This window comes from Bombus huntii, chromosome 14 (genome assembly GCF_024542735.1).
Source record: "Bombus huntii isolate Logan2020A chromosome 14, iyBomHunt1.1, whole genome shotgun sequence".
Classification (NCBI taxonomy): domain Eukaryota; kingdom Metazoa; phylum Arthropoda; class Insecta; order Hymenoptera; family Apidae; genus Bombus; species Bombus huntii.
This window is the reverse complement of record NC_066251.1, coordinates 5331993-6290976: the sequence shown is the minus strand read 5'-3', so window position 1 is coordinate 6290976 and position 958984 is coordinate 5331993. Positions and strand designations below refer to the sequence as shown.

Sequence of the window (958984 nt, the reverse complement as noted above, 5' to 3'; positions counted from 1 at the left end):
TTTCAATTTTTATGGGAACAGCTGCGCGCTTCCATAGTACACGAACGATCCGTTGGCTCGAAGATGAAAATTTTACGCGATTCTCACGAGAACCCTACGAGAGGATAAACTTGCCAGGGATTTTTCGTACTTGAGCTTCTCCCGCGTGCATTAACATTGCAAATCATTCTTCTTACGTCCCGCTGTTTTGGAGGTTGTGCGAGCAACATGAGCGAGATTTTAATTGCTTCTATGCGTACCTAAATTAATCATTTGTACATTCTATTGATAGAATTTGATGTCTTTGTTGATAAGATTAAGAAGATTGAAGATCACAGATGAAAAATGATAGGTGGTATTTTTTGTCCTCTTAGAAGAGCGATTTAAAGATTCGACATGTTAATCAATTATAGGTACAAGGTATATCTTTTCGTTTAATTCTGCGATTAAATGCGCGTCTCTGTCGCTCTTTTGATCATTGAAAAAATATTAATTACGCAGATTTATATTAATCGAGCGCGGTAAATTAAATTAATATTTTTCGTCTTATACAAAGCAGCAGTGTGGATTTGTCAGCTGTTTTTGAAAGATTTTTATCTTCCAATTTATCAGATTACTCCCAACTTCGATTGTTCCATCTTAAAACATTCCTTTTCAGTGATTAAGTGACGTAAAAGTAGATCAAGAAAAATCGGTATTGTCATATTCGTTTCGTGTAATCTTCAATTAGAATGTATTTTTATTTTCATACGTTTGCAATTAACGAAGGGCATGTATTAAGTAAATTGAAAGTCTGGGAAATCTTTTACTTCCGGATCTCGTTTACGAGAAGAGCGAGTTTGAAAACTTGCTGGGTAACTCGATATGTGCAAATTCAATTTCCTCGAAAACGAAGATACGTTTTTGAACTTGGTTTCCTGGAAGGCAATGTTCTGAACGAACAAATTTAGTTTCCAATTTTTAACTTATATTTGTACGTAGAATCAGCTCTTTTCTTTGCTTGCACGATTGCTAGAACAGCCTGCGTGTTAAAATAATTCTTATCTAAATATTTGGAATATTAAAGAAAAATATTAGAAAAGTTTCGAAGAAAATTGTCAGAAATCGAATGAAACATATGTAATACCCAAGTTCCACGGCCACTTACATTCCTCATATAAATATCACAATTTCAAAGATCATAATCCGAAAGTAGTTTTTGAAACTACTTTGAACGATCAAGAAAATCCATGCTCGAACCTTTATTTTTATATTTCCTAATTTCACTGCGATATGATTGCCAAGTTCTATAGCCACCCAATCCTCGTATAACTATAATTTCAGATTATATTTCGGAGGCTTTGAAACCGCTGCAAACAATTAAGAAAAGCCAGGTTCGGACCATCGCGACTTCAATAATCCCCTCGAAACTCGATCCTCCATTCGTTTCATAAAATTCAAAGCACAGTGAAATCGTTGCTCGCTCTAATTGCACCAAACAGTCGTTCAGTTCATTGAATCACCGCGAAGCAGGGAAGATGGAATAAAATTAAAAGAGAGTCGGAGTAACGGTGTAATTGAAGAGGAGCTGAACTCAGGGAAGGAGAAGCGATTCTGAAATTCTTATGCAATGAAAAAGTAGCGGGTTTCGGATTACTTTCGCGGAGTGGTTGCTTGAAGAATGTTCTCGTAGGTTTCTCCTTTGCATCCCCGTTTCCCAAAGGACTCCGGGCTAAGAACAAGAGGATCCGGATGGGAAAGGGATAGAAAAAGCGCACACGTGTTTAGCCGGCAACGAAAGAAATCGGCGGAAATGGAAAAAGTGGGAGGGGGTCTGCACGTAAAGGAAGTAATTTCTCCAATGGCATGATAAAAGATAGAAAGGAAAACCAAGCAACAAGGATAAAAGATCGTACTGTGTTTCGTCTTCGTTGGACATCGATGAAAATAGATGAAAACGCGTGGTGGTTTGCGTGGAGTAAGCAAGTTGATGTTTGTTATCAATTTGCGAATTAATATTTACCTGTCCTGTTGATTCATCCAGTGCATGTGGCCTACTGTCGCGCAGATGCGAAGGAATTTTGCATTTGACGATTGCATAAGAATTATTTCTATCGTAGAGCGTTTTAATTATCGTGTGATAAATGGGTGCACGCAAAGAAATTATGTACCACATTTTAGATACCTAATTTTCCAGGTACGATCATTCCCTTGCCTGTTACATTATAATTATCCAGGCATCCTGTATATTTCTTTTACAATTTCTTCTCCTAAGGAGAACAATTTCGACAAATAAATTATATTTAATTCTGACAAGAACAAAGAAGATCCTTCTTCGGTAAGATCGTTCCTCTCTTTGTTCTTATGACTTGTATCTTTTAGGCTACACGAGGTCTCTCACATACATAATTTCTATACCACACGTATACCAGCCATATGCAATAAGATACGAGATGATGTTTTATAGCAGGCTATTATGGTGTTCGGTGGGGAAGATTCGCAACGACACGCAATCGATACATACAAGGGTCCGACGAAGTCGCTGTTGGAACGTCTCGGGTAAATGAGAATTTTGGCCCTGACATGTTGTCTGCAGACTGTCATCTCGACGCGAAAGAGCTACAAAGGGAACTGGGAAGGTGAGGGCGACTGTAGCAAGTCGAGTGCCACGTGTCTGCCATCGATTCCACTTGTAGGGTAAAGGTGGCGAGGGTTGGTGGCTAGTTAGGTATCGTTGCAAATGATCCTCGCCATCTCTCTTTCAATTCCTACCAAGTGGTGACACTTGTGCGTGCTCGCGGTAACAACAGTTCGTCGTGCTCGAAAGGGAGAAATTTGCATAGAGCGTCCTCTCTAAAAATAACGAAGACGAAAATCGTACTAGAGATAGCCTATTCAGCATAATATAGCGGAATAACACCGTATACTCTCGGAAGACAGATTAATCAACCGCATTTTCTGTCATTTTCTCACGTGACTCTCCTACGTGACTAATATTCAATTCTTAAAAAGTAAATTTCGATTTGTTCGACCTCTTTAATTCTATTTTGCCATTTCGCGATTCATTACACAGGCGAACCTTATCCGTACAATTCTTATTACGCAATTCGTTTCGTAAATAAAAAAGTGGCAGACCTAGTTAGATAGACCTATTAAATATTCCAAAAATTAGACCTTAAGCGCACGGAGTTTCCAGAGACTAAGAGAAGTCTGGACAATTACACAGAGAAAATCTCACAGGAAAGTGGAAGAAGATTAAGACTAACTCGAAAGAAAACGGATTATTTTTTTCTATCATGGTAAATGCATCAGCTGTGTACGAGGTTTTGGAAGAATGGCCGGCGTTTCAGTGGAAATCGCCGAGGGAAAGGCCGGATTTTGCGTACTTCGAGGAGGCCTTTCGAGATTATCCCCATAGCAACGAGAATTGCTCGATAGCAGACTGGCTAGGGGGCTCTTCAACCAAGTCAGCCCCTCTCTCCTCTTCCTCTTCCTCCTCGTTCCTGTTTATCGTCCGTCTGTTTTCAACCCTTGCACGCCACCCCGTAACTTCTGCCGCTTTTTTAACACAGCCGATGCGGCTGTGCAAACTGAGAAGACAGAGAGAAACATACGGTACATAGAGTATTTTGCCCTGTACCGTTGGTTCCTCTTGGTCCTCCTGCGCTATATTATTCACCATTCAGCTGTCCGTGAACTCTCCTCAGAGCAGAGAGGGCCTTTTGTCTCGCGCGCCACTCATCCTCGCGTTCGAACGCGCGCGGTCCGCTTTGGATTACACCGGCGAGTCTTTGCAGCTTCTTTTCTTTCCGCTCGTCTTCGTCTTCTTCCTCGTTTGGATATAGCAACGACTTAGATATCGGCCGACGCTACATCTTGTTATGAATCTAATAAAGATGGATCGTGGTTAGAATTGAATTTCAGACGCGTACAGTTCTAACTGGTTGCAATTCTATTTCTACTTACGGTTTATGGTCGCGTAGGTTTTATGTACGGCATACGTACTTTTCATCGTACGTCTGGGAGATTTTCTTCAGGAGTAATAGTAAAATTTATTTCCTATATTGCCTCGTCTAGGTACGAATCTATCGAGTTCTGCGCTATAAGACGTCTCTACGATTTAGAAGGTTTTTCTATACTGCTATCTGCGCAAGGTTTTCTTTTTACATTAGGAAAAAAAACAGCTGACTTTTCCCTTGAAGCTGTGTCGACGTGTAGGAGAATAGATAGTTGATCTTGCTGATATTTCTTGCGAAAGAAGATGAAAAGTACGACGGTCATGCGTCGTGTTTGTTTAAGAATAAGTATTGAAACAATGTCGTACATGAAAGCTCTTATATATAATACATGAGTAGAATCTTGATTATTAAAATATCGATCAACGATCGATTAATTGGAGATCAGAGAATGGTTTATTAAAAAACACAAGGACAGAAACTGAAAGAAATTGCTACATTTTTGTTGAAAAGTTCTCGTTTCTATCCTTTATCAATATATCTTTCATACATATGTATTTTCATAATTATTTCGGATAATTAAAGTTCTACTACATTTCAAAACTAAGCTGCAAGCTAGAAGATAAAATGCAAGTTATCTCATCTCCTGTTGATGCCACGGATTCTATCGGCGCGCTGAATCTACCAAAGTTGAAGTTGAATTTAAAGTTTATAAAATAGCGTGATACATATAACGAGATATTTTCACGAGTTAAACTAAATGTAGAATCATCGTACCATATGAAGAAGAAACATTAAATCAACGTTGGAGGTTCTCTTAACAGAGGAGTCTTTTGTCCAAAGTGGCACATTTTCGCATATTTGAGGACTCAACGAGAGCTTACATTCAGTTTCCATTTAATGTAAATGCAGCAGAGCTAAAAAATGATAATTTTTTTCCCCATCAATTTAACAATCGCCGCGTCACTTAGTTGTTTACTTTTAATTAAAGAAATGGTTATTCGCGTGTACATTTTTAGAAATCTCAGCCACGTGCTCGCGAACGATTCACACACATCCCCTCTGACTTTCTTGATGGGAATAAAAAGAAGAGAAGAAGGAGGAATCTGTTAATCCAGCAGCAGCCGGACAATTTTAACAATGGACCTCCATAGTCCTGCTGAACTACTTTATTCGCTATTCAGCCGTCCGTGAACTCTGGGATAAAAGAGGCCTTTGTCTCGAGTGCTACTCATCCATGCGTTTGAATATATGTTCGCTTCTGCCACGAGCTACAACTGTTTACAGTATTCGGCTGAATATCGTTTAGAGCGAGATGGCAGCAAAAATAGTTCAGCAGAAATCACAGAGAGCTTGTTTCTCAATGAAATTGCGCAATTAGGGGAATTAAGAATGATGAAATTAAAAATTAGAGAATCTGGGAGATTAAGGGTTGAAGAGCTAAACGAATTAAAGATTAGAGAATTAGAGAAATTAAGAATTGAGAGAATTAAAAAAAAAAAACATTAAAAGTAATTAAAAGAATTAAATGTCAGGGAGTTGGAGATTTAGAGAAAATTAAAAATTGTTGAGTCAAAGAATGCAGAAATCAACTATTAAAAAAAAAAATTAAAAACTAGAGCGTTAGCATTAATTAAAAAATTAAAAATTGGAAGTTGGAGAAATCAAGAATTAATGAAATTAAAAGTTACAGGGTTGGAGAAATAGAGAGATAAAGACTTGGGGAATTTCAATTCTTTAGAATTCGATAAAGGATCAAAGTGGTGTTATTGAGTTTTAAGAGCACGATAAACGACTTTGCAAAGTGGAATTATTAAATTTCAAGAAGAGGCTTTCTCATAAGAGGCTTCAGAATGTTTCTAATGAAAATGTTCAACGCTGTTTCTGCATGGGACTCAATTTGTACACATGGTGGTCAACTAGAAGGCGTGCAAATGATTGCGAACTTTCTCACGAGGGAAGCTTGGACAAGCGCGTTAGCCTTGTTGTTAATGGCAAGAATAATTAACGACCGTCTACAGCAGCTGTTCTTTCGTAGTTTCTATCGTTGTCTTCTCCTATTTTCTTCTTTAACTGACTTATTTTCCCCCAGAGAATTGAACAATAACCCCGCACAGTAAATTGTACAGAGTAAGGCACGTAATCGGTTGCCAGGATATTTGAGTTCGTTTAAAAAAAAAAGTGGTTCAACAAATTAAAGAATCTACGGGGATAAGGAACTATAAAGAATATCTTCTCTCCATAAATAACTGACGAGGGAAGATTGCCAGCCCGAAAATTCAAAAATTTATGAAACGTTGGGGATATGTAGGGGATATGTAGATATGTATTATGCAATTTTTTTACCCCCCAAATCCATTCTAAGGGAGTGAAAACGATCCCTGGAAATCCGATCTTCTGGTTCTAAAAAAAGAGGCTGAAAAATTAATATACGCTATTTTATTTCTAAATCGTTATCTTTCTTCCACATTAAGAATGTGAAATGAGAAATGTACAATGCTATTTAAGAAAAAAAAACCTCGGTTCTTCTGTTTTAAAAAGGTTCGTTTTATATTATAATGGACGTCAATGTTGATTAACTTTCATTTGAAACAATTCTGATTACGCTATCAATTCGTAATAATCGATCTGTTACTATTAAATTATATCCTTCACCTTATATCAGTAATTAGCTTTCGTCTCTAAAAATGTCTTCACCTTTGAAGATTTTCATTGATCCAAAGAAACTGCTTGAGAATCTCGCTTGAACCGAACGGACGATAGCCATTAATTTCTTCCGCGAACCAGCGATCGTCTGTTTTCGACCGAACAAAGTTAAATTGGATGCTGTTAATCTGCCCAATTTTGGGTCGTCGACTCAAGCAGCGAAACTAATGCCATCTTGTCCCCCCATGGTTACACATTCGGGTTAATTAGCTTCATTAAAGTGGACGGCAAACGGGGCCTGTTAGCGTCTTCTTACTTAGAACGACGTCCTCGACGGGGACATGAAGGAAAATTTTTACAGCGTCGAACTTCAACTGTTTTTGTGTCTTTAGCCTTTCTAATGAATAATTCCAGTATACTCTTGATGGCCGTCACCCTCTTCTAAAATATAATGATAGATATCTTTAAAATCTACCAAAGTATACGAGCTAGATTATGTTAGGGGAGAATTTATCTTCGAGGGGATATTTTGCTTCGATTTTACGTTCAAACGTGCAACAGTTTTTTGATAATTCGTTTTTTTTTTTAAATATTCAATTCGTTGAACGTTTCGAGTGTGAGTTAAATCTGGAGCTTAGAGCGTTTAAGTCTAGAATGTTTGAATTTCCAAATATCGAGTTTCGTTCGTAACATCCTTTTAATTATCGGATTATCGAGTATTGTTCGTACTTTCCATTAGAACTTGTTTTTCTCATTTTCTTATATAAGGTCAGATCCACTGTGTCGGTTACCGCAAATGAGCCACGACCGCGATGAGAACACACTATGCTATTAAAATTTGCAGGCTTCCGGAGCAGAGAGTGTCGTAACCGAAATAAACTTTCGAGGAATGATCATAAAGAGTTGTTCTTAATAAAACAATTACACGACAACTTGGCTATTCGAAAATCGTGCTAATTTCGTGCGAAATATCAATAAAGTCTTTTCTAATGTGATGATTACGCTGCCCAGAAAGAACGTAATCTCTGCCATTCGAAGCTTCATGATTTACGAGCTAGTGAGCTTTACAACTTCCCGCAAATCGTTTTATTTCGGAGCGTTATCGTCGCGGAGCTATTGCGACAAATTACGAGAAACGTGATTCCTTTATTTGGGTTGCTTCCAGGAAGGGAAACTGCTTTGATGCGGCGCCATGCCAGTCGGCGCGTTCGAAGATGTCGAACGAAAGATTAATTTGAGAAAACAGTACGTGGCCTTATACGTACGTACGTACGTACAATCTTGTTCCATCGAGGAATACGCCGCCCTTTTCTATCGTCGTTTCTATACATGGAGCGAACTATAACGTGGCACGCCCACGAATCGGCGCCCACACTGATTTTCAGCACTTTTGATTCTGGACGTATGCATGAAAACGACAGTATTCTCCTCTACCTACACTCTCGTTCCTCTTTTACATCTGTGTGCTACGATAAAAGGGACCCTCCATCCCCATTCTCCCGTTTCACAAGAGATTTTTTTAGTAATTAAGATGAGAGGCTGTCAGCAAGGATGTCGGAGAATGGGGCATTTTTTTTTTGTTATTTAAAAAAAGACTAGAGAATAACTACACTTGATATAAATCGCTACAGTCGATTATAATCTATTATAATTGTTTACTATAATCAATTTACCATAATTGGTTATAATTTCCTCTAATTTTATATAGTTCGCTATAATTTCTTACAATGTCTTTTTCTAAAATCTAGAAGCGTTCATAGCCTTCCTCTGAAATTTCTATTCATTCAATTTGTTTAACCTTTCCAGAATCGAATATTTTTCTACGCCTGTAGAAGACATTGTTTTAGTCGATAATAGTAAAAATTGCTTTTTTAAGAGCAGTTTTTCAAAGAACACAAAGAAGAATTTGAGACTGGCCTCAGCGGGCATAAAGAAGTTTACTGTGTCTGGTTAACGAATAATTTATCGAAGTAGAATGTAGAAGAAGCTAATTATTTTCAAACTTTTCCATGAATATGAAACGATATCTTCTAGCAGAGACACGATTTTCAATTTCAGCTTAACGATAAGAAGTTGACGGCGCGCCGATATTTTCTCGTCGCAACGGATACAGTTCCCATTCTTTCTGGTTTTTCCCCGTGAACGTACGCACATGTGCATCTAAATATACGAAACACATATATGCTGAGCCGCCCACAGCTCGAACCGGTATATCGTACACTCGTGTCCGACGATGATCCGAGAAAAGCACTCGCGTCTGGAGAACACTCGGTGAAAAAAAGTTTTCTAGAAAAAGCAATTTGTCTGTTTCTCGCGGTGGCGCGCATTTCTGTCGCGTTCAAGTTGAAAAGGGCGAGGGGAAGAAACATGGTCGACCTCGAGAAACGATTAAAAATGCCAGATTTCAGACTTAGGCGGTATAGTTGGCCGTGTAAGTTGTCGACAGTGCAATTTCTCGTTGATGCTGACAAAGATTCAATTTGAAAACTGTCTCTAGTTAAAAGATTAAAGCGAAATACTGCAGTGGCTTTCGAGTATTTTTCTTTTTTTCTTTTTCATTAATATCACGAGGAGTAATTTTCTCAGGAATTGAATTTTCCAGCGCAACTATTCCTCGTAAAGGCATTTTAATACGACCCAAGAATTTCATTTTACAATTGTTTTTATTACTAAAAGAAATATACAAAATAACAGAACAGACTTCGAGTATTTGTTTCATTTAATATAATAACAAGTCGTTCTTTTAAGCGATTGAATCGTTCGGTGCGTAACTAGTCCTTGTCGGTAAAGATATTTTAACACGATCAAAAAAGCGATATATGCATGAAAAATAAGAGTTGATCAATGCCTGTTAGATCGTACGAATATTAAACGCGCTTGTCTGACGCGAGACGTCTCGATCTACTTAACCGCGTTAAGAGAGTGCTGCAAAATTTACATAAAGAGCAAAGGTTGTATAATTCCACTGAGAATGAACTTTTCGTGTAGCAAAATTTTTCTATTAACCAAGTTACCCCTTAATCAAAAACTTGTATAATCACCAAGTAAAAAGTAGCGCTGTGCATCTATCAACTTTAACTGGGTCAAATGCAAATACGATATAACTGATTTTTAACCGAGATGAAATGATACGTAAAAAGATGATATTACGTTCGAGAAATCGACGATTCACCCGACGAGTTAAGTCGCTTTTATCGGTTAACGAGTTAAAAGTAAAACGATATCGTAATCGTGCAAATCTTCTGGCAGAGAATTAAAACAGAAGGATCTAACGAATAAGACTTTCTCTAACACTTAGACGACACGTGCTAAATTACTTAGCCTCTACTTATTCGCAAGCTCGACGCACTCTTCCCTATTTCCAATGCAAAGAGACTGCTTTGATCGTTCTCTTCCGGCAATTATGCTTACCACTTGTTCTGCTGGATGCTAATAGAGGAACCAGTGTATGCAGATTTCAAGCAGATCCGCGTGAAACTCGAATTTCTCGTACGAATCGAACGACTGACGAGCGAAAAGGAGAGTTGCCAAATTGCATTAGTAATTTTTCAAAGGAGAACAATGCGGGATCAGAGATTTAATCTGGAATTTATGGCTAACGAAACGTGAAAGGAGTTCAATCGCCGGTGTATTCCGAGTAGAGATATTCCTGAGATGCTATCTAATATTTCCGTGGTACAATAAACGCGTTCTGTCGTTCGAATGCACATTGTTCCCATTGTAACGACACGAACTTTCTATCATTGTTTCCGTGCTCGTTCGTACACTTCCTCTAACGAGCCAATGTTTTACAGCTTCTAAACATAAACGCTTTCCATCCTGACAGCATGTTATCGACGTTTCCACGTAATAAAACTGGACCCATGAATTCTCGTTATTTCAGAAATTTCTCTTTTTTCTTATACTCTGCTTCTGACGGACAAAATGTAACAATGCGGTCATTGTGTTAAACGCATTACCACTGGATCTCTGTAAGGACGATTAATTCGCCAACTTTCGATACACAGTAGAGGGAACTGTTTCACGAGATGCTTTAGGTATTTTATTTATATTTCGTTCGCTCTGATCCTGTTAACGCTTAATGGATCGTTACGTATAAATGTTTAAAAAATATACAATTTTCAGCGTAACGAGTTCAGACTTATCATCGAATAGCCTGGTTCTTTCAATCACAGACAATTATTAGAAAGCATAAACAGTAAAAAGCAATCGTAATTAAAACAAAAATGAATGTAGATTTTTAGTGTTCTGTTATAATATTCCAAGGATTGACGAATTTCCTTATCGATTTCCTTACAAGACGACAGAGCCACAATATCTTAAACACTTGGTAGAAAATTGACGAGGAACGAAACGTTCCACCATGATACTTCAGGGTTAAAAAAAATGATTAGATTCAATTCTGCTATGAAACTACAGTTTTGACGGTTCACATTTGTTTCGTTAATAGATTCAAAGGCAAGAAGGAGAGAAATAGTCAAATTGCACCCGGAAATAAAAGCACTTCTTAACGATGGAAATTTCTCAACGTCGAGCGTAATGACGGCGTTTCCAGCAGCAACCTCGTTTATGCCATTCTTCATCACAGCTCGCAGTGTACAGACGTCTCGGTACACTTTTTGTCAATGCATGTAGCTTTCCGCGTTCCACATTACATTGCTACGACACAATGTTCAAGCATCGGGAGCATCGCGACGCCGTTGTCCGACCAGCCTTCCGGTAATTACGTCGCGCCGTACAAGCTTTCTACGATGAGCCTGTACGAGCACAACGCCGTCAATGTCCAACTGAACGCGAGCGTTCTGCCACATTTTTCCAATTAACTGCCTATCACGATGATACCATCGTGTTTGCGCCAAATGAATTTCTGCAAGGACCATCATTTACCAAGCGTAAAGGTCGAACAGTGTTTCATCGACGCAAACTAGTATTTAAATGACTATTTTTTCGAATCCACTTTTAATCCTTATATGTTCGAAATTGTGTATTTTTCTATACTTTTATAAATTATCCAAGTTTAAAGTTGTCGTAATAAGCGTACGCTAAGTATCAATATTTTCTTAGAATGTGTGAATTTTGGTTTAATAATCTCCCGATATTAAATTTCCCAGAAATGAATAAATATTCTCAGCCTGATTAAAAGAATCCGTACGAAAAATGATGAATTGGTTGTTTTAACCCCTCTAATCATTCTCATATTAAATTTCCCACAAATGGATAAGCATCCGGAATTTAATTAGAAAAACTCAGGCAAATTGAAAGAACCACGGTGCATAAAATCCTTTTGTGAAAAATTATGAATCGATTATTTTGATTGCTCTAATCATTCTCCTAGAAATAAATAAACATCCCCAGCCAAATGAAAAGGACCGCAGTCCACAAGAAACCGTTATGAAAAATTATACGAACTGGTCATTTCAATCTCACCGATCGTTCTAATATCAAATTTCCCATAAACGAATGAACATGCTCGGTCTGATTAAAAAGGGCACAAAATTATTTCAAGACGCGTACTCTCCATCCGTCTTCGTCTCGTGTATTATCAGCCAGTGACGGGCAGTTCCATGGAGCTCCGCAAATCCTTCGTGCAGGATCCTGAAAACGGTGGGGTCCCTTTGATGCCGCGGCCGTGTTCATCGTGCGTGCGCGGCGTAAATGGCCGCATCCGCGCGCCACGTGCCGTGTATCCTATCCAAAGAGAACAATAACCACGGTACACTCTCCTTTCCCTGGTTTTTTTTTCCCTTCGCCAGCCTGTTTCCCCCCTTGTCGCCTCGTGCTGAGGGCTGATCCGCATGAATAAGTAGCCACGACGACCACGAAGTACGAAGAAAGGCCTGTAGGAGGAAACATTCGACGAAACACGCTCCGTACGACGCACACAGCCGATCGTTATTGACCGGATGAAAGTAATTTCAAGGTTCGAGGAGAGTTACTCCCTCGCTACGGCGAAAATACCACGTAGACGAATGGAAACTTTTCTCTCTTTGGTCGCGAGCAATTGGCCGAGGCTAATGTCGCAGCTTCCTCTTTCGAATTTCTATTTTTGCGCCGCGGACGCCGAGGGACCGAACTTGCCTCGCTTCAAGAACACTTGCGCGAAAACTAGATAGATAATCGAACGTTGGGTTCCTTCGTCGTTGGTTGGGCGAAAACGAAGCTTCCTTGGGATTTTCGAACGACGAATCTTCGAGGATTACGACTTGACAAGTTGTAGACCGATATTTGGTATTCGAGCGGCAATTTTTCCGAATTTTCTGTTAGCGTGGTATGGTTAAAATACGTGGAAAGTTATGCGCGTCGCTTACTTCGAGTTATTACGGCGGTGTGTGTCGAACGCGGTTTCTTTGCAGTTTTAATTTGAAGCAGCACTCGTTCGATTTGATCAAAAGTTTAACTCGATTATGTCGGATTTTTTCCCCCGCTGTCGATAGAACTTGCTATAAATTACCTGCATTCACCGTGCGATTTATGATCAAAATTTCGATAATCTCGTTACATCGATGCCATGAATAATAAGAATATTGGTTTCCTCGTATGAATGTAAATTTGGGAAAGACGTCACGAAAGTTTCCGGAGGCATAAATTTAGTATTCCAGAGAAGATCGAAGACATCCTTTATCCCACCTGGACAATTTTCTAATGTGTAAATTATTCTGAATCGGCATTACGAATAAAACAACTGTAACAGTTTCAAAGAATGTTCAAACTCTACGATAATTCTGATAAATGAATTAATTGGCAAAAACTGAAATTAATTGAATCACGAGCGAAGTTATCCCAATAACTACATAACTAAAGCGATTACCAGGTTTTCTTGAACCTCTTGAACATCGAGGGACTGAATAAATGAACGACGCACGATTAAAACATAACGGAATTAGCTGATTTATTTGGAAAAATCCTCGCTCACAGTCGGAAAAGATCCATTCAGTCTGACGGGACGAGCTGCGTGTCCCAGAGTACAATCACATTCACCTGGTGCATCTACTGCACGCACACGAGAGAAGAGTGGCGAGTCTACTATATAAATATACGAATATTGAAGCGGCGCGAGGACGAATGACGATATAATAATCGTTCTCGTTACAGTAAAAACACGATCTGCTCCCCTCTTTTGCTTCCTTTTTACATTAACTTTTTTTTCTTCTCTTCTCTTTTCACACGCTTGTTGCTACAATTCTGCGCACGGTTTACCATTTGCAGAATTCCCTTTCTCTCTTTCAGTTTAACTCGATCGTTCGCTATGGTTAGCCGTTACGTGTTTAATTATACATAAATACTGCGATCTATCGTTCGAAGCACGATAATAAAATATCGAATGGTAATAAAACACAACAAGGGGCAAGTATTAGTATACAATAGAATTTGTTGAACGACAGTCGATATAAAAAACAACAATCATACTCGACAGACATTGGTCGATTTCCTCTCTAAGCGTGGAACTGCGTGGTCGTTGGTCGGAAAATCAAGCGTAAATTATTATCAATTCAATTGTTACCGATATGTCGATCAGTCGTTTAAGCACCGCGCTGGCTAAGTGTACTCTAACTAATTACCATGCCCATCGATTATACATTTAACAAAATGAAATATAACTACTCTTATAGATTCCCAATTGTTCAAGATACCTAACTAACGCTAAAACCATCAATCGGATCATTCCGTTTCGCAAATTGTTACTTTCACTTTAACGAATATAATTACTTGTAAATTTTGCATTTAAGAAACATATACGTATATTACATTTTATTTCAAATAATAAGAGATTATTCTCCAATATCGTTTTTAAGGTATAACAAAGACACATTTGGTGTTTCTAGTATTAAATCGTAACCGTTTCAACAAAACTTTCGTGTTATACTTATATTACATATAAGATCGTTGCTCAATTTCTCTAATCATATTTCCATTCTTTCTTCGAGCATTGCTCGGAGCATCGATCATGTGCAAAAACTCAAAGAATTCAAACAACCTCCGCGTACGTCGATAATTCGCTACTTTTAATTCCTACCCCTGAAACCGCTTCACTTCGCGATAATCGCCATCCCCCAACGAAACAACATCGGAATAAACTATTACTATCAACAGAATCGTCGCTTTTATTTATCATAAATTACAGATCAACCCTGTAAAATAACCAGCAAACCCGCCGAGGCCGAGCAGCGATTGTACTTGAACTTTCCGATGCAACGCAAAAGTTTCCACGCTGTAAGGAAATCCTACGAAAACTTACAGCCTGCGGTTGCCTATGTACAATGTTCTTACAAGTAATTAAACGTTTCGTTTCGTATTCATTTTTTTTTTTTTTTTTTGGCGTACGCTATACGTACTCGTTACCGTCCACACTCTCTTGGTTCCTCGAAATGATTCTCCACTCGACTAGCATCGACACTCGTTACACTCGTCTTCTACGATTTTCCATTTCCTTTATGTCCTTTCCGCTTCCTCTTTCTTCCTTCTTCTATTTCCGTTCGTCTCGCCTTTCTACACACACACATACACACACACACATACACAGAGAGAGAGAGAGAGAGAGAGAGAGAGAAAAAAGCGGAACGTGTGCTCTCGTCGCGACGCCCTTCTAAGTCGTCGAGGACCAGGAGGACACGCTAATTAGAGACCGTGGTAATTAAGTTGTCGGTCGCGGCGATCGGTGCCACCGGAAGTTCACTGTAAACTGGGTTAAGGCGACACCGCGAGTGCCACGCGAGCGAAGAGGAAAGTCCTGACTGTTATAAGGAACTTGGAACGACGACGATCTTCCAAGTATTCTCGTTTCTTAGTTTTTCGCGAAATTTCCGGACTGCAGGAATTGGATTGGGGGAAACGTGTTGGCAGAGCACGCGGAGGTTTCTCGTAAACTCGATGACTTACGGAGACAGAGCGGAAGTGGGGTAAAGGCTGACCCAGACTGCACGAGTTGCTCGTCGACAATGCGAGCCTGTTATTTGGTTGATTTCGTATATCCTTTCGTGCTCGTACGCCCGCTCTGATTAACGAAAACTAGCGACACGATCGAACGAAGGCGCTTGACGTCGCTTCATTAACGCTAGAATCACCGGCGGCTAAATGATAAAACTTGTATGAAATCGAATGAAATTAAAGCGCTGGCAATGGGACAAAGATCACGGCGCGATAAGAGTGCGCAAGCTCTTTTATCCGTACGTTTTGCGAGAAATTAGTCGAATCTGCGAAAAGTTGGCCGTTGTATATGCGCAAGATTGAACAAGGCTTATGGGAGAAATGGCAGAGAAGTCGAAGATGAGTCGTCGCAAAATAGCGGAAGAGAAAGAACCCCAAGAAGATGCAAGGTGGTTCGACATCCATCGATGCATTTTCAACGCATTCCAGCACACGTGAGTTGTAGGAAGCGTATCTAAAGGGGTCGTTAGACGTACCGAGCAACAAAGTGTGAAGAAACTGGTTCCATTCCGTGCAGTTCGTCTTCCTTTCCACGCGAAACAGTTCCATCAAAGTCCTTGACTGTTACAATCCATTAAAAAAATCGTCGTTGCCGTGAAATATTTTCTAACTGCAAGATCCTTTGAAGGCTCTCAACAACGAAGATTTATGCTTCCTTATCTCCCTTACGACACGCTGATGCACAACAAAGGTAACACGAACGTTCATATAATTTTATATTGATATGTTCGACGATATCCAACCGACGATTAGGAAACTCGTCGAGTTTTCTAAGGAAAATAATCTACAAGAAAATGGAATCAGGAACAAGTTTCGTCCATTTTACGTGAAATATCACCTTGTGGATATCTGATAACACGCGTCATCGATCGACATCGTTTTTCCTATTTCCTCAAGGACGTGGTTTTCCAGTCTCATGCATCCATGATGCGTCCTCCCGTTCTCTTCAAACGCGTTTTTCTTATTCTTACGTGCCTTCTTCAGTGACACGGACTCCGTTGCCATCTTCTTCTTGCCGGCGAGCATCGATGGCAAGATGCAGCACACATTCGCATCATTCTTTATCGCGACAATTTTCGTAAATATTAAAAAATCGCGTGACCAGTATGACTTTTTCGCGTTTTCTGCAACAATAAATCGCGTGGCGCCGTGTCTGGCTGTGACTCATTGCACCTTTATCGATTCTCAACTGCTTCGAGGTGACAACCTGCTTCCCTCGAGTCTCTGTCTCTCGATATTTTCCTCGGAACGAAGAAAATGTCTCCGTGTGTTTCTTTGCGCGGCTGATTTGAGAACTGAAAATTTTCTTTTTCATCAATTTACGTTCTAGTAGTATTTGAAACAGGCGAAGACTCGAGAAGAGCTTTTAACGAAACGTATATATATACAATGATCAACTTCTTCAAACTAACAAATTGATTTTAGAGTAAAATAGGCTTCTTTGATTGTGAATAATGATTAAAGAAACACATATGAAAGATGTATATTCTAATTCGCAACAGGAAACGATTCATCAATCAGAATTTTAGATTCGTGCGAGATAACAATTTGAAACGTTCAATGAAAATTGCAATCGGATTAATCGCGAGTGTTACGGGAAAACAACGACTAAAGTAAGAAATTATTTGGTTTAAAAATAACATTACTTTGTCTAGGTCGTTTCTAAAACAAAATTAATCGAGCAATTGAGATAATCCATTTTATTCTCTGTTCTAAAAAAATAATAAATAACAAAATTAATAAATCAACTGAGACAATGCCGTATATCAAATCGACACCTTTTATTTTTACTTCAAATAGAATTACCCTAAAGTTACTTTATAATTGAAGACGATTTCGAATGAAATAGTGATTCTCCAAAATTTTAACAATTTCTCGATAATCGTTCGTGTTTCGAATTTCCCACTTCCCACTTTCTGCTTAGAAAGAAAACCGTAGCTTTTCTAAGAAATCGCTTATCGCGAATCAGTTCCTCCACTTTGATATCCAATTTATGTAGGAAGGATGTATTCGTTTCCTGATGTCCTTCCTTTTTACTTTTTCCCATCTTGTGGCTCGCTTCCGATTTCACGGCTACTTCCGTCACAGCGGGTCGTTGTTCCGGATAACGCCCTTGTATATCGTTCGCCGCAAACCACGATTTCCGGTCTCGTGTTGCCCTCTGTCTCCCACCTTAATATCGATCCGTGCACCGCAATAAATAACCAGTCAAATTACGTCGTCCGACTTTCGTGTGCTCGATTCCCATTCCTAGCCTCGTCGGTCCGGAAACAAAGCGCTACATTTTGCTAGTGGAGGCTGCGTTCTTTCTTCTTTTTCGTTTTTTTTTCTTCTTTTTCGATCCTCCTTCCCGCGCTAGTTCGCCAGTAAATACACCACAAGTGCCTGCTTCAACTTCTTGCTTCGATTCGGAACTGTTTTGCATGTTCTCCACGAAAATATTGTCTCCTGGTAAACTTGCTGGAGCTCGTTAAATATGATCGTAATTGTTCGGTAGTGCCGCGATTCCAGAAGAAGCAAGCGCTTCTCGTTGAAGGTAAATGCAAAGTATCGCTGTTGCAGTTTCGCGTAACGAGTCTCCCCACGAGTTAAAACGGTATATAGACTTCTTTGGCGAGAAGATGAAACTTTACGGAAGAACTGTTTCCCAGGTAAGATAGATGAAAAATGGAAGTTTCATGCGGAGTTTGGAAAAATCGCAAGGAAACGTAGAAGGGACGGCCACGAGAACACCAAACGAAATCAGAACTTTGCGCTCTCCGAGACGCGAAAACCGAATATGTAACTTGTTAGCGGCAAACGTATATATACTTCTAATTGGAGCAGGCAATTCTTCCTCGACGAACCGATACAATATAGACGATATTTTCCATAAATAGGAATCACCGTTGAAAGATATCCAACGTTTGATATTAAACGTGTTGCAACCGTATCATAGACATGAAAGAAACTGTAACAATTGATCTATAATATTCGCGAATGTTCATAATGTCCGAATTGTTGAACAAAAGGAAAATTTCATGATGATATGTTTCCCACGAAATATCATCAACGCCATAGAAAATATCGTCTCGCATTGGCGGTGGTCGATAAGAACTGCATATACCGGAAGTCCACATGTCAAAGGGACCGTTAAGAATAAAGTACAGTGGCAAGAAACACGAGCACCCACCGTTTTGAGCTGTAACCATCGCTCAAAATGTTCATACGGAAATCGATCAATTTCCTAATGAACCATTCGTAAAAGCTAACTCTAAAACTTTCATAGTTCTCGCTGTAAACGTTCAACGTATAAACTCGCGGAATACGTAACGTGTAATCGGTCATGATCCAACGGATCGTATTCAGGAATAATCGAGCAGCTTTCTGAAAAATGTAGGTCTGCTTTTGAAATTTTTGTTCGTTTTATAAAAACATGAGAAAAGGAAGAAAGTTGAAACACAGTTAATATTAAATAAGGAGGAAATGGAAAGCTTGCAACGCGATTTATTCGACTCGCCATGTTAATGCTAATGGACTCTCTTTTTTCCAGAAAATCTCTCAATTCCGATTTGAATAAAAGGAAAATACACGCTGAATCATTTATTAGAGTTAGGAGGAGGGGGCGCGATATGTATCGATTTCAATTAAGCTCAAAACGATCGGTTTGCTTTCCTACTCCCCTACAGAGCACGATACAACGAATACAATATTTGATTCACGTGTACATACGTACGATACAGGCTAATTGAACAATAAAGATGAAAGATAAAGGGTTGAGGATGGTTGTTATCACATCGTTTTACAAAAATTCCACTCGTCGGGAAGAAGCAACGATATTCTATTACGTCTGATCGTTTTATCTCTTTTTCTCTCGTTACATGGTATAAAGGTGCAAAAAATTGGAGAGGCACGATCATCGTCTGAATACCTAAGGTCGACGATTCACCTGGAGCTCTACAAACGCGTACTACGACTCGACTAACACGACGAATTCACGACAAAGGATAACTCAAGAGCTCGAGGATCTTCCACGTAGCGAAAGATCATCTAGCAAAATTTTCTTCTACTCGTTGCAATGGCAACTCATCTAGCGTATCCATTGACCAAGTAACAAATCTCCGGTGCTATATCCATTCTGATCGAAAATCGTAGCCAGATGTTCCCTTCCTCCGTCGCGATCGATTTCTTTTAATTAATCCCGATCATTTCGCGAGCTTACAGTCATAGTTATTAATATACAGGTTTTATCTTGGCCTTCTTGAACCGGGCCCACGTCAGCATTATTAATACGATTCGACGTCATCTTTATCAGCAACGAAGTCGTCGATGAAGCCTCGTTATAGCGAAAGTCCTGACCTCTTCTTCCGAGCGAAATATTTCTGCCTTCTCAATTCCATTTTTATCAGCGAAATGTACGGCTTTAAGCGGCTGCCGAGCTCGTTATCGATAACAAGCGGAGGCAATCGGCAGGGATCGTTGAAAAGTTTCCCAAGGAACGATGCAAAATTTGGCAAAATAGAGCTTCTGTGTTACGGCGGAGAAGCACTTGTTTCGTTGTCATCACGGACATTCACGATTCACCTAAAATACCGGCGAGTGATTCACCATTGCCTCGAAAATTTTCTACGTCCTCCCAATCTTCTCTTGAAAAAGCGAGAACACGTCTGTGCACCATTTAGGATCGGCAAAAATAGCCGGTGATCGGTGAGTAAAACAACCCCAGTCAGAGCATCCGATCGGAAAAATATTCAGACCGACGTCATCGTCTGTGATAATCGTTTAGCTTCTTACAAGGACCGCTGTCCTCTCTTCGTGTTCTTCTCTAGAGTATGTTGCGTCAGCCACGCAGCTTTAGTGGCAGTTTTCATCGTCTCGTATATCCCTCGTTCGTTAAATACGCATTGTTAAACGAAATCAAAACGAATCAATCGAGAAAGGAATACGTCCAAGTATAGCTCTGACCTCTTCCTTCGTAAGAGGCCGTCCACTTTTCTTGTATCAGAAAAATTAAGCATCTCCATCGAAGAACGTAGAACCACGACCCCGTGTACGATACCACGAGATCTGTTTCGATCTCTGTTGCACGAATCCACCGTTCAGCTTGCACCATTAAGAATACACATCCGGTTGGCCAGCTTCTCGAGAGCAACACTGGTCCGAGAAACAATCGTCGGGAACAAAAAATCGAGGGTGTTCTACGACGAGAACAATTGTCCGCGTGAACGGCAGGTTTGTGTACACGTGCATTCACTCGAGCACCTCGTGGACGTCGTCATTGCAGCATGACGAAGAGGACGAGGAAGAAGACACCGTGGAAGGCGTGGCTGTATCCAAAGGAGAGACTGTCCGCGACTTACAAAATCAGAAGACGCACGTGCAGTCCTCCGAGGCCCTGGCCTACCTCGCCCGCTTCCTGTTCAGTTTCGCGAGCTTACGTCGCTTCAATATCAGCTGATATAACGTGTCCAACCCCTCGTGGAGGCCTTCGCCGGTGATCGCGCAGGCTGGCTGCACTCTGATGCACGCACTGCCTGGCATTCCGGCTAGTTCCAGGACGCCCAAGTGCTTTTCCAACTCGCCCACCTCTTTGGCACCTGTGGACATCAGGCGGAACGGTTTGGTCAGTTATTGGGTGTATTGAGAGCAAAGAGCGGTAACAGGATGAGGTGTTTGGTTCAAAAGAGGATTTCCTTCTCTGGTTGCTCAGGATCGTGAAAAATAAATACTTTTTCGTTGATGGTATGTGTTAATGATGAATCGAGGATGAAGGTTGTTTAAGTCTTGTGCGATGGAACTTGCATCTCTGTAGTGTTCCACGATCATCTTTCTTTGTGGTAGTTTAGGATCGCGTAATATCTTAATTTAGACTTTTTTTTTTTATCAAAAATAAAGAGACGCAGTTGTGATCTTGCGATGGAATTCTCGTGATGAAATATATCTTCGGTATCGCAGAATTTTTTCATCTAGAGTTTTAGTCGACGATGAAGGTAGTTTAGGTCTTGCGATGGATTTTGGATTTCAGGAACATTTTCTTTTCTCAATAATTCAGGATCATGAGGAATATTTCTTATTTGGAATTTAAAAGGACGAAGATAACTCGGGTCTTGTGGTGGAATTCGAGTTCTTGTTACGGCGACGATTTTCTTCTTTGGTAAGTAGTTCAGGATCATTGGATCTTGTAATTTAGGATTGTAGTTGAAAAAAGATATAGTTCGAGTCTTTTGACTATATTTGGATCTCTGACTGAATTAGTAAAGTCGTAGAGGAATATTTTTAGGATTCTAGAAATTGAATCAAGTTCGATAAAAGACTATATGTGTCTGGTTAATCTAAGAGGACAGATTACATACTCTTTGTTTCTAAACGATTATCCTTGCCGAATCAATGGTCTGTAGACGTTGAACTTCACGAATGGCAAGTGTTATTCAATGATCTACATTCAGTTACATAATAAAATGCATAAAAGCATAATATATAGAAGTCGAAAACGATAATCTTACGAATGACGCAACTGTCTTCTATCAAATTTTTTTTCAAGACCATTAAAAGCAATGTGTTTGTGAAATCAAGTGCTGCTGCCTCATAGATATACAATCTATAATCTAATCATGCTCCAATATAGATTGCGGTCAAGTGCATTTATAGTCCTCGTAGCGAAGCCATAAGCTTAAACCGATACGCGGCTGTCTTCTCAGCCACTTGTTCATACTCTTAAAGTCTTCGAAAGCAATTTGATCTTGTTTCTGAACACGGAAACCATTTGCTACAGCTAACGTCCAAATGAAGTCTCGCGGATAACGAAACTTTTAATTTAAAATAGAAGAAAAATCTACTTTTCTATAACAGTGTATTAATAATACTGAGCAAGCGTTGGGAATAGAAAATGGTGCTCATTCTTTTTAATTATTATTACACGAAGAAGATATAAAAAACGTCTGCGTTTTCTAATATCTCCTTACAAAGGAATATATCTTAGACGAACAAGAGAACACATCTAAATACTACATATATCATTTTAAGCGATCGAGCAAAGTCCCACGCGAATAATTAAACGCATAACATCAAGCGTAAGATCGTCTTCCTTCGCTTTCTTTTCCTCTTATCTCTACGTTATTACTAAACAAACATTGAAATAAACGAGGGAGACAGAAACCTTGGCATTTTCACTAACACTTGCTTCTAAAAGACAGCTTACAGAATAGACACGAACAGACGTTTAATACTACGTTCTCTCAAGCAATTAAGCAAAGTCTCGGAAATAATTAAACGCTTAGTCCGAGTTTCAATTAAATTTCTTTCGTTTTCCATTCCAATTATATCTCCTGTTATCGTTAGACATATACTGAAATAAACGAACGAGGCACGGAAACGCTTTCCAGTATATCCTTGTAAAAGACGATAGATAGGATAAGCAGGAGAACGCGTTTTTAATACTCTGCGTCACCGTGAGCAGTTTAATTTACAAAAGAGGCCACGGTTCCTCTTATAATCAAGGCGAAACGCCAACTTAGCACATGCATACATGCACGAGTACCGTGTTACCTGGCAGATCCTGCTTGTTGGCCAGGATCAGAATGGGAACACCAGCGTTATCCGGGCTCCTGGCTGTTCTGGTCAGCTCCATTTTTGCCTCCTCGAGCCGTTCCGCGTCGCAAGAGTCAACCACGAAGATAATACCGTCTGTGCACCGGGTATAAGACTTCCATAATGGTCGCAATTTCTCTTGCCCTCCCACGTCCCATACGAGAAAATTCACACCTGCGACAAACCACCATAGCAACCCGTTTTACTTGCCTTCTTCTTTTTCTATAGCATTTTCTTTTTCCTTGAACAAAAGCTCTAAAGGGGATGAAACTGGTGAAACTATCGTTTAGGATGGAAAGATGCGACTACATTGTTGGATTTGGGCTTTGGCGTAATAAATTTATGAAAATAAATAATATTAACGAATCGATAAATTACAGCTGGTAGCTTATACATTTTTCGTTTACAATTTTATATCGGAATGGAACAAGCATCGGATTTAATAATAATTAGACCGCGGATGGTTACGCGAATTATTGGCTTTGTGCAGGTAATTTAAAAAGGCGGAAGCTAAGTAGAAATTTGGCTTGCTTTGGATGTTTTACGTATGTCTCGAACAATAATTTCGAACGTAATTCTGCAAATTTTTGCACCTTTGAATTTTACATAAATCTAATACTCTACATTTTATTTTTATAATCTAATATAAAGGATCTAATAACGATAAAATCTAAAAATCTATAGAATCAACCTGTGGAACTTTGGTATTAGATTTCAATTTATCAATGAGTTGTCATTTGCAAAATCTGTACTAATTAATACCAAAGGACCATTTATTCCGGAAATTTTTCGTGTTTCTATCACGGAAATGATTGATCTTTTCACGATTTGCTTTCTAAAGATATTAAAAAGCCTACCAAGGGGAATGTGAAAATTTTCCCTGCACAGCGTTTAACCTTTCTTTGGCCATGGAAAACGCTATGAAAATGCTATGTAAAATAATTGGCAGAACGTGGAAGGTAATATTTTTTATCCTGACGTTATTATCTCGAGTATAGCCCACGGTACGCGCATTTTAGTTGCTTTCACATCCTGTTTTAATTCAAAGAAATGGAACTCGTAGGACGCTTCTCTAATGCTTAGGAAACGATCGTGATTTCTTTTCACTGTGAACTGTACTTTCTCTAAAGCAGACACGCCGCCATACGAAGTGCAAAGGGACAAAAGAGGAAGAGGTTCTTTAACGCGATTTCCATCTCTCGGCGCGATCGTTGCTACCAGGTTTCTGGGACAACGAGACCTAGTCGTACGAAGAAACATCGACATCGACATTGACTTATTACGTTGCCACGCACACGGTAACTGTAATAAATGTCCGCGTTCAGCGTTATCCTGACCACGTAATGGTTACGTGTTCAGTTACGATAGTTGCGCGTTCCAACTGTAGACGCTGTATTGGGAAAAATCATCGCCGATTGCAAATCGGTGTTTACCGCGTGACTTGTTTCAGTTTGCTACAAGAAGATGTCGAAAGTAACTCTAGAAAATTTTAAAGAATATCATCGCTAGTAACGTGATCGCTTTTCCGCGTTTCTCAATTTATGGCCTACGATCAACACGACTTTCGAATGGCTCGCGCGATGTGACAATTCCAGCCAATAAAAATTCGCCTACTCTATCTTCGAAATTAGTACGATAAGAAGTACGCAGTGGATTTTCATTAAAAAATTTCCAACCAATTTCTACAGCCGGAAATTAACCAAAAAGATAACCCGCGAATTGGTGTATGCAGCGTAGAAAAGCGCAAGCTAAAACCGCGGTAAACACTCGTGCCTCAACGTTGATCGTTGTCGCAAGTATAATATACTAAGAAACGCTAAGAATGATTCGACTTTACCTTTCGCTTTTCCGATGCCACCACGGATTCTCTCGCAATTGAAGCCAATGGTGGGCACGGTGTTTAGGTACTGGTCGAACTTGAGTCGATACAACGCGGTGGTTTTCCCAGCACTGTCGAGACCGAGCATGGCCACGTGGAGCGGCGTTCCCGTGGGAAGTGCCTCGAGGAAGCCGCCGCTCGTGCCGCTCCTGCCCATGCCGGCACCCATTCCTCTCCTTCACCGGCTTCCTCCTAACTCGACCACCGTTTCCTCCCCTCTAACCCTCCTTCTTCGCCTTCTTCCCTTTTCTTTTATCTATCATTTAGATTTCTCCGTCTTTTTCCTTCAAAATCAATCCTCGATATCCGATCGGTCTCCTCTCGCACCTCTGCCGCTCTATTCTATCCACCACTTTCTCTTCCTTCGATATCTCGGATCAATAATCCTCCGTCCTTCGTCTCAACGACCGCGTTCTTCCTCTTGAAAATTCTCTTCTTCTACTTCATGCTGGATCAAACTGACACTCAGGAGGACCACCAGTGTTCCCTTGTCCGGCAACTGCTTTTTCTTCCCCCGAATTTCTCTCTCTCCCTTTCTCCCTTGTGCACGATCCACCGCGTCGCTGCACCGGCTTTATTCCATGCTAGCTCGGTAATCTGGCCGTCTAGTTTCCAGCCTTTCGTTTTATCTCTCTTGAACCAACCCGGTTCTTCTCGTTCCTGCCTTCTTCGTCCCTTATATCCTTCGCGTGGATGATGCTGGTTTGACTCGCGTCTCTGGGCCAACGTGGACGATCGGGGAGAGAAAGAGAAAGACAGAGAGAGGGAGGCTCTCCTCCGCTTTCGATGCTCGTCCCCGCCGTAAAAGGACTCGCTTCGAGGCCACGATCACTACCGCACCGGCTGAAAATGAAAGGAGAAACGTGTTAGCGATGCCTGCTGGCTACATCGGCCGCGCTTTTCACATCTCGTCTTTTTGCCCGTTTTTTCTTTTTTTTCTTTTTCTTGCCTTTTTTCATTGCCCTGTCTCGATAGATCTCGAGTATGCCCCGGGTATTTTGCTCGACTACGGGGATACAGGAATTTTAACAGCGGAATCATCGTCGATTAGACGGTACTCCTGTTTGTACGGTGGAACCTCGATAATTTTTGGAAGCTCGAGAACCTCCGCACGTATCGAGATTTCGTTCGTTTTCTTCGGATCCGCTGTGAAAACCACTATAAATCGAGATGCCAGCCCGCTTTGTCTCGATTTATTCGTCACGCGCTTAAGCGCGTCGCTTTACAAGCAGCTCGATCTCTGCACGCTCCAGCTTATCTCCATAGGGAAACTTAACACTAATCTTATCAGGCTCGGTCGAATGACCATGGTTTTCAAATTTCATTTAAAATTGTACAGTCATTGAGGTTTCTTTCGTCCGTCTAATTTTACGCAAATTATTCTATTAACAAAAGTCGAGAAATTGATTAATCAGATGATATGAGAATTTACGTGGAACTGATATCAAAGTGACGTCGAATCGATACGATTAAACAAATTTAACACGAGCAGAAGACATTTATGTTCGTAATTCATGTAGTCCAAGTTCAATTTCTCAAATAAATAAATATATACACATACGTGCAATTAAAAGACGATGGGATCTATGCAAATTCTGCAGGCCTTCGATTTTCCAACCTAATCTGTCTCTTGCTGCGGAAACATCGATGTAATAAAGAGAATGAAATTCCCGGAAGAAGACACGAGCAGAGCGTGACAAACCCATTCTTCTCGATCTCTCGATTTGCAACAAGCCTGATTAGGTTCGCGAATATAAGTTTCTCGAAGGCAGAAGATAAATCCACGAAGCTTCACGAACGATCAAATACAGAATCGTGTTCGAAATATCGCAATTAATAGAAATAAATTCCACAATCGATTAAAAGGACAATCTCGATAACACGGGGTCGACCGCGTTTCAACGTTGCTTATCGTGATTTCTGCCTGTGGTCGTCGGCTTTGCGCGCTAATTTTTCTTTTCCACGCTAATCGCACCGTGTCAAATTGCCGTAAGCATGGAACGAGGGTTAACGAGCGAGAGACGAAGAAGGATCGAGACACGATTCGCGCTATTCCTCGCAACGATCGATCAAATTGTTAAATGATTGGCATAATTGCGGAGTATAGCACGGACTAACTACGCCAGATAAGAGTCAATTAATAGCGCGATTTAAGAAGGGCGCCGTTCACTGGCAGTACGCTGTTGGCAAAAGAAAAAGAAAGAAGAAAAAAGAAAAAAGGATGGCGAGAACGCGACTAACCTTGGCAATAAGGAATACAAATCTAACCACTCGACATGCAAATCCGCCGGCTGAATATTCCAGTTCCACGAGGCGTGATTAATCTCCTTCCACCAGGCGGCAAACTTTATGGATAACACTACGGTTACGGTTGCAGGCTACGGAGAATTCTGGGGCCAAGCCATTAAACGTGTAATGTGCATATTGCGCGCCTTGTGACACACAGCAGAAATTTCGCCATGGCGGCGCGACGCTCTAAAACCCGAAGACGCGCCTTCTCGATGCTTGCAAAGTGTCGGCTAACCGTTCTAAACTTTATTTAGCTTAGCCCTTAACTGGTTAGCTGTTGCTGCCTCAAAGAAAAGCGTGTGTTTAGAATGTGTGGCGAAAAGTAAGCGACGACGAGTATACTCGTCAAATGCATAGTGTATTGTAATATAGAATTAAGTTGTAACGAGACGACTGTTTTTTATTTTTTCGTTTTATTATCGCAATTTACTGCAATTAGTAAATTGCAATTCGAACGAAGCGACGAGTATACTCGACGTAAGACAGAATATTGCCATTTCTTCGTGACGAGTATACTCGTCAAACGCATAGTATGCGCGGCTGTTGCAATATAGAATTAAGTCGTAATGAAACGACTGTTTTGTTCTTTCATTTTATTACCATTTCTTCATGACGAGTATACTCGTCAGAAACAGCTAACTGGTTAAACCTAACGATCGGCTTCTTCCGATTCCGTGTCCGAAGATCGAATTAACCGCTTAAAGAGGACCGTAAAATAAGAATGGAAGAAAATCAGCGCTTCGATCAGAAGCAGAAAAATCCGCGGGAAAATTCGATATGTGCTTGTATCAATAGATGTTAATAATACGTGTTGATGTAATAACCGTGTGTAATAATATGAGCAGAAAGGAAAGGAACGTAATGTCTCGCCTAAGGACTGCGCGCACCAAAATAACCCACGAATAATTACCTGGCTAATTAAAAGAGCATAGCAGCCTTACTGTAATATATGCCGTAACCAGCAATTAACGTCCACATACTCTGCGAATGTAGATATAGAGAAATAGACGAACACAGAGACACGAAATAGAACCTGATACAGCCCTAACATCGCGAAACTACATATCGAACGCATTAAGCTTCCTCAAAGAAATAAATGTGTACACTAAAATCTAATTGGTCTGAGTCCTAATATCGTCGCTAATGGTCCTGTAGTTGATACGAAGGTTAAACGCGTAATAAAAAGAAAAAGAATGTGGGGATCCAGTTATTTCAAGTTACCGCTCTTAATATAGAAAACGGTGTTGCTAATTGAGAAATGGATGGCAATACCTGCAGAAATATATTTGAAAATATTACCTTTGGAAATACATATATGTGTTACAAAATAATTGTATAATTCTAAATTATACAGATTATAAGCGAAGAGTGTTTCTTTCTTTTTAAATAGTAGAAGTATAAATTTAGGATGATACAAAATTTGGAAATATTAGGTTTGAAAAATACGCGTATGTATATTTCATTGAAGGGTATTTCTTTTTTTTATGATAGAGGTGTAAGTCTTTAACGATGCTTGCTTACGCAATTCCGAAAAGCCTTCATTTCCTATGGGCAAAATAATTTTCTCGGAGAAGAACTCTAGCGCTGTACAAAGTCCTTTTTGCCATGCAATGTTTGCTAGCAGATGCGAAGATGCATTAGCCACGCGTTAAATTTCTTCCACAAATTTTCGTGGTTTGATGCTTCAGTGCACATAACAGTACCTATTATCCGTCGTTTTAATAGCATTCCTTTTTTTTAAACAGTAGAAGATAAAATTTTGCATAACATAAATCAACAATTATTTCCATTATGAAAGGAAACGAAGAACGAATGTGAAGTTTGAAAATGCACGTTAATCGTGGCAAAAAGCATTTCTCTTGTTTTTTTCTCAAATACTTTTCACAATTTAGCTCAGTAAAGACTATTAGCTTTTCACGTTTTTCCTTTCAGTTGAAGGAATTTATTACCGAAAAAAGACGAAACGTTTCATTTAACGATTAAATCTTCCTTAACTTTTTCCAACAACCTAGTAGCTTCGCTGTGAGGCGCAATTTCCCGCCAAAAATTGCAACACACCACGCTGCTCATAGTCTCGTGCGGGAGAACTCGTCCCTTTATCGAGCCAGGCGACTGTAACCTCGTTAAATTCTTTTTGGCCGAAGCAGAAACAGGGGAAACGAGACGGCGGGGCAACTTAGAGTTTTAATTCTCGTCGGACGCCGGTTATTGCACGCTTTATTCCGCTTAAAAATAGCCTGTGCTGCTCGGCTGTTTAAGCAGCAGATAAAACGAGAACATCATCGCTAGCCTCCGTGATTCCATGGTGGGCGAACATGGAGAACAGGCTCGTGCCGTGATCCTCCCTTTTGATTGTTTCTATTACCGTAATTTACGATTACCATTATTCTCGGCACCGTTTCGTCGACGCTGCGCTCCGCTCTGGATCGACTCGATACAACGTCGAAACAGCGTCGTTCACGATTTATCGGAACACCCTGTGTATCAAGTTCTTCACGCTCGTTGGAAATTTAATATGAAACTCGCTGCGACATACGTATAATATAATAATGCTATTATAAGTATTAGGATTACTCTACATTGGTTATAGAGAGGAGATAAGCTTGGAAAATTGTCGGAAAATTATTGAAAGAATCACTGGCAAGAATTGTTAAGATACAATTAGGAAGGTAATTATTAGAAATTATTGAAAGAAGATCTTGAACTGTGAGCAATCTACGTATTCAATGTTGTAATAAAAATCTCATCGATGGTATATGTAACAAAATTAATAATATCAGAGTCTTCCTTAGATCAACGCTTAATTCTGTCACTCGTTTTATCGATTCTTTTCTTGCTACATATTCGTTGGTTCCGCAAGATGAGTCCTTTCACATTACCCGTCTGAGTTTTCTCCTTGATGCAATTCAAATTTCTCAATGGTGTCTAGATGAGAGAATTATATCGTAGACATTTTATTATCGTAGAATAATTTATTGCTGTTCTATAAAACCGTACTATTTTTGTTACAACTTGCCCATAAAATATTTATCACATTACATTTACGTATTTTCTCTTCGGTTTTATTCGCAATGTTGTAGAATTAAATAAAAATGCAAGATTCAAACAAGAGGAAGACCTAGGACATCCTCTACGTATAATTAACAATACTCCCATAGATATTTAATAATCTTCAAAGAATTAATTTTTCTATTAGATAGGTTGAAACTTGCTCGACAAATCGCAATTATATTCGATCGTTGAAAACGGAGAAATAATAAGCTATACGTGAATCGCTGCTCGTTCTGTCAGTCTCTTCCGGTCTATTGTTCCGGTCTTCCGGTGCCTAGTATGGCTTTTTTTTCGTCAAGTTAGGTGAATCCTTTATTCTTATTTCCGTCACGATCGAATCCACGGCTCGACTTCCGTGTTCACCACGATTCGATCGTTCGATTTCCGTGCATATACGCGTGAACAATAGAACCGTCGACTGCAGGCGAATAAAAATATTTGTCGATAGCTGATCCCGCCTTATAATAGGCGCGATCATGGAGAACGTTCTATGAATCATTTTCCACTTCTCTTTCCTTTTCCTCCATTTCTCCTCCCCTTTCGTTCATCCTAGCGATTATTATTGTTTCCCAGATTCGCCATTTTCTCTAATCACGCGACTGGTCACTTTTGTTCTCGCCCCTTTTTAACGAGTCCGCCGCAATCACCATCTCCTTCCTCGGTTATTTACCTATTTAATTGTACGCGACTCCGAGACGTGTAATTTTGCAGCTGAGTACACGCTTCCTATAATAACAGCCGAGAGATCGTTCCGATAAAAAGCGCGAGTTTATGCGAGGATGATCCTCGTAAATCGTTGAGAAGAGTATAGTGTGCGCGATTGAATGAAATGATTTCCTGTGACATAAATAGTTGCTACCGAATATATGCTAATTTCATTTTAAACAGCGCCGTATAACTCGGATATTTTTCATTTTTAGAAAGGCTTCTCCTATGAATTGTTTCTTTGAGATATTCCAATTTCTTCTATTTTCTTTTTTTTTTTTTTTTTTTTTTTTTTTAAGTATAGGACGATTTTCGTTTGATTATTTATTGTGTATTTTTAAAACGATACAAGAAATGATTTTCACGTTACCTATCGGTAGAACAAAGTCGGCAGAATAAAAATTCGCTGCTTAAATTGATCTCGATTGCAGACCTATAAATAGTTATTTCAATATTTTTCTTTTTTTTTTTTTTTTCGATCTCTGGCGAATCAAAGCTTCGAGTTGTTCTTTTCTGCTTCTTGTTTCCTTTTTCAAGTGGCACGAAAGACGTAAACGACGCTCGTATCAGTCGATACTCTCACCAGCGGCTGTAAAATTCTGCGCGTGGTCAAGTCCAGGCTAGACGAAACTCGTAATCCGAACGTGCTGAAGTGAATTTAAGGCTTCTCGGTAAGAGGTGAGGCCTTAAAGAACACGAGTCACAGATAACTAAGCCAGTAAACCGCAAGGCAAACACTTGATACTCGTTTTGTCTGTTTGCTTGTAACTTCGATCGTCTTTGCTTCGTTTTCAACCTGAACTATCGTTTCGCGTTAGCACACTTGGCTAACAACTGGTGTTTCTACCGAATTACGCAACGACCATCGTCTACCGTTTGCATATTCGTCCCGTCGAGAGAGAAAAGAAATTATTTGCAAAAATATCTTATACTTTGAAAGTCGATACTTACGCCCATCGTAATTGTGTTATAAGTAGGAAAATTTGGAGAAATTATGCAGATTGCGCGACAGGCACAAAGAGGAGAACGTAAAACGCGTATTATTGTTAGAATTTCCTTTGTACGGGACAGTTAAGGACCTGAGGAAAAAGAAACAGCGGAGGAATCGCTGATAAGGAGAATTGAAAACGAAGCACGAAAATTATTCTACCACATAATTAGAATGCATATGCAAGAGGCAATGAAGCTAAGTTACGGTCATTTCGCAGGAACAAATAAAACGAACTCGGAGATTCAAGATCTCATTACACGCGTCTCCTCCTAAACACTCGAATAGTACAGCAAATAGGCGTAGCAGTAAGTGTAGTAATACAGGCTGATAAAGCTAGATATAAGAGCATTAGGTAAAATTAAATATAAATAAAAGTTAATTAAGGCACAAATGTATATGTTTCCTTCTAAAACCGAGTCGGATAGTTTTAGAACATAAATGAGCAAATAGAAGGAGGGGAGAAACAAATGTAAAGCGTTCGACTTTCCAGCGTACGTGTAAGTGGCAAATCGTGATGGAAGATACCCTGAATTATGCGGTAAAGAGTACACACAAATATTAGAATTTCTTTAAATTTCATCAAATCGTAGAATGTAAATGGAAGAAACAACAACGAGGAAAGATACCAGGCGAATGCCAGGATTTCTTTTTCACAGCCAAGATGTTTAGAAATAAAATTCACTAACTCGTAAATTGGTCGAAAAAAAGGAAAAATGAAAAGGGGAATATACGAGACGTTAGTCCTTCGCGAGTTTAATATATCTTAAAACGTACACTTTACAAAAATACCAAATTTCTTAGCACGTGTCTTCATCGTGCAAAGATGAATCGGTAAAAAGTTTTTATTGCGTGCAGCGTCTAATAGCGTCGTGTTATACGAAAGAGGATTCGGTAGCAAAAGAGCAAGTTCAAAAAATAAAAAAAAGAAAAGAGACGGGTGAAAAAGGAAAGAATAATAGAGGCGTAAAAGGAAGGCGACGAGTGTTAACGAGTTTCGCGTCGATGGAGAGGAACACTCTGTTTTCGAAAAGGAAAAAATATGAAAGGACGTAGAGAACGTGTGTTCAAAAATGTTCCTGCTGGCAGGTGCGGCCGACTGGTCCAGAAAAAAGGAGATAAAAGTGGGCCGGGATGCAAGCCAATGCAGATGCACATGCACCAGATGCAGTTTACAGATATTGCTGCCAATACTTTTGCTCGCGTTTTTTTTCTTTTTTTCATCTGTATTTCCCCTGTTTAGCTTTCCAGCTTTCCATCGAATAAAACATTCATTTATCGACACCATAGTGGCGATTAACTTTCTCTCGCTGTTCGGCTCGTACGTTTCAGAAGGTTTATCGCGCACGGTTAAAATAACAAGGAATACGACGAGTACACAAAAGTACCAAAAATCGCTATGTGTCTCGAGGAATATAAAAATCTAAAGAAATGGCGGTAAGAATTTCGTTAGGAGTTAGAAAATTCTTTTGTCGAATATTTATATATTGGAGGCAACGAAAATTATCACTGATATCTGCTGCGTCAATTTCCAATCAAACGTTAGGAGAACGTTCAATAGAAAAACTGAGGAAGCGATTCCAATTTTTCGTGTATAACGCGCGACAGCGATCAGAGTTTCACGATAAAAATATATTTAAAAAATCTTGACAAAATTAAGGGACGAAAGAGTGGAATATATTTTGTGGTATTAGTGAGGGGGCGAAATATTGGAACAGGGGGAGGAACGGCAAAAAGATGTACAATGAGAATAACGAAAATACGAGATTAAAAATTCCTGTAAAAATTCATGGAACGGGATTTACGATAGAAGTGCCGGTTGTAATCCCGATGGAATAACTCTCTACAACTTGCTATACGATTTTTAGGAACACGATTATTAATTTATCGAAACTACTACGGTTTTAAGTTTTATAGGTTCGACAATGAAACTCGAAGCATTAAACGTTTCCATTTTTATATCCTGAAAATGCTTTTTCTATAAAAAGGGCTCAATTTTATCACAGGATTCTAGTTCCGTTAAATTTAGTCGAAAATCCTGGAATGTTGGAACATAGATCGATGATCGTAATTAAAAAGAGAAAATTTCCATCGCTACATATTCTAGTTATTTTCTATATTATACATTCTCTTTCGTGCGAATATTTTCTGAAAAATGTACTTTCCCTAGTTCTGAAACCATGTGATCGTATCTCTAGATAATTACAACGCGAATTAATGAATTTCCCAATTTTGACTGTTTGTCTTCGATATCGATCGTTACACGGATCAAACGGCAAATCCATTAAATTTGTTAAATGTTTCCTTATTTCACAAAAGAAGAAACTCAAATCGCATAGTGAAAATCGCTAAAACCGCACAATCAGCGAAATCTGTTCTCCCAATTAAGCAGATCGCGATGCAAAGTGGTATTTAATTTCTACGTCCTGGCGTAATTAAATTGAATGCTACTTAATGGTATTTAATTTCTATTTCCTAACACCACAAGCGGCATAAATTCCCGAATAATATATCGTGGTGTGCATTAAACGCATGATCGAGCCATGAATAATTCACGCGGTTCGCGAGCATAAATTTCCGCGAGTTCCACGATTCCAAAAACGATCGTCGGGGTTTGCCGAAAATTCCGGTGTCGAGCCTTCCAATTTGTATTCATCGTGTACAGACAGACGTAGCTCGGCCGAAACTTTGATCCTCAATTATGAGCAACGTCGTTAACGAACGTTCAATATAATTACAAGGCAACGCTCCGGGAAAAGCTGTACACGGGGTTCAATGTAACATTAACGAGACGCCGTGCTCTCTTTTTCTCTTTCAGCGAAACGTTTACACGTGTAAACAGCGACGATTCAAAAGAGGGGTTGAAAGAGCACAAACACACCCTTGGCGAACCGCCACTAATTTCCAGTCGCCCCCTACTTTCTCTTCCTTTTTCTCTCCTTCCTCCTCTCGCCTATTTCCTTTTTCCATCTTTTGTTCCTTCCTTTTTTTTTTTGTTTGCACCTTTCCTTCCTCTACTCTAGGGTTTCATAGTTTGAATCTCGAGCACGCAGGAAAACACGGCCTGAAAGCGCGATAGATCGACGCGATTCTTTCGATTCCTGAAGAGAGATACGACTCGACACGCGCGTTATTTTGCAATCGTGTATTTTTATCTCGGCGTTTGAAGGGAAACGCATAGACAGAGAGAGAGAGACAGAGAGAGATGTTTCAGAAAACGAGAACGTTGTGATTCTTTCCTCTTTTTCTTTTCTTTTTCTAAAAACAGCGGAGGTTCGTTTATAATTACTGGTGTTTCCCTTGATTTTTTTTCTTCATACTTTTGAGAAATTGAAATCTTGTCGATTCTTTGTTTAATTATTATTATTAGATTTAGGGGCTTCTGATTTCTTTGCTTCGACAATGATTGTCAGAAACACGTGGGTATTTTTTTACCAAATTGATATTAACAAAATTGATGTTTACCAAATGAGGTCGCTTCCATTAGTTGCTAAAGCGTTTTAATTATAATTGTTTAGGTGTATTGTACAGTATATTGCAAGTTGATAGTTGTATCGTAGAAAATCTTTCGAAATGAACGAATACGACGTGCTAATGACACGTTTGAAACCCCCGGAGAATCACAGATACGTCATCTGATCATCGTGAAAGTTTAAAATGCGAAATAAGTTTTGTTAATATTAAGACTATCTCCTGTTTGTCCAGAAATGAATACATTCGTATTTTAAACCACCCTGTATATAGAAATATATAGAAAATCCAGAGCAAAGTATACATCATATTGGAAGAAATAAATTTCTATTTAAATTTAATTTGTTTAATTACGACCATAAAGATACAAATTTACGCAAACGCGCAATTTATATCTAATTGCTAACGACGTTGCTTTCAAGTAAAAAAAAAATACGTGTCATAATATACATGTCTATATAGCGGATGAAATAAATTTTTATAATCTCAATTTGTTCAACCAGTTAGCTGTTTCTAACGAGTATACTCGTCATGAAGAGATGGCACTGCTTTGTGTTACGACGAGTATACTCGTCACGCGTAGAAAGTAATTACAATTTGTTGTTCGAATCGCAATTTACTAATTGCAGCAAACTGCAGTAACAGAATTAAAAAATAAAACAGTCATCTCGTTACAACTTAATTCTATATTACAACAGCTACACGTGCTCCGTCTTTGACGAGTATACTCGTCGCCGTTTACTTTTTGCGACACATTTTAAGTAGGCAACAGCTAACTGACTAATTACGATCATAAATTTATATCTAACTACATACTTAAGGAATGCTGATTTCAAGTACAACTATTCGAGTACAAAATACACCTTACACAATGTCTATGTGGCAGACGAAATAAATTTCTATGCAGATTCGATTTGTTTGTGTGCACAGAAATATGAATTTACAGGAATATGCAAATTACGTTCGATTATAAAGGTTATCGGTTTCAAGTACAGGGTTAAGGGATCGAAACTAAAACGAGCGTCGCAGATAGAAGCTGAACGATGACCCAGAACACCAGATTTCTCTGGCGCTCTGTATATATTTCCCCTCGTCTCTCCCGGTTTAAATTTGATTTACCTACTTTTGCACGTGCATGCTAACCTGTATACCTGTCTTCTTGGCCCGCCAGTGCATTCGAGGTCACATAAATTATCGTCCGTAACACGTACACCTCCTGAATATTTATAGAAAACATCACGCGTTCCCATAGCCTGCACGATCTTGCATAATCGTTAAATAACATTCATCGTCGTAACCGTCGTGTCACGTGAAAACGAAAAACGACGCGTGTTCAACTATAGAAACAATCGTCGATTTCATGTTTAATCTGGTTCAATTTCGCGCCGGTAAATATCTCGCCGAGAGACTATCACTCGCTCGAGTTGTATTTTTACGTCTCTGTGAAATTATCGCGCGACAGAAAATTGGGCCAGATATATAAATTGCAGGGGAAAACAACCACGTATCACCTCATCGAATTTTTATGCGTTTTAAAATTATAACACGCGGGGAAATTGGAGCAGATATGAATTTTAGAGGATACGATTGTTTATCGTGCTTCTGCTATACGAGGGAGAGCGACGAAAAATTATCGTTTCAAATGTTGCACGAATGTCACGAAAGCTCGTGGAATTTTTACGCTTTTCAAATTATGACCCCTAGAGAAATTCGAGTAGAATGTAAATTTTATGTTATAGATAATTTTCTTTTACAGGTAGTGGGAGAAAGTTTGATCTTTTTATCGCTTTTCTGGGATACGAAGAAGACGTGTAAGTTTCAGCAAAGTTAAGGCGCTTTAGCTACTCTCCGAATGTCAGAAAAATCTGTGGTACGTCGATTCGTCGAATTTTGATATATTCAAGTTATGATACTTCGATCATAGATCGAGGAAGATATAAATTTCAGATCGATGATCCTTCTCGAAATTAGTACCTTGGGTATTACTCAAATTCCACGAATACACGACATAAATCAAGGGATCGCGAAGTCATTGTTTTTCTGTGAAATTACCTCGTTCCAAAGAATTACAGCAGAGATAATCTCAGAAGATAAGATTACCATAATTTTCGGATATAAGAAAGATCGACGAATCTTCGCAAAGATTTTAGATATTTCGAGTATAGTCAAATTCGTACGTTTTTAAAATTATGATTCACGAAAAAAAAAAAAAAAAGAGAGAGAGAGGAAGTTTTTCGTAAAATTAACATCTTGAATAATCCTCAAATTCCACGAACGATGTACATCGTTAGGAAACGAGTAATAATTCCAGCAGAATGGGGAAACCATTAAGGAAAATGGAGAGCGTTATTCAATCGCGATAGCCGAGTGAACAGGATCGATAACAGGATCGTGCATTCCAAATCTTTCGGCATTTATGGACGTGGCAAACGGTAAATGGAAATGTCGAGATTCTATTTATGGTGAAGTTTATGGTAAATAAATTCGATCGGCGTTACGCGAAACGCCGATCACCGATCCGACTAAACGTACCGCGAGTTTTAAGGCGATCACTCTGCGGATAAAATGATTGCACGTGATAGCGCGAAGTGACAATTATACTTGCAATTTTCCTTTTTCCATCATACGGAACGACATCATACGTCGTGACAACTAATTGTGTGATTTGTTCGATGCCGTAAATCAGGTGCGATAGAGATCGTGAAAACGATAGAATTTTCATTTTTCCTCTCTTCGAGAATTTTTTCAACGTCTCGTCTCTTTTCTTCCTACTCTGTTTTCTTGAAAATGAAGCCCTAGACGAACAAATTTTACTCCATATTTGTTGCCTACTTTCTCTTCTACGATAACATCCTATTGATCGTTTACTCGTATCCAATCGATAACTATCCATGTTCAAGTATACTTGATAAATTTTCGAGCTCGATTTTCTCGGAAGCTAAGCAAGAAAATGAAACAATTTTGTTCTACGTCATTTTCTCATCTTCTCATAAGGAGTCGCACCGTGCACGCTTTTACGTGTTATTCGGTCGTATATAAACTTGACCAATATGATGACAATAGCCGAGTCCCGTAACAGCGTTAATGAAGTTTCAAAAAGATTCACGTAACACGCATAATACGTTCGTTAAAGATTAGAAGGAAAAAGCTGTAAAAATCGTAGGAACCTCGCGAGTTAGGTCGACAGGAATAATTTTCTTAGAAGGTGTCACGGATACGAATCGTGGCATTATCGCGCTAGAGACGAACGAAAACGCGGCCGGAGGTTCTTATTTCGGCGGCACGAAATGCCGCTCGAATCGTTCGCGTGCCGTGACGTTACGTGAGCCCGAGAATCGGTCTGTAATTTGCAGCAAAGGCGAGGTAATTAAGATTTGCTGCTCGATCGTTTCAGTGATTCGCGTGGAACGCCTTGGATACCGATGTACGCAGACGTACAAGAAGAACTCCATAACATAGGAATTTCACCTAACGATATTGTTTATTGGTACGTCTAAAATGGAAATCGTAGCTTAAGTTTATGACCTTTTTCATTAACTTGTCATTAACAGCGATATGTCGGATAAATTAAGTATTCTGAAATGATTGCCCGACTTGATCTACACGCTTGGAAAATTCTTGGCAACGAAGGGAGCTTTCGTTGTTTCATGGGCCTCGGGCTACAGTTACATGTTAAACGTGTTTATTTCCAACTTTTTGTGACCTACATAACGAGAGAAAATGGAACGCGAAGATTGGAGGAAGGGATATCTTAAGTCACATTCTCTGTCCTTTATGAGACAATAGTTTCCAAATTGACTATGTCGTTATCAAAACTGCTCTCTCACTTGACTTTGAAGCTAAACGTGTATTTTATTTATTATGATATTGCTGGTCGTAACATTGAACTATTGGAAAACATAAAAATGTTAAGAATATTAACCACAAACATACCGAGACACCTTCATGTTTGGTATATTTATACAGGGTGGTTGGTAACTGGTGGTACAAACGGAAAGGGGGTGATTCTACGCGAAAAAAGAAGTCGAAAATATAGAATAAAAATTTTTCGTTTGGGGCTTTGTTTTCGAGAAAATCGACTTTGAATTTTCGCTCGGTACGCGTGCGGTACGTTATAACGGATCTCACTGTAGATCGTTGTCTCGATGGAAAAATTAAAAAAAAAAAATTTTTATTCTATATTTTCGACTTCTTTTTTCGTGTAGAATCACCCCCTTTCCGCTTGTATCACCAATTACCAACCACCCTGTATATTGTATAGTATCGTATTGTTTAATGTATATATGTATATATCTATATAGTATATACTATATATAAATTGCAATGAGTCAGACTAAAGTATTATTGTTAGAAGACTGCGAACAGGTCAGAACTGATAAAATTAATTGTCAAAGTAATTAAATATATAATTATATATAGCTGAAACGGTGATAAGTAAATAGTAAGACTGGACTAAGTAAATGTAAGGAAACCAGTTGTAGAAAACTTGTGAAGAGTCATGCGTAAGACCGGAAGCTCCTCGAAGCCGAAAGACAAGAGACGATAAAAATACAAAAAAGGAAAGATACAATACAATAATGATAACTTTGGTTAGACCTAGGTTTTTCTCACTATCAGCTGTTTCATGTTAAGATACCCTTTTACATTAAAATCAAAGATAGAAAGAAACACACTCATCGTGTCCTCTTCCTGTGCTCTTCGCGTTTAACAGATTTATATAGGCGATAAATCAAGTGAGAGAAGGGCTGAACGAATAAATTCTTCCTGTTGCAACAACTATGAGCTGGATGTAGCACATGTAGGCAATCGAAACTAATAATAGACTCTACCGGGTCTATAGTCGATCGTCTACAGTTTATGTACGAGGCTTCGTATCCTCACATGGAGAACTTTGGAGTTCAACTCCACCCAAGCAGAACCTGCGATTCTCAGATTTCTAATATACAATTATCCTACATATCCATAGAAGGCGTCCTAAATATTTAGAAATCCTTTCCGCGCACAGGTACGTGTTCTTTTATCCTCTTGGTAACGCTATTTGTTGTTTTTACCGCAGGTGAGTCTTCTGGCACTTTGTGCGATTTTTTTATTACTGGACTTTTCTTTTCCTACAGCTTTTTTATTCTTCTCATTTGCCTTTTTTATTACTGCAGCTGCATTTTTAATGGCATTGCACTCCGTTTTTCGCAGCCATGGATTCCCTTCCTCGATGCTTCCGTGTTGTTTCGCTCGTTTTATTATTGTAATTCCTCTTTTTCTTCTCGCACTGCTTTTTTTTATCACTCAAAATTTCTCTTTTATATCCCTACGTTGCTGCCTCTTTATTGCTGCAACTCCTTTCTTGGTATCCTTACGCTGCTACAAACGCGATACAAAAACATATAATCACGGTTCTCGAAAGAGTGAAAAATCGACGTTACACGCGTACTTTTGGAAGAGACAGAAAGACACAGTTCCAAGATAACTACGCTGTTATAAACGAATCTCCAAGTCCTTGTGTCCCGAAACTGGCGCGGATTGCTTCTTTCAACCCCCGAAACGCATGTACTTTAGCTCTTGACCCATTTTACGACCTTTAAATTGCTTAATCAAGCGAAAATGAAATGCCTAACGTACATGATCAAGTAGAACAAAATTGTCGTTCAAGTGGTCGACACTTTCTATCTGAAAGCAGCTCTTCTTAACTATACAATGTTGTACTAAACTACATATTTTTAGCAACGAAATGGCATTAAAGTCAGAAAATCGACAACACTATGCTTATCGTATTTTCAAATTTATTTTCCTCGGCAGCAAAGCGTCTTACGGAAAAATTTTCCTCCACATTTCCGATTTATTTTCACACGACCTCTTGCAGATTATCTAGTTCTGTACAGTTCAGAATCGGACATGTTTGAGCATACCCGACCAAATTTTCAAGCCCGATTTTCTCGAAAACTAAGCGGTGAACAAGAAAATTGTATCCTACAGCTTTTTCTTATTTTTCCACGAAAAATCCCGTGGCACCCGCTTTTACGCGTTACTCTGTGCATTTAATTATCCTGACGTATACGTAATAACGTTGGTCCGCCAGGAAACGCATTCCCTGCAACCATAGTTCGATCCAAATGACTTTCGCCGGTCGAACGGCATATTTCTTCCACTAACTGTACCTTGACTCTAGTCTAGTTTCCATTAAAAAAATGTGTAACGCTACGTGTAGCCCTGGGTGTCATTGCACGAATTGATGGCACTACGTGATACTTCAATTTATAGGCGCGCTATATCGTGGACGCTCCTGTAACAGTAGGAAGCTGGTTACATCGACTAGTTAAAAGTTATTCCCCTGCATTAGGCGTCGGTGTAGTATCTAGAACACGGGACTATATGCGAAGGGGAATCAGTCTATCGAGCAAGTGGGCCTCGTAACTCACGATCTCTGCTGATAACCCTCGCTTAACGATCCGCCGACATCGTTGCTCGTCCCCTTATCGAGATGCTAATAATGGTGCTACACGGTCAAACCTTGCGATTCCTAGATAAATCACGCGGTGCAACGTACTTGAAAAATACCGGCTTGCGCATCTGCGATCCTCAAAGACACGAAGGAAACAATGTTGATGCAGCTAACTGTGGAAAACGACGGTAATTATGAGAAAAAAGTAATTACGTAAGACGAGACCCTTTGTACCTTCCAATAGCTTTTAATATCGTAAGTCTTGTTTCCATGCAACAGGAGTAGTTATTAAACATACGGGTGATAAGAGATTGAGAATTGAATGTTTCTGCGAGAGTATCGGCCATGGTTTAGGTATGATTCAAGATTCAAAGAACGAGAGACGTGGTATGTGAGGTGGGAATTTGATTGAACGTAGCAAAAATGTGTATCGTTGTAGTATCTTTAGAAGTACGATTTGATTAGGAATTATTGGCAAATACCATTGACAATACGCATAAGATACAAATGAGGATGAAGAGCGAGTTGATAATCGCTCAAGAAACTGAAGAGAATGACGGGAAAGAAAGGAAAAGAATTCTACGTGCTTCGTAGAAAATTTTGGAGAGACATTTGAGAATGGAAGAAAGAAATAAGAATTATCGTGATTCCACAATTCAATATTAAATATTTTATTGCTTTGTTTTATATTTTATAACGATGGAACTGCGGTATGCAGCCCAACCCAACATTCCAACAAATATATATGTAATAATCTACTAAATAGAGTCAATATGTAATATCCTTATTGCCTAGTAACTTGTAAAGTCTCACATAAACTTTCCAGAGATTATTTATTTAACAGATATCGCTTTCCTTCGTGGTCGGACGCTGCTAACACATAAAAAAATGTATTTATCGCAGAACGAAAGAACCGGAACCGATACGATTGAAATAAAAAATTCCCTGGCAACAGAAATATGCCGAGTCACGTAGAAAATTGATTTGTTTATTCAAACCGCGCGATAAGATACGAAGGAAAACGTCTGGAACCGAAAGCTGCGCAACGATCGCAAAAGAAGAAGCGGAATTTCAGAGTCGATCCCATTTGGGCCAGACACAGTTTTTCAAACTGTGCCACGGAATATTTATGTACCTCTACTTCCTGTTAATTTATGGAAAGCATAAACCTCTGTGAAACCCATGAAACCAAGGAAAATGGCCGATCCATCTCTGGGAATCGAGCACGAATATTAATAGCCCAACGATCGGCTGAAAATTGTCGGTCAGAACGAAATTAAACCGGCGATTTGGCAACATTCGCGGGGATCGGGGAACAATTCCATATGGTGTCAAGGCTAATAGCATTTAATAATAGAAAATGGGTGAGGGAGTGAATCGTGAACAGCCGTGTAGATCCAAAGAGGCTGACGTGGCGTGATCACTAAATGTTGTCAAAAACGACAAAACTATACGATTGCTGACGAAAAAATTGGAATATTTTGCAGGTACCTTTCACGAATGTATCATGTACGTTATGCGAAAGGTTTTGAAATTTCGTTAGAAATGCCATGAGTGGCGACTGTCGTGATTACATTCATAAAATTGTATTGCAAAGTGTATGTATCGTAAATTGCATTAAAAAATGTGGTACTAAAGGTAAATCTGAAAATGTACATATACTAGGTTGTCCCAAAAGTTTCTGTCGTTTCATAAGGAAATAACAGAAGCTTAGAGCATTTTTACACCTCAATTTTTTACATCTCATTACATGTTCCATTAGTTAAAAGCGATCGTGTAACGTTAGTTATCTTTAAAGCTGCGTCTTGTGTCTTCGAATTTGGTGCAGCATCTAAGTAGTTCCGTTTTCTGATAAGATGAGAATACGATAAGATGAGTCTGGATTGTTTGAATCTGCTCTGTCCTCGCGATCACAGCTTATTTCACGTGTGCGTTTCTTCTTCTGATTTGTGAAAAGAAAGTGTTAAAAATTTTCTACTATACAATACACGGTGTATATTTAAGAATATCGATCACGTGCAGTCTCTAGAAGATCAAACCGCCAAAAAGTCTTCGAATCTGCATTGACAATATTATCGTGAACGTTACTGATCGTGCGTGGACTGCTCCACGGAAACGTTCGTGTGTGGCACGCAAGTATGTGGTGAAACCTCTGCCATACGTGAGAAACTGGGTGTTAATTAAACGAATGACTGAATTAGCGGCGTTTATCCATGGGAAAGATTGTGTGTTCACTTTCGTACCATGAAAGTAGATCCGCCATTCAGTTTCACCGCGATTGAATTTAAATTCCTCGTGTAACGTCATTCGGAGTGTGCTGTGTCTTGGCAAATCAGATTAACAGTTCCTCTTCTATGATTCTCAAGCTACGGTTTAATAAGTCAATTGCATGCTAATTAGCCGAATTTGTAGGACCGTTTTAAGCGGATAACGCATGGAATTAACGGATTTCTAATTACTGTAGTTTATTGGTTTATACCGCTAAGTAGATTTCGCCATAAGCAGATTCGTTAAACTAAAAGCTTTTTGTATTTAGAAAAGACAGACTTCGATGACGGTTAAATTTGGGGACACGTATTAATATTACTGCTTCGTGTTTTTGATAGGGTTTAGGACGCGATGTGATATCGGATTCGTTGAAATTTACATTTCCTTCGTAAAATAAATCACTTCGTGGAACTTTTGATTTACAGAATGTACGACTAATTCATGTTTTTGATTAGATTTTTGATATGATATCAGATTCGTTGAAGTTGACGCGTACTTCATAGAATAAATAGCCTTATCTAGGATCTGTTTTAGTACAGACCATATGGATAATACTTAATACCTTCGTAATTAATGTAATTTATCGATGTATATCGCTGTTCACAAAGAGTCATGCTATGGTCACGCGTTTCTAGGTTCAAAGAGGATTAATTTCGATAATATTCACTGATACAAACGTATGCATCGCTATGTACGTGATACTAATCCAGATTATTAGTACTCGATAGTAGGATCCGATCAACTATCGCTAGCTACACTTAACTTCAATCCTTAATAATTTCTCAAGTTCATCGTCCACATACGATACGTTATTCGTATGAAGCTTCTCGAAGTAAATGATTTTTTCCTATAATTTTATTTATCCTTGAGAAATGGAGTAGTAACAGCAAATTGCAAAGAAATGTTCTAGATACGATATTTACAAGCTTAGACTTACGAATGAAAAAGGTATGCAGGCTTATTAATATTTATAATCTTATAATATTAAGATAAGATAAGTCTTATCTTAATATTGTGCCATTGAACATTCGGAACAAAATACGTAAATTCGCATAATTCTGTATACATCGAAGTCTATTCTTTCGAGATAAAACCAAAGACGTAGCTTTCATCGTCGAGCAATATTCTCTCTCTCTCTCTCTCTCTCTCTCTCTCTCTCTCTCTCTCTTGACATACAAAAGACAAAAATGATCCGACCAACCGAGCGCGGTAAAGAGAAAACAACCGTGAGTTTTCATCGTTTGAACGATTTCGACAGAAGGGACAGACCTGTCGGTGTCCTGGTTCTATCCGCGATAAAAGAAAAAAAAGGGGGAGTAAATACACGCGCGAAAAATGCCCGGCATCTTTGCTGAAACGTGGCGTAATCTGTAACAAGTTTGTAATAACGTTCTTGCGGGAAAGAACGTTCGACGATTACCGGCCCACGTTCACGACCCACTTCGTCATCTAGCCGCTGGCTAAATACGACAAACATCTCATCTAAAGCTTTCTAACTCTTTTGGAGATAGTTGGAAACGAAAATGTATTAAATCGGCGCACGTGAAGCGTAATTCTGTCCTCGATGTTTGAATTTTGCGGCCCAATATCGTCCGTCAAATTTTCTTCAACTGGAAATTATCGACTATATCGAAGAAGAAGAAATTTTCTAATCCATCTAGAAAACGATTGCATTAACGCACGAGTTATTTGAAAGAAGACTGCGAACGAAGAACTTGTGACATCTTGGTTCTAAAAAATGTTTCGATCGCAGAACCTGCAATTCTTACAAATTTCAAACGATCAAACTAATTAGCTGCGGCAGGAAGATCGCATTGTATCATATGGAAATTACTTCGACTAGACACGCGACAGTTTACAAGATACGTGCAGTCGAAATTTTATTTTAAAAAAAGGACGTTTCGTATGCATGAGCCTGATACAAAATGCTACGAAGGAGTCCCGATAGAAAATTCTAAAAAGTTTGTGGAAAGGTTCGAAGGAACGAACACAAGAATATCAACGAAAAAAGGCTTGGCTGATTTCTCTAACAGCAGTTTCATCGCAAAAATGCGAAAGATTGAACTAACTTCCGTGCAATTTGCACGTGACGAATAGTGTTGCACGCAACGTTTTTTAAAGGAGAAAACAAAAGGAAAAATTCCAGCGACTCACAGCAGCGAATTGCATACGCTATACGAGAATATGTTAAATTATTTCCACGAAGGTAGTCAGGATAGATAATAAGTGTTCCGAGTTTTCGTTGGACGAATAACGGGCAACGAGCGAACTCAGGCTATTGCACTTTATGTCTCTGGCTGCAATCTGTACGCACAGTCCGTAATAATTACGCTTCCCGCGTGCGTCTTACGCATTCGTAATTATGATTTTTCCGGTAAACTGAGCTCATTCCCGTTACCCTCGCTATATTTTCCTCAGACGATGATTTTAAAACAATTCTTTTAATCGATGGACCGAACATTCGCTGAAAGCGAACAGACGAATCTCACGGTCGTTGGGAACGCTTGGAAAATTAAGAGAAGCGTTGGATGGTTTAAAATACATGGAAAAATTGCTGCAACCATAAACGTGCTCATCGCTCAGAACAGTTGAAACATTCGATAATTTTTAGTCGTAATAACTCAGAGAAACGTCGGATGGTTTAAAAGGAATCAAAGAATTACTACAGCCATAAATGTCGTGATCGCTCATAACATTCGAAATTTCAATAATTTCTAGTTAATAATAAGTCAGAGAAACGTCAGATGAAAATAAATCAAAAAGTGACCAAAGCTATAGACGTCTCGGAATGCTTCGAGTTTCAATAATTTCGAGACGTAATAACTAAGAGAACCGTCAGATTGTTTAAAATAAATCAAAGATATCACAATCGTTCGGAACACTCGAGACATTCAATGATCTCTAGCCATTATATCATGATTAACAGGAGCATCAGATTGTCTAAGATAAACGAAGGCATTCCTAAAGAAAAAAGCCATAGACGTGGTAATTCTTTGGGACATCTAACATTTCATTTTAATTTCTAGTGAGAAATAACGAAGAGAAGCGTCAGATTATCCAAAATAAATTACGAATGGACCGCATTATAACGTTTTTTAAGATAGTCCGTCAACAAGCTTGACAAGCAAAACGGAACAAAAGAGGACGCGCGAGCTTGTGAAAAGTATGAAAATGTTTGGAGATGCTGGCGGTGGTGTGAAATTTGCGAACATTTCAGCCGGAGATTATTCAATGCACCTATACAATGCAGCTGTGCTGCAATCACGATGCACACAACGCCGCGCCATGTTTCAGCGGTGGCAAAAAGAAAAAAAAAAAACAAAAACAGGAAGGAAAAAATACCGAAGGAGGCTTTCACTTCACGCCCGATGAGCAGACGGAACCGTCTCGAGGACTTTTCGTTTCGATTCCGTGGCATGTGCCGTTTTAATGACCTCTGAAATCTGAAGAAAAGCCAACGTAGTAGTGGTTACTATTTAAGGAACGTTAATTAAACTCCAATTAATCGAATCCGTGAATTAAATATCACCTTAAAAGAATAACACGCATCTTTAACATTCGACGATTAAAACTAGATAATAAGAAACTAGATAGCAGAATTTTCGAACACACGCTTAGGATTTGCACGAAGATAAACGCAGGTTCGAGTTTGAAGTTCTTTCAAAAGTACATCTAAGACTGGCGATGAATGAAAAAAGACTGCGAAGTTGAATTGGACACTGAATCTCAGATTAAATTAACGGCAAGTTTAAAGTTAAGTCAATGATAAGTTAAAATTTAAGTTAAAGAAGTTCATAATCAACCGAAACGACGAGTCGTCAAAATCAAGTGAAAGACGAGTAAGAATAAATCTAAAACTAAATGAAAAGTATAAGTCCAAGACAAAGTTCAACACGTTCGATTCAACTCGTCACGTTCATTGAAGTTAAACTAAGTTAATTTAGACCAGAGGTTTGGTCAAAAGAAGTCTAGGATCAAATAGAGAGTAAGTGTGAAGTTAAGTTTAAAGTGAAACTCGAATTTAAGGCTAACATCGAGTCGATGATAAGTCTAAAAGATGTTCGAACTTGAGCCAAGATCAAAGTATACTCGTATGAAAATGTAAATTTAAATCGACGAAGAAATATTTCATGCTTAAATTTCGAAAATATCGCCTATCCAACCAGAATTTATTCCTTCGCGATTCAACCGTGAACACGTCGCAGCACGACTGTACAACAAAACTACGATTTCAGCAATTGGAAGCCCGCCACCTATCGTGTCGCTGTTCCATCATCTTCCGCGAATAAAAACGATCGACTCGGTTGAAATTAATACCAGAAGGGGAAAAAAGTGGAGGATCAGAGTGGAGTTCTGTAGCAGTACAAGTTGTTCACCCGGAGAACTCATGACGCAGTGAACCGGGATGATGCTCGATAACATACCGTTACACTGATGTAACAGACCTGTCGGCCCGTAAACTTACTCTTGCGTACAAATACACGGAGAAAAAGAAGGTACAGCCTTGAAGATCGCGGAGACCAGATGATCGTTACTTCAAGGATCACCGATCTTCGCCAATTAAACTCGTCGAAGAACTCTTTTTTTCACACTTCTAAGTTTCTAGCTATCCAGATTACTGTAGAAAACTATAAATACCTTGCCTGAACGATATTCATAGCGGCCGAAGGATTTGCAGCAACGAGAAGACACAGCTTCAATATCTAAATTACGTTGGATCCTCAAGATTCGTTTTCAAGATTGATAAATAATTATTTATTCGAAATTTGTACGAAATAATAAGAAAATATCGAATTCGGTGAAAGAGCGGTTGATAGAAAAAATTTCAGTTCGGTTAATAGAGAAGACGTTCATTAAGGAGATAATGTTTGATTCTCTTGGAACTTCTTTGTAGAAGAAGTGATCTGATTTCCACTGGTTTTTGTTAGTTTTCAATTATCCTTTAGCGGGAGGTGGACTTTTCATTTCGAATTCTGCGCGAATTTGTCCAAACCATGATGGAAATTATAACGAAAATTAGCTTCCACGTTTAATCTCACGGCTAGTGGTCTGTGACTTTGCATTCTTCGCCGAGATTATCGATGTGGCTTATCAATCTTTTAATAAATACACACTTGCCCTAAGCATCTTGTTACTTCTATAACATATATTTGGAAATTCCATCGCTATAACTATGACAGTCTCGTTTACACTGCTAATCGAATCTCAAAATATTTTCTATAGCACGCAAGACTAATAACTGTAATACTAGCCAACCAGCTTTAATAAGCTCGTAAAACTTTTCCACCTGTAGTATTCGAATACTGTGGCGGATCACTGTACACGCAGATAACAAAACCTATTAAGATCTTGAAAACAGAGAAAGACCAAACAATTTATCTAACTGTTTAATTTTGCACGATTTATCAAACGTACCCAGGAATCTCGTTCTCCGGGGAATAACCAACCATCGCGCATACTCTGAACTACAGCGGGGCTTTAATTTAAGAATTCACCAGTCCCGTGCAGTTTCCTAACGACGTCCATTATTATTAATAACGCTGTTGGGCATGCAGCTCGTCGTATGCAACTGTTGAAGTTATGGAGGTTTTATTCTTCGACGCGGATGCTGTCCAACGCGAGAAAATTACGTGAAATCGCTCGGCTCAGCTTTTCACGCATCCATGAGCATAATGAACTGGGTAAATGGGCCACGAGCCGAAGACGTATCGCTTCTAACACGAACACGTCTGAGGAAAGCGGGTCGGTTGCTCTTCCTTATCAATTGAGTGATCGGCTTATCAATGGGATCGTGTTCGATATTGTTGCCTGGTTTTAGTCCAGGAAATTCCAAACGTTCCAGAAAATTGTTAAATCCGCTGTAATCGTCCTTACGCGCTCTCCTCTTTCCTTTTCTTAAGGGTAGTTTCTCGCGTAACCAGTTAAGAAGAAAAATCGAGGAAATATCTTCCACGTGAATCGAAGGTAAAACATTTCAGAAATATACTTCCAGACTTAGAAAGCCGAATTCCAAGGAACACTGCCGCCTGTTTTGTCAGATGCGTCACGGTTTAAGAATCGATGACGGGAGCACGTACGTTGCTTCTAAACGTGTGTTTCTCCAAGCTGTGTTAACGTGATTTAACGTGTTTAAACGTGACGCACACGATAACTGAAAAGCTAATTGATCATCGTCGATCAATTTCGTGCAAAAATTATTCGCTTTATTACAAATTTCTCCAGGCTCTCCAAATATCAAAGGCTCCGATCGAGCCTAAGATCCTCGTTCGAATTTTTATTTATGAGATTTATTTTTTTATTTATGGCAGTTTATATATGCCTCGATGAAAGTGAATAAGTGGTGGTACACACACACGCTGGTGTACCACGTTGTCATTTATTTTGTCATTAGCTTGCGTTGCTCGGATGTGTTCAGGAGATTCGCTGCAAGACTGTCGGGACGAGTGTGTAGTCGCGATTGGTACCCTTTGCTAAATTGGATGATTACTTCCCTTACTGTCGGAATGCCGGTTTTCTTGTTGATTTAGCGGTTCGGAATATACAATCTACATTCGTAATGGCTCTTAGCTTTTTGTCTCGCCATCTTCCTATAATTTTTATGTTAGAGCCAGAGGCTGTGGAGCATGGTTGGCTGGCGTGTGGCCAAATTGGCTTTCGTATTGTCTTGTATATTCATAATTTGTTTATGTTTGACAATTGGTATTTTGGGCCGATCAGATACCAAAGATCTCTTGGTATTTTTCGTCCAAATGTTCTCTCTTTTCGACAGTATACATTTTCCATAGCCTGTCTAAATATACGCCAAGATACTTTACTATTTCCTGCTGGGATAATTGTTAACTTTTGCTCGTTTTATTGCTCCAACTGACAGCTGAGATTATATGTTTTTCCTCGTGGCGAACATTACGTGGGAGGATTTGTGATATTCGCATTAAGTGTTCTTTCTTTTCTCTTTTCTTTTTTTCTTTTTCCTCAAGGATTGAATTTTACAATTTTACTTTCGAATAGAACTTTATGTTTGTTTATGATAGAACAACAACGAGTAGAAACATCAATAAAATTCTTATTAGCCGGAAATTTCTATTCGAATTAATGTAACCGAAAGAAATCGAGACAAATTTTACTCCTCTTTTTACACCTCGGTTTACAACTTCATTAGCCTGTACTGTATAGAGGCTTGCTCTTTCTTTATTAGCCGAATGGTACACGTTTTCTCGAACCTCAAAGTTTCACCCAGAAGTCCATTGGCAATTTCTTTCCCAAAAAAAGAGAAAGAAGACATAACGAAGAATTTATTATCGATCGTAAAACTCGCGAATTAGCTTGAAAAGTTTCACGTTCAGCCGTTTGCGGACGAGTGTCGAACGAAGTCGTGAAAGCCGATGGAAATATTTTTCGAGCAAGTTGAATCGATCGAAGAACGAAGATATCGAATACATACATCTCAGTTTCAAAATCCATCGTGACTGTGAATCCCTGCTGTTCGAATCAACAATCGCGATTTATCGTTCGACGCCGGGTTTATATAATAAAGGAGTCCCGTTTCCAACGCGTTACCTCGCTTTCACTTCTTCCCCTGTATCAGTTTATTGATGCGTATACGTGGTTACACTTGCTGAAAAATTCACACGTGACACACGGTCATTCATCCTATGTGTTTTCTACGAGCTCTGTTCCGGATCTATTCTCCACTTGTTACCTAACGTTATACAGGAAGAAACCAAGATACTGTAATTTGTTCTTATCGAACAGGTACTCGGAAATGGGAGAAATTTGACAAGAATTCTCGATACGACTGCGAATCAACGTTTTATTTGCAGGTTTCTCAGTTTTATCGATCTTCAACCAGTTAGCTGTTTCTGACGAGTATACTAGTCATGAAGAAATGGCGATATTTCGTGTTACGACGAGTATACTCGTCGTGCTTAAAAGGTAGTCACAATTTGCCGTTTAAATTGCGATCTAGTGAAAACTGAAATATGTTTGTAAATTTTCAGATGTTTTCAGATGTTTGTTTCAGAACAAATAAAAAGATATGAATAATTGTTATAAAAAAAACTGTACATAATTGAACAAAGTAATTTCTCTCTCCTTTGTTCAAAGAGGTCGCAACAGCAAACTGGTTAATGAAACTTTAAAGAGGAATGAAAATACTATGGATGTTTGATGTAGAAAAACTATGCAGATAATAGAGAAAATTAATGAGATTCGAAGGATTTTTCGTCTTAAAGATTATTAACAATAATACGATAATTTGTCTTTGTAAAGAATCGAGAAGTTAGAGAAAACTAATAAAAACCTCGATACAATATTAACTGAAAATTTTATTTCTAGGATTCTCAACTACATCGATCCTTAATGAGATTAAACAGGAAATCAAAGTACGATAGTTTCCTAAAAAGATGAAGAAAATGTATAAATTTGCAGGATTTTCTCAATGATTCCTAAACGGAGAATACAACAACTTGCTATTATAAAAAAAGTGTCTAACAATCGGCGAAAATTAATAAAATAATTGATACGAGTGAAAGGCATAGATTTTACATTCAAATTTCATGTTCGTCAATTGTCTATGAATTTATGGCGCATTCTAAAATAAGTGACCCTTAATTTTAATTGCTTTTGTTTTAATATAAGATGTGCCAGCAATTTAATGTGATTTTATAGAAAAAAATTTGCAAAAAATCAATGAAACTTTGTATTAATAAAAACCTCCATACAACTCTCTCAATTTTAATGATTCTTAAATGTTATCTCTATTATGTCTAACACCCGATATCACGTTAAAACAGTACACCAATGATCTCAGTCTTCTTTTACCCGCGTTTCCTTATCAATGTCCCGCATAAACGGGACAAAGCCTAACTATAATCTATCCAGTTCCTACTTGAATGTTAATATGGTGTAATGGAAAAACATGGAGCTCTAAATAAGAGGTAAAAAGGGGACCCATTGTTAGTCGTTAGATGTTACCTTTATAACCGTATAGAAGAGCTTAACGAGCTCAATTCACCGGCAAGAAATGCTAATAACGAATTAAGCTTGCCAGCAGATGAATTGTCAACGCAGGCAATCAACGCATATGCAAAGGACACCGTTGTCTCGCAATCTGTTGCTTCGTATAAGTCTTTATCGCGAGATCCAATGTGATTATACTTTTTTTAATCTTCTACGTTCCACTCGTGCTAATCGAGAATAATTGTTGCGATTCTTGGTGAGAGATGCCACGGTTCTTGGTGAAAAGTATCACGTTCCTTCGCTGAGGAATAGTACAATTTCTCTTTAGATATTTTTGGACTAATCCGTCCTGGAAATGAAAGTTCGATTAATGGCGACGTGTAAATTATGAAAATTTCTTATATCCGAATAATTTCTTCTTGATACTGAACTTCTTTGCGTTTCTTCTACTTCCCATCTTTTTCATCTGCAATAGCCACTTTCTCTCTTTGTCGCCGTCGTTTTATCAACGAAGACATGAGAACGTATAGATATTCGATTTTCACTGATTAGTATCTTATTTGGGAAATTATTTCCCAAATAATCGGTCAAATGAACGGAACACGCGAAATGCATGCAATATTTGAAAATGTAGAAAAGTAACCAAAGTTGTCATAATAACATTTAGTGGAAATCCTTAAACCGAAGAGTGTTTGTGGAAAGCGCTGTAAGCGCCAGTAAGAAACAAGTTTTTCAGAAGGGAAAAGGAACCTTACGCATTAACGTAGTCCAAATTGTGAAAAAGGAAAGTGTATCCATAGAAAAGTCTGCGTGTGCCGCTTCTTAGTTGTAAAGAAAACTCGATGTTTCATTCGTTTAGACAGATGGCACAGACAAAAGCCAAGAAACGATTATCTAACGTTTATTCGCACCTATATTTTTCTCTACAGAGACGACGTTGTAACACAATTTTCCAACGTTATTAACCAGTTAGCTGCTGCTCTCTGAAAAGCGTGTACGTAAAACGCGTCGCAAAAAACAAACGATGACGAGTATATTCGTCAAACACAGGGTATGTATGGCTGTTATAACACAGAGTTAAGTTGCAACGAAACGACTGTTTTATTTTTTAATTTCACTATTGACAGGGTTCCTCGTAACACAAAATATTGCCACTTTCTCGTGACGAGTATACTCGTCAAACACAGGGTATGTATGGCTGTTATAACATAGAGTTAAATTGCAACGAAACGGCTGTTTTATTTTTTAATTTCACTATTGACAGGGTTCGTCGTAACACAAAATATTGCCACTTTCTCGTGACGAGTATACTCGTCAAAGACAGGGTATGTATGGCTGTTATAACACAGAGTTAAGTTGCAACGAAACGGCTGTTTTATTTTTTAATTTCACTATTGACAGGGTTCGTCGTAACACAAAATATTGCCACTTTCTCGTGACGAGTATACTCGTCAAACACAGGGTATGTATGGCTGTTATAACATAGAATTAAGTTGCAACGAAACGACTGTTTTATTTTTTAATTTCACTATTGACAGGGTTCGTCGTAACACAAAATATTGCCACTTTCTCGTGACGAGTATACTCGTCAAACACAGGGTATGTATGGCTGTTATAACATAGAATTAAGTTGCAACGAAACGACTGTTTTATTTTTTAATTTCACTATTGACAGGGTTCGTCGTAACACAAAATATTGCCACTTTCTGGTGACGAGTATACTCGTCAAAGACAGCTAACTGGTTAATAACTGTTTAGAAAGGGAAATTACACTTAAATTCTGTACTATAGCATTCTCATTGCCACGTAAAACATTTCCCAATAAGATAATTATGATTTTTCAATTTTTTGGCGATTACAGCGTTTTTTACAATGACTCTTCGATTAATCTCGTAACATTGTGAAATTACATAAATATCCGCAGACTACTAATAGCACAGCGATTTGTGAAAGGGAATGGTCGAGAGGATGAAGACGACGCCCGACGAGGTCTCGTCGAAGGCGTTTAATAAATCTAGAAGAAGAGAAAGGGTCCTCCCGGCGGTAAATTTTAGGCGCACGTGGCTCGATCACACGCCGTGTATCGGCGTTTACTTTGTTGAGCTTAATCTAGGTAACGAACGAGAGAAACGAGTTGTCCTTTCTCCGAAAGGACCGTTAGCCCGATTTCCACCTCGTTTCGGATATGTCAGAAACGAAACAGGTGCCTGTTTGACGAGACCATTCAAAACTCTCGTCGTGATCCTCGATCCTTCATCCGCTAGGAACGCTTGTTTCCGATCAGAAATCGATCTTGCTCGACCTACTTAACCAGTTAGTTGTTTTTGACGAGTATACTCGTCACGAAGAAATGACAATACTCTATCTTACGTCATGCGTGAAAAGTAGTTACAATTTGCTGTTTGAATGGCAATTTAGCAATTGCAGTAAATTGCAGTAATAAAGTTAAAAGATAGAACAGTCATTTCTCACTTAGTCTGTGTTTGACGAGTATACTCGTCATCGCTTAGTTGTTGCGATGTATTTTAGGTACACACTCTTCAAAGAGCTCGCAACAGCTAACTGGTTAATCCAACTTGTCGAACGAAAGTATACTACGTACGACGTGTTAATTTGTTTTCCTCGCATTTCACGCGCTCGAAGCATTCGCACCGCCTTATCGAAGCATTAGAACATTCGAATTTGTTCAGTAATTTTTTCCTGTTATATTCTCTTTATTAATATTAATATTAATGCGATACTGAGATTGATTATTAGTCCGCGAATTTTTTATGCAAATTTGTTTCTTTGAAAACATAATCGGAGAAGCAGACAAGCATTTTCCAATATTTTGTGCATTCTGTGCAATTTTTCATTAATTCCGATATCTTCCTTTGACAAGAATTTGGCAGCAGAGATCTACAATTTTATTTTTATTTCATTGGCGAGCTGAGAATATTCTTATTGTTCGATGGATTCTAAAACTACGATGCTATAAAAATAAGGGATAATAATATGCGACAACTGTTTATATTTATACCACTTTCATCGCACTAATATAATTTACTTCTGTTAGAAAAATGGATCAACGACCGAGTGAGAATTTTGAAATATAAAGCAACCGTGGAACTCTGAAAAACGCTTTGAGCCGGATTGGTAAAGTTAAAAACGGCAGCGTTTCCTGTGATTCAGTGTGTTCAAAGTTCGACGACACCGCCGGTCTAATTCGAGCAATTCTGATCGACTCACGGGGAAATTGCACCACTGGCGCCTGACAGTGTCCCTGAAATGTGCACGGCACTACGTTTCAACCGAATAAGCTTCACCCGAATTAGAATCCTTTGCATGGATAATTTATCGAATGCACGTGTTAGAGAAAAATGTCTAAAGAGAAACATTCCTTTACTGTGGAAAAAGGAGTTTGGTATTCTGATTCTTTGTCGATCGAACTTCAGATTGACAAGATACGTTAGAACAAAAACAAAAAAAGAAGAAATAAATATAAATAGCTAAAAAAGTAAACTAGTAACCGAAGATCCCAAGATACCAATCTTACTTAAGATTTCCTTAAACACCAAACTATTGAAAGAAACTGTGGTAAAACGAATGCTCAGCCACCCTTAGCTCCTAAAGATTCCAAAATACTACGGCTGCTTAAAATTACCTCAAGGGCCAAATAGCGAAACGAAACTGAACCCTTAGTCATCGATCCTCCATCATCCCCCCAAGACCAACCCTCAGTCACCAATTCTCACTTTATCAACCAAAGATTCGAAAATAGCAGCGCTATTTAAAGATCTGCCTAACATCGAATATACGGTTAAAACAACTTCAACTGAGACAAGAAGCCACCCCTACCAATAGAAGACACCAAAATGCATCTCTACCGAAGGTCACATTAACTAAAGTATCAAATAGTTGAAGAAAGATGTGGAAACCTCTGTTGTCCCTACAAAGTAAAAATTCGAAAATACGCCTCTGTTTAGAACTCCCCTAACTATCGAACAGTTAAGAGAAAGTTGTAGCAAGAAAAATCTCGAACCACTGCTCTCAAGCAAAGATTCCTGAGTTATCCCAACAGACATTCCAAAATGCGCCTCTGCCTAAAACTCGCCTAACTATCAAACAGTTAACAGTCAAACTGGTTAAATGAAAATTGCAGTAGGAAGTTACCAAACAAAGATTCCTAAGTTATTCCTAAAGGTTTCAAAACACGTCCCTGTCTTAAAACTCCTCTAACTATCAAATAGCTAAAAAGACAAAAACAAAAGAACAAATCTTGAGCCACCACCGCTACCAGTCAAAGATTCCTAAGTAGCTCATAAATCCAGAGAAATAGAGAGAAAGAGAGAGAGAGAGAGAGAGAGAGAGAGAGGCCACAGCTGTTTCTAAGCATATCGAAGTGGTCGTTGGCCAAGAGTTAACAGGATGACACCGAGATTAGCAAAGTGGATCGCTGTGTCAATGTTGCAGCTGGCAACGCGGCTGGTTGCCTCGGTGCTGCTATGTCGTATCGGTGGTGTTATCGACTGGCAAAGGGGCGCATGCGTTCCAACCAGCCCCCGTCCTTACAACGGCACATCGACGAGGACGTGGTCGTTTCTAGGAGACCGAACAGTCTAAACAAATGGTATCCGAATCCTTCCACATCCTGACACTATCGTACCATCTTTTTAACGCTCTTCCTTTCGCAACACTCTGTCATCGTCGACCTTGTTCTCGATTAGAGGCGTGAAGTTAAGCTCGTTCCTCGAGCTGCCTCGTCTCACGAGCGTCTTCTTTTTTCCGATGAGCATTCACATGGCCAACGAAGAAGGAACGACCGTGGATAACGTCTTCCGGCTGACCATCTTTATTGACGAAAGAATCAGCCTCAAATAGGCTGAAACGCCCATTGAATAAGCTCGAGCAATTATCTGATCAGATTGCGTTTATTGCTGGCTGCATCGGTGCTGTCGTAACGCAGCTCGTCGCCTGAAAATATTGATTTCCTATACATTCGCGCCGTGAAAATTGGAATAAACGCTGCAAGTATCTGTACACGCTCCAACTGACGTTCCTCTGTGGTCCATCTTCCTTGACTCGAATGATTTTGGTGAAACTTCGTTTCCATGTACAAGTTTCGAAATAATGATCTCCGTGCGATAAAATTAGTATTCGATTATTCAATTACTGTGCTATTCAAATATTCGAAACATCTTAAAATTTACGAATATATTTTAGTTCTCGCTAAAATTCCAACTTAAACAGCAAATTGTAACTAGTTCTTACGCATGGCGAGTATACTCGTCGTAACACAGAATATCGCCATTCCTTCGTGACGAGTATACTCGTCGAAAATAGCTAAGCGGATAAAGGTCAGAAAAATCGGTGCGCTCGAAAATGAAGTTTCACCCATGATTTTCTACATATATGTATATACTTGGTTATTCGACGAGGATCCTGAAGATAAGAAATTTTCTCATGCAAAGTCGCACGTGTTTGTCTTCGCATAAATTATTTTTCTGATTAACATAACGTCGAGACGTTCTCCGTAAATAGAGCATCGTGTAAGTAAGACGTGCCTCGAGCCACGTTCTCCACCGCCTTCCACCGTCTGAAAATCTTCCTCGGGGCTGATAAACTGATCAAACAAATTTATCAGTTGTTCCGGAACGCGACAAGAGGCCTTCGTACGTGTTTAACCAATCTGGATCGACGTATAAATCAACAGAAGTCGTGCTAAATTCATCTTATCGACGCGGAAGCAACTTGGTTTCATTCAATCGCGTCACTCGTTGCACTTTTGCGCCAACGTGTTTCGTCAACGTTACAATTCGCTTCTTCGGGGCACAGCTGAAACTTCTTCGCTGAGATTCAAAGTACGAACAACCGTGGAAAGTAGAAAAATCGCTGGTATCGCGCCAACACGCTCGGATAGTCCGCAATTGCAAATACGTTTGCAAAGATCGATCGTCCTGCACACGCGAGAGCCTCTTCGATTCCTAGATGACGCACTCTCTTTCCTCGTGCTTTGTTCTTTGTTCTACGCTTCTGTTCATTTCTGTATATGCGAAAGTATACCTTCGGTACGCTTCGAAAACCATAAATACTCGGACAGATATCATCGATTCCGAGGAATATCTCATACACAAGTTAGACGTATTTACAGACATTCGGATTTACGATTAGCAATTTGAAATTCCAAGAATCGAACGAGCGCGGTGGTGATCAAGAAACGCGGGAATCATGAAACTTGCAGCGGATCGATGGCCGGATGGCGGTCGTGTTTACAGAGGAAAAGCAGTCTGGAAACTCTTTACCCGGTCAACGAGAGTTCGTAATCGAGAATCGCAACTCCGCACTGGGTTCTGTCGACCATGCAAGCAGAGACGCCGAGCCAGCGAATAATCCGCCTCTCCCTTTCCGCTGCTCGTTCGCTGTGCCGCGACCAGAAAGGGGTTCGATCGTTGCAGAACTATCCACAAAACGATTTCTGATAATATTCTTTGTGGAAGCGAAGCTTATTATGTTCTTCGAGTTCCGTGAAAATACCGCCGTTTATCTCGTTTCTTAAAGCTTTATTCGTTAGACCGTTTTATAAAATTGCTATCTATAGCGAAAGATCTATGACGACGAGGAGAACGTGCTTGGTAAGTTTCTACCAATAATCTTTGAGTAAATAATGAAAAGAATTGAAATAGGCCAAACGTTTCCTTCCTGCATCTTCTCTTTCATAAGAATTCATAAAACTCTTAACCAGTTAGCTGTTGGGACCTGTTTAAAAACTTTGAGAACTGCGTGCCTAGAATTTGTAAAAAGTAAGCGACGACGAGTATACTCGTCGTAACACGGACTATTGCCGTTTCTTCGTGCTGAGTATACTCGTTAAAGACAGCCAACTGGTTAAACGGAAACTCTCTAGTTCGTTGTTTTACCTAGTGACTTTGCTGGATACTTTGCAATATCTAAGGCCTGGAAAAATGTTACCTTCCGATATTTCTCGAACAATGTTTCGCGATATTCTGAGACTTGCAGGAATATTAGCTCGTAGTATTCCTTGATGAAAATTTTACAAGGTATATACAGGGTGATTGGTAACTGGTGGCACAAGCGGAAAAAGAAGTCGAAAATATAGAATAAAAATTAAAAAAAAAATTTTTTTTTTAATTTTTCCATCGAGACAACGATCCGTTATAACGAGACGTGATAAAGTGCACGCGTACCGAACGAAAATTCAAAGTCGATTTTCTCGAAAACAAAGCCTCGAACGAAAAATTTTTATTCTATATTTTCGACTTCTTTTTTCGCGTAGAATCACCCCCTTTCCGCTTGTACCACCAGTTACCAACCACCCTGTATACAATTTTCGACACAGATTGTTGCAATTTGAAGCGATCACCAACTTGCAATTTATTACATAAATTCCGCGAGAATTTTCTTAATTGCCTTATCTATCTACAAATTAATGTCGAGATGAGCTTTCGTTCGAAGCTAATGATACTTCAGAAAGTAAACTCTACGATTTGACTGTCTGATTTTCTGGATGACCTTCGGTCCACGACATCCACAGACAGGGACCCTCTTTTATTGAATTATTCGACTCATCCGCATCGTTTCCCTGCAATCTAAAGGGTGTCCCTTTGATTGCCCTATTTGTTTAACGGGACGACGTAGTCGCGTCGCTTTAAATTCCCTTACAAAAAGAATCCTGGTTTTAATTGGTCACTCGATTATGCTCAATTGCTCGCTCCGGATGATACTCGGGCAAAAATCTAGTGGACCAACGAAAAAGAGAAAAAGTACGTGCCATGATTTCACAAATCTGTTTTATCAGGCAGAAGAACGTTCCTCCTTCCTGATCTCTCATTCTATTCGTCTTCGCTCGTGTTTTAAAAATCCTACGAAAGCAGAATATTACTAAACGTTTTACTTGTGTATATACGTTCCAGGAGCAAAATACCGTAGAAATAAAATTTCACAGTAGAAATTCCCAAAGTAAGAATGTCAGAGTCAGGAAGAAAATTCTAAAATAGGAATGGTATATCTAAGAAGAGAAAAAGAGAAGATTTCGGAAGAGGGAGAGTATCCCTGGATTTATCTCAAACAACAAAAAACTAACACTCGTAGCAGAGAGCTAAATAAACCTTTGAGCACCCTCTTGGTTCTCACCCTCGCGTCAAAGACAACTCGCTTTCTTCGCTTTCTTCACACTTGCCCTGACCTTAACCCATGCGGGGTTCTCAGATAATAATTAAACAATCACTCGCTAACGAAGACGACTCGGAAAATATACAACGCTTACTTCGTTATTTATCTCTCCACTGTTGAGAAAGTTGAAATTTGGCCTCTAAATGTACATTCACGTGTTTAATTCTTCAATATGTACAACTGCTTGCTATCGAAAGAAGAATAAATAGGATTTTATTTTAAGAATACTAAACTTACGTTTAGCGTTGTACAAATTCGCGTTTTATCGACGAGACGTTATTGGTCTTTAACCAGTCAGCTGTTTCTGACGAGTATACTCGTCACGAAGGAATTGCGTAAAGTTAAAGATCAAAACAGTCGTTTCGTTACGACTCGATTCTGTTATTATAACAGTCAGGCGCGCTCTGTGCTTGACGAGTATACTCGTCATCGCTTACTTTCCGCCACGCGTTTTACCTACGCGCTTTTCAAAGAGGTCACAACAGCTGACCGATCAATGTATAACGTACAACGATCAAAAAATGGAACGACGTGTTCTCCAAACGAAGTTCAAAGTTGAATTTTAAAATATGGAAGTTCAGCTGCCTCGAATAAAGCGTACCAGGCTCGTGTCTCAGCCAAGAAAATGCGAAATACATCGTCCTGAAGAGCCGTAGATGCAAAGCAGTTGAGAACTAGTTTTCGCAATAATCTACGCGTCGAATTTTAAATAGAATCGCAGGATTGCTATCACAATCGGTAACGTGATCGGTAACGCAATACATCGATACACGGTGTAATTAAATTAACTCGACAAAGAAGCAGTCGAGTGAGAAACGCTGAGCACTTGTTTGAATATGTATGTCGTTTTGCTCGTGGAGAGTTTCGAGAAAGGCTGCTTCGAAATAAATAACCCACAGTCTTATCGCAGCTAATCTAATCTAACACATCGGCATCGTATTCCGCGATGGTCACCCTCTTCACGATTTATCGTCGATTTACATTCAACGTCTCTCTCGCTCATAAACGAAAAACCAATCCCTGCGATCGCTGCCTGCACTTTCGAGCGTGACGAATGTTGGAAATTATCCGTTCGGCTTCTGTTGCAGAAAATGGATAACTCAGAGTCAGCCAGTGATCAGGTAAAAAACGATTTTTCCAAATGGAAAATCGAATCTTTTGTACGTAAAAAAAAAGAAAACATTTCTCCATTTTAAGGGGACAATCTGCAGCAATTTCGTTCAAGATCCTACGAATAAAATTAGAAATTTAACAAAAATGAAAATACTATACTAAAGAAAATAATTAGCTGCGTTACGAAGCTAGGAAGGAACCAAGCAACCAAATCCCGAAGAAACTCGACAAGCGTAGAACCATGGTGATTAATTTCACATTTCTTACAACCTTCGCTATATCATTTGCCTGTAAACGAAACTCGTATCCTTCTGTTACGTGGAAGATCTGAATCTCAACTTCGAATTCGATCTCCGAACAATCTACGATAAATTCGTTGATTATCCAAACACCATGAATACCCACGATTTTCCGAGTATTTTCACGAAAGTGGAATAGAAAATGTACAGTAACGAGCAAAAGCGTGAACATAGTTTTAGTCTTATGCTAGTTTCATGCAGAAGGCGGTAATTCCAGTCATTTATAATCATCTCATTGCCACTTTACTACATAATTATTTCATTTTGTATAATTACAAGGTGAAACTGATCAACAAAACGTAACACTTTATTTTCATTAACATCAACGATACGCGGAATATTTCTCGAAAGTAGAGACGGAAATGAAATACCGGTGGCGTTTGCGAGTTCCTCGTCACGTGCCGAGATTGTTCAACAGAAACAAACGACGATAAAGCGGTGAAACACAGAACGCATCGTCGCAGCTGTGAAAACACCGCCTTCTGCATTCGGTCGTCGTCTATTTTCCAGATGAAATCGAGCGACTCGTGTTGAACACGAGTCGGATTCGCCTAGTTCTCGGGACAGAGCGTCGAAACAAGCCGCTTTCGCGAGGGAACGGCAACCAGGAATGCCGTTACTAGCTGCACGTGCCGATTATAATCGCGCCATCGATGCGCGAGCGTACCGATTTTCACAACGAAAGTGATTTCACGCGCGATCTTCCGAGTCCGTTACGTTCCTCCGTGTTTTTGCCACTCGCTCGTTTCTTCTTCCACCTTTTTTTCGTTACAGGGTTTTTCATACGTTTGACAAGTAACGGATGTTTCGCGGAAGATCTAGACGAAGAACGATTCTCTGGTACAGAATCGGCAGAGAGGAACGAGTGTTCGACGTACGTTGGAAGCAAGAAGGAGCGCGATCGCTTGGGATAAAATCAGGAAGAGGGGCAACGAATTTTTTGCATTAAACGGTTACGATGAATGAAAATCGAAGGAGCTTCGGAAAGTTTAGCGGGGAAGTAGCACGATCTTTGGACTGCGAATTCGAGATGGGGAGAGATGGTTGTTTCGTACGAATTCGACAGAGAAGGATTAATTCAAACAAAGAAACAAAGAAAAATGATTCTTTGGTATGGGATGAATTTTTGGTATATTAATGGCCAAGTGGCAAAGTTTGTAATTTAAGGGAACCGAATGTAAAGTTCAACTTTAGTAGAAAAATCTCTACTTTCAGATATTGTTGTAAGTATTCGTAAATTCTTGCATAAATTGACAAACGTATTCTCCAGGTAAATGCAGATTTTACACATTGTTTCCTGTACTTATCTCCGTTTTGGAAAAATTCCAATCGTGGGTAGAACGGATCTAACACCGTGAATATCATTTCCAACGCATATTGCGAATATAACGTTACATACGACTCTATATAAATTTAACATTACGCTAACATTACGAGAATAATCGATGTAGTATGATTTAGTACATAACAAAGGAGGAAGTTGTGAAGAGAATAACTTCAACACTATGTTACAATTACTAAACATACAACACTATAAATACAATTTTTACAATAAAATACAAACAGTGGAGGGAATTCTAAATAAGTATAAAATCTTCTACAAGTCTGTTCCGTAAGAGCAACCAAACTGACGTTAAGAAGCTACTTAGCCGATAACGCGAATAACTTTTTCTTTCTCTTACGCTTCAAAGTTGAATGGAAAATTCTAATTCTGAGGTATTAAAGATACGACAGAGAATTGAGCATAAACCGAGCATAAATTAAGGATACGAGGAATAAAGCAAAAGCCCTTGGACGATAAAGGGATCAAAGTTAACGTTTAACGCGTCATCTGTCAATCCACGGGCCTTCAATATCGTCAAGGTAGAAAAAAGAAAAAATGTCCGAGCTACCCGACTCTTAACCCTGTGCTCGTGCATGTATGCGATACTCTTTGACTGGTGGTTTTAGTTGTGAGCGTGAATTATTGGAAATCCATTACTTCTGAATGAAAAGACTTGCACGAGCCCTCGTGCCCGTGTCTTGCCTTAGCCGATAATGCCCAACCGACGAGTATATAATATATTTATTTTCGACGAGATCACTGCGTGTTTCGTCACGATGAAATTCTTAACACAATCGTGTCTTTCCATTAACCGCTTTGTCATTAGAGACTTGAATCTCTTCTTGTGAAATAAACCTTGAGGAATTTCATGAAAACGATCGCTGGAAGACGAAGAATTGGGAACCTGGAATTTTCAAGAAGCGAACACGCGTAAGAAATTGTGAGGATTCGAGAGCCAGCACGTTTCAAGAAGAAGAAAGGGAGAATTGCTTACGGATGATACCAATTTTCCCACAGACGTATGATCTTCCATTGCAATGGTGAACCCCTGCTGCAAAATTGATCGCATTTCTACGATAATCTGGTGGCAAGCCTTTCGCCAAATCAAATGCCTGCAAGATAAACTACTGAAATTACCGTTCTATGATTTCACGATAAATAAACTGTACATTTTGGAAACTCGTGCATTTAAGGCTGCGCAAATAATCGTGTTCGTATACGAATTTCCTAAACTGCTAAAGAAACTCTGACCTGAAACATAAAAAATTAACAAGGCAGCGAATGTTAAGGACGTTCTAATCTACGCAGCGATATTTTAATATTCTAATTTAAAATGCAAAAAAACAATCGATGTAATGTTAAACATTCTCGAGCATAGTATATACAGGGTGGTTGGTAATTGGTGGTAGAAGCGGAAAGGGGGTGATTCTACGCGAAAAAAGAAGTCGAAAATATAGAATACAAATTTTTCGTTCGAGGCTTTGTTTTCGAAAAAATCGACTTTGAATTTTCGCTCGGTACGCGCGCACTGTATCGCGTCTCGTTATAACGGATCTCACTGTGGATCGTTGTCTCGATGGAAAAATTTAAAAAAAACAAAAAGGAATTTTTATTCTATATTTTCGACTTCTTTTTCCGCTTGTGCCACCAGTTACCAACCACCCTGTATAATTTCATAAGCAATAAAATAAGACCAATGTGCGATACCGGTGCTCATAAGATATTCAGTGTATCGTGAAACTGACCATTCGTCACCGTAACACGGAGACGATGCGCTCGTTACATTTATGAGAACAATTAAGGGCAGGCAGGAACGTGAAGCAATTAGCGCGACGCGTATGCAGATGCAACGCAACGATCAAAACATCGTAGCAGTGGCGAGACACGCACCGGCGCGAGAGGAAACGCCGTATCGACGACGAGAATGCATCATATGTGTCGGTGGTAAGAAAACGCGACGAGAAGCGGTGCACGTGATACGACGCTTAGCCGACGCGTTTATAGAACGGTTGAATATTTATAAAGCGTGGCAATGACTCCAACCGAATGTTAAAAGTGTCCACGTAAGTGCATCTCTGCCGTAAATACGGCAGGGGATGCTCTTACTGCTTACAAACTGAACTGTCGTTGTACAGAGTTATTCGTTTTTAGGAATTTGTATTTTCCACGTGATCTTGCGTAGAATACTTGCGTAGAAAAACATAGTATTTGAGTATATGACGTATGTATTATAGGTTTAAAAGATAAAATTGTTCGATAAAATTGAGAAATACAGTGGCTGCAAAGGGTACTTTTACATCGTTGTATTGTTATAATATACCTTGTTATATATTATATGTATACCTTGGTATATCAAGTTTCATATCATTTAGTAGTACTTGCATATAACTACAAAAATTTAATACTATGAAAGCGATACAAGGAAAGGAGGTGATAAAAAAAAAAAGTGCTTAAATAAGGTTACGTGCGATACTTTCTGTAGTCACAATGGAACATTTAATCTTAAATATAATATTGGTAAAAGCAATAATTCACCTAAAGTACAATTTTGTAAATGGAAAGATATAAGATTAAATAAGATAAATTGTTCTGACACTTGAGTCTCTATCAGTCGTAAAGTTTATACCCTCTTCAATTTAAAAAATCAGTCTTCGTTCGTTACTTATATTCATTTCAAGTTCTCAATTATGGAATATTCCATCTGCGAGGCTGCTTGATTTATAGAGATGCCCATAAAATAACGTTTAGATTAGTATAAAAGTGTGTATACGTGAGATTTTCCATCGAGTATACCATCTGATGGTATTTCTAGGATTTTTTACGGTGATTAAAGGGCAAAGAGAACAGGTATCCATTCATGAGGCATAGTGAGAGAAATGAAATAACCTTGACTGCTCTACGAAGCTGTCATCATCGATGCACAACTCCGTCCAAGATTCATTCACACGCGATACGAGCTCTGCGACGATTCGATCGAATTAACCTCTTGCCATATCAATTTTTCCCTAACCATATACGTCAACGTTAGCTATTTACTTCTTCGATCTAATGCGAAACATTTACATATATGTTACACGCAATTTATATCAATGATTCGTAAACTGGAGGTAAAGGATAAACTATAACTAACTAGTTAACTTATTTATAATCTTTTAATTTTGAAGTGAAGTTAAAATCAAAATTGTATTTTTTAATACCAGTAAAATATCCTTCGAACGATGTGATTGGTTCTTCTCAAACAATATATCTCGTGATTGGTCCTTGTTGAACTGAAATATTACTTTAATACCTACATATATCAAGTAGAATCTGCTGTCGTTGTAATTGGTCCTTTTTAAACAATATATCGTGTGATTGGTCCATTCGTATATCGTCTAAGACGAAACATTGAAATATTGTATTTACGTAATTGGTATATTCGACAATCCGTTCGATAATCTTGTAATATTGAATTAAAGTTAGAATTAAAATTGAATCTATTATATTTAACTTCATTACACATAACGAATAACATAATGAATGCGATATTATATTTCTTTGATTTTTTAATTAAAAAATTGGAATCTGAATAAACATTTGTCTTATCTACTAAACGTCATAATAATTGATCTACTTTGAATATTTTAAACATATATTTTTGCATGTTATATGCATTCTGTAGATTTTTGAAGCCTTAAATATCTCAAAAATGCTTTACTGATTCCATACCACAGGGCAAGCGGTTAATCGAGATTTTATCGACATCCAAATATTTTGACAGCACTGACGAAAATATAATCAGAACGACAATCACAATGATTTCCTCTATCGAGTTACTTTCCTCGCGATTACATAATTTGTAACGTCAATATTATGAAATGATACTTTCGGTGACTTACCATTTTTTATTGGAATATGGGAACCGTATCCGAAGCCCGGAGACACTTACAGCTACGGTTGACTATGGACGCACAGAAACACGTTACATCGACTTTGACACACTTCTCGCGAATCTCGAAAGAGCAATCGAATTATCGGTTTCGAAAGCGACAGAAGTTCGAATGATGTATTCCACGATTACAGAACAGCGAGCACTCGCGAACAAATAGAGTTCGATTTCACGACTTGTTCAAGTGAATGACATTAGAGCACATCAAAACAGTCAGTCACCGGCTAACATTTAAGAACACGATCCGTATACATCCAACCAGTCCAAATACCCGAAACAGACTGGCTGCTTCCTTTTCGAATCGTAATCTACTTTGGGAAAGCGCCGTTAGGTGGCAGTAGGATACAAAAGCCCGCCATATTGAATCGTCAATAAAAGCGCTTTCGTTCGAAAGCTATTTGGATCAAAACAAAGCAATTAATATTTATTTAAAAAGTTGATTTAATCTTGAAATATTATTGGAAACTTTATAAACATCGTAAAAGGAATTTTAATAAGATTTTTATTGTTATTTCATGAAAGATTGTTGCTTCATTGATTAATATTTATTTAAAAAATGGCTTTTATCTTATAATGCTATCCAACAACCCATAAATTTTCTAATCAACAAAATAACAATCTTTTAAAAATGATAAGGAAAATTTAATACAAAATAATTGATATTTGTAACAATTCGAATCTCTAAAATTATGCGATATCAATATTATATTCTAGGACTGAAATAGCATTCTATGAATAACTATGAATAGAATGAACAATTTATACTGGGACAGAAATTTATTGCAAGTTACATAAAGTATTATATATATGACTCTTTTAATATTATGGACGGTCGGGACTCAGATTGGTCCCCCTAAAAAGCAACCGGTCGACCAAGTCAATTGTTCTTAAATAATATAAATTGAAGACTAAAAGAACGTGGCCAATAGTGACCAAGCACGAACAAGCAACCGCCACTTACGCATAACATGATAAACGAGAGAAAAAAGAACAGTGTGAATCACCAGTACCAGTCGTTAAATAATTTCTTACGCTTCTACAAAACTATTCTTGTCGAAGCAGTGAGACTTGAGCCCTAATATTCTCAACATTTTTTACTCAATAATCATATTTTGTTTTCCAACTTAAAAAAAAACATGCAAAAAAGAAATGCATATCTCATAATACAAAATAATAATAATCAGAATTTTACAATTCAATGGTAAAAATCTAACAAACGTTTCGGTTCAAACTTCAATAACGATCTGATACTAAATAATTAACTGTAATTATAACTATAACATTTTTTTAATAAGCAATTGAATTTCCATAGTAATAGAAACGGTTAAATTGAAAATAAAAAATTTCACTACCTGTAAGTTGGAATTGCAGACAGATGCATGATAAATTCTGCGTTAGGTGTTTTGACGAGAAATTTCATACACGGAATGACTTGCACTTGCTACTCAATACTGACCGATTAGTAGCCAATTGGCACCCAATACAACCGTGTCAGATGCATCCAATTACTTCACGATTTCGTGTTTGTAGACAAACTAAAAAATTCATAAATATCTTATGAACACATGTTATTTTATACCGCGAAATGAGATTAGTTTGAAAAACGTGTCTCTCGCGATAACTTTACTATCTATAACTGTTACAAAAAAATGAAATTAGCTGGAATATAAAAAACGAGATAAACTGAATAATTTTATAAGATTTTTGAGAAAATAAATTTAGTTTGCTCAAGTTATCTGGCAATTGATACGTTAACATGTTACATACATATATCAGTCATTAAAGCATGAAGTATGTTGTTCAAGAGCGGAAAACACGACAGAGCTCAAGTTTCCAACACGTTAATTATTGTTTCGCAAAGATTATATAATCAAATTTACATATTTTAAATTGAAAATTGTAATCGGAATAACATTGAAATATAAACATTAATATTTATAGTAAACGAATAAATAACTATGAAACTTACATTCGTACGTAGAGACGAGCATTCAATTCTAACCAAGTCATTAAATATTTAATCGAGTTTACGTGTTGCTACGATATAAAGATCAACTTATTAGCATATTTGTAACATACGCAAATTGTGAAATAAAAATTTTTTATTTCTGCCCTTGAATTGTTTCAATAAACCTACGAACGTTACCAACCATGCAGGCAAATATTCTATGCAATGGTTCATGCCGCTAGAGCTCGTGGTTGACGACCAAATAAGCAGCAGTGCAGTATTAATCTGACATTAAACGTAATTCCTCTCTCTCACAGCGGAGAAGAGGTATTTTCCTTCAAATTTCCGTACAATAATCATTAAATTGACGTGATCAATTGGTTCGAAAAAATGCCACGCGGTAAGCACGGACAAATTATTATTTATTTCACACTCGACACACACAGTTATCATCATTTCTTCCCCACCACATTTCTTGGCGAGAAAAACGCAATTTCGTATGTTATGACCTCGACGAACGAATTTGGATCTAAAAAGACGGCTTTCCTCTAGGTAAATATGTCAGTTACAAAGGCCGGAGTCGTCACTTCACTAACCCCGAGGAACTGGAGGAGCAACGACGCCAGGAGGAAAAAAAGCTCCAGTGGAGAGTCAGTATTTTTAAGTTAACCAACAGCACGACGGCTTAGATATTATTATTAAGTACGTAAGGTCGAATTATCCTTTGACGGTTGAGCGTGATTGTGCGCACCATTACTGAGATTTTTCATGGAGCACGATGCTCCATGTGCAACCGTTTGAGAGAACCGGGCACAAACCTTCAGAAAATTCTTAAGACTCAAAAGCGATGGATAGATCCTTAGATGATTTGTTTCATCTGTTCTTTCCACTTGCATTTGTTCTTTCGAAAAATGTAACATAAATTTTACTTAGGGGGCTGGTAAATAAAAATTCATTAATGTAAACGAAACCCTTCATATTTAAAAGTTATAATGATATTGTTTTTTTTAGAAGAACAAAGGAAAGGATAGTTCAAGTGATGAGGAAGATGAACCCAAAGCACACGGTGATTCAGTAAAAAATAATAGTTCCTCAGGGACAGATACCAACAGCGACTCAGAATCAGAATCGGAAACTGAGGTAAATTAATCGATAGAGATTTATAATAATCGATAAATGATAATTTTCCTTTCTTCTTTTAATTTGCAGGGAAAGACAAAAGGTGTAGAAAATTTAATTCAAGTTGAAAATCCAAATAGGGTACAAAAGAAAGCAAAAAAATTATCTCAATTAAATCAATCTTTAGACACAGCGAAACCAGATTTATCTCGTAGAGAACGGTAAAAATCAATGAAACATACAGAAGTTCGTAACATGTAAAGATTGGAAAACTCATTTTTCTCTTCTTTTTTAGGGAACAACTAGAAAGGCAGAGAGCATATGCAAACTATCAGAAATTACACGCAGCAGGTAAAACGGAAGAAGCACGCGCGGATCTAGCACGATTAGCTATAGTTAAACAACAACGGGAGGAAGCGGCTAAAAAACGAGAAGCTGAAAAGAAACAAAAAGAACTCGCTCTTCAGAGGAAAACGGAACTTAGGCAAAAGGCTCTTGGCAAAAAATCCTAGAACGTTTTAACTCGAGTCAATTAAAAAATATTTGATGTCACAGCTATTATTACATTAACAATGATGAACAGTTAAAAAATCTACTTTCATATTGATACTAATTGAATGAATCAATTCGCGCATTTACAGAATGCGTTTGATGGAAATATCCTTGTTTAATTATACATAAATATAATTATTACAATAACTAAACTATACCTGCATTATTATTCAATATCTCCCACCTGACATATAATCTTATTTTACTAAGTTGACAATTCAACAAAATAATCAATAAAATATTATGTTTACTTACAATCTGCAAAGAAAGATGTTCCTAATATTTAGTTTTTAAATTATATATAATTATTATTTAAATTACTTTAGTAAATATAACTTCGCTCTGCTAAATTATTGACTCAGCAAAAAATCAATGATATACATATTGCATTTGTCTGTAATTTACAAGAGAAGCAAAAATGTACGGTCGAATGTTTCTATCATTTAAATTACAAATTACCGAAATTTAAATAAAAAAAGAAGCTTGTGAATAAATGTAAATCACCAAAATTTTTTAATAATTGTATAGTAATAATATCCGATTTATTAACGTACAAAGTTCACCGATTTGATTACGTACAATTTAACTGTAGTCGGTGGGACGGAGGAAATGGGATAGGATAGAAAGAAGACACAGTAAAGTTTCTACAACTGAGCTGATACGATGTGGACGGATGTAGTTTACGTCACACTGTTGTTGTTTTGTGTATTCGTCGGGTTTTATTATCGAAAAATAGAAGATCCAGAGGTGAAGAAATGGACCGGCACGATAATTGGCATCCTATTAACAGGAGTTGTCTCAGGAAGTTATATACTTTTCCCTTTGGTTTTTTCTCTGATTAACGCTATTATTATAACCAACATCTCACCAAAGTATGATATATTAATTCGTTAATTATATTTATTTGTCGATTTAAGCAAGGAGCGTTTTAGCTTATCAATTGTGTGTCATAATGTGTCAAAATTATTAACTCAATTTTAAGTGAAATATTTTTAAAATTATTTTTGATAATGTCATCGTATCTACTTACTTTGTACGATATGATTTTCTTATATTTCGATCTTATCTAAAATTACAAATGTACAGATCAAATTAACTGTGTCATTTTTAGATATATATATCTCAATAATGCACTATTCTTAAAAGACATAATTAGCACTTGTTAAGTATCAAATTACCACCAATTGTAACTTGATTGCCGAATGGAAATATTAATATAATGAAAATCCCCGTTCTTTGAACTAGTGTTTATCATTTTATTTTATGTGAGATGCAAAAATTTATTATCACTTTCTACTTAATATTATGTAACATAAAACAAACAAAATGTTTTTAATAATAAACGCTCCTTATAAATTTTCTGTTCATATTCCATTCTTTTATAAAACTAGTTAATGTCATTTCTCAATTTGTTGTTATTTGCAGGAAATCTCATATTGTCAGCTTTATTTTTTCATTCTTCTTTCTACTTGTTATATCTCGATTAGGGGATTATATTGGTTTACCAGTACCATCAACTCATACAAATCTCATACTGATGATCTTAACACTAAAATTATCTGGACTAGCGTTTGAACTAAATGCAGCTATTAATCCTCCAGCTGATGATCCAGAAGGAGTAGATAATGAAGCAATAAAAAATGTTGGATTTTTAGATGTTTTTCATTATGGTTTTGGCTATATGGGACTTTTGACTGGTAATTCTATGATACTTTAAGTAACTATAATTAATCTAATTTTGATATTATATTAAATGTAATATTTCTCTCTACAGGACCATACTATCGGTATAGAACATATTGGGACCATCTATATAAGCCATTCTCTAAAGTAGTAGATCCATGGCCTGTCACGCTATATAAACTGAAACAAACTACATTCTTTGTTGTCCTATTCTTCATAATGAGTTACTGCTATCCCGTCAGAGTAATATCAGTTTTCATTTTACCAACAAATATAGGCAGAATTATAAATGATTAAGTTTCACTTTGTATTTCAGTATATTTTAACAGAAGAATATGCAGAAAAATCTTTCCTTTATAGACACTTTTATATGTATCCTACATTCGTCCTTTTTCGAGTAAGAATGTACATTGGAATGGGTTTAGCAGAATGTGGATGTCAAATGGCTGGACTAGGAGCATATCCTACTAGATGTAAACCTATACAAGGACTAGGTCCCAAAGATTATAAAACAACAGAAATATTGTAAGAGCATCCTTTTCCCTGTAATAATATTCATTATTTGGAACAAAAATATAGCAACTAAACGTTACAGAGCTAAAACACCTGAGAAACTGGAGAACGAGGAATTGGATTTTGAAACTGTATATAATATGAATGTTTGGAAATTAGAAAAATGCAATTCGACAAGAACAGCTATGAAAACATGGAACAATTGTGTTCAATATTGGTTTGGTGTCTACATCTATAAACGACTGCCAATGAAAAATATGCGAGCTCTCTTAACCCTATTACTTTCTGCTGTTTGGCATGGTTGGTCAGCTGGCTATGCTGTTTGCTTCTGTCAGATTCCTCTTTTTCTGTTATCAGAGGACATATTCTACAAATTTTATCAGCAAGCCGCTGAAAACAGTATCGTAAGTTCTATTTTTGATATCTATTCATAACTATTAATTGAAATTTTAATTTATGTAACTTTCGTTTTTTAGGCCAGAAAATTGTGGTATTTGCTAGGATGGTATGAGAAAACAACTTGCATGGCGTATTTGGGAATATCATTCTTAGTATTAGATTTCAAAGAAACTCTAGCTTACTACAAACTTGTATATTTCTCTGGTCATATCATAGCACTTACGTTATACATTGCAGCTCTTTACTGCAAATTGTATATTTTCAAGCCTACAGGAGATAAGGATAAAGATAAATAGTCTATAAATCTTTTGCATTATATATAAATTTTCGTGTCATGCTCGAGTTGATATAGAAATATCTAAATGACACGTGTACTATAATACGCTTCGTATAACTATACGCATCAAGCCATTCAAAGATCATTAGCATAGTGTAATATTAAAATATTTTTTAGAATATTACATCTTTTCACTTTAATGTAAATGATAGAAAAATTTATTGATGATCATAATTAAGAATGATCATGTATGATTACAATTGAAATGCTTATCAAAAAAATGTAATATATTTTTTGTTACTATTGTTAAATTATTCGACTTGTAGGATAACGAAGAATTTAGATTTACACTATTTAGAAAAAAGAACGAAAAATCATCTTTGGATAATTAGGTTTTAAATTTTCCATTGATACAAGTGAGGAATAAAAAGTTCTATTTCTTCGACAAGAATTCTTTATTGATCAAACCCTTCACATCTCTACAAAGATTTATATTCTTCCCCTTAAAAAATCTTTTATTTACTGCAACATTGCCTTACCTCTAAAATACTTACTACTCTATCGACGTTCGGTGACACCTGAAAAAAGAACACAGGAAAAACAAAAGGATCCCACTGCCCACCCTCGAAACTTTCCCAATTATTTGTAATGTGGCGGCAAGTGTTTCAAGCGATGATCATATAAAAATTGGAATCGTTATAGGTTATATCGAAAACGATATTAACGATAGATACGTTTTCAATTTCATTAACTATTTAAAAAAAAGTGAAAGTCAAAATTTTAAAATTGGGCGTAGATTAGTACCTTGGAAGAAACTAATTTGAAAATTGTATAAAATGAACCATTGAAGCGAAATGAAATACATCTTGATACGCCGACGTTAAGAAATTTGTGAAAAGGATATTCGTACTTAGAAAATCGACATTTAAACTCGTTCAACTTACGAATCAGACCTACACAGCTGGAAATAAGATAGTACATAGTTGACTTCGAACGGACCATTGCTGGAGAAATGATTTGTTTCAAGAAACGCGCAAAGCAATTGGTAGATATAATAGTTGAAATGTCGAGTTGCTGCTTGCGAGGTCTGGTGATGCTCACGTGCTACCTGCAAACCGGACGATGGTCGAGACCAGCAACCGCGTGTGGCTTTTCGTCGTGCTCTCTGCATATTTCTCTGCACTCTCGAGACCGTACCCTCTGCGATTTCTGCACGCCGACCCCCCACAGAGAGAGAAACAGCTTTCGCTCACACACTTTCTCTCTTTTTCTCGCCCTGATCGACTAGCGCGAACCTGCTTTCACCAGACCACCAACCGCTCGCTACTGCAAACTGCTTACAGCCCTGCTACTCGGCTTACTGCTTACTCTCAGCTACCCCATCATCAGCTACACTCGCCACGCCACTCCTTTCCACCGCCTGTGGCACCATAAAATTACAACTTAGTTATAAGGAATAAACGTGTTACATCCGTGTGTGAGGAATTTTATCTTTTTTTTTTCTTTTGTTGAAAGATGTTTGACGATCGATTAATTATAATATTAAAGATAAGACCAATGGTTAAATGTTAAATTATCTTAAATTCTAGAATTTGATCTATCTAAGATTAATGACAGCGTTGTTTTATACAAGATTCGAGGAAGTTAATAACATTCAGAAGTGAACAGCAGTATGTAAGTAATAAGTAAATATGAAAGATTGTACCACTGTTAATTTCTTAAGCTTATGATCTTAATTGGGACATTTTGTTTTAGTCTCATTGTACTCGATACAAGAAAATCCATAATTACGATATCGAAATTTTTTCGTAGACGAATATAAATGATATAAAATTTTCGAGTAACTTATTTTTCTGACAGCATTACCTACATCTATATATGTAGTTTTTAAACACTGTCTAAAACTATGTGAATAGTTCCGTCTTCTGCATTTTATTACACTTTATTATAAATGGCAATCTTACATAAATAAACCTGTATATTGTTACAGAAACGCAGAACTTATGTCTATAATCTATATAGATTACGACTTTTAATTTTTCTTATTTATTTCTTTACTTTTTCTGACTAATCGAGTCGTAATCATAATTTGTCGATCGAATTATATTCACAAACAATGAAAAATTATTCCAAGTTATTACGACTTAGGAAATTAGCTTAAACTTTGTACAAAAATTGGACTCAAATCGACCACATACAGTTTACATTACCTGCTAATTACCACATTAACACCCTCATGTATTTCCAGGAATATTTAATCCACCTTGCTTGGTTCAAATAATTTTTAATATTGGAAAACAACTTCACAATTTTATCGAAACAGTTGGTTTCTTCTTATTACTTATATATACTATATAGAGATTAAAATATTCATAATGACTCAAGAAAGGAAAGAAAAAGAATAAACTGTAATCATTTATAACTCACTTATATCGAGACGTACTGAGAATTGTGCACACTACATTTTAACATAAGATGAGAACATTTTGTAATCGAACTAATAACAATTTCTTTTATTTAATTATTTATAGAGTGTAAACTTGAATATTATCCGCAACATCGTCAAGATGTGAAATTCCTGCCATTGTTCCAGAACAGAATAAAAGATCATTCATGTAGGTGCTACAGCACGTTATTTCGAAGCTCTTAATAGGATAATAATGAATGTTAATTTACTGATCAAAACAAGCTGTTTCGCTACAACAATGTCCATACACGCGAAACCAGAAAAACACATTAACTTTCTTCTGATCAGAAATAAGCATTGAGACAATATATCACTTAACAGAGTAGGAATTATTATAAAAACTTGCAAATGAAAGTCGTCGCGAGTCTATTAAACTCACAATCTAAATACATTACATTAAAATTAGTATTGGGTTCATTTTTCTTTTCTTTTGGTAACCCAAGTAGTGCGTTGTCATAATTAATATGTAAGTGACAGAAGAAATGTGAACGTGCGACAGTGTTGCTCTAGATATAGAGGGTAATAGAATACCTTTTTGTTCTCAAGAAACGATTATTCTGCACTCGCAGCATGTGCATCAGTTCACAGTTGTACTCGTATATGGTTCAATTACTTCAGTCCCTGCATGGAAAAAAGATCATATTATATGAATATATATTATCAATGATGCGCTTAACATTATAACTGATGTTTGTGGAGCGAATGTATAGTGATAAGAATAAATTAAGTTTCATCTATTATCATAAAACTTACCTTGATTTGGAGCGACTGTCTTTTTGCCTATCTGGAGACTTGCTGCGAGAACGGGACTTTCCACGCGAGCTCTTACTGTCGGAACGCGAGCGGCTGCGGCTTCGACTATATGAACGCCTGCGATCTCTATCTCGGCTTCTTGATCTACTGCGAGATCTAGAACGAGAGCGTCTTCGATCTCTGCTTCTACTACGTGATCTATAAACAAACAGGCTATTGATACAAAGCTACATAGTATTACGTGTTAAGTATTTTACCTAATCTTTATGTCGCTCAATTAATTTCTTCAATTATTCTTTAAAAGTTTCAATTTTATATAAAAAAAGATACAAACTGTTCGCATATTTTGCATTGGCTGTACTTTAAGGAACAAAATTATTGACATTTTTATATATAATTATATTATTATATACTATATATTATTATTACTAGTATATAATACAATGGGGTACAAAAACATTCAAGCACATATAGATATTTTTTACGAATACTTTGACAATTTGTACAAAGTATATGTTTGTAATAAATATATACAGTTTCAAAATGTTTTAAGCAATATATATAATATGGATATAGCAACTTTTTATAGTAAACATTCAAATACTTTCGCAAGCCACAGTATCTGTTATTGATGATCTTCACAATGAGAAAAAAAATTTTAACAATATGTAAACTAAATTCAAATCACACAGTGAGTATACATATAAGTGTTGGACTATGGTATAAATATCCCAACATAAAGGTATACAGATTTTCTATATAATAAAAATGTTTTAATAACAATTACCTTCCTCGTCGTCGGCTACCACGACTTCGGTGTGGTGAAGTTGGTCGTCCATATCGAGCCATTTGAACTCTAAGTTCCCTGCCATCTAACAGTCTTCCATCCATAGCATCTAATGCATCTTCCGCATCACGCTTATCATAAAATCTAAAACAATGATTCACAATAATAAAAATGTTATTTTAGACATATATAATATATATATATGTTATTAGAAAATACAAATTGTTTGGCCATAATATTTGTTGCTATATATAAGCTTCGTTATCTGAATACTACAATGACGTCACACTAATAAATCGTAATCAACAGAATGTGCACAAAAATCGATAAACACTAAGAAAAATAGATCTTTACATACCTAACGAACGCAAATCCGCGACTTTCTCGAGTAAAACGGTCCCTGGGTATGTAAATGTCGCCAACCTCGCCACATCTTTCGAACACGCGTCTCAGATCTTCCGGCGTCGTTCTGTACGTGAGATTGTCCACTTTTAAGGACACCATCCCATCAATTCGAGGTGGTGGCCTACCGTAACTCATGTTTTTCAATTCGTGGAGGACTTCGAATTGAATAAAAACAATACTACAGTCGACGAAATCAGTTTTAGAACAAGAACCACAGGTGCATGTACGTTCAACACAAGATGGCGAGCAGCGGAAGAATGAATTCTACGCGCAATATGGTCGGAAATGACGTAAATAAAATATCGCACTACGCGCGTCAAATTCTTTTTTGTACGAAATGCACATATTTTTCTTTCATTCGTAAAATAAATAGATTTTATTAATTTACTGATAAAACAAGGATATTTTGGCAAAAAGATTATGATTTCTTTATTGAAATGAGTTGCAGTAAAAATTTAAAAAAAAGCACAAACAATTGTTTTTGATGGAAGTGAAAATTATCTATAAGAACTATTTCTTTTATTAAATATGCTCCAATATTTCATATAAATTAAGTATTCCAATAATTTTCTTTTATTCCTGCATATAATTTATGAAAATTTAAAGTGTATTTTCATATTCTTTTTAATACTACATAGGAGTGAAATGACTTACGTTGCTCACTTCCGGCCAATTTCAAATTTAAACGGGCAGCAATTTTTATCGAAAAATAAATGAAAACGTTTGAATTTGCTCTTGTTTTATCGAAAGCAAAAGAAAGTACACAAAGGTTTTAATGGAACAACGTTGCTCTACATAAGAAAATATCATGGGAACTAACGTAGAATGACATAGATAACTTCGGTGAAGGAAATATCGACTCGTCTTTTATGTTTCATTTCTAAACAGGTTTTTATATAAAAAAATTAAATTCCACGTACAATATCAGACACACGCGGTCAATGGTGGTAAACATTGATCGCAACAAATCGTTAACGCATTATTTTTATTTAAGTTTCAATGAAGCTGCATCTGTGGTATCACAACAATGCCCTTGCAATAAGATGCCCCACAAAATAATCTGTCAACATGGTTTAAAAATCCACCGATACAATTACAGCTTCGATCTCCATTTTGCACGTTTACGAAAACGAATCATACCAACCGTAAGAAAGGGCAAACGCAATTGTTGTACATTTTGGTCCTTTACCCGCCGATCTCCTGTGTCTGTTGCATCGACACGTTTGCATATTACGAGACGATCTTTCGTTTAATTAAGGAAATGTAGGCAAAAAACAAAACGTTAATTTTTAACATATTTTAAAAAAGATGGAGTGAAAAGAGAATTTGAGAAAAAGAACCGAAGGGCAAACGTGTTAACAACAAACACAGTACTCACAATACTTCTTTGACTTAGCTAGGCGGTAGGCGCAAAAATAAGAGACGTCGAGTGATCGCAATTCTCGCTCTATTCTTTTTTTACTTTTCTATCTTCCTTTTCCTCTGAAGATTCGTGAACCATTGGCAGAGCCACGAGTATGTACGCGAAGCGTGGTCTCGAAATAAAAGGAAGTAATACGTGCAGGATAAAGGTCGTCGAAAGAATTTCTAACAAACCACATAGCGATATTCGATTCAATAAATAGCTTAGAAATGTTTAACAGGTATCTTATTATTACAAAATACAAACGAGGAAAAAAGAGAGAAAGAAAAAAAAGGAGATTCGAAGAAGAGATTCTGATTGCAAGAGAAATGGAAATGAGATGATTTTGAAATCAGACAGAGACATTACATAGAGAGCGTATAATGAAAGAGATGAGGGTTGAAAAATTAGACCCGTAAGTTAATCGAAGATTATTATGTTATCACTTGTCATGTGTAATAGATGTGCTTCGCGATAATTATAAATTAAAAAAAAGGGTCCAACGATTCCATACGTGGGATACACGACTTGTTACAATTAAGATTATTAAAAAATATATATATATATATAACATATATGTATATGTATATTATATAAAACACAGGCGAAGTAATGTCAGTAAAATCGATCTGTACGGGGCGAAACTTTCAAATATCTTGGATGACGGAGGGAAAAAATGTATATCTGACAATTGTTGAAATACTTGAGACCGAACTTGGACGACGCGACGTCTCTTCGTGCATTCCGTGGGCGTGGGACGTCGCCCCGTTCAAGCCACCGCTTACACTAATTACTATTCAACAATTCAAAATACTTATAATGATACACACAACCATGAATAATCTCAACAGCTGCTGGCCTTAGCCCGAACTAACTTATTATCATAGATAACCGTGAATACAAAATTAATTCATTTTCTCTTTTCATATTTCTTTTTATCGTCATTTATCTATTGCTACGTCGCATATGTAATAAACGTACAATACGATATTACATATCGAGTTTTCCTTTTCTCCTTTTGTTATAAGTTAGTTTCTGGCCGATCAAAGCTCCGCAACGCTCTTACGAAAAAAAAAAGACGCTGGTTCATCAGATCTTGCTTTACAATCTTCCGTCGTTAATTAATTATCTCTCTCCCTCCATTTCTTTGTCATTTCTCTCGTTCGTAATTGTTTCTTTCTCCGCTCAGTTCGCATTGTGGTTGTATACAAAATATTGTAATCAGGACATTCACAATCATCAGTCGCATGCCTTCTCCTTTTCCTCTTTTCCTTCGCCTTCTTAATTTCGCTTGTCGCGTCCACATGTCATACACTTTCAACGCTAAATCGAAATTCGGAAAAGGAAAGAAGAAAAAGAGAACGCATCTCTCATCCGCTGCCTTTACAATAGTTCTCTCTCGGCTTCACGTACGGTTTAACCCATCATTCTCTGTCTCACGTTTTAATTTATATCCGTTTATTAATATTATTACGCTCGATATAAAAATAATACTCAGTCGATTAGTACAGATTTAATACTCGGTGTAAGAACTGGGGAAGGGGTCTTAGCGCTTCCAGTTTCTTACAGTGTGTATTCTTATTCTTTTTTTTTTTTTTTTTTTTAAACCTTTTTCACAATGTTTTACGATTTACGCCTCTATTATCGCTTCTTCTCTTCACCGTTTATATACTTATCGTGTGTACGTAAGTTTCTCTTATGCATTAATGTAAATTGTGTATGTTTAATGCGCGCCTCTACGCGTGTAACGTGTGTATATATATATATATACACACGTGTGTGTACGTGTACGTGTGTGTGTAATACGTGTATTTATGTGTGACTTAGGACTTCGACCAAGGAAATCTCGGTGAAATCAAAAGATTCACGGTCGCGCAGACGGACGGAACAGTGCTGCGAGTTAATAATTAATTATTTTTCAACGCAAGCCGCAGAGAGGTATCGACGATTCACCCCTTATTTATTTTACATTTTCCATCTTTCCGCGAAAACCCCTTCTCTCTCTCTCTCTCACACTCTCTCTCTCTCTCTCTCTATTTGTCATGTACAATTATGCATTTCTTTGTCTCATATCATTTTTGTTTCTTATCCTCGAGACTTTCGTATACATTTGTTCATCGTGGACACGAGATGCTCCGTAGCCGCGACTTTTTTTCTAAAAGAACCGCTTCCTATGATCATCGAAGATTAACAACAAAGATGTGCACGTGGTGACGAAGCACCTCGCAGTGATCTCGCCTACTCTCGATCCATCGCTTTGATCTCACTCCAGCTCACCATTTCGGTAATTAATTACATACGCATACCGTATATAATCAGACGGTCATTGACTATTTTTCTCTTCCTTTCTTCCTTTTTTCGTTTTTTTTTTTTTTCTTTTTTCTCGTACCCGTTAATAAGCGACTCGAATTTGAAGAAATATCAATAGTTCGTAGAGGCACACGTGTTTCGCGAGGGTGAGGAGAGAAGCGGATGGATCGAGAGTAGAAATCATTACAATAAGTGGCGTTTTTAACGCGTTAGTAACGTGCACGTGAGCATCTGTATTCAACGAAATCTCCAGGTGAAGGCACCTAAAGCATTGACCGTCCGCATCTCGTACCGCATAAAACCGAGTGTGTCTCGCAGAAAAGGTGGGAATGACCACACGCGCAGTGCCTGATCATTACTAGCTAACGCGTGTAATTGTTCTGTTTCTCATTTTACAAAAGATAAAAGAAAGAATGCAAAGGAAAGAAAAGAGAAAGAAAGAAAGGAAGGAAGAAGAAAAAAGAGAGAGCGAAACTCGTATAAAGTACAATGTAGAAACAATAAATTAAGCCAGTCGTTGCCAAAAAAAAAAAAAAAAAAAAAGAAAATGTCTTACGTTAACGTCGGTGCAAAAAACGGTGAATACAATAAATTATAGTTTAAATAATTATTCAGGGGAGGGTCACTTATGTAAAAATAGACGTACAAAACAAGGACGAAGGAAAAGGATGGGGGGAAAATAGGAGTAAAAGGACACGGGAAGGACTCAAGAGGGAAAATAACTAAATAATTTAATAATTAAGTAAGACAAATCTCGCCATCGGGGATTCCTTTAAGTAGTGTTGGTTAAAACTCTTAACAGCTAAAGTCAAACGCGTAGAATACTGATACATAAAAAAAAATTCTATAAGAAGCCTCAGCTATTTTTTTATTTCGTTCATTATTGTTAAAAAAAAAAAAAAAAAAAAAAGAAAAGAAACGAGTCGTGACGAGTGGCGGTCCTGCAACTAAACCTTATTTAAAAAGGATCGTAATGTCCTTAACGTTTAATGAAATCGATATATCAATAATATTAATGTATTTATATATATATATATATATAATAGCAATACTCGATTTCTCGATTCTAATAATTATAAAAAATATCCTCTAGTTTCAGAATTAGTAGAGAGCTCAAATCTAATTCTACTTACGCATCTACAATGGTAATAATAATAATAATAATAATAATAATAATAATAATAATAATAATAATAATAGTAATTAAAAAAAATATAAGGATAATAATAGTTATGCTTTTTTTGTTATTTAACAAGCTACGTCGAGCCAAATATTTATAACTGAGAGAAAAAAAATGCCTAACAAAATAACTGTCCATTGCTTTCACTTCTTTCTATCAATGTTATTTCATAAATAAGTTCATTCTCTTCGCGTATGGTACACTTAAAAAAATGGTATTCTAAAATGTTCTATCAACAGAATTTAAAAAAGACTGGCGATCTATAGCTTGACCAAGAGAAGTCAAGGCCCTACGTACTTTAGTAACTGATTACTTTCGTCCCTTAGTAAGATGTTTAAGCCTAAATGTGTATCACGTATCTTTTAAATAAGTAGTATATACCGCTTAAAAATAGAAAAGTGTTTTACCTATACGAAATTTACAGTTCATACAACTGATGTCTGTAAAAAAGACACTGAAATTTTGAAGGATATTTACAAATTCGTTTTACAATAAAAGTAAATAAAATACGTAGAATATACACTTGTTAAGACTTATTTAAAAGATATGTTACCTCTCAACCTGCTTATAAAACAGGAAGTGTATCGAATACGTACTAAATGGAAGGATCATTTCGACGTACAAGAGAAAAGTTTAGCAATCTGTTATTTGGATCGCAACTATTGTGAAACCTCATCATAGTTTATGCCTCTTCCTCCAATACTCGTGTTATCAATGTAAAGATACCACATCTTCAATGCCATTCATATTTAAAAAATATGTATAAAACAATATTATATACATTAAAAATATAGAGTATATAAATTAGCTTTTGTTATGCATTAAACCGTAATCGTTCGGAGATTTGATTGAAAATTCTAAAAAATACGAAATAAAATACGAATGTATTATTTATTTTCATAATCTTAGTACAAGTTAAAAGCTTAAAGATTTAAAAGTTTAAAAAAGGAAAGCAATAGCATTGATTTGTGGTATCATTCATACTCGTATAATAACATAGAACACTGTATCTATGTATGTAAAACTTGTATGAGTGTATGTGTAATATGCCTGTATCATTTGTGTCTGTATATATATATTTATACGAGTGTATCCATAAGGCTCCTTTGATAACGACTAAAACTAAGTTGCTCCACTAATCACTGTAAGTGAATTTAAAAGCTCTGTAAAGCAGTGTATGCCAAGAGGTATCACTGATAAGAAGAGCTATAAGAAGAGGGAGAAAAATAAAGGAGAAATATGTAAATGCTGTGTATGAGGTTGTAAAAGAGAAAGATAAAACGTTAATTTTTATCATATGCCCTTAACTATACTCTATGTTACATAGACTAAATCTATTTTTGGCAAAGTTGTTTAGGTATACAATGTTAGATATAACGATACATGAGTAGATGCACTGGCCATCGTATTAAGTGGTATTTAGGGTTGCTTAATACCTGTTTATTAATGTGTGATCTGTACATTCTGGAAAATATAGATCAGTGATAACCCTTAGAAAAACGAACAATTTTGTTTATCTACATCAAAATATCCATTGTTTTCTTGGCTTTTTTACAATATGAAAATAAAATTAAACAGAGTTAAGGAAGAAATTTAAAGGGAGACTGAGGAATATGTGAAACATACCTACAGCAATTGTGGAGCAATAAAATTTGTTATTTTTAACGTCTGGCATATAAATGAATGTTATCTAAGTATTAGTTCCTGAAATTTATGTATGCCGTCGAGAGAGCACGCAAACGAGTATTGTATGACGACAATCTATTCTACGTACCATCGCGTTTTTATTGCTTTCGGAGTCTTAGCTTATATGGTGGTGTGCTGCCTTGTCTATTAAGTACAAATCATCGGCGACTGCATGAACAGTCGACAAGCTTTTTCAATACGTAGAGAAGAAGGGAGGGGGAAAAATACGTAAATGGTAGAAAGAGTATTTAAATGTGTTTACACCGGCAGTCTCGTGCTCATGTAAAAAAGTATCTACATCATCTAAATTAAGATTGTATCTGTAATTAAATTATCTGCATTTACTGCAATAAGAGCTAAAAAGGGGAAGAGAAAAGAGATGAATCGTTGAAAGGCCACTAGAATATAATCTTTAAAAATGATACTGGCAAAACTGTAATGTGGCAAAGCTCAAGTTATAAAATATGTATCGAATATTTGTTTCTTTAGTAAATATTTGCCACATTTTTTTTTCTGTTTTTCTGTTCCATTGATTTCCTTCCATTTCTTCAGTTTGGATTAATAAGACTTCGCTCGTTATTAAATCCAATTAAAAATAGATTTTGATTACTAGTTGAGTTCAGTTGAGGGACGTTCGTTTTTTAGTTTGAATATTACGCAAAACAACGAGACAATTATGATTGTAACATCACTGACAGCTAAAAGCCCGTGGAACAAAACGGTTAAATTTTGTTCACTAATCTTTTAGTGACAAATCTTCATTTTTTTGCTTCTTCTTCTTTATTTCTAAGCCTTCTCGAACAGTAATCTAGCACCGTTCTAAAAACTTTCACTGGTGACTGAATTTCTTACGTCACTAAGAAAACAGACAACGACCACCATTCCTTTTTAACGCGTAAAATACGTGCGACACCGAAAGAACAATTTGCGCGTGTATGTACAACGATCGCCCGTCGCTCTCTATAGCTGCAAGCGTAGAAAATTTTGTATAAAAATATTCTTCGTATTCGTATATATCGTGTATATATATGTACATATTTTGAATAACCACGTAATTAATACTGCGTATTTAATATCATCGTTCCTTCGTGCGCTCTGCACCACGGGCTTGGTAGCTCAAGGGATAAATACACATCCCAATATTCTACCACTTCAAATTTCTCGAGACCGTGGAAAAGAGGAAAAGAGAGAAAAGGAGAGTCCAAAAAAGAGAATCATGGACGAGAATCAGTGACAGAAAGGAGAAGGAGAACAATCTCGTCTTTTACACCCTGTGTATCACCGGACAGACTATTCTGTCTAGAGATTCTTTGTTATATATATATATGTATGTATATATATAATATAATATACATATATATATGTATGCATATACATGTATGTATATATATGTATATATATATATATATGTATATATATGTATGTATATATATACCTATAGCGAAGTCGTTCTGAAGCTGGTCGAAGTGTTTTCAGTGTGCTTCTTCGGATAACGACGTCGCAACCAAATTCAATGGTACGTCCGAGACATTCTCTTCATCTCCTGCTTCAGTTTCTTCTACCTCCGTGGATAAATGACATTGTTCTCGCCCTTCTGCCTTTACATGCTATTATGATATATAGATATTAAAAAGTTTAAACCTATTAGCCTATAAATTAACGATCATCGAATTGTTTTATGATACTTACATGCATCATATAACTAGGTAAGGGAAGAGAATAATTAAGTTGAGCGGTAGGGGCTGGTGGATGGGCACCAGGTATACGTGGTGGCGTTAATGCAGCCATCATTAAATGGGGTTGAATTTGTCGCCGAAGAGCTGCCAACATGTCCGCACTTTCCGCATCCATTTGCTCTGATTGTGATGCCAAAATTGAGTCACCTTTTTCTGGATAAAAAAAAAAGGGATATATATATATAAAAAAAAAGAATATATTGACAAAACCTATTAAATTATCAAGTGTATCTAATGCCTACTTCTATGCCTTGTCGGTTTCTCGCCTTTGGGTCTGCGTCTGCGTGTATGTATCGTGTCCCTTCTCATGGTAACTGGACGATTTACTCCATGCAGTTTATAATAGAGTCCACAAGCGTTACAAACCATTTCCCCCTTCATATTCCTTCTCCAAATGGTTGTGGTCATGGTGCCGCAATTTGTACAGGACATATCTACCTTTTTCGCCATATTACCACTGTGTTGATCGAATTGTTGTTTTTGGTCCTCCACCTAAAGAAAAAAGAAAAACGAATGTAACATTTCGTTCTACCATAATATATTTCGTCATCATTCCGGTCGTACCTTTCCCTTCATTTTATTTGACCACGCTGTAAAGTCTTGTGCTTGCTCTTCATTAGATTCGTGTTGATAATTAACGACGTCTGGACTCATTGGAGCTTTACTAGGATAACTTTGTTTTCTACGACACTTGGTCTCCTTCCGACCGATACTGGCAGGGCTCGACGGATTACTGTCCACGGATGTACCCTATAGATTAACAGATATTTTAGAAAACCATTGGATATTTATTATTGTTACATTTAAAACCATTCGGTAATTATTGCAACATTAGTTCATAATCGTGATAAATCGAAACGCAGAGAAAATTTATAACTCGAAATTTCCTGAATATACGTAACCTTCCGAGGGTAAAAGTAATTTCTTGCAGGTACCCGTTATCAAGATAAAAAGGCAATAGAACGGAAAATAGTATTACAATCCTGTTTCTTATTATAGAATAAATTGAAGAATTTCTCATGCGGAACAAAACGCGTTTAAAAATCTATAGAAATCCAACTTATCTGAACATCTGTTAACAGTGAGTTGACATGGTGGACTTAGCGCTTATGGCCTATCACAAAGGGCTTCTCAGTTATCTATTATCTACAAGGCCTACCACGTTTCTTACCTGCGAGCAGATGGGACCTGAATAATCCTAAAGGGATCCCCCTTGACACCCAAGGGTCACCTGACCTGTCCTCTTTTCTATACCTGCAGTTCTTTTCTGATATTTGCATTGAACAAACTGCAAGGACTTCACATGGAAGAACCTTTATTTGCACGAAGATCAGGGTCAAAAAAGTATGAACATAAAAGAAAATAAAGATTTTCCGTGTTTCCATAAATCTCTGGATTTTCTTAAGGTATAATTTTCTGTTCTTTAAGGTATAATTTCGGAAAAACAGTAATCTTTTACTGCTTCTATAATAACATCGTATACTTTATTAATTCCCGATCGCAATATATAGTTCGTAAATACGTATATTTGGAAAATCCTAAAGGTAAATTGAGAAAAATTCCCAATGACACTTTAAAATACCCACGATTCAAATACAGTAACAAAGATTTATATTATTGAGTTAAAATATCATATCTTGAAGTGTACAAACCTTATTTTCTATACACGAAACATTAGTACGATTGCCGAGTACAGAACAGTCGGGTACAGTACGTTCGATCGTTGTCCCTTGGGTGTCTCTGTAAAACCTAATTTGCGGAGATATTCTGTCCGAATCAACGGCAGTAATACCGATTTGTCTGTTGTTGATCAAGGAACGCAGTAAATTAGTTGCTTCACCAGTAAATCCATTATTTAGTTTGTCACCATTCGTCCTAGTAATCTCTAAACTCCTGTTGCTATATGAGAAGTAAAAACAAAGAATACATTCTTTCAATTCTAAAAACGTCTAATAATGTAATAATAAGATTTCAGGTGCAATATGAAATCTGTAATTAATTAAGTTTTATCTTTAAAGGAACTCTTATCTCTAGAGGAACAACCTGTTACAAACAGTAGTTACATTGATAATCCTAAGGTAAATATGTATTAAGCACACAGGATTATATTTGGATAGTCTTAACAAAAGATAATATAATCTGTCAATAAAAATCTATGTTTGAACTTTGAGACTGTATACATATAGTTTTATTAAATAAACAAGAACATATAAAAGGAAACTACATTTATACACTACAATTTAGCTTTATAGTCTTATCAATATTGTATGACATAAACTACCCTACTACCAAATTTTAAATTCTGTACTCACTTTGCTAATGCTTGCCACAACTTTGTTGTTTCTTGATCAATATTTGTATCTGAACAATTACTTTCTGGTGTATCCATTCTATTTACTGGACTGCGATTAGGGGTACTCGTTTTTGATTCTTCATAATTTGTTTCTACTTTCATTCTTTTGTTAATGGTCATATCATAACCATTTTCTTCCCCCTCAGTATCCTGCTCATCTCGATCTTCTATTTCTAATCTGTCTGGATCAGAACTATTTGAACACGTATCATCTTCTGGTTCACACTTAATGTTATCATGCTCAGGCATGTCATTGGTGCACAACTCCAAATGATGTGTTTGAGTCTGAGGTATAACGTTTTGATTAATGCTGGCCGGAGAGTTAGGCTCCTCATTGAACAATGTTTTGTTCAATTGGAGAAATGACTGTAGAGGACTTAAGCCTGCTACTTTGGCAGTGGAGAAAGATTTCTTCTGAAAAAAAGCAAATTACTATTTACACTACAGGTTTATTTAACTAAAACATATGAAATACTTAAAACTACATACAAAAGAGAACAGAAAAATAACAATTTAATCTTAAATTATCACATTCATTTCATCCAATGCATCACTTTTATTAAAATTCTAGTAAGCAAATATTTTATTGATTTCTGCATAAATTCTCATCTATCAGAACAAATTAGAAATACTATTTTAACATTTGCACTTTGTACTTAATTATACTTAATTACAATACATTTATAAGAAAATAATTAGTTACGCACATATATTTTTCTGTTCTGCAATTATTATCAAATTGATAAGGTTAAAGTAGACTGCATTAAAGGAAACCTTGAAGTGTCTTACATAATTACTGATATATCAGGGCAGAGAAGCAAATAAACAGCAGGTTGTATGTGTTAAATGTGTGTTTACAATATATGGAACATACATGTGCTAAGGCACATCCTTATCTACAATCACATATTGCACATTTCCAGTTGCATCATTACTTAGAATGGAATGACTGCTCACTGATGCTACTGTGTTAAATTAAGTCTTACTCTTTTAACCAGAAAATAATATGATTCATATCATTTAATGACCCATGTCCCTATGTTCCAATATTCCTCTATCCATGGTATTTAACAAAAATATTTGTTGACTACCTGATCATCGTGTGATGATAACTGCTTGGCATAATCCAGGTACTGTTTGAGTATGACATCAGATTTGTGTGACACTTCACGGAAGTTGTGCAGTACATCCAACTTGTACACGCACCGGTGACAAATGATTGGTGGCAAAGAATCTCCATCTTTTACCTGAATAAAGTGCAATTACATCATTGCTTTTCTGATCAACCAATACATACTCAGTACTTGTGATAATAATCTTATTAGAATAACTCTAATTCATTCCTATAATATTCCCTATAGAAGATCAAGTAACAGTTACACATTAAAGCCAGTATGGAATGCAATGCTAATAATTACTACATCTTAAATCAAATCTCCTTAATCTTAATCATATAAACACAACTTTCAATATAAAAACAATGGAAGTAATTTTGTTTAATATAAGTGCGTAAAATACAGAATCGAAAATACAGAATCGCAGAATGTGTCCTAATTTCAGGCAAAAATTTAAGATAAATGTCAAAGAGGAATATAAATATAAAAACGGGCGATTTTTTTCTAAGTAGGTTGAACGGAAGCAGAACTTTTCTCCAGAAGAAGAGAGTGTTCATATATACGAGTGCGAATCACGAATAACGAAGATAAAGGAGAAATATAGGATAGAGTGAAATGTGACAGCGACTCGTGGAATCCGCGTGTGAAACCTGATAACAGGCCGTCTAAATAAGGAGCTGCTCCCCTCTCCGTGAGTTCCGCAGAAGCGAGGAGCACAGAGCTTATCACTGCCATTTTAAATCCCCCGTGAGTCGGCTTATCTCGCGGACACATCTCTTGCCAAACTTTCTCCCGTGGCACGCGCACACACACACACGCACCCTTGAGATAGTAAGGTGAATAGAGATAGAAGACGACGGTGGAGAGAGAGCAGGCGTGATCGAGACGAGGTAAGAGCGATAGGAGCGCGCGTAAGAGAGAGGGAGACACGATGACGAGTGCGAGAACCACAGATGGTCGCGTCTGATTTATCTTCGTCTCGGCACGAGGACCCGGTGAAAACTCTTGACGAAACTCACCGTAATCGAGAGGCACGTCAGTATCTTATCGGCGAAGTTCCGCTGGGCGCCTTCCTCTTCGAATATGGACAATTTGACACCGTCCGACGATAAACAAAGGCGACACAGCTCGTAGAACTTGGGCGGTACATCGAACATAATTGTGAGCTCCGGCTACGTTGCGCCTTGCGTAAAGCGCGAGTCATCAAGAGGTAGACTCTTTCCTTGGCCGACGTACTATCTTTCTCCACTGCCACTACGCGTTTAGCGACGAGGAAGGGTACACGATCACTTATCACAGTCACCGCCGCGGCTCATTGTCAGCGGCACAGTACACACGGTCATACAGTTATGCTACCACATAGAGAGGAGACCACGAAGAAACAGAATGTTTCTCCGACTTCCTTTTTATGATCCTGCTCACTGGGAGGCGCTGACGATTACTTCCATCTTTGAAGTTACTGAGTTTCACTGGAATCATCGGACTCGACCGATCAAATACTACGCCATCTCCAGGCTTCTTCTGTCTTTCTCCACCGCGTCATCTTTTTTATGTATCGTTTATTAAGTAATTAATGGATCTTACGAATAGTAAGAAACATAGTTAATACTTCCGAATGTATAATTCGAGTTCAAAAGTTTGTTATTTGAATTATACGATTCGATAGTCTTGTCACTCCTTTATAAATTTTTCAAGCCTTTTCGTCTTGGCAACTGAGAAAGAAATGCATGTTCTAATTTTTAGGTTACGACGTTTATCTTATTCGCGTAACAGGTACTTCTTTCGCGTGTCTATGCACCTTGTAAAACATAACTGTACTTTCATATCGTGAATTATGAATTTAGGATATGGAAAATCAAGACAGATGCGTATCTATGGTACGTATTCAGCGAAATGATTGAAATACATTTATTAAATTAAATGTCGATCTATCCTATGTACCTACACATGAAGGATTGGAAAATTTATATCTTATACAAAATGTATACGTTATTACTAATAGAATTGTATAAATGCTTAAATACAATAAGATTATTAAGATTATTTTATTCTCGTAAGATCGTGATAATGATCAAAATAACGATTCTTTAACTCAATGCCATATACTGATCAGAGATCAGCAATTAAATCGATAGAAGAAACGAGTTTCTTATCACGCGTCATTTTACTAGGAATTTCATTACATCGAATAAGTAGCCCAACCCATAAATAAATCAGGCAAACGGGGAGAATGACTAACGCAAGATTACGCGACCCATCGACCACTTTCGGCCCACGCTATTTTATCACATTTTTAATCCGATCTTCGTACATATAAGGTTGTGGTACGATAAACATCAATTTTTAATTTTCGTATAAATTCATCGTGTTATTGTTAAATTTTGTACGATTAAAATATACAAAAATTTGTTTACCTTTTCAGACGATCACGATATTTGCAAGACGATATGAATTAATATTTTAATCACTCGTTGCAATAATTATGTAATTATAATTAATTTGCCTACTCTTTGTTTTATCTATTTATAAATAAATAATATATTAATTTATCGTAATATCATTATATATACCAACATATAGTATTTATTCTTATAATGTATAACAATATTTACACAAATGTACAAGTTACACACATTTTTAAGAAATGTATGCACAAATCACACAATACCAGATGAAGAATTAAATTGATATCCCACATTAGAGAGCTAGAGCTTACTTAATTTTGCCTAAACATATTACATTTTTAAACATAAATTTTGAAAGTTATAGTTTACTGCATATGTCATTTTCTTACTATTGCACATCCGCAATGTTTGTTGCAATCCGCATAGTATGTTTTATTTCTCTGTTCTAACATTAAACGTCATGAATATTAATCAAAGGTGACTAATTCTAATGTACGTACACTCCCTGTATAGAATTATAATGTACTGGAAAAAATAGTCTTATCAATGTCTTACTATCTTCATTTGGACGACAGTTACAAATATCTTTCCTTGCAAAATTGTTATAAAAGTTTAAATAACAAATTATGAATATACATTTTTTACAAGTGTATGAAAGAAATTGTATACACAATTTTTTGCAACATTCAGTAGGGAATGTTTTGTTTCAAAGTAATAAAGAAATATTTTTCTAAAACAAATCCATAAAAACAATGCAAAGATATTTAAATAAGTTGTGATACTCATTTGCGCGCGACATATATAATTCAGTTGGACATATTTTACATTCATAACATAAAATGATTTGTGAGGTATATACTGTACATTTAGTACAAATTCATAAAAGGACTTAAGTAAAATAACATTCATTGCAATATATCTATCTGTAAATCGATATCACAATTCACTTTTAATCATTCTCCATTCAAGAACATTTTGTTCCTGATGTAACTCTTCCACTTGAGTACTATTTACTTTGCTATCTAACTCAAGTGACCTAATATTTTTATAATATCTCCTATATTTTTGTCTGATAAGCTTTACTTTGTGTTGATCTTCTCTGAGATCGATAGTGGAACCTAATATTAAGTGTATATCTTTAATGTGTGCCAACTTCAGTAAAATGACTTTTCTTTTATTTCTAGCACTTAATCTCCCTAATAGAGTAATATGTCTTATTAATTTTCGATAATCTCGAAGCAGTTGTTGAATAATATCTAGACACAGCCAACGAGTTCGAGCGATGCACACATCTGGAACTATACCGGCTCCAGACTGACAAATATTTACAAGCGCTTCAACATGCGAATCCCCATCCAAATTCGCTAAGATAAAATTCACAAGATTCGGTATTGTAACTGACAGAGAAAACGGATACACCGTGCTATCCTCTTTTCTGTAACGAAGAAGACTAGAGAACTGTTATAGAATACAATCACGAATGATCCATTATAATTACCTTTCGGCAGGGAAAAAAAGAATAGATGGGAATCGATTCATATTATATTCCCATGGTAAATCATTATTATCACCATCTACTTTTACAAATAAAAGATGATCCATTTCGCGTAAATAATGAGCTACTGTTAAGTACACATAAAATATTGCGCTACAAAATGCACAATAAGGAGAGTGGTACATTACGACCACATCCTAAAAAAGATCATTAAATTTAATATTTTCTTTATGGCATTATCTTATAACATTATAATATGTTCATTACTCTTCCCAATTTACCTTTGTTGGATCTAAAATAGTATCTAAGAAAGTTTCAGTTGTCAATTCTGGTACGCACACACTTTTTACGTCCTTTGTTTTGCAACTAACTTTAGTCTTAAATTTTTGCACAAAACGTCTTGAATTATTAGAACGTAATGTGCGTTGTAAAAAGCCTTGGGTATAATTATTTATAAATTGTATAAGTGTATATCGACTAAAATCCTCCTGCATGACATATTGACTCTCATGCTAAAAAAGAAAATTACGAATTAAATATATGTGAAAATATAAAAATACATTCAAATACTTACAGCAACATCTAATATCACAACAGCGGTCTTATCCTTCCTACTTAAAAGGTCTATGCCCAGGCCTTCCGCGAAGTAAAAATAATGTAAACTATCGATCGCTATTAATGTCAAGGTTTTGTTAATTTTACACACTGACTTTGTTAAATTTATATTCGGATGTTCAAGATTATCTCGTGGAAATACAGGTTGATGATATCTGTTTCCTGTTATCCATCTTTTACATTCAGATTTTAAATATGCTTGTTTTACTACGTCTGCAGATCGTACATCCTCTTCATTTGCAGAAGACGCCGATGTTCTGTATTTTTTAATAACAAAATAAAAATATTAACTAATAAAGGAAGTACAGAAACAATTCCTTTCATACCTCCTGGATTTAAGGTTGTCTTCGTATTTTATTGTAGTAGGATCTTCGTTACAACAGATTTCATATGTCTGCTGTGGATTATGTACAGCTGGAACTTTGAAAATATCTGCACCTTTACAGACGGGATAAAATTTATTAGTATGAAGTTTACAGACAGGCATTTCTCTTTTTGCATTATTTAATATGTTCTTTTTACATAAAGAACATTTGTTCATTACAACATTGACACAGCAACTATCGTTAATCCATTTTTGAATCGAGATGCTGGTAGTGAAATCGTTTGTTTGATTTTTGGTTTCCTTCAAAAGTTTTGCACAAAATGTATTTCGCTCCGAATGCCTCGCAATAGCATTGCGACGCTTGAAACTGAGACGCTGAATTATCTCCTTAGGTAAGACATTATCTGCACAATTATAGTACTGGAGTCCAATCTCTCTGATCTAAAAGATTAATGTAATTCTTATTAGATATCCTTTGAATACCGCAATTAGGTTTACAATGCTACATACTAGATTGAAATTGTAATTTTCAGGATGCAAAGGATTACGAGGTGTGAAAAGAAAAAGTACAGGCCCTTTCTTTAAATATGGTGCTAATGTTAATGCTTTTACTCCAGGAGGTTGCAACCATAGAACTGGTTGATGAATAGAACTGCTAATCCAATTTAATATGTTTTCGGAAGTCCATTCAGAGTCTTCTGGATACCTCTATACATTTGAATTCTCAAACTCATTTAATCGTGTTATATATGCAAATGTTTCTACTTTATGTATCCAATGTATTTACCACTGCCCAAATATAAAAACTTTTTTCATGTACTTACTAGAGACTTGCTCCACATAAATAAATTTGCAGATGGAAATTTGTAGATATTATATTCCGTTTCACTAGATAAAGCACTAGTCACAACAGCAAAAGCCAATTCTCTATTAGGGTCCTCTTCCAATGTTCTTATAGCAGCTTTATAAAATTCTTTGTAGCCAGGAGTTTTATCTAACCGAGTAAAATTAAAATAACCTACTACCACAGCCTGCAATTACAGTAACAAATAACTCACTGTTTTATAAATAACTATGTACACTAAGATCCAACATGTAAATTATTTATTTATACTTACATTATAATTCACACGTAAATCTGTTAATTGTTCTTTATGTGTTATCCTAACAATTGGATTCATAACTGTATTAAGAAATTTTATCATATATGACCATGTACGTATACCTCTGTATTCTATACCAGAATCCCTTGAAGGATAAAGCATCAGTACTGGGTAGATTTGTACTTTGTTATACTGAGCTCTACATTCTGAGCTTGGATGCCAGCAATTAATAGCAGCAAAAAATATCTGGGGATCACAAAAATATCTTAGTCTTATTATTGTATGATTATAAAATAATTAATTATATACACATATTTGATACCTGTGAATGATAATATTGAGCAACTATTTCAAATTCTTGACGCACAGCTTGGCTTTCTGCATCCCATGGAGCATAATACATAACAAAACTAAAATCTGCTTCTGTCACCCTCTCTATCATAGCGCTTAAATGTCCTTTATAAAAATCTAAGACAATTGAACTTTGATTAAAAAATGGTTTAGCTAATGGAGGCTTTGATACCTTCGGAGCACTGCAATGAAAATAATCGCCATATAATACAACATATACAATAATAACACATATAATACTATCAGATAAAAACAAGCATGACTTGTTGCTACTGTATTCGTACAGTATTGATACCATACTTTCAAGTTACGAAGTATCTATTGCACAGTACCAAAATATAAAACCATGTTTAAAGTGAGATAACAGTATCACACTAAAGTTAATGAATTTTTAACTAGAAAATCGTTATAACCTAAAACTTACGAACTATGGAGTGCAGCTAAGGTCAAGATAATTGCAAGGAAAAAATGAATAATTTTTCTAGCGTATGAGAACATCTTGCTGGTTAGTCTCTCTTTTATCACGACCTTCTGATGCGACTCTTTGGCCACGTCGTTACTTTTTGAATCCGGTATAGTCGTGTGCGAGTTATCACCATTTCTCGGCGTGCTTGTTTCAACTTCTTCTTTCAACATTATCCGTTAAACCAAAAGGAAATTAAAGGGAGGAGAATATCGTGCGCTAAAGCCTCATCACACACTCGTTGTTTACTCCAGTACTGTCAGTCCAACTATTGTTTATTTAATTAAAACTAATTAGCCGGGGTTTCACGGATTTCGATCGAGCCATCTGTATTTTTGCAAACCGGAAACAGCTGAGCGCTTGTCAACATATCAATGCACGAACAAGATTTAATATTCATATAGTTTGTTTCAACTAAAATTGAAGGGGTTGTTTGCGATATTCTCTCGTATCTATCGAAAGCAATAAGTATTATGGAAGATTAACTGATATTAAATATATGTATATATTATAAATAAATATATTTGAAAAGTGAAAATAGAGCTTTGAAAAATTAGAAGTGTTCTATGATGTTTAATGCTTTTTACGAGAATTTATGTCCAGATAAGGAGCAATATATAAATACAATGTTTTCATTATGTGATTGTATTTTATACTAATGAAAAATTACAGGAAAAATTACAATGAAAAGTTTATTAATTTTTTTACCAAACAGGCTTTACAAGGAAAATCCTGGATACATGTTTGGTAAAATAGTGTATGATGATAATACAGGAGTAAAAAAATTTTATGTCATTGGTGTATGTAAGGTAGATAATTTAGAAACAATGAAATGTGCCAGTATAATTGGATATTATTCTGGCAGCGAACACAAAAGAGGATATGTAGATAAAAAATATTTAGACTGGATTAATATATGCTTGAATTCTACATTTTACTCTAAGTGTGATATTTATGACTACAGTCTGAAAGGTATTATTGTGAACAATAAAAAAATTTCTACTCTACACTGTCATACAGCCATTATAGTATATGATCAATCAGCATTTAGAGAAACAGAATTATTTGCTCAAAAAGCAGTATCTGGAGACCACTTTTATGAGTTAATGAAAATCATACAAAACAAGCAAATTGAGGGAGAAATACAGAAGAAAGGAAAATGTACTTATGTAAAAGAAACACTACTTGTGTATCATATGTTCTTATACTTTTATCCAGTCCTTTTTCTTGCTAAAATAACCAACAAGTTATTACCAGTTTTAAAATATTCTTTTCTTGGTTTGCATGTTAATGGATGGTTGGAGAATGTCAAATGGATGTTAATCACTGTAATAAAGAACAAAAAATTTAATTTGAAAACTGGTAATTATGTTTTTGCATTAATAATAGATATGTTATTGGGAATTTCAATATTACAGTTATTATTGCATTACTTTGAGTACATATCTCCATCTCAGATACTTTTGGATAATGCAGAGGTAATTTTAAAATATACATTGAAAATAATATTAAATTAATGGTAATATTTTAACGTATGAATATTTTACAGAAGGCTGTCACATTTTTGAAGGATTTAATTAACTGGCTAATGGGTGTACCCGCTGGTTTAAAATTAAATCATGCCTTAAACAATATGCTTGGGAAATTTTTTCTATACCACATACATATGTGGTGGACATTCTTAATATTTATGAAACCTGTAATGGATTTTACATTCGAAGTACTGGTATTATTTGGAAAGCTTGGTATTACATTTCAAATAGCAATAGCAGCTGATCTTCTAGCACTTGTCAGTTTTCATGCTTATTGTATCTATGTATATGCTGCAAGGTACTAAATATATAAGTTATTAAATATATAAGTTATAGAAACTGCAAAAATGCAAACTGAATAATAATTCAATTTTTTATCAGGCTTTTCAATATTCAATTAAAGGGTATTACTGCTTTGTTTCGACTATTTTTGGGTAAAAAGAAGAATCCATTGAGAGAAAGAATTGATTCTTGCCAATATCAACCTGATCAACTGTTTGTAGGAACTCTATTGTTTACTATTCTACTGTTCCTCATGCCAACAACTTGGGTTTATTATGTAGTTTTTACCATGGTACCTTATAAATAATTAAACTGTGATTATGATTATGGTTGAAAAATTTATAAGTTCATTTTACAGCTCAGATTAGCACTAATCAGCTTTGGAGGTTTGTTGACAAGAATGAAGTTTTATCTTCAAGTTATGCCTGTATATACATTTTTTAAGTGGTTATTTCATTCTTATAGCACATGCAGTAAGTGAAATACTTTTAATCAATTGTCAATTAATTGCAAATGCTGTCAATTTATTGGATTACTTACAAATTACACGATTTGTATGTTCTAGGTATTGTTAATATTAAAGTATATTCAAATAGAACAGAAGGTCCAATAATATTAATAATGACAATGGTAGTAGCATCATGGCATTATACATGGGACAAATGTATACCAGACACAATTAATCGTCATCCACCCATAGAATGGAATAAGATAATAAACAATATAATATGGGGTGAATTACTCTATCCATTATAGATTCTTATTTATAGCTTTATTTAACAAAGAACATACATGTGTATATATCTTACTTAATTCTAAAATAAACATTGTTAACTAAATTAGATTCCATTAGATTATTCAATTTCATGTTTTATACTTTTCCTTTTGTTTTCCATATATTTGTTCAACAATTACTGGGTCAATATTTTTGATCATAGCTTCATCAATATCATTTTCTTCCCTCAAGATACCAAAGTATATGAAAAAGGCAGTTAGGCTTAAGCCTATAATTAGACCTTCATAATTTGGTCGACTTCTACCGTCAATTGTATGTCTGGCAGGATATGTTGCTGCTTTAGATGTTGAGTATTTATAAGGCTTGTCATAATCATCGTCATCTTCATCTGTTTTCTTTGAATTGATACTATATTGTAAGGTGGAACACATTTGAAGAAAAGATTGCCTAAAACAATATGTCACTTTTTATCATAGTTTCAAAATACTTAAAGAACCTAACCTCTTTTTTAATACGAATAATTTAAAGATTTAATACAAGAAAAGAGAGTATCATGTATTCAAATATACCTGTTCTCTAAGAATGATTTGCTACTTTTAAGATGTAAAACATTTTTTATTAATTTTAAATGCATCATTCTTACAAATAAGAATTGCTCAACGTCTAATTTGGAAATTCACGTATTAATTTTACCAAATATTATATATATATATTATATTTGGTATTATTTCTCTTTCTTTACGTTTTATTTTGTAAATAATAAATATCACTTAGATATTTATAGACATTTGTACTTTCGATGTCCTTTTATCGTTCAATATTGTTTAATGCTATGAACAGACGTGTCCATAGTCCATACACATGTTCAACGATAACTAACTGTAGAAACAGTTATTTTCGTATATTTGTTGCTTAATTTTTATTTAGTATCAGCTACAAAAATATTATCAGTACTTTAAATGTTGCAACTTTATAGATTCAGAATTATATTCATGCATAGAACACTGAAGTGATTTATACGATGGGATTGGAAAATACGTCAAAATTTAAGGTTATAAGTTCAAAATCGGGAAAACGAATGAAAAAAAACTATAAATCGGGAGGTGGATATTTAATAAATTTTATTCATGTTCCTATATACATAATTGTGACATGAATTTTATTCAAGATTCTGTATAACGCGAGTTTATAGATTTTGAATTTATCATTTACAGAAATTACAGATAAAATAGATAACAATGTTGATACCTTTGCATGTGATACTAATCAAGTGGAAAACGTGAATAAGCGGAACATGAAACGTAAAAGACAAAATAAAAAAAGAAGAAACAACATTAATGATAACATTGATGAAAATATAATTAAAGATGACAAAGAGGAGAATGTCTATACTGAGATAAAAGAGAATCAGGATGTAGAAGACACGAAGAGCGATGAAGAATCATCACCAAACAAGAAAGCAAAGTAAAAATTACTATATATTCATATTTAGATTTTAATTATTTTTTATATTAAATTATATATATGAAAATTGTTTTGTCAATAGTATAGATACAACAAATGGTTTAAATGGTACAGAAGAAATTTATAAAAATAACTCAAAAACTCCAAGACAGCCTTCTAAAAGACAATTAAAAAAACAAAAAGCTGAGCAAAGAAAGGATAAAAACAGGATGGCCAGTAGAATTGAAGCAATGACGAAAGGACTTAATTATGTTTCAAAGGTTTCTTTTATGATGTTATTTTTTAAAATGGTAATATTCAAAATGAAACAATTTTTAATTCTACCTATAATAACTTCATTTATAGTGGAAATATGCACGAAGTGAATGGAAGTTTGAAAAGATAAGACAAATTTGGTTAATTGACAATTTGCTAGATGAAGCTTATATTCCAGATGACATTTTTCCAATAGTTTTAGAATATTTTGAAGGATGTAAAGGAATGGCTCGAGAACTACTTTTAAGGAAAGGCTTGGATGTTGTAAGGAAAGTAGAAAATGAACGAAATAAAGACGAGGTAGAATCTGTTGCTTATCAAAGGGCAAGAAAACTTCTACAAGCTTTACCTACCGAAACCTAAATAATCTGAAGTTATACTTAAAACCTATCAACTAGTTCATACTTTTAGTGAAATTTATTTTACATTTTGAAATTTATTTTACATTTTTTTTATACATTATCCCAACTATTTGTTTTTTTATTCGCGAAATAGATATATCAAATTTTTGTAAATAATTAAACAATTAAATTTTATCTGTTTATTATATTAAAAACAATTTATTTCACATATATATATGAGAAGCTTACAATTGGTTTATTCTGGAGATATATATAAATAAAAAGTTATACTGTATTATACACTTATTACCATACAATATTATACAAGTACTTTAGTAACCATAAGGTTACTCCAACAAAATTACAGTTAAACTAGATTACATTATTCTGAATACTTATCTACAAATTGTTTAAGTTTATCTACATCCTGGAGACCAACAATTCTGTCTAAAACTTTTCCATCCTTCATTGCGATCAAGACTGGAACAGAGCCAACCTACATATATAAAATTTCTATTATTTTCATTATTTCAAGATAGGCAACAAATTTATAAAAATAAGAAATAACCTCGTAATCTAAGGCAAGATCGCTATTCTCGTCGATATCAACCTTTGCCAGTAAAACTTTTCCTTGTTTCTCTGCGATTACCGATTCTATACGAGGAGTGAGCATACGACATGGATTGCACCATCTATAAATCAAATTAAATTCATTATGATAAATTTATCATTAAAATCATTATGACAGTCCAATTTTTACATACGTTGCGAAAAAATCAACGATCACAGGCACTTTGGAGTTTTTAACGCGATCGTTGAAATCTTTTGGATCTTGAACTTTGAAAGCAGTTGAAATCGATTGTTCTTGAGCCGGTGCATTTGCAAAGGCTCTTGTTCCTAGAGCAATACGTACAGTTCTCAATCCAGTTCGGAACATTTTAATGTTTCGTTGATATAGAATAACCTACGACGTGTAGCAGATGTGTAGTAACTACGAATAAATTCTAAAACGTAATAACGATTTGATCAGTTCTAACCTAAACTCTTGTTCGGAAGATTGTACCGTACTGTTGATTGGGATTGAATGAGGTTAGGTATAAAATAACCAACAACGTAAAAATAAATTCTCCACGTGGTATCGTTTGTATAGATTTCATTTTCGTCGAATCAGCTGAGAACTTTTCATTCGATAAACAATAAATACAGATTTACGCTGTACATGTTTGTTATTTCATAGAACTGTGTATATTTAATAATGATACAAATTATATAACTTTTAAATATAAACATAATTAAACGATTGAAAATAATATTTATATGTGTTTATCCTTATAAAGAATCACTAAAGAAAATAAAAAATAGAAAAAACGAATTGATTGGTGTATAAAAAGAATAGAGAATCCTATTTAAACAAATACCGATGATCTTTTTATTACATGCATTTTTCAAAACAGTGTAAGATTGTTCTAACAAGCGTTTTCATACAGTTAAAACACTGTATAAATTGTTTAAATTCTATCTAATTATTTATAATTGAATTTGATGGAGTAATCAAATTATAATTTTCACAACACAACTTTTCAAGGATTAAGATCAATTTATTTTATAAATACCTACCCATGTGGAAAAGCGATGTAAAATACTTGTGTTGTAGCCATGACTTTGATCGAGGATAAAACTTTGGGAACCCTATCTTAGAAATCATTTATTGACAGAGTTCTCATTTCGTCTAATATTGTTTCTTCACCTTTGAATGTGTAGAAGATATAGCCACGAGATAAATAATGAATCAATTTCTTATAAATTTTGCCATCGTCAATATATTATTTTATTTTATTTTATTCATTAATACTTTCCTAAAGAAATTGTCCATGCTATTAGATCCTTTATTTAACCGCTGACCATTTAATTCGTTGATCTTGGTATCTTGAACTGGCGAGTCATTTTGCCAATGACCTACTCTCGTTTTGCGGCCTCGAACGTTTGGACCTCGGTCATGTCCTAATCCTTTAAGCATACGTTATGACACTGAAACATCTAATGACTAAATTCCTTCTATGAAGTGGACTAAAATTATTCGATTGGAAGAGTTTACTCTACTGTATTGTCTATTATCGACAGAGTCGACAGCTATGACTTCTTTACTGATTATTTACAATTTTTTAGATTTTACGTTTACGAATTTAAAAATTCATTTTAATACATCTATGGAAAAAATACTGCTGATGACTATCATTACAGCCTTCACTGAAGACTTCCTAGAAGTTTATATTATGAATAGAATTTGAATAATAATATATCCTCCGAAGTTTCCTTTTCCGAATGCTACGATACTTCTACGAATATCAGAGGAATCCATTTTTCCAGCTTATTTTCACACATGACAATTGTCAAAGTAATTAGTTTGCAATATTGATGATCGTTCACCTTGTCCAATAACATTAAATGTTTTCTATTCATTACTATTGTATTCCCGACTAATGATACAATACGAATAGATTAGGAGATATCCTGTGTTTTCACCTGATGAAAGAAGCATTGACTTAATTATTGAATTTCACGCCTAGAGTGATGTAATGAGCACGAATGCTAGGTGCAAAAGCTTCTACTGTATAGCATGGTCCTAAATTAAAGCATTATGTGGCGGCACCGATTGATATCATGACACTCAGGGTCGATTCGCAACATATTCTTCAATGTTTTTGAATAGCGATTGAATCAAGGCTAAATTACACTTTATACAGTTCTAATTGAGATTTCGGTTCCTTATTGTACACTTTGAATTACTCTGTACTGAAGATCATTAAAATTGTCTGAACATTTGCTATTCTATTAAGAATAAGAAAATAGCGTACCATGTAAAGAAATGGAGCTTCTTTGTTGTGATCAATAGTAGTTGCTTTCTCAATATTTATAAATGACGATCATTTGAGGACTGTGGACATTTCTGGAAGCTCTGTTCTGATTCGCAACTCTTTCCGAGTACAGTGTTTGGCGATGCCTTCTTGATACATATGTATTCCACCACGACGAAATTGAAGCTTAAAATTTGCATAATGAGCCAAAGAGGAAAGAATCGTAGAAGACTTCGATGGGAGAAATTGCTAGGAGGATTTTTTTAGTAACAAGAGAACCGTTGCAGGAAATGAGAAATTGTAGTAACAAAAAAAGCAGTATGGAATAATAATGAAATACCAGTGGAATATCATAATAAGTAATGCGAATAAGAAATAAAATATTAACGATCAAGGAAAAGGAGTTTCAGCAATACAAAAATGCAAGATATAAAAACAGTAATTCCAGTAATAAAGAAATAGTAAGAATACTTGAAAAGGAGTTGCAGGAATGATAAAGGAGTACAGAGATACCAAAGAAAGGATTTCAACAATAAGGATTCATAGAAACAATAGAAAAGACAAAACAAGGACATAAACCTGTAAATTAAATTATAAGACATTTTACGTAAGTACTGATGAAAATTACTAGAGTTTAGATTTACAAGAGATCGTACTTTGCTCCTTTGCGATACATACCCGACAGGAGAAACTAGATCAGACTGATCTCTGACTTTGACTGGAAGATGACTCATTGCTTACAGTTTTGTAATGGTCGTTACGTAAAATGAAAATACATTACGTAATCCGTTTCTTCGCGCGTTCTGAGAGGGCGTACTTATGAAAATAATAGATTTTCTCCATGGGAAAGCCTCTATTCATGGATCAGCACGACACGACAAGAAGCAGACAATCGTTCCCTCCTTTCACGTCGAAACAAAGTCGCGACACACTTTCAATTGCCTCGTTATTAATTTCAATAAACACGATGTTTCATCAGCCACATCTTTATAGCGTAACGATGCGTATGATAATAAAAATGAAAGTTTCTCGCATGAAATCACTGGATTTTTCATACGGTTAATAAATTCTGGATCCTTATCAAAACCTGTTGATACGATTTCCAAATAAGTCAGCGATGAAAATGAAATAAGGAGGAGGAGAAGATGTTAGAATTTACTCGATGTAACTTTGTAGGTTTGAAATGAAGGATGTTGCGCAAGATAGAGCATCGTTGAGATATGACGTGAACCATTACATTCAAGACAGATGGTTTCTTTGAAGCAAACTAGTCAGCTTTAGTCTTCAAGGTCTTGGCTACCTTGGCCACCGGACCATTTTTCTACGTGACCATGTTGATGTTTTTAATCGTAGAAATTTTTTCTTGCAACCAACAACACACGTATTATCTCGCCAAGAAACAACACGTTCGTGTGTCTACTTATTGCGTAAAAGCACCAAGCTGTTCCCTTATACAGCAACGACGCCGCAACGACTGCTGCAGCGAAAATACATTATATCATGGTAGAGCGACCTCCTTTAAAATGCACTCACGCAAAGCAAGGCTATGAGAGGATTTTTCTGCGTTCTTGTTTCTATTTTGTTTGATATCTAGAATTCTCGATATTCATGCGTAATTTTGTGTCGGCGACTTTCGAGTGATATTCCTGGAAGAGTGCCATAATTTTGTGAGTAATTCTCTGTATAATAAAAAAATATAATAAATATAAAATAGGATAATATGGACGTATAATAATAGTATTATCTTAAGTTAAATACCTGAGGCTTTTAATACATTCAGCAATTATTTCTTTTATATATGGAAAGTTTAAAAACAATGCTTGTGAAGTAAATAGGAAAGAAATTACTGCACTTATTACAGCCGTCAATGATTCTCTTTGAAAGTTCATTATTTCAAATAAACTACCATACCTTTCATCTTGTTCCGGTAATCGAGGGTTGAAAATGGGTTTTTGGGGATGAAATCAGTTACGAATATGGATTGAAATATTATTACCAGTTCATTCGACGTTGGTACGTTTTCCTCGTCACTCGATTGAAATTAAATCTATTGCTGAATTGCCAGGAGCAGTAGGCAGGATAGAAAACTCTGAAAAAAGAAATAGAACGCCGGGGGTTTTGAATGGAGGAGCTGAGTTTGTAATCGCAGAGAATAGAGGGGCCAGGGGATCTAGTCAGAATACTATGACATTGGGGTAGGAAAATAAAGGGAGAACCGTTGGTCGTTATGGTAACCGTCGATTTACGATTTCATCTGACCGACAGCATGCTGACTAGAATAGGTGACCCACTACTCCCCAGAAAATGTGTTTTGGGTACTATGTAGACTCCCTTACGTACCAAGTATTTCAATTTCCTACTCTTTCATTAAGTTATCTTGATTAATAGGTACGTTGATTTCAACTTCGTTGAACCTTCTGTCAACTTTAAGTTAATACAATGTCCGATAGAAATACATTTCAGGGAATAGCAATTAAGTTTCATTATGTACGTCGTCCAAATGATAAATATTCTATTACAGTCACTAAGATTTTATTCCATTTCGTTGACAATTTCGTTTATCAAAATACGTTCTCCTGGGATGAATTCTAAATTGGAACACCGTTCGATTCTGAAGAAATGAAATTAACTACTAAGATTTCTTTATTCGTTTGCTGTTAATCAGGGCCACCGAGCTGTCCCGACATTGGAGTTCATTGAATATTTCCCGTGGATTACGTAGTCTCCCACGAAACGTCGCTCAATTTAATTAAACGGTCTGCGTTCCCCGATGGAGCGTAAAAATCTCTGGAAGCGTCGAAACATTTCTCCCGCTTTGGGCTTCGAAGCGGTAATGATCCAATCGGGGAGTTAACACGTCCAATGTTTGCAGACGTGCTCGTTTATCGTATTATCACCAGCTAACTGGTTGGTAATTCTCGACTAGTATTTTTGTTACATGACGGAGAAACAAACGTTTCGATAATCAACTTCCTTCAAGGATAAAATAATAATACTGTACAAAGCTACATATAACTTTAAGTTTTATAAGACACTGAGAAAAAAAACCCGAGAGATCTCCTGATCTGTTCACAGTAAATTAAAGATGATTTAGAACATAACCATCTGTGAAGAACTTCCATACAGAGAGTTAATACTCGTGATCGCTAATTGAGTGCAAAATGAGTTGAATTGCAAGTGAAAACGATGCTACCCGAAGGCATCCAACGTCCTAGTTTTGCTTTCTTCTTTTCTAATCTCGTTTAGACGTACCCTTCATGATCCATGGGAATAACAATTGCGAATCGAATGTCATGAAACTCTTTATCACATGTTGCCTGCATCGTCATTGTGCTAATTTTTCGTAACGCTCGCGCTAACAGCATTACTGCGAAACCTTCGCTTCACTTTTCGGGATGTGTGACACCACGACCTAAATTAGCATCCACTGGGAATGTGGGAGATATGTTCAGCGCTCTTCTCCTGGCCGTAGAATCAAAACTTTAACAGTGGGAATATATATCAATTTAGTCGAAAGGTCCAATTATTCTTCTAATAAAGTCTATAATGTTCATATTTTTATTATCTTAAGATATTATAGCCATAGGTTGTAATTATAAATTATAAGACCTTTATAAGGATATAAGAAATGTAGCTTTCATTGATGATATGCCTCGTGTGATCGAGCAATCGCTACACGTCGACATATTTTCATCGCTGTAAATTCTATAATGTTTGCGACGGACCTTACCTTGTCCTTTCATCTCTTTTAAACTAATGAAATTACCCACCTACGATACAGAATAAAATCGACGCGAACTCGAACAGGTCTGCCAGCCTCCGGTCGATACTTGGAAGACGTTTGAGAAGCTCAGCAGCTTGAAAACTCCGGAAGCACAATTCCAGCGTATTACTTTCAGTTCAGTACGAATCGTTGCCCTAGTGAAAATCACTGACCAACGATTTCACGGTTTTGACTGCTTAAAATCAAAGGTAATCCGGTGTAAGCCTGAAAGCAAAGTTTGTGTCAAAGAGGGAACTTTTAACTCGATTAGATAATTATATGTATAGCACGATTATGAGGTACATTAACTTCGTCGTTTTCAATCTTCTAACGTGAAAAATTTAATATTGAGTTTCATAAAGAGGAAAAATTACAATATATACTGATTATAAATTGAAGTCAATTCTTTCATTAAAATTGGTGAGTTGGAAACGATCGTGACGTGTATAATTCTTGGATTACCACTTCTACTGATAGACACGCGATGCCTACAGCTCGCACAATATCCATTAGGTAAAGATAAAAAGCTGATCATCCAAAGTTCAATCGATTCCAATCGAATATATTCCTTTCCCTTGGCCTGACTTATTGATAGGAGCGCTATCATTCCTTCGACCTACCTCCCTCTTCACGTTTCTAATCCGTAAACCAGCTAGCTTGCCTTCCTGCTTTGATGGTGTTATTTTCATCCACGACGTACAGACATGAAGAGAACGAGAGAGAGAAAGAGAGAGAGAAGGAGAACGTTGGTTTTAGTAGGCCACTAGGAAACGGATGCGCAGGGCGCGGCCTTTGCCGATATACTAGTTCGCACATTTATGATCGTTAAATCAGAACTGACTTATTTCCAGCGCCACTTCTCATTTCTCCCGTTTATGGGCTTGCATACTAACTGTGGCAGAATCAGGTCCAATACCTGGACAGTTTGTGGAATATTATTCAGCGTCCTTGGAATCTGATTCCTGTGTTTCTAATATGGAATAAGGCGCAGTAGCGCCTTCGTCCAGAGGAAAGTTAGCACAGGAAGGTTGACTGAGGAACCGATATTGATCTGAGAAGTATTAAAGCGATCCTTGACAAGATAGGACTATGATGGTTTCATCATGTACGTTCTCCATTTCAAGTTAAAAACGATTGTTATGGAAAGAGCGTAAGAGGATTGTGAAATAAAAATTTCATAGATTGGAAAGGGTATTCTGTCAGCGATTTTAACAGGGAGATTTCCCTACGATTTACGACTGCAATCTGATGCTCAGCGAGGGTGAATTGTCCTGTTTCGAGCTCATCGAACTTTTAGTTTTGACACAGTGGGAGAGTCACAAGTTGAGTTGGAAAAGAATCGGTCGATTTGCGATGAACGAAAGGAGGAGGCGTCGGTGGAAAAGAAATGTCCAAATAAATGATAGGTTGTCGATTCTAACAGCAAGTTACTAATGGACAGATTCGAATAATTTCTTGTCGATATCACGTATAGCAAAATTTATCTTTATTGTGCTCGAGCAATTTATCTTCTGTTCGCATACATGGCGCTACATTAGCCATCTGCGCTGTTTACGATTTACAGCGTCGAACCTTTCATGTAACTTTATTTCTAGCGCGTTGCATAAGACCGTTTGTCGATGCACTGGATCAAGTTCGAATTTTTGTTACGTTCCCTTCTTGTGATTATTATTTCCTTCTTATGATCCTCGCAGAAAAAACTTATCGTTTCATTGATGCAACTTGAAGTGAAAGCTCGTCCCGACGAAGGCTGCAGTTGATTGTGACCGTGAATATTTCGTGCCTGGAATTAGCAACGAGATGAGTAAAGAGGATATGAAACGAGCAATGAGTAAGAGGAATTAACGAATTGTGGGATGCACCGTGTCACTACGATTCAATGGAAAAACAAAGCGAGTGTGGCCAGTTAATGATAATAAAAATGAAGGTATAAAGTGGGCCGTGACACAGAATTTTCAACCGCGAACGCGACCAACGTTTCACAGAGGATGTAAAACTGCGTCGGCATAAAAGAACGACAAGGACGTTGATTATATTATTTTCAAGCCTACGGACATTTACTATTAAGCATATCTCTTCACGGTTCTAGATAATTAGCGTAGTCAATTTGCGGTGTTGTTCAACGATCGAGATATACGTATTAACATATCATATCTGGTAATTTTCCAGAAAGTTCTTATTACTTGTTCTTATACCAGTAAGTAAGTTCTTATACCAGTGTAAAATACTATACGTACGTCACGTATCCACTACATAAAAATCATCAAGTTAACTACACGCTCATCGATATTCTCGAGACGTTAATTTACAACTTCCAGAGAGACGATAAAAACATTGGAAAAAGTTGCATCACAAAGTGACTCATAGTGATTCACTTTATATATTTCTGTAATGACTGGTACCAGTCGATATATGATAACATCGATTTTACGTACCTCAACGAGTTATAACGTTCGCACGAGCCGGTACACGAAGAAAGAAAACTGATGTAACTGTGGATACCACGGATGCAAAAGGGTCACGAGATCGTGACGTTTTGGTGAAAGGTTTATGCGTTAAATTCACGGACGCATCGATTAAGATCTAAGTACTACGGCCACAGATGTCGAGAGAAGGACCTACGAAAGTTTTGTGGTTTGCATCTTTCGAAGGTTACAGAGATGCAATATTTACTCTAAGATGAAGACAGGCGTTGTGAAACACGTCGGAAGGAAAATAACACGACGATTCTTAGCGCGTCTTCACTTGTTATTTAGATTCCTCGGATGTCTTGAAGAGGAATTATCGTTTCGCAATGTGCTAATCATTGACACAAGCAGGAAAACGGAAAAATTTCGATCTGAAAAAAGATATGAATTTCTCACTGTATTAAATATTCATAACGACAATTCTATTCATCGAAGAAACCGTTAACTGATAAGTAAACAGCGAACGTGCCATTATAATGGCTAACTAATAAATAGGAACTCGATTATACGTAATACTTGGGAAGGGATGAGCGTTAATTAAAATAACATTCTTACACGTACGTTAAGTGCTTCTAAGCGCTGAAAATGGCGCAGTACCCGCTGGTCAACTGCGAGTAAATGATATCAGCAATATTAATAAGTTACCAATTAGCATAAATCTGTAATTCTGACCCTCTTCTTAGTCTAGTAGTCTGCATGCCAATGTAACGTCCGGTTACCTGAGACACATTTGATTCTTCCCAATCATTATTTCTCCATTTGATTAACTTTTCAATATTGCAATTTGAAATGAGTATCGCGTAAGACCGCGTTCGGTTATACCTGTAATATTCGCAAATATTTGTACATTAGAATACTTAGTGGAGTGAGAATAATGTTATCGCTAAGGCACTAATAAGCAAGTCGAGCTATGCAAATTCGAAACGTAAAACAGAAAGCGAACGTAACAAGTAAATAATACATACTTTGGAAATTGTTCTTGGTCTTTGATTTTTAAGCTAGTACTTCGAAGAAATTTTCAAGGATCAAAGTAAAAATAGTCTTCTGCAATATTCGTCAAAGCGGCTATGTACTATCAGACTCGTTTCGACCTGGAATCGATGGACGATGAAACGAAAAAAATTACTGATCACCGGGCACGTCGACGTCGTTGAAATAACGAGCTCGCCAATAATATCTAGTTCGTTGGTGGCTCGTGAAAGATTATTTCGTTTACCTTGGATAGTTGCCTAGAAAATAAACTGTACAGTGAATGGTATCAAAATATGTTGAAATGTAATGCAAACAAGATGATGATATATTTCGCAGTAATAATCCAAGATGACCTATTCCAACGATGTTTACGCGAATCAGATATGCTATACGGAAGATTTGGAATATTCAAAATATTTAGAAGCGTTTTATGTCAAACAGTGTCTTAGAATAATTTAATTCTGCGATTGTGAAACTTTCCTCGGTAACAAGCTGACGTCTGATCAATAGCATTCCTGTGATGACTCGCGTTAATGAATTATAAGGAACGAATTATATAGTATATTATATAATTGCAGAAACATGGCAAGCATCTCAAGTCTCTATAACGGATGAAAACAATGAATAAGAATAATCCTACGGACGTCTGGAAGTATCTGGATGGCCATGATGTTGAAATGGCCAACACCTATTACAGATATACTACCAGTGCACACGCACTTTATTACTGTTATAACATTACGTTATACACATTACATGATCATTCGTCGACAGTTATGCTTCGCTCGTCATCGTTCTAGCGCTTAATAAAACTCTTCTCTATGGATCATTGTTACAGGTGACCTTCGAAATTCTTCTAATATGTATTTACTCTCTTACGGATTAGAGTCTTCCTTCCCCGAAGTTACAGGAATCTAATTTCTTCGTAACTTTAATTCACAATTTTAGCTCGATGTAACGTTTAACCGATCGTTTCTCTTTCCCCGATTCTCCGCTTCGTCATACCTGTAACATAAAACATAAGTTGGAAAGATATTGGCTTCGTGATAGACGATTCTTGTCGCGAGCCGTACACGTGTTCACAAATTCTATGTTCTTGATGAATTCTTATAAATACTTGAACGATTGCCAAACTATTATTCTACTCCTTTCACGTGCCGTTTTACCTTCAAAAATACGATACGCATCACCCATTCATGGACTCGTAAAACCGTCCATCAAACACCAGTAACCGATGGCAACTATTTTTAACAATTTCATCAAGCCACCAGTGATTGAATATTTTCTTTTAGCTCTAATCATGGTTCTTGCTCAGGGGTATTAGAGAAAATGTAATTAGTATCTAACCATATATAAATATCCAATACGTTATGTTTTCCATTGAATACATCATTGAATAGAAAATTTTGCATTTATGTGGAATATTAGGAAGTAGATTAAACTCGATCAATTTGAAATAATTAACTTGATGGATTCTGTTTCCTAAGGAACTGCGGAGGAATTTTCGGAGCTCTGGAAGATTTGACGATAAAGTGTCTTAGACCGTAGGATAGTTATTGATCGTAACCGTTATCCGATGCATTCATTAATATATTCCATTTGATCGAGATCAATGGATCATGCACCAAGGAAATTGATCTGCATGCGGTTACTTGGGCAACACTATCGATGAAATGCTAACACTATGACCAATATTTCCGGTTGACGTCTGGTTTGAGATAGATAACACTGATGGTAAAGTACACTGTAACAGGAGTATAAATTTCTTTTATTATTGTTCTTCATTTGCTTACGATGAATTGTAAATTATATCCAACTCTTCTTTTTTTTTATCACGTTCCCCTTTGATAAAATGACCTACCTTTACCAAGAAGAAAAAAACAAGTCGAACGGGATTCCGAGCAACGCAGTTGTACAAGGGTGCGATTCGAAGAAATAACCGTTGAATCGATTTTTTGGGATCATCCTGGGCAAGATAAAGCAGAGCATAACAACCTTTTCTAAGCTCACCCTTTTCAGCGTTTCCTTTTCAAGCGGATCCGGCCTTACAACTCTGAGCCGAGTACCATTTTATTCTCAACCGTCTTTCGTTTAGCGTAACAATGAACGTACGCAGTAACTATCGTAGGATACTAAGAAGAGTATTAACTTAATTACCAGCTGGAAATTGATTGAAAATCACCGGTCAATAAATTGCGAATGAATAAATAAAGAAGAAAATAATAGATTAGACGAAATAATATTTTCAACAAGATTCTAAGAACAGACTAATGGTTCTCTTTCTTTCCCTAATTTAATTGTGAAATATTTTTTTCGATATATTCAAAGTAGAATGGTTTATAATATTTTTTACTGGATATTGACGCCGAGTGTAGTATAAAAAGCACTGTGATCTGTTTTCAGTGTCAAGATGAAGATAAATAACGTAAACAAATGTAGATTGGATTCAGCTATTTTAAAGATAATACAGCTTCAAAGGTCAATTAGAATAATGATTCTGCAAATATGAAGCATAATTTTGTGCTATATCAGAAATGATGTGCATGAAATTGATTTTATGACTCGTAACCAGATAGATACCGAGCAAAAAATTAATATTGTCATCAGCATTTTGGTGAATCATTGTAAACGTGCGACGCAATTAATTGTTTCGATAAATAAAAAAATTAACTTAAGGTACAATACGAACGACGTTCGCAATGACGAATACTGATTCAAACCAGGAATGTTAACAATGCATCCTCGGCACGGTTAAGTAGCCGAGCTACGTTTTGCGTGGAAATTATGGTGGGGATACCTTGCTGGGTGTTCCTGTTGCACATACAATATCCACATGCATCCCTATCCACGTACGATCACACGTGTAGTGTGTACACGTGCACAGATGATCTTAGTGTGTAAATACAACGACGTCGGGTGGGGAGACGACGCCTCTCTAAGCGACGCTCCGCGTCTTCGTCAGTCAAACCGCGATCGTCTCCGCGTGATGGGCCATAGTTCAGAACGCTTAGTAGAATAGGTAGCAATGGTCGGTGGACAGTGTTGAATCAGTTAGTTGACAAAAGCAGGCCAGCCAACACAGTTGGTACGCACGGAATATTCTTCACACCGTTCCGTCGACGAGAATAGACGCTCTTCCGGATCTCTGGCGACACTTGCCGGACCACGAACACTCTTGTTCCGGGTATCAGTTTTCAACTGGTTCGTCCACTGGTCTTTGTCTCTTTCTGCCACGTGATTGGACTAAAAAAAAAAGTGACAGCATACTGTGATAGATTGTAGAACGTAAAGTGGGCGAATAAAGTGTAAAAAAAATGAAGAGCTCAGCATTCTTGCTGCTCCTTGTTACCATGACCACGTGTCATGAACCGTTCCAAGTGGTCTTCCAATGGAACACGATCGACGTGATATGGCCGTCAGAAGAGAAACAAAACTATGCGACTGAACACGGTGATTACATTCCAGCTAACAATTTCATAGCTGGTATCAAATTTTGGAAGGGTAAAATGTATCTGACGGTACCAAGGTGGAAAAGCGGGGTACCAGTGACGCTGGGAGTCACTTCTGCAACCGTGGTGAACGGCAATACCGCCCCTAAGCTGGAAGCTTTCCCTAACTGGGACATGCAGGAAGTTGGAGACTGCAACGCCTTCCAGTTGGTCCAAAGTATGGAGATCGATCCAAAAGGACGTATGTGGGTACTTGATTCTGGAAAGATGTCACCTCTCTCTGTAGAAGTGAAGATCACCTGCCCACCAAGGCTGGTGATCCTGGATCTCGAGAACAACGGTGAGATTTTACGAACCTACGAGTTCCCTCCACAAGTGGCCCGTCACGGTACAGCCCACCTAAATGACATTGTCTTGGATCACGAGGATGGTGGCATGGCGTATATCACAGACAGTGATCGCGAAGATCCAGGCATAATCGTCTACTCCCTCAGTAACAATACTTCGTGGAAGGTCAGGCATGATTCCATGAAAGCTAAACCCGAAGCAGTAAGATTCATGGTCTCTAAGAATCTCATTAATATGCCTATATCTGTCGATGGGATTGCTCTGTCTCCGGCAAGTGTTGAAGACAGACAAGTATACTATTCACCACTGTCTTCATTCCATTTGTACTCTATACCAACATCGGTGTTGAAGAGCAACCTAAGCAACGTAGATGAACACGTTAAGGAATTGGGAAAGAAAATTTCTCAAACCGATGGAATGATGATGTCAGCCAAGGGAGCGTTGTACTTTGGACTGCTGGCTGACGATGCTGTAGCTATGTGGGACACTAAACAGTCGTTCACTACTGGCCAAAGGGTGATCTCTAGAGATCATGAAAGGATGCAGTGGCCGGATACATTTGCGTTCGATGAGAATGGTAACTTTTACTGTGTCACTAATTCCTTGCAAAATATACTGACCAACCGAGTAAACACCAGCGTGCCGAACTATCGAGTAGTCAGAGCGAAAACTGCAGTCAAGAGTTATCAGTATTTGGAGGACGGAACCGCACCGGAGCAGCCGGAGATACCCACTTCAGTTGCAAACAGGATTAGTCTCGCAGTTGCTACCGTATCAACCATTCTGCTTGCTTTCGTCGTAGTGTAGTAACATCTTTCTCCCTTACTTGTTCCCTCGTTCTTTTTTCTTCGAACACAGTCGGGTATACCAAAGACATTCGTTTTATCCTTTCAGTTAAGTAATGCACAGATACCCCGTCCAGTGTTTTTGGTGACCTTGAACATTTAGAGTAATGATCGTAGGTGGTTTGGAGTCATGATAAAAAGGACAGAGACCTAAGATTACTTGACCATTCGCGATTGCCATAAGTACTTGCTCATTTTCCTTGTTTTTCTTATTACCTTCATATTTTAATTCCATAGATACTTGTATTTGAAGTATCTCTCTCTTTAAATATATCTGGAAAAATTATTATTCCAGAAGATCGTTAAATTTTTATGGGTACAATACCTATGGTGAAGGAAATGGCCTTAAATGATCAATTAATTTTGCATGAAACAAAAGTTTTAATTCACAATTATGTATTATTCGCGATGGGACTTGTAAATTGGTGTTGTCAAAACGAAGCTTAAGAATCCTTCTAACCAACGAATAATTGGATCATAAGATCAAACTGCCTGTTTGCATAAAAATCTTGTAAAACGTTTTGTAGTGGCTATCGAAAGTATTGACATGCCATTTGGTATAGAGTGTACATTTTAATCAGTTAAGATACAAATACATTAAATTATATATCATTTAGTAGCATTTTTATATGATTACTAAAATATTTATTTATTTATATATAATATGATACTATAAAAATCAAATGCGAAATTGGATAAAAAAACATCTCATTGGAAAATAAGGCTATGTGCAAATACTTTTCAAGACCATAGAGAAAGTCAATGTCACTTTTGATTACAATTGCTATTTTTGACATTTTCATCGAGCAAAATTGATCTCCTGCAATTTAGTTACCAACAAGCGTTTCTGCATTGTGGCCTCTGTTGCGAAGAAGAGTAACAAATCTATTTTTTTTTCCAACGTCGGCAACGACTTAATATTCTTACTTTTTTATACAATACGTTATATCAGTCCACTCAATGATAAAAAAAGAGGAAGAGAGAAAATGTTTTCCTAAATTTTTCAAAACGAGGATAACTCACTCATGTTTCTCCTGCAAGAAGAGGAAGACATTAAATGAAAAACTCTAACTTCAAAGTAGCAGAACTTTCACTACATACAAACGTGATATATTAATGATTTCATCATTATTCGTTTTCTATCTTCATTAATTCAGTAGTTAATCGGGCCGTTTAATTGAATTGCTGATCGTTAACTCCGGCCGCAATAGCCGAACAAAAAGAATTACATTTTTATATGGGGCGAAACTTTCGCCGCCACACCATCGCATTCACACATAATTGACCTCGAATTAACATCATCAATGGAGACTATTAAATCTGCCAGTGAAATTAAGACGCTTCCAGTCCGATTGCATGACTTCAAAGGGAAATTGGAAGAAGTTAGCCACGTTGCGCTTGTAGGGTGTCGTGTACAGTGTTGAAAGGAAGATGAGGCATTTGTCAAGACCATGATGAAAGCCATTATCGATGAAAGTTCCGGCCGTCGAGGACTCGTCCCTTGAAAAAGAACGAAATATCAACGAGCATGAGTTTAATGGGATCATAGCTCAGCGAGATAGAAATGACAACTCGGGAACGAACAGTAGGGCAGCGATAATGAATGATCTTTTCTAGTTCGAGAAATCGATCCTCTGTAACGCGATACCGACAACATTCCACGCCTTGGGTTTTGATTGTAAGTCTCAAAGCGAATTGTGATCTAATACGACGTGTATTACATTTATAGTTTCTATTTTTTTTAACTAAATTGTTGCTGAAACAATTGTGAAGCATATTTTGATTTTCAGGCTAAACATCTCGACAGTCCATACTGCTTGATTTAATTAGAGCATCGTCAATGCGTACAATCGTTAAAAAGGGCATTCGACCATACAGAAAGTTAAATATTTAGTCAAATATTTGTCGATCCTCTAATTACTTCAATCAGCTTGCGAATACAAAAGTATTAATCCTATTTAGACATATATGAACACAGAGGATTCATTTCAAGGGAAACAACCATTGATTATCAGCCCGTTACCATATTACCTTGTGTTAGTAACACGACGATAACTGCTACTAATTGTATATCTGTTATTTATATCCGTGACATAATCGTTTTAGTTGCGACAAAATTATGTACGATGAATCCTCGTATGACCTTATGTAATAGAGATGTCTATTTTTTTGATCATTTTCTTCTTTTTTTCTTCATTAGTCGATCACGCAAATGGGAGAAAGCTGAAGATCAATGAATTTATTATAGTACTTTAGTCTCATCGCCTTATGAATCGAACTGTGAATACGTATACTATATATAAATGTATGTATGTATGTATAATTAGTGTGTACATTACACATGTAACATGTACGAGTAGCTTTAATACATATGGCCTTATTTGCGACGATGAATTGAAACTGTATACTACGTTCCGTTGGAAAATGTGACGTTATGACTCATTTGTCTGTAATCGCTGGTGAATGCAACTTTCCACCATTTCACGGCATATATTGCTTACAATTATTATAGATTCCAGTATGTTATTGAAAATTCAGATTGATTCCTCATTTGCACGAGTATCTTTAGCGCGTGAACCTGTGTACTATAAGTTAATGAATAAATAGAATAGCCCGTCGAATCGTGTACATATACTACTGATCACAAGTCTCGGACCATCTCCTTCATTATCACATTTTAAACACACAATAAAATAAACGACACTATAGAAAATGTCTGTCTATATTCAATATTGTTAAGCTTTTGTGCATTCTATAAAATGTTTCAAGAAGAATTCTTACAAAGGCTGAATTTGTATATATTTTAATATTATAAGGCTGAATTTTTGCAAAATGACACTATCTATCAAATGATGGCCTCGAACTTCTGCTCAGTAGCTAGAGCTAGAGGCCGACTATTAAACAGATACAGAGCCAGTGTGAAATGAATCGCTCATACGGCATATCACGCGTTTGAGATCTACGTTTTCACGTGCATTTATTAATGAAAAAGAGAAAAAGAGAATATCCAATCTATCGGTGAGTATCATCGATTTAAAGTCCAACATGGTCTTTCGAAAAAAAGAAACTCGAAGACGTTCATCAAAGGAGCATCGCGGTAATCTCACTTTCAACCTCTCTTCCCACAATTGTTTCTTCTTTCAGCACGCAGCGTCCCAGTTTTGCGGCAAAGTGAACCGCACGCACATTATTACATGCGACGAACGGAGTCGGGATCTAGCCCTGAACCACGAGTCAATGAACGCCCAGGGAGAGGCTCAGAAGATTACAAAACTGCGCTGAGAATACTCGTTGCACCTGAGATTAATCGATTTAATCTGCTCGAATCATCGGGAGCACCTGTTTTTAGCTCCTTTCCGCGGATCGCATCTATTTTTCAATCAGCCTAAATCAGTCCAAGATGGAGATCACGAAGACTACAAGGAACAAAAGTTCCAGCAATTCTCAAGTTGTTGATGATGACTTTTATCTTTCTAAAACATGGAAAAACAAATTCATGTATTTAAAGTTACATGGAAAATTTTAATGAGATATCATTATTAATTCTTATGTTTTGCGTTTATGTTTATAATATTTTTGAAATGTATGTAAAATAGAGATTGGAGATAATACCAGTAGAAAATCTATAGAATGAATCATGAAAGGAACGTAAAAATACCGAATGAGTGGCTTTGAAAAGATGTCACGACATTCAATTGCGTTTACAACAAATGATGTCATCGCACTATGAAAAGAATATTAAGTGTCTTTCGACTCGTAGACAGAGTTCGATGTTCAAAGTTGTTGAAGATGGTTTCCATTCGCTCGTCGGACGATTAAGTGCTAACCGAGATGTTCAGAAAGACTGGTCGACGAAAAATTTGGCTAAAATTAAAAGCATTAGGTACCGCGTCATACCGACTACCCATATTTAAATGTCGATCATACATTCCCTCCTCGCCAGCTACAGCAGTTGAACCATTAAATTGAATCAAACAATTCCGAATGATGAACGAATATTACACATTAAGAACTCAAGAAATATTGTATATTTAACAAGTGATCGAGGAATTCAAACAAACGTTGTCTTCGTTTGTTTAAAAAGTCACGCTTATAAAACATATCCGACAGGGCTATACACTTATCATGGTGTTGTTCTTAGACAAGTAGTCGGTAACCAGTATTGAACGATATTAGAAAATATTATAAAAGATCTGTTATGAAAGATCGTAAGGTTTCGATGATCGACCAGTCTTCCGGAATTTTAATCAAGAGCGGCCTTTGCGCCGCTTTTTAACTGCGGAAACGGGTGTCGACAGTACACAGCAAGGTTCTATCGTATAGTAGATTGTAGATTTATAAGTATGCTTTCTATTACGAGAGAAGCTGGATTGAAGTTTCGTTTTGTTTCGTCGAGGGTCTCGCTCAGTTGAGCCCGATTACAGCTGACTTTCAGGCTGGAACGCTTTACGTGTGATTGTAGAATCGTTTCCTGTTTAGTCCATTCTCTTAAACCTACAAAGGAAAAGTTCACATTAGATAATCAGTAGCATGATGACAATTACGTTGATGATAATGCCCGGCTAAGTGATTTTCGAGAAACGAAACGGAATGGAACGAAAGTACGTTAATTACATTATTTCGACGTCGTTCTACATATTAGTAAATCTCCGTATACTAAGAAGATTAATATATTTTCTATAGCAGTGATAGTTCTTTAATAAATAATACGAATAATTTTTCTGCGTGAAAACACAGAAGAACGAAATTGTTTCGCATGGATTTTGAAAATTTGTGGAATGTGTATACGGTAGCGTTTATAGCAGAAAATGCTATTTTTACCAATGGAAACAATGATTGTCTCTATCCGGGTCATGGATTTTTTCAAAATCGCATGAGAGATTCGTGTGGAGGAATTTCATCTTTCACGTGGAATTGATCATTTTTGATGAAACACCCTATACATTACGTAGAATAGCGGTACAGATTCAAATAGAAAATGCACTGCCATTCATATCGATAATAATTTTATTACTGTGTGTTTTAGAAGAATGTAGTACTGCTATTGTATAGTGCTTATGTAAATTATGCCTTATTAATAAAGAGATAGATGTTAACAGTTGTCGTTATTTTCAGCCACTCTCCATTATGCGTTATATAATTGACTCATAAATAATTTCTGAATAAATACCTCATCATATTTTTGCTGCCTTTTCTTATAATAGTATTTCTAAGCTCTATTTTTAGCTGTTAATTATAATAAAGTTCCATTCATGTCAGTGTCTCAGGAAATAGAAAACTCTAGGAAACATGTCTGATGCCAGATATCAGCAATAAAATTTCAAATGAAATTATGACGTAAACGAAATTTTGGACATATAGATGATGCTACATCATAAGGTATTGTATCGCTTTTATGTTACTCTTAGCTTGAAACGAAAGTTATATTTGATATATACCTGATTGATTACACATTGGTTTAGATAAATAAATATAAATATATATATATAGTACATATGTACTTAAAAATATAGAACAATTTCAAACTTCAGTTCTATTCCGTCGAACGAGCGCTAGATGTTTTCTAAGTATCTTAATAGATGACTCTGAGTACTCTGTTTTATCTGACTCGGCACAGTCGATAATAGCAGATACAATTTGTAAAATCGGATTAATGAAATCTTCAATAGTTCACGAAAGCATACACATAGGCATAGATAAATATAGAAAAAAATAGAATAAATAAATACCTAGTACTAAACTGATTTATTTATTATGCAAATCTTCTTCTAAAAATTCTAACATGTTACTCTAGTGACATGTTTAGTGACAAATTTTGCAAAAAAACATGATGCAAAATCTTTATATACATATATATTGAAATGAAATTATATCCTTTGAAGAAGTAATCACAAGAGTGTACAGAATCATTGATGCTTGTTGAGGTTAGGAGATTAGAATCTAATCGGAATCTAATCTGATTGATACACCATCGTTGATAGACAATGAAGCTGTAGAATAGCATTAAATCTGGATGGGTCACGCAACGAAGGAATTATCAGTTAGCGGTCTTGCTTTTGCGAGCTACCGGGAATGCGATTCCAAAGGGATGTATGTATGTAATGTATGTATACCATGCGCAGCTGTTACTTTAGGGTAAGAGGGGTTAGGAAAGCAGGGACTTCAGGGACGTATACAGTTTCTTGCAGTCCATCCAAAAAGAATTACAAGAACACAAAAGGATTTCCTACAAATCCTGATTCTCATATAAATATTCAAATTAAATTAAATTTAAGAAATATAATCAAAGTTTAAGAAAAACATAGCAGGAAAAGGTGATTTTACAATTTTTTCTAGACTCCACTTTTTTATTTATCTTGATGAAAATATGAATTTGTATAAATATCCTACTTATAAATAAAATCGTACCTTTTATAAACTTTAAGGTCTGGCAAGCCCCTGCCATCAAAAGTACTGAAGAATAGAATTCTATACAACTCTTATCTAAATGTCATCTAAATGTTTATATATATTATTATCTACAATAAAAAATACATAATATATTTACACGATATTCGTTTACTTACATTTAGTCTATATTTACTTCATTTATTACCAAATCTCTGCACATCAATCTCTGCTTTGTGAAACACGTAACAAAAACAATCGTTTAAACTTACGAATGAATCAATTTGAAAAAGGAGATGCCAATAGCCAATCACAAATTACTACGTAAATCTACATGACCGTTTCTTGGCAGAAGTCTGTTATTCCGATATCCGACCGTTCTTGATTTCAAGAATCGAAATCACGCGCGATCCACCAATTACATACCGCGTTATAAATCAGTCAACCTCATCACGAAATCTCATTCGACATCCCCATAAATTTCCGATTTAACCTTTAACAAATATTTGTAACACATTCCATTTCCTCGTGATTTCCTTATTAAACAGTAGAAAATGACAGAAAAATTAAAGAACCCGTGGCACCCAGAAGAAGCTCGTCCCTGACAACGTTCTATGACTGGCGGTGGGGGTAAAGAGGGGCTGGCTTGTACCGGCGGCGCCTGCAGTGACCGGCTGGTGTCTGTGAGCACCCGGGTGTCAAAAACGTGGGTACGGAGATTCGTAAGATTCTAAGTGTTACTTTTCTATAAAAAAAAAGTCTCAACGTTTTAATACCAGTGATTCGCCTGTTTTTCGGTATTATAAAAAATTATCGTGTTTATTTCGATTTCAGTCGGTGGCACGCGTTTGTATCTCGATCCCTGACTCTGCTCTTCTCCTGGGCCGTCTGCCTCTAGCAAGATCAGGGGACAGATCGGTGTCGTAGTGTGACAGCGATCGACTGGCTACGATACTGCTACACGAGCAACCCTTGCGCTCTTTTTTTCCAAGGCTCACGCGGTTTTCCATGTCAACGACACGCGCGCTCCTGCCAAGGCCAGCGTGCTACGCCCCGCACAGAGTAGGCTCCGTCGTCTTCGTCGTCATCGTCGTCGCCGCTGCTGCTGCCGCCGTCAATCGACAGCTCCACGTAGTTCTGCCCGTCCTCGACGGCCTGCTGCTGTCTGCTGCGCCGCGTCAGTGGTTAGACTTCTTTAGTTCATCGTTGTGGTCGCTGTCGCGGTGGTGGTTAGCTTGGAAAAAGGCCGGCGAACTAGCGAGTTTCTGTACGCTTATCACCAGGGTGAAGAAAAGGAGACACTGCAGCGTCGCTCACGCCAGCCTGAGATGAGCGACCATGGCTGCATACACTTGAATAATTTCAAAGCAGCCAAGGGTATCCAGCCATACAAAGTAATACACTCCTATTTTGTGACCAGCACGTCGACCGAGGCACGCGTAAGAAAGGTGCGACTATCTTTTTCTTACGTGATTCGTGGTCAAGGTTCTGTCTTTGTTTTCCTTACTCTCTTTCTGTCTTTCGTTTTCACCTATGCTTTCTATGTTTCTCATCTGTTTCTTATTTTCCATCATGCAGCGTACATCTATAGTTTGTTTATTTGATACGTGATCAAAAAATGATGTGGAAAATGAGAAATTAGTGGGACCTTTACGATGTTGCGAAGAGCGACAGCATTCTCTTTCTTTGTCGCTTGCAATGCCACTCGCGATCTTAAGTCATGGACTATGCAAATTCTAAACAGAGTGACAACCCAATGTGCAAATCGGTGCATATTGTTTTTATTGAACTTCGAAAACGATGTTTCTATTTTCAAGCATTTGCGGATATGGGATGTCTGTTCACTAATTTGATCTTTTATTATAACTTTTGTTTGAAAATTATTCTTCGTCTTCCATTTTGAGTATATCATTTTTTATTTGTTCCTTGTTAATCAACTTATCAAGTATATAATAATAATTATTTGAAAATTCCTTTCTTCTTTCCTTTCTCTCTCTTCCCTTTAGTCTTTTATTATCATTTTTTATAAGATAGTTTTGTACTCCAAAGCGAAATAGTTTGTTTGGAAAATGACTGTCAATTTAAAGTAATTTTTGGAAAAATAGTGTATTAGAAAAACTAAATGAAATTGTTTGTATAAGTTTGTGTAAACGAAGATAGAAAACGTAGTATTTGTATTATATTACTCTCATGGACGGTTTCTGTAAAGATGGATTTAAAAATGGCCGCCGTATAGAATTACTCTGTCGGTATAAAGCTCTAGCACATTTGCTACTCACGTAAAGTAACGGTACATAGATTTATGATTGTACTGGTACCGTAGGGTCAATGAATATTTGCATCGTAGCCCGATGTAATCATAATGATGTTTTATTAAATAAACTTTAGCATCGTATCTGATATTTCTTTCCTGGAACAATACTTTTATCTAATCTGTATAAGAAGCTTGAGTAATATATTTTTCATCTTTCTTGTCTGATACAGTAAATAAATGATTTCTATATTTTTAGGCTGTTAGTTGTTTATGTCACACATGTAAGACATATAAAGATCGCCTACATTCTTGTCTTCATTGTATATTCTTTGGCTGCTATGTAAAAGGTCATATACAAGAACATGCAAAGACGAAAAAGCATTTTTTAGGTAATTATACATAGATTGTATAGGTAATTGTATATAGAATAGGGTAATTTGTTCAACAAATATTTTTATTATATATTTTACTTTATGTTGCAGCTGTTGATCTTTGTTATGGAAATATCTTGTGCTTCCAATGTGGGGATTATGTATATGATAGGGAGCTATTAGCAGTTGCTAAAGCACAGTGGAGTGAATCTGCAAAGTCATTGAGCTTTGGAGAATTTTATAGATCATGGGAACCAACACAGATAGAGGCAGAATTATTGAGAAAACATCCACGCAGAAGGCGCGTGGTCGAAAATTCTACCATAGGTAAGATGTGCAAATATACATCAAATGTAATGTATATTAATTAATACTGTACGTTTGTAGGTTTAAGAGGACTTATAAATCTTGGAAGTACATGTTTCATGAACTGCATAGTACAAGCTCTCATACACACACCACTGTTGAGAGATTACTTTCTTGCTGACCGGCATCACTGTCCACAGCCAACACGTTGCCTGGTCTGTGAAGTATCCCATCTTTTTCAGGAATTTTACTCGGGTAGCAAAGCACCGCTGACACTTCATAAGCTTCTCCATTTGATCTGGACACATGCTAGACATTTAGCAGGTTATGAACAGCAAGATGCCCATGAATTCTTTATAGCCACGCTCGATGTTCTACATAGGCATTGTGAAGCAGCACCCATCTTAGTAAAAGATAATCCACATCACTGTAACTGTATCATTGATCAAATCTTTACTGGTGGACTTCAGAGTGATGTGGTTTGTCAGGCGTGCAAGTACGATTGAAATGCATAGTGCGATTTTAATGTCTTGCATTGTGTAAGAATCTGTATTGATGTAATAATTTTTTAGTGGAGTGTCTACTACGATAGATCCATTCTGGGACATATCTTTGGATTTGGGTCCAGCAGCTAGCGCATCAGGTTCCGATAGTTCTGGTCCTCCTACCTCGTTATTAGATTGTTTGGAAAGGTTCACACGGGCCGAACACTTGGGATCTAGCGCAAAAATAAAGTGTAGCAATTGTCAGACGTATCAAGAGAGTACCAAGCAATTGACTATGAAGCAACTCCCTATCGTGGCCAGCTTTCATTTAAAAAGATTCGAGCACTCTAGTATACAGGACAAGAAGATCTGTACGTTCATCTCGTTTCCAGAACAATTAGATATGACTCCATTCATGTCGCATAGACGGAACGGCAACAATAACAGTGCAATGATAGATGGACTGCCAAAGAATGGGGAAGATATGGCGTTCAGCGACAATAGATATTCTCTATTCGCGGTAATAAATCATGAAGGATCTTTGGAGACTGGACATTACACTGCCTTCATACGGCAGCAGAGAGATCAATGGTTTAAATGTGATGATCATTTGATCACAAGAGCAAGGTTAAAAGACGTCTTGACTAGCGAAGGGTGAGTTCATGGCATTGGTTACAGTGCCATCAGTATCATTACCAAGGATCCAGTGAAAAAAGCTTTCCTTTTCAGGTATCTTCTTTTTTATCATAAACAAATTTTGGAGTATGGTCGAAACACCAAGGTGTAAAACTTTAGATTATATAATTAATTTATTTATCACGATGAATTATGAGAAATAGATTTAAGTTTTCTTTAGCATTTTAAAAAAGGGAACTTTGTGAGCAGCTTATTCCCTTCTGGAAACTGCTTCATGTGTCCGACTCACGCGAACTCGCTTGTCGGTCGAGTGTGCATAATCTATGCGACAGGAAATAAGAATAGTGAAACAAAGGCCTCAAAAATGGAATTTCGAACTTTCGTTTGAAGTGATGCCGTTAGGAAGTGGTTATGAATGGAGATACTTTCAATGAAATTAGAGAAGAGAATTTTGACGAATGATTATATTATTATGTTTTGGTCGCATGATTGAAAAATCAAGAATAAACTAGAAACTAATCACTGTTAAAGAAATAGTCAAGATCGGCGGGATGTCGCTGTGTTAGAATAGATATAGAATTTGTTATGTTAATCTTTAATTATCTATTTTCGAAATGCGAAAAATGTAAAAGAATTGTGTTCGTTCTATTATGTTCTATTTTCTCTTTCTACCGTTGTCTTAGTTGTGTTTGACGAAATCTAGGCTAGCGCACACGGTGACCGATTTCTCTATTCGTGTCCTAAAGTAACATAAGTGTAATTTTAAGATTAGCTCAATTTTTTTAAACGACCGATCGCATTTTTGTATATCGCTGACTGTTATTATATTCCTGTTCTGACACTTGTATACATGAGACACCAAGGATGAGTCACACGATTCGAGAGTATTCTAATTAATAAGTTTGATCTTTAGTAAAGATTAAATTAAGAAGCCACCATTTTATTCACATGATTCCTCGTGTAAGTCATCCCTTGGTGATTCAATTTTGTACAAATGAAATAACATATAGCAAGAAAGAGGGATAATATTATCCATATACAAGCGAATTATTTCGCACGACTGTGTAAAATAAAACAAAAATCACTATTTGACAAATTTCTTTCTGGTTGGCCGTTTTTCTTTTTCTTAAGAACAAAAGATAGACTAATTTAGAACTTAATGAATTTCGAGCGAAAGAAAGAAACTGTTAAAAAGAATCGTGCATAGAGCTTTCAATAATATTATGTTAATTTCCTGTATGACAGACCCTGCAAAAAGTGCCAAGTGTTCATTGCACTTGTAGTTCATAATTGCGTGCTTATAGTTGTAGTAGTTCCCTATTTTGTGATGGATTTCTATTATTGTGTTCATTAATGAAATGTTTGATAATATTTCCACAAACACACGTGAACTAGAATAACTATTGATGACAATGTCCGAACAGCATCCGTGGGACAAGATCGTAGACATATGCATATTGTATTGTGTCGATCTAATAACAATGTTTTACTCAAGAACAATTTACCTATATGTATGTATGTAACAAGAATATGATATTCTGTTGAATTGTTAAGTCCGCAAAAGAGGTTTCAATGTGTAATTAAGTATGAAAACAACAAAATGCTTAACTTTATTTAATAAACTACGAGGGGAATGTATGAAGAAAAATGTCGTAAAATTACATCATTGTATGCGTCGTAATAACTGCACTTGGGCGTCAACTCTCATGATGTATCATGACCAATAGTACTATACGTTTGGAAGTTCATATTGCGCGTGCAGTTCTAACATTTTGTATAAGGCTGAATTAAATGTATACAGAAATAAAGATATATTTCGTCGAAAACTTATTTCTTTTTTATTCATTCCAACTTTTTCTAATTTGTATACACTGCTGCGTGTTTCAATTAAAAGTTAAACATTGCTATCAATTGTATCAAATACTAAACACAGAGATAACAGATAAGTTTATCACACATGATACAATCTTATTATGATTTCGAAGCAATCTATATATAATATGACTATAATAAAATCTATTTTCTGCTATATATTTTTCGTTGAATTATACTTACGTATTAGACTACTAAACAAGATTTTCGGATAAATTTGTTATCTATATCGTTCGAGATAATCAAAGTTCAAATTGAAATCCTGACCCGCGCATAGTAGATTAAAGAAATACGTAATGTATATCGAAACAATAAGAGCATTGGATGGATGGTAAAGAATAAAAAATATTTCTTAAAATCTGTTTAAGTCAAAATGTTAATTAGAATTTAATACCATATTCTCTTCAATTAACGTTGTAGTAATGGAGGAAAGATGGACGCCTTGACGTTCGGCTCTCACAGGTAAACGGCCGATCGGTTCGCATAAATATTCAAAAAACTTTCAATTAAGTAAGTGTTGCATCACAGAATTTTATTCTTTCTTTTGTAGGCTAGTTCACTTAGATCTCAAGGGTGCTCCGCCGCGAGTCTGTTATTTCGAAAAGGTCTGTTACCCGAATAAACAAATCGTATTGTTTACACTCTATTTCTTCTTTGATAAAGGTGTCATTTAAAAACAATTATAATGGTGTTCCACTTTTTTCCACAGCTTTTCGAATGTTATTGGCATTTGGTTTTTCCATATGATCGATGCTTTTTTCATATATGATAAACATCTACATTCTAAATGAGTTCGTATGCGTAACACGGCACAGTTTTCATATATACATACCGTTATATATATATACGTAGTTATCACTGTATATAATATCTTATCGGCATAACGTTTGGATATTTTGATTTTTAGTAAAACAATCAGTAACAGTCTAATTATTAAAAATTCGTAATTAATATTGCAGTTGTTCCCATTATTAAGGACATGGGGTGCCACTGGACTTTTATTGGAATGGGAAGACACATTTCCATACAATCGAGAGCTTTCTCATATAGGAAGCAATGGATTAAGCAGTTTAATCAGTGGATATACGGTTCAGGAGGCCAGACATATCCTACAAATTGCAGGAGACTGTGGTTTAGCAGTTGTTCCATTAGTACAAACATTTGGTCATATGGAGGTATCTAAAATTAGACTGAAATTGTAAAATTTATAAATATTTGGAAATTAATATTAAAATGATTGCAGTTTGTTTTGAAACATGATGAATGGAGGTCCTTGAGAGAAGTGGAGCACTTTCCAAGCTCAATTTGTCCATCTAATCCAAGAACATTGTCTTTGGTAAAGACTTTGATTCGTCAAATAGTTAGTTTTCATCCAGACATACAGTATTTGCACATAGGTGCAGATGAAGTTTGGCATTTAGGTCTTTGCTCAGTTTGTATAAAACGTGCTGCATCTAGCAAATATGGAAAACCATCTCTGTACCTGGAACATATTTTGGCTATTGCACAATATGTACAAGAAACATATCCCTACTTAAAGATTATCATATGGGATGATATGTTAAGAACGATAGATTTACAGGTTTTGAACGGTATCTCGATAATTTATTCATATTATTTCGTGCCACATATTATTTCATAAAAGCATTTCCTATAAATTTCAGATCATTACATCGGGAAGTATGTGGAACCTATGATCTGGCACTATAATCCCAGAGATAATTTTGCTCTACCTCATGGTAAGGCTTCTATTATTTAATTTTACCATATTTTGTTATTGTAAGACTACATAAGTAATATTTATTAGAACTGTGGGATAAGTATACTGCAGTTTTTCCCCATATTTGGGCGGCTACTGCATTTAAAGGTGCTACTGGATCTTCCCAACATGTACCAATTATAAGACACCATATAAGCAATCATGAGAAGTGGTTAGAAGAATTAGGTATACATGTGAATAAAGTTCATGAATTTCGAGGAACGGTATTCACTGGGTGGTCAAGGTAATTTCTTTTTTCAAATTTACGATTAAATGAATTTTATCGATTTTCGATTGTAGGTATGATCATTATGCAACATTATGTGAACTATTGCCTACTGCAATACCATCATTAGCATTATGCTTGAAAGTCTGGCTCCATGGTTATTCTGAACAAATTCACAATCAAGTGGCTAAGAATTTAGGATATATAGATCATCCTTTGCATATAACACCACAACCAAGACCTGCTCCAATACCTAACAATTTGCTTTTCCCTGGATGGCAAGTTGCAGTAGGAATAGAATGGTTTTTAAATTTTCGAACTAAATTTCATAATATTATTTCCAGTGAGCAGTAAGTATAAGTTGAGTTGTAAGAAATGCTATTATGATGTTTCATTTCTCATATTCCACAGTACCTAGTGTCGTATATTAAATTTGCAGAATATCCACATGGATGAATCCGTGGCAAGTCGCAAATAATTACACAAACCCTATGCAGTTAGAAAATCTAGTGCCCGCTTTTACAGAGTAAGTTTATTTATTTTAGAGCAATTTGAACAAAAATGATATAAAATCGAAAATATTTTTTACAGACTACTATTAGAATTATCTTCCTTAGAAGGATATTTAAGATTTCAGATGGAAAGCATTTTCTTTCCATCAATGATCGATGAATGGATAGGTACAAATATTCAGCCCATTAAAGGGAAGATTATAGAATTAAAACAAACCACGGAGAATCAAATCAAGATAAATAGTCGAGTTTAGTATTTTAAATAAGTATTTGCAGATTTCTGCTTTAGATCTCAATGACCAACTTCAATACAGGAGACGAATACGGAACGATAGGCTGATGAAAAGTACGAAACTATTTAGTAAATTGTAAAATTTTATCTTGTAAGTAGGTGTAGCGAAGTAAAAGTAGATATTAAAGAGTGATACTCCGTGCGATATGCACAGGATATAATTTTATAAGAAAAGGAATGATTATTTTAATACTTGGCTTAAGGACGAATGAACTTGTGACAATGATTGTCACTGAGCTTTGTCATTTTGTGAGCTGTTCTGTGATACTTGGCTATGAAAGGATTATTGTAATGTAATTAAGCTCAATAACCATATTTCTTGGCTATTGTGCTTATCACATATGCTTCTAATTATCTGCGTTTCTTATTATATCCATAGTATGTGCAAATATTTTTTGTACTCGATTTAGAGATATCTCTTTGAAAATTTTTCAAAACTTATATTGATCAGCTATGAAAAAATTGTATGCAATACCTAATATATCTCATAGATTCTTTTTTATTACTAAACTTTTAAACTAGTCTGATAGTTTGGAACATACTTATCACTCTAATACACTATTTATTAAATACAGTGATAGATTGAACTCAGATAAATTATAATTAAAAATAATAATAACTAATAATGGATATGAATAAATACTTATGTGTGTATACGTAATAATCACGTAACATGTGATTTTGTTTTGTACGACTCAAATTACTTTTAAAATAATCTCAATTATGAAAAAGAAAAAAATATTTTGCGTTCATTTTTCACCTTTTTCTACGATCCATGGCCACTGCGGATCTGTATCCGTAATCCAGTTAAAAAACAAAAGCGGCGTTCAGTTAAAAGGCAAAGACTTGTCAAAAAATGTCTTGCTCTAATTTTTATGAAATATTACCTTTGGCCAAGCAAGTGAAATAGTGGCAGATATAAAAGAACATGCCAAAAATTAGAGAGTATAATGAGGAAGAAGCTATGAAATTGGACGAATGTTTCAAAGAAACCTTAGCACGTGTTAGACCTTTTGTTTTAGCATTAACATCTGCTGAAAGTGCGAAATTATGCAAAGTTTGGCTTAATAAATTAAATGCTGTTACTTCGCAACGTCGTTTAAGAAACGAATATCTCACGGAATTATTCAGGCAATTAAAGACAGGACATGTTGGAGGAGTTTTCAGTAGACCTCCACCTAATGGATTTCTTCTACCATTACCTAAGTCGTATCATATGGTACCTATATTACGATTTATGAAATTTATTGTAATTAAAGAATAATTAACATGTAATACAGGTCTGTATTAGCTCATCTGTAAGTAACTTATCAGACTATACCATGAGATCTCACCATACTTATTTAAAGCCACATGCAAAATGTACTCAACACCAGCGAAGTAAAGCGTCATTAAAACACCGTATGATGGACGTCACGAGAGTGAATCAATGTTTGCATGCTATGAATCATGATCAAAGTACAGTAAAACAAAAAGTCGATTAAAAACCTATGAGCGGCGTATTGATACACTGAGAATCATTATTGCAGAATTACAGGCTCAAAATGAATATCTAAGGAATCAATTGTTAAAATACCCAGAAAATCGCAACAGAAACATGAATGATTACTTATCTTCAAGTATTAGTCAATTAACTACTGATGTCACTACTTTAAAAGCTAAGTTAGTATGTCATTAAATGCAATTTTGATGAAGCAATAAGTCTTAAATGTTTGTAAATTGTTAAAGGCTGAAAGAGATGGAACAATTGAAAAATTCTATGGATGAAAGCTGCAAAGAGGCTGTTCAAGAATATCATTTCATAGTAGTGAAACAACTTACTGATTTAAAACAACAGTTGGACGAGTCTCGATTGAGAAACGAGGCTCTGGACCATACTGTAGCTGTAATAGCTAAAAAGTTGGAACAAATCAGCCATGGTAAGGTAAGAAGTAGAACCTTTATTTGTAAAATGAGAACTGTAAGATATATTTTGAAGGATGAGCAAAGTAAAGCAGTGGAACAACAATGGTTAGATAAAATAAAGATGATATGTGAACGATTTGATTCATTTACAAAAGAGAAGAATAAAGAATTACAACTAAAACAGGATTTACTTGAAAAAAGAGATATAGAATCATCAAAAAAGGATGCAGGAAGGAAGGAAGAAATTGAATTACTGACTAATAAAATACAAAATTTAGAAATGAAATTAGAAATGAAGTTTAGAGATGTATTTCTTTGTAAATCATAGAATATTTCAATACGTTTATACTTAAATATATTATTGACTAGTACTGTATTCCTCTCAGGAAGATAAATCACAGAAAATGATAGTTGAACAATGTACAATGATGAAAGGAGAATTAAATAAAATGAGAATCGAAATGGATCATGAAACTCAGAAACAAAATCAAAATTTAATGTCTGAAGTTTCTACTTTGAAAAAGGCTGTTGTAAAACTAGAAAAATCAAAGGAGAGACTCGAGTACGATTATGAAAAGAAACTGTCGCATATCATCAAGGTAAATTAATTAAGATATTATATTACTAGGAATTAGTTCTACTTTATGTATTATATCATAGAACAAAGATATGGAAATAAAAGCCTTGCATTTACAACTGCAAAAACAAAAAAATGAATTGTACACATCTCTGAGTATAAAGAAGCAAAATGAAGTGGATAATATAGTTTCTATATTAGAGGAGCGATATAAAACGCTTTTGGCAGAAACAGAAGCAATGTCAGAATCTAAAATTCAGGAGTATCTTATGGTACTGAGCGCCGTAAATTTTATTTAAAAGTAATCTAAAAATATACGCAATAAGATAATAATAATGGTTATTACAAATTTTAGAGAATAGCTATTCTTGAAGATCAAGTACTTAATATGAAGAAATTTGAGTCGACCTTATAGCGTAGTGATTTCGTAATAGTTTATAGTAGAATATAATTATATAATTGTAAATTATATATATGTTTGTTCTTAATAAAGGGTACAAGAAACGATGTGTATTTTTTTAAATGTTCCCGGTATTTAAGCATTTCTATTAATTCCTAATAGATGGTAGTAAGTGCTTAAATTGATAATACAAGAGATGGCGTTAGGCTTTCATATTGCTATGGCAACACTTTGTAAACTAGTTCTGAGTTGTCAAATGTGACAGGTGACAGTAAACTTCATGTTAATCAACATTTTTAATAGATATCAAACTATTATTTAACATTTATGTATACCAAAGTTCTCAGTAACATGATTAAAATATTTTTTACAAAATTAAGCTTTAGGAAGAATTAATGAATACGTAGTTGCAAAAATCCATCTTTTTGAAAAAGTAGTTTTTATTAATGAATTTAGAAACAGCTATGTCAGTTTAGGTATTACTTATGACATCAATACTGATAGTAAGAATAAAATAATGTCGCTCTACTTCGATACGCGCGTACAAAATCCGGAAACAGCTTCTATCAGTACTCACGCAATTTGGCATACAAATTATCCACTACTGGCTGTCGCAGCGTATTCTCAGGATAAGGGTGGTTTCGTGACAATTTATGACGATCAGGGAGAACCTACTCAGGATGTAGAATCACCTAGACATTCAGTAGCTCAAGTGACTGGCCTTGGATGGCATCCAGAAAAGCGATGGCTTGCAGCAGGATGGGAAAGCGGAGAATTGCGGGTTAATAATCATTTAAATTTAATAAAAATGCTCCAGAATGATAGGAGTGAAAATATATTACTATAAATTATCATTTAGATATGGCCAGGTGATACTGGTAGCACAGAATTTAATTTGGTAGTCACACCACATCATGATCCTATTATAATTCTGCAATGGAGTCAACATGGGGGAAGATTGGTGTCAGCAGATTCAGCTGGATCCATAGTTGGTTGGAAAATTGACTCAAGAGGTCAATTGTTAATGATGTTTCACCATGAACTGAAGGATTCTTTTACACAAATAGTATTCAAAACTATTCCACCAAAATCAATGATAGATATAAGGTGGATATAAAACTAATATACAGGGTGGTTGGTAACTGGTGGTACAAGCGGAAAGGGGGTGATTCTACGCGAAAAAAGAAGTCGAAAATATAGAATAAAAATTTTTCGTTTGAGGCTTTGTTTTCGAGAAAATCGACTTTGAATTTTCGCTCGGTACGCATGCGGTACGTTATAACGGATCTCACTGTAGATCGTTGTTTCGATGGAAAAATTAAAAAAAAAATAAAAAAAAATTTGTACTCTATATTTTCTACTTCTTTTTTCGCGTAGAATCACCCCCTTTCCGCTTATACCACCAGTTACCAACCACCCTGTATAATATATATTGACAAAATTAATTATAGAACTTATACTGCTTTCAGTGGTCTAGCAAAAGCTGCAGTTGCGGGAGATGAAAGAGCATTAGATATGTTCAGCTCTTGGCGTCCCAGGACAGCTGCACCCACAACAGTTGTAACGCAAAGAGAAAACCATGCCTTTTATATTGGAACCACTAGCGGTTTGATATACTTTGTTGATAACCAAGGACAGTGCACAGAAATCCTGAACACGAATGGTGCTGCATTACAGTTCCTATTGCACCATCCAACTAGAGATTCTCTAGTTGTTATGACAGAAGGTTTAAATATAGCACATTTTCAGACAGATCCTATTACTGGCCGACTGACTGAATTAACAAAAGTAACTACACTTTATTTCATTTATTATTTTGCTATAATCTAATACGTAAATTTCATGAAACTGTTCTTTGTTGAGGTGAGACTTAGCAGTAGATACGACATATTGAGAACTGGTCCAGCAATGTGTTGGGCTGGAGCAAATACTTTAGCGATTCTTACAGGAGAATTGGGTGTTCGCTGTTGGGATCTTCACACTAGTGATAGTTACGTATTATCTCCGCCAGATTCATCCACTGGGAACATGGCTACACCACAGGAAATCTGCACAAGCATAGCTTTTTGTAAAAATAACGGTAACATAAACATTTTTCTTACAATGTAACTTATATAGGAATACATTATTCAATTGTTAACTTCAATATTGTACAGGTACTTTGGCTGCTGGAACAAACCTGGGAACGATTTATTTATGGAGACGTAAAATTGAAACGGACTGCGATGAAAACGGTTGGCCCAATGTCCCAGAATCTTGTAGCATACATGGAACAGTAAAACAGCTTACATGGGGTGCTTTTTTCTTAAGGAGTCCACTTCTTGCCGTAAATTGTATTACTAACGTTTTTATATTATATCAACAACCAATGTGCGCTACATATAACGATGGTGTTTGTGCTAGTCAACTCAGTCCCTGTCAAATATTAATAGAATTCAATGAGCAGAATTACACTTTGAAAACTGATATTCAAGTGCAACTTGTTGCTGTTAATAAAGAATACATCGCTGTTTCTTCTGGTAGACTGATTGTGGTCTATAGAATTCACGATGATTCATCTTTGTATACTACCGCAATCGCCAATTTCAGCTGTGACACTGAGAAATTATTGATTTATGATCACACTTTGATCGTTTTAACTCCTGCAGTCATACAGTTACGGTCAATGGAGGGTAATGTCATTCAAACGCTACCCACGTTATCAGAAGAGGGCGAACCAATTACTATGGATCTCACTGGACAATATTTAACAGTCGCATCTCTAAATGGTATCTTAAAAATTTGGGATTTAAGTAAACGAGAAGCGAAGCTGCATACCAGAGCAATGGCAACTTACGAAGCGATCAGTGATTTTGCTGAGATCATCGAGGCACGGTGCAACGCTGATTGCCGTTGCGTGTCTATCACTGTTGCAATGGCTAACTTGATGCCCAGTTCTATTTTGTACGTCTGGGATATAGAAAGTGATCAGATACATGAGTTCGACTTTGCCGAGTCTAACGATATAGATGAAGACGATAGTGCTTTATCTGTAAAATGTAGAGGAAGACTGGTTACTGCTCATTGTTGGGATGCAGAAGATCCTAGATTATTAGTATGTCGAGCTCAAAAATTGGAGACACGCGACTCCAAGTACTCCTCAAAACAAGACAATGAAGACGATTACGACGTTTCAAAGGCTACTGTGGTTTTGGTATCAATGTTTGCTACATCGGATCATGGAATTGTCGTTCAGGATATTAAACCTATTAAAGATGAAAATTGTAGAGTTCTAGGTGTTCATTCTCCACATATTATTATTTTAAATTCTGAGAAAACAGCAGAGAAGACCAGTAAAGTAACGAAAATGCTCATGAGAGATTTTGAGGAACTAGGTTTATGTGATCCTGTTACAAAGAAAGCTGTATTAGATTTCAGTTTTCATATCAGCGTTGCTAATATGGAGGAGGCTTTCAAGTCGATTAAATCCATTAAAAATGAAGGTATTTGGAAAAGTTTAGCAAGAATGTGCGTGAAAACAAAGCAATTGAACATGGCGCTTTTGTGTTTGGGTCACATGAAACAAGCCAGAGCAGCCAGGGCTCTTAGAGAAGCTATGCAAGATGATAATTTAAACTTGGAAGCCAAAGTAGGTACATTAGCGGTGGAATTAGGATTATATAATGATGCTGAACGACTTTTTCGCGAGGCGAAAAGATTGGATCTATTAGGCAAGCTTTTCGAAGCGCGTAATAAATTTAAAGAAGCTATAGAGTTAGCAAAGAATGAGAATAAAATTTGCGAAAAAACTAGTTATTACAACTATGCAAAGGCTCTCGAGCAAGAAGGTAAAATAGTGGAAGCTATAGAGATGTACACTAAAGCAGAATGCCACCGATTTGAAGTACCAAGGATGTTGCTTGTGAGACCCAGAGAACTATTAACATATCTTAATAATTCTGAGGAGCCAGAAATAAAGAATTGGCATGCACAGTATATAGAATCAACCGGAGACATGGAAGGAGCATTGAAATTGTATGAACAAGCTAAAAATACTCTAGCAATGACCAGATTACTCTGTTATTTTGGTAGAGAAGACGAAGTTAGTGAATTGGTATCGCGAACTAATCATGCTGCCTCCGCGTATCATTTAGCTGCGCACTATGAATCAAAAAATAATGTGGCTCAAGCTATTCATTTCTATACCATTGCTAAAGCCTACACAAATGCAATTCGACTGTGCAAAGAACACGATATGTTTGAAGAATTATGGCCCTTGGCTGTATTAGCTCCAAGGCAATCGCAGATAGATGTTGCCAAGTACTATGAAGAAAACGATCAGTTGGATAAAGCAGTTTTGTTATATCACAAAGCTGGTTTATTGCACAAGGCGCTGGACATTGCTTTTAAGACGAAACAATATAGTGCTTTGCAATTGATTATTATGGATGTCAATGCGGATTCTGATCCTGCTTTGATAGAAAAATGCGCTGATTATTTTGTTCAAAATGATCAGATTGAAAAAGCAGTAGATCTACTTGCAACTGGAAGAAAATACTTAGAAGCTTTGGAATTGATACAAAAACATAATATTTTACTGAGTGAAGATTTAGCCGAGAAGATGACATTAGATAAAGTTGACGACGTAGATCATGAAAAAATACGAATCTCTATATTAGAAAGGATAGGTGAAATAGCTTTTGAGCAAGGGAACTATCATTTAGCAACCAAAAAGTTCACTCAAGCTGGTAATAAACTGAGAGCCATGAAAGCTTTGCTAAAATCTGGTGATACAGAAAAAATTTGTTTCTTTGCTCAAGTTTCCAGACAAAGAGAGATCTATATCATGGCTGGGAATTATTTGCAATCATTAGATTGGCAAAATCAACCCGAAGTATTGAAGAATATAATTAACTTTTACTCCAAGGGGAAAGCAATGGATCTATTGGCCAATTTCTATGTTGCTTGTGCGCAAGTAGAAGTTGATGAATTCCAAAATTATGAAAAAGCTCTTGATGCTCTGAATCAAGCAAGTAGATGCTTAGCAAAAGTATCTACCCCAAGAGACCATGATATCCACAAAAGAGCAGTGGATTTGGTGAATAATAGAATAGCAACGGTTAAGCGTTACCTCGATATTAAAAAGTATATTTACTTTATACATACATAGTAGAAAAATTTAAGGAGCATATCAATGAAATATTATTAATTATTGTTACAGGTTGTTTGATAGAGGAGAAACTAGTTCAGCAATGCAACAGGTGCGTCAGTTACTTGAGTCTCAAGGAGCAAATTTGGAACAATCAGTTCGCCGTGGTGACTTATTTGCAACGATTACTCAGCATTATATCAACATTGGTGATACTGATAAAGCACGCGCTAGTATAGAGGAATTGAAACGTTTAGTACCTGGAATTAATCTCACTTATTATTACAATATGGGTGTATTGGAAGCGCTTGGTTATAAGATGAAAATACAACGACAAGAAAGTTCTGATAAAGAGGATGATATCGAGGAACTGCTAGGAGAATAGTTAAATATAATGAACATGCAATGGAGTTAACGGAATCCGTCCAAAAGTGTGATCATAGATGTTAAACACATGAAACAGTTGATTATTATAAAATATTTGTATTATATTATAATTGGAAAAATATAGTCTAGGTTTTATTTAAAATGTGATGTATAATCGTTCCATAGCTATAACACATTTAGAAAAATCAGCATTTAACGTTTATTAGTTTGACTTATACATAAACAGCCTTATGTTTTAATGTTTTAATATGTCCTAGAAAATAAGAGGTAAAAATTATTATAATTTGGATGTAATAATCAACTTATTTGATGCAAATTCCTGATTAGGTATAGAATAAATACACGAGTTACAGAAATAGCGAGAAAAAGAAAGAAATAAGATACATAAATTTTCAAACAATATATGAACTGTAATCATCGAACAAAAGAGATAGAATCAAATTAGTATATTCTATCCATTCCTATTAAAACATCTTTTCTGGTATACAAAGTCTTTCCAGTGGGATGGCCAATTTTTATCTTATTTTGGTCCAGCGCTAAAAATTCCATTTTCAATAAAAATTTTTCCCTCAAATTTTCACCCCGCTAAACGAAGTAACAAGGTACCAAGAACATTTCAGATGCACCAAACTCATTCAAACAGTTTTTTCCGGCGTCGGCTTTTTGTATGGCGATGTAATCTCTGTCTCTGACTCTTCGGCTTTCCGTTTCTTACGCACCAAATGAGATATATCACTAGCAGGTTTTTGAACTTTAGGTGCAGAGTCGTTGCTACCACTTGGTCCAGCACCATTTGAACAGCCACCAGCTACTTTGTTTTTGATACCTTCTATGACGAGTTTGCAAGCTTCCTGCTTAAAGTCTTTCATATCTGAGATTTTCTCTTGGATTTCTGGGAGCAACTCTTTCAGTTCTTGAATCTCCCCTTCTACCGTATAGAAGGAATCGTCCGTTTTGGGAGGTTCTTTCATTTCTTCCAAATCTTTGATACGCGAATCCAGCAATTCCGTAGCTTTGTTAAATTCTTCAATACTGGCGTCAAATTCGTTGCCCAAGGAGTGAGCTAATGCAAGCTGATAATGGATTTCGGCTATCGCCCTTGGCTCTCGCGGCTCAATCTGTTGCAGAAGTTCCAGACATCGATGTAGATCGTTCAAAGCACCCTGAAAGTTCCCTCCTTCCATGGCCACTTCTCCTAAGAGTCGATAAGCATCGGCCAGTAACTTCCAACCGGATTGACCACGCTTTAATAGCACCAGTTTCGCTAGTTCTAACACTTCCCAGGCAACCTTCAATTTAAGGGCAAATATTTGTTGTTCATTAGAGGTTTTATAAGATAGAAGACATTTCTAAACGATTGCTTAAATTTCTTTTGAAATTACGTAATGAGCAATAATAAACAACAAAGGAAGGTAAGTTTCTTTACAAGATGTGTTGCAATGCAATAATTTAATATAATCATATACGAACAATGAAAGAAGAAAATTAAATTAAAAAATCTTCATACCTGTAGATTGTTAACTTCATCCTCTTCGTCTTCCTTTTCTATGTCCTCACCATCATTTTCTCCATTTTCCTTGGCAACCCCATTTTGTTCAGTTGAACAAGAAGGTCCATTAGCGTTACTTGTATCTTTACTGGAGTCAGCCGCAGATTTCTCATCTTCTTTTGGCTTTTCGACCGTTTGTTTCGCCGTTTTACTATCTTCAGTCCTATCAGAGTCCGATTTTTCTGTTTCGTTCTTTTCACTGCTCGTTTCTACCTTCTCTTCTTTTTTCTCAACTTCCGGTTTCTTGAGTTCCTGCTCAGCTTCCGACTCTTCAGTTTTGTTTTCGGTGGCGGTTTTCTCTTTTGCCTCGTTAACTGCTCCATTGTCTGTGTGTTCTTCAGTCTCCTCTTCTTCCTTCTCGTCAACGTTGCTCAATTTCTCGTCTTCAGCCTCTTCCTCGTCCTCTTCATCGTCTTCTTCAGTTTCTTCTGTGCCCGGCACTCCGCCACCCAACACTCCAGCTTCCTCTCTCGCTAAACCAAGAAGAGCCCGACCGTAAAGCAAATAAGGCTCGCCAAGTTCGTCCGCGGTGTCTCCGTGTTTTTCGACGAGCAGTTGACATGCTTGTGCCAATGCGGTTACAGCCATGGTGTAGTCCCGGACTAAGAGATGCCGTTTGCCATGGGAGATCGCGGTCGCTGGGTCAGTGAAGGCTGCGTTTTCGGCAACGTCGGCCATCTATAACGTCAGATGCATTGTTACTTATTTAGTTATGGTTATCGCGTAATATGATTATATCTGATAAATTAAATTTTTTTGTTGATCTTTTTCCGTTGCTGTTTTCAAAGTGGATTACGATTTTTATGCATTTATGAAAAATTTAAATATACAAAAAATAAAACTTCCAGATTAAATATTTAGAGGATTAAATGCAAATTTGCGTTTGGATCTTTTAAAAATATGAATTTGCATAAAATTTACTCTCTGTTTAGAGAAACTTAATACAGAAAAATGCGTTCTTATAAAATGTGATTTCTCCAACATTCGATCCACATCGATGATCAAGACTTTGATAAAAGAATATTCTTCGATTATCCGCCCACGAGAATGGTCCGATATCAGTAATGCAATTAAAACGTGTTCAGAATATTCCACCTACGCGCGATACGTGTCGCGTTTTCTACGCAAATGATATCTATCGCCACAGCAATATATTCTTAGTTAATATTAACATTGACTAAATAAATAAGTGAATCTCGTAGAACGTCGCACGAATTCGACTTGGCAGCAAGCAAGTTGTAGATGAGTGGCGCGTGAGCAACTCGGACATGTTTCAGATAAGAGTAAGGCATTTAAATATCGAATACTGTACTACTAACGTTAGAACAATGGTAGGTAAGCAGCTCGTTAAGCGACAATCGCAGTTTCCTAATTCTCTTGCAAACAACCTGCTAACGAGCAAAGATCCACCTTTATAACAGAATCCCGCGAAATGATGCAACGTCGATGCTAATGACTTCTTGCGACCTACTAGCTCCACAACCTGCGGTCATGCAATTTTTGTTCCTAGTTCAAAGTTTGTATGATCCGTTCTTAGTAATAGATATTACTGAAGTTTCTACATCACATAATTCTAGAAGAAAGTTAGGTATCCCAATTATATCCAGCTTCGCAAGAAGCTTAATTTGACATTAAAACTCCCAAGGAGACATCCGATATCAAGCGCATCGTTAAACCTTTAACAACTACAATCTTACTATGAAGGCATGCTTCCTCAAAAGAGTTATCTTAGAAAGGCTGTTTCACACTTGAAAGAAAGAGTTCTTCACAGTTCAAAGAAACAGTAGTAAAAAACGACAATGCGGTGAACCACCGCCGTCTTTAACAAAATTTGCCAAGAATAGTACCACCTAGAAGGAGAACAATAATTCAAAAAAGAGTGCATCGAATCAAAGAACGAGCAAAGGGGAAGAAGAAGAAGAAGAAGAAGAAGAATAGAATAATGGAAGGAAACAAGAGAAGAAGGGAGAGGAACAAGGGAGAGAATCACCAGAGTGGGTTGTCCGCAGCATCCGGGTGGGGTGGTTGGTTGGGTGGTACGTCGGTCGATTTTCGTGCGCTTCGACGCAGAACGGAGAGGGCGTGCTGATCGTTTGCTCTCTCATAGCGGTGGAGAGTCACCGAAAACACCACGAGCTCCGGGGGTGTCGATTGGTCAGTGCGTAACTGGCAACTGTCGGTACGGTTGTGCGGCTTTCAGTGGGCTGCCAGCGGTCGCCCTGGGCACCACCTGCATGGATGGAGCCTACCCGTGTACCCAGGGCCCCAGCTCCACGTCTTATTTTCCTCGTTGCAACGTTGGCTCTCACTTTCGCAGGTAATTGAGATACGATTCTTCGCGCTCGACTCCCCTTTCCTTCGCTCGACGTGTTTTTGTTTGGGCCGTCCGAATGGATTCCCTAAACCGGCTCAATTGACAAAATCAATCTTACGTAATAAATAATCTAATAAGTTGGCTCGCATCCGCGGTTGGTTTCCTAGACGCACGTTGCACGATGTAGAACGTGTTGTGCAGACCTATTTGTTAACCATCAGCTGATCCGGAGAAGCGTGTCTGTGGGCCATTACGAGGCACGATTTAAACGCTACGATAATCGAGAACATGTTTTTGTCGTGTCCTTAGTCTGTGTGGTAAACGAAGACGTGTAAAAATATACTGTGACTGATAGAGGAGTTTCAATGAATATGTAGATTCATCCTCGTTCCATCGCGTTAATTGATACCGGTGTACGTTTTCAATGGTGCATCGATTAATTCGATATTTGAAGTGTATATTAAGAGGGCGGATGTTAAGTGGAAAAGCACGTGGATAATGATGCTCTATCGTTCCCGATCCGAAACGAAACGTCGTACTTTGCAGCGTCATCGTGTTTGATCACATTTGTAGTTTACGCAGATAACATCTATTCTTAGCAATTTTCGTCGCATGTTTCCGTATAATCGTAACATTAAGACGCACCAAACAGTGTAATCTAACAAAAATATGTATATATATGAATATGCAGACTGTTTTACGCATATCGTATATCGTACTAGATCATCGTCGTACCATGTGACTTGCTTCCATAAACACTTCATCCAGGCCTATTTAATCATCTCTCGCGCGTTCGTATACTTTGTTAATGTTCCTTCTTGTTCGCCTAAAAGCTTCCTTAATAGAAGAGTCAACAACCACCGGTTGAATTCATTGTATCGTGCATTTTTTTTTTTCAGCGGTGAGGAATGGTCACTCCAGAGAAGTGCTCCTATGCTCTAGTATGCTCGAGGGCTCTTGCTCACGTCAGTTTTCTTATGCAATGAAATATCCTATAGCATGCAGTTTAGCTATGGCGCGAAAACGACGCTCTTCTCAAGGCTCCTCGTTAAACGCGAAACTTACTGCCGTCAATCCCGACGAACGTCGTAGAATCTTCTTGTATCTCCTTAAGTAGAGGAGATTCACTTTTTATGACAGAAACTGTTGCAACAATATTGTAGTTATTACCGCTTGATGGACTACGATTACAGTGGATGCATCTTCTGACAAATTGCTGTTCCGACAGATGAGACGTTTAAAGACCAAAATGCATACACTCGTACGAATCTATAAATATATTTCACTGCTTTGATATATTCGTCAGAATACGTATCTATTATAGCTACAACCTAAGCCGCATCCAATAGGAAAATTATTCCGGCGTTTTACCAGCATTGCAGTTAGCTTCTTCGGAAGGTCAAATGACACGCAGAAACTATCATACTGTGGTAATTGGCTATCTTATACACTGACTGTGCTTCTGTTACGAAACAATCATCACCAATCAAGTTTATTCTTTATAGTTGAAGTAATATCATTCAGTACATAGTCGCATGTTTGAGATATCAACCCGTATAACAAATCTTCACTCAGATGTTCCATTACAAAGTTAGTATCTGAAAGAATTTATAACATATTACTCGCGAGTATCTTCGAGATCACAAAGGTTTTACAAGCGTTGAAACCTTCTAAGAGGATTTTGAGAATTCGCGAAAACATTGGAAATGATAGCTACTGTTAAAGTTCGTTAGTTTTCCTTCTATCAATATGCACATTGCCGAGAGGTTGATCATAGAATCGAGGAGATTTAAAGTAACGAGGGCATTCTTGTGCAGAGGAACGTCGATATACAACGTTGAATATAGAGAGACGTGTTTCATATCTGTTCCAGCGACCGGATTATTGTGTGGTGCCATAATGTCGGATCACTGGGAGGAAGTTGGCTGGGACAAGGAGGCTTTGACCCATGCGAATGTTACACTTAAATGGTACTTGGATGGACAGGTGGCGATGCTAGAGCAAACTCCCGGTCACAGAAATCATCATCCTAGCAGACGAGCTACCTTCCTCGTGCCAATGTACGGCGGTATTTGGATCATGTGCGTCTCCCTCACTGGTGAGTACCGGCTGATTTGTTGGATTTTGATTATTCCTCGACTATAGATTTTTCCTGAGAGAAAACTCAATTTTTATTTTATCATCACAGTCTAGTGAGAATTTTGAAACGTTTAACGAACAGACATACATCATTAAAGAAAATAATTGTATTAGATCGACTTTCATGACACAGTGATTTAATAAATAAAATTCAAAGTAAAGTAGTGAGTTCATTCCTGATTAACAGGTATTTTCTTACAACGCAGAAAATAGTTTGACATCATAAAAAAATTCCACGGATATTTTAGACTACGCCTATTATTGGATTTTTTAATTTACTCTTAGCTTCTGAATAAGTTTTTTCATTCACGAATCTCGTTCGAAAAATTCGTCACCGATAAAACAATTATATTACTATGTTTTTAAAAATATCTAAGTTTCCGTAGATCAAAATTTAAATACATAGTTTCTTAAAACAGCTTTGTTTCGAACGTTCTGAGGTAGACCGTGAATTTTCAATGATACAATGATGTGCACACACCTTTTCACATACATGTGTAATCGTCCCGACATATCTCCGATGATACGGTTCTGTATGAACGACGTTCTATAGGTGGATGCCACCTTGACTCTGACCAAGGTATCGACCAGTCGATTATGATCTGAAACAGCGTGTTGTCTGACTAGGAATACTGTGACCATGAACATCTTGAACGTTCCTTCGCTAAAGTTTATGCCAATCACTTTCACTATGCTAAACCTTTCATCCAAAAGAAACGAAAAATGATAGATCGATGTGGTAATAAAATAATTAAGAAATGTGACGGATCGATGCCTCTTGCTCACTTTTAATTCGTCCCATAATAAGAGAATAGAATAGTGGATACCGCAAATGTAAAATAATAAGCATAGATAATTTTGAAAATACCTGAAAAAGTTCTAGTTCTGAAAATAGCTATCTTTCCAATGCAAAGTGATTCGATTTACTGTAATTTAGATAAAAATGTATATGTGTTAGAGTGAACTTATTTGTTGTTCTTTTATCAGAGGAACCATTACAATGGTGATACTGTATGCTACAGTAGCTTCCATGATATAACGAGATTTCAGATTAAAGAATTTCAGTAATGACACTGATTAATATTAACATCCAAGGGCTATATGTGCAACATTCTTTTTCGATCGAGATTAACGTAACACTAATACGTGTATACATCATGTAGTCCTAACTGAGATTTAGATTTCTCACTGCAGCATGTGTCCGACAAACAGAAATTCCAGAAATCCTAACAAACAGAAATTAATTCATTAAATATTTCCTAATTAAAGTATAGTATCTACAACGATTGGTAAGCATCATGCGTATATAGGGTAAAAATACAAAATAAATAAGAAATATATTATTGCATATTCTCATGTATGTTACTAAAAATTATTTGCGAACATTCGTCGGCAATCAGATTTACAGTTTACGAAAACTTTTGTGAAACTTTTTCAAGGAAGATTAGCTTTATGCGGCTGCAAAAGTATTCAAACGTATTTCTTGCTATCAACTACCATTTTATAAAAAGTCTTTTATCAGAAAGAAGAGACTGGACAAACTTTAACGACTGAACTCTTCAAGGAAGAAATTTCAACAGTGGAAAGACAATACAAAGACATCGAAAAGGAATTTCATTGAAAAGTAAATTATAGCAGTAAATAGAAAGTAGCACGAGCATGTTAAAAAGGAAAGCCAGCGAGAACAAAAAAAAAACAATGCAAGAATACAAAAAGAGAGTTACAGTACTAAAAAAACTGTAGCACAGAAACGTCGATATTACAAAAATAAGATACCAAGCCAGGAGCGAATATACGATGGTTAGATTTTTTCAAGCTGTCAGTATTTTTTCTGACCACCTGTAGTATATATGCCCTTATTCTCTCGAATTCTACAAAAAGCAGGAAAGTACAGTAGTAGTTTGATAAAATCCAAAGGAAAATATTAGATCCAGAGACAGAAATTGGGTCGTTTTCTAGGGGAGGATGGACGAACTGTTCTGGAAAAAGTCAATTGTGGCAAAGTACGAAAGGGTGTGGTGACGCAGACAACGAACTAAACAAGATATCATGGAAGCTCCAACACGGGTTATAACTCAAATTAAACCGGATTGCTGTGCCCTTTGATTAAACAAAATTCTATTCCATAAAAGAAATAATCAAGGAAATATTCTACGAAGCGCAGAAAATATTATACATGGAATATTTGCAAAATGCGAGATACATTATCACGAAGCACAATTACTCACGATAAACATTCAAATCGATAGCCGCTAGTATCGACTTGTTTTGCTTTCATTTAGCTCGGAAAGTATAGCTATAATCGCGAGACAGTTATCGTAAAATACGATAAGATCCGTCTGCCTATCTTTACGATATAATCTTATCAGGAGAAAGTGTATAACGTTGCCAGAAAAAAGCTTATAAAAAGAACCACCTATGCACTTGGCTCAATTTATGAAAAATCGTTCTACCATTCTCTGACATGCATAGTTGCTTGTCTTCGATAACAAAAGAGATTATTGGTCTTTCGTTTATCGGTACAGCTCGTGAAATCAATAATTTTATTATTAATTTCTACGTTTGCACTCCATAACGAGCGATGCAATTATTTTGTGTTTTAGCGAGCAATCTCATTAAACAAAAAATTCCATACACTCTTTTCTTCCCACGACGATTCATCACAATACCGAAAATTGCAACGCAGCATAACGAAATCTGTTCTCCTTGTTTCTCAATGTTTCATCGACTCGTCAGGTTTTTGTTGCCGTCGAAAAGGTTTAATTGAGAAGAAAGTCCAACATCACAATTGAAATTTCAACGTTTCTCTGCTTCTGACGGCCGTGTTTCTTTTTGCCCGTGTGGATAGACCTTCATTGTCGATTGTATGATTTGAACATTTAATTTTCTCGCCACATCGGGGACAAGGGAAAATTGGAAAGGCTGCGATTACTATTTCGATCGTCTACTCCAAGTTGAAGCAGCTTTGCGGTATGAAGTATTTGAATTCATGGATCGTCGGTTCTTTGCGCTACAAGCTTTTGTATGTGAGAAAGTGGAAACATTAAAAGGAGAAAAGAAAAGATTATTTTGAAAAATATTAATTTCATAAAAAAAAAAAATTAGTAAGTCTTTTACGATTAATGAGATGGCTTTTTATTATTAAATGAACTTGACCTTCGGAAATGTGTGCCTATGTAATTTGTTCCTTCAGATTTCTTTTTCTTTCTCCTGGAGAACTTCCTCTGATGGTTTCTGGTCACGCCAAGCACGGAACGCTGCTGTTTAAATCAGGCGACGCACTGCTTCTGCTTTATGTACTGGGTCTTTATGAAAATCAGTCTAATATTCTCGACCTGCACATCCTGAAATTATTTTATACTTCTAGAAATTGTTTGGTAAATATAGTAATCTTTGAAATCCAATAGTACATCCTTGAAATGTTTTTGTTAAAAGAATGCAGAATGAATGGAAATTCATTAATGATATTTCATCTGTTATCTATCTTATCACATGTCAAATCTTCGTTATCAAATTTATGTTGGAACTCTTTTGCTAGTTTATCAAATGAAAGAGGAGGCACGAGGACAGCCAACCTAGACCCGCTGAACTTGGATCGATCTATTTCTGCTTCAGGATTTATTATTGCTCAATTCTCCAAGTTTCCACGACCTTCTATACCCCCCGTCTTCCTGACATTTCACGGAAATCCACGTTCAGGTTCATCCTCTCCAACGAGCCGATAGTATTCGGCATCTGATATCGAATCTCACGCTCCAACTATTCGGCGCTCCTGACCCCGAGACTTAATTCGACTACTCATTTCCAGTATCGAGTTAACTGATCACACGTAAATCTGTGTAAACCGGCTCTCTCCACACGGGAATACAACATTTTATTGTTTCTATTTGAATTAAGGCCAGTGCGTGCACCTAATTACAACACCAACTCTGTATTTTCATTTTCTTTTTCCAACTGATCGATTCCAGTTTATTACAAGTTATTTTGTTACCATCGACTCGTGAAATCAGCGAGTTTTCAATTAAACCTTAGGGCATACATAAAAAATTAATAAAGGTTCTTTCAAATTAAATAATTAAGTTTTCGCATACACAAAAATGTATAATAAACGTAGAGCTACAAAAATTCAGTGACATTTTCTCCAATTTGATACTCTTTAGACTAAATACGGGATTTAATGTTTCCAAGCTTTTTCATCAAAATTTCACCACACGAAGGAAAGCTTTTAAAGATCGTTTAATTAAAAATCGAGTCGAGTAGAGTAAGGATAGAAGCGGAAACCAGCGGAATCCACCCCGTTCACAATTTTGTTCCACGTCGCGCAAGGAACAGCGTGAAAATGACGTCATTTCTTTTTTTCACTTCTCGTGTTTCAGAGGAGGAAATACGACTACTGGGTCAGGTAGGTTTTCCGCAAGGGAGGTGCATTAACTACTTGACGCCTGACGAAGTACACGAGGAGATCCGCGCCGCCTGGCAGAATCGTGAGTATAGTTGTTTCACTTTTATTCTCTCTCCTTTACCTCCACGATTATTGTGACGTGATCACCCTCGTTAAATTGATTTCTATTTACGGCGACTGAAAATTAAATCGATACAGTGTAGCTTCCAATGTTTTGCAGAGAAGAAAGAATAGCTGCGACATTTGGGTCGAGATTACTTGTCGTCGAGATGTTGCAATTTTTCAATCGATTTCATCCAGAAGAGAGAGAATTTCTTCCTTTTGAATTATTTACTCCTCAAAAATTCTAATAACTGACAAATATTTTTGATGATACTAGCAAAGTGCATCGAAGATTCTGTGGATTTTATATTTAACACGATTCATAGAATAATTTTAATATTTTTCTAAACGATAAAAATTCATGTTCATTCATAGGGATGCAGAACTTGAGTATCTCCTGTTCTCTAGTCTGTCTGATTATCTTGGGCACAGCAGTTCTCATTGGATTTTTTGGACTCTGCAGACATCAAATATCGGCCGTCCTCGTTACCGGTGTGATGTATCTTTTAGCAGGTGAGTTTGTTGCCGAGAAAGCTTTTAAAGCGACATTAAAGTGTTAATCGCCATTAGCCGAATAAATTTGATCGATGTGGAGCATCGTGGTTGCGGGAAACCTGGTAACCGCAAAAGGATTTCTGCATACTTAGTAAGTCGACCGCAAAATAAGCTGTTTTAAGAGAGGAATACATTGTTAAAAAGTTCTCAAGCTCTTTATTCGTCGATGGTAAATACGAAAAATTGCTTTTGGAAAGTAATAGGTGTGAAGAATGAAATTACAAACCGATAATCACAAGCAATTCAATTTACATTTCCTCGTTGAACCATGTATTCGATTGTGTCACGCAATCAACTCATTTTTATCGGAAGTTCAATAACTTTTCATGAATAATTAAGATATTTTCTTATTCAACGAAGGAGCTTCCCTCTTGGTATTAGTGGTCGCCGTTGAGTACGATAAAAGGCAAATACCTCTCACCTCCGATAAGACGTTTCCAAACACTCCAGAATCTATTTTTCTTTGTACTCCTTTGCTTCAATTAAGTCTTTTGTAAGCAGAATTTCTTTTTAAAAAAATGCAAAACTGCTTGCTACAGAATTTCATTGTCCATATAAAGATAAATATCTGTCTTATTTTTAACTTATTCAAAATTTCCTAAAATTATTCAAATATTTCATGTTAATGATAATCATCTGCTTTAAATTAAGAAGTTTCCTTTTAATACGAAACAATTGTTTTAGCCACGTTCGCGTTGTTCACCCTGACGATAATTCACTTCAAGAGAGCTCAGGATCGGGGAACTAGATTACCCGACGGCCCTGAGGATGGTGTAATTGGTGGACCGGTTCCCCGTAATGTTCTCAAGGCCAGACGATTCACCAGCTCCTGGAGCATGGACTTTGGATGGGGTGGCGTTACACTTTGCGCCCTTGCCTCGGTTGCATGGATCTTGCTCAGCAAAATAATGCGTTTCAGCCCTATTGCTGCTATGATAGCGTAGCAGTGGGAAGCCTTCGAGGTCTAAGGTCGTTTCCAAAAGTTACAATATAGCGTTTCGATGTCGTCGCCTCTTTAAGCGTGTTCCAAACCAAAGGTGATTGCATTCATCCATGATGGGAAGTGGGTCACAGGAGTTGATTGTGTAGTTTCTGATTTATTCTGACTAGAAAGTGAGTCAGCTTGATGGGCAGCTCAATACCATGAACTATTTTGTGAGCTATGGAATTTTCATTGTGTGGAGCAATCAATTTGTGTCAAGTTGTTATTCGCAGTCTGTAAAGTAAGAAGGCTTTAGCATATAGGTGGAAGTTTGACATTTGGGAGTAATGGAAACAGGGTACACGACATTGAGGCAATTTTGAGAGTATTTTTTCAGAAACGATATCAGAGTCGAAAATGACCACCTCGAAGGCAGTTTGTTTTATCAACAGGTAATGCGTGTTGCATAGTGTTTGTCAAATTTATGGGACTAACTTGGACCGGTCTAAAGCATGGCAAGGTATAGAAGGAGCCTAATTTTTGGCAAACCTTCTAAATGCAACATTTTGTACAATTTATCTAACAATCTCTAGTCTTTGACAAAGAAAATATACATGGATGAGTGAAGAACTATATGTTCAAGAGGGATGTACAAGCTTTAAAGTAATACCTCTTGTATCTTTGAGTTTCCAAATCTTTAAAGTTTTGCACAAATTTATTGCCCTATCGAGATAATTCAAAGATCCCCTTTTCATATAGATCTTTACTGTAAAGTAAAATATTTGCAGGTACACGAGTAATGAGATAATATGTGTGGGAGGAGAGTACGGTGTCTGAACTGAAGAAGTATTATTCATTGATAAGTAGAACAGAGTACACGTTTACCTCAGTTTTGATTTGCAGTCGGATTAGTCAATTACTGTACGAGTAAAGGAAAACCTTACTGTTTCTAGTCTGTCTTTTTAGACATATTTTTAATATACTTCTAATATGGTCTTCTTTTTGTACAGTTACAATTAATATGATTAAATTTATGTGAGAGTTGATTTGAAGTAAGAATATTTTTGTGTGTTGTAGAAGCTGAGACAATATTTGTTGATCTTTGCTTAAATATTTCAATACAGATTGTAATGTAATATAGATGCCTATAGCATAATTCGATCGCCTTATAATTAGAAAGATAAGCATGTTTGTAATATGCATAGCATAGCAGTAAACTTGTTCGAGCCAATACAAGCAACGATATGCGTGTTTGCAAGAATTTAGCTTTTGCTACGACTTGTTATAGCAAACAAAAGAGGAATTATGCCAACAAAATGTATCATATACAGAGGATTGTGAATTGCAATTCGTCCATTAAGATTTAAGAAACAAAATAAGGATGCTTTAAATGAAAGCATCTCCTACATACCCGGAGACTAAGTTTTGCTAGTTCAATGATAAAATGATTTAAAAAGGAAAAAAAGACGAATATATACGCTTGCAAAACTATTCTCCGAGTGTTTATTTAAACGAAACGCATTTTTCTGATAATATTTTCTTGATTGTAATATTTTTTACCTGATCCTTGTTATTTGTTACATTGGAATTAATGTATCATACATGCAATAAAAGAATAAGCTATGTATAAATAAAGGATATCCTTGTTCTTTAAGTTTTATCATTTATAACCTCTACAATATTGCACAACTTAAAGAATTACGCTTTTACATCGTGGACTGGCAGGTTATGTTTCGCAAAAACGATGTTCGCATGAACATGACTCACGATGAGACGAATACAAGTAGATAGAATGTCAGTTTTCGTATATATGAGCTATTTGAATACGAAAACACGTGACCAGACATTACAGGTATATGTAACGCGGGACATGGTCGCATTACAACCTATACGTACATATATGTCTGTACATAGATTAAACATATTATAATTTTGTGCCGCGGTAAACAACAAAAGTAGTACAACTGTGAGCTCATTGTACTAAGAATGTACGTATAAAAATAAACTATGCGTTACGTTACTATTTCCTTCGATAAATCTGTTTAACAGCATCTTATTTTCTCGAGTATACGAAATATCTCGTTTTTTAACGTGGTTATTCATACGAACGTTTATCAATTTATAGGAAAAAAGAAAAATATGGTCAATGCACGTAGAACACAAAGAAAATATACATACCTTGATTCCGTTCGAATTACTGGACGTTTGACGGTTTTTTAACGATGGACACGCTTTCACTATGTTCCTTGTGGGTTGCACGCAACGTTCTGAGTATCACGAACTTTACTTAAACAGTTACAAGTAAATTTATGTACAGAGACGCAAAGATTTAACGGAATGACCGTTATACCAAACAACGGTTTATTACCGGCACGCGCACAACTTGTATGAGCGTCAAGCACATCGTGAGCACAACGATTTATCCTGCACCAATGTGAACTGAACTTTCGACTACGCATGTGTACTTATTTTACCGCCATTTAGTCTTTTAGGCGGGAACAATTGATTTAGATAACGTAATATTTTGATTTCACCAAACATACTTCAACTATATTATTACTATAATTATTTATTTATTATATTATTATATTATTTAATATAACATTTCTTATTTTTAATATATTCTAAACAACTATCGAGATAAATCTAATTCGATATATCGAATAAGATGTGACACAATTAGAAAGTTAACAATTAATTTTCATATTTTTTTATGAAAAGAACAAAATTTACTGTGGAGTATTTAATGTTGAAAATAAAGAATGCATGATTTTGTATTCTAAAAATCTAAGAAAAATTATATTAGTAGTGTATATAGAAAAGATTGCAATTGATCCGGATGTATCGATATTCCTAGACTGCGCAATGAAAGTTTTTCAAATTAACACGCAGCTTCCATCTTTTTGTGCAGTTTTGTTGAGTGGTATGCTATGCCGTTCCATAAATTTTCAAAGAAACTTATTGAATTTGTTGAATACAAATTGGTAAGTGCACACAAAACGATAATTACGCAATGATATTTCAAGCTACATAATAATTGGCATAAAAATATATAGTTACTGAGAAATATCTTATACAGAAGCCAAGACACCGTCTGTTGCTTGCTACAATCTTTTAACATTGTTGAATATATTTTTAATCAAATATCTGATTTTAATCTTAATTAGTATGATCTCTTATCATATTCAAATACACACATACAATACATTTATGTAAATTCACAATTTAGTGAATATAATATGAATATTATATATAGTCATGTATTTCAAATACTTTATACCTTTAGATCTATAATTCAAATATTTTCTATCTTTGCATTTACATGTCTAAATTTTCTATAAATACATAAAATGTGGCTCAGTATATTTATCAAATAATTATTAAGAGACATGCAATTCGTGATAATTTACTATAGAATACTGATTTATAGTTCGGTAGTTACGTACTACTTAATATTGATTTTCAATAGATCGATATTCAACTATTCAAATTGCTTGCGATTCTCGATCGCCATCTTGGATAATGTAACAATGTGTATCGTCACATAAGATTTCGGTTTCGTTTTTCAGGTGCAAAAAAACTGTGGTGAAATTGTACATTCTTCGAATTCAATGGTTTTGAAGGTAATTGTTATTGGTAAGTAAGAGCCTGATATTATTATTCGATAAATTTTCTCAGAATTACTGTGAGATATTTAATAGAAATGATATATACTATATTGGAGTAGTAAGAAAGATTGAACAATTATGATTATAAAATTTAAATTAATGCATATTAAAATTACATATATGCAAATTAAAATTAACAAATGCTACTTATAAATCGGAATAACTACCAAACAATTAAAGTGATATAAGATATTGATTTGTTTAATCGATCGACATTCAAAAATTTTTTCCGATTCTCGATCGCCATATTAGATAACATCTAACAATGTTTGGTGTCACTCAAAATTTCGGTCTCGTCTTTCAGGTGCAAGAAAGTGTGCTGAAACTGTGCATTCTTCGAATTCAATGGCTGTGGAGTCATCCTCAGTGGTAAGTAATGATTGATTTTATTATCAGAAAAATTTTTACAAAATTGCTGTGAAATATGTAATGAAGATAATTTATAAAATATCAAAGTAACGAAGCAGAGAAAAATTATAGTTATAAAATGTAAATCAATGTATATACGAATTAAAATTAATTATATTGCCTATGAATTGGATTTGAAAAAATTATTTAAAAATGAATTATCCAGTTATATCCAATAGTTGATTCCGAATAGAGTTATTATTATCTTCAATCGTACTTTTAATCGGTCTTAAACGCGTTTCAGCAGAAACTTGATCATTGATGTTATTGCAAAATTCGATAGGTTTTTTATCAGATTTCAATCTTTCAACACCAATGTTTAATTCGTTCTTAACATTATTTTGGTATATGAATTTTTTATTACGCATAGCAAATAATTTTTCTTTAGCTTTTTCCATGGCAGAATGTTTTTCGTTGTGATAATTTTTCCAGCAATGTTGAAACCTTATGAATACATCATTCCAAATGCAAAGTTCCTCAACTGAAATGCATTTATATTACAATTTAATATAAAATTTAAGCAATTAGAATAATCAATGTTTGTGTAATGTTATTTTATAATATACGGACGTGTGTGATTTTTGTACCGTATAAAAAGAAAGTCGTAAGTATAAATATTGCAGTAGGAAGAGTAATGTTAGATAGAAGTTCATTGGCTAAGTTTAGAAGCGCTGGTCCTTCACATAAAGTCATTCCTTTCATGGTATCCACCAACCATGGTAAATATAAGTAAGGAATATCATATCTATCAGCAAACGTCATCATTAGAGTAGTTATCAGTCCAGAGATTATATTTGTTACCAGTATTATAATCTTCAAATCTGAGAATAAAGTTTTAATTTCTTTAGACGAGTTAGATTTCAAATGTAAAATTTTCAAATTTTCGAATTTTTAAATTTCAAATATTAAAATAAAAAATTTTAAAAATTGTTCTAAAATTTTAAATTAAAAAATATAAATTTCATATCTTTTATATTCAAGCATGTTTTCCTCGAAGATATAAAACAAGGATGAAGATTTTTAATAAAGTGATAAGTTTTACGGTAATATTTAAACTTTGTTACTGTAATTTCGCCGAAAAAGAGCATTAAATGCGGCCGATTTTGTCACTGGATTCCCGTGAGGGTAACGGCCTCCGGCTTCTAAAGTGATACAACTTAAACAATATATTGCGAAACACATCAGTGCCATGTACAGTGCTTCTACCTAACATTGTATAATACAATATTAATAGTAATAAGAAACGCAAGATATACTTAATTACACGCTAGTTTAAATTTTTAATATCTTTTCGTACCTTTGACAAATTTTTTACATGCCGATTCTTTCCATTTTCTTTCCTATTCTCTGTGCGTGCGTATGTAACATTTTTTTCTAATTTTAATGACATTATAACAGGATTTTATCAACTTATTCGTACATGATAGAACCATTAGGTTATGAGCAAACTGCAATCCACGTGTTTTTTTAAATTATATATATATATATATATATATATATATATATTAACAACAAACGCAAAATTGGTACAATAAAGTAAGTAGTCTGCAATTTCAAGTATATACGTCGTACGATTATCCTTTATTATATCAAAACATTGTGTACAAGGTTTTACAATAATTTTAATAATTCAAATTGCATAAACATTTTCTGCTATCAAATTTTTTTTAGAATTAAAGATTTAACGAGACTGCCGAGCTTGTCTATGGAACAAACAAAACACTTGAAGCCAATTATGTACGGTCAGGACGGATAATAAAATTTCGTCGCGTTTTATGTGAAGTCCATCCAAAAATACTTTCACACAGAATACAGTGACCTCCACGATGATCACGCACAATTGCATTAAGAGCCAGGGTGTATGTAACATTGGATATTCCTAGAAAAAAATATCGTTTCGCTTTAATATGTCGAATTTAAGGGAAATTTCTTCGAATCACTCACTGTAATTGCTCCCAGCATGATTAAGGTGTAGTGCTCTATTCCCAGAATCGACGTCATTAGCTTTAGATCTCTTTCCACATCCAAAGGTACTAATAATAGAACGATTAATTGTTATTAAATTCTATTCTAAGACTGTTAGGGGAATTGAATAAATTACCGGTTTCATTGTTTCTGGTTTGCGAGGGTGATCTGACTGGCAATTTGCAATTTATTATGCGGATGATATCAAACGCTGTAATCACCTAGGTCATTAATTAGGCAGTGTATTTGTAAGATTTTCTTCCGTACACAGTATTGTGCAAAAGGCTTAATTTCATGATGGTAATTTATCATGATTTTAGGAAATATTTTAACGTAGTTAAAAGGAACGAATCTTCTTTTATCCTTTCCTTAGCTTATATGTATATTCTTTAAGAATATTTCGATACTCAATTGTACATTATATATTGTAAAATACGTGTAAAATGATTTAAAGTGTATCTTAAGAATATAGAAAGTGAGAGGCGTATAAGTAAATTATTTGAAGTACTAAAGATAGAATGGAAGATAGTAGGAAATGAGTTTATTGCAAAATTACCTAACAGCATCGCTAATATAATTCTTTAAAAAAAGATTCTTTTCTAGTAAATTACCAATAATTCCTGAAAAAGATAACACTTTTTGGGAATCAACAACAAATCTAAAATAATATCAAGTTGCACAATACTGTACTTCAAGATATTTCAAATAAATTTAGATTAAACATTTGGTGAATCGAATTTAAAAGTTCACGAACCACTATCTTCGTTCAGACGAAAGAGATTCGTGAACTCTTGTGTTTTATTATGCGGAAATAATTAAGGAGTATTACGATCGACTAACGGTCCCAATGAGGCCGAGTATGATCACGTAGATAGAATTTCCCATGATGTAATGGTCGCACAGGGTGCACGCTAGTTGTCCAAGTCGCTAGAAAATTGTTACATAAATTATCTACCTGTTTCTCATCGTAATGTCACGAACATTACCAAAGCTACTAACTAAATATCCACTACGTTCGTTAATTTTTCGTCTACATCGAAATCTCATGATTATTCTCGTCAAACTTTACGAAAATGATTCCAAGCTTGACCCGGAAACGAGAAAAAGCAATTCGAATTTTGATTACTCTTTTCTGGAACCGTGCCAATTATTAACTCAGAGAATTGATCTATCCTAATTTCGATAATTCGTAATTATTCCAACCAAGTTTCACGATTCAACGATGTATTGCCAATCAATTAACCGGTTTGCATAACGATGAATGCAACGTTAACGACGTTATCCACACACGCGCACGTGTGTTCATGTACTCACCGTATTTTTGTTTCCAATCAGCGCTTTCAGATTGGAAAGCACAGAACGTTTGCAACGACGTGCCATTCTCTAAGTTCTTTTCTTATTCTCATAGCCGAAACGCTCGAGCAATTTTCTGCAAGTGAAAAATAATTCACCGAAATTTCCCCCGAAGGTTATACACGGCTTATCATCTTATAATTTTGATTCAATAATCTTCCCTCTCTGAACAATTTGAATAACGTTGCATAATGCGTTTCACTTCAAGGAGCCTAGGTCTGTAATTTTCGATTCTCATTGAAAAGAGGAAGAAAAAAAAGAAAGGAAAATTCTCACGATGAATGTGTATTCTGGTAAAATTCAATCGATACACGACGAAGTAAGTCCTTAGAAATTATTTCATTGTTTCTGGTTAGATGAAATTTTCTGTGAGAAAGAAGGTTTCATTTGAATGGTTAAGTTACCTCCTTGATTCCCTGAAGGGTTACAAAAGTTTCATTTCCCATCTCTTACTGTTCTTGTATTCCAACTTAACTTCACATAATAATAATAAAATAGATATAAGGATAAATGTAATAACACTTTACTGATACTTTAATATTTTACCATGGTATAACAAAAATATCTTATAAATTAACATAACGCCTATTTTATCTATGGGTGCATAAATTTCTTTTTCATTAACTGACCTAAAATTTCAGTGAAAGTGGGGGTGTAGGTGTTAAATACAAAATTTATTCTCTTGATCTATGAACATAGAAGGTTCAAGGGGAAAGTGGTAGGATAAAAAAATCTTTGACTTGTGGGGACTATGGATAAAGTTATGTTTTAATGGAGAACGCTGTATGCTTTTAAACATTCAAATTATTCTGCTTATTGCAGTGCTGTATGGCTCACATAAAACCTTGACCTATTAGTTTTGAAGAATGGAAGCAAAAGCGAATGAAAAATCAGAACTAAATCTAAAAGCGAATAATCCAAATAATTGGTTACTGATGGTTAATCTGATGGAATCTGTTTTTCTTTTAGGCAACCGATCATGGATTTCCCCCGCGAAAATTTAAAACTACTTGTCCTTCTACGAATGAGATAAACATAAAGGAAGGGAAAATTGATTCTACCGGAACTTCTGAAAATGAAATACTAAGAATTTTTCAAGCTTTGTTGTTGTCTACCTGTATGTTACTTCTGAACTATCATAGCGTCCGTTATGGTCGGACAGAGTATAGTATCTTGGAAAATGGAGAGATTGCTCCAGGTTATGCTCATAAAGCTGTGATCACTTTGACCCTAGGCTACTCTATGCCTTATACGATTGTTTCTTTCTTCGCCATTTGCATGCTTGCTTATTCTTTGATCTCGGTGAGAACATTTCATTAATTTTGTTATTTATATAGATCTACAACAATAGAATATGTTATTTAGAATAATTTCATTGCTGAACTTTGTCAAAAGAGTTGATGGTTTGCTTTTGTTGAGAGAAATTGTACCGTAGTGGGATAAGAAGGACATAAAAATTGTTCTAAAACTATGGATTTTTGTTGCACGCTATTACTATAAGATATATAGTATATATATATATATATATATATACACACTACAAATTATGCACACTATTGGTTAAAAATTTCGAATTATTTGTATCTACCTTGAATCACTTAATTTTATTATCAATTTAAAATTAGTGCTATAAAGAAATCTTTAAATCTCAAATTTTTGCCTGGTAGTGTATATCTCTAATAATTGTAAATATTGTAGAAAAATCCACGTTGGAGTCTCCCATCGATAGTTCTCTATCTGGCTGACTTGGTTTGCGGTATCAGCGAGTCCATTGTCGCTATTTGGTTATTTTTCTCCTATTTCCCATTATCGACCGCTCTGTCTTACACGTTAGGCACAATTTTACTGATATGTATGTTTCAGACCCTTAACACGTATATATTTGCTTTTCGATCATACAGTACTCGAATGGTAAATTTTGCCATTTAGTCGGAGAAATTTGGATGTGGCTGGGCGTCCTTCGACTGTACGAACATAGAACCTTCAAATGAAGCATAGGATCGACATTCACGAGGAAAGGAGACAAATCGAACGAAAGAGCGAATACATCATTTCTCTAAAATTATATTTTATAAGCTACAGCGTGTACAGTTTGTAATAAAATATATCAGTCGTCACGTGATATGCGTTAGTATACTCGAGTAAACGATAGGGCAGTTTAAAGCATTCGTTGGACACTTTGGGCTCGAGTTTAGGATCCGAATTTCTGGACAGTAATACAATCTACAAGGAAATATAATTATTTTCGCGTGCGGATGTACCAAGATTTTTATGTCCGACTTTTATCGACTCAATTTTACCTTGGACAATATTTTTCTACCGCTTCCTTCAATGTGTATTTTCCATTATGGTTGTTCTTTGATATTTCTTGGACGATGAAGCCCATGAAAGCTTGACATGGTACTCCTGTTAGCTGAATATCGTTTTCTGGCTCAATAGTTGCCAGCTTGTCTGGTAAACACTCGTCTTTATTGCTGTTCGAAGAACAAAACATAATCGACCTGAATTATTATTAGAGTACCGATGTTTATGCTGATTCATATTTTTGAGAAGAAGCAGAATCTAATTAAAAAAAATGCAACTTACGTAGATATTCGTACATTACCAGCTAACTGTACCAAATTTTACAATTTATATAAATATAAACGAAATAATAGATTTATACTAAGCTAGCTAGAAAATAAAATTACCGAAAAATATGTAATTTATATTAAATATCGACAAGTGTCCTAATACATAATAATTATAGCTTGTAGTGTACTTTGAATATTTTACAAATTTTTGCACATTAAATGCATTGTGTTTTGTGCAAATCTAAATTAATTTTAGATTTTATAGACGTATGAACACCCGTCTAATTATTTAGAACAACGTAAAGAAATTTTACGCAGATAAAAATGTTCTGCTTACTTGCAAAGATAACTTTTCATCGAGTCTAGATTGCAAAACATATTCGGTTTGAGGACGACACCAGGAACGCTCCAAAGCAACTGTGCTTTGGCTGCGATTTCCAGGACTTGGTCGTCCAATTCTTTCGCAATTTTCCACAATTTCGAGCTGCAAACAAAATCGTTTAAACCGTCTCGCATAATGTAGAAGTTTATAGTCGATCTCACCCTTTGAAGAATTTATCGATTGACACATTGACGTTCCTTATATTTCCATTTGCAAGTACCAATTGTTCCCTAAGCCTATCCTCTCGACTCGATATCCAGGAATGATAGTTATTTGAATCGTTCAATTTAGATTCCAGTCTTGTTCCATTAATACTCGGCTGATTCAATCTTCCCTTATTAGGCTCCTCCTTTATTAAATTTATCAGGTACACCTACGATAAAAATTCGCGTCACCGGCGTTCTGGAATTTGGACAAACGTTAAAATTTCAAAGATTTCTCTCGAAGGTTTTACATTAAAGTCTGGATGTCTTCTGGCCGCAGTTTCTATGTAACAATAATCCGTCGTCGACCAGTTCTGATTATCCAGTTTGAAGAAGTACGCATTGGATGCTCCGACTTGTAGGTTCGAGATTCCTCCTATTCTAAAATATCGAATGATTTATGGAACAACGTTGATATCAAAATTTCTGCCTTGTGTACGGAAATCGTTGAAACGATCGATATAGCGCTCCTGGTGGAAAAAATATAGCGAGACTGGAAAAATTCTTTTGTAACTGCGGACTGATCTTTATTAACATGGTAATCGCTAAGTGGGAAATTTAAAAGAGCAAAATCGTACAGAATGCGCATAATGTATGAAATTACGCAAAAATATTCGAAATATAATATTTGGTAGAATCTGGAACGAATCTCTATTCAAGTTCCACCTTTTGGTAATTCAGTTATAAAAATAATAATTTATAAATAAAAATTATGAGTCATTGTAAACATGAATTTACGTAAACATCCGTAGTTTAGTGATTACTATAGCGTGTAGACGATGACAAGATGGTTGATACAGCGAGATTTTCTTAAACTTTCCTACGAATATTTGTTAAGCATTGTGCATTACCATCTCTTTGCGATACACAAACCTATGGACACGCGACGTTCATTCTTTGGTAACTTTCATATTTTTTGGTATCTGAGTAGTGAAATTAGAAATTTGTGAAAAGTAGCGCTGATCAGTTTAGCTTTCAAAAAGTTCGAATAAGAGTTTGGCTTTCGAACAATTCGAATAATAAGGCAATCAGAAATTCGATAGACCGATTATTAGACCTATTTAATGCTTTGATTCATGATCTCACTGTATCCTTTCCATCAAGAGTATAATAAAGAAACAGCTAGACACCTGTTACCGACAACGGTGGGCGCACAAATAGCCACCGTGAGGAAGATCAAGAAAACCAGGCTTCCTATGATTAGACAGGCTGCCAGAAATGCGAACATTACATCCGCTGGCCATTTTCGTAATTGATTTACTACGCCTTTGATTATCGGCGTTTCACAGGGTGTCTCTGTAAACTTGGCGAACTTATCGCTGTGATTGTCCGGGTAAAGGAGCGACACGTCCTCTCCAAAGGGATCTGTTGTTTTTGACAGAAATATGTAGAACGTTTGATACAAACATGTAGAATATTCGTAGATTCGTGGAACTTGTTTCTTAAATTTTTAGTAAGAGGAACAAGGCTTCGTTCATAGACAGATATCTTTATCAAGTTTCTATGTTCAAATATCGCGAAACGAGAAAGGACGAGGTGAAAATTTCTTTCTTAAAAATTCTTTTTAACATCTTACTAATTCTAATTATTCTACGGAACGTAGAATTTATGATTTGGAATCAAGTTTCCTAAGGTTAAGAATTAAAAGAACATAACACATGCGATGAAAATAGTATCAAATAATGATACACAACGAAACCAATTTGCTCTTCGCTGTCTCAGTTCGTCGATTATTATTATTATTTCCGATTTAATTTTAACTTCGAACCGGCCTTGCCAAAAAAAAATTACCACACGGTAAATTCAATTCAGTTCTCGACAGTGAAAAATTTCCGAAATTCAAGCGAAAATACTGTAAGAGCGTAAACGACGATAGTAATGGTCTTTGAAGCGGCTTCTCTTCGATCACTTACCCTTCGTGCTCGGCATAATGTCGATACTTTCACACTGCTAATGTTGTTCTCGTCTCTGGCCGTTTATGCAGTTAGTTTCGTTCGCCAAGTCAGCATTTCGTAATAATTGGCCGTATTTAAATTGAGTGACGACGATTTGCCAGACTACGGAGGTGGACTGCGTTGCGCTGTTGGCATAATGTTCAAAGTGGAGCATCGAAAATGCGTTCCCGCCGACGAAAGTACGCGATATGAGAATCTTCGCGCGATAAAATCGCGCACGTAGGTTATTCGGCGATGATTGCTTGTTTCTCGATATATTAATTTCGATGGTCACGCGATACTATCATTCTCACGTCCTTTCGCTTATCAGACGCGTTTCCAAGTGAATTGGTACGTACAACGTGATACACGAAGGATCTCTTAACCTGTGAACTTTAGTTTCAACAATCGTTTACAGGGGCGCATAGTTAAACTTAAGCAATGACGAGTATACACGTCGAACGGAGGGCAAATGCTCGCGTTATAAATTTTTTCGGAAAAAGGTAAAGCGAAACGAGGAAGGATTTTAACGACGAAATTGAGAGAAAGGAAAAAAATTGAATTTCTCGTAGATTTCGACTGGTCTTTATTACAAATAAGAGTTTCACAATTTACGCTAGAAGTCACGATGGCAGGTATCCATGTCCCGGAGGAACACTCGGAGCTCTACCATTTTCAGGTTCCTCTGCACACTCCGTCTAAATAATATCAGAATAATTCGATCTGGTTCGCTGTGCCGATCGAATCACATAGTTGAGAAGCTCTCGAAGCGGCTGTCGATTTCGTGCAAACCTATCCTAGCGATCGATAGTGTCTTTTTAACTGGGAACGTTTCTATATACAAACGTCGATCTAGTGCTTAGGATACCCTGCAAGCAATAAATATTAAACGAGGCTAATTTGTTTTGGCGGTGAGAACGTTCGCTACCCTCACTCTCGTGGAAATAGAAAGTTAAAACAAGGCACTTTATCTTCGCTATGGTGGCTACCTTTTTTCTACTATAATTAGAAGTATAGTACGTGGAATTGTTTAACCAACACGGTTCCTTTCGCCATAAACTGTCAAATTAACCCACTAAAGACTACTCGTTTGAAATATGTATATATATATATATATGTTTTGTTGTTTGTTTTTGACCGAAGTAAATCATTGAATTCCATTTTTTAATGTCGTGGTTACGAAATGAAATTCCAAAGATTCGTTCGATTTTTCTTCTTCATTTGCCTATATCCGGCAAATTGGTCTTTAATGGGTGAATTTACGGGAGAATTAACAGGAATTAAATGGCATCGCTAAATCTACGAAGTTTCGTTCGAACACTGATGCTTTGCCAGGCATGGACGTAACTGACGTATCGATGACTTCAGTCAGAATATCGTTAATTTAATACCTTAGCGTTCGTGCGTGCTAAATTGTAAAAATATACCTTTCGATAGTTTGCTAGGTACTTTTGTTACATCTAGTCGATCATTATACCTAAATCTATCGAATATGCTGACTTTAGATAACTTAATCTTAAATTCTGAATTGCTTGATAATTTTCATTAATGGAATCTCCAAGATCTTCGATATTTCAGTTCTCAAGTTTTAATTAAAATGACGGTTAATTATATAATTAATGGTTAGAGCGTCGTATGCTTCGTTTTCGAAACTACCTCGTGAAGCGTTTTCAGCCAAGTTCTCGAAAGCCTCGTCGTTCGAACAAAAACGATTATATCCACGTTTCGTTTCTAGAAGATTAATTTTACTAAATTCAACGAGCAATTTGACTGGCTCTTTTAATTATTACACATGGAAGCTTCTAACCGACCTGCGGTTTAGTGTAATTTACAAACATCGTAAAATAGCAAAAATAATTGTCCGCATATCTTCTACTTAATTTATAGAATATAAATTCACAGATACTTATAATATATAGTTGGAAAAGTTACGCGTTTTAAGCCGTGACTATACAGAAGAGTGATAAACGCTAAGCGGTGAGCGATAAGAAGCACAGCGATGAAATACGTGACGGCTGAACGATAGAAAATAAATGAGAATAATTTTGATTTATTTTCTATCCCTTAGTCGTCGCTTGTTTGTTGTGGCTCTGTCGTTTATCACTTTTCTGTATAATCACTGCCATACACGAAGAATGTCTATACGGAAACACATTGGTTACTTTCTCAACCCTCAGAACACAATGAACTACGCGAAACCAATTGAAAGTTCTTATTCCACGAATTTGTTGAATTCCTCAGAAATTTGTCAAAATTTATTTCGTATATCTACCTTTTATAAAGAGTTCTCTTGCACGATAATTTACCAATTAACAATATTAATTCTTAGATTCTTACAATTACGTGCGTTCAGCTTCACGTCGAACGAAATAGTCGGACGACTTGTAATCTGTAAAATTCAATTGCAAAATTTCACTTGTTCTATAAGCAAGCTCGTTACCGTTACTTATAGAATTTTACTAATAACATTGGTTCGATCGTAAACAAAAGGAGAGTGCGGACAAGGGTATTTCGCCCGAAAGAAGGAAACAAACTGATCGATGGAACCGAAGAATAAATGTTCAGATTCTCGCGTCCAGCCGCAGCTGTGTCCAATATCATTGATGCTCGAGGGTTGAATAAGACCAATCACGACTCTGATGCCGCTTTGGAAATACGTAAAACGCAATATTCTGTACAACACAATTGCACTGGCACTTGGAAGCGATATGTTTCACTAAGAGAAAGGCACACTTTGCTCAGACGCTCGTGTAAGGGACCGTCTGCTTCGCGACAATATTCTTCTCGCCAAATTTACGAGAACCATTCTCACTAACTAAATTCTTGGACTCCTCGCTATCCAACGAGCTATTATCACTGTTAGGTCTCGATAAAACCTCGTTCACATCCTGAAGCTGCGCATTCTCGTAACTCCTTCTATTTCTTGCGATCACAGGTTCGTTGGGAATTTTTAGATCCTTTCTAACGCACTCCGGGCTGCAATTCCACTGCATTCCATCGTAGAAGCCAGATTCCGGCGACAGATCGGATACTGGAGAGATTGGTAACAAAGTCGATGGAACTGGTGACTTTATAGCAGGAACGTAGTCGTTCGGCGATAGATCAGGATCCGACAGCGAAGTGCTCTTGTCTTTAGCTAATATCTCCTGTGGCTGACACGATTTCGAAGGTTTTTCTATTTCTATCATCAACCTGTCGTCGTTGGAGTTCAATCTTCCTCTGGCGTCCACTTCTTGGGGCTCCCTGCATCCTTTTACGTAGATGGCCTTCCTCGTCGCGTTTAAATACTCTCTGCTGCCCGTGTGTTTTCTATTAACGATGAAATTCTCCCTGTACCCGGTCTCCACCGCGTTCTTGTTATCCAAGGGGATTAATAAATACTTTCTGGACCCATTCAAATTTCTTCTGGACCCATCCAGGGATCTTTTATCTTCTTCCAAGCCTCGAAGAATATTTCTATGATAGAGACTCCTCTTGGAACTGTTCAAAGATCTCTTCTCCTCGTCCGGAACACCGTGTCTCGTGTTCTTCCGATTAGTCGATTTTAGTAACAACGGACTCCCTTCTCTCGATGTTTCTGGCTCTTCGAAGATGATCTCGCGGCTGTTCTTCAGGATCTCCCTGTTCACCGCTTCCGGCAAGTGTTGTAGATCGACGTCACCCATCACCTGGATCCCATCAGCGTCTAAATCGAGAATCTTGTAGTGGCTATGGTCTCGATTTGGAACCGGTGGTCCGTGATACGTCGAGTCTCTGCAAGAATTTCGACAGGTGGTCGCCTCGTCGGCGCTGGTTTCGCTTCTGCCGCTGTCCACGTAGGTTAAATTGTGGTTTGGATGATGATGAGGGTGATTTAGGTGTGGACGATGACCGTAGTGGTACTGGCTGTCCTGACAGGACTCCATTAGGAAATCCTCGTCTACTATCATACCTGCAAAATAGTCTTCTACTTAGAGGAATTTCAGCTTTGATCTTTCGAACTTAGCGAGTAGAAATGTTTGTATAAATTTTGATGGATAATCGATATGACGCGTACTTCGATGTGAATGTGTTTGGCTTTGAATTATTTTACAAATTATCTTACAACAACCAACAAATACCACTTTGCTTAACCCTTCGTTTACAAACGTATTTGTTTCGCCCTCCATAGGTAGATGATTTGTACGTGGAGTTGAAGCTTTTCGCTCTTTTAACTTTGTAAAACAGATGCCCAGGTGTTCGTGTAACGTCTCAGTTACGTATGAAATGGTTAAATGAAATTTTTGTCGAGTCAAATGTCTGAAATATCTTTCGAAAATGACGACGATGAGAAAAGCAGGAATTGGAGGAATTTCGCTTACTGTTTCAGCGATTCAATTTGCTTACGAACGCTTTGCTAAACCCTTTGCTGTCCAGACACTCGACACTTTAGCCTAATCGATCTACACTTAATAAATGACTTTCAAAGGTGTTCGTAGTTTTGGCTGTGTTCTCGTACTTTCATAAGCAATAGCCACATCTGTTTTAATATATTTTTATTAAAAGAAAAGAACGAAATAGAAGGTGAAACTCAACTTGACGTAGAATTGCAAAGGGTTAAAGATGATTTAGTAAATGTGTGGCTCAGCGATAGTTTTGTACATGCACTGAGAGTCAAAAGTGTGTGTACGCTGAAAGGCAAGAAATTTATTTCGGATCTTCTACGCGCATAAATTGAAAATTGGTTGAGAGGAGACGAAGTATACAGGATTACAAATCAATGATAATCTCACGTTTGACTCTCAATGCGTATGATAGCCCTTTACCAACAACCTCTCGATCGGATCGTATCGCGCAACAATGTTCGACAGGACGTCACGCGATTAAGACAATACCAGAAACAGACACAAGCGTGAGACGGACAAACCAGGACCTCTTATCGAACATCTGAAACTCATCAGCCGCGGAAAATCCGTAGAAAAAACTGCTCGATACGCACTTTGAGACGAGTCGTAGCTTTTGTGGAATCTTTGGTTTGTCTTAAATTACAGCGTCTGGTGCTTCGCTAACTGGCCACGAGTTGAGTTCTCATTTGGCTAATTATCGAGAAACGTCAACCCTCGTGAACGCGTTTTAACCCTGCAGCCGCGGGCGACGCGAAAATCGCGTTTTACTTATTTTAACGTCTTAAAGATAAGCAATAAAAGTATATGAGATTCGCATGGCAGTCATCGTGTTAACACTAGAACTACTGAAACCATCAAACTGATGTTTATCAAACTTTCTGAAGACATACTGGTATTTTTGCCACGATTAATATTGATTTTTATCTAGGTACAGAAATTTACAAATATAATTATATAGATCAATTCTTTGAAGGAATATCGTTTGAATTGGACTGATTCGTACGTAAAATATTTAGGTACATCGTGGACCAGCGTAGTTCTAGTATTAATTTCGGCGAAATTTTTGGCCACGTTATTACGGCGTCGTTTTTTCCATTGTATTGAGAATCTCCTTGTGATAGACCTGTACAAGGTATAAATAGACGGCGGAATTTCACGCACTCACGAGAAGTTTAAGGGTGCAAAAGTTCACAGAACGAACGTGGTATGCCAAAATATATAAAATATCCAACATTATGATACCTGTTACAAACATTCAACGAAACGAAACAAATCCCCAAGTTCTACTCTTTCAGTCGTATTCGGAAAATTATTAAAAATCTGCAGGAATATCCGCAGTCTACGTATCAATTTCGTCCGCGATTTTCTGTACGAAAAGAAAGAAGAAAAAAGTGAAAATCGCCCGCGGCTCGGGGGTTAAGAAGAAGAAAATGTCCGTCGCACTGAGCGGCCACGCGACTTCGGCTCCGCAGTCGACGTGTTAAACACCCGAGCTCTCGTCGATCCATGGAATGTCAACGTGATGTTTCGGTGATCCGTGAGAAGAGTGTCCTTGAGAGGCAAGGAACTCCGGGGCGTCCGCTTGGTTGCTGGTCAATATCACCGGCGCGGATTTCGGCTCGCTAGGAATTTTCCGCAGGCCTCCATCTACGGTATACACCAGCACCAACAGAGTCAGAGAGACATCGAACGAGACCCGTTCACAGAGTCGTCAACACGTGCATACTTACATACAGAAGCTCAAAGCATTTCGAAGCTCAAAGCACGCGAGTCTGGCAGAACAAACAATGGAGGCAAGCATGAGGCAAGCAGGTGGTTTGATATCGATTAGTTTGATTTGCGCGTGCATGCCAATTAACGCAGACCGACCTTGTTGCGTCGTTAGTGGTTATTTTGTAACTCGTTATATTGGCCGACGCATCGCGGAAACTTTTAATTACACCGGACATTCCGCTCTAGTAAATAAAAATTGAATAGGCTGTGTGACAGGACGAGCCTGGTGTCGTTGACGCGTGTCGCAAAAGGACGAGGGCAAATTGCGTGGTTTTACGTTGAATTCCAAGTATGCAATTCTAATTTATTTTAGATAGTATTAGACGTGAGAGGTGTGTGCGGTGGGAGAGTAGCGAGACTAATAAGAAACAAGATGTATCGATGTGGAAGATAAGTCTTCCTTTCGTTTATTTCTTGCAAAATGATTTTTAAAGAACGGCTTAAGATAGAAAGATAATTCATCGTTCGAAGATACGCGGCTACTTCTGATATTCGCCACAAGAAGAAGCCGCAAGGCGGAAAGAACGCAAGATGAAAAATAACGTTATTCGCTATTTCTTGTTTTTAGTAGCTCCATGAGTTACTTTCATTATATTCTCGTGTCCGACTTTTTCATTTAATTCGCGAATTCCGTGTAGGTTTGTGAATTGTAGAATGTTCCAGTTCGAAACTATTCAGTACGCTATATAATGCTTCGTTTCCTTGTTGGACAACATTGGTAATCGTACTTTTAAATGTACAATGTATGCCAACAGAGATTCAGTCTCATTACTCTTACGACACCGTGTGATACGAGATGAAGGGAAGATCTAGTTAGCCAAAAATCTAACTAGCTCACCGCTGAATCTAGATACAAATATTCGATCCTTTCTTTTCACGTCAAACTCATTTCGAAAGAGAAGAGAACTAAAAAAAAAAAAGGCTAAACAGATAACACAGGTAACACACAGAAACTACGTTCTATTCAATGCCAAGTGTATCCATTCTCTAGAAACCTGCAACCACTTACCGTTCCCATGACGAAGTTCTTCTTGTATTTTGTAAAACTCCGCCAGCTCTCTACTAGAACACAGAGGCGTTCCGACCTGCGTGGTATTGTTGAACAAGGAGTAATCCACTTCGTAGCCCTGTCTCTCTTTCGAGTACGTGACCATGGGCTCGAACCTGTATCCCCAGAGGATCTCTTGTGGCAAATAACTGGATCTGGCCTGAGTGGTTTGTCCTGTCGATTCTATCGTTCCCTCGAGGATCGCCACAATCTCGAACCTCTCCGTCAGCATGTCCTCGGCGGACATGTTGTAAAACGGCGACTCCGCGTTGATTTTGTGAACGATCGTAGTGGGCCAGATGAAGAACAGGTTACCATTCTGACCATCGGTGCCTACGGCCAGCTCCTGTTGGTTCTGTGACAACACTTCGCCCTCCTTGGTGGTCCTGGTCCTTATCAATTGGGCCCTAATGGCAGCTCCTATTATGTGACTTTTCCTCATATCGCCGACTCGGAACATCAAACAGAGCTCGCCGTCCCTCTGACAGATAACAGCGTTCCGCGAGAATAGCAACGTTTGAGTTCTCTGCTTGGGCCTGCTCATCTTTGCGAACACTATGCCCACCATGAACGCCTGGATCATCACACCGACGATGCTCTGGATGCACATAACGAAGATCGCCTCAGGACATTCCTCGGTCGTGACACGACTTCCGTAACCGATCGTGTGCTGCGTCTCGATACTGAACAGGAAACAGCTCGTGAACGAGAAAATATTGTTGATGCAGGGTGTCCAGTTGTTGTCTATTTGATACGGGGGCAGGTGGTCCTTTTCAAAGTCACCGTGGCTGAACGCGATGAGCCACCAGATGACCGCGAAACCTAGCCAGGAGAGCACGAAGCTCAGACTGAAGCACAGCAACATCCATCGCCATTGAGTGTCGACCAGGGTCGTGAATATGTCCCGGAGGAAGCGCAGGGAACGCCTGGAGATTCGCGACTGAAGGACGTTGCACTCGCCGTTTTTTAACACGGCGCGACGACGTAGCTTCCGCGTTGGCCATGCTCTGTACCGGCTCCTGAAAATTACAATTCTGACGGTTGGTACTTGGAGGAAGGAACTTCGCTTTCATTTGCTCGCAGATTTGTCTTTCATAGGTTCTTATCGCGCGTAGAATTCTTTTAATTTTTAGCGAATTAGTTCGACTTTCGTCGAACGAAAAAGAGATAAATTTTGTAAATTTAACAAAAATTCTATTTCCGATTTCTTTCGAATTTTCATTTTATTGGATCGCTCGGCCATGCTGGATCAGGGAAAGATAAATTTTGGAAATACGTCAAAAATTTCAAAGTTGGTCTTATGTCCTAAAATTATATAGATTTCTGTCGCGAGCACGAGAGGAACAGAGGCGATTTTCAGCGCAACTGGTATCGGAACTTGGAACAGATTCCTTGTAATGGTCATTGATTTCAGTGGATTATTCTTACGATAGGCATTTGACACGATAAAAGTTCGTGACGAGGCCGTTTGACAAGGTGATTGTACTCTTTATAAGGACGAACACGTTTTTGATTGAGAAATTTGATCCTATACGTCGCTACGTATTGACCCACTTAAAGATAGAAGTCAGGTATATTCCTGAAACTTGATAGCTTTTTAATTAATCTTAAGCAATCAGACAGGCATCAATCGATTTTTATGCTACGTCGTATCATTCCTTTAACGATTATCGGCTTCGAGATTCAGCAAAATAACGATTACGTCTGCGCATCGATTATTTAACAATGACGTTGCTTTCCGCGAAAGCTACTTGACGATAGAGATCGTAAATCATTCGCGCAGAACTGAATCTCGGTTTCGATTATCTCGGCACGTGGTAACACGTGTAGCGTACTATTTTTTTTTTTTTTTTCTAGCAAAATAACCGCGAGGGAATAAATTATTTCTTCGAGCGAGATGCTCTACGAAATTCTCATCAAGGCCTCGTCGACATTTGTACACGCGTCGTAATATATTCTCCGCGGAGATCTTGCCGGATTTGAATAGCAAATTTCAGCTGATCATATTGTTCTTCTGGTGTCAATCGATCGTTACGCACCCATCGCTTTCCTTATTCGACACGAATCTTTATGAAAATTCTAGCAGAGATTCGCGCGCGATAGACGATTTGCAAATTGTGATTTTTGCGACGTATTTTGCGCGATGTATACATCTGGCGGGATTTAGACATGCATTTTTATTATGCTAAGCGGATGATCGTCTGTAGCGGAGATGGCGAACGATGGAAAATTTTATCGTCAAGTTTGTCTCCAGCGTATGGTATTTCCCGTATTGTTAACGCGACAATTTTACCCGCAATGCTCGAGATTTTATTTTTTATTCGTGTAACAATTTTATTTGATCGAGAATTTTCGCACGAGTTTTCATTTTCCTTTTTCTTTCGTTTCGAATACCCGAGATTTTATCTTCTGTCTGTGTGAAAATTTCTTTCCACCGTACGATGTTTTATTCTTTAGTTGCGCGAATATTTCTGCTAATCGTCCTAATTTGTATTTCTCTGTCGTTTCGCGAGAAATACCCACGATGAATCTGTTCGTGTTTCGTGTTATCGCAGATTTTGACGGAAGTTGTTCGATGATCGATGGATGACACATGTTTGATCGCGTTTCAGTACTGAATACTTTCTCAAATTTAACGTTTCAAGAAGAATACTCACGATGGATTTCTTCGCATTTTACGTGATCCTTCCTGAACCTTTCCATGACAAACTGTCAATCGTTGCAAAAGTTCACCAACTATTTCTCTTCAACAGATGAAACACACGACAATTTTGATCACAGACTCGACACATTTATCATAAATCATTTACACCGTTTTAAAACTTCACTCTGAAATTATCATATCGCGAAACAGACAGGCAGCCGTTCTCATTAGTGGCAACAGTTCACAAATCAACTGAATCTTCACCGAAAAAGTGAAAGAGAAAGAAAAAGAAAAAAAAAAGATAATTTTGACAATCCCTAGACAACTCGACCAATTACTTTAACGCCGTCGATAAATGACACGCTTGCCACTTGTCTCTGGTGCTTCTGTCTATTTAAAGCGCGTCGAAGAAGCGTGTTTAAGGAATTTTTTAATCAGTCAGCGATAACTCGAACGAACTGCGATGCTTACACGATTCGAGATGCAAAGTCGACAGGAGCGATTTCATCATTCGTCGCTGTGAAAAGTCGCGAAAATCGTGCGAAAAGCGGCCACAGCTGCACAGAACCAACAGTAGAATATATCGACGCGACCAGTTCGATGATCTGTCTGAGACCTTCGCGCTCGCCACCCTTTCATATGGCCAAAAGGAAGTCGCCATTTTGACTCCGTACGATAACCGAGCAACTGTTATCTACCAATTTATTTATTGCCACGCGTAAATCAATCGCCGACACACGCGGTGAACTCTGCGGTCCGCGTTTGTTCATCGTTGTGTTGATTCATCTCGCAGATCGATGGCATTTACTAACAATAATTGTAAGGTCGATAATTTAATCGATTAATCTTCTGATAGCGATGAAATTATTGATATCATTAAGATAAACTGTTCGGTGCTTAGAGAAGGCGCGAAAGAACAGCAAAAGCGAGAGAAAAAATGAGCAAAGGAGATACAGGCGATAGTGTGATGGAAGAGAAAGAAATTCATGAAACATTCAGAATCGACGTGTTAAGGATCAAACGATAATAATTTATTACAACGTTATACATGTCATATACATTTGTTTAATGTTCATAAAACTGTGAGATTCAGCGAAAGAAAAGATGTTAGGGGAATGGAATAAAAATTGGAAATTAATCTGTTGATTGGATAGTCTGTCAATAAGGAGATTTTCGATTAATTAGAGAATTAAAAACTAACGAAGATAAATCAAATTTAATTAGGTCGGCTTTAATTCTTGCAAATGTAAATGAAGATTAATGAGTCAATGTTTATTGATTCTCTGACTTTTATACCGCTTGATGACTAAAAGAGAATATCTTAAATTTAGAATGATTTATCCGAGAAATATTTCATAGAATCACGGAATAATTATTGCTATTTAATTATAATAGCCATAAATATAGTCAAAAGTATATTGGACTTTAAAATCCCCTTTTCCTGAAGAATAATTTATCACGTTTCTGCTCTAGAGTCTTCAACTGTACGATGTATGTAGCAGTGATTTATTTTGAATAGAAATCAGACGACGCGTAAAAATATAGAAAATCTATAAATAAAGAAATTATTATGACAAAAGAATTAGCAATTCGTATGACGAGTTAACTCGTCTTCTTTGCTTAACAGGATAAGAGTAATCGAATCTTATCCAAGCTTTGGGTATTTGACAAGGTTAGATCATCGTAAATACGATATTGCACGACCTCGAATAATTCGTCTAGATATCGTCGATTGATCTAAGTTCTATCGTTATCGGGAAGAGACGATAAGGAATAGTTTACAACAAAGAAATTTCTATAATTTTATGCTGCAGAGAAGGTACGAAGTAAAATCATCGAAACAGTTTGATCGTCCAAATTGAAGCTCGACGATGAATTTCAAGGTTATTTGCCAGTTTTCTTCCGAAATATTCAACGACTAGCAAATAAGTACGCGTTGAATTAACACCTGCGTGTATGGTAGCATACCGTTTCGTAAAATATTAATTATTTAGAATCGATAAATATTTTCTCAGCAAATTATTAATAATTTTCAAATTGATCGTACATCCGAGAAAGCAACGCAGCTTTAAAATCGTCGTTCTGTCTACTGCACAACCGATTGAATTTTGGAAATCTTATATTGATAGAATCAGTGAAGTTTCGAAAGTCGCGAATTTATATCATCGATGAAATTTTAGAAATAAAAGGAACAACACTACGAGTTATCCGACTAAGATTACACGAATCTACAGAAATTTGTAATCTAATCGACTCGCAGCTTGCCGATTTATTAATATCATTGCTTACCAAATGCTAATTATTATTATGCTGTTGTCAATAGTTACGGAACAGGATCAAGTATTTGCACATTAATTCACAAGCTAACTGCGGAATTTAGTTTTAGAAATCTCTCGTGAGCTTAAGTCGTTGAGTGCGTGAACAAATACAAGCGAAGACGAGCGTACTCGTCAAATGCAGTTAACTGGCTTACAAAAACAACGGATGGCCCGAGACTTTTGCACAGTTTCGCACAGTTTTGGCAGTCCGAAAATCGCGCTGGTGTAATTCAAGATTTCGAGAATTTGGGCTTTGAATTTGAATTCCAACTCCGAAATAGCATCGCTGCATTATTTTCACAATAAATCAATTTGTATCCTCATTCTCCGTCTGCATACGTTTCCGTTTGATTTGAAAGAATGCGACGAATCTTTCATGACGATAAACAAACGACGTTATTCCTATGAAAGACGATAGCGGACTGACCTACGCCACTACTACTTTTTAGCTTACTACACAGTAGCATCTCGTTCGCGAAAAATTCAGCGAGCAACGTCTGCACACAAGTATTTATTAGGTGTTTTCGTAATTGTGTCCTCGTTATTCGGATAATTGGGACGGTTGGGGTGACCGGTTGGAATATAATCGCTTATCGAATTAACTTGTCAGTCGTAAATAACAACGCAGAGACAGAAGTGGACGAGAAAGACTGCGTTCGTCGATGCGTTATTAATTCACCGGTCGTTAATGAATAGCTAATCCCACGATTCTAGTTATTAACTGGGAAGCCAACTACGCAGCTCGATAACTCTTCACATCGAATAAATTCAGATTAGAGTGTGTCATTTTACCTGCTTTTAAGCGATGGAGTCTTGGACATTTTTACTATAACAGGTGTTGTTTGTTCCGACGATGGCAACAGATTTTGTTTCTCGTCTCTGTCCGGCGAGGATGATTTCACGCTCGAAATTGGATCTTTTGGAACGTCTCCGTTCATTTTTGCTTCTTCTTCTCCTTTTTTTCCTTTGATACACACGCGTTAGCTCGCGTATTCGGACAATACTCTACCTCGAACAATATTTTCCATTCGAGGACAATAGCGTACGACGTTGTTCCCGTTTTATTCGAAAGATTTATTAGTTTGACGAAGAGGTTCTAGACACTCGGATAATCAGATTTGTGACATACGATTGCACGCGCACGTGATATTAAACGACACGCTTCGACGTAGCTGCAATTTCTCATTTCTTATCGCGAACGAAGAAGGATCAGTGGCGGAAGGATTTTTTCACATCGTACAAACATTTCTCTGTGTCACGATCTTAAGGTTTCTTGCGCGATTGTAGATAACACACACGTACAATTTATCGATACGCGCAGAAATTTCTACGTGTACGCTCGGTTTAATATAATTTCCAGATGCTTCAAATGTCAATTTCGAACTTGAAAGTTAATTTTGAAAATCTCGATTTTCCTGTTACCTTGCACGGCCCTTGGAAAATTTGACGATCTTTACATCAGTATCAATTTCTATGCTCGCAGCAATAATTTCAATAATCTTCCGTTTCTTTATCAAGCTAAGTTTCAACAAATTCGACGATTGTAAAATTCCCTTTGATTTTGACGAACACGATAGCTACTATCGGAAACGATAGTAGGAATGAATTCCCAGTGATTGCAGCGATAATTCTAACAAGTTACTATCTTGTCAAATAGTTCAGCGATCGCGAAAAATCCTCTCACGTCGCAGAATGAACCTTCGATGATCGCTGCAAACGCGAAGCGTTGAAATTAATCAAAGGGAAGGCAATTACTTCTTGTCTCGTTCCACGATTGGTTCTCGTTCCACGTAAGTCTTTCACTTATCGTCTTAGATCTCGCAGTTACTCGTTTCGTTAACCACGATCAGACTAAAAAGAGTTTATCTTTTATCGACTTCCTTTCTCGTACACTATTTGACAACTATGAACACAGCTGAGAAAACTCACTGGCAATCGCATTTGCTCTTCAACCGTTGCTCTTAGAATTGATTCCCAAAAACCAAGCGCACGTCATCCATCAATTTCTCTCTGATTATCCAATGGTAATTCCATTAAATCTTTCTAATCCACTTTTAAACCCGACAGGATCTGTCTGTCTTAATCGAGTTGAAGATTTCTTCAACAAAGTGAAATTGTATTTTCTCTTGGATAATCACGTTGTTCTTTAGTAAGATTTCGTTTCGTTTTATGGCCTGTTATCGTTCGAACGGAAGACACGCGATGTACGCGGAAGAAACGAATGGTTAGGTGAATAGGTGTCGAGTTTGATGATGGAGAATCTACTGATGTACGAGCAATGATGTAGGACGTCTTATACGAGCCAACACCTGGCCAGTGGTCTCCACTTATCAGCTACTAACAATAACGTTTGCTCTTTTCATTTGCGAGAAAATGGCCTGATTACGTCACGCGGAATGTTTCCCTTGTTTCCTGCCTTTTTTTTCTTTTTTCTTTATCAACGATATCGCGATTCTTTGCAACGGCGCCTTCCCTCTCAAACTTCTCTTTCTTCAATCACGATTACTTCTAAAAATTCTACGAATTCTTAAGCAACACTGTCTCTGTATTTTACACTTCTTTTCATATTTACTTCAATTTCGATCCAACACTGGAGTAAGCGCACTGTTTTTACCGTTCTCGTAGATTTATCCAGCAAACAGATGGAGAATTTCTCTTGTAATTAAAAATCTGTTTAAGCTTCGAATCAACATTGGCCTACGAACGATTCCACCTTCCCGATACCTTTGCAAACTTACGGAGCAAATGGAGCAAAGAACTTTTCCTACAAATACACGTCGCGACCAGCGCTCGATGCCAAATCACAGCCCTCGAATTTCAGACTTTTGATCGAAAATTGATCCACCGCCTTTTATGCACGTTCGAGCATCGTTCACGATTCGCAAAAGGCACCTAAAATCTACTTTCTTCGATTGTTATTGGCACGACGAAAGCGCGAATCTCATCGGCGACTCAAAACGACGTTCATGTGATACACTGGATGTCTTCTTCAATTGGCACTATCTGTTTCTCGTTTATAGCGTGGTGCACTCGGTTCACCGATAACATTTTCGACGAGACCGACATCGCGAAGCGTTTGACTACAACGCCAGCAAATCAAGATTTGTTCCACTGACTTCGTTTGACTGACTCGAAAAGTCCGGGAGCATGTCTTATCACCGAGCAGCCATCTCCTTATCGGCGTCGCGTCGTTCTTGGCGAACCATCGCGAAATCGCTGATTGCACGCAAACGCCCGAGCTCGAGCTTGTGAACCGAAAGCGTACGCGTTACTTGCGAAAGCAAACTTTTCCGCGAATTATCGAACATCTCAGATCAGATTTATCGAGCCGATATCCCGAGTCGAAAATCTATAACTCAGATTTATCAATCCGCGTTGGAACAAGTCGGTGTTTGTCGACGTACGAGGAGGTTGTCCCATACGGAGATTGTGTGGACGTTTGTTACGGAAAGACTGCAACTCGCTGGACATTCCTTTTTACGAGCTTGATACTTCGAATTTATGAGTTTGACGCCTCTTCGCTGTTGATTAATATTTTTTATTAATTCCTTATTCATTTGCACATTGATCATTGTTTTTTCCACTCTAGTCGATAAGCTATTTTTAACAGGCTTTCCGAGTTTCATACTCTTTCACCGTTGATTAATATTGGAACGATATTGGTTTTCTTTCTATTAATTTTTGTTATTAATTTGAAGATTAACGATTTTTCGACTCCAATCGACAAGCTATTTTTAAAAGGCTTTCCATGTTTCATACTCTTTCACTGTTCATTGATATTAGGAAGATATTCGCTTTGTTTTCACTGTTATTAATTTTGAGGTTAACGATTGATTCTTCCATTTCTCAATCGATTTTTTATGTTGCTAATGAGCACACTTCTGATAAAATTAATGTTGCCTTTTATTGAGGTCAAAATATGATTATATATAATATAGGTACTTTTATCTTTAGCCTCATCGATCATCGTTTTAATAATAATTATCTATATAGTATTTAACGTATATAGTGTACTTAGGTTTGGTTAAATATTTCATCAATAACGTGGTTAGATATTTAATCACATTGCAGCTGATTTCTTCGCTGTTAACGTTTTGATGGACACTTTGACACGCTTATCTTTTTAACTAATATCAACTATCGTCCAGGAATTTAGAATGAATTGAAACGTAGGGAGAAATTATTTTTGAAAATTTACTTTCGAATTTGCTGATTGTTTATACTATCTATTGGTGTTAAATAAAATTGGGAAAATAAGTCGCATATGTTTTGAGATATTGCACACTAATTACAAATATCTTCGAATAATACAATTGAGATATTCACAAAAAGTGGAGTTGATCGGTTTGACCTTTGAGATTTGTTCTTCTATTTGTGCAGTGCAGAAACAATAAATGAACGATAAATAGGAACAAAGAGAATTTCATTAACACATCGAATTGAAATTTAAAATAGGAAAATAATATACATACATGCGCAAGTATTACATGGGAAATAAATTCGGATGGTATCTGGGTTAATTAAAATCCAATATCAATGACGTTTTATTGGCACTGATAAGGGAAATATCGTGAGAACCGAGAAAATTATAGGTCTGAATTTCTGGCGTATGATATAAAAATAATGGAACTAATTAACATAATTTAGAGAGCATCCAGCTCGTCCAAAGTTTCGTCCCCGTATGTTTGCCAAGATATCAATCACGATTCAGATTTATTTTCAAATCAGATCGAGTTATCTCTTTCTCTTTAGCTGATTTATCAGCTTCGTCTGTCTCCGTACAAATATTCCGAAAGATATAAAATGGCAAAAAGATTAATCTTAAACGTGATTCGAGTACAGTTTTTATCTAACATCTAATCGTATCTTTCATTTTTTATTTACGGTATTATTGGTAAAAATATTTCTGCAGATCAATGTACCGATTTTTTCCTCGATTCTCTTGCGATTTTTGTACGAATCCAAGCTTCCATGAAAACAATTTGGCAGTAGTCGTTGTAAGAAATACGAACCGGAAGGGCTCGATCAACACCGGCAACGTTGAATCGCCATTAGCTGTTAGTAATTTATTCGGTGCGCATTATAATGGTGCTATCCCATAGCAGAAGAGGTCGTATCGTTTGTAGGCGTCAATTGAGAACGGTACTAATTCCGGAGTACGACAGCTCGAAAGCATGTCCTCACGTGTGTTTGTCCAACTTTGCCAGCGAAATATTCGATCGAACTCCTCCAAAAAATATTAATCCCACGAGTACACAAAATATTTCAAATATTCCTTTTTTCTGCAAACAACGGAATTTAATTTTCTATATGGAATGAGTCAGAAGAGGTTCTGACTCATTTCGAATTACGTGTACACGACTTGTTGGATAAAAAAATAACACCAACAGTTAGTTTTTTTTTTCTTTTTGTTAATTTATATTTCTACGTAGATACGAGGGTTGTTTTGTAAGTGCAACGTGAAACCCTTTGATTAATTGAGTAATTCAAAGGAGATAATAAATGCAATTCGTTTACAAATAATTTAAGGTGACAGAATCGGCAATTCACCTTGTGTCACCGTATGTCGTTTATCCAAATTAGTCGCGACATATTCACAGGGTATCAGATACTGAACTTCGTTTCATGAATTTAAATGAACGCTGAAAAATATTCATTAAGCTGCCAGAACATCCTGGTGACGACTAATTGCATGCAAATCGAGTCTCCGAACAGGTTTCGCGAATCAAACGGAAAATCTCGTTCTACTCGATAGTTGGTTCCATCATAGTTGACTAATTACTTACAACGTAATACACGACAGTGGCGACTATCAATCGACAGATACAATTTCAGAATGAGAAAAAAGAAAACGAATCAGTCTTGTAGATATCGGCATCGGCATTATATTTTTTCTTTTTTCAATTTCACGTTTTTCTTTCGACACATCCATTAGGTTCAATTAATCGAGTTATTTTACAATACAGTATCGAGCATTAATCGACAAATGCAATTAGAAATAGGAAAGAAAACAGAAGCAATAAAAGCAACGGATGTAGGAATTCCGCAAAAGGACACGATTTCAAGTTATTTCGATTTGATATTTTTCTTTCGAGATATATATCAGGTATTCGACCAAGTCGTTTTATTGAAAGAATAACACGTACTCTACAGAGACATGCAGTATTTCACGAAAGTATCTGAAAGCACCTATAAAAACCTTTTACGAACGTGTTATGTGTTTTACTTGAAACATTTTCAAATTTTATCGTCCTGCAACGACATCACCTCTTTTAAATTTCGAAGTTAAGAAGCTAAATAAAGAGGAATCTCTATCGAAAACTCGGTTTCGTTTCAAATTTTTCAAATATAATCACAACTGGACTGCGGATTTTTACGAAGAAATGGCAGCTACGTGTTAATTTCTTTCGTCTACTACAAAGTACTTTATTTTGCATATTGATATACATATATATATATATTTATTTGTATATCATATGCATTGATATTTTTATGATATCGTAATTATCCGTAGATCGTGTTTTATCTTATATTCACAAACTATGCGAAACTGAGTCCAATTTCTAGATCATCAAGTTGAAATAGATAAATATAATACAATACCATGCGCATTCTCCGCGATTTTCCATCCGCAAATTTCCAATAAGTCCGTAAAAATTCGCAGTCGGATCGTGACAAACCTGTCTCGCTACGGTATAGCAATAAGCCTTTAAAAATTCGTTTCATGTAACACCCATAATGCAATACATTCGTGAAATTTTCCTACGACAAATCTCGAAATATTTTCGCCAGACACCGTGTAAAATACAGAATGAAGCCACTCGACGAAAAGAATAATACGTATTCTACCTCCTTCGAACAAAACCAACCAACTGTTTCGTTTCTCGCGACGTTAGCTCGAGCGAGACGCGACGAATCTCGTTCTTCTTCCGACAGAAACGCTCGATCTTGCCGGACTCGACATGACGAAGCTGGCCAGCTTCCGGTACACAATTTTCGAGGCGTTTCCCGACGCGGATTAAAACCAGCGCGTTAATATCATCGGGTGTACGCACACTGCGGGTCGAGCTCTTATTGCGAGCTGTCCAACCGCACTGTCCACGGCTTCGATAACGAGCTTTTAATTAAACTAACGAGATCGGACGAGTTGCGAGCTTCGGCCTCGCGAAGATTTTCATTTTCGATCGCGGCTACCTCGAGTGTGGAATTTTTTTCCGAATTTTCACACGACGATTATCGTAGCAGCAGGATTTCCTCGCTTCGGAAACGGCGCGCCGGTTTTAACATGAGACCGAATTATTTTTCCAGCAGACATTGATTGTGTTAACGAGGCTGGTTAACGCTAGAAGTATGTACATATCGCTGAAGCACAACTAAATCTTGTACGGAAAAAGTTAAAGTAGATATCACAGGGATGTAACAAGGAATTTCTGATTATAAATTTGAAAGTACTATAGCGTGCTTTATAAAAGTTGCGCATCTGAAGGAAGTCAACTTTTCGAGGAAACTCTTCTTCTTGGAAATTGTCGTGCATGTCTGTTAGATTAATTTCGAGTCGATAATATAGGTAGGCAATTATAAGATTAATAAGAATTAATATAGTATAATATAGAATTAATTAATAATTCCAGATTGCTGAATGATACTGTATATCTTAAAAACGTATTAAAAAGTCTATAATTATCTATAAAACATCTGTGATTGGAATTGTTGATTTTTAGAAACGAAACGCGTGTAGAGACTGGGCTTGGAAATTCGAGTAATCTCTTGACAATTCCTCGTAATTCGTCCTGTCGCTAGGAATGATTTTTTAAACGGAGATTCTAATTGAACGAGAAAATAGGATAAACTTTCTACGATGCGCGATATTCTAAAATCATTTTAGCTAGAAATTCGTTTTTATTTAGAACAAGAAAACATTCTCACTGCCATCGGACTGTATAATAATAGAGATTCTAATTAAACCAGACAACAAGTTAGATAAATAGGTCTAAAGATAGAGATTTCTTAATGGATTTTCTCAGATGTATAATGCTGTTAAGTTATAAATTTTTTCTTATCTAAAATACTTTGGACAGATTAATGATGTTTCTCTATCGCACATCGTATCGATCGCAAGATATCTGTTGCGCGTATAATCCATGCGAATAAATACGGATTAGTTGAGCAGTAATAATTGGATTACTAGTTTCTATCAGTTTAATACGTGTTTTCTAGCATCTTAGATAATACTCGTCTTTTCACACTTGGTAAATACTTGCAAGAAGCTTAACTGTATCACGTTCGAATAAAATAGTAATCCTAGAAATCTTCGATATAGTAATAATCATCGTTGTCATACGTTTCAATTGTTAAATATAGTTTCGAACAAGAGAGAAATTAAATTCTCTTTTACTCGTCGATGGCATGAAATTTATTTTTGTTACGCGTAACAAGTGGCGCGTTAAAAATCTCGAATACGATAGTATTTTCATTCGATTAAACACAAAATACCGTAACGTTATTTCGAATCAAAAAAATCTGGAAATCTTTTTCTACACGTTGTGCGTTGTTATTCGTCGCCTCATGAAAAAAAAACCTGAAATTTGTAATTCGTTGCGCACGATGAGACGGAAGTATTTTCGAGAAAATCACGAGCACCCACACAGTCTGGATTGTCTTTCGTCCAGGAAACGGGAAATCCGATACGGCTTGAGAAATCGTTAAGAGTTTCCGCGATTAACTCTCGTTCCGCGATCACCGATTAATTCGTCACTACGGCGACCTTTCGAGATTTCACAAGGTGAATCGCCACGCTCGTTTAACATTTGCCATCTCTTCTTGAAATTAATCGCCGAGCAGGCAATCTCTCGAGCCAGTCAACGAGCAGGTATCGAGTTTTAATACCGACAAGTACACCTTACCACTATTCTAATTAAAGAAAGGAACGCCGTTCGATTAAAGCGATCTTGGCACAGAATTTCTGTTCTAAAGAAAGAATTGCGAGAGAATAGGAGGATTAAAATTCCATTGAACCGTAGAAATTCTTCACGAAACGAATACCTTTTCATCTACCAAGTAATATAGAATTTTATAAAGCACGATCCATTCTCGATTTATTAAGTTATTTACGGCTTGTCGGTTTTCTACGTTCACGTTTTCCAATTCATTTATTTTGGAGATATTTTTCGTTAACGTCGCACGTGTAATTTTACCCATGTAATTACGATAATTATCGTTTTCTACGTTCACATTTCGTAATTTCTAATTTTGAAGATATCTTTCGTCGACGTTCCACGTGAAATTTTATCGATACAACATGAAAGTTTTTAAATACCTTCGTTGGTTGCTACCGTGTACGTTTAGCGAAGAATTTCCGAAAGTGTTGCAAATTTAATTATCAAGATAGAACGGATATTCTGCCGATATTTTGTCTATTATCTTTGCCCGACTACTTAACACGTCGAATTTCATGCATCTCGTCCCGACATATATTTACATACGCTACGCTATAACGTTTAATTTTCGCAAAATATTACGTTGCATTTCTTCGACGATGTTATCTAAAGCGCTCACATCGTCGACAATTTTTTAGTCTCTGAAATTTATCGCACGTTAGTCGTTCTGAAAAATTTAGTCGAGAGAACGTGAGTCACGAAACGGCAGCGGTAGCAATCGACGCGTTAAACAATAAAAATTCCATCGATCTGTTCCACAAACTATTATTACTACGATATAATTGCCGCTAAAAGTTAATATAAAAATCTCTAGTAAAACGCATTTAGTCGTCGATATGCTTAATATAGCCATACTTTGTCGTCATTCTTCTTACGTTCGCGTCTCGTAACTTGACAATTTCCAAGACATATTTCTCAAAAGCATTCCGCGTTAGAACGTAATGAGGCGAACGTAAGTAAATTAGCAGCGAAGGTCAGCCGCGTGTTCTTGAATTTTACAATTGTCGCACGTGTAATATGTTTTCAAGTTCTTGATAAATGGGTAGGACGATAGGCTTCGCGATAGGTGAATTAGAGCCAGAAGGGTAAACAGTGGTGCGGCATAGACGCAGTGGATACGGACGTCGTTAGTTAGCCTCGCGATGCTACGCAAAATATATTGCATCCCGTTTACGTTAATAGACTTCTGCCTCGATAAATTCTATCAAACTCGATGATAGGCACACGGCAAATATCCCGGCGTAATAATTATGATGACACTAACGACGATCCAACGTTCTTGATAACTGCGACTGTTACGGTGGCGGATTAAGGGAAAAACTCGTTCGATGAACGATTACGGAAGATTATAGACTATTAGCAGCATCCAGCTCGCGGCAATCTTATCGAGTTTCTCTATCCTCGTTTTTGTCGATTCTGCTCGATCATTGGGTGCAACGCTCCGCGTACAAGATCGTTCTTAACCGAGCAGCTTTCTGGAAAAACGTCCGTAAGATGAAACGCGTAAATCGCGTAGTTACTCAGCCGCCGTATATCGCATAGCACGGACATACAGCTTCTTTCTTTGGCGGAGTTTCTCGATTACGATATCTCGGAAGGCTGGACGAACGATTTTTCCTTCGAACATTAGAACGAATAAGTTAGAATCGATAAGATAAAATCGGTGAAGTTACTTGAAAGCAGATGATAAAGCGGCAGCGACGGGACATGCGAAGATTTTATCGAAGATTTTGCCGACGAATTACGCTATAAAAATCGAACGTGCTTCCTTTGCTACTCTTAACGCATTAACGATATCCTGTGCAAACGACGAACGTTGCTTTTGATCATAATCGATGTGGTTGCGATAATTACAAGATGTAGCGTACGTAACGTAATTTGTCATTGGATGAAGAATTTCTGGGAAAATTACGCGTTAAGATGTTGTCGGTACAGGGTGATCGATATTTTCCCAGCATTTTTATCCGATTATTTAATATCCTGTACACAGCATCTGGCGCCAGAAAACGTCGAGAATGGTTTCCTCAAACAAAACGTAACCGGCTTTTGCTCGAGGATGATCCAGCAGAGATAGGCTGCCTTGGGAATCGGCCACGTGATTCGCCAACCACCGATGTTTTGTTCGGTAATTGTCGCGTGATTATACTATGCTTTTTTACGGTCACCGATACGTTCGCTCTTTTGTATGTAAAACAGACGTTTCCGGTTTTACACGAGAATGAAATAGCTTTTGGGCAGAGATCTGAATATCCCTAGGATCGTTGCAAGTAACGGCTACAAGTATCTTTAAAGTTGTCCTTGATTTTAATGACTCGCAGTTATCAGTTATTGGCAAATTTCTACAGCGACGATTTTTGAAAAGGAAGATTGTCTGTTGGTAAAAATAGAACGAAATAACAGTTTCGTTGAAAGATATTATCCTTTCTATGAATTCTAAAGAGTCGATAATTATGATCTTATGTGAAGAAGATTTAGTACGTTTCCTTATGACAATTTCACGTTCAAAGTTTGTTTCTTTCAACGGTAAGTTACAAATTACTAAATTACATTCATTCGAACCAATTTGAGCCATGTATGTACACTAATCTACGTACTGTAGTAATTGGTACGTGTAAGTATCCGTTTTCTACCAGATATACTATAGAATGAAGCCAAATTTCGATACAGGTTATTTGATATCAGGTAACTTGATAAATCCGAACAACGTTTGATAACAACAACGCGATTAAAAGAAAGAAATAATACATAAAGAATATATTACTATATACAAATCATATTTAAATATACAAAAAATATGCTGTTATATCCAGTTAGCTGTTTTTGACGAATATACTCGTCACGGGTATACTCGTTATGCTTAAAAAGCAGTTAGAATTTGCTGTTTAAATTGCAGTTTTAGCGAAAGCTAAAACATATTCGTAAATTTGAAGATGATTTGAATACTTGGAAGACGAGACGAAATAAAACGAACGAATAAGAAATATAAATAATTATTATGAAAGAAATTGTATTTAGTGCACATAACGACATATTTTAGGTACGCACTTTACAAACACATCGCAACAGCTAATCGGATATATAAATTATATACAAATATATAAAAATATACCGGTGAAAGAAATATATACAGGGTGGTTGGTAACTGATGGTACAAGCGGAAAGGAGGTGATTCTACGCGAAAAAAGAAGTCGAAAATATAGAATAAAAATTTTTCGTTTGATGCTTTGTTTCCGAGAAAATCGACTTTGAATTTTCGCTCGGTACGCGTGCACTTTATCACGTCTCGTTACAACGGATCTCACTGTAGATCGTTGTCTCGATGAAAAAATTAAAAAAAAATTTTTTTATTCTATATTTTCGACTTCTTTCTTCGCGTAGAATCACCCCCTTTCCGCTTGTACCACCAGTTACCAACCACCCTGTATATGAATGTACGTGCAAAGAACTTACCTGGTAGAATCTTGCCGACTGACACCACCACCGATGCTGCTGCTCTGGGTGCTGACCCTGACCAGGGTGACGTACCTAGGCAGACTGGACAAGGTTCCCGTGTTCCTTTGTCCTAGTAAGGGTGAGTCGGCTGTGTTCGGGTTGTCTGGGAGTTGCTGGTGGCTTCGAACCTCGTTATCCTTTTCCTCCTCCTCCTCCTCGATGGTACCCGGGAGGCGAAACAGCTTCTGTGGCTCCTCTATGCCACTCATTTCCGCGCTTCACGTGTTACGAATAAACCCCCATTGAGAATGTCAAACTCATCTTCCTACTCACTCTTTCTCCCCCTTTCTACTTCACCTTTTCTCCCTCCCTCTCTCCTTTCTTTCTCTCTTTCTGTCTTTTCCCTTTTTAATTCTTTTTTATCTCACCGATCCGCCTCGTCGACACTCGCTTCTCCGCTTTCCTTCTCGTCACTTTGTCTTTTATCGCTCCCTCTCTTCTTAAGTTCCTTGTACGAAGTTAAATTGGAATCAGGAACGACGACGGGTTTTCTCGTCCCGTGACCAGGATGAATGAAGTCGCTGGATGTGTCCACGCGACGATGACTGACGGCCGTTGAAGAGCAAAGTTCCGTTTTCTGCCATCGTTTCTTCGTTTCCTCTCACTTTCCACCGGCATTCACACCGCCCTTCCGTTCGCGGAATCCCACCATACCTCGTCCCTACGGTGCGTAATCGATTTTGTGCGTTACGTTATTAAAATGGGGAGCAATGTACACGAGCGTTGTGACAAAATAATTTTTAACACACGGAATCCGGCGGAATAACTTGTGACAGCGTGCAGGACACGATTACTTGTAGAAAAATAAGAAAAATATATAGAATGAAAGCTTTTTATTCTCGGCTTGGTTTACGAGAAAATCGAGTTTGAAAACTGATCGAGTATACTGAAACTTTATACGGAATCACGTCGTGTCTGCTTTTACGTGTTATTCGACCGGATCCTCTATATCTTTTTCCGTTTATGTAATCAAATAGGGAAACAAAAGGAATTTACGTTACAACTATAAACGACAATATTCTTATGTATCATCAGAGCTGTCTTGCATAATCTTGAACTAATATCATTGATGAAATTGGTCAGTAGTGACAAATTATTACTAGTACTATACTTCAGGTTCTATAAATTTACCAGTTATATTGTTTGACGTAAAATTGTAAAATTGTAAAAGAGAGATCTATAACGTACGATCAGTACGTTAATATCGTTAGTTAATAAATTACTGTGCAGAAATGTCCAGATCGTCCCACAAGTAATGTCGTCTCGTACTTTGCGTTTTGAATTTCTAAAGTAAAATGTAACTCGGTTGAAATTTAGAATCAATGACCAACAGAGTTAGAAATTTATAATATTTGGCGAGTGAAATAAATCTCTCCTTCGGATTTCATTTCTTTCGTCGTGTTAATAAAAATATGAATTTTCATAAACAGTGCACTAATAATCAACACGATGATACTTATGAAAGGACTTAATATATAAATTATACTCGTTTGTGCGAACGTGTTGTCAATTTTATCGCGTGAAAAACGTCGTCGGTATTTTCCCATAGAATTGACTGGAGGAGACCGTTGAAAAGCGCGACAGAACTCCGTCGTTTGCATCGGGCCTCAGACAACAAGTTTTGCGACATTTCTTTTTCTTTTTTTCTTTTCGTCTGGGGTATCTCGATTGTTCGATTAAAGGAAGGATAGGAGGGAAGGAGGTGCAGAGGATGCCGATGAATTTACATCACGCTGACGAGAAGGTTCCGGAGATCGAGACAATGTGTCGATGACGTGTTCCTTGTTTCCGGTTTCGATAGAATTTTAGGGAATTATCGATGGTATGTTTTTTTTCGGAATTTTGATTGAACGCTGCCAGCCACTTCCTGATAAAAATAAGCGCAGGTATTATCTTTTTTTTTTATGAATAATACTCAAATCAGGCGATTCATTAAATTAGTTGAATCTATCAAACTCTAATCTATACTTAATACTAGAGCCAAAGAAAGAGCAGAATCGTTTCGAAAATTCCTAAAAATATGTGCAAGTATCTTTCACGATGTTAATTAATTTGACGTTTAATTTTATCGAGCAAGAAACGTGATTACATGTACTTACTCGTTTTCTTCGTGTCGCTTTGATTCCACGTAACTATGCACCACATATTTACGTTTATACTAGACAAGACCATAAATAAAGATATATATTCAAAATAGGCAAGTACGTATAGTCGTATTTCTGTCTCGACAAAGTGAAAGTCAATTCGTCAAAAAATCCGCTTCGTGTTTCCAGCGATCGAAGAAATTCAGAATGAAAACCACTCGTGGCAAAACCTCTAAACCAGACTCAAACACGATGAAAATATCTTCACTTATTTTCGAGTGAAAATTAACTTGTCCTATAAAAAGCTTCGTTATAAGGTCGACAACTTGGTGACTTAATTGGTTATAGTTCTCCTGCGATATAATTACGGGTACATTTATAAGAAAATCCTCTGATTTCACAATATAAAAATATCTTCCACCATGTGTATTAACAAGGTCAAGTTTTCCATTTTCTTCTTCATCGTCGAGGAATGTGGAAAACTGTGCGAAGAATGTGTGCAGGAAAGCGACAAGAAGTCGAGATTCCCGCGATTCCTGCGATTGTTTTAGACCAGGGAGAGAGAGAGAGAGAGAGAGAGAGAGAGACAAAACGAGATAATGACGGAAAACGAGTATGAAAGAGTGGTGGGAAGGACGAGGTTGGCCAGATTAGACCATCGATGAGCCATTACATAATTATTATTTTGCAGATTTTGCCGATTAATCTGCGTCGTAATCTCTGAATCATAATAAAGAGAAACACGTAACAGCACGGAACTGAATTTTCGCGGGCGATTAACGAAGAATCGTTTCGTTGGGAACTGCTTCCTCCTCGTCGACGCGTTTTTTAAGCCGTCGCGATTATATGTTTTTCTTTTTTTGTCTTATCGAACCGAACGATCGTAGCTTTATCGCGCAGAAAATAATATTATCAACGCGCTGTGACAAAGTACGTATGGCGGATATCTCGGCAGAGACGAAAAATGTCGCGGCAAACAAACGGTGAAAAATTGTAAATACTGCATAAATACCGCTTATCTGGCACGATGACATAAATTATATTCTCGCTGGTTCGTGATTCACTGAATTTCCCTGGCCAATGCGTTATTATCGCGCGCTTGTCAGCTCGTAAATGGCTTAAACCGTAAAAGTAAGAAAAGACGGTGAATACTTTTTACGAGCTGATGATAAAACGTTGGAGCGAAAATGGAATCGTTACACCACGCGAGAACAGCGAAAGTTCGGACCGTTATATTTGAGACGAAGAAAAAGAAAAGACGGGCCGTCGGATTGTGTTTTTCTAAAAACACGAAACCAGTTTACGCGAACGGAGACGCGATTAATTACGGACGTAATTTCCTTGTTTACCACTCGTCCGTCGTTTTCTTCCATTCGTTCGATGGTTTCTCTGAATCGATGCGTTCGATAGTCGAATTCCTCGTTGCCTTTTAAAAAATACTTTTAAAAAATACGAAGTTTACTCGAAACTTTGATACAGATATCGCAGAATTTATTTAATGAAAAAGGGGCAAGAAACGACCGTACTTTGTATATACTTTCGACAATCTTCTCTCTGAGTTTTCAAATACTCTGTAATATTTCATTCCTTCGGGATACGTTATATTTACGATATATTCATCGACGATAGAAACACATCTTTGCAAGGAACAAGAATGAGTAGAATGTACGCGAAACTTTACCAAATCGATGATCGATCTCGATTTTTAATTCTTCGACTCAAAAGTATCTTCTAAAGTAGTAACAGAAAAAGAAAAAAGTTCAAAGTGAACATAAGCGAATTTCCAGATAAAACCAACATAGTCGATTCTCGTCGAGAGTGACGATTAATCTCGCGAATTCTCTTTCGGGATAATAAAAATAGGAAGAGATACAAAGTATATATATATATATAAAGATTCTCACTAAGATTAAGACTGTTCTCATTGAAAGAGCGAACGTTTCCCCACGTTTTGCAGCTGGAGCAGCGCACGTAAGCGCGTCGCACTCGCAACTGTTTCAGATTCCCGGCCGTTGCACGAGATTGTGCCAACGGATGCCATGGCGTTTTCCTCTTATGGCGGGGATAATGCTGACACGGTGGCACATACGCGTGAACACGCGTGGCACGTGTACGAAACGCGTTGATTATTCGCGAATTGAATTTCGCCGGATGCGAAACGCAAAAACTCGCTGCGTTCACATTTTTCGCCTCACCTTCCAACCGTGTCACTTCAAAAAATCCTATTTTTCACGGAACACGCGATAACAATACCGAAAATCACAAATTTCTTTTCTCGAGAATATCTGGTTGTTTGAAAATTTCTTACTGTTTCTGACAATCGAGGGTATATTCTGCGTTACATTTAACAGGATTGCAAGAGTCACGAATCTCTGCCAAATATTTGAACGCTAAGTTTGAGAGAAATATCGTTTCTACTTCGAATAAGAAACCGAAATTGACCGATTGAAAAGATTGAAAAGATTAAAAAGATTCGTTGAATATAATACAGTATGACAAAGATCGTACGTGTCAGTTTCGCAATTTTCTTTCCACAATTTTTTATATGAAACGTCAACGGAATAGTTGATTTGATAGAAGTGGAAAAAGATGGGTCGATGGGAAGAATTCTAAGAGGCAATCTTGTTAAAATTCCTTCCCGAAATACGTAACAGGCTATCTCGTTAACGAGGCTTTTTCGATGACACTTGTAGTTTTTCGAAAGAAAAGATTGAATGATCAATTGGGCTGTTCCGGAGTGACTTCTATTCTAAAATAAAGAGGAGCGACAATGTTATAAATATAATATTTTAAAGTTGTTCTTTGCGGCATCTTGTGGTAACAAATTTATACAAGTAACACACATACTTTTCGAGCAGATGAACACGAACTGTATATCGGGACGATAAAATTGACAAATACTAATTTTTCTATACTTGACAGTTTCATTATACCTGCTAACAATCTGATAATCAAAAATTCCAAGGTAAATTTTGAAAAGAGATTGTTTCTACCAAGCGATCGAATTGACCCTTTAGAAAATGGTAAAACTATCATTGAAAATCCTCCGGCCACTCGACTCAAGTTCCAGCAGATGTACGTTAGCCTTCGATTATTGAATTGCCATCATTGAATTTGAATCTCTTGTAACGATCAACTTCTTCCACCTTCTGCAACGTTAACAATATCCTTCGTGAAACGGCTCGTTCGTGAAACGTGCAACTTAAAAGTCATCCAAACCAGTCTCGAGTCGTTTATTAACGAACAACTGAACCATCCCGTCGAAGAATCTGTCGTTTCACCTGTTTTTTAATGATCGCGTCGATCCTTCCAGTTTGACGACGAAAAGCAAAACAAAAAAAAAAAAAAAAATAAAAAAAAATAAAGGGTATTTATCGACAAATATCACGAATCTGTTGGTGGCGAGGGTTAAATAATTGCGGTGGGGTTTAATCGTGTGCGTGATCGTCGCCACGGGAGCAGAAGAGGGACGTTTCCGGTAGGGAGAGTGCAGAAACTTGCGCACGTAAGCATTCGAACCGCGATGATTAGGTTTGGTCGGTCGTTACGATGCGATTCTTGCGGTTGAATTCGCACGATCGGCAGATCTGCGCCAACAGATGATCCGTATCCGTCTTACCGAATAATTGGGTAATCGTGTTACACACTGGGCTTGTCATTGCAGAAATTTGCTGTTTAGCAGACGTTCAAATTTCCGTTGTGGCAAACGTGTGCTTCCAGCAGAATTTACGAGTTTTAACGGTGAACGATGCGTGTAAGCGGTAGATAGCGCGAAATAATGGCAAATTATTTCTTTAGCGGACAAGAATAATGAATTATATTATTAACGTTTTGTTTTATTAGCATCGAACGCACGAGATGTCTGAATTTAGCGTATGAATTTTCTATGAATTTTCTATAAATTTGTGGATCATCTTCTGCGTTCTATTCTCAGACTCTGAATTTCCTCTCTTCGCGTACGGATTTAATTTTTTTACTTGCACGTACAAAATCCCTTGTTACGTTACAACCTAAAAATAGCTTCTAGCGCTATCGTAAAACAGAAGTATCGTAAGGTAGAAGTAAAATTGTAAACGTTAAGTTTACACCAATGTTTCGTGCGATACAGAAAATTTGTATCTATATCTTTGCATACAGCTTACGCTTTCAACTTGATTAAATTTTTAGTTAATAATTAGTAGTTTCTTGTTTGGAACAAATTGGTAGTCCTGAAATTGCATTCTTGAATTCAAAGGAACAAGAAATATATTTTGAGCTGAAGTAAAAGGTAAAAGATCCAGCTTGGTTTCCATATAGTTGACAAAGAAGCGAAGAAGAAGAAATTGACATCTTGAGAAATATTCGTACGAATATACCGTATCTGTTAGCATAATTGATTGCACTATACGTGTATGCTAAATATATCTATATCATAAGTATCATATACCATGTATACCATATGTGATATATCTGATTCCACGTGTATCGTAAAAGCAATTAATAAAAAGCGTGGAATTTTCTGTTCGAAAACTTGAAAACCGTTAGTACAACGAATTGTTAATTAAATGGATGTCAAGTTTGGAATTTTTCAATTCTGGAGTATTTAAGGAGTATTCGAATGAAATGAAGCGAATTTAAAGATTTTAAAATTCAAATTATTTAGTCACTCAGCTGATATTTAATTCGCGCGTTTCGAAAGAGAAAACGATAAAAGCGCCTTGGCCGTCGTACTTTTTTCTCATAGGAGAAGTCCAAATGACTTTTTTATCGACCGATTTTATTGACACTTTTGTTACACGTTGATTCCCATTGAAATTGAATACAAATGTCAACGGAGCAACATGTATCCTATTCAAGAGACCACTCATTCACCTGTGTTATATACAGTTACGTTCATTGTCATTCGAACTACGGAGAATAAAGAAGCCGGTGATGTTTATCGATGATATCTCGAATAAAATAGAAAGGAGGCTGTTCTACTTTTTGCGTCGACGTGTACCAAAATTAAACAACCTTGAGAAAATCTCTGTTATCTCCCGTCACAGTAACGCGGTGTGGCAAATTTCTTCATACAAACGAATCAGACTTGTGAAACATTCAAAATCGACGAACTCGTAGGAACAGCTGTCGAGTAGCAGCTTCGAAGCTAATACAACGCGCTCTGTCTATTCGGCTTCGAAGGATAAACATCATTGTTAAGATGAACGGAAAACGGCTGACTTGAGGAACAAGATCAAGATTCGAAATAATTACGATACTACGTAGAAATTGCACAATGGAAAAGATTTCTTGGAAAAAAACTCATCATGTTCTAGACGATCGAAGCTTTCGTGACCACCGGCATCGTGCACGACAGCAGGTTTGATTTCGTGTCGAGTAGGAAGGAGGCTGACACGCGATCGGATGTCGGAAAATTCGCGTACTGCCGGCCATTAATCATCGATCATCTGACCGGCCGTTTCGTTGTCTTTCCGCGGTAGATCACGTGAACGAAACGATCGTCGTGCCGATCAATTAACGCATTCCCTCACGTCATCGACGTTTACCTTTCAAACGAACCAGTGATACCAACAGCAGCCACAAAAATCCATCCGATTCTCGTCTTATCCCGCTTGCTCGAATTGCGGATTTGTCGCCGGGCTTTATCGATTATTTCACGGAATTTAAATCGAAAAGGGAGAAAACACGCGCGAAATTTCTACTCACAGCGTTGAAATTCAAGTTCGAGTCATCGACACGGTTGGCCACGTGATCTTCGCCGCTTCACAGATGTCGTTCGATCGACTGCGTCACTTTTTGAATTACGAATTTCCCGCCACTGCAACGACGCGCCGTTTCGCGATACTCGAACGGTTTCGCGGCGATTTTTCGCGCACAGATCGTCGAGATTTTTCTGCTCAACGATCGAAAAGACCGGAGTGCGGCGAGGTCGACGTTGAAACCTGGTGAAACTGCGATCGCGTTGCCAACGAGCGTACCGAGCAGCGAGCTTGCCCAGTGACGTCAACGCACCTTCCTCGTCCGCCTTTATCCCTTCCATTTTCTCTCTTACCTAGCCTTTTCCTCCTACTTCTCAACGAGATCGAGGATCGTCGATCAGCATTGAGTCACGTACACATTCGCAACGTCGTCTTGCCTGACGACCTATGGCGTTGTCTCGTCTTCTTGTGTAGCGAGCCTTTATCTTCCTTTCTGCTTGTCGCGATTTTTTCTTTCATAAATTAGGGTTATTTCGTATTGCGAATATTGGAAGGTTTATAGTCTATCGTTTGGCAAATGAAGTAATTTTTGTTTAATTTCCACGTTAATTTACGGCAATTGCACGGTAATTTACTGTAATGTTAGTGAATCGTGTGTGTGTGGTAAATAACATGTTCTAGGTTACAGAATTCTACCGTATAATTGTATAACTCTACGTGGAATGGCATAATTATGTAGCTTGTAATTTGTAAATTTGTTTGGAAAATTTTCTTTCTCTTGCTAGCAAAATAATCGCGTTATTGCCATGTAGAGGAATTTATCGGTACTGGTAAGTTTCAACGACTTCCAAAGTTTCTCAATCGCTAATAATATTATAGTTGAATCGTGCAAAAGGGCTGAAATATTGGTTTATTAAATATTAGTAGGAATAACATTTGCATCACTAATTTCTCTCGTCCATCGATCTAAATCTTTCTCCTATCTATTAACGAAAAATTATTCAAATTTCCTATTTCGTGTCTTTTTTCAGAAACCTACCGCTTTTATTACTCGCGTATATATCACTTTATGCTTATTCGTAAGTTTAATATCATTGAATCACTCGGAGATAAAGTACCGTAATTTCTGAAATAAAGCAACAACGATTACTCGAAAGAATTCTCACAATATTGTTGATTGAATCGTCAATTTACAATTGTTATTGTCCCACTGAAATTCGATCGGAAGTTTCCAACGAAAATGGCACTAAGTTAGTCTAAATTCCACAAAGTCTGCGCTCGATCAACGTCACCAATGGCTGAAGCAGAGTTATCGATTCGTTAGTCAGACTTGATTCATAAGCCTTGAAGAATTTATGAGAATTCATAGAAGCAGTATGTCGGAGATGCTACGCATATTTGATGAGATTTAAACACGCGAACCATGAATGTTGATTTTGGCATTGGGTTTTTCGGCTATACTAATCGAGTAGTTCTCAATTACTCTGTTGCTCAAGGTATAGAAAGTCGTCACAACTGTTAGACATCTTCTCCTTCGCTTGAAATTGTTTTCTTAGGTCTCGTTTAAATCAACCAACCTATCCAAATTCAAGCAATTAAGGACGAAGCCGATAATCCGCCAGAAGCTTCTAAATAAATACTTCCCCGAAATTAAACTTCTCTCAAGTTCAGGAAATCGTAGAATCTACTAAGCAGGTAGAAAGAAAAAAAAAATAGGAATTTTTGAAATTACCATATTTATAGCGGCGATGTACGAAAACATAATTCAACGAGGCAGAGCTGTCGAAGAAAAGATTTCGGACGAGATGTGTCAACCGAACGTTGATTCTCAATGGGTTAAATAAAGCAACGAGACAATATCGTTCAGTAAATCAACAATTTGCAATGATGATTGGCCCACTAAAATTCGATCGTGTAGGCTGGTTTTCAACAATGCTTCCAATCTATTATTTCATTCGCATAACGCTGCTCGTTAGATAATTTTTCGTTGATCGCGAGATCGTTTCGCGAGCAGAGCACGTGCGTACACGGTGCATCGGCTTGTGTGCACACCGTACACGCTAATGTGCACTAACATGGGCCAGTGTGTACACTGGTATCCACTAATGGGGGACACACTTCGCCGTGATAATAACCAATTACGTCAACGAGGCCGGAGGGCACGACCATGACGTTTCGATGAGTGCCGTCAGTACTCCGACAAGCAACGATCATCATCTGGCCTGATCCGTCCAAATCTTCCTTCTATGGGCCATCGATTTTCATATTCTACCATAACAGATACTCGATTCGATGCAACCAGGGTCATTGATATTTGAAACTTTCATCAACGTTAGAATTATCGTACAAGTGGAAGTTACCAGTTTGCGTAATTTTCTCATCCAAGTTTCACGGATCCGCAACGTTGTTTATAGACTTGAACGACTCTTTATAATCTTTCATGGAAGATTTGTATACTTGAAACAGCGCATTTTTGTGCAATCGATCGTTTCAGGTTCTTTGCATTAAATCGAACGTATACTCGTTGAAATTTTTAATCGAATGCGTAGAGATGCAGGGATATGATATTGCATAGTGAATGAACGAGGAATATCGTCCTCCGTATTTAAGAATATTCAGAATTTTCAGTATTTGTCAGATAAATCGTATCGAAGATGTTTGAGATAATTCGTAAAATTGAAAACCAAAGAGTCGGAATTCCATTAATTAAGAGAGGAAGGAATAAATCAAGTCGGGATATACACAGAATACGTTTGATGTAATTTCCAGAAATTTGAGAAATTTGAATCATTTGCATACTCGCCTCCGTGCATGATTCACGACTTAACGAATTTCCTGGACAGCTGATTCACTATTGAATGAAATCCACGTGAGGGCCGGTAATTAATTATAACTGTAGCGTCATTCATTCGTACGTATGTATGTTTTCATGGAAGATTCGTAACTTTTCTCGTAAATTGCACGAGAAAAAGCGTGCAGTACGCGCGTTGCTATCGAAATGCACGAGCTGAATCGGTTTCAAAAGTGTGACGACCTTCGAGTACGGCTATCTTAGTCACGATTGTTGTGAAAATGAGGCAAACGAGCGCGTAATAAAACTCTTTTTCAAGTAATCATTCTTTTTCTCGCCCTCGAACATTGACAATGATTTTACCGCTAGAAAGTACCAGTGTCTTCGTCGTGGCTCGTCGAGGTTACCATTTCTCACCTTGTGACACTCATCCTTGCCTTTTATTGTTGCGTGGGGATACTAAAACGTCTCGTGATACTCCTCCGCTTTGGTTCTTTGACCTTTTGTTCGCGAAAACTACGAATCGTGTGATTCAAATTGTAATTTTTATTTTCACTAACCCTTATTTAGTTCTTTTCTCGTTTAAAATTAAATTCGAAAAATGTACTCTTCGGTTGGGTTGAAGAATTTCCTTTACGATAAATACCGTGAATCCGTCAATTACTTTTCCGTTCAGCCAATCGCGTACTCCTCTGTTCTTCTGAAATAAAATCTGCAAGCAGATCCCTCCTGCACGATTGAATTCAATATTACTGATAGAATTTTATCACGAGTTAGAAACGATCAGTATCGATAGAGCTTCTTCGATAATTTTAACGACAATACAATTTTAATAATCGTAAAACAAATGAAATTTTGCAAATTACGAAAGAGGAGTTTACGATCTGCAACTTGTCGCATAAATAAATAAATACAATGGTAAATATTATTAACAGAAAATTATCGCAGACACGAACAATTCTACACGTAATTTTACAGCGCTAAAAATTCCCAATAAGATCTTTCAATTAAACTTCTTCCATGATCTAGAAAGTAGCTGTGGCGTCAATGACCACAATAACCGAGGTTTACCAGGTGTAATTGCTATTGTCACGTTCTGCAATCGCGTTATCGCGAATCTCTCAGTTTCTTATTCAAAACAGGCATTGTCTGGGCGACAATGAGCAGCGTCTAGAATGACAGCACGAAGCACGAGAATAGAGAAACGACGAAGCGTATTACCTTGCAACGCGAATTGCGACATCCTTCTCTGGTACTGTCCTCGGTCTGATATACCGATTATGCGTTTGCACTAGGTTGCGAACACCGATTTGCATGTTTCTATTCACACCTCCAATTGCAATCGAGCTAGCTCTTCCTTCAATTAACACCGATCACGATCTTCCATGTGTCATGTGGTTTAAAGTTGTATTATCTTCAAGCAACTAATTACTAGGTCGTGGATACGTAAAGTGGAATATCGCTGTGGTCGATTATCATTCGTGTTAAAGAAGAATAAATTTTGCAGGGATCATGCACGTATATTGAATGTTAAGAATGTTATGAAATGTTATGAAAGTATCAAACTTGTGTTAGTTATTGTCACGTATAATCAGGAATACTCGCGCGTTTCTTTTTTTTACGTGAGTTTGAACTCGAAAATAGCGACGTGGAAATTGTTGGAAACATCTTTGCATTCGTGTGAGATTACAGTCCTCTGTTCTACCTGGACAGTGTTTCAATACGTAAATAATTACTTCAATTTGCTACCTTTGACGAGTATGCTCGTCATGCGTAAAAAGTATGTACGATTTGCTGTTCGAATTGCAATCTTGGTGAAAACTAAAATACATTCGTAAACTTTAAGCTGTTTTGAATATTTGCGCGCCAGGACGAAATAAAACGAACAAATAGAAAGATGTAAATAATTATTACGAAAGAAGCGTATATAGTGCGAACAATACGACACATTTTAGGTACCTGCTTAGGTCAAGCAGGTCGCGATGGCTAACTGGTTAAAAGAAATCAGACTAAATTGAAATTTCAAGGTAGGGTGACTATGAGACAGATCTGCGATATAAAATATATTCAAAGCGGAAGATACAAAGGCGAATTATTATTTTGCGTGGGCAACGTGACTCATCCACTTTCGATCTCTCACTTATTCAAGACACAAAGAAGGCATACGATTGGAAAGTTTTCCATTTGCGGAATTTCATATCCTACTACCTATAGGAAATTAAAATTTCATAGGAAAAGCTATCGAAACTAGAAAATAGAATATCAGGAGATATATTCGAAGCGAAACATATAAAAATTTCATCTGAACAGCGTGGCTCGTTCGTGATTTTCGATTTCTAGATTTGTGTGCAAGGGTGTTTCGTAACTGTCGTTTCCCGAATTTCCTACTCTGCTTCAACGAAACAAAAACGAACGTTTCACGGTAGAAGAATGTGCGAAGAGCGACCGTGTGAAAAGCAACGTATTTTCAGCATAAAGTATACGAAGATAAGTAGTCGTTTTATTCGAGCAACGTGACTCGTCCACTTTCGATCTCAGTTGCCTCGAGACACAGAAGAGTACACAGCTTGGATGCATCGCGAGCTTGCGAGGCAGGTGAAATGTGTCTGGAGAACAAGGACACACGGCGATGTACTTGCACGAAGCTACGTGCTCGAGGAACTTGATAGCTGGTTTAGCGTGTTTCGCGTGGTGTCATGGCTCGTATGTGTGGAAACTTGGCATAAGAAGTAGGGGCGAGGAGGGAAGAGGTTAGGCCGAGATTAAACAATTGACTGGCGTGATAACGAGGGCACTTCCCGCCACTAAACTCATCCTGTCGTGTCGTGTCGTCTAACCTACGTGGCTCTCTGGATCCACTTAATCCTCTGCTCATCCAACTGCCCTTCAGGCCATCGCGTGTTGCATCATAACGTGGAAATGCCTCCTCGTACACCTCGCTACGAATTACCTTCGTTCCAAGCGTCGTGGAAATGTAGCTGAACAGCTTCTTGCACGCGACAACTTGGCTGTTGCCAATGCTTTGTATTTTATTAGTCGATTAATTCGGAGTCATCGCGTTGAATTTTAACCAGTTAGCTGTTTTCGACGAGTTTCGAATGCGCAATTTATTGTCTAAATTGTAATTTAATAATTGCATCAAATTGCAGTAATAAAATTAACAAATAAAACGGTGGTTTCTTCGCGACTTAATTCTTGAGAAGACTTATTAGATATCCTACTCTTTTGATTTTCAATTAAAGAAAAATGGTGCTGAAGCCAAGGAAACGAGAGATTCTGAAATGGTAATTTGGGTGTTTTTAATTAAGGATGCCCAGGGAAACCATATAAATTTGGAGACGCAGAATTTGAGTAATTGTTAAGTGAAAGCTGTATTAGATTCGAAATACCGAAATAGTTTACATACGTAATTTAGGTTTGATGATCCTTATCGAACAAATGAAACTTAAGCTGTAGTTGTGATTTGTTTTGGTTAAATTTTTGTTCCACACTTGTACCACAGAGTTTCGTATTTTATTATTTCGATAGACGTGTTACGCGTGTATAGGACGCGAAAGTTTGGAATTAGTTTTTCTACAGTTTTTCTACAGATTCGTTTTATGCGAGACGGATAACGAAGCCGATGTCAGCTGATTCAAAGATACGATCAGTAAATGTCGATTAAATTTCACAGCGACCAATAGGAACGACAGTCTGCGTAAAAAGGTCAGACAGTGTCTGGCCTTTAAAAAATCATTCAGTAATCATCGCGGTTATATTCCACTGACTTACTTCGTACGATATCCTTCCGAATGATCAAAGGGCTCGTACAAATTCGTTCTTTTTCTGCAAAAAAAAAAGCGAAAGAATAATTTCTAATTTTCACAATGATCTTCTAAATTGCATCTTTCCTTTTAACAAAATATCGATCATATCGCGCAATTAAATATCACAAATGCGAAACACGACAACTCACTTTTCCTGTCTTTTAAATTTCCAAACTCAATGAAAGCAAAATTGAAATCATCATCAAATTTCACGTGTACGTCACTTTTCGTATTATTTCATACGCCGAGTCTCGGCACTTCTGGCTACTACGATCATTGCCCACAGTTGAAAAATTTGGTAATTCGATTCTTATTATAATCTTATTACTATAACGCATGTTGCTACGGGAACAAAGTTTCTGGCGAATTACGATCAGTGCGCGACTCGTTGATGCGAACGTGTACCAGAGAGATAAGGTTAAACGAGCCCGGAAATCGTCAGTTAAGTGACACGGTAGAACGATCTTAATGGCGATAAGGTAAAAGAAATTGTCCCTTTCATTCAATTTAATCCCGCGATTCTCATCGAGAGAACAGCACCGTGCGTCCGAATGAATCGGATGCTTCGCATTCCAAAACAAGTCCAGGAGCAGCCTCGCGACTTCTTCCCTTTTGCGTGACATCGTAACGTAAACCTTCGAATATTCTTTTAAACAGCAGATATCGGCAGGCGATACCGAAGAAGAAGAAGAAGAAGAATAAGAAGTCTTCTACAGCTTCACGTCTGAATTTCGCGTTCGTTCTAACCGAATCGAGGAAGACGAGTTAATTCGTCGCTCGAATTTCCCAATCTCTTACGTATTAACGTTTTTACTGTTCGATGAAAATCAACTCAGGTCTGTCGTCGCTTGTCCGCGAGTCGTTCGTGTCCTCGTGATCCGATCCATCGATAGCTTAATTCGCGCCGATGAGTACGACCGGTTAAAATGGAGAGCGAAGACGATGGAACAAGAGAAACGATAAGCGTAAAGAAGCGAAAAAGAGAAAGCGAAAGGCGGAGTTCGTACTACTTCGATCGTTGGAATCGTGCAGGATGCTGGCCAGTTAGTCGAACTTAAACGGCGCGTATGTATGAAAACTACGCGGCATGACGTCTTTGTGTCCCAGTTAGAACAATTTAGAGGCCCAGTTGTACGGCGAAGGCAAGTTGTTTTAAGAGGGCACGATCGTTGCAAATCGCCCGGCGAGTAATTGATCCTCCTCCGAGGCAATTTAGCCTCTAGAAATCTAAAGCTTCTAGCTCGTTTTGGTCCCGTGGTTCATCGATAGCGGAACGGAAATCCAGTCAATTAGAAGATGTCCGAGATTTTCTGCTCTTTTTGCTTCCCCCTGGGCCTGCTGACGTAAATGCTACGTGTGTGCGTGGAATGGTTAACGAACGAGGGGGGTCGTTGATGATTTAATGCAATCTCGTTTCAGGTCGTTCAAGGGGGTACTCTAATTTCGAATTTTCAAGAAAACCATCTCTCTTCGTCTGTTTTACGAAGACGTAGGTTCTTGAAATTACACCTGCAAAAGCATTTTTTCGAATTCGTAAAATTAATACTGTCGTGCAGATTCAAGAAAGACGGCGAACAGCAATTCGAAACGATATTTCTAATTCCAGCAACCATCGTCGAACGATTATTTCTTATCTTTCGTCCCGCGAGACACGAAAGAAGTCGCCAAAATCTGACTCTGTAATTTCAGAATGTCACCGGTTTTTTTTTAAATTTTTCTTTTTTAAATATTTCTTTCGCAATCTAGTTCATATCCTAATTATATTTATAATATTTGGAAGTTTTTGGTTTTTTCGATTCAAATAAGCGAAACGTACGAGAGTCTGTACAATTCAGCTATATTCGTTTGAAGAAAATTCTTTGTCAATATATACGAGGAAGCTGATATCAAACCTCTTGCGGTTCTTCTAGAAAAGAAATTCTCTAGACTAAAATAAGTCTTCTCATAAGTTTTCTACTTAACTCCTTAACCCCTTAACGCACAGATCATTCCTTTATTTATTAATGGAAATTTATTACAATATAGTGGAAAACAAGCGAAAATGCAATTATATACACAACATGTTTCTTTATGACATATATGGACACCTTTCATAATTCATATAAATTATCGTATAAATTAATTATATAAGATACTATAGCTTGAATGCATATAATAATCGCTCAAACTAGAACCAATATGGATATCTTTATTTATAAAATACTGTAGTTTTTCAATCCACAAAGATCGATGTCAAAAACAATTAATTCAATGAAATCCAATCTTCAAATACACATATCACGTTAAATACGTGCGTTAAGTGGTTAACGATGGTCCACGTTTGCTCACCTACACCTGTTCCTGATAGAAAACAGCGTGCCTAGGGAGATGATTCGTTTTGGATGAATCGCCCTCCAACGCGTTCCGAGAGGGAAACTCCTTCATAGGCTCCATATCTATCACGTGGTGTTCGACGTCGCCTAAGATGAAGCTGGTCTTTTTCTGCGGGCCCTTGTGATTCTCTCCCAGGCTGGACCTCGAGGAGGTGAGAGGATGAGGCGAAGGTTCGCGATACGCTTCCGAGGATTCCGCGAACTTGGTATGTCTGAATGAATGAAACACAGATTAGCATCGTTTCTATAATTAAACGCGGTCTTCGGATTTTCATTGAACATTCGAATAGAAGGAAATGGAAGGCCAGATTCTAAGATTTCTAAGAATTGCCCATGATTTATCGTTGTGTCACGCTTTTGGTTTCTCTCGAGACGATCGCGTTGCGAGCAGACCGCGGATTTTTATGCATTTCTAAGAAAATTTTAAAGCGAAAAATCTTGAAATTTTTAAATAGAAAAATCGCACAGGATGCAATTTTATGAGAAAGTTTTATGAGAAAGTATATAAAAATATCTAAAGCGTGGAGATTTCTACGTATAGCTGGTAGGCGAGACTATTTTCTATCTAAGACGAAGACTACGTTTCGGTTCTATCCTCCTAATTATATTTTGTAAAATATGAATTTGCATAAAAATCCGCTGTCACATTTCGCGCCAGTGTCGCAGCTTATGAAACGTTGACGCAAAAGTTGTAACTCGTAACGCTGTTGCCTCTGAAGAAACATCGAAAGAAGAGACAGATTTGAATACCTGGGATCTAAATGCTGTCGCGATGGTGATTTCGATAGGGAGCTGATAACTGGAACTTGATCCATCGTCGTCCTAGAACTGGATCTCTTTATCGTGTCTCTCGACTCGCTCTTCCTAGAGTCTAAGGTACACTTGGACGGTTCTCTGTGTATTCTTCTGTCTTCCTTACTCGGTGCCCGATTTTTCCTTAAGGTCGCGTTTATATCTTCCAATACACGATCATAATCCTCTTGGTTTCTTAATTCCTCGTGGGAATAATGATTTAAAACGTGCGGATCACCGTCCAGGAACTAGACACAGAATGAAAATATTTGCATTTCTATTAGTATATCATAACTATTAGCAGACTGCAGATTTTTATGTATTTATAGGAAACGTGAAAGCGTAAAATCGATACGAGGAAATATATAAAATGTTCAAAGTACAGTGATTTCTATGATACTTGATAGATAAAGTAATTTTCTACAAATATTCAGCTTCCTTAATTATATTCCAAGGAACGTGAATTTGTATGGAAATCAGCAGTACATCTATACAATAAAATTTGTCTAATAATTTTATTGTTAAATCATTTTCAAGTACCATAGACTGTACGTATGTACATGTCGAGAAATTAAGCTACTTGTATCTTCCTTGGATTTAGATGAAATCTGACCCTCGTAGCAATATTTTGAAGAAACTATGTACAGTTGAAGATTTATTTAATCCTGATGCAGCCTTCGGTTCGCTTTTGTCCTCACTTGTTTTTTCAGAACTCTACTATTTTTTAAAAATATTGAGCAAGATTTTCTCGAATGTAACCTTGAGAATATATTAGAATCCTAGTGTCCCTGTTTAAGTGACATTTTAGAAATAAAAATAGTTACGTATAACACAGATATTAAGGCACGCTTTAACGAGAGATACTTGGAAATACAAAAAAACGCTACGATAGTTTTATTCTTATCCAAAATTATAACAATTGGCCGATAATAGTCTCTTACGAATACGATGGACGTATCAACATTGAACGCTTATATTCCATATCCGTAGACAATTTAAGGATTTAATTTAATTTATTAATTTAATTTAACGCGTCAATAGAAAATTATATTACACGGAAAACCAGATTTCACTGTGGTCTGAAAATGTGTTACAGTCCATAAAAAAAAAAAAAAAAAAGGGCCAGATTCTACACACGATTTTAAAACAGAAAAGTGCTAAAAGTTTACAAAAGCCACTATTACCTATAGCTTGTCGTAAATAAATAACTTCGATAGAATGTACTGGCTTTTTCGACTAAAAAACGTAACGATATATTCTATTACTGCGTTTCCTTGATTCTGCAAGTATAGTTGGAAAATGAAATCAGAGAAACGGATTTCACACGTAAGAATCACTTTTATCTCGAAGATCTTAAACGTGTACTTGAAGTGGAGAACCGCAGCAGGATTAAAGAGACGACGTTCGTGTACAACGATCTAATAAAAAGAAAAATAGTAGCTACATGTTTAGTACCTCGTTGTGCGTGTAAAATATGGACTGCTTTAAGTCAGTTTGCGCGCTTTGCATGCTCTCGCGTCTAAGAGAACCGTCAGGGCCGGTGATCATAACTGGAATCGGAGTGAGCGTCATCGGCACGTTCATGTGCAATCCGCCTGTTGACGACGCTAGGCTGGAACCGGATCCGGTGGTCAAAGAACTGCTCGACGCATCGCGATAATGAGCGAATCCGCTGTTGCTCGCACGTTCTGAAATACCTAATGGTGCATAGAAATCCAAAATTAATTTCAGGAAAAAAATTCCATTTTACATACGGCGTAGCAGGAATGGTTGGTTCATCGAGAGTCAGTCGAGTCTCGCTGAAGCCAGTTTATTTAACGACCACCTCCGCGAGAAAAACACTCGCAAGTTTGTGGTAAATACTTTTTTAAGATAAGAATTTCGAGTATATCACAGGCTATATAGTCCCGTTTGTGGATAGCAAGTTTTTCTGTAATTTTCTTTTTCTTTTCTTTTTTTTTTTTTTTTTTGGTTGAAATGATCAGCTTTCGCGTTCAAAGTTTTCTATTATTTCTAGTTAGTTGTTCGTTGGCCATTGTTCAGATTCACCGTACCGAGAGAATTTACGAAATACAATTACAACGTGCATCGATCTTTGTCTTATTCAAAAACCGTTTTCCCTTCGAATAAAAGCGAAGAGTTCGTGGAGCCAGCGCGCTACCGCGTTATCGTATTTGCTCGAGCGTAGTGCGCCAACTTTGTCTTTTTTCCAATTTCTTCGCTTTTGTATCGGTAGTATCGAACGAACGTTCTCCTTGACTGTCACGACAGACGAGGAAACGTTGAACCAAACTAGACGGCAAGAAGTTCGCTCTACGGAGATATGACGTGTCGTTGTTGAATCGCGTCAGTTGACGGAGTGTGTTGACGAGAATTCAATAAAACGGTAAATTTCAAAGAAGAAAGAAAAAGGGAGAGAATGGAAGAGGCGCCAGTGATTCTTCAGAAACGTTCAGAGTAAATCAGTTAAGTCGTTACATGTAAATTTGATAAACTGTACGACGCGAGAGGTGGATTTCCAAGAAAGTACACGCGTTGTTATGGCGACACGAGCGAACACGCGAAACAATGACGAAAGAAGCTCGTTTGCGACGCAGATAGAAAAATTTGAAACGATCCGCGAGAAACCGTACGACGCGAATCAGCAGCTTTCCAACGTCGCGATGATGTGAAATCATTGCTGAGCATTGTTTGTCCTCGAAATTCCTCAAACTTCTCTATAGCGTGGGAGTTTAGCAGGGGAGAAGAGAAGAGCACAGGGAAATTAATTGCGGAATTCATTCGCGCGGACGATTGTCGGAAGTTGAAGAAGAGGCCATTTCGTCGCTTGCACCGCGTGTTGGAAATCACCGAGTGAAACCCGGAAATAAGAGAAAGAAGTGGAGAACTCGAGGAGGGTCGAACCACTTAAAAGAGAAAAAGTAGCTGCAATTACAGTCACGAGACGTGCCATCGGTACGACAAGTGCAAAAAGCGAATCCTTGGCGGAGAGTACAAAAATAGAAAAACGGACAACGCGTTCTAAACGGCACACGTGTGCGACGTCAGTGCATTTTTCTTAGAAACAACGGACGCTGATGATTCTGTGTTATTGGCGGACTTCGATGAGACTATGCGTATGACTTATAGTCACGAACGTTTCCGTGAACCTGAGCCACCGAAGATGGCATGTTTTCCCCAGATAGCTGGTGATACATTACTCAAAGTCGCTAAAGTGTCGGTAAGACAGATGCTGGAGCTTTAACGAACGATAAACTGATAGATCAACCGCTGAAAGAAGTACTCTTGCCTGCGTAATTGAAGAGGAATTTGTTTCAGTGAGAGCGTTAACGGACGAGGATTTTTCGTTTCACGTTCACAGCGATCGCCGTGAAGTTCGAAATAGCGAAGACGCTCTATCCGCGCAGGAAACACGCTACGCTCCGCTGTTCCGACGTGTGTTTTTCGATAAGGGGAGACCGATAGGACGTAACGTGCCTCGCGAGAACTTGCTAAGACGATAAGAATGAAAGGCAGGGTCGCGTTGATGTCAAAACGATGAAAGAAACCGAAGAGACCAACCAAGCGTTGAAATGATCTTTTTTTTCTTTTTGAAGCCTGTATGGTAAAGATGAGCGAGCAAAAACGAAAGATGCATATTCCAAGTAAACGAGAGAGAATTTCGTGAATGTGGGTTCAAGATATTTTGTCCTGTTGAAAGACGACAGTACTAGTCTTCGGACTGTTTGTTTTACACGTCACGTAGCAGAAGCTTTTGAAACATTTCAAGAATACTATTGCGTTTAGGCAAACTCGTGATAAAATAAAAGCCTTATAAAAAGCTAATGGGACGGAATATACGCGAGGCGAGTTTCACGATTTTCTGGAAAATGGGGAATCATTCACGAAACATCAGCACCATGTGTTCTGCAGTAAAATGGACAGGCGGAGCGTGAAATAGGTACCTTAGTGGAGAGCGCTAGATCGATGTTGATTACCAAGGCTGTGTCAAGTACGTTGCAGGCCAAAGCTGTCAAGACAGCAGCGTATGTTCTAAACAGAACCCTTTGGAAACAAGTACACAGGGCATGATGGCGTACGAAAAATTGATCACCGGTCGCGAGCCGGAGATTAAACACACGCGCGTTTCGGATGTCCCGAAAGTAGAAACTCAATGAAATTCAATGCGAAAAGCAAGAAAATGGTATTTGTTAGCTACGGGGAGAAGTCGACAAACTATCGACCGTGGGATGCAAAGCGTAAAATTCACGTGATTCGCGACGTTGTTTTTAATGAGAGTTGCGTGAAGTCAGAGCCAACCGTAGAGACCTGAAAGAAGACACAAGTCTGGTTGGTTTTCGCTAAACTACAATATCAATGCAGAGGATGAGGATGCTTGGAAGATGAAGAGGTAGTATTGGTACAGTCAAATGACGCGAGACGCTTTGGTTTTCAATTGCGACAAAATTCCTATGTACGTGGAAAATCAAGATCGATGAATCAGCGAAGTTCGCTAGGAATCCGGAATGTCATAAACGGACAAAATGTATTGATGCTCGCTTTCATTTTATTGAGCGACGTTCGTGAGATTGATGTGCTGATACGTAGAGACTAAGCAGCAGCAGCAGGTGACAGATATATTTACTGAACCGGTAGTGAGATAATTTGAATATCTGTAAGATAGGCATATCAAACGAAACTATATAAATGAGAGAGTTAAGATAAGATTGTCAAACAAACCACAGGCTATATAGTCCCGTTTATAGGTAGCAAGTTCTTATGTAGTTCTTTTTTGGTTGACGCTCGAACACTCGGCAAACGGCGAAGGCTTTCGCCTTCGACATTTCTTTTTCTTTCTATTTTTCGTTCAGATTTGCCGTGTCGAACGAATGCACGAAACACATTGTATCAATTTTCGTTTTGCTATCAAATAAAATTCAACAGTGTATCTTCTGATCAAACGGTTAAATTGTTCTATGAAATTTGTATGAATTTTGTAGATATCAAAGAGAATAAAGTCATTGTAATTAGAATAGTAATAGATTCTAATAAGTTATGTCAAGTTACGCGGCATTATAATTACCAATGCAAACGTAGTTAATATTAAAAGACTAGAACCGAAACTGTAGGTTTATGGGTGTTTTCGTAGGTCTGTTTAATGGTTTCTGAAACTGTTTCATGGGTCTTTTGCCAGAAAGTTTCTTCTCCGATATTACCATTTTTTTCTAAATATGATGCAATATGGAACAGTCACGGAATTCATCCTTATATACTGTAAGCTTGAAGTTACTAAGTGTAGAAGCTAAGAATTCGAAGAAAAGTCAGCTTAGAAATGTATTGATACGAAGGAAATGACTACATTCGTTTCAATTTAATAATAAAATTAACAGAAGCGTTCTATCCAACTACAAGTGAGAAGGCGAGTTAGAAAATGATCTAAATTTCTTAGCCGCTATTGTGTGTATTTTGTGAAGAAAAAATCATTTAAATTTCCAAAATTGCATCGTCCTAAATTTACAAAATTTCTATGAAAATCTTTTAAGAATCGATGGTCCTAACTCCCTTGATAATTTTGGCATTAACAATTTAGTAATTTCCCTTTTAAAAAAATATCTTCCATCCGAACGATTTACTATTTAACAATGGTTTTAATTATGGAATTAATCGGTAATTAATAGGCTCGAGCACACGTTCAGTGCAATTACAGTTTGATTCTTTTCTTGGTCCAAGGTTCGGACATATTGGCAGTGGTCAGAAAATGGAGTGCCAGATTTTCGACTCGAGGCAAAAGCTACAACGTATACGGCGGCTAAAAGATAGTTTGCGTCGCGGAATGCGTCTCATGTCGCGGACAGTATCGCTTGTGACAGTACAGATTCAATAAGCTTGATTCATGTTAATCGAGGTCAATCACATTTCACCGACAGCGTACAGTGGTCGATAAAATAGAGTTCTCCATCGATTACTATCAGATGACTGCGGATATTTATGCAAATTTGTATTTTTATGAATTATTTGTAACTTGTAACTTGTAAACTTGTTCCACCTGTTAAGTATGATAACGTATACTACGCTTTGCACATTTCACGCGTATCCTCGCGTATTATGCGAGTTCAATGGATTTTTGCATTTTCGACCTGTCAGTCTGGTCTCTTAAACTAGAAACATTACGAAATTAAAGACGAATAAGGACAAAGCAAATGCGACTTTCAAACCGAAATAAATTTCTAAACGAAGCACTTAGTACGTCTAAGAGATTTAGGATTCAAACGACGAATTAACGCGTTTCCCGGTGAATGCATAAAAATCCGCAGTCCGATATTATCACGACGATTCTTTGAAGAATTTTAACGAAGTTGGGAATTCATGCTTGTTAGAAGTTTTTCTTTGCTCGTACCTCCTTTCGATCGTTGCATCGTCCTAAGTTTGTCCAAATCAGCCGCTGAGCATAACGGTGTGTCAACCTCGTAGGTATTGTTGAACAAGGAATAGTTCACTTCGTATTCCCCAGTCTCCTTTTTGAACGTGATTATGTGTTCAAATCTGTGTCCCCATAAAATTTCAGACGGCAGGTACGAGCTCCTGGCTTGAGTCGTCATGCCAGTTGATTCGATGACACCTGCAATTGACGAGGAATTTTAGAAATTTTGCTTGTCTTTTTGACTCATTAACTACATAAGGTTTCCTGAAATTTGGTCCAACGACAGCTGTAATCAATGCGAAATTATAGAAATTTATCTTCCTGATTCATCCAGTGTGTTATGCAACTGATGGTTCAATTACTCATCATACAGACTGATTCGACGCGGAAACATAAGTCATACGAAGCTTCTCTTTGTCGAGAAAATAGACCTCGATCGATTGAAAATTAGTGCGTAAAAGTTTATCAAATAATAATAATTACTTAATAAAAACGAAAGATTGTCTCGACGAATTTTCAAATTCGATTTTTCGAAAAAGTTCGAACGAAGATGTCTTTTGTTTTAGATTTTGAACTAATCCTCGCACGTGAGATAATCTATCAGCGATAATTTACTCGTATTTAATCCGAAAGTGGTTTGTTTCACGCGATCGAACGAAAACCTTTTGCTTCGTATCTTCGACTTTCACCTTGTTAATTTAATACGCGGGACCTGCTTATTAAATTACCTTCCAACATGACGATAATCTCGAATCGTTCCCTGAGCATATCGCTGGCTGATATATGATAAAGAGGCGACTTTTCGTCGATCTTGTGAACGATCGTCGTTGGCCAAATAAAGAATATCTTGTCCTCCTCGCCATCGCCGCCCACTTTCAATTCTGTTTGGAAGAACGGCAGCAGTTCTCCTTCTCTGGTAACCTGAAAGTATAGTTGACGCCATCAGATCATTATACTATTGATCCTGGATGAAAGCAATAAAGTAGAATTTCGTAGAAATTGGCGCTGGACGAAGTTCCTTCGATCGAATCGAGACAACTTTATAGAGGAGAATTTAAGCGCGTGAATGACAAAAACAAAGTTTCTCTTTGGGATTCTTCGGTAAAAAAAAAAAAAAAAAAGGATGGACAAACAGGCGTTACGTAACGTGGTCGTTTTGCACGTTCAACCCGAAGGAAATAGAAACTCACCTTCCTTTTGATCATCTGGGCTCTGACGTGAGCCTCGATGATGTGACTCTTCCTCATGTCACCGACACGGAACATCAAACAGGGTTGTCCATCCCTCTGACAGATCACAGCGTTCCTTGAAAACAGCAACGTCTGCGTTCTCTTCTTTGGCCGGGACAGTTTCGCGAAAACTATGCCGACCATGAAGGCCTGCAGGATCACACCTGTCATTGACTGGATACATATCACGAACACGGCCTCTGGACACTCGTCTGTTGGATGTTTCGACCCGTACCTACGATATTTGTCGCTGTTAGAATGGCTTCATCTCGAGGGAGAAAGTGAAAAACGAAACCGTAGAAGATCCGGTGGAGCCGAATTAATTAAACCGAAGCTTAGGGAGCCCAGTAGCATAGAATTTCTAGAACGGCCATGGGGCAATCGGGGATCGTGGTAGAACTTCAAGGTTATCTAGAGATCGTGGGATCATTTTAGACTGACGAAGATTTTGGGATCGTAGGGAACCAAAGGTTTGAGGTTTCGAGATTTTTGAAATTTTTATTTTCCAATCATCTTACGAGAAGAATTTAAAGCTTCCCTCGAGGAATCTTAACATTTCGGGACCGTAAGAACTCGAAAAATTTCGTAAGTTTCCTGAATTTGTACAGTTCGTAAGACCACGCGATCGCGGGAATTTGCAAAGTGCGAGATTTTGAGAATCTTGAGATTTTGAAAACTGTGTGGTTTCAAGGATTCATTTGGTGCTATCCAAATCTCTGGATTACTACGACCTACGACTTCAGGTCGGAGGTACGGCTGGTCCCAGGATTTTCAGGCGACTGTCTCGAGTAGCTACAAAAAAAAAAAAAAAAAAAGAGAATCACCACTTTTAGGTGTCTAATGAACGAATTCGAATTTTCCGAGTGATCCGCGTGAATTGACAAGTTGCACTTAATCCGTAGAAAAATTCGTTTATCTTATCGTTTAGTCGATTGCAAACTGCGGCTCAAGTTCTCCTGATTATCTGTATCTGTGATCTACAATCTCTAGATGACGTAAAGTGGTACTACAATCTGTACGCGACCTAAGATTAGGTACCGAGGCAATTAATCTCAGATTAATTTCACCAGTTTGCTGGGTTACTCTAGGTCAGAGTTCTCCAATCTTGCCAATCGCAATGTTTGCAAGGTAACTCCGCTGTTGTACCTCGAATGAGAGTTACGAATATTAAATAAGTTTCCTCTCGTTCGCTAGATTTCTAAGAAAATTATCGACGATCGCATCGAGCCCCAACGTTATCGCACATCCAATTAACTTAACTAATTAATCAGGGGAGGAAGGGTATAGTTCTTCGAAATCGACCGCGTTGTTAATTCGTTCGAGTCACTGATCCGATATAAATTACGCTTGATAATAATAGAAGATAATTGGTAGTCACCCGATCGTGTGCTGCGTCTCGATGGAAAATAGGAAGGAGCTGGTGAATCCACGAATCTCCCTGATGCACGGGGTGAACGTTATGTTTGGATTGTTCTGATTTTTCAGGTCGAGGTCGCCGTGGCTGTACGCTATCAGCCACCATATCAGGGCGAAACCGAGCCATGACAGTAGGAAGTTCATGGAGAACACCAGCAGAGTCCAACGCCATTGTGCGTCCACCAGCGTCGTGAAAATATCCTGAAAAGGTTACATAAAAATATAGGTTTCGATGAAAATTTGAAATCGTCTGATTATACAGGCTGCGGTCGAATAACACGTACAAACAGGCACGCGATGATTTCTTGATGAAAAAATAAGAAGAGAATATGCGATAAAGTTTGTTCAATTGTTTAGGTTTAGTTTTGGAGAAAATCGAGCTTGCAAATTTATCGAATATACTTGAACGTGGCTAACTACCGATTGGATATGAGTAAGCGATCGATAAGACGTTATCGTAGAGGCGAAAGTAAGTAAAAAATAAAAAATAAAATTTTTCCCTTTAAAACTTCATTTTCAAGAAAATAGAGTTCGAATATGTTTAGTTAAGAATCGATCTGATAGTTAAATAAGATAAATATGAAAATTTATTTTTTCGCAAACGAAGCGTCTTGAGAACAAATTTTACTACGCATTTTCCACTTATTTTCACACGTAGAACGACTTGCTGTTGATTATTTAGCTCTGTCTAGTGCGAAATTAACCACGTTCGAGTATACCCGATAAATTTTCAAACTCGATTTTCTCGTAAACTCAACCATAAATAAAAACATTTTATTACACATTTTATTCTTATTTTTTTATAAGGAGTCACCTCGTATCCGTTTGTACGTGTTATGAGTTCCTTTGACATGCATATTAAATTGAATATTAAATTGACGTATAAAATATTATTACGTGCTAGTATTAATATACTATACTATATATGTATAAAATATTATTTCTGGAAGAGTTAAATTAAACAAGTCCGTGTCAGTCATTGAACTGTCTATCATCTTATGTTTGTTTAAAGTATAGTATGTTAGTTTTCTTCCGTTTGAAGCGTACATCGAAAGTATCGATTAAATTGTTATACTGTTTTCATAACTGTTGTTAGGTAGTTTTCATAAAATTGCCATCCATCTCAAGGAATGTATCGCATGGTGGTGGAAAAATTCCTTTAAAATGACCATGGACGTATCTGGGTCGAAAAGGAAGCAATTTGCGCTACAAATTATTTATATCGAATGTCAGGCTGATTTATAACAAAGATATTGTGACCTGGTGATATCGGCTATCGTGAATAATTCCTACGATTCTTTTACGAAGCTTTCAATTTAGAAAAAGTGACATGGAAATTATTGGAAACATCTTGGTGTAACGAGAATTTCATCTAGACGATTTTTCAATACGTACGTTGTTCTAACAGAAACCGACAAACCAAAGAATCTTCCGTTTAAAAATGAAAAAAATGAAAGTAAAAAGTCTGGAACTGAAAATTTGTATAAATTTAGAATAATCAAAGTACGTGGTTAATCGTTGAGAAAGCGCATCGAATAAGAAAAGAAAATTACTCTTGTCGATTAAACTCGATATTCTAAAGGAACTGTGTACAATAGAAAATCTTATTTGAGACCACAACGATTCATCAATCTAACATAAACTTTCAATAAAACGATATTATCGACTTAAGAGTAAATGGACCGTTAAGAACATCGAGAAAGTATAACAATTGCGCTAATTTTAACACGTTCGAGAAATAAACGTTTCTAGAGAACCGGAATATAGAAATTACATGAAAACATCGACTATAGAGAAGGACGACAATTTGGCAAGTAATTGTACTCGGAAAATAGATGGAGATAAATCAAGTTCGCGTTTTTACGCTAAATGAGGTTCGTACGGTTTCGTGTAAAAAGGAGGCGTAAAACTTGTAGCGTGATCGTTAAGTGTCGCTGGCGGAAATTCGTGACATCGCCTTGGAACGTTGTATATATGTTCTTAAAACGAAACTGCTACAGTCGTACGCTTTTAGAAATACTTTAAAATTACCTGAAGGTAACGGCGCCGTCTCTTGGCGACATTTCCTTGTACGACATTGCAATCGCCGTGCTTGAAAACCACTCTTTTGCGTATCCGTCGCGAGCTGAATCTTGTTTGCCGGTATCTGAAAGCAGAAAGCAGCGTTGAGTACTTTGCGTATATTTAAAAGTCGAATTGCGACGTTAGTTAATTGTTTCGCTACTTCGATCTTACGAACATGCTTCTATAAACTACTAGATAATTATATAAAATGTTATATAACGTATTAGAAAACTCGAAATAATTAAGATGGATTAAACTATCTTTATTTTATTTTCGGACATGTAGTTTGCTTCGTTCCTCGGATTCGTCTTATCAGGAACCAAGTCCTTGTAGAACGTTAGATGATTACGTAAAGTATTATATAAAATATCCGAAAACTCGAGATAATCGAAACGTGGTACTTTATCTGTACTTTATTTTCAGATACGTACTTTGTTTCAGTAGAATCGAATTTATTAGGGACCAGGTCTTTGTAAAATATTAGACGATTATATAAAGTATTATATAAAATGTTGGACAAACTCGTAATAGTCAAAACAAGGTGCTCCATCTCTATTGTATTTGCAGATATATACTTTGTTTTATTGGAACGTAACATATCGCTGACCAAATATTAAAACGACGCCTAAAGGTATAGACGCAATAACGTTGGAAACTGCAAAATAATTTGCACGCTATTTTATCAAAGTACAAGGAAAATTATTAGAATACCCGACAAGTAGATGTTTTCCAGAACTTTGTTATATAAATCAGAGACACGAACAGACTTCTATTAAATTTTCTCGAGATTTCATAAAATTGTCAGGTGAAAATGAAAGAAAGAAATATCGAATTCTCCTTTACAACCTCGATATCGGAAAAAGACACAGTTCGACGATACGAGACAAACTAAAAAAAAAAAACTTGCAAATGAAAAGTTGACCCTGGATCAAGTTGGACAATTAGAAATTAAAACAGCGCGCTATTTCTGTTCTCCAAATTTCTCGCCAGAGACCGAGAACCTCTGTTCTATATCAGGCGCCGGTTTTCGAAGAAGGTCACTGACATCCTTCGTTCTTTTTTCGTCTACGTCGGATCGTTTCTACGCACACCTGATGGAAAGAAATCGCGTCCTAGAGGGTTGTGTTCCGCGTGAGACAGAAAACGAGACGTCCAGCTAAAAACCTCCCACGGCTTCTCTAAAGGCCGTTTAAAATGGTCGTACGGTCTGCTTCGAAATACACTGAGGCTAATGCCAAAGGACATAATTTACCGCTGAACGCATTTCCTACGCGCCGGGATGGCCCGATTTAGAGCAATCTGCCAGAAAATCGACAGACAAACGAGTCCTGATAGTCTTCCGTCTCTACATGAATCACTACCTTCGTCCCTAATTGCGAGCAACTTTTAAAAGCATCGTCTTCTAACCAATAATTCGCACGTGATTACTATGAATCACAGCTTCGAAGAATTACACTTCCACTTAAGCCCGTCGCACTTGTTGAATTTTTAGTTCCTCTTTGCGTTTCGAAGAAGACAATTTTCATACCTTCGACGTCAGACCTTCGATCTCAAACATTTAGTATTGTACCGTAGGTAGAAGTTCATTCGTGTCTTCACTATATTATTAGCGTGACATCAACATGTTGACCGCTATGCAGTTAATTTAGTATGTGGGTTTTCCCCTGAGAGTCACGACAGATTGAAATATAATAACGTAACGTTTAATTTTTCTAAAGTATTTGATATTGTGTGTTCTAAGGTGTTACTGTTCGTGTTAGCTCAGTTATCGGCATCGTCGAACGTTTCTAAGTTCTGGAAACTTATCGAATTTTAATCATTGTCAAATATTTGATACTATGGGCCGTCGATGAATACCAGTCGAAAGTCAACGTGTTAAGGTTTAATGGTAAAACAGCGAAGATATTTATTCGTTCACAATTTTTCTACAAATCGCGTAACGTAACGAAATCGTTTATTGCGCTGAATATTATTTTTATCTTCAGCCAACGAATTACTCGGCTAATTATGCATCGAGGTAATCCAATTTTTATCTTAATAGCCTCGTTAATTACGCGTCCTTCGATAATCGTACTTTCTTATTCGTTAACAAAGTTCTTCAAACTCGACGATACAAAAGGAACAGTCACTAACACGCGCAATTTCCATTTAAAGATTCTCGATCTTTCCTTCTATTCTTTAAACATTGGATATTTTGTTCTACGTTAGAATTAAAGAGATCGAAACATAATAAATTTCAGCAGGATGATAATACCTAGAATTGCATACAATAATCATCGGAGATTGGATTTTCAAAGTCTAAATACGATTTGGTTATTCAGTTTCTCAGATTGCCTCCTCGAACAGAAGACAGCAAAGTCACCAAGAATATCGAATATTTTCGGCGGCGCATAGTTTTCATATTTTCATGGTTGTTTAGAAAACTCGCGTGTCCTCCCGTGGAATATCTGTTTCGTATTCGAATCGGTACTTCGTCGTAGAAAATGAAACGCTTGAAGAAGCGTTTATCGAATATCGTTTTACCGAATTCAATAATCTTACAGCAGCTGTTGTCATCTCGCAAACATCGGTAAATTCGATTGCTCCCTAAGTGGTCCTGGTCCCATAGGCTTTTTTGCCAACGTGAAAATAAGTATTACGAAATCTGATATCCAAATATTTGCTTGATCCTGTTTCATCCGAGTCACCGACGTTACGGTAAATATTTATCGAAATGTTCGTAGTGAACTACAATCTTAACAACAGGTATTGTTATATATTCTTTGTTCTTTTTTTCACGCTGAATTCCATTTTACAATCAGACTCTTCCGCCAGCTATAGTTCCTATCTGATTATTGTATTATTATTTAATCGCTAAATTCATAGCACGTACTGTTGATCGTTTCATTGCCGGACTTTTAATTATTGTGATTAAATAATGGGAGAATTTATTGTAACATGACTTCTGTAAAGATTTATGCTGTGATATATCGTGACAGATCCCTTACATTTGTTACAAATCTTCTTAATTCTTTATGTCTCGAGTCATAAGGAATCTGAAATCTATCTTAAATATACAGGGCGGTTGGTAACTGGTGGTACAAGCGGAAAGGGGGTGATTCTACGCGAAAAAGAAGTCGAAAATATAGAATAAAAATTTTTCGTTCGAGGCTTTGTTTTCGAGAAAATCGACTATGAATTTTCGCTCGGTACGCGTGCGGTACGTTATAACGGATCTCACTGTAGATCGTTGTCTCGATGAAAAATTAAAGAAAACAAATTTTTATTCTATATTTTCGACTTCCTTTTTCGCGTAGAATCACCAGTTACCAACCACCCCGTATAAGAATCTTTTCGATATATTTTTAAAACTTGTCTTCCGTCCGCAGAACATGCAGAGCGATTTCGTCAAAACTTTGAAAATATTTCGAATATGAAAAAGCGATATGACGATAAGTAGAGATCTAATAAGCTGATTGACTATTATCGAACATTTAAACAGGATGTTCCCCAAGTCAAATATTTCAGAAAGTCGATTATCCCTTTTTAACTATTCAAATTCTACGAAAAGAAATGTATTAAAAAACGCAGACTATTTTCCATGCAAAGATTTGTAATGCAAATTCGCGCGTACTCTTTTGCCACTCGGATTGAAGCTACAACGTAACTTGCAAATATCATAATATAATAATATCTCTCGATAATATAATAATAATTCTCAGCTGTGCATCGTTAAAACGAACCAAGAGCAGTCTGAACAAGGCAAACTGATCGGTTGATTCTTCCTAAAGTTAACTTCAAGCATTTTGCTAAAAATACACCGATTCCGATTCTATCTCCGCGAAAAGTCATCTTTGCTCACGGTACAGGCCTATTCTATTCGCAGATCTCGTTCGTCGAACGTCAATAACATTCGTATTGCGAAGAAATCGATAGGTTTCAGACATATTAAAATCGATTGTAATCCGAATGATAAAGATTCATTTGATTTTGAGCGATCGATAAAGAAACGATGATCGAGAGATGTCATTCTAAGAAGAAGATTTATAGCAAGTTTTGGCAGAGAATTGGACGATCGGAGACAAAGTGGATGTTTCAAGTGGATATCAAAGTTAAGCTAGATACATTAAAATTCTGACGTTAGCTGAAATACAGCGTAGAGTACGCAATTTGGCAACTGATAGCGTCTCGGTATAAACGAATGCTCCCTGTGACGAACGAGGAACACGATTCGCTATAACGTTCGATGATGCCGTAGAAAAGAAATAGAAGATCTCAGAATATCGAGATGATACTAGATTTTATAATTAGAGCGATATTTCGGTGTTATAAATACTAACGCGGAACCCTACCGATACTGATCAAATCAAGACATCTCCAATGCTAGTCTCGGTAGCTTTTAGAACTTAATTCTGGTCAGGTTTGAAAGTTTCAAGCCTGTATTCAGGCCGGTCAAAAATGTTCAACTTCGAGCTAGAAACGTTTACAGACTCTTAAATATTAATATTAAACGTTAAAATTTTCAACAGTCGGGTACGTTTAAAAGTTTAAGAAACTTCAACCGGGAACGTTTGAAAATTAAACAATTCTAACTTGAGAACGCTGGGAAATCTAGAAGTTTGAATTCAAAGTGTTCAGAAATGAAAAATTCGTTATTTAATGCGTTCGGAAATTTGAACATTCGAAATTGAAGCGTTCAGAAAGTCCGAAATATGGATTCAAAATATTTATAAATTGCAACATTTTTGATCGAAAGCGCTCGGAGAAATGAAAATTTTGATTGGAAGCGTGAGAAAATTCGCAAAGTTGTACGCAAATCGCTCAGAAGCTGCAAAATGTAGAGTCGAGACGCTTAAAGATCGAAAACTTTGTTATTCAAAGCGCCGAATACTTCGCAAAGTCAAATTCAAAGCGTCCAAGAATTCGCAAAGTTGAATTCAAAGCGAAAACGCCAAAAATTCTCATTCGAAGCGTCAGAAAATTCGCGAATTTCAATTCAAGTCGTCGAAAACGACTTAAAATTCCTACGAATGTTGCTCGAATTCTCCGCGTTCTGTCCATTCCTCGGTATATTTACCAAAAATGGATCTTGCGACGTTTCCAAATCCGAGCTAGCTGTCACGGAGAATCGCGAGTTCCTCGAACTTGAAAATCCGAACTGGCCAAGTAATTCGAACTAATTTTAAGTTACTCGACGTAATTAAGCAACTTTCGCGACCGTGTAACGCGAATGGGGAAGATCCCGCGTCCGCGGCTATCCAGAGTTTCCGGGGTGATGTTGTGAATTCCAGGGACAGTAGCCAGACGACAGGCGCGTGTATTTCTGATCGAATCAGCCAGAAATAAGCAGACGATGGTGCGGAACTCGGAAAATTCGTTCAGCCAGACAGAATCGAAATTTAGGAACAGTGTTTACATAGACGCGTTGCGTAGCCACGGATTATTGAAATCTAGAAACTCGTACGAAAAGCGTTAAGGTTGTTGGCAATGTCCACATGATCTCTTTGAACTTGTCTCTTTTCCCTCGCCCCTGATACACTTCGCCACGAGTCAGGCGATTTTCTTCGTCGAACCGACGCGTCGCGTCCGCCCGACGTCAGAGTTGATACTTGGACGTGGACGCCGAGTGGTAGACAGGATGTTTGTCTTTCGGATGTAGGAAGATGATGAGAGAGCTTCGTTTGCTTTGTTATCGTACATTAATAGAGGTGTCTCTAATGTTAGGAATATCACAGCTCAGCGTCTTTCTTAACGCTGGAACTGTTGGTGATTAAATTATGGTGATTATGTGAATAGAAATTCAATTATTCAAATATGGAAATTCAATGTGTCGAAGAAATATTAAGATGAAAAACGGAAGGAAAAGAAAGGGAGCTTTTACCCAGATACTTAGTCGAAAATAAAAGATGCAATTTTATGCGAAATATTCTTCCTGAAGCGAATTGAAAATTTCTGAATTGCATTGAAAAATGACGAGCCGGTTATTTTCACCATTTCCGATTCATTCCTCTTCGTCCATTTAATACATGTATTCGTTTTATGTATATTTAAAAGTAATCGTTGAAAAATAATTTACCATTATTTAATTATACTTTTTAATGGAAATTGTTCCTTTGTTAATGGTTTAAAACGATATGACTATTAAAAAAGGCTTAACATAACAAACTTGTCGTTATTCGTCAATTTCTGATGAAGATTTTCATAGAATGAATTTTCGGAGGATTCTCTATATTTCTTTTTCTCAGTTCATTTTTCTCTTTTGAAGATTTTTTCGAAGAGTAGAAATATCTTCATGGATGAGAGATCGGAATCGAGAATTATGGTTTATCGACTAGTTTAAGTGGTTAGCTAGGTCTTCCAACTTCCGCAGACGAACGAGAAAGCGTATAACCCGATAGATTCGGACTTTTGGTACTGGTTTTCTCGAAGAGACCTAGACCGCGGTTCGATTTGGCTTGGTCCGTTCGTCTGGCAAACGACGTTCTAAATTCGTGTGCTTCGGTTCAGTTTCAACCCTGACATATTGACCCGAGATGAAAATAGATTAAGACTTCCACACCTGTTCGGGCTACTGTTACTGACGAAGCTGGAAAGTCGGAGAGATTTTTTCCCTTCGAGAGGAACCTGTCCGCTTTAACGAATCCTGGGGAAAACTTGATAACTTGAAACTTCATAACCTTTGACTCTGACGCTCGTGGAGGATTCGCGAGATAATTACTCGAAGGCAATTGTGTGCTCTGCTTACTTTCTTCCTTAGCTTTTTCACCAAAAATCTACTAGAATTTTACTAGCCGAGGTGTTTTGCAATTGGCGATGCAATTGGCAGTGACCCTGCGTGAAAAAGTATTTGAAAAACTGTTGAAAGTATTTTCCACTCTATCCTTTATTTTACTGAATTTTACACCTGATGAGATTTCTTTTGTCAGAAGGTAATAATCTGCCGTGTATAAATATTCCGTTTAATTCCTATGCTGTCGATCGTCAAATGCGATAAGTGAAATTGCTGTTAAATTGTTTATTAAACGCAGAGGTAAATTAGAAATGTCAACCTGAAGGAACGACGATTATCAGGGACAGTAACTAGATGCAGAAGAATCGGGCAAATATTTCGAGTAAACTTGATCAAACACGGATCCTCCTCGATTGAGAAAATTGTATCCTATATCCTCGACGTATTTATTCGCGTACAGTCGCCTTTCTGCCCGATTCAATCAACAGTTACACCCTATATCATATACTTCATAGCTTGGAAAACGAATCTCGTTAGGTAGTTGGATGTTTGCGTCCAATTTTCTATGAGTCTGTTAATATTAAGGGTTTATAAAAGAGGATGTGAACATTTCACAGGTAATTGATTGGTAAAACGATCGATTAGGAAATAGAGAGTTTGCAACGACGTTTCGAAAGGCCGACCCACGCGGTTCGTAAAACGGAACGATTTAGAGCAGACGAGAAAGTGCCTGTGATTATGATAACTAGCCGCAATAAACCTAATGATATAAACCGTTCAGAGAGATTGTTGTTTAAAGAACGTTACTTACGAGATGGTACGAGCCTTAACTCGACTATTGGAAGTCGTCCTTGATTCAGACTCTTTCATCTTGGTCCGAAACGCTACACCAGACGATGATGATCGTTGTACCTATACTGTTTTCAGCGTTATCCGATATTTTATGCATTGCAGCCATTTAGTATTTTTATGCTAAGTGCAGTTTGTGCTTAGATGCAGGAAAGCAACGCTTGCCACCACGGAAGACTAGATTAGAATTTTTGCGTTCAATTTGCATCGACATAGCTACTGTTCAGCTACTCTTCCGCATTTTTATGAAACAGTCTACGAATCAATATCGAAACACGATCTTATGAAGACGGATAATGTGCGATGTTACTTACACGGTGTTGTCGTAACTCTTTGTTGGAAATACAGTCAATCTCGAAGGTGCTTCGTGCATACTATAAAAATACGTGTTTTCATTAGGACAAATCGTATTCTCGTTGCAATAAGTGTTTTATAACGAAACGTAGGTTATTCCATAAAGATATTTCAAAACAGATCTGAAGGAAAAGAATTGCATTCGAACGATCTTATTATTTCGATTGGTGGGTTTCAATATTTCGTGGAGATTTTGCTTTGTGCTTGAAACTAACTCCGAAGTTAGTTTCTCTGGCAAAAAATAATTTGCACCTTGCGGTGAAACTTGGAATTCTATTCCGATCGATTTAATGTCACTATAATACGACGCAGACGAAGACTTTCATGATTGACCGTATTTTTGAACTTTTCCCAACAGATTCTTTGATATCATAAGATCATTATAATAAGAAAATAGACTTTTTTAATGTATCCAGTTTTTTCAATGAATATGATCACTCTTATGTAATAAAACGTGCAATAGAAGCGACATACTTCTGCAATTCTTCCCTCCAAGCAGCTTCCCCTGACGTGGTCGCCTTAACGACCAGCATCGACACTTGAGACAACGCTCTCCGTAGGCCGGATAACGCCATTCCCTCGCCCAAGTGGATCTTTCCGGATCCCGAGGAACTCGGTGAAAGTGTTTTTAACGTCGATCCATCCATTCTTTCTCTTCTTCTGCTTTTCTCTCTTCAAAGGACACGCCGGATTTTTATCTCTCACACTATTCGTGCAGATAATTATTTTAACTGGTCATCATTGACCGATCGATCGGATTAAATATCATCTTTCTCTCTTTTTTCCTCTCTTTCTTTGCTTTGCAACGTGACAACGAAAGGTCGGTGATCGGTAAAAATAAATGCTTGTAGATCTAGCCACACGCGTGGACTTTGCTATCTTATTTAGTGCCAGCTACTCGCGATATGTGTTATAAATAAAAAAAAAAAAAAAAAAAGAAAGAATACGAAGACACAGAAAAAATCTGTGTTTCTCGAACAACGACTCAGTGTTGAGCACGCTTAGAATCCAACTCGTATTTCGACCCGAGTTGCAGCGGAATTTCGGCGTCTAAGTTTAAGCCACCTTCGAGCGGGGGGCCGAGAACCGCACCAGCGAATGCTCTTAAAGCACAACGAATAAAGAACTCATCGTCAGAGCCAAATATCGCAGCCTGTCCAGAGCCATTGGAAAATCCAGATCAATCGTTTGCACCACATCCGCTTCTCGATCTTGCCGCGTTTTCTCTGCCCTGTGACCCCTTCGGATCACATCCTCCGATCTTTTCGATCTTCCCGCGCACACTAGCTTCTATGTTCACTTCACTATATCACTTTCACTCACAATAAAATCTCCAAATCGTTCACTTCACACCGATTTCCCTTATACTTTATCCTGGTGTTTCTTAAACAAATTCGCCACTGTTCGTTCTCATCTTTTATCGCGAGAAGGGAGGAACTCGTTTTCTGGTGGGAAAATGAAAAAGAAAAGAAATTTCTGGAGTAACTTTCACGAGGCAACGGGGCACTGATTTACGCACTTTGCCGGACTATTTATAAGAACGTCGCGTCACCGGGTGAAATCATTGAAAAAAATCCAAGGTAGCGCGGAAGAAGAAGAAGAGGGAAAGGGGCGCTGGCGATCGTCGACTAAAGTTGCTGAGGGTGTTTGTCCAATTATCGAGTACGTTAACGAACCGAGGCTCAGCCGACACTGAAACGATTCTACTTCGACCCTTGCTCTTGGCGATTTCCCTTTTGTCTTCGCGCTAGCCAATTTGGCAACGTACGGAGAATCCGCAAGATTCGTTCCATTCGCTAGAGATGGAGCCTCGATGACAAGAGACACCGCACCGAAACAAGTCGTTGCACCGGTGCATCATTTCTATTTGTCGAAACGTCTCTTCATCAAGCTTTCGGATAAGCTTTTCGCCATTGGTGATGCCGATACGTTTTCATCACCGTGCAGATTTAAGGGTTCTGTTTAATTGAAATGGGCTGGGAATATTTATGCATTTATGACAAGTTTAATTGATGCACGAGTTCAGTACTTTAACGAGTAGCAAATTAAAGTAGTAGATGACAAGCAGTAGATTTAATCAGTTAGCTGTTGCCACCTGTTTGAAAAGTGTGTGCCTAAATATTATTAGACTAATATTATTTATATAGATTAAAAATTATTAAACTACATATCGTACACTATATAAAGCTTTTTAATAATAATAGGTATAATAAGTAACAAGTAGTAAATACAAGTGATGCATCATACAGTAATAAATGCAAATAATAAGCAACACGTACTAAATACAAATAATGAATATAATAAATGACAAATATAAGTAATAAATTGACTTTGATAAAATTGATCTTGTACAGTGATAAGTACAAATACTAAGCAACAAGTACTAAATACAAATAACGAGTAATAAGTAATAAATTGATTTTGTGCTTTGTGTTTAATGTAAGCATCGATAAACAAGTAACAAATAATAAATCGGTTTTGGTGAAATTCATTTTGTAGATTGTATCCTCCTTATAAAAATATAAGAAGAGACATGTTTTCAACTATCGACAACTGACCTGCTTAAACAGATCCGCTTCGTAAATCGGTATAAATGAAATGCAACAGGAGGAACAGAAATTGTTCTACTAAAGGATTAGCCGAGTAAATGGATTAGATTTTTCAGGTTTCACGTAAGAACTAGTTGAACTCGAGACATTTACCACACCCCATCTGTTTCTCTAAGATAGTAGTTCCGTTAGAAAGAAGAAATTCAAAGTCAGTAAAATATGGACAGAAGCTATGGACTTAAATATGGAAACTTTCACACATCAATTAAAACGGATGCGAATTCCGTGCAATAATTCTTGTAGATAGATCTGCCACTATAATCAAGAACGCTAAATAGACCTAAATTAACAATCGATAAATGCTATTACGTACCGTAACCTATTGTATACCGAAATCCATTCTTCGATCAGGACCAAGGCCACCAAATGTGCAAATATCGTCGGACCTGTGATAATTCAAAGCAACTGTCAAAATTTAGCACCGACTTTACCGTTAAGGCCGATACAATAATCCATAATATACGTATAAAAAAAGATCTCCTGTTGTAGCATAGAACACAGCATCTCTTCAGTCAAATTTCGTAGCCTCTTCGATCTAATTATATTCAATTGAAGACGGAACTTTTTTTTATCACGAGGCCAACTACATTAAATGCGTATTATACTTTTCACGTTATATAAATTATCCATTTCTGAAGATTTACATTTCTCATAAACACACAAACATTTTCGTCTAATAATTCCTCTGCCATCATAAAGGAGTGAACAATCAACATTTCTGACCAACAAAAACAAACTGGCTCTTTGTATGCAATACAGTGCGATTAATCTTCAAAGATCGAACAAAACCATTCGTACGACGCGAGGGCGGAGTAAGAAACCGTATGGTACCGATACGTTGGTTAACAAACATCTCGATTAACCTCAAGCGAAACGTGGTGGTTTTTATGGTGCGCGCGTACACGGCCAACGACGCCGGCGTCAGGATTATCTGTTTGAGGCGTCTTCCGCAATTAGACGGTTCTATTCTCGTCCCGAAAAGCAGGATTTCTGCCGATCGTGGCAGGGAAACGGGAACGACGCTATTTTCGCGGGGTCGCGAGCCACGTATTGTGATCCAGTTTTCACGACGAACGACGACGCGTCGCGTCGCGTGTATTTTCGACGGCGCCGCCGAAAATCGCGTTGCGTCTTCCACGCGCAATTATCGCTATTCTCCGATGGATCCTCGGAAGATCGGTTCCAGATGGATTCCCCGCTGCCTTCGATGGCCGTGTGAATTATTTTTGTTTTTGCCACGTTCGAGTTTCGTGACGTTAAAAGCGGAACGTTTCTAATGTGCAATAAGTTATCCGTGCCTTGGAGGATTCAACGAGAAGATTATCGTAAAGAATACAATTCAACAGAATTTGAATAGAATTTCAATAGTTTTCAAACTATCAAATTATTCAAGAAAATTATTCAAATTAGATGTTCTTACAAGTTTTCTAAGTTGTAAAATTTATGGTGCTGACCTCATAGAGAGGCTAATTAATAATACCACAAGTGCTCAATGGATTCGTTCTAAAATAAGATTAGGAAGAATAGATTGCCCGGCCATAAAATCCATAGTAAGAAGGCAAACACCAGTTCAACCAATTAATTGCAACCTAACTTATCGCCACCTGTTTGAGAATTCGTATTATATGTTTTGGCTTAAAATTTAAGGGCTACTTATATTCTTTTCTATTGCTGATGAAAGGACGCAGCGGTCAAATATTTTCTAAATACGTTTTTGGAAAATTTCATCGAAACATATTTATTAAAACATATTTGTTGAAACATTTTATTGGACATAGAAAAATATTTCTTGTTAGTGCGTGCATTCTCTGAGTGACCTCTGAATGATTTCTACGTTTTACTCGACGCTAGAACTAGGCACGGCCAACGTGTAAAACTTGTATCGTTCGGATCAAATGGAGAAGTGTACGAACGAAATCTGTAACACGAAGAAAGGAACAAGCTTCGTTTACAGTTATACACTGTAGAATTTTTATGAAATATTACGAATTAGCTATTTAGACCGTCTCAGACTTTGTATTGTTACATAAGTTTGTTTACTATTCAAATCTGTGAAAAAAGTCCACTTAAAATCTGTAAAATGTCTATGAAGAATTATGGACCGATCGTTTCTATTATTCTAGTGGTTCTAGCTTTTTATCAGTTTTTAGTTCCCCTTTTGTTTCACCATCTTTTTGATATCTTGCAAAAATTTCCTTTGCGTCGAATCGCACAAGCAGTTTGGTTTCTCCGAATATTTCGCGATTTCAACAGAGGAAGGACGAGATTATCGTAAAGAGACCTCGCTAACTGCATCGTTGAAAGTTACGATATTGCTCGCCAAGCTCTCATCCACCTATATCTCTCGTGAAAATAGTAAAGGTATACTTACAGAAAATGGAGAAAAACGGGAATTCTCGGTTTTCTTAGAAACCCCTGCGTTTCCATATTTCGAGTTTGACCAGGAAATACGTATGTGTACCTTCCTTTGAGACACTTGCGATTTTACATTTTTACTGTCAACGTGAATAGGTAGACGTGGTTACAAGTATAACGAACATTGACCAATTGTCGTAAGTTTTGCAATTTTTCGTTAAATTAAGTAATTAAGATAAATATCGTTATTCCTATTTCGCTTAAATAGCTGGTAGAGAACAGTTTAAGTATGTAGGCCCAAGTTCAGTGCCGGATGTATAGATATGTACAAATCTCCGCATATATACGAAAAGATATTTTTAACGTTCTTCGTACTCTTGCAACAATTTCATGCAACGTTGTTTTTCAACTATATCACTCGAGGCGGAACGTAGACACACGTACGAGGAAGAAAAATTAGAAAATTCGTTTGTTCGAGGAAGGGCCTCCTCTTCGAAGCTAATTCAAATTATGAATTAATTTCCTACAAAATTATACACCAACCATAAATAAATACGTATTATCGAAACATTTTAAAACGCATGAACGATACAAAAGTTAAAAAATCCATCTGGTCAGTAGAGGTTCAATTTTTGTCTTCGGACCGGTCCAAGCTATAAATTCCGTTCTGTATTATTTAAAAAATCTCATAAACTAGAATATACACATGGAAAGAAGTTAAGAAGTCCACCTGCTCGGTGGAGCACTACTATTTCCCTTGGAACTGATCCAAGTTACCAACTAATTTCATACATAATATTATCCTTCAGTCGTATAATTTAAATATTCTTACGATATATACACGTTTAACATATATAATAATAAAATCTATAATATAATAATATTAACAATAATGATAGTATAATATATCTGTATATCAGGGAGTAAGAGATAAATAAAAAAGAAATATAGAAAATGACCTGCTCAGTAAAGGGCCGGTCTCCCCCTTGAAGCTGATCCTGCTGAATGTCCTTCTCTGAAAGTTGCTGAGAATGCCGCGTTTCCGCTTCTCGTTGTTGCCTCTTCCAGCCTCGTCCGTGGAGTCATCGCACACTTTTATTGCAACCGCGGTCGTAGGAACCGTCGAGTTCACCAATAACTCGTCCAGTGGCACTGTGTTGTTGTCGGTGGCGATCGTATGTTCGTCCGATTCCTCGTTGGTTCCTTCTTTCGTCAGAGAACCCTTTTCAGTCATGAGCATTTCGTTCAACGATCTCGATTTCCCTCCCGTGTCTCTTTTCTTCTCCTATTCAGAGTTTCTTCGCCAAATTCACCGACGCGATACAAAGAAGAATTTCATGCCGCGTTCGAACAGAATCTCCAGAAACCGTCGGTTCCTCTGTCTAAGCACTGGTTTCCACGATATTCAAAGAGGCCGCAGAGATCTTCGGCGGCTCTGTTGAAACGCCGTATCCCGGAAAAAGTCAAAGAGGCTCTAGAAAGCATCGATCCTTTTGTTAAAGCGCCGAATCTCACAAAGCTCAATGAGGATGATAGAAATTTCCGATTCTTCCGTTTAAACACTGACTCCGCGATATTCAGAGATGCTGCGTGGATCTTTGACTTCTCTGTTGGAACGCTCTGTATAAATTCAAAGAGAATCTAGAAACCATCGGTCCTTGCGCGAAGAGAAATTGAAAATTCAAATCTAGAAATTTCCGGCTCTTTTAATTATCCACGATATTCGAAATTTAGAAATCGACGATCCTTTTGTCAAGGCGATGACTGATCGGCGATCGTGTCGTATCAACGGCGACGAGAATCTTCTTTTTCGAATTTGGAAATCTGTCGAACCACTGGACCCGACCACGTCCGAAACGAATCCAGAAATGGGCAACTCGTTTTACCAATTAATTTTGTCACTTTCGCAAACGTTTCTCGCTTATCCTCTGCCACATCATCGTACGAGAACCTCAGCGAAGATTTAGAGTGACAGATTTTTGAACACCATTGAACGACGAGATACGAGACGGTTGTTATCCGTGATCATGAAGTTTCTAGAATGATTTTTGTCGCCAGCGTGACTGATTCATAGATTGTAAATCGAACGATAATCCGAAACACGTTCCTCAACGACTAGCACCATCGCGTTGTACGTCAATTGAATTTACGATTCGCCACGAACGCCACTCACCTCTTCCCAGCGAAATCATTTCCAGTCATTTTTCTATTTCATAACCATATTTCCTGAGTACGACGTGTATATACAATTTCCTATCGTCAAACCGGTCAGCACCGTCAATTATATTTGTTGGGTATAGAATAGAACCATCGATAACACCATCGTACTGTCGCACAGGTTCGTTGTACAATTACGTTTTAAAGCAACGTTCTTTCATTTGCAATGCAAAACGAACACTTTTTAGATTCACAGTAGTGTCCCGAGTTTCACGGCCACGTTAAAACGTCGTACGATTTCTCGTACAACCGCGACCGTATATACATACGCTATCATTTATTCTCGTCCCGTTTCGTCATCCTTATCACTGTTCCGCATCCGTCGACCACGATCACCATGATAATAAAGTTGCTATTCACATTTGCGTGGAAATATTTTGACGAATAAGAAAGGGAAATTAATTTCCGTTGCCGGCTCTGTGCGATTAAGTTTTGCTGTAGATACTTACATGTGCTGTTCGTCGCAAGTGAACGATGAAACACAGAGAACAAGAACCGTTCCTCGACACGACGATTCTCAGATCGACAAAGTAAGAGAAATTTAATTAACTTGCGTACACCGACTAATGTATCAAGTTTCGAGGATAATGTGCGTAATCGAAGTTTCTTCGACGAAGATAGCACTTTGGCTCGCAACTAACGAAACGAGTAACAAAAGCACTTGAACAACGATTCTCGGCTCGATAAGAGAAAAAGCCTCTAATTTTACTAATTCACTGTCCTACAATGTATTAAGTTTCACTTTGAATAGTTATACAACCGGTCCGAGGTACCTCTTCGTCACGACTCAACGATAGCACGTTGGTTTAGAGCAAACGAAGCGAGCAACAAGCGTATTTGTCCAGTTGTCGGCGTTTCCGTGCGCAGATTGCACGCTATTTCCAGCAACCGGGTACACGGGGCCGGCTCGCGATCATCCTCGTTCCGAGGATCATTCATAATTCTTCGCGACGGGTTCTCCTCTCCTTCTCTGCTCTAACGTTCGCCTAAGCACCGGCAAAGTGTGCACCACGTCCTGCACGCGTTGCATAAGAATTTCCTCGCGAGTCACGCGGTTTCGTATCGACGAACGCGATCGTTTCGCCTTCCTCACGGGTTTTATGATGTTCGAAGTGGATCTAGAAATCCTCCTCGACCACTGGATTACGCGATATTTCAACGAGATATAGAAACGAACAATTTTTCCAACCACTGGATTTTCTATCCGCTGGTCGTACGTTCGAAGTGAATCCGCGAATTGTCGAAGTTTTCGTCAAAATATCGGACAGTCGGATCTTGCTTCTTGATAATGACGATCATTCTTCTAGTTCAGTTGAATTTCACGTTGAAAATAATTTAGAAACAGTACCTCGATGATATTCAAGAATCATCTAGACATCTGTGATCTCTTTTTAGAAGCGCCACAGTGTTGGAAGAAGATCTAGAAATCAACGATCCCTTTTTCCAAGCGCTGCACGTCACTAGTCTTCGGAAAGAATTTAGAACTCGATAATTCGTCTATCCGAGCGACGTTCTAATCGAAAGAGGATCTAGAGATCGACGATTCGTTCTTTTAGACGTGAGATTCCACGATGTTGAAAAAGCACCCAGAGATCGAAAATCCCATCTTCGAGGCGCTGGGTTCCGCGATGTCCGACGCGAGTCCAGAAATTTTCCAGCCTACTATCCAAGTTCAAAGAGGATCGAGAAATCGTCGAGGCGCTGAATTCAGGATCCACGAGCTCGTCGATCAATTCCACAAAGTTCCAAGAACGTTCTCTCCTCTTCGATTCTCCTGTCTGGGTTCCACGATATTCGCCAAGCATCGAAAAATCGTCGATCTGCCTGCCAAAGCGTCGAATTGCACAAAGTCGAAGGAGGATCTAGAAATCATCGATCCCTGCTCTGTCGAGGCACCGAGTTCCAAAAGGTTTCAAGAGCATCCAGAAGTCGTGGATCCTTGCGTGGAGGCGCGTCCGATCGCACGATGTTTCGAACGAACCGGAAAATCGTTCGAAGCGCGAAAGTTAGACGAGGTACGAGGAGGATCTAGAAATCGTGGATCCTCTGTTCGAAGCACTGACCGATCGGTGGCTCGTGGTCGGCGAAAACTCGCTCGGAACCTGTCAACGCGAGAACCACTTCTGAGATTGCGTGCGCCGCGGTATAAGCGAAAATAATCCACGCACACGCGCGCGCGCGGGCGCGCGCGTTTGCACACCCACACTAGCCAAGTAGAATGTGTTTTAAGACGGTGTGGCCGAACGTGTACGCTACTTTACGAGCATTGTTCAATGTGTCACGTGAACGTGTGGAAAGGTAGGCGCGAGCGCGCCTATCAAACTGTGAATGTATATATTTAGATGTGTTTATGCGTGTGTATGTGAGAAAATACGTCACACTGATACGCGTGCCGCATGGAAATAGAGCCGTGTGCGAATGTACTGCTAGTAGAAGAACTTGACATGTGGGCAGAGCTACAGATAAGATTATATGAAGCCGCTCTAGCCAACGTTTTCGACCTGGATTTTTATTGCAATTTTTATATTATTCGTATTGCGTGTAGGTTCGCTTTTCCAAGTTTCGTCGGTGTATTCGTCGTTACGTACAACAATGTGAGATTGAATTCTATTTTGTCGTGCAATAGATAAACTGTGCCACTCAAGGTACGACGAAAATCGAGAAAATATCACCCTCGAGGTTGAAAATTTGCCGAGTATATACGAATTCACCTAATTCCCAAATAGACGGAGTATAATTGACAAGGAGGTTGTTCTATATCCGAAAATAAGTCGGAAACGTGTAGTACAATTTTTTCGTCCGAGGCTTCGTTTCCGAGAAAATGAAATTTTCAAACGGTATATACCGCTGTTTTCTTTAAGACGAGGCCACAAGAGAAAAAGTTGTACTCTACATTTTTATATTTAGAGTAACCTTCGGCCAATCGTCCACCTCTTATCGGTCTACAATCAGCAAAGAATACGTAGGTATACTTAACAAAGTGTACTTAATATACTTGTCAAATGTGATCACCTAATGCATGAAACCTCGAGCGTAATTTTGTTATCCTTCGTTTTATTTCGTTTCACAGAATCCCCTCTGAACTTCTCTTACGCCGCAAACGTTAAAAATATACACAACGAAGCATCATCAACGACGATACAAATGAAATGAAAAAATTGCGATGGAGAGCCACGTCAAAGGCTTAATTCTAGCAGAATATCTTCGACTTTAATCAGGAATTTAGGTCCACGATGTATACGAGTTTCGAGGTTCACGACAGCTTCAGATTGTAGGTTTCTACGTATAAGAGGCGATCCTGGTAGTCGGTGCGTGGGTATTGCTGGCAAGAACAATTGGATTGTTGTAAGAGGATATTTTTATAGCTTTATGCACGGCATTTTTAATACGGATGAATAGGAAATGGGAAGTGGCGGCGAGGGTCGGTAGTGGGAATTCTGGAAAATGGCTTCTATACGCGCAACTCTGAGATTGGCCTTTGTTTGATGACCGGGGAAAATCGGTGGCTGTGAAACCGTTTTGCTTGTTGCAACAAGCAACTTTGCGCGCTCCTATACGCCTCTAGTTAACACGTGCGCTCTCACAGCTACGGGCTTTGTTGATCCGCTACGTTTTCTTGGTAAACAGCTCTAGAAGGAAAGCGTATCGGCGGGAAATTTTTAAATAATATCATGGAAATATAACGCATATTTCGCAAAGAAATCATTCACAGGCTCGATTGTATTTAGTATCTCGCCACCAGCTATTTTCCCCGCTCGTTTACATAATTACTCGCTCACGCTAGCAATGACCCATATCGTTTCCGCTCTATGAACAGTTTCCTCAGTTTCGTTCATTTCTACGATAAAGAGAAATCTCTGGAAATAAATTGGAAATGTTCAGATTGCGATAATCCGGCTAAGTTAATTATAGGAGAAATCGAATGGTGCGTTTGTCGAAGTTCTTCGCTAATTTCCATGCGATTGGCGGCGAAAATAGAAAAAGAAGCGCTATATACGCCTTCTTGTTCGCCAACACGTCAGTACGTGTCACACTACATTCTCCTGACTGGCGTAAGCGGCACAAGTGGCTTTATACATACATATGTATGCAATGTAAATAAGCGTGTACGTAATGTAAGCGGCGCGCAAAAATACCCGTAATACTAAATTATCGGTACAAGCGGTAGCGAACTGCGTTGCCGATAAATCTGCACTTATTTTAATTAATCCCGTTAAAGAACGTGAAAGTCTTGCCACATTGCCAACACCGTGTACCCAGTCGAAGCGTCTTAGGTGCCGATTGGAATTTAATTTAGACGAAAATACAAAGTTATTCGTCCGTGTAACCGTGTTCTGTTTCCTTTTTAACAGACAGTCCAAACAGAATTTATTATCGACGTTGTATCGCCGCTTCTATTATTTCTTTCCTGCTACCTGTTAAATTCGTAAGCGTTATTATATCTCGCATTTTAATCTACGATTTCGAACGGTTGTATAAGTCTTGTGTAAGTCTAAGGTTGTATGAGTCTATTTTATTTTTTGATGGGGAACTGGTTACACGTCCTGGAATCTCATAAACGGAACGAGTTGGATAAATAGCAATAGAAGGCACGAGTCCTCGAGCAAAGATCCACGACTCGAGATGTTCGTTATTTTTGTTGCAATTATAAAGATAAATATTCATCAAGCCGCTTTCGTACACGTGCCGCCATCTGGGGAAATGCAATAAACATTTGCAGATGGCGCTGCGATAGCTTTTAGAATTTGAAGCAGTTCGAATTCGCGGTTTCGTAGTCGGAATAAAGCTTCTTGCGAAAAAAGCACGAGTTATTACGAAACATTAACGAAGTGGTTTGCAATTGTGACAAATTGTTAATCTATAGATAGAAGAAACACATAAGTAACTTTGAAACAACGAAAATTTCCAGGAATAATACATAGGTGTGTAACACTTACGTATATATATGTACATTTATCTTCGTTGTAGCCTATTTCGATTATATAGTAATTGGAAGAGATTCAAAATTGCAAGACGAGATTAATGAATAGCCGATTAAATTAACATAAGGATTTATTGTCTAAAATTTCATCATTTTATATGTACATAGATATATACAGTATTTTATACAGTATTCTTAGTCTTTAGTGATATTTTTAAATCTGAGTTCCATGGAAAGAAACGCTTTCATGTTAGGATCTTGTACTTTGTCGATGATTAATTTTTGCACGTCCACTTCGCTTTCTTCAAGTACCGCGCTTAATTTTTCTGCGTATTGAATCCATACGCAATTTGCGCATCCGGACATACAACAATTTGTGGGTTCTGTCAAGTCGTCTATCGACGAGACACTATTATCTTCGTTCTTTTCTTTTTCTTCGGATGATAACACTGATGGTGTTCCATTGATATATTTTTTGGATATGGAATATATTTGTTGACAATTACATTTTTGGTTTCTGGCAATTGATCGAAAAGGTCGAGCTAGGTTCATTCCTGTTAAGATTCTACCTTGTAGATATAACTAGTTGTAAAAAAAGGAATACGTAATAAGTATTTAATGATAGAATCGATGTTAGTTGTGTAGTTAGCATTAACGATATACAATAAAATGTTTTAATGCGATAAATTATTAAATAAATTTGTAAATGGTTGATCGAAATGTTTAGTAAAACATTGGACATTATCTCCTAACCTCGATGGCCACTGCAACCATAGGCAACAGATAACATAGACTTGTACTTAATGAATTCTTCGTGTCGCACGTTTAAGAGCCCTCTTACGATTTTAATATAACTTTTGACATTACCGACTTGGTAACGAAACGCATCGGCTAAATAAAGAATTCTGTACCTCGTTTGTGTTACAAAATATTATATAAATTGTTAATAAATATTATATAAATTATTATTTAAATTGTGACAAACCAGATGATAGGGGTGGATCATACATTTTATTTTAAACTATAATTTTATAGACTTAATATTCAAAGTAGCTTATTCGCATTCACTTTTCGAGAATCATCGTAGTAATATTCATTCGATACGACGATGCAACGTCTGAATAATAATTACGGTCGAACCGTGTTTCGACTCGTATATACATACATACAACATCCGTTATTATTTAGTACATCACGTCGTGAAATATATTCGCTGTTTCTATCATAATTATGTAATAACTTTCCTTCTATAATCCTCCAATAATCTTTCTTCAATTTAATAATTCGTTGTTCAATTTTTCAGTAGATTAACATATTAAAATATTCTCGTTGATTCGTTAGTATTAAAATAATCAAAACTTAAATTAATCACATTTAGTATAACTGCAACAATGTTATTTTATCTTTATCTACAATTTCTTTTGTTTTTAGTTACATTCTATAATTGAAAATTATAAATTATTCAACATTCTAAATCAAACATAAAGTCGCGCGTTCAAGCAGACGACGCGACGCTACTGTAGCGACCACGTGAAAGCTGTGTCTCGTTGTTTATCGTAGGAAAATGGGTCGGAAAATTCCAGGAAAAAAGCACAGAGGCGTAAAAGATCCTCTTAAGCAACAGGCAAAACGACTGGCAGAGTGAGTTGTGTGTTAGATATGCTTTATTCTCGAATTATTTACATAAGTTAGTGAACTGCCTATTATAGGTTAGAAACAAAGATAAATGCACCGCCAAAAAATGCAGACGAACAAGCTATACCGAAAACTTTAGAAAGAGTAGTGAAATTGAAAGAGGCAGTGAAGTCAGGGAAGATAACCAAAGTCAAGAAAAAGAAAAAGAAGAAAAATGCCCTCATATCTGTTGGCAATAAGTTGTGCTCTAAGCCTTTACATCCAAAGGCTAAACCAGATAAAGTTGTTCCTGTATTTCAACAGAGACCTGGTGAAAGTGAGGATAGATTTTTGCACAGAGTTAACAGGGATACTTACGCCTTTATTAATGAAACTGCCTTTGAGAGGAAATACAGTGTTCAAGTCAATCGAAATCCAAATACAGGAGAGATAGAGGGGCTTTCGAAATGCGAGAAAACTGAGTTAGATAAAATTGACATGTTGAGGTCAAAGCATAAAAATATTAAAAAAAAGAAGAAAAAGAAAGATACTGATGAACCTAAAATGAGTAAGTCAGAGAAGAGGAGAGAGAAATTGAAATCCAAGAAACAAAAACAAATAGAAGAAAAAGTAGATGAATTTGATACTTTTAAAGATCAAGTTAAATTTGGAGAAGTTGCTCATGAACCGCCTCAATTAAAAGTCAGGCCAAAACATGCTGACAATATAAGTACCTTTAAGGTAAAGTTTTTAATACAATGTCCTTTTTAGTTATATAATACTAATAATATTCGCTTATTTTTTGTCACAGCCTGGAAAGAAGAAACTGCTTCTTCATTCAATACTTAAAAAGAGTGAGAAGACAAAAATGGGGACTAAGAAAACAATAGCCATAGATAAATCAGGAAAACGCAAGAATCTACCAGTTGGAGAAAGGAGACAGTTAGAAAAACAGCAAAGTGATATCATAGCAGCATACAGAAGGTTAAAAGCACAACGGTCGGCTGACGTTAACAACTAGGGTATGTAAATAATTAAAAATTATGAAATGTTGTGTTTTTATGTATAAGTTTTTTATATCGATGTATGACTGGGATGCTATGAATCATTTTGTTGTAATCGCGAATTTGTTTATTTTTATTTTAATAAAATGTACAATTCTTTCATAATATATGTATTTTTGAACTTAAACATCACATTCTTTTTATACAATTATACAATTATTAGGGTTAACATGAAAATAGATGTATATATGTATATATATATATATTCTCATAGTCAAGATTTCTGTGCAACACATTTATAGGTACTAAAAATTCTTCCATAGGGACTAGTAATAAAGATTCATTGTTATTAACAAAAGAAACAGAACAAATTTCTAACAGTTCTTGCATTGAGTCAATTCAGATCATCTTTTAGCACCAGTGCAGTGTACTTATAAATTTTCTTAAGCTACTATTCAATATACTCTTTAACATTGATTTTATCCAGTAGTCCATACAAATGGTTCTAATCTATCCTCTACTGGTAAAAGATTGTTCAAAGTTTCAAGGCTCTCCAGAGTTTGATTCAGAAGAGAATGACATTTGGTTAGTTGTTTACTAAGCTCGTGTACTTTGTTCAGTTGTTCAGCAAACTTGGCAAACTTTTTTTGCCTTTCTGTTGTTAAATTAAGTATCTTTGTCACTTCTGGCTCGATGTTGATACATAGAGTAGATTGTTCAGCTGCGATCATTTGAGCATTAGTATTAAGATGATGTTGATACCTAGCACACAGGTTAAACAAACCAATGGGATTGAGTCTTTCCAGCACCTCCGGATCTCTGACACCTGGGGGCAAATTGAGAGTGCCACGCATGATAGGTAGGAACATGGGAATACTTTGTAATTTAACCAGATCAGGATCTTTGTCAGCTGTTGGATCTTGCATAGCTGGTTTCACTACTACTATGTTATGGATTTTATCAGAGGTAGTTTTTCTGTAATTAGAAATTACAAATTTATTATTCAAATAAAATATATTACTGAAAAATAAATTTTTAAGATAATATGTTACCTGTAGCTACTGGAACTTAAACTATTTTTACGTCTAGATATATCTTGCCCACCAAAACTTTTGCCTCTATATAGCTGTGACTGTTTATTTGTCATCTTTGGTGAATCTCCAATAGGTCTATTCACAGTGTAAGATATATATGGTAGATCAGAATCCGAACAAATGCTTGCACCAGGACTGGTACATCTCGGTGGTGTGTCTTCTGGTACTCTTTCACGATTTGGTACACTTTTTCCACGTCTCAATGGTATATTTCTTGTCCTGTTAGCGCTAGCGTTGTGCGTACCACCTTGAGAGCTCTGTTCCGATCCCATCCTATCTGGTTCTTTTAAAATTTTCCTCTAATTCTTTCGTAAAAATCACATTAAATATATACACACTTCTCTAACAATCTACATTAATCTGTCTCCACAATGAAAATTTCGTACGGTTATTTTGTCATTAACGATACAGACAGTTGATGTCAGGAATAATTATATCAATAATCGTCATGTTAGATTTAAGGCCATTTGACGTTGCTCGTTCTTGTATGATGTTTTAATTAACGCCGCGTTCGAAGTGTACATTTTTGTTCATCTCACAATTAAGGAAGTTCATAATAATTAACAATGATAAAAACAATTTTTTCGATGCATAATAAATCTTTGATCGTGCCTTGATTACGTTGTAAAATATTACTTAAATAGTAACAGTATCGAATGTCGCTATAATACAATCACTCCGATATCAGTTTTCCGCTCCTATTGTCAAAAAGTCATTTACTTTCAATCATTGATTGTTCATGCGGCTAGATTTCACGTGTCGTGGCTGTTCTTACGGCGAGGACGCCATCTGTTAAAATTGTTCTCGAAGTTGAAAACACGGAAATTGTTTTTGCTCGATAACATAATTTCCTGACATAATTTTTACGGATAGAATATATAGAAGAATGTAAGTATTATATGTTTTTCTTTTTCTTTTATTTTTGAGCGAATTTCTTTCCATTTTTAATTTTAACAAAATAGTATTTATAAATCAAAAGAGTGATATTTTAAAGAATAAAAGCTGCAGTACATCGAGTACACGATTTTGTTTTCGCTGTATATTTCGAAACTTTATTTAACATTTACTTTATTCTCTGGAAGTTAGTAAGAGCTGTTAACACAAACATACGTTTTATTATCGCTCGGGCAGCGATATATAAATCGCTGGGCCGCTGACACGGTTGATCATCGATTTTATCGGTTCCATTTTCGTATTTCCGACAAGTGTTGCCTAAATCTTTGATAACAGCCAAACACGTTGCAGCTGCCTTATGAATAGATAATAATCCTTTTTTTTCATATCTATTTTTTTTCTACACAAAAAATAGATAAGAGTATTCATCTCCTTTTCGTTAAATATATAAAAAAAAAGATACCCCATTAATATTTCCACGAACCGCAAAATTTATCCTTATCCAAATCAAAGAAATCTTCTAAAAAAGGAAAAAAAAAATTGTCTTATCCTTTTCAACAAAATCTCTACGAGATAATTTAAATATATTGAAAGATTCGCTCCATGGTTTTATTAAACCGTAATATTGGCCGGTATTGCGCAACATGGAAATTTTCACATTCTACTATGGGTGCAACGATCCTTATATACCAGGTTTGGATTTTATCCAGACTTTCCTCGCCTCGTGTAAGTTCGCCAAAGATATCAACATTAAATTTACATTGATTCTCGGCGTGACGCCGTGCATACCGTTAGGCTTCATTTTTCCCTAAGCCTGACATCAGAAGTTCGCGTTGCTGAAGCGAATTCTTGTGCAATCGCGTTTATATGTCAACGAACGACATTTCCTTCGCCGCTGAATCGCAGAGTTATCGGCCATTCGGTGTTATGCCCCGTACGACTATTACGTATTCGTGAAGATTCACGATTTACATTCTCTTATGTTCTCTTCCGTTTATTTCGTAACGTTTCTTCGTTCATAGGATTTAGTTTATAATGCAATTAATAGTAACGCAGTTATCGATATTTGCTTCGTTACAATTTAAAAAAAGTTACAAGTACGTACATTTTCTATGCGATATCAGAAACGTGAGAAATCTCTTTGGTCCAGATTTGGATCAAATTTCGTGTTGTTATTTTTGTATTTATCTTTGGATAAATCTATCACACCGTTCTGAGCCGAAAAACCTTTATTGCACTTTCTTGCAGGTCCTTTGGATTCGTAAACCTCCTTTAATTTATTCCATAATTCATGTGAAGGTTTGCAATGCTTCACATGACATAGCTCACTCGAATTCATGGTAAGAATAATATCGATTCTGGCTTTACCATCCTTTTTATTCCTTAAAGAGGTTTCATTCGCTGCTTCAGGTTCAATTATTGAACCATTCGCATATTCCCACAAGTCATCTTTAATGAGTATTGCCTCCATTTGCAATTTCCATGTGTCGTAATTTTCTTTATTTAGCTTTCCAATACTTAAACTCGCCCCGCCTGACATTTTTATATTCTTTTGATAACTGTATTATCACGTAAGCAATTATTATCAATATCGATCACGCACGTTTTTTTTTTGTTTTTTAGGTTATCTTCTGCGCTCCTCGATATTATTATTAATAATATTTTCAATAAAATAATAACCTGGGCCCATAAGCTGTTATTATTTCTGTATTTAGAGATAGGACCACAATAGCTATTATTTTATTTTTTTTATAAATCTATCACACCGTTCTAAGCCGAAAAACCTTTATTGCTCTTTCTTACATGGGCTAGGGATAAAAACAAAAGAACATCTTAAACCTATCGATTAAATCTATCGATTGTATCTAGAACTATTTTCTAGTTACTATTTATTGTAACTAGCGCATCTGTATATGGATGGCGAGCGCAAACTCACGTTGTTATTTTCAACATTTCGTAGACTCGTAGAATAGGGAAAAATAGTAGATGCGTAGTTCATCTCCGTTGAAATTTTCGTGTAAATTTTCACCTGAACCTCCTTTGAAATCTTCACAACAACCTTAACATTGGATGAGGACTTGGGCGAAGGAGATCTAGGTAGAGGTTTCGCTGAGAAAAGTACGTACGTACCTATTTTTGGCTGTTCTTCAAGTCTGCGAAGCTTCATCCAAGCCGGAGCCGGACCTTTCGCGATCCTCCCTTGTTAGTTACAATGCCCTACCTGGCATTCTTCCATTTTTCAAGATACATCGAAACACTTGAAGTTGCTCGTTTTATATCTCCAGTAAAGTTATATTCTACAGGCTGTTACGAAGCAAGATGAAAATAATTTTAATTAAACGAAGAAACACGAAGGTGGCACGAACAAGGTTTCTGGTTCTTTTCAGTTTCGAATCGAGGGGGGGGGGGGGGGGTTAGAATTATTTTCTAACCGAATTCCGAATTCTTCGTTTCATTGTATCGTTAAAACGTTCAGTTTCACGGAGAAACAGACAGCATGGAAAAAGGTAGTCATAGATCCGATAAAATGTTGGAATTTAGTGGATGATGATGGACAGCTGATACGTTTATTTTCGACCTTCGAGCATTCGCTTTCCACTTTCGTCGCGATTCGCGGTCGCTATTTTCGATATTAACAGCGGCCGATCGGAAGTCATTTAGAAAGCGCCGCGGCTTTTAGAGAGAAAAAAAGAATACGAAGCCAGTGATTTTGTATTCGAGTAGCGTATCAACTAAGCGTCCGGTTGATATAACGATTCCCATGTATCGAGTAGAAAAGCGATCGGAAACGCAGTTACAACAGATATACAGAAATTTCTATGAAACGCGCGACACGCTTCACGTTTCATCGCGGCGCTTCCTCTTCGTCGCTTCCCGTGATTTTTAACGAGCACTCGTTACCGAACACTTTCTAACTTATTGACGTATCCGAGCATTATCTTCACGGACCACGACACAACCATGGAAACGGATGGTCGGTCGTGTTTCTTATCGACGTAAAATGAGTGTGCACGAATTCGAAACGCCGGACCATGATTCTTTAAATACGGGCCCCGCAGCCAAACTTTCCACGTTGTCGTCCCCTGGCAGCGTAAAAATTCGCTAATTTGCAAATACACTGTAAAATAATACATTTGTAAATATTCATTTGGGAAGATCGTTTCCTCCTGTTTGATATTCCGAGGTTCTAGGGTACTTGGCTTTCTCAAATAGTTTTCTCCATCTGAATCATTTTTTATGCTTCTTATATTATTTGATTAAGATGGAATTAATCGTTATTGGGTGTCTTTTAAGATTCTATAATTTTAACACTAGAACTATCGATAGTTAAATATATAGATAAATATGGTCTTTAAAAAATACATAATAATAGAATATTTTTATATTTTTCAATTTATTATTTTCTTACTGAAGGAACATTTTTGGTATTATTAGTCCATCTGCGACCATGATCGACCTAAATGAGGGTTGACACATTTATAAAATTGTAGAACCAGTCATTTTGACTGCTGTGGTATTTCTAGTGTTGACAATCTAGCGATCCAGTGATCGGTCCGGAATTTTCCTGATATTCATCATATTGAACGATACGCGGTAAAAATTTGAAAAACGTGTGGCAAGTTGTAGAAAACGAGGAAACTGGTTAATTGGGGTTCGATAAACAGATTGCAGGACCCTATTACATTTTGACTGGTATTGGTATAAGTAGCCTTGATACAAAGTTCTTTTGAACTATAAACACATAAAAAACAAAATAAAATTCATTATACTATTCTTTTAATTATCGTTACGAAAGTCATTACATCATTACGGGAAAAAGATGTAACATGAAGTAAAAATTTTAAAATAAAATTCTAAAACCAGTCGATTTGACTGGTGTGGTAGTTCTAGTGTTAAGAGATCTTATTTACAGATATCTATTTCGAGAAGCTTTCAGTCGATTTTTATTTTTAAGTTAGACAGTTATTAGATCGATAAAGAGTGTTGCAATTTGCCACGCATGTTGATTATATTTGAAGAAAATACAGGGTAACCCTGATGCAACGATCTTTACAATTAAATTGTTATACAGGGTGGTTGGTAACTGGTGGTACAAGCGGAAAGGGGGCGATTCTACGCGAAAAAGGAAGTCGAAAATATAGAATAAAAATTCTTTTTAATTTTTTTTTATTTTTTTAAAAATCTACAGTAAGATCCGTTATAACGAGACGTGATAAAGTGCACGCGTACCGAGCGAAAATTCAAAGTCGATTTTCTCGAAAACAAAGCCTCAAACGAAAAATTTTTATTCTATATTTTCGACTTCTTTTTTCGTATAGAATCACCCCCTTTCCGCTTGTACCACCAGTTACCAACCACCCTGTATATTTCCCACCATGTGTCATTGTTAATGGCTGCTAAATGACTCGTGTTGTTCTATTCACCCGAAACAGAAAAATCAAAGATAATTTCAACTTACATAAATGTAATTACTATCCATACTAGAATAAAACAAATGTGTTTCATCATACTAAAAAAAAAAAAAAAAAAAGAAAAAAAGAAATAGCAATGACGAGGAACGACGATATAAAAGCTTCAGCTTGTTCAGACGATAGAAAAATGCATACTATCACAGGTATTGAAGTAACTTTACTACAGACGATAGAAAGACATCAATTTTATAGCGTAACGTGATACAACGCGCGACCTGTTCCAAACGCACAATTTAGAAGAAATCTGTTGACTCATTATTAAGATATCATAGCAGCGGGTATTGCGCGCAAACTTACGCCAAGAGGCACGAGAGCAAATGGAATATGCATGCATAAGGCGGTGATGTCTCGTGCAAGCTGTTTCAGATTCCAATATTCCTCTCGAGTGTTGCTACAGTTACGGCCAGACGCGGTACAAGCCTGAATTCTCGAAAATTTCGAACTTCTTGACGCGTTCTAGCTCGTGGTCCGGTTTTTTAATTTCACGTTTCTGGCAAAGGAAAGAGAAAAAAATATACTTGACCGGTGTTTTCGTGGCCGGGATATTCCTCGTGAATAATTCATCGCGGAATTTCGTTCTGCTTCGGAACAATCTCGCGATATATACATACAGCAAGGAGGGGGGGGGGGCACGGGGAGAATCTGAAAAATTGTTATTTTCCTCGACTGTCGCGAGCTTTTCTTTTCTGTCTCGTATCGTTGCCATTTTTCCTCCGATTATAACTATCTAATCTTTGTTCCCGTGTTCACAAATGCACGCAAACACTTGCAGAATCTTCTTACAAACATATTACGCGTCCTGTGTGAAACATTTGTAGATGTTTGTACTCGTACAATTTCGAATCAGTCTGAAAACGTGTACGAAAGTTATAGGATATTTAACGTGATTATAAACTTCGCGCGGATCATCCAGATATTTGCATAGTTAATTATTCATCGTATTAACGATATTAATATTTAATCGGGCTATCTTTAGCGATAATCGAGTCGTTTAGAAGCCATTCAGAAGGCACAGCCACCACGTAACTCTGTAAATTGAAGCAGAAAAAAGTGGCGAACAATCGTTCAAGCTCTCCTTGTACTTTGCTATTAACCGTGTTATCTTCTCGTTATAAATGAACTTTCAAATTGAATATTAATTATGTACCTATACAACGAATGATGCATTTGAAAAATTTTAAAAACAAAAAAAAGATAAAAGGTGGAGTTGATCAACTTCAGATTACCTGAGAGGCTCATATCCTACATATACATACGTATATTGCACACATACACTGACTTCTTACCAAGCGTATGTTTGCAATGTTTGCTGTGACTTTTAGATGTATAGATTTTCAAATTGGCCTTAAACTTTATTATTATTAATCCTGATGGCCGTAGCTCGTTACGATAAAAATAAAATTTCAAAATGTCTCATACATACTTATACATGCTTATGCATGAAAATTTTCTCTTTCGTGACTGACCAAGTAGCTGTTGGTTTATCAAATTGAAAACAGATAATATCTTTTTAAGCAACGTCAACCTTCTCCTGCAGGCTAATGGTACAACGAAGAAAAATTTTATCGGAATAAACGGCTCGTTGAGTGGTTAAACGCTGTACGTGTAACAACAGTGTTTGCCATCGTACGAAGGTAAATTGCACGTTATTACATCGTCCACGATTCTAGTAACATTTTTTGCACGAAAACGGTGCTTGCGCTGATTACTGAAATTACGCGTGTACTCGTAATCGCGATACGTAATTTCCATGCTTTTAGTTTGTTCTATGATTTTCGTTATTCCCTTTGCTTCTTTCCGCTTCTTTTTTTTCTCCTACTGTTCACTCCGATGTTTGATCATATTTCCTTTTTCGTTTTTCAAATATTTCACAACAATTTTTCGCTGGGAAACGTGAAATTCAATTATTAACGAAATGATTTTGAATTTCAATGAAACGCGCGCAATCTCTTGCGATTCTTTGAAACGGCCAGCGTATAATTTGATAATATTTTCCACGTATAAGAACCACTTATACCTTTTTGTAAGGAATGATAAACTGTTAATTCATCGTCTAATCGTTTATCCTCCGCTTTCTTCTGTGTTTTTTACGTCAACTTTTATCTTAAGTTGATTAGCGCGTTATTGTTTGTTGGCACGTGCATGTTATTTTTATAAAACGCGACTTCTTGGACGCGTTTCACGTGTCGGTGGGCAGTTTCACAGAGTTATTCGCAATCAGGGAGAATAGAGGCAGTTCCCGCGGCCATTTCTCGCGCGATCGTTTTTCTTTTCTATGGGCAACGATACGCGTTACCTTCTTTCGCCAGTTATTTATTAATCGCGCGCACGGTAACGCGAATTTCAAGAAAGGAGCGTTTCGTTCCTCGTTCCGGCTTCTCCGGCACTGGGACACGTTTGAATAAACAATCTCGTTTCCCGACGAATTTTTCTTCCTCCGGAACTTGCCACGTCGGGCCGAATTCTTTCTCTGTGACAAACGTTCTGCAACATTTCTTCTAGTCCCGGTCAATTTCGTCGACACGCGTTCCTTCAAATGTTGAACACCTTGGACTATTTAACTAACTTTGAATTATCGTCGTCGACGACAGCTTATCTGAAATATCGTCGAACGAAACTAGACTACGAGCAACATAAACGTAAGTCAAACAAAAATTATAGTTTCCACAGTCGATAGTAGCAATGATTATCGCTAGGTTAGAAGCTTCTATGTTCTATTACGTTAACCAGCCGAGAAATTATCATCAACTTTTTGCAGTCGAAATGACACGAAATTTAACATTCTCAAAGTTAATTAATTAATACGTAGCTTTCCGTAGCCACTAGATTTATTGTTCATTGAATATTCACAACCACGAATTTTCCGGATGTTCTTTGCGATCTTCTCGACTCTTAGAAGCAACATCCGCCCCGAAACTCGTCAAAACGACGAATAATCCAATAAACCCTAAAATCACCGAAACACCGTAATCTCGGAGAGCATCGTCACGCTTCACAGCATCCGCCCGAGGTCTCTCAGAGGCGATTTCCGCGTTGAAATCTCACGTAGGATGCCATATCGTTTGCCCATGATGCCGGTGCACGTGCGTTGGGAAGGCAGGTTGGAATAAAAATGAAAATTTCGGGTCAAGGCGAGTGTTTGTCGGACAGAGTTGACACAGCGATATCTAGGTGGATCGACGACGGCTACCGGCAAAGTCTCTTCTTTTAAAAACCTAAAGAGCGGTCGTGGTTGCTCCCTTGGAAGTCGCAATCTCCGGATAAAGATCGTCAGGAGAGAACGCATCGACGTTGGAGGATGAGAGAGCGTGAAAGAGGGAGACGATCAGCGAATATGGGGTTGAGAGAGGAATAAGAAAGAGAGGGCGTGTGAAGGGTTGCGCGTGGCATAGGGGAGGGGTATAAAAGGCGGCATTAAATTTAAATTGCTCGTATCCCTGCGCGTCTAGCGCGAAACTTCAAGAGGTAGCGTCATCAAAAAAAAAAAAAAAAAAAAAAAAGAAGAAAAAGGATGGAGAGACGACGACGTTTCGTCGTAAAAAGACAGTCGCGATGTGTATCCACCTGTCTCATCCACCAGAGATTACAGCTCGAAACGCGATACCGCTATCGAACAGTCAGATCGGAATCACGATTTTATTCCGTTTGCTCGAAGGATTCCTTCCTCTTCGTTTTCCTTTTTCTCCAGCGAACGGACAATGGTCTCCATCCTTTCTAGAAGTTCATTGGGAATTCTTCCTGGTTGTCTCTGGAGGATCTCTGTATAGTGGGAACGAGTAAATTTAAAAATTGAAGGCGGGAATATTTTTATTTATCTATTTATTTGTTTGGTGGTCGATGGGTGAAGAATTTTGACATTTAGGTCGATTTTGAGCGTAAATATGAAATGCTTTGGGGATATAAGAACGACGATGTTGCATAGTCTGATTCATTAGCACGAGCGTTTTTATCGATTCTTTATGAATTTGCTGTTTTAGTAATTTTCGTGTCAGGTCAACATACAGTGGCTGCAACAAAATATTTACACGTATCCCCGTTTTTCGATAAAGCGGTTTTTATCAGCTTCTATATTTCGTTTCTGTAGTGTCTTGCGCAATCGTATGAAAATACTACGAAACGACACGAAATTTAGTATTCTTGAACGTAATTAATTAACACGTTAATGCTGTAACAAATACAGCGATGCGTAAATATTTTGTCTGACAATTGTATTTATCGTTGGTCGAATTTTCATTATATCTTCTATTATACAGGGTGGTTGGTAACTGGTGGTACAAGCGGAAAGGGGGTGATTCTACGCGAAAAAAGAAGTCGAAAATATAGAATAAAAATTTTTCGTTCGAGGCTTTGTTTTCGAGAAAATCGACTTTGAATTTTCGCTCGGTACGCGTGCACTTTATCACGTCTCGTTATAACGGATCTCACTGTAGATTTGTAAAAAAATTAAAAAAAAAAAATTTTTATTCTATATTTTCGACTTCTTTTTTCGCGTAGAAACGCCCCCTTTCCGTTTGTACCACCAGTTACCAACCACCCTGTATACTATCAAATAATTTCCCTGTTAAATGTGTATGCTATATGTGTACGAAATAATAATTTGCAAAATCCATTTCCATATGTAAATACTCTCGTAAAGCTTGTCACGTTTTCTTTTACATAGAACGACTATGAAAATTTCTTTTTTCCAATTTCGTCATCTTTTACATTCGTGCAATGTAGCATATGGAAAAACGTGTGGGTACAACTTGCAGGGGATGTTCGTGAGCGCCAGGACAATGAAAACAGCTTACATACAAAAATGTCGGTTTTAACTTTCACACCCTATACATGTATGGATCGATATTATACAAATATTATAAAAGCAGACATACATTTACGTGTCGACTCGGTTTTAAGATGTCAGGTATGAAGAATTAAGCGATTTCTCTTGAAACGTTCCTCGATCTAAATGCTTATCATCGATTCGCGGAAATTTACACGCACGGTAGAATTCCGTGGTAATTGCTTCCCGTGTCATAATAGCAAATAATCATAATCGAACGATTGTTTGCGAATACCAATGAAAGAACGCATGCCTCCCGCTACTTACAATTTTTATCTCCAAGATCTATCGAACGATACTTTCCTTCTTGTCCTTTTCTTGTTCTCCTTCCTAATACATTTGCCGCTTTAGTGAGATTAAACTTTTTTTTCATTCTTATCCAGCGTTATCAGTGTGTCAATTTTCATAACGGATCGTTCCAGAAAATATTTTAACGAACGTAAACACCGTGTTTATTCACGTGACGAAACCTGGCTGGGAAAATTTTTATCCATTGGTAACTTTCTCTTTTAATTGCGGTTCCCATTATCTTCTTCCTTTCTTTCGGTATACGCCGTGATTTTTATATTTTGTTCTCAAAAGACAACAAGAATTCGTATTGGGATTTTTGTTGGGAAAATTTCATACAGCGCTCCGGTACACGCACAGACCCACGAAACTACTCCAACACTTGCGAACGTCTGTAACGAATGTATCATGTGTGTTATACGCAATATTTCGAAATTTCATTAGCGCTGATACGAGACTCGATTATCACGTTTATTTCGGTACAGTTTGCAACAAATCTGGAAATGTTAATATTAACCCTTTGAATCTTAGTGACGCATATATACGTTCGATATATTTTTATCGAACCCAGCGACTGTTTATTCGCGGTTTTCTTGGGTAATTATTTATTTTAATCATTTAGGTATGAAATGTAGGGAGGAACTCGACCTTGGTCCCGATACTGCGGCTGCGCGTTGATTGGCGGCTTCTGAATCATATCAAATTAATAAATATTTGTTTGGAAATTTTTGCTTTCGTCGAAATTCCTCGGATTCAAAGGGTTGATAAGCTTCGGTATTCAGTGGGACCATTTTTAACACCTGCTATATAGTTAAAGTGGCTGTCGATGCTGCTTATTATACATACTAATTTCTGCTACGTGGTATACTAATTTTTTTATTAAATATATGTCTGCGATAAATATATCGTAACTTCTGCATAGCATTTCCAAATTAGTTTCGAAGCTGACCGATGTAATTATCACAGTCGTGTCTCGTTACAACGCTAATGAAATTCCAAAATGTTTTCTATGGCACACGCAATAATTGTCGAGATACTTTCGGGAGCTGGTGTAAGTTACCCAAAGAGATTATCGTTAATTGGAATCCAAAGCAACGTGAAATACTTTTATTGGAGCGGAATAATGTTGGTAAGATTAGATCGCGGTAAAATTCGCAAAGTTTATGCGCAGTGCGCGTTCGAACGTCTGTAGGGAATCTTGATCGCTGCTTGGTATGCAGACTAGTTTGAGCAAACATTAAAATTTCGTCGAACCGGTCAAAAATTTGGCCGCTTAGGGCTGTTTGCCTGGCAGATCAGCATAAGAATCTGTCGTTCGTGCATCTTCTACTCCTTTCTTCCTTCTGTCTCTATTATACTGCTTGAAACGGTGCCTAAATGCTGACTCATAATTTATGGAGTTGGTACAGCCGATGTAATGAAATTCTTCTCTCGAGGAACATAATTCAGTCATTCATCGGAAAATGGTGACGTCTGTAATAAAAAATAATCATGCGTCAGATCGAATAATAAATTCATTCGCGGTTTCTTAGAAGCGCGCATTATGCGTTATTAGCAGTTTGCGGATGTTTGTATTTCACACTTTCACGAACGTAATTAAAGAAATGGAATCTAAGTGGAAACTTGTTTCATCACCTGTATATCGTAATAAGCGATCTACATCAAACATTTTATAGATTTACATACGTTTTAATCTTTCTTCCAATTATCATAATTATTAATTATCGTTTCAAAAATGCATAGAAATCCACGGTCCAGTTATTAGCTTCGTTTAAATCTACACCACAATCAAGTAGTTCTTCATCCCCCTATTTCCCTATATAAATACATGTGTCGTAGCTTTTGTACGAGTATTTTTTTTTTTAATTCGTACGAGTAATTTTTACGATACTCTTGGAAACGTGTACCGCGATAAAATGACAAGGAACTGATTACTCGAGCGAATATCAACGGTACGAAACACAGTCGGATTACTTTGGTAGGAAACCCCTTTCGAAAAGCGTTCTTTCCCCCGGAAAGGCTATCGTCCTTTGTCCGATTTCAACCGTCGAAAAAGACACGAACCCGGTGTAACTCGCACGTAACGATCATGAATCGTCGAGCAGAAGAACAAAGGAATAACACACGAAGAATCGAGAAAGAAGAGAAGAAACGCGAGGAGCGCAAGACGTCTCGATCGCATGGCACTTAATGGCCAGCTGGTAATTGAATTTGCAACCGTGCAGGGAGCTCGATCTTGCACGTTCCTTTGTACGGCTCTTGCACTCTTGCACCGGCCCCTGCTCGAGTAGACATTCCGTTTAAGAAGGTTTGTCCGAGAGAGAGGCAGACACGACGAGCAGGCTACGTGTCTTGTCTCGATTCGATCTTCGTCGTTCGGGTCAAGCCGTTTGCATTTACTACCAGCTCTCGCCGTTCGAGTCGCGTTTCGATCGGCCAGAATCGTCATCCGGACTCGAGTTATTCCTTCCATTTCATCGTCGGTGGTGCTGGTCGACTAGAACAACCGCTCCGGTATTAATTACGCGGCCGAATCATCAGCTCCGTGCCTCTTCGTCGATCGAGATTGCGAGCTTAAATTGATTAACGACTCGCGACTGGATATACCGACGGAGATTGTCTCGGTTCACTCGGGAGTTGAGCAGAATTGTCGAGTTAGGGGATGCAGCTGATATTGTTTGCACGAATATGCCAGCGAAGCTTGCAAGGATTTCAAGGAAATCAAGGATTTCCTTCGCTCTTTCAGATTCTTCTCGCAGAGTTTTAATTGTTCGTGGCGAGGAGTGTTTGTATGGTTTCGTTGTAGGCTTTCAAGAAATTATTCTGAAAATATTCCGAGACGCTTGTCAAGGTGTTCGCTACATCGCACAGCCAAACGTCTAAGGGTTTTCCAGGAGAAATACAAATTCATTTCGAGGAAATCGTCATCTGTGTAGGAAGATGCGTATTGACGAACGTTATGTTAGGAGAATCAATTAAATACGGATTTCTGTATTTATCTTCCTTATATATTAGCAGCAATATCAGTGTATGTGTACTAGTGGTATTAGAAAGAAATATATTAACGATATTGTCTCACCGAACTACTCGTACATGTAAAAAAATTCATTTCACGCTCGTGCACGTTCAGCGAGGGTTGTAATTATTTTCTTTGATCGAAAACATGGATTTTAGACGAACCATCCTTGAAATTGGAGAATTAAATATTCTTTCGCAATTTAATGAATTTATACCGTTTGTGACGTACACTTTTGTTAATTTTTGCATCGCTCGTTCATTAACCACGAGCTTTTGTATTCATATCTGACATGAAAAATATGCATATCAAAGGGGATAGCGATATAACTTGTGTATATATATATTTCTATCTTAAATGATAATTTGTCGATGAGGATTAGAAATTTTCTGAAATGGAAATCGTACGGAATGTTCTATTTATATGTAAAATTTCAAACCCTGATCCACAAATTGTCATTCAAGATAGAAATAGAAACTGTTAAACATTTCTCCAATGTCCAATAGTAACCAGACTACGAATATTTATGCAAATTCACAACCTTCTAAGTAGAATGAAAGAAATGGAATAGAACTAAAAATCTGAAACCTGGATAGAGGATTATAATAGGTATGATAATTTGAATACCTTATTGCTATGAACAGCATTCTATATATTTTCGAACCTTCAAATTTTCCCTCCCCCCTTGTGGACGAATAAAAATCCGCAGTCTAACAATCGACGCAATAATTTGATAACTTTCACTATAAAGTATCGACCATTTCCGATAAATCCAATTCTAAATCTAAATTATCAATAGCCAGGCCTGCCTTTCATCCATTTCTTTCTACCATAAATCGCGGCGTTTAACAACGAAAAATACACTGCGACTTCCTCCCACTCCTGCAACTAATAAAACCGAGAAGTGCAACAGAAAAAGGAAGAAGGGTGAAAAATATTCCCAATAGATTCCGATTTATTCGAACAATTCGAAGCCATCGTTGGCGATGAGTTATTCTACGCGAGCTGGCTGCTGGGGTGGGGGATTGGAGCTGCGGGTTGGGGGGAGGGGGGAGAAAGGGCGCCCTGCTCGGCGTCGCGGCGTCAGTGAGCAGCGAGCTCTCGTCGCGTGAACATTATCTTGCTACGGGTCTCCCGAAAACACTGCTGCCACGTGCTTGCTCGCGCCGCGTTGCTTTCACCCGATTATAGTTTGCGCGAATCAAAGTTCCGGGCATCGAATCGTTACCGCGCCGAAACATCGTGAACAGGTGCATCGACGCGTCCACCGAGTCGCGTGCTGCAGTGATCCCTGGAAAAACCGGATCCAACCTTTCGTCCAAGTTTACGAATCGAGCCGAATTTACATCGAATCACGGTTCGTACTCGCTTTCTTTTTCGGTATATTCATTTCTTTCGATTTTCCTATCTGTCTTGCTAATATGATCAAGCGTCAGTCTTGTTTCTCGTGTTGTTGCATTGGCGCGATTAAATTGCGCGCATTTATTGCTAATTGGAGGTTTTACGAGCGCGAGTTAAGAAGGAGTCCGAGAAGAGATTGGTATTTTGTTATTATTTAATAATCGTCGTTTAGTAGTAATTAATGGTAATGAAGATTGATAAAGTAATATAGAAGCGCACACAATGAATATAAAGCTCAAAGTTGATATCCGTATACATTACGCGTCTTTCACCACCACGTATGTCATGTGCTCCAGGTTATATATCGTAGATTATATTTTCATTCGTTGCTGTCGCGAAATACAATTTTATTCTCTGAAAGATTCGAAACGTTCGGTCGCTACTGTAATTTGTAGAGATACGTAAAATATTCAAAGTATAACAGTCGACGTATGCACAGCTCCAGGAATATTTTACATATCTTTGAAAATTTATACGTATTCGTGCATTAAAATGTCCACAAACATGTAAACATTCTCAGTGTCTATGCGGTTTACGTCAACGTAGAACGTTCAAGTAAAACAAACAAGAAAAAAAGTAAACACTTGGCGTTATTGCGCTCTGTTACGATGAACGATGATCGTTAAGTGGAACAATATAAATACCGACCTGGAGTGTTTTCATTTTTTGCGTTGGTTCATTGTTACGATTGTTCGAGAAGTAATATTCGTGATAACGCTTATCTGAGCGATAATCTGAGTGAAAATAATAGGCGGTCGCGTGTCCGTTTGTGCCAGTAGTTTCATGACTTTTCCTCTAGTCTCGATCGAGATCGATGTTTGCTTTTACCTGTTTATCGTTTCGTGTTAATTCACGATCGTTTTCTGCGCGCTAGCTTTGGAAGTTATTCGTGACGTAACAGTTTCACGGGCTCTTATTAGTCCGATAACACGATGGATTACATAAATCTGCGAAATGTCCACTAACGATGTTCGTAACGAGCGTTCAAGAAGCGGCGATTTGTAAGGAAAACAAATTTCAAACGTAATTTGAAACAACCTTGATACCGGGCGCCTTTTATCTCGTTTATCTTGTACATCATTTACGAATATTTCCGTTCGTTGCAATCGGATGTCTGGAACAGCGCAATAGACAGGTGTTTCCATGAAAGGGACATTAGATCGGCCAGAAGCTGCTCGCGGTTTCTCGGTGCAAGAGCTGCCGGCAATTATAGCGTGCATTTAGTTCTAACACATTAATTGGACTCGCAGGTTTGAGAAAGAAAAATACTACATATTATTCTTACATTATATGTTCGTTAGATACTAATTTGAACAATTTATAGCAAGATTTAAGAAATCATAATCCTAGGATTATGTATTTTTATATAGATTTATTGAGTAACAGATGCACATTGTAGTTGTAACAAAGTAATCGGAGCTACAGAGTTGTTTCAGAATGCAAAAGACTGTATGTATAGTGAATTTTCGTTAGATACTAATGTGGAAAATTCGTAATGGAATTTAAAGAAAAGCTCAAGTGTCATGTACAATGTCTTTATGTAAAACGTAGATGTATCTGTATACTATGATTGGGAAAAATATTAGCTTGTCGAAGAGTTTGCTGTGAAACGTGAGAAAAATTTACAGACGATAGATAGCCATTTTATTAAACAGTCGATGTTGCTACTCTGTTTCCTTTGCTTTCTGTCTTTCTCAGCGATGAATAATTTCAAGTGGATTTTGCAGGGTTGTAATTTGGTTTTTGCCATTTAAAAAGGTCTTGTGAAGGCTGGCGTATGATGTGATAGATATATGTACGTATGCTGTATATGATAAACGAGACAGGTAGAATTCTAACATTTTTTTTTTTTTTTTTTTTTTTTTTGTGTGTGATCTTCCTTGATATACGAGGCTTTTAACGGCGCCTTGTTTAATCTAGAACTAATTTAGAGTTTTTCTCGTTAACATTCAGCCGGAGGTACTTGGTTGTTTCAGAAGAAGTTTGTAATAAAATAATAATAATTATGTTCCTGAAAATGCTACGAACTTTCGAAACAAGCTAATAATTGATGCGTGCGTTCTGTTCCAAACTTTACCAATGTAATCACGATAGTCCGTGTCTCATTACAGTGCTAATGAAATTTCAAAATGTTTCGCGTAACATACGTAAAATAACGTTGCACGTTCTTGCCGTATCAAATCCCTAAATCTTTTTCTCTATAAATATCTTTATGTGTACGAACGCAAAAGTAACACTTAGACAAATATGAAGACTATGATCAGCGAAACTTCCCATTTTCACCGGGAAGGGGCATGAAAATTTGTCACGTTGCACCAATATCATCTTTGTAATTTAATGTTCCAGTTAAACGTGCATTGTTCCATATTCCTATGAAATTGTATAAATATTGTCTTAACGATCACACCCTTTCAACCTAACAATTTCTCTTCGCTCTCGGTTATGTCATTAAAATTCTCCTCTGTAATCATAAGTTACCATTAAAATCAGAAATATACTCGTCACGCATTTCTCGTTTGATCTTCGTATATCATAGACAATACCTTACAATGTTTGAAATATATTTCACAAGCATTTTAAAACCGAGATTCGGCAAATTTATGAATCCTTAAGACATTCATACGTTTCATATGTTACAGCCTAACGTTTAAATATATTTTCACGTGGCGGTCGTACGCTCTTATGTAATTCGAATGTATTTGACAAATTCAACCTTTTGGCAAGGAAAATACCTTGCTGCATAATTCCCGCAAGAAATTATAGAGTAGTCTTATTCGTTGATTCGATAGTTCTCGTGCTAACATTGTCGTAAAGTAACGGAGCGCTTGGTTGCGTAATGACGGTAATTTTCACAGCATTTGCGTGATGATAAGACAAGACGTTGTCGAGATGCGCTCGGACGTTTCAGAAATAGAGACAACAGACAACTAACGTGCTTGCGTTCCACTAGAATCTTCGGAAACGATGCGTTACGATGGTTACGCACGTTAACGAAGGTCCTGCGAAACCTTCTCCTGGACCACGAGGAACAAGACGAACAGGTCTCGAGTTTCGGAAAAGTATCTCGTCGGTAAATCGAACCTCGTAAATCGTCGAATCTCTCTCTGGCGAGAACTTTTTGACCGGTCGCGTTGTAAACGAGCTGATTTACGCTACTTTTTTAACTCCGTGCTCCGAATGCTTCTTTACACCCTACACTTTCGCAACTTCCCACCCCCTGCGTCCCTCGATATTTTTTTTTTTTTATTACACGATATTTTATTTAGACGATGGTATTTCTTTTAATTGGAACGTTGGATGCAAAGTTTCAGCTAATCTGAAAATTTTATCGTAAGACACTTGCTTGAAACGATGATACTTCTTTTAAGTGGGATATCGGACGTGAAGTTGTGGGGGCTAGTCGAATTGGAAAATTTTCCAACTTTACTTTTTTAAAAAATGGTATTTTTTTTAATTCGATGGTTGAGTGAAGTTTGGGGTAGTTGGATCCAAGTATTGGCTTGGTACGAGAGTAATATCGTTTCGTGGATTTTGTTGATCATAAGAAACCGGTGGCTGAATTTCTAAGTTGTTGTTTAATTGCAAAAGTGATTTATATAGTAGTATAAATGAAACTTATTAAAAGAGAGAAAGTGGTTTCCCTGAAATCTAATAATTTACAATTCATAAATTCTTTTCAATTACAAAGTCCTATAAAAGTCAATATTCTCATTGGCATTCTGCTGAATTATTTATGTAAATCTCCGATCGAGACATTTAGCAAGGAACAGACGAGCGTAATTTTTATAACGAGATAACAATGTTTATTGAATAATAATTTGTATTCGATAATATTTGTATTCTCATGAAATTCATTAAATATGCTTATACTTTGTTCATTTCTACAATCATATTTATATCTAACGATCGTACGCGTTGATATCTGATTTAAAGATTAAAAAAGGATGTATGGAATTCGAATTTGTCATAAATAATCACGCGAGTAATTTGAGATGATTTATCTCTTTCAAAAATCTTGATTACATTCCCAGCAATCCAATGCCACATTCCACCGGTGTAAGAGCTTAATATAGAAACTTAATATCAATTTTTCTAAAGATCGCGCGATTGGATGGGTGTCCGGTTTCCATATAGTGAAATGCAACGTGAAACAGCTTCGTCATTCGCTCGTAGCCACGTATAGTCAGTTGCATAATGACGCGATTAACGTCAGATGGTGGCGCGCACCATTGTAAGAGTTCGTGAAAGTCGCATCTCTGCTCTAGCACGCGACTACTATTCTATCTGGTGGAAAAGTGAAAAGTTCTAAAGGTCGCATTAGCTCGGGTTATTTAGTCGAGCGTTGTTTAAATGCTAGCCATTGAACCATTATCTTGCACGAGTTATCGGAAAAACGTTTTCCTCGCCATGCTTCGAACCTTCGAACAGCTTTCGATCTGACTGGAAGAACCTGCGTTTGAAAATACCACTTGCTAACACTTGCTGGTCAATTAAAATTTTATGAAACTTCTTTCTATAAAATGGCTATGATGCAGATGTTAATTTAGAAAATTCTATTCTGCCAACGAAGTTATATAAAATAATGTAAATGCCACCGAGGAAATCTACCGTTTATTTATTTTGCTCTATTATTCTATGATATAGTAATTATTCTATAACGTTGAATAGCTGGTATATCATTATATTTATAGTTATTTTTATATTATCATATATATCGTACGTATTGTTTGTTTAATTGCTGCGTATATTAACGTCATATAAACTAACGTCGTGTATAGTAATGAAAATACTAATACTGTTACTATGCAATTAATGTCTTACGTAACGTGTGTTGACATGTTGTGTAAATGGTTGTCAACACATGTTATGTAAACTAACATTATATATTTAATTATCCCTACTATCCTATGGCACACAATATATCAACCAGTTAGCTGTTTTCGACGAGTATACTCGTCATGCGTGAAAAAAGATAAAATAGTCATTTCGTTCCAATTTAGTTCTATGTTTTGACAGCCACGAATACTCTGTGTTTGACGAGTATACTCGTCGTCGCTTACCTTTTACGAAACATTTTAGGTACGCACTCGTCAAAAAGGTCGCAACAACCAACTGGTTAAGCATTCTAATATTTTCTAACATTTCAGTAATCGTAAAAACTTCGCGAGAAACAGTATTCTCACACATAAAATGATTTTCCATATATTCAAGATCATTCTCGTCTTCTTTTTCAGGAAGGAAATGCGGTGAACGTTCGTGAAAATCGGAATAAAAGGAAACGCTTGAAAACGAGCTCGTCTGGTAGAAGTCCCGATCTTCGAACGATCGACGTCTTCCGTGATCGAATAATCTACGTGACTGGCCACGTGACTGCCGCTCTGCAAACAGGTACGTGAATGAACATTCTCTCTGGTTTTTCTTTTTACTTGTTGTTGTTGTCGTCGTCGTTGGTATTTTACGAAGTTTTACGAAGAGAGAAGAACGACGTTTCGCGCGATAAAAGTGAAAGCAACGCAGCGGGCAACCGTGAATTTGACCGATCGATTGGTTTTTGCAATTTGTCGCGCTCGATGGTTTTCATTCTTTCCTTTTTTTTTTTTTTCTTTCTGTCCGAGTGATTTTGCTTCTAATTCGTCGAATCTCCTTTTTTGCCACGATTCGATGCTTCACGATGATCGAGATACCTGCGAGGAGCATCGAATCGGATTCTAGTTCGATTAACTTTTTGATTCGAGGCTTTGTTGTTTCTGTAACAAATTGCCATGGATTTGTCACGATTAATATGACTTAACACGTTTGTCTGATTGTTTGACAAGTTGATTTCGATCGCCATTGACAAGTTAAAGTGGCAAACAATTTCCAGTGCCAATAGGCGAAGATGTTCGATAGAAACAAGCGTATTTGTATTAATTTTATCACACGAATTCTATGGATTTTCGACGTTTAGTATCTTCAGGTTTGATTTGGGCAGAGAATGGACTATAGAAAACTTATTGGATTAATTAAGTCTGTTTGTTCGTATATTACGTTTTGATCTTTTTAAATCATTAATTCGCTCTTGCAGTCAATCTTTTACCATCTTCCTATCGCATATAACCTTAGTATTATTATACTAGAATAATCAATCCTTAATGTGTATTTAAATATACTCTTAGATGACTATAATTAAAGTAGTATAACGATAACGTGAAATAGGTACTGTATAAATAAGTACAGTAATTTTTCTAAAAACTCATATGTACGTAATTTTGAGCAATTGTAAAAAAGAGGAAAGAAACTGAACTTCGTCGTTCTAATGTTAGAAGCTAAAATAAATTACTCGCGAATTTTTTACTTTTTTCATCGTGTCTCGCATAGAATTTACATTATCTCTTACTAAAAAAAAAAAGAAAAAAAATATCAGTTCATTCTTTATTTTTTCCTTCCTTTTCTTACAATCTCATCGTCTACCATCTCAATTTCAGAAGATTAGACCAATTTAAATTTCGCGTAAATACATAAAAATGCCTAGTCTACTTATGATATTTAACGAACGTATTGAAGATAGAGGCAATTTTTCTAATGGCTGCTTCAAGCTCGATGTCAAGTTAGAACGATCAAAGATAATCGACGCTCGAGAGAGAGTTTAACTTGGTTTCATTAGACCCCTTTGTCGTTCGAATGGCGCATCACGAACAGTCGACGATTATTCGCCACGTTAATTACCAGCCATTAACAAGTTTCAAGTACAGCCAGCAAATCAAGGTCTTTCGTTCTACTTCGCTCAATTTCCCTCCCACCTTTCTTTTTATCATCCTTCCTCTCTTTATTTTGTCCAACGTTCTTCTTTTCACACGTTTCGTACCGTTTCGTACACGTGTCTTCGATGTTCGATAAATTGGATTTGCAGCGACCACTTATCCAGCCCACCTGTCGAACTCTCACCTTGAATGTTTCACACTTTGCGAAATTGACGTTGCTCTTCATCTTTTTTTTCTTTTCCGTTTTTTTTTTTTTTCGTTTTTCGTGAAACGATTCTATCGATCATCCGTATTTCCATTAAGCTTAAACATGTATTTTGCAGATTGTATTTCATATGTTGTCGCACGTGTACTCTCTTTTCCGTTCGAAGCTTATTTACTTTACCTTTGTTTCCTTCTAACAGGTTAGCTGTTTTTGACGAATATACTCGTCACGAAGAAATAACAATATTTTCTGTTACGACGAGTATACTCGTCATCGCTTACTTTTGACGACACGTTCAGACACACACCTTTCCAAGAGGTCGCAACAGCTGACTGGTTAATCGATTTAAACATTCGATGAAACACTTGACGATCCGAGGCTGCTTTCGTATATTGCACGATCAACTTGAACATCGAAACGAGTACGTTCGTGCTATGTAGACACGCGTACAAGATCGTAAGGTAGTTTTATCATCGATCTGTTTGTTCTAATGGTTGAAGTAAGCAACGATACATACGCGGTATTTTGGGATAGGACAGTCATTCGTTAATCCTCCTGCTACGAAGCTTCACAAATCATCGAAGCTTCTTCTAGGTTCGCAGATATTTGTGTGAATTATATACGTTAATGATTGTACAATAGTTTTACTCAAACACACGAAGCTAATTATGTTTCGAACGTCGGAGAGACATGTAATTATTAAGAGCTTAAGAAATAATTTCGCTCAAGAAGACGAAATTAATTACGCTTGGAATGTTAGTGAGAGAAAAATGTGATTGTTAAAGGGCTGAAGGAATGATCCATTTACAGAAACAAGGTTAATTATTTTGTTAGTCGAAGCTTTGCATGTTAGAAAAAGAAAATTGCGATTATTAACCAGCTGCTGTTGCGACGTGTTCGAAAAGTAAGCGATGACGAGTATACTCGTCAAGCAGAGAGTATACGTGGCTCTTACAGTATAGAATTAAGTTGTAACGAAACGACTGTTTTAGTTTTGTATTCTATTACTGTCAGGGCTTTTTATAACACAAAATATCGTCATTACCTCGTGACGAGTATACTCGTCAAAAACGGCTAACTGTTTAATGGGTTGAAGGAACAATCCACTTAATAAAACAGGATGGATCTTATTTTGAAGCGCAGAAAGGGGAAAATATGGATATCAGGGGGTCGAAGAAACAATTCACTTAAAGAAACAATATTGATCGTGGTTCGAGGCGTAGATAGAGAAAAATGTGATTATTAAGGGATCGAAGAGACAATCCACTTAAAGAAACAAGATAAATTGTGCTTCCAGTGTTCTTGGGAGAAAAAAATGTAATTACCAAGGGATTGAAAAATACGATCCGTTTAAATAAACAAAATCGACGATGCTTTGAAGCTCACGAGGAGAAAAATTGTGATTATTAAAGCGTCGAAGAAACGGTCTACTCATAGAAACAAGATAAATCATGTTTTGAATGTTAGAAAGAGAGAAACGTAGTTATCATGGGATTGAAATTACAGTTCACTGGAGAAACAAAATTGATGGTGTTTTGAAGAGTAGATCAAGGAAAATGTAACTACAGACGAAGCATTTATCAGAGTTTGGTAAATTACAAGGAGCAGATACGAAGAAGTTTTATTGTGATTCCATAGTTTTATCATCGTTACAGGCTGCTGACGCCACCGTGAGCGTGTATCTTCTTTTCTCTATTTTCCTCTAGCATTTTCTTTAATCTCGCTACCCCCAGCGCGGCCACGCGTATCGTCTTTATTATCGCAATATCGGGAAATTTCTTTGGACCGACGATAATCGAAGCGACACGCTCCGAGTAAAATTTTTATCGTCCCTACCCTCGTCGCTTGCCTCTACCAGAATCTGTTAACGCGTTCTGCAGATCGCGCGAAAATTTTACCGACGTTCGACGTTTCGTTGTCAGTCACCTCTTGTTACACTTACGATCGTTTTTTTCCTATTTCCTGTCCTTTCCTTTCTTTTTCTTATCGCTCGTCGCTGAACAAAATTCTTGCAGGTTTGCCAAACACCTGTAACGACTAAAAAGTAATCGCGAAGAGTTGGAATTGTTGGAAGACAAAACGATGGATTTTACACACCTTTTTGCTTTCGAAATTGTTAATAGTATGCGTTAGAAATAAATTATCAACCAGTTAGCTGTTACGACCTCTTTGAAAACTTTGAAAAATCTGCACCTTAAATGCACCTTACACGATGACGAGTATACTCGTGAAAGCAGCTACTGGTTAAAATCGGTTGATCGATAAAATTGATCGAGCTTCTCGGAACATATATCGAGTAACTATACTTTTCATCGATACTTTCTATTTCGATTCTTGAGAATATCAATGGTGTTGTACTTGTATAGCGAAATTAAGTATAGAAATAAATGTACCGAAGAAAATTCTCAATTTCAAGTAAGTTCAATGATGAGACCAGAAGATGACGTTAGAAAAGATCTTTATGTTTTTAAAACAAACTCTCTTCTACTTTTCAGCTTATCATTTTGATCGATGTAGCTTCTGAAATGAAAATGTAATTTTATACGCAACTTTATACAGCTATTCGTTTTCGTTATATCCCTTTAATTAGAGTCATTTTATTGGACAGATTGTTTGGACAATATATTACGGGATCGTAATTCTAGTGTCGAGCCAACCTTACGTTTCGACTTGCAATTAGTACAAGCGTTGTATATATCAACGCGTTCTCTGACAAATTTTTGGCCGCGTTACCGAACATTAGAACCAGAGAAGAAGCAGAGAGAATTAACGTTTCGAGTACACTTGCAAATTTCTTACGATAAGTTCGACCTTAACAATTTCGATACAGCTCTACGGCGCAAAATCGAATATTTTGTTTCGATAAGAAAATGAGTTATGTGTGTTGGAAAATTACCGATAAGAATAACGCAAGACACATTTTATTTTTAAATTAACGAAGTACAAATATCAAGGTAAATGTAAAAATTCTCCAACTCCTTCTGCGCCTTGTTTTTCAACTATCGTTTTCGTCAAACGTTTTCATCGAATATTTGCATCGTTGTTCATCGTTTCTTCGTTAGTCTAACCATTCGAGAAGAAGAATAACGTTAAACGTGCTTGAAATTCAATCATAGAATAAATACTTAGTTTAGTGAGAAATCTTCAGACTCCAGTAAACGTTTGTTTCGTCGAATGAGAAAAAGTAAATTAATGAAAAGGAAAGAAGACGAATCGTTAGATAATTTGAGAATAAAAATTCGGTGATCGTATCTCGGTAAATTAAAGGAAGATCCGTTACGTGGTATTGAATATTCGCCGGTGGATGCACGTGTTCAGCGTATTCGTCTCAATATCGACGGCGTGGGTAGACGAGATAAAGTACAATCAAGAGGATACGTGTCTTACGGGGTCGAAAGTGAGACATATTGCTCCTCTTACATAAACGTAATCGAGACGTAAATACGTGTGTCGCTGATGCAATCGTGCAAACGTGCAAACACGCTCGTAAAGTCGGCTGACAACTTTTTTTCAATCAGTTGTTCGTCCACTGTCATTACACTTTTATCACCGGATACTTTTAATAAAAAGTTATCTGTCATTGGCAACGAGCAGACTGCCAGCATCTATGCAAATTCATAAATTTACGAAGTCGAGCGAAAAGAATAGAACGGAATCTAAGCGGGATTTTCTTTCCCTCGTTAAATATTACAATAGACGCTGAAGTTGGGGTATTGTGCGGATACTTGCGCCTTTAAATTTCCCATAATTCCCGTAATTCCCATAAATGCACAGAGATCCGCGTTCTAACAACAAGATACGTCTCGATTCAAAGTTTATCATTTAGATGGCAAACAAACAACGCTACTTAGTAACGTAACGACTTATATTTTCTAATGTAATAGATTTCCTAATGCTACGCTTAATACATTATGCATGCGAATGTATTCATGCTATTACGTATGAAGAGTCGACGTAAGCAAATGGATAGGACGTCTGTCACAAATGAACATCGTTTTCTAATCTTCCCGTGCTATTTCGAATTTTTAGTGTTATTCGCATTTGTCACGTTTCTTTCTTTCTTTTTTTCTTTTTTTTTTTTGTTTATATTTAGGGTATTGCAAAATTAAAGTACCATAGAAATTGTGCTGTACAATGGAAGAAACAAGCAATTTCGTGTAGCACTGGAACGATAATTAACGTATTGCGGTATAATGAATATACCTACGTATAATGAAGCAATTAAACCTTCAACTGAAACGTCGTTTATTGAAAAAAAAAATACGATTTCGTCGTGACACAATGTAAATGGAAGTTTGAAGAAATCCTGGAATCGAACTCGGCAATTACGACGTACGAATACTTGTACGATTATTTAAAAAAAAAAAAAAAAGAAACAAAAAACAAATGCCAGCGATGTAACAGCGATTTTTCGGCTTACAAAGATATTTTTTTGACTGGCAGGAATTTTTCCAAGGAAAAGCCGGCAAATTTTTTCCTCCGGAAAAACGTGAAAAATGCGAAAAACACAACGTTCAAAAATTCGATCAATCTGTACGAAGAATTTGAAAATTCCAAGAATTTCCTCTGGAATATTTCACAAAGGTAGAAATATTTGAACGTTGAGAGAGAGAGAGAGAGGGAGGGAGAGAGAGAGAGAGAGAGAGAGGGCTGGCTCCGTGGGAACGGTTGGATGATCGAGGGAACAGTTTCGCCAGCGAGCAAAGTTGCTCTGTTATTCTTCTTATCACAACGAGCCGGCCACTGCTTAGTCTCCCTTTCCGTTTTCCTTCCATCTTCGTCGCCAAGTTTATCCACCGCCGGTCGCATATTTCGGCGGTTGCAGATGTATTAAGGCTGTTCATCTCAATATTGGAAAACTTGCTCGAATAAATGAAGTTCTGGCGCGAAACAGGAATTCTCTCGTCAAATTGCGAGTAGCTGAGGGCAGAGTTTCTTTCCACGCCGAAACTTCCTCGCTATCGTTTCTTCTCCTCCTTTCTTTCCCTTTCTTTCCTTTTTTTCTTTCGCTTTCCTTTTTTTCTTCCTCAACGCGTGACCCCGGTATTTCGATGAATTCACCGGCTAACAATCCCACTGTGCACTCTGCTTTGTCCTCCTTCGGCTTCCTCCTTCGCCGAGATAAAAATCTGATCGAGGAAACGTGTTCCCATTCGCGAATTAATTGCGAAACGCGTCTCTTTGCAACGCGTCTCTGTGGTAATCCATTTGGAAAATGTATTCCCATCTGCAGATCTTCCTATTAGTCGTTTGTTGCGAGTCGGTTCATTTTGATTTCGTTGCTTTAGCCAGTCGCCTGTTTTTGACGAGTATATTCGTCGTGAAGGAACGAGAACCTTGTCAGTAATAGAACTCGACAACGGAACAGTCGTTTCGTTGCAACTTGATTCTGTATTATAACAGTAACACGTACTCTCTGTTTCACGAGTATACTCGTCATCGTTTAATTTTTCCCACATATTTTAGCTACACAAAGTTTCAAAGTTTTCGAAGAGGTCGCAACAACCAACTGGTTAAACGTGGTTTATTTGTAGTATAGTTTTAAGTATCGTACTGTTACATCAGTACAGGTACGTAATTGAATATTTTCTCGTTCTTTCGTCAGTATCAGACTGCGGATCTTTATGCCACTGTGGTGAATTTAAAGATGCAGAGATTCAGAGGATGCATTGATACACAAAGATTACATTAAAAGTATAAAATGCGCAAAGTGGTGCGCTGGTTATAACTTTGAGCAGGCGAAACAAGTTACATTACATACAACAAGTTACAAACAAATTGCATAAAACTTCACAGTTTAACAATAGTTATATATATATCTAACTGTATCAAAAATGACAAAAATGTCTCGTAATGTATACAACAAGCGCGTATATAACATTAACCATATTGCAACAAGTGTATTAGTATAACAAGTATAACTGCGGCATTTAATTTCAAAAATTCCTTACGGAGCGCGCAGGTGAAATGAAGCAACGACGAGTATACACGTCGAACGCGTGCAAATGCTGCCACTATAAATTTTACGAAAAAACTAAAAGTAAAGTTTATTCGATAAGAAATTAACCATTCGTTATTAAAAATTCAGTTGATTTCAGTGTGGTATTTCTCGAAGCAAGGTACCACATAAAGTGACACTTCGTAGGTCGAGCATCAGTAACGTGACGCCTTACGGATTCCATTTTTTCAGTAGACTGCACATGATCGAAGTGGATTTGCTTTTGATGGTATAGCTGGTATAAAGTTACATAAACTGGTATAAAACAAAACAATTCAGGGAATAGCCCAGGGAATACGCAGCAAAGAGAATAATCAAACAATCGAACGATTTTTTATAAAATACGTAATATGTTTACTGGAAGTATAAAGGAAACATACCGCTAAATGTCATTTATGTTAGTTTTTACTGAAATTGTGAGTTCTTGTAGTAAATGGTAATTTTGTATTTCACACGACAAGTATATACACCAGCCTCGGTGAAATAAAGTTTTCGATCGACGTATATACACGTCGAACGCAGTTAACTGATTAATACGCAACAAGCATATACATTGATTATTTTATACAAAGTTGAAAATTCAATTGCCAGAGGTCTACCCTCTAATTCTTAGGCGACTGGAACAAGCGTTACTAAACTTTTTTTTTTTTGCCGGCGTGGCGGACAAAAAGGAAGTTGCGGGAAGTTGCTAAACTTCCGTGGACGACCACGGCGGTTTAAATCAATTCGAAAAGTTTTCGCCCGACGTCGAAAGAAATTTACAGAGCTTCCGGACGTGGGCTCAAAAATTTCTCGAGTCGCGCGTGCAGACGCGAAAATACCGCACCGCCACGGGGAAAACAAGCGAGATTAATATCCATTCTACGTAGAAAAATTCCGTCGAAATTTCTTTTGCATTCTCCGCGTTGAATACGACAATTTTCTTACTCGTCTTATTTTTTTTTCCAAAGAAAAAAAAGAGAAGAAGAAAAATAGAGAAGGAAATACAAAACCATACGCGATAAGGCAAGCGATTCTGTTCCGTAATGAAACTTATATCTTTCCCGTTTCCCTCCGCGAGATGGGAAAAGGAAGGGATGCGCGATAATCTAAGAATTTGTTTCTTCGTTCGCTCCACCCCCACCTAAATTGTTGCGCGTTGCTTTTTAATGGCTGGAAAACCGGCGAAACTTTTTCCATGCGCACACGAGCCGCGATTTATTAGGCGATGAACGGTTTAATAAGATTCAGATAAAAAGAGGCTTATGAGATGTCTGGCTAGTTGCACGAGGAATCCGCGCCTCTCGTCGCCTCCTTTTTACGTTTCTTCTTTTCTTCCTGTTCGTATCGCTTTCTACGTGGATTACATACGGAAGTCGGCTTTATTAACATTGCTGCCAGGTGGACGAGATAAGAGTTAATCGGTGGAACGTGGCTTTATCCACGCCGAACGGAGACGCAACTAGTTATCCAGATAGACGTTACATTGTCACGTAAAGCAGCCCTTGATCCTCCTGCTCTTTTTTCAATCATGCGTCCTTCCAATGGTTGAACCTTGGAATTATCAGCTAAAATGTCAGCTAATTTGTCTTGTAATTTAATTTAATTATTTCATCGATTGAACAGTCTTCAGCATAGAAAGAGAGGCAAGCTTAGAGTAATTAGCTATTAGTAATTATTTAATGGATTGAACAATTCTTAGGATAGAGAATTACATAAATACAGCGTAATGTTACGATAAATATAAAATAAGTCTGACGCGTAATACTAAATAGTAAATTATTTAACAAACGATAATCTTCGCGTGGATATGCGCTGTATAGGAAAAAATGTATAGGCGTTTCTCGGTCTGGATTGTTCTTCCATGTTCTTACATCAACTCCATTAGATTTCACTGAATTTTGTATTGTATCGTAGTACGGCGAAGGTGAAAGAGAAGCGAAGAATGTCGAGAGGAAACCGCGTTTGTGAAGGTAATTTTGCTTCGTGTAAAATTAATGTCTTGCAACTCGTTTTTAACCCTCGCACTACCGACGCGCAGTCCTGTAATGGATCATTCTGGATCCAGATGCTGGATCCACTCCTCGTTCTTGTAGCACTTTTGTACGTGGACGTTGTCCGCTTTCGTAGTCCATTATTTTCAATTTTAATAATGTTTTCTTCTTCTGTTTTTTTGAAAGACGTACAGAAATAGAAATCGATATCCTTTTACATTATTTTTCAGCGAATCATAGATACGAATATATCAGAAGCGAAATACAAATAAACAATATTTATCCCGCACAGTTGCAACGTAACGTGGTCGTGAAATTGAAATAAATATTAGATTGTTTCTTTGTTAGATTGAAAAGTTTCTTTCGTTTTTTTAATCTTATATACGCGACATTTTTCATTTAATATTATTTCATTGAACTATGTATGATTCATTTTGTAGCAATAAAATATAATTCGATAAAATAATATAAAACAAAAAGTGTTGTGCATCTGTTTATTATTTCCTTATAGAACGAAAGAAACTTTTGGGACGACCTAACGCAATGATTTTTGGTAAATATCGCATCCCGCCGAGATAAACCCGACACGGTCGCCCGAGGGATAAGGAAATATCAAACATTTATTACTCGATAAATAATTTCAGACTTATTTCTCCCGTAAATTAATCGGCGAATCAATCGGTCGAGTCTAAAGGGGATACGAAACAAAATGGATAAAAAATATTTTTTGCACAGTTAAAGGGTTAATCGAACCGGTTACGGGTTGAAAGAGAATTCTCGATGAACCATCCTCGATCCGCTACGCGAGAAACAATCTCGGTGTTGAAACGGAAAGCGCAACTTCATTTGCCGCCGGGGTCAAGGGTTGAGAAACTCTCGAGGAAATGGTTTTCAGGGAACATCGACGACGACCACGGGCAAAATAAATTTATTTAGCTTTACCACTCGGAGGGAAATAACGCCCGCTGTGTCTACCACGTATTCTCCTCGCACGATTATATCGTCGAGTGCCGCGTGTATCTCCATTCGCCGAGGATAACAACACCCTGTTCGATCGTATCTTTAGTTGTCCGCTCATGCGGCTGATATTAAGACGAACGGTCGTGGGAATCGAAAGAAAGACAAGAATCGCGTTTAAAAAACATTACGAATGAAGCGAAACGACGTGTAATGAATTCAAGACGCGTGGCAAGTTGATGGAAATTCGTGTAATAGACAGAAACACACACAGATTTCTATAGACACTGAAGTTTACTTCGCCTATTTTACGTAAGATCAATTGCATCGGCCTGTTATTTCAAACACTCGCTGTCTTTTCTGGCCAAATCATCGAAAATAAAATAATAATCTGAAATAATTGTTACTACATATGATCGTTCTACGGATTTTTGAATCTTATTGCATCGAGCTTTTGGATGAAAAAGCGACGATTCTAACGATCCGACACTTAGCCACATGACGTTCCATTGCGAAACTTTGAACTAACTTTTGGACAGTTAGCGAGTATATCATAGTCGTTAGTTATCATAGTCGTTAAATAAAATACTAGTTTCAAGATTATTTTGTTCGTTCATTTTTATAATTCGATTAACCAGTCAACTGCGTTTGACGAGTATACTCGTCGTCGCTCGAACCTCATGAGAAGACTAAATGCCGCTGTTAACTGGTTCAAATAAAACAGAAGGATTGTACAAAAATAGGGAGAAGGAAAGTAGCGAGATGTGTTAACACACGTTTGTCAGCTGTTGTTCGAGATAACGTTTCACAGAGTTTGATCGTGATTGCATTTCTAATCCCAAGATGTTAAAATCTTGGGCAAATTGATCCTCGGCAAGCCAACACCGATATCTGAAGATTAAATTTGATAAAAATTATCAAGTCGCCGCAGAAACGGCGTTGTTTCCTAATCGCGGGAACAGTCTCGCCGTCAACATTCGAACTCCTCCAAAGGTATAAAACTTTCCGTGTAATATTTTTTCGCGATTAGAAGATTAAACGCAGACGCTGCTATCAGAATCTCCGGACCTTCCGAGAAATTCGGCTGGAAATGCAGTAGTGACACGGTATTAACAAGATGATTCAAAGCTTGTGTCGCATTAAGTCGCGAGTGGATTCGTAAATCTTAGGAACTGCCGGCGAGCGAGCCAGTAGATAACGAGGCAAATATTCCAAATACCGGAGACGCGTAATTTAATCTTCGTAGATTCGGGCAGCATAAAGTCTGGAGCGCGGAACGCATTCCCGACAGACATTTTCGCTGTTGCTTTTAAAGAGCACCGTGGAACCAGCTGCTCCGGCCGAACGATGTTCTTGCGAAAAAAAAAAGAAGAGTTTGTTTAGGAACTGGATAACTCGAAACGGAGCAGGTGAATTTCATACAATTCCGCGTCCGCCACGTGTAATTGTATAGAGCAGGAAATTGTATACACAGGCGAATTAAGCAGATGTTGGGTAGTTTGCTTTGAAGGATTCATTAAATGCGAAAGACTGTCTGAATCAAAGGCAAACGCCGAGCGACGAATAGAATTATTGGCGTAAGACAGATGTTTCTATAAAAGATTAGGTAACTTTGTGAAATTTCTAATTTTTTTGGCAACTGTTTTGGCAAAATGTAACTTCCGTGTCTTGAGTTTAAACGTGTCGCACGTTACGATGATTGCAGATGTTTGTGCTAATTTATCTTTTCAGGAACGTAATTGGGGAAGAAAGTTTAAACAGAGATTTGTTGCGCGTTTTAAATAATAGGTCGCATATTTAATTTACATCGTCACGATTCATCGAGATATATGCGTAGTCATAGTTGACTATAATTCAAAATAATTGTATAATAACACCGAGTTCCATTTTGATCGGCTACCAGCATCACTCGGAAGTACATTTTGAAGCACTAAACTCTCAAATAACTATATTTTCAGGCTTCGAGAAACTCTTCAGCTGATTCGATTGGCAATTAGGAAATTAAATAAATAATCGTAAGAACAATTAATGTATATGTCTCTCGAATCTCGTAATTTATCATTTGTTAAAAAGAAAAAATGATAACGCATTTGCTCGTTGAATACATTAAGCGACACGCGTATATTAGCGATATCCTTTTAACCAATTAGCTGTTTTTGACGAGTATACTCGTCATGAAGAAACGGCGATATTTTGTGTTAACACGAGTATGCGATAGATAATATATGATATAGAAAGTAAGCGATGACGAGTATACTCGTCATGACACAAAATATTGCCCTTTCTTTACGACGAGTATACTCGTCATCGCTTATTTTTTGCGACACGTGTTAGGTGCACGCTTTTATAACTTTTGCAACAGTTAACTGGTTAAACGATCATATTTTCTACATAATCACACATCGTTTTAGAAGAAAATCTGATTGCCAATATTTTCGTTTGTCGCTGTATATGCATCAAAAGACCATTTCGAATTGCCTCGTTCGGCAGTTGTTCGATCAAGTCTGTTGATTTTGGTTTCTGCAATTCTGTTTGGACAGATCCTAGCTCGCCACTGTCTTTTCCGTGCTGCTTGTTGACTTGTTTTATCTTATCTCGTGGAGGATGCTTAAACTTAATTCCGACACGATGATGCCTCGATGGCAATAAAATTGTGCGTGAACGTCGATCGACCGTGTTTTATCGGTCTGGCTTTATCAGCTTGGCTGGCAAGAAACTCGTTACCTTTTTCTCGATTACCTTTCACTTCGTCGTCGGATCGGAAAATCTCGTTCGCCTCTCGAAACTGTCGCTAAAAGCTGTGTAACCTGGTTACTCGACGGCAGAAGGAAAAGGAATATCGTTCAAGTCGAACGACACCGCCCAAACGATCACAAATTTTCCTGTTTCTCCCCTGTCAAAGCGTTTGGTGAGACGCGACTCGTCCCGTATCTTTCGGTCGCGATAATTTTTTAATAACCATAATCTTCCTTATCTACGAACAAAGAAAATTGTAATTCGTGTCACAGTTTCTACGATTCAATCGGGAACTTGGAAGCTAACGATCAGGCTGTGAATCTTTCCGCATTTATGGGATATTTAAAGATACTAAACTGCACAGAATAACGCACATAATACGAAAAAAATGGATAAAACGTGGAAAGTACGATGCTCGTTGATAACATTTAGTGGGTAAGCCAGTTATCTGCTTAGGTTCCATTTTATTGCTATTTGTGAAAATATGAATTTGCATAAACATTTATATTACATTATATAGGTAATAATCAATGCTATATAAAGATAATAATGAAACCACTTTTTAACATATTAATAACAGTGTTTAATTAATAATCTGGAAGATATTATACAATTCGAACAGAATCATTATTTTATAATTATCATGATATACATAATATTTTATAGCCGTATGAATTAGTTTCTTCAATTGACGAGTAGAAAAAATGACGACGTTAGAAAATATCGTTTTTAAAATTCTTATTATTATTTCCTATTATTTATATCATCTTCTCGCGATGAATCAGCCTACCAGAGGCAACCTTTTTCTCGAAAATTGCATATTAATCGCGTACTAGCGTAACGAAACCGAGAAGTCGAAAAATCGTGTCGATTAGAATCAACATGGTCTAACATATAACACTCCATTTACCTGTTGGAAACCGAGAAACGATAAAGTTTTACACGCACGCCTGTTATTTCCCCTGGTGACTAATCAGCGAAAAGTAAATCGTTGTACCGCAGGTCTTTTAAAAAGAAAAGGATCAGAAAGATTTCGAAGGATCGCCGGACTTTACGACTTTCTCCTAATTACTTTCTATTAAAATTCACATAAAAATATACGAGGGCGAATGGAACGACAAAGAAATTTACGATTCGCTGGCGGCACGCAACTTCCATCCGCCGGGCCAATGAAATTTTAAGGCCAGACACGAAATTAATTAAACGACACTGCGTACGACAGTGTACGCACGGCACCAATCAAAAAATTTCCCCGCTGTAACACGGTGTGTCCATGTTCCATGCGACAAGTGATCGATGACACCCTGAGCAACGGTACTTCCGCAATTTCTGATTCTTATCAGTATCTACCTAACGATTCTGAATGAGCTTGGACACATTAATTTATTCTCAGAACGTAGAATTCGCAAAGCGACCTCATGCAAATTTTACACGGTCCACTGAAAACCTAGAAAATCTTATTATTTAACGGCGATGGCTCGGAGATTAATTTTACTTTATTTAGTTAGTATCCTTCGTTACAAAGCATGTGTGTGTGTGTGTGTGTATGACACAACAGGTTCGTAACGAAGTCACCGGAAAATAAAAGCAGTAGAAGCCATCGAATTTGTATCGAATATCGGCAAGTGTCTTAATTCTTGCGGCAAGCGGTATATCTGGAACAAATTTGAAGAGTTTCAGCTTAGACCAGCGCTTCTTAAAGTTTCTCCATTCGCGACCCAATTTTTCCCGAATGAATTTTACGCAACCCTGGTTACATGCATAAAGAGCTGCAGAAAATAAATATGTACAAGTAAAACATTAATCGGTGATAAATCAGAGAAGTTTCGGTTTAAATTAATCTTTGTCAATCAATGTTTTATAATTTTATCACCTATTTCCAGTAACAAATTTGCATATTGTTTAGACAGTAATTGATTGTTTGCTTCTGAATATTCGATATAACAGGATATCATCCGACCTTTTTCGGAGTTAGTCGATGTTGTTCTGATTTTACAGTCGTCAATGATGGAAAACGTCATTTCGTAGCGGACGTGCGATATTGATCATTGTAAGCGTGTTTTAAGCCAATTTTAAGAGATCGTTGGAAATTTTATTCTAATTCCGAGAAGAAATCCATTTTAACGACTTTTTAAAAAATTGCTGTTTTATACATAAGTCGATTCTTGATCCTTCAGCCAGTTAGCTGTTGCGACCTCTTTGAAAAGCGACGACGAGTATACTCGTCAAAAACAACTGACTGATTAATGACAGATGATGGATGTTTTTTTATTTCACCGGTCTGTGTCAGTTGTAGAAATTTTCACGACACCATAATTCCTTTACGCGATTCCATACGGGCTTCGAGAAACCCTAATTTTAGCCAAACGAGTTTTGTATCACGAGGAATTCTAAAAATAAATCTTACCATTGGACGAGCTTCATTGACAAATTTCCGGTTTCAACTGTGACATGGTACGAGTCAGACAGAAATAAAACTGATAATTTCCGTTACAATGAATTATTCAATTCTCGAATAGCCACGCGCTAATTATATTCCCTGTTAATCTTCTCTATTTTCCATCAAATTTGCTCGATTCAGCAATCTAATTCATCGACATGAAAAAATTACAGAAAGCCACAGCAGATTGAAAGATAGCGAGCAGAAGCCATAATGTAATTTTCTCATTTCCATTCAATTCTTTCGCTGTCCTCGTCTGTACATCTGCACAGTATGTTTTTTCCTCGTTCCAAGTGTTTCTTTATATCGTCGTCTCGAAAAGCTTGTAAGCGGTCGTAAATCGAAGAACGGTCGGTTAAATAGCTTTTGTCTAATACTCGCCGCTAGTTGCAACACAGCACAGCGAAACGGTATTCTCGTTGAAATCCAAGCGCGATAATAAAGCAGCTTGTTTGCCAGTCGCAGCTTCCGATGTATCTTACTATTTTATGCAGTGACGAGTCGTGCCGTATTCGGCCCAGTCGTTCATGAAAATAGTCGGTTTGAGTCATGAAATCGGCGATCGTCACGAGTGGCTTGGATTCCACTTTTGCAACAAACGATGCGCCGTTCTTGGCACGTATCGCGTGAATGTTTAACAAGGATAAGTATTATCGCGGCGCGCCTTGGTTTTTCCATCCAAACCGTCGATAAAACTGCCTCGTGAAACATGCATTGTTTCTTTGGATAATTAGAGAAATTTTTACAGAAATAATTAGCAAACGTGCTGTTAACTCAATTTAATTAGGAAATAATCATTTCGACATTTTTACTATTTATATATTTACTGTCAACTTTGTACTTTATATTTTATATGTTAACTTTAATTATATTTTACTATTCTTTTTATTATTTATTATATACATTATTATTAACTTAAATTTTAATTGTTCGTATTGTATTTAGAAAATTGTAACTCGAACATGTTCCCGTGTATTTTCGTATTTTTCAATTATTCTCTGTCGCGTATTCTATATTCTCGTTATCATTCGTCCGATCATTCGCATGTTTCGAAAGTGTACTTGAGAAAAGTTCAAGAAGTTTTGCGGGGCAAGAGCGAAAGACCATTTGACGGCTCGCAAAAATTATTTACTAAATTAGTCGCTAATAATAGATTCTAGGAAACAATATTTGAGCGTTTAACTTTGTAATTTTTCATGCTCTTAGGTTGGTATGTTTTTTTTTTTAACTCAAGGCCGAATTATTTTGGGTTGTAAGATTCTCGAAATAAATATGCAAATATCGAAGATGTAGGAATTTACGGCCAGTTTATTACATAAAGTCGAGGCTTCGTTGCGAGTAGAACGAAGAGTATAATTGAACTACTAACCGCAGTTTTCGTATGAATCATTTTTTATTGTCATTGAGACTAATAAATTCGCTGCCATTGACGCATACGTTGTATCTATGACATTCTATGAAATTATCCAAGTAATGCAGCTGACGCAACTGGTGCATTTTTATTCTTGTACGTTTCGATAAATTGATTTATTTACGATATCCGGTTTTAGCTTTGTTCAATTAAAACAATTTCTCTTTTCCTTGAAGTTGTAGTAAGTAACATCGACGACTATACTCGTCGTCGCTTACTTTTCGCGACACATTTTACACAAACACTTTTCAAAGCTTTCGCAACAACTAATTGATTAATAGAACCAGAATTAAGACAATAAATTGAAATAATCGAGACAATAAATACAGTCGAGATAACAAACAATACGAGTACGTATCCACGTTCGAAATATTCGATTAGTTCAATTTCGCTCTCCACGTCTTGTTACAAACACGTAACAAAAATACTTCCATTTAATGAAAAAGCCGATTCAACTCTGCGACAATGACATTAATAAATGGTATACCGAGTTCTCGTGTTAGTTCAGTTTACTCTACGAATTCCAATTCTATTCCACTTCATCCTCGTTCGCTATAAGTCTGAAGGAAAGATCTCTCTTCCTCAGGAAGTCATCGATCGATTCCATATTCCCGCAGAACGGAGCCGATAGACTCCGAACAAAGAGACTTTCATCGAAATCACAGAGAGTGGTTCGTCAATTTTTCGGAATTTACTGTGTTCTCTGCTCCGCTTCTCTTTTTAATTCTTCTTCTTCTTCTTTTTTTTTTTCTTTCTTTTTTTTCTCCTTCTTAGGAGGGAAGAGTCCTCGTGTTGACATCGAGTAAACTTTCTTGGCTCTCGGCTCCGACTCTGAAAGCGATCGTCCAGCACTCGATGCCGAGTAAATAAACGCCACGCGCCTCCGACACCCCGCGAACCATTATTAGCAGCGGAGAATTTGAAAGTGATCGATATTCCGTCATCACACTGGGCCCGGCCTCTTTTATCGGATTAATGAAAGTCAAATTATCCACCCTTTCTTGCCCCGATGTTTACCAGCCCTTCTTTCAACGATCAATTTCGATTTAAGAGGAAAATGGAGCCGCGAGAGATTCCTCGTAACTCGCTATTTCTCCCACGCTCCAGGGCTCAATAATTATTTTATTACACAGTCATAGCTTTAGAACGTTGTTTTGTTCGCGTTCCACGGCCTCTGTATCTTTAATTTGTTCGCGAATAAAAAGTTTCTTTCAGCAGTGGAGAACAGCGTAGGAAATATCCTTTGTCATTCGCCGTCTCCTCCACGAGACGATCGAATGTCAGTTAATCATCTTACGATAGAGTTGCTTCCATGTAACGATATAACGTTCGCTTGTCGCTAGATTCTTACTTTATCATCTTTGGACGACCCTCAGGAATTTCTTTTATCTGTATGGAATTCACCAGGTGTTTGCTGTTACCTACGTTTCTCGATTCTGTACTGATATTTCATCACGTATGTGTACCATTGTCGTATCACCATGACTAAACCACATTTTTCGATGTTGGTATTATTTCGAGTAATCGTAAAAATTAATTATCTCACATTTTTACGCGTAACTGCATGCTCGCCTACCAGGTTGACACGCGAGAAATCAACGAACATTTATCTGAACTTATCGGAAGGCAAATATAATGGGAGTCGGCGTTTAGATTATCGAATTTAATCGCCAGGCGCCAAGTATTAATCCAGCCGACGATACACATTTTCTGCCAATACACGAAGTTTAGATAACGTGCGAACGTATTAGAAGATCAATTTGTATCGCAGATACGGGCCACTTTGGCTAATGACAATTCCATTTACTTTTACGATTGTCTCGCGAAATATTATGTCCCATTACGTTAGAAAGAAATTAAAAAATGACTATAAAACGAGAAGAAAGTACCAGCGTTTCTTGCATTAGCCTACTTCCAAAATAGAGTAATTAAAATGGACTTTCGGCCATCCGCATCCTGTTTAACCAAAGTTTCGTATTATCCGAGATGCTTTGAACACTACCATAACATCATCTTTTTTGTCTGACACGAAATGTTCACGCGAACAGTACAAACGTGTGAATAGTCGGGCATTGGAAAGCAGTTGATCAAATTTTCAGTCGATAAATACTTAAATAAAAAGGATGAAATAGTTAATTAAACCTAAATACAGGCACAATATTATCAAAATGTTTCCTATGATTTTATCGTACGATTTACGAACACTGATCGATCTTTCCGTATTATCCGAAACACATTTCTCTGAAATTTCCATTGAAATCTGAACTCGCTTCTCTAATTATCTTAATGCGTAACATAAGATTATATGAGAAAGGATAGATAGCAAAGAGAGGAAAAATTAGTGGAAGCTTCTTTGCAGCGAAACGATGTTAGAATCGCGTTATCGATGTTTCATGATCGTGGAAGATAACAAATTTGAAATGCACCAGCGTTTTTAACTGGCGCATCGGGCGAAACGAGTCTCAGCACGTGCGATGCAGAACCGTAAAACACGTGGCTGAATACGGCGATCGTTTAGAACGTGGATGGTGCTCGTAAATCGACGATCGTGTTTAAGACGGATGCAAGTTGCTTGCGAACTGTCCATATATGGTCACGAAAGTGAAACGAGCCTGTACAAAATTCGTTACACAATTTTCCTATCCACAAACGTCGCATATGCAAGTCAAGGTCTGACATAATTAAAGAACGTTCCATTGTATTTGCACATCTGTTCATGTGGAACGTTAGGACAGTTTTTTTTTTCATATAAGACGTAATAGTTGGTTTAAATGACGAAGCAAACAATCGATAAATAGATGTTGCACGGTAACCGTGCGGAAGTAATTCAATTCTACGACAATTGTTTTGTAAATGTAGCGAGAGAAACGCGATGAATATGAATTCAGAATAATTGAAGAAATTCTGTACTTTAACATTAACATTACCAGGCCCGATCAAACGACCAGTTTCAAAATTTGATTTCAAATTGTACGTTCATTGTTTTATTCCCTTCGTTCGTCTAACTTTATGTAAATTCTTATATTAACAAAAGTTGAGAAACTGATTAATCGGACGGTACAAGAATTTGCATGAAGTTAGACGAACAAAAGAAGTAACAATGAACGTACAACTTTAAATCGAATTTTGAAGCCGATTTGACCGAGGTTGGAAAGGTTAGTGTTAACAAACGAGACACTAACAGAGCCAAAAGGAGGTTTCGATAGTGTCAAGCGTAACCTTTGCGCCGCGTAATAAATTTCTCCAGTCAGTTTCGAGTATTTCCACTTTCCACGCAAAGTAGAAGAAAGATTGAAAACTTTAGGATCGTAGGTTTAAGCAAGTTTAATTTAAAAAAGATTAATTCTATGAAAAAAGAAGAAAAAAGGTAAGAATCCGAGGTAGACCAACTATTTTTTTACGTTTTAAACATTACGCTGTAATATCGGCAATTAGAAACTCATCGAAAGGAAAGATTCCGCGATCGAACGAGTAAATGCACCGATAAAAAAGTAGCTAGCAACCCTCTCGAGACGATTTCATCGCGTTCTACGGGAATCGCGATAGTTTTTGTGCATCCGTGACACAGAGATACACGAAATTGAATTTGTTGGTAGTAAAACGTTGAGGAAAGGAATCTCTGGAGGACGGTGGAATCGGTGCCGACGACGATTACGAATTTCGCGCGATCTAAGAATGCTGGCCATCGGATTCCAGCATTTTTCAGCGATCACAGGCCGGAAAACCGGTGCCCATTTAATTCCTAACCGAACGTGGCGAGCTTGGGAATGGAGAGTTGTACGCGCTGGATCGCCTGTTGGACTTGATCGCGTTTACTTTCGTCGTTTTCTTGGTAAAGCCTATGTGCCACGGGTGATTAGAGATTCGCAGTGAAAGGAAAAAAGAGGAGCGATCTTTCCGCAAGTTCTAAGAGAATATTATTTGCTCCATTTCCAAGAATATTTTAACACTAAGATTACCAGGTCCGGTCGGACGACCGGTTTCAAAATTTAATTAAAAATTGTACACTTATTGTTATTTATTTTGTTGATCTAACTTAATGTAAATTCTTATGTTATCTGATTGGTCAGTTTCTCAATTTCTGTTAATATAAGAATTAGCCCAATTAGGTTATTTGTATTCTCTTTTAATCGCGTACGATCGCAACGCGTTTAATTATTAAAGGATACGTAAACACAAGGGTAATTAACATAATGACGGAGCAAAAAGCGATGCAATTTCGAAAAAAGCTTTTCATCGAACCGATACCCTGATTGTAATGAGTTTCATCGTGTGATTAAAGGTTGGTTGAATTTCCATGTTCTACTCGGATATTATTAATATGTACAGTGATATTATACTTCGATTTTTACTCCTTTTTCCTTTTAAATACTTAATTGGCTCTGTATAGTTTGGAAATACCTGAAATGCTAGAAATTTATTGTCATAATTCCACTCTCAATTAACGCTAGCGATAATTTACAAGTAAACTGTGGACGTTCATGTAAAATTCTTATATTATCTGAATAATCAGTTTCTCAATTTTTGTTAATATACGAACTTACATAAAGTTCGATGGACAGACGAAATAACAATAAATGTACAATTTTAAATTAAATTTTGAAACCGGTCGTTCGACCGGGTCTGGTAATTTTATTGTTAATCGTAAATCATTGGATCAGGGTGATCTTTTTAACGAAGAAATGGACATAAAAATTATTCGAAGAATGTAAAACTACGTATTTAAATCTTTTTATGGAAGATATGTATGTTTATAGAGAAATCGGATCGATATGATCGGACAGATTTTAGATGACAGTAATTACACTTTGCGCGGTCTTTTAGGACAATGTGAATGAAGTTTAGTATTCAATTTAACATACCAGTTACGTTAATTGCAATACGCCCTACAAAAATATTAATATATAATAAATATATTAACTAATAATCGTTTCAGTTTCATTATTTTAATTATGCAATTTCGAATTATATAATTGGAACACTACGGTCTTATTGCTGAAATTTCTAGCTGATGGTAATTAATACAAACTATAGATTATACTAATATGTTCTGGGAATCTTATATTGTCTTCGTAATAGCTCCTAATTACCCTTCTTCATATGAAATGTACTAATTTCGTTGATAATGTTAATTAATTCAAATCGTAGATTATAGTAATATTTTCTCGGAATCTTCTATTACCCTCGAAATAGTTTCTAATTGGCTTTCTTCATAAGGAATGTACTAATTTTGTTGGAAATATTAATTCATTCAAATCGTAGATTGTACTAACATTTTGTAAAAATGTTATACTTCTCTTTGAAACAGCTTCTAGTTGGCCTTCTTGATATAAAGTAATTTCATTAACATATTATAATTTTATTGTAGACTAATTTTATTGGCGATGCTGATTAATTCAAGCCATAGATTATATTAATATTTTGTGGCTATATTACATTATCCTCGAAATAGTTTCTAACTTGCCTTGCAAATATAGAATACGTTAATTTTGTTGGAATATTTGGTGGAATCTTACGTTGGTAAAAATATCCTTTGTCATAGCAGGATGTACGAAGTCTTTCGTGACTGGCTGAGTGTACCATTAACTTTTCATCGCATAATTTGGTCAAAGACATCTCTCTTTTCGTCCGCAAGCGGTTGTGTCGTCGCTGATCACGATCAGCTGGAATTAAATTCTTGGAAGGACTTAAGCATGTCGTTGACAGAAACGTGGGTGTTGTTTCAAATTCCTCGTGTCTCGCCGATTACCAAATTTCTTCTTATTTGTTTCACATAACCGAAAAAAAGGATACAGAAATTTAATCGTGCATTAACATTTATTGCAATTCGTTTTCCGCAACACGACTGAAACCAGCATCCATTAGCCCAATTAAATTATTTATATCCTGTTTTAATCGCGTACGATCGCAACGCGTTTAATTATTAAAGGATACGTAAACACAAGGGTAATTAACATAATGACGGAGCAAAAAGCGATGCAATTTCGAAAAAAGCTTTTCATCGAATCGATACCCTGATTGTAGTGTGTTTCATCGTGTGATTAAAGGTACGTTGAATTTCCATATTCTCCTCGGTTATTATTAATATGTGTAACGATATTATACTTCGATTTTTATTCGTTTTTCTTTACAAATATCGATAAATCTCACAAAAGAAATTAATATTACATATTTATATCTTTAATCCTTAATTGGTCCTGTACAGTTCGGAAATACCTCTATGTTATAAATATATTATAATTATAATTTACAAATGTGCACGTTTACGTAAATTCATTTTTTTTATGGGTACGTCTAAAGCAATGCAACTTGAAGATTTTGTTTCATTAGTTAAATGTTAATGACCATCGTATTACCTGGACGTTTTATATATTTTTGCATATTATTTGTATTCTGTACATTTTTCAACTTTCCCAATCTATTCTACTTATAAGCTAATTTTATACTTTATAAGCATACTTTTAAACCTTTTATTAAAATATCACGGGTATCGTCACGTTCTTAGAAATCTAATCTAAAACTTCTAGATTAATCGTCAAACAAGTTGTCTGACCACTGGGGGCGTGTCCAGTCACGAGAGAATTTATTTCCTTTACACTATCCATTACTCATCGGCAATTAATCGAAGAATCAATCTATTCTTTCATTCGATGTCTTCTGTAATCAGGGTCGTCGTACCATCTTCGAATAGCTTCTATATTTTACTATGGACGCTCTTAAATAATCCTCGATAATTGTCAGACGTAACGACGAGTTGAATTATCGACGACTCACGATCAGATAATTTCCCTCAACAAGCTGCTACTTTATCGTAGCTCGCAGCACGCCAGTAGGACTTTAGCGCGATTCTCACTCGCAACCGCAACTTTCTTCCTCGTTGCCCGACTTGCAGTTGATGACTCGTTCGTTATGCTTTCTTTATCCCTAGTCGCGCGTTTAACAAGACAATTCGCGTTTCGAGTTCTCGACGTGCAACGCAACGCAACGCAACGCCTCGGCGATTTTTCTTTTCGCTTCGATCGTGTTTCGCCTCGATGGAACAACTGTTCTCTCGAAACTTTCGACGAAGAAAGTGCAGCGGGATATTTGCATCTTTGAGTCGCGGAAGTGGATTGTTCACAATCGCTGACGCGAAGTCGGCATAAAGAATTATTTCGGATCATCGAACAAAATGCGTGAATAAAGTTTTGTACCAACGTATATAGCTAATGCGTTTTTATAGAATCGACGTTTCGTTGCATGATTTTTTACCATTCATTGGGAACAGCCTCGTGATAGCTTTTCCAAGGAAACTAATTTGTTTTATCGAGACATTCTTTCAAGTAGCTTTTTCTGTATCTGCTATGAGAAGTACGAGAAACCTTAAAAATAAAGGAGCAATTACGTTCTCCTATTGGAAATAATAGGAGATAAATTGGAATAAATAGGAGAACGTAAGCAACAGTGGAAACAATACGTGTTCCGTCTCTCGATAATTCCTCAAACTCGAATCTCTCGGAAACTAAACCTTAAACGAACAAACTTCGATCCACGTGTTCTTCTAATTTTTCTCATAAGGAGTCACCTCGTGCCCGTTTGTGCGTGTTATTTTGCCGCACCACCCTGTATATAAATATACAACCACATACTTTGTCGCACGCTGTACGTCTCGCGTAATTTATTCAAGATCCGCGCAACTTCGCCATTTGATCCATTCGATCCACTAATTCCATAGAATTATATAGAATCGCCTGAATGATCCGTTTTATTCTTCCTGTAAATTCGAGAACGAACGACCAGAATTTCCTTGGTCGACGCACGGCTGCAGGAAAACCCGGAGGCAATTTGGCTGGTTGCGGAACAGCATGGTGGATGGTTTTTCGCGTAACTATAGGTGCGATAAAATCGGGGCTAACAACGATGACAACGAGCGCCGGTAGAATGAGAGGCCATCGTCTATGGCAACGGTCGCTGTCCGATTAATCAGAAATTAATAGGGCACAAGTAACGCGGCAAATTTACAGGCAAATGTTTTCACTGGTGATTAATATTCGCTCGCGTGAAAGGGGAGATCAGGGCCGTATAATCTGGCCGATCGCGTCGCACCGATGTTAAATTATTTCCACTATGTTTCCATTACGTTCCATCGATTAAACCATCGTCGTTTTCCATCCTTTAACGGTGTCGTTTTTATTTCACGGTTAAACCGTTGATATCCCATGTTCCTCTCCTCTCCTCTTCTCTTCCTCTTCCTCTCGTTCCATTCAGCTTGGTGCGCGTACGCGTGTGTAAGAGCGTGTATGTGTGTGTGCTCTGTTGTATCACACAATAGGGGAACGAACGATGGTCCATTGCGGCAGCGGAAATTAGGTGGACAAAATTCGAATTGTTTGACAAACGAAAGGGAAATAAAATATCGTTTTCATCGAGGTAACGCCTTGTTTCAGGGCTACAGCGATTACAGTTTGTTACGCAAGTTCATCTGAACTTGCTACGTTTGTCTTTCTCCCCTCGGCAAGATTAATCGAATAGACAAATGTGTTTCTATTTCGATTGTCTCAAATATGAGCTGTAACTTCTGACTCTCCAAGATGGATCGAATCGGTGAGGTGACAATCAGTACACGTTTCATAGGGTTTCGTTCTAATTATTTCGGTTGGCTCACATCGGAGTTTTGTGAATTCGATGTTTTTTTCTTTTGACAAGATCAATGGGATCGGTGAGGCGAGGAACAATGCACGTTCCGTGTGCTTTATTTGAATTATTTGAAATTTTGTGAATAACTATTAAATAATATTTCTCTGGCAAGATTTATCGAATTGGGTTTCCCTTTTTTGGTAGACTTTTTACAGTCAATTCTCATTGAGAATTATAAGTAAATTATTTTGGCATGGTAACTTGGATTATAAGAGTTTATATTTGATTCTAGTTGAATCTAATGCTTCAATCTAAAGGGTATCGTCTTTTTAGTCTGCGGATCTGGTCCGTCGTGTCAAGTAATTGGGCAACTAATGGGAATATGGCTTTGTATAGAACTATTTTACTCTGCGTGTTTAAGTTGGAGCGTCTGCCAATGAGCCAGTAGAATGTTTTTACTTTTGATTTCAGTAGTCGAATTGCCGAGGTGAGAAACTATTAAGGTTTTATCTCGTAATAGAAAGAGAGGAAATGCGTGGGTGAATGTATAATAGAAAATATATTTAAGCAAGTTTAAGTATAAGTACAATGTGTATGCTAGTGCAGATCCGCACGCTAGTCTCAAAGCCATAGGTCTATGGGTATTTATACAGTTACGAAAACTAACCTATCTGTACCTCGTTGTATCATCTATGCAAGGCATGTTCCTAGAAAAAAAACTATGAGGCTGAGAGATTCTTCAAATTGATTTAATGCTAAACAATACTCAATGGCTTCGAGGGCTAAGAAAACTGTACTTTAGAAAAGGTGTGAAGTTTTTCTGGAAGTGGGATCCACTTCAACAGAGATGACGCAGGACTCAAAGTTTATGCAACAATTGTAATTGTAGTTGTCGATCAGTGTACGTTCCATCTGTCGTGTGTCTCATAAAGACCCGTACTTATGTAAGTATCTGTGCATAACGTAAACGTTTTCAAGATCGCTTTTTAGAATTGATACCGCAGCTTAAACCACTTTACATCCATACTTATCAGCTACTCCGTGTTATCAATTGGAACGGCATATTTATTTTCTTGATCAACGTCTTCTGGACCTTCTCGCGCACGATTTACAACTGCATATCATATATCATTTTGTTCCAATTACATCATGTTTTTAATCGATATATACGTTTGCAATAAATAATAAATATCTTGTGCCTTTTATATACATTTCTATATTTGTTTCAAGTTTCATCGACGAAAATAGCGATAGTCGAGTATCATTGCAATGATTCTGTAATCGAGAGGTTGATGGTTCTGTGCGAATAAATGAATTGAAAAATATCGAATGGAATTTCGAGAAAATCGGATTTCCAGTTACGACTAAACTACCTTTAATTTGGAAAAATACAATTTCAAAACGTTTACGAATAATGGCGTGAATTTATACATCGAACGAATTTAACGTGAAATAAAAGTTTAGTTAATAATTAACTAATAATTAACATAAAATTTAGTGTATTAAATTCGTAGATGTACTTTCTATCGGCGTATCTAATCAGTTGAATCTTCCTATGAAGCTATTTGCAAAAAAGAAAAAAAAAAGAAAATAACTTTCCCAGAAAAGATAGACATCGTACGATTTTTCAACGCACGCTGTAAATTATGAGTCGATTTCGTAATTTCTGCAATATTATGCAGTCCTGTAAGACGAATCGTCTTATACATTTCCATGATATTAGGAGGATGAAAGTGGCGCTAAAGGAACCGAAGAAAAGCAGTAAATTATAGATCGTCTCCTCGTGTTTCTGTCTAACGATGCATTTCTAAATCGAGATTATTTCCTGTGAAATTAATCGAAAGAAACGAACAAAATGTTCGCCAAAGGCTGTGATCGTGTAAATAGCGAGGTAAACCACGAGGATCGTCGAAATAGTGGCCAGAATATATACGAGCTAATACGTACAGCGTAATCATTCTTTATCACGGCAGCTCGAATCGTTTGTGTTCCCACTGTAATATTTCTAGGTGGTTAGCGACAAAGGACACGGATAATCTTCTTTCGTGCAATATTCGGAAAAATACGTTGCCGGTTAATGCGTTTCTGGATATGTATCGTGGCAATAAACGTTGCAGAAGCTCGTTTCTTCATTCGCTACTTATCTTTTGCACCTGTTTATCTACGGCCATATTTCTGTTCCTTATGAGAATCCTCGTTTTCCCCTGTGCTGTTTAACTTTGTTATCGACAACCTCGATTTACCTAGCGCTAATTGAAAATAGTTCACCTCGTTGTCTCTGTTTGAACGAAATTCCAGATTTAAGTTTCGAGTTAGGAAAAAAATCGGCCCCCCTTGCACGATAATTTACCAATTAAGAGTAGCAACGAATCGACGAGCGATAAATTCCGGGCTATCGCGTTCACTGCCACGCGAATTTTCTATATTTTGACCTGGTAGCTGCAACAGATTGAAACATACTACGCGTGATATTTAATCTTCGCCGAAATATCACGTTGTATTTGCGCACGATTTTCTGACAATGTCGTCTAAATGATTCATATCGTTGGAAGTTTTTAATCCATGAAATTTGTCTTACTTTAGTTATTCTGAATGATTTACAAGTTTATGGTCATCACGGCTCGCCGATAACCACCGTGATAGTCGACACGTTATAGACTTGTTTCTTTCGCACGAAGTTTTTACAATTTCACAACTAATATATCGAATAATTGTAATTTGTAAACTTTCCTTCCGCAACTTTGTTCTTTTTCTTTCTTTTTTCGCGGCTAGATTTATTACCGTTATACGGAGGAATTTCTTAGTATTTGTAATTTGCGATTCGTAACTCGTATAACTTTTACGGTGGTGCTAGTCCATGGAAAATTTACGTCTAATATTATCCTAAAATTCTTTAGAAGAGATTTATTCTAGATTGGATTGCGAGTTGGGAGGTTTATCACAAAAATCAATATATATATGTGAGTGTGTGTGTGTGTGTATAATACATATATATACCGACGAGCATGCGAATAAGTAGGTTTTGTTGCCGTCAAATTATTCGTTCGACCTTCGTCCAGAGCATCTTCACTGAAATAATTACATACAGATTAAGCAACGAGGTTTCAATTACATCTCGTATCTCGTTGTTTTGTACATAAATTCGTAGCAAGGAACGACGTAGAAAGAGAAGAAGCAAAGGTCTGGAGGATGACTAACCGCTCACGTACAGAACGTTTAGAAAAGTCACTCGTTGACTATCATTTACGATAGATAAATTAGTATTCGTATCGCTGTTAGTAGAATACTTGTATCTAGCATAAATTTACATTTAAATATCTTCGTTTCAGAGATTTAAATTTAGTTACAAGTTGCTGCGTTACATTCGTCGTCGTTTCGATCCTCTGTCATAGACAAATATTTTACTTCCATGCTTCGCTAATATTTCATTTAAAAAATTCACATCCCAAAGCGTGTAAAAGTCATTTGTTCACGGAACTTTCATCTGCGCTTCTTCTTTCGAACGAGTATGGCAAACAGCAGTCTTTTACCGCTGTTTTTATTCGAAAGACGTAGCGAATCGTTTAGTGATCGATGGCAATCGTTTTGTATCCGTAAAAAGCGCTCGCGAAGCGGTCGAGACTGCTGATTTTTCACCTTTGTTCATTTATTCCGTCGATTTTTTTCCACCGGCTACTGGGAAAAATCGATCGATTTCGCGTTATCGTGCAAGTTTCAGCCGCGTTTCCATTTTAATTCGCCGCTGTTGCACGGCCTATTTTTCACAGCGACGATTGCTCGATTAATCCCGCCGACCAGTTTCGTTTCTGCGTATTTCATCGATCTCCCGGAACCTCGATCCTTTTAAGTTCGTTTGGTCCAGTCGTGAATATGCCTATCGGATGAAAATGGCGCAATTAGTGGAGGCAGTAAACAGAGTAAATTGCGTTGTGAACGCTCCGCAAAGGTGCTCGTAGCTGGTCGAAAGTCGAGCGGATCTTTCGCCGAATAGAAAATTTCGTCGAGCTTAACCGGTTAACCGCGGAATTTAGTTTCGGAAATCTGTCATGGGGTTAGGTCATGGAGCGCGTAGCTAAGTACGAGCGAGTATACGACGAAGCAAAGTTTTTCTTTCACGCGTATACTCGTCAAACGTAGTTAACTGGTTCGTGCGAATACAATTTTAAAACAGTATGAACGAGACGAACACGAGTTAGTCGGAATTTCAATTTAGAGAATTTAAAGTGAGAGTGATAATTAACAATTTCAAAATAGCGGTGCAAACCGATGATTTCTCATTTTCGGTTTAAGTATGTTTCTTCGAGACGTTTTCGGGATTTCCTAAATATTTTTAGGAAATGTTAAGTTTCAAATATTAAATTACAATTTAAAAATATCACGGTAAAGTTAAAAGAAGCCGAGAATTACAAATTTTGCGCGAGAGTGGTAATTAAAAAATTTGCAAAATAGCCGTGTGAGGTCAATTATTTCGCAGCGATTTCTCATTTTTGATTGAAATATCTTACTTCGAGATCTCCTTGGGTCTTGAATTAAATTTCAAATATTAAATTACAATATTAAATTTTGCAAATTTATAATATCAAAATTACAAAGTTAGATTTTAAGTATTAAATTAAAATATCCGGCTGAAGTAAAAAGAAGCAGAGAAATTTAACGCGAGAGTAGCTAATTCGAAAAATTGCAAAATAGCAGCGCGAGATCAATTATTTCGAACAGAATATTATCCTTTTCGATTTAAATCTTTCTCCTTTGTGTTTGCAATATATCAATACGCAGCGTCGGTAAGACAAGTGGATTTTAATCACAAATTTAAGGATGACAACTTAACGACGACAGTCGCAATCCAAAGTTCGAAAGTACCGCTGCGAAATATATTTTAATCGGCGATTCCGATGAGAATACGCGTACGTCCAAAACTTGCTCATCCTCATAGGGACTGTTGAAATTTTTCAGATGGAAAAGAAGGGAAAAAAGACTAATTGCCGAGTGGAGATGATTCCCTACTAACAGAGTGTGGAGATTAACCGAGTGTTGAAGTGAGAGCCGCATTAACGTGTTATTAACGTCATGAAATAACGCCACGAAAGTAATCATGGAGAAGGTCTACCGGTCGACTTGGAGCAATCCAAGAGCCACCAAGGGTAAGTCGATTTTGACTTTTACGAGTTGTTTCGCCATTTTATTTCTCGATTAATCGCATGCGCTTGTTCCGTAACCTTTTTGCCACGGAAAAATAAAGTTTCATCGGTGGAAAAACGAAACGATTAAAGAGAATGCTGTCCGGTGTGGATACCTTTGACGCGCATAATTTAAGGTCGTTTCACAAGATTCAGATAATTACGAGGTTTTAATTAACTCAGCCACGTTTCCTACGTTGCTATTAGCACTGGCTGTACTTTTCTTTTTCTTGTGATTAAACAGTTTTCTTTTTCTAATTCGAGGAAAATATGTAGAAATACTTATCGATGATTTGAGGATGTTTATATATTTGTGAGAAATTTGGCAGTGAGAAAGTATAATAAAAATGCAAGAATATATGTTACAAAGTATTAGTTACGATATTTAACAGATGAAACAGGTTTCTGTTTATCGTAGAATTTGTTAAACTTCCTTCGTAGGGACGTGAATCTGTTAAAAATATTTATTTAGTGTTGCTATCGTTTAAAAACGCGAAACATCTTTTTCACATTGCCTGATCTCTCGTTCTAATTCTACGTTAAAATTAACAGATTTTTTCTTGTAATTCCTATTTGAATCAAAATCGTAGGATCGCAGATAGGATGCAAATTCGATATTCGACCAAATATACAAAACTTGAATCAGATATTAGAATCGAGAATTGAATCTGTCGTGGATTGAAATTTCACATTTCAAATCGGATGGGATGGCGCGTGTCGAGTTAAAATCGTGATCACTTTCGGGTCAAACAGAGAATTAAACATTACCTGGCTGAAAATAAAATTAATCGTAAAATTATCGAACCTGGCCTACCAAATTTAATCCAACTAATTTAAACGCGACCAAATGGAAACTTCATTCGCTTGAATCAGCCGTTTAATCGAATCGCGCGATACTTAGCGTCGCAACACGGCTTATGAACCGTTCAATTTCTTCTTTCCATCTCGCGAATTGTATCGTCGATTTTTCGGCTCAAGAACAGGTTCTGCCTTTAATTCACATTCTCGTCATTCATTCTTTAATTCACACAAATGCCATTAATTTAATTCGCATTTCCTACAAGATGTCGAAAACTTTTGTGAAAAATGTTGGAAGACCATCGCGAGCCTGTTTACACTTTCAGTTTCGGTGGAATATTGCAAGGGTCGTTTTTTGTTCGAGAAAGAGATCATAAAGCAAATGGTTGCGGACAGACGAACCACTTTCTTCGATTTCTGTCGTAGATCGGCAACATTCGTAGATATAATTCCATCTGGAAACCGCAATAACGGGAAACGATAGACTTTCTCGGCTCGTCTCTGATCGAAAGTTGCAACGACTTAAGAATGAAACCTTTCGTTCATCGTAGACTCGATTAATTTCTACGTTTTAAACCGACGGTTTCCAATTAGTCCAGAGAAACGAATCCTCTAGCCGTTTCGATAAAATAAACCACAATTACGACAAAGTCGTTTGAAGAGAAACTATGTGCTTTGTTATTACCATTGCGTCAGAGTTTATTAGTAGGCTGCGGGTCTTTATGCGAATTCAGATTTTTCCGAATACAAACGAAGGAACAGAGAATTAATCGAAGAGATACCAGGATATAATACGATCGAAAAGGCAGAAAATCGCGTTTCACCGATCAAGTGTTAATATAAAAATAGAAAAGCAATTGTTCTTCGTATTACGTGCATTCTGTCGCGCAATTCTGCAGTTTTCCGCAGATATGTTGGATATTTCGATATGTTACGCGTATTCCCATACGTTCCTGGACATTTCAATTTCTCATATATTTCTATTAGTCTATTTATAAATTACGTTGCGTAATAAATTGGAACCAAATTCCTGAAAGTTCACCAGCAGTTTAATGTTCGTAGCTTCGAACGATTACGAGTGATCAGCCGGACGATGAATCACGATGTTTTTGTAGCTAATTTTTCGGCTTCCGATATATTTTCGAGGCTGAAAAAAAAAGGAGATACAAGCTCGTAGTCGAACGACAAAAAGAGAGTGAAGTCACTTAAAACGGAACAGTGATTAATAAATGTTTCACGGACTGATCGAATCTATGACAGCATCGTATCTCTTCCATAACTGTACATTGGTACATACACAAATGTAGCTGTAAATTCATTAATCAACCGGCTACAGTTTGTTAGTTTATCAGCATTTGCCATTTAACAAGTTCTGGTTGGGTGTCGTTCCGACAACTCCACACGCGTGTGCGTCCTGATTCATCAATCAGCCGGACATTTTCCATCAATTTGCTAGAGGATGTTCTCGAGGAATCTCCATTGAACGTAGAAATCTCCATTGAACGTAGAAATCAACAAATTTGTTGTAAAGCACCGACAACGATGTAGCAGATACACAAAGTATTTTCACGTTGCTTTTATCTTTGAGATCTACGATAGACTCTGTCCTATTCGATTCTGTTTTAACCGGTGCGTGGTTTATCAGCCATATCTTCGTTTTAGAAGCAGAAAATCAATTAGTTAGAAAGCAATCGGTACACTTTTTTTCTTTTGTTCGTTCTTTGTTCAACGATATTGATTACAAGAATTTTTTTCAATTTAACGAAAGTATCGAGCCACGTCGAAAAATATAATACGATATTCTCTTGTCACTCGTGTTTGGAAATATATCAGTTTTCTTTCATTTTCCAAATGGTCTACCAAATCTTCTTTTTGCCAAGAAAGTTGTGGATGCTAGTGATCTTCTATAGAAAACGAACTGGTATCAATTTAGGTATATAGTTATATATATATACGATTTTATTAAAAATCCAAGGATCTATTTACGAGAAAATTAATTATACTGAATTATATTTTTTCTTTTGTTCAGCTTGAAACATTCCTCACCAAACGTTATTTCGTTACTCGAGTTGAGTAATGTAAATTATGCCAATTATGTGTCTTACGCACATACATTACCGCTCATGATTATTCAAACGGTTTTAAAAGTCGGCAGGCGTCGTTTGAATAATTTACATTCCAGGATGAATCTAGTTGCAATCCTTGATACAACAAAAATAACGTTCGTTGCTTCAATAAAGAATCGCGTGCGTGGACAATATCGGGCGACTTTCAAATATTTACGAGAGTCGCCGTATATATTTCTCATTTTGTTTACAGCTAAATCAACGAACCAAGTAATATTTGGTATACAGTTTTGCAACGTATCGATCGATTATTTATCTGTCCCAGAGTCTGTCCACATAGCACTGTATCTACTTTCCTATCCTCTCAACCAGAAGTCCGATCACATACCACTGAATCTACTTCCCCATTATTTGACGTATGCTTTTATTTGTTTATTAACCGTCTATTCATTCGTCTAACTGGAATTCTGCTTACATACAACTACAGGATTTACTTTCCCATTATTTCAACCAGAAGTCTGACCACATACTACCTGATCTACTAGGCATTATTTCAACCAGACGTCTGATTACGTACCGCTGAATCTACTTTCTATTATTTCACCTTTTACGCGAGAGCTTCGACAGAAAACGATCATTGAGAATTTACTTTTGCTCGCAGCGTATAAATAATATTCATTCGTCTATTCATCGTCCATCCATTCGTCTAACTGGAGGTCTGATCGCGTACCACCGAATCCACTTGCCTACTCTTACCTCGTGTTCGACGCTTAAAAGTTTGACGGAAAAGGAACGACGGGTGAGAATCGAGCGAAAATATACTTAATTCGAAAATCTGCTTAAAGTCTTCTTTTTAAAGCGACTAGAACGTCCATACACGTGATTGGTTGGAACGTAGTATCGACTGCGAACTCAATGACGCAAACAAGCATCGGTTTTCGTTTGGTTGGCAGTTTCGCCAGCGAAGGCTTATAGCTTTTCCATCATTCGGATATTTTTTCCACGTTGCTGTCTAACTTGTCGATGCTTCTTCGGCCGTTCTCTCACGTCGTGGCCGCGTGTTTGCACGTTTCTACGGTTTTCACCTCGACCAAACGTTGCTCGTTTCCTTCGTCGCTTTTTTTTCTCTTTTTCTTTCCCTCCATCGGCTAACGAGCGAGCGCGCTTCCTCCGTCGAAATTGAATACCACCACGGCGAAGAGTTATCTATCGGTTTATTCGTTTGTTGGAAAGGAAAGACAATAGCCAGAGCTGTTTCCGAGACGAACAGTCGACCACGGTGAAACGATGCTACGGTAAAGTGGATAGAGTGCTTTAGTTTGACGATAAACCACGACTAAAGTAATTTATGCAGATTCGTTCGGTTATGAGTGTTTGCAATTTACATGCGATGCATGGCTCGCTAATCACCTTACCATGATTATCGTGGATAAAACTCCCATTAGAAGCGTCGAAAGCTTTGCTAAAATTATTAAATCTTTATTCTTCTATGACACAGAACGTGTTAGTTTTTATCTCTTCCCATTTATCTTTTTGTGTTATCGATAGGTTTAACGAGTTTCCAGAAGGGATATTAACACGTTGACTGTCAGCTTTTGTAAAATAATTAAGAAAGATAAACTTCGTGAACGTAAACGATTTTCAACGGTGTCGATGATTTAGATGGAAAAAGGTGCGCAAATACAAGGCAATATTTTGTGAAACTTTAACGCCATGATGTATATCGCATTTCAATCTGTCGCACCTTCCACGCGAATATATATAAAATATTGCGTGGTAATCATCGTGTTAAAGATTGGTGGTAATCTACATTATAAATTAAAACGTCCAGCAAAGTAATGATGATACGCTATTTTTTACGTTTACCGTACAATTAATGTCGCTGTATGATAAATGAACTGAAATTAAAGTAAATAACTGTTTTCTTCAAAATGGATCATTAATCGTGATCCTGTATTTTTTTCATTTTACATACAATATCCTTGCGATTTGTCTGAGCCGACATTTGACTGATTAACATAACAGTTAGAATTGATAGCACGTGAATAGTGGCGTCAATGAAGATGCCACCTGCGGATTACGTGTGTCTGAGTTTCCATATATAGTAATAAGGACAATAGTTGTATATTAAAAACAGTTGTATATTAGCATAGAAATGTATATAAAGACGACAGTTCTTACAGTTCGGAATGAAATTTAATTTCGTTAAAAAAAAGCGGATTTGATATTAATTTAGCTTCTGAGAGACACAAATATCTCTGTACTAGTCTCATCGTGCAGATATCGTTCTGTACTTTTGCAATGAAATTGACCGGTTGCGATCTCTTCGAAAAGTGTGCACGTAAAATGTGTCGCCAGAAGTAAGCGACGACGAGTACACTCGTCGCAACACAAAATATTGTCATTTCTTCCTGACGAGTTTACTCGTCAAAAACAGGTAACTGGTTAAAGGGTTCGTCAAACACCATAGTTGACACCGAACTTGGCTTCTGAGAGCCACGAGTATCGCCAACGATAGAACCGCGAACCTTCGTAATGAAAAATAAAAGGCAGAACGAAAAGTGAATGGAAAAGATGTTGTAGATTGGTCACAGAGATCTGGGAATTATTCTATGAAAATTTAATGACACCGCAGAAGTGTCGTCTGTGGCAGGCTTTCGCGCGGCTTCTCTTTATTTTGATCGTGATCAAGAGCGGCGAAGGTAACCCGGCTCGTTCGCGGCTGGCATTTTAAACAGCGATCGGCACGAGGCTATATACTCGTCTTGCATAATCCACGATGCACGTGCCTCTGCATAAGAACGCATAATTTTCAGGCCTGCACACAGAATGCATCCAACCTTCGAGCTTTGTCAGTCGACGACGCCTCAATGGCATCCCTTGTTTCGATCAACGTAGCACGCGTTTATGACAGCTGCGCATAGTCATTTTCATGTGGCACACATTTCGTTTCTTCCATTTCTTTTCTTTTTCTTCCTGTCTGTTGTTCTGTATCGTTTGGCAATAGGACGAAAATGGTGAGAAATGATTCATTCCGTAGGATCGTTGAGTTACAAACTGTTTAATTGAGTTTATTAAAACGATATTTTGTTTCTTCCTTTCTTTTATCGTTGTACTAATCTTTTAACAGGACATACAAACGATGGAAGACGATTCGTTGCGTTGGAACGTTGAGTTACAAACAGGTTTTTGCGAAAATGATAGGAAGAAATAATACGTGGAAATAACTCTGACTTCTTCCATTGAAACTGAATTTTATCAAACTCGTATTTCCTTTCCTTCTTCCCCCTTTTTCTTTTCATCGTTGTGTAATTTTTTAATGGCATATGCAAATGGTGAAAAATGTGTAGGAATGTTGAATTACAGGTTTTTATGGGAGTAACAGAATTAGTTATATATCCGTAACTCTGACTTCCATCCAGTAAGACTCAATTTTCTCCAACTCACATCTCGTATTATCCTCTTTTCTCGTGTCTACTTTTTCAAAATTCAGCGGAACAATAGAACTGACGATTGATCGATGTTTGTTAAATATTTAAAAAACTTGCGGTAAAAATATATCATTTGCAAACCAAAACAGATCCTAAAAGCAGATTCTCGTTATTAAATAATCGATTGAAGAGACATTGAATTTTAAAATTGCTTTACTAATGCAGGATATAAATGCTTTTCTTCGTAATCTTGATCTGCAAATCAAGAATATAATTATCAAAAATATAATTTACATCTCGCTATTTCAAGATGAAAAGTTGTTCGATTGGCATAGCATAAATTCTTGGTTAGAGTTCATTTTATGGAATGTTATACTTCGGTATTTTACATAAATTATGTTACAAGGTTTCGAGATTGTGAATACAGATCGACACGAACTATTTAAAAGTCACGCATGAAAGGAGACAGGTATTTTGTTTATTCTATGATATAATTGAATTGATAATAAGTAGTTCATAACATCTGATACATTCCATATGAGTTTCATATGAACTTCAATATGTCAATTCATAATATTGCAATGTTAAAAAAAAAAGATAATTATGTTATATTCTATTTCATATAACTTCAACATTTAATGGTATTTTTCTCATAGTTGAATTTCTAAACATACTCGAACCTTCAGACATGACGTGAATACATCGCATATTGATTCTATCATAGCATACTATGTGCGTTCGATTTTATATCAAAGAATCATAGATTATTGCCGTAAAGTAATTAAATACGCTAAAAAAATTGTAATTTGTAAGAGAAATAAGAAACTACGTGGAATATTCCACATACAGCAGGAAGGAAACTCTCGAAACTTGTATCGTTTCTTATCAGTGGCGATAGAAATTATTCAAATTTCCCAGGTTGCGCCATGATAATCTTAACTGTGAGAAACAGCGAAGGCGTTATATTTATAACGAAGCTATAACGAATATTCGATACGCCGTTGCGAATCAGCGAAGATAGAAATGAATAAAAGTGGAACGATAAAGAAATTGAAAGGCTATTTATAATAAGAATGTTATTCGCTGGGAGTAGACACAGAAATTAATAAAATTTCTCGGCTTGCGTTACAGTGCAGGCTACGACGATTCAAACGTATATCCTTTGTAACATTTTTCATTTAGCCTCTTCTCAATATTTCTATAGAAATCTGTGAAAGTATAGTTGGCGTGGAAGCTCGAAGCGCTGAAAATTTCATTTTTCGCGCGTCAAGCGAACGCGCGTCACGGCTTTCGAGCTGGTTAATTAGTCGTTGCCGGTATTTAGCAGCGGACTTCCGTGCCTCTTCGACATTACGTTTTCCCGTCTCGTCTTTGATCGAGTCACGCTTTATGACCGTCAGCTATCCGTAGAGTTCGACTTTTCTCAGAATTCAAGGATGCAGATCCGAGAGATTTGCGTATCCTCGGTCTATTTGTTACGCAGTCACGTACCGTGTAATGACTTCTCCTTCGACAGTATCTGCCCGTTACGAGAGACGTCCCGTGAAATTTTTTCCCATTGGTACTGGATCGTGAACAGGGGCAACTTTTTATTCGATTAACTACACTGTAACTGTCATGTTTCTTTTGGCCGCGTCAAATGGCGTTACGATTAATTCTTAACGTCATTCGTCGTCGCTTTGTCTTCCTTTACGGGAAAATGAATGAACCTGTCCGGCATTTAAACACGCTTTTCCGTTACGTTTCAGCTCTAGCAAAGAATCAAAGTTCCAGCAGCTTGACCTTCCTTGTTCGTCTAGGAGTTGTCTTCGTTATTTTTCGAAAAAGTTGTAAAATTTGGGAATTTTATATATATGATTAATAAATTAATTATATCGTATTGATATATTATATTATTTATTTATTATTGCTTAGTCCGTGCCTGTCGGCTTACATCTCTTATGTCTATTTCTCTTCTTATATGTCTACTTCTTTTCCACTCTATGACTAACTAATAATGACTAACTAATAGTCTAACTAATAGTCTAACTAATGACTAAAACCTATTGTAACTTTGGTCTTTAGCCTCCTTGCTGTGCATCCTTCCTGTCGTTTGCCCTTCTCTTCTCTATTACTGCTTCCAGTTCTGTTAAACCTTCTCCAGTCTCATTTAGCGTTTCTCCTATGTCCTTTGGTCCTCCCGTTATTTCACATTCTTCTATTACATGTCTCAGTTCTTCTTCTTTCCTTCTACATAGTTTGCATCTTTTTTCTCCCTCTTCTTTCCAGTATTCCCTTGCTTTGGTCTCGTTTCCACATCTGAATCTTGCCAGTATTCTTCTTTTGGCCAGTATTGTCCTTTTACTTTGGTAATTTTTCTTTGGCTATATTTCTGTAGTGTATAATATATTATACACATTATATAAAATGTGTTGTCAAAATTTTCATTAGAAACCCAGATAAGAAGGTTTTGTATCTTTCTACGACTTCCATCGTCGTTTCTACCAATTTCAATTTTCACCAAATTTCCATCACACGTCATTTTCGCCAACTGATCCCTCCAGTTTGCTCCAAAAGTAGCACAAGTCCAATTCTTAAAATGTTATTCCGTGTACGAATATCTTTGCGACCGACTGTAGTATTCAAAGAATCAAACTTCTTCGTGATTCTTGCCTTCTCGTCTTTCCCTAAAAATTCCTATCGCTGGTCTAACAGCAGTCGTCCAATTCTTCTTTCGGGAATCTCACGGCTGTGATGCGCATATTTGCAGCTCGGTCCACGGCGTTATTTCCCGCGGGCGCCGAAAGTCAGGCTGGTTCGTCGTTGCGACGTCGCCGACAGCTAGAAGAAACTCGTCGACGTCGTTGGCTCTCTCGGCTCCTCACAGCCTTCCGCTTCTGTTGTTTCACGGGCTCGCAAGGGGAATTCTATCAGCCGTGCCGGAAAAGCTGACTGGAGCCGAAAGATCCTCGGGAATTTAACCCAGATGCTGTTTTTCTTGCAAACTCCTCGGCATTTCAATGAAACCCGCTCCCGATGGGATTGTATCGCGCCTTTTTTCCGCTACCTCCGGGCTCCTCGGCCCTTCGTTCGCTACGCTCTTAAGGGATTAGCGAGCAGCTCGTGCCTGTTTCTTCATCCTCTTCGCACGCTTTTTTCCCGTCCAGAGAATCAAGGATAAATGAAAATCATCTCCGTACTCTGCCCCTTGTTTCGCCCGTGAAAAATGTCGCTCTTCCATCATTCCTTCTTCTATCGTTCGTTCTTTGCTATCGCCAGTTGCGCAGTCGACTTTGATACGTCGAAGATGAATACTTTGGCCCCGATGGGCGTTTTTCTGAGAATCTCTCGCAGAATTGGCGAGATTCTAGATGGAAAAATGACACTTTGACAGACCCTTGTATTAACATCTTGACGACCGGTAGTTTCGTTGGAGCGATAAGAAGTTTGCGACAAAATCGAAACGCGTGGGAAAGCAATCCTGGTTAGTGGTTTGGTCGTAGATATATTTACAACGAATGTGCGCGAGCTTGGAGCGTAAAGATCGCCTGTACGCATTGCGGTAGCGCTAAATCTTTCTTGCGTAGAAATATCTATAGAGGAATAAACACTTTGCTATTGTGAAGCTTGGCCAAAGGACCATGAAGAACGAGCTACGCTCGATCGCGGAAAGTCACCAGAAACAAGAACAACAGAAGCTCTTTTCAATCCTCCTTTAATGGTTACCGAAAGGAGAAGAAAAAGCAAAATAATAACTTGATCTCTGCCATATATAATACATACACAGTCGGAAAGGAAAATACGATAACCGAGGCGTAGTCAGGTTTTCCATTGCATCGAGACGCGGTTGGCTGAAGCTTCGTTTGTAAATTTCTTGTAGTCACCGGAGAATTCACCGCCGGTGCAGTATGCAACGCGTCGAATAATAAATTCTCTCCTTGAATCGTCGCTCTCGACGTTCTCACGTTTCTCGCGGCGCGGCGTCGCGTCGCTGCGGTTTATTAAGGAAAACCGAGTTATACACGCGCGCGTGCACCTTCACCGATACTCGCGTCCCGTGGACGTTGGTTTTAAAAGATCGCGCGGCACGCACGCCGACAGGTTGTTCCAGAAGGGAAACGAGACAGAACACACCGTCGTAGCCTGTAGCGATCCGAAAGCTGGTTCTTCGTCTTTCTCCAACTAGAACCGGGGAGGAAGTGAAAAGGTTCGGTTGCTCGAAAAATCGAAGACCAGTTCTGCTGGTTGTGTTACGCGTTTTAATTAAAGGGCGAAGTTAGAAGGCGGTGTAATTAACGTCTTACGTAAAGCGTAGCTCGTCTACCTGTGCAGTTGCTTGGCACAGGCTTACCGGGCGATTACGTTTGGTGGCGTGGGCGGTTGAGAAAGTGGTAATCTCGTTGCACCAACGAATAGAAGCTGATTTATTTCACTGTGTTCGTAATTTACGTCTGGTGATATTTAGAATGGCCGAGCGTTGATTCGGTGGATATAGGAATTGCGAATTCCGATATTTACTGTGGCTTCGTGATTCATAATGCTCTATGCGTTTTATGGTTTATGGCACTGTGCTTCGCAGTTCTGTGCTCTGTCCCGTTGTACGATGCTCCATGGCATTACGCTTCGAGGCACTAAGATTCATAGTATTACAGTTTGTACATCGCCGGCCACCGGTATAGCATCAGCGACGCCTACTCGTTGCAATTACTGCGAGCCAACTCGTTACGATTATCGCAAAGCTGTAACAAATTTTAGGAATTTTTCTTTCACTTAGCGATCTGCCTTGTTACGATACCAACGAATTATGAGATTTGTAACGAGATAACTCGAAGGGAACGCGACAAATTGTCCGAATTCTTAGGATCGGCATGTTCTTATTATTAGTATGCTATCGTTAGTCGTTATTTCGTAACAGTCTGTATAGCATAATTTCGCTGAAAGGATGAAAGATACGGAGACCTTGAAATGTTTCAATATATTAGTAAATGTTAATTTTAATTTCCTGATGTAGTACTTTGAAAACGCCCTTTCCATTTTTCCAGAAGACGATATAATCAATAGATGGTATCATTCTATCACGCGTAGACAGTGGAGAATTATTTTGCCAAAACAACGGGGTGATTATTTGTACGAATGATATTTCGCAAATAATTCGCGCGAAAATGAAGGGAAACGAATCTAATCGCGATGCAATTGATAAAAAAGAAAAAGAGGAAAAAATAAAACGAAAATAAAGATGGAAATACGAAGAGCGAGGATTGCATTTGCATGATGCATGTTTAATGTCTGGCTGAATGAATTCTTGGAAAATCCGTGTTCGGGGAATTGTAGTGCATTTTTCTCGGAATTTCAGCGTGAACGCTGCGGAACGCGGCTGTAAAATTCGCGTTACACGAGCGAATTTCGTCGGCGCGTTAGGCAATTTGCATGAGTTTTATCTTCTCGTCGACGACGCAAGCACATCGTTATCAAGTTATCGTAGATCTACAAGAAACCCGTAAACACGAACGCTACTCTCGAAAAACCTCGTGAAAACCTCGACAAGTAAATTTTCATTATTCGTCTAATGCTCCGACCAATTATGAACCTTGTGGAACAAAAGCTGTATCGGTGTGCGATACAGGGCATACAAAGTTTATGGAAAATTTACCACGATACAAGGAACGAATTGGAACGAAATAGAAAGAAATAGAAAGGAACAGAGGGGATAGTAAGGGAATCGAGGAGGAATGGTACAACGGAAGAAAGAAATGGGAAAGTTGGGAAGGGAAAAGAACGAATGAAAGAAAGAAAGAGAAGGAGGAAGAGGGGAAAAATAAGAGGGGAAGGATAAAAAGGAAAAGACCACGGAGAAGAGGGAAAAAAGAAGGTAGAAAGGAACGAGAAAAGTTAAAGTCAAGTAAGGAAAGGCATTAGTACCTACTTTTGCTGTTACAGATTTCAGTATTTCAGGACTAAAAGTGGGAATGATTTAAACAGCCGCCGTACCTTCGTCTTGCCTTTTAGCAAATTTCTAGCTGTTAAAACGTTCTAACTGCTACTGCAGATATTAACTAAAAATATCTCCGCCTGTTTCACCAACCTGCCCGCGTAAATACCGGCAAAAGCTAAAATAATCGAAGCGAGCGTAAAACTGCATATTCAACGTCGCGTCCAACATATCGAGCAAATGTGTACGAACGAATCGAAAGATCCAAAAACGCTCTCCTCGATTATCTGCAGCGTTAATTACTTCTTTCTCGTAGCAGTTCGATAATCCTCGGATTTAATGGATTAATTGTCACCAGGCAGCATCGATCCTCGTCCTCTTCGTATAACTCGCACGACGAGATTTATTCGACGGTAGATTCATCTTCGGGCAACGACGTCTTCCGGCGTTTTTCCGGTTGCAGAACGAAGATTCACGGGAATTTTACGGCGGATGCAGTTACAGAGGGCGTCGGTTTTTCCACGGGGGCCCACGTTTAAACGACACTCTTTTCCAGCTTGTCGCCGGCGCAATTAGACTTCTACGGCCGATGGAATTAAGTGGAGAAAATTTGTATCTGTTGCCGGCGAACGCAAAACGAGTCCCTATCTTGCTGGAACAGGGCGAACATAGCCAGCCGGCCTGCAATTTAGGACTCGCGACACCCTTTAATGTCACTCGGACCACCCCTCGATTGCTCCAGGTTTCTCTCGTTTCCCTCGTTTCCCTCTTCCGGTGACAGTGGTAACGCTGTATCGCGACACTATCTCGCCGTGTCTCTCTCAATATCCCGGAGAATTTTCGAAACGTTGCACGCTTCGATCGCGACTCTGAATTTTCATTCGATTGGACTCGGTTCCATCGCGATCCTCCAATTTCCACGGACGAATTTCACTCTCGCCTCGGCACAATGAAAGGAGCGTTTTAATATCTTAGGAGAAGACTTTAATACGCGGTATCGTTACTTGCTGTCTGGCTGCGTTAACGTAGAATATCGCACGCTTCAATGGCGACTTTGAACTTCGACGAGATTTAATTCTGCCGCGATTCTTCATGGCTGTATCTCGCTCTTGTTTCGGCAAACAAAAAGAAAAAGTATCTTAGTATCTGGAGGAAAAGCTCTTAACACAATTGGCCGTATTGTTACGCTATTTCGCTATGTTAGTTGTAAAATATCGCACGCTTCGGTGGCGACTTTGAACTTCGATGGATTTAATTCTGTGCTGCGATGCATCAGTTTTCATGGCTGAATCTCGCTGCTTTCTGTTTCGGCGAGCAAAAGGTTTGTTAATATCTTGAGGAAAAACTTGAATACAATACGCGGCCTTGTTACGCTATTTCGCTATGTCAATTATAAAATATTGTACGCTTCGATGGCAACTTCGATTTTACATGGATTTCAAATTATCGGAGAATTTTATTCTACGAAACCATATCTTTTGGTATTCTACAGAAATAGCCGCAGACTGGATATGGTTAAATATTGGTATACGTTTCTCTTGGGACAGTGTGTTGTCGAATCTTGTATTCAGGGACGGAGATAGCTGAATCTGCTATCCTTGAAAACAGTTGACAGCGACGGAAATACAGTCATTTGTAGTCATTCCTTAATCTACTGCTAGCATAACTTGTCTTTCAAACTCCAACAGATTAGATATTTTTGTTTAATTGTCTAGTAGTATGAACGGCATAAACATGGACCTATCGCTTTATCCTACTTTGTCTTTCATATTATGATTGTAATGTACACATTTCACATATGAAGCTAAACATCGTTATACGCGAGTTTCCAATTCCTTTTATCCATTTTCTATATCCAACGATAATTTATCAACCTTTTTAACTGCATTCCGTGAAGAAATTTATTGTATAACAGTCTCTTGTACCTTGTCTGGCGCAATTACGACTGATTCCACCGCAATTGTCAGTAATTACCACTTAAATGTTTTCTTTCTACAGGAAATAAAAATTCCTTGCATAATTCTTGAGAGTTTCTTACGATATTCTCGTTTCACGTAAAATTTCGTCGAGTTTTTCTCATTAGTCTTGCGCTTTTCCTTTTCCTTCCAACCAGGTATCTACCTATTTATTTATATATTTAATTATTTATTTGCTTAGTTTTTCACAAGCCAACCGTTTTAATCCTCCGTTAGTTACGCGTAACGAGTTTCAGCAGAAAAAGTTGCTGGAATCAGAGCACGCTGATCTTGCTAAACTAATTCACGGCGACACGAGACGGCGAGATTTCACTGGATTCTCTTGGTTCTCGGGCAATCACAGCTGAACGCAGCCAAGCCTCTGTTTAATAAGTGGCTGCAGAGTAATTGTATCATTGCTTCCTGTCATTAATTCGATTGTGCAAGGGCATGCTTCGCAGTGAGTTTCCGCCGAGCTCGAATCAAGTGTAGCTTGTGCCACTATCTTTTGCATACAGCGCGCTCTTTATCACGAAATTTACCCACCGACGCATCGTGTTCTCGCGAAATTTCTGCGAATCAAAATATCCAAATGTTTCTGTTACGTATCGTATCGCTTTCATCAATACGTGTTATATATTTCTTTTTTTAAACTGATTATTTATAATCGCGTCAACCTGTATAATGTATCAGTGGGACCATTTATCGTCGGTTGAAATTATCGATTATGTTTTATAATTCATGGGAAAGATTGATTTGCATTCGCGACTTACTGAATTAATGCTACGTCAGCTGTTTGGCGAAAGGTCTCCGATGCATTGCCATAGCGTACACCGTCATGGAAACAGCATGATTTATCAAAAAGAAAGGAAACCTAGCGTAAACGAAATATCGAGCAGATGGAAAAATGTAGCAAGTGACTGAACTAGCGAGCAAAGTTGAACGTCACTGCGTAAAACGTATTTATGGCAGCCTTAAAGCGAGCCTGCGAATCTTTCGCGTTCCACGTATTTTTTAGCGAACAACAGCTTTCGCAGAAAAATCTGAAGAAATTCGTGTAACGTTGTCAGACATTCTACATTCAGATTGTAATAAAATTCTGTGTTTCAATCGCGATAAAATTCTGTTGAAATTCTTTACGTAAAAATGTTTCAAACATTCGTGTAACGCGTTCGAACGTTCTCGATTAAAACTGTATTAAAAAATTTGCAAGAAAATCCAGAAAAAGCCCTACAACGTCGTCGAACATCCTAAATTAGGATCGTTATGAAATTTCTGCCAAGTAATTCGACTAGGTTGCGTTACATACGCGAATACACGCGTCCCCAGGTACGAAGCGGTACAAAGCGCAGCGTTATTTTCGAACGCGAAAGAAACAGGTTGACACGGCGAGGGTTCGAAATTTCGTTGCAACTATGCCACGCCACAACTCCTTCGAAACTCTAGAAAAATCGTTATTATCGAGCGGAAGGCGTAGTCCCCCGGTAGGTCGGCCTTGAATTATGCCAAATCGATACGGTTAAAAAGCAATATCGTCTAATGGAGAACTTTGGGTTAGGTCGTGAAGGACGAACTGTTGTAATCGCTCCTGTTCTAAAAATAACGATGTATCTGCGTTATCGTCAATTATCTGTAGGAAGCACCACTGTAGGTGCACTTTACAAACGACGTCCACATCATCGTGATTCCACCAGCAATACTCGATTACGTGTATACGCTCACACGTATGAAACTATCAAGAGAAACATGAGAGAGAGAGAGAGAGAGAGAGAAGGTAAATGCTCTGGTTCGTCGGGATGCACTTTGAACCGATGCGATGAAAAGTTGGCTGAAAAGCGAAGCAACAGTTGATGCCCCGTTTAATTACTCTCTTTCTCTCTCTCTCTCTCTCTCTCTCTTTCTCTGCGCGTCGAACTTCCCACGTGACTCTAGAAACGCTTCTCTTTGTGATGTACAGCTTTTTCATTTACGACGTGTTTCTATTGAGTTTCAACAGATTTTTGGTAATAAATGCCAAGAACGAATGGCTCGTAAATTACGTTTAATACACGGTGGGAAATAAAAGAAAGTTTGAAGGGTAAGGAGTATAAAAAGACATTGTAGTTCGGTGAAACGGAATTACGTTTGATCGAAGCAATGGATATATGATGTATAAAACAGATATAGAATATAGAGTAATCTTACAACACATGTATTAAGAGGAAATTTTACCAGACCTTTGTTAATAAATGTTAGCCATAAAAGGCTCGTAAATTATGTTTGATATATGGCGGACGGTAAAAGAAAGTTGAAAAAGAAACGAGCACGAAGGGGAACGTATCGTAATTTTGTGAAATGAAATTATGTTCCATAAAGTCACTGAACAAATATACGGTTGAGCGAAAGTTTTGCAACGTCTATCGAACGAAAATTTTAATAGGTTTTTGTTAATAAATATCGGAAACAAGAGCTTCGTAAATTATGTACAGTGGTGAATAAAGAAGAACGTTTTAACACTAATCGTTTTATCACAGCCGGTTAAGCGATCGCTTGCAAAATTTAATTTAAAATTGTGCATTCGTTGTTATTTCGTCTAACTTTGTGCAAATTCTTATATCACATTTTTCTTCGTCTAAGAATTTACATGAAGTTGGACGAACGAAAGAAATAACAGTGAACGTACTGTTTTAAATTAAATTTTGCTACTGGTAAGCTTAGTGTTAAATGTGACGCATTGGAAGAAAGGATAAGAGCGGCAAAGGAAGCATCGTGTAAACGTAACACGAACCACCTACCAAAGAGAAATTTCGCTTCTGAAAATTTTGAAAAGCTTTCTTTCATAATTTGTAGCGGTGTTTCGTTCGCAACGAATCGAAAATTTGGCGGGTTCCTTCGAAGTGGTAAAATGGTCACGCGTGGCATTCGAACGCGATTTGGCACTTGCTTGTGTCACTTGCGTCAGAACGATCATACACGAGAGCACGGAACAATTTTAGACAGTGAAATTCACTCGGTTTAAGATGCAAGTGACCGCGAAACGTGGCTGACGTCAGTGCGCGATTCGCGCCGTTGTCCACGATTTCTTGCTAAACTTTTCCCTTTTATTTTGGGAGTTCGAGGAAAAAGAAGAAAAAGAAGAATCGAACACGAGGAAAATCACAGGGAACGTCCTGACAACTGTTTAAATACGTTATTACCTTGAAGAATATTTCCCCTGTGGAAAATGTTCGAGCTCTACATTAATTGATACCCGAAATTCTCGTTATCTCTTGGAATCCTCTTCTGTAAAATTCACTCTTCAATCTGCAAATTTAATCTTGAAAATTCTCGAGAAAATCGACCGTTGTACGTAGTCATCGACGAACAGTTGAACGCGATCTTCGGATCAATCGAGTTACGTGAATTCGACTGATGTTTTATCTTGCAATATTTAGGTACATGTAGAGTTATTCTTTTATTATCTGTTAATTCTAAATTTTACATTATTAGAATCAGTCGAGGAATCTCTCGATAAGCATATTTTATCGAGCAAAAATTTAGAATTTTAAAAATTCGAGAATTTCCAAGGAATTCCACTTAAGATTCCGTGTTCTTTAAAATCAAACTAGACAAATTGTATTATAATACCCGTGACATCGACTTCGAATTATCGACGTAATTAAGAACAGATTTTATTTGGATATAACTAAAAAGCGATTCGAAATTTTAATCAACGACGAACACGCGAAGCTTTTTCTTTCGTCAATTTTTCATTAGATATCCACTTATGATCAACTTTGTCGATCTGAAACGACTTGAGGACAAGTAGCTTGCCCGATATACCATGTTTTTAGAAACTTGGTCCATTTTGCTGTGTTAGTATCTTGAAAAGTATGTCGCCGTTGCTCGCGTGTTTTCCGAACATTAAGTATCGCCGTTTCAGGTCGCATGTGACAATTTATTGACACAGTTTAATCGACTGGACTGGAAACTCGGCGAAACTTTCCACGGCTACCTGAACAACTTTGCTCTAGTCGACTAAACCGAGAAACTGGCGCATATACACGAGCTCGATTGACCAGTGAATAATTAATGCATGCATTACTCGGTTGTTTTGTTACGATTACAGGGCAAGGTGGCCGCGAAACGAAAACACCAACGATATATTTAGAGGCGGTGGATAGAGCGTTTATTATAGCAGTCGCATGGGCTAAAATTAAATCGGAAGCGCAACGTAGAGAAAAGGCAACTCGCGTATCTATGTTGTAAGTTCTTCTTTCCGTCTTCTTCTTTTCCATCGATTTTCTTTTCACTTTCTTCGTACTTAATATTGCTTGAAAGTTTGGCGCTCTGGTAATTATTTTCCATTAAACAAATTTGAAATAGGAAATAGGAAATAGGATTTAGGGTTCAGGGTTCAGGGTTCTGGGTTTACAGTTTACAGTTTAAAATTCAGAATTCAGATTTCAAAGTTTCGAATGCAGAGTTTACAGTTTAAAGTTGGATATTCAGAATTGAGAGTTTGGAGTTCAGAGTTCAGAGTTAAGAATTCGTAGTCCAGAATTCATGAATTGCGATTTTAAGAGACATCTAGTTGGGAATATGGATTTTATAATAAGTTTATGATCAGTTTAGAATTTTCTATTACCTACGAAACTTTTTTATTAAAAATGTATCAAACCAAAGAAAGTTGTCATTGATTGGACATTAATATGCCATTAGTGCGCATTAAATTTATAACGTGTAGGTACAATCGAAAGGGATAGATACAATTACATTGGATATGAGGAGATACAATTGACCTTAATTTGAATCTTTCGATCAGTACAGACCATAGATCATTTTTTATGTTTTCTCCAAATCCTAATTATAAGATTAATAAAAAGATAATCTACATTTACTTTCACCTAATCGCTTCATCTATTGAAATCTCATTCGCGTGTTTAGAATGTTGATAGGAATGCGGTAAGTGGAATTTTTTCTAAAATAAAGTACAGTGTGCTATGTTGCTAGATCGTGCAGCAGTATATTTTGGATTATTACGCTGTCGCTGCACAGTACCTTCTTGTATTATGTTATGTAACGTAATATTCAGTAATATTATACTTTGCGTAGTACTATGAAACTTGGTATTACGTGACATGGTTTGCGTATTATCGTTTAAAGTGCGAGTGATCGGAGCTTGAAACGCGTCGATTTGCCGATCGACTTCTTTCACGGACACTGCTTTCATCCACAGTCGAACATTTACACCTATTCTCTTTGTTCTACTCTATTCTACATTTTAACCGTATAATTATGACATAGAAGGAGCGCAGAATTTGCAACGAAATACAAGAAAGACTATGAAAAAGAAGAATCATAGAATCCTCTAAAGAACTGAAACACAATCCACCACGGTATAACAGTTCCTCTATTGCACATAATTTTATCTCGACGAATCAGATTTTCAACTAAAAAGGACATTCGCGCAAGAATAACCTCAGGGTGTCCTCTAATTTGTTATATGATACGCCATTTAGTCCAACGATATCATGTTTCAAGCAAGATTCACGCGAACTACCATACTTGTTGCTAAGTATGCCCGCATTCCTAGATCAATTCGATCGATCGCAGCGGAGACGATCCAGAGTTCTCTTTGATCCGGTGGCGTTTAATCAGCGTCGCCGAAACGCCAGAAAATAGGAAGCAGTTTTCAGCCGCGCCAGTTGTACGTTTCTTGTTAACGAGATGTTCAAAGACGACACGTATTCCTGGACAAGTTAACGAGCGTGTTTATCGTGCCTCGAAAGTTCTCGCCGATGGGAGTCTCGTCGAAGGTTAATTACAGCTGTCGGCAACTGTAAACGGCCGTTGCCTGTCTCTATCGTGTGTAATAAAAGCTTTATCGACGCTTTCGTTGGCTGCAACACGCGCAAACAGAGACGCATCTTGTTTTATCTGCACAGTTAAATATTTATAAGAACTGCTTAGTCCACTTTCATCAGGGTTGCGACCGCTGTCGATTTTTATCTATATAGGTCGCTGCCGATTTCCATAGCTGTCTCGTTCGAACGTGCTACGGAAGAAAGATGCATTAGGATTGCGTTGACTCTAACATTTACCGTATCGGTGTAAATCGGGTAATTTGATAAATGGATAATCTTTTATAGATACTTATAGATTTTTTAGAGCAAATTTGCGATCGGTTATAGAAATTTTATACAGCCATAACGGATCTCTGAATTATTTTATCTGGCGTTTATTAACCGAGAAATATCGCATCATATGAGATGGTCGAGCCGCAGTGAATTTTTTGTAGGAATTCAAGACTTGACTATTTAAAACATTTTTGTGGTTTTCAATTATTTCTACTTCTAGATAATTTGATAAATGGGTAATCTTTTATAGATATTTTATAGATTTTTTAGAGCGAATTTGCGATCGGTTATAGAAATTTTATACAGCCATAACGGATCTCTGAATTATTTTATCTGGCGTTTATTAACCGAGAAATATCGCATCATATGAGATGGTCGAGCCGCAGTGAATTTTTTGTAGGAATTCAAGACTTGACTATCTAAAACATTTTTGTGGTTTTCAATTATTTCTACTTCTGTATTAATCAACACTAATACCAATTCGTAACTTTTCCTAAAAATTTTGCACAGTTACAATTCCGTAGTTTCGAGAATATGGATAATTTCTTTCGTGAATTATATGGGCGACACTTTGTTCTTTTCAGTATTTCAATATTGTTATACAAGTGTACATGTATGTGTAGCTGAAGAAATTAATTATACAACACAAAGCTTGATTCTGCGATTTGACGCGTTGATAAGATCTCTTAGAGCACATTCTTCTTAATGCAAATCGTACAACTTTTAACCCTCGATAATAACCATTAATAACTAGATTTTTCATTCCACAAATACAAACTTCTACTTTCTTAATGGCTAAATTATTTGTTCTGGAACTTGTACACTTTTTCACATCTTTGTACGCTTCTCCTAATGGAAGTCAGACTATCAGATTCTAACCTGGGACTTCTAATAGCTAAATTATTTATTCTGTGAATTGAGAGCGTTTTTCTGAATGCAAATTCCTAATAGCTAAATTTCTTGTTCCATAAATTGCACATTAACGTCTAAAAGAAAGAGCAGCCGGGATAGGAGATGGCGAAAGACTTAAGGAAATGTTGAAACACTTTAAAGAGCCAAGAAGGAGTAGAGCGATTATGGGACAGGGGGATGGAAGCAGAGGAGACTCTGAGAAAGGGGAAAGAAGGCGTACAAAGACAGAAACAGTGGAGCAGAATATAAGGATCTGGATACGATGGGAGATACCCGAGAGTGAAGAAAGTTTACCAAAATACTTGAAGAGACAGGGTAGAAGCTACTGGCAAGAGCAAGGTGGCAAACTACGCGTGTAGTTTTCCAGTGAGTAAAGAGGAAAAAACGTGCTTATTTTATAAAAGCAGCGGTGGGACATTTGAAACACTTGGAAGGTACGCAAAGAAGTTGATAGAACAAACCTGAAAGTGGAAGAAATACTAGCTGAGACGGAAGCAGTCGAATGGCTAGAGAAGATAGGAAAGACGTAAAGAAGAGAAGAGACGGAGGGGCGAGTTGAGCAAAGGGGCCTGTGGAAAGTGCGAAGTGTAAATCGTAGCCAATGAAATAGTTAAAGTTAGTTTCGAGGAACAGAAACGCCTTATAGCAGACTTAAGACAGTTTTAGAATAGAAACGAAAGAAGCAATCATGTAACACAGATTCAGCAATTAATGGCAATGTGTATATTCTGCAACCAAGTCGAATTTCTAGGCTAAGAAGCTGAAATAAACACACTGCCGCTGTAAATCGTGCAATTTTCCTAACGAAAATTAGATTTCCAACTTGTAACGCAAGAGTTTTAATAACTAAATTACTTATTCCATAAATTACGCATTAATGCGAGTTATAGACTTCCAACTTGTAAGCCAAGACTCTTAATAGTTAAATTACTTATTCTATAAGTTGGACATTTTTCTTAACGCGAGTCAAACTTCCAGCCTCTAACCCGAGGCTCTTAACAGCCAAATTATTTATTCTATAAATTATACATTTTTAGACTGCGAATTCTTTGCAAAATTACAACTCGTAATAGTAAATTTTTAATTGTTAAATTATTTACGGGTTTGATCGTGGGACGAGTCATGGATAGAAAAGTTTATTAGAATGCGTAAATTGTAGAGGGGTTGGTTAATGGAGTCGACCTCGGTGTTCGCGTCAATCAGCCTCCTGGTTCCATTTCGTTTCTCGTTGAATTGTGATAGAACATCCGTTCGCATGGCATAATTTGATACATGGCGCGGCACATTAACAATCATAAACATTGTGCGTTAACGGACGTTTAATTAATGTAGTCCGGTATAATGATGTCGATCCGATCGAATTTCACGCACGTTAGAAATGTTTTACTCCTCGATTAATAATGTTCGCCCGGTTTCATTGTTTTCAACCGCCGTCCAATTTGCATTTCGTCCGCAATCTCCTCGTTATCTTGATCATAAATATGAATTTTCTGGAATTTTCCCTGCATCAAAACAGAGTGTGGTATTACCGAAACTGTTCTCGTACGCGGCAGATGAAAACGATATGTAACATTGAAATTAACGGATCTAATTGCGAATATTTGCACGATACGATCGGAAACTTATCAAACTGCTGCTCTTTAAGAGTAAAAATCGATTTTGCTATGTCGATCGTTCAGAACGTTTCTCGTCCTCTTTCTTTTCTTTTTTTTTTTTTTTCTCGTTCGATAAACTTATGGCTCGATTGTTCGATGGAGCGAGAAGAGTCTGATCGAAGCGTTAAAGCGAATAAACAACGATAAAAATTACTGTGTATGTAAACCAAATGCTGACTGGATTATTTATTTCAATGGTAAAACGAAATCCAAAAAGGTAGGAATAACATACTTGTTTTTCTAACATTTGATTTTTAATGTATTTCTTATTTTAATAAAGAGAAGATGAAAATAAGCAAGACTTTTGTTAGGTTGTCATCATTGCTATAGTATTTGATATTCTTCGTACTAACTTCTTTGTTCCCATTGGTTACGTAGTATTGGATATAATAATTCGCCTTTGAATTTGTAAATTCAGAAGATTTAATAAGAAAATTATTACAAACGTCTCGTGTAATGTTTTCTCCTTTCCTTTACATTAAATTGATTAAATTTTAAATCCGCAAAGTGAATATTGTTTTTTAACGAAGTTTAAGAATGCAGTAGCTTCGTGATATAATCATCATTGCTGATTGCTAAATGGACAAGATTTAGCAAGGAAATTACTACAAATGTCTCGTGCAACGTTTCTACCTGTCTTCTTCTCTAAACTGAATCGATCAAATTTTAAATCCATAAAATGAATATTGTTTTTTTTTTTTAACAAAGTCTAAGAATACAGGTAAATAAATAAAAATAAATACAGCAGAATATCCGAATACTTTTAAAATTGTACCTATCGATATGTAAATAGTGTGTCTATAAAACGAGAGAGACATTCGTGAGGACACTCGATCATATCGCGTTCGAATGCCAAGATCGGACACGATGATCGGTGTTTAATGCGCGTTGCGTGGCTTTCCGCATCGTCTTCGGAATTATTTTCGGATGGGAACGGGAGGACCGGTGCCAAGAATACTCGGCACGCTAATAGCAGGTTGACAAGTACACCGTTTGAAAATGAGAACGTTTGTGACGTGAAGCGAATCCGCCTGCGGCGGACCACGCTCGTGCGGAGAGCCTCTCGTAAATGTCCAATAAATATAAATAACATCGGTAGAACGGTCCGGTGAAAAGCTGCCCACGACAACCAAAATATGCCTCGTCCACCCCCATAAGAATCAATTCTAACGCACACCGTTCACAAAATTCGTGTTCTTCTTTCCGATCATTTTTCTTCTTCCGTCTAATTGTCGTTGATATTCGATTTTTTAAAAAGCTGATGAATTATATCGAGAAGTGAACTTATCTGGCGAAAATGCTAAATAATGGAAGACCAACGTGTTTTACGAAGGGAATTTAAACTTCGATACGTTGCGAACCAATTCCACGTGAAAATCATATTCGCACTTGGCTTTGAACGTTTGCTCTTTCGAATATCCGAGTAACATCAGTAACTGTTGAGAATTTTGGATCTTAATTGCCGAAATAATGGTATAGGAACACTAAATTTACACTTAGGATTTATATTAGAATAGTTATATATTTATTTGATAAACGATTTCAAAGATATTCATCGATGCATACTTGCACTTTTAACAGACTGTTAAACGAACAGTTTACATTCCTTCGTTTTCGAGACGCCGCGCATACACATACTTCCACACACTGATATTCACATACAAGTATCACTACTACGAAGCTATCCTAGTTTAGCACATAAAATGATACATATCTCAATAGTAACGTTTTTAATCTATACGCTTCTTATTTCTCGCGAAATATTCTGCATTCGCCATCTATTCGCAAAAGCCTTATATCTGCGAATCTATCAGTGCATGTACTTCTGTCAGCTATTTCGTAGTAAAGTATTTACTTAGCATAAATTAGCAGATTAATAAAATATAACTCGACTTAAAATAATACTTGCTGTAGAGTCTTGTAAGGCGCACCTATCATATCCTCTTTCTGAATATTTTCTTCCGGCTTTTAATCGTCAATTCCGAGGAAAATTTAAAGAACGTACGCTTCTAGTAATATTCTTATTCCATGGCGAATGAGATATACTTTTCCTAATGTACGTAGCGATGCTTGTTCGGACGTGGAACGTCGACTGGAATTCGCGACAGAAAAAAGGAAAGTAAAATACGTACGTAAAGTTTCTGTTAAGGAAATTCGAGGATTTGGGAATACAAATAATTGACTATATTTCCCACACAACAGTTATACATCTATATTACACTCTGAAGAACGTCTTGCACGCACGCTTGTCGCCAACCGACTATCCTAGATTCTTCTAACATCTGGCAACAGTCTTTTGTCTCCACTAAGACCTTGACGCCCTCTGACCCTTACACACACACTCTCATGTACAGTGTAAATGTATCACTTCCCTAACAGTTTCGTGTTGTAGAAAATTACTCATCGGCGTACGGCATAAAGGAAGTTCGATTAGCGCTACGTTTCTTCGAAAATGTGGCCAACAAACATCTGTTTCCTCGTCGGTCTACCAAAGAACGATGATCGTCGCGTACAATTATCTCCGCATATGTACCTCTGCCCTGTATCCACGAAATCATAGACACCATTGAAATCGGAAATTGCCCTGAAATCTGTGCTCGAGCGCAATATTTTCGAGGGCGTAATTTTTTTCCCCGGCGAGTTTATTTCGCGGTGGTTTTAATTAAAATCGCGCAGTCTCGAACTTTGTAACCGAATTGCAAAATATTTCTGTACGCGGGGAATATTACGCGAGAGACGTGGGTGAAATTGAATCGGTAGCAAGTCCGAGCTACGATTCAGTCTGCCGGCTCGGTTTTCCACCGAGTCGCTAATTTAGCGAAATCGGATAATCAAATTGAATTCGCGACTGAATAAGATTACCACCAATCAACGAAAGCTTAATCGAATGGAGATGTTGGCTAGATAACATTTGGCCGAAACGCGTACGTCTTTCTCTTGGAAGGCCTTTGTCACGAAAAGGGGATGTGGATGACGTTTAATCAAAAATTTTACCGCGGAGAAACAGGAGAGCGAGAGAGAGAGAGATAGCGAGAGAGGGAGAGAATAAGCACCGTGTAAATTTGTTGGAACAGAAAATTGTATTTGCAATTGCACGCAACAAAACGTAACTTTGAAACAGTTTCACCCGACGCTCGGTTTCACCAACTTTAATTTTGCGATGAATGCTCTTTCGTCGTGTCACTTGTTCTATTTACCAAACATGTATGTATCTCTTGGTTTCCTCGTTTTTTAGGTAAAATCGTTACTCTGTGACAAATTGTACAATGATATTATAATTTGCGTGTAAGTTGCTCCAGGGAACACGCAGTACACGGGTTGCTTTTAATTAAAGCTGTAAATCACTTTTAATTAAATTTTGACTGACAATGAATATCGTATTAATAGCACTGAATAGATCTAGTATACGACTTCCTTATACATTCTCGTGTAGTATTTTATGGGCTATTTTTTACGGTTTCTTTAAAAGTACAATTTGACGATGGAGAGAAAATTGTTTAAAAGTTGGTGAACGATGGTTTCGTTTTTCCCTCACGTGGCCATTATTTTTTAATCGCCTAATCTGTTAGGGATCGCTATATAAAAAGTTTTATGCGAAAGAATGAAACAGAGGTTTACGCATAGTTAATCCATTTTATAACGAAATTTAATTTTCGATGTAAAGAAATTCCCCAACTGCACCGTTGACAGTTTAACAAATTTACACCCAGAAATGATTTTCTTTGTCTCTCTATAATTTACCAGTTCCCTTAATCCATTCATGAACCAAGCAATAGTTTACCGAAACTATAACAAATACTTCAAATTCTTCAAATTTCATCAAACTGTACAATTTACGTGGAAGAAATAATTGCCGTAAGAAATAGAATCGAAGATCGTGAATTGATCGAAAAAAATATCGCGTTCAGGAATCATTGATCCTTGAAGCATTTGGACCATTAAATATAAAAGTAGCTCGTTTGGACGACGTTGAACGTTTCCAAGACGAAGTCAAAGAAATCGCGGATCCTCGGTAAGCGAATCGAAATTTCCTTAAAGATGTTGCATTTTTATGCGACGTTTTATCCAGCATACGTCGCTTTCGCGTCGACGATACGCGAGAATTCGTCTCGAGACAATTTTCACGTTGTTGCTGTACGCTTTACGACCCAGTGAAATTACGTTGATAGTCTCGTTACGGTCGCTAAAAATCGCGCGATATTTCCATTTTCGCCAGTCGTGCGGCAAATTTCACGTGAAATTCAATGAGTGTTCCATTTTGATTAGAGACAACAGAAATCGATTCTTTGTTCGTTCTATCTTTTCGTCTTTTTTTTGGTAATTATCTTTATTTAATTATTTTCTATCTTAGAACGTTCAATTTCTCCTCGTAACTAAAATTTTGTCAGGAGATTACAGAGAAGCTTTATGGATTCATCAACGTCGTGTTTTCCCTTCTTATTAGGAAATTTTAGGGATTTTTCCATTCACAACATGAAGAACCTCCGAGGTGTAAAGTTCGATGAAAATTCTCCATGTAAAAAGCTTTCGAAAACCATCGTCGCTTTACGTGTTTGCACACAGAGCTCGCGAATGAATCTTGAACGATCGTGTCGTTGGTAAATGTATCTTACCAACACATAAAACTTCTAGTCGTCGCTGCTGCTTTATCTTCTGCTTCGCGAAATTCGCAGATATTCTACGTTTGATCTTTTGGCTGCCATTCTTTCACCGCACTGGAAATCTCCTTGAAGCTTGCACCTCTCTTAGATACCAATTAACCTGTACAATGCTTGCAGAACTTACGAGGTAATTCAATAAAAATCCTCTTATCAATTTCTAATATCTTACCTCGAATACTTTTTTATTCTTGAAATTTCTTCATCGTTGAACCCTTGTCTTTGATCTTAATTTAAGACGATTTAATTTTAATTTAATCAGTGAAAGAGGAGCCCGATACTGTTGGTCTGATATTTTCCAACCTTTTCACCTCTTGATATTTTTTTAATCCTATTGCTACTGGTATTTTTAATATCACGTTCCTAACATTTTTTCTTTTTTTTTTTTTTTGATAAAAATGTTGGTTGAGGCAGGGGGACGCAACGACGGGGTTTCAGTAATTTTACAAATTGAAAATTGCTCTCTCGCTAAGATACACAAAAATATTACTATTCCGAGGAATGGCAGCGAGAACACATTCCCTCGTTAATTCACCATTCACGATTCATCTGCGATACATTCAGCCAATCTGGCTTCGTTTGCCGACCATGTCGATCCTTTAATATGTGGTTCGCGGCTAATTAATTGAACAAAAGTGTGCTTCTCTGTGACCAGACACGCTGATTACGATATATGTATGTATACGTGTGGAATTTGAGCGGAACAAGATGGATGCTTAATTATAATCGACAAGGAGGTTAATTGCCGCGATGCGACCGACAAAGATATTTGATACGAGAATGATTGTGTCGTTGGTAATTGCCTGGAACCAGGAAAAAGTCGTTGATTACGATAAGTAGAATATACTGGGTGACCGTCAGGCTACTTAAAATAATTGTTTAATCCTTCTGTTCTCTCTTCTTCTTCTTCTTTACGTTTGTGTATCTTTAATTCTTCGGCACTTTATTTACAAAGAGCGTGGAATGCACGAAGATGGTAAAATTGTATTATTATGCATAATGAAATCAGATATTAAGAAGCTAGCTATTTTTTAATTATATTTGTTGGAATGTAACATCCAATTTAGATTATAATATGGATATAGTAAATTGTTATTTTGTTATAGATTATATTATATATGTTATAGAATTTATTAGATTATATAATATTTACTATAGATATAATATAGATGCAAGAACAACTGGGATAATCAATGCATGATTTTTCTAAATGATAGAAACGTGATTCATTTTTTATGATAATAATAAAAATATACGTGTCAGTGTAGGAGCGAATAAATTATAGAATATAATTTACATATTCAAATCTCATTTTTCGTATTTTTTTTTTATCTCGAAGAGGGTTTAGTTGAAAAATACAATATATAGTATAGAAGTTAATGTAATGATGTAATAAAATTAATATAAATTTATTGTTCACTGGACCACGTACATTGCACTACGTATTACAAACAGGTTCGTTTTCTGGCATCTGGCAACACACAGTTCCTCTGATGTTATGTAAATTTATGCTTACAGCATACCTATATCGATAGTTGTTCACATAAAAATTAGCGCCGTTTTCTTAATTCCAACTCACGTTGCTCCAATTCAAAGTGTAACAATAAATTTCTCTAGATAGAACTTCAACATAAATCTATCTTCGAATCCTAGTCATGCCAACAAGACGATACTTAAACTATCGTAGAACATAATATAGATCACACGAATATATAAATTCGAAACTCAATTATCATAACAGTGGAATAATTTTCAAAGCATGTTAACGTAATAATTGCTCCAAATATAAAAAAGTCGACGATGTTGTGTGCATTCGAGTCGGATACAGAAATAAGGAAACATAAAATAAAAATAATTTTCGAGAAAGTCTTGTCCTCGTCATCCTCGAGTTATCCGATCCTTCGCTCGCTCGATGACTATGTTTACTACGAACAGTAAATAGTGAGCGAATCTTCTATTCCTTAAGATGTTAAGTTTCGTCGAAATAAAAGCAACGATAATAGAAAAGATCTTTATGCTCGATTTACTTTCTCTTTTTGTTTCCGCGGAATGTTTAAACCCATTTACGGGACATCTTTGCGCGAGTTTTGTCTCTGTGCATCTCTAATTACGTCTCTCTTTGAGAAATGTTAGTAGAGCGTAGTCCGAGTGAAAAAGGGACGTTGGATGGATCGTTAATTATGTCGTTAATTAGGTGCGCCAAAGTTGCTCGGCCAGAATTAAAGCTTGTGGCGATAATATGGATTCTCCAGTCAGTGTCGAATGGTACCGCGGCGTCTAAGAAAATTCCCATTCATAAGCGTAAAGATCGAGTTATTAATTGAGTTGATAATTAGAGATGAGGCGCCCGTGGGGCCAATGTAAACTCGGCTGGCACACGCGTGAGAACGGCCGGCAATTAATTAGCGAGCTTAACGTGGCTCAGTTTTAGGGGTTGGATAGTTCAGGGGTGAATAGTTTGCTTGCAGAAGTGCGAAAAAATTCCAAGTATCACTTCTCCTATGTTCCAGTGTCATTCTCATTCTTTGGAAAATTAATTTCCGCTGATTGTTTTCCTTTTCTTTTATGTAAATGAATTACATATACAAAGAAGGCGTATTTTTCTTAATTACTTTTATTTCTTTCTTTTTTCTTAGAATTTCTTCCATTCTATGATCATGCAGTATATTCTTTTCGTTATCCATTGCAAGCTGCGATTAATATTTCGATCGACCGAATGTTCATTCACATATTGAACATTGAAGCTGTGAAAAGGTTCTCAGAAGGGTGGAATCTTTGTTCAAGTCTTATTTCGCTAATCGTATTCGTAGTTTCATTACAAGCTGTCGTGCTACTTTCATACTATGTTATACTTTCGTACTTCCATACTATAGATATATCATAACGTTGTATAATTTATGAATTTCCTTAGCTTAATTCCTCAAAGAAATAGCTGCGCCGTTATCACAATTTCTAATACTACTACGCGCGATTAATTGGATAATCGCCATTTGAATATTTTCTTTCCTCACCTCTCTATTCCGATTTTATTTCCTTTCGTCACAAAAACATGAATCTCCACGAACATCGTCGACCTGTTTATCGGTCGTACGATTAATCAGCTACCTGTTTTTGACGAGTGTACTCGTCATGAAGAAATGGGAACACTGCGTTATGACGAGTATACTCGTCATCGCTTACTTTTTGCGACACATTTTACACGCTCCACAAAAAAGTGGCAACAGCTAACTGGTTGGACGATCGTTTCGCCAAGCTTTTCGAGTATTTCTCTCAGCAGGTTTTCGACGATCGATCGGAAATACGAATGCCTGTTTGGATCTCGGGTTGCCAGGGAATTTTCTAATTATTTCTGACATCGCAGACGATCGCTTTGATCTCGTTTTCTTTGTCGTAATCGCCTTTAATAATTCCGTTGCTAAAAGTGGGGGTAGTAGGGCAATGGAGAACGAAAGGAGAGAAAGAGAGAGAGAGGTGTTTTAACGTCCATAGAGCTTTTTAACGTGCCATTCTTCCGGCGCGTGGTGTAAGGTCTCGTTTCGCGAGAACGGATTGCAATTAATTGAGGCTTTTAAGCGGCCTGTGTGTATAAAGAGAAAGCAGCGAAAAGAAAATGGAAAAAGCAGGTGAAGGAAAAGTGAGAATCCGCGGGGCGGAAAAAGGAACGCGATTTCATTTTTGCCTTTTACAACCGTATTATAAAAAGGTTCCTGATGCGACGTATTTTTAAAGCGACCTCGTCCGCGGTTTCAACGAAATGCATCTTCCATTCCTTGAATAGAATCGAGTAACCAGGACGTGTACAACGTGTGGAGAACGCTTAATCTTTCTTCTTGTTAGTGGATTTTTCGTCAGTGTTCCTTCTTTTTTCTTTTTCTTTTTGTTTTTTAAGTAAAATAATGTATGGCACGGCTCGTCAACGAAATCTCGATTAGATTTTCTGGGTTCATTGTATCGTTTGCTGTTGATTCAGTTCGAGTTGAATTACACATACAGTCATCTCCATAAGTATTTTCTCGTTTGTGTATAAAATAAAATGGAAAATTGAGGAGGAGGAGCGTTCCGTACATTTTGCCAGGGAGAAATAAATTTTTTATTACCTGCTAAAGACGTTTGAGGCAGCCACTTTTGTTAAACGAATTACACGATTTTAATATTACGAGACAAATGTATTTGGAATTTTAATATTATATGCTTAATCTTTACTTCATCGAAAAGGATAATTTCTATTCGAATAGAAATTAGTTAGGGTAATTTTTATTTCAATAAAGCGTACACGAGACGTCGTGTAACAGCGAAACTTATTTCTTAACACGCAAAGCAATGATAAAAGAATTCTTAAATCTTGACATAGAACACGCAAACGTTATGTTAATATTCCGTTGCATTTTATTTCAATAAAACAATTTTCGTGGACGATTGTAGGTATCAGAGAATAGGATCGATTACACCGCGGCGAAATAAATCTTCGTGCTTAAATTCTCGGCTTTTTAATCTGCCTTGTACGAGATTTTTCAGGAGTCTAGCTGCCGACTCATAAAATTTCACGCCGCCTTTAGCGCGAACCACGCTAAAATTCGAATTACTTTTTATCGAGACTGGAACAAAGGATTTTTATCGTGCATGAATTACAGGCAAAACGAAGCACGTTTTACGACCAGGCTGAAATGTAATTTCCATTTTAACTGCATTCCATTCGTTTAGATGTCTCAATCAGAGTGTGACACGGAGAACGGAAGTTTGAGCAAAAGGGGCGATCAATGAATGCGTGAAATGAAAGAAACGATTAGTCGCTAATGAGCGGCGAAACTGGTGGAACAACTTTGATAATATACAAAGTGCACTCGTTTGCTCGTCATTCGTCCTTTTATCGTTCCCTGAATTTTTGCTTTGACACGGGGATTTGGTCAAAAATTACGAAAATCTTGCTGAAAATCCGTACTGCACGGATTATTTGAATTTCATTCCGCTTGCTCCAGGAAAAAAAACAATTGCACCGAGGAAAATTTTCGTCGTCGCAATTCCTTTAATTTTTCTCGGACACGGTTATTAATCGCAGCTTGTTAATCTTCTAGCGAAGGAAAGAGCAAAATTTTCTTAAAATTCACGATGCAGGAATTATTGAAATTCTACGTTTCCTTCGCTTCTCCGGACACGAAGTTTCCTCGTCGCTTTTCTCTTTTCAGCAACGAAAGAACGAAAGAAAAAGTTTACGTAAGAATCGCCATAGCAATTGTTGTAATTCTGCGTAATAATCCATAAAATGTAACGAGCTAAATTTTATTAAAACTTTCAACTTTGCCACGTTTACTCGAATTCTCTGTGCTCCTTTCGCCAACGGAAAAATTGCACAGATTTCGATATAGAGATGATCGTCTCGATTCTTCTTGTAATTCTGCACACGATTATTCGAATTTCTCTTTACTTCTTCTACCAACCGCAGGATTAAACGAAAGGAGATTTCAATATAAAGATCATCGTGCCAATTCTTGTAATTCCATGCACGATTATTCGAATCTTTCTTTGCTCCTCCTACCAACGAAAGAATTAAACGCAAGACGATTTCGATCTACAGATCATCGTCCCGTTTCTTACAGTTCTATACAGCAATTTGTTAGAAAAAAACGATGACATATCGTGTTAAAATTCACAGCGTAGGAACTTGAAGTTTCCCTTACTTTTCTCCGTTTCCTTTTTACCAACGAACGAACGAAAGAAAAAAGTTTCAAGATAGAGAACTTGATTAAAATTCACAATTGCTCGGTTTTTTCCATTTTCTTTTTTTTTTTTTTTTTTTTTTTTACCCCTCGTCTACTAAAAGAAGAACAAAATGGGGAGCATCTTATAATTCTCGGTTCTTGTAATTCCCAATAAACAGAGGGGTCATACAGCGAAGATCGAAGCACGTTTATGACTAGCGAAACGTGAGGCATTTTGATAAAATTGGGATGGACTTTTCGGTCATTCCTACGTAAAGCAAAAGGAAGAGGGAAACTGATTCGAGATTCCGAGCATACGCTCGACCTTCTACTTTATTTAGTCATTCGCCGTGCAATATTTAAATGATCCATGAGCGTAGTTTCGAGCACCTATAGAACTCCGTTGTTGCTATTGCTGCCACCCTAGTGGCTCTCGTTGGCCCGTTGCATCCCCCATTTTACATATTCCTCTTCCTCGTCAAGCTTCCAGGGTCACCAGGGAACACTCGTCCGACTCTAAGCTGTCGTCATAATTTTTTCACCCTTCAATATTTCATGAGACCTATCGCGCCAACGTCTATCCCCTTCGCCATGCTTTTCGTCATTTATTTTTCATTTCTCCGTGGACGCGTGCGAATTTTCACGCCTATAACTGTTAGTCTCTTTCATTGCCCGCTTAAATCAGAAAATTTACTAAAAAATAGCAATTTTATATAGAACACCATACGCAGAGCTTCATTTGTCTGAGTTTGTCAACGGACGAACAGTTTACTGTTTAAATGAAAAATTTCATTTCACATGTTTCACGCATTTTCCTATTTATAACAATCGCCTGCTCACATCTGGTCGCTACTTGGCTAAATTCGAGCATACTCGATACATTTTCAAACTGGATTTTCTCATAAACGAAGCTTCAGCATTTTCAACTTGTCTTCTCATCTTGCACTCGATTGTAGCACCAGCTACGGACCACCTGTACAATTAGAGTTCCTTATTGTAACACAGGTTCATCAATTTTCCCTGCTACGTGTTATTCTATTATCACGAATACGTAATAGAGGCTCGCGTTCAGATAAACGACTTTGACCAGCAAAAGTTGAGTTAATCGTCCTGCATGAAAAATGACGAGCTGACGATTTAAATTGCCGCCGTTGTTCTGTATAATATCGAGTCGTGTCTACCGCTAACGCGCTTGGCAGATATGTTTATTTTTTCAACAAGCCGATCTAATTTTCAAAAAGATATAGACCAAGAAGATGAAGGAGTTTAACGTAATCCAATCGTTTGCAGAATATGAATTTCCACGCGTTTTCGGATCAACGTGCCGCTTGGTAACGTTTATTGCTTCAGCAGGTTGCTCTGATTTTCAAAATGACGAAGACGTATAGCCTAAACTCTACACTTCGTATAAATCTCATTCGTTCTTTCTCGAGGTTATGATTACGAGAGATTTAACATACTTTGATAGGTAGGGCTGTGTTTTTCTATGTATAAATTATAATTGTACGATGGAGAAAATAGATAATTTCCCTATGAACATAGCGAAAAATACGTATCTTTATTAATACGAGGGTAATTTATTAGGAAAGTGAGCGCCACGAGGAACGAATTTAGCACGTCTGATGGCTAATCTTTGCTACGATATTATTCTATCACGTTTGCGGGAAGAGTATGTTTACGTGACCTGGAAATAACATTGTTGGAAATAGAAGCATAGTGCATCGTGTAACACTGAAATCTTGCAATTCTTTATTTTATCCTCTTGATCGACAACGATCTAACATACATTTAACGATGTAACACATATCAAATAACGATATATAAACGAATTGTCGTTTCATTCGGCAAAACTTTAAATAAATTAGAGGATAGTATACCTAACGGACTAACAGAAGCAATCAAAAATCCACTAAACATTGATTGGGAAGATAAGAAAATTAACATTGAGTTTATATTCTTTCCCAGTCAGAAACACAATTTTAAGAGGAAATTTAATTTTGTCCAGACTTTGGAAAGAAGGAAATTCCTCTTCGCTTGTATCTTCAGTTTTGCTTTACGTTGAAATATCAAATTACACGAACGATTTTCTCAATTTTCCTTTCAATATCATGAAAATCCTAATAAACTGGCTTCAGCTTACAATTATTTACGGTATTCATAAATTTACATAAATTGTTCGAGTCCGAAAGTTGGCGCTCAAAATAGCAAGCTTCAATTTTATAATCGAACGATATTCGGCCACGAACGTCTCGACAGACGATCGAGTCATTGTCCCAGGAACTTGGAAGGAACAACAGCAAGGCAAAGTTCTAAGTAAAAAGACGCTGTTCCATCCATTCTCGAAACTTTCACGAGGCTCTGTGCCTCGAAGGAAGTTGTCACACCCCCAGGGCGAATTGCAGTTTTCCCTCGCAGGACCCATGGATAATGTCAGAGAATCTCGAGATGTACTTTTTATTTTCCATCAGACGCCGGACGAATAATAAACGCGGATGTTTCGAGTGTTACTGCTGGCAACAATCACGAGCAGATTCTATTTCGAGCAAACAAAACGGCCGCGAATTCGTTTTCAAGCTTAGCGACCTGCAGTTACCTCGTTCCGCGCGAAAATTCTTACGTCTTTTCCCTATCTTTCATTTGTCTGCATCCCGACTTGATAGAAAACTCTCCTCTGTGTAGTATCGCGAAATTAATCAAAGTACGTTCGTTTTTTGTGTCTGTTTAAATACGAGTGAGTATCTGTCACTTAAGATACATAGCTGCGAGCTTATTATATACAGAGTACGGCGAAATAACAAGAAATCATAAAAATAATAAAGGAAAATCTTTGTTCAAGTTTGTTCGGTTTGTAATTATCGCTTAATAACCGCGAAATAAAAACTTGCAAGCTTTTGTACATTTGTAGCGTTTCGAGATACAGGCGATTTATTATATTTAAGATTCTTATATTATTGGGAAGGGAATATTAACTAATCGAATTAGCAAATTGCCAAGCGACGGGTTACAGGTTTTTAAAATTTATTTAATATTTTAATTTTACGTCGAACGAGATAATCAACTTATAATTTACGAAATTCATTTACGGTACTTCTACCGTTATCCGGGGCGACTTGTCAGTACTGGTAGCTTTTATATAATTTTGCGAGTAACGTTGTTTCAATTACGCGAGGGACAAATATATTTTATTCTATAAATATTTTTTACAAACATTTTAGCGCGCCTCTTCAAAGGCAACGATATGTCTCTTTATTTGCAAAACAGAGAAACGTATGACCGGAATTAAGAAAAATGCAATTCCAATGGCGTGTTATCGAGAAATGAGATTCTTCCGATTTCAGATGGTCGCACGTGTGCCTTTCCCGAATATAAATACACCGGCTAATTGCCAGTCGGCGCCGATTTCCTGCGATAGCGTTAAAGGCTCGCGTGCTTCCTTCTAATTAAAAATTTCGATTATTAAGCCGAATACACGGTCCCGCGGTAAACCCGATATTCCAGGGCATAATTAGAAAGCATTCGATTAGAAACTACAACTATTCGCGTCGTTGGAACAGTTTCCGAAATTCGAACACATTCTAACGCCGTTAATTTTCTTCTTCTTCTTGCGTCGCTCGCAAGTAACAAACAGTGGCGCGGATTCGTGAAGTCTGTTTATAAGATGACATGATTTGCGGCGCGCCGGTTTGTTTGCACAAATGCTGCTCCATCGTCTAACAGAGATGTTAAAGACGTCTCGTCTAACAGAGAATAGTAACGCTATGCGACAACACACTCTGTCACTTTATAAAGCAGACGTTAGACAAAGTATCGTCAGTCGAAGACAACTCTTTCCTGACTTCCTTCCAAATAATCTCGCGTTTCCTTCAATCCAAGTTAAACGTATATTTCGATCTTCCAATCTCTGTCGGCTAATTTTCCGAAACATATCGTACAATACGATCAACGTTGTGAAAATCGCTGTGAAACGTAACGAAAGTATTTTCCAAGATTAATCGAGAGGTTGATAGACGTACACGAAATGGACCTATATTTCCCTACAGATAAAGGATTGACGTAGGTGCGCCCTAAAAAAGAAAAAAAAAAAGAAGAAAAATTTTATGTATTAAAAATCCTCCGCAAGGATGTACAAAGTAGATAGAACAGAATATCGAGCAGTTTTATTTGCGATTGTACATGCACAACTAAAAGCAACGAGGGCACGTGGCGTGTTACAGGGGGTCAGGTTTTATGGAGGCGCTCTTTCACCCCGATAGAAACGTCAATGGGTTCGGCTATCTTTATTATCGCGCAAGGACACGCGGAATTTCAATGGCGCATTGATTCGCCAGCTGCATCGACCGAGCAAAGAATTACTGCAGGACGTTTTCCCTACGTTTCGTTCTTACGGATGCAAGAGGCTATTCAGATCGAAGATTCGAAAGAAACGACACCGTTTTCCAATCGTTTCGAGGAAGCACAGATAGACGATAAATCTTTGGCCGGCAATCTCCTTTCTCCGGACATTAACACGAGCAGTTTCAAAGAAAACGTGATAGTTCTGTAGCTAAGTTGCTGTTCGAGCACCAATTTTCCATTTTATCTGTGGACGATTCACGATAATGCGTTTGCGTGAGCGTTAGGCCAATATATTTTAGGGAAATGAACAGTTCGGAGCATCGTTGTGTGGAATTTGTAATGGATGAGATTTTTCTGTTTCTCACGGGCATTTTAATCGGTACTTTACATTGTGTTGCGTTTACGTTTGTTGGTAGAAGATGATTTAATAAAGGAAAATTTAAAGGACGAGCGGCGCTATAATTTTAGAAAAGAATTATAATCGATAAGATAAATTATGAATAGATATAACGTACGTGACTCAGCGATATGGTAAAAGATGTTTAGTATAACAAAGTTAGTATTAATATATAACGTAGTTATTATACACAGGTATGAATTTTAAACTTTCTTTCGTGCCCCGTTGTACATGGCAAGTCATCAAAATTTCCAAGTTTCCAGAAACTTTAATCTCTCTTAGGGTACGAAGGCAAACGCTTAATACCAAACTTGCTATTAATTACAACTTCTTGTCTCAAATTTCTCTTCTAATCGTGTAAAGTATCAATTTATCATGGAACTCGTAATAGATGAAATTTTTCTTTCCTCTTCTTTCTTTTTTCCTTCTTCAAAAGTTCTTCAACTAGCACTTTACCTAGATCCCATGAATTTCTAAATTTGCCGTCTCAAATTTGGTACCGGCACTTCTTCCTCTCGTTTGAGACTTAAATTCTCCCCTTTCTTGCCTGTCTGCGAGCACTTAGATACGAACTTAATTGCTTAATAACGAATTTCGCGTCAATTACAGCTTTCTTGATCGAACACCCTGTGTAATCGCCTGAAGGATCAATTTAGAAACCAAGGAATATCCATCGAATGTGGTTCCTAGGGTTAACCACCCCTCGACACGAATATTCGATGGGGGCCAGCCTTCCTTTTCCGGTTATTGAACTTAATGCAGTCAGGTCGATGCGCGATATTAAATTATGCGGTTCGGCGCAACGATGCTTCCGCGATATAAAAGACAGGAAAGGAACGAACCTTTACGATATCTCTCTCTCTCTCTCTCTCTCTGTCTTTCCCCCTTAAGCTAGCCTCCCACCACAACGGCTTTATGACGCGACTTTTGCGATAACTGTAATGGCCACTCTCGCAACACGAAACATGCCATTACCGTCACTCTATTTCGCAGTTGATATCTTTCCTCTTTCAGCCTGCTACGGCCACCTACACCTCGGAGCATCCCCTTAAATGCCCTACCTTGACCCAGTGAATTTCTCGTGTGTATGCACCTGCACAGGAAATTCGATAAAAAGCATTGCGCACTGCCAAGCTATTATTATACCATAGAGCGGTGATTTATTTTTAAACGATCGGAATGGTCGCCGGGGGTTGATGATCGCCGAGGTTGTTCTCCGATGTTTCGCAGTGATTTCTTTTGAGCAATTGCACGAAGGATCGTACTTTTTCTTTTCTTTCTTTTTTGTTCTTTGTTAGCTTTCAAGTTTTATGTAGGCTATACGGGTTTCATTGCGTTTGCAGTAGTCGGCGTGATAATTGGAGTTACATAGATCCCTGTAAACAGATTTCTTGTCTATTTTAAGCACATCTTCTTATACCAAAATTTGATTAGTGGCATTCGCGATTGCATGGAAAAAATTCATTGCAGTGTTAGAAAAACATTAGGACAATTTTAATGTATATAGTTGCACCTATTAAAATGGACGTTTGATAGATTATCGGAATCCACGATTGTTATTCGCGTATTTTAAAAATCGCAGCTCAAAATAATTCAGTGTGTTAGGAGAATATACAAGACAGTTATTATTTCTCTATTAGAAGATTGGAACATTCATAAGCGGGATAACACTATCCTAGCCCTGAGATGTAATTACTTTTAGTTGGTTTCGTATTACCATGTTTGATCGAACATTTGTTCATATGTTACTATAAACCAAACGGAGAATATTGTTCAAACGAGTCGGATCCATTAAATTTGCATGACAAAGTGCAAATATCAAGTTTTATAGTCGTGCATAAAAGGAAGCAGTACTTTGGAACCAAGTAATTTAATAGAGTGTAAACGCTCTCCATCTTCATCTTATTAGAAAAACAATATTCTTTATTCCGAAGCAGGTTAAAAACAATTATTATTCCATTTAGATTTCGTTTAATGTACTAACAACTCCTGACAACATTCTTAGAAAATTCTTAGAAATCTATAATAACGAGACAAAAGTTTACCATTAGGAAAATAAGTACATCAGATTAGGCAAAATTTACTTTGAGTCGGTATATAATATTTGAATAAAAGCCAACGTTTCATACGAACAAATTCAATACACACTGCTGAAAACAATCAGAGGACGTGATACTACTATAAATAATTTCTTCGTACCAATCAAACGAATAAAAACGACGCGATAAATCGACACCTCAATTACGACAATAGCTTAGTTTAAAACAATAATTTAAAAAAATCGTACGAACGCAAGAAGCGTGCGTAAGATTGAAACTAATCCAGAAAACGATGCTGCGATTGTTTTGACCGATGCATCACCCTCTGAGATTCGCATCTGGTCAGCGACCTAACATCCCCGCCTTGTTTATTTTCCAGAACGCGGCGCAGTGGAGTCCAAAGGCTGACAGTATCCAGGCCGACGTCTGAAACATTCCAGAACCCGTGAAACACTCAACAAACATCTCGAGTCTCAGCCAACCAGTGTATTAGTGACTTAGATAAGAAGACTCTCGCCAAAACGTCGACGTTCGCGGAACCTCGGTCAAATCTCGCGATCCGCGCTCGAAATTCCAAGCTTCCGGTGCGTCTCGCGACCGAGGGAAACTCTGGACGAGAGGAGATGTCCCGAAAGTGGTTCCACAGAGAAGACGACACGTTCAAGCCGCCAGACATTCGAAGATAGCGGGTCAAGGTCGCGAGGAGCTCGAACCTCCAGCGTCGTCGAAGTCGATTCCTCTTCGATCAGGGATGAGGATTCGCGGTTCAGGGCACGACGAAACGTCGGTAAGATCAAGCAGAGCTTGAGCGACCGCGTGCAATCGTCGCGCAACTTCGACAGGCCTAAGTTCAAGTTCACTTTCAGAGAAAAGTCAAGGAAATCCGAAGAAAATCCTGATACCTTCAGGGTAAAAAGGAAATCCAGCGAAGAGAAAGAACGTCTAGACGCTCCTTGCTCCAAGGACGTTGAGGAGGAGGCACAAGCACGCTCCAAGCTACACAAGAGCGATTCTTTCCTCAGAAGATTGGTAAGAAGCTCGAAGGATAATATTACCGAAGGGTGCGAGAGATTGGTCAGGAATATTCAAAAGAGTCCTCTTCTACGAAAAAAGTTTCAGTCTACGGACGAAGAGAGACCAGTGGCACCAGTCCGTAGAAAGAAGTCCAAACAGAGACTTCTGGAGCCCGATTTTACCAATAAACAGTCTTCCACGGGTATCGATCCTGAGCAACCTAATAATATTCACGTTTCTGTCGTGTGCCCAAGCGCTGAGCTCATAGAGGATGACTTTCTGCTGGTTCACAAGGAGCCTCAGACTGAAAGAACCAATCACTCGTTGAACGAATCAACAACTAAAATCTCCTCGACATACTTTGTCGAGAACGAAGATTCGTCTAAAAGCGTCTCGGTAGAAGACGTGGAGGATCTGATTCGAACGGAGAACAACCTCCGACTTTTGGAGCAACGTGTTCTCATTAGAAGACGTCTAGAAAAATCCACGAAGCTTCTGGAGGCGCTGCAATCAGGCCAACGAAGATCCTGGAGCGAAGAGAGCCTCGTCCACGCTATAGAGCAGGTTCACCGTAAGTTCCACGTGGGATTCCCCATCTCCAAAGTCTCCATAGACACCGTGACGGTAGACTGCTCGCCTATAGCTCATAGAAGATTCGTCAGACCCATTTGCAATCGCGGAAAGTCGAGTAGCGGGCAGTCAAGGTCGCTGGAGTGGCGGGACAAGGTAGAGTGGACGTCGTGGAAAGCGAAACGATCGCCACCGCCGGACGACTGGCAGGTTCAGAGGTCGCCGAGGCTCTCGTCGAGGCGTGATAGCACGCACGGGTCAGGCGATAACCACGTTCCGGCAAGGAAGTCACGAATACAAGGCGACGAAGTGCACGCGCGGCTCACGTCGCTCGTAAAATGCAAACTTGCGAATTTCGCGGGCAGCGGTGGGGACGAGGAGGAGCTGCGAGACGGCGAGCCTGCGGAAGAACAAAGTAAACAGCGGCTAGTCGCGAACAGGCTGGACGAGAACGCGACTCGTCACCCTTCGACGCCTGTCTGCGAGCCAACGCACGGCTCACGTGTCATTTCTGACCTCAGGATAGAGTCTACCTCGGTGAACGATGCTCTGGGTGACTCAGGCATCGTGACAATTCGCGTGAACCTCGGTGACTTAGAATCTGACGCAAGAGATGACAACCAAGGGGCCCTGAAGTCTGCTTCGGTGATCACAGCTGATCGTGGTAAAAATAACGAGAGCAAAGGTCAGGGAAGATCGGCGAAGAAGAAGAAAGTCATCGGATCTGGCTGCAAAGTTCCAGATTGGAACGACTGGAAGATGAAATTCACAATCAGGATGATTCGCATCCGGGACAAACTGATGCTAGGCCTGAGTGCCTTCGCGATATTGTTCACTATTCTATTGGTGATGGATCTGCAGATGGATCTTGGATATAGTGGACATCATTTAGTACCCAGCCATGGGCGTGTTCGGGTCGGAGACGACCCGAATACCGGTACGATTTATAACTTTCGCAGGAGATATTTGCAACGAACGAATGCAAGTAAAGAGCAGACCAGTGGTGATATGTCCGGTACGACGCAGAATAGTGGAAAGGATGGTGAGAACGTAGGTAGGGAGTCGAGGACCGAGAAGACAGAGGTGCATGATAATTTCCGGGATTTGGTGGACCTCGTGGAGAAAGGTTATGGTGTTAGTGTTTACGAAGGAGTAGCTAGGATCAGTGGAGAAGACCATACGTACAATCCTACGATTGGGGAGATGAAGAAAATCAGTCCAAAGTGAGTTTTTCTTTTCTCATTGAAATATTATATTTTTTAATCCTGTCGTCCTTGGGTCTGTATGACCTGAAATGGATGCTAATGTTTCAGTAGATATTATCGACATATAAATAGTTTTGAAATATTTGATTTTAGCATTCAATGCCATTTTACTATTTTTTGTGTACTCCATTTGTGCTCCATTCGGATAAAATAATAAAAGAAAATAATAAAAGATATCCAGAGGGATACGAAAGTAACATAGTAGCGAAGAGAACATCAAGGTTAATTAATAATAGCTATAATACTCCATTTCTTGTGAAGCACTATTTCATTACTCGAATACGTAATTAGCGTTTAGTATCTGAAAACAAATGACTTATTGACAAACTAGGTCACTGTAATTTTAACGCGACCGAAACAAACCGAAGGTTTATCAATTCGTGTCAATCACGAGCAAACAAATTATCGAAGGGAACGTCGGACATAAAAAGTAGATCGACGTATTCTTAATGAACGTAATTCCAAACAATCGCATGGAAAGCAGATCATCAAAAGAAAAAGAGGGTATCAAACATAATATGACGAAGCGTTATCGAACGTTGAATTGCAGATACATTTTTAGTTGACAGGCGTTTTCCCAGACGACTTTGAGAGTTTTGTTATTTCCACCAGCGATGAAATCCTTATCGACGTTGATAATAACAGAGGTGAGACGACTGGTGAAAATTTTCCATCCTGTAAAAGTGTATACGACGTCCGTAAGATAAAGCGGAATTTCCAACGCGACACCTAATTAACCGAAATACCGTCGAAAGTAGCAAGTTTAAATCTCGCACCTGCTCGGTCCTCGTTGAAATCTCCTAAACCGATTTTCCACGGAACTTCAAACAGAAACTCGATGGTCTTCTTTTTCTCTTTTTTTCTCTCTTTCATTCTTTTTCTACTTTTTTTAGTTTCCTCGTTGGAAAAGTTTCCTCCCTATCGAATAGAAAGCACCGGGGAGAAAAGCAATTAGTGGAATCGCTTAAAATAACCAAAATCGTCGTTCCAACATCGAACCAGGTTTCCAATGGAAAGATGGCCGAAAATAGGGATGAGGAAAATAGGGGAAGAAAACGAAAATTGACTTTCCAGTGTCTGTGTCGTATCTTCATATTTTCTCATAGATATTATATCAAAATAGAACGTTTTATTCTTCATTTTATTCCGCGTCATGTTCGATGTTTATTTGCAATTCTAAGCAATGTATAACACATTTCAATGGTAAAAGAATAAATAGACATTATTCCATCTTTTTCCCGTGAACCCTCGAAACGTAGAAATTGTTCATACGAGAGATTTTTTTGAACAGATTGTTTGTTAGTTTGCATCGTGTGAGTCTGATTTGCGGATGTGTTCGTCGGTAGGTTGGTAGTGTTGGCTTCGATCTGTATGTCGGTGAAATCAAGAACGTTATTACTGTCGTAATAGACTGATAAGAGGCGCGACTGGTGATATCTGGATCATGTTGTTCCCTCCTCGACCTCCAGTCTCGTTCTCGTTATCCGGCGAAATAATACGTAGAACCGAATTGATGAACGAGGATTGAGGTTACGCAACTTCGGACCTATGTTTTAACTGAGGAAAGTAGATTAACATTGGAATTGTTTCTGAAAATTCGTACTTTTGTAAAGAGGATTGAAAAGGTAGAGACGGAGCAGAGAGATTTGTTTTACCTATTGCATCTCATAGCAAATGGTACACGTAATTTGATTATTTTATGTGTTTGGGATTATTTTCTCGCGTTTAAATTTCTCAAAAATCTGTAAAAATAGCAGTCCACTAACTGAACTTTATCGTTCACGATTTAGAGGAATCGAATTTTTCTTCTTGTCGTTTTAATTAATTTTGATTACATCGACGATTAAATTAGTTGCTCTTTTATTTTTCATATCCTTTCTGCTTAATATCATAAAATGAAAAATACTCCCTCGTTTATTAGTTGTAGACTTGTTGCTAATTTTTATCATAAACTTTAACAAAATAGAATTCTAACGAAACCTTCGAGACGTTGCAACTTATTACATAAAGCGCACAGTATAATTTAATTTGTTTCACATTCGCACGATCGATAAATGTTAATTTCATTTTTTAATTACGATATCCATTTATCTTAAATAAAAAATACATAATACAACGGGGGGGGCGGAAATAAAATTTCTTCTATTTATACATTTCGTAAATTAATTACTTTAATCGTGCAAGTCTCATTGTCGACCTTGAGACTCTCACGTTACACGAAACGAAGCACAAATCGATGTTTCTCATATTTTACGGCTTCGATCGAAGCGAAATATCGTAGTCGACCTTGGTGAATGAAGATTGCTTAATCTAAGCCTAAATCGTTCCTGTTGACTTCTTCGAACGCTAATCCATTCTGCTTAAGCGATTTTATTGTCTGACAAGCAAATATCAGTCACGTTGGTATATCGCGTTAGAATGCACTTGGTACATGCTTGTGCATTGTGCTTCTACACATATACAGAACGTGCTCTCTCGTGCAAGCAGGTTGTCCAACGGCAAACGTAATTATACCGGTGATAGAAGGAATCCGCGTGATTCATGATTCTGTGTATGGACGGGTGTGTTCTATGAAATATTTTCATCGCTCAAATCCATTCGACAAGGATCGACGTACACGTGCATATACACGTGGTGGCACTTGACTTGCAAATTCGCTTTTCTATATTTTTTTTTCTTATCGAAACGACAGTTTCGTAATTCATTTGAACTCTTTGATGCATAAAATTTCCCAGAACGGTACAAAGTAGAACACAGTTTATTAGTAGATGAATAGTACGTCTGTTCGATCGTATCGGTGTTTTATTACTTAACTACTCGTTAGGTATATGATCGTACGTTCGAACGTATTATCGTCGATATGCAAAATTTGCACACCGTTGTATGTATCGTAGCATTTATATGCTAATATTAATCAAGTTAATTAAGTTAAATTTCATATCGTAAGAGCACTTTCACATGATTAAAACATTGCTATCGTAAAAATGAAACGTAGAACGTAATAAATAGATTGAAAAATAGGAACGTGTGCAAATATCGTATTTTTCGTAGGCAATGTGTATCACTAAACGGCAATATTATACATTTAACGGTTAGGATATCCAAAATGTTAATTTTTCCTGAAAATTACAATTGCTTATGCATTATGCTATTTAATATTTTTACCACTCATTGTACGCTGTATAAACATAATAAAATCCCAGTTCGATACCCTCTCTTATCGGGTCGACAATTTGCTAATTAATTTTAAATATCGATTTCCTGCAGTGTTAATTAAATCCAAATTAATTTACACGGTTATGTTTTAGTCTGTTAGTGACTGGCCAATCCTATCGATTGAAACACGAGCGTTTACCCGCACGTGGATTTTCTCTTCTTTCTTTCTACCCCCTCGATGTTTCTTTTCTCATCGAGACCTAACTCGTCCCAGCGAGAAGGGCGACTAATTGCCACGAACAATGCACGCGTAGCCAATCGACGTTTCTTTCCCGTTAATTTAGCAAGTATCGATTATTCCCTTTCTTTTTTTTTTTTTTTTCGTTCACTTCTCTCTCTGACTTTGGAACTATTTCAGAGCTTTTTTATCGACAGTCATGGATTCAACGAGTTCAATGCACAGCTCCGAAACTCTAAACTTCGAAAGCATAGTTTCTATTATTAACGATTGGCGAAAAGAAATTTTCTTCTTGGATTGAAAATCAGAATTCGATCCTCGAAATTCGACTGCAAATATTCTTAATTACGTAGTAAATTCGTTCGCGTTTCCTAAAAAGAGCACACGAGGCATTTACTATTCTCACATAAAATCTATCTAATCGAGGAATATCTTATTTATCCCATTTCTTTGTAGCTGCAGGCGTACGTATCTTTACATTTTCTTTTCTTCTTAGCAATTCTTATAACAATCTACCAAATGTATATCAATGAAATATAACTTCTATTAATACGATCTATCTATAATTATTATTAACGAAAAACCAATGAATACCGATGTAATACTATTTTTGAAAAAGATTCCCACAACAAAGAACCGCCTCGGTGAAATCTCTTTAATAGCGATCGTACGAAATTTTCTCCTTTTTTTCTCATTTCGAGGCAAAAAGAAAGAAAACTCGTATCAAATATTCACCGATCCGGAGTAATAAAAAAAGAAAGAAAGAAAAAAAGCTGAGAACAAAGCAGGAATAGGGTGCGTCGCCACGGAGTCAGACTGCATTTTTCATTGCATTTGCTGGTCTAGGATCGATCTGAGGAAAAACTTGTACGGGGAGTACGTAGTCTCCGCCGCGTATTATCACAGTTCTGGACGAGGAAAACAAGGAACAGAGAACGTTTCCCTGGTTGCACGCTGTAAGCTTCCTTGCCTCGATAGACAGCTCTAGTGACCCTAGGGTGTCTAGGGAATAAAGCATTGTTTCGCGGGCGCAGAAGCGTCGACAATGTCTGCTGTTCGGAGGTTACTTCGCTTCTGAATAGGTTACGTGTGTGTATTACTGTGCATATACACGAACCGGATCGTTTACACGGGAACCAACGGCGATACACTAAGCGACAGATACACTTCGTGCTGCTTGAATACTTATTCAAGACCCCGGGTTGAACGTTCGACGTGCAATCGTTCTCTCGAAGCTTCGTCCTGGCGTCGAATGTGTGCCTCGAATAAGAGAGTTGTGGTCTTCCTACGGTGCTTACCTCGAAGACGAAGCTGCTTCTCAAGTTTCCCTCTTTCGTGACAGGTGTTTCGCTTAGGCGCGTACCTAGAATACCCGATGATTTTCCAACATCCTCTGCTCTTAGTGTAATTCCAAATACACAGAGATACAGGGCTTGGTTAATATTCCAAGGTTTCGACGAGTGTTTGCTAATTTCTGGGCCAGAGGGTTACGTCGAGTTACTTCTGACAGAGTGAAATCACGCATCACAGGATTGTTCTCTTTTCGCACACGCTCTTCCACCATGATTTCTACGAGATAATTCGTGGTAATTTTAGGGCCAGAGAATACCGAATAATATTCTAACCTGCTCCCCTCTTAATGTGGTGTCAGAGGAGATACGGGTGGTTGGTTAATATTCCAACAGTTTCCACGAATGTTTGCTAATCTTAGGGCTAATTTTAGTTGAGTTACGCGGCGAGGGAGAACTCGTGTAGTAGGGTTGTTCTTTCTTATTTTTCTTTTGCATACGCTGTTCGAAAATGATCTCGACGACTATGCGGCAATTTTAGGGGTAGAGAATTCCGGATGAGATCCTAACATCTTCTCCCCTTGATGTAGTTTCACAGGAGGTACAGGGGGTTTGTTAATATTTGAAGGTTTCGACCAGTTTGCGCTAATTTCGGAGGCAGAGGGTTACATTGAGATACGTCGTGAGGGTGAAAATCGTGTAACAGGATTGCTCTATTTTTGCATATGCTGTTCGAGGATGATTCCGACGAGTACGTAGCAGTTTCAGGGGCAGAGGGTGAATCGCGTTGCGAGGGTGAAATCGTGTAATAGAAGTGATCTTTTTCTGCACACGTCGTATATGTTCGAGGACGAACTGGCTTTATCGCGAATGGAGTACGTGGAATTTTTTATCAAACGAACGAATAATTGTTGAAATTCTCTAATCGAATGTTCTTTAATCTTTTTAATCGATTCTTACTAAAACGCTGCAGTTACGATTGTGCTGCGTGATGAATACGGCGAAATGCTTTTTATCGAGAGAACATTCTTTCTCGACTCTCCGTTTGGTTGATTCAAAGGTTCACCTAAAAATCTATGAATTATTTTGCGATTTATTATAGATTTTATACATTATTTTATACATCACCTGTATCATAGGTTTCACTCGTTAACCGGTTTTAAAAATCAGTGTTCTGTAGATTCCATCGAGTGTAATGGAAGAATCTACTAACGCGTTAAAATTACCAGCGAATCACCATAACTGAACGAAAGAAAAAAAGGAGAAAAAAGGAATAAGATTCATGGATGCATTACCAACTACGTTCAGAAACGGAATACTCTATAATTCCCCTTATGAATCATTATCGCCTAAACCAAGGAACTCCGCAAGTGAATTATCACCCTGCGAGTGAAACAAAGAAATAAAAAGATCCATTAGCAATAAATCACTCCCTATCCCTCCCAAAATCGAATATTCTCGCATTTTACCCCTCCAGTTGTTGATTCTACAGTTTCGATAATCCAGCTTTAACTATATGTTCAGAAAATCAACGTAAATTCTGCCTGAAAATCCGCGAATAATTAAGAGCCAACTCGTAGACTTTGCAGAATATTTTTTAATCCCCTTAACAAAAATTATTCCCAAGCGTTTGCCAAATTCATTGCCTCCGCCGAAGAACCCATTGAAATTATCAGCGGCTGATAAGAGAGAGAGAGAGAGCGGACTGACGGTGCGCACGGAGGTTACTTCCTGTCACCTGAATTCAGGCCTGGCGGACTCGACCGAGTTGCGGACGATGAATTATTTCCGAGCAAACATCCGGCTCACCTTGGCTCGGCCACCTTTGTCATCTTCGGCCTGTAGACTCGCAGAGACCCTTTGTTGCGTCGTACGCTCCTGAAGTCACCGATGTTTGGACCCGGCTCGAAAGTTCCTGTCGATGAATCGATACGACACACGCGTTAACTCGGCCCCAATAATGCGCTATTATGCATGTTTGCCCGCGCGTGTACACACAGACGATCGGGCGAATGTATGCGCGCGCTGCACGCTATTATACACATGTAAATGCACCGGTAATAATGTGTACATTCGCGATGCCGTAGTTTGGTAGGCGTTCGCGTGTACGAATGCTTGCTCGTGTGGCGGACGCAATGGATATACAGGGTGTTCGTTGTAACGGTGGCCGATATTTTTCTGGGTTTTCCGCTAATTGGACGATAAAGCGATTGGAACGGAAGTCGAGGTTCGTGCAGACGCACATGCAACGATTTTAGCGGAGTGACGAGCCATCTGGTAACTTACTGTGCGCGGAGTGGCGCGGACGTTAGAACTTGCTGCACCACTCAGTATCAGTTAATCAAATCTGTAACTAAACTGTACTAGTTGATTTTACGGTAACTGTAGGTACATTTCCTGCGCGCTAAACTATTTCGTAGTAAGTGGCTACTCGTTGCTCGGCTAGATCAATGGGTTCGTCTAAACGAGCTTCCAGTCTGTGCTCGGTTAACGTCTTGAAAGGTCAGCCTGAAATATAATTACTTTTCCAGTTAACGTATGAAACAGAACCATTGGAACTTTCGAAATTAACGCGTAAAACAAACTGATGCTACGTAGTATCTGATTGTATTTTCTACGTGAATGCACGCAGTGATCGTATTTGTCGCAGAGTCGACCTCTTGCTCGAACGATGTTCGCATGGTTATAATAAATGTGCTGTTTTGACCTGTCAATTTAGTACAAGCGACAAATCTGTCTATTATCAGTCGGATGAAGAATGTTTTTATAAAGTACAACGTGGTTTCAAGAGAGCCTTAACGCGATTATAGCAATCTTTTTGCCGACTAAAATCGTCTAACAGACAAGTGTAAAGAGATGATAGGTTCATTTGCAAAAAATTCAAGGTTACCTTGAAAAGTCATGAGAAAAGAAAGAATCGACAAAAAATTTGCTATAATCACATTGAAGCTCTCTGGAAAGCGTGCTATCCTCATACGAACATTTTCCATCGGACTGCTAATAACAGAGTCATCTCTACCGATCACGATTCGTGGTTCACCCTGTACATTGCTATTGTCCGACCAGCGTAGAACGAATGCACGCGACTCACATACGCTTTAGGCTCATTTCTTTGAAAAGTTATCGCAGAAAATTACATAGGACTTTGAAGTTTCTGATAAACGAGAAATCTTCTGGCATTTTCATTATCGCGATTTGTTTCCACCTGGGAACTGACAATTAGTCGCTTTCTCACGTTCGAAACAGTTTTTCTTAAGATTAGTAGAAATGCCTGAATAATTATGGCGACCATTATGGCGAGCAGCATATATACCGCGGTGTATCATAAATTTGAACGAAAGGGGAATTGCCGCGATCGATGAAGCTAATCGACCACCTCGTCGCAAGATCGTGAACAATTTCTCTTTGGTATGGAGCGTTTGCTATTCCCGTGGTGATTCCCTACGCATTGGTGCACGACAGGTGTTTATGTGGCTCCAGCTGAGGTACGCGAATAGCGTGCAATTACCGTGTGATATCTTCGTTACAGACAGTTCCGACCTCTTGTGAATAGAATCTTTAACGGTAGAACAGCGTGAAATTAACAGAAGCTTATACGACCAACCATACAACGCGATTGAAGTACACATAAAGCTTCTATTTAAATTAACAGTGAATTATACAACCAAGAAAAATACGTAATCTGAAAAGCAAGCCTTCCTTCGTATCTTTTACCAAAGGTCGTTCGAATTTTTAAAAATGCATCGTCGTAAGGGTGTATCAAATTTTAATAAAAAATTATGAATTACCTATTTTTTCTTTTTTCTAACTTTATTCTTAGTTTCTAAGAAACTTTAAATCACATCGTATTTATATTAACTCGAAATTATACTCTCCGCGTAGTTTTATCGAACGGATCTATCAGATTTAACGTCAGCTTGTGATTTTTGAAAAAACGTTAAAAGATTACATCATTGAGAAATTATGTAATCATCGAAACAGAGATCAAATCGATACCAATGAATTTCCGGATGAACTAGAAATACCGGTTGTTCGAACGAACTGGATCTCGAATCGGTCGAGGAAAATGGTGTCTAGTGAACAAAACCTCGTACGTTATTTACACCCAGTGACAGCAACACGCGGAAATGTAGAGCTTTCGAAAGTAACTTTCTGTCCTATATCGTTCGTTTCCCAGAAGAATCGCGGACAGTAAAGACGCAGATAGATGTGAAAGTAAGAAAGCGAGAGGAAATGGAGTAAAGAAATTTTGTGATAGACGCTGGAAATGTATCATAGGCGTTCAAATCGATGAAAATATTGAACATAGTGTGGAGAAACCTGCTTAGTCGCGTAAATAATACAAATGATATATGGAACACGATGAAACTCTATGCATCTTTGTAATAACTGTACTCTTTATATTTCCTTAACGCGTCGAGAACTTTTTGCAAATATTCGTTTAAAATGTCTTCCTAGATAGAAGAAATTCATATATATTTGAAGCTCTTGGTATATTTTAAAGGAGACTTCATTAACTATCGTAATTTTATTCGCAGATTATAGGATTATCAAATCCATCAAAATATCAAGTTTCAGATGTTTCGGTTTTTTAATTTATAAAATATTCAAGTGTGTTATTTTAGGTTCCCTTTAGAATATTTTGCTAAGAATCTACACGATATTTTTCATTGGAATTTGACACATTTATTCCTCTATGTCAGTAACGTTGACAAACTCTTTTTGAGGTGAAATCATCAAAATCGACATGGTTCTTAACCAGTTAGCTGTTTTTGACGAGTATACTCGTCATACGTAAAAAGTAGTTACAATTTGCAGTAAATTACAGTTATAAGATTAGAAAATAAAACAGTCATTTTATTACAACTTGATTCTATATTACAACAACCACACGTACTGTATGGTGACGAGTATACTCGTCATCGCTTGCTTATTGCGACACATTTTAGGTACAGACTTTTCAAAGAGGTAGCAACAGCTAGCTGGTTAAAAGTCTCATGACTACTACGATTCTGGTCATTCTACTTCGTCGAATTAAAAAGAAGGAAAATATTTAATTAAAAAGGTAGTCCACCGAATTCCAGTCTTCGTATCTCTTTACACCGAGTCCCACGACAGTGTCGATGAAATTCCAAAATGTTCCGTATAACGTGCATATGTCCAAGCGTTCGTGTACTTTCGCGAGCCATGTGTATCTATCTTAAATCCAACAATCTTGTCGATACCAGAGACAACAGAGTGGAAAATTGTTCGCGAAAAATCAATCTGCCGAAAAACGAACGAGTTGGAGCGGTGGTTGGCCTAATATCTCAGTCAGTTACAGAGTACACCGACGAAAACCAGCTGGTTGGGAAAGCCGGGTCTCCCGCGAGTCCCCAAACGACAAGTGTTCCAATCTCTCGAACGTTTGTTTCGATTCTCGACGGGGCAAACCACTAGAAATCAGGATTCCGTGAGTCGCAGAGAGCTATGTTCGATTAATTTTCGTCAACTCGGCCTTTCGACCTCGAGTCGCCAGGATTGCCTTTTAAATCGTCGGATCTGGCCAACGTGAAAAATATCCTGCAATGTTGGCTGCCGTGGAGAATGTACAGGTTGCATGCGTGATGCAAAGAAAAACGAGCAAAAGGAGAAAAACACGAGGCCACGAGTCTGGATGCTCACGGATGCTCTCTGCAACCTTTACGATATATTTTCCCCCCTCTTTCTTCCACGTCTTTTTACGAGAAGTATCCAAATGCTCGTTTTCTTTTTAATAGGATGCGATTTAATTGCAGAATATTCTGATAAAATCGACGTGTTATTATTGCATTCTCATAACTGAAGTAAGTCTATGCAGTACAATTGGAGACATTTTTTTAGCAGAGAGAAAGGACTTGTGTGACTTAAGACTATTTTCCAAATTTGATTTCTTTCGATTATCGTACGATCTCAAATGTAAGATCTCAGAAAGCTTTCTATTTTTTCGAACTAGTATCGTGAAAATTCCTGAGCAACGAAATAGTATTTGTAGAGAAGCCTGTATGTATGTCCCATCCCTTAGTTGTTGAGAAAACTGAATTTGCAAGCATTGTAAGTACCAATCCTGTTTGTCTCTAAATGAAATACTTGTATGAAATCAATATATTTGTTCAAAATATCCTTTTCATTTTCTTTTATTTTCTTTTTATTTTATGAACATATGTATATAGTGGGAGTGATGGATAAACGTAATATATACTATAGAATAGATATTACCAACATGGTAAAAAAATGTAAGTACAGAAGTTATTAAAATTCGTGGCGTATCAATTTCAAATTTTCTTCCGTCAGTCATTATATTTCAAAGAAATGGAACGTATAGCGCTTGAAATTAAAATTTCAAAATTTTAGTCCCTGTCTCAATTACCTTGCGGTTTCATCCTTTCAGATTTCGCTACAATTACCGGGCACGAATGTGTTAGATCGTAATTCCAAACAGAGTACAAGATAATTTTCTCCTGAAGATTCGAAACTTTGCCAAAACTCTTACTCCGTCACGTTGTTAATATTCAGATAAATCTACATGAGAAAGTAGAACACCAAAAGGTAGAGGGGCAAGCGATTCTCTTAGTAGAAAACAGCATCAAATCTCGTTGAATTTGGAAAGGTAGAAGGGTTTCAAGCCGTAGATGGAGGCTTTGTTGTTTGAAGGCGTTTTCGCTCGTTGTCGTTAGGTCGCTTCCTTTCTCGTCGAATAATTGCCATTGCTAACGAACAGAACGCCGCTTTGTCACGGTAAAATCGCGACACTCGAAACTAGAACGGATCCATTTCGACGGTACGCGTCTTCCACTTCCGGACGGATGTTACTTGTTCCGTGATTTTCACGCGGTGGTTGTCACCACTCTGTTTCACCGATAACTTTCCAGGAATAAAGGGATCCGAAGTGACTATCGATTGCTTTGACACGATATTGAACCTTTGACGTTCGGTATTTCGTATACAACGTTGTATTCTAACGAGTTATTAAGAAACTGATAGAAGATATATAAATAATAGATAGAATGTGGATAGGTTTACGTAAATTACATTTTTATGAGCGCTATTGAAGAGATGAACCCTACGTGGAGATTTGTTTCGCGTACAGACTGTCTCAGAAATCATGGTACGAGCGGCCGCATAGCGATTCTATATGTAAAAATAAGTCGAAAAAGAAGAATAACATTTTTTCGTTTAAGGTATCGTTTTCGAGAAAAATAAGTTTGAGGATCCGTCGGGTGCGCGCGTTCTGATTGTGAGTTTCGAGATAGCCGACTTCTTTTTTGTATGTGTTGATATGATTTTGTGTGTGTGTGTGTGAACGTGTCTGTATTTGGAATGGTTTCACGAAGAAGGATATTACTCTATTTTTCTTTAGAACTTTAGTACTTTAGTTATATTGTTTAGAAACCTCGGATACCTCGAAACTTACATTTAGTGCACGGACACCCGACTGATTTCCAAATTTAGTTTTCTCAGAAACCAAGCATTAATCGAAAAAATGTTATTCTTCTTTTTCAATTTATTTTTGCATATAGAATCACCATCCAACCGTTTGTACCATGCTTTCGAAGACACCCTGTAGGTATCTGTAAGTGGGTCGCTTCTTAACCATGAACTTTTATATTTATGGCAAAGTTAATAAAATCAAATGAATTTCAGTCAGGCCAATTTTAGTACTTGCAAATATATAACACAACTTTTCCCAACTGTTCAATCAAGATTTGCTTTTGAAAGAGTCAAGCAAGGTTTTCTGCTTCGACGTTAAACCTCGAAAATCTCTTTTCAGGGTTTTCATATTGTTCAGCGTTGGGCGTCTTGGGTCTCTTTTAATCTTCGGCTTTTGAGTAGCTCAATTAGTGTCGCGCGGTAAATTTGAAGGAAAAAGAGGAATTTCTTAAGGAAGGAGGGGATCGAATTCCTTTCGGATAAGAAATTCAAGAAATTGGCTGAAATTCAGAGAAATTCTCTCGCTAATCGATAAACGAGACTTCTCGTTAATTTTTTGCGATCAAGTTGAGATTACATTTGGCTTAAACGTAGATTCGAGTTAAGTATCAAATAAAAAAGCGATTATAATTTATGTTCGACTTTACAGTGCATTATTAATGCTATTCATTCGAAAGTTTCAACTATTACATAGTATGCAACTATACGGTTAACTGGTGCAGAAGCGTCGAATCAAAATGCCCCAGCTCCACTCTACATACGCATATACGAGACCTAAAAGCTTCATCTCTCTGAAATCTCGTAAAGCGTAAATAAAAAACAAAAAGCTCTGCACAATTCGACGCATTCCAACGCACGTGCGTGTCTCTGTCAAAACAAAATTTATCTGGCGCGTCCGAGCCGCAGCACGCTCCACTTGCACTTGCACTTGTACAAAGTAACAGCGAGTCTGTCTCTCAACTGGCTAATCGAGAGTCTGGTAAGCGAAGTTAACAACTGGGGGTCGACGGAAGTTTCGAATCGAACTGGCTGTATCCCGACGCGGTGAACGGGGTGGAATCGTCGACTCGGCTGGAGAATTCGTCGAGACGTCGTAAACAAGAGGCAGCCAGCGTGCAGTGGAAATTATAAATGAGCCGAGGTAAACAAGCGGCGCGAGGCGAGAAAATGGCTTTTCCTCGGGAGAAATGCACCTCTGTTTTCCAGGGCGGAACAGCAACGTCTCTCAGCCTAGCTTTATCCTTGTCTCTCCTTCTCCGGCACGCTACTAAAAACTATATATATATATATATTTCCTCTTTCTTGCACTTTCGGTTTCTCCGTTACATCCGACCTGCGACTCGTTCCACGGTGGAAAAAGCCACCAGTGCGGTCGAACCGATCCTCCAGGTCCATCGATTATTCGACGAGGCTCGTCCTTCGTGCGGAAAGCTGGATTTCTCTCTGCTTTCCATTCACCGTTACGTTCCTCTTTCTTATTTCTATCCTTCTTCCTCTTCTTCTGATTCCTTACCTCTTTCTTTTTGCTTTTTACTTGGTCGTCGTCTTCTTTCCGGTTTCTTCGTCCGTCTTGCTCTTCTGCTTCTCGTGGCTTCTTCTGGCTCGGGAGAGGAAAAGCTGTTTGAAAGCTTTGCAGATCTCTCTTCTAGAGAGACGCTCTTGAATCGAATCGCTCGAGGGCAAGAGAGATGGAAGGACACATCTCGGTTTGTAGTACCGACTGACGAAGAGAGAATCCTAATTAGGATCGGGTCGAACGGCGACATTTAATTAACGGAAAATCAATTTGCTTCCGGCGAAAAAGTAGCGGCAATCAATTTGCATTGTAATTAATCTGGCAGGATCGATCGGTCTTGACCGCGTTTTCCTTTCTCCCTTTTCCTTTTTTTTCCTTTCTCCCTTTCTCCCTTTTATTCGCGCGATCATTTGCGCAACCGGGACCAGTGTTTTTACAATCGATTCCACTCACGAAAAACTTTTGTTCGGCTATCCCATCTCGACGATCAACGCTCTTTTCACGAGCCATCCAGCGTCTGGTTTCCCACCTTTGGGACCTTGATCCTCTCCCCAGCTCCCTTCCAAATAAAATCGAATTTGTTTCGTGATTAAAGGTGGCGAGTGTTGTTCAAAGAACTGTTATTTCTGTTCTTGCTACGAGGAGATTCTTTTCGCTAGTAAAACTGGAAGTTGTATCTGGGGAAAAAATAGGTTATCACAGTGATGTAAAATACTTCGATTTCTTCATAAGATCGTAAGATCGCTAGATGGAAAAAGGAATAAATTTTCGAGGAAAATATCGAAGACATTCTTAAAATTCCTCCCCGTAATTAAAATATGCATCGAATAGAATTCGAGAATACAACTATTGTGTCATAAAATCAAAAAAAGTAATTACAAACGAAATGTTGACGCAACTGTATTATTATGTATCTTATTTACGACTGCGTCAAGCATCTTTTACGACCATTAGCGATAAACAAAATAATATAAAATAGCGTAAAATGCAACAAGTCAAGTTGCAAACTCAAATAGTACTATCCATACATTTTGAACGTGTATCGTATACGCTACGATACAATAGAATTAACCTAAACTTAAATTAATAGGGCACAGTGTACGTACAGAACTAAGCCAGTAGCTCACAGTATCACAACTGATGATGCAAATTAACATCTTTGATTCAGCACGTTTCAATCTCGTTTCCAAAGACCAAGTTTAATTTTATATTGAAAAATGTTACCGCCATTAAGATGATTTATGGACAGAGTGCAGTTACAGTGATCGTACTGGTTTGGCTCGTTCTTAATTACGAGATAAGAATGTGGTTGACGCAGCATTGTTTCTGAACCAATTTTATTCGACCACATCGCGAAGGCTACCGCATTATCGATGGCTAGTCCGTCACGTGGAACAACTATTGACGATACTTGGACTGGAACAAAAGCTCCGAAGAATCCACTTTACCTTCCTCTTAGATGGCCGAGCGTCTGTCAGTTTCCCTTTGTTTTGGCATGAACGAAAGCTGTCGTCTGTGTTGAGAACGCGGTCTTATCGGTGAGGAATAAGTTTGCCCACGTACTGCCGCGCGTTATGAAACGACCCAATAACCGTGACACCATTTTCTTTCCTTCTCCCCTCGGCTCCCTGTGAATTCGATTGTTTTCTGACACGGCGGCATCCATTTTGGCATTCGACAAATTTATGGCACGCAATTCCACGCGAATTCCTCGCTCGAGGGAGAAAGTAAAATTCGCAGATGCTTTGAAATATTTCTACGTCCCTTTCGTTGTCTTTTCTTTTTCTTTTTTTCTAGACGAGTACCCAAATTTGAAATTAACATGGGAGAAAATTGTGCACGCGCGCGCTTGTAGATACGAGACGGAACAACTATGAAATGGCTGCTCGTGGTTCTCGTTGTTTATGTGGGAGGAATAAAGCGTATTTGCACGGGAAATAGGAATGTTATGGCTGGATTGAGAATCGTTTATAGTCGAGCGGGGCTGTTTGGGAATACAGTTTGCTGAATAATTTGTTACCTTTCTCTCGAGCGTCTTTATTCTTTCGTCTGACGTAAGTCCAAGCTTTTTATTTATTCTTTGTTATTTGACAATTTCATGCTTGCGTTGCTTTTCCGTTCTCTGCGACTGGTTTCTACTATAACTAATTTAAGTAACTAATTTTAGGATACTTCAATCAGTAGTATCGTACGATAACCACATGAGCTTGCGATGGGATATTTTTCGGTGATTATCCTGTCACGATATATTTTAATTTCACCTTAAATTCATTTCAAATTAACTTAAATGTGATAACTATCGATATAGCGATTAATTAACTGTCTAAACACTTTGTAATTTCTGTGGAACGTCTTGTAATTTTGTATACGTATTTTCAGATTGGTTTCAAGTTTCACCAATCTTAATTACAGTATATAATACTCGTTTTAGTATAATATATAATCTATAATAATATAGCATAGTCTAATTACGACCTAACGTCAGGATAGTAGTAATGAAATTCGAAAATGTTTAATAGAAGACAAATAACATATTCATAAAAGATTTCTACAAATGTTGGAATATTTTAAATATATAATAATTTATTTATATAATATATAATATAATATAATTTTTGTATAATAATAATATATTTTAATATTATAAATTATTTCCTTCTTTTGAGATCTCTTCTAGTTAGCAGTGTAACGGAAGTTAATAATCCCAGATTTATTCCTCTATGCTCTTCGTTTTAAAAGAGAATCGAAAGTTTTCGGGGAAAGGATTATAGGCTGGTGGTCTCTTTTTTCTTTCAATTTCCTAAATATATCTTTATTTCCAATAAAATTTCTATACGCATGTTCAGATTGGTTTCAAACTTCGCCGATGTAATCCTGATAATCAGGTCTCGTTACAGTACCAACGACATTTCGAAGTGTTTTACATAACACGCATAATATAATAAACGAAGAAAAATAAGTTCATCGAATTTCGTAAGTAGAAAGAATATTCTACTTCGATAGAATCTTGGTTTTTTCGTGCAAGTTAAAGACAGTGGCGCAATCGCTTGTTAATGCAATACTTGCAGACAAATATAGTAACCGCGTATCAGAGATAAACTTTTCCGGTTCTCCAGAAAGACCTATCGTCAGCTAAAAGGCAATATCGCGTTTCTGCGGCTACGAGCTCGTTGGATGCTGCGAAAACATTTCGCGTTCAAAACTTGATGCATCAGTTACTCTCTTTCTCTCTTTCTATCTTTTTTTTCTACCTGCCTTTTACCGTCCAACTTCACGCACATACGCTCGCATTCGAATATATTTTTTCGTATATTTTTTCTTTCCTCTCTATCGTTCACAAAGAAATGTTTCGTCCGTTCAACGACGCGTAAATGCCGGTCAAAGGTTCCTTTGTTCCGAAATTCGCATGCATATTATCGTAAAATGAAGTTTCACGGGTGCGAACAGTTGCGCGAATAATTTCCTCGAATGAATAAATTTAAATAAATTCGAAACGCGTTCCATGGATCTTCCTGAATATGAGAACTTGGAAAAGTTCCTTCGTCTTAACGTCTAGGTGCAAGGTAAACCTGCACTTTTTAACATGTATCCAGTTCGAACAATTCGTGACGAAAGTTAAGAAAGATTCAAGTAGAATTAGACCGTTCGTCATCTATAATTTCAGCAGTTCTTCTCGTGAAAAATTTCTCATCTTTCTCCTCTTTTTTTCTTTTTTGCAAATGTATTTCTTCAAATAGATTTTCACTGTTCTCTAGGGTAATTAATATTCAAATAGCTTTTTGCATGCTTCTTAGGATGATTAAAATTCGAATAGTTTTTATATATAATAATACGATGAAAATCATGCTTCTTAGGGTGATTAAAATTCGAATAGTTTTTATATATAATAATACGATGAAAATTTAATTCCTTGTCAATATTATAGAAGTTAGGACATGAATATAAATATTCTAAAATATATTAAAATATTCGAAAATATTCTAAATATATTCAGCACATAGAGACAGAAAGTGTACGTTTCAGCTACGATTCTTTCTCAGATATATGAGAGATATATTGTTTCATCGATGAATTTCCATGTGTCTCCTTAATTCTCTTTAATGTCCGTTTAACGACAGCAGCTTGTTTACGCGCGTGTATTCGAACGTTTCTTTACTTGATAAATGTTCGTAATGAAGATGGAACCAGCTCTTCCGAGAACCCAATAGTATCGTCGTTTAAAATTGTATTTAATAGTCTCTCGAGAAATTATACGCCGCGATTATTTTTTAAATATATCGACGAAGATAAGACGGATTAAGAATAGGCAAGAACATGCTTAAAATACGAATACTGGAAGTTCGAATACGAAATTCGACTGGATAAGCATGAAAATTAAACGCAGTCGGGACAAAAATATCTACGGACTGATTGACGCTTGTAGTCCGATAAAGCTATTTGACTTTTTCTTTAATTCTGCGATCATTAATAACGCAGTGGTTGTCGAGTATATTTTTAGAAAACCCTTTCAAATACGAGTATACAATTTTTCGTAATGATTAGGTCACTGTGGACATTTGTGCGCCCATAGAAAATTCAAAATATAGAGAATAGTGATTTTTTATACAATTACTTTGTCACCGGTTAACATCTCTATATGATAGACGTTAAAATGAGAAATACACGATTCATATTAAATTCGGATAATTTTCATAGCAAAATTGAATAATTTATAGGAAAGCATCCAGTAATTTGTAACATAGAATCGGTAAACGTAATTAAAAATATAATTAGAAATATAATAAACCAACCGATCTAGTCAATTTATATTTTCTAGAGACAGTATTTTAAAGAATATCGAGTGTCTTTAAAAGTTCAAGATTTTTCCACGGTACTCTTTGCGTTACTCTTCAAACCAGTCGAAAGCCAAATTTTTTCCATCTCCGGTTCAACAGTATCTGTTTTCATATCGAGCGGAACGAGGTTGACAACGAACACAAGAAAAATGTGCTAATGGCTGGTCTGTCGAACAATCGATTGCGTAAGACTATAGAGGAGCAAGTCTCGCCGATCAAACAGATATAATAGACCAGACAGGCAGGATGTCGCGTGGCGGATGTTGCCTTCGTTACATAAATTTCCGATTTGTCATCGTTTCTCTGGTCTCACCGGCAGAAACCTGTTCCGCGGTGTTGGAAAAATGCGCGCGCTTCTTAGTTGTTTATTTGGTTAATTTTTAACCACTGCCTGTAAATGGAATCTAGCCAAGATACGACTCCAAGTGCGGTAGTTTTTGTGAATTCCATTGGATGCTTGGTGTTTTCACGTGAGATCCAGTTGCTGGAATATTTCTTCTTCTTATTATTCGTTCAAATAATAGAAGCTCGCGTTCAGATAAATGGATTCAATCGCCAGGAATTTACTCAACCATGCGCTAACTAGGTAAAATTTCGTCTCGATAAATGGAGGTCCGCCGTGCTTCGACTGTCTAACGTCCAATTTTCGTAGGAAAAAAAGAAGAAAAGACTAAAAAAATATTGCTAGCAAATTTCTATGATTTCTTACTGCGCGGATATCGAAGGACACGTTTTACGTGTGTGTTATGTGCATTATATAAAACATTTGACACTCTCATTATCGATATAATAAAATTGATCAGATTTTTAGCCAATATAAATATGGCAAATATATATTCAGTAAAAAATTGGTATCCCATCATTGAACATATAACAAGCGATAAACCACTATAGCTTCGTTATATATCGCGTTACTGATATTACAAATTATTAACTGTTTAAGTCCTCTGATAATCTCTGCGAAATATATCTATGTATATATTTGCAATACACGACTTGTACCTTTTTATATATTTTCAAATTCGTTTCAGATTTAACCAGTACGATCATGGTAGTTTTATGGGGCCTCGTCACACCGCTAATTAAATTTCAAATGCGTCGTACAAAACAACACACGCACATAAAATATCCATAGAAGGTTTGAACAAACGTTCCGTGTGTTATCATATCTACGAAGAATTCCGATACTTGATACCGTCTTGGCTTTATTTTCTATAAAGCTTAAACATCGTGTACGATAAAGCTTTATCAAACATCCAAACGAATAACATTTCTCGGCAGTGTTTCGTTCACGAAACTCGAGGCCCATTGGGTAGAAGTATTTTAATTACGCGGACAGCTCGCAAGATTACATTTCCATCGGATGCATAGCATTTCACGGTAGGCGCGGATTTGTTTTCCATGATCAAATTAAGCCGCGTCTTCCGGCTGGTCGTCGTAAATATACCGCCCTTCTAATTACACTGTGTTGCCGAGATACGTTTAATGAGAGACGTGCTCCACCGACCATACACACGATGCATCGTTTTGATAAACGTTCGAGTACCGCTTTTTTCTTCCCATTTCCCACGCACCTCTTCGTTAATATCGTTTCTTTACAATGTAACATCGCCAGTTGTTGATTGCGAATTAATCTCGAGTCTGAACATCGCGAATATTATATAGTACGAGATATCTCGCAATAAGCTTGAATCGGATTTTGGGACATTTAAAGCCTGCTACAATTTCATTGTATCTTTTACTTTCGAAATTTCATTGTACTTTTTCGCAAAAAACTTTAAACTTTAAAATTTGAATTGTAATCGAAGTCCCGGAAACTTCGAACCTTCTAAAAGCCAGCAAATTGGTTTTACATATATTTGTCCAATTTAGGAGGCTGTGCAATTACGTCGGCTTCAGAAAATCGAAATTCTTTCTTGTGTTTGTTTCAAGCCTGATATGCGTAGAATATCGTGGCGAAAGGATATTTTATAATTCTAAAAAATAATGCTGAATGCCAGTGTCTTCTATTTCTTTAATCTTTTATTTCCGGGAAAGATCTACTTAAAACTTTGGCGCGTTTTTCTCGAAATTATAGTTTTCGACCTTGCACCCGCTAGATCTCCGAAACTCCTCATCCGATTAACTTGAAACTTTCACGCATTATTCTGCATAGCGTTATCTACAATGCAACGTGCAATTTTTGTAATTTCGTAATCCGTTGAATTTTTATAAATCTTCAAAGTTGAACTTTTCCACCGAAGAAATAAACTATCGTCCTTAATAAGCTGCCATTTTCTTATTTTTCAAAATTATTGAAAAATCATACGCTGTATCAAAGATAATCTATTTTTGTATAAGTTTGCACACAGACTTTTTACTTTGTACAATCCAGTCACATGTACCGCTGGCTACGAGCAAAAACAAGGTTCCGCTGGATATGGAGTCAGAAAATGTCGTAGCATTTGGTCATTTTGTAATTTTATCTGATAAAAAAAATACAGACATAGAGCTTAGATGTTGTTTAAAGTTCGCCATAAAATTCTTGATCCTTTACAAAATATTTGTAGTCGAAAAAAATGCTAAATTTACACTATTTCTTTCTTTTTTTTAAGACTAGGGTTGCACATCCCCTTAAAATATTTCCGGGGAAACATCAAACGCTAAATTTCAATCAAATTCTTAGGAATTCGAACCTCCCGAGAATCATCAAATTTTTATTGAATCCTTTGTCAATTATATTTCTTCTCCGATCTAAAATATCATCCCAACGACTTTCGCCTATTCGAAACTACGATAAAGACTCGAACGGAATCTCCAACAATGTCATCAAAAAATTATCTACAAATCGTCGATCGTTTTCATTAGATTTTACGCAAATTCTTGGAGGAGATTTGATTATTTCAGTTGTGTGACCCAGTTGGTTGCGTAGGGATGGACGGGTAATAAGCTGGCGGTATTTGAACGGAAACAGCATGGTCAGGGACAAGGGGAAGCAGTAAACCGTGAGCGGTCGAACAGATTCGATGGTGTCCTCGTTACAGGCGACGTTAAGTTGCACGTGCTGGGCATATTCGTCGTTGCAATGGCACACACAAGGCGCGCTTTGCGGAACTGCGAACGTGTGTACATGCAGCCAGTGCACACAACCGGTGACATTTGTACTGATTAGTTATTCGTACGCGTCTGCCAACACATCCGCAATTAGACGGGCTTCTGAAATTGCCTGGGTTTTCCATTGCACGATTCTCTGCGTGCTACACGCTTCGAAAGGCATTTTCAATGATATTTGGTCACCAGTGATACATTCATGGGGATTAGCCTGCTATCAGAACAGCCATCATAGCATGTTCATCTTTGTAGAAAGGTTTATTCATCTTGCATAGTGATGAGAAATGCGGTCGATGATTAAATGATTTGTTTCAAGCGAGTATCGCATTGTATACAGCGTACGAAAGTTTGTGAAAGATGAGAGATGTATGCTCTTGTATGTTGTCGTGTTAATGATATCAGCTGATTTATTGTCGTTTTATATCGGTTATAATGGACTGCGGGTGTATATGCGTTTATGATCGACGATATTTGAATATTTGAATATTTTTTGGTTTAAATTTCTCAAACATATATTAACATATTTGATTACGTGTATTCTGTGCGTTTTTGAGTCTTCAAACTACGATGCTGTTAACAATATCCAACGAGCGAAGGATATTTCTGCCGAGATTCTATCTTCTTAATTGTATTCATAATTCATACACGTATAAATTTGCATAAACATCCATATAGTCTAGATATTGAGTATCAGTATTTCATGAGCATTTAACATATACACTACATTGAACTTAAAAATCGGAATAAATGTATTTCGTAATTTTTGAAACGAATCTGACGTAAGTAGACTGCGAACGTTTATGCAAATTTATCGAAGGTTTAAATACGAAAAAATACGTAATAACGCGAAAGTACGTAATAGTACACGATATCTCGAGTAAATCATTCGTGCCACAACATTTAAGGAATGAGACACATTTCTATTTAAATTCCATTTCCAAATTCCAATAATATACTTGACAAGCTTAGAGTTTACGTTCAAAATTGGCAACTACTGTCTTGCGATTTATAGGCGCACAGCTGGATATCAGTTCGTACGAACGAATCTAGATTTAAGTAACCATTGAATTTTGTTTTTACGAAGTTTAACTTGTCCCAAAGCTGTCGCCACGTAGTCTAGACTTTGTTTAGCTACGTCTGCAAGACGCATCCTTTTTGAGAAAGTTCGTATTGGTAAAGTTCGTCTTGAGCGATGCTTGACGTTACATCATGCTGTCTAGGGGTTGAAGACTATCTTGGAGTAGAATGTATCTTGTAGATAAAGCTGACGGTATTTTCTGGCAAGATTTACTTTGACGCAGGTTTCAGGCTTATCTTTTTCGTTATAAATTTACCAATCCTATTCGATTGATCAGAATGCATAATTTTATAGTAGTAATAACATAGAAACCGAGTTCTTTCTCATTGAAGTTTCGCAATTTTTAAGTTTTTAATACGCTTGTTTCGTTTATTAGAAATCTATGAACCGCTTCAGTCAGTTAAAATATACGGAGTGTCCCGTGGCTCGTGCACGATCGACCGGGAGGTGATTGCACGTGTAAAAATGGCTTGGAAAGGAAGAATAAAATTTTCTCGTTCGAGGCCTTGTTTTCAAGAAAATCGAGTTTGAACACTTGCCAAGTACACTTAAACTTGGTCAAATACAGGCTAGCTATGCGTTTAGGTATCGGCAGGAGGTTATTATACAAGGAAATAAGTCACAAACACGAAATAAAATTTTTCCTTATAAGCGCTCATTTTCAAGAAAATAAAGTTTGAACACGTTCAGTTCAGAACTACCAGTTCGCGGACATGATATACTTTTAAATTTACTTTTCTCGAAAACAAAGCATCTTGTGAAGAGATTTTATTCTACATTTTTTATTTATCTTCACGCGTAGTTTAACCTCTCGTCAATTATTTGCTTTTGTTAAGTTTATACGAAATTAGCTAACTTTACATATACTCGTCATACTTTGAAAACCGATTTTCTCCGTAACAAAACGTCACGAAAAAATTGTATTCTTTCTTTTCGACTCATTTTTACGCGTAAAATCACCTGGCAGTCGATCGTCCACGAGTCACTCGGTATAATTTAAATATAGTTTAAAAAAACAGAACCTCTGTGGAAGATAGTTCTTCTACCTACCGAATATTGTAAAAGGCGCTGTATTTTGGACATTTCGTATATTTTTCTTCGCAATTTTTCGCTTTCAAATGTCCCATAGAAATGCATAAAAATCCGCAGTATAATAATCCATAAAATAATGGTAGTAACAAGAACTATGAGATTGGGATCTTTGATGATCGAAGCTTCAGAATATTTAGGCTTATAAAAGTAGCGTGGAATGCACGTTTAACAAAATTTTATTATCCTCCAGTGAATATTTATTTCTTGATCGAGGTGATTGATGACCAAGTTAGAGAGGTCGACAATCAATTTTGCAAGCTCGAACGAAATTTGTCGGGGCAATTTGAAAAATGTCGACGCTCGGAAAGCGTACGAACTTCACGCGCGTTGGAAAATATATTCTCTGAATATTTATTTGTTCACCGAACTTGGGAAGTCTACCGATTGAAAAATACGAATCCACTTTATCCTGAAAATGACATATACAATTTTATAAACTCGTTTGAAAGCTGTCCTCAGCTCGCTTTTAATTAAACCAATCGCCAAAGACTGTATTAAAAAACAAAGTTCGATAGCGGCCCAGATTTCCTTTCCACTTTTCTTGTTTTCTCTTTACGCAGCTCTGACTCCGGTAGCTTCGGCAAAGTCCTCCTTTTGAAGTACTGAATTCCCTTGAAATTTTGTTTTTGTTCATCGATTTACGGTGGCTCCTATAAAAAGAGCCATCTCCACCATTTTTCCGCCTCACCTTTCCGCGGGAACTTGGCCACGGAAAATGGACGAGCCGATCGTGTAAGAGTAAACACGCGAAAATCTTTTTTCTTTCTCTTTTATTCTTTTCTTTCTTTATCGCGGGTTCTCTGTATAGTAAACGATCTTTATTAACACTAGATCCACCGATGACTAAACTATAGAATTTGTATTAAAAAAGAAATTGAAACGGAAGTTATACAAAAAAGTATATAGAACTTAGAAGAAATATATATGTAAGTACATAATGAGGAAAAATAAGTTTTAAAACTAGAACTACCACACAGTCAGAACGACTGGTTTTACAATTTTATTTTAAAATTCCTACTTCGTGTTACATTTTTCGTCCGCAATGATATAATGACAATGATGTAATAACTAAAGAAATAAAAATTTTATTTTTTCTATTTAATTTATTCAAAATCAAAATAATCTTGTATCATGGCTATTTATACCAATACCAGTCAAAATGACTGGTACTTGTCAATGTGTAAAATGGTTTTACATTCTGTTTACCAAACCCGAATTCATCAGTTTCCTCGTTTTGTACAACTTTCCACACGTTTTCAAAATTTTGTTATTATGACGGTGTCAATTATCAGGAAAATTCCGGATAAATCTTTGAAATTTGTATAAAAAATTACAAATTGATCGTTTTAACCGAAGCTGCTTTGACCTTTGGTAATTCTAGCCTTAACGCTATATTAATTGTCAAAGTAGCAGATTAAAGTCGGGAAGTCTCGGAATTTCTTTCTAGCTATCCTTTTGATACGTTTCAATCTGATTTTCAAGGGGAAAATGTAAAGTTTGATAACGTCGTGTCATGAAACTAATTATAAAAAGCATCTCCCTACTCGTTGATGTTGATTTATACAAGCACGTGCCTTTCCTTTTCATGATTCGTTTCCTTGTAGGAATTTATTTGACTACCGTAAATGGATAGGAACGATGCTGAGATACGGACGCGTAGATAAGCGATGCTTGATGAGTGACAAGGCACATTCAGAAAATTTCAATGTGCTAATGTTGAAAATACCGGGCGAAATAAGAAGCAAGTAAAAAGATAAGACCTTTAACGTCTGTGAAACTGTATTAACGAAGTCGAGAACGTTAAGTTAAGTTACACGTGTGATGTCTATCTCAACTCTTCAGATTCTTCATTCACGCAGATTCTGTGAGATATGTATCTTCAAGATCTAGTTGTAGCGTGGTTCGTATAAAACTTGGTGACATTAAATCTCATACAAATATTTCTTCTATAAAATTTAGTTTCGTTAAATTGTTTAGAAGAATAGAACCCCAAATAGAGAAATATCACATAAAACCAGACAAACCTGCTAACATAGCAAGACCTCATTAGAAATACGATAAGCTACCTGAAAGGAGTCAATATGTGTTCAAGAAAATCTAATTAGCACGAACCAAACGATCGCTAATGAGATAAATGTGGACATAGAGCATAGGAGAAGAGGAAGAAGCGTTGAGAATTTTTCATTATTCTCTTTGCAATCATACAACGAATAATTTCGAACAGTTTCTCCTTATAAGTTTAGATACTACTATCCTGAGCCAAAGCTATTGTACATTAGCTTCAGCTATATATAACGATAAATAGGTTCATTGTCGAAAAAGTAAAGATAGAAATGATAATTAAGAAGTCAAAGAAATTTGAAATATGATTTATTTAAAAATATCAGAAAAATTCAGTTGATAAGATTTGTACAACTTGTGCGTAGATGAGGATAACACGGTATTTTTCGTGGGAATACTATATACAATTAGAAAATTCAAATTTAATGATTCGTAGGAAAAGGAGGAAAAGTTAGGCCAAAGTATAAGCGAGAAACATCGGGTAAACATGAAACATTTTCGTTATCAGCGTTAGTCTGCGATATGTAATGAATTGTCCTAAAGGCTTTATTTACGTTGACCTATTTGCTAAAGCGTTTGCAACTACGCGACTGCAAACTAATTTTCAAGTTGGAAATTCCGCGTTCACCCGGTAGTCACCGGCGCGAAATTGAAAATCCATTCGTAATCGAAAGTTATAATTTACCCAGTCGCCTTTTAATTACCCCTTTCTCGAGTTTCACGTTGCCATGCACTTGCTGTTAATCAGCGCGGAAAAAACTAATGGAAATCGTAGTGACAGGGCGCCAGTGATAAAACGCCGCGATTTTTGTCTCGTCACGTTCCCTTTCGCCCCCTTTCCTTGCTATCTCGTTAACCACAAAAATCGTTCTTTAAACTGCCCACTTATTCCATTATTCGAATATCCGTTCTTGGCGAATTATCTTTCAGTAAATACAAATTTCAAAATAAGATTTAAAGATTCCTAGACTCAGTCGTATCATGTAACGTGTCAAATTTTCTTAGTACAAATTTACTCAGAAGTAAGTTCAACGTTGATTTTCATTCGATTAAATTTCATCCAAGCACCGTATTTTTGATTTCAACGCGCTCTTAACGAATAACGTCACGACTACTATTTTCGGATAAATCTTGTTATTCTGGATTATACTAAATCTTTACTTACTCCGTTCTTCGCTGTTATTTGATAGATGATGATTTTGACAGTCGATAGATGAATGGCACGGTCCATTAGCAGCGTCTTTTCCAAAAGTATTATTAAAGTCAGAAAAAGATTCTACCAAATAGGATAATGTATTCGCCAAAATAGATGTTCACCGTATCTTTCGAATTAAAGAAAATTTAAACACACACACGTGCACGAACCGCATGTACCCGAAAAATTTGAAAAGAAATTTGAAAAGATTTTGCAATTTCTCGTTTGGTTTTGCATTTCGAGAGCCGATACGGTAATCCAGCTGAAGGTTTCAACATGAACAAATCGTTCACATTCTTCCATACACGAAACCTAACCCAGAACTTAGTCCTCTTCGGTGCTCTTGGTCGAATAAATCATTACGAACAATCGCGTGATGCAGAATTGAGGAAAATCGCGCGTTTGTCAAACACGTGCGCACACACATCGCCTCGCATATTGATTTCCCCTCGAACACGTCCCATAGCCGAGCAAACAAACGCGAACACACACACGAACGACCACGTAAGGTGGCTGCAAAATGCCAGGGGTGATTTCCTGTCGGGGGCATATTAATTATAATTGCTTGTTACGTTCGCTACGATCTCGTTCGTCCATTCTATTTTTACGGGTCACCGTAGTGTTTTAACCGCACGCTTCAACATTTACGGCGACGAGCAACACTGAACGCACACGCGCCCTTTGAAACAGAGTAACTTTTTTAAAATCGGACCAAACTTGATTTTCTTTTCTTTTTTTTTCTAACAAGTTACAATTAGAATTGGTTTGAACGGAGACCTTCGTTCTGTTTTTACGGTCAAACTGAAAGATGTTTTCTCCTTTACGTATATCGTTTTCAATCTACGTACCGCCGCTTTCGCCAATGACTTTTCGCCGCGTTCGTCATAACTTGGTTGTTCCTTCGGCGTGAAATTGCTCGGTCTTGCGAGAAAAAGAAACCAATTCGTTCTCCCGGTGTTCCAAAGAACACAAGTTCTTATTGTTGAGGTTTCGTAACGAGCGAAATACGCGATAGCCTGAGCGTGCAAGATCGAGTGAATACGGTAGATGGGGCAGAACATACAAGTTGCACCAATTTTTGACACGTGATTCTCTTACGTTGTCTTGGTGAATCACGTTTGAGTTTGTGCCAGGCCAACGAGAAACAAGTACTTGCAAAAATGTTCCTTTCACGCTCTACGGTTGACCGTTAACTAATCGAACAATACCAAATTAGACCAATTAAATTGAGTGTTATATGTATAGAGTATAAATATATCGTGTTTTGAAGCAAATATCGGTTTTGTATCATTGTCGTCTGTTCGATGTATACTCGCGTCGTTGTTCTTTGACGATTTGAAGAAATTTTGAACGAATTCTTCTCGTGTGTCTTCCTTGCACTGTCGCAGAAGACTCAATAGGCAAAGGCTTCTGTGTAAGGACGAAACAGAGTAAAAAGGGACAAGATCCATTGACGGATGGTATTGGAGCGAGTTAGGGTTGAAATAACAGGAAAAGGATGAGCAAGAGAGTTACGATGTCAGTGGCGCTGGAATCAGACTCATGAATGGATTTCCTTTCCGAGTTCTTCGCCTCTCGACTCGTGTTAAACGCGTCACGACGCATCTTTCACGCCTCGTCGCGATTCCATAACGTTTCTCGTTCACGCTTTATGCTCTTTTCCATTGTTAACGAGCGCGTAGTCTCGTTTGCTAAAGCTGCCTGACGTTTCTCCGATTTTTTCTTTTTTTTTTTTATTTGTATTTTCATTATAACGTATCAAGTGGATTGAGAGTCAAGTGTTTTGTGAAAATCTTGTATAAATACACGTACATTTCTTATTTATACTCATTCGTTATTTATGTGCTGGCTTTATGATCGATGGGTACTTGGAGCGTAGAAATAGAAACATTCGGATATTTTTTGGTAAAGTGAATAAGGAATATTCACTGTATTTAACTTTTTTTTTGTTTATTTATTTTTGTTCCAAGAGAAGATTGACTATTTTACTTAATTCCGACAGATTTAATTTGATCTAATGTAACAGCATTTCTATCTTTTTTCTATAGCATAAGATTTAAAAATACATTTTCTTTTTCTGCTCCAACTATAAACATAGAGAAGCTTCCAAATTTTTATTTCGAGCAATGATTACAAACCAAATTGAATTTGACGCACGGACTTTCCCTATTTATGTGTCACTATATGTATGTCAATTCCATGTAAATAAGTATGATCGCTAGTCATTCCCGTGTGTTATTGCAACTTTAGAAATGAGAAATAAAAAAGAACAGAAACTTTGATCAATCACGAAGAAGAAGAAGGGAAGAACGAGAAAATAGTCAGTCAAATAGGTAATTTTTACTGCGGAATTGATTTGTTTACACGAACTTACGAGTTCGTTCACCTCGACAATAGCAACCCTAGTAAACAGCGACCATGACGGCCTTGAAGAAAGGGTAAGAGGCACACAGCAAAGTTCTCCGTGAAGTTAGCACATCGACTATGCTACTTGCTGCCAAAACTTCTTAGTCTTGATCAAACTTCTCTTCGTCGGGACCACTCTTTCTTAAACACTTTTTTAACCAGTTTGTACCTTCAAGAGTCGTCCTATTTTTCCAACATATTTTCCAACGACGCTCGATTTATTTCGCAATGAACATTCATCTCAATATATCTCGTGCGTTCCGGCTGTTTTAGATTTCTATTTTAAAAGCGTATTTTAAAACCGTCGCAGTTGTCGAATGTTTATATTCTAATCTCATTCTCGTTTCGATAAATACGAACATTTTTAATGTTTGCGGAAAATCTTCGACGTAAAATTGAAACGAAATATTCGATCAACAACTTTTTCTACGTCTTCCTCGCAGTTCAGAAACCTTTCAACAATTGGACGATACAATTCGGTTGCAGAGAACGTAACAGGGATTTCATTTCTTTCAGCATTTGATAAATAGCCCTTGACTCGTGCTGAACTCTGTGAGAACTGATCTTTCACGATATGTTAATCATTCTTATTAACATGGGATCGCTTGTTACACTTGAACCGATTATTATAATATTATCAAAGGATCAGGCGCGTCTCGCGTTGCTTCACGTATTTATTATACGATGGAATAATCATTTCCTGGAGAATACTTCGTATACTCCGATCCTCGTTAATTTTCATAATATTAATTGTTTCAACAGACAGAACGAATATTACATTTTACCAAGTAACAGTAGTCGTATTGAAGTATAGTTTATTTCTTTCCCACGTTCGTTTACCTCAGTCATTCTTGGCTATCGTTTTCTCATCTGGTCATGCATAATTGCGTAAAACATCATTTTTAACGATCTCGATCGGAGAACGTGGGAAAATTGAACATGCTGTTCATTAAAAAAAGAAACGCAGAGAAAGAAAAAAGAGATGATGAATACGACGTCAAATTACTATTATTATTTATAGCATAATTATTTTTATTTTATTATTATCTTTAACATACAGTATATAGTTTATTTTATTCCATGCTACATTTTTGTTTAGGTTTACATGAGGATGTTATTGGATTTTATCATCTTGGAAATGGTGAAGTATAAAATTTGTCAGAGTTCTTCGGCAAACAAACAAATGTTTTAACATATTTCTTCGTTCCTTGCACGGCCAAACTATATCGTTGATATCCGCCACTTTTTGTACCATTTTAGAATATCAAAATATTCTAACAAAATTTTGAAATACCTATCCAAGTCTTCACAAACGCTATACGAAGAAACTTCGAGTCAAACGTTTCGAACGTTCCTTCGCAGCAATGAAGATTCACTTCAAAGAAATTTACGAGGGAAATTTCGAGTTTCAGGCATAAACGCTGCAGGTTGCCTACGATTAATCGTTACGTGTATCTAACACTGTACACTCTAATAAATAGGATGAAATACACTTTGAACTGGAGCGTATAGCGTAATCTCCCTCGATAGTCAGGATTCACATCGATACGAGAATTGTTCTGTACCCAGCTGAATTTTTCGACAAGTTTCTCCATCTTGAAACTTTTCCAATAGTTATCTCGACATCTGTCGGTTTCACCGAGCATCTTCGACTAGCTTTTACCTCCGAAATTCCATTCTCGTGGACAGAGGCCAGCAGAAAATGGCGGGAACTTCTGAACACACCCGTTACACCGACAGGAGCACTGAATTTTAAAGATAGCCATCTACGCTCTCTCGATGTGGTCACCCTTTGGTCAAATATTTGAACCATTCCGTTCCTCGTCCCCGTCTCTGTCCTCTGCACGGCTCCTCCAGTGCTGGCCTGGCCGAATCCTCAAGTCGGATGGCCTATTGACTCGAAACGACCTCTTGAAAGAAGCGCAAAAACTTTTTCAAAAGAGCCACGGAACCCGCAACGACGCTCTATATACACCGCGAGAATTAGGACAACGCGGATTCAAAGAGGAAAGTGAGCGCAAGGCTCTCTAATTACGCTTGAAATATTTCCGGAAATACAATATCGATCGAAGTATGTTGGAAATTAAATGGAAACGAGAGTATCGGCGGGAGGTCCGAGTGGAAAAATTTATTTGGTTCAAAGCATTTGGGGTGAATATCGAGGGAAAGTTACTTAGTTGTGCGGAGTTTTCGGGATAAATATTTCAATTAGGTTGTTGGACTGACAAATTACGTTCCTGCAGGTGACAAGGTTCACGCCAGTTTGACTTATTTACGAATTCGTGAAGTTTATTAGTTTCACTAACAATAGGGACAATCGTCCGCATGTTTTTGGTTTCTATGGGCCAGTTTCGATAGAATGTTATATATATCGATAACTTGTATCGTCAACGTATACGGATAATTTACACTGACAATATACGTTGGCAATTTACATTGACCACATTATTGACATTTTGCATTGATCACATTGTTGACAATTTACATTGTTCACATTATTGACGATTTACATTCACAGTTTATATTGTCAGTTTACATTGACATAACATAGGTATATTGGCAATTTACATTCACAATTTTTGATTGACAATTTGTACTGACAATTCACAGATTCACAATTTCTATTGACGACTTACGTATTCACAATTTATATCGACGATTCACATTGACAGTATATATTGACAATTTACATTTACAACATATGGTATATCGACAATTTACGTTCACAATTTATATTGACAGTGTGCGATGACAACCTAGGTATATTGACAATTTATATTCACAATTTTTATTGAGAATCTACGATAACAGTTTACATATTGGCAATTTATATCGACAATTTACAGTAGCAATTTGCATATTCATAATTTACATTGACAATTTACACTGACAATTTTTATTGAGAATTTACAATAACCACCTATACATTCACGATTTATATGGATAATTTATATTGACAATATGTTATATGATGACGATTTATACATTCACAATTTATATCGACAAATTATATTGACAATTTGCAATGGCAATCTACAATGAGAATTTACGTTAGCAACTTAGCTAAACAGACAACAACAACACGCAGTACAAATTTTCGAAACTCTTAACGAAAGTACTTAAAAATAGTAGAAAATTATAAATAACAACGTGTTCCATAATTTTTCATTTGAATTTCAAAATGAAATAAATGCGATTTATGCATTACGTGTTGCGAGTAATTCTGATTACAAATACATTTTTTATCGAAATATATTTTATTACTAACGACGCGCTGTCATTACGATATATTAATTAATCAAATCTGTTATCGGTTCGTTTTGTTCAAATTGGCAGGTTCTGTCGTTGGCTTACATACATGTACAGCGAATAATCGAAGAGTAATTTTATCTTGCGGTTAAATTAATTTCTGTAAAGCGGGGAAGGGAGTCGGTTAATTGCAAATTTTGCGGAAAATCAATAAATACTGTAACCGGTACGATGTCGCGCGTCGTTAATTAATCGAATTCAAACTGTACTCCCCGGCTGTAAATGCGTGAAATTCAACCGTTACGTTGATTCAGTGTTTTATCAGCTATCCTTGAAATAAGCGAATTAATTTTGCTTTTATTATTCCGACAACAGCTACGTATTACGTTCGCACATATTTGTAACCAGAATTTTAGTTCAAGAATTATTCTCTTACAACAATAGAATTATAATTGATCGTTGCATTCCTTCTTGAATAAAAGTCTAACAGCTAGTGATTTTTCTAAATGCACCTCGCCTATTAGATTATCATTAGACAATTACCTGTTCATTTTTTACGTACACTTCTATTGCAATTTTAAAATAGAAATTCAGATCTCTAAATATTCTAACGATATGTTTGTACAATATAAATATCATAAATCTGGTAGATCCATGGTAATTTAAATGTTCCGTAAGTACACAAAGCCACGCGATATACTTATAAATAAATTGACCTGCACTAATATAACGTAACATACCGAGCGGAATAAAATAGCATAGTAATACAGAGATAAAAGTAAAATTTAATAGATATCGAAACGATAGCTTATGTAACTTTCAAATCGTGTGACATTATATCGAATTAATTATTACGATCGTTACCTCGAATTTATAGTCATATGTCTATATTCTAAAAATCGACTTAAGCTATAAATCAACGATAGGAGCTTTCCAATTTTCCATAATTCGCGCATTTACAATGATTTTGTTCCCAGAAACAGAAGCTTGCAGCATGATAACGTAGAAACTTGTTATCGTTATAGATGGATAGTTTGAAGAACACCGGCTGGCTAATAAAATATCGCCGGAATATTTTAGCATATAAATTTTCTATAGTAACGAACGAGGAATTAATCAACCGGTGGAAAATATTTCGTAGAACGTTATCGAAGGTCTCGCGTGTAAATCTGTGTAAACCGCTTGGCCGTTAAGTAGAGCAAAGATTATGCACGAGTTGTGTGTCGTGTTTGCACGTACATTTGCACGCGTCAATAACGCTTAATTAATTGGGCAATTAACGAGGGAACACGATCGAGGACTGAATCGTTTCGGTGTAAAGTGTCGCGGAAATCGAGAACTTGACAAGTGTGCCGCGTTGTTACATTGAATAATTGCATAAATATTAGAATATTCGCGACACCGGAAATACGCTGGATCGATAATTGGCCGGGGCTCAATTAATTCCTAATTAACGCGTTACCCGACGACATCAACTATTCGACAGTCGTATAAAACTCGTTGACAGCTGGCCCTCGATGCGTCTTTATTCGTGCAGAGGCTTTTCAAAATGTAGATTTTATTGTGTTCAGGCAGCGAACTGGATATTTCTAGCACAGCGATTAAATATAATGGAAATATCGGATAATTACGTGTATCAGATAGCATTTGAATAGCATACGAGAAGAAGTTAATTTCCTGATTTTCTATTTCAAACTGGTTCACCGGAGAAAAAGAGAATTTCACTTTTCTTAATCGTGTCGCTCACCTATATAGCAAACTGACAATGTGAATCGCGAAGAACGTAATAAAGTAGCATGAAGGGTGGACGGCCATCAAAAATCAATGAACAAATAGTTTTTTTCTAGTAATTTACTAGCATAGGAGTATCATAATCGTTCGACGAAATTACGCTACTTAGCTTAACTAAAAGTGAACGACCACTGCAAATCAACGAACAAATGGTATTTGTCTATTAATCTCCCACAATAGGAGCATCATAATCATCCAATTAAATTGCACTACTTAGCTTAACTAAAACTGAACGACCACTGAAAATCAATGAACAAGTAGTATTTGCCTCCATCAATCTGGCATTTCACAAAATTATATTATTTAACAGGTGGAATGTCATAGTTTAGATAATGAAATTGATAATTAACATATATAAATATACGATAATTAAATATTAACAAAGTAAATGATAATTAACAAGGCTATATTAAGCACCCTCGACCCCGAAATTTTAGCCAAGTTGTAAAAAAGCTACTAAATTACTTAATTGCTTATGCTAATAAATTACTTACACTACTTAGCAGGAAGAACGTCATAAAACTTGTTCTCTGTTCATGAAAATGAATTTAACGTAACAGCGATGACAACGAGATTGATCTTGTAATATATCGTGATAATCGATCATTGTAGCATTAACACAGATAATTGACAAGATTATGTTAACTATTTTCGACTCGAAGATGGTTGCCAAATTGTAGGAAACTGCTAAAGAGGTTTATTTCTTTTTGCTCTTTTCAACTCGGTCATTTTTCTATTAAATCAACGATATAAGTCACGAAAAATGCAACGAAATAACGTGAAAGGTGGACCACCTGGCGAAAATAGAATGCGTTGAATGTTACAAATTTCACTGGAAACAGCCAATAACTCCGAGCCTGGAAGAGCTTAATATTTGCATTTTCAGCTTGGAAGAGAAGCGTTGGTCGACAAGCAAAGTTGAATAATTATATTCGAAGCGTCCACGGTATTTCAAGAAGAAAAAATTGGCCGCCAGTTAAACGAGTTTCCGATTAAACCGAGTTACAAAGAGCCGACAGATGTTTACAGAGGTCGGTGAATATTGTGGCTGGCGGAAGTTGGAGCAACGGACGACACGTTCTCTATAACTCTCGAGGCTTTCCGTAACCACCATGGAACGTTTATGGTAATCACTTTACACAAGCAAATCGACTCATTTTTCGATAAATTCGATTGCGATTGGCTCCTTCGCCAGCCAACAAAAAATATCAAGAAATTTCACTTTCCTTATCCCTCGCTTTTCCTTGAGGCGAGTAAAATGGATGCATCGACAGATTGAATCGAGTACGTTATTGAATCGATGCAGAAATCTTGGAAAATTGTGATCTTCTTATAAGCTTCTAGAGTAGATTCACAGCTTCTTCTTATCTTAAGGTTACATTACTAAATTAAATTGATTCTGGATTGAAGTTTCATTCTCTTCTTTTTTCTTCGCGGAAATCTCGCGATAAATACTAGAAATATTCAACTGGTTGAGAGTTAAAACGATGTAAACCAGTTGTTCGCTGCTATTACTCATCGTCCTTCTTACGTACTTCATTTATGTCGGTTTTTGTTCATTTTAAAATTATTTATTTCTATAATTTGTCCCGATTTAAGGTGAATTTCAAAAAGTGGTGCTTAGAATATCATCGTTTTTTCCTGCTTTTCGATTTACGAAATTGATTAATATGCCTTTTAAACAGCTCGTTTATCGTTAGGAGAAATTCATTGTTTTCGTTATTATTTCATTAGTTAGTAATCCTGCGTATTTAAATTCTATTCAAATGCTTCCTTAGTCACTTTTTGTTAATTACGTACTAGCCAGAAATAACCTTAGCTATTAAGTTGTAATTAATTGATTACTCGCTTACTTGCTTACTATCTTTCTCCTTGCGTATTATACTAATGGATCTTCTCGCCAATATAGTAAATAAATTCATTATATTTTTTCAAGTCATGGCAGAAAGTAATCGTAACCTAATTATGTATGAAGCTAAAAAACGAATAATACATATAGCTCAAAAATTTAAATATGTCTCGACGTTCAAATTCTCAAAATTTTATTATACAATATAATCTGTAAAAAAATCTAAATAATAATAAAATCACTTTATTTTGACAATAAATCTAGAATACTACTTTAATACTAATTAGTAGAAAATGCATACATACAAAGGTTTAAAGGTTAAAGGATAATACAAATCGCTAACCTGACGGCTAGAATAAATGAATCGCTAATGTAGCGTGAAGTTTGAAGGGTTAAACTCAACAAAACAATTAATGGAGAGGGCATTTATCAATGGGTGGGCCCTGGAAATTGAAATTCCACGCGTTCCTTTTGCCGAGACTTCACCCTTTCGTTGGAAGAAAAGTGCGCCTTGTTCTTCGAGTAATCGATTCGCAGCGTCACAGAAGAACAGTCGAAATTGCGTCCTTTTTCTCTCCGGTGGAGCAGCTTATTCGCTAAATTCCGTGTCTCCGGTTCGTCGACGCAGAAATCAATTTCTAGCTCCAAGCCTCTAGATACTTAACGTTTCCAAACCGTCGAACGACTCGATTAATCGCGATTTCGATGGAAATCACCGACTCGTTAAACAGTTTCGCGTTCAACGTTCTTAAAATTTATTTCCCTCGATAATGAATTTAATCACGTCGCAGTTGCATCAATCATAAACGCTTGAAACGCAAGCGCGAACAAAAGAAATGTATATTTAAAATTTTGATCAGGGTTTGAAATCAAATTTTCGCTCGGAAGGGAGTGTCATCAAATTGTTGCCATCTGCGAAAAATTTCATCGTTGCAGAAATTTTCACATTAACGTCGATTGTTGTCTCGCTTTAGTTTCAACTGCAAAATTGGAAAATAGAGAAGAGTGGAAAAAAATGGAAAAAAATAGGGTAAATTAGAGAAAATTATTTAAACACGCTTGTGTAATTTGTAACTATCATTTTATAAAATTCACTTTGCAATTTACTATAATTTATAACATCCCTTTGCGATACACAAACCTATGGAAATAAATCATTTGTTACTTGAAAATGTTATTCAAACTCGAAAAATTTATCGTCGTAGACAAACCACGTGCAATTACTTTTAGAAAAGATTTTTTGCAAGCTTGACAGTAATTAGAAGATGCTTCTATTATAAAATTATCATTTAAAATAAAAAATTATTTCACAAGGCACATACGTGTTTGGAATCGTACTAGATTCAAGGGATTTCTCTGATTCTATAAATCTATATGATTTTCTCGATTTATTATTTTGGAGAATGGGAAAGATGGGAGGAAGTGTTGGGAATGGGACCGTATCCTATGGCGTATACGACATTGGATCGCCCTGCGGTTGTTGCAATCTCGCCATCCTGTCATCTTGCGCTTAATTCGTGGTATCCAATTTGCATTGATCAGTGATGATGTGCCAAGAGAAGTTACGTCGGATCGCATGCATATTCATAATAAATTTATGTAACGTGTTGCCCTGATAATTTCGTGTGTAATTGATAATAAGACCATGGTAACGTGTTTCACGGATTTTATACACAATTCATTATTGCTCGCTTTTTAATATACGTAATTTTTACGATTGACAAAACTTTCCGAATCTTAATTATCCATCGTTGAACGTATGATTTTTTCGAATATAATAACACGCTTTGAAATTGTCAATTTTTATGACAGAAAATAACAGAGAAGGAATTTATAACATTTATCTGATGTTTTTTATAATCCTTTTACACGCCAAGTTACGATAAATAAATTAAACATTGCGAAATATAGTGCAATAATTATCTCACTTCAAGCGTATAATTGATTTGTAAAATATTTTAAAATCGTAATTGATACTTGAAACATATAAAAGAACACGGTAGATATCTCGATATCGAGGATTAACATTTCCGCTTCGAAGATTTTTAATCTTTCCTTGAGATTACGAACAAGCTGAGAATTAATTGAAAGCGTTGTACATTCGAAGAATTTCACAGCAATTTTCTAAAAATACAATCTCGCGGCACGTGTATCACAATCATCAAGAGCAGCGAAACGAGATAAGAGGTTCGAACAATTTCGTTCTTTATCAGATAAGAAACCACTGCATAATTTCCTTGCAGCAGATAAAAACTACGGAACAACAAAACAATCTTACGAGAGTGATTTTATCATCACGTGATCCTCAGATAAAAAGGAGACCTTTCTATCAGTTGACGAAGAACACGATTATGGAGGCACGATATCTCAAACGCGTGAAAGTCACACCTTTTTTAAACAACGAACACGATAGAAAATCTGTTTGATGACACTCGTTCCATTACTATCGATAAGTGAAGAACAAATTTTATTTTATTTATTTATTTATTTCTTTTTCAACAAGATGACGGCGTTGGAGCGAACACTCTATCTGACGATGCGCACTTTTCAGAACTGGCGTGACTTATAAAAGAACCAAAAATTTCCATTCTCTACGTGATAAAAGCTACGGAAGCACGTACATAGGAATTTTCAGAAATATGCATCTTTATGAAAATTCTTGCGGAAGAAACCTCATTTTTAGGACAAAATTTGGTTACAAAAGTGTTCGCAAAAAAAAAAAAAAAAGAAAAAGAAAGAGAAAGGAGGGAAGAATGTATTCAACCAATCGAAAATATTCTGATCCGTAAGCATAAACTTTAGACTGGAACTTTAGAACAAACACTGTTACACGGTGAGATCGGCCGTGATCAATCGAGCAACTTTGAATAAAAAAGCAGCGCGAGATTATTACTCGACCCGTTGCATAAAATCGACACTTCATCGATTGATTTCCAGCAGACGAACCAGACATAATTATTCCGTGTTAATACCGGATAGAAGCGCGAGAGTGGGAACGTTCTCCGTCAAAATATGATGAATGGCTGATCCATATGCATGAGGAGGCGCTTGCCAAAGGAACTCTATTCAATGGCAAAGTGAAAATGCCACTTTTGTATTTCGTCTGTTCATCGTGATGAAAGAAATTGTAGGCTGAGCGCCTTTTCGGAATTTCATCCCTCTCTGGTGGATTAACTATCCGACGAATTTGATAGGATCAAACCTCGGAGAAATAAATCCGCCTCTTCCTTTTATTTTCCAGTTGTTCATTCGCTTTCTCGCAACAAGTGTTCTCCGTCGACTTGTTTAAGAGTTTCGAAGGTTCTTTTTAGACAAGATTTTATCGATTAAAAGCTACGGGAGAAAAATATGATTGGCAGATCTTTTTCATTTCCTGGTTTTTTAATGTCATTTTACGATTGAACGGGAGAATTTTAGTGTAAATAAAATAAATATAGTGATACAATGTAACACGATATAACAATACAATAATAAGTATAGGTAATCAAATGAAAGTGTAAATTATCTGTCAAGTCGAAAAATGAAGGTTTATGAAAAATAGTTGGTAAATCGAGCAAATTTTATGGAAGTCAAAAATACTTGTATTTTATAAGATAAAAAATGTTTGAACTCGAATGGGAGTTCGAAGATTTCGAATGGGACGAGAAATCATGTGTTCAGTTGCAAAATCAAATATACAGACGGAATTTTGGTAATACGAGGTTGATTAAAAGCGTAGTGAATCGTTAAACCTGTTTCTCTGTAAAAGCTAGGAAACGTGACTTCGTGTTCTTCTTTATCATGTTCAACTGGTTATTTCGATTTGTAGATAAAAGCTAGGTATTGTTTGGCATGTCAGAGACAAGTGTCGTTGACAGGAGTGTTGTAAAATCGGGTTGACCAAAGTAGCGTGTGAATTTACCAGTACTTTAGCTACTGGTATACAATAGTAGGAATTGGTTCACGTTTTCTTTTTATTCTTTATATTAACGGGACCAAACAAAGCTATATCGATCAGCAAGAAATTTTCTAGATCGAACGAAAGACTATCTTCATTGAGTCCACATTGAACAAAATTTCGTTATTTGTGTTTTGCACTTTAGATTTTTGACAATCGAAGCATATTTCTGCTCATTTATATTTAAAATCTGATATTCAAACTAACATTACACTGATGTGTTCACTGGAAATAGAAATAATACGATAATTGTGTCGCTATATCCGCCAGAATTAAGCACTAGTTTTCATTTATAATTTGGACAAGCTGAAAAATTGTCATATTTCTATATCTGTCATCAAATATCGATTTAAATCATGCGCCGTTTTATTTTTATTTTTCTAACAGCACAGTAGTCACTGCGAAAAGATGTGAAAATAGCTGGCAGAATGAATGATTTAGATGGTCGATGCAGGACGATCGTAGACCATCGTCCCAGTGTATACGACGATATCAGTAGGGCATGCATAATGCATATTGTGCACTTACCAGATCTGGACTGCATCAGAGGGAAATATTATCGGTACGGGAATATCAATGCGAAGAGGTGAGAACGTCTCTCCCTTTTGTGCAAATTCGATTCCGTGACATACGTCGCCTTACAAAGAATACAAATCCCCTAAATAATAAAGACAACTTCTCACTGTCGACTTCCTCCCTTCAACGTTTTTAGTGTGGCCATCGAAAATAATCTTGTTACCTTGTCGAGATGTGCTTTCTATTATTTTTAGCTGCAAAGAATATTTCTGGAATGAAAAAGTAATTTAGCTAATTCTTGTACCATTGAACGAATTTAAATGAATGTAATCGATTAATTGAAGGTTCTCTAAAGGAGGGACATAGAACAATGATTCAAGGAATAACAGAAATGTCGTCATCAGCGCGATTTTTTTTTAAATGTAGCCTATAAAAATTCTAATAGATACAAGGTCTCGTTACTTTATTTTATCGGGGACAGATCAATCATATATAAATCAAAGAATATCGAAGAAAATTAATTACCCGGATAATTAAGCGAAAGCAAGGTTACTTATTAAGAATACGTTTCAAGCTACGACATATCTGTCGTTACAAACTTCTTAAATTGGTCCACAGATTTTTCCCTTCTTACACGATTCACATATCCCAGAGGAATTCTGAAATCGATTCAGGAATCTAGCGAGACTTCCTAACTACTAGTTCACGAATCCTTCGGGATTTCCTAAACTGCTTCACGAATCTGTAGGGTATCCCAGAACTCGCCGTGAGGTTCTTCGAGTCACATTCTCATTCCCTTTCCTTGCAATCCGAACTCCTCAAACTCTTCAAACCTCCTCCACTATAATTGTATCTGATTTCTTTAAAAAATCTTCTTCCTGTCGTGTCGTCAATTTGATACTCCAATCCCCTGACACGTTTTATTATTCTGTCTTATTATCTATTTTCTATACATACAAAGGAATGGTAAGAATAGTGGAAGCACCTCTTACGTACAAGAGGTGTTTGCATATTTTGTTCAATCCCTGTAGTCCTCCCTTATCGGGTATGTTTTATTGTATTTTTATATCAATTTTAGATCAACACTAGATGTATCAGGGCGATCAAAATGATAAATGCCTAACACTTATAATAGGAATTGTGTACATTTTGAATAGTGTGTTTCTGAAGATTTGAATGATATTTTGCTAATTACGTGGATAAATACTCGTTTCCCCGTTATATTAACTATTACTCCATATACTTTTTAATGTTTTCGTTAGTAGTCATATTATCAAAGTTATATCAGTTTGCATTTTTTTAATCAGAAATATTGATTAGTTTATTCAGATTGTATGGCATATTTGAGGCATATATAACGAGATCTGAATTGAATTAATAAATTTATTCATATTTTATACTACATTTAATGAATATGTATAACAATCAGATTATATCGATTAGTTTATTCAGATTTTATAGTATATTTGAGGCATATATAGAAGATTCTGAATTGAATTAATAAATTCATAATTTGTATTCAAATATTCCATACATTATCCCCTCATTTTAATTAACTCATGCAAACCAAAATACAAATTCGTTGCCCTTGTGAAGCATTTCTTCTCTTTCTCGGAAGCTCACGCGCGCTTTACCTGCAAACCTGTAAAACATCTCACCTGCTCGGATACTTGCGTCCGCAAATTTTCCAAATCTTCTCTCCCACAATTATATTCATTTTATTTAAAACCCATGTTCCAAACATTCGAACAAGCTAATGTGCGTATAGCAACCGAGTGGAGCTTTTCGAAGGTTCTCTGTTAGATGTCTAACGACCATGACGAGAGAGAGAGAGAGAGAGAGAGAGAGAGAGAGGATGTCGAGGTTCGAGCGGAACTTTGGAACGCACGGTGCACTCGAGGCGCATAAATTTGCACACACAGCCTCGTTAGAATTCGTGGATCACGCCTTCGTTCGCGAAGACTCGAAGAGAAGCGAGGACGAAGCGTGTACGTCGCGCGGGCGCTCGTTGAATCGCGGCGAACCGCCTCTAAAACAAACAACCAGGCATATTTGCCCAGGAGAATTGCTGATGTCCCGTAAAATACGTGGCCTCCGCCCGACGACGTCTTTGTCTCCGTTTTGTTCGAACGATAAATCTTGCCAGGGAATGCCGACATCCACGCGCCGCGTCCTTCCCAATGGCTTATCTCCGCTCGTTCCCATGCTAACTTTAACTCGATTCAACAGACGGTCGGCCAGCCTTCTAATAAAATCTGTACGACCCGTGTCACCGTTAAAATTTGTCGCTCGTAGCGGCAGATGTTCGACAGGTGTTAAACGTCGATGTTTTGTTTTATGGTTAGAGACACAGGCTCCGACTGTACGTACGTTTATCCGATTCCTTGACCTGGTTTAACAGGTTGTGGAATCTGCTGGAACGCTGACATGCGTTGATGATTAGCATGCTAAGGGCATTTACGCGTTTATGGGGAATTGAAATGTGTGCAAGAATAACTGCAACGTGTATAATATGCAAATATATATCTTGCGTCTAAAGTATAGTATATTCTTTATGATCAGAATGCGGATAATTATGCATTTGTGGAAAATTTAAGGGTACACGATTGTACAGAGTGTAAGCAGCATGCAAATGTGTACGAAATAATATTCTGCATAATATTCTTTTTAATATTTCGAACAGGAAATCTATGTTTAGATTTTATTTTTATCTTTCGTTGATTCCTATGGATATCTGAAATTTAGTGGTCAGACAGGTTGTTTTAATTTATTCGTGGAGATTGAGACTTGCTTAAGATTTAAAGACAAGTATATTACAATTGATGACTTACATCAAAGACATGTAAAATGGAAGATGAATTATTCATAAGAAATTACGAATCAATTTTCTAACTGTGACTACTATATTAAATTATCTGCTAGTTTCATTATTAATTCTACTGAAGTACCTCAACTTTTTGATATCGAAGAATTTTCAGCGTTGTAAAATAGGCAAATTTCAAGGTGCCTTTTTTCCAAATTCTTGAACTCTGTAGAAAACATCTCGCAGTCTAATACCGACCATGAAATTTTACGATCCAAAAATTTTCTCTGAATTCCGCCTTCTACTGATCTTTTATTGTACCATGAACGTCCAACGTTGGGAAACGGAGAAGTTCTAAAAAAGAAAATCAGAGATTGATAATGGCCCGACCTCGATGGCTTATTTCTCGAAGGGTTAACTTCCGGTCGTGTGCACGCGCATTTTGAAGGGTTGGAGCTCATTTCGTATGTACGGTGCCACGGCGCCTTTGAGAAGCCGTCGAGACGTAGGAGAACGATTTCAAGAGGTCGATGCAGCCTTCTTAAGGTCCCTGCTTAATGTACGGCCGACTGATTTATAATTTACATCGTCATGTTTCGTCTGTGGTGTTTCGAGAGTAGTTCTGGTCAAGGAATCGTTCTAGTAGTCTAGCGATGTATTTTCCACAAGTGCATCGGAGAAGTTATTCGCTAATTAATTCATTCAATTTCTATTTAATTTACTTAACGTTCAAAATGTACTGGAGATGCTTAAGTTGGGTTTAATTAGATTTAGATGGGGTTCTAACAAATTGATTTAAGTTGGCCCGTGGAACATATTCGTTAAAGAGTGCTTGTATATAGCACCGAAAGTGACAAAATTGAAAAATTCTCATCTTTCATTGAAAAATATTCTGCACGCCAATGAGAATACTAAAGTTCAAGTGTAATTCTCTTTGCGAAATAGTTATTTAATAATGTTAGAAGATGGTGTCACGGTGTCGCCTCCATAGAGAAGAATATAAATTCTAATAAACGTTAGTTAATTGTTTCTTGACTTCTGTCTGTGCCATTTATCTCAACGAATGGAACGTTGAGTTTTCTTTACAACTAACAAACAAGTGGCACGCTCAGGTTTTCCTACGGATACACTTTCCCTTTTTGTGAATGTGAGCCAAGTGCACGCATAAGATTCCTTTTCCTCCTGAGAAACTTGTTTCACTCGTAGTGTTTTTTGCAAGCACTTTTCTACTAATGATGAGACTGCGAATGTTTATGCATTTACGAGATATTTAAGGATGCAAAAATGCATATAATACACATGAAATATCTAAAGTATAATACTTTTTAGAGTATTTAGGGGATGAAGCATCCGTGTTTGGATTCCATTTCTTTTTAATTGTATTCACACGACAACATCCGCAATCTGTTAACGATAGAGACATATCTTTTTCGAATATTCTTAGACATCAATTTTCGTCGAGAAGAAATATTCTTCAAAGTTATCGATTCCTCGGATCATTAAAATTGAATATGTTCCACTATGACTTTTTCTATATATAATTTAGTAATTAAACGAACGAAAATTTTGCGATTAAACCGTAAATGCATTCACGATGACTGCCATATATATTTTAGAATTTGTTCCAAATTTCGCTGATATAATCACGATAGTTGTTCTTAGAGGTTCCTCTCTCATTATGCACGACCTGCGGATTCATAGTTTCTATCATCGTAACTCGTATGTGGTGATTCGAGTGTAGTTTTGGCGGACGAATCATTCTATTGGCCCAGCGATATGCTTTTGAGAAGCACACCGGGCAATTGCTCGCTAATTAATGAACCTGCCTCTCTTCGTTCGTATTAATTTAGTAAATATTGATTCGTTCCAACTACTAATTTCGCTTGGTATTTAATTCATCGTTTGTTAGCCGTGGCTTAGATTGTGCATCGTTCTCTCCATTCTCATCTTAAACAGTTCGTGGTATATATACGTCACTCATTAATCGAATATTACATTACCCGTAATTTCGTTAGATCACGTTAATTCCGAGGCATTATACGGTTATAGTTTCGCTGGATTTTCGATATTGCGTAATTACGTGCAGGCAGAGACGTATTAATGGAGTTTCTACCCTATCGACACATTCGCGGTTATCGATAATTATTGTTCTTATCTATCGTAATTTCACGTTCGATGTGATAAATGTCGGGTTTTAACGCGCGGTAACTGCACGATTCCGTTGATCGACGCACCTTTAAACAAAGTAATTAACCGACCTTTCGATTGTCGTTTCGTTCCAATTGATCGATAATTAGCCTGTGATACACGATACCGCGTGTTTCGCACGATAAACGCGAAAGAGGCAGAATTCAATTGGCAGTTCAATTTTTAATTGGTTAATCTAGCTTCTTTGCGCGAGGACCGTTATCCTTGCCACACGGGCCTGTGTTATTATTAAAACTGTGTTAGCATTTCATTTTCGCGAAGGGAAGCTACTCTCTATGGTCTCCTTCGTTTTGAAGGAAGAGAGAACGTCGTGGAAGACTCTGCGAAAAGATTTATGTGTCTTCTCCAGAATTTAATATTGATTTTTATGAATTAAATATAGATTTACAGTATCTTGCAATTTCTATATACATTCTCAAATTGGTTTCAGCTTTGACCAATATAATCATGACAGTGGTCTCTCGTTATCCATCTAATGAACTTCCGGAATATTTTATATGGATCATTCATTTTGAAAGTGGTGAAAGCGTATTTTTCTCTGTTTTGAAATATCCAAGTGTTCGCGTTTCCATCGATTGAAAAATCCTGATACGGTCTACTTAGTTTGTCCACGTCTCTATTTGTTTGAGTACAAACGAGTTCATTGCACAAATAGCTACTTGGAAAATTAACTAAGCCATTATTCTTTTCCAGGACTGTGAATGAACTTACGCTACTTTTAAAGTTAGTGGACTGTACAATTGGTTAAATTTTAGTTATTTAAATTTATATTTTATGTTTTAATCTATTATTTCTCTTTGGAAATATCTTGTAGGGTATTTGAAAATAAATAGAGTGAAATTAAATAAATATTATAATATCAGACTGCAACATATATACGTGTATCGTCATCAGATACCGATTGTTGATACGAGGTTATTCATGGAGAAAAGAAAATAAGATAACGACAACATGTGATATTTCTTCGAATCTTTCTGCAATCTTAGATTTGCACTTTGATACGATCCGATATAAATGTAAGACTATTATTAATTTAATAATACATTAAACGTAATGATAATTATATTTAACTATAACAATTTAACTTGATAGCAATAATAATAATAATAATTTACGAGTATATTACTGGATCGTATTTAAACAACTTGTTCACATCCGCACGCACAATATTGTCGGGTACAAAGGTTAGAATTACGTTCGTTGTCATTTGCTTCTCATTATCGATCATTCAACTGAACCGGATGCAGATTACAGGAAATGAACTTACATCGCTATCGAAATAAATGACCACGCAGTTCCACCTATTAATAAAATTTCAATCGATTAAGACAAATGAACGTTTTAATATTTAAATTGTTCGCAAATCGAAAGTCCACGTTGAAGTATACGTAAATTTTTCGTCTTCTCAGATTCGTCAAAAATCAACGCTCCATATAACACGTACAGTATGAGACATAAAAGCTCTTTTAATTTACTTAATTCCGCATTCTGCATTCTTACGAAACTTCTTTTTTTTTTTTCGAGAAAACTTTTCAATTATGGAATATCCGAAATACATATATTCGAAAGCTGACTGCTCGCGATCAGAAGAGATCTGTGTAATTGAAGTTGTCGGATGAGTTTGCGGGCTTCGTGGTCCTCTTGGCGAACGTGTTCGAAACCTGTTCGACGACGTGCCAGCGCTATGGCGACCCTATGAATAACAAATGAACGCCACCTTCGTGGCTCTCCGCTCTCTCTCAACCCGTCGCTTCCCTTTCCCCTGGCTTCCTCCTCCTCGTACTGGCTTCACGCCTTCTTTGTTCTTCAACAGCACGTGGATAAGCCACTCTAAAAAATTCAGTGGTAAGTGCCGCTGCCCATTAGCTACCCTCCGTGCTTTATAGTTTCTCCAATTTCTCTTTTTAAGATTCCGGTAGAGACCGGAATACCTGCGGCCTTCGTTGTATCGCGCGCTTCAAAAGCGTCACAAGCAAAAATAATTCAATGCTGTGTGTGTCTGACAAAAGTTAATATCTCTAAAGATTTCTCCGAAGATAGGAGGAATAAGAATCGAAAGATTCCAAGAACAATATTCGATTATCGTTTCCTAGAGTTCTCGTCTTTTTGCCAGCTTTCCCTAATCTTTCTGTAATCTCTTCGATCTTTCTGAGACACTTGTTTGGGTTGTGTCACTTTGGAACACCTGCATCTGCGATGCGTACGGTTTGAGATTAGATTATTCGCGTTTTGTTCGCGTCCGTATCACGTTCTTCTCTTTTTGTTTGTTAGTCTCTTTGTACGGTGTCATGCAAAATTTACTTCATTGCGAAATCAGAGTTTCGCGTAAGTCGTAATTATCGTAATTGCCAGTATGGTTCTTGATGCATACAGGTTCATTATACGAGCAATTACGAGACTGGCAGGTTCAGAGTGTAACTATCTAATTGCACGACTTGAAATATCTGTAATCACGAAACTGGAATTGGTTATCATTCTCGGTTGCATTCAGCGTCTTCAGTTTCAATGGATCTGAGCCGACAGTTTTCTTGGTTTCTCTTCGTTGTTCAATCTCTGACCCCCCAAAGTTAGAAAAGTAACAGCTTAAACTTGCGTCGTCAAAAATCGATCCAAATGAAGAGAATTATTCCTGACATTTTCTAATTAAAAATCAACAAAAACGACCAAAGAAGCACGAGAAAATACACGGTAGCTAAAACAGAGAAAGAGATTGGAAATTTTCGATCCAAGGAACGTCGAATAACTCCAATTATTCCTCGCAAACGTTTCACGTCTCAAACGATCTTCAACTACTCCATCAGCATCGTTGAAACCTTGCCAGTACCGTGAAACTTGCTTGAAAATCATCGACGTTACCTGTGAACTCTAAGAAACCAAAAGCGTCGTCCATTCGATAACACTTGTCAGTTCATAGAAGCGGAAATGGGATCCATCTTCATTGAAGATTCATCTCAAGACCGGGGATTCGGAGAAATTCAGCGTACGTCCAGCCTGTGGATTTCGAATCTGCTGGCTAGCGATCGCTCGTACATGCGAACGAAGCTTAAATCCTAGTCCCTGATGGAGTTACAGACACGGCTGAGAAAGGGGATGCTTCGCAAGTGGCAACCTGTCTAAGGATGGGGCGAGATTAGTTCGACTGGCGCGCGTGTTTCCGAACTCAATCTAACGGCGGAAGATTCGGTTTGCAGTTTGGCTTGTTCGCGTACACGCTGGCAGCCAGCCACACCGGAAGACTCGCGATTGTTCCTTGACTTCCGGCTAACCCCTTCTCCTTTCGTTGGGAAACAGACTAATCAGACAATCCACCTAATCAGGCCGGGCTCGTTTGCCTGGATCCAGGATCATACGTCTCAAAGGAGAAGCAATCGACTCTCTTCGCTCACTTGATAATTCACTTATAGCCAATAAGTTTGATCGTGTTCTCCTCCTTTTTTTTTTATTTCGTTGTAGACAGATTCTTTCAGCGCGCGGAGAACGGAAAGTGTATTATCGATTCTTTATCAGTGAAATGGATTAGCTTAGGAACTGGAGTTCGAGTTTCATACGCCTATATATTCGCTCGAATGCTTATATATCGAAGCGTATTACTGATTTTTTATTATCAAAATGGATTATTTTAGGGGGCGAAGTTCGACCTATATGAGAGATCTTAGAATACGTTGGGAATTAATTATTATCGTACAGGAAACGATAATGAATTGTGAAATTTTCTTATCGTTGCAGTTGATTAACTTAGAGACAAGGCAGTTTAAATTTCAATTGGTTTTACGTAAGCTTGAATGTTTTATTACATAGAATGATGGAGGAATGGAATTGCAGAAGGAACGAAGCTTGACTATGTCTAAGGATTGATCATGTAACAGATGATAATCAATTTTCATTGTCATTTGAATCTGATTTGTTTTAGTATATGGAGTTGGTTTTGTATAGTTTCAGAATAGAATTTCGGTATGAAATTTGAATATTAAATTATTTTAGGGAATGAAGTTTGACGATGTTTGTTCCATTGTTCAGTAATATCTGTCGCTAGAGGAAATTGGGAATGGATCGGATAAAAGAAAGAAAGAAATTTTGAAGTCTTGTACGATCGAAATTAGTTAGTTCGGAGAATGAATTTTAAAACTCCACTCGACGTCATTTAAATCAAAGATAATGTATGACGTCCATGCAATTTTATTAGCAATAGTTTGCTTTAATATGGCGTTTCAAATATTCAAGATTCAATTAATTCTGTTTAGCTTCGGGAATCTTGGCAATGATGTTTATTGTACATCTCGGTGCTAGTTTGGTTTCACGTGACGTCGCTTCTTTTTCATACCTTACGTCGAGAAACGTCAGTCCGTGGATAAGATTCATCAGTCAAGGCTAACTCGATTAAGGTTAATTGCCAGTTTTATAAATTTCTCGAGATAAGATGCCGGCAAACAGAGAGCAAAGATCAAGAGACGCTTCCGTTGGATTTCTTCTAAACAAAACGTGTCACTGTTTTGCTATTCTGAACATCTCGACGTCATCCATCATCCAATCGTCGATAACGAGCGACTTCGTTCAACGTTGATTGTTTTTACACCGGCAGGCTTCGATTGCTGAATTTCTCTTTTCATTTTAAGAGAAAAATATACAGAGAGCGAGCGAGTCGAACAGGCAACCGATAATTATTTACTCCGATAAAAGTGCAGGCTGTCGTTAGGAACTTTTTCCAGACCAGTGGAGAGAAACCGAAGCTTCCGGGAAGTTTCCCAATTTTTGTCTCTTGTCCCGTTCCTCTTGTGTGAATTTCGCGGCCTGTCCTGTTCGCAAGAACATCCGTCCAAAGAAAAAAGACGTCCGTTTCGTTTCTAGTAACCTACGGATATTACCAGGGAAACCAAACTGCTCCGCTTCATTTGCATATTTCAGTTAAGTATCGATACAACACTCCTTCCCTTTTTTCTTCCTCTCCCATGAGAATAAAATGATAATTAGGTTGTTCCTAACTGTTTTTGTTTTGTCGTTTTCGTTTAGTGTGAAATAATTTTAGTTATTTCGTAACAGTCCTGCGTAACGTAACTTTGCTTGAAAGGTAAGGAACAGGGTGAATTTCAAATGTTTTGAAAAACATTTGAACAACAAACAACAAACGTATTTTGAAAAATGAAAAAAAAAAGAAAAGTACAGTAGATGTGATATGTTAACTAACTAGGCCGAGTAAATAAATCGGAGATACGTAAACTGTTTCTATGATTTAGACAGAATATGTTTTATTGTGAATACTATAAATATCTCAGTTCCTTCATTCGGTGGCGAACTACAGATTCGCACGTTTGTTTTCATAACTCTTTCATCGGATGTGAAACATAAATTTCTACATTTATTCCTAAATTGACATTATCATTGCGCAGAATAAAATACTATGATGGATAGCATAGCGTTTTATTTAGGTAAACAAAACATGTGAGATACTTGAAACGTATAAAAAGAAGAAAATTTTATTTATATCGTCAGAAGTACTTTTCACTTTCACCTCTTTATATGCTCACATCGTACTTTATAAACTTCGAACTCTCAACGTCAAACACTGAAATTCGATGCTGAAAATCAACCGAGAAGAAAGTTGCGAATTAAACGTTACGCGTCGCGACGCGTCACGTGCGATGTTGTCGCCTAGCATAATTTCATAGATCGATATAATTTTGAAATAGACCGGTATAACCTTATCGACAGCTAACGTTCTTGCCTAAAAATAATTCATAGAAGTCGGAGAAGAGCTCGAACCGCAGTGTCCGACGAAACTAAACAAGAAAGTTAATTAATACGACGAACAGGCTGGATACTAGTTCGATTCCGCGCGGAATCGTTTTCATAAAACGACACTCGGACAGCCTAGTTACACGGCTGCACGTAGACAGGCAAGACGTAATCAGTCAGTGTATATGAAAGCGTGACCTAAGCCTTCGTTACTGCACGTGCATGCGCCATGAAATTGCATTAGTGATCACTGCATATTGAGGTAGACTGTGTGCATTCTGACCTGTGCACACAGAAGCGCGCGACCAGGTACACGTACAGAGGCTCGTGTACACTTGCACGAATTGTATGAAACCCCAACTAGATATGCACGGTGTGCCTACTTTAACGATCTCATCAATTGCCGGTTGGCCAATATGTGCAGTGGCCGTCGGTTCTCCCCTATCGATTTTCACACCCCCTCGCCAAAAATCATCACCGACCAATGCCTGCGCCACACGTAGCCTTTTTTTTTCTATTTTCATTTTCCCGCGTGTATATCCGCTCCATTGAAAATTGGTTTACTGGGTTAACAGGAAATAATTAACACGAAACTTTCGATACGATTGCTTTGTAGTTTTTTATTTTTTTATTTTTTTTATTCTTCTTTTTTGTTTTTTTAGAGGAATTATAAATACACAGTTCGCTTGAAAAATTTATAGGATTTATACGTTTTTCGGTGGCGAATTTTATGCAGTGACATTTATTGTCGTTTTGAAGCTGTATTTACATGCGCAAATGAGCATCGGTGAATGTGAGTATATCTCACGAGTGCAGATCCGCTGATATTTACGCGCGTTCATGTTTTTTTGCGATTTTAATTTAGACAAAAAACTGATTCTTGCATACTTTGGATGTTTTATTTATTTTTTGCATATTTCCCACATCCTGTACATTTTCACAGCTCGAAATTTTCTATAAGTACGTACAAATCCGCAGTCTTTCGATGACTATCGAACGCGTATACTACGTCATTTTTATGTTACGTCTGCCATGAAAGTTCTTTTTCTCAAAACTCTTCGTAAGAACCATCTAGCCATATCTCAAAGTGGTAGAAAATTCTTAGCTATCTATCCAAAGCAAGCGTAGTTTCTTTATCGAAAGAAAAGACGAATTGTAAGAAACACAATAAACATTTCGTCATACACGATGATTAAATTAATGACAAAATTAGACAATTCCATACTACGTATAAACGAGCGGCATTGGTCTCCTTTGCCTGCACGCGTAGAGGACAGTAGTTTCAAGGATATTAAAATTAATCCCCCTAACGAATCGATGCGGACCCCGCGTTCATCTTTGTGCTGATATCCGATTACCAAAGACGCCATGAACGTCCTTCAGAATGATTCCAATCCGTCGCGAGAGACTCCGTCCAATCGTATTATGAATTAAAGCCTCGTCTAGACGCGAGGATCGCCTAGGGGATAATTGGAAACAGAATCCAGGCAAGCGGTTATCTCCGGAGAATGTTAAGATGATCCCTCGTCCGTCCTGCGTTTCCCACGAAATTACCCGCGACTAAAATACACGTAGCTGCCGGCTTGACGTATCTCGCGGCATCGCGGTCTGAATCTATAAAGGGGAACGCAAACGAATTAACGTGATTCTTATAAATAACGAATCAGCTCAGCATATTCACGGAGCATCGGAGTTTAGTAATTACAAGCTGTACCGCATACTCGATCGTTGTTGATAATTTATGAGTCTGAATGTTTTCTGGTTTCTTATTGCTAGATAATAACAATCGAATGTAAAAGCTCAGAACGTGCTGATCGATTAATATAGATTAGGAGAATAGATGTTGTACTGTTGCGAATTAAATTATTTATCTGTGGAAGTTTAGTTGCAAAGCTACGATTATTTATGCCAGTTCTTCGTGACAAGTAATCTTACATCCGATGTGTTAGGTCGCCTTTCAAAAGTTTCTTTCGCAAATTTTTTGTTTTATATTATTTCATTGAATTGTGTATTATCCATTTTGTTCTATTACTACAAAATGTAGTAATAATTTTGTGGTAATAGAACAAAATGGATAAAGCAGAAAATATTGTGCATTTATTTTCTTATAGAACGAAAGAAACTTTAGGGACGATCTAATAGAGATGATAATGAATTGCTAACGAATTTTTGTTTAATTTCTTAAACAACGCATAATATATTTATGAAATACGTTCATGATACATATTCAAATATTTGTGTAAATCACCGTAGATCTATAAACTTCTCGACTAAACTACCATACTTTTAGTAATATAAGGAAATACAAACAAGTTAAAGATCGAAGAATTTTTTGTTTCTATTAAGATTGATCCTGTTCGACGACAATCCTTGCACGAGAAAGTAATTGGAAATGTGATTTACATCTACTTTCGTAGGAATTAGCAAAGAAGAGTACAGATTAAAATTTCTTCTCCAACTCGTACGATTGTCTCTTAAACTTGGTAAAAACTCTGAAAGTTGTTAGGACGAACACAAGTGTTGAATTATGTTGAGTTTTGACGCCACGGTGACGAGATCACCGTGTAGTTACGTAGGTAATTCGATGCTTTGACCTGGCACAGAGTTTAATCCTCGGGAGTATACGTACAGCAACATGCATATTAAACGCATCTACGCGGAATGGAGGCACACGCATTATGTGGAACAACGTAGTCGAGTAAACGCAGATTTCGAAAGAAGAAAACGAGCAAAAATCCAGATACACGTCTCGACACATTTTCTACCCTCGTAGTCATTTTCTCTACTCGATGAGTATGTTTGCACACGATACGTATTTCTTTAGATCGTTTACTAGAAGTTGGATTGTTGGATTAGCCTGTGAAACGTAAGATAGAAAATTTATGGTGCTGCGTATAAACGGAATGTGCAAAATTTAATATCAATGTAGATCAAGTTATTCGAAGAACAGAAATTCCAGAAGGTTTTATATCCATTTGCTGTTGTTCTGTATGAGCGAGATATAAATAAACAAATCTGAACTATCTAAGTTTAGAATTTAGAAAGAATTTAAATTCTGTAGATAAAATGGAAAATGTATTGTGTTATATATAACGAAAATTGCAAGATTTAATATCAACTTATATCAAGTTATTGGAAAAGTAAAAATTCCACAAGATTCTATATCTATTTGCTGTTGTTTCGTATTGGTAGGAATATAAATGAACAAATCTGGACTCTTAGAAAATTGGAGAATTCCTTAGAAAATATAATTTAAATTTTTTAGATGAAATGAAAAATGTATAGTGTTACGTATAAATAGGAATTGCAAAATTGAATATTAGTACGTATCAAGTTGTTCAAAAAATAACAATGCTAGATGCTTTTATATTCATTTGCTGTTGTTTAATATCAATAGATATAAAAATAAACAGGGTCTCCTGTACTGCATCGTAACCTAATCCGCAGTGACTGAAGAGTTAAGATACTTAAAAACGTTATAAAATTAATTTCTCTTCTTTCTTCGTGTTTCATCTTGTAGAACGCTTTCATGGAGAACGATAACCATTTCCCTTGTCAAGGATCATGAAAGAACGTTCATAGGGTTTCTACAAACCACGCGATAAAATGACGTGCTCATAGAAGTCTAATGTATCGTTCTCACACGCCAGCTGCAGTTCGCAAGATTACGTTAATTAGCGTATGCAAAGCCAAATTGCTTCCGTATCTTACTACGTCGTCGGTTTCATCGTGAAAAGAATTATGCACGGAAGCAAAAAGAGAATCGCAGCGACGATGACGAATTTCCATGGAAGGAAATTAGTCACCGTATATGTACAGTGACTCACGAAAGCATTTCAACGTCCTATAAAACGGAATAACTTTTTTAATATCGGGCCAAAAGACTCGAGTTTTTTTAAGAAGTTAGATCGATTAGTTTACTGGATGATGCGTCGAAAAAGTTTTGTAAAAGTTGCGATTGATCGGAGTCACGAAATATATTTCTTTAATTTTCATTATAAGCTCAAGTGGGTCTATTTTCTTCGCGATCACGTTTGATCCAACGTTAAAGAAATTATTCTGTTTTAGAGGTCTGCTCGAATACTTTCGTTAGCCACTGATATAACACGAAGACTTTTCTTCCGTTTTCTGGAACGTTAGCGAGAGATGACATTATCGAAGTGAATCATAACCACATTAATATGTTGTTCGTGGTTGACGTTATTTATAAAACAGCACACGACGGTCCTTGGAATTAATGGTGCAGTGGACAATGGAGATTAGCATGGCAGAGGTCGTTTCGTGATCACTGTGACCAACCGTCCAAAGTATATACCGATCTGTTCATCAATCTTCTTCTTCTACGGTCGAAAGGCTGTCCGTGCTTTTTTCTGAAACGAAAGAATATGCATCCGTCGTTGAAAGTATTCGAACGCCATAAAAATCTTGCATGTTCATGCCGTACGTGTTGCATGAAATGTTTTGAAATTTCATTGACGCAATAACGAGACACGATTGTGACGATTATATTGTGTGAAATTCTCCTTATAGAAATTACACGATATTTACTTGTATTTGGACACTCAAGACGAGATTCGTATTTCTTTGGAGATTCGTGAAATTAATTTTCTTTATAAACGACGGTGTAAAAGAATGGTGTAAAGAAAAGTTGCTTTTAAGACATTTTATGATTGCTGTCGTGGTTGATATTTACAGAAGGAATAAGATAATTGAAATTGATCGGAAGTACTCCTCCGCCTTCGAGATAGCGTAATCAAGATAGTGTCGGTTAGATATCTGCATCCGGGAGACAGATTGAACCAAACATTTCTTTTTTCTTATTTTTTAGCAGAGCTTTCCACCATAAAGTGATATTTACGCATTTATTATGTAAAATACGCCTTGTAAATAATACATTGCATTTACCTACGTATATCAAAAATCTAAAACTATTTTCTTCTTGAAGAGAAGGCAAGTCATGGAAAAAGAAAATAGAAAAGGAGATGATGGAGGGGATTAAGGGATGCAACAAGAGAGAGGGAAATTAGAAATAGAGGAAAAGAGAGAATGGAGGACAAATAAAGGAAGGGATGAAAAAATAAGGAAATATGTATATTTTGTTCGGTAATATGCTTTCTTTTTTTTAATATTTTATAAATTACACTTAAATGCACTCCACGTATTCATATAGCTTATGTGCGAAAGTAGACACTGTAGCGCAGTTTAAAGCTTCGTCGCCTCCTAAATACAGCACAACCTTCAACTGGAATTTCTTTGGACAACGACTTCACCAGGGATGAAAATTGTCTTCACCAAACGAGCTTTTAAAAAGCAATTTTCTAACACAATCTGTTCCTTGAATTGGTTAGATCCTTCTAGACAGACAGTCCTATTCCCTTTCTTATTCTGATAAAGTACACGAAAAAACGTAAAGTAAGATGATATACACACAGTTTATCGCAAAAAAAAACGATCTTTTCAAGACTTGAAGAAACCAATGGCGACATCGATACGAAAATTTTGTCACATAGAAATACATCCTTCGTTATCATTATGTGAAGTTTTTATGGCGGCTAGATCATTAGATACAGCGTTATAATCAACAAATTACAAAAAAAAAACAAAAGAATTACAGAATTTGTTTCTGTTGCATGATATTGAACGCACCTAACTGTTTTTCTTGATTATTTTTGCGACAGAACATATACATTATATAATGTATAATGACTCAATTTCGGAAAGAAGAGAGACGTGATTTAGTCTGACTCTCGTCTATAGATATGGTATACACGAAGGATTGAGGCAATTAATTCAAAGCACCTTCAAACATCTCTGAAGTTAGTTAATTAAGGTGTCGTGATATCCACGCCCTTGTTAGGATTCCTTCTATAAAGTCGATTCGCCAAGAAGGTTCTTGAGATACATTGACCTCACTTAAATCGACTTTGTCTTGCAAAAGCCTCGCCTCGCTCTCCTTTTCATGGTTTGCATTAATATCGAGAAAACATAACTACAGCGACCCGCGAAAGTATTCCGAAACTTGTGGGAACTTTCATCGCGCCATGCGAAACTTTCATAAGGATGTAATAAGACACGATTATTACGCTTATATTGCGGATATTTATGCAAATTTCCTATCTTTACGAACGTTTCCCATTCTAGTCTTTGTAATTATGGAAATTCACATTATTTTTACTGGTGTTTGGCATATTTTTTGTCCATTATGTGCATTTTCTTCGTGCGTCTTCTGTATATTAAAAATTTTCCCTGAATTCGCAAACATCCATCCGGCGATATAACGAATCTCGTTACTAATAAAGTCTGGAAATATTCCAGAAAATGTAAAAAATGATGTCAACTTCGTAAATTGTGAAATACAGGAAAGTGACGATTCTACGAACATTATTGTTTTTCAATTTAGCTTAAAATCGATCGTTGTTTATCGGTCATATTGGACGAATGATCTTACGAAGTTAAATTATTCATTTCTCGAAAACCGAATATTAGTCGTCCACTTATACAGTGAAATTAATGAAAGGCAAAGTCAATTAGTTCAGCAGCTCGAATATTCAAATACTTTCACGAATCACTGCACAGTCACACACACACACATACACAACACACCGAGATACTTAATTCTCTTATAAATCACAGTGAACAATAAGCGATTGGAAAAATAATTATTCTCTGTTGATCGACTCGAAGAACCAGGTCAACTTACCATCATCACTGTAACATAATCTTTCGTCGTTTCGGAGACCCAGATACGTTGTTATGAATAAATGAATTCCGCATTGTCTGGTTGGGAAAGTTCCACAGGGGAAAAAACGAGACGCGTTGCGTAACTCAGTCGCAATAATGGCACACAGGGGAAATGGGTAGAGAGGGGAAGACGCAGGATGATTAAGGTGACAATTAGTGTGCTGATTAATTTTAATAGATCGCGCGCCGAGGCCGACCGTGATGGCTGATAAAGTTTTCAGGAAAAAGCAACTTTTACGAGCGTCCCTGAAGCTCGTTATTGCCGCACCGGATTCCTATAAAATTTACGAGGCGAACGTCTGAATAGTTGTTATGTATGGAATTCCGGAAATATTTTTCGCCCTCATTGGCCCCGACCGACTCGGCCTTCGAGTGTTTTATAGTAATTGCACCAGCAACCATCGAATTTAATGTCAAACGGAAACGTGGCTGCGTTTAAATATTAAATTTGCATACGAATTGTTGCTTTTCCCAGCGTTTCAACTTTTAGTGGTCGATATCCGTCCCCGAATTTTGTTTTATCATCGATTATCTAACGGATCAAGGAGGAAGAAATTTGGTATAAATTACATAGAAAATTGGAGCTTCTAGATGGAAACGGCATTAAGGAAGCTTTATTTTATATCTTTCACCATGTTTTTATATTATATGTCCGCATTATACATTTTAATATTACAAATCCGTATTATTCGTTTTAACGTTCTAAATAATTTAGTTGATATTTTTCATCATAAATCTTCTTAACTCTCGGGGAATATCGTTTTTCACTAACCCGATCGTCATCCTGGATCTTTCATTCCTTGGCTCTGATTTCTTCTTATTTTCGGTCTTTAAAAGAACCTGAAAAAATTCCGACGTTCTTGTCGTAGTCCATAATTTACTATACTATATAAGCCGTACTTTGCACAAATGCTTAAACCCTTTTGCAATAAAAATAAATACCTCCGACATCTTCGTTTCGGAGAGATTAAACAATGAAAATTTCGCCTGGAACTTGGCAACCCATATTACAAGTGGAAGGTTAATATCGAATATAATTGTTGGGACATTTAGATGAGAATATTACACCATTTGAATGGAAGAGTCCAAGATGATAATCACAGGGTTTTTAAAGACTATTTGTACGAAGTTGGTCAAGATTGTGGTTAGCTGTGATTGTTGGAGTTTTTATGGTAATTCTTCCTTACCATTCCGCAAACACGGGAAAAAGACTGATTGAGATTTCCACTACCGAGTTGGGAAAGTTTAGGCTGTCAGGTGTTTTCGACGTAAATCGTGTTCATTCGGACTGATTTCAATATCGCAGCTAACTTCATCGGACTTGCGACGAGATGGAACTTTCGTGGCCTGATTCTTCGGCGTGACTAAGATATTAACGAAAATTATTATATCGTCTGTAAATTTTACTTTACCTATCTGTTAATAAAATGAACTAAACTAAACAGATCGGATGTGCCATTATTAAAACGCATATTGCAGCATCTTTCACAAAACTTCGTCCGAAATGATTTACTTAATACTTACTACTCTTCTGTTTGCGATAAAATCGTAATAAAATTCTGTTTATTTTTCTGTTTATGAATTTTCTCAAACTTTAAAATTAATGAATTGTTTGTAATGAAACTTGTAAACGTTATTTATGAATATACTATGTGTATTATACATTTTCAAAATTATGTATATATTTATATATATTAGAATAAAAAATATATTGGCTCAATATATACACGAATGATGTATACACAGCATGTACAATATATAATTTCAAAATGTATGACACTTATAATATATTCATAAATAATGTTCATAAGTGTTTCAATCATTTGACAAGTCAGTGTATAGTTTATTTAATTTTTGCCTTTCAGATTCGAATGACTACCAGCTATCAGCCTTACTACCGTGCATAATTTGTACACAATACCACAATACTATTTTTCGTGTACACTATGACACTTATTCCTCTACTTCTTATTGCTAGTTTGTCCTATCTTATTCTACTTTGTCCTATGCCACTATCATCGCCCCGTGAGTCAGTATACATGAAAAAATAAGTAATTTTTGTAATTCGTTATTTTTATAGCTTGATTTGTTTTAATTTTTTGACCAATGAAACGAACGAAGAACTTATGGTGAATAAAAAATCTACAGACGTTACAAGGAAAAAGGTACGAATCGCTACAGCTCTGTAAGGATAAGTCGAGAACAGCATCTACAGCAAGTTCAGCCATTCCTTTGATTCTCCAGATAATTCAAAAGATTGAGCGCGACGCGTCGTCGAACGATCAGTATGCAAGTCGGCAAGCAGTGGCTCAGCCATTCTGCGACTTCCTTTCCGGAAAAAGGAAGAGAACAAGGATGAAGACTTTCCGCTGAAACAGTAGATCAACCATCGTGAAACAAGCTTTCTCTTTTCCGTTTCGACCCTCTTTTACAAACCACAGGACAAAAGAAATTCTTTAAAGCAACACTTACCTATAAACTGTCAACTAGACGAATAAGGAGTGAAAAATTGCCCGCCGTAAAGATTCAATCTATGGATCTATCAAAAGGATAAAGAATCGAGTGGAAATGTGGTTGAAGCATAGTCGAACTGAAATTATTGGGTCGTTTGGAAAGTTTGTAGCGTGTTTCGTAGTTTACTGAGGTGGTCAAGACATAATCGAATCGAATGATGAGTTTTAATTTTAGTTGGGTACTAAATGAAAAAGGTAAAAGAAAAATATACTGGGTGGCAAATTTTTGTAGAAATTTATCCTGGATAGTGATTAGTTTCGTTCGTCGTATATTATACCGAACGTTTTAATTTTTATGTTTTATACATTTTTACATACCGTAAGCATTCTATATAATTCACCATCAACTCTCCCGTAAATGAATAAATTCTATCTATCACATTAAATCTATTTACCACGAAGTTCCATTTTTCGATATGATAGTATCGAGCTTCGAATATCAACGAAGGCCATCCAATAAATTTTTTACCTTAACACGTATGTCCAATGCCATTCGCTGGAAATAATTTACTGTCATTTATCCTGACTTTTACGAAGCCTTCAATTGCGAAACATTGGATACTTTAACGACCTGCAGATATCCCTGAAAATAATAAGTTTAACAGAAATCGAAGTTCCTCTACAGCTGTCAAAAATTCTCTTGAGATAATGTACGTGTTACACATTTTTCTTCAATTTTACCGCGGATATTCTAAACCTAAGCTAATACAAGAAAGAAAAGACAGACAGCGACAAAGGGAGCAAAAAGATGACATTTTAGTGGACTGAAGAAGTAACAGGGAAATGTACGTTATCGTGGACACGTGTCACGCATACGCGACTAAACCCTTCCAGCCGGAGATAAGCCAAGAAGCACGCCTTAACGGTGTTCACGTACCGCCATGGGAAACACCTTCCTCGCTATGGGATAGCCTATCAGACAGGCGGGGAGCCCTTAGATCCAGCGTGAAACGAGGGGTCAGGCTCGTGTCGACAATGTCCCATGCATTTTAAAAGGCCACGAATTGCGTTTTTTGAACCGTCACACATGTAACCCAGACATTCAGCATCTCTGAACTTACACCATCGGCCAAAAATTTAGTATCACTTCTCAGTCGATTCTGCCGAATTTCCTGCTATAATAATTTCGTTATTAATCGTCTCTGTTAGCTCTTCTAGTTTGATAAATCTCCGATGAAAATGTTTCTCAAGATAGCACAGATCTTGTAACTGATTTTCTTTCGAATTCTTGAATATTAGTAGTTCCATGTTACTGACTGATGGTACGATATCATTGAATATTATCAAGTACTCTGTTTTGCTTCTTTTTTAAGGTTTGCTCGATGTACGTGTGATTCTTAGATCATAGACTGACGTAGCGTTTCTTGTTTGTTTTAGGAAGAACAGTTCGACGCTGGAGAAATTTCACCTACAAATTTCCAGGACAGAACTATATCCGCAGAACTCGAAGTACGTGGACCAATTGTTGCACGAAATCGCGACGAAGCCTATCGTTCACGTTGGTGAGTGTCTTTGTTCTCCAAATGTTCCCCTCTTTTAACAAAATTCGTGTTTGCGAGATATCGATGATGCATTTTAAACCTGTCAGTAGTTTTTTTAATTTTTTGGGACGATAAAGTCCTGCTAATTGAATTTACGTGTTTAAACGTAATTTGTTATTATACGAAGGAAAAATCATAAACAGTAGAGAGAATCGGCGAACTTCTATGAATTGTCCGTTCCTCGATGGTCTCAGGTAAAATGCAATTCTATCGTAATGTATTTGAAACGAATGAAATCGAAGATTGTAAATTAATTTTCTAAGGCAAATAGATCTATTGCCAATTTAAGTTTACTACCAGCCGGGTAGATTTATGAAATTCTTTGTAAACGAACAGAATTGCGATGCTCAGTAGAATCAGACGCCACTGGTCAGACCTTCGTTTCAAGCCAATGCAGCGCATGATAATCGAAATTCCCGAACATCCGAGTAATGCTACGCGATCGAACATACTGTAATATAAATTTTCGAGCGACAGTGCACGCAAATCGTGCCCGGAATTTTTCCTACGGCAAAATAATAGATGGTAAGCCAGCGGAGCCCGTACGTGGACGTTTATTAAATTTTACGTGGCTCGAAATAAATCGACGTCTTCCTTCCTCCATTCTTTTCTCAGTCGATACAACGTTCCGCGGAAAAATGTACAAAGAGGGAAAAGATTTGGCTAAATTATTACCTTGATCGGTAAATTCTATCGTTTTATATATAATGGAAATTTCTATTAATTGAGTTCTCATATAATATGCCTTGTTACTTTGCAGAAAAACACAACCTTTATGTATATAACAGAGATTGGTATTAATTAATCTTTAAGCAAATCATTAGCTCGATTAAAAAGTTCTGAGGGGAAAAGGTCATGTGTTTTATGTTACGACGGAAATATCTGTTAATTAACCTTTAAATAAATCATGAAGTTGATGAGAAAGTGCTGTCGCTTTTATTTTTCGAGAGGAAAAAAATCAGGTGTGTTCAACAATATAGCAGAAATTCCTATCAATTAATCTCTTACATTGATCAGAAAATTCTGTCGTTTTTATTTCTTGACAGAAAAAAGCCAATTGCCTTTGCCGTAAAACAGGAATTCTTCTTAATTAATCTTCAATAAATATTCCCTTGTTACTTTGAAAAAAGGAATTATCTTTTGAAATTGTTGTTAATTAATCTTCAGGTAAATCATTAGCTTGATCAAAATATTTTGCCATTTTTAGATTCTCGAAAGGAAGAAGTCAAATATTCTATATTATAACAGAAATTGCCTTTAATTGATCTTTAAGTAAATGGTTAATTTGCTCAGAAAATTCATATCGCGTTTGTTTCTTAACAAGAAACTATCGGTTGCCTTATATATATGATACAAATTTTGGCTAATTAATCTCTGTATCCCTCGTTACTCATGATTTTCCACCATCTGTAGTAGACTAGTAATTTCCTTCGTCGTCGAAGAACGTGCCATTTTTCATAAATTAAGTATCCAAGAAGTCAAACAAAAGTAATTTAGACAAAAATGAACCGTGAAAAGAGATCTCGCACGGTATCGAATTGGCTAATTATCTTTGTAATATCCATTTTTCGATAGAGGATAATGGGCCATTCGATGAAGGGATAATCGTCCATTCGGTGGACAACAAAACCGTGACAGACAGTGAAACGCGTGTTCCCATCGCCGTTCGTTCCATCGTCGCGAGCCAGGGAGCTAACGAAGCCGACGCAACAAATGAAACGAGCTGGGAGGAGGGAGGGAAGGGTGGAGATCGGGGAGAGAAGGGAATTAGACGAGCAGGCATAAAATTAATCTGGAAACGGTGGCGCAATAATCTTCTCTGTTGGAATTAATTTCTCTCCGGCCCATGAAGCCAGACAATTAACCGGTGTTATTGTGGCCGTGGCTTTGTGCTTAGTAATTGCTACTACGCGGTTCATTGACTAACAATGCCGCGCGATCGTCCGATCCTACGGAAAGAGCAGAATAGACAGACAGGAGAGGAGAGAGAGAGAGAGAGAGAGAGAGGAATGGAGGAAGATCAGCTCTCACAGACTTTCGGAGCGTAACGTTTTAAAATTAGATCTGGCACTATGTCGCACGCTCAATTTCCGCTTCGATCATTATGTCCACTCTTGCTCGATTATTTTTATTCACCATACGTGTACCACTTACATTTCTATTTCTTTCTTCTTCGTTTTACATTCTTTCAGTGGCGAATCGAATGGCAATTGTTGGAGGCTTTTGATTTACCTTTTGTTCCTTTTCGAACTGGAACGGAATCCATGAAATTTGTCGTGCTTCTCTTTTTTTTACTTTTTCCTGTTGTTTCGTCATTAAATGGATTCGACATCGACGAGCATTGATTTGCATTTGACGATTGATGCATAGGAAATGAACAATTATTAATAAAATTATTAGTATATTTTCGTATACAGTTAATGATTGGCATTTTTAATTATTTATTTAATACTCATTCGCAAGTTGTACAATTCTCGCGAATAATTTGACCGCAAGCGCCGACATATTATTAATAACTATAAAATAGACTGTAGAATATTTTGATATTCGTATTCTTGCAGAAAATTTCCTTTGAATTTGCATATAGCCATAGCGACCCAAATAATTCCCAGCAATAAAATCACGGATTAACGTAAACCATAAAACGTAACATCTTTAATAGTTTTCAATAATAAAATTCAAAATCAATAGAAACCATAAGATATATCAACAATCGTAAAAGAGAAAATGTCTTCATTCTCTTTTCTTTACGAATTTTCAACATCTTGAAAATGATAGAAAATGATAAGCAGATAGTTCGAGCGGCTTTTAGAACTCGTCACGCATATACGTGACGCGTGGTGGCGAAAGGGTGAACAAAAATTTAATCAAAGATCGAAGTGGACTTTTCAAACATCTCGTAGAGAAACCGGGTCGCAGGATTTCTAACAAACTGAGAAGTTTCGCGTACCGAAGCCGAGTGGGTCGATGTAATTTTGATAGTATACAGTCGATGCGATAGTTTGTTGAACAAATCACGATGCAGAGGTAGCAGGAGGAAGTTAAATCAACGGCAACCAGTGGCTGGTCGACGGAGATGCAATTATTAAGCGGTATCGGGCTGGCGTGAAGGAAATGAGATCGGCGATCAGAAGGGAGAACAGGACAAAGACGGTGCTCCGGTATCTTGGTAACAAAGCAGCCCCATCCAACTTCCTAGACAATAATTAAATTACTTCAGAGTGAATTTCGTCACTCGATACGATGAAAACTGAGCTGTGGTATTATCAGGTCACGGTCCTCAAAAACTTATCGTTTCTAATTTCCTATCGTTTATTTTTCTAAAACAGATAGTGTCAATTTAATACAATATGGTAATTAAATACAAACATTGTTAGAGAATTTCAGTAGATTAATAGATCGAAATATTCGGAATTTATCGGATCTTCTATTCGATAGTAGTCGAAGACTATCAGAATTTCAATAGCTGCTGATGGTTTTCCACGAAGATAGCACAAACCGAGGAATGAAATTTTGGTAAATTAATCAGTTAGCAGTTTTTCACGAGTATATTCGTCATGAAGAAATGACAATATTCTGTGTTATAACAAGTATACTCGTCGTGCGTAAAATTGCAATTTTAGTGAAAACTAAAATATATTTGTAAATTTTATGATGTTTTGAATAGTTGGAGATTAAGAAGAAGTAAAAAGAACTGATAAAAATATATAAATAATTATTATGAAAAATTTGTATATAGTGTGAAGAATGCGATACATTTTAGGCACTCACTTTTTAAAGAGATCACGACAGCTAACTAGTTAACGTATTGAAATGTTCAGGACTCCTTGAATTTTTAACCTGACAATTCTTGATATTAATCAAAGCTTTTTGCCTGGCCATGCGTTTCAAAGACATTTAATTCAGCATTTTAATTGAATCGTTTGTTTTTGAGAAAAAACAGCGTCAATCAAGAAGCAAATTTTCGTGAATTAAACAATCAAGATGTTTCAAATGTATCAAATCTTTAACGTTATCAGAAAATATCCAGAAATTCGTTCATTTATTGGAAAACAATTTAAGAGACTTCTTATCAAACGTTTATCTGACTCATCGATGGGGTAGTAGCTGTCGATAAACACCCAGAGTTTTCCTTACGCCAGCTTTTCCGAACTTTCCTCTTTTTCCCTCTTCGCGACCTTTGAACTTTATTCGAGTTCAAGGTAAAACCAGCTCGCACAATCAAGTTCGAAAATCGATGGGTATCCGGTATGTAAAGCAACATCTGACACAAATTGAAACGCTTCCGAGAAACCAGTGACCGAAATGTTCCGCGAAGTCGTGACTTTTAATCGCGTAACAATGGTAATGAGCTATGCAACAGAGGTTTCTCGTTTCTTTCGTTGCGCAACGTCGTTTTTCAAGTTTCAATGCCAATTTTAATTACCTAGATACACGTCACGTTTTTTACTTGTCCTTTCAACCATTTCATTATTTAATATGGATACCAGTGGGAAGAAATTGCAACATGGTTAACACACCTGACGTAAGTAATGACTGATAAAGCATTTGATAACTCGATATAGAAAAGAGGGAACGTTAATTTGTTTCTTTTATAAAATAAAAAAAAATGTGAGAATTAACGATATAATAATTTCAATTATCGAAGTTTCCAGTCTACCATTCTTAACTTAAGTATGAAACAAATCTCAGTTGAACGACAGGAAAAATTTTCGAAGCTTCTAACAAATTTCCAAAGATGAAGCATCTATCTGATAATTTATATAACCTTAAGAGTAAACTATTTTTATAAAACGAATAGCAATAGTCATTTTCTTAGCACTTTCACTTCATCATAAATAAAATGAATGTTCGAAGAAAATGCCGGAATCATAGGCTGGTTTAGTTAATTGAAAAAAAAATAGGAGTAAATTAGTTTTTACCGAGTAAGCGGTTTAAGCTTCGAGCACCCAGGATCTAAGTAGTTCGAGTCAATAATTCCAGCTACGCGACGGCAGGCAAACGATTAATTGTCCTGTATGATAAATTGACCGCGGGTAACCCAGACGGCTGGCACCTAAATTAGGCATATATCATTTATGAAATTGACACAGTGGACGACGCACGATCGATATTACATTCCGTACGTCTCTGCCAAGAAATTTTTCCCGTTCAACTTGCTCGAGCTTTGCGCGACGCATCGTTTTCTCTCGCATAAAAACTCGCGAAATTATATCATCCAGGAACTTTGGATTAAAATAAATTTACCCTATCTGCATGCTCCACATGGCATTTTAATACTATCTTTGACAGAGAAATATTTTTTTTCACTCCTTTTCTGCTTTGGATCCTTATCTTATTTTGTTAATTTCTACTTTGAATTATTAACGTTTTCTTTTCAATGGATAAAATTTAATTTTAATTTGTATAATTTGTAGAACATTTTGGATGTATTTTTAAACTGTGCATCTTTCATTTTTTTCCAGTTTGGTTTCTTTTAGTATCAATTTCTCTTGTCCGTAATTTGGATTTAGTTTTCAGCTTGTACAAATCTATAAAACACCTTGAGTATATTTTTAAATCAGATTAAAAAACTATGATCTAAACTAGGGAAATTACCTATTAGATTTTTTGTAGATGTTTTAGATACCTGTATAAAATTTCATATGCTTAGTAAGGGAACAAAATGATTGGAATTATAATGAGATTTAGTCTTCACTTTAGTTTAGAACGGAGAATTTCGATTAACGCTGCGTAGAGGTGTCTGTTGATTATTTCCCCGTATCGGTATACGACGAGAGCGCAATTAAACGCGACTTAATCGCACTAAGACCAATTGAATCGAAAATCTCGATTGCTCCGGTTCAGCTCGAGGAAATCGAGTCGGAGATTCATGTACCTCGATCCAATAATCGGATATCTTTCCGCGAGACTAGAGAGTAAATAGTTTGATTCCATTCTGACTTTGTATTTTCCCTTTTTGTTCGCAGTTCAAAAAGAGGGCGGCACGCAACTGAAACTCCAAATAAATTATTCGAACATGCAGGCTCTCTTCAAGCCTATGAGGTAAGTCGAATGGATTTAAATCTTTCCAAGAAGAGGTCAATCTTACATAGAACGTTAACCAGGAATAATGCAATCTTCGTTTCTGATCTTCCACAAAGCAACATTTGCTTTAACATTTGATACATGAGGAAAGTATCGACATAGACATTTAACAAATTTTAGAATAATTTCCGGTTTAGTATTTAGAATACTCCGAGTAAATAAATTAAAACTTCTTTTAAATAAAATCCGACTGAATTATTTTCATCAAGTAAAATGTAATGACATGATCGCAAAAAGACTGCTTTTACCATCTACAATTTTTCTTAACATATATTAACAAAAAAGACGATGAAGTTACTTAGAACAAAGTATACTTCGAATACTATTCTCGTTTTTCTCATTTTTTCATTTTCTTACTTTTCTCAAATTTTCTTCATATATTTACGTAATTGGTCGAAGACTAAAACTGAGAGTTTCTTGAAAGCTGTCCGCTTATCTCCAGCAGGCATGTGAGTCACGTTTGATATACGAATAGGTGGGATGCGCTGCTTAGTCTAACGAATGAATGCTCGAAACTTGGAGAATGAAGATAAGCGAGAGAGAGAGAGAGAGAGAGAGGTAGAGAGAGTTCCTTAGGACACGATTTACTAAGGATTATTTCGACGAGAATCGAATCCGCGAAACGTGTCTTCGACGAGATAAAATCGAGCGAAAGCATTTAATTCCGTCCGAATCGGATGTTAGTTCCGAGGATTAACAATTTATTTGATCACTAAACTTGCGAGAGCGCTCCAAGTACGAGTTATACACCGTTTAATCCTCTGAAGTTGAGTCCTAAGAACTTATAAGTTGTTGCAGTAGGGACGTCTTGCTGTTGCAATGCTGAAAATATATCAAACTTGTAATCCAATTTGTTGCGTGAAGAGGGACGTAATTGCTGCATTTGCAGCATTTTTCAAGCAATAATATTCGAGCTCTTACTTTGAATATTGTAATTATTACGGAATTCTTACAAATAGTCGCAGTATTTTTCAAGCAATGATATTCCAGCTTTTACTTTGAATATTACAATGTGCCTATAGAAGTTTTATATATATTTGCAATATTTTTCAAGCAATAATATTCCACCTTTTACTTTGAATATCGTAATTACTACGGAAGTATATGTATAAATCTCAAACTCAATAAACATAGTTGGTTGTATCCTCAATCTTGAGCCTGTTGCATACGAACAGCATGCCAGCTTTACAGTCGCGTCAGTTTGAAGATACACAAGCTCGTGAAAGCATTTAAACTTGAAGATACATCTTATGAATATATTATGGATGCTGTACTAATATATATATTATACAATTATCATAATTAAGACACACAGCAGCCAAACTGAACAACTCCGTTGAAGCTATTACGTTGATTTTTGTAAAATTAAATACTATCTATTGACCTGAGGATTTTTATGCATTTACAGGGAATTTAAAGATATAAAAATGCCATAGAAATCATATAATATGCAAAATTATAGAAAATTTCCAGAATAGAATATTCATTATAATACTCAGTGTCTAATGCACGAAACAAATTTCAACCTAAATTCCATTTCATTAGTTCCATTTATAAAAATATAAATTTCTATAAATATCCGTGCTAAATTAATCGTATCTTTCCACTGTTACTGAGGAAGTTTTAAGGATTATGAAATCGATTAGTTTCTCTTCTCGGTGACTCAAATAACAAATTTGATTTGCTTCAAGCATTTTACAAGAAAAAGCTATTAGCCAGCCAGCTATTACGAAATTATTCTCAGGTCTTCCTACGCTTTCCTTCTCGAAAAGGAGAAAGATTCGTCAGCTAAATGCGAACAGAAGAAGAGTAAGAGAAAGGAACGAGGCCTGCGGTTTTTCTTGCCACGTGGTTGACAAAGTTACGTGGATGGGATTACGAGCACAATTACATAAGTGGAGGGCCAAGTGCCTCGTGCCGTGCGAGAGCCACTCCAACTGTCCTTGCCTCTCTTCCACTCAATTATCATTGCCCACTCTCCCTTTTTTCCCTCCAGAAAACGCGATACGTCACATCCTCCCATTGTCTTTCAACCTAAGAACACTTCCCAGCTTAAGCAGACTGGAGGAAACGAGCATCGAGGGTCGCAAAACATTTTAGACACGTTCATTCTTTTCGTTTTTTTTTTTTTCTTTTTTATTGTACGCAGTTTCAACCTCCTACTCGCCCATTTTCCCTCTCGTTTCACTAAAGTTATGATACTTATGAAAAATGAGTTATAAATCTAAGAAACGAATTGTAAATTTTATTCTTTTCTTTTTTATATTTCGAAAACAAAATTTCTATGTCAGCAGTATTTTGTTTGCAGCTAGAATATAACGACAAGTAAAATAATTTGTCCTTTTTCTATGCTCCAAGTAATTACATTTATGGGTTTACTAGTTTGTTAATGAATTTATTTAACAGAATTGATCACTTTACTATAGAAGACTCTAAATCTGTGTACAGCGGGATTTCGGAAAATATTTGATCGGAAATATTTAATTGCAAAATAAATTCGTCCTGTTTACGTCGGTATAAATTGACAAATCTATAAATTAAATTGCTCTCTGCATTTGGACTCGAGAACGATATACACAAATATTTTTTTCTACTCAAAATAACAGAAAATTAGTTCCAACATAGAAAATTCTTTCTTCGATGATTATTTTACAAATATCGAAATTGATGATAACAATAAGATTAGGAAGATTATGAAAATTAAGTGGCGAAGAATTGAGATTCTTTAAATCACCTTTTGCAGTAAAAAGAAGGCACTCTCTTATTAATCGTAAATCACCGTAATCGTCATAAATCATAAATCCTGAACGAAATTGAATGGCAGAGTTAATTATCCTGTCTGAGAATAGATTTAATTGTCTATTATCGTCGTAGATCTCAATCGTAAAAGATATTGCTGCTTAGTTTCCTCTCGAATAAATTGTGCACGTTGCCAGACCGGATACGAGCTGTTCTTAACTTATACGGGTCAATTGCGTCGACAGGAAGTTGCGGAGGACCGATGTTTCTCGCGTTAATTTCTCGTTCTTATCGAGGTGTATTTCGAATCCAGCCTCGTGGGATCGCGACGAAAAGCTACGTCGCGAACAAACTGCAGAAGTAATTTCGCTCTGGCTGCGACCTCGAAATACCAAACTTTCCTCGCCCTATCTTCGAGCCCATTGCACCCTCGTTCGCAACTCTGAGAAGCCTGATTTTGCTCTTCTTACTGCTTAATTACGACTACTATTTATGCTCGCCAGAGATAACTGACTGCTACAAGTGAAACGACAGACAAGACCGAAATATCGAGGTTTTTAAGAAATTTTTTTAACTGTTCGAAAAATTCATAGCGTTTTTGACATTTTTATGTTCCGTACATAAGCAATTTTATATTCTATCATGCTCTATGTATGATATATTTATGAAATGTTTTCTTGAAACATTATCCAAATTGATATATCGTCATCCAATTTTCGTTTGCGTTACATTTATTTTCCAACGAAAAAAATGTGTAAACTTCAAGAACTGGAATTATCAGAGTGACTAATCATTACGGTACAAATTTATATTTTTATCAACATAATTACACAACTAAAGAAGTGAGAGCTATATAGATCATACTTATCTACGAGTGACAATGAAATAGAATTGCAGATTGAAAGACGCCTTGAACCTCTGAAACATGTCACACGATAGAAGAGTATAAGATACAATTTTCAGTATAAAACGGAACCAAAGGGAGATACAATTATATTAAATATATCTAAACTTCAAAGAAGAAAATTAATAAACTCAGTACATAGCATCCAAGATCATATAATTAGAATTCGTTCAATGAAAGTTAATTCCATCCAATAAATCACATCTAACAAATAACAAACGAGTGACAATGAAATAGAATTGTAGACTGAAAGACGCCTTGAAAACTCTGAAACATGTCACACGATAGAAGAGTATAAGATACAATTTTCAGTATAAAACGGAAACAAAGAGAGATACAATTATATTAAATGTATCTAAACTTCAAAGAAGAAAATTAATAAATTCAATACATCGCATCCGAGATCATGTAATTGGAATTCGTTCAATGAAAGTTAATTCCATCCAATAAATACGATCGTAAAGGGTTAATTCTCCAATTATCGGTTCTCTTTCTTTGTGTATCCACTGCGTTTTAATTTCGCGCGATTTTTCACGATAATTTTCGTCAGCCCCTCGTTACTCGCGGCAAATACCCATCGCCGTGTTCCGGAACCGGAAGAACCGGGGAAAGGAGCGAAAGAATAAAGCAAGAGAAAACGTAATATCCCGAAGTGGAGAGAAAATTCGAGACAAGTGAGGCTCGTCGGGACGCTTATTGCGACTCCTTTTTATCCCTCTTGTCTCTTCCCGGGGGTTCGACCTCCTCCAACCATTTCCGTGCACACACTTGGCCCTTTAAACTTCCGGTCGGCCGAAGATTCCACGATAAGTGGCCAAGGCCGGCTTAAACTCCGGTAATAAGTTCGGCAATAAGTTTCAGGGAAAGTTTCCGGACTTGGACCATCCTCTGACACGCTACGAAAAGGGCTGGAATCGTTTGGGTGTCAATGGGTGGGAGGAGGAAGAAAGCTGGAATTCCACAAAATTGCCAGCGTCTGCAGCGCCACCAATCCCGCAATAAGCTCTCGTTATACGTTTAAAGAGGACACCTCTTTCTCTCCTCACGAAACGAACCAGTTCTGACTTTCTCTTTCGCTCTTCGTGTTCCTTCCCTTTTCTTTTTTTTTTTTCCTTTTCCACTCTCGAACGAAGAGAGATTCATTGAATGGACAATTTTTCACGACGACGTTCCTTCTCGCGAAATTATTTCTTCGCTCGGTTTCTTTTTATTCGAAGCCCGCTTCAAGGCTCTTTGATTGCGAGCTTTGGATTTTCGGGCAGATGAACAACTACTCGTTGAATCTGAACGGTGATTTTCGATTTCGTTCGAGCTGCCAGATTCGACTTTTATTTCCATTTTTGGAGGAGAGACGGCGATTTCGGAAGATGGAGAAGAAGTAGATGGAGATTCAAGTGGTTAGTGTATTAGGTTGTACTACTTTTCTATATTCCCTTTACGTATATATATATATATATATATATATATATATATATATATATATATATATATATATATATAAGGGATAGATGAAGATTGACGTGGTTATGGTAGGGATATTGAGGTGGCTAGTGTATTAGGTCGTACTATTTTTTTATATTTCTTTTTTTCCTTTTTTAATAAATATTTTTATATTCATGGATGTACATAAAATTATACTTCATTTTTGGAGAAAAGGCAGTGATTTCAGGGGATCAAGTAGGAATAGCTAAAGATTGAGGTGACTGATGTATTAAGTAATACTGCTTTCTCATATTTTCTTTCTTTTCCATAAACATTTTTATATTTGCGAATTTTATTTTTGCAGAAAAGACGATGATTTCGAACGATAAAGAACAAATAGATATAGATTGAGGTGGCTGGTGTATTAGGTTGTGCCACTTTCTTATATTTCTCTTCTATTTTTTATTTTTTTTTTTCTAATTAACATATTTATATTTGTAAATGGAAAATTGTATTTGATCTTTGGAGAGGAAGAAACGCTGATTTGTAGGGATGAAGAAATATTGGAATATTTAGCAGGTTTTCTGAACCATTCTGTTTGCTTGTAAATATGTAATTGTATGTTAGGTTGAAATGTCTTTTTGTGTCATGCTTCTAAGAAGCTTATTTCTTTCCATGTTTTTGCGAAGAAAATATAACGCGCTTAAATTACCGCCAGTTTCATCATTTAATGAATTAAAGCTCATCAAAGTACAATGTTGATTATAAAATAATTAAAACTGAGAAGCTTCTCTTCCACATATGATTTCAATCTTTTAACGTTCGTATCTACACCGATGTATAAAGGTATTCTTTTTAGAATTTATTGAAACATGTGTTTCTAAAAATGGAATATTTTGGACATGCATAGAAATCTTATATCTTTTCTATTTTTCAATTTCCATACATCTTACATTCTTTAAATGTCTGTTTATTCCTCAACAATTTCTAAAGCGATTATTAAAAATAAAATTGCTGGTTATATGGTTTGCGAGAAACACAAGTTTCCTTCTTATCCACCTTCCTGCGGCTAGCGAAGTTCGCGTTATTAAATTTGCCGCGAAACTTTAGCGTCTGAATCCCGTGTACTCCATTATTAAAAACACCTCTCTTTTTTCGCATTTTACTAACAAATTTCGATAATCTTCCTCGTTGCACTTCGGCCAACTTTTCTAAACTTTATCTCGTCAAAAGAACCGCGAATGATATTAATAAATGTCTTTGAAAAGCATGAGTCAGCTAGAAAGCATTCTCTATACTTCGATAATTGAACTAAATCATTGTTCACGCTTTGCATGTTTAGTTTAACCAACCGAGGAAAAGAAGTTGCTGGTCGTAGGTCGGATGTTTTTTATTCGCTTTCCACCACTCGGTCGACTAATCGACCAGCAATAATTACCATCGACCTACATCATTAGTTCTAACCGCAATTAGCGTTTGACCATTCACGATATAGCAAATTTCAATGGAACTGGTTTTACGAGCTTCACAAAAATCTCGAGCACTCGTATATACGTATACGTGACTCGTATAAAGTTGCTCGTGCACGAAAAATTGTAGGGGAGTACACGCAAAATATATCGACGGGTTCAAAACCTCAAACTCGAAAAATTTCAATAATCGAACTCTGTACTATGTACTAAAAAAACATAGAAAAAAATGAAGAAATAATTCAAGCAAATATGATTCATTTTTATGCTTCTTTAAATACGATAATAAAAAAAAAACAACCATTAATATATAAAAGTACGTATGGTAATACCCCATTTAAAAATTTTAACAATCATTTTATTTCGTCTTATTTCGTAATATAAAATACTTCATTACGATAAATAAATAATATAACAGGAAGTTTACTTGTCAAGAATATTGACATAAAAGTAGACTCATCACAGAAGTTCAACTAAATTCTTTCGGTCACTTTCATTTTCTTCTAACACTGAAAAATACATTCAATCCGGAGAAAATATGAAAGAAGTCTTATTAAAGGTTAATTAAAAAATGTAGTTTTACACGACGACTCTTCGTTCCAATCTATTATCAAACGTCTTAGAACATTGTTCTTTTTGTTCGTTAAAATGAGAGCGTACTCGTCACATAGATATTCGAGAATCGTAGCAGGGTTTTAATCAATTTGCGGTATGAAACGAGGCAAGAAGAAAAACCGAAGCTCGTATGTCCCAGATTTTCGAGGCGGCCTGTAAGAAAAGCAATTCCTCTAATCTGACCTATAAATCTGTAGGTCCTCAGCAGTGGACGATGCAATTAATATTTGCCCCGGAATAAATCGCGTACGAACCGGTTCATTTGAATATAAAATAGCCGCGACCCCGGTCTTATTCCGCGCAATTATTCCAACGAAATACTGGTTATCTTTCCCGCGCACCTCGTTGCTGCCAGCCGGTAGAAAATTTCGCTTCGCTAAGGAGAAGGAAGGAGCCTTTGGTAAACAGAATTATGCCGCGAAGTCGGAAGGTCAGACAGCAAGGGTTGGCTGGCAGCCTCGCGATGCCAGTTAACTTTTAATCGGATGCAAATTACGGGCTAATTACCGCACGACCGTCGTATTAATTAGCCCAGCCTGCTTGGAAAAGTTCCGCCCAGCGTTCTTCTCCTTGTTTCGTTCTTTCCGTAGTCGATATTCCGCAGAAATTTGACGATTCTTTTTATCTTATGAGAAACATCCTCGAGCGCAATTATCAATTTTGATAAAATTCATAACGTAGACGACAGACTTTTATACAATTGCGTGTCTTTATGAAGGGAACCTGCATAGTACTTTGTTTCGCTTACACCTTTACATTCGTCACGAGTGCATAAAAATGTATGTAATTTCCTGGGAAATTATTTGACATGGAAAAAGTTACTAGAGGAAATAAAAGTTGATGATCAATTTTCTAACGAAATAACACTTACTACCTCTAAGTATAAATCACAATTTAGGCTTCTTTTCTTCATTTTATCTTACCATGAAAATATAAATTTGCATAAAGATCCACATTTTATTATTAGATATTAAGCGAAAACTTGTTTGCTATTTTCATTTGATTTTCATCTCTTATTCGCCGATAAACAATCCACAGAGACGTGAAATATAACGTACTTGTATTTAATTGAAAAATTTTGGTTCGAAATTTTTCTACCGTTATCATCAACCTCACAGCCTTTGCTAATTACATAGTTTCGTAGTTACTGGATACCATTACATCAAACGAGATGGTAATACGATTATTCGGTTCGTAATTAAAAAATGGGAAACTAAAAAATCATTTTGATTAGGAGTCTGCTGAATGGTTAGTAGGAATTATTTGCGCCAGGCACTGATAAAACGAAGTTCGAATCGGGTTAATGAGAAGCGAAAGTATTTCAGTATTCCCACTGGAATTTTGATTCAAAGTTGGTAAAAGTTTGGATATTGGATCGCAATATGCAAAAAGTTTGCTAAGTATCGAGATTAAAGATAGTTTTATTTCAAATTACTCGTGTTTTCATCCTCGACCACGAAATACAAGAAATTAGGAATATTTTTATAATCCTGTTAATACGCGGACAGAAACATTTTTTTATTTCATAACCTAATTAGAGTAGAGATAGTTAATTGCTGAGAGTCAAGTGTACGTTCACACCATAGACGTATTTCTATTTTTCCCTTTCAGATAAGTAGAATAATCAGATTCGTGCCAGACACTAGTAAGAGATTTTCTTTTTGAAAGAACTCCGCGTAATGACGTTTACATAACCCGCGTAAGTTTTTCGCTTAAAATAGTTCGATCATTTTCGTTTAAGAAGAAAGATGAATGTCCTTCAAACATTATCAAACATGTGTATGCAAAAGTTTACTAGTAGAAATATCGTGGTTTCTATGGAAAAAATTCAATAAAATTCCCAAAAATGGCACTCTAAACCAGAATTGCTTTAAGAATAATAAATATTATAATATATACGATAATAGATATTATGCCAATACTATTCATGACCACCGTATTGTTATCATGTAATATAATGTAATGTAAACCAATTAACGAATTGTGACATTGCCCATGTTTAGTAATACTGGCACGAGCAGAAACAAAAATTTCGTAATTCAACACTATCAGTCAATACATGATACGGGTAGCTGACGAGTTTGCAAACTCAGTTTTCTCGAAAACGAAGCCTTGAACGAAAAAGCTGTTACTCTTCTCTTCGATGTATTTTTACACGTAGAATCACCATCCGATCGCTCGTATCATGGTTTCGGAAAAACCCTATATATGTACTATGACGGTTATCTGTAACCCACTGATACCATCGTTTAGAATTAATTCATAAACATTTAAAATCAAATACTCTCTTTCTGAAAGTTTTGTCCCATTATTTACATTCTTATAGAGCCTGCGTAGCACGTACTCGCTCAACGTCAGTAGATCCACGGAATTCTGGGTTTCTTGTTCTAGCGCCATATTTCGTAAGGAAAGGTGCACACGTACGAGAAGGATTCCCCGGAGACGGTTTTTTTTTATTTATCGCCGTCGACTTTCACGATAGAACCGGAAACGAGGTAGAGGGGCGGGAGAAAACGAAGAGAAAACCGTTTCTTCTTCTCTTTCTCTGTAGGGTTATGTTTTCTCGAGAAATCGCTTGCTTCTGGATTCCGACATCTCGAAACTGTCGCGTAGCTGTACGTGCTACGGCCTTGAACGAGCAAAACATTTTTCAGGCAACGAGAACGATCGTAGAACCGAGATGAAAATTCCTCTCTTATCTGAATCTCGGTTTGAATCAATTACGAAATTTCGATTGAATGAAATTCAGAACGTGGTAATAAAGCGTGAGTTATTCCCTCGAGAAAGTGAAAATGAAAAATGAAGATGATAGAGTAAGATTGTCGTGTTCAATTATGGGAAGATTTCTTCGCGAGTGTTTTGACATTGTCGCGAAAGTGGAAATTACTTTCTCTTCCGTGTATTTTCTTTTCTTTTTTTTTTCTTTTTCCACGTGGAGAGAGGCTCGTGCATTCTCATTGGGTCTCGACGATGCCCTTGAACCGGAAAATATTTCCGAGAAAACAAGGAATTTCCCACGAGTCCCACGATCGAGGTGGAAAATCGCGAAAAACATTTCCATCGGATAATACGTTCTACGTTATTCTAGGTCAACGTTCGTTTCTTGATTTGACTCAGATACACCTGAATCTTGTATTCTACGAAAATTTACAAATAATTTGCACGTTTCTTTCATTTGCGATTGAAATTGAATGTATTAATCAAATTTCTTTGTTGCCGTTTATTTATTATTCCAATGTTTCAAACAAATTGAAGTGTAAATAGCATTGCAATAATTTTTCAGAAAAGCTTGTGGCTGATTGAAAATCACAGTGGTATAAGTCAGATTACTCTTTTTCATCATATTTGTTCAAATTATGGAACCGTGTCAATTTATGCAAATTCGTAATTTTATAAACTATATAAAGGAGTGGAAACTAAATAGGAATTTGATTCGCCCGTTAAAATTATAACGATTACTTTACTTTGAATATTTTACGCATTTTACTTGAATGTCACATGCATTCTGGTTATTTTTGCATATTTAAATTTTCCATAAATGCATAAACATCCGCAATCTAATTATACCTTAATTAACTACGCCACCAAAGCGACGATATTTGTGAAAATTCTAATTTTTCCCAACCTCGATTTACATCGTTATAATTTTTAATGCGTCCTATCCGTATGAAAAACCACCTAAATTCGTAGCAAGAGAATACCAAAGTTTTATTTATTCCAACTCCTCTGAATCATTAACAATTCAATATTATCTCTTTTTTTCTCATTAATGTACTAGGTTTCCACGAGAACAGCAAACTTTACCAAATCACTTCTACTTCACGGACTTCGAGAGACACACAGCAGAGATCGCAGCGTTTCATCTGGACAGGTAACCAAGTATTCTATCGATCGAAATTTTATTAGAAAAAAAGAAAGGAAAAAGACGATCTATGAAAAACAAGATCTCCGATTAATCAACGTTATCGGTATATTTTCTTGAATCCAAGAGGAATGAGCGTGGAAAAGTTTGCCCTCATCGAACGATTCGCTGTTGCAGACTACTGGGATTCCGAAGGGCGATGCCAGTCACCGGTAGAACGTTGAACCTAACGACAGAGATTTATCAGATCGCCGACGGCGAGCTGCTGAAGACGTTCTTCGTCAGCCCCGCCGGTAATATCTGCTTCCACGGCAAGTGCAGTTATTACTGCGATACGGCGCACGCGATTTGCGGAAATCCGGACACCCTTGAAGGGAGCTTCGCCGCGTTCTTGCCGGATAAATCTTTCGTTGCGAGGAAGGCCTGGCGACATCCATGGCGCAGGAGTTATCACAAGAGGAAGAAGGCGCAGTGGGAGCACGGTGAGATTTTTCTTCCCTCGAATCTAGTTTATTAACACATTCACAAGCGGTTAGATGTTCTACGTCATCCTTAAGTAGCAACAAAAGAAAGATGAAAACTGATGCGATGTGCATTTTAATAATTTTCTGTATCAACGATTGCTGTAATTATATAGAAAAGAGCACACTTGGCTGATTTTAATGAGCTTGAAATACGTCGTCAAGGTTATATCATCGCTATATATATATATATAGCTCAACTTAAATTTAACTCATTGATGCTAATTATCTTTAATATAAATAAAAAATGATAAATCAACGAGTTGTAGGTTGCGTCAGATTAGTATCCGATCGTCATGAATTAATTTTTGTTTCCATTTTGCAATTGCCATTTTCCAACTGTATTGTAAATTGGATTACTACTTGACTTATTATTATTTGTATATGTTAGCAAATATACTTTTGTCATTAGGTTACGTGTGGAGGACATGTCGCTGCTTGGCAACGATAATGGAACAACTTGACAAATTTCATATTTTCTTTTATCAAAAAGAAAGCCTACATTATGTTTCTGCTTTTATCATATGAAACGGTATCTTTATAACTCCCTCAATTTTGCGTTAGAAGGGAAAATTATTACTTATGTCGCTATCAACCTGATCTTGGTTTTACAGCGACACTGACTCATCTTCAGTTGTTTTGTGACGCTACAAGTGTCGGTCTTGTAATGTCATTGAGATGACTCACGTAGATTTCTTTGTAAAAAATGTAGTTTTATTTATTTTAATTCATGCAATTTGTGTATTTGTTTAAAAAAGAAAAGAAAAAACCCTCCTCTAAGGTTTACATTTTTTAAGTTGTACCGGTATAGGTGCCAAGTAGCGATGTGTATATATCTGCTGACTCTAATTATTATTTGTATGTAAGTGACAAATAGACAGGCGAAGACATAGTGCAACGTTTCATATAGCAATAGACTCATTAAAAAGTATATCACTTTAGCCTAATCTATAGCACGTTCGTTTCTTCTTTTTTATTTATACGATATTAAAAATAGTCGTATTTCTCGTCAATGAGTTAAGTTTAGGTTGGACTATATAAAAACGCGCCCACCTACTCCAGAGTGAAGTATAGTCGTAACATAAATTGTATTGAAGTTTTTTTTAATTTAAGTATGTTGACCTTGGCAATATATTTCAAGATTATCGAAACCGGTGAGGTGTATCCTTTTCCACATACTCACCAAAATATTTTTCAATATTGATAACAGTCATTTATTCTATGATATATATATCACATATATTCATCGTTTTAATTCACAAAATTATGTTGTCTTTATATTTCTTATTTTATAAACATTCTTTTGTTCGCCACCGTAGTTGCTAGCGATGTAGTTCTACGTCACTTCAAAATCTATAACTGGTTGCCACTGACGTAGTTCTACGTCATTTATAAGTTTTTGGCTGGTTGCCGGCGATGTAGTTCTACGTTATTTCAAAATCTATAATCTGTCGCTGGTATAGTTCGGCAATGTTTTTCTTCATATTTACGACGAGTTTTGTGCATTTTACTGCGACCACGATTTTACGTCATGTTTGTTATTACATCTTTTTCTGAAGTTTTACTGGCGCAACCGCTTCTTTCATCTAAACGTCAGTTCCTTTCTAAGGTTAAATGCTAGTCACCAATTATTAGTGTCGTTTCCTGAATATTAGCTACGTCAGTTTAGTGTTATTTTCTGAATAATTTTATATACATGTATACACGGTTGTGCACAAATAAACATAGATAATTTTTCGTGACTAGCTCAAGACGTCTTAATATAAATTATAATTTCATTATCAATTTAAAATAGTCTATTTTCTAAAACAATTTTACATTTATTGTTTTTCGATCAAAATCATGACATCCCTCCGTCTTAACCGGTTGCAAAATCCATCCGGAATATCCAACCAATTTTCCACTGGGTATACTCGGTACATAGCAGAGCACGCTCTTTTTATAATGCACTTTGTTTGAAGTCGATACATACGTTCAATAGTTCCCGGGATATCGCGAGTCGATAGTTCAGCGATAAGATGCATGACGGTCAAAATTCGTGGAAATCGCCGTGACCTACTTTTTTCGAAGGATTGTGTACGTAACGATTTAATAGTAGCAGTGAAAAAACGCTAAATCAGCATCATTCACTGTTCGCTGCACCGGTATCTGGATTGCGGTAGGTCGGCGTGTGAGTGCGACAGAGACAGGGATATCGAATTATTAAAAATTATACTTGCTTCGCACGGCGATATCTCGAGAACCAGGTGTTGTACCGAGATAAAACAAAAACTGGTTTAAGGTGGTGAGTTCTCTGCTTCTAACGATAACTTTTTATAGACTTCGTTTTACAGACTTCGAAATGCACATGGAAAGAATATGACGAGTCCAGTTGTTTTAATTTTTTCATTTTGAACAAATTGCTTTACAAATAGAAATCTCATAAAAATAGACGATACATGGTCGTATTGGTCTGAAATTCGAGAAGTATGATCGTAACAGACGTGTGATGCTTACAGTGATAATTTCGAAATGTTTTATTTTAAGTATTTACATTTTTCTGTAAGTATTCAAATGGATTCCCGAGTCACTCTATACGTATATTTTATACAATATTTACTGCAGCATTTGTTTCAAAGTAGTTCTTGCTATCAATAATTAATTATATATTAATTAAATACTAAGCTATAAATTGAAACCTAGAGCTTTAAAGAAACTACTATCGTTAAGGGTATATTATCGAGCGGATCGCTGAATATTTGATAGTCTGAAGCTTTAAAAATGTAAAAGTTCCGTAGCTCTCATAACCCATGTATAACCTGGTTACATAATATATATATCCATCAAACATTAAAATTTCACGATGAAAAGCGATAGTTTGAAATACTCTTAAGTTATAATTGATTTTCATTAAGTTTAGTTGAATCTTCGTTTAATACCAACCTCCCACGCTATAGTACCATTTTAATATTCTGTAAAATAAATACAACTTAAAACTTAGTAATATTTTATTTTTGTATGCTTTCAGATTCCGATTACTGTTCCCTGGTAAAAGAAATTCCACCATATCACGAGGGTCGCAGGCTGCTGGATCTAATGGACATGGCCGTCTTAGACTTCCTTATGGGAAACATGGACAGACACCATTACGAGACGTTCAAGATTTTCGGCAACAACACGTTCCCCTTGCACTTGGATCACGGTAGAGGTTTTGGCAGAGCTTTCCATGATGAGATCTCTATCTTGGCCCCCATCTTACAGTGCTGCATGATCAGACAAACAACTCTAAGCACCCTTTTAAAGTAAGTTCTTTCAGTATTATAGAAATTCTTTCGTAACTTGGATTCGGATAATTTCGCTCCAGTTCCTATTATTGTATCAAATTCGTTTTATTGCGAACACGTTCTTTACGTAGGGAAACTCTATTGTTTTGTAGGATTTGCTTGACATTCCTCCTCATAAGTAGAATACTTGAAGTTTTATATACTCCTATTTATAATATATATACGTGTGTATATGTGTGGGTGTGTGTGCATATATTATGAAAATAACAAAAACAGCAATAAAAGAAGGATGGGAGAAAATCTGAACTTTAACCGAAGGAGCAAAGGTTTACAACGTAGTATAACATTTCTAGCAACAAAATTCCATTCAACGATACGAATAGAAGCAATGTACTGGCCTGGCGTACCGGATGCTCAAAAGTAACGTACGAATAGTTAATCAAAAAAACAGTTCCACCACACTATCCCCTTGTCAAGACCAACCATTAATCACTTAATTATGAGTGTAGAAGAACAAAGCACCAAAGACAAAAATACAACACGAAACCAGACAAAGCTCTAAGATCACGAGACTATATAAGAAATACAATAAGCTACCTTAAGGAAATCAATATGTTCAACAAAATCTAACTCACACAACTCAAACATCGTCGCTAATGACCACAATATAGATGCTGCTTGAAACGTGAAAGAAGACGAAGAAGAAAATTTATAATAACAATATGTATCTCGATTTTACCAGCGTGTACTAATTATTGATGGTATAATCGCTATAATAAACACAAGGATGGTAAAAATACTGGCCTTAGCCACTGTATAGACAGAAACCTCTACTCTTTCTAACAAATCCATCAAATATTTCGATTTTCGCCTGCACATCTCCACCCATAAATCAGTCTATCCGATCTCCTATTAATTTCTCCAATCGACACAATGCCACAGGGAACAGGAGATAGAACGAAGGCAAGATCGTGGATCTGGACGTGGCTCTAATTCGACGCTGTGGGTACGATCGTATCGAGGGCTGGTGTCGCGAGAGCGTAGAGGATCGATCTGGGTCGAATTTACAATTCAGAGCGGGGCTCCCTTCCCCTCTCTGGATGGCCTCTCGGCGGATTTCGAAAAAGGGAAACGCTGGGGAAACTTTACGAGCCGTGGCCCCGGGGGGCTGGATAAGGCGGATTTCGGAGTGAAACGTTTTACCAGAATTGGCCGTCGCCAGCATCGCTCGTGAATCTCCGCTTTGATGCGAATTCACGGGGACCAGGCTTTTTACGGCCGCGATAAATTCAACGAGAGCGGATTTCGTCGACACGCGTAGCTACACACACGTGCACACATCTCCACGAATGTGTACCTGGATTTTTGTGTGTGTCCGCGAGCGTACGTGTAGATGTACGTGCACCAAATGACCGATGCACGATAACAGCAAACGATTATCGATCTGTCCGACACGCTGCTTAGGCCGTCGTTACGTGTCCGCTAGGTCGAAACCGGTAGCCGATATCTTCTTCGCCAGAATCTCCGGCACGCGTGTTTCTCTACAAGCACGACACCTGCCACTGTCTCGATAAAAATCGAGATAACTCGTTTCGCAGATTGAATTCCACGCGGTAATCTGGATCTCGGTTCCCAGGATTCGCTGATTTCTTTAAACCTTTACGGCCTCGAGTTATCCTTCTCGTTTTCGCTCAGCTGTTCATCTTGAGCTGTTATGTATATATGCTGCCGCTCGGAATCCGTTTGTTGAATTCTTTATGAAAACAGTGAGAATGTCAAGATAATTTCAACTATTAGATTCTGTGATGTTTCTTTGGGTTTGATTTGGGTTTTGGTGTATTTACTAGCGCACGTGTCTCGAATATCTCACTTCTGAAAATAACTTAACAAACCTACTAGAAACAAGACACACAGAATGTTTCTATTCGTGAAAGTGAATCATCGTATTTTGCTTTTTACTCTTCGCGTGGCTACAGTATTTTGTATGTCTCGTGACTTTTCATCTTCACGTAGACTAGTAATTATGTTAACTATTTTTCTCTTAATAATCGTGTAATAATACGAGCAAATCGAACCCAGAGTATCGTTAATTTCGTATTAGTTTGATCTAGTTGCTTATTATCGTAGAACATAGCTAACAGAGAGTATCTTCTTGAATGAAATTGTGCTGGTCGTTCAAGACGCATTGAAGAAGCCCACACGTTGTCCATTAAACCTGATATCATAGGATAATTGCATCCTGTGGGTACTTCATTGCAGCTACTTCATCGTGTCAGTCATGGTTACTTCTCTTTCATTATGATTTCGTTTTCATTTAGTTCCCATTCAACTATTCCAACCTGCGTTAATACGAAACACATATAGGGCTATACTGTATCCTTCTTATCAAATATATTTCACGAAATCGTTGCATTTATAACGTAACATGATGTTTGATTAGCTGGAATAACAGTTTGTCGAGGATCGTGTTCGTAATTTCTTCTCATATTATCGAGCATAGGATTTCTCTATTACCTTTTTATGCGCTGTAATAACAATGTAGGCGAAGAAAAAACGAAACAGCTTTTATAGTAGTATAAGTACACCATTTTTTCTTTCACTTGTAAATGGTTTGAGAAAGATAAAATTTAATCGTTTGACACTTTCACTACTATTGAAATCTAATTTTCCGTCCCCAGAAGCGATACGCTCTTACATATCGTTACGTTCATTATTTTGCATTCTATGTTTCTTTATTAGAAATAGCATTGCTATCTCCTAGCTTCATTAATAATTATTAAGTTACCTTGAAAGTTCATAGAGAAATTAAAAAAAACTGAAGGTTATTCATTTCTATTGGTTTAAAAAAAATTTTTATTAAACAGTATGTGCAGATATACTACGGTATATGTATATATCGAATAGCTTTACGAATTTTCTTTCCAGAATCTTTTTACTTTTCCTTAATCTCACCAAATATCAAAAGTTTCCAATTTTTAGACTAATCCAATACTATTTAATATTCAATCCAATTATATAATAATAATAATCAATCAATCAAATCAGTGAATAACAATACCGAATAATTATCACTACATAATGTTGTAGTAGTAAATAAAACCAACAATACAATAGCTGTTTCAAAGCAAAATTATTGCGATAACTGAATAGCAGTGAAAGTGTGAATTATAATGTAATTGTATTTTAAAAAATTGTTTAAAAAGTATATGTTAAAGTTTCAGAAGATGGGATTCTGTTGGAGTTTCGATTCGGTAAATATTAAAAGGATCTGTCGTTCAGGATCATCAATACCCTCGAAGACCATAATCGTTCAAATGGTATAAAAGCTGTTCGATCAAGTCTTTATCCTTCTCTCGGCGAAGAGCAGCGTGCTTTTCTACGTTCCCCTGTGACATCGAGAAGTAGCCAGCCAGAAAAATACTTTTATCCGCGTGCTTCTTCCAGAATATGCCCTTAAGTATACACACAAACCCACATATACGGGGTGTCCCGTTGGAAAACCATTATATCAATCGATCATATGTAATCACCCAACATTTTCTTTACTTGTGCTTCTCTTCGCTTTTCTGTAAATCGTCGATAATTCAATCTCCAAGTGTGAAAAAAATTCTACTATCTAACATTAAAATTTAATGACACGGAGAAGTCGATAAGAAGGCTGAAGAAAAAAAGACTTTAAGACGTTTTTAGGTCAATCCACAACAATGAAAGAGAAGAATAAAATGGGATAAGAACTCGACCAACCGACCCAAGTTCCACAATATGATACAAAACTTGTACTAAAAAATCTCCATTCTCTACATAAACAGGTAAGAGAGAATAACTTTGATAAGATACAGACTTAGACATTGAAGAACTAGCCATGAATATCTGTCGAAGGAATCAGAACCAGTTCTGCAACTGCTGCAATCAGATGCTATTGACAAATCATTTGATATTTCTAGTAGTGCTGAAGATTAAATAGATACAGAGATAAAAATACTCTCGACTATTTCAGAGAAGCTCGATTATACTACGAACTCTCACAGCAGCAAGACGTAGAGGAAACGCAGAAGGGTATAAATATAAATACAAACCGGACACCAGTTTACCGAACAGACGAGACCAAGTGGTTATTACACGTGCGATAATTAGCCACACCAGATTCTTATCTACTTATCTACTCGACTTATCTACTTTCAAAAGAATCTGTAGCTGGATGTACCCTATGTAACCAAAATCTTGCAATGAAACACATTCTCTTCGATGGCGGTCACTTAGAAGAAATTAAAAAACAATTAAAAATAAAAAACAGTATCAACAAAATCGTGAACACGCGTAAGAATATTAATAATGTAATTTCATTCCTCAAAGAAATCAAAATGTATATTTGTTGTGTGTCAAATCGACACAGTGGTAACACATCAATAAAATGAAAAGATCAATAACTAATTTTACTCTTTGTCTTTCACATACATTCACACTGACTCTCCTTTAGAAATATGACGCTTCGTTCGCACGTCAGAGCCAATAAGTTTCAGGAAAATTGTTCTATAAATGTAGCCGAATAATACGATCTTTTATCGGAAAAGCGAGTCAGATTGACACGAGGAACGAATGAGAGTTAGAAGAAAACAAGTCTCGAAAGATTTCGAAAGATCCACGAAAGATCATCGATCAAACACCGCAAAAATGTATCTAATCCGAGACATTCCTGCTCAAGAAGCCTGAAAATCAAATAGTTCACCCTGTACATACGCCATAAGTACCATCTACGAGCCGTTTGCTTAGTCGATACTTTATTCATTGCCTGTTCCGCAAGGAAGAGCCAGATCCTCTATTATCGGACCGCGTCTCGAAATCTCGCAGGATGGTTCCAGCAATGTGGAAAATTTCAAACCGGAAAAATAATTTTTCCAACATGGGACAGGAAGGAAAAGATAGGAAGAAAGAAAAAGAGAGAAGGTGTCGCGGCAAAACGAAGGTGGGAAGTTCTCTCGATGATAGATAGTAAGATACGTGTCTTACCGCCGAACCAACTTCTAATTACGGGCATTTGCATTTTTATTGAAAAATTTCTGTCGCCTCACGCTCGAGCACGCTGATCAATGTGCCAGACAGTGACGAGACGAAAGAAGGAGAGAGGAAGGGGTCACGTTTTTAATCTTTCGAGTTCCGACGACTTCTACGTCCGTGGATTTGCATGTTTATTAAAAACGATCGAATTACTTTGATTCCCCGTGAATATTGAAAACCGAGGATCAACCGGGTCTTTCTTGAGAGAGGAAGGGAGAGAACAGTGGTGTGGTCTTTTGAAAGAGAATTTCGGCGACAGACCATGAACGAATTGTTCAAATATTCTACCACCTCCGTCCAGAGAGAAAAGATTTATCTTTGGGATTTTATTTTAAGCAGTTTGAGACCTAGAGCGTTAAGGTAGTCCTGTAAGGGTTTTCAAATTTGCTCTGGGTCTTTGCTCCGCAACGTTGCAATTTATCGTGTATTATTTAACTCTTGCGTTGGCAATCCATTTCTATTAGGTCGTTTATGTATTTTCTAAATGCTTCTTTCTCTTTTTTTCCTTCTAGACCAAAGAATTCGTTATCTTTCTGTAGATAAAACAAAGAATTCTTTGCTTCATATATAATTTTAAGCCCTTTTCTTTTACGTATTCTAGAATTATTTTTTACTTTCTAGAATCCTTTTTTAGGATTTAGTGAAGCACGGTTCGTTCGAAGTTGAATATTTCATGTTACGATCTAATACCGTTCCTTCTAAATTCTATTCTTCATACTTCGTATTAAAATTAAATTATCAAATAGAGTCTAGAGTACTATATTTATGAAATTATATTATCATACTTAATGGAATCTATGTTTTAGTATAATGAAATCTTATATAAATAACAAATTTCTATTAATGTGAAACGATCCGATAAGTAATGCGGTTTATTAAAATGATAAAATTCATTATGATAAAAGTATGATAAACGTGGAACTGAAAATTCAACAGAAAGGTAGTGAACGATTATAGAAGAGAAATTAGAGCAGAAGTTGGCGATTAATAATAATGCTTCATTGTTCGTTAATATACATTAGCTCACTAAAATATTCGAACATCGTGATTATCATTAAACTGTTATCATTTAAATAAACTCAAAAACGAGAAAGTAATATTTATTGAATAGATGAAACAAATCTCTATGTAGATTTTATTTTTTAATTATTTCGGCAGAAAGATATAAATTTGCCTAAACATCCACAGTCTGGCTGTAACACGTGCTTGAATGTTTTCATTGTAACATAGGAGTTCATATCAACGAGGAATAAGAGGAGAGAACTAAATCCTTTTATCGCCAGAAATTGAAACATTCCTTTCTTTTTGTTTCTCAGATTTCACAACGGGCCAGACCCCTTGAGCGAAGCGTTGCGAAGAAGCATGGCGAAGGATCCCGTGGCGCCAGTTCTATGGGAACCCCATTTCGCAGCCCTGGACAGGAGGGTGCGTGTGATCCTCCAAGCGATAAGAGACTGTGTGAATCGCGAAGACTCGAGTCAAGTCGTCCACGAGAAAACCGAAGACACTGGATCCTAGCCGTTTCGTGTGCCAGTGAAAAAGAAACTTCTTATTAACAGATACGAATAAGAAAAAAAGAACTAGCTAAGAAATTTTTAACGCTGATAGAGTGTAGTTTATTGTAAAGAGGACATGTGTAAAAACAAAGAAAAAGGAAAGAAACGATTAGTGAACAATCGAACGATAGCAAGATCGAAGACGATATATTTTATGGTTTTGGAAGACGCTTCTTGTCAAGTGAATCTTATCTTTGACAAGATACTTTGTTGTTTATCGATCAACGTTAATTATCAAATATTGTGCTTCGATTTGATTTGGTAGATTTTTACGAAATTGTTACTCTTGTTGTCTTCTAATGCAGAATAATGTTACTTTCTTTTATTCTATCCTTCTATTTTTATTCGAGAGAAACTTGTACAAAGAGGTTGTACATAGTGTATGTATTATAAGCGACGCACGTGAAAGAGAGTTAAGATCAAAAAATAAAAACGCTCTGCTTTCTGTGTATATAAGATTAAGGAAGGAAATCGATATCGCTTTTGTCAGGGCCGTGGATATTTTACAAAATCTGCGTTTTCATCGCTCAAGTCGACGGACGTGTTATTTCGGTCGGCTGAGAAATTGGTTTCCTTAGGATTCGTGGATCATTCGCTCAACGATGAGGTCCAAGGGTTGACGATTTATCGCTGAGTTTGTCGTTTACCTGGACGAGACGAACGATTTTCTGAGCCACAGTTCCTCGCGATGACACAACGCAATTCCTGCTCGGCGATCTAGCGTCGGACTTTTTTACGAGAATCCAGTTTTCACCTGCGAACAGAAAATTGCGTGAAGAGAGAGTGTGTTTTATCCGTGGCGAACGCTATGCGTGTGCGTGGAAGCAGCCTTTTTTAAAGTGTGCTTTTCGTACGCATGTACTACTGTGAATGTTCCCAAAGTGCACCTGTAACTTGTAAGTGTTTATTTTTTTTCTTTCTTTCTTGGGCTATGAGGAAAAGAAAAAAAGCTCTGTTGAACTAACCCTCGATGTATTTTCATTAGCATCAGTCTTCAGAATCATGGAAATCCCCTCCTCGTTACTTCCTTCCTTCATTTCAAGTAGTAATTCGTACTGTGGATCTTCTACATAACTTTCATTGAAAGAATTTTGACGAAGAATTTTACGTAATTATTAAAATTTTATCCGAGTATCATTAGACCATTTTTAAACTTGCAATTTTTCTCTCATTGCTATAAACACAAAACCTTTCATTCGAAATTTTTATGGAAATTCATATTTTTGTGAATATCGATAAAAAATGAAACCTAAATGTGCTTCAGGTATTTTATATATTTTTATTACATATTGCATTCTGTACAATTTCCGCATCATGAAATATTCCATAAATGCATAAAAATCCGCAGTCTATTAACAAAATATGTGCTTGATACAATTTCATTTCTACCCACTTTTGGTAACTCTGCAGATTAAACTTCGTCTTAAACAAACTAAGATAAATATAAAAAGTTTTCCGATATTAATTATGCACAATTTAATATTATAATGTCCTGGAAAGTTCCGAAACTTCTGTCCAGGACCTTAAATATCATGTTGAACTTGCCGTTTTAACAACGTTACCGATCAAACTATGACTTCCTCGCTCTTCATCGCGCTTAGAAGAAGTACAGAATTCTCGGCAGGAAGATATTATAAATTCAAGTACTTTCCTTTAAGTATACTACTAAAAGTACCTGGACACTTGCTTATGTTTATTAGCAATTTAACAACAGAATCATAAGTAAGAATTATCTGTTGGTAAAATGATGTATTCTTATTTTATTATTATATTATAACGCAATAAAATTGATTTTAACCGTTGAAATACTGCCATTTGTGAAAGTTAAACAAATTACGGAACAATTTTCCAACAAAATTTATAATAAAATTCTGTGAAGTTTCTTCATTCCCAGACTATCTGGGTCTCTAAGGTACAGATGCGATAAAGAAGATACTTCTTCCACATTTATAAATAATAGTCATTAATCTTTGAACTTTATAATTCAATCATCAATATGTAGGAAAATCCTAACGAAGCTTAATATTTACGGAACTTTAACGAGATACCTTAATTAATTGAATCATTAAAATTTAAATTTAACAAGTAGTGTATCCATCTATCGATTGCTCAATTTATATCTTTTATATATTTATGTAATCAGTTTATATATTCATACATTATATATTCTATCAATGTCCATATATTGCTACTACAAACCATCCAAAGTGTCTATATAAATTTTTAAATAACAGCGTACTTACGCTATTACAATTTTTACTACGATAGATACGAAAGATCGTTGAAATTAAAAGGAAGAAACGCCTGATCATTTTTCCGTTAACTCGGCGATTTTCTACGTATTAGCAGTATTCGAATTATTGGATTTCAGATTAAAGTGCATTAACCGATATTCCATCGTTCGGGAAAGAGACACCGGTAATGAAAGGAAAACAAAGCAACCGGGTAAAAATCAATTTTTCCCGGAGTTTCATTAAGCGAATCTGAAAGATTCAGGAGGTCTTTTAATTACGTCGTGAGCCAGAATTTAAGAGTTTCCAGGCTATCCGGCCTGGCAGCCTCCATTATTAACCACGTTCTCTGAAACGTTTTGTTTTCGTGCTACACCATGACTCGACTCTCCATCGAATTTTCAGTCCCTCTTTTCACAAAACTCATCGACCAATCGGTTTCAATTTCTTCTTCATTGACGACGAAGGAACGTAAAACGTTCACGAATATTTCCAGAGAGATTTTCAAGGACAAAAGATACTTGGTAGTGTGACTAATTTAAACTAAGCCGCAAAAATAGTTTGTGGAACGAGCGGCACGATATTAAATAGAGCAATTAAAAGTGATGACACGAAACGAAACACTTGTGGAAGTTGTCAGAAAAATGGGAAGCGACGTTTGAGGAAATTGGTACAAGATATTCTTAATAACTTTTGGTCGATCTAAAAAATTGTGGAAATAATCTAAAGTGATAAGTAATCTGTGCAAAATAATCTAAAGATTAAGAAAGTAAGTAATAATAATAATAAACAGAACAAGAGAGATGTAGTCTTCAAGAAAATAATTAAAAATTGAGCTTTTTTTTTAACTATCTACATAAAAATATGAATTTGCATAAATATCCGCGATCTAGGAATCGAATTTACTTCATTTTTCTTCATTTTTTGCAGAAATTAAAAATTTGAAGAACAGCGTTTGCTCATCGAATTATCATTTTCTCAAAAATTATTTACTTTATCGTCTTATTAATGTTTAACCTTCTTATTTTTTAAGTATAATAATTTAATTACGCCTTCGATTTATCCGTTAACAACGAAGAAGACTTGTGAATCGCGATAGACCAATCTTCAAGTAGCAAAAGATACAAAAATCATTTTATCAATTGTCATGCTATCGATTTTTCATCAAGAATGAAGAAAACTTGTAAATCATAATCGACCAAAGTCCAAGTACAATAAAAAGATAATGTCACTTCCGTCGATTTCTATGGCGTGAATCAACCCATCCATGAAGATATCTCCGATGGAACTTTCTTTACGACGATGATCTTCGCTGGAAATATTATTTTTCTGCGAGTGTTCTCCTCGAGATCGTTCCACGTGGCGATACAGGTCGACTCGTGTAAGTTCTAGGAAGCTGGCACTTTATTCACAATGCTGCTACCCTTATTCCTACGAAAGTTCGCCCTCCACGAACGAAGTTTCCGCCTTCACGTGCAAAGGTAAACGGCGAATTTTCGCGGAAGATCAATAAAACCGCGCGAGTAGAACTGCATCCATTCGAAACTTTCCATTTCTTACGCTGTCCGTGCTTTTAATCAAGATGCATTTACGAGAACGGATTATTAGATAATCGTGTCGGAAGTTTTACTTCGTTCAATGGTAAGACGAGGAAACGACGCTGTTGTAGGGTTTGAAAATATTTGCAGAGAGTTCGAAAATATTTGGAGGAGCCTGTGGACCTTCAAAGAATTAGGTAACAAAATTTAATGGCGCATTTAATATAGAAATTCGCTATTCTCTGTTCGTTTTAACTTTATAATTACGTAGAGTAGCTGACGAATGTATTGGAACATATTTTTATAGAAAGCTTTTATGCGTATTTTATTTATGTCATACAAAACTCCTTCAAACTTCGTTCTAATTGCAATGAAACGCGATAATCGTAATAATAATCATAACGATAATCATAACGATATATTTAAAAACGTTTACGTTCATGGAAGTTACAAGACATTTTGTAAATGCTGAAAGAATATTTCGACGATCAGTTGTCGATATACGTAATATTTAATGCAATCTTTAGCATGAAAATATTTGCTTACAACTAGAGTTGTAAACACATCTTGGAACTCGCTGTGTTCTCGCGAAAAAGGAGCTTGTGAAATTAAGTCATCCGTTTATTTTTTCGATATTCAACATTAATATTCGTATATTCATAAGTAAGCATATATCTACAATATTTCTCAAATTCCATTTTCTGTACTTAATTAACACACATATCTTATCATTATCATTGTATCATATTATATCATTATATTCATTACAATTACTATTCCTCACGTTACAACAACAATAAGAGTAAACCATAATTTGTATCATAATTTCATGTCGTCGTAAGCAAAGAAAACTCCACTTACAGGCGACTAATATATAAAACGTTACGTATGATAATTGGTCGTTTGTACCAGTTTCTTTCGTTTAACTTGGAAGCCACCTTATCAAATCTGCAGCAACTGCACTGGCAGAGTATCAAAGGGATTACAATTCAAAAACAATCGATTCTGTGGCCAAAGGAGCTCGTGTGGAACTCGGGATTCCAATCAATCTTGGTAGTCGTCTTAGGCGGCTTTAGCAAGTGGTTCCTGTAACCGACAGGACCGTAACACGATCTCAATCCCCCTTTGCAAGACGTGGAACCCCTTGCCACCGACATAGGGCTGGATTGGGAAGGATATATCCTGTTAATTACGCAATCTCGGCTTTGCCTATGACGTTAAACGTCCTGGCCAGAACATCTGTTTCCTGACAGCTCGAACTTCCCATCTAGACGAATGTAGATATCTCTATATCGTTCAACTCGACGATTCTCTAATCGTTCTTCTGATAAAGACAGAAATACTCAAATATAATATTCAAATATAATATTTATTCGATGAATAAATCTTGCTTTCTGTTGTTCTAAAAGTACACAGTTATACCGTTATATTATATTGTTGTATTTCCAAATTAATTTTCATTCCATTCCAATTTTTCCCAATTGGATTTTTTTTTTCAAGACTATAAATCATCGACGATCGATAGTGTGAAAACTCGAGTAAAAAAAGATTAAAATTGAAGATACATGAAGAATAATTGTATAGTGATATTGGTTACAACGTGTAGGATATGTTAATAAATAATTAAGATACGTTAATAATTAAGAAGAAATTGTTAAATTCGGGATAGATAATGGTACAGGAAAATATTGAATACATATATAGAAGGATAGCAAGGTGTATAAATATAAATCTATAAAATTTCTGTGAAGAATTGAACAATGCTTGTAGAAAACACTGTATTATTAATTTTTTTCCTAAATTTACACTACATTAATGCATAAGTTTTCTTTTCCTCCTGAAAAATTTGTTTTTGCACTTACAGTGTTTTTTTCTTTTTTTTTCTTTTTAATAAGCATTCTTCAATCATAAATCGGTTATTTTGACACGTCGTTTAATATTCCCCGCACAATAAACTCAATTTTTCGAAAATTCAATTATATCCACGTTAGCCTGGTATCATCACTCTCTCGAAATTAATCAGGAAATTTTGAAATTTGTTAAACTACAAATTGAATCCTCAGAGCAAGAGGTTGCAGACGAAGAAGAAATCGAAGAAAAAAGAGAAAAAAGAATCGAAGAGAAACGTGGATAATGTTTATCAGGGCGCATTGGACCGTGAGTTTTTCGCTGCTCCCCATAAATCAACCCCTTAATGTTCGTCCCTTTGTGATCTTCGACGACGTTCTCAACTTTCTTCTCACTGGGAGAAATGTTAGTCCAACAAACTTTCTGCTTTCTTCCTTCTCTCTTTTTTACAGTCTGATATAGATTTTTATTTGTCCGAGGGAAGAAAAGTCGCCCCTGGATAACTAACTACTATTTCATTTCATACCCTTGGAGTCAACAATGTCTACGATACAGAGATGTAATTGTATCGAACGATACTTCACGATTTTTCAACTAGTTTTGAAATGAGATATTAAAGAAATATTAAAGTATCCTACAATACTGTAATAGTATAATAATGATTGGACTGCGAACTTTTATACAAGTTCATATCATTGAAGACATGATTAAACGAGTAAAACTTTGGTAGAATATTGTTCTATCTACTTACCAAATAATATTAAATAATTACTAAATAATAGAATATTTCATATTTTTGGAACCAATAACATTTAGGAGATATAGTTGTTCCAAATGATAAATAATAGAATATTAAATATTATTAATAACGTCTGAATATTAAAACATTCTATAACATCAATAATGACAGCTAACATAATGAAGCATTTGAAACGTGAACATTAAATTATTCTATAATATTGCAATAAATCATATATAATGTTAATAAAATTATTCTATAATATTAACAATAATAACTGGAATAATATAATATTTTAAACTTGAATCGAGACGGGGAATTTCCAAAGAAGAATGTTGAAAGTTCAGCTTGAGAATCTCAACTCGATAGAAAGAAAATATACTTACGGCTTTAGAAACATTTTGTTCTTCGCAAATTCCTATTCTAAACAGCTTTCCCTTCAATCTGATTACCGTGATCGATTGATCTACCACATTCGAACTTTGCATATTCAAATACATCAAATCATTTATGAAGACGTTACTATATTGATATCTCACGCTAGTAACTAAACAGAAATCTTGTTTACTATCAGAAAATCCTATTCCAGAATAATCTAGCATTTCGTTTAAAAAATAATTTGTTCCCCTCTTATTGAATATTCAAATATCCAAAATTTAGCTTAATTAAATTCATAAGAAAATCCTCTAGATAAATTCAAGTATACTATTTGCTTTACTTTTATAAAAAGTACAATCAGTCAATTCTTCGCTGTCATCACCTATTCCAGTTTCACTTCAATTAGGAATAGTCTGCTTTCATATTCAAACATTTTACTAGTCGTAAATGTTTTGTTTAGCTTAATCAAATTTATAAGAAGATCCTCTAAATAAATACAAGTACTGTATTTGCTCTATTTTTGCAAGAAATACAGTCATGCAAGTCTTCACTTTCGACTAAGCTTACAATTCCAGTTTTCGTTCAATTGCAAGTAGCTACTTAGTATAAAGTTAAGTAGATAAGGTCAGGCGCTGATCAGACGTCGAGTCACGAGGAAACAAACTTGCGCGATTTCGTTCAAAGACACACGGCGTTTATGTTAACGTTCCAGCAATTCGTTGGAATGATTTCGCCACGATTTCGAGGTGTTTCAGGTTTATCCTCGCTGCAGGCAGCAAGCTGGCGAATTTCCACGCAGCGCGGCGCCGAAAACTTTTCGAAAATTGAGGAATACTCGGGCGGAACACACCTCTCCCGTTAGTCTTTCGAAAATCCAGCAAACTTTCATCTCCAGGGAGGATCATTGAGATCTCGCGACGCCTTGCAAATAATAACTTCCGGTAGAACGAACCTCTACTACTAATCTACCCTTTAGATCCATCCCATCGAGTTTCGTCCATCGATCCCGTACAGTTAACAATTTTTCCAAAATATTTGATATTGAATATTCGATATAGATAATATTCTACGGTATGTTACATGGATAATATTTTTAATTAAATTCTTCGTTCTTTCCTCTTGACGTTCTGGAAATTGAAATATCATATAGTAAAACGTTGAAGTTCCAATATCGTAACAAAGCATACATTTTCATGGTTTTATCGAATTCTTTCACCTGAACCTCTTGAGGTATATTGACGTATACGGGCGTATGATTAGTTTTTCTTCAATTTCAGAATAATTTTAAAAGACATTATCATTGTGAATAAATATTCCAAGATGTATAGAATATTTTCACGAGTATAAATCTTTCGATATTCAGTGTGTACACTGTCGATTACGAGCATTACAATACGCTATGATATTTGGTATATATCGTACGGTTTTCTCGGATTTTATTTTCTAATTATTTTAAACGCATCATGCGCGGTTTACAATGTAAAATGCTAAATAAAATACAATTTATTCTAGTTCGTCAGCAAGTGCGTGCGACTAGTAGATGTTCTAGTACTCGTGACAAGCAGTGTGCATAAATTATTTTCCTCGGAAAGGTACAAAATAGTGATATGGTGTTCTGTTGTTGTTTTAATAAATTCATTCTTTCGAATGTTAATTAAATACCAGAAAGTACCAGTGAAAATAATAAATTTGTCATTGTTCACGTATAGAAATGTTTTTTATCCAAAAATCGAAAAATGTTGATGTTACTCTAAAAATAATACACACACACACATACATACAGCTGAAATGTCGAATTTTTCTTCGTCTTCTCTAAAACTTGAAAAGTCATTGTCGTGTCAGAATAAAATGTCAAACAGCAGCTGAAAGTAACTTCTGATCAAAACTTTAGATGGACGATATATTATTTCGTAGATGGAAAGAAATAGGAGCAGCGAGATATCAAGTCCCTCATTAACCATTAATGTACACGTTATAAAAGTGGGTAATACAGTTCTAGTTTGGAATCAGAAGTCAAGGGAAAAATATCAAATTCAAATTCGTAAAACGCTTAAAAGAACTTTATTTCCATCTGCCTCTTTTTGCAAAATGGCGTATCGTTTAAATCTTTTCCACACAAATATTATATTATGTACGATATTGGAAAAATCAGAAATCTTTGTAAAATTATTTTACAATCTTTTAGGTTCCCCTTTAAAAACTGTAATGTTTTATGAATTAAAAAATTTATTAAATTAAATGAGAAAATTTCTCCCCTTTTAAATATTCTCCAATTAGTTCACTAAACCTTACCATAGAGTGTTTGAATCTCTTAAATGAAATCTCAACAAAGTTTAACTAAATCTATCAATTATATCTCGAATAAATATTTCTTCAAACTATAAATTATAGCCCCTGTCAAGTTTTACTTCCTCCCAGAGTCTCGAACGTTAACAAAATTAAATTTACCGATAAAACGAACGATAAAAAATCCAGAATTCCTCACCAACTCTAAATTACAATTTCTGTCAATCTTTATTCCTCTCCGAAGTTCCCTTAAAGATAAAACTTTTCCTTTATGTTTCCCAGCGCTCTGGTTCCTCTTGCCCCTTACACCATGGGAACCATAGTAATTTTGGGTTAAATAGTTTAATTGTTGAAACTTCTATTCAATTTCGTTCTATTGAAAATCAAAATCAAAAAATGTTAGATACAAAATACAATCAGGTATTTTAAACTTAACTAATTCAACAACGATTATGATACTCGTTATAATCTAACAATACTTTCGCTTTTTATGGTGAAAATTACATTTTTACGTAATTTCACGCGGATTCCATTTCCTTTTCACAGAAAGAAAATGCTAATTTCTTGCAGGCAACGATGATCGTTTAAAAGGACGATATATTAAAAAAGGATCTGAAAGATCGTAAGGATTGTACGCAGGAGCGCACGCAACATTTGAAAGGTGCAGTTTCCACAGGAATGTCGAACATTTGGATGGAATGCATTCTAACGCGTCGTTTACATAATCAGCAAGCACTGGCAGAAAGCAAACGATGTTTCTTCTTCGAATGGACACGTTCTCGTGCAAGTATCCCTTAGAAAATACTTTTATATACATCGCGTGATCATGCAGCTGCGTCTAGCTATGTTTTTGAAATAGTTATACCATAAATAGAAAGAAAGGTCGTAAGGTAGAATTAAATGGTTTATAATGAAGAATATGTTGGTAGTATTAGTAGCGTGACATAGTTCTCAGTAATGCTACTGTAAATTTTATATTACATTCTTTATATCACATTGCTCATATGTATGTAATAACTTGTCATATACACAATATATACGTTACTATTAAATAATGTACACATTTAAAGGAGTTACACGTGTAATATGGCAAAGGTTATAAGTAACACATACTACTAAGCTATAAAATTAAACGTAACGTAAATTATTGCATATTTTCTGAATTTCATTGAATGAATCAATACGTCGAAGAGAATTTTACAGTCATTTACCCTCGATTATTATCGCATCCAATCCTTCTTCCTCGCCATCTTCACAAATACATATACGAGGGACTAGAAAAGTTTCGTTCATGTTCACATCATCGATGGAAATAACCATCGAATAAATAGACAAATAAATTTTCTAAACAATACGAAAGATTCGGAAATAGCGTGAAATGACCAAGGATAATTATAAAAATCAGCTTAATTAAACAGAGAAACTATACTCCGGACGTTTGTCCTTGTTATACACTTTACCTATCTCTTTCTGTTGCCGCCCGTATCGTCTATCTTTGTCAAACACAATCACTGTCTCTTTCTATTGACGCTCATGCAGCCCATTCTCCTGGAACATCGCTGTCGCCATCTATTTCTATGGCCCTCTGCATTGTCTATAATAATTGAGCACTATCCCCCTCTCTTTCTACTGTCATCCGTGCAGCCAATTCTCACAGAACACTGCCCTACCTATTTGTATGACCGCTCGCATCGTCTATCCTTGTCGCACACAGTCTCTGTCTCTTTCTAGCGCCCATTGAATAATTCTTCCTTGCTGTATAATACCGCCGTCTTTGTCCAATGCTATGAACATACGTGTATATCCCTGTCCTTGTTGCACACTCATGCCTTCGTCGTCCCACTTGCAGCTAGCATCTGTCCTTGTCACACACTGATGCTATCCTTGTCTACGAACGTCTATTGTGTCGCCATCTACTATCCGTTGCACCAACTTAGGGTTTCGACATCTCCCACCAGATGGCGAAAAACATACTGGTATATACCTGTCCTTGTCGCACACTGGTGCTCTCCTTGTCTACGAACAATCCACGTGCTGTCATCTATTATCGGGTATACCAAGTTGCGGTTCCTACCGCTCTTGTTAGATGGCAGCACGTAGATCATCCTTAGACAAAGAGAGCACCAGTGTGCGACAAGGACAGGTATATACCAGTATGTTTTTCGCCATCTGGTGGGAGATGTCGAAACCCTAAGTTGGTGCAACGGATAGTAGATGGCGACACAATAGACGTTCGTAGACAAGGATAGCATCAGTGTGTGACAAGGACAGACGCTAGCTGCAAGTGGGACGACGAAGGCATGAGTGTGCAACAAGGACAGGGATATAACATACACGTACGTACACAGCATTGAACAAAGACGACGGTAATAAACAGCATGAATGGATTATTCAATGGGCGCTAGGAAGAGACAGAGACTGTGTGCGACAAAGATTGAGGATGCGAGCAGCTATACAAACAGGTAGGGCAGTGTTCTATGAGAATTGGCTGCAGAAATGACAACAGAAAGAGAGGGAAATTGGATACGATAACAGTCGAGGGTAAATGACGAGACAGTAAAATTCTCTTTGACGTATTGTATTATTCAATGAAATTCAGAAAATACGCAGTGATTTACATTATGTTTATTTTTATAGTGTAGTAGTATGTGTTATTTGTAAGCTATGCTGTATTGGATGTATAACTCCTTTAAATGCGTATATTATTGTATAATAACGTATATATTGTGTATATGTTAAGTTGTTACATACAGATATGCAATATGATATAAAGAATATAATATAAAATTTACATTTCTTTTACTGAGAACTATGTCACGCTTGAAAGTAATGTTTGCGGGTTGAAGAAATTTTTAGAATGCAGTCGTCCTATAATTATTCTCTGTAATGCTCTGGGATGTACTGACTTACCAATATTTTACCTGTTACAAACAGAAATGCCGGTTATATAACAAGAATGGTATAAAATATTAATAGTGTAAGATAATGCGAAGAATAATTACAGTTACTAATATATTTTAATTATTACAAAAATAATAACAATAGTGTAATATCGAAAAATAAGGATAGAAATTTTTTTTCGATTACTTACAATTTATTAATATTAAACTGAATATACAGATATAAATTGGACAGAGAACGATATTTATTTAACGGAAACTAAATGCAATACTCGTATCTATATCAAATAACTTTACAGTTATTTGATCACTCTCGTCACAACGAATCTAACACACACACACTCTCTCTCTAACAACTCTATCAATTCTCACGACTCTACTCTTCGACGACTCGAAACCTCTAACGACTCTACTCTTCGACAATTCGAAACCTCTAACGACTCTACTCTTCGACAATTCGAAACCTCTAACGACTCTACTCTTCGACAATTCGAAACCTCTAACGACTCTACTCTTCAACGACTCAATTAGCTCTGACTCTCGCAACACACTCGCTTTTCGACTCGCATACTCTGACCTCTGGGTCATCCGCCCTTGAAACACGAAACCGTCCTTCTGCTCTAACGTTGTTTCTTGTTTTTCTCATATCTCTGTAAGAACTAGGCGACTTTAGTCACATAGGCGCTCTTAAATGTAAATGAACCACAGAAGGACGACGTACACGGTTTTTTCTATTTTCAACCGATCTCTAATTCAAATCTATTCTATGATATTACAATAGTAATAATAAAAATATAAGTTTCATAATATTAAATATATATAATTTCATATTTGGTTAATTTATATTCATTATTATTATATTGCCATAGATTCGAAATCGCCGCCGGATAAAATAATGTTCAGATGTGAATTGTACCATTTCTACCAAGCAACAGCTATAGTTATTTTGTGATTGTTGAATTTGCGGTTGAAAAACTTGGTGAAAATTGGGTACGTGGTTATACGATGGTTGTCGAAGAAAAAAGTAGTGATTCGTTTAAGAAAAATCAAATAAACGATGACACGACACCGACGGAGCAGAAGACGTATTCGATGGAAAGTATCCTTTCCAAAAAGCTTTTTACTCACAAAAGTAGTTCTGTCAACGCCATATGTTATTTCCTAACCTATATTTGTCATTTCCTGTCTTTTTTACTTGCGAATATATGTCATTGTTAGGAATTACATTAAAATAATAACTTTCATAAATTTACAAATAAAAAGCTGTAAAAGTTATCTTTTTTCCATATACAGATTGTCTTTATTTATGTTTATTATATTATTGATTTCTTTTTGACATATTTGTGTTAATGAAGCATGATGTAGCAATTACTACATTTATATATCATCCGTGAATTATATGTTGTTACTTAATGATTGAATAGTTCTAAAAATAATAAAAGAAGCACAGCAACAACATGGGTTGAGGCATGGTGACTATCAACGATACCGTGGATATTGCTCAAGAAGGCTGAGACGCCTTAGAAAAGTTCTAAAAGTCCCACAAGGAGACAAGCGTCACTTTAAGAGGAGAGACATAACAGCTATGATGGTTACAGATGATAAATTTTTACAAGTTCCCCTAATGATGGCTGAACGTGCTTGGAGTTATGCTATGCAATTGCGTCAAGAGTCTAATACAGAGCCAAGAAAGAAGTTTCACCTGATATCAAGACTGAGGAAAGCTGCTACATATTCTTTACAGTTGCAAGAACTGATAGAGGTAACTTAAATTTTCCTATGTTAAAACAGATTGATTTCTCAATGGTAAATATATTTTTCAGAGTGTCAATTGCGATGCAAGGACAAAATTAGAAGCTCAAGCATATGTAGCATGGATACATGGGTCCCTACACTTTGAATTGCAACTATGGAAGAAAGCAATGGAGAATCTGAAAAAGGCTCAGGTGGTATATGGGAAGTTGGCATCTGCACTACCAGAATCTGAGCAAGTAATGTACAACGCTCGCGTCGAGGAGCTTGCTCCCAGTCTTAGATACTGTGCCTATAACATAGGAGATACCACTGCTATAGATGATTTAATGCAAATGAGAGGACAACTAAGTGGCGAGTTGTTAGCTAGTTTAGATTCATTGATAGCTCAAACTCGAGAGAAACAAATAAACGCCGAAGAAGTGACCTGGCGGGGCCAGTCCTGCGGTGTAGTTCCACCAAGAGCAGCTGGTCTTCTAATCGCCGATTCTAGACTAAACCAGACATTGGAGAAAGCAGCTACGAATCAAGCTAAGATTGATTTACTGGAAGCGCACTTGATAGATTGCAAAGATGCTATTTCAGCTGTAAGAGACTTATTCAAAAATGAGCTAAAAAATAAGGACAATGACAAGCTATCTCCTCCACAGCATTTAATTACATATTTGCAATACATCAGACTGTCTCGTACACTAGAAAGAAACTTAGCATTGATCAATGCAGCAGCAGAATCTGCTAAAACAAAACCACAAGATATCGTTCGGTTATATGAGGCAGCACTTCACAATCTTGTTGAAATATCACAGCTACAGGATGATGAAGAGTTTGTACGCGAGCAAGAAGCTAAAACAAAGGGATACAGAGCTTTTAAATGTTATTACATGGCACAATCACTAGCAAATCTTCACAGATGGAGAGAAGCCATGACCCTGTATCAAAGATCTACACAACATGCAAAAGATGCGCTAGAATATGGTAAAATACTTCCAGAATCATTGAAAGAAGCTCTTGAAAAGCTAGAAATTTCTATAGAAGGTGCCAAGTATACAGCACATGCACATAGCGTTCTAGAAGATGGACAAGAAGAGGAATCTGGTGTTAATAAATATACAAAAACAAAGAAACCGCTGCATGAACGTTTACACGAGTACAGAGAAGATAGTGCGCTTCTTACAAAACAACCTAATGTTTACAAATTGCCACCATCTATGCAACCTATCTCCTGCAAACCACTGTTCTTTGATTTAGCCTTCAATATGGTTGAATTCCCTGATCTGAGTGAGAAACTTGGTAACCAAACTAAAAAAGGAGGTCAAGCTGGTCTTACAGGATTTGTTAAAGGCCTTTGGGGTTGGGGTAACAAATAAAACAGGGGAAACATTCAAGAAACATTCAATTTTGGATATTATCGCACATAGTACGATAATGTATTTTTACCGTATTCAATCGGCTCGACAAAAACCGAGTTTTCTCTTATAACAACAGCAATATTGAATAATGAAAATAAAAAAGATATTATTAATATGTGCTTGATTTTTTATTAATGTTTAATTCCTTTATTCTAATCATTTGTTCATTATTTGAACAATTTTATATTCTTTTAAAATATTTTTCATTTAATTGAACAGGATAGAATTTTTTGTATGACAGAATAAGGGACCTTTAGTTTAAGAAACTGATTAAATACTTTCACGATTAAAATAGACAAAATTAACAGAATGAGGGACGTATCGCGATTTAATGATTACACGTTTTAAAGTCAACCTTTTCCACTTAAGTCAACACATAACATAGATAAACAATACTTTCAAAACAATTCGCGAGTCGATGGAGTAAAGGAACGTGAGTACTTGGTGTACGCACCCCGGACCTTCACCGACTTACTTGAAGATTTAGACCAACATGATAGGGTTTACGATGCATCGATTACTATTAAAGCAACTCATACCGGCAATTAGTTAATATAAAAATTCACTACATCGTAAACGGTTTCTCTTAAGTCATTTTACCTCTCTTAAAATCCCAGTTTCCGCGACCGCTATAAATGACAAAAAATCCCTACATTTTACTTATTTTTGAGACAATATTTTATAAATATTTTATTTTGAATAATAATTAATTTGAAATAATTTATTTTGAAAAAATAAGATTAACATCAAATCCGCGCGCGTTAAAGTTTGGATTTCCAGAAAATTATTTAATACCAGTACCAAATATTGTTTGTTCATTTGTTGATACGCATATCGTGAAGTAAAGTAAGAACGTGATAATTACGAATCACGAGATTACTATTTTATATTAAACGTAATTATTCTGTACGCCTTTTGAATTTATTTTTATATTAAGCGAAATTAGAAATACATTAGAAATAAAATACAAACTAAAAAGTTCTATAACATTAAGTTATATGATTAACCTTAATTACTAAATAATCTCGTGTTATCCTGTTTTTCCCCAAGATTAGTTGAATAACTAATAACAGAACTCATAATAACATGGATATTGAATTAGAACAATTGGCTATAAATCTTTTTGATATAGGAGCGTTTAAGTTTGGAGAATTTGTGACCAAAGTTGGTCTAAAAACACCAATATACTTTGATTTAAGAGTATTAGTCTCTCATCCAAAAATAATGGTAAGTTCTAATCTAATAATCTAATCTAATAATGGTAAGTACTATTGTTATAGTAATTACAATTATTTGTATGCATCTAAATGTAATAATTTATATTTGTTATATTTACATTTGCTATCTGCAGACTCGTTTGGCTAGAATGTTATTGCTATTTGTAGAAGAATGTCCAAACGTAGCACGAATTTGTGGTGTTCCTTATGCAGCTTTACCATTAGCAACATTGATTTCTATAGATTCTAATGTGCCCATGTTAATTAAGAGAAAGGAAGCAAAGACATATGGTACAAAGAAAATTATAGAAGGGAATTTTAAGCCAGGAGATAGTTGTGTAATTATTGAGGATGTAGTTACAAGTGGTAGCAGTATTTTAGAGACAGCAGATATCTTAAGAAGGGAAGGTCTAAAAGTAACAGAAGCTTTTGTGGTAATTGACAGAGAACAAAATGGTAAAAAAAATATAGAGAGTCATGGTATTTTGATGAGGAGTCTCTATACAACCACAAAACTGATGACATACCTCTTGAAAGCTAATAAAATTTCTCCCAAAATTGTTAAAGATGTGACTGATTACTTATTAATATCCCAAGCACCAATCATTTCTCCAGGTAAAAAGATATTTAATATATTTTAAGTATTAAATAATTTGAGTACTTCACCTTAAAAAATTTCAGATACACGATTGATGATGCCATTTCATATTCGTGCCAGTAGGTGCAAAAATGCAATTGGTTCTAAGTTATTTAATCTAATGGAATCAAAGCAATCCACTATATGTTTAGCAGCAGATCTAACTAAAGCAGATGCTGTTATAGAGTTGGCTGATTTAGTAGGACCACATATAGTGTTGTTAAAAACTCATGTAGATATATTAGAAGATTTTAGTGATAATTTCATCAAGCGTTTAAAAGAATTAGCTAAAAAGCATGACTTTTTATTGATGGAGGATAGAAAATTTGCTGATATCGGCAATACTGTATGTTTACAGTATGAAAAAGGGATTTACAAGATTGCCCAATGGGCAGATGTCGTTACGGTGCACGCGATCGCAGGTCAAAGTATCATAGATGGCTTCAAAAATAGTTTAAAAAACATAAGCGAACCTCGTGGTCTATTTATCTTAGCAGAAATGTCCTCCAAAGGAGCACTGACGATTGGTGAATACGTGCAGAATGCTATAAATATTGCACAAAATTCGGATATAATAGTTGGAGTTGTTTGTCAATCGGATATTTTCTCGAGTCCGGGACTTATTCAATTGACACCTGGTGTAAAAATATTGAAAAGTTCCGATGACTTGGGACAGCAATACAACACTCCAGAATCTGTTGTTAATTCTGGAGCTGACTTAGCTGTAGTGGGTAGAGGTATTACCGAAGCGGAAGATAAATTGGCTGCCACATTAAAATACAAGGAAGAACTTTGGACAGCTTACATAAAACGAATAACTTCGTAATAAACATCAGACTAGGGGAAAAATATATTTTTTTATTTTCGAATATGTATACAACAGTTAAAAACCGTAAATAATTGAGTAACACCGACTTTAAAAAAAAGATAAGTAAATAGAGCGATGCACAAATTTCGATGTATATACATTATATAATAGTACATTAATCTATTCACATTTTTGTACAAAAGCTTTAAAGTGTATTTACTTGTTCCCATTAACAATGATACAGGATTACATGTACACATATGTATATCCTTTGCAATGTGCAAGAAACTCTTTATATTTCCTATAAATGCTGCCATATAAAAATCGTTATATTTATACATGTTCACTTTACCTCTTTTGTACAAAATGCAATTAAATGAACCCCTTGCGATCCTATATATTATTTGTATGTAATGCAGATATTTTACATTTTCGTATATCTATTATAATGTCATGAAATTATATTTTTCATCAAAACTTAAGTGTTCTTGTCTTCAAATCAATTTACCTTATTTAGTCTTAATAGGAAATAAAAAATGCGATAGTTTGCAGAGGGCCAAACTTAATTTTGTCATCACGAGCAAGTACTGTATTTCACTGGGAATGCCGTGCATACGAGATCAAATTTTTCATGCCTCCTTGCTCTGAGTAAGTTCTTCGACTAGTTTTCGGAATACTTGCGCTACCTGGCTATCAGGTAATGTTACCAGAACACTTTGGCCAGTTGCTGCTAATTTCCCAACTTGTGGATCTATAGGCACTTTTGCTAAGAATGGAACATTCACCATTTTTGAAAGAGCTATTCCTCCACCCGCGGAAAATATATTTGTACATTCCTAGAATTAGCATTCCTTGTAAATTGAAATAAAAAACTTGCTTTTATAATGTATGACAATAGTTTATACTAACTGAACATGATGGACAGACAAAGCCACTCATATTTTCAATAATCCCAAATATATGGATTCCAGTTTTCCTACAAAATGTTATTTCTCGTAAAACATCATCTACTGCAACTGCTTGTGGGGTGGTTACTATCAATGCACCATCGCATTTCACATTTCTGAAAGCACAAAAAGCAGAATATAATTAATTCTCATTCTGATACATCATTATATGTTATATCCTCATTAACATGCATTCAAACAGAGTGTGTGTATAAGCTTATCAATCTCATGACTAATGCTTATCTAACAAGAAATACACTTCATTTGAATGTCACATGATGATTAATCATAGTCACATGTGAGAGTCCAAAAGCACATGACAGGAGTATTACAAATCTATGGAATATTTTTGAAATTCTTTTCACAATTAATATGACACATAACATTTGAGTATTTAACTATCTCACTAATACTTAAGTAAGTAAGAAATCTTACCTTAAGTTTTCCATCACTGTAATATGTTCATCCGAAGTTCCTGGTGGTGTATCAATAATTAAATAATCAATATCTTGCCAAACAACATCAGTCAAAAATTGTTTAATCATTCCAGTTTTTTTTGGACCTCTCCAAACAATACTCTCATCTTGATTTTTTAATAAAAATCCTATCGACATGACAGCCAGTTTTTGCTCTTTATCTGCAAATACTGGTATCCATCTATGTAATAAAATAACAATAACATAAGTAGATAATAATATTTTGTGAAAAATATATTCAAACACGAAGAAAATACGTAACAATCTTTTTAAAAAATTTACAAAAAATTTTCCAATTTTTATAATAAGAAATGGTAATTATATTTAATACCCATCGGATGATTGATGAACATCTCTGCCTTCCAAATTCAACAGATAAGGCACACTAGGTCCGCAGAGATCAACGTCTAACAAACCAACCTATAAAATTTTTGATATGTAAGCAATCTAACCTACAATTCAAAAAATTTTTCAAACTTACTCGAAAACCCGACTCTTTGAGCGCAAGTGCCAATTGTGTGCTGATTGTTGATTTTCCAACACCACCTTTACCAGAAAGCACTAATAAAACATGTTTGACACCTTCCAACATTACGAAAAGAAATACGCAAACACCACCGGCGATGTAACCTCCACGACAGTCGGTCGCGTTCTGACAATTTTTGTTTTCTATCAATTTGACGTGGTTCCAGTCAAACGAGAATTTTTTCAACTACCAATTTTTCTTGTCTAAAATGCAGTCCATTCAAATTCATACACACTAAAGATAAAAAATTTTTCTATTTCGTTCATACATCTCATAGATATAAAATATTTATTTTTTAGTAATCATGCATTTAAGTTTGACGATAATGCAAACATTTTGAGTTGCAAAATTTATCTGTTTTTGTATGAATACATTTCTAAAAATAAAGGAACCATTAACTGTTAAGTAAAAGTTCGGGAATTCTATCGCCACTGAACTGACACCTGTAGGTAAAAGAATTAAAAATTTTAGTTTCAAATTTTTAAATTACGCAATTACAATTTTTGTAACATAAAAATTTCATTTTATCTAATAAATTAGTTTTTTGTGCAAAAAAGAGATTTATATCTAAACAAAGCGTCTGTATTCGCTTTTACAACCATATGGTAATCAATAAATTTCCGTATCTATTAGCAACGGTGACTAAAAATGGTAAACATTACATCGTGCATCGTATTTTCTTTTTTCTTTTTAAAATATATTATTCGTCAGTGTTTTAAAAATCACTTTCATATACACATTCAACCCTTTACACTATTTATATTTTATTCACTCTATAAATTTTCCTACAACGAAAGTATTTTAACTTTTTTCACACTGAATACTCGTAACAGATACTATCAAGAGCGAAGCCAGCTGCTTCTGAAGGAGTGAGAAAGTCCGCATCAGACAAAAGAACACCAAAATTAGAGGAATTTTTGGAGAAGCGCGATTACACCGGCGCTTTGACACTTTTGGAGTTCAACAATGCCTCAGAAACTACTGTAAATTCCGAATTATGGATGGGCTACTGCGCTTTTCACTTAGGAGACTACAAACGTGCATCAAAAATTTACGAGAATTTAAAAAGGAAAGATCAAGCACCGGCGGATACGTCGACGAACTTAGCATGTTGTTATTTCTACCTTGGCATGTACCCTGAGTCTCAACAAATTCTCGAAGATGCTCCACACAGTAAATTGAAGAACAGATTGTTGTTTCACTTAGCGCACAAGATGGGAAATGAAGCTAAATTGATGGAATACCATCATATGTTGGAGGATATGATCGAAGATCAACTTAGTTTGGCTTCTATTCATTACTTACGGGCTCATTATCAAGAGGCTATCGATGTTTATAAAAAGATCCTACTGGAGAACAGGTTGTTATCCAACTGTCTTTATTCTACTTGATAAGTAATTGGAATATCGATATTTCGAATTAAAATTATCTTTAGGGACTTTGATAGTGACGATTCGAGTATATGTAGCATTAACGAAAATCTAGGCGATAAAAGTTCCGATGTGCATTTGATCAGAGAGTTAAGAAGTTCCAGGTACCCACTTCCTCCATCCTTTTCCTGTTATTCCCATAATATGAATAATTCTTTCTAACCGAAGACAATTCTATACGATTTATCTTCGAAGACTTTACTCGACCATGTTCCTTTTACAGAGATTACTTCGCGCTAAATGTATACGTTGCCTTGTGCTACTACAAATTGGATTACTATGATGTGGCGCAAGAAGTTCTTCAGGTTTATCTACAAAAGTATCCTGATAGTGCGATCGCCATAAACTTAAAAGCCTGCAATCATTTCCGCCTGTACAATGGTAACGCCGCGCAAAATGAGATGAAGCAGCTGATAGATAAGATGTCCAACTCTCTCAGCTTCAGTCACGATCTCATACGTCACAACACAGTCGTACGTAACGTTAGAAAATATTCGAACCATTTTATACATCACAATACAATCGTACGTAACATCACAGAATTTTTCCAAATCGTGGACATCTTTATGGATTCGAGTAAAATAAATTTATAATTAATACATACGTAAAAGAATTAATTTATCTTAGGTATTTAAGGGCGGAGAAGGTGCGTTGCAAATTTTGCCGAATTTAGTGGACGTTATACCGGAAGCCAGACTGAATCTGGTAATTTATTACTTGAGACAAGACAACGTGCAAGAAGCGTTCGAATTAATCAAAGATCTTGAACCAGCTGTCCCACAGGAGTACATCTTGAAAGGGATAGTCAACGCGGTAATGGGTCAGGAAACGAATTCCGTAAGTTTCTGCGGCAACTAAAATGCAAACTATGTGAGCTAATTATGAAAATTGTTTTTAGCGCGATAACGTAAAGACGGCGCAACAATACTTTCAATTAGTGGGCTCTTCGGCGTCAGAATGCGATACCATACCTGGCAGACAATGCATGGCCTCCTGTTTCTTCCTCTATCGTCAGTTCGAGGAAGTCCTGGTGTATTTGAATTCGATAAAAACTTACTTCTCCAACGAAGACAACTTCAACTTCAATTACGCTCAGGCACAGGCCGCGGCGGGTTATTTCAAAGAGGCGGAAGAGGCGTTTTTAAACATAAGAAATGAGAAATACAAGAATGATTACATTTATATCAGCCTATTGGCGCACTGCTGTGAGTGATCGAGAAATAATGTTTAATCTTAATACCTTGCCTTGTACGTAATATCGAGTCGTACTCAAGGCATAGATAATAATTCCACTTTGGTGAAGGCAAATTATATCGTACTTGAGGTATTGATAGCAAACGTGAACTTCGATATTTGGCAAATTAAGTAATTCATTACCTAAATTAGACACGAGTACAAAATACTTAGTGCAACGACTGGCTTCGTTTTGTATGACTAGTGCAAATTCTTAAGTCAGACTAACAGGAGAAGTTCATATTTAGGAAAGATTAGTCATTTACACTTTTGCTCTTGATGTCTCATTTATAACAAAAAGTCTGCTTTAATTGTTTAATCATTCTTTAATTCCTCAATGAAAATCGAGTCGATTATTTCTATATTATTCTTTCTTATTCTGATTTAGACATAATGAACAAGAAACCTCAGTTAGCCTGGGACTTGTATCTAAAAATGGACACGACGACGGAGTCGTTTAATTTGCTTCAATTGATCGCGAATGATTGTTACAAAGTCGGTGAATTTTGGTATGCGGCAAAAGCGTTCGACATGTTGGAACGAATGGATCCAAGTCCAGAAAATTGGGAAGGGAAACGTGGTGCTTGTTGCGGCACTTTTCAATATATTGTAGCTGAAAGGCAACCAAAGTGAGCGCTCTTACTTTGAAGAATCATTTTTTTCCATAAAAAAGCATCTCGTTATTTTGCAAATACATAATTCCTTTTTAATGTCATTTTTAGAGAGCTCTTACCTGAGGTCGTACAGGTTTTGAAGAATACCTCGAACTCACAAGTGGAACAGATCATTCGAGTGATGCGTAAATGGGGTAAAGATAACAGAATTAATTGTTGATGATAGGAATCGAGTGGACAGTGACTGATCGTTATCGTTAAGCCTGAAACGTTAAGCCTTATCTGAAACACGTTGAACAGCTATGGAATGTTAATGCATCTTGTAACATGCCTGTGTAAACTATGTATATGCTAATTCAAGACCACAGGCAAAAGATACCACGGTGTTGATGATTTAATATAAAATAGATATATTTAAACTGTGATACACTCATTTTATAATATAATAATAATAATAATAATAATCATTGTAATAGTAATAATAATAATAATAATTAATTTTAACAAACACAATCGGTGAATCGTAAAAACACCATAGTTGATGGCATACACCACATACGCATACTTGCACATCTCCGATCAAAGATTCGACATTCTTCGGAACGGAATACGTTTTTTAGAGAGTCACGGAGAATCCAACAATATCTTTGATTCCTTACGTGGTTTTCTATGAAACAATTCCGATGGAATGGCTGCTGAAGTTCAGCAAAAGAAACGAAAAAGAACACCCATGTCTCAACGTTATGGGCGTTTCGAAGATATTGAGCAGATAAGAAAATGCAAGGAAACTCTTGAACGATATCTTTTCAAAGTATAAATATCTTTAATTATATAATAAATCATTTCAAACGCGTATATCACCTGATGATAATCTACGTCTTCAAGTGTAAGCCGTATCTGTCATTTAAATTCTCATACTACTTAGAGAACTACGTATTTATTAAATCGATCTTTATTCTTCTATCGAAATATTTAGGCTTGATGCAGACGATATATGCTCGAAATCGAAATCGTAAGCTAAAATAATTAATTTTTTAATATATTTTGATATGTTGAAACAAATCAAAGTATAGAAAATTAATTATTTTAGTCTATATTAATTGTAATAAATTTTAGTTGTATAGAAGGCAATAATTCACTAGTGTTTAATGAGTTTAAAGCTCGTATATTGCTATTTGAATGACATAAATTCATTTAAAATCATGTAAGAAATCTATAAATTAATGAGACAACTTTTGTTAAATCTTTGTATTAAATTTAAAGATTTCCATTCACTATTTGCGATTTTGCAGCAGTGTGTGATTCAACAGGATTATGTTATTAATGCAATGCATACGAACTTACTATCGAAAATATACACATTATTTTTATTATTACTAGAACTGTACCAAATGTTAGGGGTAAATTTCTAAAAAATATTAGCCTGGAATAAATTTCTAAAAAATATTGTTCTGGAATAAATTTCTACAAAAATATTGTACCGTATAAATTCGACTACTATGAATAAAAGGCAGACATTTCTAAATATTCCTAAGATATTGCTGAAATTTTGTAATAACAGACACGATCCAACAAAACTGAGAACGTAGATTATCGAAAGGTAAACTGACCGCAAGAATGATAGAAAACTCTCAATTTATGTCCCGTGGTTTCTAGAAGGCGGTAAAAAGAGTGTTCCTTCTTCACAACGGTTCAAAGTCCCCATGTCATATTTTATACGACACGTTCAGAAAAATGTAGAGAAGGAGTGCCCGACATGAAATCGTCGCTACGTATCCCATATAAAAATAGCACCAGAAAAATTGGTTTCCGCGGTGCCTTTCGACGGCACGCGACAATCGTAATTTATCATTTTCAATGATTCGCGACCGATTGACACGAATCTCTACACACGGCACTCGTTCTCCGGGCTCGTTTTCATGCGACTCTGTTTATTTTTCGTTACGAGACATGGTTAATATAGTCAACCGGATAAAATAGTCTTGCGTGTCCACACACAGCAATCGATTATTACGTGTTTCTTTAACATTCTTAGACAATGAAAAAAAAAAGGAGGAAGGAAAAGGACATCACGGTTCCTCAATTTCCCATACATACAACAACGATGATATCTGTGTTTCCGTCGATATTACGCTAAAAACGTAGCTTACTTTCCACTATGCTAAATGTGTATGTTAATACAGTTAATGATAGAGCGGGAAAAATCGTGTTCTCCTCACGCCAGCTTCCTTCTCTCGTTCCTCTTTCTCCCTATTTTTATACGACAATCATACAGAGGTATGGATCTACCTTTCACGCGATCCTCACTTACTCTCTCTTCTCTTATCTACGCTGTTTTTATTTTCTTTAAAAGATTCTAAGATTTTGTGCTCCCACTTTCTCACGCCTTCATACAACGTACGAGGAAAGTATCCTTTTGTTCTTTTTTTTGCGTTTTTTTTCATATTTCTTTTTCTTCTTTTTTTTTCTTTTTGGCAATCTGCTAACGGCCGAACCAAAGACCGTCGCATGGGCGGCGTAATCTACCGTATAATGTTAACGTTAAAACTCGCTGCACGCAATAGCAACGACTATGTGAAACAGGTTCTCTACGGATAATGCAACATCCTGATGCCTCCCATTTGCGGTACAGTAATTCATTGGATTCTAAAGTGGTGAGAAACACTTAGAAACTTATCGTCGAAATCATCGACCTACGAACAAGAGACTCCGCACACCGATTGGTACAAATTCACCTCAGACTCTTCTATTCTATTCTTATGAGCTTGTACCAATGGGTATTTCAATTCCTAAAGTATCTAAATTCGAAATTTCAAACGCTTAACTTCCGCTTAGCCCTTTGCAGTCGTTTACAGATTGAGCTTGTACATTGATTCACGGTTTTTAAAAACTAGATGTTTGTCGCATTTGTCGCTTTACTTATATTCCTAGATGAAACGTAACCACTAGACTGTAGATATTTACCGCAGATTTCTTGAGTTTGCGAATACGATTGGAGAAACGAGCAGAGAGGCTCGTTTCACGTGACAAGTGTCGACACGTTGACCACTGATGACGCCGCGCTGGCGTCACGTGTAGTTCTCAGTTTTCGCGTTGACGAGTTCTGAGGAAGAAATTTTAGTCGCAATGGAAGCCTTTCGATATTCTGTGTATCTCTACAGACTATGAACATGCATTCCGAACATTTTTAAATTCCAAATTCCGGATATCTTCGAATATCTTATAAATGCATAAATATCTGTAGTCTAGAGATTACTGAACTGCAAAGAGTTAATTATTCTAATCGTACTACAGAGCTTTCAAAAAGACTTTCATTTGGCGGGAGGTTTCACCGTCCCCTAAGCAGCCTCTAACTTACAGAGTAGAAGAACGAGCTTCTCTAAAATGGGAGTGACAACTTCCACGAAGAAAGGTTCATCCTTCACGATCGAAGTACTGTACGGATGTTGCATATGTTCCTCAAGACATTTCGTCGTCGCGTAGACACATGAATGAACACGCGTACAACCTCTCTATGCGACGTGGAAATGTCTAGGAGCTTAGATCGGTAAATTACACGGTAAAGTTAATAGTAAGAAAAAACGTCTACTTAAGAACCATGTACATAGAGTATTTTGCAGCGGTGATCTTGCAATGAAACTAACTTCCGTCATCGTGGAACGAGCGGTTCCGGCGTGTGACCAAGAGGAAGTTGGTTCCGGGATTTTCTTATATCTACGAACGATCCAGCAAGATCGAGGACACGTGGACCGTAGAATTCGAACCAGCAGCGTATACGTTCGATATCCACGGTCCACGTTTTAAAGAGTGTCGTTTGGCATTTAAATATGGCGTTGTTAAGTGCTCGAGATTGCGAGAAATCTTCGCGAATATTTCGTTACAAGGAAAGTGTGCGATCGATGTAACCCGAGGATTCGATGTTCTACGTGAATTTTCTTGTTGAACGCGACTCGTTCAAGTGGGCAGTGTGTCGTTCAGAGTCGAACAGAATTTCATGAACGAATCTCCATGTTCGCTCCTTGCTGCGAATGATCTAATACAGTTTGGAAGTCGTCGAGTACAGTAATATCTCGTGCAATATACTCTAACTTGTGCTTGCTTTGGAGAAATTAGTTAATCGAACTTATGATATCTTCATAATTTTATATAATAATATGATTAATTATAATAAACGTAGAAATAAGTGACTCATGCTCGAATCGATCGCACGTGTTCCTTTTTATACGACGGCTCATCCACGTGTTGGCGCAGGGCCATTTGTCATCATAGTCATTCTGTGTACTTAGTTGTTGTTCCTTGGTAGGCAGTTCACGTAAAAGACGGTGAAAATTCATAAGACACAAGCGGCTGAATGTTATATACACGTTCGCTAATTTCTGAACGAAGAGAGATTGTTCAGTGAAAGAGAAGCGTACGCCAGTGGGTCAACAAGGGAGGCACGATAATGAACGTTTTTTTTTTAATATTAATACTGGTTAATGCAGACGATGATTTCAATCCTGTGTATTTATAATTAGGAACTGAACATCCGAGGTGAACTAAGGGTTTCACAGAAAAATTTCCTTGCAGAGTTTCAGGATTCCTCTCAAGCAACGATAAAACGTATAATAATCGATGCGCTTTCGAGAGTTAAGGATTAATTTCGGCGTGTGACACAACACGCGCGAATCTCGAAGGCGGATCGATGATAATAGTAGAAAAGACCTTGGTCACGATGGCATTTGATGGAAGAAATATCGCAGAAAAAAACAAAAAGAACGGTGGTAAACGATATATAATCAGTCGTGTTAGAAATCGATTGTCCAACGATTAACACAGCACATACGATGAAAATCATCGCTTCATTACAGTTCGTCTCGTAATAAAAAAAAAAGAAAAAAATAATAATAATACAAAGATAAAGCGAGTAATGAAATAAAAAAAGAAAACGAGAAAGAAGGTAGGAAAAAAACGTCCAAGCGCTATCAAAACAAAAAAGAGAGAAACTGCAGACGGCAAAAAGAAAAAAAGAGTAGTATTGGATATAATGTAACGTTTTTCTCGTGATACGCACGATGTCTAAAAAATAATACTAAACGAAACGAATCGCACACATTGATCACACTACTTGCGGCTCGCCGAAGGATCCATTTAGCCTACCTCAGTCTGTGTATCAAACTTGGTCTTTAATTGATTTCGCCGTTCGCACGGTCCGTGGCACGCTCAAACAGGAACGCTACAAATTAGACATAGTCTCGCTTGCATCCGGATTTCTCTTTCTTTTTGAGTGTCCTTTTGTAACTGCGGGTGAGACTGTGGGTAGCCACGCTACTCAGCGCTACTTTTGTGCATGCCACGGCACTTGTTTCCTAATTTGTGTCCCTGAAAATCATTAGGAAAGCATCTTTTATACACTTTCTTAGTAGAAGGTTTAGCATTCTTACATTGATGTCGATTTAATATAAATTTAATATCGAGTATATCATAAATTTTGTTTTCTGTCATTATGCGAGTGACTAATACGATATACAGCGATTCGAAGTACTCAAACGCGTGTAGAAAATATGCACGCAATACACATAGTACGTAAAAATATGTGAAGACCACATAGGAAAAATATGATAGATTCATTTTTCTAAATGTTTAGGAAGATGATAAAAATACATATAATGCCAAAGTTAAGTGGGAAGGTAGTTTTTATTGGTTCACAACATATATTGAATTTTAAAATTGCGCTTTCATAGAAGACAGGAAATGCGATTGATCATATTCTTTACCTGTGGCCTTCATATATATCCAAAGTAAAGTGCGTGTTTGTAAATTTCTATCTAGACTCGATTTCTTTAGTCATGTTCAGAAAATTATGAATCTGCATGAACATTCATGGCGTACCAATTAGTATGGATTATTTGAAACGCACGTCTGTGAATATTGAAGTACTAAAAACTGCAGCACAACTCACCCTGGCCCAGGATAATAATAATAGGGAGGCGGTCGCTCGTATTCCGTGCTAAGCGGAGGAGGAGCGGCTGCAGCAGCTGGTTGGTATCCAGGAGGACCACCATTAGGGAAGTCACAATTTCTGAAAAAATACCTCTTCGATCAGCAAAACCACACAGGAGAAATTTGAATAATGTAGCTTACTCTCTATTCTTCGTCAAACGTGTCGAATAACGAGCACAAAAAAAAAAGGAAAAATAAAAGATATTCTCGAAGAGAGTTATCTTTTGCCATAGCGTACGTATGCCTTAGCGAACAAACGAATGACGAAGCTGCTGAAGCGAAATCAAAGTAAATTTTATATACCGTGATTCTCCTGTGAAATAAAGAAAAGAAAAGTGACTCGAATTCGTAATAATACTTTTACGCATGCTCGTTTAAAAATCCTTGTATACGTATGTTTTATCGAACACGATTGGACTGATTGTGGCAATGGCGGTGTAGGTATAACACTGATACCACGCGAGTCACTTTATTCGATCATCACGATCACCAACAACCTGACACAATTTCTTTTTTTTTTTTTTTCTTTATTTATTCCTGCAAAAGCTCTAGCGAAGCTATTTGCTTGCGACGCAAACAAGTTGAACAAAAAGAACGAACTAAGGAAAACGAGAAGTACGGAGACACAATTGATAACAATCTGTCTTGCGACTTACGTGCAGAGGCGTATCGAGAGACGCGAGAAGTTGCCCCCCCGCAAGGTTCCCACTCACCTGGAAATAACCGGGAAAAAAAGCGTGACCAACGGGGTTGCATGAGATGTATGGACGGGATCAAGAATAACTTGCATGGTGTCAACAACATTCTGCACCTCACAACGATACTTTTATAGGTTTCTGTCCTTCTTTCCTTTTTTTTTTTTCATTTCGATAACAGTATCATTATTTATGATATGGATCGGACCGCGCTGAATCTAACAAGATACGCTCGAACCCTTTACAAATACTCAACAAGAGTGAACGATATATTTTATTCGATAAAAGTAAAATTTATAGCAACATAAATGGATGAATAAAATTTATTTTATTCATTTATTTTAATTTACCAGAGTTATTGAATGAATCAAGTAGATACTTCTAATAATTTCTAAACTGGATAATTCCAAGTGATTCTAAGTGATTTTAAATACACAATCTTTTACATTCATATGAAGCTACTTGACCCTTTCAAGATGTTCGTTTCATCAATGATAAATACTGTACAAGGTAGATCATGCAATTCATACATCTTCGATGGTTGGTGGTAGAGAAATACGATGCGGGAAAAGACGAGATACTTTATCTATGATTAGGTTATCATACAAAGTACAAGAGACGGGACATCGGTAAAATGTTTTCTTTGTCCGTTTCGATTTACAAGTAGGGAGAGAAATAGGGAATATACAATTCGAGTCGTACGTGGCTCGACAAGTACTTACAAACAACTACATTGGGACTGTTGAAATTTGAAATATCGCCACTGACCTGAACAAGTATCGTGCGAGTTTCTATACAGAGAGCTTGATCCCATCCTCGAGTTAAATCGAGCGGTTCGGAAGAATCGGTGAAAACAAAAAAGGTGAGAAAAAGAATTTCGCGCGATGAGTGGGAACCCTGCTCACCGATGTAGGGAAACGAGAAAAAGGAAACGAAAGAAAGAGAGATAAATGAAAGATCGGTGATGGTGAGAGATCAGGCGCCGAGATACAGGAACCGAGAGAACAATAAGTTTGTAAGTAAAATAAGAAGAAAATTGCGTAACGTGTCACAGAAAGCTGTGTTTAAGATTTTTGCTCGGTCCAAATTGGATGTTTTGCAAGACTTACTGCGTTTCTACGGATATGCTAAAGACTTTATTGTGAGGTTCTGTTTTGGAGGGGGCGGTATGTTCGTGGCTTCGCCACGTGGGGGTGGAACTGTAAAATAAACCAGAGATGAACTAGTGAACCGGAGAAATGAAAGGAGAAAATCGTCGATCTCAAACAAAAAGACACCTATTGAATCCAGAATCGTTCAAGAGCGTGGTAGCTCGCGATACTCGCGAGAAACAACCCCTAGAGGTTTCTGACAACCCCCAAGAACGCATTCTTCGCTTCGCTAGATATGGACAACACTAACAGACTTTTATTTTCTTTTCCATTCCATCTTCATTCAAATAATGCAAGATGACGATCCGAAATGAATAGAAAAAGAGAACCTTAAAGCGGCAGCACTATTCTTTCAAACAAGCGCCTGTCTTCGAAATATTCCCTGATAAAGCCGTAGACTGAACTTCGTTTTGGAACACAGCGTCTCTCTAAAGAACTCTAACGAATTCGGCCAATTTACCAGCTATTTTTAAAAAGCTTTGCATGCTTGAACCTACCAGGTAAAATCAGAAAATGGACAGAAATATTTTTTGACTTAATAAACGTGTGTTTGGTTTCCATGAAATTCTGCTAATTCATCGCTTATTTTTAGAAGACTCGCGTCGTTGAACTTAACGGATAAAATTAAAAAACCAACAAAAATATACTTATCACGCTTTCCTGCTGTGATCCTCATACGATAAAGAAATAAATCACACATTCAGTGTGTTCCCAAAACGACGCTATGATTCAGCCAAGCTATCTCTCAATATAATTTCTTTCGAGGTGCTTTATCTCACGAAGGAGGAATAATGCTCTCGCTTCAAGAAGTTTACGACCGACAGATCCGAAGTGACTTGTTCCAACACTTACTTCGGCGCTACGTCAGAGTATCTGGAATAATGATGATAGTGGGACGTGCTCTGATGCGCTTCCGGGACTCTCTCTCGTTCGCTGTATCCACCTGCTGGACCATCGTAGCTTTCGTACTTTGCGTAAGGGTCTCTGCTGTGTGACACGTATTTCTTGTCGTGAACACTGCAAGGAAAATGAACGTTTCAGTAGAATAAATCACGGGTCTCCGGGGCACTCGTCATGCGAGTTAGAGAGTGTACTATTTTGCTAAGCTGTTTCTGCGTGTTACGTGTATCATTAATCTCCTAAGTAGCTTTGGTACACGAGACAAAGGGCTAGCTGCCACGCCACTAAACTCGTACATGTGTTCCTGTGTGTATGTATGTATGCGCGTGTGTATGTGCGTATGTGTTTGTGTGTAAGAAAGAAAAATTCCATCTTTCACACGACTAGTTAAAAGCTCCGAAAAACGCGAGAGCGTTAGTATATTAAGATACATTAAATGTTTAACACCTTCTTGACTGATTCACGTAATATATTAGGGATGATAAAATGTTGAATCACTGACTTACATGTTTGTTTAGTAGACTTCAGATGTATATGCAAATTGTATATACTTCAATGTTTGTACATGCTTAATAATGTACATGCTTATATGCAAATTTCATTTGTGAATGCAATTGTAAAGATAGAAGTTAAGCAGAGGATACCTTTGATATCCTTTGGATAAGTTTTATGTGTATATTTATAATATCTAATGCACTTTGAATGTTGTATCTTTCTGAATATTTCATATATTCCTACTCTGGATATTCTATATATGTATTTTTGCATGTCATAAGTAATCTGTGTATTTCTATATCTGTTAATTTTCCTATAAATGCACAAACATGTTCAGTTTACATATTACGTAATATAATACATGTGATACAAGAAAGTCGAGAAGGTATCAAAGTTCAAGTAGCAGATGATTAACTATATATTTTAAAGATTTTATACCTATGTAATTGAAACGATATTGTGGGATCTGCATTTAGTGTCATACTGCGTATAGATCACAGAATTTTGTTGTTTTAACAATTGAGAAACTTTCTGGAAAAAGGATCCACAAGAGGGAATAACGAATTGAGTAAATTGCATTACAAGTTTCAGTTCTAACGTTTTAACATTAGCAACGTTTAAATTAATAATTATAATGACCCTTGAAAAATTTTAAATAGATAGTAATTGAGTAGAAAGATCATTTGAAATATATATATTTATCACATATATATAGAACCGTTTTTTAGAAAGGTTCTAAATTTTCCTTTTCCCTCTACAATTAGTTTCTTCAAGGAAGTAATTCTGATTCCACAATACGTTAGCTAGAGTGCTCGTCGTGTTAGAACTAATCATGCAGACAAAGGGTAAAATCGTTCTAATCAATCAAATCACTACACGATTTCCCCCGGTACACTGTGTCTTTCTGATCGCGAAATATCTTAAGTTGGGGCGTGAAGAGTAGTGGAACGTGAAATGAACAAATATATTGTGTTCACAGCGTTACTGAAGGATTCACGTGCTATACGATCAACATAATTCAACATGCGAGCAACTTGGCTGTTCTTGTTGTATACTTACTGAGTAAGGGGTATGTTATCCCTGTCTGCGTACGCGTCATACAAATATTCACTGGAACGGAGCGTGTTAGCGGTTAGATTCCAACAACCATTCCACACATTAGACAGCTACTTTTAATTTAATATGAGCTACTGCATTGGTACAATGAAGAAAATTCGATCGTCTTATATAAATTTACAAATTAACATGGAAGTACGCGGGCTGAAAATCATAGTGATGTAAGGTGCAAGTCAAGATTTTGAGAATTCGTACTTAGTTATGTATTTCAAATTTTGAAAATATTATCCCATTAGTCTAACAATTACTCGATATGTTTTCAAACAAAATATATATAATTTTCGACAAAATATATATAATTTTTTATAATAATAAATGCAGATGGACTCACTTAAGTACATCACAGCGATTCTTAGCTCTTCGACGTATAAATTGAAATTATCGGCCTAAGAATCCATAAACTTCAAACTATTTATGTATTTAGTTAATTTGCAAGGTAAATCTAGACTTTTTTATGTAGGTAATTAGTCAGAAAAATATAGAACAATAAATTTAGAAATATATTGAAGATATCGGACGATCGAATAATTTTCACGAAGGACAGAGTTTTCGAGCCAAACATTATTATTCTCCTCTTTCGTGATACGTTCTTGCGAAAAGAAGACATGTACGATAAACGCGACAAAAATCAGAAAACGATTAGTTGATAGCTCACGGCACACCGAGATAGAATTGAGAATAAAGGCGGTGAGCTTACAAGGAATAACGCGTTCATCGATTTGAGAATTGGCGATGCAATTTTGAGACTCGCTGAACAAAGTGGTAGGATGATTCATGCCGAGTAGAAAATATCGATAAGAAAGATATCGCAAGCGCGAATATGTGCATGCTGAGGATAATATGGAAGCTCGATTAACTACCAGACTGAGACAGAAGGCTGTCAACACTTTCTACATAGAGGGTGCTCAGAATCTGCTGGCCAGAAATTAGCGAAGAAAATCATAGAAGCGATTGTTTTCAAGTGGATGTATTGTTGTTTCTAATTTTCCTAATATTTCTTCGGAATAATCAAGCCAATTGGTTATCCCTAAACTAAATTTTTGAACGAACTGCAATTTCTTCTGTTCCTTTTCGATTTAACGAATGATATGAAATAATCCCGATCTCACAACAAAGGACAGTTTGGGAATTTAAAATCGTCATGCACCGGATATCTAATTATATTTTGGAAACATTTAATAGCGTTGAATCTATCAATTGGGTTTGAACGATATAGAATGAGAGAAACTTACGCTTCGACTAGAGGTCCTGGATAGGGATCCGATTTTTGGTACAGCGCGCTCAGTTTCACGCAAAGTACTATGGTTGGGATGAAGAGAATTAGACACCAGCCCACACTCACCCAGAAACCATTCTGTGAATTACGAGTAGAAGTATGATACATTGTAATTTTTGCAATTTATAAGAATGATTATATACAGAAGAAAGTTGATCAATTGCTTACGAATGGATCTAGAACCCGGTTGCATCCTGCGACTAGCGTTGCATTATACGCGTTGGAGACTGGAGCACATCTTCCTACGTCCATCAGCGCGTGATGGATAACTAGCTCGAGGAAGTCGTCAACTTGACGAAGGAAAGCGTTTCCAAATTTGGTTGCCAGCTATAATAAAAAAAAGCGAATTGTGACGCAGTTACTTTGAAATTACTATCTAAATATTCTGAAATATTTCCTACATTTGATTGTAACTTAAAAGATATAAATAAATAATTGTTCAGTTATACTGTGTACTTTCATTTCCTACACTATCACTGTGATTATTCTGAAAATGCTTAAGATTCTTAAGATGTCTACTTTTAACAAAGTAAAAAACTTTAGTATTTGATGATGGACAATATGTGATTATAAATTTAGAAGTCTATCCATCTTTTAATGAAAAATGCTTCAATACTTTCTCTTTCCATGAGCTTATTCTAAAGCTGAATGATATTCTTCCATATTTTTTCGCGGATATCCGTCAACTTTAATGTCTTTCCAAATATTGTTAGCAATTTTAATTGACGAAGAGATATTTAAAACCTACTTGTTGCACGTATTCTGGCCCGTCTTTATTTAAAAACTGCTGCGCCTTCGTCACTTCGTTAACCAGATTATGAATAGCTTCTGCCATCGAACTGTGGTTAAACTTTATCTTCTCCTCGAGTGTCACAGCCTTTGTAACCAACTGTTCGCTAAGCATTCCCATGGGTTTCACCAACTGGTCATGATAATATGCCAGATCCATTGCGTTTTTCTCCAAACTGACACGAATGTCCTCTTGCCCCTTGGGCAATTCAGCTGACACATCCAACAGTTGTTTCGCTAGATGTTCCAGGTTGATGTTCGTGATATTATCTGCGAGGATCTCCACATACTGATAGAACTTGATGTCACTGAGACCACTTTGCGCAAGATCGTTTAATTTCGACTTTGCACTATCCGTGAGGATCACCACACCAGGTGAGAGACTGATTTTGCGTCGTAATTGTTGGATTGTGTTGTTGATGTCGTAACGGCCGGCGTATTCGCGTAACGAGCCTATGTCGAAGATGTTGCCTACCTTCAGTACATTGTACAATGTTTCGTTTCGATGGCAGTGTCTGTCATGAAGAAACAATGGAACTGTTTTTTATCTTTGATAATGTGAGAGACGGGGAAATGCAAATAGCGGTTAATAAGCATCTTCGATCGTAGATAATCTTTTATAATCTTCATAATTTTTTAATAATTTTTTACTATACACTTACGTGATTATGTAGCTCATATTCACGTCAGCATTAGGATTCTGTGGATACAGCTTCTTTTTGATTTGCACAATTTCATCAACTAGGGCGAACATCCTATTATCCTGCGGATTCTTCAAAGGTTCACAGACAGCTCTTTGAACAAGAACACCAATGACCATGTATGCTACGGTTATCACCATTAGAACGCTCGTTAAGAGGAAAATTATCCAAACAGCCCTGGAAAAATTCCGCAAAATGTTACCGATATCTCGAATCACCAAATGATACAACAATTTTAGCAACGTTTTTAAAAGCTTACATCATAAGAAATCGTGCCCCAGATCCTTTGTTACAGCAATCGTCCCCATATCCATCAGGTCGCTTTCCGCAAATGCCACAGAAGAGACCGAAAGTCAGACACATTAAAACTGTTAGTAGAATTCCTGATATTCCAAGACCAAGATAGTATCTGGAAAAAATACACATGTTAGAGAGAGAGAGAGAGAGAGAGAGAGAGAGGGGGGGGGGAATAAATAATCTATACCGAATATTTGAGTATTTTTCAGAGAGAAATATTCACATATTGGGATAAGATATAATAGAAATGTTCAAATACTCGAACAAAATAGAACAGAAATATGCAAATATTCGAGGAGGGCAGAAACGATTCGGACGAAATGTACAATACAAATAAAATGTTTTTCATTGTTTCTCACCTGTACGGTATATACTGATCCACGTGCTTCCATGCATGATCTACACCCTTCATGTCCTCGTTTATCTCAACACCTATCCTATCAAGGAGCACTGTCATATTCTTCGCTAAAGCATCCATATGTACGCTGACTCTTCTAATACTCGCGCTCACGACAGGAATGGTCTGGTTCACAGCGTGTTGAATGTCTTTCTGAATCTTCAAAAACGACTCTTTGCCCTGGCTCACTTCCGACACGATGTTGCCTTTCATCAGCATCGTGATGTTGTTCAAAGCGGATGTGACGTTTGGCAACTGGAAAAAATCATGTACGATCGTTCGATATAAATGATCAAAATAAAAATAAGATTGTTCGTATCTATCGGAAAAAGAACGATTACGCCTGAGATGACACATTAAATGAGAACATTGTAGAACAGTCAGAGTATCGATATGGAGAGTGTCATGCTTGTGTCTATTTAAATGGCCAATCCCCAGGTATGTTAATGTTAACGGTATGTTAGAGAAAAAGAGAGAGAAAGAGAGAAAGAGAGAAAGAGAGTGTGTAACTGAAAAGTGCATTGAAATGTATCAAGTCTCTTAAAAGCTCTTTGTAGCAGACTGACGGAATGCATAAAGTGCTCAGCTGGAAACAAAGTACGTTTAAGATGTGTTCGACAGGTTTCAATTCAGAAAAACGTAGTAAGAGAAAACTCAGTGCAAAATAGGAAACGTTTCATTCCTTCTAGACATTTTCCGTGTGTGTTACACGCTTAATTAAATATGAGTTGTTTCTAAAAAATGTAAGTCTCCTTTCCTCGTGGCTAGGTTTAAAGTAAGGACAATAATTCGAAATCATTCTAGACGTCACACACTTAACAGAGGTTGTCAATTAACGATACACATATCGAACGTTTACACATAATCGAAAGTTGATCATGCTTTAGCTTATGACTTACAGACTGAAGCTATTTGGTGGTAAGCATGGAATCAGATAAGTTTACACAATAATTCTATTCGTAAACCAATGGCTGGACATCCATAAGATTAAGAAAACAAACTACGTCTGCTAGACCGCTAAATATATAGTAACATCGCTCAGTTTTACTTTTACTAAAATTATTATTATATGAAAACAGAAAAATGATTGTCTAATTTCCATTGGTCTACTACTTGATTAGTACAGAAACACAAGCAAATCGGACAGGTTTATTAAGATTCATTTTCCTTTTTGTATAAAGTTACAGTATTAGCGAGACAAAAGATAAATAAATAAATAGGTAAATAAATAAATTAGAAAGTAAAAGACAAAAGAAAGTAGTGTATTACTATCGAATCGATGCAGAAATGATGTCACAACTTCTATCGCGGTTTAATGTGAATAAACCGAACGAGTAATAGTGGATTTTATAATAATCATCATACCTTCGGGAAGTATCGGTCCATGTACTGTATGCATGTAAAGGAAAAAGAAAATTAGATGCATGACGAACAATAACGATTGACGAACAGATGCAACAAAAGCGGAGAATACCTTGTCGAACTCCACTTGAACCGACATTTGATTCACTTTGTAATCATGCAGCACCTGTTTGCAATTTTGCGTCTTGCAAGCCGCGAGCGTGTGAAGGAGATTGTTTTTAACACCTCGTACAACTGGAACGAATACAAAGTTTGCTAAGATATCGTTCTATTAAAATATTCACACCTTTGTTAAGTATTGAAACGCTTATAGGGAAACAAGGGCAGATCTGACCATATTAATAGGAAATTATTAAAATCTTTGAGAATTGTCGATTCATTTGGAAGTTTAGATTGTATAGAATTTCATATGATCCGAATAAATTACCCGGGAAGTATTGAAATATTTAGAATTTGGAAGTTTAAACTGTAAAGAATTCACATGTTCGCTATGCTAATAATAATTCCATCAATTATATAATGTAATAAATTTCTTTAATTATGTCTACTGTATATCGCGATTGTGATTGATTTAGTTAATTTTGATATTCGTATTATTAAATTTTCTACGATATTTGTATTAATATTGTAATTGGTAAGATATCTGTTGTGTCTATGATATTTATAACGTGTTATATTTCTTCTACTATAATCTATCATATTTTATATATTGTTATTTAAACGCACCTTGCAAATGATTATAAACTTGGCTATTTCGTTCATCTTCAATTCTTACAATTCCAATTTAAATTCGTTATCTTGTACAAATACAATTTGGATCAATCATCATGTTTTAAACGAGGTCAACAGATATTTTAATATTTATAAATAGGATTGTACGATTGTAATTGAAGTACTCGGGATATTATCGATATTCCAACGATTAGATAAAGATAAAAAAACGTCCGGTATCAAGATTACAATTTTTGAATAAAAATTTCTGAAAAGTCATTATTCAGATAAGAATCGAGGAAACTTCTCACATCAAGAAAATAAACAATATCTCGAGTAATAATTCCCTAGAACGGCAAGGTCATTAAATAAAAATCGAGAAGATTTCTGGCACCAAAAACATATAAATGAAATTTCCAACACGAATTTCCTAGAATACTACAAAAAATTAAATATCAACAATAGAATTCTCTATTGAGATTTCTCTAATATCTATGATATCAGAGGAATCCGTACCGATGTCCAGTTGACTAGCGTTGGTCCTTAGATCGCGGGTGATGGTCTGCATGATCTTCAGGTCCTCTTTAATGGACTCCAGGCCAGCGACAATGTCGCTTAGATTAGTCAACGAGACCGCGTGGGAGTATTCAGCGAGTTGTTCAGTGACGATTCTACCGCTGGCCTGAAGGATGTTGTTCAGATTAATTTCCAGCTCGTCGAAATTAGTCTTGAGAAGATTATCGATCGCCTCCTTTGTGTTGCTCAGATACAGCTTCACGTCTTTCAGGCTGATTTTCACATTGTTAGGAAACTCCTTGGTCCCATCCTGCATGTACTCGTTTGTTACAAAGGCGCAAACCACGCCAAACCTGAAAGTTACATCGAACCGTGGCTTCGTCGTGTTGTCTTTTATCGAGGGAATAAACAAATTGGAAAGCTCTCTCGATTGGGTTCGCTTCCATTACTCTTGATTGGATGTATTTATCTTTTTGTCGATACATTATTTATTGATACGGATATTCGTTTGAACATTCCTTTGAAATGCATATTGGCCAAATATAAAAGGAAATAAGTATATATATATATCAGTTTATTTTAAATTTGTAAATTGGAGAGGGATTAATGAGAGGAAATATCGTTCGACTATTTATTTGGGTCAATGAGTAACTGAAAACTCGAGAGTAATCCTCATTATCGAAAATCCATTTAACTTATTTAATGTTTGTTACCGTGTAATGCGATATTATTTGAAAATGGGAAGTAATTGAAATTAAATCGTGGATATTCGTGGAAATCCATATTTTTACTAAGGTTTATTTCATCCATTAAGTATCGTGAAGACTATATCTTGAATATTTTTACGTGTAGAAACTTTTTCTGAATATATAGTCTGATTAAAATAAATCGTAAGAAAAGGAAGTACTTACAGAATAATAGTAGCGACCGCAATGAGCACCATGCTCAGCATCACTTTCCTACAATGATCGTGTTTCTTGTCAAAGGGTTGACTTCTGGCGCCACAATGACCAGCACACCTGCAGCAACAGAAGAACAAGCCTACGCAGGGTAAAATCGCAGCCAGGAGAAGTCCAACGAACGTTAGGCCAGCCAATCCACCGTAATGTGTCGCGATTATTTTCCATTGGGCCAAAGAATACTGGAACGTTGGTACACCATCCACAACAGTGAACATTCCTGCAACAAAGGAAGATCATTGTCACGCTGGTAGAGCTAAATATCCAGCAATAGCAGATTTTGTTCTAAAACCTCTTATTTTAATTTGTTTCAAAACATCATATATAATAATTTTTTATAAAGAAGATCATTAGACCGAGTATTCATTTCTGCAATTCCTTATTTTTATAAATACAGTTGGAAAAATGGAAACCCAGCTGGAAATTTGTTCCACCCACTAAACCATCGTAACGACCGCTTTATTTTTGGTATTCTGTATAAATATTTTTAGGGAAGGAAAACTGAAGTACGGAGAGTAACAAGTAGAGTTATTGTTACTTAACGATTAAAAATATTTTAAAAGTTGTTATTTCTAATTATTTAAAAGTTTAGAATTTCAAAGACTGATGACTTTAACAGAGAATCTTAAAATTTATATGTCGATAGTGGATAAGGTAAAAGACACGAATTTGTTTCGAAAAAGGCTGAATGTCAGCTACAAGAATATGTAATAAAAAATTTTTTAAATGTCACCTGTACAGGATATTTTAAGATCATAGCGAGATCAAAAAAAGAAAAAAAGGCACGGTATGCCCTTTCGATACCGTACGATTTCTGTCGCAAATATATTTTTTCTATCATCTCAAATAACAGAGTAATCAGGTATGGCAGAGTTAAATAGGACACCCGGTTATATACCAAAAATTATTTTTTACACGAAGATCATTGCACATTATGCTAGTTTAAAAATAGCGCGTCATTGACGAAGAAAAAAAAAAAAAGAAAAAGTGAAGCACGGAAGGAGCGAACAATCGGTGAAAGGGAAGAGAAGAGGAGCAGGAGGAGCAGCGGAGAACAGACATTAAAGAGCATATTTTCCATCTGCAACCCCGATACCGCTTTTTAGGGCGAGAACAACGGAGAAAACGAGGACACGGTCGGATGTAGGACGTAGGTCAGGAAGGGTTGCCAGGTCGAAGGGTGAACGTAATGAGAACGGAGGGAGGGAAATTTATTTCCTAGTTACTCCTGGGAAAAATGGATCAAACGTCGATGACCGGTCGGCGATGGATTAAGACCCGTGGACCGCTGCATTGATTTTCCGATGCGCCATGCGGTAGACATTCTACAGGACACACATGACCGTCAAGGTTATCCTGCGCAACACGCATTCGTCAAACGATTAGTATAACCGTTCGAAAGAAATCCATGTATCCCTAGAAGCTTAGCTTTTGTTAATAAAAAATCTGTCTCTTTGTTTCTCTAAGCTTGTCTTTAAAAAATCAATTTCGAATGAAAGGGGAAACTTATGAATTTTGTGGAATGTAGCTTTATTTTACTATTTTTTATCTATTCGATTTAGCATTTCATATCTCGTGTATTTGTCCGTATATTTTCAGATTGGTTTCAAATACTATCGATATATAATCACGATAGTCGCATCTCGTTACGATGCTAGCGAAATTTAAAAATGTTTCATATAAGTAAATAGAGTAAATTCGTGAAAAGATTCCGCAAGTGGATATTCTAGAAATGTGTTTCTGCGAGTTTGAAATATTTTCAAATTTTGAAGAAAGACGAGGAAAATAGGAAGAAAATTTTCCACGACACAATTGACAAGCATCTTGGCGAATGTTTATGTAATTACAGGAAACTTGAAGCTGCACATATGAAGAGAATGCATATTATTACATAAAAACATATAAAATATTCCAAATAAAGCGGTCATTATGATATGTTCACCGAGTGAAATAAATCTCTATTTTTATTTTCATTTCTCCAGTTGCATTCGTAAAAATAAGAAAGATAATCTGTCACGAATGCAATCGTCCAGTTACTACGACATGTCGCCTTGAACGACATGTACTGTTAGAATCGAATGCACGGCATGGTCAGGTTAAACCGTTTCATGCAGCTTTTGCGGAGACTACGACCGCAATAAATCCACCGGTGCACATGAATTCGCGTGATTCCTCGATATGCCAAGCGGCAGCTTGCACCAGTAACTTTGCGATGCACTACGTTTAGAAACTAGTACCGACGTATTGATAAGGGTTCCTTTTGCATACGAATTGTTCCTGGCGTTTTACTAGCCGATTACCTCGAATCTCCATACCAAATATAAATCTTCGTTTCACTTTTTCTATTTCCGACCAACGAAATTAATATTGTAAAATATTACGTACAACACACACACACACACACACACACAGCGAATAAATATAAACTCAACTCTATTCTTAGATTTTTATATCATTATATTTGTATATTTTAGATTTTTCGTAATATTGAAACAAAAGTTGACGAAATGGTTTATGCAATTTCATATTATAGAACAAAACCGAAGATACAAGGAACAAGAATGTTCCTCTTTCAAAGTGTGGAAAAAATTAAATTTCCTCTGAAAAATAGATTTTTGGATTTTCCTTTATCTTTGATTACATCTGTCAGGTATACTATACACAAACTTATGTGAAGCTTCGTGTTGAATATCCGCCCACACGGATTTTATCCTTTTTTTAGATTCAACGATATTTTCTGTAGCTGGCTTCTCTCGATCCGTGAAGCATTTTTTGCTAGAATTCCCCACGGATTCTCGTTTGGGCTCAGATTAGGACTTAATGCTGACCATGGTAGTGGTTTTATTCCGAAATCTTGAAACTACATATTTATCGTGGCAGCTAGATGAATAGGAGCATTGTCTTATTGAAAAATTATCTTTTTGATTCCTAGTTCAGATATGAAAGGCAATAATTCGCCGTGTAACATGTCCCTAACAACGACGACGGATATGCTTAAAGTATCATGTCAATTAAAACGATATTATTATATTATATCATACTATTATTATCTATATTTTATAATATTTATATGTTACTATGTTAAATTGAATTTCCTGTATTATTCATACGCTCGTATGGACACTGTATTCGCAAAAATATGAATTTATATAAAACTCGGCAGCCTAGTAAAACGTTAATAATACTCGTATCTAACATTTTATATATTTTATTTGCGATGAAATTAAAAATAAAAAAAACAGCTACAGCTCTGTATTATTTGCACGTGTGATGCACTGTGGGAATAAAAAATTTGGTATTTTATTCGAAGAAATATTATCCCTGCGATATAGTAACAATATCGATACAGGAGAGTAATGTTTAAATATCTTGAAAAGTGGGGCATTTTGTCAGATCGAAACGAGCCATGTAATTCGTGGCTCGAGCAGCAGTTCATCCATTTTTTCATTCTGCGGCTAGTTGATTTTAATTTACAGAGTCGAACTCGAAGCTTAATCGGTCGCAACGAAATATTTTCCACTGCGGTGCATCCAATCGGGAAAATTTATCCAAAAGAATTATTCAACTGGAAAAAAATAAACACAGTTACACTCGTTGCGAGCTTCCATTCCAATATTTAAACGCTAAATAAAATTAACCGGGCCGTAAAAGATTAAACAAAATTTTTTCCTAAAATCCCTACAGCGATGCAAAAAAGTATACTTCTCTTCGTGTTACCATAGCTAGAGAAATATACATAGTAGTGATTGCAATGTTCTGCCTTTTTATCGATGAGAAGTCATTAAAATGCGAACACTAATATTGTTATTTTTTCCGTTTTTCCTCATGTTAACTATACTTTGTATTTTCTCAACAATAACAATGAGAATGATCTGCTTTCTACTTCCACTGTATGGTAGAGAATTATCCTGCATCAAAGGCCAAATAGAACCAATTGTGAGCTATCTACCAATATATTCACCAATCGAATTATTTCTGAAAATTTTTTCACATCCTGTTAATGATGTCGAGAAGCTCAAAGCTACCGAGGAATAGTATTTTCTATGATGATATATCATACATGATAATTAACATAATCGTACATGAAAAAGCCCTGAACGTATGCAAATGTCTTTTTATTTCTTTATCTGTCGTGACGTAAAGAGAAGTTGCGAAAAATTGTTCACACCGCTGTAGATATTTTGCGACAAACTTTTGATTAATTTTTTACGGTTCTGTTAATCCTATTTAGCGAACAAATGTTGGAATGAAAGCTTGCAACCACTGTTACTACGTGTTCGCTTTTTCCTGGTTGAATAATTCTTTTGGTTAAATTATCCATACATCTTTTATACGTATTTTTCACGATGATTTTCATCTACGAAAATTGAAAAACCTCGGTTAGATTGTTTCAACGTCTGACGGAAAAGAGATTCAGTGGTGAACAGGGCAATTTAGTGGAGGTCAGTGCGAACCAATTCTACGAATTGTGGGACAGAGAGCTAGTCAGTGATAGTGAGTGATAATAGCGCGAGCAGTAAGAGCGTCGTTAACGCTTTTATATGCGAGTTTGTATCAGGGGAACGCAGGGAAGTGCTTGTTCTTGCAATCGTTCCTGGGGGAATAGTCGACGATGTGTGTTTCCGTTGAAAGTTTGCGACGTGTAAAACCATCATAAATGAACGCATTTTTAAACATTAAGAAACTTACAGCAATTAGTATCCTCTTTTTTCTTTGTTAATTCCTAAATAGAGTTCATGGTATTTTGATAAGGATCTTTTACAAAGTGAATTTCATTGAGTCAAGTATCTGGCGATAAATATTTAAAAAATGTGTGAAATTATAAAATTTAGAACATTTATGCCCCGAGCAGAGTTTAATATCTATCGATAAATACAAGATTTTTTGTAAAGAAACTTTCACTGAAACAAATACATCTTGTGATAGGTTTTTTAAAAATCTAAATGAAAAATTACAAAACTAATATTTGTTTTCCAGGATTTATTCCTTTATTTCCTAACATTATATATTCAGCAAATAATTTTTTGCACATTACCAAATAGTTCCTCAATATTTCTAAAAAAATTCTTTGAATAGTATCACTTTTGAAATGCATGTCTGGTATTTGTAACAATGTACCTGTATGATCTAAAACATAAAATAAAATAAAATTCCTTCCAGTTTTCAAACAAATGTAACGAGTAAGTGTCTTGACTCAGCTTTGTTTATGGGCAACATTGCACATCCACTTCTGAAGTCTATTTTTCTACGTTCCTCCACAAATACTTCCTTTTCTACACGATTCGCGAGATAGAAATACCAAAATTCATCTCTTAAGACATAAAGAATGGATTCCTTTAATATTTCTCATCCTTCCTTTTCCTAAAGGAAAAGTTGTACGAAAGCGGTGTTTATTCACGACACGTTTTAGCTACTTTTCCCTTCGCGTGTTTTGGCTGTGTTACCGGTATCGCCGTAACTTCCAAGATAGTGGACATTTGTATCGCCTGTGGATCCTTTTCATACTTTTGTTGTCCGCTATCCACCAACTTTCGAAAAACCCGAGCTGTTTGATAAATTAGTACGTCTCTCGAAGGCTCCTGTGTAATCTGTTAAGCAAAACCGCATTGAAATCCTCTTCACTGGCGAAAGGAAGCAGAGTGAATTTAAAGGAAGTCCAGTTTCCATCGCAAGACGCTTGCTTCGACGAAATCCACTTCGCATAAAATTGTTAATTTATCGAAACATCTTAAACTCAGCGAATTAAGAAGAAACGAAGATAAAAGAAAAATACTATTTGCCGTAAATTTGTACAAATGTTTCCTTCGTTGATTATTTCGAAATAAAGAGAAACACGAAGAAAGAAGGGAAAACAGAGGAAAAACAGAAAATTCTAATAGACAGCTCAGTTACATCGAGCTATGATACTGTTGAAACACTTGATTTATAATAATAACTAGAAAAACATTTGAAAAATTGCAAAATAATAACCAGAAGATAAAAGCTGTGAAAAAAGATTAAATTGTTTTTTGTTTTCATGCTTATGGTTGGTAATGTAGATGTTATAAAAGATCACGATAGGAACCTACGATAGGGTATTAGCATAATCACGGTGGAGGTCAATGACTGGGAAATCGATCGAAACCCTGGACGACAGTGAGTCTGTTGCACCGGTGCAACGAGCGTTCACCTGACTGTAATGCCCTTCCTTAATTATTCAAAGGATTTTCCAACCGCAGTTCTTTGACCCATCTTCTTTATTATTCACTACAATAGATTTTTATATTAATCATTTGCCAATTATATACACGAGGGATATTTTTATATTGGAAAAACAACGAGGAAGATTAAAATTAGCGAAATGAAATTCTTGCGATAAACAAGAATTTGCTCTCCTTCAATAACGATAGATTATCGATTTTATATCAATAAAATACTAATTATGTGTACGAAGGATATTTATAAATTAAGATAATGACGAATAAGGTTAAAATTACACAATTAAGATTTCTATAATAAACGATGAATTCGTTTTACAATTAGACAAAAAAATATTTATTTCGACAACTCCAAATCTGGTAATGATGAAATATATTAACGTTTGAATTTGATATTTTTGTTTGAGAAATCGGAAAAATGTTCGATTGTTTGTGGTTGATAATTTTTATTTGTCATTTCTCGTGTACTTAATACCATTACACGATGCCGTAACCATGGCTTTGTAACACGAGAAAACCTCGACCTCCGTGCTCAGTCGATTTCCGGTTCACAACGATGCACGAGGACTAACCAGCAACGTTAGCGGAAGATCAGCTTTCTGATGAAACGCTTGAACACGTAAACGACGAAGATAATATAATTAAGAAATCTAATTCAAATATCTAATCAAAGTATTCCTCGCATTTTAATAATCAACTTATCTTCTTTATCTTGACGAAAGTTTCGAAAGCGAAACTTCTTATCTTGAATATTTACTTTTTATCTTAAAATCAACGAAAGTAGATTAAATTAATTATAACTAGAGCGAGGAATTGTATGTAAAACGATTTTCCATCTAGGTTCTATTTTCTTAATTACGTTCTGAAACATAATTTGCATAAAATTCTGCGAGATAATCTTAACGCGCGCTGTTTAAATAATAAACATTGATAGATAATAACCTGGATTTCGAATGAATTCGATCGTTTATTTTCAACTTAATTTTGTTAAATTGATATTTCAGTGTTAGATGAAATTGATATTTTACGAACATTGATACTGTGGAGCTTATCCGAGTAGCTTAATATCTGAAACGTAATAATTTACAAAAATTGATAGTTTAAAATAAAGTCCATGGTATGTTTGGTCGTCCACGCGTATCCTTTTTTCAAATATCGTTGGAAATTCTATTCTAAGATCATGGCACGAACAGTTTTGAAAGAAAGATTTTCGATGAAATAGAAAAAGATAACACACTGTTGTATTAATCTATGTTTTGGTAGCTGAAGTTCTACCGTACCAAGAAAACGATTGAGGTATGAAGGTTTCCAGTACAATTAAGAGTCAAGGCTGTTTCACAGTGTATTAAAGAAGCAACGAAAAACAAGGGGAAACGGTTTTAAATCCGCCCAACCGAGTCGCTTTTCACGTTATTATCCGAACCTTCCTTCCTGTAATCCCAAAGGAGGCGATCGCTATTACTGTAATGAAGAAATCCATTAACTTTCAGTACGGTAAATATTGGTACAGCATGTATTTTCATCGAATATTTCCACTTGGTTGCTCGTTGATACGCGATGTTATCGATTTATTAGCTCATCGCAAACTTACAAAGAATTATACACCGGCTATCGAAAGTATTTGAACACTTACCATAGGAAACTTTTATGTTCATATTACACGTATATGTGCTGTGAGAAACATTTTGAATCTCACTAGCACTGTCGTGATTATGTTGCGAAAATAAAATAAAAAAAAAAACACATAAAATAAAGGAATAAAAAGTATTATGGCATGTAGACCTTTATGAATATATCATGTCTCTTATACTAAACATTTTCAAGTTTCATCAGCATCATAACGAAATACACTTGTTATGATTATGTTGGTATAATATGAAACGAATCTGAAAATGTATATAAAAATTATGAAATTTTTAATAGACAAATATTACTAATATATGTAATAAAAAATAAAAATACAGCATGAATAATTATCTAGAACATATAATGAATGTTAAACGTGATTCCACTGAATATTACGTTTATTAATGTAATTTTCAATAGAAAATCAGAAAATTTCATCAGTGATAAAGAGCACACGCAGGAGCATATAAAAAAATGTTAAACTCAGAATTTGAGTTCCCGCGAAACCTTTATATACCTTCATACATTTTATAAACTTTCCGATTTGTTTTAAACTGTACCAAGATAATCATGTTACTCGAGTCTCCCAGTATAATTTCAAAATGTACCATACAACGCACTTGGTATATTTGTAAAATGTTTCTACAAGTGTTCGAACACTTTTTTCAGTCACTGTGTACTTAATCCAGAAACTAAATAAAAAACAAGTCTGGTGATATAAAAATTGCTGCTTCAATTACTTTTTCATTTAACGATAGCGTTTTTCATTTACAGACAAGAAATTCGATATACCAGGGTAACGAAATACCTTTGTGATAAATTACGAGGGACGGCAGTGAAGAAAAAAGTCCATTGAAGAGGATCCACATGATTTGTAACTCGAGTTCGCGTCGTTCTTTTCCCTTTGCTTCGTTTTTCCAAGGTCCGCTAGACACACATCTCATTATTTTCGAGGACAAAGTGGTTCGCGCTTTCCTCCCTGACTAAAAACCCCAAGACACTTCCGCTTCTAGTCTTGTCACGCAGCTTTCGCCCCCTTTTCGTTTTGTTTTTCCGCGGCGCGCCTTCGTTTGTGAAACAAGACTATTCAACGTGCAAACGGGTGCTCGAGTCGTTAGGAGAAATCTTTATCGACGTTGCGATTAAAGTAAATCGCTTAATTTCTTGCAAATTATTCTTCTCGCGACTCGCGATTAAGCGACATTATCGATCGATGAATGTCGAATAAATCGAAAGGAAGCTTTAAGATGTACGCTTTTAGGGAAGGCGTGAACAAATGGAGAAGATGAGAAATCGGAGATAATTAGTGGAACAATCGATACATTTGCAATTCATCATTTTTTGTTAGAACTGCGATCTTTCTCCCGAACTTTCGTTTCGAGTATTTTAAACAATCGTGGAAATGTGAAGATGTTGCAATAATTCGTAGCAGAAATCGAAATACGGTGGTTCTCAATCTACGAGAGACAGTAATACTTTTTTACGAAGCATTTTTACACTTTTTTTCAAAAGTATAATTCTTCTCAACATAGCTTAGATTAAAATTTACCAAAAAGGATGGATTAAATATTTGCAAACATTTTTAGACGACGAAAGCTCTTTCCGTCGCTCGAACAGGTTTGAAAAAATTAATTCGTTTCATAACGCTAGCCTGGTTCAACTTCTTTGGCAAATTTTGAGCATCGAACAAATTGCGAAATTCTAATGATTTTTTAAATAAACTTAAAAGGTAATAAAAAATAGTTTAAAAAAGACGAACGATTGCCTTCTTAATGAAATGATAAGAAGCAAATTAGTTTCTCACGTTCTGTCAATAAATTTCTATCATTTTGTAGATAAAGTAAATGTGTTAGCTGACGATGTTCGAAATTCCACGTTGTTTCGGTTGTTGAATACACGGCAAGGTTTGAGGCGAGACTGACATGTTACGAAGAGGTCTGGTCCAAGCTTCCGGTATATTGTCCGAAAAGGAAACGCGATCCTAGGACGTGGAGGAACGTTCGAGTAGTCGGTGAGTTGTGGCAAGTTTAAATGAAAAGAAAAACAACGGAAAAAAGTAAAGAAAGGAAGCTATAAACTCAGGAGTCTATTGTTCCTTGTAATTAATTATTTTTAGCGTTTCTTTTTTAATCCTGGATATAAAGAGATTGAATTGGAGAACGAGACAAAGGCAATGGTTTTCTGTTACACGATCAGGGAAGCGTGATGCATATAGGAAAAAAGGGGTGTACTTGTATCAAGGAAGCCAATAAAGCTCCAGGTGAAGTGCTACAAGTATTGCATAACGCTGTAAGACGATAAATCCAAGTTTAGAATTGTCTAATGTTATCTGTCATCTAGCAGACCATGTGGAAAAGCATTCTTTTACCATTCTCTTATGCGATAACGAAATACAACGTGTCTACGTATTTCAGAGACATGATTTCTCGCTACCTTCCAACGTAAATGCGTGTATCTATAGAATCACAAACGTTCGATCGAATATAACTTTGCGTATTTATAGAACTTCAAATGGCAGTTGATATTAGATTTATGCAGATTCTGAACGGCGAGGTGATGGAAAAGCAATCTCAGATATTCCGAAGATGACGCGTTTTAAGGAGATCCGCAGTTCTTGAAAAATTGTAGGTTTTGAAAGCTCGACATTTCGCAGCTTGTAAACGCGAAACCTCGAGGTTTCGTAGATTCGAAAGCTTGGAATTTTGGATATTTTAAGATTCGGAAGGTTCGAAAGTTCTTAATCAGACGACTTGGGAGTCAGGAAATTTCAAATTCCGAAACTTTGCAAACCGCACGATTCTACGATAAGATTTAAACGTTTGGAGATTTAAAAATCTGACAGCTTGAAAATTCAAGTGTTTGCGAATTCGACAGCTCGAGGATAAAAATTTTGCAATTTGCGCGACCGCAATGCGTACATCGCGAATTCCACCTAACCATTCTCCTTCTAACGTCCAAATAAGGAATGAAAAATGGTCTTACACGTGGAAAGGCGAATAATTTAGGGAGGCAGTTATGCAGATAGGAAGGGCAGGCGATATTACGGTACCTAACACGTAACGCGGTTATAAGTCAGAGTCTCGGAACGAGGCCTAATAGTGGAATACGGCTTTCTCCGGTTGGAACGAGGTAAAATCACCGCGAGGCCATTCCGGTAATCGCGGCCGTCCACCACTGTCCTTCGTCTAGGAATATGTAAGCGCTTAGAAAGTCATTAACGCTTCCCACGCGGCTCCGCTGCTTGCACAATGCGCCATAGACTCGTATTTATCGATGAATGTAACGAGATACGAATGCAACATAATGCAAGAAATAAACATGCAACGCCAATCATCGAGCATATATTCGAAAGTTTTGCCCGGCAAACAGATTACGTGTGCTTTTTCATTCATGCTGTTACGTAGGTAAATCATTCAGAGGCAACAAAGCAACTGGTCAAATTCAAAACTGGAAAACGGAGAAAAGCGATCACACTTTACAATTTCTATCTTCCAAAATTTGTCTCCGAATTTACTATTACTGATACCGTGTGCTTCTCTTTTCTCTGTTTGTTTGTCGATGAATAAAAGAGCGAGTCACTTATTTCCTGAAAATCGAACGTTAATCACGTTGGTGCTCGATGAAATCGCGAAAGTGATCAAAAGTGGCGTTGAATCGTTTCAACTTCTGAGAAGCTGGTACAGTGAGTCATACAAGTAACGATGTAGATATTTGATTTCCTTTCGGAATTCTTTTTGTATGGAAGTTTCGTAGATCGAGACAGACGTAATATTTAACGCGATTAGTAAGAGAAACGTGGATCAAGGATGTAACGACGAGAAGTAACGGGACTGATTTCAACCTCGACAAGTTTCATTGGAATGACGTGTATTTAAGGAAAAAGATAATCTGGAAGGAATATCGTACAGTGTCTTGTGAGTTAGAAATAAATAATGTTTGAAAGGATGAAAGAATAAAGAACTGAATCGTTTTTTAACTCAAAAAAAAAAAAAAAAAAAGAAAATTGGAATTGCAGCAAAACATTTTCTCTTTCGTTTTCTATTATTGCTCATTTAGGGCAGTTGTGTTTCACAATATCAAATTTTGAATTTAACTCTTTTTCGTATGCTCCTATGTGCACTTTTTATCACTGACTATGTCAGTATTAATTCAAATAAAAATTTCTCGTGCTTCACAGTAGTTACAAGAAATCGAGGTACTACGAACTTTTACAGTTTATTAGACTGTAAAAATGAAAAGTTCGCTGTACACCTCAATTTTCTATAATTATTGTAAAACTCAGGAAATTTTAATTCAAATTAGTACTGGCATAGTGAGTGATAACGGGCAGTGTTATATATTACTAAAAATTATAAGGAAAAAGTTGAACATGATGCAGAATAGAGAGAATAATGACATGTTTTATTCATAATAACATGTTTATGATATAATATTTATGAGAAAATATGAAGTTGTGACGTAATATATGGAAAAATAAATTTTCGTTTCCTGAGAAATGCAAAGCTTCTGTTTCTAATTTACAAAATCTTCGTGGCCTAGAATCTGGTCAACCTTTTTTTTTTTAAATTCTTTTTGAAACGAAAATTTTGGAACGATTTCTTGCATCGATGACTTTAAATTAATATATTCAGTTGTCATAGTTGCTTCCTTCTTCTTTTTATTGAAATTCACGAAACATACAGGTCCACGTATATGTGCATGTATGTTCTTTATTCAAGGTTTCTATTCTACCCTTACTTTCTCAATCTCTTTGAAGTTCGCATTAGAAAATTGCACTCGCTCGTTAAAACTTGGAAACTACGAAAGTGGGTAACTAACAAATACTAAGGTTTGGTAAAAATAAGAACGAAGTCAGAGAAAAAAGTTAGAGAACAAAGTAAAAATTTACGAGACAGCCTAATATTCGAAATCCTGAAAATTTTTCGTTTATATATTCTTTATTTCACTTTGCATATTGCTTATTTAAAGTTCCAGTTACCATTTTTCTCTTACTTTCTCGATCTCTTCGAAGCTTGCATGAAAAAGTTGCAACTTGCTTACTAAAACTTGAACACTACAAAAATTAAGTTTGGTTCGAAAATTAAGAAGAAAGTTAGAATTTGTGATGCGACTTGATACTTGAAACGTGGAAAATCTCTCGTTTCCATCTCTCTTACAAAATTAATCGCGCTTCTATCTATCGATCACATTAAATATGAAAAATTACTTAAAAAGAATTTCCAAAAGGATTGGCTGAGATCTGCAACGACCAGAGGAAACTATCAGATATCGGACGTCGCAAAAGACTGCGACTTATATCCAGATGAACGATAATTTCCATAGGTTACGACATCGAGACCAGATGAGAAAACCTACGCGCGGAATGAAAGTAACCGAGAAGTCCGCAAAACACAGGACAGAAAGTATCTCTCCTTCGTGGAACAAAACCGCAGCCAGAGTTGCGAGAACGTTATTCTACCGGAAGCTGGGGGTTCCCCTAACACCTAGACAAAACGAAAGGGAACAGACCAGGGAGAGAAAAAATGGAGGGAGACGAACAAACACCGGTTCAGTGGACTCGACGATGAAAGAAGACGATGAGATCACCTGCGAGAGCACGGATGAATCAGCGACTCGTGTACCTAGTGATGGGACTGAATTGATGATACTCAAACAATTTGACATGCTACAGTGACTCACGAAAGTATTTGGACACTTTGTTATAGAAGACTTTTGTGTATGTGTTGTATGTGTTATGTAAAACATTTTCAAAATTCACTATCATCGCAATGGTATACACTCGAGCGATCATGATTACGCTGTTTATAAAGCTTGAAACAAATATGAAAATATATATATATAGAAGATATGAAATATTTACTGCTAACGTATATATGGATAATTGACTGTTTTAAATACATTATTGATTTTGGAGATTACGGAGTATACATTGTTTTATTTAATTTGAGATTTATCAATGTTAATCATGATTGTCGAGTCTCGTTGTAATGACAGTGCAATTTCAAAATGTTTCGTATCACACTCATATATGACATATTCATAAGAGATTTCTGTGAGTGTCATAATACTTTTCATTCATTTATTTTATGATTTTTATTAAGTGCCTTTTACATGCATGCAATATGTATCCTATAACTTCTACATACATCTTCGGATTGGTTTCAAATTTTATCAATATTATCACAACGACCGTATTGCACTATGATGCTAATGAAATTTCTAAATGTCTCGTACAAAACACATGATATATTCATAAATGATTTCTATAGGCGTTCGAATACCTTTTATTCATTTATTTTATACGTTTGTAACGTACTACATCTTGCAATCTTTCTATACATTTCCAAATTGCTTGCAAACTTTGCCAATATAATCATGACATTATAATGCCAATGAAATTTCAAAATGTTTCGCATAATACATAGCGTTAGTGAAATTTCAAAATACTCTGCATAACACGTACAATATGCACATAAAAATGTTCTATGCTATCTATCGCTTCCAATTTTTACCGATATAATAATGAAAATTCCATTTCACTGCGATTTTAATGAGGTTTCAAGGTGATAACGAAATTTAAAATTACTTTCTATACAATACACGATATGTGCATTAAAGTTTCCCTATGCTAATTATTCAAATAGTAAATTGATCCACGTTTTTCATACGATACGATATAAATACGAGATCCGTAAGGTATTATCGATAGGTATGAACGCGGTATCAGTCCAACACTACGAGTAGCGGGCTTCTGCAGGATCCTAACGGCACCACTCGAGAAATTAACGACCTCGGCTCGTGCACGAGCACCGGGCACGCGCACGGGTCGCGTATTAAAAAAAAGCTGAAACCGTATGAGAAGGAGAGACAAAAAGAGAGTAGGAAATAAAAATCGAGCACTGGCAATGGAAGGGTAGATGGAACGCGTATAGAACAAGAGCGTCCTCGAAAATCCTGCGTCGCCGGAGGGAGGAATTCTGTGCTCGTGGAAAGGATCGATCGTACACGCGGGGAAAATTGCAACTGCGCCGCCGACTCACGCGCGGGTCAACTCGTTACGCGATTAATCTTCCTAACTGCTCGATTATGCTCGTTCCCAATTGCTGAACTGAAAATAATACAGTGCTGTTTGTAGACAAAGAAATTGTAAATTGTGTTGGAATTCTACCGAGCGTTCAATTCTTCTTTGAATTCTTGATATGTTAAATGAACATTGGTTCGTCAAATTGTATTGATTATTATTAATACAATGGACCGAATCGACATAAAACGTGGAAAATAAACGTAATAATACGAAGAAAGATTGAATCTTCAACCACGCACTTTATAAAAAAGTCAATAAAATTTCCGAAAAGTGAAACATTAAAAATGTAGAAAATTTCTATGAAACGCTATGAATTGGTAATTCAATAAAGCTGGCAATTGAGGTTTTCGGAAATTCGAAATTCAAGCTAGTCAGGTGCACTTTTTGTAAATTTCTCAATTGTATTATCTAGATATCCAATAAATATTCGATTCTCCAAGAAACAGACGACGTGCTTCTATAAATTCGTTCGTCGGAAAAAGTGACATAGATGAAAATGAATATAAAATATAAATTTCATATGTTATATATGATAAAAAGCAATACTTATTACGTTCTCGCTAATTCCAACTTTCCAATGTCGGAATTCGGTTTAATGTAACTTTTAAATGGCTCAATTTCCTTACTTTCTATACTCCTTTAGCTTTATAATATTCTTAGCGAATAATTAGTAAGCAAAACAAACATAAGCCGATCGTAATTCAGAATTAAAAACTCGCAAGAAATATCTGCGATGTCGAAACTTGGCTACACGTTTCGAAATTTGCTGTTCATATCGATCTTACAAAATACACAGGCTAAGAGCTCGACGATGAAGCCAACGAACGACGAAATTTTCGTGTCAGCGTAATGCTGTAATGAATATTAACCGATTATATATCAGTGGTCTAAACGAGAGTAGATCGTAAGAGGAGGCGGGTTGATCGCGGGGCGGCCAACAAACTCTTCGACTCCTTTCGATTTCAATATTTATGACGTTCTGAGTGGCCCGTTCCTTTGTCGTGGAGGCGGCAGTGCACGGCTGCATTCAACCAGGCACAAAAGGAACCATAACGCGAGCGACTAAAGAGGAGAAAATGAGAGAAAAAAAGAAGCGGTGGTGTTGCTTCCTACGCTCGTAAGTCCGTGAGGATTTGAACGCTTCTAATTATCGTAAATATACAGAGTGTCTATTTTAATATTTATGAATTTTGTCAGTGTGTTCTATGGATAAAATACCACGCAGCAGATAGTCCATAAAAGAAAAAAAGATATGAAACGCGATAAAAAATAGTCTCTTCTTTAACAAGCGAATCCCGGTGAACACCGATTATTGATGAAACAATACTAATACATATTCGTTAGACCTACCTAAGAGCGTAGCCGTAATTTGTACGTGCCAGTTCTTTACTTCAAGGGATAAATCGACCCTTTTATCCGAGTCGACCCTTTTACGCGAGTGTTTATACATCGTAAACGACAAAAGATATCAAACGCTGGCTGAAATAAACGTTACACCGTGTCTTGAGACCTATAAGTCTGTGCGAAAATGTTTTTGTAAAGATCATCTTTCCTAAGAAAACTTGAAACGTAAAATACTTTCGCAAAAGTACAGTTGCTGAAAGGACGAGAGGAAAGGTTGAGAAAAGAAAGTTCCGCAGCAACCTGTAACACGGTTGCAAGTTTCGGTGACGTTCCAGAAATGAGACAGTCAGCGTGCCAAATGCATTGTCTGTAGTTTCGTTGATCTCGAAGAGCCGTTTTCATCTCGCAACAATTTAATGAAGCGAACCTTCCCCTTTCTTCGTATTAAACAGTTGCATGTTAAACAATAGACCGAGCTAATTGGTTCGCTGTTCCAGCGTTACTTGCACAGAGCTGACTTGTTCGTTCCGTGATAGGCCCACTTGCGAGAGATAAGAACGCAAGGCTGCTACGTTGATAATTTCGAACGGTCGTTAACAAACCAGTTTCATGAATGGTGCATAATTTATTGGAAAATTCGAAGAATTTGTATCTAATGGCACTGAACTCTTTCTCAGATTTTTCGAGATTAATTTATAAAACCTTTATTTGTATTGCTGGAAAACTTAAACATCTGGCTAAAGTATCGCTCGTATAATAAATTAAGGAGTGTAATAAGCGTGCGTGTATTTTTTTCCAAGTTTTTTTACAGCCGAAAACAATAAGAAATCGGGTCACGGAATGAGAGAACCGTTATGCGCAGCGCGTTAGTGAAAAACCATATTGCCAGCGGAAGGTTAATAACGAAGAAAATAAATGGCTTTAATATTTCTTTTACCGGTCCGCGATAAAAGAATTTTTCTTACGGTCCAGATACAATAACGAGAAGACTAAATGGCTTTAGAATGATAGAAAAGAGCAAGAAGCTCGCGAGCATCTGCAACGTTGCGATTCCAAGCTGCGCGCGTAGATACACAATACTGATCGAGCGATTCGTAGAAGTTATTTGAAGAAGATAAAACTGCTGCAAATCTAATCTCTGCGAGAGAAACTTCCCGAGAGCTTCTTCTCTCATAAATTGTTCCTTCGAACGTTTCAGAAATAAGACGCGTGATAGGATTCGCTATGGACAGGCACAGTAAGTAAACAGCGACGTATAGACGCGTGAATAGGAAAACAGAACAAGAAAGAACGAATTTCGTATGCGTTTCGTGGATTAGTGGTAGGTTGTCTTTCTCATGTTCCTAATTACTTTAACGACCAATGTCCCGAGTGGAAAGTTAATTTCGTGCTGTAATCGTAGCTGGTAACTGCTACGGTCACGTTGCGCTTCGTTCCAGGCATCATTATACCAGAGTTGCGTATGCATAGGAACGCGGTGACTGCGATACTCGCTGCGGTAACATCCTCGTGACAAATATTATTATTTCAAAAGGATTATTCTTCGTTCGTGTTTTTAATGCTCCGCAAAGTTGTATTTACTCCGCGATGCCAGGAAGATTATTTTGCTGTTCGTGTTTTTAATGATCCTTCAAATTCTATTAACCCTACGAATATAACAAAAATTATTTCTCTTTCGTGAATTCGATGATCTGCAAAGTCCTGTCGACCCTACGATGTCAGGAAGCTTATCTTCCGCTCGTGTTTTTAGTCACTCGGAAAATTCTATTAAACCTACGATGTTAGGAAAATTATTTCTCGTTTATGTTTTTAATGATCTGCAAAATTGTATTAACCTTACGATTGTAAAGAAACTTTTTTTTTCACGAATTTGATGATCTGCGAAGTCCTATCAATCCTATGATGTCAGGAAGCTTCTCTTCCGTTCGTGTTTTTAGTCACTCGGAAAATTCTATTAAACCTACGATGCTAGGAATATTATTTCTCGTTTATGTTTTTAATGATCTGCAAAATTGTATCAACCCTACGATTCTAAAGAGATTATTTCTCTTTCATGGTTTTAATGATCCGCAAAATTCTATTATCCTTACCCATTTCGAAAAGATTATTTTTCCTTCATGGCTCTGATGATATGCAAAATTGTATTAGCCCGGTAATTTCGAAAAGATTGTTTTCCTTCCATGATTTTGATGGCCTGTAAAATTCTATTAGCCCCGCGATGCCAGCAAGATTGTTTCTTGTTCATGGTTCTGATGACCTGCGAAACTGTATTAAACCGGTGACTTCGAAAAGATTATTTTGCTTTCATGATTTTCATGGCCTGCAAAATTCTAAGAAGATTATCTTTCTTTCATGGTTTTTATGCTCAGCAATATCGTATTAACCCGACGATTTTTCACGTTGAGGATATTTCTTGTTCTAACTTTACGTCTATTCTATTCATGAAATTTACCGTCTTCATACTAAATTCATGGACAAATCCATCTAGAAATGATTATTTTTCGAAAATATTCTTCGTGTCGATGCACCATCGTTTTATCAAGTTTCGATCTGAATAACATAATCGATCTTATTGTTTCTTTTTTAAACAGCTTTTCCATTATCTACCTAATGCCATTACTACCGATTTTGAACATTAATCACCTTAATGCTTAATCGATATTTTTTCTTTTGAAATATTCTAAATATTCTTCGTATTAACGCTCTACCATTATATTAAATTCTTAGAGGTATCGCATCCTCGGCCCCATTATTCCACTTTTCCAAATAAATATTTTTCCTATCATCTACAAAATTCCATTGACACCATTTCTTATCACCAACCTTCGAACGTTCATATTATCGGCATATTTTATAGAAAATCTAATACTCTGAATATCAGCACACATATTTCTATCTTCAAATATTCCAACTATTCCAACAAAATCCCATCAATTTTCATTATATCCCCAGATTACACTATTAATACCATTCCAAGTAACCTCACGTCTTGATTATCGCGAGGTACCCTTTTGTTAAAATATTTCAAATATTCCTCGTGTCAAAGAACCGTCGCGTCGCTGCATTAAGCTTCGACTTTCATACAATGACTCCGATTATCCATTTTTATTCCATAAATATTTTCCCTATCGTCTAACAAATTTCATTACCACCAACTACCAACGTCGATCTTTAAATCTTTTAAATATTCACGAAGAAAACCCTATTCACGTCAATTTTCATTCCATCCCGAATTACGTTATGCATTTTAATGTCATTCATACGTAGCCTCCTACTGTCTTAATTATCGCAAGATATATTTTTCTTCAAATATTCCAGGTATTCACGAACAAAATCTCCATTCGTACTTAATTTCCATGATATCCTCCGCAATATTAATACCTTTATAAGTAACCTACTACCTTAATTATCCAGTGATATCTTTTTCTTAAAATATTCCAAGTATCCCTCGAGTCAATGCACCGTGTCGTTATATTAAATTTCGACTCTCGTGCGGTCGGTCTCATTATTCGTCGTTTGTGTCGGTAGCGTGAGTTTCTTCTACTACATGAAGAACTGCTACCTCTTCGTGACTCGTGCATCGGGGAATGTCGGTCGCTTTAATTGCTAGCCGGGTGTTAATTCGGACTTCTCTCGGCTCATTCGGGAGTTGGCCCGCGCTCAAGAAAAGGAAAGAGGGGGGAAAAAAAATAAAGAGAAAAAATATATCGTCGTATTCGAGAGGCCCCTTGCAGAGACAGCCTCGAGGTTGATGGACTTTCAGCTTTGACCGAGATGCGGTTTACGGTAGTAGCAGGCAGAATTCTCTTTTGCTCCTTCTACGATCGTCAACCATGTCAGAGAAATTCCCGATGCTTCGTGCAAATATTTGAAGAAGAGTGCTTCTTTTCTCGAGCAAGTTTCTAGCGTGGCCCCTTTCGAGCTTCAAATTGAAGTAGGTGCCAAAAAATATGTAAATATAAAAGAAGGGAAGAAAAGTAAGAAGAATGGTTTGTATGTAAAAACGTATTAAAGAGAAGAAAATCATTTTTTCGATCAAATATCATCAATTAATCGAATGTAATTGTAATATACAGGGAAACTTGTACATATTGAGCGACAGTACTTTGAGAAACGTAATGGTTCAGCCTATTATTTCCATTTTCTTCGACCTAATCGATTAAAGACGCACGATCGAAGGGAGCTTGAAGAAAACCGGCTAAATGTTGAAATTCAAGAATTTCGATTTTTTATTGGAAAATGTTCCACGTGCTAATGAGAATACTACAATATAGAATTTACGTGCAATTTCCCTTTCTAAATAGTTATTAATAATGCTAGGTGTCATAAGCATCCAACCATAAAAAAATAATTGCCAATAAACATTAGACAACTGTTTCTTGGCTTTTATCTACGCTATTTATCTAAAGGAATAAAAACCATTGAGTTTTCTTTACAGTTAGTAGGTGGCACATACGGACTTTTCTACAGATACATTTTTCTTTTTCGTTAATTTGTTCTACATCGATACACGAGTCACCTTTTCCTCCTGAAAAACTTCTTCATATTTGCAACATTTTTCCTACAACAAATGCTCTTCAATTTTTTCTATCGGAATTGTTCCTTTCCTAGACGCATATCGATATGCGAGTCGTTTCCATAAAGTGAGTTGTGTCAACAAATATTACGCGCAGTTCTTTTATTCACTGAAAATCCACAAATGTCAATTTGAAACAATCAGACGCGTTTACCGGTGTTTGTTCGTTTTTTAACGCGTCCAAGACAATGGAGCGCCGCCTGTGAAACGCGCCCTGTTAACCGTCTCTCGAAAACGAGAAATGTAAAACAGGCGGACATACATCGTCAACTTTGCGAAGAACGTCACGCGACGAGTGATTCAATGGTCAAAAGACGGCGTAGAAACGTTAATAACGTTCGTGAAAATCGGCGAGGCGACCAACCGTCTACTCTGTGGTCAACGATGATCTGGTGCGTGTGGCCGAAGAAAAAGTTCATGAGAACGGCGATCCACAATTTCGTCGCCTGCCATTCGCTTCCCGAAAGTTTCGCGGTCGCGTGTTCGCGAAATTGTGTCGCGTCGTCTGGATTTTTCGGGAGCTACGCTCGCGCCAAGCATCGTGCTACGACAATAACGCGCCAACAATTGTAGAAACTAAAGCTACTCGTTAGCAAGTTAGTCGAGTAATGTGAAATGGTAAAAGTAAAAATGGTAAAAAATGGTAAAAGAATATCGTACATCGTGAAAATTATTTGTCTGTGGGTCACACCTGTTGATGCACGCGTAAACTTCGTAGCGCATAAGAAGAGCGACATTCGATTGTCATTTCGGCGGCAGATTTTCGCATTCTGACAGTTTTTACGTTATATTTTTATATTATAGTTTTCGTATCAGAAAGAATTTTGAAAATAAATGGGAAAAGGACTCATTCGCGTCGTGTCATGCTCTACGAGTTCCGCAGAGGTGTAACGGTGGTAACTGGCGTAAAAAATATTCACAAGGTTTACCAAGCGGCAGTTCTTCGTAAAGCGAAAAAAAAAATGATTTGAAAAATTCCAAGCTAGTCGACGACCCACGCTCTGATCGATCTTCTTCGATAGACGACGTTATGCCGAATTCATTGTAAAATAATCTGCGAATTTCAAAGGAAGAAGAAGTCACAGCTTGGTAATTGGCGCACTAGAATGATATCTATCGCTGAAAAACTTTTGACACGTAGGGTCACCGAGACAGGATCGTTCGAATAAAAGCGAGGTATTAAACTGCGGAAAATTTAAGTTGGAATTCCTGACCGTTATGGGTTCGCAGCGGGTCGGGATTTCCGATGCGTTTCACGACGGAAGAGAGGAAGAGGAAATGGGAAAAATTCATCGTCGGTTATCAAACGAGGAAAGCTCCGTACCTCCTTTGATAAAAAAAAAAAAAAAAAACACAGAGAGAGGGAAACGCCGAAGCAACCGACCTCCGTTGAAAAACAAAAATTACGAATGAACCGTAAAAATGAAATTTCTGTACGAAGTACAGTTGAAAAGTCGATCGTGAAAAAAGTTGTTAATTGCCTGGAGTTCTCCTGGTGAATTCGTTAAAAAAAAAGTTGCTAATTGCCTGCAACTCTCCTGGTGAATTCGATAAAAATTCGTCGATCGCGCGATATATTGCGAAAGTTTCGAGTTTCGAGCGCGTTTGTTTTCCGCGAATCGATTTCCGAAAACGTGTCGACGAGCGTAACCTTTTCAGATGGCAATTACGATCTTACGTTGGCAATCGTCGTTCTTCGGGGGCAACGTGCCAGCTGCAACGCTTTTCACCGATCGCAGCACCTGCACCAGCAGTTAAAACGGTGTTGTTCTTGCCACCGAGGCATAAATGTTCGCAAACACTTGGAAACGAAAACCGCGAGCGCCGAGATAAAATCGCGATTTTCCTCGATTCGTGCTGCAGTATAGCAACGATGATACTTTGCGACTTCAGAATCTCGTACAACTCGCTTGCTATCCTGATGGAACGAGAGTTTTGTGTTTTTGCAAAAAACGACTGTTCTATGTAGTGGACCGTAGAATTATTTGCAAAAAGTTTGTTGGAAGAGACAAGGCAAAGATAAAACTTTTTGTTGAAAAATAGTTAAGACCGTGTGACAAGAAGACTATAAAAGAAACGTGGAAATTTATGGTGGACCATCTACGAAAAAATAAGTTACGTGTCGCGATCATTTTTTCGACAATCATCGAAAGAATTTGTCGAAGTTATTGAGGCGTAAGGATATCTTATCAGATGTTTTATCAGCGTGATAACTAGATCGTGATGCATTTATAGAGTATTTGCAAGTGCGAAATTGCGCGATCATAGTAAACGAAAACGCATATAAATACGGAAAAATATATACGACGTATAAAGTACGGTGCTTTGTATAATAGTTGGTAGGCAAACCAATTTTCCATCGAGGTCCTATCTTTTTAATTATATTTTCAACGATATGAATGCGTCTAAAAATCCGCAGTCTGGTGATAAGTTTTATAAAATGTACCGATAATCTTGTAGCGTGAGAACGTACGAAGAATTATCATAACCTACTTTCTCGTAACTGTAAGTTACAATTTTTCCAGTTTTGTTCTACGATTTTACTGTTTCAGAGTTTTTATTGTTTTATTTTTTCGCACATTTTTTACCTCCTATTATTTCACCATACTATCTCGTATACATTTCCTTCTTCATACTGTTTCATACATTTTTAATTTCGCTTACTTACATACATTTCCTATTTCATACTAATCCCATACATTCTCGATTATCCAAACAGTTAATTAGATAACTGTGACTTGCTGTAGATGTACACGAGTCCAACGTCATCCGATAACCTGATTCGGTAGAAATATCTTTTCTGCAAGTGCGATTAGCACTAAATCTCTTACGTCATGGCGGATGTGCGATTCGTTTCCGTTTCTTCCGGGTTTCCACGAAATTCAAGGAAAGCAATTTATTCGAGGCGCGTGCGAAAGAATTCCTGCCACGTGCATACACGCAGCAACTACCATAATATGCATGGCAACCGAATGAAACGTATTTGCACGTCCAACATAAATATTAATCACGCAGTAATCGCCAACGATTGACCCTAACAATGCTATATAAGTTTAGTCAATAGTCAATTATAGTTAAACCTTCCTCGGTCACTTACAATTAGCAATTATTTACATACTTGTTGTTTCACAGATTTTCTAATTTACGAGCTAAGTAAGTTCAACTTAAAGCAAGATAATACGTACTTTGCCATTGTGTAGTTTTCATGGCATCTGCTTTCAACGCTGTTAGTAATTATTTCTAAATGGAAACAGGTCTTAACTCCTTAACCTACAACTACGAGCATAGCCCGTAGTAGATGATCGGACCAAACGTAAATATTACGGGCATAGCCCGCAGCAGATGATCGGACCAAACGTAAATATTATGGGCACAGCCCATAGCCCAAATATAATATATGATATAATATACAGGGTGGTTGGTAACTGGTGATACAAGCCGGAAAGGGGGTGATTCTACGCGAAAAAAGAAGTCGAATTTTTTTTTTTTAATTTTTCCATCGAGACAACTATCTACAGTGAGATTCGTTATAACGAGACGTGATAAAGTGCACGCGTACCGAGCGAAAATTCAAAGTCGATTTTCTCGAAAACAAAGCTTCAAACGAAAAATTTTTATTCTATATTTTCGACTTCTTTTTTCGCGTAGAATCACCCCCTTTCCGCTTGTACCAACAGTTACCAACCACCCTGTATAATAGCTTGTTAACGTTTTCGGTCCAAAATTCTCGAACGTAAATCCTAGGTTATGGGGTTAAATTCTATACTACAGTGTTCCCATTAGCGTGTACGACATTATACGATAAAAACGCAACATCTTTTAATTTTTGCACTTACAGTATAGTCTAGAAGAAATCTTCAATTCTTAATTTATCGTGTAAATATAATCGCAAAAGCGTAAGTAATTCTTTTCAATTAAAATTGTAGGAATTTTTCAAATTGACTTTTCCAATAATTTTCAATTCAGAGCGTTTGAATGGTTCCTAAGTTAGTGATAACTCAGAAATACCGTTCAAACGCGTTTCTATCGCGCTCTACCATACATTAACGTGCATGTACGTGTCCATTGATCGTATTCCCAGAAATCGTACGACCACTGTTTACACTGTTCAAAGCAATTTCTTGCTACGTCAAACGAGATTGTTGCTATCGTGGGGTTTTAACCAAGCGTTATCATGTGCCCTGATAAATTGTGCATTTAATTAGCAAACGTGCTCTCGATCGGTATGCAAAATTAGCTCTCTCGTCGAATTGGGATTGACGACCGTGGAAACAAACATTTACGCATCCTTTACACATTCCAACTTCGTGAAAAATCCGTACAACGAAATTCAAATTTTCCATTCTTTCGCTCTATAATATCAAAATCCTAACATTAACTTGTGGTTCCTTTATGTTAACATTAGATAGCAAGATAGTTTGCTCTAACGTTTATTTATTACTCGTAGAATAAGTAATTACTGATTTCTAATTGCTTACATTATAATCATTGTATCACGAAAGAATTGCCGTGTTCCGATGATTTTCGGGATTATCAAACCAGCGTGCAACGATCTCTGCAAATAATACTCAATATGAGTTTCTAGTTAATTAACCGGAGAACATGGCGGAAAAATTGCAACTAAATGAGCTTACAAGTATGGTCGTGCTTTTATCTTAAACTACATTCTTTATAACTTTCTCAACGTTTCCAGGAAAAATGACAATTGCACTTTTTTACTCTCTAGTGTGTGTGTGTGTGTGTGTGTGTGTAGAATCACGCAGTAAAGGAAGTTTTCTATTTTTCGCCAATTTTTACCGCCTATTTTTAACATCCTCCTTTCATCCAGTTCTTCTTCGTTTTCTTTCCTTATTGTAAAAATTGTCATAGATGACGAAGCTGCGCGGCGCAATAAATTCATTAGTGCGTCGCGATAAGATGCGTTGTAAAATTGTCTTAGGTGGCAAATCTTCGTAGAACAATAAATTCATCAAGGAACAGAACACACTTGTGATTCATAACTGAGGAGGAACAATAATTATAATTCTTTCCCGTTATAAATAGCTGACACGGTTACTTGATGTCGGGCAAGGCCACAGTACAGTAACCGGTGTATGAAAGTCGTTAATTATAATGAACCTCTTCTATTCAAGTGGAATGACTCCCTTTTAGGCGGCCATTCTTCTCTACTTTTAAATAATTCGAACACGATCTCCGAAAAAATTCCATGTTCCTCTGCTTTTATGAATAAGAGATGTGATATCTCGCGTTGAAAAGTTTGATTTTAGTCCTTCAATTGGGTAAACGATAATTCTTTCATTCCAACTCCAATTTGTTTTTTTTTTATGTCAATGAATTCGCTTCTCTGTTTGACTTATGGGAAAAATAGATCTAAGATTATTGATCGAGCGATAAATATTCAACGTTCTATGTTAGTTCAGTTAATTTATTTTAGTTTTGAAAGTCGAGTTGTAGAATGTTACGCTTAAAACTGGCATAGTTAATCACCAATAGACAATGGAAGCAAAGTGGGGAATTATAATTAGACAGAACACTTTTATGCGGATTCGTATCATTTTAAAAAATTGTTTTACCTAACAAGTATCGCAGAAAGCGCTATAGTCTGAATATTCTATATATTTTTCCATATTTACGCGCGTCTTGTTTTACTACTCCATCATCACAGCCATCTTGTCCAAACACAGAAGCGAATAAACCACAACGATAAAACTGGAGCAAAAACTGTAACAGAAGGATCCAACTTCCAACGTGTTACACAACTTCCACGACTTTGGTACCAATTGCACCAAACCGAAAAGCGCAAAAAAGCGAGCCAGAAAGGAAAAACGAAGAAACAGACGAAGAGGAAGAAGAAGAAGAAGAAGAAGAAGAGGAAGAAGAAGAAGAAGAGGAAGAAGAAGAAGATCGTTGGTCTGGACGTTGGAGCATGTCTGGAAAAGCTTATCGACGGTGAAGGAGAGATCATAAATTGCGGCGAGAAGTTCCTGGAGCGAAGTTTTCTCGAAACGGCGAGAACAATGCCGGACAAATTTATGGGTAGTCGTTCTCGCGAAGAAGGAGAAGAAGGGTGGCCCACCCTCCTCATGGTTTTACGACAGAACGACCTGGTATCCGCCGCTTCAGCAGAACTTGATCTCGAATGAGAATGCGGCGCACGTAAATCCTCGTAAAAAACTAGAACCAGGCTCTTCGTCGGCTCTCTTCGAACCGGATTCCGATCGCAACACGCCCCGTATAAGGTTCACGAGCAATTATAATCCAAGGAGCCTTGGCCAGCGAATACAGTGTCTCCGCGTCTCGTTTCTTTTACTCCTTTTGGCGAGGTGTTTATAACTTGCGGCCGAATCGGCTCTTTGCGAGCTGCAATCGACCAAACGATTAGACGAACGATTGAATTCAACGAGTGTTTAACACATCGTTCTCTGATCTAGTTTCTCGACAGCTGAATTAATCGATGACTGTGCGGCATGCTGCGTGAATTGGCGCTGGTTGCCGCTAGTCGAGAAAGGAATGCTTGCGAGTTATTCTATCTCGGTGGTGTAGTATTTATTTATTGGGTTGGTCGCAAAGTGTTGATGTCTTTTTTATACCGACTTCGGAATAGAAGGAAGATATCTCAATTCAACATGTATTTATTTATGTATGTATGTATGTATGTATGTATATTTATTTTTTGGAGGGAAGAGAACTAATTGTTTTATAAACAATTTTTTCTGGTTACTGATCCTCGATATAGTATTCATTGTTACTTACGATCTTCATTTATCTACCCCTGTTTCTTCTTCTTCTGAAACACGTTAATATTTCATAATCGAGTTCCCCGGTAAATCATCGTGGACGTAATATTTGTTGCTTCTTATGATTTCCTCTTATGTATCTTCCGTTTATCTATTTATAACAGCTTTCATCTATCCTTGTCTCTTTCTTCTTCTCTTTTTCTTTCGAAAGGAATTAGTTGTTTCATAATCGAGTTCCCTGGTAATTGGTCATCGATATATTTGTTGCTCGTTATCATCTTCTCCCATCTATTCACGTGTCTCTTTTGTTTTTACTTTTTTGTTTTCGATGTTACAATCTTCTCTCATTTATCTTTCATCTCTTCGTGTTTCTTCTTTGTTTTTTAGAAGCAAAGGAATTAGTAGTTGTTTTATAACCGACTTTCCTACTTATTAGTCTTTCATGTAATATTCTATGTTAATTACAGTCTTCTTCCATTTATTCATGTTCTTTTTTGCTTTTCTCTTCTTTTTCAGCGGAATTAATCGTTTCATAATCGAATTTTCTTGTTATTCATCTTCCATATAATATTCCACGTTGCTTATGATTTTCTGCCATCTATTTATCTTTCCTTTTAGCAAGAAACGTTTCGTCAGCTCGTCTGTCATTTATCCTTTCGTTAATTACTTTGGACCGATACCGATAGAAATTCCTTTCGACCGAAACCTTTCTCCTGATAACGTGGCTATCGGACAATCTACGAAAGTAAACTAAGTGGCTGCGAATAGCAAAAGAACGTCGTTAAAAAGTTCCTCAAGATCGACCAAACGAAGCGTAACGAATTCCATTTTCTAGTCTCTCTTCGCATCGAGTTGCCAAGTTTCAGTCTGACAGTTATTCGAAAGAATCTTTCCTCGAGACGAATTCGACGACTTTAACGTTGAATAATTTTCGCGATACCATTCCGAGATTGATAACGAATTAACCTTGAAACGAGCATACTCGGAGCTTTCTTAAGCCGCGATATTATCAACCCATTTCTGCGTTAACAATAATTATTTAAAATTTTATTTCTCGATCAAATCCTAGAATCTTCGGATTCCTACGTTTCCATTTAGCTCTCGTCTTAGCAAGCAAAAAGAATTTTATAACGTTTCTTTAAAAATCTTTCGTATTTTCTAGACTGTCAAGACTGTTTTCGTATTTCTTCGCAATACGAAGATACGTTTCTCAACGTTGGAAAGATATAATTTTCCACAGCCGAGGTAACGTAACGCACATTTAATTAATTTACGTGCTCTTGATAAACAAGGGAGCAAACTGTTTTGGACTCGAACAACCAACGACGTTTATTTCGAATATTCGTCGGACGTTGCCGATGAATCCGTCTTTTCACTTATTCACGACGTTTTGCATTCACGTCTCGTCTATCCTTTTCCATGCTCTTCATGCGCACAATGGCAGGAAATTAATACGTACCCCTCGTCTCTGGCGGGATGAAGGTTCAGCGTGTCCTTGCATAGAGATAAGCGTAGGAGGTAGTTATTCGAGCTACAAAATCCTGAGGATTCCATTCGGATAGCGAAACACAATTTTATGTCTTGCAACGGGTAATTTTAGTGCGAGGAACTCGATGAAACCGTTCGTAGATACAAGATCTCAATTAGGCAGTTTTACGATACTCTTGCAAGACCATTAACGTTCTTATCTCGTTCCTTACATTTTTCTCAGACTATTAACCTGTACCGTTATACTTTTTAAAGGTGCTCAAATTATACTCTAATTTTATATTCAACACGTTCGTTATTACATCAAGTTACAACAGAGTTGTTCATTACCGGCCGTACTCTGCTTCTTGTATTTTTGTGCGCTATATTAAGCGTACGAATGAATAATTCAAACTTCTCAGCGAGACTGAAAGTTTATTTTTAAAAAATATCGCGACTTGTTTCGTCGAGATTTCCGCCCTTGCTTTCTGCAATTTTAGGGCAAGATTGTAGTGTGACAACATAACAAAATCAAGTGAATTTTATAAATCTTTCCTTTTTTTTTAGATTAAAAAATATTACATTCGTATTTTAAGACTATATTTGCATCCCAGACAGATTTAGTCCCATATAACGCTGGTAATTAGTCTAAGAAAATTCGGGAAAATCACTTGCTTCTATTGTTATTACACGAGAATCTCCCTTAAACCTTCGCATAGACAAAGCAACTAACATTTCGATCGAACAATTTACTGTATTTTCTCTTGAAATAAATGTCGAGTTCCATTGAAAAACTTGGCTTATTCATTTGTAAATCTAACATTTAATAATACATGTGCATTTTTACCACAATCGACGACTGTCTGATTTTCAGATGCGTTTCTGTTTAAACCAAGCATATCAGTTATGCCGAGGACGAACTACATTAACCTCGAAGCAGATTTTCCTTTATCATTGTTAACGTTCTCTAAGACGAAGCATCATTAACACTTTTCATCTTCAGTATTCGAAAATACATGAATAATCCGGATAATGAAAATTCCATAAATCTTCTCGCTACAATAATTAAGCGTGTCAGTTACTTTTCAGCCAAGCCACGCCGAGCTTGAGACAGATTTTTATTTATTAACGTTCTTTAACACGTTGCCATAAGCAAGCACTGCCATAGTTACACTTTTTATATTCAGTATTCGAAAACATATGAATAATCTGAGCAATTAAAATTCCATAAATCTTCCAGCTATAGTAACTCACGTTCAGTTTAAAGATACGCTCGGAGAAGGTTATTCCAAGCCTGGTATTAAATCTTCGTTAGATATCGAATAAAACAGCGCGAGTCAACAAGTGAAGAAGTACACGTAGGCGTGCAGCGGCATAAATCTTTTTCTTGCCGATTTAGCAGGTTGGATCCGTGCATGCTCAAGTAATCCGAAGCTTTTCTGCTTTGAAAAGGGAATGTCCTCGAGCCTTCCGCTCCATGGAATTCCGTTTGCGCGCGAGAAGAAAGGGCAAAGAGGATGAGCCGGCGAGGGATGCTAAACTTTTTCAAAAACACTTTTCCACGCTAACGAATTCGCCCCTATGAGACTTAACCCTGGAATTATTAACTTCTGCCACCCTGTTGGCTATAAACTTCACAAGGAAGAAACGAATTATACAGTTGATTACGAACACGTCGAAATATTTGTAGAGACATTTGATGAATATGTCGTGTGTCTTATACGAAACATTTTGAAATTTCACGAAGCAAACCTGAAGATGCACATAGAAGCTGCAAGATATTTAGTGCAAGTATATATTTAATAAGCAGAAATCGCAAAGTGTTTAAGCACTCGACTATTTATTATATTAAGAAGACTGAATATTCTGTGGCTTCGTCTTATTATATGTTTAACATAGCTATACACTATCTTTCTTAACAAATACACTGGCTACAGAAATTATTAACTCATTGGCATATGTACATCCAATGAAGTGTTTCTTTTTTACCAAGTTCTACAGTTTAGTTTCATAATCAATCAAATTTTTGTAATCATAATATACCACAAATTTATAATACACTTGGATCTAATTACTTAATCTGTAAAAGTTGTACTAAATACAATAGAGTCCACCGATTTTGTAGTACACTGTACATATTTACAGTAATTATCTGGCAAGTCGTATATGCATTTCAAATTTCGCCAATATAATCAACGTCTCAGCACAGGCTAAATAACGTTTCTAAATGTTTTCTACAACGCACACGATCTACGCGTGAAAGTCTTCTTATGATAAGCCATCAAACACTTTGATCCATTGTAATCCTAACGGAAAATCCAAGTGGATAGTGTTTCATCTACCGAAACCTTCGTTCATCTTCTTCTTTTCTTACTTCGAATCAATGAACGAATTGAAAGAGGGACGTCGAATGTCGTGACGTTTTCTTTCACTCCTTTCCTCTTTTCTTCCATCTTCTTTTTCTTTCTTTGTTTTTTTTTAACTGTCGAAAAGGGGATGAAAAGCGGAGCTCGCGCCACCCAGAAATCCAAGGTTCTTCAAACAAACTTGAACCCTGCACTGAGAGAAAAGCTCGACGCGCACGCTTTCACGCTTGCCTCCCTTTTCTCCATTTGCCGGATCCACATTCGCGCACGTTGAAATAATCGGCAGCCCTTCTTTCTTTCAAAGAGATCATCCTCCAGACTTTTTCTCCGTGCAGAACTAGCTGCGAGAACGAAGGAAAGCATGAAGGGTGATGGACGGGTTTAAACGATCGGTACAGTCGCGTCAGAAACCGCTCTTTCACGCTGCTAATCTCTTCTATTAATTCTCAGAACGTACGTCAAATTCCTTTCTTTATTATCCATTTGGAAAAAGCAAGTGTGAATTTTCCGATTTATTAAAAGAGAAGAAGGACGTACGTCAATTTCCATTGCTTATCGAGTTTACAATTTACTTTGAAATGAAACGACAACTGCATTGATCACGTTGATTTATCTGCTACAATGACGCTAGAAACGTGGAGCCTAATCGATGAATGCTGTTTAAAAGTGTTCGTCGGAAAGATTACCGAACGATCATCGGAATTACATAAAATACGTTTGTTAGTACGCAAAGACTGCAATGATACGAACTTCAGCTTGGCTACTAAAAAAAGACGATGTTTGTTGAATCAACAGGTATAATCGTTCGAATATTCCACGCCTATTCTGAAGTGTTCTGGAGGATTCTTGTTTTTAGAGTTTTCCAGAATCCGTGAAAAATGACTGAATCCTCTAACGAGACTGTGGAAGTACATTTACTATCGAATTTTTCAAGGCAATTTTCGACTGGCCATCGCATCGTGCTTATTTCGATTGTTACACACGAGGCTGATTTTAAATATTCGTCTAAGTGGATCTCAGATTCCGACAGATTAGTCTGAGGATATCTAAACGTAGATGTTAATTATTAATTTCCCTATTGGTTTGACGAACATTGACTTAGTCAGGCTAAACTCTTTCAAGTTTGACTTAGCTCAGGGACTCCAAAATAATTAATAGCTTCAGACTGTATTGTATTGTACAGCAAGTGGATTAATATACATTCGAATATATTGAATTAATACGATGAATAAATTGAATTAATATAAAATCGAAGATAGAAAATAATTATCGAAGAAGAATATTTTCCTTTTCGATTCTGTAGTATTAAATATTCGAAAAGAAATAATGGATATGTCGGATGAGAAGCTTTGTTCCAAAGATAAAGAGGACGTTGGAGGAAAAGGAAGATAAGTTTAAAGAAGGGTTTGGTAGATACCTTGCTCGAATTGACGAAGGAATGAGTTATGGAGAAGAAATTTTACAAAAAGCAATTTTCTAAAAAGTGCTAGCCTAATTGCTTTCCTTGACAGATGTTCAATCGACTATGTTTTCCTACATCTTACGATTTCATGTCCCTCGTACAAGTTTTACAAGCTGAACAGCACGGTAGTATTTAAGATAAAATTAATTCCGTTCCAAAGTTTTCTTCAAACAATATCAATGTACTCTTTCTCATCCGAGAGGTCGTAAAATTAAAAATAGAATTGATTCGATAAAAAAAAAAAAAAATGCAACTGGACCTGTCCAAATTTGCATAACGCGTGAATTTTAAAAACGCGTCATCTATGTGGTATAGCGTATCAAAGCATTAAAATTTCAAAGGAGAACAATTTCGTAGGAAGAAGGTAACCGTAAATTTCTATTTTTCGCCATAAAACTTTCCGTCGTAGTTGCAATTTCTCGTGTTTTATCTTAGCGTGGTTTCGAGCGATGCGTCGTATTTATGGTAGGACGTAAAAACGTGGGCCAACGTCGACGGCATCCCCTAAACCGGATGTTACCCCCGCCCCCCTCCCTGGTGGCGCATTCACCGAAATTTCTATTTTCCATGCGGAAAAAAAACGAGGCAGACGGACGTAGACGGGAAAGAAAAACGCGAAAGAAGACATGGAAAGGGGTGGAAAAAAGCGCGAGCGCGGCGGAAATGACACGATAAAAACAATGGCCGTCGGCGCGGAGTGAAACGCGCGTTATTGTGCCACGAAAAATCGCGAAAAAACCGGAGAGAAGGTCGGATTAAACAGAAATGTGAAAAGATAAGGCGTGAAGAACCGAGTGGATTTCACGAATGTCCGCCTGGAGAAAGGAATTGGAATGTGAATTCATAGATGAGAAATGAGTCAATAGGGAACTGAGTGGATGAGCCTGGTTGAGGAACTACAAAGAATGTACGTAAGGGGCAAATATGGTGATTCACCAGCAAAGTGGCCATTTGGAACGGTGTTGCTACTATACATGCATATATGCTGCTTTCTGATATGCTGGAGAAGAAAATAAGTTTATTTTTTGAGGTGAATCAGATTCTATCTATTTCTGTTTGAATCAATAGCTACGAGTATCTTCGCGTCTTTTTACATCATTTTATATGTCGCCTTAAAACTGAGAATTTCGTCTTTCATATGTGTGAATTTGATTTATTCGCGTTTACAATCTAATGGAATATTGATTATACTCTGTCTGTGTAATAAAATTTGAAGCTTCATAAAAAGCGAAGCTAATGAGTTTAACTTCTGAACGTTTCACATATTAAAATCTTGTCGGATTTCTATCCAACTCTTCAGTGCCAATAAACGCTCGTATTTTTCTCTGAGTAAAATTAATCTCATTGTAATTGTACCTCCCTTATCCAAAAACTCTCTGAAATTTCCCTTAAATAATTTAATCTTATTACAATTGCACCTTGCTTAGCTACAAGCTATAGAACCTGGCCTATCCATGAACCATACAATTTTCCTTAGATAAATTAATCCTATTACAATTGCACTTCCCTCGTCCAAAAACTCTCTGAAATTTCCCTTAAATAACTTAATCCTATTCCAACTGGACTTTCTTTAGCCACAAGCTATAGAATCTCCCCTATCCATAAACCATACAACTTTCCTAAAATAAATGAATCTTACTAATTAATAGTTTAGTTTATTATTAGTCAATTATAATTGCGCTTCCCTTATCCAAAACTCATATCTCTCTCGTAAAAGAAATTAATCCTGTTACAATTGCACCGCATTCTACGCACAACTCGCCCCCGTATTGTCACCCCGTGGCAAACACACTGGTCAAAGTTTGCCCGCTTTATTATTGAATTTTACGCGGTCGTACGCGTGCACTCGCGTGTACTCGCGTGAGTCACACGAAGGGAAACAACATTCGTCGGCTCGCATCGAGCCTTTCGAGCAGCTCTGACGTTCTCTCTCTCTCTCTCTCCCTCGAATCGTTTCTCGCTCGAATCTTTTCCGCCCTCGTGTGTATGTTATATTGTTACACACGGCTACGCACAGCCAGCCTCCATGTGCGTGGTGCGTGTGATTGTGCGTCTACACCCTAGTTAGTCGCCGACACTGACTCACGTATTCTCACATTCATTAAATAAGTAGTATGTAAAGTCTCTGTGCGGGTCTTTTTCTCTTTTGCTCTTTCTTTTTTCCCCCTTTTTCTCTTCCTCGACAGCTGCACACGATGCTTGCCACTGGGGAGAACTGGAACGATCAGGCACTCTCCGACTCTCTTTATTAAGACTATTGTCTTTATTGCCGGTATTTTTCTTAGGACACTTATCCATTTATTCGGTCGCTTACTTTGCTAACTTACATATTTAATCGGCTGCTATTTTTTTTACGCCGCTCGATTTTTCTTCCCGACGACTCGCACGATATCGATTACGTTGCATCGAGATGGTACGAAGATTTATAGTGGCCACAGCAAACGTTCATCGTTATATTTATTGCAGCGCTTATTAATAATTAACTAAGTTCAAGCGTATTATGTTTGATATATTATTCGGTAGTGCTTTCATGTAATATAATTATACAATTTTTATATCCAGTTGCAACGTACGTTCGTCCTCTTTTTATCCATATGTATTGCTATATGTATTAGTAATAATTAAATTAATTAAAAACTAACTAGTAAAACCAGTAAAAAATTAATAAAGAAATAACGTTAGTAATAAATAATAAAAACGGGATGAATTTATATTAGAATTCATTATACGACCTCTGTACAACTCGTATGATGCAAACGAGAAAAGAAATGTGGAATATGACAAAAAAAGAAAATCGCTTCATTGGAAAATAAGAGTATGTACGTACAAATATCTTGTGCAGCCATTGCATATTGTATATTCGTTGGTTCGTTCGTTTTCGTAGCCTTCAAAGCAATCTTTTGTTTCTACTGTCAGTCATTGTTACACGCCATTGCTTGAACGGTTTTGATAAAGAAAAATTGTTGAGGCTTCTGGTTAAATTACGTGTATAACTATTTTCTTGTGGTTATATATGTTTAAAATATGTTGGATAATAATACAAGACCAAAAGAGTTCAAGTTAGATTGCGTAATTTTAAGGTAAGTTTAAAACTACTATTCCGTGAAATTACTATAAAAAAAGTCGAGGAAAAATAATTGCATCAGAACTCTGTTGAATCGTCGTTCCATTGTATAATTTCACTTGTCTGCCTGAACTCAGTGGAACCGTATTCTTGAAAACTACGCAAAAATCCACGCACGCGCGATGGAATCAAGTCCTAGACTCTTACACACATAGAAAGTAAGACATCGAACCACGAAATGAAACAACCCCTTAGGAATTTTTTCCCAAGCCAAGGAACTGGGGAATAAAATTCGACGAGATTCTGACTGAAAGAAAATTTCGTGGCGTACGCTACGGATATTCTAGAAAAAGATTTTTGCCTCTTACGCGCGTTTCAATATTAATGCACGGTAAAAGATTTGCAAGTCAGAAAATTTAGGTAGGTTTAACATATGAAAATCGTAAGATTGGGAAATTTGGAAATCTGGCAATTAAAAAATTCGAAAATTTGCAAATCTGAAAGTTAACAAATTCCAAAATATAGAAACTTGGAAATTAAAAAATCCCAAGTTTCGAAAATCTGAAAATTGAAAGATGCTGAATTTCGTAAATCTGAAAATTAAAAGATTCTAAAATTCGCAAGTCTGAGGATTTAAAAATCCTAAAATTTGCGAATCTGCAAATTATAGATTCTAAAATTTCTAAATGATAAAATAAATGATAGGAACGAAAGAACCTGGGAAAGAGACTTGAAACTGAAATGTTGCGTGAAGCAACGTTTCTTAATTGATGTCGATTGCTCAAACGAAAACTACCCTTTGAAAACTACCCAATCGTTGCTCGAGTCAAAAAATTCGAGATGAAATTCGAGCTCTGGCTTGAAGAAAATTTCACAGCACGTGTTATAGACACTACAGACTGTATAGACGAAGCTTTTCCGCCTCATGTCGCTTAATCGGCGATCAAGAGGCACGTTGAACCTCGGATATTCAAACAGGGACCGCGCAAACTGCAGTCGAGTGCAGTGAGGAGAGAAGAGCCAAGTGCATGACAGACACGCTGCAATGTGTGTAGAGTGTCTCGTTTGCTTGTATGCACCTGCAAGACACATGTTGTGCACTGGTTTCCAGACGGAGAAGATGGGAACGGTCTCTCCACCTCGACTAAATTTCCGCCAGCATCCGTGAAAGAAATTTCCTGGTAGACGTTTCATATGTCGATACCAGAATTTTTTGGCGAAATGTACTGGATGGCTATGTTAGTATTTGCCTGTGATATATGAAATGTCCGATCCTGAAGGAATTACAATCCAACGAATACTGAAAGGGACGCTTTTACAGAAATCAGACGTCCATATAAATAGAGAAAAGATTTATTTTTCAATTTTTTCTTTTTTTTGCTGTATATTATATAATTTTAGATTTTAAGTTTTTGATATGTGCAATTGGAAATTGCACTTTTCTTGTATGTAGGATTTGAGGTTCTAACGTTGCAATATATAGAATTTCAAATTTTATTTCTCGAATTTGAAAGCTGCTGTGCTTCAAGGCACTATAAATATATAGGACATTAAATTGTCATTTTGTGATATGCAGAAAGCAGAATCTCACTTTTCTAATATATTCTTATTTCGAGTAATAATTATACACCAAATTGCTAGTGGTAAGTAATACAATAAATTTTCTCTGCTTAGCAGCCGCCACTATAAACACCAAAAAGTTACAAAATTAAGGTTACATATAAAATGAAATATTCCAAATTTTGTAAATTTCCTGTTCTCTATCCTCGAGGATTTTGTTATCACTGTGTTATTAACAAATTCGATGAATCTAACCTTAGAATCTATTCGATAACAACTAAATTAATTTGAAATATGACGAGTGAATTGCTAGAACCTCTCCGAAAAAATATTTCAATTTTCATTCAAATCATTTAAAGCTACTGCGAATGAATTATTAGCTGTCGTTCCGTTACGATAGATTTTTCCTTTTGTACGTAATATATCATCCAATGATAAGCGATATTTTATTTCGTTGAATTCGATACGTGTACGCTATCGAACTACATATCGACGTAGGGTTGGTTATCGAGACACGCACAATTCGCTGTATTTTTCCACCGGCACGTACGCCAAGTGTCACGTTCATTAATTTTTGTATAGCGTGCACACGAGTGCACTTGATACGTGACACCGATAGGGGATGCGGTAAACGAAAATAGAACGGATCGATGGTGTTTTTACTGAAGGAACGAATACAGGTATTACGCTACCTGTTGTAAACCGATTTCTTTCGCGTTACTTCGTCCTGTTATTACCTGGAGGATAAGGTCGAGGTATTTTTATGGACGACGTACGCTGCTGAAAGACAAATCTCGGTGAAAAATTCGGATGTATACGCTGTTGCGTGCCGTGTAAAAGAATCGAATATAGGGTATGGTGTGCAAATTTTGTAGCCCGAGAGCTTTTTTAACATTTACTGGAAACTAGATCTGTTTTCTAATCGGAAAAAGTTTGTACAATTACCTCGACAACTTAGTAACGAAGGTTTGAAGCCGATGGTTTACAAAAGTTCATGCAAATAGGGTAAAAAGTGTTCATGTAAAAGGATGCCTTTTATAGTTGTTAAAAAAATGGTTCTAATTCCATCCTCTTAGCTTTATAATATGTAATTATTATACAAATTAATTGTAAATTATTATACAAATATTTGTACATATATGTAAGTATAATAATTATAATATTGGTATATAAATATCATCTTGAAGTTCATCTTTCATCAGCGTATGAATTTCGAAAAATGTTATAAAAATTACTCGAAGAATGTAAAGCTACGCCTGCCTGGATTTTTTGTCAGAAGAATAAGATAAAATAGATTTTATTACGTTTAACAAGATATAAATGAATTACGACTCAATTTATTATTAATGTAATTTATGATATTGATTTAATCGTTATAATTAAAATCGCTGTGTACTTCTCTTTTTCTCTTTAGCAATACAACTCCAACGATCGACCATCCACTATTAGCAAATAATTGGAACCATAGGAAGCTATAAACTTGGCGATGGGATGATATCGTTCAAACAGAGATCGATGTAAAGGGCTAGACGTCGTTTTCACGAGATTCGTGACACGACAATGACAATTTCATCGGCCGTATCCCGTAGCAAAGTGCAACAGGAGTGGAAGGACCGAAAGTAACGAAGCGAGACAGTGGCGACAAAGAGGGACGTTAATGAGCCAGACGACGCTGGAATTGAATTCGACGCCGCGCAAAGCGCTCAAACGAACTTTCCTTCAACGACAAATTGCCATGAAATCCTGTCGAACGTTTCTTGTTCTGCTGGCCAGTGAAATTTCCAATCTGCTGTTATTACGATCGTAAAAGATCGAAATTGTGTACTCGAAAATTAAGAAAAATAAAATCCTTTCTTAATACTCTTCGCATACATTCAGGTCATTTCTTTTCATACTTTTCGTTTGTCTTTTTCTCTGATTGCGCCTCGTTCTGAAAAGACGAATTTTTAATTGGAACATTTAGAGTTGTTGAGAAGAGCTACGAATGTTAAAAAATCTGTCAAGGAATATTTAATAGAAGCTGGCAAAACGGTATGATGATACTTGAAATGAGACAAGAAAATATCTTTGAGCTTGCTCGTATCTCTGAAATTTACGATTTGCAGTTGTTGCAATTGCAGTGGAAAGAATCTGTAGCACGTCGAAATAAAAAAATGACAATACTTTCCTTTCTTTGATTACTGGCAATAATTATAAAAATATTAATTTTTATATGGAAATCTTAAAAATATTAGGAAGTTGTAAAAAGGAATTATATTTTGTTTTTTTCTTAAGAAGGAAGATATATTAAAGACCATAATTGGTATCTTGTTTGCTCTTATGCTTATCTCCGAAATCTTAGGATTTGAAATTATCGCAGTTGCAATAAAAGTAGAATTTGTAGCACGACAAAAAAAAGGCACTCACAGTAATAACTATAATAATAATTATAATCCTCCAACTGTGTCATCTATAATTTTCGATTGAATCTTCAATTGTTTTCATTATTTGATACTTTTCGAGTTTTCTGGGTAGATTAAAAAAAAAAAGATTCAGAAGATTGTGACACTGTTCGAATTTCATAAGCAGCAATTTTTCCAACAATATATTTTTTGGATCATTTATAACGGACCGGAAGATACTAATTAAAAATTACTGGGTGTGTTAAACGGAATTCTCGCAAAATTAATAAAACGCGATTATGCAATAAAATAATAAAAACGTTAATTTTCGTAGAATTCCTAGAAATATTACAAAGTCCTAAAAAAAAGTGTTACGCTTTGTCTTTTAAAGGAAATAAAATAGCAAAAACCAAGACTTGCATTGTAGAATTTTCTCTCAACTTCAGCCGAGGAACAGAGCGAGCAAAAATATCCATTTTTCTCAACGTTCGTTAAATCCGTGCTTTTTTTACGTGGTCGTGTTTCTTTCTCGGCTAACAAACGAGTTTTGTTTCATTCGTGCGAGTATAAATATATAAGTTCTGGCTGGGTGATTTTTAACGCGGGGAACGTGGTCAGAGCTGCGTAAGAATCGCAAGAAGTATTTACGTATCGTCAAAACGGTGTATATGTTCCCATATTAACTAGCAACGATAGCCATCGCGTTTCCATATAAAACAAAAATCCATCGAGAATGTTTGTACGAAAAATTTTCATGGCTACGAAATGATTCTACGGAATCTCAGTTTGCGAACGTTTATCAACAGCAAAGATCTCAATTAAATCAAATATTTCTCAACGAAAGGAATGTTAATCGCGTGTTTGCATGGTAAAGTGGCATAATATAAAGAAAAATCCTACGGGTCATTTGTCCCGCAGTGGCAAAAATGTGACGATTTATGGTACGGGGGGGGGGCTTATTTATGGCGTTAAAAATAGAACAACACTCCTCGTTATCAAAGATGACCACTTTATATTTTTATGTTTTTATTATACATTATATTATTATATTGTATAATTACTTATTTATTATGGAACTGAAATAAGCGCAGATTGAAATAAACATCGTACGATTCATTATGTTGCAATATACTTCATAAATCTTCCCAACATGAAAGTGCAATATGAAACGTATGTCGAAATGAGTACGGAGTTACGGTAGTCTCGTACCGCTAAATAGGAAACGACATTATGGCCATTCGATCAAAATTGCTATTGGACACTGTTGTCCCATACCGCCTAATAGGAAAATCCATCATGAGGTCTATTTGTCCCCGATGGACTTTTTTTGTCACCACGAACTTTCGTTTACCACCAAATAGAAATGTGTCCTTACAGAAGTCGGCGCAGTGACCGCGTTAAAGAATTCAGAACCATCGTTCTGCAATTGCTGCGAACTGGATGCTATCGCCAGATCACTCGCTCTGTGAATGCAGAAGATTCGAAACACAGAGAGACAAAGCTACGTACGGACGAAGCTTTAGATTTCCTGCACTTTATATGCAAAGAACTTTCGAATAAATTCACTCAGAATTCCTATTTGTTTTCGTTTCCTGGTTGGGCCAGTTCTGGAATTTGGTTCTATGGTTTGGTTCTCTTTATTACAAAACTCGTATCAATTCTATGGAAAGAGTTCGACATATAAATTTCTTCGCCTATCGCCGCAACTCTACGAAAAATTCGAATATCTGAACTTTATATCCTTAAATGTACGTTAGAAAAATGATAGAAATTATAGACGTTTGTTCTTGCGAAAGAACAAGAGGAAATTTCCAAAGTCGGATATTAAATTGACAGGTATAAAAAATTAACGTGTGTAGTTCGCATAAATAGCCTTGAACCGCCGATTTTATGTCACGGGGACATCAGCCTTTTGATTGATGTTGTTTGTAAGCAGAGAGGAGCCTTGGATCGCGCCAGAAATCCTTTTGATAAGCGGTTTCCGCGGCCGGAAATGTTGCAACGTCGAAAAAAATTCGATTTGCCGTACGAAGAATCAAATTCGTCATACTTTTTCCACGTTCTTTTCGCCAACACTTTGTCATTCGGAATTAACGTTCGTTACTCCCTTTCATCTTCCCAAGCGACGCTGAATTCGTCCCGTGAACTTTTAACGTCTGCCTGAAATTCACTAATTACCGAGTCGCCAGCCTGAACGAGATTAAATTTTGCTTAACGACTGTGCAGCCAGTAAAATATCCTGTGTCTAATTAAAAGCGTAGCCGTGTCATTTTCAACTATTAACTGTACGAGATTTGTGGAAAATTCCATGTTTAACTCTTTATGGTGTTGCAATTTTTTTATTATTTCAACTGCTATTTCATAGTTGTGTATGCAAGATACCATATGTAAAATGATACAAATATGTAAAATATGTTGATATTTCGTAAGTGAAGGTAAAACGAAAATTTGGTTTACATGCGTATTATAAATGTTAATGTATTTGTAAATTCTAATATCAATATTTCTAAATAGAGGCAAAGCAGAAATTTAGTTTAGATATGTATTAAATATTAACGTATTATACTGATATTTATAATTATAATGGAATATTAATACAATAATTAGACTGTCAATGTAAGCAGAAATTTTGTGTCAGATACCCTTAAATATTAATTTAATGTTGTTTAATATAATAGTAACAGATATAATATTAATTTAATAATAGACATACTGAAACAAAATTCTGTTTAGCTTCGTTTTGTGAACAGCGTTTACAAAAACATTAGCTTGCATAAATATTCGCAATCTAATTATTAAATTGAAAAATACTCCTCTGCATTTTATGGAAAGCTAGCGTTTCTGAATTGTATGTCACTTTCAAAATGAAGATGAGACATCGTTTAACGCCCTTATAATGTTTCTAAATGTTTATATACAATTACGATTGCCTCTATTTTCAACCTAAATCTACTGACAAATTCATTCACGTCGATTAAAGCTAAAAAAAGACCAGGTTTCGATCAGGTACAATACAACAAGGTTATATCAATCTGACGATACGATCGCATCATATGGAATATAATTGAACACAATAAGAGACTTAATTCACGTACAATAGTAAAAAAAAAAAAAACGTAGTCGCGTAATGTGTACATTGCTTTTCCTCAGACATTGGTAAATATTTTCCAATATTACCTGTCTGGTAAACTGAGAAATAAAAAATTATTATCTCTTCCTCTGTCCTCTATATATTTACCTGTACAGATATTAAGGTAGATCATGATATAACGTTATCATTGTAGATGCAAACGAGGTCAACGTGCTAACGACGAGTTGCTATTGTTTTCCACTGTGTTAATTAAATATTCAACTGGGACGCAGCTTAAATCGATCGGGTTTTACATAACCGCACGAAATAATAATAAAATACACATATTCCGTAGCGAAAGGATTAGACGACCGAGATTCTACAATTTACATTCCGAGTTCCTGCAATTTGTCTACGAACTATCTTTAAACGTGAACGCAATCACAGAGTCTCGAATAAAATATCTTGTGGCATCACCTTGAATCAATTATACCACGGTAAATCATCAAGTGCAATTGCCTTTAACTTACGCCACAATAAATCATCGGCTGAAGTTTAGATTAAGTTATTGCACGATATTGCATCCTTGTATTTATCAATGTCCTCGATATGGCTATGTCTTTTTGTTTCATATTCTCATGAATTTTTATCGTGCCAATCTATTTGTAACTAATGTGTTTCTAAGCGCTCTATATTTTCTGATCACCCACAGTTCTTCACCGTTGCTTTCCCTCTATTCAAATAAATGTACTTTTATCTATTTGACATTTTCTTTTAATTTTCTCTTTCATACAACAAATGGTATCTTTACCTTTTATATTATTCGAATCTTTAATCCAGATAGTACAATTCTCTGGAAACTTTTCAGTACCTCGATCACGATAAAGGAGAGTGACTTTTTAAATTTTCTGCTCTATATCTTCACTATCGTTCAGGAAATGTCGCACTTCGTCTATCTATTCAGATAGCGACTTACATACTTTTAAGGAACAGTGTTGCGAAATCAGCTTTCTGATTCATAGTCCTCCATTTATAATACGTATCACTATAGTACGATATCGTTACATACGATCAACAATATGTTTCCTTCGATACGAACGACAATTAAAAAAGTGTCCACGACAAAAGTTCATTACGATCTTCGGTTTATTCGAGAAGAAAGACAGTGTGATCCGCGATCATGTATCGAGAGAAATGGATCACGTTGGATACGCTGAAGATACTCACTTTCTTACGAAACTTCCCGAGTGATTCACTGAGTAAACCAGATTAATGCGTTCTGCTGCACAAGAGGCACAGAGAGATAAGCAAACTTCCAGAAACTACGTGTGTAGCGTACGTATGTATATAGCGCCCTATCAGCATATCAACTTGCCAGCTTTCTCTTAACACGCATGTATTATTCAGATTTTTGTCCGACGAAACAGACAGTTTAGACTATTTGCTTTTCATTAGACTATTTCGCCTTTCTCAGTCGAAACGTCCTATTTACAATTTTAAAAAAAAGTCCAAGATCCGAGAACCCTCGCGGTTTTTCATTTTTTTACTTCATCTTTGCGCGTCTTTGTTCAATATAGAATATTTAGCTACGATTTCTTAGCCGTGTAAAAAATTAAGAAACGCGAGAAACTTGAAATATCTGAATATACAGTGGCCACAGATATTTTCTTTTTCTTCGTGGAAATGTTCTATCTACGATTTTAGGAAAATCGAGAATCCGAGAAATCTCATGTTCTTCGTTTCTTTACTCCATCCTCGTGCCTATTTATTCGATGTAAAATATTCTCTTCTCGTTGGACTGTTTCGCCTTCCTTACATCATTTCGATGTCGTTTTGAAAATAAAAAAACTGCTGTACAAACAGGACACGTTAACTAAAAAGAAACACAACAAAACAACTTTAGAAACTAATTAGAAAAAAAGAATAAAATAAACGGGGAACTAAATATTTTAATATCGTCTTGAAAGGTAAAAAGCTACTGTACCGATAGGAAACTTTTAAGTTGAAGCACGTAGTATTATCGGCTATTTTCTTCCATTATCATCAGTTACTTTCTACGATTAGCAGCACACGCGATTCTCGCCAAACCTTTTCAACCAATCTTATCGCGATAAGTAAACGAGCGACTGGCAAGTGTCTGCCGTTGAAATTTGTTTGCTAAGCAAACTCTGTTTTTCGGTGCAACCGTATCGCATTGTCTCTTCGTGGCTGTCGGATGCGTACTAAGTTTATGCATATTTCGTTTCAAACGTCATTCGAGGTCCGGCAACGAATGATTATCGTACGATGTGTAGATTAAACAAAGTGTGATTTATGAATAATTATTACGGTATTATAATACTTTTGAGATTATCGAATTTTTAGTTTCACGAGAGAATCATCGTTCGCTGAGAATTATCGTAATATTCTAACTACACACTGATGATCACGCGTTTATGGGAAATTTAATCGTCAGCTGGTGTACCGATGGATTATAAGTGAGCAGAATAATCAATTCAAAATACGTCACGTTACTTTGTATTACTGAACAGAAATTATTGTTGTTCCATGAAATATGAACAACAAATTGACATTAAAAATCTCCAAATTAAATAGTCTAGTCCAAACATAATCGTTTCGGTCATCGCGTAGAAAGATCTAGAGAGAAATCTGCAATATGCAAAAATATATCGCTGCTTGGCATTGACAGTGACAAATTTAAAAAAAAAAAAAGAAAAAAATAAAAAATGACCAATTTGCTTTCATTGAGTGCGAATTCCACATTATGTTTCTATTTTTATCGTGTCAAACGGTACGTTTATATCCATCGGTTGTGCGTCAAAGGACAGTTGTACTAACAAGGCCTGTTTTTAATATTTAAAGAAAAATATAAATTTTAGAAAGCCTTTCGTCTAAAATTAGCATGTTTTAAGTTAGGCCGCTGTCGATTCGAAGCAGCGATACAAAGCGTGCAAACATCTTATTACATTATTTAGAAAATCAAACGAACTTTTATTCAGCTTCCACTGTTTCAATTATAATTAGACGAAAGATTAGATCTGCATGACATTTGAATAAATTTGTATAAAATTATACCCGTAGTAATTATAATATCTTAATGAATAGTGAATTTTTCTTTTAAATATGGATGTTTGTTTTAACGTGAAAACTCATTTTAATGCAGCGGATAGTGCACATCTGAGAGCGTATTTAAGAAAAAGAAAATACGCCAGCGACAGAGAGAGCAGTGGAAAAATATCAAAGAGAACGACGGTGGTATACCGAGAAATAGAATTTTGACGAACAAAAACTGATGTTTCGATATCAGGAAGAATAGAAAAGAGGATTGCAACAACGAAAAGACCTACGAAGGGACGCCAAGAAAAGAGAAAAGTACGACATTAAGAGTCGAAGAATAAATTAAAGCCGGCGTGAAGAGCGAAAAAAAGGGATGCAAGCATCCAAAGTGTAGAGAACGAAAGAAGAATTAAATTGCGATGCTTCGATCTTCTCTTTTAATTACTGCAATCTTCCTTTTTATTTATTAGTTTCTCCTTGTTCGAATTTTAATTTAGAATCTCGATCGTTTGCGATGTATCTCCGATAAGCCATCTGATGAAATTCCTCGCGTTTTTCCAGCCGTTTGTCCAGCAGCAGATTTCAATTAAGCAAAGATGAAAGAAGTGTGGCCGGTTCGTTTGAAAATTCGCAACGGGACCGGAATTAAAAGTTGTCGGCGTGATTTATTTGCCGACGTGACGGAGCTTCGATCCGCTTTCGCTATGCGTCGAGAAATAGAAATTTACTGCCTTGCCAAATCTCAAGCCAGATATTCCCGCGTTTCCATGGAATTTCCTTCGGAAAAGCTGATTCTTCTACGATGCCGATCTTCGAATTGACCTCGCCGTGTTCCTTCAATCATTTTACGTGCAATCGCGCTTTCTTCCCTGTCGTTAACACGCTTGCCCAATTTTGAGAAAAGTACAGGGTGGCTCGTAAGTGGCTTCCTCGTTCAAAAGTCGTCTAACTTTGTTCTTATTGCGTGTAAAGATCAGTTAAATTTACAGCTGTTTGATCGCGTAGCTGGATTACGCCTGACCTACTCTGATGGCACGTAAAAAATACTAAATAGCACGATCTTGTGCCCCGAAGTACCGTCTCTTCTTAAGCTAAAATCGTCTTTTTACGTTACACGGAAGAAATCGTAGTTTATAGCAACGCCAATAAATCATGTCGTTCGAAACGCATTTGTGCTCATAATCTTCCAACAGGTATAACATTAATAGAGTATTGTCACGCGCAGACGACTTGTAACCGAATTGTATACCAGAGCGCGTTATATACCCGTGAATAATAATAATAATAATAATAATTTGTCAATTTTTGTTCCAGATTTCCAAAGTTTGTTCTCTGGAAATTTACAATGGGCGCTATTCGCCTCGGAGCAGAGAGTAAAAATAACCGAATCCTGTTTTCCAAATCAATGGAATTTACAACAATATACTATAAACAATTGAATGTTATTTTCAAAAGCGACGCTGCGTTTTTTCAGAAATTCGAAGTTCGATAGAGAACTAAAAACAGAGCTGAAAGTCCGACAGAAAAATAGGTGTACGGCATTCGTTAGAGTACGAGAATGTTTTATCACAGAGACAAATAATTTGCAGGCCATTTAGTTGGTAAATTATTACGCAAGAGAACCGAGGTTTTTCTGATATTACAAAATTTAGTCTTTTTTTTTTTCTTTTTTTGATTGGAGAATATCGAGCATGACGGAAAATTCACTGTCAGACCGTCGTCATCGTTCGAATGCCACGTGAGCTCTTCGCCCGTACAGGAAACACCAGATTGACGATGCTTTTGTGCGAGAAGCTGGATCGATAACGCGTGTACTGTCGCCATTCAGAACGATCGTTCGAATTCAATAGCCACTACGTAACGATTCTTCGTGGAAAACGCTAATAAAATCGAGCGAGAAAGCGGAGCGTCAATGGGACGCGAGAAAGGTATTAAATTTGATCAACTTTTTCATGGATTTTACGGCGTCCCGATGATAGAGTTACAGGCACTGGAAATTCTTTCAGAACTGTGTATTAATTTCTGATAAAAAAAAAGTATAATCATGTTCAAATTCCAAAGATAAAGATGAAAAAGAAAGAGAAAAAAATGTAGTCTTGTCAAAGTTGTTATTAAATTCTCCGATGTAAAAATGGATCAAATAAACTTGCTGAAATTTTTACTCTTAAAATAGTTCGACTCTAACTTTGAGCGTTCTAGGTTCTGCTTTATGTAATATCGTGTAAGCTAGTTTTCTATTTCATCCAAACAATTTAGATAATTGATTCAAGCGCTCAGAGGGAAAGGGGGGGGGGAAACACGTTAATAAGGTAGATATAAATCTCCTGGAATTTTTACTCTTGAGATAACTCGAGCCTAACCTTAAACTTCTCGATTTCTGTTTGATGTAATGCCACGGCTTTCTAATTTCATTCAGACGATTTAAATAATATCAATTAGAGGCGGCGCAGTCAGCGAAAAAGTGGAACAAGTGCACTTTTCCACAAGAACGAAGAAGTATGAGAAATATTACCAAATCCTTCTGAATGTCTAACATCGAGAATATTTAATATTTATAATAATGTATATGTTTCGATATTTATCAATTAAAACATACAATTGTAACATCAGTTAAAAGCCTCGCAAATAGAAAAGTGAAACAACTGCATCTTTTCCATAAGAAGGGAAATGTATAAGAAAGAAAGATATTACCAAGTCTTTCTTTGTGACTTGTGATCTAATCTCTATAATTATGTACATATCTTGATGTCTATCAATTGAAACATACAATATCAATTAGAAGCCTCACAAGTGGAAAAATGAAACAATGGCATCTTTTGCATAAGAAGGGGAAAATATACAAAAAGAATGATATTGCAAAATAATATCTACATATTTTAGCGGCCAGAAACAACTCGGATTTTTCTATTACATATTAATTTTCTTACTAAAAACTTAGTTTTCATATATGAGTTCATATCGATGAACGTACAGAATATTACACGTTATTGAAACAAGAAAAGAGAACACAGATAGACTCTATTATCATCCATATACATAATGTGACACACAAATGATCGAGGTTGTCGCAATTTTCTCAAGTCGATCACTTTATCGATAGCGTCGTTCTCTTATTCACGCCAACTGTTATCAAGAAACGCAACCTCGAACAATCGATATACAGATCTTAATGATCATTTTGCACAATCTGGAAGCAACATTGCTACACCGCTGCGTGATAAACGACCGATTCATACCATCTTCCGAGATTCGATCGTTATCTATAACGCAGTATGTAACACTTTAGCAGGCGTTCAGATCTAACACAAGACGCGAAGTCGTATATAACGCGAAGAAGACACAAAGGAAAAAGAAACGAAGCGAAACGACGCTTGCTCGCCTCATAAAACAATAACTGCTAATAAGACGCAATTGTTCGTACCACGGAAGTAATAGAAGCAACTCCGAGAGCCTAATAAAACTTCTCAGTTCCATCTGTCGCTGCCGACTCTACGTTAATATAATTATCGGACTCTGCCATATTTATACAAAATCCATATTTTTATGAATCCAATGAACATTCATATCTTTCATATTTATAAACACTCGAGAAATTCATATTTTTGTGGATACAGTAAATATAAGAAGAAGGTGGATATCAACTTTTGACTAATATAATTAGTACAGTGTGCATATGTGTGGAAAATCCATATTTTTATGAATCCAATGAACATTCACATCTTTCATATTTATAAACACTCGAGAAATTCATATTTTTTGTGGATACAGTAAATATAAGAAGAAGGTGGATATCGACTTTTGACTAATATAATTAGTACAGTGTGCATATGTATGCGAAATTCATATTTTTCACATTTATAAATAGTCGAGAAATTCATACTTTTGTGGATATTATAAATATAAGAAGAAGGTGGATATCGATGACTCTTTATGCGAAATTCATATTTTTATAAGAATAATCGAAGAAACGAGGCTTAGGTAGAAGATCGTTTTATCTATCAAAAATTATACAGAGTGCTATATTTCGGATATTTTGTACATTTTGGCAAATCGTGCGCATTCTGTGTATGTTAAGTTTCCTATACGAACGCATAGAAATCCACGACACAAAAGATTAATTACGATAACGACTGTATAAAAAAATTCTAGAATAGAACGAACAAACAAGAAGATAAATGTATTTACGTAGTCTCATTATTTCAAACTACATATATATATGGTTATGTTAATATTTTCCCGCGATTCTCTATCACATTAGATAAACCGTAATTCCACCTTATCTACAACGTATCATTGTACAGATAGCAATTAATCGATTTAATTTAATTAAAAAATTGATTTGTCGATTAATCGACTTTCTATTTGCCAAAAGAGACGCGTGTTTCCCTACGTGAGTACAAAGTATGCGAACATACGACGCCGCAATTCGTTGCTCGAATGGTTCGAAATTACGAGAGCGGATCCACGCTCGGATCGTTTTCGCATGAATTCTTGTAAGAAGCCGATTTTCCGCTTGGCAGTCCACGACAACAATTTCTTTCGAATCAACTACCATTTTTGTCCCTTTCATTGATCGTTCGATCGTTTACTGTTCACGCAAATCTTATCGATATTGAAGTAGTTTGTAGATATACATGTAAGTAGTTCTATCGACTCATTCAGCAATCGCAGCATTTATTGCGCATGCAATATCTTGTGAAACTTTTGCGACATGGATTTTTCAAATATTTTCTCTATATTCGACGTTTCATTGCACTCGCGCTTGAAAAGTTCTTCGATAAGACCAATGGGTAACGAGAATTATTTTAGATAGTATTATTCTTATTGGCAATCTGTACGTAATAGAGTATTTACAATAATATTTAATACATGAAACCCATTTGCATTCAAAATTCTTCAGTCACGTTGATGAAAACATAAAAATTCGTAAAAATCCATAGCGAATATAGAACAAACATTGTCAAAGATAAAGTGTGCAGGTGCAGTATATTATTCTACAATTAAATGCTATAGTGGATTTCATATTAATACTAATACTAACGCAATATTAATATACTTGATAGTATACTCAATAATAAATAATATATACCATACAAAAAGGCAAAATAAATAATTCTAAACAATATACTTGATAGTACTTAAATATTACAATACATACACAATAATATATAACATTATAATAAATAATACAATACGTTGCACGTTATACTTAGAATATATTAACATACTTATATAGTAGTATACAGTATAATAGTGTATTAATATAGCAATATATTTTAAGTATAACACATATCAATTAATATACCTATATATAATAGTGTATTAAAATATATCTTAATCAGATTACACAGAATTCATGGCAATGGTCGCGCTAACCGAAAGTTCTGAGATTTAAAATTCCTACAAGGAAACGCTGTCTCATCAGCAACCACGAAGCGTGTGTTAATCGATACACGTTTCCTTGGCTTCTTTTAGCCAAATGGAGTAAGAGATTGAGAGCCACTGAGACCGCTGGCAAATAAATAGATCACCGACAAAGCTCCTTCGATTGTCAATGCTCTTCAGAATTGGATGAAGAACGATAGCAGGAAGGAAGGAAGGAAGGGAGGGAGGAAGAGGTGAAGTAATGCATTACTGGCAAAGAAGAGGCGGAAAGAGGTGAAACGAGTATGGTAGACGACACGATGTCAGGTCGGTTGGACGATGACGAACGCTCGCTATCAACTTCCTGCTAGAATTGATATAGATGCGCGGGCCCTCTGTTCCTACTACGTTAAACGCGACGAAAGGGTCGTTGATCCGGATAGTTCAGCAAGTTATCGCCTTTTTTTCCCCAACGATCGACGCTGTGTTTCGCGTGGGAATTCCTGAAATGTCGGATCCGATGGAAACGCCGACGAGTTGTGAAAAAAAAAAGGACGGAATTTTTCTGGCCAATTCGAGATCAATCGAAAGGCGAAACAGGTAGAGATTGATATCGTCGCGATGAAAATTGAGGAAAAACTGTCGAGTTGACGAACGCATTGTATCGTTTCTGGAATTTCGGAATTTCGGCTTTTGAAATTTCTCGAAGCCTAACGTTGTGTTAGATAATACGTTGTGTTTGTTTAAGTATTCTTGACTTATTTTTCTCATCGAGATATAACATGTTATTTCATTCCTGGAAAGTTATAATAATCGATGAAAATTGAGGTAAAATTGTTCGGTTAAAGAACGTACTTATTGGATTTTTTAAGATTTTTCGGAGTACAATGGAATAAATCGATTGTCGGGAACGTTAAGAATACAAGAATCTTGTAGCAACAGAGAAAATAATGGAAATGCATGCATACAATGTAATGAATGTAATGGAATGAATCGATTAACAAGAATCTCAAAAATATGTGCTCCGAGAAATCCAATAATATTTGAGTAACAGAGACAATAATAATAATAATACGACCGTGTTTTCCTTTCACTTTTCGGAGAATATAGCTTCTCATCGGTCAAACACGTAAATACAGGGGTCTATAAAATCCTTGGTGATAAATATAACTGGAGTGAATGAGCTTATTGATAACAGAAGATCACAGGATGTTCCTCTCTTGTAAAAGCAATCTTGGAATCTCTCATAACAACATAAACTCAACCAGAAGAAAAATGTCTTTTCGGAGTACACTTGTGTTTTCAAAAGAAATTACGCGTTTACACTGCAAGATAGGATTATACGTTCGATGTAATTTTTAGCGTTTTCAATGATTTATTGCTAGGACTATACTTTGAAACTGAGTTTTGTATTACATGCCTGTGTGTATTATAGCTAGGCTACGAATTTTTATACATTTATTGCTGCAGCTATTCGTTCTTTTTCGTTCAACAACTCATCGCATAAAAATTCGGAAAATATACGCTACGAAATAAAGTACGTTTTGTACTATTTGTACGTACAATTAATTGCCGTTATTTGCAAGTAGTTTTATGTTATAGCAATTTAAAGATGCAGCAATATATTCAAAATAAGGTGCAATACGTAAATCGAGTTGCACAAAACAATTCATATCTACCTTTATTTATAAATCACACAAATCTCCATAAAACTAAATAAACTTACAATATTACCCAGCAGTGTATTCTATACCCTATCCACGGTGTACTTAAGCTCAAAAATCCACTAACAACCTTCCACGTTATAATATACCCAAACCTATATCGAATTATCCTTAAAATCTCGACAGATCTCGAGAATGAATCCAATTTAATTTCATCTAGCATGGAATTACACAATTGTAATATTTTTTCTGACAGCGATCTGTTTACCAACAAGCAGCCGGCCATTTTCGAGCGCGCGGTACAGGGCGTAACCAAAGCCGCGTAAAACCTGTCCCTAGCCCTATAACCTATAACCTATAAAACCATATAAACCATTGCAACAAAATTCTCCAACGATGTTATCACTCACCCTCGGGATAGGCTTGCTTGCTTTGCACGAAGTCGATGAACATGTTGGTCACGTTGTACAGCTGGCCCATGCCCTTGGGGTTGAAATACGTGGTGGCGTTGTAGAGCAGCCCGGTCGTGTTCGTTCTCGTATAGTTGATACCCTGCGATGCCATGATCCCGTTCAGCTGCCGGTCCAGATCCTCGCTGATCACCCGCATCCGATTGGTCAGTGTCTCCTGGCAGTTAACTGGACACGACACCAGAAGAACAGAGAGCAGACCGAAAACCGCGAATCCATAATGCACCACGGCACTCGGCCGAAAACCACCGAACAGTACGAAAAACATGATAGCGACTTGCGCCAGGGACGCGTCGCTACGAACTGATGCCTCGGCTCGTCTCGCAGGCACGCGGAACCGAACCATCCCCACTCCTCCGCCACACTCGAGCCGAAGCAAAGCTTCGTACGTAGTTCGTGTCCGCTCGTTCCTATCGTTCAACGACCCGTGGCGTATTTTCTTTACCTTTTTTATATTTATATACTCTCTTTATCGATGATTTCGTATTGTAATAATTGTAGTCTTGTGTAGTAATTTCTATGTAATAAATATGTATAATGAGTGTTTTGTAAGGAATATTTGATGTCTTTTTTCCTGTAATAAAAAGTTCCTTTGACATGCTTGATCCATTTGTTCTTAGCTTTTACTGTTAACGCATCCTCGCGCATTTTTTTATTTCCTTTATATATTTTTATCGCCTACCTTCTATTGCTTTTTGTATAATAATTATAGATAATAAATATTTTATGTTCCCAACTTTTACTGTTCACTCTCGCGAATTTTCTGTATCTTCTTTATACTTTTTTTTCATCGGTAACTTTGTATCGCTTTCTGCATAATAATTATGTATAAAGAATATTTTATAAGGAATACTTGTTTTCAGATTTTACTGTTGAAAAGGAGTGTATGATGTTCTGCGAATTAATTTAGATTTGTAACCTACTTTGGCATTGTTCTTATTGATATAATGTTAAATGTAATTTGAAGAATGCCATTTGAGTATTTTTAAATTCTGGAGCAACGTGATAGAGGTTCTTTTACCGGTTATAAGGATTGATTTTCGCGGTCTCACGCGATTGGTGGAGGCTCGATAGTCTGGAGAACGGACCAATCAGAGGGCGTGACTTTTCCCGCAAGTTTGAAACACGCGTCCTTGTTCCTGAAGCGCGAAAGATTGTGTTTTAATTAATTGTAGTGTCATGGGCATGATAGAAGGATTGTTTTTCTGCGGTAATTGCAAAGACAAAAGGAGGAGCAACGGCAAATTAACGTGAGAATCGTGGCGAAAGATGCATGATGTTTCTTACGTCATTTAATTGACTTGATGCAACTTTCCAGGAGAGCTTTACTTAAAAGAATCTTGTGTTGACACTGCACCGAAACATCTTGTATTCAGCAAAGTAAATTCATAATTAATATGAAATTAATTTCAAAAAATTTCTTTCACTTCATGAACCATCTTTTTCCATTCCAGTAATTTTAAATACATATTCTGTGACGTAAAATAAATATTACACAATTTTATAATTCTTGTCGACTAATTTAGTCTGAATTTCCTGAATATTTTTCCGTGTTTGATAAGTGATCAATCTATTCAATTTGCCTTCGAATAATTTAACTTGTTGTATAATCGTTCGATAATCCACTTAAAAGATAAGCACCGCGAATTTGTTTCGTGCAGAAACCAGTTGGCACAAAGTGTTACGAGAAGTTATCATGGCAATTAAAGACGTTCAATTTCGAGTCGCTGATAAGCATCGTTGACACGTTTATGATCTGTAGATTTCATATTTGGATTGAATATCGTTAGCTGATATTTAGAATCACTTTGCTCCATAGATTCTAATCTTTAATATGATCGGTATACACTGCTTATCACAAATATTAGAACCCATACTCGTTGCATTTTTATACTTTACACGTATTTTTCTAATAAATTTTATTTTATCTAGTATTTCGCACGTAGTGCGAATAGAATGACACATTTATAATAAAATAACTAGAAAATGAAAGCAGTGAAAAATATTCAATTCGTAATACATACTGATAAGTGACCTAATACTTATTTATATCTGCCAGTGTATGTAACCTATATTAAACCGGAATTTCACGTTCTGCATTTATCGAAAAAAAAAAGATTTTCCATGAGATGTCGAAGAAGCAGAATGTTGGAAACGGGTATAGCTGCAATTGGCTGTTTTCATTGGTGCCAATCCATACCAGTCTGGCCAAGCTTTCACGAAGAGATCCACTTTTGTGGACTAGTTTAATCGAACAACCAAAAAAGAGAAATAAAGAAAAGGGAAAGAAGTCGTGGAAAAGGTCATTCCCTGTAATTAAGAAGAAAGTCTCGCGGAATTGGCAAATCGAGTCCGGTAACAACTGCTTTTAAGCAAGCCATTTGTCGCGTGAAACGATTGCTGGAAATGTTATTTCAATTTTTATGCAGACCTTTTTATTGTTACCGAGTATAAAGAGTGACGTTTTATTGCATATCGTAACGGTGTTGCAATAAAGTACAGCGCGAACGATTGAAACGAGTCGCTTCGGACGAACTGGTTTGGCCAAACTCCGAGTTTCTATCGCTTCTCATCATCGAGCCCGGTTAACACGTAGCAAACCGCAGAAACAGCGGATCCAGGTCGTGACATCGAAAACTGCATTTCGATCGACTGTTGCCTCTGCTCTCTGATGACCCGAAAACCACCGCCTAGCGATCACTTAGATCGAGCATCTGTTTTTCCGCAATATACGACCAGGATCGCCACTTATTCTTGGAAGAGGAAAGAAATTTTTATCGAGATGAGAATATATTCTTTTGTTTTATGTATTTATGCTCTACGATTTGTCTTATTCAATCTTAGAATCTTTAATTTTGTGGTAATTGGAATTTAGAATATTTAATTTTATACAATTAGAATATAAAATTTTTAACTTTGTGGGAACTGCAATTCGCAATATTTAATTTTGTGAGAATTGAAATTAAAAATTTTCAATTTTATGGGAATCAAAGTTTAGAATATTTACTATACCTGTTTATTACGGAAACTGAAGTTTAGAATACTGAGAATATTTAGTTTAGAATTAATCGTTAGAATATTTGATTTTATACTAGTCAGAATGAAAAATTCCGAATTTTGTAAAAATTGGAATTCTTCCATGCAACGTACCAATCTATTCTTTTCGAAGAAAACGTCTTGATCGTCGATATTAATATTATAAACCCATTGACTCTTTTGTTAACGGTTACTTCAGGAATCTGCAATATTTTATGTGCACGTTGTGGAATCAGAAAATATTGATTTTTTGTTTCCCCATCGACGAAGGAAATTCCAACTTTGCACTCCGCTAAGATTCAGTAAAAGTATGGAATGTATCTTCCAGGAAGGTTTATAATTTATAGCAGTGAGTACCAGACTGTTCAAAGTAAGAACTTTCCAAGCGGGGCTTACAAGTTGAATAGCCATTGAGGCAGCCTTCGACGTTTCATTTAATGGCATGTTAAAGACCGAATTTTCTTCGAGATGCGAAACACCGGCTCTACTCTTCGCGAGTAACGTAGCTAGTGAGCTTTATTTGCCGCCAGTTTCCTGAAACTTCTATCTCTAACGAACAACCATGAAATTCCTTCGGATCTGCAGAAAGCTTCGATTAAATTAAATTTAATACTAAATTTCTGATTTGTACCTAAATATGCAATAGATGACTGGTGAATCTGCTCCTGTAATACATGAATGATTGAAATTAAGACACGATGATAATAAATGTAAAATGGATTTTGATTATCAAATCGTGATTTAATCGAACGATTTAATTTTACTTCGAACAACGTCAAAATTGCGGATGATTCCTTGTTAGAAACGTTTTCAATATCTAAAATCGTACGAGAACAAAGTCATTCAATTACCTAAAGAACGCTGTTATTCCATCAGTATGCGTCACTATTAGTTCTCGTAATCGAGATTCTACCGTGTAGGCAATTGTTAAAAGCACTTTCGTGTTTCCATTCATATAGAAACTAGAAGGTTTAAAATCCACTATTTTAACGAGTTTCGTAGTTCCAACGGCGATCTATTAGAACTGAACTTTCGTCAAAATCACTCGCCACTTTGGACTAATATAAAAACCAAAAAAAAAAAGAGAGAGAGGAAAAGTGAAATCCATCGCTCTAGCGGCTATCGGTTCGAATTAAAGAAAAAAAGCGTTTTAACGAAATTGTTTGCATAGTTTAACGAATATATGAAAAACCAAAGATCTGAAACCCACTGTGTTTAGCCGTACCATTGATCGATCGATGTTCAATTTCCAATGACTGTCACAGTTGAACGTGGAGGAAAATAACGTTTTGATCGAATTTAATAATCATCATCTACAATTTAAGCGTGTTTTACAATCGAAAAGAAGAAGACGAATGTAGGCTAATTCGATTCGCTTATTAAATCGACGCTGATCAAGTACCATAATTTCATAATACTATACCGGTGTTAATTGAGAAACGACGGCGGTGTCGACCGATACTATTCGAAGAGAATGCTTCGTTACTCTAAAGAACGGTTCGTTAGGATGAAACATAGGGAGGTTGCTAAAGGTGTAATTAAAATTACTGGTGTAGAGAGGCGGCATATGAAACGCAGTGACACGGGAACTGCATCTGAAAATAGTCCGGAGTAGTTCCAGGCGGCGCATTGAGACGGTTTAAAATTGGCATAAAACTAGGCTACACATTCCATCCGACCCTTGAGAAACGTTCTAAGCGCATGCAATCATTGTGCAATACTCCCTCGTCGTGTGTATTATTCCTCTACATAAATAACGCGCGTCTCGCACGACTATCAACGTCTAATGATCATTAACCCATTAAGGATAAACAGTGTAGTAATCTAAATTAAAAGATAAAACTATCGTCGTTTCATCAAGATACAAAAAATATGTTAGAATAATAAATATTATAGAATAATATTACACAAGCCCGCCATAAATTATAGACACGAAATGAACTTCTATAATTCAGAGAAAAGAAGCTAGTTCATCATAGTGCTGCAAAATAGTCCGATTGTATCATCAAATCAAACTGTATAAAATTGAGATGAGATAAATTAATATCGTAACGTTTAGAATGAGATACAACGTTTTTAAGTGGAAGAGGAGATGGTAGCAAGAAAGTTTTTCTGCGAATTTATAGAATATTTTTGAGGATCCACAATACGGATTCAATATAGTTTTACAACTTTCTTGTTGGAATTGACTAAAATACGAAATTATAAATGAAATGTTGATCCTCAATGGATTGAATGCCGGCACTTACAAACTAAATTAAAAGCCATCGATCATTTCACGCAGTGAAGATCATTCTAAAAGAACAATAAATACTAACGTTGCGAACGATCTACGTCTAGAATTAAATTAATTACACGTTCTCTAATTCGCGAGAATTACGCAGTGGCGAACCAAGTGGAACGACCGTTCAGCGAATGTAAAAATGAAGATAGGAAGAGGACTTATTGTTACGCGGCGTAATTTCTCAGCTTCATAGGTTTTGGTAGTTCCTTGGCGGCGCTGGTTTTGTCTGATGGGATTTTTGGCATCTCCAAAGCTGACGGTAGGCTGGTGTCCTCATGTGGGTTCAGCCAATGACTCGTTCTGAAATCACGAGAAAAATGTAAATCGTGTTCTTCTAATTTTATGAACCAACGCTTCGATAAATCGTTGAATTACGTTGAAGAGAAGTTTCGTTCGTATTTCATAAAATCTTCAAAATTCCAAGAAATTCCGGACTGTAATTTTGAACGAAGTATTATAAAGATAAAAATAAGATTACAGAGATTCAATTACGTTACTTCGCACTATTCTATCGATCACCTCGATGCATCGAGAAGAGACCTTGTTCATATGCCGGAGTATCTGAAAAATTGGTAAGAAACTAGAACTGCAATTTCGAAACCCATTTGATGATCCAAGAACGAAACGTTTCCAAAGTACGAAAAATTGAAACTGTGTTACATTGCTCTATCAAAAAGGGAACAGGGAAATGAGAAAACCTTGTAAAATCACACGCGCAAGCACCTACAATAAATGTTCGTTATCTTCTATCTACACCGATTAAGATAAGAATCTTACGAAGCGGTGACAATAGAGAGAATTTTGCGAGCATTTTGTCGACTGTAAATAGCCGTTATCGTAGTAGGAAGACAACATACGCAAAGACAATAAAATGTATACCTGTAGCTTGGCGGAATTTCAGTCTCTTCTGAGAAAGCATCGCCGAGACCGTAATCCACATCATCGCTTGTTGTGCTATCGGACGATTCATTTCTCGTCTGACTCATTGTCTTTACGTCTGTATTGTTGCCATTTCCATCGATAAGCTGATTCCTCACGGAAGCCACGATAAGAGTATCATCGATCGACACCTCGTCGCTCGTTGATTTATGTCTCTGTTCAGCGTTATACGCTGGCTGATCCTCCATCTTATCTGGATACCGATGTAGCACGTTCTTCTCGTAATAATACTGCCCAGGCCTTTTCGCTCTGTCGTTGGCTATTTGGGTATTCAACGGTCTTGGAACTTCACTGGTAACTCGATTCTCGAGTCTGTCGACCTCGTTTCCGCTTTGACTCGCCGTGATAATCGTCACGCTGTGAATTTTCGACGGTTTAGGTTGCACATTCTGATAAGAGTTCTCGGGTTTACTCGTCTGATAATCGCTAACATGCTGCGCTGGTCTGTAAACAGGAGTCGAGTGAGTCGCTATATCATAATCGTTCTGACTGGCAGGCCAGCTACTGAACTCTTTATTATATTCGTTATTCGAAATTGGTCTTGCAGAGGAACTTAAATAGAAAGCGTTAGGATGGACGGTGGTTCCTTGGTCGTTTAAGCTTGCGGTAGGTCTGCCAGGGAAATCAATTTGATAATTTGATCCATAACTACTCTGTATTGGCTTCCTATTTGGTTCTTGATAAGGTCTATAGTGCGGATCATTTACTATTGTATCCTCAGTCTTTTTATCAGAAGAGATGGTAGACCACGTGGTATACCTATTTTCGAAATCTTTTACGTAATCATGTTGGCTATTTGCAGGTTTGATGTACGTATCTTCAGAATCTTTTAGATAACTCTGTGGGTGGTTCGAAGTTTGTGCATAGCTCTGTAAATTACCAGAATCTGTTTGACCGACCAAAACCACAGGCTTATATTGCAATTTCTGCCAAATATTGATTCCATGTCCTTGATTATTGTGCTCCGGCGAATCATAAACAGGCTTGGCCGATGGTTGACTCTGATACTGTGAATTAGGCCACGAATTCAATTCAGGTCCATGATCATGTGGCTTATAATTAGCAACATGTGCGTCCACATCTTGAGGTCTCTGAGTAGAACTGTAAACTGGTTTGGACGATGGTTGACTTTGATACTGTGAATTAGGCCACGAGCTTGGTTTAGATCCATGGTCCTGAGGTTTATAATTTGTAATATATGCGTCCACATCTTGAGGTCTCTGAGTAGAACTGTAAACTGGTTTGGACGATGGTTGACTCTGATACTGTGAATTAGGCCACGAGCTTGGTTTAGATCCATGGTCCTGAGGTTTATAATTTGTAATATATGCGTCCACATCTTGAGGTCTCTGAGTAGAACTGTAAACTGGTTTGGACGATGGTTGACTCTGATATTGTAAATTAGTCCACGAGCTTGGTTTAGATCCATGGTCCTGAGTTTTATAATTTGTAATATAAGCATCCACATCTTGAGAAGGTTTCTGAGTAGTCAATTTTTGGAAGTTGGTATAATAAGTGTACAAAGTTGGTCTTGGACTGGTTCCAGGAAAACTATCAAACACAACATCGCTAGAGTAGCTAGGTCTATATCCTTGGCTCAAAGGATTAGGATTATTGGGATCATTGAAAGCATATGGAACATAAGGGTAAGCAGGATTTCCTAGAGGATGCGCTATTATCACAGGTTTTGCTGGAAGATAAGTTGGAATAGGCATAGATCCTTCAGAAACTGGTCTCTGTTGTACTTCCTGGACCAACGAGGGATTCACTTTTATATTGGACCCATAGATAGCATCATTCACAAAGACAGGCGAATTAATTGCATTATTTTGTACAACTATGGTTAGATTATCTGCAGGACCAAAAGGCTTCTTCACGACAATCCTGTTCTGCTGTTGAACGCTTGTTTTTGCAGGGTTTAAGTTATGAGAGTATAAATCTGTAGATTTTGAAGTGGTTGCACTGACTGAAGCGTACTTCTTTATTTTATCAATGATACCTTCTCTTCTAAATTTTGGACCTCTCTCTGCCCATGATTCTAAATTCAATTGTCCAATAATAGAATCGTTGCAAGGCCTACGTTGATTCTTCAGAGTATCCTGTGTCAAGAACACAAATGGTTGTATAGTCTCTATACTATCCATAGTTGAGCAAAGAACTTGAGCTAGAGTGACTCTCCTGATTTGTTGGAGCTGTCCAGGTGTGAAACTGCCTTCCTGCTTTGAATTCTCATACCAGAATCTGTCTCCTCTACGTATATTATTAAACTGCTGGCCAATTATACAAGCAAACGTGGGTCCAACTAAACCGCTCTTCACTGATTTCTCTGCAAGTCCTCCAGTGAATAAATCAATATCTTCGACAGACGAGTAGACTAATTTGAACTTTCTAGCCGTGGATGGTGGCATAACTCTCTCTAAATCGTCAAAGTTTTTTATCGGCGATAGAGCACAGGGCTCTCGCCATCGTACATATGGGGGAATTCCATGATCTCTGCCTCGTTGGATGTTGATCGAAGCTAGATCCATTCCAAAGGGAAATCTTGGAGTTTGAAACAGATGGTTGGTTAACTCTTCGCTTATGTGCTCGTCTCTTCTTTGGGCGTTTTGATTGATCAGACCAAGAAGAAGACGATCCACTGAGCCGGCTGTTTCCAGGTTTGCTGGGTTCATGAACTCGTTGTGGATGGAAACATCTGTAAATTGAAGAAATTATGAAACTTTTGGTACTTTATGTTATATCGTGATTTTCTAGCATTCTAATGTAGCAATTTTTATATTTTAATTAGGAAATTCCTTGTACATTGTATTTCTTGATAGAAGATTTTCCAAGATAGAATACTGACTGTTGAAAATTGGCTGATGATCGCTGTTAAATCGGACGAAGCTCTGTTGAACTAGAGAGTGACCAAAGCGATAGGCAGCCGTAGAAAACGCATTCGCGACAGTTGGTTTCACTGTTGGGTCGTAACCTTCGTAATAGCCTTTCTTTAAGAGTTCGAGGTCGAATATTTTCATCACGTCTTGACCTGGAATGTTTCGATCACCGTTACTTCTATCTCTACATCCTTTTTCAACTATGCTCAATTCTGATATCCGATAATAACTAACCGATCAAGTTCCTTATATTCGATAATAGCCGATTAACATTGAAACTATCAAACGATAAATAGGACATTTTAATCACGAAGAAAATCCTCGTCACAACTATCATTGCGAAGAGTTCTCTTATGGATTTATTATTTGACGATGCATAAATAACATTAGAAAATTTTCTTCGAAAATAACAAAACTATATTTCGATGTTAATTCTTGGCGGAGTTAGCCAATCGTCGTAGTGTTATAGATATCAGAAGAACCAGGATCGTTCGAGTAATTCGATTTCCATTTGAACGTTCAATTTACCAAGAACAATAGGCAGGAATTCTCTGTAGGTGATGTGCTGGACAATGGACGCGACGATTCTCCGGGATTCTTGAAATAGTTTCTCGTCGCTCCAATGAGCATTCAACGCGGCAAGTTTCGTCGCGATTCTATTGTGAAGCCTCAAAAACGCTACGTGAAGAGACGTGAGGGCAGGTTGCTCGCCGAGACGACCATCGCCAGCTTTGAAGCAATTCGTGGATAATGATCCGCGTCTACAGAGATCGGCATCGAGTTTAGGTAGCACCGGTCTCTGCGACTGAATCCTCCCATATTGCAATAAACCTGTGAACATAATATTACATGTAAAAATATTACATATTAATCGAAGTTAAGAAACTTATTCTTATTGGCTATTTTTAAGATTGATATAAATAAAAATTTTCAAAACGAACGGGATGAAATTATTTTCTACGAATACTAATTGAACAAGCTTAACATTAAACTTATTCTGATCTTCTTCAAAGTTTTAATTCACTTTCGTTGCTTGATTTAAAAAAAAAAGGAAAAAAGGGTGAGAAACATTGTACCTGTGAATTTAAGGAAACGAATTATTAAATTAATTAATTAAATATAATTAAAAATATACAACAGTGGTCCTCTTTTAAAATTTTAATTCGCTTTGGGTGCCTTAGGCTTCTTCCAAATTTTATAATATAAAATATAAAAGGAAAAAAAATATATATATATATAAAGTATCGTTCTTGAGTGAATTTTTAGATAAATTAAATTTATAATAAAGTCTCACCATTCCGAAATAATCGTAAGGAGTCTGTTTGAAAGGCGCTGTTGCTGTATACCACAGAAGCATCTAGATAACTTGTCACCTGTGATAATTGCTCTCTGGGGCCAAATTCACAATCTTCTTTCGGTGCTGAGCCGCTTCGAACGAACTCTAAACATTTAACATCCAAAGGACCGAAGAAATTATCGTGTTTGCTTACTGATATTGGCAAACATTCTGGATGCTGTGGAGATATATTTTACTCTTAGAAAAATCAATTAATGAGCGGTGGAGGATCGAGTTATAAGTGCAATTATGTACCATGAATTCCGGTGGTTGGAAACCGGATCCGAATTTCAGACAACATTGTGGTATAGAGCCATTAAATCCTCTGCCTTGCCCGGTGGCTAAAGGGAGCACATGAGATGAGAAAATTTCTATCTTGATGGTTCCAATATTGTTTAGTAATTCTGACTAGGAAAATCAGATATTAAATTTATGGAAATCTATAATTACGTTTCAATCGACAGAGTTCTAGTTTCCTTCTGAATGTTCGCTGATTATCGTTTTTTGATTTAAATAGATTCTCAAATTAATTTCCTAAAACGTTTTAAATAAAGTCACATTGGAAAAATGGAACGTTAAATTTATGTATTTGGTTTCCTCTCAAGTTTCAAGTCACTATCATTCTTTGATTTGCACGAATTTTATTTGGTAAAATTGTAGAACTTTTTAAGGAAGTCTTGTGGAAACGTAATTATAATTAATCGTACGGAACTATCATTGTCAAAAATTGCTGAAAATTCCCACCTGTTAAATCATGATCGACAAACTGTCCCCACTGCATGAGCATGTGAGTAACAGCTTCCAAGGGGACATCTTTGTCCTCGTGAATCACCGTGGTCACTAGTCTTGCGCTAGGAAGTGGTCTTCCTGTCACCGATTTCCTGATACTCTGAATGCCATCATCGTAAACCGAAGGCAGGAACCTGACGAACATCCATCAAATTCATTATCTTTCCCTAGTCAAATTAATCCTGAAGCTTAGATTATTCGTTCAATTAAAGTCACTGCATTTATATACCACAGGCAGGAAACACGATATTCGCAGACCCAATTTTCTTCATTCCCTAATTTTTGTACTAGTTTACAGCCAGAAGAGAATATCGCTAATTGCGATGAAGATGCAACTCTTTTAGAAATAGTCGATAAACTTATGAAATTTCGTGACAAGCCAATGGCATCTTCGAAACGTCCAGGAAAGTGACAAACATCAAGTAAGAAGAGAGAAATTAATATAAATTACTAATGAATATAACATGAATTACCAAACAATTTTGTATAATAATATATAATCTGTACAATGATATATCTGTACAATTATACAATAATCTGTACATATGATGAGTGATATAATTGACAATTTTATATTATTTTGTATTAGATACAGATATAAAACTACCAATAGTATATACACTATATATATATATTCCAAATAATAATATAAAAAGAGAAGTAGGGATGTGGTACGTTATACAAAAAGAAGTCGAAAATATAGAATAAAAATTTTTTTTTTTTTAATTTTTCCATCGAGACAACGATCTACAGCGAGATTCGTTATAACGTACCGCACGCGTACCGAGCGAAAATTCAAAGTCGATTTTCTCGAAAACAAAACTTCAAACGAAAAATTTTTATTCTATATTTTCGACTTCTTTTTTCGCGTAGAATTTCCGCTTGTACCACCAGTTACCAACCACCCTGTATATTTCATGTCTTATAGAAGAACAATCCTAAAATACAACGATGTAAAATAGATTGATACAGTAACGTATAATAGCCAATCAATTTTGTATCATTGTATTTTAAGATTGCTCGTCTATGAAACACGAAAGGATATAATTTATAACGTTCCTACTTCTTTTTACTACTATTACTCCCGTGATTTTCATTTAGTGAATTACCTTTGCATAGTGGACATGGCGGAGCCCCACCATAGATGATGCAGGTTATTGCAGCTTCCATCAGACGTTCTGTATCTCAAACTGGCCGCCGGACAGTTGGGAACTCCTCTGTTTGGGCAGCCACGTTGAAGTGGATTGCTTTGACTGCGACGAGACAGAAGCGAGTCTGCCGGAGTATTTGGGAATCTTGAGCAAACGAGTCGTCGAAATTTCGAGATTAAATAAGAGTGCAAAGTTGCGGAAGGCAAGATGTAAAATACGGTGTTCTTACTTTCTTCTGAACAACGTGGTGCCCTGAAGAACCGCGTATCCGTACTTGGCGAGGAACCTTGCTTCTTCTGTTTGTTCGTTAAAAACTGCCACGTGCCTCGCAGGATTGTCCGAGTCCAGGTAAAGACCTGTTCAAGTTGTATTTAAAGATCAATTTTGTACCTTGTAATTAGGCAATTAGATGTTGTCGATCGTTGTTTGTATAGTTTGTGGGTTTGATTTGTGTTTATATGGCGATTTTATTGGAACTGACATTTATACAGCGTGTTTCACTTTTTCTGCAAATTTTTTCAAGATAGATGGTTCATGGGCATAGATGAAGAAATTGTGAGAATCGTATGAGAAACATAAGAGTAAATGTGAAAGTAGAGTTTGGAACATTTTGCAACGACCTCTATTATTTAAATTAATAATTGTGTTTTAATTATTATACAGAGGTTGGACAAATAATGGAGACACTTCTTATACGTCATATACTTATACATAACATAAAGGGATATACATACATATACATGATAAAGACATATAAGAGTTGTTTCCATTATTTTGTTCAACTATATATTGAAAATATTATATATTAACTGCATATTGTATATATATATATAATAATAAAACGCATATAACTAAAACAATATATATTATGTAAATAATATTGTATATATATATTAACTGTATATTGTATATATATAATAAAAATGAATATAACTAAAACTTTCAGTAATAGTTAATATTCAAATCAATAATTTTCTTTCTAACAATATTTAATATCAACAATTCGTCCAATTATCTCTAACATTCCTAATTTCCATAAATTTCATGAATAAACTATCTCTCTTGCACCCTCGAAAAATCTTCCCAATTATTGTCGAATCTTTTTAAAATCTCGTGCAAGAATTATGCCTTTTCAAATGGAAAAGCAATTGTTCAAGAACTATGAAAAATCTCACCCATCGAGTAAAGCTTCGGTTCCTTAACAGTATACAGATCCTTCATGGCATCGAGCCCAAAATTAGCCGCCTCCAACAAGTCTTCCTCGTCGGGCTCGGTTTTCCCTTTGTAGCCAGCGTCATAGTTATTTCTTTCTGTCGAAATTACGTCATCCATTCTATTATCCTGCACGGTCGTTCCCAATGAAACTCCTCCCTCGGGATTTCTCTGCGGATACTTTCCCTCGTCCTCTTCTCTGTCTGACGGCGAATTCCACTCTCGGACTCGCTCTTCCAGCTTCGAAAATCGATCCTCGTCGCTCGTACTATCAGTTACGTTTCTCTCAAGACTCGCCGGAACTTCTTGATCGTACAAATCGGCAGATTGTTCCACTCCTTGAAATAATTCTCGCACGTAGAGCAGAATCTGTTCGTATTGACTCAGATTCTCGGGAATAAATAAAGTTTCTATCGCCTCGGAATTATCATCGTCTCGATTGGATCGGTCGTCGAACGTGGATTCGTTTGTTGGTCGAAGAGTCGAAGATACTTTCGCGGAAGATGATCGCAGAGTCTCATGGTTCGTCGCTGACTTCGACAAACCGGAGGAAAGAAGGACGAGGAGGACGCTGGAAAGTAAAATTCAATTGAAATTCGACCCCTGAATGGTATTCGAGGAACCATTTGCTTCGTGATATTACAACTTTTTGAAATCTCGTTAGCAACAAAATGTCCTGGTTCTTCGATAGTAAAATTGCGAAGCAATGAGGACACGTGTATACAGGTTACAAGAGATCTATCGCAAACGTATACTTAGTGGAAAGTTAGTATGCAACACGAATAATCTTAGCCTTATACAGTAACTTCAAATCTATGCTGCAACGAATTTTTGCGAAAAGTACATGAAAAGTCTTTAATTGTACTAAGATACAAAATATAATATATAGGTATATTTACAGTATATACATATAAACTGTATAATTAAAGACGCGTCGCAGACAACATTGCAAGTACGAAATATCCAATTTTTAAAGATAGAGAAGAAGTTTCTGCGACTTAAAATTATTTTCAAAATTTCATTTGCCTTGATTATTATACGATCTGAAGCGTACGATAATGCAAATTCGTCACGAAATTTTCTATCTTCTATTTCAATCTATTTTCCCATCTAATCCTACTTCAGTCTACCCCAAACTATCTACTATCCTTTTTTTTTGCTAAACATAGTGAAAATTCCGAGAAAACTAAATGTGCCATTTACCTATTTATTTATACCTCGTATTTATTTATTTATTTATTACCTATTTATTTTTACCTATTTATACCTCGTATAAAAAACACATTTTTTCAACATGTTCTTTTTACTTTTATCACAAAAGTATATTTTAGAACGTTCCCGAGTAAAAATTATTATAAAATCGGTGATATTTAACGTGCATGCGTTCGAGCATATCTATCGCTTAATGACACGTACATTGTCTTACGCGGATAAGCGATGTTGGACATATCGGCGATTATCACATTTTAACACTATTAGCAATTATTTACAAACGGAGGCAGCTTTTAAATTCTGTACTACAGTGTTCACTCAAGTTTACACGATAAAGGAAACAACGTTTGAACATTTTTCCGCTTACAATGTTGTCCAGAGGAAATCCTCATTTACTGATTTAATTACCGAATGAACTTCAAAATATTTAGAATTAGATTTTACATGTATCTGTCGTATCAATCTCACGATTAGCCTACCGAGGATTGATCATGCAATTAGTGCCAAAGATGGTCTGGCTACATATTCTGACTTATTAGCACAGTAAACAATTGTCTGTGATCCGTGTATGCTTCCAATAATTATCTCGTGTAAATTTAGCAAATTTTAGCAACATAACCACAATATACGTGTCTCGCGAGATTTCAAAATGTTTCATACAATTTGGACACGGAAAGTTTGTAAAAGTGTACTTTCGCGAACCGTTGAAAATCTTTTTCATCCTTTCGGTAATCTTCGAATGGAATTCATGCGCCACGACGTGAATCCCTGAATAAAATTTCAGGAATTTCACTAGGCGAGATTGGAAACTTTTACGCGAAAATGAAGAAGCTTCCGTATGAATATGTTTCGCTCTTTTATCTACGATCTTCCATTGCAATTGCCACAAAACGTTCCACGACGACGTGATGTTCAGTTTCGCATTTTCTCGGCCGTGACATTAACTTTCTCACGGGATAAATCGCACAAAAGAGCAGAACGTGAATGGTTGTGTTTCTGGCACGCGTTTGAATGCCGTTCGTTGCAGCACGTGCAGCCACCGCATTTGCATTCCATCGCGTTAGCCGCATTTAATTGCACTGATCGCGGTAGACCGATCGACTCCCGATCGACGATACCGGTTGCCCGTTCTGTTCTAAACGGCCTCGTCATTCTCGTCACGGTGAAATCGAACTGGATCATCGATCACCGATGCGTACGTACGCATTCGTAATATGCAAATAACCGTTAGCAGAATTTTTCTAGTCAATTACTCGGCGAGAATACGAGTGAATACAGAATGGTAAACAAGCGAGAAACGAACTTTCTTCGTGGACGAGCAGAGATTTGTCTGTGTGTAGAATACCTTGGCGAGTTTGTAACTTCGCTTGACAGTCGATGGCATCGATGGAATCGAAAGTGACGATTTGATTTTGCAATACGAAGAGTTTTAGAGCTACTCTATTAGAATTCGATGAGAAGATTGATATTTGATATTACAGAAATCATAATAGTCTTCTACTTGTTGATTGTAATGCTAATACGATGACTGCAATGCGTAAAGCCGATAGTATGTAATCATAGTTTAAACGAAACTGAAATATCTATTCAATCGAATTACAATAAAAAATTATAGTAAATGCGACGAAAATGAAGTATTTACGTTTATAGAAGGAAAATGTAAAAAGTATTCCCGAACGGTTGAGATGAAAATAAAATATGTCTGTGTTTATGAATAAAAAGGAAATTAGAAAGTGGAGGATAATCAACATTAGACGATGAGGAGAGTATTGAGCAACTGGGGCGTAAAACTTAGAACTGGAAATGACGGAAATATACGACAAGATGTAATCGACGCTAAAGTATAAGAACTACTGAGTAAGTAGTACGTAGTATTGATGGGAATTAATTCAATGGTGAATAACGACGAGGCGAAATTCCAGGTACTATGACCAAGTAACACAAATCTTTATTTGGAATGCGGAGAGATGTAACGGGACCACAGATTGTAAGATGCTGAAGAACATAAAATCATAACATGTTTTCCTTGTTTACTGGATGTAGGAAAGGATGTACAGAAAATTTGTTGAATTAACAAGGATAAGGAACATAGACGTTTAAATGGGAAATACACCTAAACGAACCAGAATTTTAGCAAAAGATTGTGAACGAAATATTTCTATGATGAAAATTAGGATATCAAATTAGTTGCAAGGGAATGAAAATATAAAAATATCATAAGATCCTAATTGGGAAAGCGACGATTCTAAAAATCCACTTAATCCTTTTACCACTTTATTACGTTGCTGTAATAGACCATCAATTAGTTGAATAACGAACGTACATATTTGTTTTAAATTATTCCTAATTTTAAAGTATTACGTTTCCTCTACAAAAATACTCTGAAAATACACTACAGCAATACTTCTTTACAAACCAAAAAACAGTGGTTCGTAAACGGAATTAACTACGCAACGATGAATTAATGAGGTACAAAGGTACAGAAACTCAGAAAGTGGAAGGACGAATATCAGGAATTCACTAAACAATGTCAATAAATCAGATAGAAAATTTTAAATATCCGAACAAAAATTTAGAAACTCTCAAAGTGGAAGGATACATATAAAGAAGATTTAAAACTAGCCATAGAATGATTTAGAATTATTGAGACAGACTGAGATGCAGAAATTGACAGAGTGAGAGAATTCATATTGAGAAGACTTAGAACTAGCGAATTTGTTGAACGATCGATCGATTAACGAGACTGAAAGATTCAGATATCCAGATAAAAATCCAGAAACTCACAAAGCTGTAGGATTCATGTCAAGAAGAAGGATCCCTGTGAGGGTGCACTTCGACCTAGATCACGCTTCAACCCTTCCCCGTGGATCGAACAGGCGCGCAGGAGGTGTCCTTCGTGATACGTGGCCTTCTCGAGGACGGTTCACCAAGTACTAAGCCTCGTGGAGGCCGATTGACCGGCTTTTTACTCTTTTTACCAGATCGGCCGGTCGTGCACCTTTTTCTTGGATTTTTACTGTTACTCAGGCTGCCCTCCGGGCCTCACCTCTTTGATTTCGATCGAATGTTTTGCGATATACTGCCGGCAGATCGTGAATCCTCTTTCTCTCTCTCTCTCTCTCTCTCTCTCTCTCTCTCCTCCGTGTATTTACACCATAACGATAGCTGTCCGAGTAGAAATGAAACGAAAAGAGAGAAGCATCGAATCCGACTCGGATTAACGCCTCGAGGAGACGTCGTGCCCGATTCCAGTTAGGACAGCCGTTTGCAGAGGAGATCGATACTATGGTAATTCGTGGCTTGTACTATATGCATGGTCTTTAATCTTTCCTCGCGATATGATTGGTTCTTTCGTACGTTCGATTGGCTGACAGGGAATTTTAATGAAGATTTGTCGGAACCAAGGCGAGATCGATAATAGTTGATGAATGATGTTGAGCGGTGTTAGCGGGTGTTGGTGGTTGATCGATGGTAATGGAAGATGGGTTTTGTTAAGATAAGTAAGATTAAGGGTGGAGAGTCTGTGTTACTTTGTTGTTGTTTCTCAGATATTCTTTTTAACATCGCTCGAGGTTTCTGCTCTGTTCTTTCTAAGATGATAGGATCAGCGGATGATTTGAAATCTTTGCTTATCGTCGTTCAAGATATTTTCTATCGTCTTGATAAACAATATCATTCTCTTGATCTAATGAATCTTTACCTTTACGTTTCCTCCATCCTAATCGAAAACATAATACTTTATCTCGATATATAAACAGTTGATTTCTTATATTGAATTTTTCTTCGTGAGTTTAGAAAATGTTTAGAAAATAGATTCATCACCGGAATCTCTATCTTTACGTTACTGCATTCTTCATTAGAAAAAATATATTTTTTATCCCATCGAATAAATGGTAGAAATAATATATTTAATTTTTGTTCATGAAAATCAAATTTCCATTAAGAAAATATTTCTTTCTTGTACAGCTGTCATATGCATATACATGTGTCAATATTCCATTTCCAAAACATAGTAACTAATCATGTTGAATGTGACGTTTTCATGATTTTAATGCACTAAATATCATAAAATAATAATGGAAATGTTGACAGAACGAGTTAGAATTGTTTGGAAAGTGGATGGATTACATGTAAAAAATTCGTCTAATAATTGATTTATATTATTGTTGCTTTGAAAATTAAGTGGTACGAACCTTATCAGTGCCTGGCGGCTTTCTCTTGAGCTTGCAAGCTGGCGATCGCCTTGCCAGAGCCGTACAGCACCTTGGCGCGTACCTGTACTCTTCTTGTAGTTGTGCAAGAGCTTCCTGATCCGGAGGAGCCGCTTCCGGACCCGCCACCGGAAGCCGAGCTTAACTGCAGCGTGGTGCCTGCATAATTCGCACCCCTGCAACTCGTACAGCCCTCCGACATTCTGGCTTCCTGAATACCCGTTCGTTTTAAATGCGAATGTCTCTCCTGAACGAAAGTACACCCTACAATCGTTGCAATAGCCAACGAAACTCATCGTTTTATTACAAATTTTATATAATTAATTTTAATAAAATTTGAAACAAACAACGTTTATAGTTTTCATTCTCTAACCTTTCAATTTTCCATCTCAGCAAACTCTTCCGATGTTCTGATCTTACATCGATATAATTAATTTTAGGGAAATTTGAAATGGAAATTTGATAGCTTCAATTCTTAACCATTCGATTTTTTCATGTTGTAATTTCGTATACTTGATTTTAGGGAAAACTTGAAATGCAATTTTATAACTTTAATTCTTAACTTTCTCAATGTTTCGATATTTTCATTTCTAATTAATTTTATTTTCTATTAATTTCTAGTTTCTAGATAATTATAATCAAGTTTAAATACAAAATTGTACAACATTTATTCTTATATTATATCTCTTAATTTTCGAATACTCTAATCTTGACCTTATAACTTTTCTTTCCATCATTTACTACCTTCGATGAGAATGCAAAGTTATTACTCATTCGCCACGGTCATAAATAATAATTAACGTTTCCTATTTTAAACACAGTCGAAGGCTGATTGAAATTATCAACTCGGATGATACTTAAATATTCACACTCGACTTCCCTGTTTGCTCCTTCGTCCACCGAATGCAATCAATCAATACGTCGACGCGTTCCATGGTAATTACCCGAGAAGAACGCGAATTAATATTGTACAATGTCTCGTTATTACTAACCGATACCCCGCGATCTTTCTCTAATTGCTCGACTGGTTTTATCAGTAGTTGGAGGAATATTATTAGCGTCTAATTTTATGTTTAGTAGTTTTGAGAAATGGCAAAAATAAATCCGTCAATGGCAGTCTCTAAATTTAATATTGCGCTTCTTTTTCGTTCCTTAATTCCCTAATTCGCACATTTCAATCGTAATGATTTCTATTTACTGCCCTAAAACTGACGAGTCTTCTAAATCATCGTAAACTCAGAATTTAAATTTCTCACAATTACTTTTTGATCTTCTATTTCGACTCCAACCACGAAAAATCGTATTTCTTCTCCGATTCAAAGAATGAACAGAGACAACAGAATCTATTTTTCCACTCACAGTTGCGTTAATATTAATTCAATAGTTATTATAAATTTAGGAAAATCGTTTATCAACCTTAGATCCTAGGTTTAAAATTTTCTTTCATTTCCACCTCTTTCATTCCTTAGTTTCTTATATTTAGCTTCTAATTCGCGATACATGAAAATGAAGAAAATCGACTATCAATCTCAGGCTGTAAGTACAAAACCCAGCTCTTCTTTTTTTACATCATCGTTTTTCACCGGCTAATTTGCTATATTTTTCGCTATGCCAACCGACAGAAATGCTGCTCCTTCTTCGACCGAAGAAGTGAAGAAACAACGAAGTGGACGAGGCACTACAATACAGTGAGCACGGCTCTGACCCGCACGCCGTTCACCATAAATCCGGGAAAATCTGGGTTAATTATACTAATGGCAGTATAAGGCGAGCTTTCCTACCGATGACCTTACCGGAAAAAGGCGAGACCCCGGTAACTTCCCTGGCGCGATCGTTAAAGCGAATTTTACGATGCGAAGCAAGAAGAATTCGTTCTTAATGCGACGATATTCCTCGATTTTCTAAACTGCTCCGTTTCGTGGAATAAGGAAAAAAATAATGAAGTAAAAAAACGCGAAAGTAACGTTCAGGAATTTTTCCACGCTCGGTGAATTTGTCTTCCCGAACGAGGGGCTGTTTTCCAGGAAAAATTAGCGGAGGACACTAAACAAGAGAATCTAATTTTCATTGTCGTTCGCGATTAATAATAAGACGTACGAGACTCCTTTAACACGTTCGCCAGCGTATAAATGGGAACACTTCGTTTTCGTAATGTGTGTTCGTTATACAAGGTGTGACAGAATATATGGGACCCACTTCGGCAGCTGACTGTACACCAAAAAACAATGTAAAACAGTATTCTTTATCTGTTTTGGTTTATGAAATACGATGAATTTATCGTGTAAGGATATGCAACATGTATCGAAAATGTTGAAATACTAGCGTTCAGAATAGAACAAGCTTCTTAATAAATTTGGTAAACGACATTGGCAACCCTTCAGAGTGCAACCGAATGTTCTGTAAAGGAAATTGGACAAAGGAAATTAAAACAGAAAATTCGTCGTATATCGTAAACAAAAACACGTACAACATACGTTTATATGAACCTTTTTCATTGTTTTTGCGTGCACAATAAGCTGCCGCAAAGGGTCGTACATGTTCTGTTACACCCTGTATAAGTAATATGTTCGTAATATGTGGCAAATTGCAAAGAAGACTCAGAGAACGCATAGTGTTTCAACAAAAATGTATTTTACGTGTATAAACAACCATATAATCCCGGTTGAATTGTCTGAAATGGTTGTAGCTATTCCTTTATCTATTCTCGTTTAATTTTCAGCTACGAAATAAATGAACGATTGGTAGAAAATAGTAAAAGAATCTCGGGACCGTATCTATTTATTAGAGATTACCGAGATTATTAAATATGTATAATAATATAAAAATATAATAAAGATATACCGTGTTATATCACTGAATATTTTGTAAAAAAGTACAAGGAACAGAATATGATTTATAGCAAATGTTTCGTTCCATTAGAGTAGCGAAGGTGTTAAATGGAAGACTAAAAACATCTTCAAAAATTGTTTTCGCGGCAGTCGACTACCCTTAACATCTTGAGAGAAGAATTTTAAAGCGATACGATAAAAAAAATGCTGCGTTCATTTAACAGCTTGTAGAAAAATAAAATTAATTCACTGTATCACTTAATGCTTCTAAAAAATCCACAAACCCTGTAAGAACATTGCTGACTGAACTAAACATCGAAAGAGAGAGAAATAAAACTAAAAGCGATCTCTGCAGCACGAAGTCGCGAACAGTTACATCCGGTCTTTTAACCCACTGCCTTACAATCCCGACTGGCGCTATTCCCCCCGGTCGCCGTTCAAATTTGATACCTTCTAAAGTCTAGCAAAAAAAACCATCCTCAACGCAATCTGAGCCTCCACCTCGACCACACGTTCACCAACAAATAAAACAAACCAGAAAGAAAAAAGAAGAAAAAACAACCGGGACGAAACTCAATGAACAAACAAAAAAGAACTCACAATAGCCAAGGACTCGGTAATAAAAAGCTATGAAAATACACACAGTGCCGACCAAAAGTATTAGGACATCTGATAGTATTTGTTTTCCAGTTACTCCGAATATACCGGGTTACTCAAAATTTTCACGTATTCGCAGGAAACTCGAAACTAGACAAACAAAACTACATGGGGCACGTCGAGTAAAACATCAAAAGTATACAACTTCCTACGCGATACTTGATGTGTAATACAATTTTCTACCGAGTCTGTACTTTTTTAATTATACTCTGAAAGATTGGAGTTTGCGTAAAAAGCCGCGCTGTGATTATAAATCTGGCATTTTGTTCGCGTAATTTTACCCGAAGAGTGTTAAGAGTTCCGAGTAAAATTTATTGGAACTTTTCGATAAAGCGGCTGTCCTAATATTTATGGCCGGCAGTGTAGGTCGAATTGAAAACGTACACGAGGAATCGGGTGACGTTATCCAGTGAAGGGAAGAGGCATCCTCCGGCTAATGCTCTCTATCCGTGGTACTCTATGGTAGCTCACTGCCGGTTCACAATCGGCGACGACGTCCGTGCCGGTTCTGCACGTCCACCGAACTGATCGCTCGCGACGGCCTCGTGGTAAGCCTCGCCACGGCCGCACTCGTCTCTCTTTTCTTCTTCGCCGGGGTCTTGACTGGCGATCTCTCCTTCGTCGTCGTCGTTGTCCTCCGAGAACGCGACGTGTCCCCGCCAGGAGGGGACAACCCGGAGAAGTGGCCTCCACTCTGAGCCGCTTTTGCCTTGTTCTGACTCACGATCCTCAGGTACAGTCGTTCCTGATAACACCACACGCCGCACGAATTGCTCTGATAAGAGCTTCTCCGTCGTCTTCCAGCCTCTTCGAACAATGCAGGATTCTTGCTCCATTCTACAGAACGCTGTCGTTATTCTGTATTCTTCTTGCTCTATCTTTTTGTCTTCTCGTACGTGGGTTCACGAAAGTGTGCATTACACCTTCTACGAACGCATTTTGTGAGTTGTACGGAACGTTTTCAAATTTCACTGGCTCTCTGACGAGACTCGAGTCGTACGTACCGCGTTGGTAAAGTTTGACACGAAACTTACTGAGGTCTTACGTGTGGAAATTACAAGACTACTGAGGTAATTACAGAGATGGAATCACGCTTGACACATATTATGTTTCATATGGCTATACATGCTTGGCGTATATTAAGTTTTACTACATATATCTTTAAGGTAAATAATCAGTTTAGCTGATGATGACTATTCATGCCGCGTATTAATTTTTTACTATCGTAAATATATCTTCGCAATAAACGTCTTGCAGCTTCCATATACAATTTCAGATTGGTTTCAAATTTGACCGATATAATCACGACTGTTGCGTCTCATTATAGCGTTAATGAAGTTGCAGAACTACTCGTGTAACACATACGGCGATAACGGAATTTCAAAATGTTATGTAACACGTAAAATATATGTGTAACATATTGTATAACGCATACAGATATCTTCGTGAGCCAGTGTAGGTTCACGAAATTCCTCTTTGTTCGTGGAGCTGAGACAGCGCGTCTTTGTTCGGATGGTTCTCCTCTGCCTCTGTTAATCAACGTCTTATTTTCTTGGGTTTTGTAGAGATTGAGGTGATCGCGGTTGTTAAAAGCCTGCGAACCATATTATTAGCATTATCCACGGAGATTATGCTATTAAAGTTATGATGGGAATATACGGACAGGCAATCTTTATACGGGATCTTGAATATGAGATTAAGAATTATGTCCGTAGAGAGGTTTCATTTTTATAGTTTTTCTCAGTTATTTCACGTTATGTAGGTCTATGCATTGTACTGGACGTCGTCAATTTCCATAATTAAAAAAGCGAATCCTACGACTTACGAGAGACAGGAGAACTCAAGAGACGACGAAATTAAAAAAAGAAAAAAAAAAAAAAAAGAAAGCAGGACAGACGAAGGCAGGATTGTTCAAGGAGAAGTAGCGTGATAGCAGAACTGACTGTACTGACGTGATACGGGGACATTGGTGAAGGAGAGAGAGGGCTTACAGGGGCCACAGATCGGTACGCAGACCCAACTGCGAAACCTAACCTTCGATCGGTAAAAATTCGACCGGCGAATGGCTGGACCTTGTGCCCCGTATAAGTCTTTCGCAATATAGTTGGCACACGTGCGCGGGAGCCTGAAAGATCCGTGTAAAATCAGGCCCTTTGCCAATCTTAGGGCCCACCCCACTACCCAATCTCTATATTTTTCCTTTCATCCACATCCTTCTCATTCTTGGAAAATTGTCTTTAATTATATTCGTAGTTGCATCGACTATAGAGTCTGTTATACTACTCTTAGTAGATCTGTTTCCCCTTAAGAACTCGAAGTGGTTCTTTGTGCTGGCCTCGCTCAAGTTGTCCTTTAGCGATGCTGGTTTTTGTATTTCCAACAGCATAAGAACAAACGTTCCGCTGTGATTATTGAATCACAATCAAATACAAATATATTGGAGAATTGAATAATTGAACTCGAAGCATGGAATACGAGAATGAGGAGCATAGAGTAGGTGTACAGGAAAATAAAATTGCTTAGAAGCGTTGAATGATTTCTAAATTCAACCCTCAAGTTGGAGAGATCCTATTAACCCTTTGATGCATAGCGTTGCTTTTTGACGATATATATATACAGCTACGTTAAACATACTTATCTTGTAAAAACGATTGTTTGGTTTGTATATATTTCTTTCTTAGAATATTAGACGAAATATTACGCATTTGTGACATGAGGCCGGAAGCCATCCTAAGCCAAAAGACGAGGTGATTACTATAGATAAAATGAAATAAATTTCCTTCTTCCTTGAGAATCGAATATTAATCATATAGCTGTGCGATGAAAGGAAAAAATTGACGGAGTAAAGTTAATGAATTTGTCTTCCGAGAGGCTGAAATGGCCTTCGATAAAATACGTATAGAATACGTATATAACTACGTAATCTATGTGCTATGATTTATGTACAATAAATTACGTTCTTCGAATCGAAATATATACTTCGATCCAACATATTGGTACAAACTGTCGGAGATTCTTTTAGCCGTAAGAAGTTAAATCATCGGTTAGTTACGGAAGTAGAAAAAACACGTTAAAAATGTAAGTGTTCCAAGCACCACTCCTTAGCTGGTAACAAAAAATCTGAAGTGTTCGACGAAGTATAACCCGGCTTCGAGATCCAGGCAACTGGATATCCTTTCCAGAACGAATTGTTACACATCCTCTGTTCGTAGTCCACGTTGTTGCAGTGGATGCAAGAAGCGTCGTCGAGAAAGAACTAGACGGTCCAGTTCCCTGTCAATAACTGGAGCGACGATGCCGGGTGAATCGATCTCATTGACACCGGATTTGCCAGGAGCATCTAGCCTCGTTCTACACAAGTTGACCTACTGTTTCTTATTAACATCGTCCGTCGTATTATACCTCGTCGTATCCCAACATCCACGACACCGTTTTTTCCCAAAATTTTCTCCCTCGCCTTCTTAATCTTTTGACTTTAACGTATTCGTTGCTACTGACGCATATGGTGCGTCGATCCAATCTCTCTTCTCGCGATTCTACTAATTGTCGCATTTTAGCTTCCGTTAGCTTCGATCGAGTAACGTAGAAAGGCAGAGCTATCGTCGTGTATAATGCGTAGGTTCAATTATTTCAGTGATATCGATACAACTGGCGCAATTTTAGCTTTCGCGCGCTTCGATAAAATTACTCGGGCAAGCAACTGAAGCGATGGACAGCGCGTTGAAACGAGAATTAAATTCATTAAAGCAATTAAAACAAGCGTCCCGATGGACTGTTTTCTAATAAACAAAAGAATGCAATGTTAATCTTCATGAACTAATCATAATTAATTTACTTTCTTCTAAAATCTATAATTTTATGGTATTCCAAGTTTCAAGAATCTTCAGTTTGCACGATTTTTAAACTGTCGTGATTTAATCAAGACTGAACTCTTTTTACAAATAAGGAGACTCTTTCTTCTCTCTTTCTAAACTAATAAACCTTTTCCTCCTCGACACGTTCTGATTTTTATTGTTAGAAATTTCCTATCTCTGCCAGGCCAAAGCTTGCACATTATCGTTGTCGTTAACCAATTAACTTTCCATAAATTTCATTTCCCACAATTCCTAAATCTCCTAACTTGGAAAATTGTCTTACTCCTGCCACGTATTTGCATTTTCTCGGCTTTCGGTGTTGCACGCTGCGCAAGAAGCCGAGCCAACCCACCGACTGGCTGCTCTATCTCCATCTTCTCGAGCGTTTTCTGCGAAGGAGAGCGAATATCAATCAAATTATTACGGCAATCTGATTCTCGTGACAGCCTCGGGAGCACTTCTAAGCACAATGCGGCGTGTCGTAATCCATCGATCGAAAGACGTGCGAACACAGAGATCACAGATGCGCCGAGCGCTGCATTTTCGTCAAGGAGGATCGCGTTTACGGCATCCTGATGTCGTTATTAGAGGCGATGCGAGATTGTTAGGAAACTGGGCTGCATTTGCCAACTTTCGTACCGTATTGGACGCGTGGTTTCATCGAAAACAAATTTCACGGTGGAAGGGTGAGGATTGTCCTGTACCAGTTGGCGTTTTAAACGTGTTATCGGATATTCCGAAAAAGTTTGTGCTTTCCAAGCGAGGCGTGTAATATTCCCGCGGCTCGTTCATATCTCATTTTCAATTTGAGGATATCAAATATTCAAATAATCCAAATATACAGATAATTATAATTATGCTTCGATTCGAATATATAATTATCAAACCACGTTGAAAATTATATAGGAATTTTCGATTCTTGAAGTTGCTTTTCTACGTTGCATCTGACTCGTGAATTGACAATTTCGAACGATTGTATTATACGCAGACAGATATAGAATGTATAATTAGTTGAACTATAATGTATAATTTTTGGAATGACTTTAGTTGGCTTTGCAGGCGGATGGAAATTAACAGACATTTTTTCAACGCCGTTTCAGGGATAGAGTAACGCGAAGAACGAACGCGAGAGACCGATGCTAACCGAGCACCGTGGTATCCCGCTATCAATATCGTCAGTGGGTCAGTTAACAACGGGGTCAGCCGAGGGCGAATCCGGACTGCGGGTCAACCAATCTCCTCGTGCGGTTCTGTCCTGCTGACAATGACTATTAACTGTATATGCACCCACAAAAGCAAATTTACGGCCATTGCAGCGACGTAACTTCCAAATTTTACACCCTTGTAACATTTATTCTACTCCTTCGCTATTTTATTCCAATATTTCCAGCTCACATTTCTTCGACGATCGTTATTCGATCAAATTAATGAACTGTGCTTGCTGAATTTTCAGTAAACCCTGAAAGTTTGATACTCTTAAAAATTGTTATTTACTATACTTATGATGATTAAAGTGTCCATTATTCCAGAATGAGATTCATCTTAATGTTTCAAAAAATTGTCCCAAAATATTTGACGAGTCTTTTGAAGATGTTTGTCTATCGCGATGGCGCAAGGAACATAGTGAATAAAGGCATTAACTCAGAGCAAATAACGCTGTATTGTTGATGCGATTATGCGAACTCCAACAGTGAACTTCTCCGGTAGAGCGTGCATACGGTACTGAGAAGGACAGGTCGTGAACGGTCCGGTTCCCATTCGGATGGAACTTTGTAGGCCTGGCGAGCAGCCGAACATTGTAGATAAGAATTTCTGTCCAACCAAAGCTCCATCCTAATCTCCACTCAAGTCACGATCCAAACTTGTACCAAAACCTATACCCAAACCTTCGCCCAATCCACGACTCAAGCTTAGGACAAAGATTTTGATGGAAGTTTGAGCGGAGATTAGGACGGGGGTCTGAGTGAAACAAATACGCGCCTACAATATTTTTGGGTGTTCTTCAAACGTAGAAAGTTTCATCTAATTCGCAGCCAGATCGTTTACAATCTTCCCCTGTGATTCCAGTCACCTAGTAGTCGCTGTCTAGCGTGCAATTGGATTGCGACTGTGATTAATCATGGCGACGTTCATCTCTCAGACTTCTGTCTCTCTTCAATCGATCTTGCAATACAAGAGTGCTATATCTGCAAGCGGATCGCAGATATCAAAATATCTGACTCTGGCAAGTTTTAATTGACAGCAGTTCAATAACGGAGATGCTAGTTTGTGTTTGTACAGCGATCGTGTTCAAGTATGTGTGAGTTTAGTGTTTGAATATCCAAGTCCCGATATTCGTTGATAATTTTCTAAATTACCTTCGTTACATCTGTATGCAAATTTATCGTAGTCACGGCACTGACAGTTATTAAAATGCCAGGATATCGATGCCGGCTGTTGAGAATAAGTTGCCTGACCTACGAGGGGGCACCGTTCCTCGGAGGCGATGCCCTGGCAGTTTTTCATTACCACAGATCTCTTGGGAACTAGCCGGAAGACCAGAGTGCACAATTACACCAGGTGGGGGATAAATAAGGAGTAGGTGGCAAAGCAAGATGAGACGAGAAACAAGACGGAAGTGGGTCAGCGGGACTGTCGGTCGTGAGGGTCCGGGTTCATTTTGCCTCACCTCGAGAGTTACGACTCGCTCTGGCTAATGAAATAAAATATACGAGCTCTAACGTAATCGAATGAATTTTACCAAGGGCAACAGAAACGTAAATACAATTTACTCGACCTATTCCCAAAATTATTTCGAGCTGGGCCATAATTTCCATCGACTTCTCTTAGTGTTCTATTTTGTGGATTTGAAATTGTTGCTGTCCAGGTTACTGTAGTTGAAATAGCTCCTCTAAAATAAAAGCCCGATTTGGTGAAAAATAATCGACTTCAATTTCTTCGATAATTTTCATTTATATTTTATACATACATAGATTTCTTTGAATATTTACAAGTAGTTCTTTCATCTTGCGTTTTTTTTTTTTTATTTCTTTGTTTTATTTTTTTGGAACTGCTGTCTGAGAGGAAAACCAGGGCTTCTCGAGTCTTAAAATTCGTTTTCCTCCCACAGTAACACTTAACTGCTAATGATTATTTTACACTCAACATCGATAAATACTCAGGTAGAGCTAATAAATTTTCTAGCGTTTTGTTAAGATCTTTTTCCCACCATTCTTTGCCTACTGCCATTCTTCATCACGCACCTCTTCCTCTTGGTTAGTCACATCTGTTGATATCGACACACAGACAGATTTCCGTATTTCCGTTGGAAATGCGTACCGTTCGCGTTCCTCGTCGAACGAGTACGCATTCTGGTAAAATATAGTAAAAATCTCTTTTTCATCCCTTCCTCCAACTCGCTACCATTCTTTTATTTTCTCGATAAAAAAATATCTGCATTGTATATTTTCGTTTAAACTTAGGTGGCCCCTCGACGCACGATACCACTGTTTTATTGTTTGAACCCGAAGCGAATCGAATTTTCAAGTTTCGTTTACGAAAGATAAAGGACGGATTTCCAATAGCGATGTCAACTTTTCTTACACTAATTATCATATAACGAAAATTGAGAGATTTATAACATTTCTTGTAGAATACTCAAGTCGTAGTTTTAAAATTCAATCATTGACAGAAATTTAAGAAGACGTATCGCCTTAGAATCTTAAAATATTGTATACTACACGAAGTGTCGGACAGCGGTATCGTATGATTAGGGTGTATTTTTTACATTTTCCACTCTGCACCATATTTATCACCAACGCGTCGTCTAGGTCGCTTATTAGGAAGTCCTCGAGTGCCTGGAATTCTAACAAGATCGTCAACAGCTCGAAATCGATCTCGACACGCTCTTCTTCTCCGACGAAGTAGCATTAAAGAAGCAAACGACAATGTTCGTTCGATGATATAAAAATTCTACAAACAGGAAATACTCTAAAACAGAAAATAAGTTTGAAGAACACGAAGAACAGCGAACACAATTATAATGTAATAAAATAACTGCGGTCTTGACGAGAATAAAAATCTTAATAGCCATAGTAATACTCTTTCTTTTATTTCTACGCAACAGTCTATAAGCCTCTTTTATCTGGATCACGTTTCTTCTACTATATTTTAATGCGTAATAGTAATCTGCTCTAGTCGCAATCTTCCAAGAACTTTGAGTGTCTGATTCTCTTTGAATGTTCAGGGCGCTTTCATTGTTCTCGTTATTTGCAAACAAGAAAAAATTAATGGATAGAAATCATTTCGTAGTAAAACAATGCAATGTTAACAGATCGAAGAAACCGATTCATAGAGAAGAAATCGTTTCGAGGATCGTATTTCTCCTGAACCTGGTGACAAAGGCTCAGTCAAGCAGAACTACTTGCTGAAATAAATCCTTGGGTGATTAGGTGGATTTAAAAATATAAATATAAAACTTCTTCTATCTCGAAAAGTTCGTGCTCTCAGTTCATTCTACGTGTCCAAGATTTCTTATCGAAATTGGGTAATCTTTTGGAAGATAAAGAAAGTTGGGAATAAGAATAAGAAAAGATGTATCTTGCGCGTAGCTTGGACACGTCGAATACAATTGGGACAACAATGAGATTTCTTAAGCATGTGACTCGTTTATAACCGGTGACGCGTGTATATCGAGTAAAACACTGAGATCGGTACCTAAAATATAACAGTATAATATACCTTGAGTATTATCCATTCCCTTGGAACGCTATCTAGTCCATCAGCGCAAAATTACAGCAGTCGGATCGAAAACTCGTTTGGAATGTACTCCGGTTCGCCTAAACGCAATTTTAAATTCTCATCCTTTCAGACGATCGTCGTTCTTCCCTTTCACTTCCCTACTTAATTACGTGTAATTTAGTTAGAGCCTCGAGAGATACAATTGAAAATTTCTCGTGTAGCCAAGCGTTTATTTTATGTACATCTTAATGCATTCTGCGTCTCGTGAGACGACTGGGAATCTACGTCATTTATTCTGTATTAAAACGAACAAGAAAAATACAGTGGAGAAACAAAAAAATGTCTATAACGTCTATTTAATCTCGAATTACTACGAGACACAGAACGCATTATACTAAATGATCTTTGGCTTCTATCGCCAATTATTAATGAGACGCAGCGTTTCTTACATTGGTAGACATCGTGAACCGCGACAGGAATTATCTTTTTCCCTTTCTCGACGTACTTTCTATCTAATCACAATCTGTTTCTGTCATCTTCCCTTTCGTTACTTATGCTATAAATACGCGGTGTGCTTGCTGCTGTGCTCAAGGGCTGCAAGGACATCTTGTTTCTGCCTCACGTACAACCTGCCCTTTTTCCAAGGATTCTGAAGCTGCAACAACTTGAAGTCATCTCTCAAGCAACGCTCTCTGGCACCGATCACAGCCACCAAGCAAAAATTCGGCAACTCGTCAGCCGTGTAAATGGGCCCTTCTTGACCCTTTAACACTACCGCCATGTTCAGCTGCTTCACAACTAGATTCACAACTTCTCTGGCCGTGGTCCTCGGAGTAACGTGTAACTTGAGACTGGTTCCGGAAGCCAGGCCGGTTTCATAGGCCGCGTAAACCTGCAAAAATACCGGGTCTATGGTCAGACGATGCCGTTAGGTAATTTATAGACTGTACAGATACAAATTGTCTGCTGTAAAATCAGCATATGCAATGACATTTAGGTGGCAGCGCAGTGACAGCACGTTGCTCGATGCATCTGGCTGTTGTTAACGACGAATAGTAAATTAGGTAAACGTTAGTGTTCAAAACATTTGAAAGAGAGAAAAAAAAAAAGAAGAAAAAGATTGCTTACCTAATGGTAGTAACGATTTAAAATGACATAGATAAAGAGATATGCAGCACGCATTCAGATCAAAGATTTTTATTTATCGTTAGAAAAATTATACCTAGATTAACATGGAAACAATCGTGTTACGTTAAGTTGAAAGCTCGGACGAAATTTCATGCTCTGCTAGATCGATAATACACGAAAAGCGTAATCTGGAAAGCGCATCTGAGCGAGACAAGCACTGAAACTTAGCGGTGTGTGACGGCTTACTCATATGTCTGCTACATCGGTCTGCACTAGAAGACCAAGTGAGCTGTTTTTAACTACAATCAGGTTAGACTTGTGTTCCCTACAAGGAAAAATATTATTTAAACTCAATGAGTAGTTTCCCAATAGGTAATAATAAGCTTTTGCGGTTTAGAATTGGAATAAGTGTTACTTTAAGGAAGCTTGCGCAAGGAATAATTCCTTGGCTAATGGGAAACAACCGTGACAAATTGTACTAGCTGCTCCCAAGATTATTACGATCGTTGTTCGTAATTGTAATCCCCCGTGAATCTTGAGAATGAAGCAACGATCATGTTGTAACTAACAATAAGACGAACACGATTCTTTTCAGAAAAGAATAATCTTCCGTGGTGATTTCTGTCACAATATTTAACTACACAGGATCCCAATCCTGTTATTTCATTATATATTGACTCTTCCTCCATGTAAATTCTAATTTCTACTTGAAAAATTGATACTTGGAACTTGACAAATATTACCTGAAGAATGCCCGGCAGAGGAGCAGGCATTAACGTTGCTTCGTCTTTCTCCTCCTCCAGTTGACTTTCCAAGGAACCAGTGGCCGTGGCCGCGACGCTAGCAGTGGGCTTGGTCGATTTGCTCTTCGTATGTCCACTCTTTATGCAGACACTCGAGTTAGGCGTCGAATACTCGTCGCTACTTAGCGAATGCAAACTGTCGGAATTGGTGTTGCTGACACTTAACAGACTCGTCGTGTTTGTCATGGCTGTTGACACGCTTAGGAGCGAGCCACCATAGATCATAGGTTTTATGCTGAGTAAAGGACTGGTGCTGGCCGATGCGGATGTGATCGTAGCTGACCTATTTCTGGGACTGTGTTTGTATTTCGTTAGGATCAGAGTGTCCTCGGATTTGGAAGGCGGTAACCTGGTGTTCTGTAATGGTACCAGATGATTGTTGCTGCCAGCGCTGGTCGCGTTGCTTAGATTGCTGGGGCTGCTCATGGGTACCGTAGACTTTGCAGGCTCTGAGCCGGCCGACACATTTGAAGTGTTGCTGCCCTTGCGAATATACTGGCCACTGGGCAATTGTTGTTCGCTTTTACTGAACTCCGTTGTGAGCAGATTTGAGGAAGAATTGGACATGTTAGGTCCTGGCCAGCTGCCTCGACCTGGACTAGATTTCACCAGCTTCGGATCGCGTGGCGGTAATTGGAGCAAACTTCTCTTTAGGCTGTTGCTGTTGCTTCTGTTTCGGTCGAGGCTGAGCAGGTGCTTCATTGAAATTCCAACTGTTTGTGACGAACCCTGTAGTTATGAATTATAGAGTTGTCTAATGCGATATACTTGGATTTTAAATAATTTTACACAGATCACAGGATTGGTCAGTTCAACTTACGCTCTGCTGCGAAGAACCGCGATCTCTAGCGAACGTGATCACGTCTATGAGCCACCTGGCTCCTTTCCACACGGTGTTTACTTGAGTCTGCAGATCTTGCAGCCTGGCCAACTTATCCTTCGCTACGCTTAACTCCAGAGAACTGAAGGCTTCTCTGTGGTTGTACTGAGCTTGCGCCGTGTCGAGTTCAAGAATGCAACTTAGTCTTGAATATCTGTTGATCACATCCTTCTGATAGGTATTTAAGTGAACCATCTCGAATACTTGGATGGGCAACGAGAGAAGATCACCACGTTGAAGAAGGATTTCTCTGGTTCCAGGCACGCAACAGGCGGTTTCTGCAGGAGGCACAGCGATCAGAAAGGACACATCGTGAGTCAGATCGATAACTTCGGCGTCGTAAAGTCGATGGAGCAAAGAGTCTTCAGGACTGATTTCCATATAATTGAACAATCGCCTTGCTGTAGCAGCGACCAGGTCGACGAACAATTTCTGCTGTTCTGTACCTTGGGCCTCGTTTGTTACGTTTTCTTTCTCTTCACAGTCTTTGACTGACGCGTCTGATGCGTGAATGCGAGTTATCCTTTTCAGATAATCCCACTCCTCGCTATGGAAATATAAATAACAATGATTAATAAATCCGCAATGATACGTATGAAGGTACTATTTTCGTCGACTCAATACTTACGCAGAGACGTGTGGGTTATCACGGATCTTACAATGAGGCAAAACATTAGGTGCTTTTGCGGGTACCACGACTTGTATAAGATCGACGCTACTCTGCATCTTCAGATAACCAAGATAAAGCCCCTTTGAAAGCTTGATACTGCTAACTTGGTGGTAAGTCATCTGTTCCTGTATACTGGCTATTAAAATATCCGCTACGTTACTATCTTCGTGAATAATGACTTTCTTCGTGACTTTGCTGAGTGGCAACCATCTGCTATTCAACACTGAGATCAACTTCGGGGATTTTATGTAATTCACTGTGGAGAAAACCAGGGTGCCTTGAACGTCTCTAATGGGTTTATGGTACAACTGACCAATGTCTTGTATACACAGCGCTGCCTATAAGAACCAATGACCAAAAATTACTCATCAGTCTGTAATTCATTTTAATCTTTAACAAATGTTTAATAATTTTATATAATAGGAAACAAACCTGCATTTGTGCAGCAGCCTGTAAAAGCTTTATCCTGAAGTGATTCGTTGAACTGCTGTGACTTTTCTCCATATTTTGACGGAGAATTTTAACATCGTCCCAAGTGCAGCCCACTTTCATCAGCCAATGGAAGTCGTTATAAATACAGCTAGGGTAAGTCTCGTCGACTTCGATCACAGGTAAGAAATCCTCGTTCGTTACCAATATTTTATCTTCGTGATAGAGTAAACAGGCGAGAAAAACGCCGCGTCTCAGATTCTTCTGAAACTTGCTGGTGGCCGAAAAGAGCTGTTTTATCGTTGTCTTCTTCTTGTGATTACGCCTCTGCACGGCCGGCGTTTCTTGAGTGTACTCTGGGCGCCTGATATCCGTGAATAAAGTATTCAGCTGCTCCAATCGGCCGGCAAACCTTGGCACTCTGCCATCGATGTCTCTCCAGCCTGGAACAATAGTTACGTGTCTTCACTTCGAGTTTTAAAAACTCCGATAAACCAAACGACCGGTACGTGTGCAATGCAAATTCTAAATTTAACTGGATTCGAATGCAATCGAGCGAAATCTAGGCGCGAGCTAAATATGGATCAGATTCGAGATCGATTTCGTTCTGTACTTTCCAGCTGTGTTACTCGATGTTTTATATGTAAAAGACACGTGACAAGTTACATGTCCAACCTTTTATAGAAGGACAGTTTTAAAATTCAACATTTGCAGAGCAAATATGTATTTTTCTTTCTTTCTTGAACATTTAAAAAATATCGATATTGAACATTATTTATGCAGACTAATATCGATTAAACTAACACAACAATTAAACATATTCGTTTCTTATAAGAAACTTATACTAAGATTTATATCTTTGAATCTATTAGATTATTTCATTTCATACTGAGATACTATTTTTCAACCGAGTGGCATAAAGGTCAGGAAATTAACAAAAATAGCCTTCTGCATACGCTCTTCATTCGCAATGCACTCTATAGAAAAAAAATAAAAAAATGATCGTACTGCTAGGTGTTACGTGGGCGGGAGTCGAGTTCCTGAACCTGCTGTAGCCCTTCAAATTGCCAGCAGCTGCTCGAAAATAATACTTCTGTCCCTGAATCAGATCGTCAATCCTGCATTCCCTTTGTTTCATATCTAGCACCTCTCTCTCGCCACAGATCACCGAGAAATCTTCTTTGATACTCCATTGGACTTTAAATTTTGTGCAGATTGGAGAATCATGGGAATCTGGTTCTTGAAACCTCACTGTTACAGAATTTGTTCCTGTGACGTCCACTGCGACCAAAAATGGCATGTCTGGTGGCCCTGAAATAGATTAGTATTGTCAATTTTATTTAAAAATTTTCTACTCTCGTATTAGCCGTTACTGTTTATGCATTTTTGGAAAGTTTAATTGTGTACAAATCTTACAGAATGCATACAATTTACAAAAGTATCTAAAATATCTAAAGTAGAGTAATTCTTATAATATTTAGCAGGTAAAGCAAATTTTTTACTTAAATTCTGTTTTTCTTTTCTTTTCTTTTTTTTTTTTTTTAGTCGCGTTAAAAAATATAAAATCAAAATGATACTTGTGTATGACTTACTCGCTTGATCGAATCCAAGCAACATTTTTCTAAGCGCTCTAGCTCTTCTTTCCCACAAAGCGAGTTGCTTGTCCTCCGCGCTACCGCCGCATCCCGTGAGATTGTTGTGCTGCGACGAAAAACTTGATCTATGACTGCTTGGTGGTTCCAGGAGGGTAGTCCCACCGCTGCCGGAAGTACTGCCGCCGAGTTCTTGAACTCTGTGTTCAGCCTCCAACAGCAACGAAGCCAAGTGACTGCCCAGGGACTCTGGAGATTTGACTGCGCAAACAGAATCAAAAAGATTCCTTGTGAAAGTTCAATATCAAAGGAAGTTCGAGAAAGACCAAAGAAAATTGCAGAGAAATGAAAGATAAGTTTTCAATTTTTGAGAGTTTAAGTGTCACTGTAGAAACGTCTCTGGAGAATTAAATCGAAGTTCAGAAGAGCACCAAGACAGGCTTTTATAATTTATGAAAGACAATTTTATAAAACCAGAACCAAGAGAATCTCTCGTTTGATACTAAAACTTTATAAGATTTCTTTACATAATCATCCATCCCACTATGCTTACATCAACTGATATTCTTAAAAAAAAAAGAAAAAAAAAAAGAGTGAATATAAAAATTCCTTATTTGCATCTTCGAATTTCACGAACTCACAATTTCGCAAATTACGAAACAAAACGAGAATCATAATAAAAAAATAAAAAAATTCTGGCAGAGAAGGCCAATTTTTCAAACGTCACGAATGGACTTTGTTAGGAAACAATTTAACTCTCCGTAGACTGGTGGAAAAATTACGAAAGAGAAAAAAAAAGGAGAAATAAAAAAGGTTGGTAGACGAAATTTAAGAGTGGACTATCGAGGAAACGCGTAATGGAGTCAATTGCACGAATCAACGTGGTTTGTGAGCGGAGAATAGTGCAAAAATCATCCGGCTAATTGAGCCGATTCAACTCGTACCCGGTGTTTATGAATGTAAAATCTGCGGTGGTTTGCATCCGGGACAGACGGTTACGTCGCGATCGTTTAGCCACAATTGTGTCCACATCGGATATCGATTTTCACTTTCTGCCAAGGGACTTTATCTCTGATCGTGTCATTTTACAACTTTCCATGTGGTTTCTGACAGTAACGAGAGATTAAGATATCGATGACGAGATAATTTTTATTTCCCCTCATTCATAAACCGAGCTTGTTACAGTATGGCTATTTCTGTTGAAAAAGAATTCTCTAAAAAATTTGATCTAAACTAACGAGACGAAGATCAAGATAAAAGAACCAGGAGAAACGAGTCTCTAGTTTCTAAATGACGAAATGCGAAGAAATAATTGAAAGAAATGTTTCGAACGAATTAAATTTAAGTTTAGAAATTTGGGGAAAAACCACGACAAGTTTATCATTTTTGTAGGAGATTAAGTGCACTCGCAGAAGCTTTTCCAAAGTATTATTTACACATTTCGAGTAATACAAATCTTTTGAGAAAAAGCGAAGATAGATCTATAACTTTCAAGAGGTCAAGTGTATTCGAAAGTGTTTTCTAAAGCGTAGATTTCGATTGATAAATGTTCGAGAAAGACCAAAGGCAAATTTTTGATTTTTAAGAGCAGAAGATAGAAGAAATTGGTCTAAAGAATCGGAGCTAAATTAATAAAACTGTTAGGAAGAAACCAAGACGACATTTCACATTATATAATAAAAAAAATCTTGATTTTTTTTTCGTTGAAGATTACATCACGCTTTCACTTTAAATAAAGCAGAATCGTCCGAGAAAAGTGGAGATTTTAATTCAAGAGACTTTAATGCCAGCATAAATCAGGTTGGTAACAGCGTTACATCATTAAAATCTCCGAAGTAAACAAACGAGTATTACATTGTAGAACGTGTAAAACGTGGCGTAAAGCGATGGAATTCCATTATAAAAGTAATTTCGCTCTCGTAAGGAAGATTACTCGTCTTGCATAAATACATCAGATTCGCTTAACCGTTTCAATTGAAACTTTAATCGGCGAATATTAACTTTGGCGAGAGTGAGTTACGCTAGAAATTAAGGAATAACAAAGAGTAAACGAACACGGGTAGAAAATTCGATGTACGCATACTTTAACATGTGTATGTATATCGAGGCCAGAAATGTTGCTCAAGCCAATATATTTGTTACGATATTTTAAATTTTCATTGAAATTTTATCTTGTATCTTGGCGCCTCTTTCTTTTAATGTGTCTACTACTAATAAATAGTATTATTTCTTTGAGCATATGTTTTAATTTAATTAACAGAAAATTTCAAACCAAAGACATTGTTAGAGTTCACATTAATTGAAATTTTATTTTGTATCACGTCACCTCTTGCTTTTCTTACGTCTAATGAATTATATTATTTCTTTGAACCTATGTTTCAGTTTAATTAATAGAAAATTTGAAAGCAGACGTATTTTTGGAGCTAACGCGCTTGCTGCAATATTTCATAATTTAATTAGTATCTTTTTGTCCCTCCCTTTTAACAGGTCTAATGAAGTGTATCTATTATTTTCACAATTCATACAAAATTGAATACCAAACGTGTTATTAAAATTATTTTAATCATCCTTTTATCTCCTCTTTTCAATACCACTAATAAAGAGTACTTCTTCGATCTTTTTCAACACATGTTTCAATTTAATTAATAAAATATTTGAAACATGGAGATATTGCCGAAGCTAATATATCTGTTGTAATATTTCAAATTTTAATTGAAATTTTATCTTGCATCTCGTCACCCCTGCCTTTTCATATGACTAACAATAAATAATTGTATCGCTTCTCTGTACATATGTTTCAATTTAATTAATAGAGAACTTGAAAGCACACATATTTCGAGAGCTAACGCGCTTGTTGCGATATTTCAAATTTTAACTGAAATTTTTATTTCTATCTTTTTGTCTCTTCCTTTTGACAGGTCTAATGAAGCGTTATCTATCGTTTTCGCAATTCATACAAAATTGAATATCAAACATATTATTGAAAGTAACATCTTTGTCACGATACAATAGACGATCAGATAGTAACCGATTGTACGAGTATTTCGGAGATTATCCTGGAAGATTAGATTAAAATGGAAAAGCGGTATCGTAAGGGCGATATCGCATTAATTTTCGTCGAAAAGCGAAAGAAGAGAGGAAAGGTTGTAGAGTTTAATTATCAGCGGAGCGAGATTCTACGCTTGCGATTACACTTGTAAATTGGCAGATGAGGAGAAAGGCTCGGTGGAAAGTTTCTTCGCTCCTTTTCACAAGCCTCGAATTCTCGTTATATTTTTTGTTCCATCGCGGTCGAAACGCAATAAAGCTCGACTGCATTTTTATTACAGACTGCGCAATACTAATAGGAATTCTATCCTGTTCGGCTATTCCTCCCCCTCTCTTTTTTTTTTCATCACTAAAAATCGCTACGTTTTTTTTTCTCTCCCTTTAATTCCTCTCCAACTTTTAGGTCACTATGAATCCATCGTGCAATCTTTTCGAATTTGGTCGTTCGCCACGTACACGAGTAAACTTTCACATTGAACTATATATTTTTCGGATCGTGTTCCCTGTAGCCGTGAACCAACTGAAGCTACCAACAAATTATCTCGAGGGTGGAAAATAAAAAGATTTTGGGGTTTCGTGCCATTCATCAAACTTCTCTGTACTTTTTTTTTACTCTGACCATACAAACGAGAAATTCGCAAGCAATTGTTTTCCGAAACAGAGGCCACCTATCGAGAGGTGTTCAATTTACCTGCTTTTCCACACCGAAACGGTCTGAAACATCGATTTGATTGAACAAAACAAACTACTCCGCAAACGCTGTAAATTTTTGAAGAATCTTTGCGAAGTTTCTCATTTTCTGCACATTTTTACCCTCTGCCCCGATCTTTCCCCCATGGACGAAGAAATCGACGAAGAAAATTTCTAAGTCCTTTACTTATGAAGTTTATAATTCCTATCTCGCGTATAACAGGAGCACCGCTCGGTTATGAGAGCAGAAGTTTTTAATCCTTAAAGGCTATCATGCGAGAAGCTATCATCAACTATAAGAGGAGAAGTTCCCAACCCTTAAAGGCTATCACGAGCCAGAGAGTTCGTCTCGTTACATCTTTTTTAGATTAAAAATTAAGAAGTGGAATTAAGTGTTTCACTATTACTAGATGATACTGATAAGAAACATCAGATGGAAAACCTAAGAGAAAAACTTCAGCGTGTGATGGCCTTTAAAGATCAAAAACTTTCTCTCTCTTTCTCATAACCGAGCAAAACTTTCGTTACAAGAAGAGATAATTATATTATTGCATTATAAAATTTATTACTGAATTACAGATTCCCTTTTTCGATTCTCCTTTGCTGGAACCTGAAACAGTTTCACGTAATACAATTTCACGATAAAACGTTCAAGTAAAAAATGTTCATAGTCTAATGATAACCAAATGAAATAAAGCTTGAACGATATTAACACGTAGTGAATATTATGTACTTTTGTAGCCAAGTGACGCGAGAATTTAATAAAATAAACTTCGTAAATAAATAAATCTTCGTTCTTGCAAATTCTTATATTAACAAAAATTGAGAAACCGATCGATCAGATGATAGAAGAAATTACATAGAGTTAGACGAGCAAAGGAAATAACGATAAATATACAATTTATTAAAAAAATTCTACCGGCTCGTTGGCAGACGTTCCAACTTAAGCACGTAAAGTAAAATAATGCTATATGAGGCCATATTAAAACCTGTTTGGACCCATGGAATCCATTGGACATAGAAATTCTTCAACGATTCCAATCGAAAACTCTAAGATCCTTGATAGATGCACCTTGATATGCTACCAACGAAACAATACATCGGGACCTCAAGACACCCACAATCAAAGAAGAAATATCCAAATTCAGTAATAGATATAACATAAGAGTTAATAACCATCAAAACCCACTAGTTACTCAATTTCTTGACACGTCCTTGGCATTACCCTTTAGATTTAAGCACTAGATTCAACTAGAATCAAACACACGATAAACACTTATTAAACACGACATAGTACCACGCCAGAAAAATTTACTCGTAAAATTCATCCAAATAAAAAAAAAAAAAAAAAAAGAAGAAAAAATATACAATTTGAAATTAAATTAAACTAAACTAAGCAATGGCAATGTTATCGTTAAACCATACTTCGTAGAATACAACGCTGTTGAAGACTGAGAGTTAAAGGGTGTTAAAGGAATTTTCGCGCCGATCGAGAACTGGATAAACGTAACAAACGAAATTTCCAATTGAATTCCTGTGTACTTACACTGGTTACCCTCCTGTGCGCCGAACGCGACCAGCATTTTTGCAAGCGGCCTATTGTTGCTGAGCACCGCAACATCCAGGGGTGACAGGCCGTCGCTGTTCACGCTGAAAGAATTCAATTCACACCGACGTTACTGCTGAGAAAATATTAATTGCCATTTAACGCCAGATCATTGCAGAAATCACGTTAACATAATTTATCATATCTAACGATTCATCGATGAGATTTCCTTTGAATGAAAAAAAGAAAGTAGCAAAAAGAGTCTAATACGAAAAATACACGAATTTCCATCGTGTGATCGTAGTCGTGTGCACGCATAGATTAAATAAATCGCAAAATCCATGGAAAATTCCAGCGGATACCATGTGCCCGCGTTCGAACGGAAAATAAACGGTTACGCCTATTTCCGTGAGGTAATCGGCATCAATTTCGTTCCGGGATAAACGTGCTTTCGCGAACTGCCATTAGTAAACTGGGACAAAGAGAGAAGAAGTGGATAAACGGATTATCGTGGCAGCGAATGGACATTCAGCGACGATTACGACGCGTGTACACCGATTGCAATGCAAACGTCGCGCAAACTCGCGGATCGCGATCATTCGATTACGCATCGAAAGTTCGATGCGTGTTTGTCATTTCGTATTCCACTCGTTGCGTTCGATCATTTTCGCGATCGATTCATCTTTCACATTACTTTATAACCAGTTAGCTGTCGCGACCTCTTTGAAAATTGTATAGCTGAAATATGTCGCAAAAAGCGAGCAATGACGAGTATACTCGTCAAATATAGAGTATCTATGACTGTTATGTAATATAGAATTATGTTGTAACGAAACGATTCTTTTATTTTTTTAACTTCGTCACTACAATTTGCTGCAATTATCGAGTTGCAATTTAAACAGCGAATTGTAAGTATCTTTTAAGCACGACGAGTGTACTCGTCATAATAATCAAATATTATCAAAATATTGCCATTTCCTCATAACGAGTATACTCGTCACAAACAGCTAACCGATAAACAGGTTGGTAAGATGAGATCAGAAGGATATTCGAATCGAGCTAAGTAATTTTCTCTGCAATTTGCCAAATTTCGTAATGAACGATTTGTAAGTATGGTACTTGAAGCAATTTACCGGTGTTAAAAAATGTAACATTCGAAAATATTTTTATATTATCGGTTCTTACGTGAAAGCTCTGATTTGAATAAATTTTGGATGAAACTTTGTAGGCTTGAAGCCAACAATGGCACATACATTAATTTTACCACTCGTCAGGAAAGTAATTCTATCTATTTTTTTACGTGAAAATGAAATACGATCTTTTATCAAATAATATATCAAAGACTAATGACGCGAAGTTCAATATCGATAAGATGTTGAAGCTTAGATGACTCAAGTATAATCGATGTCGACTGATTAGAATTTAAAATACTAAATTTGGTAAAAATGTGAACAGTGATCTGTTCGTTCGAGGGATCACCAAAGTTTCATCCTTTTTCGTTCGGACTATTTTTCTTGCGAAAGTACGTGTCAAGGAAGAAGTTTCAAACTCCAGTTTGTTCTCTCCGGATTGTTCTTTGAATAACAGGTACTTCAGAGTATCACTATATTAAATTTCCATAAAATTCTATAAAAATCTACGATGAAATTTCAATTTGCAATTATACCAATTCTGCGACACGCTGTGCAATAAAGGGCGGAAAAACAATTAACACGCGTTACGTATGACAACGGAACGTTGCATCCAAGTAACTTTCGACTTAAGTAGATTACATATCGGATGAATAGTTATTAGCGCGCACAGCATGCTCGCTGTGGAATATCTGCGTCTATGGTGTCCATTTACTCGACTAAATCTAATTATCGTCGGGGATTGCAACATATCTAACGAGCCTTATGTTACGGATCGATACGATTACAATGTAGGGACCGTGTAACGTGTCGAAATGCGTACGAAGGGTTTGTCTGGGCCCTAGACAAACGGACGTTGCATCGAACGCTAATTAACGCGAGCTAACGTACTACAAGGCACCAAGCAAATTGGAATTTACTGTCTCGTGCCTCGACTTTGTCCCGTTCTGCTTATATCAAGATCCACCGATAGGCTAACAAACCGTGTATCGATGTGCCAATGAATTTTAGTCGAATAGAATTTTACGAGGAATCGTGATTTATGGTAGCAACTGCTCGTAGATGTTCACATTGTCTTCGTCGTGTCTAGCGGTTCGCCAAGTAGGGGAATTTTACGTAAAAAAGTAAAATTTGATGGAAAAAGTCAAGTTTCTTCGTTATATATTATACTTTGTTATAGTTAGACCGCGGATTTTTATGCGCGTTCGTATCTTTGCGAATATAAGTAAAAATGTTGAATTTCGATGGGAAATTGTTTTACCTACCGAGAATTATGGACAAACACTGTGCTTTGGATATTTTACACATTTGTTGTGTATTACGTGCATTCTCGCAATTTTGCAAAGTGCAATTTTGCACTTTCAAATTTCCTATAAATGCATAAAAATTCGCAGTCTGGTTAAAGCATCGTCGTGTAGGTTTAATATAAGAGACTGTTGCTTGACGTAGTTTGTGAGAGAGGATAAAAAAAAAAAGAATTACAAAGAAATATAGATGAAGTCAGTTTGGTATAATACAGGTGAATTTTATGGATGAAATGTAAAAGGATAATGAAATGTAAGGTGCGGTAAAGGTGTGTACCTTACTTGATGATATTAAATGCTTGATTCGTGAAACATATAATTTGGCAAACAAAAGAAAGTTTATAAAATAGGAAGCATAAACAGACACTATGATCTTAAGAAATGGATATAAAATTTAATGAAAACAGCGAACGCGCATGTATATCATAGAGTAGGTGATCGTCACAAATATGATAATATGAAATTGTTAGCACGAAAGTTATTAAAATTCGTAGCGTATCAATTTTAAATTCGCTTTTAAATTCTCAAATACGGAATATAAATAAAAATAAATATTAATAAATTCAGAAAAATCTACGCTTTTATTCCATTATTCTTTTTATTCCTCCTTTTCTCTCCCTTCTCTGCACCCTCTACCTTTCTTCTAAGTTACGTAACACGTTGCACACTTTCGCAAGTAAAACTGCAAAACTGAGAACACGGTTGCGACAGATCAAGTCCGACTTTGCATTCAATTCGACGTCACAACTAATATATCACAATGACATGAAAGCGATCATCGAAAATAAAATCGAATCACTGCGGAACTCGACATGGGAAAACGAAAACACGACGATAGACGTCCATTCAGTCCGAGATGATATTTTCCAAAAATAGACCTGCAAATTCGTTGGACAGCAAATATCAATCGATATCCATAAAAGACTGAGAATAGGTCGAACAAGCTCACCCACTTTTGCTTAATCGCAAAAGAAGGAAGGTGTAACATTTGCGATAAAAAAAAGAATCACTGTAAAACGCTTATTAATTGGGTGCTTGAAATTTCAAAACGAAAGGGAACAACGTAACATTCCAGGCAACTATAAACCGATCTTAAACAGGACGGAAGTATTAAAACGTGTCTTACAGTTTCTCAGAAAGACACAAAGCTCTTCTAACTAATTTAAAAAATATAAATATATATATATTTATATTCATATTGCATAATATAAGGCGCTAATAATCCTGAGAGATGGACGAAGCTCTAAATAAATAAATTAAAAGGAGAAGCTAATATTAATATACTTTGTAAGTATAATAAATTTATAATATAAAAAATAATTTCAACAGAAGATGTTTCGATCGAATTGATCGAAAAATTGCTATCACGAGAAAGTAACATTTGGGCCAGGAACGCGCGCTTTTTATCTTGAACGAATCGAGCTTTCGCCACGCTACAGCAGCGAGAATTAAAGAGAGGTTTTTGTTTTTCGAAAAAAAAGAGCATAAATAGGGCAGCTCGAATTTTCCTCGTAAATTCTTAACTGCGATCCGAGGAGAACGATATCTTTCGCTCCCGGCAGGATACGTTTTTCCACATGGAATCGACCATCCATTTCCTGTATCGTAAATTGTTATCGAGGATAGGAAAAGAAGTTAGGTCTCGGGAAACAGACCTGAATATTTTTCCGCTGAATTTCTCTCGTTCCATAATTTCCACGAATAATCGAACGGATCAGCCATGTGAAAATCAATGAAAATTTCCTTGTTACTCTTCTGGCGATGTGATTTGTGAAAAATAAAATATCTATAGTTACATCGAAATAATAGTCTTCAATTTTAACTGAAAATCTAATAGGACGTGTTACTTCAAAATTTATCGTGTACCACTAGAGAAGGCAAATTAAAGTCATCACTTTTGCCAGTAGATATAATTAATACTCGAATTTCTTTTTCATTTATGGAAAATCTAAAAATGAGCATAATAGTAGGTCTACGAAAATCAACAAAATATTTAAAGTACGAAATAAATCTCTCCCTATATTCTATTTTTTTTAGTTACGTTTACAAAAATATATTCATAAAAATATTTTCACATATATTTTTACATATTATTTCATTTCTGTTAAAAATAGATTACACTCTGTATCTACATTTGCAAGGACTAAAATCGACCTATTTGAAACTGATTCGTCTTTATCAGCTTTTAACAACGCTAGTTTCGATTCGTTTACGGAAAATTTAAAAATTGAGAAACGCAGGCGTAATATACAAAAATATGTAAAATGTTTAAATTAGAACACTCGTCGTAATATAACTCATTTTCCTCAATTATGCTTATAACAGTACTAATTTTCATAGATAATTCACAGGTCAAATAACGATTATAAAGGTTTCTAATTAATTGTCCACATGATCAACCACGATTAAGACGATATAAATAATTACAAAAGAGAATAATTATCAGGTAACTACAATGGCTTTAAAAAATCGATAAACTTTGGGAATAGGAATCGGGTGCTTGTTTCAGAGGATCCATCGTCCAATCCTATGTTAATTGGCTTGTTTTCTGGGGCTGCCGGCGAAATTAATTAACAGTTGCAATTAACCTATATCAGAATCACGTGGAGTGCCATCGTTGGCCGGTTCTTTGCCTCAGTCATCGAACCAGCGCGTTATATCGCCAACATTTTTCCCATTTGCGAAGTGTTACATTTTTGTTTTTCCGCTTGTGCGTGAGAATTTCATTCGAAATGTATATTCTTCATTGCACGTGAAGCATGTATTATTAAAACGTTTCCAAACGAACCGTGAAAATGTTCCAACTCGAGGCGAAATGAAATTCTATCAAAAGCCGGAAAAATATTCGGAAACTCACCTGTTCACATCCACGTCTGTCGACTCCAAAATCGTTCTGGCTTTGTCGAGATGGCCATGTTCCACGGCTGCGAAGAGGGCTGGAAAAATCAAAACGGGGAATAAATTGAAACCACCGTTCATAGGGAAACAGTAATTTTCCTCGTGGAAAAAACGTTGGAAATTTTTATTGTTCCTTAACGAACCGGCTCGTTATATCTTATTAATTCATTTCGAAGTAAGAAACATCAAATGTATTAAAATAACGAAGAAAATAGATGAGAACTCTAAGAAATAAATGAATAAAAATTGACCAAAAAAAGAAATTGTACAGTGATGAACAAAAGTATGGACATGTACAGTTCCGTATAAATCTATGAAACGTACGATTCTTTATCTAATTTGTTTATCAAATATCACTTCGGAGGTTGAAGTTCAAGTACATCATAATTCATTAGACGTTAAACAGACGTGTAGTAAAAATTAATAATAATTGTTCTCAACGAAACGTGAGATTTCTCTTGTAAAATCGACACTGGAATTGTTTAGAAACACACACAGGACGAAAAGTGTAATGTCAAAATAATATCAAAGTTGACATAGAAAATTCTTACAATTTCAGTTCTTCAAAAATAAAAGATCTACGTACAATTGCTTCTGAAGACAAGCGAAATCATAATATTAGCTCTCAGTCTTTGAAAATTCAGCTTTCAAAATTACATTACGAAATTAATTAGAAACGGAATACATATGACTTTAATTACTATAGAATCTTCCAAGTTAACTTATGCTAGTACTTTTCTTCATCGCTGTAAATGTTTAAAAAATAGGAACTTCTTAAAGAAATGAATGGCAAATAAAGAAGAAAAAAAATCAAAGATACCATGCAGGTGTATGTTGAGAGACTGTGCCGTTAGGGGATTGATGTGCACCGACGAAATATTGTTCGATTGTTGATTTGGCTGTTGTTTTTTCTTGCCGAAACCTTCCAGGAACTCCATCCCTTGCAAAGAGTACAGCTCTGCGTGAACACAAATCAAAGCAACTGGATAAAGACAATCCGCCAGAGGAAAAAATTGCAAGGAAAGTCTTTCCGCGTGCAGAGATAAATAAATAAGCACACGGCTGGACGACGACGGACGCAAAAAAGGATTTTCATTCGTGTAATTATTGGATTGACAACTAAGTGTCATTACCATGTAATGACAAAATCCGCAATCACTTAGTTGCTAACCCAATGGATAACAAAATCCTGACGACTGTAACTCGATTGTGCAGACCAATCGTCGCATAATCCGAAGTAGAGCAGAATTTCGTTTCTATTCGTGTTAACGCAGTATATACATATAGTTAATTCAACATTCTTGTACAAAGATAAACACAGAGGAGAAGAGTGTTCTTCGCGAAAACTAGAATATTTCATTCTTTCTTATTACGTATTGCGTAATTTTCGTCTAATTAAAATTCCTTTGAAGAATTCGCGCGTCCTCGCTCTCTTCTCCTCTCTCCCGCCTGCAGTGTCAAATGAAGCAATTAGAAAAGAAAAATAAATTGCAATAAGCGGTCTGCAAGGAAATCTCTTCCCCTTGGCTTCGCTATATACGTGGAAAATCGATAAAATTACTCTTGTTTCGTAATATATTTATCGACCTAATAAATACGATATTGCAGCAACGCATCTTATATTGAGAGTAAAAGTGGACTAACAGCAATATTAAAAAAATAAAGTAATTCGCTGTTAAAAATAGATAGCTGTGCAACGATTCACTTTGGTACGTTAGTTGGTTTTATTTAGAAAAATGAATTCCTCCGCTTCTTTGGAATAAATTCATGCGAATCATAGATTGGCAGAAATTCAGAGAAAGTGTGGCTTAGTCCATTCCTGCTCTCAATAATTCTATCGTAGAGTGTCCTGTGTAGGCATTGTGATTTATCAACAGACACTTCAGCTAAATAATTCAATTTGCCTAAAGAATTCGAAGAAGGTTTATTCACTGAATGTGTATGTGAAATTATGCAATCCGTCTGTCTATATTAATCGTAATATCGTATTGATTATAACTCTCCGCTAAAATATTCCTATTTATTCCCTGTTTCTCATAACATATGATCAGACCGAAAGGATTGATCTAGTTTATTTAAAGAATTCGAAGGAGACACGTGTCTCGAGTATACGATATCAAGTATCATATATTAATCTGACTATCTACATTAATTACAGTAATATATAATAATCGTTAATGTAAAATATTATATTAAAACTTCGTATGGTAGAAAAGAATTCTCTTCTAAATGCTCTCTAAGATATGAGCCAATTTAGCGGAAGAAATTCGACAAATTCTCAAAAAAGCTGATAGCCCATACTTGATCCAGAAGTGGTCGTGACAAGAATCCTATCCATGGACTCGGCATCCCTCGAGTCTTTCATCGACTTCTTCCTGCCCACCGTCACCTTGCTACGAAAGCTTCCACCGCGAGCATTGGTCCAAAAATTCGCGATATTATCCACCGTCCTGATCCTGCAGGACTTGGATGAGCAAACCGAAGTCTTTCGAACTTTCTCGCCATCCTTCCGCCCTTTTTCCGTCGCCTCGATCCCGCGGTCATCCGCTTGCCAATCGAACAACGTCGTCCCATCGACCGTGTTCAACGCCAAACTACTCCTCACCGCCTCTTCGTCTTGTAAAATCACGTCGTTCACCGACAAACTCCTAGCTTTCGTTACAGTGAACACGGGACGATTGTTCTTATTGCACTCGAAATTCGCCTCCATGTCGAACACGGTTTTGTCCTCGGCGGATTTCCTCGTTTCATCTTCCGTTGGTCTGGCGGGATCTACGACTATCGTTAACCCAGTATCCTGATACGACTTCTCGATGGGGCGTTCTTCCTTCGTTTCGACGTGATCAGAATGCTCAGGTTCGAACACGAAACTGGAAAAGGACGAGTCCAAGGAACTGTCCAGCCGGAAAGTAGGATTCTCATAGGACAACTGGCTACCACAGAGAAGGTTTCTCTTCTCTTTCTCTCCGTTCGACACGGACGAAGTCTCCTCGTTGCTCTTCCAACGAAATATATGAGTTACTCTCGGGGACGAGGCGTCGTTGTTCCTCTTCGATGATTTCTCCTGCTCCTTGCGACTCTTGCCCATTATTCTGTCCGTAAGGCACAACTTGCTCTTCAGGTCCCTGGTGATTTTACGAGACTCCAGCTCGCTCGAGGAAATCGAATGTCCCAAGCTGGGAGACGTCGAGAGACTGTTGAGGGACTTGTCAGAGTCTTTCGACGAGTCTTTCGACGAATCGTTTGGAGGAATTTCGGGGCTTTTGGTTGGCCACGTGGTCTCTTCTACGAGGGACGTTTGGTTTCGGCGTTTCTTCGTGTCTCGCAGTGGTACCGGGGAAAGATCGAAGCCAGAGTTTAAACGAAGACTCGCGTGGTTTCGCAGCTTCGACATGAGCTTTATCGATGCACGAAAGGATCTCGACCGCTTCAAGGTCGACATCCTGTCGCTCGACGATCGCCTCGAGAGCAATTCCATTTTGGGACTGGACGCGGATAATTTGCGAAATTTCATCTGGAGGATCCTTCGATGTTTGCGGCTGATTTCTTTTAATGTTCGGAAAGTTTCACTTGGTTTTTCTCGATCTCAACCAACTTAACCTGTGCGATCACGCACAGTGTATTACGTATGCTATCACATTCGGTTTCTTCATAACTCGTGACTATCCTCGTTGACAATTTCGTTGAATATGCACAATGTTTGACTAAATATATCCTTCGATAGAGACTCATGTTACGTTTGATTTTCTTTGGCAGGGAAAGACTCCTTTCTTCTTTGGTTTAAGTAAGCTGAAATGTCACATTCTCACGGTAACCTCAAACGCTGACGATATTCCGGTAGATAAAACACAGACTGTTCTTTCTTTGGTCGGGCAAACACGATGAACATTTCCTACGAACGACTGAAAGTGTCGAAAGAAAAATTTACGACAAATGTCAGGTATCGCGAAATATATTTGTTGCGGCGAGAAATAAGCGTCCATTTGGATTACAGCCTATAAATATACTTCGTTTCTCATCAAGGTTAATAGCTCTCTTTATGACGACATTAAAAACATCGATACGTGGAATCGCCGTCACTCGCGCGAACAAATAAAAAGTAAAAATCAATAGTCTCCCGAGAAGACAAGAAAAGAAAAAGAAAAAAAAAGGAGAAAGAAATAAGAAGAGTAGAAGAAACTAATGCAATCGTAAGAGCAATAACGTGGACCGCATTTTAAATCGAAATCCTACTCAATTCTACCGTTCTCTAGTTCCATTTGGAACAAGTCCCTGGGCTTGTTAAACGGTTAGATTACTCACAAAACGCGGCTACACCGGGAAAATTCATATTCCACGTCAAACGAACAACCGTAATTTCTAGAAACATGATAAGATAAGAGTTATCCGAGTTAGCCGAATTTTAATACCTTGAAGCACGATCTTGAACTATGCACGAAATAATCAAACTTGTATAGTACGAACCAGTGTTATTAAAACAATGAAAAACGATGAAACAATTGGAACGATCCTCTCGTAGGGTTGTTTGATCTTCTATCGTGTAACAACTGACGAAAGAAACAAATTAACTCGTGGAAATAAAGTAATATACACGCGCCACAGAATTACGTCAGTTGCAACTGAGAATATCGACGTTAGCCTCGCGGACTTTCATTTTGACGAGTAGAAATTACGTCCTCGTAGATAACCATGATCTGCGATGTTGAGCTTGCAACGTAAGTACGCGATACGTTTATTTCACAGTTTATCACGCCGGTGTTAATAACGAGTTACATAATCTCTTTGCAGATGTAGATGGTTCAACTTTTGCTTCTTGTAATCGAATTTCACGCGTTCACACGACAAATGACATGTACATAATAGTCAGTCTGACTGAAATATTCTTCTGACTTTGATAACTCTATCCGAACGAACGAGGAAGAAAATGAGAAAAGTTTGAACGCTATCGCGGACGAATTTCAAATCGACAGACGCTCGTTGCGACCAACGCGAGCGAGTCCGAACGAATGCGTGTCACACGACAGACTGACGTATGCCCGTAGCGAAACGATTTTATTATTTACTTAGGACACGCACCCGGTCGATTCCAGTGCGCCAACCACAATTACCCATTACGAAGAAGTGGACTGAACGTCGACTCTTCCTCCTCGAGACGAGCGTGACAATTTGTTAGCCCAATCAAACTTATTGCCGGCGTCCGTAGCTGGCCATTGGATCGCCAAGATCGAGGGCATTGCATCGAGAGTGGCCAAAAGAGTAAATCGAAATGGTTAGAGCAAGCATCGAGGAAGTGGATAAACGGAGATTTGATTGTCCAACGTCACCGATCTTCTGATTTACTTCTAATCGATATAACGCGATCTTAATGTTTCTATCGAATAGATTGATTGCCTCTGGAACTGTTTCCTGGCGAGAGAATACGCGCGATATTTATTGGTTGGATTTAGGATTCGATTAGAGAAGCATCGGAAGGCAGCGAATTTATGGCACGAGTGTTTCTTGAAATTGTTTGGAATTCTTGACCGAGGGATATGCAAAGTGATTTTGATAATTGATTTCAGATTTACTGAAGCATCGGAGAAGATTAAATCAGACTACAAGTATTTTCTAAAGTCGTTCGCAAACTTCTGTACACAATTTGAGTGGATGTTTGTAACTGCTTTAGAATATGAATTAGAATTTTGCGAAATATAGAGAAGCGTTGGAAACGAATTTCTAAACTGGCTGTACGAGGACGCTGAATACTTTTAAACCTCCTATTACACTTTTGCGATTAGTCACGGGAAACTAACAAATGACTGACGAGTTACTTTTCAACTTCTACCATAGAGATAGATGTTCTGTTAACGTTAGATAGCTTTGGGATTAATGCCGATGACGAATCTGTACAAATTTGTTTCAATTGGAAAAGTTTCGAGATCTGTACTTAGTCTAGAAATTATTGATAATCCGCAAATATTCCTGCATTCGTTACTGTAACTTTCATCATGGAAACAGATATCTGGTTAAGCTTCGTCAGCCATGGAATTAGTACAGAAAACAAATCTCTCGGAATTTCCTAGTTTTCACAAGTTTCAAGCTTCCCGAGTATCTCACAAATTATTGACAATGCACAAATATTCTTGCATCTGTTGCAATAATTGCTTCAATTATTATGGGTCATAGCTATAGCATAAACGTGTCAAACTTTCATAGCCCTAGAATCAATCTTCCTGGAAAATCTGTAAAATATTTTAATTTTGAGAAGTTTTACGATCCGCACTCGGTGTATAAACAATTTAAATCTACAAGCGTTCCTGCATCTATTGCTTCGATTATTATGAAACATATTATGGAATAAATAAATAAATATTATAGAAATATGTAGATAAGCTTTAAACTATTAGCTATTAGAATTAATACAAACAACGAATCCGTAGAAAAAATATTCTGTTGTTTCAATTATTATGCGTCATAGCCCTAGAATCAATCTTCATGGAAAATCTGTAAAATATTTTAATTTTGAGAAGTTCTACTATTCACACTCGATGTATAAACAATTTAAATCTACAAGCGTTCCTGCATCTATTGCTTCGATTATTATGAAATATATTATGGAATAAATAAATAAATATTATAGAATATTTATATACAAACTAAATGTATATATTATATATATATAGAAAATTTCTAACTCCCAAAAGTTTCGGGCATTCTGAGTATCTTACTCAAATTATCGACAATCTATAAACAATTCGTGAAGCTGTTATTCCGATACTCTTAGAATTAAAATTAATACTGATACCGAATCTCTGCAAATTCTCAATCTCGGATAAGTTTTAACGTTTCCTGCTTTTACTCGTCTCCAGTAACTTACGAACATGACTGGGCAATTTCTAGACCTTTCTGCGACCGCATCTTGAGCAGTTACATATTGCGGCTCTTGTATTGGGTCGGCAACTAAGTGATTACGGACTTTGTCATTAGGTAGTAATGACAGTAATGTATGAAACACGCGCTTCATTCACCGATATGCGACTGGAAACGAACAAAAGCATTTGTGTACTGAACGAAGCAACTGGCTAGCGAACTTTGCCCGTAAACTTCGAGGAAACCTGGAAATCGGACAAGTGGATGGTTTGTCGACGAATACAATTAGGCTAGAAGATGAAAGTGAAATAAGTGGTTTTGCAAGCTTCACGAAGAAGACGCATCTCACCATTGCAATGAAGAATAGAGATCGATCTGAGCATCGATCTCATCCGAATATTCTCTTTGAGATCAATCGGCTGGGTTCGATAGAATGACCATTGTTGTCGACGAAACTTGTGATTTGAACGCCAAATAGAAATTCCTTGCAGATATATGCGCAGCGAAAATCGACTGGTCGACGCTTATCGAAAAGTAAACGGTGTCACGAGAGAAAAAAGACGTAGATGCTAAAACCAATAAAATAATACGTAAAAAGAAAAATCGATGGATATGAAAATCGTTGTAGGAACGAGCCGAGGTAAGTGCAAATTAAACAGAACTGACGGAAATGATATTATAAGCACGTCGATGATTAGATAAACTCGACAGACGGACGATTGGAGGCTGGCAGATGGTCGAATTGTTAATTTTGAAATGTTGATAAGCACACAGCGTAAAAGAATGTGCAGTCGGACACACAGGTCTGTGTACGCTTATTGAATTTTACGTATTTGATTTATAGAAAAGGACATAGTAGATGCCGGAAAAATCGTAAATTGTAGGTCGTTTTTTATACCCGTGCAGCGGAATATAAATTTGTATTTTTTATACATGTTCTCGTGTATACTTCTTTACGTATATCATTTTCCTATACAATGTAAATTTAATAAAATTCCATATTTGGGTTCTAAAGATATTAATGTAATAATAAGTCTACTTTTTTAATGAATTGTGTAACTTATTTGAATATGTAAGTCGTACATATATAAGTAAATTTAAATATAAGTTCAATCAACATAAAATTTGATACGATTTCTCAACACAATCTAATCATCGTTGTTATAATTATTTCAGAATTGAAGAATGTACGTAGGCTTATGTAAGAGACTATATGTTTTGCAACCAACTGGACTGCAGAAACACGAGCAGCTTCGACGTACTCGGATCGATCGAGAGGAATAAAATCGCTCTCTTGCGATACAGATTGGAGTTCGTTAGAAGTTAACGAGGTAATTACGGTTCGTCGAGATGATAATGGGATAATTAAAGCCAGAGGTAAGTAAATTGTCAGGGGAGGATTGATTTGTCCAAGATCCCGTCGACGCTCTAAGAAACTGGAGAAATCAAACGGCAGCAATTATCGACTTTGCAACTTAAGATATTACAAACTCTACAACAAGCAATATTATCTCTCAATGATTCCTTCAAACGACGAAATCCTCCACTTTCGAACTTCAAATATGATAAAGACGAGAGCAAGCAAAATAATCTTTCATTGATTCCCTCAAACGGTAAATTATCGGCTCTAGAATTTGAAATATTAAAAAAAGCAAAAAAAAAAAACAAAACACGCGATATTATGTTTGATTAATTTCTGCGAGCCGCGATTATCGACTTCAGAGCTTCGAATATTTAAAAAAGAAAAGCAAGCAATATTATCTGCCGGCAATTCCTTCAAATGGCAATTACTATCGGCTTCAGAGCTTGAGACTATCGAAGAAAGAGAAACTATCGATATTTCTTTCGAATACCTAATTTTTCCGAGTGGCAATTATCGTGGTTAACAAGCGAGAGAGTACATCAATTTCTTCATCGAGAAAATATGTATCTGGATATAGAATAGTAGAAGGGGTAGAAGAAACAATAGAGAGATGAAGAGGATACATATCAGTAACTTCCTCTCGTTTTAACGTCTATTGTGCTAATGGCCACTAATAACGCTTCCGTTTCCCCTTTCTTCTTCGTGATTACTGTCTCACGATTGTTACTACGAAAGATCGTATCGTCGTAATTCCACGCTCAGATTTCCAACAACGTTAAAAGACGAAGAGGCTCTACCATCTAACGAGATACACGTTCGCCATTTATATTGCCTTTCGAATTCTCTCGATATTATAGAAGCCTATTTCGAGTCTCATTTAACTAGAAAACGCAGCAGAGCAACCCGTGCCGCGGTAACAATGTTAACAAGAGATCTCTTTTTTTTTTCTTTTCCTTCTCGATAGAGAGAAGTGGCTTTGCCGCATCGAGACGCCGATTCCATCGGATGGGCTTCAATCCGAGGATATTACTTTCCTCGGCAGTCGAATGAAATTAGAACTTTTACTACTTCCCTGTCGAAGCAACTTTTTCGCCACCATTAAGAGCTCCAAGCAACGAAAGTGGATTACATTACGGAAAATTGCTTCGCGTTTTCTTGTTCGATGGAGCTGGATTAATCACCCTTTGGAACGTGCTGAAGGGAATAACAGAAAAGACAGGAGAAAAATCATTTTATGGCCGAGTCGTGATTTTCCGCGCCGCTCGATCCCACTTCCCCTCGATACCAAATGAACATTCGATGACCAAAATGAAATTTCCGTCATCGATAATGGTTATTCATAAGCAACCTGAAATTAATAAAAACCGACGAGGATTGCCGATAATCAAAAAAATGTTTCACGTTTTATGTTAACATAATATAATTAAGTTAATAGCTTTTAAAATTTGTCTTATGGCACTTACAATGTCTGATCTCAACTAATATTGTGTCTTCCACGAAATCATAAGCTTTGAATGCCTAATACTTACGAATAATGTAATATAATGTAATATGTATCTTTTTATATTTCTAATTCTAATTTATAACAAGATTTATCGTTTTATTATTACTATTATTATTTATTTTGCTATTATTAATTAGAATTTTGTTTTACAAATTATACAAGTATAAATACAGAAATATAGAAGTATAAAAATTTATGCAAAGTACAATAGTATAGAGACAAGTGCTGTATGAAAAATCTTCGTTAATGTACAAGATTGTGGCAAGCGAAAATCGGATGCGAATGTGTGAACCTCGATTCGAGAGCGATCAGAGGTAACGAACATTGTTCCTGGGGATCCAGGCGCGGGAAACCAGGAGAAAGGGCAACGAGGGCAAAGGATACAAAAGACAGAGTAATAAACGGGCATCCAAGCCACTGTTTTATCTCTGCACAAGCGTCGACGCGCTGTCACCGAAGCAGAAATCCTGAAAAAACGATTTGCGGCTAACGGGGCCTTTTATAAGCCACGTTTGGTTCGATGTGCCGGGTTAGGAATCGAACGACCACGTGTCCTCTTTGTTAATCTCGCAAAAGGAATACGAATACCGATTTCGACGAAAAATACGATATCAAAGGAAAGGAAGCCTGGAAGCTCTCCTGACCCTGACAAAGAGTAATTAAAGCATCTGTCCTCTTTTATCGCGTCGTGCTCGTTATATCTCGTCGATAAATTACAATCCATTTTCTCTGAAGTTACTGTACTCTGGCATTGTTAATATAGCGTTGTTCCGTAACGAATCGCGTGCCACCAGCAAGCCATCGACCGTGAAATTAATGAATCGTTAAGGAAAGTACTAATAGGGAAACGTCAGGTGAGGAAATAACAATTTTTTACGATAATTCTTGGATCCTCGCCGCGGACAGATTAAGACAAAAGTTGTTATCGATGTTGAAAATTGAACTAATCCTTTCAATATTTACATATATTGTTCATATATCGTATACGTGTACCTATTTGATTTTATATTGTATTTATGTGTGGTATTATATTTATTTTACACGTTAAGTTAACGAGAAACTAATGATTTTCTACGAACAATACGTAGTTTCTTGTGGAGTGAATGAATCGTGTTTATAAATTCAAGTTGCTTATTCAAAAATCCAATATTCTATCAAAATTAAATATACTCAGTGATGTGTGTTGTAGGATATTTGCACCGCTGATAGATTCCATTATTTTGGCGCGGATTTCGATAAAGTGAAGTAGAACCCTGTTTTCAGCGGATCATTTCTCGGTTATTATGAAATTCCCAAATAGAACGCGTAATTCATTGAATCTATAGGAACGAACAAATCGCTAAAAAAAAGAATACCGGACTAGTGGGCTGAGATAAAGTAAAATAAAAAAAAATTCTCTAATAAAGCGCACGATACGCGAGAATTAGGGCAATTAAAACGTAGAACGGCCTTGGACAGATGAAAACGTTAACAATGGATCCTTTTGAGGCGTTCTCCCTTATCGGAACACCGTCTACGATAAACTGCAATCTACTTCCTTTGCCGCGTGAAACTACGGTTCTTTGACACCAGACGAACGCCTCCTTCCGCTCGTCAAGCTCTTCCAACTGACTCAAGACGCATACTTAATGAATTCGAACGACGTGTTACAAAAACATAGCAACACGATGAACATCAAGATACCACTAGACTGTGAATACGCGTAATACTTAAAAATGTACAAAACGTTGCAAATCAGGTATCCGTTATACAACGTACATATATAATTTATAATATTTAGAAGATTTATAATAAAAAACAAATCTCTATGTAGCCTCTATTACCTTAGCGTTCTAATTGGAAATTTTTAATATTTTATTTCTTTAGTATTTCAATTAGTATTCTTTGATATATTCCATTTCTTCCTGTTAATAAAAATACGCGTAAATATCTGCAACCTAATTATTACATTACAATGCGAAATTAACAACCAAATACGATTTTGGCAACTTGAACAATTTATATAAGTCGTAATATTTACAAATCTATCTGTTTTACTATTTCTTTGTGTCCATAAAAATATAAGATTACGAGGATACAAGACTCACACCTACGATGAATATTGTCGAGACGTGCTATTGTAAGTAACGTCCCTCTAATTTTTCATGATAATAATTTTTCATGATAATAATTTTTAACTCGTCGTTTGGTGAATCATAATAACGAGAAGAAGGCAAACTGCCGTGAGATCATATGATAGAGATGAAGCTAAAATATTAACCCTCGGCGAAGGCTGGATCAATTCTGACTCATGTAGTTGTTTCACGTTTATTACTTTCTAAGTTACATTTAAGTGTTATTATTCCATCAAACAATATATGTACATGATTTTGATAACGAATTTATTGTTTAAGTGGATTTTGCTGTCATATTATAGTCAGCCCTTCGCTTCATTATTATAACATAAAATAAACAGTGACTCAATCGCTGCTGGGCGGGCATTAAAGCCAGGAAAAGACACGTAATCATTTTTAATTTTGATTCTAAGAAATATAACGTACGCGCTTAACCTTAACCATTTACTAACGCTGCTGCACAACGCGTTACTAACACGAACGACCAGACCAGTGGGCGTTAAGCTTAACGTTATAGTAAATAACATGCTTACGAACAGTTAAACTTAACGCTCAATGACCACATACTATGTATGTATGCATTATTTTCCTCGGAAAAATATTAAAAAATAATGATCTTTCTCTGGTCTTACAAAATATCATATCTTTAATATTTAAGCTTCGTTGCTATTATTTAATTAAAGTGTTCAATTAAAGGAAAATAAATATATACATATACATATATGTATGTTGAATTAATCTTGATCAAGTTAAAATGTTTTTCTCCATGGAAGCAACGTTTAATACGTTTTTCGAAAATTCTATATATGAGATAGTCGAAAGAGAAAAGGCGATGTCTTTGGGATATCAAGAGAAATGTGAAGAAAAGCGAAAGAAAATACCTAAAACTGGTGGGAAAATGTCCATGAACGAATCGACTTATGGTTATGCAACCTTCCATGCATAGAAGTTTACCTCGCAAGGACGCACGTGCGTCCGTTCACTACCGTTCTCGAATACCATCGAGAGCAAGTCGACCATTCGAGTTGAGATAGCGTTCATCGTGTTTCCCAAGAAGGAAAAGGAACTATGTACTCTTGTCTGACGACAGCCATTTTCTGCCATAACGCGGTTGCACACTTCGCATATATTCGAAAATCTCATTCTCAACCTTATTTCGCAAATGCAAGTTAATAAAATATTATAAAAATAATTTTTTTTCTTCTAGAAAAGTCTCTTCAGATGTTACTTTAATCGTTTCAAATAATAATAGGTTAAGTACGAAGAATACGATAAAAATAATTTTCTTTCTTATAGAAAAATTTGATAATATATTAATCGTTCCAATTGAAAAGGTAGATCGAGCGACAATATGTACGAGGAAAAAATATTTGACTGACGTATCGATTGATCTGACGATAAATATTAAATTCCAATACTTGTCGTGGCAAAAATGACTGTCTCGATACCAGATACGCCTGTCAGCGTAATAGATTACCTGTATTTTGGATGTTACACTCGCGACACGTGATATTTGTGTACACTCTGTGACACGGTGACGATCCCAATTGTAGATCGACACCTTATACCTCTCTAACTAGGTTAATTCATTTTAACGACCTGTACATGAACATTATGCAGTCCACATTTATGAAATGACTAATTAAGTGACGATCAAGTTTGCTTAGCAATTACGTCGCCATTATCGTTCGTAAAAAAATTTACATAACCTGTATCTTCTTGACAACCTTATACTAAATTCAATTCGTCAAACTCTTGAAAAATAAATACAAGGTAACTCGTTATCAATTAATTTTTTAACTATAGATAAAAGAAACTGCGATATGCTATTTGAACGTTTACTCTTTAAGCAAACAATCGATTTCTCGCGCGTTACCGACCGAGCAGTGCCGTTTGGAGGCAAGCGTCCCCTGTTCGAAACTTAACCTGTCACCTTCCACGCACTTTTCATTCTGTTTCTCAATTCACCACGTTTCACCGCCAACTCGGAATCTCCTTACAAGTCGTCGACCAACGTGCCTCGACCGCGTAACCAGTTCTCACAACACTGATCAACAATTTCTTCCTCCAACCTCTTCATGTTCGATGTTTCTTGTCGTTACCGGGTGGTTATGTTTTCTCCATTTTATTTTCTTCCTTTTCTCAGTCGTAGTTTTCTCCGATTCATTCCAAGGCACACACTAACGAACACACTTTCACGGAGGCTAAACGTCACATTTTTCACGAACGTTTCTCGACACGAGTTTCATGGATAAACACACGATACTCGTTGCAGAGCCGGCGACAACGATGTGGCATTACTGGCGGGTACACATGGAACGCGACCCTCGGCGGTCGAGCAAACAGCTGCCGTCTAGCCCCCACCATACCGGACGCCCCCATCGTTCCAGCACTTCGTTTTGACCGTACCCTTCTACAGTCTGCCTTTTTATCAATGAAGCTTGGACATCCGAGCGATTTCTTTCGTTATGAAAATTTAATTATTGCGATAAATTTTGGGAGAAATAAAAATGTTTGTTGTACGTGATTATACGCATATGGCTGCGTTTCAACGTGGATGTATATATTATAAGAGCGTGTAATAATTAGGCTGTGGAATTTTATACTTTCATGGAAATATAAAGCGACATTAATTCATAGAACGAATACAAACGTGCAAAAATATAGAGTACAGTCGAATAATATTTATAAGCGGGTACCGACGTGTTTCCTTACGAAAAGATAAGAAGATACATAATGAAATTTTTTTCATGCGGCACGACGCTCCGTTGTCGAGGAAACCGAGCTTGAAAATTTGCAAGGTATAATTGAACTTGGCTAATTACCGACTGGATAGGATCAGTCAGTAATTTATTCTAAATATAATATAATAAATATTCTAAATATAGTATATATATATAGCGAAAATAAGTAAAAGATGGCGAATAAAATTTACGTTTAAGGCTTCATTTTCAAGAAAATAGAGTCTGGGCCTGTTTAGATAACAATTGGCCTAGTATACGCTTATGGTAAATTTTCAAATTTATTTTTCTCAGAAGCAAAGCGTTTTGCGGGATAATTTTACTCTACGTCTTCGATTTATTTTTACAGAATAATTGTATCTGTCCTATCAATTATTTATTATTGTCCAATTCGGAATTAGCCATGTTCAGATATACTCGATAAATTTTTACACTCGATTTTCTCAAAAAAACGAAACGATATATGAAAAAATGTCATTCCATATTCCTTTCTTATTTTTTCATAAGGAATCGCTGTTCCTGCTTGCGCACGTTATTCGGCTGCATTCTGCGTATAGAATATTCAAAGTATAATACTAATTATAGTACTGCGAAAATATGTATGTTTTTAATATATCAAGCCAAGGGATCGTTACGCATTTGCGGAAAATATAATAATTCAAAAATGTACAGAGCGCAAATATATCAAGTACAATGTTCATTGTTGATATTGTAGAAGTTTCACGTGGATCTATCGAAGAAATAAAAATTATTTTGTTGTACAGTCATACGTGGCTGCATTTTAATGTGAATATAATTAACGTAAGGGCGCGTAATAGCCAAGCTGCGGGTCTTTATGTGTTACGCATATTGTTAAATAACAACGACGCGTCATCTACAACAAAAATCTCAATTTCTAGAACCTGCGATGTTGCCCGTGTCAATATTTGAAGACAGATTTTCCCAGCTGATCGAACACCTGTGTTTTATTCTGCGAGATATCTCTAACGTTTTGTATCAACAAATTTAATTTCCGATAACTAACTTCAAATTCCACTCTTAACATATGCAAAAACCAACTAAAAACTAACACACGCGAGTTATCGCAAAATCCATTTGATCTTGATAGGATAATAAAATATACATCTTCGTGAGATGATCGCATCAACCCTTCCAAATTGTTTCCATATATATACAAGGTGGTAACTGGTGGTACAAGCGAAAAGGGGTGATTCTACGCGAAAAAAGAAGTCGAAAATATAGAATAAAAAATTTTTTTTTCATTTTTCCATCGAGACAACGATCTACAGCGAGATCCGTTATAACGAGACGTGATAAAGTGCACGCGTACCGAGCGAAAATTCAAAGGCGATTTTCTCGAAAACAGAGCCTCAAACGAAAAATTGTTATTCTATATTTTCGACTTCTTTTTTCGCGTAGAATCACCCCCTTTCCGCTTGTACCACCAGTTACCAACCACCTTGTATATATTTTTTTTTTCAGTGGGTACGTAACTTTTTGAATCCAGGTAACTTTTCCGGTGAACTCGTGAAAAGCAGGTAGTCAGAAGAGCATGATACCGTGACTGGTGCAGTTTATGCAGAGTGTTGGATCGCGAACAGGTATACGAGGGTAGCCACAAAGGCAGATATGTACAAAAGAAGCACGTTTCCGGCGAGCGCGTGGCATAAGCCGATTGCATTTCTCAGACATTTTAAAATGCCACTCTTGCATGCTAATAGTTATGCTTTATATTTATGCAAACATAACGTGGAATGCAGATACAGATTTCTACAGATCACGTAAACGCATTCCTTTATCATATTTTAGAAAATTTTATTTTTTTATTATTTTGTTATAGAATTATGATAAATTTATTTTTACCCTTTTTATGTAAAGAATGAAATTGGAAAAAACGAGCGATTGTCGATAGACCGAGGTTTTCTATGCATCCGTGAAAATTTTAAAATGCAAAATTGCATAGAATGCACATGATGTGAAAAAAATGTAGAAAATATCCAAAGTATAATGCTCCCTATAATACTTGGTAGGTAAAACAATTTTCTACTTTATTAATCATACTCTGAAAAAATATGAATTTCCAGGGAAATTCGTTATCTAGTTATCAGGAATTATGTTCGCCGATGGAAAAACTTAGCTCACAGAACGTTCTCCAGGCTCAGACATTCAGTCAAACAGATTTTAAAAATTTAATTGACGACAAAGGTTGATATGCATTTAAATAATTATAGATATAGATCATTAAGATGGAGATTAGGTAATGAAGATATAATTGACACTGATACATCTCTCGTTGCAGTATCTGTATTGCTATTTCTAATCCGCTTCTAAGACGCTGGAGTTATATTGGAATTGTAGTTACAAGGGATTCCTATTGCTGAATTAATCCACTTAAATGCAAAGCGAACAAGCTTACAACAAAAGACATGAACACTATTATGAAAGAAAAGCACAGGATTAGGGAAAGTAGTTAGTCGTTTCGTTCGGTGAAACTCGTCAAGGAAAAGCGTGCATTGTCCAATGAGAATTTAATTTCCACTCCTTCGAATGGTGTATGAACAATGCACGGTTTTGTTCACAGGAAAGAGAATGTACAACCGTGAATGAATCTCCGTGCTGATTATAATCGAAAAAGCAAACTTCTATTTACGATCCAACACCTTATCCACGTTTCAATACGCGAACTTTAAAAAATAATCTCATACCTGTAAATTCAATTCCACCTTCCATCTTTTTTTTTTTTCTTCTTTTTTGAATGAAAAATAGCGTGAAAGTCCAGATGCAATTTAACGGATAATCATTTTTTTTTTTTTTTTGTAATATCTTTGTATTTCCAAACATAAGAACCTTGAGAAGTATTTTCATACTCGAAAATGCAATTCCATTTTCTCCACTTTTCGAACAGAGAATCAGATCCAAATCTAATTTAATAGGAGCTTAACTTCCATATCTACGTATCTTAAAATGCGGGAAGCTTGAAAAATATTTCTGTACACGAAAATCCAATTGCACTTTTCCACCTTTCAGCCAAAGAATTACTCGAAAATCCGAATCTATTATAATTTGACGCACAATTAATTTTCCATATTTACGCGTATAGGCAGATACACGACCCCATTGGGGAATATTTCAAGAAATGTTCGAGGCAAATAAATTCGAATTAAAGAGAAAAACAAAACCCAATCGATCGCCGTAATGGTCTGTTCTCTCGAGTTTCTCATTAAGAAGACAAACCACAGCGTGGGTAAGACAAGCTGTAATTAGTTGACCTGAATGCACGCGTAAGCGGGCTGCCTAATTTCCTAGGAAACTATTTTCCACGTGTATTTCAATATTCGAACGAAAATAAGGGGATGGAGGACGGACGTATAGAACTGGATTTAATAAATTCGTAGCGATAGAAGCGGGAATTGTCTGGTGAAGAACGAACTTGCTGTATGCCAACTGACAGGTCTCAAGAGGACTCGTTAAACGAATGTGAGACAAACGACACCGTAGAATCACTCAACGACGACCAATAAAACCGCGGATAAATCCCGAAATTGTTTTCTCTGATATTTTAATGAAAAATTCACCGGACCCGATTTCATTCATCATTACGATCGCATTTTAACATACGACGAACTCAGACGACATGAAACTTCAATTAAACTACCGATGAATGATATACAAGATCGATCGAGTTCGATTTTCTATAATTTCTTCAGAGTATTGTAATTTATAATTCTCATACGACCGATAGGATTATAGCGTTAGTGTTATAACTGGATTATAAAGGTGTTGTAATTGCATTGCAATAAAGATATTATAATTGGATTATGTACTTGACTTGAAATAGTGTGGAATATTAAAAATTCGTTTCTGCTTTCACATTTTCACAAAATTAGAAAGTCGGTTTTATACACCAGTTACACTTAATACTGGCACACCGTTTTGTACGACTACAGAAGTTCATCATCATCGAAATGAGACGAAGAACGTGATAAAACAACGCTTCACTGGAAAATAACGGCGTATGTCAATACCTTTTATAGTCACTGTGTGATTTTCCTCAAAGCAAACTTTTCCTTTACGTTGATTTCGTGCAATTTTTCCAATGAACTTTTTAATTGCGAGTGGTATAATATTAATTATAAATCTAGCACATTTTTAAAAGTCTATTCAATGCGATTTCTCAAAGTAATTTCAATGATAAATTGTGAAAGATTAATGCAACTTTTTAAAATCGATTTAATGCAATTTTTCAAAGTAACTTTGATCGCCGGTTGTAGAAGCCCGGTAGATCTTTTGAAGTCCGTTTAATGCAATTTTTCGAGTTAATTAACAATCTTTTCTTAATCGATTTAACGCAATTTTTCAAAGTATCTTTAATTATAAGGCGCAATTAGAACTTGCGAAGTTTTAATGCATCATTAATGCAAGCTCTGCAAGTACACCGACAACTAGAAAGGCTAGATGATCGTTAATTAAAAAGTGAAACCACGTAATACACGTTCTATGTTTCTATATTGTTGCAGAGGGAAAACTGTACATACATATAATGTTATAGATGAAACGTGTTCGTAGTATGTTTCTGCCAATTTAGAGAAACCGTTGCAATTAGAGTAGTTACAACGAGAAATAGATCAAAGACACGGACCGTACAGCAAAGAAAAATATAGCGGAACGTGATACAGTACGTGAGTAGCTTTGAGTCACGAGACACGCACCTACATCGGCGGACCTCTAATATGGAAACTACTATACGAATTTTATTTTGCTGAAATTTTTCCAAGGACTTTTTTAAGGGACTTCGTTTAATCCAAAAAAAGTGAAAAATTGGAAAATTTGTGAATCTTCATGTTAAAAAGAATTTCAAATCTTAATATTGGCGCCAAAATTTTCTCAATTTTCTTTCCAACGAGATCGACTTTATTTCACGAATTCTAAACAGATAATATCGCGGTCGAGAGATAAATGAGATGTCGCCGAGAAATTCTGCGAAAATAAGAGGAAAAAAGAAGAAAAAAAACCGAGGAAGAAAGACGGAATTCCCTCGAGATAAAAGGAAAAAGTGAAAATAAATCGACGAAGAATACGCAAGGGAGAGAAAGATGAACGACAGAAGAGGATAATGCATTTTTTGCACTACAAAAGGTAGTTTATATTCCAATTTATACTTACACTGGCATAGCCAGCGTTGTGCATGATGCAGTTAGAGGCAAGCTCCTCGAAGCGTTAATATTGTCAGCGTGAAATATGCAACGTGCGGTTGAATTTTGAAATATTCTTACGAGCTACCGGTACAGAAGAAAATTAAAGAATTATCGAAATAACGCAGGCTACACGTAAAGCACTTGCCTCGCTGAAATATCAAAGCATACGCTTAACGAGAATATTCATCAGAAAAAAGATTATACAGGCAATAAAAATTTCACGTGAAACAAGTTTTTTATGCAAATCTATGATTTTCTAATTACTTTTACGGAATATACAGTGAATCGTGAAATTATTCGCAGATACTCGTAGATGATTAAGGTTCGATGCTGTAAAGGAAACTTGAAAAGTTATAGCTTATAATCATCATAAAACCTAATTCTTAATATTACGTTAAATATTAATTTAAATTAATTTTACCAAATATTAACATTTCCAGACAAATAATTTTCACAAAATATAACAACGATTTTGAAACATAGAAATGCGCAGCAAATTATCATAGTTCGTACATATATATTTTTTTTTCTTTTCATTTTCCTTCAATTTAAAATCATTTTATTAAAATCAAATTAAAATCATTTCATAAGACTCTATATAATTATTATACCGCTGCTTGGCGTCAATGGCGGCACGACTCGAAGGATTGAAAATTTTCTTTTATCGAATCGAAGCTCTGCATTATGTCTCTACTCTTATCATATGAAACGGTATATTTATTCAATTTATTTAACTCCGTTCTATCTATAATGTCGCTAACAATCGACAATAGCCGAATGTAACTAGAAAATATTTTTCACGTCGATAATGGTTATCAAACAAATTCCCGGTCATTTATATCGGCTACTGCTAATCAGAAAATTAAATTTCCCTCATCGATAGCGGCTGCCGGTAGCCAAACGAAATTTTAATCATTCATAACGATTATTCGTAACGAGAACGATTAACAATTAACATTCCTTGATTTAATTCTTCGAGGAATTTCTATCACACTTATCGACCACTGGCTTCCATTTAAATAAAAACCAATTGTTACTCGATGACCCTTTCCATTAAATAAAATGTTTGAAACAACCGTCTTTCTTGACCTCTGCTTCAATTGCTGCACCGGTACGGCGATAATTCGTGCGTTGTGCAAAACATCAAAAAATCTCGTTCGTACGGTACATTTCATTGTAATATTCGCACATACGTTTTCATTAACATAATCAATTCAATAGCCGTGTCTCTTTGCAGCATTAAATTTCCAAATGTTTTACGTAACGCGCGTAACATATTCATAAGGAATTTCTATACGCGTTGGGATACTTTCGCCAGGCAACTATAATCGCAAGGATACACATTCGTAGTAATTGAGAAATTTGATGAATATTTTGATGAAAGAAGAATATCGTAACGTTTCGATGATCGAAATTAAGAACGCTGCACCCGTTCTTTTTCTTTGGAAAGAAGGAGACGAACATGAACGAGTCGGTCGTTTCCCCGCGGATCAAAACTTCGACGAGATAAAAACAGTGGCGCGTGTAAAACACATTTTACAAGTTTCTGTGAGAGAAAAATCGGAAATGAGAGACTGTTCATTTCCCTTGGCGGGATTGGATTTATTCTCTCGAATGGATTTCGCGTTCGCCGCTTCCGTAAATTCGCTAGATTCATATTGCCGATGTAGATTTACGTAAAATCGTGATCGAACCGTCGTGCGTTAACACACTACAGGCCACGAACCGCATATCAGACGATTGTATGCTGCGTATATATTTCCGTGTGCACCGATTTCATGCGTCACATATCACGCTCGTCTATCGAAACACGTGTATTAGATCTGCTGTTTGAATTGACGTTGGTTCATCTGTCAAAAGCAGCCTTTACAATCGATGCACAATCGTGAAAATAAACTAGCGCCGCGATATGTAATTTTAAGATTCATTATGTCCGATCCTTACAACGGCTTGTAACATTATTTGTAACATTTATCGAGTACGAGTGCTTGTAATTTTTAATTTATTAAAACGATAGCATTTATTTATATCAATTACATAGCCTTTATTTTCCAGTGAGAAGCTTCGTTTTTTTATCGGATTCTACATTTTAATTCCGTGGTATAACGCAAAATATAAATTAATTTTTTCAATAATACTTGGGCCTGATTAATTAGTGCGCGTTGATAACCTAACAGTTAACATAATTAGTACATTAACAAATACCAATGGTGTTGGAATACTTTTTGCAATCACTCTACGTTACAATATCGGAATTTTCGACTTTGTTTTGCCATAAGGTAAAGATTAGATCTACCAATGGACGATTTATCGATTCTTCGATTTGGAAGATTTGCATTTAGGTTGCACATTTTGTCCGAATCTTCGGAGAAATGTTTTGAGAAACGCTCTAGATATGTCAAGATATCATGTAACTAATAACATTGGTAAATTGACAAAAGTTACAAGTTAGAAATTCTAAACTTCCTCTTTACGATTGTGCAATTTTTCATTGAATCGTCAGTTAACTTGTAATTTATCAAATTCCTTGCTACTTTCGTTTCCATTATTAGCAACAAGTCGTACTTCCCCAAAGATATTCCTGAAATTTTCGTTCTTTTACTACCAACAAATTGTCGTTTGCTAAATTTGCTCGCAAGATTTTCTTTGCCTCATCACCGACCAGTTAGAATTTGCAAAATTTCTACAAAGTTTCATTCGCTATGTTACCAACAAGTTGTATTTTCTAAAAATTCTCCATAAAATTTCTCCAACGAGTTGCTGTTTATCACATTTACTCGTAAGATGTCCTTTCCCTTACTACCAAAACGAGTGACAATTTACAAGATTTACCTATGAAATTGCTCCGTTTTTGTTTGCTCCGCTAATTCGTAACTCGTAAAATTTCCTTTGTCTATTAAGCAATCTCGTTAGTATTACACAAGCAAACGTCTACCAAGTATCTTGTCAAATATAATAACACGAGTACCATGATGCAAGAGGATTCTACAATAGAAACTACATGGCAGCGAGCATCAGAGAAGCGATCTGCATTCGTTATTAAACGTAGGTGTGTCCACACGTGGCCTGGTCGATAAAGCTTCTGCGGTTATTCGTTTCCGAGTTGTCGATTACAAAATACGTCGTACATCAAGCGAATTTAGCGCATGCGATCCTGCACGAGTATCTGTTACGTACCTTCTCTCCTTCCTCTTTGAAAATTTCATCGTTAAAACGAGTCAGGACAATTGCTGTGTTGTGTAATATTTTGTACGATAATCTGGCTAAAAGCGACACTTTTCAGAATACTGTGATTTTGAAGCCGCCCGGATTATTGGAATTGTTAATCGAGGCTTTCGGGCTTAAGCCCTGTCTAATCGTTTCTGCGCTGCAAGATTTCGCTAACGGTGCGGCAAGATTTACGATATCGATATTAGTATGTCTTTTATGGTCTAACGTAGCTAGCTGTAATATTAACGAAACATACGAGCGCAGAAACGATTGCACGTGGATTAAACACGAAAGACCAGATTAATAATTCGTATATGCGTTCCTCGCGTTACATTGATATTTTTCTAAAAAGCTAAGAAGTTTCTTCGGTTTCGTACCATATGATGGAATTTCTATCGATCGTCTCTTGCTGAAATCTTGTATCAGATGTTCAGACAGAATCGTCCCCCACGGTTTTCTATTTTCTATTGTCGAAAAATTTTTATCCCTTGAAAGCTACGACTATTAATATGCATCACCTTTTACCTAAATTTGAAAGGATTTCGATTTTGCCATTGTTAAAAATATTTCTCCGGCTTAGAAAAATATGATAGAATCGTTTATACGTATGCATAATGGTAAATGTGATTTTAGATATTATTTCCACGCAGTCTCGTTTTTCTAAAAAATTCATTCGGCTGACATTAGAAAAATATGAAAGAATCGTAACAGATCACATTGTCAAATTTTATGTTAAAAATTTCGCCACTTCGCTAGCGGTTTTCCACGCAATCTCGTGTCTCTAAAAAATTCATTCGGCTGACATTAGAAAAATATGAAAGAATCGTAACAGATCACATTGTCAAATTTTATGTTAAAAATTTCGCCACTTCGCTAGCGGTTTTCCACGCAATCTCGTGTCTCTAAAAAATTCATTCGGCTGACATTAGAAAAATATGAAAGAATCGTAACAGATCACATTGTCAAATTTTATGTTGAAAATTTCGCCACTTCGCTAGCGGTCTTCCACGCAATCTCGTGTCTCTAAAAAATTCATTCGGCTGACATTAGAAAAATATGAAAGAATCGTAACAGATCACATTGTCCAATTTTATGTTAAAAATTTCGCCACTTCGCTAGCGGTTTTCTATTGGAAATAATATGGAACAATTATTTCTCCATCAAAATGTAAATTATCGATTGATAATGAACATTTCGAAGAATATATCACCTTCGCAATGACGCAGCGAAGAGCCACGTAATGCATCTTCATGCGACTGCAGTCTTGATTCACGCACATTATGTGGTTATTATCATGCTACGCTATACTCGGCACAATAAGGTCCTTCACGGACAGAATTCTCCGCTGTCGTTCTCCTCTTATGACATTCCATGTCCATATCTCGCAAATATCCCCGTCATTCTTTTACACTTTATTTGTTTAACGTTCGTTCCTTCTCCAACCATCGAAGGGCTTCATGAATTTAACGCATCAATTTTTTACGTCAATACCGTCTTGTAATATTAGTAAATTTTCTATTTATAGATTATAGACTTCGTTTTTTTCATTTTTGCAATTTGACAATTTTACGAATTCGAAACTGACGACTCGTGATTTAACAAATTTTATTTCCTTTATTATTACTGAAAATTACACGGCGAATTTTCATGCAAATTCAGAGGTTTGAAGACACAATTAGGAAAGTAGAAAGTTAAGCAGAAAATTGTTTCACCTGCTGAAGTATTTTACCAGTATTATACCAAGTATTTATAAATTTCTCACAAATGCATAAAAGTTCACTATCTACCGATAGTGATTGCTGGTCATTTCATTGATTCATTTTATTAATTCGGAAATTTGATTCATTCTGTGTTATACACACAGAAGCATATCGCTCTAAAAGTACCCTAAAGCTACGTAATTTAGGACCACTCTATATAATACTATTCACACAATTCAAATGTTCTAAATGTACAAGTGACGATCTAAAATTCCATGTAATATCTTATTAGCTTTAATTCTAACTATTTAATCAAATCCAATTGATAATTTAATTATTGATATAATTCCAGTCCCACGTAATATTCCAAAATTACATAACATTCAAAGCAATTTGTCTATGATATCAATCGAGAAGCGAGAAATTTCTAATACTTTCACTCACCTACCAATTTACAATATATCCTTTGTCCTTTCTGTATTTCAAGTTTCTCCGATATTTCAATTCCTCATGATCTTCGGTGTTAATTCAACGTTCACTTTCTACTTGCGATTTCACCGTGCAGCTATGACTTTTCCAAGTTCACGCTCGTTGAAATCACTGAGAAGAAGATCTCTCGGGGCTATCGACTGGACCTTGGTCGTGAAAAGAGTAACGCGAGTACTGCACCGGAAGATAGGTCCTTACGACAGCAGGGAAGGACACCGACTGAAAGGAAGGCTTGCAACAGATGCATAGTACTGTTGGGCATCTGGGCATGACATCGGGGCAGGTGAGTTCGAATTTCGTTAGGCTCAGGGCCGTACACCTCATTGGAAATACGAAAAGAGCGGAAGAAAAATCGTACAATACACGTGTCTCGTCAAATTGTCGATGAAATTTTGTTTCCTCTTTGGGATGTGTAAAATTATGCAACTGGAAAAATATTGGGTAAAATTGTCATTAGAAGCAACAGAGTTAATTCCACGAACAGTTTCATCAACGTCGATTTACTTTAATTGTAAAATATCCGAAAATATTTAATACCCAGAATGTTACACGAAATATTGAATATTCCAGCCGTAAAATTCTCATTGAAGATTCTGGAACGAGTTCAATAAATAATTGTATTACTAGCGACGTTGCTTTACTCGTAAAATATATAAAATTATTCGACTTGGAAAATGTTATACGAACTAATGAATATTTCAACTACTACAGTCCCATTAAAGATATGCGGAAATATCCAAAGCTACCTACTTGCAAAAATAACGGAGAAAATCCTCATTGAATGTTCTTGAATTAATTCAATAAATAATTCCATCGTCCTCGATCTACGTTATAACGTTAAAGATATTCTATGAAAGTAGATCGCACAACTATAACAATCCTAAAGCTACTCGAGATTAGCTTAAAATTAACGCTAAAACTATCGGTCAATTAATATAATCCAAATGACGGTAATCAAAATAAATTTATCTATACTAATTTATCTAAATACATCGTGTAATTTAATTAAATAAAAATCGTTATTAATTTTGACAAAAATATCCGTATGTTTGCAATAATTACAAAAAAAAAAAAAAAAAGAAGAAAACCCGAAATCCATCAGTTTGACGACTCGGGTAGCTCTGGCGTTAATCCAACAAAGATTTATGAGATTAAGCGGAATCCAACTTATCCCGATAACGAAGATTCCAGGTTATAAAAGTCGTAGAATTTTCTCCGTGGCGAAGTTGATGAAAAGACGAACAGAAATTAGCGAACTCGTAGATAATCTACGCTACTAGGCTGACAAACAAATTGGATGATCGTCGAAAAGCGAATAAAAGAGCGAAGCCTCAAGGCCACCTGCTTTTCGGTTCACCATCTACAGGGTGATCTGGGAAAAATTTCCAACCTTCCAACGAACCTACCCGGTCTTCAGTTTATCTTAGAGATAACAACAGTCGAAAGTTGTTAAAAACTTCCAGCATCCTTTGGGAGCTGTACGATCAGGGATAGAAGGATCTACGATGATCATTCGTTTTGGCTATCACGAATAAACGCGTAAGGTCTCTATGGTGTACCTGCTACTTATCTACGTCAGCTATTCCAGTGTTTTTCTCTTTAGTTTTCTTTTTTCTTTTTTTTCGAAACTTCGAGTCTGCAACGATCGGGAATTTCCAAGTTTTCCGATAGTACAATGGCGAACAGAAGAAAGTTTGTAAAATAAGAAATACGGAAAAATAGGATAATTTTACGAAATGGATTTGTATCTAATAATAGCAATGGTTCAGTATAATATAAATCATAGTATAGGTGATTGTTAGTAGTATGAGGAAAAATTGTTGGTACGAAAGATATTGAAATTCATGCGTGTCGATATCGAGCTTTCCTTTATCCGTCGTTAAAGTTAGATCGTTCGCGGAAAGCCAGGACCAATCGGAATTTCTGTAAACGAGGCAGCAAACATGGAATTACACGAAAACAGAATTTATCCTCAAATACGAATATTCGTGGTAAAATCTGTCAGAGGGTGGTTTTCGGTGTAACAAATTATCTAATGGGACTATGAATGAGATAGAAACTCGGTCGTAAAGCGAAATTAGTAATATTAATGGGAGAAATTAGTTTGCAATTCCTCTTTAAAATTTGTAATTCAAATATGATGAATATCGTTTTTACAAATTCTTAATGGACCTCCAATATCCTGAATATTTTATTGTGCACTTCATGACGCACCAAAGTTAGTATGCAATTTATTTTCTACTATATTCTCAATTAAATTAAATCTCTCTGTATTCTGTACTGTAGTACATCTTATTATATGTCGTATTAATCCTATTTCTAATTAAATAGAAAAAATCACTCTTCAAAGATCATTCCTTATTATTTTCCAGGAAGCCTCAAACTTCCTGTATTCTGTTACATATTTACATTACTGAATAAATTTAAAAAAGAAATCCTACTAAAATTAAGTAAAATAGTAGCGCCAAAAAATATAGGGTGAAATTTACATTACTGAATAAATTTAAAAAAGAAATCCTACTAAAATTAAATAAAATAGTAGCGCCAAAAAATATAGGGTGAAATTTACGTTACTGAATACATTTAAAAAAGAGATCCTACTAAAATTAAATAAAATAGTAGCGCAAAAAATATAGGGTGAAATATTTATTTTTCGAGCACCCGGTATGTCGATACCTGTAATACAGGTGCCGCCCTTTTCCGGACTGTTTTTCTTCAAGTCTGTGACAGGAAGAAGGGTGAACAGTAATGTTCTCGTAACGGATAGTTTCAAACTACCAACGTACGCGGGTAATTTGATGCAAAATTTGCATCGTACAGGAGATAAAAGATTACGGGGAGAGAGTACGCAATTGGGTTTCCTCAGGATCCATAAATAATATATCGAACCATTTACCCGCGTGATATCCCATCGTTGTAGCGCAATTAGGCCACCGCGGATACGGTTACGAACCGGAGAGATTCAGATGATGCACGGAATTTAAAATCTTAGTTTCCTAATGTACGAGGTTTCCAATTTTACTCTTCTGACATAAAATTTCTTGGGAGAGGCTTTAAAGCGCCATAAACATTGAACGACTGAAATTTTTATTCTCAGTATTAATTACAGGTAAAATGAAGTAAAATTTGCAATAACATACTGCAACTTATATACCTCGATATCGTAATAAATATATTTTATTGAACCCTTTAAGTACCGCTGTACTTTACTTTTCCCATTTGCCCGTTCTTTTTCTTTCTTTCTATTCTTCTTCCATTTGGCTGGAAACGAAGAAAATGTACTCGTACTTAAACGGATAAGGAGAAAAAGAAGAAAGACTCGCGAAAAGATAAACGACACTCGAGTTCAATTCCTATCCTCTCGATTCTTCTACGATTATTAAAATGTCCAAAAACTATTTCAAAACTATCAACTACGACTCGTTATCAGACGTGGACAGACTCCAGCCCGTGGCCAGTCAATGGCTGTTACTGGTCACTTTCTCCAAAATTGTCGCTGGTGAATAGCGGACTGACGTGGACGTTTCTGGGGATTTCACTTCCGCGTACAATGTCCTGCTCGTATTATTAGCGAGGAATAATTTATCACCGCAGGGACTTTCCTTTGACAATAACCTCCTAGGATATATCCTACCGTGTCGCCGCTAATAATTAATTTCTACCTAACCAGAACAATTTCAGCCAACAGTCTGCTTAGTCTTTCCAACACGGGGGCAGGTTTCGTAGCACGTAAACTGCCATGCGAATTTCATATACTTTGCCCTGGCAGCCACGATATAATGAAATATAGTACAGCGAAACATTTAATTATCGCAGAATATTCTATCGCGTTTGCTTATTTTCTTCCCCACGATGTCATCCAAATCGTTCACGTTGTTCGCAATTTCCTAGTCCACGAAATTTATCGTATTTCGGTGCTTGTTAAATATTTCGTAACGCAGAACGACCAGCGTGACAGTGAACGTGTTGACCCTGGAAGAAAATGTGACCTTTCCGAGGGAGATCGCATCAATTAAAAAGCTAATGCAGAGACGTAAAAAGCAGAAATTTCAATTGCGAGGAGAAAACCACGCAAAGCTAAAAAAAGACAACTGCGGCAAAAAAAGAGGAAGATCGAGGCACAGTGAGACAGAAATTCGGGTAACTGCAAGTGTCACGCAAGAAGAGGCAACTTCCAACGGTGGGGCATTGTGAGGGAAAAAAAGGACTCGCAGCATGAACGTTAAAAGAGAGATCTCGGTGATAAAAAAAGGGAGCTCGGTAAGACGATACATTGGGTTGCAAGATATCTTCAAAACAAAACACGTCCACGAAATTCCTACGGTATTCTAGGATTCTACGATGTGTGTGCCTGGAAACTTAACACTAGAACTACCACACCAGTCAAATTGGCTGATATTACAATTTTATTTTAAAATTCCTATTTCGTGTTATATTTTTTTCCGCAGTGATGTAATGACTTTCGCAACGATAACTGAAAGAATAATAAAATGAATTTTATTTTGTTTTTTACGTATTCAAACTGAAAATAATTTTGTATCAAGGTCAAAATGACTGGTAAAAAGTCAAAGTGTAAAAGGATCCTGCAATCTGTTTATCCAGTTTTCTCGTTTTGCACAACCTCCCACACGTTTTTAAAATTTTTACTGCGTATCACTCGATATGATGCTATCAGTTACCAGGAAAATTCCGGATCGATCGCTAGATGCTAATACTAGCAATACCACACCAGTAAAAATGACCGGTTCTACAATTTTATAAATGTGTCAATCCTCGTTTAGGGATCATGGTCCCAGATGAATTAATAATACCAAAAATGTACTACATAGCAATTCCTTCTGCAAGAAAGTAATAAATCAATAAATATAAAAATATTCTATTAATACGTATTTTTCAAAGACCAGTCATTTTCACTGATTTTGGTAGAAATAGCTTCGTGTTAACTATCGTTAAAGATGACGGATCACTGCAGCGTGAATCTATCGATGTGGAAATATATCACGACTCACGATGCCACGCTATATATGCCAAACTGTAAACTGTGTATACACATAAAGAGGAAAGCAAACCGTATTCTCCGGGAATATTCTCTCGGTTGCAGTCGTAAAATCGTTGCGTAGAAATCGCCTCGTGATTGTTCCGCAGGCACCAGGCCACAATTGCCGAGATAACGCGTCAGTTGCTGCACGTTTTTATCGCAGTGTCATGTGACTATCAAGAAAGCAATCGTGTTTTTGCAAACGATGTGCACTTCACGCTTGGATCTGTTTTTGTTCCTCAACGAGGGGAAACGTGCACCACGTTTTATCCGGAATTTCAAATTAAGTAATGGATCGAAGTTTGTTACGCGGCGTATTGTACTACTGAAAATTTCATGCGAACAGATAGCATCGGCCCACATCAACAGAAGTTCGCTGCTGCTTATTTATCTTTCTAGGTATATCTCGTTAATTGTAACAGACAGAGGCAAAACTCTTGATGAATATCGCGAGAAGGAAAACTGTGCGAGACGCAGGAAATTAGAGAAATACGGGAATATTGCGAATTGTGTTCTTCGTCGTAGTTTATACGCCACGAAGAATTAATATTTGTTTTTTCTTTATCAGAAATTGCATCTGCTTACGACAACAGAACTTGACGAATTGAAGACTGAAGCTACTTATTATCGTGATTTATATCAGAGAAATTAAAATGGAAGATGCATGAGAATGCAAATATTCACTGCATGAGGAAACAGCGCAGAACTTCGTACTCTGCGAACGATCATTTAAATCCGCCAAAAACGTAATGTGAAGCAAGGAAGTTTCTACGAGAAACAATGAATCAATCGTTCTCTCATAGTTCTATTATCAATCTTCTTTCCCTAATCGTAATTCCACGCTTAACGAAATAATAACAGGAGGAGATCGCTTTCTCATATGACAATACTTTGCAGCGTAGCTTCTCACAGCCAAAAGTTGTATTTCGAAAAGAAGCTTACAGACGTTTATGAAATTCCCCTTATGCACAGTAAACTCTAGTGCTCGTTTTCGGCGAAGTCTTTCGGAACCAAAAATTATGTTTCAACAGGAAGAATCTTTAATTTTACTTTATTGTTTCTCATTTACATTGTTAAGGAGATAGACATTTATGAATTTTTATTCGTACGCAAATTCCATCAAATTTCCTTTCAATCAGCATAGCGTACGTAAAGAATCAAGGAAATAGGCACTCGGGACAAACGTTTAGAAATGAAAAATTGTTCGAGCGGTCAATAAAAGAGTAGATTTCTGCTGGCCGTTTCGCGTCGTATACTTCAACGAACAGACTGACCCTGATCTCTTTTCGTTTCTCGCGTATTCGCCGAACGAGAACCCATTCCCACACTCCCACACATGATCGCGTGCACAGAAAATAAGATTCTGTACGGTACAGCATGTCCGCTTCCGGTACGGGAGATAACGCATTTACAGTAACACTTGGACGTTTTAACGGACAGAAGCTGTTACGCCTTCGTGTTTTTTCCACATCCGCGATTCTCTAAAGAAAATCACTTTGATTCGTATTACATCGATCGATCTTTTTTAATTCCATCGACACAGTGAACAAGAAATAAATATAAGCTTCCAAAGCATTTTTCGATATCGAAGCAGCAGAGATTCTTTTGAAGCCTTTTCATCTTTGCGCGTTTTTAGGTTTCTCGGAGAATTCATTTAACGTGTTGAAAGAGGATACGTTTGAAGCAAACGATGTTGGAATTTCATCCTCATAAAAATACAAGTCGCTGCTTTCGTATAAAATTCCCTGTTTGCTACGATGCTTACGATTGAGTTTTCCAATTAAAAGTATAATAATCGTTGCAGTGTATAGCGCAATACGTTACAATACACGTTTCCACGATCGCATTGTTTCCAGTACGAACGTTTTACAATTAGCTTTTGATGGATTAATAACAGAAGAACGAAATAACATTCTAGCTTTCGTATAAAATTCTCTGTTTGCTACGATGCCACTTTACGATTACGTTTTTTAATTGAACGTATAATAATTGCCGCGTTATGCCATGCGATACGATACAATGGACGTTCGAATCACCCCATTGTCCCCAATACCAGCGTTCTACTATCAGTTTTTGGTGGATTAGTGATCGAAGAATGGAATAAAATGAAAATACTCTAGAACACACGGAGGAAGATACACCAACGTCAGTATGATTTAGAACAAAGTGGCGAAAGAAGAAGAATGAGAAAGTGAAAAGATTCCGTGGATATCATCCTTTGAATCTTAATTTGAACCCTAATCGTTGCCCAGAGCGACGTTGGTGCAAAAATAAAGTTTCATCTTTCTGTTCCACGTCAAATATTTTTATTTCGCATGCTCTGATTACGCTATCTCTCGCGCGAGGAACAAGCGAAGAAGAAACGTTTGTCGTATCGACCGCACTTTAGCGGGACTTTATTAATATTCATAATTCATATTCGATTAATAACGTCGAAATAGCAATTTGTATTCGATCCATCGCGTACTTTCACTCGATTCGTACAGTGGATCGCTTTCTTCGACTTCTATAACCAGAAACTGGTTTTTTTAAACTAATGTCACGAAAATGGAACATCTAGAATTGTAGATGATAGGTCAACCGTGAATTTTCATGTATTTATGGAATTTAAAAGCTTACTACATGGAAAAATATATAAAATATGCAAAGTATAATATGTACACCTCGTTTAATTAAATTGCGAATGTCTGTGCAAATTCGTATTTTTATCAACATAATTAAATCTAGGTTTTTATTATGCACCAAATATTACAAGGTTTTATTGTTCTCATTAATAACCTTATATAAATATATAATGTTCTATTTTGTATATTTTTGTTGTGTTATGCTAATTTTCATGTATTTTTCATAAATACACAACATCTACTAGCTGAAGTAAATTTCTGCTCAAATCCCATTATCTTATTTATAAAAATATGAATATACATGAACTTATATAAAGTTATTATTACTCAGTAAAATATTTCATCATAATAATATTTGTATCGTATTCGCTTTTTCCAACAATGGCAGACACCTCCATTGTATTTTAATCCATCACATTCATTTTCTACAGAATCTTCCTCTAGTTAAAATACGTACAACGAAACACATTATCAGCTATTCACTTTCAATAAAAATAGAAAAGGGGAATAGTAATTGGTGTTTCCAACATTAATTTCATAAAAATCATGAAATCATAGCTACCGAAGAAAGCTGGAAATAGCATAACCTTTAAAAAACGATAGATAGAGATGCACCTGTGTTGTCCTTGAAAAAAAGAAATGGTGGAAAGAAAGAAATGGAGAGAAACATACCCTAAGTTTTCATCCAGCCACGGCTACGACACGTTTCCATGAAGAGTGAAAGCCAGACGTGACAGTTTCCAACGAGAGGGAATTAGAAAAGTAACGGTAGCACGGGTTACGTGAAAATTTCTTGCCGAAAACTCTCGCCGGGTAAAACGAGGCGGACGCGTCGTTGCACCAAATGCAGAAACCGGTTTGCTCTTCTCACTGCGGGATGCGGCAAGGTCCTCCACCTTTTGCACCGTGTGTCTCTCAAAGCTTTGCTCTGTTCATTTTCGTCGCGTCTCTGTCCAGGGGACGCTCTCGATATCTCGCGAAACGATATTGTTTTTTCTTCGACCGCATCCTGGCACGCCACTTTATTTCACGGATGTAAACTTAAAGAAATGATCACCCTCCGCACACGGCCAACGCCTTCTTCTTAATATCCACCACTTATTTATTACACGTTCTAGAGAATTTTACAGCGTTCCTTTTAGAGCTTCATACGTATATGTCCTCTAGAAGCTATGACAACATTAGCACGACTGACTTCCCACGCCAGTCCATCAGACCGTGCTGACGTAATTAGCTTAATGGCTATTCCGATCCTTTGCACCTTCTGATCATCTAACTTCAATTCAATTCAATCCCAATGCAATTTGGAGTCGTTTATCGAATGCTGAAACGAACATCTTTCACTGGGTATATCGAATCACAAAGGGTTAGAATCTTGGAGCTCTTACTTGTTTTAGGTTAAGTGAAACGAGACGAGTCCCGAAGCAATTTGGAATCCTTTATTAAAAGTTGAAGTGAAAATTATTCACTCGATACGTTGAATCACAGAACGTTAGAATCTTGGATCTTCTTTCTGTTTTAGGTGAAATTAAGCTCATGTATACATATATAGGATTTAAGAAAGAATATAGATTTTATTAATCCCAAAGGAATCTAAAATTTATCACAAATTATAATAAAAATTTCTCACTCAATATTTCAAATCACAAAAATCTTAGGTTAGATGAGACGAGGAGGTTCCAAAGGAATTTAATATCCCGTATCACATATTATCATAATAATATTTTATTCAAATATTGAGTCACAAAGCGTTAGAATCTTGTATCTTCTTTCCATTTGAAGGAGTCCCAATAGTCCGTTCCGAAGGTCGTGATTCAAATTCTATACTCGATATATCGCATCACAAAACTCTTAGGTTAGACGAGATGACAAAGTCTCAAAGGAATTTCAAATCCTTTACCACGAATTATAGTAAATTTTTCAATTGCTATATCATAATCACAAAACATCAGAATCCTACATCTTCTTTTTATTCTAGGTTAAACGAGACGAATTCTAATAGTCCTTTATCGAAAGTCGTGCTTAAAATGATACGCTCGATATATCGAATCACGAAACGCCAGAATCTTGGAACTTTTCATTTTAGGTTAAATGAGATGTATGTATATATAGATATACGATTTCAGAAAGAATACAGATTTTACGAAAGAGTATTCTAATCTTTATGAAAACGAAAATTGCTCTCGTGGACATGAAAGACGCGGTGGCGGCGTTTTAACCGGTGATAAGTGCGCGAAACTGAAGTAAGGTGTAAAGTGTCGACTTACTAACTCTCGACAGCGTGCAGGTTACACGACCGCGAAGTCTGGTTCCTCGTGTCGTTGTAAGGAACTATCGTGTTTTCTAAAAGCGATCACGTTACCAAAGGTCGCTCGAATTACCAGAAAGTCCTGGTCAGAGGATGGACGTTCAATCGGATGCTTCCTACTAACTCTACTGTTGTCCCATTATTCTTCACCATTCTCGGTAAGTTCTCTAACAAAAACATGTTTTCAGATAGTTCGAAGTTATCCAAGAAATGCGATATTTTCTTCGCATTTTTCGAGATTTCGACACCACGCACTGCACCATGGGTAACGCCGCTTTAAATTTAGACCAAGTTCAACCAAAGAACTTGTGAACTTTATTGTAATTACTTAACTCTAACCTATAAGACCTGATTATCGATGACACGATGTAGTCGATGAATCACTGTCGTTAAGATATTTCTTGGATTTTCACGGAGAAACAACCGACCACTCGAACAATCGTGGACTGAGAGCCTCTTTAGACAAGCGACTCAGAGTAGCCAACCGCGTGGCCAGGCACGAGGACGTAAACAAAGCGTGAAAGACGATTGGCCGAGACGATGGCTGACCATTCAGGTATGCCACATCGTCCGGCGAAGACTCCTGTGGTCTGCATTTATCATAAACTACCGGAAACATTACGCCAAACATTCTTTTATATAAATGAAATGAACACTGAACCTATCACAGATTGTTGTTTCAGAAGCAATTTCTTACTATTAATCGGAAAGCAAAGTCGAACAATCAACAGTCTCGAAGGAAGCTTCTAAAATTTTAGTGAAAGTTTAAAACATTTAACAAGAACCTCGATCGGTATCTTCTCCTCCAAATTGAATAGTTAAGTCAAACGGCCTGGAAAGATGTTTCTCAAATTCTACTGAAAGTTTAAAACAAAGTCCTCTTCTTCGAATTCAACTCGAACAGTCTCAAAAGGAGTCACCCAAATTCTAATTACGATCTAAAACAAAGAGCTGGACGATGTTCCCTTTTCCAAACGAAGCTATTAATTCTCAAATGTACCTTTAATATTCACAATATATCCTCGAGTATTCGGTATCACTCAATTCAACTCTCTAGAAGATTATTCGGATCATCAACTTCTATACTACGTTTAAACACCAACATGAAGACGCTTCCTTCACTTTCACTTTATTGTTTACATGCCCGATGTCCAGTTAGAATCCCGACGATAATTGTACACCGTTACACTTGTTAGAAGTCGTGTGTCACGTGCCGTGCAGAAAATTCACAAAAGCGACTCGAGTGGAGGCGATCACAGGTTCCAAGTCGTTTAGTAAAGAACCTCGCAGGTTAAACGCTAGCCAGGTAGTCGGAGGCGCGCACTAACGTCGGAATCTCGTGTTACGTGCCACAATAGCCGAGAACACGTGAAAGGCCCCCCGGATGTCACGAAATTCACGAGGCTCGTGCACCTTTCTTAGTGGGAGCGTTGCTCCCTTCTTGCCACCAGTGGTGGGGATAACCGGTTTCTTCTTCACACATCCTCGAGTTGCTACTAAACGGGCCTAACGATTGGTCGAGACGAGACGAGGTTCAGGGGCGTATCTAATGTTGGTCTCCGGTTACGATGGATGAGAAAGTTGCGACGATTAGAAGGATATTGATAAGCGACGTGGTATAAAAATTATTGTTGTACAATGTGTAGAATTATAGATATCGTGGTCGGAAGAGTTGATTATGATACTTAGTTATTTAGATATGTATATACCGTCGTAGTATAGTAGCGGAGCTATTTTGGATAATTGCGTTATTAATAAATTTCCTTCTATTTTCTTGTATATTTTCTTTCTTTTTCAGATGTTTGGTGATAAAATAAATAAAATAGTGGCTGTAGATTTTATAAGTGACCGGTCGAATTTGTAACTTGGCTATTTACCAGTATTATCCACCTAATCTTTGGATAAGTAGTTTTTATGGATTCTTTTTATTCTCCTGAGACGTTAATCCTTTAGATCACCACTCTTTTGAAACCTACGAATTTTTCCTTCTTTTGGACTTTTCACCTCCAAAACTCGTAAAAGATGAATCACTGCTGTAATGTGTCTTAATCTATCTTTAAGGTATGTAATTTACAATGTAGTAGTATACATCGTATCTTTCCTCCTGTAGTAAGACAAGCCACAGTATTTTCTTGATTAAACAATATTCAGTGGAACATTTTTCAATTATGTTTCCAAAGATTTAAAAGAAATTTTCGAAATGCCCATGCAGATTCACGTAAATGGTTTCTTTTGTAGGAACGACATCGAACTGGTCTTCTCGTTCGTTTAAACAAGATTAATTGCTTTTTTTGGAAAACTTGTCGCAGCCAAAGTGAGCCGGGCGAAATTTAACTTTCACGTTCGTCGTAATAAATGCATTCATTAGTGTACTCGAGACGATTAGGCGAAGTAGGAACAAGTGGAGCGTCGATGCGAAATTCACGAAACGAAATAATAGCCTGGCGTTTCTGCAGTTTCGTTTCGAACTAGCGGCATTTCCCAGCGGCGGGAAACTACTCATCGCGAAATTGCTCCTCGAGGACGGAGTCGTCTGTGAAACTATAGTAAAATTGAACTGTCATAACCACGCTCTGCTTGACCAACATGTAAGTACAAATATCAGAAGCTGTACAATTATTGCATCGCCGATTGTTTCTTAAGCCCTTGTGATCTTGCAGTTGCTCGCAAACGTATTTTCAACGCTTGTACGGATCTTCTACGAATAAACGATTTCCTGACTTTTGCGTTATTCGGTGGCTAGAAGAAAGTATCGATCGAGATATAAGTTCATTCACTTTTCACTAACGTCTACATCTAAAGGAATATTCTAAAAATTGTTTGAGAATATAAAAATACACGTAAATAATATTTCTCATGAAAGATATAATAGAGGAATAGAATAATTAACCAAGACACTGCATAATGATATGATACTGACGAAGGATAGTTGATTACATAGATTTTATACGAATATAACAACATTTGCTGCGCTCTTTGTAAATTTACATAATTTAAAAATATTCAAAGCTATGGCAAAAATATATATTTAATTAAAAAGAGAAAATTGCGCTATATGGAATTAATTTCTCTTTTGTGTTTTCATTTACAATTGTTGATTTTAATTACCGTGGAACAATGGAAATATTGTTCTTAAACTTCCATTAAATAACAATGATAGCAAGAAGTAATCGGACGATCAATTTCATAGTTTGCTATTTCCATTAAAATATTTGCCGCCGTCTACTAATTAGATGTCGCCAAAGCTCGACTAATTGAAATAATTGAGCAAGTTAATCGAACTTCTCGAACAATCAACGAAGAATATAACTTACTACGTAACTTCTCTGGAACTATAATGCGAAAGGCATTCGAACTTTTCAACTAACGTTGTTAGCTACGACGTTCTATCTTCCCAATTGACGTTTCACGCTGACGTCGGATATCAAAGTGCATGTAGCAACGGATCAACGATTCGATCATTCAGCGCTGCGATTTAAACGGCAATTAACATGTACGTGGACGTAGAAATGTAATTAAAAGCAATCAAGTTATCGATCAAACGAAAAAGGGTCTCTTCGAAACCCCTGCGCGCAGGATAAAATTATAAAATATCTAAAGAATAACCTTTCACCGATTGCATAATTTTCTTGTATGGATAAAGAGACGGAGAAGTAGGAAGAGAAACACAATTCTTGTTCACCGATACGTTTGGTAATATTTATGGACTACTTATGTCTACTTCCACCTTCTACGTCCCACGCTTCGCATTTGAAAATTTATGGGAAGATTCTCACGTAGAAATACCACTCTACTGTAATGAATCTTGAAAATGGAATTTCGAATTTCCCACGCGCCTCCATATAAGTGGCAATTAACATGTACCTACGTGGAAGTAAAGTATGATAGAATATAATTCAGCTATCAATCAAAGGAAAGAAACCTAAAAGCATAAGATCTCCACAGAATAGCGTTCGCTATTTTCTGGAAGGAAAACAGAGAAAGAGAACAAAATCCTTTTTATCAATACATTTCGTAATATTTATCGACAATGTACTCCATGCTTGGCGCGACGAAATTTATGGAAAGATTCTCGCTAAGAAACACCATTCTCCTAGAATAAATCTTCAAAGGGTAGAAATGGAACTTCGATCCCACCTCTTTCAATATCCAGACGTGATAGATCAATTTCGTGTTCGATTTGGTTCAGTAACAAAAAAGAAAAAAAAGAAAAAACAAAAAAAAAAAAGGGAAAGAAACGCCGAACCAGTGGCAAAAGTATGACACTCACCTAACACTGCCCGGTGACCTTTCACCCTCCTGCCGATGTTCGGTGAGACGAGGCTGAGTCTGTCACTTCTTGAACCTAACAGGGGGCTGGGACTCCTTCTTGGTGGTGGTTGATCAGCGAAAAGCCCATAGCTGCTTCCCGCGTTGACAGCATTGCTGGCACTGACAGTTCCCACCCCTCCGGCAATGCTCCATTCTGCCACACTGTCGATCGAGCTGCTTCTTGGGAGGCAGGAGCTCGTTGCGCTGCAGTCTCGTCTGTTGATCAGATAGAATTTTCGGCTAAATTTGGTACACAGTTAATGGAGTAATTATAACGACTCACGAAAGTGATTTCGACGATGATAAAAACTTCTTATATGTGAAATATATGCTAAATATTACATTAAGAAATATCGCTTACTATAATTGGCTATGAGAATAATGTACAATTATATATATGTACTAACAATTTTCCATCATACTCGTAACATCTATTCTATTCTATTCTATGATACTCATTTATATTTCTCCATGGTTTTTGTTAAATGTAAGTCCATTTTGTAAAATTACAGTATACTTTTATACGTCTGATTTTACGAACTTTCTTTTCTTTGCCACTGTACGTATGTTGCACGGTCCATGACTCGATAGTCCATGACTAGAAAGTTGTCTTGCGATTTCACGCGCACCACGAAGAGTGTGTTGATTACGTAAAATTTGTCATCGACGATCGAATTAATAATCCTGTACTACGCGAGATTATCGATAAACCGGTTTACACGCCATTCCGGGGACCGATATATTAAATTTACGAAGTTTCCTGAGAGGACTTGTGCACTTAATCTTCACCCTATGGCTCGATCGTTTAAAACCACCCCTGTGCCATTGTATTCTAACCTTTGGCACGCGCTATTAGGTCCATATTACGACACGTTGCTACCGCAACGGGAGAACTTTAATCGTGTTTATTCAGAACTGCACCACGTCGATAATATTAATTCCGCCCAATCAGCGTACAGTCTCCTTCCTGTTATTTTCTTCCTTTTTATTTTATACTCCCGGCAGAGTTAACTTCTCGACATTTACCAGCCCCCGCTTCAACGTTGCATGCATTAAAGCTGATAAAATCACTTCTACGACATTATCTTCGCCCCCCCTAATTCGACCTCGCTTTTAGTACAGCCATATCCGACATACGTCTAATTACTCTCGAAATTATGCACTTACGTGAAAACTAGCAAACTTCGAAAGAAAAAAGACGATCTTCGAATGAAAATGATCGTTTCACGCTGTTCCAATTACCTGCGAAACAGTTTCCTTTGTATTCTAGTCGTTAAAGAAATTTCTACGTATCTTCTATTATTTTTCTTTTCTTTTTTTTAATTTTTTTTTCTTTCGTATTACATTAACAGCTTTCTAATTGTCCTAAATACGCTTCTGTTCAGAATTTCATTGCGTGCCTAAATGTACATATTATGATGATTAGTGAGATGATTAATGGATACGTTGCCATATATACTTTGAGAAACTGTTACTGTGCCTGAATTTTACAACAGAAACTTTTCCCAAAGGAACATCAGGGAATATGCATAGATATCGTTAGTAGACGATCAGCGTCACTATTTTCACTAAAATACAAAATTAAGATCCTACTTTTTAGAGGGAACAATTATAATATACAGGGTGGTTGGTAACTGGTGGTACAAGCGGAAAGGGGGCGATTCTACGCGAAAAAAGAAGTCGAAAATGTAGAATAAAAATGTTTCGTTTGAGGCTTTGTTTTCGAGAAAATCGACTTGAATTTCGCTCGAAAAATTAAAAAAAAAAGATTAAAAAAAAATTTGTATTCTATATTTTCGACTTCTTTTTTCACGTAGAATCACTCCCTTTCCGCTTGTACCACCAGTTACCAACCACCCTGTATATTATTATATTTTATATAATATAAAAAATTTGTTCAATTCATAAGGAAATAATAGACGCGCAACGTGTTCCTTTTATGCTATTTCATCGAATTACGTACGATCCATTTTGTTCTATTGGAAAGTTGTACGTCTATTATTTCCTTCTAAAACGAAAGAAACTTTTCCGACAACTTAATATATCACAACGAAAAATTAGTGTTCGAATAAAACTCAACGTTAATTTCGCCAATCTCTAGAATCTAAGAATCTCTATGTGTATCTTCAATAATTGCAACAGCGATCTTGCCATTTTGACTAGTCTGGTGCATTTCCAACGTGCGTAAATCATTAAAATCTGCAATTTACTAAAAAAACTTTTACACAAAGCATCGTGCGACGTCCGTCGCAATAATAGTACGAGATTTCTTCTTGTCCGCCAACGAAAGATCCGCAAGAAAACAGTTTTCCGTGGACGTTTATTCATCTCGGTATATGCAAACACGAGCTTCCTCTATTTCTTCGTCTCGACGATTCGCCGGCTTTTTCCCTCGTTTTATTCGTCTCTGAGCGTGCAAACGAGGGGGGACGAGGAAAGATAAGTAACGTTAATAACCTAAGGAAACTGATTTGAATTCCTTGCGCTGGCGAGTTACCTCTCCCGGCAGACGCGACGTTTCGTTCGCATTTTTCACCACCTCCTGAGAATTCTGCCTCGAACGCGAGCTGCCTGATCTTTGGGAATCGTGGCAATTGCACGTTTCCGCGAGCAGCACTCAACCGCTGCTGAAATATTATGCTCGCTACGAAAATAGAGAATATACGAGGCGCACGGGGAACGGCCATAAAGTTGTACAGGTAAAAAGCTTTTGATTATCCCTTGTAAAAAGCTTCTTTGTTTTCTGCCCCTTTGAAAGGTATTCTTGGAACTACGAATTTTCCCCGACATCGATGCACAGAAGCACCGATCCTTCTACGAATCCATTTTGCAAAGCACAGGTACGCCGACAAAAATAACGCGGCAATTCACGTGATCGTCGATTAGAAATTTCATACGTTCGTTGCTGGTAACGCGCGTGTTTCGAGGAAATTCATCGTACGATTAAACAAAATAATGTGCCAATATGTTGGAATAATCATTGTTAAATAAGAGAACCTTTGATTGAGGAAACGTGTAATTTTAAGCTTATTCTTTTGTTTGGCTGGACGTAAAATGTACAATATTTCGTCATTCTTTCATCGTTACATCAAAGTCCGATAACGACGTAAAACGAGTATCATTGTGTCGAGTAAAATTGAATTCAGCATTCGAAGCGTAAATTACACCGTCCCTCTTCCATCTGTAGTAACAAAAAAAGAAAGAAAAAAAGAAACAAAGTAGAGAAGCGAGCAAACTTTTTAATATTCCTCTCTTTTACGAGCAAGAACCGAGTGATTAAAAGAAGGTAGCTACTTTGACTACGTCGTTACCCGGTACTAATTAATTCAGACGTTTGTGATTCGCGAAAGAAAACTGCGATATCCTCCGTTTTTAATCTTCGTTCTTTCAAGGAAAAAAAGCAGATCCGCTACGTGCGATATTTGACCAAGTCGCACCTCTAAATTACAAGCTTCCAATTTATCCTCGCCAAACTTTGTCTTCGTTATATTCTCAGCTTGTCGACTTAAATAAAACAAACAAAGCCGCCAGAGGCGGACGCGTTGGCCCCCTTTTCGCTTCCGTTTCTTTATTTCCTCTTTTTTCTTTGTTTCTTTTTCCTTCTTTTTTTTCCTACTTCACACCGTCGTCGAGCTGGTTTTTTCGAGAAAGCGACAACTGAATTTTCTGTTGCCGCTGTCAAGACCACCGCTTTCTGCCTTGTATCTTCAATTATAAAATAAAGGACGCTCGTTTTCGCGTTCAATTTCTCTGTCCTCTGAATCACTTGTAGTTTAGAAGGAAAGCAGATTACACGGATGGGGAAAACATCGTGAAGCGTGGAAAAACTAGAGAAAATTGCAGAGAGATCCTTGAACCATTAAATCTCGAAATTGTCTTTCACTTTTATTTTCCTACTGGAAGGCCATGTGCACCGGTCTTTTTTCGATGCTCGTTGCTGGAAATCCAGCGAAGTCTCTCTCTCTCTTTTCTCTCTCTCTACACGTCTACAATTTACCCACGCAAATTACGCGCCGATGACTTGAAATTATCCACAGTCGGTGGCATTTCGAGTTCAGAAGTTTGCCTGAATCCTCGTCACTACGCAGGAAAAACATCGGTTAGTTGTGGCACAGCTATGATTTACGCCAATTTACCGACCTTCGTGCCACGCATACGTGTAATGAGCGCATTAAGTGGCTCGTTAGCCAATCAGACTGCAGAGAAACCGCGTTTTCTCGGTTTGACTAGTTGATTCCTACTTTTTTCGATGGCTTAATGAATTGGATTTTCAACGAAGTGAACTCGCCGAATATTATTCTATTCAAAATGTTAAATAACGTGATTGAAGTTTCGTCTAAAGCCACGTTCGTCGTATTCTTCTTGTTGCAGAAGAGAAAAAGGATGTTCCATCCAGTCTCTTTAATTCTTATCCAATAGATTCGTAAATATTCCTCGACAAAACGTTCGTTGTATCGTACAATCGTCGTGTCGATCTGAATCACATCGTCGCAGAGAAACTATATCCAATCGAATCACCGAGTTAAAGAACCGACGATCATTTTGCAAGAAAACAAAAAACGTACGATGAAAAAAGAAATAACCATCGGGATATTTCAAAATAATCGCTTTGCTAATAAGAATACGAAGATCGTTTTACTCGATAAACGATATGACAGAACTTTTTTTAAAACTGATCAAATAGAACAATGGAACGAATCTCGCTTCGAGAAATTTAACAGCAGTTGTTCTCCTCCTCGCCAACTCTTCGAGAAATGGATTGCAAGACGAAACCAAATTACAAATGCTTCGAGCGAATTTGGCATACGATTTGCAAGTGGTATTGTTCGATGATTTAATTGAGAACATTGCGCGAATCGTTGCACGAGCTACAACTCCGCCGTTGTGATTTATTCCTTTGATATCTGATCGAACAACATGAATTTCGTTGCATCTCGTTGTTCCGAGGAAACTTGCCAACTATAAATAATTTTCAACGCCAGCAGAGACTAGATAATTGCTTTGCCTCTTGGCTCGGGGATAAGGTTTCAGACTTGATGGCCAAGAAAAGGTCAGACACAAGAGAAGATAACGTTAACTGTGATAAAAAACCACCTACTCGGACGAGTTAGATTCGACTATATTTCCTCTATGCAGGTCGATGCGGCTTTAAGATTAAATATATTACTCCTTCGAGAAATAAAAGACCAAAGAATATATAGAAGATATATAGGAGACATAAAGAACGTAGAGACAAGAAGATATTTTAGAAAAGTTCGTAAAAACTTCACGATAATAGCCTGATAAGGTGTTAATTATCGGCGTCTATCTGTCGGGGGGTAGAGTACGATGTAACAAATCGTAGAAAGGGAGGAACGAAACGCAAGTGGAAGAAGTTGTTCGTGGTCAGACACGGCAGGGAAGGCCTGATTAGCTGCTATTATGTTCTTTTATATCTTTCTTTGTTCGATGATAAATTACCTTTTCACAATAAATGCTGTAAAGATATAAATGGTGAGAAACGTACTAATAACTTCTCCTCGATGTACAATTATTTTTTAATTAACGTCGAAACGAGGAAATAAAGCCTTGCTAGTTTCAAGAGAAATGAAATAATTTTTTAAACTAAAACACACAAGATGCTGCACACTTTTCCTCGCGAGACTTCATCAACGCGTATTCTTCGTGTATTCTGCGTTTTGGAAGAAGAAGGAAATCGTATGGATTCTCATACGAGTAGAGTGAACTTTGATCAAACAAGAATTAATCTACACAGTTTGTTTAAGAAAGAACATGATTGACGATACATTTGTAGTGTCGTGAACGAGGGGCTTGGGGCGTGTCGTGCGAATTATAAACAAGCGGTTGCCGAGTATGTGCGTGGTGGGGCTAAGACAAAAGATACGAGGCTAAGACAAAAGATACGAGGCTAAGACAAAAGACAAGGGGTTGCTAAGGGACATAAACGAATTAACAGCCGTATGAGTTGAGAAGCCAGAGAGTGCGGATTGCGTTGTCGAGACAGTGTTGTTAGCGTTGTTGAGAGTTAAATCCGTGGTGACGAGAGTTGCTAATTAATTATCTAGTTGACTTAATTATAACACGTTGTTGTGATTAGTTCATGTTAAATAACCATCGTTTACTGTTTAATCGACATCTGTTTAATCCATTTACTGTAAATAAACTAATCATAATAGTTTACCATACTAGACATTAGTTTACATTTTACTATTTTTATGGAATATTAGTATGAAACTAATACAATATTGGTATTTATAGATATGTTTAAATAGAACTTTAAGAGCAATAACGTTTGATAAATAATGTTTGCGCGATAATTTAAAAAGATGAAAAAATCCTGATATTTTTCAGGCAAAGTGGTAAAAACAATATTTGTTGTAAACTAATATAATCAAAATTCAACTTCAGACAATAATAAATTCAATTTTTAATCACTGTCAATCTCGTATTGACAGGCTCGCTATTATTAATACCTGATCATTACATTGATTGTTATAATTTATTTCTGTCTTCTATTATAATAACCCCAAGCTCCCTTCGTATCATTTTTATTCCGACTTTTTAATAGAACTTCCAGCGATCTATCTATAATAAAACACTCTAATCCGATACTTGTAAAATATGCTAATAAAGTTTCGTAAAAAAGGAAAAGGAAACTGCAAATTCCTTGTAGCCCAAAAAATCAAACAAAAAGAAAAGTTCAATATGCGAAAAACTTTATTCCGCTGGATCACAGCGGAACAATCGATGGAATATCAAATTTATTCGAATCGCGGTTAGTCGACAGCTTAAAACCGACGATGCACGGCTAAGTATTCTTCTTGTCCATAAGCTTTCGAATTCGCGGCAATATCGCGTTGCATGTTTTGTTTCCCCGAGCTGGCCGTCTAGGTTCGTGGAAAACCGGGTCGCATCCATTTGCAAATTAAACTTCTACACCCTGGCGGATTGTTCCGCGCGAGCAAAGCTTACATACAGTGTCTTACGAAAATATTCCAACCACTTATCGTGGCAAATTTGTCTAAATATATTTACGTGTTTTACATGGAGCCTTTTTTAAACTTCATTAGCTCTTAACGAAGCAGGACTATTGCGATTATGTTGGCAAAATTTGAAAGCGAATTTGATCCATTTATCGTGGAAAATTTTCGTAAATATATCGTACGCGTTATACGAAACATTTTCAAATTTCATTAACATTCTAATTCTGTCATCGTGATTATATTGGCCAAATTTGAAAGCAATTCGGAAATGTACGTAGAAGTCACAAGATATTTATGAGTGCAAGTATTTGAAACACTTAACGTGGAGAATTTTTATGAATGCATTGTATGCGTTATAGAAAGAATTCTAAACTGTCATTGACATTCTAACGAGGCACTGCTGCCACGAATATGTTGGACAAACTTGAAAGCATTTCGACATATGAAAGTTAGAAGACAGTTGCGCCTATCGCGATCATACATCGAGTAGAAAATTGATTTTACAACAGGAATACAACTTATAGTTAAACATTGGAAATAATAGCATTGGAAATATCGAAGTTTATCAATACAACAATCGTTATACTTCGATTAGATAATAATGGAATTAAATAGCAATATTAGAATAATAGAATTATAATTGACTTATAACTGCTTTTAAACAGAATTATAAATCGAATGATAACTGTTTAAATGCTTTAATTTACTTACATTACAATGCATTTGCACTAAATACCTCGTAATTTCTATATACATTTTCCGAATCGTTTCAAATTTAATCAATACGATCACGACGGTGGTTATAACGTTAATTAAATTCTGTCTCATTATAATATTAATGAAATTTTACAACGTTCTGTATAACGTGTTCACAAAACATTTTCATAAGCGTTGAAATACTTCCATCAGCTACTGTACGTCCCTTTTTCTCCCTCGTACGTTCCGTTCTGTATGAACCTGCATGTTTTTCCGTCACCTGTCACGCGATAGATCTCTGTTCTTGTTTTCATCGCCGTGCTATTCACGAACTCTATGTATCCACGGATTTTAAAATAATGTCTATCGATCGTTGGAGGGCACGTCGATGCGTTTCACGGGGATAACGCTACTTTGTTAAGGGAGCACGAGGGTGACTCGACGTCGGCCATGTAATTTTACTGGGTCGTTTCTCGGGGAAAAGCTATTGTCTCGTTTGGGGATGGCTTTTCTTTAGAGGCTCGAACTAGCCCGTTTTCTCTTCGATGAGAGATAACAATGATTTGTCGAAAGATACGGGCAATTTCCAACAGAATAAAAGCGAGAGATGCCCCAAGTTAAGTTTCGGATGAGCTCGTTTAGCCGGAATAGGGACTTGGCCGGATCATTTTTTTTCCTTCATTTACTTGCACGCTACGAGAGATGCCGTTATTCATTTTAATTAACGCTTTCAGCCATGAGTGCTCTTTGCGCTGGTGTTATGTTACGCGCGTGTGATATTGGTTTTACGAAGCTTCCTATTAGCTACGAAGTTTTCTGTCGTCGATCTCGCGAGACAAACTGATCGGTTCCACTTTTTGTACTTTTCGTTTTATTTGATAAGCACGCGATTAACGTTCAATCGTCAGCAACGAATTATTTATTTCCGTGAATCCATTTACCGCGAGAAAATTACATAAATCATAGATTTCATATGATTATAATCGTTTATAGTAAATCATAATTATCCAAGGTAAATTTAAGATGTAGCGTCTACAGCGCTCGAGTTTGTGGAGTCGATCTTCTCCTGAACGGTTCAATTATTCATCGCATCGATGAAGAAGAAACTTGTTATAAATCACGCATATTTGTCGTTAAGAAAATAATATAAAAGACATGTCAGACATGGCGTATAATTAGAATATTCGTTTGATTTTCGTGCAGGCCTTCCATAAACGTTAGGTTGAAAATATTGCGTTGAAAACTACATTGGAAATATAACTTCGCCATTGGAAGAATTTCAGAGACCATATCCACTGTTCCACGTGTCCACCTTTCAATGTATAGACCGTTCGAACAAAAGAGCCACGATAACTGCAATTCGAAGATTCGAAACTTGCAGAACCGGTGGGTCAGTCATCCGTAAAGAGCGCAGAATAATATTTAAATTATCTCGATTAAACGTACGATATTTCAAACGACTGAAACGCCATACTGCACCAACAATATCATTACGCCACTATCGTTTCCCATATTATCGCCCGCTGTAATTCCACCAAACCAACTACTAACTCTACTGTCTCGCTAAATTAACGTGAATCAATCATTCGATATTGCAAAAGCGGAGTTGAACGTAACCGGTGAATTTATCAGTGCCGATTCGGTGGAAACTCAGGACCTTGGAACTAGGAATCCTCCGCTGGCTGACGAACCATCCGGTAAAAGCGATTCAGTGTCTGCGTATCAACTTCGACGTTGCGAAAAGTAATAACTCGTAGGTAATTTGTTGCGAAACAAGTCTCGTTCCGATAAAAGTTCGTCGAAGGACACTTCCGGAGTAGTCGAAGCTGTCCGTTCTGCGGCAATGGTCTCGGACCAATTTCTTTTTTCTTTTTTTTTCTGGTTTCTTCCTCTTCTTTCTCCTCATCCTCCTCCTGCTCCTCCCTTTCTCGAGACCCCGCAGCGACGTCCTGTATTTTAAGAATTTGACGATGGCCGATTTCGTGACATACCTTTCCCAGGAGAGCCTTCGTGGAATTTCATCGCTCGGAGTGAAGCTTGGCCTCTGGTTCAAGAGCCTCGCCAATCTGGTCAAAGGTTGAGAACCGCCGATGCTGGAGGTACTCAGCCTGCCGCTTCTCGTCGAGTGTTCCTTTGAGGATTCTCGCGTTGGTCCGGAGTCCGAGACGCGACGTTCTGCGAATAAATAAAGAGAAAGGGTGTAGAGGGATTTTTATAAAAAGAGAAAAAGGGAAAGGTGTGAATAAGAAAACTGATTACGAGATGTCAGCATGGAATTTATGATATTTCTAGTTGACTCGATGGTATCAGCCAAGTGGCTATTGATCCCTTTTATGATGGAAGGCCCTTGAGACTGTTACGCTGGGATTTCGATTATCGGAGCACCGATTAGTGCAACGATTTATGCTAAATTTCGGGGATAAGGAGAAACATAGTTTCTAGAAAGGGAGAAGGAATGAAAATAGTTCGCGTTGCAAGACGCCGGTAGGAAATTTACCGTATTTTAGGCTGACTCGTTATCATTAGATAACGCACGCTAGGTAAATTAAGACATTAAATAAATATATATCGCGATACAATTTATTTGTATTCAATTTTATGGATTTAAAATTAACAAATTCGATCTCATCGATTAGATTTATACGATAGAAAACTCTCGAAACTCCTGTGGTAGAATCTCCATCATCGGAACGCCGATTAGCAGAACGATCAATTTATGGATGATTTAAGAATAGATAAAGAAAGAGGGGAAGGATTCTGGTGGAAAAGAGGGAATATGAAAATGATTACGAGATATCGATAGGGAATTTACGTTATTTTTCCGCCGACTTGCCACCGTTAGGTCTACATGGAAACGTACCGCGTTCAACGTACAAGGCATCGTAGTAAGCTCGTATATAGTAGAATTTGGATTACCATAATACCGATTAATGGAACGATCGATTATCGGAATATCGATTTGTGACAAATTTGACGATAGCTCTTTGTAAGGAGGACTAAAGTACAGGAATAGAAATGAAAAGAAATCGAAGAGCACAAAAGCAAGTGCACGATAACGTACTAATGTATTCCAAGTAGCGAATTTTCCTAAAGAAGATTTTTACTATTGCAACGAATGCAATTCCACGGATTAGGGATATCAAGCGGTAAGACGATCGATCACCTCGTTTTGAATAAACCCTCGATATTTTACCTATCGTGTCGTCTGTGAACGATATCCTCGGTGTTAGTAGCTTGGTGCAATGGGAAACGGTACTGCCACGTTTCGTCGAACTTCCACTCTCCGGAACCGATAAACCCGCTGACGCTGCTGTAATCATTAGCAAAGCGTTGTATTCTTTAAGCGGTAAATAGCGCCAATAGGAAGCCAGGTAGAAAGCGTGCTTAATCAATCGATAATTATTTAATTAACATACCGTTGTAACGGGCATCGATCTGTGCTTGAAGGATGCTCAAACCAGGCGCGACTATAGCTGGCAAAGTTCTGGAACGCAAGAGGGGTGCTGGACGTCCTCCAGGACCTCGCGCGCCTCTGCTTTCCGTTTTGCATTCTACCGTGGGGATGCTGAAAACAAACAGACGATATCGTTGTAGCGTTTCCGCGATCTCGCGATATTTTTTTATGTGACACGTGTGGTAAGCAAACTTTTTGCCAGCATATTTCGTGGAATTTGAATATGGAAATGGAGTGATGAAACATTAATAATGTCAATAAGATCGTAATTTTGAAACTTGGAATATTATTTGGTCGTTATTAATTGCGACGTTTTGGGCGAAATATTATTTTTGCCATGTTTGCAAAGCGAATTATTACTTGCTTATGCCAGTCGGAATATATTAATATCATTTAGTTATTATTATCAGGTTCGACGATTCTGCGGAATATTATTTCCATCATAGTTGGAAATTAAACTATAACCTTCCAGTTATTACGTGTGTTTATCCCACTTGAAGATTTTAATATCATTTAGCTATTATTATTAACGTCGACGTTTCTTCGAAACGTTATTTTTACCATATTCCGAAATTAAGTTATTAGTAGTTTGCTATTACTTGTTCATCTCACTTGGAAACTTTAATGTCTTTTAGTTATTTTTCTCTCCAGTTATTTTCTTTTAATTATTTTTATCATAATTTCTGCAAATTGAATTATTAGTTATTTGTTATTCGTTATTGTTTTAATATGTACGAATTTTTATCGTACAATTTCTGCAAGCGTGAAGAGACGTAGGAGGCAGTTTCGACAGCGATACAAAGTTATAATTACGTACACTATACGATAAGAGTACAATGGAACATAACGAAATAGAGTTCAATCTCTACAATTCAAGGAATAATCCATGCATTAACCTCGCAATACAATAGCAGACGAAAGAAAGTTTCAAGTTGTTAGATAATGGATTTCGTGTATGTTCATATATCAACAACTTTTGTTATTCTCATATTTCTTCATATTTTGTTATTCAGTAATTTCTCATCACATTGCCGATAGTCACCTATTTTACAGTACAATGTGTATCATGTCTATTCACTGTTGCAGTGTAAAAACGATTGTAATTCTTAAAATTATAATATCTTTTGTACCACTAAAATTTATGCTTCCTTTTGTCCGCCACTTATCCTCCACATCTACATACATTTTACAACATCTTTCACTCACTTCGACCAAACTACGCTCTCAAATTCCACTTTCTCTTTGTCCGACCACGTATTCCCAGCGCCATTGTGTCCAACAACGCGTGTAACCACCATAGCAAAACCATGAGTACGGCATATAAAGAAATTCTAATTTTCTAAATCGTTTTTTCTAAATTTCTCACACTGTAAACAAGTTAATAATTATTTTCATCCTATTTCGGAGATTCTCAGCTCTCTACCTGCCTTTCCAAGCTTTTGGAAAACTGATCTATAGCGAAGAAGAGAAAAATCAAGCTGAAGCGTAGAGACTTTTTACGTGCTAGGACTACGGTAATTCGAGAAAAAGGCTCAGTGGCAACGACCTGACGTAACCCTTGGAACGAACGAAGGAAGCCGGGTGACACGAGATCAGGATTACGGATCCTAGCTCGCAGGAAGTTCATCTACCGGTCGACCACTTTGTCTCCTCCGCAAACCAACGACTTCCTTTTATCATCCTCCCCCCCCCCCCTGGCCCCGATAATTACGCCGATGCGTACAAAAGCAACGAACTAGCTTAACAATGGGGTCCCTTGTGTTTCAACGATTGAACAGAAATTTATTAAGCGGACGAAGAAGAGCATTAGAAAACGTTGGGAAATCAATTCTGGAAAGGAGATCGTTCCACCTTGCCCATTTACAGTCGGTCTTCGACATCGGAAAATTGGACGAAATCGCTATGAAACTAATTTTCGTCGCTGACTTTGGCGACGTGAAAGTATCGCGAGCGGTTTGCTTGGATTTAATTTTTTATACAGGTTCGTTTCTGTGATAATTGTAAATTAGCAGAAATACTTTGTAGGCGATTTTTAATTGCTGTATAGACGAACAAAATGGCAATAGTTTTATAATTTAGTATTCAATTTGGTCGGTATATACGTTTCTTTTTTCAATTTCGATGAATCGAGCAGGGTTATTTAAAAAGCTATAGAAAATAACACTAAGTAGCTGTTTTAGGTTCATATTAAAATTGCATCTAAATTTTTATGTCATTTTTATTTAGAGATTCGTTCAGTGTGCGAGCAAGCGTCGATATCGGTAAAATATTTAAAAAATCGTGGCGAACGATCTTAAGCATTTTTCCTTTTATCTCACATTGATATTATACATTAAAATCAAATGTAAACCTAAAGCTGATACGAAAATTGAAAAGCTATCGAGTAAAAGCAACGAACGAAATACCGATATTGATAAGGCGACTACCAAGTTCCATTTATAAATTTCATTCTTTATTCGTTGTCCTTCGTTATTTCAATTTATTTTACACAAACATTAAGTCGAACTTCTTTTCTAACTATTTCCTGTTTACCTTCCATCGCTTGATTTGCGTTTATACAATTAATTTTAGATTAGATTTAGGTTCACTTGCAATGCAAAATTAAAAGTATAAACTAAAAATCGTTTGCAATGCTTTCTAAATATATTTTTCCTTTCTCTAAACATATTTTTACTTATACTTTTTATTTATATTTAAATAACCCTTTTCGATATATTGGAGATCAAACAAATCCAAGATAAGAACTAAATCGTAAAAGAAATTCACGAACTTTATGCTTAAAATAGCACACGTAGGATAGATTTTTCTCCCTCTATAGCTAAACTTATTCTTCCAGTTTTACTGCTGTATGTTATCGATTCTTTTTATTCGAATAGATGTCCATTTAACGACTTACCTTCAGTGTCGAATTTTTCATAATACACGTGAGATGATCCTTTCCTTCTCTATATTTCAACCGATTCTTCCATTCAATTTTATATTAATTCTTCTGACTGAATAAAGACTCGAATATTACGTCCGTCGTACTTTGGAAGATAAATGCGTCGCGTGATTTCAATCGTCATATACAAACTATACGCGTTTACGTCTGAATCGCTCGACGATCGAGACGACAATAACGAGACGAGCGTTATAATGACGAACCCGAACAGTTGTGGCGCATTACATAAGGACGACCGTGACAACAACAGGTGTCGCGGTTACACTAATTTTGTTTTCACCTTGCTAAGGGTAATATAAGAAATTTTTGAAAACATTGGTACGATTACACAACAATGAACGTTGTATGATTGATTAAATAAAATAATAATACCGTAGTAAGTTGCGTACGAAGGCGATATTTTTTAACCAAATACTATATACCATATATATGTTATATATACATTGGTTTCTTAATTTGCGCGACGCTTTCTTTATTTTTTTTTTAATTAAAATACAATTCACGATCTTATTTACGCGGCCAGAAAATTGTTCTACAAGTTTCAAAAGTAACAAATGTATGGAGGAACTTGTTATATGTTGAAACGCGTGATATTTTTCAACCAAATTCAATATATATATATATATGTTATATATACATTGGTTTCTTAATTTGCGCGACGCTTTCTTTATTTTTTTTTTTTTTTTTTTTAATTAAAATACAATTCACGATCTTAATTTGCGCGGCCAGAAAATTGTTCTACAAGTTTCAAAAGTAACAAATGTATGGAGGAATTTGTTATATGTTGAAACGCGTCAGTGCTATATGAGATGAGGATAAAAGTACATTACGTTGTGCTATTCATCATACATGTCTTTCCTTTAGAAAATTCATTAATTTTTGAGCGAAAATAAATTTTCGCTTTAAGCCACAGATTATTAAAATTATTAATCACTTCCAGATTGAAATATATAGACAGTGTTAAATAAAAATCCGACGATTATCAATTTCTATTGCAAACGAAACAAAAAGTCTTTTTTCTATCAATTTCCATTTATGTGTTGTACCACAGATCGCTTCTCCCGGAAAATTTCTTCTCGTTGTTCTTACTCCACAGACACCTTTGCTACAAATTTTCAAATATTCCAGTCTCGAAAAGTCATGCGTCACATAAAAAGCAAGTTTTGTGTAACACACGTAATACATTCACGAATATTTTCCAAAGGTTTTCAGATATTTTCACGAGTTACTGTACAGAGGGAAAAGAGAAAAAATGCGGGGGAATTGTTTTCCACAGGAAATTTACGAGTATCCCGAGACACTTGGGGGCTGTCAGGAGAATTTACTTCGAGATCAAAGTTATACGACGAGAACGACGATTATCGTGGGATTACAGCGGAGAAACCTCGTTTTTAAAGCAAACGCGTATACAAGTTTCTAGCCGCTCTCAACATCGTCCGATTAATTTTCAGAATCGTTTAACGGAAAGTAAATTCAACTTTCTGGAGTTGCCGCGAAACTTCTCCTGAAAGCTCTCAGAATTTCCACTTTAAGGGGTGTTTTCGACTGTTGGACGAAAAACCAGCGGCCAATGCCTTGGTGAACCGCGTCTTGAGTCGAAAACACGAATCCGCGTAGACGTTTTCCAAACTTAAAGGACATCAACTCGATAGGTTTCCCTGTCAGCTACAAGCTTCCTAAGCACGTAACTTTAAATCGCGTTGACGATCTCATGTTCCTATGGAATTTCCCCATACTTTTCTGGTTTTTATTATTATCGTTATTGTTCTTATTTGTATTATAATCGTATTAATACCCATACGATAGACATTTATAGAGCACTTATTTATTCTTTTACGCATTTATGGAAAATTTGGAGGTGCAAAATTGCACAGAATGTACGTGATATATAAAATGATAAAAAGATATATAAAATGTCCAAGGTATTGTGTTTTTTTTAATAGCTGGTAGGTAAAACAATTTTCTACCGAGATTCTACGTTTTCAGTCATATTCTCGAAAATATGACTTCGCAGAAAAATCCTGTTCAACATGTTAATTTCTTTATAGAAATTGATAATCTTTCTATTTGGAACGCGACTGATTTTTCTTGGCGAAGCTTTATTTCTTGAATATGAGTAACACCCAATATATCGAACACTGAGCTTTTTTAATCGATTATATACACGTCTATATATATGTCTTAACTGGTTTTTACTTTATCGATAACAATTACCAGAAATTAAAAAAAAAAAAATTAAGAAAATTAAACAAATCCACTTTGCGTCGTACAATTTTCCATCCTCTACTTTATGAAACTTCACTTCATTGCGAAGCTAAAAGAACTTCTTTTTTTTTATTATTAAACATCTTCTTACGACGAAGTCTGGCAATAAAAATATTAAATGTAAAAGTTTCCTCTCTTTCCCCGTAAAATAGGAATCTGCCAAGGTTACTATAGATTTCTTCTTAGAAAAAAGGAAGACAACCCTATCAAGGTAACCGTTTGGAGAAAATTCCTGAAAATTCGAGATATTTTATCCAACTGTTTTTCTTTTTTCATTGCAGTCCGCGTGTCTGCAATCTACCGCACAATAATAATAATCAGCGCAGACGGTGATAACTTAAATCGACACGAATGTGAGTTCACCCAGCGGTGTATCACTGTGATGTTATTTTGCTTATGTCGTTAAATCCGTACGGTGGATGTAAAAAGTGACGTCTCTCTGATCTTTCGTATTCTTCTCTAACGTACAGTAATTTCGTGGCCAGATCGCTGCAGTGATTCTGTAGCCGTTGTTTATGCAACCTGCTGTGTCTGGCAATCTTTTCTGTTACAGTGGCTGATACTGGTTTCTTTATTTGTTTGTTTGTACGGGATGTACCAATCTTCGTTCAAAAAGCCTCTCAACTTTTTATTTTGCCATCTGTCTATTGATTTTGTATTGGAGTCGGAAGCTAGAACGCCCCATAATTGGCAAGCATACGTCCATATCGGTTCGAGAACAGTTCTATATATCAGCAGTTTGTTCTAGTTTGCCAGCCATCTGTGATTTTTTGCCAATCAATCAACCGCCACAAAGTTCCCTACATCTTTCGTCTAATTGTTCTGCTCTTTCGTTAAAAAGATATATAGTTTCCACTATATCTTCTCTACGATATATTAAACAGTCAACTGTGTTTAACGAGTATACACGTCGAACGAAAGCTGTATCTCGGAGCGTTTACCGTGTATACTCGTCGTCGCTTGTATTTATCTACGCACTAACCCAATGAGAGACTTCTGAAACTAAATTCCGCGGTTAAATGCTTAATAAATAATTATTTATAAATACAATGTGTTTTAATAAAAGAGATTTACGGTATAGGAAATTTTACAGCATCCACCTACTTCACATTGGTTCGTAGTTTAAACGAATAAAATTAGAAAAATTAGATTTTACACAAAAAATGAAGAAAAAGAAACAAATTCAATCTTCTATCGTAACTTTTAAAGGAACAGACCTACGTAGCAAGTTTGCCGCTTAAAAACAAATCATCTTTCTATACATCTCTCTTCTCCTAAGTGTCTTCGACATACTGAGAAAGATACGTTTTTTATCCCTCGCTTCGAGGGCTGCTTTCACCCCTCAAAATATGGACGATCACTTATAAAAAAATACGTTAAATTTCATTCCATGAATTTCATCAAAATCTAGTTATTGTCACTTATTATTTTTATTACTTATCAGTTATTAAAACTTGGAAAATCTCTCTCGCAAGTATGCTGCGAGATATTTCAACGTTTCCTGTTTCCGGTGGTACGTCGTTATTTAATTTTACCGAAGGGTACGTTCGTCCTTTTACCGTTGAAAGTGTATGGATTCCGTAGCATTGATTTCGATCGTCCACGTTTCCAGCCAATATCCTATTTCGTTGAGACGTTACTGTAGTTTATTTGAAGCTTCGTGCTGCTGGTCGCGTCGTTGTGGCGAAGGTGGCAGCGAAGGTATCGAGCATTGTCGAAATGTCCCACGTACAGAAAGCGTACAACGTATACTGCGGAATCGAGATATTAAAGTGAAATATTTTCAAACGATGTCGTCCTCCGTGAATAGGAAAGATCGTTTTCTTGATAATCTAGATCAACCGTTTCGCGTTTCGTATTTTCGTACGGAATCAGCGGCTGTCTTGATAGCCGTGACAGTGAAATAAATTTTTGCGAAACTAACGGAGCGGGATTTTTAGTCGTTTAAGCGTATCGCGTTTTTAAAAGAAACCCAGTCACGTTTCCATGGGATCCTTTCAGCTTTTATAACAATCCGCGTGAAAAACACGTCCGCGAAACGGTATTTCCGTCGATACAATTCCAGGTTTTTCCAAAAACACGTTTCACCCACGGATTTCCCATCTGTCCAAGGAAAATTTTACATCTTCTTTTTTTCTTCGAGCAAGTTTCTCGAGCACCTTGCTCGCGTTTATTCCGACCATTTTTCAAGATAGCCATTGTTTTTGTGTCTCCAGCAACGACGATTTAAAGCGCCGACCCTCGGCATGGAAGATACGATCTCAAGGGTTCACGTCTTCCTCAGGAATAGTTCATTTTTCACAGCTACGTCTGGCGGGTAGAGTCACTCACAAAAGTCTACATACTACATCCTTGAACTCTGAAATATCGTAACAGGAACTACGGCTACCGTAACATTTTTCATGTTAAATTTGCTACGTACATCGTCGGATTATTACGAGAAATGAGCGGCGTGCGTGTAGCACGTGACAGCAAAAATTATTCACAATACCGAGGATAAATCACTGCAGTGGACGTAGATTGTAATACAAATGGCAGAATGACATAGCAACTATTTGCTCGGTGCATATTCTTTTCTTTCGTTTTGTCAGACTTTCAGGAGTTCAATCTGAAATACAGACGCGCTTCCCTCGAATCTACATTAAACGAAGAAATAACTTTCCTAAGAAAGGATTTCTACATCGTTCGGCTTGTCACGCCATAGCAAACGTACACGATCTAACAAAGTAAAATTTCTTATTTATTGCTACATCGGTTTGTTATTGTTATATATCAGAACGATAGAATATAAAATGCCATTTCACGAGCATCTGTCATAGCTTCATGAAATCGTAGAAGAAGAACGGACTTAAGGTTGTGTTAAAGATCCGTTTAATTGATCTTTCGAGTAAAATCTTTCCCCTTGTCTCCATAGAATCGCCAAAAATGTAGATTTCTAACGTTACGTATGTTCGATTATAGTCTACAATTTCTTCAGTATTGTCATAATCAAAGACCAAAGATCGTAATTTCTGATATAATTTTGTTGGAAAAGTGCCGCCAGTTAAATGCTCCGTGTCTCGGAAAATTCGAGATGATTTCACGCTGATACGCGAGTGGACACAGAATTCTGCGACAAAATGCATATTTCCTTTTTCTCGGTAATTTCCTTTCTCTGAATTTCTCTCAAAAAGTTATATAGACTAGCACGTGAACATTTTCGACCGACTTCAGTTGTAGATCTATTCGAGTTCGTGTTAAAAAGAAGAAAAGTGAACGGGATTATATTCGCAGCGTTAGCAGTGCAGCTCCCTAACGAAGCAAATATCCGCAATGTTTAAAGGTAAAGCGTCACAGGTGGCGAGGTTAATGAGTTGCCCGTGTTAATAATTGAAACTTTTGATTGAATGCAGAATGTGACCCATTTCCGTGTTGAAGGTACGTTCACGAAGACGCGAGCCACTGTGTCGATAAGACATTTTCCACGGTTTGATCGCCTTGTTATCTCTGAGCTTACGCTCGGCAAGCTCGTCCCGTTGTTATCTCTTCGTTGCCGCCATATAATCCCTTTGTTATACCAAATTGAAAATTTCCCTTTGTTAACGAAGAGTAAGTGGAATATGCAAAGGAGGAAAAATCCCCGACTCGTAAATTCAGAAAATTTGGCGGTTTTAACGATATGCAGAGGATATACAGGGTGTCTTTAAATGCCGAGGATCAACTTTGGAAGTAAAATATAGCAGTCGTCGAAACGAAATAAAAGAAATCTTCAGATGGCTGGAAAATCTATTCTTTTGGAATTCGTGAGACGTTTTCTACTTCGAGTTTGTAAGACAATAGGGGTACAGTGTACTTCGCTGGTTTGAGCCATCGGTTAATCCCGGACAGTCGTTTATTTGGGACAAAGTTCAAAAAGCAGAATCTAATCGAACAAATAGCTCTAATTTCCTTCTCTTAATTGCGATAGCGTGCCGTTTATTTAGGACAGAGGACCGCAGTGCTGTAGAGAAAATAGGAAGCAGGACACCACAGGGATAAGAGGATTCGCTTTTCCTCGCTCGTTCACTCGTCACGCATTGATGTTACTCGTAACGTGACACTTTTGTCTTAAATAAAATACATGTTTATCTGTATGATTATGTATTGAGTCTGTTAGAAACAACTAATCAGAGTCTTACCATTTTTCTTCTTCTTTCGTAGTCGCATTGCTTGTGTTTCGCACTCCGCTTTCGTTCGAAGGTACAAAAGCGTGATTTTTATATAAATTCAATCTTCGATGTTCACTTATTTTCTCCTGACATGTCGTACGTTTTGGTTTAGTTGGTTCTAAGACAATTAAGAGATGTTAGATATTTGGCTCTAATTTAATCTGAAAATATTTAAAAGAACGCGTCAATGCTCGTTTAAGCTATAGTTTGTCTTCTTTGCGCAATATCGTTTAATGATATCGATGACTATCGACAAAGAATGAAAATCGTTCCGTATGAGAAATGTCTGTATACATGTTAGATATTTGTCTCTAATTTGATCTAGAAATATTTAAATGAACTCTTCCTTGTTCACTTAAGCTATAACTTTTTTCTTTTAATTGTAATATCGTTGAACGATATCGACGGTTGCTGAGAAAAAATGAGAATAGCGTGGCACGAAGAATGTCTAAATACACATTAGACATCTGTCTCTAATTTGATCTAAAAATATTTAAATGGACGTTTCATTGCTTTTTCAAGCTACAGTCTGTTTGCTCTATATACAATATCATTTGACGATACCGATGATTACTGACAAATAATGAAAATGGTTCTCCATGAAGAATATCTAAATAAATGTTAGACATTTGTCTCTAATTTGATCTAAAAATATTTAAATGAACGTTTCATTGCTTATTCAAGCTACAGTCTGTTTGCTCTATATACAATATCATTTGACGATACCGATGATTACTGACAAATAATGAAAATGGTTCTCCATGAAGAATATCTAAATAAATGTTAGACAGTTGTCTCTAATTTGATCTAAAAATATTTAAATGAACGTTTCATTGCTTTTTCAAGCTACAGTCTGTTTGCTCTATATACAATATCATTTGACGATACCGATGATTACTGACAAATAATGAGAATAGTTTTCCATGAAGAATGTCTATATACGTATTTGACATTTGTCTCTAATTTGATCTAGAGATACTTAAATGAACTATGCATAACTGCTAGCATAAGCTATAGTTTGTTTGTTCTGCGTAATTTTAGCTACTACATTTACGTAAGAGACATTTCACGTAATTGGGTCAAAGAATGCTAATCCCGACGTGTCGCGAATAATCGAAATCCACTGTATTTAAACACATCGTTTTTCGGAAGATGGATTGGACATGGTGGAGCTGTGACGTGGTCGCCTTGTTCACCCAATTTAAATCCCCTGCACTTCTATCCGTCAGTACACTAAAAAACTGTGAAACTATGGTAGCATGCGTATAATAATCTTAATTAATTATCGTACAATCGCGAGAAGCATCGGTACAAAGCGCACGATCGAAACACGAGGAGCTACAAATATCTGATCGTCGTGAAAATGTCCAATCTAAAATACAGAAATTGTTCGAAAAAGAAACAGAAACGAAGAGAAAATAAAATAAAAGATACGTGGAAAAATGTACGATAAATATGTAGAAAAATTTGATAAGACATCACAGAGAGCCTCTGGTGAAGTCCACGAATGTTGTGAATCTGGAAAATGGATTTTTGGTATTAGTTAATTAACTGGGAATCTTGTCTATCGAAATCTCAGAATGTTTAAAGAGGGGCAAAAGTGACAGTGTGTACTTGGCTGGTGTGTGTCCAGGATTAAGGAAGGTCAGGGTGTCTGGAGTTTGCTAATTTGTGACTCTGTTCTATATTGCCATCAGACTTTCCCTTCTTACAAATACAGCTAAATGCCCTGCCTCACCCTACACATCCTAACACGTGTCAACGATATTTGCTGTACGATATAGTTATCAACCTTCTGGAACATCCTATCGTTATACCTAGTCATAATTACTCTTAGATCAATTTTTCCATCTATCTTTTCTATCTACAATTTTGTTGATATTCGTTCTTGGATATTTTTAGAAATCTTATTTGTGTCTCAGTAATAGTTCTTTTTTTTTTTTTAATAATAATTGAAACAATTTTCAAGATATGAAATTCAAGAGTGGAACGTCGTGTGCTTCCAAATCTCTCTTCCTGCTTTCTATTTAACACCATTCTACCTAGAACGTTTTCAGTTTCCAATTTATATCGAGATATTCCAAGTTCTCGATATTCCTTAGTTTGTAAATAAATATATATTACAGAGACTTGAAGAAAACAGTGGCTGGATATGTTAAATTGAAAGATGTCGAAACAAAAATAACTTCATTTTTCTTCCAACGACAAGAATATCATTTCTAACTGGATAACTAAAAACGGTACGAATATCTGCCTGAGTGAGTGGATTTTAATTTCATCTGCCCCTGCTCCCGCAATAATCATCACATTTTTCTAAAAACACCGAAAGACTAAAAGCCACGGAACACGCGAGAGACAAATTTTCGTAGCCGGATAAAACATTTTTCGCGTTTCCCGGCAATTTCACAAATCGTCCGTGCCATGTTCCAAGCGCGTGGAAATTCGTTCAAACCGAAACAATAAACGTCAGGGAATGAAAAGAGGCGAGATCGAGAAGCGGAGAGAAAGCAAGAAGAGGGAGAGGCACACAAGCGTGTATCTCGTTTCGGTATTCATTTCGCCTAGCGGCCTTCTGCATCGACGCGTTTCGATTCAACTCGCGTTTTTTCCGCTTCGGGACACGTCGCTTTCACGCTTCCGTTGGAAACTCGTCGATGGGTGGCGAAGACCGATGCAAAGTGGTATTGTACCTCCGGTAAGAGGATTCTGCCTCGGACGAAGGAACCGCATCGTGTCGAACGTCCCGTTCCAAGGCCAAAGGACCCTGAAATTGCGGCAAGCTGTCTGTCGTCTAATCGTTGTGGTCGTCGAGCAACCCTGCTACACCTTTAACGAGATATCCGCTGATATTTAATCCTGTTACATCCCGCAAGTTTTTCTCCGGGAAAATGCTGCCTGAGAAGCTTTCAGTCACCGTTAAAGGAATATTCCTATTTGCAGGCGTCACTTTTAAGCGACTTTCAGGATAATCAATTACCAAGTTATAGAGAAACTTGAAATTTGTTAGGTTTGGTCGTGTTTCGAGGGAACACGAGGCAATTCCGACGGAATTTTCACGGAATTTTTGCGCAATTATTTCTATTATTGCGTTTAGCGCAAGGTCCCGTCATTTAAATCATTGTTATAGGGATATTTTTATTGGGAGGCGTTGCTGTTAGGCGACTTTCAGGATAAGGAATTACCAAGTTACAGAGAAACTTAAAATTTGTTAGGTTCGATCGTGCTGCGAGAGAATAGAACGAGAGAAATTTTAATTATTGGTATAAGGAATTATTAAATTATTATTGAGCAGGTTGCTTAAAATTGTTTAGAATACCTTCCAAGGTTATTTTCAAGGAAATACAATATAATTCTTCTCTATTATTACTTGGAATGAGATAGGGTTATTTGAGAAAGAATTACAATATGTATGTAGTATCGTGGACGAAAGGCCTAAGAAATATCGGGCGAACTATGAACAATGTCGCGAGAGCCGAGGCGCCATCGGGCCCATCAATGTGTCATCGGTCTTTTCAAGTGCATAGTTTCGTGGAAAAGACCTACGTGACCCTGGCCACGAGCGTCTGCAGAACACGTGTGCGGTGGGCCTAGGAAAAAGACAACAGAATGCGGCAACGGCCAGAGTGTGAGTCGAAAAGCAGAGAGTGCGAGTCGAGGAGCCGAGTGCGAGTTGAGCGGAGACGGAGGTTGCGAGTGGCGTTGCCGAGAGAGTGTGGATTGCGCTGTTTTCTGTACGTTTGGCGTGAACAGATCAGGTTGAACAACAATCGTCTTTTTCTGTCTGATTAACATCTCTATTGTCCACTCTTTGTAAATACATTATATCACGATATCACATGTATAACAATTTTCTAACGCAATACGAATTTCAAAAATCTTGTCCTGTTTTGAAATTTTTACTATCTGCGTTATTATCTGGGACAAGATTTATTTGAGTGATAGTTAAAGAGGTATTTATATTCGAACGCTTTCAAGTCACTCTTAAGCGACTTTTACGATAAAGAATTATTAAATTTTAATTAGAGATCTCAAAAAAATATACCGGTGCACATTTAGTTATATTTCAACAGCGTGATTTTTACGTAATTGTTTCTACCATTATTCGGCCAAGGTAGAACTACTCGAGGAAGAATTATAATATAAACATTTTCTACATAAGTTTCATTATTTTAATATTATTAATTAGTCTTATTAGTTTTATTACTTATTTATCACTTTCATTATTTTAATAATATTAATATTATTTTCATATTATTTTAAATATTCCCCGATATGAATGGCAAAAATTTTTACCTCGTTTTGAAACGTCTACGCATTTATCTCTGTTATCACTCTGACTGGGATAATGCTATTTGATCTATTTGAGGAAGAACCGCAATATAAGAATTCTCTATGCAATACGAAGTCTACATTTTTCTTGCCTTTTGGTCAGACTTGTTCAGTACAATTTACCGTCCGCATCAATCCACGAGTGTGAGTGTTGCAAAGTTCAAACACATAACGTTACGTTCGGGGTCGAACTGACGCGTACAGTTCCAGTTAAATTGAAGTACAGTCGCTATCCAATTTCCAATTGCTTCTTTTTTAACACTCAGAGCAAAAAAGCTATTGTTTCAATGGTATAACGCCAGTATCAGCAATGATATTTCTAGGGATATCGAACGATCTCACGCGATATCAAACGGGTGCAAAAAAATTCCGACGATTGTTTAATTACGGAATTACAAGTTTCTCTGCGGAATAATCGAATTATAAATTTCTCTGCAACAGAAATCCACTATGCGGAGAATAGTTTTATCAGAGTCGTTTCGGTATCTGGCGAGAGAATCGTACTTCGTAACGAGAACATTCACGGTCGAGTTCGTTTGAAATACGAACTAACGCCACGTACATAATTAAATGTAATTAACACGTCGACGTGAGCGTGGATGCTCGATAAAACTCGTCGATTAATCTTTTGGTCGTTCCTGGATTAATACGTGGATTAATAGGCGGATTAATACGACGGACTCGAACGGAATTAGAGAAACGTGGAGCACGTGAAAAAGGCTTGCAGCAAGTGAACATTTTTAATCAACGGTACGAGTATCTGGAAGAGGGTTCACAAAAGCCAGCAGAGCGTTTGTTTGCTGCCTTTTCTCATTAAAATGTCGCACGAGTTGCTCGAGTAACGCGACTACTAACGACGCAATTAGGCCGCGAAATTCGCGTTAATATCAGATAATAGGAAAAGCTGCGAATTCCCTTTAGACAGGTTCCTTCGTTTCATGTATCAAAAATAATCGGGAGAAATATCTTCTTCGTTCGAAGTAACATTCTTTTGTTATTCTCAGATAGCAGAACGTATAATCGTTCGGTAAAATATCCTAAATATCCTGAGTGTGTCCTTGCTGAGTATTTCATACTCAGTTAACATGTTCTGTTTTACGATAATACTTGTGAAGTAACTATCGAGTTTTCCTTGCGTTTAATATTATTGCAACGTCGCTGTATTGATAATTTGATATTGCTGTTCATCGGTATTTGACAGCGATTCACTCCAAATAATGATTTTTAATGAAACTACGTAGACGCAATAATATTTGAAGAGGAAATTCAATTTTCCTCTCAGGGAGGTAAAATGAAATTTCAGTACCAATGAACGTGTTAAAATATAATTTGCAACGTTTGCAACGTTCCCGTTTCCTGATTATTACATCATCGCTGTATAGCGAAATAAGAAATATTTATTTAAGAATCATCACTATATGACGGAATGACAAGTATTTATTAAAATAGATATTATTATGTTTATTTATTATATGATATTCATTAAAATAAATAAATGTCAATATACTTTAATTGTAATATTTATAATATTAATAAATAAATATAAAAACATGTAACCTGCGAATGTCTGCGTATGGTAATCATGATAATCGTGTCTCATTACGGTGGCAATAAAATTTCAAAATGTTTTCCGCGAAACACATAGCATTTCGATAAAGGGTACCTATAAATATTTGATAAATATTTGATAACGCCATAAAACCATAAACCAGCGTATAAACTTTGAATTCATCGTACGTGTTCTATAAAATATTTCGGAAATTTCATTAGCACTCGTCTAACGTTCTTTTTATTCTAATTCACCTTTCTTTCAATTAGCACCGACAGTTATAATCCCACTTGTGTCGTATAAAATATTACACGAATAATAATATCATACCTTGTTAGGTAAAGTATTCTTGAAATTTCATCATTAACCAAACACGACTGTTTTAATTATCTTCGCAAACTTTGTATCGTGCAATATTCGCGTTTCGTGCAACGCACACAACATATTCATGAAAAGTTTCTACAGCTGCTGAAATACTTTTACGAGCCGCTACATACATGTACAACGCTGCATAAAATATACGAGTTGGCTGAATACCTGGAATAGCTACTTTTCTAGCCAACTGTACGTATTACGATTCTTCTGTCACGATCTATAAACGAAAACGTTGGATCCTGACGAAAGATCTCTCGCGAGTTTATTTTACGGTGGAACGATAACTCACGTGAAATATCTTCGTTCGAGTACCCACCGGATCAAGCTGCGAACGTTTGCTCCTGCTGTACGTACGTACGTGTCACGATCGTCGAAATAAAATCTGCGAATACCTTTACTGCACGTCGCAGCCAACTATCCCGCTGTTCCGTGAAAATAAAATTTCCTTGTTCGACTTCGACGATCGAATCGAAATTTAAGGGCCAGGAACAAACAAATCCGCCAGCTATTTCGACGTAAACGTTGCGCGAGTAACTTGGATCAAACGACTCGATATTTCCTGCACGATTCTTCAGATAGCGAAGTGGTGAAATCGTTTGCTGGTTATGAACCGAATCGTTTCTCCGAGCTGATTGGTTTTTCCGGGATTTTGGCCAGGCCACGTTCGTCATGGAATTTCTTTATCTTCTGGCAAAAACACGCTCGTTTTACTCTTACGGGCGATACAGTGCAATGTCGAAACTACACTGTACACTTTTATGCATTCATAGGGAATTTGATATGGAAATGTACAGAGTGTGTACACGATATGCAAATATATAAATATATATATATGCATAATATTCAAGGTAAAGTTCTTGTTATAATATTTGAAGGATGAAACTCTAGTTGCAAAGAGGATGACAAGAACTGGGAAATTTCGAATGAGTATGTGCATTCGACACTTTAGATTGATGAGCCTGAGACAGCATCTCAAACATATTCGAATGCATGAGCCTTCGAGAAATTTCCAAGTCTTTTTTATATTTTGATTTATAAATTCTCTTGATATTGGCATTATGTTATTTTATTTTTAATATTCAATTTTTACAATTTATTTTGGCCAATTTTTTACTACTTTTATTTCGTTATAATCCTGCGAAAATTTGAATTCTCTTGATATTGGTATCATGTTATTTTATTTTCAATATTCAATTTTTACAATTTATTTTGGCCAATTTTTTACTACTTTTATTTCGTTATAATCCTGCGAAAATTTGATAAATTGCAATAAAAACATTTAAAACTAAATTTAGAAATTGCTGCACCGAGAACGTAATTTCTCGAAGATAAAGGCCCATGCACTCAAATCGTTTCACGACCGTTTTACCATCGGCGTGAAGCATCGAATGCACTCGAGGTTTCGCAGTTCCTGCCATCTCCGTGTTACTACTATTTTATTTCCCATAGTTTTATTTTACCATCTTTTACCATTACCATTAGTTGCCATTTTTTAATATTTTGTAGACTTAATCTTCTTCACTAAGTTCCCCATAAAATTACACGCATTTTGACACATATCGAGACCAAAGTAAAAGTAGCAAATTTTTACTATTAACTTTGCATTCTGTAATCGATTCATAATACGCAAAATTATTTTCGAGATAAAATAAAAGTTTCTCTCTCTGAGAATAATTCCTCAATTTCCCACATTATCATCCTTACGATGTCTTTCTTGCCATAACTGAGATTCCTTCACAATGTTCCAATGTTTCGCTGTTCTTTTCATTACAGAAGATTATCTGTTTATGTTGCCGCCGTCTACTGGAAACGGCGACGACGTCTACTTTGTTGCAACTACTTTGGTTGAAGTGTGAAACCGAGTAAAAGGCACTAAACGTTATGGATAAACACCACAGTTTATGCTCCAGACGTCTGAATAAATGAACTGACAGAAACCTGAAAAGTGTGGCTCGCAACTGTTCTTCGACACTTCTGTTATTGTCTTTAGCTTCGTTTTCCTAGAATTTCGCTCGTATCGTTTTTCTCTAAGCTTCCTTTCTTTGATACCGCGTCTTCTCTTTTGCATCGTAATTTATTTCAAGATTCCGAATGATAATATAATCTGTACCGCGTAAAATTTAAATTAAAGAAAGAGACCACCTTGAGGAAAAGTTTCTGCGAACTAAATCGTGACAGCTTGAAAGAACATTATCGAAGAACATCGAAATCGTAATTAAATAAAGAAGACAAAATTTCTCAGCACATCGAGGGAAAACTTGTTCGAGCTGAATCTCTCATTGCACTTTAAAAGTCATCAAAGAATATCGCAACACACCGTCATTAATGAATACCGATAACCATTAAAGAACAACGATATTACGATTCAAAAAGAAAGAAAACAAAATATTCCACCACCCTGAGAAAAAGCATTATTCAATTGAAACCTGATCATTGTGCTTGAAAATCATCGAAGGGTACCGATATCGTAATTACGGAAAAGAGGGAAGAAAATCTTTCACCACCTTAAGAAGAAGCTTCCTACTGCTGAATGTCGACATCCCACTTTAATGACTTTTAATGGATGCCGTAAACACCGAGACATTAATGAAAATCGATGACTACCAAAGAACATGGATATTGTAATAAAAAAAAAAAAAAAAAAAAAAAAAGGAAAAATGAGGGAAACAAAATTTCTCATCACCTTAAGAAAAACTTCTTCGAACTAAATCTCGACATTCCACTTAAAAGTGATTAAAGAAGACCGTAGAGAATGTCGAGAAGAATTAAATAGAATTTCCGGCATGGAATTATAAAAGGACAGACGTCTCTTTTTTTCTCTTCACGGCCAACTACTACACCAATTGAATTTTTCTATCGCGAGAATCCTTGAAGAAGAAAGTCCTCGAAGATGCAGCTATAGTGCTCTGAAATTTCACTCTGTTCGTTACTTCCTCGTTAGGGACGCCTAATGTAATTCTCAGAATTTCTAGAGTGCAGATTCAGTCCATGTCGTGAAACAGTTTTCTACCATCCTTTTTACTCCTTTCGGGGATCATCAATGCGGAGTTAAGCGAAGTTCTGTCAAACTATTCGAACCTGGCGAGTCTGAAATATGGTCGTAAAACGGCGTCGCGACGTCGAAGACGCAATTGAATCTCCTTATGTTACGTTCTGCGGTCGATACGCGTCGCCTCTTCTGCAGCGTTGTTTTTAACAATTGCCAAACGTTTCTTTCAATTCACTATACTTTATATTCAGTCTTCTATTTCTCGATAAAAAATAGAATGATGGTAATTTGTAAAATGCTATTTTACAAATAAATCCAGAGACACGCAGTAAGTTTTGCTTTCAAAAAACTTTCGCCGAAAAAGTGTGAAAAATTGGTGAAACCCATGGCAACCCGAAGATCATCGAGAGTTAATTAATATTCGCTAGATTTTAATTACAAGTTGATCAGACGTCGATCTACATCGATACAAGGTGTCTGAAAATAAAGAAAGTTTGAGAATTTCTCTCACGACAGCTTGCACGTAATATTCTAAACGAAAACTTGATTTTTCAAAATCTCGTCTTTTTCTCCTTTATGAAACTATTCCTGTAAGGATCCTGGGACTGACGCAAGGACGACTAGGTTCATAGAATAATCAAGAAGACTTTTAAAAGCGACTCGACAAAGGCACGAATCTGCGATTCGAAACGTTCACCGCTACCGAACATCGCTGCATCCACGATTCTCTGACTTTCTTCCCTTCTTCAGAAATATCTGCATTTTAATTCCTAACATTTATTCCCGCGTACAACTCGCTGCCCTTTCCATTTTCCGAGAAAACAAGAAAAAAAAAAAGAGAAAGAAAGAAACGCAACGCGATTGCGTCAACGGACTGGCCGACAGATACGAAACAAATTGAATAATTCGAATGACGAAACGTATGCGTCAATACTAACGAAAGTGTTGAAATTGTTGAATAATCGCGTAGGAAGCGTTTTACGAGTGTGTCTCTCGGTAACAGGGAAATTATGCAGGAAATAGATCAGGCGACGCACAAAGGGACGAGATGATCGTGGAATTTGTTGCGTGGGAACGAAATGAATCTTTCGGACCAACATGAATTTCGCTGTACAACCCACGCTTTGTAAGAACACTGTCTGTACGCTACGAAACAATGGGCATCGAGATCGAACCACTTGTTTAGATGTTGCACAAATGGCTGGCAACGAACTTCACCCTCAGGCTCCCAACATCAGCCGAAGGAAATTCGTTTCTTCTCCGGTGGAGCTTATTGCTGGGCATTCTCTTCCCTTTTCTCGCGATACGTTTAATGTCGACACGATGTTCTCGACGCACAATGAGGTTACTACGTTTCCTTCGTGCAATTTCTTCCGATAAACCGGCTGCTAGCGTTATTAAACCATCTATAAAGAAACTGGCCGCGTAAAGGTACGTAAGATGTGGCGTTTTGCCGCCAATATAAATCTTCTTCAGCGTTCGCGATACCACGATGGAACGTAGCGAGGTAGAATGGATGAAAGAGGAGCGGGAATTTTATCCTACCAAATAGATATTTGGTGGGTTCCGTGTGAAAAAATTTGTTATCGCATGGATAACAGTTATCCGTGTTCGCATTGGCATTTTCGCGTGAAAATTCGAAATAGATAAAAATCATACTGTTCGTTCGAGAGGCTTATCGCGGCCAGTTTATCGTCGACGAATTGTTTGAAAGCGATAGTATCCTCCGGATATCCGTAGAGCTAGAAATTGATTCGCGGAGAATATCAATTTCGATGAAATGAAATTTTGATTAAATTAACATATTTGCCACGCGACAGATAAGAAGAATATTATTACGCAACGATAGCGATTCGCGTCCTTTTATCTCTATCTCTTATCCGCCTCTTTCTTTCTGTCTAGCTGTCCCCTTTCTACGAAATATTGTACTTTTTAAACTAATCACTTTAGGACACCAGCGTCTATAATATAATATTTTCCTATCTGTATTTTCTATCTGAATTTTATTGTAATAATAATTATATAGAAATTTCTATCTGAGAAAGTGTATCTGTATGTCTTGTTGTCGGGAAAATAAATCTTTGCGTGCTGATCGTCTCTGAAATTGTTTTATAATTCCACTTATTGTTGGCAGAGCTAACAACACAGCAGACCGGCAAACATGCAAAATCGAAACACAGATTCAAACGAGAATAAAATACGAATAGAAGAGTAAAATCGACGCTAAAATACGAACCAACGTACAAATAATATTTCTATTCAGATCGACTATTCGAGGAATGGTTTACCAGTAGATTTGAATATTCCACGGTCGACTATGTTTGCTCGAAATAGGCAAATCGAACGCGACAGTTTCGTCTAGTTTATCAGATCGGCTATAGCGCAAAGAGACGAAAGCTTGTAGATAAATATCTAGCATACTCGACCATCTTAAACTTTGAAAAGCCCCGAGGAAACTCCGACATGGCATTAAACTTCTACTTTCGTCACTGTAAAAATTCGCCCGCAGCGTAACCTACTAATTTTACTAATTTTTAACGAGCCATTCCAGTTGAAACTCTAAGAGTAGCGAGTTATTAAACCGCAATTTCTGTCTTGCCGTTTCACCGGCGATCATTCGCAGCTTTCATCGGTAGCGTTTACGAGTTCGTGGAAATTGCAAACTTACGGTTTTTATTATCCTTTGTACGAATGCGTTTCGCGTAAAGTCACGTTGGTAGTTTCCCCCCGTAAATCCTTCCACCACATGCTGCAAGACGAATGTTACACGAAATTTCGATATCGTGTGTCTGTGCGAAACTCCGAAATTTCATTTCGATTCGAGAGGGATCGTCCCTATCCGATGGTTTGCGATCCGTCGCGAGTTGTGAGAGGAAATAAAAATGAACTTTTGGTCAGGGTATTCCGTGGATGCAGATAGAAAAAATGTTAAATCTTTATGTGGTAGGTCGTTTGAAGTTTTTTTCTTTTTTTTTTTTTTTTTTTTTTTGAAAAAGTTGCAATCGAAATAGGACGTGCGAATAGAACTATAAAAAAAAAGCAATAATTGGGGAAAGATGTAAAATCCTTGGATAGAAAGATTTCGTGACTTGATTTAATGTGAAAGTATTATAAGCGTATTTTATAAACAATCGTGGTTTAACACGTTGATGGTTTAAGCCGTATAATTTTATATCGATTTACCAAAAATTGTCTTTTTAATCTTTTAACAGCACAACACAGGGAAGAAGTATGTTATACAATGCCATAAATTTCGCTCCTTGAACGTAATCATACGTCTCTGTTTATTAATACGTATTTTCTATGTATGTATGTAGTCTATATATCAAAATTATAAGTAACATTAAAACTGTAAATATATAATGTTTATGTACATACGCTTCTAATTTTTCATAGAGAATAAGTATTTACAACGTATATATACATACGTATGAACACGTGTATATAACGTATGTATATATACTATATGTTTTTGTATCCGACAGCAGAAATAAAATAATTGTTTTCGTAATTAAACTGTTCACTCTGAACTTTTCATTTCGTTTCATTACACCCATAAAAAGTTAACAGAAACGAAACCTCTTCATCTATGGTCGAACAACGTTCTTCCTTTAATTACCACAGAGTTGGACGCGGAAGGAATTTAAGAGAACGCAAACTCAACACCAAATCTCTACTTTATCAACTAGATATTGCAACGCGTTCTCCATATATACTGTATTTTTTAAAAATTTCATTTCCAAATTTACGTCTTCTATAATTAACGTTTAATTAAGCCCGTGAATTTCGAGGAACGGTAAATTTATAACGCGAGAATTTTACGTAAAAACCAATTGTGTCAAGCCATATACCTGAGGAGGAATTTCTTTTGGGGCTTCGAATGGATCAGAAAAATCTGGGACACCGTGTCTTCTCTCTCGCCGTCCACGCTGTAGACAAACTATTTGGCGAAAATTCGCTTCAGCGAATAAACGACTCTTGAAGCGAGAATGTAGAAACGCAATTGGACCAGCGATGCATCGAACTTATCGATTTTCATCGAGTGGGTCGAACATCGAGTGGCAACGTTTTTCCATTGAAACTTCTCTGCTGGATCTCTTCGTGACCAAAGGATTCGCGTGCATGGAAACTAGATTTACGTCCGTTCAACTCAGCCTGGAACGTGAGGAAACTGTGCAACTGGCCATGGATATCTCAGTTTCCAAGATCGTTTTATGCATATTGTGGTACCGTTCGCTGTTGACGTGCGCAACTTTCGTTTCGATTCACGATTTATGCGAACGCAATTCGCAGCACAGTATTCGCGGAAATCCTCGATATTCTCCACCGGTTCTCAAATACTATCGTTTATAAGGTATCCGGTTGACTTTATTTTCTACGAAGAAAAGCGAGGAAATGGAATTTACATGGTAATTTGTTTCGCCTACTAAAAATTACAACGAGTGTCTCACTTTCACTATTATATACATCTATCCGAATTTGAAAGAAAGTATTAGACTTCCCCTAACTTCCTAAGAACTGAAGTTGACCCTAATATCTTGCTAAAAAAGTAAGGTGATAAAAACAGATTAGAGCACTGTATATGTTCCCCTAGATACCATCTAACTTTTGTTCGAAACATTTTTTTTCTACAACGAATAACTTACGAGTTGTGTTAAGTCGTCATATTCGGAGACTCACCCTGTGTGTAAATAAAAATATATGTAGATACTGTAACCAGGCGAAATAAATTACTATGTAGATTCAATTTCCTCAATTTTCTTCTTCTACTATATATATTCTATTCTAAAATATATGTATATTCGATTTGCTTAGTTTTTTTCTTGTACAATATATATATTGTACAATACAATATACAATGTACAATTGTAATGTACAATGCAATGTATAATATACAACTGTAATGTGCAATACAATATACAATGTACAATCGTAATGCACAATACAATATACAATATACAACTGTAATGTACAATACACTGTACAATATACAACTGTAATGTGCAATACAATATACAATATACAACTGTAATGTGCAATACAATGTACAATATACAACTGTAATGTACAATACAATATACAATAAACAACTGTAATGTGCAATACAAAATACAATGTACAATGGTAATGTGCAATACAATGTACAATATACAACTGTAATGTGCAATACAATATACAATAAACAACTGTAATGTGCAATACAAAATACAATGTACAATGGTAATGTGCAATACAATGTACAATATACAACTGTAATGTGCAATACAATATACAATGTACAATCGTAATGTACAATACAATATAGAATATACAACTGTAATGTACAATACAATGTACAATATACAACTGTAATGTGCAATACAATATACAATATACAACTGTAATGTGCAATACAATATAGAATATACAACTGTAATGTACAATACAATGTACAATATACAACTGTAATGTGCAATACAATATACAATATACAACTGTAATGTGCAATACAATATACAATATACAACTGTGATGTGCAATACAATGTACAATATACAACTGTAATGTGCAATACAAAATACAATGTACAATGGTAATGTGCAATACAATGTACAATATACAACTGTAATGTACAATACAAAATACAATGTACAATGGTAATGTGCAATACAATGTACAATATACAACTGTAATGTGCAATACAATATACAATGTACAATCGTAATGTACAATACAATATAGAATATACAACTGTAATGTACAATACAATATACAATGTATAATTGTAATGTACAATACAATGTACAATATACAACTGTAATGTACAATACAAAATACAATGTACAATGGTAATGTGCAATACAATGTACAATATACAACTGTAATGTGCAATACAATATACAATGTACAATCGTAATGTACAATACAATATACAATATACAACTGTAATGTGCAATACAATATAGAATATACAACTGTAATGTACAATACAATGTACAATATACAACTGTAATGTGCAATACAATATACAATATACAACTGTAATGTGCAATACAATATACAATATACAATTGTGATGTGCAATACAATGTACAATATACAACTGTAATGTGCAATACAATATACAATATACAACTGTGATGTGCAATACAATGTACAATATACAACTGTAATTTGCAATACAAAATACAATGTACAATGGTAATGTGCAATACAATATACAATATACAACTGTAATGTACAATACAATATACAATATACAACTGTGATGTGCAATACAATGTACAATATACAACTGTAATGTGCAATACAATATACAATATACAACTGTGATGTGCAATACAATGTACAATATACAACTGTAATGTGCAATACAAAATACAATGTACAATGGTAATGTGCAATACAATGTACAATATACAACTGTAATGTACAATACAATATACAATATACAACTGTAATGTGCAATACAAAATACAATATACAACTGTAATGTAGACTACAATTGTACGATACAGTACCTATATATATTGTAGAAGAAAAAACTAAGGAAATTGAATCTACATGGTAATACTTATATATATATATACTACAATAAGCTTGACGACATCACACGTTTACATTTGACTTAAATTATCCCTCATACTTTTACGCTTTCCTTCCTTCTATGGATCTTAATCAATTTACCAGCGCGCCTCATTTCTCCCGTCTTCCATTATATTTCCGCTCGCCCAGTACGCCAATCTCAATCCCACAGCAATCGTCTAATAAACGTTTTAATGTACCTATTTCTATTTTACAAAGGACATTTCCCTTTCTCGTCTTTCAGTACCGGTTTCCCCCTCGACGTTTCCACACTTATCTACGAGATTAATCCTTGGCTGTCTCCGCTTCCCTCCCTCTCCCTATACTTTGGCCTTCTCGTCGTTCTCATATACAGGGTGGAGCGGTAATCACAGTACAAACGGGCAGAAGGTGACTGTACGCGAAGAGACAAGTCGAGAATGTGGAATGAGATTTTTTTTTCACGTGACTTCGTTTCTGAGAAGATCGAGTTGGGAAATTTGCGAAGTCTTTAACTTTAAGTTTCGTACTTTGACTTGGCCAAGTGCCGATTACATACGAACGAACGATTTAACAGCAGGTTTTTATATGTTTGAAAATAAGTGAGAAACGGGAAATAAAATTTGTTCGTGTAAGACGTCGTTTTCAAGAAAATACGGTTCAAACGTGTTCAATTAGGAACTGGTCCGATGTGTAAGTACATTATTTCCAAATTTATTTTTCTCGAAAATAAAGAGAATTAGAGAAAAATTGTATTCTACATTTGTCATTTATCTCGAAATGTACTTTTGCATGTATCAATCTCTGTCCATCATTTATTTTCGTTCAGTCCGAAATTAACGAAATTAAAGTGTACCTGTCGAATCGTCAATGTCGATTCTCTCGAAAACGAATTTTCAGGTGAGAGAAATCTTTATGTAATTGCACTACGATTTCCATCTCATCCTGTATATTTTTATATCTGTATATTAGATACATTTTACATACTGTTATATAATGATCAATTAATATACAAGATAATAATAAAATATCACATAATAATATTCATTTTACACGTTATACGCGTTCTGTGGATTTTCGTGCCCCCCAAATTTGTCATAAACGCACAAAAATCAACGGTCTATTCTTTTAAGCATTCAGACAGCTTTGTCGATCGTGAATAAAGTTACGATGAAGTACGAGAATACGTATACACGAGCGAGAAAATTACGAGAGTAGTAAAAATGAGATACATCCGATGCAACGTTTGCTTTTTATTTATTTTTATCGCACACTTCTCGTCGACGGTGCGATAAAACAGCGACAGAAAATCGGACGTCAATTTTTTAGGGGTCGTTGTAAAAAGGAGCGTTCCGTGTTGGAACTCGTAAATGGAACGGGGAGGAAGTTTTTTAAACTCTTTATAGTCGTTTGAATTTGCAACATTTTCGAGGGGAAAAATCATCTTTACTTTTTCACCCTGTCTCCGAGAATAAATTGATTTTTAAGAGCCGATGCACTTTGTTATACTTAACATAGTAATCGCGTGACTTTTTATTGACTGGCTTTTTATTAAATACACATTTCCTATAAAGGTTCTCCTGAAATTGCGTTAATCTGACATTTTACCAATATAACCGCGATAATCGCGTCTCGCAGCTAACAAAATATCCAAATACTTTATACAACGCGTATTATATAAATATACAAATTTTCCGTGGTAGATATACAAACACCTTACCGAGTCACTGTACGTGCTAACGCAACGCGCAACAAAAGAGTAACGAAATTTACCAAACGTTTCTCCGAGTTAAATATCAAATTGAACACGCGAAGTCGAACAAAAATTTGTAGAAACGATTTTCCATTTGTCGAGTAATGAGAAAATAGGAAGAAAAGTCAGGTTGATTGATAGTTCGTACGGTGGTGTAAATATTTCGTTTCCAGATAATTAAACGTTCACGTTCGAGCGTATGAAAAATTATTTTTCCCATAATGGGAAAAATATTTCGTGAAACATATGATCTTGCAACGTGGAAATTTATATCATCATTCAATATATTCAATATATCATATTTACACCATCGTACGATGTTACGAGTAACCTGTTCGAAAATGTGTCTTTTAAATGCGTGAATGACTCGCATCATTTTCAGAATTAATAACATACATCGTAGTCGATGACTTTCGATGCTAAAAAAGGAATAACTTGGAAAACAAATGATTCAGAAAACGTCTTAAAAACAAGCAGATTTATCCATTTACGTTAGGCGCGTATATGTCGGCAAATGTATACGACAAAGCCATGCACAACAGCCATTCGTAGTTTGATTTTCGTCTAATTGAAAGACGAATTAGCTCGAGCGGGAAAGCAATTTAGCGCGAAATCTGCGGTTTTAACGATTAGCGTTTGCAACGTCGCGGACGCCCAAGTTTCTGAAATTAGAATGTTCCGTTTGCCATGATACACACGGTACACGCGTGAACCGAACTTTCTGGCATCCATTATACTCGACAACGTCGTAAATTTCACGGCGTGATGTCCGCGCCAAGTAGAGCACACGCTGCGAAAGCTTTGCATACGAACGATAAATACTGATCGAAATGATCGGCGGGCTGGCTGGCGTTCGCCCTAATAAACGCACCGCCGAAATTCTGCAAAACCTGATCCAATGGTTTACGAGGAAAATGCTACGCGCACCATCAATACTTGGCCAGAGATGGCTGGTTACCGGTGAATAATTCGCAGGATATAACTCGACCATCGTCGATATTGAATTCCTATTTGCCTATTTCAATTCACCTGCAATTTACCTATTATTGCTGTTTGAATTCCCCTGTACGCGCGGGATAGTTTTGTGGGTGGAATTGGAATTTTTTAATTTTCGTTTCGACCGAATTGCGCGGTTAGTCGACTCGGTTTTGATTTACACGGCCCCTCCCCTCGGGCGATGATAGAATTAGGGTGGCGTAGAAAAATTGCTTTTTCGTAGGTACGATAACGTCAATGACAGATTCATCTTGCCTGAACGAATCGTTATTCCTAATATTCCTTGTTATTATTAATAATTAATAATAATAATGATCGTCGATACGTGGACGCTAATTGCGATAGCAATGAATTTATTGGCGCATAATTTTACAAAGCTGTATCTACTGGTCCGACTTGAACGCCACTGAAAATTCACTTGGATCCTGTCCAAATCGTTCGATTTCAAAACGACCGATAAAATAATAAGAACGTAGGGCGTGTAAGCAGAAAACACTGTATGTGGCGAGAAACAAGTTTTTTCAGGAGAAAAAGGAAATATGTATCGATCCGGTGAAAATTCTGAAAATTCGTGGAAAAGGAAAGTGGATTTGTACAAAAGTCTGTAGCTTAGTCGTAAAGAAAACTCAATGTTCCATTCGTTTGAATAGATACCACAGACAAAAGCGAAGAAACAATTGACTAATGTTTATTGGTATTTATACTTTTATGATATTTTATCTCCTGGCGTTATCGATAATTATTTAGGAAAGATATTGCATTTTTGTTTTATGCCACGGTATTCTCGTTGGTGTCGATAGAACGTTTTCCAATAAAAAATGAAAGTTCTTTTATTTTCACGCTGCAGCATTTTCTGCGAGAAATTATCTGTCAGATATTTGAAGCTACCAGAGTAGACAACGCGAGTAAAATATAATCTTCACAAATACATTTAGTAAAATCGAAGGTGTTTTCCTCTTGCGCTATGCAGTTTTCGTTCGTCGCAAATTTTTCATTTTGGAATTATCCAGTGCAAATTCCACGTTTTGGTCGTTAATAAATCCATTTGAAATATAAAGAATCGAGTTGCAACTCGGTCGGGAATAAATCAGAAGATCTTTGCATAATCGCGGAAATGTCAAAGTTATGTAAATGTTAAAACTCGAATAAATGGGACGTTCGAGACGAACAGGAAATTTACGGGCGAAATGAGAGGCCGGTTCTCCCGCGACGTGTTTCGCGTCAGCGTATTTTTTTCGCTACGCCAGAAATTCACCCGTATTTTACGTTTACAGTTTTCAGGCGACATTATTTTCCGCTTCAGGAGCTCCCCATTACGAGACATGCTAATTGGGAGAGAGAGAGAGAGAAAAAAAAAGAAAAAAGGAGATTCATGGCAAATCGGCTATTCTACCGGGAATTTTCGCCCGCGGAATCGCATTGTTATCGATCATGGTCGTGTTCCACCGGCTGACAACGCGTTTGGATCTTTTCATGCTCGTTTGAGCTTATGAAACAGCGGATTACCAAACGTTACGACACGTCCTCGTCGAGTTTCCAGCATTCTGGTGGCCGACACTTGGTCAAATGCGCTCTTAATGCATCGATCTTCTCGTAACAGCCGAATTAGGTCACGATTTTTCATGCTGTCGCGCCAGCCATGCACTTTGCTACTTGCAGATTTTAGAACCATCGTAAATTTGCCAATTTTCGAACCTATCCTCGTGCGTTTCATTGAAAAGTAGCTGCTAATTAGCCGAGTTCTTTCTTCATTTTTCATCCTCGCCCTTTTCTTCCTACATTCTTACTTATCGTGCATCGAATACAAACAATGGAAATGGATGAGAAACAAATGGAAACATCGCTAAGTGGTCTTGGCACGAAACTGGTCAGACAGGCGTAAGAATCGCGTTTACTTTTACTCTTCCATTGACCGCAACCGATAATCCAGCTTCTTACAAGCAAACTGATCGACTTTGGCTTTTGTCGACTTGTCAGTTCCTTTGCCTCGGTAAATCTCGTCGTAAATCTCATTTGAGAATTCGAAAACACGAAATCCTCAAGTTGCTCGGACTTACACTCACGTCGCTGCGATTCGTTAAAACCTAATTGTAATTCCAACTGCAATTTCCCGCTCCTATTGTTACGCTTTCGGGCCTTAAAAATTCAAATTCATTTTGCGCGAACCTAAGTGCTGAGGAAACGTCATCTCGTGGCTCGGTACATGAAATACCAATGTAGCTAATTCTACATACTCGAGATATTAACACTTAAAGATACGTTAAAAAGTCTGAAATTTCTGCTGTTTCAAATTTCTTTTCCAATGAACAGAAAAAGCAGAGAGAATGAAAGCTTGTGCTTTTTATTTTTTTGGAGATAGTCCATTGGATAAAAAATTTTGACATTGGCATACACAGATGCCATATTACAGTTATTTCTAGATAGAATTTCAAATTTTCGTTTCTTTTTCTTATATATAGAATGTGCGATCGTTTACGAACCACATTTTTTTTTTGCAGAAATATGCCACTGCCGTCTCTTATTTTTAGAATTAATAAATACACGAGACAAATGTCAACGTGAAGGTCGGAAGGAGCCGCGATGAAAAAAGAGTGGCGAAACACTGGCTAGACAGTGAATGAGATCAAGCGTAAAGCTGACATGCGCGAGCACGTTGTTTGCTGTAAGTAGTCGTGGTGCGTGTGTGATCAGCCAGAACGATCTTTTAGATAAGAGTAGAATCGGTTGTCTTCCAGCCGCGATCAATAATCTTTCTGGCTGTATAAATAGCGACTATCGATTTTCTAGCTTGTAGCCAGAGTCTTCTTTCATAGAACCCTGTCATGCTGTCAATATTTCAGGCGAAACTTCGTAAAAATACGCGGCTCTTAAAAAAAAAAAAGACACGTCCACCATCGCGTCTTCTTCTATCTGTTCCATTTCGATTATCGCTTGTTATTAAGCAACTCGCGAATTTTCATGCAATTTCATAATTTTACGACCGTAACTAAGCAGATAGACGAGGGGCAGAAATTGATTTCGCTCGTCAAATATTGACAACGAGTAGTTTGTAATTTTTATCAACTCGCAACAAAGTGGTGCGACTAAGAAAATACATTTTTTCTTTTTTGAAAATCGACACGAAGTGGGAAGCTCGACATAGAAAGTGTATTTTAACTACCCGACCTCAAGCCAAAAACACATAAACTAATATCGCAGGCAATCTGGCTAACTCTTTGATACGATCGAGTTGGAAATTCCAAAGCCTTCAAAGCCACGTTACCACGTCGAAGCACCCCGTGCATTTTTGTACTTTTAAATTCCCTATAAATGCGCATGAACGTCCACGGTCTGCTTACTATTCCTGTCTTAATACATCTTTCTCCCCTTTCTTTTGGTCTAACGTCAGATAAACATTTATCCCGTGTAATCCTTGCTTTATAAGATTAAAAAACGCGAATTAGAAGCACAAGCGACAGTTTCAATAGCCGTTTTACTTTCAAATGTACCCAAATGTATTCCATTAATTCAAGCTGCACTAGAGCAAAGAACAGTGTAGCGACCTCGCTTTTTTCAATAACCTTAAACCGCTTTGTTGTAAACTAAACCGTCACCGCGGTTGAAACAGGGAAGAACGAATGGCGAGAAAGAAAGCAATCGGTGTGTCTATAAAACGAATTTATTGCACGCGAACCAGGGCAAATCTCCGTGGTCGCGCTCGGCGCAATTTTCATGCCGGAATTTCAGACCAGCGCATTTCATGTTTTCAATCAGCCTGACCATCGAAGAAACGCGACGAGAAAAATCCATTAGACAAACAGAAAGAAAATTCCGCATTCTTTTTACTCGTGTCTGTTCTACCGTATCCGATCCAATCGTTATTTTTCTCTTTTTCGTATCCTCGTTAACGAGACGCACTTCTTTCTTTTTTTTTTTCGTTTTTTCTTCCTTTTGGGTAGACTCTTTTGTTTTCTAATTTTCTGCTGTTCGTTCCCCTTGGCTATTGTCTTTATCACGGTTCTTTCTCATTTTGCTCTATTTCGCCGAAAAATCGTTTAGTACCGCGGTTCCACGATTTTTATTCTATCGCTTTTGCAATCTTACGACGTTTATCGTTTCGATTTCCTAACTTGGCGATATTCGTCGTCCCAAGTTTCGCAAATTTTACAATTTTCATCGTTCCGCTTTTGTACTTTTATCATTTTGCTAACACGCTGCGGAGAAGTAACCCGCTATTAACTGGAAGCGTCTTAATTAACGGGGAAAGCGAGTACGCTGTGCCGACGCTTCTTAAAATTTTCCATTCTGTTCCATTTTGTTTGTGGAAAGTTTCACGCTACCATGCTGTGCATGGAAAGCTACGTGGAAATACAAACGGAACGTTAACACCGCTAGATAATAAATCGAGGAAGTCTGATTTCCAACAAATCTTCGTTACATTTGTATTATATTTTTCACTGCTTGTCACCGCTCCTTGGAACAAATCCAAAAAGCATATTGACGAGATAAATGTGTTCGTTTATCTTTGCATGAAAAATTCAGTCTTGCTCGAACGTTTCGCGTAACGGAGCGTCTCCAACGTTTTTAATTTCACACATTAATTTAATTTAATATTTAGTTTAACAGTTAATAATTTTCCATTTCACCGGTGAATGGGCAGTGATTTTCACTTTCCCGATTTCGTGATTTTATTACGCGATACCGTACACAGCGAAACGGTTCTCTTTTCGTTCAGTTTGTCTATTTTTGAAGCATTCCGACTAGTTATTGTTCGATATATACAGCAGACATAGATTCTTTTCTACTATTATAAACAGATTACGTTGATGGTAAACGTAAATGCACAAAAATTTAGGCAAAAAATATAGCAGATATCGAAAGTCAAGTACTCGTTGCGATATATAGAAGTAAAAGGTAAAGCTTCGTTACTTTTTATTCCGTCAAATGTGAATTTGCATGAATATCCTCGACCGAGTTCAATAATTCGATAAAAAAAAAAAAATAATAATAATTGATTTCGATGGTTGTTTTATAATTTTCGACTGTCTAGTAGACTTCGATTTATTTCAAATGTATTATAACGTGAAATGTAAAATTTATCGTGGAAATCGGTGCTCCTTGTTGAAATATAAGGAGAGTTAAAAACTCTGTCGAGAAGTTAGATAATATTTTGTTATAGAAATTGTGAAAGTTTCTCGCTGTTAAAAATGGATTAAGTGTTTTTAAACGACTTCTAGAATGGTCGTAAATCACCATTCTTTTTTCTTTACAGTGAAAACTGATCTGCACCCTTCTTTCTTGAAAGTTGATCTGTTTGCCTCCTGATTTTCCACGTTCTTCAAGGATCCTCGCGGTAGAGCCATAGAATCGATAACACAGATTATCCCTCGAAGATGTTACACGAGGAACGTTCCCAGAATTCGCCATCCACTTACCCCTCTTAATCGTGTGCATTTCACTCATCTTCTAGATACGTTGCCTACTGTCTACGTCGATTCCATCACTGAGAAGGATCAAACTCTACGATTATCTCGATTTCTCTGACAGTAAACTTCAGATCGATCTACAGGAATTATTTCACGAGAAAAAAGAAAAAGAAATAGAAATTGGTAGCATTCTGATTAAACAATCGTCTAACAAACATATTCTTATCGCAAGTGTTCGATGTTTGAAAAGTATCAAATTCGAAGATGATCCCGAGTTTTACTTCGTCCTTTCAGTATCAAACTTTCCATTTAAATTCGCGCGGATATTTCGCGAGAAGAAAATGTAGAAAGGGATATCATTCTAAATAGAAAATTTCTAATAATCGTGTACTTAGCGCAAGCGTTGGAAAAGTTGCGAACGCTTGAAAAGGATCAAATTCAAAGCTTGTCGCAATTTTTACTTCATCCTTTCAATATCAAACCTTCCGTCTAAATTCGTGCGAATTATTTCACGAGAAGAAAAGCAGCTATGAAAAATAGACGTCATGCCAAATAAAACTATCTACCAAACATATTCTTGCTTCAAATGTGAGAAGAATTATTTTTAATATACTAGAGACCACACGCTCAACCATTTGATTCGAATCTACAAAGGCTCGGGAAAATGAAGTTCCCACCCCTAAGAAGATTCGAATCTGCGGTCTGAAATTTCAACTCTCGTGGCCACTATAATTGTCCACTAATTTTGTAGCCTGGATTTGCATAAAAATCACGCCTCCAAATAGGTGTAAGTAGTGCATGCATAACTGAATATCAAACACGCGTCGTCGTATTATGCAAAAATTCCCTTATCCCAGCGCTTTTCTCACCCCCCCCCCCATTACTCCGTATAACATAGATCCTGCTATCCACTGAATTTCCAAGTTCTCCGCGAACGGCGATCCTAGCAACTTCTTACGTTCAAAACGGTTCTGCAGATATCCGAGGGACGAGCAAGTGGCCCCTATCACATAACAAATGCAACATTCGTATTAGCTGGTCGGAGGGGCAGAGAGGGTGAGGGGTATTTGCACGAAGATCTCTCGCGCGATATGCAGATCAGCCGGAAGCACGGAAGGGAAAGTCTTGCAAGTCAGATAAGCTCGCGGATGTAAGTACACATTTTTACGTAGAAACATTTGCAGCCGCGCGCGCGCGCGCGTATTTCCAGGCCGAATGCGACGCGTAGAGCTGTATGTTTGCTCCGTCGGAAACGAGCGTATTGAAGCAACCGAGGCAAGTTCCTCCTTCCACGGATAGTCAGACTTTTATTTTCCGTGTGGCGTAGCTCGTTGCTTTCTTCCCTCTTTTGCTGTGCTTCCTTTCTTCTAAGATGCACAGGGGAAAGCAAGGAGTAGCTCGCTTTGAGGAAACGCGAATTTTATATAGCGTCTTTCTCTTCTGCCCTGCCGATGATATTTCCCTGTCGTGAGAAAAGCATCGTCGAAATGAAAGCTCCATCCGTGTTTCCACATTTGAGATCCTCTGGGCGACTCGATTGTGCATCGACTGTACAGTAATTGACTGAAATCATTATCGTATACTTTTGTATACCTAAATCTATGTACGTAATAAAAATACGAAATTTTCCTAGCTGCGTGTACGAAGAAATTGATTTTTTCACGCGACTGTAGGTAATTTTTATTATTCAGAAAACTGCTTGTCTTCGATATATCAAACAAATAGCTGTTTTGAAATGTGCGCTAAGAAACTATTTTTTCCCTTGGAGCATCGCATTTTAGAAGCATCATTTTATATTTTTAGCGAGAAATGTCAAAACATAAAAAAATATGGCATTCTTTTGTAAAAACGTTTTTTTTACCGAAACTCCCAGTTGAAAAGATTTTTTTGGGAGAGTGATGTCACTTTGTTTATTCAACTGTTTTTTTTTTTTCTCAAAACGTATTCTAGGATATTCAAACTGTATCGCAAAATTTTTTCGACTCAACATCGCTGCTATTTTTTGAACAGCAGCTACTTGAAAATTGAAACAAAGTCTGACTGAACCAGCATGACAACCGGAATTCGTGTAACAAGCGTGACAATCGAGAGTCGTGACACGAGTGTGACAACCGAGATTCGTGAGACAGACGTGACAATCGAAGGGCAAACAATTTTTGTCGTTGCGGACCCACAAGACTTACTTTAAAATTTCAAAATGCCAATCCAGTGATGTGCCTCAAATATCTATATTTAAAGCACTCATTGATTGCTCATTAACAACTTTCGAACTTCGAGAGAGGAAGCTATTATTCGAATATTTATTTATTAAATAATTCCTCTCTCGAAGTTTGAGAGTCGTTAATGACTTACATGCGTGAACCTCGTACTATCAAGTCATCGCGGCCTTCGGAAGATCTCCGGGTCATTCGATTAAGAATCGTTGCTCTGGCATATTTAGTTTCCGTTTAATAAATCTCATTTCTTTTTTCATGCAATCCTTATTCTTCTATTTCAGTGTTAACACGGACATTTTTATTTTTCCCAGCTCCCTAAGCACCCTGCAAACTCATCGGAATTAGCAATGTAGATATCAAATCAAATTTTTATATTCTTAAAATAAAGAAAACGTTGCAATATTTTCTTTCAACGAAAGATCCCAAGAGAATCGTAACATTTTTCTGGCTGCCGTCACACATCGGAATTCTAAGCAACGAGGACGTCGGCAGTTTGGCTAAACTACCTGCCGGAACAGCCATAAACGAAATATCCTCTGTCCCTTGCGCGGTCCTGATGGAAGATTTCTGAAAATCCGCAAGTTCACAAGGCATCGTAAAGTAGCAAGGTCTCGCCAATGGAATATTTTACTTGCAAAGTTGCAACAGTGATAAATTACTGTCATGGCGTGGCCACAAAGGGATTTCATGAGAACTTAACGTCACTATAAATTGTTGCAGAGCCAACCGTTACAACTTAGCTGCGTCATTCTCTCGCATAGGTATCATCGCTCGGTCGAAATGTGATCATGAGAACGCGGTTCAACTTGTAAATCTCACTATATATGTCTATATAATCGCTGCATCAATCGTATCGGTTTGTTCACGTGTTCTAAGCTTTTTGGAAGACTGTAATTCATCATACAATCCAGAGCAACACTATTAACTTAGTTTACAAGTTTTAGTTTAAATATCACATAATTTCCATGTACGTCGGTGTGACAGAAATAAACTTCGTGCGAGGTTCTAAATGCTTAGAAAAAAAAAAAAAGAAAAATGAAAGAGATTTCTTTAAACGAAATATTCGTTGCACCATATAATTACTGCTGATGTATCTATATTTATGTATAGTAAAGGGACTGTGATTAACATTGCTTGATAAATAGAACGCATTACTGTCTCAAACGTCGAAAAGCTTGAGGATCAATTTTGTTTGGAGGCCTTCGTTGGATATAATTTGCCTATTAATATAAATATAATGATGCGCAATAATATGTAATATTAACGTAATATTAATAATATCCAATAATAATATCAAGCAGTATACATTATCATACAAAAGTACAGAAACGTTTATTTATTATTTTAGACCGAAAGAGATATGAACATTAAATGATTGAAAGTATTTTGGTATTGGAAAGTACTGTATTTTCGCCGATTTTTTTTTTACATTTTGACGACAAAAGAACGTTTCTAAAGAAACGTTACTTCCGGTTACTTTGCAAAATATACCGTAGAATCTCTACGAAATGTCCTCCAGCAACACTTCAGCGTGAAAGCTTCCTTGACTTACGATAAAAGCCCGAACGAGAAAAGAGGACCTTAAAATAACATTTTGCGCCATACACAAGCAGACTACACGCGTGATTTCGAGAATTCGTCGCAACAGCGATCCTACAAACGCAGAACATCAGAGCAAGTGCGAATGTTTGTAAACGAGCAGAACTGCTGTCCAGTAGAATCATACGTTACTGGTCAGACTTCGTTCTCAGCTGATATGCACCGCGCGATGATAGAAATTTCTTTACTTTATCCCAATGATCTACGAGATCGAGCACGCAACGTAAGCAAAATGATGCAAAAACGCTTCTGATGCAAAACTGAAGAGAGGAGAACGTCGTAGGTGTCAAGAGACGAGTTTTTCAGGGGGACAAGGAAACTCATGCATTAATGTAGTCTAAATTCATGAAACGGAAAAGTGTGTCCGCAGAAAAATCTGTATGTTTCATCTCTTAGCTGTAGCTCAAGGAAACTCGATGTTCCATTCGTTTAAACAGATGGCACAGACAGAAAAGTCAAGAAACAATTGACTAACGTTTACTAGAACTTACACTCTTCTCTATAGAGGCAACGTTGTGACAGCATTTCCTAGCATTTTTAACAACTGTACGTAGAAATGTAAATTCTACTTAAATTCTATACTATGACATTCTCATTGGTACGTAAAATATTCCCAAATAAAAAATCAAAACTTTTCAATTTTCACGCTTGCAGTGTTCTCTACAATTTTCCTGCCAGGGATGTGTCACTAGTTAATTTACTATGAAATGCGTAATTAATCAACGTCTATGGACAAACGAGCATACGTGTTCCCGTTGCCTAACGACAGTTAAAAATTACGAAGAAAAGGTTAAAGAGAACAAGCAGCGGACACTTCTCTCAGGTCTCGACCGATCCATTACGAAACAGTGTGACAGATTTAAACGCGGTTTTGTTTCCCAGCCGAACCACACTGTGTCTCCTTTTTCCTTTATTTTTCTTTTTGGAAGCGTTATTTCGAAGTCGATATTATTTCAGAACGAAGCAAACAGCAAAACGGAAGTTAAACGAGTCTCGTAAACTGTACAGATAAAAGCTGCGAAATCGTACGCTCGGCGTATCCTCTGGTCGTTTTCTTCTTTTCTTTTTTTCAGTTTATCTGGCGTGTCCACGTCCATGTTGCACGTGGGACGATTTTTACTCGTCTATCGAACCTGTCGACAATCGCCGGATTACGTCGATATTCTGATTACGAAATCGCGAGAGGAACGAACGTGGACGAGGCGTAATGAAATATTCGAACACAAAGGTAGGAACGTTGGAGAACATGGCAGGAATATTCGAGAAAGAAATCGACGTGAACGATGGAAAATAAAGTACTCGGGTACAAAGGTAAGGATGTTGTTTCTTCAGGAAGGAAATAAATAGTCTACTGGCGTCGTTAAATTCGATTCATCGCGTACAAGCGACGAAACGAATCGAATACTGGAAATCTGATGCACAACAGGAGGACGTAAAATAAAATAAAAGGAGTAAGACAAGTAAAAACAGAGATGAACGAAAGAACTCGATGTTTTAGTTGCGGACAGAATGAATGATATCGTTGGTGACTTTAAAATAGGAATGGCATAAGTCGCTCTTGAAACAAGCGTATAGAAAAGATCTCTGGTCTCGTCGCTATTTATTCAGAACCGTCGAAGCGTCGTGTACCGACGTCATCATTTTTCAGCGATTTTCTTCAACGAGATAGTCGTAAATTCTCGTCCGCGACCTTGTACTCGTTTGATCCTCGACGATAAATTTTCCGCGGAGCTATTCAAACCACTGACCAATTCTCTCGGCTTCGCGGAACTCGTGTTTGCAACTATCCTAAACAACTATGACAAATTCGTCTAATAACAGGGAATTCTAGCAAGAGCATACGCCAAGAGTAATTGCGGATTTACGTTTACGGTTAATCACGATCGTATCGAATACAGGAGATAAGCGAGAAATAGTAAAATTCGAATGCCGATGAATTTGTAAGTTTAAAATGCTGAATTATAATTTTGTCGGGCGCGTTATTGCTCAAACTTGCGGAATTTCTCCGAATATTCGTGATTTATAGAGGAAAATCGAGCGCAGAATAATGTAGTTTGTAATTTCCTATTCTTATTGCCGGTAGATATATCTTCCCAGGCAGCAATTTTTCATCGCTCGTTTGTTTAACACTTGTTATACGCTTGGAATAATTTTATTCGTTATTCGTGCATATTATCCTTTCAACAGGCGACTGAAAAATAGTTTCTGACTTTTATTACACACGCTTTACACGCTACCCAATATTTCTCGAAATGGAGGGCCATCTTTTGAAAAGTGGCTAACGATAATACAAAAATGTAACACTGATAGATACGAACGTACAATTTTGTCATATTTTGAAATTTTGATTATGTGCATTTTAAACACTATCCTTATAAGAACTATCGTTCTTTGAACATTAATTATCGATCATGCAACAGCGTATTATCGTTCTACGTATTACTCCTACGTAATACAATCCTAATATAATATTTTTATTACACATTTTACACACCATCCAATATTTTTGAAAATGGTTGGCCACCAGCTGGCGACAATACAAAAATTTGACAAACACGTTCGGTTCATATCGCAGACACAGAAGAAACGATATCGCGTCGTCGAAAGCAAGCTGAATATTTCCAACGAAAAATAAAAGGCCAGCTAACGATCAGATTACCTTGGAACGCTCTTCTCCTATGCGGAATTGCAGCCCTTGGATCGTCGTCATTCGCACGAAAAGCAGTTTCATTGGTCAGAGAAACCTACGAAAAGTTAACTTGCTCTCGCAAATAATAATTATCGCTTCGCGTGGGCTTCCACAGCAGAAGTGACCAGTAGGTGTCATTCATTTTCGTTTCGAAGGCGAAAGGGAAGGAAAAGCGCGCTCTCGCCGGTGCTATTCATTTTTATTACTGCAAAAAAAGTGGTGTGTACCGCGTCAGGAGGATCTCGGTTGCGCAACGTGACGTAAAAGTTTCCGAAGGCGGCAAGAATCTTCTTATGTCTCGTAGTAAGTTCTCCTTTCATTATGTCACGCGACTATCACCATCTGCCTTCAACATTTTATTTACTTTTTACTAGACACAGTCGGTTGTTTCGTCGCTCTTCGCTCTAATTTCTACGACTCTTTTCTTGGCCTGATTTCCACGACGATTTTCCTGACACCGCGAGGTCAACGAATCTTTTTTGCCTTCGAAGATCGCACAACTACCACGCGACGCTTTAACGTCTCTTTAGCACTGGCCTACATTCGTCGCGACACTTTTCCAGGAACGTAGCAGAAAATCGTTGTGTTACAACCGAGAATCGGATAGACGAGACAAAGCGTGTCAAGGGCCTGTACTCCGAATGAGAAATGTATTTCTGATTTGTACAATTGTCGCGTGTCGACTAGCCGCGCGTTTTGATCAAATTTGGAAAAATCAAATTTCTATCCACCGTGAACTATAATTTATGATTCTCGTGTGTGAGACGCGTTGTGACGGAATTTGGGACAATCAGAGTTTACGTGGAAAATTTCTTATTTTCCACCGCGCGTCGAAATCTTTATCTCGTTATCCATATTCGTTTCATCTCCTATCTCCCTTCCATATTTTATTCTTTTCTTCCTTTTATCATATTTTTAGGATTCTCCTTCGCTTGCAACTGATACTGTAGCACGAACTATCGATCTTTTGTACTTGGTCCTTAAAGACCATCGCCGATACAACAGCTGTAGGCTATTTACTTCGCCATGTAGTTTATGATACAATCCGAGCCACGTTTGTTACATACACGTACTCGTTGTCAACTCACTCGTCTTTATAAACCATTGGATATTTCCTAATTTTAAAGACAATATTTATCAAGCTAGATTTCCGATGGAATTTTAAACATTTAATCGAAGCAGTTAATGAGCGTGAATGTTAGTTTGTAAAATATCGATATAATTAGGAATCTGCCGAGTTGTCGGTAACGTCCGCAACTTAAAGGGTATATCGAAGTTAGCATATAAGATGCAAATAAGTGGATCATATATGTAGTCTCGTCTATAAATTAGATACTTGCAGTTAGCAAGTGTAGGTAGTTTAACTTTCTAATAACGAATATTTGCTCGTTTTAAACGAAGTGCTCATCGAGATAAAAGCACAGTGTAGTAACATAATTTTCCCTCTAACGGAAACCGCTCGTAAAAGACAATTTCATTTTGCAAATAAAATATAAATCAATGTTATCACAATTTGGCCAAATTCGGATTTCTACGAATACAATAAAGAGAATAAAGGAAGCCAGATAGAAAATTGTTTTACACAGACTATTGTACTCTGGATATCTTGTACAATTTTGTAAATTATTTGTATCCTGCGCATTTTTACGTTATCAAATTTCCCATAAGGATAATGAAAATTCGCAATCCACTTACTTAGGATCCACGTATTACCAAAACCAATATGACGTAGAATGTAGATCGCATGAGAATCAGAAACCTTCGACAATCTCTCTATACGCTCTGAGAAAGAATACGACCTATTCCTTACGTCACAATCTGTTACATAAGAAAAACTCGTAGCGAAACAGGGACAGCATCTGCCACGAGAAACGTAGAAACGTTCTTTCGAAGTTATTGGAAATCTTTGCCCAATTAACAATACGGCACGCTTTTATTAACTATCACAACACATCCAGACGATGGTAGAAATTTATTTATCCGCATAGCTACCGGAGGACAAACTATTTATATAATGATCAAAGTTCGTATAATAGCGATTCTTTTCGCGTATTATTTTTCGTTTGCGTAATAGGAACTCGCGTTCAGGTAAGTGAATTCAATCAGCAAAGGTTCAGTCGATCGGCCACTATGACTAGCATTTCGTTCCAGTAAATGGAGCCTTCACTGTAGTTGAATATAAAAGTGCACTCACTATGATATAATACGTACAGAGGACGATATTCTAACAAACTGAGGACGATCGACACTCGTCCGATAAAAAGACGTGTATCCAGGTTACATATCATTAGGAATAAAATGAAAAATATCATTTTCCATAGAAGTTATTCACCTTGAGGCGAAATTTTTCTATCGTTTCTTCGATCAGTTTCTTAAATCAGTCAGATACCGAACACAATTTAAATCTGTCGCGTGAAAACTGAGATGGCCGTGTCTAGTGAAAAGTTGCTTTCGACAAAAATGATTTTTAATATTTAACGAGCAGACATCGAGTTCGCATACGTCCGAAATATAAGCTGTTACATTTTAATTCCAACGCGGATATATCTTATTAGTGCGTATTGTTGAAGTGGCCACAATTTTCAAGAAAACTCTACATCTGGTCTTTTTAGTTTTCTCAAGCCATCGACAACGTATAGACAAAAGACTGGGACAGGCGACGTTGTCTTCGAGGTTTTCAGTTATGGGATAACACTGCTAGCGTGCGGATCTGCACCAGCTCAAATTATATTCCTACTTGTACTTACGCTTCTGTATTAAAATATATTTTCTACCTTACGATTTATCCGCGCGTCTCTCTGTTTATACATCTAAGAACCTCAACACGTATAATAGGAAAATGGGAAAATAAATACGTATTTTCGACATGTATACGAGTTTCCACGTAAAACGAGCACACCGTAGACGAACCATTTTTATCTTGTCTCTATTATAGTTACGACCTCTTTGAAAATTGCGTACCTACAGTGCGTGGCAAGAAGTAAGCGACGACGAGTATACTCGTCAACGCACAGAATATACCTGACTGTTACAATATAAAATTAAGTTGTAATGAAATAAGTGTTTTACTCTTTTTACGCATGACGAGTGTACTCATTATAACTCAAAATATCGTCATTTCTTCCTGACGAGTATACTCGTCGAAAAAGCTACCTGATCAACACGGCGATGTAGATGGAATGGAAGCGTTCCCACGACGATTCTCGTGAAACTCATTTCGCGTATCTCGTCAAATATTCGTACGAAGGCAACAGACGAAACGTTAATTTTTCGCACGGGTACGCAGCTATCACGATACTCGTGTGGACGTGTTGAACCGATCTCACGTACGCACCGGTTTTTTCTCGTCGATTCGAACTTTTCCGCGAACGAGGTGTTAGCAAAGGGTGGACCGTTTCCGCTTGTATCTCGCAATTTCGCCATTACACGGGCGCTCGAGGCGCGGCAAGCAGATAAAAAAGGGAAAAGGGGAAAAAGACAACGAGAGTGGGAGGACGTACAGTTACGCCCGAAGGATCATACTTTCGAAGCCGACTAGAGCCCCTAAAATGCTCCAGGCTCGGACACAAACTTCGATCGGAGTTGATCGAAGCTATAGCAACGCAAACTTTCGCAGTCGCCTCAGGAAGATCGTAATTCGGGACGGTTATGATTTCTCTGCGAGAATCACTGAACTAATCGGATCTCTCGTCAGACTTTAGAGATAAACAATATTGCGACCGAAGAAGTATAAGCTGCGATACATTTCTCGGAATGTAGGGAATTTTAGGTATATTGGATAGTTAGGGGAGATCAGGTTTAATTTAGGTGTAATTTGAGGAAACCTGAATTATGTGACAGTTTTCTTTTTTTTTTTTTTTTGCAACATTGTGGTAATTATCGCACGAGAAAGAAGCAGATTCGTTCGTTTGGATGCGTTCGAAGATTTTGGAAAAAATTTACGCCAACGTCCTGCCTCGGTATGATCAATTTTAGAACTTACTGATTCTAAAATTTGATACTTTCAGTATGAAATTAAGGCTGGTAAGTGAAAAGCGATTATCGAGAGTAATTATTGAGAGAAGAAGTTTTTTTACAAAATTTTACATAAATGTTGTTAAAGTAGGACGGATTTAAAAATTTATCGTGAAAATAACAATTATTTGTCGAAGTAAAGCTTCGATCCATTCCCGGCACGAGAATCGCCGAGTTTGTCGGCAAACGACGCTGTCGGAACGAAACTGCAACGTCAGTAGAAATTTCGCGATTCGTTTGTTTGGAAACATTTGAATCTTTTTACAGAACTCGACATAAATGTTTCTAATCTATAATTAGACTTGAAATTTCCTGTAAAAATAACGAGTCTAAAATTGGATGCTTTTATTATCAAACGCGAAGCTTGAATCTATTTTCGACACGAGGGTTGCCGAGTTTCACGGAAAGCAACGCTGAGTTAGACAAAACTTCGATGTCAGTAGAAATTTCGAGGTTCATTTGTTTGCAAGCATTTGAGCCATTTCGCAGAACTTCGCGTAAATCTTCCTAATCTACGTGCGATTAATCTTGGAATTAGCCGTGAAAATAACGATTTTACTTGGATATTTCTACTATGAAACTAAAGCTCGAATTCGGTGTTCCTATTGGACATGAGAATGCCCGTGTGTCTGTGAAAACAACGCTGCCAGTCGAAACGCGACGTTGGTAGAAATATCGAGATCCATTGGTTTAGAAGCGTCTGAAGTATTTTCCAGGAAATCCAACGTAAATGTTGCTAATCTATAATTAATCTTAGAGTTTACAGTAAAATTAACGACAAACTAGAATTACCAATGAAAAAAGCCTCGATCCATTCTCCACGCGAGAATCGTCGTGTTTCTTAGAAAGAAACGCTGTCGCACGAGACTGCAACGTCGATGGATTGAGACGTACATTCGGCGCGTATGCAAAGCGCCGGTGTTATAAATATCTGTTTAAACGTCTGCTAGCGTTTCGTGACGTCGGCGATCTTCGTTCGAAGTAAAAAAAGCTTGCTGGTTTTCGTAGGGGTTTACGTTGGAAAATCCTCGGCTGATATTTTCGCATTTTATGTTGCACTTTCTCGCGGTCAAATTAGATTTGTCCTATCTGCCGGTGAAGAAGAAACTTTGAGCGGGAGTAAAGTGACACAACGAATGAGCATTGCAAAGGAAAAACGAAATGCGAAGTCGTCGATGGTACGCGAAGAAATCCAACGACCCCCTCAATTTTATCCTATTTGAGAAAAATCCATCGAGAACCACGAGACTTGCGTATGTACTTTGTTCGGTTCGCTTCAGCTGGCGTAGCTTTTCTACTCTCCTTTTAGATTCCCCGGTTTAAACTAGATTAGCTGGAAATTCTACAGGGATATCGGATTGTGGCCCGGCTTGAAAAATATTATTGAGTAGTATTGAATACCATTGAAAAAATTGTAATGAAATATATTATCGACGGAGAATTTTTATTTTTGCGAATATTACCGAGCCTTGTTGTTAAACCTCGGAACGATAATTTCTCCCCCTTTATCGTTAGTAAGAAAATTTATTATTTCAGGATCGAAAATGAAAAACACGAGAATTCACAATTTCCCGAGGAAGAATGTATGTGATTTAATATATCGTCAACTTTATATCAAATTAAAAAGTACTGGTAACATTAATTACGCGGACAAATTATTCGTTTCGTACGAAGCACTGTGCATTTGTCGCCTATTTTCACCGTGCGATCCAGCTATTTCCGAATCTATCAGGTTATTCGCTTCTTCAAATTCCATATTGAAATATCACTATCTCTTGACCAGCAAGTGGCACCAGAAAACTAATAAAAATGGATACAACGGATTTGTCATATTTAGAAAACTAACGAAATCGAATGGACTAATTAAAATGGATTCGTTATATTTGCCTCGTACGGCCTTCGCTCATTTCGTATTATTCAAATTTAGATCTTATCGACTGTAACCGAAATGATAGTAAAAAACTTAGCACTAACGACCATACAATAAATCATTCGTGCTACATGCCATTTATTAAAGACTTCGAATTTCACCCGTTCTAACTCAAGTGGCTACAAAAAATTCTCATGTGTAGGCGATTTTCCACTAAATCATTCACACGTGCCACTGAGTAAATAATACAAATAACTTGCGTAAAAAATTCCAACCTAAAATCTAACTCCCAGTTACGATAAGAAAGATCGTATCGCCTAACCTTGCCCTAAAATCATTTATCGACGGTATCGATCAACGAATAATGGTCGACGTCCGTATCCACACGTGAGGATGTGATTATCCTTTCGCAGGAACCTACGTTTCCCCTTGCGAAAAAAAAAAAAGAAAGAAAGAAAAGAAGAGAAAGAAAGGAATGGAGGGGAATATCGCGCGTACAACAAGCTCGTACAAACAATTAATGGCTTCTGGAGATAGATCGCGAGAACCTTCAACCTCGAGTCACCCTGAGGCAAGTTCCGCGTCAGCTCGTCCCTTAATTGATCCTTCGATCCTCATCTCGGATTCCGAGCTGTCTACGGACAAAGGAGAGTCTCGGTAAGTTGCGCGCCGGTTGCCAGACTTTATTAACGCGGGGAAGGTGACGAAGCGTGTACAAAAGCGAAAACTGGGTCGTCAGCAAGTTGGGTGTATAACACGGTCACGAATCTCGCGGATACACTTGGTCGGGATAGTTACAACGGTGAAAATAGGTGGAAAAGAATGAAACGAAATAAAGTAAAAGATGCGAGCAATGGCCCAGATTTCCACGATTCTCATTACGCTAGAGCGCTATTTATCGAAGCGAGATTTTAGTTAATAGCCGATTAACCCAACTCTTGTCGATCGAATTCGTTGACGACGGTGGACAAAAGAAAGTTGGCGAGATGAAAAGTGTAAAATTAGAAGCGACGTTATTTTACAAAGTTGACTCTGTGTTTAACAAAAGCTACGAATAAATTTAATATACGGTGGCTACATCGCACATGTCCTGATTTTCCAATGAAACGTCCTTCATCCTGGTTTCTACGTTTCATTTTCACCGAAAATGCATCACTAAATGATAACAAATTCCTCGTTGTGCATACAAACGTATAATTAATTAGTATACGCGAATACCATGATAAATACAATGGTGTTTTTGCAGCCACTGTATACCACGCAATATATAATCGATACGGTGAAATTCCAGCGCAAAACTAAAATTCGCAGCGTGTCCATTTGCAATTTTCTTTTATTCGCCTCTGTATCCGAACGAATCTGTATCTCCGATTATACGAACGAAAAACAATAGACAGCTGGGAAAACTATCGAGTCCTGTTATATGAGCTTTAATCACACAAATGTTCATCCGCTGGCAAGTTTAAATAAATGGAATTTTAGTGTAATCCGCGAATCGAACGATTAGAATGTAATCCGGTTCTAACCGCGGTTCAAACCGACGCGTTTGACAAATCACCCGAGACTTGTCCACCTATCAAATTGATTGACGACCGAATATTTTCGACCCGTCCTGCTTCTCGAACAGAGCTTGCAGCGAATTTTATTTACACGAGAAATTCGAGAGCCGTGAACACCTATGGATACGAGTAGATTACACGCGTGGTTATTTGTCCATCAGACGCAGCTTTTGGAATGCGATGTTTCCAGATGAAAGAATTCTTCCTGTAGTTTAACCTCTCGTGGCTACGATTGGAATTTTGATAAAAGTGCAGGAATTTTTATACCGAGTGTATTAGACAGAACGCACTATGGTTTTATTCGCTTTGCTGAAGCGAATGTAGCTTCGTCCGTATTATTCCCTACACGCGAGGATAGCGAATGACACGTTTTCCACCGATCACGTTGAAATTAACGTTTAACCCTTAACCACCACGACAATTTTATTTTCAAGGCTCCTTGCAAACGAAGCTGACAGTGAACGTCATAATTTTCATCGATCACGTTAAGCGTATTTTATCAAATTATAGATAGAAATATATCTGAATAGAAAATTTCAATCTCATTTTACGAGTTATATTTATTAAATTTCACTCTATGGAAGATTAATTGGACTTGTCTCATATTTTACTTTAAGAAGAAATTTCTATTTTGAATTATTAGGATATTTATAACGTTTGTGATACTGCAGAATTCTAAAGTAACGTTTAGCTTGTTAAATCAAGTCTCCAAGAACAGGAGTATATTTTCATGCACGTGACTTTGCTACGCAAAATTTCCACCGGCTTTGAAAATATTAAGCTCCGCTGAAAGTATCGAACTTTTTCAGTGATACGATCCGGTACGAGTAGCAGCGGAAAATTCGAAGAAGTCGAAAGCAGAGAAGTTTCATTGAGAAGCAACGCCGAACCGAATCGAGAAAAATAATCTTCCATTTATGCTTGAGAAGATTTCCATGCAAATTTTATAAACTCATTTTTGACAAGCAGATCTTCGATAAAACCTGTTGTTTCCATTTTAATTTAATCGATACAAGTTTAAGGATGCAGTCGTTACATCGTAGCCTGCAACTGTTTCAGCATCGAAAGTAATTAATTTTAACAGCGTGTTAGACCGACATCGACGGACGCGAATTTTATGACAATGAAATTACGTAGAAGCTAAACCGGCCTTGCAGTTGGCAAATGTCGACGTTGTTCGCTTGATTATTAATCGCGCGTCCCGTCGTTCGTAGAACAGTTTAGCTTTCGCCATTTTGGCAACTGAAAGTCGAAAGACTATCGAAAATGTAACCGCGACAATTATGCCAACGTTACGTAAATCCTCTTAATCGTATCACAGTGTTTTATTGATATTGCGCCAAATTGAAGGCCGCCAGCCATAAACAAGCGGCATCATTATGCAACGTGAGTAACGAGGTAGCAGGCGTAATTCACGCGAAAAATATATTGTGATGGAGTACCGACGCTGCAAAAAGTTGGAAAAGTTATTCGCATGGAAAAACGCGACGCCTTCGCTGTTTGCGTAAAGGAAAGTAGTCGAGTTAAAAACTTCACCTTCGTTTTTAAACCAAACTTAATTTGATTTCATCGTTCTGAATTTCATATAGCGTCGACATAGCGATCGTTCCTCGGAGAGAAACTCGTTAAAACTCGTGTCAAATGTCATGCGCGAATATTCCTCGTGTCAAAAGATTTGTCAAATCAGAGAATGAAAGAAAGGCGAAATAACAAGATTTTGAAATCAATGTCGAGTTCTCGATTTTTGTGTAGTTTTCTATCAACGACAGAGTGTAAGTCGCTCTAAATCTGATTACCATCGTTCTCAGTTTTTTATGAGCAAAGAATAGACCCACCTTTACGTCCAGATTTTCCACTCAAACGAAAGAGCTTGCAAGAAATCTTCTATCCCTTCGTGCTTTCGATCAAAGAACTGGCCTACATTCGGCTCGTTCAGGCTTTTAAGGCGATCGTGAGACGCAGAGCGAGCAAATCTCACCACAGATTACCCTGCGGCTTTCCCAAAGTCGTAAGTCATATGTACGACATCGAAGCTGAGGATTTCCTCGCTTCATAAAGTTCACGAGAACTGGACCTTCAGCCTTGTTGCTGAAAATCCTGAAAGCTTCCGGCCGAAACATCCAGTTAATTCGTAACGTTGTAAACGTTAAATTGTTCGTTATTACGCGAGAAGCAAGCCGTTTGTACTCGTAATTGCAGACGTTTTATGTCTGACATTATAATTCGCGAATTATAACGACGAACTTGCGCAATGAACATAACGTCGTTGTCTCTTTCTTGCGCTTTGAAGTACATTTACGTAACGTGACCCATTAAACTCTAAGATGGAACTTTAACTTATTGATGTTCCGTAATCTCGTACGTATCGCGTATAGTCACAGATAAAAGAAGAATAAAAGTTTAAAAGCGAAGAGTACGAGAAGTATGGTAATTTTATTCAACAGGAGCGACGAATAGATATGGTTCGCTTATTTCGAAGATGGTTTACGTCCATTCGTGAGTCTGGAAAAAGATATTGATCTAGCTGATCCTGAAGAAAACTATTTGTATAATGAATTTACATCTAGTTAAATACGTAGAGACGTAGCGTAGAAACTAAGTAGAGCTTATTGGAACTTTTTCACCTCGACATCGCAGAGCAGAGGAAAGTGGATCTACACGACTTTCAAAATAAATGAATTTTAAATTCTAAAAGGTATAAAAAGGATATCTAGCAGAAAATTATGATGCTAATATTCATACACACCGATATTACACTTTCTTTAGTTCACCACTGCATGCACAATGATAAAAGGCTAATTCGCCCGTTGGCTTATTAATTTAAAGTCGAGATGCTAAAAAATTTCGAACATTAATTCGTTTATATTAAAAGAGAAAGAGATTATTATGATGTTCGTTATGATAATTCCTGCCTCGTAGCGTGGCTCTATATAAAAATTTCACCTCACAGTGAACGTTACCCAGTGATTAAAAAATTCATGTAAAACAGCAACAAATAGACTGCAGGTTTTTATTCAATTTCATATTTTCACGAGCAGAATCTGCATAGAAATTTGTTTCGTCGACTAAAAATTGCGGCGATTATATCCAACTTTGAATATCTTTTCATATTTTCGTATATTATGCGCACACTGATTTTTTCCACCTTTCAATTTATCAGGAAAAAAACTGCATGAAAATGCGCAGTCTGGCAATAAAGTGCCGACATTGATGTCCAACTTTAATATCATAAATTTCACTCTTGAATGACCTTCATATCATTGACTTACTCTCGAATAGCTAAGAGGATAAGGAACTCGCCAGTGGACTGTAATATCATAGACTTATGCATGGCTCGCCTTGAGGTCGAGGCTCTCCATTTGACCACTCCATGGTCGTCGACTTCACCCTCTGATCCCTCCAAAGTTCTACAGATTATGTGTCACTGCCATAGTTCGTCTAAAGGTCATAGAACCGCCCGTAGGTCGTCACAAAGTCGAGGTACTCGACCTTACACAGGTTAAGACATACTTAGATCATGGTCAAGCCCTGGTAGACTGTTTTAGATTGGACCTACGGACTTAGAACACGCGAAGGTGGAACTAGGATTTCAAGTCGTTAACCTCAGAACGATCCAAGCATGATTCGGCTATCTTTAGTTGGTTTGCAGGCGAATCCGTGACTTGTGTGTGATCTGAGAATGGCACAACGACTCGTGTACGATCTGTGAACGAATCCACAAGTCTTAAATAAAATTCTCTTTCCATGAAATCCTAAATATGTGCCTATGGTGCTGAAAAATAGATCTAGGATCTGGAATGAGATCAATGACCTTGAATGTCCATGATATTGGAGAATAGACCTATAATGTTGAAGGAGGACCATGATCTTGTATCTCCATGATGTTGAAAAATAAATCAGGATATTTGAACGAGGTCAATGATCTTCAATGACCACGATGTTGGAGAATATATCTATAATCTCGAATGAGGTCAATGATCTCATTGTCTGAATGTCCACGATGCTGAAAAATAGATCTAGGATCTGGAATGAGATCAATGGCCTTGGATGTCCATGATATTGGAGAATAGATCAATGATGTTGAAGGAGGACCACGATCTTGTATCTCCATGATGTTGAAAAATAAATCAGGATATTTGAACGAGGTCGATGATCTCATTGTCTGAATGTTCACGATGCTGAAAAATAGATCTAGGATCTGGAATGAGATCAATGACCTTGAATGTCCATGATATTGGAGAATAGATCAATAATGTTGAAGGAAGACCACGATCTTGTATCTCCATGACGTTGAAAAATAAATCAGAATATTTGAACGAGGTCAATGATCTTCAATGACCACGATGTTGGAGAATATATCTATAATCTCGAATGAGGTCAATGATCTCATTGTCTGAATGTCCACGATGCTGAAAAATAGATCTAGGATCTGGAATGAGATCAATGACCTTGGATGTCCATGATATTGGAGAATAGACCTATAATGTTGAAGGAGGACCACGATCTTGTACCTCCATGATGTTGAAAAATAAATCAGGATATTTGAACGAGGTCGATGATCTCATTGTCTGAATGTCCACGATGCTGAAAAATAGATCTAGGATCTGGAATGAGATCAATGACCTTGAATGTCCATGATGTTGGAGAATAGATCAATGATGTTGAAGGAGGACCACGATCTTGTATCTCCATGATGTTGAAAAATAAATCAGGATATTTGAACGAGGTCAATGATCTTCAATGACCACGATGTTGGAGAATATATCTATAATCTCGAATGAGGTCGATGATCTCATTGTCTGAATGTCCACGATGCTGAAAAATAGATCTAGGATCTGGAATGAGATCAATGACCTTGAATGTCCATGATATTGGAGAATAGATCAATAATGTTGAAGGAGGACCACGATCTTGTACCTGCATGATGTTAAAAAATAAATCAGAATATTTGAACGAGGTCAATGATCTTCAGCTTCCACGATGTTGGAGAATAGATCGACAATCTTGAACGAGATCGATGATGTCGAATGTGCACGATGTTGGATAATAGATCTATAATCTTGAATGAGATCGATGACCTCATTGTCTGAATGTCCAGGATGTCGAATATGGTCTGCGATTTTAAATGTCCATGATGTTGGACATTAGATCTGCGATCTCGAATTTAGAGCTTTTGTAGTTATTTTAAATACACGATTCGTAATAATTTTACGTTCACAGCGAAATTAATAATTTTTTAGCCATTAGCATTGTTATTAATAACTATTATTATCCTTGTCCTTTTTCCCCCCGAATTAATATTTTAATTAATCTAAATATGTAGATCATTCTCCCAAAATAGTGACTGTAATATAATGTATCTACTTTGCGAATTTTAGTTGTATTATTCACATTTAGCATGATTTTCCTATTTGGAATAACGAATGTATAAACAGCACGTGTTTGCGCTACAATAATCTGATTAATACGTACGTATTGTACATTTGATTGAAAATTCAAATAGAGAATCATATCTCTTTAATATCTGGGTTAATGTGAATATATATATTTAAGAAATAAATAAAATATGTAATGCGCATTCTGTGGTCAGTTAAAAATGTGATGTCTATCAGATGAATACTATATTTAATGGGGTACGATAATACTCCATTAAACGCTGCAGGACAGAGCATCAAGCTTTTGCCATTCAGTCGACGGAGAAAATGGAACTGTCATTTTCTCCATTTCCTGGTGTCGTCCGACACTCTCTAACGTATTCGAAAAGGGAAGCCATGCAGTTAAGAAGCTTCGAGACGCGATAGAACGAATCATCATTCTTTTCTAAATGGAAATTAGGTGACCGTATATTCCTTTAACCTCTGTATGCAACATTGCGTTAATGAAAAGACGACTACGAGAAAAATATCACATATTTTCACTATCATACAAATTTATTCCAATTAATTATTATATAATTATGTAAAAGATTAATCGAGGTTATGCCAGGTTTATGATACAAACGTGATTCATCTGCTACTTTTGAGATTAAGAACAGAGTAAGCTGATTAAATTTAAAGCTAATAGCAGTTATCGTATTTATTTTTCAACAAAGTGATGCAACGATTGATTCGTTTTATTCATAATAATTTGTGTGCAGTTTACATATCGATTTCAATACGTATTCAGATTTTATATGAAAATTATTTGTCAGCACTTAATATGAAACATCCAACACGAAGCTTTATTGTTAACTGACCCTTCGTTACACCTGTCATGGAAATTGATTGTAAATACTGATAATCCGTGTTTGTAAACCTACTATGTACACTGTATATCTCATCAAATTACGTTCTAATTATGTGCATTGATAATTTGCAATTCAGGCACACCTCTTTGTTTTAATGTAATTTCAAACTTCAGTTTCACGTACATTTACCGATCACCTTCAAAAATGTCTACGCTCTCCGTGCAAAGATAAATTTTGTCGAACTAAAATGTCACATAAATGCGCTAAAATGTCATCGAATGGCAAAAGGTCTACCAACTGTTTCTTCATTTCTCGGTAAATACGACGTTCTATATTCCATATTTAATCCTGTTTACGATTCTCGAATTTCTACGTTTCAATCTGCATATTTCGCTCATCCGTACGCCTCGACCGTTTCAACGAACGAAATGTATGGTAGCTGTGATATTTTAACACGTTCAACATAGAATTGGAATGAGAAATCACGTACACGTGCCAATAAAAATTCCCTTGCAATTTTTGTTCCATTCTCAATTTCTAAGTTCGATCAGATCGAAGTTAATCACAAAAACGTAGCTTAAACTTGCAATAAAAATACTTCCTCTTTTAAGGAACGCGATCAAATTCCTACGTTCCTTGTCAAACGTTGCAGTTAAGCGTCTTTCCAATACTTTTCTAACGCTGTGTAGGCAATGGAAATCCGATCAGCAATGAACGTGTTAATCAACGATCGCGATCGTCTTACTGTTCGGCCAAGTCTATGTGAAATTTCACAGTTTCTACGTTTTGTCGTTCCTCGAGAGCAACACCGTAGAAAAAGGAATTTAATCGGAACATTCTAAAGAAGGTTCGCTTATCCGAAAGCGTGATTCGATTCGAGAGCGATAGGGATCTCATGGAAATGGTAATTTCTCCAGCGCCAAGGAAATGTCGGGGAGAAGCAGCGAAGAGGCAAGTGACGCGGAATATCGGCCGATACACGTGCATCTGTGTACAAATGCATTTAAATCGACGGAGGAGATCGCGCTCGATTTGCTGGTTATCTCTTTGAAAAATCGACGACATCCGGACATATTGTCGCAACGGTGTCGTTCAGACGTTTCACGGATCATCTACTCGCCGAGAAAAAGAGGAAACGGGTCGTCCACTCGCGTGAACGAACTTTCAGCGTCAAAGCAAATTAGCTTGGAAGCTTTCGTTGAGGCTAGCAGCGCTCTTCTTTCAGATAATCTGTTTGAAAAGTTAGGAGATTCGTACTGTTTGAAATGTTCGTGTAAATGCATCGTGTATCAGTTATTTGTGTCGTTGTAAGATTACGCTTACGCGTACATGGAAAATTTTGTTCGTAATTAGGAGCAACGACGGCTGACTTAACTTTTGCAAAAATATTTAATGTCTTTTAAAATTAACAAGATTTTTTTTATATCAATTGAAACAGCTGTTCGAAATAATTAGAGAAACGTTACCACGAATATTTCTATTTCTATTTGTATCGTTAATCGAGCGAACAAAAGCGAGGAAGCCCACGTGTGTAACTTAAATTAACATATAGTTTGTATTACGCGATTATAAGATCGGCTTTACGATAATCGTTTAAAAAATCGTGCAAGCACAGAGGAGTAGTACACGGAGATTAAAGTGATACGAGAAATGTTAGCGCTTAATGAATTTTCTAATAACAGACTTGTGCCTAAACGAGGAGAAATATAGTGGAAAAAGTCAACAGAGAGGACCGTATCTACTCTCGCGTCTGACCACGAACAACCTTGTCTACTTCCACTGCATAAAATCATTTCTCTTCCCTTAAAACTCAGCGAGAAGCTTCTGCAAGGTTACATATCGATATTCTTATTTTCGTCTTATCTTTGGAATATTTTTTATGACGTCTACGACACTATTTACGGCGTCCAGACTTTCTTCTCTATGCGGTAGGAAAATTTCGAAATCGTAAGTTACGCGAGCAGCCGTGATTTATCGGCCACGTCGAAGAAGCATGCGATAAAACAGTTTGATGAAGTAGCGCTATTATAGAAAGATTGCTATGAAAAGGAATTTGTGGCGATTCTTAGTGGCCTTTCTTCCAAAGTAGCACGAAAGTCAAACGATAAAATTTCTTTATCGCTCCGTTTGCCCATCGATCACGTCGTCGTGCAAACTTTTTACGTATATTCTTATTGTTTGTCACAATCGAAACTACACGGCCGTTCCTTTGTGTGTTTCGAAAATTTATGGGGCTGGAGAAAATTATCGCTCTATTGATCTCTCGATCATCCATTGTCGCGATGATCGCCAACGGATAGTCGAATGTAGCTGAAATGCGAACAACGTGCCATGGGGCCTGAATATATTATATTATCTCTTATCATCGAGAAAGTTGTACGTTTCCGTCTGTTTGATGGAAAATGTACAAAAGCGCTGTGCTTTCCTCTTAAAACAATATCGATACATTGTATGCGTAAAATTGTATATTTTCACTAAATAGAAATCCCTTCTATAGACATTTTCAGAATCGTTCAAAATACTATCCATTGTAATCATAATAATGGAGCGTGATCGCAGCGTCAATGGAATTGCAACAGGCATAAATTTTCAAACTCGATTTTCTCGAGAACCAAGCTGAAAATGAGAAAATTCTGTTCTATATTATTTTCTTATTTTTCCAAAAGGAGTCGCGTCGTCTCCTCTTTCACGCGTTACTCGACTGGACCCTGTACGTACGTCGAATAACAGCCAATAATCGCCGCGTGTGTCATCGTAGTTCATATGATCAAACGAGCGACAGGACGTGCACCTAAATTACGCGAGTCCTTGGCCGGCGAGAAAAGACTGGGAAATGGATTTAACGACACGTCGAACGTCGTCCATCCCCGGAGATTCAACCGAGCGCGACATCTTCCACATTTACGTACGTCGAGAGGGTGACTAAACGAGACACGTAGATGAACACACGCGTATCACGAGGCGCCTACATGTGCCATACCATCGACCATTTGCCACCAAGGCACGTATACGTAAATGCAACCGGCGGCAACCACAGCATCGTAGAAAATGGCCTCCAAGCAAAGTTCCATGAAACAGATGGTGTTCATTAACCGATACTCCCACACGAAACGCCTGATTCCACCTGTTCGACTAAATTAACCAACCAGAGGTCGTCAATTCGATGGTGTAAAATGTATCTTACGATAAGTGGCGTGTTAAATTAATTCAACGAAATTAATTGCCCATTGAGCTGCAAAAGGATTCCGTAGTGGAGATGAACAATTGTTATGTTTTAGCGGCTAAAGTGATTCCTAGGATTTTCAATTATTGCGTCTGTTTCGCGTTCAACTCTTACACGCTCGAATCGCTCGTTCGAAATAAGAAGAATGAACAGCAGGATTATCCACGTCACAATGATTCGTTCTTAACCAGTTAGCTGTTTTTCACGAGTATACTCGTCATCGTTTACTTCTTGCGACACATTTTACTGGTTAACGATAGTTGCACTCAACTTCGCGTCTACCTTAAGAATTAAAGAGGATTTAACGTGGTAAAAATAAGTGATGGTATTTTTGCGACGTGGTTTTAAGGGATGTGACAAGCGGAGGGTTGCGAAAGGTCAATTACGAGATCCATCGAGAGGTTCGATATATTCAGACATAGATGAATCACGGGCTGTATATATATTTACATACATTCCCTATTCGTCAAAAATTGAAGGAAGGATTAACCAGAAATACGAGCGCAAAGTTAGTGTAATTTTTTAGAAATATGACATAATCTTGCTTGCAACGGTACCTTAAGAATATAGAAATTCACATGTTCACGTATAAAATAAGAATCTTATTAGTTCTATCTGAAATAAAATTTCATTTATTATCTTGTTTGGAACTCTAGATTTAGGAAAAAATACAGAAATACCGAATATGTGCTCCACTTAATAATATAAAAATCTTATCAACGACGTATACAACGAAATATAATAGAATGTCCCTTTCACCTACGTTCGCCGCATTCTTTGATCACTGCTTCGATCAACTTTACTACGAATTAAATTTAGGAATATAGATTGGTTTCTCAATGACTGTAAATCACAAAACGTCTCTTCGATGGGATCCGAATGAAGAAGCGTAGTTAATTCATTATTTTCCCGTAACCTGTACTCGTTTATTTCTGACAGAATTTTGCATAAACGCGAAATTCTGTGCTCGATTGTCCGTTTCCACGATGATTTAATACGATCACGTTCCCTGTTAAAACAGCAGCTGTGTCGATATTCGCGAAGGAAGTTGTGCGCGTACAAAAAGAGAGACGACAAACAGAGTAAGTACAATGTTTGCAGAGAATTCGTATTAACGCGTTGTCGAACTTCTGCGAGACTCGTTAGACGCGTTGTAAGTTGTTGCTACGATGTATCATTGTAATCTCTGATATATTGTTCTAGATCGGGCGTCATTCATCACGAAACTTTAGAAGAAAACGTTACAGAAAATAGTCGGAAATTTCTACAAGTAGTTTCCACCTTCTTCTCAAACACCTGAACCGTTCTAGTTAACCTGACCAATTGTGCCAGCGTGTCTGAGCGGTAATTCTGCTAATTACTAATTACTTTAATTGCGACATCACGCCTAGCAAACTTCCAACTTTCTCGTCCGCTGGAAAGCAACGAGAAGGGGATGAATCTCTTTAACGAAGGAAAGAGGAGTTGTTTATATTTCATTCGTCCGACGCGTTTAATATCCCTTGTTCATGGTCGAATAATCCAAGCTGATGGTGTAATTTATTATCCATGGGAAAACAAATACCATTGAAACGATGAATATTCATGGAAATTACCGATCGACCGAGCTCTTCTTCCTATTGTCTCGTTACTCGGCAAGTATAGCAAATCGTTCGCACCAAATGTTTGTTCAACTCGATGTTGAATTTCAAATTCTTGTCGATGAAACACACGGCAAATATTGGCATTTTGTTGTAGTTGATACGTACGGTGGTTTGGGAAAGTATTTGAACGCTTATTGTAGGAAATTTGTATGTTAAAGATGAAAGTTGTAATGAAACACGACTGTCATGATTATATTGAGAATATTTAAAAGCAATCTGAAAATGTACATAGAAGTTAGTACAGGGAATTTATTGCGATCATACGTAGAGTAAAAAGATAGTATATCGCATATACGGTAAGAAAAATAACCACAATACAGTTGTTGATCTCGAAAATATTCGGGCACAAACGTAACATTGACTTTTACGTTCTATATTTAAAGTAAATACAGAAAAAATAACGAAGATATTTTGCAGTATAGCGAAGTATAAATTTTCGTACCTCAAAAATATTCGGACACTTTATAAATTGCTGTTAAAAAAACTAAAATGGCAATTTTTTATGAAAGTTCAATATTTTTCCAATACTCTTTTCTCCAGATTAATACGTCGAAAATTATTTATTACTATTTATTAAACGAGTTAACCATTTTTCTTTAGTGTTTATTATTGTCTTTTTCTATTTTTACCAATTCTATGGTCCAGTACATCCGACGAAAATTATTAATATAAGTCGAATCTCGCTACAGATTTAATGAAATCTCCAAACGTTTCATATAACACGCATAAAATATTCGTAAGAAATATCCGCAAACGTTGCCTGCAATATTTTCACGAGCAATCGTGAATCATCCTTTTACTTTTATTTCCTATTCATCTTCAATTGGACGTGACGTTGCTGCGATAGATTTTCGTCCACGTAGAATCTACATCGCATAACTCGGATTTTCCATAGAAGAAGGTTTCTCCGGGTGGAACGAAAGTAAAGGAAGAAAGAAAAAGAAAGAGCAACGCGATGTTGGAAACGGGGGAAATTGTTCGCCCCAATCAGCCGAAGGCAAAACGTTTCATTACCACTATAACGCGCCACGTCAATTTATCCGATCGATAGGAATTTTTTCCTCGTTACTCGCTTATAAGGTTCCACAGGCGCAATCCAAGTCGCGATCGACCACTCGACGAAGCGAAATACAGGACGAATAAACGCAATCCTCGGAACTTAATCAATGCTTGCTCCTTCCAAAAAAAAAAAAAAAAAAAAAAAAAAGAAAAAAAAGAAAAGAATAATTATCTCGCGAAGTTAATTAGGCTGTCGTATAATACGAAACGACTAGTTAAGTATATTTGCTTTTCAACGATCGAAACGCAATCATGAGTCGTGCAAGGAAGAACGAGGAAACGTAATAAAATTCAATAATCGAGGCGAAATAGACGGACGAATAAAATACACGAAGTAACCAAGTTATCGTTCGAAATACACGTAATTTTGTGAAACGGTCGTCTTCTTGATTGTTTATTTCTTCGGTAAATAGTTGGTTAGTTTGCATAACGCGCCCCCCAGCTGTTCGCAGCAAATTCGTCCACGTAACTTCACCGCTCCGTAATTGCTTGCATCAACTCATACGCGAAGGTATATAACAACTCTATTCGAACCTTGGGCGTAGCCTCGATCCAACATAATATTCGTCTTGTTGACTAATTGTATAACTAATTCGCGAGAAGTTTTTCTATTCTACGTTCGTCAGGCGAAGGAGAAATATTTTCGGTTCTCTGGCTTTCGATCGTGTTCTTAATAATAACACGTTGTATTGTTGTAATAGTACGTGTAATGTGTAATACGTTGCGCTTCGCTTCGACGTTTCACGACATTTCAAGCGTGCGCTTCTTCAGGGCAAACTCCGAAACTCAGGCGCAAGAAGCGAACTGAAATGTTCACGAAATATCGGAACAAAGGGCAACGTATTATTGTTGAACCTTTCACTCGTAAATCTATATATTTCTGCGACGAGATTCTCTGTGCTGCATAAATATCTCAGTTGTTAGTAGAATTTAATTTAATGTAATGTCGATCGGAGACGCGTTTTTCATCAAAGATTTTCTGCAGATGCGTTGGAGGAAATCACTTTCTTCTCAAACACAGTTTTAATTAATTAAATTTTAATTAAAATCGAGTGAATTTTATACTTCTAGGTTAACATTTTCGATATGAAGAAATAAGTTTACAGAATGGCGAATACACACACGTGAATTAAAACCACGATCGACGTTCTAAGAACCAGATGTATCTATGGCTGTATGTATCTGTGGTTTGGTGCATGCAGTGACATTGTCATATTTTTGCAAAAATGAATTAAACCCGGCACTGAGTTTGTAACAATTGTATATTAATAATATGAAACCAAAAAAAAAAGATATTGTGCGTCTATTATTTCCTTATAAAACGAAAGGAACTCCTCGGATAACCTAATATATATAATATAATAATACAATAATGGTAATTATAATAATATAACAATGGTATTTGTATATCCCAACGTGAATATTTTTCATAAAATAAGCTTCCCACAAAAGTACCAAAATTAACATAAAAGCCACGAACACCACAGGCTTTAATTCTCTCTGTTTGTATAAGAGAAGAAATTTGAAACAGCAGAAACTTCTGTATCAGGAATTACTTGAACAGGAACTTTTTAACGTATCCTTAAGTGCTGATATCTCAACTATGCAACATCGTGAAAGTGTGAAAGTTAAAAAGAAAAAAGTATTTTCTATTTTTCGAACAATTCTTATACTCTATCGTAATTCGTTGTAAGTCCGGAGCCTACTATCGAGGAATCACTATGTTGATGTATTCTACTCTCAGAGTAACGAATTAAGGAGAACATATAGAATCTGGAAAATTTCTTGGCAGAGTTGAACGACAGAAGCTAAAGTCAACGAGGCAAGAGACGCTTAAGCAGCTTCAAGATACGAAACGATTTCGAATCGCCTGTAATAGGCTTACTTTCTCCCTCTCCCTCTTTCTCTGCTTTAAGATTATCTTCAAGATACCAGATATAGGGGAGATACCGCGGTCTTCCGGAATTTATTGAAGAATTTCATTCAAGATTTTTCAATCTAAAGATCCGTGAAAAATATTTCCACGATATATCACCAAAGCACTTATTTTGATCGACTTAAAAAAAGATGTTTGACCGATATATTCGGAGCTTTCCGAGGAGAGAGAGTATAATCTACGAAAATATGAGGAATTTGACATCCACCGTCGATTTTTGTTTTATTAGAGCTTTCGCTGCATAATTTATGACACGATCGGAATATTTGGTATTTTGGGGGGATAAACTTTTCTGCTCCTCTGTCATTTGAATATCCGACAGTCAAATGAAATTATCGAAATTTGTCACTCGTTAATGCATTGACGAATTATAATTATAGAATTCTAGACAATCTACGCTCGTTAAATATTTCATGGAATTTCTGCGTCAAATTTTTCTGCTTTATTTTTCCATATTTCGACAACAAGCACTCTGTCAGAATCCGTTTAGTTTTTACGCAAGCGTCTACTACCGGGGATAAAACGAGTGAAGAGCACAATGAAAGAGGAGACAAGGGACGTTGGAATCCTAATACATAAATATGCAGAATCCGGTAGAATTTTAAATGGAGCATAATACATAACATAGAATAGAATTAAGATAAAATTTCTAAAAAAAAAAAAACACTCGGTATAGCCGCAGAATTCTCAAATAAAGTTACAACAGCGTAGTGCGAAACATCGATAAAGGATCGCTTAACAATCGTTTCTTTTTCGCGTTTGCAGGTACTCAAATTTGTCGAATCATTGGAGAAAAGCATTACTCGATGTACACGATACAAATTCTTGCAAGCTTGAAAGATCATTCGAGATCCATCACGAGACGCGACGTGATCTCTCGCTTGCTGTTACGTTCTCGACGATACCAGCGAGAGAAAAAAAAAGAAAAGAAAGCAATTTACAGAAAGCGAGAAGCCGGTGCAAAGGTTAAGAATAATTGTGAGAAAATAAATTCAACTCGGCTGGCAGAGTTGAAAGAATGGCGCGGGTCTCGCTGATACACGACACAGGCTGAGATCATCAATCAGAATCTTTATCTCTATCGGGAGTCTCATTGTCCGAGAAGATAGGAACTCCGAAAGAATCTTTCTTGCCTGAAGTAACTACGCTCCATCAACTTCGTTTCCCGCACAATGACCCGATGAAATTTCGACGAGGGAAAAAAGAGAAGGAAAGAAACACGAAAGAGAGAAAGAGAAAGAATTCATGGGAAATTGCGAGTTTAACGAACCCAAAAATAAAAACTGAGATTTTGATTTTTCTACGAGGGGACGAGGGTAATCACGAGCTTCGAATAGACTTTTTTCCGCTGTCCTGCGACACTGACGATCCTGCGACAACGACGATTAGGGTTAGACCGTCTCGCCGGTAATCTCGAGAAAAAGCGGAGCGAACCGAGCAGCCGGCAATTCATTTTTTGCCATTTCCTCTAAGGGGGACGCGTCTTTCAGATATACGCTGCGTTAAAAATAATCACGCGGCATTAACAATGTACAGCGAACGTCGCGCCATTGTCACATCACGAAATATTATGGCAGCAATGAGACTTCCGCGCGGCGAGGAAAAAGCTCACGGCTGCCGCGAATCGACTGCATCCGTGCAACGGAAAGAATTTAACGTCGCCACTAAAAAATATATGAAGTTTCTTCGTGAAGTACGAAGGAATGTCAAGGAAGGAATAAGAACCGAAGTTGGAGCTTGCTTTGCTTTTAACTGCGTGTCGAATTACGAATACGATTTCTTTACGCAGTGCTGTGGATTTGAAGAAGGAATAAAAAATATACGCAGCGCGTGGAATTTCTAACTTTGTTTCGTTTTCGATGAAACTTGAGAGAACCCAGGAACACGAACAAGAATATAAGGTTTCTTTCTTGGTGGGAACACGGTGAAAATGTACGAATGCTGGGCGAAATAAAAAATTGTAAAATTCGTTACACTGCACTTTTGGTGTACGCGTCTTGGTTTCGAGAAAATTGCGAAAGAATAGCAGGATGAACTGCGCCGCGAATATCACGTTCGAATATGCTTTGCGGGTTTTATTTTCCGACGTTCGCTGGGACAAACATCTAACGTTTGACGAAAACCATTATACGAAACGTCTTTGTATTATCTCCAGCATCCGCAGCAGTTTCGCCTTCTTGTGAAAAATGAGGAAGCTCTGCTGGAAGGTAAAGGCCACGAACCAATTCAACCGAGTCTTTGTACCAGTCGTTCTTTTTTCCTCTTTTCGTGTTTCTTTTCCGACGAGACAACGTGCTCGATTTGCTCCTGTATCGATCCTTCGTAAGGTATCGACCTTTTCTAAGAGCGACACCGAGACGAGAAGAAAATGTCAAATCATTCCATAAGTAACGTTGTGTCCACACACGTACGTTAAAAAGATCAAAAAATTGAGAAACCTAGAACGTTTAGTAGATTCATTCATAGATAATGTATTATCTGTCCTTCTTTTTGAAATTATTTTTCGCCTTTTTCTACCATTTTTCAATCGCAAAAATGATTAGTGCTCTCGATGGAAAATTCAGTGACCACTTTCACGGGGTTGACTTTTGTGTTGCAGTTTCGATGAGCGATTTGCTATCGCGTTGAATTTTCTATTAAATTCTTTATAGCTTTTTAAATTTCAGCTTGCTAACTTTTCTATTCTTTTTAGCCTCGAAATAAACGAAAATCTGTCAGTGCTCGGAAAATACGGTGAACAATAATTCCCAATTAACTTTAAACATTTCATCGAATATCTTTCACGTGACTGACTTTCGTCAACAGTTTTTATATTAATCTTCATTGATCTATTAAAATGATTCTATAGCAATTTGCAATTATTAGCCGTAAATTTAATTCATTTCGATGTTATCTTGGAAATTCAAACAGGCGAAATAAACGACGATGTTACCTATGGAATAATCTAATCCTACGGCGAGCGTACAAACAATATTTATGAATTAGCATTGGCGTGCCGCGTTCGTAAATTAAAGTTTCATTCCGGTAAAGTAAAATAAATAGGTCAAAAATGTATTCCGCATTTATTCAATGGGAGAGAAATCCGCGTCATAAATATCATCAATTTCTATTTGCCTCGGGCAACTTTCGATTTAATTTGTCCGGCTCGTTGGAGTTAAATAATCGTACAGGATAAATGCTAACGAATTTCTCTCGTCTAACTCGGGAATAAAGTAACTTACACAATTAGCAACGAACGTTGGATCATTATGCGTACGTTTTCTTTTATTAAAGCAATTTAATTCTCGCGGGACGTATAATCTTACGCAATCGTCGATTAATCTTGCGAAATGGAAGGATGAAAAAGATTGAAAACTTTTAGCGAAGAAGCACGATAAAACTATGCCTTTTCCATGAATGTGAGCAAAACTTTACCGAAGATCGAGTGGCAGGAGAAATTCGAACTGACGTGTGTCTACGTTCATGTATGTATATATGTATACGAAGCTATCAAAAGTATTAGATTAAAACACGAAAAGCCTGACACAAGATCGAATAAATTGCAAGTATTCGGTATGAAAAAATTTTCGTGACACCTGTCAGAGAAGCGAGAAGCAGACATCGAACAAAATTTTCGGTTCGCTTTCAAGCTGATGCAAATCTGAAAAATCGATTTCCCATTCTCATGGAAAGCATAATCGAAATCGGATATTTCCCGAGACAGGCTTGCATTATCCTTATCAAACGAAAAACAAACGTATTATACTTTCAAAATATGGGATCTTTATTTAACGATCGGAATAATCAGAGTCCATTTTCTTCGATATTAAGATATACAGGGTGTCCCGGTACCGACAAGATGGTGATTCCACGCGAGAAAAGAAACAAAATTGTTCTGCGCGTGACGCTTGGTTTTCGAGAAGATCGAGAAATTCGAAAATTTGTCAAGTGTGATGGAATTTGCCTAATTTAGATAGAAGCGTACAATTAATAGCAAATTATCCTACGATTGAAAATACGTGAAAAATGTAGAGTAAGATTTTTTTCATAGACTACTTCGTTAATTTTTTATTCGTTTTCACGCGCAGAATAATTTACTCGTACCTCACACATAGTCGATAATGAGCCAAATTTACATAGCAATCTAATTTTCAAAGTCAGTTTTCTCTTCAAAAAAATCTCTTTCCATATAGATTCATCGGCTCCTCGGTTTACTATCAATTCTGGGACACCTCGTATATATACATCAACCTAATGCCCCTTCGTAGTCGATTCAATAATTTCCTTTCTTTTTGAGATTTAATTATTTTTATACCATAATCGAACGAACTAGTTTAAATTTTTAATGTTTCACTAGATAGAAATTTTGTAAATGTCCGGGTAATATATACATTATGTACTATTACAAGCTTTGATGCAACATCTTCTCTTGTAATTTCTGCTCGAACCCTGGAATTAACAGGAACAAAGGTGAGTACTAATGTTTTCCCTTCCCTCCCCCCTGCTCTTTCCTTCTTTTCCGTCACTTTTTTTCGCTCCCCTTTGCTTCATTTCTTTCTCCCATTCCTTTCCTTTCTTTTACTCATCCCGATTCACCTCTGCTTTTTCTTATCCTTTCTCCCCCCTTCCTTTTCCTTTCTACCTTGAATCTTCATTTTCGCTCTTTTCTCTTTTTTTTTTCACTTTTTATAAAAATTAGTAGACTTTCATAGCGAATATATATATCATGCGAATTCTTCCACTCTCTTTTTCTTCTTTCTTCATTCCTATCTCTGCCTATCCTGCTTTCCTATCTTTTCTCCTCCCTTTTTTCCTCTCCCCTTTGCTTATGTATCCTTTTTATAAAAATGACATTTTTACACTACATGAAAGTACTTTCTTTTTTCATATGCACTATAAATATTGGAATACCAATATTTGTCTACCCTTCCGAGAAAAAAGGAAAAATAAGCAGGACTCGGATTAGTCTGGCGTGATACGACCGTGAAAATCCGTAAATACCGAAAACTACCCTCGTGCGAGTGAAAAAGACTCTTAACATTCGTCCCAAAACTGCTGTCTATTTTCTCCAATCCTATTCATCGGAGAGAACACAGACCTGTAGAATCGATACTCGAGAATAGTTTTTTATTTGCCAGGGGTAAATCGTGACAGACGCGAAACAGGTTCATCGTGCACAGCATAGCCGAGCTTATTTCCAATTTCATGAATCGCGGCGAGTCGCTCCCTTCGAATGAAACTATCCCAAGAAATTCTCTCGCATGGTCGCTCTAGTTTCAGATAAAGGCGATCCACGAAGGTCAAACGAAACGAGCATACACACACGTCGTGTAAAACGTGATGTGTTGAGCCGAAATTTTCACGGTATTAAATCGCGTATCCGGTTATCATAAACCACGCTGCCATAGATTTTGAACAATATCGTTCGGAATTATTGGAAACGAATGGCTCTGAATATTTCGAATCGCGCATCTTCGACCGACAGTCAGCGGTTTTCACGCACCAGCGCAGAGCCATTCTTTCCCGCGTTATTCTTCGCCTGATAGCCGCGTTAGGCAAATTTTTATTCGCGTAACAGAGTAAAAATCCTCGTTCTTACTCCTTGACGGAATTTCGCTCGGCTCTAACGAATAAATATGCAATCAGTTAGGAATGTACTCGAGCAAAGAATTATCCGCCTAAGAGAAACTTATTGGAATCGGAATTTATTCTAAAAATGTATTTTACTTTGTATCGTATCGACGATGAAAAATATATTCTTCGTCGTCCAACGGTCGTAATATCCATTTTTCGCGATCGTCTTACTCCTCGAACGTTAAATCAGAAAATTTAACAGATAGTAGCTACGAATATCTCGGTCGAGCATTTATTCAAAACAACTCGAATTATGGCCAGCTCTGCTTCAGAGTTCAGGGTCTGCCCTCTTGTTAACTTGAACTTCCCATTTATAAAGAACACGGAGAATCACAGAATAACGTTCTATTATCGAGAAACATCGAATTTTACGAATACGACAAACCATTTACGTGATGGCACTTCGCGGAATTCGTAATCGGCTTTCCGATCGAGAAATCGACTTGGGAATTACACACCTCGCGAATGATCGTATCGGCAAGTAATAATAATATCGTTTCTGGTTTCGAGATAACGCGAACTTATACCTTACGTTTTCATTTTTCCATCATTTTTAATGGTTAACCACGCGTACGTACATTGGTTTTCACATGGAGGTCAGATTGCCGATATCGGATTCAGAATATCTAAACTATGAACGTTCTTATTGTTATGAAAAATTCAAATATGCTGAAACGTGTGCAGGATATGTCATCAGCTGTAGTAAAAGTCTTCCACGAATATCTACGACAGTCATTTCTACTGACCATTTGCACGGTGGAGTTTCGTTTATGCGAAATGATCTTTACTGACAATTATTTGAACTGGTAATAACCGAGTTACACGTTTAGAAGTTACAACAATGATACGATTTTTAATTATACGAACGCGTATGCAGGAATCGTACGTGCTCGTGTGTTTCGTCTAACGAATGAAAATTGTGTCATCAAAAAGATAAATTATACTGTATAAGGTTTTTTGATAAGGCTTTTTTTATGTTTGTAAGATTTTTAGGGTTCGTACGAATACGTGACGAATTCTCTCTATTTCTAAGGACTTACGTTTAATGTATTTTATAATTAATACGACGATGTAAGAACGTTTTGTTAACGATTTGCCATTATTAATGGCACTGTTATATACGACACTATTTTAAAAAGAGCAGTGTGTGTTTGTTTTCTAAGCTGACATGTAATTTAATGCAATTTATGTTCAAGTTTTCGTTCAGCCTCGGATATCCCAGCGTCTTTCTTTTATCGAAACTCGTAGCAGCAACCGATAGGGGTAGCAAGCCGGCCTCTATTATCCGAACTTATCGGTTATCCGAAATATTTTATCCGACTGGTTCGGATAAACTAACAACTACCGTATGTTTCTAAATACGTTGGGATTAAAGCAGCAATATGTCGAAAATAAATAAGTACGTGTAATTATTCGTGTGTCTTGATAAAAGTAAATAAGATTATCAGAAAGATTTGTATGTTTTCAATAGATTGCGAAAACAGAAGATCTCGTAACAGTAAAACTAACTTGTTTCTCGTTAAGGGGACTAAAAATTTGTTTTCCTTTATACGAGGGTCGTGCAGAAAGTAATATTCGTTTTGACGTAACAACAATAGAAATACATTTTAAAGGGATTTCTTTGTTTGTAGCTTCCTATGTATATAGCCAGATATTTTCCAATAAAACCAGCGCCTCTATTTGACCGCTTATCGTAACGCGAAACGAGTTTCTGTCTACCTTTCACATAGACTTGAGCCGCGAGTTCGCACGACCATCGTTTCACAAATCGTTTCAATTTTAAATCGTCGTTTCCCGCGAAGTGTTATCCACCCAAGAACTCTTTCAGTTTTCCAAAGAAGAAAAAATCCAGCAATCCGAATCGATCGCTGCTAATGAAATCGCGGACACGTTTGTTCGGGTCCTGCGGAACGAGGAATGAGCGACCAGAAAGATTACGATCAAATACGAGTTTCTCGACCAGATTATTCAATTCCCGTATCCATCGTCTTACAAATGATGCCAGCCATAATCTTGTTATCGTAAATTCCCGTAATTCGACGATGAATCCCTTTTGGACGAACGTTTTCGGCATACGAAAAGCGTAAAAGGACGAAAGATCTCGCTTTGTCATCGGCGAGATTTTCAATTCGCATCGTCATTTTAAACGAATGAAGCTTCAACGATATTAATTATCTAAACGCGAAATTTGGCATAATTTATCTCGACACACGAACGAAGTTGCACGATCTTTTAAACGAGTATTACTTTCTGGACGATCCTGGTATATTAAATAGTATTACTCCTCTATGGATTAAAGAATAAGAGCTGTACAAAAAATCGTACGGTTTCATCCTGCGATAGCGCGAATTAGTCCTTCCAAGCCTGGTACCGACTTTCCTTCGATTAAATGCATTAACGACAGACGAAGAATCACGTCGAAATTCCAACGAAGACGACCAGACTATAATTTACTTAACACTCTCTTTTTTCCTCATCTGACAAAGTGCTTGCGGAACTGCGAGGAGACGATCGCTATTCGGGTTAATTAGTAATCGGGGCCATGACGTCGTTTAGAGAGGATGGGAATAAAGTAGCGACGTGGATATGCGCGTCACGGAATTTCCATGTTTTCTTTCCCAGTAGAGAGGTGGACGAATGTTCCTCCATTGCGAACGAAATGGCTACAACTGCTTTTTTCCATTACAATTACAGTGAACAGTTAGTTAAATTCCGTCACTTGTTAGAGTTAAAGATAAATGTAAATTAAGAGAAAAACCAGAACGATTTTTTATATATGGAAATTCTGAGAATTTTCTCTGGTTTGCATCAGTATTCAGCGGAGTACATCCTAGTTGATGCAAAGCTAATAAAAGAAGTGCAGTAGCTTGCAGACAAGAAAAGTTTCTTGGTAAATATCACGAGATCTTTTCCTTGAAGCCTTTGTACGGTTCTCTTGAAAGTGGTGGAAACTCTGTACGAATTACGATAGAATTTCCCAACAATTTATTGCATGGCTGCATCCTGCACCCGTTCTAATTCTAGCAAATCTTCTTCAACTTGATACTCTGATATATACCTTTGGTGCAAAATTATACTGGATTTTATATTAAGATTTATACTTGTAGTATAAAGGTACACGAGAGCCCATGTGTTCCAGTGACTGTGAAAATGATTTCTAAGTCAGATATTTTTCACGCAAAAATTCTTGCATATTAAATGTTGTAATGTAGATTGATGTAATATAAAATGAATTAAAAATGCAACTTCTTTAAAGTTTAGACTTATATCAGTTTCATCATTATCAGCATAAATAAAGATTTATGGTACAAGAATAAAAGTTCCAAGTTTGGTTAGAAAGATAATGGACATTTTTAATGGAAACTCGAGATTTAAGCTTATAAGGACACGACAGGATTTAAGCTTTTACTGCAAGATAATCAAGAACTAAAACTTCCAATTAGAAGGATATGAGAATTAACAGAATGAAAATGACTCCTATCAAATCTAACCAGAATTGCTGCTACTAATTCTACAAAACTTCTGCCAATTTAACATGCACTCGGACAGGATTTAAACTTTTACTGCAAGATAATCAAAAACTAAAACATTCAATTAGAAAGACATAAATATTATCAGAACGTAAATGACTCCTATCAAATCTAACCAGAATTGCTGCTACTAATTCTACAAAACCTCTGTCGATTTAACATGCACTCGGACAGGACTTAAACTTTCACTGCGAGATAATGAAGAACTCAAACTTCCAATTAGAAATATATAAAAATTAACAGAAGGAAAATGATTGTTATAAAACCTGATCAAAATTGCTGCTACTAATTCTACAAAACCTCTGTCGATTTAACATGCACTCGGACAGGATTTAAACTTTCACTGCGAGATAATGAAGATCTCAAACTTCCAATTAGAAATATATAAAAATTAACAGAAGGAAAATGATTTTTATAAAATCTAACCAGAATTGCTGCTACTAATTCTACAAAACCTCTGTCGATTTAACATGCACTCGGACAGGACTTAAACTTTCACTGCGAGATAATGAAGAACTCAAACTTCCAATTAGAAATATATAAAAATTAACAGAAGGAAAATGATTGTTATAAAACCTGACCAAAATTGCTGCTACTAATTCTACGAAACCTGTGTCGATTAACTACGATACCCGACATACATATTTATATCTTCATTTGGGAACAGCGACAGCGTCAACTTTCGACTTGGGAGATGCGAATATTCGATCTATATCATCAGTTCGCTTAACATATTTTCCATCCGATGTGCCAATTTCAGAATCGCGTCTGCCATAGCACGCGGTGCGATTACATCGGTGCGCCTCGATCTAAAATGTCCGTGGTTATCAAAATTCACGACAGCCACTTACATCGAACGCGAATCGACGTGGGAGAGCGTGGAATTTTCGAGCGAATCTAACAGTAAAAGCTTGGCAACCGATTGAAACGGTTCGTTGGTACCTGATGCTGATTAAATTTCGAAGTTTAGATTAGCACGAAGGTACAAAGCCGACGTTGCTACTCTCCGTAGCTAACGTACATTTGCATGTTTGACTGAGAACCGCAGACTAACCATGCCGCTTCAGGTTACTTCAATTATCGGGCAAACTTTCGCAAAATTTCCAACCGATTATGCCATTCGTTCGACGTGTAGAATCAACGTTTGTTGTTAATTGTAACGATCACGTTAGTTACTGTACCCTAACATTCATCGTCGAAGTGATCAATAAATTAAATGCGACAGAAAAAGACATCCGCTAATCGTTCTTCGCTGTCATTTTTTACGCCCAATGCCGAATCAGTCCGTTTTCTCGAATTTTTCACGAAGGTTTAGAAGATTCGCTATCCATTTAGCAAATAATGCTGTAACACGTTAATTGTAAAAATTGTGAGAACAACAGGTACGAATTACTTCGAACATCAAGACTATGAATTTTTTCCTGATATTCGTCATTGAAAAGTAAAGTGAATTCGAGGATAGAAAGAGAAGCGTAGAAACAGTTTATCGTTGCTTCTGCGACGAGTTTCAATCCTTCGCAATATTTCATAAAAACACGAAATTCTCTCGCCAATTTGATTTGTTTGGCGCGCGAAAAGAATATCAAAATATCAGGTATACGATTGATTAAAAAATACCTGAACTACGAATATTACTGTGATATTCGCTATCAAAATGAGTAAATTGTCTTTCCATCAGAGCCATTTTCATCGACGAATGATAAACTAAATTCTGCAACTTCGCGTAGGAATCGCGTTGCGTTTCGATCTTCACAGGGAACCGGAAAATAAAGGAAACAGCAAGAAACTAGGTCGATTTATGCGGTTTTTCCTATTCGTATTCAAACGCGAGCAAGCTACGCGATCGTGCGTATTCATTTAATTAAAGTAAAGTTCCTGGACAGAATGGCCCTCGAATTACAGCAGAGACGCGAAATGTTTGCCAAGTCTTTGCGCGCACGTCTGTAGACCCGGTTCATGAATATTCAGAATGCTGCGACCAAGAATTATTAATATCACGAACAAACAGAAAATGTCAGGCTTTCGAAGAGCCTCTACTGTTTGGTAATTTTATAGAAGGGGGCGAGAATTCGGCGAGTTAGCGGCGTGAATAATGGAACCCAAAATTTGGCCGAACCTCGTTTCAAAAACGAGCAGCTTCTTGTTAAAGTATCACTCGCTCTGTGATCAAGCGTCTTGTAACGAACGCACACAGCAATCGCTAATTTTCAGAGCAACGCGTCGGGCTTTAACAGCGTGTAATCAAATCTGTACTACCGAGTTATCCCTATGGGATTAGATAACCCGGTACGGTGTAAGACAGAAGCCAAGAATGTAGAGAGCATTCGACAGCGCGCGCAGCAAATACTATATCTTCTATCTTGTCATCCGCACAAGCAGCGCTACACGATTATTCATCGAGCAAAATTCTAGCATACGTCTGATGCTGAAATTTACACAGATCACCTGACACCTAACTGTATCTAATTTACTTAATTAAAGCGGCGTCAGAATTTCATGAGCTATACACTACATACAAAACAGAATGCACCATAGAACACATATGTATACATACATGTACGTATGTATAAGCCACACGCACGAACAGGATAATATGTATGAGAAAAATGCCAGAAGAATATTCTATTTTGTACTGGAGCAAAGATACGGATAATCAACGTTTAAAGCAATGGTTAAAATACAGTTTTGTAAATTGTCTGAAGAATTTTAAATGGACCACTGTGAAATAAAAATAATCCACGGTCGAAGTAACAGCGTAAATGTAATTTTAGAAAGCGTGTGAAGACTTTTAACGTACGAATCGTCACCCGTATGAAATAAAAATAATCGATAACCAAAGTAATAGGCAAAACAGAATTTTGGAATGCGTCTGATGATTTTGACGGATGAATCGTCGTCCTTATAAATCTTGACGGAACATGCTGCAAAAATACTAACGCAAGGATGAACGGCTTACGGTGAATTAGGGAGTCATGCGAGTTTACAAGCTCATTAAGATTTCCTATCGAGAGTAGTTGGGAATTAGTTGACGACTACGTAGTTCCCTTTGACAGTCGATAAGCACGAGATAATTGAAACGAACATATTGCACCCTTATGCAAACCTCTCGCCAAGGGACGTTTTCGAGAACTTCGCTACTCTGATCAATTACCGGATAACGATTCGCTATTACGCTCATCGATGAAAGCAACAGCAGACTTTTGCACGTAACGAACGAACGAACGCGTTTCGTTGCTATGTAGTTTTGCACAATCGCTCGATCTATACTTTTCTAACTTTATTTCTGTTTTATTATAGATTTGTTATTTCGTAAAATACTTTATAACGTGATATACCGAATAGAACACTAAACCTAATTAATACGGTAAATATTGTAAAATAAAAGAAGAAATATTGTATCGTAAAAAGTTTCTGAGCGGTATATGGAACTTCTAAGAAGAATAATAGTAACGCTAAACCTAATAATTAATATCAAATAAATACTAAATAAAACACTAGGTAAACAGTAAATTTTAAAAGCCGAATAAATATTTAAACCTAATTTCCGATACAAAATAAATACTAAATAAAATTTATTACAATCTCTTATTATAAACCAATAGGTCTTTTAATATGTATCAGGCAGAAAACCCTGGATATCTACATGCCGAGAAGATTTCGTTTCGTTTCGTTCCGTTTCTTTACCGTTTCGTTCGAAACTCTTCAAACTTAGTGAATCCGCGTATTATTTTACGTTCCATTGGACAGCATTTCTTCGCGAAAAAAAAAAGATAAAAAAACAACAAGGCAAAATCTCCTCGGCTAACTAGCCGCCGGTTTCCGCGAAACTTTCCTTCGCTTCGCCCGCTATTTCCCTCCGCGGTATCATCCAACTTTCAAGAAAACGACACCCCATTTCACCGCCCACACGATTCTCCACCACCATTTTGCCACGCCGCCAATGTGATTCAGCTTTTCATGGTAACTTGTTCGGTACGGCCGTACCAGCAGGTAACTCCGGTGTACAACTGCGACGAGACAAAGCGAATTGTCTCATAAATAATTCTCGAGGCAAGAACAGCTTTTCCGGAAACTGGCCGAACTCGAATTGATTTTCGTCCAGAGACGGACTATTACAGAAAGAACGTGTAATAAAACGGAACCGGACGTTAGAGGGTTGCGGAGGATCGATTAAACTGGATGTTGCGCTTTGTTTCAGTTTCTTCTCCCGATGGCTCCTCTTTCCTTTTATCGAAATTTCTCCGAAAATTCAAGAGAGAACTTTACGTGGTCGATTAAATTAAAAAACGCGCCGTTTTATTTCCCGCGATCTCTCGTTCCTTGCGAAATACCTGGGAAATTTTTGTACGGTAGATTGAATTAAATTTGGCTTTTTAACTTTTCTCTCGTGATTCCTAGTTTTCCTTTTTTTTTAATCAAAATATCTCGTATCTGGAAGAGAATTTCCAATTATGAATATCAAGTTGAATAATTTGCATTTTTACTTCTCCCTTCTTGTTCGTTCTATCGAATGTTTTCATAAAATTTTTACAGTCCCGAATTTTATGCAATCTAAATTAATTTGCTATCCTTACTTTCCTCTTATAATCCATTATCTCGTTCTAACGAAATTTCTTTCAAATTTTCAAGAAGAATACTGCGAGCTTCCTCGCTTTTTCCTTTCTCTTATTGAAAAATTTAATTCTCCAATCACGCGCTGTCGTCTTGTTCGCACGTTCCCGTTCTCGTATCATAATATTTTGCTGAAACAATTAGAAAGCCATAGACGAAATGAAAATAAAGCACTCGCCTTTTCTCCTTTCGCTGTTGCTTCTTCTTCTTGAAGGCTTTCTTCACCCGCAAAAGCAGAAAAGCGGCGCGATCGATGGTCAGGCCCGGTGAAGCCTTGTCGCCGCTCGACATCCTGCGTCCTAGTCCTCCCAACACCTGCCCAAAATCAGAGAATCCTTCTTTTAATAGTCATCAATAATTATCCATCCGCGAGACAGTTAGCAACGAAAGAAAGAAAGAGGTCGATTTGTCGAGCCTATCGTTATTCTGCCAATTCCACGGGTTCAATTCCAAGAATTTAAACCATCGAAGCAATCGCTCCTCTTTAAAATTAAGATATCGTGGTAATAGCAGCTACAGTTAACGTTATTTCAAGATGATACTAAGTCTGAGAGGAAATAATATCGCCATTTCCTTCGCTTATATTCTTTTCACTTTTACAAAGTAAACGAACGAATAGGAGGAAATGAAATAGATCCTCCTCGTTACTTTAATCCACGATCCTTCGTATTAACTCGTTCCGTTTGTCTTCTAATCATGATCGCGCCATGGTTCACAGCTCACCCGCTAATCACGCGCCGCTCCGTTTTATCGAAATCACTTTAGAGCACGCTATGACTCGCGATCGTTATGCAAACATTACCTAATCTTCGATGTGAACGCGAAAATGTTCTTTTAAATAATGGTTTCTTCCAAGTTAGTTAACTGTTTCTGACGAGTATACTCGTCACGAAGAAATGGCAATATTTTGTGTCACGACGAGCCCTGTTAGTAATAAAATAAAAAAATGAAAAAATGAAATGTCATTTCGTTACATCATTCTATATTATAACAGCTGTGTTTCACGAGCGTACTCGTCGTTGTTTATTTTTCGCGACACGCTACCGAAATTCGAAAAATTTCAGTAAGCGCAGTTACGTAATCAATTTGATCTGTGAACGGTTTAATTATCAACAATTTCCTCGAATCACTTCTGATAAACTTTTAATAGAACGCACCAGGGATTAACGTAGACAATATACATTCACAAGGAATGTTTAAACTTTGAAACTACCGTGTTCCGTCGTTGCCCCGCGATCTTTACGCAAACAAAACCTGAAGGAAATGTTCTCAGTTCGGAAACATTGATGCCTAAACAGGGAAACAATTCTCAGGGCGTTCCTTTAATTATTTCGGTGAAACTTTTAATAAAATATAGCCAGAATTATCGTGGAAAATATATCGGAAATTCACAAAGAGTTTTCCAACTGCAATGTTTTTCCATTGCATCGCGTTGCGAAAAAAAGAAAAAGGAACAAAGTGAATCGGAAAAAGACACAAAGCGGTCGAATTTTAAGAGAAATGACGAAACGTATCTGAATTGAACACACGGTGAAAAGAAGCGTTTTCGAAGTGTTGGAAAAATATTTTTTGAAGTGAGAAAGTAATTACGCGGTTTCCCGACCAAGCCCGGATCAAACTCATTTCCATTTATTCGTTTTCACGTCAACCGCATTACATGTCTCGCCGGCTGGGTGTCTGTTGTATTTTAATGAAACGTTCAAACGAATTACACGTATTCTGGCGTTTCGTCGTTGTACAAAATTTCATCGCCGTGTTTCTCTTAATTAGCAGGAATACACCGTCTAGCGAAATATTACGGTGGCGCGTACGAAACGTCGCTTTTTTAAACTTTCAAATTAACACGAGGAAACCATACCATAAATTTTGCCCGTTGCTCGATCGTTAGAAGCTGCGCCAGTCGTACGTCATGAAGAAACATGGAAATAAAATGGTTAAAATTTCGTGCTTTGTAGTCATGGATTATTTGTGACTCGTAAAGAGACTTTCAAAAATGTATCGAGAGTATGAATTGAATAATTGAAAGAGCGTGCGTGGGATAATCGGTTCGTGGAATGCAAGATCGATAATTTTCTATCGGAGGACAAGTCATGAGAAAGAACAACGACGACGTTCCATGCGAGACTTAACTGTAAACAATAAGAGAGATGATATCTCGAACGCAAATAGGAAAAGTAAAGACGATAAACAAACACGAACAAAAATTAACAGAAGCTTCGTACGGAGCGAAGATAATAACAGTCAAAACGAATTGAAATAGGAAAATTATGGATTACAACACGAAACTCTTATCGTTTCTTCGCTCTTCCAAACACTGGGACGATCTTTTGTAACGATCAAATTGGATTAGAATAATAAGATTATAAACGAAGTATTCAAAGAATTTTTTAGCTAATGACTGAAACTAAAAAATTGTTGATAGGAGTACACGGAATTATACGAGAATTATTTTAACCCTCCACTGATATCGTTATATCATAGATGACCATAACGCTTTAGGTCAGGATGTTTAATTAAATTTGTACTCTGTATTTAGCGGTGACGACCACTAATAATCTCTGTCGCGTGATATACGGAATACAAAATTCAATTGAATATTCTACGTAAATATATTAGGTATGATCATTGAGAGTTAATTATACACGTATACACGATATTCCAAAGGATCCATACGCGTGTTTAAAGCGTTTTATCGAAATATACGGCATTTTATATGCACCAGTTTAACGCATTACCAGCAGAACAATTGTCGTGACGGATCAGCAAAGTGATCCGGTTTCTCCGCATCCTAGTTCGATCAGGTCTTTAAATCCTCCCCTTGCAGACGTCGATTAATCCCTCTATCAACCGTGAACACCGATAACGGTTCGTAAACCTAGCGTAAACCTTGGCTCGAAGACAATACTCTCTGTTCAGCTTGTCTGCCATAAGAAGAATAGATTTCTTGCCTGAAAAAATCCACTGTTCGTCAGATTGAACGGCGATGGACGCAACAGTATTTGGAAGAAAATAATCAAAAAACTTGCATTCGTTACGAGCGCAACTTTATCCGATGTGAAACGTTATTTTAGATTACGATCGCTGGACTTTAGGATCGAAAGGGGATTTACGTAAATTCACATTTTTACGAACACGAGTAAAACAGCCGGGTCCGCGCAGAGATCCCCGTTTCATTTGCATAATATACGCGTCCTATGTACTTAAACGTTTTTAAAATTCATCCATAAAACACATAAAAGTGCAAAGTCTAGCGGCCATTATCCTGTGAAATCGTAAATAACGGAAGTTGGATTCTCAGCTTGGTATCAGGGTTTTAGGTCATCAACGTTTACCAAGAGGCTTTTTACTGCCGAAATGTTATTTATGGCTTTACCGACCACGATATATTTTCGCTGACGGGTCTGTGCAAATGGCCCCTCGCGAGAAACGCTTGTCATTTTATACAATACGAACCGAATATAAAACATTCGACGCGTAAAACAATGTCGATGAGACGCGGCAGCGTTGGCAAAAATGATGCTGATTTATTATTAAAACCGTGGCACGTGTGATTTACGCTGCACGGCCGCCGATCAATTTTCGTCCATTCCGCTCGAATATAAACGAGACGCGCGAAATGAACGCCGAGACGCTTTTAGCATATCCTCCACCCTTGACCGTTTCCTCCTCTTTCCCCATTCAGGCTGAAATCACTTCCGGCCTCTTACAGCTAGAGGAGAAAGTCATCCAGTGCCGAGCAAAGCTAGTTCTCGCTTCTAACGTTAAATATTAACAGTGTAAATATTCTTACTCGCATAAAGAAATAAATAAAACTGTCATGTGTATGATATTTCGCGAGCATGTTGTTTACCAAGGCTTTTATTTTAGTCGGTGCAATTAAAAAGCATTAGTATGTAAAAAATTGTTTTTTACAACTTCTTTCTCAGCTAATTAAGTATAATTCCGTTTGTGGATCTAAATTTTAAACAAAAACGTTCCAGCGTAATCTTTAAATATCGTTTGACTAACATATCTCCTTTGTACGTCTTTAACGTCCTTTTACAAATACTTTTACTAACATTCTTTTAGCTAATATCACAAACTACTGACTAGATAATTAGGCGATAAGTAGCGAATAATGAACACTTAAATTCAATCTTAGAACAATAATTATCCTTCGTTATACGATTATTCTTTTAACTATAAATTCTAGAATTTGGATTTCACCGTCTTTGGTCCTAGTTATAGCAAAAAGGAAGAAGACGCTTCTTCGGAACAGATTCGAAAAAGAGAAATAAACCGGTCGGATCAATCTACAAGAGATTGGTAGATTTTTTCGCAAGTAACGGCCATTCGACGTACACTAGTCAAGATCGGAGGTTATTTCGTTGAACGTATTAACGTGGGTGTGACAATCTGGCGATGTAACTAGCGAAGAATCTGCAGCTTCTATGGTAATGGAATTAAAGGGGCACGGTCGACTGCGTTAATTCCAGGAAATAGATGGATCACCAAAGCAATATGCCACGAGGATTTGTTCGCGGCAGGCTTGTTAGTGGATCGATCGGATTATCGATCGACGAGGGTCGTTTAGATCGCGTGGCCGATTCCAAACGATCTCCACGATGGGAAACCGAAATACCGCGACAAGAGCTGTTATCACCTGTATACACTGCGAAATATTCCAACTATTGACGTTCTCTTACGTTGCGAAATCCTTCGTTAATCGAGTTTGCTTGCTTGATTCCCGAACGTTGTTATGTGAAATGCCAGGAGAAATGATTACCTATTATTGGCTAATATTCTATCCTCCGTTTTCTTTTCTAGTTCTTTTTTCTTCGCTAATTTTAACCAGCTTAGCTGTTTCTGACGAGTATACTCGTCACGAAGAGATGACAATATTTTGTTTTTTAACCAATATACTTGACGTGCGTAAAAAGTAATTACAATTTGCTGTTTAAGTCACAAGTTAGTAATTGCAGTAATAAAATTAAAGAACAGTCGTTTCGTTACAACTTAATTCTATATTATAACAGCCATACATATTCTGTGTTTAACGAGTATACTCGTCATCGTTTACCTTCTGCGATACGTTTTAAGTACACACTTTACAAAGAAGTCGCAGCAGCCAACGGTTTAATAAAGGACTAAGTAAATCGAAATGTTTCTCCTTATCGCGTGATAAGATCTTCTATCGTGCTCATAGTTTGCCATAATCTAGCTTCGATATTTTCAACCTCTTTTCATGCTTGTTCTTATACATGTTTTTTATACTTCAATTAAACGATATGTAAATCGCTTGATACTTGTTTTTCAACGATCTTCTACGTTAACGTTCAATGATACTGTTACGTATCACTTTGAGAATTGGATTAAATTTGATTAAAATATAGACCGGATTATAATCCTCTTAATTCGTCCTTACGTTGAATTCAAGATTCGGTTGAGAAACTAGTTGCGAGGTTCAACGTTCCTTACATTCTTATCTTCGATAAAAATAAAGCGGCGTAAAGGCGAAGTGTTAGGTTCTCACGCTAATGGAACTATTCTCGTTTGGAGGCTGCAAGATAGAGATAGAGGCATTTGGAGATCTACTTCGGGATTTGAACCCGGATATTCTTCCCAACGATGCCATTCGCCTTTCCTATCGAGATCTCATTCGAGCTATGCGTTCACCGTTCCCCTGTACATTTTCGTCTTGTGTCAATCCACTGTTTCTATGTGTGTGCGTGTGTGTGTGTATGAAAGCTTCCATCCAGATCTCGTGTAAAATCTTTTACCACCAAAAGCCTGGTTCATGGGTCAAACTAGGACGGCTGAAAATTCCCCAGAATCATCCCACGATTCTACAAACTTTTCTCACTTTCTTTTCTTTCCACCATTTTTGCCACTTATTCTTCATTTCAGATATTTAATTTCTACTTAATCATCCCTTCATTCCAACTGACTTTCCCTTCTCTTGCTTCTGACGTCTTCTATTTATTCTTAATTTTCATACTAGTAAATAAATAAATATCAATAAAAATAAATGCAAGTTTTAGTATTCAATATTTTATAATATCAAAGTTATCTCCAAAGTTATCCTTCGATTGCAAAAGTTCTCCCTGTTTGTGTCTTTTTCTTTCTTTCATTCATCCATAACGCGCGCGTCAACCTTTAATTCTTCATGGTTTATCACATGCAAATCTGAGAACTTACTCCCCGAGTTTACTTCCAGCTTTCTTCGTTCCTTTCGTTTATCTATGCTTCGATCGTCAATCCTGAAATTTGCATGTTCTACGACACGTACTTTCCATGAATCATCCGCCAATTCCATAAGCATCCTCTATCATCTTCTTCCCTTCTATCGTTCCGCCTATTTACTCTTTAGTACCAGTCTCCAATTTCTCATACCTTATTATCTACATGCAACTCTAAATAACAACTTCCTGATTCCACAACTTTCTCCCTTTCTTCTCCCCTTTCTTTCGTTTATCCTTGATTCGATCGTCAATCTTCGACTTTGCATGTTCCACGACACGTATTTTCCATGGTTCGCCCCTGAAATCCGAAATCCTCCCCCATATCTTCTTTCCTTCTATCGTTCTGTCCACTTATTCTCTGGCGACGATCTCCAACTTTTCATACTTTATCACATGCAACTCTAAGAAATTACTTCCTGATTCCATAACTTTCCTCCTTTTCTTTCTCTTTCTTTCATTTATCTTTGATTCGATCGTCGATCTTCAATCTTGCACGTTGCACAACACAACATTTCCACGAATCGTCCCTCAATTTCGTACGTTCATATTTTCTTCCTTTCCATCGTTCTGCCCATTTATTCTTTAACGTCGATCTTCAATTTCTCCCTGTTTATTATCTACACGCAACTCTAAGGACTCGCTTCCTGACTCCCAAACTTCCCTCATTTTGTCTTCCAATCTCTCGTTTGTAATTAATTCGATCGTCGGTCATTTCAATTTTGCATGTTCCGCAACATGTAATTTCCACGAATCGTTTCTCGAATGCATTTCTTTCCTCCTTCTCTGCCTCTTATCTCCCCCATTTATTTTTGGCTGGAACGTCAACCTTCGATTTCTCATGTTCTATAATAGGCCCCATTTTCTAATTAATTAATAAACGAGAAAGAAAAAGCCGATTGTAAACAACGATGATCATTGATCGTCCGAAGGCTGATAGAGCAATGAAAAATTCATTTTCTTAGAGTGGAATTAGCAGTCGCGTTACTTCTGCCCGCCATCCAGTGCATTATGCATCCGACTATACGACACGCAACTGACCAGCCGGCCAGGCAGTTTGTTTTATTCCTGAAAAATCCTATTTGCAAACACGACGAGACTGACGTGCCTGGTTTTTTTAACGGGACAACATGCTTCGTTATTTTCCAGTGGTATGGGCAGAAAACGCCACGTCGAATATAACAATTGTTTTATCCCAAGACTTTAGAAAATTCGTGAAACAACTTAATCACAGAATTACGATAATATTGACTTTCTGACTAAAATAAGATTAATACACACTGACGAAGTTACAGAATAATTTTACGATTTGAGAGATAATTACGATAAAATTGACTTTCACGGATTAATCGGCAATGGCAAAGTCGTCGTTGATTAATTCTTTGTTTATTTTCCATGTCATTTTCACAATTCTTTCGCTTTCAAAAAATCTGCAAAGTCTCTCCGATACTTTCTCAAGCCTCTATTACACGTTGTAAAAGCAACATTTTTTTTACAGATTTTTCAGGACAAATGGGAATTCGCTTGGTAGATTTCACGAGTGAAATTTCATCACTCGCCGCGTAAACGACTCAGGTTGCGGATGTGTTGAGTCACGCAACTCTCACATTCCGCACACAGAAGCTTCCAAAAACGACGTAGAATGCTAAACAGTTAAAAATCCCTGGTGAAATTTTAGGTACCTGATTGCAACGTTTGAGAGACTTCTCCTCCACTTGATTTCCATTAGTTTCTACTCACAAAGGATGCACAATGTGTAGCAAAGTTCTGTGTTAGTTCAACAGTATCGTATGGGATGCAACAGTAAATTGAACGACACAGCCGAGAGAAGTAAGTTAGCGTGGCGTAACTAACACGTACGGTTAAACGTGTACTACATTACGAAGACGAAGAAGGTACGCTTCAGAGATCAATAAGATCGGCAAAAAAGAAAGAAATGCTAATTAACATCGTTCTGTACCATCATTGTTCTATTTAACATTATCCATTCTCCTCCGCGAACATTTCGAGAGGAAACTTTATTCGTTGATGATGAATTTCCAGGAACGTGAATATCGAAACGATGTAAAATAATATTTGCATCGGAACACGCAATATTCCTTTTACAGTTCATATTTTTGTTATTCGTAAGGAATTTTAATCGCTATCGTTCTGATCCAAACTTCCTTTTTCTTTTTTCTTCCATTTGACAATACATATCGCTCGCAAATATTGGAAAATTACATCTAACCCAAAACGTCAAATTTCCAGGAAGATGAAAATTAATAACCGGAAAAGAAAGGAAGCGGAGTAATTTCTGTATCGAAACACACACACACGCGCGCGTATTGCCCTCAACGTCCGGGATATTTTCCATCGACAAATATAACTGGTTTATTCAAGCAGAGTAAACGAACGAATCTTTTTTCCAAAAACTAATTCTCGATGGAAAAAAAAAAACTTTCTTTCGCTTGGTAAAATCAGCGCTCGTTCGAATCGTCGATCTTTAGATCGCCACGGATTCGTCCGGTATATTTAATTATCGTTTCGTTTGCCTTCAGGAGAACTGGCGATTTTATTTACGCTGTGCGCTGCGCTGGAACAGAAACGGGTGAAAAAAATCCGCGCATTGTTGAAAGAACCGTAATCGAAACTGTCAAACTTGACCAAACATCAGCCAAAATGCTAGCGAAAATCTAAATAGCTTAATCAAATTAGACGACGCCCACACTGAAAGTTTTTGTCCCGTGCGTGCAACGTTTATGCGAAAAATCTGGAACGTTGTTCGAAACGCTGGCATATTAAAGAAGTTGAGAGAAATTTGTTCGCAGCTGCACGTATCGCGGTAGAAAGTTTCGATTACGACGAATGTCGTTCGAGAGCTCGGTTATAGAATTCAAGTTTTTACTAGTGTTCTTTGTTGAAAAAGTCCCGTAACCCTGATCTGTTCGACGAAAGGTGAGATTACCCTTCATAAGGCGAATCCTTGAAAGAAACTCGAAGGCCTGTAGAACCGTGAATATCTCTGAACCGCTTTAAGCCCGAACACTCGAGTAATTGGTATTTACATAGTTCAAAGAAACGGAGATCGATCTTGGAGAAGTTTCGCAATATTCTTTTATTCTTCTAGGTCGAACGACAGCCTTGACGAATTACGAATATTACAGATTACGAAGAATGTTCAAAGGATATGCAAATATTACAGTGTACGATGAAAGAAATATCGTGCAACGACGAGTATAAAGCACGGAATGAGCAATATTTTACGGAATCGTCGACATTATGAGAGAGATGTACAGTATCAAATATTAGTTAGAGTGGAAGCCGATGACGTTGGAAACGAAGAGTCACGGATGTCCGTAACAACGGAACAGCTTGGACTTGTCTCCTTTATTAATTAATATCCGACGAATAGTACAAGTTGCAGCGTAACGAAGCTCTCGCTTTGTGCAAGCTGTCCCAGCAGATAGCCTTCGTGTAAATTGTAACTAATTCCAACTATTCCTAGAGACGAAACTTCCCATCCATGTGAAAAGAAACGTAAAGGGTAGGAGGAGTGATTGACCTCGATCAGACGAGCTCGTTCCAGTTATTATCGAGCTTCGATCAAACTGCTACAAATTGCTGCGAAGTTTCGAATACGAAATCAAAGGAAACGTGGCTTTACCGAAACGCGCGTTCGCCTTTAGTGTGCGTTAAATTACTCGAAATTGAGTTCCATGTGCGAATGAAATTGATAATTGGCGTTTTCCCTTTTTCTCCTTTTTCTTTTACGGATATGATTTTTATGAATTTTTCATCAAAACTTGGAAGTTCGAATATGCGCAGAATGCACATAACGCGTGAAAGTATATATGGAACATAGAAAATGTAATATTTGTTATGATTAGGGCTGTGGATTTTTATCGATATGCGTAATCAAATAGCGATTTGTTTTGTTTATTAGGTATCATAACAAGCACTCTACTCTGCATATGTTACATAGTTTCGCAAATCGCGTGCATCCTATGCGTCCTCGCGATTCTAAACTTCCTATAGAAGTAAAAATCTTATTAAGTTTGCTTGTTATATTTAGTACGTAAAATCAATTTCTCTTTAGATTCCATTTTTTTTATTATTATTATTATTGTATTCATAACGATATAAATTTTCATAGATGTCTGCACTCTATTTACGAAACTATATTTTATTGTGTGTTACGTGCGATGTATCGTAATGCGGTGAAACTATATTTTGGATGTGTTGTTGTGCAACGTATCGCAATACAATGAAATTACATATTGGACGTGTTATGTGCAATGTATCGTAATGCAATGAAATTACATTTTTCACGTGTTACGTGCGCTAGATCGTGCAGTCTCTTTTTGGTTTTAGGAAACGTTATTTCTATCGGTTATATCAAGAAGGCGAAGTAAAAAGCTATCGCATCTCGAAATTGCTTAGCTTTCGAGGAAACATGACCCGGATAATCCGCACTTCGGCTGCAGATGAACGTAATAACGTGTATGTTATAGCTTATGTGGCGATGGAATAAGGCGCAATTGAGATTTATGGCAGCGAGCTGAATCATGATAGTAATTTATATGACATTAATTACTGTGCAAGTAGATCATCGAACAGTTTCTGGAAGTGAAATTCTTGGAAACGCTAACGTTGAAGCCATTGACGAGTGAAGTATGACATTTCTATCGAAAGAAATCAGAAGAAGAAATGCGAAGGAAAACAAATATATACAATACAAAGGAAGAAACAAAATTTTATCTGTACGTGTGAACAAAAATCACTCAAATATACAGAAACGTGGTATAGCAAATTTGTCAAATTTCTATGAAAACTTATAAACCGATCGTTTTATCCACTCGAGTAATTCTGACGTTAACACAGTTGTTGTAACATTTTCAGTTGGATTTTTCTTTTACTCAAACAGAAATCTACAATATTTATAACTCGTGATCGAGTGTCGTGTATTAGGAATGTGTGAAAACACCAGGGTACTTAAAACTATAGAATATGAAAGGAGCACACAAGAGCACACAAGATTTTGGCAAAGACCTGATCAAACATGTCCCAGAAATATCTACTCGATTTATGCAAAACGGGTAAAACTGAACGTCGTATGAAACTGTGAATCACTCCTGTTTATTAAGTTGCTTTCTGTTATTAATTTTTGTTATCTTTTCTATTTTTCTATCGTATTATTGTATTTTAATATGACTAGATATGACGTTTAACGAATTTCCTGCAAGTGTCGTAAAAAAGTTTAACATATTTTTCAAAGCTGTGGCGACATACCGACAGAAAGTGAAATTACAACTTTAAGAGATTAAACGGATAACGCTTTCCACGGTTGATGAACAGGATTAACTCAAACTTCTCGACTTTTCGCTTACGTCGCTTTAATACTCCGTTAATTCTTGCTTCGAGCCTCGTCCTGGAATTCTTTGCAGTTCAGTCGGGAGGAAAGTCGATCGAAGCATCGAAGATGAATTTTATCGAGCTGCCGATCGATAGAAGAACAGTGATTAATGTGACCCAATACCGTGCATCGCGTCCACATAACTCGACTGGTGCGCAAGAATTCTAAAATTAGCGATGAACCGTCTTTGTCCTTCGTTAATTTTATTGGATCGAACGATCCTCCTTTTTTCGGGGCAGAAATTATTTTCTCTCGCAAAATCCATGGCAATGATAAATACCGACGAAAATAAAGCTCGAGACAACACGACATAGCCGCGCGAGATTAAAATGGAAAAACGCTTCCGGCAGTAGATTCGAAGTATTTGCAATCCGTTGTTTGCTCTTTAAAACGCGAAAAAGTCTCTCGACGCTGGAAACAGATCGGCCACTGCATACGAATTTGTGGAATCGCGAGCCTCGTTCATTTACCTCGCGCAATATACTTTGATTCTCGCCGGTTATATGAACATCTACATATACCAACCTATAACTCTCCAACTTCATCGAATATCCGTCCTAAACTAACATTCCAACTTTAATCCCTTAAATCTTTATTCATGCAGCTTCGTGTCTCGTTTTATCGCAACTTGAGCACCTAACAACCATCTTCTCTTTATCCGCTAAACGACTTGCTTCTACTTTTTTGCTCCAATTACGCTCCGCTGCTTTAAAATATTAATAATTACAAATTTATACAGAGAGAGAGAGAGAGAGAGAGAGGGAGGAAATATTTTGAAATATATGTTCTTTAATTCAGAAACCGCTGCAATGAGCAATGAATTAATAACGAGCAAGAATTCTACGATAAAGGCGTCCAATATTTAATGAATTAAACGCAAGCAAATGGTATGTTCTGTATATCTTGCTCAACAACTTTATCAGCTCGTTATCTTTAATTTGCCCGAGGATGATTAAATTTCCTCTGTATTTTTGCCATGTCTGTCTACAATATTTTTTCTCCGTGGGATTAATCGAGTTAAGTCGCGCCTGAAAATTAGTTTACGAGGCACGATCATCTGCTGGATAATACGTACCCTCTTTTGAAACAGTCGCGGTGAATTTCCAAGGAAATTATCAGTTTCGAACGGCGAGAGGATACGCTATTAGATCCATTTCCCTGTAAAATACCAAACGATAACGACGCCTTGTGTCGAGTTACTGTAATTAACTCGCGTGCGTGGTCCAATTTTGCATCTCGATGAGCCCAAACTCCCCTAGGGAATTTATATACATCAGGATTTTGCTTGTGCACCAGCCTCGATACGATAAATTGATTGATTCATCGAGGAAAACAAGCCGCTGGATTGCCAAAGAAGGGCAAGAAATTAATTGAAATCGAGTTGACAGAATGAGCGTCCTGTTAAATATAGAGTGTACAGAGGTGGAAATATTCGGAGAACTAATATTTCATCGCAGTGTACAAATAACACCGCGTTTCTTACTTAATTTCTGACTGCTAAAGCCTTTGAAATTCCCTCTTTCACTTTGCGAGCAGAGAGCGTGAGAAAGAGAGAGAGGGGGGGAGAGGGAGAGCTGGTCGTTTCACCACAAGCCCTCAAGGAGAACTTCTTTTTAAGCTCTTATTAATCCACCGTTTTCGAAGTAATACCACCGTGAAAGGTTTCCAACGCAGTTCCGCTTCTCGCGTTAAAGTTTTACGCTCGCACTTTCCTCCTCGCTCGAAAGCGTATTAACAAGCGCAATTTTTCACGGTGTGTCTCGCGTGGGAGAGGATTCTCCTCAATAACGATCAACGAGAGTAAATACGAAAATCAAGGGCAAGATATTCCAAGTATGTTTGCAAAAGTTGAGTAAACGTAGATGTTTGAAGATGGCAAGGAAAAAGGATAATAATAAATTATAAAAGATCACGATCCTGAAAAGCGTGGATCCTCGTGCTTGACATATAGAAAGGCTGGGGAAAGTATTTGCACACCATTTGCATTTATTATTGCATTTGCCTACTGATTAATTAGACTCGACTATAACAAACTTCGTATCATTTAATGGCACGACTAGAGTGCTGATTTTTACGTATTTGTAGGAAGTTCGAAAGTACAACATCGCACAGACTGCTCGTGATATGAGAAAAAATATACGAAATGTCCGGCGTACAATGCTTTTTTTCTCTAATATCTGGCAGGTAGAACAGAATATTCTACAGAAATTTCCTACTTTTTCAAAGATATGAATACGCACGAATAATCTGCAGTCGAAAAAGTGCGATTACGAAAATTTCATGCTACAAAAATGAAAGGTACAGACGAAAATTAACGAACCTAAGAGCGTGTGAAAATACACTTTCTAGCCGATGTAACATTTCGAGGAATTAAAATGGATTAAACTGGAGAATATAGAATATGTATCTCGATATATGGCGAATTCCGAGGCCCAGTTCTCGGAACCAACGAAATACCTAATTTAGCTATCGCGGTAATTTCCTAGAAAAAGAGCTGAACCAATGGGCAAAGTTTCTGTTGCAAACTGTTTCGTGGAAAGATCTCGTGTCGAACGAAATTCTGGCAAAGTTTTAGGCTTAGCCGTAAAGTTGGTGAATTATCGTTCGAAACGATCGGCTGTAACATAAGCAAATGTTCGGTTCGCTAATTAGCGTGGCCGAGATAAACCATGACCTTTCCTATTGTGTACCGAGAGAATAGGCGTGGTGTCTATCGATCCTTTGATCGCGGCAAACTTTACGATGTTCATGCAACCATTGCATTCAGCTGGCATCACTTTTCAATAATGGATGCACTTTGCTGCACCAGTTCTCGGTCGAAAAACGTTTATATCAGCTGGGTGCAATTTAATTGTCGCTTGTCGAGGGAGGCGAGCACGACAAAAATTATTTCCCACCGTTCTCGAAAGAGCAATCTTATCTTTTCGATTTTTCTCCGCGAAGCCTCCCCTTACAACTGGATGAAAAGTTTCGAACTTTTCTTGTTACCAATGTTTCTTCGTTCTTATTTTTATAAGCGATGAAATTTCCGACGAAATACAATAAATTTATCTTTGCTGGTTTTATAGTTTTGATGCTACGTGGCGATTAAAACGAATTTATGCGACACTGTTGAAAGATGTATAGACGATAAATGCAACAAAGTTCCGTAAGATACAGAGGCCGTAAGAAATTTTATGACTAGATCGCCAACGTTTATGCAAACTCGTACTTTCGTTAACGTAAGCAAAGAAAAATGGATTGTTTCATCTTCTAAATATTGCGATGAATAGTTTCGCGTATCGCGTACTCGTATTCGTGACCATCAGAATGTTGGAAATCTCTAAGAGAACGTGTACCTAATTGCAAGATTCAACAAAAGGAAAGTACATACCTGGATATTTTCTATAATTCAGCTAATATAATTAGCGGAATTTTACAAGTCTACTAGAAATTCTTTTGTACAACACCGACACATTGGTAATAATAGAATAAAGGAAGTTCCACAAATAGATTGTACAAATTGCAAGTTCACTGATTATCCTGTTCGGCCTAAATGAAGAACGTGTACAGTGGATGTCCATAATCTGTAATTTGTAACTTGCCAGTTCACAGACATTATTAGTTTGTGGATTATTGCGCAGGAATAAATTTGATTGATTATCGCTGTATTAAATTTGAACCCTTTTACGAAACGTGAGAGCTGAAAAAAGTAATCAAAGATCGTGGATATTGAATGGCAATAAAAATAAAAAAAGGGACTTGAATTCAAAAGAAACTTACCATCACAGAATCTCATTATTTTTTCACGAAAACCCGAACAAACAGATCGTTAAAAAATCAATCTCACAGGTAAATTCGATCGCTGGCAGAGAAAAGAAGGAGTTTACTTTCGTCGCGGGGAACCAGCTGACGTTCAACGTTGCTGTTTCAATACGAGAACAGGAAGATCTGTTGACTCCGGCATTTTCGTAGCCACTTTGAAGTGCAGAGTGCTTTCAGATACAACACATTCGTTACGGAGTCGTGGAAACGTATCGAGCTCGTGCAACTTCCCTGCGGAAACAGTTTCTCTGTCATTGTGTCAAGAAGTCAGAGGAAAAAGGTATTAGTTTCTCGGTGCTTAGCGTTTCGGGGAAAACACGACCTGGACAATTTCTACTTGGGCCGCGGAAACGTAATAACGCGTGTTTCGGCGCTTACGACGAAATAAAAAGCAATTGCGATTTGTTGTCACAAACAACAGGAAGATCAATTATAATAACAGCAGGCTAGAAGAAGCGAGTTCGTATAGAATTATTCATCGAACGATTGGTGAAAGCATAAGTTTTAGAAATGTTAATGGTCGTCGTGTAGAGACAGGAAATTTTGTGATATTTGGAATATGTTTACAGCGAACTAAAGAGCAATTAGGATCTTTAGCAGGAACATTTATTGTAGTAGTAACACTCCTGTAATACTAAAAGAGAAAACTGTAATGAGTTCATTCAGAAATGAACGAACCAACAGCTGATGAAAAAATGAAATTTTTGAAAGTTTCAAAATGTTAATAATCCTCAAAGTGGGGAATTTTCGAATTCTTTCCATTTGGAATATTTTCCATTTGTAATATTATCCACTTGGAACATTTGAAATATTTGAATGGAGAACATTTGGAACATCACAAACTAAGTGTCGAGTGTTAGAGATGCGCGGAATCACGCGTGATCATCTAGAATTTTCAACATAATCAAATATTTTCAGAGGATGTGTGCCTGTATAACTTGTTCCATTCGAGTAAAATACGTGAAATAAGAGAGGGAAAATGTGTGGATGTTATTACATAGAAGATACGTGTGTTGCGTATTGTATGAAGCAGAGAATTTTATGCTTTGGGAATTGAATTGTTTTCTATAGAAATTTATCAATATTATTGATGAGTAAAGCATCGTATAATCTAATCTTTTCACCAAAAGTAGAGAAATGTAATTATCAGTTACTAATTTACATGTTGATTGGCGCAGCATCGGAATACTGTCGCTCATTCCAACATGATGCATTGTATTATCAACATACTCGTCTCATTAAAAATAAAATTGTTCATGTACAGCATTGACGGCGTTGAAAATTTCATGTATATTAAAACGCTCGCATTATAATATATTAAATATGTATATTGAAAGGTACATTAAAATTATGATAGATTAAAACCAAACTATACTCTGTAAATTAATTATAAAGCGTCGTATGTATGTGACACTGATAACAGAAAGTGTAATTAATATTATTAATAATTCTGGCATCACGTAAACATACTTGCATATGCATGCGACCTACAACAGTCAATATAGTGATAATATAAAAATTTCTACAGATGCTTTGTTTATTTTTTCTTTTTCCTCGCTCGCCTATTGAAAATGTTGAAACCTTTACGAATTTTAATTAAATTTATTGACAATTTCGATATCACAAAGGGAACCAGTGATTTATGTCAACGTACATATTGACAATATACAATTTTCTACGCTTATCCTTAAAAGTCTTCCTAAAAGCTTGTGAAAATTTTACGAATAATATGAATCAATATTCTAATAATACAATTAATTTTCCACACTTGTCCTGTTCGTTTCTTTATTTCTGCCCTCTTGTCCCTGCATACTTTTCGAATAATATTGATCAATATTTCAACAATATGGTTAATACTTTTAATAATGCCAACATAACTGTAGACCAATATATGAATAATATAAAATTTCCTTCGTCTATCCCATTTTTTCTCCTGTTCTCTCGATTCTTTTTTTAACGCGCTTCAGAGATTTGCGATGTAAGCTGCTGTAAGCTGCAACCTCAAGTCTCGAGACTTTCCCAGTCTACTAAATTGTTCGTCCCAAATCGCCGCTATTTTGCGATGTGCGGTGTCAAAATGAACCTCGCCGGTGACCGTGGCGAGGAAAATATTCGCCGAGCTTCATGAGAGAATATGAAGATATAAAAGGACACTAAGTCAGGACGCGGGTAATGTCAGTAAAACATTTTCCGCAATGACGACGATCGGTCGGTAGCGAAACAATTTATAACTTCTACTTGCAGAACGATGACGACGTTGAAGCTCGTCATTGTCTACGAAGGAGAACGATTATTTCGATGGAACCGAGAGACGATGAACACGTTGAATTAGAAAAGAACAATGCACCCACGCAACACGCGGCAAGTTAGCTTAACGTTCCACGAATTTCACTTGTCGCGATACTTCTCTATATGTGTCTCTACACATCGTAGAAGCTCAAGAAATTTGCATGAATCCTCTTAAACGAATTCTCTTTACATTTCTCTTCAGCGAATTCTCTTTGCGTATCTCTTCATCGAGCACTCGTGCGTACTACGAGTTAACTTTGCGTCAACGCTTTGAAATCTTTGAAATCTGACTGTACAGCTTGTCCGAAAAATAGTGACACATATATATATATATTTTTTAATTTTTATAATTTTATTTATATCTTTTTTATTTCATAATTTTTATATCATGCAAACGGTATGTGGCAATTTTTATCATCCTTCTCAGACTTATTTTTCCACATATTCGGATACTAACATTTTCTTATCGTTTTTGAACGTACAATTTGTTTGCACGTACAAATGCTGATATTTCATGGACGTATATGCCATACAAGTGATAACGATTAGGCTGATAATATCTTAGTACAGCTGGCTTCTATTGCATGGTAATGCATTTGCTCATCCTGGCACGATTGTGTACGTGAATATTTGGCCGAAAAGCGAACAGAAATGCACGCTCATTCGCCATGTTTATCTGATTGCGGTTTTCTGTAATTATTGTCCATTTTCGAGGCTCGAACGCTCGAATAAAAAAATCGCAGCAAAGACATCGCAAGCATATATGTAGATAAATATATAGATGATAAAGATACTCGAAACGATTCGAAAAGCAAATTTTCACAACTCTGTTCATTTACTGGTTTTTATTTGAGCATTTGCCAACGTTGTAACTAATTTATTTTAAGAGGAAATAACAGTGTAACGTAATAGAACTAATCACATCTGCTCCTGTGCCTCACCACGAACAACCCTATCTACTTTCACAATTTGTAGAATTTCTACTTCTTTACTAACTAATCGTTCCTAGGATTGCATCAATATTTGAGGAATAAAACGAACAATGTTTCTACAAATATAATTAATACAGCCTGGATATTTTTATGCAAATTCATATTTTCCTAACCACTGTACTACAGAAATGCAAACCGAGCAAGAATTTCTTTTATCTGCTAAATATTCTAATAAGTTCACTGTTTTGAGTATTTTACATACAGATAAGAGAAAATGAAATATTGACACGCTGTGAATTTTGCTAACTTTTGTACCAACAATTTTTTACCGTACTAATAACGGTCATTTATTCCGTGTTACACATATTTATATTATATTTATTCGTCGTTGTTATTAAACATAAACTCATTTTGTAAAATCACGCTGTCTTTTTATATTCCTTATTTTATGAACTTCTTTTTATCGCGCCACCGTATTTTTGCATATTACGTGTTTCCTCTGTTGCACCATTTTCCCAGAAACGCATCAAAATTCACAGTCTAACCGATCGGTGTTTAAATTAATTATCGGCAATCTCGTTACTTTTCAAACAGACTGTCTACGTCCCTCGTTATTCGGTCTCGTTAAAAATACACGTGAGTCTGCCGACTGTTTTCTTTGGCGTGCAATTTTGCCCGGCGATATGTCGAGCGAAAATAAAACGTCGGGACGTTGACACGAAGCTAAAAACGAGACCCGAAGCAGGGTGAATAATAAGCATTTCCTGAATCGCTTTTCCACCCGACGACTAGGTATTTCCTATCGATCCGGTCCGATACATCTAGCCGCTTCATACTTAATAGTTTATTGCGTGCTCAACCGACATTTCCAGTTACATTTGCCCGTTTAAGAGAATGACTTTAATATTTCAACGCTGTGGATGATAAAGGACTTGATGTAGCAGGTTAATGAGCTGTAAAAATCCGATCTAAGAACAACGATTCGATATATTATATTTGGTTGGACAGAAAGTTCGTCCCGTTCTTTTGCAGCCAAATGGAACTGAGTTTAAACAATGGCTCCTTACGCTCAATTTAATTGCTCTAACCTGATATCGTTGATTAATTAACAACCAACTGTAGAGCGTAAAACAAGCGTTTTCGAAAGTACTTGCTCCTCGTTGGCCTGGCACGAGTTCAAACGTGGTTCACCAACAAGACAACGAAAGACCACACGTGCCAGTCGTTACACGACAAAAATTGGTGCAACTTGGTTGGGACGTTCTACCGCATCTGCCATATTCACCCGATATTGCACGCTCGGACTACCATTTATTCCGCTCGTTACGAAACTACTCCAACGATAAGAACTTGTCTTCTCTGGAAGACTGGAGAAACGAATTGAAACGTCCCCTTCTCTCGGAAGATTAAGCAATTCCACGCCGATGATTAATAACGAAGTTATTACATAGATGGGGAAAAATTATCGAAAGGAATGTTGCGTACGCTAATTAGGAACAATATGCATATAAAGGAGAAAACACGTCCCTCGGTTTGGTCGGAAAAACGGTACGAGCTTTCCATTGATTGTAGGAGATATTCGAAAAGCTAATTCTTATTTCTTATTTTTTCATATTAATGTACATCGCGTGGGTCTTTATGCAAATTTATATTTCTATGCAAACAATTAAAAAGAATTATTTACAGATCACAATGCGAAAAGAAAATCTGAATAAAAGTTTGCTTCGTTCGTTTAAATATTAAAACGGTCATCTCATTCTTCGTATTTTGAATATTTTCGCATGCTCAGATTTCTCGTAATTTTTTATCGTTTGATCGTATTATTATCGACTTTACTATTTTATTACATTATTGTGAATAAACGTCCGCACTTTGTTATTTTTTGTTGCTCTCCGATAAAATTATGACGATGGGATAAAGGTAATATGGAAGAACGAAAATGGCACTCGTAGGCTGTTTTATTATCTGCTTGAAAAGTCCTCTATATCGGAGCTACATTTAACGCGAAGATAAGAAAACTTCTAAATTAGACTAAATAATCGAAAGAGCAACGTGATTAATTCAAGCAGCGATATCTAAATCCCGTCAGGTAAACTGATAGTCCAATTAATTATTATACGCTATTAACTGATATTGTATAATTTAATTTCTACAATTTCAATTTATCGATTAGAAAGTAACTGACAAATATCGATTTTAGTAATAAATTTGCAATTTAATCGAGACACATTTAATAGTATTTATTCGTCGCGACTGCAAATCAAAGAAAGCAGCTGGATACTTGTGAACTATGGTGTATGTAAATTTGCGAACTGCCGACTCGTGGAAGTGAACCTCGTGAAGCTATAAAGCACACGAGGAAGACGCTTAATGAAGAATAACGATTCTAAAGAAAGCGACTGGGGGAACCGTGAGATTGCAGTTTTCTGATATTCGTCAGATATTAAGATTTTTTAATATAGCAAAGCTACGTTTTTTTTTTCATGAAAAAACTATGTAAGTGACGAGTATTCCTCTGGAAAATTCACGAAGAATATTTAAAAGCTATTTGTGATAAATTTTCAACATCGTAAACGAGTGATTCGCTAGCATGGAACATCAAGAATTTACTTGTCACGATAAAAGTCTAAAATAATTCGACTTTGTGTACCAACTGCGATAGAGACTTTTCCAGTTTAATATTTAAAAACAGAATACGATAAAACTGGCTACGATACAAGTGGCATAGATTTTAGAAGATCGTAAACGAGTAACTTACTAATACAAAAAAGGAAGAGAAGTATTTTGGTATAAAATAAAAACGGAGGTAAAATATTCTGAACAAAACTCGTAGATCGATATAGAAGAACTGTAATTCAAATGTTTCGAATCTAATATTTGAAAATTAATTGTAACGAAACTACCATTAAAGCTGGCATTAATTCTCAAGTTGGAGATGAACGATTAGCTTGCCAACGCAAACGAAGGAACAGAACCTCCGCATAACGATAAAAATGATATTCTAAAACAGACTGAACTTATGGAAGAACTACAATTGAGATGTTCCACGTGTAGCATTTAAAAGTCGACTGTAACGAAATCCTGTTACCGACATTGACAAAAGTTTCTAAGATCATGAACGAATAACTAATAAAAAGAAAGAAAGGATCTTCGTATAACGACGAAAGTGGATGCTAAAACAAACTGAACTTACAGACGAGCTGCAATTGAGACATTTGAAAATGTGCAAACTCCAAGTTTCCTTTGAATGGCGGTACTTTCTCGAAATGGAAGACCCTAGAAGAGAGGATTCTCTCGAGCAAACCGCGAGTCCTGTCTAGTGATTTAATTGCCTTTTCGTGATGGAATCCGTGAACCAAATAAAGGTGCAGATTTGGAGAAGTTTGGTCAACATTCATCATAGTGACGTTACCGTGGCTTCGTTTCCGGCTTTTCGAGCCGAGGATTAACAGCGAGGAACTGGTGTAAACAGAGGATTGATTTACGAGGATTTACTTGTCACAGTGTTACACATCTGACGCGCGAGCTTCGCGCTTCTGAAAGAATTAGATAGAAACATTAGGCTGATCGTGAAAAATACATACGTGGTATTATGATAATCTGGAAAGTCGGGGATTCGAGACGACCGGCGATGTTCTGGCCTTTCGTATCAGCACATTTCCTGCCGTTCGCGACACTCAAACTCCTTCCGATAAATTTCCAGCAGAATCTTCTTAACTTGCAAAGTTGTTGTTGCAAGAACCGACTGGAAAATGAACTTCCTTCTTGACAAAATATAACTTCCGATTTTAGGTATAGAAATTTAGTTTAATATATTCTATAAACCGAGTATATTCAGTGTCAGGAAATTTTGAATGGTCAAAATATTCTAACGATTTTTTTACGTGAATTATCCAGAAATCGAACCGATTAACTTTTGTAGCGTCTGTTAATTTTTCAATTTCACTACGCGCGCGCGACTAACGTTCGATTCTCGTCAAACGAATGACTGATTTCCATAAGTTTATTTATTGTAAGAAGATGGCATAAATAATAGTAAATGACAAAGTAAAAAGAACAGTGTTTGGGACATCGTCACTTTTCTCTACCAGTTTCAATTTGTATTGACTGAAAATATAAATTTACCATTTGGAGAAAGTTGAAGATGTCCTCTCTTCTATCGCGACAAACTTTTAATATCTAATTAATCATTCCATAAGAAGATACGAACGAAGAATCGGTGACATTGTAAGAATTTTTTAATTTAACAATTAATAACTTTAACAATAAATTTAACAATTAATAACAAATCAACAAATTATTTCCCGGCAAAGTGTATCGAACGATATGGAAATTACTAGAGTTTGACTTTTAAAAAACTACGTTTCACATGCAACAGCCTAATGCGAATCTGCCATATTCTACGAACTCGAGCCAGTTCCCAATGACACAACGAGAGGATTCGTAGCAAATGGAGGTAAGAAGACAGAGAACTTCGAATTTTGTTCGCCTCTGGAAATTCTGTCAGATCGTGAGAATTAGCTGACTCTGATCGTTCTTGCTTCGTAGAGTCAAATTTGCGTGAAAATTAATAAAGTTTGAAATCCGGTTACCTGTAACACGGCTTAACCATAATTGAGTCGAACGAAACGAAGAAGTATAATTGTCTAAGAAAGTCAACCACCCGTTAAATCTCTGTCTTTTGTCTCAAACAAAACCATTTTAAACAAGAGCTATCACAATCTGTGGAATAACGAAGGAATTAATTAACTGTCAGGTAGCTGAGATCGTTCTCCGACAAATTTCCTAAGAATCGTTAAATCATCGACTGACATAAGCTCTTCGTTGTATATGAAAATCGAAGGAGAAAAACATGCTAAGTCCATTTTTCTTGATTTTCGAATTTTAATGTCGCTTCGTGATTAAATGAAATAATTGTTATATAACGTAATTGAAAATGAAGAAAACCTGCCAAGTCTGAAGAGGTAAGTCTCTTAAAAAATATCTGACGAATTGACCAATTTTTATGCCAACTAGTCATCGTATTCTTTCTTCGTGGTCTTCACACGCCCTTTTTATAAATTTAATATTTGCATGACGAAAGCTGTCAATGGTAAACAAAGTAGATATTGAAACTATTAAAGCATTTAAAAATAAAATTGTTAAAGCCAAAATTTAAAGGTACAAATAAAGTCAAAATTAATATTATCACCCAGTGTATTTTCTATTATTTAAATATACTTTTATATTAGTTATTACTGAATATCTATTATCACTGAACTCTCCTATTTCTAAAAAAGAAAAACCGTGCGACTTGAAATATTTTCGAAATCGAAATATATCCTCATTGTCGAAATTAAATTTATCGCCCCTTCATATATAATAATAATAATAATAATAATAATAATAGTAATAATAATAATAATATATAATAAAAATGTTTAATAATTCACTTTTTAATTCTTTAAAGCACTTTAAGCTATTTATTTGAAAGGAAACTGTACGTAAAACTTCCTATGCCATATAATGTATTCACAATTCTATCTGACGAGCCCTTTTCCCCATTCATTCGCGTTAAACGGGATGGTCGTGCACCTCAATTAACGTCGTCGCTTTGATCGATCGATCCGTAAACGCGAACGCGATAGGGAGCAACGCGAGGCTCAAATTACTTAAATAATCGAATCGTTGCACGGCGAGTCTGATTAATCGGTGGCAAATCATTCAGGGAATTTCGCGTGGCAGGCCGAATTCTGTCAGGAGATTGCACCGCATCCTCGGACGTCGCGATTCCTGGAAACTATTCAGGACGAGTCTCATCGGTAACCTCGACCGAAATTAATGGAATCCTCGCAGGACAGAGCTCCTGGCCGCAAGAGGCAACATACGCCGTAACATTCCATACGAGACGGCCGGCGGACATCGGCTTGTTTCTGAGAAATTTCATCGTCTAGATCGGAGATTCGCGACCAAGTTCCAATACACAGAAATAAAAAGTAACCGTCGAGGGAAAGAAATGTCGGTAGTTCGGACTTTGTATTATTAACCAGTTAGTTATTGCGATCTCTTTGAAAAGCGTGTGTCTACAACGTGTCGCGAAAAGCAAACGATGACGAGTATACTCGTCAAACACAGAGTACGCGTGGCTGTTACAATTAAGTTGTAATGGTATGGCTGTTTTGTTATTTTATTTTATCACTGCAATTACTAAATTGCCATTTAAACGGCATGACGAGTATACTCGTCATAACACAAAATATTGTCATTTCTTCGTGACGAGTATACTCGTCAAAAACAACTGACTGATAAATGAATGTGAAGTATCGTCGTTGGAGGATAAAATTTGACAACAGAGCCAGCGACGTTTGAAGTACGAAATTCGTAAGATGACCGAAAAATATTACACAGGGTGTGGCCGAATGATATGTCAAGCGGGTGGCAAGTGACTCCTTGTGAAAAAAAAGAAAGAAATATAGGATAAAATTATATCGTTCGAGGTTTAGTTCTCCAGGAAGCTGACTTTGGAAATTTCTTTGATATACGGTACAACACTTGTTTATGCAAACACCCATCATTATCCTAACACCCTAATATTCGAATGTCGTATCATCCAAATGCTCTGTTATCCGAATATTATATTTCTCCTTAAAAGATACGTTTGTAAAATATGTACATATTTTATTACAGTTCGTATGCAGCGTATTCTTTCTCTTATTCGATCAAGTGAATTTCGATGATTAGAATTTAATACGAAACTGTTAGCGTTCTAACTATCGAAACAATAACATAATTAATAATAGTTATAAATAAAAAAATAATAGCAGGCAAGAAGATATGGGGTCCGTAAATATTGAAAGAATCTATCAATTAATGTTAATTTGTATTTGAAGAAATGAAATTTCACATGGGAAAAGCGATTGTTCTATTATCCGAAAATTCTATTATCCGAACAATTTTGTCTGCCTATTAGTTCGGATAAAGGAAGCTCTACTGTATGTGAATTTGGCTAGTTAGCGACTAGGCAGGAATAAGCAATCAGAAGGTGATTATTTCACGTGCGAAAATAAGTGGAAAACGAAGAGTGAAATTTTTTCACTTGAGGCTGCATTTTCAAGAAAATTGAGTTCGTTCACGTTGAGTTAATAATCGGTTTTGTACACGCGTATGAGAAATTTTCGAATTTTCTTTTCACGAAATCAAAACGCTTTATGAACAGATTTTATTCCACGTTCATTTATTTTCACACGTAGAATAATATGCTACCGATTATTTTTTTCCACTTGGCCTCGCTAATTAGACCACGGCTAATTAGCCGCGCTCAAGTATACTTGATAAATTTTCACACTCTAGCTATACAGATGATAAAATACACATACATAATAAAGGATATGGAAAAATTGATAACGCGAGAGAAAAATCATTTGAACCAGGAGAGATATGCGAATTGTAAATGTATAAAAATTTCTATGAGAAACTACTACGACAAATTGCTATTTTTATGAAAAACATTTCCACGATATCCTGTCCGAGATCAGTTACGTTAATTATCCTGTAATTTGGATAATTCTAAAACTTCATCTGCCGTTACTTTTATCCTACTTTGTTAACTCGACGACAAGGATATGATATAACTTGAAGTTTCAAACAAAATCGAAGTTACTTCCACTAAAATCAAACACAAACTGGCACTTGTTACTCGAACTAATTAAACATAAATTGGTATTTCTTACTTGAGCTAATTAAACGTGAATTGGTACTTGTTAACACGAAACTTTAACTACACAACTACAAATATTTATTAAAACGAAAGACTGTGGTGTAGAAGGAAGATGCTACACATTAACAATATCAAGCGTGTTTAATTAAAATTATATCGAAGCTCATCTGTTGTTTTCACAAAGAACGATAGTCCAAACAATTCCTGATTATACAAATATTTTTGCGACGCGTTATCAAGCTTTAATTAAACTTTTTAACGAGACGTTTTATACGCAAATAAATTTATGAACGAAACTATCAGCAAGATTAAACGCGATATCCCAAGCTTTGTTCTGCGATTCGCCTTAATTGAATTAGTGCATGCGGGGTCGATATTATAATTAGCATCTTGTCACGTTTTATCTTGCCTTTAATGAAGAAATTTTTACCTTGCAGTTCGCCGACGAACGTTACACAGATCCATAATTCGCGACTTAAAGTTGCGTGCCAAGCAGGACCGAAATAGATCGCAATATGCTCTTGTTAAGCGCTTTCAACGAGTTCGTTAATAAGAATTTTAATCGAAGGTAACCCAGGAAAGAGATATGCGCGCTAATTAATTATTAATCAATCGAGTTTGCTATAACGATGACGTCTACCTGGTCTATCTGTGCTAGAAAAATGACAATAGCGCTGATAACCTTGCATTACATACAGTTCGAATCGACGAAATAAGTAGATATAAGTGCAGATATTTATGAATTTATGGAAAACTTTAAGGTGCAAAGATTTAAATATTTTATTTTTTAAATATTTTACTTAAATTTACATTTTTATTTATTTTATTTACATTTTCATTTTTTTAATTCTATTTTTATCAAAATTGTTTAACATTTTATTTGGCAGATGAAAGAAACCTTCGTTCATAAAGGTATAAATTTACACGAACATTTACAATCTGGATATGAAAGGCGAGCTTGCAATTTACTAATTCAAAGGTAAATTCCACCATCCGTAACGCTACGATAAATTGGAAAAACTGCTACTGCAACGCGGCTTCGAAATTGTTTCGCGAAATAAGTTATTATCATTTGCAAGGGAAATTTTTGGAAGCGAGTAACTCTCGTTGGAAAATTGCAATTTTTGAAAGTTCAAACGGTTTCGAGCAACGAGATAGTGTTTGTTACTCTTCTGATCACTTTGCTTGCATCTGCCCTTTCGGCACTGTTAAGCAAAGCGTGCGTTCAACGAATTCAGCGTGGCCGTGTACGTTCGAGCAGGCTGCAGCTGCCGAGCAATCTCAGAAACTTCACTTTTCACCCTCTTCGCCTCTCCATTAACATGCCATGAATCAAAATTACACGCGTGCCGCGCTGTAAAAGCGTCGCAGTGACGTGTGAAATACGACGAGACGCGGATTTGAAACATCTGCCGTTATTAGAAATCGCGGTAGGAAATCGTCGTTGCGAAACTCGTGTATGGAAATAACGAGAAAGACAGAAGGAGAGGAAAAGTTTTTAGTGGCGACGATATCGAATGCGACTCGTTAAACTTATACGAGTGATCGTATCTGGCGATTCAAAACGCGACACGGACGGCTTCATTTCCCGCAGTTAACTCGTTTTATCTATTTTTAGGTGGCTCGTAAAGTTTTATGGATCGAAGGTGCACATGAAACGTGTGCTAAGGTGAAGAGAGTAAGAGAGAATCGTGAAACACTCGTGAAATCGATCTCTGTCCTTGGTCACACAGAGCTGGTGCTCTTTAATCAATGACTGCAACGCTGCCACACACGAGACGAGTCTACGAACAGATTGTAGATTGTAAAGGAAACCTCGGCTACAGATAAATCCACGACGATACTGTGTGCGTTACGCGAAAGCTTTTTAAAATTTCATTGGCATTGTACTCGGACACGCTGTTACGACGTTGAACAGATTTCAAATCCGGAAATGTATATACAAGTTACGAAACACTTATTTGATCACGTTATGGAAAATTTCTCTATTGAGACATGATTTTCACGATTATGTTTGACAAATTTCAAACCAATCCAATTAATTGTATATATGTAGATTACAACATACTTACTGCAATCGTACGAATAAAATCGAGTAAACAAATTAGTATACAGCATGAACAGCTACCTTAAGCTTGAAACAAGTACCAAAGATGCTTCCACTGAATATCTTGGTTTCTTAACGCAATGGATAATAGACAATCTAAAAATCATAATGACGAGAGTGAAGGTTTTGAGAGTTTGCTTCCAATCACGCGTTTCGACTGCTAAGAATATCATTTCATTATCCGAAAAAATATCGCGAATACTTTACAACAATAAATACAGAACGCTCTGTTTTATGGGAAATAGCAGCGACTTACACCATACCGATTCTCCTAACCCTTTAAATACGTTTGTAACATCGGTAAAATATATCCTTGCATCTTTGCTATATGAACAACCACGTACAATCTCAGATTCGTTGCAAAATCTACAAATATAATCGCCGGATAATCGGATCGGTAATATCAAAATGTTTTACATAACACACATGATAGATTCATAAAAGCTACGTATACGTACATTCGTATACACCTTTGTCTCGCTTCAAAGTATCACAGATTGATATTACCAAGAACGACAAAAAATTCCTCAGCCTGAATCACAGGTTTTACTACTTACTTTCAGTAGTAAAAGTAAACGCGTAAAGGCGGCCGCGGTGATGAGAGGAAACCGCGCTAGCGGCAACAATTCCTTTTGCAAAAATAACGTTGGAACACGCATTCGTATCCGGAGGATTTCATCTTTTATTTACGACAACGGCCTGGTTGTCTCTTATCAGACGAATATAAAGCACGAGGCGAGATACAAGGTGGAGCGGAAGGATAGGTTGCACAATCGTTCGTTTTTATCGCAGCAAGTTGGATCGAAGCCAATGTCGCAAACCGGATACATATTCCTCTGCGGATTAATCCCAAACTTTCGAGCCGATCCCCTGTCCGCTTTGTAGCCCAACTATCGGACGTCCAAACAGATCTGCGATGCTTGCGACGCATCGCGTCGTCCGTGAAAAATTGCCATCGTGACTTTCCAACTGGTATACTCCGCCTCTCGCCTTTGATCCGAACGCCTTACTTCGTCGCGACCCGCCTTCATATAGTTCCAGCCACGTCGAAAACCGGCTAATTTTCCGCCGGCCTCGTTAAAATTGTCGATTGCAACATTTGACACTACGAGCCGCCTCGAAGGGTTCGCCAAGGTTTTTAGTTAAGTTGAAAAGAGCGGAAAGCGCCTGAAGAAACAACACCTTAATGAGAACCGTGTAACGACGGGGGCAGGGGAAGACGACCTTCCTTTTTACGTGTGGAACATCGAAGATTGCCGATGAACAGAGAACAAATGAGGAGTTTGCTCTTTTTCATCGACAACATAACTGGCTCGTTGGAAGGCATTATTCTTTCGAACGAATGAAATAAATTGTATGAAATAAAATTTCTGTTAATTAGCCTTCGATATAATGTTTTCTCGTTACTTATAGTTCAGGATTTTTATTATTATGGAAAATTTAGAGGTGTAGAAATATAAAAAATATTTGAAAATATTTGGTATAATATGTAATAGAAGAAATAGATCTTTATGTAGGTTCGATTTCTTTAGTTTTAAGTTAATAGAAGCATGAAACTGCATAAAAATCTGCGGTCTACTTACAATCGTCGCTAAATTTTTCATTTTTGTTATGGAAATATTCTTCTAGCGTTTCGACCTCAATGCGTTTGATTCTCAATTTTGAATGGTTTCCGTGTTAAAAAGTATTATCAAGGTTTAAACTAACTGGCTGCCTATTTAAAAGAGATTTTGAAAGCTGTCTTAAATTACAAATTTTTCTATTTGCTATCTAAAATTTGGCAACAGTGAGAATTACCATAGAACGATCCATCGATTAAATTTTAAATAGCAAATAATACATCCAATATATATCATTAGTTATCCTATATGGATATTGGCTATAGAAATTATGTTTCGACAATTAAAACATACATTCATCTTAATTGCCTATAATTTATGAAATTTATGGTATCTCGAAATGAAGCTATAAATGACAAAACCATCGATTTAATATAGAAATTTCATCGCAGTTGCCTTGCATAATTTTAACGACGATTGTGTAAACGATATTAAATTAAATTTTTCCATTTGACGACATCCAAGACTGCATAACACGAAACTACTATAGAACAATTTATCGATTAAATTTTTAATAGCACAAAATCCAGCGATACTGTTCGACCTTTTGCGAATCGTGTTGCGAAGGTTACCATCTCAATTACCCATAATGTATAAAATTCATGGAATCTCGAAACAAAGTTGCAAATGACAAAACTTTCATCCTAATACAAATGCCAATTTCATCGCAGTTATCTTGCACAACGACGATCGTGTAAAACGATATAGAAAATTGCACAACAAGCAACATTGCTATGAAACAATTTATCGATTAACCAGATTGTTGTTTCTGACGAATATACTCGTCACGAATAAATGGCAATATTTTGTGTTATAACGAGCCCTGTCAGTAATAAAATTAAAAAGTAAAACAGTCGTTTCGTTACAACTTAATCCCATCTTAAAACAGTAACACATACTCTGCGTTTGACGAGTATATTCGTCATCGCTTACAAAATTTATTAATAAATTGTCGCTTAAATTGCGACGCATTTTAGCTACGCAATTTTCAAAGTTTTCAAACAAGTTAGCAACAGCTAACTGGTTAAATTCCCGATAGCAGAAACCCAGCAGTACCATACGGCTTCTTATGAATCATGTTTCGAAGATTAAAACACTGGTACATCTCAATCATCTGACTACGACCTGCGGAATTTATGGATTCTAAATGACAAAACTTCCAAGCTAATATACCAATTTCATCGCTGTTACTCTTTGACAACTATGACGACGATCGTATGTTCATGGCAGAACGACATCAAACTGAGTTACGAACTTTCTGGCGGCGGTTAATCGTTGAATAGCATTTCCATGAATAGAAATTACTGAGATTTTCATTCGTAAGATTTCAGGGAATATTCTAATTCAGCCACTAAGATGGACATTCGCCGCATAAAGTATCATTGTGCAATGCCACGTTGTTCCATTTCACATGTGCATAGTCCACTATCCTCGATTTTCGCGTTCGATCAGTATCCACTTTATTTCCAAGTGGGGCCGCGCTTTCTAAACTAACCTACTTTACCAAGAATTCCTCGTTATTGAGCCAAACGATCATCGAATTTAGCATGTTCCACTTTAGGTAACTTGTCCTTCGACCGCCAGAACAAAGTCTTCCGATTGCTTTCAGGGGAGGAATAGTTCTAGTTTTATCGTCAAATTAGAGGCAATCGCTATGGCTTTTATTAGAGGTTTTAAGGAAAAATCAATCGATGAGCCTTTTAACCCCCGATCACTTCGGTGAGCCGCGTTTTTCTAAATTTTCTACAACATTAAGGTAAGATGAATTTCGTGAAGAAACGCTAGAAAATTTCTACGTGCATATTATACGAAGCATTTCCAAAATTTCATTAGTACCGTAACGAGACACGACTATCGACATTACATTGGTAAAATTTGAAAGGTGTTTCAAAATGTATCTAGAAACCACAAGATATTTATAAGAAGCATACACTTCCTAAAGACCATCAAAGTACTTGGGCAAACAACTCCTCGCTTTAGTTGATAAACCACAATACACAGTGAGAAAATGTTTAGCATTAATTGTACGTTCAAGGCTATTACTCATGCTGTATACTAATTTTCCACCGTATATTTCCGATAAATGTCTTGTCAGTCTAATTACTATATATACGTAGATCTTCGGATTGATTTCAAATTTTACTATTACAATCACGACAGTCGTGTCTCATCAGGTAGTGGTAAAGAAATTTCAAAAAGTTTCGTATAATTCACAAAAATAAGATATTATGGTGTGGTGTATTTGAACTGATTGCGACTCCCAGCACAAAATATATCAAATTCGTGTAACAGTGAACATGTTAATAGTATAATCTTTTCTAGTGAAAAACAATGAGAATCATACTCCTTTTAGGTTTCAGCACCGATCAAAGCCACTTTGGAATCTATTTGGCCAGGCTTTGGGGAAGTTCCGACAAGCCGCTTTGCTTTTCTCCCCTAACCGAATTCAAGAGAGATCACTGTGTTTCCCAAGTACTACGCACTGCACGACATCTAAACCGAGGTCCTTTCGACGAAAATTGATCGTATTGTAGATGGGAAAACGATTTAATGCCACTGTCTCTGAATCCCAATACTGGAAACTCGTAATTGGAAAGAATCACTGATACACAGAGTAATAGTCGAATTTCCAGGAACCTGCACGATAAGATACTAATAAAATAATTTGATATATTGATAGAAATAGATCGACGAATCGATGAATTATACAAAAATTTATGTTAATGCGCGAGAAACATAAGAACTTTTGCATTTATTAACACTAGAACTACCAGAATAGTTCGAATGAAAATGACAATTTGGCGAATAAGAAAGCAATGCTTAAATTGTATTTTCCGGAAGAGAAAGAAAGATATAGATCTCGTATTGAAAAGTGCAAAAGTTTATTATCACGAGGATTAGTTAACTACGAATTTATAGCGCATTTGAAAAAGTGATTTAATTTCGAGTTGGAGAGGGAAGAGCTGCTTATTGTAGCACTCGCTTTAATTTATTTAATTGTCCACGGTGATTTAATGGATTTAAAACGTTGCATTTTTAGACGTTTAAATAATTTTTCTTCAAAGTAGATGAATTTAGTCTATTCGTATATTTTTTCGTTTTAACTCCTTTGGAACAAGCTTTAATCATAAGTAGCTCTGGTATTACTGCATTACGACAATTCCACGCATGCGGACAGAAATATTACGTTCTCATGTAATTTTTCATATTTTTCATTTCCATACTATCATCCACGAAAGCCATAGAAGCGGAAGATTCCATTTCCTCTGGAGTCGGAAGAGAAATCTTCGTGGAAACTCGATCATCGTTTACCTGCGTGGTGGCAACGATGATATGTAGTAGACGCATTTCTACTCGATGCTCTCGGCCAGTTTTTACAAAGGCAACAGAGAACCAGAGATAAGGAAAGCAGCTTTCCAACGAGCTTCTGGCACATTGCCAAACAGTAGTGACGACGTTCTTTGTTTGACAGGCTGTTTCATATTCCGCTGACAGGTGGCTATTGAAAAATTTACAGCAATGGGCCGTGACACGGAAACAATAAAGAACGAGAGGTAGCCACTGAGATAACGAGATATCTTCCCGTACTTGTAAATAATTAAAAATCACAAAAGGACGATGATAATTAAAGTAAATTTTGAGAAATATTTAAAAGGGAGTACCCTACCCTACTGTGAGTACGTTAGGGAAGCATTCTACTGTAAATTAAAAATATCTATAAATATTTAAGGGAGAACTTTATCGTAAATTTTTAAAAATTGGTATCTACGAATATTTGAGATGTTCTATTGTGAATTTTTGAACATTAATCCCTGTTAATACATAGGGCAGAATTCTACTACAAATTGAAAATTAATCTCTATAAATATTCAGAGAAGCATTCTGCTGTGAATTAAAACTTAACCTCTATAAATATTCGACAATGTTCTCTATCGTAAATCTTTAAAAATTAAGGTCTATAAATATTTGGGGAGATATTTTGTAAATTTTTGAAAGTTAATCTTTCTTAATATTTTGGGTGGTATCCTATTGTAAATTAAAAATTAATCTCTAGAGATATTTAAGGGAGCATTCTGCTGTATCTGAAAAAATCAAATTCTCTGTTTCTGTATTTCCTGGGAGAAAACAGATCTAAAAATATATGTGCAAATCTCTATGTCTAATGTCTCAAAATTTAATAAACAAAATGCTTACCGATATAAAGAACTATAAATTACTTTTTTTTTTAATTGGATTCTATAATATCTCAAAAATTGTATCCAAATTTTGGATATACTTTCCACTATTTTGGATATAATTTTTTAATTACCTACTTGTCTCTCTCCCAAGTTCTGAATTCAGAATCTTTTTGATTTTCTTATATCAAATGTCTGGAATCGCAGAGAAGATTCTTTTTCTCACCACGGCCAATTTTTATTATCTTTTGTCTTTGAACAAATTTGCGAATGTTATTGAAACATAAATAAATACACATATCTCGCATGTATTTTATAAATAACACAACTCAAGTAACAAATTTTTCAAAAAAACCAGTACTTGTAAATATTTGGAAGCTTATAAAAAGCTTATGAACCTTAACAAAAGGACAGATTCTACGAAACAAGGATCAAATATTATTTTTCTAATTTTCCATTTCTACTCCTCGAACCCTTTCGACGATTTTCATGTTCTAACAAAAAACTGAATTGCTTCCAACTGTAACACTTTTCCGATACACGCGCAAAATGTCGACAGAAAAATTCGCAGACAGAAAAAATATTTAAATTTCCCATTGAAATTCTACTAATCAACGAAATATATTCACCACCACTTGACCACTTGACCCTGGGAAAAATTAAAAAATAGCCTTCGATCTCGAGTTCATTGTCTTGTGATTTACTTGCCACGCAGAACGATAAATTTCACTAAATTCTGCAATCCATCGTCACAATAAACCCGCTGCAAGCGTAATTCGCACGGTATTATTCGCTGCGCTACAGAAATCGTGGCGCCAAAGGAGCTTTACGGCAGGCTCGTGCCAGACTTCAATTAATCGCAACAACGAAATCTTTAACCGACCCCGACCTCGTCGTTCTGCATTATTCCTCTCGCGGAAACGTTCAACCCTCGCCGTCGGTTTGATCGTGAAATCGCTGACTTTCGCGTTCTCCGACGACGACTCGAATAAAATTGCCGAGGCCTCGCCCGTTCCCTCGAATTTTCAGCCATCTAGCGACTATCGATCGGCACACCGACACTGCGATTATCCAGATACGGTCGTCAAGAAGCGGAGAAATTGTTCAGAATTCCGAACGAGCGAAATTAAAATGCTCTCGAGCGCGGTCGCGGTCGAAACGATCCTCCAGAGGGATCGAAAGATCTCCACGGGGGGAAAGACAATAGCGCAGCCAACCGATAAATTGCTGGCAATCGTTGCAACGTCTCGGCCTTGAACCAGGATTACCGATACCACGAAGAAGGATTCTTTGCCTCGGTCTGCTTTTCCAATGGAATTTATCGCGAGATTTTAAGCGAAGACCGAAACGAGGTGATACGTACGCGGACAAACGTGTGGAAGAATAATTTCCAACGACGATAAATTCTCATTAATTACCGAGAAAAGATAAAACAGGTTCACGTTCGTCGATGCAATGTTTATTCGCGTAAATCGCAAAATAATTCGTGTTAATTAACGTATTTAGTTACACTATGTTTTTTGAAAATTATATATATATATTTTTTTAGGAAAGAGTAGCAATTGATAGATTCCTTTGGACTTGCTGTAAGAATTATGTACTACTGGGAACATATTTGTATTCGGGTGTTCTAAATATATTTTAGAAAAGACGAGATGATAGATACTTCGATCCTTTTCGACTTACGTTAAGAGTAAATTACCATTGACGATACATAAAACAGATTTGTACTCGAACTGAACATTTGTTCACACTGGCCGCGAGATATCCGCGTTTGAAAATATATTTTCAAAATATTTTAAAAGAGACTATATTTAGTAAAAAAAAATGAGGTTCAGATTTGTTTAGCTTTCCCTTTATCGAATCTTGATCACCTAGAAAACAATTAGATCTGTATAATTAGAATATACGAAGTTACCTATAACATCAGGATTTTATGGAGAGGCAGAAATTTGTTGTCCCATAGGAAATATCATTCACGAAGATAACATCCCTTAAATGGTGTCTCTCACCTCCACGCGCGCTATTTTACATATTGGCCGATAACGTTTACCTTTGTCTACGGGTAACGATCGGTGTCCTAGCCCGAATCCACGGTTGTCGCGAATTTCTGATTCTAATCCGACAGAACGTGCCTCGAATTTATTTCATCCATTTGTTAAACATTCGTGGTTCCGGCGCTGATACTTTTCACCGATAGTTTCGTACATTATTTTCAACGAAATACCGGCGAATGCTATAAAACGAAGCAATGGTCGTTTTATTTTGAAAGGTGATGTAGATGTCAGAAAAATCATTAACAACATGACCAAAGACCTAAGCAGGGATCCATTAATTCCTTTGTCCAATTCTTTTGTTACTTTATTTTAAAAAAACACGAAGCCAAGCACAGATTGGCGCAGGCGACGCTGTCACGAAACGACACCGATCGCAAATTTCTTTCTATCGGGACGTTATCGTCGCTCTCGTAAACAAGTCCAGATCTACGATTCGTCGAATTTTTCGCACCACAAACCCGGCCGAGAATATTTGCCAACCTAAACTGACGACGAAACAAGGACGTTCGATTTCAAGGACTCCATTAGCCCGTCTGGCGTGCGATTTCTATCGATATCGAGAGCAATAAAGTGGGTACGTTTGGCGGATTATCGCGAAGGCGCGGCCAAACTGGAAACGCAGATGGAAAGGACACCCACTAACGAATTTCACGGTTAAGACGCATTTGGCTCGGCAGCAAGTTCAAGTATTGTACAGATCACACTTACATAACGCAACGAAATTTCTTTCATCGAACAAGCCAATATATTTCACAATTTAACGCGCCTTCGCCGCAAATTTGATTAACAACTTAACCAACAATCGAAGATAAGAAATTTCTCAGTGTTAGAATTAAAAGGATGAGCAACTGGAGGATTGAAATTTCCCACTTTCTACGCATTGGGAAATTGTAAGGGCAGAGATATTATGAAGCTAAGTTTGATTAACAATTTAACCAGCAATCGAAGATAAGAAATTTCTCAATGTTAGAATTAAAAGGATGAGCAACTGGAGGATTGAAATTTCCCATTTTCTACGCACTGGGAAATTGTAAGGGCAGAGATATTATGAAGCTAAGTTTGATTAAAGATCGTTAAAGAAGGAAAAGAAACTTCCTAATATAGAAACGAGCACGCCAAAAGTCGAAATTCGTCGTTTTAAAATCATCAGTGTTAGAACTAGACGATTAGAAAATCCCGAAGGTGGAAAAATCGTGAAACTGAAAAACAGCTGCAAAGAAAGGAAACTCTTTAACGTGAGAATAAGCAACTGGAAGATTGAAATTCACGCGCTTTTAACACACACTGCGCGATTAGAATATTCTAAAGCCAGAGAAATTGATTAACAATCGTAAGAAAAAGATTCGTGAATTTTTAACTGGTCCTAAATGATTAAAAAATTATAAAAGCAGGTCATCGAGGAATGAAATTTGATTAAGAATAAATTAAACAAAATTTTATGAGCAGAAAGCAACTTTTCAACATGCAGATGAACAACTAAAAAATGAGGATTTATACCCTTTCAACGCACTGAACGATTAGAAAGTTCTAAAAGTAGGCTATCGTGAAACCAAATTTAATTAACAATCACAAACAGAGAAAGCTCGGAGATCGGCAGCTTAATACAGTCGCTGCTAAAGAACCGTGAAGAGAGAGACGTTTTTAGAATTAACGAGATTTCTGCAATTATCGGGGATGAGGGTATACGGTCTGACGATTGAAACGGATCCAGGGAACAGGGGAAAAAAGAAGAGAATACCGTGAGTCAACGCGCAACTTGAACGAAATCAACGAGAGGCATCGTAAAAATGTTTTGCTTCCGACGAATGTATATTGGTGAAAGTTCAGGAACAATCGTAAATAAAACATCAGCGAACTTGTAACCGGAGATAAATAGGAAACAAGAGGCATTTAGTCAAAAGAACAATTGGCATCATAATAAAGGAATAAATGTGTTTGAAATTGAACGTGGTATAGTTTAGGAAAATTCTTTCAACTTGACATACATATAATTTATCGTCTATAATAATCTTTCGCTAAAACGCATTTAATCGTCATTGCAAATTGTTACGACTATCTCGGTAATAAAATACAGCACATAAATAAAACACATCGACCAGAAGAGAAAAAACGAGAGGATAAAACGAGGGAACCGTAACAAGATGAATTTCGAAAAATAGCGCTAACGATGTTGAAAGAACTAATTACGAGAACAAGGTACAATTAGACGAATCAACGAACATAACGAGAGAGGGGGGAGGGGGGGGGGGAATGTCTTAAGAGAGAGGTCCAGATTTAAATGATCCAGATTTATTTTACGGAATGGCAAACCAAAAGTTCCAATTTTTAATAGAGAAAGATAATTGATAATGCCGCTGTTGAATACAGTTAAATGCGGTATAATGATTCGTTAGCTTTGCAAATTAATTGATTGGGTATATATCCAAATAAACGAAAACGTACGGGTCTGTTCAAACAGGGAAACAAAACGTCGACGACTTGTGTTTATTGTTAGACTATCTTCGATGGCGTTCCAACGTTGCATTGTTTTCATTCGAATTATCAGGCAAACGACATAACGCTGAAATAGCTATTAAAATTACAATATGTGGGCGATCCTTGCGAGAAACATCGTGCACTAGCTTGCCTTCGTTGTACGTAAATGTGCGATATTGCTTTCTCGGCGAGAATCGACGCGACGAGCAGGTTGACAAGAAAAGCTTCGAGGAAATCCGAGGCGTAATAACACGTGAAAACTTGCGCAAGATGGAACCTACAACGTTCTCATCAATGAACATCGGATTGACAGGGAATTACTATATTTCCAAGGACGTTCGCATAAAAACATTTCGACAGAGATAAACAAGCGCGCTGCTGCGACGCGTACGAACGATTTCCCTCGCTACTGGAAAAACGGACACTTTGAGTGAGAAAAAAGCACGAAACGCGAGGCGATTCAGAAGAGATGGCGATTTGTAAAGTTCCAAGAACCGAAAGATGCCAATTAATTTTCTTTGCGAGCTGCACCACGCTGTTTTCTGTCGTTCACGCGCTCCATTCAATTTAATATCGGCAAGAACAAAACGCAAACATAAACATGGACAGAGAACAGAAGGTACGTTGTTCGTTAAAGTGAATCAATCGGAATCTTCAAACACAGAGCTGTTTAATACCTAATTCGGAAACATCAATGAAAGCTATACGTCTGCGTCACTGGACGCTTCCTGCTGCTCGAATTATCCGAATTTCGAAGCGAAATATTTCACCCCTGCTAATTTAAACCGGTCATTCGAGATAGCTGTGCATGCGCTTGTAAGTCCGTTTATTATCCACGAGGGTCTCTAAATTGCGTTACCAAAAACGAGTGAAAAGAGGCAATTAATTTTATGGGAAAAAAGAAAAGAATAAAACGAGTACGAAGAAGGATCTTTCCCCAAGCGTCATCTTTGCGGTTATAAATTATTCTGTTTGCGTAGATAGAAAATCCCCGAGCACTTTAACGACTATTTTTATAAAGAAACACGGTATTCCCTTCGTCAACCTCGTATTCCCGCAATTTCCACCCCTTAGACGCTTCGAATGAAATCACCCTCTCGATCCAAGCTCGATCTAAGGGGTTGCAGCGTTTGTACGTTGTTCTCGCGATGACATTCTCGAGAGAGAATCATTTTTTCTTATCACGCACGTTTACGATACAGACCATCAGTGTTGTCCGCGTGACAGACAGCAGGTGTTGTGCATTTTCTGCAGTTTCGAGTTGCGGCTAAGCGTGTTCCCTGCGTCCCACGTAGTTCCCGGTCGTCGACGATCGGGCGAGGGAAACGAAAACGGCCGCGCGGAAACGCGTTATCACGATCGAGACGGCGGTTACGTTCTCGCGTTCTGTTTCTTTTGTGAAAGAAAAAAAGGCAGGTCGCGTGTCACGAATGAAAATTTTAGCACGCTTGTACGATGCGCGCGTCGCGATGCTCGGCCACCGACTGTCAGCAGCGTCGCGACGGAACATCGGCGCGACGCCCGAACAAGTCCGAGGACGTCCGAGGACGTCGAAACGACACGACGCCTGGTGTGTCGACGACGACGACGACGACGAGGATGACGACGATCAAGACGATAAGGAACGTGTAAACTCGACGAGCCATCTAAAACTTTCGTCTACTTTAGAGAATCCTCTTTGCTTTGAAAACGCTCAAACCGATCAGGCTTACTGCTCCCCCGGTTAGTTAAAATGTTCTGGCTTTTTTTTCCATTTTTCAGGATACTGTGACTCGATGAAAGTATTCGAATATTTAGTATAGAAACTCCGTATGTCGTCTTTGCTCTAAAGATGCTTTAAGGACGATCAAGAGCCTGTTCCTCTTAGATAAAATGTAAAATCTTACGTAAGTATCCTTTTTTAAGTTTAAAAGGCGTAGTGGCTCACGGAAGTATTTGAATATCTAACACACAAAGCTTTATATTGTATGTGTTACGTAAAATATATTGAAATTTCATTAGCGTTTCAATGAGAGACGACTGTTGTTTAATTAATTGTTACGTTAGTAATAAATCAGCTGTCTGCATAATCACGTGTAATAATCGTATATGCTTTATCTGATTCGTTATATTAGGTTGTCCGAAAAGTGTCTTTCTTTTACAGACCCGTCTTTTACAACGATGCATCTTTATACAAACATGAAACCTAATCTGTCGAACGTTGTGATCTTTATCTTGATAGAACAAAATGGATCATACGTAATTCAATAAAATAATATGAAACGAAAAATGTTGTGTATCCATTATTTCCTTATAAAACGAAAGAAACTTTTCGGACGACCTAGTAGAATAATTACAAAATATTTGAAATTCGAAGAAAAACAGAGATGATAAAAATAAAATGATAAAACTTCGGTTTTCTTCGATGTTGCAAAATAACAGATAGGGCATTTCAATCCCATTTTAATTTTACTGTTGTTTTGGATACTGATGAATCTTACTCTATTGCGACAAGTGTATAATCTACACTATTCTAATTGATGGTAGTTTTTACAGGATCGAAAATAGAATTTATGAAAATTTTATAGAAAAGCAAAAGATCATAAGGCCTGCGAGAAACTGATAGCTGAGGAAGGATATCATGATACAGAGACAAATCGAATATGATTGTAAAGGATTAACGGTGACAGCGTGCCACGCAGATCAAGATACTGTGCGGAATATCTGGTATATGCTAATGAACTTCGACCAGCGACGAATAAGCTGTTTAATGCTACACCATGACCTCACGGATTAATAGCATTAATTTAGATAGTAATCGAAGTAGTCGTTTCTGTTATCTATTTATTATCTCGTGTGGACAGAATTATTCATTGTACCGATGACCAAACAACTCTATATGGAAATTAGAAAGCTTGTTTTGCAAACTATGTGGATTTTTAACGGCTATAATGAATCGATGGCACAACAGTAAGTCAAATTGCAAGTTAAAGCTCTGAGAATAACGTTCCCGTTTAAACAAACTGCAATGTTATGAAAGACGTTTGATACCAAGTCGAAACTACATCTATCAATTTATACCAGCGAGACTTACGGTTATGTCAACAGTACTGAATAGAAATCGATGTACCGTGCCAATTAAATTTAGAAACGCATGACGATCAAAGCCCGCAGATCCGAGAGGATTTCTGTACACCCACCAGACTAGTATTAGTCAAACTGTTGACTCATCGGCGCATCAAATACATCACTCCTTGTTCTATCGCGAATGCAACACGAAATTTCCCGATAATATTCCCAATATCTGAAAGCAATATTCCAGAATTTTTCGAATTATTCGTTTACCTTATATTATACCTTACCTTCTATTATAATAATCACAAATGCTTTTGAACAATAGGATGATAAATCTTCGTAAAAATAAAATTCCTTTCCAGAGTATATCTTCCCTCTTTACTCAATCTGATGTTCCCTAGTTTATATCTTATGCCATCTTTCATTAATCTCCCTAGACACGGATTTCTTTGTCCATTACGCTGGCATCTTTCCCAAACCCTATCAAGAAAATTATACATACCTCTGCCCTGTTCGCGATAACGAAGCATTTATGAGCCGCGAGTCAATCGCTGCAGTTGCAAATGATTTCGGGAACGAAGCGAAATGCCTAGACATTGAATCAGCCGCAATGCGACAAGTCGTTGAATCATAAGAAAGTCTAAACTGGTCTACATTTATGGAGAACGTAAAAGATATTAACCTAACGCGAATAACGATCAATTTAAGAACGTGACTGATTTAAGAATTTTCCGATTTATATTAATTAAAGTAGAACATGACGATATCAAGGGGTATAATAAGCCTTGCAATTCCGCTTATCATAAAATCTATAAATCTATAGATATATTTCTTTAGCGACAGCTCATCTGTATTTTCACGTGATAAATATTTTCTTTCTTACGGCCCATCCTTCGTAGCGTCGCCCTCCTCGTCCTATCATCTTCCTCCAGTCCTGTCATTTTCTCAGCTATTGAATTACTGCTAAAAGATAATAGCCATTCTCCGGATCTGGAACAGAAAAACAAGTTAGTAAGCATTACTGCAGCACTGACACCCTCTCTTCCTTGAATAATAAAAAATTTTTATTAAAAATGTAATGTATGCTCCATGAAAATATTCTATTTTACACACGTGTTCGTTGTATTTATTAAATTTTCTATTTTATTGTATTATTTAGTAATTAATGTACCGTAGTAATTTTAGTATTATTCACCAATTAATGAATTATTTAGTAAAAAATTATTTAGTAATTAATAAATACATATAGAACTCTCTGAAAACGTGGCAAATCATTCTCAAACGAATCTTAATCTAAGTATTCGTAATTTTGTTTTATTAAATTTTTAACCTATACTACTCGATAAAAAAAGTCATGATAGACGTGTGTGTGTGTGTATATATTATATATATATATATATATATATATATATATGCAATTTATGCATGTGTTTGTATGTTTTATAATGTATTTCACACATACAAACATACAAATACATGCATAAATTGCATAGGATCTTGATTCAATAGCTTAAAATAGACTCCTATAGAATGAAACACTAATTGCATTAAACATTTGCATCGAGCTAAATTAATCTATCACTCTGCTCTTTATACACATTCGATAACTGACCTTTCCATTCCAATTCTCCCTATTCGTTTTATAAATACACATTATTACGTTCACATTTGCAAAACTGCCGATCTTTCGTTTATTTTTCATTATACAGTAACGAGGGCTGTATATTCGTTTATGTTTATTTAATGAAAACTTACTTTATTTGTTATCCTAACCAGCGTGCAAGAATTCATGGATGGCGCCAATAATATTTGAAATTGAATCGCTATTTTTACTTCCTTACGTGACACATTTATGTGTCTAAGAAGAACACTGCATATATTTCACTTTCCATTAACACTGTATTAATTGAGTAACCATAAATACCGAAGAAAGTAAAAGGAATTAATGTCGTATTAAGAGAATACATTCGAAGAACGCGTTGTTAGAACGCCACCTACAGTATTGAAACACCGGAAGTACTACGTGAACATTTAATGTTTAATTTAATAGTTACAAGCATCTACTATACAGAAAATAAAATTCAACGAGACAAAAACCAACATAGAAATAATTTCAATAATCGATACAAATTCCAATAAAACTATGCATTTTTTATACAAAGTTTAAGCTATGTTCCATTCTTAAAGCAAGAATTATGATTTTATAGATAAAATTTTGTTAATAAAAAGATAATTAGACTACGTGTTTTTATGCAAATTCATATTTTTAAGAATATAAACTAAAAAAATGTACAACCTCTGTAGAAAATTGTTTATCTATCAAATATTATTGAAAGCTCTATACTTTGGATATTTTATATACTTTTTCACGTTATGTGAAATCTATGCATAAATATCTGCAGTTTAGTTAATAACAATTAAAAAAATCAGGTTACCTTGTAAAATACCAGAAAAAGAAACGGACTTACCGAGAATACCCTTTCTCATCTTAATGAAGACGAGCATTTTTTCATCTGGGACTGGGCGAGAAAACCAGAAGAACATAGAAAATTACAAATTTTCTTCCTCATTGTGATATATAACATCACAATGACTAAATGCAACAAAGTTCTTAAAAGAACGTAAAAACTAGATTGGGGTTAGGTTTCAACGGTGAAGATTTGGCCTTAGCAGCGATCTTCGCCACTCGTAAATCCGTTTCAACAAAATGCATTTAAATTCTCTAATATGTAGGAAACTCTATTCATGCAACAACTATCGAGAAAATATATAATTTAGTAGCCCTCTATTGAGAATTAAGTCAACTAAAGTGAAAACATATCCTATTTAGTATCATGATACGCCATCTATAGAGTTTAAAAGATAGACATAATATTTAATTCTTTCGAAATCAAATATCGTTCTCAAACTTTTTATGATATAAAGAATATACAGATCTATATTCTTTTTCAATAAAATGTTGATGTACTTGTTAGAAATCTATAAAAGATCTTTCATGGACAAAGTTCATGTTTTTAGAAAGATACCTATCATCAATTGAATGGTGAACTGACCAGCATCAGATTCTACGATGACTAAGCGAATTTTTCTTCAAAGCGTGAAAGCTAGAGTAAAATCAAAACTTTGGTGGTTTCTCGACGCAGAAACTTGAAAGAATCAGTTGAGAAATAAATCCATGGATGGAAAACGATCTATAAAGATGGTACGTTGCCCCTCTGTATAATGCACGATCTCCTTTAATCAGTGCATCATATGTTTTTAAAGTCCATTAATATGACATAGAAGAAAGCAGATTGTCAGTTATAATTCTCTCGAAAAGATAATTACAGCTAATTTTTCAGTACGTAAATAAATGCCTTGTCATGATTATTCATAAGAAAACAAGACGAAATATGTAATTTCTAAATAATTTATGATGTTATGAAATATCTAAAAAAATATTTGTTTTCATATTTACATGTTATATAATTCTACATAACATATAGTAAATATGTATCTATTTATCATAAAATGAAATTGATGAAAAATTATGATCAATTTTTGTATAGGATCCACTATCACCTGGTCCTTGTTTAGACATTAGTGACGATGAACTAGTGACAATATCAGTTAGGGATTTAAACAGGCAGCTGAAATTGCGTGGATTATCACGAGAAGAAATAGTTCGTATGAAACAACGTAGACGCACATTAAAAAACAGAGGATATGCAGCCAGTTGTCGTATCAAACGAATTGAACAAAAAGATGAGTTAGAGTCAGAAAAGACACAGGAATATCGTGATATGGAAGCTATGCAGGAGGACAATAATCATATGAGAGAAGAAATAGAATCTTGGCACTCTAAATATCAAGCACTAAAAAAATTTGCAATAGAAAAGAAGATTCACATTCCACCTGAACTAGAAACTATATAAAATATTTTAAACATACTAGAGTTTTCTATTGAGCATAAAAGCAATAACATTACTGGGTATTGAACGATTCTGTACCAAAATTACACAATGCAAAAAACTGAATTACTAGCACTTCTAAGTATGTATTAAGAATTAAGAGAAATGTGAGCTTCATATTAATCAAAAGCAATGATTGCAATGATACTTGGTTAACAATGATTATACTACTATGAATGATTGTAAATGACTAAAGTACAAAAATTATGTAAATGCTAACATTTGTAATCACTTAGGACTTAGATGGTCATGAACGATCTGTATTTATATCAAAAACTAAATATGTTATTATAGAGACTTCATTTACCTATTATACTTATTTCTTTGTATTTTTTCTGTTAGAAATTTGTAACTTCGTTTTGGAATATAAAACATTTTTTTTATTAAAAATATATATAAAATATATTTCTGTGAATGTCATGTAATTTTTTTCTCAGTATATAATAAAAATATTAATCTACTAACTACATATACATTAATTGAATTTCCCAAAAGTCTGTATCTTTGTTTACATGTTATATGTTCTGGAAATTTAAATTCTTCAGGAAAACACATTAATCTAGACACTTCTTTAGGTGTAAAATATCTTAACATTAATTTTTGTAAAACTTCTGATGCTTCTAATGATTGCTTGCCATACTTATTTGCTTCTAAAAATATCTGTTGGATTGTTTCTTCGGTATATGGAGAATATACAGAACCTGTTCCTTCTGCATAATGAGTATAAGCTTTTGTAAAACAACAAGAACCATCGCTTTGAGATGTTCTTATATCAAACAACCAAGCTCTCTTTTGTAACAACTTTCTAGGAATTAAATACTGTGACTTTTCAACATTTTCTAAAATATTTTCTAATTTGTAGCACTTCTTATCTGTTTTAGCACCTTCTAATAATAAATTATGTTTACTTCTTGGTAAGGCCTTTAAAACAGCTTCTGGTAGATTAAAATTTAATATACAGTGGTCAAAGCAAAATTCAGAATCCTTCCTTTTAGCCAATAAATAATATCTATATCTGGTATTTGGAATACCAAATTGACAAGGACTTAGAATTAGTTCCTTATAATTGAATCCAGACATATTCATACATTTTAATACCGCATTTCTCATTTCAGACTTTTCAAATCCTTTTACATTTTCAAGCAATATATGCTTTAATGTTCTCAATTGTGGAATCAATGAAAGAACATGAAGTAACGAAGATGATCTATTATCCGATATATCTCTCTGAAGTCCAACTCTTGTGTAAGGTTGACATGGAGGACTCATTAATATAGTATCTATATTTAAGTCATTTATCAGTTTTGCAGAAAGTGATTGAATATTACAATTCATAAGTAATACATTTGGAAAATTATATCTGTATATACTGTTTGCAACAGTATTTATATCAACTGCTGCAACAACATCTCCGTTAATACCACTTTCTGAAAATAAAATTTTTTGTAGATATATTTTATTTAATATATTTTATTTAAGACATAATATCGTTTTTGTAATAAACAACTTGATAGAAAGTAGAGGTTAAATTTTGTTAAACAATATAACTAACAAATAGCAGTATAATAGCAGTATAATAGGTTACCTTGAAGAGCATAATGCATTCCACCAATACCACTATATAATTCCAAAACTCTCATTATTATGAATCATACAAGCTTATAATATTTACAGATGACTCAATATCAATATATATTTTTCTCTTTGTCAACACACTTTATTATGAAATCATGTTGAAATTTTTTTACTTTATCATAACCTTCGTTCGTTTATATTCATATAATTTATACAAAACTTAATGAAATGTTAAAAAGATTCTACTTTTTTCCTTATATAACAAACACGTTCTTTTAGTATTTAACAAAATTATAAATAATAATAACAAACGACATTAACTAACCTAACGTACAGTTCCATTGACTGTTCAGTAATGGAGGGTAGTCTTCGTTTTGCGTCGTGTAAAATTGAACGTACGTGACTGACATTATTTCGATAATTTGTTTGTTGTGCAATTGGGAAGATGTACAATAATGTAAATGCATTTTATATAGAAATATAATAGTTGATAATTAGATGAAGAGAATTAAAATGTATAATGGAAAAATAACTCTAACCTGAACAATGTGTTAAATTTTATTGCTATTTCGACAATCTTTTTAACGTTTATGAAGATTTAATTTATATTTAAATAAGCCTTACACGATTATAATTTTAATTACATAAACAAATGTCGGTGATAATACTTTAATCAAACAAAAAAGTGACAAAAAGAAACAAAAGGAATATGAATTTAATGCAAGACACCACCCGAATGCAGTTGTATTACTAAAAAATGTTTCGAAGTCGGAGCTGGTTTGGAGGAGGGCTTTGGAAACCCAAAAATCCTCATTCTTTAGAGCATCTTAAGTATGTATATGTATATTTAAATTTGTACTTTGTCTAAATTTTATTCATTGTTATATATAGGTACTTGTATCATGTACTATCAAAAAATCAAACTGTGTCAGAAAATAATAGGGGTTTGTTGGTAGAAACTCTTCGTTCTATAGCTGAAATTTTAATATGGGGTGACCAAAATGATAGCAGTGTATTTGAGTAAGCATTAGTAAAGTAGATGCTATTTAACTTTTTTCCTTTTCATGTATAATAAACAATAACTATCTATATTCTTTACTAGTTTCTTTTTGGAAAAGAATATGCTTTCATTTTTCCTACGTATAATGAAACAAAAATGTGGAAGCTATGTATGTGTTCAGTTATTACAGACCTTAAATATATTATTTGAAAATATACGTAATGAGACATCTTTATGTAAGTTTATTATCAAAACTATATATTATAATTTTAATTGATCTCTCTTCTAGCAAAGTTCCAATTCAAATATTTATTTCCAGATTATTTACTTAGTAATAATCATGTAAACAGTATAATAGTGCACAAATTTGACTTTAGCGACGAGGAAGTGATGGCATATTACATCAGCTTTTTAAAGACTTTAAGCTTGAAGTTAAATGCACATACCATTCACTTTTTTTATAATGAGGTAAACGAGGTACACGTGATAATCCTCTGTGTCTATTATTTCACTTTTGCTAATCTCATGCTCATTAATTTTAATAGTAGCTGCCTTTAATATATTTTTTTTTTAATTTAATTATACATATAATTTAATCTATTCATGATGTGCTTTTTACTGTGGTCATTATTTCATCTTCATTGTCATCATCATTATTTAAATTCTGCACTTAGCACATAAAAGAGGATGTGTTTTAATTTGATTTTTTTATCAGCACACCAATGATTTTCCATTGTATACGGAGGCAATTAAATTTTTTAATCACTCCGAAGGAATGGTTCGTATAGCAGTGCGAACTTTAACTTTAAATGTATATCGAGTAGAAGATGCCTCCATGCTAGCATTTATAAGAGATCGCACTGCTGCACCCTATTTCAGCAATCTTGTATGGTTTATTGGTAATCACATTATAGAGCTTGACACTTGTGTTAGAAATGATGCTGAGTAAGTCATTTTCAAATATAATTTAAATTATCATATTCAGAGGATGTTTCATAATATATGTGTGTTTCAGTCATCAAAGTCAAAACAGATTATCAGATTTAGTAGCAGAACACTTAGATCATTTGCATTATTTAAATGACATTCTTTGTTTAAATATATCTGATTTAAATAAAGTTTTATCAGAACACTTGCTTCATAAATTATTAGTTCCACTATATGTTTACTCACTTATGAGACACAAAAATCTTCTGTGCCAAAATCAGGTATGTTTCCAATTAATAAGTCTATGATCACTTGATATAGTAGTAATTTGTATTTGTGATTAATAGGAAGAAAGAAAACACGTGAGCATTGTTGTAGCCTTATTTTTACTTTCTCAAGTATTTCTAATAGTTTCTCATGGTCCTCTTGTACATACACTAGCAGCAGTAATGCTGCTGTCAGATTTAAAAACAATACAAACAGGTGCAAGTAAAGTACTTGAAATGTATGGTGATATTTCATTGGATAAGCCAATTGCTTTTTCACCACCGAGAGAAAGTTTAGAGAAGTCTTTAGAAAATTTAAGTGAATCCTTGACAGTATCAGATGAACTTTGTGAAGAAGAAAGTAATTTGAAAGAAGAAAAGGATAATGTGAAAAATGGAAGTGAAGATGTTTCAGAAACAAATCATGCTAGTACATCATTCGATACTGCTTCAACAGGAGGTGTATCAGTACTTATAAGTCCACAACAACTAGACGTAAATATTCCAGCTGAAGATTTGGAAGAAATCAAACATTTAAATGTTACTGATGAAGAAAAGGAGCAAAGATTAGCATTAGAAACTCCTTTAACACCTCAAACTCAAAAAAATGTAACTGAATCATTATCAAATAAGCCATTCTTAGAAACTATTTTAAATTCCTTATTTTGCACAGAAAACGATTATGCCGCTCTATTCGCGTTGTGTTTACTTTATGCTTTAGCTAATAATCAGGTAAGAAAACTATTTTCGAATTATTGTATCTAATAAAATTCTAAAGTACTGTTCTAATAAAATTCATTTTCAAGGGCATAGATCGTAAAACTTTGGATCCAATTTTATGCAATTCACGAAATTCAACTACAGGTTTATATAATGAAATTTTAATAGATAGACTGATTCATATCATAACATTAAGTTGTCAAACAAGTGAGTCATTTTCCAGAATATCTTCTTTAATTTCCAAAATAATAATCTACGTTTTTACGAACAATATTTTTGTCAGATGCTAAGGTGAGACTTGTTACTTTGGAATTGACAATTAAATTGTTAATACAATTAGTAATGTCAGAAGGTCAAAGTATGTTAAAAGATTCACATTTGGCAGCAATTGAAGCAGCCAAAGAACAGAGCACATCGCTACTAAAGAATTTTTATAAGGTGTGTTATATTTGTCTCTTTCTATTTTAAATATTACAGATTGTAAAAAAATTAGTTAATTCTATTTTCAGAGCGAAGACATATTCTTAGATATGTTTGAAGATGAATATAGCGAAATCCAGAAACGACCTTTGAATGTTGAATGGTTAATGATGGACAGTAATATTCTATTACCGCCAACGGGAACTCCAATGACGGGTATCGAATTTACTAAAAGACTACCATGTGGAGATGTAAATATTTTTTGGAGATAAAGTCTTTTATTTGATAATACATATTGTTAATGTAATGCAAACTGTGAAACCTATTAATAAGAAACAAAAATAATGTTTGCACAGGTTGAAAGAGCACGACGCGCCATACGAGTATTCTTTTTAATAAGAGATCTATCACTGACCCTTAATATGGAAGTAGAAACACAGTTACCACTAACAAATCCGATCAACTGTATTCAAGTTGACAATGTTCTTGATTTAAGTAAAAGTCATTTTGTTTTAGCAAATTCTAAATTAAATATTCAGAAATTTATAAATACTAAATCCTGATTATTTTTTTATATAGATAATAGCGATTTAATCGCATGTACAGTTGTGTGGAAAGATGGTCAGAAAATCCGTCGTTTTCTAGTTATCGACATTGTGCAATTAATTCTTGTTGAACCTGATACTAGTAAACTAGGTTGGGGAGTGGCAAAATTGGTAGGGTTTCTGCAAGATATCGAAGTTGCAGGTGACAAAGATGATTCTAGATGTCTACACTTGACAATCTATAAACCTTTAAGCAGTAGTACTGGCAATCGTGTTCCATTGTTATCAACAAAATTCATTTTCGATGATCATATAAGATGTATGGCCGCGAAACAAAGGTAAACTTGTATGGTGTAATTAATATTTATTATCAGAACGTGATTCAGTAAATTTGCTTTTAATTAAAGGCTAACAAAAGGAAGAATAAAAGCACGACAGAAGAAAATGAATCAAATTGCAAGACTACTCGATATTCCTACAAGTATACCTCACGCCACGACACCACCAAATTATGCACTACGTGGTTTTCGACACGAACGTAAAATATATTGCAATACTAAATTAGTTTGATGAGACTTAAAAGAATTATAAGAACTAAATAACATTTTAATTTCAGGATTAGTAGGACGTGCTCAGAGACCAAAAGAACATCTGCCGCGTCCAATGTTCACCGTAAATAAAGTTCCTGGATTCGCAGCACAAATGCGTAGAGAAAATGCTGCTAGACCTACCCCCGGTCTTTCGTCGTCGACTCCGAAACGCGGTGATACTGTGTCAAATGAAAAAAGTCACGAAAATGGATTACGATCTCGGGATAATTCACCGAAAATGCCAAGACCACGAAGCGAAGAAATTCCTTTAGAAGATATGCGAATTCGAAAAGCATCCTTAACTTCTAATGGATTGAATATATCACATATATGTCAAGAAAAGAAAGACAGTCAAATTTCTACTTGTTCAGCTAATGGCGAGCCATCAACTGTGATCAGAAAACATTCGGAAGAGACATCGTTCACCTGTCCGCAAGAAGTGAAACCACGTAGAAAGGGTCAAGTGGAGACAATATGATTGCGAAAACAAATTTCTAAAAAAATATAGGTCACACGAAAATTTTTTCAGAAATTAGCAAAGAAAAGAGAAAAAATAAGAATGTAAATGCAATATTGAACGAAGATAAAAGATGTTTGATTGATATAATAAAGGATTTTACTATATGTAACATTTTTTTAAATTTCGTGGATCGTAATACTTTCTTTTTGATTTTCACAAGGAAAAAAATATTTTAAAATTAAACTTGTAAAAAAATAAGATCATATACAATATATCCAGCAAAAGGTCAGGTATAGATGAAATTAGTTTTCTTCACTTTTATGCTATGTAACATATAAATATTTTGTACATACATTACATTTAGATACATATACATGAAATGTATGCCTTTGCTATTTAAGTATTATAACCTTTTATCAGATATATATTTAAAAATTATGCAAAGAAAGACATATATTTGATTTGTGTATATATTGTTGAGAATTTCTATAACTTAAAATAAATACCAATAATGATATAACCATTTTTTCCTAATATACTGTAAAATATCATTATTCACTGATAAATTGCAAAGTTTAAATCAGTATTTTTAGAATTATCAATAATAGTTTCAAAAATTTATATTTTTGCCAATTCAATAAACAGCGTAAAAAATTTTATCATCAAATTGAAACAGTCAATGTCAATTTAAGATCAAAATTGGTATGCAAAATGATTACCTTAAATGCACTTCTTATTATGAGTTATCTTGTATGCACACATAATTTTTTCAATCAAAGGAAATTAGTTCTGCTGTTTCCAGCTTCGCATCTTTTTTCACTTGTGTGGATTCATTTGATGCAGCTGGTAGAGAATTTGGTGGCTGATACTGTAATTGTTGTCCTTGAGATACTGGGGCCTGGGCCATACCTTGCATTGTTGGCACACTAGCTCCCTGAGGACCTTGCATCGGCGGATTCGATGTTAACATCGTTCCAATCGTAGTTCCAGGAGGTACTTGGATAGTTCCTGTTCCTTGAGATGAAATAGGTGTATTTGAAACATGAGACTGCATCGAGGGTCCTTGAGGACCTGACATCGTAGACGGTTGCTGAGGTCCCATTTGTGGTGGCAAACCAACAACTTGTCCAGGGGGGCCATGAGCTCCAGGTCCTATTTGTGCAGGTGAAGGACCCATATGACTCTGAGGTACCTGAGGTATACTCATCTGAGTTGGTGGTCCTGATTGTGTGATTTGTGGAGCACCCTGTTGCGGTGGCAAATGTACCGGTGTCGGCTGCGTTTGCGTTATATGACTTGGTGGAGGACCTTGTGATGGCGGTCCCATTTGATGTCCACCTGCCTGCTGAAGTTGCGGTATGGGATTTGTAATTTGAGACATCTTCAAAAGAAATGTAGAAAATAATTAAATAAAATATATGATTCAAAATGTTTTGAACTATTTAAGGAACTCAATAGAAGTACCGAAAAAAGAAGTGTATACGTTTAAATATAATTTGGAGTTGTACTAACCATTCCTGGGCCAGAAACAGAAATTCGGCCCATTCCTTCATGCCCCTGAACAACATCGGTTGGCTGTTGGTCTTGATTAGCTATTGGCCCCATTACATGAGGTGGCATATTGTAACTTTGCATAGGATATTGTTTCATAGTAGGTTGTCCATATATAAATCCTTGATTTGTTGGTGACATAGGGTTGTAGTTAGTTCCTGGTGTTTCATACTGGACGTGCCGCACAGGTGAACCTTGAGATGGTCCAATAAAACCAGAGACAGCTTGATAGCCACCTAAAATATATTTAATAAAATAAAAATCATTTTACGATTTTGTGCGTTATTTATTTAAACTCACCCATTATATACTGTTGCTTTTGTTGTTCTTGTCTCATTTGCATTTCTCTTTCTTGTTCCTGGATTTTTTGTAAAGCAAGTTGACGTTGGTATTGTAAATATTCTTGTTTTTTCTTCCTCATAATCGCCAATTTTTGAGCCATCAACATCTGTCTTTGCCTCTCAGCTTCTTCCGCTTGTCTTCGTAATTTTTCTCTATGTTCTTCCCGCAAAGCGTCCAAGGCAGCTCTAGCATCTTTCATTTGTGTTAATTTATCTTGAAGACCTTCGTAGTATACTCTACTATCGTCTTGTTCTTGAATATATCTCAATAATCTGAAAGAATTCGTTTATTGTATCATCGAATTTTATATCATATTATGTACATAAAAAATATCTTTTAAAACAAACCTTGAATGCATAGCAGTAATATTTAAAAACAAAGTTTGTACAGAACTATCATTAGCAATTGATCTGCCTCTTGACGAATTGCTTTTCATTCTATTAACAAAAATTTCAACTTGAGATCGTAAAGCATTAACAAATTCTTCCATTTGAGTATCAACTTCTCCGTTCTGTTGTTTAACAATTATAACTTTTTGTGGCATTGGGCTACTTATATTAGGAGCAGAAGGACTGGTAACATCTGCTCTAGAACTATGTTCTTCTAATGCACTTTGTCTTAATTCCCAACGTTTACGATTCAAGTACTTTGCAAGCTCAGGATCAACCTCCGTCTCTTCTTGCTGAAAAATTGAAATCATAGTACTTTTCTATTAAAGTTTTGTGCTATTTAAAACTAACAGGTGATGGTGGTGGAGAAGATGCTCTCGCAACGCGTGTGCTTGATGGGTTTACTTTTGTTGTACGACTTCCCCGTTTTTTTTCTTTTTCTTGATGTTCTGCTTCACTCTGACTTAAGGCTATGGCAAGATTAAGTTCTTCTTCTTCTTGTAGTTCTGCTGCTGTTTTCCTGGGAGGTACCTATTAATATGGGATATTGTATGTTACGATATATGTATACTTTCTAATTTCTAACTTTTTTATATAGTTATATACTTGTTGTTGTTGAGCTAAAGAGCTGTTGAGATATTCAGCAGGTAAATCTCCCTCTTTAATTTGAGCAGTGGATGGTCTGTGGAAATAAATGAATGAATTAAAAATATAAATAAAATAATAAAAGTGTAACATAAAAATAAATTTAATACATACTTATTAACTTTTTCATAGCATGCTTCGCACACTCTAACTTCCTTTTCAATTCCAAATTTAGGCAATGTGGATACTTTACTCGAACATTGACTACAAAATACTTGACCACATGCTCTGCAGTGATGTTTTCTTTGTACCATACTAAATGATACGCGACAACGATGACACACATCTCCATCTGCCCATGCTGGGGCAGTGTCAGCAATAAACATAGCATCACTTTCTTTTAAAGTGGGAAATTTATATCCTTCAGCTTTCATAATATTAAGTGTATCCTGATATGCACATGTTCCATTAATATTAACATTTTATATTATTTAAAATAAAGCATAATTAAAACACATTTATTAAACATACTTGCACTGCTCTATATTTAGGACAATTTCGAAAGGCATGTGCCCAGGCTTGAATCAATTCTAAAGCTTTAAGTTTAACATTATCATAAGTCGTTGTCTTTACTAATTCTTTAAGTTGTTCCATGAATTGCTTAGTACCAATTTCATCATGTATAAGCGTACCACAATTTTTGACACAAGATTCTAAAACCTATACAAGGAATAATATTTTTAGAGTGCAACTGATAATTCCAAAAATAAAATATTTACTCAGACAGTTAGTCGTATTTTTCCTCACCAATAGAGCATACAAAGCTACATGTGGATTTATATTTGTTGTTCTCTTTTTGATGGCTGCAAGTACTGCTTTAGGTCTGTACACATAAAAAAATTAAAACTTGATTTCATTATTAACCTATACTTAAATGGCACAATGCTATTTCTGCCATTATGATACAATATGAAACAATAAATAAGAAAAAGTTAAAACAGTATTCACTTTTACAAAATATGAAAAATATGTGAAAAATAATTGCATATGCACAGTAAATTGAGAATGTCATTGTTTCATCATGGTTAAGAAATAGTAAGGTTAACTTCGGACTAAATAATAATATTCGCTTACTGCACATCCCCTTGACGTATTAAATCACATATTTGAAGTACTGCTACCCAGTCAGGTTCAAGTTGATAAGGATTCGTTGCTTTATCTATAAAAAAAATTCAAAATATAATTCGACAGTCGGACATCTTGTTCATCTGATATAAGCGACAAAAACGTACCTAATAATTTGTCAAAATTAAGCGAACTGCGAAACATTTTGCTCTGTTAAGAGTGATTGTTATTTGCAATTTTTCTTAGACGCTTAGATCTTCCTGAATACTTTTGTATAGATAACAATTAATTCAATTTAACAACCACCTACTCATCCACGGCTCTGCTGTTCGACTGGCTGTAATATAGTAAAGTATGAGTATATGACTTATATGAGTCACAGTCACGTCATACGTACGCACACACAAAGTAAATTACAATCGGCCAGTGTAATCGAATGGTGCTAGACAATCGACTTAATTTTTTAAATGATTTATTTTCAGCAGTGTTCTAGAAAAACAAATATCGCTATAAGTTATTTTTAACTGAGTTTTAACCTTCTTTCACAACCAGGAAATATGACGGGATAGATATGAGAGATCTGTAGAATTTTGCACTTCTTTATTTTATGTGAAAATTCATTATTTATTATTCATTATTATTATTCATTAATAACAATTTTCAGAAGAATCTAACACAAACACACACAATACTTGTACTCATTCAATGACTACATTAGGGATATTTTACGTCTAAATAAACGTGTTAAACGCAATGCTCCTTTTTTTTTTTACAAAGGGTACCTTAACGATACTCGATATCTCATCGCAATTGAAAGAAGAAATTAAACGCAATGAATGATGTTTCATATAAAGGAAGCAGTAATTAGAATAATTAACACGTAATTATATACAAAATTATCTTCCCAAGCTTATTGTTTTTTGTACTGTATTCAGAACATGGTCCTGAGGTTGTAAATATACTTTCACAGTGAAAAGTTTGAGCACTATTAAATTCGTCGGATAAATTTATTAAACGCCAAACATTCTATATTTTATATTTCGCCGTACTCAAAATTCTAATCTTTAATTATTATATTCACCTATGGATATTAATTTTATTATCGTCAATTTTGATTTATTATGGTTACATTAACATAAAATTATATAAATCGTGGCACGTAGTCGCAAGAAAATGTTCGACTCTATAAATAAATATTATAAATTACTGAATACAGTCGAATATTGCATATAAATCCCTCAACCGAAAACCCCAACACTCGCGAAGGTTTTCCAATGATTTTACGATCTCGCTACGGAAAATCATAGGAAAATACCTATTATATTCTCGAAAAATAGTTAAGAATTACTTTTTGCACATGAATCGATATAGAGTTATTAATTACGGCAAGACGACTGTTGAAGATCTGAATGTTTCTTTATGAGATCTTCCGCAGCCATGTTGCAAAGGTAATTTACTCATATTTTAATAAGTAAAAGTTACGACCTTTAAATAGATCTAATAGAAAATACGAGCAGAAATTGTCCTGAGAGTTTACGCTGTCCATTCGAACCACTAATAGCTTTTTATGAAAATTTAGACAAACAGACTTCGGGCAGACAGATTAGACTCTTCTATTGGAATCTCCCATCTCCCCTCCCAATTCTCTTTATCTTTATGCCCAAATATCGTGCACAATGGTAATTGTGTTGCACGCTCGCATCTCCCCGAAACTGACCAGTACAAGAAGTTCTCTGGACATTTATACAAATAACCTTGAAGATTGTCCGTGGAATTCTGTTTGCAATTATAGAACACGCTACTGCAGCCTTGTTTGTAAGGATAGTGTCCCGCTCCTGGACATAGTACCTCGCTCGATGCTTTGATCTGAAATCAAATAGATATTTAAAAGAAAATACTCAGATATGCTTTAAAAAAGGTACAAGTAAAAATTTAAAATCAAATACTTACAGGAGACACAGAACTCTCCTCTAATCTTCTGTAAAATCGTGCAGAAGCTTTGGTACCCTTGCAATGTTGGTCGGTTTTGTCTTCAGGCAAACACTGTAACTTTTGATCGTCGAAGATCAATCCCTCTGGGCAACTCAGTACCAGTACTTTGATGTCCACATTGTTTTCCATAGTACATTGATAAAATAGGTTGCAATATTTCGGATGTCTTCGGAAACCAGTTGGGCAGACTAGTACTATTTGTTCATCGGTTAAATTTCCAATTGGACAAGGCGTTGGGATAGAAGCATCTGTAGTCGATCCTGTAGTTGATGTTGCTGTTTCGGTAATCTGTCCTGAGCTGGATGCTGTACTACTATCGGTGCTTCCCCCACTCGTCGATCCTGTAGTCGTTTCAAACGTCGATGATCCTTCCGTAGTAGTAGACATCGTGCAATTTCTTGGAGAATGCACTGACTCCGGAACATTGCATCTATTGATGCTAGGATCAAATATGGTTCCGTATGCACAATCATAATATTTCACGTCGAAGTCGTTTCCATTGTCAATGCACTCATAGAATTTGTCACACCGTGTTGGGTCCGGATAGAAACCTGGCCTATCACAAACTGTGACGTTATTAGGCTTTTTCGTAGTTGCCCCAGAAGTTGATTCTGTACTCGATTGAGATGCAGCTGTGCCAGTTTCTGTCGGCGCTGTAGATGAAGTAGTCGAATCGGTTATTGTTGCAGTATATCCAGTGCTTGCACTACCTGATGGCTGTTCTGTACTAATAGATGAACCTAATGGAGGCATCGTGCAATTTCTTGGAGGATACACGGCATCGGCATAATTGCACGTGTTGATGCTAGGATCCCATATGGTACCAGGTCCGCAGTTGAAATAAAACACGCTGAAGCCGTTTCCATTGTCATCGCAACGATAGAATTTGTCACACCGTATTGGGTCCGGATAGTAACCTGGCCTATCACAAACTGTGACGTTATTAGGCTTTTTCGTAGTTGGCCCAGAAGTAGATTCTGTAGTCGCTTGAGATGCAGCTGTGCCAGTTTCTGTCGGCGCTGTAGATGAAGCAGTCGAATCGGTTATTGTTGCAGTAGATCCAGTGCTTGCACTACCTGATGGTTGTTCTGTACTAGTAGATGAACCTGACGGAGGCATCGTGCAATTTCTTGGAGGATACACGGACTCGGGATGGTTGCACGTGTCGATGCTAGGATCCCATATGGTTCCAGGTCCGCAGTTGAAATAAAACACGCTGAAGCCGTTTCCATTGTCCTCACAACGATAGTATTTGTCACACCGCGTTGGGTCCGGATAGAAACCTGGCCTATCGCAAACTATGGCGTTATTAGGCTTCTTCGTAGTTGCCCCTGATGTAGTTTCCGTACTCGATACAGACGTAGGCTGAGTAGATGCTACAGTCTCAGTCACTGTAGCACCTTGAGAAGCAGATCCTGTAATCGATTGAGATGAGGCTGTGGCAGTTTCTGTCGGCGCTATAGATGAAGTAGTCGAAGCGGTTATTGTTGGCTGAGTAGATGCTTTAGTCGTGGTTTCCGTAATATCTCCAGAAGTAGATTCTGTACTCGATTGAGATGCAGCTGTGCCAGTTTCTGTCGGCGCTGTAGATGAAGTAGTCGAATCGGTTATTGTTGCAGTATATTCAGTGCTTGTACTACTTGATGTTTGTTCTGTACTAGTAGATGAACCTGTCGGAGGCATCGTGCAATTTCTTGGAGGATACACGGACTCGGGATGGTTGCACGTGTCGATGCTAGGATCCCATATGGTTCCAGGTCCGCAGTTGAAATAAAACACGCTGAAGCCGTTTCCATTGTCAACGCAACGATAGAATTTGTTACACAGTGCTGGGTCCGGATAGAAACCTGGCCTATCGCAAACTGTGGCGTTATTAGGCTTCTTCGTAGTGGCCTCAGAAGTAGTTTCCGTACTCAATTCAGACGTGGGCTGAGTAGATGCTACAGTCGCAGTCACTGTAGTGCCTTCCGAAGTAGACTCTGTATTCGATTGAGATGCAGCTGTGCTAGTTCCTGTCGGTGCTGTAGATGAAGTAGTCGAATCTGTTATTGTTGGCTGAGCAGATACTTTAGTCGTGGTTTCCGTAATATCTCCAGAAGTAGATTCTGTACTCGATTGAGATGCAGCTGTGTCAGTTTCTGTCGGTGCCGTAGATGAAGTAGACGAATCGGTTATTGTTGGCTGAGCAGATACTTCAGTCGTGGTTTCGGTAATATCTCCAGAAGTAGATTCTGTAATCGATTGAGATGCAGCTGTGCTGGTTTCTGTCGGTGCTGTAGATGAAGTAATCCAATCGTTTATGGTTGACGTATATCCAGTGCTTGTACTACTTGATGTTTGTTCTGTACTAGTAGATGAACCTGACGGAGGCATCGTGCAATTTCTTGGAGGATACACGGACTCGGGATGGTTGCACGTGTCGATGCTAGGATCCCATATGGTTCCAGGTCCGCAGGTGAAATAAAACACGCTGAAGCCGTTTCCATTGTCAACGCAACGATAGAATTTGTTACACAGTGCTGGGTCCGGATAGAAACCTGGCCTATCGCAAACTGTGGCGTTATTAGGCTTCTTCGTAGTTGCCTCAGAAGTAGTTTCCGTACTCAATTCAGACGTGGGCTGAGTAGATGCTACAGTCGCAGTCACTGTAGTGCCTTCCGAAGTAGACTCTGTATTCGATTGAGATGCAGCTGTGTCAGTTTCTGTCGGTGCCGCAGATGAAGTAGACGAATCGGTTATTGTTGGCTGAGCAGATACTTTAGTCGTGGTTTCGGTAATATCTCCAGAAGTAGATTCTGTAATCGATTGAGATGCAGCTGTGCTGGTTTCTGTCGGTGCTGTAGATGAAGTAATCGAATCGTTTATGGTTGCAGTATTTCCAGTGCTTGTACTACTTGATGTTTGTTCTGTACTAGTAGATGAACCTGACGGAGGCATCGTGCAATTTCTTGGAGGATACACGGACTCGGGATGGTTGCACGTGTCGATGCTAGGATCCCATATAGTTCCAGGTCCGCAGTTGAAATAAAACACGCTGAAGCCGTTTCCATTGTCAACGCAACGATAGAATTTGTTACACAGTGCTGGGTCCGGATAGAAACCTGGCCTATCGCAAACTGTGGCGTTATTAGGCTTCTTCGTAGTGGCCTCAGAAGTAGTTTCCGTACTCAATTCAGACGTGGGCTGAGTAGATGCTACAGTCGCAGTCACTGTAGTGCCTTCCGAAGTAGACTCTGTATTCGATTGAGATGCAGCTGTGCTAGTTCCTGTCGGTGCTCTAGATGAAGTAGTCGAATCTGTTATTGTTGGCTGAGCAGATACTTTAGTCGTGGTTTCCGTAATATCTCCAGAAGTAGATTCTGTACTCGATTGAGATGCAGCTGTGTCAGTTTCTGTCGGTGCCGTAGATGAAGTAGACGAATCGGTTATTGTTGGCTGAGCAGATACTTCAGTCGTGGTTTCGGTAATATCTCCAGAAGTAGATTCTGTAATCGATTGAGATGCAGCTGTGCTGGTTTCTGTCGGTGCTGTAGATGAAGTAATCCAATCGTTTATGGTTGACGTATATCCAGTGCTTGTACTACTTGATGTTTGTTCTGTACTAGTAGATGAACCTGACGGAGGCATCGTGCAATTTCTTGGAGGATACACGGACTCGGGATGGTTGCACGTGTCGATGCTAGGATCCCATATGGTTCCAGGTCCGCAGGTGAAATAAAACACGCTGAAGCCGTTTCCATTGTCAACGCAACGATAGAATTTGTTACACAGTGCTGGGTCCGGATAGAAACCTGGCCTATCGCAAACTGTGGCGTTATTAGGCTTCTTCGTAGTTGCCTCAGAAGTAGTTTCCGTACTCAATTCAGACGTGGGCTGAGTAGATGCTACAGTCGCAGTCACTGTAGTGCCTTCCGAAGTAGACTCTGTATTCGATTGAGATGCAGCTGTGTCAGTTTCTGTCGGTGCCGCAGATGAAGTAGACGAATCGGTTATTGTTGGCTGAGCAGATACTTTAGTCGTGGTTTCGGTAATATCTCCAGAAGTAGATTCTGTAATCGATTGAGATGCAGCTGTGCTGGTTTCTGTCGGTGCTGTAGATGAAGTAATCGAATCGTTTATGGTTGCAGTATATCCAGTGCTTGTACTACTTGATGTTTGTTCTGTACTAGTAGATGAACCTGACGGAGGCATCGTGCAATTTCTTGGAGGATACACGGACTCGGGATGGTTGCACGTGTCGATGCTAGGATCCCATATAGTTCCAGGTCCGCAGTTGAAATAAAACACGCTGAAGCCGTTTCCATTGTCAACGCAACGATAGAATTTGTTACACAGTGCTGGGTCCGGATAGAAACCTGGCCTATCGCAAACTGTGGCGTTATTAGGCTTCTTCGTAGTTGCCTCAGAAGTAGTTTCCGTACTCAATTCAGACGTGGGCTGAGTAGATGCTACAGTCGCAGTCACTGTAGTGCCTTCCGAAGTAGACTCTGTATTCGATTGAGATGCAGCTGTGTCAGTTTCTGTCGGCGCTATAGATGAAGTAGTCGAAGCGGTTATTGTTGGCTGAGTAGATGCTGTAGTCGTGGTTTCCGTAATATCTCCAGAAGTAGACTCTGTACTCGATTGAGATGCAGCTGTGCCAGTTTCTGTCGGCGCTGTAGATGAAGTAGTCGAATCGGTTATTGTTGCAGTAGATCCAGTGCTTGCACTACCTGATGGTTGTTCTGTACTAATAGATGAACCTGACGGAGGCATCGTGCAATTTCTTGGAGGATACACGGCATCGGCATAATTGCACGTGTTGATGCTAGGATCCCATATGGTTCCAGGTCCGCAGTTGAAATAAAACACGCTGAAGCCGTTTCCATTGTCCTCGCAACGATAGTATTTGTCACACCGCGTTGGGTCCGGATAGAAACCTGGCCTATCGCAAACTATGGCGTTATTAGGCTTCTTCGTAGTTGCCCCTGATGTAGTTTCCGTACTCGATACAGACGTAGGCTGAGTAGATGCTACAGTCTCAGTCACTTTAGCACCTTGAGAAGCAGATCCTGTACTCGATTGAGATGAGGCTGTGCCAGTTTCTGTCGGCGCTGTAGATGAAGCAGTCGAATCGGTTATTGTTGCAGTAGATCCAGTGCTTGCACTACCTGATGGTTGTTCTGTACTAATAGATGAACCTGACGGAGGCATCGTGCAATTTCTAGGAGGATACACGGACTCGGGATGGTTGCACGTGTCGATGCTAGGATCCCATATGGTTCCAGGTCCGCAGTTGAAATAAAACACGCTGAAGCCGTTTCCATTGTCAACGCAACGATAGAATTTGTTACACAGTGCTGGGTCCGGATAGAAACCTGGCCTATCGCAAATTGTGGCGTTATTAGGCTTCTTCGTAGTTGCCTCAGAAGTAGTTTCCGTACTCAATTCAGACGTGGGCTGAGTAGATGCTACAGTCGCATTCACTGTAGTGCCTTCCGAAGTAGACTCTGTATTCGATTGAGATGCAGCTGTGCTAGTTCCTGTCGGTGCTGTAGATGAAGTAGTCGAATCTGTTATTGTTGGCTGAGCAGATACTTTAGTCGTGGTTTCCGTAATATCTCCAGAAGTAGATTCTGTACTCGATTGAGATGCAGCTGTGTCAGTTTCTGTCGGTGCCGTAGATGAAGTAGACGGATCGGTTATTGTTGGCTGAGCAGATACTTTAGTCGTGGTTTCGGTAATATCTCCAGAAGTAGATCCTGTACTCGATTGAGATGAGGCTGTGCCAGTTTCTGTCGGCGCTGTAGATGAAGCAGTCGAATCGGTTATTGTTGCAGTATATCCAGTGCTTGTACTACTTGATGTTTGTTCTGTACTAGTAGATGAACCTGACGGAGGCATCGTGCAATTTCTAGGAGGATACACGGACTCGGGATGGTTGCACGTGTCGATGCTAGGATCCCATATGGTTCCAGGTCCGCAGTTGAAATAAAACACGCTGAAGCCGTTTCCATTGTCAATGCAACGATAGAATTTGTTACACAGTGCTGGGTCCGGATAGAAACCTGGCCTATCGCAAACTGTGGCGTTATTAGGCTTCTTCGTAGTTGCCTCAGAAGTAGTTTCCGTACTCAATTCAGACGTGGGCTGAGTAGATGCTACAGTCGCAGTCACTGTAGTGCCTTCCGAAGTAGACTCTGTATTCGATTGAGATGCAGCCGTGCTAGTTCCTGTCGGTGCTGTAGATGAAGTAGTCGAATCTGTTATTGTTGGCTGAACAGATACTTTAGTCGTGGTTTCCGTAATATCTCCAGAAGTAGATTCTGTAATCGATTGAGATGCAGCTGTGCTGGTTTCTGTCGGTGCTGTAGATGAAGTAATCCAATCGTTTATGGTTGCAGTATATCCAGTGCTTGTACTACTTGATGTTTGTTCTGTACTAGTAGATGAACCTGACGGAGGCATCGTGCAATTTCTTGGTGGATACACGGACTCGGGATGGTTGCACGTGTCGATGCTAGGATCCCATATGGTTCCAGGTGCGCAGTCGAAATGATACACGTTGAAGCCATTTCCATTGTCAACGCAACGATAGAATTTGTCACAGCGTGTTGGATCCGGATGGAATCCTGCCTTATCACAAACTACGGCGTTATTAGGCTTCTTCGTAGTATAATCTGGTGTGCTGGAATCAGTTGTACTGGTGACTTCATTAGAAGATGAATCTGGTACTGTAGTGTCTGGCAAACTAGTCGATATCGTCGCCCCTTTACAACCAGGAACGAGATAATCGTGATTACAGCTCTGAATAGCAGAATCCCAAGCAGTTCCTGTACCGCACTGGAACTCGTATTTGATAAACGTGGAACCACTGCCGACACAGCGATAGAATTTTCGACAGTCTCCAGGGTCTGGAAAGAACCCATCATGTGTACAAATGCCTGGCGTATTTGTAGAACCAGAAGTTCCTGCGGAATATATAAATAATCAGTAACTTGTCATCGTTGATATTTATACAAATGAAACCAGATAACGTTTAGAATACCGGAAGTAGAGCCAGAAGTGTTAGGAGTAGCTGTTTCAGCGGGAGTGCCAGGAGTGCCAGGAGTGCCAGAAGTACCAGGATTCCCAGTGATAGTATTACAAGGTTCAATAGTTATTCCAGATGTACATGAAGATTCAGATGAACTAGCAGTGCTAAGATTACTGGGAGATGCTGATTAACACGGAATGCAAAGCGCAGCAGGCATGTTAGTAGAGCTAGGTGTAGCAGGCGTTTCAGGTCCACAAGGACTCCCAGAGGAGCCTGGAGTATCAGGCTCACTAGGAATACCAGGTGAGCCGGGAGTTTCAGATTCACTACTGGCTGTCGTTTGTGTTTTCGGAGTTACGGAAATACCGAGTGTGAGTAGAGTATCGTATTTGTAGGGACTAGCAGGTTCACTAGGTGTGGGAGATGCGCCGGGAGTTGCGGGATCATTAGGTATACCAGGTGTCCGAAAAGGTCCAATTTCACTGTTGCGTGTCATTGGTGTTTCAGGAGTTTCGGGAATATCTGGTGTCCAGGGAGTTGGAGGAATACTGGGCATTCTGGGTGTAGGAGGTGATCCAGTTTCACTACTGGGAGTCGCTGGTGTTTCAGAAGTGTTCAGATAACCTGGCGTCCTCGGAGTTAGAGGTTTACTGGGCCTACAGTGTGTAAGAGGAGGTCCAATTTTACTACTGGGTGTCGAAGGTGTTTCAGGAATATTGAGATGACTTGGCGTCCAGAGAGATGGAGGTTTACTGGCCATAGCGGGAGTAGAAGTAGGTCCAATTTCACTACTGGGTGTCGTTGGTGCCTCAGTAGCTTTCTGATTTCTTGGAGTTCAAGGAGTTGGAGGTTCACTGCGCATACCGGGTGTAGAAGGAGATACCGATTCACTACTGGATGTCGAGGGTGCTTCAGGAGTTTTGAGATGACTTCCCGTTTTGGCAGTTGAAGGTTTACTGACCATACCGGATGTAGGTGGAGGACCAGTTTCACTACTGGGCGTCGGTGCTGTGTCAGTAGTGTTGAGATGACTTGGCGTTCTGGGAGTTGGAGGTTTACTGGCCATAGCGGGTGTAGGAGGAGGTATAGATTTACTACTGCGTGTCGTCGGTTTTTCAGTAACTTTGAGATGACTTAGCGTCCTGGGAGTTGGAGGTTTACTGGCTATACCCGATGTGGAAGGAGGTGCAGTTTCACAACTCAGTGTCGCTGGTGTTCCAGGAGTTTTGAGACGACTTGACCTCCTGAGAGTTGGAGGCTTACTGGCCATAGCAGGGGTAGGAGGTGGTATAGTTTTACTACTGCGTGTCGTTGGTTTTTCAGTAGTTTTGAGATGACTTGGCGTCCTGGGAGTTGGAGGTTTACTGGCTATACACGATGTGGAAGGAGTTGCAGTTTCACAACTCAGTGTGGCTGGTGTTCCAGAAGTTTTGAGACGACTTGACCTCCTGAGAGTTGGAGGCTTACTGGCCATAGCAGGGGTAGGAGGTGGTATAGTTTTACTACTGCGTGTCGTCGGTTTTTCAGTAGTTTTGAGATGACTTGGCGTCCTGGGAGTTGGAGGTTTACTGGCCATAGTGGGAGTAGCAGGAGGTATAGTTTTACTACTGCGTGTCGTTGGTTTTTCAGTAGTTTTGAGATGACTTGGCGTCCTGGGAGTTGGAGGTTTACTGGCCATAGTGGGAGTAGCAGAAGGTATAGTTTTACTACTGCGTGTCGTCGGCTTTTCAGTAGATTTGAGATGACTTGGCGTCCTGGGAGTTGGAGGTTTACTGGCTATACACGATGTGGAAGGAGGTGCAGTTTCACAACTCAGTGTGGCTGGTGTTCCAGAAGTTTTGAGACGACTTGACCTCCTGAGAGTTGGAGGCTTACTGGCCATAGCAGGGGTAGGAGGTGGTATAGTTTTACTACTGCGTGTCGTCGGTTTTTCAGTAGTTTTGAGATGACTTGGCGTCCTGGGAGTTGGAGGTTTACTGGCCATAGTGGGAGTAGCAGGAGGTATAGTTTTACTACTGCGTGTCGTCGGCTTTTCAGTAGATTTGAGATGACTTGGTGTCCTGGGAGTTGGAGGTTTACTGGCCGTAGCGGGTGTAGGAGGAGGTATAGTTTTACTACTGCGTGTCGTCGGCTTTTCAGTAGCCGTGAGATGACTTGGCGTCCTGGGAGTCGGAGGTTTACTGGCCATATCAGGTGTGGGAAGAGATGTAGTTTCATTACTGCGTGTCGCTGGTGTTTCGGGAGATTTGAGATGACTTGGTGTCCTGGGAGTTGGAGGTTTACTGGCCGTAGCGGGTGTAGGAGGAGGTATAGTTTTACTGCTGCGTGTCGTCGGCTTTTCAGTAGCCGTGAGATGACTTGGCGTCCTGGGAGTTGGAGGTTCACTTTCCATATCAGGTGTTTGAGGAAGTGCAGTTTCACTACTCGGTGTCGCTGGTGTTTCGGGAGATTTGAGATCACTTGGTGTCCTGGGAGTTGGAGGTTTACTGGCCGTAGCGGGTGTAGGAGGAGGTATAGTTTTACTGCTGCGTGTCGTCGGCTTTTCAGTAGCCGTGAGATGACTTGGCGTCCTGGGAGTTGGAGGTTCACTTTCCATATCAGGTGTTTGAGGAAGTGCAGTTTCAGTACTCGGTGTCGCTGGTGTTTCGGGAGATTTGAGATCACTTGGTGTCCTGGGAGTTGGAGGTGTACTGGCCGTAGCGGGTGTAGGAGGAGGTATAGTTTTACTGCTGCGTGTCGTCGGCTTTTCAGTAGCCGTGAGATGACTTGGCGTCCTGGGAGTTGGAGGTTTACTTTCCATATCAGGTGTTTGAGGAAGTGCAGTTTCACTACTCGGTGTCGCTGGTGTTTCGGGAGATTTGAGATCACTTGGTGTCCTGGGAGTTGGAGGTTTACTGGCCGTAGCGGGTGTAGGAGGAGGTATAGTTTTACTGCTGCGTGTCGTCGGCTTTTCAGTAGCCGAGAGATGACTTGGCGTCCTGGGAGTTGGAGGTTCACTTTCCATATCAGGTGTTTGAGGAAGTGCAGTTTCACTACTCGGTGTCGCTGGTGTTTCGGGAGATTTGAGATCACTTGGTGTCCTGGGAGTTGGAGGTTTACTGGCCGTAGCGGGTGTAGGAGGAGGTATAGTTTTACTGCTGCGTGTCGTCGGCTTTTCAGTAGCCGTGAGATGACTTGGCGTCCTGGGAGTTGGAGGTTTACTTTCCATATCAGGTGTTTGAGGAAGTGCAGTTTCACTACTCGGTGTCGCTGGTGTTTCGGGAGATTTGAGATCACTTGGTGTCCTGGGAGTTGGAGGTGTACTGGCCGTAGCGGGTGTAGGAGGAGGTATAGTTTTACTGCTGCGTGTCGTCGGCTTTTCAGTAGCCGTGAGATGACTTGGCGTCCTGGGAGTTGGAGGTTTACTTTCCATATCAGGTGTTTGAGGAAGTGCAGTTTCACTACTCGGTGTCGCTGGTGTTTCGGGAGATTTGAGATCACTTGGTGTCCTGGGAGTTGGAGGTTTACTGGCCGTAGCGGGTGTAGGAGGAGGTATAGTTTTACTGCTGCGTGTCGTCGGCTTTTCAGTAGCCGTGAGATGACTTGGCGTCCTGGGAGTTGGAGGTTCACTTTCCATATCAGGTGTTTGAGGAAGTGCAGTTTCACTACTCGGTGTCGCTGGTGTTTCGGGAGATTTGAGATCACTTGGTGTCCTGGGAGTTGGAGGTGTACTGGCCGTAGCGGGTGTAGGAGGAGGTATAGTTTTACTGCTGCGTGTCGTCGGCTTTTCAGTAGCCGTGAGATGACTTGGCGTCCTGGGAGTTGGAGGTTTACTTTCCATATCAGGTGTTTGAGGAAGTGCAGTTTCACTACTCGGTGTCGCTGGTGTTTCGGGAGATTTGAGATCACTTGGTGTCCTGGGCGTTGGAGGTGTACTGGCCGTAGCGGGTGTAGGAGGAGGTATAGTTTTACTGCTGCGTGTCGTCGGCTTTTCAGTAGCCGTGAGATGACTTGGCGTCCTGGGAGTTGGAGGTTTACTTTCCATATCAGGTGTTTGAGGAAGTGCAGTTTCACTACTCGGTGTCGCTGGTGTTTCGGGAGATTTGAGATCACTTGGTGTCCTGGGCGTTGGAGGTGTACTGGCCGTAGCGGGTGTAGGAGGAGGTATAGTTTTACTGCTGCGTGTCGTCGGCTTTTCAGTAGCCGTGAGATGACTTGGCGTCCTGGGAGTTGGAGGTTTACTTTCCATATCAGGTGTTTGAGGAAGTGCAGTTTCACTACTCGGTGTCGCTGGTGTTTCGGGAGATTTGAGATCACTTGGTGTCCTGGGAGTTGGAGGTTTACTGGCCATAGCGGGTGTAGGAGGGGGTATAGTTTTACTGCTGCGTGTCGTCGGCTTTTCAGTAGCCGTGAGATGACTTGGCGTCCTGGGAGTTGGAGGTTCACTTTCCATATCAGGTGTTTGAGGAAGTGCAGTTTCACTACTCGGTGTCGCTGGTGTTTCGGGAGATTTGAGATCACTTGGTGTCCTGGGAGTTGGAGGTTTACTGGCCGTAGCGGGTGTAGGAGGAGGTATAGTTTTACTGCTGCGTGTCGTCGGCTTTTCAGTAGCCGTGAGATGACTTGGCGTCCTGGGAGTTGGAGGTTTACTTTCCATATCAGGTGTTTGAGGAAGTGCAGTTTCACTACTCGGTGTCGCTGGTGTTTCGGGAGATTTGAGATCACTTGGTGTCCTGGGAGTTGGAGGTGTACTAGCCGTAGCGGGTGTAGGAGGAGGTATAGTTTTACTGCTGCGTGTCGTCGGCTTTTCAGTAGCCGTGAGATGACTTGGCGTCCTGGGAGTTGGAGGTTCACTTTCCATATCAGGTGTTTGAGGAAGTGCAGTTTCACTACTCGGTGTCGCTGGTGTTTCGGGAGATTTGAGATCACTTGGTGTCCTGGGAGTTGGAGGTGTACTAGCCGTAGCGGGTGTAGGAGGAGGTATAGTTTTACTGCTGCGTGTCGTCGGCTTTTCAGTAGCCGTGAGATGACTTGGCGTCCTGGGAGTTGGAGGTTTACTTTCCATATCAGGTGTTTGAGGAAGTGCAGTTTCACTACTCGGTGTCGCTGGTGTTTCGGGAGATTTGAGATCACTTGGTGTCCTGGGAGTTGGAGGTGTACTAGCCGTAGCGGGTGTAGGAGGAGGTATAGTTTTACTGCTGCGTGTCGTCGGCTTTTCAGTAGCCGTGAGATGACTTGGCGTCCTGGGAGTTGGAGGTTCACTTTCCATATCAGGTGTTTGAGGAAGTGCAGTTTCACTACTCGGTGTCGCTGGTGTTTCGGGAGATTTGAGATCACTTGGTGTCCTGGGAGTTGGAGGTGTACTAGCCGTAGCGGGTGTAGGAGGAGGTATAGTTTTACTGCTGCGTGTCGTCGGCTTTTCAGTAGCCGTGAGATGACTTGGCGTCCTGGGAGTTGGAGGTTCACTTTCCATATCAGGTGTTTGAGGAAGTGCAGTTTCACTACTCGGTGTCGCTGGTGTTTCGGGAGATTTGAGATCACTTGGTGTCCTGGGAGTTGGAGGTGTACTAGCCGTAGCGGGTGTAGGAGGAGGTATAGTTTTACTGCTGCGTGTCGTCGGCTTTTCAGTAGCCGTGAGATGACTTGGCGTCCTGGGAGTTGGAGGTTCACTTTCCATATCAGGTGTTTGAGGAAGTGCAGTTTCACTACTCGGTGTCGCTGGTGTTTCGGGAGATTTGAGATCACTTGGTGTCCTGGGAGTTGGAGGTGTACTAGCCGTAGCGGGTGTAGGAGGAGGTATAGTTTTACTGCTGCGTGTCGTCGGCTTTTCAGTAGCCGTGAGATGACTTGGCGTCCTGGGAGTTGGAGGTTTACTTTCCATATCAGGTGTTTGAGGAAGTGCAGTTTCACTACTCGGTGTCGCTGGTGTTTCGGGAGATTTGAGATCACTTGGTGTCCTGGGAGTTGGAGGTGTACTAGCCGTAGCGGGTGTAGGAGGAGGTATAGTTTTACTGCTGCGTGTCGTCGGCTTTTCAGTAGCCGTGAGATGACTTGGCGTCCTGGGAGTTGGAGGTTTACTTTCCATATCAGGTGTTTGAGGAAGTGCAGTTTCACTACTCGGTGTCGCTGGTGTTTCGGGAGATTTGAGATCACTTGGTGTCCTGGGAGTTGGAGGTTTACTGGCCGTAGCGGGTGTAGGAGGAGGTATAGTTTTACTGCTGCGTGTCGTCGGCTTTTCAGTAGCCGTGAGATGACTTGGCGTCCTGGGAGTTGGAGGTTCACTTTCCATATCAGGTGTTTGAGGAAGTGCAGTTTCACTACTCGGTGTCGCTGGTGTTTCGGGAGATTTGAGATCACTTGGTGTCCTGGGAGTTGGAGGTTTACTGGCCGTAGCGGGTGTAGGAGGAGGTATAGTTTTACTGCTGCGTGTCGTCGGCTTTTCAGTAGCCGTGAGATGACTTGGCGTCCTGGGAGTTGGAGGTTCACTTTCCATATCAGGTGTTTGAGGAAGTGCAGTTTCACTACTCGGTGTCGCTGGTGTTTCGGTAGATTTGAGATCACTTGGTGTCCTGGGAGTTGGAGGTGTACTGGCCGTAGCGGGTGTAGGAGGAGGTATAGTTTTACTGCTGCGTGTCGTTGGCTTTTCAGTAGCCGTAAGAGGACTTGGCGTCCTGGGAGTTGGAGGTTTACTTTCCATATCAGGTGTTCGAGGAGGTGCAGTTTCACTACTCGGTGTCGCTGGTGTTTCGGGAGATTTGAGATGACTTGGTGTCCTGGGAGTTGGAGGTTTACTGGCCGTAGCGGGTGTAGGAGGAGGTATAGTTTTACTGCTGCGTGTCGTCGGCTTTTCAGTAGCCGTGAGATCACTTGGCGTCCTGGGAGTTGGAGGTTTACTTTCCATATCAGGTGTTCGAGGAGGTGCAGTTTCACTACTCGGTGTCGCTGGAGTTTCGGGAGATTTGAGATGACTTGGTGTCCTGGGAGTTGGAGGTTTACTGGCCGTAGCGAGTGTAGGAGGAGGTATAGTTTTACTGCTGCGTGTCGTCGGCTTTTCAGTAGCCGTGACATGACTTGGCGTCCTGGGAGTTGGAGGTTTACTTTCCATATCAGGTGTTCGAGGAGGTGCAGTTTCACTACTCGGTGTCGCTGGTGTTTCAGGAGTTTTGAAATGACTTGGCGCCCTGGGCGTTGGAGGTTTACTGGCCATACTGGGTGTGGGAGGAGGTGTAGTTTTCCTAGTGGGTACCGTTGACCCAGTAGTTTCGAGATGACCTGGAGTTCTGGGAGTTGGAGGTTTACTGGCCATATCAGGTGTGGGAGGAGATGTAGTTTCATTACTGCGTGTCGCTGGTGTTTCAGGAGTTTTGAAAGGACTTGGCGTCCTGGGAGTTGGAGCTTTACTGGCCATAGTGGGTGTAGGAGGAGGTATAGTTTTACTACTGCGTGTCGTCGGTTTTCCAGTAGTTTTGAGATGACGTGGCGTCCTGGGAGTTGGAGGTTTACTGGCCATACTGGGTGTGGGAGAAGGTGTAGTTTCCCTACATGATGTCGCTAGTGTTTCGGGAGATTTGAGATGACTTGGTGTCCTGTGAGTTGGAGCTTCACTGGCCATAGTGAGTGTAGGAGGAGGTATAGTTTTACTACTACGTGTCGTCAGTTTTCCAGTAGTTTTGAGATGACGTGGCGTCCTGGGAGTTGGGGGTTTACTGTGTATATTGGGTGTAGGGGGGGATCCAATTTCACTATAGGGTGTCGCTGGTCTTTCAGGACTTTCGGGATTACTTGGTGTCCTGGGAGTTGGAGGTTTACTGGGTGTACCAGGCGTACGAAGAGGTTCGCCGTCACTACCGGATGTCGTTTGTGTAACAGAAGTTTCGGGAGAACTGGATGTGATTGCAGTACCGGATTCATTTACAGATACACCAGATGTGTCTGGAATATCGTGTTCACTAGAAGTACTTGCAGTCTCGGATTTACTAGGTGTACCGAAGGAACCTGAATTATCTGGTTCATTATAAGTGCGTGGAGTGTCTGCAGTGTCGGGTTCACTAGAAGAGCCAGGAGTGTCTGCAGTGTCGGGTTCACTAGAAGAGCCAGAAGTGTCTGCAGTGTCGGGTTCACTAGAAGAGCCAGGAGTGTCTGCAGTGTCGGGTTCACTAGAAGAGCCAGGAGTGTCTGCAGTGTCGGGTTCATTAGAAGAGCCAGGAGAGTCTGCAGTGTCGGTTTCACTAGAAGCGCCAGGAGTGTCTGAAGTGTCAGATTCACTAGGAGTGTCAGTTGTAGTGTTTGTTCCATTTCCACTACTTGGTGTTGCTGGTGTTTGGGGAGTTTCGTAATTACTTGGCGTGCTTGGAGTGCTGAGAGTGTTGGGTGCTTCTGTTATGCTAGGTGTGAATGTCGTACTAGTAATTTCGGGAGTGGTAGGATTTCCAAGGTATACGGGTGTTCCTGAGGTGCTAGGTTGTCCGGATGAGCCAGACCATGCAGATGTGCTGGATGAGCCAAGCCATGCTGGTGTACCGGAGGTACCGTTAGTGGCCGCAGTACCTGTGATGTCCGATGTTCCAGATGTACCAGAAGTATCAGGTGTGCCAGGTAAGCCAGGAGTGCCTGGGGCACCAGGAATACCTGGAATGCTTGGAATGCCTGTGATTCCAGGTATGCCGGGTGTACCAGGTGTGCCAGAAGTACCAGATGTGCCGGATGAGCCAGGAGTGCCTGGTGCACCGGGACTTCCTGAAATGCCAGGTGTGGCTGGAGTATCAGGTGTGCCGGTTGAGCCGGGAGTGTCTGGGGCACCAGGACTTGCTGGAACGCCAGGTGTGGCAGGAGTACCAGGTGTGCCGGTTGCGCCGGGAGTGTCTGGGGCAGCAGGACTACCTGGAATGCTTGGAGTGCCTGAGTTTCCAGGTATGCCGGGTGTACCAGGTGTGCCAGAAGTACCAGATGTGCCAGGTGAGCCGGGTGTGCCGGGTGTGCCGGGTGTGCCAGGTGTGCCGGGTGTGCCGGGTGTGCCGGGTGTGCCGGGTGAGCCGGTAGTGCCTGGGGCACCAGGACTTCCTGGAACGCCAGGTGTGGCAGGAGTACCAGGTGTGCCGGTTGCGCCGGGAGTGTCTGGGGCAGCAGGACTACCTGGAATGCTTGGAGTGCCTGAGTTTCCAGGTATGCCGGGTGTACCAGGTGTGCCAGAAGTACCAGATGTGCCAGGTGAGCCAGGAGTGCCTGGTGCACCGGGACTTCCTGAAATGCCAGGTGTGGCAGGAGTACCAGGTGTGCCGGTTGAGCCGGGAGTGTCTGGGGCACCAGGACTTGCTGAAACGCTAGAAGTGCCTGGGTTTCCAGATATGCCGGGTGTGCCAGGTGTGCCGGGTGTGCCAGGTGTGCCGGGTGTGCCGGGTGAGCCGGGAGTGCCTGGGGCACCAGGACTTTCTGGAACGCCAGGTGTGGCAGGAGTACCAGGTGTGCCGGTTGCGCCGGGAGTGTCTGGGGCAGCAGGACTACCTGGAATGCTTGGAGTGCCTGAGTTTCCAGGTATGCCGGGTGTACCAGGTGTGCCAGAAGTACCAGATGTGCCAGGTGAGCCAGGAGTGCCTGGGGCACCAGGACTTCCTGGAACGCCAGGTGTGGCAGGAGTACCAGGTGTGCCGGTTGCGCCGGGAGTGTCTGGGGCACCAGGACTTGCTGGAACGCTAGAAGTGCCTGGGTTTCCGGATATGCCGGGTGTGCCAGGTGTGCCGGGTGTGCCAGGTGTGCCGGGTGTGCCGGGTGAGCCGGGAGTGCCTGGGGCACCAGGACTTTCTGGAACGCCAGGTGTGGCAGGAGTACCAGGTGTGCCGGTTGCGCCGGGAGTGTCTGGGGCAGCAGGACTACCTGGAATGCTTGGAGTGCCTGAGTTTCCAGGTATGCCGGGTGTACCAGGTGTGCCAGAAGTACCAGATGTGCCAGGTGAGCCAGGAGTGCCTGGGGCACCAGGACTTCCTGGAACGCCAGGTGTGGCAGGAGTACCAGGTGTGCCGGCTGCGCCGGGAGTGTCTGTGGCACCAGGCCTACCTGGACTGCTTGGAGTGCCTGAGTTTCCAGGTATGCCGGGTGTACCAGGTGTGCCAGGAGTACCAGGTGTGCCGGGTGTGCCAGATGTGCTCGCTGTGCCAGATGTGCCGGGTATGCCGGGTGAGCCGGGAGTGCCTGGGGCACCAGGACTTCCTGGAATGCCAGGTGTGGCAGGAGTACCAGGTGTGCCGGTTGAGTCGGGAGTGTCTGGGGCACCAGGACTACCTGGAATGCTTGGAGTGCCTGAGTTTCCAGGTATGCCGGGTGTACCAGGTGTGCCAGGTGAGCCAGGATTACCTGGGGCACCAGGACTTCCTGGAAATCCAGGTGTGGCAGGAGTACCGGGAGTACCGGGTGAGCCAGGAGTGTGTGGGGCCCCAGGACTTGCTGGAACGCTAGAAGTGCCTGGGTTTCCGGATATGCCGGGTGTGCCAGGTTTACCGGGTGTGCCAGATGTGCTCGCTGTGTCAGATGTACCCGGTGTGCCAGATGTGCCCGGTGTGCCAGATGTGCCCGGTGTGCCAGATGTGCCCGATGTGCCAGATGTGCCCGGTGTGCTAGATGTGCCAGGGGCACCAGAACTTCCTGGAGTGATAGGGGTGCCTACGCTCCCAGGTATGCCAGGTTTACCAGGAGCTCCTGAAGTGCCAGGTGTAACAGGAGTTCCAGGGGTGCCAGGTATACCAGGAGTTCCAGAGGTGCCAGGTGTAACAGAAGTTCCCGAGACGCCAGGTGTACCTGAAGTGCTGGAAGTTGTAGTAGATCCTAGACTGCCGGAAGTGTCAGGGGTGCCAGGTGTTCCCGGAGTGCCCGACGTACCAGGTGTCCCCGGAGTGCCAGGAGTACCAGGTGTTGCCGCAGTACCGGGAGAAACAGGTTGTCCAGTAGTTTCTCCCGGCTGACCTGGTTTTCCTGTTTGACTAGTAGCGTCTCCAGGTTGTCCAGGGCTGCCTGTTCCGCTTGTCCATTGTCCATCATTATCGCCACTACCGGTAGCGGCTGTCCCTGATCCTTCCTTGCAGTCTTCTCGTGATACAGCCCAAGGATGATTACATCCATGTATATCTGGATCCCAGATCGTACCAACTCCACATTCAAATTCATACTTTACAAAGTTTCCAGAACCTTCTTCAACGCATCTATAAAATTTTCTACAGTTATTCAAATCAGCAAAATATCCTTCTTGAACGCATCGTCCTCGACCTTGATCATTCTCTGGTTTTCCACTTGTTGCAGAAAATTGGTTACTACTTGTTGATAAACTTGTGGTAGTAGTCTTCGAAGTTGTTCGCAGTATATCGTTTGTAACAGTTCCATTGGTCACCCATGTCCCTGTTGTAGTCGGAGATGTCGTAGTCGAATTATTGTTGTTTATGATATTTCCACCACACTCTGGGCGGTCGCTGTCGTTGGGGAGAGTACAGATGTTACCCCTGCGCATCGAGAATACTGTTCCAACACCGCACTCGAATTGAAAGATCTGCAGCGGTTTTCCGAATCCCCAATCGACACATCGGTAGAATCTTCTACAGTCGCTAGGATCGGCATGATATCCTACTTCAATGCACATGAAACCATTCGGTAGATGTGGCAAGGGCAGATGTATCGAGGGCAGAGTTTTTGCTAAAATAATAGAAATGATTATAAATAATAATAGGCAGAAAATAGGTTTTGTAAATTCAAAGAAAATTTTACTCGATCGTTTGATACTTTTTACGTTTCTTTTGTGAAAAAAATTAACATTGGAATGTGGAATATTCGAGTCTGAATTCGCGATACGTAGACATAAAGAATTTTACATTAGTAAAGTTCTTTAAGTAAGTTTCCTTCGATGCAGTCAAGGCCACGCGTCTCGCGCGAAACCAGTTTGAAGACACAGCGGACAACAACGTTGCTGACTGAGATGACGGAGAAATAAAAATGATGGCAATGCACCATGGAATTGGTAAGCGTATCACGCGTCCGTGAGCCGCGCTGTAAATGGGCTTGTCAAGAAAATAGATAGTTCGTGCATCTCCTAAAAGGTCCTTCGAACCATTCATGCCAACTTCGACTGCGAACCGTGAATACTACAAACTAGTTTAAAGTTCAAATTTCGAATCAATGAAAAGGATCTTACCAATATCAGCTAACGTCGGCGAGATCAGCGCTATCAAAACGCCTAACGTATGTAGACTTGCCCACATGTTTTCGGTTCACCGTGTCTGAAAATGAAATAATTCATATCAATAAAATTGTTAGAAACCGATGTTAATTTTGTCGATTTCCTAGCGAAGAATCAACGGCGTTCATAAATTTAAATCCAGTGGCGTTTAAATCTCCATAGTTTTAACGGGATAGCCGAACATGACGTAGTCTACTTCGTTTTGTAGGGCGAGAGGCGTGGATTTCCTCGGTTGAAAATTTCGCATAAACCGGCAAAGATAAGCAGTCGAACAGTTACGTACTGTTTGGCACACGTCCAATCTTCCCCGACCGAAAGGATTCTAACTGTCCCTTGACCTTGGCTGGAATAATTCAAGCATCATCGATGGCTCAGGATCAAACGATTCTCATTTCGACCTCGATTTATTTCATCGTTCCACTCTTCGACAAAAATCCACGTGCTACAACAACAATTTCAATACCCTACCCATCGTGAATTCGCTTGTACAGTTACGTTAACGTTGATTTCCGACGCGCCTTTAATGATTTGACGCGATAGCTTTTTTTTACCGAGACCGTAAATCAGCGTCCATCGTGAATAGAATAAGGAAGACGAGAAGTGAATGAACCTTGTGTCTTCTTGGCTGTGCCGTACTATGATCTGCATCGCAAATTCCTTAATTCCCCATCGCGACCAATTCTTTCCATGCAGCCGTTGTACTGATTACTGCTGTTAGCTAGCAGTCTTTCGAATTGTTTATCATGTAACAGTACTCGAAATCCAAGTGTAAATCGTAAGATATTATAAAAACGTAGAAAATATATAATAATAATAAATATAATAAAATAGGAAACTTGATATAAATATAATTGAAAATGCAATAATACGAACGTAAAAAGTAAAATAAAGCGATAATGAGAAAAACATTACTTTTCGTATAACGCGCATAATATATTTATAATGGATTTCTGCAGGTGTTTGTATACAGTCGAGGACAGAAGGAAGTTTGCAGGATAAAGGGTACAAAAAGGACGCTATAATTTTAGAAAAAACACTTGTAGTAACTGTCAAGAACAATTAAATGTAATGTAGTTATTATACGCAATTATGAATTTTGAACTTCCTTTTGCCCGCCATTGTTCTTTCTACTCTATCAAGCTTTAACAAACGAAAAATCTGGCAGCATTTGACGTTCGTCTCGAAAACCATTCATACAACGTGTCTATCGTAATAAAATTTCTTTGATAGAATCAACAAGGAGCGAAGCACTTTGTCTATGATTTTTAAACGTATCGATAACCTGTCAGACGATCGACAACGTTCGCTGACGACGCAGCTCCACCTGTGAAATATATACGATTCTCGCGTGTAGGTGCAGATTGCGAATCAAGCTGTAGGTTGCTTTCTTTCCACTAAGCCGTAGGTAACCGACTTCCTCTCCTTTACATCGCGATAAACCGAAGAAACTGTCAACTTACACCGAGTCCCATCGTTTTAAACTTACGACTAGATAAATTTATGAAATAATGCATTCTGACAGAGGTCTATGCGCTTTGCAATCCCTCCGTGGAGAATATACAGTGGTTTACGAAGATATTTGAGGACTTTATCATAAAAAAATGATCACTTGCGAATTTCATAAGATACCCGTATTTCTCTATAGCAAGTGTGCGAATATTTTCGCCAGACACTGTATATATTCCAATCCTTCGGTCGGTTATCTGTAGACGGAAGGATCGATATTTGAATCAAGATAAATCACTTCGAGGTTCAACGTCAGCGATTAGGTCTTGAAAGTTTCGCGTCGTTAATCATCCTGGCTATTTATTCGTTTCTGCTGCCCCTGTAGGACCTGCACCTATACGCAACGTGCAACACTCGCCGGATGAAGCAAGGCGCACTGGATCCAGTGCCATAAATACCACTCGCAGCGATCCTGCATAACAGAATAACGAATTGCATCGTACGCGACCTACGGCTGGTCGAGATGCGCCGCGTACTACCGAGTACGTAGTCGTCGAAAGGAGGAACGATATATTCTGACGGGCTGAAAGTTTTGGACGAAGGTGTTGGAGCAAGTAAGAGTCGTAGAAGGGGAGAAAGCTATGCGTCGAAAAGGTAAATCTAACCAGACCACGCACGGCACGCCGCTCTGTTGTCCTTTCTCCTCGTTGGTTAGAGTGGGAAGAGGATTGCATGAACTGCAAGTGACATAACTTGAGAATGCGGCTTCTCCATGTTCACTGTGGAATGGGAGAAGAGGAGAGAGTGCGGTGACATAACGTCGACAGCGTCAATGTCAGTGTTGGTGATCGTGACATTGGAGCGCACTCGGTTGAACCGAAATAGGAACTGGTTTGTGAGATGTTGTGTCACATGGAAGCCGTTTATCACACTATGATAAATCGCGCGCTATTAATTAACTCTGTCGAGTTAAACGACACGCCCCGGAAGCGTAAATTTGGGTCAATTACCTTAGCGTAAAATAAAATTTGGAGAATTTGTCGTGTATTTCAACTGTCAAAGATATCAAAGGCCGGGGATGTTTATGCATTTGTGTGAAATTTACATGCACACGGAGAAACCTATAGAATGCACATAATATTCAAAATTGTGTAAGATATTCAAAGTATAATACTCGTTATGAAGTATAGTTTAGTAACCGAAATAGATCTCTCTTTAGCCATCTTGATAAAAAAAGGCCGAATTTGTATAAGTATCTCTACACGATGCAAGGATTATATATTTTCTATGATTTTCTATGATAATGAACAATTCTCCATTTTATTAAACGATCTCTCTTCCAACGACTGGCAACTTCGATCAACGAAACAGATAGTATTATATAATAAAACGATGAATTTTAAGGGGAAATTTCGATGCAGCCGAGACGACGATTTTATGAATACGATATTTTAAGATATCCAAGTGAAACGAGTAGGTCGCGGATTTGTGTCGTCGGTGATCCACTTGCCATTCGATTTACCGCAAATGGCCCGTGCGATTTGGGCGAAGAACCTTTCCTCGTTGAATGAAACATTTCGTGCGGCGAGGGTTCAGGCCCCGTTTGCACGAGATCCGTGCTTTGAATACGAATTGGTCGCATCCCGTATAGACGATGTTCCCAATCCCTCGAGAGTCGCGCGAAAAACAGAAGGATTACGTTTCGAGAGCCGCATTTCAAGCAACTTCATCGGAAGACCAAATGCTCCAGAATCGATGAAGAAGAATTCGTCTGAAACTTTTTGAACGTTCCCGTGATCGAAGCAATTACATCTTTCGAAGAAAGTTTCCCGATCGGTCGGTGCGGTTTGGCGACGAAGAATCGTATGGTTGCGGAACATAGAATCCATCGAACTAACACATTTGCTGCTATCGATGCGTACGTTGCGTCGAGGCAATTATTTCAATTTATAATATGGTACGTTGCAATTGTTAAGTTTACGCTACTTATACAGCATGTCTTAGATTTTAACGGTCTAATCTTTTTTGATATATTTTACGGATCTAAATGAGAGAAGAATGTTGCATAAACATAGGTGGTTTAAGATGTTACAGAAAAGATTTATGCGAAAAACACGGAATACAAAGGGAACGGCGAAGAACTTGTCAATGATCTTAAAGCTAATATCTGCCAGTACCATCGGTAAGTTGCTCGACTATCTAGCGAAATGCCGCGACTGTTTACGCAGATACGCACTTTGCTTACTACTTCCGCAGTTAGCTGTAGACCGACATAAATATCACTGATCCGTTTCTATATTGTATCGCGATAACCTAATCGCAAGCTCTTTACCGTTTCCATCGTATTTCATTTTCTTGTCGTATCTCCTTTATCACGTCTTAAACGATCTATGTTTATGTAACATCTTTTCCTATTTGGATCCGTAGATTGCAAATCTTTAAGTGCTTGCGGGAAATTAAAGGGTAAAAGAATATATAAAAATATCCATATTCCTTGCTTGACTTCGTAAAACGATAAATTTGCATAAATAGTCACAGTCTAGGCATTATTAACTAAAATAAAGACACTTCTGACGAGAAAGATACGCGGTTTAAAAAATGATGTGACTCCAGTTTCATAGCGGTCGATGTAGTACACTATATATCTATCACACATATTATATATCATAGAACTTTGTTACAAATCAATTTGACTTGCCTTATCAACTTCTAAACTCGGGAAACCTTGCAAAACAAACTAATAATTGTTAAATAAGCAAAACGTTTGACGCGTTGTCATTCGGTAATTTATAACTGGATTAATGGTTTCTCGTTAACAATGCATCGACAGCAACTAATAGCTACTTGGGTTGCCAATATGCAAACACACGTGTAACTGCATAAATAAACAGTTAAGTCGAAACTACGCAACTGCGTAAAGAAGCGTAAGATAACGACAGGTCATTAAGAAGTTGCACGACTTATTTATAAAACGTTTCCAGCCACTCTGCCACCTGCTGTTGTTGGTTGTAAGTGGAATAAGAGAGCTCGAAGAAGACTCGAAACGTTTCAAGGACGAGCTGCATCTCCAAGTATTCTCTGGACCAATTAACTTGGCTTTCAAAGTACATTTTAGTTACAAAAATTGCAAGGTTGCCGAATTATAGACTGCATACGTGCATCTTATGAAAGCTAATTCGGGGTTCTGCCTTTCGAGAACGATTTTTGAATATTCATAGGAATTTCGTGTAGCTCTTTTGATGGACACTTTGAAATAACCTAAGAGGTACCTTTCGCGAAGAGGCAAACAACTCGAAACGTATCATTAATAGTACATCTTCTCGCCGGGCCTGTGATTTAACGGTTTCACGGGCCAAAGGCACCCGGAAGCTAAAACATTTCGAATTCCAACCATCGAGGTAACGATCTAATCGATGCTTTCTCGAGTGAGTTTAAAAAAATGTAAGCACGAGTGTACTTGAATAAATAAGAAAATCGTCGAAACGAAGACGACACTTGGCGCAATCTCTCGTGTAATTTCGATTTCATTGATTGCCACTCTCTTCCCTTTCTCGTTGCTTTCTTTCGACGAAGAAAATATATTTGCAACGTGAACATGGCGTGCCAATTTCCTGGTAAAAATCACGGACGCTAATAGCGGCAGAAAATGCAGATACGTAATTACGTGTTCGAAACGCACGACCTCGAATTAAAGTCAATTGTCTAATAAATCGCGGCTCGCAATTCAAGAAATCGACGTGTACATCGACGTTAGTCGTATCGTTATCCTTACGGATAATTCGCGCGTGAGAATTAGAAAAATCGAGGGAAAATTACTAATTGACTGAGACGAGATGTAGAAAGCCGTCCTCTGTCGTCCTTTATGTCCAATCGAATAAACGTATATCGCTGATAGTAATCATTGCAGAGAGCAAAGGTGTTTCGTGGAATTTTACCGTGGATCAAACTGGATATTCGTTGAAACGGATCGGTATCCGTAAGTTCTAGAAGATCGTAAGATGTAAGAACGAAGTCCTTGAAGACGTTGGGATGACCAGTTTGATCGAACCAGTTCTTGATCTGAACGGAAACCGACGACCAATCTCTTCTTCGAAGCTATAAATGCCGTAGTTCGAAAGCGAAATTCTTGGCGTGGAATTGCACCGTTTGTCGCAACCATCCAGTTTGCCGTTCGATAGAGAGGAAAGTTCGATAAAAGATCGAAAAGAAAACGCGTGTACGGGAGATAAAAAAGGAAAAAAGAACGACAAGCGCGTGGAATTCTAAGTGTACGAAAGCGAAGAAGCTGTCGCTCGCTGTATATTTCATAGAACCAGTTTGTAAACGGCCGAAGGAACGCGGATAAATAATAGAGAAGCTATTAAGAGGATAGAACGGATCCTGACGAAGAAGCAGCACCGATGCGAGCCGGTGCAGTGAACCTAGACTGTTATTATGGTATCCTCGCTGCAATAAGTGCAGCCTTGCCATGGAAAGTCGCAAGGTCGTCTCTTCTCCCACCAATTCCACGATTTCCCTCTCTTTCACATCCTCGTCGATGCACAATGGCGTTAGAATCAGAGTGGTGATTAAATCATGGCACTCGTTTCGAGAACTTGACGGTCGTACCATCGAATTTCTCAGTCTAATATATCTGGCCTGGAATGATCATATTCCACCTAACCGAACTTTTCACAGTTCAACCAACCTACTTCTACGAACGAAATAGAAAGTCGATCGAAATTCCTTTATAATTATCGTAACGACAACGATTGGAAGTAGAGATTCTTCTTTATCGATCTAAGTCTGACCTGCGACGATCATATTCTACTTAGCCGAACTATCCTGTTTTAAACGAATCTATTTTCACAAAAGACATGAAAGATCGATCGAGCTTCCTTTCTATCCATCGTAACGATAACAACTGAAAACAGAGATTCCATTTTCTTCCATTATCAGCCTGATGAGTCTGACATAGAACGGATAGAACATTCTACTTAACCGAGTTCTCTATTATTCGATCAATTTATTTCCACGAAAGACGATTGAGCTTCAAAGAAAATCGATTGAAAGCAAAGACGCTTCTTATATTCAACGAGATTTATCGCCTCGACGAGTCTGACCCGAAACGACCACTTTGTACTCAACCAGCTTCTCCACTTTCCAATGAAATGGGCGTTTTCACGAGAGACACGGAAGAATGGATGAAGATTCTTTTCTAATCAACGATAACGATATCAAACGGAAGCAGAGACTCTTCTTTCTTATACTCGTCGAAACGAATGAAAGCCGATCAACGGTATTCAGCGTCGGTGACTTGCGACGCGCGAAAAACAAAACACCTTTCAAACTCGCCACGGCAAACGCGTCTGTTGCCGAAGGTAATCGTATCCACGGCGGCTCGCAATTAAAGGGATACTTGTAAATTGCACGTGCAAGCCTTCCCACACGAGCCGCTTACACCGTCCTCTTCATTTTTTCATTATCTCCCTTATTTGCGACCGCAATCCACCTTCCAACGCTAACCGTACATTTATCATGCATCACATGCGGGCCTCACCGAGGTTCAAGGCTCCGCGGATGCCTGTCCACCGAGAAAATGAGAAATCCCGTCGAGATATTAACGTCGACGTAAATAGAGCGTAATTACAGCCGAGTGAATCAATGAGATAGAGAGAGAGAGAGAGAGAGAGAGAGAGAGAACGTCGATCATAAAACATGGCCCTTGTTTGGAACTATTAATAAATAACAGCTATCCTTAAACGATTTGTTGCATAAAGTAGTTCAATGTAAAACTAATTGAATTTCCTTCCTCGAAGCATGAATCTGTTGTTGATATCGTTGTCGGTGTTCTCTCCACGCTATCGATGTTTCCCACTTTCCTGAGAATTTATTAATGGCGATTCCTCTATTCTGAATAATAGTTATACAACGTGGCAGGTGTCGGTTACTATTCAGGTTAATTAAAGGACATTGAAAACAGCGGCGTTCTCGAGGAGATCGTTTAGTATAATCGTAATTGCAGCCGGTGCCACAGCAGTGGCAGCGTTGAATAGATTCGTTCTTTACAAGGAGAACATCATTGAATAATAGCGTGAGTCATTGCGCGGGATTTTTCTTTCGTCGATGGAAAATCGGCTTTTAATCGGAATTCTGGAATCTTTCAAGGTCGTGATTCAATTAAATCTCCGATCGTTTAAGTCTCGTTAATAATGGAAAGTATGCCGCCACAGATTCCTTGTTACGAGAAATCATGCTTTTTAATCACTTTTCTCATTTTATCGCATCGCGTACGACATTCTATCTTGAAATTTATACGGATGTAGCAAGTTGGACGAGAAAGGGAACTGCGAAAGCCTTAAGCGATTCGTCGATTAAGCAACGAGCGAAATAACGCGCTCCAGCTTTCTTGGCGTCGCGATTCATTTTTAATCGGCCTCTCGTTGCACCTGACAATGAAATAAACTCGTCGACGCGAGAAAAACTCCACTCTCCGGCTCGTGAACCGTGTCTGGTGGAATGTCCTTCGCGGATACCCAGTTTTTATCGCGAACCCGGGAAGAATGGCTCGTTAAAGCGAGTGAAAAAGCATCGCGTGCATCCGTATCTTGTGCATAATGCATTTTACTTATTGCACCTTGCGACTCTGTATTCTGTTCAGAGTTACGTACCCCATATAATATCATGATCAATTGAAGGAACACGAGTGACGACAGGTACACGAAAGCGAAATTCGCCGACGCTTTTTAACCCTCTCGCTGCGGAACTTTTCGAGCTGCAAGTATCTTTGATATTCGAAGCAATTTTTCTTTGCACAAAGGTGAATATGCGCGCGAATGTTTACGTTACGACTTGTATAACTTGTTATGGTGTAATGCCATGGTGTAGGGGATTGGAAAAAGAAGTTTAAGAATTTATGAGATCGTAACACTATTATCGAGAACTGTCAATTAATACGACGGAATACTTTGATTAAATCTTCTTGATCGTCTGACTTTTGAATTGTTTGAACTTCCTACTATGCAAACACCTCAAATTTTACTCCATTTATCATCCGTAAATAGCAGAATAGACTTATGACAACGAATATAAAATATACAGTCAGAAACGAAAACAAATGACAGGTAGAGGAAATACGTATCAATGAAGTTTCGTTAAATACAGCTTGTTTGAAATAAAGATAAAAAGATTAATTAGAATTATTTCCCAAAATAATCTATGTATCGTAAGGATATACAATAAATAAATCTTTAAGTACATAATGTTGATACTATTTCGATTAAACTCCACCGATGTCTATGCACTTCCACCATATGTTCGCTTAACTTTGTCCCAGACTTTGTATCGTACGCGAAAAGGAAATGTAAAATCTGGCAGAAAAATGTTTCATTCAAAAGATAAAGAAGAACGTGAATGCGTTTTGTAGCCACGTTACGTATATATATATATATAGAAATCTTAATAGCGAAAGGGATAACTCAAGCTGAAAATTCAAGAACGCGCGTAACCTTCGTAATATGCACTCGATGATTATCTTACGAAGCACACGTCGTATTAATCGCTTCCTTCTTATCTATATTCAATAGCTCTTAGCCGATTACTCTAGGTCCAAAAATATTTTTTGGCAGCCTTGCTAAAACGCTCCATTTACGGGTACGCGAGGACCATGACGAAGCAATGTCGGGGACAGGCTGCAAGTTGCATCGTAGTGTGGTATCCGTACGAATGATTCAATGCCAAGATCGACGAATCGGTTCCCAACTGGTTAAGCGGAATGCATGGCCGATCCAAAAACAGCTCGCGATTTTCGGCTAACCGATGCGATGAGAATCGTTAATCGAGCTGAGAATTTTCGGCCAGCACACGTTCGTTCACTCGACACGTTGTAACTTTGTAAATCGTGTCAGCTAACCCGGTAAAACAGTTACGTGACTCTAGCGATTGTATAAAGCGCACGATGCCGATTTTCGACGATTTCGAACCAGCGTGCGATTATTAGGAAAGAAATCTGTGATTCTAATCTTCGACGATCTTTCAATTATTTTAAACGATCAACGTGTTTTTGTTTTCATTTTATATCGCTTTTATCGTCGACAAATTTCTTTAGTTTAAACTCCCGTTTCCGTAAATAGCCATTTCCTGTTTAATTTTCCGTTTCCAGCGCACAGTGCTATTTCTCAAAACATTAAAGAATTCTTTTATTTATTAAACCAAGTGCAAAGATCTGATAAGAGAGGCAGGAAACTAAAATATTATTCGTATTTTTTACAAAGACTCTAAAAAGAAGCTAAGTAGATCTTTGTTTCATCTACATATAGTAATAGATGCAAAATTTGCATCTCTGTATATTATTGTTCATTATACGCATTTTTGCATTTTTTAATGTCCCATAAGTGCATAAATATTCGCAAACTAATTATCATCGTCTAACAAGTGCGTGAGAACAAGTTTGGGAGCTGAAAGATTTTGCATAAGTTTCGATGTTAAAATATGGAAAGGACAGTCTCGTGATATTTTCGCAGAAAATCGAAACGATCTAGAATTAGGAGAATAGTGAAATCGTTAATAGAAATATAGGCTACAAACGTATTTCAGATCGAGCTATCTTATACTGTCGATGTTTCCCTTGATAAAATACCGTATGGTTTATCATTTTATTTGCGCTGTAGTGGGAAACAACTGCGAACACAATAGCAGCCGGTAAAGTGCATATTCAACATCGTATTCGCATCGGTTTTAATTTATTAAAACCTGTACTGCAGTTGCTCTAATCTCTTACATCAATATAGTGACTGTATGCAGAAAACGATATTAAACATAGTAGTACAAGGAGTATTTTGATTTTGAAATCCAACCACGTATTACAGAGAGTTCAAGATCCGGAAAGAACAATAATTTCTGAATCAACACGGTCGGAAAATAATAATAAATCATCAATATTGACGATGAACATCGGAGAGATAATTATTTCGAATTCCGAAAAATGTAAATATATTTCTCTTATAAAAGAGCATTTATAGATTCACAGTTTCTAAGAAGCAAAAATGATAAGCTTACTATTCACACTGTTACTCTAATTTATTCATGAAGCCATTCGTAAAATGCATTACGGTCGATATAAATGACGTCATTACGGAGTAGCATTTGGTAACCAAAAAGATTGCTCAAATATAATTACAAGATCACGTTACCGAGCAACGTGTTAATGCGTTGCTACGTCCGTTCAGAAGTCGATGTCTTCATCTACCTTCCTTTCATCGAATTGAAAGCCGCGTATTAATTAAACAGCGCGTCGAAGTTTAACAATGATATATGCAAGGACTCGATGTTAGAACGTATGGTGCACTGCATTGATCCTAATAAATTTTGACGTCATCGATACAAAATTATTACGACACTTCAAAAAAAAAAAAAAAAAAAAAAAAAATAGCTAAATGCGCGAACGAGCAAACGACGAGAAACTAACGTCGGTTATCGAATGTATCGTAATTCGAAAGACGCGTACGAAATCTATTCACAGATCTATGATTCAAATTCGTGGCAAAAAATCGAGACAGCTAATCTGTTTTCCAACGACGAGTCGAGTATCGACTAGTATTTTGAACACAATCACGTCGTAAGGTTTACACTCGTAAATCCGTAAGTTCACTCGAGAAACAGGAAGACAACAAGGTTTCGGCGAAAACGTTTCTGTTTGCCGAGAAATTATCTTGTCGCCGGGAAACAGAAAACACCGTAGAACTCACTGTCAACGTAACACTTTCAGCAGGTCCGAAATAGATCACTCACGTCACGACATATCTCGACATAATGGTCTTCTAAAATCGAGTCGTAAATTTTCGTGGGCGTTTGCAAGGTTCCGATGGGCCCAGAAAGGATCAACTTACTCACCTTTTTGCGTAGGATCAACGATGACTTCCCTTTTAATTCGTACGGGTCCTCCTCATCTCGCTATTGCCTTCCGATTTCCAAAACGTCGAGATTTCCTCAAGTTACGTTAAAGACAGCCACGATCTTGCATGAACCGCAAGATGCTCGTAAGCGACGCGAGCCCGGCGTGTTTTCAGGAACTATTCTGGAAATCGGTTGCCGATCGTGGCACGTTCTCGAGAGGGAGTAAGTCCTGAGGACGCGGATGGCTCCTACTTATAAAGACTTGGCCAAGTCTTGGCTCTCCAATTGGCTTCCACGTGTGTGCTCAACGTCTACGTAAGTCGGTACCCTCCGCACGTGCGTACGTATGCGTGGCTGCGAGTGTACACAAGAAGGAATCGTGGCTTCGTCCAGGTGGAAGGGGGCACAAACCGTGTTCCGATCGTTACACGTTCAATGCTGTTACACATTACACGAAGCAAATACCGAATCGAGCACCGGATCGCGCCTTCGACCAAATTCACTCGTTTCTATGTTAGATCGCTTTCCGTTGTGAGTTTTCATGATCTATGAACGATCGTCGGAATTTAAATGATCATCTGACTGACAGGAGGCTAATTTCCCTTTCATAACTGTAGTTCACAGAGCGGTTGTACATCGCTTAAAATAATTTGAAAATTGTTCTCCTTGCCATCTCTTTCTTCGTTTCTACATCTAATCCTTGTATATATTTTTCTAATTCCTTTTGGACAACTTAATAATTTTGTAGTAATTGTTTTGAAGTTAATCTTTATCACCGGTATCTGCCAGTTATCCGAATGAAGGTATGATTGATAGAAAAAGAATTTTTTTTTGACAGTTGTTTTTCGTATATTTACATACATTTCCTTCAAATAATTAGACGATTATCCTCCTTGTTATCTACATATTTGTATCTAATTTCTGTGTATATTTCTATACGTGTATTGAAAAGATCGTCTTAAAGTCAACTGTTATCACAGTATCTATCAGGTCTAGAGAAATTCTTTGCTTCTGTCCATTTGGCCCATGCAAGAGAAACGTTTATAGTAGCGACTAATACTTTCAAGATCAATTTAAATTTGTAGATTGCATGACGAATGAAGATGTGGTTGAACCGAGGTGAATATTTTTTCAGCAGCCGCAGTTCGTACAAAAGTTATATAAATTTGTAGAATTTGTAATATGGAATAACAAATGAGAATGGATTTCCTTTGGCAGTTGTAGATCATAAAGAAATTGTAATCCTGTAGTATTCGTTCGAAAAAAACACACATAAGCAGATAATAGTTTCTATCGCAAATCATACGAATATAATGAGGCGTCGGTTTATCCTGGAGCAGCAAACAGTCAATGGTCTCTATTGTATCGATCTTTGTACAATCCTACAGAACAGGTTTTGCTCGATGTTATATATTACGTCTAGTGAGTGGAGATTCCTTGAGGATACTTCAATTAAAACATTTCACGAAAGTATTCTCAATCCTTGTCAGGCAAGTATTCTTACAAAAGTAAACAAATTATCTTCAGCATGCGTTTCCGCGAACTAATTCTATTTTCGCCGAAACTAGCAAGTTGCAGGTCCAAACGTGGAAATATGATAAATATGATAAGACGTATCGCGTTTGGTTTATTGTTAGCGCATAAAGTTTAATGGCATCATATTGAAATTTCATATCACTTTAGCCTAAATACGTCAGCATCATTAATAAGCTGGCATTCCTATTGTATCAAGAAACATGCTGCACGAATTCTGGCCAATTTAATGGTATTAAACGCATAATTGTGCAGGTGATTATGACAGTGGCGTATGTCATATATTTCTCGTTCCGTTTGACGCACGAACTAAATTCTATTTAACGACACAACAACCAACTTAATCCAACGGTTCAATTTTTACTAATTTGTCAAGATGATTTCGGATTATTACAATGTAAATAGACGCGACGCGGAATGAACGATAAACTCATCGTTTTTACATTCTTAACTCGGACCACTTTCATAATCACCGGCTCAATTATGAACGCGAACAAATTTTACGAATCGGCGGAGTAACTTTCTGACAGCCTCTGATCAAAACCTAAAAAATCTAAAAAACTTCACACGTAAGGTATACAACATTGCATTGTTACCTAGCATATATGTTACCTAAGGTATATAACTGACAGCTTGTAATTAGATTGTATACCAAAGAGTAAATAAAGTAAATAAATACTCTCAATCAATGACAAACTTAACATAACGTTTAATATAACTATGATTATTCTGTTTACTTTCAAAGATTTTGGAATGATTTTGCATAAACAGGACATAAACCTGTAATCTTGGAAGATCCCAACTGCCGTGTTCTTATTCTTAACGGTTCTAGAATTAGCACACTTTTCGCAGGTAAACCGCGTTTACAATGATAAGCGACGTGAAACGGAATCTGGTTATAAATCAATGACGACAAGAAGCAGAGTCTGTCTGATCGTTGCAAATCACGCTCGTACGTCCTTGCTGGGTTTGCACGACGGCGATGTTCCTCTTCTTTCTACGTTATAGCACATGCACGTTACTTTTACACATGACCGCCCGGCAACAGGTTCCGCTATTAATATCTCGATCGGCATACGATCTGAGGATAAAAGAAAAAAATAAGAAGAAGAAGACGGTCCCTGCCGAACATTGTCCTACAGATCGTCGTTTTGCGCCCGTGATCACCTGCAGATCGTCGAGACGAGAACAATATTTAATTTGTCAATGTCAGATAGTCGGCTGATAACAATGAAAAATTCTTATATACGACGAGACGTAAATAATTTTCTTGTTTTTGACGAAGATACATCACGTGAAAAGCCTTTTTCGCCGAAATTCTTCGTAATCAGATCAGATCCGATGCAATCACGTTTGTTAGTCTTCGGTAATATTATGTTAGCGTTTCGTCATAACCTGTTCGTGCAAATTTATTCGAGGATTTTAAGGAATTGCGGAGAGTTGCAATGTACATTCATTTTCAGCTGAAATATGAACTTAGGAGGACGGCGCGACGCTGCTAGGAGCATTAGTTATTCTTGAAGATTTAATCGGTAAATATGATGTCGGAGAAAGTATATTTCACGCATTATGTAGTTTGTACTAGCAATAAATTGAGACACCCGCAACAGAGATCGTTTTCATAGCTGTTTTGGATTTTAATAGTACGTTTAGATCTTTATAAAATTAGTTAACGAAGAAAGAATGATATCTAGAATCAGAGTCGAGGAGAAGAATGCTTCGATAAAATGAAAAATTCCACAACGACAAGATAAAAAAAATACCTAAACATGTGGAAGACAATCATAAGTACAAAGACAACGAAATAAAAATTTGATAAGTTCGCCCGTTGGTTTCCTGATTTTGATATTGCGTGATACGTTAATACGACCCGATCAAAAAGGGAAGATCTTTCCCAAATATTTAATAAATCCACGAGATTCTGAAACCAGCCAATGATATAATTAGTCTGAAGACCAAACATAATAAACCATTCGGAGCGATTAAAATAGTCGCAAGAATATTGAAATATTGAAAATATCAAATTTGAAATGATCCAATTCCAAAGTCAATTAGTTCAATCTAAGATTTTTTCGTACTACCTTAGAAACCTTAATTAAATAGAAGTGCCTACTAGACCCTAGTCGAACTCTCTGGTTTCGAAGAAATACGAAGAAACCAGCTCAACACCCGAATATTCAATCTTCGCGATAAAAAGCTTGACTTTCTCAAACGCGCGCGATATGAAATTCACTGAACCATTATTGCTTAACAAAACACATATTCTAAACATCTCCGGCTCGGTCTTCCAGTGCAACGCGTGGTTTATTACCTCACCGATTGTTATCCAAATTATAGGTTTCAGGAGAAGGGTCAACGCTTCTTAACGAGCAGTTCGTCGAACTCTGAATCCGTAGATAAAATTGCTAGGCGACGAGAAGCCGGAAGGGAAGATAGAACGAAGAAAGAAAGGAAGAAAGAGAGGGACGTATCGATCGCAATTTTCGGTGAAAAGGCTTGCATTCCGTCGCGTTTGCTCGGCAGGGTCAGGGGCCGTCGATTATCAGCAATTATCAGCGATTGTTCTCGCGTGTTCGTTCCACGCGAATTCCGGAATAACGAAGCGGCCCGTGGGAATTTCGCCGTGCATTCGCCGTTTCCTTCTTTTTCCTTCCACCGTGCAAGGATGCTCGTGGACAACAACGCCTTGTCGGTGGAGAAACGATAGAAGCATTGAACTTACTGGTTAGAGAAACCTCGAGGGACCAACGCGCAGTATAACATAGGTTTCTGCCGCTTGGTGGTAACAGTATAACATAATAAATGTACTGTGGTAAACGGAACCCTTAACTGAAGATCCTCGTTCCTCGCGTCGTTGTTATTTTGAAGCAACAGGGCTGCTGTAAACGTCTCCTGGTAATATGCGATTATGGGATTGCGTGCGAGAGACGTACGCGTAACTTTAATCTGCTCTCAGTTTTATTACCTGGTCATTTAATTCGATGGATAGATATCGAGAAATATGAAATGTTTGGAAGAGGACTCGCGTGGATTTTCGAGGCAGTAACTTTCTTTTTTTAATGGTTTTCATAACGGAATTAGGTAACGGGATGTTTTCAAAGATCGCGAGGCACGTTAATTTTGCCACGTATTTCACGGAGCGAACGTTTGTCGATCGATAGAGAACGAAGTTCTTTGAGGATGCTGGCCTATTCGAATGCAAACGATTCCGTAGGAGTTAGCTGTTAATTGTATCAGCGTGTTAAAGGAGCGAGCGAAGAACAGAATGGCCTGCGGCGTGGAAACACGAGTAGAAAACTAGGTAGTAGAATACGGTTGCAATGGGCAGACACAGAGGGTCGGTGCATCAGCGTGCATACAGAAAATATACGATCGCAGCGAAAGGAAGTACAATGGACCGTATTTCAGGTCTCTGTAACCATAAATGTTTGAAAGGAAAAATCTGCGCGACTGTGTCCGAGCGATTATAGCTGTCGTTTTACGTTGGATTCCAGTAAGGGAGGAGGCGATTCATTCCACGGAAAAGTCTGTGAATTAACGAGCAGCGGAATAAAGCGCGGAAGTGCGGCTCCTTGGACCGGGCCCCGTGTACCAGGCCTGATCCATGAATTATTCCACTACGAAGGACTAACTCGATTCTCCTGTCTTGCAGATTTTTCCATCAGAAAGGGATAGAACTCACCGAGACGGGGTTTGTAATCTCTATTTAGAGACAGCCGACCAGTCTTTGTTGGAATTTCCATTCTAACCGTTGCATCCGACTCGTTCAATTTTCTTGCTTATCGATTCACTTAGCCGACAACGTTTCTATTTTTATTCCACCGTATTAAACCCTGATAAAAATACCATACCGCCCCGTTTATTTGTTCGTTAAGCTTTCTTTCACTTTTGCTCGACTCCACGTTCCTTCTGCTACAAAGAGGAAAAGAAGAAGATGGCGGGCACGATTCAGAAGACCGGAGAGGCAGCAGAGGCGCCAGGCGAGAAAGTGAACAGGGTGCTGCACCTGTTACCACCTTACCGTGCCCGAGCATCGGACGAATAATGACGAGGAATAATAAAGATCGCCCATGAATCCTCCTTGCGTTTCCTTTTTGTCTTTTCTCCGGCACCAGCCGGATAGGGAGCGCAAACGAGAGGGAACCCTTGCTTGGAAGCCTTCGAAACCGGGCGCAACCTATAAATAACCAACCGCCTCTTTGCATCTCTTTGCGCTTCTTTTCTTTCTCTTCTCTTCCCATTCCAGCGCGCACCTCCGACGCACACGTTTTCGCGTTCAGAGACCCCGTAATTCAGGTTCCTTCGCACGTACGCGCGTACAATCGGCGCAATTAATGTCTCCGACGAGAAAGCCCTCCGCTGTATTAGTTGGAAAAATATATTCAAACGCGGAGGATAAACGCGCTTCTTTTCTTTAGGAATCTCTTCGGTCATTCGATTTAATTCGACGCGGATCGCTACGTTTATTTTGATTCGTTGCTCGCGGATGAACGAGCTTGGAAGAAATGGACAAATTTACTCGCGTTGTTTGCGTCGAGACAGATTTTGACATATTTGCGAAAAAGTCTGTTTTTCCCTGGAAAGTTCACCCTGGAAAAATGGACTGGAAAATTTACGAAACGTCGGGATAAAACGCAACGCACACTCCGTTTATCCGAACGGATATGGAATGGATTGGAAATCTCATTTAATATTTTTCCGGTTGGATGAACTGAATTTTTGCTGGTGTCATTCGACTTACAGTGGGGGAAGAAAGAAAGTGTACTGAAATAAGAAGGTACATCATAATTTTACAAAATGGATTTGTACCACAGAAACCGCGAATCTAACGGTACACGTAATATACATAGGATACGTGTGATAAGAACATTTGCACAAAAGTGACTAAAGTAGTACATCAATTTTAAGCTCTTTTTTATCCGTCACTGTATCTGAACATTAGCTTCTATTATGCGAAGATAATAGATAAAGAAGAAAGTTGGTAAACTTCTATTATGAAGTCCAACGGTATAAACTGTGTGTCCTTTGATAAGGCCAGATAAATAGAATTTTATACTATACTAACAACACGATTGAAACTCGAATAGTTACACTTCATCTAATCATCGTGAGAGTCCAAGATCTAGAGAACTTTTTGCTTTTCTTGGTTTTGTTAATTTTCGTGCAGCAACACTTGTGAATCAAGCATCGTGCTGCTTGGAAATATCGTTTAATCGCGATGTAACCGGATGAGGTTCGAAAGCCTTTCTGGGTAAGACGAAAAACCACAGGGCCCGCGTCAAAGGTATGTTTAAGTGGAGGTTGCTCGTTCAAATTCATTACGGGGGCCGATTATTTATTAGCCCAGATCGCAGGGTGAAAACGCGGCGGTTTAATGCGAGGTTTAAGGCAGAGAGCGAGCTTTATCAATTTCCTCGAATTAAGGGGAATCACGATGCGATATACTTCTCGAAGGCGAATAACGTCCAAGGGAAGCAGCCGTGAACAGATAATGACTTGCACACGTCTTTTAAAGACGCTCCAAAGAGGATCGTACGACAGATTAATAACCATCGAGGATGATACGTTCAATTAATTTAATTTCACTTACTTCTGAAAAAACTAAACAAATGTCGCTTACAAGCGGAACAAAATTGAAAGTGACATCGAAAGAAATAAGGAAGAGATACAACGTTACGAAGTTCCAAAGTAAGTAGAGCGTAATAGGCAAATATATTCGAGTAAATATACTTACCGTATGTATAAGACTATACTTCAGTAGTTGAGACTGTTAACTGAGAACGTATAACACGAAACCGTTAAGGCGTAAAATAATCTGTTTAGCTCCTTAACACCTCGCGCTGTGTACGTTTCGGATTCTACATATTTTACGATGCGCAATATCGTGATACCAATTTAGATATGAGCAGCGAATTAAAATTCTTGAAATTTTGAAATCCACATATCTAAAACCCTGCAATAAAAGAAGTAAAGATATAATATAAAAATTATTTGTTAGGATACAGTTGAGAAATTTCGATCAGTAAACGAAAGTACTACATTTCTACCATATGTATGCACGTGATTTCAATTGAAATTCGAGCGGTGAATTTATGTTGAAATTTGAAAACCTACATATTCAGAACTCTGTGATAGAAAAACTACGTTTAATTTGAGATTTATTTATCAAAATATAGTTAAAAAATATCAATCAACAAGAGAAAATCGTGATAGCATGTTGTAATGTTTATAAGATCCTATAAGTAACGAACATGTTAATAAGCTATTTCTATCAACGATTCGAGGTGCGCGAAACAACCAGGAAATTGTAATATCTCAACTCGAACTTTAAGCGTGACGAAGAGATTTACACACACTTAAAGTATCAGGAGAAACTTTTAAGGGCTCGAAAACGAGCAACACGTAGATGAATGCGCTCGTGAATCAGACAGAAATCGGTAATAATTTTTTCGGCTCCCTAATTTGCTACCTTAATGACTGGACATGATATGCAAATGGCAGGGTGCGAGCATTCGGGCGTTATAACGTCCAGGCGACACGATTTGCCGATCAGGTATACTTTTTGGGTCCGCTGCACTCGTCTACAGGGTGGCAAGAATACATTGAGTGCTATGGGTCAACGTTCCGATGGATTATCTCCGCGTAATGGGACACACGTTCGCGAGATCTGGGAAAGAAGCAAGAGTAGAGTTGAAAAAGAGACAAGAGGAAAAAAAGAGGATTGGTCACGGGATCCTGGTTGAATGTCTGAAAAGGAAGCGGCGAGTGTTGGGAACAAAAACCTTTTACCCAACCACGAATCTATTCTACGAGTTAGAAACGCGAATAATTACCAGGTTAGAGGAAGAGGAAACGGACGGTCAGCCAGCCGTTGAAGTCGAGGCCATCGATAGCTATCGACCAACGTTTCCAAACAATAATTATTGATGATGCCAGGGAAGTAAAGTAACAGTTCATTGATAACATGATGAATTAACGTAGAACTCTAATAGAGCTGTGAGATAACGAATGAAAGATATTTGCAAACATATATGCGCATAAAGGCTGTGAATTACAGGGTTGATAGTAGAGGCGTAAGAACTTATCTTAGGACATATGGAAAGAGCAAAGCTAATACATTAACAAGCGCTATAATAAATGATCGATGGCGGAAATTGTAGGCTCAAAGATCTTATTCGCGATCTTATTTTTCACGATGAAAAGGCAGTCGTTAGAATTAATCGTTAGGAGATTTGTGGGAAGAAATCAATTCTTTCGCGTTAATGGGTTTCCTGAAAGTCCCGTGGGTACACATTTCGCTCATCTGATCTAAATTCTAAACAGATCACGTGAATTTCCTTGGAAATACATGATTGTCGTAACTTTTAATTAGACGAGCCTTTGTGTTGGCATGAAAAAGAAGTTGCAGAGGAACGAAAGCTTGTTGAAACCGTAGAAAACTTCGACGTTAATTTTGAGATTGTGAAAAGTCGATGTCCAGATAGAAAAGAATTTAGGTCGAGGAGCGTTTAAGAGGAACTTGAACCTCGAATGACCGCTTCGCATGAATGCAATCATTCGCATTTCACGCACCGAAGAAGGCAAGGGCTTATGTAAATTATTTTCCCAACTTTTTGCTTCATTGTACACCGGACGGATGTCCATCCGAGAAAGAGTCTACCTTCTAAGCTAACGGTTCCTCCGTAAACGTTCGTAAACCTAAAAGTCGCTGAAACCAACAAAACTTTATAATAAATTATATTTTACGATACAGCAAACAGAATTGCCGCAGAGACGTGTTTCGACTTTTATCTCGTAGCCTAAGCAGTTCATACAGAATTGCACGGATCATACAATTACATATTAACTATCGATAATTACATCTTCATGAGTAACACGCCGCGTCCATTGCCATCATCTATCGATTATTCTATTAATTACGCGGATGATCGTACTAATAATTTATATCCTCCTATGACAAACGGCGAGCTATCGGCGAGGAAAATCTAAACGAAGATCCTCCGCGTCTGCTAACGGGCCCTGAACAAACCGGCAGAAAAATGAACGTACACAAGGTCACGCGTTTGAGAGTACTATAGGTAAAAGTGTCACCAGTCGATTCTTCGGGTCGCGCAGTTCTTTTATTCATTTATTCCGCGCACACCGAGGCATCCTTCTTGAAAGATTCATTCAACATTCTCAACATTTTTACGCGGCAGAATCAGAGGCGCGATCGCGAGTCTTCCCTGATCAACGGGTAACTCGAGACCCGATCGTCGTCCTCCTTTTCGTCATCGCTATGACGATATTCTATGCTGGAATACGCGCGCATCGTCGATCGAAGGTTTGTTTTTTTCTCTTTTCAAATTTCTACCAATCGATTCCTCGCTCGGAACTATAAATAAACTTGATAACATTCTTTAGCGACGCGAAGGCAACTTTATTAAGCGCAGTAGGCTGTTACATACAGAGTTCGACCGAATAACACGAAACGTAATTTTGTAGCGCGTATCTTTGTAATCTAGATGATCGGTTACTTGATCGAGCCTAAGGCTAGAATCAAAGATTTAATCGGATATTTTTCTTCGAAACGAGTCGTTTGAAAGGCTAAAATATAGAATTGTAGAAAATTCTCGAACCACTGATAAACAATGACAAATTAATAGCAGAAACGGATGACATATTTATCGGAACGTGTCCTGTCCGGGGTTTAATATTCACGCACGATAATTTCGCGATGATAAATTGTTTTCTTTTAAATAAATTGTAAATTTCCATGAGCTGACACGAAGAACTGTTATCAGTGGCCTCGTTATTCCTTTTATCTTCGTTATTCTATTGTACTTGTTCCTCGGCGGTTCCCTTTTCGTTATTACCCAGGCTATTTAATCCCACATCTTTAATCGGGTCAACGAGCCGTCTGAATAGCGTTGCAAGAATCTTCGCGATTTCAGATATCCTTGAATTCTTTCGATTTCCACTAGCTCGTTCCTGCTTCAAAGGAGACCAAACGTGGCAGAAGAAGCGTGGTCGGATATTCTTAGATGTCGTCTGTATTGAAATATCACAGTTGGATATGTGGTTTCATAGTATTAACATTTTCACCTGTTTTTATGCCAATACTGTTTCATTATCTGTTAACAATTTTTATTGAATTTCACCGAGAACGGAGGTCGATCGAATCATTGCCTGACGCGTGTATCATTAACATCGATAAAATTCCAACGGATGTAAGTACTTGCACCTTGCAAGTACGTCATCTCAGATCGTATTGGAAATCGATTACGTGCATCCTTGACTGTTCTAATTTATTACGAATAACATCGTGTAGGGAATAACGAACTAGGATTATAAATAGCGTTAATCCTCTACCGGTTTAGGTTACTTAATTTTAATTTAAATTCTATATCTCGCGCGATGAGCACTATTCGTGAGAGTTCTGTCGCATAAAATACAGAATGCTAATTAAATTTTTATTAAAAATTGCAGCAAGATTATTTTAATGTCTTACCACGCATTGTCTAGATGCGATATCAATGGAAACAGAAATTGTTCTTTTAAATGGAAACAAAATTCTTTTTCGTAAGAAACAAGTTACTACATCGAGCCTAGGTGTGAAACTGTACATACGTACATTGTTTCGCGTGGAAGGTTATCCTTGACCCAGAAAGTAGCTAGATTCCGTGACCGAAATTATTGATCATAGCTCTTTGGTATTTCACGGATGAGGCTGAGATTAATCTATATGACGTAAGTCATATGATCATTTTGCATACATTTCAAATTCTACGGAAAATTTTGCGTTTCCTATCTCTTATGCTCCTGCGCGTCGTTAAAGAATCATCGAAGAAGCATCGGTAGTATACCGCAGTCGAGAAATGTTCCTGTTCAAAAACACCAATAACATAAATATCGGCTGTTGCTGATACATCTGATTAATATAACGGGCACGAGACCAGGTTTTGGGTCGTGTCGAGTCATCGTCCAAAAGGATCGTTCGTTTCGCTACGAATAATAAACGCTTGCCTGTAGATACTTGTTCACCCTTTTCTTTTCTTTTATGCAACATTATATCGAAAGATTCTGTATCAAACACCGTATCGTTGTCGATAAATGAATTTTATGTCGTTATATTTTCTTCGGATTTTTCCTTCGATATTTTTCGAGTTGCATAAAGTGACTAAAAAAAAAAAAAAACTTAATATTTCTGGAATTCTATGAAAATGCTTCGTCTAAAACATTTTCTTGCCTACGAAATTTCTCGATATTTCAACTTGTATCTATATTAACTTATATTTTGGATTTTCATGTATTGTTGTTAGAATTCTGTGCCATGCATTAATTATGAAGGAAAACACCTGCAGAGGCGACAGGAAGAGAGTTGCAGTGGGTTGAAGTAGCTTTTTATCATAACTTTCCGTATTTTGATTTCCTGAATAAACTAACGGTATTCTCCCAAACTTATAGGCAGCGATTAATAATGTTCGCTGTGTCGAACATGGAGGTGTATCCGAAAACAGGGTCATTAATTTTCCTCTGGAGCCGGTCATAATCAGTTTTAATTTTATATTCCTAATTACGTACATATACGGTGTTTAATAATTACCCCTGACTTCATAATAATTGAACATCTACTTCAAGATTTTACAATAAGAAATCAATAAAATTAAGAAGTTAAGAAACTTAAAGACGAATGAATTATCCTAAAATTTGATTTACGATAAAAATGGAATAAAAGAGACAGTAATGTGATGTCTTTAACTGTAAATTAACATTTAGACGTGTAATTTTGTAGCCGAGTAATTTACGATTATGGAGTTTGGTGACAGACGAAACGCGGTGCAACGATTTAAGGAGTTCGAGCACGAATCTGCATACTTAAACATCCGAACAGTGACGTCCGAAGGAACCCCGTTGACTGAATATCAGCATGCGGAATATCGAAGCCCCTGATTACTCGCATCAAAGTTACAGGGAAGAAAATGTCACGGTATCGGGATTAATCTTTGCTGCTTAATTGGATACTTGACTAATATGGAATTCACACGAGAAGTACTTCTTCCTTAACTCCAATTATTACCCTGTCGTTTCTTCCTTATAATAATTAACACGCCGAATGTGTAATCTAATGTCTAACATTCTACGTAATCAATCTAATTTTAATTCTTATCTACTTTCAACAACATCCAGTCATTTTTCCTACGCAATAATTAAGACATCGAATATGCAGATCGAGATCTAACGTAGTAACCCGTTTAATTTCTATTACATGAAACTTCCAATTCTTTATCTCCATTCGGTAACGTCCAGTCGTCTTTTTCTTGTAATTAACACGTCGAACACGTAGATCGAAATCTACCCATTTAATTTCTAATAATCGAAACTTCTAGTTACTACGAATGATAAAACGATCAATGGTCCGCTCGTATATCATTGCTGTCCGCTACTTTAATCTTGTTCATACACAAAATTGTTATCTTGGACACATGTAAGTATAATCGTCGAATATTTACACGCATATTCCTCCGTGTTTCATTATTCTTCTCGACAAGGCGGTCTATGCGGTGTCCTAGTAATCGTTTCTTGTATACAAGATCGTTTTCTCAGCTTCGCCCGATAAATCTTTTCCAAGGTTTGCCTCGCCGAAAAATACTAACGGTAAAGAGCTGACGTATCCTGACTGCTTGTCAAGCATAAAAAGATACAGGTGTGTAAATTCGACTTGTGTCGTGTAGAAACTGATATTGTTATCAACAACGTACACATCGTTCCCTTAAAACTTCACCGGAATTTAACTCGAGGTTCGTAGCCACGGGTGTTGCACTTGCTACGTTAAATTACACGAAATTATAGTGATTCCGACGAATTCACGCTAATCGACCCGTGAAGCAACGCGTAATATACTCGTAAAATACGACTTATTATCGTGAATCTAGCAAAAATTAGCTCTGCTGCTATCCTCGAATTTTCATATTTAATCTCGTTCTAATTTTATCAATCAAAAAGGATCTGTAATGATTTAAGAAGATATTTGATATATTATCAACGGGAGATGTGTGACTCAACGTTTCACATTTTGTAACCACCGACATATTTCTCCAAAATATGCGGGAACTGCGGTAAAATTTGCTTCACAGCATCCCGTAAACAACAGTAGACAATGTGTTAACATACCGATAGCATACCGATAACAATTTTTACGCATTTTGTTCAAGCTAGAGATAACTTTCAACGTTGAAAAGATACAACTGATGTTACATGTATAATACAGATTACGGAAAATAGCTGAAAGAACGCGGTAGAATAAATCAGTGACAGAATTACGATCAAATAAACGGTGTTAACGTTCTTATTTGTGAGAGGTGTCGTAGAGAATAGCAATGACGAACGGTTGCACGATTTGTCGTGGAAAAACGTGCTGTTAACGGTATAGAGGGGTAATACTGCAAGGCAATAAAGAAATGTACAGAAGTGTGTAAATTATCCGACTACACGTTCCCTTGTACCGATTTCCTCGCCCGCGTAACGTTACTACGGGATTCTTGTCTCGGAAATATCGCTCCTCGAGCGTTGCAACGGTCGACTGAATTTTTTCGATAGGATGCAAAGACACCTTACACCTTGCTAGGTGTGGAATCTAACCGTAGACACTCGATAACTCGCTGATAGCACCTTCCTTTTTAATTCGATTGCTTGAGGCTACCTAATCGTATCGTGACTCAGTTGATTATCTGCAACATTATTAATACGGTGTTTAGTTGGATGATCGGATTTTATCAAATAATGTAATGCAACGTACTTATTAAAATTGAAAATATACTTGTGGATCGTCGGTATACTTGTTTCAAAGCGACGTGATTTACATACAGAAGCTTCTGTTTTCACAATTATGCGATATCAGAGTGTGACATTTTCAAATCTTCAGAACGAAATTTAATTTCCGTATCTGTAAAAATAACTATGGCACTTGAAACACAGGATTGTTGAAAGAGTCATTAATTTCCGTTTTTAGATTTCAAACTATCACGATGTTTGGATCACATACTTGTGGTTCTTTAGGTTTCGATCTTTATTATGTTAACAAATAATCTTTGTACGAAATCTATTTCTTTGTTATTTAAAAATGTACATATCTCGAATTTATAAGACAAGGAAATGAAATATGCTGCGCGTTGTTCTCACGTTTCGTGAACGTTCCAGTTCATTTCTTCAGAGCAGAACCGAAGGCAGAATTATTTTTTATTTACATAAGAAAAAAGAGCGAATTCGAAATGTACGTAACTTTTTACAATGTGAAGATAGATTTGGTACAAAAATTTTTTGCAGGCATAGTGAAATACCATCGAGAAAACATGATTAGTCCTGTGATAACTAGAGTCAAAGTAGAATCAATAGTAAAATCAATATCTTGCGTACATCCTGAAGATGAATACGTCATCACCTCTTTATACTATATCTAAGTAAACCGTACATTTAACTTCATCGAAGGTCCCGTTTGGCCACCTTTTCTCGATGTTAAACAACCCTACTGTTAGTCACAAGGCCTCCACAAACCAATAAGGAAATTCACCAAATCTTAAGCTCGAATCGTCCGGATCGCGGCGCCAATTTTACGATGGAGATACAGTTAACCGTTGATTTCGTCCTCCTCTGCACGAGTCTTATATCCAGTTATTTCCTCACAGTGCCGGATTTCATTACTAAGTCCCGTGTCATCCGATATTCTTCATAAATTCGAGGACACTTCATAACGCTGACAAATTCCATACGATTCGGCCTCTCTGATCCAACCGAAAAACTTCTCCGTATTTTTCTGAAATTTCTTAATTCAACAAGACGTTTGCTCAAGACGGTAGCTCACTCGACATTGTTTATGTCATCTTGATCGCGTCAAAACAATCCAATAAAACGCCGGCTAATTACACGTCCGACGAGGAAAGGAACGATGTGGTAAAGACTCGATAAATCGTTTACGAGCTACAGTAGGTAGCCACGTTGGGAGCATATAGATCGAAGATAAAGGACACTGAAATTAGGCGTATTCAAATTTTTGACAAAGGCCTTGACCCAGAAAACCTGCCTCCAGGAACTCCTATCATTCTCTAAAAGACCAACGATCGATCTGTCGCTCTTGAACTTGATCTTCGGCAGCTTTACCTCTCGCTTCACCGTTCATTCGAGATACTCAATAAATATAGTAGCCTACGTGGGCAGCTGGAATTTATTCGCTGGCGCGAAAGGGTCGTTAACCAACGTAAAACGTGGTTCAAGCATCGTTTCCATGAGAGAAACATGAACAGCGAAAGAGAGAGATAAATAAAGAAGCGGAGGATCGACGACTTTGGCTCCTTGAAAAATAACGAAACACGCTGTAATGTCCCCGCTAAATGCTGTTCCATTGGATCTCCATAGCGTCCTCGACTTCCCGGCCACGATTTCTTCTTCACTTACAATTGCGCAATTCCTTTCGCGTTGCTCTCGCTTCGACATTAAAGTTGCAATAGCTAAAGTAAATACCTTAAATACCTTGCATTGTAAATTTTGTCGTTGATAATTTCGTCTGGGTACAATCTAATCTTCTTCTTTCTCAATTGTTTACTGCATATAGTCAATCTCTTTAATTGTTCCCACAGTGAAAAATTTCCAAAGAATACTTTGTATTTTTCCTTCTTTCGAATTGATGCATGGTCTCCCTGAAAGAAAAGAAAATTCGTTAGTACAAACCGAATGCGTGTTTTTTTTCATCTAGAAATTAATTAGTTATCACTTTTTAAGATTCTTTTTTCGAAACTGCAACACGAGACGGTGTAATATCGTTACTCTGGAAATATATGCAAATGGCACACGCGATCGTCGCCCATCCTTTTTCTTAATTTCCATGCTGTTACGTGTATCAACTATTCAGAAAGCAAACTGGTCGAAACTCTTTTTGAAAATGTCTCAATTCCTTTACGCAAATAATACAATTTGTGTTTTCAATTTTCAAAAGATAGATGATATACTTGTTACAAGGAAATAACAGTAGAATTACAGAGCGAACTTAGAAGAACAGCGTTCATAACAGCGTTTTTCTTCATTTTCAGTTGCCGATCGACGTGGCTTCTGAAACGTTCACGTTCGTATTTAATAACGCGCACTGCATCATAATTTCCCATTCGAGTTTGGAAATCCCCATAGCCTGGCACTTACTTTCTGATTTCGATGAGAGAGCGCAGTGGAGTACCGCAACACGAGGAAGTTTCAAAAGTAAATAAAGACTGCAAAAGGAAAACGGCGTACGTGAGATACAAGAGCAGTCTTAAAAGATTAAAAAAAAAAAAAAAAAATTATAAAGAAGGAAGAAGAATAAAGGGCCAAGAATCCAGGCAAGAACAACAGGTTTCTTTTTCACAAGAAACAGCACTCGAGGGTTCATGGACACCGATCTGGAGCTGATAGAAGCTTCGGTTTTTTCCTCTTCTTTTGCAAGCCGTTTTTGGCTGTTCCTTGACTCCGACACGCTTCACGAGTTGCTTTTTTAACAGCCACGTGTTCCGTTAAGAATATTACCATGCGCAGATTCCAAGATGCGGGAAGCAAATGCAATTCTCTGAACTTCGACGACCTTGCAGGCGGGGAATCCCTGCAAGAACGCACTATGTCATTGAACTATTAGCGAAATTATTTCATGAAACAAAATAGAAATGAAGAATACGTTCGCAATTTATAATTCATTATTATTATTATTAATCATTATTAATGATTATTAATCATTAGATTGCAGATTTTTAGAGGACTAATACACTTGTGGAGAAATAGTACCGAGGCAAAGTGTGAGATTTTTATTGTATGAACATTTTTAGACTGTGGATTTTATACAAATTCATATCTTTATGAATGCTCTTAAATTTCCTATAAATACATAAATATCTATAAAATCTAGCGACTATTTCGCGTATTTCCAACAGTACCATCTCCCAGTAAACAAATTCCACATAGTTGCATCAAATTCGCAATTCTAGATGAATCAACCATACCAAAGTATTGCACGATTAAGTCTCTTTATTTCGGTTATTTATAGCTCTTCCATTCTGATGGACAGGTGGACAGCGAGAATGATTTCGCTGTCTGTCTTAAGCGCGATGGTACCGGAAGCAAGCTTTTATTCTGCACGTCCGAATGCTCGTGAAAAAATTACGTAAAATCGGCGGATCTGCGTGACGTAACATAAAACAAAACGAGTGCCAGAGATTTGCCCTTTACGATGAATCAGCATTTGTCATTACCACGCAACACGTATTTTTCTTCTTTCTTTCGCTCGTTAAGCCATGCCACTTTCAATGAACAGCGAACAATTCTTGAATTTCGACCTCGTGTGGTCGTAAAGAGGTTCCTTCTGATTCGGATCTACGAGAGTCGTTGTTAACCGAACAAATAAGAAAGGCCAGAAAAGAAGGAATATGTATTTCCTTGGAATGGAATTGACCATATTTCGAGGGAGATTTCTACTCAATGGACGCGATACAAGTAATAATTATTATTGGTTTGCGAATCAATCGCGATTCTACAGGTTACGGATTTGTACAACGTTTACTGTACAACTTGTAGTCTATGGATATCTATGTATTTACAGAAAATCTGAGTGTACAGAAATCGTCCTTTTTTTTATCAAAATAAAATTAATGTGTTCTAGGTTAAGAAGACTGGAAGCTGGATGATTGCATATAATGATATAAAATAGAGAGGAAGAAAGTCAGTCCATTTCAACAGATACAATTACAAACAATTCACAAATAGATCCCCTTAACTAATATCTTTTACGAATGAAAATTTCTTCGATTCATGTGTCTCGAAATGCTATCATAATTAAACTCTATACTTCTATTCGTCGCGCCCTTTGTCTGCGAACACTATATCTGTCCTTGTCGCACAGTAGTACGATCCCTTTCTAGATGTGTGTTGCCATCTATCGGTTCCAATTAGAAACTCGAAGTAACAGAAATCACTGGCTCGGTACAGGAATATAGACGAGTACACAGCAATCCTACTCTTAGTCAATGGTGTCACATTCTGAAATACCGACCTCGAAAAATTATTAAATAAAATAATATAAGTAAATAAATTAATAATTGAACTAAAAGAATACCTTGATATAATCTTATGCTAGAAAGTAGAATAGAGTTGTAAAATACACTAAATTTATGTATGATCATATACACCATAGATTTATCAAAAGAAATATATTCTGCTTTGAAAATGATTTTATTACATGTTCAAGGAGTTATTTCCTTAACGCAGCTATGTTCAAAAAGTTATCATAAGAATAGATACATTTTTGGAAACGATTGGACAACTCTTTGCACATCTAATAAAATAATTCAAAGCAGAAGCTGTCTTTGTGTAAGGTATTTTCCGCTATAATTCTTTAAATATGCAAGATAAAAAGTTGGTATGTCACCAGATATATAAAGAATATTCGAAAAGAAAGAAAAACAAAATTGGGCTTCATATCCTCTACGCATCCTCCTACAAAAAAATAAAATAATCAAATTATATCCCGCTCCAAACATCTAACTTTTATATGAAACACTTTTTGTTAAAATCATTACTTACAAAAATGAAAATATAAAAGATAAGCAAATGCACATTTTATGTTTTAGTAATATGAAATTACATTTTTGTTTGAAACCAATTAAACAAATCGCTAAGTATTATCGTACTGTAATCTAAGTAAGTTAGATATCTGAATTATTGTAAAAGTATAAAATGCTTTCCAATGTTTCTTTTACTTCTGGGAATGACTATCTTTGGCGGAAATTGTTTTTCAATTAAATCTGCTTGTTTCCTATTTTTTTGATATTTATCCCGATATATATCCTGATATCTATCCTAATATCTATCCGGAAATTTAGTATATATATATATATGGAATACGCACAGGTACGTCTTAGGCGTTTACTACACAAACATCCTACCTGCACCATTTTGCAAGTCACACGCGCGACTGCTTTTTTTCTCCGAGGACACTGTGGTCAAGTGAAAGCTATCTACCAGAACAATAATTCGGTATAAAACGAATTTATTTGTTCTCAATAATGAAGGTGTGCGTGTTCCTGTCTCTACTTGCAATATTGCTCCTCAGTAGCAATGGTATCCTAGGTGAGTACCTATTAAATTAAAATAATTTCTTTAGCATTAATACGACAACGCATAACATAAATTTCAAAGAGTACATATTTATATCCAAAGAAGGATAATGGGAAAATGACAAATTTATATTCCTTCAGATATCTAAAATTCTAATAAGGCATCACTCTATAGGTCCTATGATATTACAAAAGTATAATCGGCGAAGTTGCCGAATAGTTACTCCTAGACCTAGAACTAGAAATATGTTGTCAAGGTCAACATTCTTAACATCTTTTTCCTATACATATATAGTGTGGTCGGTTTTAGTTTGCGGATTATACACAAAAGTATGCTTGATATCATATATGTACTTTGTTTCTATATTTTATACAAAATTATAAATGAGATATTGTGACCATTGCCTGCTTATGCGTGTGCGTGTCCAAATTATGGTGTATGTGATGTAGTTATACTATTATCGGTGTTACCCAAATTTTTATTATTATTTCATTAATTTTTTCATTGTTCGTACACCACTATAAAAATATTTAAAAGAATTCTATTAAAATTTATGAGGAGGTAATACATCGACAGGTTCATTGTATCATGTCAAACATACTTTTATGTATAACTTGAAAACTAGAACCGACCACCCTCTATATACACCGTGTATATACTGGAAAAAGTTGTGCAGGATGATGGGAAAATTGTAAGAAACCATAGATAAAATTGACGGGATGTAAAATCCAACATATATAAGTAACGATTTTCCTGTACAAAATAGCGCTTCAGTTTTTATATTTCATACATTCATCTCAAAGTTATGCATTATTATTTCAAGTCAGAAAACTGCAATTCGCCTTTCGGGGCATTAAATGTCGACTACCATTCATTCTACGATATCAAAGATAGATAGCTAAGGTATCGCGGTATTTCATATAACATTTTCTTAATAAAAAAAAGCCAACACCATAATTTATATCTTAAAACTATTATTCTGCATTTGCTTGATAAAATAAAATAAGATAGCAGTTTGTCAGCGAAGCTACTATTTTTATCAAATTATCTATCTACAGAGATGTATGTATAGATATAAAAATTATATATCTATTTTCATTCGATTAGATTAGATTTTATTCGATTATATACATATATAGATTTATATGGATATGTATAAAATCTTTATGTATAAAGAATGTCTATATATAATCTCTATAAATGGATCTTATATAAAATCTTTAACAGAGATTATACTAATATAGAGATTAAAGATTTTATATATGATCCGGCTGTAGATTACGTTCCTATTATATGATGATACACTATGCAACAAGAAGGGAAATTGAGAATAAGTTTGACATTTTGTTTGATAGCTTATACAATGGAAACCTGACATTTCGATGAAACCTTTGTTTCACTTCATTGCTCAAAGACATATAAATAACCAAAGATAGTGCCATATAATTAATGACTTATTAGAAAGTCACCTCGATGATTTAATGTTTCTCATATATATTTACATTAGATAAATAATAATCGTATTCTATCAATGAAAAGTAAATAACAAGTTCCGAACATCGTTCGAAAGATAATCTATTATACATATATACATAGGAATAAATGTTTTGCGAAAAAAAGTTGAAATAAACTTTATATTAAAGCTATGTTTCTTTTTCTATCAAGCTCAATCAGGACCTAAGCATAATAAGGTAGTAACTTGTTATGTCGCCTCCTGGGCCATTTACAGACGTAGTAATGGAAAGTTTGATATTCCTGATATTGAACCACAACTTTGCACACACCTTATATATACATTCGCCGGGCTGGACAGCACGACATGGGCCATTAAGAGCCTCGATCCTTACTTAGATGTTACCAAAGGTAAATACATATTGCAAATTACTCGACACGATTAAAGGTTTACCTACATATATGAATGACATTTTCATTCTATGTAATATTCCAGAGCATTACAAAAAAATGACCGCACTTCGTGAACAGTATCCACATTTAAACATTCTACTATCAATTGGAGGATATAACGAGGGTAGTACAAAATACTCTGATCTTGTTTCATTGCCTGTACGAAGATCTGCGTTCGTTAAGAGTGTAGTAGATTTCCTTAAGTAAGGAATCAAACATTAAGACAGTTTAATATTTATACATTGCAGATTTGTACGATAATCTTTAATTTACAGGGCATACAATTTTACTGGTTTGGACATAAGTTGGGAGTATCCTGGATCACGCGGTGGTAGTGTACTAGACAAATTAAATTTTGTCAGGCTTCTGAAGGTAGCGCAATAACGTAGCGCAAAGTAATTTTATCGAAACTATAGTTTTGCCTGAGTCAGAAATTAATCGTATTCTTTGTTCTAATAGGAATTGAAAGAAGCATTCCAAGAGTCGAACTATCTATTAACAGCAGCTTTAGGTGTTGGTCCAAACATCATCGATGCTGGATACGATATTCCCGAACTTTCCAAATATCTCGACTATATGCATGTAATGGCCTACGATTATCATGGATCATGGGATAGAAAAGTGCTGCCGAATTCACCATTAAGAGCTGGAGATAATCTGGATGTGGTAATGCATTTGGATAGACTACAATGAGTATCGAGTACCGTTGATGAAATACATATAGAATGAAATTTTTGTTTAGGTGGATACACTCAATTATTACTTAAGTAGAGGTGCAGCAGCAGATAAACTAGTATTAGGCTTGCCTTCGTATGGCAGAACTTTTGTATTGATGAACACATTAAATTCTCCTGAAGAAAGTCCAATGAATCGAACGATCGTCGGAAACGGGTTTCAGGGGCCTTACACTCTCCAAGATGGTTTTATGGGATACAATGAAGTAAGTTTTACTTTTGTTAAACTAATTGGATACATTATCTATTTCTTTTTTATAAAATAATTGGAACATGTATAATTCCAGATTTGTGAAGAATTAGTGGATTATGGAAGTTCTTGGGTACGTGGCTGGGATAATAGTAGCGCTACACCTTACATCGTTGACGAGGAATTCGTTATAGCATATGATAACCCCAAGAGTTTAAAAGAAAAGGTTGATTAATATCCATTACAAATGATGATAATAAATGATAGTACTACATGCGTTACCTCTATAATGTTTTTCCAAAATTTTTAGATCGAATATGCGATGAACTTAAATTTGGCTGGTGTAATGGTTTGGAGCATCGATACCGATGACTTCAGTGGAAAATGCGCATCTTTGCAAGACTCTCTAGATCCAACAAGTGGCAGATATCCTTTACTAAGATCGATTAACGTGGTTCTATCTGAAAAAAATTAGGTAATTAGTGATAAAGATAATAGTAAAGAAGACAATAACTCATTTTCCATCACATAATCTCCTCATAGTCTTATTTTAATAATATTCATATCTTTTGCATATTATATCTGAAACGGTTTGGTAATGACGAGTTAGTAATGAAGAGACAGTATTAAAAATTTTATAAAGATAAGATTGATGGACTGATTTTTCTCTCTTTATTCATTCGAAAATGTTCTTCTAAAGCTGTCATTATCCGTAATGGAAATATTGACTAATGGCGGATTTGACGTGACAATAAATGGGACTTTGCGTCTACGGTGACCAAAACTACAATCGCGATCGCAACCAACAAGCTTGTTTTATAATTATATATTAGTAATTGTATATCAAATAATACGATTGCCCAGGTTTCATCATGTAAAGGTACTGCAAATGGAGGAGAATGGAAGGATCCACGACACCATCTATCTTACTCTTATGAACAAGCATTTAAACTGTACTTGAAACATTAATAAATAAACAAATCGTCCTCTTAATATGCGTTTGGAAAATATTCAATTTTTAGATCGTTATACAAAACACACAATAAAAGAAGATTTAAGGAAAATCGACGCGGGAAACTAATCTTAAAATAAAATTTTAAACTAATCATATGGATCTATGCGAGACATACTGTTTCATACAGTGTCAAGAGAATTGTAGAATAGCTAACAGTTAAAGAATGTAATATAGAAAATAAATATGAAATGTACAAGTACATGATATTTACAAAGAATGTAAATATCCAATGAAATACTAAGATCTTGATTAAATGCTACTAACTATTAATTATAAATAAGACTCAAATGCATCCTTCCTAGCTATTCTACTATATTTTATTACATATTAATTTTACTATGAAATTATGCATAATATACAGGCGATGATATCTTACAATTGTAATATGAATATGTCTAATAATATAATTGTTTATCGTAACACTTCTGCACTTAACTACTATCTTTTACACTTCAAAAAGACAATGATAACTTTTAAAATCTTTCTGCATAATATTTTACTCAAAATACGATACCGCGCGCTTGTTACGTATCCAGGCTCAGGAACGTGTTATATTCTATCAGTATCCGGGTATCATTCGAATTTTCTTGAAATTTATTTCGATATCCACCTATTCACATAAAAATACCATAAAACACTGCAAATTGTATATTAACATATTGCAGACCAGTCGTTTTGCTACTAAATATACCCAAAGTATAGTTGAATCGATTCTGTTTAATTGACAACGACGAAAATACTAGAATTTTCGTGATCGACTTCCACCATTAGAATAAACACGAGAATTCGTGGTCCGTCCGCGATATGTTAATAACTTTGAATTTAGAACAATTCAGATTAGAAGATTCTTACCATTTTGAAGCACTGATATGTCGATATACGTTAAATTTTCATATTTTTCACGAATTCTCTGCAGTTGCTATTCATGCTGCCACCTTTCAACATGACAGCGCGCGAAATGATGTGATTTAAAATTTTAATTCCTATTTCTGCCACCAGGGCGCAAATAACTCAGGTACGTATTATGTTTTATAAATACCCCGATACTGCATTTTCTCGACACTTATTTCTATACAAAATTTTATAATTCATCAAAAAGTTCATTAAATAAATAATATATCATTAATAAGATAATTAATTGAGATAATAATATTAATTTCACTTAACTTACATTATCATCGAGAGATTTCAGTGCAGGATTGATTTTAAATTCAATAATATTACTGTTACGCACAAATGTCCTGCACGTTTTATTAGATACAAAATTTTAGATTCCTAGTCAGAATTTTTTCTTATACTCATCCCATGTTCAGGATATCTTTGTTTTTATCTCTTCTAATTATTTATCACGTTAATATCTTTGTATGTTTATAAGCCTAAGAAGCCTTCCTACCACCAATAAGCTTATAGTCCAAAATAATTCATGCAAAAATTCCATTGTAGATTTTCCACCTTCCTTCCAAAGGAATATTTGAGGATTATAGTAATTGTACTTTGTTAGCAAAATTCACATCGCTCATCTAGAATTAATTTAGCAAGTTGGGAAGCATCCTTAAATATCTGAACTAGAAGCGGTGTTATGTACAGCGAAGGCTGAGTCACTTTTAACTCGTACATATATTTCAGATTTATTATTCTGTAAGTTACATTTATATATTATTATTCTATCAAAGTGACCGATTTTATCTTTTAAGTAATGTTAATTTTAAATATGGGGGACGAAAGTCTTTCCATTGAATTTTTACTTCATCGCTATAAAATATAGTAATAAATATAATATAAATAATACATAAAGTATAGTGAGAGACAAGAATGCTAACTTTTGTTCTTGAGAAAAATGCGCCTTACACGCTGCATCACGTCTTTCATCGATGTCTTTATTTTGTTAGTGATCTGTTAGATGTATTGTTACTTTCTATTAATATATTCCCGATCGAAAAGAACGCATCGTCCTCATTTTTCAAAAAATATTTTGCTCCTTTCTCTTCTAAAAAAGAGACAAACGATCGGAAAAGATGTTAGAATTATGATTCGTACAAAACAAAAGAACAAAACGAAATAGACGAAGAAGAAATATTATACTTTGAAAATTAAAATGTAAATTTGACTTACAGGCACGAAGGATCTCTCTAATCTTAGACAACCCTAGATCGCTCTCTTTCTTGTCAACCAGTAATTTGCAATCGGGAGCTTCGATTATTTCCAGGAATGTCCCTGATTAAAGAGTGGAAAATGCCATGAAAACATGACATTTCAATTTGTACTAATCCATCCATTCAGATGATCAAATATGTTACAAATTCTCTACTTTTACAATTTTTGTATCTTTACCAGGATCTTCGTGGACTTTCGACGAACAGGCTATGAAAATAAAATTAATTACACTAGTAATTTGAACAATTACTTTCATTTACATGCTTAAGCTATGACGGAGCACAGATAATTTTAGAGCGTGCGAGTTTTCCTGCAAATAAAGGAAAATATAAACATAGTCTGAAGCAATGGGCAAGCAAGTAGACTGATATGAAAATTAGCGAGACAGAGAAATAAAAACTGTGGAATTTTCAAAACATATAATGAAACAATAATATGACGTATAATGTGATTATTTGACGTCTTGGAAACAGCGTTAACTCGAGTGATAAAATATTTTCTACACTTTTACCATGATTCTTGCGAACGTTTACTAAAGAGGTTGTAAAAATAAAATTATAATAATTACGGCTTTAATTTAAAAGCGAAATCAAACTGATCAAATTCAATAAATCGCAACTTAAATATTTTACCCAATTTTAAATATGATCTCAATTCATACTGTTCGCAAATATCCTGGATAATTTTAAATTCAAATTTCAGTCATTAGCAGCTGCGTACGTATTTTATGATATTTTTTAAGATATCCAAATATTATATAAATAAATAATTAATAATATAATGTAAATAAATAATTATATAAATAAATAAATCCAGATTTTTGTCTTTGGAACGAACACATTTTATATTTGTTCCAACTATTTCTTATTCAATAATAAAACAAAATTGGAAGTTTCATCGTAATAAATATGATAGTAAACATTAACAACCAGGCAATTTATTTCTATGTTCAGATCGATATGCATCCAGTTGTCGAATACAATACTAAGAACATAATCCATAATTTTTCCTGTCTTTTTCCTTTCCAATTGTCCAATGACAATTAATTTATTGCCTACAGCTAAAAGTAGTTTTGTTCAAGCTGTCTCAACACGAGTATGCGTCTTTCAAACATATTCTAATGTGAGACTGCAATTTCGTAATATTCACAAGTGTAGACAAAATTATTTCCTTCGCCATGACGTAAATATTAGTTGTTGTAATTACCATGTATAAATTCTTCTGCTATTTCGAGATACTCGTTTACAAGCATCAGAAATAACATACATTCGATTCATTCTTATTTATTTAAACTTCGAGCTAACACTCGTTCTTGAACGTTTTTTATTTATTTATTTATATAAACTTTATACTAACATTAATCCACGAATATATTTTATTTATTCACTTATTTATTTAAGCTTCGTACTGTTTCATGAACATTTTTAAACACCTTTTTCGATAAAACAAATTATCGTTCAATCGTTGTTTCAATTTTTAAGAATAATATAATCGATCAACATTATATATATTAAAATTGTTTGTTGCGTTACGTTTTGACTTTGGTACTATAGAAATAAATCTAAAAGTTAAAAAGTTTCGTGCTATGTTTTCCCATAAAACATTAATAATTTCTGCTTTACTTTCGTGAATTCATCGTTATACTCGCCGCGTTAACATGCAAAACACAACGTCGTTCAAGACCACGCAACGTCCTTGTAATTACAGGCATGCATACGATGTGTCGCGCTCGATGATAAGAATTTCAACCATTCTCTCGGGACAAGAAACTCGCCGGTAAAAAAGACTCCAGTGAAAAACCAGAAGAAAAGGTTCGTGCAAAAGTGTAGCGGAACGTATCTGTTGTCGATTGACAATGTCCACTGACACATTCCGCGATAATGCGCGGAAGGAATTCCGTGCTGGAACAATCGGATGTTCACGATAGCTCGACGATAGTTTCTTGTAACAATTTCATGTTTATTTCCGATTGACGTAACGATGTTTCTTACCGAAGAGGATAAGCTACCGTCGTATTACGCTGCAATAATTGGAGTGCCGTAATCACCATCGTTTGCGACGAATCGTGGTTCTTGTATATCTTTTTTTTGTATTTTATTATCGCGTGAGACCAGGTGTAAATTAGAAATGCTATTTCGTTGCGATCCTATACGTTAAAAATACAACAAAAATATAATATATTATAAATCTTAATATATAAGTAAGTAAGTAAATTATAAATCTATACAAATAAAGTATAAAATTATAGACAATACAAACAAGTGTAGAACTTAGTAACTGTTAGAAATATAATATTCGATGGAGACTAGCGATGGAGACAGCTACTTACAACAAAATACTATTGATGGCCCGTATGAAAGGACCTCCATATGATACTTACATAATATCTCTTGATAAAATCAAATAAATTTGCGAATATGTTAAATGACCAGATGTAAATGATCGCATTTGAATATAAGTATGAATTATATAAAATACAGGATGTGTGCAAAAAGGGCTAGTTCAAAAAATAAAGAGAAGAGCAGATGGTTATCCGAATGGAGAACAACCAACGGGAAGCTCAAAAGAATGCTGAAAATCCGGATATAGGGCGATGGAAAAAACGCCCAACATTTGTTAGGTAAATTAGCGACAATCTGCGTTTGCCAAACCCAGTGACCATTTAGAGAAGGATCGACGCATGCGTTCGAATTCTGACGGACGTATCAGCAGTTCCAGACCACAATGGTGGGAGAATCAGGCACGTGTGAAACAGCTGGAGATTCAATCAGTGTATAGAACAGGTACAAGACGACACATCAATCGGTAGGTTACTTCTGTCCAAGAAACGTTCCATCCGTCGACATCCATTTTCTTTTTTTTTTTTTTCGCATTTTATGGCGAATCACTTATGCGTTGTCAGTGACAGAGTAAAGTGAAACTGAAATGAAAGAACATGGTGAACAGCGCAGTAAAATACTAAGGTGGCACATTCGTGGTAACTGAAGAAATTGGTGAATCACGTGCTTAACGTTTAAACGTTCTCACGTGAGCACCGGTCAGGTGATTGTAAATCGTGTCCTTGCACGTCAAACCGTTTGCTATACTTACTAATTGTCACTCGAAGATCCGTTAATTGCCGGCTCATTTCGTCGACGTTGAATGGAAAGGGGGTACGCGTTCAATTAATGAGACGATGCAGCTCGCATAGCAAGAAGACACGCCGATGGAGTACGACGGAGAGTCGATTGAAGCTCAAAATCAAAGTTCTTCCTTCGCCGTGGTCTGCCATTCAAATCGAGTCACCGGAGTGCATCGTGTTTTCAGGATTCCAAGTTAAAATGTGCTGAAATTGTTTGGTTCAGGTCAAAGAAAGACTGACTGAGGTGAAGAAAATTTTAGTGACATGACTGGATTCAGTTTCGAAAAGTTATTGAAGAACAGAATTCCTGTTCTGAATTGGCTACCCCTGTACAGAACAAAGGATGCATTGGGTGATCTGGTTGCGGGTTTCACGGTGGGCCTGACCCTGATACCACAGGTATTTTCCAAAGATCATGATCTTATCGTCGTGAATTAAAGTCTTATCAAAGTTTCGCGATGTCTATTTCATGATCCCATGACCGATCCGATTCGAACAAGCTTGATATAATTTCAGGCGATCGCGTACGCTGGATTGGCAGGTCTGACGCCGCAATATGGTCTTTACAGCGCGTTTGCTGGCAGTTTCGTTTACATAATTTTTGGTACCTGCCGAGAAGTTAATATTGGCCCAACTGCGTTGATCTCTTTGCTAACATACACGTACGCGAGGTAAGCTGTCCACGCATCTCGCGAAAACATTATTCCTTTAGACTTAATTTAAGATTCAAGCCTATGAATGAACCATCTCAATTGACTAACACAATGGTTGAATTTGCGTATATCATAGCAGACAATTGGAGCCATCATATAATATAATAGCGACTGGAAAGATGCTGTTATCCTTTGAAATGCAGTTATCTTACTTCGACTTCCTTTCAGCCTTAGTCTTCAGATCCACCTACTTTAATAATATTGTACCTTCTTTTATCATACGAATCACGTTTAAAAATACTTGGAACTTTTGACGAATAGCCTTTCACTTGGCTCTTGTCCTTTGATCCCGGAAACGCGAGGTCCCAAATTATTTCTGTAGCTTTGGCAATCACGGTTCGTTTGTGTTCGAACGTTTAATATTTCTGCTCTTATGGTATTCCAGAGGTATTCCCGAGTACGCTATCCTCCTGTGTTTCTTGTCAGGAAGCGTTACGATAGTTCTCGGAATCCTTCGACTGGGATTTCTGGTGGAGTTTGTTTCCATGCCTGTCGTATCGGGATTCACGTCAGCCGCCAGTCTAATTATCGCCTGCAGTCAAATCAAGAGTTTACTAGGCTTGAAGATACACGGGGAAAGTTTCATCGAGATTTGGCGGGAATTGGTTAACAACATCCACCGGACCAGAATCCCTGACCTGATCTTGTCTTGCTGCTGCATTCTAATTCTATTAACCTTGAAGGTAATTCACCATGGACTCTATTCGCTAGCAAAACGAGTTCGTGTGCGCTGTGAATACGTAAAAAAGGAAAAAAGAAGACAGAAAATCAACGAGAAAAACGAGCCAGTCATACATACTCGTACAACTTTTTTTTATTTCCTTCTCGTTCCAGATACTCAAAGATGCCAAGGTCTCGAATAAAATTTTAAGCAAACTGATCTGGTTCCTTGGAACTGGTAGAAACGCCCTGGTCGTAATTCTATGCGCCGTGGCGTCGTACGTCTTCGAAAATCGCGGTGGAGCACCTTTCATTCTTACAGGTCACGTCGAGGCCGGACTACCCTCCGTTACTCCACCACCTTTCTCGGTAAACGTTGGAAATCAAACCGTAACTTTCCTCGATATGTGCAAAAATTTAGGTACCGGTATCATAATCGTTCCTTTGATCTCGATTATTGGGAATGTTGCCATCGCGAAGGCGTTTTGTAAGTTTCCAAGCGATATTTCATTTTCCGATAGCTCTCGACGCTCTTCGAAACGCTAATTATATTTTTAACAAAAGCGCGAGGAAAGTCGCTCGATGCTACTCAGGAGATGTTAACTTTGGGTCTGTGCAACGTTGTTGGATCATTTTTCCATTCCATGCCGGTCACTGGTTCGTTTTCCAGAAGCGCCGTGAACGATGCTTCCGGTGTAAGGACGCCCTTGGGCGGTATCTACACAGGTAACTATAAAACGTTCGCGATTATAAACATTCGCGAATATTTGATGCAAATTAGGTATCCATTATAGGTATTCTAGTCATTCTTGCTCTGAGCTTATTCACACCGTACTTCTATTACATTCCAAGAGCGACCTTAAGTTCCGTGATAGTTTGTGCGGTGATATTCATGGTCGAGGTGAAAATGATACGACCTATTTGGAAATGCAGCAGTGAGTAAAAAAAAAATCAGTCAAACTTAATATAAAATAATAATAATAAATGAAATTAGTAGAATTGTAACTTACAATGGGATGAAAGCTTACAGAGCTATATCAAAGTCATTCGGAGAATGTTGATAAATGTATGAATATTGTCATAAGCCATTTCAAAATATACTAATTCGGAAATGTGATTCCAGAACGAGATCTGATCCCGACTTTCACAACATTCTTCGCATGTTTATTCGCCGGTGTTGAATTGGGAATTTTAATAGGAGTGGCAATTGATCTGGCAATATTAATTTATTTCAACGCCAGGCCGACAATATATATCGAATACAGAAATGTAAGTACATAACAATGATAGACAAAGACTTGATAAAGAGATCGCTATTGTTTTAAAAATATCTCCATTTTATTTTCTTTCTCACCGCAGACTCCTACGTTAAATTACATCCTCGTGCGTCCCAGCGCCGGGTTGCTATTCCCAGCGGTGGATTACCTGAGGATATATCTGTTAGAGAACTTAGCTAATGATCATCATAAATTACTGAAAAACTTCAAGAACACGAAAATCGTCGTACTAGATTGCAAGCACATCGATAAAATTGATTTCACTGCGGCGCATGTACGTGCAATTATCTGAAATAGCGGATTACGAATTTGGCCTGGATTTTACTTCTTCGAGCCTCCTTCTCCAGTTTCTTTCACATCCTTGTTACAAAAAGATATTTTTTTCTTTTTTCTTTATCGCGTTTACAGAGAAAATAGCAGAAATTTTTATATTACGATGATAATGGAGGAAAGATATAACTCGATTGCTCAACAATCGCTCAAAGATGTAAGATCTAGGACAGATTTGAACACAATTCGTTAATTTGTTCAAATTCCTCGATTTGTAACATTTACAGGGATTAAATATGGTAGTGAGAGACTTTAAGGAACAGAATCACTTCTTGATAATGCTACGACCTTCCAAGGAAATCGTACAAAGTATCCAATCGCTCTCCAAAGAAACGATCGATGTGGTCAATACCGATGCCGAGCTCGTAGCTATTTTGAAAGAATTGAGCACGACCAAAGTAGCTAAAGAAATTGGTGCAGAGGTAATAGATATGTCGAATGGGATAACTATCAGTGCCACGAGAAGTGAACTAACGAGTACGAAGCTTTGAAACGAACTCTAAATTTAAGGCATGAAAATTAAATAGAGAAAATTGAATCTTCAACAAAATATTTGGAATTTCTACAGGCTCCTCTTTTTTTGTTCCTTTTTTGTTTTTTTAATATATATATATATATATAATATAATATTGAAATTGAATTGTAAGACTATCAACGATATCGTATAAAATCGCAATGAACATTAACGCATGTTTATGATGTATATATGAACCGTATGATAATTCACAAGTTTTTTTTAACTTTTTATAAAGATATACGAATCGACCAGCAATGATATAATTCATCAGAAATTACTTTATTTTATCTATTTCAAAGAGATTCTATTGACACGTGCATTTCATAATACAGATGAAAGAATAATACTGTGGTTATAAATGCATATCAGAATATGTCAAGGGATTATAATATATTTATATATATATATATAACATCTACCAAATATGGCAAGTTTACGTTTTATTTTGTAAAAACTTGTAAGTCCTCGAAAAATAAACTATATGATATTTCTTAACAATATAAGCAATATTTAAACAAAAATATATATATATTATAAAATTCTTTGCCTCCAAATAACACAGAAAGAAACAATGAAGTAAACAAAATTATTTGCCGATATTAGGTCGTAAAAACGAAATTATTTAACACTGTAACCAATTAGAGCATAAATTATCATCGTAACGATATCACATGTACCTACTAAGGAATCGAATTCAAGAAGAAAACGAAAGAACGGAAATATTTGTAATGCGAACTAAACCCTAAATCGTCATAATACTTTCGATAGTAGGAACTTAAAAAATGTTTTGCAAATTTGCATCTAATTACACATCGTGTATCGCGCCAATTACACGACGTGAAACGTCTTGTAACAAGCGCTTGATTATTGTTTTAAAAGTACATAGAATCCAAGTAACGAGTAACATCAATGTCTAATAATCATGGTGGATATAAATATCTGAAGGAAATCTAGAAAATAGATTTGCTACTTTCACACTGTTACGTTAGGAAACAAGATGAACTATCGCGTAATATTTCCAACAAATGGCAGTATCATATAAACTTCTTTTTAAAGCTTCTCAACTTTGAAAACTATCTTCTAATAGTGCGTGACATCTAATACGATGTATGTGATATTATATCTAGATTAATTAAAAAACTGACTTGTACGATATACATACATGTACATACATATACATATATAAAGATAACGATGATACAAACAGATGAAAAATCGTAAGGTAAATGTGCAACCGCCTTTTTTGTACCGCATAACTGTAATTATCTATCGAAAACAAGAAATAAGTGTATATGCATGGTACTGTTCACTGTTTTTCTAGGCTTACTGATCCATTGTTTTGCGCATGTTACGTCCCGCGTTTAGCCTGGTTGAAAGCTCTTTTGAAGATGCATGGTAAGTCGTATTCTTTTGAAAATGAGGGATGTAATGCTGCGCGTTAACAGCGTGCATGTTGTAAGTTACGGATTTTATATCCGACTGTATGGATGAATTTTGCATAGTGTCAGTCTTCCGCGAATAATTAATTCCGTAATACATACATTCTTTTGGTGATACCATAGGTGGTATACATTCGGAATTATTTTTCGATACGTCATCCTTCCTGTTGTTAGAGTCCTGATTAGTGTGGTACGTAGAGCAAGTCTCTGGAATTCTTTGATAACTGGTAGAATTAAAAGCGCGTGGCTCGTATTTCTGATTCACCTGCATGTGCATATTCGACGGACCATTCTTCGCAATAGGATCCATTGTAACTGCGTATGAGAACGGTACCATCAGCTGACTATCTTGAGAACAATTTTGATACTCATTTGGCACAGATGCTCGATATTGACTAGCTCTCATGTGAACATCCACAGTATTAGCCTTCATTCTGACACTGTTCGTTTTACAACTTTGCATATAATTGTCAAGTTTTACAGGGACAGAAAAGCTCGGAGCATTTTCCAGAGGTTGTATCGGCTGGAAATGTTTATACAAGTTGCTCTGCACGGACGTCGATACAGAACAATTCATAGAATCCGTCAAATTGTTCGGTGGTAATGCTTGATTTGGAAATGTGGTGCAATTGCTGTATGGTGGATTTTGGAATAATCGTGCTGGATACTGCATCATTGGATTCCAGCTTTGCATACACATTGGGGGAACGTAAAATAACGGATGTTGCAAGTAACTCGTTTGTTGGATGTTGTTGAAATCCGCGTTGCACATGTGTCTGGAATTCTGAATTGGGATGTTCAAAGAATGGGCGGGATTTATCACGTTCCCAAAAAGAAACATATCTGGAAGAGGCAAATTCCACTGATTATGCTGTGTAGTTATAGGATGATTATGAAAACCTGATGGTGGTAGAACTGACGTTTGAGTATTATGCATTAGAATATTAGAAGGGTCGGTTTGCAACATGTTTTGGTTTTCTATACTGTAAGAAGAGGTACTTGGAATTAATATATTTTGAGGGATGATTGTACTGTCAGCTGTTTTTCTTGGTACAGTTTGTGCATTATTATAATGATTTAGATAGACAGCAGGCATATTCTGATAGGGCAACCCATTTCCCATAGCGATAGGTGGATTAGAATTATTCTGTGGCAATATGCTTTGTGGTGACATATGCGATGTTTGTTCTGGTTTTTGATGTACTAAATCCATAAGATGTAAATCTCGTTCGTTATTTTGACTGCTGCTGGTTGTATTATTATATTGAGCATTATTATTATCGAAATAACTCCTATTTTGTACATTTTGGTGGTTTTCAATTTGTTGAGCATTATTTGTATGTGGTGTATTTTGTAAATCAGAATAAAATGAATTTGCTGGAGGCTTGCTTTGATGCATAGAATTATCAGAATATGATGTTACAGAATGATGTGCCATATTAAATTCCTGAACGTTATCTAAAAATTTAACTGATTTCGTCTCTGAATTACTAGTACTTGTTTTATTATTGCTATTATTATTACTAGTATCTTCTTGTTCAGTCTTCACAAATTGTACTTCAGTTTCATTACAAGAAGCCTGTGAAATCTGTGATTCTTGTGGTGTATGACATGACGTATATATACTTGTGCAATCTTTGGTACTACTTGGAAAACAATTTAATGATTTTATAGACTGTACATTATTTATAGCAGGTGAATCTAATGCATCAGTCTTTATATTACTAGCACCGTTACTTGTCTTATGTGAGTATACAGTTATCTTTGAGCCTTCAGATTGAGAACGCATCTTTGTATCTGCTGAATTAATACGATTTACTCTATAATCTTTTGTCAAGTTATTATCTGTAATATTCCTTTTATGATCATCTGTTTTCATTTTCCCATTTACATCCTTGATAAACGTCTGAAATATACCGGAAGATCGCCTATAAATATTAGAATCTTTCTTAAATTTCTGATTGTATGCTTGATCATCTTTAATATTTCTTTCATTGTTGTTCTTCGCATTAGTTAAATTTGAGTAACTTCGTTTGTTTGATACTGAATTTGTCTTTATTAAACTTCTTTCATTTATATTGCATTCTGTAATACTTGAATTCTTTGTACCTTTTCCAGAAACATTCTGATTGGACTGTATACTGCTAATTTGTTTATTTACTAAAGGTTGTTGAGTTTCGCACTTCTTTCTTGATACGTTCTCAGCTGAATTAGACACGTTAATACTGTTATTAAAGCCAGATGAATTATTAATATAACTATTTTCTTCTGGCTTAGTTGCATTTTTTGAATATCGTTGCTGTGACTTTATTAAAGATTTATTTCTATTATAGTGGACATTATATGATTGAGTACGCGTTACATGAATCTTATGACATTTTTTTATGTCATCTATTTCATTATTTTTTTTGTCTGATTCATTTTTACTTAGTTTTAATTTTGTTGCAACAGATTTACTTTTCTCATCTAATCCCTCTATGGATCGGCTTTTATTACCACTATCATTAAATGTAGAAAAATGTTGTTTAAAAAACTGTTGCTCCTTCACTCGTGCTCCTTTACCCACGATTAAATTTTTATTGTAACTATTGACTTTGCTATATTTATCATTAAGCTTAGGATTTGTCCCTACAGCTACCTTTTTTGAATCCATAGAAGTTGAAGTTATATTATCATTACATAAATTTAGTAAGTCATCTTTAGATTTAGAAGTCTGTTTCGAAGGAGTCCAAGATTCTTTCAAAGAGCCTGCAAGCAGAAGACATTTTTTTACTGCAAATTCCTTACAATGATATTCTAGTCAGTTTAAGAAATTTCATTCCCACCTGATTGTTTTTTAATCTTTTGATCATTCAATCTTTTAGTATTAATTTTTTGAGTTGTCTTTTGTATACTTGTCTTTGTGTCCAATGGTAACTGACTTTTAGATTTTTCATTATTATTGTTGTTATCATGACACTGCTTTGAGTTTACTTGATTATCCACATCACTGTCTGACTTTGGTAAGTTAGATATATTATGCTGACTATTATCCCTGATTACATAAATAATACAGATACAACATAGAGAAATTCACAATAAAGAAAATAAGTTCTTGAATTAATCTGTTACATACCATTTGCTATCAGCTTCATTATGTAATTTGTCAGATTTATTATTTTCCTCTTCATTAAGTCTAAATTGTTCTAATTGAACTGTAACAATATCCTCTGTCAAAGACGTATTGATCACCTCCTGTTCATCCAGTCTTTGCATTACCAACGATTGTGAATTTGGAAATAGTGTATTAGTTACATTAACATCTTTGTTCCAAACAGTCTCCATATCTTTTTGAGAAAAATCAACAATTTCTAAAGGTGATTGAGACGTATCTTTGCTTAGAGTATTATTGTTTTCATTAATATCTTTATTTAAAATAGAATCAATCTTATTTAATTCAGGACTGTTTGAAAGAGTGTTAGTTGAGACAACTTCAGTTTTTTCTTGTGTTCCTTCATTTACTTTACTTTTGAGTGTATTATTTACTGTTTCTCTTCCATCTGGAAGTGCCTTTATGCTATAATATAAAAGATGAATACAGAACATTAGGAAATACGGTTATGAATAATTTCCTAATATTTTATGTTTTCTTTGGATGTAAAAGATTTTACTATTGATTAATATCACTTGCTTACAAGGTTATAATTTTAATTGCATAACAAAGGACATCACAATAGCACTCAACGGTATAATTAAATGTAACATTAATAGAAAACATCCCACTTGTTTAAATATATTTTATTAAAGTTTTTACAATAAAAGGTATACTAATAACCATTAAAGTAATAATATGAAATGATATAGAAATAAAGAAAACCTAAATAAACCAAAATATATGAAATAGATATAAACGTACTGGCCTGATAACTGAGAATTACTTTTTAGCCACTGCATATTATGCATCTTGCCGATTAAGGCCATCTGCTCTGTATGAAATTTCTTTTCTAAATCTGTATCAGTGGAATCCATTCTACCTATTACAAATTTAGGTACAAAAACAAAATATAATTCTTGACAAAAAAATAATACATTATTTTATTCAGAATTCGGATTAAAGGAATACATGCTCATAAGATTGTAAATGATATATGAATAACAGGTACGATCTCAATATTGAACGTAGGTAGTCACAATCAATAATATTGTGAAACAAAATAATGGGACGATGCAAAATATTAAAAATAAAATATATGTAGAGTAAATAGTTAAACACGTTATACCTCTAATGAATCGCCAATGGGCGATACCTTCCCGCATGTCCTACTGACACAAATTATATTCGCTAAATGAGCTAAGATCAGTAGCAAATTTGAAGTAATAAACAACAAAAAAATAATCGTTCGATATATGTTACTTCACATAAAAATTCTGAAATTATCCTACGGACGACATACAAAAAGCACGATAAAAATTACAATCACTTTGGTCAATGAATTTGTATCAAACGCATGTTATACATAATTAACGCGAACATCAAAAACAATTACAATAAATACAATTACGACGCAATTGAAATCGAATAAGTACGACATCAATCTAAATGTTAAACTTGGAAATAATGTGATGGTTACATCTACGATAATGATAATTATCCGGTTACCGTATAATTAATCTTCTGACGGCAACCAAAGCATTAAACCAGAAACTTTAGCAGCGTAAGTTTTTCTTCCACTTAATTTACAGAGATTAGGAGGAACAACCGACCACAGTAAAGGACGCCATAATACTGATGGACAGGAGGATGCGTAAATGCAAACGAAAGAAAAATTTTCGAAGTGAATAAGAAAAAAGTCTCGTTTATATAGCCCTTTCATTGTACATATTTTTTCGGTACTACGACATTCGATTATCTTAATAATAATTATCGTATATGTGAAAAATTTGTTATTTTAGAATCGTAATAAGCTTTCGAAATTCAAATAATGCCCCCCTCGAAGGACGTTTCGAAACACTGGAAATTTATTGGTTGTCACTCGATGAAACGACAAGCCTAACTTGTTCTCCCTAAATTACCGACTGCAGTAGAAATGCAGTCCCTCTATTGATAAATATGCGAACTGCACTTTCTCTCTGAACCATCCCCAACAATCGAAATGCCGATTCCCAGGCTCAGTTTATATAAGATCGTGTTCGGCGCGTATACGATCTTGTTGTGGTCGTAGGGAAAGTAGTACATATGTATTTGCCATTTGTACGTAAATTTGTTATAAAGTTGTAAAAATTATGATATCGTGTTAACTCACAGCCTGTAATAGGTTATACTCAGTTTCATAGGCAATCAATATCTTTATCAAGAAAATGACACATACAAATATAATAATTTATAATAATTAACGGTGTGCCCTGTAACAGTTGCATTCGACAGAAGTATGTTATCTTATTCACTGTACTACATAATTGGTATGTATTTCCTTTTCATATAATGTTTGTAATCATATAATGTTTAAAGTTCATATTGATATAATAAACAGATATAAAAATTAAATTCGTATGACCGCTTTTATATACTTTTTTAACGCGTGTCCGATTGTGTCAATGAAAAGGGTCAAGTAGCTATGGCCCTTTAATTAAGTCGGTGGAGTTAAATGGTATCAGAAGAATGTTGTGAAATATTGTATCGGAATAGGAGAAGTGGTCAATGATACGTAAGATTGCAAAAAAAGCATCTATAGTTACTGTAACCTTACAAACCGGTGAAATTAAAATAATGCCATTTTGTAGATATGTTGTTATCGTTGATAAATATGTATCGCATGTATAATATTGTTGAATAATTATGATAATGGTGCGATTGCTAACAATGATATCATTGTTTCGTTATATTTTAAAATATTGACAAAAAACAGAAAATAATATCTTCTATTTTCAAAAAGTAGGGCATGTTATTTTTTTTGTTTTCTAAATTTGATTTATCATTTATTTAATCATTATTTTTGTCGTTAAATTTTTACAAAACAAAATCTCTATATGGATACAGATAAATCTGTTTTTTCGGAGAATTTATATTATCGCACTTGGAATTGCTTTAACGTTGAAATTATCAATATACGTATATTCTTACTTTACATCGAATAAGAATTAGTATTGTTGGCGATTGGTGCAAAAAGTACGAAGGCTAGCCGAGATTTTTCCTTCGGTAACGTGAGATAAATTTTGCACTGTCTGGCTGGGTATATAAGCAACCAAAAGGCCTTCGATTTCTTTCAGTTCCTCGTTAAATCGTGAAATGAAAATACCGATAATTTAAATACGTTCTAAATAAGTTTTTCTGTTGCCTTATGATATTACAATTCATGCTAACTCAACAATCATTTGAAAAACATTAGTGAGCGTAAGAAGCTGCGCTTCGGTGAAAATCCCAGCTTCCACCAGTAAGAATTTTGTGAATTTGAAGAGTATATTTGAAAAATAATTCGAAATAATTTATTTTTTGGACATTCAAGTAAAGATTACTATTATTATTAGAAAATAAATTATTCTGTTTAGTGTCTAGATTAACCGGCTTCCTATCTTTTATAAAGGTACATAATTTACAATGGCTCTCGATGCAATAGATAAAAAACAATGGCATTCAAAAGGCGGACAATTAAATAAATTTGTTAAAAAACGTATACCTATTACGGCATGGTTACCAAATTATAATTCCGAAAAATTTTTGAACGATGCTATCGCTGGCATTACCGTCGGGCTCACTGTTATGCCGCAAGGTCTTGCTTATGCCACTTTAGCCGGCTTAGAACCTCAGGTAAATAATTATTCTTTGAACAAAAATTTACAATTAATTTATTTTTTTAATTTCGTTACTTTTAAAATAACAAAATATATGTGTGTGTGTTTTATAGTATGGTCTTTATTCTGCATTTATGGGAGCTATGGTATATATAGTATTTGGTTCATGCAAGGATATCACAATTGGACCCACAGCTCTTATGGCATTGATGACTCATGAATATGTCCAAGGTAGAAATGCGGATTTTGCAGTATTGTTAGCATTTTTGTGTGGTTGCTTACAAATACTGATGGCTTTCTTACGGCTAGGTAATTACATTATATTATTAAATATTTGTACAGTATAATATTATTTGATATTTACTTTAAACTGCAAAATGTTTTCCAGGAGTACTTATAGATTTTATATCAATACCAGTCACAGTTGGTTTTACTTCTGCAACATCTGTTATAATTGTTGTTTCTCAGCTAAAGGGACTTCTAGGATTAAAAATCTCCTCTCAAGGGTTTTTAGATACTTTAACAAAAGTGTTACAACACATTCATCAGATTAGTTGGTGGGATACTGGGATGAGTTTCTCTTGTATTACTATTCTGTTATTATTTAGGGTAAGTATTTATTAGTTACATTATTTAAATAATTATAGGAGAAAATTAAGGTGTCTTTATTGTTTAGAAAATGAAAGACATCAAGTTATGTTCAAATAACGAGAAACCAACTAAATATCAAAGGATACTGATAAAAATGATATGGTTATTATCAACAGCTAGAAATGCTGTCATTGTTATAATCTGTTCTACCATTGCTTATAAATTAAATTCTACTGAATATGGTTCTCCATTCATCCTTACTGGTCCTGTAAGATCTGGTCTTCCATCTTTTGGATTGCCTCCTTTTTCTACACAAGTAAAAAATGAGACTTTAAGTTTCACTGAAATGTGTTCAGAACTTGGTGCATCTATAGCATTAGTACCTATAATTGGTGTCCTTGGGAATGTAGCAATAGCAAAGGCTTTTGCAAATGGTGGTAAAGTAGATGCCACTCAAGAGCTAATTACTTTAGGAATTTGTAATGTTCTTGGATCTTGCGCAAGTGCAATGCCAGTTACTGGGTCCTTCAGTAGATCTGCAGTGAATCATGCTAGTGGTGTAAAAACACCAATGGGTGGTTTATACACTGGAATATTAATATTGCTAGCTCTCAGCCTACTTACTCCTTACTTCTACTTTATACCAAAGGGTAATGCCATTTTTCTTATTTTATTCATATTTTATGTATTAATATCTCTAAATTAATATTATTTGTCTAGCTTCCTTATCGGCAGTTATTATATGTGCAGTAATATATATGATTGAATATCAAGTTGTAAAACTCATATGGAGAAGTAGCAAAAAAGATCTGATTCCAATGTTTGTTACCTTCTTATTCTGCTTAATTATTGGTGTCGAGTATGGAATCTTATTAGGTGTGGGCACAAATCTTATGTTCTTATTGTATCCTTCTGCACGTCCTACAATACATGTTGATAAGTGTAAAGTTAGTAACAAATGAAAAACCGTTTAGTAAAATTATATAATCATGTATTTCTAAATGTATATGAATTGTGTACATTTTAGACTAACTCTGGGGCCGACTATCTCTTAGTAACACCAGGGAATAGTCTTTATTTTCCAGCTGTAGACTTCATTAAAAAGTCAGTTGGTAATGCCGGTATAAAGCAAGGTTCTTGTCAAGTTCCAGTTGTAGTTGACTGCAGATATATCTTAGGAGCTGATTTTACTGCTGCAAAAGTAAGTAATTTAGTAATAGGATTTTATATAGTAAAGTAATAAACTGGTACCTATAGTAATAAGTTTTGATTACAGGGAATAGCAACATTGATAAATGAATTTAACAATCGAAAACAAGGTCTATATTTTTACAATCCACGATCGGATGTTATTGCTGTACTTAAAGGAGCTTGTGGAGAAGATTTCCAATATATTTCTACCCAGGATGAATTGTCGTACTTATTATCGACGCACCAGGGTAATATAAATATATCCACCTTAATATAGATAAGATGATCGGACGAAAATTTATATTTTTTAATTGTTTTCTATTTTTAGAAAAAACATCGCAACAACTGTTGGAAATAACACGAGATAAGTCGCACGAACCATTAATGTTAAGTAGTCCTGAAATCATTCACCGAAGTAGTCGTTCATGCCATGAGCTTAATGAAGTTACAACTACATTGTTACATGCTACAGCTAGTTAAATAGTAAAGAATATTTTCAACTTTTTAAACTTTGCTTTCAACTCTTTTTAAGAAGTGAAATTCAAATTGATTAAATAAGCATTTTACTTTTGCACTTCATTAGAGTAGTGGCATACACATCGCAGGACGTTGTTGGATAATTTTCAGTATTATTAAATTAAATTACAGAAAATGAAATGTTTGACGATTTCATGTTGACGATACATAAATGAAGTATGTTATATCTCTGCCTTTTTTACACTTGTTATACCAATAAGAAATAAATAATATATTGCGTAAATATTTATGTGTTATAATTTGTACACTCCTATGTAAACGTTTATAAATTACAGTCTTTTCTTTAACGCAATTAATTAATTACAAAGATACATACTTATTTGAAAGAAAGAATATATTGCACACCGTCTACTAAAATCGTGTAATCGCTCCATCACCAAAATACTTATTTTCATACTGAAACGTACATGTTTACCAGATTTATCAACAGTATTAATTACAATATAAATTAGATTGTCAATTGGCCAATAATACGTAGCAACATTGGAGTCGCGTGTTGGCTGAATTGAAAATTAAGATAAATATTACAAACAACGATATTACGTTTTAATTTCGATGCCGTCGTGTAACGAGTGTGAGAAAAGAAATACGAAACGTTTATGAAATATTAAGCAAAAATCGCTTAAAGCTTCTTGATAACTCTCTCAAATCTGTACAAGAATATATTCCAATCTATAATACAATATCTTCTGTGAGCATATGAGCAGAATCAGGAAATTTGAATACACTCAAATAGTTTTAATAAAGCCCTGAAACAACATCAGTGACTTTTCCACGATTTCCACCTGCAGAGGAAGTAGTGTTTCTTCTTCCAATTGGACTTTCTTTCATCTGTTGATTTCCCGAATATTTCCCAGCATTAAACCGATTTTTCCCTAATCCAAATGTGTCGTAAGTTCGTCCAGCGAAGATCCCGGAATCCATCGATTTATTCAAGAACCTGTTACCAATATTCTCATTCTGACAGAATGAATTATGTCTCACGCCATTCTTCATCAGTATCATTGGAGTACAGTCAAGATCTAATTCGTTTTTCCTGGAAGAATTAAGCTCGTTCCATTCTCGATTTCTCTGTTCCTCGTACAGCTCGTCACTTCTTAATTGCTTATTGCTCACATGCCCGGAATAAAATTCATCGCTTTTTAGATGTTTACTCTTCGATTCTTCCTTCCTGCCTTTGGATGTCAGTTCGAAGCAACTTTTCGAGTCTTCTAATCTACTTGACTTCGATCTAACAAGTGCCCTTTCTTCTCGACACTTTTTCGTCTTGGATTGATATTTACTAGAACTCCATTGAGTTTTCTCCTCCATGATTACAATATCGATCATCGAGTCTAGACCTTCGTCGATCCTATCCAAAGATTTGGTTAGTAGATTGGGAGATTTTGGAGCCTCGATGGATCTGGGTCTCCGCGTTACCAGAGGTTCAAGGTTGAAGTCCGTAACATAGAACAATCCACTGTCACTTCCTCCTTGTGACGAGCACTGATCCTTTCTAGCGATATGAGATACGTGATGGAACGACTCTGATCTGCGCATCCTACTTCTCGAGTTTCCTTCTCCGAAAAACTGCTCCTGTTTGCTTAAATTCTCCGAGCTGCCGGGTCTTCCGTAACTCTGGAGACTTCGATGCTCGTCGAAAGAGTTCAGGCTCTCAAACTTTCTAATGTGATTCTCTACTCTACTTTTACTGGATCTTTTCGATCGTGGGCTGGAAGCACTCGATTCGAGATAATCGTGACTCGCAGATCTACGAAGAAGTTTCCTCTTTTCTACCTCGCTTCTATATTTCGAACTATGTCTGTGGGAAATTCCGTCTGTTTGTCTATTACTCGATTTCGTCTCGTTCGTCGTTTTGTTCTTCGTATTGCACGATGTCTCGTAGTTCCTGATCGTTTTTTTCTCTTTTATTTCGTTTTCACTGAAACACCGGAGATCGTCGAAGCTTTTCTTCATCTTACGATCACTGGTATTTTCTGTTTCTTTCCGGTTGCACTGCTTTTGGAAATGATCGACCTCGGTGTTTTTGATTTGTTCCTCGTACGCTTGATTCTTGCCATTATATTTCAGCCGAGAGGCACTGAGAAGGGAATCGCTACCATCACCCAGTGTTTCGTCTTCGATATCTTCATCGTGAGAATTGAACGCCTCTTCCTGGTCGATAAAGTCACAGTGCCTCACTGCCATGATGGCCGACAAACAAGGCGGTGATTTTCTAGGCGGTTGGGGATGTAGAATAGTCGGAACGATTGCTTCTTCCACGTCAGGTCCCTTTACAACGATCTTCACGCTTCCTTCCACGGAAGATTTCGAAACTCTGCGTGTTTCACCGTTCAATCTCCTGCCACCACTGGAATCTGTACTGTAATCCCGATCATTACCAAAGTAAGTCACCTGTTCACCTTTGATCACGCTTTGGGACACGTTAGAACCGGTGTTAGACTTCAAAATCTTCGTGTCCGTTTGATGATCTCTCTTCAAGACTTTTTCGTAAACGTACGTTTCGGAATTATTTAACGAAACCTTCGAATTAGTTCTATGTAACTTCGTTTTGGAAGAATTCTCGTTATAAAAGTCCTGATCCCCATGATCTATCCGATTCTGTTCGTGGTTCTTGTCACCGATCTCTTGTTCCGCGTCCTTCACGATAATCCTCAGTTCCTCGATCACGTCGTCTATCGTCGTTTCCTGATCGTTGTCCGGAGACGCGCTGACTTTCTGATGATTGGTTCGCGACTGGTGTTTCGTATTCTCTGGACTACTCGATCTCTCTGACGAGCTGATGCCTTCGTCCTCGGCGTTCGAGGACATTTTCGGCGACTGTTTCGTACCAAGCACTGTCATCTTCTCACGATCCTCCAGGTTGTAATTGTTCAACTTCTCCAATTGCATTTGCTGAAGTTGCGTCTGCAGAGCCGAAACTTTTTTACTGAGAATCCTACAAGTTTCCTCGGCACGTACAACTCGTCGCTGTAGGGCGTCCACGTCCACGCAGTTGTGCGACCATTTCTGAACTTCCTTATGTAGAAGATCGTTCAAAGCGTCCTCCTCCCTGCCGTCCAATTCTTTCAGCCATTCTTGAAGGACCTGCGGCTCCAGTCCAGCTTCGCAGGCTTCAGCCTAATGACGAACAGACCAACCGGTTATTCGTCATGGAAATCGTGAAAATATCGTCAAAGATTCTCGAGTGCAATTTCTAATTCCTAATCGTAGAAATTCCCTAAGGAACTATCAGTTTTCGATCGATATACGTTACCTGAATGTACAATCTGGTTTGCGTCCGCGATGCAGATTTTAGGAAGGCGTTCAGGAATGAAACTCCTGCGACTCTCAGTGCAATCGCTGCTCTGGGAGCCAGGAGAGCTCCAGCGAGGAAACGGAATCTTCCACCCTCGCCATATTTCAGCCTAAGAGTAGATACAGCTTCCGAGACCACTGCGTGACCACCCGGTGTCTGACAGACCTTTGTCAGTAACTGGAAGAAGCAAACAATCTTAGAGAAACTTGTAATAAATTCTTGAGCCTGCCGCTTAAACAGCAGCTCGTTCCCCTCGTCTATCGCGATCGAGAGTTACGCAAACTAAATTTCTTGTGAGAATGAAATTAGAACCAGCACGTAATTAATAGTTACGTATGATGGAAAATAAGAATCGCGAGTTTTCGTAGCATTGGTCGGCAGCTGAATCCCGTCGACAGTTCCTCACCGACGGGATAACGATCTCTTTATTCTCATTATATTCTCGCTGTGCCGTAACTCTGTGATCACGTGCTGTGGAAGTAATTATCCAGTTCGGTTAGTCAACATCTGATCGTAACCGCGATGCTTGGCAAGGTGCACTTCCTCGGACGGTGGAGGAAATAAAAAGTAGCGGAGAGTATAGGGGCGTGTATGAGGTTGCAAATGAAGCCGGCCGAATAACGTTTGGATAGACGATAAAAACTGGTTCTCGACGGCGTACACTCTCGAAATAACGGGGCCCCAGCCGTCAAGTGGACCGAGTTTGCTGGATACGCGCGTTTACGATTATCTGAATGGGTCAGATATAGTACATAAGAGACGATCATCTTGCCAAGTGCCAGAAGCCTGACCCACTCTATCCCCATTGGGTTCGCTTTTTATTTTTCCTCTCCTGTTAATCGCGCATTCCGTCACAGCTCGGATGCCAACTTTATTGCGCTGGTTAGTAGTACGTTTTAGAGGAGATTGCACGCGAATCTATTCGCTAAACGGTCAGAAGGCGATAAAAGCGCACGATAAAGGCACGCGATAAAGCACTCGGCGAAAACTAAAGATATAATTATTATCTATATACATATGTATACTTGACTCCGAGATCAAACCTAAGCGAAAATTGCGGCGAACAAATCGGTTCAAATAAATAAAGTGTCCAACTTTCGAACTGTTAACACTTGTTAACGTTATGTGACGTTGATATAAGATACATGTATTGTGAGATGATAGGAAGATATGCAAGAATTATGTTCTGAGAGAAGTACGCGATATGTGAAATATACCACACGTACGACTCCAACTGAATTCGTTTTTGATTAACAGTACCGCGGTGCTTGGAACGGAAGTGACGATTGTTACCTGGAGAGCTAGGACTCGGGACCGGTTCAAGCTACTAGTCAGACAAACTGCCAGAGCAAGAAGACCGGGTTGGGCTTGCACTAGGAGCCTCGGTGCGTCGGTGCATCGTTCGGTGCAGGCAGCCAGACATTCGACGCAACCCAACTCGTCCAGTGCAGCTCTTCTGGTACCCACTCTTGGACCCGTGTGACCGGAAGACGGTGGTGAGCTTTGGGCCAACTGAACACCGCGAAGTGTCTCAAGTAACAAAGTTATCCCATCAGCTGGCGGTGAAGCGAATTCCTGAACGAAGCTGAAACATAATTATTTCTTTCAATCGACGATATAATTCATTCATAAGCGTGATATTTTATTTGTTAAGTACAAGCAGAATTATTTGAGACGTTAGATACTTTCTTCGTTATTTTAGCGATCTTTGCTAAAGCTAGAATCGTTAGTAAGACATTTTAAATGAAGTTCTATGGTACGGAAAGCGGTACATGTACTACAAAGTGATACATCGTTGATTGCATATCCTAATACATCTATGGTATCGGAGACCGGAAGTAACGGTATGAACACATTTACCTTGAACACACGCATGTGTTCAGTATCTATCGTGTGCAGTTACGTGTATATATGCAATATAGCTTGCGGATATCATGTCACGTTTTCTACAGTGTTGCGGTTCAACTCCACCCTATCAAGTCCTCAGACTACTAGCATATGTTTCTTATAGTCCTAGAATCCTTATTCCAGGAATTGGGAAGACGTTCTTCTCGTGGATTATTTTCTGTTATCTCAATTCTGTCTTTTCGTATGTATGCGTTTCTTCTTCTAATTCTCGTAACTCTAAATATCTCTTCGACACCGTTGCGTGATTCTCGCTCGCGTGATGCGCACTAATCATCGCGGACGTCGCATTATCCAATTTCTATAACGTTAAGCATATAATTAATGAGTTGATAAATAAATCAACATAAATCGGTCAGGTGTTAACGCGGGTATTTATTTAAAAAGATAGAACACAGTGTGTCACTGAGCTGAGTGTCACTGCATCAATCAATCCCGCTACTTGATGCTTTAATGTTGAACCTCGGTATGTTGTGGTGGCTACTGTAACAGCCATTGAACCGTAGGCAAGGTGAAAAAAGGTATAATTACATAATTATGGGACCTTACGATTAAGAGAAAAACCAATCCGGTTTTATAAGCGCGCTATTAAGCAAGTTCCTTCGAGGTTGTCAACGGAACGATTATCAGAGTGACGGCGCAAGAACCCGATAACTATTAATGTAATAAATACGAGGAGGTGGACGAGAAAATATACTTCAATTAAATTACACGCTTTTCAACTTATTCTAACATTATTATTAAACATAAATTCCCAGATACAGGCTGTATGAAAAGGAATCCGTTAATCTCTTAAATAATTATATGATATTTCTTTCTTCGACGTGGTTCCTTCCTTTTTCTTTTTCTTTTTTTTTAATAAATTTTCGTCGCTTATCGCATGTAAAGGCACGGATGATCGACTTTAGCGTAGCTTCGAGTATCGACCAGTGTCATTATTAGTACTTTATACTCGATTATCGTTCGTCTAGAATTCTTGTTAAGATATCACTTTACCACATATCGGATTCATCGATCGTTCGACCAAGAAGAGGAACAACACGATGGTTTCCCTGTACGACCACATTCAACCGGTAAGTATACGTGTGATGGCCTTAAGGTAGACAGGTGCGAAGCCAAGGAAATAGATATTACGACTGTCAAAGTATGACGTATCCACGAAGAAAGTTCGTTTCGAGACTATATACCGATTGCGTTTCTTCTTTCAGTTGTATGGGATCTTTTCCAGTACGAGTGGGATCTGCTTAATGGACGAGAGCTATCTCTGATCGTGTCACGTTAATTTCCTTAATTATACAGCTGAGACGCGTGTAACATGGTGCACCGGCCATTCCATCAGCTTTATACACCTTGTTGCAGACTACCTCTTCCGAGTCGTGAGAATTTCCTTGCCAAGAACACTTTTGTCACTTTCTACACGGTTCAGTTATTACGCAATCGCGTTATATTTCGCGAGAACTTTGTAAACTGCGGTAAAATCTTCGTTCTTCAAGACATTGGTTAAAAAACGAGGGAATTATCCAGATTTACATAATTAGTGGTATACAAAATTTCGCACGTTCACGGATAACAAGCAAAACAGCTGATTAATCCTTCATAATGTCGACAATATCGCGCGTTCCGTTATTCGTGACTGGTCAAAATACGGGAAGACAAAAAGATAGGTGCGAACGATAAATGGACGACATCGACTCACACCTTTTTTCGACCAACGAGACAGAAATTACGTCAATTACGTATTCGTCACGGTTGCGTATGTCAGTGCAAATTGTCAGAAATTTCTAGTTAAAGTTCAATTCCATTGCCTCACCGAGATAAGTATTTCTGTTGCATAAGCATAATGCGTATGTAACGTCGTTTATAAAGCACGACAATGCTGCATTTTTGCCCTGGAAATGATGTGAAGATTTAAAAAATTGCATACCATTTGATCATTTTACTTGACTCGAAATTGTAAAAAGGATATCTTGAATTCAACTGGTTCGTAACTTGAAAATTCCCTAATATTAGTAACTGATAGATTATTCAGCAGCTGATGCACGAATAACAGCTTAGAAGATAGTTCGTATACGAATAACAGCTTCGTTATTCACCCACGGAAACATGTTCTTAAAATTCCGTCGCACGCCGCATTCTCTACGAAATAATGAAAACACGTGTTTTCCTTCATCGGAGGACTAACAAAGGTAATTATTCCCGGAGGAATTCCGCGTCCAGAACGTTACCCCGTGTTCCAAATTTTTTCCCGATGATTGGACAAACAGTCGTAAATCATTCTGTAGCTCGCACCTACGGGCTTCTAAAAAGAAAAAAACCAGACTATTCAAGATGAGGAGACGTCCTCGTCTAGACGGTGATTCTATAAACACCGTATATAAGCGCCATGTACGCCGGTTGAATGCATGCAAATGAGTATTAAAACGTTTTCTATGTAACCGCCTATGTATATGCGATCGTCGCCAATTTACCTTAGGGTAAACAAGAGTGAGAAAGAGAGAGTTCTCTCGTCCAACAATAGATGCATTATGTTAGCCGTCGTATTATGCATACCGTGCGGGGATATCGTGGTACGCACGTGTGTAAGTGTACTAGTGTACGTGCGCGAAATACACCGCGGCATTACGATTCTACGGCGCAAACACCGTGGATAGCCTTTGTTGGGCTCGTCTTAAAAATACACCAAGGCCCCCATTTGGATACTGGAGAAAATGAAAGCTCGTGCGTGAACGAGAGTGACGGTAAAAGATACGTAAGAAGCGAAACGTGACCGCAGACCACCCTATGCAACGTTGTTAAACCGATATCAGTATAAATTTCACGATACTTTCCACCGCTGTCCATAAAGTTCGAGACGGATGAAAGACATCGATGATAGTCTTCGATGTTCGTTTCCTTCGTTTAGATTCACGCGAGAATTGCGGTTTATCTTGCAGGTACTCGCAGCTCTACGATTCTAAGAGTGAGCTTTTATTCCGAGATAATGTATTCATAGGCGATCGGAAAGAGTTTCGCGCGAGGTGGAAAAAAAGAAAGACTAGCGGGACAAAGAGGAATTCGTTCCAAGGAGAACGACTTCGCTATCGAAAACACGCTTTCCGTGAAGACGTCATGCGAACTTTTGGCCAGCAATGGGTGCATTATATTACATCCCGCATTATGCAGACCACGGTGTACGTAAGAATGCCTTCGGCGGACGCCGCATGAATACCAAGTGTTTCTTATTACCTGGTGTGTGGGCACACCCTAAAATTTAAGGCAATGGACGACACAAGAGCAAAAGAAAACGAAAGCCACCGTAACTTGGGACGTTTCTCTTTCGCGCGATATTTTTGGCCTGTGCCTACGTTGCGTAATTCACGCTCCGCATCTTCTTTTTACTGTGTCTTTTTTTTTTTATTACATCGGAAAGGATCGACGAACAAATCGAGGAAGTTAATTTCACTTAGGAAGCTACATCTGCTATCGTTTTTATTGTTACTCGAAAGACAATAACCGATGAAAGATAACGTCTTATATAACGGAGGCTAATTTAGAGAAGCTATACGTCGAGGTACTACATTACGTATATATTTTACGAAAATATGTGCTGACAATATGGATAAACCGCACGAAGGAGGTAAATTACGAAATATGTATGTACATATAATTCCTATTCCTGTAGGCACCTACAGTAGCACCGACGATAAAGGCATCACGTTTCTGTCGTAATAAATTATCGTCTATTAGCATGCATGGTGTTACGTCGTAAATAAAGGGACGAATGGAATATAAAACGTTTAAGAGGATTACGCGTGCATGTTTTAAAAGATAAATATCTCTTGTCACCCAGATATTAACTAAACGCACTGCTGCAATTAAATCGAAGTCACGATTGTTGTAAATATAAAAGTTATTTCGCGCGACATAAATCGCGATTCGTTTCGCCTTCACTGTGTCAAAATACTTACTTCGTCATATCTATGCGAAATTTAATTATTTCATCGATGATTGCTGTTCAAAGAAAAGCGAAATTTGGGTTAAGAAAGTGAATGATTGTTCCTTTGTTGAAATACGAAGAAACGGGATTTGATATCGCGCGAAAAAATAAGACTTCCTTGGTTTCCATTAAGTAGGAAGCAGTTACGCATTCTCTGTTACGTGAAACGGAAGCATCGTGGGGTATCGTGGGTTCGGTGGCCGGTCGAGGCTTCTTCGACGCGGTTGATATTTCCCCACGTGGAAGAAGAAGAAGAAAAACAGGGGGAGAACCAGGCTGGTTTATAAGAAACGTACTGTATAAATTTTACGAACCCTTTTTCTTTTTCTGACGAGATAATTATGTGCTTCTAAGCGAACTGTAATCTCGAACGTTAATACGAGACACCCTTCATTAGGCCTTATCATAAAATGCAAACGCTTCTTTGCATAATCTTTAAATAATGATCTAGGAGTTCGTCCAAGTATCATCGCTTTCTAACATTCTGTAAGAAAAATGTAAAAGGCTGTAGTACTTTATCGATGATCTGTAAGATATTTTTGCAATCGACACTGAGTTTCCAAATGAGCAAATTTGAGATGTAAATAAACAAAGCCGGGATGCAAATAAAAAATTCAGCGTACAGATATGCATCCCAGAAAATAGAAAAATTAATCTGCAATGCGAATAAAGAAATCCTGGATGTAAGTAAACAAACGTAGATAAATAAATTAAAAATTTAGACAAATCGGTAGGGGGGATTTGTTTATTAATGTGGTAACATTCTGACGAACCGGTTTCCTGAATATTTGGCAGATACGAAATTCAGCGCACAGTATCCTTCATTCTAGTGAAAAGATTCGTTCCGTGAATACAAAGAAGTTTGGTTTTATGAATGGACCAAGGAATCCTTTCAGTGACCGCTATCCGAAAGGCAGGTCCTTTAAACGAGTAATGATTGACGAAAGAAACCGACGACGCGGAATATCAATGAAAACGAAGCCTGATTCGCATAGTAAGAGCCAAGACACGCGAGCCTTTGTAGAATGATGAAGAATTCTCTTTTAAAGTTTCCGATATCAGCGTTTCACAAGAGAAAAAAGACGTCTCGTGCTCAGGGTGCACTGGTTATCTCGAACAATTTGTTTCAAATCGCAAAGCTCTTATTTAATTAGAGCAATGCGAACGTCTAATTAAACGCCCGGTCTCAACAGTTAATAGGTGATAATAACTCGTTATGCCCCGGCAATTCTTTTCTTTCTTTCTCGCTCCGCCGAGTATACGTACACTCTAATAACACGTTTGTTTCATTGACGGCCCGTTTCAAGGCACACGCGAATCCTTAAACCCTGCTGATCCCACAACGATAAAGATAAGAGACCGTTCTCGATGAAAGTACGTTGCGGCAATGGAAAACTTGGCGGATGGAAAGCAAAAATTCCATTCGACTGCTTGCCATTAGTTTCGTACCAATGATTACAAAGTCAATTATTCCGGCATAGCACGGAATAGAATCCTCCGACTTATCTAACCCGTGGATTTGAACAAGAACGTGGAAAAATTCCAACTGTTCGTTAACCCAAATCCAAAGACCGACTATTACCGAGATTACGGATATTCTGTAAATTCTTACATTTTCGATACGGTTATCCCGAGAACCGTGAACATTCTACGAATTTCACGCCGATATTACAAAAACGAAGGTTGTTCCTTCGCTGTAGATGGTTTTTAACATCGTGTGTCCGTTTCTTCGCCCCAGATAACACGTACGTTTAGCCTTGTAACGAAGTAGAAAAGAAAGATAACCTGGCCGATAACGTAATCGATCTTGACGGCCAATTATTACGATCGGTTTCAAAATAAATCGATTCCGCCAGCCGAGTCGTCGGCGGGCAACCTGGGATCACGGTAAAAACGTCTGTTAAACGGTCTAATAAGATCCCGACAAATGATACGAAGGTTCGATCTTGGAAATCGAGGATGCGCCTCATCCAGATCGATTTGCGCATTGAGCACGGCAACCCAGCCGCTGTACAGTTATCCGTAATATCGGCATTCGTTTATCCGTGGCCGCTACTTACATTACGGGTTATCTGCTCGCCTCTGCGGTAAGAAGCTTGACCATATTATAAGTCATCCAGCGAATGTGGGACACGCTCGCGTCGTCCATATGGCCGTTGAGGTATGGTACCGTTCGTGTAACATCCGCGATCACGCGTGTCCACGAATCGGTGACAGGACAAACCGGTGAAAATTGTCACACCAAGTTTGATTCGGGAATTCGCGTAACAGGTTGTCGAGCTTGTCGACGAAGTTACCCGCGAGACTCGAGATTTCTCTTTAGACGAGACTAGGAGAAAATGTTGGAATATCTGGTTCGAGATAAAGTCTTCTTTCTTATCTTCAATGAGAAGTCACCGTGTCTTAGGATCGAAGACATAGATCGTACTGGATCAGCACTTGGAAAACCATCCTTTCTCTTCTTACAAGGAGACATTGTCAAAGGTCTAGGTCCGATCTGGATGAAATTTTGTAGGTTTGGGGAAGAGCCAAGAATGGTAGATACGTATATTTTCTTAGCTGTGCTAACTTAAGTTTAAGGGGTGAAAACATCCTCCGAAATTTGAGCCGTTAATACTCTGCAAAGGATATCTCTTCCGTGTCTTACTGCGAAAAGTTTTCAATCTCTTTGGCAGATAACGTAGTACCGAGAACAATCTAACTTATAACATTCGCTCAAACCTCCGCTCAAACCAATACCTAAATCTCTACAAAGCAGATCGAATATTTTGCAGTCAGACAAGGAAAGAATATTCTTTGTAGGATAGAGAGATACGTTAACTTGGAAAAACTTCGCTAAATTTTTCTATAGTGCATAATTTTACAGGATAGTTCCAAAAAAAAAAAAAAAATGTAACACGATAAAACGATCACACGCAGTATGTGGTAACTTTAATTTTAGAACGGCTGCAGGGCAGCGCTCGCAAATTGCCGCAGTCGCGTGGTTAAACGCAAGGAAAAGGAGATTCGATGTTATCCTTCGCGCATCCTTTTTACGAGGGCTCCTGGACGCGTCTGGCATTCTTGCCTCTCTGTCCTTTTACACTCGTCGGGTTGTGATTAGAATCATTCTCATCTATGCACAACGCTTCTTGCCGCGCCGCTTCGAATATCCGTTGGCTGGAAATTGTGCGGCGATGCACACGGTGAAATTGCGCTTAATAAGGGTAAACGAGCACGTCGATCGGACAAGAATTAGTTCGAGAATATTGCCTGGACGATTCCTGCGTTTTCGCCTTTTCCTGCCACGTTTCTCCGCCACCTAAACTATAATACGTCCCTTGGATTATTCGTAATCTCGTTCGATCCAAGTTCAGCGATTAATGGGTGGTCTAGAACATAAACTACGAAGCCGGAAGCCAGTCGAGATTGAATTCTGCCCACGAAAAATAAAGTCGCGAATGAAAAGCTGGCGCTAATGGATTGACCAGTGCTACGCGAGTGTGATCCAATCTCGCTCAATCTGATACGAATCTAGATAAGGAAGAGAGCATTGAAATTGTAACACTAGACGAGATATGGTGTACCTATCGCTTTACTGAATCTTCTATCTTGCGAACTGATACAGATCGTGGAAAAATCAGTGGTTTTGTTAAGTCTTCTATTAACTTCGCTCGCATTCTACTCCATAGAGATGACGATACTATGGTAGATGTATAGGTAGCTTTTGATTGACTTGTTAATTTAATAATTTGTGAAAGACAGAAATTTATAATAAAAGTACAACAGTTAATAAATTATACACTGTCAGGATGGAACGACGGCTGAATGAAGCAACGACAGCGTTCGCGTGTTTCCTTGCTAGTTGTTCTATGTGAGACTGGCGACGTCGCAGCTTGAGGTCATTTATTACTCCCATTACGTATTAGGAATTTCGACTAGGCAGTGATGTAACGGTACGACGATTGAGAAACAAAATTTCTATGATTTATCTTCGCTATACAACCTCGTTAATAGGCACAGAATTAAATCTAATTAATCTACGTCTTTTAAATTTGTCAATCCACGCTTCTCTAACGACAATAGTAACCAGAGTTGTAGCTTCGTTACAATTTATAGATGTTACAACGGCGCATTTTTAAAGATTTCAATGAATTTCCATACAGTACAAGGTTCGTTACCTTTCGTTACGTGTTGTAACTTCGTTACAATTTATAGATGTTACAACGGCGCATTTTTAAAGATTTCAATGAATTTCGATAAAGTACAAGGTTCGTTACCTTTCGTTACGTGTCTTTTTACCGTCTTTCGCTTTGATTTCTTTGGCAGGAAGTTTAATGCTTCGCCCCGTAATTGCAGCGTTAAACTTTATTTTCGAAGGAAGTAGGACTCGTTGTATTTGCTTTCTGATGGCAATCAAAAACGGCGAAGCTTTGAGACTATCGATGCAGCCAATTACAGACGCGTGTCTAGCGGCTGTGATTACACGCGCTATGAATGAATAGCAACGTACACGCTTCGGGCACTTCGAGACAAACATCGTCGATCTTGCGCCGAGGTATAGCATGAGCCACCGACGTTCATGAACAAATCTTAGCATTTACGTCCGATCTTTAATCACGTTGGCGCCTAACGGGGACGAGACTATCATTTAGCCCTTCGTTGAACGCGATACCAGGAGGAGCTTGATTCGCGTTAATCCTGCTGTGATCACCGTGTTGTCTTAGAAACACGGAGGAAACCCGTTTCTTTGTTGCTCCTATCCGCGGCGAGGTAATATCGCAAAAAGCTACCACATCACAGGAAACCGAGCGAATAACTTTTTCTTTAATGATTTACACAGAGATGAGAAATGACGGATGGATGGTTTTCGCGGCTCGTCCACGCACATGGTTAATTCAATCTTCGGACGAAATGAAATACGGCTATCGAAGGTAGTTAACAGTCGAGACAAACGTAAGAAACGCAAAAAGGAAAATCATCTTTCGCGCGTGCAAATTTCCAGGAAGTAGAGATATTTAATTCATTAGACGCAGATACTTAATTCGTTAACGCAGAAATTACCAAGATGGTCAAAGCGATCAATCTGTAATTTTTCACAGGAATTTTTGAACATTCGAATAAATTTGAGCGAAGTATATAGATAAAACGCAGTTTTTTCTCTTACATTATGTATCTTTATTTTAATCGACTGTAGCGCAATGTTGGTAAAAATCAACACAGTATAAATATTTTATTTAATCGTGACTAATTGCATACAACACAGTTAAGTGTTTAATTCGGATATGAGCGATTCCATGAAAGTGCGTGATCGAGGTTTATTTTGCTTCTTAAGGAGAAAAGTTTAACGACCGTCGGCTAATCGGCAGCCAAATCGGGAAGGAATTTTTACGAGTTTCGGGGAAGGGGGACTCAGCCACATCGAAACGCTTCTCTTAAAAATACGTATAAAAAGTAACTGTAAATCCGGCCCCGTTCGAGCCGTCCTTCCTGTTCAATTAGTACCAAGTATTTTCGTGGTGTTCTTGTCGTTAGTTCCAGCGAGAGAGCGTAAATCCAGCCGTACGAACGTTTATTCTAATTGTTCACGGACAATCAAGCGCACGTGCTTCCGGGTGTCATGTCGTGCGCCATCGTTCGAAAGTGAAGTTTTTCGCGCCTGCACTCGACTCGCAACAACGATTCCCAAATGAATCTCTTCGACGAGCTATCGTGTCAGGAAAAAGTTCCGTGAGCTTAATAACTATGCCTGATAATTAACAACGTTGTTATTAATTGTAAACGTCCTGGCATTTTCACGAGAGCACGAAAGCAACTTTCAGATACGCAAAGTAGAATAACTGTTTAAATTTCGCTCAATTTGCAATTATAATTAGGCGTCTGATTAATTTAGGAAGTCGGCGAAGATTTAGTAACTGTTATGGAATTCCAAGAAACTGTAGAACTGTACAGTTGTGTTGGAATTTTTCAAGAAAAGGAGATTGATCGTCGTGGCAGAATGTTGAACTTTTACTAAAATACTCCTCTCCTTCCCTCCGTGTCAATTCTAAATATTTTGCAGCCTTTGATTTAGTGTTATTCATTGAAGCATATGAACCCATAGAACATCGAGCAGATCATGTACATAACTAAAGTTCACATGATAGAAGTTGATTGATTCCCTGCCCATATGTATGATTTTTCGTTGATACAATAAGAGTTCAGATAAATGAAGTTTATATAAACAAAATTCCACTTCAATTAGAACATAGTTGAAGCTTCATTGCAACAAGTATAGTTCAAATAGTATCTCTGTATACGTAGATAACATAGTGGAAGAAAGTGGGGAAAGAATTGTTCGTTAATAAACAATTAAGTCGAGCAGGTAATATATGTCTACCAACCTTGGAAACGCTAGCCTCAGGTCAGCTCTGAGCTTGTTCAGAAGCTCGCTGACCGACGTGAATTGTCTCAAGGTCATCTCGCCGCTTCCGGAAGCGTAACCGGAACTCGAACTGGTTGTCGACGGCAGGGTACCATGCGAGTCTTGAACGCTTCCTAATGGACGCCTTCCCCATCGTCTGAGGGCGATCGCGTAGTCCTCGGCGTTGTACGTAGGTGGTCTTAATCGCTCCTGCAAAGAAAATCGCAAGGCTTTAGACATAATTGCTCGTCCGTCTGGCTCTGTATCGGGGCGAAAGCCAGCATAATTGAACAAAGACAGTAGCCCCGAGTCCGCTTTATCCTTTTACGAGCTCGCCGTGTTTTATTTCATCGAGCGTCGTACAAACATTCGCCGTAATTAAACGCCGGTGATTGAACTACCATCGCTTTCGCAATAACGTAGTAACGAAGTAACGATAAACGTTTCCAAGCAGAAAATACGAGCGCGGAAGATCGAATATCGAATAATGTTTCTATTTGTACAGAGAGGGAATCGAGGAATCGTGGAAATTATAGCCGCCACGAATGAAATATTCATGCGAGGGAGTGGAAGCCGGGTTGAAGTTAATTTCACAGCGCTTCAAACCATAAATCGATAAGATTATAGTGATTATCGCCTCGTGGCCCATAGGTTACGCAGCCGTGGGGACCGATCCCTCGTTGAAATGCGGGATCGATCGTGGAAATTAATTTACCGCCTCTGACTCACGGAGTCACCACAAGTGCCTAGAGCCGCTTCTAAATTACGCCTCTAAGATAATTAAAACCCGTATTCCCTTCCTAAGTTGCTTCATCGCACGCCTTCGGACGTATTTCGGTCCAGTAGCACAGAATCGAGAACTCAGGTACGATTCATCGACCGATTTGCTTCGAAGGTCGACTCAGCCGCTTCCTAAACGACGATCTAGGGATACGAATACTATTTAACACCGAACAAAACCGCTTGCTCGATTGTGGTTTTCTACGCGCGGTTAATTGGCCGGTTTTAAACGTGAAACCGAGTTTCTATCTCGTGGTTAGCCGCCGTTTGCCCGCGAAAAATGAAGCAGAGCCGCATCCTAACGATCCAACGACCCTCTTTCCGCGGAAGATTTCGAGCTGCACCTGGAATACAGAATTTATTTAGACGTAATAGACGATGTTCCAGGTCGTCGACGGTCGCGATCAATCATACGCTCGTTCGTTACTGAAATCGACGGAGGACGCCGATGGACCATCATCGTTTGATGAATACGGGGCTCGCTGGTAACGATGTATCCTTTGAAAAACGATAAAGTAATTAGAGTTCCTTTCCGGGATGCGCGATGCCGCGCGGACATGCACGTAAATCGTCTAACGACGATCATGATTGAGTAGAGGTGTGCATAGATCAATCATGGCTCATGTTTTTTTCGTCCGGATGAACACGAAACGGGATCTCACGAGAAGGAGATCGTTAGGGTAGGAAAGGGTTTACTCGTAAGCGTAGCAATTATGCGAGTAATTAGATATCTCGACGAAAAAGAGCGGTAGGTTACTCTGAATACTTGATGGCCTTAGAAGGATTCATGCGAAACAAAACAAACTCACGTACGTAACCTACATACCTGCACGAGGACGTCACGCTTTCCTGATTCACGTAAGTGCTCGATGAGTACTCGCTTGTCAATGCGTTCGTGTCGTTTACTCGGTAGTAATCCACTATTTCGAGGAGAAGGAAAGAAATTCGTCGCTCGTAGAGAATGGAGAACGGCAAAGTTCGTGAACAGAGAATCTCCTTTATACTTGATCCAATTTCAAACTGGCGCGTATGCACCGCGTTTTTCTCAATTAGAGTGAAGACTTCGAACGTTGGTAAAAGTCGCGACTTTCACGAACATTCGAGTACAGTTTCCAATGGGTGTCTAGGCGAGGAACGCTCGACTCGTCTCGTTAATCATCCTATTGTGATGACGTAAATCTCTCATTAGCGGCACCACGTTATTTCTTTTTTTGCAATATTAAGAAAAGAGAGACAACGAGGTCTCTCGATAATTAAGGTCAGGAGTCAGTCGTAACACGAATGGAACACGTCTCGGGAATAAGATACTTTTTTACGCAACCTTCCCTCTCTTTGCCGTAGATTTCTTGAAAGATAAAAAAAAGTCGCATCGCCTTGGATTATCTTCGTTAATCACGTGCCACGCATTTGTACGGGGCACAAAAATAAGGATTTAACTTGAGTGTAAATATGTGCACCTCGAAGGGGTTAACGCGATGCACCGTGGCCTCTCCTCGATATTAATCATATTATCCGTGACTTATTACCTCCCTCGCAGTTTCACGACGCGTATAAATGCCGGCGGAGCCATTACGAACTGCAGAATTCAATGCATCCGAGGTTGGCGCATGTTAATGCATGCCTGGGTATTAAAAGCGTGGCTCGGCTAAGTATAAAGTGAATGATCGGCCCGACGATTCGGAGGCGAGCGCTAATAATCAAACGGTTGACAGGACGACAGCTTGACAAAACCGCGTTTTATAAACGAGCAGGCTGGATGGTATGCGATGCCCGCCATTCATCAGCGAAACTACGCGAACGTTTATATTTATGAAACTGTTCGCCTAGTAGATTGTTCCATTTATTTTGAACGGAAATCGCATTCGCATTATAAATCAGCATTCCACGTTTCAAGAGATGCAAACGGGAGAGATACAAATTCGAAGAAGGAAATACTTTTGAACATCAACGCAAGAGGATCTATTGGAAACAAAATTAAATCCGATTAAGTTCAGTAATCTTTCTTTCTCGTCGATTTCCCCGATCGTACATCTTCTCCCTTTAGTTGATCCATAATTGTAGCGAAAAATAGTGTACAGGAACCTCAATGTATGCATAATATAGCTATTTGCACTTACTGGTTACGACAAATAGATTGGAAGTGCACGGATTATGATAGAAAACAAGCTGTTTCCACGGGCTTAACGACTCATAATTTCCTTCCTTTAACACATTTCTGGGTCGTTTATCGAACGCCAGTTCTCACGGCGTCGTAAACACAAAACGACCGACAAGCGAAATATACGCCTACCTACTTATAGGTACTGTATTTACTGACCGAACGTTGAACGATAAATCGATAACGTTAATCAAAAGCATCCTGTTCATATTCTAATATGCGTCGTATCATCGTCCAGGTTAAACGATTAGATCTTCGTCTTCGTCAGGCTAATCCTTTCGATTCAAGACACACTGACATACCTTTTCCGGTTGTGGGCCCCACGGCTTTACCACCAGCAACTCCTCCTCCGCGTTCGGAGCCATGTCCGTCTCGCTGAAACACATAAAAAGAACGAATTTTATTTTTAGACCTATGTCAAGATAGATATCTTCGTTTTTAAGTCTATCCCGAGACAGGCAGATCTTGGTACGAGCAACACGAGGAAGGGATTAATGATCTTTAAGATGGTTTGAATTGCTCATTTTAATCGTTTGCCTTCCATACGAAATAAAGCGTTTGGAATTATTAAAAATTGGTATCCGAAATAATTTGGAAATTAGAAGGAGATTAAATTTGCATTGAAATAAAATCTTCGATGCAAGAGATATAATTCCTTATACTGGAACAATTAGTCATTTACCGAGTACATTAAATTATATGGATCGAATCACAGATTCGCGAGAGTGAAACTTCGATCGAATAAAAATCTGCGAAGCGTGAAATACAAAACCAGTTTGTTACAATCGCTTTTGTTCCTTTCCTTCTTCATTCGATTCGTTGCACATTTTCTTAACAATATTCCAGTGCAACCCTGAAAGAGATAAGCTATCCTTTTCGTCAACGTTACGGTTAATTGGCAATTGATATTCTGTATCAGGTGTGCCATGCGTTATATGGAACGACTCGAGAGAATCTTATTTGCGGAATTCTTAAACGGTACCTCGCTCATTCGTTCCGCCGCGACGGAGACGAAGGCATGCAGAGGCTTCGTCGTTTCAATCACACTCGTATCGCGTCCGGCCTAAACTTCAGTTCCGCTAGATCATGCCGGATTACACGGTTCACGGCTGCCGCCGATGCAATTTATTATAGGAAGTCGTCCCGGCCATTACGAGGAATTCTTATCTATCCCGGTCCGATCCATCCGTCCTGAACGAGTAACTCGCTTAAGTAGTGCCAATTAGCCTAACGAATTTACAATAACAATTATTGTTAATTAATGGCTTTCGCACCTCATTAAGGGTTCACAAGCTGATTAGACTTGCATTAAATCGTACACGACGTTGCCATGGAATAATCATGTTGTTCCGGAGGGTAGCTTGCGAATTAGCCTAATACACTGTCACGCGTCCCTTGAGTTTGCTAATCAACCTTCTATGTTGGCAGCTTTAACCATTCAATATTCATCTAACCTGTGTTTGTTAAGTAGCAAGGCTCCTTTTCACGGAAATATTCAGATGGAACTCGTAGATTACAAGATCATAATGAAATTTTTAATTGATAAATTAACCATTTTCTGAGATATGCAAGAATCTCCTGGGTTCTATCCTCTGATCAAATATTACTAAGATCGTACTGTATGGAGAATATCTCAAACATACGAATCACACGTTCTGCATTTAGTACAACTGTTACGTAAAATTTAGATTCGTACTACGTATAATTGGGAATTTGACACTGGAACAGCACAAGTACTATCTTTGCTCTTTGTAATGTAACGCAATGTGATTTTGTTCGTACATGTAAAACTTTCGTTTAATACGCGTGTTTATCTGTGACACTGTGTCGAATCCATCAGATATAAGCGGTCAGACGCGTGTCTCCTTCGAGGACCGGTGTCACAGCTCCGTATGGTACTTACTTAGGGATAATCTCTATATAAGTATGAAAAATAAATGTCCCACCGATTACTGTCTCTATATACTGTAATATCATATCAACCGAATCTCTTCGATTCGTCGTCACATCGCTGCGCGACAGCGTTGCAGTGTACGAGCGAATAATCATCGATAATGGGCCCTCGTGTCGACAGGTGAACGGTAAAAGTCGAACGACCAAAATATGCCTCTTTGTCAGTCACCACGGACGTTACTTGTTGCGCTCAAGCAGTACGAACATACTAATTTCAACGTAAACGTCTCTCTTTCGACACGATGAAGCAACAAACCTTGGACACCCTAGAATTTTCTCCGAAAATAAACTCGTCGGAGCTATTGATCGCGGGCTGGTTAATCGTCGGTGGTTGAAATTTAATAGATTGAAGTATTTATGGTCGGGCCCAGAGTGGCGATAACATCTAACACGCGCAGCCTGTTATTCAGATAATCTTTTACCTGGACGAAAGCGTGGATCGTCGTTTCACGGTCGGGTGCGACGTAATGCAACGCGATTCCGCTTGGAAAAGGTGCGCGATACAGGGACACAGACCGCGCGGATGCTTCGTTTTGTGGGTTAGCCACGATAATAATAGGAGTCACGATCTTCTGTGTATTTGTATGTGTGTGTGCCACGGTCACGAAGCGGTGTACGATCGTGTATCGAGTGATCGAAAGCGGGCCGGTTGCTACTCCTTCTTCATCATGCTGGATAAGAAATATCCTGGTGATGTTAGTCGAGAGATCGTCCTGACCTTATGGGTTGCCTGAAATCGTGCCGATTCAGGTAATTTCATCCATAAGTATGGCTATCAATGATAATGACTTGGAAGTATTATAATACTTATAATCCGGCCGGTTGAAATTGGTTTTCAGTGGTTGGATCATCGGTGCGAACGTTTGTCGCGTTTCTGAAATTGTTAAACGCTTTCTTACCAGCTTCAGCGTGTGTCGGACGCACGACTTTGCTGTTAAATGCATTGTCTGAATATATTACATATTGTAGGTGTATTGATTATGCCCGTATTCGTCGTGGTTCTGCATCGAGTGAAAAGTTGATCTTCATAATAAAAATTTATAACATTATGTTTACGACTATTTTAGAGAGATGCTTCGGATGAAGATTAGATCATTGAATTAGTTACATATATATATTTGTTTTTCGAGATCGAAACCATTCTTGTGCAATAAGTAATAAAACGTGTTCTTTAACGATAGCAGTGTCGTGTGCTTAAAACTCTTTAAACTCGCAGTTTCTTCGTCCCTTTCCTTAGCCAGGTTTATCGCGCCGCTATATAGAGCATCTTAAGAGAATTAACAATCTCTGGTTTAATATTTTAATGCGCGATAATTATCGCGAAACACCAATTAAATCGCACGACGCTTAATTGAATACTGCGCTCGCGCCATATTCGCCGACCTGTCGTTGTACACGTGTTAACGTAATAACCGCGTAACTATAATTGTGAACAGGAGGATATCCAGGGTATATCAGCGGAAAATACGAGTTCACCAAACTTGGAAGTGGTTAGGATATGCGATTCTACGATTACTTTCATTATCAACAGTTTATGGTGCGATCCTCGATTCCTGTTACGTGTTAAACAGGATTAATTTATTTCTCGAATTAATTGACAGGGAGTAAAATACCGAGATTTACCTTCACAATCGGCAACCATCGCCGAGGATAATTTCAGATTCCGTACCGTCAATCGGTCAGAAGAAAACTCCGTAGACGATGAACCTGTCTAAATCAAATTAATCGCGCAGCAGTCTTTATTACTTTCATTAAATAACATTCAGCCGTTCCTTTTACGATCCGAATACCAAAGATCGACAACCTTCCTGCTCTAATTTCTGCTCGCTTATAAAGTTATTTTCTCCTGATAAACCAAAGAAGAATTCGCGCGTTGAAAAGCCAATTTCACTATAGTCGCAATAATTCGAAAGATTAGGTGAAACGACCTAATCTTTACTTTAGCGTGTCTTTCACTCTCAACGAATGATCAAAGAAACATCAAAGTCATACGAAGATGCAGCTTCGAGATCTAATAAAAATTCCTGCAGGTTACAAGTGCCGTCCTGGCGAATCGCAGATTTGATTTCCAGAGGCTGTGCAGCGTCAGCAGCAAGTGCTGTCAACGAATCGCGGCGCATCCAATCCGGCCGTGCTCATCACCATTAATCTTGAAAAACGTTGTTTCACCGGGGCTCCGTACGGTCACGGGCGATTCTTCGCGTGTCAAAGGGGGCCGCCTCGCGGAAACGTCAGCCCCGTGCATACGGAACGCGCGGTTGCGAACGCGTGCTCGTCAGCTCGGCGATCTTGAGCGGTGGTGTACGAGCATAACGTAGTAGCCGAGGTAGCTACGGAGTAGATAGATACTTACTCGAGGAGGACAGCCGAGGCATTGACCCGCGCGCGAGCGGTTAGACACGCATACGCACGCACTTTTGCACGCTTCTCGCTTGCGCGAGTCAGCTTCTCTGTGCGCTTGCTACGCAGTCACGGTGTCCTTTAAGGAATTCCAGCTTTCCGCCGGGTATTCCCCGGCGCGGCGACGTAAGAAAATTGGAGAAAGTAGCGAATCATGGCGACACGAAATTGCGAGACGATTCGCCATGGTGCACACAGAGAGGTTCAATGGCACGTAGCTCGAACAGGGCCAAGTTCACCGGTGATATCAACCGATTCTACTTTAGCGAGCCAGCGGTGTGTCCCTGATGAGGCGAACGTGTTTCTGGAACGCAGGCTTGGAAATCGGGTCGGCGACGTGGAACAGTTGCAACAATCGAATCATCGCCGATGTGCGAGTGTTTCTTTCGCGCGTAACAGTAAAACGCGATTGATTTAACCGATGATGCAGCCTGATTTATAATGACCCTTCGTTAGAGAGACTCTGCACTTTGTCAGACTTTTTCCTCTCGTTTCAGCAACGTCGATAAAATAAACTGTCCGGGGAAGGAAACGTTCCTGGTAATTGTCCGACCGCTTAAAATGTCGCCGTGGTGCAATTTGCACCGCAGCGTTCCTTCCAGCAGGCATTCCTAGCATTTTAATTCCTCGAAAATTGCGAACACCGACTGGATCGGCCCGTTATTGCGAAGACTCGTCGGCCACAACGCCATGGCTGGCTCGCCGTGTACACGAGAGGATGATGGTCGCGTGCACCATGCGAGAGCGCACGTTCCGCCCGTGAATAGGTAATGCAATTCTCGAGGAGGCGCCATGACTCGTTCGAGTCGGTGTCCTCGTTGGCTTTTGCCGTGGATCTGCACCGCGAAAAATCCACCGATCGTCGATCCAGCGTCGTTGATCTTCGAGCAGGCCATTAGCGGGATATGCGAGAACATGGAATTTCTTCCTTCCCTACGTAAAGTTCTGTCTTTATGATGGTATACGTTTCTTTTCAAATCGATTGTACTCCGATCATCCAGATAAAACACTCAATCTGATACGTTCTCGATTATGCCTCTCTTCGTTTCTTGTCTCTCCTTTTTCTAGGAATTCTACATCCTTGATTTGCCGAGTTCTTTCATTTTCTCTCACTTAGTAGTTCCACTACTTGAACAATATTTTAGTCACATATCGGCATCAATGTTAGTACTTAATTCTATTCTCTAATTAAATACTCGAATCATCGTGAAATTTTTCTCCGTTCCCTAAATATAAAAAGAGCAAAGTTTCTTACGAGCACAAAGATCAGAATTAGAACATTCGACAGAATTCACCATCTTTCTTAATTCCAAAAAGCTCCTCTGTTCTACTTAAAATAAAAATTCCTGTCGACTACAATTTAAAAAAGTAATAACTCCGTCTATATTCTTTGGAGACAGAAAGCTGCTCGATTCTATTTTAAACGAGTTCCTGGAAATCACGATCCGGGAATGTAATAATTCCATCTATATTCTTTCAATGTTTACGCGTGGGTAATTGATTTGTTTTATCAGTCAATATTTCTCTGGAGAGAAATAAGATAAAGGAGTGGTCCGTACAAGAAGTAGTTCTCCCTCGCAATTACTTGGCGAAATGAAATCCATTCGGCGCACGGTGTTTCCTCGGGCTATTACGACGAAGGTCGCACGAACTGGGGAAGTACAGTTGAATCCATAGAGCCGAGCACATTGTAAGCATCACGGTACTCGTAATGCTTCCCGTCGGCTGTTTGCTCGAGGTATCGGTTATCTCGGGCCAGGAAGGATGAAGAGAGAGAATGCTGGAGGAGGCCGCGCGCGATCGGCAAAAGAGGCGCCACGACTCGATGCGGTTACCTTTATCCGCTTCGAATCCTCCGGAAAAATCACGTCGATCGAGACTTCGGATCGTCGATCTTGACGACCATTAGCGGACTACACGGGAGAGTCCAGAGAAATTTTTTCCGTATGGCACCACGATTCTCCTCTAGACGGTGGAATGCTAACCGACGCCCGGAAGTATAGTCGATCTTCCATAGCTGATCTTCCAGCGACCGAGAAAGAAGTCAATTCGCATTCCCGACGAATTCCCTGTTGGAAAAACATTGTTGGATATTTTCAAAGGTGCTCTGCAAGTTTGTCTAACGTAAAACAGACCACGTATAAGTATACCGTGTTGCGTAACACCTCTTCCTCTTTCCTCTATTTTCTTTTTTTTTTTTTTTTCTTCCGACCATAGACAATCTTCGTGAGAGGCAATTCGCAGTCAATTAATGGACCCCATTGAATGCTAATGTGGCGTTAATAACCAAGAAGGATGTGTCGAAATACCCGGGGATCCGTTCCTATCGCAGTCACGATGTCTGAAGAACGATGTTTAAACGCTCAAGATCGGTTTCGGTATTGAAACCGTGATATAATCCTAGTCACGGGGCATTCGAACACTCTTCGAGGTTATGAAACGTGACTACGTTGAATGATGCGGTCCGCTGGCGTTTTTGTATTGCTTTTAACGGGACTGTGACCAGAGGATCGATTGTAAAGAAAGAACGAAAAATAGCGAGTGAAAACTGGGAAAGAACACGGGGAATAATTACCGTTTTAAAAAGAAGTCGTAATATGAGTCGAAGAATCGGGGGTACGTGAGACTTTTCCGTCAAGGAACAGAAACGAAACGTTCGTTACTTGGAACACTGTAATTGCTGAAATTAAGTAAACTGTAAATACAACTACGGGAGTTACATTCTCCGGGGATACGAAAATGGCGCGTAGAAGTGTTCGCCGCTCGGTAAGAAAAGAACAAGATCCTTAGCTGATGATAATTAGCCCGGCAACTACTCTCTTTGGCATAAAAGGCTAATCTACGATTAACCTAGCCATTTTTTCTGGTCATAACATAATGCTCGCATTGCAGCTCTGGTAATTGTTCGCCATTTTTTAATTCCCGCTATCTGCAAATTTAGATCTCGCGGTAGCTGCATTTAACCACCGGTTTGCGCGTCTATCCGTAATTTCCACTTTCTAAAAGTTCGCAGCTCGTCTGTCCAATACACAAACGAGCAAATATTATCTCATAAGAATAGGTAGCGCGTTCGTCTTTTCCTAATTCTACCTTCCTTTAGAATCTAAGCTCTGAAATTCCATAAAATTTCAGAGGAATTGCGTTTCAAATATTCCAGATACCTTTCTCAATTCCATATTTCTTTAGAATCTAATCTACAAAATTCCAAATTCCTTTAGAACCTAAACGTCATATAAACGCGCTTCGATCGCACTGGCATTCTAAATACCTTTCTCGCTTCGATCTTCTTTGGAACCTAATCTCTATAATTTTATAAAATTCCTAAGAAACAATCGCGTCTCGATGTCCCGATGTTGATATTCTAAACTCGGACGGCCGTATGTCTTAATAAAACGTTTATTGCAAACAATATGTTGCCGAGAGTCCTCCGATGACCGCTTTTCGCGAGGCTGTCACGCGTGACGACGAGCTTGGTGGGAAAAAATTCTCTCGATGACCTCGATACGGAATGAGCGCGAAGGATGTTCCAGGACGCGTGCACCAGGATCTCGGATGGTTGTATTGATTACAGTATTCCGCGACTCGCTACCGTGGTCGAGACACGAGGCAAAGAATTGAAAAAACGAGAGAAAAGAAAGCAGAGGTAAAGGACGATGGGTGGAAACGAAAGAGAAGAGAAGCTACCGCCGCCGCCGCCGCCGCCGCGGTTCAGGATAATAAATGTGAGATTGGATCTCGCTGGTCATCTCATTGGCTTCGACTCGCTCGAGCGAGCAATGATCGAGATTATTTGAATATCGTCCGGTAAATACTCGCTCGGCCAACTGAAAATGACGACCGTAAACACATAGTTGACGATTATAAGCAAGCAAGTCGGACCTCCTCGGGGATCACGTTGGAAACTACGAAGAAAAGTAGCGCAACTATGTGTTTATTTCTCATGATTTTCTTCTTGTTTTCCCAAGGAAAAGTTTCGAGCAACTTCAACGGGGATTATCTATTCCGGATGGAATCGAAAGTGCGCACGAACAGCGAAATTACCTTGGCGAATGTCGATCGAGATATTCGATCGATGCTGGTATCGCTGCTTGTAACGATGTCTGAAGCGCGACAAGATTTTTGCGTTCCAGATTCGAGCGTGTCTGACCAGTCACGGCCGTGTCTACTGAATTTATCGTCACAGCTTGTGAAACTGAAAATAACAGAGGCGTTCCTCGCTTTCCAAAATTTCTCCCGTCTATAATTAACGATGCATTGTCCAGTTTATACATCTTGTATGTTTTTTTCTTTGATTTTTTGTTGAACTGGAAGTTGGTTCGAACGAAATTCCGCCACTTGAGACACGATTGTAGCTGGACCGGGAAGGTAACACTTTCCTCGTCGGTGATTTTCATACGCGCGTGCGTAGACCCGGCTGATTGTTAGCTGTTATCGCATTAAACATGACGAGCGAGAGTCTGCGCAACGGGAAATGATACGTTGTTCGTCTACGTGCAACAAAGACAAGAGAAGAATTACGACTCCGCTAAGGCTAGACCGTGGATCGTCTAAACATAGAGACCGTGCGCTAACTGCATTTTTACCATGGTAATATCAACGAGTCAACGATGAATCCGCGTAAACGCTGCCCTCGTCCCGATAAATTATACATTCAAAAATGCCCGGCCGTGCCTGCTTTTAAATATTTTTAGTCCGTTAACCCTGAACTGAACACGCAAATATCCTACCTCAGTGTTACGTTTCGAAGAAAAATGTCGAAAGAAATTCTAAATGGGAAGATTGTGTTTAGTGTTTGCAACGGTCTGTGAGCAGAGATATAGAAGACATCGTGATAAAAGTCTGTAATAGAAGACAACTGGTCGAGGGTGTGTCTCGTTGGCAATACAAATCTAACGTGTGCTATGAATCATAAGCGCAGTAAAAGCGTGCAAATAACCATGTCAATGATCTCACTTACGTGCCGACAAGACGCGTTTAATAATTCGATAGCGTTAAAAATTAGACCGTAATTTATAACTGTAATTTCGCAAATGAGAGAAGTATAATAGAATCAAGCTCGTTGTTCGAGTGTTTTCTGTAAAATTTCGTGGTAAAATCTCGCCCCGTAAAGTGTCTGGGCATTGTCTAAGGCTTGATTTACAATTGTGATTTGGCCACGTGAGATCGTGGCTGGCCAAATATTATACAGCGCTCCTTAAGTGGGTTGTTCGCGTTCCAGCCCCAGTCACGCTCAAAAAGCTGAATAACATTTGAATGAATTGTATCCGTAGCGTGACCGGTTGCTGGTTGCCAATTAAGTCGATTTCCAGACACGAACTCTGCCAGAAATTTCAATAGAATGTTCATCCGACTAGTCGATTAATTCTTCGAATTTCGAAAAATTGCTTTCACACGCATGTTTCAATACCCATAGAACACTGTCGATAAAAGAATTACACGAATACATGTAAATACCGATGGAAGGAACTACCGAGCAGAATAAAGCGTATCGATGTCTACTCGAACGATCTGAAACCTTTGACGATCTTGAAAACGATTTTCCATCGTTTTCCTAGAACTGGTAGACTGTAATCCGTTCGCGACGTGAATGATTCGTGTCCTGATGCTAGCCGTTGTATCCACAGGAAATTGAAGTCATTAATGCTCGACCAAGAGACGAGATACGCCCATTGGTCGTCGCTTCTTTCCACACGAACACGCCACTTTCTACCCGAGGGGCCGAAATGCTTTCCACTGGAATCGCCAGGCGGAAGGCGTTACTATTTTTCTTTTTTCTTTTCAAAGATATCGTCGATCAAGGAGGATGGTCCAATAGAGGGATTATCGTTATTAACCCATTAAGATGCGTGAAACTAGTGCTTTCTACCCTGTCGTGTGTCTCCGATCGCGTTTCATAGCAGTTTCTAACGGAAGGCCGTATCTGTTTTCCACAAAAAGATATCGACCACATGGATAATTATTTTTTCCCCGCGGTGAAACGACGAACCGACGCTTCGTTTTACGCCAGGACGATTTGCAAGACAACTTGCAGCTCCGAAAGGGGAAGTGGTCGTTTTACTTTTGTGACGAACCAGCAGTGCGCAACGCGTTCGTCGTTGTCCTCGCGATTCCTCGCCTTAAGAAGGAACTAATAAATACGAGACTCGGCTCCTAAGTGAAATCTTCACGTTCCTCCTGTATATGTGTAACGTTTCATATCTTTTTCGTATCGCGTATCATTCATTAACGTCAATTAAATTCTATTTCAACGACGCGATGTTTTTACCGATGTCGGTGAACGCGAAGAAAATGGCACTGCTCCTCGTGTTATTTCTATCCAATGGAATCTTCTATTCTGTGATTTCTGTGATCGATAATGCAATTTCTCTAGCAATCGATACATAGCAAGCGATTACAAATATTATTTGCGAATACTCTTATTTTCTAACGAACCGTTTTCTACGAGATTCTACATTTTATCTTTATAGGATCAAATGTCTGTAATCATATGAAAGTATTACTAAATTTAATATACTTTGATCTAATTAATTAGTATGTAAACGCTATAATAAATATTTACAATGTTGTACAAATACTTTCCGTAGCGTCTGTTCAAATATATAATATACTAGATATCTGTATGTATTATCATTAATAATTATTATCGATGCCATTAATTATTATTATCCGGTTATCTCAACCAGTTATGCAATTAGCTGAATAATGACGCGTGTGTATATTTAATGCACACACGCTGTTTTCATAATTATTTTAACTCTTATTAGTTCCTTTTATTGTCCAAATAATTCTCAAACAGGGTATATCGACGCTAAATTCTTTCAATATCCATTGAACATCCTTATGTATATTTTGCGTCGATTTCCAAGAAACCGGTCTGAAATACACGTTTCCCGCTACCAGGTTTAGATACGCACACGCGTGTTCGCCTATCCGCGTCTATCCGCCGGTGCTTTCGATTTTATACAAAGCTTGGCAGTCTAGTTGAAACCCTAGAAAAGACGAAAACCATTTCGACGTTGATCCTTATTCGGTCTTCAATACGTAGCATTAAAGGCAACTCATATCGAGGAGATTAAAGAAAAACTCTCAGAGTAAAAAAATGTATAATTTTTAGTAAAAAAAGACGAAGAAAATAACTCAATCCCTAGGCATACAAAATCTTCCATGCAACATTCACTTCTATGATAATTGATTAATACAAAAACTTCAGAGTAAAACATATCAATAAGAAAAAGAACGGAAAAAGTAACTCGATCCTATGCTATTCAAAACCGTTGATGCCACATTGGCCCCTTGTTGATTGGCTCTTAACAATATGCAGCGATACGTAGCTCGTATTGAAGAGATTAATGCAAAATCTCCTGTCTAGAAAATGTCATTACCATCGAAGGGAAAAATTAAAAAAGAATAGTTGAATCCCCTCGCGTGTCAGTGTTTCCACGACGTTAGTAGAACGATTCGGTAAGTAAGTGGTGGTTGGCGAGAGACATCGCTCGATCGGACTGAGCCATTGGGCCCGTCGCGTCGTTGCCTGGCAGCTAGTGTCCATTGTGAGGTCGTGTGCCGTTATGAATCTCTAGTTATAAAACGGATCCTTCGTCTGCCGAGGTCCCATCTTTCCCTCTCGCCGTGAAACGCATAACTGTATCCTTTACACGGGCACACGTGCACCACTGTGTCGTCTGGCGAACGGAAGAAGATCGAAAAAGAGAAGAACAAATAAGAACAGTACGAACCTAAAGTGACGTTTGACACTCGGGACCAAGAGAAATCTAATTTACAGCACCTTATAAAACGTTCCCCGGGTTTCGTATCGCTGTTGCACCGTTACGTGCTTCGATTCCTTGCGTTTTGCCGCGGCGAACGTTTGTTCCCGCGGCGAACGTTTGTTCCCGCGGCGACCTGTCCACGGCTCGCGCTTCTTGCGCGATTATACTTGCTTGCATGGAAGAAATTTGAGAGAAGACGTGAGTCGAGAAGTTCGTTGAAAATTTTAAAGAAGTTCTTGACTCTGCGTGACAGAGATCATAGATGGGTATAACGATTAGGTATGATGCCTTTTGATATATTTTCGTTGCTTTTACGCGGGGCGATGTTGATAAATAGGAGATCACGTTGGTAATTAATTTTCGAGGTTTAAAGTTTCGTTAAAAAACCCGTCCCTTGAAATAAAGAACAGTATCATTGGCTCGTAAGTAAATGCGATATATCTTCCCTTACGTATACTTGAAAAATGGACTGGTCTTAACTGAGAACATTTCATAACTTCCACATTCTAATTTTCTATCAGTTAGAGGCAAATGCATAGAGAAAATCATTGATTTTAACGCCCCCACTGAAAAATATCTGTTCACTTAACATTCGCGAAAACGATTTCTAATTCATTACGTAACATTGAGATAGAGTGTCGCTGTCGAAGATCATAATAATTTCACGTTACTCGGCTCAATGTCGCTTTATCTATTGCCGCTTTAGCTATTAAATCACGATATTCCTTCAGTGTCATACAAAATCCCAACAACATTTTATCGTTCGTTAGCCTCAGACACTAAAACTCTAATACGTAGCTACTTTCTTGGCTAGTTTCCAAGTCTGACAATAAGACTGGAGAACATCAAATGACTGCATTTGTCGTGGCGTAACGAATCGCGGCGGGTCGTGAGAACGTTTCCCTGGGACAAGGGGAAACGATTTCGCGTACAAAATCGACACTTCCGCCGGCGCGAGTGTGTCTTTGTTCTGGCCAACAGACAAAGGAACGCGAAGTCACGGCTACATCGACTGTGCACAGCTTGGCCAACCTATGCACACTGTGAACGAGGCTTTAGGAACTCCGTGGTTGGAATGCCGAGTCGCCGTGTGTAACGGGCATGGAATGCGCGAGAGGAAGTCGTGCGCGCTCGCAGAAATTCACGTTCGATCGGCTGAAATTCAGGCACGCCAGCCTCATTTCCCATGCAGAACGAGGGCCACGGCATTGCTACACGTGCTCTTAACTACGTGACGTGTTTACATGGACCACTAGGAAACGACATATACGCACCGTGATCGCGTGAAAAGGTAGCCTAGCGTGATTTATAGGTATTTCGTTATAGAGAAGATCCTGCTCTCGGAAGATGCAGTGGAAGAAATAGTTGTCAGAGAAAAGATAACTATCCGAAGCTCGAGCCATCAGAATCTCAGAGTATTTCATACTTTGAATCGCAGGAGAAAAAGTCGTTGGAAGATTGATCGGACATCGATCGATCTCTGACAAAATATGGCAAAGTATAATTTTTCATTACTAAAAAGTGCCGAATCTAAAGCGTAAGCGAATGATAAACGAAACTAATCTGGTTGTCATTGTAGCGTAACAGCTTCTACAATGAATCGTTGGTACAGTAGCAACTAGCTGGCGTGAACGGATCATTACCTCGTTGCCGGTTTCCGATCGTTCGCGGGACGATTTAATGGACCGTTCGCAGACCGTTTGCTCTGTTACAGCAAACCGATCATCGTCCGTTTCTTTCGCCTTGAGAATCCTCTCAAATGCTTCCGGAAGCCGCTGGATAAATAACGTCTCGTAAAAACGGAGAACCTCTACCGTGGTCCATGGCGTCGATCCGCTTACATTTTACATTGATGCAGCAAAAACCAGATACTTTGATTATTCGTTCAACCAGCAACAACGTACACATTTAGGACGCTGCTCTTTCTAACATTCATAGCGATTACACGCTCTATTTTCACGTCTATCGACATTGTTTCGTGTGGAAAAACTGAGAAGGGAAGCTCGAAGAATCGTTTAGAACCGTGACAGGCTCGTTCGATATTTTCTTTCCTCTTGAGCAACGTGACTAGAATTACTTGGATAGAGTAGTATGTATAAGAGACTACTTAATCCATCAACGAAGAAAATGCTTCACCGATGTAGTTAATGAATCACTCGAGCGGACGCACGTCGGTTAAACATCGCAGATCTGCATGGAAGACAATTAAGAGTCGTTAAAATAATTCCGGTTAATTAAATGTTTCCAGTTGACGGACAGACGTCGCGATGGAAAGTCGGTTTTGTTCGCGACTTTCATCTAATTAATCCGACTGTCCCTGTTTCTCGGTGATATATCGCAGTGTGGGTGGAAATACGGAAATAAATGGCTCGCGTATGTTTAATAATGGATCTGAAGCTGCTCTAGCTTGAAACGGTAACGGTGAACGGAATCGAAAATAAGCGTCCCTGGGTGAGAGAAAAAAAATGTAAAGATGTGGCAGGTAATTGGACGCCGGTAATTAACGGATGATAATCACGATAATGATTACGGCGATGACGACGATAATAGTGGTATCGTTGTATTATGCTCGTAGCAGGTAAGTTTACGCGTAAATCGCCGCGTTTCTCACATTTCTTTCAGTCAATCGACTAATTTATGGTTACCGTATCTTCTATATTTTCAACGTTTAGATCATCTGGGAACTTGTTGCAGATACGCCAGTACCTGCTGCTACTAGCAACGGAAGAAGAAAAGAGAATAAGACGACGTGCATGAACAGGAAGAAGAGGAAGAGGAAAAAGAAATGTACCACGTTGGATCAATGAGAGGCGCTTTCACGATAATAAATATCTCACCATTTATCACGTCAACTGATTACGCCCGGAAAAACGTTACCGATTACCATTTTCAATCATCCTCGGACAGATCGATTTACGATTTCAGTCATTTTAGCCGGTCGATCATTCATCGTGTTAACGGCAAGGGACATGAAGTGAGACGTGCCATTCGAATGGCACAGCCGCGTTTAAGAGCCGAGGCGAACGCGTTTTGTCGCGGCAATTAACGAGAAGGAACTTTCTTATTAACTTTCCTCGAAGAAGAGCACCATGGTGAAACTTTTACGCGGCCGCCGTGGCAAAGAATAGAGAAAGAAATTGTCGCGTGCCGGCCGGCTTCTCCAATCGTCACGGTCTATATATTTTAATTTTTAGTCTTACTGCTCGGCCAATCTCCCAAGGATGAACGACAGTCGCATTTGTTTGGCATATCATCGCGTGCGCACGTACCATATTAGTTTCTAACAATTTAATCGGTAATTTCTTGATGTTACGGGAAAGTGATCGGACTCGTCGAATGATACCGTTTCGGATAGTTAAACAAGCCGAGAATTAAACAAGCTGAAATACGCTCGCTAGCGCCGAGATGTCCCTGAACTACTTTCCAACGCGGAATGCGAGGAAACTATCAATTTAAAGAGACACGCTTGAAAAACGGAAATTTATGCAACCGCATCTGATGAGGATGCAAGTGTTTGATAATACAAATGAGTACATTTTAGAAAGTTCGATAAAAATTAAAAATTCCCCTAGATTTAATTACCGACAATTTAACGGCCGTGCGAATGCGTAAAGTTCAAGTACCCCAGAAAACTGATTGTAATCTTGCCTCGGAATCATATACAGAAATTTATCATCGTTACACCCGTTATTTCATATCCGGATTATTATAAATATAATTGATGCGTGTTCATTAACTCGACTCGAGTAATTTACATTCCTAGATCTCGATTGCGTTGTGCGTAGAGCAGTATTTTAATAGAGTGGTTTCTTTCTCTTGGTTTTTTTTTACAAGTGCTTTTAGTGGAACTTGTTTAGTCGCTTTGATTAAAGTTCGTATTTGTCCTATCACCTCCGATCTGAATCAGCGCGCTCGTACTTTTTTCTAAGCGCGATTCCCCAGATATACGTGCGTGTGTGTGCAACCGTTCGTATACCAGAAATTTAATCAATGCGACTGCATGCAATTAAAAGTAAAACGTGTTTTGAACTTGTCTTATCGTTCTCATTAAAATTGGAAGAGCATCGCTGTATTTCTTTACGTTTTGCTTTGGCTAACGTCCGTAGGAATTAACGAGCAACTTATTCTCTCCGATGTGGTAAAAGAATCGTGTTTCTTCAGCCTATCTCCATTAATATTACACTGGTAATATACGGTGCTAACATACGGTGTAGCGGAAGTTCTCATGGAAACAATCCGACGTTTCCAAAATATTCATTACTCGTTTATCTTTTACTTATTAGCATCGAGTATCGTGAAAAGTGTATTCGTACGATCAGCGTGTTGAAACGATTTGTACTTTCAATCTCTAATAACACTCGAAGGAATGTATACCATGAATTTTAATATTCATATTTCAATTTCACTCTGTCGGATAAAGAAGATAGCAATTAGAGATGTGATACGTCTCTCCGCAAATAAGATACTCTCGTTACCACTTTCTATGATCGTTTAATCCGTATGATAGCTATCTTCCGTTCCTGTATCTGTAATTACAAAGGGGACGATTAACATTCATTCATTGGCAACAGTGTAACAGTTTGCAACCCCGACCTGATCTACGTATTAACATATGTTAAATAAATATAGAATAGGACCGATCGGACGAGTTTCTAGTTTCAACCCTTTTCCGGGATTTAAATTCCATTTGCTCTATTTTACAAGCTTCCCTCTTTTATCGATCGTTCTGCTACACGAAAGACGTGGCTTGATGGAAACTGTACGTTTTATGATTAGCTCGGTATAACGTATGTTGGTGGTAGAATCTGTTTATTAGTATCCGAGGGCATTAAATCGCTCCGTACATCGTAAATTGGTACCAAGTTACAAGTTACGTTTAACGAGTGACCGTCAAAGGAGTCCTCCTCGTGGTCCGTGAAACTACAGCTGCACGAGCACGGAGGAGAAAAAGTGGTCGGTGCGTATTTACGTAAATTGGTGCGTATGCCGACCAATAAAATCATTACGTTGAAACGGAGAATCTATGGGCACGAAATCCAAGCACCGTTATGTATCCAGGATGGACATCGAGCGGCTGATTTACTTAAACCCGGAATGGCAGTCGTTCTCATTATCGGTCACTTTATTCCACGTGGAAAAGGATGTTGAACCGTACACGTGTATCCTGATCATTTCCAGGTTGCTACTCGCTATATCAAAGTTACAGAATCTCATAATGTTGCTAGTGAAACACGAGTATCTGTTTCTTTTTTTCCGTCTAGACAATTTGTTTTCGTTAAGATAAGATATCTATTAGGAGGATCGATTCGTACATGAAATGTCCGTGACACGATTCTTTCACCGTGACGTGATTGATTGGTGAACATTGAGAGGTGAATGTTCTCCGCCCTGTGCCGCAAGGAGGAGAACGATCACGTAAGAAACGCCTAATTTATTATGCCTGACTACTCCCGTATCATTAATTTCTCCCTGCCTAAATAATTACTCGAGTTCGCGTTAGTGGTTCGCACGACTTCTGCATGTGCACACCCACGCGGTTATGTAACAGCCGTACCCTGAGTTATTAGGCACCGATCCACGGCTAACAAAGAAAGTAATCGCCACAAAGATACCGCGACAGCGTTAATTGAATCGGAGCCAGGAATTTAGCCGCGTTTAAGGCCTCGCCTCGAGACTCGTAATTCTCTTTCGTCGATTTGCCCAAGTTTCCATTGTCCCACGGACACGTTTCATAATTATTATTCATCGCGAATAGATGGTGAAAGAATAATAGTCCCGATTCCACGGCTTGTTTTTCGAATAGACTTGTTCCGCCGTGCAAGGGTTTTCATTCAGGAGAACAATAGTATTCCAGCATGTTTCATGATTGTGTATGCAACAAAGAGTAGAATATAATAACGTCGGTGTAATCATTCGCGAGAAAACGTGCCGAGTGATTTTGCATTAAGAAAAAAGACGCGGTATTTTATAATTGCCGTAATTGGCACAAAACTAACGATCATCGGTCTTTTTCACGGTGAACATAGACGCGTTCTCGTGCGCTGGTTTATTAGCAGCAGCAGCTCTTCGTCAGGTGTGCGTATGTGTGTAAAGACTAGTTGCCTGATTCGTAGTGGTTTGCGTGTTTCCTTTTTACAGTCGACCGTGTGTGAATGAAATTGCACGACTCGTTAAGGTTTTTTTCACGGTCGAAAATGCATTAGAAGGATCGTCAGAGTCGGAGAGATCCAGAACCGGCGTTTCCTTAAAGGGACGAAGCGAGGAAGTTCAAACGAGATCCTGTCGTCGTCATCTTCGGGAAATGGTCGAAAAATAAAGGACATTAACGTCCTATGTTCGCGTGCATCAAGACATCTTCGATAACATGTCTTATCGCTACTATGTATCAAACATAACAACTAATTTTTAAATCCAAGTTTCTAAGCAAACCTGTCCTCACAGACATTTCACCACGTCCAATTTCCAAAATTTCCACGATGGTCTACCTTTCGATTATCGCACAGAATCGGATTCAATAAAAATACAAAATGCAGAATGCAAAGAGGTTACCTGAATTTCCTATGAGTCACACGTGATCCACGTTCAACCTTCCCGATGCATGGTTCGAAGTGCACGTGAAATAAAATTTATTCACGAACTAGCACGCTGCAGATGAAAATTAATTTTCATTGTTGAAATCGAATGCAACTGGCACGACTTTCGTTCACCGGGGTCTCGTGAGGGAAGAGACATTCGTTGACGCGATCCGCTCTTTAAGACGACCGGAGGTTTACTGACACCGGCGCCTCCACCTGTTCGTAATGTAAGCCAGGTTTCAGTTTATCCTGTGATGCGTCACGTAGAGGGGCAGAAAGGACAAACGTGAAGAGTATGTGGTCGATATTCAGTCGTTTTCTTACCATATATGCATGTAAAATAAGCACGAAACAGACACTGAATGATGGATCTAGCTTTTCGAATAGGTAATCTTCGTCACGGACGTAAAACGATTGCAACGGTTGCACGAGTGTTATCGCAGAGACTCAATTCACGAACAAGAACTAACTGCTGTATTAAACTGATTTTTAACGTCGCTTTCGATCACATTTATTCTCATTCTGTGATGTTTACTTGAGAATATAAAAAGATGGCGATCGTAAAATTTGAAAAAGTATGAATATCGAGCTATTATAGATATCGAATTGAAAGAACATCTTTTGAAATAGCTTTATACCTTTATTGTGTATTATTGTTGTACTTACAACATATTAAACGCTGGAAAACGATGACGAAGTAGGAATCTCTGAATAATCAGATGAACGTTCGAAAGAAACGAATTTTTAACTTGATCTTCGAATTAGCGAATGCATTAGTTTAATACTGAATATGGCCACAAGGTGGCGGATGTTACCACGACTTTGATTTGGCGGGAACAGAAATACGTAGGTGAGAATTACGTAATTTTGATCGATGAAAGAGACGCTACTATAATATTCAAATATCAATTATAGTCGTGCGATTAAGTCGACGAATGTTAAGATGTCCATCACTGTATTATAAATGAAGTGGCACTACAGACAAGATATGTACTGTACTTAAGTGCAGTGAATAAGTATTATAGAAGTACGAAACTATAGATTTTGCTTACGATTACATATAAGGTATTTTGTTCTATATCTTGTTTGTAGTGTTATACTACAATCTAGTTTCAATTCTACTCACTCTAAATATTGCAATCTTATCTATTCTTGAATCGGTAACGTTGGGACTGACACTTAGATGGTAAGGAAGTTCAGCAAAACATGTGACATACGAAACTTTGCATATCAAACTGTATATATTAATTTACGTGTACATGATTAACTATTAATTATGATTAATGATATAATTATGTGTATGTAATTTACTTCCCCTTTCTTTTGTCTCTTTGTTTCATCTCTTTCCTCATTTTGTCTCCTTTCATCTTTCTTTTCCTTTTTGTACCTGTTGAATTCATTCTTCCTCTCCTGTTCCTGTCATTATATTTCTTTCACATCCCTAATAATTCTTTTCTTATCTTTCTTTTCCTTTTCCTCTTTTGTTTTTGCTTTCCATTTTATCTTTTTTTCGTACATTGAACTGTGATTGAACGAGATACAATGATACACGAAAGTATTCGAACTTACTATAGGAATTTTTGTATGAATATAGAATATATTATGTTCATTGTATGAAACTTCTTGAAAATTCGTTGGCACTGTAATGAGACACAACAATCGTGATGGTAATAGTAAAACCTGGAATCAACTTGAAAACATACAAGACATTTACTGCAAAACGTATACTTAGTGAAAAAATAGTACACAACGTGAACATTAGTTTTAAATGTAAAATTAGTGCCAAAGATGATCTCATAATTGGTGTGTGTATATCATAGTTCATTAATGTACTAAATAATTAACTGTTTAAATACGTGATGATTTTTGCGAAGTGTAGTGTTTTCAATAAACATCTTGTAATTTTTATATACGTTATCAGATCTGTTTCAAATTTTACCAATCACTGATTATTAATTGCGATAGCCGTATCTCGTTACAATGCTAGTGAGATTCCAAAATGTTTTGTATAATGTATACAATAAAAGTTTCTAAAAAGGTTAGTAGGATTTTATTTTAATCTTATTTGTCAATATTATAACCTTACTTCACATTAGAATCACATTTTATTTCGTTCTATCTCGATCGAAAGTAATAAAAAGTGATGATAAAAGAATTTTCAATATCTTAAAACATTTATGAATAATAACAGCAGGTATAAAGAACATACACATAATTGATGAAAGTTGTCATACGAATAACATATGAAAAAGTCTTAAAACATTTAGCACTTATAACATTTATACGAATAATTGATTATAATCGTCAGATTAACAATAGCATTAATAATTCATAATAATTTATGAGTAACAAATAATTAATAAAAAATTCTCATACGAATGAAATATCAATAAGGGAATAATAAATATGTATATGTAGGCTCGTCTGTATACATATGTATGTACAAAATATAAGTTAATCACAGTTCCTTCGGCCCAGATATTATTTTATTTTGAATTAAAAATTATCTTTCTTCAGCTTTCTATCTATTAATCAGTTTCTCAGATTCATTTATGTTCGTCGAAAAGATACTAGATCATTTATGTTTACTTTCTATAGTTTCTACGTGCATCTCAGTGTTCAATCTAACATATTATTTTCTTCTTTTTACTTTTGAGACATAATATGTTTATTGTTGAAAACATATCCTTGAGCATAGGTTTTTCAGGAATTTGACGAATCCTATTCGTGCATACGCATCTAACTAGCGACCTTCCCCCTCTCCCACTCCTTGCCAGCCGAAATTCACGGAATAAATCGCGGTACTGGAGTCAGTTAAGCATGGACAATTAGAGAGATTAGACGTACATTTATTCGTGTCACTACGCGACAAATATCTTTGATACTTTTATAGACATTTTTCTACCTTCAAATTCACGCTATCGTTATTTTCACTTAATTGTACGTTTTTCTTTAATACTTCATTATAATCTATTATTTAGTTACCTTCTTTTCTTTTTATCGTTTTTTTTGATTGCCCCATTTGCCGGTAGCTCGTCTAATGTGTTTTCGAAAGACAATTTGACTTTGATTATTGTTCCATTTACAAGTAATTTTCTCTTTTTATACATTTGTATTAATATTTTGTTCTTTTTTTGCGCAGATTGCAATTGTTTGATTCCGAAGGAAGCTTGAAACTATTAGAGAGATGCTGCGAAATTCGAAAGGACGGGATGGAAGTCAAAAGGACGCCATGGTGATTAACGATAAATTTGATAACTTTTCGTTGAAATGAGGTAATATTTCATTTATTTTAAGGAAGGCAAACGTATTTATATGTTTGTTTCCCTTTTTTAGTTAAGTAATTGGTAATATTTATTCACTATGCGATTAATTCCATTTATTATAAATATTTTGTGATATTAACATAATTAATATCTAATATAACAAATTCTAAATTTACGGTTAATTAAGAATACTAAGATGAAAAATGCAAGATTAAAGAAATTACATTTTTCTTTCGAATATATTAAATTATGTTTCCGAAGAAATTGAAAAGATTATTTAACATAAATATGACATAGATTTTCTCGATTTTGTCTCATTTGAGTAAGAAATTCAAATAACTTTTAAATTTTGTTTCATTCTTCGTAAATTGTCTGTAATATAATATTGACTATTAATTTCGTCATTTTAAATAAATTCTATTAGATTCGAGACACTACGCTATCACAGACAAGTTTGAACAGGTTCTGCGCATCGCGTTTTTTTTGTATTGCGCAGCTTTGTTTAACGGTCAGAAAAAGTGCGCCATGTTGCATTAGAAGGAAGTCACGTAATGCATAAAGTATTTGAAGCTGCAATGGCGGACATTCAATTTGGCGGGTAATTTTCACAAATCAATCGTATTATGGAATATTCACATATATACACATATTTGACAATAATAAAAAATGCTTTGAAAAATATTTTAAATAAACTAACGATATATTTTCTTTCGTATTCTTGGTATGATATTTATATGCATATTTTCGTTCTCTTCTAAAAAAGCAGTATTTTCGTAAACAAACACTCGACTCCCTATCCTTTACCTCTTATATAATTTTTCTTTCAGAATATTTTTGTGACCGAGCGCAATGCGATTGGTAGAGTCAGTGCTTCCTGCGTTAAATCACATTTAATATTGACTTCGAACATAACAACTTTCATTAAATTTAATTATAATAATCAGACGCGAAATTAAAGTCAGTGTGTTCGCCGATTGTCATTTGACTTAAACGGACGCGTCAATAGTCTATTATTCTTTTTTTTTTTTGTTACACATTCGTTTTCGGTAGTAGAGTCGCAGGTCTCGCAAAAGGATAAAGCCTTTCCTGGAGTTCAAGAATGTAAGTTTTTCGTACACTGCATTTTAATTTATTTATCGAACTAAAATCTTAAAATTTTGCTATTGAAATATACAATAAGAATGTTTGATATCGTTCAGAAATTGGTAGAGACTCAATTTCTGCCTGTCGTTGTTGTGTTAAAGTTCCACTTTTTATATAGTAATTAAACTTTATTAGAATTTCAAATCTTTTTATTATTAAAATTTGACGTTTGAATAGAGTTTTATTTTTCATTGTTTTAAGTTTTCTAACAATAACAAGTACGGTTTCAAGAACATCTTACAATATTTAACATGTTTTGTTACAGGTTTTTCATAACTTCCATCTTTTTTTCTCTTCTTTGGGAAGGATGTAGCTGTGTTTTAAATTTATACATGTAAGAATCTTTGCACATTGTATTTTATTATTTTTATTCTTTGTATTTCGCTGTAATTATTATTAATTAAATACTAAAATCTGGTTTTAAATTTTTATATTAGAATTTTAATTTCTTTTGCTATTAAAGTTAAGTCTTCATAGAGTTTCATATTTTATTTGTGAAATTTTTTTTACAACTTAACAACAATTTAAGTATTTCTAAAAATAAATTATAATAATTCATATTTTGTTAAAGGTATGCCACTTCTTCCCCTTCTTCCTGTTGCCTGGAAAATACCTAGTGGTGTTTCAAAAGCCAAAAATGTAAGTAACTACTTATTTTATATTTTATTTAAGTCGATTTTTTATATTTCATGATAATTATTATTAATTAAAAAATAAAATTTGATTAAAAATTTGAAAACTTGTAAATTTTTCATTCCTAAATTGAATATTATTAAAAAAAATATTTATTTAGTAGAAATTAGTCTTTTATCATTTCAAACTTTTAAAGTAATTAACACCGTCATTACGAGTAAATTAAAATATTCTATGCTTTGTTACAGTTTTCTTCCATTGAATTCGACGATTCCAATTTGATAATGGCTTGATGACAAACTGGATCAGAACATCATCGAAGGCAATATTCTTCACATCTAACCGTGAGTCGCATGTATTTGTGTTCCTCCGGTCATTCAATCATGTCGAAGGATGAATGATCCGAATCGACACGGGTGATTGGTTGTATACGTAGAATTTTTGACGAGCATAGTGACCGCGGGTATTTATACCCGTGAGTAATAACATTTTTTGTCTATATTTTATTTATTAGTTTAGGATAGGTTTTCTTGCACACCGCGTTTTTAAATGTTGATGCTAATATATATAATATATATAAGATGATATTTACATACTGCAATATAAAGTATTTTGTATAAGTAATATAATGTTATGAGATATAATTAGTATATATATATGCATATGATTGAAAATTTCACAATATATTCATTATAATTATTTATAAAATCAAAGTATTTTGTAGTGAAGAAGTCTGATACCCTCAGACTTCGTTAATATGGAAATTCAAGTATGATTAAAGTTATTATGATGCTGATGAAGACTATAAATGATTTGTTTTATTTTATTTATTTTATTTATTTTAATGTTTTACTTTATTCTTATATTTATACCTTTATTCTTATAATTATACCATTATTTATGGTATAGAGCAGTTTTATCATTTGAGTATACACAGTATAATTTCAGTAAAATTCGGAATATGAAATATGAAAGTATATGTTAAAGTATAACTCTGTCTGTCCGTTATGACGGATGTTATCAAATTTCACGTACAAGAAAACATTTCGCGGCAGGCTGATATCAGAATCAAAACAAGTTGTGAACGTTTTTTTGTGTTTTCAAAGATGTGTTTTGATAAAGATATCGCCTGAGGATATTTTGAGTAATAAAGTTCATTTAGAATCCATTGTTATTCATTGATATAAATATTACTTGCTTTGAATCTTAGTTTATATTTAATAAATATCTGTATTCTTCATTAATTTCCTTCATTCTAGCTTAATAGTTTAATTGTTCATTAAAATAATAAAGTAAAATGCAGTATAGAATTATTAAAATTTGAAATGAAATTAGATTGCAAAATCAAAGAATATTAGCCCGTTAGACAGAAAATATAATAGATAGGCTAATCATATTTTTAGCATAGGATTTTCAGGTTTAACCCCTTCCATGTTCATTGTCAGAATCTCACTCACGTGCCCAGGTGCTTCTTGGGTGGGAGGAAGGCAATGGGCATGATGAGTAGTCTATAAGCTTAACAATTTTTTCAGCGACTGACGTTGCGTTAGCGTATCGTGCACGACGTATTTTCCACTGTGTGTGTGTGTGGTTAGGCTGTGGAATTGCGTCGTTTCTGCTATTTATTATAATCTTGAAATAGTTATGGATTCGGAAATATGAATCCAATTACCATTGGAAATAACATTGTTAGTAAATAGGTATAGTGGATGTAAATATTAATATTACTAATCTCAGTATTAAACTAATGATAATTACATTGAGTAAAATACAACCTATTCCAGTCAAATTATTTCTTTAGATGATATACATATACATGATTATATACGATTATGGGTATTTAATTAAAATTGAAATTTAAATATATTTGGATAATTAAAGTTGAAATATACAGAATATTTTTACGCAATGGTCGCTAGCCATCGTCAGTCGATTTCAGGGAAATGGTACGTACTTTAGAGTGTGAAAGTTGTATGCCAAACTCGGGTGTCGGAGGCGTCCCGGGACGTCTCTCTAGTGTAGGCCTTTGCGCCCGGGTTATGTGTGAGAACCGTGGAGTGAATGTGTTGGTGTGCTTGTTTTGCCATTTTTTTCAGGTTTAAATAAAGGTTTCCGGGTAGGATAGGTAGCATATTTTCTGGTATGAGTGTTAACTATAAGTAGGTAGGGCCGGGCAGGTTGGCACAGTCTTTCGTCGGGTAGGCGCGTTTTCGCGTGTCCAACCTGTTTCAGGAAATTTGATTTGAAAAATTGACGGTGAAGCTGGCATCACGAATGGAGCATACCATTTGTCTTGAGCCTTGCCTATCGATTTTTCGAATATCGCGGTCGTGGTCGCGAATGGGTTCCGAAACGAACGTTTATTGCTCGAGCTTGCACATGCGAACGGACAGCGGTCGCTATGATCGTTGGTCGTCCATGTGCGCTGGGAATAGCATCCGCGATTTATCTTTTTATTTTACCTTTATAAGTTATTTTTTATTTTGCGATTAGAAAGACTCGAGCCTAGATTTAAGTTTCAGCGGGCATTGCGCCAGAAGAAAGAAGAGGTTATGAGCCGAAGAGGCCCGGCAAACTGCCGTTCAAGAGGGCAACTACCAATGGCTCTCCATCCTTTGGATCATCCAGAGCATGGAAAGTCATTCTCGTTACTACTTTGTCACTATGCACGCTTTTAGTATTTGTAGTAGTAGTAGTAGTAATTCTTTCTTTTCTTTTTTGGCTGATGTATATGTCGGTCCATCGTCACATTGGGTAGATCGCGGTTTTTCTTATTAGTGTCGCGAGAGATTAATTACGGGTTGAATTAGAGTTGCGAAATAATAACGTGCCTTTTTATTAATGTTGCGAGAGAATGATTACGGTTTGAATTAGAGTTGCGATAAAATGATAATCGCGTCTGTTTTAGAGTTGCGAATTACGATATCGCGATTGTCTTTTGCAATTTTTATTATGAACTTTTAGAACTTCCTAGAGAATTTATACGTATCAGAATTTATCCTTTTCTATTGTCGCGATTGTTTAATTTAATTAGTTTTCTAGTTAGAGTTGCGTCGATGAATGATCGAGTTTTTGAAAGTAGCGTTGCGCTTATTATGCCCAATCTCCTCCCACTGGAAGCATGTTCCTGCTCCTGCATCATCAGATGCAGTTTCACCAGTAGCCTCTTATATGGCTGCGCTGGACCGTTATTAGTGTTGCGAACATTTAAATCTGAGTGCATAGATTAATAGATATTAGTGTTGCGCAAATAATTTACACGGAAATATTCTTTTCTTCTTCTTTCTCTTTCTTTTTTTGCCAGTAGTGAATTAGTTAATATCGCAAATATGATGAAGCACTCGTCGCGATTTGATTTTGAGAATTTTCTATTTCATAATTACATATAGTAAATTAAAATTTGCGGAATAGAATAAATATTCCACTCACGGTTTGTTTCCGGGGATTGTATTGAGTGGATACTTTGATGGCCCTTCTGGCTTTTAGAGTCATTTCTTTTTCAGCTCCTTTTATTATTGTATATTATACAGAATCTGATAATAAGGTTTAATTGTAATTCTAAGTAATGTTGTCATATTCTTCTATAAATCACTAAACAATTCGTTAAATACCTCCCTTGCATTTATATACAGTTCCTTACTTTCCTTCATTATCCGTGATATAATAGAAAACTGACTTACCTGTCGAAAGTAAGACTGTCTTGTCCATAATCACACGTGTTGCATCCGCTGCACCTCGATGATAAATCAGATTCTCGATCGGCATCATCGGAGCGACCATGTTCCTTTCGATGATCAGTTACAATACTCCACGTTCTATGGATAAGGTAGAATAGGTAAAGCGACTTGCTTCGTTGGCAAGGCTGCGATCTTGTGTTCCCCATTTTATCAGTTGTCAGTATTTTTCGACGTGTAATTCTTTATTTATCTTGACTTTTATTGCTTTAATCAGTTCTCAAAGAAGGTTTGAAATTTCGATAAAAGTAAACTTTCACAATTTGCGATCATACGAAGTAATGTAAGAAAGCACTTGTTTCTAGTTTCTTCTTATTTCATATCTTTATAGAGTTTTTTCCATTCTCTTTATTTCATTCATTTACAGTTCCATTCACTTTTATTTCCTCAGTTTAATTCGTTTTAACGCTACGAGATACATTAACGATATGCACCGCGTACAGAGTGCTTTTTGTAATCCTCTTTGCTCGCAAGATTTTTCTCCTTATCGATCAGATATCTTGCGCGATACGCCCACATTCCTTGGACAATGAGGAATTTTTCTCGCGCGATGTCTCACCGATATCACGCTATCTCCTGCATTGTCTTTGCCTCCGCCAGCGTGCGTTCGTACTTGCGTAATTACAGGCTTGGCTGACCCCTCGAAGGGTGCATTTATAAATTAGCTGCGTGTGTCTACCCTTCTTTCTCCATCGGCGGAAGCGTTAAAAGCACGTCCTCGTAACTTTATTAACATATCTCGACATGCAAATCCATAAATTATCCCCACGATTTTAACACGTGATCGTTTAAGCGATTTCTATGTCGTTATTTGTACGTTTCTATCGGGTGATATACGAACAGTACCTTGATTGCATAATGTCATCGATGCACTTACACGTGCACCCTCGGTTCGTGCTCGGTTGAAACTTAATTTTTGCTTAATTACGCCTCCATTAATTAGAGTAATTCGCTCTACGGGTACAATTATAGTCTCGTTACTGATACCGGTACACACGTCCTTGCTACGATTCACGCGACATATTATCTTCGTGTCGTTAACGTCATTAGTGTCACAGTAGCCGGTGGCTCGACGATTCCCATACTTGTTGCTCGTGTATTGCCATCATGTACGGCCCCCGTTGGCGCACTCGGATGGAAAAGAACGAGTTGCTTCGAAACGCGTCCTGTCGCGAACGTCCACAGCCATTCATCTTATCCAGTGGCACATTAGACCTTTCGTCGTGCAAATTTCTTTCAAATCGATATAACGGCGTCCCGATGGAAATTTCGAACGATTCACGATTGCACACGTACCACGCGGAACGAATCGAGAAGTCTTATCGTTCCATGCCGATTTACAGCGATAAGAATCTAATGAACAGTTGGACGAATCAATTTGTCCGAAGAAAGTAAACACTGTTCGCACCAAGTGTTAAAAGAGGAATTGATTAATCGATGAATGACGAATGACGCGACGAGCGGAACCTCTGTGAACTTTTGCAAAAACCCAGCCAGACGGTATGGCTAGAAAACCTAGTGATCCACTGACACGCGAAAAATCGTTGAAACCGTTATTACGCTGCATTACGAGCTCATTCCGACGCAGGGAGCATTTTTCCTCCGTTTAAGGCAATCGATTTCTTACGCCTTTCTTTCTTTCTTTCTTTCTTTCTTTCTTAGAACTGTTATCCGTAGTACTGTTCGACTTGTTTTCTCTCAAACGACCGAGATCGCTAATGATTCTGTCTCTTTAGTAAATAGATCAGACATTCTTCTTACACGTGAATCCGATTCATAATAAATCAAATCTCATGGTATAAATATGGCAATATCTGCCGATGCTATTTGTATCGTAATATTTACCAATACAACGAGTCGTCACAAACCGTCTAGTTGAACCATAATCTACGCATTTCGATCGCTCGAACGGTCTCGTACGAGGTCCTCGCCGATGCGTGTCGCCGGTTTAATTGCACTGAATTTCTCTGGAACGCGCGTCTCTGTTAAACGTAAAAAACGTTAGCTCTAAAATCGAGTGAAACTTGTCGAATGGCCGAATCCGTCTTATAACTTCCTGTCCACTGGAGAATCACATTTCACTTTCTTCGACGTCTGTGTCACGCGTCACTGCCGCCGACGTTTACCACACACTTGGTTTTCAATCGTGTTCCTCCTTTCTCGAAGCAGCGGGCGTTCGCTAATTATATATTTTCTGACGTAGGTTGGAAATTGGCGCGTGTACGCGAACCCCATAGGTATGTATCGAAAGGTCGGTAAAAATCTTTGCACGAGAGGCTGCAGAGGCATTCACCGGGCGGGTTTCAACAGCCGACTGCCAACTCGTGAATGCCCCGAGGTGCACGTGTGAGCATCGCCTCTCTCCAACGAAGCTCCTCTACATCCCGCCTCGCGGTCGCCACCGACGTCCAAGAGAATTCACGAACCGCGTGTGGGTCAAGCCACGACCTACGTCGCACCAGTGCCCTGTAGGTCGCATCGAATACGCGTAAACAAGGCATCGATTCACTGGGTCAGCTTCCTCGATCTATTAACCCTTCATGGTCGTACGTTGATCTGAACTTTACATTTCGTTCCGCTCTTCCTACTTTCGACAGTTATTCGGTCATTAAAACGAAATTAACTTGTTAATCTTTCGTGATTCTACGTACATCTGAACTTTACATTTCGTTGCATCTTTTTTTTTCTCATACATGAGATGTACACGTATGTAGTCTTTTATACTGAAACTTAATTCCATACAAAGGTACGTATGGCAATGTAGGTTATTTGAACGAAATTGTTCAATCTATTAACTTTTTATGGCTTTACGGTCGACTGAGTTTCATCTTTCGACTTATTCTTTTTTCCTTTTTAGATACAAGATATATGTACTTTTTTATACTGAAGTTTAATTGATTACAAATACGTCGATGTAGATTATTGAAACGATATTGATGAATCAATTAACCTTGCGCAGTTTTGCGTAGATCTGAACTTTATGCTTTTTTTTTTATTCGTTTAACATATGAGAAATGTATACTCTTCTGTGTCGAAGCTTAATTCGACACAATTATGTCAACGTAGATTATTGGAACGAAATTGGTTAATCTATCAACCTTTCGTGGTTCTACCGTGGTTCTACTTTGATCTGAATTTTTTATTCTTTTATTTCCAACGTATAAGATTTATTCTTTTGTATCGAAGTTTAATTTGATACGAATATATCTTTGCAGGTTATTGAAATTACATTGGTAAATCTATTATTAATTGACAGATCTATTGGTAAATCTATTAATCCTTTGTAGTTCTACGGCAATGTGAACTTTGGATGTCTTGTATCTTTCTTTCCTATTTTAGTATATCCATAAAACGTATTTCTTCTGCATTAAAACTTAATTCGATACAGAAATATGAATCACTTGCAATGTTGCGTCAAGTTGAACTCTGGACATTGTTTGCCGTATCACATTTCCTACTTTCGGAATGTAAAATAGTTTTTTGTTGTATGAAAGTTAAAGCTGATAGAAGCCTGTATGTTATTGAATCTCGTTTTTTAACATCTGTCTACGACAGAGGATTCCAGGAATTTATTTAATATTTCTTTCGTCACTATTTCTCTTACCACCATAATTGTGCAATTACATGTTTAAAGAAATTGGAAGACTCATAGATAAGTTACCTCAACTCTTACTTATTCATGCAATTTTTTGCATATCTCTGATTGATGTAACGAGCTTCTGTAAAGTATCTACACTATTGCGTTTGAGCAATTTCTGCACATTATTTCACTGCTAGATCATTAACAGAAGAAATGAGAAGCAACTGATAGAAATTTCTGTAGATCTTACTGAAGATCGACAAGCCTGATAAGATCGAGATAAACGATCGAGTAAATTGCCGTGTGATTTTTTCAGTGTTCATGAGTTTGTAATTTTCATTGGGGAAAAGGAACGCGATGGGCGTGTAATAGGAAACTGATTTCGAACCTGGTGGTTGGATTAAGGGTGAAAGTAAATTGTTCGTTGGTTTGTCGAAGAATGTTTATTCGAAGGGGAAGCCGGCGTCGATCGCGGTTCTCTCGATTTACAGGCATCGTCTGAATCGCGCTGGAACGTCGAGGTAAAAGGTGAAATTCCAAACGAGTCTTCTTCATCGCGAAACATCCTCGGAACATTAATAAGACGGCTCGCAAAATAGATACTTCCTCGCTGCGTAATTCGCATCCTGCGAGTGAGTCGGATAGATTCGGTTCGTTTTAATATGCGAGAGATTATCCTGACCATCCTCGAAGTGAATGTACAAAAAAAAAAAAAAAAAAAAAGAAAAAAAATGAATGTTACCGCGTTTGTTAGTTTTCACCGAAGATGAAATCCGTTAGTACCCAGGTCGTGTTGATTTTACTGTGATTTTCTAATGAAAGGTAATCAAGTACCGGTGCGGGATAGAATTGGCAAGAAGCGTGGTTTTCACGACTGAAAATGGGTCTGCACTGTAACAGACACGCGAGAAAGACCCCTTTAATCAACGAAGCAGGAAAACCCCGAAGAAAAAACGTTATTTTCACTAAGCGATTTATTATTGTTTGCAGAGACTGTCACTTGTTAGTCATTAAGATTCATCAATCTTTCCGATTCACAATATCGAACGTGAAAGGGCGATAATATATCGTTTAATCTTTCTCGGCAAGTGTTTCTTCTTTATCACTGAATATTTTAATAACTTCATCTTTTAATCTTATGGCATTTTGCCTTCAACCTTATGCTCAACCTTGATGCCATTTTGACTTCGATCAAAAATTGATTCTTCAATTTCGCGCTAATCTAGTTGGATTCATGCGATCTTCCTTAATCGAAGATTCCCGGGAACCTAATAATTTACGGTAATTGCACTGCCGTGTTATGCAATCGAAGATTATAAGATCGACACAATCTATGTATATAAATATAAAGTAATATCCGCGGTGTTAGTGACGGTAGATCGAGTTTTCTATTTGACGAGTACTAATAACCCGTGTAAATCTCGTAGCGGGACCAACAGGTTTTCGGCTTAAACACCATATTTTACCGTGCAATCCTAACACCGAAAACGTAAAATGGTCTACTTGTACATTATCGTTCATAAGTATTTTATAAGTATTTTATAAGTATAGGTATAAGTATATGTTATATAAAACATTTTAAAGTTTCCTTAACGCTATAATGAGAAACGAAAATATATATAGAAATTACAGGATATTTACTTCTAACATACTATTAATACAAAATTAATGCATATTAACTGTTTAAACGTTTTTATAGTCTCTATGAAATATATATACTTGTACCAAGTACCTCATAACTTTCGCGTACATCTTCAGATTTGTTTTAAACTTTACCAATACAATCTTCAGCCTTATTACAATGCCAGTGAAATTTCAAAATACACATGAAATTTCAGACACACATATACATATTGATAAAAGAGGTTTCTACAAGTATTTGAATGCTTTCGTAAGTTGTTACAATGCAGTAATTTGAAAGTATCGAAATACTTATGGACAGTAATGTATTTCCAGATTGAATAGAACGTTGTGAATCTCTAACCAAAACAGATCAGTCCGTGTTCCGTGCACAAGATAAGCGATTGCACTCGTGTATCATTCGGTGAAAAGAAACCGTAGCTACTTCCGGCTTCTTGTGCAATGTCGGGAACAAGGAAACGCTATGAACGTACTAATGAGATGGGTCTTGCAATTATTATCGCACGTCGCAGCGATTTGGCTCGTAAAGTCGCATTGCGACTCTGATTCTTTGTCTTCTTCTATACGTTATCGTTCATCGTTTTTCCATTCATTGCTGCAGATGTGTGATCGTAATTATAGATTCAAGTGGTCGCATTTTTCAACTCTGTTACATTGTTAACAAGGTGGAACCGGAGCTCTTGATTATTTATATGATCCACTTAGGAATAATCTAAAAATTTCAAGGCTTCTCCGCTATTACAATTGTATACAATGTACCGTCAGATTTATACGACTGTAGGCAATTTTTTTAATCGTAAAATAAACTTTATGTTCTTTAGAACCTGCTATACTGATTTCCTCCGTACGTATTTAATTTGTTTGGTTGCTTGATCGTATACAATAGAACGTAAGATTTATATGATTATATGGCTTTTTTATTGTAAAGTGAATTCTATGTTTAAAGCCTGCTATACTGCGATCATTTATTTGAGCAGGTTTTTTTGTTTCATAAATTTATAAAGACAATTGCCTGTAAGAGATTTCACTTTTAAGTCACGGTTAAGTGGTAATTTCAAAAGTCAAACGAAAGACTGAAATTAAGAATTCCCTATAATTTAATACATTGAAGAAAATTACAGGCACTCGATGTTCCCTTTATTCCGAATGGCTCTCTTATACAATTCTCCTATGAAGTAGAGGATAAAATAAAAAAAAAAAAACGGTCTTGACAGCCGGTCGTTAAATTCCAGGGAAGAAACATAAAGTAAAGTCAGAGTACAGATCTAAGAAAAGTAGGCATACCGAAAAATACGTGAAAATGTAACGCCTCGAATATGAGTGAAATTCAAATAAAAGTTTTTAAGGAAACGCCGTTTTAATCGTATTAGATCAAATCGAAATAGTGTAAAGACAGAACCAGCTTATTGATTCTTCGTATCAGAGTCGCGCAAACTATGTCCCCCAAGCTAAAACTTCATTTTCATTTGATAACTGATCGTAACCTTTGCGTAATCGTGTCGTGAATGAAAGCTCGATCCTTTCACGCGAGGTAGTGACCTTTCCGGTTGCGAGAGATCGTCTCGTAGGAAGCGTAAAACGTGGCTGCTGGTTAATCCATGGGTCAGGATGGATCCAACGTGTACGGTGATTCTTCTGGGTCAGATTCACGCTTGACCTGGGCTGAACGGATACTTGTAACCATGTATCAAGCGGCAAGAACACTGCTCCTTCCGGATGCTTGCGCAATGTAGGGAACAAGGAAGTCGAGAAGGAAATAATAATTATTACCGTCTTACAGTAGCAAATCGTTGTCCGGCGAACGAACGAATCGTTGGAGCATTCACCGAAACTAAATCGAAGCTTTTGCTTTCGAATGCTCGGAATAACAGCAACAGATCCTCTACAGCAGAACTATACAGTAGAAATTTGACTTTGTCAGGAAACAAACAGTTTATACGTGTGCTACACATATGTAATTAGAGTTAATATTATTATGCTCGGATGAGTGAATTCTACCAGTGAAAGTTCAGATAAATAGAGTTCTATTGTAAGATGTGATTATTATAATGGCCCAATAGCGAATCGTTGTCATATTACGAAGCCATTGGAGCATTCATCGATATACTTTTCTATGTCGAAGTTGTATATATATATATATATATATCGCCATAGGTTGATCTATTAAATTTCCTTGGTTCTACATCGATCTGACTTTTACGTTCCATTCTATTTTTTTTTGTTTTATCTTGCAATTATCATGCTGGTACGGTAGCAGATCGCAGTCATGCAAACGGATCATCGGAGCATTAACTGAAACTAAATGAAAGCTTTTACCATCGAATCATCGAGCACAGATCGCTTCTGTATTAAAACGCGCGCGAAGAAGATCGCGTTGTTGGTCGTTTTGTAACGTTCGCCGATGGGATCGATAGCCTTTCACGTCGATCGCTTCGGAACGATCGATTATAAAACGTTTCAACGTGGTCCATTTGGAGAGTCTGCGCGGAGCTTCTTACACGCGATTTACCTCGAACGTTTTCAAAATTATCACGTGATGAATATCGTGAATAGGAATCCAAAGATTACAAGGTTTTGTACCGGAAGCATAGTGAATCGGCACCATAAAAAGATATTGTTCGAAAATTACAGTGGAAGACTTAGCCCGATGGGCGTTCCCCGCGAGCTTACGTAAAATGAAGATACGATTCCATGAGAAGAAGCGCATGTACAAAAAGGATACGTAAACCGTACTATAATATCTATAATACCCGTGTGACCGTGGTTTGGCATCGCTATGTAGGCAGTACACGGGGAGATCGTGGCTGGGAATTACGTAAGCTTCGCGAGAGAAAGATTGTCCGCTAGAAAGCATGTCAATGTAGCAATCTGGCCGTTTTTATATAGTTTTCTAATAGCCTGTCTCTTGTTCGCTGTAATTCTTTGTCGTCACGCTCCGACCATCGAAACTAGAATAAATCGATAGTTTTCATTCAATAAAATTCCTAATATCAGTTGAAAAGTATTATGGAATTACAGAGTATCGGAAATATCAATCTTCCAGCACGTCGTTCAACCTAGATTTTTTTCAATCGGACGACAGAGAGAAAGAGAACACGGTGAACGGTTAATGCGTCGTCCTTCGCCAAAGGCAAAGAATTAAATCGAGTTAAAAAGTTGACGGAGCAGGATCACCGTTAAGTGGAACAAGGTGTCGCCCCGTATTACCTTCGCCGACTGACCTATAAATTTCGCATACATTAAAATATGTTTAGTCCAATTTTTACGAACGAACACACCTTACGTCGTCGAGGTACATACGAAAGGCCATCAGCATGTTGATGGTTTTAAATATCTAGGTTCGTTGAACTATCACGAGGATAGAGACAGCTAATTTTTCAAGTTCTATATAAACGTTCTTAATGCTCCTTACATATGCCTATAAATCACTTCAGAAATCTGTCGATGGATTTCTCGTTATCTTACGATATACTCTTTAACTTGCCTGTTTTGCATCGAAACTGTACTAGTATTAATAAGGAGTTAATGATATAATTTGACATAAGTCGTATACATATGCATATTTTCCGTAGTATTTTTCTTTTGCCCGTCGAGACGAGCAGTAGCAAAAGATGGATAGCACTCGGTCTAGTGATTGAAGACGCCGATCGTATCGTCGAAGAAAGGTGATAAAACACGTCTTCCCAATAAGCACCGACAGGCGCAATTACGGTTATCTACAGTTAAGGTCAGGGAAAAAAGGAGTTCGGGTCTCGTCGGTCTAGTTTGCCATGTTAGATCGATGCGCGATTGCACCTCTGTACTCGTTCGCTTAGAAAGATGTATCCAACGCGTATGCGGCGATGGCCGAGCTACGCCCATCTTAGACGGTATTATATACCGTTATATTATTTATAACGAGGAAACATATTTTGCCTACGCTTATGCGCCTTCCCGCCCTCTATGCCTGCATTTTCTTCGCTTCCTTCATTCGCCACGATCATACGATCGTACTTTCGTTCGAGTGTTAATTGCAGTTGCAAAGACAGTATCGAGTCGACCAGTGTTATTTATAAAGCACGACAAGTGTCTGCACCGATTAGTTTATCAACTTATATCGCGGATTATTAAACATCTTTGAATGCGCCCGCCGCTTAATAACAGGAACCCACTTTATCGACCTTCATTTTAATGATCTCGTTAAACGTACCTTGTCTGTGGTTAAATCTATATTAATTTCCCACAGTGGTTTGCTGGACTGCCTTTTTTTGTCAAGGATTTTATGTCTTTTTAATCCATTCTTTCATCCTTCTATTTCTGAGATTATAGATTCATATGTAATGGCATGCCAAGATTTCCGATCAGAATACATTTTTAACTTTATATTCGAAAGATGATATCTAAAAGAATTTTAAATAATATTTGGGTATAAGAGTATGACTAAGAAAATAGTATAATACACAAGCACTGTTAAATGATTGTATAACATTACTTAAAATTCTTTTTAATAATAATAAAAGAATATCATTTTTAAAATATAAAGTGAGAAATCTCTCTGATCAGAAAATTTTATATGCCACTGTAGCAGCGTTTCCTTTCTAAATCTTTTAATTTCTTCATCTTGTGTCCTGTGTTCAATTACCTCTCACTGTATCCACTGTGACTGAACCTATTTATTATGCTAATTACAGGATGCCATGTACGGATAAAACAAAAGAAAGAAACCCAGGAAAAGGAAACGAGGAAAAGCACCATAGACAACTTTTTTCGTAGTCGCCCGCTTTTTTAACTTACTGTCCGGAATCGCGTTTAAAACTTCACAGGGATGCCGTAAGATGGCGTTAGTAAAATTCAGGCGGCTATATGTGGTGTGTACAGGCTTTTCAGCTGATGGCTAGTATGTAGTCAAGATGGCTTCCGCGGAGCAAGTCGGCCTGAACAAAACTTGGGAATTATCGTTGTATGAGCTTCATCGTACGCCTCAGGATGCCATTACTGATAGTACAGAAATCGCGGTTAGTCCACGAAGTTTGCACAGTGAGCTTATGTGCCCAATTTGTCTGGATATGCTTAAAAAGACTATGACTACCAAGGAGTGCCTACATCGTTTCTGTTCCGATTGTATTATTACGGCACTTAGAAGCGGTAATAAGGTACGTGTATGTTCCGGAATCGTTCTGACGATAACTATTAAATATATGATTACTCTCGAGACGAAGAGTATCTAGATACTTCTTGTTTCACTAAAAAATTGATGTTAGTACTTGGTCAATATCACGTCACTGTTCCTTTTTCCCTATATATTACGCTTTTATGTAAATACTACTCTATCTTTTTATATGTAGTTTTAGATCAATTATGCAGTCAAGTGTTGAAGTAATTTTTTAACGAAGAGTAGATTGCGATCGTATTTTCAATCTATTTCTGTCAAATTCGATGGTTTTTGAACTGCACCGTAAATAACGTTTCATATTGTGTGTAATGTTTGTGTCTTTATTTCGATGATATTAGTTAGAAAAGTAGAATGTTCTGTTGATTATTGAATTTAGATTTCTGTTTTATTTGATAATGCAGAAAGTTGTGTTTATCCTTCATTCTCTAAGATAGTTCATAAGTTATTAGTTTTGAATGTTGAATGAAGTTGATTTGTTTTGTTTATTGGCCTTTGTGACAGTGATTCTGATTTTATCATTTTGAGATGGCTATTAGTGAGTTAAATTACTGGTACAGATTAGGTTGGTTTTGGGAAATATACAAGATGTGAAATTCTGTTTATAGGAATGTCCGACATGCAGGAAAAAATTGGTATCCAAGAGGTCTCTCAGACCAGATCCTAACTTCGATCTATTGATTTCTAAGATATATCCCAGTCGTGATGAGTACGAGGCACACCAAGAAAGGGTACTGGCAAAACTGAACAAGTCGCATTCTCAGGCTGCACTGGTAAATTCTATTACAGAGGGGATCAAATTACAAAGCCAAAATCGTTCTCAGAGGTCTAGGAAGAATGCTAACGAGTCAGAGAATGCTAGCAACGCGACATCTTATAACAATTCACAAAATGCAAGTGCCCCAGCAACACCAAACGCTACAAATGCTGCGAATCAAAGTGACTCGTCTCAAAGTACAACAGGACCTTTAAATAATAGTAGTGGAGGTAATTTAAAAAATTCTAGTCGCACGTAGCTTGTAATAACTTTACTGTATCTGCTTGGATAGACTGAATAGATGGGCCTGTAGTGAGTAAAATCGTCAATTTGCAGGTACAACATCCAGAAATTCCACCACGCCATCACCGAATCCAGCAAATCAAATTCCCAAACCTCCGAAACGACAGAAAAGTTTACAAAATTCCGAGAATGACTCATCTAGCGCAGAAGCTGAAACCGGTGGTGGTGATTCCATGGTAGACACAGAGGGTGAAGGTCCGAGCGAGCCTTTAATGCTTAATGAAATCGAACTCGTTTTCAAACCACATCCTACGGAAATGGCCGGAGATAATTCACTCATAAAAGCTTTGAAGGAAAATAGCATTCGGTACATCAAGACGACGGCGAACGCGACAGGTGAATATTCGAAAAAATCGTACGGATCTAAGAAGGCTATCCAGAGAAGATCAAGAAATAATCCCTATTAATTTTTATAGTGGATCATCTGAGCAAGTACCTGGCCATGCGGCTAACATTGGATCTGGATACAGAATTATCAGAATCGGATAGGCTATTGAATTTTTGCATATACATAGCACCATCGCCTGGTCAATTAGTGGTTTTAAGTGGATCTCAAACGTTAAGACAGGTGAACGACAAATTCTGGCGCGTCAATCGACCCCTGGAAATGTATTACTCATGGAAGAAGACCTAGGGAAGGCCTAGAAAGTATCAATCTGATGGGAGCTAACCTTGTCAAGCTCTAAAAATAGAAAATAAAAAATAAAAAAAAAAAAAAACATTCATACTGCGTGGAGTACAGAGAAATACAGAGAAACGTGTATTATTATCTATCAAAAATTGATGAATATATTTTACTGTACTTCAGTAGCCTTGGATTATGTTCAAGAATGGGGAGAGGTACAAGGATAACGAGTTTCTCGTGATAGTGGGCAGTGGTGCAATTTTTCTCTTTATGGGAGTGGTTGCTCGTACATTTTCTGCAAGGGAACAATAGAAGGAACGGATAGATTTTTAATTGAAGCTTTGTATAGCAATTTATTCTAAACGCAACAGAATTCAGTCCCTCGGATATACAAACTGCCATTCGCCCGATTCCATTGGATTATGAACGGATCTATGAATTTTCGTGTCGCTAAACCGCGAACTGCGTATAATATTCACCAGACTATGTCCTTTTTTCACAGGTGTAAGTTAATCCGATGCGTCCAGTTATACGATACTTGATCAAATTGATGGCCTCAATGGTTAAGTGACTTATTTAATGTAAGTCTCCGATTCGCTGTGGACCATTCTGTACAGTTTCACGAAGAAATAAACCAATGTATATACTACTACTCTTGTAAGACAGGCTATTTGAATCATAGAAAGAAACACAAATCACGTTTTCCTCTTAGAACTGCTCGAAAGTTCTTCTTTCTTGTTTCTTTATCCTTTTAATTCATCGAAGTATGATTGATCAGCTTTACTTCCTTATCCTCCACAAAATGCTCTTTGATACGAAAATCTAATTTTCGATCACGTTAAAGGTACATGAAAAGCGTCTTTGGCTTAGTAGGCGGAATAATCGATAAATGCCAACCCCATCCTGCGCCCTCTTGCAATTCCACTGAACCGAAAACAATGCGAACACTCCGCTCGAGTTATGCTACCCTCTTTTAGTAAACGGGAAACCACGTCGAATCATTCGTTATCCTTATGATACCGTATTGTATTATTTTTTATATCAACTATAATTCTTCACCGTTAAACGTTCCCATACCTTTTTCTCTATTCTTGTTTCTTTTAATTCGTTTTGACAAAGCGGTAATTTTGATGGATATTCCTTTAAGAGGTTATTGAAAAGTATTCTGCGAATGTTCATTTTTATTACTATTATATCACGATAATACGTAAAAAAGAAAATGTTAGAATTGAGAAGATCGGAATAGACGGAAGTAAAGCACGTAGAGTATCCGGTAATTCGTCACCTAGTACATTTCTCGTCCTTTCGCAAGATCCCCATCATTAATTAATGAATTCATAACAGCGTTAGATTCACACCAATCTGCTAGCCCATAATTACAAAGTACGCAACCGAGTAATAATCAAGGCTTCTAATTAGCGTTGGAAATGAATTTCTAGACATATTCCCCATCGCGCTTTAGACCTTGTGATAACGGTAGAATCATTAATAGCGAAATGCTAATTAGTCTATTTCTGTCTAAAAAGACTGAATACTGGTAACGAGCGAACATTGTTACGAGTTCTTGGACTATTGCATCGCCTGAGAATTCTACTTTACGTCTTGGTTGCGCTAGTTAATATACAGGAAATTCATGTTTCTATTTATATTCAGAATTTCTTTTTATTTTTCACGTACTCACGAGCAACACCACTTTACAGTTCAGCGTTGTTGGAACGAGACTAATTTGCTTGGTTTCTTATCGAGAAGTATTTGATTGCTTTCCTTGGAGTCCGTGTCTTTCGCTTCTGTTACAGAAGACGATCCATTAGACAGTAAATTCATCGAAGATCTTTCTCTCGTTAGAATGCTTATCGCTGCATCGTCTTGGAAATTTTCTCCATACCCTGCTTCTTCGTCTTCGCTCCATTCTTCCAATGAACTTCTCTCAGAAGAATCCTCTTTGAAAATATCTCTCGCCTTCCCTTCCTCGGCGTTATCCAACCTCTCCTCGAGAAGTTTGTAAACCTCGTCCGAGGCGAACCTAAAAATTCAAGTCCATTAGAATATTAGAGTATTAGAGTAGTAGAAGATAGTATCGATCCAAGCCTTCCAGAATTTCTTTTTCGATCCTATTATATTGGATATCGTCCCTCCCATTTAGTGTCTCGCGTTACTCATTTTCAACGGAGAAAGAAACTCATTATAGTGGTTCAGAGTCTATCCTATTTTCTGGTAATGCGTGCAATCCCACCGGTAACGAAATAGATGGAATGACGTAACCAACTGGAGGAATACTAACGGCATTTTATAAGGTTCCTTGTACCAGAGCGGGAATCCCGTGGGATTGTATCTTCCATCCGGAATCGAATTCTCGGTCGGCAATGAATGTAGCTTGAAATGCGCCGGTTCGACTGTCTCCTCCAATAAGGCTGACACTTGTCGCGCGTATTCCTTCGTGCCAGCTGTTCGTTCCAGTCTGGGAATTAATCGCAATACAATTTTCTCATGTCTTAACTGAATACATAGCGGCACACAAATATATTTATGTACTTTCCTACTTATCCTATTATAGAAAATTGTTACGTACATATTGTATGTGTTAGATAAAATATTTTCAGATTTCATTAGCATTATAACGAGGCACGATTGTCGTGCTAATATTGATCAAACTTGAAACCAAGTTGACAATGTATATAGAAGTAGTAAGATATTAATTGCAAACATATATTTAGTAAGAAATTAACATACAGTATGAATACTCATCTTGAACATATAACAAAGGCAAAGATGATGTCATTGAATGTTGATGCATATTAATATAACGAGCAATGGACTGTCTAAGTACTTTCTAAGTACTAAATTTTTGTAAAGTACATACTTGCATTAAATACGTATCTTCTACGAACATTTTCGGGTTTGTTTCAAACTTCCCAATATTATCACGACAGTCGAATGTGAATCGATGTCACCTCTCGAGAATTTAATTTGGTCTCACTAAATTTCATCGTGTTTCCTCGTTCACTTACTTTTGAACCATCTGCCTGGTGAATTCTAGTCTCGGCGTTGGTTTATAGCTAGTCGATGATGGACTGGTAGAATCCAAAAGACTTCTCACTCTGCCAGCTCGTGGTTTGTTCGATTTTTTTTGGATACCATAAAAGTTTCCAAAGTGCACCGCAGCATCGTCAGGAAGGTTCGTGGTTAATCTAGTATCTTTAGCAGCTTTGTTGTTCTTCGCTAATTCCTTGTCTGCGGCATTGGTCGAGCTTTTCGAGAAGTTGGACTTTTGCTTCCTTCCTTGAGACCTTGGAACGATAATGATTGCGTGTAAAAGTAACAACGGTGTCGTTACGCCGGATGCGTGGATGCGTGTTCTCCACGGACTCGTTTGTTCGTCGTTACGTTCGTTGAGTGCCTGTTACTTTGCTCGAATCGTTTACGGGGGTCGCGTTTAACCCACTTATACTCGAAATTACACGGCTTGACATTTTAATAAATCTGGACTAACTGCAAGAAGTTACTCGAACGACGCGATAAAAAAGGATAAGCTGGGGAAACGAGTTTTCGAAACATCGATTACGCTACTTCAAAACCGCGAGCCAAAGTTTCTGCGATTATTTTGCACGATATAGTTTAAGTAAAAACCGTGACGGTGGAGGGCCATTAATTGACGATTACCGTGAAAGCACATCGTCCAATATAGAAGCTACTTGTTCATGTAGAATAATTTCGCTGCTCCTATAATTAACTTTGTGGATAAGAACGTCAAAAGAAAACAGGACGTGTGGCACAAATGAGCTGAAAGGTACGAAGCCACGAAGTATGAAACGAACCTTTTAATCCAGTGCTACCGTTTGATCATCCACGATTGACATACGTACCGTTACGGAACATTTATTTCCGTTACGTCGGTAAAACGCGCGCAAACCGAGTGGTATCGGTTAATTCATCGTGACAAGCAATTTGCGAGAAATTACAGTGAATAGAGAGAACGTCGGCCGAACACAGGAAAAGAACTTTGCAAGAGTCGCGTTAACCGTTTCGGCGACAATCGCGTCGAATTGCATGAATTATTCATTGGAACTCGAATTACGGACGTCGCCTATGTAGCCAGTATAATGAAACTTTACAATTTCCTGCCAATATGCAGCCGGATTTATATGTAACCTGGGATGAATCGGAATGGAGTAACGATGACCAAGAAACTCGATGTTGAGGTTTAATTCGACACGCTAATCCATTAGCTGTGGTTTCCATTTGAAGGATTATAACGATTCTTGGCATTGATAGCGGTTTAGGTTGAAAGGCAACAATTTATAGGATCAGCGTCTTAAAAATTTTTATTCTCAGAAATGGATAAAACTTTTTGTACGTCGTGTCAGACACGTTTAATGAATGGTATTTTATGCTTTGTGAGAACTTGTAATTTGAATAAGCTAACTTTATTCGCTTCTTCATCAATCATATCTGAATTCTCAGATAAGAATATACAATTTTACATATTACATTGGTGCACGTGATACGTGTTTCTTTCACGTTTGAACTTGATGAGCCAAACTTATCCATTTACTTTTAATCTATCAACGCAGTAATTATCAATCGCATCAAGGAGGAAGAAATTTATTATAAATCACGTATATTCAGTATTGGGGAAACTTGCGATTAAAATGTAACTGTACTTGTAATAATCAGAATATTTTTGAGATTGTTATGAGATTTGTGAAGAAAATGGCGTGCAAGATGTTGGAAGCGTAAATTTAGTATGTTGGGAAGATTAAAGTCTTTCTCTATTTCACCTAATTATTTTCTAATGCAGAAATTGTTTTAAAAGAAACCGTAATAGCTCCATTTCGGGAATTTTCTAATGTTAGAATCTTACAGCTAATATCTCTTATAAATCTGAAGTAACGAAACTAGTTCACCGTTAGAAAAATGCATTGATTCATGCGGAATTTACTTGGATTTATTTGGATCGCTATCGAAGCAACTACGGGATGTTAAACTTTTATTCTAAAAAAACGACATTTCATATACACCAGCCTAATAATAAAAGAGCTATACGTAATCCTATAAAATTAATTTGTGCAACAAGTACAGAATGAACTGGTTCATTTGTGCCGCTATTAATGCCAGGAAGCGGTAAGAAGAAAATGTAAATTTTGTATCATCGATCACGACCTCCAGATGAGGATTCTTTCATATTAGGTATTTTAAAAATACCTTTTGATTAAATACACTGAAAGCGATTAAAATCTATGGAATTATATGTATAAGGAGAAAAGGGTTGACGCTTGATGGGTTAATTACAGTAATTTTCTCCGACTTCCGCCGTCTTACTCGTGATCACGGTAATTCGACGCGGTTAATTTGAAATTCTTTATCGCGTTTGACATATTTTGATTTATATACGAGTCCTGTAACTCACTTTTGAAATTTGCCGATCAAACATGGTGATACGTACAGGTTATTCGACATGGTGGATTTCTTTCGACGATACTCGGAGATCCCTGTCGCTGATTTTACTTCAGATTTATGGAACATATTTTCCTGCAACGACTCGACGAATTTATCCCATTAATCGGATTATAGTCATCGATAAAATGTCCTAAACGTTGATTTTTCCTTGTTTATGGACACGTCATCGTTTTCTTCTACAAATTACCATTGGTTCGAGAGAAAGATTCTCAATAGCCAAGCTTTGCAAGGGAGACGCGAAGTCATGGTTACGAGATTAAGCCGGGGAAAACACGTAGCAGAAGCGTTTTAACGGAATTAGATTGGTACGCGTTGCAATCGTTTTAATGGCAGCTACATCGATAAAAGGGGGTTACTTTATTTTCACGTCGCAAACGCAGTGTACTGCTGACCGCAATTAATGAGAATACTCCTGATCCAGAATCGTGATAGATATTAAAGAATCGTAATTTTATCTCGGAATGCGATGTAGAATGCGATTATCTAAGAAGATATAACCTCGAAGGAACGAGACACAGGGTTTCTTTACGATTTGGTTATACAGAAAACTTTCTCCATTCTTTTCTGTCGTGTTCGTCTGATTTATTCGACCTATCAGTTAATTTCTTTTCATCTGTATCGTAACGAATCGCACGAGGAGTGAAAGTGTGGAAGAAAGAGAGAAATCATAGTAGCACGAATGTTAATGAGTGTTTCTCCGCGGTTGGCGTAGCACGTGTCGCGCAGATATTCTCGAAACAAAAAGACGACAAGTCGGTAGAGTACGTTGTCTCGTTTTTATGACGCGTTAAGAAAGCACCATGGAGCGACTGGTCAGTCTACAAGAGGGGGAAAAAGGCGACAAGGGTGTACTGGGAATGGGGAAAGGTCGGGCAGAGAGCTCGTGGCATGTAGTCGAATGCATCGCGGTTTAAAAAAGGGGAATAGAAAGCGTTCGCTTATTTACGATCGAAAAGAGCGAAGGCTCTTCTCGAATTCGTGCATGGCGCGCGAGAAAAGCGAGCAAAACCGCCACGTGATGCATATCTTATGCACGTGCCTTGGAGAAAAAGAAAAAGGGACCATTGGTCCTGACTCGGCTACAAAATTATTTACTGCCCGCCACATCGAGAAATGCTAAATATTTCATAGGTTCAAAAGGCCTCGCACGACCCTCCTATTCTTATATACAATGGCACTATTCGACTCCTTAGCTTAGATTAGACGAAACTTTTTGAAATTTCATGAATACCGTAACAAGACACGACTATTGTAATTATGTTGATCTAATCTGAGAGTAATTTGGAAATGTATGTAGGAGTCAGAAAACATTTAAAGGCCATGAATGGAAGACATAATGAGTCACATTTCTTGTCTTTTATAGAAGAGTAATTTGTAAATTCAATATTTTCCAACCAGTTTCACATCCGAAATGTCTCTTCTTTTGGTCGTGGAATTAAATGTGTTTTTACGCCTTTTTTTAAATACTTGAAAAATTTTTAACAGAACGTCATGAATTTATCATCTATTTGCATAAAGCTCTTGTAATTTCGTATAACTTTTATCTGTATGCATTTTCCAATTCGTTTCAATATAATCGCGTCTTATTACTAATGGAATTTCAAAATATTTCATATAACGCACTCACAAAATATCTCAATAAGTATCCAAATACCTTCGTGAGCCACTGTACCATTTTTTTTCTTCCTTCTCTCTGTTCCGAGATTTCGAGGGTAAAAGAAACGCGTTCGATCGCCATCCTCTACAGATTCTCATTCTTCATTGTGAATATTTTCACAATGAAAACGGCTATCGTAACTGTTTTTCCTTCACAGATAATCTTGAAGAATGTGTCTAACCTCGCCATCTCGGTTCCAACCATGTGGCCCCGTTTTCGTATCTCTTCCTATCCTAGGATTACGTAAACCGCCTACAACATATGGCGCGTGGAAAAATTGGATTTACACATAAAGGGTGTGTTTGCATAAAAGATATGGTCGTATGTATGGTGCTTGCTTCCTGTTCGTCGCTGAAGTTTAATTGCTTCGTTGGCTGCAGCGCAGTTGGTCCTCGACGCTGAGCAACATTAAATGTTACAACAGCTTGAGCAAGCGATTAAGGAATCAATAGGTTTCCCTTTGCTTCGAAAGATGCTATGAAAGAGAGCGTTTGATCAGAAGAGGTCGTTTGATCGAACTCGATGGAATTCGTCGCTCAAATACTCGTTCGGGTAACGCCTTGAAAAAGGAACGATATTCGATACGTGGTGATTGGATCTGCGGTCGATCAGCATCCCTACGGATTCATTCGTTGAAAAAGTATAAATTGTACTCGTTTTTTAGCTAGTTAAACTTTAATTAAATTTCCGTCTACCCTGAAAAGTTCCTGCTTGCGTTTTTCGTCCCGTACTTTTACCGATTCCCTGATGCATGAATAATAATGAAATCCGAAACAGTTCGAATCGCTTCGAATCTGTCCATGTATCTGTATGGGTATATCCACATCAGTTAGGTTGAGAGTGTTCAGTATGAATTCTTAAAACTCGCTGCCAGACATAGCGGACATCATCACGTTATGCCTTTCGGCACTCACAAATACCACGTAGTGCTAAATAATCTTAATCTTCCGACATGGAGTAATAGAAGAAAATTTCCTGATATCGTGTTCGTAAGTAAGGTAGCCAAAGGTCTTATATCTTGTTCCGCCATCATTCGATTGTTGTCTCTTTACGTACCTCCTAGGTCGTTGAGAAATTACTCCCTTGTGCATATTGTACTTGTGGCTATTTTAAATCCATTAAGGGAATTGTCCACTTTGTTAAGTCATTATGCCATTATTTTATTATTTATTTATTAAGTCATTATATAAGTACATTATGATATCGATCTTTTTGGATAATTCAAATTGTCCTTGAAGCACTTCTTAGAACATATACTTCAGTTTTTATTGTATTTATTTCATCGCTACTTTCGAATCTCCGTGTATGTATTTCTCTTTCTCTTTTCTTCATTTTGTAAATATTAATGTGTAATCTATTTTTCTCCGCATCAAATCTTTGTTTACCTCGTTGATAGTAATCATAATAATAATAATATGGCCAAAAGTTCGAATCATTTCGAACGTGACTCGAAGCTTAAAACTCTTGGAAGTTCTGATAAGATCTCGATTCTTTAAAATTTTGATAGTCTTAAAAATGTTGATCGTCTTGAAATGAATGTATGTATGGTAATAACTCAAAGCTTCCGGATTTTCTTTAATATTTTACGTCAAAAGTACTGTTCGAACAGAAGTGGGCAAGAAGCTTGTAATATATTCAGTACTCATCGAGCTTTCGAAACCTATCGAAACTCTTGAGAGTTTCAAGATGTTCAAGACTTTGAAGACCTTCAATACTTCGCAAGCTTTCAATATTTCAAGAACTCAAGACTTCTCAAGACTTATCAAGACTTCCAAGAGTTTTAAGCTTCGAATCGTATCCGAAGTGATTAGAATTGGTCGCCACATATACAATACAGATTTCGGGATGATTCAAAGTGTCGCAGGACCTATCAGTATGCATGAGGTGAGCGTTCTTCGCCATCGACATCTGTTCAAGTAGTTTTTTATCGTAAGCCATGCACGAAGAACCGAGGGAAGTACGTTGTTCTACTTTTATGAAAATGACTTACGTCAACAGATACCGTTTCGAGGAAGAGTGATTCGTTTCACTGTATACTCAAAGGGAAGCGTGTTAGCATAGACATGTTATCGTGGTTTCTGGTAACGCACGTTGAGAGATATTTTTGAAAGGAAACGCGCTAGAAATATCGGTCTTTATGTTAACACGTGTGCTGGAATTTGAGATATCTCGTCGATTTAAACACACCGTTGTTAGAAGGGATATATACTCGTTGTGTAGACGGCATCGGTCGCAATAAAGACATCATTGAATGTTGTGTCGTACGTATAATTCATGTTTTACGAGTGCAATGGCATCCTCGACTCCGTCGCGAATGCACACGGGCATGCAGAACCAGTGTGCTGCCTGATGCGAACACGCTCTGTGGAAAACGATCGGCCCTCCTTTCATATGTTACAAACTATATCGCGTACCGCTGCATCGGTTAATACAGACGGACATTCTTAGCTTCCTCGATGGTGTACCCCAGTCGCAACAAGTTTAGAGATGCATAAGTAAGTACCCATATTTTTTTCTCCTTTATGCGTTAAGAGCAATAACAAATCTTCAATTTTACTTTCTCTTATTTCAGCAATCATCAGTATTAGTTTCTAGCGAGTTGGAGGAAAGACTCTTAAACTCATTTACTCGGAAGATTTAATTGGAACAATATCTTAATTCATGATCGTAATATCTTCGAGATCCCTAATTTTATGAAATCTGTGAGATTTTCCAATTAAAGATAAGAATGTTATAAGTTTCTTTTTTCAAGTTCCACGCTTTGTATTTGAATAATTATGTTTCTCATTAGCGCGGTGCAGACGTTTTTAAAGCTTGTTTGCTTTAAAGACATCAGGCTTACCTTTGAATAATATTCTAATTTCTACTTTCATTCTACATTCAGCTGGCAGTAGTTTTACAACTTCTGATAGTCAGAATTTTCGATTAGACAATTTTTATTTCAAATATGACACATAGACAGTTCTACATTCTCGAAATTTCTGATAGTCGATCATCTCAACATCACCTTAGCTTTTATTTAATTGTCATCACAGTACATAATTCTACCACGCCTACGCACGAATATCTTTAAATTCTTCAGATAATATTTTTGTAAAACGCTGGAGGGATCTGACACTTTCGTCGTGTTTGCGCGCAAGGTAGCGATATGTACGCGACGACGCATCTACAAAAGTCAAAAGTCACCGGAGACCTGTGTTTACCAATCTTAATTAGGGATAAAACGAAAGGGTTGAAAACGATAGGGTCGCGAGTTGACAAGAATCGGCTTTTCGAATGCGACTTCGGGCGTCTTCGGTGGTTACCGACACTCTTCGTACTACTCTTAACTCGTGCTCCTGCTGCCTCCACTCAGTCGTTGTCGCGCGCTCGTTTGGTTTGGTTCGGGTATTAATGGTGCTTCAACATTCACAAGAGAACTTGACGATCCAGGCCCAATATAAAGGAGCTTGTGCTTGACCTGCATTTCATTCAAAAAGAAATACCGTCGCAGCATGTGCTCGATCGCAAGGTAAGATTCGTTTGATAAACTTTCTCTTTCAAATATAGATATCTGCTAGTTCTTCGGTTTATTCCTATGAAACACCACTTGTACACATTTTTTTTCGATTATGAATATTTGGTAATTCAAGTCTTAAGTTTTCTTTACGTATTGTGGGCAAAAATGTTCCAGAACAACGTGGAACGTTTTCGCTAGACGTAGCAAGTGATTCCCGTTGTTCGAGGAAACGACGAATCGAGCCACTTCCTGTCTCGATCTTCCAAATTTCCTTCGACCACGTTCGTGTCTCGATAAGATACGCGTTTCGACTCTTCTTTCCACGTATTTCGATCGGACAGGATATCGCGTGGAATTTTTGGGGTCTAAACCACGAACGTGCTTTGTGACGCGTTGTCAAAGAATTAACTCGAAGTTCATTCAGTGGCGGACGGTCGAGGGAGGAGTAGTTTTCTCCTGTCGAGCAGGAAATATCGAAAATCCATAATGGCCGGGTAGCGTCATAAATCTTGGGGTCTTCTCTTGGATTTCCCCGATCAGTTTTAACGCCGTAACAATGGTCTATCTTTGCTCCTGTTTGATCATCGAAATATATATTGATTGGCTCGTCCGGTCGCGTTTCGAAAGGCTCTTTCCACCCTCCTTTTTCATTTTTTCTCTTACCCTTTCTTTTTCGACTTTATCCGGCAACCGAGAGAAGCGAACTGGAGAAAGCAGCAGCAAATATTTAAGGATAGTCTCTTTTCGATTGAATTTGTTGTAGGCCACGACGAACGGCGCCGTAGCCTCTATCCCAGCTCGGTCAATATTGACTCTGGCTCGAGCCAAAGCCCATCGTAATAAATTATTGACTTCATGGAAGCAGAGTAGAAGCACGAAGGTCCTGCAGTGATCTGCATTAATCGTTAAGTATCCTTCCTTTATGGCGATACATTTGATGGAAGGATAGGGAAATTACACAGGACGCGTAAATCATTTTTACGACGGGATTATCGTCATCGCGCAGGACGAGGCAGTCACGAATATTGATAGCGACACAGGGATTGATTGGACTGGAAAATAGTGGGTGCGTTGAGTGCGTTATGCCCCAGTTTGACGTACCATATTTCTGAAAAAATTCGCAGGACGATTTTACCAGGCTAAATCAGAGATTCGCTGAAATACGCCCGTTGTTGGTATAATATGATTTCACTTCACTAGGACCTTTGCATATCTTTCTCATCAGAGATATCTGTTAAGTAATAATGTTCACTCTAACCTCGTTGCTTACTGTTTCATTCATCTTTCCAGAGCTTTTTATCAAAATATGCAAAAGTAAGTATTCAACAATTTGGTCTATGATCATTGCCAGACATGATGCTGTTTATGTATTTATAGGATATTTAAACGCATAAAATGTATGATATGCAAAAATATACAGGATACTGAAAGTGAAGTATCCATTATGACATTTGAAGGATGAGACAAACGTAGGTTTAGTTTTTCTAGTTATGCTTATAAAAATATGATTTTGCATCAATTAAGTTGTAGCTGATTAAATCAACGTAACGTTATACTTCAGTAGCAGAGAACGAATTTAATCAGGTACTGAACGTTTCTGAATATCCATTTGCAAACTATATAACTCGCGCTCCAATGAGCATCTATAGTATGGTGTAATTGACTTGCCGGTGGAAATTCCAGGCGTTCGATCGAAACTCGTTACGAGTTGAAAACGGGGTAGTTAAATTTTCATAAGTGTATCGTAATTTAAGGCTCGTCTTGAAGGTGTAAGTGCACTGTGCACTTTTTCTGTTAGTTCGTCGGCACTCGATACGCGATTCGGAGGGGTCGCCCACGCAGTAAAACACGTATACACACGTATACGAGCACGAGCTCACCACACACCGTGTGCTCCTTGTTTCTCTTCTGTGTGCCGGCGATTTACGGTAAGGGCACCGTCTGCTTTGTGTGTTAGTCACCGACCATAGGGGGTGAAAGAGACTGGCAGGACTCTGTTCTAGTAGAGGGGAAAGAAAAAAAAACGAAGCAAAAGAAAGAAAAGGTGGCACACGCGTATACGATCGAACGTGTTTAACACGTATGCTGTAAATTGGATTTTCATTGCTGAATCTTCAGTACCTGCAATGTTCTTACGGAGTAATTATTGTAGCGAAGCTTTTTGCGTATTTTACATGCGCTCTTTCAATATGAATATGAATTATTAACTCTATAAGATTTGATGGATTCATGTTTCCAATAATAGAATCACTCGCTAATATGTGTTACACGTTGTATTGTTAGAAATATAAGATCTAGTGCTGATTACGTTTCAATGATGAGAACTGTAAGATGGAAATCTCGCAATCTTTATACCTGCATGCATATGTTATTAGATATCCAATAAGTATGTCAAATAGCATAGCGTTAACCTTGCAAAATTGCAACACAGTGCTAATTGTATCACTGATTTGCATTCATAACAGTGTTATTCAGTAGCAATATCTGCGTAGTAATTATTATGAAACTGTTTTGCTATTTGAAAATCTCTTTATTATTTTCAGGATAGTCAAGTTAATCGTTGAACTAGTGCGCTAAATAAAAAAAAGATTCTTCTAAATTGATACCAAGACTGTTAACATTATATGTCTAATTTTTTATTTTTTAATAATGGGCTTTATTATGTATTAGGCTTTAAATTTGTGGCCTTTTATCCCCATAAGAAGCTAGTAAATGCTGCTTCTAGTTATTAAATACACTAGGTTGTACATTTTGATAACATGCATATAGACACTATTACTACAAGTCTAAAAAAGTATCTGAATACCTATGAATGATAATATATGTACCTTTCAGAAGTCACACTGATCAACTCCATAAATCGAAAACTACAAACGATGGTGATACGAACGCTGTGTTTCAGATTTACCATTTAGGTAATCTTCTTCCAATGAATTCGCTTATGAAAATAACCTGTTTCTTGACTCTTGTAAATTGTTCCTTGAGAAATGAATTTTAATCGTGTACTTGCGCGATGAAATTAAGAGAATTAATTGGCTTCTGAGAAAGTCGTATACAACAGATTATACACTAACGATTAGTACACGATTAGTGTATCTTCATAGTGTTAAGATGTACGGCTTATTTCATCATAGATCATTACATCGAGAATAGGTTCTTCGGCTCCATTCTCGTTTCCTCTTCGTTCCTCTTGCTCTTTCGCGGATTCTCTTGTTCCCGCGATGATTTTCTTAATTGCGCTTAACCAGCCTGCTTAGTCAACTGAATCGATTCGAAGGCTACCATTCCGAGAAGAATAGTTGCCGCTCTGGTAATTGATTGGAGAAAGAAACGGGAATGGATGATTGCGGTCGAAGGTGGGAATCGGTGAGCCGTTAACGTTGGCAACAAACGAGGCGGCGTTTGTCCACTCTGTTTGTAATTACTTGTTCTACTTGGATCGATCTGGTCGATCGCCGATCACGAGCAGGATACACTTGAATCGAACGTGCAATTATCAGGAGATAGCGTTGATCGGCTGTTCCACACTATAAAATAAGATTGTTACCTTTGCGTCTGAGGTAGAATAACCAAAAAGTAAGATCGACTTATTCTCTCGTTTGCCTTTCAAACTTTATAACCTTCCAATCCGAAAAACTCACGACGATATCCTTAAAACTATTTAGATTCTTAAAATATGAAAATCATAATCGTGTATCCAAGTCATTTGTGGTTAACGTTAGGTGATCATAATATGTAGAGTTTCTTCTTTTTTATGTGAAACTTCAAATCGAATTTAAACAGGTTTCATCGAGAATTAGCCTGGTACACGCATACTTAAATTTTCAAATTTGATTTTCTTGAGAAGCAAGTTTCAAATGAAAAGATTTTACTGCGTACTTCCGATTTATTTTCACGTATAATAGAATATAGAATTAGCATAAGCTCCCATCGATTATGTATTCGTATTCAACCAGGAATTAGTCAAGTACGCGCGTTCAATAAATTTTCAAATTAAAGACTTCTGTAGGTATCGAAAACGAAGCTACGTATAAATCCTATAAACTATCATTCCATATTTCTGACGTGTTTTTTATATTACCCGAGAAACTAACCACTTTCCTCTTGCACTACGATTTTCGATACATCGTAAAACCTCTTATGCCCACTAGAATTCATTAGAATAGGTCGAATAATTGGCATGTGCCGATACAACGAGCAAACATTCGATATAAGCCATTTGAAGACTCATTTAACCACAGGTTTCTCGTATATTTACCAAAAGAACGACGGAGAAAAGGAACAGCGATGGGCGTAAAAATAACACGATCTTCGAAACGGTCGTACGTGTTTGCTCGCACAGGCTACAACCATTTCCAGGCGACGCGGCAGGTCTATTTGTTGAGAGACCCTCGCTTCCATTTGTATAGGAAAGGAGAATCGAGAATAGAAAGAGAGAGAAGTTTTAGGGTGGCAGAGTTCGATTGGGACACGCGATATATTACGTGCTCGGCACGTACGTGCTGACTGCTTCGTACATAAGTAGACATAGGCATAAATAGCAGCATACGATGCGTGTGCAAACGATCTGTGTACACGCCGTCGAAACGAGAAAGTATCGGGGAAGGGAATACCTCGATGAAGGAGAGAGACGACGAGACATGCGAGTAACGCGAGCATGCACGTTTTAACGATTTCTATGGTTCTAATTCTTCTATTTCTTTTCACTTACCTTCCTGGTTCAAGGGAGTCGAAAGAGCGAGAGGAGTCCCTCTCGAGGCTGTAAACGGCCTTTAGTGGCGAGTGATCTTACCCTTTGATTCTCGGAATCGTTCTCCCCGTCGTCAATTCTTTTTCTCGGACAGAGTCAACCGACGAACACGCTCAGTTTCTTTTCTCTGGCTATTAGCATGATGAGGAACGCGTTTCCTTCGTTCGAAACTTGATAAGACCGGTGATTGGTATTGTCAGTTTAACTACTGCGCAGGCAACTGGATATACTGGTATCCATTCGTGCATTTCTTTTACCTACTAAAAGATTTGCACCAATAAAGAGACATTATCTAAATAGCGTTTATCAGAAGATGGCTTCACATAAAAATATACAAGTTTATTACCTCGAATGTTAGTTGACTACAAATCTGTAGCATGCTTGAAAAAAAAATGGTTTGACTTTGCTTCTCGTCGACTTACTCAAATTACCGGAAAGTGAAAATACCATCTTATTGCAGCAGACCCTTCGATTGGAAAGCGAAATTATTGGAAGCGAGCAGGTGTTTGCGATCGTCTGACTGGATATTCACGATTCGTTTTCGATTGTTTTACCCTGTGATGTCTTTGTTTCCATTGTCAATGAATTTTCCAGTTTTCCTTTCCGATGGATTTCTGGCTTATTCTTTATCGATTGATAATTGAAAGATTTGCAGTAACAAGGAGACAGCTGCGATATTTAAATCATATTTATTGGATAAGGAAAGAGGTAGGAGTTCCATATTCAAAAGTGTAAATGTTTATTGGAAACTACTACTGGAGAGTGGAACTGTTCCCTTCGTATCCCATTCTTTGAATATCTTTACATTGAAAATTGTATAAAAGTTTAAAATATAAAGATTGGAATTTAATTATACGCTTGTTGGATTAGTAAGGATTAATCAACAGATACATATTCAAGTAGGACGTTAGATGTCTGTGATTCAACGTCTTGCGTATCGTGTGAGCGATTGCGCCAGGAATTTCTTGACAGACGTTAAGTACATACACTCGAGGTTTGAGAAGAGTGAAGGTTACGAAGTCATGTCTTTGAGAGAAATTGGACACCTTAGACGTCTCGTGGCAGTGCTACCCTCTTTCCCATGAACCGGAGTCAAGCAGTGATTACTGCCAATTAGTGTAAAGTAAACCGGGGAGTGTATGCTCCGAAACAGCATGAAGTTGCAAGTAGAGGAGTCTTTCGGTACGAAACGAATCGCAAATAACAGGTTGAGGCTGCGATCCCTGCTACCTTTGAGCGATAAAAAAATTATATAGTAGCAAGGATTATCTCTGCTTTCGAAGTTGAATATAATTTAAGCCAGATGTTGCTATTCTTTAGCTGCATTGTCCAAGAATTTAGTTAGATATGTCCCCGCCTTTGTAAAATTCTATTTATTGTTCATAATTAATTGTTATATATTTATCTATAGCCTTTTTATTATTAGATACTTGCAGAATATTTTTAGTAAACAGGGGGTAGACAGTAGAGAGCAAACTCACAGCTTCAAACTAAAAAAAAAGCAAAAAGAAAGCAGATTGAATATTAACATGGAAATTTAAATGAAGCTATTAGGATAGTAAGCAAGCAACCCCAGAAAAGCGAAACAATATGGGTTGCCCGTGAACTTGACAGTGATTTTCTTATGGTAATCGGTTTCACCCCTCGAATAGGGGTTGGTATCGATGAATCTGTCAATAATATAGTCGTACATGCTCGGTTCAGCATTAAATTTTATTTCGAATATAAATCACGAAATAGCTGTGTGTATACTTGCAAGTGCATTAAGAGGAAACATGAGAAGCGGTAGGAATTCAGTATGAAGTTTGATAGGCCGTAAATACTATGGGTACATCCTTATGATGAATCTGTCCGTTATTGCATAGGCTAGAACTATATAATACTCGTGCTGTTAAAGGAACATCAATAAAATGATTTTGTAGTAATTTTTTATCGTCTCTATCAGATAATATTAATAATTGTTATTACTCCTCGTAATTTTATGTATTTATGAAGAAACGATAATAAACATAAAATATTTCTCAAAAATATAAATGTATTATAAAAAATATACATCATCTTTTTGCAGCAGAAGTACTTAATACCTATACTTACTCTAATCGATACAATACCGTATCTTTTTTAAACAAATAATTCCACCGATGATTAAGATATTTGAACATACCGTTTACAACAGCGCATCCCTATCTGTACGCATAAAGCAATGGTGGCACGTATTGTATAATTTTATCCTATACAATAAGTCAAAGTTTCTGAAACCAGGCACGGTTTATTTCTTTCTTCGTCTTGTATAGAATTCCGTTTTATGCCGTAAAGGTGGCGATCGTGCGCGGATTCGGAAAATTCAAGAAACTTCTATCCAGGCTATAGTTACGGTACACAGCATCCTTTAGCGAATATAGTGACATAATAGGCAAACGTCCAGGCCGATGCACCGTTATGCAGAATGGTGCTGAGGTCAAAGAGCCGGCACGGATGGGAGGGAAGAACTGGAGTCTGGGATGCGTTCGGAGTGCATCGGATATGCTCGTTCGGCTGGTTCACTCATGAATATTTGAAGAGCCGAGAGATCATGGGATACTCTGAAGTGTGTCTGAGCAAAATTTCGCGCCGCAAACAAAGCTTCTCGGTCGTGAGATCTCTCCATCGGATCACGAAGCTCCTTGCGTATATGTATAGCGTATATGAGTCCGGAGTTCATTTGGGCAACAGCGAACAACAATCTCTGTAATAAAACGTAGCAAAAAGGAGAAGTACAGAGAATTGTAGAGGATGAAAAGGCGGGCTATTTATGCCCGTTTAATTCCACTTGTAATTATACCATAGCATTTGAGATGACTGCGATTTGTTTTTACTAGTATGAAAATAAAATGGAAAGTTAACTCTGTAACTCTGATTTCTAAGATTCTTATCTTCCGCGATGAAAAGAATGAAAAAAGTATTTGTTTTATTAACTTTTCCCTAGAAAATGACTACAACGCACGTTAGATCGTTGTGCAATATTAAAAATTGAATAACGTTGTCACTGAAGGACTGTCCTCTTCTTAAAACACGTCTCGAGTTTGCACCGAGTCGATTAAAATTTCATTCTCGTTACGGTATAAAACATCGATAATTTGATGCTACGTTACGAGACGCTACGACAATTCCTTTTCACTTGTTATGCATTATGCAACCGCGGTTTCGAAATCGCGTTGAAAACGCGCTGCTCGTGTTATACCAGCGGCGAAACCCGTTTCGCTGGCGTTTCAATCTTGGCCATTGACACTGACCTAATAAGGGTTAAATGGATTGTTCCTGAATGTCCATTGAACGCAGCACGCGTCTCCATTGGGGTGTTTGCCATGTATGCACGCATTTAAATCGCAGTGCACGTTGCCGTTATCATCGTTGGGGGGCGTGTAATGAATCCCCCAGAGGATATCTTTCACGACTGTTAACGATTGATCGATAAATTTCTGTCATCGACACACACGCTCCAATATGGAAACCAGGTGTCGTTCTACGGTTCACATATCTCTTTAACCGATCGTATTTTATGGCATTTTATTCTTTGAACGACTTTTTCACAACGATGCAACTAATGATTAGAAAAGATCAAGTTATTTCACGATGTTTGATTCAAAATGCTTCAAACGAGTAAATTACATTCCTATAAAGCTTGCGTGGTAATATTTCCACAGTACAGAGAGAATATGCACGTTTCCATTGGGAATGGAAATTATACATTCAAGCGGCGTCGGTAGTCGCCAATCGGCTTCTTCCTTTTCACTTACCGCTATGCAGTTACTTTTGCGCATAATCGACTGTGCCCGGTATCCTTTTCATTATTCCGCTGTGGAACATCGTAAATACCTAAAAAGGAATAAACGCGATCCGCGCTCGCCGCACTTAACACGCCCAGCCCGGTGAAATAATATCTCGCGAGGAAGTCGGGCTATCGTAAAATCTAACGTATCGTTGGAGGTTAAAATTTCTCCAGGAATTGAATGGAAACTACGAATAAGGGGGTCTAATTTGGTATATTTCGGGAGGAAGTGGTTTTTAAATTGCGCTGTTTCGTAAATTTCGGACACCTTCTCGGTACACTGTTCTGTAAATTGCAGACACAGCTTCTTGTGTTCAACATTACACGCCTACCGGATGAAATATCTGCAATCTGTGTATACTAAAACAATCGTCAGGGACTGTATCGTCAGTATGGTAGAACGATACTTTACTGTTACAGACTACCAGACAGGACAAAATTGAAGAGATAAGTCGTACGAAATCACATCGTAATTTCACAAATTATATTTGACAAGATTAATTACTAAATGTAATACATATGTATATAGCCTAGAATAGGTTACTCTCACTAATATGGTAGAAATTATTTAGGAGAAAAATTATTCACACGATAGAGTACCGATTTGAAACATTTCTTTGTTCATCGCTATAATTCAAATTTGTTCAAAATGTGCTGTATACCCTTATTCAAGGTTTCCATTCAATTTTCCGAACGTCTCGTATATACCTGCCTCTTATTAAACCTCTGGTCCCTGGTGCATCGTTGGAGAAAATTTTTTCGTCGATTTACGACGGTTTCGCACGTGACCAGCATTCGCCTGTCTCTCTATCCGTCGATCCCGCTCCCGACATCGGTAAATCACGTTTCTTTCGTTTTGTTTCCGCGAGAGCCACTTGCAATTGGGACGTTTCATGCGGGAGGGCGGCACACTCTCTCTTTTAGGGGAGAACGAAGAGACGAATAAAGGGAGCCACGCCAGAAGTACTCCTCAAAATAATTGATTGTCCTAGAGGCAATCGCTGCTGATATTTGAGGTTAGTGGAATGAATGTTGCGCCTGCTGTGAACGATATGCGTTGTGTGTTGATTCACTTGCATTCGTTCTGGTGCATAGTGATCATAACACTTGAGTGAATTGTGTAGAATGATTTAGAAGAGTTAACTCTCTGCTTTGTAGTATCGTATCGTAGTACATTCATACTACGAATTGTAGTTAGAGAATTTGGTTTCAATTGTAACTTCAACTTCATTTTTTTACAACTTAATTACATCCTGAGTGCTCGAAGTTCGAATAGACGAGACTGGAAAACCGCATGAAATATATACAATATGAGGAATACGAAGAATTTCTATTCCTTTATCTTTACATCTTCGCGAACATATCATACAATAGAAAAAAAGCAAGTACTTACTCCCATTACATTTTACCAGAACACGAAGAACGACTTTAAATGATTTTTTCGCGTTATTGGATTATCGTGAAAGCACGGAGCGACGTGATTTTGAGTATCAGATCAGTGAACGATCACTAAGGTAACTGCTAGAAAAATCGCGAAGGAACTAATTCGATTACACGAACGAGGAACGGCGACCGCACAGAGAGAAAGGGAATCCATCCATGAAATGAGGGTGAAATTTTACGATCGAGGTACCACGGTCGGTTACGAAACGTTCCCATGATCGGTAATAGTTAATTTATTAGACGAAGTTATGGTAACGGTTGTTGGATCATCAGGCTCGACGATCAGCTGTGCCACTGTTAATTAATCGACGAAAGTGATTAGTTGATAGGCACTGATTTTCTTAAAAATCGCGGTTCGCGCATTTGCGACCGGTTACCTGTACGCTGTATGCTGTACACGTGAACGTAGCCAGATTAATGACCAGGGCCTATTAAGTGAGATTGACGAGCGTAAGTTTAACGGTAACCGTTTGACGCGTGAAAAAAGAAGCCAGGCATCGTTGCATTACTCAACGCGAAAATTAACCAGTCCTGTTTTACGCCCTTCCTGTCCAGTACCGCGATTACGCAATAAAAAGAGCCACGATCATTTCCTTGGCTCGGGTTAACGCGCTCGATGCGTGCCACGTTCGCGCTCTTCCACGTCGACGGCTGTTTACTCGAACGATGTTTAATGATTCCGTCAGTCATTACGCCGTCCGTCTCGAGAGAATAATATTTGTATAACTGGAATTACGCAGCTCGTTAAAATTCAACGGAAGGCACCGTACCGTGTAAACTACTAAACGGAACTGCACCCAGGTGCAAGGTTATCAATGTGTAATTTACATAAGGTGAAAATTTTGCGAAGTAAAATGTGTTTGGAGTTAAAACAATCATATTTGAGTGTCACGGAATCGACACCCAAAGAAACGTGGGAATTTAAACAATTAGGTAGTTAGTTCACAGTTAATGAACTTTACACGATATCATAATCAATTATTAATTATCGAAACAAATATATTATCATGTTTTTGTAAATGAGACCTAATCCACTGAAAAGAATAATTTTAAGAAAAATGAATTCGTTTATCGTTTAGTTGGTCGTTCTTCAAAAACACGCTGACAAATCTATGGTTTCTCGCATAAGTGAATTCTATAAACATTAATGTCTCCTTAAACACGAACAGATCTCAAATATTTGAAATAATAATTAGAATTTACAGATACTCCGTTTGCAAATGAAATACCGTTGAACATAAGGCAAATTTTGTTGCATCATATGAAGCATGAGAACACTACCACATTAGTCGACTACCTTATTCTCGAGAATTTAGTCAACGATCTCGCCATAGTTTCACTCTTAGCAAATTTGGGAACGATTTACCACGTTGTGTGATAAAATTAAATAAAGTTAATTGTAAATGGAAACATTACACGCGGCTTTCGTTTCGTAATCGTTGTCAAAAATTTCAGAGCATGTGCAACGTTCATCGATTTTTTCCTTCTTCGATTATTACGAGGGATCATTATATAATGCTCGGTACGTGGCGCGTCGCGTACATGCTCCGCAGAGTACTTGAAGCCGGGCCTAATGCTTCGAAAATTTGGCGGGGGAAAAAAGGTTCGTTTACGCGGAGTATACACCGCCATACGCGTCCAATTATCGGTGGTAACGCCGTTTTCGGCTTTGCCCCACTCCCTCACCCCTCTGTCAAGCTTTTTTTCCCTCCGAATTTCTTCTCCCTCCGTTTGCACGAAACATGTAATCAAAGTTTACTGCCGAAGATACGTAATGACAGGGTTAGTGCTAGCGCGGAATTAACGATCTGGGAATGGAGGTTTGGGGCAGCGCACAAATTTCGTGGCCTTGCAATTACGTTTCACGTGCCCTTCCGCCATAAAGGCGAACCGACTGACGTAATTCGCGAGCTTTTACTCTCATCTTTTATTCCGTAATCGCCGCCATCGATCTTTATTTTCGTCGGCATCTCGCCGAGCCAGTAGAGAACCGGGCAAATCGAGTCAATTACGCTGCCTCTTGCCGATCTTACTTTATCATGAACGACTCGATTAACATCCCGGTTGTTACGCAATCCGACGATGAGACAACGTACGTTTGCTCGGAGTTTCTTTTTTTGCCAGTTATATTAGACTCGATTCGAGGCTAAGATCGTCACAGCATCCGCGATTCGGTATAATTCGACGATTCAAAGAGAAGTATAAATGGCTTTTGTTGATCGTGATTGGTCGGAATAAAGCTGGTTTCAGCTGGTGGCTAAGGTGAAGCTAGACTTTCGAAAGTCCTGTGCCTCGTTTTTCTCCACGTGATGGCTGAATGGGGCTCGCATTAGGTCCTGCGGCAGGAAGGCCTCTCTTACCGACGAGGGTAAGAGAGAAGAAAAGAAAGCAAAAGGGAGGATGCTTGAGACAAATGGAGGGGGCGGGGATGGAAATAAGGGAAAAAAAACAGGCAGCGGATGTTTCGGACGCGGCTGGTTGCTTTAAGTTCAGCCCCTATACATATTCTCTTCTTCTTTCTCCCGAACGATGGTATTCCTTTCGATTCCTTTTACTTCGAACCGACCACACAGTCTCTTTCTCTTCGCCTCTTTGTTTCTCGCTTCTGTCCATTGTTTCCACGTCTTACTGGCTCGCGAATCGATTCATCGTGCGCGCTCTTCTCCCTGGCCGTGAGATCGAATCGGTGGTCGGTCGAGCCACCGCGTCGCGATTCGCCGCATTCTTTCCTGCAACCAACCGCGCGTGTAGGTGTTAAGTATCAGAGACTCTCTCTCGCAGGTATACACCTCGAAGGAACGATTCTTCGCGGTTCTAGTCGTGATCCCATGCCGGAGGATACGTTTTGAAAGGAACTCGAGCCGAAGAATGCGTCGCACGTGTCTTACGTTCAATAAGGAAGTATCACTATGGCTATGGGAATGGTTAGAAGATAGAATAGGGTGGATCGTACCGGCGGGGAATTGGATTTTCAGGTTTAATCTAGCAGCATCTACGGATCGGTTAACAGGTGCTCCATTATGGAGCGTTTCCAATCCCGTTTTCGCCTATCCGCTCCCGGGGACAATAATTTCCAGTTAAATCTTCCGCTATTATGAGGGTCAGGTAGCGGCACGTGCTATTTTGGAGGCGTAATATATAGGAAGACCAAGAGGTGTAATTTTAGGAGTTTGATGATAAATTTAGAACGGCCCACCAGTTGATGTCTCACTTGTCTTGAGATACTTAGCGATAGCTGCAGCGATAAATGGGTGCTCCTTTATGGAATGGGAATTGCCGGAATCTGGATAAAAGAAAGGCACCGACTATACATATATTCTGATAATACGATGTATCGTGTCAACATAATTTACTATAGCAGGGATTTATAAAAGGGCTTAGCTCTGAAAAGAATTTTAGGAAAGATATATGTACGATCGGTTTGAAAAGTATGTATCCAATAAATTATTTTAAATTAACTAAATATTTCGTATTCAGTTTTTAAGATATGTATAATCGTTCGATATAGATTATGTTTTATCTTTAAACGATGAGTTCACAACTATGGAGTAAAGTACAAAGTATTCGTTGAACGTAGATCACGAATTTTTTTTTTTCACTAGCGTATAATTTTATGCAAAATATCACATATGTATTTGAAATAGATTGAATACATAATATGATACATTTGTGTGTAACTGTAATAGAAGCTTTTAAAGAACACGGTTAATTTAGTTCTTAGAGGCTAATTGAAGATACAGAAGATGGAAATTCAGATTTTAAAGAGTTTCTCAATAAAGCGATAAGTAATCTGAAACAAATTAAACTATCATCTGCTTAGCATAGTTTCAGGATTCAGTCTTATCAAACGGCTAGTTATCTCGTATACACTGGTAATATTTTTCATGGTATCTCTCGTGCTTTAATCGATTAAGGAAACGCGAACATTCGAACCGCGCCAGGAGACACATAAAACGCGCGTTAAATTTTCTTATAATGTCATAAAAAAATAGCAATCGCCTCTAAGGAAATAAAAACGACGTTATATTATCTACCAAATAACTCTCGAAGATATTTTTGAACTTCATTAGTTCTATTTTCGCTGTTTCCTTGTATCTTCTTGCTTCTCGTTCATTCTATGGTTTCTTTCGTTGCTCCGGGATATCGAACGTTGCTCGAGACTTTTATAGAGTTTATACGCCTTCCACGGGAGATATTCCAGGTACAACCCGTTCTGCTTCCTGTTCTTCCATTCTCTAGATTCTAGATTGTTGTTCCACGATTTCTTGAAAAGGCTTGTCGACGTTGCTCGGTTTTCTTCGATTAAATCGTCAAAGTCAAACTGTACGGAACTCGACACCACGGAGCAAATTGAGTTAGTCTCGGGCGCTTTACATAAGAAGATATTCGTGGAGGATACGTAAGTGATTTAGTTTCCAATTGTGCAGTTCGAGGTCTCGTGAGAAAATGAGGTTTCTTTATACTGCCCTCCTTACTTTGCTTCAAGGGAAAAAGACTTGGGAAGTTTTAAATATTTCTACCTATCTTAAAAAAAGAAGAAAGATGTTGAATAAGACATGTTAAATAAGGAGACCAGTAAAATATATGATGGCCAAGAAACCGCACGAGTTTAAAGATTTTATCTTCTCGAACAGGAAATCGTACAGCTGTAGCAACCAAAAATCTTGTACTCCCACGATGGATAAATTGCCTGAATTTCTATGAATTTCTGCCAGAAACACGTGTTTCATTCGTAAAAGTTGAATCGCACGCAAGTTGTGTAATCCACCAGTAAGACTATACAGCCTTGTGCGATCAATGCAACAGAATGATACACGAATACACATGGAAAAACTAAATTTCCCTAGTATACAATGAACTATATACCACCGAGGTAACTTGACTTCCTTATCATTCCTCGTACGATCCATTGCTGGGATACTTCTATTAATTACACGTGGCTGGTAAAAATTCCTGGTATTTCATTGGCCGCGTCGAGAAAGTGTTTGGAACGAGCTGTCGTACATTGAAATTCCTGGCTTTGTGGAACGAAAGTGCATTCCCCTGGTTCTTTCTTCGCTTTCAGCATTCCTATCGGATCGCTGTTCTGTCACTCGTCGGAGGGAATCATCGGTGTCTGAATAGCGTCGAATGGTCGTTCGAGGAACTCGATCCTGGCCAGCAGTCGAGCGAGAAAACGGAAGCTCTTCTCGCAGAGAAGGAAAAAATAGAACTGACACGAGAACGAGATTCCTGGGATCGTTGCTGCTTCCTCGTTTTATCGACCCAGCCCGACCACATCAGATTCCGCTAACAGTGTCGCCGGTTCTCGATGCACCTCTGGCGATTATTGATATGGAAAGGCTTTTGCCTTCCACTACACGCAATATTCCCTTCACGCGCGAACGATCTTTTTTCTACCTTTCCTTCTATGCATCCCCTAGACTTTGCTCATAGCGAAGTTAGCAAGCGTGAACCTCCTCTACACGATGCTTCGCAGTTTGACAGTGTAATTCAGGAAATAATTGTTTTTTATCGTCAAAACTTCATAGACGTGTAGTGGTTTGTAATTTTTTACGTAAGCTTTCTATAGACACTTTGTACTTTTTATAAGAGATAAATATTACCAGCTGTATTAGGTATAATATTTAAACTTTAATATTACAGCGTATTCGAATTTTTCTGGGATTATCGCTATAAAAGGAACTAAAGATTAGATACTAAATATCCTACGCTATCAAAGATGAAATAATTGCCAGCTGGTAATGATTCGTCCTTTTTTCCGTGACAGAATCTACCATCGAAACGAAACGTTATGAAAGGATTGACGCGAGAAGTACCGTTGTGAGATATTATAATACATGATAATCGTTAATGTGATCGAATGAAAAGAAGCAGTGGTTTGAAATTTAGAAAGGTGAGACGACGAGGAACGTGTTTACGCCAGATGTACGCGAAGGAATCCTGTGGCGCAGGTGCTAGGAGAGAATTTTGAGAACCACTGTTACTCCGTTACTCGTACAAGAAGACACTTCCTTAGTAGTCTCGGAGCCGAAGTGGAGCCAATTACAAGAGTTGCGCCAAGAGTCTCGTTGCCTCGGAGCCGATCGTCTGGCGAACAAACTTGCTTCGCCAATTGCTCGCGCCAACGCTTTGACAAATTCTCTCGGCACGGAATTATCTTGTTCACTGAACAAGTACAATAGAATCGACGATCGTCTCGCGATTGTTCCGTAATTAATAGTCGATCGTCGATTAATAACGTCTTTCTACCGTGTCGTTATCCGTATCGTTGAACGCCGTGTTGGGAGCTTTGGTTTATCATCCGGTCGTATTAATTGCTTGCAATTAGCTAATTAGCGAATCGTAGGTCCTATAAGTGCTTAACTACGCCAATTAACGTGCTCACCGGTGCAGTAGGAGAGGATGAATAATGCCGGATGAAAAAAATGCTCCGGTATCTGATACCTGGTTAAGTAACAGGTTCCTCGAAACGTTCAGGATGTTACACACGCTGGATGAATGCGTCAGATACAACGACGATAGATACTGCGGGCTCTTATGGAGCAGAGAAGGGAGAGAAAGGCTACGTGACCAAAACAATGGCCCCCATAGACTGGGTCTCTTCGTAAGACACAGTCGTGTATTGTTTGACATTCAGTGTATCCCCTTATTTTCCATCCTATCCTCGTTTCTTTCAAACTCTCTATATAGTCTCGTCTTTCTTTTCTTTCAGATCTTTTTCTTTTCGATCGTGTTTCAAGTTTCTTCCTTATTTTCCTCTTTTCCCCTTTTCTTATTTCGTTTCGTTTCGTCGTTTCCACGCTTTCTTTTCTTTAGGAAACTACAGGGTCTCTATCGTATATCGCTTTTGATAGAAGCAATATCGGTATATTTTCAATCGAGCGACCACTTGCTCCCTTTGAAGTCTTGGAAGCCGTAGATTCGCGCCCAAGTTCTCGATACGACGTTTCGAGCCACTCCAACCAGCTCTATTGTGCCTGTTTAGGGTGCGCCAGCTTCGGGTAAATTACCTTCAGGGGTTTCTCTTCAAGGAACTCGTGTTTCTTAATGATAGCTTAATTTCGTGCCGTTTGGGGTGCGCCTTTTTTCCACGGAATCAGAGGGTAAATCGAGCTGTATATTATATTTCAAGTATCGAAGGGAACTCGCCGCGATCAATCTCTGCTTCCGTTCTCGGAATATTAATCGATAATTTAATAGGAATTCCTAGGGGAGGTTTTAAGCGTATCTGTCTGTTGGACTGTTTAGGGGAAGCTTTCCTTTAGTAGTTATTGAAACTTGATTTTAATAAGATTGTCTTTTATATGCGTAAATAGAATCTTAGTTAAATATGTATTTATTTCATAATATCAATTTAATTATAATAGAAACACATCGGGAAAATACACGAATAAGTCACATTTATAGAAAAGCAGTTTTAAGATTCACCAATCGTCAATCAATTTCATATTATCAAAATTGTATTTACATTTGGTTCCGGAACTAAATAGGTGATTTTTCAATTTCTTAACAATTTTTTAAACGTTACACGATATTACAATATCGAAGAATATTGTTTGTCTTTAGCCTCCATAAAACTTGATCAATTTATCAGCTACTGTTTAAAAATATGTAGTGAAATAAGTGTAAAGTGTAGAGAAATAAAGTAAAGTGTGAGAGAGTCAAAGAATAACCACATTTTAAGGTAACGGACAGAGATGATAGAGGATTTTTTTAATTGGAAGATACGCCATAATAAAATTATACTCGTCTTCGAGAAACGTTCAAAGGCAAGTCTGCATATGTCAAGTGGCAGTAATTGATGTCAGTGAAACCCCTCCGTACGTACACATGCGATGTTCTCGAGAAGCGTGCGACGCGGGTGGTGCGGAATCTAATGGCGAGATATACGTTTATGGCTGGTGAATTTACGATCGATGTAAATGCGGAGGGAGGCCCTGTCCCTCTCGAGCTCCTTCTTCCGCAGGATCGTTGTTTGCAATTCGCCGCACGTCACTTTCACGGCAGACAGGGTCTAAAGGCTCCTTTATCGCTTGAGATTCGACGTAGATATCGTCGTCGATATTATCGTCCAGGATATCATACTACATCTTCACGACTCTGTTAATCAAATTATTATGGAATCTTGCCGATCATCACTACGATACACTCCTCGTAAACAAATTACTTGGGAATTTCGATTTTTATGCACATGCGTTTTTTCTTCTGATGGCTATCTTTTTAAACACTTTTTCCAATATTTTATAAATAGCTGCTGCTTTGTAAAAATCAAATGTCTTAAAATTTGAAATTATTCATTTTTTGACAGATCGTTGAAATCTGGATAAGAAACATTAAGATAAACTGTATTTTACAAATTTTGGATATTTCGAATATACAACACTGGCTACAATTATTCTTCACAAGCGAACTGATAATTAGAAGTACATAAATTTTATAAGTTTTATAAGCTTTTACTTCTTGCTTGCTTAGCTGCTGCGATCCTTAATAGGTAATACGATGGTCAACTAGACTTCCTTTAGATTTTGAATTTTAAAGAACAAGCATAAGACTGATATTTATTTGTTAGTAAATCTGCAACTCGCACCATTCACAAATATTCACACTATGTGTACAATAGCGAATACCTTTCTTCTTCTTCGATATCCCAAAGAAGAAAAAAGGTGTTGGCCATTATACTGTAACAAACGAACATAAAACTGCATAACCAATTAGTTCTACGGAAAGTCATAACCGTAGATGTCGCGATCACATAACGTTAAGTTTATGTTCCAACAATTTCATTATCCATATTTTCTGTGTATCTTTCTTTCTTCCAAGCAATATCTTAGTCAGTGAGGTTGAACACGCAGAAGAGGTGGTTTTGGTCGCGTTACCCGGCGTTCGCCCATGAAACGAAATACATATTCCGGGATTCGTGGCACGTAGTTGGAAAGCACAATCCGTGACCGCCGGATGCTTTCAGACGGTTTTCCACGTAGCGAACAATTTTACATGACGAATAAGTTGGCGGTTGGTGAGTTGCATGCCTAGTCTCGATAGTAGTAAATCTTTGTCGCATCCGACGAAGGAAAAGTTTGGAGAGCTTGCATTTCTCGTACATTACACTATAGGAAATTTATTTCTGCCATCAACCAAATGACCGAGCTAATGAACTTCTCTCCCTTCCTCTTTACGATTCTACATCGAATTTCATAGTCCGTCGAATATTCGCGCGAAATTCAATTAAACGTTTGATTTATCGCCAAGTGTGCCTGTGTTCATTCCTTCGTGCCCTTTCCAATCTTCTGAAGTTGCAACGAAGCCTCGTGTATCGAACTTGCTTTAATCCTTTGCGAGACTAATGGGACAATATGTCTTGAAGCAACTTTTCCAACGACTGCTGGCTTGTTAGAATTTTCCTCTCTTCAGTGAGGTCTGTGGAAACGTAGAATATGTAGGCAAATGAGATTGCACATTTCGTTTGAAAAATCAGATTCGCAGTATTCGCGTGTTCTGGCATAATATAGGTATTTCAATTACATGTTACAATAATTTTCTCCTTTCTATATCTCGCATAAAATTCTCTACTTCTTTCTTTTAATGTGTTTTCTTTGAGTACGGGTTTCACAGTAGTGCCTAGAGGATCCATGTCTCTGCATTTGACGTATTGCATTTAACCTGCATCTGACATACCGCATTTAACTTGCATTCGACATATCTAGTTAGTTATTTTTATACCGCTTGTGTTTTTATGCATCATCTCTAATGTGATGTCTAGGAAAGCTTTCAAAGTACGAGTTTCAGTAGCCGCGGTTCTTTGTCCCTGTATCATACATTTAACATATCTGCTTCCTTATTTTTATATCACTTGTGTTTCTGTATATTACGCCTAGTGTGGCGCCTAGTAAGAGCTTTCATGAATCTATAATATACGCTGTGAAACAGCTTTTGTATTCTGATAAAGTTAACCGTAAGAAGTACCATAAGAAGATGGTCATTTCTTCCTGATTCTTGAATTACGACTTGGAGAACCGGGAAGAGATCGACTTACAAAAACGTCTGCATGCAGAGGACACGATCGACTTTTCCATCTCTTCCTATTGCCTCTCCTCTTTTTGTCTCCATCTTTATACGACTTCTTGGCAATGCGTGCGGATTTAATGGGCCGTAAGGGAGGGTTCACGCTATATAAGGCGACGTCTGCGCTACGTAGAATCGATGATGCTCTCCCACGGTGCGTATTCTTACTTCTTTTTTCTTCCCTCTCATTCCTCCCACTTTCATTCTCCCTCGTTTCTCGACTCATTAATCAATGCTGGCGTAAAATTACTCTTCATTTCTGATAGCGACCTTGTTAATAGCAGCGAAGCACGATCGATCAGCGCAGATCGTCACCTGATTAGGGTAGATCCATCGTAACAAGCCGCATCGAGGAGAGCCCTTAATAGGTTTCCCGAGCACAAGGATGCCTTTTCCCGACGCTAATCACTGCTAGATACCTTTCCCGGTTACTATCCTTTCGCGATACACGGAAAGCCACCAGAACTCTAACCAGTTACCAGCGAACATCGTTTCTTTTGGATTTGTAACGTTGTTACGTTCTTGACCGTAGGTCTTGTGGCAAGAGCGGTTGTTTGAATCGAAATTTATGTACGTATCTTCGGCCGTCGTTGAGAGAACTATCCCGACCATGCCTTCGAACAATTCCAATTATATGGAGAGTTGCCGACCGCCAGTCTTCTCGTCAATTGTCACAGCTGAGTCGATACCCCTACGGACCACAACGTTCGTTAATGCGTTTTCTCGAAAAGGGGATGCGATTCTGCTCATGGACATTAGACCGAGTCTCTCGATTCGCCACCGATGTCCAACGAAATACGTGGAAATCTTGAATTCTCTCCAGAACGATCGAACCGGTTGTCGACCGGTTTGCCGTTTAAAATATATAGATCCTGTCTACGAGCAAAGGGGAAGAATTCTCATTTTGCTTATGTTTGGCAGATGACGAGAACGTACAGTGAACTCGTGACATACTTTGGTCACGGTCACGGTTATCTCGATCGTTATTTTACCGAAAGCACATAAAGATGGTCGAGGTATTTTCAAGGACGTTGCATAGAGAAACGGTGAAAGAGGCAGCTGGGTGATTTACAGACGTCGCGGCGGCTCGATGCGATGCAGTTCTCGGCGGAATCGCGATCTCTCGCGTGGGTAGAAACTATCGCGAGAATTATTTCACGACGTAGCTCCGCTCGACCCCGCGACACCGACATAATTGAAAACTGGTGAAACGACGGTCCAAGAATTTGCATGATAATTCCATCCCCTTTGCTGCTTGTGATTTATGTCAGCCGTTTAGATGGAGAATGCTCGCGTGAGTTTTGCATACCGGAGAAGTAACGTCGCCTAGGGTAGATTCTAGCTGGTGACTTCGATGCCTCGCGAAGTCCAGTTGCGACTTTAGAAGAATTCTTTTGTGTGTTCATTGTCAGCTTCACGGAGGTATTTTGGCTTTAGGGAAGAGAAAAATCCAAATGAAAGTTTGCGATTTATTGGTCAATGACAAATTCGTGTAGAACAATTTTGGGGTAGACGGATGGTTGTTAGAATTCTCATTATGTAATTTAAGTCTTAATAGCGGTTGTAAAAGTTATTTGATTTTTGTATTTGTTCTAAAATTGCAAAATTCCAAAGGAGGATTAATTGGTGAATTATTGCGCAAAAGCACCCGGATAACGAATAGTTTTCTAATCATTCCTAAGTATAACCTCGCCTTCTGTCACGTCGGGCGACCCTCTACCTAGACCAGGCCATACACCGCGGGCCAGACGGAAACCAGATGTCCGCTCATCCTTACTGCGTACACTCAATAGTCTTAAGGATCCATCGTAAATCTAAGAAATTTGCTAGCTAAGATCCTTCAGATCGAACAAATATCGTTTTTCCAAATTATTTTCTAAAAACTATTGTCTACTACGGCTTGACAGGGGAAAGTTAGTTTTTCTTATGTACGATGCTTCCCACTAGCAACTTTCTGTCGAGGGCGGCTAAGACCCTTCCTAGTCCACCAACCTTCGTTTATCCAATCAGAAGCAATGTATACTGCCCTCACTTTCCTGACCAAAAATGTCACGAACAAATCCGATGCTTCCGTGCGCTAGACACACCCATTGCTAGCTTTCCTCCGACACAGCATCGTCACTGTAACTTTACTTCTTCTACAACGCTAGGAAAGTCAACGTGTCAAAAACGGATTAGTCTATAAAACTATAACAAAACTCCAAGAGCCTTGCTCTATCATCAACGAATATTGTTCCAGTGTATCGCATCTCTATACGCTAACTCATTGTCGACGATATATATTATAAGCAACGGTGTAACTTAAGTGGAAAAAATATATAATTTATAACTCTGTGAATCACAGTGTTATACCCTCTCAACCACCCCTATTATCTTAACGGAAATCAGGGGATCGATCAACTCGTGGTGTCGATTATCATAATCGTAACGGGAATTTACGACTCCCGTTGATGTCTGTCTTCGCGATTGCGTCTCCCCGCGATTGGTCGAAAATACACCTTCTGTAAATATCCCAATACGTACAAACAGGGATGTAAATCCGTGATTCTACAAGATGGTCGGCGAAAAATCATCATGGTTCGCTACCCATACAAAGTGCATCACGAAGAGGTTAAGGTTAGAGGATCTATTCCACAGTCGGAAGGAAGAAGTTAATCGCTATAAAATGTTAGCCCGGCGCAGTCCAAACAAATTCGGTGCATTGAGATTTATGGACAGCACGTCCGCCTGTTTCCCTAGCCGATGCACGAACGCGCAGCGCCGTGTTCGCATATGAGTACGTGCACGTTCGAAACCATGCTCGAACGGAAACCAATAAATTATTTCAGTCACGTTGAATCGAAGCTGAATTCCACCGTAGCACGCATTTACCGATCACTGTCATTTGCCTGTGGCGAGCCGCTTCCACTTGGACATCTATCAAACCGCGATCGCAATTAATTTTTTACACGTTGCCCCGTGTGATTACGGGTCGTCGGTGATAATAGGTTGTCTGTGATTGCACGAGTCACAGGAAGAGGACGGTTTCTAATAGACACACGAGAGCCATTGGTACTCACACACAGCGACGACGTACCTGGTCTCCCGATACTTTGTAACAATCAAGCACTTTTCCGGCCATGGTTATTCCGTGGTGAATAATGGCGATTCATCTTCATTGACTCGCGATTGCCTTCATCGTTTCTTGCATTCATTCGGTTCTTTTGCTTGATCTGGTTAGATAGTAAATTGTATCAAGATGAAGCAGCGTAAAATCGCTTATCCATCGCACGAAATCCTTAACTAGCTTTCGATGGCATGCGTCGCGGTTTCGATAAGAACTAGACAGCTGACCAAGCCGCGGATCAGGGTAATTTGCCACGATCGAACGATCCACGCGAAGCTATTCGATCCTATTACCTTTATAACCTGTGTTTCTTGCTTAATCTCGTCACGTGCGTACGAATGATTTAGTATTTATTTGGAAATGCTGCGTATCTCCTATCGAAATTACAGCCAGCACGCGGAATTCCGCGCGATAACACGTAACTCGCATTACCGCGATATATATCTTGGATCTTGCCCCATGCAGTACGCTTCGAATCATCCTAATCTCCGTTTTCGAGGATTTTATCGCACCCTGTTCTTCGTTCCATCGCTTTTCTCCTTTTCTTCGATTGTGCATGCGTACTACGACCGCTGAAAAGTATAGGGACACTTGCTTCATTTTCTTTTTAATGTAATCTAATTTAATTACAGAAACAGGTAGAAAAACTTTATTAGAGCTGACATATAGGATATTATGGCGATATGCGGTAAAAGAATCGACATGTGTAAATATTAAACATTATAATACATTTTTGTCTTTTATAAACATAGAAGTTTTTTTAAAATTGTTAGAGCTATGGTTAGAGGGTGGTTCTAAGAATAATGTTTCAAACATTTGGACACTTCAAGTCGAATATATTTAATTTTTATATATCGTTGATAAAGTTTAAAGTAAATAATTAAAATTTCATGTGATATACATCTGTTGCTTCCACAAGAATTGATTATTTAGGGGTCGTATAATAGGAGTCTATTGATTTTTTCTCCTGCATATGATTTCTCGTTTATGTAGTAGAAGTCCACGTTCAAATAAGTGGATTCAACTAGCAAGAGATCGGGTATTCGCTAAAATTTGGTTTAAATAAGTGGAATTTATGCAAACGGAGTTCTACTGCATTGTTAATCGAGCAAAGTATCACATATTTATGAACAGCAGTGTAGAAGCATGGCTTTCTACGATACGCGTGTGGCTGTGTCTGATTGATCATGTGAGCTTGAGCCTCACGCGCGAGCACGTGTGCCGTTCGCACGAACTCCACGACGAGGGTGCACACTCGATACGAGCCTCGTGGACACGAGTCGGAGTCTTTGTAGTCGACTATGGTCAGCCTCTCTGCACCGAAGATCACCAAGGTGAACAAACTCCTTTGTCCTCTCTCTCTATCTTTATCACTCTTACACGCTTTTGTTTCTCCGTCGTGCCACGGATTAATACTCTGTCGGAACCACCGAATGATTCTCTCTCAACCACGGGATTAACACGGCCACGGTACGCGCCGCCGACGAGCGTGAAACCGCGTTCTCGTGTCGATGACGAACATCGTCGTGGTTTATAGTCTGTTTCACGCATCGCCATGGAATCTTGCGAATTATACTCGAAGTTTTTACTCGACCTGCAAGTATACAGCTGGTCGAACGCATTAATTTCACAGCTTGATAATTACACGCGGTAAGGTTTCGAGAAATCTACGAGTTAAGCCGGAGATCCACCAAAAAGCTAGGCGGATGATCTATGCTATGCTAAATTTCATTAAATACGTCTTATTTATAGCAAAAATTAAGCTACGCTATGCGTTAAAAGTATTTGGTTCAATAGTCGAGAACAAAAATAAGTAGACAGTGGATATCAATGAAATTTCGTTTATCGCATATACGTATAATGGATAAATCTTACATAGGTGACACTAGGATTAGTTTGATTGAACTCCATTTATACTACTTTCATTACCTGTTCAATCACTTTTGTCCTCGAATGTACATATTGAAGGAGATATTTGTAAATTTAGTCATAGGTTCAGTTTAGCTTCCCAGTGAATCTCCGGCTTTACACTTCCTCCCGAGTTAAGCTCTGTCAGTATAATCGGAAGGAAACCACCAGAGTCCGAGAAAAGGAACGTCCTTTTCACGAACTCGGCATTTCTGGAACGGAGAGGCGGCTGGGAATCTCTCTTGCTAAACTCTCCAGGAATCTGAAATATCCAATGGAGCAAAAAGTCGTTTCCTGGGACGAATCGTTCTCGTTTCACATAGTTTGCTACCGTAAAATCGAAGTTCTGAAATCGTACCCCGGGGCGTTTCTCCCTGTAGACTGTGGCTGAGCAATTAGTCCATCCGTGTAGCCTGAAATCACGAGATTAAACTCGGTTCACAGTGAGGTTGACAGTGAATGAATGACAAGGGACCTCGTTGCTTGTTCAGGGATAACTCGTTACCGTTTTATAGTCGGTTGGACGAAACATCTCGATGGATACAGCAGAAAGTTACACTCTTGATCCTAAATCTTACGATAATGAAGTAAAGCTGAAAGATCATCAAGAAATTATTACTTTAAATCTATTCATTTCGATCTAACCTCGCTTCGGCAATTTGATCAATTATGTGTAATAAAATTAAATTCTTTTTACTCGTTCACATTCGCCGCAATTACTGCCTTGATCAGTTTTAGTACTTCTATAATTAGTTCACTGCTATATGTATTCGATTTTTCAGTGAGAAGAAAGTGATTCCTGTATAATTATCAGCAATTTTACCAGTATGTTCAGTTTATTCGTCAGAACATTAAGTGAAAGTAAATACATAATTATTAATTCATTATCTTTTTGTAACCCTTGGAAATAGTATTTGCACTAAATCAAAATACAAAGCATGTATTCACAATTATTTGAGGCTGCTTAAGTAGCTACAAAAACAAGACGAAAATGTGCTATAATACATTTTCTAAGAGCTACTATCCTTCTCCATACTTGATCAGCGTAGCTTTCATATCTTGATAAGTTAGGACTCGCGACGCGTATCAAGAATGGCTCGCGTGGATGCGTTGCATCAACTCGAGCGAGTCATTCAAGACGAGATGAAGGAAACGCGGGACGTGTACGGGTGGCGAGTTGGCTTTTCTCGCAGTCGAATGTTAACTCGACCAAGACAGAAATTACAGGCTTGCCGGGCCATTACAATCCCGCGGCAACCACCGACGTCTCGTCGTACCTGCCTACTCGTTCCTCTTCCTCTTCTTACCCTCTCGCGCCCGAGCGCAAACGCATTCCGCCTCGCGGTCAAACGAATCGGCCAACTGCCGTGTTATTCTCTCGTTTGAGCTTTCACGTGATCGTAAGCAATTTGTTCTTGAAAAGCAGCTCTTAGAAAAAGAGGTGATCCAGTCAGGCTTATATCGCGAGAAAGTTACTTGGTGTAGACCACGGTCGCGTTATTGAATCAATCAACCAAGTCTAACACTTATGTGGAAGGATCTCGTGTTAAATTTTACGTTCCATGTACAAAAGCGAATAATTGGTGTCTGTGAGAAAGAAGACACAGGAAAGTTAGGTAGTCGATGAAACGGGTCGATAGGCCGGTAATTATGTGGTAAATTACAAGAGTGCCTAACAAGTACACCGAAAGAGAGAGTCGACGTTAGGATGGTGCACTTGGTCGGGTGTCGGCTAATGACTCGAGCTTTCATCTTCTCTGATGGAAACGTTACGGTTCGCTAGAACGAAAGCGTCGTAGATTGCTTCATCGGTTTATTAATAGACCGGTATGGTTCTCCAAATCTGAATATCTATATTCCACAATCTTCGGAATTTTTGCTGTCCAAAACGAGTTGAATGGTCGTGTAACGTGTTATAAATAGGTTTTTTGGTACTACGAAACGTCATAAATAATTTCGTCAGTTTATCAGTAAATCTGAATACGTTTTAAAGTTTTAGGGCTGTTTGTTTAGTTTCGAATCGTTTCGAGTGCTTTTGTAACATGTTACAGATGGGGATGTTGGCGATATGAAACTTTGTAGATTATTGTATCTACGTTTTAGAGTTATTGAATTCTCTGTGGACTTGAAACATACCAAATGCCTGTGTAACACGTTACAAATGAGAATTTTGACGATACGAGCATCCTTGGAAATCCGAAGATCTACATTTTAGAATTTTCGGAATCTTTGTGAACTCGAAAGACATCGGATAACTTTGTAACATGACCCAAATTGGAGAACTTAAATAAGGCGTAAACTCTATAGATTATCTTATCTATTCCTTAATAAATCTCTATTCTTCTTGAAATCTGAGTAAACATGAATCTTCGTAGTCTCGAAAACCATGGAACAATTGTGTAACGTGTTACAGATGGGAATCTCGGTGATACAAAGCGCTGTTCGATATCCCATCTCGGCTGATCGGGTCAGGTCGAGAAGCCAAAGTGAATAACCCGCAAAAGCCGATCCGGCTGATGATCATGAAGATTAATCTCGGTTCACCGCAACACGCCAGTGTTGTTGCTCCTTTTCATTTTTCATTCCATCGGTACGACGACGTTGCCCCGTGTCTCTTTTTCCGTTTCCCCCCGTCGTTGCTGTTGATGCGTGTTGAATCGTCGGTCTTTCTCACGCATGTACAATATACACTCGTATGCACACGCACGTGCTACTCCGCCGATTGCACGCCGCCTCTCCACCTTCTCCCTCGACCTGTCTTCTTCCACCTCCGGTTCTCCTCCTTCCCCTCCTTCTCCTCCTCCTCCTCTTCTTCTTCTTTTCTATCCTCTTGCCAGTTCTTTTTCATCTTTGCCTCGCCTCGCCCGTTCGGGTCGTGCTCTCTTCACCGCCGTCGATCCTCGACGCTTGCTCTTCCGCGTTCTTCTAACCTGCCAATCGTGCGCTTTCGACGAATACGTCCAGAGGTAATGGACTACCGATCGGCACACACTCGCTCGGTCATCTTCCTGCTGCTAAGCGGAATCGTAATCGCGACTGAAAACTTTTTGCCAGACTATGCTGCGAGTACGATTCGAGAAGAGTAATGATGATCGCCCTGTTGGGCATCATCAGACCTTTCGTTATTGTTACTTACTTATCGATGAGAGGATGTTGTCTTTTAGGCCGTCCTTTTGTGGCAAGGTGATTTATATATGTCGCTATTAATAGTTAAGCTGAGCGCAGATCGATTTTACAATGGTAATGTTGTACGTATGACTTGATAAATTAATATTTACTATGATTCAATGCACAGCAGAGTGCAGTTGTGTTATTAGGAATATGTATAATACTCGATGGTTTATGGTTTTAATAACCATAATAATAATTATAAATGATGCGAGTTGGACGCGATTCACGTAATTGATGTAAGAAGATCCCAAAGTAGGATCACTCCAAATTTCTGATATTTTTCAATCTTTTTCATGCGTCTGTACGATTGTGATTAGAAATTATAGTTAGAATATGCGTGTATGATTATAGTTAGCAATTATAATATTATAGTAAGAAGAATTAAATTTCTACAAGTGGCAGAATCCAATCAACAGGGATTATAGCTATATCGATGTTCGTTGGGGAATATAAATTCATCAAATCTCACAGCATCGCCATTATAAAATCGCATCAACTTGAAGGACGCGTAAGCTCGCTCCAATTCCCCTATTGCATTTGCTAAATCTTCTGCTCACTGTCGGGACGATGGCCCCTTATCACTCTCGCAGGCGACCTCACTTATTTTTCTCGAACAATGAGTTTCATTGAGGAAACAGCCCGTCCGCTCCAGCCAGAGTACGTCCTGCGTGTTTTTATTATACTGAAGATCGACGCAGATAGAGCTAATAAATGTGACGAGAGGCTCGAGATTCGAGGGAATCGTGTGAATGGAGCTTTGTTACGAACGCAAACTTGTAGATCACCCGAGACAGATATATTCGTCCTAATGAAAATCAGTTAACGAGTCTGTCGACTCGGAACGTCTTCGGGCTTGTCTCTAGATCAGGATTTCTCAAACTTTTATGAGTTAAGATCCACTTCTGAAAGCGGTAATTTTCCGCCACCCAGTCAGAGATTGCACGAACTCCAATTTCTGTCGAGAGTTGATTAATATGGAATTTAAATTTAATTTGGCATAGATCCGTGAGCCAAGAGAAATTGACCAAAAATATAACATATTTGTGATCCCTCGTGTTTCAATCGTGTTATTAATATGTTGAGTTATCTACACAACGTGTTGTCTAATCATCGTGAAAGTTAAAAATTTGTGATAGATGTAAATAGTAATTGTCGTGTGATTTTTATCTCTATCGACTTGGAATTGTTCATCTGACAATTCTTGGTGAGTAGAAATCTCCTAACGAACATGCAAGCTACTCTCATATTTTAATACTTAACGCGACCCTCATTTTAGGAATCTATGTTATAGTTCGATAAGCGTAGGACGCTCGTCAAGCGATACATATTTCTTACTGTCGACGCCTATTTCGCCTGCTTGTCTCAGATCTCACGATTTCCTCTCTTACCTCTCTGATTCGCGCGCGTGACACTTGGCTCACGTGCACGAGCGTCTTAAAAAGAACGTGCACAGTCGAGAGAATAATTTTACAACGAGGGAAATGCCTGGCTAGCATATTAATTTCGCGTGACAGACGTTCCTCGTGCTTTCCTCCTTCCGAATCCATGAAAAGTCAAAGAAAGGAATATTTATTAACTCGTTTTGGCTTCTGTCAACTTGGTCGAGCGAAAACTACCTTTGTTTTTGCTCCCTTATCCATCATTTCAGATAGTTTGTTGAAGAATCGGTCGGTGATTCGTTAGGGAGACGTCAGCATTTTCTGAATAATGCATGAGCGGTGGCGCTGGATACGCTTGAAATAATAACAGGAAAATTGCACTGGCGTCAAACGCGCAACTTAAAATCGGTAAAAATATCTCGACCGATATATCTCGACGTAGGAATATATTTACAAGCGTTTGAATGGCTACCTTTTTCGTCGAAACTAGATAGAAATTAACAGGCGGAGGTGAACACAAAACACAGCGATACTATTAGTGAAATGGAAGGCACGTTTCTCGATGCTACGCGCGAGGCATCGGTTTAGAAAAAGAAGAGGAACGGCTGGTGAATAATTAGCGAGGTCTTCCCCCGCGTGAAGCGAGTAATTAAGAGGAAAAGGTGATTTATCGTTGGCGTAGCCGCCGTACGCGACAGGCAGCCAGGCCATGGTGTCTCGATGGTTTAAGAAGCATCGTGTGTTGGTACGCGAGCTCTGCCGCGGAACATCCACGCACGTCGTCGTTTTTGTCCGGACGCCTCTCTGCTCGTAAAATTTCAAGTCGTCTCGTTGCCAGAGTCGTCACTTTTACGGTCAATGAAATTCTTCTTTTGCTCCTTTTTTCCTCGGACGTTACACAGCGAGTTTAATTTACGATCTGCCAGGTGGCTAGCTTAGGGGACTAGTTTCGTTCTTTCTAGCTTTTTCTCGAGAGAGAAAACGTTTCAACTGATAGACGAGGTCATGGCTGCCGAACCGCTTTTTCCTCTTTTTAGATCGCGCGACTTGCTAGCCAGTGATGGATTGTCTTTTAAGCTGACACGGGTCGGAGATACGTCGCGAGATCCGCTAGTCTTTGATATTCTCCAGGCGTCTTCTATGCGACCGTACCGCGTACCGGAACTCCAGACACCGCTCTGCTCTGTCTTCCGTCCGCCAGGCTTTTAGCCCCTTTACATTTATGGAAAGCGTATCTCGCCAAGCGTGGATGAGATATCTCGCGTGTACTTACATTAAGATGCACAATGGCGAATATGTAACTGGGAAAAGTTTTTGTATCCAATTCAACTTAACTTAGTTTGTACTTTTTACTCGAAATGAACATTTGGAAGTTTTATATTTATAGCACTTCAAAGTACAAGAAATTTAATTGTAGATTTTATATCATGGGGAGAAATATATTAGGTTGTCCCAAAAGTTTCTTTTGTTTCATAAGGATGCACGACATTTGTTGTTTTATATTATTTTATTGAATTATGTATAGTCCATTTTGTAGTAATAGGACAACAGGGGTTAACAAACGAACGGTTAATATTAAAAAGTTCTTCCTCAGTCATGTTCTTTTATTTATAACGTTACTATATAAAATAAAGTATTTTGAACTAATTATCTATTGAGATAATCCATCTATGCAAAGTTCTGGAAACAGTTGACTATCGTCTTAATTTTTGCTACAGTATACTGCCAACTTTGACGTTCCAGCATGTGGTTATCAAATGCTCGTAACAGCATGTCATACTTCTAAAATCAATTTGGTTTTCATCACCCTTATACATGAAACATGCATTCACAAACATTTGAAAACGAACACGTGAAATATGAAAAATATCGCAAATATATTACCCATAAATGCAAAGAAGTTAGTTCGAAAGTCTCGTAAAAGGAAGACTCATAGCGGTGGCTGCCCTTCTGATCCGCAGATACGAGATTTAATAAACGCGTAATTACAGCGTAAGGACAGCATAAATCACGAGACTCTTTTCATTCATTTTATTACGTTTTTGTCGACAACCATAAGATGGTCCACCGCGTACTTTTCCAATTACGCTATAATCTTTCAAATCCTCTCGAAGTCAGGTATTTACGCAACGGTATGAATATTTACAGCGGTTCATTTGAAATTGTGATTGACCATTCTTTTCGTTTCAGATTGCTGAGCTGCACGCTGCTGCTCCTTTCGGCCGCCATCGTCGTAATCGCATCCGAGCAAGCGGTCTCAAACTTCGAGACAGTTCACACGAGCAACGCGGCGATCTTGAATCGGCTCGGTCTCGCGCCGCTTCAGATCCCCGATGGACACCATAAGAAACGTCTTGCTGGTCCCGAGCCGCCTGGACTCGGCTCCCAGACACGGATCCACCAACCTTACAGCCGTCGACACGGACATAGAGACAGCCACGTCTACATCGTGAAGCTTCCTGCCAGTCCGCCGTACTACACGATCACGAAACCGCACAAAACGGTGAAAGACGACAAGATAACCAAAACTGGGCCGAATTTCCCCGTAGGATTTCAAGGAAACGGGAAACCAGCGAAGATCTATCACTGGAATCTTCCTGTGGTGAAGAAGATCGGCGAGAAGAAGAGACTGTACTCTCAGCTGAAGCTGGAGCAGGCTAAGAAGAAGATGGACGTCACCAAGAAGTATCAGAACTCGAAGAATTTTGTAGAGACTCGGGGCAGCTCGAAGATCAGTCAGGATCTTCCTCGTCAAGAGAATAAGAAATATTTTGATAACAACAACGATAAGATTAACGTTCGTCAAAGTAGTGACAGTCCATCGAAACACGTAAGAAACAATGATAAGAGGCTCAACTATCCTGATCACGAAGAGAAGAAAAACGAATCGACGAAGAAAAACGAATCAACGAAGAAAAGCAGCACCAACTTAAGTAACAAGACCTACAGGCTGGATGATTCAGGCGTGCACAGGATTCACCTGACGAACGAACTTCACGGCTCGAGGAACACGGCAAAGGTGAAGAAACACCGGAAGAAGGCAGCCATGTCGTACTACGCGCCAATCACCGGCAAGTCCGGCTCCACGAGCATCCACAAGAACTTCCCCGGAAATGGAAAACCGAAGGCGTTCTACGTGATGGAGAAGAGTCGCAAGCCCGTCTACTATCATCCCTTGTTACCTTAATCTCGCGTCGCGGCGCTAAGAATCTGTGTAATCACGTGTTAACGGCCCGTGAGCTTGTTAACTTATGTTAGTCGCGACTTCGCGATGAAACAAGAGCAAGGGCCGTCGTTTCGTAGGACGATGACAAAATTTTCAAAGGACTGAGAGAGTAAGAATGATCAAGAATGCGTGTGTGAGAGAAAAAGAACGAGGGATGTTCGGATGGAGTCGTCCTTGCTCGAAGCCACGCGTATCCTGCAAAAACCGTTCCACTTTTGTTACAGTTGTTAGAAGTATTAGATTAGGTTTCCCGAGACTTTCTTTGGAAAGGTGGACTTAAATTTAGGATAGTTTAAGGAAATTTTTGCAAATGCCTGCGACTGAGTTCGGTGGTACGCTCAGAGATCTAGATTAAGTCCAGGGAAGTGATCGCTGGCGCTTCTTCCTCTTTCACGAGCCAAGCACCGACGATCGCTTCCTGTCGCTACGTTTAACTTGTATAATATATTTTTATAAGTTTTAACAGATACTTTTTCTATCGTATCGTCGATGTGTGCCGTTTTTTACAACAAAGGAATAAGCCATCATGACTGGTTGTCTTATGAGATACGTAAAAATTATGTTAACAATGGAAACAATAGAATAATGAATTTGCAGTCTCGTAAAGCAATCGGTCACGAGCGAATTTTTACGAAAGACTGGACAATATACCTATATATACCCCTCTCGATGGGATGCACATGCCTTTTACTACGTATAATCGCGCAAGGATTTTTACTGGTTCTTTTTTTTTCTTTTTCTTTAATAATGAATTGCAGAGGCGCGAGAGCAGCAGACATTTTTTATATTCTTATATCGTATGTTATAGGAGGAAGCTCAATTGTATCGAACCATGGCATTCAGTGTAGTGTAATAAAAGTATTTATAGTACTTTGTACAAGAATGCGTTGGCTGTTGTGTGTGCCCGTTGAGAAAGAAGCAAAAGAAGAAAATCGGCGAAGAATAGTACTGTTTATGCCGCGAGTGTCAGCCGTTTAGATTCTTGCTTAGAATGAGAACCGCTCTTAACCCGTTACAGCACATTTGCGATAGTATCGAGCCAACAACGAACCCTTTGCCCCGAGGGCCACATTTTTTGATAATTGACCATCTAACTTTGAAATGACCAGAGTGCCTATCTTCCTTCGTCCAACATCTCTTTTTTTTTCTCTCAAACCCTTTAACCAACGTCTTGTTTGTCATCCGTGACGAGAATTAGCCCCTCGTATTCTGATCTAAGAATCATTTAGCGACTCGTCGTAAAAAATTAGTTTATTTCGAACAAATAGAAAGGTTTAAAAACGACAGATCGTTTATTTCAATGTAAAAGCTTTAATGTGTTACGTGTGTATTTTTAAACGATATGTTCTCCGCAAATAGGAAATTTATTTGAGGAAAGATACGCGAATTCCTGGAAATATCATTGAGGGAAATCGCGAGATTGTATTGAAATTCCATTTGAAGCCGGCTTTTCCGGGATGTCTGGCGGTGGTGTTATCGCGATCTTTGAATTCAATCTCTTTGAGCAAGTAGCATAGATCGCGAGGCATCCCCGTAACCAGACAGGATATAATCCCGAGTAGACTCGCGTCCCAAGTCAATATTTGTGCTACGTGAGAAGGGGAAACATATGAAACGCGTTTTCTGGTCGACGCAGCCGACTGGTAAGAATTCTCGAAGAACACCAACGTTCCGCTTTCTTTGGTAAAAAGATAGAGAAAATGGAAATTATCGATTGGAACTTTCGTATATTTTTCACGTATTTACAAAGTAAAAAAAGGAGGAAATTTGTGTAAAAAAAGTTTAGTGATAACGGCATATAAATTACGACTTTACAAATAAATATATGCGATTAAGTACATTATGTTATAATACTAAATGCTTCGTGATATCATGGTTTCACTCAAGATATAAAACAATGGATAGTTATATATTAAATTACCCTAAATGGTGCTTGAGCAAATAGTCATCATGATTTCTTCTGCATAATCAGCTAGCTATATATAAATTATATATACGCATTTTTTAACTGATTAACGTATAGATAGACGCATATAAGTATTGATACTCTATAAATAGAAACTATACACTTAAGAGTAACAATTAAAATTATACATCTACTCGCAATAGAGTCTGTATCTCGAGCAACCACAGCGATACGTCTTAATTATGCAGAGTGGAATCAATACCAGCATACTGAATCAACGCAACATGAAAATCAGAAGATATTTAACTGCAAAAATGAAAAACTTCACGGCTGTTACGTTTACGTTTCTCATTACGTCGTTTTATCTTCCACACTGGTCTTTATCGTTCATTTCTCGTTCACCATACAGGGATATTTCTCCTCGATCTCTTCCCCTCTACTTTAAAACGCACTTCCACCACTGTATCTTGTACAATCAAGGCATCGAACTTGAAAGCAACGTATAAGGAGAAAAAAAGATACAAATCTCTACTAAAGAGATCGTATTAGCTACGCCAACGACGTCCATCATCGACGTGATGAAATTTTTTAACAGTCCGTCTTAGGGAACTGGCTCCACGGTTCCCGCATAATCATACGCGCAATAACCTATACTCTTAGATGTAAATGTAACACAGTATAAATCACTAGTCAGCCTGTGTAACTTCTATATCAAGGCCGTAAATACGAAAGCTTGTCGCTGTACGAATATACATGTTCCAAATCCCGTTCAGACCGGTCAAATTTCTTGAATTCAGGCGATTCAATGAATAAAGAACAAGCTTAGAAACTTGAAAGAACATTTCAAGAAGGTATACTATCTTGAAGAAGCTACGGATAAGTTTGAGAATCTTTTCACAAATAACTACAAAATGAAGAATTTAGATCTTGTAGGATAACATTGACATAGACCTATTTTCTAATTTTTGGCGACGCGGAGATTTCATAACGATCGAGTGAAAAATATAATTTCGAGAAAAACGTTAACAGAGCTTTCAAGATAATCCATTCGTTCTAGTAACATAAGTCAATAGTATGACGCGTTAACGCGATATTTCACGCACCTAACACCGTAAGAAAATTAAAAACGAGGCTTTGATTTCTAAAAGTCCAATAGTATATCCCCTGAAATCTAGCATGCTGCAAGTTCAGTCAAGGAAAACAACTTCAAGTTGCCTGAATTCAGATAAATGCACTAATCTGAACGAAGCGTAAGCGCGAGTGTAATTTCTAAGCGATCGAGCATCACGATTCTCTGGCACTCGCAGTTATACGATTCGAACGAGAATGGCGAATCGATTCCTCTCTCGTTTCACATTTCTCGTGCATACGCTCGTCGCTTCTCATCTCTTTCGCTCGAATCCATCATCATCCGGCAATCAAACCGACGATTTGTAGGATTCGAGGTAGCCGTGGTTCGTTCCACGTTTCGGTAGCAACTAGCTGCCCCGTGTCTTCAATAGTAGGAATTATCTTGCCGGTAGTCGGGGTACCGGAAAGCCTGACGTGCCCCTGCGGTTCCATCAGACTTCAACAGAAAGAAACTGGTAGGCTTGCCATTAAACGTGTACGGGCCCTTGTCCAGCTTGTTGACCAAATCGTCCGCTGGTTTCTTGGTCGGCTTTAAATTGCCCTGCCATTGATAAATCGATGTTGGTTTCCCATTGCTCACAAAGTCCGCCGAAACGCTGTCCAGATTGGTGATTGGGCTGTCCGTTGGTTTCTTGTTCGTCTTCTTTTGCCATTGGTAGACCGACGTCGGTTTCCCGTTGCTTACAAAATCGATGGGCAGCTTGATGAACGGGTTAACGGATTGTTGGTAGTTTGGTTTCGGCCTTCCGGGTCTCGTGTACGGGACATGCGGCCGAAGGCTGGCTGTGGAGTAAGTGGGCGGTTGCGAGATATAGCCTAAACCTGGCACGAACATGTACGGCGTGGGTGGTAGCCTGATGTAAAAGATGTTGCTTTCCTCGTATCTATTCGGATCCGACATGATTCTTTCTTCGGTATCGAAGTTGTTGCTGGGATAATCGATGTCGTAGGGGACGTTAGAAAATGGAAGCTGTGAAACGAGAGGATAATTGACGAAGATGGCTTTATGCTTCCGATTCTTCTTAGTTGCTTTGACTTCGTTGGATTGCTTTGAGAAACGGCCAACCTCAAGCTTGCCTTGATTATTATCTTGAATCGAGGCTAGCAACGAGGATTTCGACTCTTTCGTTCCACTGTCGGTCTTCTCTGATTGCTTTTTTGTCGACTGATTCGTCGCGTCCTTGCCGGTGACAATCGCGGGTTCCGTGGAAACTGGAACCGCGTCCTTGTTCCGAGGGAACAATCGAGCGTCATTCAGGGTGTCTTGGAGCGGCACCGCCGTCGTCGATGCCATCGCGCAAACCAATAAAGTAGCCGAGATCTTCATGATGACTGGAAAAAACCAAACGATTTCATTGTTTTTACCTTGAACAACTAGCACAATTTGTTGAAAAAATATGCTTACAAAGCAAATTTAATAAGAAATATTTATGGAAAATGTCTAAAAAGTCATCATCGCATGTGTTATATAAGTATATGTTAAAACAAAACTGAAAAATGATGATTTGATTTATCAAATGATAAAATGATATAATGAAACACTGAAATGATATAAAATGATATAAATGATATGACAAAATATCTGGAAAATCATTTTCGCATCTGTTATTGGAAAATTTACGCTCAAAATATACGTCAGAGAACGTCTGTTCGATTCTCATTGCCAAACGATCGTTCGATACAGCTATTGGAAGAAGAGGCATTGGAACTACATCAACCATTCACCAAGCATTCGAGGAAAGGCACGTATAATCCGGCTTATGAGTACTTACGAGTTGCCTCATTCTCGAGCAGAAAATCTGATTAAGTTATTATCCCTGAATACTTTTTCGCTCTTAAAATATCGCGCTGAGCCTTTCATGCGGGCAACCTTTCCAACAGTAGATACAGTCGTCACAAACTCGCATCCTAAGAGCACGCGTTACCTCCGAATTAAATCGACTAATCGTTTATTTGGCGGGTTAACGCGACAAGCGGATGACATTAAGCATGCAAAACGCGATCCCGCTGAAAGATAGGGTGGATGCGAGCGAATCATCGGCGAACGAGCCGAAACAAATCGTCGGCTCGTCCGGCTGAACGTGCCCGAGGACAACTCGTTTTCTCGGGAACGGTGTGCCGCAGTATGGAAGTCTCTTCCTCCTTCATTGCGCGGCACCGGCTGTTCCCCGTAATCGACATCGAATAAATCACGTAGCCCCGTGGCGGCAGCAGGGAAGCGCATATAAGCGAAAACGCAGAAAAAAACGAGACACTGGATGCGCACGCGGGGAAAGAAAACGCCGCCGCGACGGGGACAAATTCCGCGCGCGTGCATTCCCCGCGTCAGGCTTTCTTCTCGCGGCGCAACCGTAGCGCGAACCAAAGGGAGAAGAACAAGAGCATCAGGAATGATAATTGAAAGCGGGTTATAAAATCGTCGAGTCACGCATTCCTGACCAGAGAGAACTCCTCGAAGACCTTGCAGAAGGTCGGACGCACAGAGAGAGAGAGAGAGAGAGAGAGACAGACAGAAAGGGAGATGGACCGAAACAATCCATTCAGTACGGATTTCGTAATAGGGTTTCTCGTATGCGTCGAATGTTATTTAGCAGATAGATTTGGCTATTTGCTTTTGCTAATTCTTAATTGCTAGAGATTTGTTACAGCGGTGATTTTGATTTAGCATCACGCGACTTGCTGATTGAATCGCTTCTAATTGCGAGAGTAACCGCGTAGTAGCTTGTGTCAAGTGTAGGGTCCGCTATTTCTTACCGCGATGACTGGCGAAATATCGCATCTACCGGTTGTTTATTATTTCGCCACGTTGAATCAGTCGGTATCTTCTTTCTTTTTTTTCGTTTCTTTCTTTTTTCTGTTTATTAAACTATACAGGTTTTGTACGAGAGCGTGTAATCGAAGTGGCAGGGGTTGGTTAATAGTCTCGAATTAGAACGTTTTATCCTCGGTTCTGCTCTCGCGTTTCCATCTTAAACGGGTGTCGAGTCGATTGATTCTCATCTTTCACGCCGCGCCAGATGGATATTAAAATCGAGCAATTAAAGTCAAGCTCGTCGGCCCTCGTGCAACGCGGATTTATGAGCGTATAGATGGTAGAGCGGCAGCGCGATGTAATTTTCTCGGGAGATATTCAGATTCCAACGAGTATAATTAACAGTGTGACTGATCGATTTAAAGGATAATGGCGGCCCGTCAGCATTTACGATTAAGTACCGGTTGATTGTTACGCGATACCTCGTTATTACCGGCGTCGGGTTCCTTTTTCTCGAACCGCTGTTAGTAAGGTAAACCAACTACCTTTTCCCTGGCGGATGATGCAGTCAGCTTACAGAGACCTGTGTTATCCGCCAGTGGTCTTGTTTTATAGCTGTCTTCCCTCTGTACACGGTGGCAACACGCTCCATCTAACTTCGCTCATCCCGCACAGGTTTTGCATAAAATTTCAATTCATCATTTCCGCGGGAACACCTTGTCCGATAGAATTTTTCCTTTTTACATGTGCTCTTTTATACGGAAAGTCCTATGACATCAGCAGTTTTCGAAGCGTCAAACACAGGACGGAAGGATCTTCGAGCTCTTGCGTCTTATCCTTTCGTGTCATCCTTACCTCCTGTCCTCTTATACCATCCTTCCTACCCTTCAAAAATGTTCCAGGTGATTTAAGGAGGTCCTGGGTACTTATTTCGAAAAGTATTAAGGATTCTCGTCGATCATCGAAGATTATGACGACGAAAATAATACTAAGCCGAATTACATACGAGATTCAAACCTGTCCAAAGTCGAGGACTCTTTTGGAGACTTCAACGTCTGCACAGGTCGTTTTTCATCGCGGCCATTTCGAGCACACCGTTATTTTGCCGAAATGAACTGCCCGAATACGCAGATGCGCGTATCTTTTTACGGGCATCTTTGTCAGGAACGATACAATGTGCTCGTGACAGGAAAGGCGAAACCAAAGTCTTCGCGTGCACATGTACTCGATGAGAACGTCCGCGGGATGGAGGTTCGACGTGGCGTACGGCTCGTACCTTCGTCACGTGTCATTAGGACTACTCTTCGGCCTTTAACTCCTGGTATTGAATAAATTCCCCTGTAATTCTTTTTGGAACTTCGAAATAGCACGTTGGAAATAGCACTTTATATGTTACGCTTCATTTTATATGTTAGGAATTTGTAAAGCAACGTTGCTTGGATAGCTTCTATAGCTTGGATGGGATTTATGGAACAGTCAATTATCAATTGGCCACTTTTATAATGATTAGCGATGCTTCGTTTTTTCTCCGAGTTACATTAAGGAGTTTTTAAGCTTGTATAGTGGTAATGATATAGGATTGTACGATGGTCATTATCGTACATTTGTATTGTAGCGAAGATACAGATAGTATAGCTGATAGTATAGCCGAAGATAAATTCGAACTCTTTTTGGAGCTGCGAAATAGCACTTCCACGCTTCACTTTATCAAGTTAGGAAATTTATAAATTGATATTGTACCGCTTAAACGGGATTTATGGAACAGGTAACTATAAAATGACCACTTTTATAATAATTAGCGATGCTTCGCTTTTTCTTCGTGTTAAATCAACCAGTTTTTCATTTTGTACACTTGACCATCATCGTACAGATTTGTACGATAGTAACGATCTAAGTAGTATAGATGTAGATGCTGGATAAATTTTCTTGGAATTCTCTTTGGAGTCTCGAAATAGCTCGTTCACGCTTCACTTTGCAATTTATAGAGTGATATTGTACCGCTTCGATGGGATTTATAGAACAGGTAAAGCATAAACTGGCCACTTTGATAATGATTAGCAATGCTTCGTTTTTCCTCCGAGTCAAACGAACGATACTGCTTGGATGATGTACACCCAAAGATATGCCATTTCCGCAATTTTAATGAAACTTGGAGACATCTGCACGTGCTCAGGATTTTGACCTAGCCAGACTGATTCTCCTCGTTAATCGGAGGGAACTGCGGAGTTGCAAAAAGTTAGAAAGTGGTGCGGTATGTAAAGTCACCGGGTAAAGTGGGGATAAACGATGCGTTATCAGTGGTAAATGGGCGCAGATTATATGGAAGGAGGCTGATTTTATCGATTTTGTCGTGCCATTACGCGCAGTCGAGCAATTAATTTATCGCGTGAAAGATGATTTGGCATTCCTCGATATGCCGTCGTACTTTCTTTAGGAAAATTGAGCCTCTCCTCGCCGGCCATTCGCTTCTTTTTTCTGTTGCTACTTTCTCCCTAACCTTCAATTTACGTGGATGAAGAGAGAGGGAGCAATGACGGAGTAATGGCTATCCCATCGCATTGTTGACCCGAATAATTGCACGTTAATCGCAAATGCGCTCTTTGAAGCGGAAATCAGGCCATTTTTTCCGTGGATTTCGAGAAGCGAACGTGTACATGCATCCGGTATAAGACTCGCGTCGCGGTTGAAGATAGCTGTCTAATCACTGTCCAAGTCATTAAATCAAAAATACTGCTGGATGACTCTTAATTATTCGAGTTAATATTGTTCATTTTTGCAGATCAGCTTGTATAGTTTTCAGATGTAGTATAACATAGTAATCGAAGTAGCTAAATGACAGAAGATGTAAAATTAAGTTACAGAAAGAGATGTGTCAAAATGTACTTGTTTTTTTCTGAAATTCAAAGAACCGAGTCCGAACTGCAGGATGGCGGTGAAATTCTAACCAATCCCTACCAATTTATGTAGTTCTCCTTAATAAGACGTATTACTCATTTTTGAGTGCATCAAATTAGAAAAAAAGAAGCACCATTGACATTTGTGTACCCTACCTTATTTAAATATTTTGCAGATAGATAAGCGACATTCTCCCTAAGTAAGGATCCTTAAGAATTTAAAAACGTACCACGCCCATCAAAGACACTTACAAATTTCGAAACTTAAAATTCTAATAACAAAGGGTCCTTAAGAATTTGGAAATTGAAAAAAAAATGATTAAAATTATGACTTTTTTACGGTTAGACAGTCCTTTGCAAACACTGTACGTCTCGGTGGTGCGCTGAACTTTTGTTTTACGGATTACGGGTTATTTCTGGCACTGGCTACGCGAGTTAGGAGGCTCGTCGAATGGAAATGGACATGGAAAAGTGGCATGTATGCAACTGGAAGTTGGTTCCGCGATCGAGCGCGAAAGGCAGCTTAAAAAGGAGATACTTAAGCTTTAACGGGTTTTCGAGGGAATCCATAAAGTTGGATCGCGCGTACGCCTCTTGCATTTCTCTCCTCGCGGCGATTACGCGCTCCTGTTTCGGTTTGATTTTCATCCGGTATGAATTTTCGCGCAATTTACGAAGCTCTTAATTAGACTTCGACGGATAACGGTAGGTAATTGCAGTAAATAATTTTTAATAAACAACCGCGGCGTGTTTCTCGACGCAATTCTTCTCTTTTTTGATCGTGGCTAAGACTCGTTTAGATTGGTCAAGTAATTTGAATTATGTATAAAGTATATTCATATAAGCAGGACTGAATCAGGCTTGAATTGAAGTGAATTGACTTCAAACAATAGATGTCTAAGATCTTCATCACACACAATTTGATTAATGAAATTTCACAAACCAGTGACAAAGTCGCGAATCAGAAATTAACAGCACCAGATCTTCTTACATAATCGGAACAAGTTTGATACAACTGACGTTTTAAAAGTACGTCATACAAATTGTAAATCACTTGATACTCTACTTTGTTTAATACTTTTGAAGTTATAAAAGAGAAATCTAGAATCTATATACAACTAGTCGTTTGTCTCAATTTAATAATGTTATTAATAAATTATTACGTAAGAGGATTCTGGAATTAGTAAAAGTTAATGAAATTCGCTACGCAAACACTGTTTAAAATACGTACATTTTGGGTGTCAAAAAATAATTGAGAATATCTTAACTTCACTTGTCACTTATATTTTATAGTGCTAGTAAAAATATTATTATCGAATTAAGAAATTTTATGAAGCTTGAAAGCACGACATAATAGAGAAACTACATTTGTTAATTCTAAAATTACCAAACCAAACCTACTTTTATCCAGACAAAAACGTAATTCCATACTCTTGTTTATTTTGCTCGTATCACTTTAATTTTAATTAACTGTATATAAACTATTTAGGCACACGTTGAAGGTTTTAAATGTTTGACATGTTAAAAGTATTAAAAATAATTTACTGTAATTACCTAACGAGAATGGTAGAAGTCGTTGCTCCGCTGTGTGGCTCGCGATAAATTCGTTGAAAATTAATCGAGTTTATTCGAACCTTCGTCAGGAGGTTCACGCAAAAGAACGACCCGTATTGTGGTCCATCATTCTCGTCTCTGTTCGCTCATGCGTTTCTAATTAGCCAATTTTACGCTACTGACTCCTAGTACGGTAAATATTCTCGTGGTGCACACATCAAACTCTGGCAGGATAGAAATTTTCATACTCTGATTCGTTTGATGCTCGAGCAAATGTGAACACATGTTGCATCAAAGTCCTTTACTGCGACTATATCGCAAACGACCCTGTTAACATGTTTTGTTCGACATAAAGAATTTATTTCTTCATTTAAAAGACCTGCCAACGAAATAATTTACCCGCGATAAAAATGTTGGGCAAAAATTCTACTCCGTTGAATGTTACGGTATTCTGTTTGTTCTTGGTAATGGTTCCGTTTCTTAACATGAGATCTTCGAATTATTTATTAACGCTTGATCCTAATCGCTACTTCTGAAAGTTAATTCAAGGGTACTCGGGTAACTATGCTATCCTGTTATAAACTACACCGTTAAAAATCGTATCGATATTTTGTTACTAGATCGCGTTACCGGAATGCAGGAATTTTATATCCGCATTTCGTTTTTAATATTAGAACTTCATAGAAATTTGATAGATTTATAGTGGTATATTTTGAGGAATGTTCGAATGATTTTTGGTAAAAATATAATATATATATATATACTTTTTACGTATGTATATCTATCATAAATATCCACAGTCTTCTTATAATATAAAATGATACACAAGATAAAGTTACTAAAATTTCTTTAACAAATATAACAAGTAAATGAAAATGAAAGCTTCTTTTCCCCTCGTATTATGTACTTTTTCATATTACATTTTGATTTCTTTGGTAGAAATTTTATACTTGAAAAGATAGTAGTTTTTAGCGTTAAGCAAAGTTTTACAGGGAAGACTGACAATGAAAGTTAGAACCATTGAAGGAAATAGGATTTGATCGTAGGATTAAAAGTATCGTGTTAGCGGAATTCGAAGTGTTTGCGAGGCACGAGAAGTGATAATTTAAGTATCGCCAATTTGAGCGTCATCGAAGGTCGCACGTGGCTCTTCTAACGAGCGAGTTTGCTAGACTTTCTCATAATTGCACCGGCAGTCACGAAGGCTGCAGGTGGTTCTCGCGAGATCCCAATCATGTGAGTCAAGGTATTCTGACTTTACACAATGCTCCCCTCTCCTTCACGTTGTCTTAGATACACGTAAACTATGATTCCGGATTTCTGAGACTCGGTCTAATTTCCTAACTGTACACGATTGTTCTTTTCGGAATGCAATCCTTCATCATCCTGCCATCAATCTATTCACGCAAAATATCCGTTAGAACGATCGAATCAACCTCTTCTTATGAGAGCATGTGTGCAGAGATTCTGACGCCGATTTCATCTTTGCACAATGTGACAGAGTGAAGAAAGACTGGAGCAAAATATAGCGCTGTTAATTTCGCATTTTGACAGATTGCTGTGGATTTCCTTCCATTTCTGTGGGTTTCCATTATCTGAACGTTAACAAATAATTTGCCTTTCAATGTATTCTATATTGCTAAATGTTAACAAATAATTTTCTTTTCAACTGTACATAGGCAAACTATGTATGTGTTGGACATATATCATGAAAGATTTTTTCACATTGTCGTGATTCTCACTTCGCGTCTCACATTCAAGCCGGTACCACGCACATGCCCTAAAAGCTTGTATATTCGGATCGGTATTGTACGTAGCGAACCTGTTGCACGTTACCATACAAAGCAATCATTAACATTCTGACGCCAGAAATACGAGGAATCTTGAGGATAAAGAAATAATTATTTTCTCCTTCATTTTATCCTCTTCGCTTTATTATTACACCGTAGGAGGGTTAATGTCTTAATAATGCAATACTTAATATTTATTACCTATATAATAGTACATATAGTATATATCTTCTGCACCTGATGCCCCAAAAATGCAAGGAATCTCGAGTACAAGGAAATAATTATTTTCTTCTTGGTTTTTAATTTTTCGTTCTATTACACTGTAAAGGGTTGATGTCTTCTCGAGAAAGGGTTTCGTTAGAAAATATAAATTTCTATAGAAGATCTAAGGTAGGCTTTTAGGTATCTCTTCAAATTGTCAAATGACGCTTGCCGAATATGCAAGCATGACAGAATCCAACTATCTAAAAATCATTGGATATCTAAACGCGCGATAAGATCGTTTCGGTAGATGATCCTCTAATTATACTTTGAACAGGATATTATTAAATAAACTCAAGGTATTGTCCTTTTTTTCTGTCCGTTGTGGATAAGTACCGTAAGGAATCCCTGCTCGAAAAATTGGCTATCCTCTAACTGTAACGAGATCGTCGAACATTTCGACGATGTAATAATACAGTAGTCTCAATACACAATGAGAGCCTGGACCCGATCACGCGTTACGAAAACCGAATTAACCTCTTTCGAGACCTTAGCAGATTCCGGTTCTTTCGCCGATTTGTGTCCAACAAAAAGCCCGTTTTCATCGACAATGGCTCTCCTATTATTAACGTGGATATTTACGGTGTCCAAAAAGTTAAAGATTTAAAGAGCGGAAAATATCGATCCGATGCAGATGTCAATTATTTGGCTGATCAGTGCACGTAAAAGATTTCTCGGGTCAATAGCAACCGTTAAATCTTGTCCTGTCATTATTAATTATTTTTAATCACATCGAAGAAGAAGAATAGAAATATTAAAACTTTGTCAGCAGTTGCTATAAATAATTGGAAAATATTTTATATTTCTAGGAATAGAGTATTTCATCTTTAATGTCCGTACAATGTTTTCCAAATTTTTCGACAAATAGATTGTTTCAGAATGAAAATGTTGTAAGATGATTTTGATGAATCTAGAAGAATGGAATTAGTTAATTATTCGGAAAATGTATAGAGTTATATGAATGTTATTTCGATTACATTATGTTTTCATTAAGCCGCATGTAATTAAGGTCTTATTTGGAAAAACGAAATCACGGTAACGAATAATTAAATTTTTCTTAATCGCAGACACATGATCAAATCAATAGACTAGGGTACCAATATCGACCATCACGATTAATCGGAAGCTAGAACAGTAGAAGTTTAGAAATAATTTGCATATGTAATTAAAAGATTCGACGTTAGAAAGTCCAGTTTTGATACAGCGTATTGATAACCTCAGTAGAGCGAGACGCAATTAAAAACGACTGGACTAACACATTCTCATTGCGCACTCGCTTCAATTAGTATTTACGGCGAAAGCGTGTCGCAAAATTCAAACGATATGATTAAAAGGAACGTAGTATATACTCAGAGAAATTAACGTCTGACAGATTACCAATCACGGTGAATTTCTAATGACATCAGGAATTATGAGGAAATTATACAGAAACGAAGGATCGTCGAGATAATTTAGAAAACCAACGTGACTAAAACAAAATCACTAACGAACTCAATGATTCGATTTCTTGAAAATAAATAATTTTAGCAAGAAACGGTCGTATCTATCAATTGAATGTAAAATCAAACGGGTTTTCATGTGGCTATATATAGACTCCCCTTATCCGGTCACGTTTTCATTCAGAGGAAGACAATGAATCACATGTCGTATTTATCCGCCGTTTATAGCATTTATCGTAGAGAAAACCTCACTCTAACACATTTACTACCGAAATACTGCTCTTCAAGAAATGCATATTATTTGTTAGGAATAAATCGAAGAAATTAAATGATATTGTTTGTTTTAACACACTGCTTATTGATTTATTTCTTTCTTTCGTCCAAGTACGCATAGAAAACGTAGCTGTTGCATTAGCAGCGTTACTTGCAATTAGATTAACCAATCGATGATATGCGAATTAATGAAAGAATATCGATGAACTTCTATGTAACTAATGCACGTTTTATCACATTGAATATTGTTTTCGGATTAACTGGTCGCCCGTTTATTCAGTTAAAGGGAGTATCCTCTAAATTACCACTGAACAAAGAGTCTTTGAACGAACACAGTCGATTGATCTTTTCATCGTCAAACCACGTAAACGTCCCGTTAGAGTTGGCATAAAAATGAATGCGATTCTTCAAAATGTTGCATCACTGTAAAAAGGCAACGGTATGCTTGCAAATTGTATCACACATGGAACGATCCGAATAACATTTGATGTATTTACCATCCTATACATCTTAACTCGTCATTTAAACTAACGTTGTAGGTCTTCATGCTCTTTTCTGATCATTTACATTAAATAAAAAGCAAGCATAGAGATATTAAAAAAATATTATAATATTAAAAATTATCGCAGTAATTAAACGCCTCTCGGAAGCATACTTTTCGCAATGTGCATGTTTAAACGAGCTTTTAATATCTTTTGGAGGAAATTTACATCGTCTCCTTTTTTATAGCCTGTGAGATTCAGCCACGTTTAAAACATTTCGACGTACGATCACGTTTTATTTGTTCGTTGCGAATTTCCTAGTAGTCTGATCCTCGATTAAACGTCATTTTTAATCCATTAGATCGTCAGTGCGCGTATTTCATCATCGTCATTCTAATGTCCACGCCGATTTTTTCCTATCTTTAACGATCTCGAGAATCGTTCGACCGGTGATTCACTTACGGCTTCTTTTCTTTTCCAGAGGTTGCACAGGATAATTCTGGAATCGCAGAGTGTTTCCTCGCCGATTGCCTCCTTCTTTCCTCCTTCCTTCCTGTGAAGCACGAGCGACCGGCTCTTGGGTGTGTGCCGCCATTTGTATTCGGAATCACAAGGAAGTGAAATCTTAAACCGGTCGGATGCGTTGTTAGGCTACGGACGTGCGAAAATTGTTCGCCCATTGTCAATCACCTCACGGACCATCGGCAAACTAGGAACAACCGATCTTCTCCTCCTACCAGATTTTTCGACGAATAAACGACAACGGAAGCCGCTTTCGAATTTTTTGATGGTTTTCGATTTACATGGCGAAAGCGGAGCGATGTTTTTGCAGGCAACTGGGTTAGGTCTTTTGTTCCGATTTTCCTTCTCTTGTCATGCAGACGGTGCCTTTGTTATCTTGGAATCTTTTTTTTTTTTCGAGGGTGGACATAGGATCCAAAAAGACGGTCGTTGGTTCGTACGACTTTTCGAATGTTTTGTCCTTTCCAATTGAACAGTTTGTAGCAATAAGAAGTCAGCTCTAATATTTAACGTTGCATTAGAATTCTGATCTTTAAGGTATTTTATCCTGTTTACTTCTTCGTATCTGACGCGATGAAAGTGATTGATAATAATTTTTATCATTTCCTATACGCGTGTTTTAATATTCAGTATTCTAATAAGTTATTCCGATCATCTGTAATCCGATATCAATTTAGAGATAAATCATATTTATTAGAAAAGAGAGAAAACTGCAATTTCACATACTTTCTGCTTTCATATCAATATATAAAGGCGCAAAAGTTTATTATCGCGAGTATCAGTTGATCGTGAATATGTCGCACGTTTCAAAAAGTGACTCGATTCTGATCGATTTTAAGATTGGTTTTCGTTGACTTACTCAAATGAGAAAAATGGAGCTGTCTTTTTATCGCAGCAATTACTTCGATTTTCAAAAGAAAGCAATTGTACTTAAGAATGGAAACAATGTCGTGTTAAGTACCATTTTTTTACAAAAGCCCGTAAGTACAATGCGTTTACGACTTCACGGTGCTCGTTGCCTCGCCATTCTCTAATTACGATCCTCCAATTATTTTCAACAGCGTTAGCGGATGTTAGAGATTGTAACGAGCGGCTATAATTCAATGGCTCCCGTTTTATAGAAGGAAAATAACGTTTGGCTGGCTGCTTAGAAATATGGTATGCTCGTAAGGTGTCGATGGTCTAGTCAACGAAATTCTTCGCGTTTTTCCCATGCCATGCTCGCTGCTCGAATAACGTTCACGGTGGCTGCTCGTATCGGAATACCAATTAGTAGCGGTGATAAAGTGATCGTGATCGTCACGCGCAAGCTGCTCGAGTCGCTTTGAAAAACGTTACGTAATCGTCGATCATACTTTTCTTTTATTTGTTTTTCTTTTCCTTTTTTTCATGATCTGTTTCTTTACTCTCAGGTTGATCTTCTTCAGAGAAAATTGAGACATCGTATGACATGAGTTTCATTCAAGTCTCATCTTGTACGTTGATCGACAAAGGACTCGGGTTAAATGAATCAGCGATTTGCCTTTTATACGGATATTACCATCGAACAGATTGCATACTTCTCCGTCGGCACAGAATATATTATCTCTCGAGGAAGTAGACGGCGTCTGGTTTAATCGCCATTGAATATTTAGAGGCGAGCTCCTGCGATTGTCCCTTAACGATCCTCTATATTAATCCACTAAGGACCAAGGTTGCATTGGTTGCAACATTTTATTTGTAATTTCCTTTTAGCCAATTCACATTGCTGAACTCCATTGAACTCTGTTGAACTCTATCGAACTTATATTGTAATCATAAGAAGGAAGTCCAAGAATTTGCTCGATATTCTTTTATTACTTCTACTTCCGCCTAGATTCTAGATCCTCCACCTTTATGAAATTCGAAAAAATTGAAGTATTTTATAGCGCAATAAAAAGCAATATCTCTCTTCACATTATAGAATTTCCTTTTGTACCTGTAATTCTTAGATCAGAGATTCTACAGCTTCTGCATTGCTACTGCTATTATTCTGTATTTTTTCTTACTTTTTCTTTTTCTTATTTTTTTCTTATCTTGACGAAATAATATTAACTTACTCTATTTGTGTTTTTTTCATAATGTTACTTCTACACGTTACACGTTATTTCGTATTGTTCAGTCCTGAATGGATCAAAGAATTAACTTTGCGCGTGAAGAAGAGGAAGATAAATGAGGTCTTCTCGTATCGTAGAATTTCCGTGCAGTTTCTCTGAAATGGTCGTGGTACTCGTGGAAGTTCCAAAAATCGCGAACATTCCCTCTTAACTCGAGCAACGAAACCTGTGTCCGGCGCTTCTCTACACGGCTTTTCAATTAGTCATTAATCCTTACGCGGTTGAATGTAAATGGGACCGTTATACCATCTTCTTGAGTGCAGACTAATTTATACTGTTGGTAGAATGGATAAACGATACAGAGCGGGAAGTTGGTGCAGAAGTAACCTGTTACATTTTCTCGTTCTTTTTTTTTTTTTTTTTTTTTGATGATTGATGAGGTCTGAAAGGTTCCGCGAGAATTTCATAAATTTTACATCATGACGCCTTTGATTTTTCTGAATTCGTAAAGGTTGAAACGAATAGATTGGACCTTGGCCAAGGAAGCGGTAACCCATTGGTCGTCTCATACATTTCAATTAGCGGTCAGCTATTTCATAAGCGCCACTGGCGTGCAAGATAATCGGCACGTCTCGATGAACAGACCACCGCGTTACGTACATTTACCGCGGCACCGCGTTTGAGCGTAGCGGTCTTCATACTTCATGATCAAGCGAGATTTTATATTAAAAGATCGAGTAAATGATATATGGTGATGATTAATCGTTAAGACAATTATATATACGATTCATTATCTATCAGAATTTATTTATTTATAATTCAGTGTTTATCTTTTTAATATTAAAGATTTCTACTAATTTATGACCATTTATAAGGATTATATTAGATGAATAAATAAATTGTAATAACTAGGTACCTTTAGGCGTGCGTCTTATTTAAGATAAATTAAAGTATAAAGGCACTGCGAAGCAGTTGTTAAGATTCATAAAACAGATGGGTCACCGATTTTTCCAAAATGAATGAAATTTCAATTCATTGGCCGAATTCCATATGGATAGTATTGTTAAATGCCGTCAGTGGTACCGAAGATCAGTTTCTCCAAATTTGTACCTGGCAACTGCCTGACCTCTGTGAACCTGCTAAAGGTTTCTTTTGATAGCGAATTTTCTGCTAGACCAACCTGATCTACAGACAATATCCAGCCCTTATTACTAGTATTCATAATTTGTCACCTCGTGGACATGGAAAGATTTTCCAGGAAGAAGGTCCTAATAATGGAGGAAATTCAAAGAAGATCCCAAAATGGAACAATAACAAATAACGAAGAACCAATAGTGAAAATCAACGCAAGAGTACCAAAGGAGGAATTTCAACGATGAAAAAAAGACATTGCGTAAAGATGATAAAGAAGAAGTTCTGAAAGATAAAAAGAACTTTGGAAAAAGGGGCTAAAAGGAATATAAAGAAAAGAAGTATTGCAAGGACATAAGAATTATAATAGAAGGACAAATAGCAACATAAGGAATCAGAAAGGAGACAAACAAATAAGGAATAGAGTCGAGTTGAGGCAATAAAGAGAAGAAACACAGTGCATAAACACAAAAAAGTCTAGGAATAAAAAGACACAATACAAAGACACAAAACAGTTCGGAGAATAAAAAAATAGACTCGCTAATATGACATAGAAAAGGAATAAAAAGAAGAAAAATGACAGGGCACGGGGACATCAAAGAAGTAAGAAAGATTACTCAAAGACGCCAAGAAAAGAACGTTAGAATGTAATAAGGCTAAAAAATGGATTCCAATGATAAGAAGGTGTACATAGACGTCAACAGTTACTATCTAACATAGCAGCTTGAGGTGTGATTGGAATACTCATTAGTACACGCCATGTAACCAAACTACCGGTATATCAAGTTTTCAAGAAGTTTATGCCGCCCCATTTTACTCGCTGCCTGGATCTTTGGAATTCAAGAAAACGTCGAACAGTTAGGTCTAGCCTGACTGAATCGTAAAACTATTCTTTCGTTAACTGCATCGGAACTCGAGAGAGAAAGTAATGGATCTGGAGCTTGTATAACATCACGTAACAACCTATATTTCGTCGGAGAACCGTACACTGTAATAATAGTAACATGTCGTAAGTATAACATTTTGAAAAATTACCGTCTTAACCATTTTCATGCTGGAAGCGTTTTGTGCGCACAATTTGCATTCATTCTGTTCTCGGCGGCTGTTTAATTAGAAATACACGCGAAGCTTAAAAACTAGAGAGACCATTCAAGACCATCGATTCTACCGATCATTTTCCTATCACGTAATGTTCACAAAAATGATAGTCTCGTCGGTTCCATAAATTCGTTTGGACGATATCGTTTCCGCGTAACACGTGTAGAAGCGGTTGTTGAGTCGATACTTTTCGTGTCACATCGTAATTTAATCGACGATTTTATCGGTCGGTGCGCGAACAACCTATTTCTAGACTTCGGTAATATCACGATCTTAATTACGGAAAGCTCGGACGATTCCCGCGGCTGTAATCCCGTCCCATTACCGTTCGGTTGGTGCATTCGTCGATCGAGTTACGTTTCAATGTGCGCGAACTGGTTCCGCTAACTCCCGTGGATAACTTTAGACATCGACGTCATTAATGTTAGACTGGAAAGCACTTTCCGTGACGCACAAGTAGCGCAAAACGAAGAAGAGAGTCGCCTTGGCGAGCGAACGAACGTCCTTGCCATCAAAGTCCACTCGATAAAGCTAAATCGCCCGCAAAACTATCTACCGCGTCGATCATATATGTACGCGTTCAAGTAATACTTCAGTGACAGAATATGATTCAAATTTCAGATGTTTTTTGAAAGAAACGTTTTCCAAGAATTGTCGAACGACAGTTAGACGAGCACGTGAAATGGCTTGCATTACCGGATCGTGCACGATTTTACAACTGTTATTCGGACCTTATCTCCACATTCACATCGTTGACGAAATTCCACTTTTCAAAACCAGTGCTTGATGCGATCTACAGGAAAAGAGATTACTGGGTTTTCAGGACAAAAATTTTATTCGAAGACTGCATGAAACTAATTCTTAAACTCCATTGGATAGATTTATCAATCTACTGGATTGTATGACGAAGTACATTTTGTTAGAAAGGCTTAAAGTGGATGCAAAAAGTATTTTCACATTTTTTATCAGGTTCTACATTTTATTCGTGTAATATGCAATTCTTTTAATCACATGAAAGTACTTTTGTAGCCACTGTAGATCTTTCACGGATAGAGTGCAATATTGACGTGAAGAGATTCAGCTAACAGAATATCGTTAACCAAGTTCAACTGATTGGCCTACAAAAGTGAAATGAATTGATGGTATAGACCATACTTCCTCGAAAAGTTTGATGAACCATATTCTGTTCTCAAATATATGGAACCCTCGGTAACGATGAGCACACAATGTTATACAGTCTAAATCATAAATAAAATCATAAAAGTTCAAATCATAAAATAAAATACACCTAGCAATCTAGTATATTGTTGAGATAGCGAATATAATCTGGCATCGAGCATTAGCCCTTAGGCTATGACTACAATGGATACGTGTTCTAATAAATACAGGTGCAAAGATGATAAATCACATGCTCTGTCTTTTATAGAGGAGCAATTTTAAAATTCAATGTGTTGTCAATCAATTCCATATGAAACCAATCTTTTCACTTATTTTGGGATTAAATACGTGGTTTTGTTAGCTTCTTAAAAATTGAAAAGATATTAATAACATAACAGTTATGCAGATTAACATTAGTTAAATCAAACTAACATAACAGTCAAACTAATATCCGTTTCTTACAAAACATTATCAGATTTACCAGTTATTTTCAAAAGGCCTATATCATCTGTCGGATGATCCCCTGCTTCGTCAAAAATTGTCAAAATACTTCTGCTGAGCCACCAAGTGAAATAAAACTCAGAAAACCAACACAATTTGATTTATTGTGTTTCCTACACGCGCTGTTCGTATAGATTCTTACGAGTACAAGCATTTCTTCAGACATATTTCGTTAGTTCGCTAAAGCACGAATTCGCGTAACAACAACCCTAACCCAGTAAACAAAAGAGCCACCATCTTGTCTCCGATCGAGTCAGTAATGTCAATCTATTGAAAAAGCTTATCGTTCTTTTTTTTCCATCCGACGTGGGATCATAAACGATGCGCCGTGTGCATCGCGATGTCCACGCTCGATTATCGAACTCCGATTATGGTAATCGTGCGCACGGTACTTAATGCTCAGGCCGCGTCTCTGGGGAATTTTTAGAAAATAAACAGAGAGGAAACGTTTCCTGAAGGAGCTCGTGTAAGGAAGCTCGAGGCCGAGCGCCAACGTACTCGAAAGATGCGCCAACCCCCCGTCATCTTCTGCTTCTTGTAACCTCTTCTTGTCCCGAAGCGCGTCTCGCGGATGCTCAGCTCACGGGATCCTTGTGTAACATTGTGGCAACAAGGAAGTCGCTGTTGCAGTCTCTGAGAATTACCGTTTCGCGATAACGTCCTCGAATCTCGAGTGGTGGCAACATATCCACCCAAACGAAACGCAGAAATACACGGTGAACAGTAAATCGAGCCGGTGTGCGAACGCGCGGTGTTAACTTCCGATAATCGCGGAAACTTTAACGGAACAGATAACGAGCGTGGTAAAACTGCAACGATTTAACGATCTCCGGTGGCGATTAAACGGCGCGGCTACGCGTATTCTACACTCTCTTTTGTGTTTTCATTGTTTACGATCTGAAATTACAAAGTGCGCTTTGTAAACGCATCGAGGAAGAATGTTTTAATAATAATTGAGAGATCAGATTGGTTGGCGCGATTTTGTTGAGAAAAATTAAACGTCGCGGTCGATGGAAACTGTTATAATTTTCTTATACCACCTGAAACGATTCTTTTAAATTATAACGTTGTAAATTTTCAATGTTCTCAACGAACTGTTGTAGGTTCACTATGATTATCGAGACGGATCAGATGGTATTTCCGTTTCCTAGATTGATCTTTCTATTTTTAATCGTAGTATTTCACTTAACTGTAATTAAATTCGATCGAATTGTGGAAGGTCAGTGTAGATGTTAATAGCTGTTGGCATATACTCGATGACTAACGATTTCGATAATTATTCTATCCTTCCTTTAAGGAGACTCAAAGTCGTCTTTCCTCCGGGAGGAAATCGTGGCCTTCGACTTACGTAAACGAACGCTGTTTGGCCCAGAGAGTCCTTCTACGTATTCGCGCCGTATCGCGTTGAGCAATTACTGTCGAGCAAAGTTTGTTCACACTACCCACCTCGTTTGCCTTTGGAAGAACAGCGGGATCCACGGAATAGTGTTTGATCTATAGAGGTTCGATCTCTCGTGTCTCTTGGAGGAATTACTGGAAAGTGCACCCGTGAACGATCACCAACGCGGTCGCGATCTCATCGGTCTCGCGCATCGAACGAACTTTTATCCTGATCGAAAGCTTCCCCTCGACGCTATCAAACCTTTTCTCCTCTCTTTTTATTAATTTTTCTTCCGGATTTTCGTCTTTCTTGTCTTCACACTCGATCGCTACCTTTGGTCACTGGCTACTTTTGGCCGCGTTTTACAAGTTCACCGACTCCGTGAATCGCGATCTGCTATCAGAATGAAGGCTTTTCTTAAGGCCGTCTCGTACTTATGTCGCTGCCCCCACTATGGGGCAACGCGCCGCGAGCACTCCTCAAGCTCTTCAGCTTGTCGGGGCCCGAACAACGATGCCCCCCTCTGAACATAGAAAAGGAAATACGTGCCAGAATGGACGACACACTTTCGTTCGTTCTTTCGTTCGTTCGCCATCGCTTTTTCGACGGTTCACTCTTCCTCCTCCTCAGACTACATCACGCTACGGTCTTTGCTCCTCGACGATAGGTATTTTCGTTTGGCGACGAAATTGGCAAAATTGCAACGTTTGTTCACTCGACGTTACTTAACTTTTAGCTCTTAACCTTTGCCTTAACCCCTACATTCTTTTGCAAATGTGGATAAAAAGAAGCTAACACCTCCGCATGCAAAATCAAGTAATTTTCTAGATACTACCTTCCTCAAATACAGGTGACTGATCTTTAATCAATTCGGACGTGATTCAATGGTCCTTCTTTTTTTTTTTTTTTTTTTTTTTTAGAAAACTTAAGTTATACATAGCATATGTAACACAGGGAAGATTTCTTTGTTTTTACGAACCGAGGATCGTAGAACAACTCCTCCCATGTGGCTCATGGTTCATTGTAAGTATTCTTATGATTAACAATCAGATCGTCGAATACATGCTGCGTGCAACATCCGTAAAATGCCGAATGGTTGCCATTTTCCTTTGATGAAGGTCCATGATAAGCTGCGAAAGAAATAGATCCTCAGTCTTTGATGTATAAACGTGTTTGAAACCTCCATTTCGTTATTTTACGATCCGTCGTTAAATCGAGTCTTCGATCGAGTTATTTTCAATCAGAGAATTTTCGATCAAAGAATCCTCCATCAGAAAATTTTCGATCAAGAAATCTTGTATGAAAACCACTTTCCGTCCGATCGTTTCGTTTTCATTTTCAATATCCCTGTGCGTGCACGCGCGTCATTGAAGACCGCGGACGATTTTTCTCCTGTAACGATCAATCACGCATGATCCGATGAATTATTCGCGGTACTTTCTCCGCAGACCTGTTGATAATCTAGCACAGTTACGCAGCGTGCAATCCGATGGTGGCACGAACGCAGTAAGAAACATGTGTGTCATGTCAGATTGAATATCTGCTCGCGTGAAATGGCTATTCGCGGGGAGCAGCCGCGAATCCGCGAAACGATCAGGCTAGGTTCAGCGAAATGGAACAATATAGAGCCTCGTAACGCTTTCTAACTGCATTTGTTCTTCCTTTCAAGAATGCCGATGGGTGACTTCGCCTTTCGATTGTTGTTTTTTGTCCGCTTGATTGGCTTCGACTGAATTATTTAATTCTGAATAAAATATCTAGCTTTTAAAGATCGTGCATATAATATCAAAATGATTTTGACAAATAGAGTAAGTTTGAAAAAGATAGGCGAAGAACGGAACAAATCACAGTTTTCATTCTTTATCAGAAGACCAATTGTGTGATTAAAAGAATGTTATTGTACCAAGTTGTATTTTTATTTGCATTTTTATTTCACGATTAAATATATTTCTCTTTGAGTTTTTGAAAGATGAACAAATATTTATTGTTATTACTAGACTGCGAATATTCATACAAATTCATATTTTTGCGAATATAATTAAAACACTGGAACTGGATAAGAGATCGTTTTATCCGTTAAATATTATAAAAGGTACTCTACTTTGTTTATTTTATATATTGTTTCATATTATGCGCATTCTGTAGAATTTTACACTTTAAAATTTTTCATAAATGCATAAAAGTCAGTAATGTGGTCACTACACTATTCGTCATCTTATTGTGTAATAAATTTCAGAACTTTTTATCTGACTTTTCTCTTCAACAATTATTTCTCCAACTAGTTTAACCCGTATCAATTCCTCATAACAGATAATTCTTATTACGTGTATATCAAAGTAAAATGAACAAAAATAATATTTTTCTAATATTTTTAGCATAAATCTAATAAGTAACACAATCGAGAAGAAGTCGCAGGAAAACACCCAAGGAATAACTTTCGAGGTTCCAATATTCACTGAGCATTTCGTCCGACATTTCTGTAAAATGAGAATGTCACGGTTCGTTAATGTTTCACGAGGGTGGTGAGCCGGAGGCAGGTCGTACAGTCGATCCACGTAGCACAGTGATAATGATGATGATGATGATGAATCGATTCTAAATCGGTTTCGTTGCGTCTCTAGCCACGATTTCCTCGCTCCTTCATTTTATCGCTCAACGAGGGAAACTACTCTTAGAAACTTTATAGATTCTTACGATCAGGTAAGAAAATTGTAAATTATTCGCGGTTTCCCCCTTTTTCTGATAATTGCTGATTATGCGGTACAAAACGGTTAATTCTACGATTTATGTTTTCTTTCTTTTTTTTCTACGTGAAAAGATAGAGATCGTGGAAAGATTCATGGTTAATCGTGAATTTCAAGAAAAGTCAACGACTTGTCCAAGTGTTATCCTTCCTCTATGTGCGCTCAAGATCACGGGATTAATCTTTATTTCTTTGACCCTCCACTTAAAACGGAATGCGCCAGTACTCCAAGAACGATCCAATCTTGTAGAACCGCCAACGACAAATGCCAATCGCAATGGTACGACAACATTCCGCTCCATATTCGTGATCTTCCTGGGATTCAATATTTTTCATTAATCCAGATAATATTTCTCTTTTATTGCTTCTGAAAAATTGTATCGTTTATGAGTCGTTAACGCTACAAACCCGAATGTGTATTCGTTAGACGGCGTCGTGTGCGCATGAAAAATTTGAAGGTGCAAGAATTTATAGAATACGAGAAATATGAAAATAACATAAGGGAAAGATAATGATAACTCACATTTTTTTCATATAAGAATTTTTTGAGATCTGGTACCTTGCCAGTCAATTTGTCTACGAGTCTTGCCAAAAACTTGTTTATGACGTTTCCTTAAGGAATATTTACATTAAAAGTATTTCACTACTAGGTGTCCTGTTAATTTATTCACGAAACTCCATGGTTTTGTCATCAGTTGCTAAAAGAATTATATTTTTAAACAGAATAAATTGATCCCCTTTTCAGCTATGTTATATTTAAGTATATCATTTTAACTATTAAATAATATAAAAGTCAGAAAATTATTTAAACGAAATTATACAATTATTTTAAATTATTTACAATTATTCGTAATATTTAATTATATAAATTTATACATAATACAATTTTCTCTATAATCTTCGTACGAGATATCATAATATTTAGTAAGTGATACAAATGCTTCGATACGTGGCTCTTATTTCTTTAATCATGTTCAGAGAAACACAAATTTGCATATGTATCCTCGATCTGTTCTTTTTCTTCCCCGTTCTTTCTAGATCAACTAGCTTTTACTATATTTTCACACCCTAATTTAAATTTTATTTGCGCTTTATAGATGTAGAAAATGATTGATAAAGAATATAGATTAAATATTCAAGTGTGTCATCAAGATTAGTAATTAACAACTAAAACAAAACCTCTCGTGCTAATACTTGACTGGTGAATGACTGGTTTTCAGCTTTCCTTCAGGTTTATCCACACTTTCCACATATATTTCATCCCGTGCCTGGAAATCAGCAACAAGTAGTCGAGAACGGGGTCTTTAATTACACGTTAGCAGCGTAATCAGCGGCGGAACAGTTGTAATTGATTTTCGTCAGCAGCGTGATTAACCGCGAACGAGCGTGGTGTATTTAATTTTGGTTTACAACAAATCACTTAATAGCCGGGACGACCATTTCCACTGTCGCTGGATAAAATTACACAGGCAGCCATATGATTCCACTTAATGCTCTGAAAGCTAATTGATTACATCGCGTGTAGGTTATGTAACGGGTATATACCATTAATTCTTCTCCCCCGTGGACTTGAATCCTTCGTCAGGTTCAGGACGTGTTTCAATGATTCGATCAGGATTTCGGTAGTTTGCGTTCTTATGAATCGTTGTGCCCTCGAGCACGAGTGTCGTAATTGTACGAATTGCAGGAAGTGAGATCATTCTATAATAATTGATTTAGCTAATAAACTAAATTTGATATAAAAGGAATTTAATTTTGCGAAATTGAATAATTTAGTCTTGGATGAAATCTCTCTTCATAAATGTGTCATCGTGCTTTCATCATCTTCATGCTCGAAGAGCAAACATTATGCAAAGCTTCGGTAACTTTTCAAAGTCAACACAGTACTTATGATACATACACAGGTAGGTATGTATAATTCACGGCTAGATTTTAATTATACATGTATTTAGGTCGAAGTGTATAAGCACTTCGTCTTGTAATTCCAAATTTAGTTATAAGCAATTTTCGAGCAATATGTTTAAAATTAAATAATATAATTAGTTGTCAGTGGCATCCCTACAGTTAATGTGTACGATTTCGTTATTAATAAAACATATCGTGTATATTAACAGTTCGATAACCATAATTTTCTATGAAATTATTTTTTGTTTATTCTTTTTCGAACTATTCTCAGATTGGAGATAAAACCAGTTAAATTGTAAAACTTATTTCTAAGACCTCTTTACGTTTACGACTTACTTTGGTATATGCAAACGAAGCTTATCGAGGGTTTGCTACAACGTAAAGACCTATCACACGAATAAAATGATAACAGTACCGAGCGGAAACATTGAAACGTTTAGGGTGAAAATAGGACTGGTATTTTTCTTAAATTGCTAAAAGGCTAAGCGAAAGCATCGGTGATAGCATCAAGAAATTGCCATTTACGGATGAAAGCGTCGCATATTCTCCATAATAACGATAGCATGACCACGGGGACATTAGAAAATTTACGACGAACAAGAATTTAATAACGACTAGGTGTATAAATATGATGCTAATTAAACCAGTCGCGGTGACGCTTTGCTTCCTTCGTTAGTAGTCTCTTTAGACGCTGTGGGAATGTATTATTCTTAAAACGACAAAACCATTCTTCTTCCGCATAGAAACAATTGAGATTCAAGATGTTAATTCAGCATGTAAAGTAAGTCTTTCGTCTTTCTGTGAACGTTGTGAGTTGGAAGATTTGAACGAACATTATTAACAATTCCATTATTAATCGCAAATAATATAAAAAATGTTTTCAATAAATTTTAATATGTAAGAGTAACACGGTGAACTTAAATTTCAGAGATAAAATTTGAACAAAAAAAAAAAATAAAAATGTTTCGAATAAATTTTAATAGGGCAAGAGAGAACAATAAATTGAAACTTTAGAAACTAAGGATCTTGCTTTCTACTGAATTTCAAATAAAAATTGCTTCTTTGTTTAGAGATTTAATAGAAATATTATTCAGAAGAACGATTGTACGATGGAAATTTCAAAGTTCAAAGGCAGTATATCGAAGAGAAAATTCAGAGAATATATGCGATGTTTTGTTACAAACGAGTACTTATCTTCCGTGTGTCGTACATAAATGGGGAAATATAAGTTGGAAAATTGCTACCTTCCTGAAAAAGAATGTGTATCAGCATCAGGGAATCTTCGGAGTGACTCGGTACCGCGCAAGTACCGTGATTACACGATGAACAGATCTACATATCTGAAGCTATAACTTAGGTCTCTATTGTGAGTCAGTCTGCGTGTAGGTTTGTGCAATTATGCGAATCGAGAAAAGTGGAGAGCCGCTTCTATTCATTTTCCTCACGATTGGGATTCCACTTTTAGGAAAATTCCTAAGACTCGAAGCGAATTAGTTTTAAAGTTTCAATTTATTCTTCTATTCTAACATATGTCTTTATTGACTATTGACAATTGATAATACAGCAGAACACACGCCTATATAATACAGTATTTTGACAGGTAATTTCCAAATTCAAGATGTTATTCCATTTATACAGACATTTTCATCTAAAGTCATCATAGATAGTCAACATAATTCGAGTTCACTAATTCTCTCCACTACCTATAATTTTTCATACGTATTTCACGTTTAGATAACTGGATTTGATAGTGGATTTAATAGTCAACAGTTCATTTAATCTGACCCTAACTAAAGATTTAATTTCAATAAATAGACTTCTACCGTATTGTCGGTTCCATAGGTGCTGTAGGGAAAGTATTAATCTTTTGAACCCCTAATCGAGTCTGCCTCGATAACACAGATATTTCATGTTATGTAATCCAACATTTCATAAGACATCGTACTATAAAAATTCTTTCTCGAAAACGAACAATTTATAAAGAGCGCAGATTAACAAAATAATTAGCAAAGAAGATTTATCACCCGTATTGTCTCAATACGATTCCTTCAATTAATACATTAGTTGCCATACGAGTTATATATATACATATCTTGTCCCGAGAGCCGCCATATGTATAATAATACTACATTATAACATTTAATTTTTGCAAAATATATTATATTTCTTCTCACAAAGTTCTAATTCATTCAATGCCAAGTCCATGAAATTTATCTTACTGTAATCACTCTATAAAATTTAATAACATAGACTGTTAATAGCCACTGCGGCAATGTGTTGAAATAATCATCGATTACGATCCAGCGATCTTGTAGCATTCCGTACAACGCGTCGCGACGCTTGGATCGCTGTTTCCCTCTCGAGCGCTGTTCACGGCCAATTTCTATCCGTAACGCTTGGAAAATGATCACGTTCGCACGCGAGTCCGTCGTGCTCGTGCACGCTTGCCCACAGTAGATTCCACGCGTCGAAGAAACAGGAGCACCGGCCACCACGCGTTATAAATATTGATCGTGCGTGCGAGGACTGCCCGCTCGGAATTATCTCGGGCATCACGAGGATCGATCACGTTTGTTAATCACGTTCTTTCTCACCGACAGGTAGCTGCTGTCGAACTAGCTGGCTACACTAGCCAGATCCTCTAGTATATGCCACCTGTGCCAGTCTCAATGCACGTCCTCACATTTCGTTCTCTTTCTTCCTGTTTCTTTCCTGAGACCTCCCGCACAATCGATCTAAGTTATCAACATTAACAAGTTTAGCGATACAATGGAATTCCACTTTATCTTGATGTATGCATCTTCGAGGAAATCGTTCTGTCGGAGAGACGAACGCGATTCTAATAGTTTGGAAAATACACAGTAAGGGATCGTTCGTTCGATATATAGTAAATGAAATGTCAGCTATTTTTTTATTAAATGATTGGATTCACTTATCTGAAGCAAAGATCATAGTTTGTGGGGAGCATCTATGGGCAGCATAGAACTTCAGTTCTATAGGAACAATTTATTTTTAGATAAATGGATTCAGATAAATGGAGTTCTATCGTGAAGTAAGTATAGTTCTACAAGCTGATTGCATATGATCAATTGTAATTAGTATAGCTTATATTGACCCGATCGTATAGGAATTCATTAGTCACTAATCAATATTTTTGAGTTGAAACAAACATTATTAGCCTTCCAAGCATCATAAAAATTTCACAAACAATCTGATAATTTGACAATTTATTTATTTACTTAGAAAATTGTGCAACGAGGCCTTAGTAGATCAATCGTTTCTTAGTGTGCTTATAATAATCTGAAACTTCTACCACGTCAACTTTCCGAGATCAAGAGAACTCGTCTAATTGCTAGAAAATTACCATACTCAAGCGAATAGGCTTCCTCGAAGTTGGTTTCCAATTTTTAATCGCAGTTTGATAAATGAAGTGACTACGTAACGATACTGCGAACTATAACGACTTGCAAGAAACGTGGCTGTGTAAGAGAATCGATATAAAAGCAATTATTCAGAGGCAATGATTCCATCTTAATAAGTCGTTAATTAGCCGGTTGAATATGTCTTCGAGACGATTTTGCTTTCGTGAGAAATACGTATGCGCGTTTCGTAAAAGGAAACGGTAGCCACGTCATGTAAATCGTTGTTTACTTTCTTCTCCGCGCCGTTGCTTGGAAATTAATTAAGACCGTGAATGAATACGCGGACGTCGAATCGCGCAGGTAGGACCGTTTTTCGTTTACAATGGACACGACCATACAAGAATGTGTTGCTTTGAAATAGGGCTCCTGGGAATTAGGTAATTTCGTGCAATTAACGAAAACGGAACGTTAACATGAGTCGTGCATCCGAGCTAACGGTAACGAGGAACCCACGAAAAAGAAGAAAGGAATTTATGGGAGATGGAAGAGGCATTTTTGTTTCCACGCTTCGAGTTCGAGTTCAATAGCAACTAGAATTTCAACCCTTTACAATTCAAGTTATAGTTGATATCTCGTTCCAACAGATTCATATCCAATAAGTTACTTTTACGGTAACTACATTTACATCGATGCATTTTTATTAAATTTGTAATGAACAAAAGAATGTATTTTATACGTATATTGTAATTGAAGAGAATTGAATTGAAATAGACTAGATTAACCACGATTGGAAAATGATAAATGAAATAGATTAGAATTGAATGCAACAGGGTCGAATCCAACCTATAGGGAAACTTAAGAAAAATATAAAGGCAATTTCCACAGAATTAATGTTTTATCAAATAAATTAAATTTTCCTCCGACTCTAACTTTTATCATTCATCAAATAGCTTCACAAATCATTTTTCGAGAAATCTTCCTGTTTTTCTGCATGAATAAATTCCTTCAAGTAATTTTTGCACATTTCAAAGGTATTCAATTTCTCACCATTAAAAGCGTTTTATAATGACCAGAATAGATGATAGTGAGATTATATATAGCATATGTAGTGAATGGGAGCTGAACATTCCAACTATGGTCTAACATTTTTTGCCTGGTCTTTATCGATACATTAGGTTCAATGTTGTCCTGTTAAAAAACGGCGTCTTCCCCATTGATCAATTCCAGATGATCCTCTTTGATACAGGTAAGTAGTGTCCAATTAGAAGCAGTATTCACAGTTTGTAATAAATAATTCTCCAAGTAATAGAATAGATTTCTAGGAATCCCACAAACTTTTTAAACAACCCACCATAGCTTCATAGAGCCAGTAGAACAGAAAAGCCTCATTAGCAGACTACGAATGTTTAGGTATTTATGGGAGAATATATAAACGTGCAAAAATGTATGAAATCTATGTAATACTATTATATATAAAAACCTATAAAATACTCAAATTAATGTAATAATATTTAAAGGGTGGAATACAGCTCCTTAACTTGTGTTCGTAATATTGAATTATTATATTAATATCTATATCTGTATTAAGATCGACGCATCACTTGTTCAATCATAAACCTTTCTATCTCATCACGCACGTGTTATCTCAGATGTTTAATACGCATATATCAAACCTAACTAATTATTCGACCATTATTTATGTCGACTTTGTACGAGATAATAAGATTCCGTTTTCCAAACATTCAACTTGTGACAGAATCCACCGGTGAACTATTTTCGCTGCGTAGCGTGTTTAGCAATGAAAAGCACAATTAGTTCGAAAGCCATAGAAAAGTAAAAGTCACGAGTGCATCACCGAAATAGATTAGAAACTCGCGATGGAACGTTTATCCCCGTTAGAAAGGATAATTAACCCGCGTGTTGCGTTTACGCGCAAAGATTACAAGCGTATTATGAAAGTGGAAAGAAAACGCGCGGGATACACTCCGTAGGCGTGCTATATACGCGGTGTATTAAATTCTCTATAATCGAGCACGTCGTTTTACCATTTTTTCTTTACCATCGCTCCCGCTAATCAGAATAACGCCATAACTGGTTCGTGTAATCGCCGCGAGTAGATCGTAGCCAAGGAGACGTAATGGGGCCTCCCCAGCGACTACTAATTATTCTATAAATGAACGGTTCACGTCAGACGATTTGCGTTTAAACGATCGCATTACTTCTCTCGCGAAAGCGCCGTGGACGTTTCTCTTCGATTACTTGATCAAACAACAGACAAAAATGGCCAAACAGAAACGACACGATATCTCTCATCCTCGAGGAAGAAACGTAGGATGTCTTGGCATTGAAATTTTCCAACTCGAAGATTTCAAAAAAGATAAGGATTTATTACTGTATATAGGTTCTTTAGAATCTTAAGCTAGCTATTTTCCATAGAATTTCAACAGTGCAAGTACGACTATGGCGTAAGTTTTGCCTTTCTGCACCATTTTGGATATTATATATTCCTATCATTATTTCTTCTTCATTGTCAAACTGTCTTACGTTGAACGTAGACCTAAATGATTAATTTTAAGATTCATTAATTGAACAGCTCAGAAGTCACGCTGCTCAACTGGGGAAGTTAAAAAGCACAGAAAAATGATATTACAAACACTGGTTTTTAAATTATCTTAGAATTTCTCATTATTTGTGACATCTTCCTACGATAGACGAATTTATAGAAATAGATCTTTATTTCTTGAGGATTGAACATGAATCGTGTATTTATGAAACAAAGTTCAAATGAAATTAAGAAAGCGGAGTTAATTAGTCCTGGGAGGCTGAATTAATGACTTAATAATACTAGAATAATAATAATAATAATTCATAATAATAATATCTAATAGGTAAAAAAAAATAATCTTGTATCGTCGTATGAAGATTATAAATTTTATGCCGTATTTTTCAATAAAACTGTTAACATTATACATTAGTACTCAAAAGAGAAATATATCTCGATAATCGTTAATGAGTCTCTTCTAAGTTTGTAGCAATAGTGTATTCTGAACGAAATAATATTGAATATTAAAAAGGACAATTGGATATATTGGGATATTAGACTATGAGAATAATGGAACATGTCACGCTGACCCATTGTGAATCGGATGGATTTTCGCAGATGGTGCTAGATTTCACCCTAGTTTCCGCAGATCGTTTTCATTGATACTAGATCTTTCCTAAAATCTATCCCAGATCTTTCTTAAAATCTAGCCTGGATCTTTTCCTCGTAGCCGTGCTCGACGGAACGAACGTTTCTCTGTTACGCTTGCAATCAGATAAAATCGAGAGCATTCCGTACACGCGTCACGTTCGCCAGGCTTTTAATCTCTTTGTAATCTGCGGGGTGCACGAGAGGCTGGCAAGGAAGAGGCAACTTGCTAGTCCGCTTACACAGCTAACTGTAAACGGTGGCTGCACTCGCGTCCGCGTGCGTCTTCATTCCACCATAGGATGGAATTATCGTTTCTTCGTCCACCGTATCCAGGAGTAACAGGTTTT

At 37.4% G+C, this 958984-nt stretch overlaps 46 protein-coding genes and 8 long non-coding RNA genes across 120 annotated transcripts; 28 read left to right on the top strand and 26 right to left on the bottom strand.

Moving 5' to 3' along the window:
- Positions 1-13424: 13424 nt before the first annotated feature.
- LOC126873000 (ADP-ribosylation factor-like protein 4C) lies at positions 13425-68223 on the bottom strand. Its single transcript, XM_050633360.1, has 4 exons — positions 67880-68223; positions 24889-25773; positions 23010-23225; positions 13425-21061 (listed from the first exon to the last, which is right to left on the bottom strand). Exons 2-4 carry the CDS (start codon positions 25097-25099, stop codon positions 20865-20867), a joined length of 624 nt encoding a protein of 207 aa, XP_050489317.1. The 5' UTR covers positions 25100-25773; positions 67880-68223; the 3' UTR covers positions 13425-20864.
- A 1888-nt stretch (positions 68224-70111) lies between these two features.
- On the top strand, positions 70112-71703 carry LOC126873001 (28 kDa heat- and acid-stable phosphoprotein). The gene is made up of 5 exons (XM_050633362.1): positions 70112-70277; positions 70430-70527; positions 70889-71017; positions 71087-71217; positions 71292-71703. The coding sequence occupies exons 1-5, from the start codon at positions 70268-70270 to the stop codon at positions 71506-71508; spliced, it is 585 nt and encodes a 194-aa protein (XP_050489319.1). The 5' UTR covers positions 70112-70267; the 3' UTR covers positions 71509-71703.
- Positions 71704-71946: 243 nt separating this feature from the next.
- Positions 71947-74862, top strand: LOC126872999 (lysophospholipid acyltransferase 7). Its single transcript, XM_050633359.1, has 6 exons — positions 71947-72420; positions 72974-73245; positions 73323-73474; positions 73548-73756; positions 73827-74148; positions 74221-74862. Exons 1-6 carry the CDS (start codon positions 72212-72214, stop codon positions 74437-74439), a joined length of 1383 nt encoding a protein of 460 aa, XP_050489316.1. The 5' UTR covers positions 71947-72211; the 3' UTR covers positions 74440-74862.
- LOC126873002 (serine/arginine-rich splicing factor 2) lies at positions 74852-79099 on the bottom strand. Of its 2 annotated transcripts, XR_007692275.1 has the most exons (5): positions 78786-79099; positions 78428-78571; positions 77641-77838; positions 77419-77508; positions 74852-75840 (listed from the first exon to the last, which is right to left on the bottom strand). XR_007692275.1 is itself a non-coding variant. In XM_050633363.1 (4 exons), the coding sequence occupies exons 1-4, from the start codon at positions 78965-78967 to the stop codon at positions 77502-77504; spliced, it is 531 nt and encodes a 176-aa protein (XP_050489320.1). In that variant the 5' UTR covers positions 78968-79099; the 3' UTR covers positions 76344-77501. The 2 variants fall into 2 exon arrangements, 1 of the variants encoding a protein (XP_050489320.1); XM_050633363.1 differs by lacking the exon at positions 74852-75840 and having other exon boundaries at positions 76344-77508.
- A 2710-nt stretch (positions 79100-81809) lies between these two features.
- Positions 81810-91774, bottom strand: LOC126873216 (transcription factor stalky-like). Of its 2 annotated transcripts, none has more exons than XM_050633864.1 (8): positions 91634-91774; positions 90591-90746; positions 89459-89913; positions 88799-89045; positions 87711-87896; positions 87389-87638; positions 87100-87299; positions 81810-87017 (listed from the first exon to the last, which is right to left on the bottom strand). In XM_050633864.1, exons 1-8 carry the CDS (start codon positions 91769-91771, stop codon positions 86883-86885), a joined length of 1767 nt encoding a protein of 588 aa, XP_050489821.1. In that variant the 5' UTR covers positions 91772-91774; the 3' UTR covers positions 81810-86882. The 2 variants fall into 2 exon arrangements, with proteins under 2 accessions (XP_050489821.1, XP_050489822.1); XM_050633865.1 differs by having other exon boundaries at positions 89459-89910.
- Positions 91775-92343: 569 nt separating this feature from the next.
- LOC126873229 (uncharacterized) lies at positions 92344-93163 on the top strand. Of its 2 annotated transcripts, none has more exons than XR_007692344.1 (3): positions 92344-92491; positions 92786-92932; positions 93037-93163. It is a non-coding gene; the product is annotated as an uncharacterized LOC126873229 (long non-coding RNA). The 2 variants fall into 2 exon arrangements; XR_007692343.1 differs by having other exon boundaries at positions 92786-92938.
- Positions 93160-97544, bottom strand: LOC126873215 (thioredoxin domain-containing protein 11). The gene is made up of 10 exons (XM_050633863.1): positions 97333-97544; positions 96880-97090; positions 96573-96803; positions 96279-96485; positions 95965-96162; positions 95456-95895; positions 95089-95386; positions 94796-95026; positions 94518-94711; positions 93160-94469 (listed from the first exon to the last, which is right to left on the bottom strand). Exons 1-10 carry the CDS (start codon positions 97542-97544, stop codon positions 93956-93958), a joined length of 2736 nt encoding a protein of 911 aa, XP_050489820.1. The 3' UTR covers positions 93160-93955.
- Positions 97545-98046: 502 nt separating this feature from the next.
- On the top strand, positions 98047-100027 carry LOC126873217 (phosphatidylinositol N-acetylglucosaminyltransferase subunit Q). 2 transcript variants are annotated; one of them, XM_050633867.1, is made up of 6 exons: positions 98047-98343; positions 98416-98849; positions 98921-99201; positions 99285-99477; positions 99544-99658; positions 99751-100027. In XM_050633867.1, the coding sequence occupies exons 1-6, from the start codon at positions 98055-98057 to the stop codon at positions 99939-99941; spliced, it is 1503 nt and encodes a 500-aa protein (XP_050489824.1). In that variant the 5' UTR covers positions 98047-98054; the 3' UTR covers positions 99942-100027. The 2 variants fall into 2 exon arrangements, with proteins under 2 accessions (XP_050489824.1, XP_050489823.1); XM_050633866.1 differs by having other exon boundaries at positions 98047-98849.
- LOC126873227 (uncharacterized) lies at positions 99936-100938 on the bottom strand. The gene is made up of 2 exons (XM_050633900.1): positions 100491-100938; positions 99936-100368 (listed from the first exon to the last, which is right to left on the bottom strand). Exons 1-2 carry the CDS (start codon positions 100556-100558, stop codon positions 100050-100052), a joined length of 387 nt encoding a protein of 128 aa, XP_050489857.1. The 5' UTR covers positions 100559-100938; the 3' UTR covers positions 99936-100049.
- LOC126873223 (uncharacterized protein C7orf50 homolog) lies at positions 100876-102281 on the top strand. 2 transcript variants are annotated; one of them, XM_050633891.1, is made up of 4 exons: positions 100876-101024; positions 101145-101385; positions 101468-101645; positions 101731-102281. In XM_050633891.1, the coding sequence occupies exons 1-4, from the start codon at positions 100943-100945 to the stop codon at positions 102001-102003; spliced, it is 774 nt and encodes a 257-aa protein (XP_050489848.1). In that variant the 5' UTR covers positions 100876-100942; the 3' UTR covers positions 102004-102281. The 2 variants fall into 2 exon arrangements, with proteins under 2 accessions (XP_050489848.1, XP_050489847.1); XM_050633890.1 differs by having other exon boundaries at positions 100933-101024; positions 101136-101385.
- On the bottom strand, positions 102156-103620 carry LOC126873225 (thioredoxin, mitochondrial-like). Of its 2 annotated transcripts, none has more exons than XM_050633896.1 (4): positions 103599-103620; positions 102746-102878; positions 102550-102673; positions 102156-102477 (listed from the first exon to the last, which is right to left on the bottom strand). In XM_050633896.1, the coding sequence occupies exons 1-4, from the start codon at positions 103600-103602 to the stop codon at positions 102364-102366; spliced, it is 375 nt and encodes a 124-aa protein (XP_050489853.1). In that variant the 5' UTR covers positions 103603-103620; the 3' UTR covers positions 102156-102363. The 2 variants fall into 2 exon arrangements, with proteins under 2 accessions (XP_050489853.1, XP_050489854.1); XM_050633897.1 differs by lacking the exon at positions 103599-103620 and adding an exon at positions 103019-103128 and having other exon boundaries at positions 102746-102945.
- Positions 103621-110063: 6443 nt separating this feature from the next.
- Positions 110064-114372, bottom strand: LOC126873228 (uncharacterized). 3 transcript variants are annotated; one of them, XR_007692342.1, is made up of 4 exons: positions 112033-114372; positions 111623-111889; positions 111035-111438; positions 110064-110382 (listed from the first exon to the last, which is right to left on the bottom strand). It is a non-coding gene; the product is annotated as an uncharacterized LOC126873228 (long non-coding RNA). The 3 variants fall into 3 exon arrangements; XR_007692340.1 differs by having other exon boundaries at positions 111629-111889; positions 112033-114304; XR_007692341.1 differs by having other exon boundaries at positions 111273-111438; positions 111629-111889; positions 112033-114179.
- A 580-nt stretch (positions 114373-114952) lies between these two features.
- On the top strand, positions 114953-121777 carry LOC126873221 (protein yellow-like). Its single transcript, XM_050633884.1, has one exon. The coding sequence runs from the start codon at positions 115354-115356 to the stop codon at positions 116641-116643; it is 1290 nt and encodes a 429-aa protein (XP_050489841.1). The 5' UTR covers positions 114953-115353; the 3' UTR covers positions 116644-121777.
- Positions 121778-123251: 1474 nt separating this feature from the next.
- On the top strand, positions 123252-128946 carry LOC126873218 (ubiquitin carboxyl-terminal hydrolase 22). Of its 4 annotated transcripts, none has more exons than XM_050633872.1 (7): positions 123252-123774; positions 123903-124516; positions 125579-125711; positions 125805-126020; positions 126081-126495; positions 126572-127138; positions 127214-128946. In XM_050633872.1, the coding sequence occupies exons 2-7, from the start codon at positions 124397-124399 to the stop codon at positions 127269-127271; spliced, it is 1509 nt and encodes a 502-aa protein (XP_050489829.1). In that variant the 5' UTR covers positions 123252-123774; positions 123903-124396; the 3' UTR covers positions 127272-128946. The 4 variants fall into 4 exon arrangements, with proteins under 4 accessions (XP_050489829.1, XP_050489826.1, XP_050489828.1 ...); XM_050633869.1 differs by having other exon boundaries at positions 123252-123778; XM_050633871.1 differs by having other exon boundaries at positions 123252-123790.
- A 190-nt stretch (positions 128947-129136) lies between these two features.
- On the top strand, positions 129137-132096 carry LOC126873219 (hexosaminidase D-like). The gene is made up of 10 exons (XM_050633873.1): positions 129137-129323; positions 129413-129454; positions 129543-129597; positions 129952-130167; positions 130236-130584; positions 130657-130731; positions 130800-130995; positions 131052-131327; positions 131417-131503; positions 131569-132096. The coding sequence occupies exons 1-10, from the start codon at positions 129289-129291 to the stop codon at positions 131741-131743; spliced, it is 1506 nt and encodes a 501-aa protein (XP_050489830.1). The 5' UTR covers positions 129137-129288; the 3' UTR covers positions 131744-132096.
- Positions 132097-133309: 1213 nt separating this feature from the next.
- Positions 133310-134770, top strand: LOC126873224 (uncharacterized). 3 transcript variants are annotated; one of them, XM_050633895.1, is made up of 3 exons: positions 133310-133443; positions 133510-133700; positions 133760-134770. In XM_050633895.1, the coding sequence occupies exons 1-3, from the start codon at positions 133379-133381 to the stop codon at positions 133762-133764; spliced, it is 261 nt and encodes an 86-aa protein (XP_050489852.1). In that variant the 5' UTR covers positions 133310-133378; the 3' UTR covers positions 133765-134770. The 3 variants fall into 3 exon arrangements, with proteins under 3 accessions (XP_050489852.1, XP_050489851.1, XP_050489849.1); XM_050633894.1 differs by having other exon boundaries at positions 133510-133705; XM_050633892.1 differs by having other exon boundaries at positions 133510-134770.
- On the top strand, positions 134091-134770 carry LOC126873226 (uncharacterized). Its single transcript, XM_050633899.1, has 2 exons — positions 134091-134285; positions 134347-134770. Exons 1-2 carry the CDS (start codon positions 134091-134093, stop codon positions 134560-134562), a joined length of 411 nt encoding a protein of 136 aa, XP_050489856.1. The 3' UTR covers positions 134563-134770.
- Positions 134771-134899: 129 nt separating this feature from the next.
- LOC126873214 (intraflagellar transport protein 140 homolog) lies at positions 134900-140320 on the top strand. The gene is made up of 6 exons (XM_050633862.1): positions 134900-135444; positions 135523-135770; positions 136133-136451; positions 136527-136743; positions 136820-139787; positions 139864-140320. The coding sequence occupies exons 1-6, from the start codon at positions 135181-135183 to the stop codon at positions 140174-140176; spliced, it is 4329 nt and encodes a 1442-aa protein (XP_050489819.1). The 5' UTR covers positions 134900-135180; the 3' UTR covers positions 140177-140320.
- Positions 140321-140353: 33 nt separating this feature from the next.
- LOC126873220 (nuclear autoantigenic sperm protein) lies at positions 140354-154580 on the bottom strand. Of its 9 annotated transcripts, XM_050633881.1 has the most exons (4): positions 154340-154580; positions 149337-149524; positions 141686-142405; positions 140354-141467 (listed from the first exon to the last, which is right to left on the bottom strand). In XM_050633881.1, the coding sequence occupies exons 3-4, from the start codon at positions 142403-142405 to the stop codon at positions 140814-140816; spliced, it is 1374 nt and encodes a 457-aa protein (XP_050489838.1). In that variant the 5' UTR covers positions 149337-149524; positions 154340-154580; the 3' UTR covers positions 140354-140813. The 9 variants fall into 9 exon arrangements, with proteins under 9 accessions (XP_050489838.1, XP_050489833.1, XP_050489837.1 ...); XM_050633876.1 differs by lacking the exon at positions 149337-149524; XM_050633880.1 differs by lacking the exons at positions 149337-149524; positions 154340-154580 and adding an exon at positions 153722-153865.
- LOC126873222 (uncharacterized) lies at positions 143902-153810 on the top strand. 4 transcript variants are annotated; one of them, XM_050633885.1, is made up of 5 exons: positions 143902-144044; positions 145915-146139; positions 150557-150664; positions 151060-151197; positions 151924-153810. In XM_050633885.1, exons 1-5 carry the CDS (start codon positions 143966-143968, stop codon positions 152181-152183), a joined length of 810 nt encoding a protein of 269 aa, XP_050489842.1. In that variant the 5' UTR covers positions 143902-143965; the 3' UTR covers positions 152184-153810. The 4 variants fall into 4 exon arrangements, with proteins under 4 accessions (XP_050489842.1, XP_050489846.1, XP_050489843.1 ...); XM_050633889.1 differs by lacking the exon at positions 143902-144044 and adding an exon at positions 145324-145471; XM_050633886.1 differs by lacking the exon at positions 143902-144044 and adding an exon at positions 145478-145631.
- Positions 154581-161603: 7023 nt separating the features above from the next.
- Positions 161604-164807, bottom strand: LOC126873115 (uncharacterized). Of its 2 annotated transcripts, none has more exons than XM_050633666.1 (7): positions 164627-164807; positions 163844-164078; positions 162965-163094; positions 162672-162883; positions 162466-162612; positions 161856-162056; positions 161604-161778 (listed from the first exon to the last, which is right to left on the bottom strand). In XM_050633666.1, exons 1-7 carry the CDS (start codon positions 164640-164642, stop codon positions 161670-161672), a joined length of 1050 nt encoding a protein of 349 aa, XP_050489623.1. In that variant the 5' UTR covers positions 164643-164807; the 3' UTR covers positions 161604-161669. The 2 variants fall into 2 exon arrangements, with proteins under 2 accessions (XP_050489623.1, XP_050489624.1); XM_050633667.1 differs by having other exon boundaries at positions 161856-162029; positions 164627-164796.
- A 409-nt stretch (positions 164808-165216) lies between these two features.
- Positions 165217-189653, bottom strand: LOC126873111 (uncharacterized). Of its 5 annotated transcripts, none has more exons than XM_050633648.1 (4): positions 189181-189653; positions 174490-174576; positions 171794-172851; positions 165217-168578 (listed from the first exon to the last, which is right to left on the bottom strand). In XM_050633648.1, exons 1-4 carry the CDS (start codon positions 189429-189431, stop codon positions 167386-167388), a joined length of 2589 nt encoding a protein of 862 aa, XP_050489605.1. In that variant the 5' UTR covers positions 189432-189653; the 3' UTR covers positions 165217-167385. The 5 variants fall into 5 exon arrangements, with proteins under 5 accessions (XP_050489605.1, XP_050489607.1, XP_050489609.1 ...); XM_050633650.1 differs by lacking the exon at positions 189181-189653 and adding an exon at positions 177587-179922; XM_050633652.1 differs by lacking the exon at positions 189181-189653 and adding an exon at positions 174948-175109.
- A 137-nt stretch (positions 189654-189790) lies between these two features.
- LOC126873112 (G protein-activated inward rectifier potassium channel 3-like) lies at positions 189791-235056 on the bottom strand. Of its 5 annotated transcripts, none has more exons than XM_050633656.1 (11): positions 226241-227498; positions 225727-225786; positions 217822-217936; positions 215753-215991; positions 214336-214609; positions 213874-214066; positions 213122-213343; positions 208201-208442; positions 206704-206993; positions 205910-206165; positions 203731-205090 (listed from the first exon to the last, which is right to left on the bottom strand). In XM_050633656.1, exons 1-10 carry the CDS (start codon positions 226411-226413, stop codon positions 205910-205912), a joined length of 2064 nt encoding a protein of 687 aa, XP_050489613.1. In that variant the 5' UTR covers positions 226414-227498; the 3' UTR covers positions 203731-205090. The 5 variants fall into 5 exon arrangements, with proteins under 5 accessions (XP_050489612.1, XP_050489613.1, XP_050489615.1 ...); XM_050633658.1 differs by lacking the exon at positions 225727-225786 and adding an exon at positions 225375-225480 and having other exon boundaries at positions 226241-226356; XM_050633655.1 differs by lacking the exons at positions 203731-205090; positions 225727-225786; positions 226241-227498 and adding exons at positions 189791-189883; positions 231690-235056.
- A 716-nt stretch (positions 235057-235772) lies between these two features.
- LOC126873116 (coiled-coil domain-containing protein 137) lies at positions 235773-333190 on the top strand. Of its 4 annotated transcripts, XR_007692309.1 has the most exons (8): positions 235773-235913; positions 236018-237869; positions 239300-239509; positions 239578-240223; positions 240294-240504; positions 248484-248580; positions 261708-261861; positions 292503-292680. XR_007692309.1 is itself a non-coding variant. In XM_050633668.1 (5 exons), the coding sequence occupies exons 3-5, from the start codon at positions 239433-239435 to the stop codon at positions 240501-240503; spliced, it is 933 nt and encodes a 310-aa protein (XP_050489625.1). In that variant the 5' UTR covers positions 235773-235913; positions 236018-237869; positions 239300-239432; the 3' UTR covers positions 240504-240673. The 4 variants fall into 4 exon arrangements, 1 of the variants encoding a protein (XP_050489625.1); XR_007692310.1 differs by lacking the exons at positions 248484-248580; positions 292503-292680 and adding an exon at positions 333054-333190; XR_007692308.1 differs by lacking the exons at positions 235773-235913; positions 236018-237869; positions 248484-248580 and adding an exon at positions 238923-239204.
- LOC126873119 (uncharacterized) lies at positions 237982-238781 on the bottom strand. Its single transcript, XM_050633672.1, has 2 exons — positions 238622-238781; positions 237982-238450 (listed from the first exon to the last, which is right to left on the bottom strand). Exons 1-2 carry the CDS (start codon positions 238640-238642, stop codon positions 238064-238066), a joined length of 408 nt encoding a protein of 135 aa, XP_050489629.1. The 5' UTR covers positions 238643-238781; the 3' UTR covers positions 237982-238063.
- Positions 240641-242321, bottom strand: LOC126873117 (BLOC-1-related complex subunit 5). The gene is made up of 2 exons (XM_050633669.1): positions 241539-242321; positions 240641-241461 (listed from the first exon to the last, which is right to left on the bottom strand). The coding sequence occupies exons 1-2, from the start codon at positions 241850-241852 to the stop codon at positions 240966-240968; spliced, it is 810 nt and encodes a 269-aa protein (XP_050489626.1). The 5' UTR covers positions 241853-242321; the 3' UTR covers positions 240641-240965.
- Positions 333191-333193: 3 nt separating the features above from the next.
- On the top strand, positions 333194-426263 carry LOC126873110 (extracellular serine/threonine protein CG31145). Of its 3 annotated transcripts, XR_007692307.1 has the most exons (8): positions 333194-335481; positions 397643-397767; positions 403776-403851; positions 414821-414913; positions 415082-415386; positions 418433-418706; positions 421904-422497; positions 422686-423606. XR_007692307.1 is itself a non-coding variant. In XM_050633647.1 (7 exons), exons 1-7 carry the CDS (start codon positions 335018-335020, stop codon positions 421941-421943), a joined length of 1377 nt encoding a protein of 458 aa, XP_050489604.1. In that variant the 5' UTR covers positions 333194-335017; the 3' UTR covers positions 421944-423606. The 3 variants fall into 3 exon arrangements, 2 of the variants coding, with proteins under 2 accessions (XP_050489604.1, XP_050489603.1); XM_050633647.1 differs by having other exon boundaries at positions 421904-423606; XM_050633646.1 differs by lacking the exons at positions 421904-422497; positions 422686-423606 and adding an exon at positions 425060-426263 and having other exon boundaries at positions 333196-335481.
- A 10560-nt stretch (positions 426264-436823) lies between these two features.
- LOC126873113 (signal recognition particle subunit SRP68) lies at positions 436824-440495 on the top strand. 3 transcript variants are annotated; one of them, XM_050633661.1, is made up of 4 exons: positions 436824-436963; positions 438089-438318; positions 438644-438981; positions 439043-440495. In XM_050633661.1, the coding sequence occupies exons 2-4, from the start codon at positions 438225-438227 to the stop codon at positions 440336-440338; spliced, it is 1728 nt and encodes a 575-aa protein (XP_050489618.1). In that variant the 5' UTR covers positions 436824-436963; positions 438089-438224; the 3' UTR covers positions 440339-440495. The 3 variants fall into 3 exon arrangements, with proteins under 3 accessions (XP_050489618.1, XP_050489617.1, XP_050489616.1); XM_050633660.1 differs by lacking the exon at positions 436824-436963 and adding an exon at positions 437132-437278; XM_050633659.1 differs by lacking the exon at positions 436824-436963 and adding an exon at positions 437150-437296.
- On the bottom strand, positions 436882-437993 carry LOC126873120 (uncharacterized). Its single transcript, XR_007692311.1, has 2 exons — positions 437411-437993; positions 436882-437240 (listed from the first exon to the last, which is right to left on the bottom strand). It is a non-coding gene; the product is annotated as an uncharacterized LOC126873120 (long non-coding RNA).
- Positions 440496-440989: 494 nt separating the features above from the next.
- Positions 440990-443524, top strand: LOC126873114 (uridine 5'-monophosphate synthase). 3 transcript variants are annotated; one of them, XM_050633663.1, is made up of 4 exons: positions 440990-441275; positions 441431-441607; positions 441732-442212; positions 442279-443524. In XM_050633663.1, the coding sequence occupies exons 2-4, from the start codon at positions 441467-441469 to the stop codon at positions 443058-443060; spliced, it is 1404 nt and encodes a 467-aa protein (XP_050489620.1). In that variant the 5' UTR covers positions 440990-441275; positions 441431-441466; the 3' UTR covers positions 443061-443524. The 3 variants fall into 3 exon arrangements, with proteins under 3 accessions (XP_050489620.1, XP_050489619.1, XP_050489622.1); XM_050633662.1 differs by having other exon boundaries at positions 440991-441607; XM_050633665.1 differs by lacking the exon at positions 440990-441275 and having other exon boundaries at positions 441461-441607; positions 441841-442212.
- LOC126873118 (cytosolic Fe-S cluster assembly factor NUBP2 homolog) lies at positions 443073-445419 on the bottom strand. The gene is made up of 5 exons (XM_050633670.1): positions 444947-445419; positions 444797-444885; positions 444425-444646; positions 443952-444105; positions 443073-443878 (listed from the first exon to the last, which is right to left on the bottom strand). Exons 1-5 carry the CDS (start codon positions 445055-445057, stop codon positions 443672-443674), a joined length of 783 nt encoding a protein of 260 aa, XP_050489627.1. The 5' UTR covers positions 445058-445419; the 3' UTR covers positions 443073-443671.
- Positions 445420-445593: 174 nt separating this feature from the next.
- Positions 445594-448687, top strand: LOC126873407 (intraflagellar transport protein 56). Its single transcript, XM_050634249.1, has 7 exons — positions 445594-445629; positions 445825-446351; positions 446645-446945; positions 447049-447258; positions 447320-447626; positions 448043-448283; positions 448377-448687. The coding sequence occupies exons 1-7, from the start codon at positions 445594-445596 to the stop codon at positions 448486-448488; spliced, it is 1734 nt and encodes a 577-aa protein (XP_050490206.1). The 3' UTR covers positions 448489-448687.
- On the bottom strand, positions 448655-519595 carry LOC126873109 (prominin-like protein). Of its 5 annotated transcripts, XM_050633641.1 has the most exons (16): positions 519045-519583; positions 465568-465835; positions 464657-465009; positions 463542-463663; positions 463433-463456; positions 462030-462322; positions 461633-461782; positions 461335-461550; positions 460632-461187; positions 460052-460210; positions 459840-459961; positions 458551-458601; positions 456949-457113; positions 456055-456144; positions 454210-454329; positions 448655-453629 (listed from the first exon to the last, which is right to left on the bottom strand). In XM_050633641.1, the coding sequence occupies exons 1-16, from the start codon at positions 519448-519450 to the stop codon at positions 453617-453619; spliced, it is 3108 nt and encodes a 1035-aa protein (XP_050489598.1). In that variant the 5' UTR covers positions 519451-519583; the 3' UTR covers positions 448655-453616. The 5 variants fall into 5 exon arrangements, 4 of the variants coding, with proteins under 4 accessions (XP_050489598.1, XP_050489599.1, XP_050489600.1 ...); XM_050633642.1 differs by lacking the exon at positions 458551-458601 and having other exon boundaries at positions 519045-519595; XM_050633643.1 differs by lacking the exon at positions 456055-456144 and having other exon boundaries at positions 519045-519496.
- A 345-nt stretch (positions 519596-519940) lies between these two features.
- LOC126873406 (uncharacterized) lies at positions 519941-542471 on the bottom strand. Its single transcript, XM_050634248.1, has 12 exons — positions 542107-542471; positions 538133-538414; positions 532691-533298; positions 531745-531871; positions 531474-531659; positions 530320-530498; positions 529831-529916; positions 529534-529753; positions 528768-529070; positions 528209-528391; positions 525304-528058; positions 519941-524724 (listed from the first exon to the last, which is right to left on the bottom strand). The coding sequence occupies exons 1-12, from the start codon at positions 542469-542471 to the stop codon at positions 524589-524591; spliced, it is 5430 nt and encodes a 1809-aa protein (XP_050490205.1). The 3' UTR covers positions 519941-524588.
- A 5950-nt stretch (positions 542472-548421) lies between these two features.
- Positions 548422-732298, bottom strand: LOC126873107 (uncharacterized). 10 transcript variants are annotated; one of them, XM_050633639.1, is made up of 17 exons: positions 731997-732297; positions 714248-714408; positions 692204-692340; positions 616868-617016; positions 616645-616761; positions 615443-615626; positions 605732-605988; positions 567147-567284; positions 566286-566364; positions 560995-561098; positions 555711-555971; positions 555127-555429; positions 554122-554561; positions 553648-554027; positions 552960-553566; positions 552080-552868; positions 548422-551100 (listed from the first exon to the last, which is right to left on the bottom strand). In XM_050633639.1, the coding sequence occupies exons 3-17, from the start codon at positions 692314-692316 to the stop codon at positions 550765-550767; spliced, it is 4257 nt and encodes a 1418-aa protein (XP_050489596.1). In that variant the 5' UTR covers positions 692317-692340; positions 714248-714408; positions 731997-732297; the 3' UTR covers positions 548422-550764. The 10 variants fall into 10 exon arrangements, 9 of the variants coding, with proteins under 9 accessions (XP_050489596.1, XP_050489595.1, XP_050489594.1 ...); XM_050633638.1 differs by lacking the exon at positions 714248-714408 and having other exon boundaries at positions 616645-616758; positions 731997-732298; XM_050633637.1 differs by lacking the exon at positions 714248-714408.
- Positions 732299-736876: 4578 nt separating this feature from the next.
- On the top strand, positions 736877-738265 carry LOC126873290 (transcription factor MafG). Its single transcript, XM_050634012.1, has 2 exons — positions 736877-737048; positions 737395-738265. The coding sequence occupies exons 1-2, from the start codon at positions 737022-737024 to the stop codon at positions 737758-737760; spliced, it is 393 nt and encodes a 130-aa protein (XP_050489969.1). The 5' UTR covers positions 736877-737021; the 3' UTR covers positions 737761-738265.
- On the bottom strand, positions 738154-739525 carry LOC126873289 (tRNA (cytosine(38)-C(5))-methyltransferase). The gene is made up of 2 exons (XM_050634011.1): positions 739382-739525; positions 738154-739223 (listed from the first exon to the last, which is right to left on the bottom strand). Exons 1-2 carry the CDS (start codon positions 739434-739436, stop codon positions 738214-738216), a joined length of 1065 nt encoding a protein of 354 aa, XP_050489968.1. The 5' UTR covers positions 739437-739525; the 3' UTR covers positions 738154-738213.
- A 178-nt stretch (positions 739526-739703) lies between these two features.
- LOC126873284 (protein CLEC16A homolog) lies at positions 739704-744463 on the top strand. Of its 2 annotated transcripts, none has more exons than XM_050634002.1 (14): positions 739704-740202; positions 740263-740391; positions 740474-740607; positions 740691-740839; positions 741087-741316; positions 741387-741579; positions 741646-742296; positions 742371-742491; positions 742568-742722; positions 742794-742955; positions 743061-743199; positions 743284-743587; positions 743657-743787; positions 743866-744463. In XM_050634002.1, the coding sequence occupies exons 1-14, from the start codon at positions 740129-740131 to the stop codon at positions 744315-744317; spliced, it is 3024 nt and encodes a 1007-aa protein (XP_050489959.1). In that variant the 5' UTR covers positions 739704-740128; the 3' UTR covers positions 744318-744463. The 2 variants fall into 2 exon arrangements, with proteins under 2 accessions (XP_050489959.1, XP_050489958.1); XM_050634001.1 differs by having other exon boundaries at positions 740691-740848.
- On the bottom strand, positions 744237-748650 carry LOC126873285 (hepatocyte growth factor-regulated tyrosine kinase substrate). 3 transcript variants are annotated; one of them, XM_050634006.1, is made up of 11 exons: positions 748459-748650; positions 748301-748385; positions 747974-748049; positions 747698-747886; positions 747341-747615; positions 747188-747263; positions 746933-747112; positions 746540-746874; positions 746151-746464; positions 745812-746086; positions 744237-745641 (listed from the first exon to the last, which is right to left on the bottom strand). In XM_050634006.1, the coding sequence occupies exons 1-11, from the start codon at positions 748493-748495 to the stop codon at positions 745069-745071; spliced, it is 2415 nt and encodes an 804-aa protein (XP_050489963.1). In that variant the 5' UTR covers positions 748496-748650; the 3' UTR covers positions 744237-745068. The 3 variants fall into 3 exon arrangements, with proteins under 3 accessions (XP_050489963.1, XP_050489960.1, XP_050489961.1); XM_050634003.1 differs by having other exon boundaries at positions 744237-745680; positions 748459-748649; XM_050634004.1 differs by having other exon boundaries at positions 744237-745644; positions 748459-748649.
- A 220-nt stretch (positions 748651-748870) lies between these two features.
- On the bottom strand, positions 748871-781033 carry LOC126873280 (mucin-19-like). Of its 2 annotated transcripts, XM_050633992.1 has the most exons (13): positions 780808-781033; positions 769447-769531; positions 768066-768950; positions 767148-767255; positions 766779-766886; positions 766158-766589; positions 765825-765905; positions 756718-757233; positions 755434-755463; positions 754639-754995; positions 751201-751566; positions 750242-750834; positions 748871-750157 (listed from the first exon to the last, which is right to left on the bottom strand). In XM_050633992.1, exons 2-13 carry the CDS (start codon positions 769511-769513, stop codon positions 749867-749869), a joined length of 3834 nt encoding a protein of 1277 aa, XP_050489949.1. In that variant the 5' UTR covers positions 769514-769531; positions 780808-781033; the 3' UTR covers positions 748871-749866. The 2 variants fall into 2 exon arrangements, with proteins under 2 accessions (XP_050489949.1, XP_050489950.1); XM_050633993.1 differs by lacking the exons at positions 755434-755463; positions 765825-765905; positions 766158-766589; positions 766779-766886; positions 767148-767255 and having other exon boundaries at positions 754639-755025; positions 780808-781030.
- On the top strand, positions 752592-756888 carry LOC126873296 (uncharacterized). Of its 2 annotated transcripts, none has more exons than XR_007692362.1 (2): positions 752592-752738; positions 756813-756888. It is a non-coding gene; the product is annotated as an uncharacterized LOC126873296 (long non-coding RNA). The 2 variants fall into 2 exon arrangements; XR_007692361.1 differs by lacking the exon at positions 752592-752738 and adding an exon at positions 753846-753992.
- Positions 764361-765028, top strand: LOC126873294 (uncharacterized). The gene is made up of 3 exons (XR_007692359.1): positions 764361-764471; positions 764571-764702; positions 764907-765028. It is a non-coding gene; the product is annotated as an uncharacterized LOC126873294 (long non-coding RNA).
- Positions 781034-795118: 14085 nt separating the features above from the next.
- LOC126873291 (uncharacterized) lies at positions 795119-808755 on the bottom strand. The gene is made up of 8 exons (XR_007692357.1): positions 807653-808755; positions 806405-806653; positions 805464-806279; positions 805145-805361; positions 803560-803738; positions 797512-800468; positions 797090-797424; positions 795119-797015 (listed from the first exon to the last, which is right to left on the bottom strand). It is a non-coding gene; the product is annotated as an uncharacterized LOC126873291 (long non-coding RNA).
- On the top strand, positions 800319-804270 carry LOC126873288 (probable chitinase 2). Its single transcript, XM_050634010.1, has 9 exons — positions 800319-800460; positions 802114-802311; positions 802397-802556; positions 802629-802725; positions 802813-803019; positions 803096-803293; positions 803375-803503; positions 803588-803752; positions 804142-804270. Exons 1-8 carry the CDS (start codon positions 800397-800399, stop codon positions 803750-803752), a joined length of 1218 nt encoding a protein of 405 aa, XP_050489967.1. The 5' UTR covers positions 800319-800396; the 3' UTR covers positions 804142-804270.
- A 134-nt stretch (positions 808756-808889) lies between the features above and the next one.
- LOC126873287 (sodium-independent sulfate anion transporter-like) lies at positions 808890-813567 on the top strand. Its single transcript, XM_050634009.1, has 9 exons — positions 808890-809966; positions 810084-810238; positions 810666-810963; positions 811115-811427; positions 811505-811666; positions 811735-811875; positions 812064-812209; positions 812300-812491; positions 812775-813567. Exons 1-9 carry the CDS (start codon positions 809832-809834, stop codon positions 813036-813038), a joined length of 1806 nt encoding a protein of 601 aa, XP_050489966.1. The 5' UTR covers positions 808890-809831; the 3' UTR covers positions 813039-813567.
- Positions 813153-819478, bottom strand: LOC126873281 (homeobox protein 2-like). 5 transcript variants are annotated; one of them, XM_050633995.1, is made up of 5 exons: positions 819143-819478; positions 818399-818516; positions 817619-818059; positions 817329-817537; positions 813153-817251 (listed from the first exon to the last, which is right to left on the bottom strand). In XM_050633995.1, exons 2-5 carry the CDS (start codon positions 818509-818511, stop codon positions 814388-814390), a joined length of 3627 nt encoding a protein of 1208 aa, XP_050489952.1. In that variant the 5' UTR covers positions 818512-818516; positions 819143-819478; the 3' UTR covers positions 813153-814387. The 5 variants fall into 5 exon arrangements, with proteins under 5 accessions (XP_050489952.1, XP_050489953.1, XP_050489951.1 ...); XM_050633996.1 differs by having other exon boundaries at positions 818399-818512; XM_050633994.1 differs by lacking the exon at positions 819143-819478 and adding an exon at positions 818763-819132.
- Positions 819479-819614: 136 nt separating this feature from the next.
- LOC126873286 (sodium-independent sulfate anion transporter) lies at positions 819615-823815 on the top strand. Of its 2 annotated transcripts, none has more exons than XM_050634007.1 (9): positions 819615-819942; positions 821064-821287; positions 821385-821580; positions 821660-821880; positions 821948-822512; positions 822583-822809; positions 822890-823063; positions 823139-823301; positions 823382-823815. In XM_050634007.1, exons 2-9 carry the CDS (start codon positions 821078-821080, stop codon positions 823531-823533), a joined length of 1908 nt encoding a protein of 635 aa, XP_050489964.1. In that variant the 5' UTR covers positions 819615-819942; positions 821064-821077; the 3' UTR covers positions 823534-823815. The 2 variants fall into 2 exon arrangements, with proteins under 2 accessions (XP_050489964.1, XP_050489965.1); XM_050634008.1 differs by having other exon boundaries at positions 821029-821287.
- Positions 823816-823903: 88 nt separating this feature from the next.
- On the bottom strand, positions 823904-871772 carry LOC126873282 (uncharacterized). Of its 2 annotated transcripts, none has more exons than XM_050633999.1 (6): positions 869509-871772; positions 842392-842464; positions 839132-839361; positions 828182-828473; positions 826847-827065; positions 823904-826710 (listed from the first exon to the last, which is right to left on the bottom strand). In XM_050633999.1, the coding sequence occupies exons 1-6, from the start codon at positions 869709-869711 to the stop codon at positions 824329-824331; spliced, it is 3399 nt and encodes a 1132-aa protein (XP_050489956.1). In that variant the 5' UTR covers positions 869712-871772; the 3' UTR covers positions 823904-824328. The 2 variants fall into 2 exon arrangements, with proteins under 2 accessions (XP_050489956.1, XP_050489957.1); XM_050634000.1 differs by lacking the exon at positions 869509-871772 and adding an exon at positions 860761-861726.
- LOC126873293 (uncharacterized) lies at positions 855883-857217 on the top strand. Its single transcript, XR_007692358.1, has 2 exons — positions 855883-856789; positions 856906-857217. It is a non-coding gene; the product is annotated as an uncharacterized LOC126873293 (long non-coding RNA).
- LOC126873295 (uncharacterized) lies at positions 869746-873877 on the top strand. Its single transcript, XR_007692360.1, has 2 exons — positions 869746-869845; positions 871766-873877. It is a non-coding gene; the product is annotated as an uncharacterized LOC126873295 (long non-coding RNA).
- A 5747-nt stretch (positions 873878-879624) lies between these two features.
- LOC126873586 (E3 ubiquitin-protein ligase RING1) lies at positions 879625-882266 on the top strand. The gene is made up of 4 exons (XM_050634628.1): positions 879625-879915; positions 880541-880919; positions 881026-881328; positions 881409-882266. Exons 1-4 carry the CDS (start codon positions 879673-879675, stop codon positions 881624-881626), a joined length of 1143 nt encoding a protein of 380 aa, XP_050490585.1. The 5' UTR covers positions 879625-879672; the 3' UTR covers positions 881627-882266.
- Positions 881958-885087, bottom strand: LOC126873405 (uncharacterized). Its single transcript, XM_050634247.1, has 4 exons — positions 885076-885087; positions 884626-885014; positions 883899-884075; positions 881958-883640 (listed from the first exon to the last, which is right to left on the bottom strand). Exons 1-4 carry the CDS (start codon positions 885085-885087, stop codon positions 883319-883321), a joined length of 900 nt encoding a protein of 299 aa, XP_050490204.1. The 3' UTR covers positions 881958-883318.
- A 6985-nt stretch (positions 885088-892072) lies between these two features.
- On the top strand, positions 892073-926929 carry LOC126873587 (uncharacterized). Its single transcript, XM_050634629.1, has 2 exons — positions 892073-892242; positions 924051-926929. Exons 1-2 carry the CDS (start codon positions 892226-892228, stop codon positions 925045-925047), a joined length of 1014 nt encoding a protein of 337 aa, XP_050490586.1. The 5' UTR covers positions 892073-892225; the 3' UTR covers positions 925048-926929.
- Positions 926665-929497, bottom strand: LOC126873588 (uncharacterized). The gene has a single exon (XM_050634631.1). The coding sequence runs from the start codon at positions 929448-929450 to the stop codon at positions 928488-928490; it is 963 nt and encodes a 320-aa protein (XP_050490588.1). The 5' UTR covers positions 929451-929497; the 3' UTR covers positions 926665-928487.
- Positions 929498-958984: the final 29487 nt, after the last annotated feature.

Excerpts from the sequence above, each read along its gene's own strand:
- LOC126873000 (XM_050633360.1), bottom strand. The coding sequence starts at position 25,099 with ATGGGTGCCGGCATGGGCAGGAGCGGCACGAGCGGCGGCTTCCTCGAG. Across the intron at positions 23,226-24,888 it reads TGGCATCGGAAAAGCGAAAG|GTGTGAATTTTCTCGTATGG; the intron begins GTAAAGTCGAAT and ends GGTTTGTCGCAG. Across the intron at positions 21,062-23,009 it reads CAACAAGCAGGATCTGCCAG|GTGCCAAAGAGGTGGGCGAG; the intron begins GTAACACGGTAC and ends TGATGTCCACAG.
- LOC126873001 (XM_050633362.1), top strand. Across the intron at positions 70,528-70,888 it reads AAAAAAAGCTCCAGTGGAGA|AAGAACAAAGGAAAGGATAG; the intron begins GTCAGTATTTTT and ends TGTTTTTTTTAG. Across the intron at positions 71,018-71,086 it reads AATCAGAATCGGAAACTGAG|GGAAAGACAAAAGGTGTAGA; the intron begins GTAAATTAATCG and ends TTTAATTTGCAG.
- LOC126872999 (XM_050633359.1), top strand. The coding sequence starts at position 72,212 with ATGTGGACGGATGTAGTTTACGTCACACTGTTGTTGTTTTGTGTATTC. Across the intron at positions 73,475-73,547 it reads GTTACTGCTATCCCGTCAGA|TATATTTTAACAGAAGAATA; the intron begins GTAATATCAGTT and ends TTTGTATTTCAG. Across the intron at positions 74,149-74,220 it reads AAGCCGCTGAAAACAGTATC|GCCAGAAAATTGTGGTATTT; the intron begins GTAAGTTCTATT and ends TTCGTTTTTTAG.
- LOC126873002 (XM_050633363.1), bottom strand. The coding sequence starts at position 78,967 with ATGAGTTACGGTAGGCCACCACCTCGAATTGATGGGATGGTGTCCTTA. Across the intron at positions 78,572-78,785 it reads CGCGGATTTGCGTTCGTTAG|ATTTTATGATAAGCGTGATG; the intron begins GTATGTAAAGAT and ends TCATTGTTTTAG. Across the intron at positions 77,839-78,427 it reads GGTAGCCGACGACGAGGAAG|ATCACGTAGTAGAAGCAGAG; the intron begins GTAATTGTTATT and ends GTTTGTTTATAG.
- LOC126873216 (XM_050633864.1), bottom strand. The coding sequence starts at position 91,771 with ATGTTCGATGTACCGCCCAAGTTCTACGAGCTGTGTCGCCTTTGTTTA. Across the intron at positions 89,914-90,590 it reads TATCATCACACGATGATCAG|AAGAAATCTTTCTCCACTGC; the intron begins GTAGTCAACAAA and ends GCTTTTTTTCAG. Across the intron at positions 89,046-89,458 it reads TTGTGGCAAGCATTAGCAAA|CAACAGGAGTTTAGAGATTA; the intron begins GTGAGTACAGAA and ends CTTCTCATATAG.
- LOC126873215 (XM_050633863.1), bottom strand. The coding sequence starts at position 97,544 with ATGTTGAAAGAAGAAGTTGAAACAAGCACGCCGAGAAATGGTGATAAC. Across the intron at positions 96,804-96,879 it reads CTCAATATTATCATTCACAG|ATATTTTTTGCTGCTATTAA; the intron begins GTATCAAATATG and ends TGTGATCCCCAG. Across the intron at positions 94,470-94,517 it reads CTTTTTTTCCCTGCCGAAAG|TCTTCTTCGTTACAGAAAAG; the intron begins GTAATTATAATG and ends ACAGTTCTCTAG.
- LOC126873217 (XM_050633866.1), top strand. The coding sequence starts at position 98,055 with ATGAAAAGTTTATTAATTTTTTTACCAAACAGGCTTTACAAGGAAAAT. Across the intron at positions 99,202-99,284 it reads ATCTATGTATATGCTGCAAG|GCTTTTCAATATTCAATTAA; the intron begins GTACTAAATATA and ends ATTTTTTATCAG. Across the intron at positions 99,659-99,750 it reads TCATTCTTATAGCACATGCA|GTATTGTTAATATTAAAGTA; the intron begins GTAAGTGAAATA and ends TGTATGTTCTAG.
- LOC126873227 (XM_050633900.1), bottom strand. The coding sequence starts at position 100,558 with ATGATGCATTTAAAATTAATAAAAAATGTTTTACATCTTAAAAGTAGC. Across the intron at positions 100,369-100,490 it reads AAATCATTCTTAGAGAACAG|GCAATCTTTTCTTCAAATGT; the intron begins GTATATTTGAAT and ends ATATTGTTTTAG.
- LOC126873223 (XM_050633890.1), top strand. The coding sequence starts at position 100,943 with ATGGGATTGGAAAATACGTCAAAATTTAAGGTTATAAGTTCAAAATCG. Across the intron at positions 101,025-101,135 it reads AAAAAACTATAAATCGGGAG|AAATTACAGATAAAATAGAT; the intron begins GTGGATATTTAA and ends TATCATTTACAG. Across the intron at positions 101,646-101,730 it reads GACTTAATTATGTTTCAAAG|TGGAAATATGCACGAAGTGA; the intron begins GTTTCTTTTATG and ends CTTCATTTATAG.
- LOC126873225 (XM_050633897.1), bottom strand. The coding sequence starts at position 102,918 with ATGTTCCGAACTGGATTGAGAACTGTACGTATTGCTCTAGGAACAAGA. Across the intron at positions 102,674-102,745 it reads ATCGTTGATTTTTTCGCAAC|ATGGTGCAATCCATGTCGTA; the intron begins GTATGTAAAAAT and ends TTTGATTTATAG. Across the intron at positions 102,478-102,549 it reads ATCTTGCCTTAGATTACGAG|GTTGGCTCTGTTCCAGTCTT; the intron begins GTTATTTCTTAT and ends TTATATATGTAG.
- LOC126873221 (XM_050633884.1), top strand. The coding sequence starts at position 115,354 with ATGAAGAGCTCAGCATTCTTGCTGCTCCTTGTTACCATGACCACGTGT.
- LOC126873218 (XM_050633872.1), top strand. The coding sequence starts at position 124,397 with ATGAGCGACCATGGCTGCATACACTTGAATAATTTCAAAGCAGCCAAG. Across the intron at positions 124,517-125,578 it reads CCGAGGCACGCGTAAGAAAG|GCTGTTAGTTGTTTATGTCA; the intron begins GTGCGACTATCT and ends CTATATTTTTAG. Across the intron at positions 126,496-126,571 it reads GTGGTTTGTCAGGCGTGCAA|TGGAGTGTCTACTACGATAG; the intron begins GTACGATTGAAA and ends ATAATTTTTTAG.
- LOC126873219 (XM_050633873.1), top strand. The coding sequence starts at position 129,289 with ATGTATATCGAAACAATAAGAGCATTGGATGGATG. Across the intron at positions 129,324-129,412 it reads ATAAGAGCATTGGATGGATG|TAATGGAGGAAAGATGGACG; the intron begins GTAAAGAATAAA and ends TTAACGTTGTAG. Across the intron at positions 130,996-131,051 it reads GTATTCACTGGGTGGTCAAG|GTATGATCATTATGCAACAT; the intron begins GTAATTTCTTTT and ends TTTCGATTGTAG.
- LOC126873224 (XM_050633892.1), top strand. The coding sequence starts at position 133,379 with ATGAATGATTACTTATCTTCAAGTATTAGTCAATTAACTACTGATGTC. Across the intron at positions 133,444-133,509 it reads GTCACTACTTTAAAAGCTAA|GCTGAAAGAGATGGAACAAT; the intron begins GTTAGTATGTCA and ends AAATTGTTAAAG.
- LOC126873226 (XM_050633899.1), top strand. The coding sequence starts at position 134,091 with ATGATAGTTGAACAATGTACAATGATGAAAGGAGAATTAAATAAAATG. Across the intron at positions 134,286-134,346 it reads AACTGTCGCATATCATCAAG|AACAAAGATATGGAAATAAA; the intron begins GTAAATTAATTA and ends ATTATATCATAG.
- LOC126873214 (XM_050633862.1), top strand. The coding sequence starts at position 135,181 with ATGTCGCTCTACTTCGATACGCGCGTACAAAATCCGGAAACAGCTTCT. Across the intron at positions 135,445-135,522 it reads GGGAAAGCGGAGAATTGCGG|ATATGGCCAGGTGATACTGG; the intron begins GTTAATAATCAT and ends ATTATCATTTAG. Across the intron at positions 136,744-136,819 it reads AGCTTTTTGTAAAAATAACG|GTACTTTGGCTGCTGGAACA; the intron begins GTAACATAAACA and ends AATATTGTACAG.
- LOC126873222 (XM_050633885.1), top strand. The coding sequence starts at position 143,966 with ATGGAGCCTACCCGTGTACCCAGGGCCCCAGCTCCACGTCTTATTTTC. Across the intron at positions 146,140-150,556 it reads CATGTGCGTCTCCCTCACTG|AGGAGGAAATACGACTACTG; the intron begins GTGAGTACCGGC and ends CTCGTGTTTCAG. Across the intron at positions 151,198-151,923 it reads TGTGATGTATCTTTTAGCAG|CCACGTTCGCGTTGTTCACC; the intron begins GTGAGTTTGTTG and ends CAATTGTTTTAG.
- LOC126873220 (XM_050633874.1), bottom strand. The coding sequence starts at position 148,869 with ATGCTGCGTTGCAATTTTCGGTATTGTGATGAATCGTCGTGGGAAGAA. Across the intron at positions 142,406-148,815 it reads CGTCGTGGGAAGAAAAGAGT|ATGGCCGACGTTGCCGAAAA; the intron begins GTATGGAATTTT and ends CTGACGTTATAG. Across the intron at positions 141,468-141,685 it reads ATGAAGTTAACAATCTACAG|GTTGCCTGGGAAGTGTTAGA; the intron begins GTATGAAGATTT and ends CTTAAATTGAAG.
- LOC126873115 (XM_050633666.1), bottom strand. Across the intron at positions 163,095-163,843 it reads CCCACCGTTGTCGGTAACAG|AATAGGAGGAATCTCGAACC; the intron begins GTGTCTAGCTGT and ends TCGATATTTTAG. Across the intron at positions 162,057-162,465 it reads ATGAAAAGTTATCTTTGCAA|GTCGATTATGTTTTGTTCTT; the intron begins GTAAGCAGAACA and ends ATAATAATTCAG.
- LOC126873111 (XM_050633648.1), bottom strand. The coding sequence starts at position 189,431 with ATGAGTGGCATAGAGGAGCCACAGAAGCTGTTTCGCCTCCCGGGTACC. Across the intron at positions 172,852-174,489 it reads AAAATGCGAAGAAATCCATC|GAGCCGGTACAGAGCATGGC; the intron begins GTGAGTATTCTT and ends TGTAATTTTCAG. Across the intron at positions 168,579-171,793 it reads AGAACTTCGTCATGGGAACG|GTATGATAGTAGACGAGGAT; the intron begins GTAAGTGGTTGC and ends ACTATTTTGCAG.
- LOC126873112 (XM_050633655.1), bottom strand. The coding sequence starts at position 231,970 with ATGCTCATGACTGAAAAGGGTTCTCTGACGAAAGAAGGAACCAACGAG. Across the intron at positions 214,610-215,752 it reads GAGACGCAGCACACGATCGG|GTACGGGTCGAAACATCCAA; the intron begins GTGACTACCAAT and ends CAAATATCGTAG. Across the intron at positions 213,344-213,873 it reads GATTATCGTCATGTTGGAAG|GTGTCATCGAATCAACTGGC; the intron begins GTAATTTAATAA and ends CGTCAATTGCAG.
- LOC126873119 (XM_050633672.1), bottom strand. The coding sequence starts at position 238,642 with ATGGTTGCAGTGGCCATCGAG. Across the intron at positions 238,451-238,621 it reads TGGTTGCAGTGGCCATCGAG|TTATATCTACAAGGTAGAAT; the intron begins GTTAGGAGATAA and ends TTTTACAACTAG.
- LOC126873116 (XM_050633668.1), top strand. The coding sequence starts at position 239,433 with ATGGGTCGGAAAATTCCAGGAAAAAAGCACAGAGGCGTAAAAGATCCT. Across the intron at positions 239,510-239,577 it reads CAGGCAAAACGACTGGCAGA|GTTAGAAACAAAGATAAATG; the intron begins GTGAGTTGTGTG and ends TGCCTATTATAG. Across the intron at positions 240,224-240,293 it reads ACAATATAAGTACCTTTAAG|CCTGGAAAGAAGAAACTGCT; the intron begins GTAAAGTTTTTA and ends TTTTTGTCACAG.
- LOC126873117 (XM_050633669.1), bottom strand. The coding sequence starts at position 241,852 with ATGGGATCGGAACAGAGCTCTCAAGGTGGTACGCACAACGCTAGCGCT. Across the intron at positions 241,462-241,538 it reads TTAAGTTCCAGTAGCTACAG|AAAAACTACCTCTGATAAAA; the intron begins GTAACATATTAT and ends TTCTAATTACAG.
- LOC126873110 (XM_050633646.1), top strand. The coding sequence starts at position 335,018 with ATGAAATTCACAATCAGGATGATTCGCATCCGGGACAAACTGATGCTA. Across the intron at positions 335,482-397,642 it reads ATGAAGAAAATCAGTCCAAA|GAAGAACAGTTCGACGCTGG; the intron begins GTGAGTTTTTCT and ends TGTTTGTTTTAG. Across the intron at positions 397,768-403,775 it reads GAAGCCTATCGTTCACGTTG|TTCAAAAAGAGGGCGGCACG; the intron begins GTGAGTGTCTTT and ends TTTTGTTCGCAG.
- LOC126873113 (XM_050633661.1), top strand. The coding sequence starts at position 438,225 with ATGGTTGTCGAAGAAAAAAGTAGTGATTCGTTTAAGAAAAATCAAATA. Across the intron at positions 438,319-438,643 it reads GAAGACGTATTCGATGGAAA|TTCTAAAAATAATAAAAGAA; the intron begins GTATCCTTTCCA and ends ATGATTGAATAG. Across the intron at positions 438,982-439,042 it reads AGTTGCAAGAACTGATAGAG|AGTGTCAATTGCGATGCAAG; the intron begins GTAACTTAAATT and ends TATATTTTTCAG.
- LOC126873114 (XM_050633663.1), top strand. The coding sequence starts at position 441,467 with ATGGATATTGAATTAGAACAATTGGCTATAAATCTTTTTGATATAGGA. Across the intron at positions 441,608-441,731 it reads TCTCTCATCCAAAAATAATG|ACTCGTTTGGCTAGAATGTT; the intron begins GTAAGTTCTAAT and ends TGCTATCTGCAG. Across the intron at positions 442,213-442,278 it reads AGCACCAATCATTTCTCCAG|ATACACGATTGATGATGCCA; the intron begins GTAAAAAGATAT and ends AAAAAATTTCAG.
- LOC126873118 (XM_050633670.1), bottom strand. The coding sequence starts at position 445,057 with ATGTTGGAAGGTGTCAAACATGTTTTATTAGTGCTTTCTGGTAAAGGT. Across the intron at positions 444,647-444,796 it reads GTTCATCAATCATCCGATGG|ATGGATACCAGTATTTGCAG; the intron begins GTATTAAATATA and ends TTTATTACATAG. Across the intron at positions 443,879-443,951 it reads TTGTCTGTCCATCATGTTCA|GAATGTACAAATATATTTTC; the intron begins GTTAGTATAAAC and ends TGCTAATTCTAG.
- LOC126873407 (XM_050634249.1), top strand. The coding sequence starts at position 445,594 with ATGGTAATCAATAAATTTCCGTATCTATTAGCAACG. Across the intron at positions 447,627-448,042 it reads CAGCCTATTGGCGCACTGCT|ACATAATGAACAAGAAACCT; the intron begins GTGAGTGATCGA and ends ATTCTGATTTAG. Across the intron at positions 448,284-448,376 it reads GTAGCTGAAAGGCAACCAAA|AGAGCTCTTACCTGAGGTCG; the intron begins GTGAGCGCTCTT and ends TGTCATTTTTAG.
- LOC126873109 (XM_050633641.1), bottom strand. The coding sequence starts at position 519,450 with ATGGTTCGGTTCCGCGTGCCTGCGAGACGAGCCGAGGCATCAGTTCGT. Across the intron at positions 463,664-464,656 it reads CGCTAGTCAACTGGACATCG|TTGTACGAGGTGTTAAAAAC; the intron begins GTACGGATTCCT and ends TATTCGTTCCAG. Across the intron at positions 460,211-460,631 it reads GGCCAGAATACGTGCAACAA|CTGGCAACCAAATTTGGAAA; the intron begins GTAGGTTTTAAA and ends TTTTTATTATAG.
- LOC126873406 (XM_050634248.1), bottom strand. The coding sequence starts at position 542,471 with ATGGAGCAAGAATCCTGCATTGTTCGAAGAGGCTGGAAGACGACGGAG. Across the intron at positions 528,392-528,767 it reads ATTCCTGCCTATTGTTCTTG|GTCAAGACGTGATGAAAATA; the intron begins GTAAATTGAACG and ends GAAACATTCCAG. Across the intron at positions 524,725-525,303 it reads GAAATTCCGCCAAGCTACAG|AACGAGTCATTGGCTGAACC; the intron begins GTATACATTTTA and ends TCGTGATTTCAG.
- LOC126873107 (XM_050633636.1), bottom strand. The coding sequence starts at position 569,840 with ATGAAATTTCGCAAATTATCCGCGTCCAGTCCCAAAATGGAATTGCTC. Across the intron at positions 555,972-560,994 it reads CGCACAGGAGGGTAACCAGT|TCAAATCTCCAGAGTCCCTG; the intron begins GTAAGTACACAG and ends CTGTTTGCGCAG. Across the intron at positions 552,869-552,959 it reads GCGGTTCTTCGCAGCAGAGC|GGTTCGTCACAAACAGTTGG; the intron begins GTAAGTTGAACT and ends TCATAACTACAG.
- LOC126873290 (XM_050634012.1), top strand. The coding sequence starts at position 737,022 with ATGGATGGAAAACGATCTATAAAGATG. Across the intron at positions 737,049-737,394 it reads GAAAACGATCTATAAAGATG|GATCCACTATCACCTGGTCC; the intron begins GTACGTTGCCCC and ends ATTTTTGTATAG.
- LOC126873289 (XM_050634011.1), bottom strand. The coding sequence starts at position 739,436 with ATGAGAGTTTTGGAATTATATAGTGGTATTGGTGGAATGCATTATGCT. Across the intron at positions 739,224-739,381 it reads AATGCATTATGCTCTTCAAG|AAAGTGGTATTAACGGAGAT; the intron begins GTAACCTATTAT and ends TTTTATTTTCAG.
- LOC126873284 (XM_050634001.1), top strand. The coding sequence starts at position 740,129 with ATGTTTCGAAGTCGGAGCTGGTTTGGAGGAGGGCTTTGGAAACCCAAA. Across the intron at positions 740,203-740,262 it reads CATTCTTTAGAGCATCTTAA|GTACTTGTATCATGTACTAT; the intron begins GTATGTATATGT and ends TGTTATATATAG. Across the intron at positions 740,392-740,473 it reads AATGATAGCAGTGTATTTGA|TTTCTTTTTGGAAAAGAATA; the intron begins GTAAGCATTAGT and ends ATTCTTTACTAG.
- LOC126873285 (XM_050634003.1), bottom strand. The coding sequence starts at position 748,495 with ATGTTTCGCAGTTCGCTTAATTTTGACAAATTATTAG. Across the intron at positions 748,386-748,458 it reads TAATTTTGACAAATTATTAG|ATAAAGCAACGAATCCTTAT; the intron begins GTACGTTTTTGT and ends TTTTTTTTATAG. Across the intron at positions 747,616-747,697 it reads CTAAATATAGAGCAGTGCAA|GATACACTTAATATTATGAA; the intron begins GTATGTTTAATA and ends TGTGCATATCAG.
- LOC126873280 (XM_050633992.1), bottom strand. The coding sequence starts at position 769,513 with ATGTGGGCAAGTCTACATACGTTAGGCGTTTTGATAGCGCTGATCTCG. Across the intron at positions 766,887-767,147 it reads AGGCACTCCAAGCATTCCAG|GAAGTCCTGGTGCCCCAGGC; the intron begins GTAGTCCTGCTG and ends CTGGCGTTCCAG. Across the intron at positions 755,464-756,717 it reads TTGCACGATGCCTCCGTCAG|GTTCATCTATTAGTACAGAA; the intron begins GTTCATCTACTA and ends TGCCTCCGTCAG.
- LOC126873288 (XM_050634010.1), top strand. The coding sequence starts at position 800,397 with ATGAAGGTGTGCGTGTTCCTGTCTCTACTTGCAATATTGCTCCTCAGT. Across the intron at positions 802,557-802,628 it reads AGTGTAGTAGATTTCCTTAA|GGCATACAATTTTACTGGTT; the intron begins GTAAGGAATCAA and ends TTTAATTTACAG. Across the intron at positions 803,294-803,374 it reads GTTTTATGGGATACAATGAA|ATTTGTGAAGAATTAGTGGA; the intron begins GTAAGTTTTACT and ends GTATAATTCCAG.
- LOC126873287 (XM_050634009.1), top strand. The coding sequence starts at position 809,832 with ATGACTGGATTCAGTTTCGAAAAGTTATTGAAGAACAGAATTCCTGTT. Across the intron at positions 809,967-810,083 it reads GCCTGACCCTGATACCACAG|GCGATCGCGTACGCTGGATT; the intron begins GTATTTTCCAAA and ends ATATAATTTCAG. Across the intron at positions 811,667-811,734 it reads CTTGGGCGGTATCTACACAG|GTATTCTAGTCATTCTTGCT; the intron begins GTAACTATAAAA and ends TATCCATTATAG.
- LOC126873281 (XM_050633994.1), bottom strand. The coding sequence starts at position 818,799 with ATGCGGGAAGGTATCGCCCATTGGCGATTCATTAGAG. Across the intron at positions 818,517-818,762 it reads CCATTGGCGATTCATTAGAG|GTAGAATGGATTCCACTGAT; the intron begins GTATAACGTGTT and ends AATTTGTAATAG. Across the intron at positions 817,538-817,618 it reads AATGAAGCTGATAGCAAATG|GGATAATAGTCAGCATAATA; the intron begins GTATGTAACAGA and ends TTATGTAATCAG.
- LOC126873286 (XM_050634007.1), top strand. The coding sequence starts at position 821,078 with ATGGCTCTCGATGCAATAGATAAAAAACAATGGCATTCAAAAGGCGGA. Across the intron at positions 821,881-821,947 it reads CTATTCTGTTATTATTTAGG|AAAATGAAAGACATCAAGTT; the intron begins GTAAGTATTTAT and ends TTTATTGTTTAG. Across the intron at positions 822,513-822,582 it reads CTTCTACTTTATACCAAAGG|CTTCCTTATCGGCAGTTATT; the intron begins GTAATGCCATTT and ends TTATTTGTCTAG.
- LOC126873282 (XM_050633999.1), bottom strand. The coding sequence starts at position 869,711 with ATGGGGAACACAAGATCGCAGCCTTGCCAACGAAGCAAGTCGCTTTAC. Across the intron at positions 842,465-869,508 it reads GACAGTCTTACTTTCGACAG|CGAGACGGACATGGCTCCGA; the intron begins GTAAGTCAGTTT and ends TATGTGTTTCAG. Across the intron at positions 828,474-839,131 it reads CTGAGGCTAGCGTTTCCAAG|CTTCGTTCAGGAATTCGCTT; the intron begins GTTGGTAGACAT and ends ATTATGTTTCAG.
- LOC126873586 (XM_050634628.1), top strand. The coding sequence starts at position 879,673 with ATGGCTTCCGCGGAGCAAGTCGGCCTGAACAAAACTTGGGAATTATCG. Across the intron at positions 879,916-880,540 it reads CACTTAGAAGCGGTAATAAG|GAATGTCCGACATGCAGGAA; the intron begins GTACGTGTATGT and ends TTCTGTTTATAG. Across the intron at positions 880,920-881,025 it reads TTTAAATAATAGTAGTGGAG|GTACAACATCCAGAAATTCC; the intron begins GTAATTTAAAAA and ends GTCAATTTGCAG.
- LOC126873405 (XM_050634247.1), bottom strand. Across the intron at positions 884,076-884,625 it reads ACCAGGCAGATGGTTCAAAA|ACTGGAACGAACAGCTGGCA; the intron begins GTAAGTGAACGA and ends ATTAATTCCCAG. Across the intron at positions 883,641-883,898 it reads AAGGAACCTTATAAAATGCC|GTTCGCCTCGGACGAGGTTT; the intron begins GTTAGTATTCCT and ends TTGAATTTTTAG.
- LOC126873588 (XM_050634631.1), bottom strand. The coding sequence starts at position 929,450 with ATGAAGATCTCGGCTACTTTATTGGTTTGCGCGATGGCATCGACGACG.